Source organism: Balaenoptera acutorostrata, chromosome 14 (genome assembly GCF_949987535.1).
Source record: "Balaenoptera acutorostrata chromosome 14, mBalAcu1.1, whole genome shotgun sequence".
NCBI classification, from domain to species: Eukaryota; Metazoa; Chordata; class Mammalia; order Artiodactyla; family Balaenopteridae; genus Balaenoptera; species Balaenoptera acutorostrata.
In genome coordinates, this window is record NC_080077.1 from 53571400 (window position 1) to 54724832 (window position 1153433).

General features: G+C 41.0%; 7 protein-coding genes, 1 long non-coding RNA gene and 3 pseudogenes across 18 annotated transcripts; 4 read left to right on the forward strand and 7 right to left on the reverse strand.

Moving 5' to 3' along the window:
* The first annotated feature begins 77854 nt into the window (after positions 1 to 77854).
* LOC103019076 (uncharacterized) lies at positions 77855 to 146860 on the forward strand. The gene is made up of 3 exons (XR_451783.2): positions 77855 to 77981; positions 142861 to 142944; positions 146342 to 146860. It is a non-coding gene; the product is annotated as an uncharacterized LOC103019076 (long non-coding RNA).
* Positions 146861 to 147567: 707 nt separating this feature from the next.
* On the forward strand, positions 147568 to 257642 carry RTN4IP1 (reticulon 4 interacting protein 1). Of its 3 annotated transcripts, none has more exons than XM_007190649.3 (9): positions 147568 to 147585; positions 216085 to 216236; positions 217037 to 217105; positions 218013 to 218137; positions 230644 to 230692; positions 241049 to 241185; positions 244441 to 244624; positions 248873 to 248965; positions 257195 to 257642. In XM_007190649.3, exons 2-9 carry the CDS (start codon positions 216111 to 216113, stop codon positions 257300 to 257302), a joined length of 891 nt encoding a protein of 296 aa, XP_007190711.2. In that variant the 5' UTR covers positions 147568 to 147585; positions 216085 to 216110; the 3' UTR covers positions 257303 to 257642. The 3 variants fall into 3 exon arrangements, with proteins under 3 accessions (XP_007190711.2, XP_007190709.2, XP_007190710.2); XM_007190647.2 differs by lacking the exon at positions 147568 to 147585 and adding an exon at positions 210883 to 211571; XM_007190648.2 differs by lacking the exons at positions 147568 to 147585; positions 217037 to 217105 and adding an exon at positions 210883 to 211571.
* On the reverse strand, positions 178476 to 210793 carry QRSL1 (glutaminyl-tRNA amidotransferase subunit QRSL1). Of its 3 annotated transcripts, XM_007190645.2 has the most exons (11): positions 210663 to 210793; positions 198512 to 198671; positions 197849 to 197947; positions 196512 to 196608; positions 193883 to 194059; positions 189158 to 189333; positions 188958 to 189070; positions 187879 to 188071; positions 187217 to 187334; positions 182968 to 183173; positions 178476 to 180338 (listed from the first exon to the last, which is right to left on the reverse strand). In XM_007190645.2, exons 1-11 carry the CDS (start codon positions 210684 to 210686, stop codon positions 180121 to 180123), a joined length of 1581 nt encoding a protein of 526 aa, XP_007190707.2. In that variant the 5' UTR covers positions 210687 to 210793; the 3' UTR covers positions 178476 to 180120. The 3 variants fall into 3 exon arrangements, with proteins under 3 accessions (XP_007190707.2, XP_057383785.1, XP_007190708.2); XM_057527802.1 differs by lacking the exon at positions 198512 to 198671 and having other exon boundaries at positions 210663 to 210790; XM_007190646.3 differs by lacking the exon at positions 178476 to 180338 and having other exon boundaries at positions 183033 to 183173; positions 187261 to 187334.
* A 1062-nt stretch (positions 257643 to 258704) lies between the features above and the next one.
* On the reverse strand, positions 258705 to 491584 carry CRYBG1 (crystallin beta-gamma domain containing 1). 2 transcript variants are annotated; one of them, XM_028168717.2, is made up of 22 exons: positions 491467 to 491584; positions 379896 to 380034; positions 317608 to 319181; positions 310190 to 312476; positions 307129 to 307176; positions 306924 to 307042; positions 305120 to 305288; positions 302120 to 302259; positions 288683 to 288809; positions 285823 to 285858; positions 284313 to 284461; positions 283479 to 283605; positions 283242 to 283387; positions 275367 to 275493; positions 275135 to 275167; positions 274111 to 274223; positions 272399 to 272528; positions 268578 to 268717; positions 266693 to 266816; positions 266086 to 266244; positions 264278 to 264440; positions 258705 to 260593 (listed from the first exon to the last, which is right to left on the reverse strand). In XM_028168717.2, exons 2-22 carry the CDS (start codon positions 379905 to 379907, stop codon positions 260505 to 260507), a joined length of 6012 nt encoding a protein of 2003 aa, XP_028024518.2. In that variant the 5' UTR covers positions 379908 to 380034; positions 491467 to 491584; the 3' UTR covers positions 258705 to 260504. The 2 variants fall into 2 exon arrangements, with proteins under 2 accessions (XP_028024518.2, XP_057383720.1); XM_057527737.1 differs by lacking the exon at positions 491467 to 491584 and adding an exon at positions 475412 to 475668.
* Positions 488720 to 492768, forward strand: LOC102998944 (RNA-binding protein with multiple splicing 2-like). Its single transcript, XM_057527636.1, is given in 3 exon segments — positions 488720 to 488747; positions 491483 to 491815; positions 491818 to 492768. Coding segments are annotated over 3 exon segments (813 nt in total). The 3' UTR covers positions 492270 to 492768.
* Positions 492769 to 502034: 9266 nt separating this feature from the next.
* On the forward strand, positions 502035 to 621451 carry ATG5 (autophagy related 5). 5 transcript variants are annotated; one of them, XM_007190642.2, is made up of 8 exons: positions 502056 to 502537; positions 509257 to 509421; positions 518270 to 518397; positions 527222 to 527300; positions 544149 to 544311; positions 571591 to 571685; positions 604609 to 604726; positions 620674 to 621451. In XM_007190642.2, exons 2-8 carry the CDS (start codon positions 509314 to 509316, stop codon positions 620808 to 620810), a joined length of 828 nt encoding a protein of 275 aa, XP_007190704.1. In that variant the 5' UTR covers positions 502056 to 502537; positions 509257 to 509313; the 3' UTR covers positions 620811 to 621451. The 5 variants fall into 5 exon arrangements, with proteins under 5 accessions (XP_057384076.1, XP_007190704.1, XP_007190703.1 ...); XM_007190641.3 differs by having other exon boundaries at positions 502058 to 502532; XM_057528092.1 differs by lacking the exon at positions 502056 to 502537 and adding an exon at positions 502675 to 502778.
* An 11578-nt stretch (positions 621452 to 633029) lies between these two features.
* Positions 633030 to 648056, reverse strand: LOC102998665 (40S ribosomal protein S3a-like; annotated as a pseudogene).
* Positions 648057 to 655727: 7671 nt separating this feature from the next.
* LOC130704765 (receptor-binding cancer antigen expressed on SiSo cells-like) lies at positions 655728 to 656875 on the reverse strand. The gene has a single exon (XM_057528094.1). It carries the CDS (start codon positions 656782 to 656784, stop codon positions 656143 to 656145), a length of 642 nt encoding a protein of 213 aa, XP_057384077.1. The 5' UTR covers positions 656785 to 656875; the 3' UTR covers positions 655728 to 656142.
* A 38967-nt stretch (positions 656876 to 695842) lies between these two features.
* PRDM1 (PR/SET domain 1) lies at positions 695843 to 719308 on the reverse strand. Of its 2 annotated transcripts, none has more exons than XM_057527488.1 (7): positions 719123 to 719308; positions 717259 to 717507; positions 709877 to 709996; positions 705849 to 706101; positions 699751 to 700856; positions 699153 to 699281; positions 695843 to 698808 (listed from the first exon to the last, which is right to left on the reverse strand). In XM_057527488.1, the coding sequence occupies exons 1-7, from the start codon at positions 719162 to 719164 to the stop codon at positions 698236 to 698238; spliced, it is 2472 nt and encodes an 823-aa protein (XP_057383471.1). In that variant the 5' UTR covers positions 719165 to 719308; the 3' UTR covers positions 695843 to 698235. The 2 variants fall into 2 exon arrangements, with proteins under 2 accessions (XP_057383471.1, XP_057383472.1); XM_057527489.1 differs by lacking the exon at positions 719123 to 719308 and adding an exon at positions 717799 to 718043.
* Positions 719309 to 884278: 164970 nt separating this feature from the next.
* Positions 884279 to 885138, reverse strand: LOC102998116 (60S ribosomal protein L6-like; annotated as a pseudogene).
* A 251785-nt stretch (positions 885139 to 1136923) lies between these two features.
* On the reverse strand, positions 1136924 to 1137015 carry LOC130704801 (small nucleolar RNA SNORA40; annotated as a pseudogene).
* Positions 1137016 to 1153433: the final 16418 nt, after the last annotated feature.

Below are 1153433 nucleotides of genomic sequence, written 5' to 3' on the forward strand. Positions count from 1 at the left end.
CATGCCACGGAGCAATTAAGCCCGTGAGCCACAACTCCTGAGCCTGCGCTCTAGAGCTCGTGAGTCACAACTACCGAGCCCACGTGCCACAACTACTGAAGCCCATGCACCTAGAGCCTGTGCTCCGCAACAAGAGAAGCCACCACAGTGAGAAGCCACAACAAAGAGTAGCCCCTGCTCACAACAACCAGAAAAAGCCCGTGCACAGCAACAAACACCCGACGCAGCCAAAAAAAAAAAAAAAAAGGTGTCAGCAGGGTTGGTTCCCTCTGGGGGCTGTGAGGGAGGGATCTGTCCAAAGGTCTCTCTCCTTGTCTTGTGGGTGGTCACCTTCTCCCTACATCTCGTCACATCCTCATCCCTCTGTGCATGTCTGTGTCCAAATTTTCCCTTTTATAAGGACAGAAGTCATATTGGATTAGGTCCACTCTAATGACTTCATTTTAACTTGATCACCTCTGTAAAGACTCTATCCCCAAATGCTCACATTCTTGGGTAGTGGGTGTTAAGAGTTCAGCATATGAATTTTGGGGGCATGCAATTCAACCCATACACTTGACTATCTTGAAAAATAACAATTTTCTTATTTATGTGTATAGCTCCACATTCCCCACCCTGCAGCATATTGATACATCTTTTTCATAGTTCTCACGGAGCTGATTTGCAGAGGTAGGTTTTAGCTCACTGGTGAGACCCTGAGACTGCAGTGATAGATGCATTTGCTCCTGTTTGGTACTTGATGAAGGGGGCAAACATTGGTTGTTCTTATGGTAATGGTGAGGAGGTAAATATTTCTCTCTGGAAAAGATGAAGAGACCTGTGAGCCTCCCTCTGGCTTCCCTTTCCACCTTGCTTAGGGCTGTCAGATGTTGCACTTGAGACCAATTGGTCTGCCGTTTGCACCTTCTGAAAGGAATTTATCAAGTGTGTCCATATATGAGCATATCACATATATCCAAGATTTTAGTTGAAACCATCCAGCTGCCCTCATCTGACCTGGACCTTGGGCCTGCTGCATGTCTGGCCATTGAATAAAATGGAGCATAGAAACGGTAGGAGTTGTCTTTGAATTGTGTCAACATTAATGTCCTTGCCTTTGTCCTGAAGCAAAGCAGATTAATAATGAAGATAAAAGTCTGTGTGCCAGACGGCTGGGTCCCTGGAGTTTGACTCTGAACCTCAGCTTGTATCTGTCGATAAGGACAAGGCTCACTCCCCAGCTCATGAAGGCTGCGTCTGGCACGGATAGTTCCCCTAGTCTAGAAGCCATCCTTGATTGCTTGTTGGTGTAAATGGATTCCATTCATTCGTTCAGCAAATACTTATTGAACAGCTGCTCTGCGCTAGTCACTCTTGCAGGTGCTAGGGATGTGGTAGAGATCAAAACAAAGACATCCATCCTCATGGATTCATGGACTTTACCATCTGGTCAGGCTAAACAGTTAGCATCATAGATACAGTGATAAATTCTAAAAACAGTAAAGCAGGGTGAGGGGAATAGGAATGTGGGGCTCAGGACAGAGCTGCAATTTTTTAAAGAGTAGGTCTCATTAAGAAGGTGACATCTGAGCAAAGATTTGAAGGAGCAGAAGAAGTTAGCCTCGTGGCTCTTGGGGCCAGTGTTTCAGCAGAGAGAGCAGCCAGAGGCCCTAAGTTCCTCATCTGGAGTGTGCCCAGTGAGTGTAGACAAGAGCGAGGAGGCCATTGTGACTGCAGGGGAGTTTTCCAAAGAGAGGAGAGTAGGTGAGGCGGGATGGGTGGGGCAGAACACATCCTTCTAGGTCTTTAAAAGAATTTTGGCTTTTATCTTAACAGAAAGGAAACCCATTCCAGCATTTTAAGCATTGGAGGTAAATGAGCTAAATTATTTTTACCTTATTAGAAGGTACATAAAGATCATTCTGGTTTCTCTGCTGAGAATAGGTCATAAGAAGGAGAGGGGAGAAGCAGGGACACCAGTTGGGAGTCCCTGCTGTAACCTAAGCTGATGGATTCTCCAAATGGGAGGAGTCGTGGTCGGGGCAGGTGGTCAGGTTCTGGAGGTATTTGGAAGGTAGAGCCTAGAGGATTTCCTGATGAATGGGACACTGGAATGAGAGGAAAGAAGTCACGGAGGACACTAAAGGTTTGGCCTGAGTCTCTGGAAGGATGGAGTTGCCATCGGCTGAGAAGGAGTGGGCTGTGGGTAGAGCAGATTGTGGAGGAGGATCAGGAGTTCAGTGCTGGACACGCTGAGTGTGAGATGCTCCTTTGTTCTCATCAGAACCAAGTAGAGATGAATAGGTACACTGGGACCTCATCACTCAGTCCTGGGAGGGTGTCATATTTAAATAAATACTGTCCCCAAAGGCGAAGGAGAGAGATAGACGGTGCTATGGACTGAATGTTTGCATCCCCCCCTGACCCAATTCATACGTTGAAATCCTAACCCCCAAAGGTGATGACTTTAGAAGGTGAAGCCTTTCAAAGGTGCCTAGGTCATGAAGGTGGAGCCCTCCTGAATGGGATTAACGCTCTTATAGAAGACACCTCACAGAGCTCCCTAGCCCCTTCCACCGTGTGTGGACATGGAGAGAAATTTGGGCTCTGATTCAGAGGAAGGCCCTCACCTGACCGTGCTGACACCCTGGTCTCTGACTTCCAGCCTCCAGAACTCTGAGCAATAAATTTCTGCTCTCTATAAGCCATGCTTGTGATTTGGTATTCGGTATATTTGTTACAGCAGCCCGAATGGACTAAGGCAGGTAGATAGAGAAACAAGAAATTACTTTCTTTACTCTGGTCTCTCCAAGGACATCAAAGAAGATCTAAGTCATAGTCCCAAGCAGGCCTTCTCCTGTCCCTCTCCTTTCCTCCCCAAACTCTGTTGTAATCCCTACTCCCAGATGCCTCTCGCTGGCCACTGCATTCCCTCAAAGCACTCTTTCTCTTCAGCCTCAGTGTGTTGGCTCCCAGCTCTGGAGTCTCTTGAGGTTGTAGATTGACTACATCTCTTTGAACTTGAAGGGTAGCAGAGTATGCCACCCAAAGCTGTACCACTTTGGCATAAGGATTATTTTGAGTTGAAGGCATTTGAGAAGAAGCAGGTACAAGAAACGTTCTCTGGCCTCCTCCTATTTGCCTAAAAGTAGGACATAAATTTGGAAAGATGTTCCCCTCCCCACTCTACCAGGAAGGACAGAAGTTAATCAGCAGAGACCCCTATCAACCCAGAGATGGCATCAAAGGAATCTGCATAACAAACCTTGCTAATACTAGCACTCAACAATATGAGCAAAAGAACTCATATTGTTCTTTTGTTAAGATGCTGTATAAGCCCAAGTTCTAACCAGCGCTTTTAGTTATTCATCACTGAGTGTTCCCATGTGTATTCATGAAGCTCATGGTCATAAACTTCTGTTTTTGTTTTTGTCTTGTTAATCTCTCTTTTGTCAGTCTAATTTACAAGGCTCCAGCTGGAGAACATGGGAAGTAGAAGAAAGTTTTTTCCTCCCGCACAAACTCTTTCCCTCCTTCTTTGGCTTCCCCATCACACAATGTCCAGAAAGAAATGTGGCAAGAGTGGCCTGTCCTCAGAGGCTGGGGTACAGCTGAGAAGAAGGGACCAAAAATGTTGGGATCCTCACTGGCAGATTAGGGGAGCAGAGAAGTTGGCAAACTCACCAGTGTTAATACATGTTGCCCTCCCATACGTGCACATGTGGATGCATGGTGGTCCTTGGCCTGGCGAGGTTGTCTCTGGTCTGGACCATCTCAGGTCACCTTTATAGCCACATCTGGATAAGATCAGGAGAAACACCCACAAGGTTACATAAATGTGAACTATTTTACACGTTTGCACTTGACAAATAATACTTTTAAGCTCCCTCACCTCCACTCTCCACCAGTAATGAGTACTAATTCTCATGAATTCATCATTATTTAGATTCATAGAGTGAGTCTCACATACTCGATAGAAGGCAAGGACCTGCAGTCCCGTTACTTATCAGCAAACAGTTCACTCAGCATTACTAAATGTATTATCTGGGCCAGGCCCTGAGCCAGATACCAAGATGACTAAGTGAATTGGACATACAGCTCTTGGGGTGTGTGGGGAGGCAGGTAATGTCAATATCCAGTAGTAGGGGCTGTGATGGAAGGGCTTCATCTGCAGCTGGAGGCTATGCTCCCCCCAGCCAAGAGGTGGGCCAAGAAGACTTACTCAGGAATTTGCATCTTTAAAAAAAATTCCTAATTCTTGGAAATTCTAAGTAAATTCATCAGGCCATCATCCAAAGAGATTGTCCACTCCTTCCAGCTGCCCCTCTCTCTACTCTCTGGGTTCCGTGACCCCCAGTGTAATTACTCCAGATGGCCTGTTTCGTTGCTGCCATTCATCACCAGTCCTCTAGCTTCAGAGTGGCAGATAGGCTTGTCTTATTCACCGCTGCTTCCCCAAGACCTCAGGGGGCTCAGGAATTGGCTGACTTGTTGAATGAATGGATGGAGAGATAAATGAGTCCCCTATTAATAGAACTACATTATGCATTGTTTTGAGTACATCTACAAGTTTTGGAAGTACTACATGCTCACTACTGAGATTTTTCTTTCTTTTTTTCAGTGAGACCACATCATTAATTTTTTAGTGAGAGTCAACTGGAAATAAGATTTGTGTCAGAGAAATAGTCCTTATACCTATTTTTTGGGGAAAAAGTATTGTGTCAAACCAAGGCTATCCTATCTTCACCTTGATCCAAGATATGTGTAAGATTTTTTAAAAAGAAAGATAATGTTCTGTGTTCAATTTATTTAACAAAGTAATTGCATTTTCCCATTATGAATATTATATAAATTCACATAGAAAAATTAAAAAGAAAACATATATATTTTTAAAAATTAATTTATTTTTTAATTTTTGGCTGTGTTGGGTCTTCATTGCTGCACGCGGGCTTTCTGTAGCTGTGGTGAGCAGGGGCTACTCTTTGTTGCGGTGCACGGGCTTCTCATTGCAGTGGCTTCTCTTGTTGCGGAGCACGGACTCTAGGCTCACGGGCTTCAGTAGTTGTGCCACGTGGGCTCAGTAGTTGTGGCTCGTGGGCTCTAGAGCGCACGCCAAGTAGTTGTGGCGCACGGGCTTAGTTGCTCCACGGCATGTGGGATCTTCCCGGGCCAGGGCTCGAACCCGTGTCCCTTGCATTGGTAGGCATATTCTTAACCACTGTGCCACCAGGGAAGTCCCAGAAAACATATTTTGATGTATTTTCTTCCAATAATTTTTCTATGTCTAGGGTTTTTTTGTTTTTGTTTCTACAACCACACTCATTTTAAATAAAATTCTTAAGTGTGAAGTGTAAAACCTTGGGAACTGGCCTGATTGCCCTCTAAAATGCCTTCTTAAGATTTGGAAAGATTTATCCAAATAAGAAAGTTAGGCAATATAATTAAATGGGTGCTGTAACTGGGTCAAATCAGGGGAATAAAGTCCTCCACACAGTGAAAATAAAGCCTAAAATGATACTCAACAAAGAGAACATAAAGAGAGGCAGTTATGGCTGGTACTGGAGGTGAAGGAGAAACCAGAAGCCACACTGGGCCTTTTAAGCGTATCCCAACTAAGAGCCACCTTCACTAGTCTGTGGGAATCAGCAAGATACCCAGGTAGCAGAGGGAAGCATCAGGGGAGCAAAGGTACGGTGGAGGAGTTAATGATTTATTTGCCTCAAATTAATACATGGAAGTGAATTAAAATAAATCTCTGAGACTGGTAGCATTTATCTTGGTGTCAGCAGGGAATCAGAGAGCCAAGAATTTCAGCTGTTCCTCAAATTAAGTCACTGGTCACAGGAAACAGGCTCTGTTAGAAATGTGGTCAGTGCTACACCTTCCTCTGTCAGAACATGTTGAGAATAACCCAGGTATGTGTATGATAGCAAATCTTCTGAAAAAGAAAAGGAAATTTCTGTTTCGGTGGCCACCGTTTTCAGAGCACCGCCTCCCCTGTCCCCCTCCCCCTCACCTCCCATGGACTTTATTAGGGTTTCTTGAGGAGACAGAACTTTTCCTTTACCTTCTTAGTGACTCCAGCTGGGCCTGAGAATTAAGTTGTCATAAGAGATACACAGGAGAAAAGCATACAAATTTTATATTTATGTGCACATGGAAGCCTTCACAGGGAAATGAAAACCCCCAAAGCAGTTAGGCCTAAGTGTTTTATATATTAGGTGAAGCAAAGAGTAGTATTTATGAGAAAGTAACTAAAATATACGTGGAGACTAAAGGAAGATAAGGGTTATTTTAACAAGGTTTCCTTGCACAAATGCTTCTTGGCCTCTCCTTGCTGTCTCCAGGTTCAGGGAGGGTGTGTTTCATATAGGAGTTTTGTCCTCTGTCCTCAGGAAGAAAAGGGTAGGTCAGAGTGCCTTTCTCACACCTACTGTTTTTCAAGTGCCTTTAGCTCAAAATAATCAAAAAGTCAAATTGGCATATTTTGGGGTGGCACGTTCTGAACCCACTCACTCAGCCCTGTGTTACCGTCTGGCTCACTCTAGGGAAGCCAGATGGGCTCTAGAGGGGTGCCTAAGGTGATGGTAATGGCCTGCAGTGTGAGGGCCAAGGCAGTCAAATGTGCACAAGAATAAGAATCACTCAGGGAACTCCCTGGAAGTCCAGTGGTTAGGACTCTGTGCTTTCACTGCCGAGGGCATAGCCAAAAAAAAAAAAGAGTAAGAATCACTCGAAGTTCTACCCTTTGCACCTCTCCTGATTCATTTACCACGTGGCCTTCTGGGGGGTCTGATCCTTGAGGAAGTTCCCTGGGTTCCACCAACTCTGGCCTGTGTTTACCGGTATGGCTGTAGCCTTGATGTATGTGGCCATCATCACTCATCCCTCTGTTGCCATATAACTTTCCCATCTCCCTTGTAAGGGAGTACAGACTTTATTCATCTCATAACTTAAAAACAAAAAAAACTCCTGTAGATATCATGGCAAAAGTGTTCATAGAAGCCAATTTTCCTCCTGGCAAACAAGGACATTCTCTTACATAACCTTAGTACAACCATCAAAATCAGGAACTTAACGGAGATAGATCATGATGGAAGGAAAATTTTCTTTTACCATTTTATATGGTAGGGGGGTGGATGGTCTGTGAATTAACCCACACAGACAGATTAACAGGATAAGTTTGTTTATGCATGTGGGAGCCTTCAAATGAAGAGACAACTTGAACAGCTGGAGGTAGAGGTTTATGTATCAACTTAACAGTGGGGGTTACTGGTGATTAGGGCTTCAGAGGATGGAAGGCTGGGATGAGGCTTGTTTACACAATCTTTTGGAATGTCCTGGTGCCCAAGGTCAGGCCTCTCTGATTGGAAATCTTGGAGGGGCTGTGGCAGCTGTCTCTCATAAAGCCATGCGCTAGGTAAGGGACGTTCAGATAAGAGTTCTTTCCGCATCAGTTGTAGCTTAGTTGTTTCCACCTTGAAGTAATCTTTGTGTCATTCAGGTGCGTTATCAGTCCCATGAATCATACCATCTAATCCACAGTCCCCATTCAGATTTGACCGGTTGCCCTAATAGCATTCTTTGGAGCAAAAGGTTTCAATCCAGGATCACGCATATGCATTTAGTTGTCATAGCTCTTTGATTTTCTTCCATCTAGAAGAGTTCCCCAGGAACAGGTTTGAAGATTACAGGCCAGTTATTATGGCAAAATTTAATTAGCATGTTTTAATCCATCCATCCATTCATCTGTAAGGGAGGGAAAAAATTCTTGTCCCTCTACCCTTCAAAATTCTTGGCTGGGGCCCTTGTAACAGAAGGCAGATTAACAAGAGAAAATACAGAAGTTTATTAACATGTATATCTCGTACAAGGGAGAAACTCAAGGAAAGAGTAACTCAAGGAGGTGGCTTAGAACTCTGGTTTATATAGTATTTTCAGCAAAGAACAATGTATTTGTAGAGAAATGACTGGAAAAAAGAAAGTGGTTTTAGGCTTCCAAGGGTGGCAAACTGTGGGAAGGTAAATACATGGGAGAAAACTACTGGAGTGGGGACTGTTTGCAGATTCCTCTGGTGTCATCTGTTAAGGGTAGAGAGACCTTTTTCCCGCATTTGCTGCTTCTTAAATGCCTTCAGCTCAAAATAATTTTTACATCAAAGAGGTGACACATTCTGGTTTCCTTCAATCCATAAATTCATTCATGTGGGACAAGTAATTGATCATCTACTATGGACGGAGCCCTGGCAGGCATTGGGATCTATGGTGAGCTAGATGGATGCAGACCTTCCCTTGGGAGAGGCCCTTATAGCCTCTATAATGGGTAAGAAACCAGAATTTCGATTCAGTATAGCTGGGTTCAGGTCCCAGATGTACTTACTTCCATTAGAATCTTGGGCATGTTACTAAACCTTTACATGCTGCACAGAAAGAGGCAAGGTGAATAAAAATACCTACCACATAAGATAGACGTTTGCTTGAAATGAGTTCATATTGTCGTGGTCTGAACACGGGCTGGAAAAGAATTTGCAGACACAAGGCCGAATGTAAAGAAGATAGAATTTATTAGAGGGAAGGGTCGCTGCCAGAACAGCGGGCTGACTTGCTAGTAGTCTGGGACAGTCGAGCCCAAACATGTGCTATTGATCAGTTTTTATAGCCAGAAAACAAAGGAAGGGTCCAAGGTCAAAATTTTGTTTACCGATTGGTGGAGGCACATATACCTTTCTTCTATAGGTTGGGGGTGGGTCAGGGCAGATGCCTTTCCTTATTTGGAACAGGTCCTGTGGCCCAGGTGGGCATCGCCCAGGTGGGCTCAGGAATTCCGTAACCATCGCAACAGGGTGGGGAGGGCGATTAAGAGTCCGGGAGGGGGCGTAAGGCTGACACTTTTTCAGGCAGGGTCATCCTTTGTCCTCAAAGCATCATTGTCCTCAGAGCCCCACAATACTGACATCTCAGTAAATATGAGTAATTTGCACCTGAAAATTAGATTTTCTGTGTGAAGATGGTAACTGGGTTCTATTTCACATTATCTTAAAAGGGAAAAATTATAACACATTACATATCAACGCTAAACCCCCAACCAACTTCCTGAGGCATAACTAAAGTACACTAAAACGTCTGAAGGGATCAGGAGAGGTCACCCCAAAATACGCCACTTTGGCATAAGAATTATTTTAAGCAAAGGCATCTGAGTTCCTGAACTCTCTTACCTGCCTGAAAGCAGAGCCTCACAAAAGAATTCAATTGTCATAAATTCCCTCCCTGGAGCAACCCTGATTTTCTCTTCTTACAGATAAGAAGTCAGAAGTTGTACCACACCCAGACAGATGTTGTCACAAACTATCATGCCTTCCTTCTGTTCTCCTGAGGGCACATTTATTTTTCAAAAATGGCATTTGTATAAGAGCCCTTTCTCCCCTCCTTCTAAGAAGCCATTTGTTCTCCAAAAAGTGCTGCTCTGTTCTCCTCCCCATCTTTTATTAAGATGATATATAAACTATTCTAACCACCTCCTTGAGTCACATTTTTCTGTGAACTCCCACACATACATATGAATAAAAATCTGTCTTTTATCTTACTAATCTGTCTTTTGTCAGTTTAATTTACAGGTCCCCAAGAGCACACCTAAGAGAGTAGAGAAACAGTTTTTTCTCCTTGACACACCTAGGTATTATTAACAATGGTCACATTAGGGTGTAAACTGTTTAAAACATTGATCACCAGAAAATTAAAACAGTTGCTTTATGTATAGTAACATCTCTTCCATTGTAAGTACTATTTTTACTCCTTTAATTCCTTATCCATCATGCTCTTCAAAAGTTCTCAACATTTCTGGTACTCACTGCACAGCTCTGGGCAAAAAACAATGGCTCAATATGGAAAGCACTGGTAAATGCATTCAGGACAGGCGCCAGTGACAGAGCATGACTCACTCTGAGCATGATGATCTGAGGTCACTGGAAGCATCAGCAACATCCAAAGACTACCTCCCCTCTGTGGATACTGGCTGTGCTTTTCAAAATGTGTACGATTGTTCCTGCTGTTCTACCACTTGAATTTGGATGGTAACTGGAAAACTTTCCTCCATGTTGTTTTGCTAACATGTATTACATTTTTGGAGACAAAACTATAAAATTTAATACCAGCTTAAAAATAGACAAACTCTATTGAGAGATACATACATTCTATGAAGTTTGGGTATGAAAAAACAAAAGGTGTTGTTTCTGGGAGATACTTGGCAGGCTATGCTTGCATATATAAAGCACTTAGGACAGTGCTTGGCACAAAGCAAGTGTTAGCTATTATCTTACCTTTATGAACATAACTTTCTGGTGGGGAAAACAGACAAGTAAACAGAAGATGGATAAGATCACTGCAGGCTGTGATGGGTTTCCTGAAGAGGTTGAATGCCGTAATAGAGAATAATGGGGGAGGGACCTTCTTCATGTAGGTGGTCAGCGTGGACTCGCTGGAGAGGTGATGTCTAAAAATCAAAAGCATTCCAGGCAGAGGCAAGAGCAAATCCCAAGGCAAAGGTGAGACAGAGCTGTTGGCAGGACAGTGAATAGAGAGTGGGGAGCAGGGAGAACTCTGTAACATGAGGCCAGAGAAATAGGCAGGACCCAGGTCTTGCAGAATCTCGAAGGCCATAGAGAAGAGTTTAGATTCTATTCTAAGTGCAATAAGAAATTATTTTAAAGATTTAGGTGGAGGGGTGAAATGATCTGATTTATGTTTTTAGATCACTTTTGCTGAGGAGATTGGGCTAATGGAGATTTCAAGTGGAAGCTGAGAGACCAGTTACAAAACTTCTCCATTAATTCAGGTAAGAGATGAGGTGACATTGAAGATGGATAGAAGTCAGGGATGAGGGTTATTTTGGAGGAAGAATGATTGGACTTGATGTTGGGTGAAGGAAACAGATGACTCAGGGATGACACTTGGATTCCTTGCTCTGATAACTGGGTAGATGGTGGTGCATTGATATAGAGAGGACACTCTAGATATAAGGATGTTTGCAGAGTTATCTCTAAAGTCTGGCCATATACACACATACCCATAAATGTAGAATTATGTTTGCCATGTCTTTTGGGAGGTGTCATTATTTATAAGTGGCAGCGTGGCTGCAAAATGAATAAATGGTGTAGAGGTTCCACACAACATGGCCCAGGAGAAGCCTGAATTATGATGGTTTGCTTCAGACCCTTTTCATATCACCTGGTGACTTTTGCTTGGGTCCTTCCTTGTAGTATCTGTTGTGATACATGGCTTTTTGTTTGTTTTGCCTTATTGGTTGGAAGCATGAAACTAGTGGCTATTTTGGTTGTATAAGCTAAACATCAGAGAGGTCTGCTGTTATTCCCCAGTACGCCACAACTGCAGTGTGTCTGTTCCCTGTCTCCTTGCATATTAATAGAGTTATGGTGGTTAGGAATAAATGACCATTCTGAAGAGATTAAGTGTAGGATACTTTGGGGTGAATGACCCAGTGAAAGTTGTAGCCCACCCCCAAATGTACTACTTTGGAATAAGGGTTATTTTGAGCTAAAGGCAACTGAGAGAAGACAGATACAAGAAGAGCTCTCTGCCCTCCCTCTATTTACCTAAAAGCAGGACATACATTTGTAAAGTTGTGCCCCTCCCCTTTCTACCAGGAACGACAGAAGGTAACTACTGGAGACAACTCTAGACCCTTACCAGCCCAGAGATGACACCAGCGGAATCTACATAATAAACCTGGCTAACTGACCCTTATCTTCCATTAGTTTCCCCATATGTTTACTTTCTTACAATCTGCTGCCTTAGAAACTCAAAGTCCTTTTCCTTTGTCTTGTCATAGCTCTAAAACTTTTTTGTTCTTTTGCTAAGATGTTCTATAAGCCCAAGTTCTAACCACCTCCTTGAATTACTCATCTTTGAGTGCTCCCATTTGTATGCACAACACAGGTGTTAATAAACTTCTGTGTTTATTTTTCCTCTTGTTAGTCTGTCTCTTGTCAGTCTAATTTGCAGGACCCCATGCAGAGATCCTAGTAGGGTAGAGGGAAAAAGATTTTTTTCCCTTCCCTACATGACAAAGAGCAGAAAGTGTACACTGAGAACCCCAGAAACAGAGTAGTTCTGGTGTAGAGAGGACCAAGGGCTGGCTGCCTCATTTACTAGCTGTGTTAGCTTAGCCAGACCACAGGCATCACTGAGCCCTGGTTTCCCCATCTGTGAAATGTTTTTGGGGGAGATGGGAAAGTGAAACAAGAATTGAATAAGATAGATTATGGTGATAGAATACTCTAGATTGTTACAGAAACAACCCCTGAAACTCAGTGGCTTAGTGCAACCAAAGTGGATTCAGATGTGAATCAGTGGAGGTTCCCCTCCTTCTGAAGACCCTGAGATCCTTATTTTCATCATCTTCTGATACAGCCTGAACATGTGGCCTCCAAGATTATTGAAGAAAGGGAAGAAAGGATGCAGGACTGCATGATATATTGCTAATGTTCAGATGTAGGAGTGGTTTATGTCACTTCCATCCATTCCCTCCCGGCCAGTACTGAGTCACATGGCCCCAAAGAACAGCAAGTAAGCTGAAAAATGTAGTTTCCCAAGTGCCCAGTAAAAGAAAAATAAAATGAGATTTGGTAAAATAATGGCATTGTCTCTATCATATGTAGGTAAATGTGTTTTATAAAATTTTATCTCTAGCTTTTCTCTAGTAATGATAATTTGAAATGACTAAAACAGGGAAAGAAGTTAATGAGCAAAGGGTATAAATGAGCCACAAGATGGATAACCCATCTCTGAATAATGGGGAGATAATTGCCCTTTAAAGATGGCACAGAAAAGAGGTCTGAGGAGTAAGAGTGGGGGTGGAAGGTGGAGGGTTGGAGACTGAGAATTGGAAAGAGATAAAATGTCTTAGTTGGTAAAGTTCACAATTGTGATGAAAGTGTGCCTGGAGAAGAAAGTTTTATGTCTGAACTAAAAGCAAATGACATTTTTACGAGCCAACGGTTGTGTAGCCAGCAGAAAGGTAAAGTTTACAATGTCCATCTGAGGGCAAGAAGTTCCAAAATGAAGATCTTTTCTGCAAATAAAAAGAAAGAGCTATCACTGGAAAACAATTCCAAGTTAAATGTTAAGGATGAAAGACACCAATACATGGAGATTTGCAGGGTGACTTATGCGTGTTAGAAAAATTAAACCATGCCTCATCTTCTGATGTTGGAAGACATGGGACAAGAACTCTGGCTGTCAAGGCTCTGCTGTGAGATGTGTCACCTTTCTAAGACTGTCTTGTCTCCTTTAAGAAGGAGAAATCAGAGTCCTTATGTAGGGGAGAAAAAAATTTTTCCTTCTACCTTTCTTAGTTCTCAGCTGAGGCCCCTATAACAAAAGACAGATTAACAAGAGAGGAAACAAAGAGAAGTTTATCAACATATCTACCACATGGATGCATGGGAGACACCCAGGGAAAAATGAGGAACTCCCTGTGGTGGCTTCGAACTCCAGCTTAAATACTATCTGTGGGGAGGCCGGTTATGAGGAAGTTACCAGGGAAAGCATGGTCAACAGGGTAAGCTTTGCTGTGAAGTTTTCAGTGATGCTTTCTCCATTGACAAGAGTCTACTGTGATTTAGTGAACCTTCTCTTCCTGGTACAGAAAGGGAGACACCCTTACACAGGGAAATTTTCTTTCTCAATGTGAATTTCCCTTATGTAAGGGGAACTTCTACGCTGTTTTCTGAGCTTCTCCTGTGTCTGCTGTTTCTCAAAATAATCAGCTCAAAATAATCCTTATGCCGAAGAGGCATATTTTGGGATGACGCATTCTGCCATCCTTCTCTGATATACTCCCCATCGACCTCTCTGAGCATCTCTCTGCTCACCCTATTCCAGCCACACTGGACATTCACTGGTTCCTTGAATATTCTGGCTTTGCTCCAGCCTCCCGACATTCGCTCCAGCTCTTCCCTCAGCCTAGAAAGCTCTTCCCTGCGATGTGGTGTCCACTCTGCGAACTCCCCCAGCTTCTCAATGATGCCTACCCTGTCCATTCTATTTAATACCTTCAAACATACTGAATAGTTACTGTTTACAATGTTTATTGTTTGTTTTCCCCACTGGAATGTAAGCTTCCTAAGGGTAGAGATTCTTTATGATTGCTTATTTCACCGATGTATCCCTAGTAGATGCACAAAATATTTGTTGAATTGAATCATTCACACAAATTACTAACTAGCTCCTAATGGGTTAAGTGACATAGAGGTTTGTTTTCCCCTGAAACAACTGCTGTGAACAGAGAGTGCTTGTGTTGCCCTAAATGAAGGGGCAGGAGTAGGGGTGGAGAGGGTACAGCAGGGAAACCAAAATTAGGGGGGAAAATCAGTGTGAACATTTAAAGGGTCTGTCTGTGTTGCTGATTTTGTATTTCAGGCTATGACCGATGGTGATAGCATTATTTAAACCATAAGTTTTAGTTTTTAGAGTAATTTATTTGGAATGTTTTCCTTTCCTTCTAAAACAAGCAAACTCTGTGAAGAACATAAGCTTCAGTTTCAGCTTAAGACAGAAACCTTTAGGTGGAGATAAAATAGAAACCAGCACCTTTATTCAATCTTTCACTACCTGGTCTGTTTGAAGAGCGGACGTGTTTGGACAATGATGCTTAATGAGATCATTTCTATCACTGTTTGTGAAGGGCTTAGCTTTGCCTCATTCTCCTTTGGGGCTTAAGAACTTCGACATTTTAGAATGCTTTCTTAAAATTAAATATAGAGTTTCAGTTGCTTTGATGTGGTACAAGGGGACAGCAAAAAATGCTGTTGAAAACAATCTCAGAGCTGTACTTGAACAGCTCCCGAATCCTTGTGAAAACACAAATACACATGAAAAGTCAACATTTTATGCATAAATTACATTTTATACAAAATTACATTTTGAGCTTGTGGTGGGGTCTGTGGTGGTTTTGTAACATTATCTCTGTTCTAGAAACTGTAAGCTTTCCTTTGAATGAATGCCCAAATCCTCACCTTTGCTGCAGTGATTAGCTACTCCCAGTATTTAGGGTGGAATTTGCATGCTTTTAGCACTCCTTTAAATTCCTCAGCTTGAAGAAGAACCCCTTTATCCTCTAAGCACAGGTGCAGTGGACACTTTTGCATCATTCAGCTATATTCCAGAAGATTTGGGGGAAGTTAGCTAAGAGATATGTCTGGGCACTATGGTCTAGCCTCAGGCTCTAAGTCCTAGAGTACCAGTCTGTACTGTTTACCGTGCCCTACACTGGGCCCTCTATCAAAATTAATTGCACCACCAGATCCTAGCCATTAATTTTAGTATATCCAAACTATGTAAGAGCAGTGAGACATTTATTTATAATTTTGCTTCAATTTGAAATTCTTTACCCAATAACGTTGGGGATTAGCTCCCTGCTGCTGCTTTATTAGAATGTCAGCTGGAATAAGTAGCTCCTTCACTACGTAATTACTTTGTCGCAACAATCAGAATTTTAGTAAGCACGTTGATAAAAGTGAGAATTAGATTCATCTTATGCTGAGTCTGATTATTTTGCCCTATAGTTGTTTTTTTTTTTTAATTTTTATTGGAGTATAGTTGATTTACAATGTTGTGTTAATTTCAGGTGTATCACAAAGTGAATCAGTTATACATATACATATATCCACTCTTTTTTAGATTCTTTTCCCATATAGGCATTACAGAGTATTGAGTAGAGTTCCCTGTGCTATATAATAGGTCCTTATTAGTTATCTATTTTATATATAGTAGTGTGTATATGTCAATCCCAATCTCCCAATTTATCCTCCCCCTCATCCCCTGGTCACCATAAGTTTGTTTTCTACATCTGTAACTCTATTTCCGTTTTGGAGGTAAGTTCATTTGTACCCTTTTTTTTTTTTTTTTTTTGGCCACACCGTGTAGCATGCAGAACTTCCCCGACCAGGGATCAAACCTGTACCCCCTACACTGGAAGCATGGAGCCTTAACCACTGTACCACCAGGGAAGTTCTGTACCCTTTATTTAGATTCCGCATGTAAGCAATATCATTGCCCTATAGTTTTGGGTACAATTGATCCCTTCTTCAGCGATGCTAGTGGTAGTCATGAATATATTCTCTAACCTTGGGAAGAATAAGCTGAAGGGTTTTTCCTTGAGGTGAGTGACGTGCAGTTGGCCATCTGCGATGGGGGAGTCACCTTGCATTCTGAATTTGATCAGAATTGTCCCTAATTGTCAGTAAAAGATCCATCAGGCAGAAAGAAGTCTCCTAACTTGTCTTGCTCCGAATTTAGGCAGGGCAGTGCCTGAGCCAACCTGTTTGTTAGGCAAGAGAATTATTTCTGAAAGGATCTCCAGGGAGAGAAATACCCACCTCTCCGGTGCTAATATGGATTGTATTTTACCTTCAAATTCTCTGAAGGAAGAGAGAGCCATGCATCGATCCCCCCCTGGGATGGCTGAGAGGCCTGGAGTGTGAATGGCTCATGGCTCCCAAGATAAGAGATTGTCAGCCCTCACTGTGAGAACTGTGAACAGGGTAAGAGAAGGAAGGAGAAGAAAGCAGTCAGATTAACTGGAAAAGCAATTTGAAGGTTAAATCTTGCCAGAAAAAAAGAAATCTCAAGGTTGAATAGAAAATTAGTATTTCCCAATCCTGAAAGTGTCCAAAAGTTGATCTTTTTAAAATTTCACATTTTACTGGGAGTTCCCTGGTGGCCTTCTTGTTAGGATGCCGGGCTTTCACTGCTATAGCCCGTGTTCAGTCCCTGGCTGGGGAACTGAGATCCCGCAAGCTGTGCAGCGCAGCCGGAAAACAAACAGACAAACAAAAAACCATTATGTAAAATTTCACATTCTACTGGTCAAATGGCAAAGAAGCCAGAACATGTGACAATTCAGTAGTATTTATTAATACATAGATATAAATGTTTTATTGTCAGCTACCTGGAAGAAATGTTTAGTAACAGGCAAAGAAAACCCTACGGGGGTTTGAAATGCCCTTCCTTCCTCAGCCACCATCAAATTAAACACCATGTCACCACAGTTGGTTGATTTAGTTTGTGATAGAAAAGGTAGGGCAAACCATAAAAAAAAGCTAAGAATTAATGATGTCTGTCAATAAGTGATTTTCTTCAGGACTTTTTGATGATCCCAGGACTGGGCTGGACCATTCTTGGGTTTGGGGTAGTTGTCCAATGGAACCCAGGACGTAGCTGGACCCTATCATGTGGGATCATTCAAGTCAGCTACACAGGTTGTGTTGAGGTCACCAGCAGCTGCAGCAGAGAGAGAAAGAGAGAGATTTTGGAAAGTATATATTATTTGATGTACAAATAAAAAAGTGTTGATGTAGTCATCATAAGAAATAGAAAAATTTTAACTCTCCGACATTTATTTTGTAGTTTACTTTTATTTTGAATTACACTGGTGGGGGACAGTTCACCTTTTAGGTGAATTTTCTTGGCCTTTCTTGCCCAGCCCATGGCCCAGTGAGACTGGCTCCATTACAGCTGATTTTATAGGGACCTCTTCTTAAACTGTAAAAGGGGTTATTTTTTCCCATTCCATGGTGCCTAATCGAGAGAGCCTGGAAAAGGCAAGAGAGTAAGTGATCAAAACACAATTCCTGGGACTTATGTTTGGCAACAGTAAAAAAAACCAACAAATGGGTAAAACCTACCCAACGAGTTCATCCTGTTTCCACAGGGTAATCAGGGCAAATGTGAGACTGTAAAGTTTTAGAGAAGATATTTCAGGCTTCTCTTTGGAATCACCACTTCTTGGACCTCTGTTATTTAGATTACTTTCTTGGTCTTTCTGAACACTTGCACTTATGTGCACGTGTGATCCTGCCCATGGAACCCCTTCCAGTGGTCTGGGCTGCGTTAGATAATACCATCAATTTATTTGATAGAGTCCAGAGCTGAGCCAATGTGGAAAATAATGAACTTATCATTAAGATGTAACCGTATCCGTTTTTAACTCTCTTAGATTTGATTTATTCATTCTTTTTGCATTCAGTGTTCACGGGCTGATGAGGGCCAGCTAGTCGTGTGCTCATTGGAGTGTTCTCTCTCTCTCTTTCTCTCTCGGGCAGTTAAAAATCTGCAAACCGCATCCGGATTCTTTTACAATGCTCCATCCTAGGCTCTACAGAGGCAGGAGCAGGTTTTATTTCCTGGGCTCAGTTCTGTAGCTGTTAGGAGTTGATTCTCCTTCGGACTCAGATTGTCAGGTTGTTTCAGGACTCTTGGGTTTGTTTGACTTCCTTCATAGGACCTTGGGAGTTTTGATATAGAACTGTACTTTTCTCCAGTTTTCAGACAAACAGAGAAGACTTTGCCAAGGAAACAGGGAGGGTAAGGATAGAGAACACATTGATTTAGAAAAATAGATGGATCTTTAGGAGAATGAAAAGACAAGCCACAGGCTGGGAGAAAATATTTACAGGCTTGGAGAAAATATTTGCAAAAGATGCATCTGATAAAGGACTGGTATCCAAAATATATAAAGAACTCTTAGGACTTACCTGGTGCTCCAGTGGGTAAGACTCCGCGCTCCCAATGCAGGGGGCCCAGGTTTGATCCCTGGTCGGGGAACTAGATCTGGCATGCATGCCGCAACTAAGACCTGGTGCAGCCAAAATAAATAAAAAGATAATAAATAAATATTTTTTTAAAAAAAGAGCAAAAGTGTTAATTTAGAAAAAACCAAAAAACAAAAAAAACCCCAAGTATATAAAGAATTCTTAAAACTCAGCAATAAGGAAACAAACAACCAATTGAAAAGTGGGTAAAAGATTTGAGCAGACACTTCCCCAATGAAGATGTACAGATGGCAAATGAGCATATGAAAATATCATTAGGGAGTTGCATATTAAAACAACAAGATACCACTACACATCTAAAAGAATCGTTAAAATCCAAAACACTGACAATACCAAATGCTGGCAAGGATGTGCAGGAACTCTCACTCATTGCTGGTGGGAATGCAAAATGGTAGAGCCACTTTGGAAAACAACTTGGCAGTTTCTTCCAAAACTAAACACACACGTACCCCATGATCCAGCAGTTATGCTCCTTGGTATTTACCCAAAGGAGTTAAAAAATTATGTTCACACAAAGACCTGCCCAAGGATGTTTACAGCAGCTTTATTCATAATTGCCAAAATTCGGAAGCAACCAAGATGTTTTTCTGTAGGTGAATACATAAACTGTGAGACATCCAGACAATAGAATATTATTCAGTGCTAAAAAGAACTGCACTACTGGGGCTTCCCTGGTGGCGCAGTGGTTGAGAATCTGCCTGCTAATGCAGGGGACACGGGTTCGAGCCCTGGTCTGGGAAGATCCCACATGCCACGGAGCAACTAAGCCCGTGAGCCACAATTACTGAGCCTGTGTGTCTGGAGCCTGTGCTCCGCAACAAGAGAGGCCGCGATAGTGAGAGGCCCGCGCACCGCGATGAAGAGTGGCCCCCGCTTGCCACAACTAGAGAAAGCCCTCGCACAGAAACGAAAACCCAACACAGCCAAAAATAAAAAATAAAAAAATAAAAATAAAAAAAAAAGAACTGCGCTATCAAGCCGTGAAGTGAAATGGAGGAACCTTAAATGTATATTGCTAGGTGAAAGAAGCCAGGCTGAAATGCACGCGTACTGTATGATTCCAACTATGTAACATTCTGGAAAAGGCAATATTCTGGAGATAATAAAAAGATCAACGGTTGGCAGGGGTTGGTGGGGGAGAAAGTGATGACTAGGTAGAGATTAGGGGATTTTTAGGGCAGTGAATCTACTCTGCGTGATACTGAAACAGTGGATACATGACATTATACATTTGTTGAAACCCACAGGATGTACAACACAAAGAGTGAACCCTAATGTAAACTATGGACTGTAGTTAATAATAACATATCAATATTTGCTCATCAACTGTAACCAACATACACTAATGCAAGATGTTAATAATAGGGGAACTGAGAGAGGGGGAGGTGGTATATGGGAACCCTGTACTTTCTGCTCAATTTTTCTATAAACCTAAAACTGTTTTAGAAAAAATGTCTACTAATTAAAAGAAAACAAAAAGATGGATCTGAAAAGAGTGTGGGAAGAATTATGCCATTAGAGGGTCAAGGGCAGTATGGCCAACACTGATCTGAATTTTTCTGAGCCACCACAAAGGCTGATCCCTGAGGCGGTGTTTTCACCACCAGGAGTCCAGTTGGTGGATTTAAGTTACTGGTCAGCTGAAGAGCACTCCACTGTCACCATCTTAGAACTACTGATGATATCACAGACTTCCATCTCAGAGGGATAGGGGAAGAAGAAAGGTACTTTTCAACTGAGTTTAAAGGCAAGAAGTAGACCCAGAGGCTTTTGTAGCCTGTAGCATTTGAAAGCTCTTCAAATAAACCATCTCAAGTACTGGAGTTGCAGAAAAACTTGAAATAGGATGTTTATGAGCTTTGATGTGGTAGTTTGTGCTGCATTCACAATATTTACCCCGCTGTGTGTGTATGTGTGTGTGTGTGAGAGAGAGAGAGAGAGAGAGAGGGAGAGAGAGAGAGAGACAGTGCCTTCCTGAGAGCCAGAGAGACCAAAAGGAAGGAAGGAAGGATCTTCATCTTCTCTAATTTCTTGTAGTGGCAGAGTCTAACCTGATCAGGTCTTCCTTCCTTTCTTTCCTTTCATTTTTGGCTGCATTGGGTCTTTCGTCGCTGTGCGCGGGCTTTCTCTAGTTGCGGCGAGTGGGGACTACTCTTCCTTGAGATGCCTGGGCTTCTCATTGCGGTGACTTCTCTTGTTGCAGAGCACGGCCTCTAGGCCTGTGGGCTTCAGTAGTTGTGTGTGCATAGGCTTAGTTGCTCCACGGCATGTGGGATCTTCCCAGACCAGGGCTCGAAACCGTGTCCCCTGCATTGGCAGGTGGGTTCTTAACCACTGCGCCTCCAGGGAAGCCCCTGATCAGGTATTTCTTTTACACTGATTTCATGCAACTACCCACATGTCTTAATCAGCATGTCTCTATAGTTACATTCTTTGAGACCACATCCTGCTTCTTCCTTTTCCCACCTTGCCACATTCTATTTTTTAAAAGAAAATGCTGTTAATACGTTCAAGATCTTTCCTTTGTTGTCACGTGGCTGTTACATTGTTTATTACATTTTCTTCCCTCCCTCTTAAGGGTACATCTGTCCTTCTCGGGATAGATGGTGTCTACTTCAGCCTCTTTGCCGCTGGTTTGGAGACACAGCTCTGGGGTTTTAATTAGCCTCAGTCTGAGATGACCCAAATATCTTAAGGGAGTAAAAACAATCGAATTATCAATTTTCACAGCGCTGTACTCGACACTTTTAGAAGGCAAAGGCTACTTTCTGAAGAAAGCACATGAATGTTGTCTTAAGGAGAACTGAAAGGCCAGGGGAAGACCTGGTTCTTGCCCCAGCCAAGCGTGTGACCTTGAGAAAATTATAACCCGTCCAAGCCTCAAGGGCTTCATATGCAAACTAAAGATATTTTTCCTGCTGAAAGACAGAGGACTTGATCTTTGTTTTCCTGAGGTCTTGTCAGATTTAAGGTTCTATATTAGAACCTAAGAAACACTATTCACCCGGATGGATGGATGGATCTTAACTGTCTCTAAGGCGAGTTGGGTCATATTTCCCTTGAATACCCCACAGCACATAGCATGCTATTAGTAATCTTAACAGCTACCCTCTACTGAACAATTTATGAGCCACTTACCTGCCTGGGGACTTAAACTTGTGGAGCAGTGGTTATTATGGGGAGAGAAGGGAGGGAGTGGGCCATGGTATGGTGCCAACTGCCCACCCAGGGACTCCAGCTTCTGAGAGCAGGCAGCCCTCCTGGCTTAGCAAGCTCTGCCCAGGAGCTGGGGGAGAGTGGGAGGTGAAGGCTTGAAGATCTTTATCTCATCTTTTGCTACCGTCCTGAGTCTGACACAACATATGCATAGCTTCAGGGCAGAGGCAGTCATGATCTGGAAATTAAGTGTCGTTGGAAAAAAAGTTAAGTATTCACGGCATTTCCTCTAATGCACCTGTGAAGCTGAGCTGCTAGGCTGTTTCGGTTATGAGTGGAGAGAAGCATCTGAAAATTACCCACATAAGAATGAAAAATGTGAGTAAGAACGACAGGCCTTGGCGGGAGTGTTGTCTAATGAGGATCTGAGAGTGCTTCTGACAGAGTGTAATCCCTCTTTCCAGGGTGCACCCCCCTGCCATCCAGAAATTTAAAATTACTCTTTAAGATGTTTCACATTCAGATTTTTTCCCCTGCCACCTGGTGCTGAGATGGGTCTAGAGATGGCCTTGGTTTAGGTTAGATTGGCCGGAGAAGCTTTTCTCTGCAACCGGAATCAATCAGTTCTTCAGGCAGCCCGTGGGTTTCAAAAGATCTTGCTGAGGGGAAGGATTATGCATAGCGATGGGCAAGGAGTTAACAGCAACAAAGACTTGCTGAATGTTTGAAATGCAGGTCCAGTGGTTCTTCCTAATAAACACAATGCACATCTCTAATGGCTAAGAGTTTACAAAGTGTTTTCCAATCCATTGTTTCACCTTGATTCCCATGCTAACCTACTAAGCCCAGCATAGCAAACTAGTGTGATCCCCATTTAGTGGAGAGGAAACCAGAGTTCAGCTCACTTCCCAGAGCTAAGAAGGGCAGGGCCTAAGTGAGAATCCAGCTCATGTGACTCAATTTGTCTTCATTCTAGCCTGTTTACCACCAGCAGCCTCCCCTCAAACTACCTTCCTGCCCCCCTCCCATCCCCCTTACCATCCTCGACTTGAATATGAAATTTGAGTTTATCAGGTTCAGGTGCAACAGAAAACGCATCACTGCTAGAAAGCCCAAGAGCCTTTTTGCATTTTGCATATATCTTATTGAGAGAAGTACAGCCTTTTATTATCTATGGGACCCGAGCTCTGTAGATTCCAGGAGATGTGACTTACCAATACATGAGAAAATCCAGGAAATAAGCCACAAGATAAATAGCTTACCCTTCTCTCTCTGCCATGCCTTATGATCAGGCTGTCATGGGAAAATAAGTGGAGGTGAGGTATTAGCTGAATATATAGAATATTAATTTCTTCCTAACTATATAAAACAAAATTCTTCATAACTGTAAAAGCATATTTGGAACTCCCCAAGCATGTTCAAAGTAAGTATTCGGTTCTGGCCTGTTCAGCATTTCTATCAGCAACTTGAAGAGTAATGTAAGAGGAATGTTCACAGCTGACATGTTGTTCAGCTGACAGAGGTGGGGAGGGACGGCTGATATGTCGCGTAGGGACAGAGGGGCGAGCAGCCGTGCCAGGAAGGGCAACCTCACACCTCAATGTGTCCGTGTCCCTGTGGACAACCCATCCAACACCCGCAGCCCTCAGATCCTGGGCCTATTCCTTCTAAGGAGTTTTGTCTTCTTTAATATCATGACCATGTTCTGGACCTCGCTGTTACTCTGAGCTGCTCCCCCTGGTACCCCTTCAGCACCACACTCTCCAAGCACTGTCTTCCACGATTCCATCTCTCGCTCCCATCTCTTGCACTACACCTGTCCTGGGCTTATCCTCTCCCTGTTCCTAACCATTCCTTTCCCGTCTGCATCAGCTAATGCTACCACTTTTCACCCAGGCTCCAAGCTGGAAACTTGGGCATGTCCCTACTACTCCCTGAACCACCCCAGACTTGAATATTGAAGGGAATCAGAATATGCCACCCCCAAACATGCCACTATAGCATAAGAATTGTTTTGAGCTGAAGTCAGTTGAGAAGCCAAAATGCAGAAAAAGCCCTCTGCCTTCCCACTTTCTGTCTAGACGCAGGACATAAATTTCCCTTTGTGAAGGTGTTCCCCCTCTCCTCTCCCACACCAGGGGGAGAACAACCCTTATCACTAGAGACAGACAGTTGTCACTGTAATCAGTCTGCACAAATAAACCTTACGAAAATAACCCTTCTCTATCATTAGTTTCCCCCATATAATTACCTCCTCACAATTTATAATGCCTAGAAGCCCAAACACTTTTTCCTTTGTCTTGTCACTTCTTTACATATTTATCATCCTTTGTTAAGTGGTATATAAGTCCCTGAGTCTAACTGCTTCTTTGGGTCTTCACTTCTTATCTATTAAGGCCTCCTGTGCACATAAAAAAAAAAAAAATTTAAATATTAACATCAAATAAAATTTGTATGCTTTTTCTCCCGTTAATCTGGTCTTTTGTCAGTTTAATTTGCCGGTCCCAGTCACAGAACATAGAGCTGAACACAGAGGGTAGAGGAAAGTATTTTTTCCTTTCCTATAATATGAAATTTGGGTTTGTCAGGTTCTTTGCTCTCCACATCAATTGGTTACCAGATTCTGTAGATAAATCTCTCTCTTCTGCACTGTCTCCATTCCCCTGACTGCCCCATGTCAACACTTTAAATGTAATGGTTACACCTCCCAGGCCTGCTGGAGGATCTCACCAAAAGCCACCAGGAGAATCTATATTCTACTTTCAGAATCCCTCTTGACCTGCTTTCTGCTTTTGTGATTCTCATGATCGCTCAGCCTTGATTGTGGCACTATACAGTCTAGCCAGCTGCCTGGAGTGGCCTTGGCATCCCCCAAGGTAGGGGGATCGAACACCCTCTGGCCCTGCCTAAGGTTAGGCCTTCATCGCATCTTGCCTAGATTACAGCCAACATTCTCTGGTTTTCCTACCTGCCTCTGGTTTTGATTACCTCACTCTCCTGACTCAAACACCAGGAGACACTGGAGGTGGGGATTCGACTGAGCCAGAGCGAAGCTAACTGAGTGAAGTTCTAATCAGAATGGAAGAAAAATAATGGAGTCGAGAGTCTGGCAGTGGGGAGAGGACATCAGGTTAAAAACATGAGAATCAAAAGATTGCAGAGTCTAGCCTTGTGGGTGATGGATCCGCCTGGCTTCAAGGGGCAGAGATGGGGTGAACTGGAAGGTATGATGGGGTGAACTGGGGGGTGAAATAGTAAGAATGTTTTTATTTTGTAGTATTTCTTTTATTTGGGGGACCCGTTTTGGAGAGGAATTGATGAATGTGTAGACAGTTTCTGATAAACAGCCCCCTTGCAGCCTGTGCCTCCCTGGGGCTCAGACTTCCTTGGAGGACCTATGATAGGAATGGCTTTGTGGTGTGTTAGCTAGATAGTGCCTCAGTTGACCTCCCAGCATTTCCCCATGACCACCTCAGAGAGGTATGGAGGCAGGGAGATGGGGTAGGGGTGGGGTGAAGAATGGAGAAAAGGAGGAAGAGAAGGAGGGGGAGAGAGAGATTGAGTCCTAGGCCTTAAGAGCCCCGTGGGAGGAGAGGAACAGAAGGAGAGGTCAGCAGGTGCCATGTGGGCCCATAACTTAGAATTGGAGAGGCTAACAGTCATCTCAGTGGAGGAACACAAACTTGACAGCAAAGTTCCAAAAATTCCTTCTGGATGCCCCTGGAGACTCCCTGGAACCTAGACAGACACAGCGCCAGGGAAAGGGGAAAGAAAACCCAAACTGACTGAAATTGAGTTTCTGCCACCCAATAGAATGGGGGCTCCTACTGGAGAGTAAATTGAGATCTTAAAAAAACCAAAGGACATTTTCTTTCTTTTGTTAGGGATAGAGCTCTATACCCACCTCAGGAATGACTGATTTGCTGGCAGCAAACTCTTTGAGAGCAGGAGTCTGAGTTACTGATTTTCGTGTGCCCGGCACCCAGCACAGCCTGGCAAGGGTAGGGGCTTGTTGTCTTTGACCATGTGTAAGAACTGCCCTTCATTCCTAGACACATATATGCCCTCGGCTGCTCTCTGAAGGGCTGTGTCCAACTCTGAACACCTTGTATCTAGAGGCTGAGAACATGGAGAGTATTCTGAAAAGGGTGGTTAGGATACTAAGAGGTTATGAAAATTTCCAACTCACACCTGTGCCCTGAGCTCCAGAAATTTATATCCACTGTCTTCTGGACAACTATTTTTGAATGTCCTATCATTCCCTCAAACCTAAGGTGTGCAAAAATAAGCTCAACACTTGATCCCAGGCCCACCCCTCTTCCGGTCTCAGTAAATACTCTACCCTCCATTTAGTGGACCAGGCAGAACCTTGAACATCATCCTTGATGCCTCTCTTTCCCATAGAACCTTTAATTTCACAGTAGTAATAATGAAAGTAGTCACGGGTCACTTTCATTAAGCCCTTATGATGTGGCAGGCATTGTTTTAAGAGTGTCACATTAATCCCTTAATGGCAATGCTATGAAGTAGGCATTGTATCTATCCCTTTTATGAAGGAATGAACTAAGGTCAGGAGATTAAGTAAGTCAAAGACACAGTGCTAGTGAGTGGTGGAGATGGAATTTGAATCTAGGCAGTACAACTCTACATGTTCTGAGCTCTTCACCTCTGCACTCAACTGCAGTTGGTTTTTCCTTGTCTTTTCTACTTTGAGTATGAACTCATGGAGCAGGAGTTTCCTTGTTTATTATTTTATCCCCAGAATCTAGTAAAGCACCTGCCCCCAAATCGATGCTTAATAAATAAATGATGATTTAATGAATGTTTGAAACATGAGCATATAAGGAGGATCAAGGAATGTCCTAGTGTAATGAATTGTATAGGTGGATAGGAACTTAGAGTTTATCCAGTCCTGGGGATATTTGGCCTGGGGAAAAGATTCAGGGAGGACATACAAAGTGTCTTCTAATATCTGAAGAGCTGCCGGATGGAGGAAGGGAGACACATTCCCTGGAGCTCCCAAGCAATGAACCTCAGCAGCTGTCTGGGAAAGGGGGTGGGAGAGACTGTGTGTCGTTGGAAAGAGTGGTACAGCAAACTACAAAACATTAAACTCAGCGTATCTTTTGTCTGCTGGGAATAAGTAGGTGACAGAGTGAAAAAGGCTTGGTTTGGCAAGGTGGAGAAACAGAGTCACAGGAAAGCTGATCTCAGCTGACAGCAGGGAAGAACGTCTCCATCTCCCGGGGAAAGGGTCACCGTAGAGGGAGGCTGCACTTCCCCCTCACTTTTGGATAGAGTCCGATGTTGGCTTGTGGGGTTGGAGCAAAGATCTGAAGGAAACTGCCTCATCCCTGCTTTCACCCCTTCCCAGGGGGCAGCCTTAGATGGATGCTGGAGGCCCAAAGGCCCTTTGCCTCCATTTGGGATGCTTCTGTAGGATCTTTCCAACTCCAGAGCTCCCCCAAGGCTGAGCCACTTTGACAACTGCCTCACAGTTCAAGTCTCCCACTGCCCAGTCCTCCCTCCCTCCCTCTCTCCCTCTCTCCCTAGGGTGTAGCTCCTGAGAGCCATCCCCAACTCTGTTTCCTAAGGCTGCCCTGGCATAAAAAGTGTCCCAGACTGGGTGTCTTAAAACAACGGAAAGGTATTCTCGCACAGTTCTGGAGGTTAGAAGTCTCAGGTCAAGCTGTCAGCGGGGTCATGCTCCCTCCTGTAGGCTTTAGGGGAGAATCTTTCCCATACCTTTTTCTTAGCTTCTTGTGATGCCAGCAATCTTCCGTGCTCCTTGTAGATGCATCACTCCCATCTCTGCCTGCATCGTATCATGACGTTCTCCTGCTGATTCTGTCCAGATTTTCTTCTTCTTATAAGTACACCAGTTATATTGAATTAAGGATCCACCCTAATCCAGTATGATCTCATTGTAACTAATTATATCTGTAAGGACTCCATTTCCAAATGAGGTCATATACACAGGTATGGGGGTTAGGACTTCGGCTTATTTTGGGGGCGGGTGGGGAGTGGAGCACAATTCAACCCACAACACCAACAAATTACCTGCTTGCAAATCTCCATCTATTTCCCAGGGAATCTGATCTGTGTCACTACTGGTTTACTTATGATTCTGCATTCCAGACCTACAGTCATCGTGCCCCAGGGTTTCATGGCTAACTCTTAGTTTTCCCATCTTTAGTGCCCTCCCCGCAGGGGAATTCTACTTCTGCCAGGATATCAAAGCTTTTTCTCCCCTTCCACCACTGCCTACCTTTTTCTTTTCATGTATTATCCAGGTGCTAAATGTTCAGTGCAGTCTCTGGGCTGATGGTAGTAGTCAGTAGTCATAGCCACTGACTTACATAGTATGTGGTTCATTGGTGTTTATGTAGTCATTCATACATATTTGTATCCACAGCAATGTCTGTCTACTGCAGTGGGATAGGAGAATCCATGCATGCTTACACTCTTGAGTAAAAGCTAGGGTGGAGGATGGGAAGGGGAAAAACATTTTGGGGGGGCCAAAGCAGAGAGGAGAGAAAGGACTATACTATTTACGGGCTCCAGGTTTTTTTGTTTAATCATAACAGTAATTCATGTTTATTAAAAGACATTTGGGGGCTTCCCTGGTGGCGCAGTGGTTGAGGGTCTGCCTGCCAATGCAGGGGACATGGGTTTGAGCCCTGGTCTGGGAGGACCCCACATGCCGCGGAGCAACTAGGCCCGTGAGCCACAACTACTGAGCCTGTGCGTCTGGAGCCTGTGCTCCGCAACAAGAGAGGCCGCGATAGGTAGTGAGAGGCCCGCGCACCGTGAAGAGGAGTGACCCCCGCTTGCTGCAACTAGAGAAAGCCCTCGCACAGAAACGAAGACCCAACACAGCCAAAAATAAATAAATAAATTAATTAATTTTTAAAAAAAGAAAAAACATTTGGAGAATAGAAAAATAATTCTACCCCCAAACACAATTTTAAAATGTTTTCATATTTCGTTTTTTTCCCTTTTAAATTTCCATGTAGCTGAGAGCATCAGTTTTATAGTCTGCTTGTTTTCATTTAGCATTATCTCAAAATTCTTAAAATTTTATATAATCCCCAACAAATGAATATGCTGCAATTTATGTAACCACACAGTGAGGGCTGGGCATTTAGGTTGTTTCTATTTTTTCACTATTATGAATGATGCTGCTGTGAATATCAGTGCGCCTAAAAGTTTTTTCTTCATTCAGAATTTCATTAAGATTGATGCCCACAAATGCTAAAGGGCATGAACTTTTTCCAGAATAATATTTTTTTCTTTTCATAAAATAATAGACGATCATTATGAATATTTGGGGGGGAAAGTTGACTTTCTTTCTATTCCCAGAAGCTGACAGACTCCTTCCTGCCTTAGGGTCTTTGCATAACTGTGTCCTCTTCTGGCATGTTCTTCTCCCTGCTTTTTCCATGGCTGGATCCTTCTCTTCTTTCAGACTTCACTGTCACCACCTTAGAGGGATCTTCTTTGATGCTCAATCCAGAGGAGACTCTAGTCAACTGTCTACCAAATCATCCTATTTAAAATTTCCTGAAATGATCAACATCTGAATTTTTTCTTGTTTATTTGCCTATTTTCTGTCTCTCCTCAAGGTAGCAGGAACCTGGTCTGTTTTATTCAAAATCATAGCCTCAGCCCCTGGCATAGTGCCTGGCAAACAGTAGCACATAGAAGATGCTCCATAAACATTTGCAGGATGAATGAGCTTGGGTTCCAGATCCACAGGCTATTTACTAGAGGGTGGTCTTCCTCTTCTTCTTGGTGGGACTCAAAGCACTTCCTGGTGTCAAAGAAGTGAGTCTCCCCTCTCCATTTCCACCTTCTACGAGTTTGCTTTGACCACACAAAGGCTGACTCACTCTGGCTATCAGAGGAAGAATACTGTATTTTCAGAATTTCACCAGATAAAAAAGAAACGTAGAACATGAGGAACTGTTCAAGGTATAGAACTGTTGTGAGTGTACTGACGTACTCAGCATATGCTTCAAGATTAATTAAAGGACTTCCCTGGTGGCACAGTGGTTAAGAATCTGCCTGCCAATGCAGGGGACACGGGTTCAAGCCCTGGTCCAGGAAGATCCTTCATGCCGCGGAGCAACTAAGCCCATGCACCACAACTACTGAGCCTGCGCTCTACAGCCTGTGAGCCACAACTACTGAGCCCATGTGCCACAACTACTGAAGCCCATGTGCCTAGAGCCCATGCTCCATGGCAAGAGAAGCCACCACAATGAGAAGCCTGCACACCACAACGAAGAGTAACCCCCGCTCACCACAACTAGAGAAAGCCCGCACACAGCAACGAAGACCCAATGCAACCAAAAATAAATAAATAAATAAGTAAATTTATTTAAAAAAAAAAGATTAATTAAAAGTTAATTCGCGGGCTTCCCTGGTGGCGCAGTGGTTGAGGGTCTGCCTGCCGGTGCAGGGGACACGGGTTCGAGCCCTGGTCTGGGAGGATCCCACGTGCTGCGGAGCGGCTAGGCCTGTGAGCCACAATTACTGAGCCTGCGCGTCTGGAGCCTGTGCTCCGCAACAAGAGAGGCCGCGATGGTGAGAGGCCCGCGCACCGCGATGAAGAGTGGCCCCCGCTTGCCGCGGCTAGAGAAAGCCCTAGCACAGAAACGAAGACCCAACATAGTAATCAATCAATCAATAAATCTTTAAAAAAAAATAAAAAGCCTGTGCCTTTAAAAACCATATTAAGATGGTTAAAAAAAAAAGTTAATTCGCAATTTTAATTGAAGATTAACTAGTTTCTTCCAACAAGGGTTACAGTTGGTGGAATCACTAATAAACGGGCTTCCTGGTTGTTGTACAGGCTGATTTCTCTGTGTTGAACTGCTTTGGTCACACACATTTCCAAGTGTGCAGAATGACTTTCGGTCAAGTCGACTAAAATAAGTTATTAATTCTATGATTATCTGTGCTGTACCTGGTCTGTTCAAAGATAAATACTAAATGAGGTAAATACTCAATTTCAACTGCTTAATAAATGTTTAAGCAGTATAACAGTATAACATTTACTAAAAATATCAAATATTGACTAAAGCTAAAGTAAATATGACTTGAATTAGCAGTGTACTGACTGGGCAGTCATAAGAACTGAATAAAACAGGTGGTGATTATAGAGAGATTACAGAGTACATAAGAAGAAATTTAATAAACTTCTAACCTGAGTATTGAAATCCATTAATTTTTAAAACATCTTTTTTGAAGCCTGGGTTTCATTCCTGATTATCTTTACCAGAAGGAGGACTGCAGGAAAGCTTTAGTCAAAAGATGAATTTCCTCTCAAAATCCTCCAACTCATAGCATTAGACATGGTAACTCAGTATGTTTAGTACTTGCATGTTTATAAAATTAGAGGACTTTTGTTATACACATTTCTGGGATCCCTTAATAAAAATCTTGTTTCCGTATTCAGTGTCTTTGGAGGAGTTTCGTACTAGGACTATTTAAAGAAATCACTCAGCTGAACTAAAAGTTGGCAGTAAATTGGAAAGTCAAGTTGACTGCTGCTGTCATCAGAGATGAAGGCTGGCTGAAGTCTCAGCATTTAGTTTGTCGTGGGATTTCATGAATTATGCCCACGCTTACATAGTGTTGCAAACACAATAAGCATTCAAGAACATGTGTTTAATGATTAAGTGGTTTTTATATGCACTCCCTGTCGATCTCTGATGTGAGGAATCATGCCCTATTTTAAGACTTTCATTTTTATGTCGTTGCCATACGAATTGTTCTCCACCACCCCCTGCACTTAAGTCATACTATCTACTTATCATTCTCCCAACACTCATGCACACTTGCCCTCCAAACCGTTGCTCACATTGGGCCCTCCTCCTAGAGTCCTCTCCTCTCTACTAGCCCTAATCTTGTCCACCTCTTAAGATGGCAGGTCAATCCCGAGATCATGTGAAGCTCTCTTCTACCCACTGTGACTTACACTATTTATCCCTACCTTCCTTGCTTTTCATTTCTGTGCTGGCCTCCCTGGAGAATCCCAGGAGAATCGTGGACCATCAATGTCAAACTAGCTCCCAAACACCCAGGAGCGTCTACAGAAACTGGCTGTGTGAGTTTGCTAGGTTTCGGTAACAAAGTGCCACCACCAACTTGAGGGAGTATAGTGGGTTAAACAACAGAAATTTATTATCTCACAGTTCTGGAGGCTAGGAATCTGACATGAAGGTGTTAGCAGGTGTCAGAATGTTCCTTCTGAGGGCTGGGAGGCAGAACCTGTTCCAGGCCTCTCGCCTGGCTTCTGGTGGTTTGCTGCCATCTTTGGGGTTCCTTGGCTTGTGGATGCATCACCCTCATCTCTGCCTTCATCTTCACTTGTTGTTCTCCCTGTGTGTGCGTCTGTATGTGTCCAAATTTCCCCTTTTTATAAGGACCCCAGTCATGTTGCGTAAGGGCCCACCCTAATAACCTCATTTTAACTTACTTACATCTGTAAAGATGCTGTTTCCAAATTAGGTCCCATTCTGAGGTGCTGGGGGTTAGGACTTCAGCATATCTTTTCTGGGAAGAAACAATTCAACCCATAACAGTGGCCCATGTGAGAAATAGCTCCATCACAAATTTACCCTGGTGCATTGGAGCCTTTCCCTCATGGCTTTTTGTTTGGGGTTTAAAGGGAAAAAACACTGAAGGTTTCTCTCTATATGGATTCATTTTTTTTCAGTGCAACTTATCTCTCTCTCTCTCTTTTATTGTGGTATAGTTGATTTATAGTATTATATAAATTTCAGGTGTGCAACATAGTGATTCACAAATCTTAAAGGTTATAGTCCACGTATAGGTATTATAAAAGATTGGCTCTATTCCCTGTGCTGTACAATATATCCTTGTGGCTTATTTATTTTATACATAATAGTTTGTATCCTGTGAGAAGTGCACTCCCCTCTCGTTACCAGAGCTATGGGGGTGCGGGGTGCCCCCTATGTGAGTTGTGTGGGTCCTTCTGCTGTGGTGGGCTGATTATGTGGGTGATCTATCTGGTAGTCTTGGTTGGTCCCCGGTCCGGTTGGTGCCAGGCCCTGCATTATGCAGAGGCTGCTGGCTGCTGGTTGGCAGGGCTGGGTCACGAGGCAGCTGGCTGTGGAACCACTGGTGGGGGGCAGGGCTAGTGCTGGCTCACTGGTCGGTGGAGATGGGCTCCAGGAGACCTTGGGGCTGGTGCCCGCCCACTGGTGAGTGAAGTCAGGTCCTGGGGCTAGTGGTGGCCCACTGGTGGGCAGAGCTGTATCCTGGGGTCTGGCTGCAGGGCCCCGGGGTCCCAGAGCTGCTGTTGGACTGCCGGTGGTGGTGGTGGTGGGGGACACAGCCCTTTCCAGTTAGTTGCTTGGCCTAAGGCGTCCGGGGCCTACAGGCTGTTGGTCGAGGTTGAGGCTGATTCTGGTACTAATAAGCTAAAGGGAGGATTCCAAGATGGCTCCTGCCAGCACCGGTGTCCACGTGGTAGAAGGAGCTCCCCAGAATGGCTTCTGCCAGTGTCTGCGTCTCCAGGGTGAGCTCCAGTTGCTTCCTGCCTCTCTGGGAGACTCTCTAAGATCAGAATGTCGGTCTGACCCAGGCTCCTTTCAAATGACTGCCTCTGCCCTGGGTCCTAACGCATGTGAGGTTTTGTGTGAGCCCGTTAAGAGTGGAGTCTCTATTTCCCACAGGCCTCTGGCTCTCCTGAACGTAAAAGCCTCACTGGCCTTCAAAGCCTTACATACACCTGAGGGCTTGTCTTCCTGGTGCAGGACCCCCGAGCTGGGGAGCCCAGTGTGGAGCTTGGACCCCTTGCTTCCTGGGGAGAATCTCTGCAATTGTGATTAACTTCTCTTTCATGGAGTGCCCACCCTGGGGGTGTGGTCTTGACTATACTGCATCTTTCCATCTCCTACTCATCTTATTGTGGTTCCTTCTTTATATCTGTAGTCGTAGAAGATATTTTCTGGCAGCTTCCAGTCTTCTTCATTGATGGTTGTTCTGTAAATAGTTGTAATTTTGGTGTTCTTGAGAGAGGAGCTGAGCTCAGGGTCTTTCTACTCCACCTTCTAGGTCAATCTCTCTCTATGGCTTCTTAGTCCTTGTGGCCTGTGCTGCCCAGACAGTGGTTTCACGTTTCAGCTGCTTTAGAGGATGGAGAACTACAGCCTTGAGGTGACCTTCCTGGGGCCCCAAATGCGATTTTGTGTGTACTGAAATAAAATGGGACATTAACATCATAATTTTATTTACAAAGATTAATCATATTACTTGATGGGCCACAGAGTATAAAAGCTAAGACTGTGGGCTCTGGAGCCAGATAGCCCGGGTTCAAATCCCTGGTCTACCTCTTACTAGGTGTGCAACCTTGGGCAAATTCCTTGACCTCTCTATGCCTCAGTACCCCCATCTATGCAATGGAGATAATGATAGACCTAACTTCATAAAACTGTTGTGAAGATTAAAAGATTGAGTACTCATTAAGCTTCTAGCAGTGTCTGGCACATGGCTAGTGCTCAATAAATGGAAGTTGCTGGTATTATCACCCTCTATGTGTCCCTCCCTGTGCTTGGTGCTGGGTCTGCAAAGCTGAAGACACAGTCCCTGTCCTTCCTAGCTTACGCTAGGAAGTTCCAACTATTAGTTGGAACTGAATATTCCAGCTCCTCTATGACTGGCACTTAGCTGGTTTGTTTTGTAGTCGCCCATGAAAGGAGGGGGCCTCCTGCTGGGAAGAGTTGGGTGAAAGGACCTAGCAGAGGGCCTCAACCAGGACACTGTCCTGGTCCAGGAGCCCGATGGGAGCCAAGTCGTCATCGCCTGCCAACTGCCTGCGACAGGGCCTCTGCCAGCAGGTCCACCCACAGTTGCCACCCACTTGGTCGGCATCTAGCTCCTCACCCACCGCTGCCCAGCGGGATCAACGCCTAAAAGAATTCTGACTCCAATTCTAATGAAGAAGGGGGAGTTTTCCCACACCAACAAGCAATTGTCAGACAGTAGCTGGGTGTCCTAAAATTTAAAATTTGAGGTCTTAAGAATTGCAATTCGGGAGACACAGATTTGGGTAAAACTGAAAGAGTGTTCTGGGGAAGAGACACTCTAGGAGTGTCAGAGCTAGGGGTTCTGAAGCTCTGAAGAGACAGAGCTAGGGGCTTATAAAGGCAAAAGCCATAAAGTTGTGCTCTGATGCAAGAAAGGAAATATTTGTCCTTAAGGGATGGCCATGTCAAGTTGCTTTAGGGTAAAGGTTGGATAAGTGTCTTGAGTTTCTGTCAGCTGTGCTGGATACCTTTGTTAGCACAATAGGTATCAAAAGGTCAGAATCCATCCAGAATCCAGGCTGAGACATGCACCCTTCCTCAATGGCCTTCTAGTTCCATTTTAGAGAGCTCTCTTAGCAATACCGACTCCATTTTGATTTTCCTTTCACACTACAAGCCAGAAAGTGGGCTCTTACCAGACACGGATTTACTGGCTCCTTGATCTTGTATTTCGCAGTCTCCAGAAATGTGAGAAATAAATGTTTGTTGTTTAAGCCACCCAGTCTATGGCTTTTTTGTTACAGCAGCCTAAACAGACTAAGACAGAAGGCTTCCCAGAGAAAGTTCTTGAGCTAAGCCGTAAAGAGTTAGGAGACTTTTGACAGGTAAATGGTGGGGAGGAACAGAGGCCTGATCTTAGGGGAACTGTAGCCATTTCAGTCAGGTTGAAGGTTAAAGAGAAGAATGGCCAGAGGTGAGATCATGAAGGGATCACAGTATCAGGGCCAGGGGTGGGGCTTTACTAAGAACTTTGTGCTTTGTCTTTATTTATTGGGACTTTTTGGAAAAGTTCTGAAGTGGTTAAAATAAAACAATTTTATTTTTTGACAGATCACACAGGCTTCTGGGTATTGGATGGATTGGTGGTAGGGGAGGGAGTGGAGTGGGCTGAACACTGAGCCAAAAATGGAGGTAAAGAGACTATTTAGGAGGTGTTTGTAACATCAAGACATGAAGTATTAAGTATTAAGAACCTGAGCTAAAGTAGTGTCACCCTGGGATTGGAGAGGGAGGGACCTATTTAAGAGACATTTAAGGTGTAGCTATGGCAGGACTTAATGAAGACTGAATACAGAAGAAAAACGACTCCCAGTTTTTTGGTTTGGATGACAGGGTTTGTAATGTTATCTATAACCAGGACAACATATATGGGGAAAGGAACCAATTTAGGGAACAGGGAGATAAGAACCGGCAAAGAGAATACATTCTCTATTAGAGTTCTTACACTGCCTGTTATGGGTTCAGTGGTGTTCCTCTGAAATTCATATATAGAAGTCCTAACCCCTAGTCCAGCAGTGTGTGACCTTATTTGGAAATGAGACCTTTGCAGGTGTAATCAAGTTAAGATGAGGTCATGAGAATGGTTCCTAATCCAATATGTCTATACCCTGATAAAAAGGGGAAATCTGGACACGGAGACAGACATGCACACAAGGAGAACACCATGTGAAGATGAAGGCAGAGATTGGGGTGATGCATCTGTAAGCCAAGGGACTACCAGAAACTAGGAGAGAAACCTGGGACAGGTTATTCCCCAGCACCTTCAGAGGGAGCAGGGCCCCGTCAGCAGCTTGATTTTGGATTTCTGACCTCCATAACTGTGAGACAATAAATTTCATTGTTCTAAGCCAACTAGTTTTTGGTACTTTGTCATGGCAGCCCTAGCAAACTAATGTAGTGCCCAATGTCTATCCAACTGGAGGTGTCTGGGAACCAATTGATGCACAGGTCTGGAGTTCAGGAAACAGCACTAGGCCAGTGATGGAGTCAATCATCCATCCCCCAGGGTGGTGAGCGTAGGACATTTGTATCTGACTGTCATCTCTTCTTTTGCAGAACTACTTCTCTGCCACTTTGTGTGGTCTCAGTGGGACTGACAGTTATGGCGCTGTCTTCTTCAGCCTGTAGACAGAGCCTGTCTGTAGCAGGAAAAGAATGTGGCAAGCACTCAAAGAGAGACCAAAGCAAGTGGTGATAAGAAGTGGTCAGAGATAAAATGTCCTGGTAGTATTGAGTCTTGGGTTCTAGCCCCTGGGGCCAAATTCTTGCAGATCTTGTAGGAATTCTGTGAGCTCCCCTAGCCACCCCGGCCCCCAACCCTTCATCCAGTTATATATGAGGCAATATCTTCTTCATCTGCTTCTGAGAGTTTGAGTTGTCATCTGCCTTCAAAAGAATACAAGTGTTAATTAAAATCATGAGAGTGGATGAGGCAGTACATATAAAGTGAGAAAATAATAAGGTCAAGATAGAACTCTGGGAAACCCAAGGAGGAGGAGGCCAAGAAAGGTTCATATGAGAGGTGGGACTATATAGAAGATAAGGGAACAGAGTGATTCATGATTCTAGAAGGGAATGTGAAAAAGAAAAAGAAGTGTCACGTATAACAGAACTTGAGTCAAGTAAAGGAAAAAAACACAGTCATAGGATTTGTACCCTAGAAAGCTTAGTTATCTACTACTGTATATCTTATTTAGATACACTTACTGCATGTCATTCTGAGTTATCCATTACCGTATAATGAATCACCCCAAAATTTAGCAACTTAAAACAACAAACATTTAATATGTTATGCAGTTTCTGAGGGTCAGGAATCCAGAATTGGCTTAGCTGGGTCGTTCTGGCTCAGGGTCTCTCATGGGTTTGTGGTCAAGTTGTCAGTCAGGGCTACAGCCTCTGAAGGTTTGACTGGGCCTGAGGATCAACTTCCAAGATGGCTACTCACATGACTCTTGTCTGGAGGCTTCAGGTCCTCCCCTGTGGGCCTCTCTAAGGGACTGCTCAACACATACAGGCACACCTCATTTTATTGTGCTTTGCAGATATTGCATTTTTTACAAATTGAAGGTATGTGGCAACCCTCTTCAAGCAAGTCTATCAGTACCGTTTTCCCAACAGCATTGGCTCACTTTGTATCTCTGTGTCACATTTTGGTAATTCACACAATATTTCAAACTTTTTCATTACTATTATATTTGTTATGGTGACCTGTGATCAGTGGCCTTTTCCGTTACTGTTGTAATTGTTCTGAAGTGACACAAATTGTGCCTATATATAAGACAGTGAATTTAATCTATAAACATGTGTGTTCTGGCTGCTCCACCCACTGGCCATTCCCCCATCTCTCTCTCTCTCCTGGGGCCTCCCTTTTCCGTGAGACACAATATTGAAATTAGGCTACAATGGCCTCTAAGGTGTTCAAGTAAAAGGAAGACTCGCACGTCTCTCACTTTAAATCAAGCACTAGAAATGATTAAGCTTAGTGAGGAAGGCATGTCAAAAGCCAAGATGTGACTTTAGCCTCCAACCAGTTAGCTAAGTTGTGATTGCAAAGGAAAAGTTCTTGAAGGAAATTAAAAATGCTACTTCAGTGAACACACAAATGATAAAGAAAGCAAAACAGCCTCATTGCTGATATGGAGAAAGTTGTAGTGGTCTGGATGGAAGATCAAACCAGCCACAACATTCCCTTAAGCCAAAGCCTAATCCAAAACATGGTCCTAACTCTCTTCAATTCTATGAAGATTGGGAGAAGTGAGGAAGCTGAATAAAAATTTGAAGCTAGCAGATGTTGGTTCATGAGTTTTAAGGAAAGAAGCCATCTCCATAACATAAAAGTGCAAGGTGAACCAGCAAGTGCTGATGTAGAAGCTGCAGCAAATTATCCAGAAGATCTAGCTAAGATAATTAATGAAGGTGGCTACACCAAACACCAGGTTTTCCATGTAGACAAAACAGCCTTATATTGGAAGAAGATGCCATCTAGGATTTTCATAGCTATAGAGGAGAAGTCAATTCCTGGCTTCAAAGCTTCCAAGGACAGGCTGACTCTCTTGCTAGGGGCTAATGCAGCTGGTAATTTTAAGTAGAAGGCAATGCTCATTTATTATTCTGAGAATCCTATGGCCCTTAAGAATTATGCTAAATCTACTCTGCCTGTACTCTATAAATGTAACGACAAAGATTGGATGACAGCACATTTATTTACAACATGTTTTGCTGAATATTTTAAGCCACTGTTGTGACCTACTTCTCAGAAGAAAAAGATTCCTTGCAAAATGTTACTGCTTATTGACAGTACACCTGGTCACCTGAGAGCTCTGATGGAGATGTACTGTACAATGAGATTAATGTTGTTTTCATGCCTGCTAACAAAATATCTGCTCTGCAGCCTGTGGATCAAGGAGTGATTTTGACTTTCAAGTCTTTTATATTTAAGAAATTTAAGATTTAAGAAATACATTTTGTAAGTCTGTAGCTGCCATAGATAATGATTCCTCTGATGGATCTGGGCAAAGTAAATTGAAAACCTTCTGGAAAGGATTCACTGTTCTAGATGCCATTAAGAACATTCATGAGTCATGGGGAGAGGTCAAAATATCAACATTAACAGGAGTTTGGAAGAAGTTGATTTCTAATCCTCATGAATAACTTTGAGGGGTTCGAGACCTCAGTGGAGGAAGTAACTGCAGATGTGGTGGAAATGGCAAGAGAACTAGAATCAGAAGCGGAGCCTGAAGATGTGATTGAATTGCTGAAGTCTTAGGATAAAACTTTCACAGATGAGGAATTGCTTCTTACACATGAGCAAAGAGAGTGGTTTCTTGAGATGGAAGCTAATCCTGGTGAAGATGCTGTGCAGATTGTTGAGAAGACAACAAAAGCTTTAGAATATCACATAAACTTAGTTTACAAAGCTGTGGCAGGGTTTGAGAGGATTGACTCCAATTTTGAAAGAAGTTCTACTGTGGGTAAAATGTTGCCAAACAGCATTGCATGCTACAGAGGAATCGTTCATGAAAGGAAGAGTCAATTGATGAGGCAAATTTCATTATTGTCTTATTTTAATAGATTGCCACAGCTACCCCAGCCTTCAGTAAGCACCACCCTGATCAGTCAGCAGCCATCAACATCCTCCACCAGCAAAAAGATTACGACTCGCTGAAGGCTCTGATGATGGTTAGCAATTTTTATTTAGCAATGAAGTATTTTTTAATTAAGTTATGTACTTTTTAAAGACATAATGCTATTTCACACTTAATAGACTACAGTATAGTGTAAACATAACTTTTATATGCACTGGGAAACCAAAAAATTCATGTGACTTTATTTGGTGTTTGCTTTATTGTGGTGGTCTGAGACCAAACTCATATTATCTCTGAGGTACATCTGTAGCTTTCTCCATGGCTCCATGGCAGGTGATCCAGGACAGAACTGTAGTCTCCTTACAACCTAATCTTGGAAGTGATAACCCACCATTTGTGCCATTTTCTGTTCACTTGAAGCAAGTCACTAAGTACAGCCCACACTCAAGAAGAGGGGAATTACACTCCACCCCTTTAGGGGAGAAGTATCAAAGAATTTGTGGATATATTTTGAAAACCACTTCAGAAGCCTTGGGTGATTTCTACCAGAGCTGTGTCAGGAAATTGGATGGAGAGAAACCTGACTGTGTGGGCAGTTGAGTGAGGGGAAGGTAATTCCGCTCTTTCTAGAAACTTGACTGTAAAGAAAAAGAGGTATAACTTCATTATTAGAGGAGGAAGATTTTTTAAACCTCCTATAATATCTATTTGTTAGCACAGTACCTGTATTTTTATATAGCCCCCCAAATATTAACAGCTTGATTTCAATACGGGTCAAATAAATTTGGAATTGGGAATGCATTTTCCCACAGAAATGCCTTCCATAGGAAATAGAGCAACCCCACAAACACCTATTAACCTATATCATATCTATGGTACAGTATGCTGCCAGTGCTATTGTAGGATACACCACCATGTGGAACTCACTGTTGTGTAGGATCTGTCACCAGGTAGGACCCATTGTCCATTTCCACAAAAATCCCCAAGGGCACCACTAGGGAGAATGCCAAACACAAGCAGAGCCCATTATAGAGAGACCCATTCATGGCGTAGACCTCAATGTTATGTAGAGTCCGCTAGCATGTTTCTATGAGAAAATGTCCTCTTGGCATTCCAGCTGGCCATCAACTGGAGCCCTTCTCCATCTCCTGGGCTCCAGGTGGCCCTTCATTGAATTTAGGTCCCTGGTGGCATCGTGTCTTCACAATGAGGGAAAGGAATGAAGGTGCAATGTGAGAAGGAAAGGAGATGAGGGAAGCAAGACTGACATGAATTGAAAACTTTATGTGCCCGTCATTTGGATTCTCACAATAGTCTGGAGAAGTGGGTCTTATTTTCCCATGTTAGAAAATGAAGAAACTGGGGCATGGCTGTAAAATTTTGGCCACTTGTAGAGCTACCTACCCAAATAATAATAAATTATAATGGAAGTATTAGAGTTAGTGGTATAAGGGAGCCCACTCAAACCAGCCCATGAGAGCTGATTGCATGTATCATTTCCCAGCTCTGCCTTCAGTGACATCACATTGGTAGCCTGATATCGGCCATGGTGGGAGTATTTACACCAAGGAGATCAACAAATGTTACAGGTTCTTTTCCCCCATGGAGCCAGTTGTTAAGCATTTACCAGCACACTACTGATTACAGTCCAAATGTGGGGTGAAATATTAATGAAATCTAACTGCTCATTGAAGAAATGGTGGCAACCCAGCTGGTGAAGAGGGACAGTGGTGATGGTGCAGAATTCCACCATCCTGAATCAGGCAATGACAACGAAGTCCCTCGATGCAACTGTGAGGGATATAATTTCCTCTTTCATCTCTACTTCCTGCCCACTTTCTGCATGTGCAGGTCAAGTTGGGGTGTGAGATGTGTGGTGAGATTGAGGAAGTAGACGGTTTGGGGAACAGGCTGGGGGACCTTTTCTTTGGAGGAGCTAAAGAGGTAGCTTGCTTGGAGATTGAGAGCTGTGGTCTCCGTCTGAGAGGACTAAGTTGACCTTTGTCCCAGGAAGAGATTGTGAATAAAGGATTAAAATGTTTTTCCTGTTTGGGGTCTAGACCTACAACGTTTTTATACCCAGTTCTCTTACAAAAATGAGAAACTCCCACCCCTCCTCTGTTGGATTCTGGACCCTGAGAAGTCTGTGGTTTTCTAGAGGGTGGAGACGTGGAAGACTGTTCAGAGCCCTCTGCCCTCACCAGCCCCTCTGATTGCTCTAGTCTAATATTAGGAATTCAGGGCAGACAGAAAACATTTTAAGACTTGTCTGTCCAGTGGCTCTGAGGGGAGAGCAGCCTGGGTTGAGCTAGGAGGAAGCTGTGGGTTTCCATTACTCATAGTTTTCAGGCCCATTGCTTAAGACTTTACTCTGCTTTTTCAAAGCCTTTACTGTACTGTACATAGTGCAAGTTACCCAAGAGGCCCTTCTTGCAGTCACTGTTAACACCAGCAACTTCACTCATGACCTCACTTGTTTTCCCTGGGAGTAGGCTTGCAGGCTATTTCTTGCTTTTAAATTAGGGAATCAGAATATGCTTTCAAATACTAAGATGAAAAAATTTGGAAGGATGTATAAGAAACTGATTCAGTGGATACTTCTGGGGTATTGGACTGGAGATCCAATATGCTTTATATACTTATCCATTTCTGAAATTTTTCAATTTCTTTTTTCCCTTTTATTATTAAATACTGCAGTAAGTACCTGTGAAGCCACCATCGCAAACAAAAAAGCTATGATCTTTCTAATAATTTACATGTAACCATATGGTTCTCTCATTCCATCTCATCCCCCTGCCACTGCCCCAGCCATTATCATCTTTGTTGGGAATTAATCTTCCATTTGCTTTCCTTTTTATAGAGTTTTATTGCAGCAAATGGATTCCTAAAAATTATGTATCTTTATTGTCATTTTCTTAAATTTTATGAAAGGAATAATATTTCATATAAAATTTTGGCATTTGTGTTTGCTAGTTACTATTTACTGAATTGTTGAGATGAATCCAGTTGTTTGGTTCATTCATTTTGCTTACTGTCTAAATGTTTTACCAAGAGTATTTTGCACATTTTTAACAATAACTAGTTTAAATTTTTAAAAAGTTAATATAATTATCAAAAGAAATATTATGCGTATTAAAAGATTAGACAATAGTATTTATATAATCTTTCAGTGGGAAGTAATATTGCTCTTCTCCTCCAATTTCAGATCCTGGATTTTTGAGGTCCAGTCTTAACACCTTAATACATTCCTTTTTCTCTCGTTCTGCTTTCTAATCAAGAAGTCAAGCTTAATGGAGGTATTATGCAAAATGTAACATACCAGAAATAACTTGAAGGACAGTATAAAGACATCACGATTTGCATGATTTGTATAAAGTTTACGTTTTAAAGATACCAAGGAATCTTTCAACTTTCTACTTGCTTATGCTTTGCAAAATATTATATATCTTAGAGCAACTAAGCAGCCAGCATTTTCTCTCCCCTTAATCTACTCCGAACCCTTGTCCAGGAGGAAACACTTTTCCTCTAAACTCTTAGGTTTTATTCTTGGAGGCCTGCAAATTAAACTGACAAAAGACAGATTAGCAAGAGGTAAGACAAAATTTAATCACATATTTTTTTTTTTAATTTGTTTTATTGACGTATTGTTGATTTACAATGTGTTAATTTCTACTGTACAGCAAAGTGATTCGGTTATACATATATATATACATTCTTTTTCATATTCTTTTCTTTTTTTTATATGTATTTTAAATTTTTATTTTATTTATTTATTTTTGTCTGTGTTGGGTCTTGTTTGCTGCATGCGGACTTTCTCTAGTTGCTGTGAGCGAGGGCTACTCTTCATTGTGATGCGGGGGCTTCTCATTGCGGTGGCTTCTCTTGTTGCTGAGCACGGGCGGGCTTCATTAGCTGTGGCATGTGGGCTCAGTAGTTGTGGTTCGCGGGCTTAGCTGCTCCGTGGCATGTGGGATCTTCCGGGACTAGGGCTTGAACCCGTGTCCCCTGCATTGGCAGGCGGATTCTTAACCACTGTGCCACCAGGGAAGCCCCCATATTCTTTTCTATTATGATTTATCACAGAATATTGAGTACAGTTCCCTGTTAATCACATATTATTATTAATGTATGTACAGGAGTTCACAGAAAAATGTGACTCAAAGGGACAGTTAAAAAAATTGGGGCTTATATACCCTCTTAGTAGGGGAAGGGGAGAGGGAGAGCAACATTTACAGGAAAACATGACTTTCTGGAAAGACAAAATGAGCCCGCAGGAGAGTAGACGGGAGATGTGATCATTTTATGACAATGTCTGTTTAAGTGTGTTGTGAGACTTCTCATCTCCAGTTGCTCCTGGGGGAAGGGATTTATGACAATTGAATTTCTTTACTTCTTTGGCTCTGCTTTGAGGCAGATAAGAGATTTCAGGAACTCAAATGACTTCTGCTCAAAATAATGTTTCTGCCACAGTGGTGTATTCTGGAACTCTTTCTACACGCCCCCCCAAACCTGTACTATCAAATTGTTTGCAAAATTGTCACAAAAATTTCTAAATTATCTCAACTCTACTCTTTGCCATTTTTAACATATGTGTTTGGTAAGGTATACTGGAACACTCTTCATTTGTAATTCAAAACAGTATTTGACAGAGTCTTATGCATATCAGTGCTAAAGAAATTATTTCTGATATCTATGGCAACAGTGGGTAGAACTGTCTGCAAGGGCTTTCTAGGGCCTCTAGGTTTTCCGCAGAAACCCAGTTACTCTTGGTTGGCCTTCCTTGTGACCTTTGCCCAGGAAAAGGCCCGAGGCTTCCACAGCCGCCCGAAAGAGCCAGCCCCCTCCCAAGGCACCGGACACAGAGACTTCTGGTAAATGCTCAAAGGTGAAAGCCAGCTCTCTTCCCTTGGAGGGGACATTGGGGGATGGCAAGAGATAAGAAGTTTCTAGGAAGAAAAGAATAGAAGGGGGGACAGTGAGGGGATAAAAGACTTCAGTTAAGAGGTAAATGAGAAAAGCATTTTCTGCCAACAAGTGAAAAGTGAAGAAAATAAAAGTAAGATTGCTTTAGGGTCAGGGTTAAAAACAACTGGGCAAAAAGAGACAACTTCTGCGGTAGAGGGTTTCGTAACAATGAGGGAAGACCCAAAAGTAATCCATGATATTGGTCTAGGAATGCCCAGAACAAGGTCTACTGTGGGTGCCAGAGAAGACAGCTGCCCCTGTGGGGGGATTTCTGAGGCACCAGGGAAGCTCCCTGACTCCCAAAGGCTTCAGTTATTTTTCTTATTTTTATTTTTATTTTATTTTATTTTTTTAAAGGATTTTCTTATTTATTTATTTATTTATTTATTTATTTTTGGCTGTGTTGGGTCTTCGGTTCGTGCGAGGGCTTTCTCCAGTTGCGGCAAGCGGGGGCCACTCTTCATCGCGGTGCGGGGACCGCTCTTCATCGCGGTGCGCGGGCCTCTCTCTATCGCGGCCCCTCCCGTCGCGGGGCACAGGCTCCAGACGCGCAGGCTCAGCAATTGTGGCTCACGGGCCCAGCCGCTCCGCGGCATGTGGGATCTTCCCAGACCAGGGCTCGAACCCGTGTCCCCTGCATTAGCAGGCAGATTCTCAACCACTGCGCCACCAGGGAAGCCCCCTATTTTTATTTTTTAAAATAAAAATTATTTATTTACTTATTTTTGGCTGCATTGGGTCTTTGTTGCTGTGCCCGGGCTTGCTGTAGTTGTGACGAGCAGGGGCTACTCTTCGTTGCAGTGCGCAGGCTTCTCATTGCGGTGGCTTCTCTTGTTGTGGAGGAGCACAGGCTCTAGGCACACGGGCTCAGTAGTTGTGGCTCGTGGGCTCTAGAGTGCAGGCTCAGTAGTTGTGGTGCACGGGATTAGCTGCTTTGCGGCATGTGGGATCTTCCCAGACCAGAGCTCGAACCCATGTCCCCTGCATTGGCAGGCAGATTCTTAACCACTGCGCCACCAGTGAAGTCCTGACTGCAGTTATTTTTGGTGACCTGCACAAGGCCTGTGGCTGAGGGGCAAGTGGAGCAGAAACCAAGCCTGCCCCAAGGGCGCTTCCAGCAACAGCAGGAAGGGAATCTTTGCTGGGGGGTTGTGTGCTCACAGAGAAGTAGTCTTTTTCTAATTCCTAAGAAGCTCCTTAATTCCTGAAAGAGAATCCATAAAGAAAGGGCTATCCCACCTTGCAGAGCGCCTTTGTGCAATGATTTCCCTCAAAGGTTTGGCAGAAAAGCTACATTATTTTTTTAAATAAGCAGATAGATTGTAGAGTAGAGTATAAAATCCACATGAATTTTAAACAGTCAGCACAGATTTTAAAATAAATTTCTTTTAAGAAAGTAAAATATTTAAATTTCTAACCTCTGAGGACAGCCATAGACCTACTCCCCTGGCTTTCTTGGAATAGTAAGTCATTCACTGTCTTCTGCTTTTGGGGTTATTTCAGCAGAGAAGTTTGAGAACAGGCTTTAGCAGAACCAAATGACACTATTAGGCAGTGAGAATCACGGAGAAGGAGGTTCTCAAGCCTAGTCTGGATGTCCAAAAAGGGCTTGGATCGTTGAGGGCAGCTGGCTGAGATTACTGACTTTGGGTCTTATTGCTGGTGAGGACCCAGAGCCCTGAGAAGTTAAGTGATTTGTCTGTGGTCACACAGCTATTGGCAGAGATAGACCTAGAACCAAGGTCTCCTGCCTCCTAGTGCCCTAATTGTGATAATAGGAAGCAAAGCTCTGTCTCTTATTTTACTCGGCTCCAGGTACGAGGATAAATGTGTTCTTAGTTACATTTATACCTAGATGAAATAAAACCTTCAGGGCTAAAACTTTTTTTTTTTTTTTTTTTTTTTAATTTATTTATTTATTTATTTTTGGGTGTGTTGGGTCTTCGTTTCTGTGCGAGGGCTTTCTCCAGTTCCAGCGAGCGGGGGCCACTCTTCATCGCGGTGCGCGGGCCTCTCACTGTCGCGGCCTCTCTTGTTGCGGAGCACAGGCTCCAGACGCGCAGGCTCAGTAATTGTGGCTCACGGGCCTAGCCGCTCTGCGGCATGTGGGATCCTCCCAGACCAGGGCTCGAACCCGTGTCCCCTGCATTGGCAGGCGGATTCTCAACCACTGCGCCACCAGGGAAGCCCTAAAACTTTCTTTGAAGTATGATTGTGTGGCATTCCAATCATGGGTGAAATGAGATCTTCACTATTCATTCATTCATTCACTCATTCAACGGCATTCATTGTTTGCCTGTTGTATGCCAGACATGTATAGGTGTGCGCAATAAAGATGGATTATTTCCTCTCCTCAAGAAGTGTGAAGATTAGAACGGGAGACACGGCAGCCTAAGGGGGTTGGTGACAGCCCATCATGGTGCATCACGATGCGCGTGGGACAGCCATGGAGAGGGGTCTAAGGAAATAAAAAAGGAGGTTATCTAACGCAGTCAGACGTGGGTCAGGGAAATCCTTTCAGATGCGGCAATTTATTTATTTATTTTAAAATTTTTATTTATTTATATATTTTTTATTTTTGGCTGCAGTGGGTCTTCATTGTTGCACACGGGCTTTCTCTAGTTGTGGCGAGCGGGGGCTACTCTTCGTTGCGGTGCGCGGGCTTCTCATTGCAGTGGCTTCTCTTGTCGCGGAGCACGGGCTCTAGGTGCACGGGCTTCAGTGGTTGTGGCCCACGGGCTTTGTTGCTCCATGGCATGTGGGATCCTCCCGGACCAGGGCTCGAACCCGTGCCCCCTGCATTGGCAGGCGGATTCTTAACCACTGTGCCACCAGGGAAGTCCGCATCAATTTATAAAATAGTAAGGATATGGTTGCTAGACTGGAATTTATCTTTCGACAGTACAGTTTACTCTGCCAGAGTTCTTGAACTATTTTGAAGAAACATGGCAGTGAGCTGTCCTTGTATGTTCATCTCACCAACTGTTTAGATTTGTTGGCCTCTGTGGGCCACACGATGGAAACAGCTTGTAACCTTCAGACATTATGCGATCATACGTGGCACCAAGATCCTTCTTCACGGTTTATCTCCTCAAGCCCCTCACCTCTTGTTCACACTACTCCAAGCCCACGGCCTCCTCGCTGTGACTCAGACACCCCAAGCACACTCCCACCTCAGGCCTTCGGGTTAGCTCCTCCCTCTGATAACTTGCCCAGGTATCCCCATACGTTCCTCACTTTACTCAGGTTTCTGCTCAAATGTCCTTTTTATTTTTTAAATTTTTTATTTATTCTATTTGTTTCTGGCTGCGTTGGGTCTTCATTGTTGCGCGCGGGCTGTTCTCTAGCTGCAGAGAGCGTGGGCTACTCTTCATTACGGTGCGCGGGCTTCTCATTGCGGTGGCTTCTCTTGTTGTGGAGCACGGGCTCTAGGTGTGTGGGCTTCAGTAGTTGTGGCGCACGGGCTTAGTTGCCCCGAGACATGTGGGATCTTCCCAGAACAGGGCTCGAACCTGTGTCCCCTGCATTGGCAGGCGGATTCTTAACCACTGCGCCACCACGGAAGCCCAAAAAGCATGGTTTTAATGTCTTTCTTGATACTTGCCTTCATTTTCCAAAATGTACATTGAAGATGTTTCTAATTCATTTTTCTGTCAGCTAAAACCCCAGGCCTTGCCTTTACAATTTCATCTCTAGAACTTGTTTGGAATATAAATGCCAAGGTTAGCTTCAGTGCCAGCAACTGGGGATTTCTGCTAGTTTCTGGCTGATAGTGTGCAAGTTATGTTTCTCATTTTGTTTCTTTTCTTAAGCCATCATTCAGACACCAGACTTTCATGGCAAAGAGGAATAGCAACAGCTATTGTCTATCAAGAATTTTAGCCAGGATTTCTTCAATCTGCTCCTCATTTTTTGCAATCTCATTGGTTCCTTTAATGAGAACTTTTCTTGAGGTATTATGCAGACTTAATTTAAAGCATTGATTTCATCACGCTTTTTAAGCTTCTGGTTAAAAATAGAATATCTCACATAATTCCCAAGGAAAGTCAGTGCTGTCCAATCTCATTGATAATTCATGAAGGGCATTTGAGTGTTCAAATAGAAAAGTGCAAGAATCCAATGGATATTTCCTAAGTTATTGTTCCTTGAAGGAGTTTAACACCTTATCTTTGGCAACCGTGTGGACCTGAACCAGTTAAACTTAATCCAATGGAGATAAATTTGATTTTGCATGAAGGGCAGGATTTGCAAAACTCTTGACAGATGTTTCATTCATATTCAGTTCCAGTACCTTTTGCTTTTCTTTTAAGTTTGGGAAGAAAAGGGTTTCAACCACACATTGTAGGCAAATGTGTTACATGCTTCAATGTGGAGGGGACATAAGTTGTTATTATGATAATTTTAATAACACTTTTCATGTACTACATTTTGGTTGACATTTAATCCTAATTGAGAAAAATCTAAAATTAATCTTTGTAAGTAACAAGACCAGAGTGGCTAATCAGGTTTGGAAGTGGGACTAATTGTACCATAATCAGATTGATGTGTTGTTAAATATCTGATGTGAAAACCATGTCACGAAATGATAAGAAAGAATCTGTGCAAAAGTCCGCCTGAATTTTCCCCTTGTCCTTTATTTTGCTGTTTGTTCAAAAGGCTTATTACCTCGGCTTCAAAGCACAGATCCAAGATCTCTACCAGCTGGTTACTTTTATTTTTTAATGAGCTCAGCTTTCCTGAGAGAGATGCAAAAGGAGGCAAAAAAAAAAAAAAAAAAAAAAAAAGAGTCTTTATTACCTATTTGTCCAGGGTAAGATGCTACAGTGATGCTGAATTGAGGGTGGGAGGGGGCACTGAAGACCTGGTTGATTCTGATGTTTTGTAGTCAATTTTCAAGTCTGCTTTGGGTTAAATTATTGCTTGTATGGGGTGTGGCAGAGAAGCAGAGCAGAAATGGGCCTGGGAACTTGCAGAAGGGGATAGGTCTGAGTGGCAACTATTAGGCTTTTCACCAAGGTTAAATCCCTCCCTTCCTCCTTGGGCTGAAAGTCTGCCTGGTGAGGGCCTTGGTCCTCAGGATCCTCCAGTCCTGTGAGGGTTCTACCAGGGTGATGCCAGACATGAAACACTAGTTCAACTTTTGTTTTTCTCCTGAAACAGGCATAAGTCAGAGGTAGGTGTTCTATGGAAGGACTCTATGCATTTATATTAGAGACTATCTAAAAATCCAAGACCACCCAAACCCATGAGAAAGGACAGTCATTGTCACCAATCTGATATCACTGATGAGGTCAACAGCCACGTGCTCACTGCTCTAGTCTGTTTCAGAACTGAGGGATTATATCAAGTTACAGAGCGATCTAAAAGAACCAGGCTCAATATTTGGGTACAGGATTTGAGGCTAAATATGGTAGAAGCAGTGGAAAGGCATCAGAAATGAACTCAGACAAGGAGAAGGGTTGTCAACGCTTTAGAAACAGGAAAGTCTAACCCAGAGGAGAATTCTGTGTATTTGTATATGCAAAATATACATGGAGAAAACGTCCAAAGATGATGTAACTTTTATTGGGGGGAGGGAAGAAGGACACAGATTAATTACACAGGATTCAAACCACATAAATCCCACTCCTCTCTACCCTTGTCCCCCCACCAGGTGAAAAGTTACATGGAGGGCACACTTTAACCCAGAATTTTGAAGAGAGATTTAATGGACTGGAAAAAAAAAAAAACCCCAACCCCCAAAAAACATCCATTAGCTGGGCAGCAGGGCCCCTGAGAAAACTGCTCAGTCTCCTAGTGACTGGGGGCTGGAGTCGGAGATTTATCTTGTTCTCTTCCCCTGGGCCTCTCTCAGTGCTCTGGCCTAGGACTGGGGTCAAGACCAGTTTCTCATTTTTCTTAGCAAGAAATCTGCTGCACCTTTGAGCTTCTCCAACCTCCTGGCAGGGAAAGCTCTCCCCATTGCCCCTCCTGCCAGATTAGAATGCTCAGGACCTGCCTTGTTCTATAGGCGGGGATCTCTGCCTTGAAAGTGCTAGACTGGAGTCTGGCAAAGACAGAGGAGGAGAATCCCATCAGAGGTGTGGTGTCTCCAGCTCTGACCTTGTTGGCTAACCTTGACTCCCTCACCTCCAGGCTCCCTTCCCAGCCCACCAGGACCACCTTCCACACTGCCCTTCCAGCCTCCCACTCACGCCTCAACCCCAAGGGCAGGTGGGCAAAGGAACTTCATTTGCAAATCATCTCTGTGGAAGGGGGGGACAAGAGCAGGTGACACAAACACCCAGGGTGGCTTCAGCTGACACCTGAAGCTCTGGTTGGGGAATTGAATACCATCAGTTCTGGCCAAACCCTCCTCCGCAATGCAATGTCCAGGCACCCTTTTGCTTCATGAGATTGAATGATCTCAGTGAGGTCTTTAAAAATGTGTTTGCAACATTCAGTGGAATAAATATCTGTTATAAAAAATGAAATGCATGGAAGCAGATAAAGTAAAAAGTGAAAGTTTCCATTCACCTTCTCCCTCACCCCCATCCTTGACCCCTCAATAGAGACACTGCTGGCACTGGAAATGAGTCCTTCCAGGCCCTTTTCTCTGCAATATGAACAAACAGCATTTAGGCCTCTGAGTGCTGAATCATTGTATCCACAAATCTGGTAGCTTCTTGGACAACCAGAATATGCCATCGGGTTATCAATCCCAAGCCCTCTTGACATTGAAGCCTCAGTTCTTTTCATTTTTTTCTTTTACTTCTCTATCCTACCGAAAAATGTAAAGTCCTAATGAATATGTCTGAGAGAATCTTCACTTGCCCTGAAACTCACACACATCAAAATTCATAGTATTTAATGCTCCCCATTCCTTCTCCTCAATCCCATCTGGATCTGTGCAGCCCATGGTTGAAATGAACTCTTAGCTAGACTCATTCACGGAAGGCTCTGGGCTTCTGGTTTCAGCCTGCCTTATATGTGACGCCTAGAAAACAATCCTAACTATTTAAAAAGAAGAAGAAGAAGAAGGAGAAGGAGAAGGAGGGGGAGGGGGAGGTGGAGGGGGAGGGGGAGGGGGAGGTGGAGGGGGAGGAGGAGGGGGAGGAGGAGGAGAAGGAGAAGGAGAAGAAGAAGAAGAAGACAGTAATCTTTCCCATGCTGCAAATCCTCAAAACTTCTTGTAAAATAACTGCTTTGAGAACTTCCTGATTTGGTTGCTTCAGGGTGGAAATGATGGTAACCTGGGTTCTGCACCCTTTGCTGGGTCATGCAGCCTGCATTGAAGGTTCCCCAGAAGTGGCCTTTTTTCCTTATCAAGAGATGGACTCAGCATTTCCTCTTTTCCAAGGGTCAAATGCTCTCCAGGGACCACACAGTCTCACGTCTCTGAGTTCTAGTATCTTAGCTGAAAAGAGAAGCTTGTTAAAGTCCGGTGACCGTCCTACTTTACTGTTTCTTTCAAAGAATGAGACCCAGGAAGGCGAGAGACTCTGCTAGTTTCATGAGAAATTTTTGAAAATAATAACATAAAGGAGGGGCTTCCTTCTAGTGTCATGATCTGAGACTTCCTGGGCAAGGCAAAGTCAAGGAAGCTTCAGAGCATGAGAGTAGCTTCAGGGGAATCTCACCAAGGAGCCTATGGGACTTGAGAAAAAACCTTGGAAAGGATCTCCGAGGCAGTTCTGGAATCTCAAGTATTACTGCTGAAAGAAACTCAGGCTTTTCTAGCACAAGCTCCATATTTTAGAGATGAGGAGGAGAGGAGACGTGTAAGTGCCCCATGGCTGAAGCAAGAGGCCAAGGCTCTGGCTTTTCACCCAGGGCACTTTGTATTATGTCCGGGTGCCCCTCTGCTGATGACTTCTCCAAATTCCTTTTCCTGTAAGTTTTTGCTTCAAAATTGTGAATGAAGTTGTATATATTGTTCTTCCTACATCATTCACTATGCTCATTTCTGAAATGATGTTTTCATTAGGAGTTCTATTAGTGGCTGTCAAATCGTACCTGAGACACTTTAGGCTGGTGCTGCAGGCCCCAGGACGAGGGGTGCGGGACACCCCTATACCTTATTCCTTATACCAAAATAAATTCCAGATGGATCACAAATTTAAGTGTAAGAAAGTAAAATCATAAAAATGTTAGAAATAAACATGAAAGAATTTTAAGTGAGTCCAGACTTTCTGAGGCTAAGATACAGAACCTAGAAGCCATAAAAGGAAAGACTAGCAAGTCTGACTACATCAAAAATTTAAGGGATTTCTCTGGTGGCTCAGTGGTTAAGAATCCGCCTGCCAATGCAGGGGACATAGGTTCGAGCCCTGGACCAGGAAGATCCCACATGCCGCGGAGCAACTAAGCCCGTGCGTCGCAACTACTGAGCCTGAGCTCTAGAGCCTGTGAGCCACAGCTACTGAGCCCACGAGCCTAGAGGCCATGCTCTGCAACAAGAGAAGCCACCACAATGAGAAGCCCACGCAACGCAACGAAGAGTAGCCCCCGCTCGCCACAACTAGAGAAAGCCCACGTGCAGCAACAAAGACCTAACACAGCCAAAAATAAATAAATAAAATAAATTTATAAAAAATTTTAAATTTCTACATAGCAAAGAATTACCATAAAGACATTCAAAATACAAATAAAAACTTAGGAAAATATTTGAGACATATTTTCCTAAGTTATTTGTATTTTGAATATATATATATATATAGGAGGCAAAGAGATAATTTACTGAATATATATTTCAAAAGTTTTACAACTCAGTAAGAAAAAGACCTACAACTCAGTAGAAAAATGGGCAAAGACCACCTAGAGGCCGACAAAAGAAATACAACTGCTTTATAAACATAAAGGAGAATGCCAAGTGCATGAATAATTAAATAAATGCTAACAAAAACAACAGCAAGATGACATTTTTCACCTATTAGATTGTTAAAAATCAAAAAGTTTTTATAACAAACGGTTTAGGTGAGGCTTCAGGGAAAGGGACACTCAAACACAGTTGAGAGACAGGTAGGTTGGTACAACCTCTTTTGAGGGAAAATCGACAATATTGACAAAAGTTTAAAATTTGAACACATTTCGACATAGCAATTTCTTTGTAAGGAATTATTTTAAGAAATTTATGTAGAAAGATGGTCATCACAGAACTGTTTGTTACACCAAAAGTTGAAAATCACCTAAATGATTTTCAGTAGTGAGTTGACTAAATAAATTATGTACCTTCCCAGGATGCAATACTGTGCAGGATGTAGATATGTATGTGAGAGGACATTTGTAAAGACATAGTCATCTCAGCATTGTTTGTAAGTTGCAAAAGATGGAAGGGACAACCCAGGTGTCTTTCAACAGGGGCCTGGTTGAGTAGATTGTGGTACAGACCTATAGTGACGGGAAGCCATTATCGAGATGACTTGGGAGACAGACGAGAGCAGGTGTACAGTGCTGTGCTATTAGTGTGGTAATCACAGGGACATATACATGTTTGTATGTGCTTTGACCATCTCAGGAAGTAATCACAGGAAGGTGATGACCTGCCTGCCTCTGGGGAGAGGGCCATGGTGTCTGGGGAACAGGGTAGAAAGGGAAGATGTGGTTTTCATTGTCTATGCATTTGTACCTGGGACAGGGGAGGAGGAGGCATTCCTAAAGGGCTGGACCAAGACTGGGATAGGAGGGGATAGGAAGGAGAAGGGGGATAGGAAGAAGTCTATTTTTGACTGAATCTTACTCTGGGTACTTGGCAGGCATTTGCTGACTTAAACCTCATAACCACACTGTGAGGTGGCTATAATTGTCTCCACTTTACAGATGAGGTAACTGAGGCTCAGAGAGGTTAGTTCACCTGCCCAGGGTCACCCAGCTGGTACGTTGTGGAGCCACACTCTATACTGTCGGACTCAATGTCCATGGCCTTGACCACTTGAGCATACTACCCAGGAGACCTCACCTAGAAGCTTCCCTTTGAGCTTTACATCTTTGCCCTACCCGATTTTGGGAGGAACCATCCAGAAACACCTTATCTCTTGGGAGATATGACAGGTAAAAAATGTGATGGGGCAGGAGATGGGACATGTGCCTTTCTTTGAAATCTTGATGAAGTTTTATTTGCAGGTAATTCTATACAAAATGAATCAGACCTAGTCTCACCACTCTCTTTATCACCTCTGGGGAACTAAGGAATTTAGGTTCAGGTCAGAGACGTGACTGAGAAAATGTTAAATCGATGGCTCCTCAGGGTCTCTGGCACTATGTCTAGGCTCTAGGTTGCTGTGTGACTTCAGCAAATCACTGATTCTCTCTGTGACCTTTAGTCAGTTCATCTGTAAAAAGGTTTGGACTAAGGGTTTTTTTCTTTTTAAACAGAACAACAACCACATAATTCCCCCAGCTAATTCCAAGCTCCATATTAAATTCCAAAACAATATGAATGGTGGGACTTGGTCTGATTCATTTTGCATAGAATTACCTGCAAATAATACTTCATTAAGAATTCAATTAGTGGAGCGTCGATTTTTTTTCTCAGCATAATTGTTTTCTGACAAACTTGTGCAGGGGTATGACACAATCCTCCACTTTATGTTTGGATTTCACAGTACATGCATAAACAAGATCACTTTTTTTTGCAAATGTATTCCAAGGCTTTATCAGTTTTTCCCCCGGAGCTTCAGCCCAACCCTTTGATATATAAATGATCTCTTTTGAAGCACCTGTCTTGTCCTCACCCTCAGATTTTCTCTTCTTCAATTGTTAGCTGGTATAGTTTTTCCAGATTCTCATTTGTTAATGGCTTCATGTGTCTGATTTGAGCAGTCTGCCAATATCACTTTTACCCACTTCACAAAAGTTTATATTTCCCAATGTTTGCCATCTCTTTGCATTTTTGAATATATACTTGCAAAACAGTCAACAAAGAGCATAGCATTCTTACTTCAGGGGAACTGGCTTGTGTAAAAACGGGGCAGATGGCTGAGGAGGTCTGACAGAGAAGAGTGGTCAGTTCCTTTAGTGAATATTTTTGTGTTATGATGACTTTTGCTTTTTCTGCGCAACCTTACATGTGAAACTTGGGTAGTTTAACAACTATGGGAAAGTACACAGCTACATACTTAGGCAAGGAAGCGCAAATAGGTGTCACCCTGTGGGCCAGCTCTAGTTGATTGCTAATATACAGTTGTCTAAAGCATTGTGTTGAGAAGGACTCTGAAGCGCTTTTCAGCCTTACTAGGGAAGAGTAGTGCAACTGATTAATGATGACTGATGAGGTGTGGGAGGAGTTGAGTGGCAGTCTGTTTGTTAACATAGCCCACACTAAATACTCAGCAGCTGCCAATTTTTTCTCTTAAAATGTGGCAATGTTGGGAGAGATTTTTCAAAAATGAAAAACTTCCCTGGTGGTCCAGTGGTTAAGACCCTGTGCTTCCACTGAGGGGACATGGGTTTGATCCCTGGTTGGCGGAGAAAGGAAGGAAGGGAGGGAGGAAGGAAGGAAGGAAAGGAAGGAAAGAAGAAAGAAGGGAAGGAAGGAAGGGAAGGAAGGAAAGAAAGAGAGAAAGAGAGAGAAGAGAAAGAAAGGAAGAAAGGAAGAAAGGAAGAAAGAAAGAAAGAAAGAAAGAAAGAAAGAAAGAAAGAAAGAAAGAAAGAAAAACTATGAACATTACTCAGAAGTAATTCATGTCTGAGAAAAGATAGAAACCAGAGTTGGTTGAATATCTATTCTGGTGGCACCTGCTTGGCTGCTTGGCCAGCCAGATGGTAAAAAAAAAAAAAAAAAAAAAGCCTAGTAGTTATTGGGAACATTCATGACATTTTTGTTTCTCTCTTTATCTTGCAGTTGTGGAAATGTAGACGTAAAACAAGGACGCGAGATAAGGCAGAAACGTTACTTGTTGTAGCCCAGGCTCTGGAGTCAGAGAAAGTTGGGTTTAATTCCAGCTTCAATATTTATTGAACTGTATTGGGAAAGTTACTAAATCTGTCTAGACCTCGGTTGCTTCATCTGCAAAATGGGAATAATAATTGTAGGTGCCACATTGGATTGTTATGAGCACTGTCAGTGTGCGTGCAGCAATTCCTTCTTCCTGCGATGGGGATAGCAAATATTTCCCCCAGAAAAGTGGTAGGATGCATAGCTAAGGGTAATGCATGGAAAGTGCTGGGAGTTTGAATGCCACCAAACCCACACATCAAAGTCTTGCCCCTAGGGTCACCCACATGGCACTGAAGCCAGGGAGAGAATTTACAGATGCAAAAGAAGCTGGTGAGCCAGCGGGGCTACTGCTCAGGATTCTCAGCTCTCCCCTTCCTGCTTCTCTCCAGGAATGTGCTTGTTGCTCAAGTAATACTCTCATCGCCACTAATTATCTTAAAAGCTAATCAGATGATACCAGGAAATACAGCATTTTCGGCATGCCTAACCTTTGCCGAATTCTCTTAAATGCTATTGTTTGAGAGAGAGTTGTTTTAATTCAAGTCTATTCAATCTTTCAGTTTCAACCTTCTCTGTTTCACTCAGGCTAAGGGTATACTTACTCTCCAGCCTGGGAGAGAGCTCAAAGCTCAGTTTCATTTGCACTAAAAAAAAGAAGAAAAAAAAAGAAAAGAGGAGGGGGAAGATGGGGTGGGGAGCAAGAGGGAGAAGGCTAGTTATTTTACAGCGGGAGAGTCAATAGGGTGTTTGTTTTACCAGCTTGTTTTGAGATTTTTCTTGTTGACATGAAGAGTTAGATTTTTCCAGGGTGAAAAATCAAATGATTCAGGAGCAAAGGAGAGCGAAGATTGAACAGGTCACAATTTAAAATATCAATAATTACTTTTGCAGTCAGAAGGGTAGTAAGATAAATGATGTGAGCATTGATTACTCTCCTAACATAAATTGTCGATAAGTACTCTTTGTAAATCTGGTTCACTTGTAATTTCATCTTAAAGTATGGGAGCATCAGTTATGGGGCAGGGTGGAAGGGGCTGGGAGAGAGACTGCGCCTTCCGTGCATGGAGACTACGGAATCAGTTCTAACCATCCTCTGGGCTTTTGAGAGAGACAGTCCTGGCATCTACCAGTTCGGGGCTCTGTCACTTTCTAGCTGGAGGACATTGGGCCATACCTCTCAAAGCTTTGGTCTCCTAGACTGTAACACAGGGATAATAGTGGCTGTTATTAGGCCACGCTAAGCTGTGCTGCCATGCTTCCACTCCATGATGAGTAATAATTGTAATTAACACTCAGCATTTTATAGTTTACTATCTCCATTTCAGGAAATAAAAGACTTGTCCAGGGTCACATGGTAACTAGAATAGCCAGGATTTAAGCACAGCTTTGATGAACAGAATCCCTTTCTCACTGATCTTTCAGGTGGGAAGCATAGGTACCACAAACGGTTGCTGCTCAACCAGACTGAAAGCGATTATCTTGCCTAGTCCTGGTATAGCCTCTTTGGAAAAGTAAACAAAAGGAAAATTACTTATGTGGCCTATACCACCAAGCACAATTTTTCGAAGAGGTCCATTACCCTTTGTTAATGGGAAAAACAAATCTCTTTTCTTTTACATTGCTTGGGCTTCCTTTGAATGAACTGTATTCCTCGGGGCCTTGGCCTTCTGTGGTTAAAGGCTGAGAACATATGATAGTGTGTAGTGGGAGAGGCACCTGTGTTGTCCTTTTAGTGGAAGAAGCTAAAGCTGGGCCCTCTTCCTCTGCCTCTTCATTGCCATCTACACCATCTCGCTGTGGCCCCAGAGGCTGTCGCTAGCTCTCCTGCCCAGTGAGTGGAAGTGGGCACCGAGCTGGCTATAGCATTACTCCGTGTTTAGAGCCAGCCAGCACTTAGCTATTAACCTGTCTCAGCTCTTCTTTTTGCCTAACTTGCTCTAAAGCAGTGCTTTTAACGCTATAAGCTGAACTTGAAGCTTTCAGGGATCTTGTTCAAATGCAGATTCTGGTTCCGTAGGTCTGGGCTGGGGTCTGAGATTCTCTGATTGTACTGGGCTCCTGGCTAGTCCCAGTGCAGCTGGTCTTCAGACCCAAATTACAAATAACATTTACCAGCTTTTCTGGCCAGGGCAAAATGGAGCATCTTGAAGCCACATAGTTCTAAGAGATTTTAAAAAGTAATGGTAAAATAATGAAAGCTGCCAACCATGCACAAATAGTTTATTAAATGGTCTACTCCTTAAAAATACTCCCCCTGCCCCCCACCAGTATCCTGAGAATGCATTTAGAGTCAGTTGTCATGCTAAGATTTTTTGCTGGACTCTCTTGCCCTGTGTTTTATCCACATGTGCTTATATTAGCCTTTACCTAGTACTTCAGATGTGGGTCTCGCAGAGAGCAGTGCCTCTAGTTTAATCTCTAAGTTAACCATTGGCTGCTGACGGATGGCAGATGAGGCTGACATTCTCCTGTCTGCACCTTGCGGTGGGCTCTGGCCTTGGCAGCTGTCTGCAGTTGTGAAGTTTGGCTTGTAGAACCATGGTTTCCTGACATGGCTTGGCATCCCCTCTCCTTGACACTGGTGACAAGCTTCATCCAGCACTTGACAGCCCAGGATCCACTTTCTTACAGCTCTCTCCATCTGGCTGTTTCTGCAAGTCAATGGGCTTTGGCTGCCAGCAGGCGCTCTGGAACGTTAGCCCCAGTATTTTTCACATTTTCATCTCTTTCCCAGCAGATCTAAGCAACTGCTGGCCTGCTTCTGTCAGTCAGACATGAACATCCCTTCAGGGGGAGGTATGGGAAGTTTGATTATTTCAGTAATTTTTTTTACCCACATCCCCTCCACTGCCACCCCACTCTGGCTGTGAACAGCTGAAAATGCAGCAAGAAGTTGGACACCCTCAGAAAGAAATCTGCAATATGGCTTTATGGACATTATCCAGGTATTACTTTCTTCCTGAGTCTCAAAGCCATGATTAAATGCCTTCCGGCCACTGTCCTGACGATACCCATTGCGCAGATTAAAGAAGCTCTCTGGGTCTCAGGAGTGCACAACCTGGGGAATGGAGAAGGAAGGCATCAGCCAAACTCTCCATTTGGTCTTTAAGCCCAAAGCTGGGTGCCATAGCAACCACTGACCCTGGAGATGGGTCTATGGAGGGCCTTCCTGAATCAGCAGCATCACCAACGGGCCACCGCAGGGACAAGATAATTAAAAAAGGGTTTCCCGTCAGTCACCAAGTCCTGTCACTTCTTCAAAATGCTTTCCGCAGGCAGCCTCTCCCCTCCATCCCCACCTTCTCCTCCACCTTGGTTCAGCCCTCCTCCCTGCCCCCCTCCTCCCCCCTGCCCCGGCGTTGCCTTGAAGCCCGCAGCCCCTCAGCACAGGCCAAAAGACAGATCTCTGCAAAGTCTTGCTCTCCTTGAGCTGTTTCTCCACTTGGAAACCTGAAATAGCTCCGCACCGCCTTGGAGATGGAGCATGGATCCTTTTGCCCACTTCAAGGAGCTTTGCGCTCTGGACTTCCCGGGCTCGTCAGCCTGTCTCGCCAGCACTCACTGTGGCCGCTCAGGTCCCGCTCCCCCCCCCACCCCGTGCTCCCTACCCCTTTGAGGCTGGGCTTCGGGACTCCCTCCGCCCAATTTTGGTCTTTGGGTGCTTTCAAATGCCTTGTCCTCGCCTTCGTAGTACCTGGCACAGTGGTCATTAAATTTTTGTAATTTAATTTTTGTAATTTTTCTAATTTAAATTTGTGTAATTTTTGTTTATTGTCTATCTCTCTCAACAGACTCAAGCCCTGTGAGGGCTGGGGGCACCGTGTTAGTCTGTCAGGGCTGCCATGACAAAGTACCACAGACCGATAGGCTTACACAGCTGTGTATTTTCTCACACTTCTGGAGGCTGGAAGTCCGAGACCAAGGTGTCTGCCAGTTTGTTTTCTCCTGTGGCCTCTCTCTCCTTGGCTTGCAGATGGCGACTCCTCACTGTGTCCTCACACGGTCTTCCCTCTGTGCACCTGCATCCCTGCCGTCTCCTTGTGTATCCGTGTTTCCTCTTCTTATAAGGACACCAGTCAGATTGGCTTAGGACCTACCCAATGGCCTCGTTTTAATGTAATACAAATACAGTCACATTCTGAGGTACTGGCAGTTATGGCTTCAACATGTGAATTTGGGGGAACACAGCTCTGCCCATAACAGGCACCATCCTTCTCTGTCACTCGTGTGTCCCCAGCACCCATCCCCGTGTCTGGCTCGTGGAAGGCAGCACTCCGCATAGGCCTGTGGCTGGAATGACTGTATGAAAGAAGCTACTGTCTGTCCCTGAAGTGTCCTGTCCCTCAGCCACACATCATCTGAGGCCTGGGTCCAGCCCTGCTTCACCTGAGAGGCCTTCCCACACCTGGCTGACTTCTCTGAACTTCTCTGCGCTATGCACAGGCTCCTGTTGCTGACTCTTTCAGGGGTGTTATCCTTGACCCCTTACTTAGAATGGGTGACTGGGAGTGTGCCTCCCACGGGTCAGGCACAAATAGGCTGCGCTAAAACAGGCTCCCTTCCCCCACATGAATGTGTGGGTGATTTTCCCTTAGGAGTGACCTGGATCTGCCATGATTAAAATCTTCGTTGGGGAGGTCCTTGAGGGAGCTCCAGCCGGGTCCAGGAAAAGGGCCCACTCAAGCCCACCCGGCCTCCCAGAGCAGAGATAGAACAGAAGTTGTGGGTTTGGGTCCCAAGGAACAGACTGACACATTTTACTACCTCAGAGCATTTCAAATCTGCGTGGATTTTGTTTTGTTCCCAACCATTATTCTCTTGCCAGCCCCGGGAGCATTTCTCCTGGAATTTAAGGAGTTAAGGTTCGTTATGTCTTGTACACATTCCCTAGCAACTTAATTATTGACCCAGCTTGTAAATCATTCATAGCTTTCCAGAGGTATCCATATACTTCTGCTGGCAGCAAACTGGTACCCTGGGCTATTTGTGGAATGGAAGTTGGGGTCAGGGAGAGTGTGAAAAATTAAGAAGAACAACACTTCCTTTCCTCCCTGAACTTTAATTGCCCTTTTAAATAAAGCCAGAGCTTTTCTTCCTTTGCCACCTGCTAAGAGAACCTCAGTTAACTGCTGAAAAAGTTTTAGTTTCACTCACCATTCTCTACGCCATGCCACCCCAAGGACACCAGGTGACTTCAGTTTCATCTAGGAGTGAAGTGGTTGGGACAGTCATCTTGCCTGGAGCCCCTCTGGGTTACAGACAGGGCTTTAGGAATGTAACATCTTAACATTTTAAGTAACTCTTCTAATCATATCCCTAAGGGGCTGGGTAAGAAGCAGCGGCATTCAGCTGGCCCGCCAGGGAGGCATGTAGGTGGGTTTGTGGTTTACCAAGGCCACACACCCAGTAAGCAACAAGATGGGGTGTAATCATAGCGGGGCTGGTCGGGGGCCGCACCTCTGTGGTGTCACGTATCAGCCAGGCCTGCTTACTTTCAAAGGAGAGGAGAGGTCCGGTCAGGTCTCACGGCTGCTGGCAGTGGGTTCAGCTTCAATGCCTGTGAAAACAGACACCAAAATAATCAAAGCACTGCATTCCTGTGTATACATGGCAGCTAATCCCCACTCCTTCAAGGAGCAGAAGCCACAGGTGACAGTCAAGCCCTTCGCTCTTTGGTTCATTTGTCCCCAAGTCATGTAGCTCTCAGAGCTGAAAGGAACCTTAAAGATGTCTCAGTCCATCTTACAGGTGAGGAAATGGAGGATGGAACGTGTTTCTGGATTGTTTCTGGTAACCACGAGGGAGTGACCGGGAACCCAGTTCTGCAGTCTTCCGTTCCAGTGCTTTCTTCCCATCAGACCAGGGACTGTTTTTCTCAAATGGGTTAGATAAAGCTTCTTTCCTTAAGAGTTTAAATTAACACAAGTTGGAAGTAGGCCTATTTTATTCAACCCAGACAAGAAATGAATGCAAGAGGCTTTTCAAGGTAAACAATTGAATATTTAAAATGCCAAAAGATGATGTCATAATGTGCCAAAGCTAGAGGCAAATCTTTCTCAGCTTGCTCAGTGAACGCAGTCTGGTTCCCAATCAGTTGCAGCCAAGCATGTCAGGACGCACATTTCCCCCCCTGGGGAAACTACTGGAATAGTTGGGCAGCTCCTTTGTGCTTTAGAATTGCTTCTTTGTTTCCCTTGGATGTGTAGTGGCTCATTGGTGGGGAGTGGGGAAGGATCTGGGAGAAGAGATCTGCTGGGAATTTTTAATAGGTTTTGAGTGTTTTACAAGCATCCTTGCAACCCGCGCTACAAGGTGCGGCATTGTGACTGCTTGTCCCCTTATAGAAGCTTCTAAGAGCCCGAGATTTCACAATCAAACATGGCAGGCAGGCAGGCAGGCAGGCAGGTGGCTCTCAAAGCCTCGTTACCAACCAGCCACCGCCTTTCTCACCAACCTCGTTTTTTCACCTTTGGAGAACATCTGTTAGAGCCAAACAAATCCTTTTTCTAAATTCTGTCGCTTGTTAGTACTTCTGGCCAGTTGCTTTTCATAGACTAATTCATTCATTTAGTGTTCTTGCAAATTCTATAAGGTGGGTTTTATCATCCCCAAATTTTCAGATGAGGAAACTGAGGCTCTGAGCAGGTAAGTGGCTTCCTCAGGTAAATAAATAGCAGTATCATTGGGACTGCCTTTATTCCATCCATGATGCCTCTTTAGCAAAGTGCAGTATCCTATAATTAAAAATAAAACCAGGGCTTCCCTGGTGGCGCAGTGGTTGAGAATCTGCCTGCTAATGCAGGGGACACGGGTTCGAGCCCTGGTCTGGGAAGATCCCACATGCCGCGGAGTGGCTGGGCCCGTGAGCCACAGCTGCTGAGCCTGCGCGTCTGGAGCCTGTGCCCCGCAACGGGAGGGGCCGCGATAGTGAAAGGCCCGCGCACCGCGATGAAGAGCGGTCCCCGCACCGCAATGAAGAGTGGCCCCCGCTTGCCGCAACTGGAGAAAGCCCTCGCACGAACCGAAGACCCAACACAGCCAAAAATAAATAAATAAATAAATAAAATAGGGGGAAAAAAAAAAAAAAGTATGTTTCTAAAAAAAAAATAAAAATAAAAAAAAATAAAACCAAAAAACTCTTGATCTTAATATAGAATTCTGCTTAGATAGATGATCAGTGAAAGTTGGTGACTGTTAAGAGAATTCACACTGTGTAATTTTAGAATCCTATGCCTGTAAATTGTGTGTGTGTGTGCACGTGTGTGTGTGACGGACCAAATGTTTGTGGACCCCAAAAATCCATATGTTGAAATCCTAACCTCAATGTAACAGTATTAGGAGGTGGGGGCTTTTGAGGGTGTTTAGGTCATGAGGGTGGAGCCCTCATGAATGCAGTTAGTGCCCATATAAAAAGAGACATCAGAGCTTGCTGCTTTCTCTCTCTCCACCATGTGAGGACACAAGGAGAAGGTGGCCGTGAAACAGGAGGAGGGTTTTCATCAGAATCTGATCATGCTGGCACCTTGATCTTGAACTTCTAGCCTCTAGAACTGTGAGAAATAAATGTTTCTATTGTTTGAGATACCTGGTCTATGGTAATTTGTTATAACAGCTCAAGCAGACTAATTCTACATTATGTATCATCATCATTTTCTTGCCAGGGTGAAGTCCTTGTTGGCTTGAGGGTAAAGTCACTGACTATGCGCCGCAGGGCTCGTCAGTTTATTTGAAGCACAGTGCTGCGCTGAGTTGTTTTGAGGGTAGGTTGGAGGGGGGCATCATGTTTGTTCCCAGAGGCTGTGCACATCTTGCCCTGGCTTAAGCAGTTCACAGAGGGATGTACCAGTTCTATGTAAGGGAGGACTTTACCAAAACTCAGATGAAAAAAAGCTGCCCGGCTGCACACCAGAAATGCCACTTCAGGCTGTTAGGTTCCTGCTGTTCTCTCTCTCCACACCTTTTTGGCTTCGAGGAATTTGCAGGAGCTCCAACCCCCAGTTCCCTACCAGACCTCTCTCCTCTGCCAGTTTCGATGCTCCTGCCAAGCTGAGCAGTTGAGCTCAGCAGCCCTCATTCCTCAAGGGGCCCCGCCCCACCCCAGCCCCGATGTGGATCAGGGAAGTAAAATCCTGCCCCAGAGTGTGTATACCATAATAAGATTCTACTTAAAATCTTGCTTTAAAAAATTGTAAAATGGGCTTCACAGATACTGGAATATTGGTGTGGCTCTAAGGGCTGGCATAGTACCTGGAATTTATGAGGGTTGAATTCTATGATGTTTTCCCATGCTGGAGTTAGGGTGTAGCTTTTTTTTTTTTTTTTTTTTTTTTTTTTTTAAATTTATTTATTCATTTTTGGCTGTGTTGGGTCTTCGTTTCTGTGCGAGAGCTTTCTCCAGTTGCGGCGAGCGGGGGCCACTCTTCATCGCGGTGCGCGGGCCTCTCACTATCGCGGCCTCTCCTGTTGCGGAGCACAGGCTCCAGACGCGCAGGCTCAGTAGCTGCGGCTCACGGGCCCAATTGCTCCGCGGCACGTGGGATCCTCCCAGACCAGGGCTCGAACCCATGTCCCCTGCATTGGCAGGCAGATTCTCAACCACTGCGCCACCAGGGAAGCCCTGGAATGGTGCACTCTTAATCTGGGGGCGACCAACTAACAGTTTATGTTCATCTGGTTTTTCCTCTTTTTCACTGTTCAGGTGTTTGTTACCCCAGCAAGAAGTTTGTGAAAGACAAGTTTTAAGTGATCGACAAATTAAAGGCTGATTTTTGGTGGTTAGAGTTTCCTTGGTTCTTTTTAGAACCGAAAATTAGAACTTGCCTGTATTTCCTACCTTTTTCTCTACAACATTTTAATCATTTAACTGATTTTTATGTACACAAGGCCTCATGTTCCAATTCTCTGGCTTCCCCCTTTATCCAAAGCATTTTTTCCCTTCCAACCTGCCCAGCTCATCTCTTGGACCGTGAAATATAGCTGGGGTTATGCTAAATTTGTACCAGTCCTACAAAGGTCACCTAATCCGGGAGGACTTCCCTGATTACCTTGGGTTGGGTGGAATGGAGTGGGCTTTCCTCAAAACTGTTTAGATGCTTACGTTGTATTTCTTATGTGGCTTAATTCCACTTCCAGGGTTTGGGGACCTGCATGTGGGCTCCCACTGGGAAGCACCATCGAGGTCATCAAAGTTGAAACTGACTTTGGTAGGAGTTTGGGCTATGGGTTCCTGTCAAGATCCCAGGAGGTGCCTGGGTCCATAGGCAGACTGAGGTCCAGGTACCAGGGTGCACACAGATGAATGTGACATCTTGGGACCCCTCCTAAGGCCGGAATCTGAGTCAGGGTCTCAGAATCTAGAGCTTCAAGTTTGAGAGAGAAAGTGAAAGTGAAAGAAGACTGGGGTCAAGGCTAGGGTGGGAGGAAGGAAAATGCCTAAGCAAATTTGTTGAACCATAGCTAATGCATGCTTGAGTCCAGGTGGGGCATAGCACGTGGGGCAGACATACCTGAGAGGTAAACCATACATAATTTGTCCAGTAAATGAATGATTAAGCATTCGTAAAGACGCTTCCTGTTTGAGGAACAGGCAGGATATTTGAGTGTCAGAGTAGAAGGGCCCAGTGTTACGTAGGATTTGTTGTTCAGGGTAGAGAATATATATTTTCATGCATCTCCACAGGGCGTTTTTATTTCTTGCTCATTTTCCACCACTCCAATCAGTATACAGTTAACGCTTGATCTTCTGTTCAATCAACAAATTCCAAGTTCCGTCAGTTAGAGCTTCTCTGAGAGGTAATCAATACAGAAATCTGTGTCAGTCAGGGGTTGATCAAAGATGCAGAAGCACTGGAGGAATGTGGAACAGTGGGGACAGAGGTCCTGTCTTTGCACTTGGATGAGCTGAGGGAGCTGCCTGTGTGTACCTCTGGCCCTGCATCTAGGGTTAAGGCTGAAGTTGCTATGGGTCAACGAGATGGGCCGTTGAGAAGGGAGCTGGGGGTGGATAAGAACAGACAGACACAGCAAAGACACACAGGGACCTCCATCTGTGTCTCATCATCCCCAACCTTCATTACGAGGTGACCTGAAGGAGAAGCTGGCTCTCTTTGCGACAGATCTGCGACTCGTACCTGGCCTAGGACTCAGAGAAACTGACCGAGGAGATCTGGCAGGAGCTGGAGGAACTGTGGACTGGGTGTTGCCTCACACTAACAAGCCAAGCCAGCAAGTCAGTGACAATATTTACAGGCGACCGCGGTGCCACTGCTCTGCAGGTACGTCCAGGAAGTGAGAACATGGCCACTGCTTTACTGCCACCTTCCAAATCTGATGCAAAACATCGCCTGCGGCCAATGCAAACCTGGAACTCTACAGACAAGGGAATTCGTGGAAACGTAGTTTCACTGCAGCTCAGTTCACATGGTACAAAGCCACTACAGTCTACGCCTCGTCAACTTGGCATTCACATACGCTTCTTCTACTCCTGTTTTGCTTCCAAATAAAGACAATAGCAACATTGTGTTTTTGCCTAACATGGTGCAGTTATTCTTGGACCACCTAAAACATGCTACCCTCTCCTGTAAAGAGGTTCTAGAGTCCTTGTATCTCCCTTTGGGTGACATTAATTCCTGTCCTAGCAAAGTCACACTCCCCTGTTGCTATTCTGTGACTTGAATACTAGAGTATACGGTTAATTACCACGAACACATCTTATGTTACACGGGAGGGGGAGAGAGGATCTTCTTTAGACAATCAAACATTTTTGACCAAAGCTAGACTCAGTAAAACCTGTATATTTTGAATGAGATTATGGATGTGCTAAACTGATGACATAGTCCCTGAGCTTAAGTTGGCTATATCCATCCCTTTTTAATGCTGTTGAATTTATCCTGAAATGAGTGGGACTCCCAGCCAAGCCTAAACTTGTGATTCTGCAGTTTAGCCTGGTGGTAACTGATGAACTTGTGTGCAGTGAACCCCCCCAGGCATCTATTTACCTAGAGGATCTGAACACTGTGATGAAGGAGCTTTGAACAGAGGCCCCTGGGGGACAGAGGTGGAGACATAGGGAGGAAAGGCAGTGCCTGCTCAGGCCAGCACTGGGGCTTAGAGCTGACCTCCAAAGACAAGGGAACGGCAGTCAGAAGGGTTAGAGGGTGTATCATTCTGGCAGAGGCAATCTTGCTCTGGTACCCCGCTGGCAAACTGCGACACAGCTGGAGAATGGGCAGTCTTTCCATCTCTTAGAGATCATCCTGGGTAAATGACACATATCATGGCCCCATTTGGCATATCTAAGGTTCGTAGGCTTTGGGTATTCCTGGAAGCAGGAGGGCATGGACTTGCGGACAGCAATGGCAGAAGGGACAGCACTGGGCCTCCTCCAGAGGGCCTGTAGGAAGTGACGGTATCAAGCATGCTGGCGTGGGGAAACATATGTGAGGTTTCTCTGTGAGACATCTCCTCGGGACTCAAAAATAAATGGGGCCAGAGGTTAAGAATGGGGCAAGGAGGGAGGTGGAGTAGCACAAGCATCTTTGTGGAGATGGAACAGTTCTATATCTTGATTCTGGTGGTTGTTACATGAATCTACACAGGTGATAACATTGCACAGAACTACACACACACACACACACACACACACACACACACACGAGTACATGTAAAATTGATGAAATCTGTGGATTGTAGCAATATCAATGTCCTGGTTTTATACAAGATGTTACCACTAAGGAAAACTAAGGGTACACAGGAGCTTTCTGAGCTATTTTTGCAACTTCCTATGAATCTATAATTATTTCAAAATAAAAAGCTGGGACTTCCCTGGTGGCTCAAGTGGTTAAGAATCCGCCTGCCAACGCAGGGGACCCGGGTTCGAGCCCTGGTCCGGGAAGATCCCACATGCTGCAGAGCAACTAAGCCCATGCATCACAACTACTGAGCCTGCGCTCTAGAGCCTGCGAGCCACAACTACTGAATCTGTGCTCTAGAGCCCACGAGCCACAACAACTGAGCCCACGTGCCACAACTACTGAAGCCTGCGTGCCTGGAACCTGTGCTTGGCAACAAGAGAAGCCACCGCAATGAGAAGCCTGCGCACCGCAATGAAGAGTAGCCCCCACTCGCTGCAACTAGAGAAAGCCCACGCGCAGCGAGGAAGACCCAACGCAGCCAAAAATAAATAAATAAATAGATTAATTAATTTTTAAAAAGTACATTACAAAAACTGGGAGATATAATTGAACCAGAATATTTAGGACTGGGCCTGGGCATCAGTGTTTCTTGTTTTAAAAGCTTACCAGATTATTCCAATTGAAGTAAGATTGAGAATCATTACTTTATTGTGGAAACCCTGTGGGTCAGATTTTTGGATTTTAGTAAGGACGTATGGTGCATATCCCGAATATTATTTTTAAATTTATTTATTCATTTATTTAATTTTTGGCGCATTGGGTCTTTGCTGCTGCATACGGGTTTTCTCTAGTTGCTGAGAGCAGGGGCTACTCTTCGTTGAGGTGCGCAGGCTTCTCACTGAGGTGGCTTCTCTTGTTGTGGAGCACGGGCTCTAGGCGCACAGGCTTCAATAGTTGCGGCTCGCGGGCTCTAGAGCACAGGCTCGGTAGTTGTGGCGCACGGGCTTAGTTGGTCTGCAGCATGTGGGATCTTCCTGGACCAGGGCTCGAACCTATGTCCCCTGCATTGGCAGGCGGATTCTTAACCACTGCGCCACCCAGGAAGCCCCCGAATGTTATATAATATCTCTAGGTGATTCTGGGTCAGCACCCTGTAATCAAACATATTAATATTTCTTTAGCACAATGTATGACTATCCACACCAAGTGAGATAAGTAGGAACAACAGAAACTGATAGAGACTTTGCAGCAAGTGCCCAGTTCCTTCCTTTACGCTGGAAGGGTGGGGAAGGGAGGGAGGGAGGCAGAAAAGCCGTACTGCTGTAATTTGGGCAAAATTTTGCCTTGATTCTGTTTGGCCCACAGGTTGCTATGAGACCTGAGGAAATATGAGCGCTAATCAGAGAAGCACATACAGTTGTACATATAAAGATGTCTGTCCACATTAAAATTGGGAACAATTAGAAGCAATTTAAATATACAACTACATGAAAATGGTTATGTAGATTATGTTATAGATTTATTGTGGAATATTACACAAGTATAAATATTGTGTTTTAAAAGAATACGGTATGGGAAATTCTCATTATTGAATATTCTGTGAAAACAGGTTTATTTTGATAAGTATAATTTTTAAGCAGACAAGATAGCAATAAATCTTTGTTAATAGTGAGTATCTGTAGATGGTGAGCGTACAATTTCTATTTCCTATTTTATACTTTTTATTTTAAAATGTTCTACAATAAACAGGTTGACTTTTATCATTAGAAGTAAAAGAAATGTTGTTAGTTTTAAAGTATGCCAAGAAATGTTAGTGTATCAAAATATGCAGTTAGCTAAATTACAGTTGGTGATTTTCTAAGTTCTGCCTGAGGCTATCAAAGTATTTAATTAATAGGTTATAAAAGTTCTTGGGAACACTACTTAATGTAAATCTGCATTGAAATGATAGCAATAGGGAAAATAACCAATCAGGATTTATTAGTCCTTCCAAAATACTTTTCTTGTGATAACTTTAATATCCATATATTGCAGAGTACAACTTAATTTGAAGTTGTTTTTTTTTTTTAATGTTTCTAGAACTTAAGGAAAACAATGTGTGTCCATTAGCTGAGGCAAAACCATAGTAGTAATACAATTAATTTTTATTGCAAGCTAACTATATGCTAGGTACTTCCTTTTTTTTTCTTTTCTTTTCTTTTTTTTTCCCTATTTAATCCTGACACCAGCCCTACAAAATAGATGTTATTATTATTTGTTTTTACAGATAAAGAAACTGAGTCTCAGTGAAGTCAAGGTCACACAGTTATGCTGCCTGACTTTAGAGTCAGGGCTTCTAGCACTGCAGTCCTCAAGGAAAGAGATTTAGGCTACACTGGCATGGGGAGTAAGGTAGAATATGAATTCTTCACGAAGAAGGGCTTCCGACCAAGGCCTGTGAGGAGTGGACGGAGCTTGAGGCAGGTTGAAGTTCTCTGTGGGAGAGCAGCTCTTGGAGCAGAGCGGGTGGGCAGGGCCTGTGTCAGGGCCCTAGTTTTTGGCTCCAGACAAGTTCCACCTCCTAAACGACGTGGGTTTACTTATCTGCACAAAGGAGAAAGTAAATTATTTACCTCATCGGGTGGTTTTTAGAATTGCATGAGGTAAAACAAAAGGTTTCCAAATCCTTCAACTTTCTGGAAATCATTTTTCTTTAATATCCGCATCAAGCGGCTCAAGCCTGCATCACCAATTACGTGCGGAATCTAGCTTCCTCCCAGCATGTTTGAAGATTCCCAGGGCATGTACATTCCTACGGCCTCCCTCTCCCTCTGGATCCTGCTCAGAACAAGCCCTCAAGTGGCCCAGTGCTGTCTGGCTAGTCCAAACTACCATCCTCTCTCTCCATTGCTTCCCTCCAGGCCAGACCTTGCTCCCCCATTTTGTTCTCCAAGCAACACATACCTCTGCTAATTAATGTGGGTAGGTGGTGTGAGTACATCTGGCTGCCTTTTATGGGAGATTTGGGAGTAGCAGAAGGGAATTACAGGTCTTCCCAACCCAGCATGAGAACATGCCAATAAGTCAACACCAGACAAGTTTTTACAAGTTTCTAACAAGTTTCTAACAATCCTCCTTGTCTCTTCCCCAGGAAGCCCTGTCTCTCTTCGTCAGCCGTGTTCTTTCTTGAAGCTCTAGGGCTAATTCAGCAAGTCTCCATCATTTTATTATGCCAGCTGGGTCCAACTCCTTCATGTCCAGTTCCTGGGGACAAAGGGAGATGCATCAAGCCATTTTCTCTTCACTTTGGCCTGTGTGACCATGGGTGAGTTATGGAGACATTCTGAGTCTTAATTTACTTGTCTGCATGGGGGTGGGGGGGATAGTAATAGAACTTAACCCCCAGGATTATTGTAAAGATTCAGGGAACATAATTCACCCAGCACAGAGATCAGAGCCCAGTGCCTGCTCGTCAGTATCATTTCTCTGACTTTATAGCTTCCGGAGACATTCAGTCTTGTCTCCTCCCCTGCCAAGTATTGAGTCCTGCCGCCCACCTCCTCCTGCTCAGAGGGGAGTGAGGACTGTCCATGGGGCCTTTACCTCTGCTGTGACTGTGGAGGCAGGAAAGAATCTGTGTGCCCTGAAACCAGCCAGGCCTGCCCCTGTCCAGGATGACAGGGAGAAAGTGAAAGGCACGATCACCGTGGTCCACTGCAGTTCAAGTGTTTGGATTTACAATGACCTCACAGGAGATCACAGATGGTCACAAGGCCCTGAAACTTGAAGAAAGGGCTAATGAGGGTGACTCAAATGTTTGATTCATGATTTCCTTGGGAAAATACTGGGAGTGGGTGGAAGGAAATGGGATGGCGGTAAAGGAAGGGAACAGAATTTCAGCAGTAACATTTAAAGAGTCTATAACTACTGAAGTGTGTTGTGCATGAGATTTGGTGCTTAGGAGTAAACATACAGGCGTCGGGCAGGACCTCCATAGAAGCAGGAATGGATAGAGGAAGAGGAAATTCCAGCCGCCTTGCTGAGACCCTGCACATGCACCCAAGGCAGGGCAAAGGGCAGCAGAATCTGCTGGAGTTTCCTCGATCTTCAAACTCCACAGTAGGTTGGCCGCTTGAAGTCTGGCACACTCCTGGTGTCCTGCCCACCCCCTCCCTGACGCTGGGGTGCAGCCCCCTCTCCTCCCAGAGCCCCTTTCTCTCGGCTGCATCCCGATGGGTGGTGGTTGGACCCGGCCGGTTCCCGCCCGTCTGCTCCATTGCAGACTGCACTCCTTGGGCATTGGTTATCTGGGACAACAAGTGTTTTGCAGTGTGCCTGGCACAGAGGGCCTGCCTGTGTGCCGTGGTGGAAGGAAAGGGCTCTCAGGGGCACCTTCTGTGGTCCAGAAGAACACAGAGCCGGCCCTATCTCTAGCTAATGGCCACTATGTTCCCTGAAGAAACAGGGTAGCAGGTCTGGAGGCCCCGTGTGGGGATGGAGCTTGGAAACCTGGCTGGGAACTGAAATGGAGCTGCCCTGTTGTGCAGGGGACTTGGACAGGAGAGGGAAGAGATTCCCTTTTCTGGTGGGTGGAGTGTCTGGGGGGTCTGGGTTCTCCCACGCTGCTGGTGGAAGAAGGAAAGATGCTGCAGGGAGGACAGAACCCCATTTGGGACCAGGTGCTGCACCCTCAAGCCCTACTTGACTTAGGAAGGGAGGAGGGAGAAAAAAAAGAAGAAAGAGGGGAAGAGGGAGGTGGAGACAGGAGGTGGAGGGAAAGAACCCTTCCTCCAAAAGCTCCCCTGGGGCTGGGCTGACTCATGAAGCTGCCCACCTGGGAGTAGGGGACCAGGAGAGGCCAGGGCAGGACCTTTCTCCTCTGGACAGGCTTAGAGCTGTGAGGCAGGCCAAAGAGGCAGGCTCTGGGCATCAGCAGGAGAATCAGCCCCTGCAAGAGAGAAGCAGCCTTGGCACGTGGGTGGGACCGTGCCTGGGATGAACCAAGGCAGGTGCAGCCTCTGAGCCATCTCTGAGCCCGTCCTGAATGCTGCAGGGGGTGAGGTGGTGCTTGGCTCCCAGGAATTTTATTAGTGGGTGCTCAGCCAAGGCCAAGTGTGTATTTACTTGTTGTTGTTACCAGTAGGACGCGGCTCACCTTCTCTGACTTTTACGCCTTTTGGTTAAAAGAACCTAGGGGATCACAGGATTCAAAATAAAAGTTGATTCATCTTTTCAGGTCAAAGAGTTACAAGTGTCAAAACTCTCAGGAGAGATCTGCCCGTGGCGTCATGACCACATTCCTCTACTGAAATCCCTCTTTGCAAGGAGAGTGGCATGTGTTGTTTTTTCCAGCAGTGGAAATACAAATGATTCACTCTGGAAACCTTGGCTGTTTTACTGAAAACTAATTTGTTTGCTGACAGTGATTACCCAGGAGCTGGGGTAGGGACCCAAATATCAAACTGCAAACATTATTAAGTTCCCTCTGTGTGCAGACTAAGTGCTTGGGGTGCTGCAAAAGAAGTAGGGGTGCAGACCTCATCCAGGAGAGTTTATAGGCTAATCAGAGAAAGAAGACAGAACAAACAACACGATACACACAGCTGCAACAGACAGGACCTGCGCCTCTCACACAAGCCATGGTGTGATTAGAATCGGGTCAAGACAGGGAGGAAGACTTCTTGAAGGAGGTGCTCCAGCCATGTTTTGGAAAAGAGAAACCAGGGTCAGGCAGGGAGAAAGGAGGAGAGAAAACAAGCATCGAAACTGCCCTTATGGTATTTTTTTTTTTTTTTTAAAGATTGATTGATTGATTGATTGATTGATTGCTATGTTGGGTCTTCGTTTCTGTGCTAGGGCTTTCTCTGGTTGTGGCAAGCGGGGGCCACTCTTCATCGCGGTGCGCGGGCCTCTCACTATCGCGGCCTCTCTTGTTGCGGAGCACAGGCTCCAGACGCGCAGGCTCAGCAGTTGTGGCTCACGGGCCTAGTTGCTCCGCGGCATGTGGGATCTTCCCAGACCAGGGCTCGAACCCGGGTCCCCTGCGTTGGCAGGCGGATTCTTAACCACTGCGCCACCAGGGAAGCCCCTTATGGTATTTTTTAATGTTGCTCTTGTTCTTATTGGTTGATTCAGAGCAGCCATGTACATGAAGGATAAGGATATTTGATTTAAGAAATCAAACAGGATCTTCTAAAATTAGGTCAGAGTTTTTGCCCAAGAAGAGGTCAGAGCCAGGTTTTGGAACTGTTTGGGAAATTGTTAGTTTTGGTCCCAGGACCTGATGCTTTAGTGGTTGGATAGGCCACGTGAATATTTGCTTTGTCTGCTCGTGCAAATTGTAGGTCTCCCAGATGAATAGCTCAGTAAGCCCAGCCTTCACTTCTCTGAAGGTGAGGATCTTGGACTGCCTTTGTGGGCAATGTGGAAGCACTGGAGGATTTGAAGCACAGCAGTTAGATAATCATATCTGTATTTCAGAAAGATCATTCTATCGTCTGTTAGTATTATGCTTGGGTATGATTTTGAAATACCAGTAGTCTTTCTTCTCCTAATATCTTTCTTCACCCTCTCACCCTCCGCTCATCTTGCTCCTTCGAGCAAGGTTAGTCTGTGTTCATCACCTCAGTGAAGGATGCTCAACAGATATAAGGGCCTGTTTGCTGGCTTTTGAGTTTCTCAAGTCTAAGCCCGTGTGTGTGAAGGAAGGACTCGGACATATACCAGAGATTTGAGAGAGGACATGATACCCCACCTGAAGGTCCCTGTCCCCAGTCCCTGAGGACTCTGGGGGAAGAGGGGGCACAGAGGGAAAGCAAGAACTGTATAGTCATTAAGGGATGCTTGAAAGTAGGATTGTGTGTCCCAGGTGGATGGAAATGGAACCCCATGATAGAACCCACCGATTAGGTTGTGAGACTGGAGAGAGAGAGACCCGTTTCTTACTTCTAGGGTAGAGCCCTAGGAAAGTGGCAAGACCCTAAAGAAATGGATTTGGGGCATGTCTAGGCAGACAGGGCTGTAGAAACAGCCTCACAAAGTTCCCCATGCCACAGCATGGATTGAGAGCAAGGGAATGACCCCCATGCTGCTGAGAGGGGCGGGGCAGAGCAGAGTGGCTGGCTTTGAAAGGGCTTAGTGGGTAAGATGAGGGGCAGTTCAGCAGCCATCTGCATGGACGATGGCCAAGGTCAGATGAGGTGATGATGGTCTCAGCAGATGCCCTTGTGGACAGATGACTGAAGACTAGATGCCCGGCCTCACCACCCCTCCACAGCCCTTTGTGCCCTAGAACAAAGATATAACCCCAAACTGATAAAGTTTTGACTCGTCTCGTGAAATGAGGGCTAAAGTAGAGATTAAGTTGGGTTATAGAAAAGTAAAGAAACATTTACGTATCTGTAGACTAAGGTTTGTGCCTGCTACTGTCTGCTGTTAAATGATAAAGATTTTCTTCCAGTTAATTTACCTGGGGTTCTAATTGACTTTCTAAGGAATTTTGGAGAGAATTTTTAATGTCACAGCTTTTCGTTCTGATCCTGCGTTTTGGGCTCAACGTTGCCTTCTTATAACTCCTGAGAATGTTGAAAAGCAATTGTTAGAGTAGCCCAAGTTTATGTGAAGAGTAACCACAGCAGAGAGTTGAAAAATCAGCATGTAGTAGGTCCTGGCCAGGCCGGCTCATAAGCCCCTAAGTGGGTGTAAATAGAAAATTCTTAGGTCCTGTAAAGTAAGTGCAGGTAAAGGGAAGTTGCTTAACGTGGCGCACTGGCACAGGAAAAAAGAGAGATTGCTTACATATTGTAGAGTAAATATTTTATAATCCCAAACCTGGACATAGACCTGGGGTATGTGGCTTGTTGAGTGGCAGAATTATTGCTTGATACTGTGATATAAATCATCTCTTGGGGCTGGCATGCCCCTTCGGGGGGATGGGGGGGGAAGCCAGGGAGACCCTTGGTCCTGGGCTCGTGGCGCCAGGTCCACTCCTCACGCCAGGGGCTGCGCTCACAGCACCATCCTAGGCTTACCCAGCTGGGGAACAAAGGGGGACCCTGGGAGGCTGGCTGTTGTGTTGTATATGTGGTCATTCATTTTTAAATACCCTGGCATGAGTAACGTGATATGTGCATGAACAAGTAAATCCTAATCTGTTTTAACTCTTCAGGGTGGGTTAATTAGTGGGTAAAGCAAGCAAATCAATTCTAGTCTCTCAACAATTTAAGTTGCCTTATTTGCATAAAAGTGTTCAAAGTAATTCTTTTTTTTAGAGAAGTAATTCTTGATTTAGTAGAACCCCCAGATTTTTTGGTATGTGTATATAATAGGACAAATTGCCTTGTGTGAATAAGGGTTAAAAATCAGCAAGCCCAGTAACTGTGCCTTGAGCTTAGGGCCCGCTGGTGTGGTGTCTCCAGGGATAGGACGACTCTCACCCTCCCCCCACCATCTAACCACAGGAGCCCGGTCTGTGAGTTTGCTTCAAAAAACATGCCTCCAACCGAGGTTTACAGACCGGAGCAAGAGTTCAGATGGAGACCCACATACCATATGTCCAAATATTTAAAAGCTGCAAATCTAGCCTAGAAACTATAATATAGAATATGTTCTATCCTTTTGCCTTGAAATATACATCTTCAGAGGGACCTGGGATGCCGAGTCTGAATGTAGCACCCTCAGACCCCTCAGAGTTCCACCTGCTGCACCCGGGCTGCCCTTCTCTGCCCACCCCCAGCTCTGTCTCACACCCCAGCTCTCTGTGAAGAGCTGTCTCCCGGCCTTTCCTCAGGCCTAGGGGTGAGGCCCAGCCATGGGCCAGTCCATCCTCAGAACTCAGAGCCCGAGGAGAGGCCTATGCAGGCTTTGGAGATGATTTCAGGACCCTTGGGCAGGGAACTCTGGGATCCCAGGTACCAAAGGGTGGTCTAGAAGGTGAGGTATGAGCTCTGGGTAGACACACTCCCTGGGCCCTGTGACTCATTGTCCTGTGTGGAGAGTGTGCCTGAGGAGGGCCAGAGAGTTACCCCTTGAAGGACAAGGCTGAGGACAGCAAGCCTTCGTGCCTGGGTGTTTCTGCTGATTTTTTTGTGGGAGTGGGAGGGGTGCAGGAAGAAAAGAGAGAAATATCTTCTGAACCACAAATGAGATTTGTTAGATTAATTTTGTCTGCTATCTAACAAAGTTCCCTGCGTTTGATGGGATTTGGTGTGAGCTGAGACTCGCATTTATTGCAACAACCCCATTTGGCAGCAAGCTTGTTGGGGTGGAGATGTGCAGGCCCCACTTGTGTCTGACCGTAGCAGGCTACTGATATTTTCTATGGTTATGGGATACTAACTTCCAGATGCAGAACCAACCATGGCCTGAGAGTCCCGTTTGCACCTGCTCACGCCCACACTGGATTTAGCGTGTGCTGAACGAGTTCGTGTATGGTCAGGTCATTCAATATGGCTGTTCTCTTGCTCTCTGTACGTCCCCTGCTGGATCACGCCCTGCTACACTCACATGACTATCCAATCGTCTTAATTATAAGGCTTAATAAGTAACTGCCTATGTGCTTGCCCCCTGCCCCAGCCGCTGGTTTCCCTGGTAACTGATGAGCCAAGCTGACGTCAATTCCGCCTCTAAATGGTAGCCTCTTTCTCCCGCTAAGTAGCGGAGGTTGCCGCCATGTGCTGCCTGCTATCTACAGTGGGGTGTTGCTCTCGGACCTTTTGCTGGCGTCTCTGTTGCTGTCTCTGGGCTGGGCAACTACAAGGCTTACAGGCCTGTGTGACGCAGCTCAACAGTTGGGTCTGGTAAGAGCTTTCATTTCTCCCCCTAAACTTGAATAATGGAGTTCTGAAAGGGGTGGTATAAGTTCATGAACCTAAGTTTTGTCTCTTCAAGCCCATCATGGGCCTTTGCCAAGGACCCCTTTCACACTGGTCTTTAAGCCTGGAGCTGGGGCAGCTTGGAGGGCAGCCTCATCCAGCACCACCTAGAGAGCTGAGGAAATAAGGGTAGGGGAATGCGAGTTCTGATAACTCCAGAGGTTTCAGAAAACTGCAACAAGCCAGGAGGGCCACTGGGCTCTCTGGGAGGCAGCAGAGGGGAAGGGAGGAGAGTGGGTCTGGGAGTCAGCTGGATTCTAGACTCAACACTGCCAAGAATTTACCAGTGAACTTGTACAAACTTCTTTCCCTTGCTGGGCCTCTGTTTCCCTACCTATAAAATGAGTGTGAATTAAATGATCTAAAATCCCTCCAAGCGCCAAAATCCTTAGGCTACCTTGCTCTCATTGGGTAAGGTGACTCCTTCTTCTTCTTTTTTAAATTTTATTGGAGTATAGTTGATTTACAATGTTGTGTTAGTTTCAGGTGTACAGCATAGTAATTCAGTTATACATGTGTTCATTCTTTTTCAGATTCTTTTCCCATATAGGGTATTACAGAATATTGAGTAGAGTGTCCTGTGCTATACAGTAGGGCCTTGTTGGTTATCTATTTTATATATTGTAGTGGGTGTATGTTAATCCCAAGCTCCTAATTTATTCCTCCCCCCGACGTTTGCCTTTGGTAACCATAAGTTTGTTTTTGAAATCTGTAAGTCTGTTTCTGTTTTATAAATGAGTTCATTTATATCATTTTTTAACTTAGATTCCCCATATGAGTGATATCATATGATATTTGTTTTTCTCTGTCTGATTTACTTCACTTAGTTTGATAATCTCTATGTCCATCCATGTTGCTGCAAATGGCATTATTTCATTCTTTATATGGCTGAGTAATATTCCATTGTATATCTGTACCACATCTTCTTTATCCATTCCTCTGTCAATGGACATTTAAGGTTGCTTCCACGTCTTGGCTATTGTAAATAGTGCTGCAATGAACATTGGGGTGCATGTATCTTTTCGAATTATGGTTTTCTCCGGATACATGCCCAGGAGTGGGATTGCTGGATCATATGGTAGTTCTATTTCTAGTTTTTTAAGGAACCTCCATACTGTTCTCCATAATGGTTGTACCAATTTACATTTGCACCAACAGTGTAGGAGGGTTCTAAGGTGACTTCTAACGTAAGCGAAGGTAACACTCCTCTCTTCTCCTTCAGCACAAATGGACTTCATTCTGAAGTCGTGGTGGGCAGCCTGTGTCCTGGGGGCCTTGGGAAGAGACCCTGTCCATTTGCCCTGAGTCAACAGGGACCAGAGACCTTCCTCTCATCTTTTTGGCAGGCCTGGACTGCCCTGCTCAGCTAGGCCGTGCTCCTGCAGGCTTCACTGGACAATTTCTTTCCCCTCACGTTAGTTGACTTGAGCATTCACTTGTGGGTCTGCATGTCAGTTGATACTCAGTGAATCATGTGGTTTATAGACGTAGAGATGTCATTTGAATCTGGAATGTCTTTCCTCTTGACCTCAACAGCCCAGGTGATCTGTATGCCTCTCTTCAGCTCCTTTCCTTTTCGGGGAAAAAAAGTGATTAAGAGGTAAAAGAATACACCTTGAGAGGGAGGTTTGCTGGAGCAAAAGCTCTTCCTGGCTTTAATGTCCCATCAGGTGCCCAGTCTGTCCCCGCTCTTAGAGATCGTTCTAGATCTTAGATACTCGGCCACTATGCCCAGAGGCGAATCTAGCCTGGGCAGCAGCCAGACTCATAGATCTTCCAGCTGCCTCGCTGCTTCCCTTGAGAGTGGGCGCCCTTGAGTATCACGAGTTTGTGGCGGAGACTGAGTGTCTTAATTGCTGGAAGAAAGATCAACTTCCTCGGCCTTGTTTACGTGTCTCAAACTGGCAGTCGTGACCTCCAGGTGAGTTACAGGAGACCGGGAAGAGGTTGCGTTGCCAAGAGCTTGAGCAGCTGTGTAGTGCTGGAAGCAAACCTAGCTTTATGGGGCCGCTTGTCTTCGGGGTCACACCCACCTCCCGCTTCTAGTGTCCACCTCAGTTCTCCTGCTGACCCTCTCCCACCCTCAGCCTCCTTGGTCAGCTCAGGCCCCACAGGTGTTCCTCATCCTGACCCTTCTCCTCCCTGGGACCCACTCCTTCGCTCGTTTGCAGGACTGTAGGAGAAAGAGACCTAAGGGCCTCTCATACGAACCTAGGAAATGAGCAAAGGAATTGGGGGTGTGTCTGTTTCTCAGGAGGAGACCCACTCTCCTCCCTTCCCCCTGCTGCGTCCCCAGAGAGCGTGGTGGCTCTCCTGGCTTGTTGCAGTTCTCTGAAAACCATTAGGTCAGCTTCCTTTGGACAGAGTTATGAAGAAGGTTAAGTGTACTTCAGCCCCTGGCTTCCCTTTCTGAAACATCTTTTTCACTCTCTGCTCCAGCCCGCATCCCCCAGTCCAACTCTTTCCTATGAAAACCTCTTTCTGTGAAAATCTCCCCCATCATTTCTTTATTCTGCTAAGATGTAAAGTCAGTGCTTTACCCTCCTCAGAGATATTTGTATTTTAAGCCTCATCACTAATTACGGAGTGAGCGAGAGTCTCTGTCCTCTGCTAAAGGAATTTCAGGCATATGCCAGCCCATGGGAGGATTCGGGAAGAGAAAGTGCCTTCTATGATGTTCAGATCACACTGGCATTGAGCTCCCTGTGCCACAAAAAGGTCAGTTTGAAGTCTGCTGATTGGTTGAAAATTTTTTTCTAGCCTTAAGGATTTTTGAAAACTCTTTCAATGTTTACTATGGGATGCTAACTTAAGAGGAAAAAAAATCCTCCATAGATTATTTGAAAGTATCACTTAAAATTTATAAATGAGGGAAATAATTCCATACTCTACCATGACAATTTAACTTGGCTAGGTCATCTTACACTAAATGTGGATGATTTTTAATGGTATCTTATATAACATTACTCACTAGTAATTGACGTAGATGGAGAGTATTCAGCTGAAAAAGACTTAAGCCTTTTATTCTTGGCTACTAGAGTGAGACTCATTGATCAGCAGCATCGATGTCACCTGGGAGCTTGTTAGGACGCAGACTCCCAGGCTACACTCCTGAGTTGATGTATCAAATCTGCATCTTAAGATCTTTCAGGTGATTTGTATTCATATTAAAGTTTGAAAAGAAAAACTGGCCAGGGACTTCCCTGGTGGGCCAGTGGTTAAGACTCTGTGCTTCCACTGCAGGGTGCGTGGGTTTGATCCCTGGTCAGGGAACTAAGATCCTGCATGTCACGCAGCGTGGCCAAAAAAAAAAAAAAGAAAGAAAGAAAACCAGGCCACCTATTGGAATTACCTGATAGCCTTTAAAATCTACAACTACTTGGACTCCACCTCCAAAGTCTTTTCAACATGTTGGGAGTAGAGCCCAGTGAATTCTGTATTTTTAAAAATCTCCTCAGGAACAGTCAAGTTAGGGAACCATCAATCTGGTCCATCTTTTCTGATGAGGAAAATGACCACCAGGGCGGTGAAATGACCTATCCAAATTATCAACAGATTAAAATCCAGACCCTGACCACCAGGCCAATCTAGCCTCACAAAAAATGTCACATTATCACATGAGATTGAAAAGACTGTATGTCTGTGGTCTTTGTCCCAAGAAATAGAAGGGATTTTGTCGGACACAACACTGAAGCTTGGCAGTAATACGAAAGAATTAGAGAACTTGAGACTGGCTCTCAAAAAGCTTCTAATTCAACAGGGCAAAGAAGATGGTGGTCATCCCATTAAATAAAAACACACATAAAGGAACTTATACATGCAATTTGCCACTCCAGACTTGTGTATGTGCACATGCACGTGTTGGGATTGTTTTCTCCTCCATAACCCCATAGCATTTTGTTTTCCTAGTGGACCACTTCTAACCTCCACTTCTTTCAGAAATCTTTGTGTTAAGCTTTATGCTCAGCCCATGTGCCGAACCTTCTCTTAGTGACCGTTGAAGCCAGGCTGTCAGTTCTCCGCGGAGAGCAGGAACTCAGTAGCATTTTCGGGATGGAATGCAGGATGGGGGCTGTCCTTGAAGTAGTCATGTGATCAATTACTTAATGCTCAATAGGTGCATTATGCTGAACTAAGTGGTAACTAGAATACCAAGTTTATAAAACACAGTCCTACCCCACGAATGTTTATAATCTCGTAGGTGGGACTCTGCATGGTCTCAAAAATATAACTAAGCTGATTAGATAGTTTGTAATAAGGGCCAATTGAAGAATGTAGCACCAATCCTGTCAGACCCCAACATTCTCTAATAGCTTAAAATGACTTCATTTTCTTAAAATGGAATCCATGAGTTATATAACTAGAATCCATGAATAATATAACTAACTCAATCTGTATAATGAATTCCTTAATTCTGATATGAAGAAATAAAATCAATTTGTAATAAAACAACATATTTCAATATATAAGTGCTCAGGCATATTTACACCAAAAACCAATGAAGTAGTCAGATATAAAATCACTGTTACTGGGACAGCTACCAAAGCATACTGATGCAGATACATTGTCCTGGAGACTGAAATACTGTAAGTGGTATTCCTGTCAATAATGTGTTTCCAAAATGAAGAACGAAGGTAAAATTCTGAACAAAACAAAGCACAGTCTTCCCTGAATTCGCAGAAGTTGAATTCCTAGAAAACTCAGTGTATATTAAAACTGTGCAAACAATACTTTGTGTCTGTGTGGGAAAAGGAATTCAGTTCCGGGTTCAGATAATTAAAAATAGGTTTTTTCACCAACCTGCCTGCCTGGCGGCACTTTAGAAAGTTATGTGATGTATGAACCAAGTCTTCCTTACGTGGAGCTGTGCTCTACACCGCAGGCTGCCCCGCATTCTCCCGCCCAGCACTCACCATTGTGACAACTCCCAAATCCCCCTGTACATTTCCAAAGCACCTGTAGGGGGTAACAACTCCCACTGAGAGCCGCTGGTGGAGAAGGTCAGTGCAGGTAGAGCAGTGTTTCTCAAACTTCAGTGTGCTCCGGAGTCTCCTGGGATTCTTGCTAAGATGCAGATGCAGGAGGTCTGCGGTGGAGCCTGGGACTCTGCATTTCCACCACAGCCCCAGCTGATGCTGGAGAGATCAGAGGAGGAAGAAACGACCTTTGGTTCAAGGAGCAAGGACCTCACAGAAGAGAAAGGAACACAAACAGGGGCTTGAAGAACAAACAGCTGTGGAGCTAATGACGTCCCATGGGGCCCAGGCAGCTGGGAGGCAGGCCCTGGAGAGGTCCAGTAGCAAACAGCGCCCGAAGCCAGTCAACAGCGTTGCACTGACAACCACAGTACTGCTTACCAGGCGGGGTAAAAATAACAACTCCCTATTGGGGTTGGGTCTGCCAGACTCTGGTTAAGTTCATTTCTTTCAATAAATCTAGCAGCTTCCCCTTTGATAAATACTGTCAAGGCTGGAACACGTGGTGCTAACAAAATATGGTTTCAATTTGGGGCCCACCGCACTTGTGGTTAAATACTGTGTGTGTGTGTGTACAAAAGCCGACTCAGAGCCAGCCAACTTAATATGCCTGGGCTGAAAATGGTTCCATCTAGGAGGATTCAGTTATACAGATTCTGCTGCTCTGAAAGACAACTTAATCCCCATCGTCAATTTTAATGCTCCAGAACTTCTTGTGAGCATGGAAGCTTTTAAAGCTCAGCCACTCGTGTGCTTGCATCCCGGGCAGAAGCAGTGCACGCTTGTTTTCCTGATATTTTTATGCCTGCTTTATGTTCATACGTTGTTTGACATTCAGAAAAAAACACCCTGTTTTCATCAACAACTCAGCACTGCATTTAAACCTGATGGTCCTTAGCTTTGTAGGAAAGGGAGGTGGAGGCAGAGGGGGAAGACAGTGTGGGGAGAGGAAACGAGAATCATAGTTTAGCAACAGACGGAGGTTTGTTCTGGTGGGATTTGTTTCTGGGAACACAGAAACTCTCGGTGTTTTTGTCAATCTGCATGTGCCGGTCTTGGAACAGCTCAGTGAAAGAAGGAAACTGGCTAAACAAGTTTCGGAGGTGGACCCTACTGGTAACTGCACCTCTAGCTCATCGTGAATAATGAAGAAGTCTGCTCCGTAGTCCAAGTAGGTCACAGGAACTGCACGGAGGCAATTGCCCAGCAAACCAAAGATTACAGCACCTGGCCAATAAACTTATGGGGGAAATAAACAAAGCTGAGAATGAGGTCAGCGGCAGGTGACCTCAGCACGGTGGGATGCAGAGCAAGTGAAGAACCTGGGTGGGTGGTGGGAGGGCAGGAAAGAGGGGGAAACTACCGGAATATCTCTATGCTTCAGAAGACAAGCTCATCAGGAAGGTGAAACTGAGGCGAGTGAGCTGGGTTGTTTCATAAAGCAAGCAAGGAGGAACTGATTTCCTGAAAAGACTAGGAATTTATCACCAAGGGCACCCGGGTATGAAAAGAGCTGACAGGAATTTTTTCCAGAGGCATCTTCCATGTTGCATTTTTAAATTCGTCAGAAGTATATTTCTCTTTTTATGATTAGATGTAATTGCAGTGACAGAAAAAGCCTGAAATGCTGCGAGCAGTGACTTTCAAGTCAGCCACTGGTTACAGAGGGAGCTTTGAAGGGGGCCAAGCATTGTGGAAATTCTGAAACTTTGAATATCCGTACTTATTTTAATTTTTTTGTGGCAAAAGTGAGGCATGCTTATTGTAAAAAAAAAAAAAAAAAAAGTGAGATCCTGGCACTTCCCTGGTGGTGCAGTGGTTAAGAATCTACCTGCCAATGCAAAGGACACAGGTTCGAGCCCTGGTCCAGGAAGATCCCACATGCCACGGAGCAACTAAGCCCGTGTGCCACAACTACTGAGCCTGTGCTCTAGAGCCTGTGAGCCACAATTACTGAGCCCACGAGCCACAACTACTGAAGCCCGCATGCCTAGAGCCCGTGCTCTGCAACGAGAAGCCACTGCAATGAGAATCCCATGCAACTGCAACAAAAAGTAGCCCCCGCTCGCCACAACCAGAGAAAGCCCGCGTGCAGCAACAAAGACCCAACACAGCCAAAAGTAATAAATAAATTAATTAATTTTTTAAAAAAAGTGAGATCCTAAAAAGCACAGACGTTTTTGAAAAATTGGGGAGAGTTCTCTTAATTGCTTAGGGAAGCAATTAAGCCCCTTTCACTGGGCTATCTTAGAACCATTAGGTTCAAGTTAGAACGTGCTTAGGAGCAGTCAGTGGGGACTGAGTGGATTGAGAGACTCCAGAGGTATTTTTCACTGGTCTCTGAGGTCAGCTATGTTTTCTCTGGTTTCCTGGAGGCGGAGAGAAAAGGAAGCCTCCACTTCCCCAGCCCCCACCCCCCCCCCACCCCCCCGCCGCCAAATGCTGCTGGATGGTTTGGAGCCGTGGCAGGTGCTGGTCAGGCCCTGGCCAAGACAAGTGAACATTCGGAAGTGCTGCTGCATTTGGTGCGGTTGTCTTTTTTCCTTGGATTGCTTCCTCACTCACGGAAGAGATGGAGAGGAGGGCCTGGCAATTTATCTGGGAAAAGAATTCAGAACTCTAACGGTATAGAGAGTGTGTACCATTAGGAAGGGCGGGGGAGAGGAGGATTTGTTCTCGAGCCTTCATCACAGTGATGAAATGCTATAGGGACAAGAGGTCAGTGGGCATTTAACCCAAACCAAATTTAGCAAGTGGAACAAGCCTCTCATTGGAGGCCTGGATTCCACATTAAAAGCCATTCTCCACCTGATACCTTTTAAAGATACCGCTGTGGTATTTAAATTTCATGGATTTTACTCATGGCAGGTCCCCAAGCACAATCACCATGAAGCAATGACACAGCATAGCACCAGCCTCCAGCGGCCCTAAGCCAAGGGGCTAAGTGGAAAAAGAGGCAGGGTTTTTCCTTTAGGCCCCCTGCTTCTCTACTTTGTAACCTTTTAACCCCTTCCAGGTACCTTGGTTCCAGTCTCCTCCAATAACAACCTTAGTGGGCTTCTGTTGTTTCTGCCCCAGCATGTGTCTGCCCTTCCAGTGAATTAGAATCCAGATATTTATCGGGGGAACTGCCCCTTCCCCCTCTCAGTCTGTGGGGGTCTGGTGAAACTGACACCTCTCTGACTGGGGAGTGGAGTGTATGAGGCATGTTTAGGCCAATCATTTCATCCTGTTTCATGGCCACGTGATTGCTTCCGGATGGGCCCATGACCCAGGCAAAACCTATGAGAGGCAGTGAGATTTTCATGGGTATTTCAGGAAAATAGGCTTGCACTTTCTCCTCTGGACTGGACACTTGAGAGTATGCAGGGCTGAAGCTGCTGCCATCCTCTTGCAGTCACAGGAAGCTGAGATTAATTCTATCAATGCAACAGACAGGTCTGAAAGCTGGGAACAAAACCAAAAACCCTCCATTCTGGGCTTCCCTGGTGGTGCAGTGGTTAAGAATCTGCCTGCCAATGCAGGGGACACGGGTTCGAGCCCTGGTCCGGGAAGATCCCACATGCCGCAGAGCAGCTAAGCCTGTGCACCACAACTACTGAGCCTGCGCTCTAGAACCCGCGTGCCACAACTACTGAAGCCCACACGCCTAGAGCCCGTGCTCTGCAACAAGAGAAGCCACTGCAATGAGAAGCCCGCGCACCGCAACAAAGAGTAGCCCCCACTCGCCGCAACTAGAGAAAGCCTGTGCACAGCAACGAAGACCCAACACAGCCAATAATAAATAAAATAAAATAAATAAATTTATTAAAAAAAAGAAAAACCTGCATTCTGATGATACTATATGAGGCCTAAAAACATCTATGCCTCGAGCCAGCCCTACCATGGAGTGTTAAGCTAGGCTTTTCAATAAATTCTCCTTTTGCTTACACCAAAATTGTGTCAGGTTTTCTACCACTTGTAATCAGAATTCAGATACACCCAAGAACCTCTTGTTCCTTCTCATTAACCCATATCAAAGTCTGCTTTCAGGAAAGGATTGTCCACTCTAAATTATGAACAACTGATAATGCTTCAAAGTATGGCTCCTTCAAGAGAATTTCCAGTTTTCAGCAAATTTTCATTAGCAAATATTGAGCCCCTTCTGGTGCAAAGAGACGCAGGAGAGTATGCTAGGAGGAAAGGAGAGCCAAGGTTTCCCATTGAACTCAGTATTTTAGTGTCTAGTTTTGACCATTCAGATCAGTTCCAACTTCTGATAACGGCTGAGTAAATAGTATCTGACTAATCCTTCTGCCAAAAACAATGATAAGTTCTGGACCTAAAACAAGACAATAACAAAACCTGTTCGAAGGTCCTGGAGGGCAACCAAAATGGTTTGGTTCTGAAGACAAAAACTGGAGAAGATATGACCCTTGGAAAGAAGGGGGGGGGATCCCACTGGGCGAGGTCCATGTTGATCAGGCGTTTCCTCTGGCGGTACTCTCCTCTTCCCAGGATGGCAGGAGACAGAGCTCAAGCGGAAAGTGGCAGCCCTATGAGCTGAGGAGGCAGAAGCTGGGGTTTGGGGCTTCCACAGCAGCTGGAGATTGGGAAGGAAGGAACCCCAGAAAGGAGGGAGCCTCAGAGGGGGAGCTCCCAAATCTATGTACAAACTTCCCTCAGATCCTTCCCTCAGCCGACTCCTGCACGTTGCATGTGCAAAGTGAGGTGCAGGGAGCCCAGGGAAGAGCAATAGCTGGAAGGCTGAAGTTATGGCTGCCTTGTGTTGGAAGATGGAGCTTAGAGTTCAATTCCTGCCCAGTTACGGTGGTGTGGCAAATACCCAAGACTTTCCATGGAGACCACAGAGAGCACACCTTAGGAGTAAGGACTACTTCCCAGGACTGAAGGCTATGCCCTAGGAATAAAGGCAAAACCCAAATAGACCCACCCTAACAGATCGTAAAACCAATTCTTCGCAGCTACACTATTCAATACAATAACCTCCATGTACATGTGACATTTGAAATTTGATTAAAATTAAATAAAACTTAAATTGCAGTTCCTTAGTCACTAGCTGCATTTTAAAGGCTTATAGCCACTTGTGGCTAATGTCCATTATATTGGACTGCACAGAGTATGGAACATTTCTATCACAAAATTTCTATTGAACGCCATAGCTCTAGGGGCTCAAGATAGTATGCTAGTAATTTAACTGCTTGCAACAAATCTCAACTTTCTTTAAAGAAAGATAGCAGAATCTAGTCTCTTTAATACTGTCCATAAGGCTCAGTATACAATAAAAACATTACTCAATGTGCAAAGAAGCAGGAAAATGTAATCCATAATGAAGAGAAACAATAGTCAATAAACACCCATGGAGGACCCAGATGTTAGAATTAACGAAGTTTTAATAATTATGATAAATATGTTAAGGAATCTGTGGGAAATATGCGAATAGTAGGTGAACAGATGGGAAATTTCAAAAGAGATATGTAAACTTTAAAAAAGAGTCAAATGGAAATCCTAGAACTGAAAAATACAGTATATGAAATTGAAGACTCATTGGTTAGGCACAATGAACACAACACATGAAATTATCAGTGAATTTATAGAAAAGTCAAGGGATATTATCTAAACAAAGAGGAAAAAAAGATTAAAAGAAAAAGAATAGGCCTTAATAACCTGTGGGATAGTATCAAGCAATCTAATGTACATGTAATTAGAGTCCCAGAAGGGGAGGAGAGAGCAGGTGAAGAAGAAAAAGTATTTGAAGAAATATTGGAAAATTTTTTTAATTGATGAAAAATAGTTATCTCAGCAAACCTCAAATAGGATAATTTCAGCCATTTAGATATCTTTGACCCAAAACCCAGCCCCACCCACTCACTGACAAGATATAGAACTTCTCCTGGGGTAGGGTACAAATACTGAGAGGCAGTGATGATGCTGACAAAATTCCAAAGATCTCACACCAGAATTTGGCTGACTCCAGAAAGCAACTCTAGAGTACACTTTTCTCACATTCCTCTTTCAGGACACCCTGAAAATGAGGTCTCCAAACATTTTACCTTGATTTGACTCCAGCTTAAATTCAACTTGAAGGTCATATTATATTTAGATGGAGAATAACTGATTTCTGAGAGGTAGAGAAAACGGGGTGGGGTGGGGAAGAAACAACGGAAAGCTAACTCAAAGCACAAATGGCCTCATATCAGGAATCAGGTTGAGGGAGGGGAAATAAAGAAAAGATTGACAGGAATTACCCCTAATCACTCACATTCCTGCTGGGTTCTCCTCTGCTACACAGCTCAGGCACTTGTGAGTACCTGTGATACCTGGGACGCTTTCCATGGCAAATAATAACAATTTAAAAAAATTAGAAAACAAACTGTACCAAACTGACTTAAATATAAAGAAATTCATTATCTCACAAAACTGAAATTTCCAGAGGTAGGGTGGCCTCCAGGGCTGGTTGATTCAGCAACTCAACCATGTCAACAAGGACCCATGTTTTCTCCTTCCCTGTTCTACTCTTCTCCACAAAGCCTTCACCTTAAGATTGATTCCCTTCAGGTTTTAAGAAATCTGCTGGGGCACGGGGCTACGTGTGTAGATTTGTTCATATCTAGCAGGAGGAAGAAAAAGCAAGAAAACTCCTCCTTGAAGCAAGGAATATAAATCCTCCCCTTTAGTCTGATTCAGCTAACTTAAGTTGTACCTATAATGAAAAACGTATTTATCTTAAATGCTAACAATAAGATTTTAGAACAGAGATGTGTGGGGTAACTTTAAGCCTGAGTTTCTGCTCAGGTTCCTAGGAGGGGCCTCTGATATCAAGGGGGTGTTGCAGTTACCTATCTCTATCACTTAGAAGTAAATTTCCTGTAGCAAGAGTAAATTACATTTTTCGTTTATTTTGTGTTCCAAAAGAGTAAACTGACAAGCCCATGGAGTTGCTGTGGAAACTCTGCCTGATGGCCAGCACTATGGGGCTTTCCTTAGGATCAGCCATCTCTCCTGCCCCTCAAGACCACCTCTGATAGCCAGCAAGGGCACGGTGTTTGAGACAGTTTATGAGCATTTTAGGTAATAGATAATAATCATCATAGTGCCAATAATAGAGCCAATCTGCTCACAGCGTCATCCAGAAAATATTGAGGGCTCTCACAACAACAGCAACAAAATTCCCAACAATAATCACAAGACAACATGGACGAGAGAACACTGAATTGAAAAGTATGTGAAGAGTTTTGACTGAGAGTACCCAAAGGGCAATAACTTGTTATGTGACTACTCTAAGTCATCCTGTTGCATAAAGAAACCAGTTTGTTAAGTGCGTCTTTCACATGTAATTAGATACCGAGTTGGCGTGTTCACTATGGTGCGTGAGTATCCTTAGGAATGAGAAAAAACAACAGCATACACTGACGATCTGTTTGTCAAGAGGAGGTCACAGCCTGCATACTAAGAATTAGTAATCAAGTCAAACGGAAAGGGAAAAAGCTTACTGGGAAAGTCAAAGGGAAAATTGGTAAGTTCAGTTTCACTGCTTACACGATGACTTTTGTTTTGCTTAGTGATACCTGCAGAGTTTGTTTAGCCATCTATGGTGCAACTAAAAAGTCCTGAAAGTTTACTCTCATGTCATCTTTTTTATTGAGAACAGACATCAGTTACACTGTCGTCCAACTGGTGATCTTAGAGGCACCCTGGCTGCCCAATAACCCCATTCATTGCCCTAGATGTGCTGAGAAGGGGTAAAGGCAGAGGATGGATACCCACGCAGAAGTGAAGCGGGGGTAGAACAGCACAGAGAAATCTTTGGAGGACAAGAGCAAAGGATGTGACAAGGCCGAAACATGTGGTGAGAGGCAGACAGAACCCCTAGAGAACACTGGCCTAAACAGTCCTTGGTGGGAGGATTCTTTTTAAGAATCTCCAAACCAAGGAGTTTGGTAAACTAGGAAATACGGAGACAAAGGTAAAACTCATGCCAGACTCAGCAAACAACAGCTGGAAACAAGGAAGCCCAAGGACAGCCCTGAGCGTGGAGAAAATACTGCTGGTTAGGCATTGTTCTCGAGTCAGACCACACACACAGAGGGTCACCGTTGAAAGTGAAGGACAACTGGGGCTGGTGTATGTGTCTGTCTTTGAAAAGCAGTATAATGCTTTCTGGACTTATTATAGATTCTATACTTATTTCGAATCTTCCTAATGGCACCTTTTTTTTTTTTTTTTACAATCCGTGACCCAAACGTACTCAAGTTGAAGCCTCCCCCTTCATCCCTGGTCACTTCTGCTGTCTCTGCTTGCATCGGCCCCCTGGAGAACCTCTGTCTCCTGTCCTGAATTGAAACTCAGCTCTACCCAGAGCATATCACTTCTTTTGCAGCTCTCTTAAGTATTCTTCCGCAGCCCACACCCCCGGGATGAAGGGTGGGAATAGCCCGCTCCTCATTCCCTGGTGCAGAATCCAAACATTCCTGTAAAAATGGCTGCTCTCTGAAGTGCTGGTGTTGTTGACAGCCACTGGCCGCTGGAACACTCCCTCTGCTTCCCTGAGAACTTTGCCTCCTACTCACACTATTCCCTCACACCTCAACTCTGCCATATTCCTGGAAGACGTGAGGGTACCCACGGATGACCCAGTCCATACTCTGGCCTCTCAGTTCCTTAATCTACCCTGCCACCTCTAGCACCTACTTCTCTGTCACACTGTGGACTTTGTCATCTGTCAAAACTCCCCTCTGTTCACAATCCCCTCTCATTCTAGTCTAGTCTGCTTGCTTACCTAGTCTGTGCCCCAACCTTACTGAGGCCCTTAGTCTCCTGGCCCCTCTACTTTTTCTTATCCATCAACCCACTCTATCTGTTTCCCTTTGAAGCCACGTTAGATACATGGTCCATTATGTCAATCACTATCTCACCAACACCCTAAACTTACTGGTCTATTTTGTCCTTTTATCAATTTTACCTGGGGAAAAAGTCAATCCTAGAAGAACTCAACAATAGCCCTTTTTCACATCTCTGCCTAGGCAGCAAAGCATGACTGGAGAAGAACCCCCCAGCCTAGCAGAGTCTTCTTCATGATCACCTCCACCCCCTGAGGAATCCCACTGTCCTCTTGTCCACTCACCTTTCAGTCTCTGAACAACCATTTCAAACTTTCCTCTTCAAGTCTTTAGCCCCCATCTCATCCCTCTCTAGTGCCAGGTGTCTTTGTTCCTACTTCACAGAAGAAATAGAGGCCCTCAGGTGGGAAGTACCTCACTTCCTGCCACCTGCACCCATAACCCAGCCTGCACCTGTACTAGCTCCTGAGCCCATTCTCTGCACCTCCCTCCTGACAAAATGGAAGTGATGTCCCTCCTCCCTGAAAGGTCAGTTCCCTTCCCGAGGCCACGGATTCCAACCTTCTCAGAAAATGTGTGTTACCAACCATCTCACCTTTTCTAGCCTTGATCTGTTCCCCTCTAATGGATTCTTTTCATCAGCATCTAAACATGCTCTAGTCGCTCCTATTCTTAAAAAATCCCGCTCCCAGACCCCAAATTTCCTTCCTGGTTCTACTCTTTTCCTCTCCTCCCCTTCACACCCAAACTGGTTGGGAGAGTTGTGCAGTCATCGTTTGCCCTCATTCAGCACCTGTTTACTCATCAGCCCCGTCCAACTGGCATCCTCCCCTACTTCTCCGTTAAAACTATTTTTATCAAAGTATCCAGTGGCCTCCACGCCCTTAAATCTCATGGACACTGCTGAATTTTCACCGTATTTGACCTCTCAGTAGACTTTAGCCAATTTAACCTTCCTTCTTTGGGAAAAAACTATTTTTTCTTGGTATCTAAGCAGCCATATACTCTCCTGGTTTTTCTCCCACTTCTATGGCTCAATTTCTCTGTCCCTTTGCAGATTTTCCTCTTCTAATTGACCTTTAAACATTGGAACTGCTCAGGTTCAACCCTGGATCCTCTACTTTTCTCACTCTACACTGTCTGCCTAAGTCATCTCACCCACCTTCATGGCCTCATCTCTATGCTCTCAAATTTGTACAACAGCTCAGACTTTTCTCCAATCTCCAGAGCTTCTTGACTACCTGCTTTACATCTCTGCTTAGATGCCACAAACACATTTGTTTAGAACTAAACTCATGGCCTTTCCCATCATGCCAGAGATCTTGCATTTTCCCCTCCAGATCCGCTTTCAACCCAGGAGGCTGATTTAGTTGACTATATCCACTGGCTCCCTTGCCTCTGGCTTCCACTTGGGTTTGACCACTGGGGATCCCTGGGAAGAGGTTGGAAACCGGGGAGAGAGGGAGGTCAAGGTGTTCACTCTCTTAACTCCCTGTCTGTGAGGTTGCCAGGAGCTGCCTGATTCCCCTGACTGAAGGTCGCTGCTTCTCTTAATGGGGCGTCTCTGCATGACCCTCCTCCTCAAGTCTAGGGCAGTTCTGCTCAGCTGCTACCAGCTCCTGGTTATTGCTTTCTCTCTTGTGATTTCCCTATATTCTGTCTACACCATTGTAAATAGTTCCCTCTTGAAATTATCCTCATTTGAACACCTGCTGTTTCTTTCTGGTACTCTGACTGATAGAGTAATTGATGTTAGAAGTTGCACCAGGAAATAGATCCTCATAATGTGCTTCTGGGATTGGGTTGATCATGTTTGAGGAGCTGAACGATAACGTTGGGAGAATGCGGAGGTTCAAAGGATGGAAATGGACGCTCGTCATCCGTGCATGCAGTAGTATCACAATCGTTCAGATGATCAGCGGTCATAGCATGGCATGAAGAGTAAGTGGAGGGCAAGACATGGGGAGATCAAGAGGCTGTGGCACTTAGTTGTTCTGTCGAAGGAAGTGATTTTAAAGATTATAGAGTCACCTAGGTTTTTCTTACAGCTCCAAAGTGCATATATAGGCAAAAAGGTAAGGGTATGAATATATATATATGTACATATATATATATATCATATATTTAAGAACACTTGTAGAGAATCGAACCTCCATGGCAAACTTGAAGAAATCTCTTGTCCTGAAGTTCTTACCGTGAACAGCCAAGCCCTGTGTCTCATTGCAAGGGTTGCAGAGTTAAAGTGCCAATTAAAAGTTCAGCCTTTCTAGGTCTCTCATGCTAGTGTAAGGCACTGGTGGGACATGGATAAGGCTGAAAACTTTGAGCTGTAAATGTCCCTGAGCCTTCTTTCTGCAAAACAGTGTTTTCAGTGACTATACCTGGAGCAGTTGCCTCGAGAGCTGCTGCTTATTCTCGGACCCAAACTCTCTCTTCTCTGCCTCCAGCTCTGTAAGAAGAGTTAGATCTCAATATAGCCCATAAGGAGAAATAGAAAAGTCCTGCTCCAGGATAAAATAGTCTACCCACCAAAAGAGTTACAAGATCTTGACACATGGTATCTGGAGGAGTGGGAAGATCGTATGTGGGAGGAGATTGTAAGGGTGTTGGGGGAAGATAGTAAGGCTCCATCAGGCTGAATGTATTGATATGGGATATCACCTAGGACTCAGGGTTGGCTCAAGCGCCAGGGAGTGGTGTGAATAGTATGTTGGACTGGATATTAGAGCCTGGAGTCTATGATGGTCTGTGGTTCTTTAGGTCAAAGTTCTGTCAATTCTCCGGCATAATGTAGAACAGTGGTTCAAACAGAGTGGTGACCACATCACCTGGGACCATCAACATCAACTGGGAATGTATTACAGAAATGGAAATTCTTGAATCTTACCCCAGATTTACAGAATTAGAAACTCTGGAGCTGAGGCCTGGGAATTTGCACTTTCAAAAATGAATCAGATGCCCATTAAAGTTTGGGAATCACTGGTGTAAAACAGATGTCAATGTGCTTACGAGTCACCTGGGGATTCTGTTAAAATGCAGATTCTGCTTCGGCAGGTCTAGGACAGGCCTGAGATTCTAATGTGCTCTCAGGTGATGCCAAGATGCTGCTAGTCTGTGAACTGCACTTTGAGCAGCAGGGCCGTAGGAGGGGAAGGAGTCTAGAGGCTCAGGGAAATGGGAATGTTGGAATGGATCAATTTCTCCACCCTATTCAACCATCACCTCTTCAAATGCCCTGGGATGGGCTTCCCTGGTCGTGCAGTGGTTGAGAATCTGCCTGCCAGTGCAGGGGACACAGGTTCGAGCCCTGGTCCGGGAGGATCCCACATGCCGCGGAGCAACTAAGCCCGTGCGCCACAACTACTGAGCCTGTGCTCTAGAGCCTGCAAGCCACAACTGCTGAGCCCATGCACCACAGCTGCTGGGGCCCGCACACCTAGAGCCCATGCTCTGCAGCGAGAGAGGCCCACACACTGCAGCGAGGAGTGGCCCCTGCTCGCCGCAACTAGAGAAAGCCCACACGCAGCAGCAAAGACCCAATGCAGCCAAAAATAAATAAATAAATTAATTTTAAAAAAATGCCCTGGGAGGACCCACCAAGGAAGGAAAAATGCATTGGTAAAGGGCGCCAGAATCATTGAAGAGTTCTGAGGTGGCTCTCTGAAGGTCAGAAATAACAGGGAACTTCCCTGACAGTCCAGTGGTTAAGACTTGGCCTTCCAATGCAGGGGGTGCAGGTTTGATCCCTGGTCGGGGAGCTAAGATCCCAGACGCCTCGTGGCCAAAAAACCAAAACATAAAACAGAAGCAAAATTGTAACAAATTCAACAAAGACTTTAAAAATGGTCCACATCAAAAAAATCTTAAAAAAAAAAAATTACAGTGCTGATGTGGCAGTGAAATTGGTTTCTGTGGTCTCTGGTTTCCATCAGAGACAAGGTAAATGCAATTACCTTAATAAGCCACAGGGATGGAGAAATAGAGTTTTGTATGCAGGGATCTGTGGCAACCAATGGCTAATTGATCACCTAAAATGAACTGGATGGGCAGTGTACTAAGTTACTTCCTTACAAATGTAGGGAGAAAAATTCTGGCTCTGCTGGGCAGAGACCAAACTTGCATCATCATATTGGGAATATATAGCTTCTTATCCAGTTCCCAGACCTAAGCCAGTTTGCAAACCAAGAACCTTTTGAGAAAGGACCCTGCAACTTACCTCAAGCCTAGAGGGACAAGTGACCATGTATCAGGGTGACTGAGTACTGGGGAAAGGGTACTTATCCATCTCCTTGGGGGATTGTTATTGAGCTTATGCTGATCCCTAGATCAGAAGTGCCATCTGGGTTCACTAGAGGAATGGCTGTTGAGATCAGATGATAGAGCCTTGACTTGAACTAACAAGGGGTCCAGCCAATGTGATCCCCTGTCCCAGAATGGATAGTTCGAGGAGATGTCCTCAGGAAATGGAATGCTCCCCACGGTGTTTCCCTGAGAGCTATGATGGCAGTGCCACCGCCTCCCTGATAAATGATAAGTGCCCTACCCCAAATAGCAAACCAAAAGCAATATTTTATTCCTGTCCCCACTGGGAAACCCCCAAAGCATCCCTCTCCAGCTTCCCTCTTATTCTCGACTCTGCGTTTCTTCTCAGGATACTCTTCCCTCGCTCAACCCTTCCCTCGATGCCTGTTCCGCTGCAGACCGCTCCCCTTTCTACATCCTTCTGTTCCTCTCTCAGGCTCCTGTGCTTCGTTGCCTTCACTGAAACTTGCCCCTCCACTGAGCACCTCCTTGGGCCCAGTTTGCTTGAGGAGATACAGCTTATACTCTAGGGCAGTTGGTTAACCCTCATGTTGGTATATTTAGTCTCTCCTTACAATTAAGAAATACTTAAATCACAGAAGTCAGACATGTTGGTTGTAAAGCACTGCACCAATACAGACTAAATATAGACTAAAAATGGACTCCCTTTTCCCTTCCTTCCTCAGAGATAAGCAGTGTTAAATTTTCTATTTACTCACATGCACACACAAGCCGATATATGGCTTTGTTTGTTTATCACAAATAGGATAATACCGTACCTATTATTTGGTGACATGCTTTTCTCACTCAACAGTATATCACAGACCTCATATTACATCATATAGATCCACCTTATAGCTTTTTTAAATTAAACTTTATGTTTTGAGATAATGGTAGATTCACAGGCAGTTGTAAGAAATAATACAGGGAGATCCCATATACCCTCTAGCAAGTTTCCTCCGATGTAACATCTTGCAAAATTATAGTACAGTATCACAACTAGGATATTGATATTGATACAATCCATCAATCTTATTCGGACTTCCCTAGTTTTACTTGCACTCCTTTGGGTGTGTGTATGTGTGCGGGTGTGTGTGTGTTCTATGCAGTTTTATCACGTGTGCAGTTTCCTGTGGGAACCATCACAGTCAAGGTACAGAGCAGTTCCATCACCATGAGGCTCCTTGTGTTGCCCTTTTATACCCACCCCCCTGCCCTCCTGCACCTTCCCTCACTCCTAACTCCTGACAAGCACTCATCTGTTCTCCATTTATATCCTTTGATCATTTCAGAAATGTTCTATAAATGTAATCATATAGTTTATAACCTTTGGGAATTGGCTTTTTCGTTTAGCATAACTCCCTGGGGATTCATCCAAGTTGTTGTGTATCAACTTTTTCTTGCTGAGTAGTATCCATGATGTGGATATACCAGTTGGTTTAACCACTCAACCGCTGAAGGACAGCTGGATTGTTTCCAGTTTTTGTTTTTTGTTTTGTTTGTTTGTTTGTTTTTGGCTGTGTTGGGTCTTCATTTCTGTGCGAGGACTTTCTCTAGTTGCAGCAAGCGGGGGCCACTCTTCTTCATTGCGGTGCGTGGGCCTCTCACTATCGCGGCCTCTCTTGTTGCGGAGCACAGGCTCCAGACCCGCAGGCTCAGTAATTGTGGCTCATGGGCCCAGTTGCTCCGCGGCATGTGGGATCTTCCCAGACCAGGGCTCGAACCCGTGTCCCCTGCATTGGCAGGCAGATTCTCAACCACTGCGCCACCAGGGAAGCCCCCCCAGTTTTTGACTGTTATGAATAAAGTTGTTTTGAGCATTCATGACAATTTTTGTGTGAACATGAGTTCATATTTCTGTGAGATAAATGTCCATGAGTATAATTGCTGGGTTGTATGGTAATTGCATGTTTAGGGGAAATGGGCCCACTCATATGCTACAGATATAAGTGTAAAGCAGAACAATATTTTAGGAGAGTAAATGGGCAGTGTTTATCATTTTTTTAAATGCATATACATTTTAACTCAATTTTGCTTCTAGGAACCTATCTTATAGAAATATTTGTGTGTTTGCTAAAAGATATATGTACCAGGATGTTCATTACAGCATTGTTTGCACTGGGAAAAAATTTAAAACAACCAAAATGGCCATATAATACTGTATGCTATACCTCTTTCTATTTTTATTTTTGCCATTGAGTAGGTGCAAACTGTCATCTTGTTGTTTTTTTTTTGAGAATGAGACTTTTATTTATTTATTTGTGGCTGTGTTGGGTCTTCGTTTCTGTGCGAGGGCTTTCTCTAGTTGCGGCGAGCGGGGGCCACTCTTCATCGCAGTGCACAGGCCTCTCACTATCGCGGCCTCTCTTGTTGCGGAGCACAGGCTCCAGACGCGCAGGCTCATCAATTGTGGCTCACGGGCCTAGTTGCTCCGCGGCATGTGGGATCTTCCCAGACCAGGGCTCGAACCCGTGTTCCCTGCATTAGCAGGCAGATTCTCAACCACTGCGCCACCAGGGAAGCCCTGTCATCTTGTTTTAATTTGAAACTCCTTCTGTAGGAACTAGAGTTTAAGCATTTTTTCCCCCAAGGTTTTTATTTGTATTTCTTCTTCTGGCCTAATCTTCACGTTCTTTGCACAAAATACACACTTGAGTGATTGTTCTTTTATTGATTTTTTTTTTTTAATTTTAGTACACATACTGATGAGTTTAGTACACAAACTCATCTTTTTTTTTAGTTTTATTTATTTATTTATTTATTTATTTATGGCTGTGTTGGGTCCTCGTTTCTGTGCGAGGGCTTTCTCTAGTTGTGGCAAGTGGGGGCCACTCTTCATCGCGGTGCGCGGGCCTCTCACTATCGCGGCCTCTCTTGTTGCGGAGCACAGGCTCCAGGCGTGCAGGCTCAATAGTTGTGGCTCACGGGCCTAGTTGCTCCGCGGCATGTGGGATCCTCCCAGACCAGGGCTCGAACCCGTGTCCCCTGCATTGGCAGGCAGATTCTCAACCACTGCGCCACCACGGAAGCCCTTGTTCTTTTATTGATTTTTAGGCATTTTTATACAGTTGATATTGTGGTGTTAACCCCTTACCTGTTGGCCTGCTGCTTGACCTTTGCAAACTAAAACTTTTAGATTTCTGTGAGATCACATCTGTCACACTTCCCTTTAAGGCTTCTTGTCTTGTTTGGGTAGAGGCTTTCCTACCTCCCATCGTGGTTTCATTCCTATTTTATTAGAGTTATGCTATAACATTAGTTTGTAAGATGCCTCAGATCCTTTTGAAAGAGACAAGAGATACATAGATCCCATAAATAAAGAAAAATGCTGTGTGCAATCTGAGAAATACTTTTTATTTATTCATAACTGTCATGTTCCTTGACAAATATAATTCTTGCTGTGCTGTATACATGTTAGAGTGATGCCGGAAGGAGTAATTATATCATAACTTTAAAGGATTATGAACACCGCAGGGAATGGTGCTGTTTAAACACGTTGCTAATACTGTGTTTGCACATTTTTCAATCTGCTCCAATTACATCCACGTGGCTCGGCAGCCTGGCTTGGACTGGCTTCCTCTGAGAAGGATGGAGAATGTGAGGAGGTCAGAATCTTAATCCACGAGAGGTTGTTTAGGCAAGGAAGTCATTTATCTTGCTGTGGACACAATGAAGAGCTCGCCATCCAGCAATTTGTAATTGATCACAGTTATGTTGCCCAGTGTGGGGCAGGGGAGGGAAATGAAGGAAGGTGTTTGGTCAGAAGATGAGCACAGCTCTCGGAGTGTTTAGTCAGGTCCCCAATTTAGGTTGATTTAGCAACAGCAACAAAAATGAAGTCATTCAGAAGAACCCCAAATGAAACAAAGACATGAAAATGGAGATTTATTCCACATGTTGTGGGTTGATGTTTCCTTGGAAGGAGCGGTCAGGAATTTTTGAGCCTTAAAGCAACCACATATTTAAGTCATTTAACTAATTTAGACATGCTTGCTGCTACCACAAAGAAAATAAATTATAGTGAGCTCTAGCCTGATGACTAAAAAGCCAATTCACCGAAAATGGAAGAACGTTGATGGTACTCATATTAGGTAATCGGTACAGTATGTTAGCCCTAGTGGTCTGGTTAACCAAATGAATGCACATTTAGTGAAATTCGGTATAATCTTTTCCTAGAACTACCCCACTCAGTTACGGCGAAATAGGTTCTACTAATCACAGGCTGCATAACTTGGAGATTAAGCATGGTTTGGCAGACAGAGATGCTTTTTATTATATCGTTTGGTCTTTTGTGGAGCATAACGGAAGACGTGTCAGCGAGGCTAATGTGGTTTCTTTCTTTGCTTTAGGAAACCACTTAAGAGTTTAAGTGATCACAGGACTTGAACAAACTTCAGTGCTCATTCAGTCAACTCCTTTCATTTTACAAAAGAGGAAAGAGGAGAAAAAAGGCTGTGACTTGTCTGAGGTCATATAGTGAGTTCATGACAGCCTGGATGATACTTGGGTCTTCTGATGCCCAGGCCTGTGTTCTTAACATTGTAAGAAAATGCACGCTCCAAAAGTCCGGGCTGGCTGGGACCTCTGGCCCAATTTCAGGTAACTCAAAACATTTTCAAAATCTTTCCTGGATGTAAAGCCACGTTGAGTTAATTCCATTGAGCAACTGGAGGAATGAAGAAGGGATCCAGAAACTAGGTCTCTGAACTTAAGGTTAAAGCTTTAGTTATTTTTCCTTCTTTTTGGAGCTGACTTGGACTCTTTGTTTCAGATGAAGACCAAGATGTGGTCACCTGTTGTGGAGAAGCCAGGTCACCTTCCTCTGCTCTCTCTCGCTTGCTCTCATTTGCTGGTGGCTTTGTAATTAGGAACAACGCACCATGGGCTGAAGGTTGGGGAACTCTGAGCTGGGGGTAGGAGTGTCACAAAAGAGGGGAAAAAGGTAGCTAAATGCTGATTGAGCACTTAAAATTTTTTAATTTGCGATTTTTCTTTATGTATTTTGGAACCTGTAATTTCCCCCCGACTCTCAGATATTTCCTAAGGCCCTGAGAAGCTCACGGGCCCTAGGCGCTATGCTTGTAGAGCCTGTGAGATGGGGACTCGGAAAGGAGTGCCATCCGGGTTCTGTGATCTTCTCTTCTTAGTTTCTGCAGTCCCCACCCTTCACATCCACCCAGGACTCCCTCAGTCAGGGTTGACTGCACGGTAAAGGGATCAGGGAGTGACTCAGACTTGCTGAAAATGACAGACAGTTTAGCAAACATTGAGTCATACGATCTCATCTTATTCAAATCCATTGGAAAACAGGTTAGTAAATCAGGTTTTATTGTCCTGTCAAATTCCCTTTCCCTCCCCACCCTGTAGGCCCAGGCCAGTGTTCTTTCACCACTTCTTTCCTAATTAACATCCTGGTGTGAAAGGAATGCTGTTGAAGGCAGGGCTGTGGTGAACATGCAGTATTTCTTGGGCTACACGACATCCATTCCCCCTCCCTGACGGCATCTGATTTCTTTTAGGGAATCACCCCCTCCCCACGTATGCAGTCGTAGTGGGGTATAAACCCAGGTGCCTATCCCCCTATGGAAACTCTAGGAGAGACCTGATTTTGCCTCTCCCAGCCCTGAGGGTGGACATATGGTCTAAGCCAACAAATCTGATAAGCTCTTCTGGAACTTTAACCTGGAACTCAGGAATAGCGCTGGCAGGAAGCCACACTGAATAGGCTGAAGTGTCTGTTCCTGACCTCTTAGACCCTCCTCGATTCCTGCTCATCTCAAGCCTGGCCCTTGAGACTCCTGTCCATTCTCTGAGTACCCAGATGGCTTTTAATACATTCGCACTTAGTTATCTTAGCTTGCACTGGTTTCTGTTGCTTGCAACCAAGAATTCTGGTACAAGATCCCTTTCTGGCTAGGCCATCACAGGTGGGTCGGCAGTGTTATCTTCACATCTACCCTGTCTAGAGTATTCTAGAATTAGCCTAAATTAGCTCTTTCTTCCACTGGTGACACAGCCTCCAGGATTGGTTTTTTAAAGCTGGTACTAATAGAAAATATTCCTCTAGCTTTCTAGCCCTTACAGTTTCTTGTTATTCAAACAAACACAGGACAAAACTCATCAGGACTCCACTCCCATAGCTATCACTGATATGAGGGTTCCATTCTCCTGCTCAGAACTCCCAGCTCAGGAATCCACCTCTCTCAGGCAAACATATCACAAATATTTCTCTACCAGAATAGCTAAAATTAAAAAGACTGACAGCACCCAGTGTTTGCAAGGATGCAGAGCAACTGCAACTCTAATATATTTGCTGGTGGGAATGCAAAATGATACAGTCACTTTTGGAAATCTGTTTGACAGTTTCTAATAAAGTTAAATATATGCCTACTCTTTGGCCTAACAATCCCACTTCTAGATATATATCGAAGAAAAATTAGTGCATATGTTTACGAAAAAACTTGTCTAAGAATGTTCATAGCTACTTTATTCATAATAGCCAGAAACTAGAAACAACCCAAGTGTTCATCAACAGAAAAATAAAGAAATTGTAGTATATTCATACAGTGGAATACTAAGCACCAATAGAAAAGACGGATGACTCATACATGTAACAATGTGTATGAATCTCAGAAAAATTGTATTGAGCCAAAAGCTAGGAATTCACATGACTCCATTTACATAAAGTTTGGAGACAGGCAGAACTAATCCATGGTAACAGAAGTCAGAACAGCGATTATCTTTGTGGGAATATTGACTAGGAAGAGACACAGGGAGCCTTCTGGAGTACTGGAAATATATTTAATCTAGGTGGTAGTTACATGGATGTATAAACATGTAAAAATCCATTAAGCTGTACACTTAAGACTTGTATGCTTTATTGTATGTGTTATAGTTCAGTGAAAAAGATAAAAAGAAAAGGTAAAAAGAGAAAATGATCACATGGACATCAGCAGTTCTATAATTTAAATGTTTTGTTAATTCTGCATCCAGTCAAATTAGATGTATCCCCAGTTGTGTGTATGATGTTCAGGAGAGAATGGAAACCTTTTGTACTTTTCCCCTCTGTGCTTTGTTACATCAAAGCATTAGGAAGCTAATATGTTTCCCCTTCCAGGAGGATTTATATGTTCAAAGGAAAACCATTGGGAGAAAGTAATGATTAACACAAAGGAATGACCGGTTCAATGGTGGGCTTTCAGCCATCAGTAGAGGAGGTATTTCAGGTCAAGGGAGGGTCAAGGGAAGCTCCTAGCATATTCCACACTGAATGGGTAGAAGTGAGCAATAAACTCCTAACAGTCATTTCTGCTGATCTACTGGTGTGGTCAACAGCCTTTGGTGTTCCGCTTCTGTGATGGAAAAATCAACTGGCTTGTTTCCAACAGCCGAGAGGAAGTGTTTGTCTCCTGGGGTCAGTCTTTTCCTTTAAAGCTGGGGGGGAGGGTGGGTCTCTCGAGCAGCTTTCCATCTGCATTGAGAACATGGACAGAAAGCAGGAAAAAGAGAGGCCAGGATAGGGGATGCTGAAATGAGGGTGAAAGTGGAAAATCACAGGAGAAAGTGAGTACAGGGCAGCGCTATGGGCAACAAACAGAAGACACAGCAGGAGCAAGGAGAGGGCAAGGGAACCCGGCAGAGAGTGCAGTGAAAACGCAGTCGGTGTGAGTGGACGAGACCCCGAAGCCAGGGCCACTGTGCCCTTGGCACCTGCAGCCTGTGAATCTCTGTGCCCCTCGGGAAGCGGCTGGGTGGGCGAGCTGTCTCCTGGCTTCTTCCTCTCAGACTCTGAGCTCGCCCCTCCCTCCACTGTGCCTACAACATAAAACCTCATCTGATCACATTAATCCCCAGATTAAAATTATCTAATAGCTTGACATGATCTCTTTAAAAAGTCCAAGCTTCTTAATATGGCTTACAAGAGCCTTTCATGACACATCCCCGCTCGTTCCTCCACCCACATCTATTTTGTGAATAATGAGTAAATGTGTTAGTAAATTTTAGTTACAATCCTGTTCCCAGAATCTGGCTGTCTAGTTCCACTTGAAGAATCCTAGGAGGGTATCGACTGTATTTACCCGGCCCAACTCCAGGAGAACACTGTGAGAGAGCTCCTGAAACAGGTGCCCTGCAGGACTTGATCCCTCCAGCCGGGCCGACCTGCACCCTTCCCTGCTGAGTGGGCGCAGGAAGTTGGGATTGCCTAATTGAGGTTTGGATAAAGAGATACATCCTCACCCTCCGACTCTCATCCAGGACCCTTGTTCTGACAGAAAGTTCTCTCTTCTACCTTCCAAATCCTGGCTGCCCTTCAAGACTCACCTCAAATACCACCTCCATTATAGCCCACTCAGGCTCAGGAGTAAGGCTTTCTGGTATTTTGGCAGCAGACCTGGTCTGGGGGCAAAAGGAAGATCTTAGGACCAGAAGCTGACAGGCCTTGGGGTGGTAACGTGAGTGGGTGCTAGTGGCCTAAGGTCCAGTTTCCAGGGGCCAAAAGCAGAAGAACAGCTTAGTTTCCATAAGCATCAGTCAGTAACCTGGAGGGTCCAGCTTCCTGCTGGGGCAGAGAGGCAGACGGTTCCAGCAGAGGGCGACAGCTGAAGTTAAGGGACAAGTCTCGTCAGTGTGGCTTCAGGTAACCAGCTCCCTTAGAGCAGGACCCCGCCTGGGGATGTGGAACTACAATTCCGATTCCGAAGCCTGAGGGAAGAGGCAGGCAGGAGCAAGGCAAGATGTCAGGGCCCCAGCCTGGATTAGGAAAGTGACTCAGACCCCAGCCATGCAGACCAAACGGACCCACCAGGGAGAGCTCAGAGAAGGTGGAAATTCCACGGGCCCCAGGTGGTAAAGGCCCATGGACACTGCCGCAGTGAACCATCAACAAACGATTCATTCCAGCCTGACCAGCTGTTAGTCATCCCAGCTACAGCTCAAGGACTAGGCATGGCTGAGCTTGATGGGGAGGGGTGCTGTGAGCTGCAGCCATTCTGGGCTGGGAGAGGCAGGTGCTGAACCTTCTCTGGGAACCTGCCCCACGCACCCCGCACCCCTCAACATAGTTGCTGGTGCCTCTCCTCACTTTTTCTGTATCCTCCTACTGTAAGTAACCCCTGCAGCATGTAGCAGAGGGCCAGGCACACACAGTGAATGTGAGTTAAGTTGGACTGAATTGCATTTAGGTGCTTGGCAGTGCAGGCCTTGATGTGGGCTCTGCTGTCTAAAGGAACCCTTGCCCTTGTGTCTTATATTGCTGACCAGGACGGTCACTTCCCATTCTCCTGGGACCCATAAAGAAGTGGAGGACAGTCCGTGTACCCCACACCCGCCTTCCTCTGCCATCTCCGGGTTCAGCGCCTCAGCCAAAGTGATCTATTCCTTCTTCCTTTCTGCCCCTAACATCAGTGGAAAAACTTGATCTGGTTGCCATGGAGACCAGCCACTGACTTCAGAGTGCCTGTTTATTAAAGATGAAAGTAATGCATGCCTGGCTGATCTGAGCAGCTGTCAGAGAGAAATTCGGCTGTTAGCAAAGAAAGTCACTAATTTCGAGGCATAATCACTCAAGAGGGAGACGGCCCCCCTTCATCTTCCAAGTGGAGCTGAGCAGTGTGGGTAAGATCTGCCCCAGCAAACATTTCTTGTTCGGGTTTTTTGTTTGTTTATTTTATGATTAATATGGTAACTGTACTTCTTTTCCCCCTTATTTCCTACTAAAATATATAGCCTTTCAGTGGTGTGATAGATTAATTCGGCTTTGTGGGCAGGCTCAGGAAACCCAAACCCTCTCATGACGTCGTTTCCTTTGGAAAACGTATTCTGAATTCCATGCCACCTACTTTCCAATGAGCTTGTCTGTTTATTCATTCAACAGTCTCCACCAGGTGTGTGAGAAGAAAAGAGGTGGTGTTGAGAGATACAGAGAGCAGACTTGTTGTGTTCTGTGTGTGCCTGGACAGATGGGAGAGAAGTGGGCGCCTTCCCAGGGAGACGATACATTCGAAGAGAGGTGGGGAGTCTCCTGTCTCCCAGCCAAAGGAGTTGTGTGATCAGAAAATCAGTCCATTTGCTTCTGCTTTTTGTTCTTTTCATTCGTTCAATGATAAAATCTGAGAGAATATTTGAATTCCGAGATCCATTATTTTGATTCACCAAGTATTCTCTAAAACCGGCGGAGCAAACCGGGTTAACTCCTGCTTGGTTGTAAAGGAACAGCACGGTCCCCACTGTAGCGCTTTAAGATGAACAAACCGACCAGGGAGGCTGAGTGTTCAGAGAAGAGGCAGCTGGTAGCTGGTCCTTACGTCTAGAAACAAAGATCTAGCCCAGCTGTCTGGTCAGAATCCAGCCAAGTCTGTCATCCTTTCTGACCTCAGTTTCCTCATCTGAAAATGAAGTAATGAGCAAGCTGATCCTTTCCAGTTCTAAATTTTCTTTCGTTCTTGGTAGGGATTGTAAGTGTAGGTCTCCATAAAGAGAAAGGGCTCCTAACCTTGGACAGCTGAGCAAGGGTTAACTCTGGGTCTAGGTCCCTGTGAACCAAGGACAACCCACGCCTCTGGTCAAGGGGGTGTCAGGCCAGGGCAAGTGCTTGTTTCTAGTCTCTCTGCAGCGATGGCCAGGCATTTACGTGGTGGTCTAGGCAGCAGCTTCCACCCCGCTTCTCCTGAGCTGCCTGGTCCGTGGGAACAAAGAGTTTGCAGCTAAGGAATGGAGGTGGGTGTTGTCAGTGCCTTCAGAGCCCAGATCTGCCTGGAGCTCCAGGAAGGAAGCCTCTGGGCAGACAGGCCTCAGAAGTGCCAGTAGCCACCCCACTGAAGCTTTTATTTCTCACCCTCTCCATTCGTAAGGCGAGCAAAACTGCTGTCTCATGTCACTGAAATGCCTTCTCCTGAGCTCTTGCTGGAACCATGTTTCTCCAAAGGACATGCATGGGTCTTATGTTTACATGTTTCACTGAGAGAAATTTGAATCCCATTCATGCGATGCCAAGGCAAGTCATAACACATTTTTTACACATTGATTTAAAAATTTTTTATGCCAATTGTATAAAACAGTAGGGAAAGGGAATAATATGCATTCATTCATCCATCCATTCATTTAACAATGACTTATTGTAGGCACTTACTATGGGCCAGGCACTGTTCTAAGTACAAACCTGCCCTCAAGGGGGATACATTTATTTTTCTTAAAACCAGCTTTATTGACATGTAATTTCTATACAATAAATTCACCCATTTTAAGTGTAAAGTTTGATGCATTTTTAAATTTTTATACTGAAGTATAGTTGATTTATAATATTGTGTTAGTTTCAGGTGTATAGCATTGTGATTCAGTTTTTCGTTTCTTGTTTTTTGGGTTTTTTGGGGTTTTTTTTGAAGATTATATTCCATTATAAGTTGTTATAAGGTATTGGGTATAATTCTCCGTGCTATAGGTAAATCCTTATTGCTTATCTATTTTATGTATAGTAGTTTGTATTATTTTTTAGATTCCACATGTAAGTGATATCATGTAGTATTTGTGTTTCTCTGACTTATTTCACTAAGCATAATATTCTCTAGGTCCATCCATGTTGCTGCAAACGGTAGTATTTCATTCTTTTTTATGGCTGAGTAATATTTCAGTGTGTGTGTGTGTGTGTGTGTGTGTGTGTGTGTGTGTGTGTGTGTGTATTCGCAAGCCAATTGTCTGTTGATGGGCACTTGGGTTGCTTCCATGTCTTGGTTATTGTAAATAATGATGCTGTGAATATTGTGGGGCATGTATCTTTTTGAATTAGTGTTTTTGTTTTCTTTGACTATATACTCAGGAGTGGAATTGCTGGATCATATGGTAGTTCTATTTTTAGTTTTTTGAGGAACCTTCATACTGTTTTCCATAGTGGCTGCACCAATTTACATTCCTACCAATAATGTACGAGGGTTCCCTTTTCGCCACATCCTCTCTTGTATTTACTGTTTGTAGACTTTTTGATGATAGCTATTCTGACTGGAGTGAGATGATACCTCATTGTGATTTTGATTTATATTTCTCTAATAATTAGTGATGTTGAGCATCTTTTCATGTGCCTGTTAGCCATCTGTATGTCTTCTTTGGAGAAATGTCTATTCAGGTCTTCTGCCCATTTTTTGATTGGGTTGTTTGTTTTTTTGATATTGAGTTGTATGACCTGTTTGTATATTTTGGATATTAACTCCTTGTAGGTCACATCATTTGCAAATATTTTCTCCCATTCCATAGGTTATCTTTTTGTTTTGTTGATGGCTTCCTTTGCTGTGCAAATGCTTTTATATTTGATTAGGAACTATTTAATTTTGCTTTTATTTCTTTTGCCTTGGGGGATTGATCTAAGAAAATATTGCTCTGATTTATGTCAAAGAGTTTTCCCTATGTTCTCTTCTAGGAGTTTTATGGTGTCATGTCTTACATTTAGGTTTTTAAACCATTTTGAGTTTATTTTTGTATATGGTATGAGGAAATGTTCTTTTTTAAAAATTTTTTATTTATTTTTTGGCTGCGTTTGGCTGTGCGCGGGCTTTCTCTAGTTGCAGCGAGCAGGGGCTACTCTTCATCGTGGTGCATGGGCTTCTCATTGTGGAGCACAGGCTCTAGGCGTGAGGGCTTCAGTAGTTGTGGCACACGGGCTCAGTAGTTGTGGCACATGGGCTTAGTTGCTCCACGGCATGTGGGATCTTCCCGGACCAGGGATCAAACCCATGTCCCCTGCATTGGCAGGTGGATTCTTAACCACTGTGCCACCAGGGAAGTCCTGTGAGGGAATGTTCTAATTTCATTGATTTACATGTAGCTGTCCAGCTTTCCTAGCACCACTTGTTGAAGGGACTGTCTTTTCTCCATTGTATATTCTTGCCTCCTTTGTTGTAGATTAATTGACCATAAGTGTGTGGGTTTATTTCTGGGGTCTCTATTCTGTTCCATTGATCCAAGTGTCTGTTTTTGTGCCAATACCTCACTGTTTTGATTACTATAGCTTTGTAGTATAATCTGAAATCTGGAAGGGATATACCTCCGGCTTTGTTCTTTTTTCTCAGGATTGGCTTGGCAATTTGGGGTCTTTTTATGATTCCATATAAATTTTAGGATTATTTTTTCTAGTTCTGTGAAAACTGACATAGGTATTTTGATAGAAATTGCATTAAATCTGTAGATTGCTTTGGGTAGTATGACAATATTAATTTTTCCAATCCAAGAGCATAGGACATCTTTCCATTTCTTTGAATCATCTTCAGTTTACTTTATCAGTGTTTTATAGTTTTCAGTGTATAAGTCTTTCACCTCCTTGGTTAAGTTTATTCCTAGGTTTGTTTTTGTTTTTGTTTTTTGAGGTGTTTTTAAATGGGATTTTTTCCCTTTCTCCTTCTGATATAACCACCACTGCAGTCAAGATATAGAGCACTTCCATCACCTCAAAAAGTTTGCTTGGCTGCTTTGCAGTCAATCGCCTCCCCCCACCCTCAGCACCTGGCAACCACTGATCTGCTTTCTGTCCCTATAGTTTGCCTTTTCTAGCATCATATAAGGAACATACTTTTCAATAGCAAATACAGCTAAAAAAATAAATAGGCATGTGCACTCCCAAATGAGGCAAGAGCTTTGAAATGGGACACACAGACTGTGCTATTGGAGCACGAAAGTGATGCCAAGAAGGGACTTCCAAGCTGAGTGCTGAAGGCTAATAGCAGTTAATCAGGTGAGGAGGAGTGAGAGTAAAAAGTGTTCCAAGCTGTGGGAATAGGGATACATGAGGCCAAGAGGAGGGAGAGTGCAAGGCAGGTTCGTCCAGGACCTAAAAGTTTTCATAGCTCAAGTTTGGAGTAGGAGGGGGTAGGAGTGGTAAGTCAAGAATCCGAAGAGATAAACCTTCAAACAGAGAAGGTCTTGTTTGGTCCTTATTCCCAGATTGGGGGGAGCCATTGCAGGATCTTAAGCAGGAAAGTGAGGGGATCAGAGTTGTATTTTAGAAGGATCACTCTCTGCATGTAGGAAGTATGGCAGGCAAGGCAGGAGGTGGAGCCTGATTAGGGGCTGGTGCAGTGATCCAGGTGAGAGGTGCTAGCAGACTGGGCTGGGGCAGTGGAAGGTGGTGGGAATGAAGAGAAGCAGGTAAATATGGGAGAGATTTAGGAGGCAGCAGTAAACAGACTGGGTAACTTACTGGAAGTGGAGCGAGTGAGAGAGAAAGGCATCAAAGAGGACTCCGTGGCTTCTAGATTGCATGCCTGTGAGGAAGATGGTGGCATTCGCTGAGACAGAGCACGGTCAGTGGAGCAGGGCTGGAGGGGCGGGGAGAGGAGACGACGGGCTCTGCTTGGGAAGCGTCGAGTTTGGGGGCATCTAGGAAAATGACTTCCACAGTTGGATATGTGTGTAGAGCTCAGGAGGGAGATCCTCACTGAGATTTCTCTGTAAACTAGCTTCTGGGTTCTTCCATAGAATTGACCTACAAAAGAAGGACTAAAGGTTTCATCCTGTCAAGTGGAACATTTGTTCATAGGAATAGTATTTGCTTCTTGTGTAGTTAGGTCTAGGGAGATTTGTTCCCATGTTAGGAAACTTATAAAACCTGTGAAAGTGTTACCAACTTCCAATGAATGACCTTTGCCCCGCTCCCCTTTCCCAGTACAACCGGGAGTCAACACTTGAGTATCTTTTTGATGAGGAAGCAGAAATGGAGTGAAGTGAGCACACCAAGGCCAATCATACCTGAGCTTTCTAATCCTAAATTACCCAGGGGCCTGGATGTTATATGTTCCATGACGCTGACAGTATTTGGTTGCATCTACAAAATGAAGCCCACAGACATGTTTCAATAAACTGAGTGGATTAGAGGGTCAAAAGAAACCCTTTTCTCTTCCAACCTCCTTTTCTCTCTCAAACTGAAAGACATTAAGGAAATTCATTTCAATTTTGTTGTTGTTTGTTCTGTTTTGTTAAAGGAAGGCTGGAGAAACCTAATCCTAGGTGCTGCCATTGAGGCAATGACACAGAACTATTTTGGTGCGGGGCAGAGGTTATAGGTTATTACAAGATATTCAATATAGTTCCCGTGCTATATGGTAGGTCCTTGTTGTTTATTTTATATATAGTGGTGTGTATCTGTTAATCCCAAGCTCCTAATTTACCCCTCCCCGACCCTTCCCTTTGGTAACCATATGTTTGTTTCTCAGAAGCAGATAGTATTTTCTCTCATCTCAACAAGAACTCGGGCGACCGTGATTTTATCAGGCATGCGTCATTAGTCAGCTTATCAAAGTCTCACATGGGACTACCCTTAAGTGATCTGTGTTTCAAAAGTACCTGTCCCCTCTCCCTCCATAACCAAAAGGACGAGAAAGGGCAACTCAGTCCCTATGCAAACACCGTGACTCCTGAGACCGTGACTCTCTTGCCTGCCTGAGAACTCTAGTGTCTTACATGTTTGGTTCTTTCTCTTCTTTGCACTGACATTCAGGCCTCGTGGCTGTTTATCAGCTGTCTGAGGCTATCTTAATAGATTTTTGCTTTCATTTATAACATAAGTCACAGTCTTCTTGCATCTGTTGCTGCGTTTTCCAAAAGAAATTCAATACCCACTTTTCTCATTATTTGCTCATCAGCTTGCTTACTCATCAAAAGACCAATGCTATTTGATATTTCAGAAGATTATTTTCCCTGTTAGGTGATGTGTCTAAGGGAAGGAGAGCTGGCCCCAGCGTCAGGTGACTGAGTTTTGTTCCCAGTTCTACACTTGACTCAATACATGCCCTTGGGCAAGTCACTAAGCCTCTTCGTGCTGCGGTCTCTGGGGATGAAATCTGCCAACTGCATCATGTGGATTTGAACCTTAGTGGCCTCCGGGATAAAAATACGAGGGAGCCAGGTGTCCATGTGGGCTCAAACTGATGGGAGGAGAATGACCACAGGACCTCAAAAATGTCCTTGAGCAGCAAATTCTGCAAGAGGGTCAGGCCACATCAGTGCCCTTGGGCATTTGTCCAGTGGCCTGTGGGGTCAATTCTAGCACTTGTATTTTTCCAGAAAAAAGAAGGAACTGCTTTAACCTCCCAGTTTGTATATCCTGTCTACTCCGTGTCCCCACGCCTCTGTACTTCCCCCGCCACGATGCTCACTACTGATTGTTGCTATTTGCTTGATCACTTGCCTCCTGGATTGGAAGCTTCTAGAGGGAGGGGATCATGTCTGCCTCATCCAACATTGTGTACCCTCAGTATCAAGCACATGCCTGGCAAATAGACGTTATGCCAGAAATATTTGCTGAATGGATGAATTCAACCGCAACAGAGTATCCCACTTCTGCATCACTGAGGTTGCCCATTCCTAGCCAAGATGTGGTGGGATCTGATGAACCCCATCTCCCCACAGTCCCGCCATGATGTAATAATGAAAGTAGGTCTCAGACCAAGTGCCGTGACACACACATACATATTTATCAGTAAGAAGATCTAAAAATGTTCAAGCAGCTGGTTCTGTAAGCTCAGAGAAGTCCCAGCCCTCTGACCTTTTAGGTGCTCCGTCCACACTTTACATGAAAGGTTCTCTTGAGAGTGACAGGGCACTATTCTAAAGACCAGATTTTAGTTAGCATCAGGCAACCAGAATTGTCTGAATCCATGGCTGAACACAGGACAAGTTCCAAATCATGCCTCTGACGCCATTATGAAAGGTGACTGGTAAAGGTCTGGCTAGAATCTTATTCTCAGCTTACATAAGAGTAGACAGAGAGTATAGCTCTGATGTTTTAGCCAATGCTCATGTCTTGAACACCATTAAGGTTTAACGGTAAAAGCCCACGTGTAATATCCTTTATGTTAATTAACAGATCTCTAATTTTGCCAACAGAAGCCATTTCTATCATTCATTTTGCTAATTAGCCAAGCTTCTGATTCCAGATAAAGATCTTAAAGCACTTGTGGCAACAACCTGAGTAAGTTTTTTATGGTGAACTAATGGACGCAACAGAAGTCGCTGAGACTTTTAAAGAGCAATTAAAAAGGTCCATGGGGACTTCCCTGGTGGTGCAGTGGTTAAGAATCCACCTGCTAATGCAGGGGACACGGGTTCAAGCCCTGGTCCGGGAAGATCCCACATGCCGCGGAGCAACTGAGCCCGTGTGCCACAACTACTGAAGGTGGAGCATCTAGAGCCCATGCTCCACGACAGGAGAAGCCACCGCAATGAGAAGCCTGCACACTGCAACAAAGAGTAGCCCCCGCTCACTGCAACTAGAGAAAGCCTGCTCACAGCAACAAAGACCCAATGCAGCCATGAAAGAAACGAAGGAAGGAAAGGGAAGGGAAGGGAGAAAGAAAGAAAGAAAGAAAGCTCCATGAGACCCTGCTCTTTGAAAATGAAGAGAAGAGCAGCTGGGCCCTGGAGCTTTCCCCCTCACCGTTCTTAGTGTGCCTACCAAGCCTCTGGGGGATTTGGTCTACTCGCTGGCTTCCCCAGGTGGCTCTCAGTCTGGGGGTTGTAACTGGGAGTAATTTACCTTCTGAGTTCCCTTACAACCTCCTTAGCTAAGTAGGTAATTTTGAGTCCCAGAGGAAGATATCAGAGGGGCCCCAGAATCTTTTGGTTCTACTGACCACATGGAAGGTTCCTCACCTTCCTCCCTTTTTTCTGATAAATACTTACAGCAAACGTCAGCTGACACGTCATCTGTCATGGCTGCCCCGATTCTGTACAAACTGCTGCTCCCTCCTTCTCTGGCCTCTGAGCTCTGGACACGGATGCACTGCTGACCCTCCGTGCCGGCCGGGAGCCTGAGCCACGTCACAGGTAGAGGTCTCAAGTTATTTGTGCCACTACTGACCCTTGGTGTTATTGCAGCTGATAAATGTCCCCAGAGTTGTATCAGTGTCCTCCCCTCCACGTACACGTGCGTGCCCCACGCAAATTCCGTAAGAGTGGGCCTCAATCTTGCGTGTCTGCTTAGCACTCCAGTTCCTCACTGGCATTAGTGGTTTGCTCTGAACTTAGACAACATGGAGATCCTGCCTTGCTCTGGTTGCTCGTCCCTATAGGACTAGAACCTACCCTGGTTATGATATAACCAATCACTGGCTGTCAGCAGACCCATCACCCAGAACCATGCTATCCTGCCTGACCGGCTGCCATGAGCCCATTTGGGTACAATACACAGACTGAAGCTGCTAACTCCTCTGGATATTGCCCTCCTGGCTGCCGCTGGGGGAGGGAGCCCTGCTGACAAGGGGTTCCCCTACTCCCCATCCTACCTGGTTATGGGTTCGTTTTCCCCACCACCACCTGCACTGCCAAGCTTGCCCAGTGAATTTGGCTTGTAGTGTTACCACAGCAGAGGGTTAATTTTATATGTGTCTCTCTCCATGGTGAACAACTTATTCACATTATCTGTCATTCCCACTAACCCTGCTAGGGGAAACCCAAAGGAGCAGCTGTAAGTGGTTATGCTTTGTCCCGTATGACCCCACCCCTAGAGCTGATCAGTTCAGGGTGGACACCCAACCAACAGGCAGCCAGTCAATAGGCTGGTCAGCAGCTCATTTCATAACCTGGCACACACATGTATAAAAGCTGGGTCAATCCCCATTTCTTTCTTAGAAATGTAAACAGGGAAATGTCAAGAGAAAAAGACTTGGTAGGATGTTTAGAAACAAGAAAATAAGAGCTGAGGCCACAGTGAGTCATAATGAGCCCAAATTACAACATACTGAAACTATGAGAAAGCAGAAGTGATGGAGGAGAGAAGAGTTTCAAGCCCAGCAGAGACTGAGCTATAGGTCAATAGGCATGACTCCTGCCACAGAGCCCAGCGGTCTCCTGAAACTAGAGTGGCTTCGCAGTGCCAGGAACTTGCCCCCTCCAATGCCTGTCCCTGGCCATCTGTGAAAGACCAACCCCATTAATGCTCCACATGTAATTTTACAAAAAAAAAAATCCTCCTCCTGAGCTAGCCGGCCTGAACCTGCTCCTGAGGACCGAGAACACCTCCACCCCCCGCAGCCTTTACTGTATCTTCTCTGTAGGCAAAGATGGCGGCATGTATCTTTGTAGCTCTTTTCCCCTAATACAACGCATGGTAAATACTGGCTTCTCAGGAAATGAATGCTGATTAAGAGAATTTTTGAAAGACCAAATGAACAGACAGGTTTATGCAATTATTGTCTTAGGTTGCAATACCTTCAGTTTGGCTCTCTCAAAGTTGAACAAAGGATGGCCATGTTTCCTAGCACCCACTCCCCTTCCCCAAGCCTTTCCTATTCCATGAGATTAGAGAAACACTGCTAATTTTTAAAAATATAAATCCTTAATCAGATTTAAAAATCTCCCTTGAGAAGGTAAATTCTCCTATCTTATTCTCAACCTAGTTTGTTGAACTAACCAACACACAGAGACACACGGAAACAGACACGGATAATAAACACACACATGCAGAGGAATTGTTTTGATTTTAGATGGTACTCAATATTTTTAGTACCCAATTTTGTGGTTCCAACTGATTCATCTAAAAATTAACCAGAACTGGTTTGAGATCATCTTCCCCTTTGGAAGTTATTTATCAACTCACTCTATTGTAACTTTGAAGGACAGTTAATTTATTATAAGGAAGCAGTAACCATTTTTTTCCATAGAAATAAAAATTAGTTTGGTTACATGGAGAGCTTATAACTTGGAGCTATGGAAAATTATTTACTACAGGAGGAACATGTAGCATTCCCCTAATACAATGATGAAAGCCACGATCCCCTCTGGTGGCTGCCAGTCTACTGGTGGAGGCTGTTCTCTCTGCTTTTCCCCACCATTCCCGGAGTAGAGGTAGCTTTCACTACGTGTGGCCAGAGGTAGCTTTCACTACACAAGGCCAGTGGTAGCTTTCACTACACACGGCCAGTGGTAGCTTTCACTACACAAGGCCAGTGGTAGCTTTCACTACACACGGCCAGAGGTAGCTTTCACTACATGTGGCCAGAGGTAGCTTTCACTACACACGGCCAGTGGTAGCTTTCACTACACACGGCCAGTGGTAGCTTTCACTACACAAGGCCAGTGGTAGCTTTCACTACACACGGCCAGAGGTAGCTTTCACTACATGTGGCCAGAGGTAGCTTTCACTACACACGGCCAGTGGTAGCTTTCACTACACAAGGCCAGTGGTAGCTTTCACTACATGTGGCCAGAGGTAGCTTTCACTACACACGGCCAGTGGTAGCTTTCACTACACACGGCCAGTGGTAGCTTTCACTACACAAGGCCAGTGGTAGCTTTCACTACACACGGCCAGAGGTAGCTTTCACTACACACGGCCAGTGGTAGCTTTCACTACACAAGGCCAGTGGTAGCTTTCACTACACACGGCCAGTGGTAGCTTTCACTACACACGGCCAGAGGTAGCTTTCACTACACACGGCCAGTGGTAGCTTTCACTACACAAGGCCAGTGGTAGCTTTCACTACACACGGCCAGTGGTAGCTTTCACTACACAAGGCCAGTGGTAGCTTTCACTACACACGGCCAGTGGTAGCTTTCACTACACAAGGCCAGTGGTAGCTTTCACTACACACGGCCAGAGGTAGCTTTCACTACACACGGCCAGTGGTAGCTTTCACTACACAAGGCCAGTGGTAGCTTTCACTACACACGGCCAGTGGTAGCTTTCACTACACACGGCCAGAGGTAGCTTTCACTACACACGGCCAGTGGTAGCTTTCACTACACACGGCCAGTGGTAGCTTTCACTACACACGGCCAGTGGTAGCTTTCACTACACAAGGCCAGTGGTAGCTTTCACTACACACGGCCAGTGGTAGCTTTCACTACACAAGGCCAGTGGTAGCTTTCACTACACATGGCCAGTGGTAGCTTTCACTACACATGGCCAGTGGGCTTCAGGAGAGGGGGGACAGGGAGGGTCGTGCCTGACAAGAGTCAGCAAATGTTTACTGCAAAGGGCCAGATATTTTAGGTTCTGTGGGTCTTACAGTCTCCATCACAACTACTCCAATCTGCCCTTGGAGCACAAAAGCAGCCACAGACAACATGTAAACGAGTGGGTACTGCTGTGTTCCTATAAAAGTTTATTTCTGTTCCCTGACATCTGAATTTTATAAATTTTCATGTGCCACAAAATATCCTTTTATTGATGTATTTTCAGCCATTTAGAAATGTAAGTGCCATCCTTACCTTGCATGCTGTACCAAAACAATATGAGAGCATAGATGCAGGTTTGAAGCGCCTGCTTCCTGCCCCGCCTGAGTGCTGGGGGTATGGGGTATAGAATGGGTGCCTCAGATACATGTGTGGGTAGGGGCTCTCAGGGCGGAGAGGGCTTGGGCTTTCCTCCCAGGGTGAGCCCTGGGGAGGCTGTGATCCCCCTGTGGAAACGCCACGTGCCCCTCGGCACAGGCGCATCAGAGCAACAGCGGCCGAGGGACAGGCGCGGACGGAAGGGCCCGGCTCCAGCTCTGTGATAAGCGGCCAGAGCGCTGAGAGCAAAGCGTCAGAGCTCCCGGGGCCCCGTTCGGAGAGAGTGTTGCGGGGTGCTGTCTGGCAGCCCGCAGATTCAGAGAAGGCTGGGCTGAGAGGAGCGACCTGCCCGGGGCCCACAGCCGGAGGCCCTGGCAGGACAGGGGACCTCAGCAGGGACGGCAGAGGCAGCAGCTGACGCCCAAGGCCTTTGTGGCACGAGGCTCTCCTCGGAGGAGAAGCGGCCTGCTTCCACTCCTCCGGGTTCCCCGGAGCTGATGAGGGTCAGGGGAGAAGGGCTCTTCTTGCTTGTGCTAGAGGGACCGGGGGGATTGCATGTTCTGAGCTTGCCAATGCCAGAACTGAAACTGAGCTAGGATCCGGTGTGTCCTCTTAGTGGCAGTATCTGCCGAGGACATTTTTATCCACACACAAGGAGGGATGTTGAAAAGCCACAGCCACCTCTTACCATAGGACAAGGGGGGCTTCCCAGATCAGCTGCAGGATGCGGGGCCACCCAAGGGGCTGCACATTGTGTCTGAGAAAGGGGTCCCCTGGCAGTGGCAGGAAACCCAGCCAGCCCTGGTGTGCTGGACGCTTCCTGTGCGGCAGTCACTTCACCCTGGAGACAGGGGGCCTCAGGGAGAAGCTCCCCGTTCTGCAATTCAACATCCTAGACAGAGCAGAGCTCTTGTGAGCAGGGCTGTGGTCTTAAGGGGGTTATTCCAGAATCCCCTCAAGGTACTTGTTTAAATTCAGAGCCAGAATGAGCACCGGAAATGATGCGATTGCCTGCCATTCATTCACTTTGCTGAGAAGCAAAGCTTTTGGTTTCTTTATGCCTCAGTTCCTTTTTACCTGCCTTACGGTTATGTCATATTTATTTAATTCTCCCAGCCCCTCCTTACGAGATTTGTTTTCTACTGCTGAAATCCAGTCTGCAGAAACTAAAAGCTGTAGAGTGGATATGAAATTTATAAAACCACTGTAGTTTGACATCTCAGATGCTTTAAAAAAAAAAAAAAAAGACAAGCATTTATTTCTACAGAACTGAACTTGCTAATTCAAGATAACTTCTGCTTTAAAACTCAGACTCCTCTGAATAAATAGTCAGTTTCTGGATTTTTTCCCTCCCCCTGGTCCACCTTCTCCCCGGAGGCCATCCCAGTTCCTGTGCAGAGGGAGAGAGGGCACTGCAGCCCCCAGGCATTGGTGAGAGGGAGTTTCTTCTGGCTTATTGGCATCCTCTGCCCCCCACTGGCATCAACTCAGCCAGAACTCGTCATGTCTTGTCCTCGTGGGCTGGGATCCACCATTCATGCCCCCAATTCCACCACGACCTCCAGCCAGCAGGCCTCCACATTCACATTCTCTTGATCTACATCTCAGATTCCTTTGGCTCTGCAAGCGGGAAGTGCTTGGCCACTTGGGCACACTTGGTTGCTTCCTCTTCCCCTTGCTGGGGAGTGGGCGTCTCTGAAACACTCCCTTGCCCCCTCACCCAGTCACTGCTGGTACCATGCCAGTCAGAGCCATATCTTTTTTTTTTTTTATAATAGGGGTGAGGAGAAGAGGAGGCTGCTTTTTTTTTTTTTAATTTATTTATTTATGGCTGCGTTGGGTCTTCGTCTCTGTGCGAGGGCTTTCTCTAGTTGTGGCAAGTGGGGGCCACTCTTCATCACGGTGCGCGGGCCTCTCACTATCGCGGCCTCTCTTGTTGCGGAGCACAGGCTCCAGACGCGCAGGCTCAGTAGTTGTGGCTCACGGGCCTAGTCGCTCCGCGGCATGTGGGATCTTCCCAGAACAGGGCTCGAATCCATGTCCCCTGCATTGGCAGGCAGATTCTCAACCACTGCGCCACCAGGGAAGCCCAGAGCCATCTCTTATATGCTTGCAGAGCTCCTGGCCCACACCCCGGGAAGTGAAGCACAGTTCCCTGCACGCTTGGTTCCTCCTTGACCAACATGGGATTTTTTTATTGCCCCACCTCCCCAGACCCAAATAAGGAGGCACGGTGAGAACAGGGTTTGGGGCCCATTCAAAGATATTCATTCATAGCTATCTTAATTTCTTCTCACAGTTCTGTCATTTCAGACATATCAGGTCTTGGATTGCACAACTTAAATTATAAAGATATCAACTCTCTCCAAATTAATGTATAAATTCAGTGCAATCCCAATCAAAATTCTAGTTGTAGTTTTTTTTAGAAACTTAATATACTTATCCTAAAATGTATAAGGAAAAATAAGTTTCACAGATAGCAAAATCAATCTAGAAACAGAAGAATAAAGGGGGGGGGAAATTGCCCACCAGATATTGAGACACTTACAAAGTTGTTTTTAATGTGGCAGTGGAGTAGAATCGAGAGTGCACTGGTAGCCCTGTGTTTACCTGTAAACTTCATCTGACATAGAGGTGGCACCACAGATCAATAGGGGGAAGATGGATTGTTTAGTAGGTGGTGGTGGGAAAACAGGCAGTGAAAGAAAGAATGGAGAGAAATAAAGTTGGGTCTCTAACCCCACATACAAAGGAGATTTCCAGTGGATTAGAGACGTAAATACAAAAGGTAAAACTATAAAGTTAAACAGGTGAAAAGCGTGACCTGGGACAGGTAAAAATTTCTTAAACCAGACTTAGAAAGTACAAACCACAAGGCAAAATGATAGATCCGATTACATCAAAATTAAGGGTTTCTGTTAATGAGCGGCACCACAGTTGAATTGAACTTAAGAGATTGGTGACAGATTGGGAGAAGAGGTTTATGAGGTTTACGATGTCTAGAAGTGACAAAGGATAGACATCTAGAACACACAAAGAACTCCTGCAATTCAATTAGAAAGGAGAATACACCAAAAGAAAAACGGGTTAAATATATAAACAACTTACGAAAGAGGAAATCCAAAGGCTTTACAAGTATATGAAAGAAATTGCTCATTGGTAACCAGAGAAATGCAAATTAAAGTAATGATGAGAGATCACCTTATATTCAAAGGGAGTAATAAGCTATAAGGCTTGCAGCTACTAGCCTAGCATATAGCTAGAAAGCTGGGTAATGCCAAGTGCTGGCAGGGTGTGGGGATAGAGATTCCTCTTGCTGCTGGTGGGAGCACAGGTTGGAGAATTATCTGTCAGTAGTTAATCAAATTAAGTATATGGATACCTTATAACCCAGCAATTCCCTTCATGGCCTAGGTCCTTTAGCAGTTCTCACGCATGCCCATTAAAGGGACACGTAGAAGCAGGAGTCAATCAGGGTTTGTGGGGCTTGAAGTTTATATAATTGGGGAACACTATTTGAGAAAAAGAGTACAGATTATAAACATAAAAACTGGGGACAGAGCTTTGAAAAGGATTTGTGCAGGTGAGAAGTCTCAAAGCTTAGGCTTGATCAGCCTCTCTGTGAACTTGTCTGTGTATATGAGCAGGTTCACTGCAATGTTGTGGGCACAGTGGGGAGTTGAAATCTTCTAAGCCAATTGTGTTATCACACCTATGGGCTCCTTGGGGTAAGTAACAGGTGATACGATCTCAGCATTCTCTTTAATATAAAGACATCTACCTAAACTTTAAAAAAGAATGCAATCCTCCGGTAGGTAATGGAGATCCAGATCCCCCAAAAGGCTCAAATAATCTCCTATCACTTAAGCCTGAGGGCTACTGGGTGTAAATATGCAAACAGACCCATAGAGATATAGTCAGGAAGTCCCCATGCCCCTGGCATGGCAGGAATATTCAGTCATACTTGTAGAGCGACAATATTTTGCGATACTTCCCAGCTTATTTCTTTTTAGAAATGCCTTTCTAGTAAGGAGAGTGCTTGGAAGAAGGGGGTCTCTGAGATTCCCTGGGGTGTGCTGGGGCTTGCCCCACCCTGCAGGCTGAGGGTCTGGGACGTGGCCCTGGACAGCATGCTAAGTTCCTCTGCTCCAGTTTTCTTGGAGGGACAGTGGAAGCTGGAAACACTGGAGTCCTCTGAGAAGCAAGGTACCAGAGAACAGGAAGAAGCTAGAGGGTGTTGGCTTCCCCTAAGCGGAGCTGGCTCTAGAGGTCACTACTTAGGGGACCAGAATGTGCCACTCCAAAATACACCACTTTGGCATAAGGATTATTTTGAGCTGAAGACAATTGAGAAACAGCAGATGCCAAAGAAAGCTCTCTGCCCTCTCCTTCTATTTGCCTAAAAGCAGGCTTAGACTCCGTACCACCAGGGACTCTTATCGGTCCAGAGACAACAGGAGAGGAATCGACTTACTAAAGCAACCCTTATCTTCTATTAGTTTCCCCCATGTATTCACCTTCCCACAAGTTTGCTGCCCTTGGAAGCCTAAAACCTATTTTCTTTGTCTTGCAGCTTCTCTACAAATTTATTGATCTTTGTTAAGATGCTATATAAGCCCAAGTTCTAACCACCCCTTTGAGTTATGAATTTCTCTCATGCGTGTGTGTGTGTGTGTGTGTGTGTGTGATGCACATGTTAATAAGCTCTGTTTGTTTTTCCCTTGTTAATCTGTCTTTTGTCAGTCTAGTTTGCAGGGCCCCAGCTGGAAAACCTAGGAGGGTAGAGGAAAAAACTTTCTCTCACCTACACTACACACACACACACACAAATAAAGAGTGAGTAGGAGATGGTGCAGTTATGTGAGTAAGAGTAACTGCAGAAGCAGGGGCAGCCAAGATAAGACTAAATGACCCAGCAGGGACCAGGCTACATTTTCTGTGGTTGTGGTTGGTGTGTACCTGGCTTATTTGACACCCAGAACAGATACAGTTTTGTCAGTACTCACTTCAAGGGCAGACACTGCCCTGTCTTTCTAGCCTGTTCAGCCTGGGGCTTGAGAAGGTGTGTCTGGGGAGGCCCCATTGGAAGGAGTAGAATGTACACACCCCCACACTTTTATCCACCTTACAGGGGCTGCCTCAGAAAACCAAGCACCAGATTGTGTCAAGGTTGGTGAGAGGGTACATGCTAGGTTTTTAGAGCCTGTTCTTAGTCTCTTCAGAAAGATTTAAGAGGATCCCACTTGTTATGGCTTGAATGTTTGTTTCCCCCCAAAATTTATATGTTGACACCCTAATGGTATTAGGAGATGGGACGTCTGATTACGAGGTGATTAGGTCATGAGGACGGAGCCCTCATGAATGGGATTAGGGCCCCTTCCACCATGTGAGGACACAACAAGGAGACAGCCATCTGCAAACCGGAAGAGGGCTCCCACCAGAACCCAACCGTGCTGGCACCTTGAGCTGGGACTTCCAGCCACCAGAACGGGCAGCAGTGTATTTCTGCTGGTTAGAAGCCGCCCAGTCTACGGTACTTTGTGACAGTAGCCTGAATGGACTAAGACACCACTGCAGAAAGGAGCATTCCTGAAGGCGGTGCAGGGGACCGTAACTTGCCACCCCAAAACGTGTCTCTTTGGCACGTGGATTATTTCAAGCTGAAAATATGTAAGGCCCAAAAGACTCAGAAAGAAACTTTGCCCTTCCTCTTAACTGCCTAAAAGAATGTAGACAGAGGACCTGGTCCTCTAACTACATCATGATGTAGATAACTACATTATGAGCTAGATGTGTAGACAGGAAGGAACCTAGTAATGTCTGTTTATTATCATTCCTCTCTGTGTCCCATTGCCTCTGCCTGGCCCAGGGAACATTTGTTTACCCAACATTTGCTCTACCATCTCCATGTGAACTGCCTTCCTCCCTTTGAATCCAGAACCACTACCCCCAACTTCCTTTTTTGTTTTTAGCTGAAGATGGTGTTTAAGGTGTGGCTTCAGCCATTTTGGCAAGTTACTCAGTTTTCCTGGGTCTCCCTCATGTATGCATGTCATTAAAATTCATATGACTTTCTGTTAAGAATCTGTCTCATGTCAGTTGAACTCTTAGACCAGTCAGTAGAACCTAGAAGGGTAGAGGAAAATTTTTTTCTCCCTGACAGCTGCCTGCAGTGGACCCAGTGGTCATCCATGCCCTGGGGCTAGTAGGGTCTGTGATAGTGCATGTAACAGAGCACCAAGGAGGCACCCCTGGCCATCCTGGCTGGTGCTCAGGACAGATGGTGCACTCTTGTTGAAGGGCTGTCACGGTGTGTTGTGAGTCTGTGTCGTGTGTGTGTCTGTGTGATGTGTTGGGAGGTAGCCATTGCTGCTTCAGCTCCTGAGGATTCACCTGAGGCTCAGAGCACAAGGTCAGAGAACCAAATCCAGCTGCCACCTGCTGGTGCAGCTGAAGTATCTCGTCAGGAGCTCAGCCTGCCGAGAAGGAGAAGCTGAGCAGAGCTGGCCAGAGTTACCAGAGCCCAGAGAAGGGCTGGACTCTTGCTTAGGAGTTGACGGCATTAACTGGTAATATTTCACCTGGGACTTGCCTATCAGGTACGGAGAAGGAGGAAACCCCAGGAGCTAAAGTGGAAGAGAGCTATTTTGTGATCCCATTGGGGAATCCTGAATGGGTGATGGGCTGTAGGGCCAAAATGGTGCAAGAACACGGAAGAGGAATTTGGGGTCAGGTTGGCAAGGTCCTTGAATGCTTGCGAGCCCCAGAGTTTGGGCAATGAGAAGCAGCAGAAGATTTTGAAAGAAAAGAAGGGGGGAATTAAGTGTTTTAGACCTACAACTCTGGAGTGGGGAAGAGGGAGAATGGGGGAGGGGAGAAGCTGATTGAAAGCAGCAAGACCTGTTATGAAGGTGTCTACAGAAGTCCCTGGGAGAGGTACCCAGGACCTGAGCTGGGGGCACAAGGATGGAAGGCCCAGATCCCCACTAAACCTGGTGTGGAAAAGATGAGAAAACAGATCAATATAATCAGTCATCAGACAGAGCCATGGGGACTACGGTGAAGCACAGACAAGCACCTCCCTGAGCAGGGAGCTCAGGAATATTGTAAAGAGATGGGGCATAAGCTGCATTCTGGAGGATGATCGGGAGTGAGCCAGGCAGGAAGGCCGAGCAGAAAGCGTTCCGGGCAGGAGGAACAGCACGTGTGAAGGCACAGAAGGCCCCAAGAGCACGGGGCCTCCGGGGAACTGCAAGGGATTTGCTGTGTGTGGCTGGCGTACGGGTGTGAGCCGGGAATGTCAGTGGGGCTGGTTCACAGAGGGATTGCACGCACCTCACATGGCTCACTGAGGGCAAGTAGGAGTCACTGAAGGTCACAGGGTTGAAATTTGGGTCTGGAGCTGACAAGTCAGGTTATGGCAGAAGACACAGAGTGGAGGGTCATTGTAAGCAAATATCCATTTAGAATAGCTAGAGGCAAACTCCCAGATTTCTTCTCTCCGTGCTGTATTCTTTAAATTCTATTTTATGTGGCAAATCAACTTACTGGTACTTTGCCCCCAGTCTAGATAATTACTAAGTGTATAATTTTTGCCAGTTTGAAATTAACCTGTTCTGTGGAGGAAATTGCTTGCATAGAACAACCTTCAAACTTTGTTTCTATCCTGGCAGCCCCACCCTCAGAGGGTCTCAGGATATGCTAAATTTGACCGTGAACTAAAGCCCAGGTGGCCTACTGAGCCACAGGCCAAGGCTGAGGAGGGGGGTGGCTCCCACCTTCACAGCGGGTTCTGGGAAGAGGCTCGGGGCTGCTCCAACTTGGGTCTAGGCTCTCTCAGAGCTGCTCGGAATTCAAAGGGCCCTGCTGGGGCAAATTGTGGAAAAGCAGAAAAGTGAGAGGAATGGGAGCGATGAGGCCTATTTCCTGCCAGTTCTGTATTATACATAGGAGTCGAAAAACTTTTTTTTTTTTTTTCTTTTTTTTAGCCCATAAGAAACTCAAACTCAGTGAAAGGGAAAAAACCTTGGCATTGCTTTAGCAAATTTCAAGTAGACTCCACATTCTACCAGAACGATCTAGAATGAATTTGCTAGCTTCTTCTATATTGCAAGTCGCATCCCCCGGCAGGCCAGCCTCACTTGGCAATAACACATTTAAAGAGAAAGTGCTTCATCTCTGGGTTCTGTGCTCCAGGCTTGCTGAAAAGAGGAATCAAATTAAAATAGGTTTTGAACTTTTAAAAACATTAAAATGGTGGGCTCAGTTTATGCTAAAGTGTAAATGACTAATAACAATTGAAAATGTTATTTCTATGGAGATATTGGCATTTTGCCAGGCTCAACAGCCAGTGGAAGAGATGCAGCTTAAAATTTTTTGCATCTTCCAGATGGGGAAAATATGTGCACTTGTGTGTGAATCCCCCTAAAATTAATGTATTTATTTAATACATAGTTATTGAAGTCTATTATAGCAAAGCCTTAGTGAAATACGGGGATGGATATAAGTACACAGGAAAGAATTCACACAAATGGGGAAAATGTGGCCTGGAAAGTTAAGTAAATGTCTTGCCTGAGATTACCAAATTTACTTCTGCCAATCAATTCATAAATCACTCAAGTGTTTATTGATTATTTCAAGATGTGCCTTTCACGATACAAAGAACCAGTGAGGAATATTGGAGAAATGTTACTCAGTCTGTGGCCTGAATTTACAATCTAGTTCAGGTTGCAAAAATAATATACATGAAACAATTAGCCAGGGAGGCAAAATAATCAGTAATTAGGTGTTAAACTGTGTGGTATTAAAAAAAAAAAAAAAAGTTAGCAGAGAGGAAAATAGGCCTTAGCATGGGCATCCTCACTACCTCTGCTCACACACCACACATTGGCTTGTTTTTGTCTTTTGAGGAAGACACATTTTTTTTTTTAATTCTAGAAAGTACAAAGAATAATGTAATAAACACCTGTGTTCCCGTTACCCAGAATTAACAAATGTTGGCAAATTTTCACTTTTGTTTCAGACACTGTTTTATATGAAATGAAGAACATTTCTTAAATTTGACATTCCTTGTTCCACTCCCCAGCATTCCACCTGTGGGGTTCATCAATGGGGCTTCTGTTGATTTTCAGTGCTGAGTAATGGTCCATTGTGTGACTAGAACACCTTTATTCATTCTGCTATTGATGGCCATGTAAGTTGTTTCCATTTATTGGCTCTTGCAAATAATCCTGCTGTGAACATTCTTGTACACATCTTTTGATGCCCAAATGCACTCGGTCCTCTTGGGTATATACATTGGAGTGAAATTGCAGCCTCATGGTGTATGCATCTATTCAACTTTAATAGATATTGCCAAACAGTTTTCTAAACTAAATAGGTACACTGTCACCAATACTCAGTACTTTACTAAGTTTTAGCCTTTTAGTGGGTATATAGTAATATCTCATTTGTACCACCGTGATGACTAATGAGGTTAAGCTCCTTTTCACATATTTTCAGTCATTTGAATTTCCTCTTTTGTGAAATGACTGTTCAAGTGTTTTGCCCATTTTTCTATCATGTTGTCAGTTTTTACTTGCTAATTTGTAGGTCTTTATAGAGCTTGGATACAAGCTCTTTGTTATACGTGTCACAAATAATTTCACCCTCTTTGTGGTTCTCTTAATGGTGTCTTTGGATGAACAGACATTCCTAATTTGGGGTGTTCAATTTGTCAGTCTTTTCCTTTATAGTTAGTGCTTTACAATTCCTGATTAAGAAATCTTTGCCTACCTCAGAGGATATAAAATTATTCTCTTATGTTATTATCTAGAATCTTGGTTGTTTTACTTTTCAAATTTATATCTACAGTCTACCTGGAATTGATTTTTAGTATGGTGTGAGACAGGGGTCGAATTTCAATTTTTCCCATCTTATTGATCTAGCACTATGTATTGACTTTTTTTTAAAATTTTATTTATTTATTTATTTATGGCTGTGTTGGGTCTTCGTTTCTGTGTGAGGGCTTTCTCTAGTTGCAGCAAGCGGGGGCCACTCTTCATCGCGGTGCGCGGGCCTCTCATTATCGTGGCCTCTCTTGTTGCAGAGCACAGGCTCCAGACACGCAGGCTCAGTAATTGTGGCTCACGGGCCTAGTTGCTCCGCGGCATGTGGGATCTTCCCAGACCAGGGCTCGAACCCGTGTCCCCTGCATTGGTAGGCAGATTCTCAACCACTGCGCCACCAGGGAAGCCCTAGCACTACGTATTGAAAGGGCCATTCTTTTCCTACTCTTCAGTGCCACCTTTGTCACAATCAAGTGTTCATCCAAGTGAGCATGTTTCTGGATTCTCTCCTTCCTTTCCTTTGGTCTATTTGTCCTTGGGGCTTGACTTCACATTCCAGATTTGTCCCACCAAGGGCTGAGGAATCTGGAATATTTATTCCCCCACTCCTCTTACTCATTGCTTAAAGGTCACCCCTGGGGACATTGACTCTCTAGTACTGCTACCCTGCTCCAAGGAAAGCCCTTAGGGTTCACTTCCCCACTCACACGGTGGTGGTAGCAGCATATATCTCCTTGTGGTTATAGAACTGAGAACTTTAGTCTGGGGTTGGCTGTTGGCCAGAGGCCACCCTTGGCTCTTAGAGGATGCTCATGGTTCTTCATTACTTGGGATTGCCCAACTTGGCCACTTACTTCTTCATAGGGAAAGGAAAACTCCAGTACGACGGGCACTGCAATTCTGTGGAACATAATCACATAATCATGTACACATAATCACATATATCTTGCCACCTTTGCTCCATTCAAGTCACAGGTCCCACACTTACAGGGAAGGGCATCCCACAAGAGGAAGAACACCAAGAGGCAGGAATCATGGGGCCACCTTAGGAGTCTATCTGCCACAGAAGGTATGGAAACTATCTACCAAGCTGAAGGTGACCTCCAGGGTGTGCCAAATAGATATTGGCAAGACACTTTCAGGGCCTACTCTATATCTATATCCTAAACCTGCCTGAATTTCAGAAGTATATACAACAGGCTACTTAATATCTCCTCTTGGACATCTAATAGGCAACTCGTCCTTAACACGTCCCAACCCAAACTTAATTCTACTTTTTCACACCACCAGTTAACAAATAGAAAAAAACCCTTTCATTCTTCCATTTGCAAAAATCCTAGGGAACTTCCCTGGTGGCCCAGTGGTTAAGACTCTGCGCTTCCACTGCAGGGGGTGCGGGTTCGATCCCTGGGCGGGGAACTAAGATCCCGCATGCCGCATGGCGTGGCCAAAAAATTTTTAAAAAAACATCCTAGAGGTGTCTTTGATTTTTCTCTGTTTCTTATAAACTGTTGGTTCTGTCCTCAAGATATATCCAGAACCTGACCACTTTTTTACCACATCTACAGCTTTCATCATGGTCCAAGCCACCGTCATCTCTAGCTTGTTTCTACGCATTGACCCCTGTAGTCAGCGGTTAGAGGGATCCCGTTCCAATGTAAGTCAGAACATGGCAGTTCTCAGGTCAAAAATCCCTCAGTGGTCACCCAAGTTTCCCAGAGTACAAGCCAAAGACCTCACATGCCTACACACCCTATTGCCCCTCACCCCAACCCCCAGCCTCTTCCCCACTGTCGTCTTCTCTTTACTCTGCTCCAGTCACACTGGCTGCCTTGCTGTTCCTTGTTCACTCTGAGCACATTCCTACCTCAGAGGCTTTGTATTTGCTGTTCCTTCTACTAGAACACTCCTCACCCCCATAAACACAGAGACAGGGGGTCTCTGCTTAAATGCTAGTGAGGTCATCTCTTACCACGTGACATAAAACAACACCCTATCCCCCTTACTCCACTTCATTTTCCTCCATAGCAGTTATCACACAATGTGACATATTGTGTGTTTATTTTCTTATTTATTATTTTTCACCCCCCATTAAAATGTCGGTTCCATTAGGTTAAGGACTGTCTTTTTAATTCATTATTGTATCCTCTAGACACAGCCTAGAACAATGTTTCACATGTAGGAGATGCTCAATAAATAATGGTTAAAGGAGGACTTCCCTGGTGGTGCAGTGGTTAAGAATCTGCCTGCCAAGGCAGGGGACACGGGTTTGAGCCCTGGTCCGGGAAGATCCCACATGCCGCAGAGCAACTAAGCCCGTGCGCCACAACTACTGAGCCTGCACTCTAGAGCCTGCGAGCCACAACTACTGAGCCTGTGTGCTGCAACTACTGAAGCCCGTGAGCCTAGAACCCATGCTCAACAACAAGAGAAGCCACCGCAGTGAGAAGCCCGCGCACCACAACAAAGAGTAGCCCCCGCTTGCCACAACTAGAGAAAGCCCACGCGCAGCAAAGAAGATCCAATGCAGTCAAAAATAAAATAAATAAATAAATAAATAAATTTATTTAAAAAAATAATAATAATAATGGTTAAAGGAATGAATGCTGGGACCTTAGAGGTCATCTGGTCCAGTCTCAATTCAGAGAAGGGACCAGGCTGCTACATGTTTAGTGAGTGGTGGAGATGGACAAGAACCCAGGTCTCTTTTTCATTGCTCTTCCTATTCTACGACTTTTTACTCATCCATGGAAGCTCAATACTGATAACTGATAATTAAGAAAAATAATAGGGCATAGTACCGAACGTGTTCCTGAACATTTTGCCAAATAAAACTATGCTGTTCTTTTAATCTACTGACTTATTGTCCAAAGCAAATGTCAACAGTGAGTGGAAGGGGGCGAGGCGTCATTTATTATAACTGATAAAGCAGCAGGTTACTGATCAAGTGAGTCATTGTCCTACCCCAGGGAACAATGGTCTGAGTTGTCTGCAAAGGTAAATGACTCTGGTAAAGAACTTGGTTTGTTCCTTCACTGAACAGGTGACGGAAGGATCTGCTCAACGGCCCCTTTCACTGTGTTCTTTATCTGAGCAGTGACTCCATGAGCTGCTGTTAATAAGCTCAGTGTACACCACGCAAAGCCCAGAAAGGGAATCCCTCCTCTACGAAGTGGCTTGGGCTCCTTTTGCAGGGAGGATGCCCCCCACCCTTCTCTCCAATCCCTTCCTCTGTCCCATCTCTCACCATCCTTTCTAGCAAAGTCTGCTTTGCTAAGACAATTTAATTAAACTAAAACAACTTCCTAGGTCCCCAGGTCATTTCTTTCTCCACCTTGTCTTCACGTGCCTTTCTTCCTCTGTACTCTATTCAAATACATTTTCTGTAATGGCTAAACATGGAACTGGGTTGTAAACTCAAAAAAGAATGTTACTATTTTATTTGCAAATTTCCATAATTTCTCCAGCAATACGATGGATGAGAGTAGTGGAAGGGTTTCAGATGTCAAATCTGCAGATAGGATGTGTCAGAAAGTTGTCTCTTTGGTAATTTAAAATAATTCATTATAAACACTGTGATGCACATATGTGTAAATTAACTCTAATTTTCACTCTAGGAGTTACGGATAGCACGTGAAGGAAACTAATCAGGAAATCACCATCCAGAAGTGGTTATGTAAGCATTGTAAATATTGTTATAAAAATCTATTCCAGAGGGTATGTCAACTAGCCTAGGTGGTGTAAAAAAGACCTTTTCACTGGCTAAATGAGGAGTGTTCAAGCTTTGAGGTTGGATAGAAGACTGATAGGTCCCGCCCACCTTACATGGAAAGAGTGTACCTTTCCCGCAAGCCCATGAGCCTTACACGTTGGGGCAGTGCTCCAGGTCCAGAAATCCATCTGACCCTGCCTCCTTCCACTGCCTGGGGGGCTCTGCTGCCTGATTTCTCCAGAAGCCCAGCTGAGCAGCTGTCAGAATATTGGGATGTCCGCTCCTTCTCATGTAAGATGCGTGTTAGTATCTGAGTGTGTGGCCTTGACCAAGATTAAAGAAAGGATATGATGATGGGTTTTGTGCCTGCTTGCTAACGAAGATTTTTTTAAGTACGTTTAAATATTTATCCCTTCATTTGTAAAGTAAATTTTTAAAAAATTGAGATAGAATTGACATTATGTTAGTTTCAGGTGTGCAACATAGTGATTCGATATTTGTATATTAATGAAGGTTTGTATGTGTGGTAGAAATTGGCCTAAGAATGACTTTCACAATGATGACCTGCTTGGGGGTGAGATGGTGGGGGAAAGGGATACAGAGGCTCCACCCTCTCCTAACCCCAGGTACTAGCAATATTTACCACAGGGATGCCATAATTACCAAATTGTCAAATGGCTTGGGTCAATTTGCAATCCACATCTTCAGCCGTGTTTTATAATTGTTCTTGATGAAGGTAAGAAGTAAGTAGGTCCTAGTGACTAGTGGAGAGGAGCAGGAGGTTGTTCGAAATTTGTCTTTTGATCTACGTAAGGATTCTGACACTCCAGGCTTCCTGGTGCCTTTCATTTCCCTCATCTGGGAACGTGGTGGACACAAAATGATGGGACTTGGGTTCTCCAAGCTAATAAATGCTATTTCATAAAGAAGAGTTCTCTCAATGGTAAATGTTAAGTCAGGCCTGGGGAGTTCAGGACAAAGGATCAAAATATTATTTTCGGGGCTTCCCTGGTGGCGCAGTGGTTGAGAATCTGCCTGCTAATGCAGGGGACACGGGTTCGAGCCCTGGTCTGGGAAGATCCCACATGCCACGGAGCAGCTGGGCCCGTGAGCCACAATTGCTGAGCCTGCGCGTCTGGAGCCTGTGCCCCGCAACGGGAGGGGCCGCGATGGAGAGAGGCCCGCGCACTGCGATGAAGAGCGGTCCCCACACCGCAATGAAGAGTGGTCCCCGCTTGCCGCAACTGGAGAAAGCCCTCGCACGAACCGAAGACCCAACACAGCAAAAATAAATAAATAAATAAAGGATAGTCTTCTAATTTAAAAAAAAAAAAAAAAAGTCCGTAAAAAAAAAAAAAAAAAAAAAAAATTATTTTCAAATGTGATTTTTGGCATAGAGGGCATTAGTACCTGAGACCGGGATGGAGCTACAGAAGGAAGATAATGAGATGAATCTTCAACTGTAGTATCATCACAGAAAATGTTCCACCAAGGCACCCCACCCTGGGTAGAGTGGCTGAGGCATCCTCCTACACACATGGTTTGGGCTGATGAAGGGTGATTCACAGAAGACAAGTGATGACCCTTCAGGAGAGGTCAGGTCTTCAAGGGCCAGATGTGGGAGGGCATCCTTAATTACAGACTGAGGAAGGTGGTGTCCATGCAGACTGAGTGATACATTTTTACTGATCCAGATGATTCGAAAACACAGAGAGATATTATCTTTGCCATTATAGTATTGGGCGGTGGGCCTTCCCCCAAGCACACTCCCCAAAAGAGTCCAGTGCTGGTGTGTCCCAGCAATTCTCTCTTCTGGCCTGGTAAGTGCATGGAGGGAGTGGTAGCTACAGGCGGCTTTTTCTCTTTTTCAGTTTGAAACATTTGGGGGCAGATGAGTTGGTATAAAACAAGCATAATTACATGTTGACTTCAAAGATGGAAAATACCATGTATGCAAAATTCCATAACCTGCCAGGAAGGAAATTATTCACATTGACCTAATTTTATTTCTGACCTACCTACCATTGTTTAGAATAAAAATGTTGGTGGTTGACCTTATAATTCAATACTCCTATCAGAAAACATTTTTTTAAATGACAATATATTACGGAATGGAACATGCCTTGCCCCAATTACATATTTTATAAGTAACTGATAATTATGGATAGTGGGTGGCCACTTGATAGAGAATTTTAAATCTTTTTAAAAAAAACCTATAGAACCAGCCATTTTTTGTCTTTAATTTATTGGTCTTTTAGTTCTATCATTATTATTCACTTATCATTATTTTTTTTTTTTTAAAGGATTTTCTTTTTTATTTATTTATTTATTTATTTATTATTTTTGTCTGTATTGGGTCTTCGGTTCGTGCGAGGGCTTTCTCCAGTTGCGGCAAGCGGGGGCCACTCTTCATCGCGGTGCGGGGACCGCTCTTCATCGCGGTGCGCGGGCCTTTCTCTATCGCGGCCCCTCCCGTTGTGGGGCACAGGCTCCAGACGCGCAGGCTCAGCAATTGTGGCTCACGGGCCCAGCTGCTCCGTGGCATGTGGGATCTTCCCAGACCAGGGCTCGAACCCGTGTCCCCTGCATTAGCAGGCAGATTCTCAACCACTGCGCCACCAGGGAAGCCCCTCACTTATCATTATTAATCACTGGTTTTTTTACCTTCTTGTTTTCATGCATTGACTCAACCTAGTTTATGTCTAAATTTCTGGTGAAATGCCACATTATTTCACAACAGCTTTCTGGTTCATTTTATTTTAGGTGCTAGGGAAGACACTGAAAAGTAGAGATCAAAGGAATCTTGGCAATCATTCAATTCAATCCCCTCACTCCAAAGATGAAGAAATCATTGTCAAAAAAATTGACACAGCTTATCCAAGGTTGCACAGCTGGTTTGTGGCAAAGATGGATTTAGAACCTAAATCTCATGACTACTGGGCCAGGGCTCCTTCCCCCAAATAATACTGCTCCCAATTTCCCTGTCCATTCCATATTTTAAAATTCTGACTCTTCTCCTTTGAGTGAATTTAGACCTTTAAAAAATTTTTGTGTCAAGATGGAATTTTCCTCATCCATACCTCTTGCCTTTTCTCTTCTCATACCTTGTGGGATCTTTGGGAGAAATTAAGAGGAGATTTAAAAAAATTTTGCTACACCTAAAAAAAGTCAGGGGAGGGAGATAGCCAACATAAGCAAGACTTGCTTGTCATGTAAATGCTGCAGTTTGAAGAATCTGAAAGACACAAAGGTATTTATTTATTTATTTATTTAAATTGAAGTACACTTGATTTACAATGTTGTGTTAATTTCTGCTATACAGCAAAGTGATTCAGCTATACATATATACACATTCTTTTTTTTTATGTTCTTTTCCATTATGGTTTATCATAGGATATTGAATATATTTCTCTGTGCTATATTCAACTATATTGAATATAGTTCTCTGTGCTAGGACCTTGTCGTTTATCCATTCTATATATAAAAGCTTACATCTGCTCACCCCAATCTCCCACTCCATCTCTCCTCCAACCCCCTTCTCCCTTGGCAACCACCAGTCTGTTCTCTATGTCGTGATTCTGTTTCTGTTGAAAGAAACAAAGGTTTTTAAGATCAGCTAAGGCTCCCTGGTTGGAAACCAGGACACTTAGGTAGGATCTGGAGAACAGGCAGAGAATAACAGACCAAGGGGATGCTAGAGGTGCAATTATGGAAGAGAAGCTAGAAAGAGAGAAGGGAATTGGCTTCCCATCCATGGAGGACCCTGTGTGGATTGATAGGAGAGATTTGGCACCATCCTTTAGACTCCACGTGATTGGGTGATGGGCTAATGGTGGGACTCTCTTTTTGGTAGTAGGCTCTATGTGTACACTTATGAACCCAATTTAAGAGTTACCTTGAAAATTTAGGGATATTGGTAAGTTTGGGTTTTAATACTACTACTCTGCTATTTGGAACCCTGTACCACTGCAGCTAATCTGGGCTTTCCTAAAATAGCTCTTATTATTGCTATGTCAAGCTGTCCCATTGGGCACTTGCTTAAGGAGGGTGCAGAGAACTGTACAGGGTGCATAATTAGAGTGATGCTTGGGGCGCTTCATTTTTTTTTTTTTTTTCCTCAATCCACCCTTACCTGCTGACCTCTAGACCATTTCACCTTATATGAGCATAATGTAGTATAAAGGTTGTAGCCTTTGGCATTGGACAGATCCAAATTCTAATCTCTACTTATTAATTCCTAGTTGAGGACAAAGTTTCTTTAACTACCCAAATCTCCATTTTTCCATTTCTAAAATGACAGTATTGATATATACTCTGTAGGGTTGTTGTGAGAATTAAATAATATGGGTAACTGTATGGTCAGGCCGCTCAAGATGGCTGTCCTCTTGCTCTTTACGCATCCCCTGCTGGACCAGTCCCTGCTTCACCTGTACCCTACTCACATGACTATCCGATCCTCTTAATCATAGGGCTTAATCAGTAACTACCTATGCGCTTGCCCCCTGCCCCAGCCACTGGTTTTCCTGGTACATGATAAGCCAACCTGACAACAGTTTCCCCTATAAATGGTAGCCTCCTTCTCCCCTGAGTGGCCAAGGTTCCTGACTGCATCCATACATGGTAGGGTATTGCTCCAGGACTTTGCTTCAGACTTATAAGATTCCCTATCCAATAAATGGTTGATGTCTCTGTCTCTGGGCTCTTTCTTGGGTCTTGCAGCTGGGCAATTACATGGCTTGCAGGCCTGTGGGGAACAACTAACAGTAATACACTGAGACAGTGCTTGGCACACAATTGTTGATAAATGGTGACTTTTATTTTTCTGGCACTACTGAGGAGAGGAGAGGAGGGAGGGGGATGAATGTCCCCTGGTGGGGGGGGGGAAAGGGGCAGGAATTTCTTTATCCTTTGAAAGGGGGAAGGTTGGGAGACGGTAGGGATGCCTGGTAGGAATAATGAGTTGGCAAGAAGAAGGATGGATGGAGAGAGGAAAAGCAGGATAGGAAAAAAGAAGGATAGGGTGGAGAAAACAGACAAGAGCCCCAGAAGAAAGGGCAAAAAATGTCCATGAGCAGGTACAGAAGGTGTTTTCATAGCCCCTTTCTATGAAAGTGTCCTTGTACTGGCAGCATTGACCTCACCCAGGAATTTGTTAGAAATGCAGAGTTTCGGGCCCCTCCCCAGACCTTCTGAATCAGAATTCACATTTTAACAAGATCTCAGGTGATTCCTATGTCCACTAATCTGTTGATGTTGTTTTCCTCTGCTGGGGGTTAAACAGATTCAAATCAACAGGAAGGCCCCTGGGGCTTTGTGTGATCTGTAAATTTACCAGGAAGTTGTCCCAGTTAAACAGGTGGGGTCCAAGATCCAGGATGTGTCACTCCCCTTGGCACTCTGATCTGGACAGAGGTGCTCCAAGCCAGAGTCAGGCTGGAGGCTCTGAGGGATTCTTAGAACTTCTCATCTGGATCCAAAGTAACAGGCGTGGAGGAACTAAGGCGTGGTTAACATTCTTTCTCTATGGAGGAAACAGGAAGAGAGTTAGGACTGTCCTTTAGACATGTCTGGTCACCCAGGGGGGAACCCTGCCTGACATGCATGCTGCCACGTGTCACTTCAGCTCCTGCTGCCCTTTCCCGCCCCTGAACAATGGGAGCATTTTTGTCTGTGCCCTGCAGGGAGGGTCTGCATCACAGGTGCATGGGAAAGAACACTAGGCTCATGCCCTGGGGCGACCACTTCCCTGGTCCCTGTTCCCTGACATATGATAAAACCTTAGTATTGTGATGTGAGATGCCCAGGGTTTCCCAGGGCAGTGGGGACTGGAACTGTGGCCTTCCGGAGACTGTCCTACTGGATTGCACCCCTAAGTCAGCAGCCAGGCATGTGGTGAAAATGAGAGAAGTTGCTGGATATAAAAAGAAAGAAAGTGTTGGGTCTGGGGTCAACAGGAGAGCATTTGCCGTATCAAAACAGTGGTGGCCTCCACTCAGACCTGCCAGCTGTCAGGGCCAGAGTGGCCAGATGATCTTTTTTTTTTTTTAAAACCTTGTTTTTTTAATTAATTAATTTATGGCTGTGTTGGGTCTTCGTTGCTGCGCGTGGGCTTTCTCTAGTTGCGGCGAGCAGGGTCTGCTCTTTGTTGCGGTGCGCGGGCTTCTCATTGCGGTGGCTTCTCTTGTTGCGGAGCACAGGCTCTAGGCGTGCGGGCCTCAGTAGTTGTGGCACGTGGGCTCAGTAGTTGTGGCACGTGGGCTCAGTAGTTGTGGCACGCGGGCTCAGCAGTTGCAGCTCACGGGCTCTAGAGCGCAGGCTCAGTAGCTGTGGTGCACATGCCCAGTTGCTCCGCAGCACATGGGATCCTCCTGGACCAGGGCTCGAACCCATGTCCCCTGCATTGGCAGGCGGATTCCAAACCCCTGTGCCACCAGGGAAGCCCCCCAGATGATCTTTATTACAAGAAAAGCTAGAAGTCCAGACTTTCATGTTAAATTTTCTGATTTTAAAGGCTGACAGTGAATTCATTTTTTAAAACCCTGATGCTCATACAAAACACATTTGAGGGCTGGATGCAGCCACAAGCTGCCAGTGTGTGACGTCCTTCCTAAGTCTCATAAGAGAGGAGAATTGAAATTTTCACCTGACTGGAAATAGGCAAATAAGACAAAGTCTCTTGCATTGCTGTTTGCCCCAGTGTGGTAGGCCCTGGCAATGCCTACCTGATGAGGATGAAGATACTGATATACCTTTCCAGATGGACACAGTTTGAATGAAATATGGCTGTCACACCCTTTTCATTGCAACTAAACCAAAAATACAAAACATTCAATAAGTCACGTATAATGGGATGAGGAGAGCCTATCATAATTAGTTGATTAATCATTGTCAGCCTCTTATCGTGTGCTGATACATGAGTAACGTATGTTCGGAGTATTGATTGCATCCAAGCTAGAATTCCTTTGAGGCTGTCACCTGAAGGACACTGTGACCACAGAAGTCCACCTCAAGTTACTGCCTTTTGCAAAGTGATAATGGGGTGCACAGCCAGGTGTAATTTAAGCACATCTTCCTACAGGCAGTGGGGGGTTATGGCTGCACTGCTGTAGCTGTATTGCTTTCAGCTTTCATGGGAATCTTTATTGAAACAGAAACCTAATTCCATTTAGGTTAATAATGTGCCCACTCAGTCTTCCTTTCCAGAACTAGCCTGATCTTTAAACTTTCTGAGGGGAGACTGGCAGTGATTCCTCATTGCAGGTAGATATCTCATCAGATAAAGCAGGGTTAGGAAAGGCTTACATTTTTACCATGAGTCATTTTGATTTTTTTTTTCTTTCATGGTGAACGTGCAGTAACTCTCTCTCATCTCTGAATGCTTTGGGGCTAAAATCATGGTGTAGGACGCAGGAGTTGGCATTTGTCTCCCAGATGCACCAACCTGAAGTTCAGGAGCGGGATGAGCTTGTATTCAGGTTTCAACCCAGGACTATAGCTATTTCTTTTTTTTTTTTAATTTTATTTATTTATGGCTGTGTTGGGTCTTCGTTTCTGTGCGAAGGCCCTCTCCAGTTGCGGCAAGTGGGGACCACTCTTCATCGCGGTGCACAGGTCTCTCACTATCGCGGCCTCTCTTGTTGCGGAGCACAGGCTCCAGACGCGCAGGCTCAGCAATTGTGGCTCACGGGCCTAGTTGCTCCACGGCATGTGGGATCTTCCCAGACCAGGGCTCGAACCCGTGTCCCCTGCATTGGCAGGCAGATTCCCAACCACTGCGCCACCAGGGAAGCCCAGGACTATAGCTATTCATTCCAGCTCTGCTCTTTTAATCAGGGCTCCCCTTGTGTGATTAATGGCTGTGAAAATAAAGTATGGGGGCTGAAGGGGAGTCTGGGAATATAACAACCGAGACGCAACTTTCATCTTTCCTACTCCCAAACCCCCAATTTCTTCCTCTCTGGAACCAAATAAGCTGCTAACTCCTGTGGGCGGCTGGGTACGAGTGAGGCCTTGGGCTTTGGTGGGTTCCAAGTAGAGAGAATTGTGAGGTTCCTTCTTCTCCCAGTGGGTTGGGCAGGTGCCTAGAGAATAATGTCAAAGGCCAGGAGTGGGAGCAGCAAACCCGGGGAAGAGTTGGGCTGTTGGGGATACAGTCAGCACAGGCCCCGTGTGTCTGTGCTGGGCTTCCCACCCCAAGAGGCGAAGAAGGAACTGAATGGGGACTGGGTCCTCTACCCTGTAGCTGGGCCAGTGTGAGAAGTCTGGAGGGAAGGGTTTCCTGCAGCTTCTATAAGTCAGCCCGTGGGGACAGAGATTGCTTCTGCCATCTGTGGGATTCTCATCACTTGGGACTCATAAACCACCACGTCCTAAGACGTGAAGAGCTCACACAGAAAAATACCATGCCATCTAAAAGGGGCCAGCAGCCAGAGAGAAAAAGCAAAATACATTCCCAGCAAGATGAAGCTCTGAGAGGCGTGTCTGAGTGGGGGAGGGACAGGGATATGAGCTTCCATGACAAAATAGCAACTGCTGGTGGGTGGAAAAAGAGGGAGAAAAAAATAAAATTCCAAAAGTCTAAGGGAGGAAAATGGAAAGTAAAATGATTCTAAACCTCTCATCTTATTGGAGTGAGGGAGAATCAGAAGAGAGCTGAAGCATCTCTGTGGGGAAATGATGCAAATTGGGGAGGAAAATAATATCTTGTTCTCAGAAAAATATATATATACATTTTTTAAAAATCTGTATAAGAAGGAGTTAGGCTCCCAGGTCACCTCTCTTGCCTCACCCAGGATGAGTGGCCCTCCACTGCCTCCTGGCCAAAGACTCTCCGAGAGGCTGAACCACAGGGATTCTGGACTAAAGGCCACCAGGCACACCGAGGCAGGGAAACCACACTGAAAATGGGGACTAGGAGGAAAGTGGGTTACAGAAAGGTGGGATCCCTGGGCCCTGGTCTTCTTCTGTGCCGCACCTCTCAGACACTAGTAGCCATGCTTATCCCTCTCAGAAGGGAACTGGAGGTTTCCCCTTGGAGGACCTGACCAGCTCCGGGGAGAAGACTTAAAGATATTGATAGCTAGAAACCCCCAATGAAACAGCGCTGCAGGGAAGCCCACCAGTCAACAGATTCCACCCACACACTGAACTCCTAAACTGCCATCTAGTACAGCATTCTTTTTTTAAAAAATTGAAGTATAATTGATTTACAACGTTTCAGGTGTACAGCAAAGTGATTCAGTTATACACACACACACACACACACACACACACACACACATATACATATTATATATTCTTTTTCAGATTCTTTTCCATTATAGGTTATTGATATTCAAGATATTGAATACAGTTCCCTGTGCTATACTGTAAGTACTTGTTGTTTATTTATTTTATATACAGTAGAGTGTATCTGTTAATCCCCAATTTTTAATTTATCCCTCCTCCTCTTTACCCTTTGGTAACCATAAGTTTGTTTTTTATGTCTGTAGTACATCACTCTTAAATATGAGCAAATAATCAAGGATCACCAGATATGTGAGAAAAATCTAACATGAAAGGCAGAGACCAGAAAGAAAGATTAAAAATTTTGGAAAAAAGGAAAAAGTATAGGCAACAGAAGAAAACCTTAAAAGTCCTCAGTATCTCTGGAGAGAAAAGGTATTCAAGAAACAAAAGAAGCAATTAAAAAGTAACATTTAGAGAACAATTAATAGATATATATATATATTTATTTATTTATTGAAGTCTAGTTGATTTACAATGTCGTGCTAATTTCTGCTGTACTGCAAAGTTGTTCAGTTATACATATATATACATTCTTTTTTTAAATATTCTTTTCCATTATGGTTTATCATAGGATACGGAATATACCTCTCTGAGCTATACAGTAGAACCTTGTTTTTTATCCATTCCATATATAATAGTTTACATCTACTAACCCCAATCTCCCACTCCATCCTTCCCCCAAACCCCTCCCCCTTGGCAACCACAAGTCTGTTCTAATAGAGATACATTTTTAATTGGAGATTAAAAATAGGATAGCAGAAAGGAAAAATTCAAGAGAAGAATTAGATGAAATATTGTCAATTTTAGCAAACAGAAATACAGGACTCTCAGTTCAATCTGAATTTCAGAAAACAACAAATTGTTTTAGTATAAATATGTCCCAGGCAATACTTTGTTTGTCTGAAATTAATATTTACCTAAGTATCCTATATTTTATCTAGTAACCCTAGTTGCAAGACAAATTTGGTAAAATCTCCAAGAAAATATAACCAGAGAGAGAGAGAGGCATAATAAAATTCAAAGATCATTTGAGGAAGTCCAATATTTGAATGATAAGGAGTTCTAGAAAAAGAGAACAGAGAAAACAGACGGAAAAAATTATCTAGGAAATTTCCCAGAACTGATTGAGAGAGTCTACCCAGAGCCAAGCACAAGGATAAAAAAATCTCTGACAAAACACATCATTATGGGACCTCCCTATTGACACAGTGGTTAAGAATCCACCTGCCAATGCAGGGGACACAGGTTCGAGCCCTGGTCTGGGAGGATCCCACATGCCGCGGAGCAACTAAGCCTGTGCGCCACAACTACTGAGCCTGCGCTCTAGAGCCCACAAGCCACAACTATGGAGCCCACGTGCCTAGAGCCCATGCTCCACAACAAAGAGAAGCCACCGCAATGAGAAGCCCATGCACCACAATGAAGAGTAGCCCCCGCTTGCCGCAACTAGAGAAAACCCACTCTCAGCAACGAAGACCCAATGCAGCCAAAAATTAAATAAATAAATAAATAAAATAACATTTAAAAAAAATCATTATAAAGTTGCATAGCACTAAGGACAAAACAGTGAAAGATCAAGCCACATACAGAGGATTAGGAATGAGAACAGCAAAAATTTTCTACAGATAACAAGGGAGCAATGCCTTCTGAATTCTCAGAGAAAATTTATTTCTGGTCTAGAATTCTATACCCCAGCTAAACAGACCATCAGATCTGAAGGCGGAATAAAAAATTTTTTCTGGAATCTTTCAACAAACTTAACGTATATGTACCCTTTCTCAGAAAGCTATTGGAGGATGTGCTCCATCACAATGTGAGAGTTAACCAAGAAAGAAGTTAAGGACCGCAGGAGAGAGAGTCGGGCAATCCCTAAAATGATAAAAGATGGAGATTTTAGGAAGATAACTGAATATATATATATATATATATTCTTTTTCAGATTCTTTTCCATTATAGGTTATTACAAGATATTGAATATAGTTCCCTGTGCTAGTAGGTCCTTGTTGTGTATCTATTTTATATATAATAGTCTGTACCTGCTAATTCCAAACTCCTAATTTATCTCTCCCCCTCCCCTTTTTCCCTTTGGTAACCATAAATTTTTTCTATGTCTGTGAGTCTATTTTTGTTTTGTAAATAAGTTCATTTGTATCATTTTTTTTAGATTCCATATATAAGTGATATCATATTATATTTGTCTTTCTCTGTCTGACTTACTTCACTTAGTATGATAATCTCTAGGTCCATCCATGTTGCTGCAAATGGCATTATTTCATTCTTTTTTTATGGCTGAATACTATTCCATTGTAAATATATACACCACATCTTTGTTATATATTCATCTGTTGATGGACATTTTGGTCCTAAAAATATTTAAAAATAAAATTTAGCAGACATTCCTAATAAGGTAAATTAGAAACAGAAGAAAAAAGATAAAATTTATAAAAATGATAAAACACATTAAAGACTACAAAAAATAAGAACAAATATTATCCTAAATGGCAAAAGGAGAATGGTAGGAGATTTGGTCTTGAGAGGTAGCAACTCCTACATCATAAAGAACTTTTTTGTGCCTGTGAAATTAAGAATGTTAAGCTCTTTCTTTCCTAGAGTCCCCAAAATGTGAAGGACCACCTGCATTAGAAGCACTTGTTTTAGGGTCCCAGGTGTCTACATTTCAAACAAGAGACCCAGGTAAGTTTGTTTTGGATTAACTTTTTTTTTAATACTTCTTTTTTTTTTGCTTTTAAAAAAAGTTTTATTGAGATATTTTACATAGCATAGAATTTACCCATTTTAAGTGTACAATACAATGAATTTTAGTATATTTACAAAGTTATACAATCATCTACCAGACTCTAATTCTAGAACAACTCCATTACTCCAAAAAGAAGTTTGTGCCCATCTAGTCACTCCCTATTCCCACCTCTAGCCCTAGGCAGCTACTAATTTTCTTTCTTTCTTTCTCTATATATTTTCCTTTTAGGATATCTCACATAAGTAGAATCATACAATAGGTGTTATTTTGTGTCTGGCTTCTTTCACTGAGCACACTTTTGAGGTTTTGGATTAACTTTGAGAACCGCTACTTAGGACAACAGAAGTTACCAGAGGGTTCAAACTGAGGAGCAACAAGATCGGATTTTCAAAGACCTCCTCCTTCCTCTTCTCCCCCCAGCGCACCCATCCCCACGTGGAGGACCAGTAGGGTTGTCACTCTAACTACACCATTTCCTATGGAAAAGTTGGGTCATGTCGCCATTCAATGCCAGAAAAGTTACTGGAAGTGGCCTTGGTTCCTGGGGCATCAGGTTTCATCTCATTCACAGTAAACAGCAAGATAACATCTTCCTGGGACAGGGAGAGAAATAAATGCTGAGTCGTGTCTGAGAATCTGAGCTGGTCTATCTTGGTTTTGGAAGTTTTGTTTTTTTTTAAAATTCCATAATAACAAAACTTAAAATAGCTCTCAGAGGTGGTCAGTGTCATTTTTGCAAGTGCTGGAGGAAGAAATCAGGGCAGAGGGAGTCCTCCAGGTGGGTCTCAGAGCCCACCTTGCAGCTGTTTTCATTCAGAATTCGGTGACATTGGAAAAGCAGGTGTGCCACCTCTAGAGATCTGGGGAGCAACCGGCCTAGAAGCCATAGGGCATCTCAGGAAACTTAAATAGCAACAGTGAAAACAAACCGTCCTTCTGAGCCGTTGGTTCGACCAAGGGGACTTAGGGAAGCCTTTTCCAGCCCTGGGAGACTTTTTGAACAGAAACTCTAGGCAGTGGTTCTGAAACTTAGCCTATGTCAGAATGACCTGGAGGGCTTGATTAACGCTGCTCGCTGAGCACCATCCCAGACTTTCTGATTCAGTAGATCTGGGTGCAGCTAGAGATTTGGCATTTCTAACAAGTTCCCACGTGTTACCGAGACTTCAGGAATGACTGCCCCGTAGTAGGCAAAAGCAATCTGCTCAGCAACATTTTTTTGCTGGGCAATGGCTTTATGCCCCTACTGAAAGGGAAAACTAGGGATGCCGATGGGAGGCATGTTGGGGTCACACTCAGAGTTGTAATAAAACACTCCTCTCGAGGCCAAGGAACAGACTTGGACCTACTTGGACCTATGTACCTTTTTACAACAAACAAACCACAAATATCTGATCAGTGACTATCACAACTATAGCTCCCATTTATTGAGCACTATCTGTATGCCAGGCACTCCATAGACATTTAAGCTTCACAGCAGCCCTATGGCTCGCTGCACACTGACCCTGCCAGGCATATCCCACCCCAGGGCCTTGGCACTGGTGGGTCCCTTGGTCTGAAATGTGCTTCCCTCACACAGCTCTCTCCTACTGTCCTTTTGGGTCTTTGTACAAACACCGTCTTGTCAGAGAGGGCTTCCCTGGTCACCCCTTCTAGAATCTCACCCCCCACCCCTGCCCCCAAACTTCCATTCCCCACCTTCACAGCCTTATTTTCTCTCCTGAGCACTTATCACTAGTGTTCTATATATTTGGCTTGTTTTGTTTATTTTCTGCTTCCCTCATTAGTACGCAGGCACCAGGGCAGGGATTGTGTCATTGTTGTTTCTCTAGGGCCTAGAACTGTCTGGTACATAGTTCACAGTCCATACTTACTGGTAAAATGAACAAATGAAACCTGCAGAGCGCTAAGCCTTACTTTGCAGGGACATGCAGAATTTGGTAACATGATGATTAGGGCCTGTCAACTAAAAAGCCTTCACATCTGGCATTATTTCACTGGTGCTGTTTAAATGCGAGGGAGGAAAATAAGTAGAAATTAGAACAAAGAGAGGATGGGAACTGGGGGTTAGGGGTGGGAGCAGGCTGGGCTGAGTAGAAGCCCCGGCAGTGGCACAACTCACCTCGGCCCTGAGGGGAGTTGCCCCTCAAGTCTCCTGCCGAGGGTGGCTCTCAGTGGGTGGGTACGTCCCCGGGGCTCCTACTGGGGGCAGAAAACAGGTGCTGCAGTCGGCAAGCGTGGAACACCCTGGCCAGCCTAGTTGCTGGAAAGCAGGACTGGTTTCTGGAATGACAAAGAAGGGTTAGTTGAAAAGAGTAGCTTTCACATATCCCAGCCAGCTGACCCTGGAGGGGACCGGAGCTAGGTTTTCACCCAGAAGTGGCAGCTGACACAGCAGCATGACGGCAGGAAAGACGCAGGGTCAGAGAGAGGCCGGCCGTGAGCCAGCAACCATACCCCTGAGGCAAAAGGAAGAATCGAGACCTATGATTTAACTGCGTAAACAGACTCTGATTGGAAACACTCTCTGATAGCGTCCATGCCACTTGGAAAATATGAAACATTTCCTTTCTTGGCACCTATTTCTAAAGGACAGGGTGCAGTGTTGACTACTTGGTAACAATATATATATTCAGTTCCTTAATGAACTCCAGGCCAGCGTGCCTTTTCTCCTGTGTGAACATGAAAAAAAAAAAAAGAAAGAGGGTTTCCCTGGTGGCGCAGTGGTTGAGAGTCTGCCTGCCAATGCAGGGGACGCGGGTTCGGGCCCTGGTCTGGGAAGATCCCACATGCCGCGGAGCAACTAGGCCCGTGAGCCACAATTACTGAGCCTGCGCGTCTAGAGCCTGTGCTCCGCAACAAGAGAGGCCGCGATGGTGAGAGGCCCGCGCACCGCGATGAAGAGTGGCCCCCACTTGCCGCAACTAGAGAAAGCCCTCGCACAGAAACGGAGACCCAACACAGCCATAAATAAATAAATTTTTTAAAAAAGAAAGAAAGTGGCTGAATAGTTGAGTTCCTGGTGCTGTGCACACCGGCAGGTGCTCAGGTCACGCTGCACAGCACAGCACCCCAGGGAAAAAAGAGGAAAAAGATATATAAAATAATGTGAAAGCCAAGAAACAGACTTCACCCACAGTGATCAACTGACCAACAACTGGATTCAATTAGATTTGATTCCACAAACAGTCACTGTAGAAATCAACTCAGGGTGGAAAGTCCTTTTCTAAATAAAATCCAAAGTGTGATAGGGATGATCGGGTCCCCAGTGTTAAAGGTCCTTGAAGTGTCGAGGAGGTAATTTGGCAAATCTTACTTCCTGTCTCCATCAAGAGAACACGGAGGACCTACCGAGGACTGCAGAGTAAAGACTGCACGGGTCCCAGAGCGATAAAGGGCAATGCTGCGTTATGGTAAGCCGAGGGAGGAGCTATGAGGCTAAGGGCTTGGTCTGGGGGAGCGGAACTGTTGATAGAGGTTGTTTACTAAAGGGCGCCCAGGTCAAACATGCAGGGAACACATCAGGTGAAACAGGTAAATGGGTCTCTTTACTGTATTCTTCCATAAGCTAAGGTGCCCTGGGAATCTACAAGAAGACCACAGCATAGAGTGTTTCTCAAATATTTGACCCTAGAAACCTTTTTTCAAAAAACCTACATTAGAAAAAAAAAAACTGCTCTAAGCCTAGGTATCCCTCTGCACCTGGGCTTGGGAAGAAAGCTGTGGGCTAAATGCGCCGTTTATAAGCAGATTCTACTAGATTGGTAGGGAAGGACTTGTTACCACTGCGTTAGTGAGTTCTTGAAAGGGCTACTAAACTTCCTCAAGCCTCTAAACCTGACTGTGACAAACAGTGACCTGGAGAGGATGCCTTCCTGCAGATGGGAGAACTCAAGCTAGGCCTTTCCTGGATACGCTCTCACCAGGCAAAGCTTCAAACAATGCCATGGGAGTCGAATCTTTTTTTTTTTTTTTAAAGTGCTGTTTGCAACTTACCAAATTGATTTTATCAATCTCTAAAGCGTTGCAATTTGAAAAATACCAAATTCAATCTAAACTTAAGCATGTTAAAAGCCTTAGACCTCTTCCTCCAAAGAATTCCATGCTAATTATCTCCTGGGGTAGAATGGGCAGGAGAGGCCTTAGGGCTGGGTTTTTCCTTCAGGAAAAGTAGTACCAAATACCTTCTTCGGGCAATACAAGATCTTGACTAGGCCCTGCTTTTGGAAAAGAACAGGGAAAACTGTGATTAAAACTGTTGTTAAAATGAGGCTTTCAAATTTTAAGTGTGATTCTGTCGTCCTAGCTATAAACAATTCACAGCTGTTCTCGAGATTTGTTCTAATTGAGATCACAGGTGAGAACGCAGATAAGGAGATGATGCGGATTCGGACTGTGGCGTTGGGCGTCTCCCAGGCAGTCTTACCTGAAGACACTCTTTCCTCCCTTCACCTCATAATTCGTGTCTGAATGCCACTTCCTGGACCCTGAGCCAGGCTCAGCCTCTGAGGGAGAGAGGACCTAACCAAACTGACCTAACTCCGGACCCCAAAAGGCCTCCTGGTGCCTCGAGAAAGGTAAGAAAGATGAGTGATTTTAAAAGATTCTGTTCAGGGCTTCCCTGGTGGCGCAGTGGTTGAGAATCCGCCTGCCAATGCGGGGGACACGGGTTCGAGCCCTGGTCTGGGAAGATCCCACATGCCACGGAGCAACTCGGCCTGTGAGCCACAACTACTGAGCCTGCGCGTCTGGAGCCTGTGCTCCGCAACAAGAGAGGCCGCGATAGTGAGAGGCCCGCGCACCGCGATGAAGAGTGGCCCCCGCTTGCCACGGCTGGAGAAAGCCCTCGCACAGAAACGAAGACCCAACACAGCCATAAATAAATAAATAAATAAATAAAAATTAATAAAAGATTCTGTTCATACCTTTCTAGCATACCAGAAAGGCCTGGACCCCCAGGGTGCGGTTCCCCAGGTCAGACAGCGCCTTCTCCCAACCCTTTGGTGCACAAAGGGCGTGTCCAACAAAAGCTTTTTTAACTACCAATTGAATATGATATTTTGCAAAGCACTGTGGTTTTTCAAGCTTTAACTTCGAGGGGTCTAGAAAATATTTGTGTTCTCATTTTTCCTTTTCCACTCTCTTCTGTTCTCGATTCGTTTGATTTCCTTCTGAGCATTTTGGCTGCAGCGTTCCCCATGATTGTCCCTTGGAGTAATATCTGGACTCTAAAATACAATCTTCTTGTTTGGAAAATTAAAAAGAAAAATAGAAGTGTAGGTACTGGGGCCTGAGGAGCAGCGGGAGAGAAATGGGGTGGTGTCGGGGGCCAAGGAGAAGCAGTAGCCCAGTTAGAATGGCAAAAGCCACTGTAATTTCAAGACTGAAAAAAAGTGGATTTTACCGTGCTCAATCAATTTAACTGTTCAAATGGTTATTGTTCCCCTGGTGTTTATAAAAACATGTGAAATGAATGGAGACAGATTCACACAGACTTGAAGAGTTTTCGGAAACCATGAGTATACCCACAGGGTCTGCTGTAGTTTTGCCCAGTGTTGTGAATCTCATCAATTCTATTGTCTGCAGAAATGAGGCAGTAAAGCCTGGTGGTCAAGGGGCGGGGGAGGTGTCTCTGCACTGATTCACTGTGTAACCTTGGGCAAGTCACTTGACCTTGCCAAGCCTCAGTTTCCTCCTTTTTAAGTGGGCATTACTCACAATTGTACCCACCATTTAGGATTGTTGTCAGGATTTAATGAAGTAACGTATGGAAAGCACTTACTACAAAGGCTGTCATGTGGTGAATGCTGAATAAATTTTGTTATGAAACGCTACATGAATAAAGCTATTGCAAGTAAACCAAGATTTAGTTTTTGGCAGAGTTTCATTGAAAGCCATCTGAGAGAAGGCCGGCAAGGGGAAAAGTCCTTGTAGGCCTTTTGCTTCGTGTATAAGCACAGCAGATTTCAACCAGGAGCCATTTGCCCTTCAAGAGACATTTTCTGTCTGAGATACTTTTAGTTTGTCATACTGGTGGGGGTGGGGAGAGCTACTGGCGTCTGGTGGGTAGAGACTGGAGCTGCTGCTCAACATCCTACATCGCACAGGACAGCCCCCATAACAAAGAATTATCTGGCCCCAAATGCCAATCATGTGAGGTTAAAAAAAAAATTGACCTAGAACCGTCCCGTTAACATCTCAGGTCTAGGGGTTATACTTTCCTTTATGGCTCCGCCCCAAAAAAAGTTGTAAATGAAGTCTCAAGAGAATAAAATTCTCAATTCCCTAAGGGCCAAACCCCACTGGCAAAGAAGAGATGTAGCAAAATTAGGAAATGCAGATTTTAGTATCACCGGAGATAGAACCCTGGTATTTATCCACAGCTGTTTCAGGCTTTCAATGTTGAGGTGAACTGGTGGAATCACAGAGACCTATGGAGGTAGGTTAGACCAATGAAAGCATGGGCTCACTTTGAAGAATTTAGTTTGGTGGGAAGAGAAATTTGTGATGTTAACTTGGGGCCTGAGATTAAAGCACAGATGTGCTGAATCTAAGAGGAGTATCTTGGTTGATAATTCCTCAGGCCTACTTAAAAATAAATATAAATCAGGGTAGATCCTTTCAGGAAGACTTGTTTTGATTCAAACAAATTTACGGCTGGCCCTTCATGTCTGTGGGTTCTGCATTCGAGAATTCAACCAACTGGGGATTGAAAATATTCGGTAAAAATATGTTGAATAGAAGTGGTGAGAGTGGGCATCCTTGTTTTTTTCCTGAATTTAAGCAGGAAGGCTTTCAGCTTTTCACTGTTGAGTATTATGTTTCATGTGGGTTGTCGTAAATGGCTTTTCTTTTCTTTTTTTTAAATATTTATTTATTTATTTATTTATTTATGGCTGTGTTGGGTCTTCGTTTCTGTGCGAGGGCTTTCTCTAGTTGCGGCAAGCGGGGGCCACTCTTCATCGCGGTGCGCGGGCCTCTCACTATTGCGGCCTCTCTTGTTGCGGAGCACAGGCTCCAGACGCGCAGGCTCAGTAATTGTGGCTCACGGGCCCAGCTGCTCCGCGGCATGTGGGATCCTCCCAGACCAGGGCTCGAACCCGTGTCCCCTGCATTGGCAGGCAGACTCTCAACCACTGCGCCACCAGGGAAGCCCCCGTAAATGGCTTTTATTATGTTGAGATATGTTCCCTCTATACCCACTTTGGTGAGAGTTTTTATTATGACTGGATGTTGAATTTTATCAGATGCTTTTTCTGTGTCTATTAAGATGATTGTGTGTTTTTTGTCTTTTCTTTTGTTAACGTGGTGTATCACGCTGATTGATTTGCTTATGTTGAACCATCCTTGTGACCCTGGAATGAACCTAACTTGATCATAGTGTATGATCTGTTTTATGTATTGTTGGATTCAGTTTGCTAATATTTTGTTGAGGATTTTGCATCTATATTCATCAGAGATATTGGCCTGTAATTTTCTTTTTTTTGTAGTGTCTTTGGTTTTGGTACCAGGGTGACGGTGGCCTCATAGAATGAACTTGGGAGTGTTCCCTCCTCTTCAGTCTTTTGGAATAGTTTGAGAAGGATTGGTACAAGGTTTTCTTTGTATGTTTAGTAGAATTCCCCAGTGAAGCCTTCTGGTCCTGGACTTTTATTTGCAGGGAGGTGGGGTTTTTTTTGTTTTTTTTTTTAAAGCTATTTTAATTTTTTATTTATTTATTTTTTTTTAATTTATTTATGGCTGTGTTGGGTCTTCATTTCTGTGCGAGGGCTTTCTCTAGTTGCGGCAAGTGGGGGCCACTCTTCATCACGGTGTGCAGGCCTCTCACTATCGCGGCCTCTCTCGTTGCGGAGCACAGGCTCAGTAATTGTGGCTCACGGGCCTAGTTGCTCTGCGGCATGTGGGATCTTCCCTGACCAGGGCTCGAACCCATGTCCCCTGCATTGGCAGGCAGACCCTCAACCACTGCGCCACCAGGGAAGCCCAGGGAGGTGGTTTTTATTTATTTATTTATTTAGATTCTTTTCACTTCAAGTGATCAGTCCATTCAAATGATCTGTTTCTTCTTGACTCAATTTTGGCAGGCTGTATATTTCTAGAAACTTGTCCATTTCTTCTACATTGTTCAATTTGTTGCTTATACAACTCATAATCAAAAAAAGCAAACAGGGGACTTCCCTAGTGGTGCAGTGGTTAAGAATCTGCTTGCCAAAGCAGGGGACACGGGTTTGATCCCTGGTCCGGAAAGATCCCACATGCCATGGAGCAACTAAGCCTGTGTGCCACAACTGCAGAGCCTGTGCTCTAGAGCCCATGAGCAACAACTACTGAGCCCATGTGCCACAACTACTGAAGCCTGCATGCCTAGAGCCTGTGCTCTACAACAAGAGAAACCACTGCAATGAGAAGCACGTGCACCACAACGAGGTGTGGCCCCCACTTGCCACAATTAGAGAGAGCCTGTTCACAGCAACGAAGACCCAGTGCAGCCAAAAATAAATAAATAAAATAAAATAAAAAAGAAAAATGTTAAAAAAAAAAAAAAGCAAACAACCCAATCAAAAAATGGGCAGAAGATCTAAATGGACATTTCTCCAAAGAAGACATACAGATGCCCAACATGAAAAGATGCTTGACATTGCTCATTTTTAGAGAAATGCAAATCAAAACCACAATGAGGTATCACCTCATACTGGTCAGAATGGCTATAATCAAAAAGTCTACAAATAATAAATGTTGGAGAGGGTGTGGAGAAATGGGAACCCTTGTACACTGTTGGTGGGAATGTAAATTGGTGCAGCCACTATGGAAAACAGTCTGGAGGTTCCTTAAAAAACTAAAAATAGAGCTACCATATGATCCTGGGCATATATCTGGAAAAGATAAACTCTAATTTGAAAAGATACATGCACCCCAATGTTCACAGCAGCACTATTTACAGTAGCCAAGACATGGCGAAAACCCAAGTGCCTATCAATAGATGATTAGTTTAAGAAGATGTGGTCCATATATACAATGAAATATTACTCAGCCATAAAAAAGAATGAAATATTGCTGTAACATGGATGGACCTATAGATTATCACACTAAGTGAAGTAAGTCAGACAAAGACAAATATCCTATAATATCACTTATGTGGAATCTAAAAAATAATACAAATGAATCTAATCTATATACAAAATGGAAACAAACTCACAGACACAGAAAACAAACTTATGGTCACTAAAGGGGAAAGGGAGGTGGAGGAGGGATAAATTAGGAGTATGGGATTAACAAATATAAACTACTATGCATAAAATAGATAAGCAACAAGGATTTACTGTATAGCACTGGGAAATATATTTAATATCTTATAATAACCTATAATGGAAAATAATCTGGAAAAGAATTATATATATTACTGAACCACTTTGCTGTACACCTGATACTAAGACAATATTGTAAATCAACTATACTTCAATTGAAAAAAATATTCGAGGAAAAAATTCCAGAACGTTCCAAAAAGTAAAACTTGAATTTGTCGTGCTCCAGCAACTATTAACATAACATTTACATTGTATTTACATAACATTTACATTGTGTTAGGTATTGTAAGTAACCTAAAGATGAATTAAAGTATGTGAGAAGATGTACATAGGTTATATGCAAATACTATTTTATATAAGGGACTTGAGCATCTACAGGATTTTGGTATCTGCAGGGGTCCATGGATACCAAGGAACAACTGCACTAAGTTGTGTGTGATTCTCGCAGATTTGCACAAATCAGATCCAAAGACTTTCTAGATTGCTGTTGACAGTAGCCCCAAAGAGGGAGCTGTATCTTTATGTCTAGACAAACTCCTACCCTCTTCAACTTGAGATCAAAACATAAGACGAAGCAGAGAAATGGCTGAGAAATGATCTGACGCTGTGTGTTGTCACTGACTGTCAGGGTGTGAGCCTTATCCCTGGTCATCTCACGAGAAGCAGGTTAATGGACAGTGGGCTGTTCTGTCTTTGGCAGATGCAAACCTGTGTACATCAGAGTCCATCCTTGCTTTTGCCTAGCAGAGAGATGACCAGGCAGCAGCATTCTAGGGTGCAGGTTGGCAGGCCTAGCAGCCCTTCAGGCCATAGCCTCTTTGGCCTTTGCCTGAGTTGCATAAAGGCCAATCTCAGGACTAGCAGAAAGGAGGGTCAAGGATGGCAAGCCTGACAGGGAAAGGAGAGTCAAACAAAACCTACCAAATGGTACATGACCTTCCCATGTTAAACTTGGAATGTCAGTGCACCACTTCAACTACCGTTATAGCTTATTCCTTTTTCTGAAATCCTCCTGAAATGTTTCTTGCATTTAAACTTCTGTTGGAGCTTAACCAAACTCTCCAATGGCAATTTAAGGTTGAGAACATTTCAAAAGGATACAAAAATTGAATAAGCTTCTTGGTTTGGGAGGGGGTGATGGCAACATCAGGGGTACACTGACCTTGCCACTTTATGAGCAGAAGGCAGGTGTGAGCTTTCAAAATAATGTTCCAGAATATCCACAGAAAGTGAATAAAGATTACCCTGTTGTCCCATTTGAATGCTATGCCACTGTGAACAGTGCCCAAAAGTTTGATTATATGGTCACCTTTGTTACAAGAATGAGACTTTGAGTGATTTTCATAACATTGATAGAAGTGGGTTCAATAAAATATTTCAAAGCTAGGATGTCCTCAGAGCCCTGAAATTTTTGGTCATAGAAGGAAACATCTGCAAGCAGATGACTTATGACAAGCATTATATTTTGAAGAGCTCCCTAATTGACCATGATATGATAACGACCTCTATGGAACACTAAGCTCTGGAAAGGCTCTAATGGAACCTGGAAGTCTGTTTGGTCAGAAAAAAGTTTCCTTGATGCTTACAAGGGTGAAAAAGGCACCATGGAATAACGCATGGTGGTAAAAAGAGCACTGGACCAAGAACCCAAAGACGGGCCAGCTTCTTACGTACTGCCCTTGCGATCTCAGATATTCTCCAGCCATTTAGAGTTCAGCCCCATCAGTAAAATGAAGATGGATGCTGGCATCTGCTGTGTACTCTACTGGGCTGCAAACATTTGAGAAAACTTCATGAATCGTTGACTAAACAACGGGTGTCTTATGTTCTTGTCAAAAGGTAATGAGAGTTAGAATCAAATTGTATCCTATTAAGGAAATATGTTTATAACCAAATTATTTCCTAAGAACCTCATGTTTCCTGGCATGGTCTTTCATTTCTCTCCTAATATAAAATTTGTCAGGAAACCTATGTTTCTCTGAGTAGAAAATTGCATAGCCAGTAAATATATTTTAAAATGTCTTATTTTACGGTCATCTAGATGTGGTCTTCTGGAGAGGGTCTTAGCCAGAGACCTTTTTATTACAGGAGATAGAAACACATCCAAGTTAGTTCAAAAAAGAGAGCTTGTTACAAAAACAAAAGCAAAACAACAGCAGACCATCTCACATGCATTCCGGTCAAAGTAGAACTATTCCTCATGCAACTGGGTTTGGGAAACCTCCCAAATCAAAGTGGTGCTTTTCTGTTTCTCGACGGCTTCATGGCTCGTTTTTCTCTTCTATATATCACAAACCCACACACTACAAATGTGGCCCAGCCAATCCCCTCAAGTCTATATGACCTGTCGTTTTGAAGGGTAGGAGAATAGAAGCTGAGGGTTTGTTTAGATGTAAGGTAGTTCTATCACCTGTGCTGATTCAAAGGTTCAAACTAGGAGGTAGCAGAACCACCTCCCACCCCCTCCAGGTGTTCCCGGAGGCTGTCATCTTTTGGGAATTTGAATAATTGCCAACTCCAGGTCAAATGCACTGAACTCATCTTTTAAACTGGCATGCGTGCAGGTGGAGCTCAGCATTGATGAGGGCTGGGGGTTGGGCCTCTAAGTTCATTCCCTTGGTCACTCTTTTTATCACTCACCTTTAGCATTTTTTCCTCTATTTCTCTGTTTCCCGAAGCAGTAAAACCCGTAATTTTCTGTGAGCTGCTTATTTTCCATGTGGGTAGATCTGGAAGTTTTCCCAAAGAACCAGCTTTTGGTTTGGTTGATCCTGGGTGTTGTTTGGGGATCTGCTTTCTGCCCCCATGGCTGGGGTGGGGTGGGATTGATAGAGGGAGAGTCTCAGGTTGGTGGAGGGAGACGGTGACGGTTCTCAGTCTGGTTGCTTAGCTGCGGCTTGCAGTTCATGCGCCGGTGCTGCTCTCTTGCTCCAGAAATGGCGAGCTCCGGCCTTCCTTCTACACGCCCGCCTCTACCCTAGAGGGCTGGTGGAGCCCTGCGCACAGCAAGGCGTTCCCACCACAGAGAAGGTGTCAGCATTTGTGCTGGGGGGTGGGAGCTGCCCTGAGGTTACAGCTGCAAGAAGGTCAAGGCCTCTTCCATTCACGGAGGCCGCCTCTTCCTTTGCCCCGACTCTCCATCTGCCATCGTCTCTGCCTCTTCACTCTGATTCTGCCACTTAGCTCTCTGGTAGTGAGACCCTCTCCCCCACTTTCTTCATTCTGAGCTCCAAACGTCTCTGTGGTGCCTTCAGAATGGGAGTTGTTTTTTTTTTAATGCACACAACTTCATTTTAGAGGAGCACTTGTCTCAGTGTTCATTAATTAAGACATCACACTTGGGACTTCCCTGGTGGTCCAGTGGGTAAGACTCCGAGTTCCCAATGCAGGGAGCCCAGGTTCGATCCCTGGTTGGGGAACTAGATCCCACATGCATGCCGCAACCAAAAGATCCTGCATGCCGCAGCGAAGATCCCATGTGCTGCAACTAAGACCCGGTACAGCCAAAATGAATAATAAATAAATATTAAAAAAAAAAAAAAAGACATCACACTTAACTAGAACGTTAACTCATTCTTGGCCATGTATGTCCTCAGCGCCTGGCTCAGGACTGGAGCGCAAGCCGTAGTGGCTGAATGGCTCACGGCTAACACCCTGCAGGGAATCGCATCCCTGCTTGAGATTTGGTACTTTGTTTCCTAAGTTTGTCCCTTCAGTCTCTCCTGCCATCACAGACTGTATCAAGAGAAAACAAGAGATGAGTTTCTTAGAAACAGCTTCTGTCAACAGGCAGTGTCCCTCCCGCCCCCTCCTCTGTCCAAAGTGGTGAGGCTGTAAACAGCTTTCATCAGAAAACTGGCACTTGGAAAATAGAAAACCAATTAGGGAACTGCCAAATGACCCAGGAAAGTGTTATCACAGAGCCAGGAGGGAGAACACACACAGCGGACAAGCACCTGTAAGATGTAACCTTTCGGAAGACAGTGCTGATGGTAAATAGTCAGGTTCTAAGTTTAATCATTCACTAGCTACAGAACTCCTTTAGATATATCTTCTTGTGCTTTATAAGACTGCTGGAATTTATCAAGGGGAAAGTCTACATAGTTCCTCAGGAAAACATTTTCTGTGATACTCTTTTACCTTGTATATCAACCTGCTCAGGCCGCCATAACAAAACATCATGACTGTGTGGCTCAAACAACAGAAATGCATTTTCTCACAGCTCTGGAGGCCAGACATCTGAGGTCAAGGTTTCTGCAGGGTTGGATCCTTCTGTGGTGTCTCTCCTTGGCTTGCAGATGGTTGCCCTCTTGCTGTGTCCTCACATGGTGGATCCTCTGTGCTTGTGCCCCAGTATCTCTTTTTATAAGGACGTGGGTTATGTTGGATTAGGGCCCACCCATATGACCTCATTTAACCTTAATTAAATGGTCCTATCTCCAAATACAGTCACATTCTAAGGTGTGACTTAAGGTGTACATTTTTTTTTTTTTAATATTTGAATTTTGAGGGGGACACAATTCAGTCCATAACACCTTGTTTGGAATTCCCTGGTGGTCCAGTGGTTAGGACTTGGCACTTTCACTGCTGGGACCCAGGTTCAATCCCTGGTCGGGGAACTAAGATCCTATAAGCCACATGGCGCAGCCAAAACAAACAAACAAAAAACACCTTGTCTGCTTGTGGAGGTGAAAAGTAGCAGAATATACCATCCCCAAATATACCAGTTTGTCGTAAGGATGATTTTGAGATAAAGGCACTTCAAAAACAGCACATGCAAGAAAGGTGTGCTGACCTCACCTTTCTTCCTAAAAGCAGGAGATAAAACTCCCACATGAATGATGCCCTCCCTGTACCAGGAAGAAAGAAACATTCTTATCAGCAGAGATGGGAAGTTGAGGCTAAGAGAAATCTGTACAAACAGACCTTGTTAGGATAACCTTCATCTTCCTTTAGCCGCCACAGACATTTTCGTTACTTTTCCACTGTGACTACTTTTTGTTCAACCTAGTATATAAGCACTCAGGCCTAACTGCATTTTGGGTCTTCATTTTCCTGGGAAGGCTCCTATGTGCATGTAAAAATATTAAATAGAACTTGCGTGCTTTCCTCCTGTTAATCTGTCTTCTATCAACTTAATCCTCAGGCCCAGCCGGAGGCTGTAAGAGGGTGGAGAAAAACTTTTGCCTCTCTGCAGAGGCTTGCTGAATACTTTGTTTGTTTGTTTGTTTATTTATGGCTGCATTGGGTCTTCATTGCTGTGCACGGGCTTTCTCAGGGTCTACTCTTCGTTGCAGTGTGTGGGCTTCTCATTGCGGTGGCTTCTCTTGTTGCCGAGCGTGGGCTCTAGGCACACGGGCTTCAGTAGTTGTGGCACGTGGGCTCAGTAGTTGTGGCTCGCGGGCTCGAGCGCAGGCTCAGTAGTTGTGGAGCATGGGCTTAGTTGCTCCGTGGCATGTGGGATCTTCCCGGACCAGGGCTCAAACCTGTGTCCCCTGCATTGACAGGCGGATTCTTAACCACTGCGCCACCAGGGAAGTCCCAGCTGAATACTTTGTGTTGGATGAAAAACAACATCCTTCCCCCCACCCCGCCCCACCCCCTTTCTGATGATTCCTAGGATTACTGAAACAGAAATGGGTTGTAAACAGGGGAGGGGATGGTACAGGGGACATCCAAGAGGGGATGCGTGAATATGGACACCATTCCAGGGTCCCTGGCCTTATCTCTGCTTTGCCTTTATCTCCCTTGAGATCATGGATTCTTCCCTTGCTCTGTTTGTCAGAGCAAAAGAAATTAGACTTCAGAGTCATTTGATGGGAGTGGAGGAGGTGCAGGAAAACAATTACTGGATCATTAATAATATTTTCAGAAGTTCTGTAGGTTTACCTCTGTGGAAACCCTGTGGGAGGTTGCGTAACAGTATTTTCACTGTGTGTAGGGCAAGGAATTGGCTTATAGCTACAGTTTCTCTGCAAGTCTCAGGAGGGGTAGCATTTCTAGCCTTTTGTCTTGAAGTGCTTTGTGTGGCATTAGAAACCTAAGCCACGCACGAAGGAGAGTCTAGAGCAAGCTGTCACGCGATGCTGCCAGCTTGCTGTGTCACAACTTGCTGCCTTGACCCTGCTGCCTAGGAGTTCCCTCCCAGGCTGACCTCCAGCAGAAAGGCCGCCCTTACTGACACGCAGAAACCGCCTGACAGGCTTCACTCCTCAGTGCCATGGAGTAGAATTCAATGAACTATCTATGTCTCAGGTGGGAGGGACTGGAAGGGTTGACTTTGGCGTAGATCTGGGAGATTGATTTTTGGTATTGCTGTGGTTATGAGATCTCTCACTTCCAGGTTATTTCACTTCCAGGTCATAGCTAGGCTTTCTCATTTCTTAAAAGGAAGAAATTCCCTGATAGTTTAAAAACCGATCAAATCTTAGGCAACCAATATACTTTCTTTGAAACACAGTTGTTTATTTTTTTCTTATAAGAATGGAAAAGGGCATCAGAGAAAAATATGTATGTTTTTGCCTTTATCTTTTTAAAAAATAATTTACCTTGATTTTTTTTTTTTTTTTTTAAAGGATTTTCTTATTTATTTATTTATTTATTTTTGGCTGTGTTGGGTCTTCGGTTCGTGCGAGGGCTTTCTCCAGTTGCGGCAAGCGGGGGCCACTCTTCATCGCGGTGCGGGGACCGCTCTTCATCGCGGTGCGCGGGCCTTTCTCTATCGCGGCCCCTCCCGTCGCGGGGCACAGGCTCCAGACGCGCAGGCTCAGCAATTGTGGCTCACGGGCCCAGCTGCTCCGTGGCATGTGGGATCTTCCCAGACCAGGGCTCGAACCCGTGTCCCCTGCATTAGCAGGCAGATTCTCAACCACTGCACCACCAGGGAAGCCCTACCTTGATTTTTAATTGATTATTATTATTATTTTTATTTATTTATTTATTTATTTATTTATTTTTATTTTTGGCTGTATTGGGTCTTCGTTTCTGTGCAAGGGCTTTCTCTAGTTGCGGCGAGAGGGGGCCACTCTTCATCGCGGTGCGCGGGCCTCTCACTGTCGCGGCCTCTCTTGTTGCGGAGCACAAGCTCCAGACGTGCAGGCTCAGTAGTTGTGGCTCACGGGCCCAGTTGCTCCACAGCATGTGGGATCTTCCCAGACCAGGGCCCGAACCCGTGTCCCCTGCATTAGCAGGCAGATTCTCAACCACTGCGCCACCAGGGAAGCCCCTGCCTTTATCTTTATGTTAAGAACTGCTAAAATAATTTAGCTTCAGAATCATTTTATCTATAAAAAAAACTATGATGACTGAGCCTTACATTTTCTTTCTAGGCCACACAAATACCTTTCTCTTCAAATTATAGTAAATGGAATTACACAATTGAAGCAATTATTTAGTAATGAATATACAAATTTAATCAAGATTTACTTATTGAGGTATTTCTCTTGTGTTTTTGAGAACCATGGAGGTTTCTCATGGAAAAAGACACGTCCAGAAATGTTGGAGGAGTATGTGTATGATTTTCAACCAAAGACTTAACTCTTATAAAGGGCAGTTTTGATTAATATACATATATTAGTATATATGTATATTAATATATATACATATAGACACACACAAACTTGACTGAAAGTAAGAAAAAACTTAAGGTTAGGAAAAATATTTTTAAAGAATAAATTTATAAACTGCTCCTTAAAGCTTCATTTTAACCTATATTTCATGTCTGTTTCCACAAAACCCTCCAAGCTTACCTTGCAGAGGTATGCAAAATTCATTCTTGTTACCACAGTGTTTGATTCTTTTACTTAATTTGATTTTTTTCCTTCATGGGAATGAACTGATTTTCCAAAGCCCATTGGAAAAGTAACAATGATAAAATGATGTGTTTTTTAAAGCTGTTTTCTAGTCCACAGAAGTTTCTAATCATACTCTACAAGAACAATTTTGATTCCATATAAATAAATAGAGGAGTTTATTAATGTGTCAAGGACTTCATGCAAGTGTTACACCTTTAAATGAGAGTCCAGAATAAAAGACCAAAACATACCAATATGCCACAAAGTTCCCATTGACACATGGAGCTTTTAGGGGTCATCCCTGTGTAGAGTCTCCATTCTGTATTCCCAGACTTAGTTCCTCAAAAACTTCTTTGTTGCCGGCTTCCTGGGCTCCTGTCTTAAGATTCAGAGTAAATGCAGCAAGTCCTATGTAATCTAGTTTCGGTTTAAGCAAACTCCACTGACCAGAACAACTGATGGGAAATGTCGGTAACTCTTGGAAAAGTATGCTAAGTTTAAATGATGGTGCATGGAGCGGCAGGGTGTATGTAATGTCCTTCATAAAAATTCTGGTCAGCCCCTGTGAAGATTAAAAAGTATTTTATACATTTCAAGTGATAATGTAGAGTTTTTGCTCTCTGTAGCTTTTATTATTTTTATTTAAAAAAAAATGACAGCTTGGGACTTCCCTGGTGACGCAGTGGTTAAGAATCTGTCTGCCAGTGCAGGGGACGTGGGTTCGAGCCCTGGTCCGGGAAGATCCCACATGCTGCAGAGTAACTAAGCCCATGCGCCACAACTACTGAGCCTGCGCTCTAGAGCCTGCAAGCCACAACTACTGAAGCCCGTGTGCCTAGAGCCTGTGCTCTGCAACAAAGAGAAGCCACTGCAATGAGAAGCCCACGCACTATAATGAAGAGTAGCCCCCGCTCGCCGCAACTAGAGAAAGCCCACGTGCAGCAACGAAGACCCAACACAGCCAAAAATAAATAAATAAATTTATTTAAAAAAAAAAAAAAAGACAGCTTACCTTCAGAACAACTGTATGGAATGTTCCGTAAGACCCAAAGTCCATTTCTTACTGATTCCACATGCATCCTGTTTCACTCTTTGGTTCACACATTCTTCCTAACACTAACCATTCATCTAAGCCAGCATTTGAGATGGGAATTGAAATATTTTCAACAAATCCAAATTCAAATTCCACCGTATGAGTTTTGGTCAAATGTGCCAGTTAAACAATTATGTTTACTAGGACTAACTCTTAAATGTCAGTAAAGGATTTTTAAAAGGCATAAAGGTACAAAACCTGTGAGTGGAAGAAAAAATGAGGTGGCATCCAAAAACTAGAAGCTAGAAGAAATATTTAAACTGATTTAGGTCAGAGTTTCTCAACAGGGTACTGTTGACATTTGGGGCCAGCTAATTGTTTATTGTAAAAAGCTGTTCTGGGCCTTGTAGGCCTGGCAGCATCCCTAGCTTCAACCCACTAGATGCTGGTAGCATCTCCTCCCCAATTGTGACAACCAAAAATATCTCCAGTATTGTCAAATGTCTCCTGAGTGCAAAGTTGTCCCTGGTTGATAACCATTGATTTAGGGAATCAGAAAAAACCAAAAGTATCTCTAAGGGAGAGTCCAGAAGCAGGTTTGCTCTCGCCAGAGAATTCCCCAAAGGCTAGGAGCAAGAGGCACCAGGCAGAAAACCCTATCCTCCAGCTGCCAGCAATTCATTCTTTGGAGAGGCTGAGAAGGTGAAGTAAAGGTTTCATACTGAATGTGGGTATTATGTAAGAATCTAATAAAGGGATTCAAGCCTCTTGCTCGACTCAGCTCTAAGAACGTAGACATCCACATATGCATTATCCAGGCACGTGACTGGAGGATTCTTATGAGAAACTGACCAAGCCTGGCCAGATCACCCTAAGCCCTACAGTAGAATCTATCAGTCAATAATCTCTCCCTCCTCTCCTTCCCCATAGCTTCTAAACATAGATTTTCAGTGCCCCATTCTCATGAAACAGACAGCCGAGGGAGGCCAGGTATTTTAAGAAAACCTCCAGTATGAAAGAGAAAAAAAGAAACAAGAAGAAAGAAGGAACTTGGGGAAAACAGAAATATTATAGGGAGCAGTTGAAGATTTCAAAAACATTATAAGTGAAGCTTCCTTTCCCAGATCTTGGTTTCTAAATACCATTCTCCGTGGGGCTGGGTATACAGAAACATCTTCTTGTGCCAGAAAATAAAGAAATGCTCAAAGAACAACGAGACCATGAAAAACCAAACAGGAGCTATCTTGAATGGGTGTCTCCTGGCCAAAATGGGGACAATTTGAGCATAAAAATAAGAGTATTAAAATAGGAATCCATGAGTCCAGATTGAGATAGACAAATGAGGGAGAAAGGAAAGCCCTTCCTTTCATAGACTATTAGCTAATAATTGTAGAAGGAATATGGAAATAGATAAGCACTATTTGGCAACCCACTCAATGGTAGCTGATACAGACAAAGTCATCAATGGAGGCTAAGGCTGGTGGGTGGATGTTTGGTGAGGAACAGATATTGGCATACTCTCAGAATATCTTTGCACAAAGTACCAATCAAATACAAAGGGGGAAGTGGTGACTTCACAGTGGAGAAAACTAGCAGATACCAAATGATAGGAAAACAAGGTTAATATCACCAGTAGTGGGATGGGTCCACATTGTTCACCTGATGTGAGGTACCAAGAAAGAGCACAGCATCATTTTTGTAGTATTCTTTCCAAGAGTCTATGGCTCAAGTCCGGTCATGGGGAAGCATTGGACACACCCAGGATGATGATCAACCTATAAAATGAAAGGCTTGTGCTCTTTTTTTTTTTATAAATTTGTTTATATTTTTGGCTGCATTGGGTCTTTGTTGCTGCGTGTGCGGGCTTTCTCATTGTGGCGGGGGCTACTCTTCGTTGCGGTGCGTGGGCTTCTCATTGCAGTGTCTTGTTGCGGAGCACAGGCTCTAGGCATGCAGTCTTCAGTAGCTGTGGCATGAGGGGTCGGTAGTTGTGGCTCGTGGGCTCTAGGGCGCAGGCTCAGTAGTTGTGGCACATGGGCTTAGTTGCTCTGCAGCATGTGGGATCTTCCCGGTCCAGGGCTCAAACCCTTGTCCCCTGCATTGGCAGGCAGATTCTTAACCACTGCGCCACCAGGGAAGCCCCTTAAGACTGTTGATGACTTGAGAGACAGGGAAAGACTGTGGAACTGTTTTAGACTGACACATAAATATGATTCCATATGAGATTCTAGGCCTTAAAAGAAAAAGAGGGGCTGTTTAGACAGTTGGTGGAATTTAAATGGGGTCTAGGAAATACACTGCATCTGATACAGCCTCTGTAATCAGGGCTACTTCTTGTTTACATTTAAATAGTCCACTGTTACCCTTCAAATTCTGGTTTTGTTTTTTTGTTTTTTGCAGAGGACAGATTGGTCAATTTAAATGGAGACATTATGGGGTCCACACACCACCCCTGCATTCTTTAAGTTTTTAAGAGTGGCACTAATTTCTGCCAGATTCTCTGTGATGCAATATTGTTTTTTATTTACTATCTTGGCTGTGTGTGTGTGTGTGTGTGTGTAAGTGTAAGAGGTTGGCAGTTTCAGCGCTCTCCACTTGGCCGTCTTCACTGTGATAGCTCTTATCCCACAGGCCAAGGAGGCAGAATGGTGCTATGTCAGTTACTGGGAATGTCTATCCCAAGTATACAGTCAGAGACCAGCAAAGTATTACAGATGGGTCTGCAGACCCAATAGATGCACAGTAAGCCACACCTGGGCTAGAGCTCCATTCATTTCCAGGCCACTCATATAGTCCCACTAGGGCCCACTACATACTTTGCAGGGCCCAGCACAAGCTGAACATGCAGGGCCCCTTGTTTGAAAGTTATTAAGAATTTCAAAAGGGCAATATCAGAGCATTAAACCAAGAACTAAATCACACTTAGAACCTCACAGGTCACACAAACACCCATGACACTGGCCCCCACTCTCACAGGGTTCCATGCCGATGTTTCAGGGCTCTGGGCATTAATGTCAACCTGGACCCTGTGTCCAACAGTCCTTATAGTGTTTGGGTCTTCCACTTCCCCCAGTGTAGAGTTACCCAAGTAAATGGCCATGGATCCCATTGGGGAAGGACTAGGAAATCATTACTATGAACACTTGTTGTGCCTTCCTGGGCACCTGGCCTCTCTTAATTGATGGGTTCTGGGCCCCAAAGCTGGCTCGGTTCTGTAAAATGGGCAAGGCATCTTGACTTTTCATTGGGATGACTGCCTTCATCCTCCATCCTTGATTTCTTTTGTTTGTACAGGTTAAGTAGTACCTTCTTTGGCTACTCATGCGTTTGCTTCTGGGAACACCGCGCTTATTTACCATCTCCATAACTCTATGTAGGTCAGGCCACTTGGCTGCCACTTCAACCCTACCGCGCATTACAATAATTGCATCCACCTGGCTTCTGACGGCTAAGTACCACCACTGGCCTCTGTGAGGACGGGGCTGGGGCAAAGGTGGGAGTTGTCCTATCCCTCTCACTGCTGTCAGTGAGCCGAGTTCTGTAAAGACAGCACTTCATCCCTGGTCTGTGGAGGAGAGCTACCACTGAAGTCTTAGAGCCATTGGCACTGCTCTCGCCAGCACATCGCTTATTGCTTTGGTAAATCGTGTATACTCTGGTGCCGCCCCCGAGCACGGTCATCTAGGCCTTATAGAGTACATCCACTCTAACACGCCCACTTCTCTGAGCCTTTTACCCCTTCTTCCACCATCTGACAGGGCAATGCTGGCGTTTAAACCTCACTTGATGTGGATCATTGCTTTTTCCTTACTTCCTGGGGTCATCCTGACAGCATGCTTGCACTATCTCCTGGGGTTCCTGCCAGGGTGTTGAATCCAAAGTAATGTTTGCCTGCTTTGATCCAACACCCTCTGAATCCTGTCCCATGGATTCTCTCCCGGCCCTGCCAGGACCTGTTTGCTGAGTCCTGCACTCCTCAGCTGAGTTGTGTTGTGACTTAAATCTAGTGATTGGCCTGGTGGCCAGGCTGGGAGGTTGGGGCAGATCTGAGGGGGTCGTGCTGTTTCATAGGTGTGTGGCCTTCAAATTGTCTTCTAGAAGAGGGGAGGACTAGCCCATAATAGGGAGGGATGGACCAGTTCTGCAGGTGCCTCAATCCAGAGGTCTCCATCCTATCCTCAGGCTCCTATTGTTTTTTTTTTTTTTTTTTAAAGGATTTTCTTATTTATTTATTTATTTATTTATTTATTTTTGGCTGTGTTGGGTCTTCGGTTCGTGCGAGGGCTTTCTCCAGTTGCGGCAAGCGGGGGCCACTCTTCATCGCGGTGCGGGGACCGCTCTTCATCGCGGTGCGCGGGCCTTTCTCTATCGCGGCCCCTCCCGTCGCGGGGCACAGGCTCCAGACGCGCAGGCTCAGCAATTGTGGCTCACGGGCCCAGCCGCTCCGCGGCATGTGGGATCTTCCCAGACCAGGGCTCGAACCCGTGTCCCCTGCATTAGCAGGCAGATTCTCAACCACTGCGCCACCAGGGAAGCCCTCCTATTGTTTTTTTAACCAGGGCCCTGACCTTGGCAGAGCAAGCCTGCCTTGTCTGAGAGATTAACTTTTTTGGAGCTCTGCTACCCTTATGATTAAGTCCTGAGCCTGGTCCTCAGCTTTCTCTACATCTTTGCTACAGGAGAAAAAAGATTTTTTACGTGCTACCAAGGAGGCCTTCTGGCTTTCACATTTTCACACTTTATAAAGTCAATTAATCACTCTTAGTCTGTTATCTTTTTCCAAAGCATGAATTGAGTTTAGCGATAGCCACTTTCACTGTCCTTTTATCAATATTATCATTTTCCCCCTATTGCTCAAATGCCTGACACAATGCATCAGCTAGTGCTTTTGCTACCACCAGTGAATGTTTAACAATTGCACTGTTACCTTGTGCTGTCTGCTTCCCCTTCCACCAACACTGGGGCTCTGCCAATCAGACGGCAGATCCACCTCCAAAATCCCATCCTAGCAACTGCTTTCTCAGACCATTTCTGGTACCCACTGTCACAGGTTGCGTTCCTTGGAAGGAGCCTCGGAGACAGAGATTGGCGGGCAGGAGGTTTATTAGGGAGAACTCTTGAGATCAATACCTGTGGGAAGGAAGAAAAGCAAGGAAGCAGGATTGGGCAGATGAAAAATTTGGCCTTAATAAAGGCCTTAGCTGAACCCGTAGGGAGCTCTAAAGCTGGGCTGGCCCTTGAGAATTGTCCCAAGTTGCAGTGAGGGCCTTTTACTTCCATGCTGAGCAGTCATTGAATGACAGCCACTCACCATGTCTGGGAAGGGGTCTTGACATCTATGAGCCGACTCTCAGAAGCTAATTCCAAGGCTGCTGGTGGAGAGGCGTCTGCCAGCAGTGCCTCCAGCAGCTGGGGGATATATTCTGTACTAAGGAGGGAGCTGGGTGGCTCATCACAGCATCCACTGCAGCTTACTTGTAATAATGTAATTGCTAAGTTTTTATCTAACCAAAAATTATGCTGTAATTGAAAGAAGGAACGTGTGTGTTTTGTGTGTGTGTATGAGGTTGAGGACTGTAAATTTAAAAACCTCCCTTTATATGATAGGAAGCCAATAGATTAGATCTCAAATTTTGTTTAAAAAATTAAAACAACGAGAGGCCGCGATAGTGAGAGGCCCACGCACCGTGATGAAGAGTGGCCCCCGCTTGCCACAACTAGAGAAAGCCCTCGCACAGAAATGAAGACCCAACACAGCCATAAAGAAAGAAAGAAAGAAAGAGAAATTAAAAAATTAAAAAATTAAAAATTAAAACAAAAAAATCTGTTATGACAGAGACTCCACAAATGGTGTCACTTATTCAGGTATTCCTCTTTTCCCCTTATTACAAACACTGCTTTGTCTACCCACCAGGATAATGTTATTTCTAAAAAATTTTTCCAGTAATTTTTTTTTAAATAAATTTATTTATTTTATTTTATTTTTATTTTTGGCTGTGTTGGGTCTTCGTTGCTGCACGCCGGCTTTCTCTAGCTGCGGCAAGCGGGGGCTACTCTTCGTTGCGGTGTGTGGGCTTCCCATTGCGGTGGCTTCTCTTGTTGCAGAGCACAGGCCCTAGGTGTATGGGCTTCAGTAGTTACGGCACACAGGCTCGGTAGTTGTGGCTCGCAGGCTCTAGAGCACAGGCTCAGTAGTTGTGGCGCACGGGCTTAGTTGCTCCGTGGCATGTGGGATCTTCCTGGACCAGGGCTCGAACCCATGTCCCCTGCATTGGCAGGCGGATTCTTAACCACTGTGCCACCAGGGAAGCCCTCCAGTAATTTTTTAATGATAAAGGCATCTTTAAAATTTTCCTTTTGCTGGACAGAAAGCTAAACCACAATTCAGTGCTGGACACTTGGCAACCTTAGTGCAGGTGAAGACAAAAAGAATTAAACAAATCTGATATATTTAGAAGGGATTGGTTGCCTCTTTGTTAACAAGGAATGATAATGGGCCACTTATGTGGCCCACTTATATTATCTGAACATAATACAAATGTTCTTTCCCATTAACTAAATAGTATTAAATTGAATGTATATACCATGATTATTTAATCATTAAAGGGCCTTCAGGTTGTTTCCAATCCTTTGCTACTATAAGCAAACCTGTAATAGGGCTTTCTTTTATGTTTACATCTTTGCTACATTTGGAATTTATTTTGGAGTAAGAGGTGAAGTAGGGAATACAGTTTTTTTTCTAGAAGTCTAGTCCTAACATGATTTATTGAATAATTCCTCTTCACCACTGATTTGAAATGCCTCCTTTATCACATGCAAAATTTTTATAGGTGTAGGAGTAAGTTTCTAGAATTCCTATTCTGTTTTATTTATTATATAGCAGTCTATTCAAACACTTGAATTATTATAGCCTTGTAATGTGTTTTAATATCTTATAGAACTGTTCCCCTTATTACTATTCTTTCTCAGAATTTTCCTGGCCTTTATTGCTTGTTTATTTTTTCATAGGGCCTATGGAAAATAATTCCAAATTGGCTCTTTCCCTCCAAATTTCAAGTGACTACTGACGACTTGGGATATGACTAATGTTACTAATCAACCGAATTTAAAATTTTCTTTGTTATTAAAATTTAAATAGTTACGTGTGGCTAGTGGCTGCTGTGTTGGACAAAGCGATTCTAACAGATTCTTATTTGTATATAGAAAGATTACTTATTTCTGAACATTAATTTTGTATCCTGCAACCTTACCAAATTCATTGATTAGCTCTAGTAGTTTTCTGGTGGCATCTTTAGGATTCTCTATGTATAGTGTCATTTCATCTGCAAACAGTGACAGTTTTACTTCTTCTTTTCCAATTTGTATTCCTTTTATTTCTTTTTCTTCTTTGATTGCTGTGACTAGGACTTCCAAAACTATGTTGAATAAGAGTGGTGAGAGTGGACATCCTTGTCTTGTTCCTGATCTTACTGGAAATGCTTTCAGTTTTTCACCATTGAGTATGATGCTTGCTGTGGGTTTGTCATATATGGCCTTTATTATGTTGAGGTAAGTTCCCTCTATGCCCATTTTCTGGAGAGTTTTTATCATAAATGGGTGTTGAATTTTGTCAAAAGTTTTTTCTTCATCTATTGAGATGATCATATGGCTTTTATTCCTTAATTTGTTAATGTGGTGTATCACATTGATTGATTTGCATATATTGAAGAATCCTTGCATCCCTGGGATAAATCCCACTTGATCATGGTGTATGATCCTTTTAATGTGCTGTTGGATTCTGTTTGCTAGTATTTTGTTCAGGATTTTTGCATCTATGTTCATCAGTGATATTGGTCTATAATTTTCTTTTTTTGTGATATCTTTTTCTGATTTTGGTATCAGGGTGATGGTGGCCTCATAGAATGAGTTTGGGAGTGTTTCTCCATCTGCAATTTTTTAGAAGAGTTTGAGAAGGATGGGTGTTAGCTCTTCTCTAAATGTTTAATAGAATTCGCCTGTGAAGCTATCTGGTCCTGGGCTTTTGTTTGTTGGAAGATTTTTAATCACCGTTTCAATTTCATTACTTGTGATAGGTCTGTTTATATTTTCTAATTCTTCCTGGTTCAGTCTTGGAAAACTGTACCTTTCCAAGAATTTGTCCATTTCTTTGTGGTTGTCCATTTTTTTGGCATATAGTTGTTTGTAGTAGTCTCTTATAATCCTTTGTATTTCTGCATTGTCAGTTGTAATTTCTCCTTTTTCATTCCTAATTTTATTGATTTGAGTCCTCTCTTTTTTTCTTGATGAGTCTGGCTAATGGCTTATCAATTTTGTTTATCTTCTCAAAGAACCAGCTTTTAGTTTTATTGATCTTTGCTATTGTTTGCTTCGTTTCTATTTCATTTATTTCTGCTCTGATCTTTATGATTTCTTTCCTTCTACTAACTTTGGGTTTTCTTTGTTCATCTTTCTCTAGTTGTTTTAAGTGTAGGGTTGGATTGTTTATTTGAGATTTTTCTTGTTTCTTGAGGTGAGATTGTACTGCTATAAACTTCCCTCTTAGAACTGCTTTTGCTGCATCCCATAGGTTTTGGGTCGTCGTGTTTTCATTGTCATTTGTTTCTATGTATTTTTAAATTTCTTCTTTGATTTCTTCAGTCATCTCTTGGTTATTTAGTAGCGCACTGTTTAGTCTCCATGTATTTGTGTTTTTTAGTTTTTTCCTGCAATTGATTTCCAATCTCATAGCGTTGTGGTCAGAAAAGATGCTTGATATGATTTCAGTTTTCTTAAATTTTCCGAGGCTTGATTTGTGATCCAGGATGTGATCTATCCTGGAGAATGTTCCATGTGCACTTGAGAAGAAAGTGTATTCTGCCACTTTTGGATGGAATGTTCTATAAATATCAATTAGATCTATCTGGTCTATTGTGTCATTTAAAGCTTGTGTTTCCTTATTTATTTTCATTTTGTATGATCTGCCCATTGGTGAAAGTGGGGTGTTAAAGTCCCCTACTATTATTGTGTTACTGTCAATTTCTCCTTTCATGGTTGTTAGCATTTGCCTTATGTATTGAGGTGCTCCTATGTTGGGTGCATATACATTTATAAGTGTTCTATCTTCTTCTTGGATTGATCTTTTGATCATTATGTAGTGTCCCTCCTGTCCCTTGTAAGAGTCTATTTTAAAGTCTATTTCATCTGATACGAGTATTGCTACTCCAGCTTTCTTTTGATTTCCATTTGCATGGAATATCTTTTCCCATCCCTTCACTTTCAGTCTGTATGGGTCCCTAGGTCTGAAGTGGGTCTCTTGTAGACAGCATATATATGGGTCTTGTTTTTGTATCCGTTCAGCCAGTCTGTGTCTTTTGGCTGGGGCATTTAATCCATTTACATTAAAGGTTATTATCGATATGTATGTTCCTATTACCATTTTCTTAATTGTTTTGGGTTTGTTTTTTGTGGGTCTTTTTCTTCTCTTGTGTTTCCTGCTTAGAGAAGTTTCTTTAGCATTTGTTGTAAAGTTGGTTTGTTGGTGCTGAATTCTCTTAGCTTTTGCTTGTCTGAAAAGCTTTTGAGTTCTCCATCGAATCTGAATGAGATCCTTACTGGGTAGAGTAATCTTGGTTGTAGGTTTTTCTCTTTCATCACTTTAAGTATATCCTGCCACTCCCTTCTGGCCTGAAGAGTGTCCGCTGAAAAATCAGCTGATCACTTTATGGGGATTCCTTATGTATGCTATTTTTTGTTTTTCCCTTGCTGCTTTTAATATTTTTTCTTTGAATTTAATTTTTGTTACTTTGATTAATATGTGTCTCGGTGTGTTTTTCCTAGGGTTTATCCTGTATGGGATTCTCTGTGCTTCCTGGACTTGGGTGACTATTTCCTTTCCCATGTTAGGGAAGTTTTTGACTGTATAATCTCTTCAAATATTTTTCAGACCCTTTCTTTTTCTCTTCTTCTTCTGGGACCCCTATAATTCAAATGTTGGTGCATTTAGTATTGTCCCAGAGGTCTCTGAGATTGTCTTCAATTCTTTTCATTCTTTCTTCTTTATTCTGCGCCTCAGCAGTTATTTCCACCATTTTATCTTCTAGCTCACTTATTCGTTCTTCTGCCTCAGTTATTCTGCTATTGATATAGATTCCTTCTAGTGTATTTTTCATTTAGTTATTGTGTTGTTCACCTCTGTTTGTTTGTTCTTTAGTTCTTCTAGATCTTTGTTAAGCATTTCTTGTATTTTCTCAATCCGTACCTCCATTCTATTTCCAAGATTCTGGATCATCATTACTGTCATTATTCTGAATTCTTTTTCAGGTAGATTGCCTATTTCCTCTTCATTTATTTGGTCTTGTAGGTTTTTACCTTGCTCCTTCATCTGTGACATTTTTTTGCCATCTCATTTTTTTTTTAAATGAGTGGGATTGTTTTCCTTTTCTACTGGTTGTTTGGCCTGAGGCTTCCAACACTGGAGTTTGTAGGCTCTTGGGTAGAGCTGTGTCTTGGTGCTGAGATAAGGAACTCCGTGAGACCTCACTCCAATGAATATTCCCTGGGGTCTGAGGTTCTCTGTTGGTCCAGTGGTTCGGACTCGGAGCTCCCACCACAGGAGCCCGACCCTGGGTTCATGAACCAAGATCCCGCAATCTGCCTGGGGCGGGAAAAAAAAGAGAACAATAACGAAGTAAAAAATAAAATTAGACTAGGAAACTAACAGATATGTTAGGAAGAATTTTAAATTAAAATATAGATGAATGAAGGTACATCAGTACCACAATAGTAAAAAAAGAGGAGGAGGGAAAAGAAAAAAAAAAGGTGGGGGGGAAGGCCTTGGCTGTGCAGGGCGGGGCCTAAGCAAGGGTGGGGTTTGGGTGGTGGACGGGGCCAATGCTCAGGACCCACAGGGCTGGAAAAGGCCCTGAGGGCTGTAGGGGGTGGGGCTTAGGCTCAAGGAACAGAAGGGGCCCAGGCGTGCCCCCCACCCCTAGTCTCAGAGGGCAGAGGACCTCACCTGGGAGCCCAGCAGGCTTCCTGGGCTCGAGTGGGCAGGGCAAACACCCTCCTCTCCTCTCCTCTTCCTCCAGTCTGGGAGAGCCTCTCCCGCCTGCCTCTCCTGATCCCCCTGGCCTCCCTCCTATGCCCCCAAGGACCTACGTGGCATGGAGGGGGCTCTGAGGGCAGGGGATCAGCCTGGGAGCTCAGCAGTCTCCCCGGCCCCAGTGAGCCAGGCAATCACCCTCTGCTCCTCTCCCGCTCTTCCCAGAGAGTCCCTCCTGCCTGCCTCTCCTGATCTCCCTGGCCTCAGAGGCGCCAATCCTGTCTGGCCTCCACTTCTCCTCCCCCCTCAGTCCCACTGTGTCCTACCGGTTCACTTTGGGGTTCCTCCCATCTCCTTGGGCATCAGAGTCCCCCACCAGCAGCCGTTAGGCCCCCTAGTTGTGGGGAGACGCTAACTCTGTGTCTTCCCACCTGCCATCTTGACTCCGCCTCATTACAGGTACATTTGATATGTGACACCAAAGGCAAAAGCCACAAAAGCAAAAATAGATACATTAACCTTGGATAAAATAAAAAACTTTACTGCTTTTAAGAAAACCATCAAGAACATGAAAAGACAATTCACAGAATGGGAGAAAATATTTGCAAATCACATATCTGATAAGGGACTTGTGTCCAAAATATATCTTTTAAAAAACCTCTTAAACTCAATGATAAAAAGACAAACCAATTTTAAAATGAGCAGAGGATTTAAATACACATTTCTTCCCCCCACCAAAATATATATGTGTGTGTGTGTGTGTGTGTGTGTGTGTGTGTGTATATATATATATATATATATATATATATATATATATATATATATATATATAATTGTCCAGTCAGCACATGAAAAGATACTCAATATCATTAGTTATTAGAAAAATGCAAATCAAAACCACAGTGAGATATCACTTCACTCTCACTGGGATTGCTAAAATAAAAAAGACAGACAATAACAAGGGTTAGCAAGAATATGGAGAAATTGGAACCCTCATATATTGCTGGTGGGAATGTAAAACGGTGCAGCCACTTTGGAAAAGTTTGGCCGTTCCTCAAAAAGTTAAACACAGTTGAGGATACGGGGAGGGGGAAGGGTAAGCTGGGACAAAGTGAGAGAGTGGCATGGACATATATACACTACCAAATGTAAAATAGATAGCTAGTGGGAAGCAGCCGCATAGCACAGGGAGATCAGCTCGGTGCTTTGTGACCACCTAGAGGGGTGGGACAGGGAGGATGGGAGGGAGTCGCAAGAGGGAAGAGATATGGGGATATATGTATATGTATAGCTGATTCACTTTGTGATACAGCAGAAACTAATACACCATTGTAAAGCAATTATACTTCAATAAAGATGTTTAAAAAAAATAGTTAAACACAGTTACCATATTACTCAGCAATTCCACACCTAGGTATATATACAAGCAAAATAAAAACACATGTACATGAATGTGTACATTTGTACATGAATATTCATAGCAGCATTATTCATTACCAAAATGGAAACAATCCAAATGTCCATCAACTGATGAATAAATTGACATGTGATATGTCTACAAATTGGAAAATTATTCAACCATAAAAACAATGAGATATTGATACATGCTTCAACATGGATGAATCTTGAAAACATATTAAATGAAAGAAGCTAGACACAAAAGGTCACATGCTGTATGATTCCATTTATATGTCATGTCCAGGAGAGGCAAATCCATAGAGACAGAAAGTAAATTCGTGGTTGCCAGGGGCTGGGAGTAGAGTGGAACGGGAAGTGACTGCTAATGGGTGTGGGGTTTCTTTGTGGGATAATAAAAACGTTCTGGAATCTTGTGGTAATGGTTGCACAACTATGTGAAGTATGACACCATTTTTATTAATAAAAATAGATATGTATATACATATACATACATCTAGATGGTGAGATAGTAAGTGATTTTTATTTTTTTGTGCATGTGCTTTTCTGTTGTCTCCCACCAGGGGACAAGCATTACCTTTGTAACTAGAGAAAACAAACCTCTTAAAATCAATTCGAATCAAATTCAAAAACTGAGATCTTGCATTTCCTGAATAACATTTTAGGTGACCCAGTGCAGATTACATTCATATGAAATTCTAGAATAAGCAAAACTAAATTGTGTTGGGGGAAAAAACCAGAAGAATGGTTGCCTCTGGAGGGGTGAGAGCAGGAATTAACTAGGAAGGGGCATAAGGAAATTTTCTGGGGTGACAGAAATTACAGTAATGGTCTATATGTTGACAGGGGTTTATGTTACACAAGAGCATGCACTTGTCAAAACTCAGGGAACGTACACTTAAGACTTGTGCATTTTGTTGTATATAAGTTTTACTTAAAACCCATAAACAAATATTGAACTCAAGTTAATGATAGGTATGCTTAAGTATTTAGGGTAAACTGTACTTTGAGATATATATTTTTAAAATAAGGTGGATTAATGGATGAATAGGGATAATAGAGGATAGATATGTGATAAAATAAATACAGTAAAATGTCAATGGTAGAATATAGCTGGTGGGTATGTGAGTGTTCAGTGCTTTGTATTTGAAAATTTTCATAACTAAACATGGGGGGAGCAGGGATAGACTTCGCTGTCTGTTCTGACTCCCCAAGCTCCATCTAACTTGCCTCTTTTCCCACTACCTGTTAGGTACTTCTCCTTGATTGTGGAATTCATCTTCAGCCCCTACAGATCATTCCTGCTTTCCTTGTTTTTATTAAGCTTAACATCATTTTTCTAGTTGAGAGCACTTCTCAGTATAAAAATCATGTTTCTTTCCCTCCTTTCTCCCATACCCTCGAATCCAATTGAGCTCTAAATTCTTCTGATTTTCACTTTATAATATCTCTCTCTCTTTCCCATTAACACTACCTTAATTCTGCACCAATTACCTGCATTCTAGTGGCCATTTCCATGGAGGACTAAAGTGGGATAGCTAAGAAAATAATTCATATGTAACTTGCTCCATGTCTTTTTACATGCTTGTGATAGAATTGTTCAAATAGTATACTGTATTAGAATTTATTTGGTTATTATAAGCCTTAAAACTCTGAATTCCGGCCTTGCATCCTTTTAGTTTGTATGTTAGTGATTTGTATGTTAGTGATTTAGATGCATACACTCTTGTCACAGAGAACAGAAAGATAAGAATTCTATACTATGATTGGCCTCTGAAGACAACTGGTCCTGCTATATGAACTATGCTAAAGTTGTCAGTTTTCACCTTGGCAGATACCTGATGCCAATTCTATCATATTATTCTGAAGGTCCATTTTACAACTAATTTCTCTTGGAAGATTCACCAAGGAGTGAAATTGTTTAACCAACAGATGCTCTAGGGGTACTTCATTAACTTTTCCCCCTTTATGGCTAGACTAGCTGGCTGTAGGGAACATCAACCCTAAATTTTTCCCATGTTAAAATAATTGGAGCTAAGATGTAGTATTTCGGGGCCCCAACGATCTATGTATCTATGTGTTGGAATGGAACTAGGTTTTATGAGGAAGAACTTGGCTCTGTCGAAAGCATTTTCCCCACAGGATATGGGATAGCCACATTTTGGGAGGCTTCATTCTTTTTTTTTTTATTTTTATTTTTAATTTTTATTTATTGGCTGTGTTGGGTCTTCGTTTCTGTGCGAGGGCTTTCTCTAGTTGCGGCAAGTGGGGGCCACTCTTCATCGCGGTGCGCAGGCCTCTCACTATCGTGGCCTCTCTTGTTGCGGAGCACAGGCTCCAGACGTGCAGGCTCAGTAGTTGTGGCTCACGGGCCTAGTTGCTCCGCGGCATGTGGGATCTTCCCAGACCAGGGCTCGAACCCGTGTCCCCTACATTAGCAGGCAGATTCTCAACCACTGCGCCACCAGGGAAGCCCTGGGAGGCTTCATTCTTAACATGTCAGTCCTGCTTTCACTTGGTTGGCAGAGCACAGGGGCCTTTTAAAAAACCTCCAGGCAGATGAATGGATAAAAAAGATGTGGCACATATATACAATGAAATATTACTCAGCCATAAAAAGAAACGAAATTGAGTTATTTGTAGTGAGGTGGATGGACCTAGAGTCTGTCATACAGAGTGAAGTAAGTCAGAAAGAGAAAAACAAATACCATATGCTAACACATATGTATGGAATCTAAAAAAAAAAAAAGGTTCTAAAGAACCTAGGGGTGGGACAGGAATAAAGATGCAGAGAATGGACTTGAGGACACAGGGATGGGGAAGGGTAAGCTGGGATGAAGTGAGAGAGTGGCATTGACATATACACACTACCAAATGTAAAATAGATAGCTAGTGGGAAGCAGCCGCATAGCACAGGGAGATCAGCTCGGTGCTTTGTGACCACCTAGAGGGGTGGGATAGGGAGGGTGGGAGGGAGACACAAAAGGGAGGGGATATGGGGATATATGTATATGCAGAGCTGATTCACTTTGTTATAAAGCAGAAACTAACACACCATTGTAAAGCAATTATACTCCAATAAAGATGTTAAAAAAACAAAAAAAGACCTCCAGGACTTTGAACCCTGTGTTAGCCAATTCTTTATTATAGGCTCATGGAAATTGCTTTAAAAACGCACAGTCCATCAGTTCTTCCAGATATTTTAAACTTTATCTGCAGAGGAAGCCAGATCATCAGAGAGCTATATAGCTGGTCTCTAGCATAAGTTTTCAGTAAATTGCAATTTGGCCGTATTAGTTTAATGTGTATCTTTAGCGTCCATGGGAAAATGATAATTTCATGATTGTATGCATGTATTTATAGCTCCAAACTTTTGAATACTTATTCTGTGTTGTTATGCTGGGTGCTTTAAGTGCATCATTTAAATTTAATCCTCCCAACCCTCCCTTGGAGTAAATATTACCTCCATTTTACAGGTCAGGATACTGAAGCTCAGACAGGTTACACAGCTCGTAAATGGCAGTAATAGGATTCAAACCCAGGTATATCTGATTTTTAAATCTGGTGGCCTTACCCACTAGGAAAGCAATTGGGAAATTTCCCACCATATCACACTGTACAGCCTTAGCATCTGTATAAATACCTTGACAAGCATTGTTAACTTGTAATCTTATTCCTGGTTTTAACCTTTTCCCCTATTTTTATCAATTCAGTGATTTCCTCAACTATTTACTTTTACAACATTGTAATAATAAATTTTTAATAAAGTTCCTAAAGTCCTTTTGGATTTATATTCCATTGAGGTACAAAGAAAAAGAAATGAAAGCCCCTCTGAAATCCCGTAATTACTTTTATTTAATGTTGGCTGGGGTTTTCTCGTGTTATTTGCTTTCATTAAATTTTCAGGTTTTTGTTCTAGTGTACACACTGCTAAAGTTATGAAATAACTGAGGAAAGCCTTCTACTTTAAACTGTCCTCTGGTGCTTCTAAACGCAATGAATAAATTTTACCCCAGGCTTGCACAGGCAACACATATTTAGCCTCAGCATAATCAGATATTTGAGGAAAGGGAGGGAGAGTAAAAGTAGTTAATAAATCAAAGTTCATAATAGAAACTATTGTGAAAACCCCATTAGTTTGCTCCCTTACTTAAACTGGAACAGGGTATGACACAGTTTACAGAATCCCCGAGGTCTACTTTTTGGTGCCCTGTAACCAGATCTCTTTTCACTGTTCTTCAGATCCTGTTCTAAAATCCTAAAGATATATCTTGTCCGCTGTAGAAGGTGCAGGTGATTTCCTCATAGGAATCACCATTCTTCGTCATTTTTAGAAGCTCCTCTTCTGTACCATGCTGTCTTTTCTAGATGGCCCACTGTCCTGTGTTCCCAACCACCTGGTGTCAAATAGCCATTCAAATAGAACATTCTGCCTCCCTGGTTCCAAGCGATTTTCTTGGTAACGCTAAGTGTTGGTCAACACGGACCTGGCTTGGATTTGGCTCTGTGTGCCGTCAGGGTGCGAAGTTTTGTGAACGCATCACATTTTTTCACTCTAGCAATGCTTTGTTTCGCTGTCTTATCAAGGCACTCATCTTACACTCGCAGCCACCTTCACCTTTCTGACGTGCTCTGCTGTGGCAGCCCTGCTGCTAACAATTTCAGGGTTTAATCAGCTGAGACACAGAAACCATTTTCCCCTTAAACTCCCAGACAGTGATTTGGCAAAATGAGATCTACTAGATTTAGGGTAAAGATGGAAAAGAAAGAGCAGATTAGGTATCATTTCACGCTAGTTGGGTGTTACTACGTGAGAACAGTAAATGTTTCACTTCGTTATTTCCAGTTCCAATCTAGTGCAACTCAAGCAGAGATATAGGAATAAGAGAAATTACATAAATCTTCTTTGAAAAATTTTTATTTTGAATTATACACACATAAAAAAAAGACGGGCAAAGATTCATCTGCTTGCCATTTGCATCATACTACCTCCCCCAACTAAGAGTTTTCTCGTGTTATAAAGTAAAGCAATTCTCTGTCATGAATTTCTTCCTTTTTCAGGGACTCATGTCAAAATATTTAAGAATCCTAGTGGGCCTATGGGCCTGGCACAGAAAACTTTTATGTAAAGTTTATCAGATAGAGTATTTGGGAGTGGGAGGATCCCAGGGGGAGAGAAAATTATTAATGAAAAGTACCAGGCAGGTTAAACTCTCACCACTCAACATCCTAGTGGTTCGGGAAGGTTCTGCCTATGTTTTTCCTTCATGTCTTTCATATTTAGAAAGGACTTTTTTCTTACTAAACAAAGTGAATCTGTTAAATAATAATTCAGCTCCCCACTTATACTTATCAACAATAAACAAGTGTCAAATTAGAACACATGTAAACATGACAGTGGTGTTCTGGCAAAGACAAATCCAACGATGAAATTTTATAGTGGGTAAACATATGATTTTCATCAGATTTTTTTTTTTCAGATTCTGAATACATATTCCCGTTAATGTCTCTTTGTGCTCAAGGAGCCCAAAGAGAGAGCACTTGTAAAGAAAGTCAAGAGGGTAAGAAAACCATAAGGAATAGAGAATCTGGGGTAAGGGAGGAGGTCCATGGGCTTCTTCTCTTTGGCATCCTCACCAAATTATACACAAGTTTTTCATATGGGCTCTTACTTGTGTATCTTGAAACTTTCTCACTAAAACCATGCTCCACTAGCTACCAAGTTTCGAGTCCAGTGTGGTCTGTTAGGTCACAACAAATGTCTCTATGGCATCACTGAGCTTGTTTGTGATGGAACTAGAGTGAACTCAGTGTAACATGGAGTTACTCTGGTTCCGTGGCATGGGGCTCTGGAATGGCAGAAGTAACATTTTAACTGTTAGCAGGAAAGGAAAAAAGTTCTCAGTCATTGCAGCTCTATTCTTAGAGGAGAGTCCACACCTGGGGCTCTCCCCAGAGAGAGAGGCACACCCCCGTCTTGCAGGACTCTGGGCCCCAGAAGGTTGCACTTCCTCCTGTGCTCAGAGCTCTTCTTCTACCTGCTCTGCTCAGACTTAGAAGTGGATATTCCCATTTTATTGTTTTTGTGCATTTTTAACATCCGCTGAGGTGGCCTCCACCGCATGTTGAGCTGCCTGTCGGCTGGGCTGTCCAGGTTATCTCTGGAGGTACCACTGACTGTTTTTGTTAGTGCTTTGGTTACAAAGATGTACAAGTTTTGAGAGGTTTACTAGTACTTAGATTGCTTACAGCACAGTACAGCACTAGTACTGTAAGCAATGTTGTTTTTAATGAACATTTTTACAGAATGCATCATTTTTCAGGAACATGTATTATAATAGAAATCCTGCACTTTGTTTATACTTAGTGGATGCTTAATAAATGCTGACAGATTATTCATAAGTAATTAACTATATCACAAGAATTTTAAAAAGCGATTCCAAGGAATGACTGTGTTGACAATGAACCAAATTACAAGATCACTTGACTTTTCTAGAATATAAAATCTTTAAAAGTCATTATAATTTGCATGATAGTTATCACTATTATTTTAGAGAAACAGAAGCTAACTTTTCATTTTCAAAGATTGATGAACAATCATCCATTAGTTCCTGAAGCTGAATAACAGGAAACTGTACTCGTTTTTCAAACCATTTGGCAACTGTAAGAAGCTGCTGGTCACAAAATGCACGTCCAATAAACTGTAGTCCGATTGGCAACCCTTGGCTTGAGAGGGCCATAGGGACACTCACTGCTGGCAACCCTGAGGAAAAGAAAGAGACCCATTAAATGCTGATTAATTCTCCACCCTAAGATGCAGAGACCTCTTCCACTTTCCAGTGCCAGTAGGTACAAGACAGGATAAGGTAATAAAAAAGAATCACAAAAATTATATGTATGCTTCTGTATCTTCCTTTGTTCACTTAATATATCTTAGAAATCACTGTATATCTGTTCACATAGACCTTCTTCATTCCTTTTTTATAGTTGCATAGTATTCCATCATGTGGTTTTACCATAATTTATTCAACCATTCTTCTGTGGTTGGAGATTTTGGTTGTTTTCGGTATTTAGCTATTTCATGCCAAGTCCCAGTGAATTACCTTGTGTATTTTTTTGGTATTCCTGAACGTTTCTCAGCTGAAGAGGAACTGTTTCATCAAAAGATAAATGCATATGTAATTAGATATTTTGCCAACTTTCCCTCCAAAAAAGTTGTACCTTTTCAACTCCTATCAGCAAAATGAGTGTTTTCCTACAGCCTCACCTATAGAGTGTGTTGTTGAGTTTTTGAATTTTTGCCAATTTGTTAGATGAAAAATAGTAATTCAGGGTAGTTTTAATTTTAGTTTTGGGGCAGAGAAAGTAGGAGAGCCTGGGACATCTTGTTATGCCATAAAATAAGAAAGTTTTCAAAAATGAATGGGGGCTGGTCTAAAGGATACACAACTGTTGGTTAAATTTGAGCATCAAAAATAATGACAGTTAATTACTTATAATACATTGAATTTTTTTAAAAAAGGAAAGCTTTTTTTAAAAATTATTTTTTCTTTTTTTAAATTAATTTATGTATTTTTTGGCTGCGTTGGGTCTTCGTTGCTGCGTGTGGGCTTTCTCTAGTTGCGGCGAGCGGGGACTACTCTTTGTTGTGGTACACAGACTTCTCATTGCGGTGGCTTCTCTTGTTGCAGAGCACGGGCTCTAGCCGCGTGGACTTCAGTAGTTGTGGCACATGGGCTCAGTAGTTGTGGCACACGGGCTCAGTAGTTGTGGCTTGCGGGCTCTAGAGCGCAGGCCCAGTTGTTGTGATGCACGGGCTTAGTTGCTCCGTGGCATGTGGGATCTTCCTGGACCAGGGCTCGAACCCATGTCTCCTGCATTGGCAGGTGGATTCTTAACCACTGCGCCACCAGGGAAGACCCAGGAAAGCTGTTCTTTAGAGAAGGCTGCTAGCTAACATATGTAGAAGGAATGATAGAATTAGAAAAGTCAGCATTTTGTAATTCTCTAAGTAATATTTAATTCAGGCAAGGATCATCAATAGATGCTAAAAGTGGGTTCAAGTTTATTGGGAAACACTGTCTCAAAGTATCACATCACCACTTGCTTACAACTTACAAAAGGAAAATGTGCCTTTATAAGGAAAATATATGGTAGTTACTTCCTTAACCAAGGGATTAACTTAGCTTCCAAAAGTGGGACAAACTGATACTTAACTGTTTCTTGACATGAAGCATATGTAGTATTTGTGCCAAAAATTTTTAACTCAACCCAATCATGAGGAAGCAATACGACAAATTCAAATTACAGATGGGATATCCTACAGGTCAAGAGGACTAGACTCCTCAAGAGAGTCAATGTCACTTAAAACAAAAATTTTAAAAGGTGGGGGATTTCTTATCAGTAACTATGCAGGCCAAAAGAAAGTAGCAGGGCATTTTTTAAGTGCTAAAGAAAAGAACTGTCAAATCAGAATCATATATCCGGCAAAAATAACCTTTAAAAATGAAAGGAAAATCAAGACATTCTCAGAAGAAAGCTAAGAGAACTGGTTGCCAGCAGACCTACCCTAAAAGAATGGCTAACTGTTCTCCAAACAGAAAGGATATGGTAAAACAAAGGATCTGATACATCAGGGAGAAATGAACACAGTAAATAAAAGTATAGATAAATACAACAGACTTTTCCCTCTGTCCTTGAGTTTCCTACATTATGTTTGATGATTAAAACAAAAATTATAACAGTCTGATGTGGTTCAGACTGTTATAAAACATAGAGAACTGGGGAACTGTTCTAGACTTTAAGAGATATTATAAACAAATATATATCGGGGAAAAAACACCCTATAAAAGGCATTTTTGGTACAACTGAGTAAAGTTAAATATGAACTGTATTTGGAATATTATTGTATTTGTGTTAGGTTTCTTAGGTGTGATGATGGAATTGTGGTTATGTAGGAGGATGTCTTTATTCTTAGACGATTCATGCTAAAGTATTTAGGGGTGAAGTAACATGATGTTGAAACTTTCAAATTATTCAAATAAAAGCTAAGAGTGTGTGTGCGTTTGTGTGTGTGAAAGAGAGAGAAAGAGAGGAAGGAGAAAGCAAGTGAGGCAAGATGTTAACAAGGATGAATCCAAGCAAAGGACATATGGGTATTCAGTATACGACTTCTTCAACTTTTCTAGGTTTGAAAATTTATGTGTGTGTGGTAAGTGCAAGCATGTGCATGCCTATAAATACACACATGCACACACAAACACACATTCCTAAGCATTCCAGAAGGACAAGCTATTGCGTTTAGGGAACAATCTAGCTAGAACCTAAGTAGAAGACCAGGGTGTCTACCTAAAAATTTGAAGAAAACCAGAATGTTCTTGAGGGATCCTCACCTGCCATATTTACAGCCTGTGTAAAAATATCATTCTGAGCACTTCGTGTTCTATTGTCTTCTCTGATGAACTCCGTGTGTGGCACTGCCTCACTTAAGGTGGTAGGAGTTAGCAAGACATCCACTCCAGAGTTGAAAACATTCACAAAATCACGAGCAATGAGTCGTCTCACCTTCTGTGCTTTGACAAAATAATTCTCATAGTTTCTGTGGAAAAAAGTAGACAACACTTTAAGGGCTTTTTGTTATTTCTTTGAATCAATTCTCATGCATAAGCCTTGTTAAAAAAATAGATGACACTTTAAGGGCTTTCTGTTATTTCTTTGAATCAATTCTCATGCATAAGGCTTGTTAAAGAATCACTGGATTCTTGGCCTGTTGGAGCAGGCACCAGTAAGATTCCTAACAACACATAAAAATGAATTTTGTTCAACCGCGCTGTTACTCTAAAAGTTTGTATATCTGGAATTAATTAAAAATCACCAGTAGATGCAATTCTGCACATATAATCACAAAATATTAACACTTCCAGGGACATCATTAAACCAGAACATTCATTTTCAGGTGAGGAAAATCAAGTGCATAGCAACTAAATGACTCTCCAAAGGCTGCAAAGATTGACAGGGGTAGAGGAAGGACTAGAACTTAGGTCTCTGGAGGCTCATTCCAATCCTCTTTCTATTATTATAATGTTCTATTTCATCTATAGTTATAATTATTTTTTATTTTTATTTTTTAATAAATTTATTTATTTATCTATTTTTGGCTGTGTTGGGTCTTCGTTGCTGCACACAGGCTTTCTCTAGTTGCGGCGAGTGGGGGCCACTCCTCGTTGTGGTGTGCAGGCTTGTCATTGTGGTGGCTTCTGTTGTTGCGGAGCACGGGCCTAGGTGTGTGGGCTTCAGTAGTTGTAGCACGCGGGCTCAGCAGCTCCGCGGCATGTGGGATCCTCCCGGACCAGGGCTCGAACCCGCGTCCCCCGCACTAGCAGGCGGGTTCCCAACCACTGCGCCAACCAGGGAAGCCCTATAGTTATAATTATTATAAGGACTCTGAAGTTTTGGAAAATTCTAACATGCCATCAGAATTAGACACTAGAAAGCAGGCTCTGGAAACAGTAACTGGGGAAAGTATGCAGTGTTTGCAATTTTGTACTTTACAGACAGGTATAGCCCAGGAATGGAAATGTGAAATTCATGAAAAGATGCTTCAGGCCTGCCTGCTGAATGCGAGAAGATATTTGCAAATGCTATATCTGATAAGGGGTTAATGTCCAAAATATGCAAAGAACTCATACAACTCAACATCAAAAAAAAATAAACAACCAATTAAAAAATGGGCAGAGGCCCAGAACAGACATTTTTCCAAAGAAGACATACAGATGTGCCAACAGGCACATGAAAAGCTGCTCAACCTCACTAACCGTCAGAGAAATGCAATTCAAAACTACAAGGAAATACCACCTCACACCTTTCAGAATGGCTATTATCAAAGACAACAAATAACAAATACTTGCAAGGATGTAGGAGAAAGGGAACCTTCTTGCACTGTTGGTGGGAATGTAAAGTGGTGCAGCCACTATGGAAAAAGGTATGGCGATTCCTCAAAAAATTAAAAACAGAATTACCACACAATGCAGCGATTCCATTCCTGGGTATTTATCCAAAGAAAACCGAAACACTAATTTGAAAAGATATATGCACCCTTATGTTCATTGCAGCATTATTTACAATAGTCAAGATTTGGAAACCACCTAAGTGTCCATCAGTAGATGAATGGATAAAGATGTAGTATCAATACATATACAAAATGGAAAATTAGCCATAAAAAAGAATGAAATCTTGCCATCTGCGACAACATGGATAGACCTAGAGGGTATTATGCTAAGTGAAATAAGTCAGAGAAAGATACTGTATGATTTCACTTATCTGTGGAATCCAAAAAACAAATGAACAAACATAACTAACAGAAACAGAGTCACAGATAAACAAACAGGTGGTTGCCAGAGAAGAGGGGGGTGAGGGGCAAGGAGAGAAACAGGTGAAGGAGATTAAGAGTTATAAACTTTCAGGTATGAAATGTACAGTTTGGGGATTATAGTCAGTAATTATGTAATATCTTTGTATGGTGACAGATGACAACTAGATTTATCATGGTGATCATTTTGAAATGCAGAAAAATATCAAATCACTATGTTGTGCACCAGGAACTAACACAGTGTTGTAGGTCAATTGTACTTCAAAAACAAACTCACAGAAAAAGAGATCAGATTTGTTGTTACCAGAGGCGGGGTGTGGAGGGAGGGGGAATTGGATGAAGGTGGTCAAAAGGTACAAACTTCCAGTTATAAAATAAATAAGTACTAGGGATGTAATGCACAACATGATAAATATAATTAACACTGTGTATGTTATCCACGAACGTTGATAAGAGAGTAAATCCTAAGAGTTCTCATCATAAGAAAAAAAACTTTTCTTCCTATTTCTTTAATGGTGTGTCTATATGAGATGACAGATGTTCACGAAACTAATTGTGGTAATAAAAAAAAATAATAAAGGATATGGTTACTCCCCACCCGCCCCCCAAAAGAAAAAACGCTTACTTTACTGAAAAGATTAAGGAATTAGCCAGACATAGGCGTGACTGTAAGTCAATGATGCAAAGAAAGGGAAAAAGAAAATACTCCTTAGATCCTCCTGAAGCTGTTAATGAAGGCTGGCAAAAGTATTAACTATTCTAACTTCAGTTTCCTCACCTGAAAAATGGATATAACAACTCCAATCTTTCTGAGGACCAAATACAATGAGATAAAAATGTGAAATCTTTTTTATCCTGAAAGAATGCTATAGAAATATCAGATGTCCTTATTATCATTTGACCACAGGATCTACAGAGAGATGAATGCAGGCATCACGTATAATTTACCCAACAGTTGATGGCTTAAATCATGTACTAACAACATCTTTTTATAAAAGAACAAATACTTCTATTAAACTTCTTCCTACTTTAAATATGGTTCAAAAGCCCAACTTCTGCTTCCATCAATGATGGGAATATTAGGGATGGATTTACTCTGCCATTTTAAACAACCGAAAACTAGACAAAATGAAACAACCATTTTCAGACATTAGACAACATTAGAAGGAAAGCGAATGAACAAAGCCCTTTGATTTCCCCATTAATCAAATAATAATTTGTTTTTGTTTTCCAGCTTTATTGATATAATTGACTATAAAATTGCTGTGTGTGCGTGTGTGTGTGTATATATATATATATATATATATATATATATACACACACACACACACGCACACACACATACATACATACAATGGAATATTATTCATTATTATATATCTATATATACACACACACACACTATATTTTCTTTGTCCATTCATCTGTTGATGGACACTTAGGTTGTTTCCATGTCTTGGCTACTGTGAATAATACTTTGAGGCAGTGATTTCTTTCCTTCAGATACATACCCAGAAGTGGGATTTCTGGATCATATGGTAATTCTATCTTTAATTTTGGGGGGAATCTCCATACTGTTTTTCATAGTAGCTGTTCAAATAGTATCTTTGGAAAAAGTAATCCTAACTATTGGCCCTGAGGAGACGCACAGATGAATAAAATGCTTGCTATGTATGTATGTATGTATGCATGCATGTATGTATCTATCTATGTATCTATGTATCTATGGGACATAGAGCAAAACCCCATGAAGCTATTCGGTACAACCACTCTTGCTTTTTCACACTTCTCACATCCTCTTAGACAGACCTGGTAGTATGTAAGATGAATCCTATTCACAAGATGGTGAACAAACTTATACCAAAGTCATAGTAATCTAAAATTCTTTTTTAGAGTGAACGGATACACGATGCAAGGGAAAACTAAGTTGATTCACTACGTTTTTTAAGAGACACCAATGTAACTTCCTGCTTAAGGCTCTCAGGGCAGTCAATGTGGCAATAATAGGGGACATTTAATGAGGCTAAAATCCTTCAGGGCTTCCTACTTAGCTTGTACTAATCATTTAGCTAGAGCATCAATGATTTTGTTTGTTTTTGAATAACCAGGAGCCAAAAGTACCATAAATGGGCCTTTAATTATGATTTCTAATCTAAATCATAAGGATTTTGCTTCCTTAGCAAATATCTCAACTTATAAGACTTGACAGACATGCTGCTACTTTACTATGGAGTTTTCAAGAATGGGGGAAATTCCTAAGCTGATTATCTTACTCTTTTAATAAGAAAAAGTTTCCTGAGAGGATTCTTTCTCTCACCACGTCATTGAACCCTTCTCGTCTGGTTGCAGCATACATGGCTTCAGTAGACACATCAGTGTCACATCTGTGACCTGATAACAAAAAACAAAAACACACACACAAACACCCACAAAACATTAATTGAAAAGGAAGTAAAGTTTTGGCTGAAAAGCAGGTCTAGATTCACATTTGTGACCAATACTAAAATTTCATGAGATTGACCTTAATGGTTTCTCTTTTTTATCTGCCTTTGGACTGACTGACTTGTCAGGAATCAAGGAGAGAAAAGACGATAATGAAGAGGGAAACTTCAGTTGTTCACTCCCTCATTCATTCATTCATTTTATTCAGATGTTTACTGAGCTCCTGCCCTGTGCCAGGTACCACACTGTATGGACTGAGAATACAGAGCTAAAATACTCTACCTTCAAGATACAGTCCAGAGGGTGAGCTGAAGATACAGAGATATTATGATGAATAGTGTGAATGCTAAAATGACAAAGGTAAAGGGATTCACTGATCTACTTCCATAAATCTTAACATTATCCCTGGCAATAATATTTTTTGTTACTAATAAACGAACCTTTCAAATGTTTGAGACAACTTCCTTAAAAATCCAAAATACAGGCAACTTACCATACTCTAGCCCATCAAATCTTGCCATATTCGATGCCACTTCCGATGTACACAATACGTGGTAGCAGACAATTGAGTAACTGGTGTGGGGCAGGGACACTTCAATTACTTTGGCCCCCTCAGACTCAAAGAGATTAGCAGCTTTGGACCAAAGAGATCGTACTTCACTCGACAATGCTGGTGTAAGATATTCCTTAATGGAAAAAGTCAAAATGCAGAAATTAGAATATCTGTGTAGATGGTGTTATAAAAATTTGTACTCCAGAAACTTTGGCAATACGTTAGAACATCTGATTAAATTGCTAGCAGGTAGCTAGAAAGATTGAACTAATTTAAGACTGTTTATGGCATGACAAGCACAGTACTAGATACTGTGAGCTCGATATAATATTAAAGATTGGCGATCTGGTTGGAGAACTTATATTTGTTAAATGTTCATTATATACCAGGCACTCTGCTAGATACTTTCCAAAGGTTCTCTCATTTAATGCTTTTAACAGTCTTACGATGTAGATATTATCATCCTTCTTTTTATTAATGAAAAATATTGAGACTAGAGAAGTTAACTAACTGTCCTAATGTTACATAGCAGGTAAGTAGAGGATCCAGGATTCTCAACTAGGTCTGTTTCTCTCTAAATCCTTAAAAGTAGGCACACCTGTTACCTTAACTGAAGATTTTAAAGATTTTACAGTATTTCTCTACAGCGGTGGTCTCAACTGGGGGCAGTTTCCTCTCCTCTTCCTCTCAACCAGGGGATATCCGATAGCATCTGCAGACAGTCTTGCTGGTGGGGCAGTGGTGGTGGTGGGGGGGGGGGGGTGCTACCTCTAGGGTTAGAGGCCAGCGATGCTGCTGAACATCTCACAACGCACAGCACAGTCTCCCAGAACAAAAAATTATTGCTAAGCTCAAAGTTAAAAATTTTAAAAGGTTAGTAATTTAACATATCTGTTTTCATGTGCTCAGGTCACATAGCTAATACAAGTGGCAGAGCAGGGATTCAAACCCAACCAGTCTGTTTCCCAAGTCTGTGCTCTGTATTTGACTTGACAGTACTTTTGTAAAGACAGAGTTACCTTCGGAATTCCTATACACAGTTTGCTCACATCTGTCAAACTGGGAAGCGTAAATGGCTTAACAGGATCTTGAATTGTGGTAGAATCTTTGGGATCATGCCCAGCTAGTATACCTGTTAAGTAGAAATATTTATGAGTGACAGACACAGTGCTGAAGTGGAATGGTAATGTTCTGAAACTCCATGGAATTGCATAAATACCCAACACAGTGGCTGCATCATCCACACATCTGGTTAGGGTTCCTGGCACATCCATGGAGTTCACCAGGGGAATGAGGCCATGACGAGAAACTAAGCCATAGCTAGGCTTCAAACCAACAACCCCACAGTGGGCAGCTGGATTTCTGGTTGATCCTCCTGTATCGGATCCTAAAGCCCTGAAATTTAAATGAAATTCTCTTTAGCAGGATCATATATCTCTCATTATATTTGAAATCTATCCCTTTAAATGTATATTTAAAAAATGTTATTTCCTCCTGATTTTACAAAAAATAAAACGTGCTCATCTCAGAGAATTCTTTACAGAAAAGCGTAAAGATGTAACAAAATATTCCACCACCCTGAGGCAAACACTGTTAACATTTTAGCATAGTACCTTCAAGTCTTTTTTTAAATGAATTTTTCTTTCGTTCAGGTCATTCTGTAATCGTAAGTTTCCATCTCTTTCTTTTGCTTATCATGAGCCTTTTACTATGTCATTAAAATTACTGAAAATTTTAAATATGTATAATACTCTATCATATCAATTGGCAATTCCCAACTGATTCCCAATTTTAAAGTCCATTCTCCTATCAATATACATACAAATCTTTCTTCTAAGTTCTTTATTTTTTTAATTGAAGTATAGTTGATTTACAACATTGTGTTAATTTCTGCTGTACAGCAAAATGACTCAATTATACACATATATACATTATTTTTTACATTCTTTTCCATTATGGTTTATTCCAGGATATTGGATATAGTTCCCTGTGCTCTACAGTAGGACCTTGTTGTTTATCCTTTCTATATGTAATAGTTTGCATCTACTAACCCCAAACTCCCAGTCGATCCCTTCCCCTCCCCACCTTCCCCTTGGCAACCATAAGTCTGCTCTCTATGTCTGTGAGTCTTTCTGTTTCGTAGTTAGGTTCATTTGTGCCATATTTTAGATTCCACATATAAGTGATATCATGTGGTATTTGTCTTTCTCTTTCTCTTTCGGACTTACTTCACTTAGTATGATAATCTCTAGTTGTATCCATGTTGCTACAAATGGCATTACTTCGTTCTTTTTTATGGCTGAGTAGTATTCCATTGTATACACGTACCACATTTTCTTTATCCATTCATCTGTTGATGGACATTTAGGTTGTTTCCATGTCTTGGCTATTGTGAATAGTGTTGCAATGAACACAGGGGTGCATGTAACTTTTGGAATTATAGTTTTGTCTGGATATATGCCCAGGAGTGGGATTGCTGGATCCTATGGTAATTCTATTTTTAGTTTTCTGAGAAACTTCCATACTGTTTTCCACAGTGGCTGCACCAACTTACATTCCTACCAACAGTGTAGGAGGGTTCCCTTTTCTCCACACCCTCTCCAGCATTTGTTATTTGTAGACTTTTTAATGATGGCCATTCTGACCAGTGTGAGGTGGTGTGGTACCTCATTGTAGTTTTGATTTGTGTTTCTCTAATAATTAGTGATGTCGAGTATCTTTTCATGTGCCTATTGGCCACCTGTATGTCTTCTTTAGAGAAATGTCTGTTTAGGTCTCCTGCCCACTTTTTGATTGGGTTGTTTGTTTGTTTGTTTGTTTTGTTTGTTTGTTTTTTTGTTTTTTTGATATAGAGCTGTATGAGCTGTTTATATATTTTGGATATGAAGCCCCTGTTGGTTGCATTGTTTGCAAATATTTTCTCCTATTCCATAGGTTGCCTTTTTGTTTTATGGTTTCCTTTGCTGTGCAAAAGTTTGTAAGTTTGATTAGGTCCCATTTGTTTATTTTTGTTTTTATTTCTATTGCCTTGGGAGACTGACCTAAGAAAACATTGGTACAATTTATACACATACAAATCTTATACCTTCTTTTAATGGCAATTTTATAATATGCTTTTACAAACTAAACACACCCCTCCCAGAAATTCAGATACAGCCATTCTACTACCCTATTTAGGATCATGGCTAGAAATGTATTTTAAGTTATTTATGACAACTTATGTTGTTGCCAACTAGAATAACTGCATAATAAAGTACTTGTAGGGAATTCCCTGGTGGTCCAGTAGTTAGGACTTTGTGCTTTCACTGCCGAGGGCCTCGGTTTGATCCCTGGTTGGGGATCCCACAAGCCATGCAGTGCAGCAATCAATCAATCAATCAAGTACTTTGTAATAAACACCTTTAAACATAAATCTTTGCCCATATATCTGATTAAATTTTAGGCTAGCTTCCAAGAAGTAGAGTTAATGGGACAAAAGGTCTACCTGTCATTATAAGTTCTTAATATATTCTGTCAAATTACTTGTCAGAAAGGTTATGCCAATTTATATTCCCAATTGTAGTGAATCGGATTTTTTTATGTTTCATTATCATCACTGAATACTAGCAGCTCTTAAAATTTGGTTAATTTGATAACCAAAAGCTTTGCTAATGTGCATTTTTGAATAATTCTTCACATCTATTTGTATTTGCATTACCCAACTATGAAGTGTCTGTTCATTTCTTTGCTTAGTTATCTATATAGTCTATGTTTTTCTTATTAAAAAAGAAACCTTGAGGACATTATGCTAAGTGAAATAAATGAGTCATAAAAGCACAAATACTGCACAATTTCACTTATATGAGGTACCTAGAGTGGTCAAATTCACAGAGACAGAAAGTAAAAGAGGGGTGGCCAGGGGCTGGAGAGGTGGGGGGAGGGCAAATGGGAGGCTATTGTTTAAGTGGTACAGAGTTTAAGTTTTGCAAATGAAACCAGTTCTGGAGACTGGCTGTGTGATAATGTGGATGTACTTAACACTACAGAATTGTACACTTAAAAATAGTTAAGATGAGAAATTTTGTTATGTATATTTTACCACAATTAAAAATTTAAAAATTTTAACTATTTCAGGAAAAAAGGTTTTTCTGATTAGAAAAGTGTAATGTCTACTGTAAAAATTAAAGTATTTTATAACTATATGATCTATAAAGTGAGATTTCTCTTAAAATCACTGCCCCCATAATAATCCTGTTATCACTTTTTATATATATTTATCCAGACACTTCCATGCAACTAACATATATACATATGTAATTATTATTTTTAACAGAAATAAGGCATACTATACATACTGTTCTGCAACTTGTTATGTGTAATTATTACTTTTAACAGAAATAAGGTCATACTATACATACTGTTCTGCAACTTGTTTTCCACTTAACAGTGTATTTTGTATTTCTTCCCATGTCACCACATAGCGCTCTAAATCATTCTTTTTAGTGGTTGCATAGTATCAATACTCCTAGAATCTTCCTGTTTTAAAAACTATTATAAAAGAAACAAATCAATAGGGGGGAAAACAAATCAGAACACCTGACGGTTTGGGACCCATTCAACCTGGAGTTACTTTGGGTCTGTGCCTCTCTTGAGTACACCCAGAGTGAAGCTTTGGACTGAACAAGGCTTCTATGTGTCACATGGCCCTTGTGCTCTACAGAAAATGCAAATTAGATTGTCTTTCTTACCAAGTCCACTTGAGCCACAAAATCAGACTGCTGCTTTCACAATTTCTAAAAGGACACATTTTCTTATTAGGATTCCTTGATGGCTGGGTAAAAGTAAAACCGACATTTCCATAGGAATTATGTGTCAAAATGCCATCTTCTCAAAGCACATTCAGAAAGATGAACACTAAGTGGGGTGAGGAGGATAGAAAAAAGCCCCTAATCTTGCAATCCTTGCTTGTCAGAACTCTCATTAATATTAATGTGGTGCTATAAAATTCCACAGAGATAAAATGAAATGGTTTTACTTGTTAACAAGATTTCAGGGAAACTTAAAAACCTGTAGAATCTAAATCTCCATAGCTCTAAAAAATATAAATAATTTATTGATTGCAATGCCTCAGAAAGAGCTTAGTTTTTCAGTGGATAATTAAGGAAAGATAAAATACATATAGTACTGCTAAAGAAAACATTCTATTTGGTTAAATTGAGACCAATAAAATAAGTATAATAACAGCAATATTTATTTACTCTTCTTTAGATGGTTAAGAAATGCTTTACAAATGGGACTTAAGACAAAGCATGATTGATGGATTCTTTCCAAATACAAAGTATGACAGTTGAACAAACCACCTCCCTACAAATTTGAAAAAACTTTATGTACTAATATACATTTTTAGTTGTAGGTTTAGAAAAACACTATTTAATGTATTCTATTGATACATATTAGGAGCATTTTCTTCCTCCCTCCCTCCCTCTCTTCTTTCTTTCCTTCCTTTTTTTTTAAAGTCAGATTTAGCTGAAGGATAAACCATAGCTAACAATTTAGTTCAGTAGCACTCGACTAAAGCCAAGGTATGTTAGTCTCTAAATATCTGTACAATCAGTGAGCAGATACCCAGATAAATTATTTAAAAATGAAATTCAATGAAGTCTATTTAAGCTAACTGCTTTATTCTGTAAAATCATGTTTTTAAGAGGACCATATACTGTAGAGGAAGAGTTTAAATGCTGTCTTAAATTGAAGTTAAATGTATAGAATACACATAAGTGTACCATAAAGCTGAGTGTATTTAAGATATAATTTTGATACACCATTGAGCACAAATAGCTCAATAAAGGGAAATAAAAATACCAAGGTATGAACGACTCTATTGTTGAATTTTGTGTGTGGTTTATGACTATTTGTATTAGGTTAGGTTGGGTTTTTAAAGTACAGATAGAAAAAAACATCTTACGCAAAGCACGTGAACGCTGACACAGCCGCCGCGCTCCCTCCTGAGCTTCCTCCAGTTATCAGCCAATCTGAATCCTCATTCTCACCATGAGACTTCTGCTTCCTCTTTTCTCTATATTGTTTTGAATAACTCCAAGGGTTTTTAACCGGTCCAAATATGCCATCTGTGCTTCCAGATCTGAGATGAAGAAGTGAAGCAAGATATCTTAATACAATTCATTTTATGTAAAATTTTCATCTCCTGATTGTATTATTTGCTTCTGACACTGTATAATCCACTATAACTTGAATTAGAAAAGGTAGGAAGCCTGCTTAGATGTACCTTTCTTTAATTAGACAGTTGAGGAGGTGAAGGATGGGAAGTAACAGCATTTGTGGTAGAAAGTAGGAAAAAACTAGTCTGCTAAGAAAAGAAAATTTTTATCCCAATTGATCATCTAATTCAGCTTAGGATGATTTCCTTCGTAAATTAAGGTCTTCCAGTTGAAGAGTGTCACAAAACATCCAAACAGTTAACAAGTAGTCTTTTGAAGGAATTCCTCTGTTAATCAGAAGTTTTAAGAGGCGAATTCCCCAGTGGTCCAGTGGTTAGGACTCTGCACTTCCACTGCAAGGGGCAAGGGTTCCACCCCTGGTCGGGGAACTAGGATCCCACATGCCGCATGGGGAAGCCAAAACAATTTTTTAAAAATAAAAATAGAATAAAAAAGTCAATTACATTTCTATATATGAACAATGTTAAACAATTAGAAATTGAAAAGAAAACACCATTTTCTATAACATTAAAAAAATATGAAATACTTGGAGATAAGATCAAATGTGCAAGATTTATATACAGAAAATCATAAAAATATTGCTGAGAAAAATTAAACTCTAAATAAATGGAAAGATATACAGAATTCATAGGTCAGAAGGCACATATTAAGATGTCAATTTTCTACAACTTGATCTATAAATTCAATACCACCACAATCAAAATCCTATCAAGCTTCTCTGTAGAAATTAGTAAGCCAATTCTAAACCTTCTATGGAAACGCAAAGGATCTAGCATACGTAAAATAATTTTGAAGAGGAACAACAAAGTTGAAGAACTCTTATTACCTAATTTCAAGGCTTACTATAAAGCTACAATAATCAAGATAGCGTGATACTGGATATACAGATCAACAACAGAATCCAGAAATGAACCTATACATGTGTTCAACTGATTTTTCTTTTTTAATTAATTAATTTATTTTTGGCTACGTTGGGTCTTTGTTGTTGCACACGGGCTTTCTCTAGTTGCAGCGAGCGGGGGCTACTTTTCGTTGCTGTGAGAGGGCTTCTCATTCCGGTGGCTTTTCTTGTTGGGGAGCACAGGCTCTAGGCACGCAGGCTTCAGTAGCTGTGGCTCGTGGGCTCAGTAGTTGTGGCTTGCACACTCTAGAGCGCAGGCTCAGTAGTTCTGGCGCACAGGCTTAGCTGCTCCGGGGCACGTGGGATCTTCCCGGACCAGGGCTCAAACCCAGGACCGCTGCATTGGCAGGCGGATTCTTAACCACTGCGCCACCAGGGAAGCCCCATTGTGGTTTTAATATACAACTGATTTTTGACAAAGGAATCAAAGTAATTTAATTTGAATTCTTATACAAATAGTCCCATATCTACAGGACAGAATATGTAAAAAAAAAAAAAAAAAAATGCACTCTGGCTTTCTTCATATCATGTACAAAAAAATTAACTCAACTGGATCACAAGTTTAAATTTAAGAACTGAAACTATAAAACCTCTAGGAGAAAACATAGGAAAAAAACCTTTATGACCTTGGGAAAGGTAACGATTTCTTTGAAAAGACAAAAACATGAGTCATTAAAGAAAATGATGAACTGGACTTCATCAAAATTAGAAACTTTCACTCTTTGAAAGGCATGTTCACAGAATGCAAAGACAAGCCAGACACTCAGAGAACATATTTGCAAATCACCTATCTGATAATGGACCTGAATCCAGAATATATGGAAAAAACTATTATAACTCAGTAAGAAGACAACCCAACTTTTAAAAAAGGGCAAAAGATTTGAATAGATACTTCACTGAAGATATATGAGTAGCAAAATAAACACATGGTGTTTAACATCGCTAGTCATCAGGGAAATGCAAATTAAAACTAAAATGAGGGGCTTCCCGGGTGGCGCAGTGGTTGGGAATCTGCCTGCCAATGCAGGGGATACGGGTTCGAGCCCTGGTCTGGGAGGATCCCGCGTGCCGCGGAGCAACTGGGCCCGTGAGCCACAATTGCTGAGCCTGCGCGTCTGGAGCCTGTGCTCCGCAGCGGGAGAGGCCGCGATGGTGAGAGGCCCGCGCACCGCGATGAAGAGTGGCCCCCGCTTGCCACAACTAGAGAGAGCCCTCGCACAGAAACGAAGACCCAACACAGCCATAAATAAATAAATAAATAAATAAAAATTAAAAAAAAAAAAAAACTAAAATGAGATATGACCTATTAGCAGAATATAATCTCATGGAGGGTCTGAGAAACTGGCATTAGAGTCCTCAAGAAATCACCTCACTACTTTTAGGTACCTACACTTAATGAAATTAAAGACACAGATGAAAGAAATACAAGAAGAGAAAATTTCAATTTTACTTACCCCATAGCAAACTCATCTAAGTTTGTTTTTCCCATTAGTAGAGCTCCCTGATCCAACAACTTCTGAACTACTGTAGCATTATACGGTGGTACATAACCTGAAAAAAATTCAGTTATTTTCTTCTTTTTTAAAAAAATTGAGGTATAATTGATTTACAATGTTATATTACAGGTGTACAACATAGTAATTCAAAAATTTTATAGATTATATTCCATTTAAAGTTATTATAAAATGTTGGAATTTTATTATAAAATTCCCTGTGCTGTATAATATATTCTTGTACCTTATTTATTTTATACATAGTAGTTTGTACCTCTTAATCCCCTCCCCTACCTTGCCCCTGTCCTCTTAAAAAGGAAAGAAAACAGTGAACATGTAATCATATACAAGAAACAAAATTTTAAACTGCAATTAAGCAATTCGTATTGACATGTTAATTATTCCTAATTTAAGTAGTAGGTTGTACTTTCTTCTGAAAGTTAACTTTTTCTACTGCTAATTGCTACATGTTTTCCAAAGAAAGTCTATATATTCTGTCTTTACATCCTAAAACTATTGACTTTAACAGTCAGTACTACAAAGTATTGAATGAGATGTACCCAATTCATTTGAAACTAATCACAAATCATGATTTTGCTCATTGTACTTGACTTTCTCTTCTCAGATGTGCAATACCATGGTAATTTTTATCTATTTCCAGCAGGAATAGATCTTCGTTGTCAATTAAAATTTCCTCTCTCTAGTGTATATTCCCAGACAATTAACAAGTCTACCTATCACAGGAACTTGGGGCATACACCTCATAGAATGTTAGTTTTAGTGCGTAGTACCCTAAATATGCTTTTTCCATTTCTTTTTCCTCCTTGGATCCAAATATCTTGATAAATATGATTCCTTTTTGACCTACTAAACTTTAAAAGATAAAACTAAGCTTCACTCTACTAAGTATAGTGATAGATGGAGGAGTCAGGAGATAAAAATAACCAGACAGTAGATGCTAATAAATCCTCATACCATCTGCAAAAGAGGGGGAATGACAGCCACTTTATACTTATTTCTATGTTACCAACGAGTGGGTGTTAGAGGTCACTTAGCATGTTTGTGATCAGTTATCAAGTCTTTCCAAGTAGGATTCATCCATTAAGCAGGCCTACCCCTGAAGAATAATTTTGCATTCTGAAAGAGCAAATAGTAAAAAGGTAATATTCTACCCTAAGTTATTTCCTTTGCAGATATAATCAGTCTGAGAATATCTTGGTGCTTTAGTATCTTATCTTTAATTTAAACTGAAAAATACCTATTTTTATAAAACAATGCTCCGGTCAGTTAAACTTTACCTTTCAGCATGTTTGATGCACATGTTGTCTCAATGCCGGCCGTGCTAAAGTTGTCTTTTACCGCAACAGGAATTCCATCTAAATCCCCGAGTGAGAGACCTGCATTAAAAAGCCAAAAGAATAGAAGAAATATTGGGTTGGCCAAAAAGTTTGTTTGGGTTTTTTCATAGCATCTTATGGGAAAAGCCAAATGAACTTTTTGGCCAACCCAATATCTAGTTCAAAATACAGACATTAATACTAGTTATTAACTACTAGTTTTTGCTAAAGATACGTCTTCAGAAATCAAATTTGTGTTAGAAATTATTATAGTTGGACATTATACCCGTTAGCCTCATTTTTATTATACCTCATGGCCAGTTCTTTTTTTAAAAAAAAATTTATGTATGTGTATATATATATATATTTATTTATTTATATTTTAAAATTTTTGGCCATGCCAGCTGGCTTGTGGGATCTTAGCTCCCCAACCAGGGTCTGAACCTGGGCCGCCAGCAGTGAAAGCTCAGAGTCCTAACCACTGGACCACCAGGGAATTCCCCAGTTCTTTAAATAAGGGAATTTTTTATGTTTAAAGCTCCACTTGCCAAATGGAGACTGCTATAACCAATTAAACTCTTTCTCTCGGGATGTCACAATTAAGTATAATTCAAAGTAATTTACCTTTCTTATATCTTTTCTCTGATTCTTCAGCTTGCTTTAAGGCCACCTCTTCTGATACAGTAATGTAAGCATTTAGAAACTTGGTCTTCTTGATAAGGGAGAGACATCTTTGACAGAGCTCAGTTGGAGTAACTTGGCCTTGTTTCAGTGCCGCAGAAACCTAGAGTATACACAATTCAAAAACCCTTTGCCAAGTCTGCAGAAGTTTCAGATGTTACACTGAGGCGGGCAGATAGAGTGGTTAAGTATATAAATTTGAAGTGAGGCTTGGATTCAAAACCAAGAGAACCTATCAAGTCTACACTTACTTAGGATGGTGAATAAGGGTAACACATTGGTCAGCTGAAAGATGGGTTGGAGGACACCACAGTCATAGCCCTAGCTGAGGAACTCTACATCAGGCTTGAACAAACAAGATCACTGGTTTAGGTAAGCCGTCCTGTCTAGGAGAAGTAGAGGCCCAGTGTGGGTGAATCATGGGTTAGGGTAGATTGTGTACAGAGAAAAGCTTAGCTGCAACACAGGCCATCCACAATGCAAAAACCAGAATGAACTAGACAAGGCATTACAGGACTTTATGGCCCCAAATAAGTGATCTTTATTAAACAGACCTTTTTATCTATTGGAGAATTCAAGCAAGAGCCACTACAAATTGAGAGAAATGCTTGTAAAATATGGGTTCAAAAGCCAACTAAGGGCTTCCCTGGTGGCGCGGTGGTTGGGAGTCTGCCTGCCGGTGCAGGGGACATGGGTTCGGGCCCTGGTCTGGGAGGATCCCGCATGCTGCGGAGCGGCTGGGCCCGTGAGCCACAGTTGCTGAGCCTGCGCGTCTGGAGCCTGTGCTCTGCCACGGAAGAGGCCGAGATAGTGAGAGGCCCCCACTTGCTGCAACTAGAGGGAGCCCTCGCACGGAGACGAAGACCCAATACAGCCATAAATAAAAATAATAAATAAATAAATTAAAAAAAAAAAGCCAACTAAAAACAAGCTTTTCTAAAACCCTGTCTTTGATGCATTAGGAAGGCTAGTAAAGAACGTGTTAAAATAAACTGCACTTCAAGTGACCAGAACCTGTATATTGACAGTCAGTAAAGCCTAAGGTGAAGTGCTGACTTGTAATACTTCCTGTAGGAAGTAATAATAAATACTTACTAATTGAATAAAAGGCATGAATAACAAGAAGGCAAAGATGATACCAAGTCTTTAGAGATCATCTGAAGAGTTGGGTAAGATGGTAGCTCAGACAAGGGGGATGGGGAAAAGTAACACTTGCTGAGTATTTACCAAGAGCCAGGCACTGTTGTTGCTTTAGATTCATTATTACTTTATTTAGCCCTTAAAACAACCACTTAGGGCTTCCCTGGTGGCGCAGTGGTTAAGAATCCGCCTGCCAATGCAGGGGACACGGGTTCGAGCCCTGGTCTGGGAAGATCCCACATGCCATGGAGCAACTAAGCCCGTGTGCCACAACCACTGGGTCCGTATGCCACAACTAGTGAAGCCCGTGCACCTAGAGCCCGTGCTCTGCAACAACAGAAGCCACCGCAATGAGAAGCCAACACACTGCAACAAAGAGTAGCCCCCGCTCGCTGCAACTAGAGAAAGCCCGCACACAGCAACGAAGACTCAATGCAGCCAAAAAGTAAATAAGTAAATAAATTTATTTAAAAAAACAAAAAAAACCCAACCACTTGTTAGGTATTATTAACCTCATTTTATAGATAAACTGAAGCTAAGAGAGGTTAAGTGATTTGTCCAAAGTCACAGAAATAGTAAAGGGTAACTTAACAGGTAGTAATAGTAAAAGTTAACAGGTAACTGCTCCTTCACCATTTCTCTCTGCACCAGTGGAAGCTTAGCTCGTCCTGTATGCTGACTGTATTTCCACGTGTCCTATATACATCAAGCAATAGGAATTTGCATTTAGGGGAAAATCTGCAAATGATCTGCTCTAGGCTGTTGAATAAATCATCAAAGTGGTGGTATTCTTAGGCCTGAGGGTTTTAAGCCAGAAAAGCAGTGCGAATAGGCCATTGAGAGGACCCCTAATGCTGATGCACAAGAGGAGGAAAGGGCTGCCATGGGGATGCTGAGGGAGGGGTTCAGGATGGGGAGGGGTAGCTGGGCTCAACTTAAAGGAGGTAACCTAGCAACAAGAAGAGATATTTCTGTTGAATGGTTTGTATGAGATGTAAACTCTTTAGAAGAGGGAAACTGGAGAAAAAGAAAAGACAGCAATGTATTGTAATATTGTAAACATGGAGTGGGCTTATGTAAATAGGCTGAGTGCAAGCGTCAGAACTAGCAAAAACAGAAAGCTGGAGACACAGAGAGGTATATAAACAGGCCTACTCCAGAGCGAAATTATAAAAATGAGGAAAATTATGCCTGCCATTTTCTCTTCTTCTTTGCCTCCCTTCAAGTCCCCTAATGCCCATTATCTTCAAGTTGCCTTCTGACTTGCCAAGTGATATGAGAATAAGAGGTAAGGAACTGCAGTTATGGTTACAAGAAATTAGACTGTCTGGGAGCATTCTTTTTATTTATTGAAATATAGTTGATTTATAATGTTGTGTTGGTTTCAGGTGTACAGCACAGTGATTCAGTGATACATACAAATATATCATTTTTTCCAGATTCTTTTCCCTTAGAGGTTATGACATAGTATTGAGTATAGTTCCCTGTGCTATAAAGTAGGTCTTGTGGTTACCTATTTTATATATAGTAGTGTGTATATGTTAATCTCAGGCTCCTAATTTACCCATCTCCCCCACGCCCTTCCCCTTTGGTAACCATAAATTTGTTTTCTTTGTCTGTGGGTCTATTTCTGTTTTGTATATAAGTTCATTTGTATAATTTTTTTTTTTTTTAGTTTCTACATATAAGCAATATCATATATTTGCCTTTCTCCGTCTGGCTTACTTCACTTAGTATGATAATATCTACGTCCATCCATGTTGCTGCAAATGGCATTATTTCATTTTTTATGGCTGAGTAATATTCCACTGTATATATGTACCACATGTTCTTTATCCTTTCATCTGTTGATGGACATTTAGTTTGCTTCCATGTCTTGGCTATTGTAAATAGTGCTGCAATGAACATTGGGGGGGGGCGTGTATATTTTCGAATTATGGTTTTCTCCAGATATATGCCCAGGAGTGGGACTGCAGATCATATGGTAGCTCTACTTTTAGTTTTTTAAGGAAGTGCCATACTGTTCTGGGAGTACTCATTTTATTTTTTATTTATTTATTTTTTAAAAATTTTATTGATTTATTTTCTTTATTTTTTTTTTTTTGCTGTGTTGGATCTTAGTTGCAGCACGCTGGGTCTTTGTTGAGGCGTGCAGGATTTCGTTGCAGCGCGGGCTCTTCGTTGTGGTGCGCATGTTTCTCTCTAGTTGTGGTGCGCGGGCTTCTCTCTAGTTGTGACATGCACGGGGTCCAGAGCACGTGGGCTCTGTAGTTTGTGGCAGGCAGACTCTCTCGTTGGGGCACGCGAGCTCAGTAGTTGTGGCACGTGGGCTTAGTTGCCCCGTGGCATGTGGGATCTTAGTTCCCCGACCAGGGACGGAACCTGCATCCCCTGCATTGGAAGGTGGATTCTTTTTTTTTTTTTTTTTTTTTTTTTTTAAGGATTTTCTTATTTATTTATTTATTTATTTATTTATTTATTTTTGGCTGTGTTGGGTCTTCGGTTCGTGCGAGGGCTTTCTCCAGTTGCGGCAAGCGGGGGCCACTCTTCATCGCGGTGCGGGGACCGCTCTTCATCGCGGTGCGCGGGCCCCTCTCTATCGCGGCCCCTCCCGTCGCGGGGCACAGGCTCCAGACGCGCAGGCTCAGCAATTGTGGCTCACGGGCCCAGCCGCTCCGCGGCATGTGGGATCTTCCCAGACCAGGGCTCGAACCCGTGTCCCCTGCATTAGCAGGCAGATTCTCAACCACTGCGCCACCAGGGAAGCCCAAAGGAAGGTGGATTCTTTACCATGGACCACCAGGGAAGTCCTTGGGAGTACTCATTTTAAATGGTAATCTTTGTTAGGACCATTTTTAGGAAATTTAGATTTGAGAAACTCAATAAGGGTATTGGAAAAGAGAAATGAAAACAAAGATGCTAATTAGATAGAATGGATTACATGTTAAGGATTATGACATATAAATAGTATAGCTCTCCTGGAGCAAAACTAAAGGTATCATATCTGAATATAAGATGAAATCAACTAGAAAAGTTTTCTCTTCCCTCTTTTCTCAAAACCCCAGCTCATATGAAGCACAGGCCTTGGAGGAGATTATATTACTCTCCCTGTGTGTTAATCTACAGTCTCCCTGATACTCCTTTTCATTCACTGAAGTTTTTAGCAGCTGGTTTGCTGTAATCTTCTTTTTTCTTTTTTTTTTTTTTAACCAATTATTTATTTATTTATGGCTGTGTTGGGTCTTAGTTGCTGTGTGCGGGCTTTCTCTAGTTGCAGCGAGCAGGGGCTACTCTTCGTTATGGTGTGAGGGCTTCTCGTTGCGGTGGCTTCTCTTGTTGTGGAGCACGGGCTCTAGGCGCTCAGGCTTCAGTAGTTGTAGCACGTGGGCTCAGTAGTTGTGGCTCGCGGGGCCTAGAGCGCAGGCTCAGTAGTTGTGGCACACGGGCTTAGCTGCTCTGTGGCATGTAGGATATTCCCGGACCAGGGCTCAAACCTGTGTCCCCTGCATTGGCAGGCGGATTCTTAACCACTGCACCACCAGGGAAGTCCCTAATCTTCTTTTCTATGGCTCCTGTTGCTCTTTTTGTTGACTTCAAACTTCAAGTCAGGTACATGGACACCTGGCCTCTCAGTTCCTGACCTCACTTCACACAAACTCTTCCTTCACCTCACCCCAGTTACCAGCTCACATGGTCATTAGCCCAGACTATATCATTACCAACATCTGTATCATCTCCCAAACCTCAGTTCTAATTATCCCACATCTCTTGTCCCCTGAGCTCATTTACTCTACTACCCACATGGTCAGCAAGAAAACGGGGAACAGGGACTTCCCTGGTGGTGCAGTGGTTAAGAATCCGCCTGCCAATGCAGGGGACATGGGTTTGATCCCTGGTCCGGGAAGATCCCACATGCCGCGGAGCAACCAAGCCCGTGAGCCACAACTACTGAGCCTGTACTCTAGAGCCTGCGAGCCACAACTACTGAGCCCATGTACCACAACTACTGAAGCCCATGCACCTAGAACCCATGCTCTGCAACAAGAGAAGCCACCACAATGAGAAGCCCTCGTGCTCCAACAAAGAGTAGCCCCTGCTCACCGCAACTAGGGAAAAGCCCACGTGCAGCAACGAAGACCCAACACAGCCAAAAATAAAAATAAAAATAAAAAAATAAAAAAATATTTTTTAAAAAAAGAAAGAAAGAATACAGGGACCTCAGTCCTACAACCACAAAGAAATGTATTCTGCCAACCAGTGAGGTGGAAAGAGGATCCCAAGGCATCCAAAGAGACTGCGGCTCTGGCTGACACCTTGATTTCAGCCTTGTGAGACTCTGAGTAGAGAACCCAGCTACTCCATTCCTGGATTCCTGACCCATAAAACCGTAAGATGATAAGATTGCGTGTGTGTTTTAAGACTGTGTTATTTTAAGCTGAAAAGTTTATACTAATTTGTTACACAGCAGTAGAAAAGTAATATACCTTCTTAGAAAAATTAAGAAATCTTCCTCAGGAACCATTCTTCTTAGAAAACAGGGGAAGAGAAAACTGTAAATACATATAATCTAGTAATTTTGTCACTGTAACAAAATTAGTGTTAATAATGGCACTTGGTTCTAGGCATTATCCTAGATGTTTCCCCCCCCCCCCCACTGATAGGTTTTTATTTATTTATTTATTTATTTTATTTATTTTTGGCTATGTTGGGTCTTCGTTGCTGCGCGTGGGCTTTCTCTAGTTGTAGCGAGCAGGGGCCACTGTTCGTTGCAGTGCGCGGGCTTCTCTCGTTGTGGAGCATGGGCTCTAGGTGCATGGGCTTTAGTAGCTGCAGCACACAGGCTCAGTAGTTGTGGCTCACAGACTCTAGAGCACAGGCTCAGTAGTTGTGGCGCACGGACTTAGTTGCTCCGCGGCATGTGCGATCTTCCTGGACCAGGGATTGAACCCGTGTCCCCTGCATTAGCAGGCGGATTCTCAACTACTGCACCACCAGGGAAGTCCCCTAGATGTTTTATATTTCATTTAATCTTCATATCCACACTAAGAGGCTGACAGTATTTCCATTTTACAGATAAATTACTGAAGTTCCTGCTTAAAATCACATAGCTAGAAAGTAGCAGAGCTGGGATTCAACCAAGGCCTTATCTTGTTTCCAAAGCCCATGCTCTGGTCCACTATACTCTACTACTTCTCTATGCAGGCTGTTACAGCATTTACTCCTCTGTAGCAAATAGAGAACATTTTGTTAACTTTACACATAACATCAAAGCTTCACTTAGGAAAAGAACTGTCTTTCAAATGAAAAACTGTCTTGATAAATGCTGAAGGTATAGAAGAGCCCTTGAAAGCTGAGTGTCTGGTTGACTGGTACTCTCTTTAACACACTCATTTAACATTCATGCTTTTTGTCTCCATTGTTCCAAGAAACAGCACATCAAGATCACCAGTAGCCTCCACATTCCTAAATCCAGCAGTCATGGCCCAGTCCAGCAGCACTCAGCATTCAACACAAGACATCACTCCCTCCTTGAAGCACTTCTTTTTCACTTGTATTTCAGGACACCAAGCCATCCTGGTATTCCTCTTGCCTTACTGGCCACTCCTTCAAGTCTCTTTTGCTGGCTCTGCTTCCTACTGCTGACCCCTGAATGTTGGAAAGTTTTAGGCCTTGTTCTATATTTACACTCAGATGTAATCTGACCATATAACTTCAATTATGTCCTCTACTCTGGACAATTTATATCCTCATACCTAGCTTCTTTCTTGATCTCCACATTCCTATATCTACCTGCTTAACTGACATCTTCACTTGGATATCTTTAGAAGCATCTCAAAATTAACATGTCTTGATAACTTTCTCCTCACAACATGCTCCCTGTAGAGTCTTTCCCATCTTGATAAATGTTACCATTTCTACAATTGCCCAGGCCCCAAAACTAAGCATCCTCCTTGATTCATCTCTTTCCCTCAAATCCCATATCCAATCCATCAGAAAGCCATACCTTAAAAAACTAACACCCGGGTTTCCCTGGTGGTGCAGTGGTTAAGAATCCGCCTGCCAATGCAGAGGACACGGGTTCGAGCCCTGGTCCAGGAAGATCCCACATGCCACAGAGCAACTAAGCCTGTGCGCCACAACTACTGAGCCTGCGCTCTAGAGCCCGCGAGCCACAACTACTGAGCCCACGAGCCACAACTATAGATCCTGCATGCCACAACTACTGAAGCCCGTGTGCCTAGAGCCCGTGCTCCACAACAAGAGAAGCCACTGCAATGAGAAGCCCGCACACCGCAACGAAGAGTAGCCCCTGCTCGCTGCAACTAGAGAAAACCCGCGCACAGCAACGAAGACCCAACCCAGCCAAAAATAAATAAATTTTTAAAACCCAAAAACAACAACAACAAAAAACTAACACCCACTTTGCATTACCTCTCCTCCCATCACCCTATCCATGCTGCCATCAGCTCTTGACAATGCAATGACCTTCTAACTGGTCTTCCTGCTTCCCTACTTGCTTTCCTATAAACCATAATCCTGAATAACACGAAGGAGCTTTTTAATTTTTAAATCAAATCATGTCCAAAGACTCAAAACTTCCCAGAGGATTTGCATTACATGTAGAATAAAATCCACACTCCTTAACATGGTCTGAAAGGTAATCTGGCTCCTGCTTATCTATAACCTCATCTCCCACTACTCTTCTCGTTCAGTTCTCTTGGGTCTGCTGGCCTTCCTGCTATTCCTTGACCACATCAAGTTTGCTCTTGCTTCAGAGACATTGCACTTTTATTCTTTCCTCTGCCTGGAACACCCTTCTCCCAGATCTTCCCAGGGCTCACCCTTCTCATCCTTCAGGTCTACTAAATATCACCCACTCAGTGAGCAAAACCTTCCCTGACCACTCTATCTAAAACACCCATCTCCCCAACTAATTCGCACACTATAGCCTGCTTAATCTTTCTTCATAGCACCTACACTACCTGAAATTCTGTTATTTACTTAAACAAAGAAACTTATTTAATGCCTGCTTCCCCACAAAAATGTAGGCTTCATGAGGGCAGGAACTTCTTTTTTTTTTTTTTTTTTTACTGTGTACAAAGAGAACTTCTTTAATTTTAAAATTACAAACTGTATGCATTATCTTCTTATCATTTAATGATTGTTAAGAGTTTTAATTGAACAGGACAGGTTAAATGTAAAAAGGTGACATAATATTATTATATAATTTTTGAAAAATGTTCAACACTAACACATTTCCAATGTTAGTAATAACATTCCCTTAGCTAACACATTAAAAGTTAGCCAACTATATTATTTAAGTAATATAGTTTATTTAAATATTTGCAGCTATCAGCTATAAACACTACAGCGAAAAAGATCAGGTAATAAAAGTGTCATTTAGATTAACATTATTAATTAAATGTTTAAAGGGTTATAAATATAAACGAACCAAATCCTATTGGACTGCCTGGTTTTACTATTTGCAGGTTGAGAACATACTTCAAGGGTGACAACTTTTTTCACTCAAAAGTCAGAATGAATAAAAGAGAAACTGAAAGCCTCATTTAAAGGCAGACCATTCCCTGCATCTATTCTTGCTACCTTTCTAATTTCATGCTTTCAAAATTGCCAAAATAATTTTTAAAAATTTCAATGGTCATGTCACTCCTTTTCACTGACTTTCCAGCTTTTAGGAAAAAGATCAAAGTCCTCAATTTGTCTTGCAAGACCATAAATGATCTAACCAACACCCATCTTTCTAGCCTCAAATCTGGCCAAACTCTCTCTCGATCTCTGCCCTCCAATCATAGAAATCTTCTAGTTCCATGGAGATACATCACATTCTTTCCACCACAGGGCCTTTGAATATGCTGGTCCCAAAGCTTGGAAGGTCCTCTGTCTTGTACTGTCCTGGCTACTCATCCACCGTGTCTCTACACAAGTCGTTTCCTCAGAAAAGCCTCCCGCTTACAACAACAATCCTATGTCTATGTCCTATCTTTATGGCTCCTTATACATTTCCTTTTTTTCCACTTACACAGCTAATAATTTAATATTTATGATTGAACACTATCCTGAAAGTTTCACAAGGACAGAACACTTCTCTTCTGCTCTTCATTGAATTTCCAGTGCCTGTCATATCTTAGTTGATCTTAGCTGGCATAACAAAATACTACAGACTGGGTGGCTTAGACAACAGACATTTATTCTTCACAATCTTGGAGGCTGAAAGCCTATGATCAAAGTGCCAGCATGTTCAGGTACTGGTGAGAGCTCGCCTCTTAATTTGCAGATAGCTGCCTTCTTGCTGTATCCTCACATGGTAGAGAGAGAAAGAGATCTCTCTCTTCTTATTCTTATTAGAGAGAAAAGAGATTTCTCTCTCTCTTCTTCTTACTGGATTAAGGCCCCATCCTTATAACCTGATTTAACCTTAGAAACCTCCTAAAGACCTATCTCCAGATACAGTCACTTCGGTGGTTAGGACTCACAGCTACAATGAACATTGACCAATGATTTCCTCTTTGCTAAAACCAAAGCATACTTTTAATTCTCATTCAGAGTCTCTACATTGGCCATGCAGTTTGTATGCCATTTCTGTACAAATCTGGGGGCACCTTTCACAGATTAGCACCCTCTAGAATTATGCAGTGTACAACCTGCACATTAAAGGCAGTATCTGGTCTTCTAGGGCAGGAACTTCTGTCTTCAATGCTAATCCCCAGTGTCTGGAACACAGAGGTGCTCAATAAATGTTAACTGAATGAATGAATTACTGAGTTGTTTAAAATTTGGAGTCTACTTTCCCATAGAACAGTAATTAAATGTTCTTAGGCTAGACCCCCAAGAAGCCTACTGGATATATAATTAACTTTCTTTAATATAACAATAATCAATTAATATAACTTTAGGGTTAATAATATTAGCCTAGCATCTGGTTCCCAGAAACACTGAGATCATGCCACAAAAAAGGAAGGTGAAAGTAAGACTCTTCCCCCTTACTGAGTGTACCTGGGTAAAATTTACAAGTAGCAGTTTTACCTCCTATTTGGCATTTTACCTCCTTTTAGTGCTTCCTCCTAGGGCTCCTCTACAGCCCTAAGCCTCCACTTAGGCCCACAAATTGTCTCAAAATGCCATCGTTTCCAGCCCCTCCCTCAATCCCCTCCCCCGCAAAATTTCCCCTTTCTTTAATTGATTATCTCAGCCAGGGTGTGATGGAGAGAAATATGATTGAACTATTATAATTCACAACAATGGATAAATAAATCATTCAACCTTCCCAGGCATCTTTACATATTTAAAATAGAATGTGTACTAAATTAATTAATCTCTAATTGGTAGAATTTGGGGCATTGGTACAATGATGTGGAAAAAACAGAGTGGACAGAAGATATATTATGGGCTGGGAAAATAAGCAAATGTTTTCCACACAATAGGCATCAATAAATATTTGTTAAAGGAGTGATTAAGTGAAAGTAATCATGCCAAGGCAATTTCCTGACTACCCTTGGGTCAGCTTCCCTTTTCCCCCTTGAGGTAAAAGTTGTTTCTGACAATGGCTCACTGGACATTAGGAAGGGGTGGCACAAAAAAGGTAGTGCTGGGGGAAAGGGCAGAAAAAGAAAATACCATATTTTTTAGGTTATATTTCATTTTAAAACAAGTTTGAAGTTAAAATTTTTTTAATTTTTAAAAACAAATTGTATTCTTCACTGATGGTATAGGCAAGATACAATTTAGGATGGTAAAACAAAAATGTATTTAGGGGAATAACTATTTATTATTTAAAACCTGTGGATTTAAAGTTCTCATAATTTACAGCTTTCTAAAAGGCTGCCAGCTGGAAAAAGAAAAAAAAAAAACACTTCCCAGGTGAAGATACAAATGGAAGATGGAAGGCGGGGTAGGTCCTCAATTGCTACTTATCAGCAGAATCACCTGGAACCCAGGTTAAACCATACACTCTGGGCCTTACCATACTGACCTTCCTGAGTGGGACACAGCTGTAGCTTTAAGGCGGGCCGAGGTGATCTTGATAGCAGTGGGCCTGCAGACAGCTCTGCAGGTTGAGAGATCAGAAAGCCAGGAGATCTGAACTAAAGCCCTAACAGCAGGGATAAAGTGAGAGAACACGTTCCCAACGTAATTTCAAAAGAGAACTAACACGGTTTAGTGACTTACTGGATATATGACATATGAAGAAGAATCTAAGGGCAACTCGGATAACAGTTGTGCCGCTAAAAACAGAATATTAAGAATTCCGTAATTAGGTTTTTGTGTTTTTTATGATGGCGGTTGAGACGCAATAGGTGGTTCTGTTACAAGGATGAAGTCAACTTGGTTAAATTGATCAAACTCTTGTGGGAGTTTTGGAAGAGATGTCCATTAGACATTCACAAATATAGCCCAGAGTTCAAAAATGATGTCCCGGAAATGGAGACACGGGTAAGAGAATCATTGGTATCTTGGTGGTAGTTGAAGCTTGGAGAATGAATATATCCGGGGGAGAAAAGCTAAGAATCACTAGTTTGGCTTTTGCAAGGGACAGATTTGCGGGCTTCTTAGTGAGGACTGCATCAGATGTGTGTAGCGAACAAGAGAGACTGACGTGGACCAGCCAAATCCCCCTTATCTGGCAGAGCCCACTTTGAGACCGGCCAGGGCCCCACGCAGCCAGAGCGAACGAATAATCGAGAGAAGCCACTGTTTCCTTCCACCCCACAGCGCGGCGGTGCAGAAGCCTCCCCCGCTGAGATCCTAACTCCTGAACGGATATGAGAAGCACAGCCTAAGGACCCGGAGGTCCGAATCCCCCACCAAGTTCCAGGGAAGGAGGCGGCGAGGCTGACCAAGATGCGCGCCGGCCGGGGAACGCCACGTCCAAGTGAACAAGGACTCCGCGAATCTTCCCGACCTCCCTGGGCCCTCAGCAGGCAATTCCACTCACTTCTCGGAGGGTCCGGCCCAACATGGTCCTGGTGTCCCACCCGCCACCACAGGAGCCTGGTGACAAGGAGGAAAAAGAAAGGTCAGCTGCCGCTGCTGGTATTACATGGGCGCAGCCATTTGCCAGCGACCCTGTCAGCACCGAGTGCTCAGATTGGTCGAATTGCAGCCCGAGGAAAATGATCTGTGCACGCGATTGGCTGGCGCCGCTAAGGAAGTCCTGCGGGGAAGTAGAGCTGGTGGCAAGGAGACTCCGGGGGTCGCGGCGGGAGCCTGAAGTGTGTGAATTTCTCTGACATCCTGATCGCGAGCGGAGTCGGTTTGTCCCGCAGAAGGCTCCCGGGACAGGGCAGGATTCTAGCGGTTTTGTTTTTGTTTTTAAGGGGGGGGGGTAAGGGAGGAGGAGAATGGACAGAATACTGACTGGAACGTTAATTGGAGCATTTCAGATGTGAAGAGTAGAGTAGTTCCATACTCTTCTTTCTTCAGTTGCTCCATCAGTGTAACTTAATTTTTGAATTCTCAACTTTGAGACAGGCCAGAGTGTTTGGCAGAATTTGACCGAATTCAGGTGTGAGGGTTTGATCCAGTATAAGTGCCTTTTAATTAGGGCACGCAATTCAACCACTGTTTACGATGGGATTTCTGAAGACCTGTGTACTTAGAAGAAATGCATGCACTGCGGTTTGCTTCTGGAGAAGACAAGTTGTACAGAAGCCTTCGGTTAGAAAGATTAGTACTACCTCTCCAAGGAGCACTGTCATGCCCGCTTGGGTGATAGATAAATATGGGAGTAATGAAGTGCTTCGATTTACTCAGAACATGATGATACCAATGATACACTATCCAAATGAAGTTATTATCAAAGTTCACGCTGCAAGTATAAATCCTATAGATGTTAATATGAGAAGTAAGTTTCAAAAGACATTACTCAATTACCTTTTTTTTTTCTTCAATCTCATCAGGGATTAGTTTTAAAAGGTCAGTTGTTATTGACTACACTTTTTGGGTTAACACAAAGGAATTGTTTAGGGTTTTGACAGTATCTCAGTAGATATTATTTTCAAAATTTTTGAAATTGCAATGTCCACGGTATGCTTTAATCTTTCACGAAATATAAGTTTGAATTGCTTCCAATACTACCTAAAAATGTAAATTGGGACTTGAGAATTGTATCCATAGCTAACTTTCTGGTACACTCTCCTGGGAACTTTGTGATATTCTGAGGTCCGTCACAGGTTTTAGAGGTATGCTTATGTTTTCATATCAGTTCAGAATTTGCATTTTCATAGTAATTTTTATTTCCCTCCCACTAATCACAGCTTTGTTTAATGGTCCAGTGGACAAAGCAGCAAAACAGAATGCCAAGATATGGACACAGTACTTTCCTCATTTTTTTTTTTTTTTTTTTTAGAAGACTTTTTATAGCTACTTTATTTATTTATTTATTTATTTATTTTTGGCTGTGTTGGGTCTTCGGTTCGTGCGAGGGCTTTCTCTGGTTACGGCAAGTGGGGGCCACTCTTCATCGCGGTGCGGGGACCGCTCTTCATCGCGGTGCGCGGGCCTCTCACCGTCGCGGCCTCTCTTGTTGCGGAGCACAGGCTCCAGACGCGCACGCTCAGTAGTTGTGGCTCACGGGCCCAGCCGCTCCGTGGCATGTGGGATCTTCCGAGACCAGGGCTCGAACCCGTGTCCCCTGCATTAGCAGGCAGATTCTCAACCACTGCGCCACCAGGGAAGCCCCTTTCCTCATTTTTGCTGTTGCATTCTGCAAAGTTAAAATACACTTTTCTGTTATGTGCCATCCTCAATGGGAATAATGTTATCTTAATTTCTGCTGGTGAATATTGACAAAGCTTGGAGAGTACTATATTCCTTATGCAATTATTATAGTGCTGAAAAGATTGATTACTATTTGTGAATTACTTTAACTTTGGAAAATAATGACAAAAAATGAGCAATTGAAATGTGGCTAGTCTGGGATGTACAGTTAGTGTAAAATATACACTAGATTTCAAAGGCTTAGTAAGAAAAAAATGAATGTAAAATATCTTATTAATAATTTTATGTTCATTACATATTAACCTGATAATATTTTGGATATATTAAGTAAAATATTATTAACATTAATTTCACTTCTTTCTTTTTATAGTGGCTACTAGAAAATTTTAAGTTAGATATGTGGCTTGCATTATATCTCTATTGGACAGTGCTGATCTAGACATGTGAAGAATAATTGTTACATATTTCTTTGTGGGGAGGGAGTTTGGGGAAAGACTTGGACTCAAAATGTAGCTGGAAAGCTCTATTAAGAATTAATTGAAATGACTTTATGATGATTGCCTCATGAAATACACATTTGTATTCTTTTTGTTCGCTTTAAAGTAATAATTGCTATTACTAGTTGGGCATGTTGTTTCAGTTTATTCCATTTACATTGGGCATGAAGATAATTTAGTTTTTATCGGAATTATCTTTAAGTGGTAGATTTATACCCAGTGACCATTATGTTTTTTTCATTTCCTTGATTATAAGCTCTTTGAAGGTAGATCCCATGCCCTGTCAACTGTAGCCTGTTCTGTGCTTCACATGTGTAGTTGTCATTCAGTCATTATTTTTAAAGTCATTTTATATTTTCATTCTAATTTAAGGTTACAAACTAAAATAAGTGGGTTTTGTCTTCATTTCGATCTGTTAACTTTTCACTTCTTTGAATGCACATGCACGATTTGTATTGTGTACATTTTAACTTCAGTAGATTGGCTGGATCTGGACTTTCTTGGCTGCTATTTAATGTAATATTATAACACATTTTACTTTTATATAGTATTCTTGAGGCATCTTAGTTTTTTATGACTTGACTGGGTAATATTATTTGCAAGTTATCCTCTTTATTTCCTGCTCATGAATTCTTTTTGGAGAATGTGCGATTATCGTTGCAGAAGATACCTGAAATATGGGGAAATAAATAATGAGTATAAGATCGTAAGCTGTAGGGAGCAGTTATTTCCCTTGACAAGAAAGCAAGGACATGTCTGTTTTGAAAGATGAAAGCCAGCTGTTTTTCTGGAGATGTCCACTATTGTTGGACATAAAATCATAGATCATATAAATGGCTAATGAATGATGAATAATCTTAAAACAGAAAAAAAATACAGCCAACAGCATCATACCAACAAAGTTTGGTTTCTTTAGACGGAATTGAAACTTTTGAAACTGATGGCAGATTTAGGATTTTCCAAACCATTCCAACTCTGAACCAAAATGGTCACCTCTAAGAATGGGACAGAGCTCCTAAGGGTTCCCGTTCATTGTGTCACCAGGCAGGTTCTCAGTTCCTAACTACCAGCTGTTTCTGGATTTGGGGCTAGTTTAGCTGGTACCAACGAGCCAGAGTTACTCAGGTGATATCGAGGTGACCAAGAAAACAACCTTGCCCTGCAGGCTGTGTAGCTTAGAGAGGACTGAAGATTTTTTTTTTTTTTTTTGCAGCTCTGAAACAGCAGCTAAAATTTGACATGGCTAAATGCCCGCTTCTGTTGATCAAACCACATAGGAATTTCAGTGAATAATTGTTTAATTGTGTTTGAGAGTGGAAAAGGAATGTAAGACAGGAAAGTAAAATGTGACTTTTGTGAGTATTACATGTGAAGTTTTTTTTTTCCCCTGATAGAAAGCACTCGTAACCAGCCAGCTGGCAAGTATGTAATATTGGCATGGTGGCCATCAGCTTAGATTTTCTGGGACTTTCCCAACTTTCAAACACTTTCTTCCATGTGTCTTGATTTTTATTAAAAACAACTTCTGCAAGCTACCCTCCTGTCAGCCTCTCTCCCTGTATCCTCTACCTCCTGCTGCGTGGATTAACTGTCATTGCTCTCATCTAAGCCCAGCTCTCCACCTGGGTTCTAGACCCCATGCCCTCTCACCCACGCAGGAGCATTGTTTCAGCAGTTCTCTCCTGCATCTTCAGTCTTTTCCTTTCCACTGGATCATTCCCATTTGGCATACAAACTTGCTGTTAATTTCTCCATTCTTAAAGAGGGAAAAAAAAACACTTAAAAATCCTTCCTCTATCGCACTGGTCCCCCTCCAGCCACTGCCCCACTTCTCTGCTCTCCTGTAAGCAAAACTATTTGAAAGAGTTGAATGTTCTCATGGTGTCCAATTCCTCACTCCCATTCTCTCTGTCACCCCATGCCACAGCAACCGCTCCTATGAAGGTCACGAAAGACCGCTGTGTTGTTGGATCCAGTATTTTGTTTTGTTTGTTTGTTTGGGGGTTTTTGTTTTTTAAAAGCCTATTGGCAGCTTTTGAAAGCTTATTTGAAAAACTATCTTCCCCATCAGCAGCATTTGACTTCTTTAGATGACCCTCTTCACTTGGCTTTCTGAACACCTTTTCACTGACCAAGCCTTCTCGGGCTCCTTTGCTGGTTTCTCCTCATCCTTAGGATTTAATGAGGATGAGTGGGAGAAAAGGGGAGACTTACTGAGTGGTTTAGTGATTTTGGAGCATAGATTGTGGTACATGGCACTAGAAAGGTAAGCAGGTTGCTTATCTTGGAGAGCCTTACATAGCAGAAATGTTCTCAGAAGGATGTCGAGCAGAAGAGATGACAACAGTACTATTGTGTCTTAGAAAAGCCATTTTATATGTTGAAGCTGTGTAATAAACTACTTTGGATTATTATAGATATTATAGCCAATTTATTTGAACCAAAAAAATACTGATCAGAGGAATCTTTTCAGCTCTGTTTAGCTGATATTTATGTAAACGTTTTTAAAAATAAAATGATGTATAATAAAGCAGTCAACCTGATTTAACATATCAGAACTGATGCAGCCAAGTGGTTCTTTTCCATTTGGGAACCTTGCACTTAACCCAGAGATGTTCTGGAAACATTTTTTGTGAGGCAGGGACAATTACTCATAGACCAGTGTCAGTGTCAAATACTATACCCATGCCTTATTTATTTGTTTATTAACCAGACAGCTTTAACATTATCTTCTTCACCAGACTTGGCTTCAGATGACTTTGTTGTTTAAAAAGTCTATGAATGAATAAATTAACAAAGAAACCATCTTCAAAGAACAAAGTAAAACCTATAAAAGAAAATACTGAAAGTTCTGAAGACAGTTTCAAAATTGGAATTTCAAAAACAGTGATTGTTAATCAACTATACTCCAGTATAAAATAAAAATTAAAAACAGTGATTACGACTTTCCAAATAATTTTCTTTGAAAGGAGCAACATTCATTGTTTTTATGCTTTCTTGTGTGATGGTAAAAAATTTATAAGGTTGATTACTTTATAATCTGCATCTTGAAGATCTAGAATTGTACCTGGCCTGTAACCCTGCAGTAGTTTTGAAATCATCCCATTCTTTTGGAAGAAACAAATAAATTGTATTTTATAGGTGGCTATGGAGCTACAGCTTTAAATATGAAACGTGACCCTTTACATATTAAAATCAAAGGAGAAGAATTTCCCCTGACTCTGGGCCGGGATGTGTCTGGTGTGGTGATGGAGTGTGGACTTGATGTGAGGTACTTCAAGCCTGGCGATGAGGTGAGTTATCACATTGCACTATTCCTTCTCAAAATTTGCAGATTTAATTCTGCTGCTTTTGGAAATATATTCCATATCGTTGACCTTTTTTTCTTCTTTTCAACAAATATACTGAGCTTTGGCTGGAGCCCTCATTTTCTTGGTTCAGTTCTTCTTTCTGTTGTTTCTAGTTCTGTCACAATAGCTTGCTGTGCTTGAACTTTTCTAAATCTAGTGCTTAAGAATTGCAAGACTTTAAGATATATATGATTGGGACTTTTTAAGTCTTCAAATGACAATTTCTACCTTATGGGTTGGGTTAGATGCTTTTAAAATAGCTGAAGGTTGATATAATCACCTGTCCCTTGTCACTTTGAACTTTTATACCAAGAAATTAAAGTCAGCTTATAATAATAGCTAGCACTGTTCTAGTTGTTTTTCATAAAATAACTCATTTAATCCCTATGAAGTAAGTACAGTTAGGCCCAGTTTACAGGTGAGGAAGTCAAGCTATAAAGAGGTCCCACAGCTAATAAGTGGTAGAGCCAGGATTCAGGCCCCAGAGACTGTGTTCTTACTGGTACTCTAAGTAGCCAGTAAATACAGCAGGATTTACTGGTATCTACCTCCAAAGTGGTTTGACTTGGTAAATCTAGAATCATACTAAATAATACATTGATATCATGTGAAAATAACTCTATTATTTGCTGGATTGCTGACTTGTGCTTTTTTTCACAGGGTGGGGTATGTATTGGGGAACACTCTCATGCTTAGCTTTGGCTTAAAAAGATCTGTTTCTAACGAAGTTGTGTGTGTTTCAGGTCTGGGCTGCAGTTCCTCCCTGGAAACAAGGCACTCTCTCAGAGTTTGTTGTAGTCAGTGGGAATGAGGTAACTCACCAGTTCTGTGCTGAAATGCCACTGGAAAGTAGAAACAAAGACTGACAAATATCTCTGAAATAATTGGAGTTTTTTTTTTTGAGATCAGGTTCAAGTTTTATGGGTAGTTTCGAAAGAACCGAGATAGAGAATAGGAATTTTTAAAAGATCTAAAAAAGTATTGGATGTCGTTTAAATAACACTGGCTGCCAAAGCGTTTATCTTTGTCTTGTGGAACAGGGATTTGGAGCAAGATCTAGAAACGCTGCTGTGTTTCTTGGTTTTATCCAGTATAAATAGTTGAAACCAAATATACCAAGTGGAGCATACCGATTCATCATAAACAGAAGCATGGAAGTATCAAGCTGTTTCAGATAACTTTCAAAACAGGAGTCTAATCAAATCCAGTCAGGAGGGCTAACAATTTAATTAGAAAGAAGGGGGTTAATATTAAGGAAATTGCCTACAGAAGGGAGGGCAGGAAGGGAAAAAGGATTAGAAAAAAGATAAGATTAGAAAAAGTCTGGAAAGATTACCTTCCAGTAAATGGGGATAAAGGAAACAGCTGATCACAAAAACAAACTAGAATGTATTTATGAGGGCTCAAGGTTTATTTGGGTTTATTTCTGGGTATAGTTAGGACTAATGGTATTGTTGAATGTGGTCTTTTTATGAAGCATTAAGCAGCAGTATCTGATAATGTAACCTATAAAACCTTACTGAACCTCTGCGAGGCAGGTTGAGTCATTTGGAGAAATTCCTTAGGGATAATCTTGGAGTAGGGTTTGCAATAACCACTGAACCTGGCCGAGTGTTATATCTCTGAAAATAGTTGGATTCCTGTGAAGAGAGATGTACTTAATTGTGTTCATAGGTTTGCAAGTCATTGCTTATTTTTGACTGTTATCTTCAAATCTAGGTCTCTCACAAGCCCAAATCACTCACTCATACTCAAGCTGCCTCTCTGCCATATGTGGCCCTCACAGCCTGGTCTGCCATAAACAAGATTGGTGGCCTGAATGATAAGAATTGCACAGGAAAACGGTGAGTATCAGTGGTGGCATCTAAAACTCCCTTCTTTCCTTTGGTGACGTCTCTTTGCAGGAGATTTGTCAGAAGCATTAAAACTAGGCTCACTTACATGAGCAGAGTTGTGCTAACAGTTAAAACAATTTCCAAAGAACTCTTGTGCCAGTTTGTACTTTTTTAATCTCATTCTGTTGATTCTTAGCTCAATCCATTGAGAATTGTAAAAATATGTAGATGGATGTTAGGAGTCTGAACCTTCTAAAATGATGCAAAATTTTTGTTTGTCAGTCTCTGGGAAGAAGATCCATAGCTTTCATCAGATTCCTAAAAAGGTTAAGAATGACTTCCTTACAGATTTTAAAGAATGATGGAGTTGCTCTCACACTTGAAGGTTTCTATGAAAAACAGATATAAAGGGTTTGAATATTGTTGAGTTCTCTTAGGCTCTGTGCTCTCTCAGGCTTCTTTAGGCAGTTCTGGTGCTTCCAGGACTTGCAGGTGTGCTTGCTGAGTTTGCAGAAACACAGTGAGTGTTGGATGTTTTTGAGTTCATATTCAGATTCTGCTGCTTTCTAGCTGGGTGGCCCGCTTGGACACTTCTCTTGTGTGAGTTTTGTTTTAGGGGTGAAATGAGATGACGCGTATAAAATCAGTGGTACAGGTTGTGGCAGGCAGAAGGCACTCAGTACGTGGCGGCTACCGCTCTTAGCGATGCAACTACTGTATTCTTTGTGTTTCAGAAAGTTGGCATCATAGAGAAAACGGATGATTTTATTATTTGGTGAGAAAACTAGGCCCTCAGAACCATTCAGTGATGGTGATGAAGGAGAGAGCTGTAGGTCAAATTTTGTTTTCTGGTTGCTAAAGATTGTGCCGGAAAAACAACACGTCTGTGTCATTCTGTACTCCTGTTGTTATGAAACATTGCACTTTACCTTTAATGTGTTGGATTATAGACATTGAATTCAGTGAACGCTTAATAGCTGTATTTCTGAAAGCAGTATAAAGGCTATTCATCTAACGAGGTGCTACCCTTCATCGTAGAATTCAAGGTAAATATTCTAAAGGTCAACGCTGTTTATTTTTTAAGCTTTTGGGCCTTATCATTCTTGAAGTTGCCATTTTGGTCCAACACTTTGTTTAAATTAAATCAGTTTGATCATGTAGATTTTTCTAATGGTTTGTCATAGTTAATAACCTTGCAAAAATCGTGTTCAGGATTTTTAGACGCTTATTATTATTGTAGGCTCTGCAGTGACATTGATGCTTTGTTTTGTTTTTCCCTAAGAGCATTCAGCTTTCTGTGCCCCCATGACCACTCCAGATAGAGAGCTCTCATTCCTTTTGCTGGTTCAGGCCCTCCAGGCATACTTTTCTTAGTATTCTGTAGAAAATGAGTTAAAAACAGATCTAACTATCTCTTGTCTTCCCAGTTTATCGTTGGCTTTGTAGGTACTATGTTATCTTCTGTTTAAGCAGTAATGGCTTGGAGCTGGGGAAGTAGAGACCTGGGTTCCTCTCTCTACACTGCTACTAACTAATCAGCTGACCACATGCATGCTTTTTATGGTCTCCTTGCTGTTTCCACCAAGGTACTGAGTGTAGGACAATGTAGGTTGTTAGGCAAGCTTTGAGAAGTGGAAAGTTTTATACTTATAAAAGTGATTTATATGTTATATTGAGTTGGGTCAATTCATTGATTTAGCCACTTGTTAACCACACTGGAATTAAATCCACTGTAAAGAGCCTCACTGGCTCACATCATGGACTTGTGTCACATTCCCACATGTGTGGTGACTCAGAGGATGCCTTTGTTCCGAGTGGCAGTGAGAGCTTGGCCCTTGGTGCTCTAGGAAATTTGTTTACTGAAATTATTACACATGGGTAGTAATAATGGCCTTCCTCTCCAACTCCTTATTTTTATTTTTTTTTAGAAATTTTAATTAATTAATTTTTTTGTTTTGGCTGCATTGGGTCTTTGTTGCTGTGTGCAGGCTTTCTCTAGTTGCGGCGAGAGGGGGCTACTCTTTGTTGCGGTGCGCGGGCTTCTCATTGCAGTGGCTTCTCTTGTTGCAGAGCACGGGCTCTAGGCGCGCGGGCTTCAGTAGTTGTGGCTCACGGGCTCTAGAGCACAGGCTCGGTAGTTGTGGCACACGGGCTTAGTTGCTCCACGGCATGTGGGATCTTCCCAGACCAGGGCTCGAACCCGTGTCCCCTGCATTGGCAGGCGTATTCCTAACCACTGCACCACCAGGGAAGTCCCTCCAACTCCTTATTTGTGAGAATCACATGAGAGATGTGAGCACCTTAAAATACTGTAAAAATACTTTTACATGAAGAAATTACTATTATAGGGGGATTTTACTAACTTAAATGCAGAGGTTCCGGTGTCCAAAGTAGCTTTTTTTCAGTTTGACTATCCTTTGTGATTGGTGGAGCATATTTTGGCTTCTCTAAGCAATAATTATTCTTTTACTGTTAGCTATTGGCATTAAGGCAGTCTTTAGTCTGCACAAAGCAAATCAGTGTTTGTCATCAAGGACCAACAGTGTTTTTCTAGCCAGTTAATTAAAAAACCTAAAACTAACAATGACAAAAACACCCACCTTGAAAGAATTTACAGGATTTCTTTGTAACAAACAGCTTTTTGAAATTAAGACAAAGCTTTCTAAGGCCTCCATGGTGTTTTGCTTTTCCTTCTTTGTTCTATAATTATATTTCTGTAACAACTGAGCATCAGTTAACCAAGGGGATAATTTAATATTGACATCATGTGTCTTTTTTGCCCACGCTTTGGTATCACTAGAAAAGTCAAGGGGATAATTTAATATTGACATCATGTGTCTTTTTTGCCCACGCTTTGGTATCACTAGAAAAGTCAAACAAAATGATTTCCCTGTTATCAGCTCATCCATAGTTTCTTCATGATTTATTCCGTAGGAACACATAGATAACTCAGGGTTCTCAAGATGAATAGAACTTTTTAAAAAAGTGGTTACACCAGATATTTTTTGAAAAGGGTTCTATTCGATGGTTATATTTATTGGTAGTGTCATGGTCTGCCTGAAATTCATCTCTTGCTGGCAAGTTGTACTTCACTGTTTGCCAGAAGTATTAGAAAGTGTTAGAAATTGAACCATTCCTCCCCCGCAGAATAAATTTCACTTTTAAATTGTGTATACTTGAAACTCAATGAAGTGGATTTAGGAATGCTTTTCCCTCTTTCTTTTTTGAGATTAGGCTTTACGACAATAACACTTTGTCATGTAATTGTAAATTAGGTGTCTGATGAATTCTGTTTATAGAATTAGACAGGCTCAAACATAAACCATTGGATCCACCCGCCCCCCCCCCCCCCGCCCCCCGCCCCCCCCCCCCATATGCTTATGCTTATCCCGGTAATTACAACAGCTTCCTTCTTTTCAGCGGCCTTCACCTGCCTGTCCTTCCCCTACCCGACTCACCTGTTCCTCCGCCCTCTCCACTCCCACCACCCCTGGGGACTTTGGGTTTTCATTTGCACTTTGACTAGGTTGTACAGGGAGAGGGGAAAGGGGAAGGAGAAAGAAACCCCTGTGGCCTAGTTGCTTGGAGAAATCCTGGGGTTGGGAGGAAGGGTGCTGGCTCTGGCCTGGCTATGTGCTGCACATGAATCGCCTCCACCCCAGGCCTGTTTTCCAGGGAGCTCTGGGACGGCTCCGTTAGAGGAATTAGTAGCAAACTCTTTCTGGGCCATTTGTGTTTTACAGATAGTTGCCCCTGTCACCTAGAAAACTATCTTGTGACGTGTAGGAGTCGTTCACTCTTCAGTGCACCGTAACCTCACTTCCGGCTTTGCCGATCAGCTGCAGGTGTTCTCACCGGGGTCATAGCTGACCGAGTTGCCAACCCAACAATACTTTTCAGTTCTTACAATTTGACCTCTGAAGTCTCTGGCGCTGTTGCCCACTTTTGTCATGCTCACTTTTTCTGTGGTTTCAGGGACACTAAACTCCTTTAGTTTTCTTCTTGCCTTTTGGACCAATTCTTATCATTTTTAAAGGCTCCCTTTCTTCCCCCAGCCCTTGAACTGTACCTGCTTTCCCATTGTCTCCCTCCATCTTTCCTGTCTCCCAGGGTTATCTCATCTGCTCCCAGTTTCTTTTTATATTTTGGTAACTTGCAGATCCTATTTCTGACCCCATCCTCTCTACTCAGTTCCATCCAGTTAGGTGTCCCCTTTGCAGCTGAAACTCAACTTGTGCAAAACAAGACTTACCGACGACCACCCTGACGCTTCCTCTGTATTCCTACTGTCAGTTAACTGTGATTTTCCATAAGCCAAGATGTGGTATTGTTCCCAAACCCTGCTCCCTCCCCTTCTGCTGTGCAACTCATTATTGTCCATGTCATGTAAAATTTAGGATTGTTGTCAGATTTGGAAAAATGTCTTCCAAGTTTCTTTACGAGTTGCAAGATTCCAGGGCACCTCACGTTTCCTTGTGCTGTGAATAAGCCCAAAATACTTTTGCATTTTAATTGACAACCTTCATTAACTAGCTTGTTGTTGATATCTTCCCTGTAGTGGTGTCAAATGACAAAAATAATACAATTTAATAACCAGTTTAATATCCTTTATTCAACGGAAAACCGTCCACAAGCGGCGGAGCTCTCTTCCCAAGGGATTTTGGGCAGGACTGTGTTTTATGCAGCTTTAGAAGTGGCAACACAGAAACAAGGCGTGATTGGCTGGGAGGTCTGATTTCCCTATAAGGCTAGCAGGCCCTAGTTTCTAGGGTGAGGTGAGCTAAAGCTGAGTTGGAGGATGGTGATTAGTGCTAGGTTTCCTTGGCTGTGAGGCAGGCTGTGACATGGGCTGGGCCACTGGGGTGGCCTCCATTTTATGGGTCCTGAATCACAAATTAACTTTATCAGTGATGTGTTGTAAGTTTTTACATATCTTTTAATTGGAAGAATTTTCTACAGACCAGCTTCTGGTTCTGTACATTTCAGACTTCGCTTCTCTTTCGCTGCTCATATAATCCAATGCTAGGTACCATGATATTCAGTCTTATCGTAATAAAATGTTATACCTTGTTGTGTTGACTTAGTAGGAAATAGGAATATTCCTGGAAGGCATTCTTAAACCAGGACAACCTGTAATAACTTAACTGTACTCAGAAATTACTATGAACCACATCGGTATTTCCCACTAAGCCCAAAGCAGATGTATTTCCAAATCAAATCTAGTGTCACCTGACAAGAGAGGAAGTATAATGGAGAGGAGAGTAGGAGTGGAAAGAGGCAGCAGTTTTACTGATTGTGGTTAGTAGGGAGGAAAGATAATTTTCCGTCTACGCTTCGGAGTTCTCTGCCGAGACCTCTGTAACAGAAGACAGGGAAACAAGAGAAAAACAAACGGAAGTTTATTAACATGTGCACCTCACGTATACACGAGAGATACCCAGGAAAAATGAGTAACTCAAAGAGTTAGCTTAGAATTCAGGCCAAAATGCCATCTTTAGTTCAAGACAAAAGATAGAGGAGTGTAGGGAAGGCCAGTTGTGGAAAGTTTACCAGGAAAAGCAAGAATAAAGTTAGTTATGCAAATTTAAATTGGTGCCTTCTCCATTGATAAGGGTCTACAGTTATCTCCAGGGATTAACCTTTGTCCTTCTTGGTAAAGAGTAAAGCAAGCACCTTTGCTTTTAGGCAGATAGGGGGAGTACAGAGATTTCTTACATCTACTTCTTCTCAGTTGCCTTCGGCTCTGAATAATCTTATGCCTCAGTGGTATATTTTGGGGTGCTATATTCTTCTGCCCTTCACTAGCATATCTTACTTCTGCAAGTTTTACCAAAGCATATGTCTGTTACCCTAAAACTCGGTTCGCCTCTTGGCGGGTGTCAAGCCAAAAGACACAACCACGCCAAAGATAAGGAGAAGGAAGCACTTGTAATATTATCACTTGCAGCAAGTAAGGAGAACGCGGGGGCTCTTTCCCAAAGCAGTCTCTCTCCAAACAGCAAAATTGGGTAAGTTTTAAGCTAAGAGAACATGAATATTCATGAAGGGGCTTGGCCTTTAGTTGATTGAAGTCACAAGGGTCAGAAGGGTCAGAAGTCAGAAGTCACAAGGGTCAGAAAAGGGCAACATCATCCCTTAGGTTCCAGTTCATCTGGTGGTTGAGCACTTCAGGCTAATCTTTATCATTGACAGAACTGGGAGTCATTACAACTGACATATTATCTTTGCTATTGTTACTTTTCTTGCCTGATAAGAGTTATTTCTGCATTCTTTTGTTCCCTTAAGACCGTTAATTACTGAGACCTGTTCAAGGGCAAGCATTGTGGCCAGGCTTATATCACAAAATGGTTTAGGCCAAAAAATGGCATCTCTTCTGTCAAGAAAGTCCAGCCTGGTTCTCTTTCTCTGGGGATCCCCTACCCTATCTGCTTACATGTCCATTCAGATACATTGATGGGGCTCTTCTCCAGGCCTTGTGTAAGTGGGAGGGACTGAAGCTTAAGCTTCACTGGCTCTGTAGGGGAGGAAAAATATCTCTTTCCTCTGCTCTTTTAAGTCTTGGCTGGGGCCCCCGTAACAAAAGGCAGATAAATTAACAGAGAAAAGCATACACATTTATTTGTTTGTAAGTTTTATGCAACATGGGAGCCCTTATAAGGAAATGAAGACCCAAAGAAGTGGTTAAACCTGAGCATTTTTTTTTTTTTTAAATTGAAGTACAGTTGACATACAGTATTATGTTAGTTTCAGGTGTACGACACATGATCCGACAATCAAATGTATTACAAAACGGTCACCACAAGTCCAGTAACCATCTTTCACCATACAAAATTATTACAGTATTATCGACTGTATTCTTTATGCTGTATATTACATCCCCATGACTTACTTATTTTATCACTGTAAGTTTTTATCTCTTAATCCCCTTCACCTATTTTGCCCAAGTCTCCTTCCCTTCTGACAACCACCTATTTGCTCTCTGTATCTGTAAGTCTGTTTCCTTTTTTTTTTTAAATTTTTTGGCCGCGCGGCGTGTGCGATCCTACTTCTCCAACCAGGGATCGAACCCGTGCCCCCTGCACTGGAAGCACAGAGTCTTAACCACTGGACCGCCAGGGAAGTCCCTGTTTCCATTTTTTTTGTTTGTTTATAAATTTATTTATTTATTTATTTTATTTTTTGGCTGCATTGGGTCTTCGTCGCTGCGCGTGGGCTTTTTCCAGTTGCATTGAGCGGGGGCTACTCTTCGCTGCGGTGCGTGGGCCTCTCATTGCGGTGGCCTCTCTTGCCGCGGAGCACAGACTCTAGGCGTGCGGGCTTCAGCAGTTGTGGCACACGGGCCTAGCCGCTCCGCAGCACGTGGGATCTTCCCAGACCAGGGCTCGAACCCGTGTCCCCTGCATTGGCAGGCGGATTCTTAACCACTGCACCACCAGGGAAGTCCCCCCTGTTTCCATTTTTAAACCCGAACATTTTTATGCCAGCTTTGATGAAGAGTGGAGAGTCGTGAAAAAAAACGTGATAGGACAAACATATGCGCCAAGTGTAGTACACTGAGAAAACTTAGCAAGGCCTGTTCTGAGTCCTCACTGTGTCCCATCTTGGAGATAAGGTGCTCTTTTCCTCCAGGTATAGGGCGCACACCTCTCACACGAGGGTCTTATGACCAGCTTCATGGGAGAAGATCAGAGAGTCCTTCCCTCACATGCTGTTTCTCAAATTCCTTCAGCTTAAAATATTCAGTCTGCTAAGGTGCCGTATGTTCGGGTGGCACTTCCTGAATCCTGTCACTTCCATGGTAAACCTCCTCTGACCATGCTACTTCTCTCATCCATTCTCGTGTTGCCATCATAAATGAGCCTTCCCTCTGTCTTCCTTCCTCTGCTTTGCACCAGATGGAAGGAACCAGTGTCTTGGGATGGTTCCCACTGCCTGTCCCATTTGGGGAGATGTGTTCCCAGTACCCCAGGTTGAAATTCTGAGTACATGTCCCCCAGAACCATCGTTATACTGTGTATGAGGTTCTTGGTCCATTATGGGTTAATCAAACCTTTTTAAAGGGCTACCCTGGGCATCTTGCCAAGATGTATAAATAGCTTTGTTTTAATGGGAGAATATGTTTAAAGTTCCAAACAACTAATTTACACATGAACTCTTCTGTAAATTGGGGAATGTCTGCATGAATTATGGAGGAGTAGAAGGGGACCCACAAACCCAGGCTGTCTTAGTCATGTTTGGTTGATTTATTTTGTAATTCTGTTCCCCTTATTCAGATTAAGTTTCTCACTTAAGGGAATAAATTTAGCATATTATGATATGCTTTGCTATCTTTCACCCATTTTTCCTCCAGATTTAAAAGTAGTGTGTGAAACTAAAAAAGATGAGTTTATACATTTTCAGCATCATCCTTATCTTTTAAAGACCATTTATTTCTACTGATGGAAGATTTAGCCGTATTTAAATCAGCTTTGTTTCGGAGCCATTAGGACTTAATGAAGGGCACTCTACTCTTGTGACTTTTTTTTTCCCATTACAAGTATGTGGTCTGGGGGGAATCGTGAAGGTCATATACTTCTACGTTAGAAAGGTGGAGAAACTAAATATAAGCTTAAATTAGATTGAAAATGCCAATTCGCATTCACTAACACCTAGAGTACACCTCTGTGATTATCATTTCATAGCTGATGAATCTGAGGCCTAGAGATTCAGTTAATGAGAGAGTTGGGACTAGATCCCAGGTCTCTGGATATCTGGCCCTGGCATTCAGAGATTTCTGGGGCTTAGCCAGAATGTAGAAATTTGAAAGGCAATTCCCTACTTCTGGATCGCCTGCTGTTTTGTAGTATGTTTCATATATTTTTTATGTGTAAGGCAATTAGGGTGTTGATGCCTTGTCTCGTAAGATTGTGATACTGAAAAATGTGATTGTAGAGGACTTAGGTGCCCAGATGCTAAATACAAAGTGACTCAGTCATGGGAAGGAAACTAGTTGCTCCGCAGCATGTGGGATCTTCCCGGACCAGGGCTCGAACCCATGTCCCCCGCATTGGCAAGTAGATTCTTAACCACTGCACCACCAGGAAAGCCCTCTCTCATATTTTTACATCAGCCACAATGCAGTTCCCACTGACTGCCAAAGAAGCTTTGCGTGGGGACTTAGGAAGTAAGAGAAGAATGTGACTAAAATTCTTGGCAATTTTGAATTATAGTGCTTTTTGTAAAGACAGTATTTCCTGGGCCCTTACTCTTTATAAACCGATAAGCAATACGTAGAAGATACAGCAGTACACCTTTCTTCACTCTACAAATAGGCTACTACTTCGGTGAAGTTTGAATATATTTCACGACCATTATAGCAAGCTGGGTAGAAAGTATTCCCACTATATAGCACTGAAGTGAAGGGCCACAGGGGTTAAGCAACAGCAGTATTTTCCCTTTGTATTGAAAGTGCTTTGAAGAGTACAAGAATAGTTCCTTCAGCCATAGGGCTTCAAACCATGGAGGACCAGCTGACTTATTGCTGGCTTGAAAAATATATTTGCCTGCTGTCCGTTTTGGGGACTTTCTTTGTTTAAAGAAACGTACAGGCCCTGGTTGAACCTGCACAAAACATGGAGTTTGCATGACCGGAGAATGAATGGTGTGCCCCCAGGGCTGCTCCACAAACTGACCTGCTTCTGTAGCGCTTCTTTGGGCTTGCTCCTTGCCTGTTTTGCGCTCGCGGGCGCCGTCAAGTGGCACCGTCAGGAACTGAAGGTGCTAATGCAGAACCACTCCCTCTTCCACCAAGCGCTGCTAAGAAACACATTTTTGCTTTTTCATATGGAGGAGTGAGACTGCTTTGAATCAAGAGTTACAGGGAAGCCATGAACTGACAATAATGAGTTGGAGATGTGTCTGGCCATTGGATCCTTAAGCAGCCATTGTATTTGGTATCCTCTTAATTCTCAGGGTGAGAATTAGAAATTCATTTCAAGCTTTTCTTTATTGGAAGAAATTTTAATGCAGTCTTTCAAATAGCCAGGTGATTCCCTCATTTGGGGTAGTAGCAATTGTTGTTAATTGTAGGATATAATGCTGATTTAGATTATTTTTATTTATTAATTTTTTTTTTTGGCTGCATTGGGTCTTCGTTGCTGTGCACGGGCTTTCTCTAGTTGCGGCGAGCGGGGGCTACTCTTTTGTTGCGGTGCGCAGGCTTCTCATTGCGGTGGCTTCTCTTTGTGGCGGAGCACGGGCTCTAGGTGTGTGGGCTTCAGTAGTTGCAGTGCTCGGGCTCAGTGGTTGTGGCTTGCGGGCTCTAGAGCACAGGCTCAGTAGTTGTGGCGCATGGGCTTAGTTGCTCTGTGGCATGGGGGATCTTCCCGGACCAGGGATCGAACCCGTGTCCTCTGCATTGGCAGGGGGATTCTCAACCCCTGCGCCACCAGGGAAGTCCCTAGATGATTTTTAAAGTCAAGCAACATTGATCAGGCATCTGCTACACCCAGGATAGTATGGCTGGTGCTGGGCGTAATATGAGGTCTCTGTCCTCAGAGTCTTGCAGAATGGCCTGGGCAGCAAGCATGTGAATGAAAGTTAACAACGTGTCCAACACCAAATGCGGGCAGGGATGTCAGGATCAGGGCTATCTCTAGGGTATTGCGCAGGCAAACTGGGATTTGAGCCTTTGAGGGAAGGGAGACCTCAGCAGGCAGTGAAAGGCATTTGAGAGCCTGAGGCATGGGCCAGCATGCATGGGACTTGGGGTTCCAAGTGAGGGGACTGGGGAGGCTCAGGTGGAGAGTTCTGTTCCAGAAATAGAGGAAGTCGGAGTTGCAAAAAAGATTAGATTGTGAAGAACTTAAATGAGAGTTTGACTAGTTACATTTCTATAAGAATGTGCCAAAATAAGAGGGTAAAATATCCCATGGATGAACTAATTTTGGGATGTATCTGTGAAGCAGTCTTAGTGCTTCTCCCCTCCCCCACCGTGCCCCCATTTAGGAAGCATTAAAGCTATTAAATGTGTGAATTGAAGGATTTTGGAGGAGTTGATCTTTAAAGTTTCTTTTATTCTTCACAATTTATAATTCCATGAAATTAAAAGTCACTCTTCTAAAAGGAACATCATTTTCAAAAAGACTTGTCTTAATTACATTTGCTGGTAATTTGGTGGTAATTTCAAAGGGAATAGCTGGCTTACAAATATTACTAATAACTTCTAAGATCTAAAGGGTGACAACCAGCCTTCTGTGATTTGGGTAAGAGGGAAAAAAAAATAAAATGAAACTAGGGTTAAGATTGTAGACAGAATGTATGTTCCAGGTGTACCTGATTGAGATAGGTGACAAAATTCCCTGCACTTTCCAGCAGCCAAGTCAAAGAGGGACCCACAACCTGCAGTTACACAATTTGCAGTGACAGATAAATAGAAGCATAGCTACTGCCACCAACTTAGCCTTCAGAAAAATGTTTTTTTCCTGTGGGCACTCATAAAGAGAATTCTCAGGGAGAATTCTCTCAACAGTATCTCCTTAGCTAATGTAGTGTCAAATATCAAACGGACACTTTTTATAATGTCTCTCAGCCTAGACTGGTAACAGAACACCAAAGTGCAGTTCAGTACAAACAATTTTCTGAGGACCTGAATCTCTGCAGCCTAGGGAAGGCAGTTCACTGGAGCTCTAGCTTAATTCAGAATAAAATGTGAGAATATGTAAAGCAGAGATTCTTGACTAGTGATTTTCTTTTGAATCATGCCTTCTTTGGGAAATTGATGATAAGCCTGGATCCTTCTCCCCAACGCACATATGCATGATCTCACCAAATTTTGCATGTTATTTCAGTCAGTTCACAATTTCACAGGGTTCACACCCTCACACAGTTCTCACCAGCACTCATCCACAAACTCCAGGCTGCACATCCTTGGTCTAGAGTGGCAGGAAGACTACATGCAGTAAGGAAACATGGTAAAAACCTGGAGCACAAGCATGTTTGTGCTGATACAACAGATTCATCTGCTTAACAAGAAGCCAAATTGAAGATAAGATTGGTTTCCATTTATGAAAGCTGGTGAGCGTGGTGGGACGTGCCTGAACAAAAGACGTTTATTCCACTTTGGCAAGAATGTGGTCAGGAATGTGATTTTTCTTAGAGAGCAACTGAATATACTGTAACACACTAAAAAGGATCCCAAAGCTCCCTCTTATAGAGAAAGCTATGGTAATTTAAGCCTAGAAAAACTGTAAGACAGATGTTACCAAGAAGCATCTGAGCTACTTTAAAAAATACAAATCATTGGTATTTTTGGTATATTGTATTCTTGGCAAAGAGTTCATAGTATGTCTAACTTTAAGCACTTATAGGTTCTTGGTGAACCTAAAAAATCCTTGTGTAGTAGAATCTTGGGAAGCTGAATGATTTTGTTTGCTTTGGGGATTATCTGAGCCAGTTACATGTTGAAAATGTCTTGTTTGTTTATCCAGTTATGTTGGCTTAATATTTTCATTAGTTATAGTTTTTTTGCATTGCAGTGTTTTAATCTTGGGTGCTTCAGGAGGAGTTGGTACTTTTGCTATACAGGTAAGACAGTTTCTTTATCTTGTGAATAGGAAGATTATTATTTTCATGAATTTATAAATTTATATATTGTGAACTATTTTTCCTTGAAAGGTGAGAGAAATTACATTCATTGTGATTTCAGCTTGCTCTTCTAAGAAGGAAATTTTCTAATGTAGAAGGAAGTGTTAACCTTTCCAGTGGTTTAATGTATGAGTGAGTTTGTGGCTGTCCTATATAACAAATGTAGGAAAGCTTTTAAGGAAGAAGACCATGGGCAGTGAAAGTGGATGGAAGTTGGCAATTCTGTAGAAATTGATAAGCTGGTTCTAAAATATATATAGAAATGCAATAGCCAAAATGCTGTATAAAAATGACAGTACTCCCCCAAAGTGATCTACAGATTCAGTGCAGTCTTATCAAAATGGCAGCTGCCTATTTTTTGCATAAATGGCCAAGCTGAACCTAAAATGCATATGGAATTGCAAGGGACCCCAAATTGCCAAACAATCTTGAAAAAGAACAAAATTGGAGGACTCACACTTCTCTAATTTAAAACTTATTACAAAACTACAGTAATCAAAACAGTGGTACTGGCATAAAGATAGATATATAGATCAATGGAACAGAATAGAGCATCCAGAAATAAACCTATGGTCAGTTGATTTATTTTTTAAAGGTTTATTTTATTTTATTTTTGGCCACACCACAGAGCATGTAGGATCTTAGTTCCCTAACCAGGGATCCAACCTGTGCCCCCCTGCAGTGGAAGCACAGATTCTTAACCACTGCACCACCAGGGAAGTCCCAGTGGCCAATTGATTTTTGACCTGGGTGGCAAGACCATTAAACAGGGGAAAGAATAGTCTTTTCAGTGAATGGTATTGGAGCAACTAGATGCACATGCAAAAGGATGAAGTTGGACCTCTACCTCACGTCATATGTGAAAACTAATTCAAACTGGATTAAAGACCTAAATGTAAAAGCTAAAACCATAAAACTCTTAGAAGGAAACATAGGAATAAATCTTCGTACATTGGATTTGGCAATAGATTCTTAGAGGTGACACCAAAAGCACAAGCAAAGGAAGGAAAAATTAGATGAATTGGACTTCATTAAATTCAAAACTTTTGTGCATCAAAGGATACTATCAAGAAAGTAAAAAGACAACACACAGAATGGGAGCAGATATTTACAAATCATGTATCTAATAAAGGTATGGTATCCAGAATATGTAAAGAACTCTCACAACTCAACAACAAAAAGACAATCCAGTTAAAAAATCAACAAAGGACTTGAACAGACATTTCTTAAAAGAAGATATAAAAATGGGCAGTAAGTTGATGGAAAGATGTTCAACATCATTAGTTATTAGGGAAATGCAAATCAAAGCTGCAATTGAATGATTGGCTTAAGGAGATTGTGTGTGTGTGTGTGTGTGTATACACAATGCAATATTACTCAGCCATAAAATATGAAATATTGCCATTTGTAGCAACATGGATGGACCTAGAGAATATTATGCTTAGTGAAATAAGTCAGAGAAAGATAAATACTGTATGATATCACTTATATGTAGAATCTAAAAAAAAGTAATACAAATGAATCTATATACAAAACAGAAACAGACATAGAAAATAAACATATGGTTACCAAAGGGGAGAGGGGGAAGGGACAAATTAGGAGTATGGGATTAATAGATACAAACTACTATCCATAAAATAGATAAGCAACAAGGGTTTACTGTGTAGCACAGGGAATTATACCCAATATCTTCTAATAACTTATAATGGAATATAATATGCAAAAAAACCCCTGAATACCTGAAATTAACACAATATTGTAAATCAACTACACTTCAATTAAAAAAAAAACCACAATGAGATATCACTTCACACCTACTAGGATGGCTATTAAAAAAATGGAAAATAACAGTGTTGGCAAGGATGTAGAGAAATTGAAACCCTCATATATTGCTAGTGGGAATGTAAAATGGTGCAGCTACAGTGGGAAAAAATTTGGCAGTTTCTTAAAATTGTTAATTTTATGTTGAACATAGAATTACCCTATGACCCAGCAATTCCATTTCTAGGTATATACCCGAGAGAAATGAAAACCTATGTTCAAACAAAAACTTGTATACAAATGTTCATAGCAGCATCAATATTCATAATGGACAAAGAAATGGCAGCAACCCTAATGTCTATCAACTGATGAATAGAAAAACAAAATGTGGTATATATACACAATGGAATGTTATTTAGCCATCAAAAGGAGTGAAATTCTGCTACATAATACAACATGGATAAGCCTTCAAAACATTATGCTAAGTGAAAGAATTCAGACACAAAAGGTCACATTTTTGTATGATTCCATTTATGTCATGTCCAGAAGAGGCAAATCCATAGAGACAGAAAGCAGATTAGTGGTTGCCAGGGGCTGGGGGGAAGAGGGAATGGGGAATGATTGCTTGATGGGTGTGGGTTTATGTTTGGGGTAAGGAAAATGTTCTGGAATTAGATAGTGGTGATGGTTGCACAACATTGTACTAAAAGCCACTGAATTATACACTTTAAAATTGTTAAAATTATGAATTTTGTGTAAATTTTACCGCAAACAAAGCAAAGTGCCCCAAGCCTCTAGGAACGGGATGGCGCCTAGTGGCTGCTCCCATTGTGGTCACGTGCTTAACTGGCCGGCTGCTGGGAGAGCAGGCTTGATTAAGCCCCCCTCAGGATGAGGGGAGAGGCCCTTTCCGCAATAGGGGCTAGTGAGCGCACTCAGAGGCTCTGCCACATGGCTTTACAGGAGGGAGAATTTGGGTGCTATCCTCCTCCCCAGACCCCGCCTCAGACCTTTTGAGGACCAGGATAGTGCTGGCGTTTCTCATCCACTGCTCACTGAATTGGGAGAGAGGGGAAAGGACTCCCAGGAGATGCACACCTTGACTTCTTTCTAATTCACCATTAGATACTGCTATGGTCTGAATGTTTGTGTCCCTCCAAAATTCATATGTTGAAGTCCTGATGCCCAAAGTGATGGTATTGGGGCCTTTGGGAAGTGATTAGGTCATGAGGGCGGAGCATTCGTGAATGAGATTAATGCCCTTATGAAAGAGGCCCAGCAGAGCTTCTTAGCCCTTCTACCATGTGAGGACACAGAGAAGGCACTGGTTATGAAGCAGGAGGAGGGCTCTGAACACATCAAGGTGTTGACACCTTGATCTCGGACTTCCAGCCTCCAGAACTGTGAGAAATACGTTCCTGTTGTTTATAAAGTACCCAGTCCGTGGTATGTTGTTATAGCAGCCCAAATGGACTAAGACAGATACCCAGGGCCTAATCCACAGGTGGTCAGTAAATGTGGGTTAATGAATAAGTAAATGGAAGAAAGGAAAAGAGGGAGGAAGGGAGGGAGGAAAAGAGAAATATCATACCCTGCTGATTAGAGTGTAATTGGTACAACCAGTTTGGAAAATAATTTGGCACCATATAGTAACTCTGAATATAAATTGCTCTATGAAAACCTAACAGTTTTACGAATGTACTCTGTAGATAGGCATATGGTCATGCCTCAGTATACCAACCTCAGAACCAACCTCAGATTGGTTCCAGGATCCCCTTGGATACCAAAATCCACGGGTGCTCAAGTCCCTTATATAAAATGGCATAGTATCTGTATATAACCTACACACATCCTCCTGTATAATTTAAATATTCTTTAAATTACTTGTAATACCTAAACACAATGTAAATGCTTTGTAAGTAGTTGCAAGTATACTGTTAATTCAGGTTTTGCTTTTCGGAACTTTCTCAAATTTTTTTCCCAAATATTTTCAATCCCTGGTTGGTTGGTTGAATTCAACCATGTGGAGTTCTTGGATACAGAGGGTCAACTGTACATGCATGTTCACCAAAAGATATGTACCAGAATTACATGTATTATCCCCCAACTGGAAACAACTCAAATGGCCCTCAACAGTAAAATGGGGAAGTACATTGCAGTGTATTCTTACACTGGAACATTACACAGCCATGGAAACAAACTATAGTTGTGTGCAATGAAGTAGATGAATCTTACAAGTAGGAAGAAGTCAGAAACAAGAGAACACCTTATATGGTTCCATTTAATGACACTCAGGAACAGGTGAAACTATACAATAGTGTTTAAGGCTGCTTATCTAGATAGTAAATCTCTTTACAAAAAGGCGGGGGCGGGGTGGGGGGGTTGGGGAGGCTCATGTAAAAGTCCTGATGGTTGTTATTACTTCTAAGGGAGTGAGGGGGGTTTTGACTGGGAGGGGGAAGTGAGGAGATGTTCTAGTTCTTAATCTTGAGTGATGCTTAAGATAGTGTTTGCTTTATAATAATTTGTTAAACTGTACATTTATATTCCATGCACTTTTCTCTGTGTGTTATGTTTCACAATGAACATATTTTAATAAGATTAAACGGTTGAGTAATAGATAAATATCAAGGTAGAATAACATATCTACGGACAATGAAAACACATTGGAAAACATCAAAATGAAACCGGCAATTTCAAAAACAAGCTAAAAAAAAGGTTAAAAATACGATAGAGGGCTTCCCTGGTGGCGCAGTGGTTGGGAGTCTGCCTGCCAATGCAGGGGACACGGGTTCGAGCCCTGGTCTGGGAGGATCCCACATGCCGCGGAGCGGCTAGGCCCGTGAGCCACAATTACTGAGCCTGTGTGTCTGGAGCCTGTGCTCCGCAACAAGAGAGGCCGCGATAATGAGAGGCCCGCGCACCGCGATGAAGAGTGGCCCCTACTTGCCCCAGCTGGAGGGGGCCCTCGCACAGAGGCGAAGACCCAACACAGCCATAAATAAATAAATAAATTAATTAAAAAAAAAAAAAAGTTTCAAGCCCTGGTCCAGGAAGATCCCATATGCCACGGAGCAACTAAGCCTGTGCGCCACAACTACTGAGCCTGCGCTCTAGAGCCCGTGAGCCACAACTACTGAGTCCGTGCGCCACAACTACTGAAGCCTGCATGCCTAGATCCCGTGCTCCACAGCAAGAGAAGCCACCGCAATGAGAAGCCTGTGCACGGCAATGAAGAGTAGCCCCCGCTCGTCGCAACTAGAGAAAGCCTGCGCAGCAACAAAGACCCAATGCAGCCAAAAATAAATTAATTTATTAATTAAAAATAAACAATATATCTTAAAAAAATACGATAGAGAGCGTGAAAGAACGAAATAAATCATAATTGCAAAACTCAGAAAAAAAGTAAAAAAAAAAAATTATTTAGCAATGAAGACTAAACTAGAAGGAACTCAATAACAAACACAACACATAATGCTGGCCTGATAGAAATAGAATGTGTAAACAGGAAAAATTGTAAATTACGAAAGAAAGGAAGAGGTAAAAACAGATTCAGAGAAAGCGTCAAATACTGAAGACAGAAACGAAGATTGCTATATGGGTAATAGGAGTTTCTGAAGAAGAAAACCAAAACAAGGGGATAGAACAAATACTAAAATCAGTAATTCAAGAAACTTCCCTGCTTTCCTGAAGTTAAATGATTTGAAACTACATATTAAATAACCAAAGCACTTATCTAAGTACATGGACCCAGAATGAGCAATATCCAGGGGAACTCTAGTAAAATTACTGGCACTTAAAGAAAAAGGAAAAACAAAAACACCCTTGGGACATTTTTTTTTTTTTTTTTTTGGCTGTGTTGGGTCTTCATTGCTGCACGCGGGCCTTCTCTAGTTGTGGCGAGCTGGGGCTACTCTTCGTTGCAGTGCACGGGCTTCTCATTGCGGTGGCTTCTCGTTGCAGAGCACAGGCTCTAGGGTGCGTGGGCTTCAGTAATTGTGGTGTGTGGGCTCAGTAGTTGTGGCTCGCGGGCTTAGTTGCTCCGCGGCATGTGGGATCTTCCCAGACCAGGGCTCGAACCCGTGTCCCCTGCATTGGCAGGCAGATTCTTAACTGCTGCACCACCAGGTTTTTTGTTTGTTTGTTTGTTTTACAAGGGAAGGAAAGTAGGTTTATTGAGTACATACTAGATGCTAGATACAATATCCTGGTGCATTTAATTATTTTAATGTCTAATCCTCTGACAAAACTATAAGGTGGGCATTACTATTCTTATTTCACAAATGAGGAAACCACGGCTGACAGAGGATATAATGAAAGGGACTTGGAAAGAAAGATAATTAAAGTCAAACTTGGTCTTTATGATCTAGAACTGAGTCAAGTGGTTAAGTAGAGGAAGTTTCTCCATAGCACTGCCTTCACATTTCCCTTTTGGGAACGATTCTTTTTTTTTTTTTTTTTTAAACATCTTTATTGGAGTATAATTGCTTTACAATGGTGTGTTAGTTTCTGCTTTATACACCAGGTTTTTTTTTTTTAAGAAAAAAAAATCAGCGTTATTTTTTATTAAAAAAAGAGCATGTGACATGTAAGTAAAATTCAGTTATCAGCAGACTTTTTGACAACAGTGCTTTAATGCTAGTGGAGGGAGCAGGGACAGAGTAACATATTTAAGACACTTGAGAAGGAATATGCTAAGAATTTTATATACAGCAAAACTGGGCTCCATACACTAAAGGGCACATACGAACTGTTAATAACATGCAAGAACTTGGGGAATATGTTCTTCTGATCCCTTTCTGAGAAATCTACTAGAAAATGAGCTTCTGAAAACTAAAATGGCTAGAGAGACATCGAACCAAGGACTGGTGGTAAATGTTCAATATAAGTTATCTGTAGAACTAAAACTAAATGAGGGCTTAGAAAAAGAGAGTATAGTGTGTAACAGCCATATGCTCTGACAAGGTAAACAGTACAGCTGTTTTTAAAAAGCGGAGGAACAGAGAGCATATATTAAAATTATTTTAATCCTTTCATTAATCATATTGGTAGTGATATTAGTACTATTATTCAGAGACTGTTATGTTGTAATATACAATGGAACAGTTGGGTATTTATGGCATATTTTAATTCTGTCATCCCCTTTGTCTTTGACAACCAGGATTTTAGGAGTGGAGGAAAGGAGATACAGATGTAACAGAAAAGAGGTTAAGTAAAAGCTTGACAGTCTGGAATTTGAATTGGAAGTATCAATATGAACTCAAGAGATATTTTGTATATGTATGTATGTAAAGCTGTCTCTTGAAATATCATTGCTTACACACAGAAAAAAGTGCAGCGCCTTGGAGAAATGGCAGATTCCAGATCTAGGGCGCAAAATGTACAAGAATGAGCCTAGAATATATTAATAGCAAGGAAGTTAGTAAAGACTAGTTGAGCCATGTCAAAAAGACTCAGTAGCCAACTTGAAGAAACTCCCAAAGATTGTCAAAGAAGACAATTTGAGCTTCAGTAATCATAATGATAATTACAGTGGACTGAAATCCTTCAACTGTATTTAAATCCATGAGTTCATGATGATATTTTTAAAAAAGTGGTCACTTTTGGAAGATGATAGGAAACCAATTTGTTATTTTATAAACTGAAAAAAGGAAAAAATTATTTGCCTTTTCTATACGAACTGTACACATGAGTAAACTAATATATGAGGAGAGGTGTTTCTTTATAAAAATATTCCAGGGCTTCCTTGGTGGCGCAGTGGTTGAGAATCTGCCTGCCAATGCAGGGGACACAGGTTCGAGCCCTGGTCTGGGAAGATCCCACATGCCGCGGAGCAACTAGGCCCGTGAGCCACAATTACTGAGCCTGCGCGTCTGGAGCCTGTGCTCCCGCAACGAGAGAGGCCGCGATAGTGAGAGGCCTGCGCACCGCAATGAAGAGTGGCCCCCACTTGCCACAACTAGAGAAAGCCCTCGCACAGAAACGAAGACCCAACACAGCCATAAATAAATAAATAATTTTAAAAAAAAAAGTATTCCAACTACTAAATGAAAAAAGGAGAGAGAATATCACCGTTTTGCAACCACCAGTAGACAGCCACTGAGATAATAAAAAGGGCAACAACCAGATATGCTATGCATCCTATAATTTTGCCAGACACTATTCATAGTCGTGCTAAATGGATTGAAACAGAAGATACAGAGGACAGAGTAACAGGTAGAACTGTCCCAGGTGTGCAATCAGAAATTCCAGAGTTTCCAGTGGGAAAAACTCTGCAGGTCACATGGCCTAGATTCTTTCACAGATAAATTTTAAGAAAGTGAAAGGGATAGGGACTTCCCTGGTGGTCCAGTGGCTAAGACTCCGCACTCCCAATGCAGGGGGCCCGGTTCGATCCCTGGTCAGGGAACTAGAACCCACATGTTGCAACGAAGATCCTGAGTGCTGCAATTAAGACCCAGCAGAGTGAAATAAATCGATAGATAGGTAGGTAGGTAAGACTAAACTATGGTATCTAGGGAATGCATATATGGGTGATAAAACCTTTTTTTTTTTTAAATGCAAGGAGGTGATTACTATAAATATCAGGGTGACGATGACTTTTGGGAGAGAGGGTCTGGTGCGGGGACCGGGCACAGGGAAGAGCTTTTGGAGTGGCAGGCAGCTTGCTGTCTCTGTCTTGAGTGGTGTCTGCCTTACAGACGTCTCTTGTACTTGTATTTTAATTTACATAAAATAGTAAAACAACTAAAGCTGTTTTAAAACCTTTTAATAGTGTGCAAAGATATTAGATAGTTCAAAGTGGGAGAGGAAAATCTAGAAATTTGGGAAAAAATTCATTGAACTGTTTCAAGATATGACAGATTCTTCCTGAGGATTTAATACTGTTTAAGGAAAACACAAATTAAATGTAGGCGCTTAGAACACAATTTCCTTTTTCCTTGACAGTTTCTTTTTTTATACAGATACTGGATATTCATCTTGGATTGTATTCTTCACATATTTGAATTTAGTTTGGGACTTGCTGTTGAAAGCAACATGTCGTTATACTCAAGTGTCTCTGTTTGTGGCCCATAAACATAAACTATCATATATCATGTCAGTCCTAAATGTTTTAATTCCCCTCAGATTTCCAGGGCATATTCCTTGGTCAGTATTACTTTTTAAAAGTGAGAAATTAGATAAGATTGTGAGTAGTTTTTAAATCCTTTATTGTTTTTTGTATTTAACAGATTTCCAGCATCTGTGTGTACCACAGAATGGGGATTCAGTAGTGAACAGAACAAACACAGATCTCGTATATTCTAGTGAACCTCTGCAACTTATATTAAGGAAGTTCACGAAATTGATATTGAGGACAGGAGTGAGAAAACAGCTGATTTGTTATGGCCTATAACTGCCCATTTGAAAATTTCTCAGTGAACTTCAAGTAACTGTTCTCAAGTTTTGCTGATGATGGCTCCCTTTTAATTCTATGAAATTGTCATTATAGAAAGGAACTGTAGTAATTTTGGAGCAGGATGCTTTCTGGATACTTAATCCTGAATCCTTTTTTTTTAAGTATAGTTATTTTTAAATATATTATTTTTAAAATATAAGGTATCTGCATTTTAAATCCACCAAATCATTTATTTAGGTCTTTTTACTCCAAAGGAGAGGACCTGATGCATGTTTTGAAAGTAAAATGGCCATGTTTTCTTCCCCTCTTTTTTTTTTGGCTGTGGTGGGTCATAGTTGCAGAGTGCTGGCTTCTCTCTAGTTGTGGCTTGTGGGCCTCTCTCTAGTTGTGGCTTGTGGGTTTTCTCTCTCTAGTTGTGGCACGTGCGTTCTGCAGTTTGCGGCTCACGGGCTCTCTTGTTGAGGTGCGCGAACTCAGCAGTTGTGGTGCGCGGGCCTAGTTGCCCCGCGGCACATGGATTGCTAGTTCTCCGACCAGGGATCAAACCCGTGTCCCCTGCATTGCAAGATGGATTCTTTACCACTGGACCACCAGGGAAGTCCCTTCTTCCCCTCTTTTTAAGAGCACCTTTCATTTATTACCCAGTACCTGATTACCCAGTTGTCTGACTCAAGATTATACTAACACTTACTGGAGATGCAAATGAAGAGATGTTGCGTCTTTATGTTCTGGGCGCATTTTAAATATTCATTTTCTGAGGACATGATTTTTTTTTTTTCCCATTTACTTTTGCCATCATTGAAAATGCTGAGCTTAAGGCCATCAACTCCTGTCTTTTCTGATGCTGGTGAGGCACTGAGCCCTTCTGGAATTGGATTGGTTATAACTTCATGACAGCAAGGCGACTAACTGTCTCGTCCAGGGAAAACGAGATCTATTTCTTGGATTTTTCTTAGTGAACAAAAGTTTAATCATTTTACTAGTCTGTGGCAGATAGCTTCCTGTAACTCTTGTTAAGACAGAGCACTTAGAATTGTCTACAGATTAACCTGATATATGTATACATGGTGCAAACTATTTTTTATTTAATTCAGTTTTTCTACTCCCCTCTCCCCTTTTTTTCCTTTTTTGGGCAGGTAGTGAAGGCGTGGGATGCTCATGTGACAGCAGTTTGCTCTCAGGATGCCAGTGAACTTGTAAGGAAGCTTGGGGCAGATGATGTAATTGATTACAAATCTGGAAATATGGAAGAGCAGTTGAAATCTTTAAAGCCGTATGTATTCAAACAATGTTCATATTGGGAAGGTGGGAACAAAGACAGCTGATAATGCAAGCCTGAGATGGTTGGGTGGCCTTACAGTCATGTTGGAATCTTAGACAAGAATCTACGAAAACATTCCACATCACTAGAGGTTATTTAGGTTGGTTTATGTTTTAACTCCAGATGTTAATACAGCATGATCATGTAATGTAATTTGTACTGAGGAAGATATTTTGCTTACCTAGACTTCTGCTAATTTTTAAGTTAACTTCCTTTTATTGCTGGTGTGTAACAGGTCTGAAGGCAAAATTGGAAGTGGATTCCCTCCAGGGGCATTTGACACCACAAGAAGAACATAGAGCAGTACGTGAAATACACGATTAGTGTTTTGGCTTCATAATGAGGGTTTCAGAGAAGCAAAGGCAGTATAGATATCAGTAATGCGAGTCTGTGGAGGTTCTCGCTGCGTCTGAATGCCAGGCTGTGGTTTGACGGAGTGTACCAAGTGAGAGCGGATTCAGGAACTCTCTCAGGCCCTGTCCATCCTGACTGTGGCTCGGGCAGAGCCGGGGGTGCTTAGGAATCTGGTCTTCACCCAGCCCAGGCAAAGCTGCAGTGGAGAGCGTGCCTGAGGAGTATTTGGAAAGCTGTTTTACTGCTTCTATTTCAAAGATTTTTCCTTTTTTAAATTAGTTTTCAGAAGCTAATTATTCTTGCCCACTTTAGGTAGAAGTATATTTTCATGGGTTTAAAAAAAAAGGAGACAGAGGGAGCCCCTATCTGACGCAGCCCAGCCTCTCAGCCAGCACCGCAACTCGCAACAGTAGATGTTCGGCTGTGCAGCCAGGAGCAGCCGGCCACTTGTCATCCTGGAGCTGTTGATGGCATGTCCCTTCCTGCTCGGCAGTGTTCTAAGCACAGGCTAAGACACAGTGGCGAACAAGACACGTTGCCCCCTTTCGTGGGCTTGTATTCTAGTGGTTAGTGCCCTCAAGAACACTGATGCAGCGAAAGGGGAAAAGAAAGGCTGTTTTGGAGGGAAGAGGCTGTTTGCGATGGGGTGGTTGAAGAGTGCCTCTAAGTGAGGCATTTGGGCAGAGGCTTCGGGGAGCGAGCCAGGAGGATAGGACTTTTTTTTGTTGGGGGCAGGGGTCTTGTTCCCTGCTGTATCCCCCCCGACCCCGGGATGGTGTAGTGACCTACAATCGATATTTGTTTAATGACTTGTGGAGGGGATCTAGGAGAGGAGCACTTGTTCTAGGTGGAGATAACACCAAATGTAAAGCCCCCGCGGCAGGAACACGCCCTACGGCACATTCGAGGACTAACACTGTCCCTTGCGGAGATTCTGCCTGTGTGGCAGGACCTAGGCTTCCAGATAGTGGTAGTTTCGGTCAATCACCTCTCCTGCTGCCTCTAGGAGTAGCAGCAGAGACAGGCCAAGGCCCACCCTTTCCCCCCATCCACCTTGAGTGTTTTGCACGTCTGGAATCTTTTGCCAGAGAAGAGAGGCCCTGACAGGTGAAGGCGAGAGTGCCCCCAGGCTAGCCTCCCCCCAGGCTAGCCTCCCGCCCAGCGCCTCCCGCTCTTCCTCCGCGTCTCGCCCAGAGGCCCTGCCCCTTCTGCTTGCTCTTGCCCAGTCAGGAGTCCTCACCAGCTCGCAAATGCAGGCTGTTATTTTTTTAATGATCGCTGTAGTTAAAATTGACCTTTGTAACTTCTGCCTGGAGGTTGGCCACCTAGAATCCACCTAGAATAAATTTGTTCCTCCTTCCAAATAGCAGCCTTTTAGATTTGAATCCTAGGGTTTTACAGCAGGAAAGGGCTTTGAAATCCTTCAGTCCTACTCTATGGCGTTATAGTCGAGAAAATAAGGGGCAGAGGATTTAGGAGTTTTTTTCATACTCAGGGTCATGCCACTTAATCATTAGTGGGAGAGCTGGGTCTACAGCCTGGTCTCTGGACTTCTTTTTGCAGGCAGTGCCAGTTCTATAATACCAGGCTGCCCTTAAGTTTTATCTAAATGAAGTGTCATCATGTTTGTTTATCCAAAATTTGGGAATGAAATAGGAACTTAAAAGTAGAAACTTAAGCAGAAACTTAAACTCATAAAAAAGAATTTTTCTGTTCTTTTCTAATGAGGATAGTCATCTAGTAAGGTCATTCTCCTGCACTTCATATCTTTTAATTTTTATTTGCCCTTCTTTAGTTTAGTCCCATGAAAAACTCAAGAGCCACAAAGTTGGCCAAAGCTGGTTTTAGAAGCTTTGATGTTTGACTTCATCCAGATGGATTTAGGAGGGAAAAAGGATTTACCAAAAAGGAATTCCTCTATTAATTTGCTTAATATATAAGCATGCATTCTCTAAATAGATCTTTGTTTTCTAAAGTATTTTAAGGCTTCATTGGGTTTTATCCCCTTTAAGTAGAATGTAGCGATTATAGCAATTTTAGATTAGATTTAAGGAGTTGAATATCTGTCAGTTCCTGTGGATTCCATTATGACTGGATTTTTTTGGCATGTTGGAGCAGAACTGAAGATTGAGAGCAGGCTGTTGATTTGTCTTTTGCATTGTGCTGACGTGCATGAAACCAAAAGAAGAAAATTCCATAAGGTGAAGAGGATGCTTCTACAAGCAGTTCTGATTGTGGAGGGAATACAAGCAAATGACTTGTGTGGGTCAAAACCTAATACACTTTTCTCTCAAGTATTCATGTGAACGAAAGAGTACTTTGACTTACATTGGATGGATAGCTTTGCAGTTTTCTATAAAGCTTGAGTCAGGGTTTCTCAGCCTTGGCAACCTCAGTTTCTCAACTACTGACACTGTGGGCTGGATAATTTCTTGTTGTGAGGGGCTGTTCGGTGCATTGTAGGATGTTTATCATCATCCCTGGCCTCTAGATGCCAGTACCCCCTTCCCACCGCCTCCCCCAATTGTCACAACTAAAAATGTCTGTAGACATTGCCTTATATGTCTCCTGGGGGCCAAAATCACCCTTGGTTGAAAACCACTTGTTTAAGTCATTCTTAAAGTATTTGAAAATAATATGATTTTATGATTTAAAAAGATGGCATTGACTTACGGTGGAGAAATCCCCGAGATCCAGTAAGTGGGTGTGCCCTTTTCTCCTTTGTCCGGGCATCCACCCGCTGCTGTCTGCGAGCTGTCACGGAAACAAACGCTGTAGCTAACTGGCGCTGGGAGTGAAGGCAGCTTGGATAAAGGCTGACCAGGATGTTTTGATTTGATTCTTCCTCTCCAGGTTTGATTTTATCCTCGACAGTGTTGGTGGATCCACCGAAACATGGGCTCTAAATTGTCTCAAGAAGTGGTCAGGAGCCACGTATGTGACTTTGGTGATTCCTTTCCTCCTGAACATGGACCGGTTGGGCATAGCGGATGGCATGTTGCAGACAGGCGTCACCGTGGGCTCTAAGACGTTGAAGGTAGGGGGAGAGTCTTGGTTGGTGAGAGCAAGCAGGCCCCTGGGGCTTCTGGAATTTGGTTTCCTCCTAGCCAGTTTCTTTTCTCGTGGAGCCAGCACAGCACAGTGGCTGCAAGCAGGGCTCTGGAGTCACGTACTGACGGGGTACAAATTCTGGCCTCCACTTGGTAGCTGTGTAGCCCCGTGTAAGTTACTTAGCATCACTAAGCCTCAACATCTTCACCTGAGAAATGAGGCTAATGGTGTATCTCCCTTACTGTATGTTATAAGGATTAAATGAGATAATCCACCCATGTGAAGAACTTGGCACAATGCCTGGTACCCATGACGCTCTTATTAAATGTTAGCCTTTATTTATTTATTTTTAAAATTTATTTATTTATTTATTTTTGGTGCGTTGGGTCTTTGCCGCGTGAGGGCTTTCTCTAGTTGCGGCGAGTGGGGGCTACTCTTCATTGCGGCGCATGGGCTGCTCATTGCGGTGGCTTCTCTTGTTGTGGCTCACGGGCTCTAGGTGCGCGGGCTCAGTAGTTGTGGTGCATGGGCCTAGTTGCTCCGCGGCATGTGGGATCTTCCCAGACCAGGGCTCCAACCCGTGTCCCCTGCATTGGCAGGTGGATTCTTAACTACTGCACCACCAGGGAAGTCCCGTTAAATGTTAGCCTTTATTATTAGCTATTATTACCGCTCCTGATTCCATCTGATACACCTTCTGCTTTTTTCTTGTCTGCACCTGATGGCTCTCTGTTTCACTGTCTTAATACATACAGTCTCTTGTATATGAAGGCAGAAGCGTCATTAAGACAGCGTAGAGCTGGCTGTTTTCATGGTAGTAACACTGGGATATGCCAGTGACTCCCAGACTGGGGCTTTCGGACCTTTAGAGGTCCATGGGAATTTTTTTGAATTTCAAAAGCCTGAAGGAAGGGGCTTCCCTGGTGGCGCAGTGGTTAAGAATCCACCTGCCAATGCAGGGGACACGGGTTCGAGCCCTGGTCCGGGAAGATTCCACATGCCACGGAGCAACTAAACCTGTGCGCCACAACTACTGAAGCCTGCGCGCCTAGAGCCCGTGCTCCGCAACAAGAGAAGCCACCGCAATGAGAAGCCCGCACACCGCAAGGAAGAGTAGCCCCCGCTCGCCGCAACTAGAGAAAGCCCACGTGCAACAACAAAGACCCAACTCAGCCAATAAATAAATAAATAAATAAATAAAAACCTGAAGGAAATTGTATTCTTCCGTCACTGAGGCTACAAAGACTAATGGAACCATCATGCTTCTTCTGGAATTGTATCAACTTGTCTTGACAGTACATGTCCCATGTGAATCAGAAATTCTAACTATTGATGGCATTCTGGGGGTTTCAAAGATTTGATTTTGTTAACAGGGCTGTAAGGAGCTATGTCACCCAACTGAATTCACACATCCCGTGCATGGTGGGCCTTGAAGACTAGTGCAGATCAGCCCTAGTACAGGACTGATAGCAGAGCTTCAGAGTGTGCTCTCTACCCGACATGACAGTGGTGACAGAGGCTTATAATTTCATGTTATGCACTGTTGGTAATTATAGCTTATTGGTTTAAAATCTGAATTAGTGTTGAAATGGAATAAGTGACAAGAAAATATACATTGTTTTTTTTAATTAGACAAAATACTTCAGGCTCAGGAAAAAGGCAGTAGAAGGTTCCTCAAGGGTGAAAAGGTTGTGAGTCATGTCGACCTAGCCAGTGCTGCCATGTATTTGCAAGATGACTGGCTTGAATAATTATCTTTAGCTCTTCTTGATTCTCGAAATTAATTTGGAACCGTTTGGGGGTGAAGTTTAGGACTTTGGTGTCTTGAATGCTGTGTACTAAGTCCCTAGAGGTGGTGAAGAAGAGCTGTGATGGAGGAGACTGCTGCTCAGTCCTTAGGAGCTGGGTCTGGGTGACAGGAGTGAACAAACCGGGCGCTGTGCTCCGGGTTCTTTAGTTTCACTTGGTTCAGACGGCAGCCAGAAGCAGTGTCCACGGGGCGCTTTGTGGTGGAGGGAGGAATCTTAGCTGTCCTTTGTCTCTTCTTTCTCTTTTCATGAAACTCGGGCTTCCCAACTGCTTTAAGATATAAGTTTAAGTTTTCCATAAAATTTCACAGTTTGAATTGCAGTGAGACCTCTTACAAGTTAAGCTTCAGAGCTATCCTCTGAGAGTAAGACAGGCATAGCTCTCTTCGTTTCCCTTTCCCCCGTCTTGAAAGATGATAGTGGTACTCTCACGTGAAAACCTTCTAAGTAGTTTCTGATGTCTTTCTGAGAATGTGCACAGTTAAAGCCTCATTGTAATGCCTGCCTGCTTTGGTTTACTCTCTCCTGTAATGGCCTGGAAAACCTACACAGACCTCTTAGAGCAGAATATAAAAATTCTGCTGTTGCAGACCAAATGTTTCACTTCACAGGGCAACCTGCTGTAAAGAATTATAGATATGGCAGTTATGACCACCACTGTTCCTCTTTAAAACTCTAAACAATGATCAGAAGGTTTTAATTATAGTCTATAAAACCAGTCCTATGGAGAAGTACATGAGCAGGTCTTCTGTGATTGTAATTAACGGGACCTGCTCTCAGCTTGGGACAGTCCCAGTGCCTCTGGTGTCTAGCCACCTAAGCCTTCAGATGTGTTTTTGTTTGTTTGTTTGTTTGTTTTTAAGTTAGTTGTCTAGACCAGTGCTTCCTGACCTCTTTCACGCTCTGACACACAGAGAAAATGATAGTATTTGAATAGCGTATCGAGACCATTCTGGGCCAAGAGCAAACTACCTGGAGACTTGCGTTAGCCCAGGCTCTGCCTTGCTACTCCGAGGGCTTGTCATACCTATTCTAGAGTGAGCTTGGCTCTATTTACATCTGTGGTCCTGAGATAATGATCAATGGTGACCTCTTTAACTCTTACAGGTGTTCCAGGTTAGACAATAAGGGTCACTCAGCCAAACCAGTAAGCTGTTCCTGGCACACTCATTGCGAAGCTCTGCCTAGACTACAGCTTGGGTTTGTCTGTCTCTCCACAATCTTAAACTCTATTTGCATTGCCCCAGTCTTTCCTCAGTAAGCTTTACTTTCAGCACTAGGTAAATATTTATCAAATATTTTCGATGTGTCAGGCACCTTACATACATTCTCATTTAGTCCCTCCAGCCCCCTTGTCAGCTAGGTGGTGGTACCTCCATTCTACAGGCCGGGAAACAGGCTGAAAGTGGTAGCTTGACCTAAATAACACAACTATCAAGGCCTGAGGTAGAGTAGCAGGGGAGTTCCACTGCACCTGCCGGCTTCATGCCGTGATGGTAGCTGATCATCATGCTGAGATCGTGCGGTGAGCTCAGTGGAGAAAGTCTGAGCTCGCCCAGCAGCTGGGGCAGGTGCAGGGAGGGAGGCGGCGGGGAGGTACTGGCTGGCCCCCTCCTGCCTCTGGGTCGTCCCGTCTGATGAAGTTTAGTTGGCAGGTCGTTGAGGTATCACTGAGAACCTCAGCTCACTTGCTGTTTTGATAATGGCCTACCCTACCTCCGACATAAAGAATAATAATCAAAGTGGCTATGGCAGTAGAGCGGTCATGAACCCTCTTGGTGTAAGATTTTTGCCTAGCTTCACCAGGGGGCATTTGCCCCATAGTAGATTAGGTGGCTTGGGACTTGCTATAACTATAGGGGAAGATCCAGCCATGACGCATGAGGAACTTTATGCTTTGTTTTGCCTTTAAAGCTGTCTTAATTCCTCTCAGAGCCAGAAAAAAATTTTTGTGATTGGATTTCTTGTTTAAGATCATATTTTGGTGCCTTTTTGCCCTTAAAGCATTCTTGAATTAGGTAAAAGCTCTTTTCTGGTGCCTCAGGGCTTTATTCAAACCTTGGTAGGGAAAGTCTAGAGGTCTCAGCCCCTCAGATGTCCTAGGGAAGAAATTGAGTGTGTAAGATTAGACTGTCATTTTAAGGAGAGCTTTGCTGTGCTTACTTGCTCGTCAGTCACAACTTGGGGGAGAAGCCCGAGTTCACATGGGTACATCTCTGTTCGTTCACTTATTTATGAAACATTTATGGAGCACCAACTGTCTGTCAGTCACTGTGCTGAGGTGCTGGGTGTACAGCTCATTGTGGCAGCAGGAGATGGGAAAGCAGTTTGTCTGTCTTAGTCATCCAGGCAATACTTTTCCCTAAATTTGCATTTAGTCACATTTCATCCTTTCCTATATTTGACACGTTTTGTTTTCTTTTTAGCATTTCTGGCAAGGAGTCCATTATCGCTGGGCTTTTTTCATGGCCAGTGGTCCATATCTAGATGACATTGCAGAACTGGTGGATGCAGGAAAGGTAAGTGTGTTGCCAGGGCGTCCCTCGTCATCTTGGTGACCTGCCCAGCAAGCCTAGTCAATGGGAACTCTGCAGAGGTAGGCTCGGCCAATGTCCACGCTGCCTTACACGCCGAGTTTAAGGGCTGTGTTTTGGGTTCTGTCTCCAGGGGAATCATAGCCATAGACTGCTGCATGTGAGACAGAGCGTACACCATCTAGTGCAGCCCCTTTGGTTTGTAGATGAGAGGCAGGCCCAGGGGGCTTATGTGATTTTCCCAGAGACACTTGGTTAGATGGTAGCAGAGCTGGGATCTACAGCTGGGCTGCTGATATTTTGATAATGGTCCTGAAAAGAAGGCACCATGAAAGCAATTGTTGCACAAAGGTGGGGATACACTTGTGAGTTTACAATTGAGTTGCTTCTTGAGCTTCTTTAGTCCGAGGGTGAGGCTGCTTTGGAGGCAAGCAGATTTCCAGATGAGCAAGGAGATCAAACACTGTGGAATCTAAACAGAACTGGACTAGAAGTTAGGTCCCTGGGTCTCCTGTTCCCAGGCCAGTGTAATAAAATCGGCAAATAAATGGTACGTCTGAGAGAGTCAGTGGGCAGGATGTGATTCAGGACTGATGGCGATTTTGGTAGAGACAGCTGGTTGGTGTTTCTGTCTATTCGAGTCTGTCCTGCAGCGGACTTGGTGGGGAGCGACTACTGCTTGGAGCCTGGTCAGCCCTTTTTGGGTGTCGAAAGGCCTCTTAGGGCTGATGGCAGTTGAAAGACTCCTTAGCTACCACCTGCCTATTTAACTTCTTGCGTGGTTTTAACGGCTCAGACATGCCATCTCTGGAAGTATAACCCTGAAGGCAAACTCATATTCTGGCACTGATATTCGTGATTTTATTGAGAAATTATATGGAATTATAAATGAAGGGAGGGCTTCCCTGGTGGCGCAGTGGTTAAGAATCCGCCTGCCAATGCAGGGGACACGGGTTCGAGCCCTGGTCCGGGAAGATCCCACATGCCGCGGAGCAACTAAGTCCGTGCGCCACAACTACTGAGCCTAGGCTCTAGAGCCCGTGAGCCACAACTACTGAGCCCACGCGCCCAGAGCCTGTGCTCCGCAACAGAAGTCACCACCATGAGAAGCCCGCACACCACAGCAAAGAGTAGTCCCTGCTCATCGCAACTAGAGAAAGCCCGCGGGCAGCAACGAAGACCCAACTCAGCCAAAAGTAAAATAAATAAATAAATAAATAATGAACAAATGATTGGAGAGGCTTATGCACCCTAGAGGGTTGCATGAAGTCATAGATGAAATGATTCTCATTTTATAGATGAGAAAACTGGCTCAAAGGGATAAAGGGACATGCTCAAATTTGTAGACGTGGGACCAGAACTCATACCTCTGACCCCAGTCCTGTGCTTTTCCCTCCTCACCATTAAGCTGCATTCTTCGTGCTTGAAGCTGATCTAGGACTTTAGCTTAAATTGACTTGTCCTTGTCATTTTACACTGGGCAGGGAAAGGGTCTGGAGCAAGTCCAGCGTCACACCACGTGATCCTTGCTAAGCCATATGGAAAGAGCCCCTTGAAATGGGTTTTCTTGTGCTGGCACCTGACCCTTGCTGGCCCATCTCATCTTTCCATTTTGGTTCGGGAAAAAAAATGTTTTTAGGAACTGCTGGCTGCTTTTTGTGCATTTAGTTTTTTTATTCTATTTCAGCCAAGGAACTTATGATAGAAAATGGCCCACTACTGTTTCCCAAATATTTTGGTTCCAAGTTTGCTTGACTCTTCTCAGACTTCTAAGTCTTGATGTGTACTGGGTAGACAGGAGCTCAGCCTTGCTGTGACTGCAATGTGCCTCTCTGTAGGGATCTCCCCATATCCCACAGGGATGCTTATTTTATTTCTAGGAAGAAGGAAATGAGCCATCATCAGATGATATGGCCCATAGTTCTGCATAGTGCTGAATGGGGATGCAGCCTCGTCATTAGAGAGGCCCCTGTCCTCCAGAAGTCCCCACACTTGTCCTGACGTCTGCTCCAGACTGTCCACATGCTTATCATTGCTCTTTTGTGTTCAAAATATTGTGACGCTCTCTCTACCTAGAAATTACTATTTATGCAACAGAGAAGAGAGGTGTTTGTGTACATGTCCCTATTGAATTTGGTAGATAACTGGTGGAATGGCTAAAAGAGGACATGGTAGAAACAATGATGCCCTTCAAGTGTCCTCCTCCAAGGGTGAGTGAGGAGATGTTCCTTTGGCCTTTGATTCTCTTCTCACCAGGGTTATTTGGGCTCAGGAGTCATTTCTGACAGTGAAGGGCTCTGGGACTATGGCGGTTGATATGTGACACTGGATCCACGGAGAGGTCAGTTGTGCTGTGCATCCTGCTTCTTTGTGGGTGTGAGAGGTTGTTGCCTGTCTACACTGGAAAGTTGGAAAGGATAACAGAACAGATCTGCTTACACATTGTGTGGTTAGTAAAGACTGTTAAGTTGGATGAGGACACTGAAATCCTTCCAAGCTTTGGCTGAGTGCTTAATGAATCTAATTAGCAGGTATCCGATACAGGAGCTGGAGTTGTTTTTTGACAGTGTGAGGCCATGAACCAAAAGAGGCTACTCTTTTAAAATACTTTAAGCTTTGGAATGAATAATACATTTGTAATATTCAAAATCCAAAAGGTAGGAAAAATTATTTCATAGACTCTTCCTTTGACTCCTGTTCCTCAGTCATGGAGATTCTCCTTGTCAGGGCCCCAACATTACCAGTTTTTTGGGCATTCCAAAGATGTTTCGTGATTCAGTAGGGTGAAACAAAAAAATGATTTATAATTAGCACAATGAGTTTAATGGTCTGCTACTGAAACTGTGCCTTATGCCTGAAGTTTATTGGCATTTTCACCTAAGCACAATAAACATTTCCTGTTTTTATACTATTTAGCAAACTGTTTTCGGTGGGGTGCCTACCACAATGCATGGGGCACACATATACAATGGAATATTACTCAGCCATAAAAAGAAATGAAATTGAGTTATTTGTAGCGAGGGGGATGGACCTAGAGTCTGTCATACAGAGTGAAGAGAGAAAAAGAAATACCATATGCAAACGCATATATATGGAATCTAAAAAAAAAAAAAAAAAAGGTACTGATGAACCTAGTTGCAGGGCAGGAATAAAGAGGTAGACATAGAGAACGGACTTGAGGACATGGGGTGGGAGGGCGAAGCTGGGGTGAAGTGAGAGTAGCATGACATATATACACTACTGAATGTAAAATAGTTGGCTGGTGGAAAGCAGCAGCATAGCACAGGGAGATCGGTGCTTTGCGAAGATCTAGAGGGGTGGGATAGGGAGGATGGGAGGAAGGCTCAAGAGGGAAGGGATATGGGGACATGTGTATGCATATGGCTGATTTGCTTTGTTGTGCAACAGAAACTAACACGGTATTGTGAAGCAATTATACTCCAATAAAGTTCTATTAAAAAAAAACACTTAAAAAAACAAAACAAAACATGAAAGAAACTTGAAATACTGGTTGCTGCACCTGAGGGGAACTAGATGGCTGGGGATCAAGTATGGGAGGGAGATGATCCTTCATACCCTTGCATCTTTTTGAGTATGTGTACGCACATGTGTGTTCCTGTACTTATTAAGGCCATTGGAGTCCACAGGTCCATTCAAGCTCCTAGGTGACCAGCCAAGCTTCTTGGTTGAGCGATGATGTGAGTATCTCGGTTTATTTATTTTAGCCAGCATCAGAATAGTTCCAGTGGAACTTATTTGAATTTAATTCAAAACAGTTACTGAGGGCTAGTGGGCACTTTGCTTTGCCCAGTAGGGTGTGGAGAGGTGCATTGGTCACGCTGAATTACATCCTGAGCAGTGCTGGCCACCAGAACTTTCTGCAGTGATGGAAATGTTCTCTGTCTGCATTGTCTAGCGTGGTAGCCACTAGCCGTAGGTGGCTGTTGAACACTTGAAATGTGGCTAGTGCAACTGAGGGACTAAATTTTTCATTTTATTTACTTTTGATTAATTTAAATTTAAGTAGCCACATGTAGCTGGAGGTTAACCATTTTGGACAGTGCAGCTTTAGAGACAGTGTAATAAGTTCTGAGGCAAATGATTTCCCAGACCCGCCTTGGGATGGCCAGGCCCTAGTTTTGCAATGAACTGTATTCCAAACTTTGAACTCCTTATTTGCAGCTGGATTTTTTCTCCCATAGAAAGAATGTAAGAGCTAGGGACTGAGTCCCTGGGACCACTACGAGCGCGTTATCTTGCCAGATGTGGTAGGTACCTCACAGCCTTGATGCTACTGAAGTTTTCAGATGCTACTGAAATTGTTTCTGTGGGGAAACATAGGCCGAGTTTCTCCCCTCACCTTCTGGCTAGAAGGAGTGCCTATTTTCAGGGGGGCCTAGGGACGAGTCCTGGGAGGCACATTTACTGCCTTGGAGAGTACCCCGCCCGCCCAATCTCACCTCCTATCTTCCAGCCTTGAGTTTTCCATCTGGGGCCAGGAAGTTCAGAAATAGCCAAGTCCGAGCAAAGCCCACCTTTTTCTTCTTCATATCTGCTTAGTTTAAGCCCCCTTCTTCCCCTTTATCCCGACCCAGGAAATACTGATCCTGTGGCAGAGCTCGGGGCCATGCCTGTCCGAGGGGTGGTGCTGGAGCTGTGTCCTGCCGCCCAGCGCTGGGGCCCGTCCACAGGTGTGTGGACAGGGATCGCCAGGGGCCTTTAGGTCTCCCTGGGTCTCTGTCTCCTCACACTCCCCACCCTCTGAGATCAGTTTCTGTGCCCCGTGGAGGCTGCGGCCGAGGGTCTGGGGAAGAGGTGACAGACTCGGGCTTCCCTCCCCAAAACACCCCCATGCCATGCAGTGATGACATCGGCTGTCTGGGACCCTCAGTCTACTCCTCTGCTAAGAGCTCTGACCTTGCACTTAGCACGTAACCACCTGCGCTTCCGTTTCCTAATCTATCCAACAGGCTGGCTCAGAGGCTCCCCCGCTTTAAGCTCTACTGTTCTGTGATTTGCGCAGGGAAGTGGGGATCGAGGGAGAGCCTCTCTGCAGGCCACCGTGCCTGCCTGGGTGCCATCCTCTCTCCGCCAGCTCCCCGAAGCTCCTGTGCTGAGAGGGTTTCTGCCTGAGAGGCAGGGAGGCTTGCCCAGTGGCTGAAGAGCAACAGTGTTCTGAGGCCACACCAGGGAGGCTGAGGTTCCCATGGTCCCTATTCTCATGGAAGGGACGTCAGGCAGCGGGTGCCAAACCCCGGGGCCTGGTTTTGTGCAGCCTTTGTTTAGGAAGGGAAAGGGCAATCAGGAGAGCCTGAATTTGGGTCTGAGACTGGGAATGAATGCCGCAGCCGTGGGCTCCCGGTCAGCTGTGTGCCCCGCGCGTCCGCGTCGCCCTCGAGTGTGGTATCAAGCCCGCCGCTTTATACCAGGGCTCCCTGAGCCGGCCAGACTACAGCAGTGTCATCACATAAATGTCCCCACCTCACCGTGAGTAACCTTTCTTTCCCCTCTCTGGGTTTTTGCTCTGATCCCTTTGTCCACAGCAAACAAGCATTCCAGGTCTGATGTGAGGCTGTGTGTAGACACTGCCTCATTATCCCATTAATCTCTGTTTGCTGTCATATATTCAGCCAACAGTGGCATTTGCCTGCCTGTTAATTGAAAGCCTCTTTTTCATCGTCACTTACGGGAAGAACTGAATGCCCGTTATGCTACAGTCAGCCCTGTGGGATTATCCGCCACAATAGGCCTGACCAGCCAGATTAAAGTGTGCCGTCGCTGCGGGCTGCCTGGGTCATCAGTTCAGGGTCTGTCTCTCCGGTCAGGTTCTAAAGTGGACGGAGCTAGGTGGGCAGGCCGCTCATCCTGGAGTGGAGCAGGTGGATTCCCGTTCCTTTGTGACCTCTCGTAACGCCGCTGCTGGTGTCCGGTGCTCAGTGACAACGAATGGGTGTTATTGCCTCCTTTCCTTTCTTGATGCCTCTCTCCGGTGCCTGCTTTGTGTGCCTGCTCTGCGTCAGTGCCTGGCACTCAGAAGGCAGACATTTAGCCTTTGTGGAGTGGGTGAATGTGCATGATACAAGTCAGGAACCCTAAGCATAAGGCAAAAGGCTGCAGTGATTCCCTCCCTGATGTGCAGAAAACTCACCTCTACCCCTAGAGATTCTGATTTAGTTGTTCTAACAGGAGGCCAAGGACTCTGCATTTTAAGCATGCATTCAGGTGATTCCTTTTCAAGTAATCAGCATCCAAAAAGCACCGTCCCAGCAGCTTGAAGGAGAGGGACGGGTTCGGGAGGTTTTGGGTGGGACATGCAGAGAACAACTTGGATGCATTCCACTCTTTTACCAGACAAGGCAAGCAGGTTTCCTCTAAGAAGGCAGCTCAGATCTGTTCTGTTCACAGTGGCCGCCATGCTGGGGGAGGTTGAGGTCACCCTCAGCTTGCTGGAGAGGGCCACGATTATTCATCAGTGGTGTCCTCCACAGGTGCAGATGGGAGTGGTGGCCTATGGACCATGCATCTGCTATCTTGGTGGCCTGGAGACTGGATCCTCAGGTGGCGCAGTCTGTTAGCATGAGGCAGGCCAGCCAAGATGCAGGCTGTGATGAATCATTATAATCCTTGGCTACCTTTCCCTCCCCTTAAGATTTTAGGAGTAGATGCAGAAAGCAGCTGCTGACATATGAAAGGCTTAGTGCGTAGTGGAGAGAGCACAGGCTCTAGCACCAGCTTGAATCCTGCTTTACCACTTAGCAGTTATGGGACGTTGGGCAACTTATTTAACTCTGCGCCTTAATTTATTCATCTGTAAAATGGGAATAATAATAGTACCTACCTCATAAGGTGGTTGTAGGGATTAAACGAGGTAAAATATACACAGCACTTAGAAGAGTGCCTGGCACATAGGACAGTATGTGCTAGCTGTGACTTTTATGAGCTTATTGTGGTTTATGGGTACAAAAGAATTTTCAACTCTGGAGAAGGGAACTTTTGGAGTCTGAGACGCTCTCTGGTGGCAGGGCTGTGAAATTCACACAAGAGGAAGGTCCGTCGGGTGCATCTGAACACCACAAGAGCACTTACTTCTTCCTCTTGTAAAAGGAAAAGGGTTGCGAGATGTAGGCTTATGCCTTCTGACAGCTTATACCTGCCTGTGGAGCAGTGGCAGGTAGTTCACTGAAAGCGCCAGTGGATAGTTAATGATTTTTGCTTGAAGTTTTGAAAAGGATGAGTTCAGTTGGATTCGTGCATAGGGAGAGGGCGCTAACTGGTCCTAGTTTCAAAGGAGGTTGCTGGCAGTACTAACGATACAGTAGAAAGAACCAGCAGCACTCAAGCCTTTATGCGCTGGCTGAGCTGGCGTTCCTGTAAATTCCAGCTAGCTGCTCTGTGGCTTAGCAAAGCCCCCAGGGCAGCGGCAGCCAGGGAAAGGCCACAGAGCCCACACAGGACTCTCGCTTCCCAGTTATCTTACTGGTTTTCACCTGACACTTATTATGCTCCTGCTGTGTGCCTAGCGTTGTGCTGGGTGTTGGGGGGTGGATACAAAAGAGGTGACTAGCCCACAGGTGCGCTAAGCTTTGACTGAGTAGACAGGCCAGACATTCAACAAACTGAAACAATCCGTCCCTCTTCTGTGCACTGCCTGTGAGGGGCCACGGGGACACACGCAGCGAGAACCTTGGGACGCCTTCTTTGGCATTTACCACGCAGGACGGCGTGGCCGAGACAGGCACTGGGCTGTAGCAGGCCGTCTGTGAGGAGGGCCACACAGGCCCTGCGGCGGTTCAAGGAGAGGACGCGCCGCAGGCTCGGGTTGGGGCACACACCCCACGCTCAGACAATGGCAGCTAAGCCCATCTTGGTAACGCGGGGTCCACGGAGGGCGGAGGTTGGAACGGTAGTGGCCTCTGGATGCTGGCCTCGGGCGCCGTGGAAGGGCTCTGAGCAGGAGAGCGAGGCGCCCAGCGTGGAGCTGGAGTAGGTTACTGGTCGGGCTGGGCTCCCTTACACAGGAGACGCGGAGAGGCAGGAGAAGCAGGGGGGCAGGCGTCGTGCCGGCCCGCCTTGAGTTCCTGACCCGGGGGCACCACGCAGACCGGAGAGAGGCCCGCCCGGGCTGGGCACGCGACGCAACCGACTACCGACGTCACCCGACTTGACCCACGCGTCTGTTCTCACCTGCTCGTCAACCTTTCTTGTGTTTTACAGATTCAGCCAGTTATTGAGAAAACCTTTCCATTTTCTAAAGTTCCAGAAGCCTTCCTGAAGGTAGAAAGAGGACACGCACGAGGAAAGACCGTCGTCGGTGTCGTTTAAATAAACACTCAGTTTGGTGCCTTGTGGGCTCTTATTTGGTGAGTGCCTGTAGGCCCCAGCTCTCTTCTAGCCATCCCTTTCCAGCTTAGACTAGAAGTTTCATGAAGTACATTTAGCACACACACACGTTTCTGCCAGTCATTTCCTGTCTTCTGAGTTGACCAGAGACGGATTTTATAGCCACAGCCCCACCCTGTCATCACCCTGCTCTGCCCAGAGCGTTCTCGTGTCACCTGCCCGCCGAGCTCCTCCGTGCCAAGCGCAGGGGATACACACGTAAGCAGGGACACGACGTGAACATCTCTGCCCTTGGACTTGTCTATAAAGTTGCTGAAAAGTGCCTATTGTGTTTTTCAAGCTGTTCTTTCACAGCAGATTTGCAAACTGTGGCAGCACCTTCTGTTCTAGTAGCTCAAACTCTGTTTTATCATCTTAATGATTGTGAGAGATGAGAACTTTCAGCATGTGGAGGGATGGCAGCATGAAGAGCTTACTTGAAGCTAATTCCTTCTTAGGGTCATGGTGAGCACTTTTCCCACTGGCCAAAGTTGCCTTTGATTTTTATTCCATCTGCTCCAGTGTGCGGTCATAACAGCCCTTAGAGTTCTGAATCTCTTAGGGTCATGTGTAAAAATCTCGCCAGCGATTTGGTTGTTTATACTTTTAGAAAATGAAAGGTGATGTAAAGTTTGTTAACTTTTTAAAACCCTTACTTTTTTGCATAAGGCTAGTCCTCTTTCAGCAACTGAAACGTGCTTCTCTGGGGACTTTTCCATGGAAATTACCACCATTCCATTGGGGACCAAAGTTCTCCAGTTTGACCTGAAATGCTTGCGTTTAGGTACCTCGCCAATAAACCCGTTGCGGCTTTTGAGTCTCTAGTCTGTGCCCTCTGATCACTGACGGTAAGTGTCCAGTTCCCGCCACGATCCCCTCATTACTGCAGCTCAGCTGCTAGCGTTTGGCTTCTGATGTAGACCTGTCTGAGTAGCCTTCTACTTGGTTTCTTCCTGCTAGACACTCGTTTGTAGTGTTGCATGAGGGTTTTTCTCTAGAATTGCTGTTCTCACCAGTACAAATTTACCTCAAAAGCAAGATGTTTTTCCAGGTGTGAATGAGCCACTTTTGACTTTTCTGAATTCAACCTCAGCTCTTTCTCTTTGAGGCCTCCCAGTGGTAGTGAGGGGCACCTCTCCTTACCCTCATGTCCACTCAGAAGAGTGGAGTGTGCCCCTTCACCACTGAGTCTGGAAAGAGGGTAGTCAAAGATCTCCCCCTGCTGTTATTCTAGCAGCTCTGAAACCCACCTTGTCCAGATCAGACATTTGTTTCTAATCTGCCTGCTGACCCTCTTTGAAGTGTTGTTACGAGGGCTAGAATGGATTCTCTCAGATTTCATCAATACAGTTAACCAGAAACAAGTTTATTCAAGAGATAAATTCAACACAGACTAGACAGTCTTACCCCACCTTACTGTAGTGAGACACACAAAGGCCCGAGGCCAGAGCTGTGCACCTAAGAACAAGACGCGTGGCAGCTGCTGCTGGACGTGTGCGAACATCTTAAAACTGAAGGTAAGCTACTCTGATGGCCGCCACTGCCCCCCACAGGCTCCAAAGGGTCAGCATTTTACAACTGGAAACATACTGAGTAGCTAAAAAGGAAACAAGGTTTGTTCTTCCATGAGGACAACGACATGAGGACAAAAAAGAGGAAGCGTGTATTCAAGGAATGTTTAGCAGTTTTGTTCAAACTAGAATCACTGTTTGTTTGAACAGCACTGACTGACTGGGCCAGGGAGTGTACAATCAGCAGCTAATCATTTTCAATTTCCACTGAAATGCTTGCTGCGTCTTAGGGTTCTGAGATTTGGCCAGCTAGGATTGCTTCAGTCTCCTTTCTTTCGCTTTCTGGAGAGAATTGCTGGTCATCCTCTTGAGCCTTCCACACCTCTCGTTTCTGCTCCCAGAAGTACATGACCTGAGGCTGTCCCCCAGCAGTCATAGCAGGTGCGGGGCCCTGGAGCCTCACAGGGAAGGCAGCCCCGTGCAGGCCTCGTGCCAGTGCAGCTGGACAGGAGGGCAGGAAACTGGGCTAAAAGACCTGAGTTTAGCAAAGGCCTGCGTAACGCTGCTTCAGAACTACCTGTAGATGAGTGAGGACGGGCTCATAAATTAGGTCATGGTAATACTGTTTCAGTAGCATCTGCAAGAAAAGCACTACTCACTCACATGTGACATTCTAGAGTGGCTTAAAATAATCCAGGTCCTGCTAATAAATGTTAGCAGACATGGACATGCTATCTTTGTAAATATACTAATTTTTTTTTTATATATTTATTTTTGGCTGCATTGGGTCTTTGCTGCTATGCATAGGCTTTCTCTAGTTGCGGCGAGCAGGGGCTACTCTTCGTTGTGGTGCGCGGTCTTCTCATTGCAGTGGCTTCTCTTGTTGCGGAGCATGGGCTCTAGGCACACGGGCTTCAGTAGTTGTGGCTCACGGGCCCAGCCACTCTGCATCATGTGGGATCTTCCTGGACCAGGGCTTGAACCCGTGCCCCCTGCATTGGCGGGCAAATTCTTAACCACTGTACCCCCAGGGAAGTCCCCTAATTTTTAATATTAACAGAAACATTTTGTTTATACTTAGTTGCTTAAGGTAGGTCTGACTAGATAAGGCTTTCCCCACTTTGCTATACGGCATAATTAATAAGTCCAGAAATCAGAAGATCAAGGACCAAAATTACAGGCCTAATAAATGATTTCTTCTCAGATGCTGAACAGTCTCCTACCTTACAAACTTAAGCTTCTGTCCTTCCCTTTAAAGTACAGGACTTGTAGGTCTGCAAGGTCGGTAAGTTTGTTCTTGTTCTCTATCTTTGGAAATAATTTAAAATGTACATAGTCTTGCTGCTAATGAGGCAACCTGTTTAAACAGCTACTGAAAAGAAATGAAAGGGATGAAACAAGAGGAGAATAAATGACTGGTTTAAAACGATTCCAGTCTTTTGAGAAGATGAGTGGTTGTCCTGGTCACGGTGCTGTGATTCAAGAGAGAATTTAGAGTTGTTGAAGGAGCAGGTCCACTTTCTTCTTGGTGCTTCTGTCTGCAGTCCTTGTTTTTTCTTTCTTTTTTTTTTTTGTTTAAATAAGGTAGCCGAAAGACCTCCAGAAATATTCCTCCTGCATTCTTTAATTCAGGTCTATAGGACCATGGCTTCCCACACTTGTGTTAGCTTCTCTTTGCTGACACTGTTGAGGATAAGGTGATTGTGATCATACTGTGTACCCCCTGAAAGACAGAAGAGGAAAATGATAGAGGGAAACATGCCCACATGAAGGGGCTGTAGCAGACACAGTTTATCATCACAACACCAATGTAACAAGAGTAAGGCAAGGTGTAAAACTATGTGCCTCGAGGAGACAAAGCAGGGAGGAAAGCCCAGAAACACACTGAGGGCCGAGAGGTTCCAGCCTCGGGGGGGTGATGTGTTAAAGCCCCATCATACGGCACCAGGTGGGGGGGGCAGAATCTAGAAATGGGAAAAGGAGTAAAGAGATTGTGACAAATATTCAGTGGTGGGACTGTGGATTTGAGATACCAGCAAAAAAAGCAGGCGGGCCTGAGTAGAACGGTCATCGGAACAAATTTTGCATGAACAATGAAAAATAGTTGTATTAGGTCACAGGGGAGGTTTGAATGATACCCAGAAGTATAGGCAGGGCAGCACTCCCACTTCTGGGAACCCACAGGCTGTGTTGTATAAAAATTCATTGCATTTAACATGCTGAGTTCCATTAGACTGTAAAACTAGTATGGTTTCCCTTTCACCAGAATATTTTTTTCCAAGGGTGCCTACTAGATATTTCAGATTCTTCAGCCTCATGGCCTCTTCTTTCAGTGGAGAAGTATCATTAACAAAAGAAAGGGCCATGTGATTTTTTTCCAGTGTGGAGTAAACATCCTTTCAGATACCTGATCCTTTTCAGCATAAGCCTCTGTACCAACGTTATAGCACCAAGGACTCCATCAAAATTAAAATCTGTTCATCTCGCTGCAGGGTAAGTGCGACTGGTATTGAAATCATACTGCAGCCTCAGGCCAAGAGAAATTAAACGTTCTCTTTTAAAGCATTTACAAAACATCCAAAAGGTCTGAAAACTTACACAATAGATTTTGATAGGGAAGAAATCATCTCTTATGCATGCCCCTCTTCTAAGAAATTGGTTTATCATCATGATAACTAAGAGCCTCTGCACAGCTAGGTATAGGACAGAACACAAAGGCAAGGTGCCCTGGGCATTTTATGCTTAAGTTTGGGGAAAAAAGTCACCACCACCACAGACCCCACCGTCTCCACTGAGGCACAACACACAATACTTGCTGAAATCTCAGTGGAGTATAATCTTAAGGTCACAATGTCTTTTTCATTCTTCAAGATTATAGTATCTTAAACATACTTTCTGTGTATATTACATCATAATTCTAATTAGAGTCATGACGACTAGAAAGTTCTTGAGAAATAATCTGATTCATTCTTTGCTTTTGGGGAGGATTAAAATCCTCCCAGACTTTTTTAAAGTGAGTGTGAATATGCTGGTATCTCTTACACTGTTGTTATAGTGTCTTTGGTCTGGAATAATACACGGATGTCTACCAAAACACCAGGAGATAGGTTAAAAGAAATAAATCTTACGGTAATATTAGTAGGTAACAAATGGTCAACAGTTGTAGCCAGTGAAAGTCACAGTCTCCTATTAAGTGCCCCTAAGAGAGAGATGTATTTCTATCTCCCTTGCACAGTATGTGGGATGTGTGGCCCTACTCTCTCTTGTCCACAAGATGGCATCATTCTCCCACATTCTGAGACGTTTAAACCAGTTTAACAAGTGATTATTGTAGCTACCATACTCGATATACTGAGAGTTCACAAACATACAGAACAGTATCCTTATTCCAAAGGCACTGGACTAATTTATATTGCATTTTAGGAAGTGACCTTGGAGCTTTAAAGCGAAGCACTAAGGAGGAAGCTCCTGGAGTCCCACAGTCCTTTTCAGAGTCGAAGACTAGAAAGCCAGGTATCCTTACTCCTGGTCAACTGCCAGGGTAGCAAGTGGGGGAAAATCCCATATCCTTGGCGCTTCCAGAATGTAAGCGCTCTGAAGCCAAGGTACTGTCCTTTTTTTTTTTTTCCTTTCACTTTGATACCCCCAGTGTGTGGCACAGAGCCTGTCACATAGTGGGTACCCAATAAATACATGTTGAAAGAATAAAAGGAATGCTCTAAGAGACTAGCTCATAAAGATTACAATGACCTTAACCCTGGACATTGGAAGCTGATAACATCTGTAAGAAACATGAGTCCGTATTTTCCCCAAAATCCATGTTTCCAATTCAGTCTAGTCACGTTTCTTTGGCTTCTCTGGAGGTTTTGAAACTCTATCTTGTATAGACTGAGGAGCTCCAGTTTAACAAGTTGTTCAAAATAAGAATAAAGACAGTGACTCTTAACAGTTTGAACCTCAGGTTGACCATCTATAAAATGGGTATCTTACTTGTGTACATACTGACAGATCGGTCATGCCAGCCTACAATGCATTTGTCTCCTGCTTGCATTTTATACAATGTACGACTTTGGGCCCCATCCAGCCTGGAGTTAGATATTGCTTAGTGGTGCTCCCTAAATGTAGTGCCCTGCCTTTGCCTCATTAAACTTAGTTTGCCTCTGGATACCTTTCTGTTCCTCAGATTCTTTGTGAATTCTAATCCCATTGTTAGGTGGCTGGGCCACTCTCCCCACCTGCAGATCCGAAGTGACAGCCACTTTTCTCCAGGGGCAGTCACCAAAGCCCCTGATGGAAATGTTCAGGCTTATTCTCCATCTTCCACAAAAGTTAGTTTAAAACCAGGTTGCAGCTGTTTCTTTACCACTATATCTTAATTTTTAATGACAGCTTTGGCTCAGAACCCTGACTCAGATAAAATTGAGCCAACTTTCTAGCCATGATTTAAAGTGGTGTGCGGTAATAGTATGGTTCCACTAAATTGATGAACATAACCACACTGGTTTCCTGATAGGGGATAGAAAGTCTCCATTAATAATTTAAAGCAAAATTACCCCATATGACATGAATAAAACACACTATCATCATTTGCTTGTCTATAGCAACGGAGGTTCACTGAATTCCCATGTCTACTTGAGGTCAGTTTTTTTGCTTTATGTTGTTTTAAAATTATCATCAGTAGTTCTCGTAGACAGGCAGCATGGGCATTACCTGGGAACTTGTTAGACATGCAGATTCTTGGGCCCTACCCCAGACCTACTGAATCAGAACCTCTGAGGGTGGAACCCAGCAATCTGTGTTTTTTAACAAGCCCTCCAGGGGATTCTGATGCAGATAAAGTTTGGAAACCCCTGGCCTAAATTTATTTGCTCTTCCCCAAGCACCATCAATCGGTTTGCTCTGGATTAACTTCACTGAACAAATGTTAAGTTGAAATCTTTTTGGCTATGTTGTTTGTTTTAATTCCTTTTCAGTCTTAGATCTTTACAATGGAAGTTTACATGCGTGTACATGAGAATCATCAACTATACAGACTGAGATCATAGCCTTTTAACTTGTGAATTTTAGTCTAACATTGTTATAATAAATGGTTTAAAGTTGGCCCATGTCCGGATTCCACCTCAGCACTTAATGGGTGTGAGATTGTGGCCAAACTGATTAACTCCTCTGAGCCTCAGTTTGGGGGCTGTGAAGTGGGGGGAGGAGGGATAGCACAGGCCTCTTGGGGCTGCTATGACAATCACGTGAGAGAGAGAACGTACGTACAGTGTATAGCACTGAGGCTGGCACATGGTAAGGGATCACTTACTATTAATAATAGTACACGCATCATTTTCAAAAGTAAAGAAGAGCTTTTTAGTTAACTGAAGAAAGACACAACAAAGAAAATAAAGGAAATGATCCTTACCTTTGATATCTAAAACTAAATTTGGCTTCAGCTTGCTATAGATCCTGCCGTCAGACTTCATGCTCCAGAACTGACTGTCGGCGCTCTGTTCGAGCGCCAGGCCCAGTTTAGAGCCAGAGGTTACTAGGCTCCCCGCGATGGTCAGGCAGCAGTCTTCTGCTATCTGCTCAGTGGAAAAGACAAGGTACCTTAGACATGGGTGGATATACATTCAGGTACCATTGTAAGCAATTTCCTGTGTGAGCTGATTTTTAAAGTTATCTTAGCCCACATGAGGAATTTCAGCTTTTAGCCATGGTAACTGGGATCAAACAAATATTTATGCCCTTCATCTCAGATGACATAAGTGATAGAAAGTTCTCAATTCTTGTCCATTGTTAAGAGATTTATGCCCTTTGTGAGGCCCTCTGTCTTATAAGTAAGGGAAGCCTTAGAACACTAAAACTGCCCATCATGATATCTCCCCCCAGAAATCACCATGATCTGAGGCTGGGTCTGTAGCTAATCTCCCCGACGTATCCACTCCACTCAGCCTGACCCTTCCGGAATACGACTGCATCTCTAATTTTGAAGGCTGCTGTGGCACTGAAGTTGCTAAAAGGGCATTTTATCATTTTAAAACTTGGAATTCCATTTACTAATTTCTCTTGTCTTCCTTCATGAGAAATGTCTAAAATTTTCTAAAAAGGCATGCTATCCAAGTATAAAAAGAGAAAACACAAATGCAGTAGAGTGTGTTCTAATGCAAAGATCTTATGGGTCCTTCTATGAACTGAATCTACCCTTAATATAATATAAATAAGGTATGGTAGTCATGTTCATATGGCATTTACACATATTGCTATAGAAAATGCTTATGAAAAGCGTACTAGTCTACAATATATTGAGATAAAAGGATTGTGATAATCTAGGACACTCTCCTTTTTCTCATTGACCTACCAAATTCAAAGCTGTTAAAATAGTATCACTGTAATGTTCATTAGAAATAAATTGCGGAAAGATGCCATTTTCTTGAATTAAGATAATTCAAAGGCAGAAGTTTGCTTTTTCTATGCCTCTATATTAGTTACTTCTGTTTCTCATGCTATTTCTTCTATGCATGTCTAAATAGTACTTCTGTTTACTGAAAGGATGATTCTCCCTCAAGCACAACAGACCCAATTAACAAGTTGTACTTCTTTCAGCAGGCCGTAATGCCTTCTGCTGACGCATGGGGCACCAGGATTAAAAAAAATCAGGAGCAAACAGTCAAGCCCATAAAATCAAGGAGTTAAAAAGAATATGTACAATAGAAGTGTGAGTGTCTCTCATGAAATCTTACAACACTCAGCTTTTAAATGTGCATTGTGGTGGGAGTGATAGGAGGGAGATGGGCAATTTTCCATTTCACAAGGTGTGACAATTGGGAAATGGATTGTGTTGTACACAGGGTGGTATCTCTTCACCCTTCAACCTCGTCTGTGGGGTCCTCCAAAATGGAAACAAACCAAGAGTGATCTGTGTTGATAATGATGGGGCTTATAAATTTATTTCTATTAACAAGTAGGTTAAGGAAAAGGGGGAGGGTAACACAGACACTTCCTTTTTCTATTACTGTATAAAAATCAAGTATAGATATAAAGATTCTATCTTGGATCAGTGCTAGACTTACCTCCCATTTAGGTTCCTAGACAGGTTCTATCAGAACTAAGAAATAGTTTCATGAAAAACCTTCCAACTTAGTTCTGAAAATGCTCCAGGAATCGTGAAGTAGCATCTACTTGAAGAAAGATACTATCATAGACCCTTGTCTAATCCAAAAAGCTCACCCTGCATTTGATGCATCCTTCTTGGTAAATCCAAATCTGATCCTCAGCACCGACATCCTCCAGGACCTGTATTCTGAGAAGCTTCAGATCCTCTAAGTTTCCATTGGTTGACATGAATAACCCTGTGGCTTTGTTTCGAAGTCTGAAATAAATTCGTTTCTAGAAGACAAAACCCCAGCAATAGTCATATACAAGCTGTACTTTAGAAGCACTGAACAAGCATCAGTAGTAGGGGCAGAATCCCAAATGAGGCTGGATAAGGGAAAACTGCTATATCTGAGAGTTTCAGAGGCTTTAGGATTTTCTCAATGAGGAGAGGTTGACAGAATTTCAAAGTGCCTGGGGCTGGGAGCCTGCCTATGAACAACCCAGGGCTTGGGGCATACCACGTTTTGATGTCAGGTGTAATAACATTTCTGAAAGCAGTCACAACCTTTTGGCACCAGAAACACAGCCGAAATTCAGAAATTCTCGGGGGGTGGGGGGCGGTGGGTGGGTGGGGGAGAGGCCAATTTCACACTTAAAATTGAAACTAAAAAGTTAATTACATTTACAAAAAATGATTTCAGAGAAGAGTCTATTCAGAGCATGTAGAAGAAGAAAATACCTGAACAAAAGGTCGTAGAGAACCTATTTGGTGACAGCCACTGAATTCATACCAATTAGGTACTTCTGCTGGTGACAATAGGAACTGTCGACCCCTGTAATTGCCATATTCATAAGTAACCCATCTGGAAAACAAAAGGAGATAACCACAGTAAGTACCAATATCCATTTCACAGTGGGCACCAATTATATTTTCAGAACACTTTGATTTTTAGACTGAGCTTTTCATTTATTTATTTTAAATTTATTTTTGGCTACATTGGGTCTTCATTGCTGTACTTGGGCTTTCTCTAGTGGTGAGCGGGGGCTACTCATTGCGGTGGCTTCTCTTGTTGCAGCAGGCAGGCCCTAGAGCGTGCAGGTTTCAGTAGTTGCAGCATGTGGGCTCAGTAGTTGTGGCACGCGGGCTTCAGTAGTTGTGGCTCATGGGCTCTAGAGTGCAGGCTCAGTAGTTGTGGCGCACGGGCTTAGTTGCTCCGTGGCACGTGGGATCTTCCTGGACCAGGGATTGAACCCGTGTCCCCTGCATTGGCAGGCGGATTCTTAACCACTGCACCACCAGGGAAGTCCCTAGACTGAGCTTTTTATACTTTAAATATATGTTGGAGGATTAAAAAAAGGAAACTACCTTATTATCAAAAACAGCTATAGCACCCGTGTCTTGACAAATAGCAAATTCATGGTACATGAGTATTTATGCCCAAAAGTTCCACTCTTGAAGAGAAATAGGTAAGTTTTTTCTTCAATAAGGCAATGAACTAGAGATAGTCTTTTAGCAGGACAGCCCAGTACTTCCTGTGAACTTTACATAAAACATCTTCAGTTGTAATAATGGACCTTTATTTAAATGGTTAATACTTGTAAAGTTCTTACACAGGCTAAGTGCTATATAAGGGTTAGATAAAAATAAATAATAAAGTTTTGTTTAAAATGAGAGTAATCTTCCTCAATCCAGAAAACTACTAAAGATACTCAGGTCTCTTCCACACAGAGATGCTGGTACCCACACCTGAAGTCTGGGTTCCAGCGCAGACCAGCATGCAAGCAACACAGCAATCTTTCTCTCTGGTTGATGTATTACATCAAGGAAGAATGTTCTCTGTTTTTAACCCTGGAATTCTAAAATGTTATCATCGTAGTCATTTTATCATGAAAACAAAATACTAGTTTAAACCTGTTGGAAAAAAAAGTCATGCATAAAATTCTATCACCCAAATAATCCGAATTTGTTTTTTAAATAGCTATAGTCCTCTCCAACATTTGATGCCTTCAAACTATACCTATTGTTTTTGTGAGTGAAAGAAAAATACTTTTGTAAAAACACATTACATTGATAGTCCTTATTCATTTTTACATCTTAATTTCAAAATTATTCAAAGTTGAGAAAAATCTTCCCATGTTGACATTAAATCATTTTGCCTATAACATCTGCTAGTCACTCCTAGCTGAAGGAAAATCCCAACCATTACTCCAAAATCAAAGGACTTGGTCTTTCAAAAGGATAAGCAAAATCAGTTCTCTTTCCTACTTGCTAAGGAAGTGCTCAATAAATTTATTGCAAAGCATTCGCCTAGGAACTTTGAGAGTCCTTATCTTAAGTAAACTAAAAATCTGGATGAAGAGATGATGTCCCACACATGGCTTTTCCCAATAGGAAAAGTATACTATGAGGGAACATAAATATTAACCCTTACAGAAAAATACTAAGAGGGAACATAAATATTAACCCTTACAGAAAAATACTAAGAGGGAACATAAATATTAACCCTTACAGAAAAAAAAGGGGTTATACGTCAATTTGGTTAAGGTAACATAGAAGAGAAATATGATCAAACTTAATTTTTAAAATCTATTTTACTGAATAAACAAGTAGGTAACTCACTTACATGCCACCAATCACCTGAACAGAGCGTATGTGCGTGTTGAATCCTAGGGATCGGAGATTAACTATTTCTGTACTAAATTCAATCTTTTTTCCTTTGAAGTCTTCTCTTTCAAAAAGAATAATTGTTGGTTCAGAAAATTCCTGTTTAGGAACAAAAATAATGTTCTGTTACTCATCCTTGATAGTAATTCGAACTTAACGTGAAAACCATCTTGTTACAAGGACAAAGCACAAGATCTGGCCGGATTTGGCCTGCTCATAAACTCCGTTTTCCAGAAAGTCTGGGTGGTTATACACTTCAAAGCTAAAGCGAGGAAGGATGGAGGGCAGAAAGTTTTTCCCTTACATAGAAAGGCAGGTAAATGTAAAGTATTATAAAACAGGGAAAATATCCCAGGCATAAAGGAACAGGTATATATGCCTGGAATATCAATTCTAATGGAATTTATTTTCAATTTTTCTGTTTTCTATTGAGATAAGAAGGGGCTGGAAAGCCAAGGACATAAATGGCGAGGGTCGGGGGCTGTGGTGATCTTTGGGGAGTCTAGTGGTAATCTGCCTAATAAAGGAACCTTTCCCTTGTATGCATTTTCAGATGTCTTTTTGTTGTTGTTTTTAACTGTCAATAAGACAATGATTCTGTGTATTCCCAAATTTTCCTGTAGGAATAATTGTTAGGAGAGAAAAAACAGGATGGAAGCCCCAAGTTCAAGTCCACTGATTTTCAGAAAAATGAAAAGTTGGCAGCTTATGCTTGTTTTTCAAACTACAGACCCTTATGACCCTAGACTAAGCTCTAATGATAATAATCCTAAAATCTTAAATGATACATGAAAAATTCCCTAACTTGCTTGAAGTTCTGTGGCAACGGTGTGGCACTGTACTGCTTCATTTACGTGGATGTGCTCTGATGTGTAGAAAGATCTTGACCAGTGAACAGAGCAGATCAGTGTGTAGAGGGGGTCTATATGGTCTAGAAATTAGGTTGTATAAACCATATAAGAAGGAAATGACAGAAACTGTAATAGTATCATTACTCTGCACTTTCGCTGCACTTTTCTCTGAGGTGGCGTGCCAAAACGTTCCAAGCACTCTAATCTAGCGACAACCACCAGACGATTTTGAAGTACTAAGTCACAATTAAAATATACATTCTTAATATGGGTAAAGTATTCATTTCATCATAATCGAAACTTAAAAGAACATCATCTGTAAATGTCAAAAGTGACGTGAGCATACATGCTAAGTTCTGCTTGAAGGAAGGCATTTGAAAGCTTTAAATCTAAAGTGGGTTTGTTTTTTTTTTTTAAATACTTGTAGGTTGCTTTTAGAATTCCAAGCAGGTTAAATATCAAATTTTTAGATATTTTATTATTTGTCAGTTAATGAATCTTACCACATCATTTTATGTTTCACTGCTACTATTTTCACATCTCAAGGAAGGTCAACATTTTTGTTATTTGAACGGGCAGGAGGGGATGAGAAAAAGCCAACTCACATATGTTCCTTCTACCTTTAAAGCTAAAATCACCCACTACATATGTTTAAAGCTTTTTATGAGATATCAGCTACCAAAAACTAACAAATACTTCCCAAACTGTCAGATACACCCAGACATTAACATCTGAACATTATCTTGCAGTACTGTTCTATTGAATATTGCTTTGTCTGCATTAAAATTAAAGATTTCGGGGCTTCCCTGGTGGCGCAGTGGTTGAGAATCTGCCTGCCAATGCAGGGGACACGGGTTCGAGCCCTGGTCTGGGAAGATCCCACATGCCGCGGAGCAACTGAGCCCGTGAGCCACAATTACTGAGCCTGCGCATCTGGAGCCTGTGCTCCGCAACAAGAGAGGCCGCGATAGTGAGAGGCCCGCGCACTGCGACGAAGAGTGGCCCCCACTTGCCGCAACTGGAGAAAGCCCTCGTACAGAAACGAAGACCCAACACAGCCAAAAATAAATAAATAAATAAAAATAAAAACTAGTAAATTGGCCACATAAGATCTTTAAAAAAAAAAAAAAAATTAAAGATTTCTCGTCAAAAAGGAGCACTATAATCTGGATTGGCACATACATGAGAAACGGACAAAAGTCATTTCATTGCAAATCTCTAAAACAACAGAGGAATAGATTTTAAAACTATAAGGAATTTCTGCAAATCAATAACAACAATGACGGGAAACTAAAGAGCTGGGCAAAGGATATAAATAGGCAATTCACTGAACAGAAAACCCAAATGACTAGTAAGTATATGAGATCTCACCAACAGTGAAATGCAAACTAACACAACTTCTACCCCATTCTTTCAAACTGACAAAAGTTAGAATGTCAGAGACTACGCCATTCTTTCAAACTGACAAAAGTTAGAATGTCAGCGACTACGCCATTCTTTCAAACTGACAAAAGTTAGAATGTCAGAGAATACTCAGTAGTGGCCATGATGCTGAAAGCTGGAATCCACATGCACTGCCAGCAACAGTGTAAAGTGGTGGAATTCGGTGGTACTTACTGAAGGTTGCACATTCATGCATGTGAGATCCAGTAAATCCACTCTTTTTCTGTTTGTTTTTGGCTGCATTGGGTCTTCGTTGCTACCCACAGGCTTTCTCTAGTTGCAGCGAGCGGGGGGCCACTCTTCATTGTGGTGCGCGGGTTTCTCATCGTGGTGTCTTGTTGTGGAGCACGGGCTCTAGGCGCGCGGGCTTCAGCAGTTGCGGCTCGTGGGCTCTAGAGCGCAGGCTTAGTAGTTGTGGCGCGTGGGCTTAGTTGCTCCGTGGCATGTGGGATCTTCCCGGACCAGGGCTCTAACCCATGTCCCCTGCACTGGCAGGCAGATTATTAACCACTGCACCACCAGGGAAGTCCCAATCCACTCTTTAATATATATCCACAAAAGATCCCAGGGTAATCCATTATGCTGTATATACATCTAGTTAATGATTATATATTGTATATACATATCACATCATGTGCACCCACCATTAGAATCAATAACTAGATGTACATACAGCATAATGGATGGCTCTCAAAAAATTTAATGTAAGGAGAGTTTTTATAACATGATGAGAACTATAGCATAATACTGTATATAAATTAAAAGCCTGTATACATATTTTTTAAAAACATATATTTTATAGGAATATCCAAGTTGTACTCCAAACACATTAGAATGGGTACCTCTAAAAGTAGAGGTATAGAAATAGGGCTCAGGGGGACTTCCCTGGTGGTCCAGTGGTAAAGAATCTGCCTTACAATGCAGGGGACACGGGTTCAATCCCTGGTCGGGGAACTAAGATCCCACATGCCGCGGGGCAGCTAAGCCAGCGCCCTGCAACTACTGAGCTTGGGCACCTCAATGAGAGAGCCCAAGTGCCGCGAACTACAGAGCCCACGCGCCCTGGAGCCTGCACGCCACAACAAAAGATCCCGCATGCCTTAACAAAGATCCTGCAACTAAGACCCGATGCAGCCATAAATAAATAAATTAATTAATTAATAGTAAATAAATAAATCTTAAAGAAAAAGAAATAGGGCTCAGGTGTGAAATGGAAAAAAACAAGACGGAAGGGCCTTGAACTAGCCCATGATTGTGCACTGTGCACCATGACTGACCCAACACTGCCCCTGACGTCTTAGAAAACAGCAAACAGTTTACATTTTAAAGATCTGGAAAGAGACCAGGGTAGAAAGTTGTCCACGCGACTATTTTTTTCTGCCTCCAACTTTGTCCTGAGTAAGCCTACCTGCTGGTTCCCTTGCTCTGTCTGTCAGCTGTGTGACCATACATCTCTGTAACGCTATATTCACCCTGACATACTTACGAAATCTATAAAACGAACAGACTTGAAAGTTGCTTCAGGCAGGCATCCCATTGCAGACAGCGAAGGATAGTGGCCTTCCTCCAACACGTACTGATTACCCGAGAAATTTTCTCCGTCATATGCAACCCAGCTATAGAGGAAAAACCACACACACACGTATAAAATGTAATTTGAGTCTTCCTAGTCAAGAAGTCTGATTTTTAGAGGTAGCTGCCATACAATAAACACAATGCTTATGGCTAACAGTGTTCTCTCTGCAAAAAATGTCTGGATATATGTACCGCGTTTCATCTTGTGGCAACTTGATATTCATAATAAGTCATTTGGGAAATAAAGCTTTTTTTCTCCATGAAATTATTAATGCTTTCACCTCTCCACCTACCAGCATTCCCTGCACCTCTCATGGTGCCACCATTCTCCCAGCCCAGGTGGTCCTGTCAAGCCCTTGAGCCTTCGAGTCTTTTCTGGATACTCCTTCAGTCTTCATAGCTAGTCAGTCACCTGGGTCTACTGTTTCCTCCCCAGATTTCTCCCTCACCCCTTTATCCTCATTTCCAACACCTCTGCACTGGGCCAGGAGTCAAAATACCACAGTGACTTAGACAAGTCACTTAGTCTCTCTAGCGCTCAGCATTATTGATAAAATGGTGATTTATCATGCTTCCCTAGAGGAGTTGGGGGTCTTTTTGTTTTTGTTTTTGTTTAACCCGACACATACTTATCGAGGAATCATCGTGTGTCAGGTATTTTTCCATTGCTGGGGATATAACAAGACAAAGTCCCTGGTATCTTGAAGTTTACACCCTAGTGAGCTGAGACGGACAATAAATGAGTAACAAAAAAAGTACATGTCTGGTAGTAATAAATGAAGCAGCATATGGGACAAAGGGAAACTAGGACAGAGGTGCAGGTATGTGCTAATAAACAGTGAAGCTTCATATAAATCTATGCATTTGAATGCAAAGCCGGTGCTCTTTCCACTTTGCATTGCCAAATGGCATGATGCTGCTGTTCAGACCATGAAGAACTCTATGATTAAAGGCATTACTACTACTACTGCTACTACTACTATTATTATTATTATTATTCAACTTAATTCATCACCTTTTGCACAGATTGCTCCAAGGGTTTCCTGATGCGTTTCCCTGACTTGGAGCTCCTTGCCTTGCCCATCTTGTGTTTTCCTTTGGCATCCATCTACATTCATATGCTCAGGAGACTCATCGCCTGAGCCCACCCTCCCTGTCCTAACTCACTTCCCCTCCCCCCAGTACAAAGACCTCCCAGCTAGAGAGGGCGGTGTGCCCCTCATCAGCATCTCCACTCCAGCCATGCACTTGCCTATCATGCAGAATGCCTACCCTACTCCTACCACCTGTAAAAAAAAAAAAAAAAAATCTATCTTGGGAGGTGCCTTAGAGATGATCTAAAGTCCCTTACAGATGACGGGAGAGGCCTAGAGAGCAGAGAACCTGGTCTGAGTCCCATTGCACAACGAGGTGGTGATCTTCAACTTCTCCCACCCACACTGATGTCCACGTCCTCTGACGCCCAGCACTCAGTGCTCTGAAGTCCACTTCAGTACTCGCATGGTCTTGTACTATGCGGTGGTCTCATACGGTACCAAGCTCCTACAAGTGTATTTACTTGCTGATATGTGGATCCTGTTTTCCCCCACTGGTTGGGCTCTGCCAGTCCACTGTTTTGCTTACCTGCCTCCTAAAACTCTGCAAGACTTGGCAGAAAATGACTCATCAATTTGACTTGTTGTTTCTTCAAAACACTGACTGCGACCTTGAAACTGTGGTTCCGAAAACAAGTGAACCTTTGAAAAAGTAAACGGAAATACATAAAATTCTTTTCCTAAACACATGCACTCATTCAGCCTCTGAAATGATAACCAAACATGACCTGTTAACTTTTGTTATCGTAAACTGGTATGAATTTTATAAGTCCTTTAATTTTTTACTTCTACATTAATGATCAATTAGAAATACTTTGCACCATTTGTGATTGTTTAATTTCATTCAGAGACATCAAAGGGTAGTCCAACAATAGAGGCAGCTTTCTACAGAACACCCTCTTGTAACAAGCTGTGAGGCATTTTAAAGCTTTATTGTGGCCAAAAGTAATTGTTAACAGTTCTAACATTTACAAGAAACTATATTTTGGAAACATGTAGTGCAGTTTTCCTCCCTCTGGATGGAAGCTACCTGCTGACTTATTAGACTCTTTTGTATGCCAATAAAGGAGGCTACAGTGGTGTTTGTGCCTCTGTAATTATGGCTCTCTGAACACTTTCATTAAATAGTCTTTAACAAATTTAACACTTCAGTTGATACAGAGAGTCAGCATTCAAAAGGCTTAAGTGAGACACCATATAAAAGACACTAGAAAAAGCCTAATGCAGACACAGCAAATATGAACATTCATTTTGCTGTTTTCCACAATAACTATATGCTATTGTTTGAAATACTAATCCTAGTGTATTAAACTCTGATCCACTGTAATGATATAAAAATTTAACTTTTTATAAGAAATATTTAGATATGGGTCAGTGCTCTAAATTAAGCCTTACTGTAAACTTAAATCTAATTTTAAAATACAGTTATGCTTTCAGGCACAAAAATGGGTAAAACTAACAATATGTTCCCAAGTGTATGATGTTTTACACATAAATTCAGCTTTTTAACAGAAGGTTTTTAATTATGAAAGATAGAATGTTTGTTAAGTTACCTGATTTCGTCTCCCTGGGCTGGTGAAAGAATCCTAAGAATTTTTAAAGGGAAGAGAAAAGGAAATGAGTAGGGCAGACATCTTGAAAATTTCTTGTGTGGATCATTAACAATTCCCATTAAAAATAAATAATCTCAGGATAGTTTCTATAGTTATTACATGAACCAGAAGCACACATTAAGGGAATCCAAAATTCAGTTAAATATTCTCAGAGAAAAATGTAACTCCTTACCAAACATATGGGTTGAACAGAAGAGATCTTACAATTTTTGCCTCCCCAGTCCTCAAAGCTGGTATAAGAGCCTTTATCCAGTATATACTGTTCTCCTGTGAAGTCAGGATTTTCATAGGCTACCCATCTAAAGAAACAAAAAACACTGACTCGTTATAGTTCATAGTTTACATTTACAATAAAACTATCACACCCATTTGGATAAATATACATTGTATAGCAACTTTCATTTGTTTTACTAATAAGTAATCTGAATAATTTTTCTGGTTCTCCATTAATCTTTTAGGAGCAGATAGATTTGTCTGTAGGACAAATCAAAGTGGCAAGTGAAAGAGTATCTTTACATGAACCTTTTGGTGTTCCCGCTTGTCAAATCTTATTCCCTGAGAAAACTCCAGTAAGGCTATTTATTTCTCTATATTTCTTTCTAATTCTATTCTAAGGAAACAATTTGGACTTTCAAGAAGTAGCTGTGAAAGTTCTTTTAATAAGCAAGTAAGAATTCTTTTTGTTATCAACATTAAAGTATTTTTCCAGAAAGATACTACAGGAAGCTATGTCTCTATTACACAACAAACCACACTGGAAAAAAAAAGCTGACATAAAAAAATGCTTAAAAAAAAAATCATAAAACAGCTAAATAATGAAAATTTTGTTTCAATCAGGATTTCCAACATGACACAACTATGTAATAAGCAAAATTGAACAAACTCTTGAGAATACTAAGAATGAATCTCTTTTGGAATGTTTTCATAATTGTTATCTTTTAAATGATCCACACTCAGAGAGGAAAATCAACAAAACCAACTTATTGGTGCTATTTCTTATCCAAAGATAAAGTATTAGAAGGGAAAAGAGTTTTTCAATTCTGTTATATTCAAGAGATACTCAGTGTTTCCTCCTCAGTTAATTCATTGCCCTATATTGATCCTGTCACAGCTTAAAGGAATAATACCTTTATGCCCATATATATGCTCAGAACTTTCCAAAATGTATTCACATCTATTATCACATTTAATCTTTTAGGGATATAACACAGAATAACAAACCTGACTCCGTATTAGATCTAGTCCTTTAGCTCTAACCTTTGTGCTCTGTTGCCTGTGCTTAGTCATGCTGGCTCTGCAGCTTTGTAAAGGAATGCTGCCTGTTGCCTGAAATATACATGATGGTCCATTCTCAAGGCTCTGACCTTTAAAGCTTTAGTGTAAAACTTTTCCATTCACATAGAGATAAATCAAGTTGCAGAACAGAAAATAACAACTGTCTTGTGGAGGTTTCTAGGAACACTGTGACCAGACCCACGTGGACAGCTGCAAGAACAAAGGATTCCAGCACCAAGAAGTTGGCAACAACCTACCACAGCCCCTCGCCTTTTAGTATAAAAGAAGCCTGAATTCTAAGTCGGGGAGGATGGTTCTTTGGGCCACTAGCCCACCATCTTCTCCGTCTGCTGGCTTTCTAAATAAAGTCACTATTCCTCTTGCCCCAACACCTCGTCTCTCAATTTACTAGCCTGTTGCGCGGCGAGCAGTACGAGCTTTGACTCGGTAACAGGGAGGTACTGGTTTTCACATTTTACTGAAAAGAAAACCTAAAGACACAGAAAAAGTAATTCATGTATTCATTCAACAAACTGACTGGCCATTTACCATGTGCTGGGAACTAGACTGGCACTGGGAATGCAAGATGAAAAAAAGACAAAATCCTTGCCCTCGAAAGTTCAGAGATGGGTAAGAAGCATCACGTGGTATTATTTGTTGGTGTTTGCTCTGAATGGGAAGTGACCTGTCAGTCAGTGGCCAGGGATGAATGAACCCTTGACCGAGTCTCCTGAGGCTCACCAAGTCTCTTCACCTCGTGACCCCAACTGCCACCTACCCTTGTAGTTTTTTCATTTACCTTTCCATTAAGCCATACCTAAAACAGCCCACATGCTTCACAATTAGAACAGATCACAATTTTACTATCTAAAGGGCTTGACTTAAAAACTCAAGTGCAGTTATTACTTGGAAATGAGCAGCCATCAAGAAGAACACTGTAAAAATCTCAAGTGATAATTTGCTATGACAGCTAACATCTGTGGACTCATTTCTGGCCAGCTGAATGGAGAAACTGCTATAAGCACCAATCACAGTCTATTTCAGAAAATACCGCTTTCCCACTTCAGAACCTCATAAGCAACTTTAAAATCCTATTCTTCAACACTGTGAAGTGAGGAATTAGGTAGGAGGCCTGGTTCTAGGTGTGGTCATGACATTAACGTTCAGATAACTTTAAAGAGGTCATTTAACCTTTGTGACAGTCCGTATTTTCATTTTTAAGTAAGGGCATTCACCAAGATCCCAGTGTTGACAGGGCAGGAGGCTGTACAGCTCACAGGTGCCTCTGTGTGTGGCCTCTGTTCACACAGCCTTTGGCTTATCACGAGTCATGAAGAGAAATGACAACAAAGCGGGAGCCCGGAACACTGCTATGTGGGGAGGAATTTCTGCAGAGCAAGTAAATCTACTTTACAAAAGCCAAGACCTAAAAAAAAAAATTAAAGAGGATAAGACATATGACAAAAAAGTATTCCTGGCAAGGCTCTGGGTCTGTAGCAAGTTAGAGGGAAACAGAGGGGGTAAAGTCCTTTTTGCTTGATTGTTTGACTTCAAGGTTTGGAGGGAAAACAGCCAGTGAGGAGGGAAAGACTGAATACGCAGGAGAGAAGGTGACAACTGAGCAAACCTTGGATGACACTTTAGCCAGTGCTTTTTTTTTTTTTAAACAAGTGTGAGTACTGTATTTCCCTATAAAACTAAAATAAGTTACCTGTAAGAAAATACCCAACACCCAAGTATGCCTATCTAACCCGCTGAAGTTGAAAAAGGAAAACCATTTATTAAAATGTCACTTGAATTGGCAATAGTGTTGTTTTCCTTCCAAGATGCAGCCCCAAATCCAAAATTCATTTCTGAGATTCTCTGGTATATCTACGATCTAGAGTCTACTTATAACTTATACCTGAAACTCTTAAGAAAAAAACTCCTTCCTGTCCTTGTTTAAGCATATTCTGTATATGTGAATCAACACTTCTCTATCTATAAGATTGCCAAGTATAAGTTCAAACAGGTCTCAGCCTGCTGGGATCACTGCTCAGAATTTAAGGGCAGCAGGGCAAACCTGCCCTTCTGTGGAGGGAAAAGGAAAAAAACTCAAACCCAACACTTTTTAAAAAAATCTGGACTCTAGAAATATTTCATTTTGCTGTTGAGTTTTAAAAAAATTAGCCCAGTTTCCACTATTTGAACAAGAGGACAGCACAGAACTAGAAAATGATTAGGAGGGATGTGTAAAGGCATCTCTTTTGATGTTTCAACAAGAAACAAAATGCGGTTCCTAAATCCTCATTTGCTGGATTTGTGAGGATCCTTCCTGAAGCCTGTTGTCGGTTTCAGAGCTAATAATGAGTTTACCACCCAGGGAATTTATTACGCATGTGATAGTGGTACATCTCAACCTTCCTATCCTGCAGGGCTCAACTCCAATGCTACCTCCTCCAAAGTCTTCCCTGTGTCCAAACTGGAAATTAATCTCTCTCTGCCGTGGATCCCCAAAGCACTTAATCTTCGCGTATTTTGTAGCAATAATTAGGTTTCATATAAATACTGTAACTTCTTTGAGGATATAATACAATGCTTTGCACGTAATAGACCTCAATAAATATTTATCAAACGACTGACTGAATAAAATACGAGGAAGCAGCTGGCCCTGGTAAGTACAGAAGCGCTTCTACAACCACAGAATTTAAAAGGAAGTTGTGTGTGTGTGCGTGCACACATGCATGCCTCCTTTCAATTTCCTCCCAACAACAAAACTCAACTGCTACAACCAAAAAAAAAAAAAAAAAAAAAAGCAAGCCTAAGCCAGGAAATGTAACTAGAAATGACTAAAAATAGAAACATATAAAACCAACATTTTATAAAGGAAACGGATTTTAAGTAAATAAGGGCTGGTTAAAAAAGAGAGACTGGCTCCAGGCACAATAATTCTACAGGTGCTAACAGCATAATCCACATAAATGCCCTAAGGGAATTCCACCCAGCATCCTTTTGCTTCCTCTGCTAGGGTACGTAACTGGGCTCTGACTAATGAAACCAACACACCTGGTGAGTATGAAAATGTGCAACTGTTTCCCCACATTGAGTTGGTCATTGTATTTTCCCTCTAAATAATTCACTTTAAAGGCAATCAAAAATACTATAGAGCCACAGCAATATTTCAGATAACTTCTGAATGCCGTATCATACCTTTTTTCTATGGCAGATTCTAACATGTTAGGGTTCCAGAACAGGACCCAGGAGAAGGCATTTCCTGCTAAGAGTGAAAGCCCCAGAAGTCACTGAAGTCATTCTGTCAAGATGGTGCAACCAACACAAGAATTTAGTGAACATGACTAACACTAAAACAATATTACATTGTAGACACATCTCAAATATCCAGGGCTATTGTGGGAAGCCCCTTGAAATACAGTAGAGTTGAGGTTAGAATGACTCATAGTCTATGTTACTCATAGCATAAGAGCCTAACGCCAAACGTTTTCAACAGAATCAGTGTCAAATGATTTCATATGACCGTTTAAGAATACTCTCACTTATAACAAATTATAACTGACATCAGCCTGGACCATAAAAATAATTGTGTAACTCACTTTAACAGACATCTGCTTTTGCCAATCCAGTATCTGTACCCACTCTTTCTGATGTTCCTGGGGAACTCCTCAGCCCTATTATACACTAGTAGTCCCCATGGGACTGACCCTATATCTCAGCTGCAGGGCTGGGCATGTAACACAGGCACAGCCATCTCCTTGGCTACAGTAATTGGTTCAGACAGGTGCACATGACTTAAGCATACAGAATCAAAGTCAAACCTGGAACTTCTGTGGGAAAGAGAAGCTTTCCACTAGAAGCAGTGAGATCTGAGAACAAAGCAAGATGGTGCTGCCACAGGTCCCAGATAGAAAGTATAATAGGGAAGAACAAATCTGACTCCATATTGGATCCTTTTCTTTACTTTAACCTTATTGCTTTTGCTACAAGTTAATCCCTAAAGGGATGTTGCCATAGCTTAAAGTAAACAAAATAGCCCACCTCTGGGAACCCTGCCTCCCATGCCCAAGTGTTAAGCTAAAATACTTTTGTTTGAGTTCACAGGAAACATCCCCACCAGGTCCACCTGGCTGCAGAAAAGAAGAAATTAGCACATCCCTTGGGGAGGCTGGTCAGAACCAAGAAGTATTTGCAACAACTTATCAGCTTTTTTACTTTACCTCCTCACCTCCCCCTGTTTGTTCTATAAAAGAAACTAGCATCCAAAGCCCAGCAAGATGGCTCTTTTGGACATTGGTCTGCCATCTTCTCAGTCTCCTGGCTTTCCAAATAAAGTTGCTATTCCTTGTCCCAAGACCTCATCTCTCGATTTATTGGCCTGTTGTGCGGCGAGCAGTAGGAGCTTCAACTCGGTAACAAAAAGTACCTGCCTACAGTGAAGCCAGCATAGCAAAAGCGCAGTCAAGAGACAGAGGGAGATCAAGTCCTAATGACAGAGTCTGAATCCCTGCATTAGCCGTGACGGAAGCAAAATCTTTCCCAGGACTTTTCAGTTATGCACGTCAATATATTACATTTTTATCATTTATGCCAGTTTAGACTGACCTGCAGTCACTTGCATCCCAAAGAGTCTTGACTAATCATCTTTCAATAAAAACTTACTTTAGCATTAGTAAAACATTCAACTGCTAATTCCAGGTACACTGAAACAATTATTTTTATATTAAAATAGCACAGAGCCCAGAAATGAATGAACCCACCTAACATGGTCAATTAATCTACGACAGAGGAGGCAAGAATATACAAAGGGGAAGACAGAGTCTTCAATAAATCATGTTGGGAAAACTCAACAGCTACATGCAAAAGAATCAAATTGGACTACTTTCTCACACCATATAAAAAAATAAACCGAAAATGCATTAAAGACTTACAGGTAAGACCTGAAACCATAAAACTCCTAGAAGAAAACACAGGCAGTAGGCTCTTTAACATCAGTCTTAGCAATATTTTTTTGGATGTGTCTCCTCAGGCAAGGGAAATAAGAACAAAAATAAACAAAAGGGACCACATCAAACTACAAAGCTACTGCACAACAAAGAAAACTATCAACCAAATGAAAAGGCTGCCTACTGAATGGGAGAAGATATGTGCAAACAATGTATCTGGTAAGGGGTTAATATCCCACATATACAAAGGACTCATACAACCCAACATCAAAAAAGCAAGCAACCCAATTACAAAATGGGCAGAGGACCTAAAGAGACATTTTTCCAAGAAAGACCTACATATGGCCAAGAGGCACATGAAAAGATGCTCAATATAACTAATCATCAGGAAAATGCAAATCAAAACCACAATGAGATATTGCCTCACACCTGTCAGAATGGCTATTATCAAAAAGGCAACAAATAACAATTGTTGGTGAGGATGTAGAGAAAAGGTAATCCTTGTGAACTGGGTGGGAATGTGAATTGGTGCACACAATGTGGAAAACAGTATGGAGGTTCCTCAAAACGTTAAAAATAGAACTACTATACAATCCAGCAATTTCACTTCTGGGTATTTTTCCAAAAAAAAAAAAAACACCAATAAACAAAAATACTAATTCAAAAGGATATGTGCACCTCTATGTTCATTGCAGCATTATTCACAATAGCCAAGATATGGAAGCAACCTATTTATCTACATGGATAGACAGATGTGGTGTGTGTCTATATATATATATAAATAAATTATATTAGCCATGAAAAAGAATGAAATTTTGCCATTTGCGACAACATGGGTGGACCTAGAGAGTATTATGCTAAGTGAAATGAGTCAGACAAAGACAAACACCATACGATTTCATTTATATGTGGAATCTAAAAAACAAAACAAATGAACAAACATAACAAAACAGGAAACAGTCACAGATACAGAGAACAGGTGGTTGCCAGAGTGGAGGGGCGGGGGAGGCTTAGTAAAATAGGTGAGGGAAATTAAGAGGTACAAGCTTCCAGTTACAAAATAAATGAGTCACGGGAGTGAAATGTACAGCGTGAGGAATATTATCAATAATTATGTTATATCTTTGTATGGTGACAGAAGGTAACTAGACTTATCATGGTGATCATTTTGAAATGCATAGAAATACTGAATCACTATGTTGTACACCACAAACTAACATGCTGTTGAAAGTCCAATTATACTTAAAAAGCAAACTCATAGAAAAAGAGATCAAATTTGGGGTTGCCAGAGGTGGGGAGTCGGAGGGGTGGGGGAGTTGGATGAAGATGGTCAAAAAGTACAAACTTCCAGTTATAAGATAAATACTGGGGATATAATCTAGAATATGATTAATATAATTAACTCTGCTGTACATTATACATGAAAGTGAGGAAATATAATGGAGCAGGTGTAGGATCATAGGAAAATCAAATGGGACTTTGTCCCAACCTCAGGTTTCTAATGTTAGATCACTATTATTATTTGTTTCCCATCATAAGTAATTCATGAGTTCTTTCCATGAAGAATGACAAGGGAAGTGGATCTGTAGATTTCTATCATGAAACTCAAAAGCCTGCTCCAATGTTATATTACACATAAAAAAAATACTATATGAGAAAGATTTTAAAAAGCAGCTATAAAAATATAGTGGCAGTAAGTATTAAATGGCTGACTTAATGTTTAGTTTTTGAGATATGTACTTATTGAGTGCTACTCTGGGTCAGAGACTCCATTACTTTAAAACAAACCAAAGTGAAACCCATATTTAAAATCCCAATTGGGTTATTGCACTTACACTCCACTCAGTACATTAACAGACTGTGTCTTCACTCCGTATCCAGTCTCCTTTAAATTAGCAACAATTCCTAATACATCAATACTGGAACCTTTAGATCCAAAGTTTTTTTCACTGTACATTATCATGTGAGCATTTGAAAAATCCTATTGAGAAAAAAAAATTCAAAATTCAAAAGCTAGCCGTTTATTATCCCAAAACGCCCAAGTATTAGCCATTAGCTTTTCTTTAACTTACACCTAATATAGGTCGTAAAGACTGAAGTTCTCCACTGTAGCCTCCCCAGGCATTCCAGTCCTTATATTCTCCTTCTTCAAGCAAATACTGATGACCAGTAAAGCCAGGCTTCTCATAAGCAACCCAACTACAACAAAAAGAACACGAAGGAGTAGAAATTTTCAGTAGTGTTAAAGTATCAGTTTCATTGACAAATATAAATAGCTATAAAGCTAGACATGGACTCATGCATTATGACTATTGGAATGCTTCCCTAGCATTTAAGAGACTAACAGAATGGCCCCAAGAAATCAACCTAAGAAGCATACACCAACGTTCCGAAAAGGAGTATGGTGGGGTCAGTGTGCATGCATACGTGTGTGTCTGAACATGTATGTTTAAGAACTGACTCAAAAGAACTTCAGCAAATAAAACTGAATGAACTTTCTTCAAATAGTAATTAAAATATTGTATATTTTGGGCTATTTACAAGCCATTTTCAGTGTACAATTCTAAAGGAAATATGTTAAGATCTATAAAGTGCAAAATATGATCCTACAAAATAGAAAGCAAACTAACAGTTCAATAGCTTGGAGCATAATATTAATAAACAAGATTGTAGATTTGATCAATCTGGATGGGCCAATTTATCAGCCTTGCTCAGCTGAATGACCCCAAACCAGCCCAGCAAACTGCTGTGTCAGATCCAGGTCACAACTAGCTGAAGAAAACATGTTTGAAAGTCACTCTAACATACAATCTGGAATACTATCTTTGGGAGAGAGAGAACATGTTTTTTTTACTTTATTAAAGGGAATAAAAAGAAATCCTTACAGGTCACTCCTGTCTACTTACATGCCTCTTAGAACTTTCATAGATCCCACTGATGTAAGGGGCAAATGTTCATCTCCAGTTGTTTCACCTCCTTCCATGATAAAATTACACACCTCTTTTTCTAGTTCCATACATTTTCCTTCAAAGAAAGGCTTTTCATAAATAACTACCTATAACATAAATGAGATATGCTAGTAATTTGTTAAAAGTTAAATATCTTAATAGCCAAACATTAAATTAGTCACTTAATATCACTAAGTCCTGGAACACAAATTAAAATTTTCTAATCATATTTTTTAAATTAACTAAATAACAGTATCTTGTAATTTTTTAATAAATTTATTCATTTATTTTTGGCTGCATTGGGTCTTCGTTGCTGTGTGCAGGCTTTCTTTAGTTGCAGCAAGCAGGGGCTACTCTTTGTTGTGGTGCACAGGCTTCTCATTGCGGTGGCTTCTCTTGTTGTGGAGCATGGGCTCTAGGCGCACGGGCTTCAGTAGTTGTGGCACACGGGCTTAGTTGCTCCGTGGCATGTGGGATCTTCCCGGACCAGGGCTCGAACCCGTGTCCCCTGCCTTGGCAGGCGGATTCTTAACCACTGCGCCACCAGGGAAGCCCCATGAAATGTAATTTTAAAAATCAGAGGGCTTCCCTGGTGGCGCAGTGGTTGAGAGTCTGCCTGCCAAGGCAGGGGACACGGGTTCGATCCCTGGTCTGGGAAGACCCCACATGCCTTGGAGCAGCTAGGCCTGTGCGCCACAGCTACTGAGCCTGTGCTCTGGAGCCCGCAGGCCACAACTACTGGGCCCACTCCCCACAGCTGCTGAAGCCCGCACGCCTATAGCCCGCGCTCTGAAGCAGGAGAGGATACCACAGTGAGAAGCCCGCGCACAGCAACGAGGAGTGGCCCCCACTCGCCACAACTGGACAAAGCTGCGCGCATCAACGAAGACCCAGTGCAGCCAAAAATAAATAAAATAAATAATTTTTTTTAAAAAATCAGAATTTTTTTTCTGCTGCGGTGTAACCTGAAGTCAAGGTTCAAAAGACAGTTTATGCATAATTGGTTTTTGTTCAATGTCTAGAACTGATATGTAGAATTTTGCTCAGGCCAAACTAAGGAATCAAAGTATTCTAAGTTGCTTTAAAAATGAAACAAACTATAGATCAAACTATGTATCATAGATGTGTGAAGTAGAACTAACAGAAAGAGCATTTGGGAGTAGGGAGAACTTGTCTTGAAAAGTGAGGTTTTTCCTTGCTGACTGGCAAGTAGCAACAGGTCCTGCAGTTAGTAAATACAACCACAAACTACAAACTTAATACAACGAACCCTTTGAGCCACGGCTACGCATACTGTTAGTGATAACTGGTGCCGTTAGCATCACCTTCCAGCCTGAAGGATGCCGTGTAAGCTGGACAACTTCCTTTGGCTGCAATTATGTTTTATGGAAGCTGATATGTAAAATCACACAAGTATTACCTTCATGGAGATGGAACGGGAATAAAAATTTTTAAATATATAGATTACCTTTGGATCTATAGGGAATTCAACTTTACGGCCACCCTGAAAAGAAAAATAACATAATAAGAAAAGCGGTTTGTCACTGATAACGTTACCATTTTCTATTACCCACAGCAGCCTGCGGTAAGCCATGGAACTGCAGAGCAACCACATTCCTGTTTGTTTAATCAATGTTGAGACAGTTCTAAAATTACCAAAAATGCAGGGAAGATATGAGGAAGACTGTCTAAAGCAGAGTCTCACAGAGGCGGTCTATAAGCTGAATCTGTACGGTAGCTGTGCTTTTTAACCAAATAAGTGTTAGGGGTTTTTTTGTTTGTTTAACTCAGTAAACTTCTCAAAAAAAAATGCATATTTCTCACTTACCTTAAAAAGCAGTCCTAAGATCTGACATCTCTGGACCCAAACTCTCACAGGCAGCAACCTTCACCTTCTGCACTTATTAATTGGGCTCACCCTCCAGCCAGGATACAGGCTCCAGTTTGCCTGTCTCCACCTCTTCCGCAGTTCAACTCCCTGCCAGCCTACTCACGCCTATTTGCTGCCTGGCCCCGGAGGCATTTGATTTTGCAACCGCTGGCTTACAAAACTGTTGAAGTTCCCTCAAGTTCACAATATGATCTGAAGGACTTTTGAAATAACCAGGTAAACTGTTAGATAAATTTAAAACATCCCAAAGGATGGGTCTATGGGGGTTGCTATACTTTTATAATAAAAATGTTTTTTTAATCTAAAAATCTTACTAAAAATAAACCATAGAAGAGGTATCTCATACAAATATTAAATAGGGTAAAAGTTAAAATCAGCAATGGGAAATTAAGAAGGATATTTTTCACCTATATGTTTAAAAGCCTTAAAAAGAGTACAGCCAAAGATGCTCAAATACAGCAAATGACCTGTAATTATAAAGGAATGTGGCTGATTTTATCAACAAACCAGGGCTCATACAGGCAAGTAAGTACGCTTTTCAAAAGTAATCCTTTTTGAATGCTGTGAACTTCACAGTTCTGCTGTTTATCATTAAAAACTGCCTTCAACCCACTACTGAGCATGTACCCTGAGAAAACCATAACTCAGAAAGATACATGTAGTATGGGGTGGTGGTGGTGGGATGAATTGGGAGATTGGGATTGACATATATACACTAATTTGTATAAAATAGATAACTAATAAGAACCTGCTGTACAAAAAAAATAAAATTTACTTACGTAAAAAAAAAAAAAAAAAAAAAAAAAAAGATACATGTACCACAAATGTTCACTGCAGCACTATTTACAATAGCCAGGACATGGAAACAACCTAAATGTCCGTCGACAGACAAATGGATAAAGAAGATGTGGCACATATGTACAATGGAATATTACTCAGCCATAAAAAGGAATGAAACTGAGATATGTGTAGTGAGGTGGATGGACCTAGAGTCTGTCATACAGAGTGAAGTAAGTCAGAAAGAGAAAAACAAATACCGTATGCTAATGCATATATATGGAATCTAGAAAAATGGTACTGATGAACCTAGTGGTAGGGCAGGAATAAAGATGCAGACATTGAGAATGGACTTGAGGACACAGCGGGGAAGGGTAAATTGGGACCAACTTAGACAGTAGCACTGACATATATATACACTACCAAATGTAAAATGGATGGCTGGTGGGAAGCTGCTGCATAGCACGGGGAGATCAGCTCGGTGCTTTGTGACCACCTAGAGGGGTGGGATAGGGACGGTGGGAGGGAGACGCAAGAGGGAGGGGATATGGGGATATGTGTGTGCATACAGCTGATTCATTTTGTTGTATGGCAGAAACTAACACAACGTTGTGAAGCAATTATACTCCAATAAAGATGTATTAAAAAAAAACTGTCTTCAAAACCTGAGGCGATTCTTTCATACATTCATAAAACTAACAAAACTCTGTTCTTTGAAAATGGATTTAACTTTAGAAAAAAGCCCAACATTATTTGCATGAAGACCAGCAGACATCTAGGTAATTAAACGACAAGCTTTGGCAGGAGGGGTAAAATTAAGATAAAAAAATTATCTTCCTGCCTTTCTAATTTGTCTCAAACTGCCTCAGAAGACAATCACAAAGTGGAATTTCGAGAACACGTCTGTAACAGGAGCCTCACTCATGCGGTAGGTTTTTAGTGAGCACCTACTACAATGCAGCTCAACATGGGGTCAAAAACAGGTGCAGCCTGGATCCTCCCAAGGCTTAGAGTCTTGCAGATGAAACAGACAAAGAACAAGGCAAAATACAGGGGAAGGAAGCACAGGCCCTTTCTAAGGCAAAAGCTTTGGAGAACAACACTCATTCCGACATCCAGCTCCAGGGCCCCCAAAGCTGCCGCCCAGCCTGGCCTCCTGTCACTACAACTGGCTGGTCCGCAGCAAGCCCCGTCCTTGCCCAGCTCCGCCCTGGATCATGCAGTGTACTGACATTTCCATCTAAATTAATCCTGCTTCGTTTATAAGACCCTCTTGAATTATCGTGAAGCTCTCCCAATTATCCCCCTTCTCTTTTCTACACACCTACAAGTTGGACTTTATCTGTCCATCCTCCTGTTTTTCCACAAAGGTTTAATTCTTCACTTTCTCATTTCTGCTCTGGGCTGAGCTTTGCACACACATCAGCGGCTCTGCAAGGCCGAAAACACCTTGAAGGCCAAGGCCATGGGCTTATCCACATTTTTTCATCTGTAGCATCTAGCAAGTTAACCTTTCTATTATTTCTATCTAGCAATAGGTCCCATCTTCTACATATTTGTTTTTAAAAAGTCTATTGCTTTAAAGTCACATCCCATGAATTATCAAAGTTAAGCAAAGAATTACTGATTCTAAGAACACATCGTTGGATTCCATCTTTACCATTTTCAGAGGCCGCATGGATCCAATGTACGCCTCCTCTGTGTCCCAGAAGGATAAGTCAGGGTATTCACCAGGTTCCAGGATAAAAGGGACACCCTGAAATCCAGGCTCTTCGTAAATCAGCCATCTAAATAAGTACCAAGGAAGGAAGAAACAGAGACAATTCATCATTTCTGTCAGTGGGACACAACACCCCACTGATGAGAGAGGAACAGAACAGGAGAGGATGTAGATCTGGATGATGTACAGTTACACTTAGGTAACAGAGCAACATTAAACTCAAGGAGGAATAAGACATTATATGCACCTCTTCTTGAGCTTTTACTAGTCTCCTTGGCTTGGCTGTCTTTGTCCACTTATTTTACTTTCTACTATGAACTGCTTCAAAGTGTAAATGTCTCTATTACTTCCAAGTAATAAAAGTAGTTATCTTTTGCACTATGTGTGTTTAGAGAGGCTCTACCCAGGAGATCTCAAATGTTTTAAAAGGTTACATCTCATTTGTAACCAAAGAATAGGATGTTCCACCTAATCATTTTTCACAGTCAAAAATTAATAACATCTAGCAAAAGAGCTTACAAGGAATGCCACTCAGAATTCTACGTAATCCTCACAACAATGCTATTGGGAAAAAATACTATTGTCCCCATTTTACAGGTGAGGTTAAGTAAATTGCCCAGGGTCACACAGCTACAAGTACCAAATGCAGGGCTGATCCTAGCTGACTCCGAAGCCAAGCTCTCAATCATTCTTTGACAGCAATGCTTCTCTTTCCAGAGTGCACTGAATGTAATTTCACAATGACTCAAGGTCATCGCTGTGAGCATGACTCAATGCACGGTGATGTCTGTGGGGCTTTTGAAAGTCTAAGGCTGCCTGTTCCCAGGCCCAAAGCTTTTTGAGTTCTTGGACGCGATTTTTATGGCTTTTCAATAGCACACCCTTCTATCAGACTTGTCAGCTGTCACTTCTGCTGTGGTCAGGAAATCAGAAGCCTCACCCTCCTCTTTGTAAACAAATAAGGAATTCTTGGTGATCACTTACACTCGACAATTCTTTATTAGTCTTGCTAAAGCATCCTAGTTGGGGTAATGTGACCATGTTTCCCAGAATACTGAACCAAGAAGAGGATGGCTGTAAAGGCAATCTTTTACCAGCAAAATGATTCTGAGTCTCCCCTCTTTGTTTTTCTCTTGTTCACAATTCTGGCCCAAGGGCATATTTTTGGTGATGGTTTTTGTTAAAGATTCCCCTGGATAAATCAGTAACTTCGTTCGACTAATTATACAGTTTTATAATCAAAATCCCACTGAAGACCTGTCAACATACACACACGCACACACACACACACACACACACGAATGCTGAGAGGCTGTGTGTGGTGTATGGGTGCGGGATCAAGACTAATCCACAGGGTTAGAAGTCAGGATAATAGTTACAAGGACAACCAGGAGAAGGCAGGAATGAGGGGGAGCTTCTAAGATGCTGGTTATGTACTATTTCTTGATCTGAATGATGGTTACACTTTGAAAATTCACTCAGTTTACACATGTATGATTTGTTGTGTACCTTTTAATACAAATGTTATATATACTTCAATAAAAAATTAAGGGAAAAAAGAGACATCTTTTAAATATCACTGCAATATCCCTAAACCACAAGAAAGCAGAAGCTAAAAGTGGGGTCCTCTAAACCTCCTTTTGTTTAAAGCGTGACAGTTAAGGATGCATTACATCTTTTTTGGAGCTCAAAGCTCTCACAGGCACACCACACACTGATGCCCGAGCTAAATAATGGCAGCTTGTCATGAATTGTGGTATTTGGCTAACTAGCCAAGGGCCTTGAAGTCTGACTCTTCACAAGTAAACAGGATGAATTTTTCACAAACACAATGGACAGCTCATAAACCAGTGATTCTCTGAGACTCTGACATGATGCTTACTGAAGTACCCTTTCATTAAGTCTTTAGTTTGAGTTCCGAGGGTATGTATTCATCTGATACTAAATACCTCACTTTCCTTGAAGCACATGGTTTAGTCACAATAACATTCATAGAAGGAAGGTAATTTGGGGCAAAGGGTAATTTATCAAAAAACTGAACACATAAACTGGCACACTTGAAAAGACTGCTGTTCTGAGGATCCCTCCTCAGTCAGTGAGTGCTAAGGGCCTCCTGGGTAACTGAAACAGACATTTATGAATGTTGGGTGGACTTTGGAATTTGAAAACTCATATACAGAGTGTGATCCTTTTCCCCTAAATTCTATTCCAACAAGATACATTATTCACGAGGTGCTCAAGAGAGGAGGAAACTACCTTCAGGCAGTGTTATTTCATTTTCTAAAGGTATTCTTTTATTTTCCCATGTACTCAGGTAACGAGCTTTTGCCTATATTATGAATAAACAGTATGACTATAAAGAACTTTTTAAAAAATAACAAAAGTATACATACAAATGAATATTGCTGAACTAATAACAATGGCCATCCATTCATTAAAAACATTTGCATAATTACTTTCAGAAATACCCTTTGAGTCAGACAAGAAAAATTGGTCTTATCTTGTTCACTGTTCTTAAACAAACAAAAAAACAGTATTTCTGGCTGGATCCTAAGTCTTATTCTCCAGACATGGCTGCACATGAATGTTGGCTACGTACAGAAACCAACGGGGTACTCAAAAGATTAAGTATGAACGTGCCAACTTTGACGTTATTCAAAGGAGGGTGAGCTCTGAATCTCAAGCGGGGAAATATGCCTTCACAATGGGGAGATGTGGGAAGCACCAATTTAACCAAGCAACCAAACTTGGGATCATTAATGAGAAGCAGGCTGGCGTGTACCACAAGTTGTGATACAGCATGAATATACATCACTACCTATAGGAAGTAGCAACCTTGTCAAAACTCTTCAATCTGCATCTGATCATACCTGCAGACCTAACCACCTGTATACAGAAAATTCAGGTGACAGAAGAACGAGTTAAATGATAACATGAGGAAACACTCAGAAAATCCAGAATGTAGCACATTCTCTAAGCAGCTGATCTAAATTCTTCAAAAAGTCAGTGGCTGGGACTTCCCTGGTGGCGCAGTGGTTAAGAATCCTCCTGCCAATGCAGGGGACACGGGTTTGATCCCTGGTCCGGGAAGATCCCACATGCAGCGGAGCAACTAGGCCCATGCGCCACAACTACTGAGCCTGTGCTCTAGAGCCTGCGAGCCACAACTACTGAGCCCGTGAGCCACATCTACTGAAGCCCACATGCTACAACTACTGAGCCTGAGTGCTGCACCTACTGAAGCCCGCGCGCCTAGAGCCCATGCTCCGCAACAAGAGAACCCACCGCAATGAGAAGCCCGCTCACCGCAAGGAAGAGTAGCCCCCACTCACCGCAACCGGAGAAAGCCTGCACACAGCAACAAAGACCCAACGCAGGAGATTGGTTCAAGATGGCGGAGTAGAAGGACGTGCTCTCACTCCCTCTTGCATGAACACCAGAATCACAACTAACTGCTGAACAATCATTGACAGGAAGACACTGGAACTCACCCAAAAAAGATACTCCACATCCAAAGACAAAGGAGAAGCCACAGTGAGATGGTAGGAGGGGCACAATCACAGCAAAATCAAATCCCATAACTGCTGGGTGGGTGACTGACAGACTGGCGAACACTTATACCACAGAAGTCCACCCACTGGAGTGAAGGTTCTGAGCCCCACGTCAGGCTTCCAAACCTGGGCGTCTGGCAACGGGAGGAGGAATTCCTAGAGAATCAGACTTTGAAGGCTAGCAGGATATGACTGCAGGACTTCGGCAGGACTGGGGGAAACAGAGACTCCACTCTTGGAGGGCACACACAGAGTAGTGTGTGCATCGGGACCCAGGGGAAGGGTCAGTGACCCCATAGGAGACTGAAACAGACCTACCTGGTAGTGTTGGAGGGTCTCCTGCAGAGGTAGGGGGCAGCTGTGGCTCAGCAAGGGACAAGGACACTGGCAGCAGAAGTTCTGGGAAGTACTCCTTGGCGTCAGCCCTCCCAGAGTCCACCATTAGCCCCATCAAAGAGCCCGGGTAGGCTCCAGTGTTGGGTCGCTTCAGGCCAAACAACCAACAGGGAGGGAACGCAGCCCCACGCATCAGCAGTCAAGCGAATTAAAGTTTTACTGAGCTCTGCCCACCAGAGCAACAGCCAGCTGTACCCATCACCAGTCCCTCCCATCAGGAAACTTGCACTAGCCTCTTAGACAGCCTCATCCACCAGAGGGCAGACAACAGAAGCAAGAAGAACTACAATCCTGCAGCCTGTGGAACAAAAACCACATTCACAGAAAGACAGACAAGATGAAAAGGCAGAGGGCTATGTACCAGATGAAGGAACAAGATAAAACCCCAGAAAAACAACTAAATGAAGTGGAGATAGGCAACCTTCCAGAAAAAGAATTCAGAATAATGATAGTGAAGATGATGCAGGACCTTGGAAAAAGAAGGGAGGCAAAGATCGAGAAGATGCAAGAAATGTTTCACAAAGATCTAGAAGAATTAAAGAACAAACAAACAGAGATGAACAATACAATGACTGAAATGAAAAATACACTAGAAGGAATCAATAGCAGAATAACTGAGGCAGAAGAACGGATAAGTGACCTGAAGACAGAATGGTGGAATTCACTGTTGCAGAACAGAAGAAAGAAAAAAGAATGAAAAGAAATGAAGACAGCCTAAGAGACCTCTGGGACAACATTAAATGCAACGAACATTCACATTATAGGGGTCCCAGAAGGAGAAGAGAGAGAGAAAGGACCAGAGAAAATATTTGAAGAGATTATAGTCGAAAACTTGCCTAACATGGGAAAGGAAATAGCCACCCAAGTCAAGGAAGCGCAGAGAGTCCCATACAGGATAAACCGAAACATGCTGAGACACACAGTAATCAAACTGGCAAAAATGAAAGACAAGAAAAAATTATTGAAAGCAGCAAGGGAAAAACAACAAATAACACACAAGGGAACTCCCATAAGATTAACAGCTGATTTCTCAGCAGAAACTCTACAAGCCAGAAGGGAGTGGCATGATATACTTAAAGTGATGAAAGGGAAGAACCTACAACCAAGATGACTCTACCCAGCAAGGATCTCATTCATATTTGACGGAGAAATCAAAACCTTTACAGACAAGCAAAAGCTAAGAGAATTCAGCACCACCAAACCAGCTCTACAACAGATGCTAAAGGAACTTCTCTAAGTGGGAAACACAAGAGAAGAAAAGGACCTACAAAAACAAACCCAAAACAATTAAGAAAATGGTCACAGGAACATACATATTGATAATTACCTTAAATGTGAATGGATTAAATGCTCCAACCAAAAGACACAGGCTTGCTGAATGGATACAAAAACAAGACCCATATATATGCTGTCTACAAGAGACCCACTTCAGACCCAGGGACACATTCAGACTGAAAGTGAGGGGATGGAAAAAGATATTCCATGCAAATGGAAATCAAAAGAAAGCTGGAGTAACAGTACTCATATTAAATAAAATAGACTAAAATAAAGGATGTTAAAAGAGACAAGGAAGGACACTATATAATGATCAAGGGATCAATCCAAGAAGAAGATATAACAATTATAAATATATATGCACCCAACATAGGAGCAGCTCAATACATAAGGCAACTGCTAACAGCTATAAAAGAGAAAATCGACAGTAACACAATAATAGTGGGGGACTTTAACACCTCACTTACACCAATGGACAGATCATTCAAACAGAAAATTAATAAGGAAACACAAGCTTTAAATGACACAATAGACCAGATAGATTTAACTGATATAGGACATTCCATCCAAAAACAGCAGATTACACTTTCTTCTCAAGTGCACATGGAACATTCTTCAGGATAGATCACATCTTGGGCCACAGATCAAGCCTCAGTAAATTTAAGAAAACTGAAATCATATCAAGCATCTTTTCTTACCACAATGCTATGAGATTAGAAATCAATTACAGGGGAAAAAAATGTAAAAAACACAAACACAGGGAGGCTAAACAATGTGTTACTAAATAACCAAGAGATCACTGAAGAAATTAAAGAGGAAATAAAAAATACCTAGAGACAAATGACAATGAAAACACGACAATCCAAAACCTATGGGATGCAGCAAAAGCAGTTCTAAGAGGGAAGTTTATAGCTGTACAAGCCTACCTCAAGAAACAAGAAAAATCTCAAATAAACAACCTAACCTTACACCTAAAGGAAATAGAGGAAGAAGAACAAACAAAACCCAAAGTTAGCAGAAGGAAAGAAATCATAAAGATCAGAGCAGAAATAAATGAAATAGAAACAAGGAAAACAATAGCAAAGATCAATAAAACTAAAAGCTGATTCTTTGAGAAGATAAACAAAATTGATAAACCATTAGCAAGACTCACCAAGAAAAAGAGGGAGAGGGCTCAAATCAATAAAATTAGAAATGAAAAAGGAGAAGTTACAACAGACACCGCAGAAATACAAAGCATCCTAAGAGACTACTGCAAGCAACTCTATGCCGATAAAATGGACAACCTGGAAGAAATGGACAAATTCTTAGAGAGGTATAACCTTCCAAGACTGAACCAGGAAGAAATAGAAAATGTGAACAAACCAATCACAAGTAATGAAATTGAAATTGATTAAAAATCTTCCAACAAACAAAAGTCCAGGACCAGATGGCTTCACGGGTGAATTCTATCAAACATTTAGAGAAGAGCTAACACCCATCCTTCTCAACCTCTTCCAAAAAATGCAGAGGAAGGAACACTCCCAAACTCATTCTATGAGGCCACCATCACCCTGATACCAAAACCAGACAAAGCTACTACAAAAAAAGAAAATTACAGACCAATATCACTGATGAATATAGATGCAAAAATCATCAACAAAATCCAACAACACATTAAAAGGATCATACACCATGATCAAGTGGGATTTATCCCAGGGATGCAAGGATTCTTCAATATATGCAAATTAATCAATGTGCTACACCATATTAACAAATTGAAGAATAAAAACCATATGATCATCTCAATAGATGCAGAAGAAGCTTTTGACAAAATTCAACACCCATTTATAATAAAAACTCTCCAGAAAGTGGGCATAGAGGGAACCTACCTCAACATAATAAAGGCCATATATGACAAACCCACAGCAAACATCATTCTCAATGGTGAAAAACTGAAAGCATTTCCTCTAAGATCAGGAACAAGACAAGGATATCCACTCTCACCACTATTATTCAACGTAGTTTTGGAAGTCCTAGCCATGGGAATCAGAGAAAAAAAATAAAAGGAATACAAATTGGAAAAGAAGTAGTAAAACTGTCACTGTTTGCAGATGAAAGGATACTATACATAGAGAATCCTAAAGATGCCACCAGAAAACTACTAGAGCTAATCAATGAATTTGGTAAAGTTGCAGGATACAAAATTAATGCACAGAAATCTCTTGCATTCCTATACACTAATGATGAAAAATCTGAAAGAGAAATTAAGGAAACACTCCCATTTACCACTGCAACAAAAAGAATAAAATACCTAGGAATAAACCTACCTAGGGAGACAAAAGACCTGTATGCAGAAAACTATAAGACACTGATGAAAAAATTTAAAGATGATACCAGCAGATGGAGAGATATACCATGTTTTTGGATTGGAAGAATCAATATTGTGAAAATGATTATACTACCCAAAGCAATCTACAGATTCGATGCAATCCATATCAAATTACCAATGGCATTTTTTACAGAATGAGAACAAAAAATCTTAAAATTTGTATGGAGACACAAAAGACCCCGAATAGCCAAAGCAGTCTTGAGGGAAAAAAACGGAGCTGGAGGAATCAGACTCCCTGACTTCAGACTATAATACAAAGCTACAGTACTCAAGAAAATATGGTACTGGCACAGAAACAGAAATATAGATCAATGCAACAAGACAGAAAGCCCAGAGATAAACCCACGCACCTATGGTCAACTAATCTATGACAAAGGAGGCAAGGATATACAATGGAGAAAAGACAGTCTCTTCAATAAGTGGTGCTGGGAAAACTGGACAGCTACATGTAAAGGAATGAAATTAGAACACTCCCTAACACCATACACAAAAATAAATTCAAAATGGATTAGAGACCTAAATATAAGACCGGACACTATAAAACTCTTAGAGGAAAATATAGGAAGAACACTCTTTGACATAAATCACAGCAAGATCTTTTTTGATCCACCTCCTAGAGTAATGGAAATAAAAACAAAAATAAACAAATGGGACCTAATAAAACTTAAAAGCTTTTGCACAGCAAAGGAAACCATAAACAAGACGAAAAGACAACCCTCAGAATGGGAGAAAATATTTGCAAACGAATCAATGGACAAAGGATTAATCTCCAAAATATATAAACAGCTCATGCAGCTCAATATTAAAAAAAAACAAACAACCCAATCCAAAAATGGGCAGAAGACCTAAATAGACATTTCTCCAAAGAAGACATACAGATGGCCAAGAAGCACATGAAAAGCTGCTCAATATCACTAATCATTAGAGAAATGCAAATCAAAACTACAATGAAGGGCTTCCCTGGTGGCGCAGTGGTTGAGAATCTGCCTGCCAATGCAGGGGACATGGGTTCGAGCCCTGGTCTGGGAAGATCCCACATGCTGCGGAGCAACTAGGCCCGTGAGCCACAATTGCTGAGCCTGCGCGTCTGGAGCCTGTGCTCCGCAACAAGAGAGGCTGCGATAGTGAGAGGCCCGTGCACCGCGATGAAGAGTGGCTCCCACTTGCCGCAACTAGAGAAAGCCCTCACACAGAAACGAAGACCCAACACAGCCATAAAATAAAAATAAATAAATAAATAAATAAGCAAATATGGTTTAAAAAAATATATTAAAAAAAAAATAGAATTACCATATGACCCAGCAATCCCACTACTGGGCATATACCCAGAGAAAACCACAATTCAAAAAGACACATGCACCCCAATGTTCATTGCAGCACTATTTACAATAGCCAGGACATGGAAGCAACCTAAATGCCCATCGACAGACAAATGGATAAAGAAGATGTGGTACATATATACAATGGAGTATTACTCAGCCATGAAAAGGAACGAAATTGGGTCATTTGTAGAGATGTGGATGGATCTAGAGACTGTCATACAGAGTGAAGTAAGTCAGAAAGAGAAAAACAAATATTGTATATTAACACATATATGGGGAACCTAGAAAAATGGTACAGATGAACTGGTTTGCAGGGCAGAAATAGAGACAGAGATGTAGAGAACAAACGTATGGACACCAAGGGGGGAAAGTGGCAGGGGGTGGTGGTGGGATGAATTGGGAGATTGGGATTGACATGTGTACACTGATGTGTATAAAATGGATGACTAATAAGAACCTGCTGTATAAAAAAATTAATTAATTAATTTAAAAAAATTATCACAATGGGGATGCTAGTTTCCACTTAAGATGGAGAAAGCTGAGAAGAGTGTTATCCTAACAAGAAGAAAAAGCTGGATAAAGCAGAAGATTACAAAATTTCTTGAACCCATCAGAGAGCTGAAATCTAAGAAAAGGTCATGTCTACAAGTAGGGATGTATATGAGCACAGGTCCACCTGGGTCAAGGCAGAGAGGAAGATGGGGCTCCCATCCAAGTGGGCCTTCTTTCAATAGATGACAAGTCAACTGAAGGTACAAAATTGAGCCACACCTAAAATGTTAACCTAAAAGCTACTTTCAGAGGATTAATATTCGGAGCTTGACTGAATTCATTAGTCATAATTTTTACGTGTGGTTATAGAACATATAAAACTTTTAAACAATTCTAAAGAAAAGATCAATTCTTTATAGCTTTCTTTCAATGCAAAACATTTCTAGAGGCTAAGAGTCCTGTGAATAAAGTCCTATTTAAAAAAAAAAAAAAGACCCAATGCAGCCAAAAAATAAATTTAAAACAAACAAAAAGAGTAAGTACAGATATACTCATCAATATGGGTAATCTTAGAAACAATGTAGAGAAAAAGGAACAAGCCACACGGAAGTTTGATAACATATTTATAAAGTTCAAAAGCAAGCACAACTAAAACAGTGCAGGGACAGATACTATAGGATGAAACTATAAAATAAGGGAATGAGAAAAACACAAAATTTTAGAGAGGGTCACACACGTAGAGAAGTCAGGGGGATGGGAGCAGGTGGGCTATGCCAGGTCCTGCGGCAGCATTGGTAACGGTGAGGTTCTCAGTTGGGTGATGGGCACGTGGGGGCTTGATTACTAGGCTTTGTAATTCACATATACATATATTCTTATATATCAAATATTTCATAACAGCACTGATCAAAGAATATGTGGCTATTAAAAAATGTCCCTTGACTTCAGAACACCTGCATTCCAGTACCTGTTCTGCTGATGACTAATCCTAACAACTAATCCAACTTGAGAAAGTGACCAAAACCTGTCTTCCTTGGTTAAATGATGGTGTTGGAACAGATGCTCATAATGCTCCCTTTGAAGTTCTAAAATTCCTTAGCTTTGTTTATTAGAAATATACTCAAAAAAAGATGCACCCTCACCTCTACAAGGATGGGTACTAGGATTAGCCAGCTGCTTTAAACAAAGGTTTAAAAACAAATCACACACAACAGAATCTGAAAGGAAAAGTGAGTTAGAAATGTCTCACTTTCCCAAATAAGAAACTGACGAGTAGTACTCTTAATTTGTGTATGCGTAGCAAAACCTAATCCAGAGTGAACAGGCCCTGAAATAAATCTCCTAATGGAATCTAAACAAGTGCTGTGCCCCCCTACACCACCCCCAGCAAAGTCTTCTCTTACACCAGTTCAGGGGACTGCTGCACCAACAGAAGCAACATGAGCTTGGGTATACCTGTTATCAGCTGAATTCTCCCAACCCACTGAGATTCTCCTTGGAGGTCTGTAAAAGTACTACTGACTTGGTCCCAAGAAGACCAAGTTCAATGACCCCAAACTCTGAGCTGACATCCAAGGCAGCTTTCTATTATCCTAATGGAAATAAAGAACCAGGGGAAAAAAAAAAAAAAAGTCTACTGCCATGCAAGCCCATCAAAACTTGTAAAACATTACTGGTTTGTAACTACCACCTATAAAACTAGGTTAAACTTACTGTCAAGGTTAAGAAACTTTAAGTGTAGCTCATTATGCTTCCACATAGCCCAAGCCTGAGTCATGAAACCTTCCAGAAATGGAGATTAAAATATTATGGCAGACGCCTATTTCATTCTTCTAAGGAAAGTGATATTTCTCAACATTAAATGCTTTGAGAAAAAAGATGTAGAGATCTCTGATGTGAAAAAAGTAAAAGGCAGCAAGAGATGAAGACACTTGTTTTGTTTAGATTCCTCCTTTTCTTACCAATCACTAGATACAAAAGTGCCCGAAGCTCAGATGCCTTTTCTGCTCTTTACACCCACTCCCCGTGAGATCCTGTCTAGCACCGGGTTCCGTGCTGATGACTCCTGATTTTATCTCCAGCCTCACCCCAACCCCAAGTTCCAGTGTCATGCATTCAGTCACCTTCCTGACCTCTTACCTGAATGTGCAGTTGGCATCTCCAACTTAACCTCACAAACTGAACTCCTGGATTTCATTCTCCCTCCTAGTTTTCTCCATTCCGGTAAATGCTGGGGTCCCAAACCCTGTACATTCCTCAGTCCCTCACACCCCACATAAAATCTGTCAGCACATGTTGGTTCTGTCTTCAAAATGTATCCAGAATCTGACCATTTTTCACCACTACTATCATGCCAAGTCACCAAAACCTCTTGCCTATGTAAATGCAGTGACCTCCTAACTGGTTTCTTTGCTTCCATTCTTACCTCTTTACAATCTATTTTTACACAGCAGCTAGAGTGATCCTCCTAAAACACAAGTTAGATCAAAATCCTCCAATGAGTTCTCACGTCACTTGGAGCCACCTAAAATCCCTCCCAAGTCCTTCAGGGTCTGACAGGACACGAGGCCTCTCTCCCATCACTGGTCCTCCTAGCTCACTCCACTGCAGCCAGACCTCCGACCTGTTGCCCAAACATCCCCTGGAGGGCTTTGCAAATGCTGGGCTTCCTGCCTAGGACACTCCCCTGCTCAGCCTCCCTCAGATGTCCCACAGCTGACTCCCTCACTTCCTCAGGTCTCTGCTTAAAGGTCACCAGGGACCTTCCCGACCACTCTCTAAAGTAGCACTTCCACTGTCCCTCTCCATAATTTATGTTTCTTGTAGTATTTACCTTCGGACTCATTACATATGTATTATCTTACGCATATTCCATTAATAAAATCTCTGGAGCAGTCTCTGAATATATAATATTTATAAATTATATATATAACCACTGAATATATTATGAATTGATTAGAAAATATACACAAAGAGAAAATTTGAAAAGAAGATTTTAAATAATATATAAAGAAGCTTTGGTGTTTTTTCCTGCATCTCAGGGGATGTCTGTCACATGCCCTGGGCTGTGCACTCCACTGCAGAAGCCACAAGCTTCAGTTCTGCAACCTGCACTTTCTAGCCTAATTTCTCCTCTGAGATATTCCCATTTCCTTCAAAATACCCTTGCAATTTCCTGTGATTTTTGAAACCAACATTCTGGGCGCTTTGGAAAGCATTGTGTGAAAATGTTAGAGGAAGTAGCATGCATGTTGGCCTCCATCCCACCTGAAGTATCAGGGGCACACATGCTTTAATTACCTCCTTTGAATTACCCTGAAGGTATAATCTGCAACTCAGCTTTGAATGAATCAGGTTCCTTTGCAATAAGGAAATCCCCACATTAAAAATGCAGTTTTTGGACTTCCCTGGTGGTGCAGTAGTTAAGAATCCGCCTGCCAATGCAGGGGACATGGGTTTGATCCCTGGTCCGGGAAGATCCCACATGCCACAGAGCAACAAAGCCCGTGCGCCACAACTACTGAGCCTGCGCTCTAGAGCCCATGAGCCACAACTACTGAGCCCACGTGCCTACAGCCCATGCTCCGTAACAAGACAAGCCACCACAACGAGAAGCCTGAACACCACAACAAAGAGTAGCCCCTACTCACTGCAACTAGAGAAAGCCCATGCGCAGCAACGAAGACCCAAATGCAGCCAAAAATAAATTAATTATTTTCAAAAATGCAGTTTTCTCGCTGCACTTCCTCCAAGAAATCATCATTGTTTATAAGAGAGCTGAATCATAAGAACACAGGTTACACAGTAACCAAAAATATCAGATTTTTATGTGCCTTATCAAAAAAATAATAAAACCTCGTAGTCAATAATTACTTAACAGGACAACAAATCAGACACAGAGTATCTTAAGTCCTCTTTTTACACTCAAAAAAGGGCTTCATTAAAATTGTATTGGGAATAAAATACTCACGTGCCCCAATGTACTTTAATGGAACAAGTCTTCTGCATCATACCAAACCCCTGCATTTCTTCAGTATCATCAAAGTAGGAATTTAGAAGTCCTAACCCTTCTGGTTCAGTAAATAAGTCAATCTGACTAACTCTGTAATCCTAAAAAAAAAAAAGAAAAATGAAAACACGTATACATGTATAATAGTACACCATGTATTAAACTCTACAGTAAGCTCATTATTCTTCTTTTCAAATAATTGAAAGAAGCTTTAAACATACACATAGATTGCACAGATCACCTGCCACTTTATCCCTTTCCTGTTTTCACCCATGACTTAATAATATATGATCTTTCACGGCAGACACATTGGTTTAGTCATATATCTCAGTGTTACATTCAAGTAAAGATCACCAGAAGTGTATTTTAGAGTTTTGGAACATAGTTATTTCTCTCATCCTCACAGAAAAAAAAAAAAAAAAAACTGCTTCGCTTTCCTTGGTAACATGAGTTTTAGTTCCTTTGCTCTCCTGTGACCGTCCACGTCCAGAGATACTGGTTTATAGAGTGGTTGCACTTGGAATCTTCCTCAGCTGTTTTGTGCCCATAAGCCCCCTGCGGTAACTCTCCTTGACTATGATGTCGGCTTGGTCTAAGTCATAAAGGCAAAGGCACACGTTTATGGTGATTTAAATCTCTACACTTTGGTCACTATTCCATGCACTGCATGTCCATCAAACACTCTACAAAAGGCCTCCCTTGGCTGAGTGCCTGAGCCCTGATCGAATGTTTTTTGAACCTCTTCTGTGTTGCAGAGCGAGGTGAACTGAGGTACAGAAAAAATGGTAACACTTGGGTCAGTTTAGGGGCAGCTCTTTCAAACATTAACAAAAGGAACAAATTTAGTGAACTGAAAAGGTGACCCCCTTGAATATACGTCGTGACTTATGTTTATGTGTCAAGAAACCATAAACACAATCTGTAAAAAGTTACAATTCATCACATATTAGGAGCCATAAAAGTATTCCTTCTCTTTAACATGACACCATTCAGAAAAACTTACCCCAAGGAAATAAATCAGAAAATGTATACATTATTAAATGCACAAAAACGTTCATGCAGTATTATTTAAGGTAAGTTTTTCCCTAAGTCCCACAGTAAGAAGAAAGGTAAAATAAATGATAGCGTATCGTATCAATGGAATATGATGCTCAGTTAAACCCCAAACCATGTAATAACATGAAAAGCATTAATTCACCTTACGTCTGCTATTATCAGGGGAAACAGGAGGCCTCTTTACCAATGTGCTTCATTTCCCTTAGCCCACCTTCCTGGATCCCTAAATCCCCACCCCACCAGATCCTAGTATCTCCCCCAGTTGCAAATCATTGAGAGATGTTACAAATGGGAGTGTAACCTTCAGGAAAGTAGTATGAAGAGAGAAAAAAAGGATTGAGAATCACAGTTCTAAAGGAAAACAACACTGTACCTGTATTATGATTACAACTATAGAAAAAGCAGATTATAACATGGCCAAGAAAGAGTAGAGAATTCAGAAAAATGAAGGGAGGACACTTCATGAGAGATGGGATTTTGGATGATAGTTTAAAATATTGTTTTATTACCAATATTATTTGAGTAATAAATAAAAACTGCAGGAAAATTATCCCACTATGACATTTTAAAATGGTGTTTCTCATGTCTTACATAAGGTTCATCACATTATGTACTTAAAACTAGTACGAGATAAATCGTTTAGGATACCAATATTACCATCTAAGTCGCTCAGAAATGTTGACCCAGGAAACAGGTGATATTTTCCTCCGTCAAAAGCTGTTAGTCATTCTTACTCATTCTCATTTTGGAACATGGCTTTTTTCCCTATTGCACCCCAACACCCATGTCTAGTACACAAGTGGAGTTTTTTCACTTGGAAGATACCTTTTACGTTTTTAAAAGGTAAAGAATCATCAAATCCCAAGAACCATGAAGAACTGATACAAGTTCCTCAACAACGAATAAGGGACCAAGAAATTTTTACCCAATCCATAAAGTGGCCTTAAATACCTATTTTTCTAAAAACCCACATGAAACACCAGAGTTGATCAACTGAATTATCTTTGGATTATTTATTTTTCCAAAACAGAACTCCTGTAAGCCATTCAAGGTAATAAGAACTCGCACAGCAACCAAAAAACTAAGTAAAAGAAAAATCTGGCCTGTGCTCCGCAACACGAGAAGCCACCGCAATGAGAAGCCCGCGCACCACAACAAAGAGTAGCCCCCGCTCTCCGCAACTAGAGAAAGACCATGCGCATCAATGAAGACCCAATGCAGCCAAAAATAAATAAATAAATTTATTTTAAAAAAAAGAAAAATCTGTTCATACAGAACTCATCAAAACTAGGTTATTAAGTAAAATACATTTGCAGATGGGAATGGGGGGCCGGAATGAGAAATTTACCTTCAGGATTTATTGTGAAAAAGATGACTAACTGGGCTTCCCTAGTGGCGCAGTGGTTGAGAATCTGCCTGCCAATGCAGGGGACACGGGTTCGAGCCCTGGTCTGGGAAGATCCCACATGCCAGGGAGCAACTGGGCCCGTGAGCCACAACTACTGAGCCTGCGCGTCTGGAGCCTGTGCTCCGCAACAGGAGAGGCCGCGATAGTGAGAGGCCCGCGCACCGCAATGAAGAGTGACCCCCGCTTGCCGCAACTAGAGAAAGCCCTCGCACAGAAATGAAGACCCAACACAGCTAAAATAAATAAATAAATAAATTTATTAAAAAAAAAAAAAGATGACTAACCAATTAGAATGTTTCTTAGTTCTAATTCATTTAATATGTACAAATGTTTAAAATACAGAAAATACATCCATAAAACACCAAATATTTGTCCCACTTTTATCATAAAATGAAACTCTCTCTCAAAAGAATCATACCCAGCATTCAATAAATATTTGCTGAAAGAACAGATGAAATCCAGTTTGCCTTTATTAAAAGCTTACTAATTTTACCTACCTGGACCACAAGTCTGATTGAACCAATCACCACAGGCTTAGCCGACTCTGCCTCGTCATCGCTTCTTTCCAAAACATCTTCTATATCCCAGAGACCAGACAGTTCCAATTCTCCCTCTTCTAAGGGGATGGAGTGTCCTTCAAAATTTGGTTTCTCATACAAAATCCAGCTAAGAATAAAACATAGCAAAACTATTAGCCAGTCTTGGTTAGAGAGATTTTGAATACGCAAATATTCTGGCCAATAGCCACTATATATATACCATATATTAGTGGCCAATTCTCTAGCAATTAAAACAGCAAAAACTCTCCCTAAAACTAAAACTTCAGTGGGCATAATTAACCTTTGATAACTGAAGAATTTTATCAGGATTTTAGAGAACTTTTGACTATCAATATGAACATTATAGAGCTACTAAAGTTTTATAGAATTGCCAGTTGGTGGAGACTTAGTAATGTGTCAGATAAATGGACGTTTATTGTAATTTTTTTCTTTTTATGTATGTAAAAAACACTTCTCTTGAGGGATTTTAACTTATATATTAGAACCATATCAATGGATATATCGATACAAAGGACTACTACATGCATGTTAATGGAAAGCATTTTTTCCAGTTTTATTGAGATCTAATTGACATATAACATTGTATTAGTTTTAGTTGTACAACATGATGATTTGATATCTGTGTATATTACAAAATGATCACCATAATAAGTTTAGTTAACATCTACCACCTCACAGTTACAATTTTTTTTCTATTGATGAGAACTTTTAAGATCTACTCTCTTAGCAACTTTCAGATATACTATGTAATACTTCAACTTTAGCGACCCAGAAAGCATTTTTAAAGTATTCTTCCCAACAACATCCAAACACTAAAGAAAAACCTCATGACAGTATATGACAGTGCTGGTCTTAAGAGAGAAGTCAACAAAAGTTGAAGAATCACTATTCATTAAAAACAAAATTGTAACTTTCAGTTTTCAAATTTAAGAACAAAAGCTAATTGTATTTTTCTAATGAATATGTTGACTATACAGAAAAATATATTAAAATATCTAAAACCTAAGAGGAAAGATGCTGCATATTTAATCAAATGGAGACCTAAAGAAAAGCTTAATAATTTTTTAAACCATAAATGTCTAGAGTCCTACACTCTTTCTTTTAAACAAGTTTATAAATAGGTACTAAAGATAAGTATTTATGCCAGGTAAGTGATTTTTTTTTAAAACCTCTTTTCTTTATTCAATTTCCTGTGTATTTCCTCAAAGCAATTAAGCTGGTAATATAATTGTTTTCACCGGTTTCTTTACTTAATAAAAACTATCTGCTGTCAAAAAGTTAGAAAATAAAATTTAGATTAGTCCTTCACTGAACTGTCATTTAAAAAGTTAGCAAAGATGTTTTTTCTTATAGAATTTTAAAAATTCTATCAACATGACTATGACCTATCAACATGAGTAGTGCAATTCTTATCAACCTCATTGAAAATTCAAAAACCAAAAGTATATTATGGACTCTGGTGCTCATTAGTCCAAACCAACATTATGTGGGAAAAAGAAACTTATACTGCTGCACTTTTCTGATTTTTCTAACAACAACATGCATCATTCCTATAATCAGAAATAACATTATAAACTATATTTCTTAGACATGAATTTCTTTTAGTATTCACTATGACTAGTATTGTCTGCCCTTTACATTGCTAAGGGCATAATTTAAAATAAGTACTAATGACCAAAAGGGTAATTAAAAATGTGAAACACACACCCTCCAAGTCAGAAACACAAAGTGTCACTCTTACCATCCTCTAACAGCTTTTACCAGTATCACAGGAGAGAGGCTCCAAGAGCTGCAATCCTCAATGTCACTGAACACTTCAATGCACTCCTCTGAGACGTCGGGTTCACCATATATCACCACCTAAAGAAAGTGAGAGTGGTAGCACGTTTTACTGCACTTTAACAGATCAAAATGAAATCTAGACTAGGAATAGAAAATAATCTTACCTTTCCAGGTCGGGGATTGATTTTATTCTGGACACTTCCTTTAAGTGGCTGTAATCAGATGAACAAAAACACAACAAATAATTAAACTTTATGTAAAGTCCTCTTTTCTCCTCCCGTGATCCTTTAAGATCGTATTTGCCTCATATTTGTCAATTTGGAAACATGTCTACCTTGATCTATGCCAAAGTTGCCTTAAAACTCTCTTTGACGGGACTTCGCTGGTGGCACAGTGGTTAAGAATCCACCTGCCAGTGCAGGGGACACGGGTTCGAGCCCTGGTCCTGGAAGATCCCACATGCCGTGGAGCAACTAAGCCCGTGCGCCACAACTACTGAGCCTGCGCTCTAGAGCCCGCGAGCCACAACTACTGAGCCCGAGTGCCACAACTACTGAAGCCTGCGCACCTAGAGCCCATGCTCTGCAACAAGAGAAGCCACCGCAATGAGAAGCCCAGGAACCGCAACGAAGAATAGCCTGCGCACAGCAACAAAGACCCAAGGCAGCCAAAAATAAAAATAAATAAAAATGAACAAAAAAAAAACAAACTCTCTTTGACTCTATTAAAATAAGGGCTTTTTTTCCCCCTCTAATTGTATTTGACATTTCAATTTCTGCTCATTTAAATGCCTAGGATACTTCCACCAATCTGGCAAGTTCAGGGTATAAGAGTCAGACCTATGTTTTACATCAGTTCACAGAACAAGAACTCAGCTAAGAGATTGTAATTCAAACAATCTCAGTATAATTTCAAATAAATAGAGAAATTCTAATGGATTAATCACTTATCTAGAATGAGCTGAATCCATTTTATGTGTTCATATACACATCTTATCTGAATCTATAATTACCGTTTTTTCATCACATAACTAGTCTAAATAAAGTGTTTATGGTATATTTCACAATGTACATTGCACATGGTTACTTTAATCCCTCCTTTTTGATGAACAAAATATATTTTTATATGGCTCCAAAATTAATCATTTTCAAGACCATCTGACAAGACCAGTAAAACCAGAAATGCCTAAGATAATAAAAATAAAATTAAAATATTATAAAACATGGACTACTTTCACTGCTGAACAGGATGCCTATTCTAAGGATTGCCTTTGATCTGATCGCTCTTGCATCACACCAGGGTGGAATATGCCTGAAAGACCACAGGAAGGGCCTCAGTAGAGCATTATTACAGATTAAAATGCCACATGCTTATTTATATATGCACATTTCAAGAAGACAAGCTAAAGAAAAAGCCTGATATTTAAATAAAATTCAGGTAAGACATTAAAGGGAGAATAGTTATATAGTCAACAAAGCCCAAGGCGTAAAGAAAAACAAAAAAAAAAATTTTTTTTTTAATCATAAAAAGGCCTAGAGAAAGTATAAAGTACTTTGTTTCTCCTTTTTACTCCATTTGATTGGGTTTTTCAAGGGACTCCATAGGGAAACTGTATATTCTGTTGTCAGACTCGTTGTCAAATAAGAGAGGTGATCTAAGAGTGATTAAAAAGAGAGAATGCTGCTGTAATGAATGGGAAGTAGACCAGTGGCAATTTTGTGCTTCAGAGAAATACTCAAAAATCTTAGGATTTCTAAGTGCTATAGGCTGATTCAGTTTTATCTGTTTACAGCAGTGGTTCTCAAAGTGAAATCCAGGGGTCCTTGGAGGGTCCCCAGTAATCCTGCAGGGAGTCCATCAGGTCAAAACCATTTTCATAATAAGAAGAGGTTATTTGTCTTTTTCACTTTCTTTCTCTCACAGGTGTAGTGCGGAATTTTCCAGAGGGTCCATGACATGTGATTACATCATTGCTCTGACGGCTACAGGAATGTACATTTGTATGTTCTCATTTTTCTCAGTATTAATTTCTAATATAATAGATGCCAATAGGCATAACCCATATCAACAAAACTCTTTGGGGTCCTTAATAATTTTTACTTTATATCTACATCTGTGTGTGTGTGTATGGCATCCTAAGAGTAAAAAATTTGAAAACTTTTGAGAAGAGGGATCTGAGCCGCTGCTGGAAATCCAACTGTACATTTTGAAAGAGCTTCCAGAATTGTATTCCATGATAGGCTTGTAGCAAAAGCTAACACAACAAATTCAAACAGGGGGCAGTGCCCTGTACAAATGAGGAAGGGGGCAAGATATTTTCTGCCTGGATAAACTGTGTTGGATGTTGATCTACACTTGCCAGGTAGCCTGGTTCACGGGGTGGGCAACAGGAATACAGAGGCCCACTCCTGTTTCTGGGCTTAGCAGAGCTGAGCTCTAAACCTTATCTGCCTCCCTCTTTCAACTTGAGTATCAAGCTTGGTAACGGAAAGCCACAAATTCACATCAAAAACTGAGTAAAGAAAACAACTTCTAGCAGTCAGATAAAAGAAGATGGAGAAATCTTAACTGTTTCTCAAAATGGTATTTTGCCATCCTTTCTACTCTGTTACAGGAACGTGCCAATGGAGACCAAATTCTTTACTCCCCAACAGCTTTGCAAGAAAATAATATTTCCCTAATGAAAACTAATTCCAGATAAAGAGAAAATACTTTATCAACCATGTGGGATAAACATTTATTGCTACTAAGGGGAAGAAAGAGTGAATCTCAAAGTACAAGAGAAAGGGTTAGGAACAAGATTCCTCGGTGGAGGCTTTTCCAGATAAAGGAAGCTGCTTCATAAATGTTCAAAATTCTAGGTATAGTATTGAGCATGTTTACACAGAACTAGGGAAGAAAAAACACCTTGTCTGTCTCTGAGCTCTCAAGGTACCTTATCTACACCTTTCACAGTACAACACATAAATCCACAAGTGCCCTAAAATATTTGTAGCTTACTTTCCTTGCTAGACTACAAATGCCTTGAGAACAGAATCTAAGTACCTTTTCTCTTGGACTCTAAAATCCCTTGTACATAGTAGGTTTTCAAATATGTGATGAATGAATAAAAAACTATCAGACACGAGCATAACTATTTTTAAACAAATAACATGAATTGCCCATCCTCCCCTTCTCCTCTGACTTAAAAATACCCCACATAAATAATACTATGTTGCTACTTACTGTTGTATCTGATAATGACATTCCAGAAAAAGAAATGCTTGGGTCAAACCGGGTGGATTTGAAAAGACCGGGGAAGTCTGTGTCACTGCTTCCATAGCTCGGCAAGTTCGATTTAAGAACACTTTCAATATGATTAGCCTTTTCCATATCACCATTGTTCTTCAGTTTTGAAAATTCAGAAAATGTAGTTTTTGGCATGGGTAGGTTGCTTCGTGAATCCAGATCTTTTCTGGTTTCCTCTTTTTGCAGGTACTTTTCCACAGAGCTCAGACTTTCCAATCCCGAATGAGACGTATCTGACGAGTTGAAATTGAAGACCATTATGTTGCTGGGTGGCAGACTTGGCTGTTCTTTCTCTGAACCACAGGGTGGGGCACCCTCAGCCACGGGCTGTAACACGGAAGGCCGATAAAGAGAACTGTTGTGAGCGGTGTCGAAAGATGTGGTCATGGTATTGACTGATGTTACAGAGGGAGAAAAGATTTTGTCTTGTGGTAAAGAAGATAACATGCTTGAGAAAAGTGCACTTTTTTCTAGCCTCGATCTCTTGACTCCACCGTTTGTGACATCCCTGTTCTCCTTGTCATTTACTTCTGGAGCTGCCAGAGGCTCGCCTTTCCCATTAGTGTGAGTTTGCAAGGACTTGAAAAGGACACACTGTTCGGTGGATGAACGTTTGGGTCTCAGTTTGGATTTTGTGTCAAGATTCTGCATCAAATGTAAAGCCGGTGACACTTCTTGCTGGCCTTCCTTTTTCTTACCCAAACCAAAGGTAAACACATTGGGATCAAACACCTTTTCTAAATTGTCCTCATGAATAGGAGGCATGGCGAAGTGAGGGGCAGGGGAGTTTGGCATCCTGGCCTTCTTTTTCTTCTGGGGCACACAAACTGCGCTGTCCATCTTTTTTATAATCTCAGTGAATTTTTCCATATCAGAAGAAGAATCGAAAACACTATCATCACTACCAGCAGAAATGTTCAAAAGGCTGGCAGGACTGTCCTGGCCATTTACAACATTTTGATCGGGTCTTTGAGGGGTTTCTAAATGATTTCTGTTGCCAGGGTAGCTGGTGGTGCTGGATTCAGTCTTCAGGGGTTTTCCGTTGCCCTGAATAGGCACAGTTTTTTCTGATTCGGGTGGCATGACTTGTGGGCCAGATTTTGCTACATGTTCCTCTGTGCAATGAATGTGTTTGGGTGATGTGCTCTTATTGCCCTGTACTTCCTCTTTCTGGGGAGTACAACTTGCAACAGAAACCACTTCAAGTTCATTATTGTGACAGCTTGGCAACTGTGCTTCTCTAACTTCAGAGCTATCTGAGATGATCCGAGAGTGGACATCCTTGGTGTTCTCCACAGGGAGCACGAAGGACCTGACCTGGACAAGGACCTTGGATGAACACTCATTTCCCATAGCTGCCAGGCTGTGCTCTGAGGACAAAGGAGGGCTTCTTTCTCCCCCTCCTCCTCCTGCAAGTCTAGAGGGGGACATCTCATTATTCTGATGAGACACGGGCAGAGTACATCCATTATGGTTTTCTGACACTTTTAGATCAGTGCACGGAAAACTGCTTACAGGAGCTTGAGCACATGTGTCTTTGGGATCATCCACAGGAATGGGGGCAGCCAGTGAAAGAGAAGGCCCATTAGATGACCCAGCTGGGTGCTGTGAGTCAGAAAATCCATCCTGTGGCTTTGGTATGGCTGTTGGAGGTGAATCTTTGGCCTCAAGAATGGCAGGGCTGTCTTGTGCTGTATCAGTCATATTTTCACGTTCAAGTCTTTTGCTGTCAGCAGCCTTTGAGTCGTCCTCTCCTAACAGCTCGTGGTCCTTAACAGGAATCAGAGCAGTAACCACTGGTTCAGAAGGGCAGCCAGCATCTGTTTGCCCATCTACCTTATCACCTTGGTTAAGCTGGGAACCAGGAGTCTCCTCTTCAGGAACAGTAACTTTGGCTTCTGCACAGGTTTCCTTCCCCAGCACACCATTCTGGTGACTATCTGGCATCCCCTTCTTTTCAGGCTGCTCCATTTCCTTGGCTTTTTTGACTAAATTCAGCTGTGCCCTCTCGACAAATGTTTTATTAGAGGCAGGAGTGTTCCTCGCACCTCGAATGTCAGTGTGTCTTGGGCTGTTGTTTGGCCGCTTGTTTTCAAATAAGGAGATTTTGGTGGCAGTGTTTCCTTTGTGAACTGGCTGGCTAAATGGATTATGCCTGTTTCCCAAACTGCCAAGATTCTTAGGGGTTTTAAGATTTAGTTCCACATGTTTGGGCTTGGCAGGGCTGCAAGAATAAAGCAGCAAGATAAAGTTATTAACCTTGGTTTTAAAGTGAACATACCAATTTATTACAAAACTGTGAAAAGCCAATATCTTTCTGAAAGGTAACATTTTTTCATGAAACTATTTTTAAACAATTCTAAATATACTATCAATTACCTTTAATGGATGTTTCGCTTCCGTATGAGGGATGAAAAATTATATAGCTAAGAAAGGCTAGAGGTGAGAGGGTAACAAGTTTTCTAATAAGTTTATCGTGTACCTAGTAGATAAGTACAGTGCTTGGCACTAGAGTTGGGACTGAAGAACATTAGAACAAATTTAAATACTTCATGCACTCCCATACTTTAAATATGTAAATGATTTCCCCAAAAATCAATTGTGTATTTTTTTTTAAATTAATTTATTTTTATTTTTGGCTGCGTTGGGTCTTTGTTGCTGCGCACGGGCTTTCTCTAGTTGCGGCGAGCGGGGGCTACTCTTCGTTGCAGTGTGTGGGCTTCTCATTGCGGTGGCTTCTCTTGTTGTGGAGCACGGGCTCTAGGCACGCGGGCTTCAGTAGTTGTGGCACATGGGCTCAGTAGTTGTGGCACATGGGCTTAGCTGCTCCGCAGCATGTGGGATCTTCCCAGACCAGGGCTCGAACCCGTGTCTCCTGCATTGGTAGGCAGATTCCTAACCACTGCACCACCAGGGAAGTCCAATTGTGTATTTTTTATCATAACTTTTTTTTACATTATCTCAAAAGCGAGATTATAAAAAATATTTATCTATTATTTACCTCTTTGGATAGTTTATTCCCTTCATCCTTCCCCCATAAAATTTTTCTCTGACTACACAAGTGTGTTCACTATAGAACATTTAGAAAATATAAAGACAAAAAACCACTCATAATCCTACCACTCAAACACTATCCCTGTCAACATTCTAGTATACTTCCCGTCTTTTTTGTATGAATAGGGAAATATTTTCAATAGAATTGAGATTAGTCTGTTCATAGAGTTTGGTATCTTGCCCTAAAAAAAAAAGAGAGATTTAACCTTATATTTAACATTTTTAACATTTTTCAAGTTACCAGAAAATGTGAAAAGTCTTCATAATGTCTGCATAAAAATACATCATATAGATGTACCATAATTTACTTATCAATTACTCAGTTGTTGGTTTTGCCACCATTCTGGGGGCAAAGAGAGTCTCCCTTCTTTCTCACGTTTCTTGGGTGTAATTACCCCCTAATGGAAATTTTAAGTCTTTGAATGTACACACTGTTTTCTGAGGGAAAAAATGTCCTCTGGCTCTGGTCCTGGCTCTTATACCAATTATCTGTGTGAACTTGGTCAAGCTACCTTAACTCTCTGAACTCTACTTTCTCTACCTGTAAAAATAAACAAAAAACTAGATAGTTTAGAACATGTGTGTGTACTGGTTCACACACATACATGTTATCATTGAAGATATCCTGTGGTTCTCTTCAAGGGCTGCAACAGGGGACAGTAGAAACTGGGGGATGGAACTGTTGGCCAACCACCCTCCTTTCAACCAGAATCACTCCTACTTATCTGTTTTATATATCACTTTTATATAAGCTTTCCAAGAAGAACAGACTCCAAAGCTAAAAACAAAAATGTCTAAATCATTAGTCTAGTGGTTTATAAAATGTAAGAGATAACATCCACTAACGTTCACTGATCGTCAAGCACTTTCTATGGCTTGCCTCATGTACAATTTTACACATTCTCTTTTAAGATGAGGAAGTTGGGGTCTAGAGAAGGTAAGTTCTTTGCCTGAAGTCACACAGCTAGTAAGTGACAGAAGCCAGGTGTTCTGGTTTCAGATGCCATGCTCCCAACAACTCTACTATTCTGCTTCCCCAGATAGGATCAGACTAGATTCGCCTCAATGACCGCCTCTGGTTCTTTCCAGCTTTATGATCCAAGGAGTCAATAAATTATCAAGAGAGCTATAAGATAATAATACTTTAGAGGCCACCTCGATAATGAGAACACAAAGTAGGGAAGCATTAACATCTCACACTGTCTCCTGCATGGACTCACTGGCCTTCAAGAAGGCTGGGCCTGAGGAGCCTTTTGAAGGAACAGGCAGTAGGACCTTGGACGAAGACACTTTATCCTTCTGGAGAAAATGATTAGACTGAGAAGACTTGAGATATCCTTCCCAAATACAGCATTAAGAATTAGATGTTCATTTTTAAATTTTTTATTTAAATACTAAACTTGATATATTCTCATGAATTTCTCCTCGGCATTGCTTTCCCCAATATCTCCTTAAGATATCTAAGCTCCCTCACGGTGGGCCCTTATCTGAAATTTAAAAGCAAAATTAACTTACGAGCACTTCCTTAAAGATTAAATTCTAAAACCAGTGAGAGGATTAGAAATAAGAGAACTTACAAATGCTATCAGTTAATGAGGGATGTTCACATAGCAGGGAATATACATTTAAAAATTTCTCACTAATCAGCTCAAGGAACAGTCAAATATCAAAGTAGATCTTATGATGTAAATGGAAAATGCTCCAGGTTAGCCAATAAGCTACGTTAAGGACAGGACACACACATCTGCACATTAAAGATTTACACCAAGATCCAAATACATTTTACAACCAAACTTTCTGTGCTATTAACTTCTGCTACAGAGAGTCACTACAATTAACCTGGTTCAAACTGATTAAAAGGAAGACTCCTATAATTCACGTTGTAATGCCTTCATTAAGATGTGAGAAGGGAAAATATCCTGGAGTCTAAGAAGCCATGGCTATAATATGAGAAGAAAATTCTCCTTATTCTAAACATACCATTTTAAGAATCTCAACATTCAATACTTGGTAGAACTGAAGACATAATTTCTCTAACAGCATCAAGAAACATGCTGCTTCACAGTGATTATTTTTCGGGGAATATAAAATGGTTTTAACTATAAAATTTTAGATTCAAGTTGTTTTTAGAAATAATCCGTGTAACATCTCCAGTTGAAATACAATCAGAGGAAAAACTAAAGGGTCTGAAAAAAATCCATCAGTCAAACATAAATGGGTCAAAGGATGAGAAAGAATTATTAATTCTCCATTCCAATAGTTTGCCGATTCACCAAGTGCAAGGCCGTGCGCAAAACAGAATTAAACTGAGCCTCTGGCAAAGGAAAATTTTATGTAGGAAATAATCACTCCTTAGAAAAAGATATTTGGTTTAGTTCTGTCACAGGAAACAGCACATGAAGAAGAGTTTCATTGCAAGATTGCTTGGTTTGTTTACCCTATCCCTTAACAGTGTAACATTTCCGGTTTTTCCACTGGTGTAGTCTGACTGGAAGACAGGGGAAGCACCCTTAATCAGGTACACAGCATAGTTTCTCTAAGGCTCACACTTAGGAGGTCTGAATGTTCAGTCACACTGGCCTTCTACGAATAATGGGCATCATTCACTCAGGTTATTTCTCCGATGCTGCTGTTGCAGAATAAATTGCTGACTCTATCCAAGTTCTCCAGGTTGGCAGCTGGTGAGGTACTCTAGTTATTCATTAAGCAGGATTTCCTCCCCAGTGTTTACCAAGAGGACTGCCTACTCTTAAGCTTACTTATCAAAGAATTCAAATAGAATGAATCCATTCAGTTTAAGAATGATAATGCTGTGGACTTCCCTGGTGGCGCAGTGGTTGAGAATCCACCTGCCAATGCAGGGGACACGGGTTCCAGCCCTGATTCGGGAGGATCCCACATGCCGCAGAGCAACTGGGCCCGTGCGCCACAACTGCTGAGCCCACGTGCCACAGCTACTGAAGCCCGCGTGCCTGGAGCCGTGCTCTGCAACGGGGGAGGCCACTGCAGTGGGAGGCCCCCGCTCTCCACAACTGGAGAGAGCCCACGCACAGCAACGAAGACCCAATGCAGCCAGAAATAAAATAAATAAATTTATATATATATAAAAAGAATGATAACACTGTGAAAATCTCAGCTCTTTTAATAAATGTGTGAATGTAGGAAAAAGTTTAGATACTCACTTTCCACATGTGCTGAGAGACGGAGGAGGATGAGTGTGGGAAGGGGGAGGGTCTTAAGAGTTTTCTAGGGTGCCCTCTCTGTCCTGTCTACCTATACAGATCACACTCACCATCAAGGCACAATCCCATTTCCTCCAAAACACCAACAGTGATTTCTTCCTCCTGTGCACACCCCCAGCCTTGGGGATGGTAACAGCCATTTGGCAGTTTAATCAGATTTATCACCTCTTATAGTTATTTGATTTGTCAGCATCTTGGGTGCCAGAATGTACCATAAACTTTTCAAAGGCAATATACACTGAAGCACAGTTGTGGCTTTTTCCCCATAGTTCCTAGCACACTACCATGCACAGAAGGTACTCAATAAACATTTGAGAAATCAATAAACTTAACAGCAAGTGGTCACAATCTGCCGTTGAGCTTGATCCTTCTAACGTGTCCTTTCATTTATCAAATAGTCTCCCGGTAAAAACACTCATCTCTCTTCATTTCAATAATTGAAAATTACTTTTCGACCTGGTGGCAAAAATATCACAAAACTACCTAACATTATAAAGGGGAACCAAGATACTTGTATTAGAGATTTTTTGGTAAAGCTTTAGGCCAATAATGCACCAAGTTCCATAAAAGGTTCTGTGAATTCTCTTAAACTCAGACGCATCAAAGCTACTGGGTATACAGTACATACTAGTGTTTGCTCCCTGTTTTCAAATTCATTTGTGTTTTAAGAACGCCCCACCCAGGAATGCTGGTGCATATTCTGAATGAAGAATAGAATTAGCTCGTCAAGCCATGCAGTCTTCTATTATTATTATTTTTTTTAGTCTTCTATTATTTATGTAAACACTGAACCTCCAGAGTTATCTCACTTTCACATTCATTGAACTTAAAAGGCTTATATTAACAGGAATTAACATCCAACTAAGGCCCCGAATGGGTCATTTTCTTAAACCTTAACTGTGCTAACTAGCCCTTCACTATCTTAATTTCACCACCGAGGAGAAAACCCAACGCACATACAGTTCTTCCACAAATGCAAAGAACCTGCGCCGCTCAGAGAGGCCGCCCAGCCCGTGTGCGGCCACCGCGGCTCGCCGGCCCAACCCCGCAGTTACTTACATGGTCACTTTAGTGGTCACTGTCCATCTGCCCACACCGAAATGGTTCCTGGGCTTCAAGCCGTCGGCGTCAGAACCTCCGACCGATTTGCCCAGCTCTTTGCTTCGACTTCCCTCTCCCCGGCCGTCGAAGAGGTTGGGGAGCGGCCCGCTCTTGGGCTCGGGCTTGATCTCGGGCAGCAGCGAGCTGCTCTTCACCATAAGCTTGCGGCAGATAACCCGGGCCGCCTCCTCCCCTCTCTCCTTGGCGGCCGGGCCGGGGCCGGGGCCGGACGCCCTCCTGGGAGTGGAGTCCTTGGCCGGAGCCCGCGCGCCGCCGGCGGGTGAGGTGGGCACGGCCTCCGGAACGCGGCTTCGGCCCCTCCTCTTGGTGGGGGACGAGGCGGGCGCCGGCTGTTTGCTCCGCTCCGACTCCGCTAGCGGCTGCCCTTTGGGGTCGGGGCTGGGCTGGGACTCTAGGCCGGAAACAGAGGCAACGCCCCCGTCGGGGGCCGCCCGCGGAGATTTCACTTTCTTTTCAGCAGAGCCGTTCCCGGCGGCCGCGTTTGGCGCCACCTCGTTGTCGAAGACCGCGTCGTTCCGGGGCGCGCAGTCGGGCAGCGGCGGGTCAGCACCGGGGGAGTCGGTGGATTTCTGCGACCTCCGCCGCCTCCCCAACTTTCGGCCGCTCGACCTCTTCTCCATATCTTCGCAATCGCCGGAATCTTCAGCCCCGGGACTGATCACGACCGGCTTGTCCACCCGCGCCACCTCAGCCTTACTCAAGTAGATGTCCAAAGTCAACAATTTGGCGGGGTGGGCGCGCTCGTGGGGCCGATAGTCTCGCCCCGGGGGGTCGGCTTTGCTGTTTGCAGGCGCCGAACCCGCCTGGTTCTCTGCGCCCTCAGCGGGACGGTGGCCTGCAGGAGCCGATGCGTCCTCGGGGGGCTGGCTCGGCGCGTCTTGGTGTTCCGGAGAGCCTCCTTGGGCACACACGCGGGCGGCCCCGGCGGGCGAGCCCGGCACGCCCCTCGCTCCCCGAGCTGGCTCCTGCTCGCGGCCAGCGCCGGGCGAAGCGTCCTCCCCCGGAGTACGGGCGAGCGTCTCTGCGTTCTCCTGCCCGGAGGAATTCTCTAGTGAGGAATGAAGCTGCTTGGCAGCGGTGCTGGCAGCTGGGAAAGTCTCTCCCTCTGCCTCCATTAGTTCTAATTGGGGTGAATCACTTTCATGGCCCTGCTGCACAGCCGCCTCCTTGGCACGGCTGCCCGAGCCAGGTGACCTCTCGGCGTCCGGGTGGGCCGCCTGGACGCAGCCCTCGGGGCGCTGGCCCTTCGGCTCCTGGCACTTCTCCTTGGGTGAGCCCTCCTCGCACGTGTCTGTCTGCTTTCGTTGGCTGCCCCGAAGTTGACTCTTCTCAGTCTCTGTTTCGGGGAGTTTGGAAAAGGTTACTTCTTTGGGAGAGACTGATTTGGCATTTGAGCTGGTGGGACTTTCTAACCCGTTTTTGGTGTTCCTTCTCCTTCCTACCGTGAACAGAGTGCCGAGTTTTCCCAAAACTGGTTTCCTTTTATTCTCTTCTGGTGGTTGTGCGCTGGACTGAAAAATAAAAGGGGATGGGAAAGAGAGAACCTGAGAATCCGTTTTTTTCCCTTTAGTAATTAAGTATATTATGGAACTACAAGCCAAAATAATAGGCCAGAGTTTCTAACTGAAAACGAGATTTGTTTGGGAATTCATTCCAACAAAATAAACTCTTATTTTACCTTTTGAATTTTTCTCAAACACCATCTGTGCTTGGCGCTACTGAAGAGTAACATTAACTATAAAAAGAAAATTATGAAAGAAAATTCGGAAGGTCCAAAAAATCACTCAAGCAAAAAAAAAACTCCCAGGTCTTTCTACGTTTTGCTTTTTATCTCCTTCCTCCGTAAAGATGCAATTGCAAAACAGCCATGCGTGACTACAGGGCAGCAGTAAACATACTAAAGGCGGAATTTTTTCTGAAATGCCGCCTTTTCTTTTTGTAGGCGGAAAGGAGTACGGGGAAAAACAGTCTTCTCCAGAACTTAAGGAAACCACTTGGGTTCAACATGACTGCAAACGAAAAACCTTGAGAAAACGAGCATTCGAGCCCCTGGGCGTGCCTTTGGCCAAGCCCGGGGTTCTCGGCGCGCCAGGCACCGCTCGTCCAATGGGAGAAGCACGTGGGCATCAAACGCCCGCTGGTCCTCATGGAACACAGCTGACCCCTGCCTAGCTCACCCGAGACGGTCTTCTCCGCGGGGAGTTCCGGGGAGTGTCAATACGGCGAGCACGTGCGCGAGGGAGGGCGAAGGTGCTGGGCGACCGCCTTCGCAGATCCCCACCCCCCGACCCCACCCCGATCTGGCCGGGGCTGACGGAAGCGCGCGGGGCTCTCCCACGCCCACCTCGGCCGGGGGTCGGTCCCTCACCACCCCGCTGGGCTCCGGGTGCGCACCGGGGGGGGGAGGGACCCCAGGGGCCGACCCACCCATGGGAGGGGCCCTGGGCGCCAGCGATGAGCAGCCCGGGTGCCGGTAAGGGGAAAAACCTGCGCCTGTTACAAAGCCTGGGGCAAAACGGCCGGCACCTGGCGCCCGCGCGGGAAACCAGGAGGGCGCTCAGAACAAATCAATTAAAGCAAATCGGCCAATGGGCGCCGCGGCGCGCCGGGAGCCGGTAAGTGAGGTGCCCGGGCGGGCAGGAAGAGGAGGAGGCCCGCCTGCGGCAGGGAGGGAGCGCGAGCGGCGAGCCCAGCCAAGCTCCTAGCGGAGGGAAGCCTATTCCCGGTAACGAGCCCACGGCAACCCAGACCACACGTGTGGCTACAATAACTTAAGAATTACCTCTTCCACCTAAAACCCAGGAGCTAGCTTGGTCCTCACCTTTCTCGGAAGGTGAAGACTCAGGGCAGTTTTTACAATATTGACTGTTTACAGAGGAGTTTCTGAATCACTCTTTAAAGCTACTCCATTTCATTTGAATTATATGCAGCCAGTGGACGTGGGAGATGGTGGGAAATAGGAAAGACTGTAAGATAAAGCATGGAAGTAGCAGGGTCCACAAGCATTTACTGAGACAGTCCTGGCACTGTAACATCATGTCATTCTGCAACAGCCACGTGAGGTGCTTGTTACCCCACAGCAGAAATAAGGAAAGCAAAGCTCAGAGCAGAGACTTAAGGTGTGTTAGGGATGGGGGCAATAAAGTCAGGATCCAAACCCAGGTCCTCAGCTTCCAGCCCGAGCACCCCCAACTCTCCACAGAGGACATGGCAGTGCAGTGGGCACCCCTGCGCCAGAGTCAGCCCAGAGGAGTAGACTGCAGGCCACACTTCCCCCAGAATCGGCTCCTGAGGAAATGCTCCTGAATCAGATTTACTGACAAATTCCAGAGGTGATTCTTTGTGCTTGAGAAGCCCCTGGTGGGAGCTTTGGAACTAGACAGCTGCTGCATGAGGAGAGGGACAATCGAATGTTGCAGCCACGGGGAGCTTTTGTGACTGAGTTGATACGCTTCTAAAATCTAACCAGATTTTGATTAATAATTACGCAGTGGTTATGTAAATAATATAGGAAGAATTCACTGTGTAATTTAAGAAAAAATACATTAAAATATTCCAGTCTCCTAAGGAATATATTTGGACTCTTTCACTATGAGTCAAAGGTTATTATATGGTTTTTAAATGTAATAATTCCTTATGCACTAGACTTACTAAGTGATTTACATAGATTCTCATCAGAGACAGCCCTGAAGATAGGTAGTGTTTTTATGCTCATTTGCCAAGGTTCCTTATCCCTGCTCAAGGTCCCACAGCCAGTAGTCTTTCTAACTCTGGAAATGGAGCTCTTTGTCTCTGCTGCCTGGACAGGCCTTCAAACATATCCTAAAGAAGTAGCCAGGAATAGGTTTGAGTCTTATTGGCTCAATTCTAGCCCATGTCCATAGAAAACTAGTGTACATGTTATCCTGTCCTGCCAATGATGTTGCAATCCACTTTTCCCATGCGGTTGAAAGGCATCTGATCAGCAGTCTTCTCTGCTCAGTACAGGTTTTTGTTTTGTTTTGGTTTTCATTTTTGGCTATAGCTGCTTTTTACAGAACCTGTTGTTCTTTGTAGTTTGACCTCATCAACTACTTGACTCCTTCTCCCCCCAGAGGGGCAGCCAGTTTGTCACCTGCCAAGCTGCTCTGTCTCTTGAACTTACTAGAATTCCAGACTTTTGTTTAGATGTGAATGTTCACAGCAGCTTCATTCATAATAATCAAAAACTGGAAACAGGGGCTTCCCTGGTGGCGCAGTGGTTGAGAGTCTGCCTGCCAATGCAGGGGACGTGGGTTCGAGCGCTGGTCTGGGAAGATCCCACATGCCTCAGAGCAACTGGGCCCGTGAGCCACAATTGCTGAGCCTGCACGTCTTGTGCTCCGCAACAAGAGAGGCCGTGATAGTGAGAGGCCCACGCACCACGATGAAGAGTGGCCCCCACTTGCCGCAACTAGAGAAAAGCCCTCGCACAGAAACGAAGACCCAACACAGCCATAAATAAATAAATAAATAAAAATTAAAAAAAGAAAAAAGAATCACTTAGATCAAGTTGACATGTGTAGTAGTGGTAGTAGTAGTAGTAATAAAAAACAAACAAAAAAAAACTGGAAACAACTTAAATGTCCCATCAGCTGGTGAACGGATCCAACCATGGTACAGCGAGGTGGGCAGAAAGGACAGGGTAAAAACTAACTACAAAGGAGGTCCCGGGTTTGCATGGCTGTGCTATAGTTCGAGAACACCCAGCCTGAGAACTCTCAGGACCCTGACCACACCGGGAGGAGAGCCTGGGGAGTAGTGGTACACCCATACAACAGAATGCTACTCAGCAATAAAAAGGACCAAACTTCTAAAACATGTAATGACATGGATGAATCTCACAAGCATTATGCTAACTGGAAGAAGCCAGACTCAAAAGGTACTGCATGGTTCCATTTATATGACATTCTAGGCGATGCAAATCCAATCTGTAATCGTAGAAAGTAAATCAAAGGTTGCCTGAGGGTGGGGTGGGCAAGGAGGTGTGACCGGAAACAGGCACAAAGGAACTTTGGGGGATAAGGGCAGTGTTCCATATCTTGATTGTGGTGATGGTGACACATGTGTACATATCTTTCAAAACTCATCAAACTGTACACTTAAAATGGGGACAATTTTTATATGTAAATTATCTTAATAAAGTTGATTTAAAAATAAAGCTTTTTCCCTGGGAAGTAAAGAGCAGAAACACAATCCATCTGGCTCAGCTGCCCATTTCGTAGTTCTTAGTCAACGGGGGCCTCAAGTTGTTTCAAAGGCTACTTTCTCATTTACAGGGGAATGCAGTCTTCCCCCGAGGGGTCGGGGCCCTGCATCTCCAGCATCAGATCTCTGTGTAGGATCTCTGAGAGTTCAGAGTTCACAGTGCACCATTCCTCCTGAGTAAAGTTCACAGTCACATCTTTGAGGAACACCCCTTCTTAAAACAGGACACGTTTCTTTTCAGCCAGGGATTATTTCATTACAGTGTTCATGGAGGAAGGATGAATATAGTAGATGGAAAACAAAAATGAGATGGCCTGGGAGTTGTCTAGAGAGTAGGCACCTCCTTAAGTAGGAGCCTTTGCACCTAGAGTCCTAAACCTAGAATGGGAGGCCAAAGACCCAGCACCTTCCCCCTCGACCTTAATGATCATCTGTTAGGAAGGGGAGTGTTTTTTTTTTTAATTTTTAATTTATTTATTTATGGCTGTGTTGGGTCTTTGTTTCTGTGCGAGGGCTTTCTCCAGTTACGGCAAGTGGGGGCCACTCTTCATCTTCATCGCGGTGCGCGGGCCTCTCACTATCGCGGCCTCTCCTGCTGCGGAGCACAAGCTCCAGACGCGCAGGCTCAGTAATTGTGGCTCACGGGCCCAGTTGCTCCGTGGCATGTGGGATCTTCCCAGACCAGGGCTCGAACCCGTGTCCCCTGCATTGGCAGGCAGACTCTCAACCACTGTGCCACCTGGGAAGCCCCCATGGAAGGGGAGTGTTTTGCATAGAGGCCATGGGGGCCCATCAGTCCTCTTCCTGCTCCCCCAGGCTACTCCCCAGGCTTTCCTCCTGGTGTGGTCAGGGTCCTGAGAGTTCTCAGGCTGGGTGTTCTCGGACTATAGCACAGCCATGCAAACCTGGGACCTCCTTTGTAGTTAATTTTTTACCCTGTCCTTTCTGCCCACCTCGCTGTGCAGAAACCTGCACCTGGAATCCTCCTGTCACCCATGCCCTACTGAGATAAGCATAATCCACAATAGGACAATGTTAGAAATGGTCCATGGGTTGTGTGCTGGGATTCGTTTTAGTGTTCTTGTTGGCAAACATTACATGTGGCTCATTAGGGGCCATGTGCAAGTATCTATAACAAGACCACAGCCCAGCAGTGTGTAGAGGCCCAGGCAGTACTGGCTGCAGTGCTGTTCTCTGATTCTCAACCTTCTTGGTATGGCAGCACCTACTATCAGCAGCTGCCACTAAATAAAAGCTACCTTGTACTGTTAAAAATAATTTAAGAGATCTCTTCTATCTGCTCACTGGTGGGGTACAAAAGGTCAGGAAATACAGGATAAATTGTTAATATACCAAAATGTTTGGATATACAGGCAAAATAGTCTATTGCTTTTTAAAGATTACCTTGAAGTCGTTGCTTTAAATTTAGAAGTGCTTCACCTGAAATCATGTTTGGAGGTTGAAGGAAAATACGTTGAGCATATTATTTGAAAATGTAACGAACAAATTGTTTAAAAATAAGTCTTTCATATATTTCCCATCTTTTCCTTGCACAGTGGAATATAAGCCCCTTAAGAGCAAGAAAATTGACCTATCCGTATTCCCAACACCTAGCACAGGGACTTACAGTAGACATGGACATAAATTATTTGATCCTACTAAAGAATTAGTAACATCCCCACTCCCTTCCAAAAAGGAGTCATCAGCACTCTTGCAGACAACTATAAACATGGTTAGTTCTAAACAAAACAAAAACAGAATGGAAATCTTTTCTGCACAAGACTTAGTGTGGTTGCGAGCATCATACTCAATGGTGAAAAACTGAAAGCATTTCCACTAAGATCAGGAACAAGACAAGAATGTCCACTATTGCCACTCTTATTCAACATAGTTTTGGAAGTCCTAGCCACGGCAATCACAGAAGAAAAAGAAATAAAAGGAACACAAATTGGAAAAGAAGAAGTAAAACTGTCACTGTTTGCCGATGAAATGATACTATACATAGAAAATCCTAAAGATGCCACCAGAAAACTACTAGAACTAATCAATGAATTTGGTAAGGTTGCAGGATACAAAATTAATGTACAGAAATCTCTGGCATCCTATATACCAACAACAAAAAATCAGTAAGAGAAATTAAGGAAACACTCCCATTTACCACTGCAACAAAAAGAATAAAATACCTAGGAATATACCTGCCCAAGGAGGCGAAAGACCTGTACTCAGAAAACTATACAACACTGGTGAAAAAAATCAAAGATGACATAAACAGATGGACAAATATACCATGTTCTTGGATTAGAAGAATCAGTATTGCGAAAATGACTATACTACCCAAAGCAATCAACAGATTCAATGCAATCCCTATCAAACTACCAATGGCATTCTTCACAGAATTAGAACAAAAAATTTTACAATTCGTATGGAAACACAAAAGACCCCGAATAGCCAAAGCAATCTTGAGAAAGAAAAACAGAGCTGGAGGAATCAGTCTCCCTGACTTCAAACTATACCACAAAGCTACAGTAATCAAGACAGTATGGTACTGGCACAAAAACAGAAATACAGATCAACAATACAGGATAGAACGCCCAGAGATAAACCCACACACATATGGGCACCTAATTTATGACAAAGGAGGAAAGAACATACAATGGAGAAAAGATAGCCTCTTCAATAAGTGGTGCTGGGAAAACAGGACAGCTACATGTAAAAGAATGAAATTAGAACACTCCCTAACACCATACACAAAAATAAACTCCAAATGGATTAAAGACTTAAATGTAAGACCAGACACTATAAAACTCTTAGAGGAAAACATAGGAAAAACACACTTTGACATAAACCACATCAAGATCTTTTCTGACCCGTCTCCTAGAGTAACAGAAGTAAAAACAAAAATAAACAAATGGGACTTATTAAACTTAAAAGCTTTTGCACAGCAAAGGAAACCATAAACAAGACAAAAAGATAACCCTCAGAATGGGAGAAAATATTTGCAAATGAAACAACAGACAAAGGATTAATCTCCAAAATATACAAACAGCTCAGGGAGCTCAATATCAAGAAAACAAACAATCCAGTTAAAATATGGGCAGAAGACCTAAATAGACATTTCACCAAGGAAGACATACAGATGACCAAGAGGCACATGAAAAGATGCTCAACATCACTAATTATTAGAGAAATGCAAATCAAAACTACAATGAGGTATCACCTCACGCTGGTCAGAATGGCCATTATCAAAAATCTAGAAACAATAAATGCTGGAAAGGGTGTGGTGAAAAGGGAACCCTCCTGCACTGCTGGTGGGAATGTAAACTGATACAACCACTATGGAAAACAGTATGGAGGTTCCTTAAAAAACTAAAAATAGAACTACCATATAACCCAGCAACCCCACTACTGGGCATATACCCTGAGAAAACCATAATTCAAAAAGAGTCATGTACCACAATGTTCATTGCAGCTCTATTTACAATAGCCAGGACATGGAACCAACCTAAATGTCCACTGACAGACGAATGGATAAAGAAGATGTGGCACATATATACAATAGAATATTACTCAGCCATAAAAAGAAACGAAATTGAGTTATTTGTAGTGAGGTGGATGGACCTAGAGTCTGTCATACAGAGTGAAGTAAGTCAGAAAGAGAAAAACAAATACCGTATGCTAACACATATATATGGAATCTAAAAAAAAAAAAAAAAAATGGTACTGATGAACCTAGTTGCAGGGCAGGAATAAAGAGGTAGACAGAGAATGGACTTGATGACATGGGGTGGGAGGGTGAAGCTGGGGCAAAGTGAGAGTAGCATGACATATATACACTATAGAATGTAAAATAATTGGCTGGTGGGAAGCAGCAACATAGCACAGGGAGATCAGCTTGGTGCTTTGCCATGACCTAGAGGGGTGGGAGGGAGGCTCAAGAGGGAGGGGATAAGGGGACATGTGTATGCATATGGCTGATTCACTTTGTTGTGCAACAGAAACTAACACAGTATTGTGAAGCAATTATACTCCAATAAAGATCTATTAAAAAAAAAAAAAAGACTTAGTGTGGTCAAGAATTTGCAGCTCTGTTCTGCCCATGTAAGGATTCTGCATGGCGATGCAGCTGCTGGCACACAAACTTGGATTTCTTCAGGTTTACTGCTGGCTCCCAGCCTGAGTCTGACTTGAGAAAGCAGATCAAGATCTTTTACATGTATTCACATGTGCCTCCTGCTAACATGTGGTCAGTGATGTACAAAAGTAACTCTTTCTTTTTTTTTTTTTTTAAATAAATTTATTTATTTATTTTTGGCTGCATTGGGTCTTCGTTGCTGCATGTGGGCTTCTCATTGTGGTGGCTTCTCTTGTTGCAGAGCACGGGCTCTAGGCACGTGGGCTTCAGTAGCTGTGGCACACGGGCTCAGTAGTTGTGGCTCGTGGGCTCTAGAGCGCAGGCTCAGTAGTTGTGGCACACGGGCTTAGTTGCTCCGCGGCATGTGGGATCCTCCCGGACCAGGGATCGAACCCGTGTCCCCTGCATTGGCAGGCAAATTCCCAACCACTGTGCCACCAGGGAAGCCCCTTTCTTTTTTTTTAAACACTTGTGATTCCCTGTGAGCTCACTATGGACTGAGATTTTAAATAGGCATTTAAAATGATCTGCTGTCCTCTTCATCACTCTATCTTTTTGGTATTGCTTGTGCTAATATATATATGGCCCACTCTAAATAATACAACACACACGCACACAAAATGCAAAAGAAGAAATGTTCACATAAGTACACCTTGACCTATTAAACACTGAAACTTTTCATTTTAACTTTTTAAATATTTTTTTTCATATGTTATCAAGTTCCCTCCCTCAGAGTATACTAAATATAATTTAGCTATGGCTTAATGATTCTGGAGACAGAACTATTTACATTTGTGCTATAATAATGATTTCTTCCATGGCTGTTACAATGAGTATAGACTAAGGTTTGCACTAAATGACCCACAGACTATAATACTGTTTAATCATAAGCAGACCTCTTACAAAGAGGCACAGGAAATTACTGCATTCAACCAGTTTTGATCTATGTATAATTTCATATGGTGCAACCAATAGTACGTTGCATCAGACCTTCAGAGCCTCTCTCCACTCTCACTGCTCCCCCGTCTCTCGGGGTGGGATGCTTGCCCCTGTGCTGTTTTCAATATCTGTCAGCATCCCACTGCCCACCCCATCTCTGCTGCTCACCATTGTTCTCTCTTTTTTTTAAATCTCTGTCCTTTCCATTTCATGTGACACATACTTCTCTACTTACAACCTCAATGTTTGTTTTTTTTTTCTAATGCTGTCACTTCAAACCAAATGGCAATCATATCCTGTTGTATAGAATTATAGGTATACTATTATGTAAAAGAATAGGAGCAGACTTTTTTTTTTCCCACTGTCAGGTTTAACAGCATCCTGAAAAAGAGGTGTTATTGAATATGAAAGCCATAATTTAGGAAATAGTTGTATGTTCATTATTCCAAAAGTATTCCCCACCCTTTCAGAGGGTTTGAAGAAGTAAAGAGTTTCTTTTAAAAAGTAGACTCCCAGTTCCAGCTAAGGACTGTCTTTAGGTCATTTACTGTTTGACAGAAGCAGAGTGAAAGCTAATTGTTTAAAGCCACTGACACTTGATCAATTAGAAAGGAAGGTAAGATCATAGAATGTTTGAATTGTAGGGTCATTTACTCATTCATTCCGCTAATAATTATTGAGAGTGTGCTTTGTGTCAGATTTTCTTCTTACCTTAAAGAAGCAAACTGTGGCCCAAAGCATCAGATAATTTTCCTAAGACACAAGTCGGCCTTTCTAAAAGTTAGCTCAGTAACTTTTCCCATTTGAATTTATAGTATATCATTAGGAAAATAAGATTTTATTTACTAGAATATGACTTTTGTACCACTTTTATGTACGTACTGACCATATAGAGTATGTTACACCTGTGTGGCATGCTTCCTCCTGAGCCTTGCAACATAATAATGGCCGGGATTGAGCTCTCACTTATGATGGAGTGCTGGCTGTAGAATCAGGTAACTCTGTAAACAGTGGGCACTTCTGTTTGCTCACCCTTTGTCACCCTTCTCTGTGCCCCAGGCCCTTGACCATGAGGAATATACAAACAGACTCCCTTACCCTTTGGCTTTGATAGGTTCAACCAGTAAAAGACACTGACAGGAAACCAAAGGGAGGGACTAGAGTGAGGTCAAGGTAATTCCTTCCCACCCCTCTCTCTCCTTGTCAGGCTCTGGGTTGGGTGTGGTCCAGCATGACCATGGCATCGGTCAGGCAGCCACCCTTGCAGCTACACTTCTGTCGCCAGGTCCCAGGAATTGCTTCCTTCTCTCACTCCTCCAGGCCTGGGATGGAAAGGGTCTCAGTGGTGATGGCCTGGCAGTGCTTCACTATCCTTTGCGTGGGGTGGAACCAGGTTTTTTTGTTTCTTTATTTTTGGCTGCCTCGGGTCTTGGTTGCTGTGTGCGGGCTTTCTCGAGTTGCAGCGAGCGGGGGCTACTCTTCGTTGTGGCACGCGGGCTTCTCATTGCAGTGGCTTCTCTTGTTGTGGAGCATGGGCTCTAGGCGCGCAGGCTTCAGTAGTTGTGGCACGCAGGCTCAGTAGTTGTGGCTTGCGGGCTCTAGAGCGCAGGCTCAGTAGTTGTGGCACACAGGCTTAGTTGCTCCACAGCATGTGGGATCTTCCCAGACCAGGGCTCGAACCCATGTCGCCTGCATTGGCAGGTGGATTCTTAACCACTGCGCTACCTGGGAAGCCCCTGGAACCAGGTTTTGTGGGGCATGAAGCATATATAATTTTGAGAGCTTTCTTTAAGAAGACGACGACATAATATTAGATTACAGATTTAGGGACAGAGCCTTGGAAGAGGCCTTGTGAAGGAAGAAATTGTGAAGCTTAAGCTTCTTTTGCCTCTTGTGGTTTCCTTAAAACTTTGCCCATGCTTTGTACATAGCCCCTCTTACTTAACTCAATCATCCAAGTTGACTGTGCCCTTTCCCATGCTGGGATCCTGACTAATATTTACTATGTGCTCAATCATGGGTAACAGATAACTCACAATGTTTCTCTCTGTGTAAACTGAACAGTTTCCCCCAACATTTTTTTTTCTCTATCACACTGAATTAATTTGCTTTACAGTAGAGATGTAAATATAATCTTAATTTGGTGAATATTTTTTTCCCATGTATAATGTGTAAATTACAGGAGATATGGGAATTTGACATGGATAGCAAATATTTCTTACTACCTCCTGGATTGTGGGCATATTTTGATTAGTATATAATCAAATTACTGGCTAGCTAGTTCCTAGTTGGAGTAAAGAAGCTTAGCCAAACTGGAAAATGGAAATGTGCTCATTGTCAAATTAGTTCCTTTTTTATTGACTCAGAACCAAAAAAGCATGTCCTTTATATATTTTAAAAAAGAATGACTTGTACAATAACTCAGGCCAAAGATCAAGAATAAGTACTTTAAAACACTAGAAAACCATCAGTGCATTGCCGAATCCAAGCGCTCAAGTCCCAAGGATTAACTTCCAGTTAGGTCATCCATATGTAGATGATGTGATGAGAGGGATAGGGATACTGGGGAGATGAGGGTGAAGCAGCCCAAGAGAGACTGACACAGCATGCCTGTCTCCACCAGGCCCAGCTGGCAACCAAGTCCACTAAGGGGACCAGGATGAGAGAAGGAACTCGGAGGTAGCAGCTCTGTAAAGAATGAAGAAGCCTCTGCAACACAGCGCTGTCAACTCCAGGCTCCCTCTGAGACTTCTAGTGACCTTGAGACCTCATAACTTGAGGTTAGTTTAACCACATTTAAAAGTATTGCAGAAAATAGTGGGTTTTTTCCTAGAAAATAAATTTCTTTATCTTTCCAATTAATATATACTTCCCAGAAATATCTCCGTTTTCTGCAATTTCTAGTGAGAATTATTGACTTCCTGGCAATTCATTTCAAATTAAGAAGGAAAATGCATGCTTTCATGGAGAGAACTCAGGAATACTACTGAATAGGGATCAAATAATTTTTCTCAAAAATTCCTCTTCTATCATCGAGGGTATTGAGAAATTCACGTGAAATGATATATGTGAATATGCTTTGAAAAGCACAAAGTGCCTAAGACGGTGATGGCTGGCATAATTCATAGTCTGATATTCTGCTGATGTTTCATAACCCAAGTTGAAGCTGACTAAATAACAGGATTAATTTATGATTCTTGGTGAGATGGAGATGAACATAGAATATGATAGACATGCAGAACTTGGCATATCGCTGCTCATGAGCACTCATCTTCAATGTGTCATGACTAGAATAAAGAAAAACTGAAGTCTACCCTTCCTTGTAAACATTATCTTTTCCAGATCATAATGTATAGAAGATATGCAACTAGGTAGAATGAACACCTCTGGATCACCCTATGTAGAAAAAGCACCTCACTTTCTATAACCTTATGCTCCTTTATTTTTCTTCATAGCACTTATTATTACCTGAACTGAAAGTACTTAATATTTATTTGTATACTTTGTTGTCTGTCGTTCCTCATAGAATGTAAACTTCATGAGAATAAGAATGTAGTTTTGTTCACCACTATGTCCCTATTCCTTCCTCAATGTGTGGTACCAATAGGCACTGAATAAATATTTATCAAAAGAACACATCAACCATATTTTCCAGAAATCTCTCAGTCTCCCACAGACAAGAGCCAGACAACATTGTGTAATGGTACAGCCAGTAGTTTGGGGGCAATGAATTATTACTGAGGCCCTCAGTGAACATTCTCAGACAGGAACAAAGGCCTGTCTCTAGCCTTGGCCCCCTTCTCAAATGATTCCCTTAAAATCCAGTTTCTGAAATGCTCATCCTCTGGATTGTTTGAGGATCAAATGAGATGTCTGTGAAACACCTAGCACAGTCTCTGGGGAAGAGAAAGGGAATGGGAAAGGAAACCTTAAAATATATATATGCATATTCATATTTGAAAGTCAGACTATATAAACAAGTACAATGAAGAAAATATAAATTATCCTTTATCTTTTCTATCCCCAAATACCACTATTACTATTTTTTCTTTCTGGCTTTTTGTCAGGGCATTGTATAACAGCATTTTGTACCTGCTTTTTGGTATATTATTCTTTCACTGAATTCATGCCAATAAATATATTTCTATAACAATATTTTAATGGTTGCATTAAATTCTACCATGTCAGTGTACCACAATGCCTACAGTTTATGTTATTTTCAATGCATTGCAGACTGCAGAAACTATATTTGTACCTTATCTCTACACACATCCTTAATTATTCCCACAGGATATGTTCCTAATTAGTAGTGAAGGGAATGAAAAGGAAAACCACAATGAGATATCTTTACAAATCCATCAGATTGGAAAATAATTAAAAAGAGCAATGATTCCAAATATAAGGCTGTGGAGCAATAGGAACGCTCATACACTGGTGATGGGAGTGTAAATTGGAACCACTACTTTGGAAAACACTTTGGCATTACTGAATAGAACAGAAGATATGCACACCCTATGAGCATAGCAGTATATTCCCTAGAGCAGCAGTCCTCAAAATTCTGGTTTCAGAAGTCCTTGACCCTCTTAAAAAACTAAGGCCCCCAAGAGCCTTTGTTTGTATGGGTTATATCGATCTACACTTCTCAGCTTAGAAATTAAAACTGAGCTGTGTTAGCATACTGTATTTGTTTTTCTCTTTCTGACTTACTTCACTCTGTATGACAGACTCTAACTCCATCCACCTCACTACAAATAACTCAATTTTGTTTCTTTTTATGGCGGAGTAATATTCCATTGTATATATGTGCCACATCTACTTTATCCATTCATCCGATGATGGACACTTAGGTTGCTTCCATGTCCTGGCTATTGTAAATAGAGCTGCAATGAACAAATACAGTATGCTAACACATATATATGGAATCTAAGGAAAAAAAAAAAAAAAGAAAGGTCATGAAGAACCTAGTGGCAAGACGGGAATAAAGACACAGACCTACTAGAGAATGGACTTGAGGATATGGGGAGGGGGAAGGGTAAGATGTGACAAAGTGAGAGAGTGGCGTGGACATATATACACTACCAAAAGTAAAATAGATAGCCAGTGGGAAGCAACCGCATAGCACAGGGAGATTAGCTCTGTGCTTTGTGACCACCTAGAGGGGTGGGATAGGACGGGTGGGAGGGAGGGAGATGCAAGAGGGAAGAGATATGGGAACATATGTATATGTATAACTGATTCACTTTGTTATAAAGCAGAAACTAACACACCATTGTAAAGCAATTATACTCCAATAAAGATGTTAAAAAAAAAAAAGTCTAAATGAGGAAAACAGCTTCAAACTCCAAAAAAAAAAAACTGAGCTGTTTTTAAAGTTCAACAATACTCAGGACACATTCTATTAGTCATCAGAGCAAGACGTTATCGCATATCACGTTGCCTCTGGATCTTCACTGTACCCTTGTGATAGGATGAAAGTGAAAGGCAAATAACATCTTAGCATTTTTATGAAAATAGTTTTGACATTACGGACTCCCCTGGAACATCTGGGGAACCCCCAAGTGTCCCCAGACCTCACTTTGAGAACTGCTGCCCTCGAGAGGCTCATGCACATTGTTCAAGGACATGAGCACAAGGATGTTCCCAGCAGCGTTGCTGGTACAAGCCCCCAATAAGAAACCGACCCAGATCCCATCCACAGCAAGATGAATAAGTTCATTGTGGTTCATTCATAAAACAGAATACTCTACAGCAACAGAAATGAATGAACTTCGGCAGCACAATCCGTGAATGAATTTTATAAACATAAAGTTGATTGAAAGAATCCGGACCCGAATGAGAACTTAGGATATAATTCCATTTATATGAAATTCAAGAACAGGTAAATTAATTTGCACTGTCTTGGGATACATTCATAGGTGGTAAAATTATAAAGAAAAGAAGAGATATGATGATTATAACAGTAAAGAGAGTAGTCACCTCTTGTGGTACAGATCCTCTCTTTATTTAAAAATTTGATATTTTGTTCACATGGATTTTTTGCATTAACTTTGGTTTTTAAAAATATTGCAATAAAAGACTGAATTGAAATATTATTTATCTTGATTACCAAGTTTTTTGGCACCCGCTTAAACTTTGCTCCTGAGGCAAGAGCCCCACTCCCCTCACCCTACTACTGGCCCTGATGGTGAAGGAGGGGAGGGGGTGTGATCAGAAAGAGACCCACAGGAGACTTAAGAGGTGGTAGCAATATGCTATTTCTTGACCTGCACCTAGTTATTAGAGGTGCTTGCTTTATAATTATTCATTATACCTTACATGTATATTTTATACACTTTTCTGATGCATGCTGTATTTTACAATGACTAGGTAAACTTCATTTCTTTGCTTTCCAATGGGATTGAACATGTTTTATATCCTTATTGGCCTTTTATCTTTCCTCTTTTGTGATTTATTTCAGCTAACATTTAAGAACCTACCATGTGCCAGCTACCTCTTAACAGTCCTGTGAGGTGATAACTATCATCCTCATTTTACGTTTGAGAAAACTGCAATGTGAAAAGTGATTTGCCCAAGGTCATGCACAGCTGGTGGCACCAGAAGATGCATTGCGATGTTTGTGCTATTTCTCTCCTTCTCTTTCCTGCTCTGTTCCTTTGGGTTACATTGGTTACACACACACACACACACACACACACACACACACCCACACACACCCCCACACACATACTTAAATATGAACAGAGATGAGGGAGGTCACCCCAGACACAGAAAAAGCCGAGAAGTAAAGCGTGCTGCTAAGGAAGGTGGGGAGGAGGGGCCCTGTGAGGACAGGAAATGGCTGGGAGGGGCAGCTCCAGGGGAGTCCAGAGAACAGCACTGAACCAACAAACTGGAGGGGGTGGGGGGAATTCACACTTTAGCTCGCTGGGGCCTATACAATTATGGGTTTTCATGCAGCGTCAAATGAATATTTTTTTCCACTTTCTGGGTCTCTGACCCTTCCTCTCGCTTCCTTTTTACCCTCCCAAGGAATTTAGCCTTATTCCTCACTGGCTCCACTAGACTCTGTCATGGGGGATTGGGAGTAGGAAGACGGTGACAAAGTTGCTGCTCATTCAATTTTGAAAAGAGAAGCATTTCATCACCTCTCACCACTCTGTTCCTGGCGCGCGGCAGGAGCCTTGGATGCCACTCTCTGCCTCAGCTTGCAGGTCTGGAGTGTGTTTTGCAAACACTGCTCCTGTACAGGCTTGAGGCGGACAAGCCTGTGCACCCAGGTTGAGCACTGCCCTAGTCCTAATTATGCCTGGAGACACAGACAGCAGGTTCCTGCCCATTTCAACATCTGAATTAAAATGAGAATGTTGGCTCACTAGCCACCATGCTCTTAGCACCCACAGTGCCTTCCACGTACCTTTATCTCATATCACAGAGAAACTCAAGGGAAAAGCAACCTTCAAAACTACCAGCCTGGCCACTATACCTCCCCCCACTGTCCTCCCCACCCCACCCCAAGCTTACTTACCAAGGTGCACAGGCTACAGTTACGTTAATCTGCTTAGTGCATTTTTAGATATTTACAATTAGGCCTTAATAAGATGGTTGACCAAAACATCAGAGATTTTACTTATTAAACTTAAAATGTTTTCTGAAGGTTTATAGTCATAATGCTCTTAAACCTAGATGTTTATTATTTTTTTTTAATTTGGCAAATTCACTTTAAAAAAGGCATTTCTTGTAAAACACAAGGTATTAATTCTGTTAAGGTTTCTAGGGGAGGATTAGGAGTTCATATCCTAAGTGTAAAGACTATTTGTCCATGTAGTTATTAAGCCACTGTGTCTAAAATATCAAAGGATAAGGGAAAGTGATAAGAATTAACAGAGAAAATGATGGCAACAATGCCCAACACTTATTTGGCGCTTTATATTTATGCCTCTTTGAGCAAAGTAGTGAAGCAAACTTCAATAGACTCTTACATAAACTCCTTTTTCTGAAAAGTTTACAAGATTGCTTTTTTCTCATAACTTACTTTAAGCCATGGCACTTCTAGAATGATAGGGTTGTAAGAAGCCGAGTCGCTCCTATAAATTTCTGTGTCCTAATAAAATCTCATTTGGGGAAAGTATGTGCAACACATAATAACGTGTTATGGGGACAGGCCCGCGTGAGCAGCAACAGCCGACACCCAGTGGAGAACGTATTTGAAAGATAACCTACATTTTAAAAGAAAGTGTAGTAGAGATCTACCTTTCCCTACCATGATGAAAAATAAAAATCAATCCTTAGCACTTGACACAATGTTTCCCAACTAGTTTCTTCCAAGGGGCTAGATGTCAGTTTGCCTTTGATATTTGGAAAAGGGGTGGGGAAAAGATTCTTTTCAACTCAGGGGAGAAAAAAAGGATTAACTAAGTTCTTTGCAGCACACTCAGCAACAGGTCTATAAAATTGATGTTAGAATGGCTGATGGAACTAACTCAAATACAGTCAGCAAAGGCAGTTTGTCAATGATTACCTGCAATAATTTAAAGAACCTCGAGAAGGGCAGACACAGAGATCACATACTAGTGTTTTCATTTCTATTTCAAAGTCTCCAAGGCTACGTAGCCCCCACTCTACTCCTCAGCCTCCTACTATATTCCTTCTACTCACAATTGCTCACGATTTTTAAGCCCAGAGAATTTACCAGCTCTAGACAATAAACACACTGTGAAGTTAACTGATGTCATTAATAATACTACATAAATTCGAAACAAAGTCTTGGTCAGTGGGCTTCCCTGTTGGCACAGTGGTTAAGAATCCGCCTGCCAATGCAGGGGACATGGGTTCGAGCCCTGGTCCAGGAAGATCCCACATGCCGTGGAGCAACTAAGCCCGTGTGCCACAGCTACTGAGCCTGAGCTCTAGAGCCCGCGAGCCACAGCTACTGAGCCCATGTGCCACAACTACTGAAGCCCGCGCGCCTAGAGCCGGTGCTCCGCAACAGGAGAAGCCACCGCAATGAGAAGCCCGCGCACCGCAACGAAGAGTAGCTCCCGCTCGCCGCAACTAGAGAAAGCCCGTGCGCAGCAACAAAGACCCTAAACAGCCAAAGATAAAAATTAATTAATTAATTACTTAAAAATAAAAAGTCTCGGTCAGTGAAGAGATAACAAAACTTCACTTAGTTTCTTACCATGATGTGACTTCTTTTTTCCTTTCTATAGACACACCAAGAGAATATGAGAAGTACAATGTAGCTCCACAGGCATTACCAAGATCAACCTTGCTACTTCTCAGAATAGCCTTGTCTATCCTCCTCCTTCCAGATGACTGTGTTTAACTCTCACCAGCTCACCTTCCTGGCAGTGCTTCTCTCTCCCAGAGCCCGAGCTGAATGACAGATACTGACTGTTTATGCGAAGAGCACATTTAACAAAGGCGTGTTTGATTCAAAAGTTGCAAGGGTTAAAGAGGTGCGCCCTTTTTTGGGTGTGACACTGACCCAAAAGTGCTGAAAAGACAACAGAGGAAGTAGTAGGCAGTTTGGGGAAAGTTGCCCTGAATACATTAAATTGGAAACCCTGATAGGAAGTAGAGTGAGAAGGATCTCTTAGCTTTGATTTTCTTTCTCTGGTGAACGAGGTCAGCTTTCTTTAATGCCGAGTTTTTGTTATGTCTCGTTTTAATTCCACCTTCTATTTACTTATGCTTTCTTAAAAAGATATAAATTATATCCCATAAGCCACATACCATGTAACATTACCAAAAATGAAAGCATGCAGCATGATAACAGAAAATGTAAAAATTATGTCCACCTCATTAAAACCCAAATAATTGATACCTATTTTCATCAATAAGTAGAATTCAATAATTGCAGATTACCATGACATTTGTTCCAAAAGTTTCTAGTTCATATGTCTGATCAGAAGTTTTCAGTATTTGGTAACAAGTTTATTCTTCAACGAAATAGTCACACTACTATTAGACCAATATTTCTTAAGTCTTTGTTATTAGGTGACATCAATCATAAAAAAGTGCTCTCCTAATTTTTTCATCATGAGCATCAGTATTAGAAACATTTATTGAGCATCTACTGGCTCATTTCAATGTGCAAGTTTGCACTGATGATGGAGCGTGTGTATGTGAGGTACTATTACTCTTTTGTATATTTTAAATTTTCTTTTAAATTATGGTAAAAAGCACACAACAAAATTTACATCTTAACCATTTTCAAGTGTACAGGTTAGTAGTGCTCACTATATTCACACTGTTGTGCACAGATCTCTAGAACTTTTTCATCTTGAACAACTGAAGCTTCATACCTATTGAACAACAACTCCCCATTTTGCCAACCCTGCAGCCCCTGGAAACCACTATTCTCCTTTCTGTCTCTATGAGCTGGACTATTTAGGTACCGCATAAAGTGGAAACGTACAGTACTTGTCTTTTTGTGACTATCTTATTTCATTTGGCATAATGTCCTCACGATTTGTCTATGTTGTAGCATAAGACAGGATTTCCTCTTCTTTTAAGGTTGAATAATATTCCATTGTATGAATGGATCACATTTTCTTTATCCATTCATCTGTTAATGGACATTTGGGTTACTTCCACCTCTTGGCTTTTGTGAATAATGCTGCAATGAACATGGGTGTGCAAGTATCTCTTCAAGATCCTGCATTCAATTCTTTAGGATATATACCCAGAAGTGGATCATATGGTAATTTATTTTTAATTTTTTTAGTAACCATCATACTGTTTTCCCTAGCAGCTGTACCATTTTACTTTCCCACCAACAGGGCACAAGTGTTCCAATTTCTCCACATCTTCACCAACACTTGTTATTTTTTGGTTTTTTGGTAGTGGTCTTCCTAATGATGAAGTGGTGATTATTTGTTTTTTGTTTTGTTTTGTTTTTGAGTGAGAGTGCTATTCTAAAGAAAAGCTATAAGAAGTAGATGGCTATACTTATTTAAAATATATATTATAAATTTCTCTAGGCTTGGCAAACTCAGCTGTAATTTCCTCTGTAATCATCTATGTAAAAAGATAAATTTTGAATAGATTGAAAGTTAAACTCTCCAAAAAGTAAAAAAAAAAAAAAAAAAAAAAAATTATCTTAAATAACTACTTAAAAAGTATTAAAAGGTTTATTTATAAAAAGACTCAATGGTCATTTGCCAACCGTAACTGTATTTATAGACTGTCACACTCATGATTACATGAGGGCTCTTACAGTTCACTTATTCATTCAACAAGCAGTTATTGGTTGCCAACTCTGTCAGTTTCTGCAGATTCAGGAATTAAAAGACAGTCTCTGCCATCAAGGAACTCACAGTTTGGGGTAAAAGGGAAGGAAATAGGGCAGATGTGTGCAAAGACAGAGCAAAGCAATGTTATTGTTTAGAGGTGTGTATAGGATGCAGTGGGCATCTGATGATAGCTACCATTAATGGATGGCCTGTGTAGAAAAAGTAGTGCTTTCTAGAAGGGGTGGCATTTGAATTGATACTTAAAATGCATGTATCCTAGTTATGGTACTGTGGTTGGTAACAGATAAAACCCTTATAATCTAATATTAATTCTGCAGTTTAATATAAATCATTTATATTAAAAATATTTACCTGGTGATATGGAGATATATATATATATATATAAAATATGAAAATAAGAATTCTTCTACTGACTCAACCTGCACAGAAAAGCCATGAAACAATTACTATCTTCTATAAGTACCTACCGTGTACTCACTCGGTGAGAGGTAGAGAACATAAGGCTTATTTTGACTTCTAGAAGCTTATAGAGTTGTCTATAAAACAACCACCAGTGTGCAGAAAGGCATATAATTAAGTGCTAAAATGTGTAGAGGAGACATTTGTAACGCTTCAAGAATTCAAAGAGGAAGAGAGGAGTGCGAATGTGCCAGAAGATTGCAGGAAGGACCTAGGACTGCCTGGAAGGATAGATTTAATGAGGCAAGGGTGGAGGAACAGCATTCCAGGTGAGGGGAACAGCCAGAATAAAGGCAATGAAGTGACAACAGGCATAGGGGTTCGCTTGAGTGACGGCGCATAATGAAGGTCAGTGGGATAAGTAAGTAGGAGGCTGAATAAGTAAGAATAATTTAGTTTGGTGAGGGCCTTGAAAGGCCAGTCAAGAAGCCTAGGTGTGATGTCATGAGAAATATGAGCTCTTTGCAGGTTTCTGAGCAGGGAAGTGACATGATTCAAAGCAGTGTTGGAGGAAGACAAGCATGGCAGGCTGCGGTGGGCCGAACTGGACGGGGACCTGGAGTCAGCAGTTGAGACATGAAGGGCTGAGTAGCCTGAAGTGACCACCGACTGTGGAAACAGAGGGAAGAAAAGAAAGGACTGCAGGAAAGCAGACACTGAGAGAGAGAGATGACTCCAAAGAACTCCGTGACGCCTCGGAGAACCCTGGGAGCTCCATCGGAGCTCAGGAGTCTGGCGTGAGTCATGTTGAACTCAGAGCACAGTAAATATTTCCACATGGAAATGTCCACAAACCATCTGGAATAGAACTGGAACCCATTTGCATTTTCAAAGCTACATATCTACACTGTACCTGAAGCCTCAATCAGTCACATACCAGATCACAATTTGGTAGGAAAGGTATAAGTGACAGTTTGTAACTGGCGTCACTGGCTCTATGAAGGGCCAGACGTGCTCTTACTCCCTGTAAAAGAGATGAAAGACACCTGTGTCTGTCCTCAGCTGCCATCGGCGCTTTACCAATCTGGGTCAGGACTCAGTCTCTCCAAATGTGCCTCATCCACCCATGGCCCCTGCTGAGCCACCTTTGTAGTGAGAAGTGCATTAATAAACGTAAGTAATAACCACTCTCACATGACATCATTTTGTTTAAATAAAGTGTTTGAAAAAAGGTCATGCTTTGTGGTTATCATAATGAATGAAGTAAAAACAGCAAGCGTGTAGTTTTGTTTTGAAACCAATGAAAATCCTCTTGTGAGAGGAGACTTCATTAAATTAACATCACACAGAGATGAGAGGAAGAGCTGCCAGTTTCATTTACTTTCCAGCCTCACTGGAGGTGCTGTACTGTTTCACTACTGTACATTTTTTTTAAGTGCAACTTGAAAAATAGACGCTCAGAGCCAGCAACAGGACTCCTCACAGGGCGTGGGGAAAGGCCCGAGAATCTGGCAGGCCTCCCTCCTGCCCCCTCAGCCAAGTTCCCCAGTTCCCCAGGGGTCATTCCAGCTTCAGGGCCTTTCCTCACCCACTCATTCTCTCTCTACCTGTGGGAGTCTGTATTCTGGAGCAGGAAGGCAGGAATAGGAATATGAAAAATTCCTGCCCCTGACTCTATGGCTGGGTCTCTGAAGAGCACAGAGCAGGGGCTAAATGCAAAAGAGAGCAAAACTGCCAATGCCTGACTTTCCTCCCACATTCATTGGCCCTGCCCTTCTGTATCACACTGGAAAATATTCACATCAACATATTTCAGCTACTAGTCACAGAATAGGCATATGAATAAATGCAGAGCATGTGTTCACAAGGCCCAATGAATCTTCCTAGTGCAAAAATTCAATATGTAAACTTTAAAATTTTGCAAAAGAAATTCATCTTTAGGGGCTTCCCTGGTGGTGCAGTGGTTAAGAATCCGCCTGCCAATGCAGGGGACATGGGTTCCAGCCCTGGTCCGGGAAGATCCCACATGCTGTGGAGCAACTAAGCCAGTGCACCACAACTACTGAGCCTGCGCTGTAGAGGCCATGAGCCACAACTACTGAGCCTGCGTGCCACAACTACTGAAGCCCGTGCACCTAGAGCCCGTGCTCCACAACAAGAGAAGCCACTGCAATGAGAAGCTGGCGCACCGCAACGAAGAGCAGCCCCCGTTTGCCACAACTAGAGAAAGCCTGGGCACAGCAACAAAGACCCAACACAGCCAAAAATAATAAATAAATAATAAAATAAATAAATTTATTTCAAAAAAAAAGAAATTCATCTTTAAATTGCCACCCTCTGTTTTTTTTAATCTACTCAATCTATTGCTTTAGGTTCTGACTAATTCCTCTTTCATAATCCTCCTGGTGAGATGTCCCCCTCATTAACTGAATTGTAGAGTTTTCTTTCTGTGCTTATTCCTTTAGGAACCATCAGACCAGTCACAAATCTGATTTAAAGATGGTTATGCCATCGCTGTTGATTCCCCAAAGCTCACACTCTTCTAGGGGAAAGTGCCTCCATTCACACCAGCATGAACTAGGGATTCTCCTAGCTGTATGAAGAAACTGGCAGCATTACACCACCCCATCTCTGCGGATATATTTGTTTTTGTTTTTTGTTTTTAACATCTTTATTAGAGTATAATTGCTTTACAATGGTGTGTTAGTTTCTGCTTTATAACAGAGTGAATCAGTTATACGTATACATATGTCCCCATATCTCTTCCCTCTTGTGTCTCCCTCCCTCCCACCCTCCCTATCCCACCCCTCTAGGAGGTCACAAAGCACCAAGCTGATCTCCCTGTGCTATGCGGCTGCTTCCCACTAGCTATCTATTTTACGTTTGGTAGTGTATATATGTCCATGCCACTCTCTCACTTTGTCCCAGCTTACCCTTCCCCCTCCCCATATCCTCAAGTCCATTCTCTAGTAGGTCTGTGTCTTTATTCCCGTCTTGCCCCTAGGTTCTTCATGACCATTTTCTTTTTTTTTTTTTTTTAGATTCCATATATATGTGTTAGCATACGGTATTTGTTTTTCTCTTTCTGACTTACTTCACTCTGTATGACAGACTCTAGGTCCATCCACCTCACTACAAATAACTCAATTTTGTTTCTTTTTTGTGGATATATTTGAATAAAAAGCTGGGTGGGATTCTGAGAGGGAAACAACACTGTAATGTGAGCTCATTAGACTAAGGACTCCCCTCTGGTTGAATTTTCATGCCCTGCTAGAGAAATTAGTCTCTCCATTCCAGACAAAATCTTCCCATAGTTCTTTACCTGTTCCTCAATCTATGCACTTTTTAGACATTTAGTGTTTCCTCACTATTAATTAACAAACTCAACTCTGTCACTTACACAGGATAATTTTGTGTTCTTGTGTACAGACTGAATAAAATGAACTGAAACTAACTCTAAACAACATAAACTACAACCAAACTAAAATGATTCAAAATAATTACTGTTTTCCTTTTCAATCTCTCAAAATAGTAATTAATTTGAAATTTTTCCTATTATTTTGAAGTAATTTGGGATCTGTGACACAATCAAATAAAAAACACTCTATTAAGACTGTTGATCAAAAAGTATTTGTGGTAGGAAGAATTCTAAGATGATTCCCCAAATTCCCACCCTCAGTACACGCACCCTGTGTAATCCCCTCCCTTTGAGTGTGGGCAGGTCCTATCAATATGATGGATGTCACTTCTGTGATTAGGTACATTATGAGGCAAAGGTGAAGGGATTTTGCAGATGTAATTAAGTTCCCTAATGAGTTGACTTTGAGTTACTCAAAAGGGAGATTATCCTAGGTAGACCTGACCCAGTCAGGTGAGCCCTTTAAAAGACAGCCCAGAGGTCAGAAACTTGAAGCATCAAAGGCTCTCCCCTGATGACTTTTGAAAAGCAAGCTGCTATGAGTTCTACAGCAAGGAAGTGGAATCTTGCCAACAACCACAGGAGCTTGGAAGAGGACTCCTAGCCTCAGATGAAACTGCAGCCCCAGCTGACACCATGATTGCAGGTTGTGAGACCCTGAGTGGAGAATCCAGTTAAGCCTTGTTCAGACTCCTGACCCATGGAATCTGAGACAATTAAATCCATGTTGTTTTCAGCTGCTAAATTTATGATAATGTTATGCAGCAATAGAAAACTAATTCAATATCAATAAACATTTATTGGCCACTTTTCGCTGGGCTACATTTTGCAATAGATTTTTTTAAAGTGTAAGGATTAATCCATGTATTTGAGAAACTTTAATCTACTGGGGTCCATAATATAGGCAACTCTGTGGGGACAAAATAAAGCAGCATGTATCTGATAAGTTGTAGGAATTCTTAAACTAGGAATGTGAAGGAGGAGAGCAATCAGGGAAGGCTTTGTGAAAGCGGTGGCACAAGCTGGAGTTTGAATAGTTGTGTTAGGTAGAAATGGGGTAGATCAGCATCCCAGGACAAAGGAAGAGAGTGAGCAAAGCAGAGATGGAAAAGTGCAATGTCTATTTAGGGAGGAGCCAATGAAACACTCTGGCTGAGACATAGAGTTCCCGTAGGGGTTGTTTGGGACTTTACTGGTGATCAACAGGCAGCCTTTGAAGGCAAGAGAGGCACATTTTGTGTGTTAACAAGGGTAGCAAATGTTTGGCTCTCCATCTAAGTGGAAAGGTTGACTGTTTTCTTGGTTCAGAAGATAAGGGAGATCCTTTGCTCTCTCCCGGCTTTTCAGATGTTGATACTGTTATCTCCCCTGCTTCCTGATTCTCACTATGCAGTAAACGCTAAGGGGCTTCTTTCCTCTATGATATCAAATATCTTGTTTACTAACAGAAAGGAGATTTCCGATCTCTGCAACAAAACACTTACTGGATCCATTTCATCAGGAGGTGGAGGAAGGGCACGCAGCAGCAAGCTCAGTCTACATGCTCTCCTCCATTTAAGAGACTCATATCTAACAATAACCAAATTATGTGGAAAAGAAGATAATCATTTCAAAATCTGTGCATTTTAGTGGATAGATATCTCAAATAAGATGGCCCTTGGTTTAGAGAAATTTTTAAAAGATTTATATATTGGGGGCTTCCCTGGTGGCGCAGTGGTTGAGAATCTGCCTGCCAGTGCAGGGGACATGGGTTCGAGCCCTGGTCTGGGAAGATCCCACATGCCGTGGAGCGACTGGGCCCGTGAGCCACAACTACTGAGCCTGCGCGTCTGGAGCCTGTGCTCCGCAACAAGAGAGCCCGCGATAGTGAGAGGCCAGCGCACCGCGATGAAGAGTGGCCCCCGCTTGCCGCAACTAGAGAAAGCCCTTGCACAGAAACGAAGACCCAACACAGCCAAAAATAAATAATTAATTAAAAAAAAAAAGATTTATATATTGAAAAATAGGACAGATCAGAATAGGAAGCATAGATCTTCATGGGGGGAAAAAAAAGGAATTTGGGGGATTGACGACTGGCCTCTAAAAATAGAATAAAGGTTGAGACTTCGAAAAAAGGTCAGTGAGTCATTCCCAGTGTGGAGAATGGCTGAGGAAATTTTATCAACAGTAGTGATCAGTTTATGATTTTCAATTGCTGGCCATACTGTGCCACACCCTCAGTAAGAGTTTTCTGTATGCGACTGTGAGGGTAGTGGTGCTTCTGGGGAATCAAGAAGGGGACTGAGGTCCATGTACAGGCTGACGTGTGGCCAAAGGAAACATGGGAGGAGAGGTGAGAGAGGGAGTGGACACTCTGAGAAGGGTCAGAGCCAGAGGTGGGGGAGGGCAGGGAGGCCTCTGGCTTTGCCTAGCATGTGGAAGGGGGCTTCCCTCTTTTTATTTGAGCACTGAAGGACAGGTGTCCTCCTATGGCTGGAAGTCTTGGGGGACACCAAATAGCAGATATTTGTATTATATTTTTATAAATTTCAACCATAAGGGTTAACTATGTCCCAAACACGTTGCTAAGTGCTTTATATACATAATCTCATTGACTCTGAAGAGGTACTTGTTACTGTCCCCATTTTCAAATGAGGAAGCAAGTTCAGAGAAGGTAAGTAACTTGTCCAAGGGCAGAGAACGAATCAACAGTGTCCAGATTCAAACCCAGTGCTGCTGGGCTCTGAATCCCATGTTCTTACCCTCCGCTCTCTACACCAGCTTTCACCACACTGCTCTACCAGGAACCACTCTCTTTCTCTGGTTCCCCCTTGTCTTCCCTCACAACCCTCCTGCTTGTCTCCCTCTTCATCAATTTCCTTTTTAATACCCCCTCCACCTCAAATGTAATTTCTGCTGTCTCTTGGGAGCATTCAGCCATCTTCTGGGGGCGTCTCTCTTGGTACGTTCCCGCACCATAGATACCGACCGTGTCACGTTCATTGGATAGACACTCAGCCTCCTGGGATGGGTTAGGGAATGTGGCTGAGGCCACACAGGAAGAGGCAAGGCTAGTTGCTGATAAAGGTAATTCGTATATTGGGGCCCATAAAATGGAGACCGCCCCAGCAGCCTAGCCCACGTCACAAATCTAAGTCATCCTGCTCTTACAGGAAACACCTGTCAAGGAAACCTGACACATACCAATCACAATTCTCCAACTCAGCTTTAGCTCACCTTACCCTAGAAACTAGCACCTGCTAGCCTTATATGGAAATCACCACCTCCTAGCCAATCACATCCTGTTTCCTTGTTGCCACTTCTAATGCTGCATAAATCTCGCTCTTGCCCAAAATCCCTCAGGAAGAGAGCTCCACCGCTTGTGAGGCACTGTACTTCCCCAGTCCAGTCCTTTCCCTTGAATAAAGGACATCAAACTTGTTACTAAATTGTATTATTTTTGTCATTTGACAGTGCTACCTAGGGACCCTTTTTCCCTGGTCACGCTGAATGGTGATCCTTTTAAAACCACAAGTCAGATCATGTCTGACACTCCCCTGCTTAAAATCCTCCAATGGCTTCCATGATGTTCAGAAAGAAATTCAAAGCTCTGACAATGGCCATCAAGCCCCTGCGTGATCTGGCCCCTGCCTACCCCATTTGCTCCCCTCCTGCCCCTGTGCTCTTGTTACCACTCCTTAACCGAGCCAAGGGCCTTTGTGTGTGCTGTTCTTTCTTCTGGAATGCCCTTCTCCCAGGGAGCCGCACGGGCATTCTTCACTTAACTCAAGTCCCTTCAGGGAGGCCTTCTGTGACTGCTGTTGCTATCTAAAATAGCACTCCCTGCCATCATTTCTGCTCCCTCTGCCTGTGCTGTTTCCCCCAGCACCTACCACTAGCTAACGATACAATGTATCTACTTGATTGTCTTCTGTCAGAATGCAGGCGCCTGGAGAGCAGGGACTTTTCCCTATTTCACTCACCCCAAACCCCCAGTTGCCTAAAAGAGCTGGCTCATAAGAGGCATCTCACATACATAATAGGTACTTGAAAGACATCTGCTAAATGAATAAAGGCACTCACAGATAGTGAAAGGCTTGATTCAGGTCTGGTCTGCACATACATGCCTGACTGGGAGAGAAGGTGTATCAGCCAGGTGTAAGTAAGTACAGGAAGAGTGGGAGAATTTGATGAGAGTCTGACAACAGGGCAAAGGTGTGGGCAGGGCGCGAAGAAGCTTATGTCCTGCTCCAAGGCTGCTAACCGGTGTGAAGGGCAAGGAGGGAGCAGATACCAGGACAGGCAGAGCAGAGGGCTGTGCTGAGTAGGACACTGAGAGCAGCCTGCAGCCACCCCGGAGGGAGGGGATCAGGGTGGGTAGATGCCTCATCTCCCCTCCCTCCCTCTGATCTCCTGGTGTGACTCCCTTTGACTGAGCTCATCAGGAAGCTAGAGGCCAAAGCCAGACCTGGAGAAGGGTGGAGAGGAACCCAGAGGGCCCAATGGAGGGTCTCCACCTGAGAAGGCAAAGGAATCTCTGGGGCAAGAGTAAGCCTCGCCTCTCCCTCTTGCTGTTTCTGAAGGAGATGCAGCTGAGATTAGGGAAAGGAAGAGCTGGAGGCCTCATCATCATAAAGACTAGCATGGAGTACTGCAGACAAATGTGTCATGGTCTAATTCTACTGGCTGATAAGAATCACCAGCTGGTATGGGTTTGTAATTATTCTCTTCCTAAATTTACTTTGTCAGAGTGACAGAATTCTTCTAAGCTGAACTTTCATCTCCATTGTAGCAGCCAAGTTTCCCTTAATACTCAGATCCTCTTGATAAATGCTAGGCTGCATTGAGCAATCCTAGCTTGGTCACAGGGTCAACCAGGCCCTCCTGTGGCCCACACCATCTTTGCCGGCCATACTGGACCTAATCAGAATCACTGGACCTCAGACCTTATGAGCTTTATACTTCCCTTAAGTCCTGGCAATCATTTCTGCAATTATGTCTTCCCTGACATCATGCCACTGAGAAAATATACTATAATTCTAGCAAAAAAACTGGATGATGACCCCTATCTCACCCCATATATAAAAAATAACTCAAAACTGATCAAAGACCTAAATGTAAGCTAAAACTACAAAACTCTTAAGAGAAAACATAGGTGTAAATCTTTGTGACTTTAAATTTGGCAATGGTTTCTTATACTATGTAAAGCACCAAAAATATATACAGATAAATTGGACTTCATCAAAAATAAAAACTTTTGTGCTTCTAAGAATACTAGCAAGAAAGTGAAAAGACAGCCCACAGAATGGGAGGAAATATCTGCAAGTCACATATCTTGTAAATCAAACATCAAACCACATATGCGGGTTTAGTATCCAGAACTCTTACAATTCAACAACAAAAATACAAATAACCCAATTTTAAAATGGGCGAAGGACTTGAATAGACATTTCTCCAGAGAAGATATACAAATGGACAGTAAGCACATGAAAAATGCTCAACATCATTAGTCATTAGGCAAACACAAATCAAAAGCATAATAAGATACCACTTCACACCCACTAGGATAGATAAAATCAAAACAATGACAAATTTTGGCGAGGATATGGATAAATTAGAACTCTTAAATATTGTAAAAGTGCAGCCAATTTGGAAAACAGTTTGGTAGTACCAGTTTTGGTACATAAAAGTACCATATGACCCAGCGACTTCACTGTTAGGTATATACTAAGAGAATTGAAAACATATGTTCACAAAAAAAACTTGAACATGAATGTTCACAGTAATATTATTCATAATAGCGAATAAATGGAAACAGCCCAAAAGTTCATTGACTGATGAATGAATAAACAAAATCTGGCATATCCATGCAAGAGAATATTACATTGCAATACATACTACATACTGGAAGAACCTTGAGACCATGATGCTAAGTGAAAAAAGCCAGACACAAAAGACCACATATTGTATAATTCCACTTTTATCATATATCCAGAGTGGGCAAATCCATAGAGACAGAAAATGGATTAACGGTTGCCAAGGATGGGGCGGGGGTGGGGGGGGGGCAGGGGGAGGAGAGGGAGTGGGGAGGGACTATGGATGGGTTTCTCTTTGGAGTGCTGAAGATGTTCTGGGATTAGGTAGTGGTGATGGCTGTACAACCTTGGAAATAAAAACCACTGAACCACGCACTGTATACTTTAAAAGGACAAATTTTATGGTATGTGGATCATTTCTCAATTTTAAAAAATGGATGATAAACAATAATGAAGTGAGACTATTTCCAGTGTCCTTATTGCCCCAGTGCAAGGAAACTAACGAAAGTAAAATAAAATCTCAAGTTGCAAGAAAAAAGTTATGGGGCCCTGGAACAAAGCTAAGGCCAAATCTATGAAAGTGCTATGGAAGGCCTTCTCACTGTGTTCTAGTGGCAGCTGCAGAAAGGGAAATGGAAAGAAGGGAGGATGGGAATTAAGGTCCAGGAGTGCCTCCTATGAGCCAGGGACTTCGGCAAAGCCTGAGGTCCCTAACAAGGGGCAGGAGCGCAGCAGTCAGCCCAGGGCTCACATACATGAAGGGCCTCAGATACAAACTTGTATTTGTAAATGACATAAAAGACTCAAGTACATGGAGACAATAACAGGAATTTTGGTCCCTTACAAAACAACATCTCACGAAATATAAACTAACATTTTTTAGCATATCCTTATCTTGCAAATACATAATTATATTTGTGTATGCTAAGAATATTAATTTTTAAAAAGTAAAAATTTAGAACAAATCAGTATTTTCATAACCCTATTTTTGACATTTTGACATTTGACTTTTGGTTGTTGTAGAAGTTTCTAAAATGGGAGTGAGCTCAGCCTCTCTTTTTTTTTTTAAATTAATTTCTTTATTTTTGGCTGTGTTGGGTCTTCGTTTCTGTGCGAGGGCTTTCTCCAGTTGCGGAGAGCGGGGGCCTCTCTTCATCGCGGTGCGTGGGCCTCTCACTGTCGCGGAGCACAGGCTCCAGACGCGCAGGCTCAGTAGTTGTGGCTCACGGGCTTAGTTGCTCCGCGGCATGTGGGATCTTCCCGGACCAGGGCTCGAACCCGTGTCCCCTGCATTGGCAGGCGGATTCTTAACCACTGTGCCACCAGGGAAGCCCCCTCAGCCTCTCTTAATTTCTGAGGAGCCCTGATCATATTTAAGCCCCACAGCCACCCCAAGAGGTAAATATTATGGTCCCATTTCATAAGTGAGAAAACTGAGGTTCAGTAAGACTAAATTAATTGACCTGTCTTGCAAAGTCATGTGACTGGGGTTTGAATCCAGGTCTGTTTGATACCAGAACTCATGGTGCCACTTTCACACGTTAAAGAAGATGAAGGGTGAAAATGTAGGTTTTTCTCCACTTAAATGCACCAGAGCACCCCCTCTGCCAAGGTCCCCGGGACCACATGGTGCCCTTGTGTACAGTCTTGCTCACAGCCAGGCTGCCGGAGGAACTACTCACATCCTGCTAGAACCCTTCCGCAAAGCTCTGCTGCTCCTGAAAATGTTTCAGGACTACTTGGAAGAAGGACACACAACTGAGAAACTTAACTCCAGGCCTGCATTTGACCAGAAATAGAGAAATATCTTTGCAGGACCTTCCCTACTTCCTTAAAGAGAGGACCACACATTAAATAGAGCAGAAATGGCATCTCCGGTTGCTTGCTAAGCGAAGAGCAGGGCTTAATATCGCCATGCTGGAGCATATTCGGAGCACCTGATGTAAAGAGACTCTTCTTCAGCTAGCATGGTGGGAGGAGAGTAGAGAAGGAGTGGGAAGGGCCCAATCCCACCGGACGCATGCCACATGAATGCAAAAGGCCAGATGCATTATCCTCATTTTCCGGAGGAAGAAACTAGAGGTAAGAGTAACTTTTCCAAAGTCACATGGCAAGTAGAGCTGGATGGAATTCATCCCAGGTCTGCCTGACTCCAGAGAAGATGCCCCTCCTTCTACAAGAGCACGTGAGGCAGCATAATGCAGTGGTCAGGAGCACACATATAGCTTTGTTACACAGGTTCAAATCCCAGCTCCGACACTTACTACTGAGTGACCTTGGGGAAGTCGAGAGACCTCTATTCCTCAGGGTTCTCATCTGGAGAAATAGGAGTAATAATTGTATCTACCTCATAGAGTTGTTATAAGGATTAAATGGAGCTTCTGGGTTGTGAACATGTGGAGGTGCTGGGAGAGTGGTGTGCTTGGAGAGGGCGTGGAAGCTCTGTGGTCCCTTCTCCATACCTTGCCCTGTTCATCTCTTCCATCTGGCTGTTCCTGAGTTGTACCCTTTTATAATAAACTGGTAATCTAATTGATCTTAAATTGGAAAAAAAAAAAAACCTAAAAATGAATGAATTGTCATTGGAATCAGAGTATGAGAAAATAAAGGACTCCACTTTTGATGACTGAAAGAACATTCAAGGACCCAGCACTCAGGAAGATCCTGACCTCTTTCAAGGACAAAATCCAAAAATCCTTACGACTAAGAAACTTGACTGTGCTGATTTTTTTTTTTTTAATAAATAAGTTATCATCAACTGGGATTCCCACTACATACTCTTATCCAGTGGAAAGAGAATTCCAGACCTGCAGAAGCCTCAATGAGAGTAGTTTGACGGCAGATAACCTTGACAGAAAGTTAAGTACAGGTTTTTATCCTTTCCGACACTTCCATTTGCAAATGAAAATAACAACATTGGCCACATGTATTTTATACCTCTCAATAAATATGTGAATACTGTTATAAAAACAAAAACACTAAACAATGCCAGGATTAGAACAGTGCCTGGCATACAATAAATGCTGTGCTATGTAAGAATCTGCTATTATTGTTTTATACAATTTCTCCATGTCAACACAGTACAATGAGCAGGGGTTGTAAAAATACTTATCCTCTATATACATATGCAACAGGATGTTGAAATGGAATGCTTTTTGCTCAGTTTCAGGTAAACCTCAAATCTGAGAACAAACCCGTAGTGCCAGGTACCTGCACATTCCAAAGTGAGGTGCATCGACTGCCTATACCAGGACTTGCAGAGGTGATGTCTCAGAGCCAGTATAAGAAATTTTGAAGTCAAAGAAGCTGTGAAAGAGATTGCATTTGGAGAAGGCTGCTGCAGGGTGGAATTTTTCTTCCCTCTCTCACTTCCCCCATGGAAGAGAGAACACAGGTGCTTCCCCTCCCTCAAGCCTAGTGAGAGAAATTCAGGGGGACAAATGGAGAGTTTCATGTGTGTCTCTTGGAGGTTGGGAGACACAGAAGACAAGTGTCTGCCTCACATTTGAGAGATCTAAAGTTAAGGGGCTGAGATTATTGGAGAGAAAGAAGGAGGCACTGGTATTTGGACTGATGGTGAGGGAAGTTTTCCATGGAACAGATGTGGACCCTGCAGGAGAGAGCCAGCCTGGAGCAGTCTTCACGGAGACTCTGCCCGAGAAGGGGGAGGTTGTGGATCGGGACTCTAGCAGGGTCAGTGTGGGGTGGACTCAACGCCTGAGGGCTAAACAAGAGCCCTAGAGAAAACCACAAAAGCCCCTGGAGAGAAAGAAGCAGCTATAAATATCCACTTAAGCCAGACAACACCTTCAACATAAGACAGTGCCCTTTTTCCACCCAAATCCCCACTCCGTCTGGGCCTAACCCACAGAGAATGAGTGTGAGCTGGGACTGAATAGTAAAGGGGTAAAATCGGGGAGCGGGAGGAACAGAGGAGAAGCCGGCTACTCCACCCCCTCCCTGCAGGGGGCCCCACCCAAAACCCACCCTAGCTGGGCAAAGGGAGAATGACCATTTGGATGACATTTAGAATTTTAACTACTACATTGGGCCAGACATTTAAATCACTGAAATTAAAGATTTATACTTTCTAAGAGGGAGTGATAAATCCAGGGCGTGGAAAGGAAGCAGTCCATAGGACTTTTCTGAAAAGACAGTGCTGACACGGAATAATCTTGATTGTTTCTGCTTTCACATACTGAGCCCCACCCAATCAAAGTAATGCCACTCAGATGAGTAGCCCTCCTCACAATTCTGAAAGCAGGGCTGAGTTGCGGGTCCAGGTGGAGGGGGTGACCTGGACATGAGAAATGCACAAATGATAAAATACGCACCTTCTAGATTATAAGGGGAGGGGAATATGAGATTCAAATAGAACAAGGTGAAATCTGTATAACATGTTGTAGCTACTGCTATAAGGAGAGTGAACATGCAATCACAGAATACATGTAAAACACCAGGAAGGATACAGATGTTTCACTGGTGGAAATGATTTTCGATTAAAGTATAAGCTCTTGGTGTCAAAGCCCATGAGAAACTGGGTTCATTCATTCATTCATTCCTTCACACATTCATTGAGCATCAACTATTACCCCAGCAAGGTTTCTCTTGTCCTGTGTTTATGTCTAATCAGAGGTGCACACTGATTAGAAAAGGCCTGGGAAAGGCATGGTCTCCTCAGCCTCAAAGGGTTCAAAAGTAAAGCTGGGGTCGGTATTCAAAGTATGCCTGCAAAATACACTTGACATGAGCATCCTTTCCATTGATTTGTGCTCTGTCAAATGTCGACCTGTCCTTAGCAGACGTGTGAGAGGCACAGCCCTGTCCCACTTAGCAGACGTGTGAGAGGCACAGCCCAATCCTTCAGGCATTGTCCCACGTGGCAATTACTTTCAGCACAAGATTTTGCAATTCAGCCTGTGCATCAATCAGTTTCTAGATTGTAGCTGTCATCAGCCTCAGCCCAAACCACAGTTTAACTGGCTTTGTCTGGTTACAAACATAATTGGAATTAAAGGTTTAGAAGGAGAGATAAGATAGAGCTAATCTTCTTAACATAAATAAACACACACACACACTCATTTCCTTTTTCATTTTCCTGCACCCTCGTTACAGAGCAGCTCTTCCACAGCGTGCAGATCTAGCCTCGGAGGGCAGCGTATGAAGGGTTCTCCTGGCATCTTCTAAACCTAGGGGGCAGTCGTGGAAACCATCGCCGTCCCTCCTCACTTTGTCTCACACTGTGGACGGCCACATCCCAGCTCAGGAGGCACAGTTCTGCACTTGAGCTGCTGTCAGGCTCCCCGCCAGGGAGCACAGTGTGCCCTCCTCCTTTGTGGAGGGACAGGAACTCCTACAGAGCCTCCCCTGCCCTAAGGGAAGGAACTGGTGCCTTGGCACACCTCCCCCAAATGGCCCAGTGCCCTGCTCTGGCCCCACCAAACGGAGAATGAAAAGACCTTTTCATGGCTTGAGATCCTTCAGACAGGAAGAAAGCCTTCACACCCTCTTCTGATGAGCCCCATAAACATGGTTCCCTCTCAGCTAAGGAACAGAGAGAGACTTCAGGAAAACCTCAGCAGAAAGTTGCTCTCCAGTAGGGCAAAGGTCTGAAGGAAGGGTGGGGCTACAAGAAGGCCCATTGTCCACCTCCCTCTCTCTTTATTTCTTTTCTGGCTATTTGGTCAGAGCTCGGATCACCAGGGATGATTGAAAGTGAGATGTTTTGCTAGGAGTTTTCTAAAACCCAAATAAATGAAGCTTAATTTGAGGTAATCTGAGGTAATCCATTAGCTATGAGTTGAAAACCAACCTCAGTTTGTATCTAAGATGAAGTAGCCTGGATGGGGCTGGTCTTAGAAACCCCCCCCCCCCCCCCCCCCCCCCCCCCCCCCCCCCCCCCCCCCCCCCCCCTGACTCACTGCTTCAGCTGAACTTGAAATTTTAGTTCCTCGACCTATAGCAGAATTTTCCCCCAGAAAACACCTTTTAAAGAATATTCACTATCCACTGGAAGCACAATGCTAACATAAGATCCACTTCCTTCTTTCTGCCTCTAAACCTCTTCTTCCTGAATGTTCACTGCAGAACATTCCTTCCTGAAAGTAAGCATACAGAAAAAAATACATTCACCTTTAGCAAACCGCAAATAGGATGAAACAATGATGAGAACAGTCATTTTTTGTGGCTTTGGAGTTACAATCCGACCAATACAAAAAATCATTGCAAAAGTGGCTGAACTGATCTTGAAGGAGATAGGTTGGTCCACATAATTATGTCTCCAGCTCTCCATGCCAGGGTGCCTTCCTAGATAAATAGCTTTATTCTTGCCTTGTCTAATAATAATAACATCTTACCAAATCCTTGTGGTGGGTGGTGTTCCAGTGCTTTACTCATAATAAACTCACTTAATCCCCGAAGCAACCCAATGAGGCAGATGAGTAAACAGAAGCACAGAAAGGTTTAGTAACTATCCCAAGGTCACACAGCTAACAAGTGGCAGAACTCAGATTTGAACCTGAGTTGATGTGACTCCAGAATGTATGCTTTTAACCAATTTACCGCACTGTCTACAGGGAACTGGCCACACTTCCTGTCCCTCGTGGGCAGTCCCTAAAAATTTCACAGAAGGAATATCGTCCATTAAGTTACATCTACACGCTAACCCATTTTTAACGGTGATTCATGGGGAAGGGGAAATACCATTTCACATACGGAATGACCTAATAACCTTGATATACATCCAGCATTAAATAAACAAAAACAAAACAAACAAACAAAAACTCTACCTCAAGTTTCCCTCAAATTAACTGTAGATAAATCCATACTTGCATTATTCTCAGCCGCCAGGAAACCTAACCAGAGAGTCTGACTCAAAGTATATTAGAAATCCATTTTATGAAATGCTCTTTTGGTGTTAGATCTAACTCCATAATTATAGAATGTTAGAGCTGAAAAGGGCCTTGGAGTTTTTAGAATTTAATCTCCTTAAGGGAGGCTGTCCCAGAAGGATAAAGGAGTTGCCCCAAGTCTTAAGAGCCATTCGGTGGAAGGACCATCACCAGAACAACCTCACAGACCCCTAGGTTCCAATGTCTTTTTCCTCTTTACCATATTGCTTGCCTCACCCGATGTGACATTTTTATATAAAGGAGTGACATGTTCTCATTACCTGGGGCTAAAGACACTTTCCTATGCTCTGTACAGACAAGGTTAACATAATTATATTCCACCAGTTGAATTTTGTAAATATACTTGAACTGCTTCAAATATGAGTTAGGTGGTGCTTACCTTTCTTCATTTAGAGAAGCAGGTAAAACAGGTAAATACAAAACACTAGGACATGGAATATGAGTGTGCTAAGTGGAAAATGTATATTACTTTTATTTTCTATTATTCCATTATATTTCATCACCATTTGTTCCTGGTGGAAATCGTTGCTGATATTTCTGAAAACCATCAGGAAATGTTTTACATTCTGTGAAAGAGAAAATGTCTCTTTTTCAAAATGTCTGATCCCTGGCCTGTTCTCTGGTCCAGGAGCTCAGGACCTCCTGCCAGATGGTCTGCCTGCCTCTCATCTCTCTCTGCCAGTGCGTCTGAACACAGCCATTTGTTCGTTCCTTCCAAGTAACAGATTTCATACTATCATCTGTATCTCAAAAACCTTCAGCAACTATCCACTGTCTACAGGGTAAAGCCCAAACTTTCAGAACCCTAAACAGACAGTACTATATCTTTCAAGTCCATCTGCCTTTGTGTATGATACAAACTGTCCTCTCCTGCCAAATTAGTAAGTCTCCAGTTCCCCCAAACACACGTAGTGCTTACCTGTCTCATGGTATCTTAGCCCATGTGGCTTTTCCCTCCCAGGATATCACCTCATCTGTCTGTGCCAATCCCATTCTTTTTTTTTTTTTTAACATCTTTATTGGAGTATAATTGCTTTACAGTGGTATGTTAGTTTCTGCTTTATAACAAAGTGAATCAGCTCTACATATACATATATCCCCATATCTCCTCCCTCTTGCATCTCCCTCCCTCCCACCCTCCCTATCCCACCCCTCTAGGTGGTCACAAAGCACCGAGCTGATCTCCCTGTGCTATGTGACTGCTTCCCACTAGCTATCTATTTTACATTTGGTAGTGTATATATGTCCATGCCACTCTCTCACTTCATCCCAGCTTACCCTTCCCCCTCCCCATATCCTCAAGTCCATTCTCTACGTCTGCGTCTTTATACCTGTCCTGCCCCTAGGTTCTTCAGAACCATTTTTTTTTTTTTTTAGATTCCATATATATGTGTTAGCATACGGTGTTTGTTTTTCTCTTTCTGACTTACTTCACTCTGTATGACAGACTCTAGGTCCATCCACCTCACTACAAATAACTCAGTTTCGTTTCTTTTTATGGCTGAGTAATATTCCATTGTATATATGTGCCACCTCTTCTTCATCCATTCACCTGTCGACGGACACGTAGGTTGCTTCCCTGTCCTGGCTCTTGTAAATAGATGTGCCAACCCCATTCTGATTACACTGCAAGGCCCAGCCTGCAGGCCTCCCTGACAACCCAAACTTCCTGAATTCCTTTTCTGAACGCATTTATTACTAGTAACACTGATTTCATATTTGCAGTCTTACTTTAATTCTTCCATGTGCATTTCTCTTGCCTTCCCATCCAGTTTATCCTTTAGAGCAGGATACCTTCTTTAAGACTAAAAATATTTCCTCTGCATTAAACACGTAAAGAACTAAGTATCAATAGCTGGTTATTTAATTTCTTTTCCATTTTCTTCCTCCTCCCCCAATATTCTCCTTGAAGAGCTGGCATTGAAAACATTTGGGATGATTTTATACACTTATTCTAAACACTGAAAAGCTTATAGGATATATCTTTAAGTAAGAGCCTTTTACCTATAATTCATGATTAAATTCAAAGATCACCTGTTAGAGTACTTATTAATAGGTTAAGAAAATTAAGAAAATAGGAACAGATGAGCTTAATTTGTTTTTGTTTTGTTTTAAAAATCTACCCAAATTTGCCCCAACATTGGTGGCTAAAGGGGAATAAGAATATAAATTGAGGCTCACTTACTATATGTTTAAATATTTCAAAGTTATAAATGAAGCTAACAAACTATTAAAGTATGTTCTAATTTCTTGCCTTTAAAAATACACCTTCAAAATGACCTCAAGGGCTTCCCCGGTGATGCAGTGGTTGAGAGTCTGCCTGCTAATGCAGGGGACACGGGTTTGAGCCCTGGTCTGGGAGGATCCCACATGCCGCGGAGCAACTAGGCCCGTGAGCCACAACTACTGAGCCTGCGCGTCTGGAGCCTGTGCTCCCGCAACGAGAGAGGCCGCGATAGTGAGAGGCCCGCGCACTGCGATGAAGAGTGGCCCCCGCTTGCCGCAACTAGAGAAAGCCCTCGCACAGAAAAGAAGACCCAACACAGCCATAAATAAATAAATAAATAATTTTTTAAAAAAAATGACCTCAAGCCCAGCTTTGCCTCCTTCTCTTCCCTCCCCTGTCTCCATTCTGCACTACAAGTGGCCTCCCACGTTCGCAAGTGGATATTACAGATTGCTTCTCCATCCCTGCCACCTCTCAGGCCTGGGGCTACACACCGTGGTAGCAGGGCCTGCCCTCAGGGAGGAAGGCAAAGAAGAGTTCTTTTTAACGTGGGGCCATTCTTGCCCAGGTCTAGGGGAGATATTGAATCTGTTCTTTTTTACTTCTTAACCTAAATTCATTCAGAATTTATAGCTGCATTCAAAATACCAAATAAATGTAAAAGCTTTATGACTTTAAAAAAATCAGTTAAATTAAGTTTCATCTTCTTAAATGTAAAAGCACTTTAAAAAGAGAAATATATAGTACAATTATAAATATTTGCAAGTTACTACACACTATAACTATTGCTAGTAACATAGTGTGTGAACAGCAAGACGGTTAATATTAAAAACGCGTTGGCAAAGGTGTCACGGTCACAACTGACAATATCTGAACATATAACTTAAAAAAGGACCACAGCTATATAACTTAATGAACAGCAAGACACAGCTTCTTTTGCATTGTTATTTTTTTCAATCCTTCTACAGATCAGCTTCTGAGTCATGGAGTAGTTTGGCAAATGTAATCATAGTCGCCATCTTTTCTAAGCAAGCAGTGCTCTTCTTATAAAGATATAATCATAAGTCAACTCCCCATGAATTAGATCCCTCACTGAATACGTAAGTACATGTTTGTCTCAGTTTATGCAAGACAAGTCTATCTTTCATGGTTAGTTCAGAAGATGACAACAGACCAAAACATGTTTTGAAATTACATGTCCAGAAAATTATCTTATGTACCACAGAAGAAAAAGAAAAGTCAAGAAAGAGGACTCAATCTTATTCTGATAATTTTTAGTTAGTATTCATAGTAAATAAAGAATCCAAAAAAGGGATGGCAAAACAGAGATTGTTTAGGTCAGCAGTTATTATTACTGGAGCACAGACTATTATTGACATTCTCTTCACTGTATGTATCTCTCTCTCTCTCTTCTCTTTTTCCTGTTGTCCCCTCTTCTTTCTTTATTCACTTCTGCTGCATCCATTACCTGGTTCTCTCTTCTCTTTTGTTTGTGCCTTAAATCTTCCAGTGATAGTCACCCTTGCTGGAAATGTAATCCTCTTCCTGCTATTTCCCTCTTCTGGAATTGACTTTCTTAACATTATGAATATACACTTCTTTTTTAAAAATTATTTATTTATTTATTTATTTATTTATTTATTTATGGCTGTGTTGAGTCTTCTTTTCTGTGCGAGGGCTTTCTCTAGTTGTGGCAAGCGGGGGCCACTCTTCATCACGGTGCACGGGCCTCTAACTATCGTGGCCTCTCTTGTTGCAGAGCACAGGCTCCAGACACGCAGGCTCAGTAGTTGTGGCTCACGGGCCTAGTTGCTCCAGGGCATGTGGGATCTTCCCAGACCAGGGCTTGAACCCATGGGCCCTGCATTGGTAGGCGGATTCTCAACCACTGTGCCACCAGGGAAGCCCTGAATATACACTTTTAAAGATTAAAACTTTACCAGTGTCATATAAGCCTAATAAACTGATGTTTTTCATTTTTTATATTCCCTTAATATAATTTTTGCAGAGATGCAATCACAGCACAGACAATTATGACACTAGCTGACTAGTTAGTTGTCATGTCTCCTTAGACGCCTCTTGGTCATGAGTGACTCCCATTGGTTTTGATGACCTTGACAGTTTTGAGGAGTACGGGTCTGACCTTTTGTAGAATGAGCCTCTATTGGAATTTGTCTGGTGTTTTTCTCATGATTAGACTGGGGTTATGGGTTTTGGTGAAGAAGAGTACAGAGGTCAATGTGATTTTCACCGTATTATATCAAGGGTACATACTATCAACATGATTTGTGGCTACTGATGTTGACTTTGGTAATGTTTGCCAAGTTTCTCCACTGTGAAGTTACTCTTTTATCCCCCTTCTACAGCGTACTCTTTGGAAGGAAGTCACTATGTGGCGCTCACACTTACGGAGTGGGGCTATTATGTTCCCCCTCCTTAAAGGTGCAGTATTTACATAAATTATTTGAAATTCTGCACTGGAGCTTTGTCTCTTCTCCTCTATTTATTTATTTATTTACTCACTTATTTCTATCAGTACGGACTCAACAATACTTATTTTATACTTTGAGTTATAATACAGTGCTGCTTTCTTTATTTTATTGCTCAAATTGTTCCAGTTTTGACCATTGGGAACTATTTCAGTTAGCTTCTAGGACCTTTTGACATATCTCTATTATTGCATATTCGTGTGTGTGTGTGTGTGTGTGTGTGGCACATTTTTACTTTCTGGCACTATAAGACATTCCAGGCTCATCTTGTATATTTTGTGCTCCAGTCCTAAAATCAGCCATTTTTTTCAAGAAGCCCTGGTTTATTTTACTGGAGAATGGTATCAGAAACCAAGATCTGGGTTCTAGGTGTGCTTGTTGCTACTGTGGTGTCATTGCTTCTAGACCCGCTCAGCTGACAGAGCAAGGAAATATGTGTGTGTATACTAACTGGTGTATATACAAATATATCTAAATGTTTCCATATGTAACCACCTGTATCTATATTAAGCTAAATATGAGTTCATACTAATGTTGAAAGCAGTTTTTAATCCAGCTGTAAGGTGGGAAAGTAGGGGAGGTGTAGAGAAAACAAGACTGCCCAGAAGTTGGCAATTGTTGAATGGTGTGGTGGTCCATTATGCTATTCTCTCTACTTTTATGTAGAGATAATAATACACACACAAAAAATTTTTTATACATAATAAAAAAAATTTTTTTTAAATAAGAACAGTTAGAGAAGGTAGTTTTGGCCTCACTCCAAGCTCATTTACTCTTCCCTCATACAAGATTCTAAAGAGCATTGTTAGCTAATTTCCAAACATGTAACTAATCGAAACACTTTAAACATTTTAAAAGAATTTTTTAAAGTATAGTGACAAAAGTAAGAAATGACAGGTAATAAGAAGGAAACTTCTAGAAAAAAAAGAATAATACATAAATAATTTGCTGCAATAGCAGACAGAACAATACACTTCAATAGGCTCTCAGAACATTACTGTATTTCCATAAAAAAGCTATTATCCATAATAATCATGCTTCATCAAGAAAAAGCTAAATAATTTTAGCATATTCTGTTTTAAAAAAGAAAAAATAAGTAAACATATCTTCAGATAGTTTTTATTCAGAACAGTAAAACTTTAAAAGTTTCCAACCTACAAGGATAGACACTAAATCATCTATAAAACTCAGCTGTTTAGAAAAACTCACTTCCCAAAGTTCCAGACAGCCAAGTACCACAATTCAGGCATAAACACCCGGTTCTCCAAAATATCTAAGTAATTTATATTTCCACAGAAACACATTTAGTGTTCATGGCAGTCTCAAATTTACCTTAAAAAGAAAAAAAAATAATTCAACAAAATCAGTTCCCACTCTAATAACTCTTTGAAGGAAAAATACTATTTGGCTTTTTTTCAAATTCCACTTCTGATTAAAGATATAAAGCAGATATCATCTTATGTTTGCAAAGTTTTTCATAGAATACTGTGATCTTCTTCTCTCCCTGCAAAGGAGAAGCTAAAGCCATAACGATATGCCTAGTGTCAGAGAGTAAGTATCTTTTGCTTAAAAATACCCTGAATCAGTGAGCAATTTATTGGCCAGCCCATTCTGTTGAAAGAAATGTTTCGACAGTTACTATTAAACTTCTCTCTTAAATCAGACCAAAGATAAGAGATAGAGGGTGAAAGATTCTCTGTTTTTGTCTATTCTGTTAGCTATTATCTGTTTTTACTTATTCTATCCTTTTTGTCTATGGCATGCCAATAAAGAGGACTCTTTCTTTTTTGAGTGCCTGGCATAAAGAGAGCTTAATAAGGCTAAAACATGCTTGGGAAGGCAAGAGGCTTGGAAAACTGAAACAGCTCAGAGGCGCCTGCTCACTCCTAACCCGCATCCCACTTGTCACCTGGCTGGTAGTGCTGTCGCCTCCTTGGAGAGTAACTTGCATTCAAGAGATTGTGCCAAGCACTCCCTTAAGAGGACTCTTCTTGGGGTATGATGTTCCAGAAATTAATCCCCAGGTACTTTTTACCTATCTGGTACAGAAAGCCTTCTGAGCTCATTTGAATAATTTATAGAGACGATTAAAATAGAGATGATCCTGTGGAAATATGAATAGTGACACCAGGTCAGCATTACCTCTCAGCAGACCAGGCAGGTACCTCTGAAATGCCTGCAGAGAAGACCCGCTCATTGATATACACATGTTCCCTCTGTTTTCATAGCTCATTGTTCTGCCATTCCTGGTGCCGGGATATTGCCTTTAGTCAAGATTTGACTGCTTTTTTTTTTTTTTTTTTTTTTTAATTTATTTATTTTTGGCTGTGTTGGGTCTTCGTTTCCGTGCGAGGGCTTTCTCTAGTTGTGGCGAGCGGGGGCCACTCTTCATCGTGGTGTGCAGGCCTCTCACTGTCGCGGCCTCTCTTGTTGTGGAGCACAGGCTCCAGACGCGCAGGCTCAGTAGCTGTGGCTCACAGGCCTAGTTGCTCCGCGGCATGTGGGATCTTCCCAGACCAGGGCTCGAACCCGTGTCCCCTGCATCGGCAGGCAGATTCTCAACCACTGCGCCACCAGGGAAGCCCCAAAATTTGTCTGCTTTTTGCTTATAGGATTTATCAGAAACATTCTGGAAGGGGAGGCCACGTTGCATGTTCAGCCCTGCTCCATGGAGACCAACATAACTTTCAGACCTAAGAGACATCCTCAAAAAGCTTAGTTCAAGTAACTTCTCTCTAAAGACTAGAAATCACATGATGCACGTCACTTCCACTTCCCCATGCCATGCCCCTCCTCTCCGGTCCCTCTCCTCCAGCCCCAACTGTGCCAGGCAGAGAGCAGCCTCCCTTCAGGTAGAAGACCACAAGGGCGGGGCCAAAACACTGCAAGACCAACAGGTATTTGGGTCATCCATTTGACTGTGTTTGACAATGTGATACGTTGACTCTACAGTGCAGGAAACCCAAGTTCAGGAATTCCAGGATTCTTTATTGAGCCCAGCAGCACACTGCTTGGAGTCTAGGCACCAACACCCTTGCTTTTTCTTGTTTGCAAAGGAGAGATAATGATACCAACTCAGGGGCTCATGTATGAGCTAATTAATGATTGCACAGGGCTAAATATAAAGAGGCTTCATGGTACAGGCAGGTAATATGTCCCTTTAGGAGTAACACATGGTAACTACACTGTGTGAGAGCCCACTAAAGCTGTGTCAATCACTGAGGAAGGTGGTCTTAGTAGACCCACCTCATTTCTTTATGATTATTTACTTGTTTTTTGGTTTCTTATTTTATTTTTATTTTGTTATTTTTTATTTTTTTAAAAAATTTATTTATTTATATATATATATTTTTAATTTTTTTGGTTGTGTTGGGTCTTCGTTTCTGTGCGAGGGCTTTCTCTAGTTGCGGCAAGCGGGGGCCACTCTTCATCGCGGTGCGTGGGCCTCTCACTATGGCGGCCTCTCTTGTTGCGGAGCACAGGCTCCAGACGCGCAGGCTCAGTAGTTGTGGCTCACGGGCCTAGTTGCTCTGCGGCATGTGGGATCTTCCCAGACCAGGGCTCGAACCCGTGTCCTCTGCACTGGCAGGCAGATTCTCAACCATTGCGTCACCAGGGAAGCCCCTCCTATTTTATTTATTTATTTTCTTTATTATTATTATTATTTTTGGCTGTGTCAGGTCTTAGTTGAGGCACGTAGGATCTTTTTCATTGTAGTGCTTGGGCTCTTTCATTGCGGCGCTCAGGCTTCTCTCTAGTTGTACCGCGCGGGTTCCAGGGCACGTGGGCTCTGTAGTTTGTAGCATGCGGTCTCTCTAGTTGAGGTGCATGAGCTCAGTAGTTGTGGCATATGGGCTTAGGTGCCCTGCGACATGTGGGATCTTAGTTCCCCAACCAGGGATCAAATCCGCGTCCCCTGCATTGGAAGGAAGATTCTTTACCACTGGACCACCGGGGAAGTCCCTGGTTTCCTATTTTAGATTCATCCTTTTCATGGTGCAGAATTATTGTATTTATATTTCTTACTTAACTCCTTACTTATGGCTGGCTTTCAGTCACTTCAGAGCATTGTGTTTACCAGGCTTCCGCTGGACAGACTGGACGGGAGTGACTACACTAACAAGCTGGGGACAAAGGGAAGCTCCATGTCCAGGACTTGGCCTGGCAGCCTGAGTGCTATACCACCACCCCCAGCAGCACATGTGACAGCTTACTATCTCTGTATGTGTAGGCTCCATGGGCCTTGGGGCAGAGTTGTCAAAGCTGTTTGTTACAAAACTGGTTCCTGACCAAAAATACTGACTTTTTGTTATGTAAGATAGCTGCAAGGTCCTTTTTATGCCATTAATTGGGTTAGAGGATGGGAAGGTTGTGGCACAAGGGAACAAAACAGGTTTCAGACTCGACTGCCTAGGAAACACTGCAGGGATGGTTAGTCCCAACAGTTACAAAACTGTAGAAAAGAGAAGCACTGTACTTACAGTATCAAATTGAAATTAATAAATCAAATCAAATTAAGAAAATTGAACAAAGTGCTGAATACCTACTAAGTAGTCATTTAAAAATAAAATAGTTAAGGAAATTAAGTCAAAAGGAGAAGGTACAGAGAAACATTTATTCATTCATTCAACAAACATTTATTGAGCACCTAGTGTGTGCCAGACATTGTGTTAGGAAAGGGGGTACAGCAGTGAACAAGAGACAAAAATCTCTGCTTTACAGAGTTTATATTGTAGGGGAGAAAGACAGAAAATAACAAGCAAACAAATAAGCAAGAAAATATATAGCAATCCATATTGTGCAGATAATTCATGCAGGTTGAGGTGACGGTGACTGACCTTTCTGCACAGATGACACTTAAGCTGTGAAGGATGAGAAGGAATCAGTCCTGTGAGGACTGGGGGAGTGTGTTCCAGGCCAGGCAAACAGGTAGGGTCCAGTTCTCAAGACAAACAAAGGGTTCAGCACATCAAGTAACTGCTCCAGTGTGTCTGGGGCAGAGCTGGGGGGAGTTTGAGCTGGGCAGGGGAAGGGGCCAGTTCACAAAAGGCCTGTAAACACGTATAAAGACCTGAGTTTTCTCAGGAGAAAATATCTGCAAAAAAGGCAACTGACGGGCTTCCCTGGTGGCGCAGTGGTTGAGAATCCGCCTGCCAATGCAGGGGACATGGGTTCGAGCCCTGGTCTGGGAAGATCCCACATGCCGCGGAGCAACTAGGCCCGTGAGCCACAGCTACTGAGCCTGCGCGTCTGGAGCCTGTGCTCCGCAACAAGAGAGGCCGCGATAGTGAGAGGCCTGCGCACCGCAATGAAGAGTGGCCCCCGCTCGCCACAACTAGAGAAAGCCCTCGCACAGAAACGAAGACCCAACACAGCCAAAAAATAAATAAATAAATTAATTAATTAAAAAATAAAATAAAATAAAAAAAAGGCAACTGACAAGGAATTATCTTCAAAATATACAAACAACTCATGCAGCTCTATATCAAAAAAACAAACAACCTAATCAAAAAATGGGCAGAAGATCTAAATAGACATTTCTCCAAAGAAGACATACAGATGGCCAAAAAGCACATGAAAAAATGCTCAACATCACTAATTATCAGAGAAACACAAATCAAAACTACAATGAGTTATCACCTCACACCAGTCAGAATGGCCATCATCAAAAAGCCCACAAACAATAAATGCTGGAGAGGGAACCCTCCTACACTGTTGGTGGGAATGTAAATTGGTACAGCCACTATGGAGGTTCCTCAAAAAACTAAAAATAGAACTACCATATGATGCAGCAATCCCACTCCTGGGCATATATCCAGAGAAAACCATAATCCAAAAAGAGACATGCACCCCAATGTTCATTGCAGCAGTATTTACAATAGCCAAGTCACGGAAACAACCTAAATGTCCATCAACAGAGGAATGGATGAAGAAGATGTGGTCCATGTATACAATGGAATATTACTCAGCCATAAAAAAGAATGAAAATAACACCATTTGCAGCAACATGGATGGACCTAGAGATTACCATACTAGGTGAAGTAAGTCAGACAGGCAAAGACAAATATCATATGATATCATTCATATGTGGAATCTAATTTTAAAATATGATACAAATGAACTTATTTACAAAACAGAAACAGACTTGCAGATATCGAAAACAAACTTATGGTTACCAAAGGGGAAACATGGGGCAGGGGGAGGGATAAATCAGGAGCTTGGAATGAACATACACACACTACCATATATAAGTCAGATAACTGACAAGGACCTACATAGCACAGGGAACTCTACTCAATATTCTGTGATAACCTATATGGCAAAAGAATCTAAAAAAGACTGAAAATATGTATATGTATAACTGAACAACTATACTCCAATAAAATAAAAAAAACCCAAAAACCCAGTTTTCTCTTCTATGTGTGATAGGAAGCCCTTGGAGAGTTACAAGCAGAGAAATAGTAGGAATTGATTTATGCCTTGAAAAGATGACTCTGCTGCCCTATGCAGAAATAATGGTGGGGGTAAGAAGGGGGGCAGAGAGACCAGCGAGGAGACAACTGCAGTGTGGCACTTACGTCCTTAGTCCCGGGATAACTACTTGCTCATTGTTGGGACAGCAAATGACAAATGATCATTTTGTGTGCATCACTTCACATGTCACATCTACATGTCTGCTGGGACATACAGCTATCCCACTTTTGTGGACTGGGAAATTTTAGATCGCATTAAATAACAAGACAGTCATGGCCAAATGGTACTCTGTGTACATCTGAATTGTAGATTGATGGTGTTTTTACTCATCCTGGCCCATTTGACACCCTCGGTTTCCTGTTGACTTCCTACCATACTTTTGTCAGTGGTTACACCAAAACCACACTCAATCATCAATTCCCCCCCAGACCCATTTTTTGGGGTAGTGAATTTCTTTCTCTACAAAGAAAAGTGAAACTCTTCAGCAGGAATTCCTTCTTGTGTCATCTTCACATTCTGATAGCTTCCTCTTAGTTTGAGAAGATGTCTCTCTTCTCCAAAACTACGGACCACCTGAGCTCAAGGTCTGTCTTGCACACAATATGCACCTCCCAAATGATGCCCTCATTCTGAAGCATTTTTACTATAGTCCCTTCTCCTTTTTCCTCTTTTCAGCTTCTAAAACTGCCTTGTCCTATCTTCACAAGCAGCCCTTCCCTCGGCGCTGCTACCCCTTTGACAGTCTCTCCCAAATCTTCCCCGTCCAGTCTTTGCTCTCCTTTAACCTGTATATAAACCTCAGGCTCTCTCTCCAGCTGCCAGTGCCCATTTTCCTCTACTCCCATAACCTTTAAGAACTGTATGAATTCAGCTATATCCTTCTTTTTGCCAAATCCATTATCCCCTTCAACTTGCTTATTTCTTGAATTCCCTCTTTCAATTTTACTTTCTACTTGTGTGAACTATAATGTTTTTCTTTTTAAGTTTAATCATTCATTCTCTTGTCATCTATTCAACCTTACAGACAACTCCCAGTTATGGATGATTCTGTCTTACCCCATCACTGGCATTCTTTCTTCAAACTTACAATCCCTGATGCAAATCCCATTGGGGTCAGAAGTATTTTAAAAGTAAGAATCTTCAGATTTTGGAAAGGTAATATGTGTACGTACTATAACACATTAATATTTCTGTAGCAAAAATGTATGACAATTCACTGTAAATGGGATAATTAAAGATAATAAATTGCCTCATAAGCGTTCAGGTCAAATTTTGCCGCCAAATGAGTTTCAATGTCAATTTACAAAAAAACCAAAACCAAACAAACAAAAAAATGAAAGAGAGAGAGAAAGAAAGAAAAGTAAAACAGCTGAAAATTTTCCACTTCTCATTTGCTCTGATGATAGCACAAATCTATTTCTCCATACTGCTCTCTCTTTTATTCTAAAACTTTCTACCTGGTTTTCAAGTTCCTACTTCAAAGTCAACATTTTCTAAAAAAAACAAATCAATTTTTCCTTGCAAGCAGTCTTCCTTTCTAAAGGATTTCATTTGTCACCAGGAACACCATTTTTTCTAGCCTCCCAAATTAAAAACCTTAAAATCTTTCATTCTATTCACTTTCGCTCCTACATGTAATGCATCACCAGATCTCTTGACTTCACCCATTCAACAGCCTCTACCTTATACAAGCCCATACTGTTTTTTTTTTTTTTTTGGCTGCATCAGGTCTTCGTTGCTGCGCGCGGGCTTTCTCTAGTTGCGGCGAGCGGGGGCTACTCCTTGTTGCGGTGCACGGGTTTCTCATTGCAGTGGCTTCTCTTGTTGCAGAGCACAGGCTCTAGGCGCTTGGGCTTCAGTAGTTGTAGCACACAGGCTCAGTAGTTATGGCTCGCGGGCTCTAGAGCACAGGCTCAGTAGTTGTGGTGCACGGGCTTAGTTGCTCTGTGGCATGTGAGATCTTCCCGGACCAGGGATTGAACCCGTGTCCCCTGCATTGGCAGGCAGATTCTGAACCACTGTGCCACCAGGGAAGCCCCAAGCCCATACTGTTTTAATAGGCTCTTGGGCAGTTTCTGAGATCCCAGTCCCCATCTCTGTTCACAGCTTTTTATATCCCTCAACCCTGCCCTTCCATCACACCAGGAATATCAATGCCACTACCTCTGAAATATTGCATTCATCATGAAGTCTGAAGACTTGAATACAAGAAACAGCTAAGAGGGGTCCATCTGACCAATGTGGTCTGCAAAGTACTAACTTCAAATGTTTAATTCCACCTTCAATTGTCACTTCAGCATTTAGATGTTCTTCAAAAGTGTGTGTGTGTGTGTGTATGCGTGTAACACACAAACATAAATATATATGTATATACATATATATACACACATACAAACACACATATATATTTAAATCTATTACCAATTTCATTAAGTTATGGGTTACATTCTAATCAGTACCCTGAGGAAAACTGTAGGTCAGAAGTACATACAGCTTGCTTTTTCTAAAGCACATTACAAAACTAGTCTGACATACACATTCTACACATTCCATTCCAGTAGCTTCAAAGCTATCATGTGCAAAACAAAGCAGATGTATAATATTACAGGTGGAGAAGAGGGCGATGAATAAGCATCAAAGGCAAGCTCAGGCTGGTGGTGCTGGCCACCCCACATGTTACAAAGTAGCACAGACGATCTACTACTAAAACAAAACACTGGCTTTAACAAACAGGGACTGGGGATAATGAGTGACCACTGGTGTTGAGACCTTGAGTCACCTCTCAATCTTAAGACAACATCTCCTGGGACTTCCCTGGTGACACAGTGGTTAAGAATCCGCCTGCCAATGCAGGGGACATGGGTTCGAGCCCTGGTCCGGGAAGATCCCACATGCCGCAGAGCAACTAAGCCCGAGTACCACAACTACTGAGCCTGCGTGCCACAACTACTGAATCCCACGTGCCTAGAGCCTGTGCTCCGCAACAAGAGAAGTCACTGCAATGAGAAGCCTGCGCACCACAACGAAGAGTAGCCCCCGCTCGTCGCAACTAGAGAAAGCCCGCGTGCAGCAACGAACACCCAACACAGCCAAAAATAAATAAATAAATTTATATATATATATAAAAGACAACAGCTCCTGTCAAATTAGGTCCACAAAAAGCAATTCTGAGCTGTTGATTCAGAATCTTAAATGAATCATTCCACTGTTCAAAGCACCTTTATGTGATTTAATATCTGATTCAATTAAGAACTTGGTAAACTGCAAATAAGCTCAGCTCAAAGGAAAGTAGCTTTTGAGAGAATGTAGGTAGCATGGTTCTCTCCCAGCATTCGAAGTTCTCAAAAGCCTAAAGCAGAGAAGACTAAGTCTCAGGGAACAGTACCCAGCAGTAGCTACCTTCACCGGCATTGACTTCCCCAGTTAAGCTCTAACCAACTGCAAAAAAAAAAAAATTGTTTAACACTCAGAAAAAAAGTAAGGGAGTATGTCAATAAATAGTGCCCAGGATACTTTCAAATATATAAGACTACCATGGCATTAGCCCTGTGAAACAGTAACACATACTGATTCACAATCATGTACCTCGTACTCAATTGTTATTAAAGAGACATTGGACAAATCAATATTCAGAAAGATTCCCTCAGCAGGACTCACCTCTAGATCCCGGTTACAATACCTGTTTCTGGAATTTTTATATCTATTCCGGGAGTCGGGGAACCTATTCCGAGAGTCTGCCCTCCCGCTGCTACTGTCGGCACACCCGCTACACCTGCCACAGCCAGAACCACGGCAGGTTCGACTCCCCATTGAGGCTCTGGATTAGGCCAGTCTTCAGATTTTCCTCAGCAGAAGTGAGTATTGCAGAAGAAGTCCAGTGTCCAGAGCTACATAAGCAAACAGATCTGGTTCCAATTGGCCCAAATGTCGTCGAGTGTAGCCAGAGGGCTTTGTTCTTGGCTAAAGAAGGGATCCCCAATGAGGGATTCCTGACCTAAACAAATATTCTATGATTAGAATATTCAAAAGAAGACCCCCCCCCCAGATTGTCTTCTTTCTGGCCAAAATGACGATGTGATCCTCTCTCGATGTCTTCAGGAAAACAAATGAGCATCACTGGCCAGCGACTCCTCTTTATTTTGGGAATGATGTCACAAGAACTTTAATTTTCTCCTGTACTACATTGGCTGGTAGGAATTCAGTTTGAAATTTAAGGATGTCAGAGAACAATAACAATAATTACTACTTATAGAGAGCTTTGTATATGCTCTGGGCTTTACAATCACTAATGATCCTTACAAGAAGACAGGCATGCTGGTCAGGATGATCACCAGCCAGGGATTCCTGATGGAAATGGATCTGTCTTGACTAGAGCAAGACACAGAATCCTGAAGGACTTTAACTTAAATATTTTCAGCCCTTGATACTTTGAGTCTAAGACTGTTGTAAATATTTTTTATAATAAGTGAAAGAAATTCATTTGAACAAAGGGACTGAAAGACATACAGGAGCAGGACTGCAGTGAATGAGAGGGAAAAACACTTCAGTGACTCTTCTGAGACTGTCGTTTAGTTCCATTGCATGAGTGACCAAAAAATACTATTTCATAAGTCCCATTCCCACTCCCATCTCCTCTGATACCCACTCTCTAGTTAGAGCAGAGAAGCATTTCCGGTTTTCACTACCTAACAGTTCCAGCCACACAAAACTCCCGCCCCTACAAGCACACAACAAATTTAAACCTTAATTGGATAACCGAACACTAAGTTATTTTAAATAACTTAAAATAACTTTTTAAAAGAAAAAGAATACAAAAAGGTTAAAATGTCCCCTGTAAAAACACAATTTTTAACCAGTTTGAATACCAATGATTATCACTGTCACAATATCTTAAGCAAGATAAACCCAACACATAAATGAGCAAAAAACATGAAAAGATAATTCACTGAAGAAATACAAATGGCCAGTAAACATAAAAAAGAGCCCAACCTCATTCTTTTTTCTTTTAAATTTATTTATTTTATTATTTTATTTAATTTATTTATTGTTTCTGTCTGCGTTGGGTCTCCGTTGCTGCGCGCGGGGCTTTCTCTAGTTGTGGTGAGTGGGGGCTTCTCATTGCAGTGGCTTCTCTTGTTGTGGAGCACGGGCTCTAGGCGTGCAGGCTTCAGTAGTTGCGGTGTGTGGGCTCAGTAGTTGTGGCTCGCAGGCTCTAGAGCGCAGGCTCAGTAGTTGTGGCACACGGGCTTAGTTGCTCCGCAGCATGTGGGATCCTCCTGGACCAGGGCTTGAACCCATGTCCCCTGCATTGGCAGGTGGATGCTTAACCACTGAGCCACCAGGGAAGCCCCCAACCTCATTCTTAATTGAAGAACTATAACTTTAAACAATGAGATACCAACAGAATGACAAAACGAAAAAAAATCAATTACATACAACATTTATGAAGTGGTAGGAAAATAGGCACATTCATTCACTTTGGTTGGGAACGTAGGTTGATGAAACCTTTTTATGGGCAATTTGACAATATCTATAACATCTAAAAATAAGTGTGCTCTTGATTCAGTAATTCCATTTCTAGAGAATTTATCCCATAGAAATACTGACAAAAAAACACCCAGAGAGAGGGCAATGTTTATAAAAGAAAAAAAAAGTGGAAATAACTTAAATGTTCATAAATAAAGATTGGTTAACTATAGAATAGTACAGCCATCGTAATATACATATGGAATACTATCACGTAGTAGTTCAAAAGAGGCGTATTTATAGATACTGACTTGGAAAGATGATCACAAAGATTGCTTAGTAAAAAGAAACAAATTAGAGAATTGTATGCATTGTATGATATCTTTTGGTTGGAAAAGCACAAATACACTAACTCTGTTTACATAAATACATAACAAAAAACTCTGAAAGTATACACACCAAACTAGTTACCTTCAAGTGTAATGGGAGAATTTAAGTCTTCATTTTGTATGTTTCACACTCTTGGAAATTTTTTGCAACAAACAAATATAATATTTAGAAGAAAAATAATAAATATATTACCACATTTAAAAAACAAATAGACCTCAAAACCCTACCACAGACAAAGCTTTCCAGTTTGGGTTATAGGGAAATGGACTGGCTAATATATACTTATATATTTATTTATACATATGTGAATAAACAGCACCCATAGTCACTACCTCAAAGGAAGACAACACATGTACTTGGGGTGTAAAAAAAAAAACAAACAACAAATCACTCATTGATCTCCTGCTACTTCCTTGTGACCATGGTACCTTCAAATGTACAATATCACAGATAGTTATATCCATAGGCTTGATTTTCCCAAAGCCAGCTATGCATAGGCAATCAATCTTTTTCTTATAAGGCCAGACATTTAGCTTTAATGAGAAAAAGAACTGGTATACCATATCCTGCTTTTGTAATGCCACTCTTGGGATATTAAAGCAACATTCTCCAGCCCATAGAATGCCCAACATGTGAAACTTCCAATGTAGGAAAAGCACCTCTTGCTGCATCCAATAATACCAGGCTTTTTCAGAGGAAAAGTGCTTCCTAGGCCACTATGCTCTACCTTGATCTTCGCGACCCCACAGCCCAAGTGCTGGAGAAGGAGGGTGGAGTCATGCTCCGGAAACAGCCACATTCTCTTTCTGCTGCCCACACATGGCTTACTTATGTGTATATGCATTTGGTGAGCTTTCCTTCTCTACCTTCTAAAATGTAAATAAAAATTCAACTCATATGGAGCTGAAATGCTGCACATTTGCAATAGCATTGTCTTCTACTACTTTTTACTGCAAATAGACAGCATTTCATTCATGCAAAATTTATAATGTTCCAGCCATACAAATGCAGTCTGACCCTTAGGGCCTCCTAGTCTGGTAAGGAAGGAGACTTGCAAATCAATATGGTAAGTGTTGAGTTCATGATACATCCAAGGTAAATAAACAAGTTTTTGAGGGCAGGGATCACAAAGAAAGAGCTGTTTCAGCAGGATCTTAAAGGATGAGTAGAATTTTGCAGGTAGACAAGTGGAAAGACTTTCTAGGCATGGGAAAGAATATGGGCAAAGGCAGTAGAATGGGGCAATAAGAAATCTGGAAACAACAGTAACATCCTCAGGAAATGCAGTCAGGACTGGTAGAGTTTACAGCAAATCAGAGAATCATAAAGAAATCACACGTGCATACCTAAACCATTTCAATGTGACTTTAATCACAATATAACTTAAATCATATCTATTCATTCCTCCATCTTCAAAAAAATTTTGAATAGGCAATACTTTCAAATAGTTCAAAATTCAAAATATGAAAAGATGCACAGTAAAGTCTCTCTCCCACCTGCATCCCCTATCTACTCTTTTCCCCCACCTCTATCACAAGTAATTATTACTAGCTTTTCATGTATCCTTCCATAATTTCTTAATGAATCTACAAAGATATATCTATATCTATCTATTCTAATCCCCCTTTTACACAAAATGTAACATGCTGTACACATTGCTCTCTATGTTGAATTATTTTTCCTAACAGTATATTTAGCCTTTTAGATCAGTACTTACAGAGCACAGAGAGATTCCTGCCATGCAGCCAGTAGGGAAAGGGATGAGAGATTGAAATTGGGCACTAGGCCTACCTGTGTGGCTAGGACAGGTCCCAGGGTGGGGTGGGTAAAATGATGTCAAGATCTGAAGGACGATGAAAGCAAAGATTTGGGACAAGGTAGGTCTAAGGGGCCAGCAGTCCCTAATCACACACCAGATGACATATGCAAGTGTAAGACAAAGTGTCAACAGGAGTGTGGAATGCAGAGTTGGAACAGATGGATTATACTCTTAAGTCCTTCAAGGAAGTCACTATTGGGAAGGACTAACCTTAGTAATTAAATGCCTCTGTCTCAGGATTGGGGCTTGGGGGTCGGAACTTGGATTTCGAAGGTCTTACTACTTGCAGGATAATTTCAGAAGAGTCCTTGGTGAGATTAGCAACATGGGTGATCTGAGACAATATGTAGGAGCCCAGCAACCAATGTTCATGTACTGTGTCCTAGGCCAACCCAACAGAAGAGAAGACCCAACACTGGGCTGCATGGGATGCGGCAGCGCAGGTGGACAAGTCTGAGCCCTCTTAAGTACTTCATATTTTGAACTTAGTCCAACCTAAGAAATGAGGTAAGCCTGGGGACTGGGCATCCAGAGGAAAATCAGTGGGTGCATGTGGAGCAGCTAGAGAGAGAGAAAGGAGAAGTGATAGGGTTGGGAAGAGAAATGGGATGTCACCTCTCAGAGTGTTCAACCACCTGAGAAACATGGAAATGAACATGTTAGGAAATGTTTTGTCCTCTCTGCTACCTCGACAAATCCTTGTTGAACTGAATTGTTATCCTTATTGACTGAACTAGAATAACCAGGCTGGAAGCTGGACAACACTCCACCTTGACAATTACAAGATTAACTGGGCGATGAAAAAGCTGTCAAAAGCAACTGTGGTAGAACCATCTCTGAGATACTTGAGACTAAAGCAGATACCTGTCTTGGATGATGTGGGAGCATCCCAATCTCAAGAGTGGGATGAGAGCTTCACAGATATCTCCTGAATGATGAGGCAGAGAAGCATTAACAAGAATCAGAATCTGTACACATGACTTCTGAAGGAGCAGCACTGAGTTGGCAAAATTCTTTCTCCTCTATAGATTATAGTAACTTTGGTTTGGGGGTGTGGGGCTTATTTTTTCTTTTAAAAAGTACACATACACACACTTCTACACATGCACATGCAAACACACTCACAGGCAATGGGAAATAGAGGCTTTATCCAAGTCAAGAATGAAAAAATCCGAACGGTTAAAGCAAAAATAATTCTTTTCTTTTGCTTGAATTAATCAAACAATTGCTGTGCCCACTTATTCCTTTTACTTGTTTGAACTTGGCTCCAGAATGATTGAAAATGTGACAATTTTACTTATCACTATTGTCAGATACAATTTTCTAGATCAAAATAAGTGATTAGAATTGAAGGGAAATTAAAAGATTTTCATACTAGAAATCACTGAAATTCTCATTAAGGTAATTACTCTCTTTGAAGACGCTAATTTTAATTAACAATATTTTGCTCAGTATTCTTATTCTTTTTTTTAAAGAAATGCTTTAATTAATAAAGGGTGTTACTTCATGTCCTGGAAATATCTCTGTGTAGTGGAATTAAGACATTTTCATTTAAAAAATGAATTAAGTAGTAAATATAGTAAGTATATAATACAGCAAACCATATATTAATCTACAATGTTAATCCTTTCTTACATGCAAAGAAAGAATTATTCAATATAATTATCACGTATGATATATGTTTTCACTCAATGATACCACTTCCTTATGCTTTTCTCTCATATTAAAAGTCTGTTACAAATATAAATATCTATGGGCTTCCCTGGTGGCGCAGTGGTTGAGAATCTGCCTGCCAATGCAGGGGACATGGGTTTGAGCCCTGGTCTGGGAAGATCCCACATGCCACGGAGCAACTAGGCCCGTGAGCCACAATTGCTGAGCCTGTGCATCTGGAGCCTGTGCTCCGCAACAGGAGAGGCCGCAACAGTGAGAGACCCACGCACCGCGATGAAGAGTGGCCCCCGCTCGCCGCAACTGGAGAAAGCCCTCACACAGAAACGAAGACCCAACACAGCCATAAATAAATAAATAAATAAATAAATAAAAGAGTGCATTTCTATATTCATGATTAAAAATATATATATATATAAAAGTATTTGTAACAAATATAAATATTTACATAAATATATCTTCTACTCTAAAGCTGACTAAAGGTTTTACGCAGTCGTTTAAAGGAAAAATTGTTTGGTATAAATAAATAAAATCCCTGATGATTTTTCTAAGATTTAAATTCTAGTAATATTCTCCTTTGATTTGTAGTTGCGCTTTTTTTCCTAGTTGACGTATACATGCATTTGAGAGGCAATACCAGCTTTATAATTATAAATCCCTATTTCCGTTTATACAAGCTGGAAGAACAATGTCTTCTTTTAATTGAAGGATTCAGTACAGTATTGCAGCTCTAAAGAATGTCTAAGGAATGTTAACAGCATGTTAAATAAGTAAACAAACACAGTAACACAGAGTGTATGGAACAAATATAGAAAATGAATAAATCTTGGTTGTTTGGGGGAAGGCACATGGCTTCACTTCAATGAAAATAAAAAATTTAAACATTCATCTGAGTAAATAGATATAACTTAGAGGGCTAGATCAAGTCAGGTATCTTAAGAAGAACTGATGGCCTTCTGCCTGGGAAAGACGCCAAGGGTGGCCCTGATACAACTTCCTAGTAAATCTGCTGAATCCTGCAGGAAATGACCAGGCTTGCTGCAGAGAGTGGATTAAGAGAAGAGTCCTTTGGAAGGTATGGGAGGTGCCCTGGCATGCTGGCACTCACAGTAGGTACGAACTACCCAGAATTTACATGGAGTTAGCTTCTGTTTCCCGGTGCTACTGGCCAGGCTGGTGGTGTGGGGCTGTCCTGCACTTCTGAGAATGGTCTGGTTACTCCTCTCAGCCATGATCTCAAGAGACATAAAGCTGAGAACACATCAGTAGGCAAGAGAACGCCTGTTCCATGCCTCTTCCTTTCTCCCAGCCGTAGTAGAATATGCAGATGAGAAAGATCCAGAGAGCTAGAGCCCAGAGCAAGCAGGAGGAAGAAAGAGGGATGATGGAGGCGGGGAGAGGGAGAAACAGGCAGATCCAGAAGTGGACCCGGGAGCCAGTTCTTCCTGATGTGGGCATTTGACCATCTCTGAGCAGGAGGGTGTGGTACAGGTAGAGAGTACAGGCGGTGCCTGGTTGACCCCATTTCAGGCGACACGTGGAGACAGTGTAGCCAGAATGACATTTTGCCTCTGCTTGTTCCTTTCGTCCAGTTCCTACCCTGCTTCTATCTGCCCTGGCTCCCTTCCTACACTGGGTTCCCAGTTCATCCGTTTCTGGTCCCAAGCCTCTGCCTTCCCCAGGTGTACCGACTGGCCTCTTTCTCCCTGCCAGCCTTCATGGAACTGAGCTCTCTGGCTTGGCCTTGGGGCCTCTCCCATGAGCTGCCTGGTGCTCAGGGCTCCTTGACTGCAGCCTGGGACAGCAAGCAAGGGTTGAGAGAGCATGTCTAGATGGGATAAGGGTACTGTGAAGAAGACACGGCTATTGCTGAACTGCAGACCAAGGGAGGGGGCACTGCAGACCCTTCACTGCCATCCTTCTCAGGGAATTTACTTTTTGCCCCAACTTTGAATGCTGCCACCAATTGTTTCCTGGACTTCAGTAAACATCATAGGATAGTTAATGGCATGATACTTGCAGAATTATTTTTATTTTAAGTTATTAAAGGAAAAATGTAGAAAACAACTCGAAACTCAGGGCCAGCGACTGGATTTATCAGGTTTTGTTTCCAGTTATAAACTATTTCTTATAGAGAAAGAAGAACAAAATGCAAAACCAATTTGAAAGTGAGTATAAATTATAGGAAGCCAGGTTATTTAATTTTTTAGTTTAAATTTGATTTTTTAATTTCAACATTTTATAAAATTTAATTTTATATTTCTGGTACTCTGATTGATATTATGCTACTTTGAGTTAGAAAGCATTTTCTGTTGAATTTCCCTACCTACTTTTGTCATTTTCTAATAAAATATAAAATATGAGTTTATAATCGCATCATGTCCTTTTTTCTTACTGCTTTCCACCAGTAAGATATTTTTTCATTTTAACTTTTAATTGTGGTAGAATACACATAACATACAATTTACCATCTTAACCATTTTAAGTATATAGCTCAGTAGTCCTAAATACATTCACATTGTTGTGCATCCAATCCCTAAAATTTTTCATCTTACACTAAGTAATTTTTTCACTTTTAATATATAGCATTACTAAAGCAAATTCCTTTGGGAGGGGGATTTCTTTCATGACAAAATATCTTTCATTACTAACCATCAATGATCTTATAAGAAGTTGTAACAAGAAATGTATTATACAACCTTTGGGCTTCCCTTGTGGCACAGTGGTTAAGAATCCGCCTGCCAATGCAGGAGACACGGGTTTGATCCCTGGTCCGGGAAGATCCCACATGCCGCGGAGCGGCTGGGCCTGTGCGCCGCAACTACTGAGCCTGCGCTCTAGAGCCTTCGAGCCACAGCTACTGAAGCCCGCGCGCCTAGAGCCCGTGCTCTGCAACAACAGAAGCCACCGCAATGAGAACCTGCGCACGGCAACAAAGACCCAACGCAGCCATAAATAAATAAATAAATAAATTTATTTAAAAAAAAAAAAAAAGAAATGCATTATACAACCTTCAAAGTCTGGCAGCTAAACCAGCTCTCACACTGTGACTCAAGACTTTATTCTACTTTGTTGCCTGCAGGCAAGGACAGAAGCCATGTCTTTTCATGGGTGAAAGGATGCAGTTAACATGCATACACATTATCTCCCACTTTGGGGAAAACTTTTCTTTTAAGGCAATATAGTTAAGTCAGAACTTTCTGTGCAAACATCTAGATATTAAGATGTAACTACCGATAGAATGGTAACAACTCTAAATGCCTTACAGTAGGAAGTAGTAAAAATGCCTTTTATGGGAAAGAATCACTATTTCCAAATATTGATGTCATTTTATTTTGTGTATCTTTGAGTTAAAGGTATACAAAGGGAAAAGGGCAGGCAAAAGGCACCCAGGACAACGAGGTAGAACATTTGAAGGCAGCAAAGAGCAAAGATTCAAACTTATCCCTTGATTCTTATTTATTATCTTGGTGCATTGATATATAATGACCTTTTTACCATCTACGTTCTTTTCAACTATGTGTTTTTCAATCAGACAGGGGTTATTTTTCACTTTTTAATTCATTAAAGTGTTTAGTCCTGGGAGCCAAATACTGGAAATGAAGCATTACCTTTTTAAACATTCCAGACTCTGTATGTGAAGGACCAGGCACCTCACAGGTGGTGTGAAAGAACCGGGACTCCCCAAAGTGCAATGTAAATTCTTGGCACTCTCCAGCCACACGGCCTCCATCCACTACCTCCAAAGCTCTGTAAAGAGTGGAAACAACAACTTATCAAGGATGCTGGAAAATCAAGAAGCCCAAAGGCACACTTCCCTGTGTATATTTCCAATCAACCAAAATAATGAATCATTCTTCAAAACCTACACAGGATTGTAGATAACTTGGTACTCTCATAACACATTTATAAACAGAATTCTTTTAAACCCTGTGCAGAAAACAAATTGAGATAGATAGGTAAATAGGTAAATTGCTAGATGGTTAGATTTTGACATGAAAGCAATACAATTTCATTTTATATTTGTTTGGTTGCTCTGCTGTCATTGTTCTTAAGAGAAAAAAAAAAAAGACATTTGTATGTTTCCTGCACATTGGAAATAAAGTGGAAACTGACTCCCAGTTAGGGGAGGAATCTAGGCTATGCCAGGCAAAGGAAACTGTTCCCCGGATTATAATATTTATTAGATTTAAAAGGAATGCAAACCAACAAAGGCAGAGAGTTTTAGCAGACATTGGTGGTTGCCTAGACCAAAACCATTTCCTTTATCTAAACCCCCAGCCTAACTGCCACACCCCTAACACACATTTTCTTTGCTAATAGCCCTGATTTTGTTCAGATATCCATGTGCTCCAGAGGAAGCTGCTTCCTGCCCTGATAATCAATCACGATTGGTCTAATCCTGGTGTCCCATTCCCCTTGCCAGTAACTGACTCAGACATATGCCCATACATATCTGTCTTGCTGATATCACCACACTGATTTAGGTCTACCTGACCCTTAAAGTGTTTGTACTTTGCCCTACTTATCTGATGCAACTCTGGCCACTGATATGAGAGACACATCTGCTGAAGGAATCAGTAGAAGGTCTTTCTCTTAAAAGAAGGTTTACAGAAAGCAACAGTTCTTCCCTGAAGGCCAGTGTCATGACCGCATGTGATGAAATGTGACAGCCATCCTAGGACCAGAAGTGGCATTAGCCTACGGAGAATAGATGGAGGAGAAAGCAGGGCAGAAATATGAGAGCAACTTGAGTCTTCAAATACATTGTTGAGTAGCTGAATTAACCAACCCTAGACCTGCCCTAGCTCTAGAGTTCTTGTTATGTTGCATAATAAATGTCCTACTCTTTAAGCCACTTTGAGTCACATGTTCTCTATTATCTGTAGTTGAGCAGCATTATAACTGATACAAGGGTTGATATATTTCTTCTTCGTTTTAAAAAAAATTATTTATTTTATTTATTTTTGGCTGCATTGGGTCTTTGTTGCTGTGCGTGGGCTTCTCTAGTTGTGGCGAGCGGGGGCTACTCTGCGTTGTAGTGAGTGGGTTTCTCATTGCAGTGGCTTCTCTTATTGTGGAGCACGGGCTCTAGGTCTGCAGGCTTCAGTAGTTGTTGCATGCAGGCTCTAGAGCACAGGCTCAGTAGTTATGGCGCACGGGCTTAGTTGCTCCGTGACATGTGGGATCTTCCCGGACCAGGGATCGAACCCAAGTTCCTTGCATTGGCAGGCAGATTCTTAACCACTGAGCCACCAGGGAAGTCCAGGTTGATATATTTCTTAAGCATATAATTAAGGCTGAGAAATTAAGGCTGTATGGGAGTACTCTGAAGAAATTCATCTTGCACCTCTTTGTTTCAGAAAACATTATTCTTTGTGTTATAGAAAATGTGAAGATGTATTATCAGCAACAATTTCTTTTTGTCTTCTCCATGGGAACTGAAATAAAAAAATAATTTCTTTAGCCCAGTCACAATTTCTCTCTGCATAAGTAACCACTCTGAACTGTTTCCTTCCTGCAACATTTACGCCATATATAAGGACTTAGGAAAAAAACATTTCTACCCTCTGAAAGAAAGCACTGAAGTTCACCTTTGAGGAAAATCTCTCCTTAGGAATTACAGATGGCATGTATAAAGGGATAGAAAAACACACCTAGCTCCGGGGAATCACATAACAACTGAAAACTATCTTAGAGGTGAGAAGGCTTAACCACGCTTGTATGTCTGCATCGACTTATTTTTACTAATTGGTCCACTGACCCTAAACTACATTCCTTGGCCTTCTTCTGCTCACAAATAAGCCAAGAAGAGCAGCAAGCAAGTGAAGACCACTAGGACTATAATGGGGAAAAACAAATCTGACTCCATATTGGATCTATTTCTTTTACTTTAACTTTCGTATTCTATTGCTTTTGTTACAAGTTCATACTAAAGAGACATTGCCTATAGTTTAAAGTATACATAATGGCCCATATCTGGGAACCCTGCCTCCCAAGCCTGAGGTGTAAGCTAAAATACCTTTGTTTAAGTTCACAGGAAACATCCTCACCAGGCCCACCTGTAAATGGCCGCAGGAAAGAAGAAATTAACACACCCCCTCCAGAGTCTGGCTGGAATCAGGAAATATTTGCAACAGCTTATCACCTTTTTAACTTTACCTCCTCTCCTCCCACTCTTTGTTCTATAAAAGAAACTAGCATCCAAACCCAGGCAAGATGGTTCTTTGGGACCTTAGTCCGCCATCTTCTCCATCTGCTGCTTTTCCAAATAAAATCGTATTCCTTGCGTCAACACCTCATTTCTCGATTTATTGGCGTATTGTGAGGTGAGCAGTACGAGCTTGGACTCAGTAACAGGACAGAAAATGGATTCCAACCACTGCAGTTTTATAAATTGTAAAAGTAACAAGAAAGGTACAGAAAGTCTGCCACTTTTAATATTTTTTTCTTTTTGAAGAAAAAAAATATATGCCATTGAATGGATCTAGAGATGCAGTGATAAACTTGAACTACATGTGCTTCCTAAGCTTTATATTGTTGGAGGTGGGCAGAGTTCCAAAACGGAGTTCTCCCTTCCTGCTAGATACTTATGTATTGTGTGATGAAAAGCTAGCAAGGGTGCTCTTTTTTCTAAATTTTTCTTGTGATCCAATCCCTGCTTATAGTACAGGATTCTTTTGCCTGCAAGTAACAGAAATTCCAACTCACAGAAGCTTAATCAAACACGAAGTTTATTACTGCATATAAACGAGAAGGGTGGACTGAGTCGGTTTAATCAGTTTATTCAGTTGCTGCTGAATTGAGTGGCTGCTACAGTTCTGGTCATTACATATAGATATGATAGATACGATAATTCCAGGGGATGAAAAGACTATCTTCTCCTGTGTATCTCTCTCAGAAGTAAGGAAGTCTTGGGAGTTTGGGATTGACATGTACACATTGCTATATTTAAAAAGGATAACCAACAAGGACCTACTGTATAGCACAGGGAACTCTGCTCAATGTTATGTGGCAGCCTGGATGGAAGGGGAGTCTGGGAGAGAATGGATACCTGTATATGTATGGCTGAGTCACTTTGCTGTGCACCTGAAACTATCACAACATTGTTAATCGGCTATACTCCAATATAAAAAATATATACGTGTCTGTGTGAGTGTGTGTGTGTGTGTGTGTGTGTGTGTGTATATAAAGAAGGAAGTCTTCCCTAGAAACCACCTAGCAGACTTCTCTGCGTGTCTCATGCCTACACCAAAACAACCACTGGACCTACCCCCTTGAGGCTGGGGCCTGAAGGGCATCACCATGCAGAGTGGGCACCAGAACAAGCTGGTGTTCTATTAGGAAGAGAGGAGTAGGGGGGGGAGTGGACATGGATATTGGTGTGTGTCACCTCACCTCCCTGTCTTACAACACGTTCCCCACACTTACTACACTGTTGGTAGACGTGGAGTCGATATATACTCACGGTTGAATTTGAGTTACCAAAGCAGAAACGTTCATGACTCTGGCCTCATTGCATGTTGAACCCAGGCAGTATACCTGCCTTCCTGATTTGGGGATAAACTAACAAGACTTAGCCTGCTATCCAAAGGTCAATTCTATATGCTTCGGGTCATGATCTCAGAAGGCAGATTTAGCTTCTCAGTGGTCAGAGGAAGGGGATGACCCTCACAGGTAGTCCAGGCAAGGTCCTTGCTTCATCTGCAATTCCCAAGCCAGGAATTGCGGAGTCTGTGCTACAGCCAATGTGACCTCTGACCTCCCTTGGAAGGGAGGGGGATGAGGGGTTGGCTGAATTCCTTTTCTTCCAGATCCAGATCCAAGCAGTCCTGCTGAGCACCTGGTCACAGGTGTCATTATTTTAAAGTTGGCTCCAGCACTCGGTTGGGAGGTGAAGAAAGGCCACGGGATGTGTGGGCTGAGACGGCTTCGCAAGCCAAGTTCAGCTTTAGGAGCTTCTCCCCCCAGATGCTCAGGCCACCCCGTGAGCATTTTCTCGTTCCTCTCTAATGTCAGACACAGAACGTCTACTCATGGCAAACGTATTACACAAGTGTGTCTCCTGAAACACAACCTTTGTGAAACATGACACAGATATAATACACCTAGAATCATGCTGGAGGGACCCCCCCAGGCCCTACATTAACTTTGAAATAATATCTAGCTTTCATTCTTTCAGCAAGCATTTTTAGATTTCCTGCCATGTGTCATATATCCAAGGACACAAAGGTGAAGAAACCCACTCCAAAACCTCAGGATATCAAGGTCTAGTAGACATAGGAGCTCATCGCGTGGACAAAATATTTTAATTGTGAATAATAGTTACAGATGGAGCTAGACATAGATAAGTCCCCCTAGCTTAAAAGAAAATCTTAGTGTTTGAAACAGGAAAGACCAATTGGAAAGTTCATTTTTCTTTTCCGAAGGGTACAGTTCAGTTTAACTCCTGATGAGTAGTAGGCTGTTGGTAGTCTTAAGACTAAGCATAGCCCCCTGGTGAGAAATTTAAGATTTATAAATGGAAGTAGAGTTTCCTTTCTGAATAGTCACTAGTTATCTCTTATTAAGCACAACACTTCTGGGGTTAAAAAATAAGACAGAATAAAATCAAATCCTCAAACACTGCCATACCGGTCTGGAGTTTTAGCAGAGGATAATTTACTAATTTGCTAATTTATAATCTGTACTTTCCTTTTTTTAGTACAGGTATTATGCTGCCAGAAGTGAAAGAGTTTCAGTGTTAAGTATTTTATTTTACTCAGACTCATAAACAAGTGGAATATTGGCCCACTCATTACATTATTTCCTGTTTCCTTTTTATTTGGCTTGCTTTTAAAAACCAGATTGCCCTTGTCCTTGGAGATTAAGTAGGTAGAAAATTAATAACGGCAAGATTGTTTACCCTTTCCTAAATTAAAAGAGCCACATGGCTATTTCCAGACAAATCGAAGCTTTGTGAGGCTTGAAGCTTATATAATTTTGGAGCCCTCTTTAAGAAAAAGAAAACAAAATATCTTACTTTTTCAAAATTTATAGCACTAGGGCCCCTCCTAAGGCATTGGAGTTGCCCACGAAACTTCAGCTTTGTTTACTTCCTATAAATCCACCTCAGGTTTTCCTGATCTGGTCTGCTCCATCAAGCTGTTCCTCGAGCATTTTAATATGCATAGCCCAATATAAAGCAAGTTATGAGTTTCTCTATCTAATAATTCTTGCTTCAGAGATAATGTACATGTAAAATAAAATGAGACAGAAAACTGAAGGTTTGGGATTAACTCTAGGGTATAAATTGATGCTCTACTGCCATCTAGTGGCTACTCAAAGAATTCATAGTATGTTCTACTAAACCTTGGAGTTGTGACTTGAAAGTTACCAAAAGGCGTCTCCAAGAGAGCTGAAAACACCAGATATTAGAACCACTCTTCTGAATTAAGGCAGTGGTTGTAAGGCTACGTAAGTGTGCTGGCCACAAAGAAAGGGAGGAAACTTTTAATTTACTAACAAACAGCACTAAATAGTAAGTGTAGTATTTCCTTGCTGCAACTGCTAAATGGTAGGGAGCTACCATATCCTGAGCAACTTCTATCCTGCTAATATTAGACCCTGTATCAGATTATGGACACACCATCAGATAATTCTAGACCTGGAAAGGTCCCTAGTGATTACCTGGTGCAGTCCCTCATTGCACATTTAAAGAGACACTGGCTCTGAGAAACCACAAGGCTGACAGGGCCCTGGGCCGGCTGGTTACCCATGTGCATGAAACTGGATGTTAGGCTTTTCTGCCAAGGCTCACAAAGAGGCATCTAATGACAGTGTGACAATACAGCCAAGTAAATCTGTCCTATCTCCAGGAAAAAAACCCAAAAAACCAAAAAACAAACAAACAAAACCCTAATGTATTTCCCTTGGAAAACCAAGGATTTTGGATTTACAGAATGAGTTTTTCTTTCAGAAGCAATGATGTATTCAAATTTGTATTTTTCTCACCTGAATTAGAGAGGAAATATAGCAATGGTATACACACTGTTTCAGAGTCATACCAGCCTAGCCATTAGCCATGTGATCTTGGGCTAGTTACTTAACTTCTCTCAGCCTCAGTTTCCTCATCTGCAAAATGGGGATTAGAATCAGACTGTCATGAGACTTAAATTAGGTAATGCTCATGAAACACTTAGCCTAGTATTGCCACATAGTAGGTGCTCAATAAGTATCAGCTATGTTAATTATGCCCATGAATATCAGTTGACATTTGCTGAATAATACAGTAATTTACTAGGCATCATGTGGATTGTATTTTGAGCTAGCATATCCATCAGGCTCAACTACGAAATGATATAGAAATGAGAATATCTGAGCTGGAAGATATCTCAGAGATAATCTAGTGACCCAGTCATCGCATTTTGCAGTTGACCTCATTGAGGACCAGAGACATTCATCGTTCATGGTCACAGGGCTAATTATTGGCAGAGTGGAGGGTAGAGAACCCATCTGACTCCTAGTTTAGAGACTGATTTCAAATTCTCTGTAGATGAGGTGTATGATCACAAAATCCCTAGCTGGATGGAGAAATGAATAAATTCTCTATGCTCATTCAAGTTTTGAAAATCCAAAACATCCTCATAGTTTTAGCCATATAAAGAATACTTAACCATTAATACCAGTATTTGCTGTTAGCAAACGGTGATAGCTTTTAATGCAGAAAGGCTGCCATCTAGTGGTTGCACTAGAGCATCAATCTTTTCATCCTTTTTAGCAGTGTTTTTGTAAACAGTAACACACCCTGGATTGGTTGGCCTCTATTGCTCCCAACTGCTTCCATCTTTCTGGGCCCCTTGATTTTTTTTTTTTTTTTTTTTAAAGCAAGAAAGATATTTATTGTTATGCACTGCCAAGGAAACTGGCAGATGCCACTAACAAATGATAAAACATTCTTCTATGGCTCATTATTTCCATAAAAACAAACTATTTTTCAGTTATCATTTCTGAAATAGAATATAAACCCAACTATAAATGACCAAAAAATACAGTGGTCATCAAACCCCAGTGCAGTGTGTGTCACTAAACTTGATGCTTTAAATGGCAGCTCGAAAGCTGGGAACCATCTCCCAATGTGCTGGGTGGGACAGAATTCCCCTCATGTCTGTCCAATTTCCCCTCATATCTGACCGCTGGGAATGCAGATCATCTTCTCTCCTACAAAGGCTGGGTTTTGCCCTAGTAGTTCCATGTAGTGAAATCTAGGCTTTGGGTGCTACAGAGTGTGTGAAATTTAACTAAGCTATCTCAGGACCAATAATAATACATAAATTTTGGTCATTTGGGATCACTTCCCATGATTAACAAACTATGAAGCCCCCCCAGAACCAGGCTGGGCTCAACAAGGTTTGGCTTTATTAGTGTTGGTCCCAGAGGAAAGAAGGATCTCAATCTGAGCAAGAGCAAAGAGCACCAGGGACAAAACCACCTGGGGAATCATTGCCCCAAACCCCCAGAGAACTGAGGACCTGTGGTCTGTATCTCAAGGAATGGCTTAGGTTTATCAGGAGTCTTGTGTTTCATGCATGACTGCATCTGCTCTCACTTAGAGCTGCTGAAGATTCTGGCATTTTTTTTCAACTTTTCTTTACAATATTCCAGTTGGACAAGTTTAGTTTTTAGTTGTCAAAATATAAAAAGTTTTCTTGATTGCTGGTATTTTCCTTTTAAGGTTACTCAAATTTCTATAACCTAATAGCAGAGAAAATGTAGCTCTTCTTTTGATGACATATATAACCCCCAAAGAAAGACTAATGACTTTACTAAGCTCATAAATAACAAATAAATAATGCAAGAGAGAGTATTTTAAATTGCTGTCTTTTGCAACACAAAACAAAGCTAATGGTGATTATATAACCATGGAGCAGGCAAGGAGCAGGAAACTTGGCAGAATATAGTTATACGTACAAGGGTAGAAAACCAACCCCGAATCACCAGAGGCAACTCTGGGGAGTTATCCCTGAGCTCTCCTGCTCCCAGCACCCCACCTCCGATCACCGGTCAGGGGCTCTTTGTCATCACACCTGAGCTTGCTTTGAGAGCCACTAAAAATGCAGCCACATAGACCTCTTTGCTGAACATACTGCAGGGAACCTGAGAAGGGTGTAAGCCACCATCTTATTTAATATTCTCTCTGTAGGGACTGCAAGGAGAAATTTCTCTCTTTCTTAAGTGCCAAATAAACCTTTTCTTTTCCTCACCAGTTGTCTTTCAGACAATGTGGACTGTGTACCTGACCATGAAAAAATGTTAATAATTATACAGAATCATATACATTCTGTAAAGTAATTGTCTCTCTGGCCTTATCACACTACTATTCCTTTAGTTTTCTTATCTTCACTTATTTACATTGTTAATTCAAGATAAACTGTAAGTCTTTAGAGGAGGAAGCGATGGGGTGGAAGTTATAAATACATGGAACATGCTTTCACCTTGCCAGTATGATGTCCATCTACCCTTGTCCATTCCAACTACCATTATCCTACTTCCTAACTTCACTATCTCTTCAATTTACAGCATTTTTCCAGCTATTCTCTGCTATCTGGTCTCTCCTGCATCCTCTAACCCATTCTAAAGTTATGAATAGATTGATCTTCCTGGTGTATACTGGTGTTTGAAAACCATTAGATGGTTCAGCACTGTGTGCAGAAGAGTCTTAACTCCATAGTTTAGTATTCAAGCTCTTTTACCTTCTGGACCCAATTTACCTTTCCAAACATAGCTTTCCTACACGCCCTATGTCACAGGCAATTTTACTATAATTTAGCTTTATCATAATCATGGATGGTTCTTTCTCTCATCCTAGAGAGGAAGTTCCTTTGTGTATATAATTCCCTCTGTTTCTGACACGGCATCTGACCACATCTGTCACATCACAGACAATTCAGTAAGGACTTCCTGGGTGAGAGAATACAAAGCCCCTTTTGCACAGATGGTTTGACTCATAACTAGTAGCTTATAACTACTCATAAGTAGCAGCTTGCAGAGCCTGCTGCTGTTTACGACTGTTTCAAATAATGTCAACATAAAGCTTTAGTTCAAAAGCACCTCTTCCTAACCACGACAGCTGCATGCTAGGCTGGTGTGTCTGTTGTTATTTTCCACAAGTCTATGGTGATGTCACATACTTTGAAGTTGACTTTACAGCACCTTTACTATGCACCATCCGCTTCCTTTGTTTACCTTTGCCCCACCTACCTCACTAGTCCAAAACGACTCCGGTGCCATGACAATTAGGAGTTTATGAAACTCTGGGGTCCCTAAATAACCTGGCAATGAACTCTTCTGCCTTAGTTAGTCCTTCCAGGCACTCAAAGAATTATCTTCCTCAATCCAGAGCTTTGATAACACTTGCGTTGCTGTAAACATTATTACTTTGTAGCATTTCTAGAAGCAATAAAGTTTCAAGAGAAATTGTGTAATTTGTTCCTCATACCAATAATGTTTAGTATTTACAGCATTTCCTGAACTTACAAATACTTATTTTTCCTACAAATCCTATACTCTCAAAATTCTCACAGTTATAATTCAGAGATTTAAAGGCTCTAATCAATATGTTTTTACTATATGATGGTCCGTAATTCTCATAAACCTAAAAGTGAGAATTGAGTCTTTAAATGTTACTTGTAAGACATTAAAACATTCCCACACACAATCCGGTGCTTATAGTAAATGTCCTTTGATGATAATGTGAAACCAAAAAAACTATTTTAAAATATGAGGATGAGTCTCTTTATCTCTTTTTTTTACTTTTCAAGATAATTCTTATGGAGGTTAGCTTTTACATTAATTTTCGTAACTGTCAATTTCACCATGTTTGACTTACTGGATTTCCAAATACCGGGCAGTTTTTTGATGATTAATGTAACATGCACAGTAATTAGTACAAAACTGCCTGAATTACATCTTTGGCTTCCCCTATCCACCTGCACCAGGTGGGTAAACGCCACAAGGGCCTCCTAGATACATCCTATGGTAGTGACTAGAACTGTTATCATTTACTTAATGAATGAGTTCAATTAGTGCCTTTAACTGGTGATAATGTTACAAAAGAAAACTCTAATTAAAAATCATCTCTAGGACTTTCCTGGTGGCGCAGTGGTTAAGAATCCACCTGCCAATGCAGGGGACACGGGTTCCAGCCCTGGTCCGGGAAGATCCCACATGCCACGGAGCAAGTAAGCCCGTACGCCACAGCTACTGAGCCTGCACTCTAGAGCCCACGAGCCACAATTGCTGAGCCTATGCGCCACAATTACTGAGCCTGCGTTCTAAAGCCCGTGAGCCACAACTACTGAGCCCACGTGCCACAACTACTGAAGCCCACGCGCCTAGAGCCTGTGCTCCGCAACAAGAGAAGCCACTGCAATGAGAAGCTCACGCACCCAATGAAGAGTAGCCCCCGCTCAACGCAACTAAAGAAAGCCCGTGTGCAGCAACAAAGACCCAACGTGACCAAAATAAATAAACAAATAAATTTATTAAAAAAAAAAAACATCTCTAACAAGAAGTAATAATGTAAAACATCTTGCCGACATATCAGGAATCCAGGTTGCTGACTGAAGATGGTGGGAAGCTGGATCTGAGAATAGACTGATATTTATCGTCTCGGCTCTCATGAACTGAAATCTCTCAGGTGTATGAGGCAACAAGAGATTATCACTGTGTCCCTACTCACCATCTAGCTTAATAAAGTTGTCCTTACAGAGCTGCTAGCAACAATCTCCAAATTCCCCACCCTGAGGGGTTCTCCAACACCACTCTAACCCCCCTCTCCTCTCTCTGAACTCAGCCTTTCAGTCATGGTCAGAGAAATCTGTTTGCACTTCCCTTATGTACACCTTGCTTTATTATTTATATGTCTTTGCTTGGGCTGCCTATTAATTCTTTTCCCTTTTCTCTTTGCAATCTTTGGCTGTCAGATTCTATTAAATCAAATTATAAAAGTCATTTACCCTGGAATATCACTGATTGTAATGAATCTTGTGTTTCCTTACCCCTTAGATATCTGGTTTATACTAAAGGAAATCCTAATTTACCAAAGGGTTGTGTTCCAAACTTTTTTTTTTTTTTAAATAACTGATTTATCATTCTGTCAATACAATGTTATAAGTGGTGGTTTGATTCCCAAATAAGCCCTAAAAGTCAATTTCATGTAGCTGAAATAGTACGGCATAGCAAAGAAGAAAAAAAGAAAGCCAATATGAAAGACAGAACTGTTTCAGTATTGGTAAAAACAAAACAAAACAAAAAAACAAGAAAGCAATAAAACAGTCTGAGAAATAGTCTTTCTTTTTCCCAAGGGCAGATTATTCTCTTTCTGAGATAAGGATTACTGAGAAAAAGCAGGTTCAGTTGAAAAGTGATAATGGTTAGAGATTTTTTCAGAGATTATAAAGTGACTTTACAGAGCTTTTGTGATTACCAGATCTAGACTGTTATTATTTCACATCAGAACTCATGGTTTTCCCTTTCCTTCACACAAATGTATCACTAGCTTTACTCTTGGGCTTTACAGCCATTGACCGTGTGATCACGATTCATAGTGGAATGAAAGAAGACACAAAGAAGGAAAGAAAAAGAGGAAGAGGACAATCCTGCAGCCTGTGGAACAAAAACCACATTCACAGAAAGATAGACAAGATGAAAAGGCAGAGGGTTACGTACCAGATGAAGGAACAAGATAAAACCCCAGAAAAACAACTAAATGAAGTGGAGATAGGCAACCTTCCAGAAAAAGAATTCAGAATAATGATAGTGAAGATGATCCAGGACCTTGGAAAAAGAATGGAGGCAAAGATCAAGGAGATGCAAGAAATGTTTAACAAAGACCTAAAATAATTAAAGAACAAACAAACAGAGATGAACAATACAATAACTGAAATGAAAACTACACTAGAAGGAATCAATAGCAGAATAACTGAGGCAGAAAAACAGATAAGTGACCTGGAAGACAGAATGGTGGAATTCACACTGCTGCAGAACAGAATAAAGAAAAAAGAATGAAAAGAAATGAAGACAGCCTAAGAGACCTCTGGGACAACATTAAATGCAACAACATTCGCATTATAGGGGTCCCAGAAGGAGAAGAGAGAGAGAAAGGACCAGAGAAAATATTTGAGGAGATTATAGTCGAAAACTTCCCTAACATGAGAAAGGAAATAGCCACCCATGTCGAGGAAGCGCAGCGAGTCCCATATAGGATAAACCCAAGGAGAAACACACCAAGACACATAGTAATCAAATTGGCAAAAATTAAAGACAAAGAAAAATTATTGAAAGCAGCAAGGGAAAAACGACAAATAACATACAAGGGGGCTTCCCTGGTGGCGCAGTGGTTGAGAATCTGCCTGCTAATGCAGGGGACACGGGTTCGAGCCCTGGCCTGGGAAGATCCCACATGCCGCAGAGCGGCTGGGCCCGTGAGCCACAACTGCTGAGCCTGCGCTTCTGGAGCCTGTGCTCCGCAACGAGAGAGGCCCGCGCATCGCGATGAAGAGTGGCCCCCGCTTGCCACAACTGGAGAAAGCCCTCGCACAGAAACGAAGACCCAACACAGCCAAAATCAATCAATCAATCAATCAATCAAACATACGCATCTGATTCAAGATCCTCATTAAAAAAAAAAAAAAAAAAAAAAAAAAACAAACAAAAACAGAAAAAAAAAAAAAAAAAAAAAAACATACAAGGGAACTCCCATAAGGTTAACAGCTGATTTCTCAGCAGAAACTCTACAAGCCAGAAGGGAGTGGCATGATATACTTAAAGTCATGAAAGGGAAGAACCTACAACCAAGATTACTCTACCCAGCAAGGATCTCATTCAGATTTGATGGAGAAATCAAAACCTTTACAGACAAGCAAAAGCTAAGAGAATTCAGCACCACCAAACCAGCTCTACAACAAATGCTAAAGGAACTTCTCTAAGTGGGAAACACAAGAGAAGAAAAGGACCTACAAAAACAAACCCCAAACAACTAAGAAGATGGTCATAGGAACATACATTTCGATAATTACCTTAAATGTGAATGGATTAAATGCTCCAACCAAAAGACACAGGCTTGCTGAATGGATACAAACACAAGCACCCATATATATGCTGTCTACAAGAGACCCACTTCAGACCTAGGGACATATACAGACTGAAAGTGAGGGGATGGAAAAAGATATTCCATGCAAATGGAAATCAAAAGAAAGCTGGAGGGCTTCCCTGGTGGTGCAGTGGTTAAGAATCCACCTGCCAATGCAGGGGACACGGGTTCGAGCCCTGGTCTGGGAAGATTCCCACATGCCGTGGGGCAACTATGCCCGTGTGCCACAACTACTGAGCCTGCGCTCTAGAGCCTGTGAGCCACAGCTACTGAAGCCCGAGCCTAGAGCCCGTGCTCCACAACAAGAGAAGCCACCACGGTGAGAAGCCGGTGCTCCACAATGAAGAGTAGCCCCCGCTGGCCACAACTAGAGAAAGCCCGTGTGCAGCAATGGAGACCAAATGCAGCCATAAATAAATAAATAATAAATTTATTTTTTAAAAAAAGAAAGAAAGCTGGAGTACCAATACTCATATCAGATAAAATAGACTTTAAAATAAAGAATGTTACAAGAGACAAGGAAGGACACTACATAATGATCAAGGGATCAATCCAAGAAGAAGATGTAACAATTATAAATATCTATGGACCCAACATAGTAGCACCTCAATACATAAGGCAACTGCTAACAGCTGTAAAAGAGGAAATCGACAGTAACACAATAATACTGGGGGACTTTAACACCTCACTTACACCAATGGACAGATCATCCAAAATGAAAATAAATAAGGAAACAGAGCTTTAAATGACACAATAGACCAGAGTTAATTGATATTTATAGGACATTCCATCCAAAAACGGCAGATTACACTTTCTTCTCAAGTGCACATGGAACATTCTCCAGGATAGATCACATCTTGGGTCACAAATCAAGCCTCAGTAAATTTAAGAAAATTGAAATCATATCAAGCATCTTTTCTGACCACAATGCCATGAGATTAGAAATCAATTACAGGGGGAAAAAATGTAAAAAACACAAACACAGGGAGGCTAAACAATGTGTTACTAAATAACCAAGAGATCACTGAAGAAATCAAAGAGGAAATCAAAAAATACCTAGAGACAAATGACAATGAAAACACGACAATCCAAAACCTATGGGATGCAGCAAAAGCAGTTCTAAGAGGGAAGTTTATAGCTGTAGAAGCCTACCTCAAGAAACAAGAAAAACCTCAAATAAACAATCTAACCTTACACCTAAAGGAACTTGAGAAAGAAGAACAAACAAAACCCAAAGTTAGCAGAAGGAAAGAAATCATAATGATCAGAACAGAAATAAATGAAATAGAAACAAAGAAAACAATAGCAAAGATCAATAAAACTAAAAGCTGGTTCTTTGAGAAGATAAACAAAATTGATAAACCATTAGCAAGACTCACCAAGAAAAAGAGGGAGAGGACTCAAATCAATAAAATCAGAAATGAAAAAGGAGAAATTACAACAGACACCGCAGAAATACAAAGCATCCTAAGAGACTACTACAAGCAACTCTATGCCAATAAAATGGACAACCTGGAAGAAATGGACAAATTCTTAGAAAGGCATAACCTTCCAAGACTGAACCAGGAAGAAACAGAAAATATGAACAGACCAATCACAAGTAATGAAATTGAAACAGTGATTAAGAATCTTCCAACAAACAAAAGTCCAGGACCAGATGGCTTCACAGGTGAATTCTATCAAACATTTGGAGAAGAGCTAACACCCATCCTTCTCAAACTCTTCCAAAAAATTGCAGAGGAAGGAACACTCCCAAACTCATTCTATGAGGCCACCATCACCCTGATACCAAAACCAGACAAAGATCCTACAAAAAAAAGAAAATTACAGACCAATATCACTGATGAATATAGATGCAAAAATCCTCAACAAAATACTAGCAAACAGAATCCAACAACATATTAAAAGGATCATACACCATGATCAAGTGGGATTTATCCCAGGGATGCAAGGATTCTTCAATATACGCAAATCAATCAATGTGATGCACCATATTAACAAATTGAAGAATAAAAACCATATGATCATCTCAATAGATGCAGAAGAAGCTTTTGACAAAATTCAACACCCATTTATGATAAAAACTCTCCAGAAAGTGGGCATAGAGGGAACCTACCTCAACATAATAAAGGCCATATATGACAAACCCACAGCAAACATCCTTCTCAATGGTGAAAAACTGAAAGCATTTCCTCTAAGATCAGGAACAAGACAAGGATATCCACTCTCACCACTACTATTCAACATAGTTTTGGAAGTCCTAGCCACAGCAATCAGAGAAGAAAAAGAAATAAGAGCAATACAAATTGGAAAAGAAGTAAAACTGTCACTGTTTGCAGATGACATGATACTATACAAAGAGAATCCTAAAGATGCCACCAGAAAACTACTAGAGCTAATCAATGAATTTGGTAAAGTTGCAGGATACAAAATTAATGCACAGAAATCTCTTGCATTCCTATACATTAATGATGAAAAATCTGAAAGAGAAATTATGGAAACACTCCCATTTACGACTGTAACAAAAAGAATAAAATACCTAGGAATAAACCTTCCTAGGGAGACAAAAGACCTGTATGCAGAAAACTATAAGACACTGATGAAAGAAATGAAAGATGATACCAACAGATGGAGAGATATACCATGTTCTTGGATTGGAAGAATCAATATTGTGAAAATGACTATACTACCCAAAGCAATCTACAGATTCAATGCAATCCCTATCAAATGACCAATGGCATTTTTTACGGAACTAGAACAAAAAATCTTAAAATTTGTATGGAGATACAAAAGACCTCGAATAGCCAAAGCAGTCTTGAGGGAAAAAAACAGAGCTGGAGGAATCAAACTCCCTGACTTCAGACTATACTACAAAGCTACAGTAATCAAGACAATATGGTACTGGCACAGAAACAGAAACATAGATCAATGGAACAAGATAGAAAGCCCAGAGGTAAACCCACGCACCTTTGGTCAACTAATCTATGACAAAGGAGGCAAGGATATACAGTGGAGAAAAGACAGTCTCTTCAACAAGTGGTGCTGAGAAAACTGGACAGCTACATGTAAAAGAATGAAATTAGAACACTCCCTAACACCATACACAAAAATAAACTCAGAATGGATTCAAGACCTAAATGTAAGACCGGACACTGTAAAACTCTTAGAGGAAAACATAGGGAGAACACTCTTTGACATAAATCACAGCAAGATCTTTTTTGATCCACCTCCTAGAGTAATGGAAATAAAAACAAAAATAGGGCTTCCCTGGTGGTGCAGTGGTTGGGCGTCCACCTGCCAATGCAGGGGACACGGGTTCATGCCCCGGTCCAGGAGAATCCCACATGCCGCGGAGCGGCTAGGCCCATGAGCCACAACTACTGAGCCTGCGCGTCTGGAGCCTGTGCCCCGCAACGGGAGAGGCCACGACAGTGAGAGGCCCGCGCACCGCGATGAAGAGTGGCCCCCGCTCTCCGCAGCTGGAGAAGGCCCCCTCGCACAGAAACAAGGACCGAACACAGCCAAAAATAAATAAATAAATTAAAAAAAAACAAAACAAAAATAAACAAATGGGACCTAATGAAACTTAAAAGCTTTTGCACAGCAAAGGAAACCATAAACAAGACGAAAAGACAACCCTCAGAATGGGAGAAAATATTTGCAAATGAATCAACGGACAAAGGATTACTCTCCAAAATATATAAACAGCTCATGCAGCTCAATATTAAAAAAACAAACAACCCAATCCAAAAATGGGCAGAAGACCTAAATAGACATTTCTCCAAAGAAGACATACAGATGGCCAAGAAGCACATGAAAAGCTGCTCAACATCACTAATTATTAGAGAAATGCAAATCAAAACTACAATAAGGTATCACCTCACACCAGTTAGAATGGGCTTCATCAGAAAATCTACAAACAACAAATGCTGGAGAGAGTGTGGAGAAAAGGGAACCCTCTTGCACTGTTGGTGGGAATGTAAACTGATACAGCCACTATGGGGAACAGTATGGAGGTTCCTAAAAAACTAAAAATAGAATTACCATATGATCCAGCAATCCCACTACTGGGCATATACCCAGAGAAAACCACAGTTCAAAAAGACACATGTACCCCAATGTTCATTGCAGCACTATTTACAATAGCCAGTCATGGAAGCAACCTAAATGCCCATTGACAGACGAATGGGTAAAGAAGATGTGGTACATATATACAATGGAATATTACTCAGCCATAAAAAGGAACAAAATTGGGTCATTTGTTGAGATGTGGATGGATCTAGAGACTGTCATACAGAGTGAAGTAAGTCAGAAAGAGAAAAACAAATATCGTATATTAACGCATACATGTGGAACCTAGAAAAATGGTACAGATGAACTGGTTTGCAGGGCAGAAATTGAGACATAGATGTAGAGAACAAACGTATGGACACCAAGGGGGGAAAGCCGCAGGGTGGTGGTGGTGGTGGTGGTGGTGTGATGAATTGGGAGATTGGGATTGACATGTATACACTGATGTGTATAAAATTGATGACTAATAAGAACCTGCTGTATAAAAAAAAAAATTAAATTAAATTAAAAAATTTAAAAAAAAAAAGAGGAAGAGGAAGGGAGGAGAGGGATGGGGAGAGAATTTCCTTGGCGAAAACTAGAAAGAAACAGGAAGAGAGGAAGTATTCAAAACAAGGTGAGGCTATGCTTAGGAGGAAAGAAAATCCTCACATGTGGAAATAATGGAGCTGGGGAGGGACAGCCGAGGGCAGAAGAAAAGAGGCAGCATGGCCTGTGCACAGTTCTCAGAGGGAAAACCCACAGGCCCCCCGTCCCCTAGGCTGAGCGTTGAGGTACAAGGCTCAGGACAGGATGTAGTGCACAACAGTTTTTTATACACAAAGGACTAAAGGATGTGCAAAATTCAGGTGAGTGACAGTAACTGGTTTTGAACTTTTAGGTTGAATTTTTTTTAAAGGAATTCCTTTATTTTTATTATTTATTTATTCATTTATTTTTGTCTGTGTTGGGTCTTCGTTTCTGTGCAAGGGCTTTCTCTAGTTGTGGCGAGCGGGGGCCACTCTTCATCGCGGTGCGCGGGCCTCTCACTATTTCGGCCTCTCTTGTTGCGGAGCACAGGCTCCAGACGCACAGGCTCAGTAATTGTGGCTCACAGGCCCAGCCGCTCTGCGGCATATGGGATCTTCCCAGACCAGGGCCCGAACCCATGTCCGCTGCATTGGCAGGCAGACTCTCAACCACTGTGCCACCAGAGAAGCCCTAGGTTGAATATTTTTAAGTGTCATTTGTGTAGGTCAAAACCAGTCAAATATTGCAATTTCATATGGTTCAACCTAGTATTATTTGTTAGGTGTTCAATTAGGTTTTCTGTGAACATATATCATTTTTTAATTCAATTATGGGTTTTGGGGAGTTAAGAATCATATCTTCTTCTTTCCCTATAACCTGAACTCAGTAGGTATAAAATAAATGCTTTTTTTTTTTTAAGACAGGGACGATTTAAAACAAATTTTTTCTTGTGGCACTGACTGAGAACCCAGTTTCCAGCACTGAGAGAGAGTTGAGTCACTAAACCACAAAGCCTTCTGCCCTAAGAAAATATTTATTTTGTCTAATAGGATTTTAAATTAGGCAGTGTTATCTCATCAGTATAATGAGGACTTGTGAGTCAACAAGCTCTGTGTACACAGGAGAGCTTTACTTCTGTACTCAAGATGAAGGAAGGGACTTTCTCACTGTTTGGCTGTGAAATCAGCCACAAGCTAACAGAAGGGAAGAGCTATCTTCACTTTCTTCGCTTAAAAATATCTTCATACTGTTTCTGTAATAAAAATGTTTAAATATGGCCAATACTTCAAAAAGGAAATAAACTTGTTTTGCATAAACCAGGTAATGGTGGGACTTAAAATGCTTCTAAAAAATGAGCAATTTATAAAATCAAATAGTAGATATCCAAATTTTATTAAAAATTTTCATTTGGCATATTGTTTTAAATGGATGAAAAGGGCTATGGGCATTTCCCCAGCCTTAGCAATTGCTTTTTACTAAAAAGAATCAAAATAATATTATTAGCAAAATTAATTTCCAATCTGTCATTCTTTTTTCCCTTTAAATTAACAGAATCTTAGGGTTCCCCCTATTTAGGAAAGAGTTGAAGTATTTTTTTCTGTTATTGAATTTAGTAGTTACAACTCATGTTACTAGACATCAAATATGAAAAAATCCAATGATTTCAGTTACTATTAGTTTATGTAATATATTTTTTTGAAAACAGAAAAGATTTGACATGAATCTTTTGAATCATTCCAAAGGATTACTCATTTTATTCTTTTACTTCCCCATCAAACAGTTTATATATGTTACTAACAGAAAAGGAAGATATTGGTCAACCTAACTAAACACTTGGACTCCCCACTTAAAATGCAAGCAAGTTGGGCTTCGCTGGTGGCGCAGTGGTTGGGAATCAGCCTGCCAATGCAGGAGACACAGGTTCGTGCCCCGGTTCGGGAGGATCCCACATGCCGCGGGGCAACTGGGCCCGTGAGCCACAACTACTGAGCCTGCGCATCTGGAGCCTGTGCTCCGCAACAAGAGAGGCCGCGATAGTGAGAGGCCCGTGCACTGCGATGAGGAGTGGCCCCCGCTCTCCGCAACTGGAGAAAGCCCTCTCACAGAAACGAAGACCCAACACAGCCAAAAATAAAATTAATTAATTAATTAATTTTAAAAAAAATGCAAGCAAGTTACTGAGAAAGCAAAACAGATGCGGGTTTACCATTTATCTGGTTATAGGACCAGCCATGGACAAAGGGGTGGAATCTGACATTGGCCCCTTTCCCCTCCCCCTCAGTTCTCCCTGCATTTTCTCCCTTTGCTTCCTCACTACAGATCCCTGGATCTTCCTCTGGTTCCATGTCAGCTGTTAAACAGAAAGGTGATCTAATAAAACTAAATAATGTGAAAGAACTATTCACTCACTGTGTGTACTGGGATGAATAGTATCCCCCCAAATTCATGTTCATCTAGAACCTCAGAACATGACCTTATCTGACACAGGGTCTTTTCAGGTGTAATTAATTAAATTAAGATGAAGTCATACTGGATTTGGTTGGACCCTAATCCAATGACTGGTGAACTTACAAGGAGAGGGAAATCCGGACACACAAACACAAACCCAGACCCAGAGGGAAGAAAACCATGTGATGCTGGAGACAGAGACTGGAGTGATGCTAGCCGAGGACACCAAGGATTTCTTGAAATGACCAGAAGCTGGGAAGAGGCAAGGAAGGAGCTTCCCTGGAGCCTTTGAGGGAGGATGGCCCTGCCGACACCTTGTTTTCAGACTTCTAGCCTCCAGAACTGTGAGAGAATAAATTTCTGTTGTTCTAAACCACCAAGTTTGTGGTAATTTGTCATGGCTGCCAGAAGAAACTAAAACACTGTGCTACTCTGCTGAGGTGAATGTGCGTTTTTAAGAAGATTTCTGGAAGAGGGCGATCTTTAATGCAAAGAGATGAAATAACAGGTGTTTGCAGCATGAAAAATAACTTAGAGGAGGAGACATTTTTAGGGACGTGGGCCTTCTGAGTTCCTTTTAAATAAAGCTTGGCGTGTAGCAGCCTCCTCCATGGAGACGTGCGTCTGGGCTAGTTTGAGTGGAGCATTTTACTAAGCCTTAGGGAGGGAAGAAAGAGAAATGAAAAGGACGAATGCACTTTGCCATCCAGGGCACTCAAAAGACACCAAAAGTCCTGAGGTGAAAAAATGCTGCTTCGGGTAACCAGAAACCCTGAAATAAAATCAAGAACCACAGGAGTACTAAGAGAGAATCTCTAACAAACAGCGCTGTGTATCTCTATACCACCCGCTCCTTTATATCCTAGCAAAGTTACAACATATAGCAACGTTAATGCTAGGTGGCTGAAAGAATTAAATATAAAAACATGAAATGACAAAGAAGATTAGAAGGTCACTATATGGCATGTTAGAAGATAATACAGGATGGGAAACAATTTCCTAAGATTAAAAGCAATAGAAAAAATAAAAAGAAAAATATTGGTAATTTTACTGTGCAAAAAGTTTAAATTTTTATACATTTTTTTAAAAATGAAAGGCAATAACAAGCCAAGAAAATATTTTCAACACAAACATCCAACAACTGATTAAGATATCATACAAATATATAAGAAAAATATTAACAAACCTGGTAAAATGGGTAAAGGAAATAAATAATTTTCAAAGGAAGAAAGAAATGTTTAATGACGATACTTGCCCAAATTCACTAGTATTTAAAATATGCAAATTAAAGTAACAATAGAAACAATTTTAAAATTAACAATGTTCAATGCTTTTACATACTACTGGGGGCAGGTATATCAATTGCCACAGCCATTTAGTAAGCAATTTATTAGTATTTATCAAGAGACTTTAAAATGTTAATATACCTGTACCCTGTGATTATACTTCTAGGAAAGGTTTATAAGGAAATATAGAAGTATTCGGGGCTTCCCTGGTGGCGCAGTGGTTGAGAATCTGCCTGCCAATGCAGGGGACACGGGTTCAAGCCCTGGTCTGGGAAGATCCCACATGCCGCGGAGCGGCTGGGCCCGTGAGCCACAACTACTGAGCCTGCGCGTCTGGAGCCTATGCTCCGCAACAAGAGAGGCCACGACAGTGAGAGGCCCGCGCACCGCGATGAAGAGTGGCTCCCGCTTGCCGCAACTGGAGAAAGCCCTCGCAAAGAAACGAGGACCCAACGCAGCCAAAAATAAATAAATAAATAAACAAACAAATAAATAAAAAATTTAAAAAAAAAAAAAGAAGTATTCAAAGTTTTTTTACCAAGATGTTATGGCAGTGTTATCTATAATAAAATTTGTAAACAACTCAACCAATTTGGGTAATGATTAAGTAAGTTTTGGAACATCCATATTATAGAATACCATTAATCCTTTAAGGCACGGGGTAAGGCTTGTGATATCATGGTAAGTTGAAAAGTGGAATAAAAAATTGTATATATCAACTATGTTAAATATCCAAGAACACATGGAAAGGACATATGCTAAAATCTTAACAGTGGTCATCTCTGGCTAGTTGGATTATGAGTAATTTATGCTCTTATCAGTATTTTCCACATTGTCATACAGTCTCTTCCAAAAAGAAAAATATTTAATTTAAAAAGTTTAAAAACTCCTAATAGCCTCCTCAGGGAAGTTTAAATAATGATTTTGAGTGGCAGTAGCAGAAGGTAAAACCTAAACGATGAGACAGACCTTTTAATATAATCTAATAAAATATTAATGCACAGATTTTTACCTGCCAGTCTCAATTTCTTTTTGCCAATTTCTTAGGCTAATATCAATAATTCCCAACCTAGATTTTGGAATACCCCAAGTTATTGTCAATTATCTCATGAGAGTCACAAATTTTTTCTTGGGTAGTTTCCAAGACACCATTTGTTTTTAAAATTTGCAAGGAAAAAGAGTACTTTCAGGGAACCTCACCCTGTTTGAGGCAATCAAGATCTGTTTTGAGTTTGTCAAAACAGATCTTGATTGAAAGGTAGGTCCGCAGTGGTGGCAGCTAGATTGAGGTGAGGGACAGGAGAGCATAGAAACTGACAAGAGGATGATTTTGTTTCTTACTGTGTGTAATTCCAAAATCATTTATTCTACTTCAAAGGGGACATGGTGCAAATAACCAATGAGTATCCTGATTTCCCTTATTGTTTCATTTTCCAGGGCTCTGTATCTTTTTATTCCTCCTGTAGCTCTTTTTTATTATTTATATACATTTAATAGAATAAATCAGTAAATCCGTAAAATGAAACTGGTGGAGATCTGCTTTCACACTGATCCTGGATAAAATCTTCTGATTTATTATTCTGTAGTTTTCTTTTACATCACGGATTGGCAAACTATGGTCTGGAGGCCTCATCTGGCCCACCGCCTACTTTTGTAACTAAAGTTTTCTTGGAACAACCATATAGTAGTTGTAACCCAGAAGTATCTATGGCTGCTTTAGTGCTACAATGGCAGAGACTAGATGGTCGACGGTGTCTAAAATATTCACTCTTTGGCCCTTTATTTGCTGATCCCTCTTTTAGATCATAAGCTCCTACAGGCTTGCTTGGCAGAGGGTCTTCTTTTTGCACCTTTATAACCTTCATTGAAGAGGAATAAGTACTCCTAAAACTCTAATAAATATTATTAGGTAGTTACCATACAACATAGGCCCAAGTTTACCCAAGTTTGGATAAATTCAGAGACAGGAAAAATTCACCCACAATCCTAGAGGTAGGTCCAAATCTGCATAATTCTTTGATTTACTTAGTTTTCTTGACTCCTGTTGCAGCTGTCCTCCAAGATGTCCCCCGTGATCTGCTCCACCTGGTATTTATGCCTTTGGTTAGTTCACACTCACACATGTGATGGTATCTCACTTCTAAGGCTCATAACATTGTAACTTTTCTCTCCCTCTGTCTCTATCTCTCTGTCTCTCATCACCTACTCCTGTCATCCCATGGAGAGGCCCACATGACAAGGAACTGGGACCTCCAACTAACAGCCAGTGAGCAACTGAGGGCTCCTCAAAACAGCCATATGAGTAACAGCCCCCGTCAATCTTCCATACGACTGCAGCCCTGGCTGACAGCTTGATTGTTACCTAAGAGAGAACCTGTGCTGCAACCACCCAGCTAAGCTGCTCCCAAATTCCTGAGACTGTCAGATGATAAATGTTTGCTCAGACTGTCAGATGATAAATGTTTGTTTTTTTAAACCCCTTAATTTGGGGGTAATTTGTTTACACAGCAACAGGTAATGAACACATTTTCCTCTGCCTCCACTTACATATCCCAGTTTCTAGCTTTGGAAAGCTTTCTGCACAGGACTGTCAGACATAAGACATGGTCCTTGAAATGGATCATGAATTGGACCTAGCTCAGGTCACAATATAAATGTCACGGGCTTCAGACCAATCGGAAACTTTCCTCTGTACTATAAAAACTCCAGGTTTACGTCAGCCATTAAAGCAGCTCTTAATTATTCCTCTCTACTGCTACAAAGATACTAAAGACTGAAATGACTGAGGTAACATGGGGGACCTAGAAACAACACCATGTTCACACCAGGAGGACTAAAACCCACCAGAACATAGCAAACAAACCCCCAAAGTGTCGTGGGAACCTGAGCTCAAACTTCTCAGACCAGTTTAGGCTTCCAAACAGCTTTCAGCCTTGTTTGTACTTCTACCAGAAGAGGTGAACGATACCAAAAATATTCACATTTCTGTAGCACTTTGTCAATAGAAAAGAAATGACTTTATGTAATATTCTACCTTTAATCCTCACAGCAACCCTGACTTGTAGGTTTAAAGTGTTATCTTACTTTAATATTGTACAGCACAGGGATGTATAGCCATTATTTTGTAATAACTTTAGAGTATAATCTATAAAAATATTGAATCACTAATGTTGTACACCTGAAACTAATATAATATTGTAACTCAACTATACTTCAATAAAAAGGAGTCATCTTACTTTAAGATGAGATGAGAGAGAACATTGAGAGATTAATATTTAAGACAGAGAATATTAGTATGAGAATAGAAAATAGCATCTGATTATTTCTGTGAAGTATTAGGATGTTTTGCACAGAATGTGTAAAGCCCAGAAGTTTAATGGAGGGGCCTCAGAGGACAAATCAGGGGGTCAAGTGGGGACAGGCTGAGGTCGCCCTTGTGGCACCCCATTACCAGGATTCTACCAGAGAACCCCATTTTTTTCTCAGGTTCACTACCCAGGGCACACTCTCCAGAATAACTTCTATGTTTGGATTAGAGAATCACACCCTTGACCCTCAACTGTTCAAGCCCTCCAAGAACCTTTGTTACCCTGATAACATACTTAACTCCTGGAGGGCAGGTACTCATCTTTGTACCCCCCAGCAGCTTGTAGTACAGTGAATTCACATGGAAGGTCCTCAATAAATGTGTGAGAAAGGAAAGGAGAGTGGAAAAGAGGAAGGAAGTAAAGAAGGGATGTGACGAATAATATAATTGTCTTCTTCAACCTATAAAACCCACTGTATTACAAAGTATTTTAAACAAAGGTGTATAATTTCTCTCTCTGGACTTCCTTCTATTTAAAATTTCTGAAGTGGACAAAAATCAGGCAGAAAACATTAATGGAAGTACAAAGGAGGGGAGAAAACTCCTCTTTGAATTAACAGTGACTCATCTTCTAAGAAATCTAGGTTATGAGGCACAATTAAGAGACTATGTTTATTGGAATATTTCACTCTCAAAGAGCTTCAAGAGACAAGAGGCATGCAGAAGACAGCAATGATTTTTGTCATGCTGAAATTAGTATTCTGTTCCCTTAAGAACATAATCTTATTTATAGCAGTGTTACCAAGGGCCCTGCCCACAAGCACCTGTAAACAAATTGATGACTCAGCGAACAATGTAAAGAAACCCCTCCATGTAAACACAACCTTGTGGGTGGCACATTCATCATGTCATTTGTACCCACTGATAACATCTGGTTCTGAGAGTCCAGAGTGGACCCACATCAGCTCTTGGCCCTGACAGACTCCCAGGGAGCCAGCCAAGCCTCGGTACAGTGGGTGCTACAGGCTATAGAAACATTCCAAGGACACCTGGGCACCTCCACAGGACAAGCTCTGACAAAATATTTAAAGTGCTCAAAACAAAAAATACAACAAACCACAAAGCAATGTGGCTATTTCTGCATGTATCTTCCCCCCACCCTGGTGTAATCGTCCTACCTACAGGTAGAAAGATTAAGTCAATGAAATAGAACCCAATGCTGCTTTTTCAGTTTGGTGTGTTTGTTTAACCAAAATAGGCAGTTTGTTTGCCCATCTGGGTCTATAATCCCCTTGTCTTAAACTCCACTTCAGACATAATTTCCAAGATGGTTTGGAATCTGAATGTTTAAGTTTCGAAAAGACTGTGTGAAGAAAGTATCTGGACTGAATGAAATATTAAAGTGTCCACCTAAGAATGTATGTGTAAATCACTTAGGAAGGTTATAGGCTATTTAGAGAGGTTTATTACAAAGTAGGGATTAGGAGCCTAAATGGTAGAGGGCTGGATGGACACATTTTTAGGAGGCTGTGGTCTCCAGAGGCGGCCCCAACAGTCTGCCCTCTCTCGGTTCTGCTTGCTGATCCTCACGTTGAATGGTGGAGTTATTTTCCCCTTTTGAGCTGCCCTGTAAGAGGTGCAGCTACCCTGGGGGAGAGGCCACATGGAGGGAGGATACGAGGGAGAACCTTGGGACTCAACCAAAAGCAAGAACTGAGGCCCTGGACATACAGTCCCAGTAGGACAGTCCCCACCAGCTCCCAGCTGTTTAGCTGAGTTGTCAGGCATGTGACTAAGGGAGCAATCTGAGAAGTTCCAGCCTCAGCAGACATCACGTAGAGCAGAGACAAGCTGATCCCATGTGCCTTGCTCAAATTCCAATCATCAGAAGCAATAAAGTGGTTGTTATTTTAGGTCACCAACTTTTGGGATAGATGTTATACAGCAACAGATAACTGAAACAAGCTAATGTCAAATAGCTTTCTGCTAAAATCCTTTTTTTTAAAAACGCCACACTTGGTTATTTCGTACAGAAATCATCCACAGAAAACCCAGTTGTACTAAGAATTTATTAGGTAGAACCTGGAATCTGAATAGATATACTCTAGAAAGGATAGAAAGATTCAGGGAATCCCGGTTTTTATTTTAAAATATATATATATGTTTTGTAATTTTATCTTATTTTAAATGAATAGAGAGCAGTAGGGGAGGACAAATAGAGAATCAACTCAGCAGTACTAAGCACCTAAGATAATTGTAGTGTAGTAGTAATAACTACCATTTATGGGGTGATTGCTATATCCCAAGCACTGTGCTAAGTGCTTTACAGCTATTATCTCATTTAATCCTTACAACAAAACTGTGAGATAGCTGTTATTATCTGCATTTTATATAGATGAGGAAACTGAGGCTCAAAGAGATTAAGCAATTGGCCTAAAATCACCCAGCTAGGAAGTTGTGGAGCTGGGATTTGAACTTGGCCAGCCCAACATGAAAGCCTTTTAACTACTTAATGTACAATACAGTCTGCAGTTTTAACAGTAAAATAGTTTCATTATTTGGGTACTTTTATGTTCAGAGTAGAATGTGTCCCACAGTAATAATAGTGAAAATAAAGCCATATTTTGGTCTTAAGTAAGTATTTTGCATGCAATTTGGCATCCTTTTGCATTACTACAGTATTCTGTCAGATTCATGCTATATAATTCTTGGAAGCTATAGGAAAATTTCTCATATACAGTATGGACATCTGTCCTTTTGCTAGTTTGTTTTATACTTCCTAGAAGATTATTTGTTATACAAAAGGTAGAACTGAGGCATCACCATCTGATTCTGAGGATTTATCCTGACCAGTCCTCCTGTGAACCGTATCATTTGATTTGCTCTCTACTTTGGCTGGCCCTGCCCATCTCACCTATTTTTCCTTTCTTTCAAAAACACACACTCTGGGGCTTCCCTGGTGGCGCAGTGGTTGAGAATCTGCCTGCTAATGCAGGGGACACAGGTTCGAGCCCTGGTCTGGGAAGATCCCACATGCCGCGGAGCAACTAGGCCCGTGAGCCACAACTGCTGAGCCTGCGCGTCTGGAGCCTGTGCTCCGCAACAAGAGAGGCCGCGACAGTGAGAGGCCCGCGCATCGCGATGAAGAGTGGCCCCCACTTGCCACAACTAGAGAAAGCCCTCGCACAGAAATGAAGACCCAACACAGCCAAAAAAAAATAAAATAAATAAATAAATTAAAAAAAAAAAAAAAAAAACACACACTCTCCCTCACACAAGTACTTGCTATCCTTTCATTATTGAGGGGGCTCATACTGAATAACCCTGATTAGCAAGGCTGCAGATAGCAATATAGTCCACACAGAGCCAGAAAACAGAAGGAAATGAAAGGAACATAATTTTGTCAAAGGGTAAAATTTCCAGGTTATCAACTCTGCCAGCCCTACAAAATAGTTTTCTGTTTCAAAGAGTTTAAACACATTGTAAAAATCCCCAAAAAAGTGTTGTTCTAAGACCAAGTGAATGGCTAGTTTTGGTTGCTTCTAGAACCTTAATCAGCAACTTGCTTTCACAAAAGATCAAGGGAAAGGACACTCTTGTTTATCTGATAAAAAGTTGGAGGAGAAGCTACCATACCTCAGAACACCTGATCTGTTACTTCCACAAAGAGCCTTCATAGCCTCTCAGCTTTACCAAATTGCACTAGAATTTAGGATGATGCTTTGATATGTGCAAAGGACAATGAACTAAAGGATTGATATGCTTGTTTTAGGACAAACGTTTGTGTGTACTTGCATCCTTAGAGTAAAAGGAGAATCTGATTTGGTATCAGAGGACCTCACCTAAAATACCATCTCTGCCACATCTAACTGTATCACTTTGGGCAAGACACTTAATCTGTCTGATTTTCAGATTCTTCACCTGTAAAATAAGGATGATGATAGGACATGGCACAGAGTTGTTGTAAGATTTAAATGAGATGGTACTTGTGAAAGCACTTTGTAAACTGCAAAGCTCATTACAAGTTTTAATTATTATAAGGTCTCCTACCTTATAGGAACATTTTACTATATATTACATGAGTGTACTACTCTTAACTTTCAAAAAAAAAATACTATAATTCTATTATACATCATATTGATTGTTTAAATCAGACACATCAAAAACCAGAAGAGCGGAGATATTTAATTTATATATATATATTTCATATATATATATACACACACACACACACACACATATATGTAAAATAAGCCCACATCTGGGGGAAGAGCATTACTATGCAGAAGGAACAGCAAACACAAAGACTTGAGCTTGATGTGGTCCAAGAAAGTCAAAAAGGCTAGTATGTATGGAAGGGCTGAATAAGGCAGACAGTGGTAGCAGGTGATGCAGTTAGGGACTAGGTAATGGGCTGTGTTGCTTGGAATTTTATTCTTATTGCAATGGGGAGAACTGGAACAGGGGAATAATACCATATGACAGGTTTTTCAAGAATCCCCCTGGCTGATATGTAGGGAACAGACTGTAGGGAGAGTAAGAGTGAAAAGAGAAAAACCAGACCAGAAGCCACTGGAATAATCCAAGCTAGATATGGTACAAGTATGCACCAGGATGAAAGTAGCAGAGTATGTGCTAAGAAGTGGTCAGATTCTAGACGTACTTTAAAGCTATGGCCAACAGAATTTACTGATAAAATGAAGTTGGGGTATGAGAAAAAGAAAGGTTTTCAAGATGATTACAGGATTTTTTTTGGTCTGAATTACTGGGTTATTAGGTTTGCTAGATGGGGAACACTGGGGAAGAGGTGGGTTTTGGACCTGTTATGCTAGAATGGCACATTAGACATTTACGTAGTGATGTCAGAAGGCTACTGGATATATGAGTCTGGGATGTGGGAGAGAGGTTGACACTGGAGATATAAATATGAGAGTCATCAGCATATGCATGATTAAATGTGTGGGACTAGACAGCTCACCTAGAAAGTAAATGCAGAAAAAGAAAAGGGGTCCAAGGGTTGAGCCCTGAGGCCTTCCAACATTTAGAAGAGAAAGAGTTACCTCCAAGACTGGGAAGAGGAGGAATAAACAGCCAAGGAGGCAAAAAGAGACTCTACGGAGACAGGAGAAAAATGAAGACGTATTAGTGTCAAGCGAACACAATGAAAGAAGGAAGCCTGGAGGTGTGCAAAACGATGCTGATAATTTGAGTTAAATAAGGTCTACAAACTGACTGTTGAATTTTGCAGGCTGGTAGCCCTTAAACCTGCCGTTTCCTTCCACATGGAAGGAATTCATTTAGAGTGACTCTTGGCCCCTGTCCACACCTATCCTCACTCTGCCTCTGTAGAGACAGTGACTTCTCCAGGCGGTAAATCAGGGCAGAATTAACTGGGCATGCTTGGTTCATCTCTCCTCTTGGGAGCTGGTTGCTTGCAGGGAGCAGGTATTCTCTGCTTCTCCGGGGGCAGGATCTCTGCCCAGGTCGGGGAGCCTGAGATATAATCTGTACAGAACCCAGGCAAGAAAATGAGTGCTATTAATTAGGCAGCCCGTGGAGACTTCCAGAGCCTCACTGTGTCAGAGGAGACTGGTTGGAGTAAGCTTCAAAGGAAAAAACGTGAAGAGAAAAAATATGGAGACAGCAAGTATAAACAACGCATATGTGAGGTTTTCTGCTAAAGGGCATCAGAGAAATGAAGAGGGGGACATGGGGCCAAGGCAGCCATATGTGTTTTAAGATAGACAGTATTATAGTGCTAGTTTGCTGATAGGAATGACCCAACAGAGAGTGGGAGGAATAACGAAGCGGGAGAGAGCTTACTCATGGAGCAAAGATCCCTGAGTAGGTGAAAAGGGATGGGATCAAGTGCACAAGTGGAAGGCTTGGCTTTACATAGGAGCATGGACATCCATGGTAATAGGAGAAAAGTCAGGGTATAAGTACAAATGAAGGTAAATTAGTGGTGGCTGATTTTTCTCCAAATGAGAAGCAACGTCATCCGCTGAGATGGGGGTGTGTGGTTGAAGATCTGGGGACAGGCGATGATGTGGGAGAATGAAGGACTTAAGGAAATACCATAGGCTTGCGGGTCAGCACCTAGGACCCATCCAGCCTATGCGGTCATGATTGTAAAGTGAAACCAGTCAGCACAGTTGTGAATTTTTCTCCAGTCACTTTCAGTTAGAAAATTTATTTGGTTAGGCAACTGTATTTTGTCAGTATTGGGGTTTTCCCAGGTGAATATAATGGAACGGAGGCAAGGAAGCTGAGGTTGTGTGCAAAGGAGTGATGGTAATGGACCAAAAATCTACACTGGAGGGAGTTAGGTGGAATGATAGAAGGTATAAAAGGTGAAGGTCAAGGCATGGGATGAACTGAGGTTTCTGGAGATAGTGAAAATGCTGGTAATGACAAGGCCTAGGGCATAACAGTGGGCATGGCGGAGGTGAGGACAGCAAACTGAGAATCAAGGCTGGGTCATCTACACGGATATTGAAATTGCCAAGAGCCAGACCAGGAACAGTGCCAGCCAGAGAGAAGGTGATCCCAGTGCTAAATCTTCACTGAATGAGAGGGGGGTGAGCAGGACTGGCAAGGATGGCACATGCCTCCGTGGGGCTGAAAAGGCAGGCAGAACAATGGCCTAGAAAGAGCAACAGGAGGAAGGAAAACCCCTCCCCCACTGGTGAGAGGTAGAACTGTGAGAAAGCAGGCATCCACTATGGGAGAGGGACGCGGGAAAGGTAATATCCTGGGAGGGGTATCAAGTATTTGCTCTGAAGCGTACCCAGAGGGAGTCTGGGGAGATTTTCCTGATGATGCACCCCAGATTTCAGAGGACACAGTGGAAGGACTTGGGGAGAAGTTCAGAGAGTCTGGAGAGAAAAGCCCAATGACAAAGAGTGACTAGAGTGAACAGACTTCTGGTAATGACTGAGGCCGACAGCACGCAGGCCGTGGCAGGTTGGTCCTGATGGCCTCCGAATAATCGGTTCTCACTAGAGCCTCCTTTTGGGGCTGGTTCTCAGGGCCACATGCAGCTGGGCTGGAGGAGGAGAAGGTGGTGCTCAGGGAGCTCTCTGGGCCTCCACGCCCTCCTCACACGTGTGGTGAAGGAGTGAATCAACAGAAACAATTCTGGCTTTTCACTGCAGTAAGAGAGTCCTGTGAGTCCTGTGTCATCATTAGATTGTTATTAAAATTTACATTGTTAATAACTTTTGTAGTTTTATTTGGAAGCTGAGGAAAAGCCAGTTGGCTGATTAATTACCCTTCAAAGAGAGCACCAAATAGTAGGAAAAAAAAAACACCTGTTATTGTGCTTTGTACTATGTGTTCCTAGAAAAGTTGTTTGGACATGGAATTTTATAAACCAAATATTATCTATAGCTTGCGAGGTAAAAGAAGTTATTTTGCTAAGTGGAGAATCCTTTGCAGTACAAATGGTTCTGGCTTGCTTATTTACGTAATTTTGCTTTTTGTATATTAGGTTACCTTAAATCACAACATTTAAAGGAGAGCGGTGAAGGAGGAAGAGGAAGGAGGAGGAGGAGGAGAAAGGGAGAAAAGCAAGTTAAAGCAAATTAAATCTTCCAGTATTTTAAAACAGTACCCCAATAGTTCAACTGGAATGTGCTTCAATACACCTCTTGTATTAACGTAAATAGGCCCGAATGTTATGCTTGTGTCTATATTTATAACACAAATAAAAATGTTTCTGCTGCAGAGTTTTACATGAAAACTGCTCGACAGATCAAGTTTTTTTTCCTACTGAATTTAATTCAAAAAAGATAAAGAAGAAGCTGAATGACTGAACTGTGGCTGGGAGGTACCTTAGCAAAATGTACTTGCTATGAAAAAGTCTTGCTCATAAAAACAATTAACTCCAGCATTACTTTGATGAGTCAAGCTTCCTTTAGTCTGCAGGTGATATCAGTTCCTCAATTAATTCAACCCAGACTGTGATTCTCTGAGATCAATTCATTATTTTCCAAAGATCAAGAGTTCATTAAAAAGTAAATGCGTTCTTTCCACACACCAAGAACTACATCAGGGCAGCAAGTGACCAAATGGTGTCCTGGTAGCTTCCAAGAGTCTGTTGAATTTATCAACAGGACAATTCACTTTAGAGTATGCTCGTCACCATCCACCTTTGAAGGACTTTAAAAAGTACCTGCTCTTCTCCTACTTTACCACAGCAACATCAATATTCTAAAATGAAGCTCCTGAAAAAGGTGATAATGTGAGTCACACTGGTTTTAGGCACCTAATCTCCACGATTGTTGATAGCATTACCACATCCTTATCTAGCTGTTGATTATGTCCATTTACTTGAAAAGAACTCCTTGAGGGAAGGGACCATCTTTCATCATCCCCAGTAGTCTATATAAAAAACATTACGGAATAAGTAGCAAATGAGAACATTTATGTATTGTCCCAAGTTAGACTGCAGAAGAAGGACTGAAATGTGTGCTTTTTATTCCTGAAAAAACAAAACAAAAATCTATCTACTAGATTCTTGACAATGCTACCACCTGAAGAGTTTTATTTGCCAGTACTTCCCAAATAATACTTAACATGCTCTTTTAACAAGGAATTGATTCCTCTATGGAATTCCAAGTTTCCATAGTATTTAAAAAAAAAAAAGAGAGAGAGAGAGAGTGGGATGGAGGAGAAATGAAATAAGTCAGGGTAGCAAGACAAAAAGAGTATGATTATTTGGAAAAAAAATTATTTTTAAAGGGGCACTACAATTTTGAATTCATAAAAATACAGTTTGAAACACTAATAAGAATAATGTTGACAGGATAGCTAACTAAGGGCCAAACCATGAAAACATTAATACAAAATCTACCAAATTGCTTCTTAAAAATATTAAATATGAGATATCAATTTTCTCAAGTCATAAAAACAGTGATACCATACCTGGATACAGAAGAAATGGGTATTATACTGAAATAAGAAAAGTCTTAAATAGTTTTTTTTGAATTTGGATTTAGATATTATAATGAATTTCATAGTCTCGAAGTAGACATAATCTACTCATACAATCAGGGATGATATTCAAAATATTTAAGAACCAGATAGATGCCAACTAATTAAAACAGACACCCAATCAATCTAAATGGAAGTTGACTAGGATATTTTACTGGTGGGCATCTGCCATATATCAGTTCTGGACACAATGGAATAATTTGCACCCATTAACCTTTTTTTTTTTTTGAGAAATAACTAATCACATGGAAAATTACAATACATGTATGTAGTTTAATTGTCCAGAAGTTTATCTATTTTTTTAAAAAATTTATTTATTTTATTTATTTTTGGCTGCATTGCGTCTTTGTTGCTGCGCGCGGGCTTTCTCTAGTCGCGGTGAGCAGGGGCTACTCTTAGTTGCGGTGTGCGGGCTTCTCGTTGCAGTGGCTTCTCTTGTTGTGGAGCACAGGCTCTAGGCGCACAGGCTTCAGTAGTGGCTCGTGGGCTCTAGAGCGCTGGCTCAGTCGTTGTGGCGCATGGGCTTAGCTGCTCCGCGATATGTGGGATCTTCCCGGACCAGGGCTCGAACCCATGTTCCCTGCACTGGCAGGCGGATTCTTAACCACTGTGCCACCAGGGAAGCCCAGTTTATCTTTTTTTTAATTGTCCATTTGTTAATTTAAGGCATTCATTTGGCTGATTCGTTTTTTTTTTTTTTTTTTTTAAAGGATTTTCTTATTTATTTATTTATTTATTTATTTATTTTTGGCTGTGTTGGGTCTTCGGTTCGTGCGAGGGCTTTCTCCAGTTGCGGCAAGCGGGGGCCACTCTTCATCGCGGTGCGGGGACCGCTCTTCATCGCGGTGCGCGGGCCTTTCTCTATCGCGGCCCCTCCCGTCGCGGGGCACAGGCTCCAGACGCGCAGGCTCAGCAATTGTGGCTCACGGGCCCAGCTGCTCCGTGGCATGTGGGATCTTCCCAGACCAGGGCTCGAACCCGTGTCCCCTGCATTAGCAGGCAGATTCTCAACCACTGCGCCACCAGGGAAGCCCCTCGTTTTTTTTTTTTTTAATTTATTTATTTAATTTATTTATTTTTGGCTGCGTTGGGTCTTTGTTGCTGAGCGTGGGCTTTCTCTAGTTGCAGCGAGCCGGGGCTACTCTTCATTGCGGTGCGCAGGCTTCTCATTGCAGTGGTTTCTCTTGTTGCGGAGCAGGGGCTCTAGGCGCGCAGGCTTCAGTAGTTGTGGCACGCGAGCTCAGTGGCTCACGGGCTCTAGAGCACAGGCTCAGTAGTTGTAGTGCACAGGCTTAGTTGCTCCGCGGCACGTGGGATCTTCCCAGACCAGGGCTCAAACCCATGTTCCCTGCGTTGGCAGGCGGATTCTTAACCACTGTGCCACCAGGGAAGCCCTTGTTATTTGATTAGTCTAATAATGTTTATGAAATTGCTTAATAAATAGAGTGATGTATGAATGTAAGCTATTATTCTAATTTGAATACCTTATATATTCTAACAAATGAGCTAATAGCAGAGAGAAGAAAGCAGACTGTTCAGTACCAGAGAAACAAAGAATAACTCCTATCCTAAAGTGATCCTTCCTGCCCCAAATCAAAAACATCAGACATCATGGGGAAATATAAGGGGTTATCCCAGATTCTGGTGAATTCATTCTCAAGGAATCATAACATATTTTAAGGGATAAACGAAGGGTATATATATATGATGTTATGGAAAAACCTGAATGAATTTTTTGGCCAACCCAACACACACACACACACACACACACACACACACACACACACGAACTAGCATTTACTGAGATTCTTTGGTGCCAGGAAATCACTAGGCACTAGAGCTTCAAAGCCATGTTTTCTGCTGTTAAGAGTTTACCAACTACTGAGGAGACAAACATGTAAAGACTGTGTGCAAAAAGGGTTGTCGGGCCATAAAGGAAGTACGTATATATAGGCCACAGTAGGATCCAGGAAGGGGTCACCAACTCTAATGAGAAGAGCTCAGAGAAGACCGCAAGCTGACCTCAAGGCCCAAAACACTGAAAGAAAGCTGCATCTGGGGTGGAGGAAGGTAAGAGAGGAAGCTGAAACCAAGAGAAATTTGAGATCCTAGTCCGTAGACTAACAGGACAAGACACCGAGTCATATCTAAGGTGGGGTCCAAATGACACCCCACGCATAGCCCTCTGCTTTGGAGGGCCTCTCATGGAGGCTAGAGGCCCTACTACCCTCTAAGGCTTAGCTCCAGTGGTCCTAAAGGCAGTCAGGACCCAAACTCCCAAGAAACACATCCACACGTATGGGCGTCTACCATCTGAAACTGATTACATGTAGAAAAGTATGGTAGATACAGAGAATAAACTAGTGGTTGCCAGGGAGGGGGCGTGGGGGGATGAGTGAAATAGGTGAAGGGGATTAAGAGGTACAAACTTCAGTTATAAAATAAATAAGTCATGGGGATGTAAGGTACAGCACAGGGACTATTGTAGTAACTTTGTATGGTGACAGATGGCAACTAGACCTATCAAGATGATCATTTCATAACGTATAAAAATATCAAGCCACTATGTTTTACACCTAAAAATAACATAAAATTGCAATTCAATTACACTTCAATTTAAAAAAGCATGGTTTCCACCACCCCATCTGCCCTGCAGCCAAAAATGACTTTACATCAAGTTCCGTTCAGGATGTGGTAAGGGAAACTTCATTGCCCAAACTTGAAATTTTTTTTTTTTTCCAAACTTGAAATTTTGAAATCATTCTCTACTCCTCTACACTCCCATTACCCATCTCTGGTCAGCAGCTAACCTGTAATGAGTCTCCCTGCATTATTATGCTGATATATGACTTATTTTCCATTGCCACTGTAGCCTCCCAAATCCGCCTCTCCTGCTCGCCTTCCCTGGCCTCTGTCCCCATCACTGCTTCTCTCCTGGATGTGTTGACTCCCTCAGTTTTCCCGGGTGGGAGGGCTTTCCGCCTCCATTCGAGCACAGCCCCAGCCCCTCTGAAGCCTGCCCACAAGGCCAGGAAGCCTCCTTGGAGATCTCTCCTTTTGGCACATGTCCACGTTCTCACTCTCCTCACTGGCATACCCTACTCTTACCCTCACCTCTCCGGTACTTGGCATTATCAGCAAATGAGGCTTTCCCCATAAGTGAATATACTAGAAAATGGAAGCTTACCGAAAACGTTTAACTTTACCAAAAACGTAACCATTTTTGACAGCAATTTGTGCCAAAGTATGTGATTCTCTGCCCCCAGAGTACACGGAATGTAACGTACCTTTCCTTTAATATTTGGGATCATACTGAAGTGTACAAAATTACTACAGCGTACTGTCTGAGCTGGCTGAGAGGACTTCTATATGGTCCCATCTCCTGTTGTAAACACATGTTAAAAGCACATGTTTCTGGGGCTTCCCTGGTGGCGCAGTGGTTGAGAATCTGCCTGCCAATGCAGGGGACACGGGTTCGAGCCCCGGTCTGGGAAGATCCCACGTGCCGCGGAGCAGCTAGGCCCGTGAGCCACAACTACTGAGCCTGCGCGTCTGGAGCCTGTGCTCCGCAACAAGAGAGGCCGCGATAGTGAGAGGCCCGCGCACCACGATGAAGAGTGGCCCCCACTTGCCGCAACTAGAGAAAGCCCTCGCACAGAAACGAAGACCCAACAAAAGACATAAATAAAAATAAATAAAATAAAAAATTAAAAAAAAAAAAGCACATGTTTCTGATCTGCTAGACTTAGGATGAACTGCAGAGGAAATCAGAGAGTAAAGTTTATTAGATCAGTGGCTTTATAGATACAAATCTAAATCAGTATGGTCTGGCCTTAGGGACAGCTTCAATCTCTATTCAGAAAGGAATAAAAATTTCAAAACAACTATATTTGCAACTCAGAGGATTTTTTTCCTGCCTTGGGATTTTTGATCATAAATCAGAGTTGAGCTTGCTGGAGGCTCTTTTGAATTAGTGGAGTAACATTTCTGTGCTAAACTTTCCCAGGATGACTAGCTTGTCACTTTAAAACTTGGAAGGGCTAATGTTAATTCTTATATTTCCTTATCTTTCTCATGCTACTATGCTTAATGTAGATGAGTCATGTCTACTGACTCCATAATTATGAAGCCAAGTCATTGCCAAACTCTTGTCATGGTGGCAGTTAACAGGTTGGAAAACAGCTGTGAGTTGATGGTGAGACTGTTCAGGCTGAAACAAAAGTGGAGTTTGGAAAAGGGATTTAGAATTAAATTTGAGTTGTAAACTGTAAAGAACGGATAATGTATCACCTTCCATTGATGGAAGATACCAATGATGGAAGATAAAGCAGCAGAAAAAGGTAAGAGCATTTGATTATCTTTACAGGATTCAGACTTTGGGAGACATACATGCCCTGTGTCTAGGGTGGTGGTCTGAGGGTCAAACAGAGCAATACCTTCCACATTTTGCTCCCTGGGTTTCTTTCTGACACACAGGGCTAGGACTAGGGTGAGCAAGAGAGGCATCTATGGTGCGAACTCTAAAGAAGTGCCCACTCTCAGGCCACTTGCTCGACCCTGAGATCGAGCGTCTCTTTATGTTTTAAACCCTAGATGCCTCTCTTGACTCACCCTAGTCTCAGCTCTGCTGCCACTTTCTCTTCCTTACTCTTCATCTCAGCTGCCAATTTCTAGCCCTCCTTTTAAAATATATTTTTTAAAAATTAAAAAAATCAAGTTTAAAAAAATGTAAATTCCACTATGGCTTTCTTCTGTTTGTTAAAGTAAAACGTGCTTAAAGGAAAACAATTCAAGAAACACAGTATAAGTGGAATCTTAAAAATAAATAAATAAATAAAAACTCAAAGGGGCTTCCCTGATGGCGCAGTGGTTAAGAATCCTCCTGCCAATGCAGGGGACAAGGGTTCGAGCCCTGGTCCGGGAAGATCCCACATGCCGCAGAGCGGCTAAGCCCATGTGCCACAACTACTGAGCCTGCGCTCTAGAGCCCATGAGCCACAACTACTGAAGCCCGCGCGCCTACAGCCCATGCTCCGCAACAAGAGAAGCCACCGCAGCGAGAAGCCCACGCACCACAACGAAGAGTAGCCCCCGCTCGCCGCAACTAGAGAAAGTCCGCACAGAGCAACAAAGACCCAACGCAGCCAAAGATAAATAAATAATTTTTTTAAAAAAGGAGTATTGTGTAAATCAAAAAGTAACTCAAATTTATTAAAAAAAAAAAAAAAACTCATAGAAGAAGAGATCAGATTTGTGGTTTCCAGAAGCTGGGGTGTAGGGGGTGGGGGAACTGAATGAAGGTGGTCAAAAGGTACAAACTTCCAGTCACAGGATAAGTAAGTACTAGGGCTGTCATGTACAGCATGATGACCGCAGTTAGCACTGCTGTATGGCATGTAGGAAAGTTGCTAAGAGAGTAAATCCTAAAAGTTCTCATCACAAAGAAAAATACATTTTTTTTTCTTCTTTTTTTTTTCTCTATATGAGATGATAGATGTTAACTAAACTTATTGTGGTAATCATTTTGCAATATATTTAAGTCTAGTAATTATGCTGTACACCTTAAACTTATATAGTGTTGTATGTCAATTATATCTCAGTAAAACTGGAAGAAAAAAACCACAGAAGCAAGTTGGAAATTAAAATCCCCATAATGCCACAGCCAGAGATAACCATTATAAAGATTATTCACTGCATATGCACATGCACACATGCACACACATCTTTTTCAACAAAAATGAGATTAGACTATACATATTGTTCTTATTTTATTTACTTAACAGTGTAACATGAGTAGCTTCTATGTCCAAAAACATACACACACAATGTGTTTAACAAATACCGTAATTTTTTTTTTTTTTTACTAAATCCTTGATTGAAGGACTTTTAGGATGGTTCCAGTTTTTTTGCTTTTCTAAATCACTCTGAGATAAACATTCATTCATTCAAATATTTACAACTTTCCTTTTTGTTCTCAAAATTTCAGCTGAAGCTCCACATTTGAGAACAATGGGCAACACATTCTGAAGAAAGGTATCAGAAAACCCTGTGCCAGACTGACTAAACTACAGCAGAACCAGTCTAGCAACTATCAACCCCCGCCTTTTACCTTAGGCTAAAATAAAACAAGACTAGAAATCTGAGGGGAGACCTAAGAGCGCCATCAAAGTAAAGCTTACACCTGGGTGTCCTTCCCTTCCTTCACGGTGGGAAGAGACAGTACTTTTCTCCCCACTGCAGCAAACCAAGTGAGGGAAGCCCCAAGAAAATCAAAAATAGAAATTAGAAATGCCTGCAAGAAGGAAAGACAGCACTTCCCCCAATACTGTTTATTGCACTATGGAATTTGGCCCTGGAGGTGCCATGGGTCCACGGTAGAAGCATTCTTGGGAGAGTCTGACCAGTATGCCCTGGAGTCTGGGGACATACACGGACAGAGGGCAGTGTTGGCTTCTTACCAGGAGAAGTTTGAAGGCTGAGGGACTAGAGTCACTCTCAACTGTGAGACCAAGAAAGGGGGCAGCAGAGGGAAGAGTCTCCAGTAAGTTTGCAGGAGTTTTTCTTGGAAGAGATCGGTGCTGCAAAGTTGCCAGACTTGCGTCGTCTTAATCGGGCCCTCCAAGAGGCCTGCTGCTCTGGCAAAGGGAACTCGACAATGAGAGGCTGTGGGGTGGACTCCAGGGCAGAGGTCAGAAAAGGGAGGCTACGAGGAGAGTCACATCACTGCCCGTATCAGGGAATGCTGCAGGGTCTAATCACCTGTTGAAGCCTCCAAGGAATCCATAAAGGCACTACAAGAGTGAACCAAGAGGGCTTCCCTGGTGGCACAGTGGTTGAGAATCTGCCTGCCAATGCAGGAGACACGGGTCCGAGCCCTGGTCTGGGAAGATCCCACATGCCACGGAGCAACTAGGCCCGTGAGCCACAATTTACTGAGCCTGCGCGTCTGGAGCCTGTGCTCCGCAACAAGAGAGGCTGCGATAATGAGAGGCCCGCGCACCGCGATGAAGAGTGGCCCCCACTTGCCGCAACTAGAGAAAGCCCTTGCACAGAAACGAAGACCCAACACAGCCATAAATAAATAAATAAATAAACCCAAAAAGTTAAAAAAAAAAAAAAAAAAGTGAACCAAGAGAGAAACAGCCAACATTTGAATACCTGCCATATGCAGAGCCAAAAGAGGAGAGTCAAATTTTACCAGCCAAGTGGAAGATTTTTGCCCCTCTTCCCCCAATCACTCCTTCCCCTGCCCAGTCTTAAAAGTAGAGCTGGAGAAAGAGCACTGGGGATTACTTTTTTTTTTTTTTTTTTTTTTAGAAGGCAGCACTTCATATATATATATATTTTTTTTTAGAAGGAGGGAGCTAGTATTTTTTTTTAATAAAGTCTCTTTATTCTTTTTTTTTTTAAATTAATTAATTAATTAATTTATGGTTGTGTTGGGTCTTCGCTTCTGTGCGAGGGCTTCCTCCAGCCGCGGCAAGTGGGGTCCACTCCTCATCGCGGTGCGCGGGCCTCTCACCACCACGGCCTCTCCCGTTGGGGAGCACAGGCTCCAGACGCGCAGGCCCAGCAACTGTGGCTCACGGGCCCAGTCGCTCCACGGCACGTGGGACCCTCCCAGACCAGGGCCCGAACCCGCGTCCCCTGCACTGGCAGGCAGATTCTCAACCACTGTGCCACCAGGGAAGCCCAAGGGGATTACTTTTATATAAACAGATTTTTCAAAAAGCATTTTTAATGCAGAATTATGTCACCTACTATTTTTTATGAAAAAAAGTAATATCTATTTCCCAAGAACAATTAACTATATATAAAAAATATAAAGAAACATCCTAATGAGATACTTAATGTTATTTAACCTGAGTAAGAAGCTAAAATCATGAGATGGTCTTTGACATTCTACCAATTTTAACTTTGCATATTAAGGGCAATCACAGCTGAAAACCCGTACTCATAAAGGCTGTAGAACCAGGTGGACTCAGAGCTTTCATTGTATGTCGATCACATCTCAATAAAACTGGAAAGAAAAAACTCTCATCTCTCACTTTGCCAGGTTAAAGTCAAATTTATGTAAAAAAAGATCAGGATTTCTTCAAAATTCTGCCAGTGGAATTCATTTGCATTCTTTCTTTTGTCCTCAAGTCAGTGAGATCATCTTCAGCCGGGGCTATGTGGCTGATGTTGGTTCTATGAGAAAGGAAGAGATTATAAATCCACTCCCAATTTTTAAGTCACGTGGGCTAAAAAGTACTCTTGAAAAGTACTTGATAGTGTTTCCAGGTGATCTTTGCCTACAAAGAAAGTGATGAAAGCCTGCCTCAACCCTGCTTCTAGTCCTGAAAAGTCCACATAATTGTGTGCCTCCGAACTCTTCTTCCAGAGGGATAGCTTGGAACTCACAGCTAATCTCCCCATGTTTCCCTCTGCTCTAGTAGCAGTATCCTTAACAGTGCCTGCAAGGCTGTGAATATCAAGGTTCACATGACTGATAAAGCTAAAAATGTATAAGTGAAGCCAAAACAAACATTTACGGCTCCCTGTAAACTTGCTCCGAGAGTGGGCTTTCCTTATCTCTCTGTCAAAAGAAAGTGAAACTTTTGAAGAAGGTCAATTACGTACTTCCAACTTGTCTTCCAGAACCAATGGCCCTCTGTGGAACAGAGAAAAACTTGATATGCTGCTCCAGTTCTTGGTAAAAACTTCTCAAAGGGGAAGAAATTCCAGGCTCTGGCTCTGGAGGAGTAGTCAGCAGCAGACAAGCCTTTCTTTGGCCAGGCCCACGGTGGCAATCCATGCCTGTGCAGATGGTCAGCGAGCCAGCACAGCTTGTGGAGTTTCTTCTTCACCAAAGGAGCAAACTTAAGTGTGTTGCTATGCATCAAAGGAATCCCACCAGAGCACAGAAGGTCAAGATTCACTTCCATTTGAAGTGTTGTTTAAAAAAGTAATTTTTGAAACTTTCTGGCTATTTCAAAGGCAATGGAAGTCTTTGTAGTATCCGAAAGAGGCTCACAAACCAGAAAGTCTTATCAGATGAAAGAGCACACACAGGATGGAGCAAAACCAGGAGCTGATCGTACCACGAGGTGTCAGCAATTTCATTCAGTTGGATGCCACAAGGAAAGAGAAAATTGCCAATTTCTCCAGAAGCTTGGCGAAGTTCACTGGTGAGAACAAAAAGCACTGAAATCCGGAGCCTCCTCAGGTTCAGAGTTGAAGGTGAAAATAAGAGAGAATAAGCTTTGTCTTATTTTCTCTGCTTTAATACTGCCCAACTTCTGTTAGGACAAAGTAAACAAAGACCAATTTCCCTAATCATGAGGGCGAGGCTCACCTAGCAGTGGTGGCCACACAACCACAGTAACAATCCACTACAGTCCGTGCCACACTGCACGTGTGTGCGATAAAACAATATTGTAATAACATATTGATACCTTTTTTTTCTAACAAAGTCAAGCTTTAAAGTAATAGGAAGGACTTCAGGTGATGGCATGAGGAGCTACGAGAAGCCACTCTCCTCCCATTCCAAACACAAAGAAAATCTGGATACGTAATAAAATAGTTAAAATATGTAATTTACACTCAAAAGCAAGAAAGAGAATTTTATGGTGCCAAAAAGAAGAGGAGACTCAAACCATCAGCAAAGCAGTGTGAAGCTGCCTGGCATAGGGGGAGGGGGCATACTTGGGCCAAAAATCTACTCCCTAGAGCTGGGTCTTTAATGCCAGTACCAGGACGGGCATGGGGGCCTCATGCCTCATGGTGAGGAAGGTGAAATTGTAAGAAGGACTAGAAGAATTTCACCTGCAGTCCCGGCAATAAGATGCAAAGAGAACTTTGGGTAAAGAAAATCACTCAAAAACAATTTATACCCAAGACCTTAAGCCTATGTAGATACAAATATATGGTGACAGAAGCTCTCAGACAAGAAACTAAACTAACGTTAAAACTGTTGAGTCCTGGTGAAACCAGTAGGCAGATGCTAGGCTGCCTCCTGGGTGTATCCCCACAGGCCAGGGCACACATGGGGTGCCCACAGAAATCAACCCTGCTACAGACAAGCTCATCTCAGAAACGTTTCCCAGTCAAAAGGAGGTCAATACAAGTTGGATTTTTTTGTTTTTTTTTTTTGCTGTGTACATGATTTTTCTTTTCCTTTTTTAAATTGAGGTATAATTTATGTACAGCACTGTATTAGTTTCAAATATAAAATGTAATGATTTGATACTTGTACATATTGCTAAATGATCACCACAAGAAGTCTAGTTAACATCCTGTCACCATACATGGTTACAAAATTTTTTTTCAGAACATTTTATGGCCCAAAGTGCCCTGTGATAGTTCAAAAAGCCAATTTCCTCTAGAAGCTCAGCAGAAAATGTATTTCAAACTGATTTTACTACCGCAAGTCAACATCACAAATGCTTTCTAATTTATATACATTACTTATTAACCACATTTTACCTTTCATCTTTTCACCCAGTTCTTAAGATTAATATCAATCTCCCAGGGGTTTTCAACAATTAGCATTTTTATGATGAATACATTTCTTGATTTACTCTCCCACTCTTTTTTTTAAAATAAATTTATTTATTAATTTATTTATTTTTGGGTGTGTTGGGTCTTCGTTTCTGTGCGACGGCTTTCTCCAGTTGCGGCGAGCGGGGGCCACTCTTCATCGCGGTGCGCGGGCCTCTCACTATCATGGCCTTTCTTGTTGCAGAGCACAGGCTCCAGATGCGCAGGCTCAGTAGCTGTGGCTCACGGGCCCAGTTGCTCCGCGGCATGTGGGATCCTCCCAGACCAGGGCTCAAACCCGTGTCCCCTACATTGGCAGGCAGACTCTCAACCACTGCGCCACCAGGGAAGCCCTACTCTCCCACTCTTTCTGCCAAAATATCAATGAAGATATTATGTGACTGAGATTTGGGTGTTCAGATATAATCATTCTTTATATGACACAGATTAACGATTATGTTCCTAGATTTCTGAAGCAGTTCATACACCTCAATCTTAATTTTTAATACCAAATTTATTAAATAGTATTAGCAGCAGAACTCATAGTTCTAGCACAGAAATGTAGACCTGTCAAAATGTAGCACCGTCACTTTGTAAGCCTAGTTCTTTTTTCACACATATGTATGAAACGGTGCAGTATGATGCAAAGATCGCCAGACCAGTGATAAGGAGGCCTGGAACCCAGCTCTGCTCTATGCTATCCGTAGCCATTTGGCCTTGTAGCCTTGCAGCAAGTCACATGACCTCCCTAGGCTTCAGCATCCAGACGTATAAAATGGTGATAAGATCAGCAAGCCTCCACGCCTCAGATCATTGTGAAAAGCACTGACAGGCAAGGCTGAAGGGAATCATGGAAAGATCACAGATATGGGAGAAATCTGGGCATTAGTCCCCTCTGATAGTACTTCCCTGTGCCCTGAAGCAGGTTTTCTCTATGGCAGACTTTCCATCTGGATTCTATAACTCCTAAAATCCTCCCCACGCTTGACAGCTGTTATACATTCCCCTGGAACTAGCATCTCTCCAGATTTCTGCTTTGCATATTGTTTTTAAGCTATCATGTTTTGGCCTTTCTTAGATCACCTAAAGTTGATGGTGCCTATAATTTTATGCAGAGAGCCTCCATCAGTAGAGATTTTATTCCCCACAGAATCAAATCCATTTCAAAGTGTACTTATGACCCATGAGTCATACTGGTTTTTACCACTACTTTTTAAAAATACCAAATAGAACAGAAAATAATGGAGCACATCACACTTAGTAAGGATAAGCATTGTTCATAAAAATTATTTCAGTTATGTGTGTGTATGTGTGTTTTAGCGGGTTTTAATGTAAAATGTGTTTCTCACTGTTGGTCACCCAAAGTGACCAACAGAGTTGGTCACTTTGAGTTGGAAAGCACTGGCTTTATACTGCAGAGCAAATCCAGTCATGCTTAAGATCCTTTACTGGTGTTCCACTGCCAAGGACAAAGCCCCTTATATTTACCATGGACACAAGGCCTTGTATAGCTCTTTCTCTCAGAATCACATTATTCCATGCAACCCCTTGTGCTCTGTGTCCCAGCCACAAAGGGATCTTTTCAATTCCTCCTTCAGCAGGTTGTTTGGTTAGGAACCTGCCACATGTCAGACGATGTTGGAGGTGCACGAGCTAGCCTGGACCAGCTCCCTGCCCCCACAGAGCTTGCAGTGCAAGTCTGCATGCGGCATGCTCCTCGCCACCGGTGGGCCTGCTCAGTACACCGCCCTCACTCTCTACCCCTGGCCCAGCACCCCCAGCCCACATACCGTTGAGCTAACGATCTAATGCTCCTTCCTTTTTCAGGCCACAGACAAAGGGCTCAGGTGTCATTTCCTCATGGTCACTTCCCCTGACATGTCCCCATCATTCACCGAATGATCCTGAGCGAGTGTCAAAGACTCATTCACAAGAGAATGATATTACTAGTAATAGAAAATATGACTGAAAAATTCTCAGAATCTAATTTCCTATTTTAAAAAAAGCAGAATGAAAAAAAAATTTTTTAATTAAAAAAAATAAAAATAAAAAAAAGCAAAATGAAGCTAAAACTCTCTCCGTGGTAGATAACACACACAAAATACAAGTAACGTCCAAAGCATTCACCAGTTCTTTCTTAAGAGTTATTTGTTACAAATGAATCCAACTCTATTATTTGCTCTGCATGTTGAAAAGAGGTTCAGAGAATCTTCACAATTTTAGAGTTAATAGCAAGAAAAAAATCCTTCATACCTCTTTTTACCTGAAAACTCAGTTATGACCAGAAGATCATTAGATAATCTAGGAGCTTGGAGAAGAAAAGGTAGTGCTTGCAGGCACTGCCTCAGTGAGAGCACAGCACTGGGTCACTGATCAATACCTCAACTAGCTAGCAAGACAGTTCCCTGAAGCACCAGGCACTTTCGTAGTTCTACTCACCTTCTCTTTGCTTAAAATGCTCTTCCCCTAGCCCTCCTCTACCTAGCTCCTACTTTAAGATTTAGCTCACGTGCCTCCTTTGTGAAACCTTTGACTTTCCCTCAAAGAACTGATCACCCTCCTCTATGTCCTCATAAACACTGTGGGTGTCGTAATTTTCATATGACATTATAGATAGTTGGTCACTGTCTGTCTATACCACTAGATTATGAGGTCCATGTAGGCAGGAATTGTATCACATTCATCTTTCTATTTCTATGCTCATTCTTTGCACAGCGGCTAGCACTTACCAGGGTTCGTTCTGTGTTCTGTAAGTATCCAATAAATATTTAAGAGTCTACTCTTAAAGGGCTCTGATAAATCATTCAGTTTTTCCAACACCAAGGCAAATCTTTTCATGATTACCTGAAAATATTCTGCCCTCACTTGTGATCAAACTGCTCCTCCTGTTGCACTTGTTTTTATTCCTATCCTTCTGGAATATTTTTTCCATCCATTTCTAGGGTCCAATAAAGTGAAATAAGAGATGGAGAAAACACAAACATAATTTCACTAATATAAAAAATGAAAGAAAAAGGGCACTGCCTCAAGTAAGATTTGGCAATGTCTGTTTTTATATGTGCAGGCAATATGTTTAATATTGCATCTTAAAGAATAGATCTGGAAAACCCAAACTAAAGTTATCACACAGAAAAATTTCTTTCCAAACCATAAGAGAATATTTAAAGCTTACTTCCCTGAGTCCACAGAGTTTTTAAAGGTTTTACCATCTCTATATTACACATCCAATAAGTTGTTCAAATGGCTGCTCTCAACAAGTTCAGAACTGTCTAACAGAAACATGAATGTAACTTTTTAAGTTCTTGATAGTTAATGACTGAAGTGCAACAAGGGCACCAAGTAAGTTGTAAGATAGTAGTGAGTTATTTTTTGGTCTAGAAAGTTAGAAGGGTGAACTAAAGTATGAGACAAATTATAATTTAGACAAAGGGTGAAAAACAAATTCCTTTTAAGCATATTGTGAAAACTGTCTACAGTGTTTGATCTATTGACTCATGTCAGGATTTTCTACATACTGAATTATCAAAGTGCTGACCAAAAGGTTTTTCTGAGGTGAAGAGGCTTTGACGAGAAGTGGCAAGGTGACTCACCAGGCTTCTTCAGTTATTTTTTAAATGCACAGACTTAAGTTGGAATTAAATTTGGTATTTTAAAGTATTTAAAGTATTCTATAAATTTGTCAGTGCTTCTACTATGGAAAATAAACTGGCTCTCTGGGCAAACTTCCTCACTGGAAAGGTTTAATAGAAAGGTGCACTATCGTTCTTGATAGAATCTAGGTAAAAAACACTAAGACTAATCTAGTCTTCATTTATTCACTCAACAAATCTCTATGGGAGATGTATTATGTGCCACATATCATGCTAGACACTAGGGACAAAGGATGGCACTAGCCTTTAAGAAGCTGATGTTCTGGTGGAGAGAAACAGGCATGTAAACAAACAAACAAATGCAAGAAAGCATTGTGACAGAGGGATTTAGAAGATATGACAAAAAGAAGGAAGAGGGTCAATTTTGCTTGAAGGAAACCAAGAAGATTTCATAGAAGAAGTAGCACTCTGAAATAACATTCGAGCAACTGAGAAGTAGGATAAGAAAATGAATAAATAAGACTTGAGGATAGCTTAAAGGTCAGAAAAAAGGTCACCCAAGAGAGACTTTGAATATTTTAGTGTTCAAAAGAACACACTTCCAAAGGAAATAATAAAGATCAGAGAGGAAATAAATAAAATAGAGATTAAAGAATACAAAAGATCAATGAGACCAAGAGCTGATTTTTTTAAAAGATAAACAAAATCAACAAACTTCTAGCCAGGCTCACCAGGAATAAAAGAGAGAGGACCCAAATAAACAAAATAAGAATGAAAGAGGAGAAATAACAACCAATACCACAGAAACACAAAAAATCATAAGAGAATAACTATGAACAGTTATACGCCAACAAATTGCACAACCTAGAAGAAATGGACAAGTTTCCAGAAACATGCAGCCTGCCAAAACCAAGTCAAGAAGAAACAGATAATTTTAACAGACTGATCACTCATAGAGAAAATCTGTAGTTTAAAAAAAAAAAAAAAAAAAAAAAAAACTCCCTGCAAAAAAAGTCCAGGACCAGACGGCTTCACTGGGGAATTCTACGAAACATACAAAGAAGAGCTAATACCTATCCTTCTCAAACTATTCCAAAAGACTGAATAGGAGGGAATATTCCCAAATTCATTCTATGAGGCCACCATCACCCTGATACCAGAACCAGAGAAAGACACTACAAAAAAATAAAATCACAGGCTCATATCTTTGATGAATATAGATGGAAAAATCCTCAACAGAATATTAGCAAACCAAATCCAACAATACATAAAAAGGATCATACACCATGATCAAGTTGGATTCATTCCAGGATCACAGGGATGGTTCAACATATGCAAATCATCAATGTGATAGACCACATTAACAAAAGAAAAGACAAAAATCACATGACCATCTCAATAGACACAGAAAAAGCATCTGACAAAATTCAACATTCATTAATGATAAAAACTCTCACCAAAGTGGGTATAGAAAGAACATAGCTCAACATAATAAAGACCATTTATGACAAACCCACAGCCAACATCACACTCAGTGGTGGAAAGATGAAAGCCTTCCTGCTAAATTCAGGAACAAGACATGGGTGCCCACCCTCACTGCTCTATTTAACATAGTATTGGAAGTCCTAGCCACAGCAATCAGACAAGATAAAGAAATAAAAGGTATGCAGATTGTAAGGGAAGAGGTAAAACTGTCACTGTTTGCAGATGACATGATACTCTATATAGGGAACCCTAAAGTCTCCATTCAAAAACTATTACAACTAATAAATGAATCCAGCAAGGTTGCAGGATACAAAATTAGTATAAAGAAACCTGTTGCATTTCTATACACTAACAATGAACTATCAGAAAGAGAAATGAAGAAAACAACCCCATTTACAACTGCATCAAAAAGAATAAAATACCTAGGAATAAATTTAACTAAGGAGGTAAAAGACCTATACTCAGAAAACTATGAAACTGATGAAGGAAATTAAAGATGGTTCAAAGAGACGGAAAGATATTCCATAATCTTGGATTGGAAGAATTAATGTTATTAAAATGGCCATACTACTCAAAGCAATCTACAAATTTAATGCAAGCCCTATCAAAATACCCACGACACTTTTCACAGAACTAGAATAATCCTCAAATTTATACAGAATCACAAAAGACCCAGAATTGTCAAAGCAATCCTTCCAGACTATACTACAAAGCTACAGTAATCAAAACAGTGTGATCCTGGCACACAAACAGACATATAGATCAATGGAACAGAATAGAGAACACAGAAATAAACTCACCCACCTATGGTCAATTAATCTATGACAAAAGAGGCAAGAATGTACAATGAAGAAAAGACAGTCTCTTCAACAAGTGGTGCTGGGAAAGCTGGACAGCTACATGTAAATCAATGAAATCAGAACATTTCCTCATACCATATACAAAAATAAAATGGTTTAAAGACCTAAATGTAAAACATGATACCATAAAACCCCTAGAAGAGAACCTAGGCAAAACATTCTCAGACATAAATCATAGCAATGTTTTCTTAGATTAGCCTCCTGATCCAAAAGAAATAAAAGTAAAAATAAACAAATCGACCTAATCAAACTTAAAAGCTTTTGCACAGCAAAGGAAACCATAAAGAAAATGAAAAGACAACCTATGGACTGGGAGAAAATATTTGCAAATGATACAACCAACAAGGGGTTAATATTCAAAATACACAAACAACTCATACAACTCAATATTGAAAAACAAATAACCCAATCAAAAAATGGGCAGAAGACCTAAATAGAAATTTTTCCAAAGAAGACATACAGATGGCCAATAGGCACGTGAAAAGATGCTCAGCATCACAAATTATTAGAGAAATGTAAATCAAAACCACAATGAGGTATCACCTCACACCTGTCAGAATGGCTATCACCAAGAAGTCTACAAATAATAAAGACTGGAGAGGGTGTGGAGAAAAGGGAACCCTTGTACACTGCTGGTAGGGATGTAAATTAGCACGATCACTATGGAAAACAGTATGGAGGTTCCTTAAAAAACTAAAAATAGAACTACCATATGATCCAGCAATCCCACTCCTGGGTATATATCCAGAAAAAATGAAAACACTAATTTGAAAAGATACATGCACCCCAATGTTCATAGTAGCATTATTTACAGTAGCCAAGGTATGGAAACAACCCAAGTGCCCATCTACAGATGATTGGCTTAAGAAGTTGTGAGATAGATATATATATATACATACATACATACACATACATATACACACACACACACACAAAATGGAATATTACTCAGACATAGAAAAGAATGAAGTATTGTCATTTGCAGCAACATGGATGGACCTAGAGAATATTATACTTAGTGAAGTAAGTCAGACGGAGAAAGACATACTGTATGATATCATCTATATGTGGAATCTAAAAAATAATGCAAATTCATCTATACACAAAACAGAAACAGACTCACAGACACAGAAAACAAGTTGTGGTTACCAAAGAAGGGGAGGGGCAAATTAGGAGTATAAAATTAATAGATACAAACTACTATACATAAATAAGCAACAAGGATTTACTGTACAGCAACAAGGAATTATATTCAGTATCTTATAATAATCTATAATGGAATATAATCAGAAAAAATAGTAACTGAATCAATAAGCTGTGTACCTGAAACTAACACAATATTGTAAATCAACTACACTTCAATAAAAAAAAGAACACACTTCCTGTATATTTTATAGGAGATAGATTGTTTGCCATCGATTGCTGAAATGGCTTCTGAATTCACTGGTTGTTGTTTGTTGACTTTTTGTTGTTATTGTTCTGTTCCCTCTGCTTAGTACACTCATGTCTACTAGACCTGAGACCCTTGAAAGTAGGGAAGATGGGCAAGGGTTCAATATATATATTGTACTTCATAACTTCCTGAGGAAAAAAATGAAAGATAATTTGTATGACAGCGCAATGAGACTTGGTATTTTTGGCACTTACTGATAAACTAGGGTACATTTCATGATGACATTAATTGCTAGAGAATGTAGGGCCCTATAAATTTGATTTAGAGACAGTCAATAACCAAAGGCTCCATTGATGCAGAGATACAGCAGCTCAAATTCCTGCATTTATACTAGCAAAGGGTAAAAACATAGGATTTCCTGGAATTATACAGGGAGTGGGTGAGTATTACAATTTATCCCTAGTTAATCCTTCATTAGAAATATTTCAAATGTGAAGATTATCACTCAGTGGTCAGGGAGTGGGTGGTGATATGCCCCACTGTTTTCATAGAGGCAGGTATGAAAATAGCCTTCCACTGATCCCAAACCACCTCATTCTGGGCACAAAGCTGACTTCTGCACTCTGTGTTCCTTGATCACACCCTCTCCTTTATCAGAGATGAGGGGCCTAAAGCCGAGGATTATAGAAGGATTATGTCATAGGCCATGAACTGAATGGAGCTCATTAAAAGTATCTAACCCTTTCAGCTCCTAAACTCTACCCTGATGTTTCTCTTATTTGAGCCAATTTCTGAAACAATGATTTCAAGCCCTCTTTGACTCTACAGTCACATACATATTAAAAGTAAAGTGAATCAGGATAAAAGCCATTTGGAAAAATATAGTTCTTAAGTACTATGACTTCATGTAATACCACAGCAACTTCAGTTTGGGTGTCTTTGCATACCATGATGTAATCAATCAAAATTCAGGCAGTGGGTGTTGCCCTGAGGTCTTGTTTTTCTGGCAGAACAGGGCACCAGCAAGTCCACAGTCTGCACATTTGGTCAAAAGACAATATTATTAAACTTGACCTTTCTACCTACCCATGCTAAGAGTGGAATGCCTGAGATTTTAGGTACTTGTTTTTCTGACTCTGGTGCTAAAGTTGTCAATGAGGAAAAATGGGTCCTTCTTGAAATGCTAGAAATGAAATTACATATTCTGTCAAAAGTGGTAGAATTCTCCTTTGCTAGAGGTTGGTGAAGTCACACACACAGATGCCAATACTAAAATTACTTGATGTAAACTATAGAAGAACTGTGATGTGCTCTTTACTTCCCACTGAATTTATGAGTTCATTTGCTGTCCACTCTGAAACAGGGGTCACAATTCTGCCTAGAAAGATCACTGAGAGGCTAATCAAAGGTTGACATCCTTTCACTATAAACACAGAAATGTGAGATAAAATTTACTAAATTAAAATTCATAGCTGAGCTAAAGAGTGAGAGAGAGAGAAAGAAAGAAAAACAAATATCCTGGCATCAGAAATAAATAAAAAACCCAAAGCAAAAGCAATAAGTGCACAAGCTGGCACTCTGACATCCTGATGCAGATAGCAGATCCAGAAATAAGCTCTAGTATCTAGAGATTAGGGCTTTAATGATCCTGAGGAGACAAGACACATAGCCCTAGGATCATGCAAGGCAGAGAGCTGGAAATAAGACCCAGTCATAAGGTTGGATCCATGGGTGGGATACCTCTTCCATGAAAATGGAAGCAGAAACACCCTACAATGGCCCAGGGAAAGAATAAGGAAGCTTGCCATGTGCCCAGGGCTCAGGATAGGGAAAAAAGTCTCCCATGAAAAACAAAATGCCAAGGTCTGAATTTATAGTACCCTTGTAATGTAGTAATCACAGCTGAGGAATTAATATAAAAACTAGTCTTGAACAGATGAGACTTCTGCAGGTAGGGCAGAAGCAAAACCACCACTTAAAGAAAATAAACAAAATCCTATATCTTTGAAAATTTATAATCTCACATCTAAATTATTCATGGGTCCAAGGAGACATCATAATTAGAATTGTAAAACAGAACTGAATAACAATGAAAATACTGTACTGTATAACAAATTAAAGGTATTTGGGTAAATCAGTACTTGGAAAATAATTTAGAGCTTTAAATATATATATAAGAAAAAAGATCAAAAATTAATGAACTGAGCATTCACCTAATAAGTTAGAAAAAGAACAGTTTATACAGTTTATACAAATGAGAAGGAATATAAAGATAAGATCAGAAATTAATGAAATAGGAAACAAATACTTGAGAGGAAAAAGAAAACTAAAAACATTAGGAATAATGACAGAAACCTAACTGCAGAAACAGAAATGGTTTTCTAAATCATGAAATATTTTGCCAATATATTTGAAAATTTAAAGAGAATAGAAACTTTTCTAAAAGTATATAAATTACCAAAATTGACTCAAGATGAAATAGACACACTGATTAAAGTCCTATTAAGTTAAGGAAATTGAAACAGTATTCCAAAAATTACCAAAAACTCACTGGCCCTGATATTTTTACAGTAACCTTTACTAAAACTTCTGGTAACATTTATCTTATAACCTCTCTTATGTAAACTGTTACAGAGAATACAGAAAGAAGAAAAGCTCAGCAATTAATTTTTTGAGGCTCATGTATACTTGATATCCAAACAGATATGGGTTATAAAAGAAAGAAAACTGTGGGCCAATCTCAATTACAGGCATAGTCATAAAAATGCTAAATAAAATATTGGCAAAATGAATCAATCAATGTATAAAAATACAATGTATCTTCACCAAGAAGAATTTACCCCACAAATTCCAGCCTGATTTAACATTAGACAATTAATGTTACTACTAATATAACAAATGAGAGTAACAGATTAAAGGAGAAAAATTATATGGTTTTCTCAATATACACAGTAAAATCTCATGATAAAATTCATGTCAAAATCCCCTAGCAGGGACTTACCTGGTGGTCCAGTGGTTAAGAATCCACCTTCCAATGCAGGGGACGTGGGTTCGATCCCTGGTCCAGGAACTAAGATGTCACATGCCACGGGGCAACTAAGCCCACGTGCCGCAACTAGAGAGTCCGCGCACTGCAACTACTGAGCCTGTGTGCTCTGGAGCCCACACACAGCACAACTAGAGAAGCCCACATACCACAACTAGAAGAGCCCGCGTGTCACAACTAGAGAGCCTGCGCATCACAACTAGAGAGCCCAAGTGCCACAACTACTGAGCCTGCACGCTCTGGAGCCTGCACGCCACAACGAAGCGAAGACCCAACGCAGCTAAAAAATTAAAAAAAAAAAAAAATCCCCTAGCAAACTAAATAAAGAAATTCTTGTTGTGAGATGCAATCTGCTATCACTTCCAAACATCCTTACAGGGCCTTTCTGAGTATGCCAAATCTCAAGGCCTTAACCAGCCCATCCTTGAGCCATTTCTGCAGCCAACTAAATAGATCAAGGCAACCGTGACATGACTACGGCACACCTACTCATTCTGTGGGGGAGGACTGGCTTGGTTACTGCTTGATATAAAAGGTCCTGAGCTCTTAGCCCTGGCTTTCGCAGCTTGGCACACTGGGCCGTCACATCACACCAAGGTCCTTGGGGGTCAGGAGAACTGGCATGCCATGCTGATGCTCAAGCTGTTTGCTGTGTGTGAATAATAAACTGTCATGCTCTGACCCACTGAGTCTCATTATCTACTTTAGGCATCTATGGAGTTATGGCAAGACAACCTGATGCCTTGTGTCTCTTTTGGAGTCTTGTTACTTTCTGTAATTCTCAACAGAGGTTGGAGTTCTTCCCTGACAAAGGATATCTACAAAAAGCATACAGCAAGCATCATACAACAGTGAAATGTTAGAAACAGTCTCTTTAAAGCCAAGATTAAGACCATGATGCCTCTATCACCATGTCTATTCATCACTGAACTGGAGTTTCTAGTCAGTGCAAAAGATAAGAAAAAGAAATATAGTATAAAGATTAGAATAAAAGAAACAAAATTGTTATTATTCACGGATTAAATGATTATCTAAGAAAATCCAAGGCAATCTACAAAGTATTAAAAGTAACAAGAGAGTTTAACAAGGTTGTTACGTTTAAGATAGATGTATAAAAATCAGTTATGTTTCTATACACCAAAAACTATAATTAGAGAATGTAAAAAAAATTGTTTAAATCCTGTCCACAACAACAAAAACTAAAGGTATCTAGGCATTCAAAAAAACAGTCCAGGCTTTCAGGAATAAAATTATAATCTTTCCTAAAGGACATGAATAAAGATCTAAATAGAGAGATATAATTATGGATAAGAATAATTCACATCACAAAGATGTCAATTTTCCTTCCAATTATCCTACAAACCCACTGCTTTTCTAATAGAAATGCCATGAGATCTTTTCAACAAACTTACCAAGATGATCCTAAATTTATAATGGAAGAGCAAAAGGCCAAAAATAGCCAAGGCAATTTTGAGGAAGACTAAGAAGAAATCTTTCAGGGAGATATTGATAAATGTTATTACATTAAAAAAATTTAAACTTCTATATTACACAAGAAACCATTAAAGTTAAACAATAACAACAAAAACGCCATAGGCTGAGAGGAGCTATGCACAATACATATAAGAAGCAAAGGATTAGTATTCAGAATATAGAAAGAACTCAAGAAGGACAACTCAACAGAAAAATGGGCAAAACATACACATATTAATTCACAGAAGAGGAAATTTAAATAACCAATACACATATAAAAAACAACAGGAAAATGTAGATTAAACTACATTAAAACTCAAAATGAAGAACATTCTATTAATACACTAGGACTATACACTTATATTCTTCAAATAGTCTATATTCTTTAAAACAAAGAAAGGCTGAGGATCTGATCCAGATTAAAGATCAAAGATTTGTGACAATCAAATACTATACCTGATTTTGAACAAGGGAGAAAATTGCTATAAAGGACATTATTAGTCAATGGACAAAATTATGAGTGGTAGATTGGATAAAAGTATTATATGTTAGGTTAATTTTCCTGAAGCTGATCATTGTACTGGGATAATATAAGAGATGTTCTTATTCTTGGGAAATATACATTGAAACATTTAGGTGTAAGGGGGCATAATGCAAACAGCTTAATCTGAAGTGACTCAGAAAAATATGCATATACAGAGAGAATGAAAAAGCAGATAAGGCCAAATGTTAACAATTAACAATTGGTGAATCTGGGTAAAGGGTATATGAGAGTTCTTTGTACTATTTTTCCCACATTTCTGTAAGCTTGAAAATGTTTCCAAATTAAAATTTTCTTAAAAACCCAACACACAGATACCATTTTACACCCATTAGATTGGCAAAAATTTAAGAGTTGGATAATACCAAATGTTGGTGAGGATGTGGGAAATGCGAACTCACACATTTTGATAAATCCACATTGGAAAAGAATTTCTGACTTTCTAGTAAGGTTTCAGATGCACATATCCTATTACCCAGCAAGTCTACTTCTAGGTAAAAACCCTAGAGAAACTTTTATACATGTGCTATAAAGAGAGATAGACAAGGGTGCTCACTGCCACATCGTTTGCATATTTGGTCAGAAGGCAATATCATTAGACTTGGCCTTTCCACTGACCCATGCTAAGAATGGCATGCCAGAGATTTTAGGTGCTGGTTTTCCTGACTCTGGTGCTAAAGCTGTCAATGAGGAAAAATGGGTCATTCCTGAAATGCTAGAAATGAAATTACATACTCTGGCAAAAGTGGTAGAATTCTCCTTTGCTAGAGGTTGGTGAAGTCATACATACAGATGCTAATACTATAATTATTTGATGTTTAAATATGGAAGAATTGTCATGTGCTCTTTGCTTCCCACTGAATTGGTAGTTCATTCAGTGTTCATACTCAAATGGGATGGTGTTTTCACATGATGAAAAATTAGAAAAATCAGGAAAACCTAAATATCCATCAGAAGAGATTGGATATAAATAAATTACGGTATTGCAAAAAATATGTAACTTTCTATAGCAGTTAAAAAAATCCTAGATCTACTTATACCATCATATATAAATCTCAAAAAACATAGAGTATTTTAAAAAGCGTATCGTAAAAGGATAGGTTAAAGCAATACAATACTATTTGTGTAAACTTAAAATATTTAAAACAATAATATATATCACTTATGGGCACACGCACATGCAACAGAAGTATTAAAACATGAGTGGGAAGGATACCCACCAATTTCAGTTAAAAATAACAACTAGAGAAAGGGAGGAAAATGGAATGAATAGGGACAGCCTTAAAATACATCTGTAAGTTTTTTTCTTAAAAAAAAAAAAGAGATATGGCAAATTGTTAACAATTATAAAGTTTGTTAAAAAAAAAACAACCTATTTTTTGTTCATGAAATGCATTTTGAACAATTTAAAACAAAAAAATTTTTCAAGAAAGACATAGATGGGTATTATCACTCTTTGGAACTACAATATATCCATAATTTCAAAGGAGATTCAATATTTAAAACACTCTTAAAACAATGATATAGGGGGCTTCCCTGGTGGCACAGTGGTTTAGAATCTGCCTGCTAATGCAGGGGACACGGGTTCGAGCCCTGGTCTGGGACGATCCCACATGCCGCGGAGCAACTAGGCCCGTGAGCCACAACTACTGAGCCTGCGCGTCTGGAGCCTGTGCTCCGCAACGGGAGAGGCCGCGATAGTGAGAGGCCCGCGCACCGTGATGAAGAGTGGCCCCCGTTTGCCGCAACTAGAGAAAGCCCTCGCACAGAAACGAGGACCCAACACAGCCAAAACTAAATATAAAAATAAATAAATAAATAAATAAATAAAAGATTACTAAAAAAAAAACTATGATATAATAATAATGTATAATATTTTTAATCTCTGTAGCAAGAATAACTCAAGGAAATAAACTTTTTAGGTTTCTACTTTCAGAAGTTGATATAGGTGATTCCTTTTCCCTTAAATTGTTCTTTACAAATCATCAAGTATATACTGAGCTATATTTAAGGTTCTAGTAAGATCTCCAATGTTTCTGCACTTTTCCTTTGAAGTCTAAGTATTTTTAGAAAGAGCCCTTTAAAATGTGATTAGTGGGCTTCCCTGGTGGCGCAGTGGTTGAGAATCTGCCTGCTAATGCAGGAGACACGGGTTCGAGCCCTGGTCTGGGAGGATCCCACATGCCGCGGAGCGGCTGGGCCCGTGAGCCACGGCTGCTGAGCCTGCGCTTCTGGAGCCTGTGCCCCGCGACGGGAGGGGCCGCGATAGTGAAAGGCCCGCGCACCGCGATGAAGAGCGGTCCCCGCACCGCGATGAAGAGTGGCCCCCACTTGCCGCAACTGGAGAAAGCCCTCGCACGAACCAAAGACCCAGCACAGCCAAAAATAAATAAATAAATAAATAAAAATTAAAAAAAAAAAAATGTGATTAGTATCAATTCCTGCTGTGTGCATTTAACACACTATCACTATAACCTCCCTAAGGCATTGCACTACCAAATAAGAAATACTCTTTTTTTTCTTCTTTGAAAGATTAAGCTTGTCAAGTTTCTTTAAAATGTTTGCTTTTTAACTTAACATCCATAAGCAGAAATTACATGGTTCATTTAACTTGAATGCACTATTATGAAATAAACAAATTACTTGTTTAGAAACTGCTTTACTTTAGAAAACAAGCTTATATTTCGGAAATAACTTAAAATCACTTTATTTTTTCTTTACCAGATAGGGTGCTTAATGATGCCAGGAATGAAAATCAAGGTGTTTTGATGCCCAGCTTTCTAGAATTCGGCCGCTTAAAACAATCCCTTGGTAACAACTTTAAGATAATCTTATAAGAACATAAGAGAAGCTTGGAGGTTTGAAAGAAAAAAAATGTTTACCAATATGTTTACCAGTTGAGTAAAAATGTTTACTCAATTGTCTGTGATAAATGGAAATGGGCATGACACAGAAAATATAAATATTTAGTAAACAATGAGTAGTGAACACTCATGAGTGTAAGATGCTGTTTTGTACTTCTAAGAAAGATAGCAGACATGGAACCTTTGGAAAACATAAGGGTAAACAGGACAAAGCGAAGGATAAACAATGTTAGAGACAATTATTAGCAAGCAGTGTTCAGAGATGCCAAAGAAATATGGTGCCAGGGAAGCTGAATCAAGTGTAAAGTGTACAAGTTCATAGTAAAGGTGCTTCTAGAAAGAGTGGACCAAAAAAGCAGAGAAGAAAGATGTCGTTTGCAGAAGACACCTAAGTATGGAGCGTGTACATGTGGAGGGCACTGGCTGCTCAGTCAGAGCCAGGCAAACTTGGGTGATTCATCACTAGTGAATAAAGAAACACTTGCTTATCTTCAGCTACACATGACATACAGCACCTCACCCAGACTTGTCAGCTGTCCTTAACAGGTGTTTCCCAACCTCCTGATGGAGGCAGGAGACATTCCCATACAGCAGGGACACAGAGTTTGTGGGAAACAGCCATCAATACATTATAAAACTTAGTTTATTTCCATGAAATAAGACTGGAGAGAAAATATAAATAATATAGATACAACACCTCAAATAGAAGTAACTGGTGCTGTGAAATACTACTTATAAGATGTGGAAAATATACTTGTTCCCATAGCTCATTCATCTATTAAATATTTACTACATGTCTATTATTTGGTGGGCAAAGATTTCCAAAACAGTAAACATAAAAGAATTATGAAAGAAAAGATTGATAAATTAATGTCATACTTGTATATATGCATATACGTTCTTGGTATATATAAAAGATATAAAAGAATGCATATAAATCAATAATTTTAAAACAGTCCAGAATATTAATCAGCCACAAAAAAGAATGAAATAATGCCATTTGCAGCAACATGGATGGACCTAGAGATTGTTATACTGAATGAAGTAAATCAGACAGAGAAAGACAGATATCATATGATATCTCTTATATGTGGAATCTAAAAAAAGGGTACAAATGAACTTAACTACAAAACAGAAATAGAGTCACAGATGTAGAAAACAAACTTATGGTTACCAGGGGTAAGGGAGAGGAGGGATAAACTGGGATATTGGGATTGACATATACACACTACTATATATAAAACAGATAACTAACAAGGACCTACTGTATAGCACAGGGAACTCTCTACTCAATACTCTGTAATGGCCTTTATGGGAAAAGAATCTAAAAAAGAGTGGATATATGTATAACTGATTCACTTTGCTGTACACCTGAAACTAACACAACATTGTAAATCAACTATACTCCAATAAAATTTTAAAAAAGAAAAAAGAAAACAATCCATTTTCTGAAATGGGTAAAATATTTAATAGTCACTTCACAAAAAAAGGATATCAAATGGCCAGTAAGTTTATGAAAAGGTTTTCAAGATCATTAGTCATCAGGGAAAAGAGATAAATTAAAACCACAACGAGGGACTTCCCTGGCAGTTCAGTGGTTGAGACTTCGCCTTCCAATGCAGGGGGTGCGGGTTCGATCCCCGGTCAAGGAACTAAGATCCCACATGCCTCACGGCCAAAAACACAAAACATAAAACAGAAGCAATATTGTAACAAATTCGATAAAGACTTTAAAAACGGTGCACATCAAAAAAAAAAAAAAAAACACAACAAGATACACTATCAACCACCAGTGCACACCAGAATGGCCAAAATTAAAAGGACTGACAAGCAACCAGGATGCTAATACACTATTGGTGGGAATGTAAGTTGGTACAATCACTTTGGAAAATAGTTTGGAAGTATCTACTACGCTAAGCATATGTTTGCCTTACGTCCCAGCCATTCAAATATTGAGTACACCCAACAGATATGAGTACAGATATTTATGTTTGTCAAATGACACATACAAGAATGCTCATAGGAGCTTTATACATAATAGTGAAAAACTGGAAACAACCCGAAGGTCCAGTGACAATAGAATGTATAAAATAAACTATGACACAGTCATATAATAGAATACTACACAGCAATAACTATTTTTATGCAAAATATGGATGACTCTTATAAATGTAATATTGAGTGAGAGCCAGACACATACCATATGCTTCCAATGATATAAAGATAAAAACAGTAAAGTTAATTCATGGTGAACAGAGGCCAGAATAGCAGTTATTTTCACATTGGTGGAGGAAGGGGGCATTACACAAGAAAGCCTTCTGGGGTGATGGCATTGTTCTGCATTTTTATCTGAGTTGTGATTACATAGGTACAAAAATACATAAAAAATAAACTAGCTGTACTGATAATAAGTAATAGCTGTACTTAATATTTTGGTACTTTGCTCTGTGTAAGCTATACCACAATTAGAAATGAAAGAAGGGAAGAGGAAAGGAAAGTGAAGAAAGAGAGAGGATAGGAAGCGGGGGCGGGGGTGGGGGGGTGGGGGGTGGGGACATGAGAGCTATTACACCATGCCGCTGCCTCAGACGCTGTGATTTAATAAGGAAGCACCAAGGAACCTGTGGTAATTTCTATAATAATACTTTCTGCTTTGTTACCAAGCCCTTAAAACCCAGCATCTCCAAACAGTAGAATATTTGTTCTTTGGTAGGTCTAATCAGAATACAGTTTTCTTTATAGGTCCATCTTACAAATGATTCATCTTAATGCTATTTGTCCTTGAACAACAACAGGCTTCAGGGATAAAATTAATTAAACTATTTATCTAAATCTATGGATTATTTTCAATTAAAATCAATTACAGACATAAAAAATAATAATTTCTTCTGCCAAAAGAGTGAGCACTTAAATTACTTTAACAGTAATTATGAAATAAAGTTGATTTCAACATTAATGACAAGTTATGGCAGCTGAAAAAAGCCAAAAATCACAATACAACAGAAATACAATACAACCTCTCATTATAGGATTCAATTAGACTAGAAAATTATGCAAAAAATAAAAAGTGATAAAATATTCATATATATATATAATTCATAAAAGTAAATGTCAAAAAGGACTCAACCATCTCTCTCACACACAAAAATATCCAGCTAACATATGTTGTATAAATTACTTCCAATTCCTGCTCAAGAAAGAAAACTCACACTTCTAGTATATAAAGAGGTAAATAATTACTATTTTTCTAAAATATAACTTAAGACGACAAACTAAAAAAAAAATATGTGATCTCTGTCTTACCAGGATGCCTTGAATTTTGAAGCAATTGATTGGTTTATTTCATAGTATTTTTTTCAAAGAATTAATTTTGACAAAATTTGGAACACTACTATGGTTCATAAAAAATTTTTAATTGGACATATAGACTTGAATTTTGTAAAAGAAAAGTGGTTCCATTCACCATGTTAAGAAAAAGCAGGGCTTCCCTGGTGGCGCAGTGGTTGAGAATCTGCCTGCTAATGCAGGGGACACGGGTTCGAGCCCTGGTCTGGGAAGATCCCACATGCCGCGGAGCAACTGGGCCCGTGAGCCACAACTACTGAGCCTGCGCGACTGGAGCCTGTGCTCCGCAACAAGAGAGGCCGCGATAGTGAGAGGCCCGCGTACCGCGATGAAGAGTGGCCCCCACTTGCCGCAACTAGAGAAAGCCCTCGCACAGAAACGAGGACCCAACACAGCCATAAATAAATAAATAAATAAATAAATAAATAAATAAATAAATAAATAAAAAGAACGTGAATTTCTTTAAAAAAAAAAAAAAAGCAAACTGGGCTATTCATTAAAGAAAAAAAAAAAAGAAAAAGCATATTGCCAATAAACGTCCTCTGCCCACTTTAATTTTACTCCTAAACTCTTACAAATCAGTAAGAAAATACAAACACACTAATATTAAAATTGGCAAAGGACATTCCACAAAAGAAGAAATACAAATAAGTAGCCAATAAGCATATGAGGCAATTTCTACTTCCCTAGTAATCAAATAAATACAAATCATACATCAACAAAAGGCAATTTTTAACCTAAAAAAAAGAAAGATTTTTAAAATTATGAAAGACAGATGAAACTATGAAGGAAGTTTTGGGGAAAGGAATTTTAATTCAAAGTGCAACCTTAGTACTGAGCTGAGGATAAACAGGTGAGCAAAAATATAAACTAAACTCTGGGCAATTTAGAAATTGGTGAAATCGGTACCAGCGTTATGCCAGTGTTTATTTTTCTGCTTAGGTATTTCCTTTTTTAAAAGTTTAGAAGTACTAAATATTCCTAGGTATCCTAGTAAAGAATTCTATTTTTATTTTAAGTTGGATAAAACTGTGAAAGACACTGATTTTTCTCTTAGCTAGACACCTCTGTGGTATAAAGCTAGGGTTTTCACAAGATGGCTATAACCCAAATACTGTTTCTTGTATGGTGGCATCTTACTAATTATTAGGAGAGGACATAAATAGAAAGGGCTTGAGAAATAAACTTGCCAATCTGAACCTATAAAGTGAAAAGTTTAATGTAATTCACAAGGCCGTACATCAGATGGTATTTTTCTCTGCACACGGATTGATGGTTGATGCCAGAAGTTACTGTTCTACTCTGAATTGAAGTGTATTCCCCTTTTTATGAGGCTTCTGCTGAAAATGAAATGTCTTAATACACATAAAATTATATATTCAAGATATCTTTGAACCATAAGAGAGTTTGCTCTGAAATCGCTAATAATAGAGCTAGAAGGAAGTAGTTCAATTAAACAACTGCCAACAATTTATGAAGAATACTTAGTTCCTGGGCCAGGATGGAGGAGAGGGACAGGGTGGAAAAGGGGATCAAATCTCCCCTCCCTTCTTCACATTTAACTGCAGTGCATTAGCTCTTGCATGAGCCCCAGGGTAGTTCAGGGCCCAGAAATAGTTGGAGGTGCAAAGATGTAGGTAGCAAAAATACGCATGAAGTGATTTTCAGACCTCTGGGGAAGCTTTTCAACATACACAGAAAAGAAGTGCATGTAATTCACCAGTCTCCCAATGTGGCAGCAGGGCCTTAAGTTTAAGCTTAGAAAAGGCAGTGTAGTTAGTGCATGGTGGGGTGACCTTATAACTTATCGTTCAAACAAGGATCTTTTCAAGAGTACAAGGGGATGCTGGTAATAAGAGTGCCAGGCAGGGGAGAGGAGGGAGGGCCTCTGGAGGGGTCGGCTGTGAGTACAGAGGAAGGGACAGTTGCCCCATGCTTCAGGCCCCATGAGGAAACTTGGAAACTTCTGTCTCTCCTGCACATGAAGGCAGGTTACGAGTTTATCTTCCTCAGCTTCTTTTTTCTTCCTCACCTCTCCTTGTATTTGTCAAGATGTTTCTTTCCAAGTAGAGTTCAAAGCATTTTTGCAATTCCAGTGATAATTATTCTCAGTGTTGGTGGAAATTCTAATAGTTCAACACATTCTTTAAATCCCTACAACTTCATATTGTCGTTTTATTAATTCGCATATCAATTCCTAGATTGCTTTGTATTGGCCTCCTGCAGAATTGCCTTAACTAAATTATATTCCAAGTCAACATTAGGGGTTTTAAGAAACACCCCTCACCCCAGGAAATTTGTTGTTTAGTCTAGTTTAAGAAATTGTCAATAACATTGTTCCTTAGATCTTAGAATTCTCTTTATAAGGATGCCCCCGAGACAATTCTGATCTGAATAAAAAGAAGTGTTGTAATTCTCTTTATGGGTCTCTTCTAAATTAAGGACTGAACTGTGTAACTTAAACCATTTCTTGTTTTACTGAGAGTGTTAGAAAACTCAGCACCAACTTTGAGGCCCAGTCATACTAGTGGGTAGGTCATTATGATCAGCAAATTTAGTCTTAATTAACTTGGGTCCCACCTTTGTTTTTTCCTTGTTGTTTTACTATATTTGTAAATTATGCTACTTTGTTATATTTTATGCCCCCTGGTAAACGCTTGAAATCCTTACTGGATTAAGATACAGTTACAAGGGCTTCCCTGGTGGCGCAGTGGTTGAGGATCTGCCTGCCAGTGCAGGGGACACGGGTTCGAGCCCTGGTCTGGGAGGATCCCGCATGCCGCGGAGCAACTAGGCCCGTGAGCCACAATTGCTGAGCCTGCGCGTCTGGAGCCTGTGCTCCGCAGCAAGAGAGGCCGTGATAGTGAGAGGCCTGCGCATCGCGATGAAGAGTGGACCCCACTTGCCGCAACTGGAGAAAGCCCTCGCACAGAAACGAAGACCCAGCACAGCCATAAATAAATAAATAAATAAATAAATAAATAAAAATAATTTTAAAAAAAAAAGTGAATGGGAAAATTCCTCTTAAAAAATAAAAATAAAATAAAGACACTTGTAACCACAAAAAAAAAAAAAAAAAAAAGATACAGTTACAAGAACAAGAAGGAAGGGGAAGAGAGGAGACAAAGTAGAGCAATTGTCTCCCAATTCTATTTTTGCTTTAATCGATGTCAAAATCAACCCTGGTTCAAAATCAACTTGTCTCGACTCTGTCTCCTCTAAATTAGAGGACCCAGGTGCCTGTGAGAGGCTCCTGGAGGGTCAGAGGGTCACAGAAGATTCTCCACAGCCTTGTTTAAACTCATGGAATTTCCCATCCTCAACAAAGGTGACACTAACCACCCACCATCAGCAGGAAGTGCCCTGCAAGTTGCCCTCCTCCCAGAGGCGATGTGCTGAGCTGAGCTGTACACTTGCTCTCACCTGGCACCTGCGCGGCCAACACTGCACTTCTTCAGGAAGACTTGCCTTGTGACAAATGTAGTTTATGAACAAGGAAGCATTTTTTCTCTTAGAGCAAAGCTGACTGGTCACATACAGGAATGAGAACCACAATTACAGCTTCCCTAGCCCCAAGTACTAATCACACAAACTCACCAGCCCAGACAGTCATCAACTACCTGGCTCTGAGCAGTTTATTTGCTGGTTGGAACACGTAGGAGATTGAATATGAAAAACTGCAGGAGGAAGTTATCTGTGGCAAACTTGCCAAATATGAACAATAGATGTGGAAGTGAAGAAGTGATCAGAGGAAAAATATGTGTGACAAATCATGATACATTCGTATCAGAGCCTTTTTGGAAATCCATTCATACCAGAACTTTTCATTTGTTGTGTTTTGTATTTTTTTTTAGGATGTAAACCCCAGCCTTCCAAAACTGTTCCTATTATTCCAGTCTGCATACATTTCATTTACATATTTATATATATAAGAGGGTTGAGACTTTACACATCTGCTGTATTTGGTTCTGTAGTCAATAATTACTTATCATTACTTATGCAAAGGATAAGTTTGGAATATGGGTTCAAATATTTATAAAAATTATAAAGTAAAGAAACGAACTTTAAACTCAGGAGACCTGGTTTTGGCCCCAGCTCTGCCACCAGGCAGCTGGGTAACCTTGGGAAGACCCTCTTGAGATTTTTATATCCTAATGCCCATTGGGCTAGATCTGTGCTTCTCAAACATTGACAGGTGGGTTAAAATGCAGATTCCTAGGCTCTACTCCAAACCTACCAAATTTTAATTCCTGGACGTTGGGACAGGAATCTGCTTTTTTCTCCAGGTGATTCTGATTTGGATATTTAAGAAACACATTTTGAGAAACACTAGACTAGAAGAGCTCCTTACATACTTTTTAAAAATCCATAAAATTCTGCTTCATGATTAGCTCAAGTTCACTTTTCAACATCCTTTCCCCAAAGATCTTACCTAAAGAGTCCATCTGCCCTCTTGATTTCTTATCTGCCTTTCATGGACATGGAGACATGAGAAAACGATTGCAGGATTTCCCATTAGTCCTACCTGGATATCAATAATCTTGTAGTAAGCAGATTACCTAATAGCAATATAGTCATGATGCCTTCACTATCATTTTCTTTTGCAATGTGACTAAATCAAGGACAATTATACACTGGGGCATATTATTGTTAATAACACCTTTTTTATAATAATTGTAAGTACACCGATTATCAAAGGTCTTCTGCTAGCTTCTCCATACCAGTAGTACAGAAACCATTTTTAAACACTTAGCTTTTAATTCTGGCCTAAATATTTAAATTAATTTTAATTATTACAGAAATATGAAACACAGTTACATTTCTAACAGAAATATAGTTATATTTCGAAAACACATTTTTCCACTGTATAAATAGCAAAACATAGAAAAAAAGATTGATTTTTAAAAGCCAACTTCACCTAGAAAGCAATAGAGTTTTCACAAAACTTTGGGTGATGCTGAAGGAACAAAAATTTAATGCTCGTGCCAAACATTCTATTTTAAAACCCAGATGTTTCAAAATCAGTCAAGGATGTTGCTGACAGCTGGTTTGATTCTCCATAGAACCTGACAGAAAAAAATTCTGTATCTCCTAACACGCTTTTATAACACCTCAGAGAATGTGCTTTCTCTATCAAAAGGAGAGTTTCTACAAAATAAAAACATATTTCTTGTGTTTCACCCTTTGCATCACAAAGTTCTCATGGATGCTACTCCCTTTAAAGTGTCCCAGATAGAGTCAGCCAGCAATTAGGCCCTGCAATTTTGACTACATTCATGGCACGTGTATTGTCAACACGTCTTTTTGCAGTGTCCATGGCCTGCCTCCCAGATCTACGGTTAACAGGCACTCAGGAGCCTGCCCCTCCCTGGCTGCTACGTGCCACTGTGTTTAGGAAAACATTGTTAGACAGGAAATCTCTGCAGCTGGGAGGGCTGCTCATCACTTCCTGGTGAACTGCGTCAGTGTCCCTTAGTGGTGCGTCCTTCTAAACGTGGATGCATACCTACCTTCAGCTGGTGCACCACAGGGCAGTAGTTTCGCTGTACTGCTCTGGCGTACCGCTGTAACCAGATTATGGCAGGCACTGTAATCCCCTCAGGACACTGTGGCCTGGGACCCTGCACTCCCAACCACCAGGGGGCTTTCTGGCCTGCAGCAGTCCACATTGCCTGAGGCAGGAAATGCCAGAGAAACAATGCCCTGCAGGGGCAGCTCTCAACCAGTGACTTGCAGAACCTGCTGTTCTAATACTCCAATTCCCCTGCCCCAGGGATAGCACAGCTCTGACTTTTTACAGTGACATTCAGGAGTCCCTGAGGGGACTAACCTCCATTTACCCACAGTGGAAACAGGAGTGATCATTCCCCCTTTACTGGCTGGCTTCCCTTCCCTGCTCACTTTCTCACTCCCTACGAGTATTTCCTGAATTCTATCTGTACTTGAATCCTTGTCATAGTATCTGCTTCTGGGAGAACCATCTCCTAGGAACCATCCCTCAGTTAAACTAGCTTTCCCTGGATATGGTTTTTAACATTTGGGATTGGCTGGTGTGTAAATGTTGGAGATAACATTTGTATTTGTTTATGTCCTTCAACTTCCCCAATAGCAAGCTGGAATCTGTAGACAAACAGAATATATAATCTGGAAAGAGGCTGATTAAAATCCCTTCATCATCCCACTGGTTCATTTTTCATATTTGAGGGAACTGAGCTCCAAAGAGGTGAAATGATTTGTCTAAGGCAACACAATCAGAAATGGCTGAACCAGGAGCAGAATTTAGATATTTTGGCCACAAGTTCAGGGCTGAAGACACTATGCCTCAAACCTGTAAAGAAAGTAGTATGCTATTTTATGAAGTCAAAAGATACTTTATGACTACGTAGAAGCCAGACACAGAAATTTTCTACATTTTTCCCCCAAATTTTTGTTGTTAGTAAAGGCTTCTAGGCTGCAAATAGGACTGTCTGCACATTCCTCAGTTGAATTTTATGATCCTATGCTGCATTAGTGAAATGACGATCAAACATTAAGACACAGATGTATACATCTTAAGAGACTCCTCAAAACAGCATTTATATGATTCACCCTTCATGTTATATGTCTAAGTTAAACGCATAACTCTTAAAGTTTCCTTCTTTTCCCTTTTGCAGCTGTGCAAGATGTACAAGCTTCCTACTCATAAGAGGTATAGAAACTCTAACCTTACCAACCTACCTCATGACTTTGATGGCTCTCTACTTTTCATCAAGGTACACTCTCACTGAAAAGGGTAGAAATAACTACTTATCATTAGAACCAACTCAGTTTCTGTATGCCTTACACACTGCTGTTTACTGTACTTAAACCTTGACCAACTTTCCTGGAAAATGATCAACTCAAATACATAAGTCAGAGGACTTAGACAAGAACAAACCTTATGATGGAAGACCAAATTCACCCCCTCCTACTATAAATGAGGAACCTAAGCTCCAGGAAAGAAAACTGATTTTACTGAATTAACATAGCCAATAAGTAGAGATCCAAGTCTTCAGATTTCTGCTTTGGCTCTTTCCCCAAATTGTTATTAATCTCCTTTTTTTAAAAAATTCATCTACATGACTGGTACAAAAATACAAAGATTGTGATAGAAACAGCTACATTCTCCTCTCTGTGCTAATAAACCATCAGACTCCTTTAAGTGGCTAGTCCGTCGGCCCTCTGATCCACCACCAGGCTTCAATGCTCAGGGAAGTTGACTGCAGCTACTCTGGGTTCCTGTCCATGCCCAAGCCTTGGCTTTGGGGCTACAGAACCTCTTGATAATTCACATCGCGAGTTCCCAAATGAAATTACCCTAGGGATATTTTTATTTGTAAAATATTTGAATTTCCTAAATACATTGTGTTCAATGATACTCAAATTTCCACTTAGGGAAAAAACACAACTGAAGGTGTGTGTTCGGACTTGAACATGAGTAGCTCTGATGGGAGAGGTGTCTGGTGGAGTAATAACTTCTGAGATTTTGCTCCACTGAAGTTGCACAAGTCAGGACAGTGTCTTTGGTTATCCAACTCCAAACACTGAAAAGGCCCTAGAGACAACTGTCTTTCAAAAGAGCATACAACAGGTAAGAGTCAAACTTGACGATTCAACAGCCATCCATTTGTGTGCCTAACAAAAATCCATTATTTTCTACATATAGAATTTTCTTAGAAATGTTATCTTAGAAATTTAATATTTATAATGGTGTAATCTTGGGCTTCCCTGGTGGTGCAGTGATTAAGAATCCGCCTGCCAATACAGGAGACAGGGGTTTGAGCCCTGGTCTGGGAAGATCCCACATGCCGCGGAGCAACGAAGCCCATGCACCAGAACTACTGAGCCTGTGCTCTAGAGCCTGCAAGCCACAACTACTGAGCCCGTGTGCCGCAACTACTGAAGCCCACGTGCCCTAGAGCCCGTGCTCCGCAACAAGAGAAGCCACTTCTATGAGGAGCCTGTGCACCGCAAGGAAGAGCAGCCCCCGCTCGCCGCAACTAGAGAAAGCCCACGCGCAGCACCGAAGACCCAACGCAGCCAAACATAAATAAATAAATAAATAAATTTATTTTTTTTAAAAAAAGTGCAACCTTTAAGTAGAATGTAAGGATACTGTCTTACTCCACTAAACAAATAAATATTTTTCAATTTCCTCTTCTACTTAAATATCATTTTATTCCATTAACTTGACCATGTTAAATTAAAAAAGGGAAGAAAAAGAAAGCACATCACAAAAACCAATAAAGCTGCAAACATTTTTTTCTCTATCTACCCTGCTGGGATATCTGTGACGCTAGAGTAGAAAGAGCACTGGCTACAATTCTGGAGTCCTGGGATATAGTGCTCACTTTCATTAAAAAACTTCATGCCTCCATTGCTTAATCTGTTAAATGGAGACAACCAGACCTAACTACTTAGAATTATGTGGGAATCCCATATGAGCTTCCTCTGTGAAATACGTTGCATCTGTAAGAAAAAGGCAACCGGTTGGCAGTGGCTGAGGAGGAAATACGGGTGTGTCCATCCAGCTACCACAATTCCCACAGGCATTTAGGTGGCACAGACTGAAGGGATAGGGGAAGAAAGCCGAGAAGGAGGGGCCATGCAAAGCAGCACCAGGATCCAGAGTCCCCACTTTCACCTCGTCACTTTGCACAGGGACATGGATGGGAGTGCCCCGTACCAGCTTCAGACCAGAATTCCGAGATGGGGAGGAATGGACACCAAGGAGATTAGGATGGAGAAAAGATAGGGAAAAGCGAATACTGCCATGTATCAACTCAGTTTTGAAAAGACCAAAGGAAAAGGGAAAATAATTTACAAGTCTTCAAGAAAAGAAGTGGGGAGAGCCAAGGGATGAGTCAAGGGGTGATGGGGTTTACAGAAAACCTCACAGTTCTCACCACACTTTTCACACACTGCTTCTAAGGAGCCTCTCAACAGCCTGGTGGGGAGCTAGGCAGGCTGGTATCATTCCCATTTTACTGATGAATACCCTGAGGCTCAAAGAGTTTAGATGATTTGCCCAAAGTTTTCTAATTTGGAACTGAGAAATATGGGATTAAGATCAAAGCCCTCTCATTCCTCTACTGCCGGGTTTTTGGTTTTGTTTTTTTCTTTTCTGCCATCACTGGTCATTACTAAATGGTGAGAATTTTATACATTGAATTGTAAGTGAATTATCCTTACTCTATACCTGGGGTAGAATATATTCATAGCAATTCACATTTCTAAGAGCATGAAATATAATGTGAATATCAAATCAACAAAGACATTTCCTAAAATACATAAAATTTATTTTTTAAAAGGGACTAGACTTTTGAGCAACCAGGTGAGTCCTTGGATAAGCCTCAATACTCCATGTCAGTCAGGGGTCTGGTCAGTGATGACCCATTAGCCATGGATGACGTTATCATTCGACTGAAAAGATTTGTGAACTAATAACAGCCCCTAGTAAGTGTGATGAACACTTTGGCATTTGTTCTGGAAAATTATAGACTCTAAGATTTCGAAATGAAGCAAAAGTGAATGAAATTAACCGTTTGCTAGGTGCTTTGCTTTTTATTTAAAGACTAAGAAAGTTATCACTCATATATGGAGGAATTCCAAACGCATGGCATCTACTCAGCTCACAAAATCCTAAGTGTGCTTTCTATAAGGAAGAGGTCATAAGAAACATGTAGATGAAGAAGGAATATATTGGGTTGGCCAAAAAGTTCCATAACATCTTACGGAAAAACCCGAACAAACTTTTTGGCCAACACAGTGTAAGTGGATATAGAAGGCTGTATATATGAATATGCAAACTGCCAAGAACAGGAGGAAAAATATAAGGGGTGAGCCACAAAATCCCAGAATGAAAATGAATCAACCGAGCCAATAATATCCAAATGCAACATGAGAACTGGAAACATTTGGCAGCTAAGATATCCTCCTTATCTTTTAAGTACAGGCATTTTCAACACAGGGCATGGAAGACTTTATTGCCCCATTCTCTCTGTTCCAAAAGCAATTTGCTTATATCTCTATGAGAGTAATTTAATTCAATCTAGCACCAGCTTGGTCCTGATCTAATTGAACTTCCCTACCCTATTCTGAATGGTCTTTTACCTTTCTGCAGTGCAAAGACCCTAACTTAAAATATAATAAAAAGAACATACCACTCAGATTTAGATGATGTCAGACAGGATCCCAGCAGGGAACAGATGGCACACACAGAAGAGATGACTGAAGAGTGTTTAAAGAACTATTTACAAGATGTGGGAAGGTGAAGGAAAATCAATAAAGGGCAGTGGAGCAGCCCAGGGCTCCTAACAGCAGGAAATCATTACTACCTCTAGACAGATAGGCAAGGGGAGGGCGTGAGTACTGGAACTGGCAAGATCTGAGCTGTAGAAGAGGCTGTAGCTTTCAGCAGAGTAACAAAACCACTACCACACTCCAGTGTCACCTCCTACTCCTGCCCTCTCCTCCAAAGCCTCCCATTGGCTGAACCCAGCTAGAAACCAGAGGGCAGGAGAGCTTGGTCCACACAGTCTATAAATAAGCTCTCAGGAGCACAGAGGAGGGTGGAGAGTGGATCTGGAAGGGCAAACAGAGAATATCCAGAGACTGAGGTTTCACACAGAGATGTTCACTGTAGCATTACTACTAATAATGAAAAATCAGAAAGAACCTAAGTGTCCAGCAATAGGGGAATGAGTAAGAAAATTATTTTACATATTTTAATGACATGAGAATATGCTTATGTTATAACGCTAAGTGAAAATAAAACAGGACACAAAAGGCATCTAATGCTGCCTTTGAAATTTCATCTTTAGTGCCAAATTATATGAAAATATGCACAGAAAAAGAACAGAAAGTGTTATTCATAGTTATTAAAGCTGCCAAAATAGCCAAAGCAAATGTAGTCTACATCAACAAATAAAATGAGAGTCTCAATCATAAAAGAACAGTCCCTTCGAAGGTTCACTACTCTTACCACTTCCATAGAACTGGACAGGGCATTTGAAAAGTGGTATCAACCAATCAAGTCTTTTCAGGGAAGATAAAATGATACTTTTGGGGTCTGGAATCCAACTCATGTGAAGAACATGAGAATAAACTGGGCACATTTCTCTCTTACTTTCCATAGTTCATATCATATTTTCCTCCACCTCCCCAACCCCAACTGGCAGCTCTTTAAACAAGGAATATAGAGAAGTCTGTATAATGATCACTTGAACCACTAAAAAGATTATGCCTCCCTCAACCAATATGTCCTTCAAAATAAAAACAATTCTAAACTCTAAAACAAAATTTTAATATTCTGAAATAACATAAAACTTCCAGGCATATTCTGAATTTTTTCTCTTTCTCATCCCTCCCTGCTTTGCTAATATTGTAAGCACATGCTTAATTTACCAAGTAAGTAATCTAGCACTGAGCACAGATATGAGTACATATGTGTGTATACACACATACATGCATGCATACATGCACACTGAGTACATATAAGTACATATATGTGTGTGCATATAAAGACACACACTGAGTGTGTGTATATATACACACACATACATGCCAGCACTAAGTACTTTACACATATATATGTCCATAGAATAGATGGATAGAACATTATCAAGTGGTCTTTGGAATTCCTTTAGCAGTATCAATGTTGAGACCTCTCAAACATCATAAATCCTTCATCCCCTGTGAGTCTTAAGTTCCTGTATCTCTCAGCCTCTGTCTTGTGCATGTTTGAACATTTATTCTTCTACCTTATTATAATGGCAAATGGGCAACTTTTCATTTTAATGGTGAGTATTGCACAGTCTTCAGAGACAGGAGAATGAGACTCAGTTTCCCAACAATAGAGCTTGAACTGGTTTGCCAGCCCATACCCCAGGGCCTCACACACAGCAGGTGTCCATATGTTAAATAAGTGAATTACATCGGTGCACTTTCACTCTCACATTTACTTACCTTCCTGAGTGTGACAGACACAGACACCAAAGACCATACAGTAAGACCGCTTTTGATAGAGATAACATCTGCTCAGTTGCTTGAGTCACGTGAAAGAAGCAAACCTGATGCTTCAATTACCATTATCACTGGATAATTGTTTTTAAAATTGGAGAAAGTCTATAAGCAGAACTGAGCAGAGAGTGTGGTTCAAGATAAACTAGCAAATTTCCAGTTGTACTCTGGAAATTAGGCAGTATTAATGACTATAGTAATTTATGCTTTAAAATAACTGCAATAAATCTAACTACCAGAGCAGAAGTTTTAGCCTAGTATAATGGAAAAAGAAATTCACTCTCTTCTATGACCTATTGTAAGTTAGTTTTGTGCATATAATAATACTCATAGAAATTAATGAACATTCTTAAATGTAATTTTAAGAATAACTCAAACACATAAAAGTCAAAATTCAATTTTCAGAGAAATGAGCACTAAAGACAAACTTGCTAGCTCCTATAAAGACAAAGATTATTTAAAGGGTTTTCATAATCCTTTTACATCAAACTCTCTAGATCTACATCTTTCAAGCCAACAGTATTTCCTATAAATTCAGAGTTTTGGTCACCAGCATTTTCTTTCCTCTTCTAGGGCTATGATTAATCTTTGTGCAGAGTGAAAAATCCTCAACATTTTTCACCTTAGATTCCTTTGCATACTCTGTGAATCATCTCAGCAACAGGTAAAGACTTAGTGGCTTTGAGAGTAGATTGGAAATCAGGTGCAACAAGTTTAGCTAACACTTCAGGGACTGAGTCACTGATTCTCGGCAGTATTATCTCAAGTCAAATGTTCCCAGGAAAACAAGAATGCCTCATGGACTTCCCAGCACACACGAATTCTTCATTCTTGGATATTCCTTCTCTAAATAGGACGTGGTAGTGTGCAGATAATTAAAAAGGAGAAATGCATCTTTCCTGGTCTTTGAAAGGGTGATTGCTCTGAGAGTAAATGGATAAATACATTTCTGTTGGATGCTTCTGTTCTTTAACTACCACACACACACACACACACACACACACACACACACACACTCATTCACACATTCTACCAACTGCTCATCCAATCAGCTTTAGTTTTCTCATGGTGTGGTGAAAATATTATGAGCTCTGGAGTCTGAAAGACCTGGGTTCAAATACTGTTCTGTCCTTTACCAGTTAAATCAGCTTGGGCAAGCTACTTCCCCTCTTTCAGGTTCTGTGTTCTCAATTGTAAAAATGGGGGTAAAATCACCTACTTAGCAGAGCTATTACGAAGATTAGATGAGATACACTGAATATAAAGGCAACTGTCACATAATAGGTGATCAACAATTCGTGCCCTTTCATCTATGTTTTTTTTTTTTTTTCTTTTTGGCTCGTGGGCTCTAGAGCACAGGCTCAGTAGCCGTGCGCATGGGCTCAGTTGCTCCGCGGCATGTGGGATCCTCCCGGGCCAGGGATCGAACCCGTGTCCCCTGCATTGGTAGGCGGACTCCCAACCACTGCGTCCCCAGGTAAGTCCCCACCTATGTATTCTTGAGAAAAGTTTCTTATGTTTACTTAATTTATAGGAGAGGTTGGGAATTATTAGGCTGAGGAGACTTCCCCTCCTCCATTCCCCACCTCCATACCCATTTTCCTCAGAAAACAGCCCAAACCCATCTGGCTGTCTTTTGCTCTTTGTTGATCAGTTCTTGGGTGGCCTGAAGGTAAAAATTGGTGCTCCCCTTTGTTTAACATCTGCTGGCTTTGTAAATTCGTGGAATTGTAACCAGAGTATGATTACACACACAGAAAGCAACCAGGAGTCCTGTAGTGAGCAAGGAAGTCGATGCATAAATTCCTGAGGAGCTTCTCTGTGGGAAACTACATGATGAAGCAAACACAGCCTGAATGCATCAACAGTTATCACCTAGATCTAGGACTGATTGTTCCCTTATGGGCATAAAAAAGAGCTTTAAATAAAAGTGAAATAACAAGGAAGGATACAATTAAGCACCAGTAATGCACTAGCTACTATGACTTCTAGGTCAAAGTACTTGAAACTTCTTACAGGGTGAGATTAGGACAATCACAATATGCAAAGTGGTAAAAGTCAAAACTTTGAGCCAATGCCAGATATTCAGTCATACTTGTCATACTTCGCTTTTATCTTGAAAAAAAAATCCAAATTCTAGTTTTAGACTAATTTGTTTAAACATGTTTACTGACACATATGGGAATACAAATGTTCTTGTTTCCATCCAAAGTAGCCTCCAGTGAAGGATTCCTGATGGATAATTGAGTCTATTCCAGACAAAATTGTTTTGGGGAGTCAATAGTAAAAGAGAATAGTTTTGTAACCCCACCTTGGAGCAACTACATTTTGTTTTGCATATAATAACAGCAAAATAATATTTCTTGCAGATAATAACCACTTAGTTCTCAGGAGGGGAACAGTGGGGAAGCAAGCCAACCTTTGCAAGTAGAGCCAAGAAAAGCTGGCAAGGCCTGGGGCAGCCTCCCCTGCACAGGCTTGAAAAGGGCCAGTTCTTAGGTTCGCACATGGCACTCATGATAAAGGAGACACATACAGTGTAAACTGTATGTCAACATCAGTGTCAGCAGTTTGGTTCTACTGTCAACTTTTTCAAATAGCAGAGGCAAAAACAATCAAGCTGTGCTTTCATAGAATATTTATGAAATTCATCAGTATTATGAAAACATTTAAATGACAGATCATAAATAAAATATATTCCCTGTCTCAGCACCATTATTATGTCAGGCCCCATAAAAGAAATTCTTGAATGGGTACAATATGGATAGACGCTATAATTTTATTTTATTTTATTTATTTATTTTTTGGATAAAACAACAAATTTATTTTCTCACAGTTCTGGAGGCTAGAAGTCCAAGACCTAAGTGTTGGCAGGGTTGATTTTCCTGAGGCCTCTCTCCTTGGCTTACAGACAGCTGCTCTCTTGCCGCCTCTTCACATGGTTGCTCCTCTGTGCATACATGCCCCTGGTGTCTCTCTGTGTATCCTAATCTCCTCTTCTTATTATGACACTAGTTAGACTTGATTGGGGCCCACCCTAATGGCCTCATTATTTAACTTTATCTCTTTAAAGTCCCTCTCTCCAAATACAATCACATTCTGAGGTATTGGAGTTTAGTGCTTCAGTTATGAATTTTAGGGGGACACATTCATATACTCTATAATTTTTTTTCATTTTATTTATTTATTTATTTATGGCTGCATTGGGTCTTCCTTGCTGCGTGCGGGCTTTCTCTAGTTGTGGAGAGCAGGGGCTACTCTTCGTTGCGGTGCGCAGGCTTCTCATTGCAGTGGCTTCTCGTTGCAGAGCACGGGCTCTAGCCGCGTGGACTTCAGTAGTTGTGGCACATGGGCTCAGTAGTTGTGGCTTGCGGGCTCTAGAGCGCAGGCTCAGTAGTTGCGGCGCATGGGCTTAGTTGCTCCGCGGCATGTGGGATCTTCCCTGACCAGGGATCGAACCCGTGTCCCCTGCATTGGCAGGTGGATTCTTAACCACAGCGCCACCAGGAATTCCCTACTCTATAATTTTAAAGACCATTTTATTATTATAAAATATGAGTTGTACAAACTTTAAACATTTTTTGAAAACATGAATTAAGATATTTTGTGTGGGGAGATTAACCAAGATGGCGGAGTAGAAGGACGTGCTCTCACTCCCTCTTGCGAGAGCACCAGAATCACAACTGGCTGCTGGACAATCATTGACAGGAAGACCCTGGACTTCACCAAGGAGGACACCCCACGTCCAAGGACAGAGGAGAAGCCACAGTGAGACGGTAGGAGGGGCGCAATCAGAGTAAAATCAAATCCCATAACTGCTGGGTGGGTGACTCACAGACTGGCGAACACTTATACCACAGAAGTCCACCCACTGGAGTGAAGGTTCTGAGCCCCACGTCAGGCTTCCCAACCTGGGGGTCCGGCAAAGGGAGGAGGAATTCCTAGAGAATCAGACTTTGAAGTCTAGTGGGAATTGATTGCAGGACTGTGACAGGACTGGGGGAAACAGAGACCCCACTCTTGGAGGGCACACACAAAGTAATGTGTGCATCGGGACCCAGGGGAAGGAGCAGTGACCCTGGGGGAGACTGAACCAGACGTACTTGCTGGTGTTGGGGGGTCTCCTGCAGAGGCGAGTGGTGGCTCTGTTTCACTGTGGGGATAAGGACACTGGCAGCAGAGGTCCTGGGAAGTTCTCCTTGGCGTGAGCCCTCCCAGAGTCTGCCATTAACCCCACCAAAGAGCACGGGTAGGCTCCAGTGTTGGGTTGCCTCAGGCAAAACAACCAACAGGGAGGGAACCCAGCCCCACCCATCAACAGTCAAGTGGATTAAGGTTTTACTGGGCTCTGATCGCCACAGCAACAGGGAGGGAACCCAGCCCCACCCATCAACAGTCAAGTGGATTAAGGTTTTACTGAGCTCTGACCGCCACAGCAACAGTCAGCTCTACCCACCACCAGAGCCTCCCATCAAGCCTCTTAGATAGCCTCAACCACCAGAGGGCAGACAACAGAAGCAAGAAAAACTACAATCCTGCAGCCTGTGGACCAAAAACCACAGTTACAGAAAGACAGAGAAGATGAAAAGGCAGAGGGCTATGTACCAGATGAAGGAACAAGAAAAAACCCCAGAAAAACAACTAAATGAAGTGGAGATAGGCAACCTTCCAGAAAAAGAATTCAGAATAATGATAGTGAAGATGATCCAGGACCTCGGAATAAGAATGGAGGCAAAGATTGAGAAGATGCAAGAAATGATTAACAAAGACCTAGAAGAATTAAAGAACAAACAAACAGAGATGACCAATACAATAACTGAAATGAAAACTACACTAGAAGGAATCAATAGCAGAATAACTGAGGCAGAAGAACGGATAAGTGACCTGGAAGACAGAATGGTGGAATTCACTGCTGCAGAACAGACTAAAGAAAAAAGAATGAAAAGAAATGAAGACAGCATAAGAGACCTCTGGGACAACATTAAACGCAACAACATTCGCATTATAGGGGTCCCAGAAGGAGAAGAGAGAGAGAAAGGACCAGAGAAAATATTTGAAGAGATTATAGTCGAAAACTTCCCTAACATGGGAAAGGAAATAGCCACCCAAGTCCAGGAAGCGCAGAGAGTCCCATACAGAATAAACCCAAGGAGAAACACGCCGAGACACATAGTAATCAAAGTGGCAAAAATTAAAGACAAAGAAAAATTACTGAAAGCAGCAAGGGAAAAACGACAAATAACATACAAGGGAACTCCCATAAGGTTAACAGCTGATTTCTCAGCAGAAACTCTGCAAGCCAGAAGGGAGTGGCATGAAATACTTAAAGTGATGAAAGGGAAGAACCTACAACCAAGATTACTCTACCCAGCAAGGATCTCATTTAGATTTGATGGAGAAATCAAAAGCTTTACAGACAAGCAAAAGCTAAGAGAATTCAGCACCACCAAACCAGCTCTACAACAAATGCTAAAGGAACTTCTCTAAGTGGGAAACACAAGAGAAGAAAAGGACCTACAAAAACAAACCCAAGACAATTAAGAAAATGGTCATAGGAACATACATATCGATAATTACCTTAAACGTGAATGGATTAAATGCCCCAACCAAAAGACATAGACTGGCTGAATGGATACAAAAACAAGACCCATATATATGCTGTCTACAAGAGACCCACCTCAGACCTAGGGACACATACAGACTGAAAGTGAGGGGATGGAAAAAGATATTCCATGCAAATGGAAATCAAAAGAAAGCTGGAGTAGCTATACTCATATCAGATAAAATAGACTTTAAAATAAAGAATGTTACAAGAGACAAGGAAGGACACTACATAATGATCCAGGGATCAATCCAAGAAGAAGACATAACAATTATAAATATATATGCACCCAACATAGGAGCACCTCAATACATAAGGCAACTGCTAACAGCTATAAAAGAGGAAATCGACAGTAACACAATAATAGTGGGGGACTTTAACACCTCACTTACACCAATGGACAGATCATCCAAAATGAAAATAAATAAGGAAACAGAAGCTTTAAATGACACAATAGACCAGATTGATTTAATTGATATATATAGGACATTCCATCCAAAAACGGCAGATTACACGTTCTTCTCAAGTGCGCACGGAACATTCTCCAGGATAGATCACATCTTGGGTCACAAATCAAGCCTCAGTAAATTTAAGAAAATTGAAATCATATCAAGCATCTTTTCTGACCACAACGCTATGAGATTAGAAATGAATTACAGGGAAAAAAACGTAAAAAAGACAAACACATGGAGGCTAAACAATACGTTATTAAATAACCAAGAGATCACTGAAGAAATCAAACAGGAAATAAAAAAATACCTAGAGACAAATGACAATGAAAACACGACGACCCAAAACCTATGGGATGCAGCAAAAGCGGTTCTAAGAGGGAAGTTTATAGCTATACAAGCCTACCTAAAGAAACAAGAAAAATCTCAAGTAAACAATCTAACATTACACCTAAAGAAACTAGAGAAAGAAGAACAAACAAAACCCAAAGTTAGCAGAAGGAAAGAAATCATAAAGATCAGAGCAGAAATAAATGAAATAGAAACAAAGAAAACAATAGCAAAGATCAATAAAACTAAAAGTTGGTTCTTTGAGAAGATAAACAAAATTGATAAGCCATTAGCCAGACTCATCAAGAAAAAGAGGGAGAGGACTCAAATCAATAAAATCAGAAATGAAAAAGGAGAAGTTACAACAGACACCGCAGAAATACAAAACATCCTAAGAGACTACTACAAGCAACTTTATGCCAATAAATTGGACAACCTGGAAGAAATGGACAAATTCTTAGAAAGGTATAACCTTCCAAGACTGAATCAGGAAGAAACAGAAAATATCAACAGACCAATCACAAGTAATGAAATTGAAACTGTGATTAAAAATCTTCCAACAAACAAAAGTCCAGGACCAGATGGCTTCACAGGTGAATTCTATCAAACATTTAGAGAAGAGCTAACACCCATCCTTCTCAAACTCTTCCAAAAAATTGCAGAGGAAGGAACTCTCCCAAACTCATTCTATGAGGCCACCATCACCCTGATACCAAAACCAGACAAAGACACTACAAAAAAAGAAAATTACAGACCAATATCACTGATGAATATAGATGCAAAAATCCTCAACAAAATACTAGCAAACAGAATCCAACAACACATTAAAAGGATCATACACCACGATCAAGTGGGATTTATCCCAGGGATGCAAGGATTCTTCAATATACGCAAATCAATCAATGTGATACACCATATTAACAAATTGAAGAAGAAAAACCATATGATCATCTCAATAGATGCAGAAAAAGCTTTTGACAAAATTCAACACCCATTTCTGATAAAAACTCTCCAGAAAGTGGGCATAGAGGGAACCTACCTCAACATAATAAAGGCCATATATGACAAACCCACAGCAAACATCATTCTCAATGGTGAAAAACTGAAAGCATTTCCTCTAAGATCAGGAACGAGACAAGGATGTCCACTTTCACCACTATTATTCAACATAGTTCTGGAAGTCCTAGCCACGGCAATCAGAGAAGAAAAAGAAATAAAAGGAATACAAATTGGAAAAGAAGAAGTAAAACTGTCACTGTTTGCGGATGACATGATACTATACATAGAGAATCCTAAAACTGCCACCAGAAAACTGCTAGAGCTGATTAATGAATATGGTAAAGTTGCAGGTTACAAAATTAATGCACAGAAATCTCTTGCGTTCCTATACACTAATGATGAAAAATCTGAAAGAGAAATTATGGAAACACTCCCATTTACCATTGCAACAAAAAGAATAAAATACCTAGGAATAAACCTACCTAGGGAGACAAAAGACCTGTATGCAGAAAACTATAAGACACTGATGAAAGAAATTAAAGATGATACCAACAGATGGAGAGATATACCATGTTCTTGGATTGGAAGAATCAACATTGTGAAAATGAGTATACTACCCAAAGCAATCTACAGATTCAATGCAATCCCTATCAAATTACCAATGGCATTTTTTACGGAGCTAGAACAAATCATCTTAAAATTTGTATGGAGACACAAAAGACCCCGAATAGCCAAAGCAGTCTTGAGGCAAAAAAATGGAGCTGGAGGAATCAGACTCCCTGACTTCAGACTATACTACAAAGCTACAGTAATCAAGACAATATGGTACTGGCACAAAAACAGAAACATAGATCAATGGAACAAGATAGAAAGCCCAGAGATTAACCCACGCACCTATGGTCAACTAATCTATGACAAAGGAGGCAAAGATATACAATGGAGAAAAGACAGTCTCTTCAATAAGTGGTGCTGGGAAAACTGGACAGCCACATGTAAAAGAATGAAATTAGAATACTCCCTAACACCATACACAAAAATAAACTCAAAATGGATTAGAGACCTAAATATAAGACTGGCCACTATAAAACTCTTAGAGGAAAACATAGGAAGAACACTCTTTGACATAAATCACAGCAAGATCTTTTTCGATCCACCTCCTAGAGTAATGGAAATAAAAACAAAAATAAACAAGTGGGACCTAATGAAACTTCAAAGCTTTTGCACAGCAAAGGAAACCATAAACAAGACGAAAAGACAACCCTCAGAATGGGAGAAAATATTTGCAAATGAATCAACGGACAAAGGATTAATCTCCAAAATATATAAACAGCTCATTCAGCTCAATATCAAAGAAACAAACACCCCAATCCAAAAATGGGCAGAAGACCTAAATAGACATTTCTCCAAAGAAGACATACAGACAGCCACGAAGCACATGAAAAGATGCTCAACATCACTAATTATTAGAGAAATGCAAATCAAAACTACAATGAGGTATCACCTCACTCCTGTTAGAATGGGCATCATCAGAAAATCTACAAACAACAAATGCTGGAGAGGGTGTGGAGAAAAGGGAACCCTCTTGCACTGTTGGTGGGAATGTAAATTGATACAGCCACTATGGAGAACAATATGGAGGTTCCTTAAAAAACTAAAAATAGAATTACCATATGACCCAGCAATCCCACTACTGGGCATATACCCAGAGAAAACCGTAATTCAAAAAGACACGTGCACCCGAATGTTCGTTGCAGCACTATTTACAATAGCCAGGTCATGGAAGCAACCTAAATGCCCATCGACAGAGGAATGGATAAAGAAGTTGTGGTACATATATACAATGGAATATTACTCAGCCATAAAAAGGAACGAAATTGCGTCATTTGTTGAGAAGTGGATGGATCTAGAGACTGTCATACAGAGTGAAGTAAGTCAGAAAGAGAAAAACAAATATCGTATATTAATGCATGTATGTGGAACCTAGAAAAATGGTACAGATGAGCCAGTTTGCAGGGCAGAAGTTGAGACACAGATGTAGAGAATGGACATATGGACACCAAGGGGGGAAAACTGCGATGAGGTGGGGATGGTGGTGTGCTGATTTGGGCGATTGGGATTGACATGTATACACTGATGTGTATAAAACTGATGCCTAATAAGAACCTGCAGTATAAAAAAACAAACAAAACAACTAATACTAAACTTTCATTGGGTTATTTTTATGGAAATATGTTAATATAAATGTTTCAGACATTACATGAAATTTCTAAAAATCTTATATGTGTATGGAAATATGTATGGAAATATGTTAATATAAATGTTTCAGACATTACATGAAATTTCTAAAAATCTTATATTTGTATTTGTATGGAAATATGTATGGAAATATGTTAATATAAATGTTTCAGACATTACATGAAATTTCTAAAAATCTTATATTTGTATTTGTATGGAAATATGTATGGAAATATGTTAATATAAATGTTTCAGACATTACATGAAATTTCTAAAAATCTTATATTTGTAGTTGTATGGAAATATGTATGGAAATATGTTAATATAAATGTTTCAGACATTACATGAAATTTCTAAAAATCTTATATTTGTATTTGTATGGAAATATGTATGGAAATATGTTAATATAAATGTTTCAGACATTACATGAAATTTCTAAAAATCTTATATTTGTATTTGTATGGAAATATGTATGGAAATATGTTAATATAAATGTTTCAGACATTACAGGAAACGTCTAAAAATCTTATATGTTCTGGTATAATGTTATAAGTAATAATCCTAGTTATTACTTTAAAATGTATATCTCAGAAATAACTAATTTTCTTGTCAACTGCGTTATTATGAACTTTCATCAAATCTTTAACCATGGTCATTTTTAAGTCTTTTGTCATTTACAGACAGTTCTGGGTGTACTCTGATGATTTTGCAAATATGTTCCTATAAAAGGGTTTCATCTTCAAGAAATTCATGGAAAAGACTCTGACAAGTACAGGTTTCTGGTAACTGACTGTACTGCTGAACTGAATGAATAAGCATTTTCAGAACTCTAATGAAAAACTGATGAACTCATAAAAGTGCTAACAAAAGATCAAGATGAAAAAAAGAAATTAATTACATGGGACTGAGTGAACTGATGAGGATGAGTATAATTTTTGTGACTTTCTGTCTGAATTAAAAAAAAAAAAATCCCACAAGGACTCAGAGGAAAAGAATATACAAATCAATTTTCACTGCAAAGTAAAGGAGCTGTTACAGTGGAGGATTACTGGACTGAATGTCAATATTATGACATAGTATAAGTGTGTTTCATGTTTGGTAATTGCAATCATTGTTGCTTTTGTTGTGGTCATCCATGTACAATGCTTGGTGTCAGTCTATTTATCTCTTGTAAAAATAAAATACACTGTGTGTGTGTGGAAAAAAAAAAAAAAAAAAAAAAAAAAAAAAAAAAGATATTTTGTGTGTATGTTTTGTTTGTTTGGGTTTTGGGTTTTTTTGTTTGTTTTTTGTTTTTTAGGTAGTAGGTGAAGTACTAATTACAGCAGGAACTCTGAAAGTATTCAGTATGTCAGTAACCAGACTATAGTGCATATTTGAGCTGAATAACGAATAACTCTATCTGGGGATCAGACAGTCTCATAGTTGTTGGTTTATGAATCTAGGCAAAGATTTCCCAGAGAAGAGTCATCAGGAAGTTAGATGAGTCAGTTGGGCTCCTGCCAGAGTTGTGTAGAGGCCAGGAATGGAGCAGTACAGTCTATAACCCAAGAGAATCCAAAAGAACAGCTGAGCAGAAACCAGAAAACATGGTTTTAGTTGCACTTCCCCATTTGCATTGCATTCTTTGAACTTCAATTTCCTCATCTATAAAATGAGGGTCTGGGCTTACTGCACAGAGCCATTACGAGCCTCATGAGGGATAAAATACCAGCAGTAGTTTATAATCCTTGAAGTGTAAGGCCAACATAAGGTGAAACTTGTATTCGTTAACAGGGAACCCTCAATGATAAATTAAGTAAAACCAAAGGATTCAAGCAGCAGGACCTCTAGAGACCTAAGTGAGAGTTACTCCTTGAGAAATTCTGACACCCCACTTAGCCTGAGCAGCAACTGTAAATTCTGAGGGCCATCTAGCTAGCCACTTATATCTGACTTTGCATTCTACTGCCTGGGCCAAGACTGTGGGGGAAGAAGAAGGGTGTACCAACCAGGTCCCCTTCCAGGTCATGCTGTTTCCTGACGAAGCTTGGGCAGAAGCCCCAGACTAAGGATCTAGACACGGAGACTTTTGGATATAACATACACTTTAGAATTTCTGCTTTAAAATTGTTTTTTCTTCCAAGAATTTAACACATTGTATTTTAATATATTTAAATAGTTTTTCTCTTCACTAATTAATACAGAAATTGTTTAGTGCCAAAATTTAACTTGTTTTCCTATGTATATTATAATTCCTGCAGGTGAAATCTACAGCCTAAATACACTCACTGGGGGAATACAAAGAAGGTAGCATTAACCACAGTGCTTTCAATTTGCAGTGATTAACTGCAGGACTCAAGACCACCAGCTGGAGAACCCTAGCCCCAACCATAATGAACTCCCTGACGGTCAAATTACCATGCCCCTCTGTGCCTCATTCTTCCTCAAAATAGGAATAATATTGATAATATTACCTACCTCTCAGGGATGTTATGAATTAACTGTAGTGAGTTAATAGTTGTAAAGTACTTAGAACAGTGTCTGACAGACACAGTGTATGTTAAATAAACTGCACCTTTCAACGAAATCTTTTTTTTTTTTAAAGATTTATTTTTTATTGATTAATTGATTGATTGATTGATTGATTGCTATGTTGGGTCTTCGTTTCTGTGCTAGGGCTTTCTCTAGTTGTGGCAAGCGGGGGCCACTCTTCATCACGGTGCGCGGGCCTCTCACTATCGTGGCCTCTCCTGTTGCAGAGCACAGACTCCAGACACGCAGGCTCAGTAATTGTGGCTCACGGGCCCAGCCGCTCCGCGGCATGTGGGATCTTCCCAGACCAGGGCTTGAACCCGTGTCCCCTGCATTAGCAGGCAGATTCTCAACCACTGCGCCACCAGGGAAGCCCTCAACGAAATCTTGATGGAAAACAATGTTTTCACAGACATGGTCTAAAGTTATTATAAATCAAATGCCTCCTGTATTTTCTTGTCTTATTCATAGCACATGTTATTTTGCCTCTTGACCCCAACTTCAAGATAAAAAACTATCCAACTAGAGAACCAAACTGCAAACCAATATTTTGCCAAGCTTAACAGTAACTTACTTTTACTCATTTAACTTCCATACAGGGGAAGTTAAAAAAACGAAAGGCACCTGTTAATTCTGTGTTGCATTTTTCTGTGTTAGCTACAGGTTCAACCTGTCCTCGTCTTGTCTATAACTTGTAGATGAGAGAAACTGGGACACCACAAACGGACTTAGGATTCTCTGCCTCACTTGTGTGTCTCGGGGTCTCCTGGTAGTTTGTCAAAATGATCCCTTGTTATGAAGTTTCTCTGTCATTGCTTCACTCCCATTCAATAGGCCAATCCAGGAGACACACAGTGCTGTAAAGACAGCACTAAGCAAGGGCTCATTTTCTAGCATGAAGGCGTCTCATAAACCTGAACCCACAGAGGTATTTTGATGAGGCATTTGCATTGGCCCAGTGCAGCTGTGTTTTAAGGGAGCAATAAGTGAGCTAATGAGACTTATAAACAATTGACTGGCCTTTCTTGCCAAAATCCCCACAAGTGTCAGATATTTATACATACCTTATCTTGAAAACTCACTTTGGGACAAGATATTGAATTCACATTTCAATCCTCTCTTGGGTAAAAGTCCAGAATTCATTTTTCAAAAGTGAATATATGATAAGACACCTGTTGGATACGCCAGGAAATTTGATATGAAAATAAAGATAGGTTGCTCTTAAGGAAGAACATCTTGCTTTTAGAACACAGGCAATGCTGGACTCTTCCTGAAAGAGACTCCAGAATCATTCTGACGGAGGTTGAGTAGACACCAAGTTAGCTGTGTACCCTAAATAACAATCCTCTTTGGATCTGTAAATCTATCTAAAAAATGTCAAGAACCACTCATTTTCAGCCTGTAATTTTAGAGTATTAATGTCATGTCTACCTATAATTTCAGCGAAGGTTTTCAAATCAATATGTCACAACTGAAGCCCAATCTTTATTCCTAGGTGCCAAAATGTGATAGAATAGCTGAGATAATCTAAGGCCCTAGATATTTTAAATAGAAAATTATTTATGCATAATCCTGAATACATGATTCTCTTTGTTTTAAATGTCACTGAGAAAATAAAAGTTTCCATGATTTTTCTTTATGTCCAGTATTGGATATAGTTTAAGATGATCATAATCTGAAGAAGATTTAGAGCCTCTGATGATCTCTATATGAGAGAATAAAAATTCTCATTAATTATTCAGTATGAGTAAAACTTCTTCAGGAGAGAAAAAATTTTCTGCTCCTTCAAGGTAATCCTTCTGACCTCAATGCATTTGATTAAATCTTCTATTTCTGCACTTAATGCATGATATGCTACTTTATTCATCCACATGCCCCTCCTCCACTAGACTACAAGTATCTTAGGAGCAGAGGTCATCTCTAATTTCATTGTTCTTTTTCCCAGTGCCTGATACAGAATAAGTGCTCAGTAAGTGTTTGTTGGACATAAGAAACTTCTCTTTAAATTTTGATTGAGAATCATTTCAATAAGATATAGAAAGGAATTTGCTGCCATAGAATAATGTATCATTAATCCTAGAAAAATGATTCTGTAGGTCAGATTGCATTGCTTTTCATGAACAGGCTCTCTAGATCTTCTATACAGTAGCTAAAACATGAAAGGGAGATTAAACAATCATTTGATAACTTTTTCAAGGTAAACAGAAAAGCATACAGTTCAAGATTCAAATAATCTCACCAGACACAATTTTTTAAAATAACTAAATCACTTTTTTCTGCATGGACATTCCTAAACACAGCCAACACCTTAGGTGAACTAAAAGTTAAGACAGATAAGTGTTTTTAATGTTCATAGTAAGATGGGCATTTTGAATGAATATTAGCAGTTAGAAAATAAATTTCAATATTGAATATCTTTGCTACATGGCTCTAATCATGCATGAATAGTAAAGCAGTGATTCGCTGTCTCATCCTTAAAAATAAAATTTATAATTGAAAGCTACAGAAGAAAAAAGAAATAAACCTAAGCCCAGAAGAACTAAAGGTCTCCAAAAGTGTTCACATCACTTGGTTACGGACTAAGAATATTATGACTAAAAGTGTAGAAATAGAGTGGATAAAGTAATATAATGACAGAGATAAGTGGCAAAGAATTGTCCTATACTAAACTTAGACTCCAAAATCACTTCAGAAGAGGGATTTCCCTGGCGGTCCAGTGGTTAAAACTTTGCCTTCCAATGCAGTGGGTGTGGGTTTGACCCCTGGTTGGGGAACTAAAATCCCACATGCCTTGTGACCAAAAAACCAAAACATAAAAACAGAAGCAATATTGTAACAAATTCAATAAAGACTTAAAAAAAATAATGGTCCACATTTTTTAAAAATCTAAAAAAACAAAACAAAACAAAAAAAAATCACTTCAGGAGAAATGCCTCTAACTTCAAGTATAAAGTTTATCTTTGGCTTCTTAAATCAGATGTATTAAGACTTTTAAGTCATTGAATGCACAAAGGCCCGCACTTTTACAACTACAAAGGTACTTCCAGATACCCAAAGGTACTTCAAGTCTTGACAGACCTGGTTACAACTTCTCCTGGACTTCTGGAGTTGTTTGACTCCACTTACAAAGTACAAAGGGATTTACGAATGCTACCACCATTACTATGCAGACAACGACAATTACAACATCACTGCCACAATCACTCCCACTCCCACCACCTTTCATCTGCCCAGCACCTGCTCCGGGTTGGGCCCTGGGCCAGGTGTTTTACATAGATAGTATTTAACCGTCAGAGAGCCCCAGAAGTGAAGTGCTATTGTCTCCATTTTACAGAGAAAGCTGAGGCTTAGCAAAACTTATCCAAATAGCAGAGACAAATTTGAAACTGAGTCTGTCCAACACCACAGTCTATGCCTTTTTCACTGCAGCGTGCTCTCAGAGCTATTTATTGAGCCTCTGTTATCTTCCAGGTACTGTGTTAGTCATTGTAAATATATATTTAGAAGTCTCCAAAACAATGCTAAGAGGTAGGTCGCAGATCATGAAACTGAAGTTAGAGCAGTAAAGAAACTTCCCCAGGAGCTCACCGCTAGTAAGTGACGGCTAAAATTTAAATTCCTGCTTTATCACTGGTGAAACGACATAAACTTAAAATTTCAAACTCTTGCCTTTGGCATAAGCTAAATAACAGAAATAACCCAGTATGTATTAATCAGTTTAGATGCAATATTAGGTAAAACAAACCTAGGCTTATCTAGCTATGTCCTTTATATTAGAAAATAATTAAACCTGTTTAGAGTTCTAAACACTAAACCAGCCACAAAAGACTGAAAACTAGAATCAATTAAGTCACGAAGACTAACACTCTACAGTTCCAGAATGCTTTCAAATAACATTTTATTGTTCTTTTTCTCATGGAATGAAACAGTAGTTTATCCTCACAACACTCTAGTGATATAAACAGGGAGTAAGTTGTTTTCCCTTTAAAGAAGGAAAAGGTCCATGCCAGGACAGAAAAACTAAGGGACTGCTGACAGTCCCAAAACTTGAACCCATGTACCCTGAAATGAGAATGCTCTGCTCTCTGGCGCTGGCTGCATTTTTTCCTCCAAATGAAACCAGGTCTGCTGATTTTCAGAGGATAATGGAGCCCACCCATCACCTGAGTTTGGCTTCCCTGCAGAGAGCATTAACGCTTGCTTCTAGGTTTGGAGCTCAGTTCAGTTCGAGGGTGATCATTTTTAATTCACTGTACTGACCTTAGCGAAGAGCCCATTTCTAATCAAAATAACACTGGATGTCTCGATTAGGGAGAATAAAAAGGAAGTACTATTTTCTAGCAGAAAATAAACACATGAAATTACTACTCAAAAGAAAGTATAGGGCTTCCCTGGTGGCACAGTGGTTAAGAATATGCCTGCCAATGCAGGGGACACGGGTTCGAGCCCTGGTCCAGGAAGATTCCACATGCCACTGAGCAACTAAGCTCGTGTGCCACAACTACTGAGCCTGCACTCTAGAGCCCACGAGCCACAACTACTGGGCCCGTGTGCCACAACTACTGAAGCTTGCACGCCTAAAGCCTGTGCTCCACAACAAGAGAAGCCACCGCAATGAGAAGCCCACACACTGCAACGAAGAGTAGCCCCCACTCACTGCAACTAGAGAAAGCCCGTGCGCAGCAACAAAGACTCAACACAGCCAAAGATAAATAAAATAAATTTATAAAAAAAAAAGAAAGTATAGGCAAGATACTAGTAAGAAAAAGGAGAAACAGTTCCCATTTATTGAGCACTCACAATGTTCCAGTCACTTTTCTGAGCACTTGACATGCATTAACTTACTTATTTTTATAACAATGCTTATTATGTCCCTTTTATGGATGAGGAAACTGAAGCACAAAAAGGATAATAACTTGCCCAGGATGACACAGCTCAGTGTCACAGTAAGTAGAACAGGGATTTAAACCCAGATAGAGAATCCACACTCTGAATAAACTGTTTACAAAATGAAGTATAATTCAATGGCTTCCCTGCTGGCTCAGTGGTTAAGAATCCACCTGCCAATGCAGGGGACACAGGTTTGAGCCCTGGTCCGGGAAGATCCCACATGCCGCGGAGCAACTAAGCCCGTGTGCCACAACTACTGAGCCTGCACTGAGCCCACAAGCCACAACTACTGAAGCCCACACACCTAGAGCCCGTGCTCCACAACAAGAGAAGCCACCACAATGAGAAGCCCGCACACTGCAACGAAGAGTAGCCCCGCTCGTCGCAACTAAAGGAAGCCCGCGCACAGCAACAAAGACCCAACGCAGCCAAAAATAAATACATAAATAAACATTTTTTTTAATATGAAGTATAATTCAAAACCTAATAAATGATGGTGCCACTAATGGCTGCTAAGGAAAGTCTGGCCACAGCTCGCCATGCCCTCTCCACACACCAGCGTGGTCCCTCTGATGGCAAGAGAAGAATGGACGAGACAGGAGATGAGGCTGACCCAGAAGGGCGACGGCTCTATTTCTATGGAAAATAGCATATTAACATGTTTACCAAAACCAAGCTGAAAAAAACCTCTAAGGGTGAATGTTAGGAAGAGAGGCAGCCATGTTCAAATTATTTTATGTAAAGAAAGCAAGCAATGGTCACTGAGTTTTAGAACATTACGCTGAAAGTCACAAATATTTGCAGAATACAGAAATCTGACATCAATAAACTTTGAACCATCATTGGAGTGGTAAAAGCTCTTTTAGGAAGAGAAGCATTTTCCCCCTCCCCAACCCTGTTTTTTCCATTTCTCCCATTAGACCTTTGCATTTATAATAATGACGATGGTGGTGGTGGTGGTGGTGGTGGTGATGGTTTTACATTTACTGAGTTTCTACTTTGTGTCCAGAAGTGTGATAAGAGTTTTACATTTAATAACATGAATTATCATGTGATATTCACGAGAGCCTTACAAAATTAGTATTACTCTTTTCTCCATTTTCCATATGAAGAAACTGAGACTCAGAAAGGTGAAGTAACTTGCGCAAGGTCACGCATCCAGGACATAAATTCACTTTCATTTGCTCTAAAAGCCCACAATATTAATCGTGTATGCCCAGCAGATAAGTGTGGCCACCTGACTGTCCCATCTTTATGTAGAAACAAAGGCCAAAGTGAGTGTTGCACATTCCAGCTGAGGTCCACCACCTCCAAACCCTGGACAGAAATGAACGTACAGGGCAGATGGCTCAAGAGAGCCACATTGGCCAAAGGTGGGCCAGAAACCTAAGTGTGCTTTAGCTGCTCTCTTTACTAGAAACAGGTACAATCTCTCAGAAGTAAACAAAATATTTATAAACATGATATAACTAGAAAAACATCCCAAAGACAGACCAGTAAGTTTAGTTCTCAGGACATTTGTTAGTACAAAGTTCATCATAGTTCTGAAGGAAAGAATGGAATGCTTCAAGACTGAACTAAAATACATGAAGCTCGAGGAGAGAAACAAAGACTCCTATTTTAAGTTTTAATCTAAAAAGTATTTGCGTTTGAATAAATTGTTTACAGCTGTGTATTATCTCATTTGATAGATACGAAATGATGCGACTAAGTCAGATAAGAACCACCACTATGGAAGTTTTTAAAATATTTACTGAGGTAATAGGAAAAATACTTTTATGTTGGATACACCATTATTATGTAATATATTTTGTTAGAAATTTCAATTAGTAGTTAAGCACAGTAAGTCTTTATGTGGATAAAAAAATGTTCTATTACAACCAATTACTACTGGGAATAATAAATATGAGAAAAAATAAAATACCTTCTCTCTTAGCACGCTTCTCCCTATGCCCTCACACATACTCAGACTGCCCTGAACCACCTGTTCAGGAAGTACTTCTCAGAAAGTTCCATGTTCTTCCAAGTGTTGGTGATGCTCATAATGCACCTCTGCCTGGAACTTGTTGCTCCTCCCCTTTTCTGTCTGACTAAAGCGCTTCAGTCATCCTCCTCCAGGAAGCCTCCCTAGATCTCCTCCTCTATGCTAACATCTATCATAGCACTTATCCCACTGTTTACTTTCTGGGCTCCTCAAGACACTAAAAAGTCTTTGATGACAGAGACCACTCCCATTGTTTTTGATATCCCAGCACTTAGTTAATAAAATATTTGCTAAATGAATGAAAATATGTTGCAAATTAAGACTTACTTTAGAAACAAAGGAAAAATATTTCTACAATGCAAATCTTGCACAACATTATTCTCATTGTTCATAAAGGTGTGTTTTAAAAACACATACAGAAGGATATACTGGATATTGCCAACTGTCCTTCATTAAAAATATTTCACACACCTGTACCCCATAAATATACTGTTACATCCAGTTGATTACTGTTCAACGAATGCATCAGTTCAGATAGTATAACTGAATAATTATGCATAAAGGATAAAATCACAAATCATGGTAAAGAATTTAAAAGCACAATGGCAGTTACACTTTGAATAACTAGGCGCTGCCTGGTTCTGCCACTGATTCCAATGGGGACAAGCCCTTCACCCTTTGGTCTCAGATTCTCCTCGCATAAAATGGGGGTAACCTTCCTCCCACTTCTTCCTCCATTCGGATCCTGTGAGGACAATGGAGATATAACAACTGCAAGAGTGGGAATCTCCACAATTAAGGCACCACTATCAAGTCTTAAGAGAATCCCCAGGTGGAGTTCCGATCATCGTTCGTTACGGTAATAACCCTTCACAACCCACATGCTCTCGTTAGCAAGTTGATAGTATAGACTCTGGTGTAAAGTCTTTGCCAGTCAAAATAAAGGCCACATGGGTGGGCACAAGTTCCTCTCGCTGAGCTTGGTCTGAGCCAGAAGCCGCGAGGAACCCGGTCACTCGCAGCGGCCACCACATTTCCCCCCCTGGAGCCCGTTACGCTCCTGCCGGGGGAAACGACCCTGGGCCTTTCCGCTTCTCCGAGAGGGGTCGAGTGGGCTGACGGTGGAGAGGACTCCAGGGTCAGCGCAGCAGGAGTAGAAAGGGGGCAGGAGGAGGTGAGACTGTTGGGGGGAGGGGGGAGCTCGGCGAGGGGCTTACCTGGCCTCGCCGAGGGGCGCCGGGGGCGGGTGCGGAATGAACACCCCGCAGTCAGACCGCGGAGGCTGCTGTTTCTTCTTGGAGCGCCAGATATGGAAAGAGGCGTGCTTCTTGGGGGTCCTGGACGGACTGGACTCCCCGTGGTCGCCCTGAGGTGGCAGCGACAGTGGCATCTTCTCGTCTGCCTCCTCCTCCGGCTGCTCGGATGCTGCCGTCTCCGCCGCCCGGCCCTTGAGGAAGAACGCACCTGGGCGCCCGCTGGCCCGCCTTTCCCAGCGCGCCGTCCGACCCCGCCCCCTGGTCGCGGGGCCGCAGCACAGCGCGCCCCCCCACCCCACCGCGGCGCGGAAGGCACGGGGCGGGAGCCCAGATGAGGTGCGCGCGCCGGCTGCCCCAAGGTAGGGAGGACACGCCCCCGGGCCCGGGCCTCGAGGAGCGCGGCGGCCGCGGGACAGCGACACCTACTGGACGGCCTGGGAACCGCGTCTCCTGACGCTGCATCCTCTGCTCTGTGGTGGGAGCCAGAGTCGGGTCGGGTATTGACACCACCTCTGACGCATGTGCCATCGGTCGTCTGAGGAGTTGCTGGTCACTCTTGGCCTGCGCAAGGCTGGCACGAAGAATGCTTAACCACGAGCCCCGCCTGAAGAAGGATGGGGGGAGGCGCATCCCGTGGCCGGGTTGCTCGGCGATTAGAACTAATCTACTCTGGCCTTTAGGTGTCTTAGGCAATGTCGTGTGAGGAGTGGCTTCTGTTCCTGTTTGTAATCACGGGTGCCAACTCCTCTCCTCTCCCTTCAAGAGTCTGAAAAATTAATTTGTACTTGCACCTCATAAAGCACGAGAGGATAAAAAACTGAAGGGAATGAGGCATATTCCCCAGTTCCCAAGGGCTTAATAGATCCCTCATTGTGAATTAATGCCAGTCCCACAGGCCTCTCTGACATCTGCTTTACTGTTAATGATTTCCTTTTTTAACCTCACAATCCTGCTTAAATAGCAAAGGGGACTAATATTTAAGCAAAAGAAGTCCATGAGCAATTCACTTTGGGCATTATTGGAGTATAAAGTGCTCAAGAACCAAGTACTGCTTTAAAATTCAATGCAGTACAAGTCCTTCTTACACTGTAATACTTTCTTCTTTCTTTTCTCTTTGAAGACCCAACTTATTCATTCATTCATTCATTCAAGGAACATTCATTTTTTTTTTTAAAGGATTTTCTTATTTATTTATTTATTTATTTATTTATTTATTTTTGGCTGTGTTGGGTCTTCGGTTCGTGCGAGGGCTTTCTCCAGTTGCGGCAAGCGGGGGCCACTCTTCATCGCGGTGCGGGGACCGCTCTTCATCGCGGTGCGCGGGCCTTTCTCTATCGCGGCCCCTCCCGTCGCGGGGCACAGGCTCCAGACGCGCAGGCTCAGCAATTGTGGCTCACGGGCCCAGCTGCTCCGTGGCATGTGGGATCTTCCCAGACCAGGGCTCGAACCCGTGTCCCCTGCATTAGCAGGCACATTCTCAACCACTGCGCCACCAGGGAAGCCCGGAACATTCATTTTTATTTAATTATTTTTATATTTACATTTCTATCGATGTAATCCTACATATAGTAAAAAAAAAAGCACAAACCATTAAGTATATAACTCAAATTTTTACATATTTATGTGGTTGTGGGTATAAAATGTTTTTAAAAAGGACAGTTGACATTGCCTTGGAAAATTCTTCTGTATGTGGATTTTAAATATACCATTATAAAAATATAGAACATTTCCCAAACTGCCTTAGTCCCTCTCCTGTCCCCTTGCACTGCCTTACCCCTCCCTTCTGTAAAAGTTTACCATTATTTCAATTTATATCACCAGAGATTAATTTTGACTCTTCTGGAACTTCACTGAAGTGGAATCACAAGATGTACCTCTTTGTCTCTGGTTTCTTTTGCTCAATATTAGTCTATGAGAATCATCCATATTGCTTCACATAGCAGTTTTTCATTTAAAAAAATTATTGTGTACTCTCCCATGATATAAATATACCACAATTCACTTGTCTCTTCTACTGTGGATGGACATTTAAGTGTTTCCAGATTGGGGCTATTATGAATAAAGCTGGTGTGAACCTGTTTCACTATAAGCATCCATTTCTTTTGGCTATGTACCCAGGAGCTCAGCCTCTGGGTAACACAGTGGGCATATGTTCAGCTTCAATCGATTTTGCCAAAAAATTTTCCAAAATGGTTATATCAATTTTTTCTCCTTTCAGCAATGTTTAAAACTTCCAGTTTTTCTATATTTTCATCAACACTTGATATCAATTTTTTAAGTTTTAGCCATTTTGATGGAGGTGTAATGTTATTTCACTGTAGTTTTCATTTATATTTCCTCAAGAAACATTTATTGAGTTTACTGAGTACTAATTATGTGCCAGGCCTTGACTTGGCGGGGAAGGCTGGTTGGTGACTGACAGACACATAGATGATATACGTCAAAGGGTAAGAGAATTAGTAGAGGTACGTATCAGGCCTTATGGGAGTTTGGAAACATTACTAACCCAGCCTGGGAGTTTGAGAGGGAGGAAGAGGAGTGGTCAGTAAAGGTTTATTATAAAAGTAGCCCTTGAGTTGAATCTTTTTATTTATTTATTTATTTATTTATTTATTTATGGCTGTGTTGGCTCTTTGTTGCTGCACACGGGCTTTCTTTAGTTGCGGCGAGCGGGGGCTACTCTTCGTTGCGGTGCGTGGGCTTCTCATTGCGGTGGCTTCCCTTGTTGCGGAGCATAGGTGCACGGGCTTCAGTAGTTGTGGCTCGTGGGCTCTAGAGCGCAGGCTCAGTAGTTGTGGTTCACAGGCTTAGTTGCTCCGCGGTGTGTCGGATCTTCCCTGACCAGGGCTCGAACCTGTGTCCCCTGCATTGGCAGGTGGATTCTTAACCACTGTGCCACTAGGGAAGCCCCTTGAGTTGACTCTTAAAGGGCAAAGGGATCAGCAAGAAAAAGGGAAGAGGGAAAGAGGGAAAAGAGAAGTAAAAGGGATAAAGGGAAAAAAGAGGACATCTTCTCAAGCACACTTGCTCCAATATTACAAGTTCAGTAATTCATTCTTTCATTCCTGACGCCTCCAAGCAGATTCTTCATGCTATTCCCTTCTACCATCAGGGAATCTGGAACATATTTCAGTTATCACACTGTCCATATTGCACGGACATTATTGGTTTACGTATGTGTCTCCTACTAGCCTGAGAGAAACGTAAGAACATTTCTCATTTATTTTTACATTTTCAAAATGTAAATATCCATTCACTGAAATAATTAACCAAATGAATTGGTATTTAAAATAACTGGATACCTAGAATGTTTCAGGCACAGATCTTGTAGACTGTATACTTTGTAAGAGCAAAGGTCACATGGGTCTTTTTTACTATTATATCCCCAATGACTAGCACGGTGCATGGCACAGAGTTGGCACCCAATATAGATCTTTTATCTGAATGATATAAGAAATTAGAACTACGTATAGGAGGCCTAAGATACAGTACTTGTGATTAAGCTAGTGAGGGAAATAGACACTTAAATACAACTTGATAGAATACAACTTGTACCATAAAACTTGATATGTTCTAACCAAAGTGTTTCACTGTTTTCCAGTCATTGCAAAAACAGACAAACTTAGGCTTGTTTAAGCAATAAATTAACTTATCATGGCATGTGAGATGGCTCACAGACTATCCCACAAAGCTGGAGAGCCAGACTCTGAAGCCCAAACATGCCCAGCCACTCCTGAGAGCTGGGCTAGCAAACACCACACTTATCACCTCTCCGCAGTAGGGGCTACACACAGGCAGCTCTGCTACTGCCATCCCAAGAATCAAAGATTTGTTCTGATCACTCTTGACCGAAGATCAGTCCCACACCTTGCCCCCTTACACACTAATGCTCACTTCTAAAAAAAAAGTTCTGTTCAGGTACATCTGATTGAGGGAGCTCAGATCCTTTAATGGCTTCTTAGCTGCAAGGGAAATTTGAGTTTTCTGGGTTCTACTTCAGAGAGATGGAATTCATGTGGCTAAAAATTTGCCAAACATAACACCGATACTCAAAAGAATCTAGGCAGCCAAAAGCATGCAAGATGGTCACTGCCGAAGGAAAGGGCAAAAGGCTATGGGAGCACAGAAGAAGTGAGTAACTCTGGATGGCTCAGGGAAGTCATCAGCAGGGAGGTGACAGGTTGATGAGCTGGGCTGATGAACAAGAATTTATCAGATGGAGAAGAGAGGGCTGGCAATCCAGAAAGGGTAAGCAACATGGGCCAAAGCCCAGCATTGTGCAAGGGCATGTGTTGGAATCCAGAAAGGGTAAGCAACATGGGCCAAAGCCCAGCATTGTGCAAGGGCATGTCTTGGAATCCAGAAAGGGTAAGCAACATGGGCCAAAGCCCAGCATTGTGCAAGGGCATGTGTTGGTGGGGAACAGTGAGAAGTTCAGTGAGGTTGGATAAAAGGGGATGGGGTGGGGCAGGATGGCAGGAGATGATGCTGGTACGATCAGGTGGGGCCAGACTGCTAAGCACTTGGTGAGCCATGCTTTTAAGGAATTGGGACTTAGCTTTGTAGGCAATAGGGACCCAGCTTACATTTTTTTTTTTTTTTTTTTTGGTTTTTATTTATTTATTTATTTATTTATATATTTGGCTGTGTTGGGTCTTCGTTTCTATGCGAGGGCTTTCTCCAGTTGCAGCAAGCGGGGGCCACTCTTCATCGCGGTGCGCGGGCCTCTCACTATCGCGGCCTCTCTTGTTGCGGAGCACAGGCTCCAGACGCGCAGGCTCAGTAGTTGTGGCTCACGGGCCCAGTTGCTCCGCGGCATGTGGGATCTTCCCAGACCAGGGCTCGAACCCGTGTCCCCTGCATTGGCAGGCAGATTCCCAACCACTGCGCCACCAGGGAAGCCCCAGCTTACATTTTTAAATAGAGTGACATGAACAAACTTGGGTCTTACAATGTGTACCCTGAATGGAATGGAGTAGGGAAAAACTAGAAAGGTGAAAATATTTGAGGAAGACCAGTTAAGAGGTTGCTGCAAGAGGTCAGGGGAGAGGTGATGAGAGTCCACACCAAGGCGATGGGGTGGAAATGGACTGAAGGGGATGAATGCAAAATCAGGTAGGAGATGGAATCACCAGGAATTGTAGTAAATAAAGAAGGAGTAATCAAGAATGACAATGAGGTTAGATTTCTCGCTTAGGTAAATGGATGAAGGTGAAACCATTAACTAAAAACAGGAACGCAGGAGAAAGATCAGGGTCTCTGGGCATGAAAATAAATTTGGTTTTGAACATATTGAGGCTGAAGTGCTTGGAGGCTATATAGGCACAGATGTCTAAGAATTCATTGAAACATATGGTTATGGAGGCCACAGGTCAGGGCTACATACGTAGATTTGGACTTCATCACTGAATAGGTGGAAGCTGATGCCATGAAATCAGATGAAATTACCTAGGGCAAATGTGTAGAATAAGGATAAAGGAGGAGCAAGGACAAAACCCTGAGTAACGCTGACATTTAGGTGCTTTGCAGGTAAGGGGGAGCCTACACACGACAGAGTCCAGACAATGCAGTTAAAGAGGTAGGAGGTTGTCTGGGGCAGAGTGCATCCCTTTGGCAAGGTCATGTGATGCCTATCTTCAAGATTTAATAGATAGATAGAGGCTGGGTCCTCCATCTTATAATGCCCTTTGCACTCTTCTCCCTCTATCCAGCAATCTCAGGTGCATTTAACATCTCCTCTCATTCTCCAACAGAGAATGAGGTCAAGAGGCCAACTCTCTCTAACCTACACTGATTTTTTTCTTTCTTTAGCCTTCTATTATATTTTCTATCTGAATTTAAGTTGACATTGAGGTAAACTGTAAAAATGCCCATAATTCTCCACTCTTCCCATAAAGAAGTAGAATCCATTTACTCACTCCTTAAATCTAGGTGAGTTCTGTGACTTATTTTGGCAAATGAAACATTAGCACATGTGATGCAAGCAGTACTTGAAAAGAACTTGCACTTTGGGACTTAGTTCCTTGCTGCTCTTGGAATCTTGCTGCTATATGAACATACCTAAACTAGCCTACAGGATTATGAGAGATGTGTGGCTAAGTCACGCCTATTACCCCCAACCAACAGATGGCGAACCATCAGAAATATGAGTGAGATTATCTGGGACAAGCCAGTGCCCAGTCAAGCCACCAACTGATCCCTGACACATGAAAGAGCCCATTGGAGATCAGCTAAGCCTGTCCCAGACCAGAACTGCCCAGCAGATTCATGAGCCAAATAAATAGTGCAGTTTTAAGCCACTAGTTTTTTTGTCTAAAAACATTTGCTTAAAAAAAAGCAGTGACCTGGCACAAGGTCATTAAACAGCCAACTCAGTTGTGAGCACCTTTTGTATCTTAACCTCAGAGATGTACAATGAATGTAGGCAATGGAAAAATCCTGAACTACCACATAAAGATTCAATTATGTCCAAACTACTTGGTAAGAAAATGCATCTGGGCCTTCCCCGGCGGTCCAGTGGTTAAGACGCCGCGCTCCCACTGCAGGGGGCACGGGTTCAATCCCTGGTCGGGGAGCTAGGATCCCGCATGCCGTGTGGCACGGCCAAAAAAATAAAAAATAAAAAAAATAAAAAAAGAAAATGCATCTGTTTCTATGAGACAATATATTCTAAATTTTAAACAACTGACTTACAAAATGCAGCTAATTTGTAATTTGGAGACTTCAAAAATGTGACTTGATCTTCCTACTTGAACAGACCAATACTCTAGTACCTGTATCAGTTTTCTATTGTCTCTTGCTGCATAACAAACCACCCCCAAATTTAGTAGTTAAATTGAACACTGTCTTTCTAATATACTACAAATACAAAATGTTTATTATATTAAGGCTACTTTGAGGATTCCCTGTTCCATCTATTAAAATTATTTTAAAGTAGATTTTTAATTTATCTAATTCAGCAAAACACTCTGTAACTGATTTAGGCTAAGATGCATCATGTTAGAACTCTAAATAAAACCGTAATGCAGGGCTTCCCTGGTGGCGCAGTGGTTGAGAGTCTGCCTGCTGATGCAGGGGACACGGGTTCGAGCCCTGGTCTGGGAGGATCCCACATGCCGCGGAGCGGCTGGGCCCGTGAGCCACAATTACTGAGCCTGCGTGTCTGGAGCCTGTGCTCCGCAACAAGAGAGGCCACGATAGTGAGAGGCCCGCGCACCGTGATGAAGAGTAGCCCCCGCTTGCCACAACTAGAGAAAGCCCTCGCACAGAAACGAAGACCCAACATAGCAATCAATCAATTAATCAATAAAAAATAAATCTTTAAAAAAAAACCGTAATGCAGGTAATCGTTTTATCTGTGAGATTCAGTGGTAAGCTACCTGAGGACAGGAACTGTCTGGGTCTGACATGTCAGGCAGCGACAAACCCCCAAATTTTATCATAGGATATCCTAGATTCAAGTGGCTAATGGAGTCCTCAGTTGTGAAGTAAAGTTAAAACTCACAACTACTAAAATATTTACTACCATATCAATAAACCAAAAATTTACTTGCTTTTAATCTTATGCAATAGAGTATATACCTCTAGTTTGACATAAAATTTATCTTGTAATTCATTTACCCTATTCTTAGTATTTTTGAAAGGTTCATTTTAATTTCCTCTTGTTGTTACAGCTCTGTAGCCATTGTGTAACAAAATGGGAAATACAATGCTGAGCAAATGGAATACCACAAAGTAGTAACGGTAGGGTGGCATACTTAAATCTTGGGATTTAGAGTCAGACAGACCTTGGCTGGAGTCCAAGATCTGCCACTTACTAATTATGTAACTCTGAATAAATTACTCAACTGCTCTTAGCCTCAGTTTTTCTTCTCCAAAAAAAATGGGAAAGGGGCTTCCCTGGTGGTGCAGTGGTTAAGAATCTGCCTGCCAATGCAGGGGACACGGGTTCGAGCCCTGGTCTGGGAAGATCCCACATGCCGCAGAGCAACTAAGCCCGTGTGCCACAACTACTGAGCCCACGTGACACAACTACTGAAGCCCGCACGCCTAGAGCCCATTCTCCTCAACAAGAGAAGCCACCGCAATGAGAAGCCCACACACTACAACGAAGAGTAGCACCTGCTCGCTGCAACTAGAGAGAGCCCGCGCAGCAACAAAGACCCAATGCAGCCAAAAATAAATAGATAAAATAAACAAATTTATTTTAAAAAATGAGAAAAATATACTAAAGTAGGAAGAGTAAATGACGTGTGTTAATAGGGAACATGAGAGGATTTGGGGGGTGATGGAAATATTCACATTCTATATCATGATTGTAATGGTAGTTAGTTACATGACTAAAGCATTTGTCAAAATTCATGGAACTGTACACCAAAAGGTATGAATTTTACTGAATGTCAAGTATACCTCAGTAAAACTTATCTTTAAAAATATAATAATAAGGGCTTCCCTGGTGGCGCAGTGGTTGAGAATCTGCCTGCTGATGCAGGGGACACAGGTTCGAGCCCTGGTCTGGGAGGATCCCACATGCTGCAGAGCAACTAGTGAGCCACAATTACTGAGCCTGCGTGTCTGGAGCCTGTGCTCCGCAGCAGGAGAGGCCCGCGCACCGCGATGAAGAGTGGCCCCCACTTGCCGCAACTAGAGAAGGCCCTCGCACAGAAACGAAGACCCAACACAGCCATAAATAAATAAATAAATAAATAAACCCAAAGTTAAAAAAAAAAAAGAGGAAGGACAGGGAGATACTTCGTTCTCTATTAAAAAAAAAAAACATATATATATATAATAATAAAAATTTTCAGTGCATGTGAAGTAGTTAGCACAGTGTTTGACACTTAGTAAGTGCATAATAAATGATAGTTTAATATATCAAAATTATGAAAAATTAATTTTTCCATTGTCACAGCAATGATTCTCCCCATAGTTAATAAATTCTTACATCTTGGTGTACTGAATTGGAGATCAAATTCAGCATTCCCTGTATACCTCTTCTGCTCTTTAAATGTTATTAAATGTCAAAGGAAAGTGCAAAAGAAATAGTCAAAGCATACTTCCAGCTATGGTACTGAATATTTTCACTTTACAAAGGTCTATTAAACTCCCATTGAGGGCCCACTCTATGGGATGCAGAGAGATATAAAGACAATACAGGCATTCTGCCAACTTAAACACTTTATATATTCATTCATTCCAAAAGTATTTCTTGAAAACCTATTATGCACCAAGGACTTGCACTTGGAAACACATTTGGGGCTGGGGGAAACAATCACTATCCTTGTGAAACAGTCTTGTGGGAGAAGTGGACTTTAACCCAGGAATTACCCAAATACATATTAAATGTCTCAAAAGTAGATACAAATGGATAGCTGGCTTGGAAACATTACACAAAGAATAGCTGACCTGAAATTCAGCAGAGATGAGAGCAAACCAAGAGTTTTCTTTCTGTGGTGCAAGGAATATGGCAGATAAGAAGGTGAAAGATATAATCCTAGTGGTAGAGTGGGAGGGATTCTCAATTTTGGATTCAAAACATGTGGCCTATGGACAATTGGGGATATTTGAATATGGATTTATGTTAGATGATGGTATTGTATCAATGCTGGATTTTCTGAGTGTGGTAATTATACTGTGGTTATGTAGGAGATTATTCTTGTACTTAGGAGACATGTTGAAGTGTACTTAGATGTTTGCTTATAGTCACAAAATATAGTTGTTCTCCTATCTACATTTAACCAAACCGCTGTGGCATTTGGTGATGCTAATATTACAAACATAGTTGTCATTAACCAACTTTGGGTCCTAGGAGATGCACAGTAAAAATTCTCCCCTTTATTGGTGTATTATTAGTATTAATGCTTGAGCAAACTTAAGAATGCCTAGAGAGGGCTTCCCTGGTGGCGCAGTGGTTGGGAGTCAGCCTGCCAATGCAGGGGACACGAGTTCGGGCCCTGGTCCGGGAGGATCCCACATGCCACGGAGCAACTAGGCCCATGCGCCACAACTACCGAGCCTGTGCTCTAGAGCCGTGAGCCACAAATACTGAGCCCGCATGCCACAACTACTGAAGCCTGTGTGCCTAGAGCCCATGCTCTGCATCAAGAGAAGCCACTGCAATGGGAGGCCCGCACACCGCAACGAGGAGTAGCCCCCACGCGCTGCAACTAGAGAGGGCCCGCGTGCATTAACGAACACCCAAAGCAGCCAAAAATAAACAAATTAATTAATTAATTAATTAAAAAAAGAAAAGAATGCCTAGAGAGAGTGGTTCATGGGTTAATTATAGACAATCCTCACTACACAGTTTCAGCCTGTATACACGGTTTAAGATTTCTCAATATGTGGCACAAAAACAGACATACAGATCAATGGAACAGAATAGAGTGCCCAGAAATAAACCCACACACCTATGGACAGCTAATCTTTGACAAAGGAGGCAAGAATATACAATGGAGAAAAGACAATCTCTTCAGCAAGTGGTGTTGGGAAAGTTGGACAGCCACATGTAAATCAATGAAGTTAGAACACACCCTCACACCATACACAAAAATAAACTCATAATGGCTTAAAGACTTAAATATAAGACAAAACACCATAAAACTCCTAGAAGAGAACATAGGCAAAACATTCTCTGACATAAATCGTACAAATGTTTTCTTAGGTCAGTCTCCCAAGGCAATAGAAATAAAAACCAAAATAAACAAATGGGACCTAATCAAGCTTATAAGCTTTTGCACAGCAAAGGCAACCATAAACAAAATGAAAAGACAACCTACAGACTGGGAGAAAATATTTGCACATGATGAGACCTATAAGGGCTTAATTTCCAAAATATACAAACAGCACGTACAATTCAATAAGAATAAAACAAACAACCTAATTGAAAAATGGGCAGAAGACCTAAATAGCCATTTCTCCAAAGAAGACATACAGATGGCCAATTATGCACATGAAAAGATGCTCATCATTGCTAATTATTAGAGAAATGCAAATTAAAACTACAATGAGGTATCACCTCACACCAGTCAGAATGGCCGTCATTAAAAAATCTACAAATAATAGGGCTTCCCTGGTGGCGCAGTGGTTGAGAATCTGCCTGCCAATGCAGGGGACACGGGTTCGAGCCCTGGTCTGGGAAGATCCCACATGCCGTGGAGCAACTAGGCCCATGAGCCACAGTTACTGAGCCTGCGCGTCTGGAGCCTGTGCTCCGCAACAAGAGAGGCCGCGATAATGAGAGGCCCGCGCACCGTGATGAAGAGTGGCCCCCACTTGCCACAACTAGAGAAAGCCCTCGCACAGAAATGAAGACCCAACACACCCATAAATAAATAAATAAATAAAATAAATAAACCCAAAAATTAAAAAAAAAAATCTACAAATAATAAATGCTGGAGAGGGTGTGCAGAAAAGGGAACCCTCTTACACTGTTGGTGGGAATGTAAATTGGTACAGCCACTGTGGAAAACAGTATGGAGTTTCCTCAATAAAGTAAAAATACAGTTGCCATATGATCCAGCAATTCCACTCCTGGGTATATGCCCAGACAAAACTATAATTCGAAAACATACATGCACTCCTATGTTCACAGCAGCACTATTTACAATAGCCAAGACATGGAAGCAACCTAAGTGTCCATCGACAGAAGAATGGATAAAGAAGATGTGGCACATATATACAATGGAATATTACAGAGCCATAAAAAGAAATGAAATTGAGTTATTTGTAGTGAGGTAGATGGACCTAGAGACCTAGATGGACCTAGAGGTAGATGGACCTAGAGACTGTCATATAGAGTGAAGTAAGTCAGCAAGAGAAAAACAAATACCATATGCTAACACATATATATGGAATCTAAAAATAATAATAATAATAATGGTTCTGAAGAACCTAGGGGCAGGACAGGAATAAAGACGCAGATGTAGAGAATGGACTTGAGGACACGGGGAGGGGGAAGGGTAAGCTGGGACGAAGTGAGAGAGTGGCATGGACATATATACACTACCAAATGTAAAATAGATAGCTAGTGGGAAGCAGCTGCATAGCACAGGGAGATCAGCTCTGTGCTTTGTGTCCACCTAGAGGGGTGGGATAGGGAGGGTGGGAGGGAGATGCAAGAGGGAGGAGATATGGGGATGTATGTATATGTATAGCTGATTCACTTTGTTATACAGCAGAAACTAACACACCATTGTAAAGCAATTATACTCCAATAAAGATGTTTAAAAAAAAAAGTCCATTGACAGATGAATGGATAAAGAAGGTATGATATACATATACAATGGAATATTACTCAGCCATGAGAAAGAATGAAATAATGCCATTTGCAGCAACATGGATGAACCTAGAGATTATAATACTAAGCAAAGTAAGTCAGAAAGAGAAAGACAAATAACATATGATATTACTTATATTTGGAATCTAAAATACGACACAAGTGAACCTATCTATGAAACAGAAACAGACTCAAAGACATAGAGAACAAACTTGTGGTTGTCAAGGGGAAGGGAGGGGAGGGGAGGGAAGGATTGGGAGTTTGGGATTAGCAGATGCAAACTATTATATATAGGATGGATAAACAACATGGTCCTACTGTATAGCCCAGGGAACCATATTCAATATCCTGTGATAAACCATGATGGAAAAGAATATATATATACGTATAACTGAGTCACTTTGCTGTACAGCAGAAATTAACAAACATTGTAAATCAACTATACTTCAATAAAATTTTAAAAATTTCTCAATATGGAGATTTAGTATATTACAATGATCCTATGTCATGTTTATTTCAGTACATTTAATGGCTACAAATTTATTCTTCAAGGACATTTTTTAAAAACACAACCAAGAGCTATCTAAAGCCAAATATGATGAAAAAAGTGAATAATCCAAATATGTATTTTTTTCCAGTGGGAGGGGTAACAGAAATTAGCCGTATTTATAAAGTGAATTGTTTTTCTTGTATGTTTCTTAAATTGGCTTTAAAGGCAATTGCAGAAGAGCTTGCTGATGCTTTTGAAACCATGCATCTTAGATTGGGACTTGAACCCACACAGCTGGGACTCGAACCCGAGGTAAAACCCACAGTCTTCCAACTGAGATCACACCCTGGTCTCAGGACTTAACGAAGGTCAGGTTCTTGATGTCTCATTGCAAAAAGAATTCAGTGAGAGACAAAGTGTTAGGTAAGAAGTGAATTTATTTAGAGAGAAACACACTCCACAGAGTGTGGGCCATCTCAGAAGGAGAGAAAGGCCCCAGGATATGGCGTTGTCAGTTTTTATAGGAGCGGGTAATTTCATAGGCTAAAGAGTGGGAGGAGTACTCCAGCTATTTTAGGAAGGGGAGGGGATTTCTAGGAATTGGGCCATTGCCCACTTTTTGATCCTTATGGAACTGTCATGGCACCTGTGGGTGTGTCATTTAGCTTGCTGATGTGGGCGTGTCATTTAACTTGCTGATGTGGGCGTATACTGAGGCTCAAGGTCTAGTGGAAGTCGACTTGTCCACCATTTTGGACCTATCTGGTTCTAATCAGTTTATGTCATGTCCTCAGGCTATGTCATTCTTTCAAAGGTTGTGCCTTGCCTCCTTCCCTCCTGTTTCATTTTGAGTAATTACATTATTGTTCAACAAGTGTGTAGCCTTCTGGAGTTTCAACTTTGAGGAACAACATAATTTATATTTCATTATTTTTTTTTAAGTCACCTAACTTTATAGTTGTACCTTTAAGCAGATGGCTTTAATTCAAGTAATTCATTTTAGCTATAAAAAGAATTGTGGTAATTGGAAGTTAACACAGGAATTTTTTTAAGAGCTTGAAAATATTTTATTTATTTTTATTGAAGTATAGTTGATTTACAATATCGTATTAGTTTCAGGTGTACAGTATAGTGACTCAGATTTTTTTTTTGCAGATTATATTCCATTATAGGTTATTTCAAGATCTTGGGCATAAATCCCTGTGCTATACAGTAAATCCTTGTTGCTTATCTGTTTTATGTATAGTAGTTTGTATCTGTTAATTCCATACTCCTAATTTGTCCCTCCTCCCCCACTTTGGTAACCATAAATTTGTTTTCTATGTCTGTGAATCTGTTTCTATTCTGTTTATAGAGTCATTTGTGTTATTTTTTAGATTCCACATATAAGTGATATCATAGAGCATTTATCTTTCTCTGACTTATTTCACTAAGCATAATATTTTCTAAGTCTATCCATGTTGCTGCAAATGGCAATATTTCATTCTTTTTATGGCTGAGTAATATTCCATTATATATCACATCTCCTCAAGCCAATTGTCTGTTGATGGGCAACATTGTAATTTTTAATAAATATATCATTCAGTCAGTAAGCATGGCTCAGGGCACTGCTAAGTGCTATGCGGGGCCCACAACATCCTTTAGGAATTCAACATCTAGTTTAACACATAAGACTAAATATTAAAAGATAAGGGTCAAAATTTAAAAGTTGCCGCTCTAATGTGAGCCTTTAATCATTATTTTATCATTAGCTTACTAATCTAATGCATAAAAACTAATACATTTTATTTTGTCTCATTCCTTGGCTGCACCTTCGTCCACCATTACTCCTCTGCTCCTAAATAACTATTCAGGACAACACCCATACCTGATCTACATTCAGATTGCTTGGAGGCGGTCCTACAACTAAGATATGGTGATCCACATACCACCCAGGTTAAGCATTGCCCATCCATAGTAAATTGAGAACATTATATAATTCTCCCAGATGAATGAGGACTTTGCGAGAGAAGATATAATTATTATATAGAGAAACAAAAATAATATTTATTCTCATATGCAATGCTTATTAAATTATATGAATTATGTATTACTGGATTTTTTCCTCATATTTGTCTTGTTCCAGAAAAGGATTTGAGGTAGGTGAGTAAACTATAGATAATTCATAAGCAATGGGCTGTGTAGGTTGATTTCCCCACTCAAAAACATGGATAATTTCATACACTGTAGTGATAGCATAATAAAAGTAGCTTAAATGTTTAAGCAACCAGATTCAAACACTAGTTATGGGTAATTTATACTTGGGACAATCTAGCCCATTAGTCACTACTGTATTTAGCATCCAGAGCAATTCATATCAATGTGGGCTAATTATTCTGACTAAATGGATCAGTCAATTCAATTCAAAAGTTAGTATAGTTGATTTTCCTCCTACTGAATTGACATTGGCTGTGACGTTCCCATTACCTGAATTATGGCATTCCAGATCAAGCCCATGGTACTAGATCTTAAACCTCAACCCCCCTCACAAGCACCCTCTTCCAGTCAGTCACTGTTTCTCCTTCCCACCCCCTCCTTTCCATCCCACGCCTTTATCTTTCTTGTCTCAGTTGACTGTAGTAACTTTTCAGATGCTCCCACTGCCACCATCGCTGGTCAAAATACCGTTCATGCCATGGTCTGAGGAAGTTTCCCAAACCACAGATCTGATCATATCACATCCTTAATTGAAACCCTTCAAAACGGCTCCCCTGTGGTTACAGCAGGAGCTTTAGAACCTTCTTGACTTAATCTATTGGAAGAAATAATCACAACTCAAGGCACACATACTAGTTCAGGATGTGCATATATATGCATGATATGCATAACTGAAGTAAAAGTTTTATGAAACAAACTTACCCTTGCTTCTTGTGATGCACTCTGATCTATTCTATTCTATTCTTCTGTTCTATAAAATTGTATTTCACATAAAAAAATTATTGCAAACCACTAAATTGATCTCACAATCCACTAATAGGTCATAAGCTACAGTTTGGAAAATCCTGGTCTAGGGGATATAGTTCAAACCACTTACCTCGGTTTCCAAGCCTTTTTCTGCTATAGCTCTAGGTGACAATTCTGGCTTCATTCATTTATCCATCTAACCAGTAAGTAGCCGCCCAACGCCCACTACTGCCAGGCCCTATGTGGGTAATTAAAGGCTCAGTGCCGACCAGAGAAAAGAGCGCAGACCAGTAAAAAGTCTATTACCATTCCGTGATAAAAGGAAGACAAGACTCGCCGGTCGCAGGGAAAAGGCGGAGGCGGCGGCCACCACGGCTCGGCCGGGGTTCCCAGTGCCACGTCCGCCGCACTCCCTCCCCGTCTCCCGCCTCCGCGAAGCCTGATGCGACTCCAGCCGGACCCGCTGGCTGCCCCGCCCACCGCCACCACCCCACCGCCAGCCCCGCGAGCAACCTGAGGCCGGACTGCGCGCGCAGCGCCCGCACGGCTCGCAAGGAGGAGGAGCTCCGGACCCTGTTCGCCAGTGGCCTCCCTGGGGCCATTCAACCCAAAGATCTCTGCCTGCTCTTCAGGCCGTTCAAGGGGTATGAAGGGTCCCCATCAAGCTCACATCGAGGCAGCCTGCTGGTTTTGCGATCTTTGACAACCGGGCAGGAGCAGAAGCCGCCCAGAAGGCATTGAACGGTATTCGCTTTGATCCTGAGAACCCGCAGATCCTGAGGCTAGAGTGTGCCAATGCCAACACCAAGACGGCCAAGAACAAGCTGACGGCTACGCCAAATCCCACCAACGCTCACCCCTCCCTAGGAGCACACTCAGAGCTGATGGGGGCCCCTCTGAGCCCCGCATACCCAGAGTCCTGGGCCCCCTACCCTCTGTACACCACAGAGCTGACCCCAGCCACCTCACCTGCTGCGCTCACCCACCCCGCTGCCACTACCGCTGCCGCCGCTGCCCTACATGCTCAGAGGATGCAGGTCAGGTGGTGCTCTCCCATTTTCAGGATGAAGAAACTGATGTCCAGAGGTGCGCAGGTACCCTTCCTCTGATACTACCCAGCGAGGTTGGAAGTCTTGTCAGTTCTGTTAGTTCTTCAGTCTTGTCGCCACAGCTCGAGACCCCGCCCCACTGGGGAGGAAGCCGCCCTGAGCTTCCACTGCCCCAAGGCAGCCCGTGCAGAGCTGCTGCTTCCCTCCAAAGCCTGAGAATTTTAAGCCTGACTCAGTGCACTGTTTCCTGTTTCCTTTCTCTCCTCTTCCTCAGCCCTGTCCTGCCCCAAAACCCCTCTTCAAGGTGCTCACGGCAGGATTCAGGGGCTTTCTCTCTGGGACACCCAGACCCAGCTCAGAGGCCTCCCTGGGACTGAGCGAGGCCTGACCTCCAGTCCAAATTTGCTTCCGTAGCTCCATCTCAAAGAAACGACGCGTTTAATTTTGCATGTTTTCTGGCATGGATTAAGACACTTAAACTTCTGTGTATGTGAGTGTACCGTTTGTTCTCACATTGTGTCACCATAGCAACAGGTCCTGACCACAAATGGTTCATCATTCCCAGCCCCACTGTCCACACCCCTCCCTGCACCCACCCTGCTTCAGTGAGGACCAAGCCCTGCAGCCAGTTCCGCCCAACAGGAAGGACCACCCAGCCAAGACAGAGCGTTTTCCTGGTCATTTCAAATCGGGGTCCTCTGCTTCCTCCTCCTCAGATGGGCCAACAGCCGTTAAGAAAATCCTTTCTCGGGACTTCCCTGGTGGTCCAGTGGTTAAGAATCCCCCTGCCAATGCAGGGGACATGGGTTTGATCCCTGGTCCAGGAAGATCCCGCATGCCGCGGAGCAACTAAGCCCGTGTGCCACAACGACTGAAGCCTGCGTGCTGCAATTACTGAAGTCCCCGCCTAGAGCCCAGGCTCGGCAACAAGAGAAGCCACTGCAATAGGAAGCCCGCGCACCGCAACGAAGAGTAGCCCCCGCTCGCTGCAACCAGAGAAAGCCCACGTGCAGCAACGAAGACCCGAAGCAGCCAAAAAATGTATATATATATCCTTTCTCTGCCGGTTTTGCGCACCTCTCCACATCGCACCCCACCCCTGCTGTGGCTCATCATTCTTTTCAAACTTTGAAAGCAACCAAAACGTGGAAGTATTTTTGTACCTTGTGTAACAAAATATTTATGCCACATAAAGGAGAGGAAAAAAAAAAAAGAAGGTAAATACAGGCTGTTAAGGCAACACATAGGAGAGATATTTGGGCCATTCTTGTGGGGAGTAGAAGGACTTCCCAGAGGAAGAGACCTCTAAACTGACACCTAACGGATAAGTAGGTGTTAACCAGGAAAAAGGAGTGGTGAGAAGTAGAGTCCCAAGCAGAAAAAATAGCTTGTATACCCCCGGAGGTGATAGAGGGCAGGATCTTTATGAAAAGTGAAAAGTGTTTCTGTGAGCCTGGAGGACAGAGCTCAGGGACATATGATAGAAGATAAGGATGGAGAGGTATTGATTGCCCCATGGAGGGTGTTGAAAGTCACACTTGCTCTTTTAGGCCAGGGGTTTCCAGATCTGTCCGAGGGAACCCAAGGGCTCCTTGATCTTGCCTCTGCCTGCAGAGGCAATATCAAGGCCAAGCAGGCTGCGCTCTCCTGATCGCCTTCAACCAGAATAGCAGTGACACAATATCAGCTTTGGGAATATGGATTCCCGATACTGGGAAGTGTGGAAAATAGATTGGAAGAGGGCCAAATGGGCAGGTATCCCAAACTAGGGGAGTGGCAGAAAGAGGAGTGGGAAGAATTCAGAGTCAAGAGAAAGAAAAGGCAGCACTGGTGACTGAATTCTTGAACAAGTCCTCATCTTTAAACTTGCTGTGTTTTTTTTGTTTTTTGGGTTTTTTTTGGCTGCGTTGGGTCTTCATTGCTGCGCGGGCTTTCTCTAGTTGTGGCGAGCGGGGGCTACTCTTTGTTGCAGCACGAGGGCTTCTCATTGCGGTGGCTTCTCTTGTTGCGGAGCCTGAGCTCTAGGCGCACAGGCTTCAGTAGTTGTGGCACGTGGGCTCAGTAGTTGTGGCTCGCGAGCTCTAGAGTGCAGGCTCAGTAGTTGCAGTGCACGGGCTTAGTTGCTCCACGGCATGTGGGATCTTCCCAGAATAGGGCTTGAACCCGTGTCCCCGGCATTGGCAGGCGAATTCTTAACCACTGCGCCACCAGGGAAGTCCCAAACTTACTGTGTCTTCTGTTCCCTTTGCCTGGAACAGGGGTTCTTAACTTTACTTTTATTCTTTTTTCACAATGAATCTCTTAGACAGTCTGGTGAAGTATGTGGAGCCCTTCTCAGAATAATATATTTAAATGCATAAACATACATATTATTACATAGACATACATATTACTACAAAGAGATAATTGTATATTCCTATACAGTTATCAGAATGTTAGGAAAACAAATCTGTGTTATGTAGTATGCAATAAATAATAAGGTCTCGCAGTGAGTCTAATTCCTACTGTAATTTCAAAGTAGCAATATGTGTAAAATAATGTTTCAAGAATCTGAGTCAACTGCAATATGAATATATCTATGTTGAATACATCTGTTTCTATTGGTGACAAGTTACAAGTATTGCTAATACTACTCCAGTTTGTGACCTATATTTATAATGGAAAAAAATGCTAAATTTCAAACTGGAGGTTAGTGAAAATAAAGATGTACTCATTTTCTCATCCAAATTCTTCAAGCTCCTTAATTTGAACCGTGGACTCCTTGGTTAAAAGCCCCTGGCTTAAAAGCCCTTTCTTTCTTTGTCCACATGTTGTTATCTATTTACCCTCTAAGATTTATTTTATACATTGCTACTGGTTCTCAAAGCTAGGTTCCCATAACAGTTGTACATAGTCCTATTACAGCCAGTTAGGGACTATTGCAATCATTTGTTTACTTGTCAGTTCTCTGCCAATCTGGAGTGTGAGTTCCCTGAGGGAAGAAATTATTTCGGATGCATCTTAGTATCCTGAGTACCTGGCACATAAAAGCCTATTAAGTGAATGAACACATTGTTCCGTGAGAACACTAATCATTTTATAAATCGCTGGGAAAGTGTGGAGAGGGGGCAAAAAGGATACTTTATTCGTATCCGTCTTTCTGGAATACAGAAATTTCATGTTATGGTTTGATGAAAAGATGAAAAGAATGTTAGAAAATCTGCCTAGAATAAGGCAGTGAATAAAATCAGTGCATAAATGGTGGCTAGAAATGTGTGGCAAGCAGAACATGAAAGCTTCTTGTTTCATTTTGCCCTTTGCTCTAATGGCAATATAACCGAGCTCTTCTAGGGAGAAATGGAGATCATGGGACAAGAAGCAGCCTTGGGTACCTGTGAGACATGAAGAATTGGGCTGCCTGAAGCTTACTTCTTCACTTCAGTCTCTCCGTCATGGGAAATGGAAGTGAGTTTACTGTGAAGCTTAATTTTCAGGTCTCTTCACTTACATGGGTCCTTTCTAGGGTCACCTAATTTTGTATTTGTAATTTCTTTGTATGTGTGCTTTCCAAAGAGGACCTCCCAAATTGTATGAGGTTAGAATGTTAGAAAAGTGTTATAGAATCGCGCCCAGCACATAGTATGCTCTGTAAATGTTAACTATCTAACTAACTAACTAGATAAGTAGTGTGTATGATGAATTGTCTAACCTCCTGACCTAGAGTATCTTACATTTGCAGAATAAAATACACTCACAGCATCCAGGCATGAACGTGACTGTTTCATCCCTGCTTTTTTTTTTTTTTTTTTTAATTTTATTTATTTATTTATTTATTTTATTTATGGCTGTGTCGGCTCTTCGTTTCTGTGCGAGGGCTTTCTCTAGTTGTGGCCAGCGGGGGCCACTCTTCATCGCGGTGCGCGGACCTCTCATTATCGCGGCCTCTCTTGTTGCGGAGCACAGGCTCCAGACGCGCAGGCTCAGTAGTTGTGGCTCACGGGCCTAGTTGCTCCGTGGCATGTGGGATCCTCCCAGACCAGGGCTCGAACCCGTGTCCCCTGCATTGGCAGGCGGATTCTCAACCACTGCGCCACCAGGGAAGCCCTCATCCCTGCTTTTGATCATTCTTTTTTCCTTTCCTGAAATACCTATACCTTTCCCTTCTCTCTCATTCTCTTAAATCATGACAGTCCTATAAAGCCCAAGGTAATAAATGGGTCCTAGGAACAGAGTGATGGCTACTGAGCGTTTCAGTAGTAGTGTTTAGGAAAACATGAAAAGTAAACCATGGCATGTGTGTGGTAGCGATACCACTAAAGGAGAAAGATAAAGGAGAAAGGTGTGGGCTGACTGTGCCATCAGATCTGGGAGGTGAATGAAAAAAGTAATGATTACACAATGGGCTTTTAAAAAATTCAGCAGTTATTCCACAGCAGACTTTATTTTTAGGCAAACTGAATACCTGAATTTTTTTAAAAATCGGTGTTTTAAACCATCCCGCTTGTCCCTAAAATTGACAGAGGTTTTAGGAACATACCATTTCTGGGATGACAATTCTGATACTTTATGTGGGCAAATTATCCCACAGAAAGTTCCCCAACACAAGGGTTGCTGGTAAACATACATTTTATTTTTTTACTTTTTAAAATTATGTGTATGTTTTGGGTCTTCTTTTTTTAAATTTTTATTTATTTATTTATGGCTGCGTTGGGTCTTCGTTGCTGCCCGCGGGCTTTTCTCTAGTTGCAGTGAACCAGGGCTACTGTCCGATGCAGCGCGCGGGCTTCTCATTGCAGTGGCTTCTCTTGTTGTGGAGCATGGGCTCTAGGCGTAGTTGTGGCTCACGGGCTCTAGAGCACAGGCTCAGCAGTTGTGACGCACAGGCTTAGTTGCTCTGCGGCATGTGGGATCTTCCTGGACCAGGGCTTGAACCCGTGTCCCCTGCATTGGCAGGCGGATTCTTAACCACTGCGGCACCAGGGAAGTCCTAAACGTACTTTTTAAAGTAAAAAATTAGTACTCTGTGTAATTAAATGTGACTTTCATTTAAAATTTTAAAATTTTATTTAAAAAACATTGCATCCTAAAAAGACATGAAGAAAATTTAATTGCATATTACTAACTGAAAGAAACCAATCTAAAAAGGCCTCATACTTGATGATTTCAACTATACAACATTCTCAGAAACTCAAAACTATGGAGACATAAGAGGATCAGTGGTTGCCAAGTGTTCAGAGGGGGGAGGGATGAATAGACAGAGCACAGAGGGTTTTTAAGGCGATGAAACAACTCTGTATGATACTATAATGGTGAATACCTGTCATTATACATTTGACTAAACTCATGTTTAGCCTCTCTGACTAAATCAAGAGCAAACCATAATGTAAATATGGACTTCACGTGATAAAGATGTGTCAGTGTAGGTTCATCAATTGTAACAAACGTACTGTTGCAGGATGTGATAGTGGAAGAAGTTGCGTGTGTGTGGAGATGGCATGTGGGAACTCTGGACTTTCTGCTCAATTTTGCTGTAAACCTAAAACTGCTCTAAAAATAATTAATTAGAAGTATATATTGCCCCTGCTTTTAAGTTTAGCATTTAATAACTGAGGGATATGAATTATTTTTGAAAAAGAATCCATGGAGCTCTGTGTTTTGATACATATAACATAGAGTCTGTGCATAACATAGTAACCATTAATAAACTATGAAATGAAATGCTTTAAAAGTGCCATTTCAGTCATGGCTTCTACTTCTGAACTTCTAAGACATGTTTTTCCTTGACCATTCTTTTCACCTTGTCTTGCGTTCTTGCTGAATCTCTGTGTAATATTGTTTCCCAGTCTATATTGTAAACAGCTCTAAGGCAGAACTGTGACTGCTATTCTTGTATTTCCCGTACAGTCCTGGGGAGAGGACACTTCCAGCAGAAGGAACAGCATCAGCAAAGATGCAGGATGTGAGGCAGAGGTCAGAGAGAGACCAGGGAGCCAGACAAGTGATGGGTGATGAAGCTGGAAAACTGGATTAGGTTAGTTCCAAGAAATTTGGGTTTTATTCTGTAGGCAGTGAGGGTTTGGCTTTTGTAAAAAACAGGGCAGTGACATAATTAGAACTGTGCTAAAGAAGATTACTCTGGCAGAAGATTGTAAAATGGGTTGGTGCAGGGGAAGGGAGGCACAGAGCCTGATGAAGGACATAAAAACAACAGCTCCTGTGTATTGAGAGCTCACCATTTACCAAGCACTGTGGTAAGTGTTTTATGTGCATCATCTTCCCTAACCTTCACAACGAGTCTATGAAGTAGGTGCTATCATTATCCTCATTTAACCGTGAGGAAAATGGAGAAGTGGAGGCTTGGAGAAGTCACATAAGAGTCAGGTTCTTGGGCGTGTGACCTGTCATATGCACAGCGCTTGATTTAATGCTCTGCTGTCGCCATCTTCAAATTCCTTTCCTTAACAAAGGGCCCTCATTTTCATTTTGCACTGGCCCTGTGGAATTATGTAGCCAGTACTGGTTAAATAATTTTTTTTTCTGGGGCCACAAAGATAATAGATGTCAGATATGGGATTTAAGAGCACGTCCTCAGCTATGCTATACTGCACTAGTTTATGATCGGAGAACAAACACAGGTGAAGGAAAGGGAATGGATTTGAAGGAAATTTTGTCAGTACTGACAAGGTTTAGAAAGTGTTTGGTTTTTTTTTTTTTTCAAAGTAAAATAATTTTGTTGTGAAAAGTTTTTTAGGATTTCACAAAATCTCTTGAGATAACTTGAACTTTCCTATTGGGAAACAGTCTATTACATCACTGAGGGTGCTATTGACTGGCCTTGCTGGTTGGGGAGCTCTGAGCTTTGTGTCAGGTTGATTGTGACACCTGGTGACAGCAACGTATTATTGCAAGGATTTATTTTGCTGTTTCAAGAATCAGGCTGTTAAGTTTGGTTTTGTTTTTTTAAGAGTTTCCCTTCAATTTTATACTTCCCAGACTATTTTTCTTCTGCACACATTGAGAAAACAGATTGAAAAACTGCTTGACTAATTTTTCCCAGTTTTTAATAGGAGCTATTTATAGAAAATATTCCTATGAGAACAGCCAAATAATCTAATTCAAAGATTTTTTTAAGAATAATCGTAATTTGGGGGATCAAAAATTAAAACACAAATGCATACAAGTTATGAACGTATATATTTTTTCTAAAGAATATTTGGCATATTGTTTTGATTCATTCCTATACAATCTATGTAGGCAAGTAGATAGAGAGTACTGAGTAACTGGAATCATAGTCTTATAACACAATATTTTCAACAAAAACCCACATTTTATCTGTAGCAGTGCTGGAATTACATATGGTATTATATAGTTGACATGGTAGTCATAAGAAAACTGCTCCAAATTGTGATTTTGAAATATATATTCATGTAATGAAATTTGGGAGGTTCCTTCGTTGTTGCTTAAGAGTTACTTATTTTCACTTTACCAAGCACCTAATTATGTGAACTCAAGAAATGTTTAAATGACTGAATGAAGACTTGTCACAGTGACTGAAAGGCTGTCACTGAAGCTAAAAGAGTCTATCCATCCAGCTCCTGGATTCATTTTAGAATGTCAATTAAATAGATACAAATGGGATGTCTATGATTGTTCAGCATTGAAAGTCTCAAAATAATATTTGAATCCTCCAAATGCTCTCTCACCTCACAGGAGAGAACACTGTATAATGATACTTTCCCGACCTTCAAGCGTGTGTCCTTAGAATTGCCTAAAGGTAAAAACTTAGAACTATAAATATGATCACAATCACAATCAAATGTGTGTTATTCAGTATAATGCATTCTGGCCTGGTTGTTTTGGTCTTTCGTTCAAAATGAATATTTACGTGCAAAGAACTGAGGTAGGCAGTGCCTTAGAAACACGAAGAGCTATAGAGGAGTGTTACGCTCCAAAGCCTTTAGCATCCAGGTAGGTAATCTAAAGTCTAAATAAGTGATAGTGTGGGGACAGCGAGAAACTGGAGAGGGCATTCCCAGCCTAAAAGGGGGCAGCTGCAGCTCCACTCCAGCACTCGGTTGCCATGTGGGAATGTGGTCCCAGGGCTGTCAGATTCCAGGATAAGTCAGAAATCCAAATTTTTGAAACCTGTCACCATTTTTTTTTCTTTTTTTAGAGTCTAAGAAACATTTTAAAGGACAGAGTGGATATCTGTCACTCTTGGTAACTGAGAGAGACGACATAATGTTAACAAATGGAAATGACGGAGAACAAATATAGAATTCCTCTTATTTCCAAATTTTTGCTCAAGGAGCATAACCATGAGATGGGAAAGAGTACAACAACAACTGGACCATATCCAGAGGAGAGATACGTCATGTGAAGAATGGCTGAAAGAACTGACAGTGTTTATGCTGAGTGGGTTATGAGGCATATCTTTTCATAGCTGAAGTGCTGTCTATTACAAGGGTTAGCTATTTCTATTGTAGGTTGGGGGTGGGGTAGAGGAGGGACAAGGGGAGGAAGGAAATAAACAGGGTCAATTCTTAAAGGTTACAAGAAGCTGGATTTTAGCTCAATATAATCACTTTCTACCCATTAAGGTTCTCCATAAATAGTTTCTCTGCCCCCTCCCCAAACATTTTATTAGGAAAAGTTTCAAGCATAACAGCAAAGTTGAAAGAATTTTACAGTGAACACCCATATGCTCACCACCTAGATTCTACCGTTAACATTTTACTGTACTTGCATTATCACATATTTATCCATCTATCCATCCCTCTAGCCATTCGTCCATCCATCTAAGTTTTTCGATACATTTCAGAGTAAATTCCATTTAGTTTTGCCTACCATTGGGAAGTGGGGGCAACTTTATCCCACGAGCTTTTTTACAGAGGCTAATGGCTGTCTGTTGGGGATGCTATAGAGAGGATTTCTGCATTAAGTAAGTGGAGTGGACTGGACTGTGGCTTTCAATTTTTTTTTGACTGCTACCCATATCAAGAAATGTATTTCACATTCCTACACAGTGTAAACCACGTACATACTGAAGTAAAAACTTCAGGAAACAATATTTACCTTTAATATGTGTGAAGCATGCCAATATTTTCTTTTTTTTTTTTTAACTTAAAAATTGCTAGTCATGACCCACTAACTTGATTTGATGACCCACCAATGAGTTGTGATTCACCACTGGAAAATCATTGGGCTAGACAACCTCCAAGAAGGTTTTTTTTTTTTTTTTTTTTTGGCTGCGCTGTACGGCCTGTGGGATCTTAGTTCCCCGACCAGGGATTGAACCCACGCCCTCAGACAGTGAAAGCGTGGAGTCCTAACCACTGGACAGCCAGGGAATTCCTAGAAGATTCTTTCTTTAAAAAGAATCCTGTGGCTAATACTAGGATTTTCCTAGTCTTCCCACTTATCAGGAACCTATCATGAGTCTCAGCACAGTAGTATTCACTTGGCATGCATAGCATTATGTTGAAAGCCATGTGTAATGAAGAGAAAAACGTTAAATGCCTGCTAAGACTTCTGGATAGACCTAATGCAAACACTCTTTAGGAGTAACTTGACTAATTGCTTGTCATTTTCACCAACAGGAAGACATAGGTACGTACGATTGGAGGGATGGCTGGGCTTCAGTATTCAGGTATTTTAGTCTTTTGTTAAATGCGGCTCTTAATCCGTGCTGTGGCTCTGACAAAGTGGAGAAGATCAAATGATAAAATAGATATGAAAACACTTTGAAAACCAACGTTTTATTAATTTTACTGTGTGAAGCCAGGACAGGGATGCTGCGATGAAGCTCTAGTGAGGCAGTGACTCAGTATTTGTAAAACTCTCTGCTCTCACGGAACTGTTACATTAACCTCCCTAAACAACAATGACTATGCCAAAAGCACAGGACTCTAGGAAGAGAGTAGAAGCCGGGAACTTGCCAGTGGTTTGACCGAACAGTCACCAGCTCTGCTCTGTCCGCGCATGCTCAAGCGCGGCTCCAGCTTGCTCACGGGGTTGGGCCGAACTGGGAGGGCGGAGTGCGGGCCCCGTGGGGCCCCGTGACGTCATCTCCGGGCGCCGAGGGTGACTGTACTTGCGGTGGGCTTCCAGAGCTCCGCGGCGCTGCGGGCTGTCTTCGCTGGATACGGGAGGGCGGAAGTGCAGCAGGGTTCGACTCCGACCTCCGCGCAGGTGCCTTCTGCGGCTGCGCGGGCCAGTGGGACTCCAGTCTGGTGCATCTCTGCGGGACAGTGTGTCTGGCGCTCTCCGCCGCCGCCCAGCCAGAGCCCGAGACCCGAGCGTCCTCACCGGTGCAGGAAGGCGGAGGAGAAGCCTGAGCTTCTGGTAGGGTATGTGTGTGTCTGTCACCCCAGTGTGAGGAAATGCCCGGAGGAAGAGGGTTGGGGAAGTGCTAGGTAGGTGTGGTAAGAAGGAGGGGCGAGAGGAGCGCTCCCCCGGGCGGTGGTGGCGGGTGAAGGTGGTTCCTCGCGGGGAGGTGGCGTTGGCCAAGAGCCGACCTCGGAGCCCTAGTGCCGGCTGGAGAGTGTAGCCTGCGCGGTCTCTCGGGGAATACGTTCGTTCCTTACTAAGGTGGGAAGCTTGGGTCTCGTCGCAGGCTCTAGAGTTTAGTTCGGGACCTGCATTTTTCGTGGAATAGTTAGTTATTTAGATCATAGTTATTTTATAAGCAGTTCGATTCTATCCGAAATCGGTGGGGTTTCCCCCCAATTTATCTTCTCAGACGCATTCATTGTCTCATTTTAATAATAATATTTAGTGCCAACAAAGCCATTTTCCCTTGGCAGAGCACTTTCACATACTTTATAGTTTGGATTATTTTCAAGTCACACCTGAACGTGGGGAACCTAGGGAAAGTGGATTGGTTCTAGATTTTTCTGAGGGATGGGGAGGCACAGCATGTTTTCAGCAAGAATCAGAACCCAGAGGCTATCAAACAACACTGAATTTCCAAGGCCTTCCAGAGTTTACTTGATAAATTTCAGTCTTTGGGACTGTGTGTACTTGGATCTGAACGAACTTATTTTGTGATTTCCATAAAGGGAGTTGTTGGTTGAATTCTGAATTTGAAAGTAAAGATGTTGGGCTGAGGGTAGCAGTGGAGGGAAATTTTAGAATTTTATATTGGATTTAAGTAGGTGCTTTGATCCTCCAAGGTATGCCGATTAAAATTGGGGAAAAGTGAACAGAATGGTACTATATGGATAAGAGTTTTTAGAATAATGTACAAGCTTCAAGTGTAGGTTCACTTTATTAATTTAACAGATACTAAGTGCTAGTTATGTGCCAGGCACTGAACAAAAAGTAAACAAAACAATAAACAGTGAGGAAGACAATAAAAATCCCTGCCATACAGTAGGAACCAAGAGTAGCCAGAGCACCGTCCTCAGAGAAGGGGAAATCGTGTGGAGTCAAGAGTCTGAGGATCTTAGCTCCCAGGCAAATGCAGGATGTGATGAGATAAGCAGGGCAAGGCATGGCGAGCTGCAGCCACGTTTTCGGAGGATAATTTGGCAGCACCCGGGGGTGGGGGTGGGAAAGCTAAGAGGGTAGTGGTTGCACCCAAGAAAGGAGGTGCATGAAGAATCAAGGGCCTTGGTCTTGGATTTGTTGGGGGAATTCCCAGGAATTCCTGGGAGGAGCATCCTGGGAGAAAACTGATGCAGAAGGGAAAGTCCAGTCATTCCTTAGGGGTCTGGAGCAGGGATGCACACAACATTTTGGCTCCTGGAAGACAATGGGCATTGGGAAGGGGAATGAGTAGGATTTGTGGGATGATGAGGAATTGAGTGAGGACATAAGAGTTCCATCTAAAATAGGGAGCAGCCCACAAATGAATGGTAAGAAGGGTGTAGGAAGGGAGTGAGGGGTTACCGGCTGAGAATGTTTTTAAACAACCTCTGGGTCATATTCATTTCAGTGGCCACCTTGCTGTCCTATTGTAGGATGTTATTTTATGTTTTCAACTCTTATAGAACATTTGGAAATAACACTTGGAAATTGGGAATTTTCCTCCCAACAGTGAAGTAACTCCCAGGTCGCCATAGTCTTTGTATAACATTGGATACGTTTCTAGAGGAGCCTAAAGTCTACAGGAAGAGTGGTGACGAGGGGGAGCTCTGTCTTAAGTGAACGTGAGACGTGGAGGGAGGGCAGGAGTGGAGGGACTGGCTGGGTGTGCATCTGCTTATTTTGCAAAAAGAAACACGGAAAGGAGAAACCGTAAAGTGACACCTCAGATCTTTTCTTAATTAAGGTAAAATATGCATAAAATAGACCTTTTAAGCCATTTTTAAGTGTACAGTTCACTAGCATTAAGTATCTTCACACTGTTGCGCCACTGTTGCTACCATCCATCTCCAGAACTGTTTTCATCCCCCAGACTGAAACTCCGCCCCCAATTAAACAACAACTCCCCATTCCCCCTTCCAGCCCTGACAGTCACCATTCTACTTTCCATCTCTATGAATTTGACTACTATAGGTATCTCAAATAAATGGAATTATATTATTAAAAAAAAAAAATCCCTGCCATAATGAAGTTCACTTTGAGGGTTGAGGGGGGAGACATTAATTTAAAAATTAATTAAAATATATGTCAGGTAGTGAAAAGTGCTATGGAGAAAAAATAAAGTAATGAAGGGGAATGGGGAGTGCTGGTAGCATGCATGGGAAATTATAGTGGTGGCCTTAGAAAAGATGACGTTTGAGCAGAGACCTAATAGTGATAAAGAAGGGTGCCCTTGGATCTAGTGGAGAGGGCCATCAGAGCAACCACAAAGTCCCTGAGGCAGGAGCACATCAGCGAGTTTGGCTGGAACTGGGGGAGCAAGTTGCGGAGAGAAGCAGATAAGCAGGTCAGAGTGGGGTCAAGTCATATAGGGCCTGCTAACACCTCGTAAGACTTTAGTTTTTACTTTGAATGAGATGGTGGGGTTTTGAGTAAAGGAGTGAACTCATCTGACTTGTGTTTTAAAAGATTTTTCTGATTACTTTGTTGTCTCTCTGCAGCAAGGGCAGAAATGTTGAGACCTCTGTTGGTAGGCCATTTGCATTTATCTGGGTTAAAGGTCAAGGTGACTTGGATCAGTGTGGTAAGGGTGGAGGTGGTGAAAAATGGCCAGATTCTAGATTTATATCTAAGCTAGAGCCATCAAGTGTGAAGAGGGGTCATGGATGACTCCCAGATTTATGGCCTGAGCTGCTAAAGAATGGAGTTACCACTCAGTGATTTGGGGAAGACCGCAGAGTAGTAGGGAGAGGAGGGAGGAAGATCTGCAATCATTTTCAGTTTTGCACTTGCTGAATTTTCAAATGAAATGTCAGTATACAGTAGTATATATGAAACTGGAGTTCAGAAGAGAAGTCTAGGCTGAAGATGTAAATGTGGGAATTGTTAATGTGTAAGTGATATTTAAAGCCCTGAGAGATCTCCAAATGCAGGGTTCAAGGACCGTGGGGCACTTCAGCATTTGGAGATTGGAGGGAGTTATGACCTATCCCCCAGGGTGGAGGTGGGGCTGTTCCTTAAAACCCCTGTTCAGAGCTAGTGATCCTTAGTAACCAGATAGAAGGAAATAGAAAGCCAGGTCATTAGCTGAGAGAGAGTGAGGAAGGAGATGTGAAAATTTGAGGAGGGGGAGTTGATTTAGGACAGTGGAAGAATAAATGGACTAGGGAAGTATGAGAATACTGGGCAATACTCAGAGCCCACTTTTTTTTTTTTAATTAATTTTTTATTTATGGCTGTGTTGGGTCTTCATTTCTGTGCAAGGGCTTTCTCTAGCTGTGGCAAGCGGGGACCACTCTTCATCGCGGTGCGCGGGCCTCTCACTATCGCGGCCTCTCCTGTTGGGGAGCACAGGCTCCAGACGCGCAGGCTCAGTAGTTGTGGCTCACGGGCCCAGCTGTTCCACGGCATGTGGAATCTTCCCAGACCAGGGCTCGAACCCGTGTCCCCTGCATTGGCAGGCAGACTCTCAACCACTGCGCCACCAGGGAAGCCCTCAGAGCCCACTTTTGAGGTCAGTGTTCATGAATTTAAAGGGAGACCAGCCAGCATATATATTTTTAGATGTTTACAAATTTACTACTAGTAGTTATTTGATATTTTAAGTAATTTCTGAGTAGTTAGGGATTTTGTCAGCAAAACAGCTTCAGGTAATAGGTTAGCCTTTCTTGGTTTGTAGTGTAAAAGGGACTGTTAATTGTGCATTATATTGGGTTGGCCAAAAAGTTCATTCAGGTTTCTGTAACAGGTTACGGAAAAACCCAAAAGAACTTTTTGGCTAACCCAATATTTTTATCATACTCACTGTGCTGTTTGCTAAGTGTTGTTGGTTGGGCACCTGCCTCTTTTCCAGGCCATGAATTAGATGCAGAGAATACAGCAGTCAAGAAGTAGTCCCTGCCCTCAGGAAGCTTACTTCTGGTAGACTGCATCATGGGTTGGGATTTCTGTTCTTCCAAAACATTGCCTTCAAGTTGGATGCATGGTGTTGATATCGTAGTATATGTATGAGAGGGAAAAATATTTTTCTAAAATAGTGAAATTCGCTGAATATGAAGTGTGATTGTACAGATTTAGGAAGGAGTTTAGGTGGAAAAGTTTCTCAAGTAGCTAGTATAACTTTTGGATTTACACATTTTATTAATTTATATATTTTCCAGTTGTTTAACAAAAATTCCAGAGCCTATTATGTGCTGATTATGCTAACGTCCTGGATACAAGGGTATATATGACTCAGTTTCTGCTGTCAAGGAACTGACAGTTTAGTGTGGGGAGGGGCAAGAGACAGATAAGATACACAGCTGCAATGCATTGTTACACCGTATAACAATAAATATATAATAACAGAAGTAATTAGATTATAGTTTGCTTAGTGGAAAGCTTCCCAAGGAGTTAATGTTAAGCTGACTCTTAAAAGAGGATTAAGAGTTGGCCAAGAGAAGGGGCAAAGGGTATTCAAGCAGAGGGGCCATGGAAGCACAGGGAAACCATGTATTAAATACATTTACCATTTTTCCAGTGCTTGGTTACTAGGTGCTAAATACCCAACAACCCTGTGAAATTAGAATTATCTTCAGTTTATAGATATGAGGTTTAGAGATGTCAGGTTTGTTGTCTAAGGACATACAGCTTATATGTGGAAGTCAGGGTTGAAACCCATGTCAGTCTGATTTCAAAACCCCTTAACTACCTTACTGTATAGCCTGCTGTAAGCATTTAAATCTTCTCTGTCCTTGTTCTTTGTCCCTCAGCCGGTCTTTTTACCAACTTCTATTTATTCTTCCTTGGAAAGCCCTCCTGTCTCTCATCAATCCACTGCTACCAGTCTAGGTCAGGCACTCATTATGTGCCTTAGTTGCTGAAATTGCTTCCCGGCTAGCCTCTCTCTGGCTCTGGATCCCCTTTTGTGCACTGCTACCAGATAATTGTTTTTATTTCACCATTATAAAACCTTTCTAGGCTTGTTGGATGAAATTGAAAACCCACAATTTTCTATTTGGTGTACTTCATGATCCAGTTACATTTTATATTTACAAATTTGACATTAAAAGAATAATAATTGCTTTTATTTCTCAGCACATGCTGTGTCCATTACCATGTCAAATACTTCATAGATTTTTTTTTTTTTCCTAGAACAACCTGGTGACTTTTACAGGTAAGGAAATTTAGACTGAGTGAAGTAAAGTGACATACCTAGGATCAGGTATGGTAGTAAAACATGTCACCGGTCAGCTCTTTCATTATCTACTACTCCTCCCAACACAAAGTTTCCTAAAAAGTTGGTACACATACTGCTCCTGCCACTTCCTGCCTTTGCTGATGCTATTTTGCCTTGCTTGGAATATTTGTCTTCTTTTTGTCTGTCCATATTCTACCCATTCTTCAAGTTCAGTATCTTTTAAGATTCTTCCCTGAACACTATAGGTTCTGTTAATATTTAACTTCTTCCCCTCCTGCATTATGAAAGCTCTCACAAAGTAACATTTAGTTATAACCATGGACATTTTGGAATTGGAAGGGATGTTTGGCAATAAGTATGGTATGATGGAAAAATTATGAGATTGGAAATCCTGCCGTAGTAGAGGAAAAGTAAAGGCACAGTGAGGTAACAGGTTCTGCCTGATTCATGCATAGAAGAAAGGCTATTTTGAGCAGAGTCCTGAATGATGTGTAAGTTGGAAGGCGAGGTGGGGAAGGCTACTTTAGGGTAAGGAACCACCGGCAAGAGCAAAGCCATGCAAAGGACATGAAAGTGCATGGTATGTTTAGCAGATTTGTAAATAATACCTTCTGGGCGATGCCTGAGGTTTTAAAAAAGTTATCACCACCATCATCATCATCATCTTGTATGCCCTCAGCACCTGCCACAGAGCTGGGCATATCAAATGATCAAATATTTATTGACTCTCTATTGAATGTTATTAGCAATGTTCAATGTATAATTTTTAGTTATTTTCCTTTACTCTCATAATTCCAGTTTACACTAAATAATGCTTTTGATTATTCTAAGTTCTTAAAGTCTTTGACTTTTGAACATTTTTTGAGACATACTCTGGTTGGTTCTATAAATTATGATGATAAATACACTTTATAGTACTGTGTTATAGGCATTGTTCTAAGTGTTCTACATGTATTAATTTAATTTTCATATCTATCTTATGTGGTCAGTGCTGTTATTCCCATTTTACAGATGAGAAAACTGAGACACAGAGAAGTTATAGGTGAAGAGTTCACTTTAGATAAGCGGTAGACTCTTTTGGGGCTTGAGAGAATGATTCAAGTATAGTTTCACTTTGGCTGTGGTTCATTAGTTGTATATGTAATTTTGAAATGGTTACTTCCGTGATCTCCTTAAATAAATAATAGCTCCACATTTAGAATTTGTTGTACTGATTTTTGCATTCATTCTAAAGAATACCCATCACGGAGTTTTTTGAAGTGAATAGTCTTTATGCATTCTTTTTTTCCTATAATCTTCCTTTGTTTTGGAGCAGGTTCATTTATACCTGCAAGGATCTAATACTCTTCGTTTTATTTTCAGTTTGGCTTTGGCTGGAAAAGAATTCAGCCTATATGTACTGCTTTAACCACTGGAAGAATGACAGATGACAAAGATGTGCTTCGAGATGTGTGGTTTGGACGAATTCCAACTTGCTTCACCCTCTATCAGGATGAGATAACTGAACGGGAGGCAGAACCATATTATGTAAGTATGTTGATGGTGGCAAATGGGATACCATAACTTTGTCCATTTTTGTAAATAAAGCTCTAAGAACCTGGAGGCTGATTTTCAACATTTTATATACAATTAATATGTGCTTATTGTGGAAAAAAATTAGGAGACAGATCTACAAAAAGAAGAAAATAAGAATTACCTCTAATCCTACTACTCAGAGGAAAAAAACACTGTTGACATGTTGATGTGGGACCTTCTTGACTTTCTTTTTCTTATGCATATATAGTATATGATAATGAATCATAAGTTATGTGTGGTTTTTTAACAGGAAGCTATTTTGAAAATGCTAGGTTCAGACTTGATTCTTTTGTATGTAGGTGGTTCAAAGCAACTATTTAAATTCTTTTTGCAAGCTGAGTGAACATATGAATGTGTGTGTGACTTCATATGTTCATGAGCAAATATAGATTATATGAAATATATTGTTTTATAACATAAATCGCTGTATATAGGCTTGTATGTTTGAGTTAGTGTATTGTCTGTTCTAAAAAAAAAAGTATCAATTATCTTCTGATTTTAGTCTGCTTTTTTTCTTTTCTAATTGCATATATGATCCATACTTAAGCATCTGTCAGTCAGAGATAATAGTATCTTGCCTTTTTACTGAATAGTCCCTAGTAGGCAAAGACAGTCTCAATTGTTATTTTAGTTTTTTTTTTTTTTCATCTCAGGTACACATAATATTGTTTACTCAGGAGGATCTGGAGAAGTGGAAATGTATTTGTGGTTCTGGATTATTTCTTGTTGTGCTTTTTAAAAAAAGTTAATTAATTAATTAATTTTTTGGGCTGCATTGGGTCTTCGTTGCTGCATGCAGGCTTTCTCTAGTTGCAGCAAGCGGGGGCTACTCTTCATTGCGGCGCACTGGCTTCTCATTGCAGTGGCTTCTCTTGTTGCAGAGCACGGGCTCTAGGCGCGAGGGCTTCAATAGTTGTGGCCCGCGAGCTCTAGAGCTCAGGCTCAGTAGTTGTGGCACACGGGCTTAGTTGCTCCGCGGCATGTGGGATCTTGCTGGACCAGGGCTCGAACCCGTGTCTCCTGCATTGGCAGGCAGATCTTAACCACTGCGCCACCAGGGAAGTCTTCTTGTTTCACTTCAGTAAAGCTTGCGCTTGGCTTTCTTCCTCTCTGTTGGAGAAGCAGCACTATTCCACAGCCTTCTCCAGCTGTGGGAAGTCAGACTGCTGGAAGAAGCTCCTTCAGGGGCCCATTCACTAAATTTTTGGGTAGAGGAACTTGCATTTTTCTCTGCACATTCTCGAATCTGGCATAGGTCATGCAAATGGTAGATACTCAGTGCATGAAAGCCTCTCTACACCCATATTAGGGGTTTGTTTTAAATTCTCTGGGTTTTCTTATTGAATGATAATTTCAGAGAAATTGGGCAGTCTTTTTGTACTAGTATTTAGGTAGTCGTAGCTGATTATATTTATAAATTTGAGTCATTTTAACTTTGGAAACCTCAACAATTTTCTGCCTTTAGAAAAACTTCCACAGTTAAAAATGAAGTGTGATCATAGCTTATTTTTAGAGACATTTCATTTGTTAGATGTATTTTTCCTCTTCTCCCCCTGTAGCATGGGTTAGGATATCATTTATGTTTGTTTCCAAACTAGCTTTTGCTATTTTAATGAAAACTTTTAACTTTGGGTAGCTTTCTAATAGTATCTAAACAAAAGAGTGTATGTGTTCAGTTGGTCAAAGTGGCAAAAACTAAGAAATATATAATTTAAGACTGTTTACTTTTAAATCAGAATATGATGTTTGACACACTTTCTGCAGTTAAAAAAAAAATCCAAGTAAAGAATATAGTATTTTTCCTTCCTTATATATGAATCTGTTTAAATACGAAAAGACCGTTGTGAGAACTAGAGGGTAAGTTGTTTTCTGTCTGTTTCTAATCGAATTAAAAATGGCAAAGAGTAATGGGGGATAACTGCTGGAGGAAGAGGATTGTTTTGTCTAATAGTAATTGATTTTTTTCTTGAATTCTTCCTAATTCTTCACCCAAAAGAAACTCTTACACAGTCATTGTGATTATGTTTTTGCAGAATATTGGGTGATAGGCATATAATAAATATTAAACAAAGAACTGGATTTTAAAACCATGCAGCATAATGCAGATTTTGTTCTTTAAATACATACATACTTAATAAACAGATACGTACTTAAGTATAAGAAAGACAATATACAAAACCACTAGCAGTGGTTACCCTTAGAATTATTATAGGTGAGCATTTTAGTGCCAATATGATTTTCGTTCACCTGTCTCTTGGTTGTAAATTAAACTTGAATGTATTTTTTAATTGCTTTGAGTTATAATAATGATAATGTTTTAAAGATTCCGGATGAAATGAGATGAAAATATCATAGCCTGAGAGCCAGTAGACCTCTTTCCCAGACATTCTCAAAGTTCAGATGAGATAACATAACAGGGTTGTCACCAAGGATTGAAGAGTCCATTCATGTTCACGTGGAGGTGCAGGAAGGTTGGGTGAAAGGGAATGTAGTTTATTTTTATTAATGTTTATAGCTTATTTCTTAGAAACTAGATTTAAAAATATCCACTCATACCAAATTTATAAATTATTACTCAAAGAGTCTTCTGGAATTTCCTGTTTCCTTTGGAAAAGCATGTTAATGTTAGACATATTCCTGTCTATTTGTTGGCTCCGTATAAATCTTTCAGCCATCATCCTGTATGTATATCATTGAGAATTATATCGTATTTTACAGGGAGTATTAGGAAGGAAATTTGTTAGAAAATAGGCAACTTTTCAGTTTTTGTTGTTTCTGTTATATTCATTTGAACTGTTGCTTTTCATTTAGATTATCCAGTATGAAATATACATACTAAATTGCATTTATATTTTGTGACTTCTTACCAGAGGAAATCATACAGATACATGGTCATCAATTTGAGTGGACCCTAAACATTTCCCAGCATTCCTTTTATGTTTCCTTAGTTAGCTGTCTCTGTTCTTCTCCGCTAGGACTATTTCTCTGAGTGCTGACCTCTTCTTTCTTGACAGGTGACCTCACTTTCTACTTCACAAAGGAAATAGAAACCATACAATAGGACCTTCCTTAACTTTCTGCCACAAAGTCTGTAAAACATATCTGCACTCAACATACTTTTACTTCTCTCTCATGTTTTTTTTTTTTTTTAAATTAATGTGTTTTTTTGTTTTTTTTTTTTAGAGAGTATTAGTCATTTTTAAATTTTTATTTATTTATTTATTTATGGCTGTGTTGGGTCTTCGTTTCTGTGCGAGGGCTTTCTCCAGTTGTGGTGAGCGAGGGCCACTCTTCATCGCGGTGTGCGGGCCTCTCACTGTCGCGGCCTCTCTTGTTGCAGAGCACAGGCTCCAGACGCACAGGCTCAGTAATTGTGGCTCACGGGCCCAGTTGCTCCGCGGCATGTGGGATCTTCCCAGACCAGGGCTCGAACCCGTGTCCCCTGCATTGGCAGGCAGAGTCTCAACCACTGCGCCACCAGGGAAGCCCCTCTCTCATGTTTTAATGGAAGAGGTGTCCTTTCTTCGTAGACAAGGCCCAGCCTTCCATCTGTGTTCTGGATCCCATCTCCTGCTTCTGTATTTACTTTACTTTCAAACTTTTCTATTTACTGACTTCTTCCTTGCAACATTTATATTGTCTCAAATCCTTTCTATCCTAAAACAACCCTCTGTTGACCCCATCCTCCTTTCAACTACTTGCTTTTCCTTCACAGCCAGACTTATTAAAAAGATTGTCTGTACTCATTGTTTCCTTCCCATCTCCCACCACTTTCTTCACTGTAATCATATTTCACCCTACTCCAACAGAACTGTTCTTGTCACTGTCACTAAAGACATCTTTTTTTTTTTTTTTTTACCAGACCTAGAGTATGTTTTTGAACTTTCATTTGCTTGATCTCTCAGCACTATTTGATGTCATTGGCTGTTTTCTCCATTGCTCTGCAGTGCCTCATTCCTGGTTTTGCTTCAGTGGTCCCCTTTGCCAGGGGACCTCTTTTGCTTGTTGCTCAGTGTTGGCATTCGTTGGGGCTTTGCCTTTTTTTTTCTTTTTCCACTTCACTGTTTTTTCCCCCCTAGAGCTTTCACTCCATTTTTATGTCTTTGTTGAGCATTTTTATCTTGACAGCTCCCCAGGATTTTTCTCCTGAGCTCCAGACCTATATGTCTTTCTTCTGGATAGCCTCACTTAGATGTCTTGGAGGAACTCAAACTGAGTGTGTTTGAAACTGGACTCATCATCTTTACTCCGGAAAACCTGATTATCTGCCATCTTCCCTTCCTGTTTTATCATCCAGCTAATTAATTACTCTTACAGTAATTAACATGGGACTCATCCTTTGATACTTCCTTCTCCCGTATCCCTGACATTCATTCGTAACTTAGTTCATCTGATTTTACATCTCAGATATTTCACACTTTTCTGATTCCTTTCATACCCACTGATACAGCCTAGTTCAGGCCACCATTTAAAAACTAGTGTATTGGGACTTCCCTGGTGGCGCAGTGGTTAAGAATCCACCTACCAATGCAGGGGACACGGGTTCGAGCCCTGGTCTGTGAAGATCCCACATGCCGCAGACCAACTAAGCCCTTGTGCCACAACTACTGAGCCTGCACTCTAGAGCCCACGAGCCACAACTACTGAGCCCGCATGCCACAACTACTGAAGCCCGCTTGCCTAGAGCCTGTGCTCCACAATGAGAGAAGCCACTGCAATGAGAAACTCGCGCACCACAACAAAGAGTAGCCCCCTCTCGCCCCCGTGCGTAGCAACGAAGACCCAATGCAGCCAAATAAATAAATAAATTTATAAAACAACAACAACAACAAAAAACTAGTGTATTGTATAATAATAACTAATTTCCCTGGTTTCAGTCTTGCCCTCTTTCCATTTTCCAGTCTGCAGTTGGAGTCATCTTTTCAAAACATGTATCTGACATTGTCACCTGCCAGCTAGAAACCTTTAGAGGCTTTTCATTGTCTTTAGGATCCTTAATATAGTTTACAGGGTTCTTCATGATCTGGTCCCTTGCTTCTTCAGTACTATTCTGTCCTAAATCTCTACAGTCCTGTCATATTCAACTTCTTATAATTCCTCATGTGCCAGTCTTTGTCCTTTTGTATTCACGCCATGCCTTCTTGCAGTTCCCTCTGCTGGAATGAGCAGCAGTATCTCCCATCCCTGCTCACACCCAGACATCCACACCAACGCATGTTTGGTTCATTCCTGTTTCCCTTTTGACCCTTGCCTTAAAATTGACCTCCTGTCAAGGCTTCCCTAAGCTCCTAGGTTGGGTTAAATTTCTTTGCTACTTGCTCCTATAACGTTCTTTACTTCCTCTTTGCATTCATCATATTTGTAATTTTGTTTTTACTGTCTGCCTCTCAAGCCTGTAAGCTCCATGAGAGGAAGAATTCTTTCTGTCTCATTCAGGGCTCTATCCTCATCACCTAGTGTGATGCCTCACACATTGAAATGGGACAGAATTCTAGTGTATTTTAATTCTGTTTTTGTTCTAGATAAGCGAATCTCTAATTTTATAATTGAAAATTGTTGGACAAAATAGGATTCGGTGTAAACAAATAATATTACGGGCACTTTTTTTCTGAAACATAAGTAATCTATACAACTATGTAAAACATGTATGACTTATAAGCTGTACAGAAAAAAAAAATGAATCACTTGTGTCATACTGAGTACTTGACAGTGCTGAATGAGGAATAAGGGAATGATGGAGTCCTCGTAGTGGACAGTGTCCCCAGGGGGGTTAATCCTTTTTGTATTAAAAGAACTTAAAGAACCTTGAAGACATTAATCAAAGTGAAATAAGCCAGACACAAAAGGACAAATATTTTATGATTGCATTTAGATGAGGTACCTAGAATGGTCTAATTCAAAGAGACAGAAAGTAAAAAAGTGATTACAAAGGGCTGGGGGGCAGAGGAGAACGGGGGAATTACTGTTTAATAGGTACAGCGTTTGAGTTTGGGATGATGAAGAGTTCCGGAGATGGATAGTGGTGATAGTTGCACAGCAGTGTGAATGTATTTAATGCCACTGAACTATATACACTTAAAATGGTTAACCTGGTAAATTTTACACTAGGTATATTTTACCACAATTTTTAAAAATGAACTCAAAGTAAACCAATTTGATACACCAAAGAAAAACCTTATGTGATACAATCTGGATGTAGAAGGCAGGGTGATGTCTTTTTGCTGTTACTTTCTTTCCCTTTTTACCTATTTAAATATTTACTAGATAAAGTATCTATACCTACTCTAGTTATTTCTTAGTGCTACTACGTATAGATATTTATGTTAGTTATGTATTACTCCCACAGGCTAATTTAGGACAGAGGATTCCAGCTACATTTTAGTGTACCTTCTGTCTGAAGAATGAGCATTCTTTTACAATTTATCACTTTTGACCTTTTGTCCCACTTAACCTTTTGCATCTCTGATTCATTCAGCAAATATTTATTGTATGCCTGCTATGAAGCAGGCACTATTTTGGGCATTGGGAATGTTAGTTAGCAGTGAACAAAACAGATGAAAACCCCTGTCTTAATGGAGCTTACATTCTAATGTTCCTCATTCCTTATTGTAAATAAGTTTTTGTTTCATGAAAATCATTTGTGAATTTTTCAGCAAATTTGGTTGAACCCTATGCATGTAGTACAGCTCTTTCCAAAATCAGGAGCTGATATCCATACTCATTTAGTCCTGATATATCTTCTTTCTTATGATCTCCATAGGGTAATGTCATTCTCTACGGAATAGATAGTTGTGCAATGCCCAACAGACATTTTAAATTAAAGTCCTTGACTTACTGACATAGAACTATTGGACTAATAGACCATACTTATTTATTTTTAAAAAATGGCTAATTTACCATGCTATTTTAATTTCTTAGAGACTGCCCATGATACTTCTGTACTTGATTCTGTCATTTCTGACTCTAATGAATCATTTCTTTGCCATTTATTTAATAGAATATGGTTTTGGCAAGTTATTTAAGCTGTATGTAAAATAGAGGTGATAATAATTCTTCCTGTAAAACAGCTAGTGCTTTTCCTTATACATAGTAAGTATTAGTTTCCTTTTTTTTTTCTTCCCTAATCACATTCTAGTTGTTTCTTTATAAAAGAGGAACTTATGTTCTGTTGAATCCACACAGCTATCCAACACTTTGTTCCTAGTATTAGTACCTTTTATTCCATACTGGAGCATGCCAACTACCGCCATACCCCTGTACCCTGTAGCTCCTAGGACTACTGTCATGTTCCCTTACCTAACTGGGGCCTGTTACCTTGATCTTCAGTGATTAAGTATCAGAGTGCCTTTAACCAGAATATTTCTCTTTGTATATATTCCCCAGCCCGCTACATAATTCTACTTGATTTACTGATCAAAAGACATAACCTTGAATAAGCAGCATGAAAAGTGATGCAGAGTTACACTCACAGAAGCAGCTGAAAGAGAGTAACAGAACAGTTTTACCAGCAAAAGAAGACAGAAGCTTAGGAAAACAAGAAATGGCTAGAGAGTCTGCTGCAAAGGAGGAAAATACATGTATTTTTGCCAGTTTCCTCCTTTTATCTACTCGTAGGTTCTTTAAATAAATTCTTGCTCTCTTATGTTTTCTTTCTGGGTACCTTTCCTAGGGGAAAAACACTGACAGCCTTCATACTATTCCAGTTGAGGCTTTACCAACCTTAATGTTCCTTTCCAGACTTTGCTCTCTCTCCAGAGTCCAAGTAGGTCCAGCCTCCATAAGGACAGATTGAGGGAGTTGATTGACAGTGGCAGGATCGTCAGTCCACCAGCATTATACTCTAAGCTTGTACTTTATTGCATTTAAATATTTAAATGTGTAGCTCAAAAGTCAGTCATCTAACTTACCTCTCTCCTTGAGATTCCTTCATTAGTAATCACAAAAATCTTTTCTGACTTCCAGACCTCCCCCACTTTTCCATTCCTTCTTTCTCATCTCATGTAATATTTCCTTAACAGATTTCCTATCTAGAATCTTACCTTATTGCAATTTTTATGTACAATGGCTAGAATATTCCTCAAGTACTGTTTTCATCATGCCATTAATGGTATCATAGTGGGCTTCACTGTTTATCAAATGAAAATTTCCATTTGACCTTCAAAGGTCTTTCTATTGCTGCCATGAAGTATTTTTGTAAGTACTTTTTATGAGTTTTTTTTGTTTTGTTTTGTTTTTAGCCTCCACTTTATTTTAGCCTCATAGAAAAGGATAGATCATGTCCTTGTCTTGGTGTTCTTCACTGCAACTAAGCCAGTACACAGTAGCTTATCAAAATGTGATGGACCAATTGAGAAGTCCTGATTGATAAGTCAAGGTGTACATTAGACTGAGTTGATTATCTTCTCAGAAGTTGAATTAACTCAGGTGAATCATATTAATTTTTAAGTTAAATTTGGTAGAACTAATAAGTATCCTAAATAGTATGACATATGATTGCATTGTATTTTTATTTGGAAAAAAGTATTACAGAAAGATTGCACATAGACTTGTGTTATTTATTATTCTAGGCATTTATCTTATAAGCTGTACATAAGTAATGACCTCATAAGAAATTTTGAAACATCGTAGCCTTTAGCCTTTGATTTTCTATAAAAAGCAGTTGACTTTGTGTGGAATATGCAAAATAATGCAAAGAAAATGGTTGTTTTTCAGAATATTCAAAATATATTTAAAAACCTATTTAGTATATTTCTTTTTGAAAAAATAGTAAATAAATATGGTTTACAAATTTTCATTTCAGTTGCTTTTGCCAAGAGTAAGTTATTTGACGTTGGTAACTGACAAAGTGAAAAAGCACTTTCAGAAGGTTATGAGACAAGAAGACATTAGTGAGATATGGTTTGAATATGAAGGCACACCACTGAAATGGTGAGTGAATTTTTCTGCATTGTTAAGCGTTGAGTATATACTAGCTTTAAGAAGGTATAGTGCCTTGAAGCAGTTTTCTAAAAGTTCTATACAAGAAATCACTAGTCTAGCTCTATAATACAGTGAATTTTAAACCAATGCTGGAATATTTTATTGGCAATATTTCTGTCTTCTATTTGGATGCATGGGAGACTGGACAGATTTGTATATTTTCATCAGTAGATTTTTTTGTATGGCATAATAATAGTAAATTTGGTTATGGAGTTTTTGGTTTTTTAAATTTTTTTTTAAACGTATATTTAAAACTCCCTTATGAATAAGTCACTCTGTGACACTATTCAGTTTTGTTTCTATCTCTAAAATCTTTATGAACAGAACTTTATATACGCGTGATTACCTAAAGGGGCATCTTTCAAACTGATTGTCACATATAGTTGACCACTGTGCTATAAGCACATGTTGTTTAGCCTTGGTTTAGTATTTAAATTATATTGATTTCCTTTTTGTGTGAAAAATAATTTTGGTAGTATATTGGAATACCATTTTTTCAGAAACATTTAAAATAAATATCCTTTTTCAGACACATAAATCTGGGCTTATCCATGTATAGATGATGTAATTTTGTACTTCCTCTGTTACTGGGAGCTTTGGTCATTGTGCTTCCAAAAATATTTAATGAAATTGAAGAAATTACAGGGAGAAGAATGTTAAAAAGTGACTCAAGATATGCTGAGATATAGGTGTTGAAATGCTGCCATATAGATGTAGTTGAATGAGAAAGATACAGGCTGAGTCAAGCTTTAAGTGAAATATGAAAAATATAAATAGTTTAATAATGGACTTGCTCTTTGAATCTGGGAATAATAAAAAATGAAGAGTTTTAAAAGAGACTTAAAGCAAATAAAAGGAAGCTAGTAGGTGTGTAATAAGTGCAGCTGACTTGAATCCAAGGATTACTTAGAAACAAGGAGTGAACTTTTAGAACTCACCTTGTGCTGATGAATTTCCAAGAGTGGGTAGATTTCTCTTAATGATTTAGAAACATGCAAGGTGATATCTTGTATTGAGTTATGGGTCACATCACTAACCTTTTTTTTTCTTTTCTTTTTTTTTTGTATAACATTCATTTTTTAGTCAAAACAGAATACTGAGCTTCATAATCACATTATCAGACTCATTATGACTCTTGAATAGTTCTAGACCTCTGGCAGCATAGATGAGTCAATGTTTTCTGTTTCTTTTCATTTCTCAGAAGAATTGGAGGTTTTGGAATGGGAAGGTGGCTTAAAAGAAGTATAAGAGGAGCAAGGATCAGGAGAGTAGAGGGAGAGGAAGGAGGGGGAAAGATTGTGGGTGAGTAGCAATAGGATATCTCTGCTCTTGACAGTTCTATCTGTATTATAGATGGATGTTGAAATTGTATTGCTTTATGTGTATTAGTTATAGATTCCCTTAAGAACTCATGCGACTGACAGTGGGCTTTTCAGTTTTATCATTGTAAAGCATGGGTTCTCAACAAGGGCCCTACTGACATTTTGGACCCAGATAATTCTTTGCTGTGGGAGGGCTACTCTGTATGTTGTAGTGTTTTTAGCAGCAGCCCTGGTCTCTACCCACTATTGCCAGTTGCATGCCCTTCAGTTGTGATAGTAAAAATGTTGCTAAATGTCCTGGGGCAGGGGGTGCAAAGCCACCCCCATTTAAGAAACTCTGGAAAAGATGGGAAACCTCAATTTAGCTTTTATAGTAAATGATTATTAAGTCGTCATCTTTCAGCTGCCGTTTTAATTTATCTCGTGTGGTGATTATTTTTGTATTTGCTATGATTTGTCTTCTATAGGTTTGTATTCTATATATGATATCAGTAAACAACATTTGGACCCATTCCTCCCTGTTACGACAGAGTGATGATTTTGGCTTCAAGATACATTTTCCTACTTTGTCATTATTCATCCCTTCTGAAAGTCTTTTATTAAAGAGTGAAATTATTTTTCCTTTTAGAGAGCTTATGTGAAAGCAACTGTGTTCACATATATTCATTTTAGTTTTTGGGGTGTTAGCTTTTTATGCATGATACCACTTTCATAACTGTGTCTTGCTGTACACTCATTGTATTTAATGGCTTTTGATACAACTTTTCCTTTAGTGTTGTTAGGTATTCCATATATTTGAGGAATGACTAACTTACCGAGGCATGAATAAAATTTAGGACCTCTGGGCTAAGTTCTGATCTTTGCTCTCTTTGCTCCCAACAATAGCAATTTTCTCTTGTGTGATAAGAGTTATCCTCCTGGAAATAGGCTGTCAGTATCTACCTGGCATTTAAGCAGTGGGCTTCATAGGATAGGATAATCGTTGTAGGGAAGCAGCTACCACTGAAGCTTTGTAGGACTTGGACTTTTGAGGATGATAATGTCTGCCTTATACTTGATTCTTTGGAGTTTTAAGTAAATTCAAGTGAGAAAGGAAATCAAACACCAGTTTAGACAATTCATAAAAGAAGGAAGAAAGCATAAATTGATATTCCTTCTCTCTCTGTAACCCTTTCTCCTATTCATATTAATTATTATTACAAATATTTAATCATCTATGTGAGATGGTTGAGCAGGTGCTCTGTACCTTAAGCAGTAGCTCGTAAGAGGTGCTAAGTAAATGTTTGTTGAATGAAAAAATGAATCTAAATAAGTCTCTTCTTTTTATTGAGAAAACTGAGGCTCAAATAAATAACTTACTCAAATGAGCAAGTAGGACCATATTTTGAGGGCTCTTTCTACCATACATGCTGATATTCTGTTTCTTAGTTGTTGTTTTCTCTGATTCTGTATGTTCTAATGACTTATGTTAATTTGTCCATATTAGAATAGAAAAGTATTTAAGAACAGTGGTATGCACATAATGAATACTTAATATGTTGTTGATTTGTAGAGAGATGCCAAGGAGGCCTTATCTGATTAGTGCTTTTAAAAATTATATGGGAAATGGAAAGTGCTGATCTTAACTCAAATTAAGGATCTCTTTTTAAAGAGTGATTTGAGCTGATTAGTCAGCAGAGGGTGCTCTAACATTGCATTTTAAGGGATAAAGTTTCTTGTTACCGTAACTCAAGTGTTCAAAATTTGTATTTGTTACTTTTATATTAGGCTTGTCTTAAGAGAAAAGTTCTTGGCTCTTCTAAAGAATACTTTGTTAGTATACCCTAATGCTAGTTAGATCTTAGGCCTCCAGGTACAAAATTTAGAAAAAGGTTCTTTGTCAACTGTAAAACAAGTGTCTGTACAAGAATATTATTATTTTGTGTAAATTGACTTATTTTTAGGACTGATTGTTGAAAATAGATTGTTGAAACTACCTTTTGAATTAAAAAAAAAAAGGCAGCAAATACTGATGTTGATCTTAAATGTAGGCATAATAGAGTGACCCAGAATATAATACTGTACCTATGTGATTTCAAAAGTAAATTTTAACAAAGTAATTTTAACATCTTAATTGTAAATATTGTGCAGGCTCTTCTCTTATGTCCAGTCATTTTTCTAAGGTTGTGCATTTTTAGAATTTTATAAATTATTCTGTAAACTAGATTTTTTTTTTTTTGTAAACTAGATTTTTTGAAATGTGGTTTACTTAGCATTTTATACATGTAGTATCCCTTTAGTTGGTTATTTCTATACTTTTTCATCCATAAAAATAGGCTTAGAAAGCTGAGAAGCACAGCACTGGCCTGTAATTGTCTGTGTTTGTACTATAGACAGTAACGCAAAATAGATTATAATCATTAAATTACTTTGGTTTATGTTTGAGTTAAACCCTTATTCATTAGAATGTAATCGTGTTTTCAGTGAATCACTAACGTAGCAAACTTACGAATAGGATGCATTTATTTCAGTGAAATGGAGTGGGACAATAGTTCTCTAGTATGTAGGGAAGATTCCTTTCAACACTGATATTAAGATACTGGTTTGCTATCTAACTGCAGATGTTTAGACTAGAATGAGCACCCTTGGCTGACCTCAAAGCGTATCTGTTACTGCCATACCATGTGCCAGTATGTATATGTATTTTAGCAGTAATGCAAGGGTAAAGAAGAATCAACTTATGCAAAAAAAAAAAAGAAAACGTTAATTCATTTAGAGAATTGAATTTAGAAAAGGCTAGAGCAATTTAAGGAAGGGAAAGAAAATGAATAAAATGTGAAAGCAGACACAACGCTAAATATTCTGGTGCAGTTAATTTTTATAGCGTGGTAGATTGAACCTTTACCAGTTTGGTCCTCTTCTGGGGTATTACAGGTTCAAATCCTCACCACTTCCTTTTGTTTTAAATTTAGGGTACATTGGCAGGAGTAGCAATGTAACAGCCAAATGGCTACATTACGATTTGACCTCACAGTTATGGCTTACATGGTTTCTGTGTTATGGGTTAGGAGCCTCCTAACAAAACTACATGGAATATCTGTTTAGAGGAATTGTGCAAATTAGTACTTTTGAAATCTTTGACATAAATCAGATTATAGTGTAAGAGAAAGTCAGTACTTTTAATTTTTGCCAGTTCTGTTTTTTAGATTTTCTTGCATATTAATAGATTCATCAAAAATAAGCAATCTTGGAACCAGTTAATTCAGGTGGTGTATTTGTTTGGAGTTAGTATAATACTTGCATCAAAATCGTTCTGACATAAACATCTGCATTGATGATCCACGTATGGTCTATATACTTTGACAATAGATAGAAGTAAATAGTTGTTTTACTCCTAAATTTTTCTGGCTTAGTTTTATTTCTAAAGATTGTTACAGGATAATTGTTAGTTATTGTATTACTTAGAATGCTCTTATGATAATATTTTTTATATTTTTAAATCTTAAATATAAGTTTTAGAAATTATCATACTTAAATTTCCATCCTAACCCTTAGTATATCAGGAGAAAGTCATCATCATTTACTATTTGAGACCAATGAACTTTAAAATATATATATGCGTGTGTGTGTATATATATATATATATATATATATATATATATATATATATATATTTAAGTCACTTTATAAATAACTTAGAGAAGTATAAAGGAATGGCATATAACAACTTTATTATAGAAATTTTAATAAGCATTTAAATATAGAAATTCAAATTTTCACTCCATGTTTTCCTGGTTTCAAAGGTATATATATACCAGAAGTGGGCAATGTCCTCAATGCAAGTTACTGCTCATTAGTTGTCAAACATTCAAATAGACCTCTATGAGGTTCCAACTTGTCATTACTTCTGGCTCTTCTTGAGTTTAACGGCAATGCTTTACAAAATTTAAAAAGCCCTAGATCGTGATTTTGTTGTAAAATAATTTCTTTATTACATGAGTAAACATCCTGAATGAGCAGTCCAGTTGTTTTTAATTTCTGCATCATCTAATTCCTTCCAGTCATCTTTGTTTACAAATCTGGCTTTAATATTTGCCCACTTACTGTCAAGTAAATTGCAGTGTACAAATGGCATTAAAGATAAGAATACTGATACACATCCTTTGAGCAAAATGGAATGGTCTAGGTTCTAGTCATGAAATACTGTATGAAGAAATCCTTTCTTTTGAATGACTAAGTGGATAAGAATGCCATATGTCCTTAGAAATACATTGTTTATGCATTAGTTCTTGAGTTTTATAAAATGTACCTAGGATATCATCATCTAAAGACTCATACTCTGAGATTTCACTTATATGATCAGTTTTACCAATGTCATTAAAGTCTAAAGTACTGCTATCTGTCTCTTTGCAAAAATCTTTTGATTTATCTAATTATGTAACGTCTTCCTCTGTCAATATAGGTGGAAAATAAGACACTTTGAATTTTCAGCTATATTAACGAGAGATAAAAGCAGACTCCAAAGATGGGGTCTGCATCCTTATTTTATGCTTTTTGAAATATGATATAATGTTTTAGGTGACAAAGTAAGAAAATGGAAGAAGGATGCATTATTATATCTTTCTTCTAGGCATAACATTATTCTTCCAAATTCTTATTATTTTAATCTTTTTTTTAGTTAGGAATAATTGATAAGTAATGATGAAATAATCCCTAGAATGATGAAGTAGCAAAACGTTTCAAGATAGAGGAAAAAAATAAGATCGCTAAGATACCACAATATATCTTAGATTTGTAAAAGGGTCCGGTGAGTTCATATGGCAGTTACTAGACAGAGTTGTTTTCTTCTTTATTCTTAAGTGAGTTTTCTCTGTGATTTTTGGAAGACTTTTAAGAAAGAATAAAAGGGGGGACTTCCCTGGCGGTCCAGTGGATAAGACTTCACCTTCCAGTGCAGGGGGTGCGGGTTTAATCCCTGGTCGGGGAGCTAAGAGCCCACATGCCTTTTTTGGCCAAAAAACCAAAAACATAAAACAGAAGCAATATTGTAACAAATTCAATAAAGACTTTTAAAATGGTCCATATCAAAAAAATCTTTAAAAAAAAGAATAAAAGTTATAAAGTATTAATCTTAAAATAGAGCTGCTCAGAAAAGAAGTTCAGAACCTAAAATTGGGCCCATTGGATCTTCATGGTATACCAAGGGTTAACTATTCTGTGGATCTTTGATTTATGCATTCAGCAGCTATTAGCTACTTTGTTCAAGATTCTGTGCACTTGCAGGTCTTTTCTTTTTAATATTGAGTGTAAAAAAATAACTGATTATCATGAGTCTTTTTATGTTTAAATTGTATTCTAACTCAAATACTTATTATTTATTTATTTATTTATTTATTTATTTTTAAAAATTTTTATTTATTATTCATTTATTATGTTTATTTTTGGCTGTGCTGGGTCTTCGTTTCTGCGCGAGGGCTTTCTCCAGTTGCGGCGAGTGGGGGCCCCTCTTCATCGCGGTGCGCGGGCCTGTCACTATCGCGGCCTCTCTTGTTGCGGAGCAGAGGCTCCAGACGCTCAGGCTCAGTAGTTGTGGCTCACGGGCCCAGTTGCTCCGCGGCATGTGGGATCTTCCCAGACCAGGGCTCGAACCCGTGTCCCCCGCATTGGCAGGCAGATTCTCAACCACTGCGCCACCAGGGAAGCCCTTATTATTTATTTTTAAGGTTGTACTTGATTTTATGTGACTGTATAGATTACTTGAAGATAATATTTGATTTAACTTTAGAATTTGTATATAGTTCCATTTGTGAATGGTGGAGAACGTGTACAACACTGAATTGCTAGTCATTTTATGGGGTTACTGGTGAATCTATCCAATAGGTCAACTGCATAATTTGCTAAAGGGATTCTATAATTATATCTGCAGTGCTGCATAGAGTTTGGAAAGCAGTATGCTCTATTACTTTAAGTACCCATATTCATTCTTAACCTAGTTGCACGTAACTCAGAGGGACACGAGGACTGAAAAAGGTCTAATTTGTAAAAGTGCAGGGCATTATGTAGAGCCTGTGCAATTTTAAGAGGTCAGAGAGAAGGATCAGAATTGGATAGAATCTATAACTTGTTTATAGTGCAATATTTTTGTTTTCTGTAATTAATATTTTTATTTCAGTTTTTAACTGAGACTGGAGTTTTTCCTGATTAGAGAATTTCCTAAAGGAAGCATTCTGTAATTTAGTTAATTCAAGATTTACTTCATATTCATTCCTAGTTATGAAGGATTTGTGTTAGATACCGACTTTCGATTAGAGAGAAGTATGAGGGTTTTATTAAGAGATACAACACATATATGACTAAAACTACTCACTTGTTTTATTTTGCTAGCAGGGCATTCATCTTAAATTCATTCTAAATAAATATATGTCCTCTAATGACTGATGATTTTTCCACAATTATATTATGTAGATGTAAGCAAACATAAATAGTATTAGCTAATATTTGAATCTTGATCAGGTAATGTATTTGGGTCACTCATTTGGAAGGAAATTAGATGTATTTTCAAAGTTTTCCACTCTTAAATCTAGGAGTAATTCACTAATATATTATATAGGAAAGAACAGGACTGCACGTAAAACCAGGCAGTCTTCTTTTTGTCTTTGTTGGGAGGATTATTTATTCTGATTCGCTGATTAAGCTACTTTAGATTCTTTAAAAGGTTGTAAAAAATAAGGTTTGTCCACTGAAATCTGCAAGGTTTGTATTATTAACTTGTTTGTTACTAAATAATTTGCTTCACTGTGAGTAATGGTTATATTAGGAAATGTTCTCTCATTTAGGAAGTCCCAAATTTATTATTAAAAAAAAAAAAACTTTAGAATTAGGTTGCAGAAGAATATTCAGTGACTTTGGAAAACGTTCACATATTGTTATATGAAAAAAGCAGGTTATAGCAGTCTGTAAAGGATAAGCCTAATCTATATTTAGATATGTATGCATAAAGAAAAGACTGGAAATTTATATACTGTAATGTTAATAGTAATAAGTACAAAATAGGTGATTGCATGCTGTTTTAGGTGCTCTTCTCAGTTCTTAACATTTTCTAAAATTTTAAGTTGTTCTTAAAGAAAAAACTGGTTGCCCAGTATGAATGCTTGGATGATAATTAGATGTGGCAGTACTGTGACATAACAGTGCTCATGGCTGATAAAAGGTGCCTTAGTACAATTTCATTATGTATATTGAGGATTCCCTGGGGAACGGTACGGTTAGAAAAAAACAAAAAACAAAAAAACCACCTGATGCCTAGAAACTATGCCATATTAGCCCAGGCAAGTAACTGTGTAAAACATTACCTTTCTGTGATTTGTGGTTAAAGTCCCCTGATATTTGATGTTGAAACATGGCTGGAAATTTATTTTGGAGTTGTAGTTTAAATATTTATTTTATCTCAAAATATACTCTTTCATTTTTAGGCATTATCCAATTGGTTTGCTCTTTGATCTTCTTGCATCAAGTTCAGCTCTTCCTTGGAACATCACAGTACATTTTAAGGTATAGTTTAAATAGCGTTTCCCATTTGTCCCACTTGTGGTACTACTTAGTAAGTAGACTTAGAGTAGAATTTTTTTTTTTAAGTTAAGTTGTTTATTGCTTTTCCCATGATACTTTTTATTTGCTAAGCTGCCATTAGTGTTTATAAAATGCCTTTCAATTTCTTCTTAACTCTTGCCAGAACCATTTAAACATTTAACGTATAAGTGCCTATTCTTTGTTGGCGCTGGATACACTATGTTTAAAATTTATAATATTTTGGAATATTTATATTCATTAAAAAAAAAAATCTCAAATAGGAAGAACAAAATCCTGAGTGCATGTGGGCATGGGAATGGGGAAGGAGGCAACCTAACACTGAGTAACTCTAAGGCTATTTTGATGGAATGAAAAGAAGCGTTAGGAGACAGAAATACAAAGACTTGATTTAAGTCTGTTTTGAGAAATATTAATTCCTGTAGTTTTTGAGTCCAGGCTAGATTTACTGTAACCTAATTTTGTCTCATTATTTTATAAAAATCTCATCCCTCTTTCTCACTGAACACCCTGATTCTCCATCCTCCACCCCACAAGCAAGTACTGCTGAAGGATTGAACCCCCTCTATTAGTTGATCACTAGGCAGTGATTCTCAAATGGTGACATATAGTGGGAGGGAGACATGCTAAGAGTTTGAAAAGTCATTTAGGTGTCTGATTTGCTTTCCCATTAGGGTCGCTTATTCAAAGTCACTGCCCAAAGGCTCACCCAGTCTTCCTAAGTTACTTTCCTTTCCGTTTTACTGAAATTGAATTTGTGGGGCATCTGCATTTATTTCCCTGTTATTTGCACTAATATACTTTGCACAGCACCATGCTACCACAGATGTTAGTTACCACGGAACCATACAGAGTGAGGACATGGTTCTAATATGCATGAGTCTCAGTGACCATGAAGAGCAAGGACTGCCTGTATGTATAATAATTTAAATTTAGAATGGTAGGAAGGTAAAACTACTCCAAGCATAATAAGTGTAGAGGTTCCATATTGCCTAACAGGTCTTTCCCATTATGTCGAAAAGCATTTCCAGTACTTAGATTGTGTGCGTGTGTGTGTGTGTGGGGTGTGTGTGTGTGTGGAATGCACTCTAAAAGACTTTGAAATCTAGGTTAAAATATATCATAGCTACCCACTTATTTATTCATTCAACAAATACTGAGAGCCTTCTGTGTGCCAGCCAGGCACTGTTCTAGGAGCCTGGGATATATGAGTGAATGATACAAAAGATACTCAAACAAAGTTTAGGGTACCTAGTTGGCATTGCCTGCTAGGCCCTCTGTAATTATTGGTTGAATTAGTTGATGGATTGTAATAGTGATAGGAAAGGCTTAGAATTCTTATGATTGGTATAGTGTTATGGTTCTCAGAGTGCTTGATGGACCCAGATCCATGGGGATTCCTATTTCCATAATAATATTAAGATGCTATTTGCCCTTTCCACTGTGTTTAAATTTGTACTGATCTGCAAAAGCGATGGTGGGCAAAACTTTTGGCACCTTAGCACAGAGCAAGGCCCTGTACCAAAATGTGCTAGTGGTCGTTGTATTCTTCACCACCACACACTTAGGACTGTTCTGGGTGAAGCGGTACAAATTATTAATTATTATTAATCTTGACTCTTAAGTACATGTCTTTTTAATCTCATGTGGTGAAATGGGAATACACATAAAGCACTTCTGTGTGCCAAATACGATGGTTGTCTTAAGGAAAAGCATTGTGCCCTTGTTTACTTTGAGAGCTAAATGAGCCACTTTTCTCATGAAACACCATTTTTTATTTGAAAGAGTGACTGACAAACTGTGGTTTATTCACATTTGGGTATTTGTTAGATAGTTTCTTGAAAACAAACAAAGTGACCTCTCATTGCAGAGAAAACAACTGACAGTATTTGTTTCCAATGATAAGATTTGCACTTTTAAGTGAAAATTAGAATTTTGGAAAACATGTATCTGTCACCATGAGCTTGACAGCTTTATTATTCTCAAAGAATTTTCTGATGAGATTGGTGGTCATTTTAACAAATTGATTTTTAAGAAATTTTATGTAGTGACATGTGAAAACGTTTGGAGATGGCCTACTTTAACTCAGTAAACAGATACTTTCCAAATGATCAATGCATTATGTTGAGAAATTATTATGCATGTGTGAAAGATCTGTTCAAAGTGCACGGCTAACATCAGGAATTTTAATGTAACAGAGGTCAAAATGTTTATTGATGTGTTTTCAGATTCCACATTAATGTTATAATAAACTATACTTATTGAATTAATGTAGTATCAAAAAAGAATATCCATAAATCTGAAAAGACTATTAAAATACTACTTTTTCCAGCTACATATTTTTATAAACCTGTATAATTACATACTTTAACCAAAACAACTGCACAGTATTGAATGTGGAAGCAAATAAGATAACTGTATCTACTTCCCATTAAGCCAGACGTTATAAAGGTATTTGCAAAACTGTACAGCAGTGCCAGTCTTCTCCCTAAATTGTTGTTGTTGTTGTCGTCCTGGAAAATATAGTTATTTTTCACAAAAATACAGTTTTTGTGTTGACAGGTAATGGGTTTGTTCTTGATATTTTAAAATGAATTGCTCTTTGGGATCCTTAGTAGGTCATACATTGTCTTCCCCAATGGAAAGTTTATTAGAGAAATTAAATAGAAAGCAGAATGTTAGAGGACGTTTTAAATTTGCTCCAACTACCAGCGTGTTTCTGTCAGCTGCTCTTACTCTTTCTGACCCTGGCTTGTGTTGGAGGAAAATTATTGCCCAGATTTCTTTCTCCCTATACTAAGTTCCCTTTATTTAGGGTTATAAGACCTGGTTTACCACAAAGGTCGTCCTCAGGTATTTAATTGATAGCTTATACGGACTGATGTAGGCCCACATCCCCTTGTAGTGCCTTATGGCTTTTGATTGATTATAATGAAACTGAGTAAGCATTAAATTTGCAGGTAGAAAAGCAATGCTTTTAGATTGAGGAAGCAGGTTTTCTTTAAGTTTCTAGAAAATAGTTTCTCATCAACAGGTTAAATTTATTGAGTAACAACTTTCTGTCAGTTGATGCATCAGTATTTTATCTTTTATGATTTTGTATTGAGTGTGTCAGATGATGTGTGTGCTTTAACCAGACTGCTTAGAATTTTTCTTTTACAGTTGCTTTCAAAGATATTGATTTTAATTAGATTTTGTGCAACACTGAAGTCTCCAAGAGATTCCCCCACCTCCATCACACACATTTGGGTCAGTTCATAGTTCACACTGAATTCTTGGGGAGAAAACCTGTTAAAAATTTTTCGAGAGGACGTATTTTCTCTAATTTTTAACTGACTTTGATGCTTGTCATTTGAATAGATTCATAATGTTTATAGTAAGTGAATCTTAATGTCTAGAGCAGTGCTTTTCAAAATTTAATGTACGTACAAATCACATGTGTGTCTTGTTAAAGTGCAGATTTTGATTCTGATTCCATAGGTTTGCGTTGAGGGCAGAGGTTCTGCATTTTTAACAAGTTCGCAGTGCTGTTGATCCACCAGACCATGGGTTGAATAACAAGAGTTTAGAAAACAATGCAGATTTAAAAGTTAGTGTTGGACTTCCCTGGTGGCACAGTGGTTGAGAATCCGCCTGCCAACGCAGGGGATATGGGTTCGAGCCCAGGTCCAGGAAGATCCCACATGCCGCGGAGCAGCTAAGCCCGTGCGCCACAACTACTGAGCCTGCACTCTAGAGCCCGCGAGCCACAACTACTGAAGCCTGCGTGCCTAGAGCCTGTGCTCCACAACAAGAGAAGCCACCGCAATGAGAAGCCCATGCACCAGAACGAAGAGTAGCCCCCGCTCGCCGCAACTAGAGAAAAGTCCGTGCGCAGCAGCGAAGACCCAACGCAGCCATAAATAAATAAATAAATAAATTTATTTTTAAAAAAAGTTAGTGTTGTGTACAAAACCAAAAGGTTGTAAAGGATGATTCAGAAAATTGTTTTTGTAGGAATTTTTATATTATTTTTTGAATTCTGAGAGAGAAATATTATGCAATTGTAAAGTGTTAACTACTTTAAAACATGTAGATTTACTTTGCTTTCTTTTTCTGTTTACCAAAACAGGAATGAAAAAGGTATCTTCTTCATGGTTTTCTTAATTAGCTTCAAGGACATTTTTGATTCCTAAATCTGATTAGCCTCCTGAGAAAATTATTTTATTTCTCTTTCCTCAGCTTTTATTTTAAAAATTCAAACCTGTATTAGAAAGATTGGGAGTCGAACACCCACAAACCTTTCACCTGGATTTGCCAATTGTTATTTTGCTACCTTTGCTTTCTCTGTCTCTTTTTTTTCTTTGATATTTCATTATTCCTATAGGTATTTTGCTTGCAAAGCTGCATTATAATCAAAAGGTTGCTTACAGTATATGCAGTTTTTAAGGAGGGAAGTTAGTAGTGTGATTCAGAAATTTAGTAACATCAAATGAAGAGAGTGGGCTCTTTAAAATGCTCAAGTCTATTGCATATCTATCCTAAAAAAAAAATTAATGGAGTAAAAAAAACCCAACAATAATTCAGTGTTTTTCTTTTTCTCTTAATAAAATGGTGCTAAACTGATTTATTTAGGTTTTGAAAAGAACAGAAATTTAAATTTTGAATCTTGACAGTGATTATTAGGGGTCAGAGCTCACATTTGCTAGGCAGAATTGGGTCAGCATTAAGGTAGGTGTTTCTGTGTAAAACACTGCTGAATGATCGTGACCAGACAAACTTAGGTTTTTGGATCAAGGCACTCTATCTTTCCTACGGTGCATGGGAAGGCACTACCACTGGTCCTGACTATACCTGTAGGACTGACCACACCCTTTTTCTGATGGACAAGTTTTCTTACTAGGCCGAGAGCCACTGTGTCTCTATCTAAGGTAATTTACCACATCCCTGCTCCTTCCACTGTGTGTTGATGACATAGATCTGAGGTAGCTTTCCTTGCCCTTAAGTGCACTTCATGGTCTCTCCTATGCTTCTGCTGCCTGTACTTCCCAGCTCTAAATATTGGTGGCTGTCTTGAAGTATTTTATCAGTAGTGTATTATATTATCTGTCTATCACGGTGGGACAGGTCAGCAGAAATGTAGCAGCTTAGAACAGCACACGTTTATTATCGCACGGTTTCTGTGGGTCAGGCTTACCTGGATCCTCAGCTTAGTGTCTCACAAGGCTGTAGTCAAGGTATTGACTGGCCTGTATTCTTGCCTCGAGACTTGAGAATCTGCTTCCAAGTTCACTCAGGTTGCTGGCAGAGTTCATTTCTTTGTGATTGTGGGACTAAAGGATAGATCTTCTTGTTGACTGTTAGCTAGAGGCTGTACTCAGCACCTACAGGCTGCTTGAAGTTCCTTGCCATGTGGATTTTCCCAGCATGGTAGCTTACTTCATTGAGTCAACAAAAAGAGCCTCTAGAGCTAGTCTGTTAGCAAGACCAGAGTTATATAACATGACTTAATCACAGGAGTAGTATCCATAATCTCTGCCACATTTTTTTTTTAATTTTTAATTGATTTTTGGCTGCTTTGGGTCTTTGTCGCTGCGTGTGGGCTTTCTCTAGTTGCGGCGAGCGGGGGCTACTCTTCGTTGTGGTGCACGGGCTTCTCATTGCAGTGGCTTCTCTTGTTGCGGAGCACGGGCTGTAAGCGTGCAGGCTTCAGTAGTTGCAGCACGTGGGCTCAGTAGCTGCGGCGCACAGGTTCTAGAGCGCAGGCTCAGTAGTTGTGGCACACAGGCTTAGTTTCTCCATGGCATGTGGGATCTTCCTGGACCAGGGATTGAACCCGTGTCCCCTGTATTGGCAGGCGGATTCTTAACCACTGTGCCACCAGGGAAGTCCCTTTGCCATATTCTTTTGATTAATACAGATCACAGGTCCTACCTACACTCCAGGGGAAGGGGTTACAGAAAGGTGTGGGCACCGAGAGGTTGAGATCACAGAGGGTCACACATACTTAAAACTTTATGAAATAAGGTTTGTTTAGTCATTAAATTATATATCAAATATTTATTGGGGTTAACATCTGCTTTCACCTCTGACGGAGTAAGTGGATTGTATTTTTCCTCTAGTCATAAGCAGCTATAAAGCCAGACAAAGTATATGAAGTAGAGCTGTTTTCAGGCACTGGATGTAGAGAGAAAGAGAACAAATGAGGTGAGCCCCGCATTTAGCCCATCTCTGTGCTTCAGGGTAATTGGCTAACTATGTCATGGGGAGTGGAACTCAAGCAGAGCAAGGAAGTTCTACTGAACTGAGGGTGCAGAGATTGGAGTTCTGGGCTGCTGAAGCAGCTGGAACTTGTTAGACAGGTTGTTGAAGAAGAGGGTACGTACAGAAGTATGAGTTCCCCAAGAGTGCTTGGCTGAGGGTTGGGCTGTACACGTGTAGGTGATGTTCCTTAAGGCCTAGTAGAGAGTGCATGTTAGGGGGTTAAAAGTGGGAGAAATATCATAATACCTGGAGATGTTGGATTTCAGCCCATCCAGAGTGGAGAAAGACCTAGTTAATATATTGGGTATTAATCTCAGATTCCTGAAAGGCTGTGATTTTGGACAGGTTCGGCAAGTTATGGCCTGTGTGCCAATCTGGCCCACTGACTGTTTTTATATGTCCTGTGATCTAAGGATGGTTTTTATATTTGTTAGTGGCTGAAAAGAAATTAAAAGAAGAATAATATTTTGTGTCATGTGAAAATGATGTGGAATATAAATTCTAGTGACCATAAATAATGGATGGATGCAGCCAGCCATGTTAATTCATTTACATACTGCTTTTGGACTACAACAGCAGAGTTGAGTGCTTGCTATAGACATTATATGGCCCACAAATAATACATTTACCATCTTGCTCTTTACAGACAAAGTTTAAGTCCTCTTACAGAGTAAGGATTGCTCTGGATCTGCCCTAATAAAGCCTAAAATTAAGCCTTTTTAAGATCAAGGAGAGGCTCCAGGCAGAACAAACTCAACAAGAAAGACAGTATAATCTAGAATCCTTACACCATATTCACAATGTTTAGCATACAATCGTCTATTACTAGACATGCAAATAAGCAGGGAAACTTGAACCATATCAAGGGGAAAAATGCTGTCAATAGACATTGACCCTGAGATAACCCACATTTGGAATTAGCAAAAAATGAATTAAAGCAACTATTAAAAACTCAGTGACTTAAGATAACAAAATTGCAGAACTGAAAACAGTATCTGAAATTAAAAGTTCACTGATGGACTTAACAGTGAATTGGAGATGGCATAAGAAAGCTTCTGTGAACTTGACCGGTCCATAGAAATTATTCAATGTAAAGAACTGAGAGAAGAAAATTGGAGGGAGGCGGGGACAGAGTCCCAATGACTTCTAGGATAATATCAAGCAGTCTAACATACATGTAATTGGAGTCCTAGAAGGAAAGGAAGAAGGACATGGGTCAGAAAGAAAATTTTAAGAAATATGATTTGACTCACAGTTCCTGGTTTCAAAGCAACAGTAAACACAACTACATGGTACCAGCAACTAAAGTACAAGCAACCAAAGAAAAAGATAGATAGATAGATAGATAGATAGATAGATAATAGATAAATTGGACTTCATCAGAATGCAGTACTTTCTGTGCTTCAAAGGAAATGAAAAGACAACCCACAGAATAGGAGAAAGTATTTGCAAAATTATATATTTAATATGGTCTGGTGTCCCGAATATATAAGGAACTGTTAGAATTTAGTAATAAAAAGGTAAATAACCCAATTAAAAATGGAAAAAGGATTTGAGTAGACATTTCTCCAAAGAAGGTATATAAACGGCCAGTAAGCATATGAAAAGAAACCAAGCATAATTATTTATAGTTGCCAAGACATGGAAAAAACCTAAGTGTCCATCAACAGATGAATGGATAAGGAAGATGCGAGATATATATATATATATATATATATATATATATATATATATATATACAATGGGATACTACTCAGCCATAAAAAAGAATGAAATTTTGCCATTTGCAGTGACATGGATAGACTTGGAGGGCATTATGCTAAGTGAAGTAAGTCAGAGGAAGATAAATACTGTATGATGTCACTTATGTGTGGAATCTAAAAAATAAGACAAACTAGTGAATATGACATAAAAGAAGGAGATTCACAGATATAGAGAACAAACTAGTGGTTACCAGTGTGGGGGGAGAGGAGACATAGAGGTGGGGGAAGTGGGAGGTACAGACTCTTGGGTGTTGGATAGGCTCAAGGATGTACTGTGCAGCACGGGGAATATAGCCAGTATTTTGTAATAACTGTAAATGGAAAGTAACCTTTAAAAATTGTATAAAAATAAAAAATGAAAAAAACCCACAAAACCTCAGCATAATTAGTCATTAGGGAACTGCAAAGAAATACCTCAGTGAGTTACCCCTTCATGCCCACTAAAATAGCTATAATCAAAATGTTGGACAATAACAGGTGTTGGAGAGAATGGGCTAATCGCTACTTTTCATATGTTAAATGTTACTGTTGTGAATGTAAAATGCTGCAGCTGCTTTGGAGAACAATCTGGCAATTCCCTCAAATGATTAAGACCTGCCATATGACCTACCAACTCCATTCATAGTTACATACACAAGGGAATTGAAAACATATGTCTACCCATCAACTTGTACATGGTTGTTCATAGCAGCTTTAGTCATAAGAACCAAGAAGTGGAAGCAATCCAGATGCTTATCAACTGATGAATGGATATACAAAATGTATATCCATACAATGGAATATAGTTTGGCCATGAAAAGGAACAGAGTACTGTTACATGCTATAGCACAGAAGAACCTTGAAACATCATACTGAGCCTGAGCAAAAGGAGGCAGACTCAAAAGGCTGCACTTTATATGATTCATTATATGAAACGTCCAAAATATGCAAATCCATGGAGACAGAAAGTTGAGTAGTGGTTTTCAAGAGCTGGAGGGAGGGCAGAATGGGGAGTGACTGCTTACAGATACGAGGTTTGTTTCTGAGTGTTGAAAATATTATGTAATTAGATAGCAGTAATGGTTGTACAGCTTGTGAATAGAGTTGTCCCTGGGTGTCTGTGGGGGGTTGGTTCCATGACGCCCCTCTCCATAACAAAATCCGCTGGATGCTGAAGCCCCTTATATAAAATGGTGTAGTATAGTCAACCCTCCGTATCCACAAGTTCTGCATCCACAGATAAAACCAACTGCATTTTGATCCGTGGTTGGTTGAATACATGGATGAAGAAGCTGCAGGTATGGAGGGCAACTGCATACTAAAAACTGCTGAGTTCTAGTCTTTAAAATGGTCAATTTTAAGTGAATTGTATATGAACTAAATCTCAATTTTTTAAAAAAAGAAATAATGATTAATTTCCGAATTTGGGGGAGAAAACAGTCTGTGTTAAAGAAGATCAGCAAATCTAAAGCAAGTAACTATGTAGAAAACCACATCCAAGCACGTCATAAACTGCTGAAAACCAGTTATAAACAGAAAATCTTGAAAGCAGCCACCAAAAAAATGACACAAGAGAACAGTAGGTTAATGATGGGTGACTTCTCATCAAATAGTGAAGAACAAAAGAAACAAATATTGAAGAACAAAAGAAAATGGAATGACATCTTAAAGCACTGGAAGAAGCTACAGGCAGGAATGAAGAACACTAGAAATGGTAAATAAATAGAAAAGATTACCTCTTTTAACTTCTTTAAAAGAGAAATGACAGTTTAAGGCAAGAATAATATCATTTTAAGGAAGGGTTAATAATGTCTGTAAGTAAAATATGTGGCCGCACTTATCTAAAGGATGAGGCCACTAAATCTTCAGTTAGCTATGGGTCAAAGAAGAAATCACAAGGGAAATTTTAAAAGTATTTCAAACTGAATGATAATGAAACACAACATATTAAAGTTTGTGGGAGTCACCCTAAGCAGTGCTTAGAGGAAATTAAAAACTTTCTATAGTAGGAAAACATAATTTCTGATACCAGGAATGAAAAAATGGGATATTTCTACAGATCTTATAAACATTAATAGGATAGTAAGAAATATCATGAACAACTTTATGCCAGAAAATTCGACAAATGGACAAATTCAATGAAAAGAAGTAGCAGATATGAATAGCCCCTAAATATATGTAGAAGTTAGATTTGTAATTTTAAAAAAAGTTCTCACAAAGTAAAATTTCTTGCCTAGTTTCATGATTGGTGAATTCTGTCAAATGTTTAAGGAATAAATAATGTCAATCTGTAGGCTTTTTCCAGAAATAGAAGGGGAGGGAATGTTTCCCAATTTGTTTTACAGGCCAGAATAACTCTGATACCAAAACCTATTAAAGATATTAAAGGAAAATTGCAGACCAGTTATTTCTAATGAACTTAGATGCAGACACTCTCAAGAAAATACAAGCAAATCGAATGCAGCAACATAAAAAAGGACAATACACCATGACCATGTTGAGATTGTCCCGCAAATACAAGGGTAACTTCAACTTCATTATCAATGAATTGATTTAATTCAATTCAGCATATTAGCAGAAAAAAGAGAAATGATTTGGTGAATAGATGCAAAAAAAGCTTTTGACAAAACTCAGTACCCATTTTTCATCAAAACTCTTAGCAAGCTTAGGAATAGAAGGGAATTGTCTCAATTTGACAAAGACTAAATATGAGAAGCCTATAGCTGAAATCATGCTAAATAGTGGTTTACTGAATGTTTCACCCTAAGATCAGGAAAAAGGCAAGAGTGTCTGCTTCCACCACTTCTACATAGTTTTGCTCTACTGCAAGATACATATTCCTAAAAAGTACTGTGTTGTTAAAAATCAGAGGAAACCCCAAAACTTCATTAATGACAAATGAAAAAGATAGGAACCTAATAAAAGCACAATTTTACATATGTTAAATGCTTAAGGAATACATAAGTACTACAATGAATATGGCACTCTATGTTGAAAAAGACTGGAAATTTGCTTGTTGAAATGAGCATTGGAAAGGATTGCAGCTTGTTAGTTATTATGAAGTGATAGGAGGAAGGTTATCTGAAATCAGACAAAATTGTAACATAGGATGTGGATGAGTGTAGCTCATAGTATGAATTGAAGTAGTGGATCCATTTCTGAGGTGTGTGTGTGTTTTGTGTGTTCTGATATGGTTTGGTTTAGCTGGGTGCATTTTTTGTCTTCACCTACTATTGTGGACAATGTTTACAAAAGTAAACATGAAATTTACATTGTTCAAATTGTTCCCTAATATATCATTCACTTTGGAACACATCCAAAAGATCTAAACAGACATATGTATGCACACACACATGTATATGTGTATATATATGAACAGATATATAATATATGTATGCTATGTATATGTATGTTCATGTGGGAATAATCAATTAGCACATGAAAAGGTGCTCAACATCATCAGTCATCAGGGAAATGTGTATTAAAAACCAAAATGAGATGTTGCTTCACACTCAGTAGAATGACTAAAATTAAAAATACAGTACCCCAAAAAAAGGAATTCCCTGGTGGTCCAGTGGTTAGGACTTGGCACTTTCACTGCCCTGGGGGGGGTTCAATCTCTGGTCAGGGAACTAAGATCCCGCAAGCCACACGGTGCAGCCAAAAAAAAATTCTGACAGTACTAAGTTTGAGGAATGTAGTAACCAGAACTCTTACATTGCTGGAGGGAGTGTAAAATTGTACTTTCATCTTGGAAAATAGTTTGGCAGTTTTTAAATAAAGTTAGACATAAACTTTCTTTATGACGACATTTCTGTTTCAAGGTATATACTCAAGAAAAATGAAAACATGTTCTCAGAAGACTTGTACACTAATGTTCATAGCAACTTTCTTAGTAATAGCCAAAATTTACATATAATCTTAATGTCTACTAACAGGGTTTTGGATTAACAGATGGTGGTATATCCATTCAGTTGTACACTACTGTGCAATAAAAAGAAACTAACTATGGATACATGCAGTAACAAAAATGAATCTCAAAAACATGCTAAGTGAAAGATGCTAGAGTACACAATACCGCACATTGTATGATTCTGTTGATATGTGATTATATTATAGGCAAACCTAATCTCTGGTGATACAAATCAGATCAGTGATAGCTGAGGTTCAGAATGGGGGAACTGATTGCACAGGGCACCAAGGAACTTTTTAGAAGGTGATGGTAATATTCTATATCTTGTTTGGGCTGACAGTTACTCAGTATCAAAATTCATCTAACTGTATGCGTAAAATTTCTTCATTTGGCTGTATGCGAAATCATATCTCAATAAAGTTACTTATTTTTAGAAGTTTATTGAGATGACACAGACTTGAGAACAGTCTTGGTCTCTGTCTTGAGGAGCTTTAAGAGTACGGTGACATAAAATATAAGTGATATTACAGGGTCAAGTATAAGGACTTTGTGAACATGACCTAGACTTGGGGAGTAAGGGAAATCTCCTGAAGGAAGTGATATCAAAACTGAATCTGAGGGCTTCCCTGGTGGCGCAGTGGTTGAGAATCTGCCTGCTAATGCAGGGGACACGGGTTCGAGCCCTGGTCTGGGAAGATCCCACATGCCACGGAGCAGCTGGGCCTGTGAGCCACAATTGCTGAGCCTGCGCGTCTGGAGCCTGTGCCCCGCAATGGGAGGGGCCACGATAGAGAAAGGCCCGCGCACCGCGATGAAGAGCGGTCCCCGCACCGCGATGAAGAGTGGCCCCCGCTTGCCGCAACTGGAGAAAGCCCTCGCACGAACCGAAGACCCAACACAGCCAAAGATAAATAAATAAAAAAAAAAAAAAAAAAAAAAAAACTCTAGGGCTGTCCTTTAAAAAAAAAAAAAAAAAAAAAAAACTGAATCTGAATTTTGAGGAGGATTTTTTTGGGGGGTAGGCATGTAGGTGGTTGAGAGATAGGCAAGGAGAGTGTGCCAGGCAGAAGAAATAGTTTGTGTAAAGGAACAGAAAAGAGAGTATGGCTGAAAGAATGTCTGAGCAGATGACAGATATTCAGGATCGTTGGAGCAGAGACTGTGTGTGGGAGAGAAGGGATAGAGAATGGAGTATGTGAAATGCGAGTAAGAGATTATGCTGGAGAGGTTAGCAGAGAGAGAAATCATTCGAATGTTGAAAGCGTCAGAAGTTTGATTTTATCTTAAAAGTAGAGCAGAGCAGCTGAGTGAGAAGACCAGATTTGCATTTTAGAAAGATAAGCATGACTCTAAATGTGAAAAATGAATTAAAGAGGGTAAGATTTGGGGCATGGGATCCAGTCACGAGGTTTTTCAGAAATTTCACATAGTTGTTAATTTGTACTAGGAAAGTGGCATTGGGAATGTTGAAAGTGAATGGATTCAGATCTATTTAGGATGTAGAGTCAACAGAACTTGATTGGATGTGGGAGACGGGGAGAAGGAGGAATCAGCGGTACATGGAAAATGTTTTTTTGTTTTGCTCTATTGTCATAATAGAGCTTGTAATATTATTATTAATAGACTGAAAAGGCTTTTTTTCCTACTAACTTTGTAACTAGTTTTAATGTTTCGTTTAGTGTTATTTGGTTATCTCTAATGCGTCTGGACATACTCCAGACTGCCTGGATTAATATTTTAATTAAAGGACACAGGTAATAATATATAAGTAAATGGAACCTTTCAGGAAAAAAGTGAAATTAGATCTAGTTTATTAGGATTCTGACTTGGAAGATTAATGAAAGCAAGTAAACATGGTGTTAAAGTCGCTGCCTTTATTTGCAAGAGTTTGGACTGAAAAGATATGGACTTAAACAAAAAACTGCTCATGTATATGAGAAGAGATTTAGAAATGGAATGTAACAAATCAAGATTCTGCTTGTAATTTTATTGTGAAGCTTTCAAAAAAAGATTTCCCACCCCAGCCCAAGCTAATCATGGAAAGAAGAGCATTTCATGAGTAGAAGCTGAGGGGGCTTTGGGTGAGACATCTGACACTGTATTCATTGCCACAATTAATTCAACTGCTATGGCTGCCTAAGCAGGTATCTCCGTTTTTCTGTTACTGCTCTCATGCTTCCCCTGAGTTCATTTCATTAAAGAGTTCATCTGGAGATAGGGCATTCTCTGTTGAAGGGTAGGTGTACAAACATGCACGCTCTTAATAGACCCCCTCTTTTGCTATAAAGACTAGGCATTTGGAATTGTCAGCTATCAATTATAGGTGTCAGCATTGGTTAAGTTTAGAAACCTGCAAAGCAGTGGAAGTCTGGGAAAAGCAAAACCTCAGTACCTTCTCTGGTTACAAGAGCCATTGAAGGAATTAGCAGCCTATCTGATGCAACACTAAAAAATGGCAGGATTTTTTTCCTCCTGATTTTTCAAACCAGTGGTTTGAGAGATCCTAACTCCTTTTTTTCATAATCAGCTTGTATACAATTTTAGGAAATTCTAACGGTATTTAAGCTTAAATAGGTCATAAATTAAACTACATGAAAACAATATTTTCTTTGAAATATGAACTTTTATGTTTTCTGCCACTCATTCATAACCAAAGTGGATAATTAGCAGTGTAGTGAACTGTACAACAGGGGTCCCCAGCCTTTTAGGAACCGGGCCGCACAGCAGGAGGTGAGTGGCGGGCAAGCGAGCGAAGCTTCATTATCCCCTGAACCATCCCTACCACCCCGCCCCAACCACTGCCCAAATCCCTTCCCCGGAAAATTCGTCTCCCATGAAACCGGTCCCTGGTGCCAAAAAGGTTGGGGACTACTGTACAATAACTGAGAAAGCCCTTCTAGACTTCCCTGGCAGTCCAGTGGCTAAGACTCCGCCCTTCCACTGCAGGGGGTGCAGGTTCTATCTCTGGTTGGTTGGGGAGCAAAGATCCCACATGCTGCATGGCCTAAAAAAGTAAAAAATAAAGAAAGCATTGGTCTGAAAAAGCCCTTCTAATTTTATAGATCAAGTATAACAAAACTGAAATTTTCTTAAATACAAATAAGTATCATAATGCTAATCCATTTGACTGTAATAGAATTGATATGATGTACACTTAATTCTTTGTCCTGGTCAGGAATCCAGGGCAAATCCCTTCAGTCTAGCTAATTCAAAGCAAATACAGCTGATTGTAAAGTTGCTTATGGCAGGGACACTCTCTCTGCTGTCCATATCCTCTCTCATCTTTTAGTTTTATCTGTCCCTCATATTCTCCTTTTGCCTTTTCATTCTTAAGACATTTTATATTTTCTCCTATTCTTTGCCTTTGTGTGCCTGTGTCTGAAAGCATCCATCTTAATTCTTTATGGACTTCTAGTTCAAGAGCACCATGAATCTGGAATCCATTTGTACCTAGAGAGACAATTTGATTGTCTCAGCTGTTTCCTTCTGCTCTAGGCAACTGTGACCAGTGGGTAGTTCTATAGTGGCTTACCGTTTACTCAGCAGAAACTGTGAGGCTGGATTCTATGAAAATAGAAGGAGGTGTAACTGATTATTTGCATTTAAAAAATATGCTTTAGGAGATAGCCATAGGTAGTCAAGTGCCTTTTCCTTTGGTAGGAGGGCATCTATGGTAAATTTCCTAATCTTTCAGGAGCTTTCCATGACTTGGATAATTGAATGTTGTCTATTAATACAATAACATGAGTAGGCTATAACTAAATGCTATTTTCTACCATTATTATTTGACTCCATTTTTATTAAAGGACTTATAGAACAATGTCTTTTTTTGGTAAGATAATGTTCGAATATAATCATTAAGTACATATTTAGGTCTTAGGGAGGAAGTGGTATTGCATGGTGGTTTAAGAGTTGGGACTGTTGAGTCAGACTAATTCTAACTCCACCACTAGCAAGCTGTACAATTCTGTCCACTCCCAGAGCTTTATTTATATATTTTTTATCTGTAAAATAGCAATAACAATAGTGTTTACCTCGAGTTGTTAGGAAAATTAAATGATTTAATCCAGATTAAAGTCTTAGTATGATGTTTGTCACATACTAAGTGCTCAATTAGAGTTAGCTATCATTGTTAATATCTTTCTTTTTTTTCGGTGAAAAGTGCATGTCATCTCATTTACATAACTGCTTATTTGTCCAATGATCATTGCCTCAACTGCCTAAAAGATTCAGTGAAGGTAAAGAATGTAAATTTAGCTGTTTGACCTTACATTTTAACAGCTTTGTCAAGCTCTAATTGACCTAAAGGAAACTATGCATGTTAAAAGTGTACACTTTGATAAGTTTATACCACAGTTTATATATTTGTTTACCTGTTGACATTTACGTTGCTTCCTGTGTTTTTACTGCTACAAATAAAGCTGCTGTGAACATTCATGTACAAGTCTTTGTGTAGACATATGCTTTTATTCCTCTTAAGTAAATACCTAGTTGTAGAATGACAGGATCAGATGGTAGGTGTCTGTTTGCTTTTTTAGAAGAAACTACCAAACTGTTTTCCACAGTGTTTGTACCATTTTACATTTCCATCCACATTCTTGCCAATACTAGGTATGGTCAGTCAAAAAGCTATTTTTAAAATTCTTGCTCTTTCATATCTTTTTTCATGTTGTATAAATGCATACCATATCACGTAAGGATTATTTGGAAAAAGTGCAGAATATGCCAGACAGCTAAAGATTTTTAAGTTAATTTTAAAACGAATTTGGAGTTATACTAAAATCTCTTTATTGCAAAGGTAGGAGGTGGTTTGCTTAAAATATTGGAAAATTGCAGGAGATAACAATTCTTTGAAGAGCTAATTTTGTAATGTGTGTACCTGTTTTATATGTGTATTTTTTCTTCCTTTGATAGAGTTTTCCAGAAAAGGACCTTCTGCACTGTCCATCTAAGGATGTAATTGAAGCTCATTTTATGTCTTGTGTGAAAGAAGCGGATGCTTTAAAGCACAAAAGTCAAGTAATCAATGAAATGCAGAAAAAAGATCACAAGCAACTCTGGATGGGTTTACAAAATGGTAAATATAACAATGTTTAATTTCATAATACCACTTTATGAAGTATGAAGTAGCTATAATCCTGTGAGTAATTGGTACATCTTAGGGTTGGTGGTACAAGTTTAAATTCCAGCCTCTGTGCACAGAATTTCACAAAGAAGCTACCTTTGGTCATACCTTTCTTACATTGTACCCTTCTAGCATCCCTCTCTTCCTGGATTCCCTAGCATTAGACAGATTGCTTTGCCCATAATATAAGACAGTATAAACTTCCTGTGTTTAGCTTCTGGAAAAAGTGCCCTTAGTCCTAGTCACGATCCTTCTGGAATTGCAACTGAATACCCTGTGTATGTACCAAAATACCTCCGCCTGGGTAGGGCACAATCTCTAGTCTCTGCTTTCTCAGAACAGGAAGCCTTGCTTTGTGCTCAGATTCTCTCTCTCCTGGCTGGGATTTAGAAAATACACTCAAGGAAAAAGCTGAGGGGAATCTGCAATTTACTGATGTATTCTTCTTAGCCATCATAGTTCCTTAATCTTGCCTGCATTGATTGCCCTCCAGCACCTACACATAGTTCTGTATACAGGCAGTTCTCACTTTGCATGGGTCAAATATGCATGAATTTCAGTTAACATGCTTTAGTTAAATAATGCCAGTTCCCCAACAATGTGGCTCAAATTTCATTTGTCATGGTGTATTAACTGTGAATAATCACTTAAAGTACAATTACATAAGAGTTAGCTCTTCGGTCCACTCATTATGTAACAACAGATACATATCATGATCAGTGACCGGTCACTTTCTTTCAGTGTCTGTCAGTGAATCGTCGTTATGCCGCTGTTATTTAATTCACTCACAGACAGCAAAGCATGCAGTTGTGTTGCCTCCTTGTGTCCATTAAAGATTTATTTATTGATTTATTGATTGATTGATTGCTATGTTGGGTCTTCGTTTCTGTGCTAGGGCTTTCTCTAGCTGTGGCAAGTGGGGGCCACTCTTCATCGCGGTGCGTGGGCCTCTCACTATCGTGGCCTCTCTTGTTGCAGAGCACAGGCTCCAGACGCGCAGGCTCAGTAGTTATGGCTCACGGGCCTAGTTGCTCCGCGGCATGTGGGATCCTCCCAGACCAGGGCTCGAACCCGTGTCCCCTGCATTAGCAGGCAGATTCTCAACCACTGCGCCACCAGGGAAGCCCCCTTGTGTCCATTGATAAGCCCACATAACATTTTGTAAAACTGGATAATTGAAAGAGGGAATTAGCCAAGAAAGATGAAAGTGTAGCAAAGAAACAAAAAGTGATAATGCTGGAAGTGAAATTTGAATAGAAGGTAGTGGAATTATAGAAGACATAGCTAACTGTGGGGCTGTTGACACTACCACCATTTGAGAGACTTTAGATATGCAGCCCCAGGAGCTTAGTGAAGGCAAACTCTTCCACACAAATGAGGGAAGTGGTTGTGATGAAAAAGATGAAGTTATCCCAGAAGGAGTGATACTGGCAAAAATATCACATTAAAGGAACAGGGATATCTCATGGTGTTGAAAGTGCAAGTAACATGTTTGAAGTTGATCCAAACTTAGAAAGGAGTATGATAATTTGCCAAGGTTTAGGAAAGATGCTTGCTTGTAAGAAAGCAGGCACTATTCAAACTGTGCTTAAGATTTTTACAAATAAAGCACTTTAATTCTCCATGTTTCTAATGCTTTAATTAGTGTACTGTTAAACACAGTACTAAATAAATATTAGTTTTATTTACTTTTTTCATTTTCCTGTACATTTATAACCATCAGAGTTTTTAATATTTTGAGAATTTTCTAAAAGATCACAAAGCAATCATAAATTTTCCCATTAACTATTAAGATCACTTTGCATGGTTTTATGTTGCATGGTCATTTTTCCAGTCCTGCACTACTGTGCAAAGCAAGGACTGTCTGTATTTTGTCCATCTTCGATAGTTGTTTTTGGACAAGGAGTTGGTACAATATAAGCTGCTCTTTCATGGCAACAACTAGAATAAGAGAAGACCCCTCTTTCCCCCTTAAAAAAAAATTTTTTTTTAATGTGATACAGTTTTATCTTTTGGACTGTATCATTACCATTTCACAGAGTTGTCTGTAGTTATTTAGTATTTATTAAACTTTCATTATGCAAAATACAGGGCATTATCTGTGACTTCATTAGTACAAAAGGTACGCATTTTATGACAGTGTGTCCTGTAAATTAAATTTTCACATTTCTTTTAAGTTTCTTAGATTTGACCCAAGTTACATGGAGTTGCTCCTTAGTTTCATATTTGTACCTCTGATATTTCTTAATTAGGTTGTAAGGTTTGCAAAAGGAAGGCACCAGGCCTTTCACTTCATTTATATTACTGAGTACACATATTCTTATTAAGTGATCAAAAGAGTTTACAACCCCTTAAGAAGGTGTACTTTTTCCTTTTCCTGGCTGGCTATTTGTAGATGAAGTGACATTTTAGGAGGCTTGTGAATAAGAGGATTGCTTAAATGGAAGAAGACAGGAATGTTCTAAAGAGAGAAGAGATCTGAGAGTAATTTGTCTTCAGAATTTAAGTAAATAATTTAGATGAACTTTTAAGTAGATGTTCTTGAAATCTATTGTGAGCATGGTGAGTCAGCTATAGAGAGCCCAGGGATTCAGCAGAGGATTCTAAAAATGATTGAACTGTTTCAGTTGGGGCATTAGAGGATTAGGTATGGAGGGTGATGGGTAAGAGTTGTGGAAATAACAAAGGTGTGGTTTTTAGTCTCAGCTCTTCTGGTAGCTCCTTAGGGCAAGTCACTCAATCCCTTTTAGCTTCAGTTTCTTTATCTGTAAAATAAGAGAATATCTGCTATGTTTTCCTATAAATGTTTTTAGAAGCTTTAACGAAACACTAATACAGTTTATGTGAAAGTGTTTGAAAGGAAGTAAAGCTGTCTTGATAAAAAGAATTATTGAGAAGTCACTTTGAGACTCTAGAACAGGGGTTGGCAAAAAGTGTGGTCATGAGCCAGCCACCTGTTTTTGTAAATAAAGATTTATTAGAACCCTGCCACACCAATTCATTTATGTAACATCTATGGCTACTTTCATGCTACAACAGCTGAGTTAAATAGTTGTGATCAAAAAAACAAACAACCCAATCCCAAAATGGGCAGAAGACCTAAATAAACATTTCTCCAAAGAAGATATATAGATTGCCAACAAACACATGAAAGGATGCTCAACATCACTAATCATTAGAGAAATGCAAATCAGAACGACAATGAGGTATCACCTCACACCAGTCAGAATGGCCATCATCAAAAAATCTACAAACAGGGGCTTCCCTGGTGGCGCAGTGGTTGAGAATCTGCCTGCTAACGCAGGAGACGCGGGTTCGAGCCCTGGTCTGGGGGGATCCCACATGCCGCAGAGCGGCTGGGCCCGTGAGCCACAATTGCTGAGCCTGCGCGTCTGGAGCCTGTGCTCCGCGGCGGGAGAGGCTGCGATGGTGAGAGGCCCGTGCACAGCGATGAAGAGTGGCCCCCACTTGCCGCGGCTGGGGAAGGCCCTCGCACAGAAACGAGGACCCAACACAGCCATAAATTAAAAATAAATAAATAAATAAATAATTTAAAATAAAAAAAAAAAAAGAAGCGACCCAACACAGCCAAAAATATAAATTAAAAAAAAAAAAATCTACAAACAATAAATGCTGAAGAGAGTGTGGAGAAAAGGGAACGCTCTTGCACTGTTTGTGGGAATGTAAATTGATACAGCCACTATGGAGAACAGTATGGAGGTTCCTTAAAAAACTAAAAATAGAACTACCATATGACCCAGCAATCCCACTACTGGGCATATACCCTGAGAAAACCATCATTCAAAAAGAGTCATGTACCACAGTGTTCATTGCAGCACTATTTACAATAGACAGGACATGAAAGCAACCTAAGTGTCCATCGACAGATGAATGGATAAAGAAGATGTGGCACATATATACAATGGAATATTACTCAGCCATAAAAAGAAACGAAACTGAGTTATTTGTAGTGAGGTGGATGGACCTAGAGTCTGTCATACAGAGTGAAGTAAGTCAGAAAGAGAAAAACAAATACCGTATGCTAACACATATATATGGAATCTAAAAAAAAAAAAAAGTGGTTCTAACGAACCTAGAGGCAGGACAGGAATAAAGACACAGAGGTAGAGAATGGACTTGAGGACACGGGGAGGGGGAAGGGTAAGCTGGGATGAAGTGAGAGAGTGGCATGGACATATATATACTACCAAATGTAAAATAGCTAGTGGGAAGCAGCCGATTAGCACAGGGAGATCAGCTCATGCTTTGTGACCACCTAGAGGGGTGGGATAGGGAGGGTGGGAGGGAGATGCAAGAGGGAGGAGATATGGGGATGTATGTATATGTATAGCTGATTCACTTTGTTATACAGCAGCAGCTAACACAACAGTGTAAAGCAATTATACTCCAATAAAGATGTTAAAAAGTAAAAAAAAATAGTTGTGAAAGAGACCATGTGGCCCACAGCTTAAAATATTTACTCTCTAACCCTTTTAGAAAACATTTGCCAGCCTATAGAAGGTTGATTAAACCAATAGCTTGTATTTATCATTGATCTAGAGCATGACTCACAGTGTCACATGTTCAGAACTTGGTATAACTTAACGAATCAGACTTAGTCTAATAACTGCCTTCATTGCTATTTTTTTATATAAAAAATATATTTTTTAATAAAATTCCTTTTTTCCTATTTTTGTCTTAGCATATATTCTTTCTTGGATATATGACTATTTTAAAGTTATTTTTATTAATTTAACTTTTATTAAATTACTTTTCAAATTGAGTTTCATTAAATCCAACTTAAAATGGTATGTGGTTGAAATAGATTTTGTTCCTTTTTTTTAGCTATAAATTATTTTCGTAGCTATTATGTTTGGTTTTATTGGTACTGCTAATGATTGAGTTTACACACTCAAAATCCTACATGTGGTATCCTGTGGAGACCTTGATAGTTTATTTTTTACTTTTTAAAATTGAAATATACATTTAGAAAATCTTTGGCTGGGTAAAGGTTGTTTGTAGAAAATATATTTTGGGGTAAAATGTTGAATGTTACCTACATTAAGGTAAATTGGTGAAAGGTGGGTATAGTAGTTCATTCTGTTCCTTTTGCCTAGAATAACCTTTCCCTCCCTTTTTGTCTATTTAATTCTTACTTAATGTTTTAATGCTCATCTGTCTTGTCACCCTCTAAGTGAAAACTTGCCTCTTTCATTTTTTTTTTAGCCAACAAACTATTTATTGAACATCTAATATGTGCCTAACACTATGCTAGGAGCTAGTGATCATCCAGCAGTGATAGAACAAACATGGATCCTGTTTTTGTGACGCTACAGCCAAGTGGAGGCAGAACTATTTATATTTTCATGCTCTCATGGCTCCTTGTCCATTCATATGCATTCTTGCTCTCATAATTCACTCTCTGTTATAGTTATGGTTTATGTATTCTGCTAGAATATAAATTTCTCTTGGTTAGAGTGTATCATGCATTTTCTGTATCCCCAGCACCTAGTATATTCTTAGGCATAGAATGGACAAAATAAATATTGACTGAGTGACTCCTTTATTTTAATCCTATCTAGTACAACAAGGAAATACTGTTAACAGCTTTTTATAAATAGATTAATATTAGTATAAAATAGAGGAAGTACCTTTAAAATTTTTAATTATGGAAGTGGATTTTATGTTTAAGAATTTTTCCATCCAAAAGAAAGTCTTACAGATTTGTTAGGGCAAAGACATTTCACCTGTTGGTTAGTGTAATTGTAAATTGGTCGGAATTGAGACAAAGCAGATGGTAAATTTATTTCATTCAGAACTGCACCTGTACAGCATAGCAACTAAACGATTTAAACAATTTTTGAATACTTTCAAATGCTAATTTTAATTTTTCAGATCTCTGTGAAAGAGAAATAAGAAAAGCTTTTGAAACCAAGAAAGCTCATTTAAGACATACTGTGCCTTTCAGTGTTTTTTATGGGTTTTCATTTTAGATATAAAAGTATTTAACCTCCCTGTGAAACAAAGGTAATGACCACAAAAAAAGAGAAGAAAGTAGCATTTTTATTATTTATGAGGCACTTGTCACTATATTTGCAGGCTATTTTCTATTAAATGTCAGGAGGTTTTTCTTATAAGCTAGAGATTTGAGGAAATCTCTAAAAAATATTTTTAACATAATATATGACTTAGTTTTCAGCTTTGGTTTTCTGAGTCTACTAAAAAAGAAAAGATGGCATCAAATAAATTCCATAGACCTTCAAATAAATGCAAGTTTTCACTGCTAAATATTGAAAATTTACATTGTTTATAAAGTATGGTTAATCCTTTTGAGCTAAGTAATTTTTTAGAGAAATCAATTATTTGGTAGTGTACCATTTTAACTTAAAACTGGTTTTTAAGAGGAAATAGTGATTAGCTTAAGGTGAACTTTATGATAAGTCATAGCATTTTGAAAATACTTTTGTTTGGTGGGTGATGCAAAAAAAATGCAATGGTTATAACATTATAACCATATAATGGTTATAACAAGCTTATATGATAGAGACAGTTGGGTTGTGATTGCATTGCTTTGTTTTTATCAGTTGCAATATAGTAGTATAAGTAATGGACTGAGAATCTCTTGGTCTGAGAAGGAGCATTGGACTTGATCTTTCTTTGCTTATCTCCTATTGGTTGTGTGGCCATGGCAGATCACTCTTCTGAGATGGAGTTTCCTTATAAATGTCAAGGTGATGATACCTCACAAGACTCAGATTCAAAGACTGTCCAGTGGTAATCACTTACACCTGAATTCTGGTGATTAGATATTCTTGATTCCAGAGGATTTGCTGGAAGAATAATTATTGTTTATTTCTCTCTCGCTCTGTCTCTCTCTCTCTCTCTCTCTCTCTCTTTACCTCTCCCTCTTTCCCTCTCTTCCTTCCTGGTCCTTTCAAGCAGGACTTAGGTAAAAGGCAATAGATAACTTTCTAGAAATAAATGTGGTCATAGAAAGACTACTAAAACAGAAAGACAAGAGATTTTTGGACTTAACTCTGTATCTTGAAGCTTCCATTTCTGTGCTGTTATCACAGTGTCAGTACTGTTCTAATGTGTAGGTGGTGTGGAAGGAGATTCCTATGTAGAACTGTCAATAGGAAGAGTAAGTATTCTTCTTGAACCTTTTGTTTCAGTGAAAGGTCACTATTTGGTAAGCTTCCTTTCTTTAGAAAAACTCAGATGTTTATCAGTCATGAGAACAATGGGATCACATTGTATAAATAAGAGCAAAGAAAATAGTGTAATGAGCATCCACATACGTATCACCCATCTCAGCAGTTATCAGTATATGGTCAGTCTTGTTTCATCTGCTCTCACCCCTCCCCCACTCTGAGTTTATAGAAATTTTCATTCTTTAATCTAGTGCTATGAATATTGCTCACAGATTTATATTCTTCACAGACTTTATACTCTGTTATTTAATCAAGTCTGGGAAAGAACAATCATTATACGAGAGTTATACCCAGATCCTGATAGTATGGATTAGCCAATTACAAGAATCTACCACATGCCAGGCACTGTGCTAGGCATAGGGGGCGCTGGGGTGAGTATGACAGCCATGGTTCCTTCCCTCAGAGTTTACATTCTGGTGGGAGAGGCAGACATTAAACAGATAGCCTTTAAATAATTATTACATTTATATCTTGAGTTATAGAGGAAGGGATAGAGAGCAGTGTGGTTGTGATGAAAGTGTTCCAGGCACAGGGAATGATCTGGGTTAGGCTGAGAAGGAGAAAAGAGCTTAATAAATTCTAGGGGCTTTAAGAAGGCTATTCTTTTTTTTTTTCAAAATCAATATTTTATTTAAGGGGTACTTTTACTTCCTTTAAGCAAATCTTTAAAGCCATGTTACTTGGACTTCCCCCTTCAAGCCTCCTGTGGTTCTTCTGTGTTTAATCAGTGGTTCTCCAAGGCCTCAATTTTCTTTATAAGGCTCAAGAAGGCTATTCTGACTAGAGCACGGTGATCAAGATTGAGAGTGGCAAGTAGATAACACTGCAAATTGGATAGAGGACCCTATCTATTCAGGGTCTGATAGGACATTTTAGTGATATTGAACTTAATCTCCAGGGAGTGAGGTGGGGTAGATAGGGGACTGCTGAAAGATTATAAGCAGGGATATAAAGGAATCAGATGTTCTTTTTTAGTTATCTCTGACTACTGTATGGTTAATGAATTAGAAGGGAACAAATATGGAATTAAAAGGCCAAGTACAAGTCCATTCCAGTGGTTAGGTAGCAGATGAATTTTTCAGACTACAGGGCAGTGTTGAAGGCAGAGAGAAGTGGACAGTTTTGAGAAATATTTGAGATTTAGACTTGCTAGGACTTAGTATTTGGTTGAATGTGGTGGGTCATAGAATGAAAACTGTCATAGCTGGTTCCCAGACATTTTAGAAACTGTTGAGTGTGCCTAACTACACTCATCCAGCTTACAGACACCCAGAAGGAGATCTTTATTGTTATATTAAGATAAATCATTTTTTTTTTTTAAAGAAATTCACGTTCTTTTTATTTATTTATTTATGACTGTGTTGAGTCTTCGTTTCTGTGCGAGGGCTTTCTCCAGTTGCGGCGAGTGGGGACCACTCTTCATCGCGGTGCGCGGGCCTCTCACTGTCGCGGCCTCTCTTGTTGCGGAGCACAGGCTCCAGACGCGCAGGCTCAGTAATTGTGGCTCACGGGCCCAGTTGCTCCGTGGCATGTGGGATCTTCCCAGACCGGGGCTCGAACCCGTGTGCCCTGCATTGGCAGGCAGATTCTCAACCACTGCGCCACCAGGGAAGCCCGATAAATCATTTTTTTGATATCCAGTCCCTTAATACTGTCATAAAAAGAAACATGGTCACTTTGATGCTCTAAGTATTTTAAAATTTATGCTGATTTCTACTAATTATTGTTTTACTTTCTGAATGCTCAAAAACATTCTAAAACTTTGCTAAAGATTGACGTCAGGCTTACCAGTTGATAAAATCCGTTCATATTTTTAGGTTGAAACATTTGCCTGTCTGCTGACCTCAGGCACCTCTCTCATTTTCCATTGTTTCATAAGATTATTGGCATTGGTTTTGTAATCCTATCTTTAAGTTCTTTTAGTGTCCTCTGAAGTAATTTTCCTTTGTCTGAAGACTTGCATTAATTTAAAGCAGAGTACCTACTGTTATGTCTGAATCTTTTGAAGCATCATTTTTATTTTAGCTAAGTTTTCACACTTTCTTCTTTGAAAATCATTCTCTTGTTGAAGAAAATGGAAACTAAACAGAAGTTGGATAGTTTAACTTTCTCTCTGTCATCTCTTAATATGATAACCGTCTTTCCCAATAATGTTCTCCATGCGTTCGTTCTTTCTTTGCCAGACATGGTTTATAAAGCTCGTTTTGTTTTTCCTCCTTTTTTTTTTTTTTTTTAAATAAACCTCATCTTGTGCTTGGTGTTGACCTTCCTGCCACTCTTCTTGCATACTCCTTTTATTAGTCAGGATTCTCCAGAGAAATAGAATTAATACACACACATACACACACACACACACACACACACACACACACACACACACACACACACACAGATTTATTATGAGTAACTGGTTCATGTGATTTTGGAGTCTTACACGTCCCACAATCTGCCCTCTGCAAGCTGAAGACTCAGGAAAGTCAGTGGTGTAATTCACTCTGAGTTTCAAGGCCTGAGAACCAAGGATCCTGCTGGTATAAATCCCAATTCAGTGGTAGGAAAAGATGAGATGTCTCAGCTCAAGCAACGGGGCAGGAAAAAGGGGGGCAGATTCCTATTTCCTCTGCCTTTCCTTTTGTCCTCTTCAGGTTCTCAACTGATTGGACGATGTCCACTCACATTGGGGTGGGCAGTCTACTGAAATGCCACATATTCATATGCTAATCTCATCCCAAAACACCCTCACAGGCACACCCAGAAATAATGTTTAATCTGGGCATCTGTGGCCAGTCAAGTTGTTGCATAAAATTAACCATCACATTTCTGCTATAACTTGGTTCATCCTTTTTTTTTTTTTTTTTAATTTTATTTATTTTATTTTTATTTTTATTTTTGGCTGCGTTGGGTCTTCGTTGCTGCGCACGGGCTTTCTCTAGTTGTGGCGAGCGGGGGCTGCTTTTGGTTGCGATGCGCGGGCTTCTCATTGTGGTGGCTTCTCTTGTTGCGGAGCATGGGCTCTAGGCGCGTGGGCTTCAATAGATGTGGCATGTGGGCTCAGTAGTTGTGGCTTGCGGGCTCTAGAGCATAGGCTCAGCAGCTGTGGCACACGGGCTTAGTTGCTCAGTGGCATGTAGGATCTTCCTGGACCAGGGCTCAAACCCGTGTCCCCTGCATTGGCAGGCGGACTCTTAACCACTTCGCCACCAGGGAAGCCCAAGGAAAGAATTGTGATATTAAGTGCATTGAGAAGCCATTGGAGGATTTTTAAGCAGGAGAGTGATGAGATGCAGAATATGATGGAAGAACATTGTAGCTGCTGAATAGAGGGTGGAATAGAGGGAGCCAAGAGTGGAAGTGGAGAGTCTGTAGTAGTAGGTCCAAGTATAAGATGATGGTGGCCTTTAGGGTGATGATGGTAGAGATGGAGAAAAGTCAGTAAATCTGGGGTTTATTTTGGAGGTAGCATTGATAGAATCTATTATTAGATGGGGTGTTAGGTTGTTACTAAACCAAACTTGAGTCTGCTCACCCACACACAGTAAAGCCAATCTACTGACACTGGGTTGTGGTGAAGGAAAGTACAGTGTTTACTGCAGGGCACCAAGCAAGGAGAATGGGCTGTTCATGCTCAAAAGACCCAAACTCCCCAACGGCTTTCAGGGAAAGGGTTTTAAAGGCAGTGTGAGGGAGGGGCTGCAGGGTGTGTGATCAGCTGTTGCACAATTCTCTGATTGGTTGGCATCAAGGTGAAGTTCCAAGCATCATTGACCTTCTGGTTTCAACCAGACTAGGATCTGTGTTCTTGTGGTCAGCAGTTTCCATCTGGTGGGGGCCTGCTTCCTTTAAAAACAACTCAGGAATGTGTGTCAGGCCTTTATCTGTATCTTTCAGGGAACTGGGAATTGGGTGACTGTGCTGTGTGGTGGATTTATAGTCTAAATTGTTACCAGTTTCCCAGCCCAACAGCTATTCTTTATTTCTATATCTTCACATTTCCTAATCATTAACTCTTGAGTCAGCCTTTTGAGACACAAGGGAGGCCTGGGAGACTAAAGCAAAAGCCTTTTACTTCAAAGGACAGGGACACAGGGGCTTGTGTATTGTTTCAAGTTTAGGTTGAAAGAAAGGAAAGAATCATTCCTGAGTTCTGACTTGGGCAGCTAGATGGATAGTAGTGCTTTATACCATGATATGAAACAACTAGATAAAAAATAAGTTTGGGATGGGGAACAAAGCCAAATTGAGAAGGTCAGCCTTGAAGGCAAAAGTTTGAAATGTGGGCTTCCCTGGTGGTGCAGTGGTTAAGAATCCACCTGCCAGTCTAGGGGACACAGGTTCGAGCCCTGGTCTGGGAAGATCCCACATGCCGCGGAGCAACTAAACCTGTGCACCACAACTACTGAGCCTGCGCTCTAGAGCCCATGAGCCACAACTACTGAGCTTGCGTGCCTAGAGCCTGTGCTGCACAACAGGAGAAGCCACCACAATGAAAAGCCCATGCACCGCAATGAAGAGTAGCCCTTGCTCACAGCAACTAGAGAAAGCCCGTGTGCAGCAACGAAGACCCAAAGCAGCCAAAGATAAATAAATTAATTTTTAAAAAAAGTTTGAAATGTCTCTGAGACATTCACGTGCAGATGCATTGAGTTAGATGTTGATAGAATTAAGTATTGTGAGTGTGTATCAGTAGATGAAGAAAGCTTAACAGATTTGAATCGAATGCTGCAGCTTCTAATTTCATAGTCATTTACTTTAACAATAAGTGCCCTGTTTATTATTTTATCTTAAAGGATATGACAGTTAATGTCCTAGTGATACAAGGCAATGAATATGGAGCAATCCCATATATTCCTAATGTATGAGAGTTCTTTATATCCACTAACCGTGTTTTGCTTTTTTTCCGCATACAGCTGAGATAGTCGTTTCCCTTATTGTTTTGTCTGCAGTATAGTAAGATGAATAAGTTCAGTCTGAAGCTGTGTGTGTGGCTTCAAGAATCTACAACTTTGTGAGAAATTTGCTTAGAGAAAATTTGTAACCTGCTTGAGCATTCAAGTTTTACTGCTGAACAAACAAGCATTTTACTATATTATGCTACATGTTTTAAATCAATCTCTTGGTATTCTAACTTTCTGTAATTAGAAATAATGATGAAAATCTAAAAAGTTTATGCATTTGTGTTTTAATATAAAATCATAAAGATACTTTGCTTGGCTTCTGGAGAATGATTGCTCTTGGGAATTACATGATTTGAATGAATAAATAAATTTGGTAATAATTTGGATCATAGCTTCTTACAGTGCTTTGGGTATACTTGGCAGTGAACATCATGGATAATAAAACTTGGCGAAAACATTTAGACAGTTATTTCATAATACACTACAAATTATACTAACATAAGTTTATTGAAAAGAGTCCATTAATTACAGTGAATGGTCATATGTTCCAGAGTTAATCAGTAGTAGAGAGAATACATTTTTGTGTATGAGATTCAGTTGATAAATGTACAAATCTATGAGACTAGATTTATACTTCAGTCTAAACTCTGATCAGTACTTGAAAATATTTTTAGTGAACTCTTAGTGTTGCAGGAATACAAAGGTTTGGTTTGTAATGTCATTTTAAATAAAATTCCATATTATCTACAGTAAGACTACCTTATCATATCTTTTATTTATCTGGTCCAGTTAAAAAACTTTAAAAAAATGTATGCCTTGTAACGTACTGTCACTTTTTTGTAAGGTAAGTTTGGGAAGGTTCAAGAAGCTTTTTCTTATGAATGTTGGTACCCTATATAAAGGAAATGCAGATGAACATCTGTCAGATATTGATCCAATATCAATATCCGGATATTGATTTTCACTCTTGGACTCATGACCTATTATTATTATTTGAATTTAGAGTATGATTCCTCTTTCTTCTTAAAAAAAAAACAAAACACGGTGTACACACAAACACAAAACACATATATATATACACAGGTATATATGCATATATAGTTTAACTTACTTTGTTTTTATATTTTTATTTTAGTTTTTAATTTTTTAAATTTAGGTATAATTGACATGTAGCATTATATTATTTTCAGGTGTACAATATATAATGATTCAATATTTGTATATATAGCAAAGTCTCACCACCAAAATAAGTCTAGTTAACATGTCATTTTACATAGTTGTAAAAAAATTTTTTTTGTGATGAGAACTTTTAAGATCTACTCTCTTAGCAACTTTCAAATATGCCATACAGTATTATGAACTGTAGTCACCATGCTGTACCTTACCAGTTATAAAATAACTAAAAATAACTAAAATACTGGCTGCACCAGTTTACATTCCCACCAGCAGTGCACAGGGTTTCCTTTTCTCCCCATCCTTGCCAACACTTGTTATCTCTTTTCTTTTTGACAGTAGCCATTCTGACAGGTGTGAGGTGATATCTTCTTTTGTTTGGCTGTGTTGTATGTTCATTGCTGTGCGCGGACTTCCTCTAGTTGTGGCAAGCGGGGGCTACTCTTTGTTGCGGTGCATGGGCTTCTCATTGCAGTGGCTTCTCGTTGCGGAGCTCGGGCTCTAGGCTCACGGGCTTCAGTAGTTGTGGCATGCAGGCTCAGTAGTTGTGGCTCGTGGGCTCTAGAGCGCAGGCTCAGTAGTTGTGGTGCACAGGCTTAGTTGCTCCGCTGGCACGTGGGATCTTCCCAGATCAGGGCTCGAACTCGTGTCCCCTGCATTGGTAGGTGGATTCTTAATCACTGTGCCACCAGGGAAGCCCATGAGGTGATATCTTATTGTGGTTTTGATTTGTGTTTTCCTTATTATTAATGATGTTGAACACTTTTCATCTACCTGTTGGCCATCTATATGTCTTCTTTGAAAATGTCTATTCAGATCTTCTGCCCATTTAAAAATTGGATTGTTTAGGGGTTTTTTGCTATTGAGTTGTATGAGTTTTTTAATATATTTTGGATATTAACCTCTTATCAGATACATGATTTGCAAATATTTTTTCCCATTCGGTAGGTTGTCTTTTCATTTTGTTGATGATTTCTTTCGCTGAGCAGAAGCTTTTTAGTTTGATGTAGTTCCACTTGTTTATTTTTGCTTTTGTTGGTTTTGCTTTTGATGTCAGACTGAAAAAAATTGCCAAGACCTATGTTAAGGTATATGTGCATATATATTTTAACTTATTTTGTTTTTAAATGAATCTTTTGTTTTGAAACTTAATATCGTAATTCTCCTCAAGAGAATGGAAAACCCCAAGTGTACTTACTTTTTGTAATATTTTTTTTGTTTTGTCAATTAGCTCCTGATCACTTTTCTCTAGAGCAGTGTTTCTCAAAGTGTAGACAATGGGACAGAAGTATCAGTTTTAGCTAGGAACTGACTAGAAATGTATCCTAAACCAACTGAGTCAGAAACTCTGGGGCAGATCCCAGTAACCTGTGGTCCAGCACCCCTCCAGGTGATTGTGATGCACTAAAGTTTGAGAGCCACTACTCTTGAGCAGGATTTCTCAGGGTTGGCACCATTAGATATTTTGGACCGGATAATTCTTTGATGTTGGGGTGGCGTCAGGGAGGGGCTGTCCTGTGCATTATAGGATGTTTGGCAACATTCCTGGCCTCTGCCCACTCACTAGATGCCAGGAGCACACTACTCCCCGTTCTCAATCATCACATTAATAAATGTCTCCAGACATTGCCAGATATCACCTAAGCGGCAGAATCACCCCATTTGAGTACCACTGCTCTGAGAGAGGTGATGTAGAATTAATGCATAAAACTGCTTCTCCATTAAAGTAGCAGTGATCATTTATTGAATCCCCAAGTTCTGTCCTGGGTACTTTACATGAATTATCACTGTCATCACAACAGCCTTGTAAGATGTGTTTGAAAGTCTAAAGCCTGGGCCAATTTATTTATGAAGTTTCTCATCTGTTCCACCAACTCAGCCTTTGAGAACTACTATGTTCAGTTGTTACAGTGACTCATTTAGGCTGTATTTGGAACTATATTCTTTAAACAAAAGGACTTTGACATGTAAACAAATTAAAGTTATTTTAATCAGTTAACTCTTCTTGTATGTAAACATAACCATGTGAACTTCTTATTGTAAACTTAGCTATAATTGTTTCTGGATGATGAGGATTATTTTATTTTTGTTGAGGTGACTATTAAATGACAAATGAATCAATAGTATGCTGTCATTTCAGTAAGACTGTTCACATTTTTTAAAAATTCATTTATTTATTTATTTTTGGCTGCGTTGGGTCTTCGTTGCTGCGTGCGGGCTTTCTCTAGTTGTGGCGAGCGGGGGCTACTCTTTGTTGCGGTGTGCGGGCTTCTCATTGTGGTGGTTTCTCTTGTAGAGGAGCATGGGCTCTAGGCGCACGGGTTTCAGTAGTTGCAGCACGTGGGCTCAGTAGTTGTGGCTCGTGGGCTCTAGAGCATGGACTCAGTAGTTGTGGCACACGAGCTTAGTTGCTCCGCGGCATGTGGGATCTTCTCGGACCAGGGATCGAACCCATGTCCCCGCATAGGCAGGTGGATTCTTAACCACTGCACCACCAGGGAAGTCCCTGTTTACATTTTTTGAAGTAACATGTGTCTTCCATATTTTTCCTTTTCCTTCTTTTGCTGCCTTTCCTCTCCCTCTCCAGCTTTCTATGTGGCACTTGATCTAGTTCTGAATATGTTGATAACACTTCTTTCCCTCTCTTGCCTCTCATTTAAACTTTTACCTACTCTCTGACCAATTCTTTCATTATCTTTCTAGGGTCTGGATGACCAGATAAACATTTTAGCTCAACAGTCTAATTAATGAGGGCCAGTGTGTTACCTATTCCCAGGTACCTATTTCATGTACTTTTTAACAAAGACCTAGAAATTACTTTATTGAGAATTCTAGAATTTCCTCCCCCTCCACTCTCCCAGTCCTATCCCCGTGACATTCTATTTACTCCATCTCTGCCTGTGCAGACCAGTCCTGACTAGTGGCTGTGAGAACGAGTTCTGGATGTCACGGTTCTCCATATTAATGATGTTTTTTCTGAACCAAAGAAGTAACTGCTGTTCTATAGCAGTGCTAATTTGTTATTATTCATTGCATGTCTCTTTTATTGCTTTAGAAACTGTAAAAGATTCAGAAATCCTTTTATGTGAAAATTACATTTAAATATTAAACTATCCAGTGTTTTAATTAGCATTCAGAGAGTTGCAAGATTTTAACCCAAATGCTGGAAAACTAGAAAAGAAGCAACCCATAAAAAATGAGTGCAAAATAAACAAATTTGTGTATCTAAGATACAGGGTGTTCAGTCAAGTCCTGATTATTATCTTCAAAGTGGCTTTCTACTTAAGAAGCATTTCTTCCCACAGGGTCCCTTTAGGATCCAGACTATCTCTGGTTCCTGGGCTTTTCTACATCTAGCTTATTTCTATCTTTCTCTGTAGAGGAATATCAATAAAATATCCCAAATGGTATTTTTAATTGGAGTTTATTTGCATAAAAGATTTAACCAGATTCAGATTTCGCTTTATTTCACATTACCATAAACCACACTCAGAAGTACACTTCAAGATATATGCCTCTTTTTCTTAAACTAGCTTCTTGTTTTTGTTAATAAACTCAGATTTTTTTTCCTACAAGTATATTAACCTGCACTTAACTTTTCCCTTATTTTAAGGTGAAATTATTTTTATGTGGGTTTTTAAAACCCTATAAAAACATTTTTGCGAGGAAAAAAAAATGTATTGCTATTTGTCCACTCAGAATATAAGGAAGGAGGAGCAGAGGAAAAAAGGCAATTAGTGGACATCTAATATCTGGGAAGGAGGAAGAGAAGAGAGCAATTGCATAGGCTCATTGAGTGAAGGAGAAAGGCTTTACATACAGAAGTTTCCCCCCAAAAGTGGCGGGGGAGGGTGGTGGTTGTGATGGGATGAATTGGGAGATTGGGATTGACATGTATACACTAATGTGTATAAAATAGATAACTAATAACCTGCTGTACAAAAAATAAATAATATAAAATTCAAAAAACAGTTTCCCCCCAATATTTTTATCATCATTTATTTTAAGGTGTTATTGCACTCAGAATAATATTCTGTGAGATTCAGATATTTGAGTGTAAATGAATAAGTTGAGAAGCACTGGTAGAATAATTTCAATAACTTTATTCTTATTTCTACTGGAATTCTTAGAAATCCTGATTAACTTTTAGGATACATTATAGATATCACTTATTACTAAAACCTACTGAATACATTTAAAATAATAGTATTTATTCTAAAATAAACTCACTATAGGAAGTAATATAGTTTATAAAATGTTGGGTGGGCCCTATTTTTGGGGGTATGTGTATAACTTTACAAGTCAACTTTGTTTTGATAATGAATGAGTTGTTATAATAAATAAATTTTGTAGTAATTGCCACCTGAATAATCCTAGTAGCTAAAAGTTAAACTATGGTTGAATTTTCCAGTTTTACTCATCATTGCCCACGTCTGCTTTTAAGAGGTAGTTCCTAATTGAATGATGTTTTCAATTATCAGTTGCATTTTTCCTTGTTCTCATTGAAAAATAATGCCTTAATATACATGTTGAAGTAAATTTTTATTTACTTAAATGTTTATTAAGTATTTATTTCTGCAGCAGCTACTGCTAACTGTTCAGTTTGTGATCTGTAACTGCCAAAGGAGACAAGATTTGGTAAACTATTATACCTGACACTACCATGAATTTTGAAGTATAGGACTATGGAATTTTTGATAATATGAACATACTGTTCATTAATAGTTTCTCAGATTCCTGTTAATCATACGTCATTGAATTGACTCAACTTGGAGTGTTAAAACTCCAAGCAGTGTTTTAATTTATAGAAATGTAACTGAAAGTTTTCTGTGATATGGTAGCATCCCTGAGAATCTACTGGCCTGGTGACCTCAAGCAAATCATTTACCTGCTTTGAACCGCAGCTTCCCTCAGTAAATTGCTTTGAAAATCAAACAACATAAAATTCATTTCGGGTTTTAAAAAAACAGTTAAATTCTGTTCAGGTATGTTATTAATAAAAATGATCTCTGAGGTTCTACTGTAATCAGAACCAATGACTTTTCACTCTAGCATCACTTGAGTTATTTTAATACCACTTCTTTACCAGCCTAACTTTTTAAAAAAAAATTTATTTTTGGCTGTGTTGGGTCTTTGTTGCTGTGCGCGGGCTTTCTCTGGTTGTGGCGAGCGGGGGCTACTCTTCGTTGTGGTGCGCGGGCTTCTCATTGCGGTGGCTTCTCTTGTTGCGGAGCACGGGCTCTAGGCATGCGGGCTTCAGTAGTTGTGGCTTGCGAGCTCTAGAGTGCAGGCTCAGTAGTTGTGGCGCACGGGCTTAGTTGCTCCATGGCATGTGGGATCTTCCCGGACCAGGGATCAAACCCGTGTCCCCTGCATTGGCAGGCAGATTCTTAACCACTGCGCTACCAGGGAAGTCCCCAGCCTAACTTTTAACATGCTTTTTACCTAAGCATCTGTCACTTGGTCACCTGCATTAGAAGAGAAGTGGGCGGGGAGGACTTGAACCATCAAGCACTACTAATGCACAATAAAGGACCAATCGTACCCATTAGAAATTGTGATAACTTTATGTATGTCAATTTTGCTTCCCCAACTACATATTAAGTAAAGGAGAGTCCGTGTACTTGTTTTATATTTTGGTTTTTAATTCTCTACAGCTCCCAGTACTCAATTAGGTACATAATAGGAGTAAATAAACACTTTAATAGATTTAACTCTATGCAGATCCTACAAAGTAAAAACTTAATTGAGTACACTGTTAACTTCTATCAGTTGTTTTACTTTTTCTTTTCTCTTCCTTGCCTAGAATTAAACAGGAGACTCATAATATGAACTATTTGCAAATGGGGGACTTCTTTTAAAGAGGCATTTTTCATGTAGCCACCTTGGACAGATGAGATGGATTTGAAACAGAACAGAATTTACCTGTAATCATATTACATTTACTAAATTCCTGTGATGTCCCAGTCCTGGATATGCCTTCTTAGTGATTCTTCCTAAGAATTTGATAAACATTATCAACTTTAAAAATGAGGAAAAGAGCTTACAGGGCTAGTAAGAGATGGGACCAGGATTTGATCCTAGATCTCTGACTCTAAAGTCAGTGTATTTTCCAGTACATCTGGAGGCTGTTAACTCTGGCTACGTATTAGAATCATTTGGGAGTTTCCAAAAAATACAGTTCCAGGGAATCTGAAATAACTGGTCTGGAGTGGGTCCTTGACATTAGTATTTTTTTTTAAAGTTTCTCAGGTGGTCCAGGTAGGCAGCTAAAGCTCAGAAATGTTGCATTATATGTTGCATCTCCAGTGACCGCTGGTGCCCCACCCACCTTTTTAAGCTTTTGTTATTTGTCTATGAATAATTATTAATAAAATTTTCTCATTTACAGTTTCTCATCAGAAGCATGAGGAATTTGTATTAGAATAAAGACAGAGTATCCTGCATAATAAACATTGCAAAGATAGTAGTGAATATAATGGAGTATCTTTTTCTCCATTGGTCTTTCAAAAGTTAAAATAGATTTTTGTTTTTGTCTTATGACTTTGGAGTGCTCTGAGTGAAGTAAAAAATGGGCTTGATTACATGTTAAATTTGTTTCTGGCCCTCTGAATTTAGGAAAGTGATAAACTAACTTAACCTGAGAGGAAAAATATTTTCTCAATTTACAGTAGTTTTGAAAGGTAACAAGTCAGGTAATCTGGTTAAAAATCTATAGGTGATTTACACAGGAATACATTTAGTTAATTAGCGCTGGCCTACCACTGGCTATAGCTCTTTAAATCTCTTTTTGGCAAACAAGCTACTTTAAAAATTGTCTTTTAGAGTCAGTGAAGACTTGAATATAATTGAAGGTCATTCTTCCTTTTTTTATTTTTAACATGAGCACATAGAATAAGTTGGGGTTTTTTTACATTATGATTTTTTTTGAATTTTGAATCCCTTTTATGTTGTTACTGGCTCAATTTGAAAATAAATTTGAAGTAAATGTTTCTTAATTGGTTGAAATATAGTAATTGAATTCTGTCTATTAAAATAAAGTCAACTACTGGGATTGACTCTTGGAATGCATTTTAATTGGGGGAGAGAGACAGTAACTAATTAAACACGTAAATAGGGTAATTTCAAAGAACAGTAAGTGTTTAGAAGAAAACAGGATAATACTTTAGCTAGAATTATGAGGAAATTCTCCCCTGAGGAGGTGACACCTCTTTTGAGACTTGGATGATGACAAAGAAGCAGCTACATGAAGATTAGAAAAATGGGGGATTCCAAGCCTCTAACTGTGATATGGGGATAAGCTTGGTGTTTTCTAGGGACAGAAAAGAAAAATAGTGTGATTTGGAGCTTTAGTAAGCAGATTGGTAGACAGCGAGAACTCAGAGGGATGCAGGAACCATTGCATTCCAAGGGAGTGGCAGGGGGCTGAAAGGAACCAGCTTCCTGGGAAGGAGGTATTTCATTACCAACATTATGGTTGCTTGCATGCAGAGTTTGAGTGGGGAGCAGTCTGCCCCATTTGTAGCCAGTAAGGAGATGCAGTGGATTTTTTCTTTTAATAATGATTCTAGTACTTAACTTCAAATAATCGTATTGTTAAAGTACATTATAAAGCATTATTCCTTATGGCCCATTAGAAAAATGTTTGGAAATTTATTCATTCATGGTATGATTCAGTTTATGTTTTAAAAGAGCATTCTGGATGCTGTGTATTATGGATACAAGTGGAAGGGCAGAGACCAATTAGGAGGCTGTCACAATGGTTCAGATGAGAGATGATAGTGGTTTAGATGAAAGTTGCAGCAGTGAATACAGAGAGAATTGCACTGTAAAAATATATATTGATTCCTCTCCTTGATGCCAGTTTTCTAGACTGTGTGTTACAGCATCTTTAATGTATTCCAAGAGTGAATCCCAGTAATTGACTTTATTTTAATAGACAACACTTCTTTTTTAGGGCAGAGGAGTATGGTAGTTCCTCCTTATTCATGGTTTCGTTTTCCACAGTTTCAGTTTCCTGTGGGCATACGTGGTCTGAAGATATTAAATGAAAAATTCCAGAAATCAATAATTCACAAGTTTTAAATCGTGCACTGTTCTGAGTAGTATGACGGAATCTTGCTCCGTCTCACCTCAGCATGTGAAGTATAGGGGATGATTCCAGTATATCCACACTGTATGTGCGACCCTCCTGTTAGTCACATAGTAGCCGTCTCAGTTATCACATCAACTGTTGTGGTATTGCTATGCTTGTGTTCAAGTAACCCTTATTTTACTTAATAATGGCCCCAAAATGTTAGTGATGCTGGCAGTCGGGATCGTCTCTTACTGTGCCTAATTTATAAATTAAACTTTATTACAGGTATGTAGGTATAGGAAAAGACACAGTATGTATAGGATTCGGTACTATCCGCTGTTTCAGGCATCCACTGGAGGTCTTGGAACGTATCCCACATGGATAAGGGGAGACTGCTGTCAATGTCTTCTCTCAGTTTATTCTGAGGCAGTGATGCTCCAGGTCAGAGATTTCCTCAGATCCAGGTTTTATTGCTCTTTTGATTCACTCGAACAACAAATTCCCCAGGGTACAATCCTATTGCCAAGATGAGTGTTTACGAACAGGATTAAGGATTGACCTTCTCCTGGTTTGGTTCTCCTCTCAGCCTTAATCCAGAGGCCAGCCTGCTGGTCCTGCCTACTTCTGTCTTCATGACAAATTTTCAGGGGTCCTTGAAGCACTTTCAAGACTTCTTTGAAGATATATCACAGTAACTTGAAACCTCAAACAGAAGTTCTCATGGAAATGTGTAGGCGTAGTTCTGTTAAGAAGCATCCAAGCACCAGTGGACGTGCTGCCGTACAGAGAACGCTCCCTTCCCTGGGTCAGCCCTAACTGTCCTGTTAACATATGACTCAGAGGACAAATGAGTTTGAAGATACAGGTCACATACTTAACACACCTGTATTTGGTACCCTACCAGTAATTACTGGTTTTTTTCCCCTCCTATTTTGCTTCACAAAGATGTTTACTATATTACATGTTAAGAAATTAATTCAAATAGGTCTATACTTGGACATGTTTTCTGTTAGAAATTTTGAAAGCCTCTGGTCAAAACACCATGTATATCGCATGGCCGCCTGTAGTACTGGTTTGAATAATACTGTTGATGAATGCGGACTTTTGTGAGGAGCGTGTTCCCTTCAGTAGTGATATTCAACCATTTGCTTTTCTCTTTAAAGAAAAGCTTAGAGCCTGTGTTTTATGGGCCATCATGATCTGACACTTATTTAGGGAGCTGTAAATCTGTTCTTTTTGACATCACAGACTTAAAGAGCAGGAAGTGGATGGTGTGCATGTGGAAGCCATTTCACCGCTTTCCTATGGTTATATCCCAGCCAGCGATACCACATTACTGAATTGAGGCTGGGTCGCAGTCCCTTAGATGTCCTCCACGTTTCCTGTGGGATCCTGTAGACGAATACATTGTTTGTGGCATTTGAATATTAAAAATTATTTTGCCCTGAGTTCTTAATAAAGCTTAAGTGGAAGAGCAGAAACATCCTTTAAGACTGCCACTTTTTTCTGCAGCTTTTTCCATGTGAGGAACAAAGAATACAAGCGTAATCAATTTATTTTTCATGCTTCTTAGGAAGATCTTTGGTTTAAAAAAATTTTTTTTCTGGATTTTAAAAAAATTTCCAAGACCAATATAAAAGCTTAATTCAGCAGAGAGTGAGAAAAAAAAATTGGTGGCCACCAGGATTTTGAGGAATTCTATTTTTAGTATCTTTAAAAAAAAATAGATTGACTTTCTATAGCACAGCTATAGAAAACAGAAACCAACTTATCAGTCATATTCTTAATAGCTCTGGCAAGAAGTACGTTAAGTTACCTTCTTTTCTCCCATTCTTTGTATAAGCTAAGTGACTGCTAGTTTTAATTTTCTTCTACTTAGTTGTTTGTTTTGTTTTAGAATTAGAACTAAATTAATGTGAAAGCTGTTGAAATAGATGTACATTTACCTAACTTTACAGTTTAAAAAATGAGCAGCTAAAGACCATTGCGCTTCTTTTACTTGTAGGTACTGTTTTCGTGGCCAATGACACAAATAACTAAATTTACAACTTAATTATAATAACTAATAACGTAGTTCCAATATTCAAAGTATTGTTTGGTAACAGGTTAATATGTACTTGATTCATTACCATGTAGGAAGTTAGCAATACATCCTTACTCCAATTTTATTTAATTATTGACTAAGGGATAGAAGAGTTCCTGATGTTACAAAACCCAGTGTGAAAGACATTTGGTTATAAACTGAAACTCAGCACTGATTTTCTTTTAATTTCTTTTATTTGTATCTTTCTTGTTAATAACTTTGACTTACAAAAGTTAGATTATTCTTGGTTGGAATGTTTTTGGTATTGTTGAGGAAATGCCTATTTTATATAAGAACATAACATTTTTATAAGAAGATAAAGCTAATCTTAATTAATACAGATTTTTATTATGTCTTTATTCCTTTAAAACATAGTTGTATCAGACTAGGTCCAGTCAGGAGATAGAAACCACACAGAGGGTTAAATAGGTTAAGTATTATATACTGAATGGTTAAACTCTGGTAAAAGAGTAACTGAAGATATAAGAAAATCATATCTGGTACCCTAGGGCTAAAGAGGAAGGTCACAGTTAAAAGGAGCCCCTTCCCAGGGCTGGGTTTAGAACTCATTGGAGAACGTATATTCCAGCCCATTGGGTTAGTCGAGAAATTCACTATTTTGCCCAGATTGGAGCAGGTCTGCAGTGGCTGGGAAGTCAGGAAGATCTGGAGTGCGGGCCACCAGCAACAAGTGGCACAGGCATGCAGAGGGACTGGCGTCTCTGTGGGAAACTGTAGGCCAGCCACCCATATGGGCCTGCAGAGGAAAGCAGGGTGCTAATTCGGGCAAGGGGCCTTCGGTGTGTGTGTGTGTGTAGGCAGGAGCCCCTTTCTCCTGCAGTGTCCTTTCAGTACTCTCTACTGAGAAAGCTTAATGTGATTGTCACGCTAGAGATGGTTAAAGAAATTGTGTCCATTATGCCTGTGTATATATTGAAGGGTGAATTTGGAGCTGAGAGTCGGTAAATTGGTAATGTGCACAGTAATGTTTCTTTTTCCAGTTTACTTTTTTGCAATATAGGTACGTGAAAGCTTTTTACTAATTACCTTTCTGTACTTTTTGTTTGTTTGCTTTCCTTCCTTTAGCCCTATTGACATTTTGAGTCAGATAATTCTTGGTTGTGGAGGGCTGTCCTGTGCATTGTGGTATGTTTAGCAGCATCCCTGTCTTTTACCCACTAGATGCTAGTAACACACACATATTGGTGACATCCAAAAATGTCCCCAGACCCACAGGGGAGCAAAATCTTCCCTGGTTAAGGACCACTGCTTTAGCCCATTTTTTTCCCCTCTGTTAGAAACAGTATAAATTTTTCATTTAATAGAGGTTTGCTTGTGGTTTTTAATAGGTTATATTTTGATAAAGAAGGTATCTTAAATAATTACAAAATTTTATTTTTAGAAGAGGTTATTAGAACTATTTAACTCCTTTTATTTCATCTGTAAGTGAATTAGGGCAGAATTTTCAGTTGATTTGTTTCTAGTGTAGCTATTAAGTTGCAGACCTAGGATTAGAATCCAAAAATTTTAATGAAAAGTTATATATGTAGTATTCTGTTATTCATTGATTCAAGAGCATATTTTGTGCATGCACTGTGGTAGGTGTTAGAGATTTAATGATGAGGCAGTGAGTAAAATTTTAGCAGTGCATGAAGAATCACTTTATGTAGCTATCACATTCTTGCTTGATACTTGAAAGTAGAAAGATACTTTTAAAAAAACATTGACTGAATAATTGATTCATACATGAAAGAATTGTGGTTAAAGGAGCTACTCTTAGCGTTAAGATGCAGTCTTGTGGTTGCAACTGTTGAAACGGTTGTGGGCTTTGAATCAGAAGACCAAGAGTCTTATCTTGGTTCTTAACTAAACTCATAACAAGCAAGCTGGACCTTAGTTGTCATCTGTGAAATTGCCCTGGACTGACTGGGTTCTAAATTCCCTATCCTACCAGTTCTATTGTAGTATGTGTCTTTCCCCAGATTGGAGATGAAAATGAGATTAGAGAAGCCCTAGAGCCTGTCACAGTCATCTAAGAAGAAACAACTAAACTTTGTTTTTTATATATAATTATGGTGGCTTAAGCAGTATGAATAGAATGCCAGTAAATTGGGTTGAGATGAGTCTAGTAGTAGAGAATATACCAGGCTGACCTGAGATTCTGGAGTATTCATGTACTTTACAGAGATTTGATTCTGAGGTAAATTTCTGTGTATAAAAAATATTTTAAGGTAGAAATCTGGGTGAGTTAAAGGCGTTAAAAAACAACACACAGAATGGGGAAAAAAATAGTTGGGTATTATTTATCAGATTAAGGGGCTTGTATCCAGAATACATAAAGAACTCTTACAATACTCAACAACAAAAAGATAAACAGCCCAGTTAAAAAGAGGACAAAGGATTTGATAGACATTTCTCCAAAAGAAAATATATTAATGGCTAGGAAACAAATGAAAAGATACTCAGCATAATCAGTCTTTAGGGAAATGGAAATCAAACCATAAGGGGATACCACTTCACTCCCACTAGAATGACTATAATAAAGAAGATGGGCAATAATGTGTTGGCAAGGATGTGGACAGATCAGAACCCTCATACGTTGTTGGTGGGGATGTAAAATGGTGCAGCCTCTTTCGAAAGCAGTTTGGCAGTTCCTCAAAACATAGTTACCATATGGCAGATAAACAGTTACTGTGTAACTCAGTAGTTCCATTCTTAGGTAATATGCCCAAGAAAATTGAAAGTACGCATCCATACAGAAACTTGTATGTGAATGTTCATGGTAGCATTAATCATAATAGCCAAAAAGTGGGAACAACCCAAATGTCTACAAACTGATGAATGGGTAAACAAAATGTGGTATCTCCATACAATGACATATTATTTGGTAGTAAAAATGAAGTTCTGATACATGCTACAACATGAATGAACCTTGAAAACATAGTAAGAAAAAAAAACAGATGCAAAAGACCACATATTTTATGATTGCATTTATATGAAATCTCTGGAATAGAATAGAGATTAGTGATTTCCAGGGGATGGGGGGTGAGGGCATAATTATTAATGGGTACAGGTTTCTTTTGGGGATGATGAAAATGTTCTGAAATTAGATATTGGCAACTCTGAATATGCTATCAACCACTCAGTTAACACTTCAAAAGGGTGAATTTTATGGTATGTGAATTATATATCAGTAAAGTGGGGTTTTTTTTGTTTAAAGCAAGCCTTACATTTTTAAAAAGGAGTTGTTTAATCTAAGATTAAACTGCAACTGACAGTTATTTATGACAGTTATTTCTTAAGTGTCAGTTTCACATTTCTTTCAAAGCCTGTCCTATAATTTTATCCTTTTTCTGTTTAATGTGTACTCTGTTTGGTATTTTTACTTTGTTTCTTTAAACAATTTGTGGTTAAACTTTAGGTCACTTGAAGCTGTGCCTTTATAGTTTAGACAGTAGGAATAGGACCAAGGGAATCGAGACATTCATCTATACCTGATGTTTTTTGCTGTGGTAACACCAGTAGTCATAATCTGTTTAGGGTTTCTCTTATGAGAAAAAATGTCTATGGAAATATCTAGGAAAAGGAAGCAACAATAATGTAGAAAAAAATTAATTTTATATCTTGCTTTATGTTTAGTTATGGAAAGATAAGTTTAAGAAAAATAATATAGAAATAATGCCCTTTCAGAAACTTCTATGAGGATGGATGCTTAACAACTTTCATCTCTTCATATGAGGTATTAAATTATAATGTTGTTCATTTTTAATGAATAATTTATCATTACAGACAGATTTGACCAGTTTTGGGCCATCAATCGGAAACTCATGGAATATCCTGCAGAGGAAAATGGATTTCGTTACATCCCTTTCAGAATATACCAGGTAGGAAGTAACATTTTTAACAATACCAACTTATGAAAGCCTCGGACATCTTACTTCTTGAAGCACTCTAGTCCAAAGTCTTTTCAGTTTGCATAGTAACTGAATAACATTTATTAGGGTTTTCCAGATCTCTTCCTTTTGGTGGCAGTCAAATCAGAGACTGCACTGTGAAATATGTGACTCATTTAGTTGGTGCTCTTTATTTGCAGATTTTGTATTTGCAGATTAGCCTGCTTGCTAAAATTTATTTGCAACCTCAAAGTCAGTACTCAACAGTACTACCCTGGACATGTGCAGAGTGATGAAAAATTTGATTTGCCCATGTGCACATTTTCAGTGATGCTGTGCCTTCTTGTTTCTGCTCTCATACTGTAAACAAGTGACTTTTCCCAGTCTATTTAGTGCCACGTTCTTCACATTTTTGTGCTTTTTGTTGGTAATTTTGATGTTAAAAATGACTCCCAAGCATAGTGCTGAAGTGCTATCTTTATACAGAAACATACATAAAACAAGGTTATGTATTGATGAGTTGAAGACATGTGACCAGAGACTTGCAGTAACCCTTGTAGTCCCCCTAAGAGCAATGGTTCAGTATTTGTTAATTCAGTGTTTGCAGTAACTTTATAGAACATAAGTACCACAGATGAGAATCGACTGTATTTGTTTTAGATGATGGGTCTTCAGTGTTGTACAACAAAATAAATAGTAGCGTCTCATTACCATACACTTTCATGGGGTTAAGAAGCTCCATGTTTCTGTAGAGTACTTTAAAACTACCATGTGTTTCCTATATAGCAATACTGAGTAAATTTTCATTGAATGAATGGTATCCAGAAAGCTAGTTGCCTACTATCATGGAAAAAGCAGTTAAGAATAGGAATTAGAAACACAGTATCACAAACATAGACTCTCATCTAGCAGGCCCTCCATTCAAACTCAAAGAGATTGTGTCATAACTTCCCTCTGTAGCCATTTTTACTATCTCACAGTCTACAGTTATTTTTTAATCTTTTATAGCGCCATCAGATTAATGTGTGTTCCAAGAGGAAAACAAACTGTCCAACTGAAAAGTAAAAAACAAAAATCCCAATATACTCAAAGAATGAAAAGTTTTTATGACTTAAATAAGGTTGCTCCTCATTTATTTCATTAACTTAATGGCAAATAGACTATGTTTAGATCATGGATTCATAATATGTACAATAGAAATAAAATGAGAAAAATGCCTGATGGAATAAGACCAGATGATCTAATGAGCCACATTCCTCTGCTTCCTTTTTTCAGGAAAGTAAAATTTTAATTCCACAAGTCTTTGTTAAGCACAAATATTACCCACTGGGTTTGGAAATGCCATAATTTATTTATTTATACTTTATCTTGTATCATGAAGAATCTGAGGCAATTTACAAGAATATATTTTGTATAGTCACAAAATAGAAAAAGTTTGAAATTTAAAATTAGAGCCACCAAAGATATAAAATGGAAACCCAGCATGAAATGACCTACGCTATGAATAAGTGAGATCCTCAAATTTATTAAAATTGACCTATAAATTTGACCCCAAGCTTCCTTTTAGCCAGAGCAAAGGGGAAAGAAATATGATGAGATATAATTTTGTTTTTCATTTTATATATGATGAAAACTTACTAGGTCATCAGGAAAGCTAACTTTTCTTGGGCACCACCTAGGAAAGAAATTCTCACATGGCCTCATTTTGAAGGGACAGGGCAATATATCCTTTATACCTTACCTACAGTAAAAATATAATAATAGTTTCAGTAAAGCTGCTACCTAAAGTGTCACTCAGTGATAGCTAAAGACAATGTGTCATAAGCCATGGATCATCCACAGTATAATAAAGACTTGGCGAAGTAATGGGAAGGCTAAGGCAGAATAAAATTTTATGTTATTTTATGGAAGAATGTGTTTATCAAATAAGAAGGAAAGTAATTGATGGAGCAAGGCAATTGAGGATTGGGATTAACCAGTAAAGTCTAGCCCAAGAGAAGAGAGGTTTGCAGAGACCTGTTACGGAAAAGGAAGGGAAACATTGTTGCTGCTCACGTGAGAGAGTCTCAGTCTCCTCTGTACAGGCAGCAGAGGGGTAGAACAGTTTCGGCAACTGTTACGTTAAACAGTGGGCAAATAGGACAGTGCCTATATCTGCATAAAATAATGTGAGAAAGGTGGCAGGAAGCCTAGTTGTATAGAGAGAAGAAATGTCTCACGTTACATGAATTGGTACTGACCACCTAGGTATTCCCTAAGAGAACTTCAGGAGTGATTTTACAGAACTAGATTCAGTAGTGATATGCTTTAGTTATTCCACTGAGAAAAGCCAAAATCGAGTCAGATTTTATGGACTAAGTATAGTACTTATAGTGGGTAGGATCCTTTATGTGGTCTATAAATCTCATAGGGAGAGGCTACGTCTTCACCATCACTGACATAGATATTGGTGATTAAAATACTGATAAAAAACAGTAACAGGTTATTACAGAATTTTAGAGTGGTCCTGAAGTTTTCTGAGTAGATTTCATTTTTTTTTTTTTTTTTTTTAAATGCAGCAGCCCACTTTGGGGTTGAACTTGGAAGGGGTGGGTAGATGGGGATAAGTGAGATTGACTCAGGTGGCTTGACTCTGTCCTCCTGGGGACCAGTGGTTATAGCATCACATACTTATGGAAATTCTGAAGCACAGTTTGCAAATCTCTTTATCTAGGCCTGGACAGGTTCAGTGATTTGCCCAAGTTAGGTAATTCTTGATCTAACTAGCACTGTGGATACACTAATACACTCAACATGCTAGTGATATCTCTGAAGGCAAGGCTAGGTTTTTTTTGTTTGTTTGGGTTTTTTTGTTTTTTCCTTTTTAAATCTGTGTAGTAGGATTTAGCACAGTGTTACGTACACTGTAGGTGCTTCACAAGTAACTTACTTCGTTGAATCTTGGAATATTAAAAGCACCAAAGATCACATAATTCTGAAGCTGAAAAAAGACTTCATAGTTCAAATAATCCAAAACTGAAAGAACTAGCTGGCTTTAACAAGGATAGTGCTGTTGTAATAGTTGAAGAAAAAACACTTTTAAAATTAATTCAAATGGTGGGAGAATAGTAGGAGCAAGTGGAAAAGAGCTGTTGGAAGGGTTGCATCCAAAAACAGTGCATGATAGATCAAGATCACAGTTTTGCCTTATTCACCTAATCTGACAATTTGTGACTTCATGTAAACCTCTCTGAGCTCGCCAGGTTGTCAGATATTTGAGACATAGAGGCCAAAGCAGTTTCCCTTGAAAAACAGTTAGGTTTCCTACTAAGAGCACTGCACTAGAAGGGAGGCCTCTAAGGCTCTGTGGGAGGTGTGACACTGACTAGTTGTGTGTCCACAGGCGCTTACTGTCTTGCTGGGCCTTCGTTTCCTCATCCACAAAATGAAAAGGGCATGACTGAGTGAATTTATACATCTGGTGGGAATTGTTCTTTAAAGAAGCCATATTACAGGTTTATCTAATTATACCAATGATATTCTTTTTCAAACACTTTATACTGCTGATTTCAGAGCAGATTTATTATTTTTACAGTAAGCACAGTTCTTTCCTTTATGGCAGTATTTACCATTCTTTTCTGGGGAAAATTGTCAGATGTATGCATACCTGTTACTGTCATATCATAACACAAAAGGATTTAGAGAGAGAATGTGAGAGAGAGAGAGAAAGAGAATGTGTATGTGTGAGAGAGAATGGTTTTCATAAAGGTCTATAATTAGATAGAAAGTGGGAAGCTAGAGAATTCTCAAAATTTGCTTGACAAAACCTGGCTGCCAGGTGGTGACTGTTAGGGCAGAGCTTGCTGCCTGATCTTTCGTCTGTCAAGACAGTGGCAGCTTTTCCTCAAACAGGGAGAGACAGAGCCTCAGGGTTTTTTGGTTTTTATTTATTTATTTATTTTTGGCTGTGTTGGGTCTTCGTTGCTGCGCATAGGCTTTCTCTAGTTGTGGCGAGCAGGGGCTACTCTTTGTTGCGGTGCGTGGGCTTCTCATTGCGGTGCCTTCTCGTTGCGGAGCACGGGCTCTAGGCATGCGGGCTTCAGTAGTTGTGGCTTGCGAGCTCTAGAGTGCAGGCTCAGTAGTTGTGGCGCACGGGCTTTGTTGCTCTGCAGCATGTGGGATCTTCCCGGACCAGGGCTCGAACCCGTGTCCCCTGCATTGGCAGGCGGATTCTTAACTGCTGCGCCACCAGAGAAGACCCCCGAGCCTCACGGTTTTATTGGTTCTCTTTATTGACTTTGCTGTTGGCTTTACCCTTATCTGGTTTGGTTCTTACTTGAACTTGATTAAAATTTTAGACGTGAGATGCATAAGTGAATATAAAAATTTAGGAGTCTTAGTTTTTGCCCATTGTCCATTCTCTGGCTTTTTCCATTTCCCTATTTTGTATTTTTGAATCTTCATTCATGCCTTGACCAAAGGAAGATGGGATCTGCTTTCTGTTTTTCTTTAATTATATGATCTAAAGATAATACCATATTTCTGCTGTTGACTCCTTTACAGCTGATTAGTTTGTGTGGTTGGGATAGTCTATTGATTAAGTGTAGCTTTTACTTATGTGGCACTTTGATTAATCTGTACTTTTCATTTCTTTAATATACTAGATGTAGATCTCTGTACTATTTGAGACCTTAAATTAGTAAGTAAATTTAAATAAAACCTGAAAATCCAGGTTTATTAATAAGACAAATAAAGGGCATAATTTTGCTAAACTTTTTTTCTTTGCAGCATTCTAATAGCATTCCTCTATAGCAGGGGGTAAAAAGGATAGGACAGTGAGCATGCTTGAGTGAGGCCCATTTTATCTTTGGAAGCCTCAAAACCATATTAGGATGTAGGGATCATTATCTGATTTTACACGTCAGGAAACTGAAGCTGAGGAATTTTAAATCACTTGCTCAGGGGCACACATGTGAAGTGTGGAACAACTAGTATCCAGACGTAGGTGAGACTTACAAAGAAAATATAATTTTATTTATAAAAATTAAGTTTACAGAATTTTCAAGACATAAGTATCACATAAAGTGGAGTCCACTTTGACCAAACCTAGAAAATCTCTAACTGGTGATATTCTTTAAAGGTTGACTTTTATGCAGATTGTTGGAAAACTTTAGTTCTTTTTCATCTGTAATTTGATTACCACGGGCTCAAAATGACTATAATCCAATGACGGAATTTTAGTGGTAAAAGTAAAATAGGTCCAAAAGTAGTTCAGAGATCCATTACAGACCAAAATGTGTCATTTCTGTCATTTACATAACAGTTTACTTTAGCGTGTGTGTTTCAGGTCTGTGTTCCTGAAATCCAGGTGCTTCATATTAGCCAGTATTCTAGAGATGAGGTTAATGGCAGGAAGTGCTTCAAAAATATAACTAAAATGTTATTGAGACGAGCACACGTAAACAGATGTGATTAATGAGGATATCTGTTAAAAAGACTTGTAAAGTGACTGTGAAGTCCTTAGGCATTGGTATTTAAGTTGTATAGTGAAAATTAGGCACATAATTTCTGTTTTTCAAGAAGCAATGGATTCATAAGTGTTATCCTGCCAATATGCTACATGTAAGAAAAGGTTGTCTCATTCGTTCAAGTTCATTTGTTCACAAATATTTGCATGCTATGCCTTATACTGTGCACAGGGGATGCAAGTGGTTATTAATATGGTACATCATCCTTTAAAAGTTTATAATCTAGAGGTGGAAAGAAATTAATCAAATAAGTATACAAACAAATTTTAAATCACAACTGTAATTGGTGCTGTGAAGGAGAGGTATACAGTGCAATAAGCCTAATTCCTCTAAGGGGAATTTGATCTAGCTTAGTAGGGCAGAGAAGGCTTCTTTGATGAAAGTGTCATGTCTTTTGAGGTCTGACAAGTGGATAGAACTAAGGTAGGCAAAGAGTGATGAGAGGACCTTTGAAGGCAGAGGGGACATTGTAAGCATGAGGACAGCCTGCTGGTCTTGAGCACAGAGTTGGGAGCAAAATAAATATTTTGCTTATTTTTCTTTTGGGTTATTTATCTGATTTTACAAAAATTATTTTTATAGATATTAACCATTTTTCTGTCAAACACTTTGTAAAAAATAATCACAACTGTAAAATTTGTCTTGATTTTTTATGGTATCTTTCTGTAAAAAATGTTTACAAACCATTCCATTGGTTTATTTGTATTTTCTTATAACAGTATTATTTTTATTTGATTTTAGTCTTCTGATATCTGCTGGGGCAATTCACCCCTTACCTTTTTTTCAGTCTTTTCATGCTTAATAAGTGGAAATACATTTCTGTTTTAATTTTGGTAGAATTCACCTTTTTATATCATTAAATCTTCCTACATAAGAACATGGTACATCTTTTTTGTTTGTTTGTTTGTTTTTGGTTTTGGCTGCATTGGGTCTTCTTTGCAGTGCGCGGGCTTCTCATCGTGGTGGCTTCTCTTGTTTCGGAGCACGGGCTCTAGGCGCGTGGGCTTCAGTAGTTGTGGTTCGTGGGCTCTAGAGCGCAGGCTCAGTAGTCGTGGTGCACAGGCTTAGTTGCTCTGTGGCATGTGGGATCTTCCCGGACCAGGGCTCGAACCCATGACCCCTGCGTTGGCAGGCGGATTCTTAACCACTGCACTACCAGGGAAGCCCAGGTACATCTTTCTTATTCAGATTTTGTTTTTATGTTCTCAAATAGGCCCTGTGCCTTTCTTTTTAATTTATTTCTAGGTGTTTTTTAGATTTTGTTTTTCTTTATTTCATTTCCATGTCTAGATATTTATTTATGGCATCAACCAAAAAAACAACACCTCTTGCTGTTATTTTTATCAGCCATTTCTCGTTTGCTTTATCACATTGCTAGTATTGCATTGCCAAGACAGTATTGAATAATAAACGTTACTAGCAGGATTCAGCCTTTTTTCCCAGCTTTTTCCTTAGCCTTTGGGGATACGTAGGCTCGTTGGTCCTTAGGCTCATGTCCCCCCAGAGGGGAGAATATTGCAGAGGGTTTGTAGCTCCTCCATGTAGGTCCTCCCTGCCAACTCACCCCAATAGGTGCTTTAGCTCAGGAGAGCCAGCTACTGTGTTGGGCATGAGATAGATTTGGGAGTAGAAGGGAGAGGGGGAAGCATTAAGCTTCCATCCTCCCAGAATCCTCTCCATGTATAGTTGTTATTATGCTATTTTTTCATGTAAAGAATTATATGGCAGTAATCCTTGGGGCAAGGTGTCTAATACTTAATTCACACCCTAGCTGTGGCGATACATGCTACAATGAATATTAAGACATCTGTGCTTAAAAACAGGATTTGTATCTCATATGTAAAGACAAGAAAGTACAGAATGGATGCTCAGTTCTCAAAATAACTTCACTTCTGATCCAAGTGAAGATAACAGTTATAAAATGATAAATAACTTGCAAGTTGAGGGCATATCATTCATTTTCAGCTTTCTATATATAAATTTAAGGTCAGCTTATGAAGTTAATTTCTTTCCAGAGTATTTTTTCCTCTTTTTTTTTTAATAGATCTTTATTGGAGTATAATTGCTTCACAATACTGTGTTAGTTTCTGTTGCACACCAAAGTGAATCAGCCATATGCATACACATGTCCCCATATCCCCTCCCTCTTGAGCCTCCCTCCCATCCTCCCTATCCCACCCCTCTAGGTCATCACAAAGCACCGAGCTGATCTCCCTGTGCTGTGCTGCTGCTTCCCACTAGCCAACTATTTTACATTCGGTAGTGTATATATGTCCATGCTACTCTCACTTCGCCCCAGCTTCGCCCTCCCACACCATGTCCTCAAGTCCATTCTCTATGTCTACCTCTTTATTCCTGCCCTGCAACTAGGTTCATCAGTACCGTTTTTTTTTAGATTCCATATATATGTGTTATCATATGGTATTTGTTTTTCTCTTTCTGACTTGCTTCACTCTGTGTGACAGACTCTAGGTCCATCCACCTTACTACAAATAACTCAATTTCGTTTCTTTTTATGGCTGAGTAATATTCCATTATATATATGTGCCACATCTTCTTTATCCATTCATCTATTGATGGACATTTAGGTTGGTCAGAATATTTTAAACATTTATTAAACAGCTAAGGAGAATTCCGTCTTTAGTAAACGCAGAGAAGAAGTTGAGCCTCTGTACTGTGCTTATATCTTTGTGTTCATCACAATGCCATACACATAATAGGTGCTCACTAAATACACAAACTATATAACAAACTAAGGAAGGTCTCATTATCTATGAAGGTGGTGGTCATTCTGGTCTCATAATAAATTAGACTGTAACATTCATACCATATATTTTTACTACAGAATTCTGGGCTGGATTTTCTGTTGAGTAAACTATCATTCTCTACTATTGCCCTAAAGTAGACAGAGCTATATGAGATATATAATAATAATAAATCCTATTTGTTTAGCACTTTATATTTTGTAAAATACCTTCACGCTACCTCATTTGATCTTCACAACAGCTTTGTGAGGACAGAACAAATACTATTGTCTTTTTTTAAGGTGGAAGTTAATGACCAGATAAAAGACACAAAGCTAGTGAGCAGTGGAGCAGGGACTAGAGGGCAAATCTATCTCTGTGTAGTATATACATGTGCCCATATTATAAAGGGATATCTTTTTTGCAAGAAAATGAATGTTTATTGAGACTTTAGCAGTTGGATATGAGATTAATGTTTTACAGGCATAGGTTGGTTCAATTAATGAAGAATTAATTTGGAGCACTGATTTGAGTTTTAAAGGATTAAAGAAATAGAGTCCAGCATTCTTTTCTTTTTGCATTTGTTGCCTTTGCTTTTGGAGTCAGATCCAAAAAATTATTTGCAAGACCATGTCAAGGAGCTTACCACTTTTCTTACCATTTACTGATATCTACAAGCTTACTGTTTTCTTCTAAGAGTTTTATGGTTTCAGGTCTTACATTCAGGTCTTTAATCCATTTTGAGTTAATTTTTGTGAATGGTAGAAGAGAGTGGTCCAGTTTCATTCTTTTGCATGTGGCTGTTCAGTTTTCCCAACACCGTTTATTGAAGAGATTATCCTTTCCCCATTGTATATTCTTGGTGCCTTTGTCATAAATTAATTGACCATATACATATATCTGTGGATTTATTTCTGGGCTCTCTATTCTATTCCATTGTTCAGTGTGTCTGTTTTTTTGCCAGTACTATATTGTTTTGATTACCATAGCTTTGTTATACAGTTTGAAGTCAGGGGGTGTGATGCCTCCAGCTTTGTTCTTCTTAAGATTGCTTTGGCTATTCAGGGTCTTTTGTGGTTCCATATCACAGAATTTTAGGATCAAATATTCTAGTGGGTTATTTTTTTGAGATATAATTCACATCCATAAAACTCACCCCTTTAAAGTGTACGGTTTTAGTATTTCACAGTTGTGCAGCCATCACCACTATCTACTTCCAAAACATTTTCATCACCTCAAAAAGAAACTCCATACCCATTAGTAGTCACTTCTTTTCCCTCCTCTCCCTGGTCCCTGACAACTACTAATTTACTTTCTGTTTCTGTGGATGTGCTATATGGACATATAAATGGAATCATATCACCCATTAGTAGTCACTTCTCTTCCCTCCTCCCCCTGACAACTACTAATTTACTTTCTCTTTCTGTGGATGTGCTACATGGACGTATAAATGGAATCATATCATATGTGTCTTTTTGTGTCTGCCTTCTTTCATGTGGCATAATATTTTCAAGGTTCATCTGTCTTGTAGCATGTAGTACCTCATCCTTTTTTTAACTAAGTAACATTCCATTGTATGGATACCTCACATTTTGTTTAACCATTCATCGGGTTGATGAATATTTGGGTGGTTTCCACTTTAGGGCTGTTATGAAGAAAGCGCCTATGAACATTTATGTACAAATTTGGGGGTGGGCATATGTTTTCACTTTTCCTGAGTATATACCTAGGAGTGGAACTGGTGGGTCATATGATAACTCCACATTGAGCCTTTTGAGGAACTGCCATATTGTTTTCCAAATCGGTTGCACCATTTTACATTCCCACCAGCAATGAATGAGGGTTTCAGTTTCTCCATGTCCCCGCCAACACTTGTTATTGTACATCATTTTGATTAGTTATCCTAAGTGGATATGAAGGGGTATTTCATTATGATTTTGATTTGCATTTCCCTAATGACTAATGATGTTGAGTGTCTTTTTATGTGCTTACTGACAGTTTGTATATCTTCTTAGAAAAAATGTCTCATCTTTGCTTATTTTTAAATTGGGTTGTCTTTTCATTGTTGAGTTGTAAAAGTTCTTTTTATATTCTGGATCCTAGACCTTTACTAGATATATGCTTTATAAATAGTTACTTCCGTTCTGTGGGCTGTCTTCTTACTTTCATGGTCATGGCCTTTGAAACACAGAAGTTTTTAGTTCTGATGAAGTCCAGTTCTTTTTGTTGTTGTTACTTATGCTTTTATGTTATCATATCTAAGAAAACCTTGCCTAATACGAAATGATGAAGACTTCCTCTTATGTTTTCTTCTAAAGTTTTATAGTTTTGGTTCTTTCATTTAGGTGTTTGATCCATTTTGAGTTAATTTTTTCGTATATGGTGCAAGGTAAAGGGGTCCAACTTCATTCTTTTGTATGTAGATATTCCAGTTCTCCCAGCATGATTTGTTGAAAAGACTTCTCTTTCTCTCGTTGGATTGTCTTAGCACTCTTGTTGAAAATTAGTTGTCCACAATGTGTGGATTTGTATCTAGAGTCTCAATTCTATTCCACTGATTATATGTCTATTCTTGAATTCTGTAGCTTTGTGTAGTAAGTTTTGAAATCAAGAGGTATGAGTCCTCCATCTTTGTTCTTTTTTTCAAGATTATTTTGGCTATTCTGGATCTTTTGCATTTCCATATGAATACTAGGATCAGCTTGTCAGTTTCTACCAAAAAAAAGACAGTTGGGATTTTGATAGGAATTGTATTCAATATGTAGATCAATTTTTGGAATATTGCTATCTTTTTTTTCGTTTTGGCTGCACCACGCAGCTTGCAGGATCTTAGTTCCCTGACCAGGGATCGAACCTGGGCCCACAGCAGTGAAAGCCCATGTCCTAACCACTGGACTGCCAGGGAGTTCCCTGGAGTATTGCTATCTTAACAAACAATATTAAGTCTTCCAATTAGTGAACACAGGATTTTTTCCCATATATGTAGGTATTCAATGATGTTTTGTAGTTTTCAGTGTACAAGTTGCCCACTTCTTTTGTTAAATTTATTCCTATGTAATTTTTTCTTTTTGATCCAGTTTTTATTATTGTTTTTGGACTTTTTATTGCTAGTGTGTATAAATAGTATTGATTTTTTTGTATATTGATCTTGTATCCAGTAGCCTCATTGAACTTGTTTCTTACTTCTAACAGTTTTGGGGGGGTTTTTTGGTTTTTTTTTTTGCTGCTTCCTTAGAATTTTCTGTATAGAAGGTCACGTCACTACAAATGGAGATAGTTTTACTTCTTCCTTTCCAGTTCGAACGCCTTTTACTTCTTTTTCCTGCCTCATTTCCCTGACTAGAACCTCCAGTACAGAGTCAAAATAAAAGTGGCAAAAGCAGACATCCTTGTTTTATTCCTGATCTTAAGGGGGAAGAAAGCTTACAGTCTTTCATTATTGAGTATGATGTTAGCCTGTAAGTTTCTCTTATATGCCCTTTATAAGATTGAGTTCCCTATATCTTGTTGAGTATTTTTATCATGAAAGGGTGTTGGATTTTGTCAGGTGCTTTTTCTGTGTCTATTCAGGTTCTTATGTGGGTTTTTCCCCTTTATTCTATTAATATGATGTATTGCATTGCTTGATTTTCTTTGTTGAACCAACCTCGTATTCCTGGGATGGATACCAGTCAGTCAGATTATATAACATATGTAGCTGGGTTTGGTTTGCTGGTTTCTTTCTTTTTTTTAATTTATTTACTTTTCAAAATTTTTGGCTGCTTTGTGTCTTTGTTGCTGTGCATAGTCTTTAGTTGCGGCGAGCAGGGGCTACTCTTCATTGCTGTGCGCCGGCTTCTCATTGCGGTGGCTTCTCTTGTTGCGGAGCATGGGCTCTAAGCGCGTGGGCTTCCGTAGTTGCAGCACGCAAGCTCAGTAGTTGTGGCTCGCAGGCTCTAGGCACGCAAGCTCAGTAGTTGTGGCGCACAGGCTTAGTTGCTCCATGGCATGTGGGATCTTCCTGGACCAGGGCTCGAACCCGTGTCCCTTGCATTGGCAGGCAGATTCTTAACCACTGTGCCACGAGGGAAGTCCAAGTTTGCTGGTTTCTTGTTGAGGATTTTGTGTCTATATTCATAACGATTGTTGGTCTCTAGTATTCTTATCTTGTATGTCTTCATCTGGTTTTGATATCCGGGTAATACTGGCCTCAGAATGAGTTGGGTAGTGTTCCCTCTTCTAGTTTTTGGAAGAGTTTGTGAAGGGTTCGTGTTAAATCTTGAAATAATTGGTAGAATTCACCTGGGAAGCCATCTGGTTCTGGGTGTTTCTTTGTGGGAAGGTTTAAAAATTAATAATTGTCTCTCACAGTTTTTGCCAGTGTTCTCATTGCTTTTATGGAAGATAGGATATTTGAAGTCCTTGCTCCACCATTACTGATGACACCACCACTTCTAATAATTCTTAACCTCCAAATTTAGATAGGTGGATTTTGTAGAAATTTGGGGAAGAGAATAAAGACTGAGGAGTTTTCTAAGGTTTTTTATTTTTTAATCTGTTCTTTCTAATTATTTCTAAATACAAAAATTTTAACTTAGTATATTGCTTAAGAACATGAATATTGCTATAAATGATAGATGATTATTACTTTTTCTAAAAGTTGTGTATCCTTGATTATTTTGGATTTTTTTTTCTACATAGGTTCTCCAGTAAAGAACTTTGAAAAATTTGTAGGAATTGAATCTGTAACTTTCATTAATATACCAAGTGGTTAAGATGGAGAAGTTTCATTTAGGCAATTATATCCCAATTAGCTGTGATTTGGGGCATTCACTTCACATCTCTGGACCTCAATTTTATCATTCGTAGAATAGGGATAATAATATATCATAGGGTTGTTAATGAAAATTAAATGTAATACTTTTTGATATTATGCCTGGCACATAGGAAATAATTTGCAAATTATTTGCTGTAATTATTATTAGATTTTATTGCTGTGAATTATTTTATCAGTGATGATAGGGATTGCCATACCCCCTATGACTACTGTAACATATGTAACAAATAGTTCACTCCATTTATCAATATATTTCTGGTCTTAGTGTAGTCTTCTCTGTGAGGCTCTGTCTGGTCCCCAAAATCTATTACTCATTACTGCCAAGTACTCACATAACCTACTCTTTCTGTTTCAGTTCCCTATTTCTTTACCACTTTCTTTCAATTTTCTAGACAAAATACCTTGGAATCTCTTTTGATTAGTTTCTTAGAATTGTACAGTACCAGAACCATTTGCATTTATCACTTTCTTGCCATTTGCACTAATTTCAGTTACTGTTAATTTGATTTTCATGAAACAAAGCTAGACTCCTACCAAATAACATCATGTATTGTTCCCCAAAACATGCTTGATATTTTTATTTTCTTACTCTGTTCACTCCTGCTAGGAATAGCCCCTATTCCCAGAATGCCTCTTAACTCAGCTCAGATGTCACTTCCCCCAAGAAGTCTTTCTTGATTTCTCCATATGTGCCCCAACTCTTCATACCATGTAGAAATTATTTCTTCTTTCTCTGAATTTTGTTTTAAAACATTCCCTTCTGCCTCTTATTGTGGCAAATGTAATTATACATTAGGAGGAAACCTTAGGAATCATCTAATTCAGCCCCCTAATTTTAGAAAGCTTGCACAAAACTCTTGCCCAGATGTTCAACTGGATACTTAATGGCAGAGACAAGAGTAGAACTTGAGTCTTGGATTTCCAGCCTGGTTCTTTTTCTACATGCAGCATTGTAATATAGACATTTCATAAGCTATTTTGCAGTATTTCACCATGGATCTGTTGAAGTCTGTGATTTCTCTGTAAGATGTAACCTGTGAATTACTGGAGGTCGAGGAATTGTTTCATTTCTCTCTGTATCTCTATAGAGGTTTCTCAGAGACTATTTCCTGCTAGAATGAATGAATGAATAATACTTTGCTTTAGAATTAATTAATATTCTTAATGTAAGATTCTAATGATATTCCCTTAGACACCTTTTAAAAGAAATTGGTAAATTGAGGCCTGTAGGGGGCAGCCCAACACAGCAGATTTTGATTGCCCTTGCTAAATAAGCTAGCTACTACTCTCTGGGATTGTTTTAGTCTTAAATTGCTTCCTATGTGGATTTTTGAAAAATGAAAGCAACTATTAATTATGAGCTTATTTGGTGGGTATATTTTTAAAAAATTGTCTTGTATAAGAATGGGAACTTTTTTTTAAAATTTTATTGATTGATTGATTGATTGATTTATGGCTGTGTTGGGTCTTCGTTTCTGTGCGAGGGATTTCTCTAGTTGTGGCAAGTGGGGGCCACTCTTCATCGCGGTGCGCGGGCCTCTCACTATCGCGGCCTCTCTTGTTGCGGAGCACAGGCTCCAGACGCGCAGGCTCAGTAATTGTGCCTCACGGGCCCAGTTGCTCCGCGGCATGTGGGATCTTCCCAGACCAGGGCTCGAACCCGTGTCCCCTGCATTGGCAGGCAGATTCTCAACCACTGCGCCACCAGGGAAGCCCAAGAATGGGAACTTTTTGATGCAGATGATTTGCTGTTTTGTTTTTAAGGCGTTGGATATATATTAGAGCTTCTTAAAAATTTGCTTCGTTTATTAATTCCAAAACAACACAGATAATATAATGGCAAATGTTGCCCCTAATTTATTGTTAAAGAAGTTAAAATATGCAAATTAATAGTATTATCCCAAAGTACTAAAGTTATTATTAAATGAAGTCAACATTTTCTTATTACTAATTTGTTACACTAAGTTAGGTCATTGTTTCATTTAATATTTTCAAGAATAAAAAACATTGCTGGTAATTAAAGTAAGCTATAGAGAAACACCAATAATAGCTAACATTTATTGAGTACTTTGTGTGCCAGGTACTATTTGAAATACTACTTTACATGTATTAGTTCATTTACTTCTCACTAGAGTCCTCTGGGACATATGCTGGTACTGTCCCTATTGTATGGATGAAGTAATTTGTTGGTTATTGAAAATTGCCTAGGGTCACTCAGGAGGTGGAAGAGCTGGGGTTTGAACCCAGGCAGTCTGGCTCCAAAGCTCTCACTCTTAATCACTATTCCTTTGATACATTGTTGAGTTCATTACTTTTATTTTCTTACTCCTTTCTATCACAACTTTCCATTTGAGACTGTTTTCCAGTTTTTACACACATCAGGCTACTTATTACTCCACCCTTTCTGTTGCTTCCTGCCTTCAGTCCTTTTTTTCTTCTTCTTCTTCTTCTAATAGAGAAAATGCATGGACAGAAAGTAAAAACATGACATCCTCCCTTTAGTGTGAAGAGATTGAAACAGATAGCTAAAGTTGTGCGGTTTTCTTTCTCTTTTATTTACAGAATGTTCTTTTTCCAATTACCAATTAAGCGATTTTTAGTGATCACATTAAAGCATAAACTCTCAAATTTAGGAATAGAATGAACTTCACTCTCCTGCTTAAGCATGTAGTACTATGGGGTAATTTTAAGAACTGAAAGATTAAATACCTCATTTTAAAAAGATAGACAAATTTTGATAAGATGGTCTTAATTATTTCACTAAAAATTATATTTTAGATCCCTCCATAAAAAAATTCTTAGTTTAATAACATGCTTATATTTTATTATGGTATTCTAATATATGTAAAAATTGACATTACTGTCAATTATTCGTGTGTATTTTCTTTTTCATTCTCTCCTTTTGATAATTTCAACTCTCCTTAAACACTCTTTGAGAATATGAGTAGATATGGTAAAAATAAGTTGAACTCCGGTTAGTTTGAAATTTGAAAAAAGCTTAGGTTAACTGTGAGATGACATAAAAAATTATAATTTGGCTAAAATGAAAATAGAGTTGTTTCATACCTAAGTATTCAATAGTATTTATATCACAAAGTAAGATCTTGGTGTATAACTCTTTTAAGAAAATATTTTCAATTCCAGTTTACTCCTTGGTTTATTATTATTATTTATTTATTAAGGCACCTCATATTACAGTTAATATTTGAGTTTCTTGGAGGAATTGTCAACCGTATGCCATGGATAACCTACACCTTAGGATGGTCAGCTGCTGCTTTAATGGGTTGATTTACAACCTTCCCATCTTTTTCTAACTGACAAGGGTTTTAGTTTTCTGATTTACTGCTGGCCTAATGAGGTCTTGGCAGATGTTAAGCTCAGTCCCTGTCTAAAGAATGTTTTTTTCCTTCAAAAAGTTTTCTACTACCCATATCATCTGTGTGTGTTTGTGTCATTTTCACATTTTTCTTTCAGTCCCTTTCCATCTCAGGAATGCCAACATTCAGAAATGATGCCCTATAGGGTGATCATTTAATCTATTGACAATTTCATGGTTTAAGAAAATTTGCTTAATCACTTATCTATTCCAATAGTGAAAACTACCTTCTGATTTTTTTTTCCTGTTCTTCTCATAAATGATTTTCATATAACAGGCCAGAACACACAACACCTGTCCGTTAAGAACAGAATTACTAGGCTTTGATTCTTAGTAGTGGTTCCTTCTTTTGGGTAAATATGAGAATTGCTTTTGGTCTAATTACTCATACTTTTAAAATAACTACTTACTAATAATTTCAAGTAGGTAATGTATGTGTGATTATTTAGGAATATTAGAAGGAAAAACCAATCTAAAAATACACAGGCTAATATCTTATTCTTTATTTCTGGCCTGAACCTAGAAAATTTTGTTTGGCATTTTATATCCTGGTATTACTCTTTGATGAAGTTTGTGTCTTAGTTGTTGGGTCATACCCATTTTTTTTTTTAATTTTGTTTTTAATTTTCAAGGTTTTGTGGGGGGTTATATATTTTTGCTTCATGATCCATGCAGGTTGTTTATAATAATAAGACAAGTACTAAGGAGATCATGTAAATACAGAGATACATGTGTAGATATATTGATGCATGCATCAATTGTATTGCTATTACCTATAGATGCAGATCTTGATATATACATATTTGAAATTTCTAAATTGTTGGCTAGGCAAGTTGCTCCTTTTGCAGATCGATTGTGATATATTAAAATGTTAATTCTCAGTTAAGAAATATAATCTAAACTATACTAAACAGTCAATTGCATTATCTTTTGATGCCTTGGGAGCATTTTATAGACTATATCTTGTCTCAAACAGGATGTATCTCTCAAAGGTCTGTTTCAAAAAACCTTATAAATGTAAAGGAATGTCAATGCTGGTTCAAAGAGTCACTGTTTGAAGTGTGTTGCTTAGAGTGGGTAGTGGATAGGGAGGGCTCTCTAACAATGGAGTGATGAGTCTTGATCACAATTAAGTTCAACAGGATTGGATCTACATTTGGAAACCATATATGAGTAGACCATATGTCTACCTTGGGTGTGATCTTTTCATGAAAGTCACCTATCTGTTATGTTGTGACACAGTTATGTACACGACTTAAATTAATTAAAATCGTATGAATTGTAAAATTCATACAATTTTGAAATTGTATGAATTGTAAAATTCATACAATTGTGAAATTGTATGAATTAGTAAGCTGAGGATTTCAAATGATTATTGAATTCACTGATGAGTGATTTGTATATTAGATGTGTGGCTGAGTTAATGTGCACAAAACTTTGAGAAGTCAAACTAATATGTTACTTATTATTGAACTTCATTAACTATATTTTACACCATATTAAATCTGTCTTCAAAACATTCATGTAAATGGATATTACATTTCAAATGTAGAAAATAAACATACTAAGAAATAACATGTCTTCAAAACTAAAGACTCAAAATGTTAAGAATACATAATACATTGGATTTCTGTTTGTCTAGATATTTCAAAGCATAGATAAGAGAAACGTTGGTTATTTCATGTATATGAGAAGAAAGAATTTCTCCTGCTAGTTTAAAATTTGAAAGAAATAATGTATTTCAGTCGGCACTTCTGTTCTTTTAGTCTTTCCTTACTTTCTTTTCTTTTCCTCCTCCATTTCTCTTTTTCTTCATCTTTCTGTCCCACCTTCTTTTACAGAGCCCCTCCTTTTCTCTGCCTCACTAATCTGAGAAGTTTTTACTATGTAATAAGCATTTCCTATTTTAATTAAAGTTTTGAAGTTTACTTTTAAAAGCGGAGTTTTACTAAAGGAAAAATACCTCTATTAGCTTACATTTAAAATCCTTTTCATCATGATGAGGGTAATTATCTGTTACTTCTAAGAAGTAAGCCACAGCCAATTTCTGACTGCATACATGTTTGAAGTAACTTAGAATCAGCTTGGGACAGTTCTGACGTCTGCTTGTGTAATGCAGCATTCGTACTCTTCACTAGGTGTTCATTTTAGCTACAGATGCTTCATATAAAACAGAGTAGAGTAGCTTTCAAAAGGATCTGCACATCAAAGTATAACTAGAACTCTGGTTTTTACGTTGCTTAAGGAATCCTTAATGGAGTAGAACTAACAAATTTGCTCTTCCCTCTAACACATTATCGTTTTAAAAACTTTTTACTTCCATGCCTTCCTGAGTCATATCACATATAATTGAATAGATTTATTACTTCGGAATGTTTTAACAATGTCCACATTAAATAATATAGTAATTTATGTTCTGTGTAAAGAAGGCTTCCTTTAATTGTAATTAATTCTGGGGAATAATGATCTGCTTTTGGAACAATAAATAAAATTCCTTAAATAAAGAACTATATTTTAAGTTGAAATACACACTCTTTCACCCATTTTGTAGTTCACCTGATAACTATTCATAAGTGTTGTGATAATAGCTTTTAGCCACAGTTTGTTCTCTTCTGCCTCACCACAGTCTTCCATTTCTCAGCTGGATAGACTGTCACTTAAGTTACACAAGAATTAATCTTTGTTGTCTATGGTCCTCTTAGACCCTTATTTAAAAAATCACCACTTCAGTGTACTAAATAGCAAAATGTTTATGCTATTTTAAAACTCCCATTGTGGAAAGAAACCTGCAATTCTGACTTGCTGAATTGGTGGTATTGGAAAATTATCTTGAACTAAAATTCTGATGGGATATATTAGCCTACTTTGGATTCTGTAGACAGTCCTTTCTTCATATATTGTGTTCCAAAAATTTGAATCTGTAAAGGAGATAGGACTTGTATTATAAGTAAAAAAAATTCCTAGGATAGGCTACATAATTAGTAATGAAATTCAACTATGATATTGGTACTGTAAAGCCTAACCTGCACTTAGAATATCGTTCCTTTACCATTCTAGATTCTAAGTCAAGAATCTGTGAGAGGAAGAGCCCCTCTTATTGCAGAGTCCCGCCTCTCCATTCGGGTCTCAGCAGTGTGGGCTGGAATCAGAGGTTCCAAGCTAGTAGGAAGGAAGTAGGTAGATGAGGAGTTCCTCTCCTACCCTGACTGGTGGAGTGGGTTCTGGGAAAGCTCAGAAATAATAGACGTAATGAGTCTACAAGCTGGGCAACAGTTGATCAATAAGGACATTTTTTATGATCCAGACACGCTATTTGGTAAGATAGATTAATTCTGTTTTATATAACCCTTTATTATTAAATTCTGAATTCATTTTAGTAAGCCCCCCTGCCGCGCGCACACAATTTAAACTAGGTTTTATAATTTCACAACTTTTGGGCTTCATTTTAAGCATCAGAACATGATTTTAAATGAGTTAAACAAATTAAGGCAGAGTTATTTAAATTCCCACAGGCAACTTTAAAATTGGCACGATGCTATACAACTTTTTAAAGAAAAACTTATAATTTTTCTGAATTGATGAAGACAGGGATATTTCTCTGATCCTTATTGTTTGGAAACTCTTGACTTTAAAATTTTTAAATTTGTGGGGATGGTATAATTATTGTTTTTTAAGAACTCATGAAACAAACATGGTTTGATGAATAGTTGTAAGTGAAACTATGATGAATCTGAATTATCACCCCAGAAGAATTCCCCCCACTGCCCACCCATTTGAGGACTTTTTACATTATGTTTTCTTTTTAATAATAGCTTTATTAAAGTATAACTTTGATATCATAAAGTTCACCTTTTTTTTTTCTTTTGGCTGTGCCGCATGGCATGCGGAATCTTAGTTCCCCAACCAGGGATCAAACCCAGGCCCCCTGCAGCAGAAGTGCAGTCTTAACCACTGGGCTGCCAGGGAAGTCCTAAAGTTCACCCTTTTAAAGTGTACTATTCATTGATTTTTTAAGAATATTCACAAAGTTGGTGCAACCATCGCTGTTATGTAATTTCAGAACACTTTTATCACCCCCAAAAGACCCCATACCTGATTAGCAGTCACTCATTCTTCCTTCCTTCCTTCCAGCCCATGACAAATTCCCCCTCACCTCCAGTTCATGGCAACCACTAATCTACTTTCTCTCTCTGTCTCTCTATGGATTTGCCTATTCTGAACATTTTATGTAAATGGAATCTTAAAGTATATGGCCTTTTGTGTCTGGCTTCTTTCACTTTGATTATATTTCCATGGTTCATCAATGTTGTAGCATGTTTCAGTACATTCCTTTTTATGGCCAAGTAATATTCCACTGCTTGGAGATATCACATCTTGTTTATCTATTCACCAATTGATGGTTATTTGGATTGTTTCTACATTTTGGCTATTATGGATAAACGTTTCTGTAGACAATAATGTACTAGTTTTTGTGTGGACATATACTTTCAGTTCTCTTGGGTAGATACTTAAGAGTGGAATTGCTGGGTTATGTGATAATTCTATGTTTAATCTTTTGAGGAACTGCCAGACTGTTTTCCAAAGCATGTGCACCATTTTACATTTCGCTAGCTGAGTACGAGGGTTCCAATTTGTCTACATCCTTGCCAGCACTTGTTATTTTCTATCATTTTAATTATAGCCATCTTAGGGGGTATGAAGGGGTATATCATTTTGGTCTCAGTTTTCACTTCCCTAATTACTAATGATGTTAAACATCTTTTCATATGTTTAGTGGTCATTTGTATGTTACCTTAGGAGAAATATCTTCAAAACCTTTGTTCTTTTTTAGTTGGGTTGTCTTTTTATTACTGAATTATAAGAGCTCTTTATATCTTCTAGACACTAATTCCTTATCAGATATATGATTTGCATATATTTTCTCCCATACCGTAGATTTTATTTTCATTTTCTTAATAGTGTCCTTTGAAATACAGAGATTTTTAATTTTGATTAAATTCAGCTTATTTTTTCTTTGGTTGCTTGTGCTTTCAGGTTGTCTTGCCAAATCCGAGGCCATAAAGATTTCCTTCTATGTTTTCTTTCAAGAGTTTTATAGTTTTACTACATTGTTTTTCTTCATATGTTTTTTAGAGTAGTCACGGGCTATGATTTTTGAATTTCTTAATCAGCAGATTACTTTCAACAGTGAGATCTGTAAAATATTTATCACTAGTTTTTATTTGCTACTTGTAAAAATTTCACAAGAATTTATGAAATCTGCTTTTGATGATATTTCAGTAGGATAATTTTTTTAAATTATTTGTATCAGAAACAAAAATATCAACATTCCCATATTATAAACTTTATTTAGCATTCACTGTAAAACCTACAGACCTTGCTGAGAGGACTGAGGATCTTGTAGAGCCTCACTAGCTCCTGGCCCAAGTTTAGAAACACTTTTCTAGTGGATAAGACACTTGACTGGACATCAAGAGAACAGAATTTTAATTCTGAGGTCAACACAACCTCTTTTACCCAGATGTTTCTTCTTGCTACTTGGATTTCTATATTTGTACAAATTAAAAGTGCTGCATAGTTATTTTATATAATTATACCGTAAAGATAGAAATAATCTGTGTATAAAAGTATCCTTTGATTCTTTAGTCAAAAACAGTTTATTAATTACATTACTCTTGTAGTAGCCTACCTTTTAGTATGGCTTTTAGGTAAAATTAGAAAAGATATTTTAAAGCTCTTATAGATAATGAAATTTAAACTATGATTCCCCAGGTATGGTTTTGAAATCTTTCCAGAGAAACCTTAGAAGAATTAAGATAATTATTACTTAAACACGTCAATCCTAGCCCTTTTATAGGAAGCTTCTCAGTTGGCCACTCTACTAATAATTTCAAATAAAACACTTTAAAGCCATATAACTTGTTTTATAAATTAGCTCATAAACAGCATCAAATTGATCTCAATCTTGAGTAAGAGGGATATGGTACTTCCCTGTAACACATTTTATTCAGTGAAAGGATATGAGGAAGACACAAACTGTTGCCTGTATTTGAAGAAAATTTGCCTTAATTATTTATGTGGCAAAATATATTTGGTATTGTCTAGGCAGAAATATAATAAATATAACAATTTAAATAAGACAAAACATAAACTTCAAACCAGATGTGTGGATATAATTCTGATGGGTGCTTTCATTTAATCATAGTCTCAATTAAGACACTGCTGCTTTGAGGATTAAGTGTCCCTGACTATAATAATGACAGCTTTTCAAATGTTAATTATTATTTTTCAGAGTTGTCGGGAATATTAAAAGTGGACTTCAGACTCTGGTAGCATAACTACAGAAAGTGCTTATTTTCAGGTCTCCCATTTCCCTGCATAAGGGATAAAAGTAGTCTGATGAAGTGGCACAGACTCCCCCTCCCGCTGTCCTCCCTGTCCCCCTGCTTCCCACCACCAAAAGGACTGTTTACTGTAAAGGTCTAAAAGCATTCATTTGAAAATGGCCTGTTCTTTTTACTTAATGAGGTATTGTAATTGTGTATATTCTTAAGCTAATTTTAACATGAGGCTTCTTTTGAAAAGCATGTGATGCAAAATTTGACATGCATGAATATATCTAAGGCCAGATATGCATGTGACAGTTTGAAGCACATATCATGTGTCATTGTTGGTAAAGTCTGTCAGCATATCCTCTGTAAACCCCTATTTTCTTTTTCTTTGTGCCACATATTTATTCTAATGAACAAGACTTCAAAGGGAACAACTCATGGTTGAATACCAATTATTTTTTATTCTCTCTGTTTTTGGTTCTGTAAAGACTAGATAGTGTTACCTTTCTTTGGTCCAGATTTAACCGTGGTTTTAAAGGGAGAAATGAAAGGAATTAATCATTGTTAAAACACCTGTTGCACTAGGTGTTTTGTGTATCTCATCTTATTTAATTGTTACAACAGTCATTCAAAAATATATATTATTCCCATTTTTCAAATTTAGAAACAGACTCCCAAAGATTGACGTAATTTGCCTTAGGGTACCTAGTCAGTTGTGCTGTGAGTTGGGATTCCAACCAAGCCCTTGGTAATTCAGTGCATTTGACATTCCACGCTTTATGTGCTAAATTTGTAGGCCACTTTGCTCCCCTTATCCACTAATTTCTCACAGGTACTGTTATATTCCATCTGCCTCTGAATATTTTAGTGGGGAGGGGCATATGAAAGGGAAGGATTGGTGCTGTACTCTGCCTGAAATAGCCTTGTCTCTTTCTCTGTTTTAAAAAAAAATTCTCCATTTCAAGTTGGAAACTGGAAGACCTATATTCTCTCCTTTGTTTTCATCTTCTTTGGAAACTCCCTACAATTTTATTTAATACATTACATTCTACCACACTTAGCGTATTTTACTTTGAACCTACTGGTATATCTTGCACACTTATAAAATGAAATTATGTAACCAGTTTTTTGTTTGATGTTTGTTTGTTTGTTTTTTACTTTTGTTTTTGCTCTAGCTGCCAAAAAGTCCAGAGTTAAAAAGTTTATGCTTGGGCTTTTAAATTTTCTCATAGCACTTTGTACATATTTCTATTATCACTTAACACTGTTACAATTATTCGTTTATGTGTGCATTGTTCATCTTTGTATCTACTAGCAGAAGTGATACCTTCATAAGTGCTCAACAAATGTTTAATGAATGAAGATTTCTGATATATTTACCCCTGCCCTCTGGTTGTTAGAGATCCTGGACGTGGGTACTACTACTGGGATAATTCTTTTTGTTTGTTTGTTTTGTTGTGTTGTGTTGTGTTGTGGCTGGACTCTTGACTGTCTGGGTCTGGGCTGTTTGGGGGCCGGTGGGGAGACAGCCATGAGGACTGTGCCTAGTTGCCAAGACCACAGGGCTTCACTGGACTAGGCAAGAATTTACCCAAAGCACATGAAATCAGCCTAACTCTCTAAAAATAGGAAGTAGGAAGTGCATCTAAGAAGCCAGAGATGAGAGCTGCCAATGGGGTGAAGTGGAATCATAGTCAGGAAAAGAAGATGTGATCAGAAACTGGGAGATTTGGGAACAGGCTAGGAAGCAGAATTTGAAAGGATGTGGAGGGAATGTTTCTGGATGGAGGCTGTGAGCACTCTTAGGGGGTGGGACTAATTTTTGAGTTACTGGATTAAAGGAGAGCTACTCAGGGCTGGTCAGAGAGCTTTGTGAGGGGAGTAACCCTGCTCATTTTCTGCTGAATACCTTTAACAACTGCCTGATACAGTAAAAGAGGTGAATTAAAGTAAGAATAAACGAATGAATTAAGGAAACAAATCTATTTTCAGATCACACAATCTATCCACATCCCTTATATCCACTCTCTCCATTTTCTTTGCCACCACACAAGTTCTTACCCTCGTTATTTCTCAAGCAAACCAAAGAGACTCCCCAATTCTCCAATCTCTTCCAATTTTAATTTATGTTATAGACTGTAGCAGGATTAGTCCTTTTTTTCCCTCATTCAATTTCTGTAAACTAAAAACAAAAACAGTTCACCCAATCCTCCCACCCCCATACTCCCCGCCTCTGGCAACCACTGATCTGTTCTCTGGATCAGTGAGCTTGGTTTGTTGGTTTGTTGTTTTTATTTTTTGGATTCTGCATATAAGAGATGGGATCATTCTATCCAAGACAAAGATGTGTTAATAGTTTTTGTTGTTATTATATGCGTGCTTTTGCTATAAGCAATCTCAAATCCTTTTTTTAAAAAAACATTGACAGGAAATAAATGTAATATTCTTTGTTGCAATTTATTTATCTTTATATCCTTGTAATGCCTGTCACATTACAAGGATTAATGGAATATCAGTGGCCACATGATTCTCAAAAGTAAAGTATTATATTGTGGTTTTTTTCTACGGATATAAGGAAAGTTTTATTGGTGTTCATCATGTCACCATTTTGGCAATAATGAAGGCTTCACTACTTATTATGTAAAGCTTTTAAAATGTAGTAAATTTAGTTATTTTAAAATTGTGTCAAGTGAAAATGCACTGATTTTGATGGCCCTAGTTGGTGGAGTTTTTAATATTGGAAGTAACTTTACAGTTATATGTGTTTTATTGGACTTATAAAATCTAGTGTTTCCAATGTCTTTCAGTTCAATTTATGCTAGTTATAAATATAGTAGGTTTGCATAAAAATCAGAGCAATTTTTTTCACTTCTTGATATTTTTATAATTTATTCCTTTTCCATATTCTTCTAAAACACATAGTACTATCTATATAGTTAATGAAATAAATCTAATTACATTCTCTGTTAATAAGTAGGCATTGCTAATTCCAGTTATAGTTCAGTATAGCTGATTTTTTTTTTTAAATCTAAAAACCTAACAAGTGAACTCCTTTGATATACTTAAGCAAGTCTTGTAAATCAAATTTTATTTACAAATATAGTAAACCAATTATCCTGACTCTTTCATAGGACTTAAAAGCAAAACATACAAAGTAGCTGATGATATCAAAACTTGTTGCTGTACCTGGAGAAATACCACATATATAAAGTATCAACATAATATTTATTTCTTCAGCCCAACCAAGGGCTTAGAATACCAGTCTAAGGCTCACCGGACCAAATATGGATTCAGTTTACAGCGAGTCAGATCAGAGATCCTGAACCTGGGTACTACTACTGGGATGATTCTATCCAAGCAGTTCTAACAAACGGGGTCCCTTGTCATCATGAGGTACTGCCTGCTGTATCAGTAGGAGACCCCCTACCCCCCCCCCCCCCGCAGCCTTTTAATTAAGGGCATTTGTAAGTTTCACAAACAAGTGAATCATCATGCATCTACTGGGCATCTTTTAGGTTGCATCCTTTCTGAATTTTTATGTTTTTCTCTTTCATAACTTTTAATCTCTTTGTTTCAGTGCATAGAATCTCCTTTTCCTATTGGATATGACTCTTTCCTTTTTAAGGTCACTAACGCCTTGGTCTGTGAACCAAATGTGTCCAGCTGTAATTTGTCATTTTCAGCAAACTAACATTTCTAACCCATTATATTGATACAATATATATTACCAAAACAACAAAATCAGCCCTAATGCTATGTAGTAACAGTGTGATGACAAGATTAGTATATCTTCTTATCATCCATATTTTATATTACAACTCAATGTAAAATACATGTTAGTGTTTAATAAATTTCTTTTGACTGTCAAGTCGTGCTTAATAAGAACAGTAACAGCACTTATTGAGCAATTAATGTTCACTAGGCATTCTTCTAAATGCTTTTCATAAATTAACATGTATAATCTTCACATGGAGTTGTAACAAATGATACAGAAACATCTCTATACATACTCTTCACCCAGTTCCCCCCCACTGGTGACATCTTCTATAACTATAGTAAAATATTATAGCCAGGAAAAGTGACATTGATACAATCCACAAACTTTATTCATATTTCATTAGTTTTGTTCCAACACAAAGGCTACCCTTTTATAGCTCAGCCTCCAACCTCACTTTCACCTTTCCCTGACATCTGGCAACTACTAATTTGTTCCCCATTTCTAAAATTTTATCATTTTACTAATGTTATGTAAGTATAATCATACAGTACATAAGCTTTTGAGATTGGATTTTTTACACATAGTGTAATTCCCTTGCACTCCATACAATTTGTTGCATGTATTAATAGGTTTTTACATTATTATTACTGAGTAGTATTCTGTGGTATAGATATACCACCATTTAACCATTCACCTGTTGAAAGACATTGGGATTGTTTTTACTATGAACATTTGTGTACAATTTTTTTGAGAACATAAGTTTGCGCTTCTCTGGGAGTACTCAAGAGTACAATTGCTGGGTCATATGGTAAATGTATGTTTAGTTTTGTAAGAAACTACCTTACCCTTTTCCATAAGAGCTGAACCATTTTACATTTGTACTAGCAATAGTACGAGAGATCTCGTTTCTCCACATGCTCACCAGCATTTGGTATTATTACCATTTTTTATTTTAGACATGTGGGTAGGTGTGTAGTGATGTTGTATTGTGGTTTTAATTTGCATTTCCTTAGTGGCTAATGACGTGTCAAACATCTTTTTTAAATTATTAATTAATTTATTTATTTATTAATTTATTTATTTTTGGCTGAGTTGGGTCTTCGTTGGGTCTTCGAAAGCATGGGCTTTCTCCAGTTGCGGCAAGCGGGGGCTACTCTTCATTGTGGTGTGCAGGCTTCTCATTGCGGTGGCTTCTCTTGTGGCGGAGCATGGGCTCTAGGCATGCAGGCTTCAGTAGTTGTGGCATGCGGGCTCAGTAGTTGTGGCTCACAGGCTCTAGAGCGCAGGCTCAGTAGTTGTGGCGCACGGGCTTAGTTGCTCCTCGGCATGTGGGATCTTCCCGGGCCAGGGCTCGAACCCACGTCCCCTGCATTGGCAGGCGGATTCTTAACCACTGTGCCACCAGGGAAGCCCTCAAACATCTTTTCACGTGCTTATTTGCCATATGTATATCCTCTTTGGTGAAATGTCTGTTGGTGTCTTTTGCTTATTTTCTAATTGAATTCTTTGTGTTTTTTACTGTTGGATTTTTAGAGTTCTTTATATATTCTGGATACAAGACCTTTGTTGGATATGTAGTCTTGCAGATATTTTCTTTCAGTCTTGTCTTTTCATCTTCTTCACAGAATCTTTTCTAGAGCAAAAGTTTTTTTTATTTTGATAAGGGTCCAGTTTATCAATATTTCCTTTTATGGATCTTGCTTTTTGGTGTTAAGTTCTAGACTAGTTTTGAATCTAGTCCTAAAGTGACTTTGCTTTTTTTACCTTGCCATATAAAAACATTACAACATAAGCTGAATTTCATGATTCTGGACCTTTTAGCATCTAGACAAGTGAACTTAGAGAAAGTAGATTAAAACTAAAAAGAAATAAAATTTGAGTCTGCTAAATTGGGACAGTATTAAGTTAAAATATTCATTACAGTGCTCTAAAACTGTTGATCGTGGTGGTGGTAGTGTTGCGGTGGTAGCGTGTGTTTTAGTGTGTATTTAGGTGGTTGTGTGTACCATGATTGTACTGTGTATATATTTTATCTCAGATGCTCTGCAGTGTAGATATGACCTCCATTTATACTCATGCATATGTGTGCAAACTTGATTCAGTAAAATCTTACAAATTTAACTTAAAATTTTTACAAATTTAGTTCCTCTGCTTCTGTTCAGTATATCTCCAAGGTAAATCAACAGCATAACTTTACCATACAGGAAAAAGTTATTGTTACAGTGATGAGGGCGCCTGAGTAAAGAAGGGCTGGGGCACAGCCAGCCAGTAGCATCCCAGTTTTATATACATTTGATGTGTTTAAGAAATGACTAACATATTTAGTTTAAAAACTGGCAAGGGCAGTTTCAAATATGACTTTACCAAGTCATATTATTTCTCATGAGAAAGTAATTCTGTTTCGTGAAAGTCCCTGAAATAGTTTGCATATTTACAAATATATGGCTAGATTAAATGTTGTGGTGTAGTTCTATTACAGTGGCTTTCTTATCGATCAGGCTAAGGTTCAGATTACCATGGATATTGTTAGCATTCTCTGGTTTTATGTATACTAAATCAAAGTTTAAAGAATTCATGTTCGTGGAGTTTTTGTATTTTTAAAATTCTTGCTATATTCAAAAGGAAAATAGCTTTTAAATACTTCCTAACATAATTCAGTCTTCTCTGCTTAACTCCAACTTAGGTTTAATGAGATCTGTTAAGAAATTTACATGAATTTACCCTTCATTCCCACTGCCCTTCAGAACCTCTGTACAGTAGTTGAATTCCTGATCTGTCTGTGGAGGGCTTTTGTTTTAAGGATAAGTAACTCTCAAAATTGAGTACTTTTCATAATCTTTGGTGTAACTTACTCAGACACTTAATGGCTCTTTTCTAACATACTAAATTTTTAAGAATGAGAATATAAGTTTTTTTAATATGATTTTTTAAAAATTAATTAATTAATTAATTAATTTTTTTTTTGGCTGCGTTGGGTCTTCGCTGCTACTTGCAGGCTTTCTCTCATTGTGGCGAGCAGGGGCTACTCTTCGTTGCGGTGTGCGGGCTTCTCATTGCGGTGGCCTCTCTTGTTGCAGAGCACAGGCTCTAGGTGCACGGGCTTCAGTAGTTGTGGCTCACGGGCTTAGTTGCTCTGCGGCATGTGGGATCTTCCCGGACCAGGGCTCAAACCCGTGTCCCGTGCATTGGCAGGTGGGTCTTAACCACTGCGCCACCAGGGAAGCCCGAGAATGTAAGTTTTTAAAGGCACTCGAATAAATGTTAAACAGAAAATGTTTATTAGATTTTTTATTGGGGTTTTTAATAAAGGTTTTTATTATTTGAAGAACAGCAGTTTACTTTGATGAGAGTTTTCTTGGCTACCATTCTACAGAATTTACTTAGAATATGTGTTAATAGTACTGGGGCTTTCCCCCTCCCCCCAAGCAAATAGCATTATAAAGGTTGTTGAAGTTATACCTTTATTATAACTGCTCCACTTTGGGAGAGTTGAAAAAAGAGAAGTACAGAGAAATTACAGGCCATTTTTTCTAGGAATGGGAATAGAGGAGAATTTCTGTTTTTTAATGTGTAGCTAAGACTACTTGGCCTTTCCTGTTTAGCATTTTTTTCCAAATTATTATAATATATATTATATTATTATAGCTAAGCCACCTCATAGTTCTGTCGCTAAGTAGGGGCGAATGAATCTTGAAAAGATTTATTTGGCTTTGCTGAAAACCTTAGTATTTTCAGATCAGAGCATGGATGATACATTTTAACTTTTTTTAAATTGGGGGTACAGTCCTGCCCCTCCTTTTCTACTGACCGGGTCCTAGTTGTCATCACATAGGCTTGCATTACTCAGACAGCCTCTCACCGATCATCCTGATGTTACCTCTTCACCAAGTCATTGTACACAGAGCTGCTTTCCATTAGCCTTCAGAAAAAGCCTCTTTCATCACGTCACTTCCTTTGCTAAAAAGTCTTAAAAGCCTCTTCATTGCCTGGAAGATAGAAAGCCCTAAGTGGGTGGTGGCTATTTTAAATTATTACTGCAGTCTCCTATTCATTTCTTTTTTCTCTGAATTCTTCTAACCTTTATTATCTTAACATAGTTAATCCTTGATTGTGCATGATATCATTCTCAGTTTCACCTGTGGGAAAAGTATGAGCTTCCTAAATTGAAGGATATCAATCACACTTTTTTAAAAAAATTTTTATTGGTGTATAATTGATTTACAATGTTGTGTTAGTTTCAGGTGTACAGCAAAGTGAATCTGTTACACAAATACATATATCCACTCTTTTTTAGATTCTTTTCCCGTATAGGCCATTACAGAGTATTGAGTAGAGTTCCCTGTTCAATCATACTTTTAAAAAATGAAGAGTTCAATTAGTGAAGTGAATTGCATTATATTCAGTGTATATTTATTAAAATTTTAGTTTTTTTCATACTTTCCATATATGCTCAACTGTATTATTGTAACACTGTTTTTAACATTTATTATGTATTCACTGAACACACAGTGTAAAGCCAGGAGAGGTACTCACATGCTTGCACCACATCTAGCTTTTCTTACATCGTAGTTTATGTCTGCACTTAAAATCAGATGATTTTTTACCAAATCTGGTAAAAGTTGTCTTGAAGAAGTTGAGATATACCTCTGTGATTTAAAAACAAACAAACAAACAGGGACTTCCCTGGTGGTCCAGGGGGTAAAACTCTGCGCTCCCAATGCAGGGGGCCCGGGTTATATGCCTAGTTGGGAAACTAGATCCCACATGCATGCCACAACTAATGATACCTCATGCTGCAACTAAACATGCCGCAACGAAGATCCCACATGCCGCAACTAAGACCCGGTGCATCCTAAATAAACTAGTTAATTAAAAAACGAACAAACAAACAAACCAAAAACTTGTCTCTAATGGCTAGGTATTTGAAATCATTTTCTTATAAAATATAACGTATTACTCTGTTCCTGTAGGTTTTTATGGTTTTTCATTCCAGGAAGCTTAAAACAAAAACTTAGCATCTTAAAATGAAATAGCAGTTAAGAGTTGTGGTGGGTATTATTCTCCTTATCATTTACTTATTCTGTTCTTGGCAGTTCTCCTATTCCCGGAATAAACTTAAGGGGTATGGAATGTCCCAAATTTCCAAAGAAACTGGGTGCAAGATCATAGAACTCATAAACGACAGTGCTATTTACTCATAGATTGGCTGATTCCAGAGCCTCTGCAGTCTGTCATGGGGAGGCTTCATCACTGTTGTCGTGCTTCTGGAGAGGGAGTTTGAGAAACTTAAACCTAATTTTCTGAATGGGTAAGACGTTGAAATTATTAGCAATAAATTATGACATAGTGCTAATAACAATTGTCAGAGGAAATACATCTACTATTTTGAAATTTGTTGAACCTATAGAAAAGAAAAAATAATAAAACAACTAAGACCATATAATACCCTTCACCTGGATTCACCAGTAATTAACATTTTTTCACATTTGCTGTCTCTTTCTACACACATACTCTTTCTCACTCCCCTCCCCCAACCATTGGACTGTAGGTTTCAGACATCATGGTACCTTACTCCTAAATATTGGATCATGAATTTCTTAACAATAAGGATATTGTCCTTATAAACATTATCACACCTAAGAAATTTGACATTAATTTAATAATATTATCTAATGTTCATTTCGTATTTCCCCATTTATTCCAAAAATGTCTTTTATAGCTGATCTTTTTTTTTTTTTATAAATTTATTTTTTTTTAATTTATTTATGGCTGTGTTGGGTCTTCGTTTCTGTGCGAGGGCTTTCTCCAGTTGTGGCGAGCGGGGGCCACTCTTCATCGTGGTGCGCGGGCCTCTCACTGTCGTGGCCTCTCCCATTGCGGAGCACAGGCTCCAGACGCGCAGGCTCAGTAGTTGTGGCTCACGGGCTCAGTAGTTGCTCCGCGGCATGTGGGATCCTCGCAGACCAGGACTCAAACCCGTGTCCCCTGCATTAGCAAGCGGATTCTCAACCACTGCGCCACCAGGGAAGCCCTATAGCTGATCTTTTTAAATTTCTTTCTCCAATCCAGTATTCAGTCAGACTTCGTGTTTTGTATTTAGTTGTTAAATCTTGTCAGTCTCTTTTAATCTTTTTGTATTGTTTTTATTTTTTTAATGCCTTTGACTTTTTTGAAGTGTTCAGGCCAGCTGTGTTTAGAATGCTGCACGTTCTGAATTTGTTTTATTGCTTCCTGTGGTTAGATTTATTTGAGTTTGTGTTAAGCATTTTGGGCCATAATACCACATTTGTGATGTTATATGCTTCTGATTACACTATATCAGAAGACATCTAATGCCAGCTTTAAATTTCTGATCTATTAGTTCATAATTGGCAGCAACAGAGACTTAATTGTTTGAAATCTTTTTTCATTTTTCAAATAGACAACAACTGAACGGCCTTTCATTCAGAAGCTTTTTCGTCCTGTGGCTACAGATGGACAATTGCATACACTAGGAGATCTCCTCAAAGAAGTCTGTCCTTCTGCAGTTGCTCCTGAAGGTAATATAATCAGCAACATTAAAACATTTCTTTCATTTCTCTTTGTTACTGAAGTAACATAAGCATTCTATATTTATAAATAACATTTATTAGTTACTTCAGGAAGATATTTGCATTATCTTGTAAGGAAAAATCTTTTGAAATAGAAGCACTTAATATTTAACTTACTATTTTATAAATTATTGACACTAAGAGAATAAGAATTTCACTCCCTTTAGCAAACTAAAATATACTTTTAAAATTACTGTCTTATATTTCTGGGGCCTTGCGTCTTTCATTTGTGAATTCAGTTCTGGTAAACATTATTATTTATTTATTTTTTGAATGCTATTTTTATTTATTTTATTTATTTTTTTGGCTGTGTTGGGTCTTTGTTTCTATGTGAGGGCTTTCTCTAGTTGTGGCAAGGGGGGCCACTCTTCATCGTGGTGCGCGGGCTTTTCACTGTCACGGCCTCTCTTGTTGTGGGGCACAGGCTCCAGACGTGCAGGCTCAGTAGTTGTGGCTCACGGACCTAGTTGCTCCACGGCATGTGGGATCTTCCCAGACCAGGGCTTGAACCCGTGTCCCCTGCATTGGCAGGCAGATTCTCAACCACTGCGCCACCGGGGAAGCCCTGGTAAACATTATTTTTAATCTTGCATTGTGTTTCTTCATTCTAAAGGAATAAGAGATAGTAAAAAAAAAAAAAAAAAAGGTCTTGCCTTTGGTTGATATTTTAAAATTCAAAATATTGAATAATGGATGCGTATTTTATTTGAATTTTTTGCTACTCTTTAATGTTTTACTCAACATTGTTCTCTGAGGCTTTAACATTTCACAAGTCCAGTCAAGAACTTGTCCTGTTTTGTAGTCCTCATTTTGTAGCTTAGGTTAAGATTGTTTTCCTGTAAGCAGAGGAAAAATATAAAAATCACAGTTCTCTTTTCTTAATTGCAACATAAGGAACACTTGGAAAATGCAGAAAACTAGGGGGGAAATGCTATAGACCCCTAACTCATAGAGGCCACTATTAACACACACATGCAGATATACACTTGAATATTTGAGGGGGGGGGGTGGGTATATAAAATCATATGTCCTGGGCTTCCCTGGTGGCGCAGTGGTTGAGAATCTGCCTGCCAATGCAGGGGACACGGGTTCGAGCCCTGGTCTGGGAAGATCCCACATGCTGCGGAGCAACTAGGCCCGTGAGCCATAACTACTGAGCTTGCGCGTCTGGAGCCTGTGCTCCGCAACAAGAGAGGCCGTGACAGTGAGAGGCCCGCACACCGCGATGAAGAGCGGCCCCCGCTCGCAGCAACTAGAGAAAGCCCTCGCACAGAAACGAAGACCCAACACAGCCAAAAATAAATAAATAAATTTATTAAAAAAAAAAAAAAAGTATATGTCCTGCTGCTTTTTTCACCTAACATAACATGATAGTCATTAAAAATTCTTTAAAGCTATGTTTTTAAATACCAGCACTATGGTCCTTCATATCAATGTACCATAATTTGACCATCACCCTGTTACTGAATGACTTGTCTTATTATTGGTTACACTAAGCTGTAGGGGAAATTTCAGTGGCATATTGCTGTATTTGTTAATATATTGCCTAGACTTGGATTTATCATATAGAAAAACATTTAAAACTTGCCACTTTAAATCTTTATGGGAAGAGGTAAGGCATTAGTAAATACAAAGGTAATACTTCAGTAGATAATGCTGTGTTTCTTATTAATATATCCTAAGTTGTGGTAATGGCAGTATTATTTATATGACTTGTAACTATATCACACAGTTCAAGAATCATATAGTATCTATGGAAATGGTTTGCCTATTAAGTAGAATTAGAAATAGTAGGATTGAGAGGAATGTTGATATTCTAGCCTAAAAGACTAAACAAAGAATATGGAACTCAAAATGTGTGCTATTTGGCCTGTGAATATAACTATTTTTCTTAATTAAATATGCTTGCCTTTCCTGGCATTCCTATGTATATCTAGCACTTTGAAAATACACAAAGGCTCAAAAGGAGGGGAGAAGAGGGGCATCTGAAATACCATCAGAACCAGTTCCAGAAGGGATCGATAAAAAAGATCATTGACCACTACTCAAAATTATGAAAATTGAGCAAGTTTCATTGGTTTAAGAGGTTACTAAATAACCTCTTAGTTATAACCTCTTATAATAACCTTATAGTTTACTAAACATAGTAAACTATATTTACTGTGTCATTTGTCACCACTGTACTATACTAGTCAAGGTTTTTGATACTGTCATACACATCCTCATCTCTAATAATAGGATAATACTATCTTATAATCCTAATCTTCTTTATTGCTATGTAGTTTTCATTTTCAGTAAGAGTTTGTGTTAACTAATTTTTTTTGCCATTCAGTGATTTTTATTTTTATTAAATTTATAGAGTTGTGCAGCCATTGCCACAATCTAGTTTTGGAATATTTCCATCACCTCAAAGTTCCCACGTGCTTGTTTGTAGCTAATTTCTGCTCTTGCTGCCAATTATAGACAACTACTGGTCTGCTTTCTGTCTCTGTAATTTACCTCTTTTGGATATTTCACATAAAGGGAACTATACAAAATTGCAACTGATTTTTTTCACTTAGCATAATGTTTTTGGGTTTCATTCATATTGTAGTATAAATTAGTAGTTTGTTCCTTTTTATTACTGAGTAGTATTCCATTGGGTGTATGTATCACATTTTGTTTATTCACCAATTGATGGGCATTTGGGTTGTTTCCACCTTTTCACTTTTATGAATGATGCTGCTCTGAACATCCACATACAGGACATATGTTTTCATTTTTCTTGGGTAGATTCCTAGGAGCGGAATGGCTGGGTTGTATGGTAAGTTTATATTTAATTTTTTAAGAAGCTACTAAACTTTTCCAAAGTGGCTGCACCATTTTACAGTTCTACCAGCAATGAATGGGGATTCCAGGTTCTTCACATCTTTATCAATGTATATGTTTTTTGTCTTATTATAGCCATCCTAGTGTTGTGTAGTGGTATCTCACGTTGGTTTTTTAAAATTTCCCTAATGACTGATGATGTTGAGTGTTTTCATGTGCTTATTGTTACTCATGGATATATTTGATGAAATGTCTTATGTAAATCCTTGTCTCATTTTTTTCATGGATTATATATCATATAATCCATGAGTTTTGAGAGTTATTTATATATTCGTCATACAAGTACTTTACCAGACATGGTTTGTAATTATTTTCTTCTAGTCTGAGACTTACCTTTTCATTTTCTTTTGAAGAGTAAAAAATATTTTATTTTGATGAAGTCCTATTTATCAAGGTTTTTTATACATGTGTTCAGTTAAATAATCAAATATTTTTTCTAGTAGACAATACACTTGTATAGTTCCAAAATCTAAAAGTTTATAAAGGAATTTAGTGAAAAGTCTCTATCTCAACTCCTATACATAAAACCCTGACTCAGTTCCGCTCTCCAGAGACAACCACTGTTGCCATTTTCCTGTAAATCCTCACAGAGATGGTTAAGTAAACTTTTTCATTTTGAACTCAAGTTATAGAAATTTGGACTGGGATATTCCCAGTAACTTTAGGAATAATCTTATTTTTCCAGTTCATTTGATCCATGCTGTAGGGGTTTTGTGTGTGTTTTTAAAATCTATTTAATGTCTATTTTGCTACATTCTTGAAGATTCGGGAATATAGACTAGTTTTTCCATTTGAAGTATAATTAAGAGATTAATCATTTTTATTGCTGTCAGAGACGGGACCCACAGGCTGCCCCCACTGCAAGCATTGGCCTTCAGTTATTCATTTCTCTGCACTGTATTTTTCTTTCTTTTTGAGTACTTTGCAGTATTTTAAAGAACATCGAAAAAATGCTTTTATCAATTAAGAATAAATTGAAATTTAAGCTAAAGCTTAATGTTGAAGTGGCTACCTGATTGTACTTTTCTTAGATGTTTTTTGACAATCTTCTTTCCAGAACATTATGTCATGTAAAATGTACTTCTTTATAAAATCCTTGACTATTTAGTGAGAACATCACAATAAGACTCAAAACCTTAATAAAACTGTTCTACTGTAAGGCGCTAGCCCCCCAACTGGCGGCACAGTTATCAACAAATCCACAGAATGATGAGAGAAAACCTTAGTGGACCGAGAGCAGGAAGAAATTGGTTGGGTGTTAATTTTGTATTTGGCATCTTTAAAGAATCATATAACTGTTGAACCTTAGAGTTATTTCAGTTCAGTCTCTTAGTTTTTTAGATGATTTGCTAAAGGTCTCTTAGCTGCTTAATTGTAGAACTAAGTTTAGAACTCAGGTCTCATCTCCTGGTCCATTGGTTTTTCCACTTTACTATGCTACCATTTATTTTCATTTTCACCTTTTCAATCTTTTCACTTTTTTGTTTACTTTAAAATAACATTCTGAAATGTTTGCTTTTTCCTAACTCAATTTATTCTATGATTTGTGTTTAGTACCTAATCTGGCCTACATGCAAGACCTACACTTTCTTTCAGTGTTCCCTGGTGTGATATTAGGGACCTGAGCTTCTGTTGTTACTGTAGTGTTCCTGTGTATAATTCTGGCTACTCTTCTTGTTGACTTTATGAAATGCTGTCTATGACACTGTGACATGTAAATGAAAAGCGGTCACATGGTTTGAGCTGACACATTTGTCAGAATGTACCTTTGTGCTTTTTTGCCATTCCTACACCCAGATCACGGTACATACACAAAGTTACTGTGGTCCTGCACAAGAATGGCACACACATTTGTGAGGCTTTTTTATTCCTTTAAAGACTCTTTATTCTCTCCTAAATTTTTTTTTTAACATTTTTAAAAAATTTATTTATTTTGTTTATTTTTGGCTATGTTAGGTCTTTGCTGCTGCGCGTGGGCTTTCTCTAGTTGTGGCGAGCGAGGGCTAGTCTTCGTTGCGGTGTGCGGGCTTCTCATTGTGGTGGCTTCTCTTGTTGCGGAGCACGGGCTCTAGGCACGTGGGCTTCAGTAGTTGTGGCTCACGGGCTCAGTAGTTGTGGCTCGCATGCTCAGTAGTTGTGGCTCATGGGCTCTAGAGCTCAGGCTCAGTAGTTGTGGCTCACGGGCTTAGTTGCTCTGTGGCATGTGGGATCTTCCTGGACCAGAGCTCGAACCCGTGTCCCCTGTGTTGTCAGGTGGATTCTTAACTACTGCACCACCAGAGAAGCCCTCTCCTAAATTTTTAACCTGCCCTACCTGCCCATCCATTCCTAAAGAATACACAAGGTGACTCCCCTTGTTTTTGTTTTTTTTTTAAAGGGAGGGCAGTGAGGTAGCCACTCACAGCATTAATCCACTAACCTGCCTCTTAGGCGGATATCTTTCTGTGACAGACTTCTTCCCACCCAAACTGTCACATGCTTGTATCCATCAGGGAACATACACATACCATACACATACTTCATTGAAATGATATAAATAGTACCTATACTTTTGAGGTACTCTTGATGGTACCTTTCATACCAGGAGGAGGCCACATTTCTAACACCAGTATCTTATCTTTGGAAAAAATTTTATTTGCCTCTTCCTTTTGTCACCTCATTGGAAAATAACTGTCAGTCATTTCAGGATCTATGGGGAGTATTCAAAACATCAAGTCACTCTTTCAGTAAAAATCTTTACTGTCTGGTTCAGTACACCTGTGATATTGTCCGTCGTGAAGCATTTTGAAACACCTGCGCCCAACTTAAGTTGAAAGTGAAAGACTTTAAGATTGGGTGTGTATGGATAAGAACTAGCTGTCATCACATGATTACAAGAGAAAGTGCTTCATAAAAGTTATGCAGCACCATTGTCTACTACTCCTTACAACAAGTGATTCATGCATGAGGGAATTTTACATTATTTCATCATATGAAGGTAGAATGTACTAATAGGCATGAAGACGTGCTTTAGGTCATTATTCTGGTAACTAACAATGAGCTGCTTTATGTGTTTCCTTTTTTGTTTTGTAAGTGGCTAGATAAGTTAGCCAGGATAACAGGAAGTAACCAAAGGTGAACTCAGGTAAATTTTTTCTGTGGTGTCAGCAGTAGTTAAAATGACTCAGAGAGCTAAGCTTCTGTAGCAGGCTTGAAGTGAAATTTCTTTCTTTGTCCATTTAGAAACAACATACAAAAACTTTTAAAAACCTAAAACTAAAAATCATAGCTTTTATTATTTTACTTTGGAGAATACAAAATTCTTACAAGCTTTGCCCAATCATGTTTCATTGCTCAATTTTCTAATGTAATATATAAAAACCTAGTAAGTTAGGGTTATAAAAATAACAATGTCCATTCTCACTTTTATAAGTTTATTTCAAAGTTCCGGTTGATCAGGCCTCTGTAACAGTTGGGCTCTTGTAATCCTGAATTTATATTTGGTATTGTACCAATGGAGTGTGTGTGTAGGGAAAGGCTTACATTCAGTGGCAAATTAGTCAGGGTTCCCTGCATTTCTCTTACCAGCAAGTACAGTCTTCTTGCTGCTTGCCTTTTTCCATTTCTGCCCTGCTTCCTGGGATTTTATTTACTCTTTGAGCCCCTTCCCAACTACCATTTAACTTTTGGGTTCCATTTGATGTTGTAGCTTTCATTCATCAGTTTCTTCACATCATACTGTCTTCTGACACTGGGGTTACTAAGATGTCCCTGCTTTTAAAAAACTTTAGTCCAGTTGGAGTGGACAGAAAGATGCACAGATGTGATATGTGTAGGAATGGAGATATGCAAAAGATATTAGGAAGATTTATTGTCTTACCCATTCCAGAGTAGGCAATAAAGACTGAGCTAAGTCTTAAAAGATGAGCAGAAATTAGTTGCAAAGGAGGGACCAGGTCACAGTGTCCCACTGTAGTAGAATCCTTCACTAGCTACCCAGGGGCTGGCTGCTCAGGGGTAATGTCTGGTCTGAAATGCTGATCTAAAATGTCCCTACTCTATTTCCTGAAAGACTAGCTTTATTTTTCTACTTTTCTCCCATAAATGTGGACAAGATTTTCAATGAGGTCAGAGATGTAGGGGGAAAGTATTGAGGAACTAAGTGACTAAAATTGATCTTTATTTGCTTAGTACAAATCTTTTTATTTGTACAAGTCTTTTATTGTACAGATCTTTTATTTGTACTAATCTTTTTTAGTACAAATCTTATTTGTACTAATCTTTTATTAGTACAGATCTTTTATTTGTCAGTACATTAGAATATAATTTTAACAACTGAGGCTAGGGGGTCATAATATCCCATTTAGGAAGTCTAACTTGAAAATTATACTGCTTTATTTTTGACATGCTTTATGAGAAACCACAGAATAGTTTCTATAAAAAGTAAGGAAAGATGGTGCATTCGCATTTTTTTCTCCTTAGCCCCATAGCATATGATTAGATTGTTTTATAAAGTGAATCAACTGTTTGTTGTAACAGCTTTTTTCAGACATAAAGCAATTAGAGAAAAGAAACATCTAAATCTCACATTATTCTTCCAAGGCGGATCCTTCAATTTGAAGTTTGAACTTCAAATTGGCACTTTTGTCAGCATGATGACACTGACCCCCAAAGAGGTGGCATTTCAATTTGCCAGTTCATGCCACAGAAACATAAAGCCTTCAAACCCCAAACTTCATCAGAATGAGGGTTTAGGAGTAAGAATAATAATCGTTTTACAGTTTCAGTAATTCTTTTTTCACTCATTTAAAATTTGTTTTCATTCTAGTATCCTTTTGTACCTTCATACAAAGGTATGATTGAGTGATTTAGAAGATCATTTAGTAGTTGCTTTTTTTTTTAATGGTTCTTGCTCTATAAAATAAGGGTGTTACCTGCTACGCATCTGATAGGATGATTGGAGGGTTTAAATGAACAAAAGATTTGTGTAAGTGAGATTTCATAATCTAATATTTTTCACAGTTTTACAATTAACATTTTTTTGTTTTCTTACGGTTTTGTTAGTATTTTTTCACAAATAACCGTACTCATAAGAAATTTACCAAGTGGAGTTAGCAAGAACCAGTTTTGTTTTTTCTTGTTGTCATTTGTTGATAATCCCACTCTGCAGAGATAAGTACGTGTTGATATTCAGCCTCTGCACAGAAGATATAGATGTAGGATGAGCTCTAAATGTAAACTGATGTTGGAACCGCTTATACCTCAGGTTATGGCAAGAGTTCCATGCTACTGAGTTTTTAACTTTTTTTAGAGATTACCTTCTGGATGTGATTAGGAATGCTCTGGTAAGACATAAGTAAGCTTATCTCCATGGTCACTGCAGCCAGCTGGACTAGCATATACTTGTTAAAATATGTTAAAAAGGAAAAATCTTAAGGCAAGAGGTCTGGAAGTGTTGCTGCTAGTGAAAGCTTTTCATTGAAGACTATAAGCAACGAATCACATATTTATTTGAAGTTTCAGCTATTCACAGGTAGCCCTGGAAGGCCCATCTGTAACTCCACTGAGGTACCGTGAGCCTGCCATGTGGGACTGGGTCATTGGACTGCAGTCTCATCCTAACACTCTCTACTCTTCATTGTTTTCTCTCTCTGGGTGTAAAAGAAATGAGACAGTGTCATTCACAGTGGTAATACAAGAAGTTCTTCACATGTAGCCCTCATCAACAAAGATCTACTATATTCAAGTCTGGACAGAAATAACTTATGAGGCTTATTTTAAAATTGGTAATTATAATATATTTTCTTAAATGTATCATTATGTCATCAAATCTAAACTGAATCGAACTCTTCGCCTTGTTTGTTTGATTTTCCCTCCTTCTCTGTGCTTTGTCCCATCACATGGGTAACATGGACTAATTTTGGTGCTACAGAATCTGTTAATGACTTAACCCATTGACATATGTCTTTTCTAAAATGAAAGAAATAATAAACTGATTATTTTCATTATTCTCCATTAGTGAAGATGGGATTACTGGGCCTGTCAGGAGATGCCTCTGATTTCCTTTACCTAGATCCCAAGAAGTTAAATGAATTAACTTGACTCTTTCAAAAGTGGGAACAGATCTTACATAATTAATATTTCATATTTAGCACTAGAAAACAATTCTCTTAACAAAATAATAAAACATGCAGGCAATTAAAAGCAAGTCATCTCTTCGTTAAAACAAGTCCTGTGAGACCTTAACCTGACCATATATAAACAGTGTAATTACTGCCTGTATTTTAAATAAAACAGTTAGCTTTGAACTATTCTGTAACTCATAATTGACAAATATTAATGGGCCCTATTACACCCAACTAGAATTACTGGATCATTTTATAAAATTAGTTCAAAAACATTTGAACCTATATTTTCAAAGTTTTATTTTTGGGGGCGGGGGGTTTCTTGACGTGAACAAGTTTTAATTTCTAACTTGTACCACACTTTTATCTTATCAGGAGGCATTTAATCAGTTTATGTAAATGGTCTCACAGTCACTTAATACAATGTTCTTTTTATAATTATAGCTAATTTGGGGGGGTTAAGTTTAAATTTTGGTTTATTACCTCCTCATTAAGAAATATAAAAGTTATAAACAAGTCAGTGAAAGAATTAACATAGACATGTTTTGAAAAATCTTATACAAAATGTTAAGAGTCAAGCCTTTGGTAATGTTTTGGACAGAAATAATAAAAATATACATAAAGATAAAACTTACGCATGGGAAAAGATAGGTGGTATATATTAACTGTGATATTCTATGTTCATTAAAACCTATACTACTAAATGAGCATAGATCCGGAAGAAGTTAATGTAAGTATTTTTAAATGGGTTTGTATTTCTCTGATAAACAGCACTCTCCTTCTGTTTGTGATCATAGGATAAAAGCTCTGTAAGCTTGTATATGTTCATTTTTACTGCTACATCATGTAGTATGCTCTTAAGATTGAGATCTCATTCCCCAGGAAGCATTTCTGTCTAAGATTAATTGCCCTTTTAAAATCAGCGTTTGATGTATTCCTTTGGCTATATCCTGGCTTGGTTTAACCCTCTTTGACCTGACCTCACTGACTATTATCGCTGAGGCTGAGTCAAAATCCTTCAGCATGATGTATGCACTTCAGATTTCAGCCTGTGGTTTTTCATGTCGATGGACTCAATTAGTTGGCGTTTTACTAATGAACATATCAGAAGTTAAAGAATTTGTCAGAGCAACATTGTTCAGAATAGTGACAGTAAAAAAGTTTATCTCTGTTTTTCAGAAGTATCAAATATTTTTCAGAAGTTTTACCTTCAGCATCACACATTCCAAGATAGCAAATCAAGGCATTTTCTGCTGAACTATGTAAAATATAAATGTGAAGCCACAAATCTAAACACAGTGGTTGCAACCTTTGGCCTTAGATTTCTGTTATTCCATATTCACAAGTGTGAACTAAAAAAACAAGTTACAATCTGAAATGTTCTGATTAAAAGCACTTTCCCTTAAAGATATATCATCCATTTCTCTAGCTTCCTTTAAATTCAAAGAAGTTTCACATATTTAGTTACACATATTAATAGTAAGAGTGAAACTCATGCATCTCTCTAGAATCTCAAGTAACCTGTTTTTAAAGACATTTAGGTCATATTCCTTGTTGATAATTGGCTTAAAAATAATGGCTAAAATGCAGATTGGGATGGGGAAGGCTGTGAGCCATTGCCAATAGAAATCTCTAAAAAGCAGATTCATCACATACTCTTAAGTCCTCAAATAATGATATACTTTAAAATGTATAACAAAGATTTTGGGAGTTTTTTCCCCCCCTACTTGAATTTTTCATCTTTAAAATAAAATAAGAACCATATCTAAAGTCTATTAAGTAACATCACCATAGTAAAATAGGGCTCATTTGACTTATCCAGGATGTGCTCTGCTGAATATACATATTTAGAGCAATAATAGATTTATCCAGAGGGTTTACAGTGCTTTATGACTTTTTTTAAATGTCATTCATTTTGTTGTTTGCATAATGATAGAGTCTTCGGGTTTTTTTGTTGTTCTCATCTCTCTCTTTCTTCTTTTCTTAACACATTCATAAAATCCGTGTGACACACTGCATAATAATGGGTCTGAATAATGCAGAGTGTATATTAACATGAGGCCAAATTCTCACAGCCCTTTGCATGCCAGTCACTTAATTAAATCCACAGTTTTTATATACCTTTTGGTATATCACTCACTTTATTGAATGCCTACTATGTCCAAGCCCTGTGCTGGGCTCTGTGCTGAGTGCTTTATTTGGATATCCCATTGGATCCTCTCTGCAACCCTGGAGGTTAGAATTCTTTATCTACACTGTAGGAGGAGGAAACTGGGACTCAAAAGGTTAAGTGAGTTGCCTAAGAATTAAAAACTAGTGTATTACGCTGGTTTAAACTCAAAAAAGAAATATTTTGCTGTTTAGGCATAAAAATCTCATGTACTGGAACTGGAAGACATGTTACCAATCCTCTGTTTTAGACCAGTGCTTTACAAACTGACCCATGGAGTTGAATCACAAACTGCCATGGATCATAAGTCAGCAAGCAGCAGGACTTGGGAGACAGGCTTCAATCCCACATCAACCAAAGCTGCCCCACCTGCACCTGTGTTATATATTGTGGTTCTGCATAAGATTTTTTTTTTTTTAGAAGTTTCCTGTAATGTCTGAAACATTTATATTAACATATTTCTGCATAAGATTTTGTTTGAAGAAAAATTCTATACCCATATTATTATGCAATTTATTTAAGGGAACATTTAAAAAAAGACTTTACCCCAGAGATTGATTCAGGTCTGGAGAGGTTATGTATTTTTAAAAATCTTCCAAATGATTCTGATGGTCAGCCAGATTTGCAAACCATAGATCTAGACAGACATCTTCTTTTTATATATAAGGAAAGAGATGAGTTCTGCCCAGAGTCCTTCATTATCAGAATTGGAATTCAAGTTGCCTCCCTCCCAATTCATGTCTTTTTTTAAAGTTCATAATTTTCATTAATGACTTGTTAACTAATACGAATTTTCTTTCTTCTTTTTGTTTCTATATGTAATTCTTACTGTTTTAATCATACAACCAAAATCTGTCTAAATATATTTTTCTTAAAATGTCACACAGCTCTAAAATGCTCACTTTAAAGTAGATGCTAGAATTAAGTTTGTTTTTATTAGGGTATTGGTGATAATAAAACATTATATGATGTGTTTATATTTTTATCTTTCATAATACTGAGGCTTATAAGTAAGATGAATATAAGAAATGAAATTTTATTGTGATATTCTCTGTATTGATATATGATCTCTTTAGATTTAACATCTAACTCTTAAAGTGAATTTAATTGCTACTCAAGGAAAATGCTTGTCTCTGATATTTGTTTCTGTCCTTTTCCTTAATTCACAAACTCAAAGTATTTATGAATGACTGTCCTTATATTTACAAGATGAATTAAAAGAGTTGTTTTTTTAAATTGCTATGTGGACAGTCTACAAAATAATGACATGTATTCTTCAAAATTGTCGAGGTTAAGAAATGCAGGGAAAGGCTAAAAACTGTCCAAGTTAAAGGAGAGTATAGAGACCTGAAAATTAAATGCAGTGTGTGGTTCCTGGACTGGATCTTAGACTGGAGAAAAAAATAATTAGGATAGTTAATAACATTTGAAATGATTACATAATAGTATAATATCAATGTTAATGTTTTTTATTTTGATAACTGTACTATGGTTATATAAAAGAATATTTTTATTAGAAAGTATATACTGAAGTATTTAAAGGTAAAGGACTCTGTTTCTAATTTACTCTCAAATGATTCAGAAAGTAGTTATATATATACACAGAATGATAAAGCAAATGGGCTAAAAATGTAAACAGTTGATGACTCTGGGTGAAGAGGAATTCCTTGTGCTATTCTTGCAACTTTTCTCTATGTTTGAAATTATATCCAAATCAAAAGTTACCCCCAAAAGTGCCCTGTATGTGAAAATTTCATATAGAATGAGTTCACTTGATAACTGTCTCAAACGTTTGCCTACTTTAAAGCATCAGACTAACGTTTTTAAAAATCTGAGTGGGTGGGATGTGGAGTAACATATTTCTCCTGAGTCATTTACTCTGTAGTGACATATTTCTTATTCCCAAGTATTAAATTCTAGATTCCCATTTTGAAACACAAAGATATATTTACCAAAAACACGATTTACTTTAGTAGCAGTATCATCAAGTGTTTCCTTTCTGTTAGGGGAAAAAAAAAATCTGCTAAATTTTTACTGTTTAGTCTTGTTAGTTTTGATATTGCCAAAATGTCCAGTCATGCTTTGTTGTTATTCGCAGTAGCATCAATTTTGGTGATGGCATATATACTTCTTGGCTTATTTGGAAACATTTTGACTTTTTGTTGTTTTAATAACCAAAACTGTCTTTATCAGTAGAGCTCTTCTACATAGTAGTGGTAGTCATTAGAAGCTATTTTCAAAACATTAATTTTGATAGTGTGTCTTACCAGCAGCAAAATGATCCAAGCTCTGAAAACATTTATTGTCAGGCACCACGCTAGGCACTGAGGATACAGTGATAAGTGAGAGAGAAGTTTTAGTTAATAGTTTCAAGGAAACTGCTGTCCCATTCTAAGAATCCTTCTGGTGAGAGTTACATTATCAGAGAAAGTCAGAAAACCAAAAAGATAAATATACACAGGTGAAATATTTGGACAAATGTAAGCAGTGACAAAATTATATATTTAAAATCTTAAACGGTTGTGTTGAGGGATATGACAGTCTAGATCACTTGCTTAGTTGTCTGTGTTTAGCGACACGTTTATGTTCCAGATTAAAAGTGGCCCCAGGTTAAACCAGAGAATCAGGACTGCCTATTCAGGTTTCTGATAATGTGATTTACTGGGTTTGTTTTACAAAGTGTTTGCATTGTGCTTATGTTCTCCAGCTTCTGCTGTACAGTTCTTAAACTGTCCTCTCGTGTAACAGGGTTAGCCTTTTGCCTTTCAGACGTACCATGCGTCAGTGTGCCACATTGTATTTGCTCCCACATTTACATGCTGCCTCAGGCAGAGTATTTTGGATATTCAGCTCTATCTCATAGTATCCAAAGGTGACACTGCTTAAGGAAGAACTTTACAGATAAGGAACTTTGACTCTTACACCACTGCTCTTTTCATTTTTTTTTTTTTTGACTCAGTGCTAAGTAGGAGGAAGATTCTGAGACTATTAAGGTATTTCAAAGAAATATATAATAAGAATATAAAGAGAACTACAACGGAAATGTTTTTAAATATTCTAAGAAAGATTTAATACAGTGAAACCTTGGCAGTCTAGAACTTACAAAGTATGAATCATTCCAGATAGCTGAGGGCTTATCCATTTGAATATCAACATTTTAAAATCTTCTCAAAGTACTAATACTGTGCTTTCTATAGTATTCTGTATATAGCTTAATCTTTTAGTTATAAATGATTCACATCCTTATGGAAACCAGTCATTGTATTAATACTGTGATCACAACTGTGTAAAAAGTATGTATAGATGCAACAAAGATTGGTGGACAAATCAAAACAATGAGAGAATTTTTTTAAGTTAGTGGTGTTATAAGGTGATATCTTTTTCCAAACTTGTTTTAAGCTATGACACAGTGATTCAGGGTTTTTTGGAGACGTTTATTTGGTTATCTTTGGGGTTGATAATATGTTTGTTAGGTCTTTATTTTGGGCATTCTTTTAGCAATTCTCTAGTGTTTTTGTGTCCTCTCACTGTCAGTCTGTTGACTGTCACTGCCCAGGACTGTGCTGCCTCTAGTAGGGAGTTTCTTTAAAAGCGTCTCTTGTTTCAGGTGCCGGCCAAGCCATTATCACCATACATCATCAGCCCACTTTGCCTAGACATTAGAGCACTAGGGATGCAAAAGTCATTTTGAACAGAGCAGAAAGGAAAAATAGGGTATTTCCCTCTCATACAGTTCCATGAATTCCCCGTTTCCTTGCTGTCTTCTGTGTCCAGGAAGCTGAGAGATTTAGATGTTGTAGATTGAAGAGACTAAAAGAGACAAACCAAGAATTGTGCTAAAGGAGTGATACAAAGTTTCTTGAAGGTTCTTTGTTTTGTTTTATTTTGTTTTCTGTTTTTTTCAAAAAGAGTTTGGTTTTACTTTGTTTTTCTATAGCAACCAAGCATGCTTCCGTTTTCTTTAAAGATCGTCAGTATATCATACAAAAATCATAAAAGACACAAAACTAATCTTAAATTTAATTTGAAATAAAATTTGAACTTCAGAGAAGAGTGTGAATTTCAGCACCCTTTTAATTAGCGAATGGGCGTTAACAAAAATCAATCAGGTTTCAGTACTCTGAAACAGAAATCCCTGAGTCAGACTCCCAGTTCCTTCTCATTAAAACTTTAACTCTTCTTCTAATAGTGTCTCTAAAATTTTCCCATACATATATGAACAGCTTTATTGAAAATTAACTTACAGCTCCCATCTGTTTTATTAAACATCTTCCTAAACACTGATCTTATTCTTGATGACTTCTAGACACATTTCTGTTTTGTATGTTTTAAATATGTATTGACCTACTTCACACACCTGTCATTTTTCATAGCCGTATAGTACAGTTTTTAATGTGTAACTAAAATAAATTTTGGTCAGTGGGTACAATGGGCTGTTTTCTCCACTATGGTTTCATTAACGTCAATCTTAGGTAAGCACAGTAATTAAGAAAGAATGAATACTTTCACATATAGCAACAGAATTTTTATCAGAATTCATTGTAACCCTCAGGTTTCTGTTTTGGGTGATACATATTGCAACATTTGAACTTTCTCCATGTCCACATTTCCTGCTCAGGAAACAGACCAGGTTTTTAACCTGTTAAAGCAGTAAAAATCCATTTAATTCACTGAGGATTCTCAAAGGCAGCAGATTATTTTTTCTTCAACTGTTTTGACTCATCGATTATTGTTGGATTTCTTTCTTGGAATAGATGGGGAAAAAAAGAATCAAGTGATGATTCATGGAATTGAACCAATGTTGGAAACACCTTTGCAGTGGCTGAGTGAACATCTGAGCTACCCGGATAATTTTCTTCATATTAGTATCATCCCGCAACCAACAGATTGAAGGATCAACCATTTGCTTGAACGGAATCACCCTTAAACAGGATTTACCAGAGCATGTCACCTTTCTGCTTCAATCAGGTTTGGTGGAGGCAACCTGACCAGAAACACTGCTACAAGCCAAACAGGAAAAAGATTCCATGTCAGATAAGGGTACTTGGGCTGGTCTTACTTTGCATCACCACTGCTTTCCTCCGCTGCCGTCATTAAACCTCAGCTGCGACATGAAAGACTTTACAGGACCACTGCAAGTCTTCTGTTTTCTTGTAAAATATAATGAAGCTGAAGCCTTTGGCCTAAGAAGAAAATGGAAATATGTGCCACTCAATTTGTATTTCTGATTAACAAATAAACAGGGGTATTTCCTAAGGTGACCATGGTTGAACTTTAGCTCAAGGGAGTGGAAACATTGGTTTAATTTTCAAGAGAATTAGACTTAAGAAAGTAAAAGAGAAATTCTGTTATCAATAACTTTCAGTAATTTTTTGTAAAAGATCAAATTACAGTAAACCCATCTTTCCTTAATGAAAATTTCCTATGTTTACAGTCTGTCTATTGGTATGCAATCTTGTAACTTTGATAATGAACAGTGAGAGATTTTTAAATAAAGCCTCTAAATATGTTTTGTCATTTAATAACATACAATTTTGTCACTTTTCCAGTACTTTCTGACTCACATACATTAGATCACTGTTTTTACTCTGTGTGTTACCTTTCAGACTGGTCATCATTGGCATGGAATGGGTGTAGGGCATAGGATAACTTGCCTCAGGAGCTGTCATAGAATTTCTTGCTGCCGATTTTTAAATCTGTGTTATTTACACTAAAAGTATAAATAATGTTGCCATTTATCATTGCTGTTTTATCACTGTAAATCTGTCAAATCATAGTATCTTAAGCATCTGTATAATTTTACATTTTTTTGGAAAAACCCATTCCTTTTCAAGCTAGTGTTTTTCATTGGCCTCAGGTCTAATGTTTCACGGTGGTCCCTGGTAGCCAGTCTTTGAAGTTTAAAGATTACCAATCTCCAGACTGCAATAGCTTTTCCTTAACTTTACCAAAAATATTCAGAGGTTACTAGAGTTCTTATTCAAATAAGGAAATTTTTGCTGCACTTTATTACCACGCTGCTGGGATTCTACCAGCTGAACGTACTTGTGCATTACACTTTGTTTCTTGTGAGCTAGCTTGCTGTTCATATTGAATGTTGACCCGTTTGAGTATGCTAAAAGACAGTATCCTACAATAATGGTTTTAGCTTCCAAAATAAAGATGAATGTTTTTCTCATAAAAAAAAAAAATTGTACGAATGTGTGGTGAGATCCTGCTAGTGCTCACGGCTTCCTTTTTCCTTTTATGATTTTCACTAAGCAGCAGACTTATCCACAGGATGAGATAAAGTTAGTCAAAGATCAGATATTCTGGAATGGAAAGTATAAGCCTCAATCAAACAGAAAAACATAGGGTACCCATAGGATCAGAAAAAAATAGAAGCAAGTAGCAAATACTTGGCTAATGTCAATAAAATGAAAAGTGCCATTTTAGTAAGGCAGAAAAAATAGTCATATTTGAGTTACTTAAGGATTAAAAAACCCACTGACTTGTATTTTTTCAAAAGAGGTTGATCTGAATATGATTGTTCACATTAAAAGTGTTTATTCATCTATTCAGTTTGGGGATTTTCCCTCTTGATGTTTTGACAGACTGATGTGAGCTTCAGTGAGCGAAAGGATCAAAATGCCAGGAGTGCTAAGCTGTGAAGAAGATAAGTGTGGTAAGAGCAGTAAGCCACAGTAGTTTTCACAGACAAGACCAATGTAAGGTCTCTGCAGTGGGCTCAAGTGAGCTACTGATCTTTACTTCCAGATTTGAAAGTAAGTTTTATCAAGCCATTTCCCATTTTTACCTACTTGTTCATTATTACACCAGCATCATAACTGTATTATACTCTACTCTAGTCCCAGGTAAGTCAAGCTTCTGATACCCAGAGAAAGAATAAAAACAGAAATTAGTGCTGGCTTAAATATCTTTTTTTTTTTTTTTTTTTTTTTAAAAGGCGAGTTTATTTATTTATTTATTTATTTTTGGCTGTGTTGGGTCTTCGGTTCGTGCGAGGGCTTTCTCCAGTCGCGGCAAGCGGGGGCCACTCTTCATCGCGGTGCGGGGACCGCTCTTCATCGCGGTGCGCGGGCCTCTCTCTATCGCGGCCCCTCCCGTCGCGGGGCACAGGCTCCAGACGCGCAGGCTCAGCAATTGTGGCTCACGGGCCCAGCCGCTCCGCGGCATGTGGGATCCTCCCAGACCAGGGCTCGAACCCGTGTCCCCTGCATTAGCAGGCAGATTCTCAACCACTGCGCCACCAGGGAAGCCCCAAATATCTATTTTTGTTTCTTTTTATTTGAATATTTAAATTTTATGGTTTATTAAAAAATTAAATTAATTTTGTGTCTGTCTTTATTTCTAGAAGTTGAAAATGAAATTTACTATAAATCAAGTTACCTGTTGGGGAAATCATTAGAATTTCCTTATTCTTATACCTGTCATAAAAGTTTCTCAAAGAAATAAACGATAGGAAGGATAAAGGAGAACATATGAAAGAAAACTGGAGAGGACCACAAATCTCAATGTGCTTGTTTAACTCATCCTCGGCAGCGAGCATCCTAAGAAAATGAAAATGTGTTCTTAAGTTATTGGCATTGTTTAACTAGGAAGGAATAAATTCAGCCTAAGTAAAGTAAATCATTGCTTGTCCTTCATAATGTTGTTTTTCACTTGGATGACCTAAGTTCATGGATAGAGTGAACTGATAAGGACTTTATGTATCTAGAGACCCAAAGTAGCTTGCTCATAGTTAAAACTGACCTACTAGTCTTTACAGCATGGTGACGTTCAGAACACGTTGCAGTCAGTCTGACGTGAACACAGGATAGGCCGCTCCTGTTATGTTTATTCCCCCATTCACTGGAAGCTAGGTGGGAATGGATGGTTTGCTAAGAAAACAATATACAAGATTTGATATCGAGTGACACTTACTTTTAATGGTTATCTTTCTAGGATATGTTTATATTTTGTAGGCTATATGAGGTAACATTTTTTCTTTCAATTTTCAGAAATTTGGTTTACGTGGGTCATGCCAGAGAACGACGGTCTCATGTTTTCTTTATCATACTGTTGATGTTTAGGTCTCAGGTAAGTTGGGTTTCCTTTTCGATGTGCCAACACAGTTGAAGTAGAAGTGTAGGATCTTGGGGTATGATAGGAAAAAATCAAGTATGACAATATTTACATAGTCCATTCCATTCATGGTCAATCACTGGGGTGGAATCAGTCAGAATACTTACCTGTCTCTTGAGTTCTGTCATCCACTTAAGTTTTTATAAATACAGTCATCTCTTGGTCTGAAAGTATTAAAAAATTACCGACACGGGTGTTGGAGAGAAGGGAGTCATGCCTGTTTTTAACTAATTTGAGATTAAATGATTCTTTGTAATAAAAATTCATTACCACATAGATTTATTTGTCAAATTTTCTCAAACATGAATTACAGATTTGATTCTCCACACTTAGTGGCAAATGTAATACTACCATGGAATCTAGCAGTCACAATATAGGAACCATAGAGTGAAAAAGCACTCTATTTTTAGATCCTTTAGGTGGTTCATTAAGTATTTAAGTTTTTTTAATATTTAACTATTCTTGTCAACTGACAATATATTAGAATGATCACCAGTGAGATAAAGACTAATCTGAAGATTTAGAAATGTCAACATGTTTCAACATACTAATTGATTCTTCCGAAAGTGATGAATTTGGCTTTCCCTCTATAGCTTCCCCACCCCCATATCACAAGAATAAATAAAGCATAACCAGGCTTTTTCCTCTTTGTTTACCATGGTTCTTAGTAGAGTGTCTTGCACATAGTTGGTGCTTTGCAACTATGTATAAAAAAGAAAAAAATTAACAGGATTATTTAATGATGCTTTAAAATCAATGTTATGTTTTCCTGTTAAAAATACCAGCTATAAAAATAGGAAGGACCTTGTTGTTTAGAAATCAATATACAAAGTGCAGTGAGTGCAGGTTTGCAGTACTGGTGAAGACTTGCTTACTCAAATTGGCTACTTTCAGCAGGAACCACTGTGGATCGGAACCTTGCGTCAGTCCACGTTCATTTTAGTTGTAGCATAGACCGCAGCACAGATCTTCTGTTTCAACATCACTCTAATTTAAGCAGCCCCTAAAGTTGGAGCTATTCTCATCAAGCATCTAGAGGTATTTATTGATTCTGGACTTTTCATAAATGAGTGGTTTGTGTCTTGCTTTTGCATTTAGACCTTACTTCTGAAAATGTAATACATTTTTAGCAAGGGAAATGTGTTAGACCTGTGAGCAGGGTTCTTCAAACTGAGGTAGACTCTTAGGACCATGTTTATGAAAAGCTTTAAGAGAAATATTTGTCTTTTGGTCTTTTATATTTGAGTGGAAGAGGTATCTGCTTCATGTATTATTTAGAAAATACTGATGAACTTTTCCTTCGTAATGTTTACTGTGGTTTATGATAAATATTTGTATGGTATTTGTTTCTCACACTGAGCATAAACTCCGTAAGAGCAGAGCCCAGGTCTGTTTGGCCCAGGATTGTATTCTCAGGACCTAGCACTGTGCTGCAACACAGCGGAATATACTACATACTTGTTGAATAAAAGGTTGGAAAAGTCTGTGTACTATATCTCCCTTTTAGACTCCAAAGCGTATTGATAGATTAAAGACTTTGAGAAGTTCTAAGGTTAAGAGACCTGTTTGATCTAGCATTTCCCAAATTTTCTTGATTATAGGATTTTTCCTCCAGTACCACATCATATTGAACTCTAGTTTGGGAAATGCTACATTAAATCGTTATATCCTAATGACCTAGAGTTTAGAGCATAAGGCTTCTCCCTCTTTTTCTGACAACTCCATTTGAAAGTATCTCTTAAGCTTATGACCCCCCCCAAAAAAAAATATCTCGAGTCTATTCATTCCATCCTCTAGATATGTTCCATTTTTGTCAGTATCATTCTTGAAATTCATTCACCAAGTGTATAATGAGTAATATATGCCAAGCTATGTGCAAGAAATACAACAGGTTAGAATTTGTCATGGTAATGCTGGGTGGATAGTCTGGCTGCACAGCAGTGCCAGAATTTGACAGCACGTTCAGAGCAAGATTTAGTAAAAGGGCTGGGAACCACAAGGTCTCTTTACAAGACTTCCATCCAAGTATAAAAACTAGGCAAATGGTCAATCCTTAGGTGTGAAAGTAAGCAGGAATCAGGGATGAATAATTGCTCTCAGGGAGCCTCCGTAAAGGTAGGCAAAAGAGCCATGGAGCTGAAATGCGGCATTCCAGGAAAACAATTACTAGAGCTCCAAATGGAAGGGCCAAGCAGAGAGGCTGGCTCCGTAGATGGGTGATTTTCTGTGGCACTGGTACATGTGGCAAGCGTTTCTTATCTCTGGGGAGATACTGTACTTGTTTGGGATGTGGTGACTGTATCTTTGTGTTGTCTAATGCATATTTTCCAAATAAGCTATGTTGCTGAAAGCTTAAATCCATAATTTGGATGTTGATATTCTTGTTACTCAAAACTGTTGGGTTTTAGCTTTCTTTTACAGAGACAGTAACTCAGTGACCTATTACCTGTATCTGATCTATTGTGTGCAGGCCTAGGGAAAAACTTCATGCCCTGACTACTAGCCTTTTTCTGGGTAGGCCATCTCAACCATGCCTCCCTTAAGAATTTGGTCATTCCTAAGTGCCTATATTTCAATAGTTCCTTTTGTCATGGTTTTGAAATTAATTATGTAATATGAAATGTCAACTCACCTGATGTCTCTGATGTTCCATAGTGATGCTAACATTCAGGTGTGACACAGAAAGTTATTGATGATACTGCTGACGTGTGAAGGTATCAACTGGAGCCAACTTTAGATGAGGGCTAGCCAGGTTGGGGCAGGGGTTGGGGAGGAATATATACATAAGCAAATCAGGTAAAAGTTAAGTTACTTTTGGGTTGTACCATGAATGAAACATTCGAATAAAAAAATAGAAATGCCAGATAGGTTATGACTAGCTGTAGTTCAACTCAAATTCAGATGCATGGTGGACACCTTTCATTCTAGGCAGAATGAAGACCATGCATTAGTCTTAGAGCATTTAGGATATCTTAGTAAAAACCAACTCTGATTGCTAATTCTGTGTTCCGCATATTCTTCCAGATCTTAAAGAATTCTACATGATTCATCTATTCAAACATTTGTTGAGCAAGTAAGGTAGTGGATATTTTGAGAGAAAAGACATGGTCTCTGACCTTAAGGGACCTCTGTAAGAGGAGAGAAGACAAAAGTAACTACAACATAATAGTTGGATATTGCAATGAGAACGTACAAATAAACCACTATGAGAAAAATCGAGCTGAGAGAATGATTTACTTTGAGCGAACTAGATGGTATCTTGCTTGACCTCTCAGAAGCATTTGACAGTTGATCACACCTTCATTCTTGAAACACTTTCTTCACTGGACACCACACCCTCCTGGTTTTCCTCCTACCTCAGCCCCTTTCTCAGTTTTCTTTGATGATTCTTTCTTTTCTTCACTCCTAAATGTTGCAGTGCTCTAGGGCTCAGGCTTTGGTCCTCTTCTCTAGCTACACTCAGTGTGTGAGCTCATCCTATGGCTTTTAACACCATATGTTTTCTGCAATATTAACTTCTCCTGAGTTCCAGACTTCTACCCAACCACTTACTTGACAACCATCTTAGATGTCTAATAGTTCAAATTTTATTGAGTCAAAGCAGAACTCTTGATTTTCTGCTCATACCTGTAACTCTCTCTTTCCCATCCTAATAAATGCAACCCAACCCCAAAGCCTACTATCTTTTATTCCTAACCTAGGCATCTTTTTTTTTTAAATAAATTTATTTATTTTATTTATTTATTTTTGGCTGCGTTGGGTCTTCGTTGCTGCGTGCGGGCTTTCTGTAGTTGCAGCTAGCGGGGGCTACTCATTGCGGTGGGTTCTAGGTGCGCAGGCTTCAATAGTTGTGGCTCGCGTGCTCTAGAGCACAGGCTCAATAGTTGTGGCGCATGGGCTTAGTTGCTGTGCGGCATGTGGGTTCTTCATGGACCAGGGCTCGAACCTGTGTCCCCTGCATTGGCAGGTGGATTCTTAACCACTGCGCCACCAGGGAGGTCCCCTAACCTAGTCATCTTTAATTTCTTTCTTCACATCCATGTCTAGTCCATCAACGAGTCCTAATGAGTCTACCTTAAAATACACCCTGAATATATTTTTTTACCACCTCCACTGTTTCCATCTAAGTCTCAGCAATCATTGTCTCACCTGGACTACTTAACAGTAGCTTCTTATCTGGCCTCTCCTTAAAACATGTGACGTCATGGCAGTTCTTTGATGAAAACATTCCAGTGTCTTTCCAGCCCACCGAAATAGATCTAAAGTTACCAAGTTCTGCTTGATCTGATCCCTGCTTCTGACCTCATCACTCTCTGCCTCCACTACTTTATTATGTCTATACTGACCTCCTTCCCCACCTTGTCCTTTAAATACGCCAAGATGGTTCTCCCTCTGGGGATTCTGCATGGCTATGTAGCTAACAGTAATTGAGTGTTTACTACAGTGTTCCAAGCACTGTTCTAAGTGCTTTTCAAGTATTAACTCATTTAGTTTCAGAGCTGTATGAGATAGTTATTGATATTATCCCCATGGGGAAACTGAGGCACAGGAAAATTAAGTTACTATACTAGCATCATGAGGTGGGTAATAGATCTAGGATTTAAACCCAGGCGGAACGGGCCAGGTCCACACTCTCACCCACTTTCTGCAGTTGCCTTAGCTTGCCTTTGGTCTCACAACAGAGTGTAAGCTCCATGAGGGCAGGGACAGTCTTCTCTTCGTCCTCTTAACTCTCACGATGCCTGACACATTGCAGGGCCTTATTGAATATTTGTTGAATGCGTAAGTTTCTAAAGCTTCTATTTGAGTAGGTTAGGAAAAGCCTCATTGAAGAAGGCTTTTGAGCTGGAGCTTGAGGAAAGGGAAATTCTTTCTTCAAGAAATTGGGAAAAGAGGGAAGGAAAGTGAGATACAGATACAGATATTCATACAGAGAGAGGTGTATGAATAAAACCTCAGAGAAAAGATTGTCCAATTGGGCTAAGTCACTTGCAGGAGAGAAGGAAAGATATGACAGGAAAGATCTGTTCTGAGAAGATTATAGAAAACCTTGAGTACCAGGCTAAGGAGATGAGATTTTATTTGGTGTACAATGAGAGCCACTGAATATTTTTAGTAGTTAGATCATATGTTTAGAGTAACCTTTTGAGATGATGACTCTGGTAGCATCTTGTAGAGAGGTTTAGTATAGGCTGAGTCTGGGAGACCAATGAGAGAAAGGCTGCCGTGATCGAGTCACTTACATCTCTTGACTATCACAGTAATCTCAGAAATGGAGTTCCTGCATCCACTCCTGGCCCTGCAATTCCTTTCTCCATCTGGCAGCCAGAAAGATCATTTAAAGCTTCAGCTCAGGTCTTGTGATATTGTGATTTATAATAAGAAATACTTATTTGGTCTTTTTCTCCTTTCCGGCCCAGAGCTCCTAAAACTGGGAATTTCCTAGTGATGAGAGCAATCAAGATATCTTTCGTTATGTTATTGATGACTTTTGAACCACACCTAAAGATGGGGGCTGGTTGCTGGGAGAACCAATCATGTGATTAGAGGTTTGGAACTTTCAGTCCTACCCAACCTTGACCTCCAGGGAGGAGAAGAGAGGCCAGAGATTGAATCAGTCACCATTGGTCAATGACTTAATCAATTATGCCTAGTTAATGAAGCCTCCATAAAAACCCAAAAGCTTCCGCAAGCTTCCTGGTGGGTGAATTCATGGACATTTGGAGAGAATGGCGCCTCTTCCCACATACCTTGCCCTATGCACTTCTTTTATCTGGTGGTTCCTGGTTTATATCCTTTTGTAATAAACTAGAAAGCAAAATGTTACTCTGAGTTTTGTGAGGTGTTCTAGCGAATTAAGTGAAAAGAAGCGGGAGTTGTGGGAACCCCTGGTCTACAGCTGTTGGTCAAAAACCAGGCAGCAACGTGGGCTTGCAATTGGTGTCTGAGGTGTGGCTGGAGGGAGGAGGCAGTCTTGTGGGACTAAACCCTTAGCTGTGGAAGGTGATGCTATTTCTGGGCAGATGTGTCAGAATTGAGTTGAATTGTAGGATTCTCTGCTGGTATCTAGAAAATTGCTTATTGGTGGTGTGGGGAACATTCCCCTCCCCAGACGTTGACATTGGTACAGAGCCATTTTAGGTCCATTTTCTCCTCTGCTTGAAATCTTGAAATGGCTTCCTGTTGTCTTTAGGGAACTCCAAAATCAGTACTATACACAGGCTTTGCAAGATCTGGCTTCTCCCCACTAGATTTATTCCCCATTATTCTTCCTCTTCTTCATGATCCAACCATACTATACGTCTTTCAGATTCTCAAAGCATGAAGCTCTCTATTAATACAAACTCTTGCCTCGACTATTCCTTCTCTCTGGAATGTCCTCTCCCACCACCCGCTTTTGCTTGCTAATTCCTACTTATCCTTTCTCTCAGTTCCTCAGGGCTTTCCTCTCCAACTGCACAGTCCCTTCCTGGTAGGGTTGCTAGATGTAGCCGATTAAAATACAAGATGCCCAGTTAAAGTTGAATTTCAGGTAAACAATAACTAATTTTTTAGTATAAGTATATCCCTTGCAATATTTGGGGCATACGTCTACTAAAAAAATTTAGTTGTTTATTTGAAATTCACCTTTAACTGGACATCTTGTATTTTAACTGGAAACCCTACTTCCCAACTAGATTTGGTTATTCTCTCCCCTAGCTCACTCTTTACTTTTCCTCAGTATTTGTCTCACTTGTATTCACTGATCCACATCTGTGGTACCTGATAGGCTGTAAGTGCCATGAGGGCAGGGATGAGTCTTCTTTGTTCACCAATGCCTAGCACAGTGCAATAGCATGTCATAGGCCCTCAATAAATATTAAATGAGTGAAAACAACACGAGGCTATTAGAGTTCTAGAGAGAGGCCAGGGCTGAAGATACTGTCTTGGAAGTTTTCTGTGTGGAGGTGACCTTTGAAGCAGGAGCAAGTGGAGGAAGGGAAGAACACAGCAAAGGTATGGAGTGGAAAGAGAAGACCCTGGGCAAAGCTGAGGGGAATGCCCCTGCTTGGGTGGCAAAAAGAGGAAGAAGGGCCAGAGACAATAGAGCCAGAGAAAGAATTCATAACCTGCAGAGGGATCTAGGGAAGTCACAGGGACCAGGCCTTCGGATTTGGCAGTTAAATACTTGGGACCTTCAAGAGAGCTAATTCGGGTCTGATAGCTGTCAGGTTGCATGCAGACTAATCTTGAGAAATTTAGTGATGGGGAAAAAAAAGGTTGTAGCTGAGCTGTTAACATGGTGGAGAGAAAATGTGTCTGTGTGCGTGTGTGTGTGCATGTGTGTGTGTGCGTTTTATGCATAAGGGAGACCTCAGTGTGTTCATAGGTGAAAGGGGAGGAATCAGTGGAAAATGACAGTGGTCATCCTGGAGGAAGGGGTGATAGATGGTCTTGGAGCAAGTGGAGCGGGTGGACTCAGAAAAGAGGAAGGATGTTTCGCAGGTAAGAGGAGGAGGGTGGGACCAGTGATTATTAATTACAGTCATTTCTGATAAGTGTGACTCTCTGGTCTCAAAAAATAAAAATAAAAAAGTCACATTATATCCAGTGTTCACTAAAGGGTATAACCTGAATTTGAACATAATTAAGGTTTCTTAGCCCAGCAGCTTTTCAAACTGTGACAAGCATGGGAATCACTGCCTGTTTAAATGCAGATTGTGAAGAGGAGGTGGGACAGGGCCTGACGTTCTGCATTTCCAACAAACACCCCAGGGACGCGGTTGCTGCTTAGACCTTCCATCCTTGCTTCCAGGAGGCTTTTTTTTTTTTTTTTGCAATGGCAGCTGAATGTAAATATTTTACATTGGCTTAACCTTGTAATGAAATTTATGCGAGAAATACTGAACACTCTTTCTTCTGAAGTTAGAAATAAGGTTGAAATACATCTTATCACAAATGTGTTCTAGTTTTAAAGAACTCAAAATGCTCGTGTGTATCTCAAACATTAATTTTCTCAGTACTAAGAAAGGAGTTGTCTTCAGAATTTGAAACCATATTGTTTTGGAATATTAGAAAACAAAATTGCTTAAAAGCAGTATGTGATCTTGATGAAATATTTATCCGTAGTGAATTATTATTATTATTTAAATTTTATTTTATTTTATTTATTTTATTTTTGGCTGCGTTGGGTCTTCGTTGCTGCACACGGGGTTTTCTCTGGTTGCGGCGAGCGGGGGCTACTCTTCATTGCGGTGCGTGGGCTTGTCATTGTGGCGGCTTCTCGTTGTGGAGCACAGGCTCTAGGTGCGTGGGCTTCAGGAGTTGTGGCTTGCGGGCTCTAGAGAGCAGGCTCAGTAGTTGTGGCACATGGGCTTAGTTACCCCGCGGCATGTGGGATCTTCCTGGACCAGGGATCGAACCCATGTCTCCTGCATTGGCAGGCGGATTCTTAACCACTACACCACCAGGGAAGCCCTGTAGTGAATTATTGATCAGTTATTTTTTTGAGGGATATACTGTTTGTTGATTCAAAGGGACTTCTCAATCTTTTCTACAAATGTTTTTAGGGTATTAGTGTGATTCATTATTAATGGTCTAGATATACTTTTTAAATGTTAACATTTAACAAAGTAATGCTTTTTTTTCACGAATAAGAACTTTTATTTGTCATCATTAAAAGTATAAATTTTTTTTAAATTTTTATTTATTTATTTATTTATTTATTTATGGCTGTGTTGGGTCTTCATTTCTGTGCGAGGGCTTTCTCCAGTTGCGGCGAGTGGGGGCCACTCTTCATCGCGGTGCGCGGGCCTCTCACTATCACGGCCTCTCTTGTTGCGGAGCACAGGCTCCAGATGCACAGGCTCAGTAGTTGTGGCTCACGGGCTTAGTTGCTTCGCGGCATGTGGGATCTTGCCAGACCAGGGCTCGAACCCGTGTCCCCTGCATTGGCAGGCAGATTCTTAACCACTGCGCCACCAGGGAAGCCCCAAAAGTATAAATTCTAAACAGATTCTTGTACTACTGGCTCATATCCATCAGCTCGTTCGACTTTAGCACCTGTCTCATCCACAGCAGCTTTTCCAGAACTACTACCTTCACCATGACACTCCATGAGTTTTCCCAATTCAAACTTGGGCTCTTTCAGCATTTTTACTTTCCTAGCAAAGACATCATAGAGCAGATAAGTAGACTGGCAAGCCTTTTCTATGTCTTTTCCAATGCTGTCTGGAATCAATTTATTGACCACTTCTTTCAAGTCATTTGTCTTCGCCTTTTGGGTCATGGTTTCCATCATCTTCTTCCGGATTTGGCAGACCTGTTGGTGCTGGGCATAAGAGGTCTTCCGAATCTGATTGTTACATTTTTTAGTAAAACCCACACAGAATAGACGAAGCAAATAACCATGGGTAGTCTTGACACCAATGTGAGCTTCAACCATGGTCTGCCATTTTTTGACCATGGAGCACATTTTGTCACGGGTAAGATCCATGCCATGGAGATCAGTCAGGCAATTTTTTGCCCTGAACATCTTCAGTAATTAGCTTGAATTTTCTAAACGCAACTTCATCATTCTGCAGATCAGCAAGGCTCACTTCAAAAACAGAATCCGTAAGGTCATCAGATGTGATTTTGGTTTCTTGAGTTTTTGTGACTAGTGTTTTCCCAATATTTCTTATATTGACACATAGCTAGTGCTTTCACATCATACCAATCTTTCTTAGAAAATGAGTCAACCACTTTCTTCTTGGCTCCCTTTTTGCCACTTTCATAAGGTGCTTGTTCTTGCCAACCACCGTGGTGCTGCTCAGAGAGCCAAAAAGCCAACGTAATGCTTTTTAACAGAAAACTGCAATATAATATAAGCATGCTGTTTACAAAGTAACTATAGGACTTATTTTTTTTATTAATTCCTAGTTTTGAACACATAAACTATGATGAATGTCTTCCTCTTTCAATCCCATCAGCATATTTCTGTCACTTCATGTAAAAGCTCATTTGAGATGATGTTAAAAGCCAGGACTAGGGCTTCCCTGGTGGCGCAGTTGTTGAGAATCTGCCTGCCAATGCAGGGGACACGGGTTCGAGCCCTGGTCTGGGAAGATCCCACATGCCGCGGAGCGACTAGGCCCGTGAGCCACAATTGCTGAGCCTGCGCGTCTGGAGCCTGTGCTCCGCAACAAGAGAGGCCGTGATAGTGAGAGGCCTGCGCACCGCGATGAAGAGTGGTCCCCACTTGCCGCAACTGGAGAAAGCCCTCACACAGAAATGGGGACCCAACACAGCCAAAAATAGATAAATAAATAAATTAAAAAAAAAAAAAAAAAGCCAGAACTAGATAGGTGGAATAACCTGCCTGTCACCTGACGTGGGTCAGATCCTGCAGAAAGCGGAGGCTCAAAGATAATCAAGCATAGATCAGAAAAGGAGATTATTATAACCTGAAGACAAAATTCAAAATTTTCTTCCTCTGGAATCATTTTTAAAAGTTTCTTTCAGGACTTCCCTGGTGGTCCAGTAGTTAAGAATCTGCCTTCCAGGGAGACGCAAGAGGGAAGAGATATGGGAACATATGTATATGTATAACTGATTCACTTTGTTATAAAGCAGAAACTAACACACCATTGTAAAGCAATTATACTCCAATAAAGATGTTAAAAAATTTTTTTTTAATTTAAAAAAAAAAGAATCTGCCTTCCAATGCAGGGGATGTGGGTTTGCTCCCTGGTCGGGGAACTAAGATCCCACATGCTGTGGGCAACTGAGCCCACACACCACAACTACTGAGCCCGCGTTCTCTGGAGCCCATGCACCACAACTAGAGAGAAGCCCGCGCGCTGCAACGAAAGATCCCACATGCTGCAACGAAGATCCCGCGTGCTGCAACTAAGACCTGACTCAGCCAAATAAATAAATAAATTTTTTTAAAAGTTCTTTTCATTTGTAATACTTTGTATACGTGAAAAATGCAAAAGGTTCCAAGCGTGTACGGTGAAAGTCTCCTGCCTCCCGTGCTGTCTTCACAGAACTCCCCTCTGTCAACCAGTGTCTTGTGTCTATTTCAGAAAGCAGCTTTACTTTGTATGTTTAATATTTCATATTAATACATATAGTCTGCACTATTCTTGATAGCTACATAATAGGGTATGATTTTTCCATAATTTTCCCCAAATTTGAATTTTTCTTCATAAAGAAAGTTACATGCAAGTGAATATATTGAGCATTTAGGACCTTTAAGGAGGAATGTCAGTAGATGCCTAAAGGGAAATTCAACATCCCTCTAAACTGTTTCCTTATATTTGTAGAGACCGTATCAAAAGCTTGAAGCCCCTGCTAACTCTCCATTCTTACAATTCTAGGAGCCCCTGCTGGGTTTAACAGGACGCTAGAACAGAGCAAAGAGGAGATGCCATTCACTCCTGTGTATCAGCAGACCTACCGGTTAATACCATCAAGAAATGCTCCAAGGCACTTCCATGCCTGTGGGTGAATATTAGAGCCATTCCAAACCAATGCTAACATCTGCATGCTTTCCAGAAGACCTCTGATGATGCAGAACAATCATCACCATGTACAAAATGCAAATCCAGTGGGCACCTGGGAGACCTCACATGACAGTATTGGTTCTGGAGTTTAAGTGGAGTTCCAGCAGGACTTTGTCTTTGTCTGTTTATCTAGTCTCTCATCTATTCAATACACATTTATGAACATTTACTGTGTTCCAGGCGCAGTTCTGCTCCTAGGGGTATGAGAAGAGAGACAAGGTTCTTGCCTTTGGGGAGCTTACATTCCAGTGGGGAATAGCTGGCTCCACCTCACCAAAGCCAGCCAGTCTTGTGTTCCTTCCTCATTCTGGTCATTGCTTTCTCTCATTACCAGCTCCACCACCCCCCATGCATGCACGCGCGCGCATACACACACACACACACACACACACACACACACACACACACACACACACACACACACACACACACACACACACACACACACACACGCCTACCCTCTCTAGTCAACCTGCAAACCTGCATGCTCTGCTCTTCGTTTCATCACCCCGGATGCCTTGCCTGTGTATATGCATCTATTCGTCTCCCATGTGTCTAAGTGTTTTCTTTGTGGCCAGCAGGGTTGGAAGCTCTTCGTGGGGACTCCATAAAATTGACTGAATGAAGGCCCGGCTCTTGGCATTAAGGCTGAACTTTTTTTAAAGTAAGCTTTTAATTTTAAAACAGTTTTTTATTCACAGAATAGTTGCAAAGATAACGTACAGAGTTCCCGTATACCCCTCAGCCAGCTCCTCCTGTCGTTAGCATCTGACATTACAATGGTATATTTGTCACAATTAATGAACCAATATTGATACGCTGTTATTAACTAAAGTCTATATCTTATTCAGATTTCCTTAGCTTTTCCACTGATATCCTTTATCGGTTCCAGGGTCTCATCTAGGATGCCACACCACAAGTGGTTGTTGTGTCTCCTTAATCCCTCTGGTCTGTGATAGTTTCTAGTCTTGTTTCTCATGGAGTTTTGACAGATTTGAAGAGTTCTAATTAGGTATTTTGTAGAATGCCCCTCTAGTTGGGTTTCCCTGATGCTTTTTTTATGGTTGCACTGGGGTTGTGGGCTATTGGAGGAAGCCAGCAGAGGTGAAGTGCCCTTCTCGCATCTTTTCAGGGGTACATGCCATCCACATGACGGGACAGTAAAATCAATCTTGAACACCTGGCCAAGGTACTGTTTGCCAGCTTTCCTCACTGAAGGTGACCCTGTTCCCCTTTTACCTACTCTGTTGCTTGGAATCAAGTCACTAAGTGCCTTCCCCCTCCCCTCAAGGGGGTAGGGGGTGGGGAGAATTAAGCTCCACCTCCTGGAGGGTAGTATTTATGTAAGTCATTTAAATTCTTCTGTAAGAAAGAAGTAACTCTCCCCCTCTTCGTTTATTTGTTTAGTCAACCACTTATATCAGTATGGACTCCCATGCATATTTATTTAAAGATTTGGGTTATAATTTGATATTAGGCTATTTATTTTGCTGCTCAAATTGTTCCAATTTTGGCCATTGGGAGTTCTTTTTAGGTTGGCTCCTGTGTCCCTTTGACATGCCCCATCCTTTTGTTTTTTGCGTATTTCTTTACTTTCTGGCACTACTGTGTATTTCCTTCCCCAGCCTTAGAATCAGCCATTTCTCCAAGGAACCCCGGTTCCTTTTATTGGGGAGGCCTATTTTTCAATCCAGACCTCAGCATCACTTACCCACCCACTCAGGCAGCCAGTCAAGGAATACGTAGGTATATTCTTCTCTCATGCTGATCATTGAACCAGATGCAGGATATATAGTGGGGAACAGAGCATACAAGTCCCTGCCTTTAAAAGCTAGTGATGTGGCCTGCGAGACAGACAATGAGCAAGTCTCAACGAAGAAATACGTAATTATAACTTTGATACGTGCTTCAAAGGGAAGGGACATGGCCCTCAGATGAAAAATAACCTAAGTCAGGGACCTGGGTTGCATCAGGTGGCCGGAGAAGCCCCCCATGGGTAGCTAACATCTAGATAGAAAGTCGATGAGAACGATTCAGCCATTCGAAGAGCAGAGGGAGGAGTGTTTTAGAAAACTGCAGGTTAGTGGGTCATGGCTAGCTTTTTAAAAAAAGGACAGAACATACCGGAAGTATCATGTAAAACTAATGTTGCCTTTATTTATAGGTTGATGTATTTACTGGTTCATGGTATAAAATATTTCTTACTGGGGAGTATTGTCAAAAAAAAAAAGTTGAAAGCAACTGTTTTAGGAGGAAATAAAGGCAGATTGAAAGCTCTGAAAAGAGAAAAAGCCGTAACATACTTGAGGACCTGAAAGGAGGCCAGTGTGACTGTGGGGAGTGAACCTAGGATGTGAGAAGAGGCTGTAAATGTAGGGAGGTGTGCAGCCCTCGAACAGGGCCAGGGCCCAGGAAGCCTTGGTATTTTAATTAAGGAGCAATGGGAAGTCATTGGAGGGTTGCAAATGGGGAAGTGTTGATATTTAAGAAGATCTTTTAGGCTCCTATGTGGAGAATGGAAGGAGAGGGCAAATGAGGAAGCCGGAGCCAGTCAGCGAGAAGGGTCGTACAGAGGGAGGCCCAAGCAAGAAGAGTCACTAGGACGTGTGTTCACATTCCATCGTCAGTCTTGTACTCCCAGCCACTAGAACAATGCCTGGAACACAGAAGACCTTCAATGTATACGTGTTGAATGAATAAGTTACATGACTGTAGTAAAGACGGAGAGACGTGGTTGAGTCAAGACATGTTTGGGAACCGGCAAGTCTTGCTGATAGATTGGGTCTGGGGGAAGTGGACGGGGAGAGTGAGAGCCCTCCCTCACACACTGCACCCCGCCAGTGCTCACGTTTGCTTTCTTTCTCTGTTGTTGGGCTACTTTGGGTAGTTACAGGATCCTTCAACTGTTTAGACTGTGTTTCTACCTCTGTGCTTAGTCATAGTGGCCAGAAGTGGAAAAAACAGAATTTTTCAAGAGAAACTGAGATTGAGTAGAATCACAAAAACCAGTTCTTAGCACAGGTTTTCAGACCCACAGATTTTATAATCTTTGATGCCAAATCTCTGAAATTCTGTGAGCGCCAATCACTAGCAAATAAAGATCCTCACAGGGGCACCAAAATTCCTGGCGTTTTAGCATTCTGACAGGGAGCTGGCGGGGGTGGGGGCGGGTAATCGTGTATAGCTATGTGCCAAAGACCCTTCTCCCACCCGATTTTATGTCATATTAAAATATATTGTGGCCAAATCCTTTCTTGATTCTCCTTTTCTTGACAGTGCTGATGCCTGAGGTCTGCAGCTGGCTGCCCACTTGGCCGCTGGCTTCCTCAGCAGAAGACAGCCACCTCCTGTCACTGTGGAGGAACTGGGACGAGGACAGGCCTAGACAGAGCCAACATGGAACAGAAAACAGGAGGAGCCGGACCCCAGGAACAGAAAAATGTGAGTCCTCTCTGGAAAGTCGGGCACCAGAGATGGGCGTGCTCCAGAAATGCTGGTTAATTTTGAAGAATTGGTCCTTTTGGTCAAATGGGTTTCATGCTCTTGACTGAGAAGCCAAAGCAACCATCAGATGTTACTGGGAGTGATGCCAGTGGTGTTTGCGTTGGTTAAGAATTTTCATATGACAGAAAACAAACTCAAACTGGCTTAAGCAAACAAAGAGGTTGTGTTAGCTTATGGCCTGAAAACTCCAGCACGCGGTCTAGAATTTAAATCTTCCTCACGATACCAGCTCCACGTCCGTTTTGTTTAGAGCACTGCCTCTTCTGTGTGTCGGCTTCATCCTCAGGCTAGCACTTCTCTTGGTGGCGCAAATGGCTGAGGGAATTTTGAACCTTGTATTCTCCAATACACCATCCAGGAGAAGGGGGATTGTCCCCTCTGGTAAACCCACAGAGGGCTGAGGAAGCTTTTTTTCCAGAAGCCCTAGGAAACATTTCCTTAAATCCCACTGGCCTGAATCGGGCTGTATGCCCACCCCTGAGCCAATCACCATGGCCAGGTGATGGATACTCTCTGGCTTAAGCACATCAGGGCTACCCCTGGGAGCTGCATGTATCCAGCAGTTAGAGAAAGGGGAGACAGTGAGGGGGTGGTGCCCTCAAGGCAAAATGTGGGTGCTGTGGCAGGAAAAGGGGGGAGAGGGATGATAGGGAGGCAACCTACATATGTTTACTACATCAACATCATTATTATCGTGATAAAGGCCAAACTGGAGGCAGTGCAGGTATAGATAAGGAAACCTTTGTTCAGAACCCCAGTTCTGCCTGCTTCTAGGTGAGTGACTTAACCTCTTCAGGTCTCAGTTTCTTTATCTGAAAAGATGTGGATGAAAATACCTCAGGGAGGGTAAAATTCATATATCTAAATATGTCATATATATATATATATATATATATATATATATCTCAAAATATATCAGGTTATATATTTGAAAAAATAAAAATAAAATATGAGGTACTTTTTGTATTTTCTCAAAGTGGCAATTACAGTCAGTCCTGTAGAAGCCAAGATTGAGCCCACGTTTCAGCCTAGTAGGACAGCAGGTGGAAGGAAGGCTTCCCTGGCCACCAAGTGTTGGGCAAGTCAGGGCCCATCTCGTGTCTTCACGGCGAGAAAGAAGTTTCACTGGTTCAGAACCAAACTTAAGCAGCAGGTGTTCAGGGATGGGGTGTTGAAATTTCAGCTTTGATTTTTCTATGAAATCGTTCAGGTTATTAAAATGTCGGCCCTATTCTCTTGTTTAAGAACTGGTTTCATTTCTAATGACACAGCACCATCATGCCATTCCTTGATTTAGTCACGAGAACCAAAACTAATGTGTGGCTAGTTTCATGTCGTTTTTATAGCAGTTAGTACAGAGAACAACAGGCTCTTGTAAAAACAGATGTATTTGCTATCTGTTTCTCTATCTGCTGCCTCTTCAGGCTCAAAACCCTATTTCTAAGATGGCGTGGTCCTCTGGTTGGGCCTTGTGGGAGAGGCTCCTGCGAGGACAAAAACCTGGCTGCTCTTCTCAGTGGGAAACCGAGTCCCAACCCCCAAACATTATAAGAATTGTAAAGGGGTGTCAGAAAGAGACCTTTCACCTTTTGAGAGAAGACTCGCTTGGCATTAATGTCTACTGTGAACACAGAGGAGGGGGTTTTATTGATGAGCCTCTGTAAACTTCTTCAAGGCCTTGTGGTATTCACATGAAAAAGTGAGCATATATTTAGCATTCCTAGAAAAAGCATGACCTTCCTAGTAATGCTAATACTCTCATAATGACACCACAGCCAGTCTCCTCACAGAGGCTTTATCATCTACAGTGTCTCTATAAGCAGGTTAGATAACAAATGTTTACAGATGAGGAAACAGAGACATTAAATTTTCCATGGCTTCAGAGAGAGAGTGTTGTGGAATTTAATTAGAGTCCTGGGCTGACCTCTACTGTGTAATTGCTTGATCTCTCTGTGTCTGAGTTTCCTCACATATAAAATGCAAATAATAATAATAATAATAAAATCCCTCACGGGTGGTAGTGAGGATCACGTAAACGAATGCATGTAAAGTGTTTAGACCAGCACCTGGCACATAGTTTTCACTCGATAAATGTTTGTTGTTGTAATTATCATTACCTTCACTATCCTTTTTTCTCAATTGCAAGTTAAATGACCTTGCCTCTTTGACTCACACGTATACAACCCACCTACTGGGTCTCCCCCCAACCTCAGTTATTCATTTGATCTTGATCTCAGTTTGTCTTCCAGCATCTGTCTCAGACTAGGGCAAGTCTTGCTTCCATGCTAGAAAGCTGGCCTCCTCTAGGGCCATCTCACCAATCTTTTCTTGTTGCCTTTTAATGCTAAATATGACTCCTAGGGCACCAATGTTTTTTAAAATGTTGAATATTGAATTGAATTTCATGTTACATAGATCCAACTCACCTGGAAGACCTCATTGGGCAGTTATGCCTCCTGTTCTTTGCTTTGATTCGGAGCCTGTGCTATGCTGTAGTCAAGCCCCGGTCACCTTCTTGGCCCAGTTTTAAATGTTTCATCCAGTTCAACCAACATCATATCACTTAATTCCTGCATTTTAAAAAATTTCCACATGGGAACATTGTCAAGAAAGCCTTTCTGTAGTTCATTTCTTTATCTTAATTCATTCTTTGTTTCTTTCAACCAATATTCTTTACTGTGTTCACCTGAGCAGTCCCACTAATATTGCTGGTATTTATTGCTTCGCATATGTACATCTTGTCCCTTCTCTCAGATTGTGAATTTCTTGAGGCCAAAAGCCATTGTTTCTATTTCTTTGCATCACCTGCAAGACTGTGGGCAGGTCTGCCTGGGGATTAACTTGTGAAAGGGCTGTGACTGCATCTATGGATCTCCCTGATCCTTTCCCTCTGCTTATAGCCTCTTTCTTTTCTCCGAAGTGTCTCACTAGGCCTTAAGCAAGCAGAGACGTAGATTTCATTGTCAGGGCTGATCTGTCCTGTATTTGGGGCTTTGAAGGTGATACACCCAGGGGCGTCCTTGGACCAGGCCTCCAACACCCTCTGTTGGTGTACGTGTTGGCAAATTACCTGCCATTTCCTCCAACAAATGATCACATCTCCCGTTCATGTCTCATTGTGTTTTCCTTGGTTTAATCTCTCTCCTCCTACCCACAGTCTTATCCTGCCTTTCCCTGATTCTCTTGCAGGCCTGTCCCATTTCCTGGCCTCTGTTCGTGCATTGGCCATTACTCTTGCTCGACCCTTCTGTGTGCCTCGCTTTGGTTTCTGTTCCCCCTGTTCTTTTTCTTTCACTTTCCCCCGCCCACCAGCCCTTTTTAACAGTGTCATCATGACTTATAGTTTGGGAACATGGCCCTCGCCATCTCCCACATTACACAGCCGCCCCAGCTTTCGTTTGCCCAGCATCCCTTCCCTGAGCAAATCCGGCAGGATGGAAGCTCTGCCACGGCCAGACACCAGCACCAACTCTTACTGTGAGCCCTGCTTCATGCCCATCTGCGGAAGCAGGGGCAGGGCTGAAGATGGAGGCCACAGAGAAGGACCCCAGACCTCTCCTCAGCTTCTGCTGGGTTGTGTGAGTTGGGTGTGACCCCAAGACTCAGAACAGCTTCGCTCTGTGAAAGCGCGAAACAGGGAGGGTTCTCTGAAAGGAATGGTCTGGGCTGCGGGGAAGAGGTGGGGTAGCACATGTGACAGAGACCCAGGAGGTTTCTTGTACTGACATGACTTGGCCTCCTAATCCACAAAACTCAGCTGAAACACCCAAGCCAATGAATAACAGGGTCCCGGCCATAAGCAGAAAACGCTCTTCCCTTTTTCTTCCTTCCACCTCACCCATGCAGCCTTGTGCAATCTGCCCTTATACAAAGGTTTGCAAAATTGTCCAAGTGGAGGAGAGGTCTGCAGTTTCTTGGCCACACTTCCCTTCCCGGAGGGTCAACCAGCACAGCTGGAGTAAGCTGACGGAGTAGGAGAGGAAGGGGACGGCAAGGATGCTGGGAACGGGGCCTTCTAGGACTCAGTTTCAGAGATGAAGAAAGCGGTCTTCTTATTTCAAACATGCAAACTGAATTTGGTCAAACACTCTCCTTGTGAGGCAGCTGCCCTTTGAAGCTGTGGACCGGGGTGGAAATAAAAGCTCCTGTCTGAGAAAGGATATGTTTCTTTCTTATGCTCTCTCCTGACCATTCTATTTCCTGCTGGTTTGCTGCATGGACCCTCTGCCGGCAGCATGGGGGGAGCCTGCAGCAGCCGGCGCAGCGGCGCCTGAGTGAAAGTGATTAACACCCTGAGCTCCACAGCTACCTCGGCATCTGCAGCACCTTTCCCCAGCCTGACCTCCCCTTGGTGCCTTTCTGCTGCTGCTGTGTGAGCCAAGCTCGAAAGCCAGGCTGAACAGGCTGGTTGAAGAAAGGAGTGAGACAGGTCTTAAGTGCCAGAAAGGCAATGCAGCCCAAATCCTGGTACTAGTGGTTAAAGCCCACCCATGGGTGCATCTCACCTATGACACAGGCAAGAAAGCAAATACAGCTAAACTCAAGATGGACATCTGTATTCAGAGATCTTTTATATTCACCCATATTACCTGGTATGGTGCTGAGAATGCATTTAATATTTATGGACCCTTTTGGCATTAAGTAAGGCCTGGCCAAGATAAAGGGAAAAGATAATAGGAATTTTGCCAAACAGGACCAAAGAATGCAATTTTTTAAACTGTATTTTATTATTTTTTTCTCTTCCATTATGGTTTATTATAGAATATTGAATATAGTTCCCTGTGCTATATAATAGGACCTTGTTGTTTACCTATTTTATATATAATAGTTTGTATCTGCTAATCCCAAACTCCTAATTTATCCCTCTTCCACCCCCTTTCCCCTTTGATAACCACAAGTTTGTTTTCTATGTCTGTGAGTCTGTTTCTGCTTCATAAATAAGTTCATTTGTGTCATATTTTAGATTCCACATATAAGTGATATCGTATGGTATTTGTCTTACTCTTTCTGATGTACTTCCCTTAGTATGATTATCTCTAGTTACATCCATGTTGCTGCAAATGGCAAAATTTCATTCTTTTTTATAGCTGAGTAGTATTCCATTGTACTTATACCACATCTTCTTTATCCGTTCATCTGTCAGTGGACATTTAGGTTGCTTACATGTCTTGGCTATTGTAAGTGATGTTGCTATGAATGTTGGGGTGCATGTATCTTCTCAAATTATAGTTTTCTCCAGATATATGCCCAGGAGTGGAATTGCTGGGTCATATACCTCTATTTTTAAAGAACTATTTTTATAGAACCTTAGCTTTAGTTGGTATCAGCCAACGTGTGCCAATCTCCTTTCTGACCGTCTTATTTTAGAACTAAATGTATAATGTTACCCATACCAAGTATCTTGGATATCTTTTTCAATTGATCTTGAAAGTTCACAGAGCTGGACTTTTGAGGCCTTCTACTCTAGACCTGTGGAGTACACGGATGATCCACTGAAGTGCAAAAAGAATATTTTAACTTCTGTTTACATCTGTTTTGTTTTTTTTTTAATAAATTTATTTACTTATTTTTGGCTGCGTTGGGTCTTCGCTGCTGCACGCGGGCTTTCTCTAGTTGCAGTGAGCGAGGGTCACTCTTCCCTGTGGCGCGCAGGCTTCTCATTGCGGTGGCCTCTCTTGTTGCGGAGCACGGGCTCCAGGCACACGGGCCTCAGTAGCTGCGGCATGTGGGCTCAGTAGTTGTGGCTCGCGGGCTCTAGAGCGCAGGCTCAGTAGTTGTGGCTCCCGGGCTCTAGAGCGCAGGCTCAGTAGTTGTGGCTCACGGGCTCAGTTGCTCCGCGGCACGTAGGATCCTCCCGGACCAGGGCCCAAACCCGTGTCCCCTGCATTGGCAGGTGGATTCTTAACCACTGTGCCACCAGGGAAGTACCCACATCTATGTTTTAATGTAAAAATGAAGAAAGGAATTAAGCTTTACTAGTACTACTAGTAATAATAATATGACTAATATTTGCTATACATATTTGCAAGTATATGTGTATAACATTTACAAATAAATATAAATATGATGGGGATACAGGTTCTAATTTTGCAGGGGGTGGGGACTGGATTGTATGATCAAAGAAGTTTGCTGGGACTGTTGCTTCTGACCATATAGACTAATAAGAGACCAAATTTACCCTCCGGTCTGAAACAGCCCCCACAAAAAAACAGGATCTAGCATAGGAGTTGTCACATGATAGTTGCTGAATGAACATGAGTTGAATGAATAACTGAAGCTCCCCAGGGAAGCCCAAGATGGTTAGATCACAGATGATGGGGCGTTAGGGCCCAGTGCACCTTAGCACTGATCTATTCCAGTTTCCTCATTATCTAGATGAGGAAATTGAGGTCCAGAGCCACACAGTGACTTCTCCAAAGTCCCTCAGCCCCTAGTGGTGGAGTTACTGGGAATATTCTTTCCTATAAACCAACCCTAGAGTCAAGCAAGTCAATAAACCACAGCCCCAAGCTGCAGAAGGACCTTTCTTTTTTTTTTTTTCTTTTTAAAAATAAATTTATTTATTTTATTTATTTTTGGCTGCATTGGGTCTTCGTTGCTGCGTGCGGGCTTTCTCTAGTTGTGGCGAGTGGGGGCTTCTCTTGTTGTGGAGCACGGGCTCTAGGCACACGGGCTTCAGTAGTTGTGGCTCGCGGGCTCTAGAGCGCAGCCTCAGTAGTTGTGGCGCATGGGCCTAGTTGCTCCGCGGCATGTGGGATCCTTCCGGACCAGGGCTCTAACCCGTGTCCCCTGCATTGGCAGGCGGATTCTTAACCACTGCGCCACCAGGGAAGCCCCAGAAGGACCTTTCTTAAAGGGCTAATTCCTGCTACTCACAGAACAGGGACAGGGTGGGGTTTGAGGTGTTAAAGGTAGTATGTTCAGAAACAAAAATAGGCACCAAGAATTATTGCAGACAAAGCCACTTGGAATTGAAGATATGGCCAGACATTGCTCAATTCTAGAAAAAGACTGAAAGAAACTTCCAGGTTGGGTAGAGAGGCCAGAGGAAGATCATTGCTAACATAAGCTCTGGTCGCACCTCAGGACTCTACAGGAGACTTTGGGCTCTGGGTCAAAAAAGGCCTATCTACCTAGAAACTCCAGAAGATTCTGGACCTGATCCAGGCCAACCAATACTTCCTAGGATAGCCCGCAGGCCCTGGGTCCGTCCTGGGAGTTGGGGGGCAGGTGGGCCCACAGCGAGCAGTCTCATGTTGGGACCCCACTGCCCAACTGCTTGGCCTGTCTGAGACCCCACATGGAGAAGACCCAGTCCTGAGGGGGACACTGTCAGCAGTGGAGACCTTCAGGCCACATGACATGTGCATCACGGGAGGATCTTCCTGCTCTGGACTATAGGAGCCGCTGACTTTGTACCCAGCAGGCAGGAGCAAACCACCCCACCCCACCCCCGCCAGGCACTTTGTCCTGGGTTTTCTTGGGAAGTGGCAGCTGTGGACGAACCCTTTCACTTTGGGTTTCTCCTCAGTTCACATTTCTGCCTGCTCCTCAAAGTCCTTGAAAAGGCAACCCAGCTCTTTCAAAGCACTTTTTTTTAGGGCCAGAAAATTCTAAGACATGTCAGTGACTGCCTGCTGTTGTCTTGAGTGTTTAAGACTTGATCTGGCCTGTCGTAGGAAAGGACTTCTGCCCACAGAGGCTTCGTACTGCCTCTCCTACCACCCGGAGTATGTCTGCGGGGTATACGGGGCGGAGGCTAGTGCTTGGCTCTTGTTTCAAAGATTTTTTGGCAGTCTCACTGTTCAGCAACGTTTTCAGCACTGACATTTGGGCTTCACCTGACAACGTGAGTGACACGGTTTGAAAGTGAATGGTGCTTTAAATGAGGCATATACAGACTTCTCGGCCCTGGGATCTCTAGAAGGAGAGTTCCTCCCGAAAGGAATCTAACAGGAGATGATTATACAGCTTAAAGCGAGTCTCCTAACAATACTTACCATCTGATGTACACCGGATTTGGAGGTGAATCTCCTCCTTAGGCTCAGGGCCCAGCTAGGAGGTGGTCTGAACCAGCCTGACCCAGGGGTGGACATAATCAGCCAAGCTTCACCTGTGCTGTGCTCCCTCAGCACAGAATTGTCCACTCGACTCACTAGCAGAGGCCAAACGCAGAGCCCTGGAGTGGGAAAGGCATGTTCCTGGCAGCCAGTGACTGGAAAGTGATCTCTGTGCACTAATTAGACCGAGCAGGACAGGGCTGTCATTAGTCTCCGCTTTATAGATCAGGAAACAAAGGCATTGAAAGAGCAAGTAAGGCACCCACTGCCACAGGGTGAGTCAGCAGTAAACTGGGCCCAGGACACAAATTTTGTGCCTTCTGGGCCAGCATTCGGCTCTGCCTCGGCCTCTGTGGTCTCAGAGAAGATGTCTCCTGCTTTATCCATAGCAAGAGTTCTTTGTGACACTCATTCCGTGAATCCTGCCCTAACACTCTCTGTTCTCCTCAGGTTTGCTCAACAGCCTGAGGCCCTGCCTTCCTCAGTCTCCCTTCACGCCGCCCCTTGGCCGTCTCGCGGGTTGTCCAGCTCCAAATGGCCTCTTACAGACTCGTCCCAGTTGGCCTCCCCACTCACTCCAGCACATCCACCAAGTGGTCCCCGTGCCCTCGGCCTTGGCCATGGTGGCAACTTCCCCACACAGTGTGGCTCAGAAACACAGCCCTGACCTGGGGCTCCCAGGCTTGTTTCCTTCCCTTACTGCTTCTGTCACCCACACTGGTCTCTCTGGTTCCTTCAGCCACTCCCTGCATCCTCTTCCTCACCTCTTTCTCTGCCTGGAAAGCCCTCCTCTTCTTGTACCATCAAGGCTCTTTCAGGAATTCTAGGCCCCTCCCAACTCTTCAAGAACTCCTGTTTTTCCTTCTCTGCAATGTCTTCCTGTACTGCCTGAAGAAACATGGTGGTCTCTCCAGCTGCCATTTGCCCCCAAATCTGATTTGGCCTCAAATCTCTCACCAGTATCTCAAATTTTTATTTAAGGTGATGTGATAGGCAGAATTCTAAAATGACCCAAGATTGCCTGCTTCCCCACTTGCGTGCACACCCTGTGAATATGATGGATTTTACCTGTGTGATTAGATACGTTTCATGGCACATTTGACCTCAAGGGAGATGATCCCAGTGGCCCTGACCTAATCATAACAGGGACCTCAGTCCTATAACCACAAGGAACTAAATTCTACTACCAACAAGAAAGTGCTGAAAGTGCCCTGTTTCCCCAGAGCCTCCAGACAAGAGTTCAGCTGAGCCAACACCTTGATTTCAACATTGTGTTACTCTGAGCAGAAGCCCAGGCATGCTGTGCCAGCCTTCTGATTTATAGAATTTCACTGTGAAATAATAAATGGGTATTGTGTTCAGCTGGTAAATTGGTGGTACTTTGTTATGGAGCCATAGAAAACTAATACAGGTAAATATTTAATTGTGTTGGAGTTGCGGATTTTCCACATTTATCCTGGCACCAGAGTCTCAGGTCAGTAGCTACAGCCACACTTGTGTTGATGTCAGCCTTAGACTGTAGACTCCCAGCAGGAGAGCCTGGCCACCTGGTTCCCTCTGAGCATAATTCAGCAATAAGGGGGATTCTTGGTTCTCAGCACTCTGCTGCCAGCTCCGAGGCAAAGATGAACTTGGCCTTCCTGCCCTCAGGGGCTTCTAATATAGTAATTGGACAATCACTGAAAGAGTCTAATACAAAGAAGATCAAGGCAAGGGAAATCACATCCAGTATGGGAAATCAAAAACTTACTAGAGGAAGTGACATTGGACCTGAGCCCTGAAGGCTGAGTGGTGTTTTACTTTAGGGATGGAAATAGGAAATTGAGTGAATTTTTAGAGAAATAGCGTGTTGGACATCTGACACATCAGGGGTAGTGTGAGTTAGGATAGAAACAGTATTCTGGGTCCCCAGTGTGTGAAGGCTCTTGAATCGTCAGGTGTAGTGTGTTTGGGTGATTTGGTGAGGAATTAGGGACCATGGAAAATTTGGAGGCTGAGGCGGGATAGAATCAAGGTGGACTGAGTATGTAAGATGGATGAAAGTAGAGGCAGCTAGGAGATGGGGATTATTTGCAGACCATGAGAGGAGAAGAGGTAAAAGTTAATCAGAGCCTGCATCATGGCTCTGGCAGTAGGGACAGAAGGAAGGAGAGAATGTCGCAGTCACTGGGGAAGATAGAAACTCCACCAACAGAGCCACGAAATGAACATAGCATCCAGCACAGGTCCATCCATCAGTCCCGCCTTCCTCCACTCATTCCAATATTTAAGATGTATTGTATGTCTCCTCTACCCAATAATCTGTCCCAGGTGCTGCCCCAAAGGCAAACGTCACTACATTTGAGGAAGTAGGAATGACTGTGTTACCAAGAGACAAACGGTAAGTCCTGTAAGAGAAGTGTGGCTCGAGAACTACAGGTTCAGGAGGGAGGAAGATGGCGTCCAGCTGCAGTCAGAGTCTTCAAGAAAGAAAGACGTGGAGTCACTGTTTAACTTGTAGGTGGCAAATTTAAAAGGAGAGGGGTCTTTGCATCTCTCCTCTAAACTACCAGTGAAACTTCACCTCATCCTGGTACACACACACACACACACACACACACACACACACGCATGCACGCACGCACGCGGACACTCACTCAGCTGGAGCCTGCTGACTCGCGCCTCACAATGACAAACATGGTGAAACAGTTATTCCTGCACATGCTCAGTTGGGTTGTTCTAGAAGACAACTGGGTAGCCCTTTGGGCCATTCCTTAGACACTGGCTTCCTCCAGCCACCTCCCTGGCTGACTGCCCGAGCTGTGGTGGTTATCATGACCGCACAGGGTAAGAGACACACAACGTCGTTTTTGTTCAGCCATCACCAGACCAGCCGAGGGCCGACTAGGCCAGCAGGGCTCTTCCTCCTTCCCCCTCGGTTCTGGGTAAGCACACGTCTTCCACCCTTACTTTAAAGGCAGACAATTTGTTTTTATCATTTGCCAACACAGCTGAGGATGATTATTAATTAATCAAAAACACTGACTTTTAACTTCCCACGCTCTCTCCAGAGATGCTCCAGTGACAGCGTGCATCTGGACTTCAGAGCTGTGTAGATGGAAGTGGGCACCATGCAGCAAAGATTTGTTTTTTTCTGGTTTATTCTTTTTAAAACACAACTCTAGCTTAATCCCATTTAGCCAGTAAACTTGATTTTTAAGGTGGTCTCGTTCTGTGGGATTTTCTGCTGGTCTTTAGACAGCTTCCTTTGAAACCAGAAATGCTGTGTCAGGATTTCACAAAAAGGAAAATGTAAAGAGCACATCTTCTGTTCATCAAAAGCTCAAACCGAAGCACACGAGCAGCATGTTTCCATGACTAATGAAACACCGCTGCCCTCCTCTGCTGGCAATCTCATGTAGTGGTAGTGCCCACCAAATTCGAGGTCTCGGCAAGGAATACCTAACAGCTTCTGAGAGCCGGTTTGAAACGTTACAGTTGTAACATCACAGCACAGGATGATCTGATTCAGTGGGCTGAGGTTTAAGCAACGGAGTCTTTTTCCCCTGTTGTAAGATGGCACTGCTGGGGAGCCATCCTCCCCTCTGAACTTGAGCTTTGTGGCGACACAGTGGTTTTCAGTGAAAAAAGAAAGGGGCGGCAGAAGATAGCTTGCCTCAAATTACACATCAAAGCTGAATGGCTACCTCTAGAGTGAGACGGGGTGCGCTTGGCTTCATCACTTGGCAGAGGCTAGAGTAAAATCTCCGACGCCTTTGTAGGAGCTGTACCGACGGATAGAAGATTTTGAGCAGAACCACACTTAGGAGGCAAGTGGGCTTCCCTTCCACTTAGTGAGGGCCACGTCTTCAGAATCTCAAATACCTGCAAGGAGTGTGTTGTCTTGTAAATGCAGCGGTGCCAGCTTGGGAAAGGTGTTTTGTGAAATGTGGAGCAAGGACTCCCCCTCCCCCCGCCCCCCGTGTGATTGTGCTTCCCTTCCCCATCCTCGGTGACCTATGTTCCCAAAGCCCCCAGCTCCTTTAAGACAACTCCTGGAAGCTGTCTTGCCAGTGCTCAAACCGTCCCGGCTTTGTTTCTTTTCTTTGCTCTCCTGCCACCTGTCTTTCTGTCCTTGTCATTGTCCCTTAGCATCTCCACTGGAGGTGTGCAAGGGAAATAGAAGGAGAGAAAAACTCCACCTTGCCACAGTCCATTTGCTTCTTGTCAACAGCTCTGCTAAAAGGCAGAAGAGGAAGCTATTGCCCAAGATAAGAGTGTAGATAAGGTTTGGGGATTATCTGTAAAATTCACTTATTTGTGGTTACCCTCCTGATCACCTGAGGATAATGGGGGGGATGTCTTTATCAAGCACCTGTTTTTAGGAAGTTAAGAGCAAAATTCTTCAGTCATTTCTAAGAGCTGGTCAAAATAACTCGAGATAAAACTAGCATACCTACTTTATACCTTGTTGACATAAAACTAGCAAGCAGCTAAATATCCACTCCATTGTTGAGCTCTCTGAAGCCAACTGACTTTGGAAGTGGAGAATTTCCTATCTCTTGTTAGTCAGGGAAAGAATTTAACTCATTCTCGGGTTAATAGGGGTCCCTGACAGCCCTGCAGTTCTTTTGAATGGCTGGGAAGAAGTAAATTGAATAGATAAGTGAGGGTCTTTGATTACAAGTAATAGAAAACAACTGAAACTAATTTAAGCCAAAAAGGTCAATTTATTATAAAGACTCAGCAGAGGCTCTCATGAGACCCAAGGACCAGGCCTCTGTGAAGGGCTGGGGCTGAGGCCTGGAAGGCTTTAGGATTCTTGGTCCATCTCTCACCACCCACCTCCCCTTTAAAAAAAGCTATCCATCCTCTTCAGTTCTCTCATTTATACCTTAACCCCCCCCTTGTCCTTCCCCTTGCCCCCCATACACAGGGTAAAGAAAACAGAGCTGACCCAGGATCCCAAATTTCCACTTTCACAGGGCCAACCAGCAAAGAAACAAAGACCACTCTCTCTCTCTCTCTTTTTTTTTTTTTTGGCAGCACGGCATGTGGGATCTTAGTTCCCTGACCAGGGATTGAACTTGCACCCCTTGCGTTGGAAGCACAGAGATTTAACCACTGGACCTCCAGGGAAGTCCCCAAAGACCACTCTTTTTTGGCACTAGTTTAAAATTCTCAAGAAAGAGCATCTGATTGGTCCAGCTTGAGAGCTGTATCTGCCTCTTGCCCAATCAGCTCTGACGGGAGGGTGGGGTCGTGGGTATTAATATGGCTTCTGGGTCAGAGAGAACCAGTGCTCAGAAAAAGTGTGTGGGTGATGGGATGGGATCACTCAACACTTAGTAATCCAACAAAAGAAAAGGGCCATGGTACCTGTTCCCCTCATACAATCAGGAGAAAAACCTGCACATGTAGGAAAACAGACAATTAAAATCATTTAGTGCTAATTACTGTGAGGATAAAAACCCTGATTAGAATGAGCTCTTAGGAAATAACCAAAACGGCCCATCTTCAGTTGAATAGATAAATACATTAAGGATGGGCATAAAATGGAACCCACAACACAGTGGTGAAAATTAATGAGCTACAGCTACACAGTTTAGTATGGATGAATCTTGAAAGTATAACGATGCATGAAAAAAGCAAGGCACAGAAAAATACATCCAGATGTTTTTACTTATGAGGTTCAGAAACATGCAAAATTGGACAATATATTAGAATGTAGTCTTACTTATGTGTATGGTAAGCTATAAAGAAAAAAAGAGAATGATAGACTAAATTCAGTATAATGGTCACTTATGTGGTGGAGAATGAAAATGTGCTCAGGAACAGATAAACGCGGAGCTTCAAACAGGTTGGTAATGTTCTATTTCTTTTTCTTTTTTTTTTTTAATTTTTATTTATTATTTATTTATTATGTTTATTTTTGGCTGTGTTGGGTCTTCGTTTCTGTGTGAGGGCTCTCTCCAGTTGCAGTGAGTGGGGGCCACTCTTCATCGCGGTGCGCGGGCCTGTCACTATCGCGGCCTCTCTTGTTGCGGAGCACAGGCTCCAGACGCGCAGGCTCAGTAGTTGTGGCTCACGGGCCCAGTTGCTCCGCGGCATGTGGGATCTTCCCAGACCAGGGCTCGAACCCGTGTCCCCCGCATTGGCAGGCAGACTCTCAACCACTGCGCCACCAGGGAAGCCCCTAATGTTCTATTTCTTAAGCTGAGTGGTAGATGTGACAGCATTAACTTTATTATGATTTAATCTATACTTACATACTGTTTTTGTTCATATGATATACTTTGTAATTAAAAATGTATATAAATGAATGCCATTATGCAAGAATTCTAAGGAAGCCATTTCCCTGTCCTGGGTGATGGCCCACAGTATTGTGCTCACCTGATCAGGGGACGATGGTGAATAATTCAGTTTGTCAAGTGGTTTTCTGGTTTCTATCCATGTGACAACCACCCTGACAAGGAAAGTGTCTGGGGTGGCCCATCAGCACTGTGACCTGGAAAGTGCCTGAGGTACAGCCAGGCTTTTCTTGGGTCCTTCGTCCTGATGTCAAAGCAATTACTCATGTCTACTCCCAGCTCAAATGTCCCAGCCATCTCTACCCAAGAAAGCTACCTACCTGCGTGCAAGCATTCCCATCAAAACACGATGACAAACTGGCAGTTTCTTAAAAGGTTAGACATAGAACTACCATATGGCCCAGCAATTCTCTTCCTGGTATATATCCAACAGAATTGGATAGATACTTGCACACCCATATTCATAGCATCATTATTCACAGTAGCCAAAAGGTGGAAACAACGCAAGTGTCCGTGAACAGGTGAATGGATAAAGAGATATGGTACACCCATACGGTGGAATATTATTCAGCCATGAAAAGGAATGAAGTTCTCACACACGCTACACATGGATGAAGCCTGGAAACATTATGCTTAGTGAAATAAGTCAAACACAGAAGGATAAATATTGTATGATGCCACTTATACAAGATACTTGGCACAGGCAAACTCATAGAGGCAGAAAGTAGAATGGTGGTTACCAAGGGCTGGGAGGAGGGGAAAGGAGGAGTTATTATTCAACGGGTACAGAGTTTTTGTTGGGGATGATGAAAAAGTTTGGGTGTAGATAGCATGGTGGTTACACAACATTATGAATATTTTTATTTGTTTTTTTAAAAATTTATTTATTTTATTTATTTATTTTTGGCAGCGTTGGGTCTTTGTTGCTGTGCGTGGGCTTTCTCTAGTTGCAGCGAGCGGCGGCTACTCTTCATTGAGGTGCGCGGGCTTCTCATTACGGTGGCTTCTCGTTGCAGAGCACAGGCTCTAAGCGTGCATGCTTCAGTAATTGTGGCACTCAGGCTTCAGTAGTTGTGGCTCGCGGGCTCTAGAGTGCAGGCTCAGTAGTTGTGGTGCATGGGCTTAGTTGCTCTGCAGCATGTGGGATCTTCCCGGACCAGGGCTCGAACCCACGTCCCCTGCATTGGCAGGCAGATTCTTAACCAGTGTGCCACCAGGGAAGCCCAACATTATGAATATTTTTAATACCACTGAATTGTACACTTACAAATGGTTAAGATGATAAATATTACATTATGTGTATTTTACTGCAGTTTTTAAAAACCATAATTACAGAGCACTGGGAAAGACATATACCTGGATGGAGGAAAATGATACAGGGCGGGGGAGTGGGGGAGATAGATCTAAGTGCACAACATCCTTTTTCCCTTCCTAGATTCTTTCCTAAATTATCTAAACATCACTTTATTTCCAGTCGAGTCCTGCAGCCTGGGACCATCATTTCCAGCAATATTCTCAATGCAGCAAAATGAGAACTTATGTATGCCTCAGGGAGTGTGATATCGTGGGGGTCCCCTCTGTGGAGGAAACAAGTCCATGGGTCCAGGGCTAAGCCCCCAACTTCCTCCTGCCTGGAAGGTAGAGGTGGGCCGGGGAGGGGTGGTGGGAGGCCCGAGGTGGAGCCTACTTCAGAGGCCTGAACACAGCTCTGCGTTCCCAACGCGTCAACGCTGCGTTTGGCGGCTGGTTGTTCAGTGTTTCGGAGGAAGAGAAGGAGAAGGAAAGATGTGTGTGGTTAAGCCCATCTTCTGTTTTCTTTTAGTTTGCTGGGATCAGGTGGTTGCCTCTGACACGGAGAATGTCCTTTGTTTAAACAGCAAAGATCATCCCCAGATCCAAAGAATGATGGGTAGGTTAGGAGCTGGGCTGTAAGTAACAACATACAGCTGGAGGAGGCTGTGCTAAAAAGGGACCCCTGGAGGGAGCTGGGCCATACCCAGGGACCCAGGCCACGCCGTGACCTCCGAGGGCTCTGGGCACTGAGGCCTTTGTGAGCCCCTCCCACCATAATAATATCAATACTAAAATATTTAAAATATAACTTTAAATACTTCAGCCTTTATTCCTCTTTTAGACAAAATTTAGTTGATTTTTGTGGGCCCTAAAAATTTCATTTTTTTTGAATGTGAGAAAAAACATTAAAGTTTCATAGGCCCTCACAAGTATCTCTGCCCTAGCACTATGCCTCCTGTGTGTAACCTGGAAGGGCCTGGGGCACACCTTCTTTTTTTTTTTTTTTTTTTTTAATATTTAAAATTATTTATTTTATCATTATGCACATTGAAGGAAAGCATTATAGACAGCAGAGTTCTTTCCCACCATAAAATTTACACCCATTTAATTAGCTAGAAACACTAGCTTGAAGAGGTACTGATATATTCCATTTGTAATAATCTCTCTACAGCAAACAATTGTCTTACAGTTGGAACATGTTGAAGAAAATATTGTCTCACAAGTCTTTTTTGTTCTTTGAGTCTCAGTCACCAAGAGTTCAAGGGACTTTGAGAGAATCCTGGTGTCCTGGATGGCCTGATGAATGCATTAAAATCAAGCAGTGTATTTGTATTCTGAAAATACTCTTAGATCCATACAAATGTTGCTTGGGTTGTGGAGCTCACATTTCTCCCACTGGCACTGTGCATCTGAAGGACATTTTGTTATGAAAGTTTCACACCAATTTTGTTTTGTTCCTTCTTCATTAGCCGCTGTGCTTCCTTTTCCATTTTCTTCCTTTGTTGTTCTGCTGCTCTCTTTTCTCTGTCTGCTATCTTCTGCTGCCTCAGAACTTCTTCGGCTTGCCAGGCCGCATCTTCTTCTTCTTCCCATGCATTGGTATTTTCCTGCCAGGTATCCAAGTCACCTAATTCAGGAGATTGATGAATAAAAGGGATATCTTGTGTAGCTGCTAGTCTACTAGAGAAACCTGTGCTACCGTCTGGGATGCCAAAATTGAATGGTTCTCTCTTCTTAATAATGATTTTCTGGGTTTTCCTTATAGTTGGTGTCATGTCCTTAAAATAGTCAGGTTCCAGTTGTTCTAAAGCATTGTGCTGTGTTGCCACATTCCCATTCCCTCCTTCAGTCTTTACACTTGTGGGTGCATCTTCATCCCAGGAAGCCCACTCTTCAACATCTGTCTGCTTAGGAACTGATGAATAATCAATTATAGTTGGCAAAGTTATTTGGTCTCCACTTAATTTCCGTCCTCTGCCAGATCTGCATATTAATCTCTTTAGGAATGAGAATACTGTTGCTAGGCAGGTACAAACTTTAAATAACCGATACTGTGTGATAGCCATAGTGGGAATCAAAACCCTCAGCGCTTTTGGACAAATGACATCTCTAGGAAATCAACAGGAATGACAGCTTGGCTATGTCAAGTGAAAAAGATTCACCCACCGTACAGATGCGAAAAACAACAGGAGCGTTTTCAGGTTACACGATCCGACGCCATATGTACAGCGTTTGGTGAAAACGCTCTCAATTGCTCCAAGTGGGTGCCGAGTGGACTGGGATTTGGATTTTAGAAAAATCTGCTTGGGAAGGAGCAAGGCCTGCCCCTCCCCGTCCCCGCCCGCCCGTCGGAGGCTCCGAGCTGCCGCGGGCTGCGCGCGCACACCCACACCTTCTTATAGACTTTATTCTTCTGGGGTAGGAAGGGACTTTGAGGTCATCTGTGCCACCTCCCATGCAGGCAGAATGCCAGTAAGGCATCCTCCAGGTGGGGTCCAGGCAGTCCCTCTAAGTATGAGCAAGTTCTTTATATTGAGCCCTTGAGCGAAAACCTGCAGCCCTGTAACTTTAACCAGCTGCTCCTAATTCCACTTAACTGGACCAACACAGAGCAAGTTTTAAGTCCTTTAAATATTTGAAGACAACTCTCATGTGTCATCTCTACCCCCAACCCAAGTCCTCTGCTCCAGATCTCGTGTGACAGGATCTATACACTCTCACTTTCTGAGCACCCTCCTTTGGACAAGGACCAGTGCCCCCCCAGATGTGGTCTGATCTGACCACATCTGTTCCTTCTGCTATAATGTCAGCCTTCTACTAGTGTCACTTATTAGTAATAGATCACACAGTTGGCATATACTAACCCTGTGATCAGTTACACCACATGGGTCTTTGTTCCCTCCCAAGCTGAAGTTAAGCCAGTCTATCCCAGTCTCTACTGGAGCCATTGATCTTTTCAGCATGGAGACATAGCGTGTCCTCTTTGACTTGAGTCATGATGATCTGTCAAGATCCTTATTCTGTCTTCCAGGACAGAGGCTGTCCTTTCCATGCTTGGCTCTCTACAGATTTGACAAACATGCTTTCTTGGTCTTCATCCTGATACGGTAGGGACCAAAAATTCTATTTTCAAATTTGCCAGTTTTTTACTGTTACTGAAGTTTGGGTCCGAACCCTGACAGAGTTGAAACCAAGAAATTTCCATTTTGATTTTGTGAGTGATTTTTGCATTCTAGGGAGGAAGGAAATTAGCTCTTGGAGTTAATTTGTCCTTTTGTTCTGGAAGGAACGCTTTGATGAGGCTTTTCTTTTCTTTTCTTTTCTTTGTAAGTCATCAGGTATAAGGCTAGATGTTATGGGACAACCTTCCAGGAGAGATGACCTATCCTGGTCACATGTGATGGAGCAGTGCTTTAGTGAGAAAAAGGTAAAGGAAAAGGTAGTGGTGATGAGGAAGGCCAGTGGCATGTGGGGCTGCTGATATCTACTTGAAGTTTCTTTTTCTGCTCTGTAATTCCCTGGTGTTAGGCTAGAGTCCTCAGTAGATGCTGTTAAACTGTTGCTGTTTTCACTGTGCTTTGGAGAACTGTGAGGGTCCTTGGGGGAAAGAGAGGCAGCTGGTGCTGACCAGGAGGAGCAGGAGTGAGAGACAATAAGAAATAACCAGGATGACTCTGGGGACAAGGACATACTCCTAGGGAGTCCCCAACCGGTGAGAGGAGGAATGGGGACATAGCTGGATTTTCTGATATGGTTACTCAGGAGAGGGTGGCCTGCGAGGGCTGGAGAACGTGGGATGTCCAGGCTACACGCACTCAGCCACAGGAGGAAGTCTTTCAGACACGGTCAATTTAACATTTAATATTAGCATGTAAGTAACATGCTCTGGGTGCGGACTCATACCTGGGGGATTCAACCAGCCCAACAGCCCTCTAGCTGTCCTACCCACTTGTCTTCATCTTTATTTTCTGTAGATTGTTGGGGTTTCTCTTTAATTACAAAAGTTATCTGTACTCCTCATGAAAATCCAAATGATGCAGAAGCCCGTGGGAGAACATTTTGTCAAGTGTTGTGTTAAAATCAAGATGCACCAGGCCTGTGGCATTTGCCAGATCTCTTTGGCAGGGAGGTGCTTGTTGGCTTGGTATGCTGTCTGCCTTCTTGTTGGCCCTGGCTCCCGCTCCCAGCTCTAGAATGTGGTCCTGAGGTCCATGAGCATAAGCATCCTGAATGAGCGGGATGTGGGCAGACACTTGAACTAGTAGGAGAATCACATTTGCTCTTAGGTTCCTCAAGGTGGTGTTGTCCCTTAGCAGTAGTATTTGAGGGCCTAGCTAGGGTTTTATGAGTGGCAATGGAAATAGCATCTAGAAGAATATTCTGTTACTGTATATGGTAAAATGTGAACTTTTAAATTTCTACACAAAGGTAGTAGAGATCTGTTGCTTTTAACTGCCTTATATCCTTTCCCTCTTCTTTTGCAAATAGCACCCCAGTTTTCTTTGGGGGAACCACTCCTTTCCCATACTTGACCCCAGTGGTCTGTGAGGGGCCACCCCTATACCCTGGCTTTTTGGATGAGCATGTGACCTAGGCCTGAACAAGAGTGACGTGTCCTCCTGTCACAGTGACCTCAGAGAGGGTCAAGCGGTCCAGTGGGCCAGCCATGGTCAATCCCAGGACTTTTTGCCTGTGTTATCAGTAAAGAAAGGCTCTCCACCTGCAGAGCTGCTCCACTGGGGGAAGTCAGCCTGAATTCAAGTGGCCACCTTTGTCCCCACAGATGAGCCCTGAGCCAGGCTGAGAGATGGAGAAACTCAGGTGCCAATGACATCGTTTGCTCACAGGAGTCCAGCTGTATCTGAAGCCATCCCTGAAATTCTCCATCTAAGCCAACTTGAATGGAGTTTCTGTCACTGACAACTAAGAGGCCAGAATAAGGTATCCTTTTGACAACTAAAAAGTATCTACTTGGAGAAAATAACTGGATTGGTAGTTGTATTTTGTTTTTTCTATATTGAAGGTATCAGTTATTAGATATGTGAATGTATGAGTGGAAGAGATCAAATGAGGCTGTTTTCAATTATTGTACAAGCAATATTTGGAGTTTCTTAAGTTCATGAGAGTTTTATAATACTCAGGCAACAATTGGGCAAGGTAAACACGAGGAAAGGTGATTCCCATGCAGTGTCCAAATTATTGGAAAAACATCTTCAATTTTTTAGTTTATCACAGGTTAAGACAGCTATCCCCATCAACTCCTTAGTTCAAACTACAAAAATGGAGGAGGCAAAGAAAGGAAGTATAACAGACAGAGTGCATGACATTAAATGCAATTAAATGCATTAAAGGCAGTTTTGGGGAACACTGCCTTTCCTCACAGAATGGACACAGCACCACCAGTTCTTGTCTGGTTTAGATGCTGTCCACTCACAGCAGGTGACTGGCAGGCCAGTGCCACATTCAGTCTATCATTTTTTTCCTGGACTTCTGGGGAAATGCCTTTTTTGATGTGTGTGTATAAGTGTGATTTTCTTAAGTCTTTGTTGACTCACAGGTATGATCCAGACATCACACGAAGAGACAGGGAAGCCTACATCAGGTATGATATGGAGTCCTTGTGTGGCCTTGAAAAAGCCACTTACCTTCCTGGCCTCAGTTTCCCTGTCTGCAAAACAAGGCTCATAATCCAAATCTAGATGCCTCCCTGGGCTGCTGTGTGCATTAATTACTATTTATCGGGCAAGTGGAAGTTGAGCTGTGCTAATTATGATTATCATTTCCGGGTCTTTCAGCCAAGTTGAAGCCAAGCCCTTGCCTTGTTTTTAGTTCCTGAGATCTGACAAGGTATAGCCCCAGGTGGTGAGAAGGGCCATAAATCAAGGCTAATCAGCAGATTTATGCATATCTCACCACAAGGGACTGGCCCCGGGAGGCTCTGCCAGCCACAGGCTTTGGTTCTGGAGTTCCAGGGCAGCCCAGAGACCCACAGGCTTTACTAGAACCTCGTTCGAACAGAGCAAGAGTTGTGAGGCTGCATCCACACTCCTGTCCCTCGCCTCTTTGTGTACCTGCCATTTAATTTACTAAGGAGTCTGGAGATCAATAAGAGACGCTCACCCTGTCATTAGACAAGGCCCTAAATTGCAAGTTACAGGTGGAGAAGCTTCAGAAGTGTTGTGATCACTCGTGAAGAAAGATGACTAATCGCTTTCTTCTGGTCACTTATTTGGCTGATGACTTCGGTTTCTACTCTCTAAGTACAACAGTTACCAGATTTCCATGTAAATAGGTAGCTGACAATTGGCACATCCAGCTTCACTGACTACGCTTGTGGGTTCACCTAGTCCCAGGTGCCTCGTTGTGCTTTTCCCAGCGTCATTTAAAGTTCAGGGCACGGGTGAAGGAGAGAAAGCTCACCTCACCCCACCCCACCTGCTGCCATCTGCATCCCCACTCAGGATCACTGCTGAGTGTCTGGGAGACACTGCACTTTTAACCCTTTGCAGGGAGGTTAATCTCACATCCAGTGCAAGTTGGATAAACAGTACCAGCAAGTTTGGGTCTTGGCCACGGGCAGAACCCTGGAGTTTAGAAAATGAGGCCCAAATCCATGAGCATTCTGAAGAGGAGAAGGGGTGAAGCTGACCGTCACATAGGGCACAGATGCCACCTATATCCTGTATCATCTCACTTGGCAGGGGCTGGAACAATCTGATTTTAGGGAAATCCTAAGCCCCCTGGTGAAGCACCATGCTTACCCACCAAGGACTGAATCCCATTGTCCGAGTGCAGATCACGTCCCTGCCTGTGTGCTTGACATCCTCGTCAAGGGACATACCCACATCTATTTGCACTGATTCATAACCGTCTCCTTCCAAATTTAGTTCTTGATGTGGATACCATCCCCCCACCCTTCACCCCACATGCCCCGGCCCTCACTTTCCCCAGCTCTGCAATCCCCTGGCAGACGGGCAGGTCCCGCCTGGCTCTTTTGTCTGCTCAGCACAGCAGGCAGACGGCAGGCATAGTGGTGAGTGCTAGTTAACTAATTAATGATCATAAAGCACTTTGAAAACATAAAGAACTAGATAAATGCCAAGTGTTATTGTTATTAATGATGAAGAGGCTGTTTAGTCATCCTTTGCCTTGAACTCAGCTCACTGCCCCCACTGTGGCCGCAGGCTGATCTGTGAACTAGGATGAGAACCCTCCTCCTCTCTGCAGGCGCTGTTTCACACTGAGTCAGTGACCAAGGTGAAGGGCAGGGGCCAGGAAACCTCTCCTCGTCTCCCACCTGCTCTCGAAGCACTGCCTGCTTTGCGGCTGTCATGCTAACATTTACCGAAAGCCAGGCTCTGAAACTGCCGCTCTGTTTCCCATTCACCTGTTTGGTAAGTTCGCTGATGTTTATTTGATTTCTTGATTACGGCGATTAGAACGTCTCTGTGTGAGGACAGGATGGAGCCCAGAGTGAAGCCCTACTTTCCATTTAGCGGATGGACTCACTTGTTCACGTGATCTGATCATTCTCTCTTTTACGTATTTTTAGGCCTGAACTCTTTTCTAGATGCTCCTATGTACACGTGCTCATTGACAGAGTAGCTCTGTGTGCTGGGGAAGGCAGACGTTGTTTTCCCCATTTTACAGACATTAAGGCCCCAGGGCATCTAGAACCTGGTGACAGGGCCAGGGGTGCACCCAGCTCTCCTGAGCCCCAGACAGAGCAGTGCCCTCCAACACGGGCAGTGATTGCAGCAGACTCCAGACACCTGGCAGGATATGCCAGAAGACGTTGAAGAGGCTCCCTGATACATTTGCCCGAGGCAAACCCTCTCAGGAGCACCTGGTGTCTGGGTGCTGACCGAAGCCCCAGCACCGTCCTGCCTAAGGCTTGTGATCCCAGAATCTGACATCCCATAGAACGGCAGGGCCAGAGAGATCTCAGAATCCGTCCGTGTAATGCCCTCCCTTCACAGACGACGAATCTGAGGTCCAGTCAAACTACTGGTCCAAGATGACAGAGCCGGTTAGGGAATGAGGCTTGAGGCTGGCCTTCCCACTCTTCAGCCTGGCTTCTTCCTCAATAGCCGTTTGTAGTTCAGGGTGGTGAGGTTTCAGGTGATGTCATGTTCTTTGTACTTTTCTGTATTTTCCAAAATTTCCTTCTGAAATGATAGAAGTAATCTGAAAACAAATGATTGCTCTATGTGAATAAATGCAAATGTGGAGTGCTGCATTTCTCTTCCCCAAGCACAGAACTCTTCTTGGATCGATAGATGTTCTTCCAGCGGAGGCTCAGAGGGTGCAGACATTGCTGGTTATCTTAGCCCTTTGGGCTGCTATAACAAAATACCACAGTCTGGGTGGCTTATAAACACCAGAAATATATGGCTCCCAATGGTGGAGGCTGAAAGTCTGAGATCAGGGTGCCCACACGGTCGGGTGAGGGCTATCCTCCAGTTTGAAGACTTCTCTTTGGGTCCTCACATGGCGGAAGGGGCTGAGGGCTGTGTGGGGGCCCCTTTTTATTTTTATTATTATTTTTTAAAACTTAATTTAATTAATTTTACTTATTTTGGGCTGTGTTGGGTCTTCGTTGCTGCGCACGGGCTTTCTCTAGTTGCTGCGAGCGGGGCTACTCTTTGTTGCGGTGCGTGGGCTTCTCATTACGCTGGCCTCCCTTGTGGAGCGTGGGCTGTAGGCATGAGGGCTTCAGTAGTTGTGGTGCGTGGGCTCAGTAGTTGTGGCTCGTGAGCTCCAGAGCGCAGGCTCAGTAGTTGTGGCGCACGGACTCAGTTGCTCCGCGGCATGTGGGATCTTCCCGGCCCAGGGCTCGAACCTGTGTCCCCTGCACTGGCAGGCGGACTCCCAACCACTGCAGGAGGCCCCTTTTCAAAGAGCACTAATCCCATGCATGAGGGCTCCACCCTCATGATCGAAGCACCTCCCAATCCTAACACATTGCCCTGAGCATTAGGATTTCAACATATGAATTTGGGAGCACACAAACCTTCAAACCATTGCACTGGCTGTCTTCTCCCAGCTTAGTTCCCCAAAGGAGGCATCTCAACAGACCTAATACTTGGTTCTAAGTCTAAACCCTCAAAGGTGGGGCTGTGTGGCCTGGGGGGTGGGAGGGACGGTTGATCTGATCCTACAGCCGGTGGGGGGGGGGGGGTGCAGCCTCTCCTGATGGGGCCACTGCTGCTGTGAGGACAGCCTCAGAAACCATTTGAAAGGCTCCTCGGTGACTCTGAGATCCAGCTAACACCACACACTGTGCGCACTTCTGACCAAGCTCTGTGGCCTAGCGCTGTGGGCTGAGGTGCTGTGGGATTTCTTTTATTAAATAGTGAGTTTATTACATAGCTCCGTTTTATAAAATTGCAGCTTCAGAATACATTGAAGGTCAAATGTGAATCGAGAATGTAGGCCTGGCCTGGAGTGGAGCTAGAAAGCAGAGCAAAACCCAGCAAAGCCTCAGGTTCCACCCTCTCCTGCCCCCTCTCAGTTCAGAGCAGCCCCGTGAGTGAGGCCACAGCCCTGCTCACAGGACTGTGACAGCAGAGTCGATTCTCCTCATGTACTTTTGAGCAGATGCTTTATCCTGAAGGATTCAGGAGCATCTGGAGAGAGCAGAGGAGAGACAGCATCCAGAGGAGAGACGCCAGCGGTGAGGCTGACTCCGGAAGAGGCATCCAACCCACTGGTCATGGGGAAAGTAAGGCAAGCACATCCCAGAAAAATCACCCCCACCCCACCTTGGAGTTTTCTGGCATGAGTTATAGCATAGTTCACATGGCCAAGTGATAGAAAAGAAAATTAGCTTCTCAAATCTAGAATCATCACTCAGCACAGCCATCCCTCTCTTCCTTTTTCGGCAGAGCTAACATGAATGGAGCACTTACGGCATGTCGGGCATGATTACATACAGTCTCTCATTTAACCCTCACATCAGCTGAGGAGCTCACTTTTGCAGATGAGGAAGCTAAGGCACAGAGAGGTTAAGTGGCCTGCCCAAGGACACACAGCTAGTATGTGGTAGAACAGGGATTTGAACTGTGTCATCCAGTCTCCAAAGCCCAGGCTTCCATCTCTTTGGTATTTAGAGGCCACAGTCCCATCCACATCTCTGTAATTAGAGGTTTCAGTGGAAGTAGAAAATATTTCGGGATCTCTTATGGTGAAAGAATTGCCCAAGAGGTGTTAGGAAGGCCGAGGGGCCAGTTGAGTCACCTGATGGGGGATTTCTTCCCAGGGATGGTGCTCTTGGTGAAAGAAGGAAGCACACAGAGGAGCTTTGCGGCTGAAGAACAGGATCTGGGTGGGCGTCTGTGTGGAGCCGCCATGCTCAGGACACAGAAAGCCAGGCTGGCTCGGCTCGGAGAGAGGCTCGTGCAGAATGACGTTAGTTGCCTGTGCTTTGAACCCCTCAACGCCATTTCCACTTCCATCAAAATCCACTTACGGACACTGCTTTAGTCAGTTGGACTTTACAAGCATCAAGGCATAGATGCTGGAAAGAAGGGATTTCTGAAATGCTACCACATGTTTGAAAGGTTGTGTGCAGGCTGTTGTGTTGTGTTTGGCTGGACCTGGCCGACTCCCGCCCCCCAACAATATTTAACAAGCACCTTCCAGAAGACGCAGCTCTGCATAACCTGTGCTAGGAATTTGGGCCTCTGCCCTGAATATTGGTCCTATTTCACATGTACCTCATCAACCTGATAACATTCCTCCCAGCTGAAGAGTCACGTTGGTGGAGTGTGCAGGGCAGGGAAGCTCAGAAACACAGGACCACAGGACTTACCTACAGAAAGGCTTTCATCCGAGCATCTCAAAGCACCGCCGGACAGTAATTAATCCTCACAACACCTGTGCTCGGAAGGTGAGTGATCACCTGGTTTTTATAGATTGGGAGGCACATGGTGCTGTTAAAGGACTTTCGTCAGGCAGCGCCTCCCTCGAGAAGCTGAGACTGGGTTGTGGGGCAATCCTACCTGTGAGGTGGGGGAGAGGCAGAGAGGGTGGCTCAGTGGGTGGAAGCCAGGCCCGTGTCACCTGGCCACCTTTCCCTCCCCAGGACACACGTTCCCCAGTGCACACTTACTGTGGCTGCGAGCGGGGGAGAGGGGGTTAAGAAGATTCTCAGAGATTCAAGAAACCAAAGGCGGGGTGAGGAGTAGAAGAGAAAGAGAATGAAAAGCAAAAAATAGAGCAGGAGGAGGTTAGAGGTTCTCTCTGACTTCCTGTAAGTATAATCCAACTGGCCACATGTGAGGGAAACCAAATGTCATGTGAAGCAGTGAAATTGTCACCCTCAGGAGGTGGGCCTTGTTGGGCGAAAGGTCAGAATAATCCCTTCTCTAGCAAAGCAGAAGTCCCAATGCTATTTTTGGAAACTCCTAGAATTTGCCACCACGACAGGGTATGAGAAGAGCCACAGTTACAGTTCATCACCCTGCAGTGCAGCGTCACCCTTCTCTCCACTGTGGCCGATAGGCTTCTGAGAAGTGATCAGAACAGATGTGAGTAAAGTGCATCACACCTCGAGCACGCTGGGGCTCCTCGTGGTTACAGGACTTGGCGGGGAGGATCAGGGCAAACAAGTCATGACCCCCCTGAGCAGCGGTTGGAAATGTGGGCTTTTTAGTTCTGCTGAGCTGAGCTCCAATCCCAGCCCCACCTCCCGCCATAGCTGGGTCACCTGGGTAAACGGCTTGATCTCTTTGAGCCTCATTTTCCTCATCTGTTAATTGGGGCTAGTCATGCCCTCCCTCCTGGGATGGTTGGAAGAGTTAAATGCAATAATACTAGTTCCTAATAAGCATTCAATGAATAGCAGCTGTTATTATGTTCTTACATTTTACATATTGGTTTGTCTTTACTAAAAGGACACCTCCTGTAGATGACAGGAGCGAATGTGAGCACTGTTTCTTTAGGGTTCTAAAACACACCATTCCTCCAAGCTGGTTCAGAGTGCCTCTACATTCCAAGTCTATGAAACATGACTGACTTTGCTTGGCCTAGAACACCCTGGCTTTTCATTCCCTTGGGACGAGCATGGACCAAGTTGACAGCCGGAACCGTCTGGGGGCTGATCCATCCTGTCATCTGAAAACACTCCCGTGGTCTTTCAAGAGGACCAGCATTATTTCTCTTCTAATAGAGGATCTGATGCAATGACTAAACCTTTTTTAATGCCCCCTTGGGGATTTGATAAAAGTGATAGTCCTCTCCCTCTCAAAAAAATGACAATGCACACAAAAGTTTACACAGTCAATTCTCGTTACTTGTGGTGGTTACGTTCTACGACCGCTAGGAATACTGAATTCATGAGTATGGAACCATTGCCCCTAGGGAAAATACAGAGTTAGGGTCCTGCCAGCCTCTGGGCACAACATTTTCATCAACTGATCAATACCTAACTTTGTGTTATGTGTGGTTCTGTTTAAAGACACCTGATTTAATAGAAATTGATTCATTAACATTGAACTCACAGCCAGCACCCCAGCACTGTAACTCATGCCTGAATGAAGCTTCTCTAACGCACATATTTTCTCTGTAAGGAACATCACAGCCTTCTTGCACTTAGGAACACTAGGCAGCTCTTCAGCTCTGTGCCTGGGGCCTTTTTAAACAGTGAAATCACTAACAAAAAGTACAAGAGGCACATAACATGGAATTAAATAGACTGCGAAAGGGCTTCCCTGGTGGCGCAGTGGTTGAGAATCCGCCTGCCAATGCAGGGGACACGGGTTCGAGCCCTGGTCTGGGAAGATCCCACATGCCGCGGAGCAACTGGGCCCGTGAGCCACAATTACTGAGCCTGCGCGTCTGGAGCCTGCGCGTCTGGAGCCTGTGCTCCGCAACAAGAGAGGCCGCGACAGTGAGAGGCCCGCGCACCGCGATGAAGAGTGGCCCCCGCTCGCCGCAACTAGAGAAAGCCCACGCACAGAAACGAAGACCCAACACAGCCAAAAAAATTAATTAATTAATTAATTAAAAAAATAAAAAAATTAAAAATAAATAAAAATAAATAAATAGACTGCGAAAAGTCGCTTGTTTACAGCGTCAGGGCCAAAACAAGGAGACAAGGTTGCCTTGTTCAACTTTAGCTGAAGTGTGCGTATTGGGTGACTCAAAATTTTTGCTGCACTGCACATGTGTGTGTCCGCAGATGACTACAGAAGCACCAAGAGTATTGATCCTGGGATTACAAATAAATCTTAACAAGTAGATGAATTTGCAAATACAGAATCTACAAATAATAAGGATTGACTTATATCGTTTCCAGGCATTCAACCCGTGGAAGCCAGTTCTATGGTAACTGGGGCAGGGTGAAGTGTCTTACCTTTCGCAACCCGTAGGAATGTGTCTAAACCAGGAACAAGTAAAATGTCATTTGGTATAGGTATGGGCATCCTTTACCAGACATTTCCATTATTTTCTTCCCTGATATTTTATACCTCTGGACTATGTTCAAGGCCAACAATGAAAAACCTAGACTTTGGGGAAAAAAATGAGCATATTATTATAGAAAGTAAAACTATTTGGTGCTTTCTTACCTTAATTATTATTGGCTTTAGCAATAAAACGTTTATCTTTCTCAAAAATGGCTGATTATAACTATGTGAAAAAATACGCATATGCAGAAAGATTGGGAGGAAATGAGAAAAATGAAAACAGTTGTTAGGGTTGCAGAATATGAGAACATTTCTCCGTCATAATGTGCTCTTCAGTGTTGATGTTATGTGATCTCAGACATGAACTGGAGAAAAAAACTTCAATTAAAACAGTATGACCGGGAGTAGAAAAATGACCAATGAAAATATATTTAAACACAGGGGACTTAATAATCTTTCATCATTTGTCCTTTGGAAGTTAGCTCATGTTGGCAAAAAAGGATTGTGCATACCATGTTACCCATCATTTCTGTTCTGCAGCATTCTCTAAGGTCCGTGCTATTCCTCTGCAGGATGGATTTTAATATCCTAAGCCCTTTGGATGCTTTCATTCCTGCAGACACATGATGTTAAGACAGAAAGTAGAAAACCAGAAGAGTCAAGATGTAAATGGCGCAGGTAACCAGCACATTATCAGGTGTCTCTGGGAAACAGGAAACTCAGCAACAAGGGATTTTGTGAAAACTACCAAGGAGATAGTCCAGAGAGAAACTGCCAGCAGGCGTGCAAAATGGCCTATATAAGGCAGATTGGCCACAGGTGCGACCTACAGCCTTTGAGCACAGAATCTGATGCAGTTCATGGGTGCACATGCCTTAGTAAAATTCCCCCTGAAGGCCATAGCCATCAGCCAATCCAGGATTTATTGAGCACATTTAATATGGCAGGCTGGACAACATGTGGCGGGCACCAAGAAAAATCAGACCCAGTCCTTGGCCTCCAGTCACAATCTGCTTGTGAAGACAGGATTCGGTCATGGAAGGAGCCCTGGGCTCGACGAGCGCCCAGCGCTGAGCTCCCGCTGGTGCCAGACCAGGCCTAGGCTTTTGGGACACACAGTGACTAAGAGAAAGTCCCTGCCTTCAGTTGCTCAGATTTTTGTGGGGGAGACAGACAATAAACATGAAAACAAATCAAGAGGACTGCTTCCGACTGAGATGAAGTGCTACGAAGAAAACCAATGGCAGTGTTATAAAGAGTGCTTGGCCTCTTTGGGGAGACAGCACGTGAGCTCAGGTGATGGGAAGTCAGCCAGCTGCAGCAAGATCTGGCGGGGAGATTTCACTGGCAGAGGATCTACAGGATGTGTGGCACACCAGGAGACCAGTCCAGAGGGAGGAATGACGCCTGTAAGGAGGGAATCCTCCAAGGGGTAGAGGACATGAAGTAAGGTCGGACTTTATTCTGCAGGTCAGGGCTGCCTGCTGCTACTCCCTGCCTTTGCTCTCAGAGCAGATATTGCTAATCTAACCCGGCACTCTCTCCCACCAGGCCCAGGGGCAACCTCTCAAGCAGACACCACTAATCAACTAGAACTGAGGTGTGAGTTAAAGACTATTTGTCACCAGCACTATAAACAGTGAGAAGCCTTTTAAAGGTTATGAGCAAGAGACTTTCAAAATAAAAGGAGTGTTTTAAGAAAGATGAATCCAACCATGGTATGCAGGCTAACTCGGAGGGAACTGAAATGAGTGTTCAGCAAGGCCACTCAGAAGAGAATATTAATTGTGGACATTTATTAAGCACCTACTATGTCCTCGCACTTTACAGCTTTATCCGTTTTTATCAACCTCAAAAGGCAGATATTATTGTTCCCTTTGAGCAGATAAAGAAACTGAAACTCAAAGAAGGAAAGTCAGTTGTTCAAGTGGAGAAATGGAGACCTAAGTCTTTCGGTTCCAAAGCCCTCTCTCATTTCCCTGCGGAACACTGATATTCTGAGCGCAGATCAGTAGGAATTTGGATGGAAAGATATGAGAAACATAAAGGAAAAACTAGGGGGAGTTGATGCAGGCAAGGGTAGGGTCAAAGATGATGGCCACAACAAAAGAAACTTGGTTTTGGATGCGGAGAACAAAGTGTTGAGTGACACACACACCGGTACTTGGGAGGAGCAGGATGGGGAGTTGGGGCTACAGGGCGTATTTTTAGTTGTTGTTTTATAAGCTTCTGCATTTTTTTGCAATAAGTGTATAATTTTATAATTTAAAAAGTTAGATTATTTAGAAATCTAAGTCTTTTTCTCCTGGGTAACTGAGAGATGCCACTGACAGAATTCAGGAGATGCTAAGTTTTGGCTTGGGGGTAAGATAATACATCCGATTTAGACCCATTGATTGAGGCGCTGGTGGGACAGCCAGGTGACAGCGGCCCATAGTGTTTTAGTTCCAATTCAGGATTCAGGGACATTTGTGGTTCCAAGCTCTGACTCTTCATTCTGGAATGCGGCCAACCTAGGCCATCCTGTCTGCCACTAGGCTAGTCACTCAAGTCAAAAGCTCAGGAGATCCATGGCAAATCTCCAGCACCAGGGTGGCACCGGAGCTGGACCCAGAACTAGGAGGAGCTGACACCGCTCTGGGCACATTCTTCATTTGTTCACAGTTCCCAAGACTGCTCCTGGCAGGGCGGGTGGGGAGGGCAGGAGAGGGACCCCCTCTGGCATCCCTGGCCCCGGCGAAATGCTGGCCCTCTAGTCTAGGAGTGGGCCCTGGCCAGGAGAGAACTTCCTGGGGTACTTAACCTCTCCGTGCCCTATTTACCTCAAAGCAATGGGGTTATGAGCAACGGCTAATAAAAAGAGCCCTTTGACAACTAGCAGTTTCCATAATCACAACCATAACAAGAACAATCATAATAATACGTCCAGGAAAAACAACAGTTCACTGAAAATTTGAGAGTAGATTCCTGAGGTGGGAATAAGATGCCCCCATAATCATCTTACTCAAGATGCTTTTTAATAGAAGGTAATAACCAGAAATGAAACCATCAACATAATATACGCCATGTCATAAAAAATAATTGTCGGGTCGGCCAGCCTCCCTGGAGCAAGACTTCCCCTGCCTTGCTCCTTCGTTGCCAGCCTCGGACTTCATTCTTTACCGTCACTTAGCAGATACCTGTCCTCGGCGTCCGGGCTTTCAGAATCGGGGCAGAGAGAGCCCAGTAAGCCGATGCACATCGTCCCAGCTCCCAAGCAGCCGGGAAGCTTTGAACTCTGGGAGTGGGCCATTTCCTCTGTGGGAGAGAAACGAGTGGAGCCAACCCAGGATGAACATGTTTCCCTCCTGTTTGTTTGCCAGATGTGTGGCTTTCAAGCAGGCTGGGCTGGAATGGGTACATAGCTAACATGGCCGGGGTGGGCCTCTGGGTGGCACTGCCCCACACTGCAAGACTGCAAAGTCTCCCTTGGGCTCTCAAGAAGTCAGTCAAATGGTCATTTTCCAACCCCCAAAGCCTAAATATGTATAATTTCTTTAGAAATTGGCCTGAAACCCAACAGCTGCCTAAACGTACCAGCTGTCTGAATGTGCTAATGGACCCCTGGCCCTGGAGGAACCCAGTGGGTCATGCCCTGCCAGGCCCACACCGTGTGCCATCTTCACAGCTTATAGGCTGACACTTGACCCAAAGTCTCTCTGTCACAGTGGTCAATGTCCTGTGACCCTGGAACTCTACGTTCATTTTAAAAGGCCTAATTCTAAAGCATCACTTCATACCGTGGCCTTTAATGGAAAATTCCTTCCAAGCAGCAGAAGGCAGATCTTGTGGTTGCAGGGCGTGAAGCAGCACTTTTACCTGTGGCGAGATCCCCTGGCTGAACCTGTGAGATGTGGGAAAGATCCCAGTTCTCTTTAGGAAGCAGCAGCCCAAGTGGGGCGGCCCTGCCCTGCATTACTCAGTCTCGAGGTTGATTCATTTCAGTGATACAGACAGTGGGGGAGGCAGGCAACCACTGCCCATTACCCACCTCTCTGTCGCGTCGAATTTAATCACTTAGAGTCATCTGACATAATTTGGATCGTTTTACAATGTGTTATTTCAAATTCTATTTATGTAAGCTGTAGGGGAGAGTGGACACCCCCAGCCCCCCAAGGCCTCGTGACTAGAGACCGGGCACTGGCCATGTGGCCCAGCTGCGTCTTTGTGCCGAAGGAGGCCCACTAGTCTGCACTTCCCCTTGGGGTGTTGAGTGACATTCCTTTCATCCCTAAGGATAAGTCTCTCTGGTGTGGTTGGTGGCTCCTTCCTTCCTTGGCAAGCTCTCCAGCCCAAGGTAGGCATGATTATCTCTAAGGAAACCCCAAAGTCAGCAAGCCCTCCCCGCCAGGTTCTGGTGTAGCAGATCCCCTCTCACTGGCCTCATTTCCTCTTCCTCTCTTGGTTCTGCCTGGGCCTGTCATTCTCTTCCCTGACCGCCCAGACTCCTAACAGCATGACTTAGATTTACAAAATCTCAGAATCTCTGAACCGATAGAGGCTTTCACCTCCCTCTGCCCCAACATTTCTTCCATTACTGACCCTTCTCAACCGGAAGAGCATTTATTCGGCTCAGCTGGCACCGGGAGGGGCAAGCATTGGACGTTATCCCTTACTTTGGCGCCCACTACTAAATTCCTGTGGTTAGTGCCCGAGAGGGGCCTCCGCATGTAGCTGCCCACAGTGTCCGCAGCCTGGTGGCACACCAGCATCTTCCCAGAGGGGCTCCATTTGTGATGTCCACTATGGCAGCCAGTAGCTACCCTGGCAACGTGGCTCGTTCGAAGAGAAACATGCTGTCAGGGTAAAACAGCAGACTTCCAAGACTTAGAGCAACAACAGCAAAAAAAAAAACCCCTCAAATATCTCCTTAATAATTTTTAGACTGATTATATGTTGAAATGATATTTTGGATACATTAGGTTAAAGAAAATACTAAGATTCTTTAGCCTGTTTCTTTTTACCTTTTTTAAAGTGGCTACTAGAAAATTTAAAATTACACCTGTGGCTCGCATTGCATTTCTATTGGGTAACACTGGTCTGGGGTGGCTACCATATGCCATGATTCTATTTACGCTGCTACTATTTGTTTACCAACTTTTCTGGTTATTTTTATATTTTCCTTTCCATTTCCCCTTGCTCTTTGCCTTCCTATTTTAATCTCTTGTTCCTCCATTTACTCACTACCACATTCCCACACACATTTCCCCTTTTCTTCTGTCTTTTTCCAGCCTCCCCCAATGGCAGGATTGCCACGAATTATGGAGTAAGAAACAGCGACGGCAGCGACAAAGCGGTGTTTTGGTAGAAGAGCCACCTCCACCCAAAGCCTCTCGAAAAGAAACTGTATCAGGTACCAGCCATTACTTCACAGGGCTCCTGGGCCCACAACGCCACCCCTTAGCCCTTTTGAAATAGCTCCAGAATGTGGCCTTAAGGCTGATCCCTCAAGGGGTGATTTCCACCCACACAGTGAAGATGGGATTAAGGGGGAAAGTTAAAAAAAAAAAATCCTCCCTAACTGCCTGATTAGCTTGTATTGTAGGTCTCTGGAGACTATGTTCTTTTAGGCTTTAATTGCTATCCATGCAGTGGCCCCTGAGAAACATGTTTATTACTAGTATTAGGCCCAATATTAATAATAGCCATAATAATCATCTGTTCATCCGTAGTGAGTAAAATATTCCACGAGAGTGAGATGTACACCCATTAACTCAGGGCACTGGAGTGTGTGTTTGGAAAATGAGCTCTTCTAGGAACTAAAGGATACTTGAAGTCCTGACAGAGTTCATGGCAAAGGCATGTACCGCCAAGCAATGCTTCCTTAACTCCGGGTGGACAGGTACGGCTCTCAAAATCGCCATAGATGCGTCCATGCAACCCCATTTCTTTGGTGTATTCAAAACAGCTCCAGTGGTGTTATCCCTTCTAATGCAGTAGTGGTTGAAAACCCACCTATGGGACTCCCGATTCTGTGACAGTTCCTGGGGAGGGGGAGGCAGGAGGTCCAGGGCGAGGCTTTCCTCCTGGGGTGGCCTCCTGCACACCCTCCCTTCTCCTGTCCATCAGCCTCGCCCCATGTTCATCTTCCTGAAACATGGAAGGCTGCATGTGATCCTGTGCTCAGAAACTTCCATGAGCTTCTGTTGTCTAAGTCCCCCACTCTGGTCCCTGGTTCCGCCTCTCACTTCCCTTCCCAGCACTCCGCAAACGGTTCAGCCAGCTGGTGGGTCATTTGTTCATTCCTCAGCCAGGGACTGAAGGCTGAGGATGTGCCTTGAGTTCTCCTAGGCTTTGAAGATACAGACAAACTCCATTCCTACCCCCTGGAGTCTACTGTCTAGTGAGGAAATAATTACACAAATCATGGTTTTCCTGGAAACCATGAAGGTCAAGTACAGAGGCTGGAGAAGCCTATCTCAGCTCTCCTTAAGCCTTTGATCTCCACCTCCAGTGGAGGCTCCCGGAGGACAGTCACGTGGTTGCCTCCCCAGGAAGCACCCCCACCCCCCGCCACATGGCTGAGCAGGAGTCGGTGCTCAGGGAATTCCAGGCAGAGCTTATTGGTGACAAAATATCAGGGGGCAGGCAGGCTCTTTCCAGCCATGGACTCGGTGCTTTTCCGTGTCTGTGCTCAGTGGTTCAGGATTCAGAAATGCCTGGCAGAGCAGCAAGAGAGAGAGTCCAGGGACCCCTGCCAGGCTTTGTGCAATGTGTCAACGGTAGGACACTTCCTGTCAATTCTTGTCAATACTGTAGATATGACTGTACTCAGTAGAGCACTTTGAGGAGCAACACGTTAAAAAATATGTATAGGACTTCCCTGGTGGCACAGTGGTTAAGAATCCGCCTGCCAATGCAGGGGACACGTGTTCGAGCCCTGGTCCGGGAAGATCCCACATGCCACGGAGCAGCTAAGCTCGTGCATCACAACTACTGAGCCTGTGCTCTAGAGCCCGCGAGCCACAACTACTGAGCCCACGTGCCACAACTACTGAAGCCCGCACGCCTAGAGCCTGTGCTCTGCAACGAGAAGCCACCGCAATGAGCAGCCCACGCACCAGAACAAAGAGTAGCCCCTGCTCGCCGCAACTAGAGAAAAGCCCACGTGCAGCAACGAAGACCCAACGCAGCCAAAACTAAATAAATAAATTTATTAAAATAAATTAAAAATATGTATATATTTTAGACCTTCTAGCAAGACCCTGCTCCCAAAGGGGAGGGTGACAGTCACTGAAGGCAAGTGATGGTTCCTCCCCTTTGCGTGGCTCAGACTCCACCCGGAAGGCATCAGGAAAGTGAGCATACCACCAGGGGAGTTTGGTGGGTGATGCCTGTCAAAGTCACGGTGTCCTGCCCTCGGGTTGTCAGCCAGGAGCGTGTGGAGCAGGAACCAGCGTGACACTGTCGTCATCACCGTATTACGTCATCCAAGTCCACGGGGAGTTTCTGTGGAACCAGAACGAGTGAGTTTCTTGCTCGCTGCTGGGAGGCGGTTCCTGAGTTACAGTGAGCACCATCTTACGAAACCCCAGCTTGGTTTCCTCTTCAGGTGGACTTACTGGGCCTTGCCGCAGATTTTATTTTATATTTATTTATTTATTTATTTTTAACATCTTTATTGGAGTATAATTGCTTTACAATGGTGTGTTAGTTTCTGCTGTATAACAAAGTGCATCAGCTATACGTATACATACATCCCCATATCTCCTCCCTCTCTTGCCGCAGATTTTAAAGAGAGACCCTCAGGCTACTTTCAGGCCAGAATCACCTGGGGATTCCTGGGCCTCACCCCGAATCTTCCAAACCAGGTCTGGGGTGAGACCCAGAAATCTGCACTCTGCCTGAGCGGCCCCGGGGACATTTGCAAACCGCTGTGGAGAGTGACCGCCCTGACCCTTCCATCAACCCCCATCTCTCGTTTCCCCCGGCTGTCAGTACGCCCCCTCATCTTCCCGGAGATGGTGTTCTGCTTTCCCTGTTCCTCAAAGCTTATTGTCTGCTAGCCAAACTGCCCATCCTGCTGTCCTCTGGAACTTTCTAGAGTTGTTTGTTGGAGTGAGTGCCCACCTTTAGGGGAGGCCCTCTTGTGTTCCAGAGGGAAGGAAAGGGGAGGGAAGGAGGGGGGAGGGGAGGGGGAGGGAGAGACAGGTGACCTGGTGGGAGAGGCAGATTCCACCCTAGCAAGATAATTGGGTGAAAAAACGAAAACTCCTACTGTCCTTACATTTCCTAAATAGAAAACAATGCATTTTTATTGCGGAAAAGGTGGACTTTAAAAGAACCAAAAAAAGAATAAGGAAGAAAACAAAAATGTACTACAAACTCACACCATAGAAAAAATAATTAACCCACGAATAAACTTCCCTAGAATCTTTTTCCTAGAAACTTACGCTCTGCTTTACCAGTTTGAGCTACAAAATAATCACAGTTCTTTTAACATTAAAATCGATAAGATTTGAGCCCCTGTCCTATGAGTCTGTCTTTCCTTCCCGCCTATAAGTCTGTCTCTTCCTGTGATAATTTTAAGAACCAGGAGGCTTACTGGTCTTGCTGCTGGATGCAGAGCTGTCGCGATGTCTGGCTGCTGCCAGACGCACTTTCTCCTGAACAAGACAGACCCAAGCCTGGGTCACCAGTTCAGATTCTTCATCACACCCGCTGAGTTCGCAAGGCCAGGGGTAGGGCAGGCACAGGGTGGAATGCTAGGCTCCTTTTTCACCAGCTGACCTCAATCCGGGCTACATCAATCCATCAGAAATGTTCTTATGATACAGAACCTCAAAGAACAACAACCAAGAACTCAGTCTCTTTCCTTTGGCAGTCCTGACAACGTGTCCACTCCCTGCTGCAGGGATGTCCTAAAACATATATAAAGAGGGACCACTTTTTTTTTTTTCCTTTGGCCGCCCCGCGTGGCTTTCGGGATCTTAGTTCCCTAACCAGGGATGGAACCCGGGCCCTCAGCAGTGAAAGCGCTGAGTCCTAACCACTGGACCGTCAGGGAATTTCCAAAGAGGGACCACTTTTGTCAAGCCACACACACACGCGCACACACACAAAGTCCTACTAACCGTTTCTCACAGTACATAAGTGAAAAGGACCACCAAAATGATTCTTCCTAAGGTGACCAGCCAGTTGTCACAGCTGCTCAAAATAGAGGTGGCTGGAAACTTTTGAATGTCATTTCACCTTAACTAAAAATTATTTTTAAATGGTGTGGTTTTAAGCTATCTTTTTAAAGTGACAAAAGGACTATCCTTTATACTACTCCCAAACCCTGATTATTGGTCATAAAAATGTTTCAATTATGAATTTTTTCCAAGGCATTCTCTTAAAGGAAATACTACCAGGGCTAATCCTGGGCGGCACTGTGAATTTGTCTTTCTTACCTCACATTATTCTATTTTCTTTCACCATTTCAGGGCCCTGTGTATCTCCAGACTACAGGGATGTTAGACTGTCTCTCCCAAGTCTTCTCTTCTAGAAAAAAATCATTTGATAAAAACCAACTTATTTGATAAAACCAATTATTAACAAGATTTTTAGGAATTTCCCAGCAGGAGGGCATTTTGAAACAGAACTTTAGAGAGAGAGAGAGCAATGGTTAGCACCAGGAATGTTAGCACCAATGATGGCAGTCATCATCTGGGGGGTAAAGAGCCTTTGACATGCTCCCAATCACCCTTGTAGTTGGATGCCTGGCTGCTCTGCCCTGCTGGAGGCCAACCCCAAATATTTCCAGCCTGCTGGAAAATGAAAATAGAAGGAGTTTCACGTAGGTGAAACTAAGGTGTACTCTTTTTTTTTTTTTTTTAATTTATTTATTTTTATTTTTGGCTGCGTTGCGTCTTCGTTGCTGCTCGCGAGCTTTCTCTAGTTGCAGCGAGCAGGGGCTACTCTTTGTTGCAGTGTGCGGGCTTCTCATTGCGGTGGCTTCTCCTATTGCAGACAGAGCACAGGCTCTAGGCGCGCGGGCTTCAGTAGTTGTGTCACGTGGGCTCAGTAGTTGTGGCTTTTGGGCTCTAGAGCACAGGCTCAGTAGTTGTGGCTCACGGACTTAGTTGCTCCGTGGCATGTGGGATCTTCCTGGACCAGGGCTTGAACCCGTGTACCCTGCATTGGCAGGCGGATTCTTAACCACTGTGCCACCAGGGAAGTCCTAATGTGTACTCTTTAAGACTGACAAAAAACTGACAAAAGTTGAAGCTGGATGATGGGTACATGGAGGTTCATTATACCATTGTCTCTACTTTTATAGATGCTTGGAAATTTCCATAATAGAAAGGCTTAGAATGCTCTTTAACCAGAAACTGGAGTGGTGATGATGTTGGGCTTTTGACTCTATGTAGGTTGGAAGAGTGAATAAAAATATTCTGTTGATTTTGAAATATATTATTTCTTTTAGTCAGCTCATAACTGACAGGTACATTTTGAACACAGGGAATTAACTTAAATTATTGCACAAAAGTATGCCACAAGTCCAGTTCTTTTCTCTTTAGTAAAATAATATTTTTGTAATCCAGGAAGTAAAGCCCCATTATGCAAAAAGGAAGGGATCTTTGGACACAGTCCAGGCCCTTCAAAGAGATGACCAGACTTTTCATGTATGCAAAATAACCACAGTCTGGGCTGACTCCAGCTCTTGCCAGAATCATTCATGAAACCTGTACTAGCAGAAATGCAGAGTCTCTTGAAATAGTCAGACGTGCTTTAGACACTCATGGCATTAAGGGTAATTACTGTTGCCTAATCTGAGAACTTGTCACTGGATGATATAAAAATATGGTCATCAGAAACTAGTTTAAGAGTGACAGTGTGGCTTATCTCTGGGATAACTTGCATGTAAACACACAAAGTAAAACTTGGCCAACCAGAAATCTTGGGGAGTGAGTCATTTTTGCTATCTTGGTGTTACTGATATCCTTCAGGCAATAAAACTCTAACCATTATGTATAGGGATTCCTTGACAAAGTTGTGAACCTCTTCATCATGTTATAATTGGTCGTGGTCGGTCCTTGTCTTGGTGACTTAGGGATGTGATGATGAACAGTTACTCTGTTTCTTGATGTCAGGGTAGCTGCGGGCAGAGCTCTCGTCTCCTACACTAAATGATCTACTTGTGCTCCTTTGTAAAGCACCTCTTCCTCCTACAAAGGTATCAGCCACCTCTTCTACCCACTCTAGGAAGCAGGCTTCTAGCGTCTTTCCCTCTGGCTTTGCCTTTTGATTTGCGGTCTCTAGTCTTTTACTATGGACTGGTAAGAAGATCCCTGGCCCCTTTAGAATTGTGTAGAAAGTAAGAATGAGTAGAATGTAAATGACTCTAGATGAGGGGCTCAGCTAATAAGCCGAGGGCTGGATTTTAGCACTGAACTTTTATGAGACCCTTTCTGGTGGATCAGAGGCCAGTATTCTGAATGGATAAGGTCTTATCATCAAAATAACTTACATGGTGTTGGTAAATATAACATTTCTGTCTTATATTTTGAGCTTTATGTTGTTTCTTTCCCCCCCTTTATCAACATTTTAGTGTTTTCCACTCCAGACTTCACCACCGTAGACAATGCCTAGGCTCAAAGATGTCAGCTTATTGAAGGGAGTTAATATCCATGGATCCAAATTACATCAGAGGAATTATTTTTAAATTTAAGGGTGTGTGTGTGTGTGTTTTAATTGGCCAAGAGGTGATTGGGCAGCACATAGGTGGTGAGAGGCAGGGTAAGCACAGTATTAAGAGCCAGACTACCTCCATGGTAAAATGGGGACAAGCACACAGTTGTTGGGAGTTATATGAGTTGGTATTGGTAAAGCATTTGGTAAACTTGAACTTTTATTTTTAGTCAGGGAGAAAAATGAGCCAGGGCTGAAGACTGGTTCTAGGTTAGAACAAGAGTAACTTCCCTCTCCCCTACCTTCCTCCTGCTTCAGGCAAAGGAAGAAAAGAGAAAAAGGGATGGTAAAAATGGCGGCGAAGGAGAGAGGCCATGGAGGTACTTTGTGACTATTCGTGTCTATTCGTAAAATGACCATTAGCTAAAACAGAACTGTATGTAAATAGTGATGGCAGCTTAACAATCCGCCAGTATCTGGCAAATAAAAATGCAGAGAAGACAAAGGAAGAGAGAGAGTGGAAAAAGTCATGGGAACAGAAGCGACAAGGACAGTGCTCCGAAGGTGACCTCTGAAGTGGCAAGCACTCACTGCCCCTACTAGGAGACTTTCCTAGTTAGACAGGGGAGTGCCAGAGAGGACTCAGGAATGAAAGCAGCTGGGGTCAGGCAAGGGCCAAGGGCTGATGAGCAATGAGTGTGGCAGACTTTTTCTTTAATTTTATGATCTCATGAAACGCAAACTCGACTGCAAGGAAGTCTTGAGTTGTTAATTAAACACGATTCAGTAAATGAATCAGGACAAAGCCTGAAGTTGCAGCATAATTAATTCAGTGGTGCAGTTCCGGCCCCCCCCCCTTTTGTTAGTTGAGTCATTTCCAAAGACAGACACCAAAACCCTTGAGCTGTGGTTGGAAATGAAGAATAAAGATTAGCTTAGGTGCTGACACTTTTTTATTCATCGAGACCTGAGACACTGGACATGGGGTAGAACTTTCGAACCTTTCAACGAAAGCCAAACAAGCCAAGAAATCAGGAGACCTCCATCTTCTAGGCAGGAATGGAGAGGCTGTCTCCCTGGAGCTCAGCTTCCGGGCTGTCCCAACATGAAAAAACAAGATAGTTGGTGGTTTTCGTTGTAAACATTCAGCTGCAAACAAATACCTTCATTCGTTAAGCAGTCGGATGATCCGTTTTGACTCATGCTGCCGAGGTGGCGGAAGTCCCGCTGAGAACAGCAGGAGGAATTAGATGAGACTAAATTAACTCAGGTGTCTGTGGAAATGGGTGGGAAGAGGCAGTGATTCACGGCCAGGACGGAGATAAGCTGGTTCTTGTCTTTATAAACTCCAAGTCCAGAGTCCCTTTTCTGAAGTCATCATAAAGGAGGAAATTTATTTTAGTAAATAGAAAGTAAAAGCCGTCAGAGCTGCACAGGTGAGACTCTAAGTAGGGTTAGAGGTCAGCACCCAGGAGTGATGAGCCATTTGCCAACCCAACCCAGTGGACTCTGATGCCCAGAGACTTAGCTTGATCCCAGAGACACAGGGGACTCATGCAAATAGCAAAAAGAGAAGTGGTATCAAATGGAGGAGCACATTTAGCCCTGATTATGTTTTTAAAAGTTAGTCCAAGGACTGAGGTTTTATTGTTTTCTTTTTCCAACAGAAAAAAAAAGGACAAATTTGTCTATTTTCCTTACTGCTTTGCTCCTATAGTATGGTTTCCAGACCTGAGACTGTAGGAAGTTTTATATAACCCATCACTGATAAAAATTGGTATGTTACATCTTGGGGGTGAAGATTTTTTCATGCTGAAGCTTCTAGGTTGGACTTGATCCATGGGGGGAGTGGTGGGTATATATCCTGAAGACTACCTGTCTGGCTGTTGGCTGGGAGTCTGTGTGATCACCCACCTTCTCTCCAGCAGGAAGCGGGAATCTCCTGGTCCCCTTATTCCCACCCTGAAACCTGTCTCAGCAGCCTGGCCTTAGGGAAGCCCTGACTCTGACTTGTCGAGTTTGCCCTCACAATGTTCAATCCATTTTGGAGGAACAGCTGTCATGGCCTTAGAATCGCCCCAACTGAAAATACAAGGGGACCGTGACTTTATGTAGTGTCATAAAAAGAGCACTGGACTCAGGATTAGAAGAGCAAGGGCTCCATCCCAGCTCTGCGCCTGATGCCTGATGTGTCCATGGGCGGGTCAGTCTTCCCCAGGGCCTGACTGTAAGATGAGGGCGGTGAGGAGAGTTTCCAGAGTCCTTCCTGCCTCTGAGATTCTACTGGTCTAGGAGATGTTATTACCAATGGTAACAAAGTTCTGATAAGCTGCCATACCCTCTGGGAATGTGCCAGGAAGAACTTAGAACCAAGAAGACATGACCCTCCTTATGACAGGAGCCAGGGCTGTCAGTCCCCTTCTTGGCCACAGGTGTCCAGGTGACAAAGGACACCCACAAGTGTGACAGAGTCCGCAGAGGTCCTCAGGGAAGAAAGAACCTTCTACTCAGGGCACATCTGGCTGGCTCTCCTGTGTTCCCCAAATTCCTTCCCTCAACGATGTCCCACATCCTTTTGAATTATCATGTTGAATCAGTTCCCTAAAACTCCAAGTTTAATGAAATGTCAGGTTATAGAAACCCCTTCTGTCCTGCTCTACATGTTAGAAGCATCAGATGGGAACTGACTTGAAGGGAACAGAGCAGTAGATCTTCCAGTTAGGGATTAGGGCACATCTTAAATATTATTATGTTTATTTAAAAACTTGATAATATATGTACCAGGTTGGAAAATTCACAAGTGACAAGAGGATGCTAAAAGTAAGGTGGCTCTTCCTCCTCCCCCATTCCTCAGCCTCCCATCTCTTCCCAAGAGCCATTTGCTTTTTCCAGATTCCTGTATATCTGTTCAAAGATATCCAATGCATACATAAGACTTTGCATCATATGCCTATTTTTTTCTTTTTCACAAATGGTAGCACAGGCCACACTATTACACACTTGCTTTTTTCTCTTAAAGCTGTATTTTGGAGCACTTCCATTTTAGTAGATGGAGAGCCAGCCCATTCTTTTTTACTAACTGCATAGTATTCCACTGTATAGATGATCATATTTTGTTTAACCAGTCTTCTGTATTAATGGACATTTAGACGTTTCCCCAAATGTTGTTATAACAAACAATGCTGCAGTGAATATCCTTGTACATACAAAATTTGTCTTACTGGGCATAATCACATATGGCCTTGCTCTGCTGGTATTATTTTTATGTGTAAATGTCCACCTTTCCAATTAGATTGTAAATTCTAGGGAACAGCAGCAGACACTGTTCTGTCCTGTGACTCCGAAAACACAAAATGCAGCATCATGCACAAAAGTTTGGGTTTCATAAATATTGGATGAAAGAATTAAAGCTCCTCATTCATACCAATGATACTTCAGAGATAAGTAAATGGTAAATCAGAGGTTCAATGACTTACCTAAAATCACAGAGAACCAGTCAGGCATAGGAAACACCAATAAATTAAAATAGATGCAAATAAAAGCAGATATTTAGAATATTCCAAAAGTAGGCTATTTTTCCAGATTTACATGCACACATGGAAGAGTTCACTCCATTGTCTAGCTCTGCAAGGTGAGTAAATAACTCCTCTGGAAAAACTGGTCATATTGGGAGGTGGGTAGATGTCTCCAGCTATTGGAATTTCACTCCGTAAATGTTGACTACAGTTCACCCAACGGTGTCCCAGTGACCTGGAAAAGTCAAGCATTGCCCAAAGTGCCTGACTGGTCAGGAGGGAGACATTTCCTCACATGAGGAACCCTAGTTCAACCCAGAGGAAGGTAAAAAAGGAGAAGTAAGGAAAGAGGAAGGAGGAAAAATCAGGAGGAGGAAAAAATGTTCTCTGACCATTTGACAGCTCTGAAAGAAATCAGGAAAAAAGGGAATGAGTAGATGACTTTAATTGTGCCACATCACCTGTTATCAGTGATACATGAAGAGAATGCCCCTTTGTTAGCAAAGAAGGAGGGTGTTGTTATCATGATGTTTAATGAACACTCATTATAGCCTGGTAGCACGAAATGTGTGGTCTGATTGGTTGATCTCAAAACAATTATGTCAACATCTCATAGCTTAAAGATTATACAGCCTTGTAGTTTCACAACTTATTACCCCCTTAAAAAATAGTTTTCCATACAAATAAGTGTTGTATTAATCTTTACAAAATGTTTCCAGGATTTCCAAGACCCCTGTCTACCGAGGGTGACTCTAGTATTGACACCAATGTTTTTGAGGCGGTAAGTTTCCTTTGTCCTCAAATTGGGAAGAGTGTTGGATTGCTTTTTTTTTTTTTCCTCTCTCTCTCTTTTTCTCTTTTCTCTTTAGTGACCTGAAAGAGCAGATTCATTGGGTCTAAGAAAAATATCCCAATTCACCCTTATTCCCACCCCCAAGCAATAAAAGCCTTGTCATCAGGTTTATGGGTTAGATGACAACAAGCAAACTGCACAACACCAGGGAAGAGTAAGTGTGGATGCCACATGGCACTGAAATGCAAGACTAATGTGAGAAGCATAATTATCCAAGGCGGCAGTTTGATGAAGGGATGGAGGTTGACACTGCTAAGCTTGAGTAAGGTATCCTGGAATCTGAGTGCTTACCAATGGTCTGCATTTCAAGTTCCTGCCTCACCCCAAAGTGCTGGCAGCTCCCTCCTAATGAGGCCCTCCTGGGCACCTGCAGCCCTGACCACGGGGCAGAGAGCCACGTGCTGAGTCATCAATACCTCCCAAAGCTCTGAGCCAAGAGCTGCAGGGCAACGCCACCCTGTTTTCCTTTGCCACCCTGACCAAAACACCGTGTTTGGCTAAAACACAGAATGGCTAGAAGGGAGGCCACCAGCTGAGTGAGGTTTCCCTGAGATCTTTTCATGTTAATACAGCTTTACTAAAATGAGCAACAAGCTTTTACATCCATTGATTTGTAGAAATGGACTTAGACGTTTAACTACTCCATTTTACAGATGTGGAAACAGACTTGGAGAAGCTACACCTCTTGCTGAAGTAGCCCAGCTGGCCATACCAGGAATAAACCCAGGTGTCCTGATTACCTGTCCCCATACCCCACAACTCCCCCCAGTATAGCGCCCCTTCCATTTCAAGACCCCCCCACCATTATTGCTATTTTTCTGGGAATACATCTTTTTGAAAGAAAAAAATGACCTGACATGATTTTATGAATCCTTATGAGATTCTTGGATAGTTAAAGTTAAACCTAGCACATCTCAGCATAGTGTGTTTTATATAATATTAAGAACAAACAACTTAGAGCTCTCTTTGTTTATGATCTCATCCAGAAACTCACATTTCTGAAGGTCTATGTAGAAATGATACTGTAGTCCCATGACCACCTACTAAATTATCACTGATTTATAACAAAATTTTTTAAATTAAAAAAAATTCCTTGCAGGCATAGCCAGATTTAACAGTGTGTTTTGCTGATATTCAGTTCTAGCACTGCCCCGTGGAGGCTAGTACAAATATAAAAAGTGGACATGGAATTTCTCTGTTAGACATCCAAACCCAAATATAGTCAAGATGTACACTGTTCTTGCTTAAATTATCATTTTTGAGCCAAAGGTGAATTATATGCAGAAGATACCCAAAATACCTATAAAACTAAATGCTTCAAATGAGAGCTAGGAATTTGTGTTTCTAATTCAATTTGATCCCTCTTAGCAGTTATTAATAGAACTAATTTATTTGAAAGAGGCCAATAACATCAATCAAATTGTACATAGCTCTCCCTCTCTGGAGGCAGGAAACTCTTTGACATCAAGGTCTTGGTCTTATTCGTACCTGCTCCTGGGTTTATTCCTGGTTTGGCCAGCTGGGATACTTTAGCCTGGCCCAATATTTAAAGTATAATAGGCAGGCAATAAATATTGTTGAATGAACATATGATTGAATGCATGAGTCAAAATGCTGGATTTACCTTTCATTATTAGGTTGAAAGCCTCACAATTTAAAACATGCCCCCCGCACCCCAAACTCAGTCATTCTGATAAAATGATTTAAAAATAAGAGGAGCAGTAGGGAAGATTTTCCCAGCGGTTTTTTTTTTTTTTTTTTCCGCCTTGGGGGAAATGGGTTAAAAAACCACAAGGTTGTATGAATTACATTTAGTGACTCCTCAACAAACTAATTCTATAGCTAATACATAATAAAGTGGAGGTTCCAGAAAATGTTTAAAATTAAATCTCTTGTATTTCATGGACTTAAGATTGCTATGCTGAGGTGGAGAGAGAAGTTAGTGGCCATGGTTTAGGAAGGTTCTGGTCATAGTTACTAGTTGGGTGATATTAAGCAAGTTACTTAAGAACAGTTACTGTTTTGGAGTACTTTTGATGTGAACTGGGTTAAGGGTTTTTTTCCCTGCATCACCTAATTTATTTGATCTCTCTGGGCCTCTGTTTCCTTGTATGTATAATAGAACCCATCTCAAAGGGTATTCATGAGGATAAAATGAGAAAATGGCGGTGGCAGACCCTAGTAACTTATACAGTATAAATCAAATGAGGCATTATTTTCATAATGATTATTGTACTACAGAAGCACCAAAATCAGTATTTAAGGTACATATTTTACTTTCTGTTTCTTCTACTGGAACAATGCCATTTAAAATGAATACAGTAGAGAAAAAAATAGGCATGACTCATAAATCCTATGTTCTTTGGAACCTTAATCTGTTGCTCTCTTCATTTATCTCATGAAGGAAATGAACCAAAGAAGGAAAAAGTCAAGGCAGGAGTGAGAGAAGATGAAAAGTTACTCTAAGAAGTGCCCAGCTAATTTCTAGAAAGCTTCTTATCTGCAAATAGTATGGTCAAATTGTTCAGAGTGTTTTGAAAGCATCCATAGGACTACTGGAGTGTGATTTGTAATCTATTCCCGTATTTTCTTTCCCCTGAATTTCCATTCTCAGGAGTCTCAGAGTAAGAAGTACATCGTAAAAGCCTGGAAGCTTTGTTCTGGGCGGGAGAAAATGGTCTATTGAAAAACAAGCCAACCTCATTCTGGGTCTTGAAGCTTGACCATGTCATTTATGGAGTGACCCAGTCACGCTGTAAATGACCAGAGAAATTCCAGAGTTCATGACTGTTGTGTAACAGCAACACTTCAAGGGTGGCTGCAGGCACGAGGCACAACACGCCCCGCCCAGTGCGGTGAGTGGGAGGAACCCTCCCTCTGGAATGTGGCTTTGCTCCAAGGCGCGTCCTCCTCCCCATCCCCTCCTCCCCATCCCCGCCACCAAGTGCTGGGGGTGGGAGACTGGACAGACTGGAGGGACGACTCTATTTTCAGGGAATGACAAACTGATCGTGCTGATTGAGTGAGAGTACTCACCTGCCTCCTGCTCTGGCTCCAAGGACAACCTACTGGGAGGATTTGTTTAGACGTAACTTGTATGAGGAAGTGGTGCAGAGCAACAAGAGCCCAAACAACCCGCCACCAGAGAGGACTGCAGCCCAGGCTCCATTAGAAAATCGGGGCAAGGGGCCTTGTTCTCCCCAGGGTCCTGCAGCCACCAAGCTGCTGGAGAGGACATTCCATTCCACTGAGCGAGAGGAGACAAGATGGCAGCTTGAAATTACATGTACAATAGCCCAGGAAGCTTGTAAACATTTAAGGAGTTGATTGTTATTTTCATTCCTGACCAGTTTGGTGGTGCCAATAACAAGTCCATAAACTGCTGAAGCCCAGCCGGAGTGCTGAGGACAAGCATTTGGGAACGTGATCCCCAGTGAGTGATGAATATTCATGGCCGAGTGAATCTGAACTGCTCACTAGACAGGGAGGCTGGTGCATGAACTTGCAACAGGTCTTGGCACGGAAATCAAGTTTATAGATTTAACTGAAAAGAAAAGCACTCATGATCAAGACATGTCAGTGCACAGGGGCTCAGGGGGAGGCCAAAGGGGCGCTGTTGTTTCACGGGCTTAGAGTTTCACCTTTGCAAGATGAAAACGTTCTAGAGATCTTTGCACAACAATGTGATTAGAGTGAACACTACTGAACTGTACACTTAAAAACAGTGAAAGTGGTAAATTTTGTGTGTATTTTTTTTTTACCATGATTTAAAAAAAGAGAGAGAAGAAATGTCACTACAGAGACTGCCCTAAAACAGCTCAAACCAAATATATAGCTGTGCCCCAGCCTCTCTCCCCTTGTCCTCCCAATATGTCACCTGTCCATCGGGACAGGTGCTAAGGAGTCAGGTATAAGCTATCCTCAGGCTACACAGAGGTCCCCGTGGCCACTCTCCTGGCTTCCCAGAACCACAGAGCTCTGGAAGTGGATGTTCTTTCCTTCGTTGAATGATGGCTTCCTCCATCACCCCAAGGTGATCAGGGGCATTAAAAGACGTGCTTTGTGGCTCGGAGGATTGGAGAGACCAGCCAGGGTGGGTACACTGTAGAGGCCAGGAGGAAACCTTAGTGATCCCTCCTCTCCCCTCTCCCCTCTCCCCACCACCCCCCTGCCTGGCCCCCAACACCCTCTACCCCCATCGAAAGGGACTTTCCCTCTGTAACCACCAGGGTCTCCAGTGGTGAGCAGAGATGGTGACAGAAGACGTGATGTGGTTTCTGCTCAGTTAGAAGCACAGGAAAAACTTTCAAACACCCCTTAGAAGGGAGAGAAACCCAAATACGGAAGGAAGGAAGTCTGTGCCCCTTCAGCACAGACTTTGCCCTGCCTTTTTCTGGTTTTTGTTTATAAGAAATGTATGCTTCTCTTTTGGAGAAGCCCAGTGGCCCTCAGCAGAACTCATGGTGAGCCGGGGTTCAGCATCCCTGCCAGCCAATGCTCATCTCCACCTGATCACGTTCTAACTCATTCCTCTGATGTGAACAAGATTTGGACCTGAATTCAAGAGATGCTTCTCTCATGTCTAAGTTATATAGCTACTCTTAAAAGATTCCTTTCTTCCTTCCTTTTCTTCCTTCCTTCCTTCCTTCCTTTCTTTTCTTTCTTTCCTTCTTTCTTTCTTCCCTTCCTTCCTTCCTTCCTTCCTTCTCTTTCTTTCTTTCTTTCCTGCCAGTCCTCTTAAGAGCACCTAATTCTTCAGGCTATAGATGAACCGTAATATATGATGTTATTACACTAAAGTTGGAGGGATGGTTGAAACAGCTGTAACCTATCTAAGATGGGCTGAATGGTTTGCTACAGATAAATGTAATTTTCAGTCTGGAATCCATGTGCAGGTCAAAACTAGAGAAGACAAAAACTACCAATTTGAAGCAACATGACTATAAATCTACAGGGTTTCTGTTGGTTGCAAAAGCTGTATAACAGGTGGGTATATTGCAAGTCTTCAGATAATCCTTAGAGGAATCGTGCCTTGTGGGATTACATTGCCTGGGAACAGAAAGGTAGAACAGACTGCTGTTTCTCAACTTTCATCTCTGTCTCCAGGTATGTTGGTTAACTATATATGGGGCAATATTTAAAACAGAGAACATACCTCCTTAAACTCAGAAGCAACAAAAAATTTTTTATGTGTACTCGAAGCAGACAAGATGTCCATTTATGTGTTTCCTCTCCTTTGTAGAAAACACAGACCCTCCATGGTTTTAAAGTGGAATGAGCTTATCCACTTTATCCAAAATAGCAGCTGAGTTTTTGCAAGTGCGCAGTGCCTTCTGTCTGAGCATCACTGTGCCCTTTGGCTGTAGTTGTCAGGTCCCTGAGGCATGTCCTGACAGGGAGTGAGGAGCTCTCTGCCTCAGTTTCCTCTTTGGAGCACTGCTGACCTGAGGCTGACCTGGAACCACTGAAGCCTGACACCCACCCTCTGTTAACGCATGTGGAACTGCCAACTCAGTCAGGCTCTTTGAAGGGGAACTGGCTACCCCCAGAGTGATGAAAGCCTTTCAGAAAAGGGGCATCTGGAGGGAGCTTGGTTTCAGGGACGTTAATAATTGTGTTGAGCTGGGATGGATTCAGAATAACGTTGGGCCGTAGCAGGCCACGGTTCTCCAAGGCTTGCTGTCTCCACCTTGCTTTCCTGAAATGTCTGCAGAACTCGTTAAGAGTCAAGCTCCGGACAAGGCAAAAGACAGTAACTTAATGCTGTAAAACCCTGCTGTTTTGGCAAGTCTGCCCTAAGTACAAACAGCATCAGTGACTCCTGTGGCCCTGCCCCGCTAGACAATAGCAATGTTGTGTAACCTGCTAACTTGGGAAGCAGAATCAGGAAGCTGGGATTTGGTTTCCAGGTCCAGCAGAAACTTGTCAGGTGGCTTGGGCCTCTCTCCTGACTTTCCATGCTTTGACAGTCCCATTTCTAAGAGATGCTCAAAGCCCATCCCTATCTTCCTGCTTCGTGAAAACATTCAAGGACGAAAGCCTTAAACCTTCCACCAGCACAAGGCCAGGTACTTCTTGCAGCAACAGCAAGAGCAGATACTAAGATCTGTGTGAGGCTCTGATGGAAACCTCAGCCCCATTGGCCAGATGTAGAGAACTACAGTCTTAACCTTGGTTCTTAAAAATGAAATGGATTCATTAAAATTGGGCCTCATTCTTTGATTTTACAGCCAACTGTGTGCATGGGCTCACTGCTCCATGGGTCACTTGGGTCAAATGTTCCCTGGGGCTGGCTTCTGCCAGCCCCTAGAACCCTGGCGGGCCACCCACCTCCCTGGAGTCCACCGGAGACAACCAGTGAAGCCCTCGCAAGCAAATTATCTCGGGATTTGTGACCAACCATCTTCCACCTCCTTTCTGTTGAAACAGAATCAAAAGTTAACTGCACGCAGGCAGCTCCGATAAAGAAGTATGTTCTACACTTGGAAGGAGCAGGGGGTCGACCCTGCAGCTTTGGAGATGCCTTGTACTATTTGCACCAGCCCTTCCTCGTGATGCTTGACCCGTCTTCCGGTGGGTGCGAGCACTTCCGGTCCTCACGCTTCCGGGAGGCTCGGAGGGCGGGGTCAACTGGTGGAACCGGTTCACTTCCTAGGGTTCCCAATGCTTCCTCAAGTAGGCGGGGGCAGAGGCAGTTATGCTATGATTGGCATTTTGTTTGCTGGCCCTGATGTGCTTCGGAGAGGATATTCTGTCAGCTCTTGGCACAGAAGACACTGTGGGACGGCCACTGTGTCCCTGCCCTGACACACCACCAGGAATGAAAGGGATCACTGAGTATGAACTCACAGCCTCATTTTCAGAAAAAGGCTGAGGCAGGCTGAGCGTTCGGGCCGCATCAACTTCTCTTAGAAGATCTGCGCACCCTTCCCGGCCCTCAGCCCTCGCTCCTTGCCTTGACTGTGTCCTGTATGTACGGAGAGGCTATCGCCTGCCTTGTAGTGTCAGCAGGTTGGAGAGAGGACCAAGTCATGTTTTCTGTGTTCAAGGCGGTAAAATGGGCCACATGCGTCTGTGACGGCAAGTAATCACAATGAAACTGACACTCAAGTAGAAAACGGAGTCCGCCCACAGGAGCAGCCCTGCACCAACTGCTGCGTATAGGTTAAGCCTGGAGTCGCAGCTCAGGTCAGCCTCTGGCTGCCACGAGCTGGTGATTCAGTAATAACTGGAAGCACGATTGCTTTTTCACTCGCTATTTTTTAACGGTTTATTCATAAAGCAATTTTTCACTTTTCACTTATTTTCAGCCCCTTTCACATCTATCTACTCACAGTTTCTGTCTTGGCTTAACCTTTCCCTCTCCTCCTCCCTCTTGCTGCTTCATTTTTCTTTATTCCCCTTTTTAAACCTTGAACCGTTAGAGCAGTATCGAGGCCTCCATTGCTTTGCTAACCAGAATGTTTCTTTCAGCGTCTTCTTGGGTTCTCTCGATTGGCCTCACCTTCTCTTCTTTAGCTCTCATATTTTTGACCCCCTTTCCTTTTTGTGGCAACGAAATTAAATCTTTCTTAGTCTTCATACAAGTAAGCCTTTGCATAAAAAGAAAGAAAGAAAGAAAGAAAAAAGATGTATAAGAAAAAACAAAAAGCCGCTAAACTAAACAGCCTAGAATTCATAGTACTTGAACAGAGGTTTGATTTACACACAACTCATTATTTCCATTAAAAGAATCTTGATTCCTTTCAGATGAGCATATTAATTCCTGGGGAAATTTCATGGTTCTCACAAATTAGCAGGATCTTTGCGAGCCCAATCTCTTGCCAAAAGAAGCCACAATAGTTTTTTCCATATAAGCCTGCCTCTCATTTCCATTTTCCTCTGACATCTGCTCTCTAAATTACAAATATCTGCCTATAGCAACAATCAGACTTCCAAGGAAAACAAACCAAAAGGAAATAAGAGAAAACGATGGACTTTAGCATATTAAGAGATGTAATACTTCCGAAAGAGGCAAAGAAAACCTAGGAATGACTCCTTCATTTTATGGATCAGGAAACTGAGGCCCAAGAAGTTCCAGGACTTTCTTGAGAGCACACAGGTAACTAGGGGTTGAACCAGGACTAGAACTAAATCCCCAGTTCACTCTTTCCTGCAGAGTAGGAAGGAGCACATAATCTCAGTTCCCACCTTGGGCGTATATTTAGACTCTGGCCTGGGGAGCACAGAAGAAGGACTTAAATCACCCCATTCATGATCTTTAGATGGTTAGTCTCACAGCAAATCACTCTCACGTTAATTGTTCTAAAACTGGGGAGGCAAGAAAGTGTTCCACAGAAAGGGATGAGGGTGCATCCCACTTCCTTTGCCTGTGTGGATGGGAAATAGTACTCAAGGGCAGCCTTGCTGTGGAAGGAGGGAGGGTGGAGAAGGTCCCTTCTCTTCCCAAGGTGTAACTACACTGACAGGCTGCTAGCCTGGACGTTGCTCTGCAGAGTGCTGGGTGCCAGGTGGGAGTGGTACCATGTCTCATTTTCCACCCCCTTTCAGAATCCCTGGGAAGAACTCAAACGGGGAATACGTTTTCAAATATTTTACAAAATATACAGCACAGTTCATTTCATGGTGTCATGGACTCTTCCTCAGAATTAGACAAGCTCTTCAGATTTGTCTTCCATATAGATAGTTTTATATAAATAGTTTCCTAGGAGGCCTCAGGAACATTAAGGAAACTTAAGTTCTCTACCAGAGCCTTAGCTCTGTCTTGTCTACAGGTGCACCATCATTTGTAAGGTTGAGAGAAACCTTTGAATTACAGATGTGGGAAGGACTTGCCAGGCATCTTGCTTATCCTGTGCTTTCAAACAAGCTGGCTCCTCTCTAAGCCCTCCCAGCAAGGAGACTACTTCCTCCCTCCCATGGAAAGGAAGCCGTTGTGTTACCAACCCTAAAGGTGGGTGTTATTTTTTGTCATTTAAACCAAAGTCCTTTCTGCTAACGATTTAACTTCATTTCTTTTGCTCTGCTCCTCACCCTGGTTGCCATAGCCCACAGATGAATTCTTCAGATACCTAAAGATGGGAAGTTGTACCACGATTCCATGAGAACAACCCCCTTTTGTTAACACACTGAAGAATTTCTTACCAAAACTACCCACTGGCATTTACCTGTCACTTCCTCTTTCTTTCTTGATGGGGGTAGGAGAAAACTACAAGGTGACTGTGTTCACATTTATGCTAAATAAAAGCTTCTATCTTAAATTCAGAGAGAAGGAATGTGTACATGACCAACTCTGGTTCGTTATTTATCAAACCTGGAAGGAAGAGCAAACCAGGAGAGGGTCTGTTAGTTTATAGTATTCTGTGAAACTGGGCATGGGGAGTATTTGCATAAATCAGGTTAAGAATAACTTTTTGGAATCTTGCTCTGTTTTTGGCCTAAATTACATGATTAAAGCTATCTTGAGATTAAAATCACTTCTCACTTATTGAAGGAGCAGCTGTCAGTAGCACTTTGAGCAAACGGACTTGGGGGTCCTGAGGACTTGAAGCTTAAAAAAGGATGTGATAGGAGGCTTATTCCTGGGTCCTGAAACATTTCTTGCAGCTCCTGTATGCCCAGAAGTGGACTCCAAAGAGGTAGCCAGTGCTCAGGATGATCTGATTTCTTCTGGCCAGACACTGATAATGAAACAGACATGTTATGGAGAAAGAACCCTATGGTCTCATAAAGGAAATAGAAATGTCTTTTCAATTGGTTCAGTGATCCCATTCTATGTAACTTCTCTTCTATGCATTAATGTTTTTAGCTGCCAGCCTCTGTGGTACAGCCTTCCTTTGTAGACCAGATTATCCCAGAGGCCTGGTTTTACATTAGAAATCCTCCACCATGTGCCTCTAATTACTTTCATTTCTCTGCTCTGGCCTTTCCCCATTATCTTCTTTTAAAGAAGGCTTCACACACACACAGACACACACACACAGAAATATGTTCACTTATACAAACTTATGGGTCCTAAATTGGTTTCCTGTCCCTCAAGAGAAACAATTTGAGATGTGTGCCCATAAACTCCCATGGAACTGTATATTCTATATGTTTTCTTCTGGTGAAGAATTGAATGCATCATTTCTGAACAGGGCTTTTAGTTTAAGGAAAGATTCAAAAAGGTGGCTTCTTCATTTTTGCCTTGCTCTACAAACAGCTGCCCAAAGTCTCAGTTCAACAGGGTGGATGTCGGCTGGGGAGACTTGAGCTCCTAGTGAATATTATCTTCTCATGTAATGTTTCATTAAACAGCTAAGTCCACAAGTGTTCCCAAGATAGATAACTCTCAAGAAAAAAAGGCATGCTTTGCCAAGTAAAGAACTATGATTTATGGTAGTAACTGTTATACTCTGACTCCTTTTGGGCTTTGTTTTGAAAAATTATTACCACAATGGTTCTGTAGAATTTGGTAGTGCAACCAGCACCATTTGGCCCATTTATGACAATAGGGTTCTGGTTTTCTTAACTCCACAATTAAATGTTGGCAGCATTTCAAATTCTTGGCACAGATGTTTAAGTGAATATAAAGAAGCAGCATTTTAAAAAAAGTGGGCAGTTTTGAGTGTCTAAATGTAGGGAGCATTATTTTCTTAACATGCAGTTAGCATGGGCATGGTACCATGAACTTGGTAATGGATGAAATGGGAAGCATGAAAACCATTTGCAAAGGGCTTTTAGATTTTTTTTTGTTTCATTGAGGGCAGTAGCACTTTTCTACAGGCATCTCTCTTGTTCACATCTACCAAGTGAGACTCAAAATAATTTGTGCCTTTTTGTTTGTGACTGGAGAAAGATTAGTTACTGGAGCATCAATGGATGAGCAAGTAGACTCACTCCCAACATAAAACCCTTGGGACCACATGGCCAAGCCACCATGATCCCTGGGCTTCATACTAACAATGCCCAGAGGCTGGTCAAACAACAGCTTTCTTGAAATTTGCTTTAAATGCACAAGTGGCTAATCTACTTCCCGAGTTAAGATGTGAAGGAAAAAGATACAATGGGATGTAGGGCAGGAAGACTATGCAGAAGCACAAAAGCCCTGATTCCCCGGGGGGTGCTCAATGCTGGCTACTGAAGCAAAAATGATACCACCAATGGGCAAAATGCTCCTCAGGTTCCCAGGGCTCCCCAGAGCCCCTCACCCAGCAGCTGGCTGGGTCCACACACATACACGCTGGATCAAGGCTAGGATGGCATTTCTGGACTTGATCTCAAGTCTTCCTCACCTCGCCACCACCCCATGTCCATCAACAAAGTAAAACAAACAAAAAAGTCCAACAAGAGCAAACAAATCTTCCCCTACTTACTGGCTAATGCTTGAAATGATTTCCTTAGAGGGCACTTTTATAGCTCATAATTAAAGAGAAAAATCTTTGAGTTATGAGAGAGGCAAGAGACCAACCCTGTTAGAGCAGTCGCCGATAGAGGAGGTGAAATTAGGGAATCATCTCTGGGGGGGATGAAGGGTGAGGGTGGGGATGTGGGCAGGATAGAGGCAAATTGTGTCATGTTCAGAATTTGTTTTGGGGCCACCCTTGCAGTATGGTTAAGGTGTCGCTCACTCACCCTTCACTCAAGACACTAGACAAGCATTGGTAAAGCATGAACATTTATGTTTAATTTACATTTTGACAATTTGCACATAAATAACAATGTAAACCAGTACGTAAACATAAGATAGTTTGTTGTTCTAGCAAAGTAAAAAGCCAATAACTTTGGTTGGTTTTAACTTTGAGTAGAAGAGAAAAAAAAAAAAAGAAACCACTGTTGATTGTGGGCTCAACATTCACATGTAAGAGGCCTCAGGGAAAGTCAGAAGGTAAAGAGAATCAAGAAGTCTCAAGCCACTGTGCAGGTCTCAGGAAAAATTCCCATTAATGAGAAAGCATGAAAGGGGAAAAAGAGAACAAATGAGTAATTGGGAATAGGAAGTATTTGGTGTCAACGTCAGAATGTGATGCTTTGGTTTACCTACAATTAAGGACTGTGCTTGTCAAACACTGATTAAAAAATACCATAAAAAACTGTCAGTTTCGTTAAAGGAACAGATCAGTAAGGCTCTTAGGTTTCTCTGCATTATCCTAAATTTGTTGTTCTCTTCTGCAGGTTGACATTAGTTGCCATGGACCAAAATACTGAATATATAAACCAGATTGATGAGTGATACATCAGTTATTTAGGAAGGAGGGAGAGGAAGAGAGAGAAAAGTTGCAGTGGTCGATGGGCTTTTCATTTCTGGGGCTTGGGTGTGACCACATCATCAGAATGTGGCAAAACAAACAAAAAAAAACCCATCTTAGATTGTCCTTAATAGTAAAAAACTTATGTCTCTTTCTCCCTGGTTGTTATGCAGTCCCCACCTTTGCACCAAGGTTTTAGGGTCACTTACAATAGCAAGGGGGTGCCCAAGCTCACCAATATGACTGTGAGGTCATCGAGTGCTAATTAAGCAAAGTCTCAGAAAGGGTTTGATTTTTTTTTTTTTTATGCCATTAGGAAAAGAAGGATCTTTCACATGGTTTGGCTCACAATTTAAGTGGTTATAAATATATTATATATACACATGGTATAGTGGTATAAATAGATTTATAAATATACATCATTCTCCGCTACACCTCAAATGCCAACGTGTCATCTTTGGGTTTAGCAGAAGAGGAGACAGAATGCGACGCATTCCAGCTTTCTGGTGCACACTGGCTCTCTCCTCTTGAGTAGCAAATCATTAGAGAAGCCATCACTTCCTGCACTACTGGACACACTCAATGAGGTAATTGTTGAACAACTCTGCAATGCCCTTTCTTCTTCAATTAAATTAACCATAAAATGTAAAAACACAAATACTGAGGAAAGTCTGAGTTGTACAGAAAAAAAAATACAATTGATGTGTTGGGGATAGGAATGTTCATTACCCGCTTTGACCCTAAGACAACGAGAATACCCGTTTTCCGGTTTTTGGTTTTTAAAGTGTGGCCTGAGCCTATCTAACTCAAATCCTTCCTGGTAGAGCACCATGTTTGTGCAATTTTGACATAACAACAAAAAAGACCAACAACAAAAACACCCAGACTCATGCTCCCTCACCTCACCTATACAAAACCACCTGTGCTTTGGGAATGTTTTGCAGTGGTTTTAAACATGGCATTTTGTCTTCTTCACATTTTCAGATAATACATTGGGATGCCAAAGTCTCGTGGCCACTCCGAACGGTCACATGACTTTGGGGGTGGGGCGACTCTGTTTTTTGGAGAGGGAGACAGATTAGCAAAGCCTTCTTGTCGCCTTTCTGGTAAATCTGTGATTAGGGGGGAAAATGCTGAACTATCTACAGAAACATACAAGATTCTCTCTTTCTTATTTGTTCTACCAAAGTTATTACTGGGTAATTCTGCACACATACCCCCAAGTTATACAGTGCTGTTCAAATGATACAATCCTATGAATGAACACATCAATTGCCTAACTTTGGCAACACCAAAACCTCATTTTCAAACCATTATTATAGAGGGAGGTCAGCTGACGTAATGTATTTGTTTACTAAATCTTAGGTACTTAAAACACATGTGCAGAAATTATCTACAAAGAAGAGCCACCAGACAAAAATATAACACTTAACTCAAATTACAAGGAATTCTTCCAGTCACTGTAAACTTTTTTTAATTATTGCTTTTTGAATGATAAATTGTATAATAAATTATGAAGAATTATCATTGAAAAAATAATTATGGCTAGGCAATAGTCTTAGCAATGGGAGGGCTATGCAAACATATCCACACAAATATTCAAAATACACAGGTTCAAATATATAGATGGGGGTGTAAATAAGTATATATAATATGTATATATATTGTCTTTCCCTCATTTATGCCCTGAGATTTCAGTAACTTTGGGGATCCTTCTTTAATTCCAGAGAGGTGAGGGGAAACCATCTGCCGTCAGGAGAGCTTTGCAGAGCTGGAATTATGTACAAGCGTTTGCTACAGGCACCCTGACTCGCCACGTCATAAGTTAAGAAGACAAAACACCTTTTGTTTTCTGCAAATCTTAAGGATCCATTGGTTCGATTGTTTCTTGTTTGACCTTTACAGGTCCCAGAGGTAGTGGGTTGCTGTGAGGCAACTTCAGGAGGGACGGGTCTGTTGACTCGTAGAGGCTACATCCTGAGAGCAGTCCATTCCCCATGTTTCTTTGCAAAGACACTTTCAGGCCAGTTTCTTCTTTCTCTTTTCTGACCACGGCCAGAATCTCCTTCTCCACCACAGAGGTCACGTCAACGTTGTCCTCCATGTCCTCCAGCCGGTCGGCATTGTCGCTGATGTCAAACTTCTCGATTTCTTCATTGATTCTGGTCAGGTCCTCCAGAGGCAGCCCCGTGGCTGGGGCCACAGGACAATACCCCTTCAGGTGGACCTTGAGGCTGCAGAGATGGATGTAGCTCTTGTGGCAGTGGGCACACTTGTGGGGCCGCTCCCGGGTGTGTAGGCGCTTGTGGAGTTTCAGGTGCACAAACTGGGTGAACTTGGCGGGGCACACCTTGCACTGGTAAGGTTTCTCTCCGGAGTGGAGTCGCAGGTGGGTCTTGAGATTGCTGGTGCTGCTAAATCGCTTGTGGCAAACCTGCAGCGTGGGGAAGGGGGCAGGGAAGGGAGGTGGGAGACCAGAAGGTTAAGAGCTGCCAAGTGGAGGGGCACGCTGCCCACCCACACCCAGCAACCTGGGAGGTGAAAAAACTCCCAGCAGTGTTAGGCAAATAGAGCGATGGGAACGCACTGCCCATGGGGTGGTGTTTCCCTTCCAGACCACTGTCCAACCACTGGAAGCTGGTGTGTCATCATCTCAGCTCATCAGCAGCCCAAAGAAGGCAGAATTCTTGTGCTGGTTTAAACTATGGGCTATGGGAGGGCGACTCCTGAGACACTGTCTACAAAGGTCTAAAGTTCTACCCAGAAAACACTGCCCACCTGGCATTCATGTGGCTTCTCTCCCGTGTGTACCAGGTAGTGTTTCTGCAGGTGGGCGAGCTGAGTGAAGCCCTTGTTGCAAGTCTGGCATTTGAAAGGCCGTTCTCCGCTGTGCACTCTGAGGTGGACCTGGGAAGAAGCTACACACGTTAGCTCGGCTGTCACTTGGCTGCAAAAGCGAACATTCCCGTGCAAGCACTCGGGCATTTAGGATGCAAACCTCTTAAGAAAAGCATCAAGGTGAAGTCTTAGAACAAATCAAACCGCGATGTGATTTTTCAGAACACTCTGTTGTGTTGGAGCTAAAGGAACAAAAGTCATAGGCTAAGCAGGGACTCGAAACTGATGTTCTAGCGCAAACCCCACGTGTTTATCATTCAGAAGACACTCAGGAGAGGGGAAGCAACGTGTCCCAAGCGGTGCAGCCAGAGCAGCAAAGGCAAAGGCAAAAGCAAAGCCGCATCGACCATGCCCAGCCCGGGTCTCACACTGTGGATTGGCAATTTATTACCTGCGGGAGACCAACTAAATACCCACGCGCGTCGTGCACTCCCGGGGACAGACCCCCGCACCATCGGGCCGCCCACGCCAGGCCTACCTTCAGGTTTGAGAGCTGGCCGAAAGTCTTGGCGCAGACGTTGCACTCGTACTTGATCTTGCCGTTCTGCTTCTTCAGGGGGTAGGGGAGCGTCTTGTAGCCGGTCATGTTCCTTTTGTTCTTGATGAGATTCACGGCCTCGTCGCCGCCGCCGGGAGCCGCCGCGGCCGCTGAGGTAGCTTTGGGCTGCACCACGTGCTCGGCCGTGGCGGCGGTGCCGGCCGTCGGGGACCCGCTGGTGGGGCTGCAGGCCTTGTCCTTCAGGCTGGCGGCCGCCCCGGGGAGGGAGAAGGCACTGTGCGGCGCGGGCACCAGCACCTCCCGGGGGTGCTCGGGCTGCAGCAGGCGGCGCGCCCCCTCCGAGGGCAGCGAGCTGGGGAGGGAGGCGGGCGCCAGCATCGGGGGAGGCAGGCCGCCCCCGCCCAGGAGGCCGCCGTACACGGGGTACAGCCTCGGGAAGAGGCCGAAGCTGCCGAGGCCGTTGATGTTGCCCACGGCGCCCAGGCCGTTGCAGTTCATGCCGTAGGGGGGCAGCAGGAACTTGGGGTAGTGCGCGTTGTAGGAAGGGATGAAGGCGGGCGGCAGGTGCGGGGGCGGCGCGTAGCCGGGGTAGGGGCCCAGCCCCTCGGCGGCGGCGGCGGCGTACGGAGCGTTCAAGTAGGCGTAAGGGTCGCGGTGCTCCTGGGAGCCGGGGGCCCGCGGCGACACGGTGTTCCCGGGGCTGCCGTGCAGGCTCCGGTCCGGGCTGCTGCGCGCCGAGGGGCTGGGCGTCGTGGAGGACGGGATGGGGGAGTGCGCGATGTAGGGCGGCCGCTCCATCCCGTAGGCCAGGGAAGCTTTCAGAAAGTCTTCCGGGAGAGGGGCCCGGATCGGGTACACCACCCGCGGGTAGAAGGGCATCTCGGGGCTCCCATTTTTCCGGAAGTCATCCGCGTCCTTTTCCGAAGTGAGGGGTGAAACGTTGGAGCGGTAAAAGTCCTTCCCTTTGGAGGGGTGGGAGTCCAATTTTAGTATTTCTTTCACGCTGTACTCTCTCTTCGGGACATTCTTTGGGCAAAGTTCATGTTTCTCAGTGCTCTGCTGCTTTGGATGGCTCTGGGTTTGCGCTGAAATAAAGAAAGGGTGACTACTCAGAGGGAGACAGAATATCGGAGCGACGTTGCCCAGCCCAAGTTGCTCTCTCCTTGAGCAGACCTGAGCCCCAGCTGCCCCAAGAGGGACACCTGGCATCTCAACGCCCACTTATTCTAGAAGGCTCTCGCCACTCCAGTTCCTTCTCAGCAAAACCAGGTCACTGGTGGCATCGATAAAACGAATAGCACCGTTTGTTGTTATTTTGTTTCCAATGGTAAAAACCTCATGATAGGACAGTCCTGTTCGACCTAGAGTAGGAGAGCCTCCATGAAAATGGCGTGGAAAAATACCGGGACGGGGTTGTCACAGGTTAATAAAAGTCATTCTCATGTTCACGGTTTACCTAAAGGAAATCAGCACACCCTGCAAACTAGATGTGCAAGATTAAGACTCATTTCAAGTAATAAGCAGTCATCAGTTTTCGCCTCCATTCTTGTTTAATACGAATTTGATAAAACCCTGTTAAAACTGCCTCTCCCAAACAGACAGATTAGCAGTGTGATGCCACCCCTTCCCCTCCACTTGCTGACAACACCAGAATTTCACTGAGGCTCTGGTCTAACCAGGCTCCCAGTAATGCCGTCCCCTGGAATCACAAGGCATGACATAGGCATCACTGCCAAACCACAACTGGCACTTCCTGAGCCAGTTCAATTACTTAGAGCACCAAAGAAAACAGGCGGCAAAGATGAAAGCATGTATTCCAAAAGACGGCATATTGTTACTTGGTAAACAGACTGTTTAGGAACAGCAGCAATGAGAGGACAGGCTCTCCAGGCCATCGCCAGCACTGCCCCTCCAAACACACAGAACAAACGATGCCTTCGGGAAGACACCAGCCAGAGCAGGGAAAACCAAACACTCGCTGCTCAGCCTTCCCTGGAAACCACAAGTAAAATACACACTGCTTAGTCGGAGCTCTGGTTGTTGGAGGGCAACCCCTCCAGCCTGCACACCTGCCGTAGGCGTAGGCATCAGCTGCCGGTGTGTGTAGATGCCAGGAGAGGCAGGGACCTCGTGGCCTTAGCCTCAGAAGAGGACAGGCTTGGGGGACTCATTCACTGTCTTTAAAAAAGTTCCTGTTCGATTTAACGGAGGAGGAACTCCAGGCTTGATACCTGATAGGTCTAGAAATGAACTCTGTGGAACTCCAGAGTCTGAATTCTTCAAATCCATTCTCTAGACTGACAAGCTTGAGGGATTCGATTCCAGTTTGAGAGCCCCTCAGAGAATGTTATCTCTGCTGGCTGTTATCAGTTACTCCTGGGTGAGCCAGCAGCCCCAGAATAAACACAGCCCAGACACTATCAGGGAAGATGCTGATGGGGGCAGTGATGGAAAGCTTGTTGAGGGAGAGGGATTTCTGAAGCCACTAAACCAAAATAAATAGCCCCTTATCAGGCCAATATCAGTCTTTCAGTGAGGCTCAGCAGGCAGGAAGTTCAAATTGTCACTTTTGTTTTTTAAAGCTGAAATGGTAAAGGAAGAGAGACAACTAAGTTGGAAAGCTGATAGGCAAGGCATCTCACACCCACAGGAGGGAATTTTGAGGTGAAAAACAATGATTTGGAGGCATCCACCGAAAGATGTCACCCTAAAAAAAATGAAAATACAGAAACTTCACCATCATAACTTTCTGCCATTTTTATGTGGCAAATTACATCTAAGTCTCCTAACTTTCTTCACTGGCTTCAACACTGTCTTGGTTCTAAAATCCAATAAATTAAAGCCATAAGCAAAAAGTTTAAGTCCGTCCGTAGCACTGTCCCTACTATTTATTTAGTCTGGTGTTCTTACTGAGCACCTCCATAATCCGATTATTGAACTACCACAAAGCTAACGACTGGGGACTTCCCTGGTGGTCCAGCAGGAAAGACTCCGCCCTCCCAATGCAGAGGGCCCGGGTTCGATCCCTGGTCGGGAAACTAGATCCCTCATGCATGCCACAACTAAAAGAGTCCGCATGCCGCAACTAACACCCAGTGCAGCCAAAATAAAAATTAATCAATTAATTAATTAATTTAAAAAAAAACTTTTAAAAAAAAGCTAACGATTGGGCCAACAAACCAGAAAGTCGGAATTTATAATTTTCTGTGCAAAATACTGAGCACAGTGTGCCTCGCATATAGTAAATCCATGATATATGTTCGATATCTCTTATGCCTTCATAAAAATACATTTATTTCTTATTACAAAACAATATCCGGAGGGCAACGTCAGCCCCCCTCAGGTGTTCTAAGGTGGTGATCATGGAGTCTATGTGAAAAGGTACATTTAAAAAAACCATCCTTCAGCAGCTGAGTAATCAGTGGAGCTGGTGTCATTTCTGACTCTCCCACTCAGCAGCAGCTTGAGTTAACATGAAAAAGAAAATCAAGATCTGTTTTTGTTCTTAAATCTTAAATGGCTGTAGGCGGACGGAGTCATTTCAAGAGTGAACTGCTTCTGAAGGCTCTGAATGGCTTAATTATGCCGACTCACATTTTCGATCTATAATAAGAACCCCCAAGACTACAAGAAAGAACCTAGAAGTTCTGCAGTAGGCAAAACAAAGTCTGTTTTCAACTGAAACTGAGAAAGCAGATTAACATTTAGAAGTCTATAATTTGGTCAACTGTTTTCTAGATGGGTTAGTTAGATAGATTGAAAAAAACTACCAAAAAAACTTGGGAGGGGTAAGAGTTAAACCTGATAGTTCCTATTCCTTTTCTTCGGTTTTTAAAAAATGCCTATTTATGATTTCTGGCTACTTATTTTTCTTTACCTCAGTTTTCTTCAAATCTCTTCTCCTCAAAACTCTACCAGTTGAACTATCACTGCCATTTTAAAGCCCTCACGGAGATTCTGACACAAGCCTCCATTGTGCTTGAAGCATGGAACCCAACACAACTCAGGTGAAGACACAATCTACCTATTAGGCCTGATGAAACAGTGGAAATTTTCCTGATCAGCATCTCAATCATCAGTTACCACACCTAAGACAACTGGTTTCACAAGGCAACTGGAGTCTTGGTTTATTGTGACTGGCTATTGTTAACTCTCATTCTTTACTACGAATACTGGACAATGAATGGGTCCCTGAAAATGTTAAACCACCATTTAGAAAAAATTCTGCGTAAACAGAAAGGGATATTTGAGGGAACAAAGGTGTCATTTCATAGTATACGTGACAGTTGCTTCTGAACGCAAAGAATAAGCATTTGAATAAATGCAAGGCCTTTTAAGACCTTTCTTTGACTGGCAGGAGGTAAGGGATGTATGTGAAAAAACTTCTTTGTGGTTGGAGCAAAGTCACCAGGGTGGGTCATCTCAAATGGAGTTACTGTTCAAAAAAAAAAAAATCAAAGTCTTTTTCTGAATCCATGAATGGTGAAGCTCAAGGAATGGGAGGAGACCCTCAAGAGGAAGTGACCGGCTATGCTGAGTAAGTCAGGAGGAAGCAGCACATCTTCCTGGGAGATGTCCTGCCAGAATATAAGTTGCCTTTTACCACTGGGCCTGGCACCTACAGGTGGTAAAATAGCTGAAGGGCTCCTGGGATGCTTGGCACTAGTGACATGATGGAGTCTCTTGGAAGCGCTAAAGAGAGATAAGGGAAAAGAACTGCCACCATTGGCCAGGACCTGATTATACCCACCATGCTCAAGCTGAAAGCCAATTTGTTTCCAACTATTCTAAGACTTCTTCCTGAAGCTCAAGGTGCACTATATGTGTGTATGTAAGGACCACAAACACAAATTTAAAGATGATCTTATGGTGGAGGTCCTTAAGCTTTTATAGCCCCAGCTTTTCAGAAAACTGCAAATATAGTCTTGGGATCACAGGGAGAGCAAAAGTAAACGAGACAGTGTGGGATGAGCACCAAATAGCTATAGAATTGGATTATACCTGACTAGGATAAATAATTGGCCCTAAAGTTTAAGTCAAATTCTAATTTATGTTAATATTAACATTCATCTCAAAGGACAAAGTTTGAACTAAAACAATTTAGCCTCCAGATAAAGCAAGTGGGACAGCATATGGACGATTGATGAATCTGGGTAAAGGGTCTCTGGGAATTCTTTGTACTGTTCTTGCAACTTCTCCTTAGGTTGGAAATGAGATCAAAACAAAAGGTTACAAAAATTTCAGAATTTAGAGGCCAAAACTTTTAAACCAGAAGGAGCTGATTTAAAAAACTGCTTTAAAACTTAGCAGTCTGAGAATATACAACCGTAGTTACAACAGGTTGGAATTTTATGGTAAATCTTAAATCATTCATAGAGATCACTTGAGAATGACTAAAATGAAGTAGGGTTTTGCAGAGAGGTCATGATAGCCAACTTTAAGCAAATAAAAAAGTAAAAGCTTGCAAACCTAAGGAACTGAGAATTTGTTAAGATAAAGTGATAGGTGGTTACTGTAATACTCATCAGGAGATCAGATAATTAGGTTTTTACCATTAGGAAGGAAGCTAAGATATAAAATCTTTAGGGTTATCCATGTTCAAATAAGATTTGAAAAATTATAGCTCCGAGTTTTTCTAGAAACAACCTTTTACGTTTCACATCAGACCATAACTTGATAACCAAATGTGCATCTCTACACTATTTCAATGTACATGTTAAGCACTGACAAATTACCACAAACAAGGAACTATACCTTGGATCCTTGGCATGTCAGAACCAATCTCTATTATACTATAATCCTACCTGCCCCCTTTTGGATAGATTAGCATTGAACATATATTTCTTCCTGTAACTTTCTGAACATTCAAAGTAGCTCTTAGTATTTTTTAAATGATCAAGTTTCATTACAGGGAATAGAGACTAAAAAAAGCTGTTTTCCTGTTCCCAGTCCCTAGTTTAAGCCACCTACTTGGACCATCAGATGAAGCCATGTAATTAAACAACATGTTATTAGCGCAAAGGGGCAGAACTGACATTACTGGCATTTCTAATTTTTTTGTTCTGTAATCCACTTACTGAGATTCATCATTGTCAGCTCTCCAGGATAAGGGTAGTGAAGCCTTTCCGCAAAGTCCCGGCAATACCACACAAGAAGCTCCTGGTTGGCGGGGATGGGCTTAATGGTGTAGAAGTAGATGTTCATGCCGTTCTGACAGGCGGCCAGGTTCTGCTCCCGGGCAGAGTGTGCTGGGTTCACGTAGCGCAGCCAGTTGCTCTTCTCCTCATTAAAGCCATCGATGAAGTGGTGAAGCTCCCCTCGGGAATAGATCTGCCCAAAAGAGAAGACGGACATGGAAAAGAAAGCCCCAAAGCAACGAAAAGCTTCCCTGGCACCTCTGAGAATAAACCCAGCAAATACCGGGTTTGATTTCTGGTCCCTTATCGCCTGGTTAGAAAAGGAAATCGGTTTAGCCGGAGTTGTCTTGAATCAGCAGAAATAAGGGCAGAAACAGGGAAGGCACACTTTGTCAGTTACCTTTTCCATTTCAGTTTTAGTGTCTTTTCAGTTCTGGGGAAAACTAACAGGAAAAGTAACAGAAGAGTGAAACACAAGATTTCATTTAAGGAGCTGCCTCAGAAGGACTAAACAACCACCGAGTACTGTTTCTGCTACCACAGTGAATGGCATGCAGGCGATGCCACGAACTTGAGTTGCGATCACGCAGACTTTTAATGCTTTGAGTCACTGGGTATTAGACCAACCCGACTGAGTACGTCAAACCGAGTCTCTCAACTTTTTCTATGGCCTCTGTACTTGCCGTTTCCTACACCCCCGCCCAAGGCTTAAACTATGCAAACATCCTCCACCCCCAAGCCTCCAAGTCCAGCAGTAACACTTGTTCATATGAATACTTGGAAGCTTGCCTTTTGGTGGAAATGCTGGGTGAGGCCAAGGTGAACTTCACCTGCCATAACAAAGTGAACACTGGGACAGAAGCCAGCATCAGACAGTCTACTGAGAAGTCACTTTTCCTCTTGATAAACGTGTTCGGCCTTGCACTTTTCTTCCAAGGCAGAGGAGGGGAGAGGGAACCCTCTTATCTGTGAGGAGGTTGGGCTAAAACACCACTCACAGAGCCATAGGGTTCGTGTTTTTGGTAAAAGAACAGAAAGAAACCATGTTGTTCTTTAAAGGCAATGCAAAATGAAGAATTCAAAGTCTGCCCTAGAGTAATACTGCTTTTGGTTAACAGATACCCTCAGGCCACTCGGTAAAAAGGTAGAGGTAAGAATAGGAAAAATTAAAGTATACATTCTTACTGAAACTTTATAAACAACTTTATAAACAAACGCCTTACCCTTCCACAGAAAGTTTCTCTCTTTCCCTCTTTTTAAGATGTACCCAACTCGTCTTCAGACTTAAGAGATCCTTACATATATATAAGAAATACCTGGTTACCTGCAACTTAGAGGTTCCAAGTCATAGGGCCTGGTTCATAGCAGAAGTTTTGCTCTAACCGGACAGCAGGTTATTGCTTTGTTCTTAGTCACATGCTATGTTAGTCTCTAAAGTGTTTCTGTATTTCGCTCAAATGTTATCAGACAAAAAGGAACTCTGTCCCTTTAACACGGGCAGTAAACACCAGAATCACTTTCTTTTAAGAGTAACTTCCTGTAAATTGTGAAGGGGGAAATACATGTGGCTTCATCAAAGCAGCTTGTGAGAGCTTTTGCGGTGTGTTTTGTTAAGAGAAAATGGAACAAGGCCGGGTGAATTCTGCTATCAAGAGGGGTTTTCAAGTTTGTTTACTCTGATGTGCAAACTTCCAGGAACACGGGGTTCCATCGCTCTTGCACTCTTCGCTGGGCGGAAACTGCTTTCTAAAGCTACGGGTATGTTGATTCCAGTCAGCCTTCCACGGACTACAATTTACTGTATCCTCATTTAAAAACAGAAATGTCGATGCCATGAAGTCTTACACACACACACACACACGCACCCACACCCACAAGAGAATAAAATAATGATACGTCAGATGAACACTGCTCCCTATCACCCTCACTACATTTCCATATATTATCAAGAAGATTAAAAACGTGCTGACTCATAGCACAGTTACAAGAAATGTCACTGGTTTCTCAACTTGAACATCCCTTCTCTTCTTTGACTGTGTAATTTGCATGAAACTTTTTCTTTCCTCACAACAGATGTTCATATTCCTGCCAGCAAAATCAGGATGCTTTTAGCAACATGTGGGAAGTTATCTCCTACAATATCCTTTGCATGTGAAGGACCGATTTCAATAAATCCTCCCAAGGAAAGCATTTCAGCTACTTAGAGTGAATCTTCAATGAACCAGGGAACTGGGACAGAGATAGGAGGTTCTTAAATATTTCTTGTCATTTTTTTCAAAAGGATCATGAATTAACGAGACTTATGCTGGATTTTCTTAATTCCGACCTTCAACTCCAAGAGTTACACGTGTCTATGGCTCACTTCTGAGAAGACCTTATTGGCAGTAAAGGGAAAAATGAACTCGCTTACATTTTGCCCATTATTAGTCAGCTATTAAATATATTTTAAGCATGACTAATTATTAAATAAAAATTGTGAGCACAGAACTCAAAGTGAAAAATTCTCAGTGATCTCTTTTGTTTGGAAAATAGTAAAATACATTTCTTAAAACACAAAACTTCCCAGATTAAAAAAAAAAAAAAAGCTTGTTTCTTAGGAACAGCTTCTGAGTGATCCCCAAATAGAAGTCTTTTATAAATATACTCGTCCAAATGATATAAGCATTCTAGGTAAATCTGGCCAGAGTAAGTATAATACAACTTTTGTTGCTACCATGCAGCTGTTTCTTAAAAGAATTTAGTAACAGTTTCCCAGTAATCATGTACATTTTATGCAAGTATGTATATAAAAAATTGCTTTTAAATTTAGTAAACGTAGCTTTATTTTCTAATTGAGGAAACCAAGTATCCCAGAGAGATCTATGGGAAAATGGAAAGCAGTCCAATTTTTTCTCTGTTCATCCTAATCCAGGGTCTTTTACTCAAAGATTCCATCTAATTAGTTCACCTGTGAGGTCCTTTTTTATTTTTAAAATTAATTAATTAATTATTATTTTATTTTTGGCTGTGTTGGGTCTTCCTTGCTGCGTGCGCTTTCTCTAGTTGCGGCGAGCGGGGGCTACTCTTCATTGTGGTGTGCGGGATTCTCATTGCAGTGGCTTCTCTTTGTTGCGGAGCACGGGCTCTAGGTGCATGGGCTTCAGTAGCTGTGGCACACGGGCTCTATAGAGCGCAGGCTCAGTAGTTGTGGTGCACGGGCTTAGTTGCTCTGCGAAATGTGGGATCTTCCCAGATCAGGGCTCGAACCCGTGTCTCCTGCATTGGCAGGCGGATTCTTAACCACTGCGCCACCAGGGAAGTCCTGTGAGATCCCTTCTAACTGTGATATTCCAAAGCAAATTGTATTGGCCAGACTCTTTGGATGTTAAAGGAAAGTTTATCATCCCGAATGATTATAAGCATTTCCCTTACGCTATGGGAGTAACTTACGTACTGTCAAAACCCAATAGTTTCATGGTACAGGTGCATTGAAACAGGATGAGTCTTGTGGTCCATCTTCATTCCCCTAGTACCATCTTCTACCCATCCTTCCTTAAAGGCATTTATTTTCGAGGTAATTCATTTATGATTACTTGTCCATTCAATTAAAGTTAAGTCAGCAAGAAATCAACAAGGGGTGAAATCTAAGGCTTGGTGACTCATTACTACTTCCTTGCACAGAAATGCAAATGAACTTACCCTTGAAGCAAGCAGCAAACTGTTTCCTTTCATCACAAAGCTCTTATGAATTGCAAAAATTAAGATTCACATATAGACCATCTCTCCATCCTTAACCACCTACAGGCTGTGTTTCCCAGGCCAAACATTTAACCAGGTTCATCACGATTGCTTAGAATTCCCTATGTCCATGGGGACCCTGAATACTTGTGGGGAGCCCCAGGACACGTTGAAAAAGGAAGTGACCCAGCAATTTTAGTTTCATTTTTTCCCCTAATACTTAATGAGTCTGGAAAAATTTCCCTACTTACCCGCCAAAAATATTTCCTGTTGGCGTTCTTGGGAACTGTATCATTGGTGTAGATTTCGCCTATTAGAGGTCCAAAACGTGTCCCCTTTGGTATGTATTCTTTACTCACCACTCCAATAACCTAAAGGGGGTAAAACATATGAAACAATGAGTTCAACTGTAAAATATTAATTGATCTTTTCATTTCAATGAACTGAATTGTCAAATGGTAATATAACCAACAATGATGAAATTGTACTATGGAGAGCAGACATTAATGGTGCCTACATAATTAACAACGAGCTTGACTTTTGGGGAAGACCATCTTTTAAACTCGCAGATCATAAGCAAATACATAACCAAGTATAAAACAGTCTAATTCTCTGGTGACTGAGGGTCCTCTATTTTTTTTTTTTTTAAACTTTTTTTGGGTTTATTTATTTATTTATTTATTTATTTATTTATTTATGGCTGTGTTGGGTCTTCGTTTCTGTGTGAGGGCTTTCTCTAGTTGCAGCAAGTGGGGGCCACTCTTCATCGCGGTGCGCGGGCCTCTCACTGTCGCGGCCTCTCTTGTTGCGGAGCACAGGCTCCAGACACACAGGCTCAGTAATTGTGGCTCACGGGCCTAGTTGCTCCGCGGCATGTGGGATCTTCCCAGACCAGGGCTCGAACCCGTGTCCCCTGCATTGGCAGGCAGATTCTCAACCACTGCGCCACCAGGGAAGCCCTCCTCTATTTTTTATTAATACTTTTTATGCGAGAACGGAGAGGGTAACCATTCCATTTTAGAACGAGTTTCAGATACTGCAGAATTAGTCAGTCAAGGTTAGACCACTTCAGCCTGCTCCTAGTTTCCTATTTCTTCTTCTCCCTCAAGCCATAAACACAGTGTGCTTAAGGGGAATAAAATAGTTTTAACCTCAGAAACCAAAATAATGTTCTTTGGTTGTTCCACAAAGGCCTAAGGAACCAGAAACAAAACATATTATATTTTTTTTCATTCCAGATGAGGGTTTTTTTTTTTTTCTTCTTATAACTTGTAAGTTCTCTTTAATAGAAGGGAATTCTTTCAAGTAACTTTGTTCTTCTCTAGCATCTTCTGCTCAACAGTGGTCAAAAGTCTTCCTTTGAAGTGGAATTTATACCGAGGAGAGCTGTGGGTTCTAAGATCTGAGGAAATGACCTTCTCAGACTTGGATGGATCACACATTTTGACTTTGTAGGGCCTTGCTAAAGAAACATGTTAACTATACCAGTTCCTCCTTGATCGTAAATTTCTTTGGAGGGGGTGGGTTTGAAAAAAAAAGTCACCAACCAGGAATCAGGAAGCAATTCAAAAGAACTCCTTCTCTGTAATAGTCCCTTAGGACATTTTGCAGTACATTCTGTTTTGGTTTTTATTCACTCACTTTCCTCTTTTCATTTTCTTTTTGCTCCAAACAGCCTACAAACCACTTACTGAATACCTTACTGATACGGACCAAGAAGGGAGGTAAAACGTATTTATTTCCAGTTTTTATTATCCCTGGTGGCTCCTTTATAATTGTGTACCTGAAATGGTAAGGCCCAAATACATGAAGCAATAAATGTCTGCAGTGGAATCTAAGAGTTTGGTTATGATATACACTGACACCTCACTAATCTCATCAATAATTTGTCTCCGTTTAAATGAATATGGAATAAGCATACCTACATGCTTGTGACAGACTAGGCTTTCTCATGTACGTGACTTAAAGAATTAATTTAAAAAAATTTAGTATTCAATATACAAGCCAATGGAGCATACCCAGACTAGAAAAACAGAAAAAAAGAAAATTTCCTATACCTAACACAAGTTGAAACAAGGTTGGTGAGCTAGTGTTATTTTTGGCCCGTTATGAATTTCTGGCAAGAGCTGAAAAAAGCAGATGTTCATTTCATCCTCCTCCTCTGCCTCATTTACATCTATCTGCCCTTTCAATAACAGTTCATCGTTATTGGTATATGTTGGCAGTATAGCTCTGGGGGACAGGAGTACTTCAGAACAGTCTTGAGATAAAAATACATCCTAAAGCTTAAGCAGACTTACTTATTCAGAGGCTCATTGTTTATGATATATTATTGAAAGTAATTAATTTGAAAAATGCATGGAATTGGCTTCTATGACGCACATCATTTGGCATTCGTATCTGAGTGATTATTCCATAATATTAAAATGACAAACAGGAAAAACAAATAATGTCATTTGTTGGTGAGCCAATAATTAGCAGTTGATATTTTCAACATATCCACTTTAAAGCAGTAATTTTTTTTTTTCCACACACACACACACTGTATTTTATTTTTACAAGAGATAGATAGACTGACACCAAGCATTGTACATGGATGACCACAACAAAAGCAACAATGATTGCAATTACCAAACATGAAACACACTTATACTATGTCATAATATTGACATTCAGTCCAGTAATCCTCCACTGTAACAGCTCCTTTACTTTGCAGTGAAAATTGATTTGTATATTCTTTTCCTCTGAGTCCTTGTGGGATTTTTTTTTTTTAATTCAGACAGAAAGTCACAAAAATTATACTCATCCTCATCAGTTCACTCAGTCCCATGTAATTAATTTCTTTTTTTTCATCTTGATCTTTTGTTAGCAGTTTTATGAGTTCATCAGTTTTTCATTAGAGTTCTGAAAATGCTTATTCATTCAGTTCAGCAGTACAGTCAGTTACCAGAAACCTGTACTTGTCAGAGTCTTTTCCATGAATTTCTTGAAGATGAAACTCTTTTATAGGAACATATTTGCAAAATCATCAGAGTACACCCAGAACTGTCTAAAGCAGTAATTTTAAAAAAGGTACTCAACTGGTTTATCAACCTTGTTTTAAATTATAGTCTCTTGCGGACAGTGTCTTGGGGGTCAGAGCTTGATTACCAACAAGTAGCATGACATTGAGGCCAGGGTTTTTCTTCTGAATTGCCATTCTTTTAACCAATGGGCTTCGTGGTATTCAGCTATCAATCTTACACTAAGAACCATACACCATTTTCTTACGGTCCAGAAGAAGTCAAGTAGCATTTTGTTCCCACAAAGGAATCTGCAGTATACATAAGCCACCTGACACCTTTGAGCACAGCTATAGGCAAGCCACTGGGGAAGCTGTATGACAGCACTGGAAGTAGCTCTTGCCATCGATAACCTTACAAATGAAACTCAGCGGGCCAGACAGGAGAATAATTTGTTAGGAAAGGGAGGTCTGTGAAAATCCTCAAGTCCCAAACAAATAAAAAGAGCCTCAATATTAGATTGTCTTTGCAAGTGAGACAGAACCCTAATATTTTAAGCTGTGTGATGCCCAGAGCTTTGGGTACATATAAACTCACACATATGAATAAATAGAGACAGAAAATCATATAATTTCAAGGTTGGAAGGAACGGTGTAGCTTATATACCATCTCTATCCGTTCCCAGTCCAGCACCCTATCTCACAATCAGCACCTTCACCTCAAATCCATGTCTGAGACATTATTCAAAGAGCACATAAGAGCTGCAACTCTAAGATTCTAATTCTAAGATTCCAGTGCTCAGCCAGGTAACCAGAGTGGGGATCGGAACCAGGGTAGTTTTTCGTGGGAAGTGGGAGACCAAGTCATACTTCTCCCTCTGGCCCTGGAAAGATCCAGATGTGAATCTTAGCCAACAAAGTTCTATCCTTGGAGCTAGCCTATGATACAGGGGAACCTGGTATGTGCCTTGAATTTCCCAGAGCTAAAAAGACTAAGAATGTGTTCACCTAGTTCAGGAAGGAAACTTCACTGGAACTGACCAGGGTCCTAAAGCATCCCCGCTGGGCACGGACTGCTGTGTGCCTCCCATAAACCCACCAGCGAGAGGACACTGGCCTCAACGCTTCCCCGCCTGCCTGCTCCTCCCCTCTGTGTGTTACGTGTGGGGCTGACCCCTTCAGACCTGTCAGTGGCCTCAGTTACAGAACATACCCTGAAGTCCAAGGCTTGCAGACAAAAAACAGGGCTTGTTTTCCATTTTACAAAATGAAGATGTCACAACTTAGTACAGGTGGACTGGGGGTGCTGAATGAAAGTCTGATAGTAAGAAGAATAAATGTGCTTTTTTTTTTTTTGAAAGCAAATTCCCTCTTTAGAAGGAAAGTGAGTTTCAAGCAGAAACATCATTCAGGTCTAAATGTGGTATAAGCATCCTCACCCCAAATTATATTAATATCATTTAAATTACTAGCTACCTCTTCCCCTCTCCCTCCATAAAAATGACTCATTCGATTAAAATTCTATTTTGAATACAAGGATAGTTGCATTGAGATGACTAGAGCTCTGTAGTGGATCAAGACTTCAGCCTGTACTTCACCCCATTTTTTAAAAAACGGGGTGGAGTGGATAGCCATGTTTTAGGAAAGTTTCCTTCTTAATTATCTTCATATAAAAGGAAATGCGGCAATGCCTGGGTACATGGTCTCCACAATAAAAGGCAGCATGAAGAGGGAATGGCACTTATGGCAAGATACTTTTTAGAGATGGCTTAATAATGGACTTCAATGAAAATGGACACTGAGTCCCCATCTTCGGCCTGACGTTTCACTGCCACACAACTCTGGAGGTCAGGCTCAGAGCCACAGAGCCTCTGAATTCAACACAAGCAACCTCAGTACAGGCTCCTGCTTCCAGAACAGAAGTGTTTAAATCGATCTTTCTGTATTCAAGTATTCACAGAAGATTATTTCAGGAGGTCAAGGGGAAAATCCCCCTAAAAGAATAACCCAGCAGTTTAAAAAGTTTTAAAAGTTTTTTGAATAGTATGTCTATATTTGGTTTGAGTTCTGGAAATAGGAAGTAAGAACAGCCTCATTAAAGGTGCAGAATGATTCTAAACCAAATCTAAAAATGAGGGTCAAGATCAGAAATATGGTTTGTATGTTTTGTTTTTAAACCAAAAAGAAAAAAGGTGCTGACACATAGCACAAATTCATAATGAAAAATGGTCTTGCTAAAAAAAAAAAAAATCCCCAGGATGTCAGCACATCAGTACATAATGTAACATCTTCTGCTACTTAAATGAAAACATTTAAAGAAGGGCAAGATAAATCAGTCAGATGAAAACTACACGTACAAAGGCTTTTTTCCTCTTTCCACGGCTTGTGGGACTGAAAGAACTAACTGAATAATGATAATGTAAACATTTCACCCATCCTGAAGATTTCTGTTCTAGAACTGGTGTGCAGCTCTCATATTCTCTATGGCTCAATTCCACGGTTCTCTTTCACCACCTGGAGGGACCTCTCCTTCCCCAAAGTGCAAAAAGGAAGGAGGGAGAAACAGAATAACAGGTACACATTCCAGAGAGAGCTTAAGACAGTATTACATTTAAGTTGGTTTCCTGGTTGCTCTTATGATGAGGGACTACAGATATACCGCTCTCTTCAAGCATTTCTAGGGGAAAACAGAATAAGAGAAACCTGATCTCTTATTAGGTTCGTTTTGAAGGACCCTCCTTAGGAATACAGGCACTGTATGCTTTTTGGGTGCTGAATACATGAAATAGGGAGTTACACATTCAGAGAAAAAAACACCAAACAAGCTTAATAAATGATCGTCCTGAAGTTATGTTAAGACGATAAATAAAACCACAGTGACACCAAGAGGGGCCAGTGTAGCACAATCAAGTAGCATTGGTTGGGGAAGTCTGAAGAACTTTGCTCCAAGTCCTGGCTCTGGCTCTAAGTATATACCTTAAGTAAGTGACTATCTTTCTGAACCTTGGACTAAGGGCATTATTCTATTTAGCTATGATTTTACATAGAATGATGAAAATTGAAAAACTTAAGCTAAGAGCTGAACTGAGGGTAAGAACACTACAGAACTAAAAGGCAAGGCTGACCCACAGAATGGAGGTCTTGATTTCAATCCCAAGGGGCTGGATGGGGCAACACAGCACAATTGAAACCTGGGAACAGATCAATATTTGGTCAAATTTGATATGGGAAAAAATGCTACACCTTACAAAGCCACAGCCAAACCTTAAATACCCAAACAAATCCTACACTGATTCCATGGGCCACATATTAAGAGACCTTCTATAGAGAAGGGCATTTCTTTCAGAAAGAGGTGTAATTAAGGCCGATCTCTGGCGTGAAATTTTTGGTAATGGTCACAAAAAAATACAATTTAAAATTTTTATGAAATCAGCCTCCTCTCTCCCAGCAGGAAAAAAGAAAAAAAAAAAAAAAAAAGTTGAGCTTTAATGAAACCCAAAGCAGAGTTGCTCTATTTAATTTTAGACAGCTGTGTCACCCCCTCACCAAAAACACTGAACTCAGATACACAAACAGGAAAGAAACAAAGTATTTCCCAAACCGGCTCTCAACTCCTTCAAATGCTGTTCCTTAGGGAAGGAGGAAAGTGATTTGACATGGTTGTAATGAATAGCCCCAGTATAGAATTCTGGGCTCCTACAGCAAATGACCCCCTTTTCGCGACTTTCTGAAGGCAGTGATAGGGCGGACAGTGACCTGCGGGAATGGTTGTGATGGCAGGGCTGTGGAGGGGTGGATTCCTCCAGCTCAGCCCGGCAGGCAGTAGACCAATGAAAGCAGCTGCAGTAGCTGAATTCTCAAAACAAGAGGTGGTTCTGCAAGTTATTTCACAGCCAAACATTACGCCTAGCTACAATCATTATAGAAAAGGGTAAACACAAATCCTTTGCTCATTCCAAGTTTGGGTTTTCAGCCCCTTTGAAACAACAAAGGGTGTACCCACTTCAGAGGCCAAGAAGAAATTGGCCTGCCAGCCTAGTCAGAGCAAAGGAGCTGCCACAGATAAACAGGGGTTAGCTCTGATGTCATCCGGACAGAGGGCACTTTTACATGAAACTCTTCTCGGTTTATGCCATCACTTCAGTTCATAAACACGTCAAGGTTTTGAGAATAATTTTAGAAACCCAGCTAATAAAGCTGGCTCGTTAAAAAAGTAAATAAATAAAGACATCTCATGACCAAAAAGAGACAAAAGAAACATGTCAAACATTTTTTCTAAGAAAAAGTTTCTCTCCCTCAAAAGCTAGTATACTGGGGGACGAGGGCCAGAATAGCCAGAAAACTTTCTCAAAGCTGCTGACAATTTCACCCACCCCATGCTGCAATTCGGCTTTTCCAAGACATGTCAACTTGCCAAAAGATTTCAGTTTACTAATTCGTATGGAACAGTCGAGAGCTGGAGGAATAAGAAGGGATGGACTTAGGGTAAGAGAAAGCAATGAAAGAAGTGAACTAAGTGATCAGTTATTTACTGATACTTACAGATTCTCACAGACATACGAGGCCTCAAGGGCAAGTAGGGAGATTTGGCGTCAGGTGCCAATCTTCTTCAGCAAGAAACCAGAGGCTTACCTCTTTGCTGTTTGCGGCATATTTGAAAAGCAGATTCCTCGGTAAGGATGCCTCTGCCTGAACCGAAGCGCCTCCTTCGGTGCCAGAATCCCAGGGGTGGTCGTTCACAATGTATGTACACTTCTCCTCAAACTCAGCCTCTGTCCACAGAGTCATGTCCGCGTCCTCCATGTCCATTTTCATGGTCCCCTCAGTCCCCTCTGCCAGCCCTGGAACCTTCACAGCACTGGAGTTACACTTGGGGGCAGCCTGGAAGAGAAAGGAAAGGCCTTTAATCCCCATTGTCCTGTGGCTCCTCCGAGAGAGGCTATGACTAATGCAGTCGTCTGAAGACTTTAAAAGCAGATGCAGAGTGCTTGGTACAGTTGAGTAAGAGCCAGAAAGCCGTAGAAAGATTGCCTTGGAGAAGCAAGGTTTTTAAATGCTATCCTTAGTCAAAAAAAAAAAAAAAAAAGTGTGGCAACCACATTGGGGGACAAAGTGAAAAAAAGAAAGAAAAGGAAAAGAAAAGAACCACCTCCAAACAATCGCTGGCTTTACCTCTCACGGCAGAAAAACGGTGGGGGCGCCTAGTCCTCTGTCCCAGGACGCCTGGGGTCATGGCCGCCAGACCCTCAGCGCTGTGGAAAAGCTGCCTCAGAAAAGTGTCACAAACAAGGAGAGGAAGAGGAAGGAGCTCTGTCTGCCTCTGAATGAAGCTAAAAATGGAAAGCGCGTGTGGTGCAGGAGCGGAACCCAGCCTGCCTTTTCCAAATGGGGAAGACTGAACTTTCCCACCAGCTCCCAACTCAAAACAACTTTCAAAACAACTCGCTCCCCCCCCTCTGCAGCGCGATCTCTTTCATCCTCTCACAGGGAAGGCTGAAAAGGGCTGCATCCTGCCAGCATCACTGAGCTGCAGCTTTTCCGAGATCATTTGGACCATAGGAAAAGAGAAGGAAAGATGGGGGCGGAAGGGGGGGGCAACTCCCCGCAGTTTCTTTTGACTGTGGGCATCTGACGCCAAATTGAAAAAGTAAAAACAAAACATAAAACTGTTCAATAGAATTCCCTGGAGAGAATTCCTTTAGGAGCCCTCAGCTACAAATAGCACTTTCCATTTAAATCTGAAAGTGTACGAATTCCCAGAAGTCACTGATGGGCTACAGTTTACTGTAACTAAAGTTATAACAAATACAGAAGGCTCAGAAGACAAGCTCTGCTTCCACTCATAAACTGATAAGGGTATTCCCGCAAATCCCCCCTCACACGCAGGAAAAGTGCTTTCCAAAGAGAGAGAGAAAAAAAAAGGTAAACAACGTCTGCAGTGTTTTCGCATACAGACGGGTTGGGGAAGAAGTAGGAACGTGGGTATCATTTCCATGTAAGAACATGTCCTTGTTAGAATGTAAACATAACACTGTCCAAGTCCTTCAAGGTGGCTTTTCCATTCTTTTATTTCTTCCCTAAATATGATGCTCTTTAAAAAAAAAAAAAAAAAAAAGTCGGATGCGAAGTTGTCTTTCCCTCAGCCACGATTTAAACAAACGTGCTTATTTCTACGTAGTTGCAACATGTACAGTCACGATGCCAAATAAGTGTTAAAATAAAACCAAAATTTAAACTTAAGCCAACGCGGAATAGTTACTTTGTTGGACGGGTGTGGGCGGGGAGCCACTACCGAAATTTCAATGAACTGACAATTATGCCTAGAACTGAAAGGGTTAATGATTCATAAGGAAAAAGTCTTATAAATGTTTGACAGTACTAAGCGCCCTAAAGCAGAAGCCCTTCTGGTTTCTACTACGGCTACGTTAGCCAAGAGAAAAAAAAAAAAAAGTTTTCAGATCAATTTCAGAATGAAAAACAAGATCAAGTTCCTTACCAAGGTCGTACCCACACGTTTTTCCAAGCAAATATCCAACATCTGAGATAAGTGTCGCTCATGCCTACACAGTCCGCATGTGCTCCGCGTCCCCTCCCGGCGGAGGGCTAGCGCGCACCGCAGCGGTGCCCCTCTCCTCCGGCGGCCGGCGCCCGTGTCCCGACTCCCGGCGCGGACAGGTGCCGCGCTGCCCTGCCTCTCCGCAACACTGGAGGGCCGAGTGTCACGGCAGCACGCTCAGTCTGTGTTAACCCGGCCGGCGGCTCGGCCCTTTCCTCCTCCCTGCCGCAGATTTCCCATTCGTGATTCACTCCTACCAGCCGCCCGAAGTGGGGGCGTGGCCACACCTGGCCGAGCCATGCAGAGCTCACCCCAGGGCTTTCCCCCAGCCCGCGAGCGCCCAGAGCTTCCTCCCTCCGTATCTGAATTTCAACATTTACTTGGAATCTTCTGACTTCCCTTTGAGGGCACTTAACCTCAGCGTTTACTCGGGCTGTATTGTATTCTAAAGACTCCAGACCGCCCTCCTTCCTGCTGCGGCTTTATAAGGGGGCGCACATTCCTTAAATTCAGGGAAACCTAAAAATGACCTAAAATCGTTTGAGTTCCTCGGCTCAGATCCAGTTACAGAACACACAAAACTTACTTGAAAAGATCACGTGAAAAGAGCAATGACTTTTGCATGGAATGGAATAAGATGTAGCTGTCTAGTCCCCAAGCTACTGCCTGTGAAATACACGTTTTCTCCCCGCAAACTTGAAAGCTTCCATTTCTCCTTCTAACTAAAGGGCGCTCGTATTTGGTAGAACTGACTTCCCTCTTTCAATTATTTAGTAAATAGGGAAATAGGAAAAAGGTATAATCCTACAGATTAAAATTTCTTTGCCTTTTCTCTCCTCCCCCAAACCCACAGGCAGACTTCCTAGGAGTGTGTTTGCAAAGTGTAGAGCATTAATCGTTTCCTAGTTAAAGGGAATGTGGAACTGATCGCTGCAAGTGGAAGGCAGACGAAGGCAGTAATTAGTGGGGCTCTACGCTGGGAGCCCTGCCCGGCTTTTCCTCCAGCCCCAGTCAGCCCTCTGTTGAAGGAAGGACATCCTGTGATGATGGCATACAATGTCCTGTTTGTTTATTATTAAGAGCGTGGACCTTGCATTCCTGCTTCTCATTACAAAACAAACCAGATGCTTTACTTCCTTCAATGGTCTTGTGCCTTCAGCAAGGAATCGTCTAATTCAGAGAAACAATGATGCAAAGCGTCCATTTAGAGCAGACACCCCATTACAAGGACTGTTTAGGTCACTGTAACACAAGTCTCCCACTATTCCTGCTTGCCTTCTATACGTGGTGGTTTTTAAAATCATCTCTCTCCTTCAACCTTAGGCTGCAATGTTTTCCCTAACATTTTAAATACACGTGTGCCTACACACCCACGTCCCGTCAGACGTGCACACCCCGACGTACACACACCCAGTCCTCACCTAACGATACCAACTTAGTCATACAGTGAAGTGGACATGTGAGTATTTGTTTATAGGAAGAAACAAAACAAAGCAAAAAAAAAGCCCAACTCGATCGTAAAAACATGTCTGTTTATCTTTAAAATTTCTTTTCTCTCTTTTAGGAAACTTTTCTAGAATTTTTTTTTGGGGGGGGTAGGTGGGAAGTAAAAGATTACTTGCCAGGAAATGGTATTTGTGTCTAAAATCCTTCCTCAATCTCTGTAGTACAGAACAATTAAATTCCCACTAGGGGACATAAGTAATACACTCCCCGCTCACTGCCTGGTGACCTGTGGTTACTTGTTATGCCAGAGGGGACGCTAGCACCCAGGGGAAACAGGACTTTGAGTTGGTAGATGTGCTAGGGGTATAAAACTGAATGAACAATTCCTTAAAGTGTTCTCAGAAAGCTCCAAGATGATAATTAAACAAGAGAAATCCAGCCTTCTCAAGAAGGCTTATTAACCGATGCTGAGTCAGCGCCACAATGGACAAAAAAACAATGTAGTCATACTGAAGGCTGGCCTGCTGTTCAAACAGTCTCGCCTGCAGATGTTAAAGAGTATTTCACTTCCCTTTTAGAATCAAACGCTGTTCTTAGGCCACATACACCCTGCAAGCGCTGGTGAGTCAACCACGGTGGAGTAAGGGAAGGGGCCAAAAGTTGGAGAGTTGAGGTGGGAAGAGGCTATTTTAAACCAAATATTTACTTTAATGACTGGAAGATGCCAGTGAATCAACTCTCTGTTAATTGATATCAGCCTGCACTCACCTTCAGAGGTGGTGAAATGGGCTTGAGTCTAAGGAGGATGCAAACTTCAAATACCAGTGTGGGACTTAGCCAGGCAACCCTAAAATTAGTTCCAGGTGCTCCAGCTGAGCTGGAGAAGGCCAGGAGTAGAGCTTTAAGGAAAAGAGACACAGAGAATTGGACTAGAAGATCCTTCCAATAATACCAAAAGCACCAAACCCAACCATTTTTATTGCAATCATAGCAGTCAAGGGTAGGCCGTAATATAATTTAACATGAAAGCTGCAAAAAAGGAAGAAATAAAGGAAGGAAGCAGTCCCCATCGTAAGGAAAAGCATGTTCATACAGTCATATCGAGGTATGTCCAGCACAAAAGTGTTAAGGGGGAAGAAGAAGGGGTCTTCCAAACTTCACTCCCCGCTTCTAGAAGGCCAGAGCTTGGCGTTTAGAATGCTGACAAGCAGGCAGATGTCAGTACTGGTACAGCTGTGCAGAGAGAGCTATCTGAGGCTGCCACTGTCTGCAATCTTAAGTCTCAAAATGCTTGTTTCTAAGTAATACCTTGATGCGTTTTTAGTCACTATATTATTTCCCTCCCTGTTAGAACACCAAAAAAAAAAAAAAAAAAAAAAGCCAACCTCAGTTACCTTTATTAATCAGCATTTCTCAGGCAGAGCTCTCTCCTTACAAGTGTTCACAATGGCAGCAAATCATGAATGATCCCAACAGCTCAGCTCTCAGAAACTCCCAACTATTCCCTTTGATGGTGTCATCACAACGGCTTGACAAGCCTATAATACTCAGTCTCAGCTACCGGGCCGGCCCAGTCCTCGGTGGCCCAGGAGTTGCAATGTAGGTGGTCAGATGAGTGTGGGCGAAGACTACTGCAGAACGAAGGGAAATTGAGTACCAAATCTGGAGACCTGACTCCACTTGGGAAAAAAAAAAATTTTTTTTTCCTAAGGAAAGTAGAAAACGGGATGAAATGTGCCTAGGATGAAATGTGTTTTCATTTTCTAATTCAACTCCTGCTCTACCCAGACAAGGTCAATGACAGACTAACCACATGAAGAGAACACCCCACCCTCCTCTCCCCACTCCCCACCCTCACCCCAACACCCACTTCCCACTTCCTGTAAGTCAGGCATCTTCATGCTGGTAAACATTTGGGGACCAACTGCAAGCCTGAGCTCTAAAAGAGGGGCACTGCGGCTCTGAAGCCCTCCCACATGTCTCAAAGCCACGCTGACTGAGCACTAGAGGGGCACTTGGTTTTTACATTTTAACAGCCTTTTCAACTGAAATCTCTGTGCTCAGTGTGCTGGCTGCCTGCCTTTTTAAAAGCCGGACAAGAAGGGCAGGGATGTGTGTGAGTGAGAGAGAATGTATGTATGACACATGCCATGTTACAATGCAGCGTGTGTGTCACTGGTATGATATGTATATGATATGTTTCAATGATGGGTTGCATCAGTTTAAAAATAGCACAAGGCTTCCTTCCCGTGACACAGCTCACGGCTCCAACACTTTGGACAAACGTATTCAGGGCCTAAACCTCGGGACAGTGATCCTAGGGGGCTGTGGGTGTTTTGAAATGAGGTCAGTATTTTGAATTCTTAAATAAGGGAAACAAAAATTAAGTAAATTGAAAAACCAAAGCCGAGCTCCCTCCCCTTCCTAGGAATAAAGAACTGGTAAGCACCATCCAGAAGACTTTATAAAACCCACACAATGTCCGAGGTCTCAGTATTTACAGAACCACCTGTGTCTCATCATACCTAAGTGTCTTGTCAGCCTTCCCTTCAGACGGACACTTGTGTTCTTATTGAATCATTTACATATTTTAAACTTATTCATTGAGTTTGACATCCACCCACTTCATAAACAACAGCAGCAACTATAATCATTTCTATGTGATTTGTGGGGAAACCAAGGTGGGTTTCCTATGTCGGTGTTTCTTCCTAATCATGTATCTATTTTATCCAACAGTCAGACAAGAGAGGGATTTAAATGTCTGAAAAGGCTATGGGGAAGGACACGGGAAGGAAGATCATTTCTGAATCCAGAAAACATTTCCTAGTCTTGTATTTGGTGGGACAAAGGAATAAAACAAACTAACAGGAGACAAAATATGGGCTGTAAATAAGGGAGAAAGAAAGCAACGGGAAAGATGTCCATCCTGAAACTCGGCTTCCTCTTACCTCTTCTCTTCATTTAGGGCAGAGGAGGAGCAGCTGCCACACAGGAGAAGCAACACCTCAGGGCAGAAGTTTGCTTCTCTCACCTTCCAGTGGGAGGAAGAAACCACACTGAAGTGGGGGGAGCTGGGATCCAAGGTGGAAATACAAAGGATGGTTGTCGAGAGGATGTTTTAGCAGCGTGAGATGAAAGAGGGGCGAGTTGTCTTAAACACAAAGGTGAGCCATGAGAAGCAGCAGCCGCCGGAAGAGCAGCCCGGAAGAGCAGCCGTGAGGCCAGGAGAGCCCGCACGGGCAGGAGCCGTCCCCACGGAACAGGAAAAATGCCCCACGGCTGGGCCTGCCACACTCTGCTTCCCTAAAACCCCAGAGTGTTCAACAAAGGATCGGGGAAGAATGATTTCTTATTAAAAATGGGACTGACGGTTTCTTCCCATCCTTCCTAAGCAAAGATTCGAGGTTGCGGAGGCTTGATTTTTATGTGCTGGGGTGAGTTAGGAGAGAAGAGACAGAATTAATAGTGAAATCCTTTGAACTCCCTGTCAAACAGAGAGCAGGGGGAAAACAAAAAAAGTAGGACCTTTGTAATTTGTTTAAAGACAGAAAGATGTCCCCTATCCCCCAGTTCTGCTCCAAAGGGGACTTCATATGCTAACGGCGGTGAGGACCACAGACCCAGCCCAACATCTTATTTTCCTGCCGAGGAAGCTGAGGCCCAGAGGTCAGGAAGCAGAAAGCTCATCTCTCTGGGCCCTCCTTCCATACTTGGATCTTACACACAGCTGGGAACCTGGCAGATGCCAGCCCACAGACGGACCTCAGCTCCCGCAGACAGCAAAACCAGAACTTGGCTCTCTGTTGAGTGTGGAATCCTCGTGGATGTTTAAGCACCTGTGAGGCCTAAGGTACAGGTGGGCTAGGAAAGGGGGAGGGAGGAGACTCACCTATTGTAGAACCTTTTAAATGCTAAACTGGTGGTGACAGGAATAAAATTAAACCTGCTTAATTCGGTACCTGGGTTTGGAGACTGGTGACTGGTCCTTTAAATGCTTTCTTCTCCACCTGAGTTGAGAGGTGATGGAGGAAAGGGAAGGCAATACAATGACAAACCTAATTTAATAGACATCTTATCTTTTGAAAAACTCTCCGATGTTGACAAAGAATGCTAAGAATATGCCAGGAAACCTTTCAACAAGAAGATAGTGTGGAGATTGCGAAGCCGGCAGCCCTGGCTTATCTGATCTCCATCTACAGCCCATTGTTTCCTGCAAATACACAGGGGAAGCTGGGCCTGAGGGGTTAATGTTCAATAGGCATCTTCCCCCTTAAGGTGTGCCCCTGGGGACAGAAGGGCAACCCAGCATTACCCTAGAATGGGACCAATCACAGGGAAAGCCAGGGCTTCGCCGTTTTTCAGGCTGGCTTCCCAACAGCTCCTTTTAAAAGAACAGGCACCGTCTTTAGGAGAGATAATCCCACAATGGAGGTCCATTAAAAGTATTAGGATGTAGACCGCCACCATGATCCTCGGGAGGAGAGCTCTGTCCTGACAATAGACAATTAAAGCTGATAAATCCAAGCTACTTGTTGCTGTTCTAATGCCTCCTAATTGTATGCTACTTGTCCCTGGTTCCAGCATTCAGGGATGAAGCACGCTACTCTAATCTCCAAAGTACCTGACCTACTTCCTACAGGATCTTTTCAGCATTCTTGTCTTCCCATCTGGACCCCTTTTTCTCTTCTACTTTTCTCCTCTTCCTCATAGCTTGAGGAGAGGAGAAGGAAGGGTGTTGGTGGGGAGGGGGTGTCGGAACAGAAGGCTGCCTCCAGATCAATACCCCTGGGGCCTCAGACAGTTCACTAATCGGTAACAGCTAATCATGCTCACGGACACACCAGTGACTAGACTGCACTTCGCATGAGACTCAACGAGTGGCACGGGGCACACGGAGGATCCAACTGTTAGATCACTGCTGGCTGCCAAATCTGCAAGTGCTCATGTGTGCCGAGCATATGCCTCGGTGATTCTATTTGTAGCTGACATCTCACTAATTATGCTGCCACCACCAGCTACTCAGAGCAAAGCATTCATTTCTCACCCAGCGCTCCAAAGCATATAATTCTATCTCAGCAACAGAACTTTAAATGCCAGTTTGGTGCTTGCCTGCACGTGTGTGCTCTCCTTCCAGAAACTTAGGAAAGCAGCAAAACTATCTTTGCAATGCAATTTTGGCCCTTAGGGTTTACTTTTTATGTTGAAAAATCTTTATTAGAGCCATCTATTCCTTCCCCAGTCAGTATCCTAAAGAGTACGTTGTGATCAGTCCTTTAAAAAATACAATAATTTTTTGGTTGTTTTTAAAAGAAATCCTTGTATTTCAGATATACATACTGAAATACTTATGGGTGAAATCATGCTTTCTGGGATTTGCTTCAAAACCCCTCAGGTTGGGGTACAGATGAAACAATCCAGGTCTTGAGTTGATAATTGTTGAACTGGGTCATAGGGTGCATTATATCATGTTCTTCAGTATTGTAAACGAAATTTTATATTAAAAAGGTGAAAAAATAAAACTTTTAAAGTTCTGCCTGACTGACCCATGCTGTTGAACTCAAGTCTATCACCTTTTGTTAGTGGGAATGCACGTTGAGAAGCATTGATACAAAATGAAGGAGGCACCTGCTTGCTATCCTGCCCCTGTGAAAAGCAGCAGTCTCTGGGATTGCAGTCATTTTGGGGGACAAGTTTTTTTAGTGTTCGGCAAATGTAAGGCATCTTTAGCGCCCTTCAGCACGAGAGGTATAACAGTCACCAAATATGTTTAATTTCGCCCTTCTGATAAAATAGAAAATTGTGCCTCACTGGATGCTGTTTTACAGTGACCCCACCAGGAAATGATTAAGAGCCCGTCTTGGGCTGAAAACATATATGCTACAGGAGGTAAAACAACTCGTAGCCATCAGAATCGGTCCCTGAGTCATGCACCCTCCTCCAGATAGAGGGACCAGGAACAAAATATTGCAGATAACTCACTTTTTCTCTGCAGTATTCTGAGCCCGCAGCTGGCAGCACCCAGCAGGGGCTCAACTGATAAACTGTGTCAAAGTCAAATCATTTGTTAGCTCCAAAGGGAGGAGTACAAGCTGAAAGATGGACTCAGGAAGTAGATTTATCTGTTGCAACACATTAACTAGTATAAATACCAGTGGAAAAAGTAAACACATTTACCCAGCAAGACTTAAGGACTAATCACAAGTACCTCACTGCTTAACTCAATGTTCTCCCGAAGCTTTTCACTCATCAGACAAGTGACACCAATTCGTCTTGATGTTCTACTCAGAATATATTTAAACAAATCAAAGGTTTATCTCCTTATTGACCTCGATTTCATTAACATCTAGTTCACACTAATATAAAAAGGTTCTGCCAGACTAAAGTTTTCTCCAGTGATAATGTCCCTCTGTTCCTTAGGAGAGGTTTTTCCAAAATACCATTGGAAATGAAAACAGTGTTTTTCTATTCTTCAAATTGCGATGCATATTAAACCTACACCTTCATTCATATAATTTGAGACGTTCTTTGAAACATTTTTCATTTCAGAAGCCCCAACCAGCAAAGACCAGCATGACAGTCAATACACGATATTGGGTTATTGAAGTACACGCTTTGCTAAAGAGTTGCTGGAAGATGGTAACCGTGCCAGGCGTGGCCAGGACACCTGGCTTCCAGGCCGGGCTGTGCCTCCAGGCTCCATTTCCTCGTGTGTACCACTTTTTTCCTCATGCTCTACCAATGAACCCATGCACTGAGTGAGGACCTGTCTCTGCAGTCTGCTACCTACTGGCCTGCGAGCAATCCCAGGCATCTTTGAGCATCCAATACGCAGCACAGTGCCTGGCGTGTGCTGGATGGTTGACTAACGTGCGCTGCATGAACAGATAAAAAATGGCTCTCGGGCCCCACCTGTGAACGAGGCATTGCCATAGGCTCTGGAGATACTTTCTCTTTTTCTAGAGAAGGTATATACTGCTGCTCAGCCCTTGTTCATGGAACTTTAATAAATGTTTCTGGATAGAAGCCACAGGCATAGAAATGTGCGTATTTATGGGAGAAGGGAGGAACCTACCTCTGACAACAGAGCTTGAAAATAACTTCACCAGCTAAAAACAAATGTAACAGTTTCCCAGGTCTAAGTGAGTTACCTAGTCCTTGTGAGGTCTGCTTTTGTGCACTCATACAGCACTGGACCTCTCCCTAAAATCCTCCCCTGCCGTCTCTGGGCCTTCCTCCCCTTCACAGCCATTCCACCCCATGGTAATTAGGTTTAACAAGAGCAATTAACAAAACAAACTCCTTGCTGCTTAGTGGGCTGATAATTCTGATTGCAAAATTGTTTTAGTATGTGCAAAGCAGTTTAAAACAAAGATAAATAAGTTATGCAGCCATTTTGCATATAATCCATTGTGTGTAGGAAACACACTTCCACATCTTAAACATGCAGTCTAAAATTACCATTACATTTCAACTATAGTTTACTAAGCATTATGCCTTCTTCAAATAATATTAATTCAGACCTAAAGAATCTAATTAGGATTATTTTTTCCAGTGTTACAGAGTTTTAAATGCTTCTGAGACAAAGGCCTCGTTTTTTCCTACTTATAAGTACATAGCTCTTCTCTGTGTGTGGTTTTTTAAAATTAATTAATTTATTTTTGGCTGTGTTGGGTCTTTGCTGTGCGTGGACTTAAGCTGCAGCGAGCGGGGACTACTCTTCATTGAGGTGCGCGGGCTTCTCATTGCAGTGGCTTCTCCTGTTGCGGAGCACGGGCTCTAGACATGCAGGCTTCAGTAGTTGTGGCACGCGGGCTCAGTAGTTGTGGCTCGCGGGCTCTAGAGTGCAGACTCAGTAGCTGTAGCGCACGGGCTTAGTTGCTCTGTGGCATGTGGGATCTTCCCAGACCAGGGCTCGAACCAGTGTCCCCTGCATTGGCAGGCAGATTCTTAACCACTGCGCCACCAGGGAAGTCCCATCTTATGTGTTTTTTAAAAGGAAGATTGATGTAAACATAATCAACACCATCCAATTTCCTGGATGCTTCTACACAAAATACTTGTGCGCCATCTTAATTTAAAAGGGATCAGTGAGGGGTAGACTATTTCAAGTTGTGGTTATGATTTTGCCTTCGACCTAGTCACCCAAGCTAGGTCCACTAAACAACACTATCACCTAGAACCTTTCATTCCTTTACCACTCAACCTCACCAGGTCCTGTCAATATTACTTCCAAATTATACAACATACTATGATTTCTAATTTTTTTCTGTCACTATCGTTGTAAAATCTTTTCTCTGTACACCAAAAATGTGGCACAATTCCAATGTTTTGCTTATTATTCAATGCTAGTGTCACATAAGATTTCAAGCATACATTTGGAGTTCTATATACTTTAATTTGATTTTACCCGTAGTGATTTTTATCATAGTCTTGTACCAACTCCCTTGACTTTTGGAATAGGAGCATGGCGATGAAGGAAAAAGCAGCTTTCTGCAACTACACCTGAAAAGGGAAAGCCTACACTTGATTAAAAGTATAGTCTTCTTTCCACTAGAAGTCTGCATGAGCATCTGACAGTAATAGAATTCTCAGTGTGTTAAAACGGGGATAATCCTACAGGAAAACAAACACAATAGCCTCTGAGGGCCAAGGAAGAGACTTATCAGAACCAGGGACATTTAATAGTTAATATAAGGCTGTACAAAGCTTTTTTTATCTCTTGGATTTCCCAAGAAGTCATTGTTGCTAAGTATTATGTCTTTATTCTGAAAGAAACACTGGAAATAAAAATCCAATTGTCTCAAAATATATAGAATTGGTGAAGAGCTAGAGCTAAAAGAATGGCTAGAATATTATTTTAGCTTCTAGAAATCTAATTTAGTGTAGGAAGTGAAGATTTTTTGAAAATTAGTTTGCTTGAGAAAGGAAGCCATTGAAGGATTCCTCTAAATAGTAAATTGTTCTTGCTGTAAAAATATGGCTCAATTTATAAAAATTTTGTTTTATAAAAATTTTGCAAATGAGATCTGTTGATATAGTAAGAGATATTGATAATTCAAACCAAGTTCTGTTATGACGGTCAAAATTACTTTTTTTTTTCCAATTTAGTTGCTAGTCAATACAGCTGATGTTTCTTATTCAATGTAATTGGGATCAGATTTTTTTCTATCAATTTTTTAAAATTGAGGTATGGTTGATTTACAATATTATGTAAGTTTTAGGTGTGCAACATAGTGATTCACAATTTTTAAAGATTATAGTCCATTTATAGTTATTATAAAATATTGGTTATATTCCCTGTGCTGCACAATATATCCTTATAGCCTATTTATTTTATACATAGTAGTTTGTTCCCCTTAACCTCCTACCTCTAAATTGCGCCTCCCCAATTTTTAAAAAATTATGTAGAGTTAAACCAGAGACTCACAAAAAACAATAAATACTAACCTTAAACATTGTATTTGATAATATATCAAAGAATGCCAATTTTACTGTCTTTGATGCAGGGCCAAGGCCTCTGTCTGAGAATGAACCTCTTCCTTCTGAAGTCCCCAGTGTCTTTCCTGCATAAACCCTTGCATACTTCAATGCCTTTCAGTCCAAGAAACCTGAGGGCAAAAATCCTCCTAGATTTATCCCCCCTCCCCAATATTTTATAATTGTTTCACCCACATCTATTTCAATTATAGGAATTTTTTCAACTAGTATTTATCAAGTCTTTCCAAAGATTTCTACTTGGTTTTAATGGAACCAAGTCTTAATACTTATATTTCATTGGTTTATATAATATTTAATTAAATTACATAATTACAACTAGCATCATCAAGTTTGGGAACACATACAAGCATCTCTTGGTAAGCATACAAATCAGAAAATACAAAGCAGAAATGCTCAAGGAATGTTAGAGAGGGGTTGATGAGAGAAGCATGAGAGGAAAAAGTCAGTGTGTTTACAGAGGGCACAGAGAATATAAAAACACCGAGCAAGTTATTTAGTGAGATTAGTTAATAGCATTTCTAGGTGATCAGCCAATAATTGAATTCTTCTAAATCACCGCAACTTGGGATAATAAATTGTTTTGAAGCAGCTGATACTGTAAAGTATAACCAAGAAGATGCTGTGATTTAAAAACATTATTCATTTTTTTCTTATTGTCCACATTTCTTCTGAACTATGAAAAATAATTTTTAATAATTAGTAAACTGGAAATATTGACTCCATAAAATAAATATTCTGAAATATTAGTAAACTGGAAATATTGACTCCATAAAATAAACATTCTGATCTAAAAGGTAAAAGGATATTTATTATATAATACGAAACTATAAAACCTATGCTTAGTTAAGAGAGTATCGTACAGAAATTGTCCTTTTTTTCATAGGTAGAGGTAGAGTTATGAGATGACTTCATTGAATGTAACAACAAATCGTTACTAGCAGAACTCAAAGCAGAAGCAAGAGGTTTCTTAAGGTTCTATTTGAGAATTGAATCAACAGTGATACTGATAAAGGAAGTATTCAGAAATTTTAAAAAACTTACACTTAAAAATAAATTACCCATTTATTTTAATACACAAGGAATCAGTACTCATGGTTAAATTTAAAAAAGAAATGAATATTTTATACAATATCACAGCAGCTTTATTGCATTTGCTTCTAGATAGACGGCCATGAGATTATCTGCTGTGCCCCGTTCGTAAATCTTCAACAAAAGTCTTTATACCTGAGATAGTTTAAGTGGGTTTATTATTCCTTGCTACCAAGTGAACCCTAACAAAACAATTATTGTTAAACATTATGGTGTAGATTCTTGAGTTTATCCAAGTATCATTTTTAAAATAACATCCTATTGTAAATAGTCTTATAACCCACTTTTTTTCAACCTATTACTGCAAACATCTGCCCATGTATGCATCATTTTAAATTGCTATAAAGTATTCCAAAGTGCATATATCATACCATGCTTTATTAATCAAACTTACATCACTAATATATTTTTAAACTATCATACAGAATGCTGTGGGCAATTAGTAATTTGAGTCTGAAGTTTAGGAGCATTTGGTCCATGAAAAGTTACAATCCCTAGAGATCTTATCTAACTTTGTAATTTCATAGGAGAAAAAAGCTGACACAGACAGAGAGGGTAATTTTCTTTTGGTCTAGTTACTGGTATAAGGCCTACAATATCTTATCTGCCAGCCCCCAATCCAAAAAGCTCTGAAAATTGAAAGTTGTTTCACTTTTTTATTCCTACCACCATGCATCCACTCTCATCACCAACGTACTACAATGGTCTTCGAATTGCTTTCTCCATTTCCAGTTCCACCAGGATTTTCATCAACATCACTGCTACTGGAATTATCGCTCTGAATCACAGCCTGCCCATGGCCCTTCCCTCCCCCAAACCCTTGCATGGCCTCCACTCCTGCTGACCCAAGACAGTCTGTTGTCTTTGCCTCAATTAGTGAAATGTCATGCTGTTTTCTGCTGCAGAAACACTAATGTTTGAATAAGAACACCTCACTGGGTGGATATGCATCAATATTACCTCCCTAAATTCTCAGAAGTTCCAAAGTCTAAGTCACACCTGGCCCTGAGGGGAGGGATGCAGACAAAGGAGTAGGACCTGCATCAGGGTCAATTCAAGAGCCAGGTCACGTTCCTCAACTGGTCACTGGGCCTGCGACTCCGTATACAATGACTGATGGAGGCCTAACAAAGATACTGGTTGAGGGACTTCCCTGGTGGCGAAGTGGTTAAGAATCCTCCCGCTAATGCCGGGGACACGGGTTTGATCTCTGATCCGGGAAGATCCCACGAGCAACTAAGCCCGTGTGCCACAACTACTGAGCCTGCGCTCTAGGACCTGAGCCACAACTACTGAGCCCGTGTGCCACAACTACTGAAGCCTGTGCGCCTAGAGCCTGTGCTCCAGAACAAGAGAAGCCACCGCAATGAGAAGACCGTGCACCGTAACGAAGAGCAGCCCCCGCTCGCCGCAAGTAGAGAAAGTCCGTGTGAGGCAACCAAGACCCAACACAGCCAAAAAAAAAAAAAAAAAAAATTAAAAAATTAAAAATTAAAAAAAAAAACAAAGATACTGGCTGAAATGAGTTACAAAGTTTTAATCTCTTCTCTTCTTATACAAACTTAAAAGTCACAAATAATTTTTAAACAATAGTAAGATACGTAGCCACACGTTATCTAGGCAGAACAATAAATGAAAATAGTAGTTCCTTAATACTGTTCAGCTGATTTGAAGACAGGGACAATAAAATGGCCTCGTCATTTTTTTAGACTGAAGAAGATCATATGCTAGGCTATAATATTGCCCTTAATATATGCAATCCAAAGGATACTGAGAGATAACGGTGGGTTTAGAATGATACACATGCACACAGACGCACAAATTCACTGACCACTGGGATTTTACATGCCTACTCTTGGTTGCCTCGTGGTGAAGAGAACAGCCCGCAGCCAGTTCTCCTCCCTCCCTCTACGCCCTTGTGCCATCCCTGCTTCCCCTTCCCCGGCCCACTGGAGTCAAATCTGCACACAACGCAAGCCCAGTCTTCCGGGGAAGCTCAAAAGCCTGCTGGCATAAGGTTCCCTTCAAAGCATACCCTGGAAGTCTGTCTGGGATGAGAGTATTGAAACCATCCCCTTTCCAGGGAAGAGCTACATCTGCCCCACCACGTTTCTGTTCTCGTTTACTCAGGGCTCATGACATATATGGTTAGAAGGTTGTCCCGAAGCTCCCCGGCGCAGACGGCACTGCGGACGGCACTGCGGACGGCACTGCGGACGGCAGGAGAAGCTGTACACACATCTGGGCAGAGGCTTCCAAATAGGACACACTGAAATCTGGTTATCCGGTCTTGAGTTTCATTAGAACTGGGTTACAGAGAAAAGACTCACTGTGGGACTAACTGTGGGAAAGAAGAGGGAATTGTTCCATCTCTCTGCTTCCCCCCTGCTCTCCCCCTCTGCATTGGACCAATACTCAAACTCTACAACAGAGAAGAGGAGAGCTGGGCGTGGAGAATATGAAATACCTTAGTTGCAGACAAGGCACACCCAACTGTGTGCTATACTTTAGTGTAGAGAGGGCAGAGAAGGTCACGATTCCCAGAACCGCCTCCTTTACAATCTGCAATTCTGCTTAAGACTCATATATTACTCCCCAAAATATGCCTGCATTATTCTGCTTCCTTTTAGACTATGAATTTACTCCTCACTTTTCTCCCCTTTTCCTGCCCCCAAAGAAATAACTAAGAAGAATGAAGGCGAGCTTTTCATCACAGTAGGTAAAGAAGATGGATGTCTATGACTTGGTGTGGACATAAATGCAAAAGCCCAGGCAAGGGCATCAGTGAACGGAACACACTGACAGCAGGTCATTATAATATGCCCCACAAAAGCCTTCCCTCAGTGGTCCTCAAACTTTTCTGCATATTAGAATGGCCTGGGGAACAATAAAAAATTCTGACGGCCAGGTCACACCTCACACCAGTTAAATCAGAATACTGGCATGGGAGCCAGCAAGCTAGGTTTTAAAGATCTTCAGGTGATTCCAATGTGCTGCCAAGTTTGGGAAGCAAATGATTTACTTAATCAGATGCCCACCTTTTAGATTAAATCTGCACTTGAAATACTGTCTTCCCCCATCGTCCCCTGGTTAAGGAAATGTACCATGGCTGTGGAACATTCACAGGAATGGCATCTGAATATATGGCTTAGGTTGATCACCAGGTAATAGGCAATCTGCCTCTGAGATTAGCAAAGAACTGGGGCAGTAAGGCCAAGGACCTGAGTTCCGTACTCACAGGGGTCCCTTAGGCTGGCTTGGGTCTGTGGCTGTAGGTTGTGTCCCTAATTCCAGTTACGGAGGAATATTGTGCCTGGAAAAGGAAACCACCACCAGGAGTGTGGATGAGTAAATGCCAATGCAATACCTGATACCAGAAAATCAACTCAGAATTCTACATTCTACTGAAAATGGGTCAGTACTGTCATCTTTGTGTATCAATTTTTTGTTGACCTTTATGTTATTGCTCTTACCAAACTGGATTCTGATCATAGTCTGAATTTAAAGATGAATGGATGGTCATGGCAAGATGCATTCTTAATGTAGATGGTTTGAACCTATCCATATAAATCATGATTGTTCAAAGAAACAGCCTGGAAGATTGTTTTAAGAATAAATATTTGGGACTTCCCTGGCGGCGCAGTGGATAAGGATCTGCCTGCCAATGCAGGGGACATGGGTTCGATCCCTGGTCTGGGAAGATCCCACATGCCACAGACAACTAAGCCTGTGAGCCACGACTACTGAGCCTGTGCTCCAGAGCCTGCAAGCCACAACTACTGAGCCCATGTACCACAACTACTGAAGCCCATGCACTTAAAGCCCATACTCTGCAAAAAGAGAAGCCACGGCAATGAGAAGCCTGTACACTGCAATGAAGAGTAGCCCCTGCTACTTCTCCACAACTGGAGAAAGCTTACATGCAGCAACGAAGAAAACTATTAGAGGAAAACATAGGTAGAACACTCTATGACATAAATCACAGCAAGATCCTTTCTGACCCACCTCCTAGCGAAATGGAAATAAAAACAAAAATAAACAAATGGGACCTAATGAAACTTAAAAGCTTTTGCACAGCAAAGGAAACCATAAACAAGATGAAAAGACAACCCTCAGAAAGGGAGAAAATATTTGCAAACGAAGCAACGGACAAAGGATTAATCTCCAAAATATACAAGCAGCTCATGCAGCTCAATATCAAAAAAACAAACAGCCCAATCCAAAAATGGGTGGAAGACCTAAATAGACATTTCCCCAAAGAAGATATACAGATTGCCAACAAACACATGAAAGGATGCTCAACATCACTAATCATTAGAGAAATGCAAATCAAACCCACAGTGAGGTATCACCTCACACCAGTTAGAATGGGCATCATCAAAAAATCTACAAACGATAAATGCTGGAGAGGGTGTGGAGAAAAGGGAACCCTCTTGCACTGTTGGTGGGAATGTAAATTGATACAGCCACTATGGAGAACAGTATGAGGTTCCTTAAAAAACTAAAAATAGAACTACCATACAACCCAGCAATCCCACTCCTGGGCATATACCCTGAGAAAACCATAATTCAAAAAGAGTCATGTACCACAATGTTCATTGCAGCACTATTTACAATAGCCAGGACATGGAAGCAACCTAAGTGCCCACTGACAGATGACTGGATAAAGAAGATATGGTACATATATACAATGGAATATTACTCAGCCATAAAATGAAATGAAATTGAGTTATTTGTAGTGAAGTGGATGGACCTAGAGTCTGTCATACAGAGTGAAGTAAGTCAGAAAGAGAAAAACAAACACCATATGCTAACACATATACATGGAATCTAAAAAAAAAAGGTTCTGACGAACCTAGGGGCAGGACAAGAATAAAGATGCACACGTAGAGAATGGACTTGAGGACACGGGGAGGGGGAAGGGTGAGCTGGGGCAAAGTGAGAGAGTAACATGGACATATATACACTACCCAATGTAAAACAGCTAGTGGGAAGCAGCTGCATAGCAAGGGGAGATCAGCTCAGTGCTTTGTGACCACCTAGAGGGGTGGGATAGGGAGGGTGAGAGGCAGACGCAAGAGGGAGGAGATATGGGGATATATGTATATGTATAGCTGATTCACTTCGTTATACAGCAGAAACTAACACAACACTGTAAAGCAATTATACTCCAACAAAGATGTTAAAAAAATTTTTTAAAGAAAAAAGAAAAGAAAAAAAGGATAAATATTTGAGGGACTTCCCTGGTGGTCCAGTGGGTAAGACTCCACACTCCCAATGCAGGGGCCCGGGTTCGATCCCTGGTTGGGGAACGAGATACCTCGTGCGTGCCGCAACTAAGAGTTGGCAGGTTGCAACTAAGAAGTTCACATACTGCGACTAAAGATCCCGGGTGCCGCAACTAAGACCAAGTGCAACCAAAATAAATAAAAAATAAATATTTTTTTTTTAAAAATAAGAAATATTTGAAAGTAGCCAAAGCCTTGGCATGGTGCCTAGAACACAGAGCCCAATATATTTGTCAAGTGAACAAATGATAGAAGTGCTATGCCATAGGACAATTTTTCAAATATTACTAATGCCACCAATATTTACATAGAGAAAAATATTAAAACATGGAGATTCTTGAGATTTTTAAGTTAAATCTAAATGTCCAGATATTTGTAAACTATACTTTGATAGTATAACTTTTCCGGAAAGAGATTCAGCAGTATATACCAAGAGCTTTAAAGATTCATAACCTTTGGTCAAATGATTATACTGATGGAGATATACCGACAAGAAAATAATTTGAGGAGTCAGATTTATATAAACATATTAGTTGCAATGTTGTTTAGAATAATGACAAAATGGAAACAGCCTGAATATTCATATTTATAGAAATTGCCAAATAGGTTATGATACAGCCACATGATATGAGTATTATGTGGCCATTAAAAAAAGGTTTTAAATAAATGTAACATGAGAGAATGCTCATGATATACCACTGAAAAAAAAGGATACAAAACTGTACTATATGATTCCATTCGTATTCCTTTTTACAGCTGCTAAAAATGTCCTATCTTTTATGTAAAATAAAAACATCTAAAACAATTAGAAGGGTATATATGAAAGTTGATTCCCAATTCTACTCCTCTAATTAGTCTTAATGAAGCCAGCAGTGTTGTCATAAATTACAATTAACTATAATCCCCATCTGACACGCACCCGCTGGTCCATATGCTGGGCCTCTTAGTAGACCAAATGTAACAGCCTTTGAAAATTTATTTAGCTAAAAAACACGCAACAGACACAAAATGACAGCCACCTAGGAAATCTGAAAAGATAATCGTTAAAAGCAAATTGAGGGGGAGTTGGAGGGAGGGGAGAAGGAAGAATTGCATTAAATCTATTTTCCAATTTTCCTCCTTCCTTCAAGCATAAGTTAATTCAATCACAGCTCATAAATAGCTTAGAAGTTTTTTTTAAGGTGAAAAAAACATACACAGGGCATTGGAAGCCAATTCCTTATTCCCCATCCTCCTCACTAAGGCAACCTCTTCCACTGAAGTCAGGCAACCAGTTAAGAGTGTAGCTCACAAGAGTATTTTTTATCCAGCAGAAATATTTAGCTTGGCTGTCTGCCAGAGAATGCTGGAAGAAGGACTGAATTAGGGGATTTACCTTCCACGTGTTTGGCACGTGTCATTTGGAGTATCTGAGAAGCTGGTCTCTCTTTCTCCATGGCACTGGAGCAGTGGAGAGGGCTGCCAAACCATCGTAAGAGTAGTGTCACTACTAAGTAGTAAGATACAGCGTGATCTGAATTTATAAGTGGGGCATTTTACTCAGCTTCCAGTTTGCTTTTTTTCCATGACTGATACAATAATAAAAGGTTAGCCTAGCTATCTATCACCATTGTAAGAAGAAACATGTAATATTTTCCCTCAATTCTAAAGATGCTTCCATTTCTTTCCTCTTAACACCACTTTGGAGTTGTATGAGTCTATAAACAATTTTTGATAACTGTGATTTCAAAAAAAAAGCTCCGCATCACAAAGCAGTTTTAACACCTTCATCTATGCATTCTGAGGAACTGTTACTTTATTTGTTAAACATAGACATCACTGGGAGTTATATACAATCAAGTCCCTGACTTAAGTTTTTTAATTGGTCCGATCCTGTGCTAAGCAACTCTACACTTAGTAGACTCTAGCTGTCAGAAGTGAATCTACTGTCATCTCCCTCATTTTATGAGAAAGGCTAGATGATCGGCTAGCGGAGGAAGAGGTGGTGACAGATCTGAAATCTTTACACCCATGTCCCTGTGTGCTTTTTGCAACCTCGTGCCACCAGCCCATTTGGCACAAAGATCAGTGAGTGACGGGAAGTCCCTTGCAGTTGAGGAAGGCTCTGTGCTGACATAACAGTGGCCAAAGGCGGGAGACATCCCACAGCCGCCAAATAGAGAACGTTCATCAAGCACCAATTCCTAAAGAACTTGTTTATTCTCAGAAAGCAAACAAGAGAGGATAACGTTCATTTCTTTAGGCGAGGAAAGAAAATCCCTGTTTGTCTTCCCTTTGCAGGAGGTGTCAGCAGGCTGTCATCGTATCTAGAGTTGGAAAGATTACCCCGAGACTGCACCACGTCTCCAGACAAGGGGGGGTTCTATCTCTTGGCCCAACCCCCCAGCTCAGTACAGCCTGTTAAATAACAATGTTCAATTGTACGACTATGGATGGGAGAGGGGAAATTTAACCAGGCTTTTAAAAAGTGAATGAAGTGGGAGAGGTTTCTATAGATACAAATTTAACATGAATGTTTTATGAGATACAATTTATGTGAAAAGGAAGGGAGAAGATATACTGCACATATACGTAGGGAAGGTTACACAAGAGGCTGAAAAGAGTCATTACCTCTGGGGAGGAGCTGGGTGGCTATTCATGTGCGTAGGGTTTTCATTGTATACCTCTGGCACCTTTTGAACTCTGAACCATGTGTATTTACCCACGCAAAATAAATCAAATATAATTTATATATATGTATATGTATATATATATGTATTGCTTTCAATTTAAAAAATAATGTTGCTGAAGAGATGCTAAATCTTGATTCAGGGAAATTTGACAAACTTATCATACATTTTTAAAATTGTGGTAAATATATGAAACAACTTGGTAACTTAATCATTTAAGTGTAGAATTCAGTGGCATTGATTATATTCACACAATTGTACAACCACCACCGCTATCTATTTCCAACAATTTTGTCACCTGAAACAGAAACTCTGTATCTATTAGACAATAACTCCTCATTCCCCACCTGCCCCCCAACTCTTCCCCTTCCCAGCCTCTGGTAACCTCTATTCTACTTTCTGTCTCTATGAATTTGCCTATTCCAATTTCCCATATAAGTGAAAACATACAGTATTTGCCTTTCTGTGTCTAGCTTATTTCACTTACCATAAGGTTTTCAGGGTTTATCCACATGTAGGTGTGTCAGAACTTCATTCCTGTTCATGGCTGACTAATATTCCATTTTGTTTTTCTGTCTGTATATACCATTTCTATATGCCATTTTGTTACTCATCTGATGATGGACACATTATTTCCCTCTTTGGGCTATTGAGAACAATGCTGCTATGAACATCAACATACAAACATCTGAGTCCCTGTTTTCAATTCTTTTGGGTATATCTAGGAGTAGAAATGTTCTGTCATATGGCAATTCTGTTTAGCTTTTTGAGGAAGCAAACTCACATACATTTTAACACAGAAATGATAATTGTAGGGAAGTAATTGTAGGTGTTCCCAGATAATTACCTACCAGGTTACTGAACGTAAACACTGTTTATAAAATTGAAAAATTGGAAGCAAGCCAAATGATCAAGTGATATAGGATAGATTAAATGTATTATTTATACAAGCAAAGTCCATGAGGTTGTTCGGGGTAGTGGTTAAGAGAAGTGGCTCTGAGGTCATCCTGTCTGGGTTAAGATCTTGTCTCCACTATCTACATGCTGTCTGACTTTAGGCAAGGTAATTACCTTTTCTACTTCTCATATTCTTCATAAGCAAAATGGAAATAATAATTGTACTATGTTCACTGAGAGGTTGTAAAGACTAACCCTGTTAATATATACATGCAACATTCATGTATAAAAGAGCCTGGCACATAGAATGTGCTTAATAAATGTCCATATGTATGGTTAGAATACTTTACAATAAGCATGCCCTAATTTTATAGTAAATAATTGTTGCAGAATATGTGTAAAAATGGAGAAAATACTTGGATTTATAGCTGACATTACTATAATGATTTTGGGTGGAAATCTACATATATATCCAAAAAAATTGGAAATAGATACACAAAATATTAATAATTAATTATAACTCAGTGGTGGAAATACAATTCATGTTTTTCCTGCATTTTTTCAAGATTTTTCAAATCTTTAAGAATGAATATTACTTTGATAATCAGAAAAAAAAGTTAAAAATATTGGATAGAGGATCTGTTTTTTGAATACCCACCACATTTTTAATTTGGATTCCTAAAATTAAACAGTTTGATGTCCTAGCTTCAGAAATTCTAGATCCTAAAACCCGCTTTGAAGGAAGAATCACGAAGTAGAAAATTCTCCTTTACAAAACTGCCTACGATTAAAATTTTATTTAAAAATCTTTATTAAAATCTGGTAATCATCTTTGACGGTAAAGTTTTAAGACTGACTTGACCAAGCCCCCCTCCTTCAGCTCCCTCCCGCCTTCTGACACGATCAGCTAGCTCTTGTTCCCAGCGTGATGAATTAAATGTATGACAGATATGACAGGTGAGGAGTGCATGGAGGGGCTTAACCAGCAGGGATAAGATAAAGCCCCCATTTAAGAACAAAGCCCCCACGAAAGCTTGCCTACTAATGACCACGAACAGAATCTCTTCATTTGCCCCCTTTGGAAGGAACAGGCGAAACCACAACCAACGTGTGGTTAGGCAGGGAGGCTGTTTCTCCAAGGGTCTCTCAACCAACTAATTGAAAATCCTTGATTTTCTGTTAAACATGTCTGCAAGACAGGCCCCCTTCCACGGACATGAGTGAGGCTGCCTTTCAGTGCTGTAGTAATACAACAGATTTAAATTTACAGCTGGACTAAGTGGAATTACTGTATATAAACCATAATATCTATCTGCAGCTAAGATCCAGCTAAGCCCCAGAGAGACAAGTCCAGCAGGGCAAATACAAGGAATTTTGGAAGTCAATCCATTAGGATTACCAGGCGGCCCCCGATTTTGGAAGTCATAGGCTCAATCTATGGAAGCAATGAAGTCTCAATCTTCTTTTACCCTAACCTCTTATCTGAAGGCCTATTGACCCAGTTTTTATTTAAAATAAACTGATAAACTACAGATGACATTGTAATCATTTTCTACAATACATAGTGACATGATATTATTGGGCAGGCAGCCTAGTCACATATGAACTTTTGTGCAGTAATTAAAAACAGACTTTTGAAAACTATTTGCATAGCAGAAGTGTAGCCCTCTTCATATATAATTACAATAACCTGAACATTACCAATGACGCATGATGCTAACAATACACATAGGAAATGAACTGTTGGTTACCATCTCCTCCTTCAAGACTTTTAGCCACTGTTCATTTCAGCTTATTAACAACACAGGGCATTGTAAAAGAAGCTAAGTTATAGGATGCTCTCTGAAAATGTACTGTCTTCTAGGGTCTAGCTCTTGTGGATTGATTTGTGTAGGGGCAGGTCTAAACACAGTAGATACTCAAGAAATACTTGTTGAATAAATAATAGACAAGATGGACAGAAAACTTTAAAGCCATAGACAACCTCCAGGCACTGTGGAGATGAGAATAAATTTGATGGGTGTCCTGGACCACCCCTGCAGTCTGTGCAAGGTTTGTCACATTAACACAGCTTTGGCTGGCTGAAGTCCTACTGAGGACCAGGTAGGCCAATAGCAAGAAGCATTAGCTCTCTTCCACAGGTGAGGAAACACTGACTCAATTAAGCAACTGTCCCAAGTTCAAAGAGCAATTCAGAGACCGCGCTGAGTGAGAACACACTGGAATCTGTGAAGCACCAAGGGCTATTTCCCTCTGCTGTCCCTCTCACCCCACCCCAGCGGAAAGGTCCCTGATCAATGCTAGCTTTAATTCTGCATCGGTGAGAACTCAGGCTAAATGTGCATTCTTTCCTTCTCACTAAGGAGAACCAGCTCTGGGAACATCTGAAACATCAGGACCCAACTTAAGCTTCCACTGCCAGGAAAACTAGAGAGAATTTTCCTGCTCGTAGAGGTCAGGATAAATGGACGCTGCTTTGCCTGCTCTCAGAAGACAAGCCCTCAAGTACTGCTTCCTTTCTCCAGTTTCACTCAGGAGTAGAATTATTCAGAAGTTCCTTAAAATATCAGATTCAAGTCACTTGGCAAATACTCTTCAAGTCTCTGGACTTGGACCTATCGCGAAAACAACCACCTGTGTGTTTTAACAGTCTGGCAGCTTCCCTGCCAGCTGAGCCCCTCACCAAGAACCCAGGAGAGCGATCGATCACTGTGGGAGCCCTGCGAACAGGCCTGGATTGTGTCTGTCTACGGCTCAACACCCAGAGAGGACATTTTGCAGAAGAGCCAAACAGACATGGAGGCAAACTCTGGGAGACAAAGGACAATACTTAACTTTCACCACCTGGGCTAGCCTTGCAGAAGAAATGGTCACACTCAGTTATTGTCTTTTCCTCCTAGACAACTACTGTTTAATCCTACCTCCAGCTGATAGTAACTGGTGGAAGACACAATGCTATTTTTAGACAGGACAGTGAATTCTCCCTTTCATCTATGAGAAATGTACATCCTCTTGCATTCAGGTCCCTCCCAGATGCTGGATTTGGGGTAAATTTTTAATACGAGGGCATTATTACAAAGTGAGTGAGCTTAGAATTCTCTCAAACAGTTTTAAATCCAAAGCCATACCCTCTATACTGAACTCTTTTAAAATGTGAAAGTCAACAGAGTATAGGCTAAATCCCTACAAGCCACACTCTTGACACAATGATGAAAGATCATTTATTTTAAATAAGACTAGTACACAAGGGGGAAATTAACCAACATAACAACAAAAGCTTCTTGACATATTTCTGCCTTCTACCATTCTCAACCACTATCCTCACTCCATCTTTTTAATCTCAGGCTAACAAATGACTTGATCAAGAACTTGATTCAACACGTAGTACACTTAAAATGGAATTTCCAGAGTTGACAAAAAAATATTTTTGGGATTGATCATAATGCCACTCTTTCATATCTTTTTCTATTTTTTAGAAATTATTTTTCAAGGAACCAGGAATTACTAAATTGATATATTATCTTTATGCAATAAGTAACGCTTTAGAGAAAAAAACGTATCACACAGAGCAGGCAATCAAACCTGATTCTTAAATACCCGAAAATGAGGAGAAAACTTATGCCAGCCGCAATTAACGTTCTTATTTTAAGATGAGACTGCTCATTTTTCAGAGGTGGGGTTGCGGGACATTTATAGGCAGAATATAGATTAAGATCAGGTAAACTCTACCAACTTTAGATCATTCTAGTTGGTGCCAAGACTACCTGCTCTGTAACCAAGAGGTGAAATCCTTGGTGTACAAGGAAGCTTTGGAAAATCCAAGCATGTTATTTCCCCCGGTAATTTTTTTGCCATTTGAAGAATGATCTGGAAAGGAGGTGTTGAGTTAGTTTACATTAACCTCAGCCTGACCTGGACGTAGAGGTTTTAGGAGCCGAGCAGTGGCCACAGTCAGGAAAACAGCACAAGGAAAGGGCTGCATTTGCCGGGACCCAAGAATCACCCTGCCATTCTTATTGTGGACGGAGGGCACCCTCTTCGCCCTTTGGGTGGGAGGGAATCCATCCATCTTCATTAGGTTTTTTTTTGGGGGGGGGGTGGAAGGAGGAGGCCTGCCATTTCCTTTGACTTTGAAAAACAGAAGCCAGCAGTGATTATTCATTTCCACCCAGTGCCCCCCACCAAACCCTCATAGGCAACTGGGGAAGAATCAACATGGCCCAACACATTAGCAGCCGTCCTATTAACCACAGCAAGCCACAACTTAGTCAAAACCCATAATTAGAAAAGATATGTGTTGGAGGTGGCGAGGTGTAAACGGTTTTGAAAGCTCTTCCTAACTTTTTCTATCAGGAATAACTTCTGTGAGAGCAAGTCCATATAAAAGCTAGTCCACTCTTAGAAATGGCCAGATTTGGCCAATGTTTTTTGTACATATCACATTACAAATACATTGTTGAGATTCTGCTTTTTTGTACTCCCAACAGCAACTGTGCTGGCAGTGGTATTTGGAGGACTGGAAATGCATCTCAAACTGTTCTGCAGTATAAATCTGTGGAAAAATCAGTTTTTAAGATATGAACTTTTGTGTTACAGAGTAACCTCATGAAAGACGGTGTTATACATTTTCCTTCCCTATGAAAAGAAAAATAGATTGAAAATGAATGCTATAGGACAAAAAGAGAAAATTACTCTTGATACTGTTTAGATCTTAAGAATAAAAAGAAACACTGTGCATTACAGAGATGTGTCCCAATAGATGGAGCAAAAATATATTTTTAAGATTCTATAGCTAGCTCTAAATATGAAATGATCAAGAACCTCTTTATAAATAGCCTGAGTTGTAAGAACAAGATATGTAGACAGTGGAGCCAAGAGTTTTTTTTTTTTATTTTAAATTGTAATATATATGTCCCACTTGTTTTCCAACACTGATGAGTGTATTTACAACTTCACCAATAGTTGTTTTTCCCTCACCCTTGCCTATACTGGCATTTTTCAGCTATCATCTTTGTCAATCCGATAAGCAAAATGATATGGCATGGTTAGTTGTACATCAGGATAGATCCCCTCCTGACTATATCTTGAAACTGTGCTTTAAAGCCTGTCTACTTCACTTCTTCTTTGACAGGTCTATATTCTAAGTCCATTCTCTAAAAAGTAGAAACTGATCATGGATGGGCCAGGGCTGAATTTGCCTGTTAGACATTATTAAAGTCTCCCAATGCCTCTGAAATGTACAAAGACCTCTGCCCCTAATTAGCTGAAAGCTTCAAGCCCATCAGTCAATGTCTCTGAGCCTCAATTTCCTTATTAAGACCCTCAACTCAAACAAGAAATAGTGTGTCTTTATACCACAGTGCTTGTTGCTAGAGATGACTGAGATGAAGTGGAGGAACTCAGAATCTAACTGCATAATGGAAAATAGATTTGAAATAACACTGAGCTGAGGGACACAATTACCATACCCGAGGCAGATGAATTTAGACATATGGCTGGGGCGATAACTCTTGAGTCAGGTGCTGAAGGACAAGGTGGATATGAATTGCTGGAAGGCAATCAGTCCAGGTTAGTCGAACCACTTAACTGTTCTGGCTAAATCTCAGGACACTGGCTGAAAACCAAAAAAAGGAATTGGGGGCAGTGGGGAGAGAGGGACACTCATGGCATTGAGTCTGGGATTCTTCTTGCTTCTCGTGACTGCGTCTAGCTCATTTCTCCCCACCCCCAATTCCTTCTGTTGAAGGACACGACATGCATATGTCACACCTCTGCTCGCTGCCATTATCCACAGACCCCCTAGTCTATCCCCCTCTTACTGACTTTCACACCTGGCTCCCTGTCTTCCTTGCTAGTTACTTCTTGTTACTTCTGACATCATCTGATCTTTTCTCCCCTTCATTCCTACCCCAGCCACCCATTCCCAGCCCACTTAATGGCATCACATCATGAATAACCAAGAAGCATCCTTCCTCCAAGCGTCTGTCTCAATCTCCTCCTCTCCGGTCTTCCCAGCACATTGACTTTACTATCCTGACTCCAAAAATTTCTCAAATCACATCAGATCTTTTAGTCCAATGATGAGTGGCCCTACTTTTTCACTCTCTGATCTTTACCTCCTGTTCTGACTTCCCTTATCACCCAACTTTGAGTCTATGATCTGGCCTCCCTTGCATATCATTTTCAATTATATAGTTCCACTTCTTTCATACTTACCAGTACCCGAGAGATTTGTCTGTGTCTTCAGACTCTACTTTCTGTCATCTGAATTTCTCCCCAATCCACTGCAATCAAGTTTTCACTCCCACAATTGCACGTGAAATCACATGTTCACCAATGGCTTCCATCTTGCCAAATGAGTGGGCAATTCTCTGTTCTCATCGTGTTTATCTATGAGCATCACTTGACACAATGGTGCACTCCTTCTTGAGGACATTCTTCATTTGACTTCTAAGCACTACACTCTCCTGTTTTCTTCACTAGCCACTGCTTCTAGTCTTCTTCGTTGGATTCTCATCTTCCTCCTTTAAGAGGTGGCGTGAACTAGGGTTCAGCTGCAGCACCTAATGCTTGGATTTAAATAACCATCTATATGCTGACAACTCCCAATTTTAGATCTCTAGCCGGGAACACTCGGCTGAACACCAGACTTCTGTAACCAGCAACCTACTTGACATCTTTACTTGGATGTTTTATGGACGTCTCCTTCTTAAAAAAACCAAAATAGATTTTCCCCTCCCAAAATCACTCTTCTCCCTATCTTCCAGTCTCAGTGAGTGGCACCTCCATCCACCAAGATCAAACTTAGGAATCATCAATCATTTATGCTTCCCTATTTCTCTCTATCCCCTCCCTCCACATCCAGTCCATCAGCCTGTCTCACTAGCTCTACCTTCCAAATATATCCCAAATCCTCCAACCACATCTCACCACCTCCAGCAGTACTACCCTAGCCCCAGACACTATCATCTCTTGCCTGGACTGTTGAAAGAGTCTACTAGATGGTCTTCTCCCCGTCTTGTCCTCCACCATCCATTCTTTACCCAACATTCAGAGAGCTCGTAAAGCATAAATCAGATCATGTCATTCCAATGATAAAACTTGCCAAGGGCTTTCCATCATCCTCAGAATGAAATTAAACTACTTACTTACCATGATAGTCAAGACCTTCCATGTTCTAGCTCTCAAATCTCATCTCCTTTCACTCTCCCACTGGTTCTCCAGGCTCTAGCCACACTGTCTTTTTGCTGTTTCTCTAACAAACAAAATCATTCTCACCTTTGAATCGTGCTCTTCTCTCACCAGACTTTACATGGATCGCTCACTCATTTCATTACAGTCTATACTCAGATGCCACCTCCTCAGGGAGACCTTTCTTGTCTACCTTTCTCTAAAAACAGCACCCTAACTCATCATTCTCTAGCGCTTTACCCTGTTTTAATTCTACTATCATGATCACTATCTCATTAAAATCTGGAATTGCATTAATTAATTTGTTTGTTTATTGATTATCTGTCTATCCCACTAGAATATAATCCCCATTAAGGTTACAGAATGTGCTTTTTGTCTTTTTACCTCTAGTCCTTAGCACTTAGAACTATGCTTGGTACTTGTAGGTACTCAAGAAATATTTGTTGGACAAGAGAATTATTGAATGAGTGGATGGAGAAGTTGAATGCTATAAATTTAAATTTTGTTCACTAAGTGATTGTTGAGCATGGTGATCTCTTGAGCAGGAACACTGATGTGATGGAGATGGAGTTAAAGATGGGCCAGCTACTCATGTGAGACGGAAGCAAACGGAGGCCAGAATCACTTGCCCTGAGGCTGTTCTAAGAAGTGCATCTGAGAGTGGGAAAGAACTTTTGCCAGATATTGCTGCAGGACGGTATGTAATGTAAGGAGGGGCCAAGGCGAGGAAAAGTCACAAGGCATTTTAAGAATGTAAACCTATACAACCCAGAAGTGCTGCTGCCCAAGGAGGAACCAGCACGGGGCAAGAGAGGAAGATTATAAATTAATTTGCATCATGTTCTACCTACTTTTAACAGCAAGAGCTGAACAAAGAACTTCAGAATTTCTGGTTCTGAATTGGGGCTGGGGTAGAATGCAGCAAGAAAGAGGAGAAGGGGCTCACATGAGAGAAGGACGCTGGTCCAAGGCTGATGCATGACTGTGGGAGGAGCTTACCCCAGGTGCCCCTACCACCGGCATCCCTGTGTGTGGACCACGGCCACACCACTCCCAAGGATGGAGTTGGGGAAAGGACTGTGAGAGCCCTCCCAGGCATGACCATCCTGGGGCCTCAGCACCCTCCCATCTCCTTTATATTTGTTTACTTAAAAAGAAAACAAATTATCTAAGGTCTAAGGCACATTTTCTTAGAGTAAGAGAAGCACAGAAACGAAAACTGGGTTTTATATAGAGCAGGAACCAAGGACCAAATGATTATTACATCTAGTTTCATTTTAAAAGACGATTTATGGTCCTGGTAGGAATCCTGTCACTCCAAATGATTTTAAGTGGTTCTTTGACATGTTTTTCTTTGCAACACAGTGAATTTGGCATAGATATATGTAAAGCTGATTTATTAAAAAGAAAAATCAATATTGTGCAATAAACCAGTAAATCATCCTACAGAATCAGAACACACACACACATTCTTATCGACTTATACTCTGTTCAGTATGCATCCCAAACCAACAACTGTGGTGAAAAATTAAGAACCACTGCCTCCTCTCAAGGTCTACAAGAAAAAGCTGCATTTGTGTGAATATATTCGGCAGGTGTATGAGGTAAAAAGCTTCTTTTCACCTTTCTGTGCAAATATAACTTTAACAAGAGTGCTTGAACATGCTTTTCTCTAAACCACTCATAAAAATTCTTGAGGTTCTTAACCTTACTGGAAAAGAAAACCTCAGATGACTATAAAGTAAATACACAGCATATTCTCCACATCATGGCCATCTTCAAGCAATTTCTCACACTTATAATGCATTTATTTTTATATAAAGCAGATGCGTGTCTCTGGGGTAAACCATGCCTTTTATTCTTATGTTGTGAAAGTCCCTTCTAATTAAAACAGGAAATACAAATTTCCTTGTCTAGTTCTAAGGATAAATCCTACTTAGCACAAGCAGCTGTCTGCAATTTTTTTTTTTTTTTTTTTTTTCTGCATACCACTGTCTGCAATTTTTGATGAGCCCTTTCTGGCTATTCCAAATGTGCACTGCTGAATTCATACTTTGTGGGCACTTTTGAACCCCCATTCCAAGAACAAAGGGCACACTCAGCGTTTCTGCATTCTTACCAGCCAGGGCTTTGCACGCTTTGGGCACCTTCACAAGCTAAATAAGCAACACGAGCAGTGTTGCAGCTTCAAAAACGTATTCAGAGGTGAGAAAGCTGAATATATTCTGGTGGAGGGGTTAAGTAAAACATGTAAAATGAGAAGTCACTCAAAGAAAAGGCTAGGGATTGAAAGAGGGAGAGAATGTAAATGAATTTCTTTTAAAAAAATTATTCTTCTTTAAATGCTTTACATTATAGCTCAAATTGCAATGAAGAAGACTCTGGTCCCACCCTTCTAATTAAAAAGCACAAGTAGTTCCTTTACTGACCACAACAAAGGGCAAGTAGACTCAAACCCACTTCCTTTGCAGGAGCTTCTCTTGTTGCTTCTGAGCGGTTCATGTACGGCTGATAAAACGGGCTATTAGGTCTAAGGGATTCAAGCCCAAGCAAGTTTATACACCTTGGAGCAGATTAGATATGGTATCTGCTGAATGAGACAGTTTTTCCACTCTTGTCAAGCCTGGATTAATATTCCTACTAACTGCATTTTAGGAATGGCCAATTATTTAAGAGTTCAGTCACCTGCATAGGAGAGGCGGCAGGAAGGTAGAGACAAGAAACTGCCCTTAAACCCTTAGGGGTCTGTGGGTCCCAGTCCAAATGCCCTGCGCTTTCTCCACTTCACTGCTGAGCCCTCACTGGACGTCGGAGTAGGAAGCCAACGTCCTAAATCCTGCTGGGCTGTGACAACAAAGAGTTGGTGATGGAAGTTTGCACTTAACTAATGAAACAAAACTGCTTGGTAGCTTCATCTGTTAAGAATTATGATATGGATATCCTTAGCTTGAAAGGGTCTTCTTTTCATCTTAAATACAATTTCTACCTTTATATTGGAAACAATGAGTTTTTTCCTTGAGTGAAAAACTTGATGTTTGTTCTTAAGAATGACCCTCTCACCCAATCCTCTTCTCATATATACAGACTTACTTTTATTTGGCCTCTCAGTCAAAAGAGTCTTATTACCTAACTTAAATTTGCAAATTCAGCAAAGTGTTGGTTGTGCTTGGAATAATAACAGGCACCTTGGCAACTAAAGGGTCAATAATGACTATGAACCCTTTAAAAATCGAGTCAGGGGCCAGAAGTCGCACTAATGATTCTCCATAAACATGGCAAGAAAGTTAGTTAATAAACACCAACTAACTTTTTTCAACTGCAGCAATAAATTGTTTAATTGGTGAAATGTCCACAAGCTCCACTCAAAACACCTCCTGAATTGTTTAATTAGCAAACTCTTGCAACACTCAACAAATAGATATTGGCAAGTTAGGGAGACACAAGGTCCCTGAAGTATTAGCTGTGCTGATAATCTAATCTGCAGGATTTTCAAAGGGACACATATTTCTTTTCTTTTCTTTTTTTTTTAGATTTCAGACATTCTAATGACAAACATTTTCCACTTAAAATGTTCTAACCAGTAAATAAAATATAAAAGATGTATAGATAACTACTTATAATTGGGAAGCAGGTTGCTAACGAGATTAATAACACATCTCATGTATATAATAATGCAGGACATGTGTGTATGTACCCTCCCAATGTAACGACAGCATTCTGTTCACACAAATATACCTAAATGAAAAAAAAATTCTTTTGAAAAACAGGTTGTCTTGCTGTTTCAGCAAACTGCAGAGTAGGGTATTACTTGATATATATTTAAGGCTGTCCGCCCAGTCTCCTACCTGCCAAAGTACTAGGAAAGTTCAATTGGCGGTGATTTATAATTGTTGAACAGTCTTGGGTCAAAACTCCATGGCATGTTTTGAACCAAGAAGTGCTGAGTGGGAAGATCATCCTTCATGGCAACCCCTTCTGCAAAGGTACCCACACCCAGGGAAGGGTGAGCAGTTTGGGTGTGGTGAACCAAGTCCTAACCCATTAATTGTTGGGAAGCCCTGGCAGAGCCATCCTGGATGTGAACGGTTTCCTTCCTTGGCTCAGATAATCCAGGACTGAGAAGTGCTGGTTAGCTGATGAAGCCCAGGTCACAAATCCAATAGCAGTATGGATCATTTCAATATATTTTGTTCCAAGGGTATAAACCATGTGCCAATATTTATGGTAGTATCTTAAGTAAAATGGTGTGTATGGAAATGTCAAAACCCTATCTTCACTACGAATTCAAAATATATGTCTCCTCTGTGAAAAGACCAGTAAGTAGTGTGTTTTTGCTTATAAAGGAACACAAACACTCGTCCCATAAAGACAAGAGAAATGTATACCTTTTCTTGGCATTGAAAAGTTTGAAAAGCATTACATTAAGCTTCTCTCTCCTTTCTCCTTAGAAAGTACAGGTACGATTCATTACAATTAGCATAAAATAATTGATTAAGCTTCATGTAGCTATTCTTAGCTCTACCTGAAGAAGTTAAAATGCACGTGGTCCTTATCTTCTTAAAGCTTATATATTAATCTGACACTTACCTTCTTAAGCTGAAATGTCCATATCTTTCATATACTGGTTTGCAAAGCACAAAAGTTGAAGAGCTATGCTTATTATCCACTTAATAGTCTTTTAAATACTTGACATATTCTTGGAAGAATATCTTGAAAGAAAACTGAATACCACTGAAGACACACTCCCCTCCCACCCCCCACAATTCAGAATTAGTTTTAAGTGAGAGACAGACAGACAGATAGAAGGGAACAAGTAGCAATTTGATTTTCAATTTAGAGCAGAAATATAACCAGGCATACACACAAAAGATTTTAAATTATTTATAAGAAGAGTAAGAGGCAAATCATCTACTTGGTCAAAAAACATTAAAAAACCCTTCTGTAAAATATCTGAGTTTGTATCTTCCTTCAGTTTTCTCTATACATAATTGTTTGTGTAAAAACTTTTAGATGATCTTGTTCTCTATTTGTCTGCTACAATCGAATAATGACAGCTACCTGAAACACTATCAGTCTTGGGGTCGGCCACTTCACCAAGCAGTAGGCAGACTGATGCTTCCAGCAGATGACCTGTGATCCAAGAATTTAGTCCCCATGAAAAAAAAAAAAGAGACCAACCCAATGATCAAGCTCTGCAGTGAAACCAAAGAGGGGCTTTTATTCTGGAAGTTGTTACAAGTAGTTCATAACCTTTGTACTCTAGACACTCATTCAAACTACCTCACCACTCTGTAAACCCGGGGCTAAGGATGCTCGAAGGCATGAACTTTCTACCCAAACAGGGGATTGTAAACATTCGGGGGAGGCCTGGTGCTACTGCTAAAATAAACCATAAAAAAAGGACATTAGCCAAGACACTTTTATTCAGGGAGCCTCTCTCAGTTCAGGGAACCCAATTTCAACTTCAACCCTTTTACTCAAGAGCTAGGTCTCAGTGAAAACCAGCAAGCCTCTTTAGAGCACTAGCATTTTCAAGTTTTGTCAGCATCCTTCGGTGCTAATAAAAAGTGTATTTAAAAGAGTGAAAGGAATCAGGATGCGATAGAATAGAATATATATTTATAGTCTGGGTGGCAACAGTGTTCTCTATCTTTTAAATTGTAAATGAAACACAGGGGGAAAAATACATATAAAGGGGAGACTGCTCCTCAAAAGAAATTACTTATGACTTAGCATTTCTGCTTCCTTCGAATTTGGTTGTCTTAATTTTAATTTTCGAAGCGAGTTTTAGTTTTTAGTAAGAGATCTTACCTCTGTCAGGTTCAAAGATGTTTGGACTACAAATTGAAATTAGATGATTTGATCCTAGACTGCAAAAAGCTTTTTCTTAATTGGGGAGGGAGGAAGAGGACAGAAGAAGGGAGTCTCCATGCGCTTAAAACTGGTGTAAATAAAATCACCAGGGGAAGCAGGAAGTGAAATTGGGTCCAGTTTGCCTAAACTGAAGGAAATAAAAGAAAACATTTGTTCTAAAACTCAAATTTAATTAAAATAAAATTTCACTCAAAACAATCACTTTAAATTAAGGTGTAAATTTGTAGAAAATAATAATATGTTATAATGTTTAGGTTTTAATAACCTCTAGATGATCACTATGAATTTTTAAAGTTATATGATTTAAACACACCTAGTTAAGAAGTCTTTGGGTGTAAATCTGCCGTCCCACCAAATCATCATCAATGGCTAACAAGCAGGAGACAGTTTGCCTTCCAACCATGGATCCAAAATAACTACTGAATTTAATACATTGGATATTTTACTGTGATGGTCTGAGGTAAAGTATATATTATTAACATCAAGTTGATAATTATTTTTAGAATTGTTAATTAAATGTAAAGCACATAAAGCATAAAAGAGATAAAAGGCATCTGGTTAACTGGAAATTCAAGGAGACAATGCCTTGAACACATGGGATGTGGAAAAGCTCCCATGAAGTAAAAAATATTACCCGAAGACTCAGTTCACTTAAAAAACAAAACAAAACCAAGCAACTGGTTTTATCTTAGTCATATTAATCTCCAAGTCAACTGAACCAAATTTCTACAGGCTTCCTTTGGTATATCTTACAATAAAAATGTCTTTGAACAATATTTATGATAGCTAATTTTTAAAAATTGGGCAAAATATACATAATATTTATCATTTTAACCGTTTTTAAGCGCACAGTTCAGTGGCATTAAACATATTCACACTGCTGTGCAACCATCACTGCTATCCATCTCCACAACTTTTTCATGATCCTCAAACCCACTAAACACCAACTCCCCATTCCCTCCCACCCCCAGTCCTTGGTAACCTCTATTCTACTTAATGTCTCTGTGAATTGGACTATTCTAGGTACCTCACATAAGTGGAATCATACAATATTTGTCCTTTTGTGTCTGGCTTATTTCACTTAGCATAATGTTAATTTTTTTTCAACGTAAATCTTAATTATCCAATTTATATATTAAAAAAAAAGAAAAAAAACTTGTTATTTGGAAACTATAAAGGCGACATCATTCCCAAAATACAGTACAACCATCACAGGCCACCCACTCACCTTTTCAAAAATAATTTTTGCCTTCTATTAAAAAAAGTCAGGTTTCAGCATCAATTCCCCCTTCAAGAGTTCAGACTCCAGAATCTTCCTGGACAAGCCATGTTGTGGTCTACTTCTAGCCCGGAAAAGAAAGTTATGCCAGCTATCCTAAGCAACACTTTGCTGTACCACACACCTGTTCAGACAACGGGTCAGTTAAACAAGCAAAATAACAGCTGAGAAAGCCAGGTCAGCTACCCTCTGATCTGAAAGACATTTACAGAACCAGTCCCCCTTCTCTGCCTTCTTTATGTGAAAATAGCAGTTGAAGTAACATGATCCCTTCCCTTCCTGTTTGAAGAGACAGTGAAAGCCCTCCTGCTGGGAGTCCACTCTCTAAGTCTGGGGAAGAGGCCTCCTCTATCCTCCAGCTTAGTTCTTAAGCCTGGGTCTACAGGGCGAAGAGGACCCATCCCACTGTGGTTATGTTTGTTTAAGGAGCCAGGTCCAACTCAAAGAGTTAACGATTAACAAGGGCCATATTACATGTCACATTTTCTTGTTACCATGCTTTTTACTCCCAGGTATAATTAAGGGAACTTTTTTGCTTTCTGACCTTTCTTAAGTTTCTCTTCAGTTGGGCCCAAAGGTTTTAAATGCAAAGAATACACAAACTGAATAGATAGCATTGTGGTCTTATGACAGATGAAATCTGAATTTTCCAGAAGAATTTTTTTTTTTTTTTGAAAACTGATACAACACTTACAGGTATAGCAGGAAAACCACCCAATCAGATGTAAAGACTTTATGAGTTTACCTCTTCCAAATAGTTTTATAAATTTTTTTCTAAGTACAATTTATCACTGGATTGTAAGAATGAAAAGTATACAATTCTTTAAGGATGTGACTTTTTAAAAATGTTTTCCTTTATTTGTAACTTGGGAAAAGTGTTTCTCTCAATAGCTTAGGTGTGAGTATACTGGTTTGCTTTATTTTACCTCAAGAAAAGAGAAGGATGAATGACTGAAATCACCTAAGTAATGACTCATATGTTTTTGAAGGTGTAACTCTGTACTAAATTTATCACACGAAACTAGCAAGTCCATACCGAGCCTTCTGTAGGTAGGGAAGTTTTGTCTTTGTAGATGAAATGGATGAAGGGAAAAAACCTAGCATGCCTGGAAAGATGACAGCTCAAGAATATACATTATTTTCAAATAACCTCATCTGTTTTTGCAAAATAATAAAGAAAAATTTAAAAAGAGCCTCAACATTTTATATTCTAAAGTACCATAAACAGTTCTGGTTAAAAAAATTCCTGTGTGTAATAATTCTCTTTTAGGCTTTCATTTTAATTTTAGTAAAGCTTTTCTCATGCTCTCTTAAAATCACAGTTTTAGAATTCTGTATGGAACCTTAGAGATAATGTAGTATAGTGTACAGTATCCAAACTTTTTTTTTTTTTTTTAGTAGTGGAACCACTTCTGCTTTTTTTTTCTTCTATTAAACCTACCGAAATCTTACAGTGCTCTGAGCAACTGGAATATAGATAAAAGCAGAAATCTGATTGGGGACTCAACCTGAGGGTCCAAGGCCCATGTCCGAGAATCACTTCGCGGCGGTCCAATCCCCTCATTGTACAGAAGTGGAAACAGAGACCCAATAAGGTTAGGCGACTTCTCCAAATTCACATCACACCAGTCTTGCAGCTGAGACTAGCACGAGCGCTCCTTATTCACTGCCATCTCCTACTTTACTCTCCACCAAATCTTAACAGTTCGGAATTTCAAGTAATTTATTATTTTGCACTTGTAGGAGAATTAAAGAAGCAGCACAAAGTTTAGTGGGGGGAGGGAAGTGTGTGTTTGAAATCCTTGATCACCTCAATTTGCGTTAACAAGGCCGAAAGACGAGAAATAAAGACAGAGAATCAGGAAAAGAAGGGACCAAATTGAATTGACGGGTCAAGGCAGTCATTCATCATTCTTTCCTATATTAATTCGTTCAGCAGACAGTTATAGCAGACCTACCTGCACCAGGTACTGAGAAAGACGCCCAGATAAATTCGGACATCGTCTCGGGGCCGAAGTTTACTATTCGGTGTGGTTCTGCGCATGTGCGTGTGCGCATGCGCATACCGTCCTAGGCGGGATGTGATAAAAGGCCACGAAAGCCACACCGGGTAGGGGTGGGTGACCAGGGGTGGGTGACCAGGGGAGGGTGACGGAGAAGGTGTCCTCTGAGCTGAGCCTCAACAACTGTGGTGGGGGATGGTGGCACCAAGGATGGATGCCAGCAGCTGCGGCTGGAGAACAGGGGTGGAAAGGAAGGGAAGAACGCCGGCCTTTCTCCCATCTACGCTGGCCGAAACGAAGGCCACTTACAGAATTGTGGGAACTATGTCAGGAAGTTACTTTGGCCCAAACTTTGAAGGGGTGGGGAGTAGGGAGAAGAGAGGTAGCCAGGAGACAGTGTGGAGGCCAGGGCTTCAGCTTGGGGGAAAAGGACTGGGGAGTAAAGGAAGTGTTTATTTACTAAGGGCATGCATGGAAGATAAATCCGTCTAGAAATAACGCATAAAATTAGGGCAGCCACCTAAGGATTATTGGTAAATGAGGTTCTAGATTTCCCCAGTTGTTGCCGAGCTCGTGTTTTGGTAGAAACAGTAGAGGTATAGCGCAGTCAGCTCTGGAGGGCCGCAACCGGTTTGCTTTCCAGAATCAGTGTCTTTACAACTCACGCCCCCTTCCCGGTACTATGCTGCCCCAGAAGTGCTAACAGACAGTTGGAAAGCCTTTCCCTCACATTTAGGAAAAAAAGAGCTCTAAAATACTAAGGAATGGAAAAGGTCAACTCTGAAGCAAGACAAAAGCAACACCATGGGAGAGAAAAGACTTCCCCTACAGCCTGGCCTTCACGATTCCATAAAACACATTTCCCTCCTGATAAGACCCTGTGCTGACCAGACAGCCACACTTTACTGCAGGTTCACTGACTAACTAAGCTGTCTTTTTCAAGGATATCAGTGCAACCAGAGGAGCCATAAAATTGTGAAATTTCGAGAAAAGGGGGCTAAGTCAAACATAGGCTTGGCCTAGCCTGATCAGTGCGGCCGTGGACAGACAGCTAAACTGCTGATACCAGGATAACGCAGTGTGATCAGCTCTGAGCGCCCCAGTCCTGCCCAGGTCCACTCACACATTGCTTCTTCCAGAGATGTTGTTTTTGAGAGATGCAGAGCCTGTGCCACCAAAATTCTGGTAAGGGGAGAGGCATTTTCCAAATTCTGGTTATTCATACCGAATAAAATATAAACAAAGGCATAGCACCCATTTACTATTTGCAGCTACATTTTAGAATTTCTGGCATAAGCTGTTTAAGAAGTGCCAAATCTGAAGTTTTACAGCTAAAAAAAAAAAAGACTCTCCCTCTACTTTGAATTTATTTATTAAAATGCCCCAGACTTTTAGAACTGTGCAGTTCTTCTAACCAGCTCCTGTGTTTTAGCTCTGAGGAAACCAAGGATCAGAGAGGGTTGGGATTTGCTCACACTTGGCTTATCAACAGGAAAAACTGACAATATCCAGGGTTCTCAACTCCTGGCTCTTACTCTCTCCGTTACCATAAATAATTTTCTTATTAGTCTTTAAAATTTTAGTGAAGGTCCATGTAATTCTAATTCCTTTGGTGCAACTATTATGAGAGGTTGTAGCGAAACGTAACTCTGAAGATAAGGATGACAGAAGTGGTCATCCTAATACACATTTTCCCCTTGGAAAGTCCCAGTGAATTTCCCATAACAAAGATTTACCTCTTTATATCCTACTCTTGTGTGATTAGCTAAGCCACACACACAATGAAAAGAAGATATGCAATTCTCAATTTATCTTTTGACCAACTATCCATGTGTCTGTCTGTCTCTCTACAGGCATTTCCACAAAGACCTATTTCACTGCTAAAGACTATTTTTAAAATGTACTATGCCAATAAAACCCAAATTAACTACTTCTCTCACTGTCCTCAAAAACTAAAGAAATTGCATAAACTGTGACTAAAAATGAGGGGTACACTATGTGTAGTACTTATGATTAAGGAAACAAATTAAGACTCCAAATTCTTCCCTTACCTCCACTAGCTATTCTTTTTTCCTTTCCTAGTATTTCTGATATAGGTGTTAGCAGAGAAATCAGAATAGATGCAATGTGCATAAAGAATTAAGAAAACCTAGGACGCTTGGTCCTCTGTATTTATTAGTTTAAGAAACAAGGAAAGATCATATAGGTCACTTCCTATGGTGATCGTCAATCTCTTAATGAGTGTTGCTTTTCAAACTTCTTAATCAGTAAAAAAGTGAAAAGTACCTATGATGATCTTACTTGAAACTTCAGAAAAACTGTTATTAGGAAGAATGTCATCTTCCCTCTATAGGAAAGAATATATTCTCAGGACACAATTAGAAGCTCAGAGAATTTCTGAACCCTGAATTTACTTGTCCTTCATTCTTCTTTAATTTGGCTAGAATAAGCCTCTCTCCCATTGTTGATGAAATACTCACTTTTCCACTCAGGCGGCCTGGAGTTCCCCTCCGGACCTCTGAAGGAGCCGCCGGGAGCAGAGCTTTCCCTCTCCCAGTGCAGAGCAGCTCTCCCCCAACCCCCCAAAGTGGCTCTGCAAGAGGCCTGTGTCAACAGCCCTATCGGGACGATCACATGACATGGCCTTTGTCTCCTTCCTGCTGGTGTGTCAGTGGTCATGGCCAAAGACTGAGACAGGGGATTGCCAGGAGATGAAAAATGCTTCATGTGTTTGTATTCTGCTGTCAAAGGGGGAAGACAAGCAGCCTTTTCCACTGCCTTCCATCAGAGCCCAGAAAGGACCTGCTTCTCCCACCTGAATGGTTTAGGACGTGCCAGGAACTAGAGACGCAGGAAACTAGATCTGTGGCCAGGAGCCCACTGTCCTTATTCCATGGAAATGAAAGACAAGTTGCTTTGATCACCTTGGAGACCAACCACCTCCTTCTACTGAAAACGAACCCCACCTTAGCGGTCCCTGCTTCCCCTCCCCCCAGGAGCCCCACTCCCTCTACTCCCGGCTTGAGTATCAGGCTAATCAGTTTGATCTGACAGATTTTAATTACATTAATTAGGGCTTTTCTGAGTAGGCCTGATTAGCATCCTATACACACATTTGTGTGTGTGTGTGTGTGTGTGTGTGTGTGTGTTTTCTTTCCTAAAGCAGCTCTGCTAGGATCAGGACGAATACTTTCCTTTCCTCTAACAATGGTGGGGTTTTTTTTTTTTTGTCTTGCTCAAGGTAAAAAATCAGACATTTGGTGGCAATGGTTGTGAGAGTGTATTTTATAATAAAATCACCCATGAGGATCTGGGGTAGGCTCTGCATCTATCTTGTGAGCCTTAGTGGGGGAGAAGGGATTGTTATTTAGAACGTTTGTCTAGAACACAAACATTGGTTTTGTTTAGCCTTTGCTTAGTAAATACTACATTTAGTTTGAGTTTTAAAACTCCAAGTTCTTCTAAATCTTGCCCCATACCCTCATCAGACTGGAGCACAAAGAAATAGATTCGTACCTCTCTGTACTATTTTCTCCATCACATTTTAGAGAGAACCAATGATAACCACACAAAAGCCAAAGGAGATTTATCCTCTGCCCCTCCATTGTTTCTTAGAGTAATGAATGTCAACCAGGTTTTAATGAAAATATTTCTTAACTACTTTCAGCCAAAATAAAAGAGAACAACAACATTGATTTCTCAGAACAACTGTACAAAGATTAGCATGGCATATATATTTAGCCTTGTTGATCATCTGTACTTTAATTATTGCTTTAAAATATGCTGTTTTGAATAATCCTCAATAAATGAGGGCATAGTTCCAGACACCCGGAAAAAAATCTAGCAAACTAAATAAGGTTTGTTTGCTTTTTTAAACAGTCTGATATGAAACAATTTTTTTTTAAACCATGTATCTTAAGGAAAGCAGTAAAAGCATGGACTTGCGACCCTTAATCCAAGTTTTGAATCCTATTGACACCGCTATCTCCCTGCTGCCACTTGTGCAATAGCCACTTCTCTGCGAATTAACACTGCTATTCACACCCACCTGAGCTAAGTCATAATTAGGATGGTGTTTTATTGGGATAGTTCCTGAATTGGTTGGAACCTTGGTAAGACAGCTGAGAAATTGCATTTTCTAGCCACAGTGACTTACCAGAAAGATAAAAAGTTCTTTTTTAATTACCTAAAAAATATTCTAATGCCATATTTTTCATTTACAATGTATCCAATTATCTTATCTCTAAGGGTTAACTTGGATTTAACATTTCTAGCCATTTGGTTTCCTAGTCACTTTAAAGTGAAAGTGAAGTTTCTAAAGGTGGCTATGTATTCACCTTTTTTTTTTTTTCTCATTTTGAGGGGAAAAAGTCCTCAGTAAAAATGATGTTCATTACCTTTTTGTTGTCTCCCAATTCTCACTGGAAATAAGAGTGATTGTTCCTCCTTTCCTTGGTCTTATCATAGGATGTCCTTCGAGAAAGAACGTTATTTAACCTGCTTTGATGACTACCAAGCTTAGAAATGGGCTTAACAATCACAAGAATGGGAATGATCCATTCACCTGCTTGGGAAGTAGCAGGAATCCAAACCTTTTAACTCTAGGTCTTTGATCCACTTTGGATTAGACAATTAAGATTTTCTAGGGAGTGTTAGTAAAAGACTGAAGGAATTGAAGTGTAGAAACAGGTTATGTGATTTAATGTCAGATACTGCTCCCTCCGCACCCAAATGTTTGCCCTGGATAGGATCTATTTTATGCCTTGCAGTGATAGTTGACTTCTGGCTTCCCCTGGCAAAAAAATACTAAGTGATTTATTAAGCAAACAGACAACAAAAACAAAACAAAACAAGCAAACCTGCACACAATAACGTAGTGCCAAATTTTACCTAGTATTCAATTTAATTACTCAGCTACAACTTTCAAATCTTCTAGACAGTTCAAAGGAAGAGAAATGGAGTTAGAGTGTTGACAGAATTTGGTGTGTATGTGTGTGTGTATGGGAAGAATAGAAAAAAGGTAACAACAAAAAGGGAGAAGGTGGTTGATGGGAAAAAAATGTAAAGCTTTTCTTTTCCAAAAAAATTGAGAACTTTAAAAGCAATGGTAACTTAAAAAATACAGCTATAGATATACATAGGCAAACGTGTGCGTGTGTGTGTGTGTGTGTGTGTGTGTGTGTGTGTGTAGAGAGAAAGAGAGAGAGAGTAGGGTGGGGAGTAGGGCATAAAATTAACACAGAAAAGAACTGCAAGTGAGAAAAAGCCTTTCCTTAGAATTTAAAATACTCACTCCAGTGCAGAATAATAGGATCTCAACCCATTTTATTAAATTAAGTTCCACTGATGGTTACCTACTGATTTCAATGCCACTTACTGTCAATTTGATTAAAAATACTAAAGTCTGAATGTAAGCTCTCCAAACATATTTTTGTAATCATTAGGTCTGTGTCACTAGAGGATGACAGCTCTTCATTCGGTTCGCTCAGCCAGTCAGCCAGCCATCGATGATTTACTGAGTCCCCGCTATGTAGCAGGCGCTGTGCTAAGCAGCGGGTATGCAGTATTTAGCAAAACCGACATGGTCTATACCCTTCATGGAGCTTATCATTAAGGGAGAGACTGACATGAAACAAGTAAGTGTAAAAATATAATCACCACGTGTGGGAAGTGAGAGGAAAGGAGAAGAGGGTGCTGTGTGAGAGAAGAGGGTAATGGCAGGGAATTGGGTGTTCAAGGAAGACCACTTTGTGAGGGAACTTTTAAGCTGAAGCTTAAACGTGTCAGCCTTGCCAGCTGGAGAGAGAGGAAGAGGACAGAGGCAGAGGCCAGGCGGGATGGAAAGAAGAGAAGCATCCCAGCTCCAAAACCAGGAAGCCCAGTGAGTTCTGGGGGCTGAAGGGCCACTTCTGTGGCTGGGTGAGTGACGTGAGTTGAGGCTGTAGAAGCAACAGATCTTTGTAGCTCATGGTGAGAAAAGGATTTTCTTCTGAGGATAATTCCAGTAGGAGCAAAAGTTAAGCACTTATTTTTAAATTAACTTTTTTTGCACACTCAATTGTGGAAATATACTACAGTAAGAGAATAAATAAATTAGCTACATCTCATGATAGGACATTTTCCAACCATGTAAAAATGTTTCAAACTAATATTTAATGATACAAAAAATGTTTAAGATATTTAAAGTCAGTATATACATAAACGTATAAGAGCAATTTTGTAAAAGAGAAACACATCTGTAGTTGTATTCATAGAAATAGTAGACGGAAATACACCGAGATGTTAAAAACGATTAAAGCTAGGTGGAAGAATTATAGATAGTTCTATTTTTGTTTAACTTTGTTTTTCAATTATCATAGGGTAAAGTGAATTTTAACACATGTATAGATTCTTGTAACAATCAAGTTACAGGGTAGTTCCATCATGCCAAAAAAACTTCCTCATGCTATTCCTTTATAGCCACACCCGATGGCTTATTTTAATCTTTTTACTTTTCTGTATCTTCCAGCTCTCTGCAATTAGCAAGTATTGCTTTAGTGTTCAGGTAAAAACACATAATTTGAAGTAGTGGAAATAAAAGAACATAGTAAACAGTAATTCCCTAAACAATGACTTTTTTCTTAATCATTATTTGAGATTGATATGTTTCATATATTTTAAAATTTTAGAACCTTCCTCAGCTAACTCATTCCGCTCCTGTCCAGAAATACTAAGCTTTCAGCAATGTGAAAATATATTATCACTGTGGATAGGGCCAGGGGAGGCCTTATGACATCCAGAAGAAGATGCTCTCAAATGAACAATGTCAATGAAAAGTAACAGAGACGTATAGTAACATTAATAGGGATGCCAGCTCAAAAGACCTGGTGGGGAGGAGAGACAGAATTCAACACAAGAAACATTCCCGTTCTTTTTCTTTTTAATTAAGCATCTATTCCGATGATACCAGCACATGTACAAGTAATCCTAGGTCTTGCATAGTATTACAAGAATTAGCCATCACAACTTTCTAACCATCAAGGTCTATTCCGATTGAATTATCCAGCATTGAGAGTAGATACTTCATTTTTAATTTGTTAAGCAGAAAAATATATTTCTATGAGGCCAAGTCTAGGTAGATAGTTTTCTTCTGGACAGGATTTCAGGAAGATGGTGGCTTGCAGTGTTCCTACTGCCCTCCCCTCTCAATGCAAATCCAAGTAGGGAGCATCTGCTGGGGTTGGGCAGGCCTGGAGTGGGGAAGGGAGGCTTTGGGTTCTGCCTATGTGAAGGTAAGACCTGGATGGGAAGACCTGAGGAAATCTGGATGCAATCCCCACTCGATCCCAAACACACACAACTCTGAGTCCTGAGGCTCCAAACAGGATCCTTGGAAAGCCCATCCCATCCACCCAAGAAGGACACAGTCTGAAGGTCTACCTTGACTCCTTCCTCCAACTAGAGAGCTGAACAGGTGAACTGAATTATTCTTGCCCTAAGGCTAGGCAAGTGTTCAATTTTGCTGTGGAAGAGACATGGGAGGTAAATACTTTCATTCTTTCCATTTGGAGAGGAGGAAAATGAGGCAGAGAGTAGCTGAGTAACTTGCCCAAGATCAAATAGTTGGTAAGTGGTATTAACAGGATTCTAATCCAAGCAGTTCAATTTCACCACCCATGTTACTGTTACCTCTCCTAGAAAGTTGTGTTGTTTATAGTGTGAAAAAATAGGAAACTAAATGAATGCCCATTAACAGAGAATGGTTGAATACACTGAGGCACAGCCATACCAATGAATGCCAGGTACAAATTAAATAGAAGTTGGATCTGTAGTAGCTTTAGAAAGATTTCCCTCATGCATTTATTGAGAAGAGCAAGATACACAATATGACCTGATTTTTCAAAAACAATGACAGAAAATGCTGTATACCTTTATGTTCCTCTATAATTATATGATCATGGAAGAAGGTAACAAAGGACACACACCATGATGTTAACATTAAAAATGGAGTTTTTATTCTTAATTCATAAAATGCAAGTTAATAATAATTCTTCTAACTATAAAAAATAAGAAATATATAAGCTTTTGATCTACTACAGTAAGGTATGTACTCCAACAACACCTGAGCCCACAAGATACAGGTTAGAACTGGAAAGCCTGCTTTATACAGAGAAGCTGCAGGCTGCTACTGAAAGGATTCTTAATCACTGAGAAAGTAGAACAGAAACTAGGAGTATATCTCTTAAGCAGACTATCTGCAAGCCCCTTCAATCCTTTTATTAGAGGCTAAATACACTCTGGCTTGAGTGTGGACAGAGGTGGTGTGCCTGTATTGTGTGTGCAAGCACGCATGCACAAGTGTATTTATTCTAACAATACCACGCTCTCCATTGCTCCAGTCTGGAACAGTGTTGGAAGGAGGGGACAAATAAATCAATTCAGCAGGTCACTCTTAGACACCTTCGGAAATCAGCTGGATGCTCTGATTTCTTCATTAATGTCAAGACAAGGAGAACAATAGGTACAGCCATTAAGTCCCTCCCAGTTTAAGATAAGAAAGAGTTAAATAGATGATAATCCTTGCATTAGCTGGGTTTCAAACATTTCACTGCTTAATCATTTCTTCCTCACTGTGCACTGTACAAACACACAGGGAATGTTTGGAGAGCCTCGGTCTTAGGGATGAGGAAAGGAAAAGAGTTTCTATAGAGGTGTGGGGAGGGGAGGGGGAAGGACGGAGACAGAGAATTCATAGGGGTGGACAAGCCAGAGAGATTTCACGGGCAAACCTGTACTAGGAAATGAAACCATTTCTTAATTGCCATTTGGAAAAGAGGCTAAATACAATCTTACTAAGCCGCTATGGACTAGCTAACTGATTAAGGCAGGGATGTCAGCAAGAAATACTTAATTCTAATATTATATGACAATAGATTTGTGACTAACCCATTCAGTACTATTGTTTTGCAAACTAGCATATTTCAACTTTTTAAGTAACATTTTAATCATGTTTCACTGAACATATTAGGGGTTACATTATATACTTGAATTTAATGATAAGGAGAGACAGAAGGGAGCAAATTCCAGGTGGCCTATATTTCAATTCTTTTGAAATAAAAACAATAAATAAAAAGAAAAAAACAGCTGTGGTTGCTTCCTGAAATGAGTGGGCTTAGGAATATAGACTTGTCTGATAAGTTGGCACAATGTTTCAGAAACATTTATGAGTAACCAAAATAGTAGTTATAGAGGATAATTCTTCTCCTTATAATCAATGTGCTGTATAATACAGAAACTTGTAAAACTATAACAGGAATTGATTCACTTCTCTCTTAGGTGAAAGAAAAACTTAAGAAGACTTTTCTGAATACACAGACCAAATGTAATTTTATATTCTTGATGTAATAAAAATCTATATCTACAAAAATGCTCCCTACCTGTCTCTTTTGTAAGAAATGTCCTTATCCTTTGAGGAAACCTCTTAGCCTCTCCCCACCTCAACAATACAAACTGGAAAGATAGAGATGACCGCAAGAAATCAAAGGGAATGCTTATACCATAGCTACTTCTGCATTTTCTAAAGGTATGTGAGCAAGAAATAAGATACCTTAGTTATTTTCTAAATATTTTTAAAACACATACTTATATGTCATCTCGTTTGATCTTCTCTAGCTATGGGTCATTAGGATGGACAAGTTCTATGCAAATCTGAATAAGATTCCTGAAAATACATGTAGACGTATAAAACATGTGTGTTCAAAATGGCAACTGAGGGCTTCCCTGGTGGCGCAGGGGTTAAGAATCTGCCTGCCAATGCAGGGGACACGGGTTCGAGCCCTGGTCTGGGAAGATCCCACATGCCATGGAGCAACTAAGCCCGTGTGCCACAACTACTGAGCCTGTGCTCCAGAGCCCATGAGCCACAACTACTGAACCCGTGTGCCACAGCTACTGAAGCCCACGTGCCTAGAGCCCATGCTCCACAACAAGAGAAGCCACCGCAATGAGAAGCCTGCACACCTCAACAAAGAGTAGCCCCCACTCCCCTCAACTACAGAAAGCCTGCGCACAGCAACAAAGACCCAATGCTGCCAAAAATAAATAAATAAAATAAATTAATTTTTTTAAAAAAGGTAATTGAAGGAGAAGATTCTGAGAAGGTGGTGGAGTAAGAAGTACCAGGAATCCATTGCCCGAACTAAATGACAATTCCACTGGAAAAATCTGTCTGATGTAATTATTTTGGAAGTCAAGTAGACCGACACTCACCATGGGAGTCCCAGAAGGAAAAGAGAGAGAGAAAGAGGAAGAATGAATATTTGAAGAAATAATGGCTGAAAATTTCCTAAATTTGATGAAAGACATGAATATAAACAACCACGAAGCTCAATGAACTTCAAGTAAGATGAACTTAAAGAGATCCACACTGAGACACATTATTATCAAACTTTCAAAAGACAAAGAGAAAATAGACAAATTAAACTTTGTGAAAATTAAAACCTGTGTATCCAAGGACACTATCAACAGAGTGAAAGGTAGCAAATTGAGTGGAAGAAAATATTTGCAAATCATGTATCTTTCAAGAGATTAATATTCAGAATATATATAAAGAACTCCTAAGACTCAACAACAACAACAAAAAGCCAATCCTGATTCAAACGTGGGCAAAGGATTTGAATAGCCATTTCTCCAAAGAAGATATATGGGGTCCAGTAGGTAAGACTCCGAGCTCCCAATACAGGAGGCACGGGTTCGATCCCTGGTCAGGGAATTAAATCCTGCATGCCGCAACTAAGAGTTCACATGCTGCAACTAAGACCCAGTGTGGCCAAAATAAATAAATAAATAAATAAATAAATAAATAAATAAATATATATATATATATATATATAAGAAGATATATGAATAGTCAATAAACACATGCAAAGATGCTCAGCATCACTAAAAATAGGGAAATGCAAATCAAAACCATGATGAGAGAATATGCTACTATCAAAAACCAAGAAAATAACAAGTGCTGGAGCTTTTGTGGATAAAATGGAATCTTCGTGCACTGTTGGTTAGATTGTAAAATGTTGCAGTCGCTGTGGACAACAGTATGGTGATTCCTCAAAAAATTAAAAATAAAATTACCATATAGTCCAGAAATTCCACTTCTGGGTATATACCTAAAAGAATTGAAAGTGGAGTATCAAAAAGATATTTGTATACCCATGTTCACATCAGCATTAGTCACAATAGCTAAAACTTGGAAACAACCCAATTGTACATTGACAGATGAATGGATAAGCCAAATGTTGTATATACATATAATAGAATATTATTTAGCCTTAAAAAGGAAGAAAATTCTGACATATGCTATATCATGGATGAACCTTGAGGACATTATGCTAAGAGTTTCAGTTGTGCAAGATGAAAAGAGGTCTGGGGGTGACTGGTAGTGATGGTTGGACAACAATATGAATGTGCTTAATATCATTTAACTATACTCTAAAATATGGGTAAGATGGTAAATCTTACGTGCATTTTGCCACAATACAAAAATAGTCACAAAGAAAATTTAAACTAAAAAAATTAACCTCTGGGAATTGTTCTAGCCAAGTAATTGGTGAGGCTTGGCTGAGGCTTAAATGAGAAAATTTCTAGAAATGTCCAGTCAAAAATCAAGCCTGGGTACAACATTGGTAGATTCCCAAAGCATGGATGGAAAAAAGGGCAAGGGTTTTATCAGCTGTATGTCTATTCCATGAGTTATATTTGCATTTTCCTTTTTGAAACCTTTAGCTAAACCTTTGGATGATGATAACATATATTACTGAAACACCAGAAATAAAGGTTGTTCGTTGTTTCCTCTGATTTTGAAGCGGATTGTTTTTATCAATAGAATCTGTCGGCTGGGGAATGTGTTTGAAAGAAAAACCAAAAGGTCTAGGCTGGACTCTTCCTATCTCATTAAGCAAATAGTAGACACATCCTACACCAAGCTTCCTCTGCCTCTATGAGCTGCATGGGCTTCACCTGGTAAATGGGCATTTGAAATATCTTAATTGTTCTATATTAGCTTTGGTTCACTCTAGTCAATGGAAAAAGCTCCTAATGAAAAATGAAAAGTGATTTCAAAGAAATTTGAGTCAGTAAGATTTCTCCCTGCCATAGGAATATGAACTATACTACAATTAATTCCTGATTCTGCACTCCCACAGAATCCTGTTAAAGTGGTGTACTTGCCCTGAGAAATAAGAAGATAAATACCTACTAAGAGTCACCTTCCCCTTTTGGAAAATCGTTAAGATTTTTAAAAACAAATCTTCTTACTGAATGTTAGATATCACTATCACAAATTAATTCATGTGGACTTAACATTGCCAGTTATGATTAAGTAATTAGTTCTAAACCAATTCTCCAACTGAAGTCAACTAGAACGCTGGACAAAAATATGACACAAATGTTTTCAGATACAGAACTGTGATCTTTGAGAGATGGGAAACTAACAAGATAAGCCCTACCACCCTCCAACTTTCTGCCTGAGCACCTATAAGATACAGCAAATGAAGGGACCCCAAGAAGATTACTGCCATCTCATTAACCTGAGGTGCCAAATATCAAAGAACAAGGCAGCAGAGGTGGTTGGAATTTGTATGGCAAAGAACCAAACAGAGGGAGCTATGCAGAAGAAGGGCTTAAGAAATCGGAAGGTGGGTCTCCTTGAGGCTCTGACTGAATATGCTTACTATCCTTAAGGTGAGATTCCATAAGGCCAAGAAACAAAGAAAAGCTACCAGGGAGCTATAAGTAGAACAATGACCATCACAAGATGAATAGACCATGGTCTACTATTCAACAACTTAAAGGAATGGACTCTTGATACACACAACATGGGTAAATCTTAAAATCATTATGTTGAGTGAAAGAAGCCAAAAAAAATGAGCACATACTGCATGATTCCATTTATATAAAATTCTAGAAAATGCTATCTAATTTATAGTGATAGGAAGCAGATCAGTGTTTGCCTGTGGATAGGGGTGGGAGGAAGAATGGATTAATACAATTACAAAGAGGCACAAGGAAACTTTTTTTGGAGGGGAGCTGATTGAATGTTTATTATGCTGATTGTGGTGATGATTTCACAGGTGTCTGCTGATGTCAAAACTCATCAGATTGTATACTTTAAATATGTATAGTTTGGTTTACTTCAATTATACTTAAATAAAGTAGAAAAAAAAATCAGACATAGGATCATACATATGTACTACAGTATTTTTTTAACTTAATAATATGATGTGAGCACATTTCTTTACAAATGCCTGTGTTTCTGTACTGTTTTAGTATCCCATTATATGAACATACTGATTTATTTAACCAAACCCTTGTGATTTGATATTCAAGTTGCTTTCAACTGCTCACTATCATGACCCACAGAAAACAGTATTTTCAATGAGGGGGCCATGTCTAATTCTCAGTGGCATTACCTCAGTTGGTTACAGTACTACACTCATGAAGCAAAGGTCCAACATTAAAGTTCTGTTCCAGAGCCATGAACTTGGTCTTAACCTAAGTCTTGAACTGCTGTGCTAAAAATACACACAGTTGGACCAGGAGGCACTGGACCAGCTCAATGTGAGGTAAAAAATCCACACAAATCCAGCCTCACCAGAAAAGAAAAAAGCATATGCTGAAAAGGAGTTACCACATTATCTCTGAATGCAAAGAATACGTTTAATCAGCCTTAAAAGAAGGATGAAAGAAAAAAATATTTATTGCAGGTCTTCAGCATATATTCTGGGGTAGAAGAGGAATGCAGAAGAGCTCTCCAAGGAAAATAATACTATCTCAGCTCTATGGTGCTGAAGGCTAGATCCTGCATTGTGGAAAGAGAATCAAGTAAGTAAATTCACATTTGCAAACCCACACAGGGGATCACGCGTAATAGGCTAACTACCACTGGTCCAAGTTGCCTGAGACCCAGCAGGAAGAGACGGTGAAATGGTCAAAAAAGCAGCCAAAGAACATTTTACATGGGTAAAAAAAAATAAGAATATAAACAATAGTTTCCTCTCCCCCCAAATAGAAGTTTTGGTTTTTTTTTCATTTGGAAGATAGCTGTTTTACCATACAATCAAACCCACTGTTTTATGATAAAGGAGTAATACATCATTTAATACCTATCTGGCACTCTTAAGAGAAAAAACAATCAACCGCTCCCCTCTCATTCTCTCTCTTCCCCTCCTTCCTGGTCCCCCGCCACCTATTTTCCGTGCAGCAGCCGGTACTTTACTATTCTTTCTCTCCCTGCCGCGCTAGAGCAGACCTCTCCTTCATGCCAAAACTGCCCTTTGAAGTCTGCCCTCCCATTAGGGCTTTGGTGTAGGTATTCAGACTGATCACACAAGCCCAGCAGAATTCCCCAACCATCCACGTTCTGTCGTATACAGTTGTTTCATGTGGCCTGTGATTTACAGTCTTAATTAATGCTCAAAAGAAGAAGAGCACATCTTCGGTGGAGTTTTTCCCCCCTTCTTTCTACAAAACAGGGCTCTTGGGGTTTCTGTGGACATTGTGCAGGATGGCTTTGCCAAATGGAATGAAGCACACTTAATACTTTTCCTTTATAACCTTTGCCATAAATCAGCTGGCACTCCGTTTGCACAAGTGCAGCGATTAATGTTCCGCCCCTCCCCCAGCACTTCCCGAATTTTAAACAAAGTAGGAATAAACTGAGGGTGAGCAGAGCCAGCGGGCCCAGTAAATCAGTTTAATGAGATCTGAATAGATCACATAGGACATATTGTGGAAAAATAAGGTGGGTGGTGGGGATGTGAATTTCAGCAGGGTGGGAGGAGCGGGGCTGAGGGGAGAAAAAATGGAAGTTGCGGTAGGTGATGCTCGAACTCTGACACATGTCTTTGGTAAAAACAGCACATCGTACGTTCTCTTTCCCATTTGCTGAAACTTACTGCTGTGACTCGTTTAGATTTAGCACTGTTTCCTGTCTGTGGTTTTGCTGGTCCATGTTTTCCCACAGATGGGGAGTTTTCTGTTTGCTTCTCATCCAGAACTATCTCGATGAGCATTCACTCTTAGTCTACAGACCCCCTTCTACAAATAGACATCTTTCTATGCACAAATACCTCTCCCTCTAAGGAAAAATAAAGACCTGCAGATCTAAGGGCTGAACTTAGTAAGAAGCAAGAAACTAATTATTAGGTGATACCCATCTGTTGTTGGTCAGCCAGGCGCTGCTCAGCGCACTCTCTCCTTACTGTCACTAACGAGCAGGAAATTCACGATCCTCCCTCCCCTCCACGGCATCACAGAAAAACATATTGTTCAGTTTTCTACTCTTTAAATAAAATACACAAATGGGATTCCCTCTGTATTGAAAACTGTTACATGAAAAAGAAAACCACCTTCTTTCAAAGAAGTTGTCTGATTTCCTTAATGTCGCTCACAAGGAAACGCACAACATCCTAGGTGTCTCGGTTAATAGACCTCTCCTGAGTTATGGAATTTTTGAGAAGATTGTTGAGGAAATAAAGGAAAAAGAAATGAGAGAAAATGAAAGAATGCTTTCGTAATGTTTCACTTAACTTTACGAAATGCATAAGGTCTGTTTCAAAACTTCTGAGTCCCCTGTATATAAGATTACCAAGTTTTAGTCATGTTTATTGTTCTTATTACTCTCCATGACTAAACACCAGAAAGACATTACGATGTTATAAGGCCAAATGACCTTGTGAGAAAATTCCACACGCAACTTATTAACTCCCAAAGGGTCCCTATTTGACAGAAAGAAAATGCATCATCATGCCATGCTGTTACACCTTTATATGGGAGGATACGGATCATTCTTTTTAATTTTCTTAGGAGAGAAATGAAAGTTACTTTTACATACATCTCTCTTCTCAATTCAGCCTGAAAACACTAAGCAGCCTTCATCTCACACTAAAGCGTTTCTTCTACGAAGCAGATTCACGACGTGAATACTCTAAATCTGCCTTTCAACTGGAAAGCAGTTCAAAAAAAAGAAGTGCAATCTTCATCTTGCATCATTATGGGGAATAAATGCTAATTAAATGTTTTTAAGCCTAAAAGATTGCCAGCATACTAAACCTGAGGAATGTCTGTGAGCTGAAAGTTATGGACCGTCTATGGCAAGTTCATCCTTCTGGATGATTCTGTACTATGGATTATGTCCAGCATATGGCATGAAAGTTAATCAATTCAACAACACAAAGGAATACAGCTGTGGAAGAGCCTAAATTACACAATAACAATTTTGCATTTTACCATTTAGGCCTCAAGTGCTTTTCGAACTTAACATAAGGTCTCCATTTCCACTGCTCCGCCCCTTCTTTTCTCCTTTTACATGTGAAAGAAGTTGATTGATAACATATTTCAACTTTACCAGATAGCCCAGAGGTGATTTTCTTGTTTGGAAAAAAATCTCAACTACATACAGCATGACATTTTAAAATCATGCCTTTTACATATTCTTTTCTTTCTTGCAGAGGTCAAAAATCTTCTACCTTTGCAGAGATAATAAATAGAATCTGCAGCAGACAGGAAACTGGGATTCACTCCCAAGTGCTAGATCCAGTCATCTTCCTATGTGCAGAACCATTTCCATTTCTCCGCCTTTTTTTTTTTTTTTAAACAAGCAAGGGATTTCATACCTGCAAATAACCTCATGGAAGGATAAGCTAAACCTAGTGTCTGGTACACTTTGTATAAAAACCAAGGTGAACTCTTTTCCTACCCCATGGAGAAACCAATTGCCTTCATTTGTACTCTACTGGATAGAAAAAGACAGACTCAGATTCGGTGAAATTTTAAAAGCTCCATACCTTCTAATGTGACTTCTTCCACTGGATAGATGATTAAGAATGCAGAAAATAATAGTTTGAATTTACAGCATAATGCCATTTTCAAATGTCACCTGTTTGTCTCATGAGAAAGTCATTTCCTTTCACAGAAGAGCAATCCAAGACAAATTAAAAATTTTAACTGCAATCTGCTATCATAGCATGTAAATGAAACGAGGTGTCTGAGGTATTTTAATCCTCTGAATGGGACACAGTACTAATTAGGTGGGAGGAAATGTCATCTGTAATGTACAAACGATATTATGTTAGGACATACCATTTTTTCAAAGGCCAAATGTCCTTGAAACTTTGAAGAAAGCTATGGTCCTAGCCATAGGCTATGCATTTAATTTTGGGGGTTTGTGGAGACAGCCACAAGGCCATGCTCCACAGGGAGATATGGCCCGATAGGCACAAAAGGAATCAAACGGACTTCAGGAGCTTAAATGGACATGTAGGCACTTGGCTTGGTTTTCCTGGATCTTTTTTCAGAGAAGTAAGGCTTCAGGTCACAGTTGAGATGTGGTAGAAAAACAACTTGGAGTCAGACATCAGCACCAGTCCTGGCCCTGCCACAAGCCATGTGGCCTGTGCTACTGAAAACAGCCCGTGTTTCCTTGTTTGTAAAAACGGGGACAGAGTTATGCAAAGAGTATCTAGCTTGTCCTAAAGGACAGGCTTTTTCAGGTAATTAGTGTAGTTCCTACCCTAAGGAAAAGCTAAGAACCCAGCTTACTCAACAGAGATGACAAGACAAGGAATTAAGCAAAGTTCCTGTCAAATGAAAAAAAAAGTAACGATCTCCCTTGCCTACTTAAGGAAAGCTTCTTAGGAGAGCGGAGGGCTTGATCAGAACTTACTTTTAAATCACTAAAATCTAAACCACTGTTACACACTAAGGTAGTCGTAGCAAAGTGCCAGAGTCATGCAAACACTATAGAAAATACACCGTAGTAGATAGAGGAAAAGGAAGAAAATAAGAATAGAGTAACGTCCATGGTCTATAAGAGACCAAATAACTAATAGAAGCAACAAAGTTTGCATCCACAAATCATGGCAATTCCCCCCTGCTTCCCCCCATTTACTTTTGTATCAAAGACACTGCTAATGAATTAATTACCAGATTTCCAAGCACTAAAGCAGAAAATCAGAAAAAGCAATCAGAAAGGATGAAGGAAACGGCATATATTACGCAAGAGGGGCAGCCAACAGTCTTTCAGTGAGAAAGAAATGGAAAAGCAGAACAAACAAGAACTCAAAAAAATCACAGCAGCCTGAAGCCACTTAGAATAAAGGTTAAGACCCTGAACAATTCTCTTTTGGGAGGGAGGTGTGAATATCTGCTTTTATTAAGCTAATGTTTATTGTACCTAAATAAACATTCCTGTTTGTTTTCACAGGTAACAAATAGGTAGATAGATACACCTAAGAAAATTCAGGACCTCTTTTTGTTCAGATAATCAATGAGTAGGCTACAGAACAACTAGCCCCATTCTAAATTTGACTCAGGGACTTTGAAAATTCTATAACCAATATTCATGGTGATGACCTTGAATCTCTAAGAAATAGTAGAGTGATGTTCAAAATTCTATGTATTGCTTAAGGGTACACATGCCTTACTAGGTAGATTTACATGGAATTTCATATTTCCAATTCTGCTAGAAAAGCTTGCTCGTTCAATAGAAATACCATCATGCTTCTGCGGCACCTTAAAAATCCTATGCTCTTTCTTGTCTTATTTTAGCCCTATACCAGTCTTTAGGGTGGGAAGACAGATTCTGTAACTCCCATTTTAGGTATGAGGAAACTGAACCATCAGACTTAAAATGACTTTCTCAGAATCATCAATCTCCTTAGTGACAATCTCATGAGTGTTGGCCCATGCTTGAAGAAATAAACATTCAGTTTGGAGGAAAATGGGAATGTCTCTTTGGCTTCATAATTAATGGCATGACCATCATTATCTTTTCCTGTAATAGCGCTCAGGAAAGCTTCCTTTCGCCCCCAAGTAAAGGAGCAAGAGCCTCAGGTTTGTAAACTCGAAGAAAACCAACCCTGTCTGGCTTTCTCCACTCAGGGATGCAGTCTAAGTTATGGGGCAAATTTCAGTGGCAGGGAGAGTCTGCTGCACTGCCACTCCCCAACCCCCCCGAACACACACACACACACACACACACACACACACACACACACGAGTCTTCGTTGTTTTTTTCTCCATTCTCTGCATCTTTTACTGAAATTGGAAGGGGCGTAGGGGAGGAGGTCGAGAAGGGAAACCACCTAAATGTAGGAAACTGGAAGTACTTAACAAAAGAAAAAGAAAACATAATCAAAGAATTTGATGTCAGTAAGTCTGTTCAGTTTACACTTGGCCTCAGATTACACACTCTTGCCAACGTGATTTAGTGCACACACTTGTGTTTCCTTTCAATTATCAAAAACCAAACAACACTATCTTTAACAAGTTATTGTTATGAATGGCCTACATTTCTACTCTACTTATTAACGCTATTAGCCTTTTATAAAAGCCACAATCCACTCCAACAGAGTCAAAATCCTCAGAGGATGTGAAGCTAGAAAAGAATGGGCAAGGACTGGCCCCGAAGAGGATGCAGTGTGATTGCTGGGAAGGCGTTCTGAGATGATCTACTCAAAGTTCTCTTTTTAACCATTTGGAAACTGAGATTTAGATGTAAAGGGATTTACCCAAATAGCAAAAGGCCAACAAGCAATTTATAAGTTATACAAGTCATAGAAAAATGATCCTGTGTGGAATGCCAAGGACATGGCTTTAGAATGTTCTCTCTATCACGGCAAACCCTCCCTTCCCCTCTATCATATTCATCATGAAGGGGACTTCCCTGGCGGTCAAGTGGTTAGGACTCCACGCTTTCACTGATGAGGGCCCAGGTTCGATCCCTGGTTGGGAAACTAAGATCCCACAAGCCTTGCGGCCATAAAAACAAACACACCAAAAAACCCCCAAAAATTCACCATTGGGGATGGGAGTGCAGAGTAAAGTATAAAGAGCACGCAAGGGTTTTGCAGACCTGGTTTGGATCTGGATTAGTCCGTGTAAACTTTGAGCAAATGGCTTAATCACTCCAAGTATCACCTTCCTCATCTGTGAAACAGGAAAAATAGACTCCTACCAACCCTGACCACCCAACCAGCTCTCAGAGTTTCTGTCAGATAATATGAATGTAAACCACCAGGCATACAAGAAGTACTAAGTAAATGCTGGTTTTCTCTCTCTCAACATTAAGTAAAATTTCAAAAATTAATGAGAGAGAGAGAATAAAGAAATTAGTCAGTAATAGACACAAGGAATCATTTATTTCTTAGGAGCTGAATAACTAGTATGTGGAATATTCACATCCATTTCTCCAACCATTGCATTCCATTTCTTAGCCAGCTGACTCCTGCCACAAATGGACAAAAATGCAAGTTTATCAAGTTTTCAGTTCTAATTTAAAAAAAAAAAATTGTAGGGGGAAGAAATAATCAAAAGCTATAGACTAGGGGGCTTCCCTGGTGGCGCAGTGGTTGAGAATCTGCCTGCCAATGCAGGGGACACGGGTTCGAGCCCTGGTCTGGGAAGATCCCACATGCCACGGAGCAACTGGGCCCGTGAGCCACAGTTGCTGAGCCTGCGCGTCTGGAGCCTGTGCTCCGCACCAAGAGAGGCCGCAACGGTGAGAGGCCCGCGCACCGCGATGAAGAGTGGTCCCCACTTGCCACAACTAGAGAAAGCCCTCGCACAGAAACGAAGACTCAACACAGTCATAAATAAAATACATAAATAAATAAATAAAAGAACGTGAATTTCAAAAAAAAAAAAAAAAAAGCTATAGACTAACTCAATATTTGTGATTTACCTATGTTTTAGTTATTCATATTATTTTGAGATGCCACCTGGGTAAATTTACATGAGTAAGTAATATATACAAGATTAAGCTTTTCTTAGAATATGAAAACCCTGTACACCAAATAATTTATGTAGATATGCTGCCCTTGAGGAAATGGAACATAACTCCCTACTCCTTAAATGTTGGCTATGCATACGACTTCTTTCCAAAGAGTACAGTATTAGAAGATGGGGGGACAAAGTACTGTGGAGAAACCTGCCAAGCACGACCTCAGGTAGGTGGTCAAGTTTAACATCAATGGTGGTAAGTTATGTTGATAATATGTACCCTTGATGTGATATGATGACATGGTACTTTATCTCTGTGGTCTTCTGCCCCAAGGAAGGAAGTCTTATATAGTTATATTAGACTATAACCCCTAGTCTAATCATGAAAAAAAAAATTAGACAACTCCCAGTTGAGGGACATGCTACAAAATACCTGACCAAGAACTCCTCAAAACTGTCAAGGTCATGAAAAACAAGGAAAGTCTGAGGAACTGTCACAGACTAGAGGAGCCTAAGAAGACATGACAATAATATGGTATCCTGGAATAGAAAAAGGACATTGGGTAAAAACTAAGGAAACCTGAAAAAAGTATGGACTTTAGTTAATAGAACGTATCAATATTGGTTCATTAATTCTGACAAATGATCCATACTAATGTAGGATGTTAATAACAGAAGAAACTCCCTGTACTATCTTATCAATTTTTCTGTATGTCTAAGCCATTTCTTAAAAAACCACTATAAATCATTACATTAACACTATTTTATTTATTTATTTATTTTTTCACCATCCCTATAGAAAGAATTTATTGTTTTGTTCTTTTTTTTTTTTCACTGAGGGAAAATTTTAATTTTTATGTATTCATATTAAAAACCCTGTTCTGAAAATAACAACAGCAACATTAACAACACTGATATAGGAATTAAAGCAAAGACTTGGAGAATATGCTTTCAAATATCGTATTTGATAAAGTAAATTCACAGCTCGACAACAGCAACAGAAAATAAAAACAAAAACTGGGCTAGTGATATGAAGATACTTCCACAATGAAGAGATAAACAGGTTTTAACAAGATTTTTTTTTCTTTTTTTTTTAAACATCTTTATTGGAGTATAATTGCTTTACAATGGTGTGTTAGTTTCTGCTTTGTAACAAAGTGAATCAGTTATACATATACATATGTTCCCATATCTCTTCCCTCTTGCATCTCCCTCACTCCCACCCTCCCTATCCCACCCCTCTAGGTGGTCACAAAGCACCGAGCTGATCTCCCTGTGCTATGCGGCTGCTTCCCACTAGCTATCTATTTTACGTTTGGTAGTGTATATATGTCCATGCCACTCTCTCTCTTTGTCCCAGCTTACCCTTCCCCCTCCCCATATCCTCAAGTCCATTCTCTAGTAGGTCTGTGTCTTTATTCCCGTCTTGCCACTAGGTTCTTCATGACTTTTTTTTTTCCCCTTAGATTCCATATATATGTGTTAGCATACTGTATTTGTTTTTCTCTTTCTGACTTACTTCACTCTGTATGACAGACTCTAACTCCATCCACCTCACTACAAATAACTCAATTTCGTTTCTTTTTATGGCTGAGTAATATTCCATTGTATATATGTGCCACATCTTCTTTATCCATTCATCTGTCGATGGACACTTAGGTTGTTTCCACGTCCTGGCTATTGTAAATAGAGCTGCAATGAACATTTTGGTACATGACTCTTTTTGAATTATGGTTTTCTCAGGGTATATGCCCAGTAGTGGGTTTGCTGGGTCGTATGGTAGTTCTATTTTTAGTTTTTTAAGGAACCTCATACTGTTCTCCATAGTGGCTGTATCAATTTACATTCCCACCAACAGTGCAAGAGGGTTCCCTTTCTCCACACCCTCTCCAGCATTTATTGTTTGTAGATTTTTTGATAATGGCCATTCTGACTGGTGTGAGGTGATACCTCATTGTGGGTTTGATTTGCATTTCTCTAACGATTAGTGATGTTGAGCATCTTTTCATGAACAGCACTATTTTAATAACTATACAGTCCATTACTAGCAAACTTATTTTCCTAGAGTCAAATGTCTATTCATTCCAGCTTTGTGTAAAAAAAAAAAAAAAAAAAATGGTGTTCTGTTGAGGGAATAGCCATCATTGGAAAATCAAGTTGTGTCATAAAGGCTGAGCAGTTCAGATGAAAATGTCTTGGTATTTGCCCAACTTGTCCTCAGAGTAATATGGCCACATGCAAGACCTCTTAAACAACCTTATCTGTTAATTTCCACACCAATATATCCAACAAGCTGGACTAGATTATCAGTATGGTTCTTTACAGCTCTCCAGTTCTACCATATTCAATATTATTTCTCCAAAAACCAGAGGCACACATTCAAAATAACAGAGAACTCTCCCACCTCTACCCCACCCCCTTTTCTCAGCCCACAACAGGCTTTATTTTTCGTTCCAAAAGTGGGCCTGGCCTTTCATCTGCCCCTGCTCCCACATCATCACCATGACTGACAGAGTCAACCGTGAGGGGCTGCCACTAAATCAACCTCCCTTCAGGGTCCTTTTGCAAAAAGTTAAAAACTCTGGCAGCTGGCCTTGGAACCAGGGTTGTTCAGCTTGGTCAAAGCTGGTGCATCATCCATCATTAAGAGATGAGGGGACATCTGCCCAGGGTCAGAATGGCCAAGCAACTGCGTGAACTTACCCCAAACCCCATTGCTGCTTCCCTTTTGCCTGTTTCTAAACTTAGTCACTTTATTCTTAACATGGTGCCCTCCGGCAGGGGTAGGGTGGCAGTGCACAGGTCAGCCTCTATGGCCAGTTCACAGTGAAGTCACATACCCACACTCAGACATACACAGAGCAAGAGTGTTTTCTATTAGCTTGCGTTCATTAATACTGCCGTCTGGCTGCCATGTTGTGTTTGGAAAATGGCTGCATTTCTGCAGCTACTTCCTATCACCTAAGTGTATTTTAACTCAAAACTAATACCAAATAAACAAGATCATTGCTTCAAAACTGACAGAGCTGAACAAACACCTTTGACTTCTCCATTGTCCTTCATGAAGTAAACTCAAAACTCATTTTCAACCTACCACTTAGTCATTTGACAGACAGACAAGTGCCAAGTAAACACTTGTTTATTACTCTACCAGTTCTGGGAATTCAGAGAGATGAATAAGATACACAAGACATGGCCCTCACTCTCAAAGTTCCCAGTCTAGAAGGGGCGAAAGACAAAATGCAAATAATTACATGCCATAAGTATATAAGGTATAAAGAAAGCACTGTTAATCATAATAGCTAAAAGGTGGAAACAACACAAATGTCCATCAGCAGATGAATGGATTAACAAAATGTGGTATATACGTGCAGTGGAATATTATTCAGCCATAAAAAGGAATGAAATTCTATACATGCTACAACATGCATGAACCTTGAAGATGTTATGCTAAGTGAAATAAGCCAGACACAAATGGACGAATGTCTTATGATTCCACTTACATGAGGTACCTAGAATAGCCAAATTCACAGAGACAGAAAGTAGAATAGAGGTTACAAGGAGCTGCAATGGGAGACTTATTGTTTAGTGCATATAGAGCTATGGTTTAAGATGATGAAAAAGTTCGAAAATGGGGGTATTGGTGGTGGTTGCCCAACATCGTGAAAGTACTTAACGCCTTTGAATTGCACTCTTTAAAATGGTTAAAATGGTAAATTTGCACTTCCCTCCAAAAAAAAAAAGAAAAGAAAGAAAGAAAGAAAAGTTTAGAAGGGTAAGTGCCAAAGATCAAAATAAGATGGGAGTTAAGAATTTGGAAAATTTTTATTGTTATTTTACATTTTTGGATAGAGAATACATTACATGATTCAAAGTCAGAATGATATAAAAAGATATACAGGGTGAGTCTCACCCTTGGTCCTGTCTCCAGCCTTGCCCTCCTACTGGCCCTCACAGTCCCAGCTGTCCATCAGAGACCATCGTTACCCTTTCTTCTTTATTCTTCTTTAGCAAACAGAAGCTAACGCAAATAGATATCTCATTTTTCCACTCTTTCTTACACAAAAGGTAGCACATTATATTCATTGTTTAGCACTTTGCTTTTCTTTTAAATCTTGAGAAGTTTGAAATGTTTTAATGTACCTTGAAACTGATGATTTTACACATTGGTACGGGAAAAAGACACAGACATAATTTTTTTACCCAAGTAACACTTTTTAACAAGTGCAGCGAAGTTAACTTTCTACTTCATTAACAAAGTTAAAAAAAACAAAAAAAGAGAGAAAAGAAATTTTAACTTCAAGAAGCATTAAGGATGGCTGACCTGCCCTGGGGGAAAAGTTTACAAGGTGTAAAGCTCCTTTTTCAAAGCAGCCTTATTTCCATAGGCAGCTAAGAGATTACCACCTTGTAAAAGAAAGGAAGAAATGAAACCTCCCCACCTTTGAGTTATCCATCCCAGAAAAGGGAACACTTGGGGTCGGGGGTGGGGGTAGCCTCTGGATGATCACTGCTCAGACTGCAAGGGCAAGACTCTGTTCTTTTCAATTTAAGGAAGTTCACTGGGCAACCCAGGGGACTGTGCCTTGAACTCTATGAACCTATTCTGTCCCTGGGCCTCCTTCCTTTCCCCTCAACCCCATCTCACAAAAAGATAGACAAAAAAAGCAAAATCCAGACCATAATTTTCCCAAACTATTTTGATCACAGTAATTTACAACTTTGGCTATTTTTAAAAGACAGAGAAAGGCACCTGTCACCAGAAAACCAACTGCTGCCTTTTAAGTTTCTATAAAAAAACAAAAAAAACAAAAAAACCCACTTTCTGTCTTTTCGGGATAAATCCAAACTTTAGAAGTGACAATGGTAGTAGCTATTATATACTAAAGGTAGATAACATATATATTAAAAGAGTTTGGTTTCAAACTTTTAAAAATTCTTAAGTACTTCAGCATTTGCATTCATTCATAATTCATTTATTTAATATTTTTTATTCAAGTATTTTTTTGAGCATCTTTTATGTACCAGAAATGGTTCCAGATACAACAGTGAACAAGGCAGGCAAATTCCTTGCCTTCATGGTGTTAGCATTCTGGCTGGAGAGGCAGACAACAAAGAAGTAAACTGAATTTGAAAAAGAGTGAAAAAAAAAAAGAATGGATACTTGTATGGATATAACTGAATCACTTTGCTGTACCCTTGTAATGAACATATCATTGTTAATCAACTATACTCCAGTATAAAATAAGAAATTTTAAAAAAACAAGTAAACAAATAGATACATATATTTAGGCAGTGACAAGAGCTATGAAATAACAAAATGAAGCAAGATAACAGGACGGCAAAGGAGGAAGGAGGAAGTTCTCTTAGACATGACCATCAGGAAAGGCCCCTGTGAGGAGGTGACCAAACCCAATAAAGGCAGAGGGCCAGTCCCTGGGAAATTAGGGACACAGGAAAGAGCCTGGGAAGGAATGGTAGAGAACATGGAGGCTGCACTGGGGTGAGGAGAAGGGAGCAGTGAGAGAAGGTCAAAGAAGCAAGAAGAAGTCAGACAAGTATGGCCTCATAGGTCAGCGGTTGGTAAACTATGCCCCAGAGGCCGAGTCTGGCTTGTTGCTTGTTTTTGTGTGGCCCATGAGCTAACATTGGAAAAAAAATCAAAATAAGAATGATAATTCACGACAAGTTTTCATACGAAAATTCAAAGAATTAAAATTTCAGCATACTTATTTTCTTCTGGTTGCTTTTGTGCTACAATGGCAGAGTTGAGTAGTTGTGACAGAGACCATGTAGCCCACTGCTATGGACTGAATTTTGTCCCCGACAAATTCATATGTTGAAGCTGGAACCCCCAATGTAGTGGTATTTGGAGATGGGGCATTTGGGAGATAATTAGGTTTAGATGAGTTCATGAGGGTGGGGCCCTCCTGATGGGATTGGTGCCCCTATAAAAAGAGACATGAGAGAGCTTGCTCTTCCTCTCCCAACCCTCACCCCGCTAGCCCCGCCTCCATGTGAGGACACAGGGAGAGGCAGCCAGCTATAATCCAGAGAGAGGGTCCTCACCAGAACCCGACCATGATGGCACCCTGATCTCAGGCTTCCAGTCTCCAGAACTGTGAGGAAATAACTTTCTGTTGCTTAAGCCACCCAATCTGTGGTAATTTGTTATGGCAGCCTGAGCAGACCAACACACATACAAAGCCTAAAATATTTACTATTTGGCCCTTCCCAGAAAAAATTTGCCAACCCATCACAGACCATGGATTCTATCCTAAATGAGATGGGAAATGAGTGGAGGGTAAGATCATGGTAAATGAGCAGATCTAATATTGCTGTTTGAACTATTCAGAGTGGTTCTGACATTGCTGAGCAACGTGAAGGTCTCTGACAAGTTATTCTTCTGAGGTGGGAATCTGGGTCATTCATTTCCACAGAACTTTATGTAACACCCACTAAGTTCCAAGCTGTGGTCTGTTCGCTTAATGGAGGGTGTGGTTCAAGAACCATGCATTGAGCAAGCCCTGCAGCCGCTTCAGCCTCTGTAGCCCTACTGGACCACGTGGGCTTTTCTGAAACTCTTGGCAGCATTAACGAAGATGAAGAGAGTTGGTTCGCTGTGATGATGACCCTTGAATGAAAGGTGGAGCTTCAAGGAAAGGTCAGAAGGCAGTTTACATGCATGGTGAAGATAAGCTTAGTTTGGGTGGGTGGCTATAAAATTATTTCTATTTTTGAAGGATTTGGAAGGATGCTGGACATATACTTGCAAATATCGAGAGTAGGACGTAAAGAGAAAAAAAGGACATGGCAGGTCTTATACATCTAACTCCATATTTATTCAGCCATCTAACCAACTAAAAAACAAAAAAAGTAGAAAACAAACTCTAAAACTTAAAATCAGTATTTCCAAACATACAAAGGGGGTAAGTAATCTTTTCCTTAGAACATATCACTCAGGTTCAACTTTTCAGAGCTACTGGATTTTCTGGAGTTGCTCTAGAAAACCATTCACCTGGATACATTTGGAGGCATATGCTGGCAGTGGGGAGCCTTGCAAGCTGCAAAGCAAGCATAACCGTGGGCTCTTTCTTTGGAGGTGGAGGTGGTGGGAGCTTGGCAGCAGGCTGATTGAGAGTTGGGGGCTGTAGCCACCAAGCACACTGTTTTCACTTACGTCATATGCTGAGGTGAGCGAGGGCCACTTCCAAGTCCCTGTGCCTTTGGAGATGCCACTGTCCATGCACATTAGAAATTTCAAGTAATGAGGACTTCTGACTTTGAGGCTTGTCCTCCTTCTACCACATACTCTGTTTTCCAGGATAGGGTGTAAAGTAAGGGGAGAATGAGGAGGCTCTTGACTCGTGTCCTTGGGCACAGCTGATCAGGGAGAATGGCACTGAGCGCACACTCCTCACACGTCCAAGCCATCCTCCACTCGCGCTCTGTCCTACTTCTATCTCAGGAAGGCAAGACCCAAACCAGCCCTAATGTTCTCCATATGCTAGTCTAGAAACTGGCTGGAGAATTCAGGTCACACACACACACACACAACCAAAGTGCATTTTTAGGTTTAAGAAAACTTGTCAACATCAGGATATCCCAGTGTAGTGCCAACTTCCCTCTCCACAGGCCAGACCAAAATCAGGCGCTGGACCTCTTCATAGAGTCTTACATCTAGGATTTTCTATAACAAAAAGTGACAAATTTCAGCCTTTTGTGTATTGGGTAATATCTGTAACAGTGCAATGCAATTCTTTAAAGTAAAAAAGCTAAACAGGGCTTCCCTGGTGGCGCAGTGGTTAAGAATCCACCTGTCAATGCAGGGGACACGGGTTCGAGCCCTGGTCTGGGAAGATCCCACATGCTGCGGAGCAACTAAGCCCGTGCGCTACAACTACTGAGCCTGTGCTCTAGAGCCTGCGAGCCACAACTACTGAAGCCCGCGTGCCTAGAGCCCGTGCTCCACAATGTGAGAAGCCACTGCAATGAGAAGTCTGCACACCACAACGAAGAGTAGCCCCCGCTCGCCGCAACTAGAGAAAAGCCCGTGCGCAGCAACAGACACCCAAAGCAGCCGAAAATAAATAAATAAATAAATAATTTAAAAAATTAAAAAATTAAAAAAATAAAATAAAAAAGCTAAACAAAACAAACAAACAAAAGAGAACTACTCCAAGACAAAAAGAAAAAATGAGAGAGGACAATAACGATGAAAAGTTGTACTATCTGGGTATTCACGGTGCCAGGTGTACCAGAGCAACAGTTTGCAAACTGGGCTCTGCAGGCTATTCCTGCTGTTGTTCTGTGGCTGCAGCTGAAATCCTCAGATGTGCATTGTTGATTAGAAGGCCACTTGCCTGGCATGAGTCTTTAAAAAATCTTAGCCCTGAGCAAGTTCGTGCATGTAAAGCTATCTGAATGGACCTCCAGTCCCTACAGGCTGAGCTCAGTGAGATCCCAGAAATGGTTTGAGATCCCAGGCCAATTCTCTGCTAAAAGACCTGTGTGAGGGACTTCCCTGGTGGTCCAGTGGGTAAGACTCCACTAGGTCCCACATGCATGCCGCAACTAAGAGTTCTCATGCCGCAATGAACATCCCGAGTACCGCAACTAAGACCTGGCGTAGCCAAAATAAATAAATATATAATAAATAAGTACATAAAAAAATTTTTTTTAAAAAGTGACCTGTGTGATAACAGGGCACGTGGCGTTAAGAGAGGTCCACAGCTGCATGCTGTACATAGCTCTAGTGTCAGTACTTGTACATTGTGGGTGTTTTTTTAATCTTAAAATTAGAGATCAAAAAAAGGAAAATCTAAGAAGAGAACTTGATGATAGATGTAACACGATTAATCAGTCTTAAGATGAATTGAACCAAATTAGGCAATCCTGTCACGAAATGGATTGATTTGATAAAGTGAACACAAAACAACATACAGAAATTAATTGGATGCCCAGGCAGATGGAAGGCTGTAACTATTCTACACAACCATAGATTTCATATTTGGGATTCAACAAGAGTTGAACTGATTCACCTCATAATAAATGAATGTTTTAAACATATAACTTTATAGTATTATGCATTTTATTCATATTATTAAGCTATCACTTACCTATTTTTTATTTATTGAGATTCTGAGTAAATGTTTCTCTGAAAAAGGGGTCTGTTCCTTAAGGAGAAAAAATAAAGGATTGGAAACACCTTTAGTAATGTCCCGCCAGAGTCTTGGGTATCTCAAGCCGTGAGGCTTAAGCTAAATTAGCTTGCAGAGGGCCTAAGCCAACCTCACCATACTCCAGAGGGGGGAACTGGGCACATTTGGGCACCCCATAGCTTTCTGAGTGGCCTATTGGACTTCTGCTGACTCTGACCTGCCATAGTGGTGACTCAGATAATCAGGGGCGGTAGGATATCACACCCCCTCACGGCAGAGGCTCAGCAATTTCCCCTGGTCTCTGACCCCTTCTCTTAGCCCCTTCTTTAATTTCAATGCTTTCTCTCCTACTTGTACCCCTGATTTACTGATTCATTTCTGTTCTCCACCTAGATATAGCTTTTTCTTCCCTCTATATGTACCTATATGGATATATCTTCTGTACTCTCTTCCTCCCTTTATTGCAGCTCTGAGTATGTGTGAATTTTTGAAATGAGCAGAGTTTGGAGGAAAATCAAAACAAAACATAACCCTGGGGGAATGATTTACCTAAGGAGTGCTAATTACTCATCCAAGTAAATGTAGAGCCTTGCTCAATTTTTTCTTCATGTTAGTGTGATCCAGCTCTCTGGACCAGAAGAAAGAGAAAGTAATCCTTAAAATCCACGTTAATATTTGCTACAATATAAATTGGAACTGGAATGAATCCACTTTGAAGCACAGGAGTCACATTTTAAAACCTGATTGTCTACAGCAGAAACTAACACAACATTGTAAAGCAACTATACTCCAATAAAAATTAATTTAAAAAAACTGATTGTCACATATATAACTCTAGTATAGTTCATGCATTCAGAATTTGTTCACTGTCCTTGCTTCAAATATCTTTTGTCAAAGTGAATTTACTTCATGCTGAGAAGCAAAACCAACAGCATAATAGCCCCCAGTCAAGTGTTCTAGGGGAGACAATAATGACTAAGATAGTGATAAGACAGGAGAAGGTAGCTGACCCAAGGGGAAGATACGAACACTTGGTAGAATCTGATCCCTGCCATGTGGGAATTATGCTCAGTCTCTGGGGTCTTCAGGAGGGAAAGATGATGTCTGGCCATGGATGGGAACTTGGTGAAAGGCAGAGTTGAAAGGGAGGAGATTCCAGGTGGGAGGAACTGGTGGGAGAAGACAGGGCACGCAAGAGGGGAAAGAGATTGCCAGTAATCACACATCTACTTGAAGCAAAGCATCAGGTAAAGCCCTGGAGAAACAGGGATGAAGACAGGGGCATCACCAAACAACCCCACTCTCCCTCCTACACTCAGATGTTACCTGAGGGGCTGTCTCTTCCTGTCTGGGGAAGGAAGAAAATCCTAGAAAGCAGGTACTTAAAGAAGGGGGTACCCCAGTTCTGCACCAAGACAGGAAGGAAGGTAAACCTGGAAGAGAATTCCCACTAATGTGAGTTATGTGAGAAACGTTGGGGCCATTTCCTAAAAGGCTTTGACAAGAATGCGGGATTAAGGTGCATGAAATTTAGTTTGTATATAACGTAAAGCCATTAGGGGCTCTGGAGATAAAAAGAGATTTCATCAAAGTGGAACATTTTTCACTGAACAAACACCCAGTGAGTGAAAGGGATACAGGGGGGGAGAGGACAGGCCTCGTCCCTGCCCTCACAGGGCGTAGTACCATCAGTGCATTAGGAAGCTGAAGGTGACGCCATTGCGGAGGAAAGAGAGCCTGGGAGAGCCTGGAGCTGGAGAGTCTTTAGTAGTTAAGTTGAGGAAAACATAAAGAAGGCTAACCAGTGTGATAGAAAAGGAATAGGTAGGCATGCCCTGATTTGCTAACCCCCAAGTGAGGAATGACAGTAAGAGAAGGTCTTAAGGATTAAAGAAGTAGGGAAGGGCTTCCCTGGTGGCGCAGTGGTTGAGAATCTGCCTGCCAATGCAGGGGACACGGGTTCGAGCCCTGGTCTGGGAAGATCCCACATGCCGTGGAGCAACTGGGCCCGTGAGCCACAATTACTGAGCCTGCGCGTCTGGAGCCTGTGCTCCGCAACAGGAGAGGCCGCGATAGTGAGAGGCCCGCGCACCGCGATGAAGAGTGGCCCCCGCTTGCCACAAATAGAGAAAGCCCTCGCACAGAAACGAAGACCCAACACAGACAAAAATAAATAAATAAATAAATTTAAAGAAGTAGGGAAAAGTCCAGACAGTGTGGGAAATGCCTATATTATCTCCTTTGTTTAATAGTCTTAAGAAATTAAGAAGATTAAATGTACCAAGAAAATTAGTTTGGAATATAACTTTTTAATTGTCAACTCCCCCACATGTTTACTTCCACATAATTTGGAAGATGTAATAGAGCAGATCATTTTCCATGAATGATCTGCTCAACTAGTAGCAAAAATGATAGTTGCTTTTGCCTCAAATAATTTTTGATTCACCAACTCCTAAATAACACGTGAAATGGTAATGCAACAAACTAAGAAAAAACGAGAGAGGAATCACTCAGAAGGAAAACAGGTCAGATCTAACTGTGACTAAGCCCTCATGAAATATACCGGGGAAACTTCAAATAATAATAATTAATTTGAGTGCAGTGTGTTATCATATTAGCACACCTTCCATATTATATGCAAGTGGCATAAACAATCACTAAATGTGGGAGTTAGGAGAAAACTCAGACATTTTAAACTTACACTCTGGCCCAGGGAACAAGATGATTTTGCTCTGTTGTCAAAGTAGAGAAGCCATGCGGGGGATACCTGCCTTCCAGTTTAATACTCTTCCTCCTACAACACAGTATCTGAGTAGGAAGCAGGACAGGCAATTTCTGATGGAAAGTGGAGACCAGGACATGGACTTCACCTTGCAGAGCTCGAAGGAAGATAGCATTTCTCCATTATGGGTACCAGCCAAACCCTGAGGATACTTTGGTGATATCTGGTAATGGTCTCATTTTTGTTCTCTTTCTGTTCTTGTTTCGTTTTGTTTTGGTGGGGGAATGGGAGAATAACAGTGGGAGGATGGAGGAAAAGGAAAGGTGTCCTCTAAGGACAAACAGCTGACAAAATGATACCTGAAGTTAAATGATGTTTTAAAAGAATCTCAAGCTTCCGTTTAATCAGAGCTTAGGTTCACCCCAAAAGGCAAATTTATTAAAACCTCCTAACTGCAAGCTCATTCGGCAGGGGTCCTTTGAGGAAGCAAAGCTGCTCCTTTCCCTGACATACTTCCCTCTTCCTACAAAAGTAAAGATCATGCCAGGGGTCAGTAATCAACGACTCAATTGTTGTGTAGGAGGTCATCCCTACCCCATCCACAGAGGGGAGGAAAATAAAAAAGGGAAAAAAAAAGAAAAAAGAAAAAGACACTGTCAGTCTTGCTTGAGTCTGAACACACCCAGAAGGAGAGGCTTAAGTGTTTACACACAGCATGTTTGCCTCAATCTAAACAAGAATCTGATCTCCCGGGAATCCAGCACTTTCCATGCTTGGGGGAGTCAGACACCTTCATTAGAAGGAACTGGAACCCGTGAGGAAGTAATAAGCAGTTTGGAGGAGGACTGTTGTTGTTTCGAACTTAAGAGGCCAGAAGTGACACATCTGGGGTCACAAAACCAGCCTCTGATTTCCTTCAGTCTTCAGAAGTCTTCAGAAGCCAGAGAAACAACCTTTCTGGAATCTACAGAATTATAAACCCCAAGGGAATCTCAACCCAGAAGGATATCTAAATCTTAAGTTTTCTGGCTTCGTAATACTAAAATGTACTGAAGATTGATCATAAAAGAACATGTAGCATAAGCATCAAGATTTAAATCCATGACCAGCATATATTTTAGTGGGGAGAATATTAAGACTTTCCCTATAGTGCAATTTTTCTCCTCTCTCCTTCAACTCCTCTTCAAAAAAAGAAGCCAGGACATCCTTAAATTTTATACTTATACTTCCGGCCAAGCTTGGACTAAACGTTTTAATAACAATTCTAGTGCAGTGTGTGAAAAATTGAATCTAATGGTCAAGCTTTTAAACCCCAAATCTGGAATTGAAAGTTGCTTTTTCCCCAGTTTAAAATGTTTTTCATATTGATTTTACTCAAAACCTGATACCCAAGGAGTGCCTGTGAACAAATAGAAAACAACCTCATTGACTTTGCAAGTTACTGGAAGATTTGTACAAAATAAGTTTTCTTGAAATTAAACACCTGGTTTGACAGCTTCACTAATTACAGTCCCTCTGCAGAGGAAGGCCAAGGCCTGTGGCCAAGCACACAGATTAGCCACAGTTACTCAATAAAACAACTATTTAGTAGAGACAAACCCTGGGAGAGAAACCTAAGAAGTCATGTGCATATCCAAACAGGCTGCCCCGGTGTAAAGAAATCCCCTTAAGTCACTTTAGGCTTCATTAGCACATGAAAATGGGGTAACTGAACATTCTTCAGCCTTCCATCAAGTGCCAAAATCAATCATTCATGGAAATTAAGTTTTGATAAGAGGTGTTTAAACACTGTCAAAGGCTGCTTGAATGTGTCATTCTTTCAGCCTTGAGAAGATTTCAGCCAGCACTTAACTGTACAAAGGGACTGGAGAATTAAAGGTGTCAGTCCTAGGGTAAACTTATCACATTATTAGAACCACAAAACCAGAAGAGGAAAACTAGCGAGGAGTTCATTATTTCCATAAAATCATTTATTTGGGGAAGGTTGTTCTCCTTTTCACAAATATATCATTCCTAATAGTTGTTTTGAGAAGCTCATAAAAATACATTTTTTAACTCAACATCTATTCTAAGAAAAGGTAGCTGTATGCCGACCAGATATATTTTTAATCACCACGGCAAAATGTATAAAAGATTTTAAAGTGCTTTAATATATTCATAAGAGCATTATATGTCATGCTATTACCACTATCTCCAGCCTCCCTCAATAAAAAAATTCATCCAGATTCTGTTTCCAAAAACTTAAGAACAACAAAGCAGTTTAGAATAATCTATTACACTACCACCAAAAAAAAAAAAAACCTTCCTTTTTTTCCAGATAAGCTATCTACTGAACTGTAGGAAAACCAGAAAGTAAACCACTACAAAATCACTTGGCTCTTTGGTCAAACTATATTCTTTCAACCTGTAAATATTTGCAAAGGGTCAAGAAGTTACTCAGGTTACGCTTACCTTTGGTGCCACAAATATCAGTCTTTTAAACAGTATTAGTCAATAGTTACATTCATTATTGCTGAACAAAAGGATTCTAAACCAAGGGGCTCTGATGAAAGATGAGCAGTCAGGTTTCAATATTTATGTTAGCATGTATGTTACTGTCTTTCTACCTCCAATGGCTCAAATTTACCATATCCATACACAGGGCCATACTTTCCATCTCAGAAGCACCTGGGAAGGTCATACCCAGTGGTTTTCTATCTAGTTGCCTATCACAAGCCTGGTTACAATGAGAGCAGGTAGAGGTCAGGTTGCAGAGAGCTACTCTCCTCCTTTCCCTTTTCAAGTAGTTCAGCCCCCTGGGAACCTTTGATCCGACTATCAGCAAACACACACTCCCATATTTTGTACTTTCAAGTATAGATTTCAGAAAAGGGAGGGGTATAACCCACAAAACCAGAATGACTCTTTCCCAAACAGTCCATACATTCTCCCCATCCTGTCTGCCACACAAGGAAAGGCAAACCCTTTCTCCTTCTTTCTCCCCTCCACTCAACACTCCCTCTCCCTTTGGAGGGAGAGGCAAACTGCAAAGCCACAGTGCTGGAACACAGGCACACAAGCTGCTTTGCTTTGAGAATCATCTGCACTCAGGTCCAAAAATTAGCAAGGTCCAGACCGGAGGTGAATGTCTGTGCTCCTTTCAGATTCTTTATAATCCAAAACAAGAACCTACAAATCCTGTGACTTGAATGACTGAACAGCAATGAAAAGCACCTGTCCTTCTAGGAGGCCGCCTCAAGTAGTCAAAAGAAATAGCCAATTGATTTTGCCTAGAGAAAGGCCTGGAAATCTAATTAATTTAACTATAAAATAAGAAGACTAGTCACAAAGGCTAGGGCCAGAAGTATGTTACCAGTCCAAAATAAAAGAAATGCAGACGCTAAAGACATTTAAATTTTTTAAATGTCGAAGGTACACCTAAAGCTAATACAATGTTGTATGTCAATTATATATTTTTCCAAAATGTCTAAGGATAATAAAGAAGCAAGGTAGAGACACGATTTCTAGAAAAGCAGGACTAAGGATGTGTGAATTCAATGAAACTAGCAGATTACAGGCAGGGCACACTTAGCACCCAATAAACCTGCAGTCTCTGGGTGTTTGTTTTATATTAATAGGGGCAGTGCCTATACAGAAGCCTCCCCCTTCCTTCTAATCAATTCTTTCCCTTCCTTTCCCATTCTGAGAGTTAACTAGGTTTTTACAAAACTTCCTGATTGTAGGAAGCATGATACACAGTGCTCAGAGCCTGACGGCTCGCCAGGGAAGACCTTGGTTTGTGTTTATTGTTCCTAATGCCCCCTTTCACTCTCAAAAGTGTCCTGCTTTGGACAGCACATTATATGGTCACTCTATTCATAATATGTCCATGTATGTATGATGAGTGAATGAATAAATAAGAAACTATCTTCAATTCCAACTATATGTTCCTATGTGTATCTGTAAAGGAATTCTCGGACTAGGCTTGTCTTAGTCTTTATTAAGTTGGAATAAACCAATTAAAGAACAAAAAATAACCACAAACTAAAACCACTGCATTATAATAAAGTAAAAATTCCCAAACACCATAATCCTGCTGAAGGCTCCAAAGGAGAATGGCTAACTCCGTGGGGTTTTTTGGTTTTTGTTTTTTCCTCTTGGCCACACACACACAGCTGAGGAACGTGGCCAAAAAGTTCAAAGCGGAAAGTGGATGAGAAATGGAGAAAAATCAGCACTGTGAACCAGAAACTGCACTCTCTACAGGTATACACAGCAACACCTAGGGCCAATCCATGGTAAATTATAGAATGGAATGAATTGAATGCCTTAGCATCATTTCTTCTTCCAGTGGACAAAGGCAATGAGATAAGTAAGGAAAAAAACCCAAATATTTATAAAACAATTATGACATAGATTCATAGTCAATGAGGATAATTCAAAGTATTTTCTAAGTTTGTATAAAGCAGAATACATTAAAAAAAATCAAAGCCCTAGAAGTCTTCCTACTTTTGAATACTATTCACTTCCAATATTAGATGTCTTAAGGATGAAAGAATTCAAAGTAAATTTTCAGTTAGATATAACTTTGACAATCTTATTTTTAATCAGGCCCCCAAATAAACATGTTATGAAATCCCTTATCATCACCAATAGATACCATTATCTAACCATTTTCCTGCAGCTCAAAAAGGTTAAGCGTTTCTAAGCAATTCTTTCTGAAGTTAAACATTAAATTAAAAAAAATTAAAACACCACTAAGAAACTTGTGATGACCTGAAGGCATTTTAAAAGCAGCAAAGGTTAGAAGGGCAGCTTTCAAATAACACCCATTGTTCTATCTCTACTTAATGACAAAAGGAGAAAAGAAAGCGATTACCTGGCCTTACCTCTACATCTCAATTCAAATGCTACTTAAGAAAACAAAAACCCTCATTTTTTGCAACAGAACACTTTTCAGCTTAGTCAACCTCTGATTTTTTTTTCTTAAACTAAATTAACTTTTCCAACTCTATTCATGCACCAAAATTCAGGACGACCAAATTCAGCAGCAGATTTGAAGGTAGTTTAGTATCAACTACATAACGCAGTTCAATGAAGATCCAAAATTTAAAGAGAGAAAATATTAAATGAATATTTCCAACTTGAAATTCCACAGAAAGTTATTTACAGGTACTAGCATCTCCCCCAAAATATTATAATCTGTTCTTCCACTTTGAAAAAGTATATATATTAACCCTAAAGTCTAATGGAAGAGAAAAAGGCCAAGAACAAATCAAGACTATTTTGAAGAACACAGCTGGGGAACTTACCAGATGTCAAGACATAAAGCAGTTGACTCCACTGTTGTGGTACAAGGATAGACAACTAGACCAATAAAAAGAAAAGAGACACACAGATGTATGTATGAATCTGATATAGGATGGAGGTGACATTTTCAAAGTATAAGAAAAGGATGGGCTATTTAATAAATGGTGCTTGGACAATTAGATATCTATTTGGGAGGAAAAGTAGACTTTTACCTCATACCAAACACAAAAATACATTTTAGGTAGATTTAAAAACAAAGCAAAACTTTATGAAACTTACAAGAAAATATAGGTAAATAAACCTATGACTTCAGGCTAAGGAAGATTTCCTTAAACAAGAGACAAAAGGACAAACTCTAGAGGAAATATATTTCATGACATTAAAAATAAAACTTATGCATTTTTAAAGACACCATAAACAATGTCTGGCTAAACCACAGAACAGGGAAATATTTTCACAGCAAACATAACCAATAAGGAATTAGAATACAGAATGGAAAAAGAATGATAAATCAGTAAGAAAAATAAGCCACCCCAAATATGAAAAGGATAAGCAAAGTATAAGAGCGAACAATTCAGATCAGAAGAAAGCCAGGTGTCTAACGTACAGTCTCACTAGCAGTTAGGAAAATATAATCTAAAACAATAATGAGTTGCCATTTTATACCCATCTGAAGTGGGAAAATATTTGAGAGTCTAATCTTAGCAGGTGTTGGTGATAATATAAATGCAGCAGAAACTCTCCCATACTGCTAGTAGCAGTGTAAATTGGTGCAAACATTTGGGAAAGCAATTTAGTGACAGTTATCAAAGCTGAAAATATGCATAAGCTTATGACCGACAATTCCATCTCTGTGTAAAATTCTAGAGAGACAACCTGTGCACAAGGAGACATGTAGGAGAATTTCATAGCAGCATTATTTGAAATAGTGAACATTACAAAATAGATAAATCAATGATAGTATGTTCCTACTGTATACCACAGGGAACTGTATTCAATATCCTGTAATAAACCATAATGGAAAAGAATATGAAAAAGAATATATATGTATAATTGAATCACTTCGCTGTAGAGCAGAAATTAACACAATATTGTAAATCAACTATACTTCAATAAAATAAAAAAAATAGTAATTACCCAAAAAAAGTGATGGTATGTTCATTGATGGAATACTACAGCATTGATAATGGAATGGACCAAAGCAGCATATATCAGTGTGGGTAAATCTCAAAAAAAAAAAGTTTAGTTAAAAAGAACATACGTATACAGTATGGTGCTATTTATGTCACTTTTTAATTTTTTAATTTTATTAAAAAATATTTTATTTATTTATTTGTTTATTTATGTATTTATTTATTTATTTGGCTGTACCGGGTCTTAGTTGCAGCAAGTGGGATTTTCATTGCTGCATGCAGGATCTTTGTTGTGGCATGCGGGATCTTTAGTTGGTGGCATGAGGGATCTTTAGTTTCGTCATGAGGGATCTAGTTCCCTGACCAGAGATCGAACCTGGGCCCCCTGCGTTGGCAGCGCGGAGTCTTAGCTACTGGGCCACCAGGGAAATCCCTATGTCACTTTTTAAAATAAGCAAAACAATGCTATGAATAGAGACAAATACAGTAAGTCTAAAACCTATGCGTGGGAATAACCTTCCTTAGGAAGAGAGGAAAAAGAGATGAAAAGAGTAAATTTAGGAGGCTTTAACATAAAGAAGCGTCCTAAAAAAATATAACATAAAAATGTGTATATTTTTAAAAGTTGAAGCAAAGATGGCTTTGATGTGTCTTGGAGATAGGTACATAGAGATAAGCACATTGAAGATGGTGGTGGTTATAGTATTCTTTTGGATATAGTTGAAATATATAAAACAAAGTATTCTGAAAATAGTCTGAAGCTCTTGGATTTGGCTGCATATTTTTTCAAATACCATTTCATCTCAACTCCCCATATTGAACAGATAGGGAAACTGAAGCACTGTGGGTAACTCCAAAGGTTACATCAGCTTGCGGCTAAACACGGGGTGCAGATCTCTTCTGCTGCACCCAAGGCCCCGAGCCAGTGCCACATTACTTGAGGGCAGGGGACTGATATCCTTAAGCCCATCACACAATGGCTCTAATGTTCAAGAGGACTGAATACAAGGCAAGTAACACAAAAGTGGCAACAAATGCAATAGAAGTCTACAGGATTGCCACCGGTTGAACAAAGGATGCCCTTGGAATCAAGTCTACTTGGACCATCAGGAACTGACAGTATTTCGATGAGCAAAAATGAAGAGAGAAACCAGCAGGAGAAAGGTTCCAAATGGGGAACTATTTGGAAGGGCATTAGGTCTACTGTGTACTTGGGACACCAGTTCTCTCTGGTTCTGTAGGCACAATTCTCTCTGGTTCCAAGGCACAGTCCTCTACCTAATTACTAGCCACAAACTTTCTGGTAGCTGGTGTCTTGCTCTAGATTAATACAAACAAAAGCATTATGTGTCACTTTTGTACACAAATATTTTTTTTTCTAATGGATCACAATGTGTTTTCTAAACGTGGATGAAAAAGTACATGAGTATTATCTCTTTTTAAAAATCCCGATGCAAAACCACAGCCAGGTTGATCTGTAATAACCCAGTGAGGGAAGATGAATGTGACTAGCCCAGCAGAGACAGAACCATAAGTGATAAAACACTTCCTTTTGATGAGGGTTGGCTAATGGTCCTTGGGCTGACAAAGGAAAGATGTGAGAAGAAGGAATGATGTACTGAGAAAAACTGGGAATTAATGTCATTTTATTTTAAACTAGGTGAACTGGCTTCCCTGTGTCTGACCCATGAATAGATTGAGAATGGCAATCCTGGGAGTGGTAAAAATCTAAATAAAGTAAAATTAACTGTCAAAGGTACAGAAGGAAACTACTCAGTGTAGCCATTTGACTCATGGGTTTATTTACAGTTTAAACTTCTCGTCAACCAAAATGTTGCACTTTTTAGATTAATTTATGTCGGGGACAGAAAATATTTATTATCCAATATAAATATTTTAGGAAGTTTCTTTCAAGTATGTCTCTTCTCTTATATTTAAAGTACCCCTTTAAGTTAAAAAATTTTAAAAGGGTGAATATTTAGCCGCAAACTAAATAATGCAATTCACAGATATTTCATGTGTGAAATACTGTGAGAGGCAGCAATGTTAACCTGTAATAACAAACTAGTTGGAAAACCACAAACAGATGCAAATTAATTTTGTAACAAAAATACTCAAAATTCAAAATATTCAAACTCCTTGCACTTTATAATTACATGTATTAATGTAAAACAGAAATCGACCAAAGCATGCAGTTTTCTAATAGAATATTTCTAAAATCAACAATCAGTTGACTTTATAATTCTGCCTGAGCATACACCAACCTTTTACTAAGTGAATTAGTTACAAAACATTGACTCTCGGTTGTCAGATGTGAATAAATACTACACGCGGTGATCTTTTCTTTAAAGTAATGATCCTCACCATTACTAAAGTCTAAAACGTTCCAGCCAAACGAAACACAGTATTTTTCTTCTGCAATGGTAACGTTTAACACACACGCTTTTATATGTTACCCACAGGTTGTATTAGCATTCAGAGCCATATCTGAAATCTCATCAGGGAAAACCTCACACGTATTTTACTCAGGCAACTGTTGAAAGACATCCCGTTTGGTGTACAAAGCCTTCCACTGCTTACACAAGCAACTTTGTTTACAGAACCATTGAAAACTTATGAGCAAATGTGGCTAAAACGTTGAAAGAAAAATCTTTGACTTAAGGTACATTTTTGAAGGGCAAGAAACCAACATATTTAACTACCGAACAGTAAAATACTACTGAAATGGATGGTATGGTTCCTTTTTTCAAAATACATACTCTGGAAGCTCTCCCCCAAATGTCTATTATAAAGCCCAGAGATCTCTCCTTTTCACTAGTTTCTAGTCATTTCCAGTAGTTTGTAATACCTCCAAATATTTTTAAAATTTCCACTAGGTAAAGAAATACTTCAAAATCCCTCTTACAAGTATAGAGAAGACAAGCTTTCTAAGGACAACCTCTCCAACCTACTTCTAATAAAAAAAAGAATTGTAAGTGGATTGATAGCAGTACTTAGGGAAACTTGAGTCCTAAATGCAGCACCATCACCACTAACCAGTTCAGGAGACACGACCGGACAGTTTCCTAAATACAATGAGTCTCTGAATCAAGTGCAACTGAGAAATGTCATTAACTTTAAAGAACAAATAAGTCATTTTGTTTAGAAAGGACTAAACTTGTACCATCAATTAAGCAATTATCCTAGTATTAAAAAAAAGAGATAAACTGAGAGAAATGATTTTTAAAAATTATATTCCTGGCCCACACTTTCAGGCTCTCCATAAGACATGACAAAACTCACCAACAATTTAGACAGCTAGAAGTTACTTAGAGCAAAACTTAACATACTGCTATTAAAAGAATTTGTGGGGAAAGTAACGTGATCCATCCCAGTACCTTATGTTTATTGGTGAAGCATTTTTATTTGTAAACTCTGGGTTTCATGTCTTCTACTTTTTACGTTTCCCCCCTTATATCATGTGCCCAATACACATTTGTCATTTAAATTAGATTGCCCATCAAGAAGATTTTTACTGCTCAGTACTCCTCAGCAGCCTATAAGTATGTAGTGTAAGTGTACAGTACGGGGCAGGTAAGTGAAGGGATCACAGTCATAAAAGAAGCAGCGTTTGCAAGGCCAACATTTTTTTTTCTTATTTACTTAAATATAGCAAACCAAAATCTTGGTGATGTGACTTGAACCCAGGAGACAGTCTGTTTAGCAGAAACATTTTATTTGTGTCAGAACAATCTCCCCCTCTGTCAAAGGGAGATGATAATACAGGTCTATGTCCCCTTAAAAGACTTTATCCCTGTAAAATGAAATGTACTTATGAATCCAAAGACTCAAATGGATACGAACTTCTAAGAAGATACAGACTTTACTTTGTAATATTCTCTCTTGGTATTTACTTTTTAAAAACTTTTATTTAAAATAGCCATAAAGATCTACTGAAGGATAATAAGTTGTTCTTGCACAGAGGCTGAAGTTTGTTAAAAACTGATTTCAAAATACGGCACACATTAAAATACAGTCTAAATCATAGGGTTTTTGCCAGGGGAGGGTTGAATGTTATAGAAAACATATTCACTTTCTGCTTCTTTCCAGTGCCGAGGAAACAATTTACAATGCCACATCTTTAACATACTACATAGAGAGTTTAAAAGGCAGGATACCAGAAGAATTAAGAACTGGATATGTTTGGAAATCTCACTTAATAATGTCTTGACGTTATATATTCAATTTAGAAATGATCAATCAATTAACTTTTACTTCACCAAGAAGAACCAGTGGTTATCACATTTATCTGACAATTATTATAAAGAATCTGACCTTTGTGCTTATATTTTGGTGTACTAGGAGTTTGGCAACATTCATTCAGATTAAATTATACGTATTCAAAAACTATATTTAGATGAATTGCTGTTCAAGCATATTCTTTATAACACTGTGGTTGTAAGAAAAAATATTTGTGTGATCTGTTCAGGACCATGTGGTATATAAAGGATTTCATCCTGTCTTGCTGACTTTTTAAAATCAGGAAATATTTTTAGAGTAGAATTTCCTAAGATTTTTTTTGATCAGAAAGAAATCAAGTTGGAATAAAAAGGTACTGGAATGAGAGAGGAGAGTAGCCATATCCTACTGAAGCCTTTTTCACTGAACACAGAGCAAGGAAATGGTGTCACTATAAGGCTCTGGAACAAATATGTTTCCCTGTGTTTTTGTACCACAATGTTTAAAACACATCATATTTTAATTTCAGGCCTTATAAACTAAAGATGTCCCCTAAAATTAATTATACTGATTCTTTTGGATCAGAGTTTGTGGCTGACTACATCTGTTAGAAACTTCATTGTGCCTTCTAATTAAGGAACCAAGTCTAGTTGGCTGATGGAAAAAAAAGAAGTTTGATTCAAAAAAAGATGTAATACTGTGAAAGCAACCAAATAATTTTTGTCCAACAAGGCTTTCAGTGGGAGCACAGCTTCTCAAATCATCTGTATCGTGTATCTACTGTGCATTTTATTATTTTCCCCACTTGTGTCTTTCCTGTTACGTTACTGCTAAAGGTTCTACTTAACCAGTTCTCTTCGGAAACGCTCTTCCTGTCCTGCACAGGGGTAGCGTCGACAGTGACCGCTGAGCAGAAACACCTCCGAATCAGATTTTTTCTTTGGTTCCCCGCCTCCCGTTTGGAAATTTTATTTTTCGTTTCTATATACATCAAAATATTTAAAACTTTAAAAAAAAATTTTTTTTCCCCGAGAAGTCTCCACTGAAAAAAGGAAAAAAGCAAAACCCTAAAGGACCGTCCCCCAGAGTGCCGAGACGGCTGAGTTCACGTGTCCAGCCTGGTTATCAAAGGGAGACGCAGTCAGTGGCTCCTTAACCCCCAAGGAGAATGTGACGAAACAGGGTAGGCGCCCCCAGATGGCACCTGCCCAGACCCTCTTCCGCCCAAGCCTAACCTATAGACTTGCCGCGAACCTAGGACCTAAAGGAAGGTGGGGCGGGGGTGAGGGAAGTTGGTAGAGACTGGGCGAGCAGCTCAGATTGTCATTCCTCTGCGTTTGAGTTTGACTCATCTCTGGCTTTCAAAACCGGGAAGAGGGAAGTGCGCGGCTGCTCAGGAGTTAGGCGGTGCGCCAGGCGGGAGAAAAAAGCGCACTCTAATCCTCTCGACAAGGGGCCCTCTTCTCTCCCAGCCAAAAATAAATAAATAAATAAAATAATAATAATCAAGCCTTCGGGAATGCACCGAGGTCTGCGGAAGCTCCTGAGACCTGCCCACTCTCACCCGACCGGGGCGAACGGCGCGACCCGAGGCCGGATCGCGGGAGTGCCTTCCCCACTCAGCCTCTCGGACGCGCGCGCAGAAACTGACCTTACAGTTTCTACACCCAGTCATCCGAGCCGCGAAATCTGCTACAAGAAAGTTACTCTTAGGAAGTGATGAGGCTTGTGACTGCAGGGGCATCCGGGAAAGGATTTCTCTGGAAGCTTGTCCTGCAAGCTTGTCCTAGAGCCCCGCGGACCTCGAGACAAAATGACGAATTCAACCTATGTCGAGAGTCCTCTGGACCTGATGTCAGGACACTTAATTCTTTCCTAGTCATCTCGTCCAAAGGAACACAACGTTTTGGTAATTCTCATTCCCCACCCCCTTTTTTGAGGGGTGAGCGACTTTAAAAGAAAGGAGTTCGAGCACGGAGGAAAGGTGCGTAATTAAGAAGCTATCTCCGCTCGGTCACAGGTCCTCGCTTGTCTTCCAGCGGAAGCTTCGCTGCCGGATTTTTTTGGTTTAATTACTTAATTTAGGCTAATATAGTCCAATCGAGAGCCGCTAGTTGCACACACGCTGAGCTCCGTAGAATTCACCGTGGAAAGTGTTTGTTCAACAATGACCCTGGGGGGGAAAGCCTGTCTCCAGCGGGGTCCCCCTTTAGCTGTGTCTTACCTCGACCCCCCGGCCTCCCACGGCGTCTCCGGTGAACGGTCAGCTCCCAACTGCGTCCACCGCAGGCCGGCTGAGAGCCCCGTCCCCAGAGCCGCTCCCGCTCCTCGCCCCCCTCGCCCCAGTCCCAAAGCTCTGCAAAACTTCGGGCGCAGCTTTTCCGTGACTGGAGAGTAATAAACGCTCCTGCCCTGGTTCAACCAGCGCAGACATCCTTGCTCCCCTTCACATTTCATAAATTCGGAAAGCAAAGTTCAACACCCCCAAAATAAGGTGTACCCGGTTCTGCATTTCATTTACCCTTACAAGTTGGTGACACGGAATTCTATCCTTTAAACAAACCATAATAACCAATCCTAACGGCCCTCTTTCTACACCGTTTCAAAATACCGAATAATAAATGCCGGAGAGATACCTATCAGCATCGCCAGGGTTTCACAGTAAGCAAGAGCAAAGCCCCAAATCACCGCTCTTCTTACTAACCCTGGGCGTGATTCTCTTCACTAAAATCTTAGCCCAAATATTTTTAGTCACCGTAGTCTTGGAAAATATATTTCCTAAAATCTCAAACGTAACGTTTTAAAGACCTTTTAACGTCACTCTCTTCAATGCAGTCATAACTCGCACACCTGCGCAGCTCAGCCCGCTCCTGAAGATGCCGAGCAGGAAACCCAGCTATTTTCCGAGTGGCATCTTCTCTGCTCGCCTAGATTAACCTAGAAAACAAGCAACTTCAAGGAATTCAAACTAAGCTTTCCCGGGGAGAAACGGCGAGGCAGCTACAATCAGTCTCTGATTACACAAACATACCTAAGGGCAGGTTGGAGTGTGAAGGAGGGCTTGGGGGCTGGGGGTTGCCTACCCAGAGGTGGATTAAACCAGTTTTCCTATTGTCATTGACTTCGGGAAAGCTAGCTTTTGTTTCGTGGTGGATATTGGGGGTAAAAACCGTGAAGCTACAGTTAAGCCTCCCAGAAATCTTGGAAAGGGCAAAACTTTATCTATTAGGACTCCAGCTCTTTTAAATTGTTTAAGATACTGAATTAAGCATAAAGACTCCAGTGGAGAAAAAGATTCAGAGTCATTTGAAATATTGTAAAAGAAGGGTTGACGTCTGCATCCATCTGCCGTTTTTCCAGGGGCTCGTAGGTCCCCTCTCCTAAATTAGGAAAGGTGGCGACGGGGAGACTCTCCGGGTCGTATGTTGGGGCCCAAAGGCTTCGGACTCCTTCTAACCATCTCTTTGCTCTTTTGCTTTGGAGGAAGGAGGCGTACAGTCCTAGCTCCTTTCCCAGCAAACAAACCAGAGAGAACTGAGGCCACAGTCCTTCTTGGGCCCACCTGAAGACACCCCTAAAAGGACGTGCTCTTTCCCACATTAAGCAGGTAGCGGTTGATGAAAGTGATTGTGCACAGTGTCCAGGAGCCCCGAGTTCGGGACGTCTGACTCTCCATGTCTACAGGTAGTGGCGGGGCCGGGGGTGGTCTGAAGCGGAAGGAGGTGCAAAGCCCTCTTTACACTGTGTTTAGGCGGTAACAGCCCAAATGATAACTTTCATTGACAGAGAAGAGCTTCCCAGGCCCAGTCAGCGCACGCGGCGCGGCGGGGCTGGGATTGGGGCGCCGCGCGTCACGTGACGGGAGGACGTCCTCGCGCCCCGCCCCCACCCCCGGCGCGCGCGCTCCGAGGCGGCGGCAGGGCCCTGCGCCCACTTTCACTTTCTGCACTGGGGTTCACAGCCGAGCGACGGAGTGAAGGGGGCGGTTAAAAAGGATTTTTAGGTCACCGGTACAAAAAGGAGGCATTCTAGAGAAATAAGGGTTGCACGTGCTTCTGGTGGGGGGCTGACTCCGGGTCCACGCTCCGGGAAGGAGAGGGGCTGGGAAGCCGGTGTTTCCCGCCTTCCAGGGGTAAAACTGAGCTGGCGGGTCCACGAAACGTTCTGCGAATTACAAGGGCGGCGGGGATCGCAGTCAAAAGTAGAAAGCAGTCGGAGCTTCACCTTTTGTGCGCTGATTTGGTAATTTGGTTTTGAAGAGGGAGTTCCTCCACGCAGTTTATTCGGTTAAAGTAAAGGACCACAGATGCTAGCCTGTTATGCAGCCTAGGAAACAGCGCTGGTTTAAAAAACAACTGACGATGGCTTCCATCTCACTTCTAATCCATGGGTGACTTGGCTGGAATCAGTTCAGCAAAAGTGTAGGGCGAGGGCTCTGCGCTGGCTCCCGGATGAGCTTGTGAGCCTGTATAACCCAGGCCCAGCTCGCAATCCAGTGTGTGTGCTTGGGCACTTACTTGCTATTATCACTTGTTTTCTAAGATCGCGGCTAGTCACTGTCTATTGAGTTTAAACCATTCTCTTCAGAGTCCTAAATAATAAGTTCACCTTTAGAAAGAAAATATTTCACTATATTGAAAACAGTTATTATGAACACTGTGTGGAGAGAGTTCTCAGATCAACTAACATGGGCTTATCCTATTCATTTGGTCATTTGTGTATCTAACAAAGTAATTATTCATAGTACATATTTTTAAGTGCCTGACCTGCTAAGTTCTGGGTATAGCAGCAACTGTGAACCAGTCAGACTGCCTTACACTGCAGTGCTTTCACAGCGCCCATCTGTAACAGGTCAAGGCAAGTTGCAACTAATAATTGGATCTTGGAAAGAAAAAAAATTTTGTTTCCCCTCTCCTAAAAGATGACTTCACTACTTGATAGCAAAGTGACCTTTAGCAAGTTGCTCAACTAAGTCCTGTTTTGTTGTTTTATCATCTGTTCCCTTCAAAGGGCAAGAAGAAATCAGGTAAAGCTTGGACAATTGCCTAGCACAGTGCACTGGCACAAAGTAAATACTCAATAAATTATTATTATTATCGTTAGTGAAGTACAACAATTTACACTTCCTCCTAATTGTAATTTTAAGTGACAATATAGTGTTGTCCCTTCTTCCATGCTTTATATTTATATAGAGGTTTGATGGAGAAGAGAAAGCTCATAAAGCAATTTGTTTCAGTCATATGTTGTGATAGTAACTTCCACTAACTAATTACATGTCATTTTGAAAGTATTTCCTCAAATTTGTTTTGAATATATAATATTGCCTTTGAATTTCTTTAACTTCCCCCTAACACTTTTACAAAATGAAAGGGTATGTTCTCTGTATTTTACCACTAGTTATTTTACAACCAAACACGGTAACTTTTGGAGGGGAAGAGATGCTTATTTTCTCTGGGCAGTTAGCTGAAACTCTCCTAACAATAAGTGAGGTCTGGAGCAAGAGTCAATTAAATAACAACAACAACAAATCACATTTTCTTTGCTATCAGGGGGAAAAAATCATAGATATTTATGTAGACATATAAGATCTTAAGAAACATAGCTGTGTTTTAATTCCTACTGTTTTTGTGATTTTGGATGTTTGAAATGAAAGTTGTTCTCCTTTTAAAATTAGTGTAATTTTCACTAGGTTGAAAGAATATCTCTGATCTAAACCTCTCTCCTGAGCTCCACATTTCCTCTTCCACAAGTGACACTGGGACCACTATGGATATATATGGAATGAACTCATCACCCACCCCCTCCTTCTCCATATTCTAGACCTCACTGAGTTCAACCTCCCAGTCACCCATACTACACACCAAAGAGTCATTTTTGAGTCTCCTTTCTCTCCCTCTGCTTTAAGTGAGTTATCAAGTCCTGATTTAACCTCCTAATTATGTCTCAGATATGTCCCCTCCCTTCTTTTCTTATTTCTACTGCTCTTATGTAGGGCTTTCCTCTCTTACTCTCTAGCTCACTTGCTGCTGCAGCCTCTTAACTCTGAGGCTCTGCCATTATCATTCCCTTCAAATCCTTTCCCTGAGTGACTTATCTAAAAAGCAGATCTGAACATGCCACTCACCTTTTTTTTTTTTTTTTTATAGCTACTTTATTTATTTATTTATTTATTTTTGGCTGTGTTGGGTCTTCAGTTCGTGCGAGGGCTTTCTCTGGTTACGGCAAGTGGGGGCCACTCTTCATCGCGGTGCGGGGGCCGCTCTTCATCGCGGTGCGCGGGCCTTTCACTATCGCGGCCCCTCCCGTTGCGGGGCACAGGCTCCAGACGCGCAGGCTCAGTAGCTGTGGCTCACGGGCCCAGCTGCTCCGTGGCATGTGGGATCTTCCCAGACCAGGGCTCGAACCCGTGTCCCCTGCATTAGCAGGCAGATTCTCAACCACTGCGCCACCAGGGAAGCCCGCCACTCACCTTTAATGGCTTCCCCTTACTTACCAGATAAAAATCTCAGCTCTTAGCCACAGCAGTCAAAGCCTCTGTACATCTCTCCAGCTTCACCTCTCTCTGCTTCCTGCCCTGAATTCACATTCCAGCCACACTTGATTCATTCATTTGACACTACTGTGTGCCAGCCACTGTCCTAGGCACTTGGCATACCTTGGGGAAAAAAACTAAGATCTTTGCCTTCATGGTGTTTTTATGGAAGGGGGAGGTGGTAACAGTAAAAAATAGACTTAATAAGCAAGCACATTTTATAGGATCTGGGGGGAGTGTGATTTTAGATAGGCTGATCAAGTCTGGCTTTATTGAAAAGATGACATTAGAGCCAAGACCGCGAAAGGAGGTGAGGCACGGATAAACAGAGGAAGAACATCTAGGCAGAAGGAACAGCCAGCGCAAAGCCCTAAGGTGGAGTGTGCTTAGCACATCCAGGAGAGGAGAGAGCAGAGGGAGTAGTAGTACCAGATGAGGTCAGAGAGAAGACAGCATGTGTGAGTGTGATTTTTGGATGGGTTTTCATCAGCCATTGTAATAAGTCGGGGGGTCGCTTTGCATTAAATGGGAAGCCAGCCTCACGTGGTCACCTACACAAGCCATAGTGTTTAGACCTTGTGTCTCTAATCATATGCTCCCTTCTGTTCGGATTGTACCCCTCTCTCCAGCGAGTTGCTCCCATAATTCCTTTTGATTGTTTCTGGTACCGCATTTGCCATATTACTTATGAGACTGATGTCTTGAGGAAGGGTTTTGGTTTATTCATCTTTGTATCCCCGGCGCTCATAGCAGACATACATTCAATGAATGAATGATGATTTTTTTTTAAATTAAACCTTTTTTATTGAAGTATAGTTAATTTACAATGTTGTGTTAGTTTCAAGTGTACAGTAAAGTGATTCAGTTATACATATATATATTCTTTTTCAGATTCTTTCCCATTATAGGTTATTACAAGATATTGAATACAGTTCCCTGTTCTATACAGTAGGTCCTTATTGTTTCTATAATGTTTGGTTATAGGTTGCCTACATATGTCAGGTGTTTTCTATGTTTATAAGTTCTTGAAACAACCCTACAAGGTGGGCTTTATTATACCTCTTCTACAGAAAAAGAGATGAGATTCAGAGAGGCTAGGTAACTTCTCCAAAGTCACACAACTGGTACGTATCTGAGGTGGGTTTTAAACTCAGGTGTCTGGTCAGTTGCTGCGCAGCCCTCTTTTTACTCATGAGGCTTCCTCACTAGATTGAATGAAGGAGATGGAGGGACTTTGGTTTTGTTTCTTGCACTTGACCTCCCTAGGCTTAAAAAAAGACATCAATTCAACTCTCTATTAATTCATTAAATACTTAATAAGTATTGGAACGCAATACTGAACAAAATAGATGTAATCCCTTCCCTGGTACAGTTTACACTATAGCAGGGAAGGCTCACTGTTGTCTGAGCAAGGGCAGTAATGTTCAGCCAGTGCTCTGCTGGAAGGAGAAAATGCCGCTGAGGGAACTGTAGCAGCAGCTCCTGACCCAGCCACCCAACCTGGTGAAAGCTCTACGATGAGAACATATTTCCTGGAGGAAGATAATTCCAAGTGGAATGTACCCTTGACCTTAGGGACACTGAAACTCAGAAACTGGAGGTATATGTCTAACTGTGAATGTAAGAATCCCCTAGAGAGTTGTATAAGGTATTATACAAGTCTAGGCATTATATAAAAATCTAAAGAACCTTGCTTTATTCATTTTTTTCAACTTTGGCTAATGTTAATGCCCCTTCCCCAAATTTGATTACAATCTTTATGTATAAAATCTAAAGCATAAACTTTTAAACCTTTGTTTTACATTTTTTTATTTGCTAAATTAATTATTTGACCCCATTCATTAGTAAAGAGGAAACGTGTGTTTTAGTAGTTACTAAATTCCAAGACTGTGAAATCTGAAGTCTTTCTCAAATTATTTTGTTCTACTGGAATTTGGTGGTATATTGCATCATTGGCTGGAGTTTGGTAACTTGTTACAGAATGCAAATTTTAAAATGGGGATGTTGGTGGGTATGAAATTGAATATTCACTCACTTTTAATTACTGTTCAGTGGAAGAAATAATCCAGGAAACCATGAAAGGTGGTGTGACTGAGACAGGAAGAAGCCAGGCTGGAAAACCAGAGACCTATATTCAGAAAGTAGCATTTTAGTGCTTTCTAACTGGTGGAAAATTAATAGGTTGTGCTCTACAGATTTCCCCTGTTTTTCAAGTGGGGATATTGTATTTGCCATGATAACTCTAATATGTAACTTGATTTTCAAAATTAAAAATTTAAGGATGAAAATAGTTACTCAGACAACCTGAAACTGGTGGCGGTGGTGGCAACAGGGCAGTTGTTTTTAATAAGAAAATGATGGGGAAGATCAAAGAAGCGTGGGGATCAGGATGTGGGAGTGAGTTCTCTTTATTGTAAACTGCTTTGGAGGGAGGTGAGAGATGGAGATTAGAGATGATGAAGACCTTTCCTTTTGGCTTCTCTGATCTAGCCATGGATGATGAGAGTCTCTCTGGATGAGCGTCAAAGAAAAGACATGGTTAAATGGGTAATAAAAGAAAAAGCAATGGCCCATAAATACTAAGTGTTTTAAGTTTAAAATTTTCCCTCAAAAAAAAAAAAGTTTAGCTATTGCAGTTATTGTCTACAGCTTGTAAAACACAAGTTTCCCTAATGGAGCAGGTCCAGCAAGTCTTGGTTATAGAAAAAGTTAGGAATATTGTGAAAATCCAAAGACTCCTGGCAAATATATGCTTTGAGGCTTTAAAAAGTGCCCCAGAGGAGGAGAAAATATGCTGAAAAAAATAGCCATAAAGTACTTTTTATGTTAAGAACAAAAAGACAGGAAATGTTGGGTTTTTTTCTTCAAATATTGTTCCATTTTCTCCATCTGGTGAAATAAAATAAGACAGATATGTTATCCTCCACGGTTACACTAAAACAGCACCAGCAGGCCGGTTAGATTGTGGAGAGCTGCTATCCTTGGACCAGTATGTAAGGCATTCCTGACCACCTCCTCCCCCCCCAAAAACAGCACATGTACTGCTTCTCTGAGGCCATCAAACGTTTTTGACTTACAACATAGAAATTTCTTGGTTAACAGAACAACAGAATTACAGAACTGTCATCATTACGTTTAAGGAAACCTTCCCTGTTTGCTAACTTCCTTCCAAAACATTTTTGCCCTAATTACATTTTTGCTGGTGGTTTGGAGAGGGCAGGACAACCCAAGGGAATGATTCTATTTTAATTGCATCTTTCCTTTCCCAGGAGGTCTGTGTCCTTTCATATCCACCAAACTCACTTGATCGCTTGATTAGCTGTTGTCCACTTGTTACTGAGAAAAAAACCAACCACCCAAACAAGCCCTGTGGATGTTTTGTTTTTGTTTTTTTTCGTCTACAGAGATCACAAAGCCTGTGCATACTCTGTCAGGCACCGGTTTTTTTCTAGGGCTCCAGGTGTGATAGAGGGAGAAGGGTGTGTGCGTGTGTGTCTGTGTGTGTGTTCCTGAAACGTCAAACATGCATCCCAAACTGGTGTGTGTTTGTGAGCCAAGGTCCATAGCTTGCGTCCGATTTGGAAGAGATCGGTGACACCCGCCCCTCCCTCCCAAAGTTGAAGTACCACCGCGAATAACATCCAGATTAATTCCTCCACTGTTGCCAGACTGGGATCTTGGCCCGGTTTGCTGGAAGGTACTGAAAAGATGCCTTGTAAATTCGGTTTAATGAATTTCTACTCTAACGCGTGAGATCCTCAACACCAGCCCTGAGGGTTTCACCCGCGGGCATGGGAAACGGTCCGAAGGCTTGGGTTCTTCTCCGCGCGTTCTCGTCCCGGGCAGACCCCTCGCCTCCGCGTCGCGGGCGCCAGGGCTGCTTCTGCCAGAACAACCGTCTGGTCTGCAGATCGGAGAGGATCCTAACACGATATTCCTCGGATGACCTGTCTACAGGAAACTTGTGTTCCCCTTTCCTTCAGAAATCAGGGACGGCAGTCAGTGGGGGGAGAGGAGTCCCTGTTTTTAAAAAACATAACTGCAGCCAGGGCGCCTTTCCCGGTGCATCCAGGCGGGCGGGGTTGGCGCAGTCCCGCAAGTTCCCAGCGCGCAGGCCGCCCAGTCCTCGCCCCGGCCCTCCGCGTCCAGGCGGCGGCACAGCCACAGCGCGACGGCTGCCAGCCTCTCGGAGCTGGTCCGGGAGAACCGCAGCCGGCTCTGCTCTGCTCGCCTCTGGGCGGAAGCGCCGGGGCCCCTCCCGCCGCGTCTGCGGGGAGAAGAAAGCGCTCGCGTACGGCTGTGGGTTCGGGGGAGGGGGCGTCGGGGACCGCGCCCCCTTTCCGGGCTCTAGGCAGAGGCATGCCATCACGGCTCCGCACCAGGTCTGATGCTCGGGATCCCTGCCCTTCAAGGCGGGATGAGCTGCGGGCTCGCTCCGGTACCGGGCGTCCGCTCCGGAGTCCACTCCCCACCTCTGGCTTCATTCATGCTTTCCCGGAACACCCGTTTTGTACCAGCGTGGCACTGGGGGAGCGTGTACGAAGATAGGACAATGCGTGGAGGGGATGGGACATGAAATGCTGGGGAGAGCCCTGAGGAACAGGAAGGAGCACAAGGGCTGGTTTTCTGGGCTCCATTCACTGAATCCAGATTACTACTAAGCAAAGGGGTGTTAGTATCCCCATTTTACAGAGGGAAATACTGACACCAGAGAGATTTAGCGGCTTGCCTGGGATCATGGCACCGGAGCTTCAGGCTGTTTAATGCCCAGCGGGACACACCAAACTCTTGCTTCCTCCCAGCTGCCTCGATGAGAGGGATTAACTCTGCCCAGGAGAGTGGGCAGAGCTTCAACGTGGAAGCACCTAGTAAGCCGAGTGCTCGTCTTCCTCTCTCTTTGGTCGTAATGAAGTGGGGAAAGTAGGGGCACACCTGGGCCGGGTTCCAGCCCTCTTCTCCCCAACTGCCTTCACCCCTTAGGTGATCTCTTGCAGTTACCAGCACCTAGAGCCTGACAACCCCCCATTAAAAGTATACATATTTCCAGCCTGAACTTCTTCCCTAAGCTCCAGCCTCCGGTTTTGTTTATTCAACTGCCTGCCGGATATGTATCTCCACCCAGATGTCTACAAGATGCTCAAATGTAACTTGTTTGAAGCTTTGCCCCCAAACCTGCTCCGTCCTTAAGAGCAAGTCATTTTTTCTTTTTTTTTCCAGGAGGTGCTCAGGCCAAAACTTTGGCATCATCTTTAACTCCTCTTCCCTTCACACTCAGGATGGAGCCTACTGGAAAACACTGAGCTTCTATCTTCTATGTATCCTCAGAATCTAACCAATGCGACTGCTACTTGGGCCCACACCCTCATCATCTCGCACCTACATTGTTATGACAGCCTCTCAACTGCTCTTCACGTTTCTACCTTGCAGTCAAAGTGATCCAGTTCTATGAGGGAGTTCAGAAGCCCCCAGTGACTCCTCACCTCACTCAGGGTCACAGCCTATGTCCTTCAGTCTACACCCCTGAGTGACCACCCCTCCTTGACCACTTCTACCCCTCTTTCCTGGCCCAAGCCCACTCTCCCCAGCCACCCTGCCCTTCCTGTTAGTCATGCCTCAGGGTCTTTGCACTTGCTGTGCCCTCTGCGGGGAGCGCTTTTCCTCACAAAGGCATAGTTTGCTTCTGCTCTGTGCTCAAATGTCACCTTCTGGGTGAAGTTCTCACTGACCACCTATTTAACATTGCGACTTCATCCCCTCCTTTTCCTCTTTCCCTGCTTTATTTTTCTGCTCAGTATTTAACTTCTCATATACTTTATTTACTTTCCCCCCCTCTTCTTTTATCTTTTATTCTATTTTAAAAAAATTTTATTTATCTATTTATTGGGTTGGGCTGGGTCTTAGTTGCAGCAGGCAGGCTCCTTTAGTTGCAGCTTGTGGGCTCCTTAGTTGTGGCATGTGAACTCTTAGTTGCGGCATGCATGGGGGATCTAGTTCCCTGGCCAGGGATAGAACCTGGGCCCCCTGCATTGGGAGCACAGACTCTTAACCACTGTGCCACAAGGGAAGTCCCTTTCCCCCCTCTTATTGCTTCTGTCCCTCCACAAGAATGTCAGTCATATACACGGGGGCAGGGATTTTTTTAAAAAATTGCTGTATCTCCAGTGCCTAGAACAGTGTCTGTCACATGGAAGGCACTCAATAAATATTTATTTTATTATGAATGAACCCACAATAAAATGGGAGAAAGGGAGTACTCCACAAAATCCCAGCTCTGTGACCTTGGGCAAGTTATTTAACTGCTCGAAAACTCAGTTTTCTCACCTGTAAAATGATGGTAGATACTACCTCATAGGGTTATCAGTGATATTAAATAAGTAAATACACAGAAAACACTAAGCACATGAGAAGAGCACAGTAAGTGGTAGTGATTTTTACTGATATATAAGATTGAGAGTGTGTATTCAGGCCAGACTGGTAAGTGTGCACATATGCCTTGTACCTTACCTAGCTTTTAGAAGCCATTTCTCTGTTTGTAGTGGTGCAGGGTAAAGAAGAATGTAGCAGCATCAGCTGAAATTGTTCCTCTGTTACTGGTGTTTCTGTGTACAGTGTCTTGGAGGTGTGCGGTTACTATTCCTGCTGAGAGCTCTGGGAGTGGGGCAGGGCGAAGCCACTTTTGCTTGGTTTATGTCAGCACCATCACCTGCCATCCTCGTCATCTTCCACGGAAAGGGGGAAGGGGAAGTTGGATTCCTTTGGAGAATGTGAGTTTACCCCCTTTATGATTCTGTCAGGGAAATTCTTTTGAAGATGTACAGGGATGGGCTGCAGAGTGTGGGGTGGGATGGAGGGAGGGGAACTTCATTTAAACGTGAGGGCTGGGACTGGGGCTACATTTGGGCTTCCCTTCAGCTACCCAGCCTGTTTCCTTAGGCAGAGCTCCCTAGGGCGGGCTCTCCTGGTGATGTGCTTGCCTGAGGTGGGAGGGGTCCAGGGAGTGGGAAGGGAGTGACAGGATTTAGAAGGAGATTGGACAGCAGATCCTTAGTGACCTTCCCTCTAGCTGGACCAGCTTCTCCCATGGCTCCCCCTCCTACCCTCACTTTACTCAACTGTCCACCCTCTTTAAAGTTGCATCTGTGCCCCTGTGCCTGCTCTCACTATGGGACACACTATACTTTTTTTTTTTTTTAATTAATTTATTTATTTATTTATTTTTGGCTGTGTTGGGTCTTCGTTTCTGTGCGAGGGCTTTCTCCAGTTGCGGCGAGCGGGGGCCACTCTTCATCGGGGTGCGCGGGCCTCTCACTATCGCGGCCTCTCCTGTTGCGGAGCACAGGCTCCAGACGCGCAGGCTCAGTAATTGTGGCTCACGGGCCTAGTTGCTCCGCGGCATGTGGGATCTTCCCAGACCAGGGCTCGAACCTGTGTCCCCTGCATTGGCAGGCGGATTCTCAACCACTGCGCCACCAGGGAAGCCCCACACTATACGTTTGCTGGGTAACCCCTCCCCGGCCCCCTCCGCCTCAGCCATGCAAGCTCCAAGGGGACAGCAATTTTTGTCTGCTACCTTCGCTGCTTTCTTTTTAGCTCCCAGGGCAGGGCCTGGCACTCAGGGGAAAGAAATACCTGTTAAAGAAAAAAAAAAAAAAAAAAGAAATACCTGTTGTCGGATGAGTCCTTATACCGAGCTTGTTGAATTCTGCCAAGCAGCCCCTGACACGAACTGAACAATCTTTGTGCCCCCAACTGTTTAAATGCCTTATCTCGCACCGTTCACATGACAGCCCTCTGAAGTTGGTGTTCTTACACTTCCCACCTCGCAGAGAAGCTGAGGACCAGTGAGGGTCAGTAACTTGGTCAGGGGCAGTAAGCAGTTGATAAACGGTGAAGCCAAGGCCAGAATCCTCGCAATCTGGGTCTAGGCTTGGAGTCCCAACCTTGTCGTGCGAAAATGGCAACGAGGGCCGATCGCGAGCCTCAGACACAACAGGCCTGGACTCTGAAAGGTCAGAAGGTTGAGAGGAAGCCAGAGGCTCCGGCCATCCAAACATCCCCTCAGCGCTTCCGCGGCCGCCGGGTGTGTCCCGGGGCCTGGCCGAGCTGCCCCGAAGCCAGCGCGGGCCTGGCATGCGCCCATCAAACTGCCCAGGAGATTAAAAAGTGAAGCCTCTTCTCAAACTCCCTCCCTCCCAAGTCCCTGCCGGGGCCCACACAGCTCGAAGTTTCCGGGTAGGAATAAGCCAGCCACACAAGGCCGGATAGACCGAGCCCGGCGCGGGCGCGGGTTTCCCCACCCGCGGCCGCGGCCACCGTCCGATCCCCGCGGAAGACCCCGAGGGAGAAATCGTGTCGATAAGGAAACTAGAAACTGGGAACTACTGCTCTGGGAACCGAGAGCCCGCCTGCTCCGGGCAGCTGGCGTGCGGGGCGAGCTCGGGCGCGGGTTTCCGCTGGGCGGGCTGTGCGCCGAGCCCCGGCGGGGACGCGCGGAGACGGGCGCGCGGCGTGGGCGTGGGCGCGCGCGGCGGGAGCGGGCGCGCGGCGGGGCAGGGCGCTGCCAGCGAATTCCTCGTTCTCATCGTTTTTATGCTTAAAAAAAAAAATCAGAAAAACCGCTTGGAAGTGGAGTGGTTTACTCTGTGAATCCGTTTTTCTCCATTAGTGCAGCGATGGAGCGAACGTAAACTCCACCCTCCCGGCCCTGCGCCCCCGAATCCGGGGTCCTTGCCTGGGCGCTCCTCGCGGGCGTCCGGGAACCTGTCTACCCAGCACGCCTTCGCAGCGCGATGGTTGTTTTCTGCTACGGAGATACGGGGGGGTAGTAAACACAAGTTCACTGAGAATGTCACCGAGTGCATAGGAGCTTTTGGTCATTTTGTCTTTATCTTCAGTCAAGGGATACTAAAACCATAACTACTCATCCTGAGGGCTTCTGGGAGAAGGTGGAGATTAAAATACCTGAAAATTCTGGTAATCCCTGTTCTAATGAGTCAATTTAAAAAAGTTTCTTTACGCACCACTCCCAGGTAGAATCATAGGGAAATCAATGAAGGAATATGCTCAACCTCTATAGTTCTGTTTGGAAACTCAAAACCAGATCCTCGTTGTTTTCAGTTGCAAATTAGCGTTCACATTAATTGCCCTAAAAGGTAGCGATTTGCCTTATGCAGAAGTTTGTTTTTGAACCAATGTTTGTTTCCGTTTTCTTCCCTAGACGCTGCTAACTGATGTTGTGGAACCATTAAAACAAAGCAAACAGAAAACCCAGCTGATTTATGTTTTTTCTACCTTAGTTATTGAATCTTGTACTCTTGGCTGATTTTTTTTTTTTTAAGGGGAGGGTTTATTTCAAAATGGATTTTAGAGTTAAAAAGTAACTGAGATGTTAGGCAACTTCGTGGTAAAACCTAAAGTGCACCAGGGATAAAGACTAGAATTTAGTTCCGTTTCTTGCTCCATTACTCACTTGATGTGACCTCTGACAAGTCCCTTCACTGTCCTGGGCCTCAGGCTCTCTCTCCATCAGTAACAAAGGGATCATCTCCAACATCTACCTGTGGGTGTTACAAGGGTTAGTGAAATATGTGGTGAGTGCTTTGATTCTAGGGTGAGTGACCTGTACACATAAAATATGATTATATCTCAGATTCATCTTTGATTCATCTGAATAAATGGGCCTTCCCTTTATTAACTCTCCCTGTTAAAATTTCAAAATTGAGTTATTTGATTTTAAAGTTCTGTGTTGGGGTATTCTGTAGCTTAAAACACTCTTTGTAAAAAGCCTTGAGAAGTTATATGACCCTGTTAAGGGAGAACTTCTATTTGTTCATGGATATTGAACCACTTATCTTTCTAATTATGTCATTCAATGTATTAATTCAACAAGTGTTTATTGAAAATGTCCTCTTTCTAGGGACTGCAAGGGAGTGCTTACAAAGGACTGTCTTGTGTGACTACTGCTCCCAGACACTGTGTTAAACACTTTATGTGTATTGTTTCACTAGATCCTTGTAACAGATCCTTTAAACATAGGAACTATCGTTACCCTGTGTATAGAATGCAAGCTGAGGAGTTTGTAATTCAGTATGCAAGGTACTGCCTCACCGGCATAGTCTTGTGAGGTCACTTGCAACAGTAAACGGCTACGCTTTTGCAACCTCTGATGGAAATTTATGGCCACATTTTTTTATGAAGAAAAGGTTTTGAAACACTGCTTCAGCAGGTGTGAAATTCATCTACGTATAGTGTTTAACAACCTTAAACCAGGTCATCCCACAGTTGAGAGGATGGATTAGAGAAAATTTACCTAAAGCAATTTTACATATAGGCAAAATATGATGACTCAGTTGGAATTGGCTAAACATTCAAAAGCACAGCCGTCTGTCTCATCCCTCTCCTCACCACCGCCTCCCCGCCAACAAAAGAAAGAAAGAGAAAAGAAAAGACATCTACATAAGTTCTCATGTGGTCACTGTCTGGTTTTGAGAAGTTATCTAAAAGATAAAATTGGAGGAGTTTGCATTCCTCACACAGGAAAGGGGTCATACACCCTGATTTAGTGAGGGAAAAGAGAAATATTGTGGATTAAGCCAATTTTGCATGGCCTATTTTACCTACTCCTTATTCACGTTTCTCATCCCTGGAAATATGATCCACCAAATGACATCTCATAATGTGGGACAGGAGGAAAAGAAGCAAATTAAGCCAGAATATACAGGTTTTTGTATTCTCTCTGTGGCCAGTTAGGCCAGCTGCAACAGATTGCTTAGAAAGTTCACTATTTACACCGTAGTATTATAATCGTACACATTTGCTGCATGCTGACAATGTGCTAAGTCATCAGCGTGATTAAAGCAAACACCCATATGCTGGGTTGACAGTGTCCTAGTTTACAGTCTCCGACTTACAATACTGTCACATATACACATATAACAGAAGCAGATGTGTATATGGAGTGCAGCAAGTGCTGAATGACTTAAATAAACAGGAATTAGTTGTGGTGCTTTCTCTGAATGAGAGAATAGAAAGTGAGATAGGCAAGTCATATATTCAGAGAGTAGTCCTGGGAGAGTTAGAGGAAACTCCTATCTTGCTTATAGTTACTTAGTTGGGAAAGGATTCTTGAGAAGGAACCAGAGATGGGGATTTCAGAGTAACAGAGTCATAATATGCTAGAATTGAAAGAGACTTTAGAAGTCCAAATCCAACTCTTTACTTTATGAATAAAAAAGCTGAGGCCCAGAGCCCTAGAGTGGCTAGTTAGTAGCAGATCTGGACTCTGACACAGATGCCCGCCCTCTGATCCTCTAATGCCCTTCCACATCAAAGGGTTTTTCTTGCTACTGTTTGTTTTATTAAGATTTGTTTTACTTTTTATTTTGGAAAGTTTCAAATATATATGAAAAAAGAGCGAATAGTATAATGAACCTCTCTCTACCTCTCTCTCTCTCTATATATATATATAGCCTACGTTTATTCCATTCTTATTTCATCTATTCCCTTGTTTTTATTTATTTATTTATTTTTGAAGTATTTTAAAGCAAATCCCAGGATCCATATTGTTTCACCAGTAAGTACTTTGGTATGCAACTCTAAGTGATAAAGACTTTTAAAAAACATAACCATGCTATTAGCATACCAAACAAAATTAACAATAAACCTTAATATCATCTCATACCTACTCCTTATTCACATTTCTCTAACAGTATCAACGATATCTTTTTTACAGTCGGTTTGTTTGAATTGGCATCTAAATAAGGTCCACACATTGTAAATCGTTGTTATGGTTCATAAGCCTCTGTTATTCTATAACTGTTCCTCCTCCTTTTTGTTAAATGTTTTTTTTAGTGAAACCAAGACATTTATCCTTGTAGAATGTGGCACAGTCTGTGGATTTGGCAGATTGCTTCCTTTGTGGTGTTGTTTATCTTGTTCCTCCACCTGTATTTCCTGTGGATTGGTGATTAGACCTAGAAGCTTGATTAGATATAGGTTCAGTGTATTTCAGCAGGTTCAGTGTATTTCAGCAGGAATACTTTATAGCACACTTGCTCTGGCATCATTTCTTGAAGCAGATAATGTCTGGTTATCCTGATTTCAGTGATCAGTGGGTTCAGGGGGTGTCAGCTTAATCTCCCCAACAGCCTTTCACCTAATGGTTTTGGGATCCACTGATGACTGTTGCCTAGAAGATCTATCATTTCACTGGAGGTTCATAAATGGTGATTTTCTAACTCTGTCATTCATCTGCATTTATTAACTGGAATATTTCTTTAAAAAACTTTCTCCCATCTGCTCTTTTGCTCTCTTGAAGCACTATGGTATAGGAAAAAGGCAGGATAAATGCTTGATGCTTTCTCTTTACTTTTTAATTTTCAGAGTAGTGAGTGGGGTATAATAGAGATTACGGAGGTGGAGTAATTAATTCTGGACAAGGTGATCAGAGAGTATTTCTCAGAAGTAGAATTTGAGCTAGGACTGGAAAAATATCTATGATTTTGACAGGCAAAGAAGGGAGGAGAGTCAGAGCACCATGGTCTCAGGGAACTCTGTGAGCAAACAGGGGATGTGGTTGATATACTGTTGTGATTACAGCATAGAGTTCATGGGCTGATTGGGGAAGGGCCTGTCTCCCTCAGTAGATTGTGACACTCTTGAAGGAAAGGATCTATGCCTTCACCTTTGAACTCTAGTGATAAGAAAGTTGCTTGCCACAAACTGAACATTTTCTCAATAAATATTTGACCAGATGAATGAATTAACTTGAACTTTCTTTGAGGGTCGGTTATATTTTTTGCTGTTATAGTAGCTTGTTTTACCTTAATCAAAGAGCAAGAGAACAGACTACTTATCATTTACTTTTAACGAAATGAAGAAAGAAAAGCATATGATCATCTCAATTGATGCAGAAAAAGCATTTGACAAAATCCAACACCTTTCATGATAAAATACTCAATAAACTAGAAATAGAAGGAAACTACCTCAGCTTACTAAATGTCATATATGAAAAGCCCACAGCTAACATACTCAATGGAGAAAGACTGAAAGCTTTTCCTCTAAAATCTGGAACAAGACAAGGATGCCCACTCTTGCCACTTTTATTCAAAACAGTACTGGAAGTCCCAGTCAGAGCAATTAGAAAATAAAAAGAAATAAAAAAGCATTCAGATTGGAAAGGAAGAATTGAAATTATCTCTGTTTGCAGACTACATAATCTTAAATGTAGAAAACTCTAGAGATTCCATAGAAAACAATTAGAACTAATAAACAAATTCAGCAAAGTTGTAGGATACAAAATCACCAGACAAAAATCAGTTGCAGGGACTTCCCTGGTGGTGCAGTGGTTAAGAATCCACCTGCCAATGCAGAGGACACGGGTTCAAGCCCTGGTCTGGGAAGATCCCACATGCCGTAGAGCAACTAAGCCCGTGCACCACAACTACTGAGGCTGCGCTCTAGAGCCTATGAGCCACAACTACTGAGCCTGTGTGCCACAACTACTGAAGCCCACACGCCTAGAGCCCATGCTCCGCAACAAGAGAAGCCACTGCAATGAGAAGCCTGCGCACCACAATGAAGAGTAGCCCCCACTCACCACAACTAGAGAAAGCCCACGCGCAGCAACGAAGACCCAACACAGCCAAAAAAAAAAAAAGTCAGTTGCATTTCTATACACTAACAATGAACAATCTGAAAAGGAAATTAAGAAAATAACCCCATTTACAATAGCATAAAAAAGAATAAAATACCTAGGAATAAACATAAGCAAGCGGGTGAAAGATTTGTATACTGAAAAGTACACAACATGGCTGAAAGAAATTCAAGAAGACACAAATAAATGAAAAGACATGCTGTATTTATGGATTGGAAAGCTTACTATTGTAAAGGTGTCAACACTACCTAAAGCAATCTATAGATCAATGCACTCTGTCAAAATCCCAGTGGTGTTTTTTTGCATATCTAAAATAAGTATGAAATTTTGAGGGGCCCTGAATAGCCAAAACAATATGAAAAAGAAGAATAAAGTTGAATGTCTCAAAACTTCCTGATTTCAAAACTTATAATGCTACAGTAATCAAAACACTGTGGTACTGGCATAAAGAGACATATTGACCCGTGGAATACAATAGAGAACCCAGTAATAAAACCTCACATATATGGTCAGATGATTTTTGGCAAGGGTGCCAAGGCCATTCAATGGGGAAAGGACAGGCTTTCCAACAAATGATGCTGGGAAAACTGGATATCCACATGCAAAAGAATGAAGTTGGGCCTTTACACCAAAACTGTGCACAAAATTTAACTCAAAATAGATCAAAGACCTAAATGTAAGAGCTAAAACCATAAAACTCTTAGAAGAAAACATGAGGGAAAAGCTTCATGACATTGGATTTAGCAATGATTTCTTGGATGTGACACTAAAATCCCAGGCAACAAGAGAAAAAAATAGATAAATTTGACTACATTAAAATTTAAAACTACTGTGCATAAAATGACAACAATCAACAGAGTGAAAAGGCAAACCACGGACTGGGAGAAAATATTTGCAAATTATATATCTGATAACAAGCTGATATCCAGAATATATAAAAAACTCCTACAACTTAACAACAACAAAAGAAATGAACCAATTCAATAATGGGGCAGAAGACTTGAACAAGCATTTCTCCAGAGAAGATATACAAATAGCCCACAAACACATGAAAAGATCCTCAACATCACTAATCATTAGGGAAATGCAAAACAAAACCACAGTGAGATACCATTTCACATCTATTTGAATGGCTACTACTAGGGGGGAAAAAAGGAAAAGGAAGAGAAAAGAAAAGAACTGAAAATAACAAGTGTTGGTGAGGATATACAGAAATTGGAATCCTTTTGCACTGTTGATGGGAATGTAAAATGGTGCAGCCTCTATGGAAAACAGTATGGCATTTCCTCAGAAAACTAAAAATAGAATTACTACATGATCCAGCAATTCTGCTGGTGGGTATGTATGCCCCAAAATTGAAAGCAGGGTACATCCAGTTTCATTAACAGGATTAATCACAATAGACAGAAGGTGAAAGCAACCCAAGTGTCCATGGAAAGCTGAATGAATAAACAAAAGGTAGTATATACATACAATGGAATATTGTTCAGCCTTGAAAAGGAAGGAGATTCTGACACAAGGGACAACATGGTTAAACCTTGAAGGCAATATGTTAAGTGAAATAAGCCAGTCGAAACCCACCCCCACCAAAATACCTGGAATGAGTCCAGTTGATTCTACTTATATGAGGCACCTAGAAGAGTCAAATTCATAAAGATGGAAATAGAACGGTTGTTGCCAGGGACTGGAGAGAGGGAGGAATGGGGAGTTGTTGTTTAACAGGTGTAGAGCTTCAGTTTTTAAGATGAGAAGAGTTCTGGAGATGGATGGTGATGATGGTTGTACAACAGTGTGAATATATTTAACACTGCTGACTATGTACTTTAAAATGGTTAAGATGATAAATTTTGCATGTATTTTACTACAGTTTAAAAAATTAGGATAAATAAAATTCCTTGCTACTCTACACTAAATAATGGGAGAGATATTCAGAGAACTTAAATATATAATTCAGTGCAATGCTCAACAAAGAATAAATCCTATTAAATACATTTACTTTCAATTACAAATTTTTTAAAATGTTGAACTCATGAAAACAATGAAGGGCTGAGGAAATGTTCCCAATTAGAGGAGACTAAAAATACATGACAATTAATTGGAGTTGTGTGATCCTGGATTGGATCTCAGAACAGGAAAAAAAAAAAGAAAAGAAAAGCTATAAATGACATAATTGGAACCACTGGAAACAACATGAGTGGTGGGTTGGATATCAGTATTAAATGTTACATTTGTTGATTTTGGTAAATGTGCTGTGGTTATGTTATGTTAAAGAAAGCCCTTATTCCTGAGAAATATACACTGAAGTATTTATAAATCAAGGGGAATTATGTCTGCAATTACTCTGAAATGATTCAGGGGAAAAATAGAGTGAGCAGATGATAAAGCAAATGGAGCAAAATGCTAACAATGGATGAATCTGGATAAAAGACCTACAGCAGTTCTTTGTACCATTCTTGAAACTTTTCTGTGTGAAATAAAAAATAAGAAACAAAAATCAAATGGTGGTCTCTGGTCTCAATAATCAGCAGAGGTGTAGGTAAGAAAGGAATAGCATTGCTATACAGTGCCATAGTGTGGCCTTGGCTGGGTGAGTTTAGGGCTTTATAACTTGCATTTTCTCTATCAAGAAATAATTGAGGATTGACTTAAGTACTAATCTGTACTTTTGTGCCATCCCTTGATACATGAATGATTTATTGACCCAGAAAATCCTCCGATATGGGAGAAAACCACTAGACTAAATTCTATTGATGTGATTTTTGTGACGTAAACATATGCTATAAAATCAAAGGAAAAAAAAAATCCATCTGGAGACTTCCCCGGTGGCGCAGTGGTTAAGAATCTGCCTGCCAATGCAGGGAACACGGGTTCGATCCCTGGTCCGGGGACATATGCCGTGGAGCAACTAAGCCCGTGTGCCACAATTAAGCCTGCGATCTAGAGCCTGCGAGCCACAACTACTGAAGCCTGTGCACCTAGAGCCAGTGCTCCACAACGAGAGAAGCCACCGCAATGAGAAGCCCGCGCACCGCAACAAAGAGTAGCCCCCGCTCGCCGCAACTAGAGAAAGCCCGCGCGCAGCAACGAAGACCCAACACAGCCAAAAAAAAATTAAAATAAATAAATAAATAAATTTAAAAAATAGAAAAAAACCCCCCAAAACAAAAAAACCCCATCAGATCTGTGGCTTGTATTAGTCAGAGCTTGGGCTTGAAGTGACAGCAATGCAGCTCAAACTTGCTTTATTCATCAGATATTTATTGAGTGCCCACAATGTCCCAGTCTTTTTTTATTGGTATTAGAGATGTAACAGAAAACAGGCAAAAAGCCCTGCCTTTTTGAAGCCTCCATTTTGGTGATCGAAAACAAACCAATAGACATTAGGTGAAGAAAAGCAGGGAGTGATCTCTGGGCTCATAGGGCCATTTCTGTGTAATAAACAACCACACAAATCTCAGTGACATGCGAAGGCAGGCACTGATTTAGCTCACACTCTGGGTGGCTGGACCAGCTCTGCTGATCTCAACTGAGCGTGCTCAGCCATCAGCAGGCTGGCCGAGTGAGGCTGCAGTACAGAGCCGGACCCACGCCACGCGTCTCTTGGCTTCTCCGACAGCAGGTGAGCTGAGGCAGGTTCTCCTGGTGATGGCAAGGGCAATTAGAGCCCTTGTGGGTCATGTGTACTACAATGCCATTGACCAAAGTTAGTCCCCTGACCAAGATCAAAGTCAGGGAGTGGGAAAATTTGCTCTCCCCATGGAAGTGAGGGACACTGCAGAGTCTCAGAGCAAAAGTGGTGGATACAGGGAGGGGTGAAAATTGGTGCCAATTATGCAATCTGTCACGCTGGGAAGTTCACAAGGTCAAGCCAGCTGGATCCACCTCTTTATTTCCTTTTCTTTCTCTGTCTCTTCCTCTCACAGCCACTAGTCTCTGCTGCTTTTTGTGTGTTCTTGGCCACATTTTCTCCTGTGGTCCCCAGGATCCAAACATGGCAGGATCCAAAAAAAGAAAGGTGACACTTGTTCTTTTGTTTTTTTCATCTCATAAATCTCAAAGAAGGACTTTTTTTGGGGGGTGTCCTTGTCCTTGCCTGGGTTAGGGTTAAATGTCTGATTGATAGTCTAATATTGTAGTCAAGGGACTGGAGTGCCCTGATTGCCAAGGCCTGGGCCTCATGTCACCTCTGCAGTGGGCACTGTAGTTGGCAGGTGTACCAAAACCACATAGGGATACTGGGTGGCAGGGGATTATGTTTTTCAACAGAAAGAAGACTGCTGGGTAGACAAAAAAGGGTGGCTGTCTGATAAACACCCAGGATTTTGGAACTTGTTCATGTAATATCGAGTGTTTTTCTCAACAAGGAGGTTAGGTGGTCTTTGGCTATTTGTTGATGTTTGGGGGGAATGTTACCCGGAAAAAGGTTTCAAATCGCTCATTTAGAATAAGCTCTGACTACTGGCATAAAGATGTTTCAGATGGGGTTAGTTCCTACTAACATTTTATTCATTAGACTTCTCAATAGGCAAAATATTAAACTAGAAAAAATTATGGAAACTGCCCATTTTGAACTTGATAGCAAATGTTTCATTCCTATGTAGATGTAGACCAGACATCGGCTTTCAGCACAAACACATGCTCTCAGTGGCTCACCCAGAGCCTTGTCTTGGCTCCTGTGTCCACCCATAGGAGTTGGCTCAACCCCAACTGGCCTAAGCGGATCACGGAGGTTTCATTCTTCTTACTTGTGAATGGCTCCGGGACGGGCCCATGATCGAGTTCTCCACAAGGAGATGGGAAGGAGTTTCTGAAAGAGGTATCTTAGCTCTTAAAAAGAGACACAAACCTCTGGACATTGGTGTCTGAGGATGTGATGCTGTAACTGTCTTGTGATTATGAGAAGACCTAGCTGGCACCCTGAAGATGAGGTGGGAGGATGGAAAGACCCTGGGTCCAGGACCTTGCTGCTAAACCACTGAATTAATAAGCTCTGGAACTGGTCTCCCTCTGGACTTCGGTTATGTAAGAAAATAAGTGCCCTGAGAGTTTAGGGCATCTCTATTTGGGTCTTCGGTGACTCACAGATGAAGGCATCCAATGGAAGCAAAGAGTTACTTATTTTATCTGGAGGCTCTTTTTCACTTGGATTTGAATATTTAACAGGAGATGAACTTAGATACTACCAAACTTGCACTCACCCTTCACTCTAAAGTAGACTCATATAAAGCTACATTCCTTTTACCACGACAGGTGTAGAGCTATGTTAAGAATGCGTATAACATAGGAGTCTTAGGTGAAATAATAACTCTGACTACTTATTTGTCCTACTACTTATTTTGTCAAAAATATCTTGTCCTACCTTTTGCTCTTTTTTTTTTTTTATGATTTCACATGTCTGTTTTATAACCCTAATTTGAGCATAGTTACATGAGGGGAAAATATTTAACTTATTCAGAGGCTCTCTCTCTTTATTTCTCTCTCTCTCCTAAGAGAAAAAGCAGTGAAGGAGGAATTGCTCACCCCTTCCTCCCCCATCCCTCATCAATCCTAAAGTTGAGGGAGGAAAGGGTTAGTGCTGGTAGGATGAAGTAATCTAACTCAAAAAAGTGAGAGAGTCAGTAGATTTCAGTCTTTTTTACTGTGGTGCTTCAGTTCTCTTCAAGGACCCAGCTTTCAGCTCCTTGGCATCTTGTCGAGGCAGGAAATTCTTTCAGGAGACTGAGCTTCCAGAATCCCATTCTCCCTTCCCTGCTGTCTGCGCTGCTGTTAATGGGCTCTGGCTGCTGGCATCCTCTCAAGAGGGACTTCAGTTTAGCCCTGCCCTACGACCCCTCTTAGAATGTAACAGAGTTGGCTCTCTCGCATTTCTCCCTGGGATAAGCAGATCTGTTGGACTTCTACTCTTGGCTTATTTCTTGTCTCAGCTACACCTTTCAGCTTTAAAAACTAATTAAAAATTTTTTTCTTCTTCTCAACCTCATCTGTTTCAATATTGATGAAAACCCAATAAAGAGGGAGCCCTGGTGAAGTGCTGTGTTGACTTGCTCGTTGTTTTCAAAGGACACATGGTTTGTATTTAAAATCAAGAAAGTGAATTTCCTTTAACTCAAAAATAAGGCAGTTACCTTCTTTGTACGCCTTTGGCAATAAAGAATTAAAAAAAATTTTTTTTATTAAGACAATTTTTAGAGCAGTTTTAGGTACATGGCAAAATTGAGGGGAAGATACAGAGATTTCCCATATACTCCCCCCCCCAAATATGCATAGCCCCTCCTGTTATCAAAATCGCCCACCAGAGTGGTGCATTTGTTACAATTGATGAACCTGCATACACACATCATTATTACCCCAAATCCATAGTGTACATTAGTGTTCATTCTTGGTGTTGTACATTCTGTGGGTTTGAACAAATGTATGATATGTGTTCATAATTATAATATCATACAGAGTAGTTTCACTGCCCTAAAAATCCTCTTGACTTTCATGCCTCCCCCACCCCAACCCCTGGCAACCACTGGTCTTTTTACTCTCTCCATAGTTTTGCTTTTTTCAGATTGTCATGTAGGTGGAATCATATAGTAGGTAGCCTTTTCAGATTGGCTTCTTTCACTTAGTGATATGAATTTAAGGTTCCTCCATGTCTTTTCCAGGCTTGATAGCTCATCTCTCTCTCTTTTTTTTTTTAATTGAAGTATAGTTGATTTACCATGTTGTGTTAGTTTCAGGTGTACAGCAAAGTGATTCATATATATATATACACACACACACACACACACACATATATATATATGTATATATACACATTTTCAGATTGTTTTCCATTACAGGTTATTTTTTATTCTATTTTTGTTTGTATTTTATTTAAAAAAAATTTTTTTTTTGACTGCGCTGCGTGGCATGTAGGGTCTTAGTTCCCCGACCAGGTATCGAGTCTGCGCCCCCTGCAGTGGAAGCATGGAGCCTTAACTACTGGACTGCCAGGGAAGTCCCTCCATTATAGTTTATTATAAGATATTGAACATAGTTCCCTGTGCTGTACAGTATAAGTCCTTGTTGTTTATTTTATATATAGTAGTTTGTATCTGTTTATCCCAAACTCCTAATTTATCCCTTTCCCCCTTCCCCTTTGGTAATCATAGGTTTGTTTTCTATGTCTGAATAGCTCATTTCTTTTTAGTGGTTAATGATATTCCATTGTCTGGATGCACCACAGTTTATCCATTCACCTATTGAAGAATACCTTGGCTCCTTCCGAATTTTGGCAATTATGAATCAATAAATTAATAAAGCTGCTATAAACATCTGTGTGTAGGTTTTCATGGACATAAGTAAATACCAAGGAGCATGAGTGCTAGGTTGTACGGTAAGAGTATGTTTAGTTTTGTAAGAAAGCAAGAAGGAATTTTATGTTCCACTGATCAGTTAATTTCTAAGCAAGGAGTAGGCATTGCCCTCAAAAGGATGAAAAGAAGGTTAACGGAGGAGGTGGGAGGGAATCTTCTTCTAATATGAACAACTTTTCTTTCCTAGGCATAAGGCAGCTACTCTCCATCCACACCTCCAAGGGAAGCAGGAGGGAGTGAGGTATTTGGAGGAGATGGCAGCTTTGGCTTTCTCTGACTCTGAAGTCATTCCCCCCAGTGTACCAGGCAGGGTTGGATCCAGAGAAGCTGATCCACTAGGTCTAATGTAGAATCATGGCTTTATTATAGGGAATTGACTTTGTCTACGTGAGGTCGTTGCCTCTGTGCCTGGTACTGGAGCCTGAAGTCAGCAGCCTGGGCAGTTGAAAAGGAATGATGGACCTGAAGTGAGGAAGAGCAAGGACAAGCTGGAACCAACAAAGATGGCCTGGAGACTGTAGTTTTCTCACCACCTCCAACCTTTCAGCTTTGACGATGGGAGGAACCCGCAGGAGAAGCTGCTGCCCTTTGTCTCAGAGCTCAACATGCACCTGGCCTGGGAGGAAAGGGGCTGAAGGAGGAGACCTGCAGGAGCTGGAGGAGCTGCAGGACTGGCTGCTGTTCACATCTGCATCCCAAACCTTGGGCAAAATAACTCTCATGGTTCCAGCTACCTGGGAAATATACAGGGAGGGAATTCTGGGAAATGTACTTCCATCGTAGCTAAGTTCAAAACGGTACAAATGCCCCACACTATTGCACAGCTGCACAGAGAGAGAGAGGAGGAAAACCTTTGCAGCATCGTAACAGTGAACAACAGGGAACATCCTCACTGCCCATCAGTGGGAAATGGGCCCATGAAGCAGACCATAATTATAATTATCTTTGCATATGAGATCTGGTAATGAACCAGATCTCATATGCAAAACAAACATGGACAGATCTTAGAAACACAACGTTAAGAAGAAAAATAGCAAGTTGCAGAATGACGTGGATAATGTGATACCATTTGTATAAATTCAAAAAGCAGAGAAAACACGATATACTGTTTATTGAAAAAAAGAGAAGAAAGGCTGCATACATCCCAAACTCAAAGGAACATCTGTGTCTGGGGAAGTGAGTGGGTTTAGAAATAGTGGGAGATTTAGAAATTTTTAACATTCTCTTTTTTCCTTCTTTCCAAAAGGAAGACCATATAGATACATTATTTTTTCAATGTAGTGAAATACAGATTTTCAAAATTTAGTTACATTATGTTTATAATTGAAAAGCCCTCTAGATGATTCCTATGTGTCTAGCTCTCATTATGAGAACACAGTTATACCCTCCTGTTTGCTGAGAGGTGAAGAAAGGTGATGAATACAAGGGGACAGAGGCAGGCTCACATCTGGAGGTGGGGGCAGGGATGGAGTATGTCCCTTCCCTCCATCTCCCCTTGCCAGGAAGGCTTCTAGCAAACACAGGGGAGCCAGGGGTTAAAGCCAAATATTGCATCATCCTCACTAATATTCAAGGATCAAATCATTATAGCCAATAGTCTCGGATTGTTTATTTGCTTGTTAGGTCATTTGTTTGTTTCAGGTGTGTTGCTGGATTGACTGACAACACTTCCCTTGTATGAATGAGTGAAAAGCCCAGAGAAGGAAAAGGTAAATCGTCTCACAACATGCCGCTGAATTTACCACCCACTTTGCTAAAACTATTGTCACTAATTTGAAGACATGTCTAGGAATTCTGTTGGTGGTTATTTTTTGTGTGTTGTTGTATTTATCCAAGAAGCACTTGGATCCTGAAGGAGACCGGTAAGGATTTCTTCTCTCAGTCAACCAGCGAGCACACGGAGGGGAAAGCAAAGCATTTGGCATTAGGTGACATCTCTTTCTGAAAGCCAAAGGAGGGGGCGTTTTTAGGTTCAGGAACCTGCTCATTTCCTCCTGTATGGAGCTTTCCCTGATCACCTCGGCCAGAAGTGTTTTCTCCGTTTTTTGAACTCCTAGGGGCATGTTAATATCTCTCCTGTGGCACTTGCTACTTGAATTGTAGTTCTTTATGGAGCTGTCAGCTCTGCTACAGGATTAGAACTCCCTACCTTCGGAATTTGTCATTTATCATCACATCCCCCAGGGCACAGGAGTATCGAGTGCTTCTGTGTAATAAATGGTTAGGAAAAATACTTGTACAAAGAATGAAAGAATCAAGAAATTGATTTTTGGTTCTTTAAAAAGAATGTTTTCAGAGGCTTTGCTGGCTACTTAGGCAGATGAAGAAAAAAACTAAAAAGCAACAGATTTAGAATGATGAACACTTGGTGTAAGTGTGTTCTAGGGGCACGGATTCATTAAGATGTTATTTCATGTCACCAGTAAGTTCATTAATACTGAAACTAAGTAAATTCATACATTTTTAGAGATGAAGTTATTTTCCAATTATTTTCTTTACAATATTAATACTGCTCTGTAAAACTGCATCATGATCTCCTTATATCAGTGTTTCTTCTAATTCAATCCTTATTTCCTCACTCTCTAGACTGTTATAATCTAGTAGCCATTAAAAAAAAAAATCACCTGGGGGTTTGTTTTCTTTCAAAAAGGATGTAGGTATCCCTTGTCTGTTCTGCACGTCACTGATGCACGCTTTCGTTCCAGGCGATAAGGATCTTCACTTTTTTTCCCCATGCTTACTTTGTGGGGTTTTTTTGACAAAGGCAGTAAACGTTAACTTCTGATCAGTTACAATTTTGCCTCCTGATAGCAACAGGCTTTAAGAGGCTGCTTCTGGGAAAATATCACTGTATCCTGCAGAGGGAAGTCTGTCGTCTCTTTCTTTCTTTCTCTCTTCTACTCCTCCCCACCCCCAAGACAACTCTTCGGATTCTGAGCCTCTCACTCAATGTCCCTCACCTTGCCGCCACGCCTTCTATCATTCCCAAACTGATTAGGTTCCGGTTGGTTTAAGATACATTATAGGGCTTCAACTATGTGTGAAGGGTTGTGTTAGATCAAATACAAAAATGAATAAGAGCAAATTCATGCCTTCAAGGAGAAAATAGTTATCCCTGTAAATATTCCTTGCATGGAAAATTTTATGGAGAAATTTAGTCCGGGGCAAAGGTCTTCAAATATCTCTGCTCTTGTACCATCTGAAAAGAATAAAACAAACTAAAAAACTATGCAACTCTGCACATTTTAAAGTTGGTGTTAAAACTTTTCATCATGAGGTTAAATCATTGCAAACATGGAGTTTTATGTTTGTGTCCATGGCTGCGGGCCTCAGTTTTCCTTGAGGGGACTGACTGCCCCAGTCCTGTTGGAAGACTGTGCTTCTTCTTGATCAGTGCTGGAGTTTTTTTTTTTTTTTCTCTCTGGGTTCCACATACTTGTTTGCTCAAATTAATGCTTTGTTCTCAGAGTCAGATGTGGCTGGGAAGAGTGAAGACTGGACTCAGATTCATTATCTTCAGATTGGGAATAACATCAATAGTACCTGCTTGAGCACCGTGAAGATTTAGTGAAATGGCAGACTTCGACAAAGTGCTTAGCACAATGCCTGGCACCTGGTAAGCGCTGACTTTAAATTGCTTCCAAGTCCTCTGTCCCTCACGCTGTCTCTCATATTCCCAATCTTCAAGGCCTCCGTTCATCATAATGGGTTCTTATCTGGTTGTCCACCGCCAGTGCCTCAGGGTGAAAACAGTCCACATGCTCTATAAAGTCTAAACTCTTTAATAATGGGGTTTGAGTTTTTCGTGGTCTGGCCCCAGCTCCATTTCTTATTTCATCTCCCATCTCATCTCCCCAACCCCCCCTGGTTCCAGCTGCCTGGAATTGCCTTCACTGACGCACACAGGCAGGCATGGTCCTTCAACGAGCTGGTGCTGAATACCAATGACGCACAGGTGTGGCAGCACGTACTGGGAATGCAAAGATGAAAAAGCACATCCCAGGCCGTGGTAGTTAGCATTCTCGCTGGGGAGAGACATCAGTAAGGAGATAACTCGGAGCCGTAGGAGATGATAGGGAGGCGCCGGAGTGGTGTCGGAGGCCCGAGGGGAGTCACCGAAGAGCAGACGTGTGAGTTATGCCCTGCGTTCACCACGTTCTTTCTGGCCTTCATTTCTTTTTTTAAAAAATTTTATTTATTTATGGCTGTGTTGGGTCTTCGTTTCTGTGCGAGGACTTTCTCTAGTTGCGGCAAGTGGGGGCCACTCTTCATCGCGGTGCGCGGGCCTCTCACTATCGCAGCCTCTCTTCTTGCGGAGCACAGGCTCCAGACGTGCAGGCTCAGCAGCTGTGGCTCACGGGCCCAGTTGCTCCGTGGCATGTGGGATCTTCCCAGGCCAGGGCTCGAACCCGTGTCCCCTGCATCGGCAGGCAGATTCTCAACCACTGAGCCACCAGGGAAGCCCTGGCCTTCATTTCTTTGCTCACGCTGTTCCTTTAACTTCGAATAGTCTTTCCTCTTCCTGCTCCTGCCCCTTAAAGAAAGCTCACTCAGTTTTAAGAGCTAGCTCAGTTCCTCATGCTGCAGTGAATCAAGCCCCGCAGCTTCAGGGACTGCTTCACTAGCAGTCACTCTTTACACTAGTTCCCTCTTTTCACCACTGGTACAGGACTAATACGGTTGTAAACGCCTTGAAGGCAGGAGCTACATCTTTGTAGGCACTTTGCTCACAATAGTTCCTCCACGATTTTTTTTTTTCTGAATGAGTAGTAGGCATTCCTTACTGCCTACCTCCTCCATATCTAATACAATTTTTCTGAGGTAGGCAGTGAGGGAAAAGTCAACCTCAGTTATTTGTTAGATACCAGATACGCTGGAGAGAGAGATTGGTGTAGCCTTTGCTGACTCAGCCAGGGCGAGGGGGAGCGGGAGGAAACAGGACTCTGCTTTCCCAGGTACCTGCCTCCAGGCCAAAAAGAGCTGCCTCTGGGGCTTCCAGTTGTCCTTCCATTTGTTGAAGGCCATTTCCCTTTCATATAGAATGTCATTGAAGGCTGCAAGTAAATTTATTCATAGGCAACATCTGTGTCTTTAAGGATACCATCAGAAGGTAACTTAAAAATGTCTATGTATTTATATATCTCCTATTTCCTATACAACATACATGAATAAGCAAATGTAAATATTAATATAAGTTAACTGTTGCATTTACACAGTGTGATACAGACCAATTAGCCGAACTAAAACGGGAAAATCACTTTCAATGATTTCTCTTTAATTTTGAGCTTATTTATGCTCCTAGGTAAACAAAGATATTCAACTTACTCTTCCATTTCCCTTGTATTACATTGTGTTTTATCCACATGTCCTAAAATGAATCACTGTATTTATATCTACCTCTGAGGTTTTCTGTTACTTGAGGATTGAAAGGGGTTAGGAAGAGGAGATGGTCGTTTATTCACAGTTTATGAGTGACATATTTTCTGAGATGAACTCAGTTCAGGTGGGTTCAGATTGCAGAGGTGACACTGGGATGGACTATTTGCCATCAGGACACATGGCGCTCTCCTCATGGCTCCTGGCCAGGGCAGTGTCTCTTGCTTGTGCTGTGCTACACTTCTCCTCTCCATGGATGTCCTGTCTCTGTTCTTGGCTGGGTCATCTCCCCCAGGAGTCAGCTTAGGTTACCTTTCCTGTCCCTCCATCTACTCTGCCAGCAATCAGGGTTGTTGTTTTTTTTTTTTTTTAAGTACAATTGATTTACAATGTTGTGTTAATTTCTGCTGTACAGCAAAGTGATTCAGTTTTACATATATATACATTCTTTTTCATTTTCTTTTCCATTATGCTTTATCACAGGATATTGTATATTGTTCCCTGTGCTAGACAGTAGGGCCTTGTTATTTATCCATTCTGTATATAATAGCTTGCATCTGCTAATCCCAAACTCCCAATCCATCCTTCCCTCATCACCAACACCTCCCCGCCCCCGCCCCCAGCCCCCTTGTCAACCACAAGTCTCTTCCCCATGTCTGTGAGTCTGTTTCTGTTTCGGATCAATTTCTTTAAGATATCTTTTTTATTTTTTTAATTTTTATTTATTTATTTATGGCTGTGTTGGGTCTTCATTTCTGTGCGAGGGCTTTCTCTAGTTGCGGCACGCGGGGGCCACTCTTCATCGCGGTGCGCGGTCGGATCAATTTCTTTTAATCATCGTTATCTTCCCTCTTTTTCTTTCTGTTCCTATTGCCACAGCCTTTGTTTGGGTCCTAACCATTTTTGGGTGGAGTTCTGCAATAGCTTCAGAGTGTTGTCCCTCTGTCTCTTCACTTTTCCCTTTCCGCATTTATTATCCTTTTCTAATGCCGGAGTGGTTTGCTTAAGAAAAAAAAAAAAAAAATATATGTATATATATATATAGGATAATGTCTCTCTGTCACTTGCAGTCCTCTGATAGCTCTTGATTCTCTCCAGGATAAAGACCTTTATTGTCTGGTTCACGTCTGTTTCTCCAGGGCCAGCCGTACTAGGTGACTTTTAGTTCCCAGCTGTGTTCTCTCGTACCTCTGTGCCCTTGTGCACATTGGTGGTTCCCTTCTTGGACGGTCCCTTCTCTATTGCCTCTGTCTGGCTAAGACTGATTCTTTAAGAGCAACTCTAAGGGTCACTTAGATTTGTTCTGAAATGAATGACTTCATGAATGAAATGTTTGGATAAGTTAAAGGAAAATATCTTAGAACTTGGGGGAAAAAATCCTTCTGGAGCCCTCCCTGAATAGTCTATTTCCTTTAACACAGCCAAATGAGATGGCTGGCCCCTCATGCCCAGGTTGAATTAGGTGCCCCTCAAGTTTCACATCTGTCTCATTCATTGGCCTATGAGAGTGAGGTTTGTAGTATCTTAATCTTTGTATCCTAGTACCCAGCAAAATGCTAGGGAATTTAGTGTTCTACAACAGAAGATGGAATGAGTGAGTGAACACTGAGGTTAAAGAGACAGTTAATACATGAGTGGAGTATTCATGCTCAGGTCCTGTATTCACTTTTCTCCCTTTCTCCTACGTATATAATGAAATATCAAGAGAGTCTCTCTTCATTTTGAATTTCCCCTTCCTCCATCTCAGCATGAGATACAAGGGGGTATATTAGTTTTCAGGTGCAAATAACTAAAACTCCTAATTAAGATTAGTAATTTACTATTTTAGGTGACAGACAAGCTTCAGAAGTAGGGCAGTTTCAGAGTTGGTTAATCCAGTGGCACTATAGTGTCACCAGAGATCCAGGTACCATGTTTCTGTTCCGCCATGTTCATCAAGGTGGCCCAGCTTCTCTTGTGGTAGCAAGACGGCCAACTGTAGTTTCACAATCCCTTTGAGGGAGAATAAGTAGAGGCAGAAATGGGATCTTATTGAGCAGACCTAGGTCACATGCCCCTTCCTAATCTCATCATTCATTACTATGAAGGCCATAGACTAACCACAGCTCACCCCATGGACCTGGACCACTCTTTCTCATGTCCTTAGGAGGAGTGTGGACAGCTGAACAACATCACCGTCTCATCAGCAAGGAGGAAAGGGCAGTAGTCCAGGGGGAGGTCTTTCCAATATTGTTTTACTGTTTCCCATACATAACAAAAAAAAATTCTCTGTGCATTGAGAGACTGGGTAAAAAGTTGCCTTCATTACATATATGTCATTTTCAGTTTATACCTCTTAGCAGTGAAAAAATACCAAGAGGAAACTGAAACCAATGGTGACTGTCCAGGAACAAAGAACAAATGCTTCTCCCCGGAAGGAACGTTTTTGATCTTACAAACTGAGTTGCTTTTATTCTTTAGCTTCCAAAGTCCATAAAAATGCTTCTAAGCAAAATTAACTTCTAAGTCCATAAAAGTGTGATTTATTGTTTACAACATGACATTTATAGTATCCTTTTTTGGTTCTGGCAAGGGGAAATTGAGAGAAAGGTGTGAAGACCTCCTAGTCTTTGAAGATGACTAATGATGTAGTATATTGTTACTTATAGTCTTGAAATCAGAGTATGCAGTCATGTTCACTCAAGTCTAACCAGCAAAGGAGCTTAATACAATTTAACTTATAACTTAAACATTTATATATGCTGTCTTCTGTAATTAAATGACACACTATCAAATAGGAACTAAAGCTTGAACTCTGCTGTAAAATTGATTCTCAATAGTACCTAGGCTGTCTCATAGTAGGTGTCAGTGTATATGTGTGTGTAAGTGCTTATAAGTATGTGGATGTGAGTTTTGCATTTCTGTATACCATCTTAAATACTTTTTTGGAATGAGGTGATTATAATAAATATAAATAAAAATAAATAAATAAATAAATAAATATATATATACTGCACTATTTCCAAATCCATTTGCATACACGTCCAAATATTGTGAAAAAATTTTTGTAAAATCTAATGCAGTTACAGAATCTATGTACACAGTGGAGAGAGTTTTAATTTAAATCAAAGCTAATGTTAATGTCTAATATTTATTAGAAAGCCTGTTGCTTTGTCTCCCGTAAATACAGATTAAGATGCCTCTTCTTCACTTTGTATCCTGCAAAAAAGAAAGAGGTCAGATTTTAAAAGAAAATGAATAAATAACCTACAGCATGATTTATTATGTTTTGGGATGATATAATACATACAATAAATTGAAATCCTGTGCTGATATGGAGAAATCGGTTACCCTGGCTGTATTTTTTTTTTTAAACATCTTTATTGGAGTATAATTGCTTTACAATGGTGTGTTAGTTTCTGCTTTTAACAAAGTGAATCAGCTATACATATACATACATCCCCATATCTCTTCCCTCTTGCGTCTCCCTCCCTCCCACCCTCCCTATCCCACCCTCCCTATCCCACCCCTCTAGGTGGTCACAAAGCACTGAGCTGATCTCCCTGTGCTATGCGGCTGCTTCCCACTAGCTATCGGTTTTACATTTGGTAGTGTATATATGTCCATCCTGGCTTTATGTTTTACAAAGCTCTGTGCTATCTTGGCTACTTTTTTTTTTTTTTTTTTAAAGATTTAATTTTTAGATTTATTTTTGGCTGCGTTGGGTCTTCGTTGCTGTGCGCAGGCTTTCTCTAGTTGTGGAGAGCGGGGGGCTAATCTTCGTTGCCGTGTGGAGTCTTCTTGTGGTGGCTTCTCTTGTTGTGAGACACAGGCTCTAGGCACGCAGGCTTCAGTAGTTGTGGCACGTGGCCTCAGTAGTTGTGGCTTGCAGGCTCTAGAGCACAGGCTCAGTAGTTGTGGTGCACGGGCTTAGTTGCTCCGTGGCATGTGGGATCCTCCCGGACCAGGGCTCGAACCCGTGTCCCCTGTATTGGCAGGCGGATTCTTATCCACTGCGCCACCAGGGAAGTCCCTATCTTGGCTACTTTTAAACAAAATACTTTGGTGGAGGGCTGGGTAACTCTAGTGACTATGTGTGGATTCGTGTTAGAAGCATGCAGTCTGCTGAGTTTGCAAGTTTTATTGTGGGAGGAAAATGGAGGCTGGAGAGAATGATTGGCTTTTGCTTTAATTAGCTAGGTGATTGCCTGAACTCTCAATTTTACATTAGCTGTATGGATACAGACTTTATCTACTGTGAAAGAGTAAAAGCCAATCAATGGATCAATCAGTGAAGAAGTGTTTAAGTGCTCGATGCTGTATGAAGCGCACAGAGTTGTGTAAGGGGAGAAAGTGGGATAGTTGAGCAGATTATCAACAAATACAAATAAGCTTTGAAGGCTTGTAGGAGTGTTTAGAAAAGCACTTTGAAAAAGCCATTTTGTACTCAGCCTTTCGCAGGGAAGACTGGAACATAGGGTCAGGCAGAAGGAAGACTTTAAAAAATCCCTCTATTGTACCCACAATACAGAGCAATAGAGGGAAAGTGAAAGAAAATGTTGATGCCCTTTTTTAAGATGGAAAGCTGCTAAGATATGACTCGAAAAAGGCAATATCATAGCATGTAGATACATTCCTTAGAAAAAGTGATCTCTTTTACTCTTAAAAGGCAGTTCAGTAGGAAGAGGAACCAAAATGAAGAAGGGAACTTGCCTTATGAAAAATTAAACAAATCGATCTTGATTATTCATATTTTAGGGCTGTAGAAACACTAACATTTCCTAGTGCACTGAGTAAGATTGCAGTGCTGCTGATTATCTTTAGGAAATTGTGTACGATAGAAAATATATCTAAAATTTAGAAAAAGCATGACCCTTAAAAGTGTGCTATTAGGGAAAAAAGTAATCCTGAATTTAATCTGCTAGCAATTTGAAGAAGCCCTAGGTAGTGACAGCCTGGTGTTAAATGTGATCAGACTATCTTATCTCTTACTGTGGTAGGATAATGGGATTGGTAGGGCAAAAGGAAATGGCAGATTTTTATCTATATTGATTTTAACAGGAATTTTGGTTTTGTTTTTTCACAATGAAATTGACAAGTGCAATTGACTCTCCAACTTTTTGCATCCATGGGCTAATTGTTTAGGACAAAAGATGCAAGGAAATGCCTTCTTTTTATAGTCATTAACAACTGCTTATAAAAATCTGAATATATGCCCACTTTCAAGCTGCAAAGAGAGATAAAACCCAGTCCCTGCCCTTCAGGGGCTTTATAATCTAGGGGGTGAGGGATCAACCTTAGCAAGTCACAATGCAAGGTAGCATATATTGAACTTCATTTGTATGATAAATAGTAGATGGCACCTTGAAGAAATAACTTTTCTTCAAAGATTACAATAAAGACTATCATCTTTGGATGGCTCTAAAATGATGTTGTAGTTTTACTAATTTTTTTACAGATAAACTACTAATTTATGCTAGAAGCATAGTTATGAGAAAAAATCAATAGCAGAAGAGATATCAAAACACCAGGCCCTTTGAGGGTATTGAGGATGATGGTGTTACTCTCATTTTCTACTTCTCTAGAACAATGCTTCTCAGACTTCAAGTGCAATGAATTACCTGGGATCTTGTTAAAAGGCAAATTCTGATCCAGTGGTTGAGGTGGGGCCCAAGGATCTGGATTTCTTACAAGCTTCCAAGGGGCTAGACCATACTGAATTTGGAAACACCAAATGTACAAATCATCAATCCTGTTATAGAAGCCCATGTTAGGTTAGCCTCTTGAATCGTCAGGTCAAAGGAAGTAGGAAACTGAGCCAGAGACACAGTGAAGAAGAAATTAAACTTGCAAGAAAGGGTGAGAGAAATTATCATTAAATTATCATTAGTATTACAAAGATGGAAGCTGCAGAGCGATGTAAAAATGCATACCAGATATATAGACTGTTAGAGAGTTTGATAGCTTTATTAAGTCTGCACATAATGGACATACATTTTGGCAGGATTGAGTTAGATACAGGATAGAATTGCTCAAAAAGGAGACAGGCTTCTAAATGGGGCATTTGAATGTCCCTTTTTTCTCCAGAAGACTTTAAAATAAGGTGGTCACCCACTGGGTTTGCCTTAAATAAGACCTTCTCTAAATGTTGAGAGATATTCTCAGCATTCCTTCTAGGGCTCTAAAAGTGGCATTGAACCTGGTTCCCACTTATGGCTTCTGAGGAGCAACTGGTCACAGCGGAAGCACAGTACGCGTAACTACACAGATCGTGTTCACCGTGAATCAATACACTAAATATTCATGCTGTTTCTCTTACTCCGGAATCCATCATATCCTACCTGTCTGCAGACCATTAGTTCTACAGATGCTTTTTTCTTGAAGAGAAATGATTTTAATGTCTCTTTAATACAATGTTCCAGTGGTTTCAGATAGGCAGATCTGTAACTACGCAGGACCCAGGTGGTTCAGGGAAAGAGATTTTTCCCCCCTTTTTCTCCTATTTGTCCTAGTGATAAAATCCTTCACTCAGGTTAGGAAATCATGTATAACGAAAGCTTCATTTTCCTGCTGTCTGATTAGTATTCCATATTTATAGAGTTAAAGCTAATATTAAATAGGATTCAGCAAAGTATTATCAGCCAACCATATGCCCATTTATTTTTTTAAAAATAAATAAATTTATTTATTTATTTAATTTTGGCTGCTTTGGGTCTTCATTGCTGCATGCGGGCTTTCTCTAGTGGTGGTGAGCGGGAGCTACTCTTTGTTGCAGTGCGTGGGCTTCTCATTGCGGTGGCTTCTCTTGTGGAGCACGGGCTCTAGGCGCGTGGGTTTCAGTAGTTGTAGCGCACAGGCTCAGTAGTTGTGGCTTGCAGGCTCTAGAGCACAGGCTCAGTAGTTGTGGAGCACGGGCTTAGTTGCTCCGGGGCATGTGGGATCTTCCCGGCAGGGCTTGAACCCGTGTCTCCTGCATTGGCAGGCAAATTCTTTTTTTTTTTTTTTTTAGAAATTCACGTTCTTTTATTTATTTATTTATTTATTTATTTATTTATGACTGTGTTGAGTCTTCGTTTCTGTGCGAGGGCTTTCTCTAGTTGCGGCAAGTGGGGACCACTCTTCATCGCGGTGCACGGGCCTTCTCACCATCGTGGCCTCTCTTGTTGAGGAGCACAGGCTCCAGACGCGCAGGCTCAGTAATTGTGGCTCACGGGCCCAGTTGCTCCGTGGCATGTGGGATCTTCCCAGACCAGGGCTCGAACCCGTGTCCCCTGCATTGGCAGGCAGATTCTCAACCACTGCGCCACCAGGGAAGCCCGGCAGGCAGATTCTTAACCACTGTGCCACCAGGGAAGCCCCTGCCCATTTTTTTTTTTTAAGCAAACTTCAAAATGGTTCACCATCTTCTAGGCTCTATGTAGCTATCTTTTTGTTATTTTCCTTTTGTCCATTTCCCTCTAATTAGAATATCAGTTAAATCATATAGGAGTCATAATTTTAAGTATGGAGGATGTGCGTGTGTGTGTAGTGGTTACGATCTTAAATTGGATGCTTGGGGAAGGCCTCTCTAAGAAGATGACATTTGAGCCGTGAGAGAGAGTGCCATTTAGACATCGATGGAAGTGTCCTAGGCAGAGGAAGGAGCAAGTTTGCTTTGGACACCTGCTGTGTGCCACTACAAATCCTGTCTTCCTGCCACTTTCTCCAGCCATTTCTGCAACACCCAGTCCCCCAGGGTTCGGCCAGCTGCGTGGAGGTGTACTCTGATGGCACCTCCATTGGGACCTGCACCGCGTGCATTCACACACTTTTGACTTCTGACTTGGGACCTCTCTGATGCTGCGGCATGGGGTGCTGACTAATAGGAAGTTCTAATAGGTAAGGTCTAATCTCTTCTGTTTCTGCGGCAGACAGTTGAGATGGATTTCCTGAGAATGGTGCCGTAGGACTGAGTACCTGTCTCCTACAGAGGTGATCAGATCAATCACGCATCTGTGTATCTGCCTGCCTGCCTTCTCTGTGACACTCCTGTCCCTCCTGCTTTCTGTCCCTTTCTGGTTTTTTCCCATATAAACGGCTCCAGGCTAGCCTTGTCTCAGACTCTGCTTTCGGAGAAACAAAGCTAAGGGAAGTTGCAAAGGTCCTGAGGAGAATGCACGCTGGGCTCTTTCAGGAACAGCAAGGAAGCTTTTCTATGTGTGTCTGTTGCAGGGTGGGAGAGGGCATAGGTGATCAGCAGTGATGGGACAGGTTACGTAAGGACCTTAGAGGCTACGTTGAATTGGAGCCTTTGGAGAGTTTGGAACAAAGAAGTGACGTCATCTGATTTCTATTTTAACGAAAAACAGACTGAAGTGATAGAAAAGAACAGACTGAAGTGGGGGCAAGGTGGAGACAGGAAGACTAGTTAGGAAGTACTTAAAACAGTTCACGCGAGGGAGACGGTGCTTAGAGCAAGGTGCCAGAGGTGAAGTTGGTGAGGAGTGGTGAGACTGACATAATATTTTAGACAAAGCACAAGATGTGAGGATTCACTGGTTGTGGGTGTGAAGGAACCTGAGCGGTCGAGGATGCCTCCAAGGTTTCTGTCCTGAGTGACAGCGATTGACGGGTGCAAAGCCTTAGACACTGAAGGAGAGAGTTTGCAGATTTCAGGACCTGCAATTGGCTTAGTATATTGGTGTGTGCATCAAGCGTGCAGCAGAGGAGAGAGAGATGGGGTGTGGTGAGGAGGGGTACAAATTCAAAGGGTCTAGAAAACTGTATTTAAGTCTTTGGGTTTTATTCTCAGAGCAACAGCATGTCATTGGAGGGCTTTGGGAATGGCAATCCTGAACAGACTTTTCTTTTCTTTCCTTTTTTTTTTACTAACCATTTTTTATTGAAGTATAGCTAATTTACAATGTTGTGTTAATTTACAACGTTGTGTTGTATACAGCAAAGTGATTCAGTTATACATATATATATATATATATATATGTATGTATGTATGTATGTATGTATATATTCTTCTTCAGAGTCTTTTCCATCACAGGTTACTACAAGACATTGAATATGGTTCCCTGTGCTATACAGCAGGTCCTTGTTCTTTATCTGGCTTGTCTTTTAGAATGATGACTCTGGGTAGTTACCTTTCTACCAGGGAGGTACCAAAACTTTTCTCTGTCCAAAGAACAAGCCTCCCCAGCTCCCAGCCCTGTTGCTCCTAGTCGTCATCTGCTACCCGGGCACACTTTACACTCTCTAATTCCTCAAACACGATCCAGCCCCCACCATCATTCTTGCTGCAAAACCCACTCCATGTGTGCAATCTCATCTGAAAGTTTCCACCCTTTCCCCGTAGTCTGTCACCTGGACGCTTTCTTTCTCTCACGTGCCTAGACCTCCAGGTCTGGAGGTAGGGTCGGGGATGGTCCTTGTTTTCCATTGCTGCTTCCAGGTCACCCTGCGCCACCATCGCCTAGAGCTCTCGCTCCACTGAGGTTCCTGGTGTTCAGCCGCACGCGTCACTGCTCCTCCACTGTCGTCTGTCTCCTCCCAGGTGCGCCTCCTTCATCAAAGATGTGGCTTAGCAGGTTCCTGGTCTTTCCTAGCACCCACCTTCTGCTGGCCGGCTCTGGAGTGCTTGTAGATGGTGCATTCCGTACTCTGGTTTGGACTGTGTCCTCCTCAACCTCCAATGGTCCTTTTCTTCTCCCATGTCAGTGACCCTGGATCCTATCTTCACTCAATACTGCCCTTGCTCCAAAGTTACTAATTCAGAATTCTCACTCTCCGATCACAACTCCTATCTTTCGTAAGCTTGCTTACGAAACTACTTCCACGGCCATAAAACTCAAGGCATGAAGGAACAGAGAATGTGTGCTTCCTACAGGCTGGCTTATCTCCTTCCCTCAAACTCGCCAATCCCAAGGATAAAACCCAGGAGTGTCACTCTCTAGAGAGTCTATGAAAATATTGGCACCCTTACCCCTCTGCCTAATATCCTGGTTTAAGCAGTTGGGCTTTACCGTGAAGGCTTTGATCATTCAGGGGCTGGCCCCCAGGAAGAGGGCATTGACAGTCCCCCAAGGCATTCCTTCTCCCACCTCCACAAAGCAGCTCCCCAAACCTACTGGGGACTGCTGATAAATAGTGTAAATTTCCCCCCCAGAAATCGCTTAGATGGGTTACAATGGACAATTATTAAAATAACCTAAGGTAGAAATCTTACTCCTTATTCTATTTCACATCTATCCAATAGAGACGTTCTACAATAAGATTAAACACCCACATAAGGATACTCCAATAATAAAGTGCCACCAACATAGAGATGCCTCAAATATGAATAAAAATTCCCTCCATTATCAATCTTTTTAGGAAGAAATTCAAGTCCAAAGATGAAATTCCCTAAAAAGTTAAGTTCAAAGAGGTTAAAGTATAAAGAAATTGAATCCCAAATCCATCCTCTCCAATTTCTTATTCTGCTTAGTTTTAACTCAAGGGTTTTTCTTTTTCAGGAGCCAAAGTCTTCACAGCCTCAGAGGTTATGTTAATTCACCACAAAGGCTCTCATGTGCCTGCCCTTTTTTAAGAGTCCAAAGAATTAAATAGGATATAAAAGATTGTCACAGCAATAGCCAACACCCATGAAATTTAGAAAATAAGCGAATCCTCAGCCCTAGGGCAATTATTTCAAACAAAATGATGTTCCCAGAACCCAGGGCTCAGTTTTGCCAAAGGCCGTGGCAGATACTCAGTGGAAAAAATTCTAGTTTTCTGTCTTGCCATGATCCCTGTCCTTTGATGCCAGCTGTTATTTCATGACCCATAAAATAAACTTGATTGAGGGAAGTCTTCTGTTAAGAGGTATACTGATTGATTTTCATATGTTCACCAAACTAGCTTCACATTCCTTGGATAAATCCCATTTGCTCATGGTGCATAATCATTTTTATATGTTGTTGGACCCAGTTGCTAGTATTTTGTTGAGGTTTTTTGCATCTATATTCATAAGGGGTTTAGTCTGTAGTTTTTTTGATTATCTTTGCTAGTTTTGGTATCAAGTAATACTAGTCTTATGGAATGATTTGTGAAGTGTTCCTTTTCTGTTTTTGGGAAGAATTTGTGACAAATTGGTGATAATTCTTTTTTAAACATTGAGAAGAATTCACTATTGAAGCCATCTGGTGCTGGGCTTTTATTTGTGGAAAGTTTTTTGATTACCAGTTCAAGCAATGTAATATACCATATTAACAGAGAAAAAGACAAAAACCACATGATCATTTCAACAGATACAGAAAAAGTGTTTGACAACACGCAACACCCTTTCATAATAAAAATACTCAACAAATTAGGAATAGAAGGGAACTTCCTCGACCTTCAAAAACCCACAGCTAACATCATGCATAATGATGAAAGACTGAAAGCTTTCCTCCTGAGATCAGAAACGAGAAAAAGAAGTCTGCTTTGCCAGTGCTATTCCACATTGTACTGGAGGTTTTAGCCAGGGCCCTTTGGCAAGAAAAGAAATAAAAGGAATCCAGATTTGAAAGGAAAGAGTAAATCTATCTCTATGTGCAGATGATATTATCCTAAGTATCCAAAGAAATCTACATAAAACCTATTACATATTGGAACTAATAAGTTAGTTCAGTAAGGTTTCAGGATACAAGCTCAACATACAAAAATCAATTGTATTTCCATACGCTAGCAACGAACAATCGGAAAACGAAATTAAGAAGATAATTCCATTTACAATAACATCAAGAAGAATAAAATTCATAGGAATAAATTAACCACAGAAGTGATTCTGACAATTGTTAGCAGTTTCCTCATTGCTTTTGTGGAGCACAGAAATTCTGGAAGTCCTTAGTCCATCATTTTCACTATCATCTCTCCAACCTGCTTTTAAATTTGGTCCCTCTCCTTCTCGAACACAGGTGGGGTTAGCTCTGTATGCTGTAATACTTTTTCAGTACTTTATGGATCAGATCATTGTTTTTCTTACACATTCCTTTACCATCTAGATTATGTCTTGTGGTATCTCCCATAGCAAGAGATACAAAATCAGTGAATTTGGGGTTTGTCAAAAGCATCCTTGTTGAAACACATTTTGTCTACCTGGATTAGCTGATCCCACCCACCAGACCAATATCTTATCCAGGTCTGGACACAATATGTTCTTCTTGGGTTCCATTAATATATTCTGTCCTTGCTATGGCTGCGCTTACAGTCCTAATTCCACAGTTTTCTTCAGCATCTTTTCCTAGGGTACAGATAAGACCTATGTAGTCATGTATAATAGTTGTATTACCCTGAAAGTTAGCTCAATAATTTTTTTGAGTATTTTATTCTGATATCTCTGAACTTTTCCTCTCAGATATGCCCAGTCTGTACCCAGTCACTTGGAATAGATGTCATAATATTTAAAAGGTCATCATTCATGTGTTCTTTTTTTTTTTTTTTTTTTTCATTCATGTGTTCTTATAATGGACTCTCTATCTGAGGTTTTATGAGAGTATTTCGCAATAGTTTCCTGTGAAGGCAGTTTTCTAGTCTGTCCTCCAAAATCATGCCTGCCTTCCCCTGTTAGATTATTGGGCCCTGGTAGTCTTTCAGATCTCATCTTGTTTTGAATTTCCTTTCAAAGAACCATTAGAACCGAGTGCATCTTCTTTTTTCTTTTCTATATGTCCATCCTACGCAGCTGGTCTTCTAAGACTTCAGTCTTTTCCTTAAATAATTTTTCTCTTCTTCCAGGTATTTTAGCCAGTCCTCCTTTAATACTTTTCATTCTTCCACTGTTTCCATTCTGAATAAAACTGAAGCATAGTTTTATTTTTCAGATTATCAAGGTTCATTTTATTAACTCACACCTGATCTGAACTAACATGAGGATATTTACAGTCTTTGATATTTTTATTTACCCACTTATTGTGAAATATTTATGGGAAGTACTACCTCAGTGAAGAGGAAAAATTCTAAATTCCAAAACAATCTGGCTTCAAGGGTTCTGGAAGAGGGATGGGTACGTGTCCCTTTGTTTTGTAATATTGGAAATGCTGATCCTGTTTCTCCATTGTGTGCAGATTTTAGAAACTAGATTTAACATTAGTGTCTTCAACAGAAAGTTCCATAAGTGATCAGATTAGCCATTTTCTCACCTCCCTCATTACCAAGTATTATTTATTATTGCCAGGCACTGGGGTAACGAAGAGGGAAAAGGTATGATCCCTGATGCTCACGAACTAGTTGAGGAGTCATGGGACATGAATTTTTAAAAAATTCATCAAGCCTATAAATTCTTCAGAATTTCCAAGGAAGAAGTATCATTCAAGCCTTTAATCTCCTGGGAGTGAAGCATAGTTTTGAATCACACCAGTTCTTTCTTAATTTCCTGGGCAAACCTCATTACCAGCACCTCATACACTCATAGGTCACCATTGCCTTTGTGGTATTGGGTCCCTACATACAGCCTCAGCTGAGCCTGCTTGCTAAGGGAGCCTGGCTTTGTCAAGCTGTGTTTCTATGGGCTGGGTAGCACCCAAGGAGAGAACAGTCTGCCCACTGCAGGCTCAGCAACTTCTCTCAAACTCACTGATCAAGTAAGGCACTCCTCCTCCTTGGAAAGGAGTTAGCTGAGAGGATGGAAGGAAGCCAGGAATGTTAGCGCCTTCATATGGAAACATCGATCAAGGGAAAATCAGGTTTCCCACCATCAACAGAAGCTACGAAGAATTCATGGTCACTATCCTCACCTAGACCTTCAAAACTACCTACCCTGTTTCTATAGTCAGCTTGTCATCCAATTTTTGCAGTTATTGTAGCTTTACATTGTCTTGATACCTGATAGAGTAAGTTCTCCCACTTTATTCTTCTTCAAGATTGTCTTGGCTATTCCTGATCCTTTACATTTCTATATAAGGAAATGTGTAGAAATAATTTCCATTGGGAGAAAAACAAACAAAAAACCCCTGCTGGAGTTTGATTAGAACTTCGACTCTTCAGATCTATTTAGGTGGAATTAACATCTTTACAATACTGTCTAACATCTTTACAATAGATGTCTTTACAATAACATCTTTACAATATTGTCTTAACATATTAACATCGTATGTTGCTTTATTCACTTAGGCCTTTTAGAACTCCTCTCAGTAATTTGTGGTCTTTGACCTAGAGGTCTTACATATATTTTGATAGATTTATTTCTAGTACTTTATTTCTTGGGTTGCTATTACAATTGCTTACTGCTTATTTAGAAATATAGTTAATTTTGTTCATATTTTATCCAATGACTGCAAAATTCATTTCCTAATTCTAGTAGTTTATCTGTTGATTCTTTTGGACTTTTGTACATGAGTACATGAGTACATCAATCCTTATGTCTTTTATTTCATTTTGTTTTCCTTCCTTATTGAGCTGTTTAGGACCTCAAATACAAATGTTAAATAAAAGTGGTGATAGTTGGCGTCTTTGTTTCGTTACCTTGTTTTATTATAGTCTCAGGGGAAAGCTTTCAACAAATTTCACAATTAAGAATGATATTTGCTACAAATTTTTTGTAGATAACTTTTTTCAGATAAAAGACATTCTCTTTTATTCCTAATGTGCTTCGTTTACATTTATCTTAAAATATTGAATAGGTGTTTAATTTTTTGAAATGCCTCTTCTCCATTATCTGTTTAAATTCCATTTCATTGTTCCTTTTTACATTGCTGGATTCAATTTGGTAATATTTTGTTTAAGATGTCTTGCTTTTATGTTTATGAGAGATTTTACTGTGATTTTCTTTTCTTGAAATGTTATCATCCCTATTTTTTTTTTTTTTTTTTTTGGCCACACTGCGCAGCTTGCGGGATCTTAGTTCCCCAACCAGGGATTGAACCCGGGCCACGGCAGTGAAAGCACTGAGTCCTAACCACTGGACGACCAGGGAATTCCCTTGTCCCATTTTTATATTAAGATTATACTAGCCTCATACAATTGGTAAGGAAATATTCCCTCCCTTTCTATTCTCTGGAAGATCTTATGAAAAAGTGGTTATTTCCTCCTTAAATGCTTGGAAGAATATATGAGAGCACAAGTTTTTAAATTACAGATTCAATTTGTTTAATTCAAGAAGGACTGTTTGGTTTTCTCTTTCTTCTTTATTTATTTAGTTTAATAAATCCATTCTTTCTGGAAAATTATTTCCTTAAAAAATTCACATTAATTGACATATAAGTCTTTTTTTTAAAAGGTTGGGGACCACTGTTTTAGGTACTTTGGGAGCTGGATACATATTTTTGAACCATGTATTTAAGGACAGTATTACTCTTTTTTTTTTTTTTTTAAACTTTTGGGTTTATTTATTTATTTATTTATGGCTGTGTTGGGTCTTCGTTTCTGTGCGAGGGCTTTCTCTAGTTGCGGCAAGCGGGGGCCGCTCTTAATCGCGGTGCGCGGGCCTCTCACTATCGCAGCCTCTCTTGTTGCGGAGCACAAGCTCCAGACGCACAGGCTCAGTAGTTGTGGCGCATGGGCCTAGTTGCTCCGCGGCATGTGGGATCTTCCCAGACCAGGGCTCGAACCCGTGTCTCCTGCATTGGCAGGCAGATTCTCAACCACTGCGCCACCAGGGAAGCCCGACATATAAGTCTTTGTAGTACCTCTTTCTATGTTTGTTTTTTGAATGTACCATTGCATCATTGTCTTTGGACTTTCATCATTTCTGTTGAGAAGTCAGTCATCAGCCTCATGACTGTTCCTTTGAAGATATTGTGTCTTATTGGCTGCCTGCTTTTATTTTTTTTTTATTTTTAAAAATATTTATTTATTTATTTATTTGGCTGTGCCAGGTCTTAGTTGTGGCACTAGGGATCTTCATTGCCACGTGCAGGATTTTCAGTTGTGGCATGCAAACTCTTAGTTGTGACATGTAAGTTCTAGTTCCCTGACCAGGGATCGAACCTGCACCCCATGCTTTGGGAGTGTGGAGTCTTAACCACTGGACCACCAGGGAAGTCCCAGCTGCCTGCTTTTATGGTTTTCAGGTATTTTACTATGATGTACCTAGGTGTGGTTTTCTTTATATTTATTCTGCTTGGGGCTCCTTGAAACTATAGGTTAATATGTTTTTATCAGTTGGATCATTCTTGGCTATTCTATTTTTGAATTTTACTCCTCCCTCACTCTCTCTTTACCTTCTGGGAATCCATTTACATATATGTTAGATCTTTTATCCATATCTCATATTACTTTCACACTCCTTCCTGTATTTTCCATCCTTTTTTTCTCTCTTAAACCTATCTATTGACTTCCTATTTTGAGTTATTTTATTATTTTAGTTCAAGAATTTCAGTTTAATATTTTCTTATGGATTTTATTTTCTTTTGGAAGTATCCATTTATTTTCTTGAATACTACATTTATGTTAAAGTACATGGATCTCCTGTGGCTATGATTCTACTGTGTGTTTTCTTCCTTTTAATTTGGGCTCATTTAAATTTTATCTCCTGGATGTTCTGATAATCTTTCTTGAATGCTGTTCGGAGTGTGTGAAAAACTGGTGATAATTTAAGGCTCTGGATAATGTTGTCTTGCAGAGAGGATATATTTTTACCTCTGGCAGGTAGTTAAGCTAATTAGCTTAATCTAATCAGGGATTCAAGGCTGGGTTTCAATATTTATGAGAGCTGGTCTATTTCTGGTTAGCCCTTATTTCACAGTGAAATCCTTCAGGAATTTTAACTGAAATCATGGGATATTTATGAGGACTCTTCTTTGGAGCACCCTAATTTCCAATTTTTTTGTCCCTATGTCCATGAGGCTGAAGTATGCTCTGCTAAGCTTGTCTGCTTCACAGCTGCTGCTTATAACTTGGCAAATGGCTTGAGGAGAAAAGCTGCTCTGAATGTCAGGCCCACTTCTTTGTGCATCTCTTCTCTCCAGTATCCTGCCTTCTCAAGTTCTGGTTGTCTTAGATGCTTTCTGTTTACTTCAAACATATTTTAAAAATATTATATCCATGATTGCTCATTGAGAACATCACGATGAATGGTCTGATACAACCTAATTCAACATTTTTAGTAGCAGAAGTTCTTTCTACCACTTTTGAAGATGATGTTTCCACAAGTGAAACATGAGGTGATCTAATGGTTCTTAGAATATAGAATATAGAAGTATGTGATTTTTCCCATTATATCTCATTTTGAATGAAACAAAATACACTACCAAGATGAAGAAAACTCCAGGGTCTCATTTATGTGTTATACAGAACTGTATCTAAGGCATAAGATTGCTCTATACTTTTAAAAAAAAATTTAAGTAAGCTTTTAATTTTAGAATAGTTTTAGATTTCTAGACAAGTTACAAAGATAGCACAGAGAGTTCCCATATACCCTAGACACAGTTTTTCCATGTTGTTATATTCTATATTAGTGTGTGGTATGTTTGTCACAATTAAGAAATAAACATTGGTAGATTACTAACTAAATTACACACTAAATTATTCAGATTTTACTAGTTTTTTCCTAATGTCTTTTTTCTGTCCCAGGATCTCATCTATGATACCATGTTACATTTAATTGTATGTCTCCTTAGCCTCCTCTGGTCTGTGACAGTTTCTCAAATATTTCTTGTTTTTGATGGCCTTGACAGTTTTGAAGAGTATTGTTTTAGTATTTTGTAGAATATCCCTCAGTTTGGGTTCATCTTGTGTTTTTCTCATGGTTAGACAGGGTTTATGGGTTTTGGGAGGAAGACCACAGAGATGAAGGGCCATTCTCATTACATCATATCAAGAGCACATGCTATCAGCATGATATTAACCTTGATAACAGGGCTGAGGTGGTGTTTTCCAGTTTTCACCACTAAAAATTGCTTCCCCTCTACTCTTTGGAAGCAAGTCTATAGGCCCAATCCACACTCAGATGGTGGAGAGTTAAGTTCCACGTCCTCAGGGGCTCTATAATTTTTAATGTTTTACTGCCTGTCTGGTTACTCCAGTGTTCAGTAACCCTTCCTTTCAGATTCTTCCTTGAGTCTAAAGCCACTTCAGCATACTGCAGCTAAATTTATTTCTCCATATTTATTTGCTCTGAGACAAAGCTGAAGACAGATCTGGAGAGCTGTGCAGAAGTGACAGTGTTGAAGACATAGTAAGATTCAAAAAAATGGAAAATAGTGTTGAACATTTCTTTCAATAGAAAAATCTAGCTTAAATTCCACTTTATAAATATAAATTCTTTGACCACCCTTATAATCATACAATAAAGACAGAGGTAGAAGATCTAGGTTCTAGTTTCAATTTGCCTCTAATTAGGTGTGCAATCTTGAGAAAAATCAGCTCCATTGTTTGGTCCTCATAGAGAGAGGACAGTCTAGCTGGACTATGTCTCTAAGTTTGAAAAAGGCTCATCTGATTAAAAAAATATTCAAAGGACCTATAAAGCAGATCTTTTACCACACGATTGATACAATTTTCAAAGATATCTCTGTGTACCTAAACCCTGTCACAAAAACAGTTGAAGAGGTGGAACCTTTATTCTCAGTAGGCACATTGCTCTTGTTTGGTACCAATCTAGATAACTAGCTAGCAGCTCCCAGCTGAGGGGAAATGATATAAAGGAATAAGCCCCAAATATTGCATTAACACTTTCTGGAAGTAAATAAAGGAAGGGAGAAATGTAAGAATACAGTCAGTGCTTGGTATTTGCGGGTTCCACATCCGCGGATTCAGCCAGCCATGGGTGGAATCCTGTGTTGATTTCGGCAGAAGTGGAACCCTCAGTATTGAGGGCCCACTGTACTGTACACCATTTTATACAAGGGACTTGAGCGTCCACGGATTTTGGTGTTTGTGGTTGTCCTGGAACCAAGCCCCGGCAGATACTGCGAGAGGGTTGTGCATAATCAGTGATTATAATGTGGCTTTCACCCTTACTCTCTTGTTCCTCACTAAGGCTGTGCGTAATTTGATAATTTGTGCTGGAAATGAGAACATACCTCTCTTAGTCGCGCGCTTAGAGCACAAATTCCTGTGGTATAAGAATGACATCAGCCATTTTTGTGGTTTGGTGAAAAACAAATGAAATTTCTCACCTCAAATTTCAGAAAGCAAAAGGAATTATTCCCGAGAAGAACAATTGGTTCAGCTTTTGAATGTGATTCAGATTTTGTACGTATGCCTGAGTGGGGAGGAAGGGAGAAGGAAAAACAAACTGAGAACAGCACTTGGAATAAAAGATGGATCGTGTCCATACACTACACGTGGCTGTTGCTGGGGTGGGAGGTGGAGAAGGGATTTAAACACCCTATTCATTTGAGGCCATATATGTCAGCACTTTTCAGGTGCTAAGAAATTGAGTGCTTTATTTTAGTGATTAGAGTAGTTTGGGACGAAAACGTGAAGAAAATCTGCTAGGAAGAAGCCTACTTGGAGAGCCTAGGAGGGGTGGTGACATTCTCTTGCCCATCCCTGCAGCTAAGCAGCCTCACGTTCCAGCTCTAGGGCAGCTCAGGGCGCAGGGCAGCAAGCTGAAGGTGCCAGTAGTGTGAATGATGGCTTCCTTTTTATGCACCAGCTTTCAGGCAAGGTCTTTCTTGCTGTCGGGAGATTTAAAAAAAAAGACCTTTCTGAAAATGTCCCAGAGGTGACTTCATGGAAGCAGTAGATCCCAGATTAGTCAAAGCAGCTGTTTGTTTATATTGTTCAGGTATTTGGAAAACTGTTACCTTATTGTTTCCTAGATGACAAATAAGTGGATCCTCAGGTCACTTAGAAGCAAGCGTTTATCTTCCTACTGGCAACACGAGGGCAATTTGGGAGAGAAAAAGAATTCCTCCTTTCCTGACGCCCAACCTCTGATTTTGTTACTCTACAAATCATACTTGAAAAGGAAGCCTGTCACTTTTCAGCCAGTGGTTTCCTTCTTAATGCCTGGTTCAGATGGGCCAGGAGAAATCCTTCATGCTCCCTCTTTCTGACCAGGATTGTTCCTTCTTTTGGAGACAAATGTAATGCTTTTATCGCCAGCACATAAGCAAATCGAGCTTAATTTGGTTTAAACTGATTTAAATCTTTTGAACTCTATGTTTTCACTTAAGTTAATATGCTTAATTGTTTTTTTATCTCTTATTTATTTTGTCATCCTTTAACTTCAACAGTTTTCTATGCATATTGGAGGGTAGTGCTGGAAAGACTTTAAAAAATTTTTTTAACAGTTAAAACTTAGTTATTTGGTGTCTAGACTGTTCATTGAATCAGGGCCTTGGAAATTGAGATTCTGAGCAAGGGTGGCTCAGGACGGGCTTCCACCCTCTCCTCCGACACCCACAGACCTAGTAGTGAGCCTGGGGCCCTGGTCTAGACGCCCCCTCTCAGGGTGAGTTCCCCTATGGCATCCAGTTGAGTCTCTAACAGCTCATTCAGGAAGTACTAATAATTTTGAATCTTGAAAGGGAAAAGACTGGGGTCTGGATCCCCACCACCGCCCCCAACCCGCCAAGAGATTCCTTGCTTTTTATGCATGTGTAGGTTCCCATCATCATCAAGTTACAACAAGATTACACATGGTGGGCTGAAGATGCCCTGCCTGGCTCTGCTTCTTCCCCCTTTTATCTTGCAGGGGTGTTACCCTCAAATAAACCACTTGCTCTCCTAACTCTGTCTCAGCATCTGCTTTCTGGGAGACCTACTTGCCACATGGACTGGTTAATTTACTAGTTCATTGTAGCCTCCTGGTAATGTTGGAAGCTTATCGAGTAGGTCTCAGGAAGCTGAAGCACAAAGGAGGGGTCATTGGGATTCCCAGTCTAATGACTCCTGTCCACATCTTTCCCACTACGTTAGTCCGGGGGCTTCCCAGGAGTGACTCTGGCTTCCTTAAACAGAAAAGTATTTAATAGGCAGTTCATAAAATCAAAGAACATTGGCGAACAGGGCTTGGAAAAGAAGGACACTAGGGTATTCCTGGGGTTCTTGGAAGTAGGAATTAACCCATGGTTTTTTGAAGGTGTCACTACTGGAATAAATGAATGCTTCAATTCCCTGCCCCCCCCCCCCCAACTCTTTGAGTCACTTTGGTAAGATTCAAGCCTCTGGAGAAAGTCTGATTGGCTCTGTTTGGGTCACATGACCATTCCTTTTCTCAGAGAAGAGGACGGAAGGGGACTTTGAATGAGATTGCCAACAAATTTACGTATAATGGGGGAGAGATAATCCCTCAAAAAATAATAGATGTACTATTACAAAAAGAAGCATGCTGGCCAACAAACAAATGATACCATGTCCCTAAAACCACTCTTCTCTGAGTCCTTAACAATGTCCAGGGTCCTGCCTGAAGGGAAGGAGTGGAATCCATGTATATGTCCTTTCAAGGTGCTTTCTAGTCTTCAGCGTTCTGTTTGGTTGCCTTTTTATTACATCCTTTAAGGGTAGAAACAAATCCAATGCTTCCTAGATGGTGACCGACCCATTGCAGGCATTCAACAGATATTTGTTGAATGAATTTTCTTAAAGGAACCTGAGAATGCAGCGGCAGATATGCCCTGTGCTCTCCTGTGAGTCTTGTCTGGTGGTAAGTGAGGAAGTGCTTGCCTCCTTCTCCCTCCTCTCCCTGCATTGCTGGACACCAGCTCCTCAAAGTGCCTGTCCTGGTCTGCTGGAGGCTCCTTATTTATAAAGACAAAAGAACAAAGGGGCAGACACACTCTGTTTTGTTCCCACTTTTGCTGAGTGAGCCGAGAAATCTCTGCAGCCTCTCCACTCACTCACTTATTCCTTAAATGTTTACTGAGGGCTCACCGTAGACCAGGCACAGGGGATATGAGGATGAATAAGGCAGTTCAAGTCCCTGCCCTCATCTAACTCATATCCTTTATATGTTGCTGGCATGAGAGGCTAACAATTGATAAAGAAATGAGACTTTTCAGACTGTTGTAAGCACCAAAAAGAAACTACAATAGGGTAATGGGATGGGGAGTGGCTGGCTGATCAGGAAAGGCCTCTCTGAGGTGGATGCATTTGTGCTGAGGCCCGAGTGACATGTGAAGATCTGGGGAAGGGGATTCCAGGCCGAGGGACCCCTGAGGGCTCAGGCACTGGGATGGGAATATGCTGAGAGTGTTGGAGGACTAGAAGGAGAGCCAGGTGGGCTGGAATAGAGTGAATGAGTGAGTGAGAGCAGAGCGGGATAGGGGTGTGTGTGTGCAGAGATCGCTGGAGAGGTGAGCGGGGTCCAGTGGTGGGCACCTGCATCAGTGAGGAGGACAAACTTGTCCATTTGACGCAGCAGGCCGGGTGTCTAGAGCCCACCATACTTTTAGGATTTTAAGTTGTTTTAAAAGAAACAAATGCTATAATAATGATGAATATATAATAATGAATACTGCCCAGATTATATCTATCTTTCTACCAATGTAGTCATAAAATGTGATTTTATTTATTTATTTTGGCCGTGCCACATGGCTTGTGGGATCTTAGTTCCCTGACCAGGGATTGAACCCAGGCCCATGGCAGTGAAAGCACCAAGTCCTAACCACTGGAGCACCAGGGGATTCCCAAAATGTGATTTTAATGTTGGCTTTTTTTTTTTTTTTAAATGGCGGAAGGGGCCCACAAAATCACAGTGTGGCCCTAGTGGTGAGGATGTGCTTCCTAACACAACCAAGTCCAGTCTGAACCATGAGCGTTTTCATCCAAGTGTAGAATGCTCTAAGATTTTCAGGTGCTGATTCTTCGTAAGTTTCCTCAGCAGTTGGGTATCTTGAAGGACATTTTCCGATAATACAACCCCAGTAGCCGTAACAGCATCTATGCTTCTAACAAAGACTTTTCAAGGACCAGGACAGTGCAAAGAAGTGGGGCAGCAGGAAGCCAACAAGTTCTATAAGCTTCTGCTCCTGCTAAGCCAGAGGACACTGTTTACTTGCTCCTGCACTGAAAAGGAAAGTGGAACGCTGCCTGTGATTATACCTGCCTTTTTTTTAAAAAAAAAAATGCTGTTAGTATTGTTCAAATACAAATAGTTTACTCTATATAGAAAACAATTCTTACGGTACTCTTGTGAGGGTGGTCAGTGTTGGTATTATTATGATCATATGCATTTTACAAATGAGGAAATTGAAGTGAGAAATTCACAGAACTACTCGTTGGTTGAACTGGGACTCCTGTTGAGACCTCCTGACTCCAAAATACATGCCCTTAACATTACAGGCATTATTACTATTATTATTTTTAATTTTTTAATTGAAGTATAGGTGATTTACAATATTGTGTTGGTTTCAGGTGTACAACAAAGTGGTTTAGGTCTATATATATGTATATGTACATATAGACATATACATATGTATATAGACATATACATATGTACATAAACATATACATATATACATATGTATATAGACATATACATATATACATATGCATATAGATATATACATATGTACATATGCATATAGACATATACATATGTACATGTACATATACATATGTATGTAGACATATACATATATCCATATGCACATGTACATATACATATGTACATATGTATATAGATATATACATATGTACATATGTATATAGATATATACATATGTACATAGACATATACATATATACATATGCATATAGATATATACATATATACATATGCATATAGATATATACATATATACATATGCATATAGACATATACATATATACATATGCATATGTATATGTACATATGTATATAGACATATACATATATATATTTTTAAAGATTATTTTCCATTATAGGTTATTATAAGATAATGAATATAGTTCCCTGTGCTACACAGTAAATCCTTGTTGTTTTTCTATTTTATATATAGTAGTGTGTATATGTTAATCCCATACTCCTAATTTATCCCTCTTCCACTCCCTTTCCCCTTTGGTAGCCATAAGTTTATTTTCTATATCTGCGAGTCTGTTTCTGTCTTGTAAATAAATTCACTTGTATTGGGCTTCCCTGGTGGCGCAGTGGTTGAGAATCTGCCTGCCAATGCAGGAGACACGGGTTCGAGCCCTGGTCTGGGAAGATCCTACATACCGCGGAGTGACTGGGCCCGTGAGCCACAATTACTGAGCCTGCGCGTCTGGAGCCTGTGCTCCGCAACAAGAGAGGCCGCGATAGTGAGAGGCCCGCGCACCGCGATGAAGCGTGGCCCCCACTTGCCACAACTAGAGAAAGCCCTCGCACAGAAACGAAGACCCAACACAGCCATAAATAAAATAAATAAATTAATTAATTAAAAAAAATAAAGCTGCCCCATGCAAATTTCCTATTTAAAAAAAAATTCACTTGTATTATTTTTTAGATTCTACATATATGTGATATCATATAATATTTATCTTTCTCTGTTTGACTTACTTCACTAAGTATGATATTCTCTAGGTCCATCCATGCTGCTGCAAATAGCAATATTTCATTCTTTTTTATGGCTGAGTAATACTCCATTGTATATATGTACAGCATCTTCTTTATCCATTCATCTGTTGATGGACATTTGGTTGGCTTCCATGTCTTGGCTATTGTAAATATTGCTGCTATGAACATTGTGGTGCCTGTATCTTTTTGAATTAGGGTTTTCATCTTTTCCAGATATATACCCAGGAGTGGGATTGCTGGGTCATTTGGTAACTCTATTTGTAGTATTTTAAGAAAACTTCATACTATTTTCCATAGTGGCTTCACCAATTTCATTCCCACCAACAGTGTAGGGGGGTTAGGAATTATTATTATTAATGAATCTAAAGGTAGTACCTTTGGTAGTAGTGAGAGGAAAAGCATTCACTAAAACACTTACTCGACCTGCCTTAGACTTTCTATATTGGGCAGCTGCATCTGTCTAGTTTTCATATGTAAAAGACTAGGTCAGGGGAAATTTATGTGGAAGACAGGTCTCTGGGATATTTGTAAATTCTTAAGATTAAACTTAATTTGTTTTTCCTTCTTTGACCTTTATTCCCTTACTAAACCTTTTTCTGTTAGAACTTGGTGGAAACATGCATAGAAATAATGCGTTAGAGAATCAGGTGGTTGAGTATGTCTGCAAACTCTTTGGTTATCTCACTGACCTGAAATTACCAAAATTTAAGTCAATTCAGGAAGAATTTATGTATTGTATACTATCATCTCCTGGTCTTGAGAGGAGAAAGAAACAGAAACAAACTCTGTAGAATGTGAGCTTCTTGAGGTCTGTGGAAAGTGAGATTTTAAGGTCTAGTTTGCCTATATGTCCACAGATCCCAGCACGTGGCTTGGGACGTGGAGGTATGCTCAATGCATATTTGTTGAATCTATCTTCAATTAAAATAAGCTCTTGAAACCCGGTGATGAATCTAAGTTCTAGGCAAAAATTTGTAGGATACTCCTCTCCATTTATTGCTCCTTAAATTACCGTCATCTCCCTTTTATGTGCTTGTTCATCTAAGTCTTGAACCCAGCCGTCTGTGATTTTTCTCTTATCCTGGGGCCAGGGGTTTCTTTCATCATTGATGTGAATAGGCAGGCATCTGTGAAGAAACAGACTTGTTACTATAGATACTAGAGAAAGGGCAGGTTTAGGGGGGACCACAACTGTGTGCAAAGAAAGAATAGAGCTGAACCAACACTAAATTTGGCAAATTAATCTTAATTTTCACTATTTTAGATGGACCAGAAATAATGACATCCTAGACAAGGCCTTCTGAGATGAGGCCACCCTGGCCCAGTTTCTCAGCTTGGAAGTTGAGAAATTGTTTAGTCTCTGGAGGTTTTCTGGGGCCAACTTAGGTTAATGACACGTGCAAGAGACTGATGTATAAGCTTGAATGTTAACTTCTTAATTTCTGTTGGTGGATATTCCTTTCTGGTGCCAAGGGTACTCTGCTCACTAATCAGGGTCCCAGGGAAGCAGAATTTCCATTCAGATAATTTCCAGGAAAGAATGGCATCAAAGCAAAGGAAGGTGGATGGCCTCCTGGACATGTCATGTTGGCTGTGACGAATCCCATGGACTATTCCTACCCAACAACAGATTGTACCTCTTGAATGAGCAGAAAATATGTGTTCAATCATCCAGTGTTCTTGTCCCCTGTGCAGTGCTGGAATATAAGAGTATCTCCTCACTTCTCCCGATGTATGCCGCACCTTCCTCATCTGTAAATGGGAAGAATACTCAGAGTCCTGCCCTCCTAGGGGACTGTAAGGGTTAGTGAGTTAACATATGCTGAGCACTTAGAATGATGCCTGCCACAGACTACTACACTCAGGAAATGGTTACCTCTTGTTCTTCTTATTATTGCCATTACTTTTGCAGACTCTTTGCAGATAATTTTCCTCCAGCTGTAATAATCTTTCTGGAGACTTTCTCAATACAAGTATTTAGTTTTCAACTTTCTTAACTGTAATCTCATCTTGGACATGCTTCCCTGAGGTCACACATCCTAACCATCTTGCTTTTGGACGCCTCACGATTCCTCAGTCTCACATTTCCTGCTCCCTACCCACTTCTACGCGTGGCTAATATCATTGGCTTTGCATTCATTTTTCTTAGTTGCTCTCTTGGGGAGTAACTAGATAGGTGAAAATTCTCAGGTAGGTGGTTTTGTCTTTATAAACTGGGAAGTCCTAAGTCTAATTTCCTTTAGCTCCATATCTAGCAGACGCATCAAGAACAAAATATCCTGAGAAAAGTTACATCATATTCTTGCCTTAGTAGTGAGACTGGTTGAGCAATGTGTTGTGGATCGGAATGAACCAAACAACTCACTGTCCAAAGGCGGCTCCACAGTGCAGACCTCTGGATGCTAAGCTTTCTCTTCTCCGTTCTCTTGACCCTCAGCCAGATCTTGGCTCCTCGTACTTCCCAGATCTGTGTGCCAGATGGCCCTGGCTGTGCTCCTGCCATCTGGACCTCCACAGTCCCTTCCCCTGTCATACCTCCTACCCTTGGTACACCCACCCAGCCTGCCTACTCCTGCCTCTGGCTAGCCTTTCCCTCTCAAGTGGCACCTGAACACGCATTGCATGTGTTGTATAGTGTCCCCCCTTTCAGAGCAAATTGACACACATTTGCGTAAATAAAATATCTTTCCCCTCTGGATGGACTCATTGTTGGCATGTAACTAGGAAAAGGGTAGGGGGAAAGAGTCTGGGAAGGGTGAGTGGAGCATTGAGCATGTATTAGCATACCGATACTTCGGTTTTGTGGTGTTTTCAAAGTCCCAAACGCTTGGATGTGGCAATGATCAGGAGTCAGAACAGTTAGGAGGTGGGAAAAAAACCCCATCAGGGATGATTAATAAATTGCATACATTAATTGTATACAGATGAATACTCAGTCTGGTATTGTGTTACGGAATTTCCTGTTTCAGAAAGAGTCTGATTATTATTTCAACAGAACGTACAAAACTTGCTTGTTAGTCTGATTTCACAGCATGGACTTATTATCAAATTATATCTATCATAAATGATTAAGTGTGTTTATCACTTCTAAAGGTAACACCGTTAGCATGAATTTAGCATGATGGCTGTTTTGTGTGGAAGGAGTTTCCCTACGTTAGTCTCTTAAGTTATAAGTCACTGTGGGGAAGGGGGAGTGAGGTGTTGTTGTTTAATGGGTAGAGTTTCAGCTTTTCTCTGTTCACCTGGAGATGGGTGGTGGCGATGATTGTACAACAGAGTGAGTGTACTTAATGCCACTGAACTGCACACTTAAAAATGTTTAAAATGGTAAGTTCTATGTTATGTATATGTTACCGCAATAAAAAATGAAAAAAGTCATTCTTACTGTGATAAAAAATTAAACAGCATAGAAGGATAACACAGTAAGGTTTGTCTTTCCGCCTTTTACCATCAATTCATCTTCCCCTCCTCTGAAATAGCCACAGCTGATACCTTTTTAGAAATCTTGTTATATAGCAAGTATATATATATTTATATAGGACTATGTCACTGTTCTTTAAAACGTATACTGTTTGGCCCCTTGCCTTTATCCCTTAACAATATACCTTAAATCTGTATATATATGTGTGTATACACACGTATATATTTCAGATCAGCACTTATAGAGTCTCTTTATTTTTAAAAAAGCTGCATGGTATTTCTCCTACTGATGGACATTTAACTGTATTTACAATGTAACACAACTCTATTTCAGTTAAAGTGGATATCCACGGCTTTTTCTGACCTCTGGCTTCGTTATCCAGCTCTTGTTTCTTATATTTATTCATTCATTCTGAAACGATTTAATGAGGTTCCAGTGTGGCTTCTGTCACACCCTGGATGAAGCGAAGCAGATACTTGTCCTCCAGTGCCGTAAAAAGGTATCATTCATCTTGAGGACTACATTTCACCATTGCCTTCATGTCAGCTTTCGAATACTCTACATGTACAAGTGTTCTGTTAAATTAGGGAAAAAAAGAAAAAAATATATATATGTATATACACACATATATGCATATATATATATGGCTGGCTTACTTGTTTACAAACTTGGCTGTGAGCCTGATTTAGAATACTGCGTACACTGGCAGCTTCATATATCAGCATCTACTGCCCCCAATCTTCATCAGCTCCTCTGGACAAGTGGTTCTAAGACCTCTTCCCCACAGCCCATCCCTCCTGATTCCTTTATTCCAGTTTTCTCTCCTTTTTGTCCCCTTGAGGCTGCCAAGTCCCTATTCTCTTCTACTTCTAAGACGCCCCTTCCTGTAGGCCTAGAGACCGCCTTCTTCTGCCCTTCTTAGAGTTTCTTGTTGAGTTGAATGTGTAGGAGGTGCAGAGGCACTTCAACTACAGATAACGTATATCCCAGAGGTGCCCTTTGTCCCTGTGACACAGAAGAACTCCTGATAACCCCTCGCCGGAACATGGATTTACTTTCCCATGATTATCAAAAGTGCACTGATTGTATTCTAGGCCGACATTAGCTCTGCACTTCACCTGCTTATGGGATGCTCAGGCTCCCTTGGGGGTGCCTGCAAACCCAACCCCCTTTGTCATATTGTTTTTCCTGGGAAACTGTGTTCCAAGTTCCCAGTAATTTAGTTGTCATTGTCTATTTTGGAATAGAGCCCATCTGTAAGCTGAAAATAGCTTATTCTTTTTAAAAAAATTTTATTGGAGTATAGCTGATCTACAATGTTGTGTTAGTTTCAGGTGTACAGCAAAGTGATTCAGTTATACATATACATATATTCATTCTTTTTCAGATTCGTTTCTCATACAGATTATCACAGAATATTGAGTAGAGTTCCCTGTGCTGTACAGTAGGTCCTTGTTAGTTATCTGGCTTATATATAGTAGTGTGTGAATGTTAATCCCAAGCTCCTGACTTATCCCCCCACCCCTGCCACAGCATTTCCCCTTCAGTAACCATAAGTTTCGTTTCGATATCTGTGAGTCTGTTTCTGTTTTGTAAATAAGTTCATTTGTATCATTTTTTAAAAATTAGATTCCATGTACGAGTGATCTCATATGATATTTGTCTTTCTCTGTCTGACTTCACTTAGTACGATAATCTCCAGGCCCATCCATGTGGGCACAAATGGCATTATTTCATTCTTTTTTATGGCTGAGTAATAATCCATTGTATATATGTACCACATCTTCTTTATCCATTCCTCTGTCAATGGACATTTCTTTTTCTAAAACATATATTATCTTTCTTTTTTCACCTGAAATCTATAAAATAAGTATCTTGGGTGATATAACTCAAATTTTATTGATAAGAAATATGAGGTGTAGATATGGAATGACTTCTTGAAGGTTATATAAACTACTTAGTGTTTGAATCACTACATTCTGCTATTGAATCATTAGCCAACCAGTTCTGTAAAATAAAATACATAGATAAAGACACTCATTCAGCTCATGCACATATATTGAGCTCCCACTTGGCCACCTTTTTAAAAAAAATTATTTTATTTATTTATTTTTGGCTGCATTGGGTCTTTTTTGCTGTGTGTGGGTTTTCTCTAGTTGCCGCGAGCGGGGGCTACTCTTCATTGTGGTGCTCTGGCTTCTCATTGCGGTGGTTTCTCTTGTTGCGGAGCTCAGGCTCTAGGGGCACGGGCTTTAGTAGTTGTGGCACACGGGCTCAGTAGTTGTGGCTCACAGGCTCTAGAGCGCAGGCTCAGTAGCTGTGGCGCATGGGCTTAGTTGCTCCACAGCATGTGGGATCTTCCCTGACCAGGGCTTGAGCCCGTGACCCCTGCATTGGCAGGCAGATTCTCAACCACTGCGCCACCAGGGAAGCCCTGGCCACCTTTTTTAATGTGTATTTTGTAGTGGTTGGAATTGGAGGGGATGACAAAGTGGATAGGCCAGTAAGAAATGTTTCTTGCATTAACAGGAACTTTCTCTCTTTCTCTTTTAAAGTAAGAAATAGTACTCAAGGAAAAATGTTATGAAAGGGAGCTCATTTGCTATTGCTGGAGTGTGGTGATTGTATTGCCCTTATCTTGTTCTCTCCAACTAAACCTGCCCACATGGACATCATCCAAAGCCATGGGAAAGATAAATATGGGAAGAAAAACCCATTTGGGAAAATTCTCCCTGGGGAATACATAAAAATAAAACCACAACAATGAATGTTCTAAAGAGTGAAAAACAGTAATTTAAAAAAAAACCCAGAGGCAGAGTGGCAGGCCAGCACCCAGAATCATAAGTGATGGAATGAGGGTATTCAGGTGGGAATTTCTAAGGATTAGGACCTGAGGCTCTGTGAGGTGGACTTGTTTTAAAATCTAAGCTTTCTCAATAAGCTGTTTTCACCCCCCTTTCTTCTTTTCTTTTTGAAAACAAAACAAAACAAGTTTTAAAAGTCTTCAGTCAGTGTGGGGTGGGGTAGCTGCTGTTTTTGAAATGTAAGGGGTTTTATTTGTCAAAAACAGATGTGTTATTTGGATTTTTTTTTTTTTTTTTTTACATTTAGTACCAGTAGGTTGATATGAAAAGGACAGTACATTGATTGTAGGTCACACACTGATTGTTATAGGCTGAATTATGTCTCCCCCAAAATTCAAAATTCAAAAATATGTTGAAGTCCGAACACCAAGTACTGCAGAATATCATTGTAATTGGAGACAGGGTCTTTACAGAGGTCATTCAGTTAAAATGAGGTCATTAGAGTGGACTCTATCCAATACATCTAGGGTTCTTATAAGAAAAGGAAATTTTGAGACAGACATGTCCAGAGGGAAAACAGTTTGAAGATACAGGGAGAAGGCAGCCATCCATATGCCAAAGAGACAGGCCTGGAACTGATCCTTCTCTCACAGGCCTCAAGAGGAACCAACCCTGCAACACCTTGACCTTGGAATTTTAGTATCCAGAACTGTGAGAAAATAAATTTCTATTGTTTAAGCCACCGGGTCTGTGACAGCCCTAGCAAACAAATACACCGATAATAACCCAATCCTTAGAGTTGGGGAGAAAACGAAACAGGACATTCAGCTTTTTGGAGAGTTAAAAAGGAGCAGATGACAATCGATATGGCAATGTTCCTAGAAACGCAAAAGGCCAGTTGCTAGTTCCAATGAATTTCTAATCTTAAACCCAAACTGGCCACCAGAGGAAGTGGCTGATGGGCATTATCTGAAGTTCTAGTTTGATATGCTGGTGTTCCAAGGACAAGAAAAGGACGAGGTAAAATAATTGAACTCATTTTCAGCTCAATTTGACATTTGAGTTTTACAAAATACTCTTCTGTGAAATAGACCATTTCCTTCCACATCCGTGGGAAGAAGTTTAGAGTTAGAACACCCTGGGGAACTCCTTCTATTAATTGTTGCATACCTGGAGTATCACAAAAGAGAGTGTAGGTAAAACATTCATTGAAATCATTGTTTTTGCCTTTGTCGATTAGAAGGAACTACAGGAATAAATGCTTTATGGCCTTGGGCACTACAGAGCCTTTAAGGAGCCAAGACAATAGGGGCTTCTGGAAGTGTGTGAACTTTGAGAAGCCTGCAGGGCGTGGAGAGAGCAGAGTTTGAAGCCGAGAAGACGTTCTGTCCAGAGCACAGAAATAATATATAGAACACCCCTCTCACCCACATCCCCGCCCCAACTCCCACATCTGAGTGGGTAACCTTGAAGATTTCAAAGGGAAAAAAAAAGAATATACTGCAGGAAAATTGAAGGTTTTTCCTTCTTCTTTAAAACTGTCCCCTCAAACATAAGATTTTCCAATCACCAGCACTTTCTTGACCCCAGCCTGGGTTCTGGTACAGTGAGTGGGTAGGAGCCTGGATTCTAGAAGCAGGCTGCCTGCCTTCAAACCGCATCTCGTGACCGGCTGTGTGAGCTTGGACCAGGACCATAACCTGTAAGCTTCAGTTTCATCATCTATAAAATGGGAGTGCTAATGCAGTGCGTTTGTTTCGAAGAGCTATTTAGAGTGTGGAATGAGACAGTCCAGGTGGTGCACTCAGCACAAGGTCTGTCCTATAGGAAGTAATAAAAAAACATTAGCTCTTATCATTCAGGCTTCAAGGATGGTTCTGTGTGAGAATAGTGAGGTGGGTACAGTTCTCCCATTGAGTTTAGACTTAAGTGTTTGACGTTTTGGAGGTCAATGTGCTCTCTGCTACCAGTTCTGTTCTGGCCTTATGCTGAGGCTATAGAAGGGGTGGAGCTTTGTGTATTTTCTTTTCGGTAACTATCCCGTACCTAAATATAGGAGTTTGATATGGGGAATAAAATAATATCAAAGTTAATGTAGTCATGTACACCTGTACAGGTGTATGGGAGAAATCAGATCAGGCTCCAAATTAGATCAGCCTTCCAAGTTCAACTTGGAAAAGTGAAAAGTGGACCACTTTTTTAAAAAAAATTATTTTATTGAAGTATAGTTGATTTACAGCGTGTTAATTTCTGCTGTACAGCAAAGTGATTCAGTTATACGTATATGTACATTCTTTTTCATATTCTTTTCCGTTATGGTTTATCATGGGGTATGGAATATAGTTCCCTGTGCTATACAGTAGGAACTTGTTGTTTATCCAGTCTATATAAAATAGTTTGCAACTGCTAATCCCAAACTCCCAATCTATCCCTCCCCTACACCTCACCCCCCTTGGCAAAAAAGTTGACCACTTTGATCCCCTTATAGGTAACCTGGGACACACTGTCCGTGATGGTGCTGGGTGTGGGACAGGGGCTCCCTGAGCGCTTGTGAATTGTTTGCATGATATTTTAGATGAGTCTGAAAGCACGAGAGTTTTGTGCAGCACAGAGTCATGTGGAGGGCATCAGAGGCATTAGGGAAGGCAATAATCTGGTGGCGTTTAGTGGTTTTTCTAGATTTTCCAACACTTGTATCAGTCAGGGTACCAGCAGGAAATAGATGGTTTGTTCAAATTGAGTAATAGGAAGAGAATGTAATAAATGGACAACTAAAAACTCTTGGCGAGGTGTCAGGCAGCCCACAAGCGATGGTACAGTATGGTGGAGCTATCTCAGCCGGGCATTGCTTTCACCCAAGGCTTAAAGGGGCAATGGAAGGGTGGGGTTTTGGAACTGGAATTGGGGACCTTGAAGGAGGGGCTGCCCGACAAGAGCTGTGATCCTTGGTGGAGGGATGCAGCCACCTTTTGGTGGAAGAAAAGAACTGGGGCAAAAGGCTCTGATCTCACTCTCCTCCCCACTTTCCTTCCCTGGAGCCAGATGACAAGGGAACCTTAATTGATGCAGTCTATGGTCAATTCCTGGGGCACAGAGCAGGGTGAAGAGAGGTGGAGAGCAGATCGGGAGGGAAAATGAATTTACCAAGTACAGTCATCTTTACTGTTAGTGCCAGCTTAGAGAAACAGAATGGAAAGGAGTCAGGCCATCTGTTTCAATCTATAGTCTGGAATGGGGTCTTTAGGAATGCACATCCCAGCTGATGCAACCGGTGCCCCTGGGTTGTTAGTCGTCATCTCTTCCTCTATTTTCATCCCATGCTGCTTACTTCTCTTTCATTCTCTTTCATATATAACTGCTATTGTCTGGGCAATTCATTTCAATAAACATTGATGGAAAGTAAAGTAATTCTAGGTACTGTGTGGGACAGTCACATCTTATACTTTTCTGTCTCTCTGCTGCTAAGGACTCAAAATTTGAATCCAGTGACATTTTATTGACTTTGACAATGGGATCAGCACAGTCAATAACTCAGACATTTAGATGAAGTAATTCATAGTTATAGCCTAATGTGTTTTCACAAGGGAGTTGATATCTACGGGAAATTTGGGAATTGAAGAAGATAATCTTCCCAGGATCACTGCACTGGGGAGCTGTGGCACAAGCACTGCTCACTGGCTTTTCTGTAGGGACGTGTTGACTTGTGATCAATCAGTGGAATGCCTATAAATGTTCAACAGCTGGCTCTCTGGATAAAAAGCCCTGATTTGTAGGGTTTACCAACTTTTGTGGTATAAATATTCCCACACGGCCCGTTTCAAGCTACCAGTACAGCATCCCTGAATGTGGAGTTGGGAAGAGGTACACACACACGGTTGGCTCTTGAGAGACTGTAGATCTGACTCCAGCACACCACTGAATGTAATCCCTACTTCCGCTAACAGATACCCAGATACTAACACCGTGGGCATGGGGAATTTCTCCCTGACTGTCTCGAAGTAGGGCCAGGACCTGAGGTCTCTGGATCCTTGCTCATGTTGTAGGCCTTGGGAATGGATTTAGAGTTGTTTATTATACCCTGGTGTTTTTATTAGGATGTCTGATATTTACTAGAGAAATCCAATGAAATCAGTGCCCACTTATGAAAACAGTCACAGTTGTCAGCCCATTCTTGCTCATAGTGAGCAGGTAATATTCTTTCCTTCTATTTCACCGTTTGCCACTTTGAGGAATTACTTAGAAGCGTCTAGGAGATGAATTTTTATTCAAATTTCTTCAAGCTTTAACTCTTTCCCCCTTCCATTATAAAGAATACGTTTCATTTCCTAGTGTTTAGAAATGATTGAAGTTGATTTGTATAAAAGTAGAAAATTAAATCATTTTCTATAAAAGTTTAGAGCAGAATATGCATTTCTTTCTTAAGACCATTTGACATGTTGATATTTATACCATCCTACATAATTCCCATTTATATACATTTCATATTTCATTATGTGATACATTATACATTTCCATGTGTATCATAAGTTTCAAACACGAGTATAATATTGAGTTAGAATAAGGGTACAATAAAGTTAATACTAAAACAAGCAACACACATCTCACTTGCTTTTAATCTTATTTAATTAATGTTGTTCTACATTATACACTAAAATGTGCAGAAAAGTTATAGCCATGTTAAAAATGGATCCGAACAACTCTTTTAGCTATCCACCAAACAGTTATTTCTATTTTTTTTTACCCAGATAAAGACATTCATATGCTCTTTATTTCCAGTACAATATCCAATTTATTTACAACAGATCCTCAACAAAATTAAATATATGCTTATGATGATATAATTTTATTTTTATGAGAAGGGAGAAATGATATCTCTTATGTGTCAAAATACGCACCTGAGCTATCTGTAATTAGGAAGAATTTAGCTAGTATTCTAACTGGTTTTCTTGTTTATGTATTTATTTTTGATAAACATGGGTTTTAAATCAGGTTTTAATTAAAATAAGATAGATAACCTTAAAAATAATTAGATTAAGGAAGTTTTAATTGAGTTTGTATTCCTCCTTTTTGAAAATATGTTAAGTTCAAGCATATCTATTGTACACATTTATTGTTAAATAGTAGTGACAGGCAGAAGAAGATTAAAGATAAATAAATCATTCAATTAAAAAATACACGAAGGGGCTTCCCTGGTTGTGCAGTGGTTAAGAATCCGCCTGTCAATGCAGAGAACACGGGTCCGAGCCCTGGTCTGGGAAGATTCCACATGCTGTGGAGCAACTAAGCCCGTGCACCACAACTACTGAGCCTGCACTCAGAGCCCATGAGCCACAACTACTGAAGCCTGTGCGCCTAGAGCCCGTGCTCCGCAACAAGAGAAGCCGCCGCAATGAGAAGCCTGCGCACTGCAATGAAAAGTAGTCCCTGCTCGCCACAACTGGAGAAAGCCCACGCGCAGTAACGAAGACCCAATGCAGCCAAAAAACAAAAACAAAAACAAAACAAAACAAAAGAAAAACAAAGCGAAACAAAAAATCAAGAAAAAAACTAAAAATTTAACAAATAACTTTGTTAATTATTCAACATAATAGCACCCTTAATACATTTGCTAATTGTTTCCTATATTAGAATGTATATTTGGCTACCACATGGTGTGCTATATGATCCTTTGTAAACTACCAATATTTCCAAGTTTAAGAAGAAATGAGTTCAATACCTTCTTGTCCCATTAAAATCTAAGCATTCGAAGTGCATAAAGGGAAATAACATACACTGGCTTCTCTATTTGAACTAGTTTCATCCATCCATCTATCCATCCATCCATCCAGCTATCCATCCATCCAGACATCTTTTCATCAAATAGATATTTATGTGTTCTCTATGCTTTTTCTTCCTGCAGATGTTACACTAACATTGGGGATACTAAAATAAGCAACAACAATAATAATAACAACATGATTCTTGCTCTAAATTGCTTTCAGGGGATAATTAATTCAGTGGAACTGAGAGCACTGAGGCAAACAGCCCAGGAACTTTCCTACCCGATTGGATAAGGGCCCACATTGGAGTTTGTTGACCACTGCAGTGAGCATAGCCATGTGCCAGATCTTGTGCCTGCATCAGTGTTTCCTCCCTAACTCGAGAGAGGACACGTGTATCTGGTGTGTCTGGTGTGGTTTTAGTTTCTTACCTTTCATGACCTTTAATGGGTTCTTTTTGAGCTTTTACTCTGTCTGATAACAATAGCGTTCTTCCTGGTATAAAGTCATATCATTATTTTTACTCTTTGTAAAAGGCCATTTTGTTGTTATTGTAGCATTAGTGTAACCTTTTTGGGAACCTTTTAATCTACACTAAATAACCCCTAGAATACCCCTTCAATGGATATTTCACAGCTACTGTTTTCTAAATTGCCAATCCTCCTCCTAATCCACATGGACTTTGAAGACTGTGGTGGTTTTAAAATTTGCCCACAAGTAATTTATACTCCTCCCTTCAAGAGGTGGAGCCTAATTCCCCTTCCCTTGAGAGTGAGCTGGACTTAGTAACTCTTTTCTTTTAAAAAACAAACAAACATATATATCTATTTATTTGTTTTTTGGCTGCATCGGGTCTTAGTTGTTGCACACAGGATCTTTTGTTGTGGTGCGTGGGCTTCTCTCTAGTTGTGGTGTGTAGGCTTCTCTCTAGTTGTGGCTTGCGGGTTCAGTAGTTATGGTGCACAGGCTCCAGAGCATGTGGGCTTCTGTAGTTGTGGCGCATGGGCTCCAGAGCACGTGGGCTCTGTAGTTGCAGCACACAGGCTCTCTAGCTGTGGTGTGCGGGCTTAGTTGCCCCGCGGCATATGGGATCCTAGTTCCCCGACCAGGGATCAAACCCGTGTCCCCTGCATTACAAGGTGGATTCTTAACCACTGGACCACCAGAGAAGTCCCAGTAACTCTTTTCTAATGAATAGAATATGGTAGAAGTGACTGTCACTTCGGAGACTAGGTCATAAAAGACATTGCAGCTTCCATGTTGGTTACTCTCTTGTATCACATGCTCTGGGGGGAAGTCAGGTGACATGGCATGAGAAAAGGTACACGTGACAAGGAACTGAGGCCTCCAGCCAACAACCATGTGAGTTAGCCGTCTCAGAAGTGGATTTTCCAGCCCAGTCAAGTCTTCAGATGATTGCAGCCCAGGCAAACATTACGACTACATGTCTCATGAGAGAGCCTGAGCCATAACAACCAAGCTGAGATGTTTCTGGATTCCTGCCTCTTATCAACTATAATTTTTGTTGTTTTAAAGCACAGGTTTTGGGGTAATTTGTAATACTGCAAAAGATAACTAGTACAAAGATTTGCCTCCTTTTTCGACTATGTTGTAAAGACACTCAGCTCTAGGTATAAGTAGTCTCTATTCCAAAAATTTTGCTCTCATAGTACTTATATGACACCATTCTCCTTAGCACCCCAGGAACAAAAATGTTCTTTCATTTTTATCTATTTATACTTTGGATCCCATTCTTCCTCATCTTTTCTATGACCTTGTCTCAAAATTTTGCCTTTAATCTCTCTTCTCCTTGGCTTCAACAAACTCTAGTCTCTCCTATCATCAAAACAAATCTCCCTTTGACCTTACTGCTTTTTTGGGCACGTGTATTTGTTTGCAGAGTCTTGAAGTCCTATCTGTTCTTTTCTTCTCAGTCCTTGCCTGTTGGTTTCTGCCCTTAATGGAGACACTTTTGCTTTGAGATTAATTACCACTCTCTTTTCCTCATTTCATCCGTCCTGATCTCTGACACCTTTAGTCCTCAGAATTCCAGGGAACCTGAGAACTGGCATAACCCCCAGAGACCACTTGCAGATTATGACATGGAGGCCGCGCAGGTTTGGACATTTGCCCCAGGTCACAAAGTAAGCTTCTGGAAGAGCCAGGGCTTGGGTTCAGCGTCCCACACCCTCGGGTCTGAGTCCTCATTATGCCACAAACCATTCCTTGAAGCTTTCTCCACCGAAATCATGAAACGACATCTTCTTAGTTCTTCTCCTTTTTTTTTTTTTTTTTTTTTGGCTTTTTCTTCTCAGTCCGCTCTGTTAGTTCCCTTTCCTAATGTACCTAAAGCTCTGCTCCTTGTCCTCAGCTCCTCTCTTATGATCTCACTTACTTGCCAGCCATTAGATCACACCTCTAAACTTCCATCTCCAGTCCTAATTCTGTCATGGCCTGAATTTTTCCGTATTGCTGACTGCATGTTGGGCAGCTCCACTTGGAGTTCCCACTGTTACACCAATCCCATGGCCAAGTGCTATGCTTCTCTAACTTGTCACAGGTACTTCTCCTTTTCTTATCCTTTGAAGTAAATACTTAGAGCCATCCTATAGCTACCGAGCCTGTCACTTTTCTTCTTCTTCATCTTCTCATTCTCCATTCCATTCATTCAACTTAAATGTGTTGTGCATGGTGGTGCCAGAAACATGCAACTCCAAGGACACACAGTCTGGTGAGCCTTTAATCTGGTCCCTTCTTGACTTTTCTATGACCACAGCTCTAGCCAAGGTCTCCATCACCTAAGTTTGGATTACTCTGACATTGTATTTAATTTGTCTCTTTGCTTCCTTTTTTTCTCTTATGCATCTATACACCGCTTTCTTCATGTTTTATCTGGGTACTATTATTCTCTGTTATCACCACATCAAGACTCAAATTCTTTATAACCCATTTTAGCTCTGCTCGTCCATTTATTTTTCTCAGGGACCCTGTGTTCCATGCCAGGTTCCTCTACTCTGTGTCCCTTTCAGATGTGCTTTCTCACTTCCATTGAGCCTTGCTCTTCTTTTGCTCCTTTGGGTCATATCTTGACTTTTCTCTAGTTGTGACAGAGTGGCTCCAGGGCGATTACTCTCAATGGCTTCTGAGGATTGTTGTTAAGACAGGGAACAAATGTGTGCTGAGGGACTCAAAAGGCTTGAATAGGGCTTCCCTGGTGGCGCAGTGGTTGAGAATCTGCCTGCCAATGCAGGGGACACGGGTTCGAGCCCTGGTCTGGGAAGATCCCACATGCCGTGGAGCAACTAGGCCCGTGAGCCACAACTACTGAGCCTGCGCATCTGGAGCCTGTGCTCCGCAACAAGAGAGGCCGCGATAGAGAGAGGCCCGCGCACCGCGATGAAGAGTGGCCCCCGCTCGCCGCAACTGGAGAAAGCCCTCGCACAGAAACAAAGACCCAACACAGCCAAAAATAAATAATAAATAAATTTAAAAAAAAAGGCTTGAATAAAAATGACTACTAAAATATACTGTCATTTTGATGTGTTCTAATTCTTTTTTACACTGAACTATTATGACTCTATTAAATAAGACCCCCTTAGGTTGAGGTAGGAAGAGAAACAGGTGACATCAATGAGGAAAACTGAGCAGAATATTTGCTTTCCCAATTACACTTGATCATACTAAATATCAGTGACTATTGGTGAGGGCTTTAGGGCCTTATGATTTGAACTAAATAAGATTTCCCCACATTTCACAATCATTTCTTGATTCAGGATGCTTGGAAGGCAGTGGTCGATGGGGTCATTTAACAGAAACCAACAAGGTGATCTTTCCAAGAGGAAGTTTCCCTCGGGTATGACATATCTTGAGGATTACTAAATCTCTTTATGAAACCAAACAGGTTTAGAAGTAAGGAAGTGAGTAATTCCCTCCATGTGCTGCCTTTCTATATCTCTTATCTATGACTGTATCTTATATTAGAATTATAAATTACTGTGGTTTTTAATTGTGGTTACTGTGAGATATGGATTCATAATAGATTTTCTAGGCTGTCAGAGATTTCTGGATGTACATAAATTGGATATAGAGATGTCAACATTTTCTGGATGAATGGCTATTCCTTTTGTGTCATATAACAGAGACAATAAAGTTACTGCTTCATTTATTTATTTAATTGAAGTATAGTTGATTTACAATGTTGTGTTAATTTCTGCTGTACAGCACAGTGATTCAGTTATACATATATATATATATATATATACACACATTCTTTTTAATATTTTTTTCCATTATGGAAATTGAATATAGAATATTGAATATAGTTCCCTGGGCTATACAGTAGGACCTTGTTGTTTATCAGAGTCACTGCTTCTTTGTTATTTTCCGGCTTATTCATTAACTAATTTATCTATTTAACCAATTTTTAAAATTGAGTGCCTACTGTATTCCTGGTAGGGTGCCAAGTGCTGTGGATACAATGGTGAACAAGATAGACAAGGTTTTGACTATTTTCTCATAACTCACAGAGCCACCAGGCCATAAACAGAGTGAAAATGAGGTATTCTCAATTTTTCTCATCTACGGTCATTGGTTCTCTGGTTCCTATCCACTCTCTTTATCTGTTTTCCTTCCCACAAAATGCCCTTCTCAAGTGGCCTTAATATCAGTAGTGGTTGCATGTCTTTCATGGTGAAGGTCATAGAAAGTAGTCTGGTTCATGAACATGAGGCTTCATCCAATTCTTGCATGTCAACACTTTTAATATTCTGACAGTTCGTTTGTTGCCTTTTGGCTTAGTGCCTCATGGTCTTAGTCTGTGTCAAGAATTTAAATATTTTTTCCTCTTAATTAATAGAAGTAAATTAAATTGGATTTATTTTATAGTGAAGTTAGAATATAAATGACAGGGTCTGGCACACAGTGGTGTTTAATAAATATTTGGAAAAAGTGGAAGGGAGGAAGAGGTAGTTTACAAGGAATCAATTTCACAATTGATTAAGATATAAGTACTTGCTCCTCTTTTTAAAAAAATTTTACCAGAAGAAATGAAACAAGGAAGAAATGAAGAATGAAAAAGTAAGCAAGAAACAAAGAAATCATCCAGATTTGATGTGAAATACTTCGTATCTGTAACCTCTAAATGCTTCTTTTACAATATTCCCAACCTATATGTTAGACAGATTTTTCTCTTCCTCCCTCCCTTCATCCCTCCTTCCTTTTTCCCTCCTCCTCCTCACAATCCCCTCCTCCTCCCTCACTCTCTCACTGAGTGTTCTGTGGGACACTTGACTTTCAAAGGTCACAGCAATACCAGATGACAGTTAAGAAACCAGACTCTGGCATCGGACAGACTTGGGTCCCAGTGTAGGCTCCACCACTTACTGACAGGTGACCTTGGGTAAACATTTCTAAGCCTCTGTTTCTTCATCTATAAAATGGGAAGAATAACCATCCCTGTCTTAAAAGATTTTGTGAGGATCAGGGGTGATAATCCATGTAAAGTGCTTAATATTCTGCCTTATACTGAAAATGTCTATAATGTCTTGACTTCTCCATCCTTTGTTTCTCTCCCAGAAGACCATGCTATAAAACACCATGTACTGTGGGTGATTTTCTACCAAAATTAAATATATATGTAAATTGTATTCTTTTTCATCCCTGAATAATTTAAACACAGCTGAGGATGTTTTCTCCAGGCTTTGTAAAAGCATTCTTTCTGAGATGAGATCAAATTTGGAAAATGTTGATTCAGAAGCAGAAATTTTCAGTAAGTCATAAGCAAGTGACTCTATGGGATTACAATGTGAATCTATGTTCTTCAGTTTGCTCAGTGTCTACTCTCATATCCCTCAATAAATATAATAAATGAATACTGTTGGATGAGTTCCAAGCTAAATTCTCTGGAATTAAATTTGTACCGTTTTCTGAAGGCATTTTAGTCCCAATGAATAGATTCTTTTAGTAGACATGATAGTCCAAATCAGTGTTTTGGCATTGTTTTCAGCAACCCCGATTCACATTCTTACTATTCTTACTGCATCTTGGAGAATAGGAAAAGACTTTTTCTTCTATATTGACAGTTTGCAGGAAATGCTTCTGCAAACTTTAGAATTCTTGCCAGGAATTGTTCAGCGGTCATTTCCAATCTTGCTTTGCTTAGAATACAGACCAATGGGAAAAGATCCAACACCACAATTGTTACTCTCTCAACAGAAATGCTTCAAGTTGATCAGAAGACCAAGCTGAAATTCTATCTCCTTAGTCATGTCCCTGTGATGATGGGGAAAGAGAAGGGACAGTTAACAGGGGAAGAAAAGGATGTTGCCCAGCGCTGAGCTCAGCTGAGTTGGAATTCTAACATTCTTAGCCTCGTTTTATGAGTGAAAGTTACTTTTAAATTAAAGAGCAAGAGGCCTCTCTCTTGTACCCAGTGGGATCTGCAGAGAGTCAAGCAGTACATCTATATCAGGAAATTCTGTTCTAGCTTTTACTGTGCTGATGGAGAAAACATGTTTCCAGATGGATTTCTGTTTATACAGCCTTTAAAATTTTTACTTGCACCCAGTTTGTCCCATTGGCAGTACTTCCAGTTCTATTTTTTAAGACTTTAAGGCCACAATAGTGTTTATAGAATAGGAAGAGAAGGGGCCTTGTTCGTGAGAGAAAAGAAGCTACAAAACTCCTCCTTACGAGGGATATCTTTTAAAAACATAATAAACGGTGCTGATGGCTTGTCAATAGGATTTTCAGCATTTTATTATGAATTGTTGAAGGAATTATATAGTGAATGTGCCTATACCCACCATCTATATTCTACATTAGTATTTTTCTACATTTACTTTATCGTGTATCTATCTACCTCTCTCCATTCCTCTATCCATTTATCATTACATCTTATTATTTTGTGGGGGTGGGAGGATGCATTTCAAAGTGAGTTTTGGATATCAGAAACGATGGACTTATTTTGAATCATGTGTGCTACCAGCTGGCTACTTGGCCAATGGTATATTGTATCGGGTAGAACTAGGTTTAGCTAAAGTTAATAAAAAACCAACAGGGTAGCTTAATGTGTTTAAAAAGAGTTTCTTTTCTCTGGTAAAAGAAGGTTGAATGTAGGAGTTCACTGTTGGTATGGTGGTTCTAACATCATCAGTTGCTGAAGCTCTTTCTGTCTTTCTGGTCCACCCTCCTAGCATGTGGCATTCATCTGCAAGACCTCGCATGGCCTGAGACGCTGCTGAAGCTTCAGCCATCTCTCTTTTAACAGTAGGAAGGAGGAAAGGGATAAAAGCTTCTTTTAATGACCTGTCCCAGAAGAACCAATAATTTTATAATCAATTTGTCTAGCTCTAGGGAAAAAAAAAATGAAGGAATTTTATGGGGATCATATTGTATTTATAGATAAACTTAGGAAAAAACTGAAATATTTATAATGTTTATATTTTGTTAGCCAGAACATAGCCACGTTTGAGAGCTGAGAAATATAATATTATGTGTTCTTTTGATTATGTAGGTGGTTTATTTACTTTGGCCATTTCGTTTTGCTGGGAAAAATCAAATGAGCTGAGGTTTCCTTCCCTAGCACATCTGTGTGGGTCCTGGGTTACTATTAGGGACATTTGTGAGGGCAGAGAAGGTGAGTTTGAAAGAAGTGTTCATGTGACTTGAGTTCAACAAAATCATTTATTCAGTAAAGTAATTGATCCTTTTATTGAAAAAATATCAAAGTGGTACTTTTTTATAGGGTGATCACATCACTGTGATCAAAATGCCATGTCATCAAAACAAGGTTGTTCAAGGCCAAAGGACCAGATGGCCAGCCTACGCTATCCTTAGGGATGCAATCCCTGAGAGCTGCAAGGGTGGAGAATTTGTCCTAATGATGACAAAAGTCCCGAGGGGTATGTTTAATAGCACTTAAAGGTTTTATCTTTGAAGAAGAATTATTCCAGAAGAATATTTTCTGGAATTAAAACTGATTCACACCTGGGGAGGTCTTGGTCAGAGGCAGCAGAGGATTGAAGGTTGATAGTATGGGGTGTCCAGCAGCATTAGGGATCTTTGAGGAGATCTGTGAGGTGGTCCATGTGCCAGCTATGACAAAGAAGGAAGGTTATTTTTACACTGATGCCCAAGACATTAAAATTGATGCCACAGGTGGAAAAATCAATCCATACCCGCATCCTTTTCCATTTTGGATTAAAGAGTATCTGAAATGGGAATTTCTCCCTATCCTCAACCCTTCATATTCCAAGAATTTGTTTTTTAAATAAGTATTGAAGTGTTTTAACCTATAGATTATTTTGAGAATCTTAGCTGCATTTACTTTATTTTCTGTCCCTTAATAAAAGTATTCTCTTTAAATTTTGCCTGCAATCTAAATAATCTTTGAGAGTTTTAAAGCCTGAAACAGAAAACAGAATAAAGCAGCAACCACCAGTTCAGAGAAGCAAAAGTCCCTTAGTGGGAGGATGGGGGTGGTGTGAGGGAGGGACAGGCTAGGCTAGGAAATTAAATATGAGTGAAGACGTTTTTACCCTTGGTTTTTAGAAAATGATGACTTAGCATTGTAGCTGTAGAAGGGGAGTCTTCAGTTGCCCATTCTCTTTGCTGAAACTAAGACTGTCGTTTTTGTGTCTTCTTTCTGCTTATATTTCTTCTCATCATCTATCTTGAGTCTGTTTCGCAACTTGTTTGATACTGCTGTTTCAGGTCACTAGAGTATTGTTTAATGAATTCTTGGAGTTCTGGCCTGTGGTTATATTTAGCTTTTTTTAAAAAAAGAGGCAGGGGTGGTGGGGAGAGTGTCACCCTGCAGTGCAGATCTGGCTGGAAGAAAGGAGGAGACGGCATGGGAAGGCTCACACTGTACGTTGTACGTTGGAAATGCAAGATTAGGCATCTAAGGAAATAGATGAGCATTATTAAATATATCTTTGCTAGAGGAATGTGATGAAATTATTACACTATTGTAAATCATATAAAATAGAAAATAGTACCGTTTGTTTGTCTTGAAAGATCTACAAGTCCTATATTGACCACAAATGTATTATTACTTCTAAGTCACGTGAAAATGGAACATTCCTGTCTTAGCCTGGACTCCTCAGAAAGGAGAGGCTGAACCATAGGTTCAAGTGCAAATATTCATGTGGGGAGTGTGATCCAGGAATCACCAGGAGTGGACAGGGTTGCAAAGCAAAGAAGGTGGGAGACCCAAAACAAGCCTGCTGTATAGAGTCAACCGCAACTGTGGGCGACTGGTTACTTGATCCCCCACATCTTCCTGATGAGCTGAATGACATGGGTTTCAGAGCCTTCCATTTGGTGGTGGTGGTGGTGGGAAGCGGATGGAAATATTCACTAATCAGTTCCTATCCCCACTGGTCAAAGCTTCACCCCATGCATATTAATTGCTCCTCTCCCCAGTCTCAACAGAGAAGCCCCGGGGTGGGAGGCAAGAGGCTTGCTTGAGTAGAGGCCCTTTGGGTTACACCTGGGTGAGGCTTGTTGGAGTCTGTGCAAAACCAGTCACTGTAGTGATTGTTGGAATAAATGAAAGGTGAGGCAGGGCGTATCTGATACAGGACACAAAGGGTGTCAGACGTCCCCCAGCCTCACCATCTTATGGGTACCATGAAACTACATTAACATGGTTACCAGAATCTTGCTGCATCTAGCCTCCAGCCTCCAGCTGGCTCACTTGGGAACTCCAGGACCTCGCATAGACTTCCACAGGTGTTGAGGAAGTCCCCAAAAGGTGCCTAATAAAAGCTCTTGTGGTGCTCCTGACTGCAAAACTCCTGGCCTTTGCTGTGCTGCCAGTGCCTCATTAGAGAACTTGGAACATTATAGAACTTAGTGAGCCTGCTTTTTAAAATTTTTTACTTATTTTTTTGGCTGCCCAGATCTTAGTTCCCCGACCAGGGATCGAATCTCTCGGACCCATGGAACATTATAGAACTTGGAACATTATAGAACTTACTGAGCTTTTATAAAGTTTTTAATTTTAGTTATTATTTTTGGTTGCATGGTGTGTGGGAATAGAACCCATGTCCCCTTGCAGTGGAAGCACAGAGTCTTAACCACTGGACCACCAGGGAAGTCCCCTAGTGAGCCTGCCTTATCCATGTACAAGCCTAGTGAACCCAGGCACTGTGTATCCCTAGGTGCACGTGTGCCTCTAGGAGAGCTGCGGGGAAATCGCTCATACGCCATGCCGCACCCAGCACCTGACTCTGCTCAGCTGTTTAGGCTCCAAAGGCCATATCCAGTTGGTCAGATGACTTTCCATTAGTAATGGTTAATTTTATTTTGGTGTGTGTGTGCATGTGGGGAAGGGGGAGACTTGAAATCTGGCTTCTGTTCCCCTCCTATTCTTCATTTCCATTCCCCGTGTACCCCACCAAGCCTCCCAGATAGGTCTCTGATATCTGGTGCCCAGTCATAGATAGGCTTGAGATTTCCCCCAGGATTCTCCTTGGTCCCCACATAACTTAGGGCTGCAAAGAGGTACTTGGGTGGGGTTTGGGTATTACCTAATTCCACACACCTGTGGTACACAAATCTTGGCTTCGGCCAATGGGTTCTGATCCCCATTACAAGTTATATATCTTATCTCTACAATTCTAGGGACACTATTGATCAATATACAAATCAAGCTGAAGAAAACCTTTATGAATATATACTTGATTTAGAACTGAATAATCTTTTCTTCTAAATGGCAGATGATCCAAATTCAAAGAAAAAGAAAAGAACATGTATTTTGACTTAAGCACTAATAGGCTTCAGGTAAGTGAACCACTTTAAGTGTGTATCAGCCAGGTCTTGGCAATCTCTTTGTGACCTTAGTGATAGGGGAAAATAACAAGATTTCAACATTCTTACTTTGCTGCTGGAGAATTTGAGGCACAGGCAGCTTCAGACATAGCTCCATGCTTCTCGAGCTTGACCTTGCATCAGAATAACTTGGAGGGCTTGTGAAAACACTGGGTCCCACTCATATATTCTAATTCAATAGGTCTGGGACAGGGCTCAGGAATTTTTTACTTCTAACAGTTTCCCTGGCACAGCTGGTACTGTTGGTGCAAGGACCACACTTTGAGAACCAATGGTCCGATAGATAAAAGTAACTTCAGGTTGAAGTCTGATGACTATTTTGCCTCCTTTCCTGCAGGCCAGAGCTTGTTTCATGGCCATTTCCCTTATTAGCATTGGTGTTTAATATAGCTGATCACTTTCAACTAGATTTTAATTGTGTGCTTTTTGTAGTAAGTAGATAAAAGATTAGAAAGCAGGTAGAGCCTCCACATCCAAACCAGAAGAGGGTATTTTGGGGAAGCAGTGCTAGTGCTCTGTAGCAGGGGTTGGCAAATGATGGTCCATGGGCCAAATCAGGCCCACTGTCTGTTTTTGTAAATAAAGTTTTATTGGAATGCAGCCACACAGTGATTTCTGTATTGTCAATGGCTGCTTTTGGGCTGTAACAGCAGAGTAGTAGTTGCAGCAGAGACCTCATGACCCATAGAAGCAAAAATATTTACTATCTGGCCCTTTACAGAAAACATTTGCCTACCCCAAGTCTACGTGTTCCTCTGAACAACTGTTGGCTCATTTAGGGAAGCTTTTCTCTTGAAACCCAGCAGTAAGCAACATCAGTTTACTTTAGCAGATATGAAACTTGAATCCTAACGCTTTCTTCCGCCCTTTCTCAACCCTTCTCCCCTAACATGGAAAGTGGCCCAATAAGTGAAATGAAACTTGGCCCAATCAGCGATATTTAGAAAGTGGAAGGTGAAAGTGTTGACATCTGCTTGTATTTTGTGGTCCAAGCTTCTCTGGCAGCACGTGATAGCGCGAGGGAGTTCTGGTCAGCAGGACATCTTACATTTTGTGAAAGATTGTCTCGTGTTATCTGACCTTAGACGGATTTATGCCTACTAAGAAATGCGGTTTGATGAAAGATCTGCCTTTTTTCCTAACAGTGGCTTCCTAGGTGAACTCTTCCTTCCTTCAGTTTTGGTAATTTCAGTAAGTTTGAGTGTCTATTGTAATTCAATATCTGTATGTATACATTAATGAACACGTAGGTATATTTTCAGGCATATGTGTATTTTAATGCCCAGGCATGTCCATCTTACTTCTTTGCCTCTTACCTCATTTCTGATCTTATCTCCTCCTCTGCAGTTGGTTCATATCCCCAGAGAAGTGGCCACCAAGACAGGATTAGCAGTGTAGGAGATATTTTAGGGGAAATGCTTGGGAAGGATTAAGGTGAGGAGGCAGGGGTGGTGGGGAGAACGTCACCCTGCAGTGCAGATCTGGCTGGAAGAGAGGAGGAGACAGCATGGGAAGGCTCACGCTGCAGTGAGTTGTTTTCAAAGAGTTGCGCCCAAGTAGTGGGAGTCCTTGAGCCAAAGTCGAAGGAGTCCCGTGTCTCACAGGAAAGGGTCAGTGCTACTTCCCCCAGTGATTGGTTGGGGGCAGCCGGGAAATAGTGCCCCCAGCATGAACACGGTGGTGGACCCACAGGGGCAGCAACTGGGGGCCGCTGAATGTGCTGGAATATGCAGGAGATCCGAGAGGCACATGTTCATAGCCTCTGCACCCTTATATCGCTTACATCTTGCCACCAAAATTGTCGTTTAAGAGCAAAAAAGCAAAAACCAGCCATAGACCCGTGATGGTTCTCCTTTCCTTGCAGAAAAGTCTGCTCTGCCATCTGACCCCACCCGCCTTTCCCGCCTTTCCTCCACGACACACATAACACAGCCTGCATGTGCCTTCCTTTTCTGTCACGGGCACTTTGCCCATATGGTTCCTTTTTTCTCACCTGCCCTCCCGCTATCAGCCACCCATTGAAATCCTACTTCCTTTAGAAATATTTTGCCCTGGAACCTTGAAAGTCTAGTTTACTTAGGAAACATTATTTGAATTTATATGCTAAATGCTGTGAAGAGTCCGAAGATGAATCAGATATGGATTCTGCTCTGAAGGATTAACTTTAATAGGAAAAGTGATACTCCATAAACAGTATATTAAAAGAAACAAGTAAGAAAAGGCATAAGCTGAGTGCAGAGAAAATATGGTGGGAATTTAAAAGAGGGAAAGATTACCTTCACAACAGAGAAATCCACTCTGAGAGGTGGGCCTTGAAGAATCAGTGCGACTTGGGTGTGAGGAGATGGGAGGGAAGGGAATTCCAGATTAAAAGAGTAACAAGGCCATAAGTGTGGATTTCTTTAGAACAGCCTTAGTGACTAGGGTTTTCAAACTACACATAAGACCCATTAGCAGAGTATGAAATAAATTTGGGGGTCCTCTTACCAGAAAAAAAGGAGGAAAATAAAAGAAATAGAATAGGATGGAGAATGTTTGGAGTCCATGGCATGTAGTAAGGGTATTATTTTGTGAAATGTGTATATATATATATATACACACACACACACACACATATATACATATATATGTGTGTGTATATATTTCTGTATATATATGTGTTAAAATATTTATTTATTTAGTTAGTTATTTAGGGCTGTGTTGGGTCTTTGTTGCTGCGCACGGGCTTTCTCTAGTTGCGGCGAGCGGGGGCTACTCTTTGTTGCAGTGCGCAGGGTTCTCATTGCGGTGGCTTCTCTTGTTGCGGAGCACGGGCTCTAGGCACGCAGGCTTCAGTAGTTGTGGCATGTAGGCTCAGTAGTTGTGGCTCGCAGGCTCTAGAGCGCAGGCTCAGCAGTTGTGGCGCACGGGCTTAGTTGCTCCGTGGCATGCGGGATCTACCCGGACCAGGGCTTGAATTTGTGTCCCCTGCATTGGCAGGCAGATTCTTAACTACTGTGCCACCAGGGAAGTCCCTATTTCCGTATATTTAATAAATGTATTTCTTATTGTGGGCAAGCTTTTGTCTTATTTGAGTTTATTCAACAGTATATATTTATGGAGCATCTCTTATGTGCCAGCCACTGGGCAAAGTCCTGGGTATATAGTGATGAAGAAGACTGACATAGGCTCTTTCCTCATGGAGATTATGACCCAGTACAGTGGTTCTCAAACTTTAGCAGCATCAGAAATACCTGGAAGACTTAATAAAATACAGATTGCTTCAGAGTTTCTCATTCATTGCGTCTGGGGTGGGGCCTGGGAATTTGCATTTCTATCCAGTTCTCAGTTGATGCTAAAGATTCTGGTAGGGGACCACATTAGACACTGGTCTAGTGGGCTACTTAAATAAATACAAATAAATGTCTGATGGCAGTTTGTGATTAAGTGTTAGGAAAGAGAAGAGAACTATGAGAGAGAGAAACTGGGAAACCTATTGTATATTGGATAGTCAGAGATGATGTCTGAGAAAATAGCTTTCAGGCAGCAGGAACATCACATCAATAAACCAGAGGAACTAAAACCATGAGCAAGAGAAGGATTTGAATAGAGACTGGAAAGTAGGTAGGGACTAGATCATGTGGGGTCTTTAGTCCAGTGACATTCAAACTGGGATGTGCACATTCCTGGATAGCATGAAGACTTCTAAGGGGTACGTGGGCACACGTACTGTTAAGAGAATCATCTTCCTTTGTGCTCTCCTAAAATGAATTTACCCAAGGGCCAGTATTTTGGTAGTGCTTATTTACCTTTTCTACCTCTTTATGAATAAAGGCAAACTTATCTCCTAGTGAATCTTGTTAGGGTATCTTGTCCTAGGGTGTAAAAATCACTTGGGGGATAAAACAAGGAATAACTCAAAATATAACTGAAAAAGATAACATAACTCAATTAAAAAACTCAAAAAAAAAAAAAAGACCTCAAAAAACCTTGGTGTTGAAAAAGTAAAAGACTCTCATCGTGGAATAAAAACAAAATCTGTTCTCAAGGCAGTTGGTCTCTAGTTCTCGGCTTTCAACAAAATTGAAGGAGGCCCTAAGTAAGCTGTCAGCGGCAGGGCACTAAAAATTATTTTTGATGATGGATCACTTTGTTTTTTTGATGTACAACTGGAAAGGAGACTAGCATTTAGTGTCATTGCTATAACAAAACTTTCCTTTCCTCTATTTATTTAGGTGGATAAAACAAACACTTTCTCTTACCTCTATAAAAATGAAAAATTAGAAAAAGAATCGACTCTGAAAACTGTCATAATTTAGCATTAAGTACTATCAAATCATAGATACATGAGTTAATTGGGATACAAAACAGGGTCATTGAATTCATTAAGAGATTCATTTCTGATACACTGTATATATTTAATAATTATCTACACAATTTATAATTATGTTATGTTGACCAGCTTTATACTTGTGATAAACGTAATACCTATACCAACCAGAATTATATTTTTTTGGGAAACGTATCAGTTATTTAATTAGGTTCTTTGTAGGAAATTTAGAACACCAATTTGTGAGCGAAAACACAGAACAGAGGTAGCCCTAGAGCTGAGGAACAGCTTTGATTTCTTCGCAGAGTTTGTGAGTCCAGGGCTCTCAGGTCAAACTTGCTCTGCTCTGTGAGCTTGGATTTCCCTTTCTCTGCGTCGAAGGTCTTAACCTTCCTGGTGTCTGGGCTTCACAAAGCTTCTTCCTGAAATAAGCCTCAGGGAGATGTTTTGGGATTTCCGCACCACTCACCAATTTTGGTGGAGATGACAAATTTCTGGTGTGTTCTAGCAGAGGAACTCGATTGAGGATGAGAGGTCCAGTCACAAGCAGCATGCAACTGCTCAGCTGCTTCAGGAAAACCACCGCCGTGCCTCTGTGGTACCCAGTGAGGTTGCTCAGAACGGTGCTGGGAGTGATGCTAGCTCGCAGCTTCCTTACATCTGACGGAAAGGTTTTCTTTTGTGGCTCAACAGCTTTCAAGGCACCTCTTCAGTAGAACAGTATCTAGGCATTCTGTGAAGCTGATCCACTCGGGTCCCACCATTTCTGTCACCCCCCCAAGTGGTTTTGTGTCAGCAGCAAGATATGTCTCTTTCTTTTCAACCTTAAACGTAGCTGCCGATGACTTCCTCTTCGCCATGGCCTTGCTGGAACACATAGCAGATGGGGAAAAGCTGCCAATTCCGCTGACTAGGATGGGGTTTTGGTTGTGGTGGGGTTTCCCCTTCTGAGGTGCTTTGGCCTTGAGGTTACGCTTCTTAACCTTGCCCTGGCATCAGCCTTCTTGGCTTCAGGTTTCTTCTCCTAATATCCAGCTTCTCTGTTTTTTCATCCACCATCTTGCAAGATGGGAAAGAGCCAGAATAGTATTTTTTGACACTTAGAACATTTATGGCCACAGAAAAACTTTAAAAAATTTATCTCAATCTCTCTTTATATCTCTGTCTTTATTTATATATCTATATCTAACTTTCTATATGTAACAGGAATCTATCTATCTATATAAAACAGAGAACATAAAATGATCAACAGAAAGACTTTGAAGCAGAAAAAGTATAACGATAACTCTCTGCTGTAAGTATAATGGAAATATGAGTTTAATATGAGTAAATTAATATGAGTTTAATATGAATTAATTAAATATTAATTCATATTTAATGAGTTAAATATGAGTGAATTGTTCTCAGATACAGAAGGAAGATTCCATGACTGTCTGGAGGAGTGGACTAGGTGGGGATGTGGAAAGGAGGTTTCTGGAAGAAAGGGGATTAGCCTCTAGAAGAGCAGAGATAGGAAAAGCCAGGGCTGTGGGCCTGCAGTCCGGGGCGTGAGGGCTCCCATTCTTGTCTCGACTCTCACTCCGCTTCTTGAATTTTGAGTAGGTAACTGCTCCCTTCTGCTGATTGCCCTTCGTCTCTCTGGCTTCTTCTCTCCTTCCTTCCTCCAATATCCCCTGCATTCCGCTCCTGCCCCCTTTACCACACAACAGGTCAGGTGAGTGTGGGATGGCGATCAGCATTAGGGAGCATGAGACAGAGAAGAAACATGGTTATGTGACCTTGAATGTGGTTAAGTTTGTGGGGTTCTTATCTAGGTGGGGGAGTGGGAAGGATGATTGCACAGGTGAAGCCATATCATCTCTGGTTTTTTTTTTTTTTTCTACTTTAAGCCCCAGGGTGGGTTCCTGGCTGGAGAGGTTTGGGAGGACAGCTGCTCTACCCCTTGGACTGGCCAAGTGGTGTAGCCGTGCTGGCCCCTGCCTCCTTCTAGAAGAGTTGGAAGACTTTCTCTTTAGCGAAGGGAGCTGAAGTAGCAGAAAGCCATCTGGACTGACTGAGAGTCAGGGAGTTGGATTCGGGCCATGCTCTGCCACTTTTTTCTGTGATCTTGGGAAAAGCATCTCGACTCTTAATGCCCAGTTTGTAAAGGAAAAAATTGAATAAAGTGGTCTGTGCATTTTCTCCCTACTCCAAAGTTAATGTTTATGAGTTATGAGAATTGGAAAGAGCTTACAAAAGCCCAGGAACTGTTATTTTTCTTCATCATCCTTGATGAGAAAAATTACAGTGAACTTTCCGGTTCATTGTTTTAAAAAAAAAAAAAAAAAAGAGGAAAAAGGGCGTCTTTTCTCTTCTCTTTGAGAAACATCAAGACTTACTCTGCTCTCTAATAGTTGCCTGGGTAGAATTTTCCATCTTAGCACAAAGCAGCTCGACCTGGTTTTGTATAATCTCTTCTCTGTATACCCCTAATTTAACAAGAGGAACTGGAAGAGTCAGACAGTGTGTGGGAAGACTGGAGAAAATAAGGAAGGTATAGAAACCACTAGAGATGGAGATAAGTTAAACATTCTGGCAAATTATCACGGTGTATTGCTCTTGCTGAATGCTTAGGCAGTTGGGAAGGTAGTTAAGAGAATGGCTCTAAATGCTTCATCTAATTGCAAGCAGCTGTCGATTAGTGGAGCTTAACCAACTGTTTTTAATTCCACTCAGTGGCGATGAAGAGAATGAGACTTTTAAGTGAAACTGGCAGGGGCTGTGTGTGTGCATGAAGTTGCTTGCACTTTTTTTTAGAGGTCATAGAGTGCAGTAAATACTAAGAGATGCTCTTTGAAACCATGGCAGCCTTTCATGATAATGATTTTCCTAAATTTTGCCAGCATTTGTTGAGCTTTTGGCTGGAGGCAAACTTCTCTGTTATCCAAATTCTGGAATGATTTTTCACGGGGAGTGATTCATCCCCCAATGGTGAGTGACTGAATGGGTTGTGCCAATACAGAAGCAATTGTTGTTCGATGTTGGCAGTAAATCTCAAATGAGAGATAATAATGCCAGTTAAGAGCCTTCTCCTTAGGAATGTTTCATTTCACTCTTGCGATGAGAAAATAGGAAAAATAAGAAAGTGGAAAATTTTAGCTAGTTCCCTTCTGTTGTAAAACCTGCTACAAATCATCTACATTTGAGAGTTTTCTGGAAGACAAAGTTTTGAGTAGCCCAGTCTAATCAGTCTGATAACCTCTTTTGATGGAATTACTTTTCTCTATTTTCTTTTTCCTAATAATGTTAGTAATCTTTTCTAATATTTACTTGCCTTCATTTCTTGCCATACGTTTAAGAAACAGTTATTTTGATGTTTCTGCACTGCAAACTGGAGAGATCATTAACTTGACTGAAAACAAGGCTTCTATGAGACCAGGAAGGCCTACAAGTTCTAAAAGTAGCTAACTTGTCTGAAAATATGCAAAAGAAGACAATTGGCAGAAACTCGCAGGGAGAAAGGGGCTACACTCCTTCAGTGCCAATTACCATCCCTTTTACATCCTGAATTTCAGTGCCCTGAAAGAGAAAGTAAGTTTTCTAAGTATGAACATGTGCAAAGATTTATCAACAAGGATATTCTTCACAGCACTGTTTACAATAGTGTGGAATTAGAAGTACCCTAAATGTCTACAGTTGGCATTAGCTCAGTAATTTATGGTGTTCATACGCAGGCATAAATATGTGTGAAAGAATATATCAGTGACTTGGGGAAATGGTTATAATGTAGGATCAAAAGGAGTCATTTTAATAATGATTATATATATTTAAATATATATTTAAAGTTACGTGGTGTATGTATGTGTATGAAAAACCAGTCAAAAAGGAACAAAATGGAAAGAGTAGCAATGTGATTACAGGTGATTTTTATTTTCTGATTTGTGGTTTTTCTGTGTTTCCTAAATTTTCTCCAAAGAACATGTACTACTTTTATAATTAGAAAAAAATTACTTGAAAATAAATTTCCGAAAATGTCAATTCTGATATCATAAAGGGTTTTATTCCTTGTCAGGATGAAGCTAAAGTGGAGACTCACGTCTGGCAAGGGAGGAAAAAAAAATCAAGAAGGACAGCACTCAATAAACACCTAATTTTGTTTCTGATCTCGTGCCTGTTTGAAGCACTCACACTTGTTTTGACTCAGCTAGATAAGTCCGCTCCTCTAAAACAGTCACAATTTCCACCAGCTGTTTTGGATGTTTGAGGTTATGTTTTTATTTGAGTGAATTTCACTGCCTATCCCTGAGCTAGCTTATGAACAATTGTAAAGGAAATCTTTGAGGCCGACTCAGAGGAAAGCTGCTAATCTCATGACATTCACAAGGATTTGAAAAGGCAGCTCCATCTGTGCCGTTTCTGTTTTTCTTCCATGGCAGGTCTCTTGATGTCAGAAAGATGGGTCACTTCTCAGGTCCACTTGTTGGATGGAGTGTCCGTGACCATAGCTGTGCCCAGGGATTCCGATAGACTCCTTAGGAGGCAAGAGGCACATTTAATATGAGATATGAGTGACAAACCCTGTGCCGGGTACGCTTCCAGCTCTTTCCTGGGTTCTGTAGTAATTCTTTTCCATGAGTTCAGGGTTGGTGAGCGCTCTGGCAGGAAGCTGTTTATAGTTGAAAGCAACCAAAGGAGGGCTGCTGTTGTCTGTGCCCGAGACGTCTGAGACTTTCCTTTGAGTTGGAAGCCAGGGGGTTCTCAGTGAATGATGTGGCAGAGTTTCTGGAAACTAATTTGGGGAAGAGGAAGCTGACTTACGTGGGAGTCACCATCTCAATTGTCATTCTCTGGCACCCCCTCCTCCATAATGGTTTTTTCAAAGAAAAGAAAAATGCTGAAGCTGTTAGTAGGAGTTGGGGTTCAGTTAGAAATATTCTGGAGTCGAGTGAAGGTTTACCTGACTTTAGGAGCTCACCTTTGTGAGTTATTACCGGTTTTAGTTTAGTATTCCTTCCAGCGTGCCTTTTCCTCCTCTCCTTTTTTTCTTTCATTCATCAAACGAATCTGACCCAAATTTGTTATTTTTCATTTAAATGCTGTTTGCAGATTGAGTACCTGTAAGCCAGCTGCTTTGCCTGGCAATCAAGAAAACTGTTATAAAGAGTATATATTCAGGGAGCTCACAGAGGAAAGAATGAAGGCAAGTAAGCAGTGATGAGTGCTATGCTAAAACAGTGATTTGTTAGGAAAAATTTTATCAGTAGAATCCCAGAGGGGCTGGCAAAGCTGTAGGCCTGGAAGTTCTGTCTATCTCGAGAGAAACTGCTAGAGTAGATGGTTACTTAAACATCCTAGACCAGAGCAACGTGTTGGTTTGCAGGTAGAATTCCATCAGTCAAGACTCTTTCAGTTGCAAGGGACAGAAACTCAGCTCAAGTTCAAGGATATTGAACTTCAGGCTCTGCTAGATTCAGACAATGTTATCAGGAGTCTATCTCTGTCCTTTCTTTTTTTAAAATTAATTAATTAATTAATTATTTTTGGCTGCGTTGGGTCTTTGTTGCTGTGCATGGGCTTTTCTCTAGTTGTGGCGAGCGGGGTCTACTCTTCATTGTGGTGTGAGGGCTTCTTACTGTGGTGGCTTCTCTTGTTGCAGAGCACAGGCTCTAGGTGCGCAGGCTTCAGTAGTTGTGGCACGCGGGCTCAGTAGTTGTGGCTCATGGGCTCTAGAGCGCAGGCTCAGTAGTTGCGGTGCACGGGCTTAGTTGCTCCGCAGCATGTGGGATCTTCCCGGACCAAAGCTCGAACCTGTGTCCCCTGCATTGGCAGACGGATTCTTAACCACTGTGCCACCAGGGAAGTCCCTCTCTGTCCTTTCTTGCCTGAGTTTTCTTCAGTGTTGGTGTCATTCTCTGCCACACTCTTCCCTCTGGGGCAATGACCACCAGAAGCCCCAGATTTACTGCCTAACAGTTTGGCAACCCCAGAGGAAAAAGAGGGTCTCTGATCCAACAGTTTCAACAGTTTGGTGCTGACTCTCATTAGGCAGCTCTGAGCCAATCTTTGTGGGTTGGGTGTGTGCACACTAACTGGACAGACCTATGTTTGGCGCTCTTCCCTGTGCCCAGTGAATGACTGCTGGGTAGGCACTTCCACCACAAGGCTCCTTGACGTCCTTTTCTTGAAGAATTATTATAATTTGAATTGTCTTAAGTTATCAGAGTGGTTCTAGTAGCCTTCAACCTCAATGCAGAAGGGATTGGAATTTTCATTTTTCTGATTTCTTGTTTCCCACGGGCTCTTGAATCCTTGTGCAAGTTTCCCCACTCCCTTCCCAGCAGTGAGATCTTCCTCTCTAGGGCTTTAGGAAGAGTGCCTCTCCTCCCCCAGCACAGGGGGAGGCTACTTCTCTTATGTTTGTGTGATTAAGAGGTGACTCAAATGTTTAGTGCAGTGGTTCTCAAGGTTGTGGTCCCCAGATAGCAGCATCAGTATCACCTGGAAACTTGTTAGAAATGCAAATTCTCTGGTCCGATCCCAGACCTACTGAATCAGAAACTCTGGGGGTCAGGCTCAGACATCTGTGCTTTGACAAGTTGTCCAGGTGATTCTGATTCAAGTTTTGAAACCACTGATTTAGGGGACAGTCCAATACAATCTTCTCTAGGAAGACTCTGAGTCCATCTAGAATTTTCTGCTTTATGTTCTGCCTTCCCAGGCTCCTGACACCAAAGGACAGATTCTTTTTTTTCCTGATGTCCCTTGTTGGAAGTGAAGAGACTATTCTGCGCTTGGAGTAGGAGCTTTGCAGTGAGCTGCAGTCACGGCTGATCAGAGGGCCTACAGATCCCATATTTCATGGAATCATTTACATATTCAATATATAATAATGCTGGGCTGGGTGCTGGACATACAATTGCTCACAAAACAGACATGCTACCTGCCCTCATTGAGCTCAAGGTCTAGTGGAAGATAAAGGCGTATAAGTGGGCATTAACAGTAGAGTGTGATTTGTTGGGGAAAAGTAGTGTTTGGGAGTTCACTGCGGGCCAGCTAACACAGACTGGACTGGACAGGGAAGGCTTGTCAGGGGAAGTTTTGTCTAAACTGGGACCTGAAGGAGGAATAGTTATTGTTTGGCAAAGAAAGGGAGAAGAGAATGCCAGGCAGCATATACAAAAGTCTGTAGTTGAAGGAGAACTTGGTGGGTTCAAGGAACTAGAAAAAACTCAGCATGGCTGGACTTGGAGGCAATGATGAGGGGTAAGAAGGTGAGATGGGCCAAATTATGCAGATCATATTAACAGCTTTGGACCTTATCCTAAAAACAGTAGTAACCCACTGAAGAGTTTCAGGCTGAAGAAGTGAGGTGATGAGATTTGTTTCAGAGTGAGTGCTTGAGAATGGAATGGGGATGAAATAGGGCAGAGTCAAGATCACAGACAGGAAGACAACTCAGAAGGCTGTTGTGATAATGAAATGAAAGATAGTGTTTCCTGAGTATAGGCTAAGGGAAAGGGGGTTGGAGAGTGGTGGGTTAATGTGGGCCACTGGTGTGTGGGTGAAGTGTGGGCCAAGGGAAAGAGCATTCAAATAAGGATTCCCAGGTGGCCAACTTGGGTAACCTGACAGTGGAGGGGCTACTTACCGATAGGAAGCAGTAGAGAAGGCATGAGTCTCCAGGAGTCATGGGTTCAATTTTAGACAAGTTGAGTTTGTAAAATGCCCAAGAGGAGATATGCAGTATGCAGGTGCTGTCCAGGTCTGAGCTCAGACAAAAGGTCTGGGTGAGAGTAAATATTTGGCAATCATCAATACATGAATGACTCTAAGGCCAACGAGCAGATGAGATTTCCTAAGGGGAGTGTTTGAGTGGGGAGAGAGGAGGGCTTAGAGCCCAGAGGAGCTCTGGGATTAAGAAACAAGCAGAGGAAGAAAAACCTGTAAAAGTGAGTGGTCAGAGGACCATCCACACATGGAATATGGTAGATGTCATGGAGGCCGAGGAAAGCAGGTTTCAGTGCTTTCTAGAAGGGCTTGGTTGTCATGTCTTAGTTCTGTACCTGACTGAGCTTGGGCCAGGTCATCTCCAGAAGTCATGCAGTGCTACCCTCCATCTGCCAGGAACCTCTGTCGCTATTCCAAACGGGCTTTTTCAGGAAGAGACACTTTTCAGGAAACATTGCTTTCCTGTAATTATTTTCTTAGACAGATAAAATGGCACTTGCTGAGTCATAATTTATTTCAGAAGACCTCGTCCACACTTTCTTTCAACTGGCTGTCTTTTTCTAGGTGAAATCAGTTAGATGCCTTACATATTTTCCTCTCCTTATCTCATTCCACTTTCAGGTCTATATTTCACTGTGCCTCTGACCCCCAGCATGCTTGCAGACAGATGGTCACAGACAGATGTTCACTCTGTAATTGTAAGTTACCCAAATGTGGCAGCAGCATGTCTTCTGGTACCCAACTGTAAGAGTGCTCTGTGGCCAACTCAAATCTTCAGCCACTGTTAACTTCCCCGACTGAATTACTGTCTTTCTTCTCTTTTTCTTTCTCTCTCTACAGCTGGACACCCTGGGGAGTTATTTTGGCTAGAACTCAACATGCACAGCTGATACCTCCAGCTGCACATTCTTTGGTTCTTTTTGGCTCTACACAAGCTCTTGGTGTTCTTACAGTTTATTCAAGTGGAGAGCCGAAGGGATAGTAGCCCACCCAGATATTCTTTAAAGGCATTAAAAATGGTTCTTAATTTCTGGGGCCAATCCTGTCAGTTGAACTGAGTAGGAGGAATAGTTCAAAATATTGGGTTGGCCCAAATGTTCATTTGGGTTTTTCCATGGCATTGTAGGGAAAAACCCGAACGAACTTTTTGGCCAACCCAATATATTGAGAGTCAAAACAAATTCATATTTTGGTACTCTTGGCAATTTATATTTTTGTTTCTTAATTATTAAAAGGTCAATAAAATGGCTGTGCTGTGGTTGACCTAATTATGCAGCCCACTACATGACAAAGATGCAGTATATTTTCAAAATATTTCATTCTGAGCTATAATATGCCATAAAGACCAAAGATTTAACAGAGTCTAACATGGCGCATTATGGGAATTCATTCATGGCTTTAGGGATCACCTGCAGGCTGATGAGTCCCAGATCCACTTCTCTAGGCCTGTCTCTTTCCCTAAACCTTAATCCAAGGTCTCCTATTATCCATTGGCTCTTTTTACCTAAATGTCTTGCTAGCACCATCTCAAAGCCCATGGGTTCCTACTGAGCTCTTTTTCCTCTTCTCAAAGCATACTTTCTCCTCCATTTTTTCTGTTTCCATCAGCTCTACTGACCTCTCACTCCAGGCCTCTGAATCTTCTTTGACTATTCCTTCACCTGTACTCTCGATACCCCATCTTACCCCATGATACCCCATGCCCAAGTCTTCCCGGTGGTGCCACTGAATCACCGCTGCCCCTCTTTTCCTCATGCCATGGTCATACTAGCTCAGATCCATATATTTTTATTGTTGTGGGACTGCAAATGTCTCCTAAGTGCTAAGTGGCCTTTCTTCCTTCTATTTGTTCTCCCTTGACTTCATCACATAAAGAGATGTTGAATTAATCCTCTAAAACACTGTGTTTTATCACAGTGCTTCCCTATTCTAAAGTATTCATAGCTTCCTATCATCTTCAGGTGAGTCCAACACTTCCCCCAAAGACTCTGAAGTCCTTGCACAGTCTCTTCAGCTGCCCTCTAGGATAAGTTTACTTCAGCCACTTATATTTATCTTGCTTCATTACTCCAGCTTGTCAAGATAATTTTGATTCTTTCTGTGATTCAAGGTGTTTGTTATCCAGCTCAGTTTTGCATCGGAAAATGTGTCATATACAAGTATACATCCTTGGCATGTGGTTTGCTTGTTGATAAATGCCATTAAATATTACAGGAAGAGAACACAAGGATAAGCCCTAGAAATTTCTGGAGGACTGAATGTTTTGAACTGGGGACTAAGATTGCCATTGATCTTGGAAAATGATCCTTTGCCTTCTGCGATATCCTCACCTAAACATTTCATGGTTCTTTGAGCCATTCCTTTCTTCATTCATCAAACATTGACTGAGCACTTCCCTTCTCAAAGACAATTCTTTTCTCTCTCTGAGTAAGTATCTCTCTGCTTGAAATCTACTCCTTTCATGAAATGCCGAAGCCAGCTTTTATTTGTTTATTTGTTTGTTTGGCTTGTTTACATTTGAGAGATTTGTCAGAAGTAAAAGCTGTTGATGGGTTTTGACTCCTGTGGAGGAAAGTTAGACACCTGTTTTGACATCTAAGAAATAACTCCCATTTTTCTATATTGTTCGGGTTACCGTTGCTACATAACAAACACCTCTTCAACCACAGTAGTGTAATGCAATACCAGTGTTTGTATGCTTTGGGGGCAGGAATTCAGAAAGGGAACAGTGGGGATGACTTGTTTGTGCCTCCCCTCCCCCATGTCTGAGGCCTCAGCTGAGAAGATTCAAAGTCTGGGGTTGACTCAACAGCTGGGGACTAGAGTCATCTGAGAACATGTTCGCTCACATATTTGGCACCTGGGAGATGAGGACTTGAAGACCATTACTGCCAACTGGAGCACCTTCACGCCTCCTCCCTCTGTGGCTTGGCTTCCTCATAGCATGGCAGCCTTAGGAAAGTCACACTTCTTACCTTTTGGCTCAGGGCTCCACTGATGACTGTCCCCGTGAATAAGGTAGAACTGTATTATTATCCATAAGCAAGCCCTGGAGTCACTCGGCAGCACTTCAACACATATTATTGGATACGAGTGAATCACAGACTTCCCAGATTCAAAAGCAGGGGATATAGACCCCATGTGTCACTAGGAAAAATGTCAGTAAATTTGAAGATATGCTTTAAAATTGTCACGTATATGAGTTGAGGCATCAGCTGTAGTTACTGCCTTTCGAAACGTGACCCAGTGGCCTGATGTTTTGGGAAATTTGCCAGCTTGTCCAGTACAGGTAACTCAGGGTAAAAATAACCTAAAGAAGAAACGTAATGATCATTTGCGTATATCATTTGCTTTCCTTTGCCTTTCCCCTCACCCTTGCTGCCTTCGGAATGTACCTCCTAATAAATTCTTAGCACTTAAACTTGGGGAAAATTTTTATTTTAGGTTTGAACCTTTTTTATTAAAAGAAGTCTGGTGAGAACATATCTTCATTTTCTTTTCTTCTTCTTTAATAGGCTAGAGTTTATTTCTTTTAAGACTTAAAAAAGGTGCTTCTGAGAGTTTCAACATTTGGCAGTTGGTAATAAGTGGGAAATGTGATTATATAAAGCCCAGTTTGGGTGAAGAGGCAGGTGGTATTTTTGGAGAAATCAGTGTCAACTTGAGGCTGCAGCCGCACTGACCACCTCCAGCCCATCTGCAGAGACATTTCTGTCTCCAGCAAGTAAAGCCGCCTCCTTCTGCCTGCTTTGACTGCCTTTCCAAGTTCCCCTTTTTTTTTTTTGACCTTGAGTTTCAGCTTGATGAATTGTCAAGAGGGCTGTGTCACTGGATTCTACCTGTGAGAACTTCAGAGGCTGTGGCTATGGAGGGGGGCAGTTTTCTGCTCTTCTAACACCTGTGTTGACATTCATTAAACAAATACTCATTGAGAACCTTTCATGCCCCAAGCACTGTACTAGGGAATATAATTACACAAAAAGAGCAAAACCAGACATCATTCCTGCTTTCGTGGAGCTTACGTGTAAGGAGGCCTGAAGTGGCAATTTGTCCAGCTACTCAGGAGAGCTGTGAGGTGCTTTGAAGGCTTACTAAGTGGGTCTGACGATGGGAAGCTTCCCTGAGGAGGCAGCAGTTGAGCTGAGGTCTGAGGCATGAGTAGGTGTCAATCAGGAAAAGAAGGGAGAGTGACCCAGACAGAGAGAACAGCCTGTGGAAGGAGGGGACAGAAAGAGTTGAAAGGACTCAGGATGAGAAAAGGCCAGTGTGAGTAGAAGAGACAGTGTGAAAGGCGTGGGATGGAAGGCGTGGGGTGGAAGGCGTGGGGTGGAAGGCGTGGCTGATGAGAGTAAGAGCCAGACTACGTGAAGCCCAGAGACCATGACCATGGTGTGTCAGTTAGGGTTCTCCAGAGAAACAGAACCAAGAGAAGATATATATGTCTTCAACATATATATATATATATATATATATATATATATATATAATACAGACAGAATCAGAGATGTATAATGCATATCCTATTTTATATATAATATATATCTACATATATATAATTCTCCATATAATATCCTATGTATAATATTTAACCCCATATATGAAATATATTTACATAAAGAGAGCTGGCAAGTCTGAAGTCTGTAGGTCAGGCAGGCAGACAGGTGGCTACCAGCTCAGGCAGGAGATGTTGCTGCAATCTTGAGGCAGCATTTCTTCTTTTTTTTTTGTGGCCGTGCCCGCCTCACGGTGGCATGCATGCGGGATCTTAGTTCCCTGACAGGGGGGTTGAGACTGCGCCCCCTGCAGTGGAAGTGTGACATCTTAACTACTGGATCGCCAGGGAAGTCCCAAGAGTTTCTTCTTTTCTGAGAAACTGGTTTTTTTTCTCTTAAGGCCTTCGACTGATTGGATGAGGCCCACTACTTTATCAAGGAATTTCCTTTACTTAAATTTGACTGCAGACGTTAAGCACATCTAAAAATGTCTTCACAAAAACACCTCAATTAGGACTTCCCTGGTGGTCCAGTGGTTAAGACCATGCACTTCCACTGTAGGGGGTGTGGATCCGATCCCTGGTCAGGGAACTAAGATCCCACATGCCGCACGGCATGGCCAAAAACTAAAAATTAAAAAGAAATTTAAAAATATTAAAAAACCCATCTCAGTTAGTGGGTAATTACTGGGTATTATAACCTAGCCAAGTTAGTATATCAAATTACCCATCCCACACGGTGAGGAGCTTGGAGTAATGGAAAGCCTTTGAAGGGTTTTAGGAAGAGGTGGCATAATGAAATTTGTATTTCCCAAATGCACTTTATGCTGACAGGAGGTTGGTGTATATCACCATCACCAGGGGTCCTTGTGATGGTCATAAGACACTTTAGATTATTCATGGACTCTTCCAGGAGACCATCTCTGTCCTCCATGGTGCCTTGGCACTGGAAGGGTCAGATGCTCCTCCTGGGTGTGCCCCTACCATCTTAAAATTACCTCTTCTTAGTCAGGACTTATCATACTGTGTTTTATTTTGTGTTGACTTATATCTTTCTCTTCAACGAAGCTAGATGTTCTTTGGACAAAGGAAGCATGTCTTGTCCACCAGTGCATCTCTAGTGCCTAGGACAGTGCCTGGCGCTTATGTACCCAGTAAGCGTTCGTGAATGGAATGAGCTTGGATGGGTTTAGTGTTCCCCCCAGAATACAATACCTTATGACGAATTAAGGAATAACAGTCCTATCAGTAGTGCTAGGTAGCAGAAAACTGACATTAACGTGAAAATTGTTATGCTCTTATTTCTAGCTTCCTTTCACTGGCATGATACATGATTGCTCTTTTACTTATTTTGCATAGATTGCCTATTTTAGAATATAATAATTTCTTAAACTCTTTATTTTGGAAAAATTTTATATTTACAGAGAAGTTGCAAAGGTAGCACAGAGAGTTCCTGTATGCCCATCACCAGTTCTCCTAATGTTAATATCTTACATTACCATGGTATATTTGTCAAAACAAAGAAACCTAACTCTAGACTTTATTTGCCTTTCACCAGTTTTTTTCCATGAATGCCCTCTTTCTGTTCCAGAATTCAATCCAGGGAACCACATTGCATTTAGACATGTCTCCCTGGTCTCCTCTGGTCTGTGACAATTTCTCAGTCTTTCCTTGTTTTTCAGGACTTTGACAGTCTTAGTGTATTGAGGAGCACTGGCTAGATACCCTATAGAGTGTCCCCCAGTCTGGGTTTGTTTGATGTTTTCTCATGATTAAAAACTAGTGTTATGGTTTTTTAGAAAGAATACCATAGAGGGCTTCCCTGGTGGCGCAGTGGTTGAGAATCTGCCTGCTAATGCGGGGGACACGGGTTCGAGCCCTGGTCTGGGAGGATCCCACATGCCGCGGAGCGGCTGGGCCCGTGAGCCACAACTGCTGAGCCTGCGCGTCTGGAGCCTGGGCCCCGCAACGGGAGGGGCCGCGATAGTGAGAGGCCCGCGCACCGCGATGAAGAGCGGTCCCTGCACCGCGATGAAGAGTGGCCCCCACTTGCCGTAACTGGAGAAAGCCCTCGCACGAACTGAAGACCCAACACAGCCAAAAATAAAGAAATAAATAAATAAAGTAGCTATAAAAGACCTTTAAAAGTAAAATATATGAGCTTGCATTTAAAAAAAAAAAAAAAAAAAAAAAAAAAAAAAAAAAGAATACCATAGAAGTGGAGTGTCCTTCTTGTCACATCATATGACAGGGTACATGATACCCACATAATATCACAGAGGATCTTAACCTTCATCACTTGGTTAAGGTAGCATTTGCAGGCAGATCTCTCCACTGTAAAGGTATTATTTTTCCACTTCTCCACTGTATTCTTTGGAAGTGAGTCACTAAGGTTAGCCCATCCCTAAATAGGGAGGGGATAAGCTGTCCCTCCTGGAATGAAGAGTATCTGCATACAGTATTTAGAATTCTTCTGTAAGGAAGATTTGTCTCTTTTCACCCATCTATTTATTTAATCATTTGCTTATATCAGTATGGACTCGTGTATTTATTTTCTACTTTGGGTTGTAATCCTATAGGATGCTATTTATTTTGTTGCTTAAATTATTCCAACTTTGGCCATGGGAGCTCTTTCAGGTTGGTTCCTGTGTCCCTTTGATATGCCTCCATCCTTTTATTTTTTTGAACACATCTCTCTTTTCTGATACCACAAGATGCTGCAGGTGTATCTTGTGTTTTCCCTGCCCCACTCCCAGAAATAGCCATTTCTTCGAAGAGCCCTGGTTCCTTTAATTGGAAAATGGTATTTAGAAACCAAGATCTTGGTGCTGGGTGTGCTCATTTCTTCTTGGGCCCCATTGCTTCTGGGCCCTGTCAGCAAACAGAGCTGGGAATAATGTGTGTGTATTAGCTGTGTAAACACATATCCGTAATTATTTCTGTATCTAAACATGTGTATATATACATTAAGCTAAACATGAGTTTATACTGGTGTCTCTGACTATAATACAGCACTGTAGGATTCATTCTAGTCGTTCTTGCTTATCTGTAACCCCTTCTCCAATAGTAGGAAACCTGGCTCCCACTGTCCACTGTCCATTTAATATTTGTTCAACCACAGCATAAATGTAAAGCAGTTTCAGAATTGTTAACCTGTACCCCCATGAGAAACAAATTTAGCAACTAGGGTACAGTGTTTATGTACGGTTCCTTTGTTTTTAACATAACCATTTTTATAGAGAAGAGGTATAGCAAAGTAGTTGAGAATACAGTCTATAAAGCCAGATTGCCTTGGTTCAAATCCTGGCTCCATCACTTATTAGCTGAATACGCTTGGATGTATTACTATCCTCTCAGTTTCCTCATCTGTAAAATGGGGATGATAATGGTATTTACTTCATGGGGTTGTTTTGAGGATTACATGAGTTAATGTATGTAAAGTACTTAGGACATTGTGTGGCATGGAGTAGACACTATTTCAGTGCACTATTATTGTTAGGGCTGAGATAAAATTTGTTTTAACTGCTACCAGTATAATGCCAGGTATATTGGGGCACTATATACATTTGAATGATGACATCATCTCTATTTACTCAACTATCTTCTCATAGTATTCAGCAGAGGGATTTATATATAACTCCTTCCTATATCTTCTATTCAGCCATTCATGCTGTCTTTCTGTCTGGAGTTAATTTGTCATTCATTTCTCTACCAGCTTTTTTTGTCACTCAGAAAACATAAGATTTAAGTCCAAGATTTTTAGCCCTCTGACTTTGACCTTCTTGAGATCATGGATCATAACCTTATTCTAATTTTGTATCCCCGGCTTCTAATGCATTGTCAGAACAACGAATGAAGGATTGAATCATAGTGATTGAGCAGTCCATTAGTCTAAGCCATATGTTCAGTTGCTGGTTTCTTATTCTGTAATTAAGTCTGGTTTCTCTGTGGTTACCACTGCCTGGAAAATCATAGATTTTTGTAAACCTTGAAATAGAGGTTGGGGGCTTCACTCAAAACATTTATGATAATGTTCTGGCTGCTGTTGTTATTAATATTGTACAGCCAAATGGCCCTGGTTTCTGCCTAGCGGTAGTCAGCACTTCTGGGCAGGATCATGTGTTACCGGCATTTTAATTAGGCTTCAATGAGCCCAGCTGCAATTGCGTCAGCAGTCTTTTAAACTATTTTTCACATTTGGGGTTTGATAAAATACAATATGTATTTCCCCCACCATTTTCCCTTTATACTAAAAAAAAAAACCCCAAAACAAAAACAGAAGACCCACATAAACCAAAACCACTGTACACAAAGGTGCTTTTGAAGGTAAAATCACTTCATACAGGGCTACTAATTTTTTTCATGACTAGTAATTTTTGAATCATTAAAATATAAAATCAAACCAAAGCTGATGCCTAATCCTTTAAGTCACCTTAGATGTTTTAGAAAATGCCCTGCCCCTTAAAAATAGAGCAAGCAACACTTTCTTCGGCAAAAATAGCGGAAAGCAGGAATTCCTAAGCCTCGAATGTCTTCTTTTTCTTTATTTTAATTATCTTAAGGCACTATAGATTTCAGGATTAGTGTTTGGGATCACAGCCAAATACAAGGTGAGATGATCAAATCCATGTAGCCCAAAGTGAATGGAAGTCATTCAGCTACCTGGGAAGCCTGCAAAGGGCAGACAGCTGCTAAGACTAAGTCAGCCAAATAGCCTGACAATTGGGGCCACAGTGGCTGTGATGTGACCCTATCATTCTCAGTGACCAGTGAGTTACTTTAATCCTTTTGCTGAAGTCTCCCTCCTTGCCCACTCTCAGAGACTCAGGCGTCAGTGTCTTCAACAATTAACTGTTTTTTAGGAAGTAATCTCTATCCCACTCAGGCCTGGTTTACTCTTGTTTTGCAAAGGTGGATGATTTTTTTCTGTAAGATACACCACCTCCTTAGATCTCCATTTCTTTTCCAGAAGAAAGTGGTTCTGAATACTTTCCTGGGCTTTTTTTTTTTTTTTTTTCCTCCCACATCGGATCCCTACCGATTCTTATAACTGAGGAGGCTGTGAAGGGTGGATGTATTACTTTTGGTTGTTGCAATTTTCAAAGAACAAAGAAGAGACCAAGAATCGGCAGCACACAGCACCTGAGTCTTGGACTGCCTGGGAAACAGATCTAGCCGAGCGCCCGCTGGGAACCAGTTCGGTGTGAGAGGCCGCACGGCTTGTGCACAGCTGTTCTGCCACAGTGGTTAACCTACCACCGGGGAATTGGTGTGCGGTGGGCAGCATTAGTTACCAGGGGAAATGATTTGGCCATTTCTAGGGGAATTTGTTATAAAATAGAACTGTGTATATAATACTTTTTATTGAGTTGCTCAGCACACTTCATAGAACAAGACACCTTCCTGTCAAGGAGTAGGTGTCTCCACGTTTCACCGACAGGAAAATGAATTGGGTTTGCTTCAGGCCTCACCGTCACTCAGATGGAGGGTGGGAGAGCTAGAAGAAAGTGGCTCTCGCAACAGCTCCCAGCCTGTGAACTTCCAGACCTGGCTTCCTGACTGCATCATTTCCCTGATGGCCGGTTACAAACAGGCCAACCTGCCCTGTCACCTCAGGAGGCTGCCAGCACCAGTAGCCCATCCAGACGGTTGTCTGAAACCTCTTTTAGCGTCTGGCTCAGATTCCCGACTTTCCCCTGGCTTCAGTGTCTGCCCTCAGCCTCCTTATAGAGGCACCTTTTCCCCTCTCTGTACTTCGCCATGGTTACCAGGTCGTGGCTTCTGCTGTCATGGGGAAGGAGAGGTAATCTTGGCCCATTTCCCCCTTAATGAAATAGTGTTCTCCCTTCCAAGGCCCTATAACTAAATCATAGGGAAATTGTTATATGAGTATTATTTGGAGAGAATGGTCACATTCCAGTATAAATCAGAAGTCATCGATTCGTAGAGTAGGGTGCTGGGATTACAGTCTGTCAGCTCAGGGGAAGGAAGGACAGGCTAGTCTAGTCTGTCTTCTTGGCCAGATGGTGATTAATCAGCTCCATCCTGGCCAGACCCAGACTACTGGGCAATATGGGTCATGACAGCATAGGAGAACCCAAGCCACAGTTGGAGGTGTAAACCTCTAGTTCTCACTGTTCCAGGGATCTGCTGCCGGTGCCTCTGCACTCTAGAATGTAAGAGCTGAAGAAGCAGGAGGTCAGGTGTGATGGAGCAAGACAGGCTTCAGAACCAGCAGATCTGAGTTCAAAATCAGTGCAAAATCTTCCAATTTGCAGGATTGTTGTAAAGATTAGAAATAACCTACGCATTGCCTGGCACATGATAGCTGTTCATAGTAACCTCTCAATACTAATTATTGGAAAAGTACTGCTAGACCAATGATAACCCAGTGTTACAGACCAAAGAGTTTAATTAGTCCAGTTCTGTTTCCCTAAAGCCCATTAAAAAAACCAACTTTCTTTAAAATATTTTCCAAAAACGAACGCCTGTTCATTGTCAAGTTTGTAAAATTCAGAAAGTTAACTCCATGGTTTTCATGTTAGTGCATTTCCTTCTTCTATATATGTATTTATATCCAATCCATTTTATGATTCAGATGTGGTTTTATATCCTGTTTTTTCCCCCTTAATATTATAATGAGAAAAAGCTCTTAAGTTTCTTATTTTCATGGAACAAGAAATTCCTGAAAGTGTCCTCTTCAGTGGAACTATGCCTACTGTGTGTGCTTACCCAACACAGAAGCAAATTCCTAGGAAAGTGTGAGAATTCTTCGGTAAAGCGAATATTCAGTTTTATAACCAAAAGGAAGCCCCAGACCAAAGAGCAAGCGTCTAGTGATGGGTAAAGCCAGAGGAAATGGTGTGTTAACTTGACTGTTCATACAGCAGAGAGTTTGTTCTGTGTTATGGAAAATTTCAAACATGTACAAAAATAGAGAGGATAGTACACTGAGCCTCAGGCTCAGCCATCCTCTGGCCTCAACCGTTACGAACACGTGGCCAGTCTTGTTTCTGCTCTCCTCCCACTCACCACCCACCACCCCCCAGGTGATTTTTGACATAGATCTCAGATGTCATTTGGTTTCACCCAAGGCACACTTTGGGGCCAGATCCTGTGGTGTCTGGTTCACGCTCACTGGTGCTGTAGGAACACGCCCAGGATGTAGAATGAGACACGCAGGTGTTCAAATCTAAGCCCCATCGCTCCTTAGCTTCAGCTTAGGAGAAACTGAGGCTCAGGCACCTCCGCTGTGGCATGGAGATGCTTCCCAGAGTTATTGTAAGAATGAACGTGGATGACATATGTAAAGCATCTCCCAGTGCCCTTCAGTTGGTAGGTACTTGACAAATATCACATCTCTCCCCTTCCGTCCAACATCCCGCCCCACTCCTGCATCTTCTCCCTGGGTCTGACCTCCTTGACCTCTGCCCATCCCAGTCCCTGGCGCTCAGACCTTGCCGTCTTTATCCCTCACAGCAGCTTCCCTGTCGCCAACTGCCGCTGCCGCTGAGGATTTAAGCTGCTCTCTTCGTGACCAACGCAGGGAATTGACAGCACCTCTGCCACTCAGTGAGTGAGACCTAGAATTACTCTTCTTGCCTCGAATCTGGTGTGTGTGGTCCAGTTGAGAACCCGGGATTCTGGTGTAGCCTACATCCTCCCCCTTCCTTTATTACCACATTGAACTAATCTGGCCTCTGGAATAGTTTATCTCCTTTTCCTTTGTTTTCTCCATTGGGTCTGGAGTTGGGTTTCCTGGTTGATTAGTTGTTTGACTGAGGCAGAATCACCTTACTGGGGCATGCGCTCTTGGGTGAGGGGGGCACCTCCTGGAGTCTCCAGGGGTTGCTGGCATGAGGGCATGAATAAAATGGTGAGTGAAGCCTAAGGCTGGAAGCTGCTGGGGGGGTGGATAGTGGACAAAGGCTGGGGCAGGTTCATGTTCAGGTTGAGGTCAGCAGTGCTCAGACTTCCCTTCTGGGGAGGATGGGCGCTTAGCTGGCCCTCAGGCATGAGGACACCTAGTACGGGGGAAGCGGAAGGGGTTGTGCAACAGGACTGAGCATGGCCAGGCCTGTGGTGTGGCCGGCACTTTCGGGTGAGCTGAGGTTGGGCAGGTTGGGACTTGCCAGCCCAGGAGGCTTTGGCAGGGACGCCTGGCTCTTTTTTCCCCACAAATCCGGCTCTCACTCTCTAGATGTGATAATGGGAGAGGTCTTGCCGGGCTACGCTGTTTGTTCAGCACTACCCTTCCCGCCAACCGCCGCCATCAGACAGCTGGGACCCACGTGGTCCAGTCTCAAAGTGCTGTGTTACAAGAAGCACAGACAGGAATTCTCATCTTTTTCTAACCCTCTTGCTAACATTTGAGAGTGTTCCAGAACATAGCTCACAATTCTTTTTTTATATTCTCCGCCCTCTTCTCTGGCCCTCCCAAAGGCTCGGAGGCCCCTCACTCTCCTGTCCCCTCCACCCCCAGCTCCTGACCACGTTCACTTAGTACCTGCTGTCTTGTTCTGTGATCCCCTCTCGTGTCTGCCTCATACCTTTCAGCATGTGCCGCCCGGTTTGTCGCGCTGCCCACCCTCCTGACAGTTTAGTTCTTCTGTTTTTCCCTAGAGAACATATTGGTGTGGCTTTTTGTCTTTCCCTCCTCAGATGCAGAAACGCTTTAAGGCTCTGATATCCCAGGAGAGAAAAGTCCTTTATTTTCTCCCATCACATGACTCTCACCTGCCCTCTGGCCCCCCGCAGCCCCCCACCCTGCTGCACTTGTCGGCATGAGGAGCTTTGCTCTGCCGGCTGCCCCTGCAGGGTGACAACCCCAGTGACTCGCCACCTGGGTCCATCCAGCCCCACTGTTTCAGCTGCTGTAGTCATACTGTGGCTTTCGCCTGAGTCAGACCAATTTATGACAAAGACTTAACGCCCACACTCGCTGAAGAAATTGATCGGGCTCTAGGCCCTGTCCTCTGGGGGTCACTTATCTTGAGTTTTGATCTCTGGGCTTCTGCCCTATTCTTTGTAAAACGCCTACTCCACAGTCACTGTCTTTGGAAAAAGCCTACTCCACAGTCCTCTGTTCTGTCTTAAGGGGCTGGAATCCTGCTATGGAATCCTAGTAGGGTCACCCAGGCTTGACTGCCTGCTTTTTTTTGGTTTTGTTTTGATTTTTATTTATGTATTTTTGAAAAATAAAAATTGTATATATTTAAGGTATACAACATGATGATTTTTTTTTTTTTTTAAAGCTGTTTTTTTGTTTTTTTTTTTTAAATTTTATAGCTACTTTATTTATTTATTTCTTTATTTTTGGCTGTGTTGGGTCTTCAGTTCGTGCGAGGGCTTTCTCCAGTTACGGCAAGTGGGGGCCACTCTTCATCGCGGTGCAGGGACCGCTCTTCATCGCGGTGCGCGGGCCTCTCACTATCGCGGCCCCTCCCGTTGCGGGGCACAGGCTCCAGACGCGCAGGCTCAGCAGTTGTGGCCCACCGGCCCAGCCGCTCCGCGGCACGCGGGATCCTCCCAGACCAGGGCCCGAACCCGTGTCCCCTGCACCAGCAGGCAGACTCTCAACCACTGCGCCACCAGGGAAGCCCCAACATGATGATTTGATATATGTACGCGTTGTAAAATGATTTCCACAATCAGGTTAATTAACATATCCATCACCTCCCATAGTTATCTTTTTTTTTTTTTTTCTTTTTTTTGGTGTAGTGAGACTACTTGAGATTTGGCCTCTTAGCAGATTTCCAGCGTGTAATACATTATTAATTATAGTTACCATGCTGTACATTAGGTCTTTAAAATGTATGTATTTAAGGTCTCAGGTTGAGCTTATAAGCGCTTTGTAAGACTTGGCTGTAGGTAACTTTCCTATCAGATTTCCAGATAGCCATGTTGGGTTAATAGCCATTGGGTTTGTTCCTTTACCTCATGAATCCCAGTAACTGTGGTGGTATTTAGAGGTGAAATAGGCAAGTGAAATGAATACCTCTGCTGTGAATTTTAGGGAAAGAAATTCTAAAAATTTTGTAACTAAAAGCAAACTACATACAATGGTGAGTACGGGTATTGGATTTATCTATTTACTCCCTCCCAGTTTTATTGAGATATAGTTGACATACAGCACTGTATAAATTTAGGCGTACAGCATAACGATTTGACGTACATACATCATGAAATGATTATCACAATAAGTTTGCTTATTTATTTATTTATGTGTTTGGCTGCACCATGCAGCTTGTGGGATCTTAGTTCCCCGACCAGGGATTGAACCGGGGCCCTCGGCAGTGAGAACCAGGAGTCCCAACCACTGGACTGCCAGGGAATTCCCATCACAGTAAGTTTAGTGGCCATTCATCATCTAATATAGATACAAAATTAAAGAAATAGAGGGCTTCCCTGGTGGCGCAGTGGTTAAGAATCCACCTGCCAATGCAGGGGATGTGGGTTCGAGCCCTGGTCTGGGAAGATCCCACATCCCGTGGCGCAGCTAAGCCCGTGCGCCACAACTACTGAGCCGGCGCTCTGGAGCTCGCAAGCCACAACTACTGAGCCCCCGTGCTGCAGCTACTGAAGCCCGGGCGCCTAGAGGCCATTCTCCGCAGCAAGAGAAGCCACCGCAACGAGAAGCCTGCGTGCTGCAATGAAGAGTAGCCCTTGCTCGCCGCAACTAGAGAAAGCCCGCACACAGCAACAAGACCCAATGCAGCCAAAAATAAGTAAATAAAGAAATAGAAAAAAAATTTTGTTTTGTGCTGAGAACTCTTAGGGTTTACTCTCTTAACTTTCATATATAACATACAGCAGTGTTAACTGTATTAGTCATGTTGTACATGACATCCTTAGTACTTATTTATCTTATAGCTGGTGGTTTGTACCTTTCTTGACTGCCTTCATTCAGTTCCCCTTCCTCCCACTCCCGCCTCTGGGAACCACAAATATGATCTCTTTTTCTACGAGTTTGTTTGTATGTTTGTTTGTTTTTGAAGTATAATTGACTTACAACACAATGTTAGCTTCCGTTACACAGCATAGTGATTTTTTTCCTATACATTTGAAAATGATCATCACACGTCTAGTTATGACATGTCATCACAAAGATATTACTTTGATATTGACTATATTCCCCACACAGTACATTTCATAACTGTGACTCATTTATTTTTCATCTGGAAGTTTGTACCTCTTACTCTCCCTCACCAATTTCTTTCCTCCCCCCACCCCCTACCCCCCAGGTATTGCCTGTATTCTACACTTGATTCTTCTTCATTTAAAAAAAAAAATTTATTTATTTATTTGGATGCACCGGGTCTTAGTTGCGGCACGTGGGATCTTCGTTGCAGCGCGCGGGCTTCTCTCTAGTTGTGGCTCAGGCTTCAGATCACGGGGGCTTAGTTGCCCCGCAGCATGTGGGATCTTATTTCCCCGACCAGGTATCAAACCCACATTCCCTGCATTGGAAGGCGGATTCTTAACCACTGGACCACCAGAGAAGTCCCTACACTTTGATCCTTAACATTAATCAGTCAACTTCCGTGTATTTGAAAGTTTGTATCTTTTGATCAATATTGATCAGTAGCTCCCTTTTCCTTCCATCCCCCAGTCTCTTGCAGTTCTACTCTCTGTAACTATGAGTTCAACCTGTTTTTTTTTTAGATTCCAGATATAAGTGAGGTCATGTGATATTTGTCTTTGTGTGTCTGGCTTATTTCACTTAGCATGATGTCCTTCAGGTTCATCAATGTTGTCACAAATGGCAGGATCTCCTTTTTTATGGCTGAATATGTATACATGTGTAATATGTGAGCGTATATATCATCATATATTCTTTACCCACTCATCTGACAGATATTTAGGTTGTTTCATATCTTGGCTATTGTGAATAATGCTGCCGTGTACATGGAAGAGCAGATATCTCTTTGAGACAGTGATTTTATTTCCTTTGGATATAAACCCAGAAGTGGGACTGCCAGATATGCGGCTGCCTGCTTCTTTGAGGCTGCATGTTGGCCTGGATTTCTGAGGCTTTTGGATTCCTTGCTTCTAGGCTCCCCCTTCTAGTCCCAAGAGCTTCTCCCTAGGATGTCCCAGGACATCCCTGCTCTTTCCTGTTGTGCTTCTCGTGCTGACAGCTGGGCCTGCACTTGAATGCTGTGTCTGCCTGTTGGGATGAATGGTGTCCGAGCACCTTCAGGGGCATCTGCCCCTCAGTGTGTGACCCAGTGTTGTGCTCAGGCCCTCCTGGTTTCCTTCCTGCTCCAGACGCAAGGCCATTCTCATTTGCATTGCTCTTTTATTATTGTTGTTGATAGCTACCAAGTCTAAGGTGCCTGCTTTGTGTCTGGTAGTTCCCTCATATCATCTCATTTATTCTTCACAAAAACCCTAAGGTGTGGGTATTATAAACATTTTACAGAGAAGGAAACTAAGGCTCAAAGAGATTTAGTAACTTCCCCAGTGTATGTCCCTAAGTAATAGCAGAGCTGAGATTCTAGCTAAAAAAAAAAGAGAAAAAGAAATGCCTAGGAAAGTTAAAAAAAAAATACAGATTCTTGGATCTTACCAAAGAGATTCTAATATTTGTAGGTTTGGTACGGGAACCAGGGAATATATATTTTTAACAGTTGCATAGTTTTTTAATCAGTTGAATCAATTGGTCCAAAGACTGTCCTTTGGGAACATTCTTTACTGTTCCCAAGGACAGTATACTGTTGGTATACTGCAGTGTAGCATTCTTTACTGAGAAAAAGCTAACTATAGCCTTGGTGGGTCTGATTTCTCTTGTTACACAGTGTAGCTCATTTAAGGATGCCTTGTTGTGTGTGACACATGTCAGACCTGTTTTGATTCCATTTCAGAGACACCCAAGGGGCATGTCTGCACAGACAATCTCTTGGGAAGTAGCAGGCTCTGAAGGCCGACTCTCAAAATTTGGGGCCCTGGTGAGAAAACCTGTCCTGTGAAACAAAAGCTGGAAAGGATCAACAGAAAATGAAGGAGATTGCCTTAAGAGATGCTTTGTTAAAATGCTGCCGCCGATCCTAGGATGTTATCAGCAAAAGCCAGAAATGTAGCATGTTAAGAAAGTGTGCACTACTCAGCTGCCTTTCAATTTGACTAATTGTTAGCCTGCAGTAGAAGGGTGTGCTAGGTACAAGGGCCAGGAAAAGGCAAGCCAAGGAAGAAGTCCATCCAGCTGTATTTGGATAAGAATGTGTTCGATTTCAGGGCAGCCAGCCTCAGTTCTTGGTATAGAAAGCTTCCTGGGAAGAGAGGAGCAGTCTCTGAGAGTGTTTCCAGCAGGAGCTAGTCCTTGACAACGACCAGCTGCTCCTGATGGAAAGTGGAGCTCACTAAGTAGGAGTTCCCTCGTGGACCTACTGGATGACTGACCCAACCAGGAAAGGGCAACCTCCACAGATGCGTGGGCTCAGGCCTCCCAGCTCATCAGTTCATTTGTTTGCTGCTGGAACAGTTGCTCTTGTGTGGGTTTGTGTAGCATGAGCCCATTGCCTCCAGAAGGGCTCCCACTGGCTCAGCTGATTGAAGCTTAGTTTCTGAAGACTAAGCTCCGAACCCGCAGTGGCTCGGTCAAGGACTGATACCTGTGAGATTCAATCTGGAACCCCCAGCCAGACTTCCTCAGCTGAAAAAAAAAATTATTTGTCTAGGCTTAGGGGGCTCAGGGATGGGCAAGGGGCCTCTGGGCATCTGTTGACAGATGACCCTAGTCTTTGGACACTAAGAGGACTGGAGACTTAAGTTTTCTCCTAAGAAGTGGCTATTCCCAAGAATGCTGCTTTTCACACCAACCACATAGAAAACTTGGTCCAAGAAAAGTGGATAACTTTGTGTGTCCTAGATAGGTAGGTGATTTAAATGACACCATGGAGGGATTGAGGCAAAGGGGACATGAGCAGCTGCCGTGTGAGTCAATGGCAAAGTGGGATTCAAATGCCCGTGTCTCTAACTTCTCATCCTGTGTTCAGCCCAATTAAATCTCAGTTATTCCAATCAGCGTCATGGCTCTGTCTACATTTTCCCTCCATTTTGTTCTTCTAGACACTCTCTCTTTACTGCCTTGGATATGGTTGGCTCATGAATTCCTTTGTGTCAGAGATCTTGAGATTTTATTTTGCATATGGTAGAGAGAAGAGTTTGCGTGACATGCTTGTTATGATCATGAAGAGGTACAGAGTTAGAGCTGCCCCAGCTGAGATCTCTAAGTCATAGAGTGAACAATTTTATCCCCCTCCTCTCATCAAAAAAACCAAAAAAGATGTTCATGGCTTTACTGAGGTTGATTCCCTGCAGAATGAAAGGTCCTTTGTGTCAGTAGCAATGGTCCAACTGAGCTGTTGGCGAAGCTTATGGGGAGGATTGTGGTGAGCATGTGAAAGATGGTGAAATTGGAGCCCAGGCTGGGGACAGAAAGGACATCTTATGAATGAGAATTGAGGACACAAATTAAGCAAACACACACACAAAACACGCACAAGCCAAAAACCCGTGTAATTCCTTAAGTAAATTCTTTAACAACTACATATAAAGTACTCATAATTAGTATAGCAATTATTTTACAGTATTTTTACATCTTTAAAATTTATGCATCAAATCCCTTAACCTTCCTTTCTACAAGGGAAAGGTAGAAAGGAAGGTTAAGGGATTCTTAACCTTCTCTTGTGAGGTGAACACTCCTTGGAGCACAGACTTCCCTCCACCCCTGCTTCTTGCATCCATCTCTACAGCACCTGCCCTGGGCCTGCCTGCATGCTTGCTGATGGCTTTTCAAGGACAGGGTCAATGAAGTCAAAGTGAGCTTTTGCTCCACTCCCTCTGAGCGGCCGCCTTGTGAGGTTATACATACCCAGTGGATGACGTTTCCAGCTTAGAATATAAATAGAAAGGCTACACCAAACACAGGCTCTTCATCTTTGAATTTATCCCCAAACCTAGAACTCTCTGGCCAAAATAGATAATATTTACTGGAAAAGCAGTGAATTCTGGCATGTCAGCGATTGCTTTGAAGTTTCTCCTTCTAAGAGGAGAACATCCTTTTATATATCGCCGTGGCTTCTACTGGGTACTTGCAGTTTTTGAAAACAAGCCTACAGAAGGCGTTTGCTATTAAGAAGTTACGTGCTCCGTGAAGCTGAAAGGTTGCCTGTCTGGCCCGAAGACATTTTTTCTGTGCAGGCTACGAGGGCAGTCAGAAGGTGAGGTAGTCAGGGAGGGATAAACACAGCTGGTTTCAGTATTAGAAGCAAAGATAGGCATTTGGCTCTTTATTGTGGTACCTGCTTTGGGGATCAGATGGAGCCCACGGAAGAGCATCCGTAAGCATGGGGGCGTGTGTGGGACCAGAATGCGGGCTGGGAAAGGCGGCTGGGGCTACGCTTCCCTTCACCGCGCTGCTGTAGTCACCTCATTTTCCCCCAGCCCCTTGTATCAGCACTCTTGGTTTTCACTAATTGTGAAAGTTCCTCTTTTTGCAGAGGGATCTACGTCTTCCCTGCCTCGTAAAAATCATCCTGAATTTAAGCTGCAACTATAAAAACCCCCCAGCAAACAAGAAGCAGTCTTTCTGATCTAAGTGATGGGAAAGTGGACTTTTATTTTCTATTTAAAGAAATACGAGTCTTCGTAATGTATTAGAAATTTCTAGTAAAAAAAAAAAAGTTTGCTATGGGCTGGATTTCATAGAAGAAGGCCTTCCTTAAAATGCTTATCCATTTCTGCTCAGAAGCATTGCTTTCAGTTTTTATGAAAAGTAAAAACAAATTTGGAATTGGAAATGAGGTCACTTGCCACTCTTAATGCAGTGATTTCCACGTAAAGTTTAAGGAAAAGGGAAAAAATATATATATATTTTTTACCTAGAAGAGGTTCACCAAGTTTACTAGACAATGAGAATTTGGTACTTAAATACAGTAAATTTGAAATTTACCATGTCCATGAGTGACAGTCTCTTCATCCTTAGTATTCCTTTGGCATTCTCATTCCTATTACACTTTTCCACTAGACTCTTCTCTAATTAAAAAATATATCCTGGGTGCCTCTGTGCTGAGGCTCTGCCCAATTTTGGAAGAGATGAGTGTCTGAGATATTTACTCAGCGTTGATCTCTCTCCTACATTTCAAGCTTGAACAAGCCACAGGAACCTAAAACTCCAAATATTCCAATCTCGGCTCATCGTCCAACACACGCCTCAAAACTTCTCTCCTGTGTTCATCTTCCAGCCCCCAAGAACCCAGGAGTCATTCTAGATGTAGTTCCTCCTCCTCATTCCTTAAATCCTGCCATGATTCAACCTCATAAACGTGATTCCTAAACTTGGCTCCCACCCCTCTTGTTTTCTCCATTTCCATGGCCACTGCCCTAGTGCAAGCTCCCATTGCTTCACTCTGAACCTGAGCCATAACTTTCCATTTCATTCAGTCTGGCTTTCCTCTGATCTGTGCTCTCCTCTTCAGCCAGAGTGATCTTTGTAAAACACACTGAAGATTAAGTGACTCTTGCCCACCGCCCAGCTTTCCATGGCTCCCCAAGAGTATGGGATGGAGTTGAGATCCTTTAGCTTGGGATTCAAGGGTCCCCACGGCCTGGCTTCCGGCCTCTACCCTAAGCACTGTTAGCCATCCTGAAGGCCCCGGTGTTGCCCGAGTGCACCATACCAGTGTACACGCCTGTGCCTTTCCACGGATCGTTCCCTCTGCTTAGAATTTCATTTTCTCATTTTTCCTTGATGGGTTTCTTTTTTATTCTTTAAGGTCTGGCTCATGTCACCAAAGCCTAGACAACCTCCTCCCCCTCCCCCCTCCCCTGACCACTCTGCTCCCACTCAGGTCAAGGTAATCATTTGCTCCTTTATTCCATCTCTGTATTCTGTATTCTCTTCACATCATGTTATGATGAACTTTTATATTGTTTATTTTTGAATGTGTTTCCTTGTGTACTTGTTGTACCAGCCTCTCAGCAGCTTGAGGCTGAGGGCTTTGTCCAACTCACATTTCCAACCCCAGCACTCACCCCAGTGCCTGTTCCGTCATAGCTAGGTAGACAGGGTGTTTACTGAGTGCATAAAGCAATGAATGCTCTGGCTTCCCGGGTACCAACAATGAGCCTAAATCACCCCGCACTCTCGTGCTCTCCCTCACCCAAATGTGGGACGTGTGGGGAACGGACCCTGCCTTTCGTTTCTCACTCTCACCGTGCAGTGCCCTTATGACTGACCTGCCCTTCAGTGCTTCCCATGATATTCACTTGCATCTGTATGAAGCCCAAGGTGGGTTGGAGGGGGAGGGCGGGCAGGAGGATGTAGACAGGTTTGTCTCTTCTCAGGACCACCTTGCCCACTTCCTGCCTTTTGAGCACTCAAGTAGCCCCCAAGTATCTTGGAGTTTTGCTGTAAGAGCCCCTAAAGTGGAAGAGTCACTGGTTCTCATCACCTCCTTCCACAATCTCAGACTGTATTTTGTAGAGGGATCCATAAGGTATAATTTCCCCCAGTTTGTAGCATGAACACTCTCTTTGAGGGACTGATATACAAAAATTCAAATGAATGTGATGGAGAAATTAGAAGTGAATGTTCATGCCACCAGAGGAGAGTTTTCAAGGATTCGCTGCCTGTCTTCTCTGTGTGTTGAATTCTCCTAGGTGTTGAAACTGTGATGCCCTTATAAAGACCGATTTGCCTGCAACTGTTCAGCAGACGATAAACAGCTACTGCTGTAACGTGGAGTTGTTTGCACTAAGTAGGATTTTTCATCTTATAGGAGTTGAGTTTCACTGGTTCAAATGGAAAACCTATTCCTTTGGGAGTTTATTTGTTCCAACATTTATTTGTAATAGAGAATCAGGAATTTCAAGGACATTTTCTTTTCGTATGATGTTGACCCACCAGAAGGCCTGCTCTCAGAAAGGCATATGCATGGGTTTCTTCAATCTCATTACCACCTCTCCTCAGATTAGCTTGGAACCAGTGGCTGGGGACCCAGACAGTTCACCTGGCACGCTCAGGCCACTGGTCCCTAGCTGACTGGGACACGAGGATGTGGCTGAGTTAGTTCCATCAGTGCGTGTGTGGCCCAGGAGGAGGTGACACTGCGTGAAGGCGGCTGACCCACACGGCAACCAGACTTCAGCCTCAAGGCCCACCGCCACCAGGCTCAACCAAGGGAACCGACCACACGCTCTGTGTGGTTGGGGAAAGGGCTGGAAGAAAACAGGGGAGGCTAATCGGTTTCCTGAGAATATGAACTCGGTCCTTCTTGAAAGCTTTTTGAGAACTATGACTGAAATTTTGGACAGCCTGCAGTGGAAGTCACATTTGACCACCTCCAGACTCGAGGCTGTTGTTTTTGTGAAAGTCTATTTTAACCAGAGGAAATCCTGTTTCCCCAGTAGCACTGGCAACAGCCCTGAGATGCACGGTCGTCTCAGGAGTGCTGTGAGGATACAGGCTCTCTTTAATCTCAGAATAAAAAAAATGGATGTTTACAAGGTATATTAGCATAATTGGAATGTGTCGGCCTGTCTGCTGGCCTTCCTTCCATGGGGTGGCGGGGCGGGGGGGGGGTGACCTTGTAATTAAAGAGCATCGTGTTCATGTGGCAGCCTGTTTCGCCTTTCATAGCTTTTCGTGAGCAGTTACGGGCAAGACCGTTACCCTGGGCAGAGACAGCTGTGGCCAGAACAAAGGGGAGGCCGCACCCCACCTGACATTCTCCTGAGCGCTGTGGGGCAGAGCGGGAAACAAGCAGAGGACGGGCTTCGTGTAAAAGTGATGCCTGGTGTCCCAGAGAAGGTGCTGGCGTTTGCTGTGCATGTGTACCTTTCTCAAAAATACAGGCAGGCCAAAAAGTGATTTCCCTTTTCTTTAAGTAAGAGGCTAGGAAGACAAATAGCCTCTTGATCTCTTTACGTTTATCTATTTTTTAAAAATTGAAGTATAGTTGATTTACAATATTAGGTTAGTTTCGGGTGTACAACATAGTGATTCACTATTTTTATAGGTTGTATTCCATTTTAAGTTATTATAAAACAAGGCCAAACTTCCCTGTGCTGTATAATATATCTTTGTTGCTTATCTATTTTATACATAGTAGTTTGTATCTCTTAATCCCATACCCCTATCTTGCCCCGGTCCCCTTCCCTCTCCCCACGGGTAACCTCTAGTTTGTTCTCTGTATCTGTGAATCTGTTTCTGTTTTGTTATCTATATTCGTTTGTTTTATTTTTTAGATTTCACATATACGTGATAACATAGGGTATTTGTCTTTCTCTGTCTGACTTATTTCACCAAGAGTAACGTTTTTTTTGGATCTGTGTGTATCTGATTTGACATTAGCTATTTAAATTGCATTCCTAATGCCTCAGGACTTGACTAGGCAGAGCCCCTGACAGTCCCATGAGCCTTAAGAACTCACATTTCCTGAGCTTGATTCTATGTTTATTCCCACTCTCTCCTGTAACCCCAGACCCTCCAACAGTGCCTGGGAGATAGTAGGTGCTCAGCAAATATGTTTTAGATGAAAGAATGACTCTCCCTGCAGAGTTCTCCTCCCCAAAGCAGTCTGGAAGTCCCCAGCAGGGTGTCTGCCATGTGTTCAAGTGCATCTGTCAACCACAGTCCCCTTGTGGCCTCTGGCTGTTCTGAGTCCCCTGCCTTGTCTCCCTGGTGGCTGCAGCTGCTGCCGACCTCGCCCCAGAGTCTGCGCTGCATCAGCGTGCTGGCTGCCCTCCGTCTGTCACAATGTCCCCAGTCCCCGATCTCTCAACTTTGCCACCTCTGCCTCTGCTGTCCTCATGGGAGCCCAAACCATCTCGGGAGAAGGGCAGAGAAATGTCTTCAAACCTTTTCTCTCCTACTCAAGATTTAAGGATCTCTGCCACAAACATCTTTCTTTCTTGAACCTGAAACTAAAAATGTCCTTATCTTAGTGTTTTTTCAGTCCTGGTTAGCTAAATATGTCTACCCAGAGCCCTCCCCCAGATACTCTGATTCGGGGGGTCAGAAGAGGAGTCTTGGCATTTGTATTTTTCTGAGGCTCAGAGAGGATTCAGAGGTACGCATTGTGAAGGACGCTGCCTTAGGTCCACTCGTACAAGGGACACCCAGAGGGGTCATCAGCTTGGGCTCAGTGATGATACTCTGCTGGAAAAGGGCACCTTTAGGGAGGCAAGGATCATGTCTTTTAATTTATCTGAACAGCACCATATTTGGATAAAGAGATAATTAATTCTTTTTCACTTGTCATGTTAACATAAAGGTAGAAATTGTGGTGGAAGTACTGAGCCTCCCTCACTGGCAGCATCCAGGAGAGGCTGAATGATTGTCCAGATGGGATGCTGCAGAAGGACGTCTGTGTACGGTTAGACCGACGCAAGATGCTGTGATTCAATTCACTAATACATCACACAATTACTGAATCCCTAGTGTGTATTTTGCAGGTTTTAGAGAATCATTCGATAGGCACCCTGCCCCCGGAAAGCAGAGTCTAGAAGGGTGGCTCTGTGGTTCATTCTCCAACAATGTATTCATTCACTTTGCTGGGTTAACTCTGTTGAGTACTTACTCGGTACCGGGCACTGTGCCGAGCTCTGGGGCTATCACGGTGAAGAAAACAGAGGCCCTGACTTCTTGCGGCTTACGTTCTAATGGAGGAGATGGACAGTGAACGCACAAACATAGCACTTGCCTGAAAACAGTGAGCAGGAAGGGTAGACACGGCCAAAGTCTGGTGAAAGTTCTAGATAAACTCTCTGAGCATTCCGAGAAAAGATAACACCTATGTAGGTGGGTTAATCCTTTAAGACCAAAGTAGTAAAATTCAAATGGTGAATAAAAACACTTAGCTCATCTAATGGCATTTTAAAAACAGATTTTATTCTGTAGAGCAGTTTTAGGTTCAGAGCAAAATTAGCTGAAGGTAGAGATTTCCCCTAAGTCCCCACACGTGCATAGCCTCCCCCATTATCAACATCCCCCTCTAATGGTATTTTTTATGCATGAAGAAAGCAAGCTAGAGAGGCTAAGATAACCAGATTGGCTGGTGTGTCCCTGCTGCACGAGGGCGCTAACGAGGTTCTATGTAGAAGTGAGTCCACTGGGGAGACGGGGGCGGAGGCTCTGTCTTCATTTTTCATGTGTCACGTCAGCCCTGAGAACAGATCTTTACACGTGGTTTATGGAATTGAGATGAATTGAAATAAACTGGTCAGCTGATCTGTACCCTACACTTCAGAAAAGACTCTGAGGAGTAAGCTACTTGAAAGTTAGACAGCATTTTCTACTTGAAAGTTGCTTTTAACAACCACAAATCTGGAAGTGTGTCAAAGCAACAATTTTGTGATTCATTTGGGTAACACTGTCTTTCCTGGAATGAAAGAATTCCTTTTTCATGTAGAAATTGGAAAAGAAGTACACTCTTATTTTGAACTTCTGGTTGACAGAGTTTTGTAAATGAAAACAGTTCCAAGTCACAGAGATGTTTTCCCAGCCTGTTGTCTATAATGGGGTAGAGTGCAAGAAACAAATAGTCTTAAGGATGGGCCAAATAAACTGTTTTCTTGAGGAACCCACTCCTGCTCCCAGATACCCACTAACCTCTGCTCACGTTTCTTAGAATGCACTTGGGATTGGCTGTAACTTTCATTACTTTTTATTGGTCAACTGATGTTTAAAGCTTTATTCAAGTATTTCATACTACATATCTGGTTCGTAGCAAATGTTTTTTGAATTAACGAGAAGGCAGAATATATACCTGTTCCTAGGATAGAAAGCCCAGAGATAAACCCACGCACATATGGTCACCTTATTTTTGACAAAGGAGGCAAGAATATACAATGGAGAAAAGACAGCCTCTTCAATAAGTGGGAAAACTGGACAGCTACATGTAAAAGAATGAAATTAGAACACTCCCTAACACCATACACAAAAATAAACTCAAAATGGATTAAAGACCTAAATGTAAGGCCAGACACTATAAAACTCTTAGAGGAAAACGTAGGCAGAACACTCTATGACATAAATCACAGCAAGATCCTTTTCGATCCACCTCCTAGAGAAATGGGAATAAAAACACAAATAAACAAATGGGACCTAATGAAACTTAAAAGCTTCTGCACAGCAAAGGAAACCATAAACAAGATGAAAAGACAACCCTCAGAATGGGAGAAAATATTTGCAAATGAAGCAACTGACAATGGACTAATCTCCAAAATTTACAAGCAGCTCATGCAGCTCAATATCAAAAAGCAAACAACCCAATCCAAAAATGGGCAGAAGACCTAAATAGACATTTCTCCAAAGAAGATATACAGATTGCCAACAAACATATGAAAGGATGCTCAACATCACTAATCATTAGAGAAATACAAATCAAAACTACAATGAGGTATCACCTCACACCAGTCAGAATGGCCATCATCAAAAAATCTACAAATAAGAAATGCTGGAGAGGGTGTGGAGAAAAGGGAACCCTCTTGCACCGTCGGTGGGAATGTAAATTGATACAGCCACTATGGAGAACAGTATGGAGGTTCCTTAAAAAACTAAAAATAGGGGGCTTCCCTGGTGGCGCAGTGGTTGAGAGTCTGCCTGCCAATGCAGGGCACGCGGGTTCGAGCCCTGGTCTGGGAAGATCCCACATGCCACGGAGCAACTGGGCCCGTGAGCCACAATTACTGAGCCTGCGCGTCTGGAGCCTGTGCTCCGCAACAAGAGAGGCCGCGACAGTGAGAGGCCCGCGCACCGCGATGAAGAGTGGCCCCCGCTTGCCGCAACTGGAGAAAGCCCTCACACAGAAACGAAGACCCAACACAGCCATAAATAAATAAATAAAATCAAACTTTAAAAAAAAAAAAAAAAAAAAAAACTAAAAATAGAACTACCATACGACCCAGCAATCCCACTACTGGGCATATACCCTGAGAAAACCATAATTCAAAAAGAGTCATGTACCACAATATTCATTGCAGCTCTATGTAAAATAGCCAGGACATGGAAGCAACCTAAGTGTCCATTGACAGATGAATGGATAAAGAAGATGTGGCACATATATACAATGGACTATTACTCAGCCATAAAAGGAACAAAACTGAGTTATTTATAGTGTGGTGGATGGACCTAGAGACTGTCATACAGAGTGAAGTAAGTCAGAAAGAGAAAAACAAATACCGTATGCTAACACATACATATGGAATCTAAAAAAAAAGGTTCTGATGAACCTAGGGTCAGGACAGGAATAAAGACACAGATGTAGAGAATGGACTTGAGGACACAGGGAGGGGGAAGGGTAAGCTGGGATGAAGTGAGAGAGTGGCATGGACATATATACACTACCAAATGTAAAATAGATAGCTAGTGGGAAGCAGCTGCATAGCACAGGGAGATCAGCCCGGTGCTTTGTGACCACCTAGAGAGGTGGGATAGGGAGGGTGGGAGGGAGACACAAGAGGGAGGAGATATGGGGATATATGTATACGTAGAATTGATTCACTTTGTTATAAAGCAGAAACTAACACACCATTGTAGAGCAATTATACTCCAATAAAGATGTTAAAAAAAAAAAATATATATATATACCTGTTCCTCTTAGTAGATTATGAATGTTTGAGAGCAAGAATATCTCTCTTTAATTTAGTTTTTTTAGATACTCACCATCCCCCATCATGTAGCACAAAGTCCAACATGACACTTTTATTTCTTAATAGATACTAATTTATTATTTTGAGCAAGTGGCTCTTTGTAGATATCTGAATGTCCAGCACTAATTTTCTGATTAGTCAGAAATCTCTGTGAGAACGTAAATTCATAGACGGTATTTTGCATAAGTAAAACGTTGAAGAAACAAAGGAAAAAAATCCCCAATATAAAAAATTGTGGATTCTTGTGATTCTATTCTTATTTATGCTTTTTTTTCCTTTACCTTTTATTTCCCCCCTAAGGAGGTATGATTACCATTTTTTATTACTATGAGGTTTAGGACATTGCCAAGACATGAATGTCAACTTTCAGTTTAAGAACATACTTTGAAACATATTCAGTTATTTTAAGATTTACTTGCTGCCTTTTCCTTGAAATAGAGTTCTGGGCTTTCTGACACTTCCCCTTAGAAGTGAGGTTTCTTTGAATAACTGAGGCCTTAAGAAAAGTTACAACACCACTGTCTTCAGTCCATCCACAAGACTGTCTTTGCACGCAAGCACACCATTGACGTCAGCAGGACTTGGGTGAAGTTCTTTTTTTTTTTTATCACTGGGAACTGGGGAGTGGAGGTGGGGTGAGGTATATGGGACATGTCTGTGTGCTAAGAATGAGTTGACTGTGATGAAATTTGGAATGTGATGGTTTTCGAATAGAATTGGTTCCTGTGTTGTTTTCCCATAGGACAAGAAACAAAATATACCCAGAATGACAGTTATTCCAGGAACTTTAAAAATTCTTCCATCATGTTTGATAGACTGACGACTGTTTTATGGCTTATGAGGACTGGCTGATGTGAAAGGATATGGCATCTGATTTAGGAGACGTGTAACTCTGAGCTGAACTTATTAGACTCTCTCAATCTGTTCTGCAAGGAGAGATCATTTGCCTTCTCCTTAGAGCCGATGCTTCAACATAGAAGATGGGGTGTTCATATATGCATCTTCAGTTCATGCCCGACTACTTTCAGAAAACCGTATGGCCCCAAACATTTGTGAGATACAAAATCACTTGTTATTTTTATCCAACATTCCCCAGTCTTCACCTTTATTGTTCAGGACTTTAATTCATTTCCAAAACTTCCTATCCTACTACGTATGAGCAAATAATCACTTTTCTTTAGTCACTATATCTAGAATTATTCTATTTGATTAGCAGATTTTTCCTGTGTGCCTATGTGCCTAGCTCTGTATAGGTATATCAAAGTTTTAAAAATATAAGACCTAAACACAAAGCATTTATGAGAACAAATACTCTTTTAAGGTAGTTTAAAATCTTAATTTAATTGTGGTTTGTAGAAGAGAGAGGTGGTAGTTATCTTTAGGAGCAGAAGAGAGCTTGCTGGAAGAGACGGGACTTTTAATGGACTTTGAAGATTTAGCATAAGATGTATAATCTATCAAAAAGACAACAGAGGATGGGAAACTTTAAAATTAATTTTGGGCTTTTGGGGGTCAACTATGGAGTCGTGTAGACAAAGTTTCAAGTTGCGCTGTATCTTCTTAGAGGTCAACATGTGCCTGTGAATTCTTATTAGACTGTGTTCCTTTTATTTATAGCTCCCATTTGATTGTGCTCATAAGGTTGTTACTAATACTGATAAAATTTGTGGGTACAGAAACACTTTGAAAACAACCTTTCCTAAATTGTTTTAGTTCTTTAGCTAATTCGAAGGGGAAACTGAACAAAAAAAGAGTTAACCAAATACTGTGAAACCCCTACATTTCTTAACCTTAGGCCAGGTGTTCATTGTGAATCTTATTAATTCTAATAATTTTCAGCTTCATTTAAATTAAGTGACGCGAAGACTTTTTCATATCCTTGTTCATTCAACGCAAGTGGAGTTTTTACCTAGTTGACCAATCAACAAATGCATTTTTATTGGGCATCTATTCTGTGCCCAGAATTTTCTTGTATCTATAATCTAATATATTTAATTTATAAATATAAAAAATATATTTTAAATTTAATTTAATAACTTTAAGAGCCTAACATTTTAGCAGCAAAAATGACAAGGTTGAATGTATTAAAGTGTGGGATAGTAGTGTGATGTTGGCTGTATAAGAGTGCTAGTGGTAGAAGTCCAGGAAAGAAAGAAAAGAAAGAAGTAAAGAACACCTTGGGGAATCAGAGATTTAGACAACCAGTGAGTGAGAAGGGAAAGGCTTTTAGGTGATTGGACAAGTAGGGGGAAAGCCCTGAGGCAGAAGAGTGGGATATTAAAGTAGTGAAGGGCATAGAACTGATAAAGTGTTTTCCAAACAATTCTTACTTTCCTTGTTGTTTGATTGTGCAGGGAGAGTCCTAAAGTAGTTTTATTTAACATTGTTTGGTGAACAAAGTTTCTCTCTTTCTCATCCACTCCCCCCCAACAAAAATATATATCTATATAAAGTTCTGATGAATTCCCTTGATTATCTTTACAGTTGATACAAAGGAATATATACCTTTAATATAATTGGTAGAAAACTTTTGTGATAGTTACAGTCTTAATTTTTAAGGATTCAAATGTGAGATTTTATTGGTAAATCAGATTTATGATTATTATTTTAGACAATCTTAATAAATATTCTAAATACGTGAATTCCAAGGTTAAAGGCTTCATAAAGTTTTCAAGAAAAGTCACAGCAATCGAGACTTTTTTCCCTTCAATAGGCTGTTTGGAAGTAAAAGTAAAAAACCAAGTATGAGAAATGCAGAAGTTCTAAAGGGAACCTGGGAATTTATTTTTAGATTATTACCAGACACGCTTTTTTTGGCCAGCCGGAGACCCATTGAAATAGGGCTCATCCAGAGAAACTACGATCAAATCTAAATTATTTTTTTTTGAAAAAAAATACATATAAAATATTTGCAGATTTATCTTCATGGATAAAAGGCAGCCGTTTCTCTTAGAACTGTCTTAGAGAACCGTGCTTCTCAAATGTTGATGTGAACGTGGATCACTTGGGAATCAGAATGCTGGTTCGGATGGGGAGGATCTGAGATGGGACCTGGATTCTGCCTTTTTAAAAAGCTCCCAGGTGCTGCTGCTGCTGCTGGAACAGGAACCAGATGAATGCGGAAGGACCTGCCAGAGAACAGACCTTGCCAGTACACTGGCATCTATTTCATTATTTTACTTAAAACATAAGTGCAGTGTCAGGATGGGGAGGAGATTTTACACCTTTAAGCGTGGTCCAGTGGGGTTGATCATTAGATTACTAGACTGCAGAGAGCTGCATGGGGGCAGGGACTGAGCCAGTTTTGTTCTCAACTATATCCTAGTGGCTAGCATGGAATAGATGGCCAGTAAACATATGGTGAGTAAATGAACAAATTTAGTGTTGGCCTGGGGATGCCGTTAAGGTGGATGCTTTTCCTTGTTGCACAAGCAGAACCTGACAAATCACAAAAGTTTTCTAGCCTAATAATAAAGGTTACCTCAGCCTTACAAATGTATTGTAAGAAAAACAACTCAAATCTAGGTATTAGGGATTGCAAGCAACAGAACCCCTAAGAATGCAGAAGCTCAGAGAAAAAAAATCAAGTTAAATCCTACCTTCCCAAAGGACTTTCTTTAGGACAGAGTTCTTGCTCTGTATTAAGGCCTCCCAAGCACCTTCTTCTCTCATCCTCTGTTCCATCCAGAACTCTGGCTTCCTCTCTCCCTGTGTACTTTAGCTTCTGATGCTGTTAGCCAGGGCCCATCAGCCACCCCTGTGCTCTTCACATGTTCTCCTGCTTGCCTTGCCTGTGTCTTCTGAGTTCTCCCCTGGGGCATTTCTGACCAAGATAGATTTGTCTTGTCATTTATGAAAGCAGGATGCAGCTCTTTCTTCCTGATGGCTATTAGTATTACCTTAGAATTACCTTAGCGTTTGAAATATTATCTACCGAGCGACTTACTATACTGTATTACCTAAGTACTCCAGCATTACTGGAGTGCTTAGGAGTACTCCACCTGGAGAATCACGTCTACTGCATATGTTTGCTGGTTTTTCTCCCCTCTCATTAGCTCATGACAACAAAGTACTACTTGCTACCAATGTGACTGGAAACTGGAAACAAAGGCAACACTGGCACTACTGGGCAGTACTGGATTTTAAGGAGGTCACGAAGTTAATCCCAAATATGTTTATATGAATTTTTATAATCATTATTGAACTGGAAACTCAAAATCAAAAAATTCTTGTTGAGAACTTGAAGACCTCTAAGAATGCTTCTTCAGACTTGTGGGGATTTTTAAAGCCCAAACTGGAGAACTTGTCCAGACCTCAGGGCACCGTTTCTAGGCAAAAGGAGGCTTCTGGCTTCACTTGGTCCGGCCCACTTGACCGGAAGAAAACAGTAGGCGTCAAGGCAGAAGGCTTATGAACAATGGTGTTTGTCTGTTGGTGCTTTTCCTTGGTACACCTCCTTTATGAGCCTATTGCAGTGGTTGCTGGTTCAGGATTAGTTGAGCATTTCTAGTCCTAGTCATAGCTCAGTCTGCAAAACAACCACTTAGTGTAAGAGCTGCAGCCTTCTATAGAACTCAGGGAGTCTGCCATGCCAGCTGCTTGAGAGTATCTCCAAGTGTTTTTGCTCAATTTGCTAACAGCAAACAGGAAACAGTTTGGGTTACACCGAGATATTTCTGAGCCAATTTACTAAAGTACAGGGTCCTTGTCTCACCTCTGGCCAATCACTTCTCAGCAAATCAATCCATCCTATCAAATCTGACTCTCGGCTTCTACCCTGAACTCACTCCCACCTGTAGTGCCCACTTGGTGACATCCCATTAACACTAATCATTCTCTTCAATTCTCCCTTTGCTTTCTTGCCAGGAGATTCTGTTCTGCAGATTGACCAACGTCTAACTGGTCTCTCCCTAGACTGTAATCAGTTGGTGCCTCTGGTTAACTGTCTTTCAAGTCCTCTTTCTCTTTAGATGAAATGCACTAGGAAAACTGTAAATTCTCCCACTACAAGAAACTGGAGCGTTGAGCTTCCTCTTAGCTATGGTCAAGCCCCCTGATGGTATTAGCAGCACTATAATTGTAATTTATAAAATTTGAAGTTTTGAAAAACAAATGAATGTGTCTTTCCTGACTTGGAAGCATCCTTGATCATATATTGCAAAGTGTAATATTCTCTTCTGGAACAGTCATCTGGAAACCTGGGAGTCATATTTAATTTCTTCTTATTTCCCTCTCCTCTTGACTTTCTTCTTTTTATTTTCTTCACTCCTGTTGCTTCTAATTTGGCTTATGATGTATGATGTCATCACCACGGTCTCCTTGAAATCACTACCCACCCCAACACCCAGTCTCACCCCTTGAAAGTGATTTTTCTAAACACAAATCTGATCGATCACTCCCTGGCTTTAAATTCTTCAGTGACTCCCCATGGTCCACAGGATGAATTCCAAACTGCTCAGCTTGGCTTACAAAGTTTTCATGGTCTGGACTCTGTTTAATTCTCAGTAGCAAGTCTTGCCATGCCCGCACACGCTCTGTGCTCTAGCCAATATTGAATTGCTTTCAGTTCCCTTCATGCAGGATGCCCTTTCCCACAGCTCATCCTTGGCATGTGCTGGCCCCTCCGCCTGGGAGAAGTCTTCCTTCCAGACTCCTATTCCTCTTTCAGGAACTCAGTTTACACATCACTTCCTTGGTAAAGTCCAGGTTCCCATAATACTTTGCACTTATGCCTTTCATAGTCCTTAGCATTCTGGATTGAATTTATCTATTTGTCTTTCTCACTCAAGATGGCGTGCAATTCGAAGGCAGGCATTGAATCTTACATTCATCTTTGCATTTCCTGTGATTTCTCAGAATTTCAGGACTTTCCAACAGCCAATTTTATGGCAAAGTAATTTTATCAAGGACAAGGGGAAACCCGTCCTTCTGACTTTAGTTCACACCAGAGCACCAACTATTGAATTATCTATTACACATAAGAACTGAATTCTTCCAGGCTTGATCTAGCACCCTGATAAAATCAATCCTGCCTTTATCTAGGTAAGGGTTAACCCACTGACTGGCACATAATACATTTTTAGTATACACTAGCTGCTAGATATTATTGTTAGAACTCTATCTATGGGCAAATTACCATCTAACCAAAGGGTCAGCAAGCCATGCCATTTATTTGCTAATTAGCTCATCTTCATTTAAATTTACTTTATAATTGGATTTCCTGTTCCATTTCTTTCTTTGAACTTATTTTGATTCTCAATACAACTCTCAGTCTGCCTTACACAAAAAGGAAAGGATAACATTTAGGAGATAAGAAAGTCCTGTGGGAGTAAAGATTTCTTCAAATCCTTGGTTAAACTTCCTGAGTTTAAGGGTCTGAGAGCACCTTCAGAAACAGAGTTGCGGAAATTTCCATCTGTAATGGCAAACAAAGTGAAACCAAATTTAATTCATCTTTGCCTGGGAACAACAAGCTGCCCATCCTATATCTAAATTTGAAAAGACAGAGTAAAACACAAATTTTGATGGGGTGTGTGTGTGTGCACGCGTGTGTGCATGCAAAATTGGCAAAGCAACACGGCACATGCCAACTAAGACTACCCGAAAGACCACTGAATTCAACCCCTTACCCAGACAGTGCACTTCTTCAAGCAGTTAGATCTCAGTAGATCCCAAATGGGATGTCACAGGGACATCAGTGATTGAACATTCATCCTTTTGTTCAACAAACATTTATTGAGCCCCTTCTCTGTGTCAGGCATTGTTAGTAGCTGGGCACACAGTGGTGAAGAACACAGGCTGTCCTGGCGTGGATTGTCCCCCCAACTACTTCAGGTCAGTGTCACCAGAAAACTGAGGAATCAGAGTGTGAAGACCTTACCAGCTGCCAGCGAGCATGCGAGGGAAGAAAGGGATGTCTGTGTGGTTTCCCCTTGAGCCAAAGCTAGGAAGCACAGAGCAGGAGGCAGAGGCTCCCAGTTCAGTTGAGGACAGGAGGTTGAATGCCCAGGTTCAGGGAGAACAAAAAGGGGATTTTGGAGGCAGGCTTTTTCCTCAAGTTTTGTGTAGCAGTAGTTCATGCACTCTAACTGTAGTCCAGTATCCCATTGTGTCAATATGCCACAGTTTATTAATCTTCTGTTTCTGGGCATCTGGTTGTTTCCAGTTTTTGTCTTTTACAAACAGAACTACTATAAACATTAAAAAAAAATGTGTGTGTTTTTTTTTAATGTCATATGTGCACATATGACAAACTTCTTTTGGACGTAAATAGAAATGAGATTTCTGGTCAGAGAGTAGCTTAAATTCAACTTTAGAAGATAATGGCAAACAGTCTTCTAAATGGTTGTGAGATAGGCTGGGACCTGGGACCCTTTCCTGCAGTGCTTGCACCTCGACAAATGTCTCCTCAAGCTACAAATGACAAAGAAACTATGAGGGACTGAAAATAACTGTGTGCCTGCACAGTTAGGGCAAATTATGGACAAGAGATACAGAAAGACCAAAAAAACCCAACTGCCCCTTCTGAAGAGCCCAGAGCAAAAACAGGGTGTTGAGAGAAAAAACAGGGTACTGTGTATGCTCCCTGGGGCAAACCACCTAAGCTACCCCTCCGGCCCACCTCTGGACACACCCCTACCCTCACCCCATATAAGGAACCAGCTCGACTGCCTGCCCCATGAACCCACCCTCAGGGAGCGAACAAGGGAAACTGTTACTTGTTCTCATTCCCCCCTGCTGCAGCAGGGGCCCCGATAAAGCTTTGCCTGAACTTCTTGTCTGGCCCCTAGTCAATTTCTATTGATTGGGGAAGACCAAGAATCCTGGTGGGTATCCGTTGTACCAACGGGCACTCCTGCATCAACATAGGAGAGTTGTAGTTGTTCTCACATCTTTCCTAACTCTTGGTAAAATCAGTTGTGTGTGGGGTTTTTCAGTCTTTCTGGTGGCTAAAATTGCTAACTTTACTGGCTACTAATGAAGTTGAGCACGTTTTGTATATTTATTGACTATTTAGATGTTAGATATATTTATTGGATATGTTCTTTTGTGCAATGACTATTCCATTCTCTTGCCCAATTTTTATTGTTTTGACTACCTTTTTCTTACTGATGTGTGTGTGAGTGTGTTATATATATATATATATATATATATATATATATATATATATATATATATATATATATATATATGGAAGGAGGAAGGAGGGGAGCTTTTTATATATTTTACACTACTCCTTATCAATGGATCTATCCTTATCATGATAGGTGCTTTCTTGTCTCAGCTTAAATGTTACTTTCTCAGAGAGACTTCTGCTCATTCAGTCTAAAGGAGCTACCTAGTCCCTCTCTAGTACAAAACTCTACTCTTGTGTATCTGATCGTTTTGTTGTTGTTTTTCTTATTTGCTTGTTGAGTGTTTCCACACACTTAAGTGTGAGCTCCATGAGGGCAGGACCATGTGCATCTTATTCATAGACTCATGGATGAATCTCATGAACACAATGTGGGGTGAAAGAAGCCAGAAACAGAGATAGTGCATGCTTCCATTTATGTAAAATTCAAACTTAGACAAAACAAATCTGGGAGTCAGATTCCTTTGTGGAGAAGAGGGAGTCGTGACTAGAAGGGGGCATGAAGGGGGCTGCTGAGGTTTGGGTAATATATATTTTTTTAAAAATCTAGGTGGTTTTGGTGGTAGTTAATGGGTGTATTCCCTTTGTGATATTACACTGAGCTGTACACTAATGATCTGTTTATTTTTCTGAATGTATTTTGTACTTCAATTGCACATCTATTCTATCCATTCAAATTTAAGTTTGAAGGTAGAGGGGGCTGTGTGGGAAGGCTGTTTGGCACTTCTGTGGATTGAAGTGCTTGTCTACTTTAGATAGAAAGGGTGGGGAGCTGCCTTTTACCCTACATGTCCCTTAAATATCAGAATGAGGGGGACTTCGTGTTAGCTTCTCTAGTTCTCCTCTGAGAGTTCATTTAATTTCTTTAACAAAGAACCCTACAATTTTGGGCTGGGGGAAGGCCTAGAGATAATGAGTAGCTAGCTGTCTGTCAGTCTGGATTTAGGAGTAGGGACTGGAATGGGGCGGGGTGGGTAACTCTCTCAGATTAAGACCTTCAGTTAGTCTTCACGTTTTCACCATTTTCCTCACCCCTGCCCTCTGTTCCACCTGTTCATACCTGTGATGCCCTGCTCCTTCCTCTATGGCAACTTCCTCCCCAGGAATAATTGACTGAGGTTCCTTTCATCCTATTTTAATTTATCAATACTTCATCCGTTTTTTCAGAAACTCATGTTCTGATAGTTCTTCTCCAGTTAGTTCTCTTTGATATTATGGGCTTATACCTTTTCATTTTCCTTTGTTTTCTTGCACTTGGGAGGGAAGAGAAGCATGTCCTCATTTGGCCATTTTGATGAAGGAAACTCACTATTTCATTACCTAACATAGTCACACTTGAACTTTCTTTCCTGCTTTATCATTTGCTAATGCATGTTACATCCCCCATGAGGAATCAAGAGCATTTTACTACCTCTCACTTCCCTTTCCTGCTTCAACTTTTGATTTTTATCATTTTTAAATTGTCAAGGTTTATGTCATTTACATTTTTTCCTTTAATAAAATTAAGCTCTTCTGGTACTGCTTCTAAAGACTTCTAAAAATTTAACCCGCCCCCCCCCCCCCCCCCGCAAACAGCAAAAACTAAGTCGTGTGATTCACCCCATTTTGAAGGAAAGGTAATCCTGTGTCACTGAAAATCTTGTTGCTCAGAATAGACGGTCTTAAGTGTCAAGGTCCAGTGGATCCTCTTTTAATTATTTTCAGCTTCTTTTACTCTTCCTGGGTCATATTAAGATGATACTGTTTTTTAATTCTCTTGTCATTTTCTTTCTTTTAAAATCATTTTTTGGTGTTGCTATTATACTGTTTTGGATACTGTATTCATACTGGATTCTTGGATAGTAAGATTTCTTAGTTCTTGCATGTTTAAAAATACCTTTATTGACCCTTAATTGGTAATTTGGTAGGGCACAGACATTTTAGATTCAAATAAATTTCCCTTAGAAAATGGAAGGCATTGCTTCTTCTGGCATTTAATGTGGTGATGAGAAGTCTGAAGTCAGTCTGATTCTCATTTATTTTCTTTGGAACCCACCAGAATTTTCTCTTTATCTAAAGAATTTTGAAACTTTACAATGTTTATCTAGGTGTGGATCTTTTAAAAATTTTATCTGTCTCTCATTTGTAGGGCCCTTTCATTCTTAAGACTTGTGATTTTGCCAACTTGGTGACATTTATTTTATCTTTTCTTTTGATTATTTATTACTTATATAGTCTTTCCCTTAAATGGAAAAGGGACTCCTTAGATGTATCCTCCCACTGGTGATCTTTTCCCTCATGTCTATCTCTTTTAAGTTTTGCTCTATGTGCTGGGATAGTGTCTGCACTTGACTATCTGTATCCCCAACTTGGTCTTTGCCCCACTTAATTTACTCTTTGGTCTCTTCATATTTTATTTTGACAATCACATTTGTTGTTTTTGTGAAATCTATCATGCTTTCTAATTGTTCCTTTTTATATTAGGCTTTTTAAAAAACTGGACCTCACATTAAATGTCTCTGAGACTGCCAATCACTGTTTCAAAAGGTTCTCTTCAGTTCTTTGAAATGTCTCTGTATCTTCTGGGGTCAGTTTTCATTTGTTTGTTTATCTGGAACTTGATTTGCATAACTGTGAGATCCTCAACCTGCTGTTATGTTTTCTCAATTCCCTCTGGCTCAGTTTTCTATTCTAATATATATTTTCCTTGCCTCTGAATTTCTAACATAATTTATATTTAAAAATTTTAGTTTTTGGATTGCTTTTAAGCCATTTCTAGTCTGCTGGGTGATTCCAAAGGAAAGAGAAGGAAGAGGAAATGCAGTGAGGAAAAAAGGAAGAGAGGGGAGAGGAAAGGAATAGAGCTGGGGAAATAGAGTTTATGCGAAGATTTAATCTTTAGGGAGGATTTTCTGGTTTTTGGCTAAGAACTGGCTGTGGCCCAACACTGATTCGGAACAGCCTATCCTTGCCCCACTGCTTCCTTTTCCTTCTCTTGCTTTTCCTCCTCCAATTATCAATACATCCTGACCTTCGTCAGCAGAAGGGGACAGGCCCAACTAGTGCATATTTACTTATTTCAGTAAGTACTGCGAACAGTTATTACCGTTAGATTATCAGCTCAATTTTCTTTGACAGGAAGAGAATCACTCAGAGGCCCAAAGACCAATGTATTGTCCACACGGTTCCAATGACCAAGGGAACCCTTGGGTGAAAGAGGAAGGAAACTTGCTGTGTCAGAACTCTCAGTTCTACTATTGATGTGAACATTTCTTGCCTTTTCTTTTTTGGGTCTGGGTCTGTAACTCCTCATCTGTCCTTACACCCCGCCCCAGGTACACGTGCATCTGTGTCATCCAGGGCAGTCTGCATCGCGTCTTTCCCCTGAGAAGGCAGCCTAAGTTATTGCTCTTGTCACTCTTGCAATTGTTACTGTGCAGGCCAGCTGGATTTTGAGACTTGCCCATGAAGCATGTCAGTTTCTTGCCTGTGAGCACATTAACCCAATCTTTTAAAAATATTACTAAAAGAGTTGATTACGAAGGATCTGCTAATTCAGTAGTTCAACAAGGGAAAGATAAATGGCTTTGAAACGTGATGTTATCAAAGGGTCTAGTCATAGTTATTATTTGCTGCTGTTACATGATCAGTTTTTCTTGTTTGTTTGTTTTTTGGCTAAAGCTGATGACAACTAAATTCATCTGTAATCGATCTGTCTTTATAATTGCCTTTAAAGATTTAAAAAAATAAGTCAAATGAAAAAAAGTAATACCCTTTGCAATTGCATTGTATTGGCCATGGCTTAAGCTCCGCGGGGGGAGTGTCTTTCTTCTCTTCTCCAACCTTTGCCAGGCCAAATTGATCTTATCTGCTTCATTTGACCTAAAGAAGCTCCTACCACCCTCCTCCAACAACATAACTGTCAGAAGAGAAGCTTAACATTATTGTTATCTTAAGTCCATTGCTATGACCTCCTGGTCTCTGTAACTTCGGATGCCCCTCTCCCAGGGACATCACCCTGCAGACTTCCCACCCTCTCCTGCTGGTCTTGGTACACGGACACCAGAGCTTGGCCTGGAAAGATCAGGCCAAGCCAGGTCTTTGGAAATATCTCAGCTAAGGACCTGCCCATGCGCAGGAGTGTGTGCTCTGAGGCAGTGGCTAGAGTCACTGATGGTGACAGAACCTGCAAAGAAGCTGGTCCTGCGAGGATGTCACCCAGTGCAGCTGGCCAAGCTGGAAAGGAAAATGGATCAAAACATGCTTCATACCACCATCCCTCTTTGGTTTTGTGTTTGTTGTTATTCAGAGGGGCAGACCTCCTGCTGGCCAAGTCACAGAGACCGAAGGGGGTTTCTCAGGCCTTGATTCAGCACAAAAGCTGTTTCTGATTTCTGGGTATGGCTCCTCACCACCTGTTCCAGGCTGCAGCTGCTGTTGTTTTACTTTGTGTTGCAGGTCTTATTACTACTGTTGGTTTATCATTACATAATGTTTTATTTATATTCACAAAAACGTAATACCATGTTGTTGTTCTTTTGAGTAGAATGCAGATTTCTTGGGGTTCAACAGATGCATGGAAACCTCTGGATCCCCTGGAGAGGGAAGTTCTAAATTAGGAGTAGGGACCAGTGATAATTCTGCTTTACCATCAAAGAGGGGCGAATATATGTGCATTGATGGAGTCAAGCTTTGTCATAATCGTCTTTAAAGATGAGTAACATTGAAAACTTGAAGAAAGTTTGAAAAATATAAACGAGTGAAACCCAGAATATATTTGGTAGCAACCATGTATATAGGGGGTTTTGTGTTGTATAAAGAATAAGCTACTTTTAAACTGACTTAGCCTGCTCCTTTCTTTTGGCTTGAGAGCACTCTGGCAATGATTGCCCAGCAATCTTTCTAGCAGGAAAAAATACTTTTCTTAGACTTGCCTCTAATGTTGTAAGGCATATTTCATCAATATATCATTGATTAGGAGGCCTTAAAGAGCTTATCCTGTGTTTTAGTGTGAGAAAGTAAGCTTCCTGCGTCCACCTTGCTCTCACTTTTGTCAAAAAGCCTCTTTTGAAGGTTCTGGAAAGCATTGGGATCCTGCTTCTAATTGCTATCACTCTAGGACACATGTAGGACAGAGAGGATAAGAGCATTATACCAACGAGCAAGAAGACAGTCAAGTCTTTACATCAATTATTTACATGATTTGCAGTGAGCAAAAGTCAATGCAAAATTGAGGTCTGTATCAGGAAGCCTCATCTTAGGGTTTCTTTTTCTGGGCAGGGTGATATTTGTATGCCTCCCCTATTGCCAGGTATGTTCTAGACACCAAGTGTATGAGGTAGTGGTCAAATCTTTGATCAAGTTTGGAAGGTGTTGTTCTATCTTTGCCAGCCTGGCGGATAGTTTAATTGTAATCAGAAATAGGTGTGGAATTGAGGTCTAGTGGCCTGTCCTAAGGCATAGAAAACTTGAGGGGGGTGCTGGAGGGACTCTGGGGGTGCCCCTCCCACAGGGTCACTGTGTGAGCAGACACTGGTCACCAGCCACTTTGCATCTACAGGCAGTTTGTTTTCTAACCAAGCCATCTACTCTTTTCCATGTCATTTCCTTTGGACAAAATGGCCATTTACTGGGAAGAAACTGGCTCACATTTCGACTAAATGTAAAGACTTTTTGACATCTAATAATAGTTCCCGTAGTGCCTATTACGTGTCAGGCACTGGGCTAGAACTTTACATATATTATCTCTAATCCCCACAATGACCTTGAAAGCCAGAGTGTGTCCTCTAGTTTCAAGGGTGATAAGGCAAAGGCTCAGATATGCCACCAAATATGGCCAGTGTCAGAGGATAAGTAATCAAAGGAACAGAATCTCAGTCCAGGTCTGAATGCAAATTCTGTCATCCTTCTGCACGAGACTATTCTGTGCCTCTTGTTAGCCTCATGCCATGAGTTTACCAGATGAATCAGGGAGCTCGAACTTCCTTTCCAATATTTGGAATTAAAAAAAAGAATACTTGATAATATCCTAACATGGGCTAAAACAAAGAAATAAGCAAATAAACAAGAAACCTGCTAAGTTAGCCTCTTATGTTTGGATTTTAGGCTAAAGATAATAAGCTTGCTTCCCCTGAGAAATAGGATCTGGGGGAGAAAGTATACAGGGCATAGAAAGGGAACTTAGACAAACATAGACAGTGGATTTGACTATGAAAACTTGTGCACTCTATGTGGTGATATCACCAGCAAACACTTTTTAATGTCTGAATCGCAGGGACCCCCAGGCAGGCTTGTGTGTGAAAACTTCTGGGCACACTGGCTAACAGAGCTAGAAGTCTGCAGGACACACACAATCAAAGGGGAAGCATTAAATCAATACAGGACATGGATGTGACCCCCCTTGTATCTGGTATTGATCCAAAGTGAGTGTGTCTTATGGGTGTTGGCCTTGAGTAAAGTGGACAGCTGGAGAGGAGAGTGGAGAGGGTGGGCACATGTTTCTAGAACACTCTCAGAATTCTCATGGCCACCACCACAACCTAGGTTGATACCCAGACCAATGTGTGGACCAGTCAGTAGGGCAAGTGGCATGTCCAGGACAATGGTCACACTCCTGGATTCTTGATGGGTTTGCTTTAGTTAGTGGCATTTCCCATCATCAGGTTTACTTACCTGATGTGAAAAATGACCCTTGAGTTTTTTCCTGAAGTTTCTTGTGGAAATGAATTTTCTAACCCTGTCCCCTGTGCATGGTCCTACCACTTAGGAGCCCACCTGTGTTGCTTTGGGGGCAAAGCATCTCCCTTTCCCCTCAGATGTGGCGGGCAGAGAGAGGTGAAGGAACCAGCAAAGCCGGACAGCTGGGGATCGTTAGCAACAATCAGGGAGCTGCATTAAAAGGCAGCAGGGTTGGGTGTCTCGGTTCTTACATTGGCCTGCTTGAGGAAGCCATCTGGACAGAGGAAATTTGCCTTAAACCTTGGCAAGAGAACTTTGTTCTGTTTGAACTTTGTTTAAAGCCTCAGAGTGGATGATCATTTTGTTTAAACTTTCCTTAAAACAAAGAGTGGGAGATCCCCTGCAATTAACAACAGGAACCTTCTTCCCCTCTTAACAGATTTGATAGGAAAAAAAAACGCAAGGACTGTTCTGACATCCATTACTGCGGTTCAGTTAGCGGGGTGGAAAGGAAGACACAAAGGAGGAGGATTTTGCAGTCTCAGGAGAGGTTAGTTGATGTACTGAAGGTACATAATCATATCATGCTTCATCCTCAATTGAACCTTCTTCCACGGAGGGAATATCCCCACTGATTGCGGAGGGCTTCTTCCTGTGGCTACCATGCAAGAGCCATTTAATTTTCAGCGTCATTTCCTGAGTTCACTATTCATCTCTGCCGATGAATTGACTCAATGCTCACAAACAATGGGATTTGCCACTCTGCCTTAAAGTGATTCAGTAGGGACGTGCATCCTCTCAGTTGCGTGCCAGAGTTATGAATGCAGCTGCTTTCCCACCCGCCACCCCAAACCCTGACTATTTATTTAATGCAGTTCAAATATTGGACTTCAGCCAAATTCAGAGAGGGATAGTAACGGAGTCAAAAGTTTTTTCTGTAAACCTAGAGGTTACTATTACATCTGTGTCTGTTGATATTATCTAGAACACATGTATTTATACTCAGGAATATGTATGTACTGAGTACCCAAAGGAAAGGCTACTGAGAAAACCCCCAGCACCTGGCGGGTGGCGTGCCAGAAGTGTGCAGATCTTCCTTCCTGCCCTGCAGCTCTCCCCTCTGCCTGAGGCACTTGTCTTCTGGGGTCCCCCCACGGCCCCCGCTTTGCCTCTCCTCCCCCAGAACCCCCCGCGTCTCCAGGCTGGCTCCTGCTGTCCCTCTGTGTTGTTATGGCTTGCTGAATTGCCTGTCTCTTTGATTAGACCAGAAGCTTTAGGCAGGCGGGGCAGTCACTCTGTTTACTGTCGAGTCCTCCTTGCCGAAAATGGTAGCCTGGTGGTAGATAGGACCCCATAAATATATTTCGAATTAAAGAACAAATTGAGAAATGAAAGGCGTGAATGAGCTGTTCCCTCATTCCAAAGCAGTCCTAAGAGGTGAGTTTAGGGAATCCCAGTGGAGGGAATTGCTGCCTCCCCGGAGGCCTGCCATACCCGCTACATTGCACAGGATTTTCCCGAACATTGAAAAATGGTCGCTTGATTGCTTCCTCCCGCATTAAATGCAAAAGGATGGGGGTTCCGTGGACAGAGGTGGAAGCTGCATGGATGTCCTTGGGCAGGTCAACCAGGGGTGCCTTCCCTCCTCCAGCGGCAAAGGGGCCATGAATAGGAGTGGTTCTCTGGATGCCATGGGGCCCCACAGGTGGAAGGCCCACAGACCCCAGCCATGTTTCCTGGCCTGGTGGCCCTTCTTTATCTGGAAAGACGAAGCTTGCTTCTTCCCTCCTGTCCTTCTGTCAACACATCCTATACATCAGGAACTAGATGAGTGGATACTATTTCAGCAGGTGGTGCAGATGCCAGAATGCTTTGTAGGATAACTAGAGATGGGGATTCCTGCTTGCCTCCTCACCTGTCCCTACTCCCTCCCTAAACTTCGTCTGCTTCATCCCGTCACCCCACCTTAGAAAGACAAGTGTGACCCTGTATGTATGCTACATGTTAGAAACAAACACTTATTTATAAGATGTTCATATGCTCTGCCTCAGTAATTTGGTGTCTGGAAGTATGTTCTAAGGAAGCAGTTTAAAACACTGATAGAACTGTATGCATAAAGATGTTCAACACAGCATTGCTTATAAGAACAGAAAACCTGGAAACAGCCTAAATGTCTAACTTTTTTTTTTTTTTTTTTCCACACACACACACTGTATTTTATTTTTACAAGAGATAAATAGACGGACACCAAGCATTGTACATGGATGACCACAACAAAAGCAACAATGATTGCAATTACCAAACATGAAACACACTTATACTATGTCATAATATTGACATTCAGTCCAGTAATCCTCCACTGTAACAGCTCCTTTACTTTGCAGTGAAAATTGATTTGTATATTCTTTTCCTCTGAGTCCTTGTGGGATTTTTTTTTTTTAATTCAGACAGAAAGTCACAAAAATTATACTCATCCTCATCAGTTCACTCAGTCCCATGTAATTAATTTCTTTTTTTTCATCTTGATCTTTTGTTAGCACTTTTATGAGTTCATCAGTTTTTCATTAGAGTTCTGAAAATGCTTATTCATTCAGTTCAGCAGTACAGTCAGTTACCAGAAACCTGTACTTGTCAGAGTCTTTTCCATGAATTTCTTGAAGATGAAACCCTTTTATAGGAACATATTTGCAAAATCATCAGAGTACACCCAGAACTGTCTGTAAATGACAAAAGACTTAAAAATGACCATGGTTAAAGATTTGATGAAAGTTCATAATAATGCAGTTGACAAGAAAATTAGTTATTTCTGAGATATACATTTTAAAGTAATAACTAGGATTATTACTTATAACATTATACCAGAACATATAAGATTTTTAGACGTTTCCTGTAATGTCTGAAACATTTATATTAACATATTTCCATACATATTTCCATACAAATACAAATATAAGATTTTTAGAAATTTCATGTAATGTCTGAAACATTTATATTAACATATTTCCATACATATTTCCATACAAATACAAATATAAGATTTTTAGAAATTTCATGTAATGTCTGAAACATTTATATTAACATATTTCCATACATATTTCCATACAAATACAAATATAAGATTTTTAGAAATTTCATGTAATGTCTGAAACATTTATATTAACATATTTCCATACAAATAACCCAATGAAAGTTTAGTATTAGTTGTTTTGTTTGTTTTTTTATACTGCAGGTTCTTATTAGGCATCAGTTTTATACACATCAGTGTATACATGTCAATCCCAATCGCCCAATTCAGCACACCACCATCCCCACCTCATCGCAGTTTTCCCCCCTTGGTGTCCATATGTCCATTCTCTACATCTGTGTCTCAACTTCTGCCCTGCAAACTGGCTCATCTTAAATGTCTAACTTTAAGAGAATGGGTAAGTAAATAGTAGCATGGCCTTCAATGCAAAGGAATGAAGCTGTAATAATGATCATAGCAGATGATTTTTAATGATTGTTAGTGCTGAAGATATAATATTAAGTGTAAAGGGTAGTATACAAAGATGTGTGTGTGGTTTCTGCTATTCGGGTCAATATGTATGAACGATGGAAAAGTAAAACATGGAAGGTGATTGTCTGGGTGGTGGGATTATGAGTTCTTAGTCTCCTTATCATATTCTCCAAAGTTTCTGCAGTGAACCAGGATTACCTTTAAAGTGATGACTTTTATCATAGGAAATAAATGATTAAAAACATGGTAACAGATGTTGTGCCACTGGGTTACAGGCTAGGTCATCACTCTTTGTCAAGAGCCATGATTTCTTTTCATGGTGCCGGGGGCACCAAAAGTTACAAACAAGGCTTTGTAAACATATACGACACACGTTTGCTTGTCAAGTGAGGGTATTATTATACAGTTAATTCTTGTTGGAAATTTCTGATTTGATTGTGCTCTCTGAGCAAGCTTCTCCTTGGATCAATAGCTAATAAATGTTTTCAGAGTGGAAGTAACCAGGGTGGATTGCTAGTTCATAGAATGTCTTACAGAGAGCCTGTAGTCTGCATCAATGAAAGTTTACTTCGTCGTTTATATTGCAGTCTCACAGGATGGAAATAAGGTGATTTGTGTCTTAGCTTACCTATTTGGGGGCACTAAATGGCACTGACCTTCATCCTTATGGCCCAATTCGGGATTGCTCTGTTCTCTTGCAAACATTTCTTGTTCAGGCAATAGTCAGGCAATTTAAAATTAGTGGCGGCCTCCTTTATACAGCAAAGCTGTATAATTAAAGGTCTAGGTCCCGGCACACTTAGTTTGATGCAATATTCATTTTTTCCTGTGAAGAGGCTAGGTCAAACAGAGGCTTCAAGTCATGTGTGGACACGATTGTGGTCTCTGCATCTCATTTTACTTGCATTTCAAAACTGTCCATAATATTCCACAATACGGGCCTCTTTATAAGAAGGGCAAGATTTCAGTATGGAAGGAGAAAATGCTCTGTTAGAGTTGACTCATAAAATTCCTGACTCTTCTTGTCTAGGTTGAATCCAGTTTTATTCATTCCATTTTTCCATTTGCTTCTCTAAATGTTGGAGCAGCTAATCTCAATGGAATGACCAGATTTTAAGAGGAATCAATATGGGATGAGAAGGCTGGGTCTGAGTTGAGAAAGAGAGATAGGAACAAAGGGAAGAAAAGAAAAATTCCCTGCCTTCTGCATAATCCCTGTATTGTACCCTGCAGCTCAGGAATATCCTCCATCTGAACTAATCCTACCAGGAGATTGAAGTGATTGAGGCCTGCACTGTTGCTTTAGGCATTATCTCATTGAATCCTCACAACGACCATTTGAACTGAATATTACTATTTTTTAAATCCCTAATTCATAGATGAGGAAAAGGAAAATGCTTGTGGCTAAAGTGGAAGGTGACTCCCCCTGTTACCCGCCCCAAGACCAGGATTTCAAATTTTGGACCTTCCACAAAGGATTGGGCATTTCTAGGAATCACTTGAGAACCACCATATTGTACATGAGCATTGTAACTCCCCAAACTGCCTCTGCATTTCCCCGTGTGTGGGATTAGAGCCTGCCTCAGCCCTCAGTGTGTCCAGACCCTGGAGTCACTGATAGTTTAGGCAGTCCTGGTGAAATCAGGACTTGAGGCATTTCTCTACTTTTCCCTCGTAATGGCTCAAACCAATCTAAAGAATGAGCAATGAAGCACAACCAGAGTTTTGCTGGGGTGTGTCTTCTCCCCATGTTCCAAAGAAACCGGCTACAGTGGGAAAATCCAGATGGGGACTTTGAATGTCACCAGCGGTGCTAGCTGTGCTCCTTTTCTCTGTGGCAGCTGACCCCAGTCATTCTACTGCGGCCTTTAAACATGTCAACATGGCCTATGTTCCAACGGATCCTGTAGGCTCTTGGTCAAGATTAAAGTGTTGTAATGAACACGGGGAGTCTCTGGGGACAGAACCATTCATTTAAGAAAGGGAAAAGGAAGTTTATGGCACAGATGGTAAAGATCTAAGGCACGATGAGCTGGTGGAGAATCATCACTCATTGAACTGATGCAGCCCCTGAATCCAAAGCAAAATTATCAAGAAGTTATTTGGAGAGGAAATTGTTGTATTGTTGTTGGAAACCTTGTACCAATCTTTTCGTAAAAACTAAAGTTTCCTTTGAACCAGGGAAAAGAAGGTAATTACTATTGGTGGTTTACACAGGAGACACCTGCCCAAGTATGCGGCTCTGCCCTAGGATATTAATGGGGAATTTAGGCACAGGGGACAAAGACCTTTGAGGGGGACAAAGACCTTTGAGGGGGACAAAGACCTTCTGGCAAAGTACTGCTGAGAATACATAGGTTGCTTATTTCGTGCTCTCAGTTACATTTTCTAAATTCTTCATGGATTCTCCAGAGAATTCATAATGTAGTTCAAAGTGAGTGCTTGTACTCTTTTAGATCATCTGGATGCTCACCAACATCCTGTTTTCCTTGGGCACATGGGAGACAATGTTTCCCAGCTACTTCTGGTCAGTGGACCATGAGCAGAAATGACATGCGCTGCTTCTAGGCAGAGGCAGTGGGAAGCCCTCCCAACCTGTAAGCTCGCTCTTCCCTTGCCAAGCTGGCCTGGAAACCATGGGTTAACATTGTGGAGGCACAAGGTGGAAACTGCCTGATTCCTCAGTCACAGGTTGGAAGGGAGCTGCCCTGCAAAGCCGCAGGTCTCACCTAGACTCTGCAACAGTGAGAAAGAAAGCTTCCTTTGATTTCAAAAGTCCTTGATATTCAGGGTGAGCTGCTCGTAATTGATAGATGGGCTCTTCCACAGGGGAAGAGGGAAGCTTTCTCTACTCTTCTGTTATCCATTTTGGAATATTTTTTATATTTTGTAAACCTACTTGGAATCTACCCTAGTGAAGAGAAATTGCTGAAAACACGTGTTTTCCTGACATCTAGACCAGTTTTCTAGATCCATCTCAGATTGCCAGTTATGTGAATTTTGCCCAAATGCTCTTGATAAGAATCTTGGTTTTCCTTCACACAAGTGACTTATGCCCTGGAGGCATGGAGCAAATGAGGGATATGAGGCTCTGGTTTTCTCCATTCAGATTATCCAAGCTAAGGGTGACTTCCTTGCATGGCTTTCTAGGACAACCAGTCATTCTTCTAGCACCTTCATGATATTTGCCATATCTTCATACCCCCTTTATTACATTTTACTTGATATTTTCCTCTAAGTTCATTAACTTTTTGACAAATATATTTTAAAAGTGACTACTTTGTCACTACTGTAAATGGAAACCCATGATCACTTGCTAGAAATACAAGGTCACTACAAAAGTAAGTGTAATGAAAAAAGTTTATTAAATTCTAGTTTATGAAATTAAGTCTAGTAAATGTTGCCTGCCTGCTGTTATAGACTGAATGTTTGTGTCCCTACCCTCCCAATTCATATGTTGACACCCTAACTCCCCAACGTGATGGTATTTGGAGGTAGACCTTTGGGATGTAATTAGGTTTATATGAGGTCAAGAGAGTGGTCCTTATAAAAAGAGGAAGGGATGTGAAAGCGCTCTCTGGCTGCACATGCATGTGCAAAGAAAAGCCACAGGAGGACACAGTGGGTAGGCAACCATCTACAAGCCAGGAAGGGAGCTCTCATCAGACACTTAATCTGCCGGCACCTGATGTTGGACCTCCCAGCCTCCAGAACTGTGAGAAATAAATTCCTGTTGTTTAAGCCACCCAGCCTAGGGAATTTATGGTAGCCTGAGATGACTAAGATACCTGCTGAATGTCCCAAGTTTGAGAGCTACCTTTTCTTTGAAATTAAAAGGGGAGCAAAGCAATTGTTAGAGAGATGATAAACCCATAGTAGCCCACCTGAGACTTTCTAGGTGACACAAACAGAAAGAGAACTGAATGGGGAATAGCTTTCTCAGTATTAAATTGAGACACCTCTGGTGGTATCTGCCTCACAGTTAGGTATCAATGACCCAGAGCAGAGGAGAGAATCAGAAACTGTGTATCTTGGGCCCTCAGCTAGCGTACAAGCGGCACTGCCTCACATATATTGTGTGTCTCTCGTAACTTTTTCTTCTAATGTTACTCTTATCTAGTTAACCGTTGTGAAATATTATGATATAAAAATTAGGGAAAATATCAAGTTATGTTTCACATAAGATCTATATAGTTTTTCCATGTGAGCTGAAGAGTGGACAATATTTGCATAAGATATTTTGCTCATGCACATTCTATTTGGCTGATCTTAGTAAAAGAAAAATGAGCAGCTTTAACCTTAGCATTTAAGAAGAACATAGACACCCAGAGAAGTCTTACCGTCTTTAAGTCAATATATTTTGCTTAGTATTTAATAAGTTTAACATAAGATAATTAAAAAGTGAATTTCTGTGGAGTTGCTGTTGCTGTTGTTTTGAGAGGCAATAGTCCTTACTGCTTGCCTATTTGTCCTTAATTCCTTTAGGAACTTAAAAATCCAGTTTAGCTATCAGCCAAGGTGATGACAGGGCTGTCAAACCTCAATATGGAGCTCCCTGAATGAAGAATTCCACACGTCATATCTGAGCTCAATTCCAAACTTAACTAGCCCATTTTTTTTTTTTTTTTCAGATGTAAAAGTAGAATGCTGTGTTTGTGCCAAGAATTGTAGTTGATGACAAAAGGAGAAGCTTCTCTCCTCCGAAGCAGGGCATTGGCAGACATGTTTGCTCCTTGCAAGATGCTGGAGGACATGATGACACCTACATTTAAGTTTATTTGCTGCCACTTGTCATCTGTGAGGAAGTGTTATGTGAATGATAACCACTCATGTTGAGTTTCCTGGTGTTGGCTTTGAGTGTTCCCCATCCTTTAATATCTTTTTCTCCACCCTTATTATCACTTCCTTTCCTTCACGTTCACGCCGTCCCGTGGACTGTGAGCTCCACAGTCTGGCAGCCTCAAGGTCCCATGATTCAAAGGCATAAACCTTGGGTAATATGGCCAGATGTTTGAATAACAGGAAAGTGAGGCATGGGTGCCCCTCCTTGCTCGACTGCCTTCTGGGGAGTAGGCGGCAACTCGTTTTTATCATTTCCAAAATGAGCAGTTGCCCCCCACAATGTGGTCTAAGATTTCTTTCTTTTATATGGGACGAAGATTTCTTTCTGCATGTGAGTGAAATTTGAGTTTACTACCTCGTCTAATTCTGGCTAATTTATTCGTATCTTTTTTCATGTAACTCTACGCCTCAACCCTATTATTCTCATCATCGGTTTTTGTTGGTTTTTTTTTGGTCATTTTTAACGTGATTTTTGTACTTTCGTTCCAACTTCTGGGGTTAACTACTTCCCTTCCTCCTCTTTCTTTTTATTGCTCCCCTTTTCTCATCCTCTTGATGTGATTGCCTTTTTACCTCCTCTGTAAATATGTCCACCTCCCTCATCATCCTTCCTTAGACTGGCCTCTGCTAGCCCGCTACGAGAAATGCCCCAGCACACTGAGGAAAAGGGAGAGGTGGGGAGGCTGATGGAGCAGAAACACCGTCTTGCCACTTTGATTCACTGTGTACCGGCTCTCTTGGCAGCACATACTCCCGAGGCAGCGCCCTCCTCCAAGGCTCAGCCATCTTCCAAAATGGCGCACTCCTGTTCCTTAGTCCTGAAGATGGGCTGAATGCTGAGCGCCACCCCTCCTCTTTCCTGCACTTCTTTCTGCCATTGTGAAGCATGTCATTATTGTTAGGTCTCAAAATGAGAATCCTGGCATCAAAGGAGCTTCCTTCCCTGTTTCTGCTTGCTAGAATAGGAGTTCATTTCATTCTTCAATCCGCCCTTGGCTGAGTCATCTTCTCTCGCTGCCCCTTGTGTATGCTTATCTTCAAATCCTATCTTGTTGCATTCCTCCAGACCGCTTGCTGCAATTGAAAGTTTCCCCCTTCCGGTTTAAAAAGTCAGATTCCATTTTTTCTTTTAATTTCCTCCTCAAAATATTCTTCATGAGTAAGCTGTATAAACAGGGCCGTAAATGTCCACTAATGCTAGTGGGTCTTCACCTGGGCTGGTCTGCCTGCCTACCCCCCTCCTGGCTGCTGACCACGTGGTTGCTCTGAGGAACCTGCGTGTATCCTGTCCCACGGCCTGACTGTTGGTGGTCTCCAGGAACCCAGACAGGGCTTGGCTCACACTGATTCACACTTGCAGGGATCTGCTCATTGCAGCCAGGTGATTTCCTTCAGTGTGTACATGTACAAACTGCTGTCAAGGCCAGTGTCTCCCAAATTATCAGGGGAAATCCCTGTCAGGAAAAAAATATGAGCATGTGCTTCTAGTGTACGCCTGCTTATTTGTGGATAAAATATATGCATGTTCTACTATATCAAGATACATATATTTTCCAAAGCATACATGATATGTAACTTTTAAAGGGATGAGCTACAGCTGCAGTGATGTTTTGATCATAATTTCTATTTTATTTACTTAGTTCAGTGGTACAAAAGACCTTTTTGTTCTTGCTGAGATAAATCTTAATAATATTTTTAATGAGAGCAGTGTGATTTAATATGCCAGTTCTGACGAGATCATTATAGTTTTTAATCTCATGATGTGGATGATGAAGAGCTCTTACTTGGAGTAGAAGTGTTGGCTTCGTAGTTTCTTGTTGTTTGACATTGTTTCTTGTTGCTGATCCTCGTATTATGAGTATTATCTTCAAGCCACAGTTTCTTCAGGATAAACTTTCTGGGCCACCTGACTGTTTTGAGAAGGGTAGTTTAGTTAAAACTAGACTAGATGAGCTGTAAGTCCACTTAGCCAAGCACATGGGAGCTGCAGTACATTGCAAGCCCCGCCCCACTGTCCACCAAGGGAACCCTCTCCCTTGGGACCCCGCCTGAGCAGTCCCTGAGGCCTTGACCTCTTGATGTATGCATAGGATGAGGAGGCCAGTGCCAACCTGCATAGTAAATACTGGTAAAGCTTAATTTTTAAAAAGCTTTTCTTTTTGGATTAAAAAACTCTAAGTAGAGACTTTAATGCTTCCTTTCCACATCCCAGTGGGTCATCTCATGCACTTTGGAGACCTCTGGACTTGTCACTTCTTCCTGACATATTCTGAGTCTTAACACCTTCTAGGACTGACCCTGTCCCCCCACTTTCCTGCTCTCTTCCAGTGGTCTCCCTGGCAACCCTCCTTAGCCACAGCTGTTCTCAAGAAAATGTCTACAGTAGTTATCTCAAGACCTCCCAGCTTTTCCCTCTGCTGTTCCCAGCCCTTGTCCTCAAGAGTTCTTAAGGAAAATTTAATTGTACGTGGTTGATTATTTTTTCTCCAGCTTACTCGTCTTGAATTTACCGTAGAAAATGGATGGGTGGAGACGGAGAGTTTAGCATGTGCCTGGTGTTCTATGGAGCCCAACTCATGCCTTCCTCAACAACCTGAGGACACAGGTGTAATATGAGGCCATGGGGCTCAGAGATGGAAAGTCATTAGTCAAAGTAATAGAGTGCATAAATTCCAGGAGAACTGGAATTTGAACTCTGGTCTCTTTGCCAATAGAGTCCACTTGTGTTGACTTCTTTCAGGAATTTACTGATGGGGAAAATCTGTCAGGGGTCTCTCCCTAGGAGTCTGCGTGGAAACATTAGTCTCAGGAAGACCAGGAACCTCAAGTCGGGAATTTTTTCAGGGAAGTTCATCCATCCATCTATCCATCCAATAGAAAAATACCTTACTTACTGTGAGTCAGGCATTGAGGATATAACAGTGAAGGAAACATGTAGGAGGCTGAGATAAAGGAGGCTGGGGGTGAGGAAGTGGGGTACCTATTTGGGTAGGGGGCTGTGTAACCACTGGTAGAGGCATACAAGGAGGGAGATGGGGGGTCAGGAGGTCAGGGCTTAGAACAGCAGTGTTGTTGGGTTGGTGTCTGTGATGTAAGATAGAAGCTGTGGGCAATTTTTGGAAGTTGGAGATCTACCTTAATGTCTTGCTGTATGGGGAACACATGTAGGCCAAGGGCATCTAAGTGCTGGGTAACACATGAAGCTATTCCTTAGGTCTCCCCGTTTCCTCATAGCACCTCTCTTGAGCTGGGAATAAATAAAACGCTGTCTGAGTACTTGCTCTGTTGAACTGATTTATAATGGCTAAAGATCTGTGCTCTGTCAGGTATGGTTGTATCATTTATAGCTGATTAAAATGAGCCCCTTGAAAAGGATCATAACTTTTATAACATCAACTTCTCTCTGAAAATCAGATCAGTTTACATCATTTTGTTCACAGAGTCTTTGCTAGAAAGCCAACTCAAGTAAGCTTGAGGCCTGCCTCTCATAAATTCACTTGGGGTTCTCTGGGACCTTTTATTCCTTCTTCTTCCCCAGATGTTCAGGATGGACACAAAGTTAGTTATTCAGACTTCCAAATCCAAGTTTTTGACAACAGCTAGAGAATTGCTTCACAACAGTAACAAGAGAGGGAAGGTTTCCTGTCATGGTAAATTCCATAAATCCAGAGCCTTATCTACTATATTTACTATTGACTCCCTGGAGCTCAGAACAGAGCCTGACACATAGTAGGTGCTCAATAAGTATTTGTTGAAAAAGTGAATAAATGAGTTTTTTAAGGTAGAAAATAATGTATTATGTTTTACTCTGTCCATTGCCATTGGTATCTTTCAACTTTTATTCTTTAAAGAAAATGTTAAGCAATGAAGAAACTGGTAAAGAAAAAATATGTACTTTTGTGCTTAAATTGGTTTGGGTCATAGGAGTTGAGTCCCTGAAAGTCATTGTGCTGGGCTAGGGACAGCAGAGATACGTGCCCAGAGTCTCAGCCCAATCCTGGGCAAATCCTTTGTTTCTGCTGCAAGTATTGAATTATTTTCTTTTAAATGTTGGTAGGCAATATACTAAATGTATTGTGTTAGGGACATTTTTTTTTCCCACTCATTTCTTTTTTAAATCCATGTGTGTTTTCAGGGAAATGTAAGCCATAAGTTTCTGATTAATTTACACTTAACTCATCAAAATGTGGTTTTGGGAGCGCTCTTTGATATCCAAGCAGCCTTATGATCCTTTTTACTATACTGTTCCAGCCTTTTCCCTTCTTAGAAATGGGAAGTTGCATTTGGACAAGGAAATATACAATCATGCACCAGAATACCTAAGTTGGACCCCAACTCCAATATTTGAGAAGGCTTTAAACTTGAGAAAATGTTGCTACAGCTCACTGCAGTTTCCTCCATCAACTAGTGCTACAAAACTCCAAAAGGGACAAAGGAACAATGGTCTGGCTATTGCTTGGGAAGCTTTTTGGTTCTTTCTTTTGAGAGAGTTCCTGGAAATTTTTTAAAAAGGAAGTGAATGTATGTGGTTTCCAGTGGATTTTAGCTGTCAGTGGGACAATCAAATATCAGTTTTTCCCCCTTGTACTTGAATATCACTAATATTTTTTTCAAGTGAGAGCAGATAATAACATGATTTATATAGGCTGAACACTTGCAAAATTTTCGTATTTGAAGAAATGAACAGAATATATGTATTTTTCTTTTCTTTCCCATTATCTGGGCAGAAATTTCCAGTCCTCAAAACAAGTATGCAAGATTGCTGAGCTACCTGTGAATCCCATGGTTACTATAAATACAGAAGAAAAATATTTTTAAATAGCACTTGTACATAGCTAATACAAAAATTGTGTTTCTTTTCAGAAAGTTTTTTTTTAAAAGTTAAATCATTATCAGAATATTTTGTTATCCTATTTTCCAAGGAAAAACAAAAACAACAAATGAGAAACGGAGACTCATCTAGAAATTAAGTGTTCTGGATCTCAAGCTTCTAACTTTACAATACATGTGACTGGTGAAGGTATTATACACCTTATTTGGTTGCACATGACATGTAATTAGGCCTTTATGCTAATCTTTAGAACTTGGTAAACACACATTAACCCCATTTCTGTAACAAATTAGCCTGAATGCTGAGCTGGCAAACAGCTGCCATGAGTTGCATGAGAAAAATAACTCAAGAAATTGGAAGATGTTATTGGTTCCTTAAATACTGGAGGTCAGGGCTTTGAGAAGACAGGAAACAAAGTGCTTTGGGGTTTTGCCAGGAGGCCTCATCAGTTTCAGCTGTGAATAAAGGCCCCCATCCAACCCCGTTTTTTTTTTTTTTTTTTCTGTGTCTATGTGAGTGATCACGGACAGATTTCTTCTAAGGAAATCACTGGAAAGACATCAGAAGATGGTATCAACACTAACTGTCCCACCTCATGTCATTCTGAGGGTGTGTTCTTCTTGGTTACCTGCAGTTAACTGGTCTTCCCCACCGTATCACCCCTTAGTTAGAACTGGGTCAGCTTTTCAGACTCAGATAGGAAAAGGGCCCACAGGAAGATGAGACGAATCTATGTGCCCAAATCCACTACTGCTGTCCATGACAGTGGTGAGTGCGTCTACTTTTTCTCAAGAACCTCTCTTGAATAGACAGTAAGATATAGAATTGCTATCCCTCACCCAAAGGGTCAGACATAACAAATTCAAGGGTTGCAGGGCTACAAAGTCTTTTGCAATCAAGTAATGCCAATACTTGAAGCAAACTAGTGTCTCGTGACTGATTTAGGCAGTTTTGTGTATCACCACATTTCTTCTCTAGTTACTTGCTTTAACTGAGGTTCATAATCTGTCTTTGTAGCTAAAGACAGATAGAACATCTCAACCAAACAACATTGTACAGACTTTGCCAAAGACGGATATCTCCACCTGTGTTCAGGAAAGGCATTTTTCTGGCTACCTTTTCCTACCATTTCCAGATTATAACAAAATATCTCTAATTCCATGACATATTATTATAACTCAATCATCCAGTCAAATTCACTGTGGATAATTCCTAGAAATTTGGGAAAGTTACCAAATTTTATTTACCTTCCCTTGACTGGTGGCATTCTTATCTTGGGTTCTTGATGCAGAGAAAGCATGGGATGAAGAGAAATGAATGTTTCTATTGCTAGAACCATTTCAGAAATGCAGTGCTGGGCACTTTGGGGAGTTTAATTACAAAAAAAAATTGATGAATCAATATGGCGAAAAGGTAGGAGGTCATTAGCTGTTAGGTACAAATTAAAAAATTGTAATTTCCTGAATGATGAGAGTTATAGGAAGAAGTGGAATTTTCTGAAATGGTGGAATTTATCCCTCATCTGTCCTCCCCCTCTTTCCCCATCCTGTCCCATAGCACCAAGTCACCAGAACTTAGGCAGAATGTGGAAAAAGAAGTCCATCTCTAAGGCAGAGCTGATCTTGCTCAGCTTTCTCCTGTATGGAGCAGCGGTGATTCATGCCTTCCTCTGCTGTCACACTGTCAGCATCCGCTAATCATAGCCCCATGATCACAGGACTTGTGCACATAAACAATTTCCAGGAGGTACAGAACAGCCCAGGGACCTCTCAGGCATAAACACCGGTTTTTCTGTAATTCATTACACCCCCTCCTCATCATCTTGACATGTGCTTGAAATAATAGCTTTCCTTAAAATGTTTGAACATGTCAATGGACTAGATCCTTTCACTGTCCTTGGTACATACATTTTTGTTTCACTAAGTTGACTTTTAAATAAAAATCCTTGGCTGTCCTGATGCAGCTCAGTGGATTTGTTTCCTGAAGAATATCAAGAGGATACAGTGATGGGATATCAAACACAAGCTAGTTCCTCTTGTGCTTGGCAGGTATATGTTGTAAAGGGCCCAGAGTGCTAGAGTAAAAGGCCCTTTCATGCTGTTGGGAAGCAGACTGCATAGATTTGGTGTTTAAATTTGTATGTGTTTTTTTATACCAGTTAGGTCATTTAGCTCCCACTCTTCTCCCTCAAACAGATGTCTTCAGCAAACTAAGTTCCTTCAGTCAGCCTGTTTATTCAGCCTGAGGCAGGAGTCAGTAACTTCTGGTTACTCTGATAGAATTAGTTTCTGTATCCTGTAAACACGTATTTATGGAATGCCTACTGTGCCACGTGTTGCCATAGGCGTTGGAGAGTTTACAGGCTCTGCTCCCATGAGAGTCTAGAAGTAAGAAGAAACATTTGCAACCATAGTTGTCCAGTGCCTACAGTCTCTGTTGAGTGGTTACAATAAGGGCTGGTAGATTTTATAAAGTCTCTTAATAATATTGAACTTCAAACATAGAAGAAGAAAATATTATCTGTTCCATGTATGTCTCAGCTGTATGTCCTCAATGATTAGAAAATGAGAAGGTTGTATCCATGTTGGCATTTCTAGTGTCAAGTGTAATCTTTACCAGGGATTCTTAGCTCTTTAAGTTTTGTTTCAAAATGAAGGCAAAATTGCTAATTTCTTGCATCTTAATATACATATGTAAACCTGTCTCCCCAGTCATCCCAACAGACTTGTGTAGGGATTAATATTATTCCTTTTTATAAATGAAGACACAGGCTCAGCACATTTAGTTGGTTTACCTCCTCCAATAAGTTAACTCAGTTGGTATGGAGTACATAGGGGCTGGGTTTGATCCCATGATGTAAAGTAAAGTACCTTTACTTTTTCTGTGCTAATTAATAAGAATTGCAGTCAAGTGTGAAGATAGGGCAAGTGTTTTCGTTCAGGATCATTTATGGACCTTGATGTGATTTTAACTGTGCTTTCCGTAACACATACATGAATCAAACTCTGATATACCAGGCAGAAGAACTGCCAAGTCATTTAACTATGATTTTAGAAGTCATTAGTTTTCCTAATTATGCCTTTTTCTCCCTCATGTTCTGGGAACTACTCATAGTTTTAGCTATTCAGTGAAACGATACTGTCAAAGTCTAATGGTCATGAACAGACCATTCACAAAAAGAATATATGATAATAAGGAAATGTTGAAATGTACTAATAATTAGCAATATACACATTTAAATAATAGAGTAATAAAAAATAAAATAGCAAAAATTAAAACAATAATCATCCCAATGAAATGAATCTCTTATTTTGCTGGTGGCAGTTTAAATTAGGACAAATCCGTAGGAAAGCAGTTCGGTGCGATCAAGAGCCAGAAAAATGCCCTTTGACCCTGCAATCCCACTTCTGGGAATCTATCCTGAAGAGCAATCCAAAACAGGGAGAAAGCTACAGCTATGAAACAGCAGAAATAGCATATATGTCTAACAATAGGGTCATGGTAAATCATATTTTATTTATTTGATAGAATGAATGGGCATTAAAAAGACTAGTGTCGTGACCAGATAAACACCTTAGGATACAATTACTGACAGTGCAAAATTAAAATACATACAAATTTGTCTGATAATTACAAATAGAAAAGCAGATGTACAGGGAAGGAAAAAGAGTTACAGGAAACTTACCCTAGTACTAAGAGAGGTTTAGTTAGGGTCATGGGACTTCTTGGTGGTTTTTTTCTCTTTCTATTTTCCAAAATTTCAGTAATGTTATTTATATGACTTTTATTCAAATTCTCAATAAAACTATGTCTAATTGAGTTGTTCTCCACAGCTGTGTGGAGGCTGGCTGGTGGGTTTGGAAGTGAGTGGGAGGAAAGGGGTGGAGTTAGAGCCAGCAAGCAGAACATGCCACCCAGGGCCCTGCCCTGTCCTCTTCACACAGCTGCCCACGAAGAGGGACAGTTCCTCAGGGGAGTGTATTCGGCCAAAAGGTCTGTAGAGATATCTGTTAGCAGAAAGGCTAACAAAGGCTACCTTTATTTATCTGTTTCTTTATCTGAAATACTGAAATACGAGCATTTATCCGGCTTCCTTGCAGTGTTGTTGTCGATGCAATGGCGGGAATGCATGTGAAATTACGCTGTGCTCCCAACACCCCATTCTTTGTTGTTACCATTGTTTTAAAATAATCATAATAGTAACGTTTGAATCTTGGCTTCCTAATCTGAAAAATAGCAATAATAGTTTCTGTCCTGCTTACCTCACAGGATTATTGTTAGAATCAAATGAAATTATGTATGTAAATGAGTTTTGTTGACTCTCAGTGTTATAGAAATGAAAGCAGTTATTTTTGACTGCACACCTGGTTCCCAAGATCTCATGCGCTTTGGAGTAATGCCAAGGCCTAGCTTTACAAAATGGTGCCAGTTTCAGACTTCTGGCTTCACACTTTCTCTGTGGCAGAGGAAGACATGCTCTGAAAAGACTTTTCTTCTGTCTCCTGCTGGGCCGGGGTAAGAAGATCCTGTTTATGTCAATGAAGTAAGTTGTTTGAGCAGAAGAGCTCACAGCCGTGAAAAGAATTTGCTGTCAAGATGATGTGTCACAGTGTGAACCGTCCATCTGCAGACAATTGGGTTGACTGTGGCGGCTGATGAAGGAACATGTTCAACTCTTCTCCTCCAGACACAAAAAGGAGCACTGTCAATGTGCTGGAAAAGATGGGGGACAGAAAGAAGCCACCCATGTGCCGACTTTTGGAATTCCCAAGATGTTTCTCAATGAGAAATTCAGAATATTCAATAGGAAAAGGTTTAAAATAAATCCCACCCAAATAGATCACATTCAGCCAATTTCTCCCTTCAAAAATCAAGTCTGTAATAGAAAGCACTTAACATTCCTGTTACTCTATGAATAGCAGGTTAGAAAGAGAAAAAAAAAAGACAATCTTCCCAAGGCTTTGGGACCAATGTCATTTGTTCTCAAGCCACAGTTTCAATGCCAAGAGCTATTTATGTAGGAAAAAACCTAACGTTTGAGGTCAATATTTGGCAGGTCTCAATTTGCTTATAGATTTCAATAAAACTGGGAAGACAACAATTTGGAAGTAACCATTTGGATTAATTGGTTTTGGAGAATGGCATTAAATCTTCTTGATCACTTATGTTCAATAAGGAGCTAGAGAGAAGGTAAAATCCTTTTATAATTTCATTTAGAAAAGAGAACAACGTGTATAACATTTTGCATGAACTAAAGAGAGTGAGGTATGGAGATATATCACCAGGCACACATATATGTAAGAAAATCCCTTCCTGGGGCTCACTGAGGTGGGCTTCTTCCCCTCACCAAGAGCTCCATACCCACAAATAGGACCTGCCTATTCTAGTTCGGAAGCTCTTTGGCCCTTCAGTGTTACATACTTCTTTTCCTAAGACGTCTGCTTAAAATCAAACCCAGCCACAAAAGAGAAAAAAAACACTACAGTTGAAAGGAGTTGGGGGAGGGAAAGGAGGAAAAAAGGAACTTAAACCAAAAAGGAACTTAAACCAACAGAACAAATGTACTTGACCAGATCTCTTTTTGTGACAAAGTAAAAATTCATTGGAACCAGAGTCTACAAAACACAGAGTTAATATAAATGCTTGTATCAGACAGACTCAAGTGGGGTTCAAACAATAGTCACTCAGTCTACCCTCAGTTTTCTTATCTGTAAATCCCAAGTTAGGAAGATTAAATTGGACAATGTCTATGAAATGCCTAGAACATCAGGGTATCTGATATATTTTGATATATGGATCAACGTATATACAAAGGGATCATATTGAAGCAGTATAAGGGTTTCAAAATGGTTACATTCATCAGTTTTTGTGAATTGGATCTATTTGGTGAATTGGATCACATTTTGAGAGATCCCGCATGATCTGGCTATGACAAGGACCCCTGTAGTAAAATCCCTTATAACATTTGAATTACCTCATATTTTACTGGCTCATAAATTGGGTTTGTTTTTTTTTTGTCTTAGTAGGACATTTCTTATTTTTAATTTTAGTATTAAAAACACCTTTCATTTTATGTTTCTTCTTAGCATGATAGGATACAATTACATTAGCTAACTAATTTATTTCGTGGTAGGAGGCTACCATGAGGCCCAGAGAGGTTAAATGGCTAGGTAGTGGTGCACCCCTAAGTCAATTTTATTAAGAAAAGTTTTTTTTCATTAAAGTGTCTTATAAACAATCTCTGCACAGATGGTTTTCTCTAGATTCTTTGTAAATGTCCACAACATGAAGAGTAGAACCTTTGCTCTGTGAAAACTTCACTGTTGGATTCATATAATTTCCCAAAAAAACTCCCTTTCAAAAAAGTTCTGTAACAAGTAATCTAAAAGTGATTTTTTTTTTCTTCAAAGAAAATTCCCTTTAGAAAAGAAGGAAGTACATCAACAAGGACAAAGGCAGCCAGCTGAGATTAGTGACTCAGTCTGTTTCATAAATCATAGCTCTCAAGTCAGTTTGAATGAGTGTTCGCATTAAAAAAAAAAAAAGACTGCAATGGCACCTAAAGGTGTAGAAACAGCTACAGAGGCAATTCGTTTTATAAAACAGAAATATTAAGTGTATGAACCCTAGTTACATGCAAATCCAGAAATACGTACAAAAACAGGGAATTGCACCTTTAGTGCGCTGAGAAATTGTTCCCCTGGTCAGTGGAGAAAGTTAAGTCTGTGGCACATATAGATCAGAGGAACTTGCCGGGTGTTTGTTCTACTTCTGTGACCTGGGATGGTCAGAGAAGGTGGAGAAAGCACAGAGAGACCAGACGCCATGCTCTCCTCAGCTGGAGGATGGGCCCAAATGGTCTGTTCTTACAGGGGCTGTTTCTTGGGCTTTATTTCCCAAGACCATAGACCATAATCCCTTGGGAAGCTCCCACTTAAATGGATGCTTTTGATGATGTTGAAAACAGGGTGAGAATCTGAAAGCTGACCTGGATAGCTACTGCATAGAAAGCATAGTTACATTGGTGCAGGTGTATTCCCTCAACACATCCAATCACACACTCTTTTATCGCCATGTTCCTTAAACTTTCCTTTTGGACACACACACACACACACACGCGCGCATGTGTTAGAACACTCTGTTAGAAGTCCTTGGCCAATTCTGTGGGTACAGTTTCAGAGAAGCCTTGTCAATTTCAATCTCTCTGACGCTGTGGACAGTTTCCTGTGGATCTCTCTGCTCAGCTACCCCAGTCCACAGCATGGCTGTTTGATTCCTCTCCACGCTTAGCCTTCCTAGAGGCGTTTTTCCTGATATCCGGTGTCTTAAGGTTAAGTTGCTGCATTAGGTGCAGAACTCGTCCCCTTCGATTACCTTTTCCGCAGATAAAGAGAAAAGTACAGTAATTTCTGTTTCACTCTCAACCTTGCTGTAATTTTTGGAGCAGAGCTGTCGGCCTCACTAGCAAAAGCAACTGAGAACCTTCTAGGAAAAATATCAATACATCTGGGTCTCCTTGAACTCCTGCATAATTTCAGTGTGTGATTTTTTTCTTTCTCTTAGGTTGTTCCACAAGAGTTTCATTTGGAAATGCTTGTTAGTGTAAACTTGCATCTTGACTCCCAAACAAGAAAGCAAAGCATGCAAACCCCTTGATATTGGTTCCTGCCTTTTACAAGCCATGTATCACATGGCCTCTGCATAATGAATATATGTCGGCAACACGACAGAACATTTAAAATAAGGATTGTCCCACAAAATCCAGTATAAGTGGTGACTTTTGTCCTGTTTAATGATACTGCATTTGGGTTATATTAAGTACATTATGAAATATGAAGCTTTCAAATTATAGAATGGTGATGGCCAGATTTTATGTAGCGCAGGGGTTGGCAAACGTTTTTTGCAAAGGACAAGACAGTAAATATTTTAGGCTTTGAAGGTCATATGGTCTTTGTCAGAACTACTCAGCTTGGCGGTTGTAGCTCAAAAGTAGCCGTAGGTGGTAAGTCAATTAATGAGTGTAGCTGTGTTTCAATAAAAAAAATTTAAGTCTACTGAAATTTGAATTTCATATAATTTGTATCACAAATTTTTGCATCACAAAAATATTCTTTTGATTTTTCTCTGTTTAAAAATGTGAAGCCATTTTCAGCTTGTGGGCTGTACAAAAACAGTCTGTGGGCTGAATTTGGCTTGTGGGCCATGGTTTCCTGACTTGACAGTGAATTAGTAAGTTAAGGATCTGATCCCAGGAGAAGAAAGAGGTAAGATGTCATACACATTTCTTGGATTGACTGACTTTCTCTCTCCAGCTACCAGCTCTTCTGAATATCATACTTGGTTGTGATTTGAGTGTTAGTTCCTGGTGGGCGTGAGTGAGTATCTCAGGGAGCAGATATAAGGGGATTTATTTTTTAAAAATTTACTCCTGATAACAGAACTTTAAATCTGTGAAGAACTCAGCCCCACTGGCTACAGTTTAACACATAAGAGTTACAGGAAAATTCAGCTTGCTAAAGTTTTAGCCTTTAAAGTTTCCCAACATGAGGAAATAGTGTAAACAGAGGGAAGTTTTTGTTCTTCTTCAAATGGTAATCTTCTTAAACGTTTTGGCCCTGACTATTGCTATAAAAGCAAAGTCGTGACTCAAAAAGAAAAGACTGCTAGTGAGAAGCTATCAAGGACAAAACCTTGTCTCACAGAATGACTCTCCAGGAATCCCCATGAAGTTTGCATCTTCACTTCAGCACTTGCTCTGGAATAACAATCCCTCACTCTCCATCGATGTTTCTTTTGAATGAAATGCTGCATTTGTTCCCTTTACTATTCTTGTGTTCTTAGTTGCACAAGGTAGTTTCATTTTTCTTCCCCTTTTCTCCCTTTCTCAGTCGAAGACATCAAAAACTGGCCTCTACTCACCTCTGAGTTCCTTTTCTGGGTCTGATGGTCTTCCCTTGTCTGCAGAGTGCTGGTGAGGGAAGGTGAGGTGAAGGAAAGCATGCTGCCTGGGCTGGAGGAGCTGGAGTGTGGGAAGGGAGTACTGTCTTCTGATGTACATTGTCCCTCCATGGTATCTTTACAGCTTTGCAATGAATAGTAATTTTTCAGAAAGGAAGGGTTTTTTTTTTTTAAATTTAAATACTGTCTGATGTGTGTCTGTGGTGATGTCTGATTCATAGCTGCACAGCTTTCCCAGGAGAACCCAGTGTAGCTGGCGATCAGATTCTATCTGGGGTTAGTCAAGTCTATAAATTCTTGGATGGTACAGTCTCTGTGTGTACACAAAGGATCTCAGCAGAATCAAGAAAGTCATTAAATAAATAAATAAATAAATTTAAAATTACACTGTACTTATACCCCATTTCCTCATGTATACATATACAATTTTGAATATTTTAAATGTATTAATAAGTATCAACTGATAAAGTTGTAAAAGAATTCATTTCTATTCTTTCCATGAGATGTGATTCTTATGTAGATTGAAATATTTCTGTCAGTCTCTGGGTTTTGCCAAAGGGGTGATTTAAGGAATAGGAAGTCAGAAGTGAGTAAAGACTCCCTGCCTCAGGGAGGGAGATGCTGATTTTTCAGATCCTTTAATAGGGTTATGCTGATGCTGTGGGGCATAAAAATTACTTGGTATCAATAACATCCCACAAAGAAAAAGGCTGAAAACAACTGGTCTTAATTCCTAATGGCCGGTTTCATAAGATAAGAAACATCTCTTTAGTATCAAGTTTCTTCTTTTGTCCACTGATTCAAATATGTGACAAACTCTGGTCCATATGAAAATGCCCATTGACCTCTGCACATGGTAATAAAAAGACAAATCAGTGCCCAGATCATTTATCTGAAGTCAGGAGCTGGTGCTGGTTCCTTGGCACTTGCATGTGGATGTGGCATACAGGACCTCTGGGACTCCCACCCCAACCTCAGCACTCTTTAGAAGGTGAGCATTTGCCTCTTCTACTTGGTTGGTGATGAGTGTATGCTTATGTTCATCCTCCCCCTCACCTGTGCTCTGGGGATTCCCTGGATTGAACTGTTCCAAGCCCCCAGCACTTCTGGCCTTTATTTTCCATGCCCAAAAGAAAATTAATTCACTATTTTCCCAAAATCTTCCTGCAAGGTAGACATAAATAGAGTGAAAACAAAGAAAGAGCAGAAACATGAGAGAGAGGCTGAAATATAGGAAAGTAGAACACAACTGTGAAATTAGAAACATTCTCACTAAAGGAAAGGATATCTATTATCACTATTAATATTCAACATTGAACTAGAGGGTCTAGCCAATGCAACAAGTTAAGAAAAATAAATAAGAGGCACAAAGATTGGAAAAAAATAGGCAAAACTGTCAATTGTTATTTTTGGATTACAGGATGGTCTACCTAAAAAACACAAGATAATCAACTATTAGAATTAATGATAGTTCAGCAAGTAGCCAGACCCAAGGAAACACATTTAGAAAAAAAGGTGTTCAAATAAACAAATTAATGATGTGACACACTTGTTTCATAAGAATTATATAATAATAATTTTTTAAAACAAGTGGATAAAATTTGTATAGAAATAAGACACATTTCTATTTTGTCTCTCCTCTTCTGGTTCAAAAGTGGCTAAACATTATACTGACTTACAATCATCTTTAAAGAGTTAAAATTCTTTGTGTCTTCTTTCCACAGGCTTTACTTTTCTGAAAAATACACTATGTGTAACAATTTTCTCCAAGCTTCCCACACATAATGCAAGCTTTGTTTCCATGGTCTGGGTCCTTTCTCCTTTTTAGCCTTCTTCCTTAACAGGTCTTTCTTGTGTCCTCACCTTGGAATATGAGGATACTGATAGAGCTTGCCTCTTGGCCATATTGCTTCCTGGGCAACATTTCTTTATTGCACATTAGGTTTATTGAAAAGATCACTGTCTCTGAGCTCAGACACATATAGTACGTTATTTAATCCCTTTGAGTCTCAGTTTCCTCATCTGTGAAGTGAGAATGATAATAACTATTTCATTGAATTTCTGTGATGATTAAATATGATTGATGTATCTTAAGTGTCTAGTACAGAAGATGTGAGTTACAAGTTCAGGCCTTCAAGGCCAACCACTCTTGCCTGCCCCTCCCTCACACCCCCCGCCCATTCTTGTTAAAAGAATTATGCAAAATAAAGTTACAAGGAACTTAATGGTTTGGTATGACTGGTTACAGCCTCAGGTCAAGCAATTCAGGGTAAACATTTTGCAATCAAACAGTATTTATGTTCAGGTTGATTTTATTTTTAGTGAAGTATGTAAATATAAAGTACACAAATCCTGAGTGTACAGCTCAAATACTTTTCATATGTATACAACCTCCCTCGTGTTCCTCATCAATCAATCACCACCCTGTGCCCAACATACGTTCATATTCTAACTTTCATTTGTATTAGTGGGGAACACAAGGAAGAATCAGACACAGGTCTTGCCCTGGCAGATAGCCTCTGCCCTCAAGACCTACCCAACTTGTGCTGTCATGTCTAAGTCATTATAACTGTCTATGTCAATCCTTTGGATATAGGCTAAATGAGGTAATATGCAGCAGACCAGATGGGAATGTTAGAAGTTATTGTTAAAAGGAACTTTGTGGGTCCAAAGCAGTAACTTATCTATTGTGCCAACTACTACTTTTGCATGGTTTCCGTTATCTACACATATCCTGTGTTGTGTTAAGTTTTACCTAAGGAGGCTGAGGATGAATCATATTTGATATTGCTTAATGCTTTTCTCCTATGACATGGTTTTAGAGCTAAGACATTGTATTTGTTGTCTTAGCCACCACTAAGAAAGGAGCTTTCCATTGCTGTCCAAAAATCTGAGCCACCTAATGGGGCCTTGGAAGAGAGCTTAGGAAATGGAGGCTTTTGCAGTTCATTTACTATACAGAGAAAATTTGGTCCAATATCTTTTTTATTTAAATGCGATTGGATTTTAATTACTGAATCAATCCTTAGGAAAGATTGGTATCTCGAAAGTGACAAAGTCTAACAGAGCAGAATCATTTTTTTCTGAATAAAATTCTGACGATTTTTCTAGCTTCAGCACACTCCTAGCCAAGGTCCTTGCTTATTGCTACATCTCTTACAAAACGGTGACTCTGCCTGGAATTCTACCTTGGGAGTAGAATCTTCTTTCTGGAAACATTTTCTTCTATTGGTTTTTGTGATGGCTTGTTCTCTTGGTTTTTCACAGCCACTCTAGTCTTTTTTCTCAGTCATCTCTGAGAGGAAGTGCTCTCTCATGTATATGTGACTACATGTATTTCCTGAAGAGTTTGTCTCAGAGCCATCTTTTTCCCCCCCAGTTTATTGAGATATAATTGACACAAAACACTGTGTAAATTTAGGGGGTACAACATGATTTGATACACACATATATTGAGACATGATTACCACAATAAGGTTAGTTAACGCATCTATCCCCTCACATAATTACCTCGTGTGTGTGTGTGTGTGTGATATAACATTTAAGATTTACTTTCTTAGCAACTTTCAAGTATATAATACTGTGTTGATAACTATAGTCATGCTGTACATTTGATCCCTAGAAAATTTTCATCTTATAACTGGAAGTTTGCACTCTGACCAACATCTCCCCATTCCCCTACCCTGGCAACCATCAATTTACCGTCTGTTTCTATGAGTTCAACATTTTTTGTATTCCACATATACGTGAGATCAAACAATATTTGTCCTTCTCTGTCAGACCCTCTTCTTTGTCTCTGTATGTACTCTCTGTAGGTAATTTCCTCTGAACCTGTAGATTTAGTTATCATCTCTATGCCTATGAATATCAATTTTTATGTCCAGCTTAGGTCTTTCTTGTGCACTCCAGAAGAACTCTACTTTGCCTACCTGAACTCTCACTTGTAAATATCAAAGGAACCCCAAACATGCCCGTTCAAAACAGACCTCATAGACTTCCCATAGCTGCCCCAACCCAGCCCTAGCTGCTCCTCTTCCAGTGTTCTCTGAGTAGTTATCCAGTTTCCTACACCAGAAATTAAGGAGTCTTCCCTGACAACTTCCTCTTTTTGCCAAGTCTTCTATATTGCTATTGCTGGAGTATCTTCCAAAATCTGTTTGCTTCTCTCTGCCTCTTCTTGGCCTAACCTGCCTTCCTTCCAGTCTGGCCTGGACAGCTACAATGGTCACTTCACTCCAGCTTCCTTATAGTTTCCCACCAGCAGCCCGAGCTCGCTCGCTGCGAGAACAGCTAACAGAATCTTTCTCGAGTGTATATCTCGCTTCCCCTGCCTTCTGTCCTGCCATATGCCCTCCCACCCTGTGCTCCAGCCCCACTGCTCTGCTCTCACTTCTTCAAAATATCATTCTCCTTCTGCTACTGGGCTTTTGCACAAACTTTTCCCCCTTACTGGACAATGCTTTTTCTCCTCTTTTTCAAAACTTTTAAAAATCTTGTCTTGCAGATAGATTAGCTCAAATGTCAGTTCCCCAGGGAAGTGTCCCCATTTAGGGCAAGTTCCTCTATGATACATTCATGCAGCAACTGGTTCCTTTCCTTCAGAGCACTTAACTTGGATTTCCATAATATTTGTTTGCATGTAATTTTCTCAGCTAAAAATCTATCTCCTTCGTCAGAGCATAAACTCCATAGTATTGGTTAAATGTTCACTGAGAAAGAGGTACACAATCCGTTTTTACGTAAGAGTTTTGTATTTAGTAAGTTCTTGATAAGTGTTAAAAAATGCAGTGAGCCAGCAGTGCAAAAGGATTGTAACTGAGCTAAGACACTATGGTCAGCAGGTGAGCTGGAATTTCTTTTCCCATTTAGTACCCAAAGCTCATTCTTACATTTTCTGCTCCACTGAAGACAAGGAAGTAGTGTCTCTCCCTGGACCTTCTGCAAATGTAAGGATGGAGTGAAGCTTGGCAGGATTGAGGCTTCAGGGGAGGGCCATGGTGGTAGAAGAGCTCCTTTCCTTCTGACTCCTGGTCCTTGGCTGTGATGCCAGATTCCTTTCATCAGTGTTTTTCAAACTTCAGCAAGCATCAGAATCCACAGGAGAACTTGTTAAAACACAGATTTCTGTAGCCCATCCTCAGAGTTTCTGATTCCATAGTTTTGGGGTGAGAATTTTGCATTTCTAACAAGTTCCCATGGGATGCTGCCACTGCTGGACCACACTTAGAGGACCACTAACTTCAATGATTCCATCATGACACTCAGTCCCTCAGTCCCAGACTAATTTCCCTTCATGAGGGCAGACTTCCACCCTGACACCTGCTTGTGTTGGTGACTCGACTAGAAAGTTCATGTGCTTGAAGAAATAGACATTGGCGGGGGTTGGGGGCAGCATGTGGGCAGAACATGATCTCTTGGTGATTCCACGTTTGGAGAGTTCTGACTGATGTTCATTATCTTACCAGTACTAACACCTTTGCCAGATTTTTCCAATAAGTGAATGTGTTATTGGTCACCACATTTCCAGGGGTTTCAAGAAATGCAGTGTACTAATTAGAGTGTGTAAAGAAAAGGAGAAAAAATAGGTGATCTTCTGTTTGGGCTAAATATCAGATGAGTAGTGTGACAGCATATTTTGGCAGGGGCAGGCCACCAGTGTGGCACAGAAGAAGCCGATGCCACCCAGCGGGGGGTGGGGGAGAGGCATGGGGGAAAGGTGAGAGGTGAGCTCAGGCAGACGTAGCCTTGGTGGGTGAAATGGAATTTTAGTCAAGTAATACCGTAGTTTGGGCAAAAAAAGACTAGAAAGAACACAGGGTGTGGGGCTGACAGTGTAATAGTGTGCACAAAGCCTCAGCTGAAGAATGCTTTGAAGAAGACCCATGGTTCTAGTTCTGCTTTGCTAATTTAGTTGACATCTCTGGGCTTCAATTCCTTCATCTATAAAAATGAGTTGTTAGTCTAGATCAAGGGTCAGTGAGTTTTTTCTGGACAGGGCCAGATGATAAATATTTCAGGGTCTGTGGGTCACACCATCTCTGCTGCAGCTACTGAACTCTGCCTTTTTAGTGTGGAAACAGCCACAGATGGTATTTAATGAGTGGGTGTGGCTATGTCCCAATAAAATGTTATTTGCAAAAACAGAACTTGGTCTGGGGCCATATATGGTTAATCTTTGAACTTTTGTTGATCACACACTCCTGTAGGTAACAACAACAAAAAAGTTTAGCATGCATGCCTCAATAGATGGATACTAATTTATAAATACTATGAATCTTTAAGGTTCTAATATACTAGGTACCTTATAAAACATACTCCTAAAATAAAATTTTAAAGGCATATGATACAATAAATAAAAACAAGTGATCTAATATTTTTCCTACATTCTGATGGATCTTTTTGTATATCGCTCTGAGACGCTGGAGGCCACCACTCATCCTGGTAGTTTCTAAGGTTCTTTGGTCCTCTAATGTCCTATTGTTATATGTGTGGCAAACTTCCCAGGATGCACATCTGTCAGGTGATTTTTGGCTGAATCAACTAGAGAGTTAACGCTGAGTAATCTGTACCAACAGGGAGAAGAAGAGATGCGGGCAATTAGCAACAGAAGAGACAGCCTAATGTGGTTTAGGAATGCAGCAAAATCCCAGCTCTCTCTTGGCTGCACATTTGGCACGGCCTTGGCTGCAGTAGACTGGGTGGCTGGGAAAGGTCAGTTTCAGTGGCTGCTGGATAATTGGATAACTGAATATTTTTATAGGAAGAAAAGTGGGTCATGAACTTTTCATTGTGGAAGGGGCCTTACAAACCTGTTAGTTCACCCTCTTCATGTTTCAGATGAGATCTTTGTATCCAGCAAAGTTCTGTGTTAGCTGGTGAGAGGCAAAGTAGGACTTCAGGACTTCAGGACTTCAAATATTCTCACCGTGAAAGTCCTCTCCATGAAAAGTAATTTTGTTTTCAGTGCCTCTCGTTTGAGAACAGCCTCCTTTACAAATCATTAGGAGCTACGTGGCAATTATTCAACTCCATCTGTAGATGGACATTTAGATTAAATGATTATGCCATCCCCAATACACAATGGAACTGGGCCACTTCTGGAACTGGAGGAGGTGTCCATGTTCTGAGGTTTCTTTTCCAGTCTCTCCTCTTTACCTTGAACCTGGAGCATATCGGACTTGTGGAAAACACATCAGTGAATCGGCGGGGTGTTCTAAGAGTACCCAGCGCCCCACTCCACCCCCGCCCTGTGTCTATAGCCCCTTTTGACCAGTCGTCAGCCTGCAGTGAACGTGGTGGTGTTTGTAAACGGAAAAGAATGGTTGCTGAACCCAGGATTTTCCATATGACTCTGTGCAAATGCTTTCACGAATTCTCCTCTTCGAAGGAAAAAGAAACAGGGAGAACTTGCCTACGAGGAAAGTTCATTAGCAGTCCCCCAAGGTTACCCCCTCCAACTCTGTTTCATGATATGTTAGAAAGTGGGAGATTCGTTTTGGATCAAGGGATGTGGCTGTAGAGTAACCTGGGTCCCCAAGTGTGTCTGGTGCCTGGGTCCTGCCGCTATAGGATCAATGAGGATTCTGAGAAGGGCAACTAAGATAAGACTATCTGGGGCACCTAGGATGCTACAGGGAGTTGGTGCGTTTTGAGCAGGTGCAGCAATGCGATGTTTCAAACAACCACAGGCTCTGCTGAGGGCTTGACAGTGGGCTGTGAGCTGGGAGTGGCCAGGACTGGCAGTGCCTCTCAGTATGAGAAAGTGATCTGCATGACTCCCCGGTGAGTAAGTGCAGCTTGTGGGACATATCTGGTGTCTGGATTCTGCACAAATCCATTTGCCAGTCTCTTCCCTTCTGGATGTGTTTCTGGGCATTTCCCTTTCAGAAAGGCTTTAGGATGGAAGTCCCCAAGGGTCTGTTCCTTTCCTCTAAGTTAATATTTTCATGGTAAGAAGTACAAAAATTTTCTGTGTGGGTGGATGCCAGAAGGGTTTCTCTCCACACACCCCCTCCCCGAGAATAATGATAAACATTCCCTTTCTACAAGGGCTTTTGGCACAAAAATGCTGCCTGTGCTGTCTGAGCCTACTGTCTGTCGTTTTGGTTCTTTCCTTGCGGATCTGATTTCAGCAGTAACAAGCCAGCTAAACACATTGAATTGTAGATTTGGAAGAGTTTTAAAACTGCCCAGCTCTCACTCCCTCTCTTTTACATCTTCTGGCGATTTATTTCACTCACTAGTTCTTTCACATATGTAGGTTGCTAGTTTTGCATTGAGTGCCATTTAAAGAGTCCCACCTCCCAAATCCCCCCACTTCCATTTTCAATCACCCAGTGAGAGTTTATGTTAGAAACACTCCGTTTTTCAATTTCATCAAAGAAGTAGTGATTTTGAATGAGTGTGGAAGAGAAAAGCAAGTGGATATAATCAGAAGGTTATAATCTGAGACTCTAATTACAGTCCTGTCCTTACTTTCCTTTGGAAAGGCTAAAACTTTGCAGCAGTTCTAAGCTTATTTACTCTGTTCATTTGTTTCCCCTTTAATATCTGGGCTAAAATTTCCTCTTGCCGTCGTCTTTGAGTACGGATCCCCGCCTTAGGAAAATCACAGCTGACAAAATTGTCTCAAGTGGACATGAGATCTGGTTCTCTGCAATTTTCCAAAATGCAAAAGTTAGAGGAAAAACATCACTGAAATGCATCCAGGAGAGCCCAGTGTCCTTTTAGGGGAGTGTGGCTTTGTGTGTTCAGGGCTGGTAAAAAGTTGACAAGGTTTGAACCCTGATGGTAAGTGTCAGAGGTAAATACCCTTTTGTAGCCAAACTGAAGAGGCTTGTTGGGGTGGGGGAGGGGAGGATTTTCTAGGAAGTGCTCAACACATAGCTGACAACATCTTCCAGGACAGAAAGTAAATAGGGGTTTTGTGTTGGTCTTTGAATACAGAACTGGTAAAAGCCCCAAACAGAAAAACAAAAATCTCCCAGATGTAGTTTCTAGTAAAAGACATCATGTTATCTACCTCCACGCAAAAAAGAAAAAAAAAAAAAAAACACACACGCACACAAAAAAACCAATGAGAGTAAACATCATCTTCAGTGGCTCTTCAGACGCTTCACTGCACACCTGAGTTGGTTGATTGAGTTTCCTCCACAGGTCTGGGGGGCATTGTTCCCATTCTCAGGGGATGACCTAAGACCCACAAGGTAAGCAGGTGAATTGTCTGCTCTTGAATAGAAGCCTTCCTGTTCGTGGAAGTTGCCCCAAAGCTAATCACAGGTGATGTATGGGGACCACATTCCTTCTAAATGCACCTTTCTTTATAAGAGTGTTTGCACTTTGGTTAGAAAAGAATGTCACCTTCTACCCTCCACTCCCAGGCTATACTCTATGGCTCAAAGAAACCCGTAGTCTCTTCAAGCCCTCAACCAGACCGAGAGGACTTGGCTCCTTTCCGTGCACAGGTGAATTTCTGTCATACTTATTTAAGGACCTCAGGTGTAAGTTGACATCTTTCGCAACAGGGATGAAACTTAGACACTTAATTCATACATGCAACGTCATGGAGGCTAAGGCTAGATGACCAGAGTCCTCATTCACTCTCTCTTGGGGTTATCGTCGATCAGGTGGGATTCTTTCCTTTTTGGAAGGGATCCACTTCTTTCATGACGTGTGAATCCCCGAGCAAGGGGCATACCATATGTCTTATATTTTTTCAACCCCCTTACTACCTGTGTCAGTAGAAGTCTCACATGCCTTCCTAGGTGCATTCAAATCCTCCCTCCTCTCCAGGAGGTTGGGAAGACCACTGTCATGACCCATGGTCTCTAGTTCTTACTGCAGTCATCATATTTTCTTAAGTATCTTCCATCTCCTCTATGAGACAGCAGGTCTTGGAACATCAGAGTCAAGGCTTTTCATCTTTTTTGCCTTCACCATCCCCACCTACATCCAGCAAAGAGACTAGCACATAATGAGTACTTAGTAATAATAACTTTGTCTGTAAAACACCTTATCTGTTACAAAGTACTGTCAAAGACCTCCTCCCACCTAATAACATGAGTTGAATTGAAATGAACTGAAGTAACTGAATTGAGCTACCCGGTTAGGGGATAGAGGCTTAGGCAGACCAGAAGAAAAAGAAGATTGGGGAAGGCAAAAGACGAGAGATTAAAGCTGTAAGGTGGGGAGTGACAGAGCATCACTGACAGTGATTTCAGGGCCCTATGGCTCCAGAGCTCCACTAGAAGCTTCCTGCTACTCCCAGGGGATTAATTCTCTGCTCGATACAAGGATCTCCAGTCTTAAAGGCACAAAGCCTCTACAAAACTAGAGAGATGGACTCTAGAAGAGAGGTTCATTTTTTCTTTTTTAATTAATTTTTATTGGAGTATATGTTGTGTTAGTTTCAGGTGCACAGCAAAGTGATTCAGTTATACATATACATATATCCACTCTTTTTTAGATCCTTTTCCCATAAAGCCCATTACAGGGTATTGAGTAGAGTTCCCTGTGCTATACAGTAGGTCCTTATTAGTTATCTATTTTATATGTAATAGTGTGTACATGTCAATCCCAATCTCCCAATTTATCCTTCCCTCCCTTGCCCCTTAGTAACCCTAAGTTTGTTTTCTACATCTGTGATGCTATTTCTGTTTTGTAAATAAGTTCATTTGTATCATTTTTTTTAGATTCCACATATAAGCGATATCATATGATATTTGTCTTTCTCTGACTTACTTCACTCAGTATGACAATCTCTAGGTCCATCCATGTCACTGCAAATGGCATTATTTCATTCTTTTTTATGGCTGAGTAATATTCCATTGTATATATGCACCACATTTTCTTTATCTATTCCTCTGTTGATGGACATTTAGGTTACTTCCATGTCCTGCCTATTGTAAATAGTGCTGCAGTGAACACTGGGGTTTATGTATCTTTTTGAATTATGGTTTTCTCCAGATATATGCCCAGGAGTGGGATTGCTGGGTCATATGGTAGCTCTATTTTTAGTTTTTTAAGGAACTGTCATACTGTTCTTCATAGTAGCTGTACCAATTTACATTCCCACCAACAGTGTAAGAGGGTTCCCTTTTCTCCACACTCTCTGCAGCATTTATTGTTTGTAGATTTTTTTGGATGATGGCCCTTCTGACTGGTGTGAGGTGATACCTCATTGTAGTTTTGATTTGCATTTCTCTAATAATTAGTGATGTTGAGCATCTTTTCATGTGATTTTTGGCCATCTTTATGTCTTCTTCAGAGAAATGTCTATTTAGACCTTCCACCCATTTTTTTAATTCGGTTGTTTGGTTTTTTGAGAGAGGTTCATTTTTTCTGATTCGAAAGATGCCACCAGGAAGAACTCACTTTACAGTCAAAGCCCCGTGGTTTGTTGTTTTTGTTTTATTCTCCTCTGCTGAGACAGTAAGCAGGAACAGGGTTCAGCTAAGCCACATGAAAGGAAGCGATGTTTTCCTTTCTATTAAGGAGAAGCAGGAGAGGCCACCAACAGGAACTGGCAGGTCTGTTATTCTCTCGAAGTCTAAACGAATGGTGAAGCTTTTGACCAGGAGTCAGAGCAGAAAGAGATGGCAGTGACTGGAGAGAGCTTTCTTACATCAGAAAAAGGAGAACCAGACTTCAGTTCACCACAGAGAACAAGATGACTTACTGTGATTAAGTGTTTATATATCTCCAAAATTTCGCTCTGAATTAAATCTTGAGCCCCTAAACTTAAAGATGCAGTTTCTATTCTCTTCATGGTTATATTTTAATATTAAATGTGCAAATATGTGTTTTATATTTATGTCGGGAAAAGGAGAATCAAATAGGTCTTTTTCTATTTCTGCTTCTTCGAATTCCTATAGTTGAAGAGAGTTTCACTGTTTGGTTGACTTATCACAGGGACCAGAATGCCAGGTGGGGCTTTGAGGAAGAAATAGTTAACTGGGGTAGGACTGTCCTTGCCCCAAATCAAACTTGCTGAGATAATATGAATGCCTTCTCTCTTCACACCTGATGCCACTTTTTGCATACAGGTCTACCTTATATATTTTAAGTATATAATATTAAAAGGCACAAGCCATGTCTAACTTCTCTGCCATTCTATTCCAGGACTTGGGATGGGGAGATGGTATTTGATGACAGTAATGAGACTGATAAAGGGGACACTACTGTCAAAACCCTAACCATTCCCCCAAGGCACGTGGCTGTTTCTAAGCCAGCTGAGGTTGTACTCTCTCACGTAACCTGCCCCCGCCGCCCCCCAAGTCTATGAGCAGGGATAATTTCTGAAGTATTTTAGCCAAGATAGCTCTAGCACTCACAATTTAGAATGGGCACCAGTGGGAATGTTAGAGCAGGGTCCTGAAGCTTCCGGCTGTGCTGGGGACCCATGACCCCATTAGTTGCCGAATTGTGGGGAAGGTCTTGGGGATGGGCTTGGCAGGGGTGGAGGAGGGCATTTCAGAGTCTCTGAGCTATAGCAACTGAACAATTAGTACAGCCAGTGTGCATAGGCTGAATGTCACCCTAAGAGCATCTGTAGTGAGTGAGGTGAAGCTTAGAGCCACACGATTAAATGTCCTCTGTGTGCTCATCACTGGGTTGGGCAAAGGGGCTGTAAAGATGAAAGAGACCCCATCTCAGCACTTGGCTCCAGCCAGTGGAGTTGATCACATCTTCCTTTACACAGCTGATTCCACCTCATCCTCCAGACCTCCCACCGCCTCCTGTTCACTTCCATCAGAGCGCCCACCTCGATGTGGGGTTTAAATACATGCATTTGTGGGTGGATGTGTGTGGGTGTATGTGCCTAGAGTCAGGCTCCCCAGTAGACATGAGCTGCAAGTATCCTCAGCTCCCATCAAGGTGCCTTTACACTTAGTAGGCACAGAAGCAATATTTGTTGAAGAAAGAATCAGTGGTCACAAAGGGATTATCCGAGTACAATAAAACCATCAAAAATCATTAACTATCGATTCTGTGGGAGACACATCTGTATACACCAGAAATGTAACATAAAATGCTGGTTTCAAACTCGTCCTTTAAACATGTCTTGGATCACCAGGGGTATGCTAGTTTCTGGGCCCACCACGGATGGCTCTCCTGATAGCACTCCCAACAAGACCTGGGACTAGGAAAGAGTGTGTGTTTCCTGTTAATAGCCAGATAAGTGACACCACCAAACTGCTGGCTATTTAAAAGATTAGGCTACTCAAAGTCCCTGCAGGTGGCCAGCTGTATGAATGGCCCAAACTTTCATGAACCCATTTAAGTCATTGGGGGAAATGAGACTTTTAAGTCTCAGCAAAGATTCCCTTTGGGATCAGCCTGAGTTAACGGGTTTTTGTTTTGTTTTGTTTTTTTGTTTTTTGTTTTCCTCAATTCATTTGACTCATTTCATTGATCCTTGCAAACAAGACAGAAATAGCCTTTTGATATTTTCCCTCGGCCTTTATTAATCTCAAAAGAAATCCCCAAAATCTCAATCTCAAAAGAATCTCAAAAGAAAAAAGGAAAGAGTGGGCTGATAAAAGTTGAGGAAGTGCCACATGGGCAACTTTTGCAGACTCTTCCATCAAGTTTCATGAGTCTCGAAGGAAATCGGAAGACTTGCGTTCAGAAAAGGGATCTTGCTGGTGTCCACACGCCCTCTCTCTCGGCTCCCCCCAACCCCTACCAGTTCCTACCCTACTCCCCAACCCCAGATTCTCCAACTCCACCCTTCCTTTCAGTTGCCCTGAAGGGGAGGACATGAGTCAGCATTCAGACTTGAAAGTGTGAGCTGCGTCTGAGTCCTCAGAATGTAATCATTTCAGAAAATCTAGGACACACAACTACAGAGAAAGTCACCTTCCCCACCTCCTTCTCTTCTGTGGCCAGACATATACTCCCACTCTCCGAATGCAGCTTTAGCTGGGGTTGAACTTTAACCTGAAAAAAAAAATATACGGGAAGGAGGGGGCTAGAGACCAGCAGGGACAACCACCACCCAAGTGCAATTGGCTGAACAACTTTTGCAGAGAACTCCAGCAGTTAGTTTACCACTTTAAACATCTGGTGTTTGGCCGTGTTCATGTTCAGCCTGGAATTAAAAAAAAAAAAAAAAAAAAGATCGAAGAAAAAAAGTCAGTCTCACTCCTGATCTTCGAAGCCAGAATGAATTTTCTCTTCTACTCTTCCAGAAGAGGAAGTACTTTGGAATTCGCTCCAGGTATCTTGTTAAAAACATCCAAGCACACCTTTAGACCCATGCTTTTTGGAAGGGAACCAACTTTATTGATACATTGTTTTTTTTGTTCATCCAGCTTTCTATCGGTCTCTACATCCAGGTTTTTACTTTGCGCTGGAAAAAGAACTTCAGTAAGTGTCTCTTGCCCTCCCAGAGTGACTTCTTTGTCTTGGCTTTGGGAGAAAAGGCAAACAGACTCACACAGGGGGTTGTGCAGACTTTATCATGGATCAGACAGCTCTGAGAAGAAAATCTACTTTAGACTTCTTAAGATTCAACCTGTTCAGGATTAGGAGAAAGACAAGACCTCACCGGCTCTTGTGAGCAACAATCTGGCAAAAAGTAATTTGAAAAATTATGGTTCTTCAGCTATAGAAAGGGAGAGAATTGCTGAGCTCTTGATAAAGTCTTGATAAAGTCCTTAGCTGCTGGGCTTCTATTGCGCAGTCTCTGGTTCTTGTTTGAAGGGTCTCCTCCTTTCCCTCATCCAATTAGCCAACCAGGCTGGGTTTGGAAAGGGAGAGTGAGTTTTGAAGGCTGCCAGTACAGCTGTTGAGTTCCTATTTCCAAGTATCTTGTTGCCAAAACAGACAGGAAGCGCTCTCACCGCGCTTTTATTTAACAAACTGATCTTGGATGTAACCGACATGCTTTCTGAGCAAAGAGAAACTCAGACCTTGCTCAGGCTTTGCCAGGGTCCTGGGGAAACTGGGAGAAGGGCAGCGGGAGCTCCCTCCTTCTGAGGAATTCTGGAGACACACACCTTTGTAATATTGCTGGAAGCCGGGAGACCTCCTACTGCGTGAGAAAGGCGAGGCTCCAAAGACAAGAGCCCCAGCCAGTTAGTGGCCGATGGAAGTAGACTTCACTGCTCCTTCTGTCAATCTTGGTCTCTCCCATCACACTGTTGCCAACTGTGCTTTCATTTTTAACGGGGTGAGTCTAGCCAGGCTGTGATAGATCACTGCCAGGAGAGTGGTTTTGCAGTGCTCGAAGGAAGAGGTGTGTGTGAGTGTGTGTGTGTGTGTCCGGAGGGTGGAAGTATCCAAAATGATAGAAACGTGATCTAAGTGGTTTCACACTGTAGAACACAGCATGTACTTTAAACTTATGGGCAACTTACTACTCTCGGTATGAACAGAGTTGGCCTGGGGGGCAGTTCAATGCAGTAAGTTTTCTTGGGCCTTACTCTGTGCCTGCAAGGTGCATGTGACTCTGGGTGACTCCAAAGATGAGTAAGACCTGGGTTCTGCCATTCTGAATTTCACAGCCTTTTCTCTGGCCCTAGATGGACCACAATGCTACAGTGGGGTGAACACGGCATGTGTTGGGAGGAATGAGGAGGAGCCCTGTTTGCTCAGGAATCTGGGAGGAGGTTGGCCTGCTCTGCACTTTGGAGCTCAAGGAAACAGAGCGATCATGACCTGAAAGTCTTCTTAGGGAGTTGGCTTCGGAACTGGCTTCCGAGAAGTATCTACACTGGGTGTGGAGTCAAGCAAAGGACTCGGTAACAGATGGCTTATTCCTTTTCCCTTTGCCTTTCCTCCTAAATTTTTTTGGGGGGTTTTTCGAGGAGTTGTGCACGGTTAATTCAAGGGATGACTATGAGTAGGATAGGCATTTCAGGGACATTCCCAGCAACCATCATCCAGATCAAGCAATAGTCAATGTGTTGGAGAGACGTGAAGTTGGGAATATCCTCTCACAGACGTCAGTGTTTTCCTCCATTTATTTTTATTTGCATTTTTAAACTTTTTATTTTATATTGGAGTATAGTTGATTAACAATGTTGTGTTAGTTTCAGGTGTACAGCAAAGTGATTCATTTATACATATACATGTATCTATTCTTTTTCAAATTCTTTTTGCATTTAGGTTGTCATATAACATTAAGCAGCGTTCCCTGTGCTATACAGTAGCTCCTTGTTGGTTATCCATTTTAAATATAGCAGTGTGCACATGTCTATCCCAAACTCCCTAACTATCTCTCCCCTGCCACTCTTCCCCCCTGGTAACCATAAGTTCGTTCTCTAAGTCTGTGAGTCTGTTTCTGCTTTGTAAGTAAGTTCATTTGTATCATTTTTTTTTTTTAGATTCTGCATATAAGAAATATCATATGATATTTCTCTTTATTTGTATTTATACTTTATTTTACACGTATATAAATATGTACGTGTGTGTATGTGTATGTATTTTTTGGGGGGCATGGTCATTCCCAAAGGATAATATACTTATGAGGGAATTAAGGTCAATCAGGGACTTCCCTGGTGGTGCAGTGGTTAAGAATCCGCCTGCCAATCCAGGGGACACGGGTTTGAGCCCTGGTCTGGGAAGATCCCACATGCTGCAGAGCAGCTAAGCCCGTGCGCCACAACTATTGAGCCTGAGCTCTAGAGCCCATGAGCCACAACTACTGAGCCCGTGTGCCACAACTACTGAAGCCTGCGTGCCTAGAGCCTGTGCTCAGCAACAAGAGAAGCCACCGCAGTGAGAAGCCCGTGCACTGCAACAAAGAGTAGCCCGCACTCGCCACAACTAGAGAAAGCCTGCGTGCAGCAACGAAGACCCAACACAGCCAAAAATAAATAAATAAATTTATAAAAAATAAATAAATAAAATGAAGTCAATCAAAGATTTTTCTATAGAACCTGTCCCTTTTTAGTTGTTGAAAACAGTCATGTTTATGAGATCACTTTGGTTAGTGAGAATCAACAAGGTCTCTTTATCTGCCTCCTTCCCTCCCTCCTTCCTACCATCTTTCCTTTCCTGTCTTTTGTTTATTTTTAAGACATCTGGCAGTAGAGTTGAGGCACTCTGGCACTTCAGTTTATCTTTATGGATTGTATGACTTTTAAACTAAAGACCCAGTGAAATCCCCATTTAACGTAAACACAAAGTAAGTCTCAGATGTTAAAAAAGATAATTTTCGGAATTGTAAATTCTTAAAGTGGGGAATTCTCAATATTAGTAACATTCATTGAGGGCTGAGAATGATCATACTGCTGTTGTTCCTGACACTGTGGTCTTTGCAGAGAATTTAAGTGCCAAACCCATCAGAATGGCAAAAAAGAAAAAAACCTGACCTCACCTGACAGTCCCGAGTGCTGGTGATTGTATCGAGCAATTAGAGCTCAAGTACACTCTGGTGGAAGCTAACCAAGTACACCACCTTGGAAGACTGTCTGGCACTGTCTTCTGAAGATGACAGTGTGCACACAGTACAGCTCAGCAATTCCACTCCTACATTTATACCCAAGAGAAATGAAAGCATGTGGGCATCAAAAGACATGTCCAAGAATGTTCCCAGCAGCACTATTTGCAGTAGCCTCCAAATGGAAACAACCCAAATATCAACAGAAGAACAGATAAATAAATTGCAGTATATTTATACAATGAACAAACTATGACAAACTACAGCAACATAGACAAATCTTAAAAACAGAATGTTGAGCAAAATAAGCCAGACACAAAAGAATCTATCCATTATAACTCTAGTTCTACAAAACTTAAAAACAGGTAAAACCAATACATGATTTTAGAAGTCAGGATGATGATTTCATGTACAGGGAGGTAGTGACCCGGAAGGACGATTCGAGGGGCTTCTAAGAGGTTGGTCATGTTTTATTTCTTCATCTGGGTGCTGGTTAAATGTGTTCATTTTATGAAAATTCATTAAGCTTGAAACTTGTGCAGTTTATTTTTTTGTATGTTAGAATTTAATAGTTTTTCTTTTTAAATCCCAAAATCAAAATCATGGGTGTGCTCTGTTTGTTTCTGTGAAGGCATCTGTTTTTCACTATTCTCAGGTTTAGGGAAAATTGGTTTTATTTTCCAAATGAAACTTATGGAAGTTTATATTCCCTATTCAAATTTAAATTGGGCTTAGGGTCAAGCAACATCATGGGTACCAGATTTGAAATGATATTAAATACTTACACAGTAAGTACACATTCTAGGTTCATAGGTCTTATCTTCCTTAACCTTGGAAAGGCATAGGGCATTTATGTTTTGGGACAGGGTAGGGGTGGGGTTACAGGAGGTGGGATGGCCTTAGACAGATGGGTGCTCATGTGAAAATGAAGGTATTGGTCACTGTGTTCTTGCTGTTTCTTAGCACACGCTTAGCAGTTGGGGATGTAGGTTTCTCAGTCTTCTCAGAAACTGTGTTGAAACCAGTGTAGGATTGACCATTCAAGAATGATGGAATTAGTCATTTTCAAAGCCCCTAATGTGGTGAGGCTAGTGAAATGTTAAACATGAGCATTGAACACGAAGTCTGTTTTGCACAAAGTCTGTCTTGCATAAAAGGTGGATTGTCAGCACTAGGGCAAAGGCTGAGAGGAAATGCCCTAATAAGAGCATTCCTTTGAGAGGCAGGCAGTCTTGGGCAATGGTTGCTACCCAGCCTGATACTGCTGGAGTCCAAATTGCCACTGTGGCAAGTTCATCAAGAAGCCCACATCCTGAGAAGTGCAACCCTTGAGGCACGCGTAGGGGTCTGTGAAATTTTAAAGTGAGTGTGAGTGAGTGTGTGCATATGACTGTGTGGGCGGGTAGAGTGAGGATTAAGCTCTGCTTCAAGGATATTTATAAAGTCCATCTGAATTTCTAGGTTCCATGTCAACAAGGGATTTAGGAATAAAATACCTCATTTGAAAAAAATGTGATAAAGTATTTTCTAAAAAGTTTTCCACAAATAATTATTGTATATTTTTGTCCTCTCTAGCCACGATACTATATTTTTCTACTGACATTTTATTGAATATATGGTTCATATACTCTGTTTCCTTTCTTCCTAATCCCTCTTGAACTCTCTGAAATTTAATTTTCACCCCTACCTCTTTGCCCAAATTGGCTCCTAGAAGTCACCGACTGTCATTGTAACAGCCAATGTATTCCTTCAATCTCATTCTCACTATCTTTTCCGCAGCCCTCACTACTTTTTCCACCCAGTTCTTCTTGGAAAATGTTCATCCTTTCACATTTTCAGCATTAAACTCTCCTGTTTCCCTGCTAACTTTCCAGTTCTCCTGAAGTTTCCCATCTGCCTCTGGTTCCCCCTCATGTCCCCTGCTACCCTTTGGTCTTCCTCTCTTCTTGCTGGTCCCCATGAGGCATAGAGACTGTCTCCATACTCATGGCTGCAAGCGCATGAGGCTGATGACTCGCAGATTTACAGCTCACGTCCTACCCCTTGCTCAGGGTTTATTCCCATATCTCTGGCTATTCACTGGTCATTTTCACTTGAACATCTTTCCATCACCTTGTATTCAACAGTCTCTAACTGAGCTCATCACTTCCCCCACAAAACCAGTTCCCCTTCCAAGTTCCTTGTCTCTGCCATGACACCCTTGTCTCACAGTTTTTCCAGCTCATAGCTTTGAAGTCATCTTTAATGTTTCCCTTGCCTTGATCCTGGCTCACCCCATAGCCTCTCCCCATGATGCTTGATATTCATGAAGTTCTACTGATTTCCACCCTCCCCCCAAACTTCTTTTACCTTTTTGAGTCCTTTTCATTTCCTAATTTGGGTCTTCATCATCTCAGGGCTAGGTCACTGATAGCCCCTTCCCTGCCAACCTGCCCAACTCCAGTCTCCCACCCTCTGATCTGATCTCATCTGCTCAGTCGGTAGATTTTCCTTGAACTCTGAATTTTCTCATCATTCTCCTGCATCCAGCTTTTGAGAACAATCTGTATTGTTCTTTGCTCTTCCTTGGTTTCAAATTATTTAAAAAATTGCTCCTTGAGTGTCAGTTATGTGCCAGGTGCCATGTCAAGTGCTAGATGGTGGGGAATACAATGATGAATGAGTTGCATTGTTCTAGAACTTGAAGGGAGCCCTCACAGTCCCACCTCCCTACCCTTCCAAATCGAGAAGATAGACCAATATCCAAATGATAGAAAGGATGAAGGAATAGGGAGAAACTGGAAAATTGCAAGTGCTGCTTGTGTGCTGGGAATGGAACAGCAAGCCCTAGGGACCCAAATACTTATATTTCTGTAGTGATGTGTGCTGATTTCAGAGCTCTTCCTATCTCAAAACTGGAGGGTGGTGAATTCTCCTAAGAACAAGAGAATAATAACTGGCATGGTGAAGAAGACAATGAAAGTTTGCTGTTGACTGTGTTTCCCCTTCTAGGTTATGAGCTTTTTGAAGAAGGGACCAGATGGGTGTTTTTCTTTAAATTTCACAGTGCTGAATTAATCTCTGTACACCCAGGGGCTTTTAGCAAATTCCTATTGATTCATTGTTTGACTGACCAATCCTAGTTAATGCTACTGAATCTCTTTGTGACCTCCACCAACTCAGCCAGTCACTGAAGCCCAAGCTCAAGTTCCTTGAAGGTAAATTTTTATACTGTAACAGTGCCAGTGATATGGCAGGCTCTATGTCTTGTTTCAGCTGCACTAGGCCAGTCACATCTACATGCTCCTTCTTCAGAAAAAGGAAAAAGGATAGAATCTTTCGATTCAGTTACACCCAGATGTTGGGGAAGAGCATATTAGAAGAAGATAAAATAACCAAGCAAATTAACTTAAGAGGGAAAGAGGCTAAAAAAGAAGCCATTGGGTTTGAAAAAACCCTTTTTTTTTAATTTAAAAAGAGAGTGTGACTTTCTACTTCGTTTTTGAAACCACTTTTATTTTCCTAACCATAACAGGTTGATAAAATCCAGATAAATACTTAGCTAGCTAAACCCTTTGGATAGCTTTGTCAAGTGATGTCTGTCCGAAAAGAGGCCAGGCATCTTGACCCCCAACACAGACCACTGTGAACCACAGGCAAAAGCAAAAGATTAAAATGCTAGAGATTTTTATTCTATTATTCTTTGAAAATCACCACCCTTGGTCCACCTCTACACCTCATAGAAAACCACTCTTTTCTTGGCCTAATGAGTGTGTAGCTGTCTCTACCAATAGACAGACAAACTGGGCAATGTTTGCCATTGTGTTTAGAAATTTTGCAAAACAACACAATGCATGCTGTACATGAAAACAGTACGGACTGCGGTGGTGGGTTAGTTCCTCTGTATAAATCTGATCCTGGATGTTGACACACTTCCCTGGAAGTGGTAGTATAAGGCAAAAGTGTACAATGAAATGGGGGTATATACTTTCAGGATTGCAGCCAAATCTCAGATACTCATGGCATGGGGAACAAGGGACAGACAAGTCTGGCATGAGTGCTGACTCTTGTCTTTAAGTCAACTGCTTCATCACATTTCTTAGGTGGCTAGCAAGTTCACACACTGTCTTGAGCTTCATCTTGGCTTACATGGATAGAACATTGGTTCTGTGAGGTCTCTCCCACCTAGTATATTACAAGACAGGGTCTCTGTGTTATCTGTGGTTGAGGTGGCAGGTCTAGTACAACTGATGATAAGAGGGTTGTGGTTTTGTTTGCTTGAAAAAACAGAGAGCTCCCAGGATAGGTATAGGCCTAAATCTCATTGGCAGTGATAGACTTTTGTATACAAGTATTTGTTGGATTCAATAGCCAATGAGTTCTCTCCCTTACTTTCTATTTTAAGTACCACAATGATTTTATATAGTTCAAAAAAAAACAAAACAGAAGAAAACAACTCTTAGACAGATCTTCATGTTTTGAAAGGAAAACACAGGGTATTGGACAAGTCAAGAGACTATTTCTATGTTGGAGATGTATCAATAGATAGGACCAGATGATGCGGGGTTTCCCTTGAGGGCTTTTTTTTTTGTTGGCCGCACTGCGGGGCTTTGTGGGATCTTAGTTGCCGACCAGGAATTGAACCCGGGCCCTTGGCGGTGAAAGCACTGAGTCCTAACCACTGGACCGCCAGGGAAGTCCCCCCTTGAGGGCATTTAAGAGTGTGGAGTTTACAATAAGCATGAAGGAATGTCAGCGAAAGATTTCAGTTAGGGAAGTGAAATGATGGGAACTCTTTAAGGAGACCACAGGTCCTGCCGTGTAAGAGTGAAATGAGCTTCCGTAGGCTCTGCCTGGGGCCTCCTGGCTCCTCAGACCCCACAACTCCCAGAGCTGCTGCTCTTTTCTCTTTGCTCTCAGCAAGCGCAGCCTGTTCATGAGTCAAGAAGAGGCTTCAAGAAGGAGGGGGCAGCCAGTGAGGCCGGTGCTACCAAACAGCAGAGTAAAACGAGGAAAATATCCAATGGATTTGTAACGTGGAGCTCACCGGCAACCCAGCAAAAGCAGTTTCAGTGCCAGTGCCATGTCGGGGGTAGAATCAAGATAGGAGTGGGTTGAAAAGAGAATTGGGGAGTGAGGAAATGGAAACAGCACATCTACACAACTCTCTGCAGAAGAGCAGTTATAACATGAAGTAGAGGGAAGGAGTAGTGATTGTAGGGGATGTAGGGGCAAGTGGGATCCTTTAAGATGGTTGCTTGCAGAGTCTATTTGTAGGCTTAGCATGATCCAGTAGGCAAGGAGAGACTAGTGATGCAGAAAAGAGAAAATAACCTAAGAAATGGAGTCCTAGAAAGTCTGGAAGGAGGTGGGATCTAGAACCCACTGAAGGGATTGTTTTTCCATGGGAGAAGGGACACTTCCTTCATTGTAACAAGAGGATGGGGAGAATGTAGATGCTGATCTAGGTGGGTTTAGAAGTACAGTATTGAAAAGATTAGGGAGGGAGTAGCTAGGATCCTTTGGCTGCAAGCAACAGAAAGTAACTATGGTTAACTTAAGCAAAAAAAAAAAAAAAAAATTAGATGAATTTGGGGTAGCTTAAGAAAAAGACTGTTAATAGCTAGTGATGACACCCCTGATAATCCACAAGGGAGTTGACTCCTTTTAGATCTCTGGACAGGGAAGCAGGTAAGCACAGTTCTTTATTCAAACATCTAGTAGACCTCACAGAGCAGGGTGGCATAACAGGATCAGGAATTCATTTCCTTCCACTGCATAAGGGTGAGGGGTCTGTGAAAAGAGGCTGTCACATATCTCCCCTACTCTTCCACCACTCTCCTTAGTCTTCTGTCTCCTTCCTCAGTTCCCTCTCTCAAGTCTCCTAGGGTCTAGGTTCTCACCTCCTCCTCCTCAGGAAGTAGAACATCTGTCTCCAGGTGCCTTTCTACTCCATTGCATTCAGCATGTGCCAGATGCCAATGGTGGCTTCTTTTCTGGGGTTTGCAGCCTGAAGAGGTCAGGGTGGACCGGACAAGTGAGTGGGGTTGGTGGGATGCTCCAAAATTCCTGTTTGGTCTTTCAAGCAGTGAACATCATGACTGAGTTTTCATAGGGATAATACTCCGACACAAAGGAAGCACTGATGGTCTGCAGAGGCAGCGTGATCCCGTCCCTGCCATACAAGGGAAACACAGTTTGGCCCGCCCCCTTGCACAACAGCTTTCCTGGTATTATTGTGTTAAGGAGTGCTTGACGTAGTTCAGAGCCTCTTTTATTACCAGAGTTGCTGCTTTTGACCATGAGTAGCACTTTCTCAACTGTCTGCTATGGCCAATGCCAACTCTCGCTGAATTTTTCCTCATCTTCCTGGAGAAATGGTAGTAACTCAGTTTGTCTAGCCATACCATTGTTTCAAAGTTTCAAAGCTAAATAGATGCTAAAAAGAGAGACCAGGTGGTAATTCTAGACAAAATATCAGAGGATCATAATAGATCCAAGGTCTCCTTTTTAGTTTTGTAGATTAAAACGTTTATCAGTTCTTGGAAAGTTTTCAGGTTCTTAAAGACTCATGTGCAGTTCCCAAATTCTAAGGGATTTTTTTGGGATTGTTATTCAAATACTCTTCCAATTTATAGTTTAGGAGATAATTCTCAGGAATCAGAACACTTGTGTCAAAATACTATATGATATCACTTACATGTGGACTCTAAAAAATACAACAAACAAGTGAATATAACAAAAAAAGAAGCAGACTCACAGATATAGAGAACAAACTCGTGGTTACCAGTTGGGGAAGGGAGGGACAATATCGGGGTGGGGAAGTGGGAGATACAAACTATTGGGTGTAAGATAGGCTACAAGGATGTATTGTACAACACAGGGAATATAGCCAGTATTTTGTAATAACTGTAATTGGAGTGTAACCTTTAAAAAATGTATAAAATTTTTTAAAAAAATTTTAAAAAAATACCACAAATACCACACACACAGAAAAGAATACTTGTGTAAACTGGGCAGCACACTTTCTCTACTGTAGAAAAGTCTGTGTGGAAAACCGTATTGTTACTCCTTGCTTCTTGGCCCAAGAGTAATTGAGACAGAGTATAAAGATAGCCCCTCCCAAACATTATACCCAAGTTCAATCTCAGTCATTTAGGTTCCAACCCCCACCAGCACTTTCTCTTTCCCTTTGCCCAGATTCATTAACTTCCTTGAATTAGTTCACCTCCCATGAATTTTCTTCCCTTCACTAAACTCCTTTGAGTAAGGGCAGTGTTGCAGTCATCTTTGTATTGCTATATCTCCTTCCCAGAGGCCAGGGCAAGTTTTGCATATGGTAGGTGTTCAAGGCTTGTTTGTGGTTGTGTTACCACCAGAAGGTTTCTTGAAGAAACACTTCCCACCTTGACCCTCAGTAGGCTGGGTGATGTATGGAGCAAGCAGTGGACTCATAGTCAGAAGTTTTAAGTTTGACTCCTGATTCTGCCACTTACTAGCTATTTGACTTGAGGTTAAATTACTCAGCACCGATGAGCTTCAGTTTCTTCATCTACAAGGTGAATAATCCCTATCCAACGAGATTGTTGTGAAGATCAAATGAGATCAGGTATGTCAAAGTGTTTTAAGGCCTCTATAAAACTCAGAGTTTACTAGTGATCATGGAGTGAGAGCAAAGGATCTAGGATGACCTTAATGACTATTGTTAACACCCACCACCACTTTGGTCTATCTGTCTTTTCATCTCTGTATCCTTAGCACCTAGCACAGTGCTTTACAGAGTAGGTTTTCAGTAGATGGTTTTGAATGAAGGCCAATGTTATTAAAATAAATTTTCCATCCTGCTTAGGTGCTTGCTGGGGGAGGGAGAAAGCAAATGGTTCCAGAACGTTTCATGTGGATGTGGATGAGGGCGGTGTGTGCCAAGCTGGAGAATGTCCCCTCCAGGAGGTGCCTGCGGGGGATGGAGTAGTTCTGGGTCCACCCCCTGAGGTCTGGAGCCTCCATAGGGTGTGCCTGCCAAGCTCGGCATGTGGTATCCCCAGAGCAGAGAGTCTGATGACATCTGTTGGTTGTGGCTCTGTTATTGGGACACTGGTGCCCACAGAGTACACAGCAAGCTTGGGGTCAGGAGTGGTACCTGGAAGTGATGTTCTGGGAGGCAAGAGCATCACTGAGAAGAGTGGATTTTGCTCTTGGAAAAGAGGCAAAGAAAGTGACCTTGGCTAGTATTGGCCATAGGCTGGCAGTGGGAGCGGCGGGGCGGAGTAGGGAGCAGACGAAGATTGGAGCAGACCGTGGCTGCCGGATGCCACTGACGACCACTGGTGTGAGGTGCTCAGAATCTTCTTTGAGACTTTCAGCTGAGGCAGCCGAGTCACCAAACACCAATCTTCCTGGAAGATATCCTTTGGAAACGTACAATAATTTAACCAGATCTTTTTTGTATTGTCCACCTCATTAAGGAATTACCTAAAGCAGAGGTCCCCAACCATTTTTGCACCAGGGATCGGTTTCGTGGGGGACAGGTTTTCCACAGATGGGGTGGGGCATGGAGGGGGTGGTTCAGGCAGTAATGCGAGCGGTGGGGAGCGATGGGGAGTGGCTGTAAATATAGATGAAGCCTCACTCGCTCGCCCACCGCTCACCTCCTGCTGTGCGGCCCGGTTCCTGACAGCCCAAGGCCCGGTACTGGTCTGCGGCCCAGGGGTTGGGGACCCCTGTTCTAATGGACCTCAAAACTCCCAGTGGTACTTACTCTTCTATAAGGGGATGAGAGCATTTGTACAAAGCTACGGTGTAACAGAGCGAGAGCCTTCCACTCACAGCTTAAAGCTTATATTTTTGTCACTTTAGATCCATATAATCTCTATTAAGCACATGTAAATATAAATTTATGTGTAAATATACAAACATAGAACATATAAGTATCCATTTTGTAATGGAAATAATTATCGAAGGAGGGCAGTTATTTCCAATCTGAGGTGCTTCAATCAGAGCTCTTGAAATGGCTTTTGCTATTATATTTAGATTTTACGTCAGTTGTGAAGAATCTACCTTTCTATTGTTCTGACCGCCTCATGTGGCCCCTACTCTATGATCTTTCCTTGGGACTTGCAATTAAGTGAGAAATGATCTTGGAAGGTTAAGTAGATAATACGATTGTGAAAACCTATTGAATCCAATTTTTTTTTTTTTTTTCCCGTGACCATGAAACACAATCTCTAAAAGCTCAGGTTGTGCAACTCCCTGGAAGGCTCAGAGCTCAGCTCAGTGTTGCGTCTAATGAAAACAAAACCAAGAATAAAACCCAAGCGATCCATGAGGCTGGCTCTTTGAGCCTCATTGCCTGTAATTGTAAACATCCGAACTTCAGGATTTTCAGGAAAAGTTCTGCCCTGCAAGAGTACCCCAGTCCAGTGTTGTTTTTGACTGGTGACTCTTCATGCTACTTGTCGTGATTATGCCAACCCAGGTAAGACAGGTGTTCCTTTCTGCCTGGAACAGTCCCTGTGTGGCCTGGAAGAGCAAAGAGCTGGGGAAGTTCAGCTTTTCTGGAGGTCTGTTTGGCCAACCAAGATGCTTAGGTGGAGATTCATGTGGCATCATAAGTCTCTGTCATGGGACTGCGTTTCCTGAGGAGGTGACACTGACCCATGTTTGTGCTGTCATTACCTGGACAAGGGTGGTGTTCTCAGTGGCGGTTGCACTCGATACCAAGGAAAGGATGAGTTATGCCACTGTCACCTGAGTTGCTTCAGGGAGGGAGGTGCTCCAGGTGCACGGGGTTGCCTGTGTTGTCACAGGTTTAATAATCCTGAAAGGGTGGAGCTCCCTCTGAGGAGTTTACTTCTGATTGTTAACACTGAATCCTCTCTGTCCTCTCAGTCGGGGTAATAATAAAAATACTGCTTCTTCGGCATTAACTTTTAGACTGCACGGTTAGGCTATTAGTGTGCTTAAAGATCCAGCTTCTAATCACCTGATCAAGCGTTCACAGTAAAAAACTATGACCCCTTTCATTTGTAGAACATGCTAAGATTTACAAAGCACTTTTACACCATTTCTGTCCTGGGTCCCTCAGGCAAACCCGTGAGCTGGACGTGAAAGGCCCTCTGCCTTCCCCCACCCCCTTTCTAAGAGAATGAGGCTTGTGAGGTCCTGAGTGCTGAGAATCAAGTCACCTAAGTAGGAAGTGGTAAAGCCAGGACTAAAATCTAGGTTTTCTAGTTCAAAGATGGGTGCTCTTTTTTTGGCCAATATTTTGAAGATCTGGTGGCAGAATAATTTGATGATTTACTTCTTTTTTTTAGGACAAAGAAAGACTTGCTAACACTTAAGGAAAACAAACGCTACTAACATAATCTGCTGGTAACATCTCCAAATCTCCAGTCATTTCGCTTAATCTCAGCTACAGGGAGAGAGAGAATGGCCTTCCATTTGGGAGAGTCCTGCAGAGGCTGATGTGACTTTACTGGCCATTCACAATATTCAGGGTCCTGAATGTTCCTAACAGGAGACTGCATGCCTTTTAGTGTTGTTTTCTACTTCAGGAAGAGAAAGCGATCAGATTCATGGAATCTCCGAGCTGAAAGGGAAGGATAGAGATGATTCATCTCTCCACTTAAGCCTTATACTCATGAGCAAAATGAGGCCCCGAATATTGGGTGACTCCCAGGTTCTACATGTTTGTCCAGCGAGACATAAACCCTTTCTTTTCAAACGATTTCAATCTAGTTCATGTAAACCACCTTTCCTTTAAAGAAGAATGTCATTTTAAATGGCAAGCTACGAATGTCATAGTCTGCCCCGTGGGGATTATGTAGAGTGACTTGGATGAGGATTTTGACAATCTTTTTATGTGGAAATGGCAAAGCCATTCCACAACTTTTTATTATGAGTTTCAGAGAGATCTTACTGTGGGTGCATTGTGTGTGCATCCGTGGTTGTCCAGCCCCCTGAGTGAAATGCTGAGCAGAGGGCAGGGGTGTAACACAGAGCACTTACACACTTCCCTGCAGCTGTGAAAGGCCTGATGCGAGGAGGCTGAGGGTGCCTTCATAGTGGGGCCTGGGGCGCTGTGCTGGCTTGTTTGCTCTTTAGACTTCTGTTTGTCTACGTTGTTGATCATAAACACCGAGGTGGGGACTGTTTCCTGACTAAGAAATCCCTCTGACATTCTAGCAGTGACTCACGGAGTCACTTCATGCCTACAGAGTAGCCAGTGGCACCTTGTGACCTTCTTGGCCTGTGTCACGTAAAGCGCGGAAATCATGTAAAACACGGGCGCCGGGTTTCTTCTGTCCCCTAAGGGAGAGGTCAAGCAGCTTCGGGCTCCCCCAGGGCTCCAAGACAGGGAGCATCTCCTGACCCAGCATCTCCTCGTTTCCAGTCTCCTCACTCTGACAGTCTGTTCCATGGTGTTTTCTCAGATCCATTTTGGTTCTCCTTTGGCTATATTGTAATTTTCCTGACTGTGGGACCCCTAATGGGCACTTCTCTTATATCCTGGCAGAATATAAGCACCTGGTAAGTGCTTAAAAACACTTATGTGTGGTTAGCTGCTGCAGTAATGCGAGAAGAGGAATTTTCTAAGATTCCCTTCTTTTCTTCCTCTGTTCCTTCTCTCCTCTCTCCCTCTCTTCTTTCATTCCTCCTTTCCCCCCTTCTTCCCTCCCATCCTCCCTCCCTCCCTCCCTTTTGCAAATATCTATGGCACTAGGGGACAGCCTCATGCTTGGTTTGGGGAGAGAGCAGGGAAGAATCCTCGTGCTTATGATGACTTAGGATTTTACCAAAAGTGCAGGGCAGGGCACGAGCTGGCTGTGGAAGAGGGCATGAAGGTATTTATCTCATGACAGGAGGGGAGTCCTAGATGGAGAAAGCCCGGCTTCCGTCTTGTCTTGGGCAAGTAGAGCTGGGGAGGGAAGAGCATGTGTTTGAAGGAACGGCGGAGCTGGAGGCGTCCTCAGGTAGACTCGAGCATTTTAGAAGCTCAGGGCCTTTGGGCAAGTTTTAATACCCCTGAGCCCCTGGCACTTCATCTATAAAACAAGGGTGGTTGTGAGAATTGCATTAGTTATAGAAAAATGCATCTTAAACTCCTACTATACAAATATAAAGGATTTTATTTTGGAGAGCATGTCCCACTTTTTTTCCCTCTATAAAACTTGACCTGAGTAGCTGCTACATCCCTTCGGAGCATATGATAATAGGTAATAGGCCAGTTCTTGGTGGGTACAATTAACTCCTCTGTATGGTAGACACAGTTCCCCTGCTACAAGCACCTTTATTTCTACACGGAAGCAGCATTTTGTTGAATGACACAGGTCGTGCCTAAAGGAGCTAATAAAGTTTCCAGTTGAAGTCACGCTTGGAAATTGTTCCTAAGGCAGAATCTGGTCTGAAAAGAAAAAAAAAAAAAAAAGCAAAATATATTCTGTGGTGATGCCATCTAAGGTCTAAATCTGCATTTCTGAAATGGCAGAGACTACCACTCCCTCTCACCCAAATTAACCAACACAAACCAGAAGATGAATTCCTCCAAGATCTGGATCTTCTCCCTCACTTGTCGCGTTTCACCACAATTTAGGGGACCGCTGCTGCCGTGACCAGGAGGCTGGGCCTCAGCATCCTACGTGTCAAAGGGACTCATCTTGGAAGAGGGGCTGGGAAAGGCCAAATGCTCACCCTAGTTTCTCCATGGGTTAAATGGGAGGCTCAGGACTGACCTGATTAATTGTTTTTTTCTGGAGTAATAAATATCTATAAAAACCTCCCAGGAACACGTGGTGCTAACCAAGCAGGACGTGACTGTTAAGCCAGTTTCTGTGGTGACAGCCACTGAGCAGCACCCATCGCTTTCACTGGGAGCCACTCTTGGTGCCCTGTGTCGTAAGCCTGGTTCCCATAACCTAGGAGAGCGGCTCCTTCCCTAGCCTTGGCGGAGCTGCAGACAGATCTCACATCCTGGACTATGAACTTTAGACCTTGCTTTCTCCATAGCTGCAGACAGACTGGCTCTCTTTAGAGAAAGCCTGCTGTGGCCTACTTCCAGACCGGTTGAGATCCCATTTGCAGGCTCACTGGTTTTAAAGGTGGTTTCTGCAAGGTAATTCAATCAAATCTTTTTTTTTTTTTTTTTTGGTTGAGTCATTTTTTGATTTTCAAAATCACAAACAGCAGAGCGATGCTTTGCAGGGAGCTCTTGAGTAACAAGGGCACATTTGTCATACGTGACCAGTTTCTGATTGAAATGGAGATAATTATTGGGTGTTGGTATTATAATCAGTGATAGACTAATATAGTGACCACTAATAACATCTCTTGACCGTTTCCGTTTCTGAGAAGTGCTGGCCTGACATTTATGCAGCATCTAGCAAAGTCTATACCTACGTGAAGGAGCCTGGGCACAAAATGCCATCTTTTCTCCAATATGTTTGTATTGGACAGTAAACGGGCAAGTGGTGTTGACGTACTGGGTTTAGAAGCATCTCTGGGCGTTGATCTTTTCATCTGAGAAATGATCAGGCGGGACAAGATGACCCCCGAGTCTTATCTAGGGTAATTACTTTGTGATTCTCTGAATTAGTGACAATTTTTTGGATTCACTGGAAATAATGAACTCTGCTCTTATTTCTATCTTGGCTAATAACTTGTTAACTGACCTATGACTTCCTCATCTGGATATTGGGTTGGTGTGTTGATCTGTGTGTGTCCTGCCCTCTGGCAGTACATTCTTCTCCTTTAACCCAGAGACTCTGGACCAGCAGAAGGCCTGCGGGAGGGGCTACAAAGTAGCCAGTGGGGCAACAATATGGTGTCCGCCTTGGATGAAGCTGTAAGGATGATTTAGTGCAGAGTCAGCTAGATTTGTCAGTAGAGCAGGCAAGGGGGAGTCATGAGGACAGAATTTCCAACACGATTTCCTCCTCTGTGATATGGGCCACCTTCTCCTCCAATCTCGTCTGAAAAACTCATTGTAAACAACTTTTGATTGCCAGCGAAGAAAAGTGGGTCATCAACAGGCCGTTTCTCCAACGCACGTGTGTTAACTGACAAGGCAAGGAGGACTCTGTGTGTATATGAGCCCTCCTTTAATAGTCTCCCTATTGCACCCGTTAAATAAGAGGCGGCAGAGTGGCTGCTTGTTGGCTGAATACTGCTTGTTGATGTGTTTTGTCAACTTAGAAATTAAAGCAAACAAAGAAATTAAAAAAAAACACCTTAGAAAATACTTTGATTTTCTTGCCAACATTTAAAAGTTCAAGATTTTAGCTACAAAGGCAAATTTCTGTTTTTTCCCTGATAATTTCTGGCCACACTGGCGCCTATATTTCTGTATGGTTACAACTAGCTACAGCTCAGAGGTCACTGCCCCCAGGGTTCAGGCACTCTTCAGGGTGACAGACCCAGCTTGGCCCATTTTACCATTTACTTTTTCTGCCTGGCCCCGTGTACTCATTTCAGCGTGAGACCCTTGAACTCAGTCAGCTGAGTTGACTGTCACTTGTATGAGGCACAGGAAACCTGGTTCCAGAGCAGCAATTTCACAGACAATAAGAAGCTCTTTGGGAGTGAAGGCAAGGCTGAGGCGTGGACTGAGAGGGAGGGAGGCCCCACCCCAGGCCCTGAGCTATAGCTAAGGCAACCAGTTCAGGCCAGTGGGGCAGGCGGGCATCTGGGGTACAGCCCGGCAACATGCCAGGGCGGTGCCCCAGAAAGGAGGACTGACTTCCTTCTCCTTGGCCTTGGGTCAGCCTCACGGGCGCATCGAAGTCCACGTCTCAGCATGACCGCTGAGGACCAGCAGGGAAGTCTAGTTGGTAAATTCACCAGTAAGGTAATATTTAACCTATTTCCAACTGTAATCACGTTGTTGAAATTATCCTCCATCTCTTTAGCTGTTAGAACCCGTAAGTGAAGTATGATGCCCCATGATGTTTTAGATTTTCATGGTCCTCACATTTCACAACAGGGATCTCAGCTCTGTCAATACTTTCATGTTCTAGTAACTGTAATAAAAGCTTGAGTTGGTCATATGGTAATAAATAGCCACCCATCTGGGGCATGGCCTTGTAAAACACAGAACAGGAAACTCCACATCATATGGAAAGTTGTACTTTTAGTTTCATAAACTCAACTTTTGCCTAACAAAGATAGCTCTTATTGAAACTGAGCCCTTAAAGCATAAGAAATATATTTAAATATTTTGTGAAAATCATACCTTTGTACAAAATATTTTCCTATATGTCATCTTTTGGTGGGTATTATGATTCTCTGAGATAGGCAGAAAGGTAATTAGTATAACCGGTTTATAAAGAAGGAAACTGGAGTTCAGGAAAATTGACTTTGTTCATGTCATATAATTTGGTAAACGAATCATAACTGGTTCCTGAGGTTTCTGCCTCTAAATCCATAGTTTTTCTACACTTCCTCTGCTGCCTCTGTGTGTCACAGTGTGTGTTGGTATGCGCATATACTAAAACAGACGTATGCCAGTGCAGAGAAGCAAAGTTTATTCTATCTAAGAAGAATTTTCAAAATGCTTGGTTTGGAAAATAGCATATGTTTGCCTATAGAATATGTAGGGTACTTAAGAAAAAATTGGAGAGGTGCTTTCTGAAAACTTACAGAAAAATTCCATTCCATTGAAGAGATAACAATACAAATAATTTTATAAGCTTATTTTTCTTTCTGGATTCATGGCCTCTAACAAAATAGTGTTTTGATGAACCGGTTATAAGAAAATGTCTATCCTGAATGACACTGTACAGGAGACGTTTCCCCTAATTGTTAAATATGTATTGGCTATTCTCTGTATCAGAAATATGCTAAAGAAAACTCACAATGTCACAACTCTATTATTTAGCTAGTGGTAGCAAATATTCATATAGTTCCATCAGGTTTCATATTTCACCTGAACCATGCCCTCCCCATCATTTTTGTTGCTGTTTAATTATCAAAACAAACTCAAAGCAAATAGAACACACTGAACAGGTTAGTGCCTTGGACAGTGGTTCCAATCAGGAGGGATATATTCTCCCCCTTCCTCCTCATATGGAGATCAAGCCTGTGTCTCTTCAACTTTCCAACCCACTCCAGAGAGGCTGGGTGTCAGCTTTCTTTACTTTCTGGTTGTTGGGTATTTTTTTGGGGGGGGGTGGGGTTGTTTTTTATTGTCAATTGGCAATGTATTAGAAATATACTAAAAGCAAATTACATTTTAATTGAACTTTATTCTCTGTACAGTTGGTTACGGAATTTCTTTCTGATACCAAAATGATGATGCTTTCAAACAGGGTACTTACATATTTGTAAATATTTAAGCAACTTGAAAGTGCTTGGAAAATTGCACCACTGTGCTTGGGCTGTACTTTTTTAGGTATATCTATATACTGAGAAGTAGAGCTCAAAAACATTAATTTGATTTTCTTAATTATTGTTTAAAATAATAAAGGTACTATGTAAAATTGTATAATGGAACACAATAAAAAGGTAAAATTATTTTTTAAAAAATCAAATAATTTAAATATTAATATCATATTATTAATATTAAATATTTGACCAATTTAAAATATTTGGAAAGTTCAAAATGTTTAAAGACTTGCAGAACTTTGGGTGGGGATGGAAACTATGGTGTGTCTGTCAGGAAAATATTATGCTTATTTATAAAGAAGAGGCACTCAATATAAAAAATTACTTTGAAATGCCTGAAGCGTTTGTTTCCAATATTTATTTTGTGGAAACAGGTTTTTAAAAAACAATTAGATGCCATTTTTATGAAACTTAGTGACCTGACTTTAATCAAGTTTTTACAAAATAAAAATATGATTTTAAAAAAGCCATTGGCATCTCAAAACTTGAAGTTATGTTATTTTTAGGAAAGTATATTATGTATTAGATAACCGAACATTGAGTCTTTTAACATGAGGTCAGGGTTGGCTTGACCCACGTAGGAAGCGTTGGTCATTTACTGTGCCTCCCTACTGCATTCGGCTTAGTTTTACCTTTAATGTTGAGTTTTCATGTTGGGAAATAAGCTACTGGATGTTAATACTTCTCTCTTCCTCATCTTCCAGAGGCTTTATGTGATCATTTCTTCAAATTAAGTCTACAAAGAAAATTATCAAACGACCAAAATGCCTGCCTTTCTCTATCTGATCTTTTACATATCCTCACACAAATGTTAATAATATCAGTTCTAGCATTAATCTTTCCATTGTTTTTTGAGTGCCCTTTGAGAATTCCTCTTTCTGTGCTTTTACTCATGTTAGTCCCACATTCAAAATGTGCTCTCTCTTCCATTCTACTAATTGCAGCCTGCCCCTGTCTTTAACATCTACCTCGAATCTCACTTTCTTCATCACATTTCCTCAGGGTAGGTGTTTCCTCTGAACTCCTATACAGTTCGTGTCTAAGTCACTTTTGTCATATAGCATTCATTACCCACTTATCAATTTTTAGGACACAAAGTTAAGTAGGTGTAGGTCTTTCAAGGAGCTTATAATTTAAAGAGATGATAGCCTATATTTTCCAAAGTAAGAATATCCCATGAAAAATAGGGGAGTAGGAGATCCCGTGAGTGAGAGGTAACATCCAACAGATGTGAAAGCTCCTAGGAGAGTACTTGGTGCATACCAGATATCTGAACAATTATTAGGCCCCTTCTGTGTGACTGAGGAAGGGACAGGGAATCAGAAAAGCCTCATTTAAGAAGTAGCCTTCAGTTTTGATCAAATAGGTAAATCCTGAATCAAGTGGAGAGGGGGAAAAAGAACTTTTCAGGCAAAGGATGCTATCTAGGCCAGCAAGTCTCAAACTTTTGGTCTCAGGACCCTTGACACAGCACATACTGAGGATCCCAAAAAGCTTTTGTTAATGTGGATTGTATCTACTGATATTTACTTTATTAAAAATTGAAACTGAGAAAATTTAAAAAATTTTATTAATTCATTTAACAATAACAATGATAAACTCATTACGTATTAACATTACCAACATATTTTTACTGAAAAAATATGCAAAGGTTTGAAAACCAAAATCTTTAATGAGAAGATTGACATGCTTTTCTTCATTTTTGCCAGTCTCTTGAATTTCTGGCTTAATAAAAGAAAGCTGGATTCCTTATCTTCTTCTGCATTCAGTTTGTTGCAATGTCACAGATCATGTAGCTTCTAGAAAACTCCATTGTACACTCATGAGAAATGTGAGTGAAAAAAGCAAATAACCTCTTAGTATTATTATAGAAATAAGTTTTCCCTGGTGGACTCCTTGAGAGAGCCTCAGGGTCCCTGGACCACACTTTGAGGACTGACAGTTTATGCTATACATGGCTATCTATCTTGTTTTATGGATATTTTGTATTCATTTCTGGTCCCGCCGCCTGCCATAGTTAAATTGCAAGCTTCTTGAATGCAGAGACCATGATAGGTGCTCAATAAAGTGCTGATATTGATTTTGATGAGGGTGTGTATTCAATTTAAATACACACACACACACACACATATGTAAAATAGATATATATGTGCCTGCATATCTATCTCTTGTGAGTTTCTTAGGGAGTAAAAGTTCAAGCACTGGAAATATGGTTACGTGATAGAGCTGACTATTAATGATTTGCCTAGGGGTAGTAATAGAGGCAATGTTAGTAATGAAGCTCATTACTCTTTCTACAAAAGAAATTAGTCAGAAAAGGAAATCCATGTGCATAGACAGGATGGCAAACTGCCAATTTCACGTTTGCAAATTTTGAATTCCTAGGGCTTTGGGTCCCACTTCATCACATCCCTTTCCTGCCTGGTGACAGATGGCAGGTGTGGTCAGATTTGCACGTGAATCAAGCATACCTTGGAGCCCAGGTCTTGAAATCTACCATTGGAAATCCATATTCTTAGGCAATTTCTCAAGAGAATTGCATCAGGAAGAGCTTAGCAGGTTCTTTCAGGAAGCCGTATTACCATAGTGTACTCAGGGCTCTGAGCAAAAAATGAAATGTGCCCCAGTCCCTTATCCTTCTCTCAGAACATGTCCTTCAGAGGTGCGTCAAAACAGGAATGGCTCTCATCTTACTTTCTGCCAGCATAAGCCTTGACCATACTTGCTTTGCTTCAACTCATACATTTAATATGAAATTTAGCTACAAAGAGCTTAAAAATCCTTTGGCTTTTCAAACTGAGAATTTATACATCAGACCTCCTGGAGATGATGTGTTTTGTTTCCATTTTGTAGGTGGAAGGAACAGGTTAGTACAGATGGAAATGATCAGATGCATTGACTGAAACACCGGACACTTACATAATTTTAAAGCTAGGACAAGTTCAGAGATTGTCTAGTGAGTCCAATCCTCTGTTTTACAGAAGAAGGCACTTAGACCAGAGACATGAAGTAACTTGCCTGGAGACTGTGGGCTTTCTCTCTTTGAGTCTCTGGGCTGAAAGTCGTTTGTGACCCATACCGTATACCAGCGCAGTGAGTGGTTGAGCTCAGGCTTCTTGAGAACCCAGGCTTCATCTTCCTTAGGACCTGCACCATTTCCTGTATTGAGAGCTTGTGCAAAAGAATGAGGTATGGGGGACGTGGTCTCTGGCACCAAATGAGTGAAAAGAGGCTCTTTTGTTTTTTGCTCTTAAAGGGGACGCCATGCTTCTGAGTGAGACTGGGAGCAAGTCATCCTGTTGACCAGAGAGGTGGTTCTCAACCCTGGCTGCCCATTCCAATCAGCTGGGTCGGTTTACAAAATCCCAAGGCTGTGGCCCCCAACCCAGATCAATTCAATCAGAATGGGGCTGAGAGAGAGAGCGTGAGCATCATACCAGGGAATTCTCAGCACGCGCAAGTGGCCCAGCCCTGTTCCGGGGTCTGCCTGCGGCTGCTCTTGAAGCCTTGCTCTCCTCTTACTCTGAGGATGGACTTCAGCTGCCCACTTACATCCTATAGAAGAGGCAGCATCCCTGGCGGACCTTGCTTCAAAATTTCAAGAAGAACTAGTTGATGTTGCCGGGGAGGGAGTGTACTGCCCATCAGGGTCAGGGGCCACCACTTCCAGCTTCGTAAAGGCCAAGTAACTCGATGACACGGAGCTTCCTGCCTGTCTGCACGCTGCCCACTGCATCGCACGTCTGGCCTTCCATGAGCAAAAGTTTCACTACTGAAATCAGCGGGCGACCTTTCTCGTTTTTTGTATACCCGGAGGAAGAGACGGTTTGCTATCGAGTAGGTTTGCCACGGAGTTTAATACTTAGGTCAGACAGGGGAGAATCTAGCCATGGAATCCTGAATGAGAAGCACTTCTGGTGCCTTTGCTTTTTCACTGTTCGCTGCTGGATGAGGTGGTTATTTTGTGAATGTGTTCAGTATCTTTGGAACTCACTGAAGAGACGGACTCACAAAATACCCAAACGTGGTCAGGTGACTGATATTTTCTCCCTACTTCTATTCCAAAGGTGTTGGCACCCTAGCAAGAGAGTAGAAGATTCCAAAGTGTAGTGGCCAAGGTACCGGCTTCTCCCCATCACAGCCGTGTGCTGCCTCTTGCCCACATCTCAACGAGTGGGAGCTGAATATAATCATCATCTGGAGAAGCTTAGTGGGAGAAAGCGAAGGAAAAGACACAAGGCAAAAGGCAAAGAAAAAGCTGGAGGCAGAAGGGGGCAGCTGTGAGTCTTGGCACGGCCAGCTCTGGCCTCTTCTCCCCATCCTTGGCTTCACCTGCAGGCTTCCTCCTGCCCTTGGCTCCAAACCTCCCTAGCAACACTGAGGAAGCTCCGATATCCTTGGCAACCAGGGCAGGTGCTCTGATCCAAACCGCTGCCCAAGGCTAATCTTGCATTCGAATTATTCTAGTGAGGAATAAGCAAACTCAGTCACTTCCCTACCCACCCACCCGGCCACTCTTCCCTTAAGGAAATTCGGTCCAGGGGCTCCCAGGGGAAAATCATGAAATTAAATTTTGATGTAATAAATTCCACTTTAGGAAGTAGTAATTTTATTAGCAGAAACTGCAATTCTATTGTATGTGTATATACTATTTCATAATAGTAAAAAAAACCCCTGAGTATATCAAATACTTAGATATATTTATTATAATATTTTGTTATGAATTATTAATTTATTTTGTTCAGATGAGTAGTAGGAGGGATCTTTAAAAGTTTTTAAAATATTGTGAAAGAAACAAATAAAAATGATTAAAGCCTACCCACTATGTTTTAGTCCCCTGCTTTTAGACCACTGTTATCCTAATTTAGTGGAAAATCACCTCAGCTCCACTTCTGAAGCAAAGTTTGAGAACTTCTCACGTGGTGGATAAACTTTTGGACTCTGAGAGAAACCACCCGCTGCTCAAGTTGAGATTCTGGTTGGTGCTCTGTTCCTGACAAATCTCGTGGCTTCGACAAAGACTCAGCCTGGCCCTCATGGAAGCATGTTGCTCGCCCTGCTGGTCCTTCCAACATGCCGGAGCTCTGAGAGTCAAGCTAAGGCGTCAGTGGCCTGGGAGGGAGGGGAGAGGTTTAGTTATAAACCAAATTGCCCAGCAAACATTATGTGATGATAGCAGAACGGAAAGCAGGAGGCAGGAAGGCAAACTGTGTGCTGCCCAAGAGCCGGAGCAGTTGCCCCCCTGGAGTGATTTTTCACTGAAGCACCTGCGGAAAGAGCCGGAATTTCAGGCTCGAAGGGGAAGAGGCAGAATGGGGAGGACCCTGTAGCTGGGGTGAACAAAACTTGAGTGGCGAGAGAGGGAAGAGCCAGAGCAGAGGAGGAAGTTCCCTGTCCTCCGTCACTTTTAATTACTTCCCCTACCGAGACCCCAGGAGGCAAGAAGGGGGCCCAGCCAGCATGGGAAAGGCGAGTCCTGCAGCTGGGGAAGGGCAGAGAAGCACAGGAGCAAGACGTGGAGCCAGACGCCACTGAAGGGGAGAGAGAACAGAGCCCCACGTAGAAATATTGGGATCAGTTAATTCACTAGAAGGTTCTTCAGTGAAATGCCTGAAATTAAAATGACTTATAACACTGGCTTAAAGGTGAAGATACTGTGGTGGGAAGAGCTTGGATGGGGTCCACGACAGACCTGGGTTTCAGCCCCAACTTCAGCTTTTAGTAACGGTGAGAGAGAAGGACTCATTGAGGAAGAAAAGTCAGCTTCCTCATCGGCAAAACAGTGAGAATAATAATATCTCACAGGTTTCTCATGAAGTTTGCCACGATGTACGCAAAGGGCCTGTCAAGATTCCTGCCACAGAGAGAGGGTTGACTAAAGAGCAGTTGCTGTCAGCTGGTTTGGAGTGAAATGAAGACCGTGAAGGCAGCTCTGTGGCTGAACATCCCCGTAGGGAGGAGATCAGGGTCACGCGATGCGGATCTCTCTGGGTTTGTGAGGTAGGAGCCCGGGCAGTGGACGTTAAGATAGTCACTCAGTTGCTCTACCCAGATGTTGGGGGGCCGACTGGTGAGGTACAGAATGCAGCCCACGTGGTCTTCTCTGGCCACCAGCGGGGACGCCGCGGTAGCACACAGCCCTCCCGCTACCTCGTGGACAAGTGAGAAGGGACATGTGAGATTGAAACCCCAGACGCAAGCCAGGAAAACATGGCTGGGAAGAAGCAGGTGCACTGGCCCAGACCTCACAAGAGTTGGTTGCAAAAAAATTTAGGAAAAGATAATTGGAGAGGACAGCGAAAGAAGAATCCAGGAGAAAGATGAGTGTCTGGATCTTTCTAGCGATGGGACAGAAAAGGAGTATGGAAATAGGCATGTGGGAGAGGTGAAGTCAGCAACTTGTGATCTATCACCTGTTAAAGGGTGGTTTTGGGGCTCAGGGAGTGAGGGCTGAAGAGGGCCTGTGGAAACCTCAGCTGCGACCATCTCTCGAGGAGTCCAGGAGGCCATCTGAGGAAGAGACTGCGGGGTGACAGCCAGGTGCTGCCTTCAACACGGGGTGGGAACAGCTGTGGTGAGATCCAAGGATACCAGGTCTGGGTTCTAGTTTCCCCCGGCCTTTAACTAGCCCAGTGACCCCCCCTTAAGTCATTTCACCCCACTAGGCCTCAGCCTCCTGGCTATGCAGTGAAGGAGCGGGACCAGCATATCAATTCTAAACCTCTTAAAAATCCACATCTCCTTTTGAACAATGCCGGAATCTCCTCTGCTCCTCTCCCCCAGCTAGACCATCACCCAGCCCCTTCCAAGGCTGACGTTTACTTGTTCTATGATGGAGAAGGACAAGATGTGTTCCCAAGACGATAATAAAAGAAAGATGGGGTGAAAAGAGATGCACAGGGCCTCCGCGTGGGTTCTGTTGTGGTCGCTGCTCTGGGAGAAACTGTCTGTTGGCCAAAGCCCAAGTCTGGGTGGGGACAGTTACACTCAGATCTCCCCTTGCAGCTCGGAGCTGAAGGAGGGCAGCTTGGGAAACTGGAGCTGGAAACACGCCCTTACATGCGGCTTCCTCCACAGGGAGACTCTCTGGGGAGGCTCCAAGCCGCCCTCCAGCTCCAGAAAAGTAAGACCTTAGAAGCTCTGCCTCCAGGGTTCCCTGAATATTCCCAATCAGGTTTGTTTCCAGACTCTTTAAATGGGAAACCCGGACAATCTGTGAGCAGCCCCTTTGCCCTTCAGCTGGCGGTGCTCCCTCCCTCAGCCCCGTCCTGTTTTAACTTCCTGTGAACAACCCTGTTCATCCTCCCCTTCAACGTACTATGCATAGGCAGCTCTGTAAGTTCTTGTGAAACGGGGGTTAAAGTGTAAAGAGGTACTGCTGCCTAATGGTTAAAAAACAAAACAAACTAAAACAGATTCTGGAGCCGCCCTGCCTCACTTCAAATATAAGTTTAATAGCTGTGTGTCCTTGGTAAGCTCCTTGACCTCTCTGTGCCTCATCTCCTCACCTGTGAAATGTGGTTAGTAATGTACTCAACCTCATAGATAGGAGTACATTAATAAATATAAAATGCTTAGAAGATTGTCTGGCACAGAGTAAGCACTACACAATGTATTAGTGGTTATTATTTTCCAGTTTCTCACATTTTTTTTTTTTTACCAAAATTAGTTCCTTTCTCAGTATTTTTTTTTTTTTTTTTTGCCAAAGGGAAAAGCCAAGAGCACACAATAAAGCAACTGTAGAGAGTCGGTAGTAACAAAACTGAGGAATTTCCATCCTCCCTCTTGCCTTTTACTCCTGCCCTAATTCGGAAAGGACTGTTGGTTATTATTTTCTATAAATCTGTCATCTGTAATTAACTAATTTTTTTTCAAAAAGGAGTGTTAGTGAACTTAATAATGGAAGCAAGATTGGGGAGAAGGAGGTGGATTCACCTCCTCCCCCAGGTCTCTGTCTCCCTCCAGCCTTTCCTTCACTTCTAGAGCGAATTTCAAACCAAATACTTTCCTTTGAATTTTCAAGTTCAGGTTTAAATTTGAAGGGAATTTTCAGATTTAATTTTTAAATTACTCAATTAAAATCTGAGGGGGGAGGAAAGCAGTGTTTGATTATTCTAAGCAGAAGGAGAAACTGTAGCAAAGGAAACCGCGTTGCAGAGTTTAAGAACCTTTATCTGTGTAGAATAGGAAGATCTGGAGCACAAAGCTTAGGAGGAGAATGGAACAAACATGTCGATATTCATAGGGCTTTGTTTAACAATGGGGTCGTCTAGAGTCTAGATTGGAAAGGAGGTGAGGAAGTAAAGCAACACGTTATCTTTCATTGTGATTGTGTTTTATACAATATCTGTTAATAAGAAAGTATTGGGAAATGCTTTCCCAATAAGATATCATAAAACATAATCACAGGATTTAAAATGTAAGTCAACGAGCTGAAAATGTTTTCACCAAGTTTTTGTGTATTTTTTTTTTTTTTTAGTTTCGTAACATCAAGGGATTTTTTTTTTTCCCTATCAAATCGTAAATACTTCCTGGCTGGGTTCTTTCAACTTTACAATTGCACTTAACCTTATGTACCCAGACCCGAAAGTCCCTTAACCAGGGGAAAGTCACCTAACCACACCCCAGAAGAGGAAAAATAAAAGACATATTGTTGTGTGAGCCACTTTCTTTCAGGCAATGTGTCTGTTGCGATAAATTACTTCATTTATTCATCGTGAGTTGGAGACAGTCATGGTGCCTTGTTTACAGGAAGTTCTTTTCACAGATGGGCTTTACTAGCTTAACTGAACTTACGCCCCGAACTATATCACTCAGAACCCCACCTATAATTATTTTCTTTCATTCTTAACCTGACCAGATCAGGGGGTGTGGGGCGGGGACCCTCAGAAGACAACATGATCTTCTCGAGGATTTCTGCCAGTTCAAGAACAGGCACGAGAAATGGCATACACACACCTTAGCAGCGCAGGAAATTTCTCATGACTTCTACACACTCTTGCTTGCCTCCTGTAGAGCTCTGACCTCGTGCTATCTATTTACCTGTCCAGGCTCCTCGCTAGATTGTGAGCCCCTGGAAACCTGGGACCACGTCTTATTCAACTTTTACATCCTCAATGCCAAGCATGCTGTTCAGGTGGACTAAATTATCATATTATGACTCCTTTGTATCCCATCTCATTCTGCCAAAGAACTTAAGAGGCGCTCAGTAGACATTATTGTTGAATTAATAAGTGGTTTTGAACGTCATGGACTTTGAGACTGAGAAGGCAGAAATTAGAGCAGGCACACCTTGATGACATGGCAGAGATGGTTAATGTCCCAACTGGGGGCAGGGGTGGGGCAGAGAGAGAGTACTTGTGGAGTCGTAGGGCGATGAAGGCCTCCCCAGCAGGAGGGTTTACCGAGATTCCCTCTTATCCCTGGTTGTGGAATTCCCCCGCTGACTTACATGAACCCAGACAGTTGTCTGGCAACATCTATGTCTGTTGCACAACCAATATGTGTTTTCTCGCAAGCTTTTGATTTCCCTTAACAAACAGGTTTTTGGCTTCCAGAACTTGGAAAAAGAAGTCTCATGGAAGGGCTATGTGCTTGTCTATAGTGATCACCATCACCAAATGCCAGCGTGGGGAGCCCCACCATGGAGATTAGGAAATGGGAGCCCTGAGATAGTTGTCCTGTCCCAGGTCAGACAGGGTACCGGCCTCTGGGAGAGAATTGACTCTGCCCACATCTGCCTTACCAGCTGTTGGCTTGGCTTACTGGACCTCATTGTTTCTTGGAGAATGCTTTGCTATTGAACGAAAAATGTGGGATCACCAGTGTCAGAAGGAACAATTCACTCTAAATCCATTGATTCCATCACTTGGCCCACAGGGAGACTGCTGGGTGGGATGCCACAAATCTTTCGTGGAGCCTAAGTGTCTTCTTCAACAAAGGATGAATTTAAGGGTGACCACAGGAGAACAATACTTCCTTTGTTGTGGAAAACCTCCTCTAATTTTTCTCCTGGTTGTCGTTGCTGTTAAGGCTGTTTTGTTCATGCAAGTGTTTATAGCATGCCTTTGCACTTTGTCAGGGGAAACTGGCCTTTCATCCTGCTATCTTGCTTCTGACTGTATCTCATTGATCCTAATAATAGACATCATGGCAACCACCTGTACTTAAGGTCATTGCCTCATGGGTTTCACACTAATACTAGCCTTCCTGATGTCCTAGTCACAGATCTGAATAGGCACACCCCTTCCTAACTACTTGCAAACATGTCATTTAATAAAACCAAAACAACTTGCTTCTGCATGAAAAGCTGTGACTGACACTCCACGAAGTATAATGTTGACAGACCTGTTGTTCGTCTTCCCTAACCATGAGTTTGGTGGACGTCCCCTACCTGAATCACCAGGCAATCTGAAGGAAAGTTTTTTTTGTTATTGTTTAGCGTATGTGTGAAACGTGCAGTGAGTGTATACTCACATCATGCCAAGTGGATTCAGTCACATGGACTGTAATTCGGGCCATCCAGCCCTACAGGTAATTGACACATATCTCTTTCAGGTCAGGTACCTATTTATATAGCTGATACGTGATTTGTAAAACTATGTTCTTGAATAATAGAAACTAAGATGGGGAAAGCCCCAAGCAATACAGCACCAGGAACACTCTGGGATGCTTGGCTGTGGGCACTACATTTCCCTCACCCTTTATTCATTTCATGATTCAAGTTGCTTAATCTCTTTTGGTTTATGTTGGTTCATCTGTAAAATGGGGATTATAATAATACATTACCCACCTCAAGACAGTCTGCTTGGTGATGATCTTTTCAGGTTCCTTAAGTTCTCATTCTGAATCATAGTGTTATATCACCAGTACAGAATTTCCCTGCAGGTTTGTTTTTGAACTGATTTGAGTGAATGGATCTTTCATGGGCGCTGAGATTAAGTGCAGTTGGACCCAGCCAGCCTCTATCTTTGTTATCCCCAGTTCAGTAACAGATCAGCTTTGGATGGTTATGTATCACACAAATAAGGAGTCATCAGATGAACACTCATGTCAAGACGGTCAGGTTTAGAATCCTGCCTAGTGATCTAAGTTAGATGGGTTTAACCAATTCAGAGTGATCTTCTCAACATTGTTGTGTGGGTTAGGGGAAGTCACAGACATCCTCTTTGTGCTGAGTTCCAACTTTTAGGGAGTGAAGATCTTCAGACCATACTGTCCCCCCTCCTTGTGTCAGTTTGGGATTAAATAACTAACTGCAACTCACTTTCAGCCCAGCTGGGTAAGTGAGTTGAGTTTTTTTTAGAGATGAAAATTTTGAAAACAATAACAACCATAAGAAATGGTTGTTGGGGATATATTTTAATGATTATCTACAAATGGTTATTACACCGTACTTGTCGTTAACAAACTGAATTACCCAACAGTCTTCCTGGCTGGATGTGCTGTATTTCCTGCATGTACATCTGTTTTTATCACAGCTTGGCATCATTTTTAAAACGTCTGGGTCCTGATAAAGGGAATTGAATGCAAAAGAATTCCACATTAGGTAAAACAACAACTTTCTCCCCTCTTAATGTTCTCCTCCCCTCCCTTGATAATTCCCAGACTGTGGGAGGAGAGACTTAACCCCAGACCCCTACACTCCATGCACCCTAACCCTAACCCCACCCCTGGCACACACACTTCTTTTGCTTGTCTATATCCTATTTGTCTGCTGAAGTTAAGTTTATGTCTTACTTCCTCTAGCTTTGAGTTTTTCCCAACTTTTTATCATGACCCAGTATACACACGCATATGCACACTTTGTATATCATGTTTAACAAATACTTTTAGTACCTAGTATGTCCCAGCACTGTTCTAAGTACCTTAAAAATACTAACCAACTAAATCCTCATAATCCTATGTGGTAGAAACTATTATTCTCACTTTACAGATGAGGAAACTGAGCAGTCAAAAGTTTAAGTAAGTGCCTCAAAGTCATTGCTAGTAAGTGGCAGAACTCATTATGAGCTCAGGCATGGATTGTACTCTGGTCTGGTCTATTCTGTTATTTCTTTACACAAATGTTAGTCAGGATCCACTAAATTCCTTCAATGTCATGAAAAACACGAACATATCACTCTATCCCTCCCATCACTGTAGTCTGATAGCACAGAATAAGTTGTCTATATCACTAACATGCCCTTGTCAATGCTGTTATTATTTATCTTTGTGGATATTTAACATGGTGACTGTGGTAAAGACTGTGTAATCTAGACTTTGAGTAATATATCAATGTCAGTTGTTAAGAGGCTATCTTTTCCAGGCTTCAAGGCCAGAACACACGCTGTGGATGAGGGTGATGGTTATCTTAAGGGGAATGCTTATGTCCACTATCAGTCACTCTGAGGAGGGCTTAAAATTGAGGCCGAGGATGAAACCTCAGAGAGAAAGGTCTTAATTTGGGATGGAGGTGTGGATACTTCCTCTTTCTGAGCTAGGTATTGTATTTGATCTTGACTCTGAGACATGAAGAAGTTTGGAGTGGGTCCTGGGGAGGAGGAGAGGGGCTCTCCCTGGCTCTGTGGTGGCCATTGGAAGTGAAGTAGGGAATCAGACACTGAGAGACCAGGGCGTGAATCTGGGTTGTAGGCTGGCTAAATAGGCCGAGTGGTATAAGGAACAGCAGTGTCCTGGAGGCCTGACTCCTGAGGTCATAGTGGGAGAATATTTGTGTAATGGAGACCCCAGCAAATTCTTTAATATAGTGCTTGGCGGGTGTTCCAGGTTGGCAGAAGGCTGTGCTCTACCCAACCATTCAGGGACCTGGTTCCTTCCTGGAGATGATTGCATTGCCATTCCTCAAGGCAGTGGTTCTCAAAGTGTGGGATTCCGCAGAGTCAGAGCTATTTACCTAAGAATGCTAAGGCATTATGTGCTTTTATCACTCTCACTCTCCCATGAGTATAGAGTGGAGTTTTCCAGAGGCTACCTGACAGGTGATATCACAGCAGACTGAATGCACAAGTGGATATGATAATCTTGCTGTCACTTGTTAAGCCCTGCTTTAAAGAAAGTTGCCAAAAATGTGAAACAATGCCCCTCTCCTCACTGAGTTAATTTTTGGGAAATAGAGTTGCCACTAATATTAACATGTAAAAGATTTAGAACATTAATAAAATATGTTATTAATACTAACATGTAATAGTTGTATTGTTTTTAGTGAATTAACAAATATATATACTTTTAAATTCTCAGTTTTAATGTCTAATAAAGTAAATATCACTAGATATAACCCATATGAACAAACACATATGATGTCATTAATAATTTTTAAGAATGCAAAGAAAGGGATCTTGAGGCTAAGAAGTTTCAAAACTGCTGAGTTGGAGCACTGATGTCTGCATGGTTAAATCTGGTTCACTGCCATGACTGGATTGAATTGGCAGGAAGAGGGAGAGGAGGGTTCTTTTGGACTCGTGTCTCTATGGGCAGCTTCTTGAGCTTCCCAACATCATAGTAGCTGGGTTCCCAAAAAAAGAAGCATCCCCAAAGGGAGCATATAATTTTACTTTTATATTAAGAGACTGGAGTGTTCTGAACAATATGGATTATAAATCATATATTATACAATGTCGTATATTACGTTTCCCTTATGAAAAATTGAACCTACAATTGAATAAAGAAAAATTTTCCTTATATATCAATTCATTCATATGAAATACTACTAAAATAATAACAGTTAACTTATTTAATCAGTCAATTTTCTTACAAAGGGTAAAATGATGTGAAATTGGGTTCACCAAGAAAAGTCATGGATTCTGTCTCCCAGATTAGACAGTAGCAGGGACTTTGTCTCATACTTTTTGCGGTGAGACTCCATGAAAATTCGAAAACATTTTTAAGATAAGTTCACCTTCCAGACGATTGGTTTAAGAATATGTGGTGTGTGTGTATGTATACATAATGGAATATTACTCATCAATAAAAAAGAATGAAATATTGCCATTTTCAGCAACATGGATGGACCTAGAAATTATCATACTAAGTGAAGTAAGTCAGACAGAGAAAGACAAAATATCATGATACCACATATATGTGAAATCAAAAAATAATGCAAATGAATCTTTATACAAAACAGAAACAGACTCACAATCATAGAAAACAAACTTATGGTTACCAACAGCGAAAGGGTGGGGATTAGGAATATGGCATTAACAGATACAAAGGACTATACATAAAATAGATAAACAACAAGGATTTACTGTATAGCACAGGGAACTATGTTCAATATCTTGTAATAACCTATAATGGAAAATAATCTGAAAAATATATATATATAACTGAATGTCTTTGCTGTACACCTGAAACTAACACAATATTGTGAATCAACTATATTTCAGTTAAAAAAAAAAAGGTAAGTTCACCTTCTGAAATAGAAACTGGCAAAGATCAATATGTAAGGGATGCGATCAGCCAAGTGGTTTGGTGTTTGTTGCTGATGATTAGAGTGTATCTCCTGAATCCCATCATGGAGACTAGAACATTTATCAAATACAATTCAAGTGAGCAGCCTATTTGTAAAATAAGATTAGAATATATGTGATTATAAAAATGCAAGTTGCAATTACATAATAGTATGATGACAAATATGATGGCAGCAGTGATGCTTTGTAAGATCGATTCTAAGGGAAATGAAGGATAAAAAAAATTGCTGTGGCAGTGAAACACTGTATATTATCAGTTATTTATTCCTTCTTATTGCTGAGGAGTATTCTACTGTATGGCTGCAACACAATTTTTTTATGCATTTACAAGTCAAAGGACCTTGAATTGTTTATGGTTTTTTGGTGATTATGAAAAAAACTGCAATAAACCTTTGTTTTTATATGGACATATGTTTTCATTTTTGAAGAGTAAATACGTAGGAGTGGGATTGTGGGGTTGCATGGTGAGTATATGTTTAGCTTTATAAGAAACTGGCAAACTATTTTCCAAAGTGGTTGCACCACTTTGCCTTCCTACCAGAAGCGCATGGGAGTTCCAGTTGCTCTACATCTTCAATCCTCACCAGCACTTGGTTTTCTCAGTTTTCCAAGCTTTAGCCATTCTAATTGGTGTGTAATGGTATCTCATTGTGGTTTTAGTTGGTATTTCCCTAATGATAAAGGATTTTGAACATTTTATGTGCTTATTCCCCATCCATATATTTTCTTTGATAAACTGTTCAAATCTTGTGCCCACTTCAAAAATTGGGTCGTTTGTTTTCTTATTATTGAGTTCTGGGAATTCTTTATAAATTCTAGATGCAAGTTCCTTATCAGATGTGTGTTGCAAATATTTTCATCCAGTCTGCGGCTTGTGTTTTAATTTTTGTTTTGTTTTGTTTTTGGCCACACGGCATGTGGGATCTTAGTTCCCCGACCGGGGATCGAACCTGTGCCCCCTGCAGTGGAAGCACGGAGTGTTTTAATTTTTTAAATAGTGTCTTTTAAACGTTGGTGAAGTCCAGTTTATTAATTTCCTTTTATAAATCATGCTTTTTTTGCTCCATGTAAGAAATTATTGTGGGTCCCAAGGTCACAAAAGTTTCTCCTGTTTTTTTTTCTAGAAGTTTGATAGTTTTGGATTTTACATTTAGGTCTATGATCACTCATGAATTTAATTTTTGTATATGGTACTAGGTGTGGGTTGGGGTTCTTTTTTTGGCATATGGATGTTCTATCACCATTCATTGAAAATGCGAAACTTCTCCATTCAATTGCTTTGGCACCTTTGTTGAAAATGAACTGACCCACTGTTTAGATCTATTTAAGAACTCTATCCTGTTCAGTTAATCTATATGTCTGTCCTTTGGTGAGTATCACACTGTCTTGATTACTGTAACTTATAGTAAATCTTGAAATCAGGTTGTGTGTGTCCTCCAGCTTGTTTTCAAGATTATTTTGGCTATTCCAGATCTTTTCCTGCTGTTGGTTAAGTTACAGCCTCTGATCCTCAAGTTTCTCACCTTTAAAAATGTAGATAATAATCACACCTACACCATAGAGTTATTGGAAAGGTTTCATTTTGTAAATCACACAGTAAGGTGCCTGGCACATGTTAATCTGTCAATAACTGTTAGCTATTATTACTATTTTCATTCTCTAATTTGCAAGACAACTTTTCTACTATCTCACCTGAAACCTGAACTTTACTGTATCCTGAAACATATATACACCTGCTGCAACTTTAAAAAATTTTCGGTGGAGGTTCACTTACTATAAAATAATTTTTTAGAATAACACTTTGTCTAGTTGAGGAATTAAAATATAAATTTAAAAAGGAGTATCCTGGCATGGAAATATTTCTTACATATCTCAGTCTACTAAGTTTTTGTGGAGAACAATACTGGAAAACAATGAAGGTGAATAAAAGATGCAACTGATATTCTGAGTGGAGGAAGGAAGAGTATACAGATCAGGGGGAAGATTCAGGAGTCAGAATTCAGGAAACTCGCTTCTTGACTTGCAACTTCCTAGCTGTGCAATCTTGAACTCACTCTTGTAGTCTGTTTTCTCATCTACATAGTGTCTCACAGTATTTGTGGTGAAGATAAGTGAGCTGATTATGCTGTGAAAGTGCTTTTTAACGTGTAAAATGTGGAACCCATGGTTCCTCACACTATGTACCAAGATACCTTGGGATGTTGCAATGAAGTCGTAAGGGTGCTGTGGCTTATTTTAAATTTTCTTAGGAAACGCAGTAACATCTGTTGGGTGCTGCCTGAGTTATTGTACTGTATTGTTTGGCCCTAACTATTTAACAAATAAAAATATTAAGTATACATTTTGGTGTAGGATCCTGTGAGAAAAATTATTGAGTCATTAAGCGTACTGTGAATGAGAAAGTTTGGGAATCTCACTGATAAATATCCATTTGCGGAAAGCCTTGTAGGTGCTGGGCACTGGTGTCTGGCATAAATGGGAGTTATTTATTTTTGGTGGTTTTGTCACTTCATAATCTTTAATGTGCATTTTTGGTGCAAGGAGTTTTAAAACCCATTTCAGGAAACAATACCAGAAGTACTAGAACAAACTTGTAGCATCATCAGGGTATGTAAATAGCCTGGCCAACAGCCTCCTTCATCCCTTTACCCGCCCCAGCAAACACATAGAGTGATCTTATGTGCTAAGTGCTCTACATATATTAATATACTCAGTCTCTGCCACTCTCTCGAGAGGCATTTTTAACACCTTGTTACAGATGAGTAAACAGGTTGCAGACGGTAAAGGACTGAACCAAGGCTACTTAGCTAAGTGACAGATGTTTGGCCCCAGTCTCTTGTGCCCTCATACGGTCTGCTAAGAAAGCCGAGGATTGTAGGAGAGGGGATTCTAAATGACTGATGAAATCCTATATAGTTCCAAATTGATATTATTTTAAAAGTTTCACTTTGATCTTTTTTTAATTGTTTGAGGAAAACAATGCTTGGTGAGGTTGGATGTAGCTTATCTATAATCATTTTGAATTCTTAACAGCGTGATCGTGTGTTCTTACAGCTTAAACTTGATTCTACCAAAATCTGTATGTTGTAGACCCAAGAAACTATAAAAACCCAGTTTTTTTTTTTTTTAAAGGATTTTTTTCTTATTTATTTATTTATTTATTTTTTTTGGCTGTGTTGGGTCCTCGGTTCGTGCGAGGGCTTTCTCCAGTTGCGGCAAGCGGGGGCCACTCTTCATCGCGGTGCGGGGACCGCTCTTCATCGCGGTGCGCGGGCCTTTCTCTATCGCGGCCCCTCCCGTCGCGGGGCACAGGCTCCAGACGCGCAGGCTCAGCAATTGTGGCTCACGGGCCCAGCTGCTCCGCGGCATGTGGGATCCTCCCAGACCAGGGCTCGAACCCGCGTCCCCTGCATTAGCAGGCAGACTCTCAACCACTGCGCCACCAGGGAAGCCCAAAAAACCCAGTTTTTTAAGGGCAAAATGTTAAACTGATTTTTAAAAATATAGTAAAAAAAAAAAAAAAAAAGAAATAGAGGGATAAGATGCCAAAATAAAAAATTCAATTTCCTTTTTTCAAGGAAAAGTAATGCTTTCATGATGTGGTAAGTTACCATCATTACCAGAAGACATATGGTTTCATAAACACAATGCGTGAACTAAGGAGGCTTGTTGAAACGTTTTGGCCATGCAGGTTTCCCGTGCTGCAGTGACTGGTTGATAATAAGAGGTAGAACCTGCCAAAACTCCAATCCTGCTACATTTTGTGATATCAGCCAAGGAACTTGGTCTGCCTGTGCTGGCCCGTGCCTCCCACCTCATCACCTGGGTACCCTCTCTGGATTCCCTGCCCTCCAGCTGTACTCAACCCACTGCAGTTATTCCCACCAGCATCTCTGCTTAGGTCTCTATGCTTTCACTCTTCTTTTTGTTCAGAGCTTGCACTCTCCAATAGAACTTTCTGTAACGATGTCCATTATGGTAAACACCAGCCACATGTAGATACTGAGCACGTCAAATGTGGCTAGGGTGACTGAGAGGCTAAAATTTGTATTTTATTGGTTTTTCATTAACTTAAATGTCCACAGGTGGCTAGTGGCTGCAGTCTGAAACAGCACAGCTCAGATGGTCTTCCCCTTATAAATTGTCCTCCTCCACTTCTAGATCCTTATTGTCAGGTCACCTCCTACTCGTTCTTGAAGATTTAAGAGCCGATCTCCCGGGAAGCCTTCCCTCTCCTTGCTGTACCTTCTCCCTCTAAAGCCACATGCAGATTTCTGCGGCCCCATCTTTGCACCCATAGCAACGCCTTCCCTTGATCCCAGCAGCACTGTGATAAAGATTTTATCCACTAGACTGGGAGCTCCATGATGTTCTGGGACTGTGTCTTTTCATCTTCAAGTATCCAACATGTTGCCTTGTAGCTGATCAATGCCTCCTTGTGGATGGAATAGGATTGGAGTTGATGAGTCTCTCAGGCATAAGATTCTATGACTACGTAGGAGAAAGATTGTAGAATGTTGCACTGGAACCATCAATGAATAAAACAAGTTAATTCACTTCATCTAAGGGGACCTTCTGATCCACCCAGAGAACTGAGTGTCATTAGATGTCACCCTTTAAAATGATTATATTGGAGTATACAAATTCTCTTCATATTGTTGAGGAACTTAGCACAGCACTCTGCATTGGTCTGTCCAGTTCTTGGCTCATTGTTGCCAGCTGTGGTCTCAGTTTTATAGACCTAAAAGCAAATTTTCCAGGAAGTGGCAAACCAATATCTCAGGTTGGGAGAAATTGAAGAAACTACCTTAGAAAGTTTACCTGGGTATCCCAAGCTGCTCAACTCCTCTCCTCTCTGGAGGTGAAAATGGAACAATGTGAACATCTTCTGTAAGGCAAGGTCAAAAACTCACACAAAGGAGTGGTTTGTGTGCAGTGTTATACTATCACCCAAGGCTACCCAGACCTTTTCTTTTTAAACTTGGTTATAACAACATAAGCCATTTACTTTCTCCTCTTTTTGTTTTCCTGATAATCTGTAGAAATACTCTTTGTCCCTTTTATCCAAAAGACTTACATCTAGTCATTTAACACCAATATAGATTTATATATCGATTGTGAAGATAGTACCAAAACTCACTAAAAATATTTTAGAAGTGTTTTTTCCAAAACATATGATAATGATGATAATAAGTAATAATAATAAAATCCTTAACACCTTCTTTATCAGCTTGCGTACCTCACTATTGTTCATCTCACTTTATGCAGTTGTGGTTGGCAGGGCGGGGGAGGGAGTTTTCATGCCTTAGAAGCTTAGCATAGTTTGTTAATATGTGAGACACAAATTCAAAGAGCATGCCACAATACTTAACATTTGGTAAGATGTTCTTACACTTACAGGATATGTTTGGACTCCTGACAATTAAAATCGTGTATATTTAGTTCATGATTAGTAAGACTTAAGTTGCCTTTCCCCCCACAAAATATCATATCCAGACATTTGAAAGTCTTCAGATGGTTTTGTTTAGCATCAAAGTGTTTTCACTTAAAAATGTTAACATTCAAATCAGTCTCACAGCGAGTGGATGACAAAAGCTATGGCAGCAATCTTGTTCAAGGAATGAACATTTCCAGTTAACCATGTTGAGCAAGATGTACTTGAATGAAGCTGGCAGTTGATTCCAGGCTTCCAAGTGGAGTTCCTGGGACATAAAGCCGCCATTGTCATTGGCACTTTGAGTCATTCAGGTCACCCAGGAGAAAAACTGGCCTAGCAGTTCATCCCCTGTGACTCAGCCTGGTGGTAGGTTTTAGTCAGGGGAGTGATTCTTTGATTGGAAATGTCAGCAATGAAATAATCAGCTTCTAATGGTATCAGCTGGACAATTAACCAATTTCATTGATTTTTTTTTTTTACTGTCATTTTTTTCTAACTCACCCAAGTCTGACCTACTCCTTTAATTTTTAAAAACTTTACCACAAATTGTGCATTGAGTGGAAGGCCAATTCATTTATTTGTTCATTTATTCAGGGATTCATAGATTGATTCATCTATTCAGCAAATATTTACTGAGCATTCACTGTTGGCCAGGCACATTTTTATGCACTGGACTAAACCAGTGATTAAAATTAAGTCCTTGCCTTTATGGAGTTTACCTTCCTGGGGGGACAGATAGACAGTAAACAAATAAACACATATAACATGTCTAGTGTTCCTATGTGCTAAAATGAAAAATACAGTGTGGTAGAGGATAGGAAGTGATTGGGGTAGAGATTGCTTTTTTTATTTAGGATGGTCAAGGAAGGTCCCTCTGATTAGGTAATGTTTGAACAGAGACCTGAGGAGAAGCGGGTACAAGTCAAATGGATTATCTGAGGAAAGATTTTTCTAGGCAGAGAGAACAGCAAATGCAAGAGGCCTGTAGCAAAGGGTGGGTTTAGAGTATCTGAGGAATAGAAAGGAGGCCAATGAAATCAGAGCAGGACTGAGGGGAGGTGGGCAAGATAGGAAGCAGAGAAACAGGAGGCTGTTGAAATGGTCCTGCTGAGACAGCCAAGGGAGCAAGGATACTGGTAGGGAGATAGACTTTGCAGAGGGAACCAGGGCCAGATCAGTCCCTCTGGGTGGAATGGAAAGCCCCCAAAGTTTTTGGACAGAGGGTTGCTCTGACATGTTTAAACTGTTCCCTCTCACTACCATGAGAGAAGAGGAAGCTGGGGCAAGGGTGGATGCAAAGAAAGCAGTTGGGAAGCTGTTGCAATGACCTAGACCCAGTGGTGGCTTGGATTAGAGTTTAGTGGTAAGAGGTGAGAAGTGGTGGAATTCTGGGTATATTTTGAAGGTGAGGTCTTCAAGATTTGCTAAGTATTAGATATGAGATGTGCTAGAAAGAGTGAAGTCAAGGACCACTTGAAGGCTTTGGCATGAGCACCTGGAAAGATAGTGATAGAGCTACCATTGGCTGGGACGAAGAAGACTAAAGCAGGTAAAGGCTTTGCTTTATTTGGGGGAGGAGTGGGGAATCAAATGGTCATGTGAACATTTTAAGTTTCAGACTTCTGTTAGATGACTGGATGGAGATGTCTAGTTGGAAGATAGACATAAGAATCTGGACAGTAGGTGCATGATCAACGTTGGAAATATAAAAATTGGGAGCCGTAAGTTATAGACAGTATATAAAGCCATGGGACTAGAAGATAGGACGGAAGCAGTGAATGTAGATAGAAGACAAGGGAGCAGAGGACTGAACTCTGGGAAAGATGACAAAGGAGTTTGAGAAGGGCTGGCCAGTGAGGTGGGTGGAGACCAGAAGAGAGGGTGCCCTGAAAGCCAAGTGAAGAAGGTAAAGAAGAAGGAAGGGATCAACCATGGCAAACGCTGCTGAGAGAACAAGTCAGAAGGTGGCTGAAGGTTAAGCATTAGGTTTGGCAATGTGGAGGCTGCAGCTGATCGTGGTGCATACTTCTGCATTAGGTTTTTATGAAGGGTGCTGATGATAGAGCAATAAGAATGGGTTGAAGAGTGTGGGAGGGGAGGAAATGGAATTAATGAACATAGAAGGTTGTTTTCAAGAGTTTTCTTGTCAAGGAGAACAAAGAAATGAGGCAGTAGGCTGGTACTGTATGTGCCGCTGTATGGATACATGTGTGTGGAGATCAAGATATGTAGCAATCAAGGGAAATTTTCATCCTGTCAGTTTCAATGCTTACAGCAATGGGCAGTGATCTTTTAAAGAGAGATCACATTTGAGATTGAGAACATTGTTACTTGTGTTCTGTGAAAGAGGAAGGTGATGGGAGAAAAGTGTCTTCATGAATGACATAATTACTACTTTCTCTTTGCTCTAATTTTTGTTGAACAATAACAATAAACCATTACTTCACTCTGCCTTTTATAATATAGGAGCAGCATCATTGTAAAAAATGGTTACTGTGTACAGGAAATATGTTAGTTTATTTTACTTAATTCCTACAATAATTGTATGGGGTATCTATTTTTTTTAATTAAAAAAATTTTTTTTGATGTGGACCATTTTTAAAGTCTTTATTGAATTTGTTACAATATTGCTTCTATTTTATGTTTTTTTGGTTTTTTGGTCATGAGGCATGTGGGATCTTAGCTCCCCGACTAGGGATCGAACCTGCACCCCCTGCATTGGAAGGCGAAATCTTATCCACTGGACCACCATGGAAGTCCCATGGGGTATCTAGTCTTATTTTTCTATTTTATGGAAGAGGAAACTGAGGCTTGATGAGATTATTGGTTGTGCCCAAGATCACACAACTGGGGTTTGTGCTCAGATGGTTTTGACCACAGAATTTGAACTCTTGACCACCACGATTACTTCCTCCTTTATTTGTAACTGCACTGAGATGGGACTTGGACCTTTGTGTATCATTTATACATTATGCATCCGTGTTATTATGTGCATTTAGTAGCTTCCTGTTTGTAAATCCACCTTGTATCCTTGCTGGCTTGCTCATGAGGTGGATCACGTGTTTCTTGAGTTATCTTAAGAGAAAGGTGGAACAGGTTGAGGGCAGTGACATACGCTTCAGAAGCTCTCAATAACCTCCAACGAACCTGGATTCTTCAAAATCTTGATCACAGAAATAAATGGGTATAGTAGGGAACGTCTTCTGTGTTTTTCAGAATAAATCAAAGAGACAAAATATACTAACTAGTCTTGTCTATGTGCCAGTGATGTAAGAGATTAGAGGAAAAGAGTCTAGGTATATAAGGAAATAAGCAATAATAAATCAAAACATGATGCAATAGTGTTAAAAATGTCCTGCTTGTAGGAAACAATCTTTTCAATCTATTCAGTAGGTAAAATGTGTCTAGCTTCAGAAAGAAGTTGAAGGCACAATAAATTAATGAAATCGGTTAAGTTGAACTCAGGTGTTCCTTTGAGTTCACCAAATACAGATAAGAGGCTTCACAACAGAGACAGAGAGAACCCCACTTCCCTTCAGCCACAGCTCTCAGCCCTGCAAAGTAGCTGATCCTAGAACATGCTCTCTTCAGTTAGTTTGATGAATCCTTCTTAAAGATGTGGTCAGTACTAAAAACATGTCCATATACATTTCATGTATAAAAAGGGAAAGAGTAAAAGAGCTGAAAATGGAGGATATTGTATTTGTCTTGGGTTCTTTCTACTCACTATGGTTTATGAGATTATGTAAGGTTAAATAAAAGTTTTAGTCTAAGGACACTTCCAAATTAGAGCACTTAAGCAGTTTGAGTCTCTTGATTGAAAGGTATCAGAGCAGGGCACAGTGACTTAAAGTCTGATTAATGAGAAAATATGTTACTACTCGCGGATGCTTTGGGATGGATGGGATTGCTGAGCAGTTTCTCAAATATTTATAAATTAATCACTGGATTAAATGCACTGTCCTTGTCTCAGAGACTCATCAGGTCTGGTTTTGAATATGATGCTTTTTATTCTTTGTGAATTTGAGGCTTGACAGCTGATACTCTCTAGATTTTTAGAACAGAAAGAGTCCCATGTTGTTAAAATGACTGAAAAGAGTATAGTTCTCTGATTTCTTGTAATATTTGATACTATTATTTATGAGTTTTAGTAGAATCTGAATTAGCTGAGAAGGCTGCATGCTTCGAGATTCTAAAGGTACTGTATCTGACTTCTTTAAAATCCTTAGCATTCTGGTGTGGTCTCTTCCTCCCCTCGTTAGGAAGGAAGCCGGCACAAGATATCTGCAAGTTCTTGGTCCTGTTCCTAGCCCCATCCCCCAATCCCACCCAAAAGCACATGTACCCTTATTTGGAGCATGACTTCTGCTACTACAGCATCCTTTTCTCTTATAATTGAGGATGATCTGCAACAACTTTTTTTTTTATCTGGGGGAGACAGTAAAGGAGTCATCTGAGTATTTCTTAAGCACCTATATAATGATGGACATAAAACCAAGCTCCTCAATCCTGTGAACTTCCATGACTAAGTGACCTAGCTACACATGCCTGGGGCAGTGTTATGCTGGAAATGTTGAAATTATATACAAGCTAGATACATTTTTGTCTTCCATATTGTTCTTTAAAAAGACATGCAAAAATAAAATGTAAAGAAATGGCAAATGGGGCTTTTGCCACAAGGGAGAGACCTGTAAATTTACATGGCCTATAGTGGAAGAGCGGGCACCAGGAGGGTGGACCCTAGAGAACATGATTCTGCCTTAAGCTGACGAATATCTGAGCCCAGCTCGCAGTCTGACCATGTGTTTGCAACTATTTTTCGGGAGCAAGTAATGTTTGAGATTAGTTTTACATGACCAGAGATGTTGTGTTCTGGTAAGGAGAACTGAGAGCTTGTATCAGGAGTCAGTGAACTGTGCAAGTGAAGGAAACAAGGACAGGTAAGCATCCCTACCTGTGGGGATCACAGAAGATGTGGATGCAGAGGGCAGGATGGAGGGCAAATCAAGCAGTTGTGTTGAAGGTAATAGAAAGCCGGTGAAGGGGATGCTGATTGGAAGAGCTATTTTGTGTTACTAGAAGCCAGCTTACATAGAATTAATTGTTATCTGCTACTCAAATAATAGGTTAGATTTCCTAATTTTCTATGCCCTTTCTCAACGGGTCTGCACTTGGCTCCTAGAATTTGGAACTGCAACCCAGAGAATGTCCTTAGTCTCCATGGGGTGATGTCAGGGCGATGGTGAGATGGCCATGTCTGCACTAAGTTGTGTGTATGTGGAGACATGGAGCCAAAAGATCCAGTTGTGGTGGGAAGAGAAAGAATGAGAGGGAGGATGTGTGTGTGTGTGTGTGTGTGTGTATGTGAGAGAGAGAGAGAGAGAGAGAGAGAATGAGGAAGAGGGAATAGAGACGGAGGATAGAGAAATCTGGGGCAGCCTGAGAAGGAACCACATTCCTCTGCATGGGGAACAAGAGGCAGCAGATAATGAAGCCTTTCACCTACAGTGCCTCATAACACTGGCGAATTTAGAATGGATCCTTCTTGCATTAAAATGAACAGTTGACTTGGACAGCATACAACTTTGTGAATGCAGGTCTATCTGTGAAGGTACCATGTGCCGATGCATCACGATTTGCAGAAGATTTTAAAGTCGTCTGCAAATTCTTTGACCCTCCTCCCGTTGAGTAGGGAGGCCTGTGTTCTTCCTGCCTCAATCGGGACATGCTTGGCACTACTTCCGCCTACAGAGCATGGTGAAAGTGATGCCGTGTGTTTTCCGAAGCCACAGAAGGATGAAAGACCCTGCACCTTCTGCCTGTTTCTTGTGGAATGCCCACTCTGAGGACAGCTGCCAGGAAAGAAGCCTGACTATCTGAGACTACCATGCTGGAGAGACCACATGTAGGTTTTCTAGTCAACAGCTCCAGCTGAGCTCTCAGCCGACAGCCAATACAAACTCCAGCCACAAGAATGAGCTGCCTTGCGTGTCCGGTCTTCAGATGACAGCAGACCCAGTCAGTATCTGTCTACATCTGCATGAGAAACTCCAAGCGAGAGCTTCTCAGCTCACTCTCCTCAAATTTCTGACCCACAAAACCATAAGCAAGAAAGAGGACAGGAGATGGCTATCAACCATGCAACCAACACTCTCTGCCACAGACTGCTTGACTAAAGAAAACTTCTCTTTCTTGCTACCACTAAAAATGGTCCAGTAGACAAATGCGCTGGAGACCTCTCAACTTGTTTGGGTGTAACATTGGCTAAGAAGGTCAAGGGTATTTTCTTTATAGTTCAATCTCTGTCTGGATTAGCTAACACCTCTCATTTCTGTGCCACAAATTGAATTCCCACTTGTCTTTTCACAAGTATATAGCATGAGTCACCCTGTGTGGAGGGCAGGGTGGGAGAACTGGGGAGAGTGCATGTGGGCCAGTGCAAAGTCATCACCGCTACTGGGAAAACTCAGACAAATGCCTCATGACCAGTGCTGGGAAGAGTCAAAACAGTGGGGCAGGAGGAAGGGGGAAAAGGAATAATGTCAAAGGAGAGGCAGTGCTTGCTTGATTGCATGTCAACCACCTTGGCTTCAGAGGAACTGGGAATTCCAAAGCCCTTCAGACTTAAACACGTGACTTCTTTAAGACAATCGCTATCAGATGGAAGCGTCCAGCGTGCTATTTCATGAACTTTTTCTGAATCATGGAATCAATTATGTTGCCCTCTAATGTACCACCTGAGAAATCAATGTTAAATTGACTGTTATCTAGATTTAGTGAACATGAAACAATTTATATTTGAGAGCTTCAATCCAAAGAGTATGCTCTCTGTTCATTCTTCTAGATCGAGGCTCACATGTGCACAAGCGTCCAGGGGCCAGGCCACCATGGCACAGGAAGGAAGCCTTCTAACTGAGATCACAATGCACAGATGACCCTTCCCAGGAGTCGTGGCTGCTCGAGGCCATCCAGTGGCTATGAAAAAAGTGATTTAGTTTGCCAAATACAGCAGCCTTTTAAAAGAAACTCCAAAGCTGGTTTTTTATGTAAAATCTGATTTTTGAATGTTGGCAATGGATTAAAAATTTTCATAAAACACCCTGTGTGCCAAATTCAGCCTGTGGCAGACAGTTGAATCCTTTCTCGATTCTTTAAGTTTTATTCCTGCATCAAGCTAGCTCACCGGAAAGTAACATCCAAGGCTATGTTTGCTTGACTCCTTATAGAAATATTCATTGAGCTTTATTTTAATATGATGCCCTTGACTTCTATCAAAGATCAATGTCTGTTTTGCTATGCAGCATTTCTTATAAAGATATACACAGCAAATTTCTACTAGAAATCCTTAGGAAAAAGAAGTCTGTCTTTCCAGATATATTTGTGTGCTTCCTTTCATCAAATAATTAGAACTGTGTAACTCATTATATTTCCTCATTTTGGCTTGACTTCTAAGGAGCTCAGAGTTAAATACAGTGTTCATACAAATATACTCCATGTTTCTGGTACTATGAACTTTCACTTTTATCTAATATTCCAAAGAGTTTCTAAGTTTCCTTTTATATATCTGTAACTTACCTGTTTCTCACACATCTTCTTACTATTAAGAGATCAAAATCTTTTATGTATATCATATACACATATATTATATAACAGATCATATTTTATATGACATATAACATATTTGTGAGTCTAATACTTTTTTACAACTTCATCCCACCCTTCTACTTTGCTTTTTAAAAAATAAATACAATAAAATGTTAAAGAGTAATGCTTTGCCCAATTATATTTGGCTGTCCGGCTATCTGACTACCTTAGAGATATAACTTAGGACATATAAAGTGTGCTTTGTTTTAAAATAGGTTTCCCACATCTCAAATGTTTAAAAATTGCAGATAGTTAAATATATATATAAATAATTTATAGTTTCATCACCCAGTAACTACTACCATGAACAAATTTTACTTTCTCCCATATTTTTTCTATGTATAAATATTTGCTATAGATAACATATACTATGTTTACTACATGATTTATACTATGTAATGCTATATACTATGTAATATTGACTACATAATATATATTTAATATATGTGTATATTATATAAATTATATATGAGATAATATTTCAAACACAACTTTGGAATTGGATTTTTCTTCTTAACGCTATATTCTTAGCATTCTCCCATGACCCTAAACACTTTCGAAGAAATGCTTTTAAACATGTTTGTCATATTCGGTTAGACATTTTACCCTTCTATTGTTAGACATTGGGTTATTTCCCATTTTCAATATTTAAACAGTGCTACCATGAATGTAAATATTTGTGTGCAGCTTATAATTTTCCTTAGGGTAAATTCCTAGAAGTAAGCTTAGCAAGGACAAAGGGCCATATTTTAAAAAAATACTGGCAAAATTACTTTCCATAATGGTAGCATTAATTGAATCAGTATCCAAATGTCCCTGTCTCTTGACACGCTGTCAAAGATGAGATTGCCACATAAAAAATATTTCGATCATTTAATGGATAAAATATAGGGCCTTATTACTTTATATTGCATCTCTTTGATTATAAATGAGGCCAGGGATTTTTGTTCTTGTTTTTGCTTGTTTTGAGTCTCGGCATTTGTATTTCTTCTTTTGCAAGCAGTATATTCACATCCTTTGCCCGTTCTTATATTTCGGTGTTAGTTTTTTTCTTGGGCCAAAAAAAAAAAAAAAAAAAAAAAAAGACGTGGGCTAGATTTTATTTCCGTGACTGTTCTACTTCTTTGGACCAGTATCTGAAAAATCTCAAACTTCATACCAAATGTTTCCAGACTAAACTCTACTAGCCCTTTCCATCCAATGATATACAGATCTGTAGTTTACTGAAAGGGAAATTCGGCTGCTTTGTAATAACTCTCACTGTTGTTTGCCAAAGTGCAGTTCCACAAACTGGTAGACACTGACATGCAATCCATGCTTTTTTCCCACCCCTCTGAGACAATGAGAACTTTTATCTCCTTGTCCCAGGAGAGCTGAACGCTGCTACATGCAAGAAATCCCATTTGCCATCAATTCAGTTTTCCATGTGGGACTTTCCTGACGGGGCTTTCTTGATTCTTACTCATTCTTTTCTTTCCTGGCCACCCACCTCTCCCTTCTTCTAATAATTTAGACTTGTCTTTCCAGAAATATCAACCAGGCGGGTACAACTTTTCAGTGCTTCCTACTCCAGTGACGTAAAACACCCACAAAAATTTTCTGCTAATCCTGAGTAAAACAAACAACAATATGTCAGCAATGCTCTTGAGGCCAGATCGTGCAAGTTGTCATGCAGAGCTACCAGCAGCAAGCCCATCACTGGGGTGTGTGCATTCTTGAGAGGCAATGAGACAGCTTTGGCTCAAACCTCCTGTATGTCATTATTTAAAGAAATCAAAGATATTTGTTTTGGTTTGGGGGCTGGAATTTGTGCCTCAAAATAGCTACAGTTTTCTCAGAATTTAGCATTGCCAAAGAAGCAATTTGTAAGCTGTAGTAGTGAAACAGGGCACAGTTTCCTTCCAACTTCATTATGTGCATATTAGGTTGTGTTATTGTGTTTACATAAGGCATTTCTTTTGAAACACTGTATATTTGGTAGAAATAGGAAAAGCAAACACATTTAGGTCCCATCACTGTCTCTGTTTAGCTTTGGGAGAGACATGAAGGGGCACAGAGTTCCTCTTTGCTGGGCTAGCCTTCATGCTAGGAGAGTGGGTAAGGGCTCCAATAGGCAAATCCTCATGGGCCTTCTGGCCACATGGAGGTCCTGTGAAGGATTCTACTTTATTGATTTGGTGCCCTGAAAGCAGCCAGGAAAAGTACAAACAAGTAAGATGAACAAAACCCAAACCTCTCCCTCTGATTCCACGAATATTGCCGTGTACAGCCCACAATAGCCCCACCTACACCTCCCTTCCACCTCCCAGAAGCCCTTATACCAGCCACTGACTTGATCCAGGGTGTGCCTTTTGGAGAATCCAAGACAGAGGAAGGAAGAAACCATTCTGGTTATAGAAAGGAATGGAATAACCCCAGGCTGTAGGCTACCCACAGCATGGGTGAACCATCACTGAGGGTGGGCCTGGGAGTGGAAAGTGAGGGTGGAGAACTGCGTAGCGTGTTCAGGAGGTCTTCTCTGAGCCACTCATGTTGTGATTTGTTATTTCTATTGGGCATCAGTTGGTCTGGACCCTTGGTTGAAAGTGACCAAATCAAAAACCAAAAACGAACACAAAACACTGAAATGAGCTTAAGCAATAAAAATAATTTATTAGCTAATGTAACTGAACAGTCCAAGGGTAGGCTAGTTTCTGACATGGCTGGAATCAGAGGCTTAAAAGTGATAAATTTCCAGATCCATCTCTTTGCAAGTCATTTTTCCTGGGTGAGGATGGCCAGTGGATGTTTAAGACCCCCAGCCTACCAGCTTCACAACCTCAACAAGAAGAGAGCGTCTTTCACCAAAAGTGAAAGATGGGGAGGACAGGGGAGAATGGAAGATGGGCCAGCTCAGATCAGCTGTCCATCTTTTAACCCAATGGAGGAGACCTACATCCTACATTACATGTCGATTCCTAAATTGGGGAGTAGGGCCCCCCAGGAATGAGAAGTTTCTATTGTCAGGAAGAGAGGATTCTGTTGCTAGAATGAAAGACATCACAATCCACTTCATCATGGTGTGGTAGCAAAGGCACTAGGCTTACGGCCAGACCTGTCTGTCCCACTCTGTGTCCATCATGCTGTCACCCTGGGTAAGACACGTCTAAGCCTCAGACCCCTTAGTTGTTCAATGGGAACAAGAATTTGCACTTGATCATTTCAGCGAGACCACTGTGCGAAAGACACAGAAACAGTAAGAATGGAAGGGATTATTGCTATTGTCTCTTTCTGGCCCCTGGAGCTGGCTATTGCAGGTCATCTGTTTACTTGCGTCTTTAGTTTGTAAGGTTCTAAAAGGGAAGGTCATTGCATAAGGTTCAAACTAAGAGCTGCCGTCAACCTACCCAGGTGTTCAGACAGCGCATCTGCCTCCCACCTGCTTCACCCAAGTGATTCAAAGAAGAGCGTGTTGGTTTCAGCTTCCTAATCATCATCAGCATGACATGGAGAGGCACCTCACTGTGAGGCAGATTCACTCTGAAGTGTTGGGTTTCTATTTGCAGACTCTTTGGGAAACGTCTTTGACTCCTGAGAACCAAAGCATTTGAAATATTCATCTTTTTTATCCCTAAAAATGGAGCAGGAGGCCTGGCACCTCTCCTAAAGCCCCAGCCACACCTGCTGTTTATTCTGCACTCATGCAGCAATGACTCTCCTCTAGAGTTCATGGCATTTCCTTTGACACATCAAAGTGAAACTCCTAGAAGACAGAAACAACATGTCTATTGTTAGATGAAGAGTACTCCATTTCAAGGTGAAAACTAAAACACCAGGTTGAATTTTTTTTGAAGTCCTAATACCTTGAGTGTTTAGATTTGGGGGTTAGGGGCAACTGAATGGTTATTGGTGAAAGTGCAAGCTGTCATTCTTGTAAAGCCCATCCCCTTGGAAAAGGACAATGTTATAGAAATATTTCAAAGAGAAAAAAGAGACCAACTGAATTCACAGGAGTTTTTCCCATATCCACGTTGGTCCTACTAGACTCCTTATACTCTGGATTTTACACTGAAATGTATCCTTTTTCTCCCTCACTCCCTTAGTTCTACCGCATTCAGCTCCTACCTGAATAGCCCCTCCTAACTCATTTCTAATGCCTTCCCTTTTCTTTCTTTCTTTCTTTCTCTTTCTTTCTTTCTTTCTTTCTTTCTTTTTCTTTTTCTTTTTCTTTTTCTTTTTCTTTTTTTACGTAGGGAACAGGTTTGTTTACTTTTTGATCTGCTGCTCTCCCCAAAGAGACAGAAATTGTGTTTTTAAAAAATTTTTATTGAAATATAGTTGATTTACAATGTTGTGTTAGTTTCAGATGTACAAAGTGATTCAATTATACATATATATATTCTTTTACATTCTCTTCTATTATAAGTTATTACAAGATATTGAGTATAGTTCCTTGTGTTATACAGAAGGTCCTTGTTGGTTATCTATTTTATATATAGTAGTGTGTATACTTTGATCCCAAACTTCTAATTTATCCTTCCCCTCCTTTTGGTAACCATAAGTTTGTTTTCTATGCCTGTGAGTCTATTTCTGTTTTCTAAATAAGTTCATTTGTATCATTTTTTTAGATTCCACATATAAGTGATATCACATGATATTTGTCTTTGTCTGGCTTACTTCACTTAGTATGATAATCTCTAGGTCCATTCATGTTGCTGCAAATGGCATTATTTCATTTCTTTTTATGGCTGAGTAATATTCCATTGTATATATGTGCCACATCTTCTTTATCCATTCATCTGTCGATGGACACTTAGGTTGGTTCCATGTCCTGGCTATTGTAAATAGTGCTGCAATGAACATTGGGGTTGCCTCCTCTTTTCTAATCTGTCTTCTCTCCAAATGTCCTTCCTCTTAGTCTTATCCATCTAAGTACACATCTGAGGTCATTTAGTGTGATGTACTCTAGGCTAGCTCATTAACTATCTGTGGCTTAGTTCTCTTAGTAGTTAGTTCAAAGGGTTATGTGAGGCTTAAGTGGATTAATATATGTAACGTGCTTAAAATAGCATCTGGCACATAGGAATTCTTTTTTTTTAAAATTAATTAATTAATTAATTAATTAATTTTTGGCTGCATTGGTTTTTCGTTGCTGCATGCAGGCTTTCGCTAGTTGCGGTGAGCGGGGGCTTCTCATTGCGGTGGCTCCTTTTTGTTTCAGAGCACGAGCTCTAGGCATGTGGGCTTCAGTAGTTGTGGCGTGCAGACTCAGTAGCTGTGGCTCGCGGGCTCTAGAGCGCAGGCTCAGTAATTGTGGCGCACAGGCTTAGTTGCTCCACGGCATGTGGGATCTTCCCGGACCAGGGCTCGAACCCGTGTCCCCCGCGTTGGCAGGAGGATTCTTAACCACTGCGCCACCAGGGAAGTCCCCACATAGGAATTCTAATTAAGTGTTGGCTGCATAAATGTTGGCTATTATTACCAGATCCTTGTGGGCTCCAGCTTAAAACCCTTCCCTCTCTTCTGGTGAGGGAAAATGTAGCTCCTGTCCCTGGCCTGCATCCCCTCGTGGCGTGGCCCCTCGCCATGGCTCCACCTCTCCTCTCACACCTCTCCCTCATGTGCTCTGTCCTCTGTGCTCCCACCACACTGGTAGGCACTAGGTATGTTTCACCCAGGTGATTTCTTCTCCCTTCCCTCCATGACCACTCGGGGAACTCCTTATTGTTCTTCAAGGCTGTGCACCAGTGAAACCTCGTCTAGATTTTTCTGGGGAAGACTTAAAGATGGCTTTTTTGGTGCTTTCTTCTATTGTAGCAATTATGCTACCACACTTAAAGATAACAAAAATAACTACTGCTTACTGGATATCTAGAACGTGCCGAGGACTTTATATACATCATTTCATTTAATCCTCATGACAAAAACATTATTCCTATTATAGATAAGGAAACTGAGGTTCACAGAGCTGAAAGGTACTTGTCCAAGGAAGCAGTGGTGCCGGGATTGACACTCTGGTCTGATTCTGAAATCCGTTGTCCTTTGACTATATGCCATGCTCCTTTGCATCATGGTTGATCGTTTTCTTGTCCTCTTGCCTTCTCTGGACCTTTGAGCTGCCTCAGTGCCATGAACAGCAACCTTAAGAGCTCCCTCACTGCTCATGGAGGAATCCGAGCCCAGTAAAAGTCTGTGTACTAGGCACCCTTGACTCAGAGAGCCCTGCATATCCTCTTCCAGCCCCAAATGGAAACAATCACTTTCATTTGTTTTCTGACCTTTCTGATCACTAATTGGAGTTTTCTTCTATGTCAAAGACTCTTCTACCTGACTTCTGGCAATGATCCTCTAGAAGTAATCGTTTTCCAGTTCTCGTGTGGGTAGAGGAGTCACGTGTTGAAGTACCGTGTACATGCAGCCTGAAGTGGTTCCCTGGGCACCACTCTGCAGCTCTGGCCAGCATCCCTGCCTCCTGCTTCCTGGCGAGAAGGGAATTGGCAGCAGACTTCTTGAGGGCAGCAGTTGTACCTTGGATGCACAGTGTGTAGCCCAATATTTGGCATAGAGTAGACACTCAAAAAATAATGGTTGAGGGCTTCCCTGGTGGCGCAGTGGTTGAGAATCCGCCTGCCAATGCAGGGGACACGGGTTCGAGCCCTGGTCCGGGAAGATCCCACATGCCGCGGAGCAACTGGGCCCGTGAGCCACAACTACTGAGCCTGCGCGTCTGGAGCCTGTGCTCCGCAACAAGAGAGGCCACGACAGCGAGAGGCCCGCGCACGGTGATGAAGAGTGGCCCCCACTCGCCACAACTAGAGAAAGCCCTCACACAGAAACGAAGACCCAACACAGCTAAAAATAATAAATAAATAAATAAATAAATAAAATAATGGTTGAATAAATGAATGATTGTTAGATGCAGTGATAACCAATCAACAGTATGCATTAGGTGGAAATTGAAGTCAAGGCATAGGTTCCTCAGAAAGGCCAAAGGATGACTGACCCTCCATCTTTCTTCTAATGAGAGACTCCTTCGAGGCACATGGTGGGGAGGGGAGGATGCAGAGGATCTGGATAATCGTTGTTTGCAGAATGGATTGAGACGCCTACTAGGGCCATCATCCACCTACATGCTAATCAAGACAGTGGTGATTCCTCTATCCAGCCAGACTTGAGCTGAAGGACCTTCCCTTCTGATAAACCTTTCTCTCTATTATTCATTTATTCTTCAGCCCTTTGGAATTTAATAGCTCTTCTGATTTGTTTCAATTCTAAAATTAACAGAAAATATCTTTCTTCAAAAAAATGAGACAATGAATGCAAAATACTTTAAAGCAGAACCTGGCACATATAGAGCGCTCAATGTGTTTGCTTTGTTTTTTCACTCCTTTCTTTACTAAAATTATGTTGTTAATATCGTTATGTGTGATCCTTGAAAATACTTGTTGCAAAAATAGATTCTTCATGACGACTAGTCAGTCTTCTAAGAAATAAAGTAGAACAAAAAGAAGGAGGAAGTCAGGTGCCATTTTAAAAGAACTACATGTAAACTATAGATAAAATTAAACCTGTGTGAAAGCCAAAGCTTTCACCAAGGAACGTAATGTATTTCTGTCCCTATAACCATGTGTGGGAACCTTGGCATTCTCCAACTTTACTGAGGAAAACAGATTTTACTGGGACTGATTTCTCTGAGCTCCTCAGACACTTGCTCTTGTCTGCAGGAGGTGGGCGCTATTGCGGACGAAGATGTGCATTTGATCCCTCATGCCTACATCCCATGTCTCTGTGGTCCTGCAGACTATTCTCAACCCTGTCCAGTTCCACCTAGAGCTTCTTCCAAGGGTAACATCTTTAGGGCCTAATTGTTCCCTCACAAAAGAAAGCCCACCTCCCCGATCTCGAAGCATTTCCCTTTCGGCCTGTGAGAGAATTACTTCTTGTTGTTGTACCAGCCAGCCACTTTCTTGGATTAGCATTCCCAGGCCTTTCCAGGCTCAAGGAAACTTGGCAGGATGATTTGGCAGCTCCCTAAGCTTACTAGAAATACCAGAAGCCCACAGTATGCATAATGCTAATTAAGTTTTCAGCTCTGTCTCTAAACCCTTAGAGTGTTTAGAAGATTGAGTAACTTGGGAAATGTCCTGGTGGGGATTGACCAGAGAAGACACTAATCCCTAAAAGCCACTCAAAAATCAAGGCTGTGGGGTGCACATGCGTCCTTGGCAAGGGTGCCCCATCCCTTCAAAGAGTGGTCTTTTTCATTGTGTTTCCTCACTGGCAGTGAAAACCCTCTGGGAGCACCACATCATTTTCCAGTATCACTTCCTGAGGTGCCTCTATTGATTTCCCTCCTTCGCCTTTGGAAATGTTTGGTTTTCACTGAGCCGTCACACTCAGAAGGTGTGGCGATACTGTGGTGTTCTGCCACACCTCAGGGGTGGGGCAAGACGGGTGCCCGTGCCAGGTGGCTTCCCCCGCACCCAAGGTGTGGTGATGTCACCTATTCTTGCCACATCTTGGAGTATTTTATTAATCTTGCACTGCAGTCATCCCTAAAGGAAAACAGATTGGTCTGGTGCTTTAAGCCCCTCCTTTGGCAACCTTCGAAATATTGGTCACTGCTGTGGGACTTATACTATATAGTAAGGATCAGGCTTCTAATTTTCAAAATTTTATTCCTTTTTTTTTTTTGTCCACGCCGGTGCAGCATGCAGGATCTTAGTTCCCCAACCAGGGATCGAACCTGCGTCCCCTGCAGTGGGAGGGCGGAGTCCTAACCACTGGACCACCAGGGAAGTCCCCTAATTTTCAAAATGTTATACTGATTACTGCAATATCTTCTAAGAAAGAAAATGCCAAGTGAGGAGACAAGTGAAATGGGAGATGCTGGGCTTTCCCCTTTATTATAGAAATTCATATATTTCGAGAGGGTACAAGTTAGGCAATAAACTTGGTTCACGTTCTCTAAAACTTTGTGCTGGATGCAGACTATTATGTATAGGATGGATAAACAAGGTCCTATTGTATAGCACAGAGACTGTATTCAAGATCCTGTACAAACCATAATGGAATCACTTTGCTGTACAGCAGAAATTAAACACAACATTGTAATCAACTATACTTCAATAAAATTAAAAAAAATCAGATCAGAGCAACTTATAAAAAGTACAGTTTGCGTAAGACCCAAAAGGAGTATTTGTACTATATTACTGTTCATTATAAAGTACCCATATGAGACTTAAAAAAAAAAACCTTTGTGATGAAGAAAATCTTTCAGTTACTAATATTTTTTCTAATTTATCAGTTTTGAGGTCAGTACTGATTCCTGGCTTCCAGCCATGGCTGGAGCGGTGGGGACCAGTTCCCTTCTTTGAGCTCTGGAGTTTTGGTGCCCACGTGGATGGCATCACTGTTGATTCAGTGTAGTCAGGCCCTGGTGAGAAGCTCTGGGCCAGAGAGGTGGGGGGACAGTGACCCAACCTAATCCATAAAGGAGTGCCGGGGCAGCAGCCGGTCCTGCCCATCGGGGAACCCACAGCCTCTGCCTGTGCTTAGTATGGAGTTAATTAGTTTCCAAGGGAAAGAAAAATCAACAGTTCCTTTCTTGGAGTGTTTTTGGTCTTATCGAAGAGTCAAAACGAACGTGAGAATGCATCAAGGGTTAACTTGTAAATTATGTGGCATGGATTATGCATTCAGTGGGAAAGCAGAAAAGGTGGACGTCAGGATGAACTGGAATAGCTGGAGGAGTGAGAGCTGGCAATCGGCTTAGAACAATGGGTACAGTTTGGGAAGGTCCCGTATGAGGATTTTTATAAGGTTCAATTTGTATAAATGACTCTCCAACAAACATTGCTTTGGCTGTCGGGAGGTGTAGAAGAAACAAACCAGGATCCCCTGTCTTCACACACTCCAGCTCTTTCCTGAGCTGCTTGTGCAAAGTAATTTACAGAACACACAACTCAATTTAGGTATAAAGTGAATGTAGTGTATTAATAAGAAAACGTTCAAATTATCAGTGGGGGAGGGACTGGTGAAAACTAAGATGATGAAATTACCTCAGTCAAATAGAAGTAATCAGTCGAGGATTAATTTTTTTTCCAGTTAAAGAATCCTTTATAACAAGAATTGGCAGATGGCAGTCCTAGGACCAAAGCAGGCCCATTGCTTGTGTTTGTACAGCCTCAGAATAGTTTTTATATTTTTACGTGGTTTTAAAACTATATAAGTATCTACATAATATCCTTCCCTGTTTTGCCTCCTGGGCCAAAAAGCCCAAAGTATTTACCATCTGGTCCACAGAGAAAGTTCGGCAACGCCTGCTCTATGATAAGGGTTTACTTGAGATATTCTTTAGGGTTCATTGTGTTTTTTTCTTCCCTAACATCTTATATGGTCTTTGCAGCTTTATGAAGTGGTCAAAACAGACACCATTATCTTTATTCTATGTAGAGATTTTTAAAGTTGAGCGAAGTTGAGAAGTATGTCCTGTCACAGTGCCCTTAGCTTTGGGAATGTACATTGAATCATCACAGCCATTGCTTGGGGGTAAAATATTGCAGTGCTTTGAAGACAATGGGGATGCCTGGTATAATAATCCTGTCTTAGAGGAGGGGGTGGACTTATATACCTAGGAAGCAAAGGGTCTTCTGTGAGAGGAAGAATCAGAACCACAACCCCTGCTTCTAGCGTTTCTGGGAGACCTGGTGTGGTGGGTCCCTGCTGGAGTTGAAGCTCCAGCATTTGGTTTGACTGAATATGGATGTTCATTTTGACCCAGTGGTATGGGTTAAATTGCATTCCCCCAAAAGTTGTTAAAGTCCCAACTCCCAGTACCTGTGAATGTGACCTTATTGGAAATAGTGTCTTTATAAAAGTAAGCAAGTCCAAATGAGGTTATTATGGTGGGCCCTAATCCAATAGGATTGGTGTCCTTATAAAAGGGGAAATTGGGACACAGAGATAGACATGTAGAGGAAGACAATACGAAGACCCAGGGAGAATGCTATCTGAAAGCCAAGGAACGCATGAAGCCACCAGAAGCTAGGAGAGAATCCTGGAACAGAGCCTTCCTCCCAGCTCTCAGAAGGAACCAAGCCAGCCAACATCTTGATCTCAAACATCTAGCCTCCAGAGCTGTGAGACAATCAACTTCTGTTGTTTAAGCCAGCGGTCCCCGACCTTTTTGGCACCAGGGACGGGTTTCATGGAAGACAATTTTTCCACGGACGGGGTAGGGGGTGGTTCAGGCAGTAACGCGAGCGATGGGGAGCGATGGGGAGAGGCAGATGAAGCTCCGCTCGCTCGCCCACCGCTCACCTCCTGCTGTGCGGCCGGTTCAGTAACAGGCTGTGGCCCGGTACCAGTCCGTGGCCCGGGGGTTAAGGACCCCTGGTTTAAGCCACCCAGCTTGTAATGCTTTGTTGCAGCAGCCCTAGGAATCTCATTTACCCACAGCCTCCCTAGCACAGTGGGTACGCTTTGGAGATACTATGTGACAGTAAACTGAGGAGCTTAGCAGCAAAGACCTGAGTGAGTCCTGCCCCCTGGGCTGGGCAGTCCTGACTCAGTGGGCAAGAATGACCAGTCTTAGCATGTAGGACTGAGAGCAAAGTACACAGAGCGTCTCTGTGACACTGGGTGGTGACCGCAGTTGTGACTTTGTCAGACTCCAGGTCTCTCCACAATTTTGGACCTACAGATGCCCCTGGACTTCTTGCTAATTTTCTGGATACTACTCAAGAAGAACTTACCAGATGGCTGGTTAGCAGAGCAGGTTACATTTTAAAAGAAGTAATAAAAAAGAGATGTTACTCTCGTCGTATTTCTAGTTTGGGAAATAGCTTATCCAGGTAAATTTACAAGAGAGGAGTTGGCCACACACAGGCTCTGAGACTGTGCAAGTGACAGGGCCACTGAGGAGTAGTAACCAACAACTAAACAAAGACGTAGGTATCTGGCGTCCAGCCCAGTCCAAATTCATCCCACCACACCGTGGATTAGTTATGGACTTTTAGTTGACTTATACATAGTCACAAGGATGATCTTCATCAAAAGACTTAATTTTAATGAGTTTTGCTAAGAGCTGCAATATTATTAACAGAAATGTATTCACTAGGGAAAGGTTTAAGCCTTTCAAAGCCTATTCACAATTCATAACGTTTATTTACCAATTAAGTTCATTTTACGAGAGCATATTACATTTCTCCTGAGCGCTGTTGGTGTTGGCAAGCAATAAATAAGGCCATTTAATATTTCTCAACGTTTTACCATCAAACTTGAGTTTCTCAGCATTGGATGGAGAGGCACTTTTTGGTGGATCTACTGCAAATATGGTCATGTGCATCTCCCTCCATTCCTCCACTCTGTGTGCTCAGGACGTGACTTCCAGGCAAGGAGAATGGCCACCTCCATATCTGCAATGAGTTTGAAGATGCCAAAATGCCATTTCAATTAGCCATGATGTGTTCCCTAAGATATACTCATATTTATGAATAAATTTTCATTTGAGCCTCTCTTGAATGTCACTCTGGGTTGGCAATTCAACCGTGAATCGATTTTCAAATTTCTTCTTCATATTTGGACATATTCTGGGAAGCCCGCCTGCTTGAAGACCGATCGTAGCGAGACATACTAGCAGTATCTTTGAAAGCACAAAGCCAAAGCCAGAGTGAGTGTGACTCAGAACGTGTTGCTGGCCACATAGGACCATCTATAGCTAGGAGAACAAGCAACCTGGGGCCAACACTAGCTCTAACTCCATCAGGCCTGCTGTCATCACAAAATAAAGGTGGTGAGAACCTACCTGCTTCCCTTGGGCCAAAGTGGAGCAGTGGCCTGTCTGCTTTTAGGTAATGACTTAGCTGCTGATTATGTCACTGATAAATGTTTCCTCCTCTAGTTTTCCTCCCCGTCTCCTCCTGCCTTTTGCTGTATGACTGACTGAAGTGAAACCCAGGGGAGAGGAAGCAGACACAGTGAGAGTCCTGACTAAAGGTGACACATAGCAGAAGAAACGAAAGTCTCATGGCATCACTACTGTGTGATGCAGAGGTCAAGGTCCATACCCTATGTGGGCTGGGAAGCAAACAGCTTAAATGAATGGAACTAGCGATTCCCAGCTCATAGTGGGGAGGCAGGGCTGCCTAGGGAACAAACCTCCAGAAGATAGACATGGTCTCACCTCGGGTTTCAACCTTGCTCAGAAATCTCCTGAATGTGTCTCTTCACAGCTTGGACTTCCTTCTATGTCTTGTCTGTAAACGGAAGGGCTTGTGCTCAGAGTTTTCCAGAGGGTCTTGTGTGTAAGTGTGCGTGAGAATGTGAGTGAATGTGAATGTGTGAGTATAAGTGTGTGTGAGAGGGCGTGTGTGTTGGGAAGGGGGAGGAGGAGGGTGGTAATGAACAGAGCAGTGGGTTCAAGCTCATTTATCTAAAAATCATAGTCAACATGTATGGACTCCAGACCATATGCCTGGCACTGGCAAATGAGCTTGAGTCTGAGGGCCATCTGGAGGCTGAATTTCCTCTTTCTTAGGGACCCCAGTCTTTTCATTAAGGGTTTCAACTGATTCGATGAGGCCCATCCACATTAATATGGGTTATTTCATTTCATAATCTCACAAAGTAAGTAGTATTGTCACCATTTTATAGATGAGGAAACTGAGGTTTAGAGAATGTATCAATATTAGGTGTCTCTGGAGAAACAGAACTAATAGGGTGTGTGTGTGTGTGTGTGTGTGTGTGTGTGTGTGTGTGTGTCCAACTCTATCTTTCCCTGTCTGTCTGTCTATCTATCTATCTATCTATCTATCTATCTATCTATCTATCTATCTATCTAATCTATGTATCTATGTATCTATCCAGACATTTATTTTAAGGAATTGGCTCATGCAGTTGTGGGGAATGGCCGGTCCAAAATCTGCAGGGCAGACCGGCCAGCTGAGAAACAGAAGAGTTGATGTTGCAGCTTGAGTCTGGAGGACAAATTTCTTCTTTCTCAGGGGACCTCAGTCTTTCTCTTAAGGTTTTCAATTGATTGGATGAGGCCCACCCACATTATGGAAGGTAATCTGCTTTACTCAGAGTCCACTGATTCACGTGTCAATCACATCTAAAGAATACCTTCAGAGCAACATTGAGACTGATATTGCCTACATATATGGGGACTGTGGCCTAGCCAAGTTGACCCATAAAGTTAACCATCACAGAGAAGTGAAGCCCACGTCATCAGATGCAAAAAAGAGGCAAGATTTGAACTCCGACAGTCCGTCGTCAGAGCCCATGGCCTTCACCTCTACCTTTCTCACCTATGTCGGGTGCCAGCGTGGCCGTGTGCAGATGGCCCAGCCTCTCTACTCCCAGATGTCTCAGCAGGAAAATGACCTCACAATATCTGCTCTGCCCACTTCCTAGGATCGAGTAGTGACCCCTGGGGGTAATGTATCCAAAAGCTCTTAGCATCATGTGAGTAAATGTCAGTGGCACTAAAAATCTAGGTCATTTCTTCCCCCTGCCCCCCATTTAAAATGATTTCTTTGAGAAAGTAAATCAGCATAACCCTTTTTAGAGGGCAGTTTGAAATTTTCTTTCAATATAAAAATGTGAATCCTCTACGATCTTACAGTTCCACTTCTAGGAATCTTATTTTATAAATGGATAAAGACATAGTTGTAAAGATACTATTCCAACTTTGCTTAAAAGACAAAAAAAAAACCCAAAACTGAAAACAATGTAAATTGCTCCATAATAAAGGAACACATAACAAAATGATGACAAATCCATTCAGTGAATTGCTATACAGGTATTAAAAAGAATGAGATGCTGCTATACAGATGACCTTGGGAAGATGTTCAGGATATATTATTAAGTGATGAAAATGATATTCAAATAACTTGTTAGGATGGTCCCTTTTTTATAAGGAATAAAAACTATATATGTGTATATATTGATAAACATAGAAAAATGCCAATATATACATATCAAATTGGAGTGAGATTAAAGAGAGGAAAGAGAACTGTCTCTTTGTATATGCCGTATATATTTCTACATTTTCTTTTTTTTTTTAATTTTACACTTTATTTATTTATTTTTGGCTGTGTCGGGTCTTCGTTTCTGTGTGAGGGCTTTCTCTAGTTGTGGCGAGTGGGGGCCACTCTTCATCGCGGTGCGCGGGCCTCTCACTGTCGCGGCCTCTCGTTGCGGAGCACAGGCTCCAGACGCGCAGGCTCAGTAGTTGTGGCTCACGGGCCCAGTTGCTCCGCGGCATGTGGGATCTTCCCAGACCAGGGCTCGAACCCCTGTCCCCTGCATTGGCAGGCAGATTCTCAACCACGGCACCACCAGGGAAGGCCCTATTTCTACATTTTCTGAATACTTTTTGAGTTTTTCATTTATTTAGGTATTTGTTACTAAAATTTTCACTATGTCAAACGGAGATTTAAAGATAAAATTTTAACCTTAGTCTCTTTTCTTTAATATTAAGTTGACTGCTCCCTCCCACCCCATACTATGGGTCTACACTAATTTGCATAGCTTTGCTAAAGCATAATTTAGGAAGGGAATCACTAGATGAGACCACCTTGACATTACAGGACATTTGGGGAGGACATCCCCTAACCTGTTCTCTTGACCAACAGACATGATGGCGCCCACGTGGAAGTGTTTCTGGCAATTCTTGTCCTCTCTGTGTCTGGCAATACCAAGACTGATAGATACATGGAGACAGAGATGCGAATGCCAGTGACAGCTCACTGAAATGAAACCCTCACAGACATTCTCCGGCTTTTCTATATTAGGAGAGTAGTTTATGCAGGCCTGGAGCGCAGTGATTTAGCTAGAAATGTTGAGCTCTCAGATGAAAAAGTCCTTCAATAATAAAAAAATTTAATTTATTTTCCCTTTATAATGCAGAGCTACTGGGATGGTATTTTCAACAATACTATATAAAGAGATAATGAATTTCAGGCAAACGCTGCTTCTCTGCTCCCACCTATTGCTCTGAAGAGCTTTTAGAACTTTCTACCCAACCAGAGCAGATCTTCTCGTGATTAATATCTAGGTGGCATTAGCTAGCAATCGTGAGCTTTCTGAGAGCAGTGACTGCAGGGTCTGATCTTTATCTCAGAATCCCCGCACGGCACTTGGCGTCTGTGTGGGGAGCACTCAGGGGTCAGCTGGACTCATCTTCTCGTCTTGCTCTCTCTAGAAAACATTTGCAGCTCATATTTGATGCTCATGCTCTCTTGCTGACAGCTCTTCAATGCCTTCTTCTGGCTCTAAGTGTCAAATCCAGAGCTCATACTGTGTCCTACCAGACCTTTCATGCTGGGCTGATGGTCAGCCAGTTGTACTGGTTCCACCAGCCAGGTTGTTGAGAGTCAACCTCCCTTCTGACCCGCCAGGTCTGTGCCTTTGCAAATTGCTAAATGTCTAGAACATCACTCCTCCTTACATGACTCAGTCCCTGCCCACCTCTCAGCCTCATCGCCTGCTCATTTTCCCTGTAGTCACGCTCTGACTTTCTCTGGTTCCCTTGCATGTGCTGGTTCCAGGGCATCTCTGTCCTGACTCATTCTGTGTCTTCTGCTGAGGAATCTTTTCAGTATCCTGTCACCTAGTCATTAATTCTTTCTCACTCTTCCCATCTCAGTTGGAACGTCAAGTCTGCAGACACCTTCCCTGAACCCCCATCCCCAGACAAAGTATACTCTCAGAGCACGCTATAGTTTCCTTAAGCATTAATCAAAACTTTAATCAAATGATTATCCGGGTAATTTTTTAATGATAGACTCCATGAGGCCAGCAAACTCCTCTTGTTCTCCCAGCACCAGTGTTTGTCACACAGAAGATTCTTAATAAATATTTGATGGAGTGAAATAATAAATAAAAGTTTAAGCCAAAGCAATGTGAATCATTAGAATTTTTTCTAGAGCTATTCAGATTCTATAAATAAACCTTGTTGAATATGAAGAGCTCTGATTTAAGTGCTTCCTGCATACTAATTTCATCCATGTTTGAAATATAGCCTCTGAGTTTTCTTAGCTCTATTGCAGCTGGACAGATCTATTTGAACTACTTAGGGGCCCTGCTTTACTTTTTCTCTTTCTTTTCTCTCTCTCTCTCTTTTAAAGCATTCTCTTTGCCACCACTTCCTAATTACATCTCTAATCTCTGGAGTCATGGTCAAGTAATGTTAAATTTCAACCACAAATGAGGATTCTGTGAAAACCAACCTGGAAACAGAAATAAAAGGCAGAGCTTATGGAATTTCTCTTAGGTTCTGTAGCCTGACTTATTTTAGACCCTGGGATTTGAGCATGTGCTAATTTGTCTGTTTTGTTTGTCTAGATCAATTATGTTTTTCTGTATTTATTTGCAGTAAAAAATATTTTCCCACATGAAGGAATCATTTTGAGTAATATTATAACAAACTGAAGTTGGCCACACACATCCTGAATGATATTGTCAGTATTTCTTCTTTTCTAAAAAATTTGGTTTTAATTAGTTTTATGACCCATAAGATAGCCATTTCAATGAATGAACCCTATGCTACATGTCCCTACCAACCACCAGTCATTTTATGCAATGTTAATAGTCAAGAAAAATCTCTGCATTAAACCTTAAAACATCATTCCAAACACCCAACTAAAACTCCCCAAACCAAACCAAACAACACATAGTAATTTTTTTTTTCAGAATGGAAAACACATTTTTCTTGGGTACTATCAATGTTCATTTTTAAATGATGCATTCATTTCCCAAGGTTCTCCTCAAGCTGAAATACTCTTCCCAATGCCTATAACCTTGGAATGATTAGATAAAATCAAATCTCCTAGGCAGATTTTAATGTAGCCATATGAAGGAAAAAGAATGATGGTGAGCAAGAGAGAAGAACTTTCTGGATAGAGTGACCCAAAAAGGAGGATATAAACAAATATGAAAGGTCAGAAAATCTCCCAAATGGTATACTTCAGGCTCTGGTGAAAGCCAATTTTGGCTACCTGAGCCCTGGCAGGGGCAGATGAAACAAGCCAGTTTAGCTTGAAGAGGAGATACTCTGGTTAATCCCAAGATAGGACCCCAGTCCCCCCATCCCCTCTCCCTAGAGAGCATAGGGCCCCCCACTTGGGGGGCATTTCCATGGTTAGTTAATCATTAGACTACAACTGTTCCCCAAATCAATGTGTGTGAGGACAGGAAACCCAGAAAGGTGAGGTTAGGTAGCAGCAGTTAATATTTTTTCTAAAAAAAATTTTTATTAGAGTATAGTTGATTTAAAATGTTGTGTTAAGTTTCTGCTGTACAGCAAAGTGAATCAGTTATACATGTACATATATCCACTCTTTTAGATTCTTTCCCATATAGGCCATTACAGAGTATTGAGCAGAGTTCCCTGTGCTATACGGTAGGTCCTTATTAGTTATCTATTTTATATATAGTAGTGTGTATATGTCAGACCCAATCTCCCAAGTTATCCCCCCCTCCCCCTTTCCCCTTTGGTAACCATAAGTTTGTTTTCTACATCTGTGACTCTATTTCTGTTTTGTAAATAAGGTCATTTGTACCATTTTTTTTTTAAGATTCCACGTATAAATGATATCATATGATATTTGTCTTTCTCTGTCTGATTTACCTCACTCAGTATGACAATCTCTAGGTACATCCACGTTGCTGCAAATGGCATTATTTTGTTCTTTTTTATAGCTGAGTAATAGTCCATTGTATATATGTACCACATCTTCTTTATCCATTCCTCTCTGATGGACATTTAGGTTGCTTCCATGTCCTGGCTATTGTAAATAGTGAGCAGCAGTTAATTCTTGATGCAATGCTCCACTTAATAGAGTCTGAAAACTTGGTGGACATTTTTTATGCCCCTGGGATTTCTCCGCCCAGGAATCTGCATCCAGAAAGGCTTTAGGTGAGAAGCATCTGTGAAGTGGTTCTTTTTCATTCTCATTATTGAGGAGCAGGAGGGAAGAAGATGGCCTCTGTTGTCTGGTCCGCATAGCCTCAGTTAGGAAGGAAGGAATCTCCTCAGGACCTCAGCCTAATGCAGCCTCCCACTGTGCCCCCTCCCAAAATGGGCTGAGAGCCGATTATGGAACTTCTACCTTGTTGACTGAAGAAGCAGACTGAGGACAAAAGGCTTCAGCTCTGATTTTAAAATTCTACAAAAACAGAATTTGGGGCTCGTCTAAGTTCAGTTGTAAAACTGTGCTTGAGGTTGATTCTATTTAATTTCCTTAAAAAATTAAGTAGTGACAGCAAGCTTATTGGTGTTCTCATATCATCAGATTACTGATGTGAATAACTGTACTGGGGCCTTCTTTGGCATAGGGAGCAAGGGATTTCATTTTTAAGCTATCACAGTCAGAGTAGAAACTTGGCTTTTGTTGTTTCCATGTTGACTTTGAAGAGGTAATGTATTGGGTTGGTCAAAAAGTTCGTTTGGTTTTAAGTAAAAATAAAAAATACATTTTTCGTTTTCACAAAGAACTTTATTGAACAACGTATTTGCTAAATGAACGAACATTTTGGCCAATCCAAATAGATGGTGAATGAGAAAGTAGAAATATCTCCAAGTCCAGATTAATGGTCCCGATCAAGATAGCATAGTAGGAGGATGTGGAATTCACGTCTCTGCACAACTAGGGCAGCTACCTGGCACTGGTGGGGGACCAAGGACACCTAAGGGGACAGGACGAACTTGTGGGATCTTGGTTCCCAGGCCAGAGGTCGGGCCCAAGCTCCTGTGGTGGGAGTTCTGAGTCCAAACTGCTGGACTGACAGAGAACCTTAGACCCCAGGGAATATTAATCAGAGTGAGGCCTCCCGGAGGTCCTCATCTCAGCACCAAGACCCAGCTCTATCCAACTGCCTGCAAACTCCAGTGCTGGACGTCTCAGGCCAAACAACCAGTAAGACGGGAATACAGCACCGCCCATCAAAAAAAAAAAAAAGAGAAAGAAACGACAAAAAAATGTTACAGGGCTTCCCTGGTGGCGCAGTGGTTGAGAGTCTGCCTGCCAATGCAGGGGACACGGGTTCAAGCCCTGGTCTGGGAGGATCCCACATGCCGCGGAGCAGCTGGGCCCGTGAGCCACAATTGCTGAGCCTGCGCGTCTGGAGCCTGTCCTCCACAACAAGAGAGGCCGCGATGGTGAGAGGCCCGCGCACCGCGATGAAGAGTGGTCCCCACTTGCCACAACTAGAGAGAGCCCTCGCACAGAAATGAAGACTCAACACAGTCATAAATAAATAAATAAATAAATAAATAAATAAAAGAACGTGAATTTCTAAAAAAAAAAAAATGTTACAGACGAAGGAGCAAGGTAGAAACCTACAAGACCAAATAAGTGAAGATGAAATAGGCAATCTACCTGAAAAAGATTTCAGAGTAATGATAGTAAAGATGATCCAAAATCTTGGAAACAGAATGGAGAAAATACAAGAAACATTTAACAAGGATCTAGAAGAACTAAAGAGCAAATGAACAGTGATGAACAACACAATTACTGATATTAAAAATACTCTAAAGGAATCAATAGCAGAATAACAGAGACAGAAGAACGGATAAGTGAGCTGGAAGATAAAATGGTGGAAATAACTGACAGGGAGCAGAATAAAGAAAAAAGAATGAAAAGAATTGAGGACAGTCTGAGAGACCTCTGGGACAACATTAAACGCACCAACATATGAATTATAGTGGTCCCAGAAGAAGAAGAGAAAAACAGAGGGTCTGAGAAAATATTTGAAGAGATTATAGTCAAAAACTTCCCTAACATGGGAAAAGAAATAGTCAATCAAGTCCAGGAAGCACAGAGAGTACCATACAGGATAAACCCAAAGAGAAACACGCTGAGATACATATTAATCAAACTATCAAAAATTAAATACAAAGAAAAAATATTAAAAGCAGCAAGGGAAAAGCAACAAATAACATACAAGGGAATCCCCATAAGGTGAACAGCTGAACTTTCAGCAGAAACTCTGCAAGCCAGAAGGGAGTGGCAGGACATATTTAAAGTGATGAAAGGGAAAAACCTACAACCAAGATTACTCTACCCATCAAGGATCTCATTCAGATTCAATGGAGAAAATAAAATCTTTACAGATAAGCAAAAGTTAAGAGAATTCAGCACCACCAAACCAGCTTTACAACAAATGCTAAAGGAACTTCTCTATGCAAGAAACACAAGAGAAGGAAAAGACCTACAAAAACAAACCCAAAACAATTAAGAAAATGGTAATAGGAACACACATATTGATAATTACCTTAAATGTAAATGGATTAAATGCTCCAACCAAAAGACATAGACTGGCTGAATGGATACAAAAACAAGACCAATATAGATGCGGTCTACAAGAGACCCACTTCAGACTTAGGGACACATACAGACTGAAAGTGAGGGGATGGAAAAAGATATTCCATGCAAATGGAAATCAAAAGAAAGTTGGAGTAGCAATTCTTATGTCAGACAAAATAGACTTTAAAATAAAGACTATTACAAGAGACAAAGAAGGACACTACATAATGATCAAGGGATCAATCCAAGAAGAAGATATAACAATTGTAATATTTATGCATCCAACATAAGAGCACCTCAATACATAAGGCAAATGCTAACAGCAATAAAAGGGGAAGTTGACAGTAATGCAATCATAGTAGGGGACTTTAACACCCCACTTTCACCATTGGACAAATCATCTGAAATGAAAGTAAATAAGGAAACACAAGCTTTAAATGACACATGAAACATGATGGACTTAATTGATATTTACAGGACATTCTATCCAAAAACAACAGAATACACTTTCTTCTCAAGTGCTCGTGGAACATTCTTCAGGATAGACCATTTCTTGGGTCACAAATCAAGCCTTCATAAATTTAAGAAAACTGAAATCATATCAGGTATCTTTTCCGACCACAACGCTATGAGACTAGATATCAATTACAGGAAAAAAAACTGGAAAAAATACAAACACATGCAAGCTAAACAATACACTACTAAATAACCAAGAGATCACTGAAGAAATCAGAGGAAATCAAAAAATACCTAGAAACAAATGACAATGAAAACATGATGACCAAAAACCTATGGGATGCAGCAAAAGCAGTTCTAAGAGGGACGTTTATAGCAATAGAATCCTACCTCAAGAAACAAGAAAAATCTCAAATAAACAACCTAACCTTACACCTAAAACAGTTGGAGAAAGAAGAACAAAAAAACCCCAAAGTTAGCAGAAGGAAAGAAATCATAAAGATCAGAGCAGAAATAAATGAAATAGAGACAAAGAAAACAATAGCAAAGATCAATAAAACTAAAAGTTGGTTCTTTGAGGAGATAAACAAAATTGATAAGCCATTAGCCAGACTCATCAAGAAAAAGAGGGAGAGGACTCAAATCAATAAAATCAGAAATGAAAAAGGAGAAGTTACAACAGACACCGCAGAAATACAAAGCATCCTAAGAGACTACTACAAGCAACTCTATGCCAATAAAATGGACAACCTGGAAGAAATGGACACATTTTTAGAAAGGCATAACCTTCTAAGACTGAACCAGGAAGAAACAGAAAATATGAACAGACCAATCACAAGTAATGAAATTGAAAGTGTGATTAAAAATCTTCCAACAGGGCTTCCCTGGTGGCGCAGTGGTTGAGAATCTGCCTGCTAATGCAGGGGACATGGGTTCGAGCCCTGGTCTGGGAAGATCCCACATGCCACGGAGCAACTGGGCCCGTGAGCCACAATTGCTGAGCCTGCGCGTCTGGAGCCTGTGCCCCGCAACGGGAGGGGCCGCGATAGAGAAAGGCCCGCGCACCGCGATGAAGAGCGGTCCCCGCACCGCGATGAAGAGTGGCCCCCGCTTGCCGCAACTGGAGAAAGCCCTCGCACGAACCGAAGACCCAATACAGACAAAAATAATAAACAAATAAATAAATAAATAAAAAAGAAAATCCTTTAAAAAAAAAAAATGTCAACAGGACATTACTTTAAAAAAAAAAAAAAAAAAAAAAAAATCTTCCAACAAACAAAAGTCCAGGACTAGATGGCTTCACAGGTGAATTCTATCAAACATTTAGAGAAGAGCTAACACCTACCCTTCTCAAACTCTTCCAAAAAATTGCAGAGGAAGGAACACTCCCAAACTCATTCTATGAGGCCACCATCACCCTGATACCAAAACCAGACAAAGACACTACAAAAAAAGAAAATTACGGACCAATATCACTGATGAATACAGATGCAAAAATCCTCAACAAAATACTAGCAAACAGAATCCAACAACACATTAAAAGGATCATACACCACGATCAAGTGGGATTTATCCCAGGGATGCAAGGATTCTTCAATATACACAAATCAATCAATGTGATACACCATATTAACAAATTGAAGAATAAAAACCATACAATAATCTCAATAGATGCAGAAAAAGCTTTTGACAAAATTCAACACCCATTTATGATAAAAACCCACCAGAAAGTGGGCATAGAGGGAACCTACCTCAACATAATAAACGCCATATATGATAAACCCACAGCCAACATCATTCTCAATGGTGAAAAACTGAAAGCATTTCCACTAAGATCAGGAACAAGACAAGGTTGCCCACTCTCAGCACTATTATTCAACATAGTTTTGGAAGTTTTAGCCACAGTAATCAGAGAAGAAAAAGAAATAAAAGGAATCCAAATCGGAAAAGAAGAAGTAAAGCTGTCACTGTTTGCAGATGATATGATACTATACATAGAGAATCCTAAAGATGCTACCAGTAAACTACTAGAACTAATCAATGAATTTGGTAGAGTAGCAGGATACAAGATTAATGCACAGAAATCTCTTTGCATTCCTATACACTAATGATGAAAAATCTGAAAGAGAAGTTAAGGAAACACTCCCATTTACCATTGCAACAAAAAGAATAAAATACCTAGAAATAAACCTACCTAGGGAGACAAAAGACCTGTATGCAGGAAACTATAAGACACTGATGAAAGAAATTAAAGATGATACAAACAGCTGGAGAGATATACCATGCTCTTGGATTGGAAGAATCAACATTGTGAAAATGACTATATTACCCCAAGCAATCTACAGATTCAATGCAATCCCTATCAAAAAACCAATGGCATTTTTCACAGAACTAGAACAAAAAATTGCACAATTTGTATGGAAACACAAAAGACCCCGAATAGCCAAAGCAATCTTGAGAAAGAAAAACGGAGCTGGAGGAATCAGGCTCCCTGGCTTCAGACTATACTACAAAGCTACAGTAATCAAGACAGTATGGTACTGGCACAAAAACAGAAATATAGATCAGTGGAACAGGATAGAAAGCCCAGAGATAAACCCATGCACATATGGTCACCTTATTTTTGATAATGGAGGCAAGAGTATACAATGGAGAAAAGACAGCCTTTTCAATAAGTGGTGCTGGGAAAACTGGACAACTGCATGTAAAAGAATGAAATTAGAGCACTCCCTAATACCATACACAAAAATAAACTCAAAATGGATTAAAGACCTAAATGTAAGGCCAGACACTATCAAACTCTTAGAGGAAAACATAGGCAGAACACTCTATGACATAAATCACAGCAAGATCCTTTTTGACCCACCTCCTAGAGAAATGGAAATAAAAACAAAAATAAACACATGGGACCTAATGAAACTTCAAAGCTTTTGCACAGCAAAGGAAACCATAAACAAGACGAAAAGACAACCCTCAGAATGGGAGAAAATATTTGCAAATGAAGCAACTGACAAAGGATTAATCTCCAAAATATACAAACAGCTCATGCAGCTCAATATCAAAAAATAACAACCCAATCCAAAAATGGGCAGGAGACCTAAATAGACATTTCTCCAAAGAAGATATACAGATTGCCAACAAACAAATGAAAGGATGCTCAACATCACTAATCATTAGAGAAATGCAAATAAAAACCTCAATGAAGTATCACCTCACACTGGTCAGAATGGCCATCATCAAAAAATCTACAAACAGTAAATGCTGGAGAGGGTGTGGAGAAAAGGGAACCCTCTTGCACTGTTGGTGGGAATGTAAATGGATACAGCCACTATGGACAACAGTATGGAGGTTCCTTAAAAAACTAAAAATAGAACTACCATATGACCCAGCAATCCCACTACTGGGCATATACCCTGAGAAAACCATAATTCAAAAAGAGTCATGTATCACAATGTTCATTGCAGCACTATTTACAATAGCCAGGACATGGAAGCAACCTAAGTGTCCATCAACAGATGAAAGGATAAAGAAGATGTGGCACATATATACAATGGAATATTACTCAGCCATAAAAAGAAACGAAATTGAGTTATTTGTAGTGAGGTGGATGGACCTAGAGTCTGTTATACAGAGTGAAGTAAGTCAGAAAGAGAAAAACAAACACTGTATGCTAACACATATATATCGAATCTAAAAAAAAAATGGTTCTGATGAACCTAGGGGCAGGACAGGAATTAAGACACAGACGTAGAGAATGGACTTGAGGACACAGGGAGGGGGAAGGGTAAACTGGGATGAAATGAGAGAGTAACATTGACATATATACACTACCAAATGTAAAATAGATAGCTAGTGGGAAGCAGCTGCATGCCACAGGGAGATCAGCTTGGTGCTTTGCAACCACCTAGAGGAGTGGGATAAGGAGGGTGGGAGGGAGACGCAAGAGGGAGAGGATATGGGGATATACGTATGCATATAGCTGATTCACTTTGTTATACAGCAGAAAGTAAAAAAAAAAAAAAAAGAGAGAAACTAACAGAACATTGTAAAGCAATTATACTCCAATAAAGATGTTAAAAAAGAAAAAAAGATTAATCGTCCCCAGATTGCTATTGTTATAAGAGCTGATAAAATAATGTAATTTAAAATTTCAAAATGGATCTATATTTGTTTTCAGTCCGTCCAGGACAGAGGGTTAAAAAAGGCCCACTGGTTGGCCAGGATTAAGAAAAGCTATCAGACATCAGGCACAGTGGCGTTTGGTGACCACTCTCCATATATCATGGCACTTTGCACTGAAAACTTAAAATAAGAATGTTTGCCAGTAGAGTGTACAGCAAAATAATTTTTTATGTTTCCCTGCTTTCAAAGTTTTAATCCAAATGTCAACATCAGAATATTTTTTGTTGTAAATAAAGAAAACTCAACTGAAAGTGACCTAAGCAACACAGAGCATGTATATTTCACACAACAAGGCATTTGAAATTTTGGTGATTCCAGACTTATTTAATTTAGCGTTCAAATGATATCATCAAGGTTCCAGCATCTCTCCATCTCTCCTCTATAACAAGTTGGCTTGTCTTGTAGCTGAATTTCCTCATGACCCCAAAATGGCTGCCATCATTCCAACCCTCAAATGCAGATAGCAAGATCCAGAGGCAGCAAAGGGTTTGTTTCCTTTTGTGTGCGTCTCCCGTTATCAATAAAGAACACTTTCCCTGAGTTACCAGTATATTTTACACCTTACTGTTGCAGGGAAGGAGGCACAGAGAGGGATAGCAGTTTAGTAGGCAATAAACAGCATTAGTCACAAAACTGGAGTTCGACACACTAAACACAGGTAGACGTTCCTAGGGGAGAGGGTAGTCACATGTACTTCATTATTGACAATATTTTAACTGCAGCCTTTTCCCCACTTTCTCAGAGGGGTGAAGCAATTTCTTGTTTGGAAATGAAAAGAGGGAGAGATGTGTGTTGACAGAACATGGGTTTTAGGTGTTACCTTAGGTGATTCCCAAGTGGGGTCAGTGTTAGTATTTTTTCTGAAGTTTCCTCGTCTTAATAACTTTCCCCTTTTGTAAGAAGACCTCCATGTTGTAGAGATCTGGGGAACACATCTACTGTATCTTCTCCTTCTTAAACTTACTGAATGATACAGGTGGGAATCAGAGATGTATTCTCTATGCCTTGACCTCTCTCTGGAGCAGAATGAAGAATACTTGAAAAGCTTATCAAGTCTCCTCGTAAATAGAGAAGACAGCAGGGAAATGAACTTTGGGGGATCATACAGATGAGGGAAAACGCAGACTTCTATAGGATCTGGGGACATAGAGGTTGCAGTCTCCCCAGGTGACTTATTTCAGGGTCCAGCTGTTCCCAGTATCCCTTCACACTGCAAATCTGCCAGGTTCCCTGGTTTTTTCCTCAAAAGGGGATATCCATGGATTTCTATGTGTTATGTAATGATCCCAGTTCTTGAAAAATGACTAAGAAAGGCAAAAATAAAAGTGACCGTGAGAAGATAAAAAAGCGGGGGAGACGGGGGGAGAGAAAAAACCTCAGAAGACTTGGATATTTCAGAATTGGAAAAGAGGAGTTTAGTAAGCAAAGGAAAATTGAGGAACAAAGTCTATTTCTTTCTTTAAAAATATTATCTGTAATTCTGCAGTAGAAGTCAGATGGTTAAAGAGTGGAAATAGAGTGTAGGATGCTGTATTTTCTAGGTTTTGATTTGAAAGAAAACTTTCAGATACTCAGCACACAAGTGGTGATTACATTAAAGCCATTTGATTTTGTGCAGGTTTTTTTTTTCTTCTTCCCATCCCTGGATTCCCTAGTTCCCCACACAGTTTTATGTTTAAAGCCTTTGTGCAAGACTAAATGACCAGAGAAGAGCTGTTTTTTTAAAAAAGGGTTTGAAGTTTGTTTGCTTAACAAAGTGTTTGCAGTCATAATTACGTTGCATATTAAAGTTCAAAACCATCTCATGTTGGAAGTGACTGAAAATTGTTACCATCTGATGGCTTTGTGGGGAGAGCTTTCACAAACGACACTGCACGCACTAAGGGATAAAGACCCAGTTCCTGGGCATTGCCCTGGGGAGACTTCAAGGATATGGGCAACACTCAGACTGCAGCCTTCTCATAGTGGCATCACAGGTCTTAAATCTGACTGTCATAATGCTACGGCCTTGATCTGTTGGAGTCATCCAATTCAGTGTGGTCTTTCTGCTATTCTCATCTCTTTAGAGTTCTCACTTCTTATCTCCAGACCACTCGTCTATCTGTGGGACCGGAGAAGCCGGGATGAGCTGTAGTTCCTGGGTCTGTACCCTGGGTTATAGTTCTGTAACTCTCACCATGGAAAATCCATCGCAAAACCAGGTTTTCTGGGGGAGAGAGAGTGCGAGAAAGAGAAGGAGAGAGAGAGAGAGAGACTGTTTAGGGTGTCCTGGGTGAGTCAGATCCTCATCTGTTGTGTTGAAAGGCAAAACTGTCTTTGATTTAGCCAGTGTTCACTTCCATCTTCCCTGGCATGTGAAGCCTATTTGGGAACAGAAAGATAAGTTTTATATGACACATTTCAAACATCTTGCCTTGGGCAAGAGCCTCACCGTTTCTGAGAGGGAAATCTCTTTCCCGGTCTCCACACCTGAGTCTTTTATTTCTACTCAGAAGGAAATGAAACAGTGGAAGCTTGTCTGTCCTAACGATAAGCACAAGGCACGAATGAAGTCCTAATAAACCCCGTGGCGGGGCATAATTATGCATGAGCTAGTACAGATGACCACGATGCTTGGCGCCATGACAGGCATTGTGTTTGCTGAATGCAGTCTTCTGTGTGGGTTTGATCTAAATCTGGAAACCCAGGTTTGTATCAAATCTAAGAATGAGAATAGATTTTTTGTTTCTCTCTTTAAGTAACCGCCATCTTACACTCATAATTTAACTTGGATCAACTTGAAGATGAATTTTGGTTATTATCTCATTTGTCTCCTTTAATATGGATGCCTGCTCCCTTTTACTTCTTTTATGAGATCCTGCCTGATAGATGCTTGAGAGTATACCCATTCTACTTAATAAAATAAACAAACTAAAAAAGTGGGGTCAGAATTTGGCGGAAAGCCAGCATAATGACAAAAGAAGCGGCTAAGTTGCTGGCTTTGTGATTCAAAACAGAGAACAACTTTAAACAAAATAAGAACCATAAAATATAGGCTTGACTTTATGAGTAGACGTGTTTGTTTTTGGGGGGTGGGGTATAAGGCTATATGTGCAGAGGGAGGAAAAAGCTAAACAGAATTATCTTTAAAACTTTTCTAAAAGCTGATTTTGGAAGATTTTTTTTTTTGAAATCTACATCAAAACCAGGTGCTTTCAGCAATACTTAACAAATGAATGTTGTCCCTCTCTCTCCTTACCCTACAATAGTAGTGATTGGAAAACAGCAACAAGTAGACATTAGTCATCATGACACTCTTTCTATGCGTGGAGCCCCACAATATAGATAGCAGATGCATCACTTTAGAGAACAGAACTGATTTGGACCAATCATACTTCAGTATACACTACTTTTGCAAAGTAACCCATTATTCATGAGCATGTAAAAATCACTTGGATCTAGTAACACAGAAAAAACACAGCCACAGGGAGAACCCCCAAATCCAATATTAGTGCTAAGATGATGTCCCTTAATTCAGTGAAGTTTTAAAATGACAAAAGGGATTGGCCATCTTCTAAAGCAAACTTATTTGCTTAGTACATTTGAAGCTTTTGAGAGTTTATTGCATTTTAATGTCCTGCTGCTACATGACCCTTAACTTTAAAAATAAGTGTATTATACACAAACCAAAAAAATGTCTCAAAGGTTTTAAAAGGAATGGGCTTCAGTGCTACTCTACAAAAAGATTAATACATTGAAATGCCAGGCTTAACCGAATGGATATAAGGATGTGTTGTTACCTTTGGGAATATGTGCCTGAGACCCATGAAAAGTTCATCTACTGAAACTTCAGATATCTACATACTCTGTTCTTATAATCATCCACTATTCCTTTCTGATAAATTCTACCTCTTGCATGAAAAAGAGGGTATTAGGATTGAGATACCCAGATAAGCTCCCCGTTGAGTGGATCTTCCATCTGGAAGTGCTGAAAGAGGAATGAGTCATGTGGCAGATGAGTCCAGGGAACCTACATAGACGCAACTCTTTAAACTCAAATCAAGAAGGAAAAGTCCAGTATCTATTTGCTAAACTCCAGCCATGAATGACTACTACAGCACAATAAAATGATCAGTGGGCTTAACCCGAGTGAAAAATCTGTTGTAACTAGTTGATCTAATGAGCTGAGCGTGGTGTGGTATAAGCAAAGAACAGCACTGTAGTCTCCTCATACTTAACTTTCACATCTGTTCTGGTCAATATCCTTTTTTCCTTCCTCTAAACAATATCTTTGGAAGATTCCTCTCCAGTTCAGGTCACTTTCAGGCTGGGCCAATGTCCAGCCTGAAAAGTACATAATAATTACTAATGGCTAGTGTACATTCTGATCGTTCAACGTCCGTGCTATCCTAGTTGGTGACATACTAAATATCACCTTCATCTTCTGATATTAATGACCAGTCACGGTTTCAGCAATTAAAAATTTCAACTTTGTCTAATATCAAAACTCCGATTTCATATCAATTCAAAGTTTTTCCCCTTCCATGTCAGACAGGCCCAACCCAGTCTCAGAAACTTGCAATGCAAGAAATGGACATGGCCTCTTTACCATTTCTTCACCTTGTCTACTAGTCCCAGCTATGTTCTACTTTGGCTCTTCTAGGCTAAAGAAGAAGGAGAAGGAGATGAAGTGAAGTAAAAGCAAAAAAAAAATCTTACATGGCCATTGCTGTTGTAACATGGAAATGAGGCTCTCTGTGCGGCAGGAGCCCAGTTTTAGGTCCTTTCTCTCATGGGTGCTGTCTTAGGTACTCAGAATGGGTCCACTCAGCCTCCTTCTGTGTTGCTTCCAGTAGGAGGGGTTGGACAGATGAAAACTACACTTCCCAGACTTCCTTGCAGGTAGAGTTCTAGGTGTGAATTCATTTCTGTCAATTGGATTCACTCACCAGGAGGTTTGGAAGGCAGACATGAGGTGGAGATCATCTTCCTGAGGCTTTAGGCTATGGTGTCTAATGAGCAGAATAGTGGAAACATGAGGCTTTCCTGCAGCAGTGTTCCTGTGCTCATTGCCACAGTCCTGTGTGGGGAGAAGTGACGGTGGATGTGGCTTTCACGTCTAGCTCTAGTGATGGCCCCAGAGATGCTAGTTCCTGTAGTGGGTCAGTTCTATATATTGTTCTGTGAAGCATTCTAGGAGGCTTGCTCCTTTTGCTCTTCTGAAGATTTTGCAAGCACCTGTCTTGACTGATGCAGGAGCTTTTGCAGGTTCTTGATGAGACCACTCCCCTCCTCCCTAGAGGACCTCCAGTGTTACCATTCCTAGAGCAAGGGGTGCTCCCCTGGCTGATTGCTTGCAATGCCTTCGCAGCTACTGCAACTGACAGGACACCCACGCTTCTATTCTTCAGGCTCTTCCAGTCTCCTTATTCCAAGACATGCAGGCCAAATTTTCCCAAGAATTCTGTAACCAAGCAGGCTCTGTTCTGGATCTCTGTTTAGAGAGGGCATGGGGGAGGGATAAGAGATGTGTGACATGGGTAAAATGTCAATATCCCCTCCTGGCAAGGCTCACACTAGGTTCTTGTAAAGGCCCTCTTGTCTTGAATTGAGGGAAACACCATCGTCTCTTTCACCTATGACTCTCAGCTCTGGGACCTCAGCTGAAAGGGAGATAACAGGAGAGGTCTCATTTAGCATCCAGTTCTACTTACTGTGGCTGATTTTCCAGATTGGAGGCCAGTACCCTCCTTGGAGGGTTGATTGTGGAGGAGGAGGAGGCTGGTGGCCAGTCGGGCAGTCAGCAAGATGAGATTTTCTATGGCAGCACTGAAGTAAAACCACTACCTGGGACAAGCCTTTAACCATAACTCCGTTAAAACAGTGTTTCTTCTCCATGCTCATTCCCATTCCAAGCTTTGCATTTAAAAAATTATTTGCTGTATTTTTTCATATTTCTATGTTTTTTTTTTCCTGAAAAGGCTAATGGTAAAATTCCAGATTGAACCCAGTAGGAAAGAGATCTTTGAAATTTACTAGTTGTTCAAAAAGTTATGTGGCTGCATTTAAAAAACATCTCAAAGCAAAACAAACAGAAAACAGAACCCAGGAATATTTGTCTTTTAAAAAGTATAGAATAACAACTAGTTCACATGTGTGAGCCTCATTTTCCTAAAGCAGGTGTCCCCAATCCCTGGGCTGCAGACCCGTAGGGGTCCACAGCCTGTTAGAAACCAGGCTGCACAGCAGGAGGTGAGCGGTGGGCAAGTGAGCGAAGCTTCATCTGCCACTCCCCATCGCTCCCCATCGCTCACACTACTGCCTGAACCATCATCCCATCCACCCCCCGCCCCAGTCCGTGGAAAAATTGTCTTCCCTGAAACTGGTCCCTGGTGCCAAAAAGGCTGGGGACCGCTGTCCTAAAGTTTAGAATCAATGGTTGGATTAGCCAACCAAATCCCCTTCCAATTCTGATACCATATTGCTCTCTCTGAGTCAACAGAACCAAAATGGCCAAACATCAGCTACTTCAAGGAAGCACTGCTCAAAGAACTCAGATTGGCTAAAAACAAAACAAAATACCCAAATGAACTGAACACTTAAGTCCACACAAAACCCTGCATACAAATGTTTATAGCAACTTTATTCATGATTGACAAAACTTGGAAGCAACCAAGATGGTCCTTTAGTAAGTGAATGGATAAATAAATTATGGTCCATCCAGACAATGGAATATTATTCAGCACTAAAAAGAAATGAGCTACTAAGCCACGAAAAGACAAAGGGGAAACTTAAATGCATATCACTAACTGAAAGAAGCCAACCTGAAAAGGCTACCTTCTGTATAATTCCAAATATGTGACATTCTGGAAAAGGCAAAACTATGAAGACAGTAAAAAGATCAGTGGTTGCCAGGGATTAAGGATTAGGAGTTATGGGGAGGGTGAATAGGCAGAGCTCAGAGTATTTTTAGGGCAGTGAAACTATTCTGTATGATACTACAATGGTGGCTGCATGCCATTATACATTTGTCAAACTCATGGTTTCATCAAGAGTGAACCATAATGCACACTATGGACTTTGGGCAATAATGATGTGTCGGTGTAGGTTCATCAATTATAACATATGTACCCCTGTGTTGGGAGATGTTGTGCATGTGTAAGGACAGGGGATGCATGAGAACTCTGTCCTTTCTACTCAATTTTGCTGTGAACCTAAAACTGCTCTAAAAAAACAAAGCTTATTAATTGGAGAAACAAACAAAACATAGCTAAACCACTATTAATTAGCCCAAGTTTCTTGAGAAATAATTACATATTAGGCAATAATAATTTGAAGTTTAAGTTAAGGTTATTCATGCACCACAAAAGGCAACATGTCCTGGCCATCTTTTGCCAAATGTTTTCATGAAACTCAGGCGAAAGAAATCAAGGAAGCAAGATATTAACTGAATCCAAGCCCAACTTAACAACTCCCACCAATTTCTCCCAAACTGGCAGGTGAGAGAAGAACCACTGGCTGACATCCAGAGGTCTTAGATCAAGAAGTAGCCATCAACCTGTTGCGTTTTCTGAGAAATACAAGCTGAACTTTGAACATGGCTATCTCCAGAGGAGCAATTAGTTGAGTGTTGGTTCTTGGTTTATAATGATTAGGATAAAGAAAATGATGGAACAGGGAATGAATTTCAAGAATCATGTTTGAAGTGTCCCATTTTCTGTTGGCCATATCCACTCTTTCAGGAGATGAATTCTCTTGGTGTGTGATTCAGTAGATTTGGTAGTACGAGACTTTAGTCTCTGTCTCCAATTCTGCCGAATGTTCTTAATGCAGATATAATGGAAAACAAATCGGTTTTTTTTTCCTGCCCATTTTTATCCATTTAAATGAGAACTCTGAGCATAAAAAACAGTGTTTTGTGAGTAATTAATTTAAGAGTAATCAATATTCGAAGTATTTATTAAGTGTATAGCATCATGAGGCCCTCTAGTGGCAAACCCACAAGAAAAGTGCCTCAGAAGTCCCACAGAAAATAGAAATTCTCCCTTTCTACAGGTGAAATAATGTTCTATACGTACAGGTGAAGAAGTTCTAACTAACTTTAGCATGCTGCACAAAAATTGGTATAATATGCCTTCAGTATACTAACATTCATATGCTCAGTTTTGTTTTGTTTTGTTTTGGCAGTTGACAAGAAGTTAATTTGCTTTAGTGAAACATCCCTCATTCCAGCCTTTCTATAGAAGTAGCTCTTTCTTGCTGTTTTAATGTGGTACACACTCTAGCTTCACAAACCTGTTACTCCAGTATAACCTGCAGTGTCCTAACTAAAGTTACTCACTTGGTCTTACCTTCAGATTTTGTGTCATGTTTGCTTCTTGAATCTGATTAATAGACTATTTCTCTTATCCCCTCATTAATATGTGGTGTCACTTGACCTAATTTATGTGTGGAATCACTACACATTGGTTTCCAGTACCCTACACATAAGATACACATTTGTGAGCAGAAAGTATCTCCCTTCAGGCTTGTAATCCCCTTCACATGGAAGATCAATGAGGGAAATCTTTATATTCTGTATAAAAACAAAATCAAATTTATATACTAAAATCATTTGTCTAAAATTTTAAGTTTTAAAATTAATTAAATTTTAATTTTAAGTTTAAGTTTTTCAAAGAAAAATAAAAATACATTTCTGATTAAAAAAATAGAAATTTTCCCTTTCTACAGGTGAAATGATGTTCCTAGTAAAGTATGCCGTTTTTTTGGATTTCTTTAATGAAAGCAGTGGGGTTTTATGTTCTTTTGCCATTGCCTTAGTACCTTGAAGATCAAAACATGTCAAATTAATAATAATTATTGCATCAAAAGCTTTATAACCACTTACTGAGTAGATGTGGTCCACTACAATTGGGTTTATCAGAGTAGAGGAATACACCCCCAAGAGACCATGAGAAAGTTCTCCTGGGATTGATCTGTCACTGTTGATTCTTTTCCATCATTGAAACGGTTGCCTTGGAAGTGAACTGTGATTCCTGGGCAGGTAGCAGCACTATTCAAAAAACAAAGGAACAAATAGTAGACCCAAGTGAAAAGAAATCAGAAAAATTGATCCTGCTGTTTGGTAAATGACTTATAGGAATTGTTTTCTACATTCTCGAATTCCCAGCAGCAGCCGTTAGAGTGGATGCATGTGTGTGTGTGTGTGTGTGTGTGTGTGTGTGTGTGTGTGTGTATCACATGTCATAATAAAAGATGCTTTATAAGACTGAATAAAAGTTTAATAAAATTAGCCAAGGTCTTAAAATTGTTTCTTCTAAACTTTAGATAGTATCAGTAATTAAAAACTTTAGTTTGTTTTTTTTCTTTATTCTATTGAAAGTAACATTATTTAAATACATTTAAAGACATCTCTTTAATTATTTCTTCTGGATAACATCACAAGCTTCACATTCTTATATTCTTCACTGATAAATCTATGTTTTCTCAAATAGATAAAGTCCCATGACAATAGATCCCTTTAAAGGAAAACATTCTTTATAGTAAAGCTGTTTATATGACCTGACAGACACTGGTCTATGATAACAGTACTTTTGGGAAAGTAACTGAAGCATTTTCTCCATAATAAACTCAACAAATATTTTTATTAGTCTCCCTCTATGCGCCTGCTAGACTGTATAATAAAATTAATTAATCGTTGGCAGTTGGCACTGGGGAGAAAAATTGAAAAACTTATTGCAACATAGATCTTAACAGACCTTATGTCCTGCCATTAAATAGTAAGAATTTTTCAACTTTTTTTCCCCTTCCCTACATCAGGGATTCTAATCCTCCCTACAAGGAAATACTATTACTAATAAATCCATAAACCCACCAAAAAAAACCCAGTGCACACATATACCAAAAAATTTTTTTAAAAAAAGGGATTTGGGGCTGGCATTAGGAAAAATAAAATGGGAGAGCTGTCTGAAGGTAAAACCTCCCTTTCCCATCTTTCCTGTCAACTCTGTTTCCCTAATTTTTATTTATTCCTGGCACTGGTTCCTTTTCTCTCCAGATCCATAAGACTGTGAACATTATTTCCAGTAATATATCCATTATCCTAAAATTACCCTCTCATGAAATGATTTGTCAGGTTCACTGTTTTTTTTTAACCTAATTTTACCTGCCTTCCATTGAGCTTGTTCTTTTTTCCCTGATTTTCATCTCTGCTGATTCTGTAGCTAATGTATTCAGTGATCTTCAACTCTTCCTTTCACTTTCTAAAGGCAATTTGAATCCACTCAATCCTCTGAGTATTGAATCCAGAAATAAGCGGGTTTTGCATTCACTAGATTCAGATGATCTTAGGTTTACAGGATTCTCAGAGAAGCCTAGTTACTTTCAAGTGATCCAAGGGACAAAGTCATTCTGAGCCTAGTTCAGAGTAGATTTGTTTCACTGGGTTAATCTTGGTTCAGACGCTGCCTTTCCAGTATCTTCCTCCAATTGGCCAGGGACCAAGGCTGGGCTGGAGCTCCTGGGATCCTTCAAGGAAGGAATCGATTAATCTGGCTGGAGATTAATCCAAACTGGCGAAGGTAAAGTTCTTCAGATTTTGCAACCACAGCCTGGCGGGATTGCAGGGGTGGAGTGGGGAATGGGCATTTTTTTTTTCTTCTTCCTAAAAGGGAAATTAAAACATATGCAAAATATTTTGCATTGTCTTTACCAAATGAAAGCAAGTTTAAAGGAAAACACACACACATACACACACATACAGCACAATTTGGTTGGCCCTAAACTGGTCAAATCAGGGCACTAATCATAAAGGTGTAACTTATATACACAAACAAATTTTCTAGTTATATTGACTTTTTAGTGTCTGTAGTTCTAGTTACAATGGAATTACAATGAATCACTTTTTAAGGTGTCTAAAATGATTATAGGTTTTGCTTGGTAAGGAGAGCCAAGCAAAGAACAAAAGCAACCATCCGTTGTAGAATAAAATCATGAAGCATCATTGATATTAATGTCTCCTGCAGCGTCAGACTGATACTTATTTTCAGGAAAGACTTAGAGAAATTAAAAGTGGAGGGGGAAACATTCAGCACATATTTGCTGAGTATCTGTTTTGTGCTGTGAGGTTTTTTAATAAACACCATTAAAACATTCTCATTTATTGTTTGAACTTTTGAATATGACAATGGACTTTTAAAAAAAATTATTTTATTGATTTATTTTTTATTGAAGTGACAGTTTATAACATTATATAAGTTTCATGTGTACAACATTATAGTTCCAGTTCTGTATATACTGCAGCGTGCTAACCACCGAAAACTGAGTTTCAATTCATCACCATACAGTTGAACCCCTTTACCCATTTTACCCTCCTACTCTCCACCCCCCATCCCTCCCCCTCTGGCAACCAGTACTCTGTTGTCTTTATCTATGTGTCTGTTTTTGTTTGGTTTGGTTTATTCATTTATTTTGTTTGTTTGGTTATTTTTATTCCACACATGCGTGAAATCATAGGGTATTTGTCCTTCTCCATCTGATTTATTTTGCTTAGCATAATGCCTTCAAGGTCCATCCATGTTGTTGCAAATGGAAATTTCTTCCCCATTTACTAAGCATTTGTATTTATCAGTCTTTTCATTTATATTTTTATCTTTGGTGTCACATATTGAAAAGTTTTTCTCTCCTAAGACTGTATAGTCACTTATATTTTATTCTAGTATAATTATGATTTTATTTTTTGCATTTCTATCTTTAAATCATCTGGGATTCGTTTTGGTGCCTTGTATGTTGCAGTAATTTAACTTTATATTTTGCCACATAGTTAGCTGGTAGTCTTAACCAGAAGTTAGGTAATCCATTTTTTACTTTGATGGTTTGAGATGCTAGCTTATCATGTACCAATATTTATATCTTTCTAAGACTGTTTATGTAAAACTACTAATATCCCTATATAAAATGAAAATTTAGTGTTCTTTGATTTCCTCTTTTTTCCTGCTCAATTTGCTTGCTGTGCCCTATTAGAGCACATTTTTATTGTGCTCTAATAATCCTTTACAGTATTTACACTCTCTTTCAAAGCTTATTTTTGACATTTGCATTAAGTTTAATAAGTATTCTTTGAGTTTGTTCTTTTTATTAATCTCTAGATCAGCTGGTGTATATTTTCAATTAAAAATGTCAGAAAGGATAAATGATTTTTGGTCTCTGTTTATCCTCATATACCCAAGAATAGGTCTTTCTGTTGTTTTTATACATTAGAAACAGTAGGGATAAGTATGGAATTTGGAGACTTGTTGTTGTAGGGGATGAAGACAATGATAGCTGCAAGATTTTCCCTTCCTAGGAAACTGATTTTGTTTGTTTATTTCCCTACGTGAGGTTTGTGGGATTTTTCTTTCCCTTTGAAATTCAAAATGTTGACCCAGTTAAGTCGTTTCATTAATTTTGCATCATTCTTTATAAACTCAAATTCTAAGGATCTAAATTCTAAGTCTCCCAATGGTGTAGGTCAAAGTTCTGTAGGTTTTTATGTTAGCTTTTTGTCCATTTGCTTTCTTTTCTTCTGGAATTTAATACACATATTTGTTATATATTATAACATTATAATATACAAAAATTTTCGTGGGACTGTTTTTCACATCCTTTATCTTTTCTTTCATTTTATTAATCTCTGCGTAATTGAGTTATAGGGTAACTTTTTTGAGATTATCTTCTAATTTTTTTATATTTTCCCCCCTGCTGTTTGCAATTTGTTGATACTTCGGGGCTCCAAGCAACTTTAAGCCAAGACTGTGTTTCCGATCTGTATATTTCCAGTTCCTTAGTGCAGTGCTTGGCCCAGAGAAGATGATGAATAAAAGTTTATTGAATTATATTACAACAAAATTGCTCAAATTAAGAAAAGTGTAAAATTATTAGGAAAAACTTTTCAGAGACAACAAGAATTATATCTTGGTATAAAATGACTGATGTAGACCATATTAGCTCTGCAGTCTTTTTAGAAATTATGATATTATGTACAAAAATTTTAGACTAGAGCCTATAATGTTATTCAGTAGCTTTAAAATCAGGCCCAGCACAGCCCCAGCCCCCAGGTACACCACTGTAGTGGTGGTAGAAAGATAGGTAACAAAGTATTGAAATAGCAACTAGTATCTGCTGAGGCTTTCTAGGTAGAAGGACCATGCCAAGGGCTCACATACATAATCTCATTTCACCTTCTCTACAAATTTTTTGGGCCTTGCATTTGCTGATGACGGAACAAGGTATAGAGGGTCATCTGCAAAAGTCGCCTCTAACCTTTAACAGTTGTTAGGTCCCTCAACAGTAAGTAGCTGAGTTGAGATTTGAGCCCAGGTCTGGTTAATTCCAAAGTCTATGGGGAATTCCCAGTGGTTAAGACTCTGCAGTTGCCACTGCAGGGGGCTTGGGTTCCATCCCTGGTCGGGAAACTAAGATTCCCACATGCCAAGTGGCACAACAAAAAAACCCCAAAAAACCAAAAAACAAAAAAACAAAGTCTGTGATTGAACCATTAAACTGGACTGGATGGGTTTTCCTTTTCCCAGTTGTCTTGCTGTTGATGTTCAATGATGCTGTAGTATTTCTTGGCTCCGTAGATGTAACGTTTTTCCTTGTTTTTTTTCACTTTCCAGAACTCTGATTTGGCCCCATAGAATCTAAATATTTAGGATTAGAGGCCATGAAAGTGGGAGATTTACCCTAGATCTAAAACTAGAAAGTCAAACTTATCACCTTTATCTTCATTATATTTGCTTTTATCTACATCATTACATGCCTATTTTTTGCAATGGCTACAAAGAAGCAGAAGTGGGGCATGGTCCCTACCCGCAAGAGGGTTACAGTCTGGTTACACAGGACAGTGTATATAGAGAGAGACAACACCTCACATTGCTCCTTTTTAAGCTGTTCACCTGTGTAATAGCTTGGTGTGATGTTTCAAGTTGCTCTTCAAGATTCTTAGGAGGATAAGGAGATTCTGATGCTGGAATGGTTAATCCTAATCATCCTTTATTCCAAGCCCCTCAAGATCAAAACTCGGCCCATTGCAAGGGAATTTAGTTCCCTAGATTGCCTTCCCTAGGTCCTCCAAATCTAGGGTATGTGTGGGATGGTATGTATGTGGGGAGGAACATGAGCTTTCAGTCTTGTGTTGGATCATAATGCCTTAGAGGGGAAGAGGATCATGTTGACTCTTTTTGACCTCTGTCTTATTTGTTGGTGACAAAGCTGCTTTAAGGAGTGGCAGTGATAGCAGAGATTATGAAAAGGATGTGTGGGAACAGTGTGGTATATTAACTAAGAAACTGAGCTTCGGTTTCAGAATGTCCTGGTTCCAAGTCCCTTCTCCATGAATTATTAGCTCTATGACCTTATATGAGTTCCTTAAAATCCTGTAAGCCTCATTGTTCTCACAGTTTACATTAAGTACTCAAATGATACCTGTTAGTTTTAATATGAATTCATAGGGTGTAGTGGGCTTTTTTGTTTTTCCACCTAGCGTTCTTTTTTCCTTCCTTTGGTTACGGAATGTTGATTTTCTTACCTCTCCCTTGGTGTAATTGCCAAAATTCTCAGTTCTTACCTAAGCAAGAGATGGACATATGGCTGGAGCTAAGCCAATCAGACTCTCTTTTGGGACTTTGGATCCTGAATAAATTGACATTCTGAAGAGACTGTCCATTGGTTCCTGCTGCCTGGACCACCAGAGGTGCCTCAATTGCTGTCTTCTTTCAAACTTGGTACTTTGACTACCGCATGTCCTTCCAGGAAAATTCTCTTCTGCAAAAAGTTGACCAGGATGGTGCTGTTTACAACCAAATAATCCTGCCTGCTACACCTACTCAGTCTTTTCTATTCTTGTGTGGGTGATTTCTTTATCTTTGATTTACTCCAAGAAACCATTTGGTCAATTACTGTGGTTCTAAACATTCCTCTTGAAAGTAATTTAATAGTCATCCTAGTCTTGTATGTTGTCTAATACTTCATTGTGTAGTGTGTTCATTGTCTCTAAAATGTTTCTGGGTAAATCTAATTCCCATGTCACCTGTGGTAGCCTCATTCATAACTGAGAATAATGAACCTGTCTTCTCCATGGCATGGTGCACCTATGCTGCTGCCCTATCTATTCTCCAGACTGAACATGCCCAGGTTTTTCATCTGCTTTCATAGGGTTTCATTTCCAAACCTTTTCTTATGTTGGTTGCCATCCTCTAAACACCTTCCAGTTAGCTGGGAAGCAAATGCTCTCCAATAATACCATGTCATCATGGAGATCATGGAGGTCGTATCCTGTCCAGAAGGTAACCGTGTAGCCCCATGGGCATGAAATTTTTTCTTCTTGCCTGAGGTAGCTGTGAATGTCCTGATCTCCTGCCCAGGAATACCCTGAGCATGCAATAAGCGGGAAGGGGTTAGCAGGCAGGTACCCATGTGTTCAGGGGAAGAGTCACTGCTTATTCGAGCAACACTAATCACTTCAATTTCTCTTTGTGGCTACTTTGAACTGCAGCCTTCTTCCTAAATCAAAACACCAAAACTGGGTGATAGCTAACAATTACTGAGTGCTTATGATGTAGTAAGGACTGTACCAAATGCTTAACATTTATGAACTCATTTAATCTTTACAATAACCCTTTACATTAGGTGATTATCTTCACTTTACAGATGAGGAAACTGAGAGTTATCCTGGGCCCAGGTTGCATGGTTAGGAAACGATAGAGGAGGAATTTGAACCCCTGGATTTGACTCTGAAGCCCATGCCATTAACTAAAACCTTTAAATGTCTCAATGTTCAAGAGGAACAAGCTAGAAAATGTTGGACAAAAAATTAGGAGGGACATGTACATTTTTTAAAGGCAGAGTTTTGTAATTCATGTAGTATGGAAAAATGATTTCATGGAAAAAATGTGAACGATAACTCATGCATATTTCCTTTCCTGGAGATTAAATATGACTATTGAGTATTGATGGCTCTAAAAAATCCTGATGTGCAGAAACCTGTTAACCTGCATTCCCTACATTTATTTTAATAGAGAATGGCTCTACTTCACTAAGAGCACAAAAATATACAGAAGACTTAACTCCTTGCTAAGGTGCTACACTAAGGTATACATAGAATACCTTTAATCGCATAATAACCTTTCAAGTAATACCTTATTATTTCAGTTTCATAGCAGAGGGAATCAACTCTCAGATTTACCTCTTCAAAGGTTGTGTATGGGTAAATTACTGATGAGAGGTTTTATAGCAATTCCATATGATTCTAATGTCCTTGCTTTGCTTGCATGCTTAAAATATTTCTTTCCCCACCTAAGACCTCAAATGAAGAAAATTCAGTTTTAATGGTTGTTATTACCTCGTCTTCTTTTTGGAAGTCTTGGTCATGTGATGGCAGCATGACATAGAGGAAAGAACACCAGTTTGGTGTCTGGAAATTTTAGGCTAGATGGATTATCAAAACTGTCAAGTGTTTTCTAAAGGGACTGTACTATTTTGCATTTCTGATTGCAAAGTATGAGAGTGCTTCTTCCACATTCTCACCTACTTTCTATTGTTAATCTTTAAAATTTTTGGTTTTCTAGTAGGTGTGAAGGTAATCTCATTGTAATTTTAATTTGCATTCCCCCAGTAACTAATGTTGTTTAGTACCTTTTCATGTGCTTTTTTGCCATAATATACCTTCTTTGATGAAGTATAGGTTCAATTTTTTTGCACTTAAAAAAAAAATCAGGTTGATTGTCTTATTATTGGGTTGCTAGAGATCTTTATATATTTTGGATAGTAGACCTATTTCAGATATATGTTTGCAAATACTTTCTCTTAGCCTGTGACTTGCCTTTCCTTAAGAATGTCTTTTGAGGAGGAGATATAATTATTTTTTAATAAGTCCAGTTTATCCATATTTTTTCTTTTATAGCTTATGCTTTTGGTGTCATATTTAAAAATCTTTGACTAACTGAAGGTGACAATGATTTTCTCCTGTGTCTTCTTCCAGAGGTTTTATAGGTTTAGAACTTACATATTGGTTTAGGATACATCTATAATTAATTTTTGTAGATGATGTGAATATTTACATGCATATAGATGTCCATTTTTTCCAGCATCATTGTGTTGGAAAGACTACTTTTTCTTGATTGAATTATGTCAGCATCTTGCTGAAAATCAATTGATGATGTGTATGTGGATCTATTTATGGAGTCTCTATTCAATTCCAGCAATCTATATATCTATTCTTACACTAATAGCTGCATGTTTTTTGTAGATGTTCGTTATCGAGTTGAGGAAGTTCACTTTTATTCTGAAATTACTGAAAGTTTCTATCAGAGATGGGTGTTAAGTTTATTAAATGTTCTTTTTGGTTGTTGTTTTATCCACTGAGATGACCATATAACGACCTCTCCTTCCCTCCACCACAACTTTATTGAGGTATAATTGGTATACAAAAAACTGCACATAATTAATGTACATAATTTGATGAGTTTGGATATATGTATAAACTTCTGTTACCATCACTGTAATCAAGACAATAAACATATCCATCACCGCCAAAAGTTTCTTTGTGTTTCTTGTCTTATTTTGTTTAATGGTAAGCACTCTTAACATGAAATCTACCCTCTTAACAAATTTTTTTTAGGGCATAGTACCTTATTGTTAAGTATAGATACTATGTTGTACAGCAGATCTTTGGAACTTAGTTATCTTGTATAACAGTAACTTTACACCCATTGAACAATTTCTCGAATCACCCTCTAGTGTATCCTTCATTATAGTCTGTTAGTTTGCTAAATTTACACTAATTGAATCTCAAATATTGAATGAACCTTGAATTCTTGCAACAAGCAACACTTGGACATGGTACATTATCTTGATATTCTGTGAGGTTTATTTTTCTTATAATATCTTTGTATGGTATTGGATCAGGGCAATACTGACCTTATACGTGAGTTGGAAGGGATTCCATCCTCTTTTTTCTGGGAGTTTATATAGAATTAGTATTATTTCTTTCTAAATGTTTAGCAGAAGTAACTGTTGAAGGTGGGTGTGAAGTTTTCTTAATGAGATGATTTTTTAGCTCTAAATTTTGATATTCAGATGATTTTTTTGAGTCAGCTTTAATAGTTTGTGTCTTTCAAGAAATTTTAAAATTTATTCTAAATTGTTGAATTTATTGGCCAAATTAAATTACCAATTATCTATTTGATGTCTGTAAGATCTGTAGTGATAGCTTCTCTTTCATTCCTGATAATGTAATTTGTCTTCTCTCTTTTTTTCTGATTGATCTGGCTAGACCAGTGGTTGGCAAACTTTATTCTCTAAGATGTCAGATAGTAACTATTTTAGGCTCCTTCCTCCTCCTCCTTGCTGCCCTGCTCCTCCTCCTCTTCTTCTCCAATATCTTTTTAAAATATAAAAACTATTTGTAGCTTGCAAATTATACAAAATCAGGTGACAGACTGGACTTCGTCCATTGGTCATAATTTACCAACACCTGGGCTAGAGTTTTATCAATTTTAACAATAATTTCAAAGAAACAGCTTTTGTTTTCATTGATTTTCTCTATTGTTTTACTGTTTTCTATATCGCTGATTTCTGCTCTGATCTTTACTATTTCTTTTCTTTTGTTTATTTGGTGCTTTATTTACTCTTCTTTTTCAAATTTCTTAATGTAGACACTTAGATCATCTATTTGAAATCTTTTTTCTTTTCTAATACAGGCAACTAGTGGTTTAAATTTAGGTTTAAGCATTGTGTTAAATGCATCTCACGAGTTTTGATATGTTGTGCTTTTGTTTTCATAAATCTCAAGGTATTTTCCAGTCTCTCTTGTGAACTCTTCTTTGACCTATGGGTTATTTGAAATACGTTGATTGATTTCCAAATATTTGTAGATTTTCCATATAGCTATTTGTTATTGCTTTCAAATATAATATCATTGTGGACAAAGAACATATTTTTATGGTTTCAATTGTTTTAAATTTATGACACTTATTTTCTGACCAAGATAATGGCCTTTCTTGGTAAATGTTCTGTACACACTAGAAAAGAATATGTGTTATTCTGCTGTTGTTGGGTAGAGTATTTTATAAATGTCAATTAGGTCAAAATTTTAATAATATTGTTCACATCTTCTTTTTTTATTTATTTTTTCTGTACTTGTTTTCTGAACCACTGAAACAAAGTTGAACTCTCCAACTATAATTGTGGATATATTTATTTCTCCCCTCAGCTATATCTGTCTTGTTTTATATGTATTATATTGTTTTTGTACTTTGAAGTTCTTTTATTAGGTACATATTTGTTTAGTATTGTTATGTCCTCTTGATAAATTTACCCCTCATTGTGAAATTACTTGTTCATCCTGGTATTATTCCTTGCTCCAAAATCTACTTTGTAGGGTATTAATATAGCCACTCCAGCTTTCTTTTAATTAGTGTTTTCATAGTGCATCTTTTCCGTTCATTAACTTTTATCTGTCTTACTATTTATATGTCTTATACAGAGCATATAATTGGGTCTTCCTTTTTAAATCTAACCTGACAATCCCTGCCTTTTAATTGGGCGGGGGTGTTTAAATCATGACATCTAATGTAATTATCAAAATCATTGGATTTAAATTCAACATATTGCCATCTCTTTTCCATTTGTCCCATCTGCTCTTTGTTCTATTGTTTCCTTCTTTCCCTGACTTCTTTTGGGTTAGTTTGGCTTTATTTAAATTTCATTTCAAATTTAAATAAAATTCACTTAAATTTCATTCTCCATTATTGGCTTAGTTAAAACCACTTTGTTTTATTGTTTTAGTGGTTACTCCAGGGCTTCCAATATACATTTTAAACTTATTACAGTTTACCTTCAATTCACATATAGCATAAGACTCATAACAGAATGTTTCAATTTCCCCACTTTTGTGTTATTGTCATACATTTTACTTTTACATATACTATAAACCTAACAATTCACTGTTATTATTTTTGCTTTAGATAGTCAATTATCTTTTAGTGAAGTTTCAAACTAAAAAAATCTGTTTTCTATTTAATCATATTTTTACCATTTCCAGAGCTCTTCATTTGTATAGATCCAAATTACCATCTGACATAATTACTTTTGCCTAAAGAACTTTTTAAACATTTTTATGGAGCAGTTCTGCTAATACCATTCTCTCAGGCCTTCTTAAAAATTATTGAGATATAATTGACATACCATTACAATTTTTTTCTTGTGGTGAAAAATTTTAAGATTTGTTTTCTTAGCAACTTGCAAATAAACAATACAGTATTATTAACTAGAGTCGCCACTATATATTATATCCCTATGACTTATTAATTGTATAACTGGAAGTTTGTAACTTTTGAACACCTTCACCCATGTCACATACCTCCCACCTCCCACTTCTTTCTGGCAACCACCAATCTGTTCTCTGTATCTATGCACTTGTTGTTTTTCTTTTTGAGATTCTACGTTAAAAGTGAGATCATACAGATACAGTATTTGTCCTACGCCGTCTGACCTATTTCACTTAGCATAATGCCCTCAAGTTCCTTCCATGTTGTCATGCATCCAAGATTTACAAGATTTTCTTCTTTTTCATGGCTCTGAATATTATACACACACACACACACACACACACACAGGATTGTGTGTGTATCGAACGATATATATGTGTGTGTGTGTGTATGTCATATTTTCTTTCTCCATTCATATTGATAAAACTTTTTAAGTTAGTGTTGTTTGTTTTTGTTTTTTAAGTTAATGTTTCTTAACTTTTTAAGTTAGGAGTTTGTATTTTAATCTAAGTGTGAAGGGATGCTATTGGCAGGTTTGGAGCAAAAGAGTAACATAATCAGATTTACATTTTAAGAAGGTTACTCTGGCTATTGTATGATAGAGTCTAAAGAATGGAAGGTGGGAGACGAGAGCTTTGCAATAGATTAGTCTAGAAAATTTAAATTCTTTGCATGTAAAGTCAACAGGCATTTGAAAAAGGAGAGGGGAAGAAGATGGGTCCAGGAAAGGAAGACTGAGCAATTAGTCATAAGGCTGGAATTAATGAAGAAAATTATCTACTGAGAAGTAGTAACTAGTAAGATTCCTGGTGTCAGGATGTCTGGGAGACATTTTAAAACAAAGCTGTCTACTAGTTAATTTTAAGTTGTCTGTGGTTCAGTGATGTAAACTTCCTCTACTATTCCAAGCCTTAGTAAAAATTTGCCGTACGTACTGTCCTGTATTGGTAGTACTTTGAAGATAGAAAGAAATCAGGTTGGTGTCTAGACCTATATAAGACCACACAGTGAAGGAAAAGGAGAGCATACAGAATATGGCAAGATAATTCACAAGATGATCTAATTCATTGGATTTGGGAGTATGAAACCATCAGTGATGAGAAAAAAAAAAAAAAAAAAAAGAGATTGCTCTAAAATTCTCAGGAGGGTTTGGGATAAACATTGGGTTTTCCAGGCCATAGGTGATGGTGGTCTGAGCTAACTCATCTGAAGCCTGAAGGGCAGGGTGACCTAGCTGATTCCAGGTCACACATGTAACTAAAGAACAAACAGATAGAGTACAATTTTATGGTGTGACTGTATCAATAGCATAAATCTTTAGGCTTATCTTTTCCAATCAGATGTTTTCGCCAGCCGTTATTTTTATTAATAATTAATTTATGCATTCACTGGACGAATATGTACTCAGCATCTAGCACATGCCAGACATCGTGTGAAGGGCTGAGGATACTGCACTAAACAGCACAGCACATACAGCACAGCAAAGCCAGTTCAAGTAACTTGACTCCACTCAAGCCTTAGGAGTAGCTTCGCTTTTGGCCTAATTCAGAGGTGGGTGTTTGCCCCAGTGAGATACAAGGACATCCATGCTGGGGCATTTGGGGGAAAGAAGCTGCTCTCCTTCATGAGGGGAGCAAGTAGGTTCTCAGAAAAACTTAGCTGTTATCATTATTACTGTATATTCTTTCTTTTTTCCTTAATTTTCTGATTTCCCTTACTGTGTCTTGTGTGAACTAAATTTCTAAGATAGTTTCCTTACATAGTCAGAATCTTTTGTAATCTACTCTGATACACAACTTGCACTGACAGAATGTTTGGTGTATGATCAAATTATTTCCAGGAAAGGTCAAAATCAGTTCCAGAACAGAATATTTTCTAAACATTTAAACAGGAAAAAAAAAAAAAAAGTAATGTAATTGCCACTTTGGGAAATTGTTTGGCAGTATCTATTAAAGTTGAATAGACACATAACCTATAACTCAGGAATTCTACTCTCAGTATATACACAATAGATATAGATAGATAGATAGATAGAAAAAAAATATATATAGATGAAAAGACACTACAAGTATGTTCATAGTAGTGCTGCCATAATAGATGAAAACTGGAAATAACTCAAATGTGCATCAATAGTAAACTGGATAAATAAATTTTGTGAATTTCAAGCAATTAAATTATATTCAGCAATGAAAATGAAAGGAGTACATGCAATAATACAGCTGAAACTAACAAATATAATGTTGAGTGAAAGAAGCCAGAAACAAAGAATACTACTTGTATTATTTCCTTCATTTACAGTTTGAAAACTGGCAAAGTGCTTCCCTGGGGATGAAAGTCAAGAGATTGACTCCTCTGGGGGTGTGTAAGGACGAGAAGGAAGCAAGAGGGAGTTGGGCAGGGCTGGGGGCTGGTCGGTCATATTCTGTTTCTTTTTTTTTTTAACTTTGGGTTTATTTATTTTTTATTTATTTATTTATTTATGGCTGTGTTGGGTCTTCGTTTCTGTGCGAGGGCTTTCTCTAGTTGTGGCAGGTGGGGGCCACTCTTCATCACGGTGCGCGGGCCTCTCATTATCGCGGCCTCTCTCGTTGCGGAGCACAGGCTCCAGACGCGCCAGCTCAGTAGTTGTGGCTCACGGGCCTAGTTGCTCCGCGGCATGTGGGATCTTCCCAGACCAGGGCTTGAACCCGGGTCCCCTGCATTGGCAGGCAGATTCTCAACCACTGCGCCACCAGGGAAGCCCCATGTTCTGTTCCTTGATCTGGGTGCTGGTTACATGGATATGTTCACTCTGTGAAAATTCATTGACACGTATATTTAAGATTTGTGCACTTATTTTTTTGGACATTATGCTTGAATGAAAAGTTTAATTTAAAAAGTAGAGGTAAAATGCATTTTATTACATTCCCTGGAGTTTATAACTTGCTATTTTGAAATGCTATGGATTCTGAATGAATATTTGGTGATGATAAATTTTGTCATTTTGATTAAAATTTTCCTTTTATCATCCTCCTTGAGGGATCATTTTTCAGCAAATATATGTTAGAAAGTCTTAAAAAAAAAAAAAAAAGAGAAGAAAAACTAACCAAGCAAAATTGTTCTAAGCCAACCTTACATTTAACGATCATTCCAAAAAAGGATGTGTATCACTGAACTCTCAAGCAGACAGAATTTACAAATTCTATTGAGCTAGACATTTGTTTTTATTTTTTAAATTAAAATTTTAAGCTTATATCCTTTGACATTACTCCTTTTGCTACAGTTATCAATAAGTATAGAAAGGAGTTTTCTCTCGTAAATATTTCTTGAATTTGCTCTGTCATCTGCATGTCAGCTTCCTTGCTCTGGTGCAGGTTTTAATTATCTCTTTCCTGGACTACTGTGATAATTTGTCACAACCTGACAACACAGTCTTGCTCCTTCAGAACAGAAGCCATCTAGCCACCATAGTGACCCACTTAATCACAAATCTGATTATTATATCCCCTGCCTTGAAACTATCTCAATTAATGGAAACTTCATCCTTAGACTTCTTTCCAAACACCTTTGCCTCATCCTTGATTCTTTCTTTCTGTCAGAAAAAGCCAATTAACTCTATTTTCAAAATGTAGTTGGAATCTGTCCATTTAATGTCATCAACCTTACTATCATGTTAGTCACCATCATTTTGTGCCTAGGTTATTGCAAAGGCCTCCTACCTCATCTCCTTGCTGCCATTCTTGTCTCCCTATAGTCTATAGGTTGAACCAGAGTAGAAAAAAATATATAAGTCAGACTATGTTACTTCTCTGCCCCAACAACCACCCTCCCCGGGGGCTCTCACTTTCACTCTGGGAAAGATCCAAAGTCCTTGTGCAGCCCTATAGGACCTCTGCCCCCTGTTATCTCTCTGTCCTTATCTCCTACTCAGATTCTCTGCTCTAGGCACACTGGTTTCCTTGGTGTTCTGTGAACACAGCAGGCACACTGCTAATGCAGGTATTTCACAGTGGCTGTTCCCTCTGCCTGGAATGTTCTATCCATAAACCTCATTCCATTACTTCTTTCCAGTGTTTGGTTACTGGTGATGTCCCCTTCTCCATAGACTTGCCTGAACAGGCCGACTTACTCTGGAGACCTGTTGGGTAAGGAAGGAAGAAAAATGAGAAGGAGAGAAGGAAGATATGGTTCCTCTCTTTAGGGGATTAGAATCTGATCATCTCAGACTCCTAATAGACGATTACAATAAAGTATAATAAATGCTATGATTGAATTTAAAAATATAATTCTAATTTCTGAAGAAAGGCAGGAGTAGGACCCATAGATGTGGGAGTAAATTGCGTGTAGATGGAATTTATGAGAACAGAGAGAACGGGAAGAGAAGAGGACTGAGGATAGAACACGAGGGAACAGTCAAAAATGTAGCTGAAAATTTAGACAGGAAATGTATCCAGGAAGCCATTATGTATACAAGTCCAAGAAGAAGGGGGATGGTCTGAATTTAGGTATTAGAGTTGGTAGTTAGGTCACTAATGACCTTGATATATAGAAGTTCAATAGAGAATTAAAGAAATAGAGTGGTTGGCAGTGGATAGGGGCCTGAATGAGGTTGGAGAAGAGGAATTGGTGGATGTAATCTATGTATAAATTATTCTTTCAAAAAGTCTATCAAGAAGGGAAGGAAGAAGTTGGGGTGAATAAAGGGGAATTTAATCTTTGTACAAAGCAATGGTACAAAGAGAGGAAAGAAAGAAAGTCTGAGAAAACTAAAATTCTATGTGATTGAAGGGGAACTTGCCATCCTTAAAGGAAGCTCCCTAGGGTTATAGGGTACTAGAATAGCTGGAGAAAAACTGGCAGATGAGACGGTAGATAGGTGTGTCTCAGGAAAGTGAAACTAGCCTGGCTGAGTAGGAAAGCATAGGATTGTACCTAACTGCCATCTTCAATTATACAAAGGAAAAGAGAAGAATAAGAAATGGCTGTATTTAGGGAACCAAGAGATATTTTCAGAGTATACCTTAAGATCAACATAGTATCAGTCACTGTGAATAACATTCCTTTTGGTCATGGCTAGTATTTGGGGGTGGGGTGCATATAGGGAGGTTAAGTTTCATTTTCCAGAATGGTCACATTTACTGTTCATTGTTTTAGAGACTTTAATCATATTGTCTCTTTGGCTTTATCCACCAAATCTAAGAGTTTTGTTTTGTTTTTTTTTTTAACTTATTTATTTATTTATTTTTGGCTGTGTTGGGTCTTCGTTTCTGCGCGAGGGCTTTCTCTAGTTGCGGCAAGCGGGGGCCACTCTTCATCGCGGTGCGCGGGCCTCTCACTATCGCGGCCTCTCTTGTTGCGGAGCATAGGCTCCAGACGCGCAGGCTCAGTAATTGTGGCTCACGGGCCTAGGTGCTCCGCGGCATGTGGGATCTTCCCAGACCAGGGCGCGAACCCGTATCCCCTGCATTGGCAGGCAGATTCTCAACCACTGCGCCACCAGGGAAGCCCTGTTTTTTTTTTTTAACTCTTTTTTTTTTAATTATTAATTAATTACTTTTATTTATTTATTTATTTTTGGCTGTGTTGGGTCTTCGTTTCTGTGCGAGGGCTTTCTCTAGTTGCAGTGAGCGGGGGCCACTCTTCATCGCGGTGCACGGGCCTCTCACTGTCGTGGCCTCTTGCTGCGGAGCACAGGCTCCAGATGCACAAGCTCAGTAGTTGTGGCTCATGGGCCTAGTTGCTCCACGGCATGTGTGATCTTCCCAGACCAGGGCTCGAGCCCGTGTCCCCTGCATCGGCGGGCAGATTCTCAACCACTGTGCCACCAGGAAAGCCCTAAGACTTCTAATTCTTTTAATATATCTTAACTTGGAAAGCACTATATTTCCATAATATTTTAAATTTCATTTCTTTGGGTCTTCTTGCATACTATTCCATCTGTATTGAGGTATAGTGACATAGCTTCCTTAGTACAAGGCAATGATTGTATTTTCTCTTCTATCTGAATATTCCATTTAAGGATGCCCAGCAGTTTGTGAGTCCTTATGGCCACAGCAGCACTGATGCCTCTGAGAATAGTTGACAAGGCTTCTGAACGTCCCTCCTAAGTAGAAACTGATAATCAGAGGTAGCAACTGACACGTCATTGCAGCGATAGTGATTCTTAAATTCAACTGACTTCAGTACTTTCTTTACCCCACTCACTTCCTGCCCTTTAAGACTTGTATTAACTTGGTTTGAATTAGGGGCAAAAATTTGGTTTAATTTGCTGAGCTTCTCAAATTTATGTTCAAAGTGTGTCTAATAATATTATTGGAAGAGGGGAAACAAATGACACTCAAACTTCCTTTTGAGTTTTCCAGCCATGACCTTAGAAATCATGGAGAAAACCATAAAGCTGAATATTACTTGTCATTATATATTATCACCTGTTATTACAGGGCATTTATTATTTCATATGATATGTGATGATTAATGAGATTTCCCCTTATAAAATTAGAAAGCGGAACTGCATTTTTGGTCATTCCATCCTTGTGTTTTGTACTGTTTTAATATCTTGGATTTAATAAGTCCATTAAAAATTTGAAATCAAGTTAGGAATTAGAAGGCAGACTATCAAAATTTTTATTTAACCCCTAACTGTTAAAGCTAGACACAGAATCCCTGCCCCCCAATTAATATGTTGCCATCCTAACCCCAATACCTCAGAACGTGCCCTTATTTGGAGATAGAGTCCTTACAGAGGGAACCAAGTTAAAGTGAGGTCATTAGGGTGGGTTGTAATCCACTATGACTGGCGTCCTTATAAAAAGGGAAAATTTGGACACAGAGACACATGTAGAGGGAGGACGATGGAAAGAGACATAGGAAAAGATGGACAATCTATAAGCCAAGGAGAAAGACCTGGAACAGCTTTTCTCTCACAGCTTTTAAAAGAAACCAATCCTGCTGACACCTCAGTTTCTGACGTCTAGCCTCCAGAATGGTGAGAGACAACATTTCTGTTGTTTAAGCCACCCAATTTGTGGTAATTTGTTATGGCAGCTAATACACAGCTCTGCTGACATTTCTGTTTCTTTGACACCCCCTCAGCCGGCCCCCTCTTTCCCTGGTTTGTCCACCATCCAACTTCCCCTTCACAAGTCACGTCTAGTTTCATACCTAATGGGAGAATTTTTCTTCCTCTCAAGCCTTCATCTCAAATTGTTTCTGTGCTAGGAATCCACCCTTTGACCCCTAAAGATCTACACTTCTGTAACTCAATATTCAGGAAGTGGATTCCTTTTTCCTCTGCTTTTTGTGCTCATATCTCTTCTTTGAGCAATGGATGTGAGCCAAGCTAGGTGACTACATGAGACAACTTTGGGGCAAGGATGTAAAGGAAGATTCCAAGGAAGAAACTCCTTTAATTAATAGTTTAATAACATCATTATGCTGCTTGTATGTAGATATGGATTTATCAATACAGTTGCCCCAGAATGGGCCTCTGTGTTCCCTGCCCCCATACCAGAGTCTCTTTAACCTCAGAGAAATAAACTAAAACAAGGTAGTAAGAGGATTAAAAGTTAAGGAAATGCCCAAGCTTATAAGACTTGGATGTTTTTAGTGCAAGCAATGTTGTCAGCCTATGGTGGCAGCACAACTACAGGCAGGGAAACAATCTTCGGTATCTCACTCAGTGGTCACTGGTGGTTTCCAACACACAGCCAAGGGGTTTTAGGCTTGTGGATACAAGAGGGAAGTGTTTCCATGATGGAGAAGGAAAGGCCAAGGTGAGTCTCTCTTAACCTTTTAAGAGAGTGGGTGAAAATGGAAACAGAATCAAGAGAGCCAGGAATCATGGTCAGTTGTAAAGCATTTAATACAGTGGCTCATGGTGAGTACTCAGTAAGTGTCAGTTGGTATCATTATTATCACATTTTGTTAACTCTGAGCAGCACTTTTAAAATTTTTTTCTGGAGTATTTTAAAGTAATACCGGACATCATGTCGTTTCACCTGAAAATACTTTCAGTATGCACTTCTAAGTTCTTGCTTTTTTTAAACATTAGTCACTCATGGAGACATTCTAACTGTTCACATTTTCCAGGCTTCTCAATCTTAAAAGAATTTCCACAGACGCCCTTCACCATATCTACTGACACACCCACCATCTGCACCGTATTCTCAGCCTCATGCCTATTCTGGTCATCAAATTCACCACGCTGCTCCCACCAAATCCAGTCCCCCCCTTTTACTCTATTTTCCATTTCTTTTCACCCATTCAGATGATATCACTACAGAAATTTGCAATTTTCTCTCTTACATCATTCAATATTTCCCTTCCACTGAATCATTCCGTCAACACACACACATGCTGTTCTTTCTTGCAATTTTAAACTTTCTCTTGGCCACACTTTTCCTTCCAACTAGGGCTCTTTTCTCTCTCCCTTTGCATCAAAACTCCTTAGAAGAGTTAAAAGGTGTACTTTCCCTCCTCTCCCACAGTTTTAACAGCTTTGAAATAGGAATACTCACAGGTACTTACATGAGTCTAGCAATGATTAGTAACAGCCCAGCAAACTTGTAGCTGCTTCTGCTGGCCTTGTCATGAGATCGGGAAGCTCTAGTTCAGGGGTCCCCAATCCCCCAGCCAAGGACTGGTACCAGTCCGTGGCCTGTTAGGAACTGGACCGCACAGCAGGAGGTGAGGGGCGGCCGAGTGAGCAAAGCTTCATCTATATTTACAGCTGCTCCCCACTGCTTGCATTACTGCCCGAACTTCTCCTCTTGTCAGATCAGCAGTGGCATTAGATTCTCATAGGAGGGCGAACCCTACTGAGAACTGCGCATGCAAGGGATCTAGGTTGCGCGCTCCTTATGAGAATCTAATGCCTGATGATCTGAGGTGGAGCTGAGGCGGTGATGTTAGCACTGGGGAGCGGCTGCAGATACAGATTATCATTAGCAGAGAGGTTTGACTGCACAGAGACCATAATAAATCAACTGCTTGCAGACTCGTATCAAAACCCTATCAGTGAGTGGTAAGTGAAAACAAGCTCAGGGCTCCCACTGATTCTGCATTATGATGAGTTGTATAATTATTTCATAATATATTACAATGTAATAATAATAGAAATAAATTGCAAAATAAATGTAATGCACTTGAATCATCCCAAAACCATCTCCCCCGCCCACCCGCCGATCCGTGGAAAAACTGTCTTCCATGAAACCTGTCCCTGGTGCCAAAAAGGTTGGGGACCGATGGTCTAGTTGAACCGTATGGCTCAGAGAATGGGCTCTGGAGACTGAGTGGATTCAAATCCTGGTTCCTCTAATTATTATCTGTGTGATCATGGGCAAATTTTTTTGTCTAACTCTCTAAATCTTGGTTTACTCAACTATAAAATAGGAGAATAATAAAATTACCTAGGTATTAAATTTGTTATGAGAATTAAATCAGATAATATATATTAAGTGCTTAGCAAAGTGCCTATTACATGGAACTCAGTAGAGTGGCTTTCATCTTCACTAGCATCCTCAGCCTCATGATAATACATCATCTTAAGTGCACATGTAAACACATGGACCATGATGGGCCATGCCAGAATGAGCTGTAAAGGGTTTGACTCACATAATGTGAATCAACAGGCAGGGTAACATTTAACTGTTTACCCCATCCTCTCTTGGTGAAAGTATCTGCCATTCAGTTGTAACATAATCATGGTGTTATCAACCTAGCAAGGAGACACCAGAATATTGTAAAAGGCAAAAGTCTATTTTTGGTCTTCAGCAAAATGAAAATTAAAATGTAATTAGTGTGTCAAAACAATAGTTTGCATCTTTTAATTCCTGTTCTATTTTTTGGCAGAATGTTTTAATTATTGTTTTCTTTCGTCTTTTCTTTTGTTTCTATTGATTTGTTGCCAGTTTAATTGTGCCACTAGGACCTCCCAGTTCTCAATGGGTTGCCCTCAGGGGATTCTGCCTGCTTCATTGTTTTAAAGTAAACCAGATCTCCAAATAACCTACAAAACAAAATCAGAATTTGAAGGGATTTTTTTTTTAATGAGGAAAAACTAGGAGGAATAAATAACAAGACATAATATTCATGGTATAAAGGGAAGTTTAAAAGAGAGAGCTACTGTTACAAACTTTAGATCTAAAGGAATGATTATTATTAATAAATGTGCTATAGGCTTATCTATTTAAAGCAAAGGAGCAGTGAAAGAACAGATTTAAAAAAGCTTTTTGTTTTGCTTCACAAGCCAAATTATTTTTTCTACTTGTATTAAAAGAGCTGTATTTGGATGAGTACAGTGTACAGATAGATGGTCACCACAAAGTCTAGTCCATCCATCAACGAATTAGTGTTCTTAGTTGAATCCTAGTTTATTGAAAATTTTCAGTTGCTTTTAGGGTGCAAATTTAGTAGAAAGAATTTTTAAATGGCGGTAAAAGGTGATTAAGAAACTGACTATTGTTTGTTTTTATGGTCAATTGGCCTAGAAAGCAAAGAAAAGAGGTGTTCAAGTCGTGAATGGCCAATTCTATGTGAACAACACCATGAATGATCACAGTATTGTCTCTGTGGGAGTGTTGGCTTCATCATTATGTGGACCTTGAGCAAATTACTTGACTTTCTGAATCTCAACTTTGCTATACAAAAATGGGAATAATGTTAGAACCTTCCTTATAGGCTTGATGTGAAAAATTAAGTGAGATAATGCATATAAAGCATGTAAGTGCTCAGTCCTTATTAGTTGCTATTATCATAGTATTATAAAGCTAAGATTCAATGCAAACCCTCCTCAGTAAGTATACATATAAACACCTCCCCTACAGAAGAAGCAAAAACAAATGTACAGAGTATTGCAGAGTGATCTGGCTGGGATCATTGGCTGGGATTTTGTGTCCCTTTGTCTGAGTGTGTTCTCTTGTGTCATCCCATGAGCCAAATGACATCCTGGAGCCACTGCCATGGCTCAGTTGGGATATGACTGTGGGCCAGATCCAAGTGTCATACCAATGGTAACCTGTTTTTTTTTGTTTTGAGGAATTTAGCTTGATGAGTATATTGAAGCAATTGTATAATACAGTGTTTTTTATATGATTTTCACCATGACCCATAGTCAAAATAATACTTATTCTTATGAGGTACCCCCTGTTATTTCCCCTCTTCTTTTCCCTTGTCTCCTGTCCTATTCTGTTTCATTTTTTAAAAAAATACAGGCATACTTCATTTTATTGCACTTCACTTTATTGGGCTTTGCAGATATTGCATTTTTTAGAAATTGGAGTTTTGTGACAATCTTGCATCAAGCAAGTCTATCAGCACCATTTTTCCAAAGGCGTTTGGAAAAATGTTCACTTCATCTCTCTGTGTCACATTTTGGTAATTCTCACAATATTTCAAGCTTTTTCATTAGTATTGTACTTGTTATGGTGACTGCAATCAGTGATTTTTGATGTCACAGTTATTGTTTTGGGGTGCCACAAACTATGCCCATATAAGATGGCAAACTTAATCTTAAAATGTATGTGTGTTTTGACTATGGTACTGCCATTCTCCCATATCTCTCCCTCTTCTTGGACCTCCCTATACCCTGAGACACAATAGTATTGAAATTAGGCCAATTAATAACCCTACAATGGCCTCTTAAGTGTTCAAGTGAAAGGAAAGTTCATGCATCCTCTCACTTGAAATCAAAAGCTAGAAATGATTAAGCTTAGTGAGGAAGGCATGTCTAAAGCTGAGACAGACCAAAAGCCAGGCCTAATAGTTAGCCAAGTTGTGACTGCAAAGGAAAAGTTCTTGAAAAAAATGAAAAGTGCTACTCCAGTGAACACACAAATGATAAGAAAAAAGAACAGCCTTTTTGCTGATATGGAGATTAGTGGTCTGCATAGAAGATCAAACTAGCCTCAACATTCCCTTAAGCCAAAGCCTAATCCAGAGCAAGGCCCTACCTCTCTTCAATTCTATAAAGCCTGAGAGAGGTGAGGAAGCTGCAGAAGAAGAGTTTGAAGCCAACAGAGATTGGTTCTTGAGGGTTAAGGAAAGAAGCCATCTCCATAACATAAAAGTGCAAGGTGAAACAGCAAGTGCTGATGTAGAAGCTGCAGCAAGTTATCCAGAAGACCTAGCTAAGATAATTAAGTAAGGTGGCTACAGTAAACAACAGATTTTCAGTGTGGATGTAACAGCCTTATATTGGAAAAAGATGCTATCTAGGACTTTCATAGCTAGGGAGGAAAAGTCAATGCCTGGCTTCAGAGTTTAAAAGGACAGTCTGACTCTCTTGTTAGGGGCTAGTACATCTGGTGGCTTTAAATTGAAACCAGGAGGGGGTGGCTCGGAAGATGGCGGAAGAGTAAGACGCGGAGATCACCTTCCTTCCCACAGATACAGTAGAAATACATCTACACGTGGAACTGCTCCTACAGAACACCCACTGAACGCTGGCAGAAAACGTCCGACCTCCAAAAAGGCAAGAAACTCCCCCCGTACTTGGGTAGGGCAAAAGAAAAAAGAAATAACAGAGACAAAAGAATAGGGACGGCACCTGCACCAGTGGGAGGGAGCTGTGAAGGAGGAAAGGTTTCCACGCACTTGGAAGCCCCTTCGCGGGCGGAGACTGCGGGTGGCGGAGGGGGGAACCTTCAGAGCCACGGAGGAGAGCGCAGCCACAGAGGTGCGGAGGGCAAAGCGGAGAGGTTCCCGCACAGAGGCTCGGCGCCGAGCAGCACTCACCAGCCCGAGAGGCTTGTCTGCTCAGCCGCCGGGGCGGGCGGGGCTGGGAGCTGAGGCTCGGGCTTCGGTTGGATCGCAGGGAGAGGACTGGGGCTGGCGGCGTGAACACAGCCTGAAGGGGTTAGCGCACCACAGCTAGCCGGGAGGGAGTCCGGGGAAAAAGTCTGCAGCTGCCGAAGAGGCAAGAGACTTTTTCTTCCCTCTGTGTTTCCTGGTGCGCGAGGAGAGGGGATTCAGAGCGCCGCCTAAACGAACTCCAGAGAAGGGCGCGAGCCGCGGCGATCAGCGCGGACCCCAGAGACGGGCGTGAGACGCTGGGGCTGCTGCTGCCGCCTCCAAAAAGCCTGTGTGTGAGCACAGGTCACTCTCCACACCGCCCCTCCCGGTAGCCTGTGCAGCCCGCCACTGCCAGGGTCCCGGGATCCAGGGACAACATCCCCGGGAGAACGCACTGCGCGCCTCAGGCTGGTGCAACGTCACGCCGGCCTCTGACGCTGCAGGCTCGCCCCGCCTCCTCTGTACCCCTCCCTCCCCGCGGCCTGGGTGAGCCAGAGCCCCCGCAGCAGCTGCTCCTTTAACCCCGTCCTGTCTGGGCGGGGAACAGACGCCCTCAGGCGACCTACACGCAGAGGCGGGTCCAAATCCAAAGCTGAACCCCAGGAGCTGTGCGAACAGGGAAGAGAAGGGGAAATCTCTCCCAGCAGCCTCAGAAGCAGCGGATTAAAGCTCCACAAACAACTTGATGTGCCTGCATCTGCTGAACACCTGAACAGACAACGAATCAGCCCAAATTCAGGAGGGGGACTCTGGGAGCAGGAGATATTAATTCTTCCCCTTTTCCTTTTTTTTTTTTTTGTGAGTGTATATGTATATGCTTCTGGGTGAGATTTTGTCTGTATAGCTTTGCTTTACAATAGCTTTATTTTACTTCACTATATTATAGCCTCTTTCTTTCTTTCTTTCTATTTTTTCTCCCTTTTACTCTGAGCCGTGTGGACGAAAGGCTCTTGGTGCTCCAGCCAGGCATCAGGGCCGTGCCTCTGAGGTGGGAGAGCCAACTTCAGAACACTGGTCCACAAGAGACCTCCCAGCTCCACGTAATACCAAACGGCAAAAATCTCCCAGAGATCTCCATCTCAACATCAAGACCCAGCTTCACCCAACGACCAGCAAGCTACAGTGCAGGACACCCTATGCCAAACAACTAGCTAGACAGGAACACAACCCCATCCATTAGCAGAGAGGCTGCCTAAAATCATAATAAGGCCACAAACTCCCCAAAATACACCACCAGACGTGGACGTGCCCACCAGAAAGACAAGATCTAGCCTCAGCCACCAGAACTCAGGCACTAGTTCCCTCCACCAGGAAGCCTACACAACCCAGTGAACCAACCTTAGCCACTGGGGACAGATACCAAAAACAACGGGAACTACGAACCTGCAGCCTGTGAAAAGGAGACCCCAAACACAGTAAGACAGGCAAAATGAGACGACAGAAAAACACACAGCAGATGAAGGAGCAGGCTCAAAACACACTGGACTTAACAAATGAAGAGGAAATAGGTAGTCTACCTGAAAAAGAATTCAGAATAATGATAGTAAGGATGATCCAAAATCTTGGAAATAGAATAGACAAAATGCAAGAAACATTTAACAAGGATGTAGAAGAACTAAAGAAGAACCAAGCAATGATGAAGAACACAATAAATGAAATTAAAAATACTCTAGATGGGATCAATAGTAGAATAACTGAGGCAGAAGAAAGGATAAGTGACCTGGAAGATAAAATGGTGGAAATAACTACTACAGAGCAGGATAAAGAAAAAAGAATGAAAAGAACTGAGGACAGTCTCAGGGACCTCTGGGACAACATTAAACGCTCCAACATTGGAATTATAGGGGTACCAGAAGAAGAAGAGAAAAAGAAAGGGACTGAGAAAATTTTTGAAGAGATTATAGTTGAAAACTTCCCTAATATGGGAAAGGAAATAGTCAATCAAGTCCTGGAAGCACAGAGAGTCCCATACAGGATAAACCCAAGGAGGAACACGCCGAGACACATATTAATCAAACTGTCAAAAATTAAATATAAGGAAAACATATTAAAGGCAGCAAGGGAAAAAAAAACAAATAACACACAAGGGAATCCCCATAAGGTTAACATCTGATCTCTCAGCAGAAACTCTGCAAGCCAGAAGGGAGTGGCAGGATATACTTAAAGTGATGAAGGAGAAAAACCTACAACCAAGATTACTCTACCCAGCAAGGATCTCATTCAGATTCGATGGAGAAATTAAAACCTTTACAGACAAGCAAAAGCTGAGAGAGTTCAGCACCACCAAACCAGCTTTACAACAAATGCTAAAGGAAATTCTCTAGGCAAGAAACACAAGAGAAGGAAAACACCTACAATAACAAACCCAATACATTTAAGAAAATGGGAATAGGAACATACATATCGATAATTACCTTGAATGTAAATGGATTAAATGCTCCCACCAAAAGACACAGGCTGGCTGAATGGATACAAAAACAAGACCCATATATATGCTGTCTACAAGAGACCCACTTCAGACCTAGGGACACATACAGACTGAAAGTGAGGGGATGGAAAAAGATATTCCATGCAAATGGAAAGCAAAAGAAAGCTGGAGTAGCAATTCTCATATCAGACAAAATAGACTTTAAAATAAAGACTATTACAAGAGACAAAGAAGGACACTATATAATGATCAAGGGATCGATCCAACAGGAAGGTATAACAATTGTAAATATTTATGCACCCAACATAGGAGCACCTCAATACATAAGGCAAATACTAACAGCCATAAAAGGGGAAATTGACAGCAACACAATCATAGTAGGGGACTTTAACACCCCACTTTCACCAATGGACAGATCATCCAAAATGAAAATAAATAAGCAAACACAAGCTTTAAATGATGCATTAAACAATATGGACTTAATTGATATTTATAGGACATTCCACCCAAAAACAACAGAATACACATTTTTCTCAAGTGCTCATGGAACATTCTCCAGGATAGATCATATCTTGGGTCACAAATCAAGCCTTGGTAAATTTAAGAAAATTGAAATCGTATCAAGTATCTTTTCCGACCACAACACTATGAGACTAGATATCAATTACAGGAAAAGATCTGTAAAAAATACAAACACATGGAGGCTACACAATACATTACTTAATAACGAAGTGATTACTGAAGAAATCAAAGGGGAAATCAAAAAATACCTAGAAACAAATGACAATGGAGACACGACGACCCAAAACCTATGGGACACAGCAAAAGCAGTGCTAAGAGGGAAGTTTATAGCAATACAAGCCTACCTCAAGAAACAGGAAACATCTCGAATAAACAACCTAACCTTGCACCTAAAGCAATTAGAGAAAGAAGAACAAAAAAACCCCAAAGCCAGCAGAAGGAAAGAAATTATAAAGATCAGGTCAGAAATAAATGAAAAAGAAATGAAGGAAACAATAGCAAAAATCAATGAAACTAAAAGCTGGTTCTTTGAGAAGATAAACAAAATTGATAAACCATTAGCCAGACTCATCAAGAGAAAAAGGGAGAAGACTCAGATCAATAGAATTAGAAATGAAAAAGGAGAAGTAACCACTGACACTGCAGAAATACAAAAGATCATGAGAGATTACTACAAGCAACTATATGCCAATAAAATGGACAACCTGGAAGAAATGGACAGATTCTTAGAAATGCACAAACTGCCGAGACTGAACCAGGAAGAAATAGAAAATATGAACAGACCAATCACAAGCACTGAAATTGAAACTGTGATTAAAAACCTTCCAACAAACAAAAGCCCAGGACCAGATGGCTTCACAGGCGAATTCTATCAAACATTTAGAGAAGAGCTAACACCTATCCTTCTCAAACTCTTCCAAAATATTGCAGAGGGAGGAACACTCCCAAACTCATTCTACGAGGCCACCATCACCCTGATACCAAAACCAGACAAAGATGTCACAAAGAAAGACAACTACAGGCCAATATCACTGATGAACATAGATGCAAAAATCCTCAACAAAATACTAGCAAACAGAATCCAACAGCACATTAAAAGGATCATACACCATGATCAAGTGGGGTTTATTCCAGGAATGCAAGGATTCTTCAATATACGCAAATCAATCAATGTGATACACCATATTAACAAATTGAAGGAGAAAAACCATATGATCATCTCAATAGATGCAGAGAAAGCTTTTGACAAAATTCAACACCCATTTATGATAAAAGCCCTGCAGAAAGTAGGCATAGAGGGAACTTTCCTCAACATAATAAAGGCCATATATGACAAACCCACAGCCAACATTGTCCTCAATGGTGAAAAACTGAAACCATTTCCACTAAGATCAGGAACAAGACAAGGTTGCCCACTCTCACCACTATTATTCAACATAGTTTTGGAAGTGTTAGCCACAGCAATCAGAGAAGACAAAGAAATAAAAGGAATCCAAATCGGAAAAGAAGAAGTAAAGCTGTCACTATTTGCAGATGACATGATACTATACATAGAGAATCCTAAAGATGCTACCAGAAAACTCCTAGAGCTAATCAATGAATTTGGTAAAGTAGCAGGATACAAAATTAATGCACAGAAATCTCTTGCATTTCTATACACTAATGACGAAAAATCTGAAAGTGAAATTAAGAAAACACTCCCATTTACCATTGCAACAAAAAGAATAAAATATCTAGGAATAAACCTACCTAAGGAGACAAAAGACCTGTATGCAGAAAATTATAAGACACTGATGAAAGAAATTAAAGATGATACAAATAGATGGAGAGATATACCATGTTCCTGGATTGGAAGAATCAACATTGTGAAAATGACTCTACTACCCAAAGCAATCTATAGATTCAATGCAATCCCTATCAAACTACCACTGGCATTTTTCACAGAACTAGAACAAAAGATTTCACAATTTGTATGGAAACACAAAAGACCCCGAATAGCCAAAGCAATCTTGAGAACGAAAAATGGAGCTGGGAGAATCAGGCTCCCTGACTTCAGACTATATTACAAAGCTTCAGTAATCAAGACAGTTTGGTATTGGCACAAAAACAGAAATATAGATCAATGGAACAGGATAGAAAGCCCAGAGATAAACCCACACACATATGGTCAACTTATCTTTGATAAAGGAGGCAAGCATATACAGTGGAGAAAAGACAGCCTCTTCAATAAGTGGTGCTGGGAAAATTGGACAGGAACATGTAAAAGTATGAAACTAGAACACTCCCTGACACCATGCACAAAAATAAACTCAAAATGGATTAAAGACCTAAGTGTAAGGGCAGACACTATCAAACTCTTAGAGGAAAACATAGGCAGAACACTCTATGACATACATCACAGCAAGATTCTTTTTGACCCAGCTCCCAGAGAAATGGAAATAAGAACACAAATAAACAAATGGGACCTAATGAAACTGAAAAGCTTTTGCACAGCAAAGGAAACCATAAACAAGACCAAAAGACAACCCTCAGAATGGGAGAAAATATTTGCAAATGAAGCAACTGACAAAGGATTAATCTCCAAGATTTACAAGCAGCTCATGCAGCTCAATAACAAAAAAACGAACAACCCAATCCAAAAATGGGCAGAAGATCTAAATAGACATTTCTCCAAAGAAGATATACAGATGGCCTACAGACACATGAAAGAATGCTCAACATCATTAATCATTAGAGAAATGCAAATCAAAACTACAATGAGATATCATCTCACACCGGTCAGAATGGCCATCATCAAAAAATCTAGAAACAATAAATGCTGGAGAGGGTGTGGAGGAAAGGGAACACTCTTGCACTGTTGGTGGGAATGTAAATTGATACAGCCACTATGGAGAACAGTATGGAGGTTCCTTAAAAAACTACAAATAGAACTACCATACGACCCAGCAATCCCACTACTGGGCATATACCCTGAGAAAACCATAGGTCAAAAAGAGTCATGTACCAAAATGTTCATTGCAGCTCTATTTACAATAGCCAGGACATGGAAGCAACCTAAATGTCCATCGACAGATGAATGGATGAAGAAGATGTGGCACATATATACAATGGAATATTACTCAGCCATAAAAAGAAATGAAATGGAGGTATTTGTAATGAGGTGGATGGAGTTAGAGTCTGTCATACAGAGTGAAGTAAGTCAGAAAGAGAAAAACAAATACAGTATGCTAACACATATATATGGAATCTAAGGGAAAAAAAAAAAAAGTCCATGAAGAACCTAGTGGCAAGACGGGAATAAAGACACAGACCTACTAGAGAATGGACTTGAGGATATGGGGAGGGGGTGGGGTGAGATGTGACAGGGTAAGAGAGTGTCATGGACATATATACACTACCAAATGTAAAATAGATAACTAGTGGGAAGCAGCCGCATAGCACAGGGAGATCAGCTCGGTGCTTTGTGGCCGCCTAGGGGGGTGGGATGGGGAGGGTGGGGGGGGGGGGGAGATGCAAGAGGGAAGAGAGATGGGAACGTATTGTATATGTGTAGCTGATTCACTTTGTTGTAGAGCGGAAGCTAACACACTATTGTGGGGCAATTATACTTCAATAAAGATGTTTGAAAAAAAAAAAAAAAAATTGAAACCAATCCTCAACATGGTTTACTGAATGTTTTAAGCCCACTATTCTCAGAAAAATATATTCCTTTCAAAATATTACTGTTTATTGACAATGTACCTGATCACCCAAGAGCTCTGATGGAAATGTACAAAGAAGTTCATGTTGTTTTCATACCTGCTAACACAACATCCATTCATGGAGTAATTTTCACTTTCAAGTCTTAGTATTCAAGAAATAAATTTCATAAGGCTTCAGCTGCCTTAGATAGTGATTCCTCTGAGGGGTCTGAGCAAAATAAACTGAAAATCTTCTGGAAAGTGTTCACAATTCTGGATGCCATTAAGAACATTCATGAGTCATGGGAAGAGCTCAAAATGTCAACATTAACAGGAATTTGGAAGAAGTTGATTCCAACCCTCATGGATGACTTTGAGGGTTCAAGACTTTAGTGGAGGAAGTAATGGTGGATGTGCTGGAAAGAGCAAGAGAACTAGACTTAGAAGTGGAGTCTGAAGATGTGACTGAATTGCTGTGATCTCATGATAAAAATTGAACAGATAAGGAGTTGCTTCCTATGGATGAGTGAAGAAGGGGTTTCTTGAGATGAAATCTACTCCTGGTGAAGATGCGTGAAGATTGTTGAAATGACAACAAAGGATTTAGAATATTACATAAACTTAGTTGATAAAGCAGCAGCAGGGTTTGAAAGGACTGACTCTAATTTTGAAAGAAGTTCCACTGGGGGTGAAATGCTATCAAACAGCATTGCATGTTACAGAGAAATAATTCATGAAAGGAAAGAATCAGTCGATGTGGCAAACCTCACTGTCATCTTTTTTAAAAGAGTTGCCATAGCTGCCCCAATCTTCAGCAGTCACCAACCTGATCAGTCAACAGCCATCAACATCTAGGCAAGATCCTCAACCAGCAAAAAGATTACGACTCACTAAAGGTTCAGATGATGCTTAGTATTTTTTAGCAACAAAGTATTTGTTAATTAAGTTATGTGCATTATTTTTTGGACATAATGCTATTTCACACTTAATAGACTTAATTATAGTGTAAACATAGTTTTCTCTGGGTAGGGAAACCAAAAAATTTGTGTGACTCACTTTATTGCGATATTCACTCTATTGCAGTGGTCTGGAACCAAACCCGCCATATCTTCAAGGTATGCCTGTATTTGGTTTCACCAAATTGATTTCACCTCTCCCCCCGCTGCCCCCAAAGGATCTCAACCTGCACTTTGAAAAACATACTGTAATGAACAGTATTCTCTACTGGTTTCCTCAGGTCGTCTTTGCTTTCTTTATTCATTTTTTCCAGCAACTTTATAATTCTATCTCTAAATGAAGTAGCTGCTGTTATATGATAGGAGAGTTCTACTGGCAGGAATGAGTTTCTAAGCTGAGTGAAAATTTTTGTTGTGTGTAGGTTTTCAGAGCACACTGAGATGTAACCTCAGAAGCACAGAATTTGAAAGCAGTGAGTGTCCTTTTAGCATTGAGGGTCAGGCCGTACCACCTTGGTGTTTCCCCAGAGGATTTCAAAATATCTCAGATGCCTGCTTGTGCTTCCCCTACCTGAGCAGAGTCACTGACATGAAACAGCTTTAGATGACTGACCTGCGCCTCTTCATGTCCTCCCTCAATCTCTTGGAGTCTGGATAGCCTGTTACTGCTGCTTGCGGTGTTCTATAAAGGTTACTTACTTGATGAGATGGAGGTGGAGGAGGGGCTGGAATCTGCTCATTATCAGCAACATCTCATGACCAGAGCTGTTCAAACATGCAAGGCAAGGAAGTCTCGGATGTTCTCCAATGCCAAAAGGTATAACACCAATAGGACTGGTTGGGAAGCTGGCGTCAGAGCATCAATCTCAGTGCAGCTAATGTGTGAAGATGATTGGGACCCAGAGAAACACCTGCCTCTTCTAACTGGTGATCCTCGGCAGAAAAAAATTGTGTTGTAACGTCATGTGCCATTTTTATATATCATATCTCATTAGTTAGATCGTAAGCTCCTGAAAATAGCAGTAATACGTTTATCTTTTGTCTTCCTCCATCGAGGCATACGTGCTGTTCACACTCAAATCTGTGTGGACCGAATGAACAATATGCTATGGCTGTATTTCCCAGATCTGCTATTTAATTTTAGTCTGTTCTATAATGCAAAATGCTACTTTTTCCCCCTGGAGTCTGGGTTGATTAAACTAGATTTTAAAAATTTTAGAAAGAAATGTGGAAAAGCTGACAGCTTGTGGATGTGCACGATTAGTTAGTTATTTGGAAGAATACAGGTGTTTGAAGTCTTTCTGATGACTTGAATAGGATGTGTGAAACTTGTAAGAGTTCAAACAATTCATAAACCTCTAAATATCTTGGCAATTTCATTTTCAAAATTACAGAGGTGATGAGAGAAACTTCTATAATATTTGAATGCTTTTTACAATGAGAGTATTATATATTTATAGCCAGGAATAACAGGAATAAAATAATTTCCTTTTGAAAAGAAAAAGTATGAAAAATAGCAGTATCTTCTATTACAAATATGGCAAAAAGTCTACAGGACTCAAAATAGGTCATATCTATTGTTGGTGTTAAGAGAAACTTATGAGGAGCTGGGCAAATTCTTCACCAAACTTTTGTTCTTTTCTTAACAGTACTAAAGGAACTACAATAGAAGAATGAATTAGGATTCAAGCCACTGGTTTTGTCTCCCTTTTCAAAATATTTGAATAGTTTTCAAAAAGGGACAGTTTGCAAATGTAGTTTGGGAGAGAAGTAGACTTGTCCCTGAGCTGAAACTTCATACGACAGATTGCAATAAAGATCACGTTTTATGATAGAGTTAACATAAACATGAGCCACAGGGGTTCTCGGGAAAGGACCAGGGAATGGAGGTGCAACTGTGGGAACAGGTCTTCAGGTTTTATTTTCCTTATTTGGTTGAGTCCACTTATCTCTAATGATTCTTTAAATAAAAGGGAGGTGCCCCCTTTCATTTAGTTTCCTCTGAGCTAAAGAGAAAAATGTAAGGGTTTGAAAAATTCCTCTAGTCTGTAGGCTTAGTTAAAAGCGAAACAAAAGCAGACCTCAGCTGTAATTTCATAAGGACAGCAGTAGCCATACCACCCAATGAATGGGTGAGCTCACCAGTCATATAGATACAACGTACACTAGAAAGATTGATCAGCTAGGGCCAACCGCAGATGAAAGATGGAACCTTATTCACAGCACAAATGCTGTCAAGTGCCTTGTGGTTTGAAGAATGATTCAGAAGAGCCTTAGATAAAAGGCAAAGTGGCCATTTGAATACTGGCAAACTGGAAGCCTGAGCTCCTTGGAAACTTGGGGCTTGCCAGGTGGTTCACTTCAGCATTTTAGGGGATGGGTGAGAGTGTGTGTATGAAGTCTGTGAAGTGTAGCTATCAGAATAAGGGGTTTCCAGAATTCATTCATCCATCAAACATAAACTGGGTACCTACTCTGGGGATTATATTTGTTTTATTGATGGGGAAATGCAGAATCCCAGATCCTTATTGGATATCCTTCAGTGCCTGAAGTTTGGAGCACTCTTCTCCCCCATTCTCTTTCCCCAACTCCCTTGTTCTCCAATTTATTCCCTCCCCAACTCTGCACACCAGCCCCTAACTCCAACTCATGATTCAGTTTTCAGCTTCATTGTGACTTCCATAGAAAAGCTTCTTATACCCCCCACCCCTGTCCTTCCCAAAAATTCGGCTGGATTCTTCCAGTACGTTATGTCATTACTTTCCTTCCCAACACTTACCCAACCTCAAATAAATGACTATCTTTGTAATTATTTGTTTAAAGTCTGCCTTCCCCACTGGGCAGAAAATTCCTATTCCCTATGTCCTAGGGACCTAAACAGTGCTAGTCTCAGGGCAAGATTAAGACATTTAGAGGACCTGCTGCCTCCCAGATTGTGTCACTGAAGCTAAAACAATACACATGTGTGTGGAAATTCAAAGAAGTACTTTTGGATTTTTAGATTTTTCTGATTGTAAAATTCTGGACACACAGCTGTTGCTTTGCTGGAAATCTACATGGGAACTAGTCTGCCTACCAAGTAATCTGAGCCATCACCTGGTAATTTGTCCACATTCACATAAGTAGTCAGTGGGAGAGTTGGGATTCCAACTCAGGTCTGACTGATTTCCAAGTCTACCATCTTCTTTCACACCAGGCAGGAGGAGTGGGAGAGGGAAGGAAAGAAAAGGAGAGGAGAGGAAGCAGAGTCATGGTTTCTACCTTTGTGAGATTGGTTTGTGTGTCTAAGGCTGTACTGTAAATGTATACCGCAAGGTCTGGGTTCCTTGTAATTATCCTTTCATTCACTCCTTCATATAGTTGATACTTATTGAGTGTGTATTCGGTGATAGGCATTGGGATACTGAGGTAGAGAAACTCCAGCTTGTGACCTTAAACAGCTCAAGGTTCAGTGGAGGTGATACACAAGACTGCACAAGATGGCAATCCAACCCGGTCACAGCTGTGACAGAAGTAAGAACAAAGCCCTGAAGGAACTCAGTTCTAGTACTCTGGGTCTCCACAAGTAAATTTTAGAGTAATAACTCTCTGTGTTAAAACAATTATAGGTTCTCTTTAGGAGAAAAAAAATTAAAATATTTTGTGGCATTGTTGAGATATCCCTTGAATGTATTCAATTCAAGAAATGCTGCTTTATGTTCTTAGGGCAGACATATACACTGCATGTCTACATTGAGATTCTTTTTTTTTTTTTTTTATTTTTTTTAACAATTTTTTTTTACTAGCAGCCTTTTATTTATTTATTTATTTTTTTTTTTAAATTTTATTTATTTATTTATTTATTTTTGGCTGTGCTGGGTCTTCGGTTCGTGCGAGGGCTTTCTCTAGTTGCGGCAAGTGGGGGCCACTCTTCATCGCGGTGCGGGGACCGCTCTTCATCGCGGTGCGCGGGCCTTTCACTATCGCGGCCCCTCCCGTTGCGGGGCACAGGCTCCAGACGCGCAGGCTCAGCAGTTGTGGCTCACGGGCCCAGCTGCTCCGCGGCATGTGGGATCCTCCCAGACCAGGGCTCGAACCCGTGTCTCCTGCATTAGCAGGCAGATTCTCAACCACTGCGCCACCAGGGAAGCCCTGAGATTCTTGTATTAGAAAAAAGCACTCATACGAAAAAATCCTACAGCACCAAAGAGAAGCATTTAAACAGATTCTGCATTAAGATAAAGGTTTTTATCTCTCTTCCTATCCAATATTACATTCACATGTGAAAATTTGCCACTGCTTTGATTTAAAACATCATGACATATGCAAAAATAAATTTCCTCCTGTATCTTACTTGCCAAGGAATGATTTTAAATGTGTTCCCTGCTCTACCCTCCCAATCATGCTCTGTCTACTGCAATTCCCATCTCAACTGATGGCACCTCCATCCTTCCAGTTGCTTAGGGATCTTTAACTCCTTTTTCTCAAGCCCTTCATTCATATGATAGGAAATTTCATTCATTACGCTAAAAAGATATTCTGCATCTGATCTCATCTTGGTCACCTTGGTAGGTGCCGCCATCATCCCTTGCTTGGATCATAATCATAGCCTTCTCACTGATCGCCCTGCTTCTGCCCTTGCCCACTCACTCATCGTAGTGTATTCTCCACACAGCAGCCAGAGTGGTACTTTTACAACTCTCCAGTAGCTTCCCATTTCGTTCAGAGTACAAGACAAAGAATCTACACAGGCTAAGAAAACCCTAAAAGATCATTCCTGTCACCTCTCTGACCTCAGCCCCAACTCCCTCCTTCTGTACTCCACTCTAGCCATATCTTGATTTCATTTTGTTTTTTAACCCTGCTAGCCATGCTCCTCCCAGACCAGGAACTCTCAACAGTGATTTTTTTTTTTTTCACCAGGGGTCTTTTGACTATTTTTTGGAGACATTTTTGGTTGTTACAACTGGAATTGCGGTGCATATTACTTGCATCTAGTGGGTAGAAGCGAGGCTGCTGATCATCCTGTAATGCACTGGACAGTCCCTTCCGCAAAGAATTACCTAGCGCATAATGTCAGTAGGACTGAGGTTGAGAAGCTGGCTTTTCCACATGTCTAACTCCCTTCCCTCCTTCAGCTCTGGGCTTAGTTGTCACTCTTTCAATAAGGATTTTTCTGATCACCCTATTTAAATGGACTACTGACATGTACTCCTGGTCCCTCTTATTCTACTCTACACTTTCCTTTTCATAACCCTTGTCACCTACTCACATACTATATGATTTACTTTTGCTTATGGTTTACCTTCTACCTGCCCAGCTAGATTATAAACTTCATGAGAGCAAGTGTATTTGTCTGCCTTGTTTCCTAATGTGGCCCAGAGGACCCACTGGAGATAGTAGGCCCTCAATACATTTTGCTGCATAAATAAATTTAATGCTCATGCATGAAAGACTCGTAGTAGGACTTTGGTAAAGTAGGAACTTTTTGATCCTCACTTGCAACTCAGTATCCTCCTTAGGTGTGTTTTAAATGGAAATAATCATCTTATCAAAACTATCAGTTTGTATCACCTATTGAGGGGTAGTTTGAAATTCTGGGCTTGGGGGTTTGGTGAACTTCTCTTCTGTATTTTATGACCTTGTTTCAAGTACTATCAAAATACCTTTGGTATAATTAGAATAATATCACTAAGAAGCTCTGTGTTATTTTTCTCCAGGTATAAATAAAAGATGTGCATTCAGGAGATTTCCTTTCTTCATAACTGGTGTCACAGTCAGGCAATATTTATTTAACAATTTCATAATTTGTCACCTTTCTTTGACTAAATAATGCTCAAAAAAATGGACAATAGAGAATATTTTTTATTTTTAGACTCAGAAGGATAGATCCTTTATCTTACCAATGCTATTTTTTAGGCAATAATACAGATTTAGATTTTAGTGTTTGGTCCTCCTCAGCTTGAAATGTCTCCAGGCATAATGAACTGGTTGTTTCCTCTCAAAGTTCAATAGCCATGATTCTCAGGTCTTTATAATAGTTTACATTTGAATTTGTCTTATTTTCACTCTGGTGAGTTTGCTTTTATTGGAAGATGGTTTTTACTAAATAGATACAAGTTGAGTATAATTTTTACACTTGGGGGTCTCTCTAGCCTGCTCTTTCTTCAAGAGCAAAATCTGTCTCTCTGGAGGGAAAAGGTCCAAAAAATATTGCTTATTCTTACAATTTTGCAAATGTTTGCCTTCAGGTCTCATAATTCCCCTACTCCCAACCTGTTTCCATTCACATGTCAGTTGCTCATTACATGAGGAGTCTGGAAGTCCAGTACAAGGAAACTACATATTTTCAAGTAAATTACAGGTTTTGAGATGGTAGAAATTTGTTGTCTGGGCACACACTATGGTTCTTTTCCTTCCTTCCAAACATGTAATATTGATTTTCTCTTTAAAGGCTGTTCACTCTGTGTATGTCTCTCTTAAACCTAATGAAATAAAAATATGGGAATCATTGTTGTCTTTGTTCTGATGACACTGTAAGGTTGGTTGCGACATGAGGGAGGGAAGCTGGCAACTGGCTTTTTACTTTTAAGCACAGCTTTCAAAATAAATCTTCAGGCAAATGCTTTGGAGACATCTCAACAAATGCCCTGTGATCTTCAGTTGGACTGTCAAGTTATTTTTTCAAACATCAGTAGCTTTACTGATTTTCTGTAAAACAAGCAGAGCCAATTTTTTGCTGGGGGGAAGAATCACTAATTACAGATGATTTCCATTAGGATTTCTCTTTTCTGTGTTAAAACACCCAGGCAAAATCTCTTTTTACTTTCATGATTTGAATGTGTCCGAATGAATTGTTAACTTTACAGGGACCCCAAGAGTTCCAGGAGATAAATGTGAACAATTTTAATCTCATGACTTGTCTTAATTTTGTTTACCCTCTTTCATTTATAAAGTAAATTTATCCTCGACCAGTATTGGTAAGAAGAGTTATTTTCAAATATTGAAATGATTTAAAGTTTCATTATCTGAAATTCATATGTCTGAGAAATAAGTCCCAGATTTCCTAGGGCCAACTTTATTTGCAGAAAAAATAGAGCTAGAGACTTACATGGATGATGAAGAAGTGTATCATTAGAATGTACATGCATTATATAAACTTATATCAATGCCTTCCTCAAACTGATAAAAACAAGTATTTTCTTAGGTTGTCTCTTGGAACACAAATTATTCATTTGGTACATGCACTAAAGTATATTTACGTCTTCTATATAATTGAGTGATATGAATATTTTATTAATGTCTGTATGATCCAGTGCCCCATGCATGTGCAGTTAGAATGGTTCTTGAGTGTTCCTGAATGTTTAGTTTTTCTGAAATAAACTGCAAATTATATCATGCACATGATCATTCAACAAAAACAGGAAGACATAAAGCATATCAAATTATTATTCTAGAAGGACTCTTTTTTTTTTTTTTTTAAAGACCTGATTCGTTTTTTTGTTTTGTTTTTTTTTAATTATTTTCCCTTTATTTATTTTATTTATTTATTTATTTATTTTTGGCTGTGTTGGGTCTTCGGTTCGTGCGAGGGCTCTCTCCGGTTACGGCAAGTGGGGGCCACTCCTCATCGCGGTGCGGGGACCGCTCTTCATCGCGGTGCGCGGGCCTTTCACTATCGCGGCCCCTCCTGCTGCGGGGCACAGGCTCCAGACGCGCAGGCTCAGTAGTTGTGGCTCACGGGCCCAGCTGCTCCGTGGCATGTGGGATCTTCCCAGACCAGGGCTCGAACCCGTGTCCCCTGCATTAGCAGGCAGATTCTCAACCACTGCGCCACCAGGGAAGCCCTCTAGAAGGACTCTTGTGTACCAATATAAACTTCCAGTTGAGAATAGCACACAGTGGCAATTGTATAATTAAGAGTCAGCATGAGGCTAAGATAATCTAAGGAAAGATTTTGCTAGGCTTAAGAAGACAAGAACCAAGTGGAAGGCACTCAACTATTTGTCATAACCAGTGACCTTAATGGAAAAAAAGTGACCGTAGGTTTGTTTCCCCAAATGGTACATACACTGTCTTGGTGATTCAGAGGGGGAAGTGCAAGTTTTAAAAATGGCTTATGCTCAGGAACAAAAATCAGGTCTCTTCTCTGTTCCTATAGTGGTATATGCCAGAAAATAAGAGTTGGTTCTCCATCTGATGTGTCCACAGATGCATGGTTTCTTTCTTTAACCAGCTGTAGCTAATTGCATGAGGGCTGCCTCTTGTGCTGAACATGAAAAGGAAACCTGTAATTTATTGCAACAGACCATACCATTTCTGCTGTACAACTGCCTTTTCTGTCATGTCAATGAGTAGATTTCTCATGGTACATTGGCAGCTCAGAAACTGGAAAACAGCATTAGCTGGAGAGAGAGAGAGAGAAAAGAAAGAGAGAAGAGTTTCGGAATACCTTCATGTACTTTACACAGAACTCAATAAAAGAATAAACTAGAAACAGAATTTCCCTTTGCAATCTGCCAGGGGCAATTTTTTTTTTTCCCGCTATTGTTTATACATAACTCTTTGAATCAACTACACTGACTTACAGAGATACAAGTACGTGTGACGTGCAGCAGAGTATTAGTTTCTGTTGAGCAACACTCCTCACATGCCTGGAGAAGTGGCCGGGGAGACCTCCACTGTAAATAGACTGAGACCCCCCAATGCACCCTCCATCCCCTTCATAGGCCTTTCATGGTTTCTAGGGACTCAAAGAGTTCAGCCAGGTATAAAATAGGCACGAAATAAGTGGGCCTGATTTTATGCCCATCAAGGTGTTTACTAGAAGTTTAGTTCCTAATGAACTAGACTCCGCCCTGCCTCAAGGCCCACGTGTAAATGCTTGTCAAAGTGGTGCCCTTCTTTTGTTGAGGGGAAATTCAAATGAAAAGACATGCTATTTTGCAGGAGTGGAAAGAAACAAGTTGAGAAAGTGCCGTGTATGTTTTCCGGTTGACTCATGGCCCCCTCAATAGTTCTTTGTGTGAGGGTGGTAAGTTTTCCCCTGACGCTCTGAGGAAGGGAGCCCTGGGGACACTGATTCCCAGATGGCAGGCATGGACACTCCACAAGGGTCTCCAAACTGAGTTGTTCTCATTATGTCGGTGCACGTGGTACCTGTTGCCACACAGGTTGGGAGACTTACACCCCCTGTCCCACCATGCCAATAGTTTGGGGAAGATTCTGATTAGGCATAGGATCCCTAAGGGCCATCTATCTGCCCATCTGCCTATGACTGGCTCTCCAGATGCTCCCTATGGTCATTTCCAATCTGGGTTACTTCTGAGTACAATTTGAATCAATTAAAAATGCCCAGTTTTGCTTTTATGGGTTCAGAAGCAAATCCTGCTACATGTTTGTTCCTATACATTGTTAGGCAACGATAGCACTAAGGAAATCAGTAAATTATGTCCATGTACGTAATTAAGAAGTAACTGAACAATATATTAAAGTGTGTTTAAGAGAAAAATGCCATTGAACCATACATACATATGTGAATCAAATATACATGTGTATATACGTGTGTGTATATATACACACACATATACATACGTTACATTCTAGCGGTCAGCGATGTCTAATCAGATTAATGTTTGCTAACTGGAAAAATGTAATATGATTGTGTACATCCCAATTCACATGATGCCTATTTTTCATCCTTTGTGGAAATAAGGAGTAGAGAAGGGACTTTTCAAAAACCTCAAAAAGTGAATAGTGACCAGTTTTCCAACCACAACCCTCACAAATAAGCTTCTGTTTTTGATTTCCTATACTACTTTTCCATAGGGAAGTTGTCCCTTCCATTCCGCAGGGGAAAAAAAAAAAGGATCCATCATGCAAAATCACACAACTAGCTCTGTCTATGACAGTATAAACCTTTAAGTTACAGAAAGTCTAGAATTGTTATAATATTACTAAATTCTCTTCATTTTCAAACTATTTTGGCAAGAAACACAATGGTTTTGCAGTAGAAAAGTTAGAGAGAGAATACACTATACTACAGTTTTTTTTTTTTTTTAATATTCCCTCTGCTTTCTTTTTTTCTTCTTTTTTGACCGCACCATGCAGCATATGGGATCTTATTTTTTTTTAAACTTTGGGTTTATTTATTTATTTATTTATTTATTTATTTATTTATTTATTTATGGCTGTGTTGGGTCTTCATTTCTGTGCGAGGGCTTTCTCTAGTTGCAGCAAGTGGGGGCCACTCTTCATCACGGTGCATGGGCCTCTCATTATCGCGGCCTCTCTTGTTGCGGAGCACAGGCTCCAGACGCGCAGGCTCAGTAGTTGTGGCTCACGGGCCTAGTTGCTCCGCGGCATGTGGGATCTTCCCAGACCAGGGCTCGAACCCGTGTCCCCTGCATTGGCAGCAGATTCTCAACCGCTGCGCCACCAGGGAATCCCCTACTACACAGTTCTTAAAATTTACCCTATAAGTAGTCTTTGAATAAATCAGATACAAATGGGTTCCCTAAAAACTTTAATTCCCAGGAAAGTTACACTTTATTGATGTAAAATATTTAATTTTTATCAACCCTTTGAAAACTAACACTACATACTTTGATTTCAAATATATTCTCAGAAGAGCTTTTCAGGAATTCCATTTAACTCAAGACTTCAAAAATTTGAGTTATACTTAATTAAATTGTACCTAATTCAAGAATGTATTTAGTCGTTTGAGATTGCTAGCGGAATTTGTTAGTTTTCAGGGTTTGTGAGAATACTCTACATTATATTCTTAATGTTGGGGTTCTTGAAATGATTGTTTACTCCAGGACTAAATATAGTTCTTAGGCAGATTAATCCATGAATATCAATTTATTCTCGAGGCTGAAACAAGAAAAAATTGTACCTTGATTTTAAGAAGTTTCAGTTCTATTTGGAAGCCGGAATTGGCCACCCCAAATGCCTGAGAGTATAGAATAAAGTCTTATGCCGTGAGGTATAAGATTTAGTTGTTGTGGGTCAGTAGCACCTGGAGGTCAGGAGACCTTTGAGTCACGTTGGTTTTCTGAAGGCAATAATTTATACGCATCCTATCAACTCTAACTTTGTGAAAACTTGTGAAAGGACTATTGGCTTCATATAATTGGCAGAGAGAAAAAGTAGAAAGAAGCAGGAGAATGAAAGAGATATCTGTTGAGCCCTTATATGCCAGACACTGGGCTGGAAGTTTTGCTTATATGTATTGATATTATGCCCTTAATGTTCACAATGACCCAGTAAGACAGTTTATTACTCTCATTCTACAGATGAGGACACCAAGGCTGGGCGTGATTAATGATATCACTCATGGTCACAGCTAATGACTGTTAGAGCCAAGATGTGAAGCTACATAGGTCTCATTCCAAATCCCATGCTCCTTTGTTTACAGTGTACTGCCCTTAATAAGGTCAACTTGGAGGCTTCTTTTTGAAAAATTTTATCCTATGCAGTAGAGAAGAGTTATTAAATATATAGTAAATGTAACAATTTCTTTAGTGTGGTCCAACTTTATATGTGAATTCATTCATAAAATCCTTAGACTAAAATCATTCTTTAGATTGTGTGTTTTGATTTTGGGTTCTGAAAATGTGGTATCTTTCCTATTAAAAAAAAAGGTTTGGAGGAGCTTCAAGATGGCGGAAGAGTAAGACGTGGAGATCACCTTCCTCCCCACAAATACATCAGAAATACACCTACATGTGGAACAACTCCTACAGAACACCTACTGAACGCTGGCAGAAGACCTCAGACCTCCCAAAAGGCAAGAAACTCCCCACGTACCTGGGTAGGGCAAAAGAAAAAAGAAAAAACAGAGACAAAAGAATAGGGACGGGACCTGCGCCAGTGGGAGGGAGCTGTGAAGGAGGAAAGGTTTCCACACACTAGGAAGGCCCTTCGCGGGCGGAGACTGCAGGTGGCGGACGGGGGAAGCTTCGGGGCCACAGAGGAGAGCGCAGCCACAGGTGTGTAGAGGGCAAAGTGGAGAGATTCCCGCACAGAGGCTCAGCGCTGAGCAGCACTCACCAGCCCGAGAGGCTTGTCTGCTCAGCCGCCAGGGCGGGCGGGGCTGGGAGCTGAGGCTCGGGCTTCGGTCGGATCGCAGGGAGAGGACTGGGGTTGGCGGCGTGAACACAGCCTAAAGGGGCTAATGCACCACGGCTAGCCGGGAGGGAGTCCGGGCAAAAGTCTGGAGCTGCCGAACAGGCAAGAGACTTTTTCTTGCCTCTTTGTTTCCTGGTGGGTGAGGAGAGGGGATTCAGAGCTCCGCTTAAAGGAGCTCCAGAGACGGGTGCGAGCCGCGGCTATCAGCGCGGACCCCAGAGACGGGCGCGAGCCGCGGTTATCAGCGCGGACCCCAGAGATGGGCATGGGATGCTAAGGCTGCTGCTGCCGCCACCAAGAAGCCTGTGTGCGAGCACAGGTCACTATCCACATCGCCCTCCCAGGAGCCTGTGCAGCCCGCCACTGCCAGGGTCCCGTGATCCAGGGACAACTTCCCCGGGAGAAGGCACGGCGCACCTCAGGCTGCTGCAACATCACGCTGGCCTCTGCTGCTGCAGGCTCGCCCCGCATCCGTACCCCTCCCTCCCCCTGGCCTGAGTGAGCCAGAGCCCCCAAAGCAGCTGCTCCTTTAACCCCGTCCTGTGTGAGCGAAGAACAGATGCCCTCACGGGACCTACACACAGAGGCGGGGCCAGATCCAAAGCTGAACCCCGGGAGCTGTGCGAACAAAGAAGAGAAAGCGAAATTTCTCCCAGCAGCCTCAGGAGCAGTGGATTAAATCTCCACAGTCAACTTGATGTACCCTGCATCTCTGGAATACCTGAATAGACAAAGAATCATCCCAAATTGAGGAGGTGGACATTGGGAGCAATGATATATATATATATATATATATATATATATTTCCCTTTTCTCTTTTTGTGAGTGTGTATGTGATTGCTTCTGTGTGTGGTTTTGTCTGTATAGCTTTGCTTTTACCATTTGTCCTAGGGTTCTGTCTGTCCTTTTTTTTTTTAACTTAAAAAAATTTATTTTTCTTAATAATTATTTTTTATTTTAATAAGTTTATTTTATTTTATTTTATCTTCTCCTTTCTTTCTTTCTTTTCTTTCTCCCTTTTACTCTGAGCCATGTGGAGGACAGGCTCTTAGTGCTCCAGCCAGGCATCAGGGTTGTGCCACTGAGGTGGGAGAGCCAAGTTCAGGACACTGGTTCACAAGAGACCTTCCAGCTCCACGTAATATCAAATGACGATAATCTCCCACAGATCTCCATCTCAATGCCAAGACCCAGCTCTACTCAACGACCAGCAAGCTACAGTGCTGGACACCCTATGCCAAACAACTAGCAAGACAGGAACACAACTGCATCCATTAGCACAGAGGCTGCCTAAACTCATAATAAGGCCACAGACACCCCAAAGCACACCACCAGATGTGGACCTGCCCACCAGAAAGACAAGATCCAGCCTCATCCACCAGAACACAGGCACTAGTAGCATCCACCAGGAAGACTACACAACCCACTGAACCAACCTTAGCCACTGGGAACAGACGCCAAAAACAATGGAAACTACGAACCTGCAGCCTGCGAAAAGGAGACCCCAAACACAGTAAGTCAAGCAAAATGCGAAGACAGAGAAACACACAGCAGATGAAGGAGCAGGGCAAAACCCCACCAGACCTAACAAATGAAGAGGAAATAGGCAGTCTACCTGAAAAAGAATTCAGAGTAATGATAGTAAAGATGATCCAAAATCTTGGAAATAGAATGGAGAAAATACAAGAAACATTTAACAAGGACCTAGAAGAACGAAAGAGCAAACAAACAGTGATGAACAACACAATAAATGAAATTAAAAATTCTCTAGAAGGGATCAATAGCAGAATAACTGAGGCAGAAGAACGGATAAGTAACCTGGAAGATAAAATAGTGGAAATAACTACTGCAGAGCAGAATAAAGAAAAAAGAATGAAAAGAATTGAGGACAGTCTCAGAGACCTCTGGGACAACATTAAACACACCAACATTCGAATTATAGGGGTCCCAGAAGAAGAAGAGAAAAAGAAAGGGACTGAGAAAATATTTGAAGAGATTATAGTTGAAAACTTCCCTAATATGGGAAAGGAAACAGTTAATCAAGTCCAGGAAGCACAGAGAGTCCCATACAGGATAAATCCAAGGAGAAACATGCCAAGACACATATTAATCAAACTATCAAAAATTAAATACAAAGAACAAATATTAAAAGTAGCAAGGGAAAAACAACAAATTACACATAAGGGAATCCCCATAAGGTTAACAGCTGATCTTTCAGCAGAAACTCTGCAAGCCAGAAGGGAGTGGCAGGACATATTTATTTATATATATTTTTGGCTGTGCTGGGTCTTCGGTTCGTGCGAGGGCTTTCTCTAGTTGCGGCAAGTGGGGGCCACTCTTCATCGTGGTGCGGGGACCGCTCTTCATCGCGGTGCGCGGGCCTTTCACTATCGCGGCCCCTCCCGTTGCGGGGCACAGGCTCCAGACGCACAGGCTCAGTAGTTGTGGCTCACGGGCCCAGCTGCTCCGTGGCATGTGGGATCTTCCCAGACCAGGGCTCGAACCCGTGTCTCCTGCATTAGCAGGCAGATTCTCAACCACTGCGCCACCAGGGAAGCCCCGGCAGGACATATTTAAAGTGATGAAGGAGAAAAACCTACAACCAAGATTACTCTATCCAGCAAGGATCTCATTCAGATTTGACAGAGAAATTAAAAGCTTTACAGACAAGCAAAAGCTAAGAGAATTCAGCACGGTGAAACCAGCTTTACAGCAAATGCTAAAGGAACTTCTCTAGGCAGGAAGCACAAGAGAAGGAAAAGACCTACAATAAGAAACCCAAAACAATTAAGAAAATGGTAATAGGAACATACATATCGATAATTACCTTAAATGTAAATGGATTAAATGCTCCAACCAAAAGACATAGACTGGCTGAATGGGTACAAAAACAAAACCTGTATATATGCTGTCTACAAGAGACCCATTTCAGACCTAGGGACACATACAGACTGAAAGTGAGGGGATGGAAAAAGATATTCCATGCAAATGGAAATCAAAAGAAAGCTGGAGTAGCAATTCTCATATCAGACAAAATAGACTTTAAAACAAAGACTATTACAAGAGAGAAGGAAGAACACTACATATGATAAAGGGATGAATCCAAGAAGAAGATTAACAATTGTAAATATTTATGCACCCGACATAGGAGCACCTCAATACATAAGGCAAATGCTAACAGCCATAAAAGGGGAAATCAACAGTAACACAATCATAGTAAGGGACATTAACATCCCACTTTCACCAATGGACAGATCACCCAAAATGAAAATAAATAAGGAAACACAAGCTTTAAATGATACATTAAACAAGATGGACTTAATTGATATTTATAGGACATTCCATCCAAAAAAACAGAATAAACATTCTTTTCAAGTGTTCATGGAACATTCTTCAGGATAGATCGTATCTTGGGTCAGAAACCAAGCCTTGGTAAATTTAAGAAAATTGAAATTGTATCAAGTATCTTTTCTGACCACAACGCTATGAGACTAGATATCAATTACAGGGAAAAAATCTGTAAGAAATACAAACACATGGAGGTTAAACAACACACTACTCAATAACCAAGAGATCACTGAAGAAATCAAAGAGGAAATCAAAAAATACCTAGAAACAAATGACAATGGAAGCACGATGACCCAACACCTATGGGATGCAGCAAAAGCAGTTCTAAGAGGGAAGTTTATAGCAATACAATCCTAAAGAAACAAGGAACATCTCCAATAAACAACCTAACGTTACACCTAAAGCAATTAGAGAAAGAAGAACCAAAAAACCCCAAAGTTAGCAGAAGGAAAGAAATCATAAAGATAAGATCAGAAATAAATGAAAAAGAAATGAAGGAAATGATAGCAAAGATCAATAAAACTAAAAGCTGGATCTTTGAGAAGATAAACAAAATTGATAAACCATTAGCCAGACTTATCAAGAAAAAAAGCGAAAAGACTCAAATCAATAGAATTAGAACTGAAAAAGGAGAAGTAACAGCTGACACCTTAGAAATACAAAGGATTATGAGAGATTACTACAAGCAACTATATGCCAGTAAAATGGGCAACGTGGAAGAAATGGACAAATTCTTAGAAATGCACAACCTTCCGAGACTGAACCAGGAAGAAATAGAAAATATGAACAGACCAATCACAAACACTGAAATTGAAACTGTGATTAAAAATCTTTCAACAACCAAAACCCCAGGACCAGATGTCTTCACAGGCGAATTCTATCAAACATTTAGAGAAGAGCTAACATGTATCCTTCTCAAACTCTTCCAAAATATAGCAGAGGGAAGAACACTCCCAAACTCATTCTACTAGGCCACCATCACTCTGATACCAAAACCAGACAAAGTTGTCACAAAGAAAGAAAACTACAGGCCAATATCACGGATAAACATAGATGCAAAAATCCTCAACAGAATACTAGCAAACAGAATCCAACAGCACATTAAAAGGATCATACACTATGATCAAGTGCGGTTTATCCCAGGAATGCAAGGATTTTTCAATATACGCAAATCAATCAACGTGATACACCATATTAACATACTGAAGGAGAAAAACCATATGATCATCTCAATAGATGCAGAGAAAGCTTTTGACAAAATTCAACACCAATTTATGATAAAAACCCTCCAGAAAGTAGGCATAAACCCTCCAGAAAGTAGGCATAGAGGGAACTTACCTCAACATAATAAAGGCCATATATGACAAACCCACAGCCAACATTGTCCTCAATGGTGAAAAACTGAAACCATTTCCACTAAGATCAGGAACAAGACAAGGATGCCCACTCTCACCACTATTATTCAACATAGTTTTGGAAGTTTTAGCCACAGCAATCAGAGAAGAAAAAGAAATAAAAGGAATCCAAATTGGAAAAGAAGAAGTAAAGCTGTCACTCTTTGCAGATGACATGATACTATACATAGAGAATCCTAAAGATGCTCCCAGAAAACTCCTAGAGCTAATCAATGAATTTGGTAAAGTAGCAGGATACAAAATTAATGCACAGAAATCTCTTGCATTCCCATACACTAATGATGAAAAATCTGAAAGTGAAATTAATAAAACACTCCCATTTACCATTGCAATAAAAAGAATAAAATATCTAGGGATAAACCTACCTAAGCAGAGAAAAGAGCTGTATGCAGAAAATTATAAGACACTGATGAAAGAAATTAAAGATGATACAAATAGATGGAGAGATATACCATGTTCTTGGCTTGGAAGAATCAACATTGTGAAAATGACTCTACTACCCAAAGCAATCTACAGATTCAATGCAATCCCTATCAAACTACCACTGACATTTTTCACAGAACTAGAACAACAAATTTCACAATTTGTATGGAAACACAAATGACCCCGAATAGCCAAAGAAATCCTGAGAATGAAAAACGGAGCTGGAGGAATCAGGTTCCCTGACTTCAGACTATACTACAAGCCTACAGTAATCAAGACAGTATGGTACTGGCACAAAAACAGAAATATAGATCAATGGAACAGGATAGAAAGCCCAGAGATAAACCCACACACATATGGTCGCCTTATCTTTGATAAAGGAGGGAAGAATATAGAGTGGAGAAAAGACAGCCTCTTCAATAAGTGGTGTTGGGAAAACTGGACAGCTACATGTAAAAGAATGAAATTAGAACACTTCCTAACACCATACACAAAAATAAACTCAAAATGGATTAAAGACCTAAATGTAAGGCCAGGCACCATCAAACTCTTAGAGGAAAACATAGGCAGAACACTCTATGACATAAATCACAGCAAGATCCTTTTTGACCCACCTCCTAGAGAAATGGAAATAAAAACAAAAATAAGCAAATGGGACCTAATGAAACTTAAAAGCTTTTGCACAGCAAAGGAAACCATAAACAAGACAAAAAGACAACTCTCAGAATGGAAGAAAATATTTGCAAATGAAGCAACTGACAAAGGAGTTATCTCCAAAACATACAAGAAACTCATGCAGCTCAATATCAAAAAACAACCCAATCCAAAAATGGGCAGAAGACCTAAATAGACATTTTTCCAAAAAAGATATACAGATTGCTAACAAACACATGAAAGAATGCTCAACATCATTAATCATTAGAGAAATGTAAATCAAGACTACAATGCGATATCGTCTCACACCAGTCAGAATGGCCATCATCAAAAAATCTACAAACAATAAATGCTGGAGAGGGTGTGGAGAAAAGGGAACCCTCTTGCACTGTTGGTGGGAAATTGATAGAGCCACTATGGAGAACAGTATGGAGGTTCCTTAAAAAACTAAAAATAGAACTACCATACGACCCAGCAATCCCACTACTGGGCATATACCCTGAGAAAACCATAATTCAAAAAGAGTCATGTACCACAATGTTCATTGCAGCTCTATTTACAATAGCCAGGACATGGAAGCAACCTAAGTGTCCATCAAGAGATGAATGGATACAGAAGATGTGGCACATATATACAGTGGAATATTACTCAGCCATAAAAGGAACAAAACTGAGTTATTTATAGTGTGGTGGATGGACCTAGAGACTGTCATACAGAGTGAAGTAAGTCAGAGAAAAACAAATACCGTATGCTAACACATATATATGGAATCTAAAAAAAAATTTTAAAAAAGAAAGAAAAAGTTGTCAGAAAAACCTAGGGGCAAGACGGGAATAAAGATGCAGACCTACTAGAGAATGGACTTGAGGTTACAGGGAGGGGGAAGGGTAAGCTGGGAGAAAGTGAGAGAGTGGCATGGACATATATACACTACCAAATGTAAAATAGGTAGCTAGTGGGAAGCAGCCGCATAGCAGAGGGAGATCAGCTCTGTGCTTTGTGACCACCCAGAGGGGTGGAATAGGGAGGGTGGGAGGGAGGGAGATGCAAGAGGGAAGAGATATGGGGACATATGTGCATGTATAACTGATTCACTTTGTTATAAAGCATAAACTAACACACCATTGTAAAGCAATTATACTCTAATAAAGATGTTAAAAAAAAAGTTCTAATTTGCACTAAGCAAGAGATAATAAGAGTGTATATGCAGAGAAGGCAGTTTCATTATGGAAATGCGTGAGGAGAGCATCCTGCGGAGAGATGACTCAGCATCCAGGCTCAGCCTGGCTACTCTATCTCTAAATGACCTAAACCATGTATCCTAACTGAGTGAGGCTCACTCTCTTGCTCCTTTTCTATACTCTGAGACTGTACAGAAGCAAAGCCATCAGACGAGCTCAATCTGCCCACGTATCCATGAGGAAATGTTAATAGAATAGTAATAAACTAGTTTGGTTTATGGTCTCAGAAAAATATTGCTTTAATCGATGTTGACTTTGACCAAGGCTCTGATTTTAATAAGATTAATTTCAATTGCAGATTTTGAGTTGAATTACAATGTCAACCCTTTGAGTTGTTTCTGTCCTTCTAGTTTATGTGACAGAACTAAATAGTCTCTGAACTTTTATTTGACCTTTGGGCAGGAAGAATACCCCTCAAAGTGCCATAGCAGCTTTAGATGATGATACCCTTCAGTTGGATTGGGGCATTATATTGATGCCATACAAATCTGGAAACCAGACAGCCAATGGTCTCGTTAGGCTGGTACTTGAAGGCAAGGCTTCCTATTCTGAATGGAAATAAAATATCAGGCAAGTTTATAGCTTGAGTTGAATATATAAGGATGAGTGAGGTCCAAGCATTCAAACTTCTCCCTGAGTTACTTATTTTTGGGTGATTTGGGGGTGGGGGTCAGGCACAGCATATGTGAATATAGATTTACACATTTTAAGTTGGACCTAACTACCTTGCACCTGCCAGTGAATCAACCTGGATAGATAAGAATCAGTAGCCACTGACGGTCACAGGTGGGGAACAAGGAAGGTGGCACTCACAGGCATCAGGCAACTCTGCCCACATCAAAGTCCTGAGTGCACTTTGATTTCATAGCCCTTTCCACCTCCCTTTTATGTTACTGTAACAGAGGTTTCTGTGGTTAAAATCAAATGGTGTATCTGCCACTCACCCATTCAGGATCAGGTGCCCAGAATTTTAAAGTAGTGTAAAGAACACTGGAGAACCAGTGAGCTGCTTCTGTTTTTCAATGGTCCACACCAGTGTCTCTCACCAAGATACTGGGTGCAGAAAACTTTCAGAGCTATACAGATTTTAGGTTTGAGATAAGTCATAGTCATCTTTCAAGGAAAAAGGTGTTTGTATTTTTCTTGACATAACCACTGTGTCTCTCTTTGTTGCTTCCCTCCCACACCCTTTGCAATGCCATATTTTCCTTTGTGCTGGTGTGATGTACACCTCTGGCATGCTGGCAGAGTGTTCTCATGTGGTAGAGGAAACTCCCAGATTCCAAGATGGCCCTTCCTTGTCATTTTGACCATTTTATGAATGTGCTGCTCTTGCCAGACTTAAAACAAAGCAACACATGGAGATGAGGAACACAGGTGTTGGGTCAGAGTAAATGAATGTACTGATGACTAATCCAACCTCTATTTTTGTCCAACACATTCCCTATTTCTATTTAGGATACAAACTCAATCCTATGGCTGGACCTACCAGTTTCCCAAAGGGAAAGGCGAAGGTCTTCTCTTTGGTGGCAAGTTTTTTGACATTGTTATTGTGGTGAGAGAAAAACAATGCTACATTTAAATTATAATAAAGAAACATCTCCTAACTATTCACAAAACTCCGTGGCCTCATCCAGTGATTTTCAAACTTTTTGAATCATTCATTTCACCATATGATGTAAAAGCTCCTGGATTTCTATCAGGACAAAAACAAAATCTCACTTTTGAAGAAGGATATTTATAGTATACTATTATATTGATAATTTATGATATATTTTTTTTTTTAACGCCCATGTCTGTGTGCCCATCTGGCTCCCCCACATGACTGAAGTAACCTTAGGTAGGGGCTGTACAGACTTTTCTTTTTTTTTAAATTTAATTTATTTTTTTATACAGCAGGTTCTTATTAGTCATCCATTTTATACACAGCAGTGTATACATGTCAATCCCAATCTCCCAATTCATCCCACCACCCACCCCGGCCACTTTCCCCCCTTTGTGTCCATAGGTTTTTTTCTCTACTTCTGTGTCTCAATTTCTGCTCTGCAAACTGGTTCATCTGTACCATTTTCTAGGTTCCACATATATGTGTTAATATACAATATTTGTTTTTCTCTTTCTGACTTACTTCACTCTGTATGACACTCTCTAGATGCATCCACGTCTCTACAAATGACACAATTTCATTCCTTTTTATGACTGAGTAATATTCCATCGTATATATGTACCACATCTTAATCCATTCATCTGTCGATGGGCATTTAGGTTGCTTCCGCGTCCTGGCTATTGTAAATAGTGCTGCTATGAACACTGGGGTGCATGTGTCTTTTTGAATTATGGTTTTCTCAGGGTATATGCCCAGGAGTGGGCTTGCTGGTTCATATGGTAGTTCTATTTTCAGTTTTTTTAAGGAACCTCCATACTGTTCGCCATAGTGGCTGTAGCAATTTACATTTCCCACCAACAGTGCAAGAGGGTTTCCTTTTCTCCACACCCTCTCCAGCATTTGTTGTTTGTAGATTTTCTGATGATGGCCATTCTGACTGGTGTGAGGTGATACCTCATTGTAGTTTTGATTTACATTTCTCTAATAATTAGTGATGTTGAGCAGCTTTTCATGTGCTTCTTGGCCATCTGTATGTCTTCTTTGGAGAAATGTCAATTTAGGTCTTCTGCCCATTTTTGTGTTGGGTTGTTTCTTTTTTAATATTGAGCTGCATGAGCTGTTTATATATTTTGGAGATTAATCCTTTGTCCGATGATTTGTTTGCAAATATTTTCTCCCATTCTGAGGGTTGTCTTTTCATCTTGTTTATGGTTTCCTTTGCTGTGCAAAAGCTTTTAAGTTTAGGTCCCACTTGTTTATTTTTGTTTTTATTTCCATTACTCTAGGAGGTGGATCAAAAAAGATCTTGCTGTGATTTATGTCAAAGAATGTTCTGCCTATGTTTTCCTCTAAGAGTTTGATGGTGTCTGGCCTTACATTTAGGTCTGTAATCCATTTTGAGTTTATTTTTGTGTGTGGTGTTAGGGAGTGTTCTAATTTCATTCTTTTACATGTAGCTGTCCAGTTTTCCCAGCACCACTTATTAAAGACACTGTCTTTTCTCCATTGTATATCCTAGCTTCCTTTGTCATAGATAAGGTGACCATATGTGTGTGGGTTTATCTCTGGGCTTTCTATCCTGTTCCATTGATCTATATTTCTGTTTTTGTGCCAGTACCATATTGTCTTGCTTACTGTAGCTTTGTAGTATAGTCTGAAGTCAGGGAGTCTGATTCCTCCAGCTCCGTTTTTTTCTCTCAAGACTGCTTTGGCTATTCGGGGTCTTTTGTGTCTCCATACAAATTTTAAGATTTTTTGTTCTAGTTCTGTAAAAAATGCCATTGGTAATTTGATAGGGATTGCATTGAATCTGTAGATTGCTTTGGGTAGTATAGTCATTTTCACAATATTGATTCTTCCAATCCAAAAACATGGTATATCTCTCCATCTGCTGGTATCATCTTTAAATTTTTTCATCAGTGTCTTATAGTTTTCTGCATACAGGTCTTTTGTCTCCCTAGGTAGGTTTATTCCTAGGTATTTTATTCTTTTTGTTGCAGTGGTAAATGGGAGTATTTCCTTAATTTCTCTTTCAGATTTTTCATCATTAATGTATAGGAATGCAAGAGATTTCTGTGCATTAATTTTGTATCCTGCAACTTTACCAAATTCATTGATTAGCTCTAGTAGTTTTCTGGTGGCATCTTTAGGATTCTCTTTGTATAGTATCATGTCATCTGCAAACAGTGACAGCTTTACTTCTTCTTTTCCAATTTGGATTCCTTTTATTTCTTTGTCTTCTCTGATTCCCATGGCTAGGACTTCCAAAACTATGTTGAATAATAGTGGTGAGAGTGGATATCCTTGTCTTGTTCATGATCTTAGAGGAAATGCCTTCAGTTTTTCACCATTGAGAATGCTGTTTGCTGTGGGTTTACTGTATATGGCCTTTATTACATTGAAGTATGTTCCCTCTTTGCCCACTTCCTGGAGAGTTTTTATCATAAATCGGTGTTGAATTTTGTCAAAAGCTTTTTCTGCATCTATTGAGATGATCATATGGTTTTTATTCTTCATTTGTTAATATGGTGTATCACATTGATTGATTTGCCTATATTGAAGAATCCTTGCATCTCTGGGATAAATCCCACTTGATCTTGGTGTATAATCCTTTTAATGTGTTGCTGGATTCTGTTTGCTAGTATTTTGTTGAGGAATTTGCATCTATATTCATCAGTGATATTGGTCTGTAATTTTCTTTTTTTCTAGTATCTTTGTCTGGTTTTGGTATCAGGGTGATGGTGGCCTCATAGAATGAGTTTGGGAGTGTTTCTTCCTCTGCAATTTTTTGGAAGAGTGAGTTGGATGGGTGTTAGCTCTTCTCTAAATGTTTGATAGAATTCACCTGTGAAGCCATCTGGTCCTGGACTTTTGTTTGTTGGAAGATTTTTAATCACAGTTTCAATTTCATTACTTGTGATTGGTCTGTTCATATTTTCTATTTCTTCCTGGTTCAGTCTTGGAAGATTATACCTTTCTAAGAATTTGTCCATTTCTTCCAGGTTGTCCATTTTATTGGCATAGAGTTGCTTGTAGTAGTCTCTTAGGATGCTTTGTATTTCTGTGGTGTCTGTTATAACTTCTCTGTTTTCATTTCTAATTGTATTGATTTGAGTCCTCTCCCTCTTTTTCTTGAAGAGTCTGGCTAATGGTTTATCAATTTTGTTTATCTTCTCAAAGAAGCAACTTTTAGTTTTATTGATCTTTGCTATTGTTTTCTTTGTCTCTATTTCATTTATTTCTGCTCTGATCTTTATGATTTCTTTCCTTCTGCTAACTTTGGGTTTTGTTTGTTCTTCTTTCTCTAGTTGTTTTAAGTGTAGGGTTAGATTGTTTATTTGAGATTTTTCTTGTTTCTTGAGGTTGGCTTGTATAGCTATAAACTTCCCTCTTAGAACTGCTTTTGCTGCATCCCATAGGTTTTGGATCATCATGTTTTCATTGTCATTTGTGTCTAGGTATTTTTTGATTTCCTCTTTGATTTCTTCAGTGATCTCTTGGTTATTTAGTAACATATTGTTTAGCCTCCATGTGTCTGTGTTTTTTATGTTTTTTCTCCTGCAATTGATTTCTAATCTCATAGCATTGTGGTCAGAAAAGATGCTTCATATGATTTCAGTTTTCTTAAATTTACTGAGCCTTGACTTCTGACCCAAGATGTGATCTATCCTGGAGAATGTTTCATGCCACTTGAGAAGAAAGTGTAATCTGCTGTTTTTGGATGGAATGTCCTATAAATATCAATTAAATCTATCTGGTCTGTTGTGTCATTTAAAGCCTGTGTTTCCTTATTAATTTTCTGTTTGGATGATATGTCCATTGATGTAAGTGAGGTGTTAAAGTCCCCCACTATTATTGTGTTACTCTCGATTTCCTCTTTTATAGCTGTTAGCAGTTGCCTTATGTATTGAGGTGCTCCTGTGTTGGGTGCTTATATATTTATAATTGTTATATCTTCTTCTTGGATTGATCCCTTGATCATTATGTAGTGTCTTTCCTTGTCTCTTGTAACGTTCTTTATTTTAAAGTCTATTTTATCTGATATGAGTATTGCTACTCCAGCTTTCTTCTGATTTCCATTTGCATGGAATATCTTTTTCCATACCCTCACTTTCAGTCTGTATGTGTCCCTAGGTCTGAAGTGGGTCTCCTGTAGACAGCATATATATGGGTCTTTTTTTGTATCCATTCAGCAAGCCTGTGTCTTTTAGTTGGAGCATTTAATCCATTCACGTTTAAGGTAATTATCAATATGTATGTTCCTATTACCATTTTCTCAATTGTTTTGGGTTTGTTTTTGTAGGTCCTTTTTTTCTCTTGTGTTTCCCACTTAGAGAAGTTCCTTTAGCATTTGTTGTAGAGCTGGTTTGGTGGTGCTGAATTCTCTTAGCTTTTGCTTGTCTGTAAAGCTTTTGATTTCTCCATCGAATCTGAATGAGATCCTTGCTGGGTAGAGTAATCTTGGTTGTAGGTTCTTCCCTTTCATGACTTTAAGTATATCATGCCACTCCCTTCTGGCTTGTAGAGTTTCTGCTGAGAAATCAGCTGTTAACCTTATGGGAGTTCCCTTGTATATTACTTGTTGTTTTTCCCTTGCTGCTTTCAATAATTTTTCTTTGTCTGTAATTTTTGCCAATTTGATTACTATGTGTCTCAGCATGTTTCTCCTTAGGTGTATCCTGTATGGGACTCTCTGTGCTTCCTGGACTTGGGTGGCTATTTCCTTTTCCATGTTAGGGAAGTTTTCGACTATAATCTCCTCAAATATTTTCTCAGGTCCTTTCTCTCTCTCTTCTCCTTCTGGGACCCCTATAATATGAATGTTGTTGCATTTAATGTTGTCCCAGAGGTCTCTTAGGCTGTCTTCATTTCTTTTCATTCTTTTTTCTTTATTTTGTTCTGCAGCAGTGAATTCCACCATTCTGTCTTCCAGGTCACTTATCCATTCTTCTGCCTCAGTTATTCTGCTATTGATTCCTTCTAGTGTATTTTTCATTTCAGTTATTGTATTGTTCATCTCTGTTTGTTTGTTCTTTAATTCTTCTAGATCTTTGTTAAACATTTCTTGCATCTTCTTGATCTTTGCCTCCATTCTTTTTCCGAGGTCCTAGATCATCTTCTCTATCATTATTCTGAATTATTTTTCTGGAAGATTGCCTATCTCCATTTCATTTAGTTGTTTTTCTGGGGTTTTGTATTGTTTCTTCATCTGGTACGTAGCCGTCTGCCTTTTCATCTTGTCTATCTTTCTGTGAATGTGGTTTTTGTTCCACAGGCTGCAGAATTGTAGTTCTTCTTGCTTCTGCCTATGGTAAGTTTTAAGGAACTCAAAATTACAATATAATTTTGGGGAATGTGATTTATTATGCACAGCTTTTCACCAGGAAATATGGAAATTAGAAGAAGCTTCTAATATCCAAGGTTCCCGTCCCATTTCAAAAGTTCTCATCTGAAGTCAGCAAATCCATTTAGGGCCAATTCTCTGTCATTACTACATAGACAACACGTTGTAGGTCCATGTGGCTACAGACCACCAGCTGAAAATTGACCAGTGCATATGCCATTCAGCCAGAAAGAGTTTGTGGGATGCTCATGTCATGCTGAACTAGACTTTGATATTCTGGACTCACTGGAACATGAACTGGGGCAAATGGCTCAGGAAGGATGTTTTCAAGCTCAGTTAGGCTGGCACCAGGCTATTTATTCAACTCAATGACTAGAATGTGTTGAAGGGAGTGTATGTGTGTGTGTGCGTGTGTGTGTGTGTGAGGTGGGCGGTGATAGTGCTGCTAAAGTTTGCCATAAATGGAAATCCTAGGTTAAAACACACACATACACACACACGCACACACACTCCTGGCCATCCATGACTTCTGTTGTATCAGACCTTTGTGGGATATGGTATCTGATACTATGTACCAACCAAGGTGGAAAGCAGGATTCTTCAAAGGTTTGAAGGAAACAGAGGAAAAACAATACCATGTCAAGTAAAGAAATAATTACAGAGTTATGATTTTCAATCATCAGTTTAAAAAGTCAAGTAATTAAAAGCCCCTGTCCTGTGAACTTTTCATCAAGTCTGACCCCTAACTAACTCACCTTCCAGATAATGGCTATGTTGGAGTGTGTACACAGCTTATACCCAGCCTCTTTGCAATGAATCAAGCCTCATTCTGCCAGCAGTGACAGTGCAGTGGGTCAATAATTGTCAAATGGAAGTCTGTGGTCCTTTGCTGCTAATTAAGATCACCTGGAGAAACTTTCTAAACTATACATGTGCAGCCTCCTTTTAATCAGAGGAATGAATTGCACTGCTCCTGTTTAATAAGCTATAGAATCATTCTCTACTATGTAAAATTCTCATCTTTATACATACTACCTTATTTTTACTTTTATGAATTGGAAGAAGGAAACTTGTTTGGATAACCAATTTCAGAAGGGCTCTTTGAGGAGATTTCTAAGGAATCTTAGTAATATTTAATAACCCGTTGAGAAGTAGGTATGCTTTCTATTCTTTCCGTTCTTTTATTTATTTATTTATTTACTTTTGTTGTTGTTGTAGACTTCCCTGTAACAAGAACAGGCCTCTGAGACAAAGTTTTTGGCCGTTTGCTGATTTGAAGCCAATTCTTAGCTTCCTCCATCTTTTATGCTGTTGTTTTACAGACTTCTCCTTGGCACCTGCCTTTTAAAATGCTTGAATGTTTGCCTTTTGGGGGCTCTACCTTTTGTGCTTCTGCAAAAATGTCTTAAAATGTCTAGAAATTTTGATTAAATGATGACTTCACTCAAAGGCAACTGAAATTAACCCTAGGTTTAAAAATTTCAAAGAAATAAAATATTTTCTTGTGTCAGGATACATTCTTCTTTCCTCTGGTCCTTCATCAATATCTCTAGCTACCTGGACAGCTTTATTTTGTCACATGTCATTTCTCACCTAACACATTATATTTTTGTTTATTTCTTTATTGTACATCTCTCCCACTCACCCCACTGGAATGTAATCTCCATGAAAACAAGGACTGTTTTTTGCTCTTGGTCTATTTTTTTTTAAATAAATTTATTTATTTTATTTTTGGCTGTGTTGGGTCTTCATTGCTGCGTGCAGGCTTTTCTCTAGTTGCCGTGATTGGGGGCTACTCTTCGTTGTGGTGCGCAGGCTTCTCATTGCAGTGGCTTCTCTTGTTGTGGAGCACAGGGCTCTAGAGCACAGGCTCAGTAGTTGTGGTGCTTGGACTTAGTTGCTCTGTGGCATGTGAGATCTTCCCAGACCAGGGCTTGAACCATGTCCCCTGCATTGGCAGGCAGATTCTTAACCACTGCACCACCAGAGAAGCCCTGCTCTTGGTCTATTAAAATGGTGTCTGGCACATACTGAGTGCTTCATAAGTACTTGTTGAATACTTGAACATTCAGCAAAAACAAGGATAAATGTAAGAATTAATTTTTCTCCCTTGAGATAAAGGCAAAAAATATCAGCTCTAGTGGCAAGTCTGTTGCTAGATTATTACTTTTGCCTTTCAAACAATTTTGAGAATTTTTAAATACCGTGTGGCTATAGAGAAATAAGCGTGATTTTCTAGCAAACTAACCAAACTTCTACACCCAAATAACTACTGTATTGTCCTTTATGGTGGTACTCTTGAAAGAACATATATCTGTTCAAATAAATCTCAGAATATTTGGGTAACGTCTCTTTGAAATCACCTTAATGGCTATTTGTCCGCTATACAAACAAATTAACCCCATTGCTTAAAAAACCTTTTTATTTAATTAATTTTTGAGTAGGCAATACACTTACATGCATGTATTATTTAGATTCAAATATTTAGGGGTATTTCAGATATCTTTCTTTTATTGATTTCTAATTCAATCCCACAGTAGTCAGAAAACATAATTTGTATCATTTGAATTCCTTTAAATTTAGTTAGATTTGTTTTATGACCTAGAATATAATCTATTTTAATAAATATTCTGCTTGCACTTTAAAAAATGTGTATTCTTCTGTTGGTGGGTAATGTTCTACAAGGTCACCCAAGTCAATTTTGTTGATAGTGTTGTTTAAGTCTTCTATACCATTACAGATTTTTTACCAGTTTATTCTACCTATTATTGAGAGGAGGGTTAGGAAGAATCTCTGGCTGTAATTGTACATTTGTCTGTTTCTTATTGCAGTCCTTTCAGTTTTTGCTTCATGTATTTGGAAGCTTTTCAGATGCAGAAACATTTAAAATACGTTATGTGATAAATTCTACAATACAATGTATTTTGCTTTAAATAGTCATTTTTCAAAGAGATTTAAGTAACAAACAAATCTTTTGTGGTTAGCCACATGGTACCATTTCATTACTCACCATCCTTTTGGCTAGACTTAGATTCCCATCTTTAATGATCAATATTTTCCTTCTGCCTAAATGACTTTCTTTTAACATTTTTACAGTACATGTCTGCTGGTCATAAATTCTTTATGCTTTTGTGTGCCTCAAGAAGTCTTTTTTTCACATTTGTTTTTGAAAAAAAATTGCTAAGTTTAGAATTCTAGATGCCTTTTTTTTTTTTTTCTTTCAGTACTTTAAATATATTGCTCTACTATCTTCTGGCTTGCATTGTTTCTTACAAGAAGACTGCTTGTCTTTTTTCCCCGACTGATTTTAAAGTTTCTCTTTATCACTGGTTCTAAGCAGTTTGATTATGATGTTCTTCATAGCTTTATTCATGTTTCTTGCATTTTGGGGAATATTGGATCTGTGTGTTTATAGATTCATAAAATTTTGAAAAGTTCAACCATTATTTATTCAAATTTTTGTTTCTAGCTTCCTGTTCATCTCTATTTGGGGTACCAATTATATGTATATTGGTGGATGCTCTGTTATTTTTATTTTTTCAGAGTTTTTCTTTTGATGTTTAATTTTGGATAATTTTTATATTTATATCTTCAGGTTCATTAATCATTTCTTTCTTCTGGTCTAATCTGCTGTTAATATCATCCAGTATATTTTTCATCTCAGAAATATATTTTCCATCTTTAGAAGTTTGATTTGATCTCTTTCATGTCTCCCATGTTTCTACTTAACTCTCAATCTTTTCTCTAGCTTATTGAACAAAACGAATAATATATAGTAATTGTTTTAATGTCCTTATCAACTAATTTTATTACCTGTATCATTTCTGGGTTAGTTTCAATTGATTTGCTTTTCTCATCATTATGAATCATACTTTCCTTCTTCTTCGTATGCCTGGAAATTATTGATCAGATGTTATACATTGTGAATGTTACTTTGTTGTGTGCTTGATATTGTTATATTTATATAAATATTCTTGAGCTTTCTTCTGGGACACAGTTAAATTACCTGCAAACAGTTTGAATATTTTGGGAACCTGGCTTTTAAGCTTTGTTAGACATGGCCAGAGCAGCATTTATTTTAGGGCTAATTTTTCTGCAATATTAAGGCGATAGCCTTCTGAGTACTTTACCTGAAGCCCTTTGAATTATGACGTTTATCACTCTGGATAATGAGAACAGAAACTATTCTTGGCCTTGTGTGAGCTTCAAGGAATGTTTCCTTCAATCCTTTTGGATGATTCTTTCTCCAGCCTTAGTTTCCCTATCTATCTATCTCTGTCTCCATCTTTCACTCTCTCTCTCGCTCTCTCCTCTTCAGAACACAGCAATAGCTAAAAACAAGACTGACTGATTAGATTGCGACTGCTTTCCTCCCCTGTACCCATGTCCTGGTTCCCTGGAAATGTCTACCTAAACCTTCAAATCCACAATTCAGCATTTCCTGTTATGTTTTTAACTGTATGTGAGTAGATTCTTTCAAATTAGTAATAGCTCCATCTTGCAAGATTTTGATTCCTGCAAGAAAAATTAGCATTTTCCTCCTTTTTCCTGAGTTCTTGACAAGTTTTCTTGGGATTGGGATTCAGAAAAACATAAAATTTCTATGAAATGCCAGAATTGAATTCCAGCACTATTTTACAGTCTCCTTTGCAGTTAAACTTGGCCATGTGACTAAGTATATGAGTGGAAGGAAATTGTGCAACTTTATTTCGAAAGAGGAACCAACTTGTTCTGGCCTTCCTTTGTCCCCTTTCTTGGGGTTATGAGGATAATAAACCAGCCTAGATAATGCTGGTGAGGACAACATACTACAAATGTCCAGGCTACAAGGTAGACAGAACCTGAGTCCCTGGATTGCCTTATGGAATAGAGTTTCCCGGCAATCCTGGAATGTTTATTTATGGAAAGTTTTACAAGAAAGAAAAATTTACTTTATTCAGTCCACTATGGTTTGGATTCTCTTTGACGTAACAGCTTAGACTCTAATACAATAGGTGTATTAAATTCATTTATAGTTATCATTATGACAGATAAATATGATCTTAGATCTGTCATGCTATTTTATACTTTTTATTTTTTACAACTAAAGAAATTTAACTATGTAGTTTCTTTTAATTTTTATTTATTTATTTATGGCTGTGTTGGGTCTTCTTTTCTGTGCAAGCGCTCTCTCTAGTTGCAGCAAGCGGGGGCCACTCTTCATCGCAGTGCGCGGGCCACTCATTATCGCGGCCTCTCTTGTTGTGGAGCACAGGCTCCAGACGTGCAGGCTCAGTAATTGCAGCTTACGGGCCTAGTTGCTCCGCAGCATGTGGGATCTTCCCAGACCAGGGCTCGAACCCGTGTGCCCTGCATTAGCAGGCAGATTCTCAACCACTGCGCTGCCAGGGAAGCCCCTGTAGTTTATTTTCTTTGCTGTATGTATGTAGGTATAGTTATTCAGGAAGGTTTGTATTTTTCTTTTCCACTGATTACCTTTATAATAATTTTCTCTCTTTCTTTTCTTTTCCTCTCACAATTTTTTGGGTATCATTTCTATTTTATCAAAATACTTCCATTTCATTCCATTCCATTTTCTACCTGTTAAATATATTAAATGTTTGCTTCCTGTCCAACTGTCATAGTTTTCCTGGTCATCCTTTGGTTGGTTATAGTTCGTCTCTAATAGTATCCTCAAAAAGGGCTCATGGGAAAAATATTCCTTGAGTTCTTGCCTGTTGAAAGCTGTTTGTTCACATCCTTTATACTTTCTGGCTGTGAGATCGTAGGACCACATTTTCTTTCCTTGAGCATCTGTAAATTTTTTCATCATAGAACATTGATACAAGGAACTCAGCCCATTTTGCCCCCAAATACTATTATAATTTAGACCCACATTCTCAGAGGTTATAACATAGCACTGATTTACCAAGTGATAATGAGAAAGGATGGGGAGATCATATTTTGGTTTTGGATATACCTGTCATTGGCTTTTATCATAGCTTATTTTGTAGTTAAGAATTACATAAGGATAGGGACTTCCCTGGCGGCACAGTGGTTAAGAATCCACCTGCCAATGCAGGGGACACGGGTTCCATCCCTGGTCCGGGAAGATCCCACATGCCGCGAAGCAAATAAGCCCGCGAGCCACAGCTACTGAGCCCACGCACCACAACTACTGAATCCTGCATGCCTAGAGCCCATGCTCCACAACAAGAGAAGCCACCACAATGAGAAGCCCGCACACTGCAACAAAGAGTAACCCCCGCTCACTGCAACTAGAGAAAGCCTGTGCGCAGCAACGAAGAATCAGTGTAGCCAAAAAAAAAAAAAAAGAATAAACGCAAAATAAAGACACTTGCAAAAAAAAAAAAGAATTACATAAGGATAGAACACTGCCTCAAGGAGAATGAGAAATACAGATAATAAAAATGTAGTCTATATCTGTAATTCATGTGTACATACCTTTAAAGATAAAAGAAGAAAATATTTATAACGTCATTAAACTAACCAAGGATATGATTTAAAACTCTCACACCTTTATTGTTCAAGTGAGTCTATTTATTGTTATAGCAGTGACCCAGGAGGGAGGTCATGTGGACAGAGATTAAACCATTTACCATGTTTCTTTCATTTACATAGTGGGGAGTTGGTGGACCTCATATATCACTTCAAGTTGCTTGCAAATTCTTTGAGGTAAACCAACTCAAATGGTTTTACATTTGAAATATTTGACATTAACATACTCATAATTACCCATAGATAATTCAGGGTATTTATAATCAATGACATTTGCTATGCAGTAAGGCTGAAATGACTAAAGACAATCATTTCATCATAAGTGACAGAAATTTCAACTAGTCCTTGTAGAAATCTTATATTTTTAACCTGGATTTCAAATTTTATCATTTCCAATCAAAATATTTTATATTTTCTGATAACATTTCTATATACAGTTCTTTACTGTTCCTTTGCTTATTTATTTATTCAACAAATATTTATTGGGTGCCTACTGTATGTCATGCAGAGAATCAGGAGTGAACCAAAATCAGTCAAAGTCCTGGTTCTCCTGGAGTTTATGTTCTAGTGTGGAAGATAGATAGACAGACAGACAACCAACCAACTAACCAACCAGCCAGATGTCAGATTCTTATTAGGAACAATAAGCCTGAATAGGGATAGAGCTATGGGTGAGGGGGTACTGCCTCAGATAAGGTGGTAAGAGAAGGTTTCTGTGAGGGAATGAGCAGAATCCTAAATGGGAATAGCTGGGGAAATGTGTTCCTGACAGAGAGAAGCCTAAGAGCAAATGCCCACTGTAGGAACATGCTTAGGCGTTCTGGGAATAGCCAGGAGGCTGTACAAACTAAGGAAGCAAATGTGGTTGGAGAGTTTGTGGGAGAGGATGGTGGGGATTTTATAGGATCTTGTAGGGCATGGCGAGTGCCATGGACTTTATTCTATGGAAACAATGGTTTTATATCTATGGAAAGACACTGAGTAGAAGAGTGCCATGACAATTTGCATTTTAAAAGAATCCCTGACTACCATGTGGAGAATCAACTTTAGGGACCCTGAGTGGGAGTCTGGAGACCAGTTAGGAGGTTATTGCAATAATGTAGGACAAAGATGAAGGTGGTTTGGCCTAGGATGGTAGAGACAAGAGGTGGTGAGCACTGCTCAGACATAGGTCATATTTTGAAGGTTAGAGCCAATTCATTATGCTGTTAGATTGAATGTGGTTATATGAGAGAGAGAGAACAGTCCAGGACAATTCCAGTGTTCAGCCTAAGTGCGTGGCTGAATGCTGGAACCACTTTCTGAGAAGGGCAATGTGGGAGAAAGTGTTGGATGGCAGGGCTTGAATGAGCTCAGTTATGACATATTAAAATGAGATACTCACTCGATGTCAAGGTGGAGAGCCTGAGTAGGCAGTTTGATATGGAAGCCAGGAATTCAATGCAGGGTTCAACACTGGAGATGGTAATCTGGGAATTTCTTCCTATACATGCTATCTGAAACTATAGGACTAGACAAGGTCATGTGAGATGTGAATTTAGATGAAAAAGAGGTATGATGATTGAGCCCCGGGGCATGCCAACTTTTAGAAATAGGGAAGAGGAGGGGTCTCCACCCAAAAGACTGAGAGGAGAAGAAAAACCAGGAGGATGGTGGAAATGGAAGCCAAGTGAGGAAAAGGTCGAAAGAATGAAGGAGCAGGATTTAAAGTTTCAAGCACATTTGCACCACAGTTATGAAAGGTGCTATTATTAGAGGAAGCTGAGTGAAGGGTGCACAGGAACTCTGAACTATTTTTGCAACTTCTGTGTGAGTCTAAAAGTATTTGAAAGTAGACATTTTAAAAAATGGTTCAAGGCAGTTTCAAGAAGAGGAGCAAGCAAACGCCGCTGAGAAGGCAGTTAAGGAGAGGACTGGAGTTGAGTACTCCATTTGGCAGCATGGAACTCATTGACTTTACTAAGAGCCATGGCGTGGAGCGGTGAGAACAAAAGTTTGATGTGAGTGTTTTCAAGAGAGGGTGGGAAATGAGGATGTCAGGACAGGGAGTAGAGACAATTCTTTGGAGGAGTTTTACTACAAGGGAGAGCAGAGAAATACTGTAGTAGAGGTGTAAACAGGGCCAGAAGAGCATATTAAAACACAGATGAAAGTTGAACTTCCTGCCACTTCACTCCTCATGTTTCACTAGCCACTATCTCTTGCTGTGATATTTTAAATCACTTAGTTCTGATAGTTTTGCATTTTCTCTTGCTACTCATGAGTTTGCTTTTTTTTTTTTTTTTTAAATTACGACTGCCCTTTAATTAATTCCTTTGGTTTCACTCAGCCATCTATCACTTTGTGGAAGTTTGCATCATTCAAAGTGTCTATCAGGTTCTATCTTCCACAGACTGTTTTCTGCCCAGTAAAACATAGAACTAATTCTTCTAACAGTTTTAGGACTCTGAGAACATTATAACGTTTGCACAGAATTGAGATTCAGGGGTGTGGGTCTGTGTGTGTGTCTAGCGGTTAATCAACAAAATTCATTTAAGAAACTTCGTGGAAGGGATGTGGCCCAGGTGTTGTGAGGATACAAAAGAAATGGAGCATGTGAAAGGCTATGTGCCTCTCATGACTTTGGAAGTCTGAGTGCTCTAGCTAGCTGTGGTTATGGCCTAACTTAATAGGCTGACTCATTCCTGTGGCTGCTTTATAATTTTGAATCTCAAAGGACTGCAGATTCTAAATACCTCTTGTTGTCTCCTTGAACATCTCCTGCCAACACTTGTAACTGAAGTCAAACAGGCATGGCAGGGTGGTGCTTTTTAACTGACAGTGCACACAGCGTTTGCCTAAATGCAGAGCAGGGAAATGTAGAGACTTCCTCTCTCCCAATTGCTTGTCAGAAAGATTCAACAGCAACAAAAGGCAAACGCTGAGTTTCACAAAGCACTTTAAACAGGGCAAACAGGCCTCTAAGCCAATGGTTTAATTACAGTATAGGGCATTCATTGTGGCAAACCATGCTTAGAATTTCAAACCATTCCATGTGCTTCTTGATAAAAAAGAAAGCCCACCCAAAACCCCATAAAGTTTCTCACACCCTGCAAAACCAGTGGTGTCACAGGACAGTGTTCTGTTAGTTTGGTTTTTAAGTTTTCAAACCATCCCAATGTAACAAGAATTGACCAAAATTTGAGGGACCCTTTTATGCTTTTTTCCTGTCTTCTAGCCAACCTGCCTGCCTGTCCTCGTGCCTGCATGCCTCACCACCACCTCCCCTTTATTTAGGGTTTTTTGGGGGAGGAGTTTTAGGTACACATTTCTGAGCTAGTCGTTTCACTAGTTCAAGACGCACTATCATCATCAGTCCAATCAAGGCCTCTGCAAACGATGATTTATTTCTTTATTTCCCCCTCCACAAGCAGCCCCTCTTGAGTACTTATATGTCTTTGGATGTGCGTATAGACTTTAAGAATATTGTGTGTATGCATGTGTTTTGAATTTGCATAAATGGTTTTGTTCTATCAATTTCATTCTTTAATTTACATTTTTTAAATTGAAGTATAGTTGATATACAATATTATATTAGTTTCAGTTGCACAGCATAGTGATTCAAAATTTTTATATATTATACTCCATTTAAAGTTATTATAAAATGTTGGCTCTATTCCCTGTGCTGTACAATATATCCTTGTAGCTTATTTATTTTATGTTTAATATTTTTTATTATTTGGTTTCACTGGGTCTTAGTTGCAGTTCACAGGCTCCTTAGTTGTGGCACGTGGGCTTCTTAGTTGTGGCATGTGAACTCTTAGTTGCAGCATGCGTGTGGGATCTAGTTCCCTGACTAGGGATCAAACCCGGGCCCCCTGCATTGGGAGCACGGAGTCTCATTCACTGCGCCACCAGGGAAGTCCCAGCTTATTTATTTTAAACAGAGTAATTTGTACCTCTTAATCCTCTATGCCTATCATGCCCTTCCCCCTTCCCTTTCCCCACTGGTAATGACTAGTTTGCTGTCTATATCTATGATCTTTAATTTACTTTTAAAATTCATATTAGGTTTTTAAGATCTTTTCATATACATGTGAAAATATATACATATTGTGTTGGCCAAAAATTTCGATTGGGTTTTTCCATAAGATGTTATGGAGAAACCCGAGCGAACTTTTTGGCCAACCCAGTATGTATTCATCTAGTAAATTTCATTGCTTCTGATTACTTCATGGTATTTTGACAGTGTGCATGTATTATATTTAGTTACTCCATTCCCTTAGTAATGAACACGTGGGTTGCCTCCAACCCTTAATGTAGCAGCCAGCCTCACATATGTCCACTCACAACATATATCCAGAAGTGGAATGACTGAGTCATATGGTAAATGTATACATAACTTCACAAAGTACGGCCATGTTGCTCTTCAGAATGGCACCTACCAGAAGTGCGTGAGGGCTCTCATTTCCCTGCATCCCAATGAACACTTGATATTATCTGACTCTGTGATTTTTGCAGATCTGATGGATACAAGTTATTATCTCTTTTGCATTTATCTTATTATTATTTCTATTGAAAAGCTCCTTGTATATGCACTAGCCACTCAGTTTTTCTTTCTGTGAACTGTCAATCCTTCTCTCTTCCCCCCTCCTTCCTGTTAGGTTTCCCATATTTTCTTAATGATTTGTAGGGGTTGTGTGAGTATTTGAGTGACGAATACCTTGTTGGTTTTAGATAAGGTGACTATATGCCAGATTTATGCCCATTGTCCTGAGTTAATAATTAATAAGACCTTCTTTTGCACTCAGATATGTTCTTAAGTTTAGATGTTGCAAATATCTTCTCCCAGTCTGTGACTCTTCTCTTGATGTCATCATTGGTGTTTTAACAGTTAAATCCATTAACTTATTGCCTTATGGTTTGTGCTTTTGAGGTCTTTTAAATGTCTCTTCTTTAAACCCAGTTTTGTGTTGTTGTACATGTAGATTTTTCTGGCCATTTGCTATTTCAGACAATGCCATACTGACCATCCTTTGGCACTTCTTTGTTCAAATGTGTGAGATATTCTCTAAGTTATTTATCTATGTGGCTGAGACTGCTATGTACTAAACAATTCCTGTTTTCTTTTCTTTTCCTCTGTACACACTGTGGCTGGAATACATTCCACAGATTCTGTTAAAGTTGTTAGCTGAGTGCTATATGACTGGCTTCTGGTCAGTAGAATGTGGGTAAAAATGATACATGATGTTTCCAGTACTGGTGCATGAAAATTTCCCATAGAGGATCCTCCAGTGTTTCTCTCTCTTCTCCTGCTTTCTGGTTACACACAGAGGATGCAGTGGAGAACTAGAGTCTGGGTGATGGTGGTGCCACCAGAGGGAAACACCTTGGGACCTGGAATCACTAGATGGAAGGCTATCCCTGAATACTAGATTAGGATTTATGTGAGCACAGAAAAAAATGTTCTGTTCAGCTACTGATGTTTTGAGGTTGTTTTACACTAGTGTATTAATTTCCTAGGGCTGCCATAAAAAAAAAACAAAAACCAAACAAACCAAAAAAAACAAAAAAAACCCCACAGACTCGGTGGCTTGAACAACAGAAACTTATTTTCCCACAATTTTGGAGGCTAAAAGTGCAAAATCAAGGTGTTGGCACAAGTTTGGTTTTTTTCTGAGACCTTTCTCCTTGGCTTCTATATGGCTGTCTTCTCACTGTGTCCTCATATGGCCTTTCCTCTGTGCATGCACATCCCTGGCGTCTCTCAGTGTGTGTCCAAATTTCCTTTTCTTACAAGGACCTTAGTCAGATTGGATTAGGGTGATCTATACAGCCTCATTTAACATAAATTACTTCTTTAAAGAAGCTTTCTTCAAATAAAGTTACATTCTGAGGTACTGGTGATTAGGGCTTCAACATATAAATTTTGAGGGAGACAATTCCATACATATCAAGCAGCTAGCAATATTTACCTTGACCAATATTACCAAGTAGTGGCATTGCTAGATCCTGGGAACTTTGTAAGATATTGCAAAATTGCTCTCCAAAATACTAATATCAACTTACACTCTTAGCCTTTGTGCATAATAATTCTTATCTTTATATTTTTGCCTTCATTTTGTTTTGTCAGACTTTTCCATTTCCTCCAATCTGATGGGTATGAAATGGGTATATTTTTTCCCATCCCTTTACTTTCTACTTTTATGAAGCATTTTCTTTTCACTATATAATAGACAAAATTTTATTGATTCTCATTTATTCAGTTTGAGATCCTTTGTCTTTTAATTAACAAAGTTTAAGTCATTTACATTTATTACAATCATAGTTTTAATAGGACTTACTAATGCTATCTTATTTCATGTTTTTATTACTTACACTTTTGTTTTGTTTTTCCTCTTTCTCTTATTTTCCCCTTTTTGCCCCTATTCCAATCAATCTCCCAACCACCATTTTGGAAATGTTTGGATTATTATTCCAATTATTATGTACTCATTTTTCCTGTTTTCTGTGTGTGTGTGTGTGTGTGTGTGTGTGTGCCTGTGCATGCACATGTTGGTAATTGCATGTAGAGACACCAGTTATTTACTCAGACTTATTTCCCATATCACATAATTTCCTCTTGCATTTAGTTCTCCTTTTCTTGAAATATATCCTTTGCATGTGTCTTCAGACTGTTTTTATGTGATAAACAATTTTGGGTCTCATAACTATAATAAAATCTTTGTTTTCCTCTTGTAAGTAAACAATAATTTATTTGACTATAATATTCTAGTTTCACAGTTTTTTTTTTTCTTTTTACACCAAAAAATGTCTCTCCACTGTCCTTTTGCAACCAGGGATGCTACTGAGAAGTTTTATGTTAATCTGATTCTTGTTTCTTAGGTAGGTGGTATCCTTTATTCTCTGGAAGCTTTTAGAATTTTTTTTTCTTTGATGTTCTTAAATGTTATTATTTATGTTTCGAGGTGTGGCTTATTGTTTTTCTATACTTGTTATTCTATGAGACCTTGCAATCGCAGATATTATATTTTTATTTAATTTTAGTAAATTCTGGGCCATTATTTCTTCAAATATTTTGATCACTTAGCTCTTTTTTTTCCTTTGGGATTTCAATTTTATGAATGCTGATACTTCAACTTCTCGTCTCCATATTCCTTACTTTTTTCTTATCCTTTCTCACTCTCTTTATTCTCCTCTGATGCCTGACATATCCTTTACCTTGGCCTTCCAAATTCCTAACTCATACTTCAGTACCACTCAGCTGCACGTCTAATCCATTAAGCACATTAAAATCAATATATTTTCATATCCCGTATCTATAATTGATTATTCTTTATAACAACTTTTTCCTTATATATTTTCAATATTTTTCTTTGATAATATTTATTTTGGCTTTAAATTTTGTGTTTTGCTGCATTATGACAACAAAAATCAAAAAAGTGTACAGATTGGAAAGGAAGAAGTAAAATTCCCCTTTTATATAAAGGACATGATTATCTATACAGAAAATCCTAAATAATCTACCAAGAAGACTACTAGAACTAGTAAGTGAGTTTTTCAAGGTTGCAAGACACAAGGTCAATATACAAAAAGAAAAAAAATATATAATACACACATATATATGTCTATATACTAGCAATGAACAATCAGCAACTTAAAGTTTTAAAAATACCATATAAAATTGCATCAAAATATTTAAAATACTTAGGGATAAATTTGACAAAAGTGTGTACTTCCTGAACACTACAGAACATTACTACAAAAAATTAAAGAAGAATTAAATATAAGAGAGATATAATGTGTTCCTGAATTGGAAATATCAATAGTGTTAATATGTCATTTCTTTTCAAATTAATCTATAGATTCAATGCAATCCCAATCAAAATCATATCAAACTTACTTGTAGAAATTGAAAAATTGATTCTAAAAGTTATATGGAAAAATATAAAGTATTTAGAATTGTCAAAACAGCTTTGAAAAAGAAGAACAATATTGGCAGACTTACTCTAGCTGATTTGGGTCTTATTACAAAGGTACAGGAATCAAGATAATATGGTTTGACATAAAAAGAAGCATATTTATCAGTGGAATAGAAGAGAGTCTAGAAAGAAACACACATCTATGATCAAATAATTTTTGGCAAAGATATCAAGGAAATTCAGAGTAGAATAATAATCTTTTCAACAAATGATACTGGAACAATTAATCATATATAAAAAATAAGCTGTAACCTTACCTCACACATAATATATATAAAACTGAACACAGAATGGATTTTAAATGTAAAACCCCAAATTATAAAACTTCTATAAGAAAACAAGAGAAAATCTTAGTAACTTGGAAATTGGCAAAGATTTCTTAAATACTACACCAAAAGCAAGATGTGAAAAAATTAAATATATAAATTAGACTTAACTTGAAAATTTTTTGAAGTTTGCTCCTCAAAATCATTGTTACAAAAATGAAAAGGCAAGACACTGTTGCAAAAAAAATAGAAAAGCAAAATACATATCTGACAAAGAGCCTGTATCTAGAATATACAATGAATTCTTACAATTTGATAGGAAGACAACCCAATTTTTTAAATGGTCAAAAGATCTGAACAGATAGTTCAACAAGGAAGTTATAAAGATAGGAAATAAGCACATGAAAAGATGCTCAACATCATTAATCATTAGAGAAATGTCAATTACACCACAGTGGAATAATGGTAGATACCCCCTAGAGTGAATAAAATTCAGGAGGCTGTCCATATCCAAGTTCTGGTGAGGATGTAGAGCAAGTGAAATTCTCATGCACTGCTGGAAAAAATGTAAAATGGTACAGCTACTCTGAAAAACACTTTCACAGTTTCTTAAACAGTTAAACATATACCTACAATACATTCAACCATCCCACTCCTAGGTATTATTGACCCAACAGATATAAAAGAATGACTTGTATATGAATCTTCATAGCAGCTTTATTTGTAATAGCAAAAATCAAGAACCAACCAAAAGTTCATCAGCAGGTGAATGAATAAACAAGTTGTGTTATTGCTATACAATGAAATACTACTCATCAATAAAAAGGAATGAACTATTGACATACACAACAGCATGAATGAATTTAAAATAATATGCTCAGTGAACCAAGCCAGACACAAAACAGTGTATTGCAAAATTCCATTTTTATAAAATTCTAGAAAATATAAACTGTACTGACAGAAATCAGACGAGTGGTGGCTTGGGGACAGATGGTAGAAAAGGAATAGTGAGGGGAGCAATGAGGAAGTTCTTGAGGGTGATAGAAATGTCCTTTATCTTGATTGTGGTGATGGTATCATGGGTGTATAAATATGTCAAAACTCATCAAATTGTAAGCTTTGAATAGTAGTTTATTGGACACCAATACTGCTATTCCATAAAGCTGAAAAACAAAATAGGACAAATTTTAAAAATAACAGTTATAAGGCAATAGCATGTGTAAAGCCAAGATTCTTTTCCCCTCAGGGCATTTGCTAGTTTGATTTACAAATATTTTTTCCCAGTCTGTGGTGTGTGTTTTTATTCTTTTAATAGTGCCTTTCAAAGCATAGAAGTTCTTAATTTCAGTGGACTCCAATTCACTATTTTTTTTTTTCTTTTCTGGAATATACTTTTGGTTTCATGACTGTGAACTCTTTGTCTAATCCAAGGTTGCAAACTTTTTTATCCAAAATTTTCTTCTAGAAGTTTTATAGTTTTTAGGTTTTACACATAGGTCTGTGATTCATTTTGAGTTTTATTTTTGTATCTGGCTTGAGGTTGGATCAAAGTACATGCTTTTGTATATGTTATCAAGTTCCCTAGCACAATTTAGGGAATTTAGTCTATTACTAATGTTTCATAGATGAATATAGATAGACAGATATGTATATATAGATTTAGATACAGATAGAGATATAGATATATAATTTCCTAAGTAAGGGTGCTGGCTGAGAGGATAAATATTGTAGCAGATTATACTATGTGTTTCAGACCATGAATGTGGGTTGTGTCAGTCAGGGTCCCAGAGGGAAACAGAAGTTACAATTTGATAAGATTTTTATGAGAATTTAATAAAGGGACACAGTACAAGTGTAGACAACATTAATGGAAAAAACAAGGGGGCCAGAGACTAGCAACAATGGGCAACATTTACCAATCCCAAGTCTAAAGAAGTAATGAGAGAAAATAGTGTCCAGTGTCTAATGTGAACTGGAGCCAGGGAAGAAGGACTTCCTGACAAAAGGTGTGCAGCAACTGCTACAACTGAGATCCTGAAGCAGAAGCAAGTGGGCAAGAATGCTCCCCAACCTCTCCCTCTTCCCCACAGCTTCTGATGCTGAATCCAACAAGAGGCCAGAGTAACAGAAAGCCCAGATGACGCAGTCCATAAGGTAATGTTCACAGCCTCCCTACTACTCCCAGAGAAAGACAGAACAGAACAGAAGATTGAGAACTTAATCAAATTTAAATATGGCTCCAGCAGAAAAAAAGAATAGAAGAAAGATTAATGAAACCAAAAATTGGCCTTTGAAAAGATCAGCAAAATTGATGAATCTTTAGCTAGATTGATCAAAAAAAAAAAAAAAAAAGAGAGAGAACACTGAAATTACTAAAATCAGGACTGAAAGAGAGGAGCTTACTACTTAATGAAATTAAAAGTATATAAAGGAATACTATAAACAATTGTATGGTTAGATACCCTAGATGAGATAGACAAATTCCTAGAGAGACACAAGTCACCTAAAGTGACTCAAGAGGAAATAGAAATTAATGAAAGGATGAAAATAATAGATAAAATCAAAAGTTGGTTTTTTGAAAAGATCAACAAAATAAAACTCTACCTAATCTGACCAAGAGAAAAGGAGGAAGGCTCAAGTTACTAAAATCAGAAATGAAAGAAGGGACATCACTACTGACCTTACAGAAATAAAAGAAATTATAAGGGAATACTATGAACAACTGTATGCAGCAAATGACTTATGTAAAATAAACAACTTTCTAGAAAGACACAACCTACCAAAACTGACTTAAGAAAAACTAAAAAATTCAGATAGACCCATGATAAATAAAGAGATTGAATTAGTAACGACAGCAACAAAAATCCCACAGAAGAAAGCCCAGGATCAGATTACTTCACTGGTGAAGATTATCAAACAAAAAGTATTAATTAAAAATTAATATTAATTGTTCAATAACTTTTCCCAAAAAATGGAAGAAAAGGGAACACTTCTCAACTCATTTTAGAGGCCAGTATTATCCTGATACCAAAACCAGACACAGTCATCACAAGAAAACTACAGAATAATATCTCTTATGAGTATAGATACAAAAATCCTCAGCAAAATATTAGCAAGTTGAATGAATCTGGCAATCTGTAAAAAGAATTCTGTACCATGACTGAATTAGTCAGGGTTCTCCAGAGAAACAGAATGGGCCAAAAAACGTGAAGATATTTGTCTCATGTGAATGCTCACCAAAGAGTGACCTCAGCAGAGGAGAATTTTAATAATCAAATTGATAAGGTGACCCATTCTGTGGATACCAGTCAGCCTCTTTCCCCAGCCACCCCTGTCATTGCCCAATGGGCTTATGAACAGAGTGGCCCTGGTGGCAGGGATGGTGGTTACACACGGCTCAGCAACATGGACTTCCACTCACCAAGGCCAACCTGGCTGCAGACGCTGCTGAGGGCCCAATCATCCAGTAGCAGGGACCAACATTGATTCCTGGTGTAGCACCACTGCTTGGGGTGATCAGCCTGCCATCTGGTAGCAGGTTGATTACATTAGACCACTTCAATCAATGGAAGGGGCAGCATTTTGTTCTTATTGGAATAGACACTTACTCTGGACACATGGATTTGCCTTCTCTGCACACAATATTTTCTGCCCCAATTACCATCTGTAGACTTAACAGAATGCCTTACCCACTGTCATGGTGTTCCACACAGGATCACTTCTGATCAAGGAACTCACTTCACAGAAAATGGGTCCATGCTCAGGGAACTCATTAGTCTTATCATGTTCCTCATCTGGTTTGACAGAACAATGGAATCACCTTTTGAAGACTCAGTTACAGCACCAGCTAGGGGGTAATATTGGGTTGGCCGAAAAGTTCGTTCGGGTTTTCCGTAAGGTGTTATGGGAAAACCTGAATGAACTTTTTAGCCAACCCAATACCTTGCAGGGCTAAGGTAAATTTCTCCAAAAGGCAGTAAATAGTCTGAATCACCTACAAATATAAGGTGATATTTCTCCCATAACCAAAATTCACGGGTCCAGGAATCAAAAGTTAGAGAGAGAGAGAAAGAGATCTACCCACATACCTCTTCCATAAATTTCCTAGCCACCAATTTTTCCAATAATGTTCCTTCCAAGTCCCTGACCATCCAGCCAAACCATTGGCCACAACCCATGAATCAGTATAAAATTGCACATCTGGCCATTTTTCCTTCCAGGTAAAGTAATTGAGTGTACTGCTTGAAGTTCTGCCTACTGGAAAGATTTCCCTTTACCACTGTCCTTCAGAGATGTTCCAGAAAGGGGCAAAACTGTATAACTGTCTGCTCTTGGGTGGTACCTGCTTAGTGTGTGGAACCATCTGTAAACCAGGCCTAAGTTGTCTTTTCCTCTTTCAGCTGATCATAGGGAACTCTCCATGAGGCCCTAGGTATAGGCTAGGAGAGAGAAGGCATTATAGGAGGAGTGGGGAGCATGGGCATTTGGGCCACTTATTGATGTAACGTGCTTGTGCCTTCAAGGCCTGCTCAGGCTCAATCATATATATACCTCTTCCATTTGATGATGGAATGATGCTGTGCATGCCCAACTTTATGGCTCGGTGGGTCAGATAACATCCAGTTCCTCATGGGCAGCCTAGCTCACATGGTAACTCTGTGGCTCATGTATAAGCATCCAGTCTCTACTAAGGCCAAGTAGCAGGCCAAGAGCTGCTTCTCAAAAGGAGAGCTGTTATCTGCAGAGGATGGCAGGGCTTTGCTCACCAATGGTAAGGGCCTGCACTTCAATTACCCAAAGGTCCTGCCAGAGACCCCAAACTGCATCTCTATCTGTCACTGACCTTTCAAGGTCCATTGGGCCTCATGAATCATATGGCTTAAGTGGTAGAGCAGATTGTACAGCAGCCTGGACCTATTGCAGAGCCTTCTCCTGTTCTGGGCCCCTCTCAACACTAGCTGTGATCTTAGACTTCCAGCCTCCAGAAACTGTGAGGAAATAAATTTCTATTGTTTAGATACTAAGTCTGTGGTATTTTGTTATGGTAGCCTGAGCGAACAAAGACAAATTTTGGTACCAGGAGTTAGGTGCTGCTATAAAAAATACCTGAAAATGTGGAAATGGCTTTGGAACTGGGAACTTGGTAGAGAGTAGAAAAGTTTTGAGGTGCATGGTAGAAATATGGATGTTACAGGTGATTCTGGTGAGGACTCAGATGGAAATGAGGAACGTGTTATTAGAAACTGAAGGAAAGGTGATTCTTGTTATAAAATGGCAAAGAACTTGGCAGAACAGTGTTCTGGTGTTTTGTGGAAGGTAGAACTGGAGAGTGATACAACTGCATATTTACCTGAGGATATTGTTAAGCAAAATATTGAAGGAGTGGCTTGGTTCTTCCTGACTGTTTATAGTAAAATGTGAAAAGAGAGAGATGAATCACTTTCCCTCTCTCTCCTCCATGTAAGGACACAGTGAGATAGTGGCCATCTGGAACCCAGGAAGAGAAACCTCACCAGAACCTGACTGTGCTTGCACTCTGATTTTATCCTTCCAGAACTGTGAGGAAATACATTTCTGTTGTTTAAGTCACCCAGTCCATGTTGTTTTGTTATGACAGCCTGAGCAAACTAATACAATGACCAATTGAGATTTATCCCAGGAGTGCAAGATTGGCTTCACATTCAAAAATCAATTAATATAATACATCACATCGATACAATAAAGGACAAAAACCACATGAGTATCTCAGTAGATGAGGAAAAAGTACTTGACAAAATTCAACAATCTTCACAATGAAAACACTCAACATCTAGAAATAGAAAGAAACTTCCTCTACCTGATAACTTTACACTTAATGAGGAAAGACTGTATGCTTTCCCAAGAGAAAGATGTTTGGTCTCACCACTTGTATTCAACGTTGTACTGAAGTTTCTAGCCAGGGCAATTAGGAAAGAAAATGAAATAAAAGGCATCCAGACTGGGAAAAAGTAAAACAGTTTTGGTTTGTAGATGACATGATCATGTATATAGAAAGCCGTAATGAAGTCTTAAGAATTCATTAAAAAACTATTAGAATAAATAAATAAATTCAGCAAGTCATTGCTCTCCAAATTGATCTACAGATTCAATTGAATCTCTATCAAAATTCTACCCACCTTTTTGGAAGAGATTGACAAATTTATCCTAAAATTCATATGAAAATGCAAGGGATCCAGAATAGCCAAAACAACCTTGAAAAGAAAAACAAATTTGGAAGACTCATACTTTCTGATTATAAACTTATTACAAAGCTACAGTAGTCAAGACAGTGTGTTTCTGCTATAAGGATAGATGCATAAGTCAATGGAAAAGAGTTGAGAGTCCAGAAATAAGCCCATACGTTTATGGTCAATTGATCTTCAACAAAGATGCCAAGATCATTCAATGGGGAAAGAATAGTCTTTTCTACAAATGTTGCTGGGACAATTGTATATCCACATGCAAAAGAATGAAGTTGGACTCCTACCTCACACCATATACAATAATTAACTCAAAATCAATTAAGACCTAAATGTAAATGCTAAAATGATAAATCTCTTAAAGAAAACATAGGGTAAATCTTCATGACCTTGGATTTGGCAATGGTTTCTTAGCTATAACATCCAAACCACAGGCAACCAAAGAAAAAATAGGTACACTGGACTTCATCAAAACTAACAAGTTTTGTGAGATAGCCCATAAAGATTCAGGAAATATTTGTAAATCATATATCTGACAAGTATTTATTATCCAAAATATGCAAAGAACTCTCGTAATTCAACAAAAAAAGATAAATAACTCAATTTAAAAATGAGCAAAGCATTTGAATAGATATTTCTCTAAAGAAAATATACAAATGCCCAATAAGAACATGAAATGATACTCAGCATCATTAGTCATTAGGGAAATGCAAATCAAAACCACTATGAGATACCACTTCACACCCACTAGACTAGCTATAATCAAAGTGGAAAATACCAAGTTTTGGAGGATGTGGAGAAATTGGAACCCTCAAATGTTACTGATGAAAATGTAAAATGGTAGAGCCATTTTAGAAAAGAGTTTGGCATTTCTTCAAGAAGTTAAATCATAGAGTTACCATATGACCCAATGTTCCATTTCTAGCTATAATATATACTCAAGAAAATTGAAAACATATATTCACATAAAAGCTTGCAAATCCGTGTTCATAGCAGCATTATTCATAATAACCAAAAGTAGAAACAGCCCAAACATCCTGCAATTGGTGAAATGTATAAACAGAATGTGATATACCCATACAATGGAATATTATTCAGCAATAAAAAAGAATGAACTACTGATACATTATGTCACAATATGGACAAACCTTGAAAACATGCCCAGTGAAAGAAGCCAGACACAAAATGCAAGATATATATATTTTAAATTTTTATTTATTTATTTACTTTTGGCTGCATTGGGTCTGTTGCTGCGTGCCAGCTTTCTCTAGTTGCAGCCAGTGGGGGCTACTGTTCGTTGTGGTGTGTGGGGTTCTCATTGCAGTGGCTTCTCTTGTTGTGGAGCACAGGCTCTAGGTGTGTGGGCTTCAGTACTTGTGGCACACGGGCTTAGTAGTTGTGGCACGCGGGCTTAGTAGTTGTGGCTTGTGGACTCTAGAGTGCAGGCTCTGCAGTTGCAGCGCACTGGCTTAGTTGCTCCACGGCATGTGGGATCTTCCTGGACCAGGGCTCAAACCCGTGTCCCCTGCATTGGCAGGCGGATTCTTAATCACTGCACCACCAGGGAAGTTCCTCAACATATTTTATGATTCTATTTATATGAAATGTCCAGAATAGGCATAGCCATAATGCCAGGAAGATGATTAGTGGTTGCCAGAGGCTGAGGTGAGGAGAGAGTAGGAAGTGACTACTAATGGGTCTGAGATTCCTTTGTGGGGTGAGGAAAATGTTGTGGAATTAGATAATGGTGATGACTACATAACCTTGTGAATATACTTTAAAAAACCCCAGTCAATTGTACACTTACAGGTACATTTTTTGGTACGTGAAATATCTCTCTATTTTAAAAACATGGTACTCTCTGCATTGGTATAACCACATAATATGACTTAATAAGCTCTTCCTTGGAAACATGAGTGGAATCTGGTCTTATGGTGCTCTTTCTTGGTGCTCTGTTATTAATCAGTCGGGTTAAGTTGCTCCTGTTGTGTTCAAGGATCTCAGAGATAAAGGCTCCACTCCATCCAAGTGGTTATTACTGCCACCAGCCCGCCGTCTCTCGGCAGGGCTCTAAGGCTTAGGAGTGTGGTCAACTCCTTGGCCCTCTGGTGCCAGTGTCTTGGGAGCATGCCCATGGTGGTGACTGAAAGGACAGAGACTCCTCCCACAGTGATGAACTGTCTCATTTTTGTGGGGCAGCGTGGAGCCTCCTCTGAGCCTGTGTCAGCTGACTCTCCTGGAGGAAACTGAGTGAGTGCTACATCCTCATTTTTACCGCACAGACCCCCAAATGATATCTGTCTGACCTAAATGCTGCTACTCATCTCAGTCAGACTAACACTTTCTCCCCACACTCCCATAACAGATCAGGGCCACAGAAAAGCACTGTTACTGATGGGAATATTTAGTACCCTCATGTATGGCTGTGTAGAAAGAAGGAAGGGAGTCCCTACGGGTCCCAGCCCACTGTGCAGATACTTATCTTTTGTTTTGGCTTCTGGGACAATCTCTGAAATGAATAATCCTGCATAGCCAGGTATTTTAAGCTTCTAATAGGAGAGGAGACAATTTTCTCTTTATTTTGGGGAAATCAGAGTTGGAGTAATATCCTGAGTTCTTTTAAAAGTATTTCTCTTCAGGGACTAACCTAAATTACAAAACAGAATCAAAGATTCAGAACACCATCAGAACTTACAGATTTTACTTCCCACTGAAACAAATTTATTTACTCTCATTTTTCAACGTTTTCTTACCCTGTCTTTTCTTCCATAGACCTTCATCTTTTCTGGATTCGTCCTATTCAAAGTTTTTCTTCCTTCTCATCTCTAAAATAAAAAAGAACCAAGGAGTCTTAAATGACTTACTTGCTGCTGTTGTTGATCTCTGGTCTCTTCCCTCTTTCAGCATTGTATTTCTGAAGCATGAATCTGTGAAAATAACTTTAGTCTCAATGACTCATTATACTTACCTTCCTCTCAAAAATGATGTAAAAATGAACACCTTATGAGTAATGCTTACAGGAAAAGAGTAATTACCTAGATATTAAATGATCATTTAGGTAAAAAATTGTTACTCAAAATGCCCTCAGATGTATTGAACTATTTATCTAGATGTCGTTATGCTGTCTTAGAAAGAACTTCATTGTAAGGTGCCCCAACAAATATCAGGCAAAGCTTTTCAGAATATCTATCTTAGCTCAACCAAGACTCCATGGGTCACTTTCAGAGTAAGTAAGTAAACAATTGAGTCAGAAATAATTGACCATGAAGAACATGTTTTCTAATTCAAACTAATTAAAATGTGTAAGCTATAAAGCAGTTGCCTTCAAGATGGGTTTTAAAAAAAGAGGTGGGGGAGGAGCTTCAAGATGGCGGAAGAGTAAGACGGGGAGACCACGTTCCTCCCCACAAATACATCAGAAATACATCTACATGTGGAACAACTCCTACAGAACACCTACTGAACGCTGGCCGAAGACCTCAGACCTCCCAAAAGGCAAGAAACTCCCCACGTACCTCGGTAGGGCAAAAGAAAAAAGAAAAAACAGAGACAAAAGAATAGGGCCGGGACCTGCCCCTCTGGGAGGGAGCCGTGAAGGAGGAAAGGTCTCCACACACTAGGAAGCCCCTTCGCGGGCGGAGACTGCGGGTGGCGGAGGGGGAAGCTTCGGGGCCGCGGAGGAGGGCGTAGCAACAGGGGTGCGGAGGGCAAAGCGGAGAGGTTCCCGCACAGAGAATCGGTGCCGAGCAGCACTCACCAGCCCGAGAGGCTTGTCTGCTCAGCCGCCAGGGCGGGCGGGGCTGGGAGCTGAGGCTCCGGCTTCGGTCGGATTGCAGGGAGAGGACTGGGGTTGGCGGCGTGAACACAGCCTGAAGGGGGCTAGTGTGCCACGGCTAGCCGGCAGGGAGTCCGGGAAAAGGTCTGGAGCTGCCGAAGAGGCGAGAGACTTTTTCTTACTTCTTTGCTTCCTGGTGCGCGAGGAGAGGGGATTAAGAGCGCTGCTTAAAGGACCTCCAGAGATGGGCGCGAGCCGCAGCTAACAGCGCGGACCCCAGAGGCGGGTGCGAGCTGCGGTTATCAGCACGGACCCCAGAGACGGGCATGAGACACTAAGCCTGCTGCTGCCGCCACCAAGAAGCCTGTGTGCGAGCACAGGTCACTCTCCACACCGCCCCTCCCGGGAGCCGGTGCAGCCCGCCACTGCCAGGGTCCCGTGATCCAGGGACAACTTCGCCGGGAGAACGCACGGCGTGCCTCAGGCTGCTGCAACATCACGCCGGCCTCTGATGCCGCAGGCTCGCCCTGCCTCCTCTGTACCCCTCCTTCCCCCCAGCCTGAGTGAGCCAGGGCCCCCGAAGCAGCTGCTCCTTTAACCCCGTCCTGTCTGAGCGAAGAACAGACGTCCTCACGCGACCTAAACGCAGAGGTGGGTCCAAATCCAAAGCTGAACCTCGGGAGCTGTGCGAACAAAGAAGAGAAACGGAAATTTCTCCCAGCAGCCTCAGGAGCAGCGGATTAAAGCTCCACAACCAACTTGATGTACCTGCCTCTGTGGAATACCTGAATAGACAACGAATCATCCCAAATTGAGGAGGTGGACTTTGGGAGCAACGATATATATATTTTTTTCCCTTTTCCTCTTTTTTTTTTTTTTTTGTCAGCCCACAATTCTTTTAGTTAGGCTTCTTTGATCTCCAATGAAATATGGACACACTTCAAAATTCCCCACCTGTAATCTTTGGGATCCAATTTCCTCAAGCGATTTACTTTAGGACCATGTTTAGGGTCAGGCGATGGATCTGCCTGGTTCTGAATTTGACACCCTCTAAAAATGTATTAGGTTCAAATCATATTCACTCCTAAGCCATCACACCCTAGAACAGTACAGATCATTGGGATATGCCAATACCTTTTTAAATTATCCAGACACTGTGTTCAAGATAAAAGCCTAAAAAAAGAAGCCATCTTTGTTTCATGTCAACATTAAAATTAGAGTACTAAATCAATACAGCTGATAATTTAAAAGCTTAAGATATGAGAGAAATTATCAGCCCTATAGTCCTGGAAGCAATCTTTATGTTTATCAATACACCCCCATCACTTGACTCTCTTTTAGGTATCATGTTCCTTCTTATCTGTATCAAAACTCATACTGAACAATGAGTTCTGGGTTGCAAAAGAGGATTTATTTTTGCACCTGTCTATAAGTTCTTTTCCTCTTTTTGTGAGTGTGTTTGTGTACGCTTCTGTGTGTGATTTTGTCTGTATAGCTTTGCTTTCACCATTTGTACTAGGGTTCTGTCTGTCCGTTTTTTTTTTAGTATAGTTTTTAGCACTTGTTATCATTGGTGGATTTGTTTTTTGGTTTGGTTGCTCTCTTCTTTCTTTTTTTTTAATAATTATTTTTTATTTTAATAACTATTTTATTTTATTTTATTTTATCTTCTTCTTTCTTTCTTTTTCTCCCTTTTATTCTGAGCCGTGTGGATGACAGGCTCTTGGTGCTCCAGCCGGGCGTCAGGCTGTGCCTGTGAGGTGGGAGAGCCAAGTTCAGGACACTGGTCCACCAGAGACCTCCCAGCTCCACATAATATCCAATGGTGAAAATCTCCCAGAGATCTCCATTTCAATGCTAAGACCCAGCTCCACTCAATGACCAGCAAGCTACAGTGCTGGACACCCTATGCCAAACCATATTAACAAATTGAAGGAGAAAAGCCGTATGATCATCTCAATAGATGCAGAGAAAGCTTTCAATAAAATTCAACACCCATTTATGGTAAGAACCCTCCAGAAAGTAGGCATAGAGGGAACTTTCCTCAACATAATAAAGGCCATATATGACAAACCCACAGCCAACATCGTCCTCAGTGGTGAAAAACTGAAACCATTTCCACTAAGATCAGGAACAAGACAAGGTTGCTCACTCTCACCACTATTATTCAACATAATTTTGGAAGTTTTAGCCACAGCAATCAGAGAAGAAAAAGAAATAAAAGGAATCTAAATTGGAAAAGAAGAAGTAAAGCTGTCACTGTTTGCAGATGACATGATACTATACATAGAGAATCCTAAAGATGCCACCAGAAAACTACTAGAGCTAATCAATGAATTTGGTAAAGTAGCAGGATACAAAATTAATGCACAGAAATCTCTTGCATTCCTATACACTAATGATGAAAAATCTGGAAGTGAAATTAAGAAAACACTCCCACTTACCATTGCAACAAAAAGAATAAAATATCTAGGAATAAACCTACCTAAGGAGACAAAAGACCTGTATGCAGAAAATTATAAGACACTGATGAAAGAAATTAAAGATGATACAAATAGATGGAGAGATATACCATGTTCTTGGATTGGAAGAATCAACATTGTGAAAATGACTATACTTCCCAAAGCAATCTACAGATTCAGTGCAATCCCTATCAAACTACTACTGGCATTTTTCACAGAACTAGAACAAAAAATTTCACAATTTGTATGGAAACACAAAAGACCCCGATTAGCCAAAACAATCTTGAGAAAGAAAAATGGAGCTGGAGGAAGCAGGTTCCCTAACTTCAGACTATACTACAAGGCTACAGTAATCAAGACAGTATAGTACTGGCACAGAAAGAGAAATATAGATCAATGGAACAGGATAGAAAGCCCAGAGATAAAACCACACACATATGGTCACCTTATCTTTGATAAAGGAGGGAAGAATATACAGTGGAGAAAAGATAGCCTCTTCAATAAGTGGTGTTGGGAAAACTGGACAGCTACATATAAAAGAATGAAATTAGAACACTCCCTAACACCATGCACAAAAATAAACTCAAAATGGATTAAAGACCTAAATGTAAGGCCAGACACTATCATAACTCTTAGAGGAAAACATAGGCAGAACACTCTATGACATAAATCACAGCAAGATCCTTTCTGACCCACCTCCTAGAAGAATGGAAATAAAAACAAAAATGAACAAATGGGACCTAATGAAACTTAAAAGCTTTTGCACAGCAAAGGAAACCATAAACAAGACAAAAAGACAACTCTCAGAATGGGAGAAAATATTTGCAAATGAAGCAACTGACAGAGGATTAATCTCCAAAATTTACAAGCAGCTCAATATCAAAAAAACAAACAACCCAATCCAAAAATGGGCAGAAGACCTAAATAGACATTTCTCCAAAGAAGATATACAGATTGCCAACAAACACATGAAAGAATGCTCAACATCATTAATCATTAGAGAAATGCAAATCAAAACTACAATGAGATATCATCTCACACTGGTCAGAATGGCCATCATTAAAAAATCTACAAACAATAAATGCTAGAGAGGGTGTGGAGAAAAGGGAACCCTCTTGCACTGTTTGTGGGAATGTAAATTGATACAGCCACTATGGAGAACAGTATGGAGGTTCCTTAAAAAACTAAAAATAGAACTACCATATGACCCAGCAATCCCACTACTGGGCATATACCCTGAGAAAACCATAATTCTAAAGAGTCATGTACCAAAATGTTCATTGCAGCTCTATTTACCATAGCCAGAACATGGAAGCAACCCAAGTGTCCATCAACATATGAATGGATAAAGAAGATGTGGCATGTATATACAATGGAATATTACTCAGCCATAAAAATAAACAAAATTGAATTATTTGTAGTGAGGTAGATAGACCTAGAGTCTGTCATACGGAGTGAAGTAAGTCAGAAAGAGAAAAACAAATACCGTATGCTAACACATATATATGGAATCTAAAAAAAAAAAAAGTCATGAAGAACCTAGGGGCAAGATGGGAATAAGGACACAGACCTACTAGAGAATGGACTTGAGGATATGGGGAGGGGGAAGGGTAAGCTGGGAGAAAGTGAGAGAGTGGCATGGACATATATACACTACCAAATGTAAAATAGGTAGCTAGTGGGAAGCAGCCGCATAGCACAAAGAGATCAGCTCGGTGCTTTGTGACCACCTAGAGGGGTGGGGTAGGGAGGGTGGGAGGGAGACACAAGAAGGAGGAGATATGGGGATATGTGTATATGTATAACTGATTCACTTTGTTATAAAGCAGAAACTATAACACACCATTGTAACGCAATTATACTCCAATAAAGATGTTTAAAAAAAAAAAAAAGAGGTGTACTTCACCTGTTTATTTTTACTTTTAAAAAAGAGCTTTGGATCATTGACCTCTCTTTTTTTGGGTCAAGATACATGAAAGCCATGAGAGGTGAAGTCTCATTTGCACAACCAGTGCATATGTTCAGGGTCTAAGTCATTGCTTCCCTGCTGAAGTAGTTCTCATCTCTTACCATTCTTTACGCGTAGCTTCTTCCTTGCGTCACAAAAGGAAACATGGTTTTCACCTGTTGATTTATGTTTTATGAAAATTCCCCACTTTTCTCTACCCACAACAGAGCAACTGTAGTTAAGTGTGGTCCGATCGTAAGAAAATGAATCGATATTTCTATATATCTAGCATGGGTAGTTGGCTCAGCAAGCAACACATTGTCATTAAAATTATCATCTATTCAAACAGATTTACTTCCCTAATTAAAGGCCAACACTTTTACATTTGAAATGACAATTCCATTTACAAAAAAATGTTTTGCTTGGTATTTTAAAACCCTTAGCTTTTACCCTAAATTATAACTGCACCACAGCTCATCTCACTTTCTGAAGCTTTTGCCTGCTCCGTGGCTTTCTCTTTGTGAGTTCTTTAAGGATCTGGTTAATAATGCCTCCACCCCTTAAAAAGTTTAGCATCAACTAACGAACAATGAATCATCATTGTCAACAAGTATTAACGCTAGAGTTGATTTCTGGTTTTATCCCAGGGTCAGTTCTAAATGGAACTGTGTCTATATAATGCCCAAATCATCAGTTAAACAGTTCAGGAAGAAGTTGATCCTTTGGTTACATTGTCTGGATTTTTTTCTTTTTATAAAATTAAATGATTGAGTCTTATAAATTGTTCATTTCAGCATTAGGAGAGTCTCATTAGTCCTAATCATTTAATTAAATATTTTTGGAGGATAATTAGTGATGTTTAAGAAGGTAATGTGCTATTCTTGCTGATTCAAGAATGGCTACTCTACTAAACTGATATACAAGTAAAAGGTGGGAAAAATGCAGTGTAAAAGTTATGTATTTCAGATGTCACCAAATGAGAGTAATGGCTTCTAGTCAGGGTTCTGCTGCCTCCAGTTTTGCTTTTTTAAGTTCACATCCCTCTCCCTCTTCTAGCCAAAGCACCATCATTTTTTCATTTATTTTGCGCTTTTAAACATGATAGTAGGATGGCTTTTGCAAAATACTTAGGTCAAAATTTTTTAGCTCTAAAAATGTATATAAAACACAGAAGCAATGATTGAGGTAACAGCATCTATAATGCTTCTTGAGATCTGCAGGTGTTGATGTTGTAACAGTGTAATATGAATTGTTATTGAGAGCTCTTTTATTCTCAGAGTCAGGTTGAAAGAGATTTCAATCTTTTTCTTGTGGGCCCAGAATATTTTTTAAAATTCTTGAGAGACTACTACTCAGACATAAAAAAAAGAATGAAGTTCTGCCATTTGCAACAACATGGATGGACTTGGAGGGTATTATGCTGAGTGAAATCAGTCAGACAGAGAAAGACAAATACTTTATGATACCACTTATATGTGGAATCTAAAAAATAAAACAAGCTAATGAATATACGAAAAAAGACACAAATTCACAGATATAGCGAACAAACTACTATGTATAAAATAAATAAGCTACAAGGATATATTGTACAACACAGGGATTATAGCCAATAGTTTATAATAACTATAAATGGCATATAACCTTTAAAAATTGTGAGTCACTATCTTGTACACCTGAAACATATATCATACATCAACTATACCTCAATTTTAAAAAAGACAAAAAAATTTTGCTATAATATATACCGAAAGAATTTTGAGATGTTTTCTTCTTTTTGCTGACATTTGTGTTCTTTCTTATTTAAATAAATAAATACAAATATATTGAAATTTAAGTAGAGTTCTCAAAAGAGCACTCTAAGCAAAATACAACTGTTCTTTTGATGTACTTCAAAACAATAGCATGACCAAATTTTGTTATAAAAGTAATTTTTAAAATTTATGTGCTTTAAAAAATTCTCACAGGAAAACCAACTCTTTTAGTTATTTTTTAAAAATTTAAAGAGCAGAATGCCTGAATATTTATCCAGAAATAGGAAAACGGGGGTTTTTGCTCAATTTTATTTTGCGGAGGATTAGAAATGGAGTTCAAACTACAAAAGAAATTTTTCAATATTCCAGAAAAGAACCACTGGTACATTAAAAGAGTGGATTTGAGAAATGGCAGGAAATCAAGACTTATTAATGGGAAAATAAAAATAGAATGATTGTATTATGTTGAGTTTATATACAACTAAACCTTTAAAGTTTATAACGTACTTTTATATGTTAATTCAGTCAATTTTCACAACATCCTTGTGGGATAATTGAGGCGAAATTCTGTTTTTTACATTTGAGAAAACAAATATTGGGGGAGGTTAAATAATTTGCCCAAGGCTGCATTGCTGGTATCTTGTTGATGCCGGACTTGACTGTGCATCTTCTGATTCTTGGGAGTGATTGTTCTGTGCTTTAGAAAGGAAATCAGAGTTTTAGAGCTTCTGCTTTGCCTTTAGCTGATTTCAGGGAAATCAGAAGATAAGAAAGAAAGGCACTATTTCTAATTGTTTGCTTTAAAATGAATTACTGTCCTTCTATCTTACCATGAACATCCCAGAGGCACTTGGTCAATGAAGATACATTGGTCCCCACATCTAGTTACTCCAGTCACCTGGTTCTTTTGCATTAATTTTAGTCGGGTGAAGACCAAACCCCCAAGAGAAGAGAGACCTGCTTTTAGAGCTTCATTGGATTGTCCTAAGTCACCTGTGGGGTATCATTTCTGTCTCTTCTTACCTAGTGCTTTCTCTTCATGTACAGATAATTCTGTGGTTTTGGCTCATTCTCAGTAAACATGGGGCTCAACTCAACTTCATGGGAAGATGAAGAGCTACGTGTCCCTTCCCAACTCTAAAATGTTGAGTTTGAGCACTAAGAATTGGTGCATTGAAAAGGGAGAAATGGTCATGGGGGGCAGATGTAAGACAGGTTTGGATGTTTAAGTATTGGTTTACTCACCGCCCAAATCAGCACTCACACAAGCTGGGTGAATGGGAGCTCTTTTGCATAGTTACATTTACTGTACTGTCTATGGCTTTCCTCTAAGTTAGTGTATTTAAAATAGATGACAGGATTCTGGGGTTGGCAAAAGTTTTTTCACTCAGCTCAGGTCATCAAAGAATGGGCTCTAGATAGGAAATGGAAGGGATAAAGAAGCAGATCTTACTGAAAACAAAAAGTAATTTGAACAGTTATCCCAGGGGAGATACCCCTTTCTAGGGCACATGAAACTCTCAGGGGTGCCGTGTATAGTCTGAAAAAAAAAGTAATATGCTGAACTTTTTCATCGTACGAACTGGAGAAAACCAAGCTTTAGCAAATCTTTTTAGCTGAAGAAAATCTTCAGAAAACTGTGAGAAATCATCCGGGCAGGAGGCTTTAGTTAGAGAAGTTTCAGAAACCTTAAAGAAAAAGGAACTAGCCATTCCTAGAAGGAAAACAGTTTTGTAGGAAGCAGGGATTATCCCAACTCAAATGCTCATGAAAGCTGATAGCTTGAGTGACTTCTGTTTGACAAGGATATTGTCACTGTTGACAGGGATGACTGGCAGGGTGGAAAAAGGAGGGGGATAAAGCTTTGCAGAAAGCCTTCAGAGGAAATTTGACACCTTCCAAACCACAGGTGTGAAGGTAAGTGAAACCGGTAAGTAAAAGTTGGTGTTGTTTTTCAGGGTCTGACACTCTACATACTTTTAGTTCAAAATTTAGAAGTTTGATTGGATAATGTGAGAGACGCTGGGACATGGGCAGCCAGGAATTAGGGGGTCAGAGGATTGTTCTCTGCCCCTGAAGAGACTCCTGAGGCTATTCTTGTATTGTATTCCACCGTATTCACCAGAGCTCCAGGAAGACAGGCTAGCTTCTTTCCCTACCAGCCCAGCCTGTTTCAAATCCCAGGCCGAGATAGGCTTTCTAACGCAGCTCTCACTGGTTATTTATTGAGTGCCTGAGCTTGCTGGGTTTGGAGATATTACAGTCTTTTAGTATAGAATGCTTGCCTTCAAAGATTACAAATCATCAATGAAAAAGTGGGCCATAGTGAATTCAGCCTGAAGATGGATTATTCTCAAATAGAACTAACTATAAAAAATAAAACATAAATACCAAGTAAGTAGTATAAATATTAAGTTTTATAGGAGTTCAGAGGTGGGAGCTATAAGTAGTTGGAGAAGCCTTTTGGGAGAGGCGGAAGTTGAGTTACATCTTTAAGGCTGAGTAGAATTCAGACAACCTGGGTGAGGATAGGTGGAGATGAGGGCGTGTGAAGAAATGGGGGAAGGAGTTAGAGGAATGCTTCCCAAGGGGGCAAAGAAGCTACTGGATCAAAGGGACAAGGGATTAAATTTAATAACCCTGAGAGGCCCCATCAGAGAAATCAAACATTGGTATTTGTAACAGTTATTTTTGTTTGGCTCTTGGAGCTAAGCATTTGGGTTTGCTGAGGATATAAACAATTCAGTGTTTTTAAGGGGTGGGCAGGGGAGGTACTGACCTGAAGTGGATAGTAGAATGGGCTCTGGGGGCGCCGGGCCTAGAACTGAACCCAGGTTTTGCCATTCTTTAGCAGCCTGGTTTCCAAAGAGTTCACCTCTTCTGGCCTCAGCCTCCTAATTTTTAATTGGGGATGATCTTAGCATCTAATTCAACCAGTAGCTGTGAGGTTCAAAGGAGATATAATAAAATATTTAAATGTTTATCATAGTACTTGGCACAATAAATCTTAGCTATTATTTTAATATTACTAAAATTATAAATAATATTAACAACAGTAATGATAATAAAACCTCAAAGCCAAGGAACACCAAGAAATTTTTAATGTGCACTTAAGCACAGAGATCACGTATAAAGAGTGAACCTTCAGAACCAGCTACTGTTTTCTGATCTCCAGGATAGATGGAGAAAAGAAAACAATAGCTTTTGTTTTCTCCGACCCTCCCACCAAGTCCAGGGGTCCGTGAGTGTTCGTGGGGATCCTGGCTTCTGCGTGGGTCCACGTTGCTTGCCCTGACACTGAGGGGAAGGCCCTGTCTCACAAGGGGTATGGCTTCCGACTCAGGCCAAGATGGAGCAGAATGCTTTCTTGCATTTCCATCATGCTATGGTATGGGCAGGCTCAATAACCAGTGCCCTCTATTTGTAATTCACATGAAGTTGTTTATTTCTTGCTTCTCATTTTAGCAGGATAAGCAAGTCGGGGCAGGCCACTTTCTAGTAGATTGTGAGAAGATAGATCTCAGCATTAGCTTGACTTGTGGGTCTGATGCGGAGAGAAGAGAGTCAAAAGGAAATATTCTTGTGGCTTTCTATATGACTGCAAGGCAGCAGGGCTGTTGTTTGCTAGAGCAGCCGATTAAGAAGAGTGACATTCTGGCCACGGAATGTTAATAGGCCCAAGTGGAAGTGTGGTGACCAAAGTTGAGTCATAACTTGAGAGGAAACCAGTCTTACCCATGTTTTTTTGTTCTTTAGTGGAGACCCTTAGTAAGCTCTTAGAAGACAGTGGCTTTCTACAGAGGAGAGTGATAGTAACCGTTGGCCATAGCAAATGGCTCTTCTCACTCTAGTATCGGAACAAGAACCAATTATGAGAAGGCTGGGTTTGGCTCGCTTTTGGTGTGGTTAATGTTGGTGGGAAGGTTCCTTACAGATCTCTTCGTTTATTAATGCATTTGGTCTAAGATAGGCTCTCAGGACCTCCTATTGCTGTGACTGTATTGGTCTGGCTGGCTCTGTCCAGGTTGTTAACAGAATTCAAGCCACCCTGTACCCCCGGGAGAGTCTCACCAAGCTTCCCTCTGTCTGGTTGTGGCCATGTGAGGCATCCTCAGGTGGCTCTTTGAATATTAAGGCTGGATGATCTTGCACCATCCTTGTATAGCACCTAAGACTTGAGGGGTTTTGTGATTTCTCCAGGTGCTTTACCAGACCACAGAAATGCAGAGGACCCCTGTTTCAATGCAAGAACCTACAGCTTTGTCCCATGTTTATTCTTGGGGATGACTGGTAACCTGAAATCTTCAGACTTTAGGGAGAGCCCAGTATCTATGCAAGAATGAATATGCAATTGGGACCAACTCTACTATGGAGGAAATTGAGTTTTATGGGAACTGAAACAAACAATCTCTCACCCTCCTGCATCCCAAAGTAAATGAAACAGTGCTCATATTGTGTTACCAGAGGCCTGGCCTCATTGTTTTTGTGATGTTACTTACCCGCTTTGCAAATATTCTCAGATCAAAATTTTCCATGCCCGGTTATCTTTCTCATGCAAATAAGTCATGCCCAGTGTTCTGTTTCAATTAGTTTACTGAATGAAGCATCATTTACAACACCTGTTGTCACTTTCCTGTTAGGAATTTGGTTCAAAAGTGAGTTCAGGGTGTAGACTGAGACCTAAGTAATTCTTTCGCTGTTCCATTGCGGAACCCCCGCTGGGAGGCTTGTAGGATAGAAACTGATACCGGCCCTTCCCAAAGGGGCCTCCTCCAGTGTGGAAGCGCCAGCACACAGGTAGATTGTTACTTCTAGGAATACTTGCACATCTCTCCTGTTGCCAGATGGCAAACTAATTTCTCTAGGAGAAACACTGGAAAATAATACCACTGGGTACTGCCTTCGTGTTTTCTACTGTGAGAGGCTGTTACCGAAGCCAACCTCCAGGGATTTTCGAGCTTCTCTGTAAACCAAGTGGCAGCGGATTGATCATTCTTTACACGAATCAGATATTCATTTTCAGCAGCTAAAGTCCCTAACACCTGAAAAACCCAACTGGTGTCCTGCTTTCCTATTAGGAGACACCTGCAGGCCACTCTGCACTTCAGAAGAAAAATCTTTGTAAAGGGTTGGGTTTCACAGTTTAAAAAATAAAACTTAAAAAGTAAGACAAACAAGTGGGCTTTCTCATTCTGTTATCTAAATCAACTCAGAACTGACAAGAAGGCCAGTAGAGAAGCCTAGAGATTTTGAAAGGGAAACCATTACTTTGAAGGCTCTGTCCCACACTCAGGAAGGATGGCAGGAAGTACCTCTCTGAGCAGGTATTTCACATTCTAGAGCATGACGAGGGCCGTTTTACTGCTGCCTCCTGCCTCTGCTCATGAATAAGACCTCCATGGTAAATTGTTTCTCAAGTAGGGTTTGCTTTTCCTTTTTAAATAAAAATAGACTTAAATTTTTTCCTCAAAAAGCTAAACAACTCTCTGAAGTAAACGTCATCTAGGTAATCTCTAGAAGAGACCTTTTCTAGTCGATTGCCCTCTGGTTCTGATGTAATAATGCATCAAAGTTAGAAAGAAAAAATCTCGACTCAAGTTTTACTAATAAGTGTTCTTAGTAGAGGAGCTGAGGGGTGGGGAGAGGGTGGTGGTGCTGGTGGTGAGTGGAGAACTACAAAGTCAAGTGTAAGATCCATCATAAGAATTCCACTCCAAATTCCACTCCTGTTCAATAGTTTTTTAAGGTATAAAGCTATTGTCTCTCATTATCAAGCTATTGTCTCTCAGCATCAAACCCATGCCTCTACTTCTATACTCTGCTGGATCTCTGCCAAACACATTTATTTCTCTGTTGCTACTAGCTCTCTGTTAGGCTCTGCCTGTAGGGAATGCTATAGGGAGACTGTAAGCCTGGAGGAGGAGAGAGTTTCTTTTCCTTCCTGCTACCTCTGAGGCCAGTTTTGCTGGCTGTTCCCTTCCGTATCAGCCAGCAACACTTCTTCACGCACACTGTGACAGTTGGTTCCAGTAAGAGCACTTGCTACCACTCTGCAGTGTTTCCAAAACTTGCAGAAGAGTCTCAGGGTAGCCCGTCAGAGACACTGTCTCGGCCGGCAGCATCTCATTCTTAGATGTCTGGGCCAACACTGGAGGCCCCTCCACTGGCCTTAGATAGTCCAGCACCTGCCAGCTGCCACCTGCCTGTGGAAGGTATGAGTCTGCCCTCCGCAGGGCCCACCCTCCAAGGCCTGAGGCCCAGCACCATCACAGCAGTGCTCCCGCCTCAGACATCTGAGTGAAGGATCCATTGGGGCTTTCTCGAAGCATCTGGTTTTAATAATTCCCATCTCTTCCTTTTGTTCCCCAGCCCCACAGGTGGTAACTGTCCTATTTCCATGATAACTTAGTATTTCCTTTGTGCATCTTCAGTAATTCCGTACCTAGTAAGTAATTCTTTGTATTCTTTATATTAAATCCTCTCTGTTGGTATAGTTTGTCTCTTGGCTGGTCCTGGACTGATAAAATAGGAGTTCTTGCCTTTATCTCACATCTATTTCACTTGGACATTGACTAGATCTTACAAGGCCTACCTGGAGCTGACCTAAGAATGGTGTTCTTTGTGGGGAGTATCTTGTTATTCTTTATTCCCTGGACCTAAAAGACCAGGGTTTAGTATCAGTTCTTATCCTGGGCTCCAAAAAGATGTGAGAGGTCTACTTACCAGCTGAGTTAGCCTTTAAGATGGAATGAGGAAAGACTTTTCATTTTTAATTGATAGGGAAGATTTACAGACATTCCGTTTTCTCATTCTAAGTCTCTATGGAAAATTAAAATGTCGGAAGGCTTTTTTTTTTTTTTACTCCAGGCATCAGATGTTATAGAAATAAGAGATCCGAAAGATTTATAGCATTTGGCAAGGGGAAAAGGTTGATGGGTTTAAGTGACATAATTGAAGTTCTTAATGTTAGAAACCCCTTTTATAAGCTGGGACAGCTGAAGGCTTGGCAAATATCCATACCCGTTAGCCGTCTGCATCACCACTGACTGTGTGTATATATTGAAGGATTTAATGAATCATAGACATATGATCACTGCATGGAAAAAAAAATGTGCTGTTCCCAGCACACTCTTTTCCATAAAGAAAGCATCATTGGGAGATACAACATGTGGAAGCAGGCCACAAAAATGCAGCAAATTAGTCCTTATTATCCGTTCATCCATGCAGGACAAGTTTGAAAAGGTAGTAAAGTCCTAGGTTCTTAAAATTGGCACTTTAGCCTCACTGTTTTTAGAGTAAAGTATACAGTGCTGGAAACCACTGTGTATCTAAGCATTTAGTTTAGCTTTTAGCTACCTTTCAATTCAAGAGTCATTTCAAATCATGCTGTCGCCTGTTCCCCAGTTTTCCATTGCAGGTTACCGTCCCCAACTACCTCATTAAAATAAATGAAAACAAATAGGATTATCCAAGTGAATTGTCACTAATGCTATTTTAAAGTAAGAATGTTTTGGCACCATTCAATAAAGCTACAATTCTGAGCTGTAAATGTAACCCATGGAAATTCGGATGACATCTCAACTCATTAATTCATCTGTTCCGTATTTGTGCTTGCGCTCCGAATAAATGATAATGTCGTTCTGTACGTGTACAGCATCATAAGGGTCATTGTTTTCTCTAATGAACAATGATGCAATTCTATGATTCCAGTATCCTTGTTTGTCAAGTATCCTGTTTATTATAATTTCTGAGCACAATGGATAATCCTGTAACTTAAATATGGGTATGCCCACACCAAAAAGTCACACCTATGCACCTTTCAAAACAGTTTTTCTTGAGCTGCTTTCTAATTTTCCAGTATTTATTGTGGGGGAGGGGAGTTGTGATAAAAACCTAGTGAACTATGCGCAGACTTTTTTAGAGTTTTTAACCATAGGCACTTGTTTTAAGTTCAGTATATCTCTGATGAGATCTAGCCTAATTGAAAGAGACCGAGAGAGAGAGAGAGAGAGAGAGAGAGAGATGTAGACCAAAAGTAGAGATGAACTATCAGAAGCAGAGATGATGAACTACCAGAAAAAAAAAACACAGGAGCTTATCTGCCTGACTCAGGACACCCCAAATTCAACACCAGCGAGGTGATGCAGAGTGGGAAGTCAACTTTAGAATGCAGTTTAAAAATCTGGTATGTAATCCAGCATGCTACAGCCACTGCGTACTACGGCCTGGTGCACAACTCCATCCCCCCCCAACTTTCCATCCGGCCATTCTTCAGCCAGATGTACAGGAAACTGAGAATCAAAGCAACTGATGTGGTCACGTGTAAAAAGCACATCTAACACTAGGGGAGCATCGGCCTTTTAAGCGCAGGACTCACCACCAGGGTGATAGAGACTCTGAGGGGTGAGCAGAAAAATGATCATTTCTGAGAAGTCGGCACGTATGCTGAAGCCGCGGTACGGAAAAGTTTGTTGTCAGTGTAGAAAACGACAGTGTTAGTAGTCTGGGAAATAAAGCTACATTTTTAAAGTTTTTCTTTAAGTAGTTTCTTTCTTTCAAATGACCAGCTAGTGGTGTTTCTGCCTTTCCAGCACTGGGAGATTTCGCATTTTCCTCTCCATTGGATGTGCCTCCAATGGTTGTGTCTTAAAGGAAGTTTCAATCATTATCACTTGGAACACTGGGTAGGATGAAGCCAATAACAAAATGAAGACGCTCAGGTGGAGGTGGGAAAGCACAGGGTAACAAATGTTCCTTTAGCTGGCTCTTAAGAGCTGTGGGATATTAGGCAAATTATCATCTTCGAGACAATATTTCCATCTTAAAAATGAGTATAAAACACCTATCTCATAGCGTTCCTGGGATGATTGACATGAGACAATCTTTAGAATGCGTCAAACCCAGTGCCCGGCATGTTCTAGGGGCTCAAGAAATGTTAATTCCCCACCTGCTCCCTTCCCTTCTTCTTTATGTGTCCAGGCATCTTACCAGCTTTGAAATGTCTTGGCCTGAAAATGATAAAACCACATAACATATGTAGAAAATTTAGTTTATAACCTTATTTTTGACCAGGTTAGCTCAATTCATGGTGGAATGGATTGGTTCTGGAAAATGCTAGCCTTCTAGTCATTTTGGGAAGGCTACAAGGGGATCAAGAGTTCATCTTTCTACCTAAGAAATGTACTCCGGTTCCTGCTTCCTACAGGAAACTGAAAGAACTTAAAGATGGTGGGGTATGGAAGGGAAGTAAAGAATGATGTGATTCTGGAACAATTCCTTCCACATTCTTTGGGCCACAACGGAATGTACGGACTCACCCAAAGCTAGGTCTGGATCCCTGGGGGCAACTTTAAAAATTAAAGTGTCCCCAAGGGCTTTAGAATTAATATGGAGTCCCTGGCATTATATGAGCATGGATACCGTGCCGGTATGTTCTGCTTTTCCCAGGATGGTCCAGAATTATGTGTTCTCTCGCCACAATTATTAATAAAGTCCCTGTTACTCTCCAGAGTGTCACAGCTTGAATGACATACAATATTATGTGGGTTTTATTGCCATGGGATACTCGGAAGGCTCTAACCCTCCAAGTGTAGGTCACCAATCAAAAGAATCTATATTGGCCCCAGTTTTCTGCCTTTCTTATAGGTGCTTCTAATAGACACACATTTTCATTATCCTTGAATAATACCTGAGAGTACAGTAAAGAATTATTGGGGACAGCTACATCAATGAATGGTTTTAGATTTTTGATAATCCCCTGCTTTTGAGGCCATAATTTATATAACATTCATTTTCTCAAGCTATAATTTTTTTCATATACTTCTGAATTCTCCATTTAACTGATTTATCTTTTTATTCCTGAGCACTTACACACATTTAATTACCATAGCCTTATAATAGGTCTCAATATCTGATAGCATCTGTTTTCCCCTCACCCAACTTTATTCCTTTTTGTTAAAAATTGCTTGACCATCCTTGCAAATTTGTGTCAAGTAACAGACTTTTATTTACCCTTTGCAAAGTAGGAATATCAAAACCCTATAAAACTTCCTTCTACTAGTCTAACCTGTTCCATCTTAAGATCTCAGGTTTAACTGTGCACCTGGATTTGATTTTTTATATGTTTATACATGTTATGGATGGGTGGTGAGATGTGCTTGTCTTTGGTGACAAGTGTTATGAAATAAAATTTCCTCCTAATTCAGAGCAGACTATTAACATGATGGTACAATCAAGACATTCATGGCAACTTAATGACAAAAACATTCAAAGCACTGCAGAAGGGCATTTCCCTCATCTTTTCACGTCACACCCATTAAAATGAAAACTCCTTTTGGCAAGCTAGGGAGACTCAAGGTAAACTGATTAGTTGGATTGTACCAGCCTATAAAGGGCCTTTTCCCCATTAAATTAGTATAAACTGAGTTATTAAATACATATGAAAATTAATGGCATTTACAGCCATTGTTACGGCCATGATGTTTGCACAAAAACTTTCACATAAGTAAGGAAGAGAGTGTTTATGTTTAACAAGTCTACACTGGTTGTTCTCCAACATCTTTGAAATGTATTGCAAATTAGGAGAACCTTACAATTGCTAAAATATCAGGGATAAGCTGACAACGGGACTGTTGGGGTGCTGAGTTGTGCCCAGAATCAGATCTTCTCCTAAGCCCACAGGAGTTTTCATGCCAAGCTTCCCAAGTCGAATTTATTGGGTAGGATGGTGCTCTTTAAGAAGAGATCTACAAATCTGTGGATTTCCCTATGAAATCTGCAGATCTCAATATAAATAAATGGGCTTGGATGGACTACAGATGTGGGCTAAGGGTCTGCAGATGCAGGTTGAATGTGCATATGATATTAATCAAAACACATGTGTAAATATGCCCTTCCTCTATCACCATGGGTATAATGCTGGCTAGGACATAGATTTTTTTTTTTAAATATTTATTTATTTGTTTTATTATTTATTTATTTATTGTGGCTGTGCCTGGTCTTAGTTGCGGCATGCGGGATCTAGTTCCCCGCCCGGGGGTCGAACCCGGGCCCCCTGCACTGGGAGTGCGGAGTCTTACCCACGAGACCACGAGGGAAGTCCCAGGACATAGATTTTTGTAGGAGAGAGTTAGGTTATCCATTTGGGTTATCCACTCAATATACAACACCCTCATCATCTACATTGGGCTGCTCCAGATCTCCATATTTCCACCAAAACAGGAATCTTACCACTCTACTCACTGACGGTGAACCTCAACCTCCTACAAAGAAATCTTGAAGATGGAGTGAGTTGAGAACCTTCTCCTGTAGTCCTTGACCTCATGTCCAGAAGGGAGAATAAGATACCGTATGGCAGCCCAGATTCTCTACCCAGCAACTCAATTAATTCACAAAGCCCTCATTTTTATATCATTTCCCCCCACCACATGCCCATGTTTCTTATCCTAAGGGCTCTCCAGGGTAGGCCTGCACACAAAAGCACAGAAGAACCCTCAGTGGTTCCTCCTCCAGTATCTTCTTTGCTAAGTGAAGGCTGGAAGCCCCAGGTTAGCTTTCATGGTCTCTCTTTTAATATGTTTTATTTATGGTGCATATTTAAAAATTCAACCCCTAAATATTGAGTGCTTACTGTGTTCCAGTCTCTGCTGTAGATTTTTGGGACACATAATTGAACAACACAAAAATCTTTGCCAT

Bases quoted from the DNA above. Each gene is read 5' to 3' on its own strand.
- QRSL1 (XM_007190645.2), bottom strand. From the start codon at position 210,686: ATGTTGGGCCGGACCCTCCGAGAA. The intron at 194,060-196,511 runs GTAAGTAAAATT...TCTTCATCTCAG, and splicing joins TTAGATGAGTTTGCTATGGG to ATCTGGAAGCACAGATGGCA. The intron at 189,071-189,157 runs GTATTTATGCAA...TCTACTTAACAG, and splicing joins TGATGCAGCCACTGTGTTGG to GTATACTAGCTGGGCATGAT.
- ATG5 (XM_007190642.2), top strand. From the start codon at position 509,314: ATGACAGATGACAAAGATGTGCTTCGAGATGTGTGGTTTGGACGAATT. The intron at 509,422-518,269 runs GTAAGTATGTTG...TTTTCATTTCAG, and splicing joins GGGAGGCAGAACCATATTAT to TTGCTTTTGCCAAGAGTAAG. The intron at 544,312-571,590 runs GTAAATATAACA...TTATCATTACAG, and splicing joins CTGGATGGGTTTACAAAATG to ACAGATTTGACCAGTTTTGG.
- PRDM1 (XM_057527488.1), bottom strand. From the start codon at position 719,164: ATGTTGGATATTTGCTTGGAAAAACGTGTGGGTACGACCTTG. The intron at 717,508-719,122 runs GTAAGGAACTTG...TTTCTCTTCCAG, and splicing joins AACGTGTGGGTACGACCTTG to GCTGCCCCCAAGTGTAACTC. The intron at 706,102-709,876 runs GTAAGTAGGGAA...TCTTTTGGGCAG, and splicing joins ACAGGAAATATTTTTGGCGG to ATCTATTCCCGAGGGGAGCT.
- RTN4IP1 (XM_007190647.2), top strand. From the start codon at position 211,298: ATGGGATTTCTGAAGACCTGTGTACTTAGAAGAAATGCATGCACTGCG. The intron at 218,138-230,643 runs GTGAGTATCAGT...TTTGCATTGCAG, and splicing joins AAGAATTGCACAGGAAAACG to TGTTTTAATCTTGGGTGCTT. The intron at 230,693-241,048 runs GTAAGACAGTTT...TTTTTTGGGCAG, and splicing joins TTGGTACTTTTGCTATACAG to GTAGTGAAGGCGTGGGATGC.
- LOC130704765 (XM_057528094.1), bottom strand. From the start codon at position 656,784: ATGGCTATCACACAGTATCGGTTATTTAAAGTTTGTACCTGCCTAGCA.
- CRYBG1 (XM_057527737.1), bottom strand. From the start codon at position 475,584: ATGCCACTGTCGCTGCCACCTCAGGGCGACCACGGGGAGTCCAGTCCG. The intron at 302,260-305,119 runs GTAGGTAAAATT...TTTTTTTTTTAG, and splicing joins CAATCAGACTTGTGGTCCAG to GATTACAGAGTTAGTCAGAT. The intron at 285,859-288,682 runs GTAAAGATGGAA...TTTTCTTTTCAG, and splicing joins CCATGCGGCCTCTGAAAATG to GGTGGCCGTAAAGTTGAATT.